Genomic DNA, 1,153,433 nt, shown 5'->3' with positions numbered 1-1,153,433 from the left:
AGCTAGATTAAGGAAAGGCAAACCTACATTTCTAGAATTTGTAGACTTAGAGAAAGCTTTTGACAATGTTAACTGGAATATTCTCTTTCAAATTCTGAAGGTGGCAGGGGTAAAATACAGGGAGCGAAAGGCTATTTACAATTTGTACAGAAACCAGATGGCAGTTATAAGAGTCGAGGGGCACGAAAGGGACGCAGTGGTTGGGAAGGGAGTGAGACAGGTTTGTAGCCTATCCCCAATGTTATTCAATCTGTATATTGAGCAAGCAGTAAAGGAAACAAAAGAAAAATTTGGAGTAGGTATTAAAATCCATGGAGAAGAAATAAAAACTTTGAGGTTCGCCGATGACATTGTAATTCTGTCAGAGACAGCAAAGGACTTGGAAGAGCAGTTGAACGGAATGGATGGTGTCTTGAAGGGAGGGGATAAGATGAACATCAACAAAAGCAAAACGAGGATGATGGAATGTAGTCGAATTAAGTCGGGTAATGCTGAGGAAATTAGATTAGGAAATGAGACACTTAAAGTAGTAAAGGAGTTTTGCTATTTGGGTAGCAAAATAACTGATGATGGTCGAAGTGGAGAGGATATCAAATGTAGACTGGCAATGTCAAGGAAAGCGTTTCTGAAGAAGAGAAATTTGTTAACATCGAGTATAGATTTAAGTGTCAGGAAGTCGTTTCTGAAAGTATTTGTATGGAGTGTAGCCATGTATGGAAGTGAAACATGGACGATAAATAGTTTGGACAAGAAGAGAATTGAAGCTTTCGAAATGTGGTGCCACAGAAGAATGCTGAAGATTAGATGGGTAGATCACATAACTAATGAGGAAGTATTGAATAGGATTGGGGAGAAGAGGAGAAACTTGACTAGAAGAAGGGATCGGTTGGTAGGACATGTATTGAGGCATCAAGGGATCACCAATTTAGTATTGAAGGGCAGCGTGGAGGGTAAAAATCGTAGAGGGAGACCAAGAGATGAATACACTAAGCAGATTCAGAAGGATATAGGTTGCAGTAAGTACTGGGAGATGAAGAAGCTTGCAAAGGATAGAGTAGCATGAAGAGCTGCATCAAACCAGTCTCAGGACTGAAGACCACAACAACAACAACAGTACATATATTTGAGTTACATCTCATTGTGGTTAATAAACAGCACAAATCTGCTCTCTGCATTTCATTACAATCATTTCCTCAAAGAAATTCCACAGTGGTGACCCACAACGAACAACAGCAGCTAGTACAATTTAATCGGTGTATTTCACACGATTGCCTTTGTATGGCAGTGGAGTTGTCCCACAATTGCTGCTTGTGTGAACAACAAGAAGAAGAATGTGACTCTCAACACTGTTGATATAAATGTATCACATTCCAGCACACCTCCTTACAGTTATGTTGTTGTTGTTGTGGTCTTCAGTCCTGAGACTGGTTTGATGCAGCTCTCCATGCTACTCTATCCTGTGCAAGCTTCTTCATCTCCCAGTACCTACTGCAACCTACATCCTTCTGAATCTGCTTAGTGTATTGATCTCTTGGTCTCCCTCTACGATTTTTACCCTCCACGCTGCCCTCCAATGCTAAATTTGTGATCCCTTGATGCCGCAAAACATGTCCTACCAACCGATCCCTTCTTCTAGTCAAGTTGTGCCACAAACTTCTCTTCTCCCCAATCCTATTCAATACCTCCTCATTAGTTACGTGATCTACCCACCTTATCTTCAGCATTCTTCTGTAGCACCACATTTCGAAAGCTTCTATTCGATTCTTGTCCAAACTAGTTATCGTCCATGTTTCACTTCCATACATGGCTACACTCCATACAAATACTTTCAGAAACGACTTCCTGACACCTAAATCTATACTCGATGTTAACAAATTTCTCTTCTTCAGAAACGCTTTCCTTGCCATTGCCAGTCTACATTTTATATCCTCTCTACTTCGCCCATCATCGGTTATTTTACTCCCTAAATAGCAAAACTCCTTTACTACTTTAAGTGTCTCATTTCCTAATCTAATTCCCTCAGCATCACCCGACTTAATTTGACTACATTCCATTATCCTCGTTTTGCTTTTGTTGATGTTCATCTTATATCCTCCTTTCAAGACACTGTCCATTCCGTTCAACTGCTGTTCCAAGTCCTTTGCTGTCTCTGACAGAATTACAATGTCATCGGCAAACCTCAAAGTTTTTACTTCTTCTCCATGAATTTTAATACCTACTCCGAATTTTTCTTTTGTTTCCTTTACTGCTTGCTCAATATACAGATTGAATAGCATCGGGGAGAGGCTACAACCCTGTCTCACTCCCTTCCCAACCACTGCTTCCCTTTCATGCCCCTCGACTCTTATAACTGCCATCTGGTTTCTGTACAAATTGTAAATAGCCTTTCGCTCCCTGTATTTTACCCCTGCCACCTTCAGAATTTGAAAGAGAGTATTCCAGTCAACATTGTCAAAAGCTTTCTCTAAGTCTACAAATGCTAGAAACGTAGGTTTGCCTTTTCTTAATCTTTCTTCCAAGATAAGTCGTAAGGTTAGTATTGCCTCGCGTGTTCCAACATTTCTACGGAATCCAAACTGATCATCCCCGAGGTCGGCTTCTACCAGTTTTTCCATTCGTCTGTAAAGAATTCGCGTTAGTATTTTGCAGCTGTGACTTATTAAACTGATAGTTCGGTAATTTTCACATCTGTCAACACCTGCTTTCTTTGGGATTGGAATTATTATATTCTTCTTGAAGTCTGAGGGTATTTCGCCTGTCTCATACATCTTGCTCACCAGATGGTAGAGTTTTGTCAGGACTGGCTCTCCCAAGGCTGTCAGTAGTTCTAATGGAATGTTGTCTACTCCCGGGGCCTTGTTTCGACTCAGGTCTTTCAGTGCTCTGTCAAACTCTTCACGCAGTATTGTATCTCCCATTTCATCTTCATCTACATCCTCTTCCATTTCCATAATATTTTCCTCAAGTACATCTCCCTTGTATAAACCCTCTATATACTCCTTCCACCTTTCTGCCTTCCCTTCTTTGCTTAGAACTGGGTTTCCATCTGAGCTCGTGATATTCATACAAGTGGTTCTCTTCTCTCCAAAGGTCTCTTTAATTTTCCTGTAGGCAGTATCTATCTTACCCCTAGTGAGACAAGCCTCTACATCCTTACATTTGTCCTCTAGCCATCCCTGCTTAGCCATTTTGCACTTCCTGTCGATTTCATTTTTGAGACGTTTGTATTCCTTTTTGCCTGCTTCATTTACTGCATTTTTATATTTTCTCCTTTCATCAATTAAATTCAATATTTCTTCTGTTACCCAAGGATTTCTATTAGCCCTCGTCTTTTTACCTACTTGATCGTCTGCTGCCTTCACCACTTCATCCCTCAGAGCTACCCATTCTTCTTCTACTGTATTTCTTTCCCCCATTCCTGTCAATTGTTCCCTTATGCTCTCCCTGAAACTCTGTACAACCTCTGGTTCTTTCAGTTTATCCAGATCCCATCTCCTTAAATTCCCACCTTTTTGCAGTTTCTTCAGTTTCAATCTGCAGTTCATAACCAATAGATTGTGGTCAGAATCCACATCTGCCCCTGGAAATGTCTTACAATTTAAAACCTGGTTCCTAAATCTCTGTCTTACCATTATATAATCTATCTGAAACCTGTCAGTATCTCCAGGCTTCTTCCATGTATACAGCCTCCTTTCATGATTCTTGAACCAAGTGTTAGCTATGATTAAGTTATGCTCTGTGCAAAATTCTACAAGGCGGCTTCCTCTTTCATTCCTTCCCCCCAATCCATATTCACCTACTATGTTTCCTTCTCTCCCTTTTCCTACTGACGAATTCCAGTCACCCATGACTATTAAATTTTCGTCTCCCTTCCCTACCTGAATAATTTCTTTTATCTCGTCATACATTTCATCTATTTCTTCATCATCTGCAGAGCTAGTTGGCATATAAACTTGTACTACTGTAGTAGGCATGGGCTTTGTGTCTATCTTGGCCACAATAATGCGTTCACTATGCTGTTTGTAGTAGCTAACCCGCACTCCTATTCTTTTATTCATTATTAAACCTACTCCTGCATTACCCCTATTTGATTTTGTATTTATAACCCTGTAATCACCTGACCAAAAGTCTTGTTCCTCCTGCCACCGAACTTCACTAATTCCCACTATATCTAACTTTAACCTATCCATTTCCCTTTTTAAATTTTCTAACCTACCTGCCCGATTAAGTGATCTGACATTCCACGCTCCGATCCGTAGAACGCCAGTTTTCTTTCTCCTGATAACGACGTCCTCTTGAGTAGTCCCCGCCCGGAGATCCGAATGGGGGACTATTTTACCTCCGGAATATTTTACCCAAGAGGACGCCACAGTTATATGGCAATCAAATTACATTCTCATTTCATAAAATTCTGCAGTGCTACCCTTGCTCAAATTTTTGGTATAAATGTCTGCTACATTTTTTTCTGATTGTACTTTCCGAATGTTTATAATTACATTCATATAACATTTGTTGACAAAATGGTAGTGTATACCTTGAATTTGTAGCAAAATTACCATATCTAGCAATATTGACTGCCCCTGACTTGTCTTCATATACTTTAATGGGCTCATTAGACTCAGCATCAAAAGTATTCAAAATATATAGATTTAACTTAATGTCAGTGACAGCTTCTGACTATGCTACATGTTCAGCAGAAGCAGAAGATTTTGTAACTCTTTCTTGTGTCTTAGATTTTCAAAATGTTATATTCTGAAATAATCAAATTGTGTAGCTGATGTAGACTTATGATCTATACAATCACCTGTGTCTACAAAATGATCAAGATATCAATGTTTTCAGCCCTTACGTATATAAACTTCAAACACTTTGTTTCATACAAATATTTTTGTACTCACAAAGTGCAGTTGAACTGAGTATCATTGTAACAATTTTGAAATCTACTCAAATAGTTCACACCATAACTTACATCTAATTGTGTTCCAGAGCTCATATACAGGAGATTAAATATAAAATTCCCATACTTAATATCATGAATTGCCACTTGTGCTAGTTCTAATTTGTAATTAACTTTTATTGGTGCACTGTACAACTGTGAATGTTCAGTCTGGTTTTTCTTAGTCGTAGATTCAATATAGCTTTTCTAACTAAGACTTATTACATTTTTTGCATAATTATAGTCAGTATTTATCCCAGGGTAATTCTTTACTTTAATTTAAAATTGCTTGGATGACAGATTCTTGATTTCTCATATTTTCAGTTTACTTTTACCACAAACTAGCATATCATCAACAAACACAGTTATATAGATCACAGAATTAGCAGTTACCAACACATATGGAATAATCATTTTTGGGATGTTAGTATAAAAGCAGGTGGCATCAACAGTGATGAGCAGTGCACCATATGACAAAGGAGTAGGAAGTGTGGAGAGTCCTCCACCAACTCTCCACTGTTCCCATTCCTTCACCACAGGGTGCGCTGCTCATCACAAATAATGATACATACTCCTTTAGAAACCTTGGCATTTTAAAAACCAATCTACACAATCATATCATGCTTTAGGCCTTTCTCTTAAGCCACATAATTCCTCAAATAACTTACAAACTACACCTGTTTTATCATCATATCTTGAGGGTTGCTTTAGATGAAGTTCTGAGAAAACCTACCCATTTAGCACTGCAGTCTGTGAAGCCATTTGTTCTGCAGTTAAGCCCTTTTGACAACAGTATGACAACACAAGTTTCAGTGGTTGCATCATAGCACTGGTGAATAAATATTGTCCATAATTTCTTTTTGTAGAAAGCCCCTTACAGATATTCTGGCTTTACAAATTTTATCTGATGTTCTTGTAAAAACTCACTTCAATCAAGAAAATTTACGTTCACTGGTTTAATTCAATTCCTTATCCATTACTTGTTTCTAAACTTTCGACTCATTACTCTTCTTTTGTGGACTATTGGCACTACATAAATTAAGTTACTCGTCACATAATGATTAAATCTATCAGGCATTTTACATGCTATAGCTGACCTTCTCAACTTGCATTTTTGTCCTTTTTTATGAGTTCCTGAACTTCCTTTGAAACCATTTTCTTGAATTTGCTTATATATAGATTCATTGTCTATGCTTTTACACTCAGAATCACAAAAATGTTCACTCCTTGAATCAGAGTCCTTTATATTAATACAGCTGACATCTACTTCCACACTGTCAATGTCTGGAAGTGAAATGAAATGATCGTATGGCATTTATTGGCCGGGATATCCCCTTTGGGGTTCGGCCGCCGTACTTCAAGTCTTTTTAGTTGATGCCACTTTGGTAACTTGCATGTCAGTGATGATGAAAATGATGATGAAGGACACACAACACCCAGTTCCCTGCTGGGAATCGAACCCGGTCCCCCTTGCTTGGTAGGTGGTAACACTACTGTTGCGCTACAGAGGCAGACAATGTCTGGCAGTGATAACCTTTTGTTAATCAGCACTCTGTATCTAACTTCACTGTACCCTACTTTAACTCCCAAGTTTGCTTTATAATCCCACTCTGACTTTCTCTATTGTTCTGATTGAAAAGTTTCCATAACAAAAAACAAACAATAATGTCCCTGTTGTCTTTAAAGTAACTGAAACTGGATGGGATCAAATACATGGAAGTCAGTTAATGCACTGAATTTTACAAAGTTACTGACTTACATTGATGTTTATTTTATTTTATTTTTTATTTATTTATTTATTGTATTTTTTGCCTGGAGACACCAACTGGTGTCTTTTGCAAACGTCATAGCATTTTTTTACAAGTTTAGTACAGTCATATATACATATGTAGTTACATATACATGATACAAATGTACCATTGTACCTAATAAGGCACAATATTGGGTGTTACATCGTACCTATTACAAGTATTCAGATTTTACACAACTCTATTTTAGTTAAATATTAATACTCACTTAAAGAATATAAACACTTGTCAATCAAGAAATATTTCAGTTTCACTTTGAATAAGTTCCCTTTGTGGCACCTTATAGAGCTCGGTAATCTGTTGTACCATATTTGACCACTAATGCATGGACTATGGTCTGTTGTTTTTAATTTTGTTCTTTGTCTGTAGTAGCAGTCTTTATTTCTTGTATTATAGGCAATAAATGTAATGCTGTAATAAACATTCGTGATGTTATCCAGTTAAATATCAGTATCTGCAGAAATGAAGTGGTGGGTGCACTTGTTGAACATATTCCTAACTTTAGTAATCTGTGTCGAAAAGCTGGTTCATTGCTGTTGCTGTAGAAAAGAAAAGTCCATATCCTGATATAACAACAACCAACCATAGTGAGCAATTTGCTCACATTAATTAGTGCCAAATGTTTTTGAATTTTGAAGTAATTTATTTCCATCTTGAAGACATGTAGATAATAAGCAGGTAAGTACAACTGAGCTAAGTTGGCACAGTGTGTGCCTTTAAGAATCATTACATATTTACAAATCAGACCAGTGCAGTGGCCACCTTGAAAGTTCATTCAAAACTGGCATACAGCACTGAGCCCACATGGTCCATATATGCATTTAGCTATAATGTCAGTGATAGTTAAACCTGAAAATTAATGAAATTTGACATATATCTGAACAGAAAATGACATAGTATGGATTGTAAAATAAAATGCCATTAAGCATAGAATGAATCTCATTACAGAACAGTCTTTTTCACAATAAAAATAGTCAGTTATATAAATATGATAATACATATTGCATTTTAGTGGATTATGGTACACAAAAAGTGCTGAATATAATTTCACAATGCAGGCGTTACTTAAAGTAGTTTGTTTACATGTTGTAATTAACTTTTTGTTCATAACACAATAATTACATCTCACATAGACAGGAAAACACAGTTTATTTATTTATTTATCCATCTTTAAGCATTTACATGCAATCGATGTCGTCATAAGTAATGTACAATTTACATATTAAGAAATATAACTATTGTGAGGTATCACACAAAGCTAAAGTATACATTTTAAAGGAACATACATAATAAAGGAAAACACTTGATACATAAAGATATCCCACATAACTAAAGTGTGCATTTTAAAGAATGTGCACAATAAAGAATACATTTCATACATCAGGATTTCTCCACATGTCTAACAGTTAAATGTGGAACTACAGAGACAAAAAAAAGATTAGGAAGGGGTAAAAACAGAGTTGCAAGTTGTTTCGTACGTTAGGTCTATTTATGAAGAGTTTTCAAATTCTTTAACATTGTAAAATGCTTTGTCTTTCAGCCATTTTTTAGTCTTTCTTTTAAATATATTAAGAGAGACACAATGTGCCTGCACAGGTGATGTGTTGAAAAGCCTTATTCCCATGTATTCATAACTGTCTTGTGTTCTCTTGAGTCGAGTTGTTGGTATGTCTATCTTAAATGTTTGGTGAGTGTTATGATTATGAACGGACTGCCTAAGGTTGTAACTGTTAAAGTTTTCTTTTATTTACAAAAGGCAGCTGTATATAAAAAGAGAAGGGACTGTCATTATCTGTAATTCTTTGAAGTATGACCTACAGTTATGTAGTAAGACTCATATTTTAATGTAGTATGGTTTTTTTAGTTGCAAATAACATCAGATTTAAAATGTATGTCACAGACAATGATTGTAACCCTATTTTAGTGATTTTAAGCAAATAGCATGATTCCAAATATTTATACCAATTACAGTGTCACTTGAGGCATAAAAAATACATTGCATAGGTGTATTTCTTCATAACACTTCCCAGAGTGTACTATTACCTATGTTGCACATATTTGTCTATGCTTAGGATTACTGTTGAAATGTTATTAGCCTTTCACTTAATCATATATGAGTAATCATCTTTAAAGAAGTGGAAAATATTCTAGGTATTACGTTTCAAATCCCCCTTCCCTCCTCAAAAGGACTGCACAGGCTGGACAAAACTTTTGAAGCCCATTCAAGAAACAGCACGTAGGTAAAGTTTTACATTTTGTGAAATATGAAAGTATTTTATTCATCTCATAATGTAGAGAATTTCAGAAAATACGACTGATGTACAAGAGACATGTCAGGTTACAATTCACTGCTCTGAAGTTTTGCCACACCTACAATATTAATCGGTGAAGAATAACTCCGCCATTGCCGGTCCCAAGCCCGGATCCTCATCTTACAAGTGATGAGGGAGGAGGAGGGGGAGGAGTAACAACCTCGTAAAAAAACCTGGGTCCATCTGGCTCCGGATGGTAGCACCCTGTGAGGGCCCCTGCCTAGGGTTACGGGTGAAAACCGGTCAACGGTCTCATAGGCGGATGAGGAATTTTTAACTTCCAACGGCTGAGAGAGCGGAGGAACCAAAAATCTATAACTGCAAGCGTCTGTACCCAGATTGGGCGGCTTGTGGGCAGCGTCTGTTCCTCATGTTAGAGGCGGCTGTTTCAAGAAAACCTTCTAACACTAACAACGTTAGTCGTATTCCTGGTAGGTTACGCAAGTAATCTCCCCAACTTTGAAGAATTTCAACAGTTACAATCTTAATGCATGATGGAAATGTCTTTCAATAACGAAACTACCCCAGGTGGCCAATCCACCGTCGGCAACGACGCAAGCAGACCCATGGATTCTGGGGAGTCTGCAACACCATGCAAATCCAACAAGATTAAACCCAGAAAAATCTTCAACATAGCAACTCTCAACATAAACTCCCTTCTCAAAGTGGGAAAACTTAAGCACCTTACAGGCCAGTTACACACGGAAGACATACAAATTGTGGTGCTACAAGAAACTCGCTTCACTGATGAAAACACATTTGAATCAAACAAATTCAGAATATTTAAAGGAAAACCTGGAAAAATTGTAATGAAGAAATGCCCTCAGCTTGGCACAGCTTTTGCTGTAAACACAAAAATTCTGAACTCTGTCGAACATTTTTGGTCAACATGATCGAGAACATCTTTCCTCACTTTTCGATGTGCAAATAAAAAATACACATTAATCAATGTTCACGCTCCCACAAATGACAAAAATAATGCTAAAAATAGGGAAGAAACAGATGAATTCAGGGAAAACCTTAAGGATAATATATCAGAAATCCCAGAAAACAATGCAAAAATACTTCTAGGAGATTTTAACGCTCAGATTGGAAAAGAAAAGAAATTCCGCGATATTGTCGGCAACTTTCCCGCACACAAACGAACCAACAAAAATGGAGAAAGGTTAATTATGCTCTGTAAGCAGTTTAAACTCAAGCTAATGTCAACACGTTTTAAACATCTTCCCATAAAACAAAAAACCTGGGTATCTCCGATAAAGAGTATCGGAGAATTTCAAATAGATCACGTTGCCATCTCCTCCAAATGTGAAAAAGAAATATTGAACACACGTGTCCGAAAATCTCTAAACCTCGACTCCGATCACTGTCTCACGAAAATAAAAACTAAACTGATCCCAAAAAACAAACAGAAAAGCAGAAACGGTGAATATAAAAACAGAAATAAAATAAATTTTGACCTTACAACCCTGAGAAATTACAACCTTAAGTCCAACTCTAACCTCAAGGATTTTCAGAAAAAACTAAAGACATTCTCCCCTTCACAAAACCTCCAAGAATTTCAGAACAACTTTATTGAGGCAACAGAAGCAACCTTTCCAAAAAAGAGCAAACCGAGACACCTGTGGTGGGACAGCAACTGTAATGAAGTTCTGCATGAAAGACTTAAAGCCTGGCAAAAGTGGAACTCACATAAAACTGAAAACAACTTTGATGAATTTAAGCAATCCAGAAAGAATGCCTCGAAAACTATTCGCAACACCAAGAGACAATGTGAAAAACAACAACTGGACTCAATCGAAGAGAATTTCAAGAAATGCAACACGGCAGCTTGGTACAAAACATTCAACCAGAAACTCCGAGGATACCAGTCCCCTTGCCTAAACCTTATGAGAAATAATAAGACTCTCGCCACCAACAATACTGAAAACTGTGAAATCCTGGCTGAATATTTTGAGACACTCCTAAACTGCCAAACACCCATCCAGACTCTCAGTTTTACGCAACCAGAAACATTACCAACACATTCGACACCTCCGACACGAGAGGAAATCACAAACATAATCAAAAATCTCAAAAACAGGAAAGCATGTGGAGAAGACACAATTACAGCAGAAATGCTCAAGCTTGGGGGAGAAACATCAGTAGAAGCACTACACAAAGAACTTGAACAAGTATGGGAAACCAAGAAAATCCCAAGTCACTGGAAAACTGCCCTAATTCACCCTTTGTTTAAAAAAGGTAACAAAAGGGATGTTAACAACTATCGTGGAATATCGCTTCTCCCAGTCCCATACAAAATTCTATCAAAAGCCCTGCTCAATCGTGTATCACCAATTATAGAGGGAAAACTTGGAGAATATCAAGCTGGCTTCAGACCAGGAAGATCCTGCGCCGAACAAATTTTTTAACCTCAAAACAACAATGAACTATTTATCTACAAGCAGCAAGAAATATTTCATAACATTCATTGATTTCAAAAAAGCTTATGACTCAATCGATAGGGACACACTCATCAAAACACTTCAAGAATATGAAATAGATGAAACAACAATCACCATAATCAAAGAAACTTTAACAAATATAACATCAAAAGTAAAATTCCAAGGAGAAATTTCACGGCATTTCGAGGTCAAAACCGGCGTCAGACAAGGAGATGCGCTGTCCCCGGTACTCTTCAACTGTGTTCTGGATAAAGTCATACCAGAATGGAGAAAACTCACGAAAAAACATGGAGTTGAGAAAGTCCAAATTGGAGGGAAGTGCTACAAAGCCATTGAAACCAACTGTTTTGCCTTCGCTGACGATCTCGCCTGTTTAGCTTACACACAATAAAACAAATAGAATTACTTAAAGAAACTGCTGAAAAAGCAGGCTTGCAAATTTCATTTGAAAAGACAGAAATCATTACAAATATCAAAAATCCACCAAAGAAAATAACTACGAAATACGGGAAAATACAGGTATCTAAACATTTTAAATATCTTGGTGAACTAATTCACCCTGTGGCAAAAGGTCATCCAGCCTGCAGGGCTAGAATACAAAAACTAGAGACAGCAACTCACTACTGCAGACAAATGTATTCAAAAAAAATGTATATCCAAAAACATTAAACTCAGACACTACCAGACTGTCATTAGACTGCAGATACTATATGCATCAGAAACACTGGCAAATTTTACATACGCAGAACAGATAGAAAATCGTGAAAGAAGAATTGTGAGGACAATTCTTGGACACAGGAAAATAACAGATGATCAAGGCAAGCCTGTATACAGACTAAAAAGCAACAAAAAAGTGTATACGAAGTGCAGCAAACTTACAGACGAAATTAGAATAAGAAGATGCTCCTTTTATGCTCACATCATGAGGATGAACCCAAATAGGCTTACAAAACAAATATTTTCGTACATCGCAGATCTAAAAAATAAAAATTTATGGTTTATCAACACAGAAAGAGATCTAAAAGAAATGGACATAGATCAGGAAACAATATTTAACAGAAACCTTTTTAGAAAAAAACTGAATTCATTCACAGGTTTCGGTGTGAAAATTAAGACGACTTGTGGAACTAAATGGTCTGAAGAGAGAAAAGCCGCCTTCAGCACAAGAATGAAAGAAGTGTGGACTGAGAGAAAGAAGACTTCCCAGAAGCGCAAGAAATAACTGTTTTCACGGTCTTTAACGGCCAAATTTGTATAATAATAATAATTGGTGAAGAATTTACTTATTTAAAATTTGTCAAAGTATATTAATTATTGAGAAATTCGTACAAAGTTCTTTCTAAAACTATTTCATAATTTACATCCACTATAACTAGCATAAATTTTTATTCCATTTTAGGGATCCAGCTCAAAGTATCACTTTGAGTTTTTTCTAAGTTACAAGTGAAAATGACAATATAAACTTCTGTTGTGTATGTGTGAGACAAATTTACATAAATAGGAGTCCAGTGGCATAAACATCTATGAAAATTTACTGTTTGAACATAAGATGAATTGCAAGCTTCTAACTTGCTCAAAGTTGCAAGACACATGGTTGTACAAAACTCCAGTGTATTATATGACTTGTATTATATTGTCTTAACTAATTCTGGTGAACAGGCACAGCTTTTAGTACCTCAAGAAAAAATTAAATAAACTTTTAATTTTTCAGTCTACCAACATGGTACAAAATTGAATGAAGTAATGACAACATTTAAGACAAAGTAAATACTCATGTACGATTACTGGTACTGTTCTGTATATGGATTACAAGTAATAATGCAATACATTTACAGAGAGTAAGTAATGGATTTCACAAAATAATATTACATATACAGTTCCTGGATTGCTTATTAGATTTCGTGTAACATGTGCCACTGTAGTTCAGGTGAGAAGACATTTCAATTTGCTAACAACTATAAATTTTAAGTGTAAAATAAATTATTCATAGTAATGCAGCTTACACAACATGACACAGGTAATAAATATTGACTTACAAATGACAGTGTCAGATCTGTTGCTGTAGCTAAAAGTACAAACTATTTTACTACAAAATTAATGTGTGCCGCTCAACACTGCAAAGTTAATGCTTTCACAGTTAATGCATTCTATTCATTGCTAGTTAAGCAATTAACCTTTTAGATACTAATTACAAATTCCTTTCCCTACTTATGTCTTTTTTATTTTATTTATTTATTTATTCATCAGTGGAACAATAAATATTGTTTGGATGCCGTCAGTTTATAATACATGAGCACACATTTTCATTTACAATGAAACAGATTTCTCATATTTTGTGTAGTTTTTATAACTAGTCATACACACATTTATAATTACATCATATTTTGGTGATAATGTCGTATGTTGCTAATAATCTACATCTATGTTAAATATTCTTTTACAGTATAACAACTTTTACTTACTAAGAAGGTTTTAAGCTTTTGTCTGAAAGTGAGGGGCTCATTTATTTCTTTAAATTCCTGTGGTAATTTGTTATACAGTTTTATCCCATTATAAAATATACTTTTTTGCACCGAGCGAGGTGGCGCAGTGGTTAGCACACTGGACTCGCATTCGGGAGGACGACGGTTCAATCCTGCGTCCGGCCATTCTGATTTAGGTTTTCCGTGATTTCCCTAAATCGCTCCAGGCAAATGCCGGGATGGTTCCTTTGAAAGGGCACGGCTGACTTCCTTCCCCGTCCTTCCCTCATCCGATGAGACCGATGACCTCGCAGTTTGGTCTCTTCCCCCAAAACAACCAACCAACTTTTTTGCGTCTTTGCCTTATTCTTTCTATCTAGATGGAGGTGGTGACAAGATCTTGTTTCATGGTCATGCATTAGGCTGTTTGTGTTATACATGTTGAGATTTTTCTTAATGAACATTATGTTCTGAAAGATACACTCACAAGATATAGTTAGAATGCCTAGCTTTCTAAATAATTCTAGACAGTGGGCCCTGCCGTTGCTGTTTGTTATTATCCTTATGGCTCTTTTTTGTACTTTGAACACAGTTTGTATGTTACTGGCACTTGTTCCCCAAAACATGATCCCATAGCTGAGGACTGAGTGTAGACATCCGTAATATGTTGTTTTAAGACAGGTATTATTGCATACCAGTGCAAGGATTCTAAGAGCATAGCATGCTGTGGATAATTTCTTTGCCAAAATGTTGACATGGTTTGTCCATTTCAGTTGGCTGTCTACATTCATCCCTAAGAATTTGGTATTTGTTACACATTCTAATTCATTATTATTAACTTTTATTCTAGTGGCATTGTGTTTTTTGTTCAATTGGAAGTTAATATAGTTAGTTTTCTTTACATTTAGGGTTACTTTATTTTTTAATGACCAGTTGTGGACATCATTGAGAACCTCGTTTGCTCTTTCTGACAGTTGTGTTGGATTTTCATCTGTTATTACTATGTTGCTGTTATCAACAAAAAGTATTTTTTCTCCATGTCTGATACTTTGTGGGAAGTCGTTAATGTATATAAGAAACAATATTGGGGCTAATACACTTCCCTGTGGGACGCCTATATTCACATGTTCTGGGTCAGACAGGTGTTTTACAAGGGAATTGTTTGAAACTTGTGATATCTCAATTCGTTGAACTCTGTTTTCCAAGTATGATTTGAACCACCTCTTTGTCACACCTCTTATTCCTATTTGCCCTAATTTATGAAGTAAGATTTTGTGGTCAACTGTATCAAAGGCCTTTGACAAGTCTAAAAAGATACCACTTACATTTTCACCTTTGTCCAGTCCTTCTAAAATTACTTTAGTAAACTGTGCTATAGCAGATTGTGTGCCTTTTCCGGGCCTAAAACCAAATTGGTCATTGAAAAGAAGGTTATATTTATTCAGGTAATTTAGAAATCTCTTTTTGACTAGTATTTCTATTATTTTAGAAATGATAGACGGTATAGAAATTGGCCTGTACTTCTCTTTTATTTTTCAATACTCCCATTTTTATTCTTACTTGTTCAAGAAGCAGGTTCAGTGATCCTACATTTTCCCAAGATTCACAACACAGTGCACAGTAATAATACTAATAATAATAATAATCTAATTACAATAAAGATAACAGGCTCCTGGTTCACAGGAGAGCTTCTGTGAAATTTGGAAAGTAGGAGACAAGGCACTGGCAAAAGTAAGGTAGTGAGGATGGGTCGTGAGTCGTGCTTAGGTAGCTCTGCCAGTAGAGCACTTGCCCGCGAAAGGCAAAGGTCCCAAGTCTTGGTCTGACACACAGTTTTAATCTGCCAGAAAGTTTCAAAATCTGGTCACTTTTGATTACTGTTGCTTTTAACTTCAGTATTATCAAAGTATTGAAGCTGCAAAAAATAAGAAAACCTGTACTTCATCTCATTTCATATTTTGACTCCTGTTTGGATGTCAGTTCCTCACAGTGTGTGATGCATAGTAATTCACTGCATAGGCTGGTGTAATAAGATGAGAAACTGGCTCAACTCTATATGTAATAACATATTAAGATGTCCCAAAATTGTAAATATATATGAGTGTATGAGGATTTACTGTAAATGATGAAGTATTGTATAGACTAGTTATGTAATGAATAATACAAAAGTTCATTCATATAGATAATGGACATTCCATGTAAGTACAACTTTGTATAATTCAAGTAATATTGAAGCACAGTGACAAATGTAGGTTTATGCAACCAGGTATGTAATTAACAGGGTGGTGTTAAACAAAGCAACAAGTGAAGGTTCACATAAACAATCAAAGTGACAAATGTAGGTCTGGCCAGCCAAGTATGTAAACTAAGCAACAAGAGTAAATTCTCACAACTGTGTGAAAAATAAGAAAATTGTTGCTGAATTCATACAGCTATGTTTGTAATAAATTGAGTGACAATCAGCACAATGTCAAGTGTAAATTTATATGAGCATGTGAGTGATAGACATTCCAAATACTTTACCAGACACAGAGATAGGTGAGTACAGATGAATTATCGTAAGTTTTCTTGTGCCTAAAGAGATGGACATCAGTAATTGTTTCATCCTCAACACCTGCAGCATACCATCAGTTTACAGGTGGAAAGGAATAAATAGTTTGATAAAATAATCAGATTGATAGCGTATGTGTAAAATAAATGTTAGTAGTTTCAAATAGGCGCGTGTACAATGAATTTGAAAGCGTATGCAAATCATATATCGTAAGTTTTGTATGAGATTATGTATTGTTGTGTGTGTGTGTGTGTGTGTGTGTCTACATCTACATTTATACTCTGTAAGCCACCCAACGGTGTGTGGCGGAGGGCACTTTACATGCCACTGTCATTACCTCCCTTTTCTGTTCCAGTTGCGTATGGTTCGCGGGAAGAATGACTGCTGGAAAGCCTCCGTGTGTGCTCGAATCTCTCTAATTTTACATTCGTGATCTCCTCGGGAGGTACAAGTAGGGGGAAGCAATATATTTGATACCTCATCCAGAAACGCACCCTCTCGAAACCTGGACATCAAGCTATACCGTTATGCAGTGCGCCTCTCTTGCAGAGTCTGCCACTTGAGTTTGCTAAACATCTCCGTAATGCTATCATGCTTACCAAATAACTGTGTGGCGAAACGTGCCGCTCTTCTTTGGATCTTCTCTATCTCCTCCATCAACCCCATCTGGTACGGATCCCACATTGATGAGCAATACTCAAGTATAAGTCGGACAAGTGTTTTGTAAGCCACCTCCTTTGTTGATGGACTACATTTTCTAAGGACTCTCCCAATGAATCTCAACCTGGTACCCGCCTTACCAACAATTAATTGTATGTGATCATTCCACTTCAAATCATTCCGCACGCATACTCCCAGATATTTTACAGAAGTAACTGCTACCAGTGTTTTTTCCGCTGTCATATAATCATACAATGAAGGATCCTTCTTTCTATGTATTCGCAATACATTACATTTGTCTATGTTAAGGGTCAGTTGCCACTCCCTGCACCGAGTGCCTATCCGCTGCAGATCTTCCTGCATTTCGCTTCCATGTTCTAATGCTGCAACTTCTCTGTATACTACAGCATCATCCACGAAAAGCCTCATGGAACTTCCAACCCTATCTACTAGGTCATACTGTGAAAAGCAATGGTCCCATAACACTCCCCTGTGGCATGCCAGAGGTTACTTTAACGTCTGTAGACGTCTCTCCATTGAGAACAACGTGCTGTGTTCTGTTTGCTAAAAACTCTTCAATGCAGCCACACAGCTGGTCTGATATTCCGTAGGCTCTTACTTTGTTTATTAAGCGACAGTGCGGAACTGTATCGAATGTGTTCCGGAAGTCAAGGAAAATAGCATCTACCTGGGAGCCTGTATCTAAAATTTTCTGGGTCACATGAACAAATAAAGCAAGTTAGGTCTCACACGATCACTGTTTCCAGACTCTATGTTGATTCCTACAGAGTAGATACTGGGTTTCCAGAAACAACATGATATGCGAGCAAAAAACATGTTCTAAAATTCTACAACAGATTGATGTCAGAGATATAGGTCTACAGTTTTGTGCAGCTGCTCGACGACCCTTCTTGAAGACTGGGACTACCTGTGCTCTTTTCCTATCATTTGGTACCTTTCGTTCCTCTAGAGACTTGCGGTACACGGCTGTTAGAAGGGGGGCAAGTTCTTTCGCGTACTCTGTGTAGAATCGAATTGGTATCCCATCAGGTCCAGTGGACTTTCCTCTGTTGAGTGATTCCAGTTGCTTTTCTATTCCTTGGACACTTATTTCGATGTCAGCCATTTTTTCATTTCTGCGAGGATTTGCAGAAGGAACTGCAGTGCGGTCTTCCTCTGTGAAACAGCTTTGGAAAAAGGTGTTTAGTATTTCAGCTTTATGCGTGTCATCCTCTGTTTCAATGCCATCGTCATCCCAGAGTGTCTGGATATGCTGTTTGGAGCCACTTACTGATTTAACGTAAGACCAGAACTTCCTAGGATTTTCTGTCAAGTCGGTACATAGAATTTTACTTTCGAATTCACTGAACGCTTCACGCATAGCCCTCCTTACACTAACTTTGACATCGTTTAGCTTCTGCTTGTCTGAGAAGTTTTGGCTGCGTTTAAGCTTGCAGTGAAGCTCTCTTTGCTTTCGCAGTAGTTTCCTAACTTTGTTGTTGAACCGCGGTGGGTTTTTCCCGTCCCTCACAGTTTTACTCGGCACATACTTGTCTAAAACGCATTTTACGATTGACTTGAACTTTTCCATAAACACTCAACATTGTCAGTTTCGGAACAGAGGCTATAAAGAATAAAGAAATGTGACATCAGAAACTGTATTTATGTTTAAGAAAATGTCACATGGCTGTGGCACTGGAATTGACTCATGCACAACACGTAAAGAGTATACATCCCCTTGGTGGTATTTTTTTCTCACCCTACAGGGTACATGAATAATCAAATATGTTTAAAATAAATTTCAAATTGCTATAAAATTTTCTGAATAAACAAATTGGTGTGTAAAAGGTATCAACTCAATCTGAAGTCCTGTATGGTTTCAGTTGTGTTACATTTCTGAGTCCATAAAGCTTCTTGGATTTTGGGTGAATTGGCCTGTAAGCATTATGGTGTAGGTTTTCATAAATTCCAAAATGTCCTACGTAAATATCAAAAAATTCTTAATTTCATTATTTACTGCTTTAGATTTAGGATAACTTTTTGCTAGAACCAAATCTCCAATTTAAATTTTGTGGGTGTTACTTTCCTGTCACATCTCCACTTTCTCTTGTTGTAATACTGTCTAATAGTTTCTCTTACAATATCCTCTCTCTCACTGGCAGATACGCTTTTACATGCTCGGAATTCAATCAGTTCACCAATGAGATATACGAGTCTCTTGTTATAAAAAATTTCATATGGTGAGAATCCTGTCATGGTATTTTGTAAGCTATTTAATACCTCTACCAAACTACTGATATATTCAAACCAGTTTGAATGATCCTTACTGCAATAGATCCTTTTATGTGTGTGTGTGTGTGTGTGTGTGTGTGTGTGAATGAAATGTGATGTTTCTCTCATGTATCATTTAGTCAGGTTAAACAATATTATGAGAAGGAAAGTTGATACTCACCATATAGCAGAGATGCTGAGTCACAGATAGGCACAACAAAAAGACTCTCACAATCAAAGCTTTTGGCCATTAAGGCCTTCATCAGCAGTAGGGGTGGGGACGGGGAGGGTTCATATGGTGGACAGTGAAGTTCTGCCCTCCGTGTAACCTCCTGGCCTCAACCTTCGTTAGTCACCGTCCTCACCCATCCAGCCTCTCTCCTGTTCCCATTCCACCACTACACAGCCATCATTCCATCACCACACCCAGCCTTTTTATTTTTCTCTTTCTACTCCCCCCCCCCTCTCCCCTGCCCTGTGTCTAACCTGCAGCCCTTCACTGTCTGCCAACCCCACCATACTATCCCTCCCCCTCCCCGCCCCAGCCTCCTCCTTAGCCCCACCCAGTTACCACTCAGATCATGCACTGGTGCTGCTGCTTGCGTTGTGGTTTCAGTTGCCTGAGACTGCAGTTGTGTGTGTGTGTGTGTGTGTGTGTGTGTGTGTGTGTGTGTGTGTGTGTGTGTGGACGCGCGCGTGAGTGCGCACATATGTTTGTCTACTGTTGACAAAGACCTTAATGGCCAAAAGCTTTAATGTGACAGTCTTTTTGTTGTGTCTCAGCATCTCCACTATATGGTGAGTAGCAACTTTCTTACTATAATATTGTTGCATTCCATCCTGGATTTTCCATTGTTTGATTTAGTCAGGTTAAAACTTGATGAGTGAGTGTAAATAAGTATATACTTCATATCGTAGATTTTGATAAATTGTTTCCACATTTTTTATGTGAACTTACTTCCATTATCAGATAAAATTACTTTTGGTTTGCCTACTGTATGAAAACAGTCATTTGTGATTTCAGTAACAATTTCCTTGCTGGTTGCTTTCTTCAAAGAGTATAGTTTTACATATTTTGAGAACAAATCTACCTTGACAAATATGTATTGAATGTCACATTTAGGTCTTAGCAATTTGCAAAACAAGTCAATGCCTGCTAAATTTATTTGTTAATTGAATATAGCACTTTGAATATAGCCTCTGTTCATTTTGTTGCTAACCTTACACTTTGACATCTATCACAGTCAGCAAGTAACTTTCTGGCTCTTCTGGCGATATTGTGAAAATATGTGTTTTCCCAATTTTTTTAAATTCACTTCACTTCAATGAACCACAGTGCCTCAGTGTTGATTGTGTCTAACAAAAATTAAGGACACACAAATTACGGTCTTTTGAACTTGAAGAAAAACAAATGTTTTCATGTTTTCACTTCAGTTCATGCAGATTTTTTTTTTTTTTACAAAAGTATTAGTTTTAATGAAAACACAGTGCACACATTCAAATCTGACTTGACTTCATTTTCACTTCGTCCTTTCCATGCTCTAGAAAGTACATTTATCATTATCTGAAATGTATTGGTTCTTTTCACACCTTGGCGTGGTAGAATGTCCTTTATGAGTGTAATATCAGCTACAAAAAACATCACTAATTAGTTTCTGGTAGCAGAACCAGTCATACATAAATAAATGGATATCAGTTTTAAATATATAGTGTGGCAACCACTGACTGCCAATGGCTTTGGAATGAGGAGTGCCCTATCTTTGGATTTAGTGAGCTTAGGGAAACATTTTGACTTTTGCTGTTTTCACATGCTGTGCTATACGAGGTGTGGCTAGAAAAAAACCGGACTAGTACTGGTGAAACAATAAAACGAATGCAATAAGGCTGAAAGTCGCGTGGCCTGTCACGTGACTCTCGCTCCGCCTACTGCTCGAGTTTCATCTGCCTCCTGCACTCAGTCTGCCCGTGGCGTCTGTTTTAAGTAGTTGACGTTTTGTCTGTGCATCGGAAAATGTTGAGTGTACAGAAAGAACAGCGTGTTAACATCAAATTTTGTTTCAAACTAGGAAAATCTGCAAGTGAAACGTTTGTAATGTTACAACAAGTGTACGGCAATGATTGTTTATCGCGAACACAAGTGTTTGAGAGGTTTAAACGATTTAAAGATGGCCGCGAAGACACCAGTGATGACACTCGCACTGGCAGACCATTGTCAGCAAAAACTGATGCAAACATTGAAAAAATCGGTAAACTTGTTCGACAAGATCGCCGTTTAACAATCAGAGCAGTGTCTGAGTTAACAGGAGTTGACAAGGAAAGTGTTAGGCAGATTCTTCATGAAAGTTTCAACATGAAAAAAGTGTGTTCAAAAATGGTTCCAAAGTGTCTCACAATTGAACAGAAGGAACGCCGAAGAATGATTTGTTCTGACATCCTGGAAAACATTGAAAGTGATCCCACCTTCTTACAAAATGTTATTACTTGCGATGAATCGTGGTTTTTTACTTACAATCCCGAAACTAAACGCCACTCGATGCATTGGAAAACTCCTGGTTCTCCACGACAAAAAAAAGCACGAATGTCAAAATCGAAATTCAAGGCAATGATGATTGTTTTTTTTTGACATCAAAGGGATTGTGCACATTGATTGGGTACCAGAGGGACAAACAGTGAATCAGCATTACTACATTAGCGTCCTGGCTACCCTACGTGAGCGAGTACGGAGAAAACGGAACGATTTGTGGAGAAAAAAGTCATGGATCCTTCACCAAGACAATGCCCCAGCTCACAGTGCGTTGTCAGTGAAGACGTTTTTGGCAAAACACAACATTCCCATCTTAGATCATCCACCCTACTCACCTGATTTGGCCCCCTGTGACTTTTTTCTTTTCCTAAAGTCAAGTCAGCTTTGAAAGGAACTAGATTTGAGACTGTTGAAGCAGTAAAAGAAAAAGCGACGAAAGTAATGTATGGACTTACCGAAAATGATCTGCAGCATTGCTATGAACAGTGGAAAATTCGTATGGAGCGGTGTAGAGACCGAGGAGGAGAGTACATTGAAGGAGATAACATGAAATTGTAAATAATTGTAAATAAATGTTTTTTCCAGCATCAGTCCAGTTTTTTTCTAGCCGCACCTCGTATTTTCATTTTATTGTGCATCAGTGAGGAGTGTTTGACTGTTAATGTTGGTTATTCCTATCTGGTGACTCATCAGCATCAATAGAAAACCCACATTGGTGATCCCAAGTCACATGAATACACTTAAATTTGTGCATTACTTATTACCAGTTTCGCGTCAGCTCAAACAATGACTCAGCCTCCAACCTTCCTGACACTGCAGCATGTCACTACTGCAGAACTGACTTTAGATTATGAAACACAATGTTTTTCCACAGGCACCACCAATACAATGAGAATACTCCATGTCTCCAGTGTTTACTCTGCCAGAACAGATGACTCTAACTTCCTTTGTCACACTTAACCAGGTGCTGCACACATCTGCATGGATGCCTGCTTCTGTATTTTATGTTCACCAGGAAGTTTTTTCTGCATGAGATCCTAGTTTCCCCTCTGCAGAGTTTCTATCTCACTTCACTATGGATCACTCAACTGAACAGTTTTGGGGCCCACACGCACGGCTCCACGGCTCCCCCCCCCCCCCTCCCCTCGCCCACAGTTTATCATTACCCATGTTGAACAGCATTGATACTGATTTTTTGCTGAACACACACTGCTGTTTAAGGTGCCAACTTTCACACCGACTAATGGGACACTCGAGTCAACTGCACTTGGATATCCTTGCATCTACCCAACCTACCTCACTGTGCAGACCTCGGATGATGTACCAGCCCTGATTCTGCCCACCACTCAGCACTCAAAATGCGATTTTCTGCCTTCCTTTGGGAATACGTCTGCACCCTCCGTCGATGATTCCGTGTCGGGTTTCACTCGTGGTCACGTGCTGCCCCCTCGTACACTGACTGCAGATGACAGGTCTTCGGCAGCACACCTCGGCACTACTGCTTTCATTTCACCTGCCTCGCTTCACGATTCTTCCACACCGGCCAAGTTGCGTTCGTCTTGTGTCCATATGGGCACATTCTCCACACGACCTGTGAGTATTAGGCACCAACACAACTGGCAGATGTATCATCAGAATATCACCCCTCTCACTGTTGCACAGTTGACAACAGTGGATGCTACTTCTTTGAAGCCTCATGCAGTCCACACCCTACTGCCTCTGCTGCAAGCTCTTCCTCCAGGTCTTTTGCTAAAGTTGCTGCCAATACAAATGGACAACCTCATGACATTGTTTACCTTGGTGGACAACTTGTTGGACATGCATAGTATCATAGATGACACTTGTTTTGTTTACTTGGTGAACCACTTGCATGACCACCCTGATCTTATTAGCAACTTGTTGCTAAACCCACCTGAGCGTACCAAATACTCTTCTGCTCACGTACTGCTCATCAATCGTCTTTCACATTTGGCAGCAGATTCAATTCGTAGCATCACTTACGACGAGAGGTTAGAGGACAGAGCTCCTTTCCAGCTGTGTCAACGACTCCTTGTACGGGTCGTGCCAATCTTAGTACTCTGGGCATTGTGGTTAGTTAAAGTGCCACAGGAATTACAATTACATTGGCTTGTCATACCTCTTCATCACATGATAATAAACTACAGTTGGCTGCCCTGTCATATGCCATTATTTGACACTGCCACCTACTTCCCTCACACAGTGCACCGTCTGCTACTGAGGTTGGTACACCAGTGCCTATACTTCCTCTGACAGCTGGTACAGGTCACGTGTGGGCTCACCATCGGCAATGCAATGAACTGCAGTCACTTTGTGGCCAGGAACAGGAATCACCAGCTGTGTCACACGTAAGTTCACCGACTACTGTCTAGTTGGCAAGTGCCTTTCCACTGCTCCCACCAGAGGTGTAACGGTCCCAGCCAACCCGTGACCACCCGGCCACCCAGTGTATCCTCTATGCCGATTCCACACCACTTCCGTGAATGCTTCCTGCAACTGCTGACTGCCCTGCGTATTTCCAAAAGCTTCGTGCGGGCTGCACTAGGCACCACAGCTTACGAGGATGATGAAGTGCACCCACAGATGTTGCAGTCTGTTAGATACTCCTGCTCCATGAACCATCTGTACACATTGGATTTATGCTCATGTTGTCACTTCCGTGTCAATACTGGAGCTGAGGTTAGTGGTATCCCTCTAATTCACTGTAGCATTTGTGATACCGACCAAAATTTTCCTTCGAGTGGAAAATAAATCGACACTTCACAGGGAGATAGCATGGTCATGTTACCTATTAAACTCATCCCCAGCGAATTCCCTGATTCACTTTGGCCTGATCCGTGACCTCCAGTAATCTTCTTCCCTGCGTAAACATTGTCCCGTGCATCTTCAGTGCATGATATTGTGTGAGGAGTGGGGTGGGGGTGTTTATAAAGAACCAGAATTATGGGGGTCTTTGACCGATAGTAGATTACCATACTAAACCTCTTTGATGAAATTTGTGATTCCATTCTTTTTTCAAGTATGTTTTACCTAAACTTGCAGTACAAAAGTGGAACCTGTGAGATTCATATATTGTATCTAAGTTTGTATTCAGATTTCACAGCTTTCCGATTTGTTCTGTAATCCTTAGGAATATTACTTTTATTTCTTATTTTTTAAAAAGTTAATTATCCTATAAATTCGATCTGTTTTATTTGAAGAGAAATGGCACGTTTCTCACACTTTCCAACATTTTGGTTACAAAATTTTTCATAACATTATCAATTAAATCAAGAACTGTTGTAATTTTTCCAAAGCAAACTCCATTTTTCATTAAAAAAATCAGACATGTGAAAGAAAATATAAAATGTTTATGAAGTTGATGGCATGAAATGCAACATGGCTGTTAAAAAAAATCTATTTTCAAATTATATACAATAATGTATAATAATTATACCAGAGAAGAAAAGTTGCTACTCGAGTGTGGTTTCAGATCTCTGAGACTGCAGACGTGTGCAAGTTGCTAGAGGGAAACATTCCACGTCGGAAAAATATATCCAAAAACAAAGATGATGTGACTTACCAAACGAAAGTGCTGGCAGGTCAATAGAAACACAAACATACACACAAAATTCAAGCTTTCGCAACCAACGGTTGCTTCATCAGGAAAGAGGGAAGGAGAGGGAAAGACGAAAGGATGTGGGTTTTAAGGGAGAGGGTAAGGAGTCATTCCAATCCCGGGAGTGGAAAGACTTACCTTAGGGGGAAAAAAGGACAGGTATACACTCGCACACACACAAAATTCAAGCTTCTGCAACCAACGGTTGCTTCATCAGGAAAGAGGGAAGGAGAGGGAAAGACGAAAGGATGTGGGTTTTAAGGGAGAGGGTAAGGAGTCATTCCAATCCCGGGAGTGGAAAGACTTACCTTAGGGGGAAAAAAGGACAGATATACACTCGCACACACACACATATCCATCCGCACATACACAGACACAAGCAGACATTTGTAAAGGCAAAAAGTTTGGGCAGAGATGTCAGCCGAGGCGGAAGTACAGAGGCAAAGATGTTGTTGAAAGACAGGTGAGGTATGAGCAGCGGCAACTTGAAATTAGCGGAGGTTGAGGCCTGGTGGATAACGAGTAGAGAGGATATACTGAAGGGCTAGTTCCCATCTCCGGAGTTCTGACAGGTTGGTATTAGTGGGAAGTATTCAGATAACCCGGATGGTGTAACACGGTGCCAAGATGTGCTGGCCGTGCACCAAGGCATGTTTAGCCACAGGGTGATCCTCATTACCAACAAACATTGTCTGCCTGTGTCCATTCATGCGAATGGACAGTTTGTTGCTGGTCATTCCCACATAGAAAGCTTCACAGTGTAGGCAGGTCAGTTGGTAAATCACGTGGGTGCTTTCACACGTGGCTCTGCCTTTGATCGTGTACACCTTCTGGGTTACAGGACTGGAGTAGGTGGTGGTGGGAGGGTGCATGGGACAGGTTTTACACCGGGGGAGGTTACAAGGGTAGGAGCCAGAGGGTAGGGAAGGTGGTTTGGGGATTTCATAGGGATTAACTAAGAGGTTACGAAGGTTAGGTGGACGGCGGAAAGACACTCTTGGGGGAGTGGGGAGGATTTCATGAAGGATGGATCTCATTTCAGGGCAGGATTTGAGGAAGTCATATCCCTGCTGGAAAGCCACATTCAGAGTCTGATTCGGTCCCGGAAAGTATCCTGTCACAAGTGGGGTACTTTTGTGGTTCTTCTGTGGGAGGTTCTGGGTTTGAGGGGATGAGGAAGTGGCTCTGGTTATTTGCTTCTGTACCAGGTCGGGAGGGTAGTTGCGGGATGCGAAAGCTGTTTTCAGGTTGTTGGTGTAATGGTTCAGGGATTCCGGACTGGAGCAGATTCGTTTGCCACGAAGACCTAGGCTCTTACAAAAAACATGAGCTTCCTGACTCCTGCTTCTTACATCTACATCTACATCCACATCCTTACTCTGCAAACTACCATGAATTGCATGGCAGATGGTACATCCCATTGTACCAGTTATTAAGGTTTCTTCCTGTTCCATTCAGATATGGGTCGCAGGAAGAATGGTGCCTCTTTGTGTGCAGTAATTATTCTACTCTTACCCTCATGATCCCTATGCGAGCGCCTCGTGATCCCTATGCGAGCGACACATAAAAGGTTGTAGTATATTCCTAAAGTCATCATTTACTGCCAGTTCTTGATACTTTGTTAGTAAACTTTCTTGGGATAATTTATGTCTATCTTCAAGAATCTTCCAGTTCAGTTCCTTCACTCTGTGACACTCTCCCATGGACCATTTGTGCTGCCCTTCTCTATATTCCTTCAATATCCCCTGTTAGTCCTATTTTATATGGGTTCCACACACTTGAGCAATATTCTAGAACCAGTCACATGAGTGATATGTGAGTGATCTCCTTTGTAGACTAATTGCAGTTCCCCAATATTTTATCAATAAATCACAGGTCTACCACCTGCTTTACCCACAATTGAGCCTGTGTGATCATTCCATTTTGTATCCCTACAAAGTGTTACATCCAGGTATTTGTATGATTTGGTCAATTCCAACAGTGATTCATTGATATTATGTTCATACGAGACTATCATGTGCTTTTCTTTTCCACAACTTCATGTGACTATTATCTACTTACATTGTTCTGTGGCAGTTACATTTAAAATTGATGTATTTTTGAAATTATACTTCATTAAATACCTTGTATGGGAATGTAAAAATACTTGCGGTTGTTTATGCTTTATCAAAATAGCTCTTCAAGTCTTAGATTACCCTGCGTACTTGGGTAAGTTATATGAAACTTTATGATCCTTCAAGATGTGGATTAGACAAGAGCTGCAGGCATAGCTTATAGAGTGAGTGTTGCAACCAAAACGCCTGGGTAGCCCACCTGCTGGGGATGGGTCAACCCACCCATGATGGGTTGTGTCTGGCTGGCAGTTTTCAGTGCATGGCTCTGATACCGCATTGTTGTTGTTGTGGTCTTCAGTCCTGATACTGGTTTGATGCAGCTCTCCATGCTACTCTATCCTGTGCAAGCTGCTTCATCTCCCACTACGTACTGCAGCCTACATCCTTCTGAATCTGCTTAGTGTAGTCCTCTCTTGATCTCCCTCTACGATTTTTACCCTCCACGCTGCCCTCCAATACTAAATTGGTGATCCATTTATGCCTCAGAACATGTCCTACCAACTGATCCCTTCTTTCAGTCAAGTTTCTCCTCTTCTCCCCAATTCTATTCAATACCTCCTCATTAGTTATGTGATCTACCCATCTAATCTTCAGCATTCTTCTGTAGCACCACATTTCGAAAGCTTCTATTCTCTTCTTGTCCAAACTATTTGTCATCCATGTTTCACTTCCATACATGCCTGCGCTCCATACAAATACTTTCAGAAACGACTTCCTGACACATAAATCTATACTCGATGTTAACAAATTTCTCTTCTTCGGAAACGCTTTCCTTGCCATTGCCAGTCTACATTTGATATCCTCTCTACTTCGACCATCATCAGTTATTTTGCTCCCCAAATAGCAAAACTCCTTTACTACTTTAAGTGTCTCATTTCCTAATCTGATTCCCTCAGCATCGCCCGATTTAATCTGACTACATTCCATTATCCTCGTTTTGCTTTTGTTGATGTTCATGTTATATCCTCCTTTCAAGACACTGTCCATTGCGTTCAACTGCTCTTCCAAGTCCCTTACTGTCTCTGACAGAATTAAAATGTCACCAGCAAACCTCAAAGTTTTTATTTGTTCTCCATGGATTTTAATACCTACTCTGAATTTTTCTTTTGTTTCCTTTACTGCTTGCTCAATATACAGATTGAATAACACCAGGGAGATGCTGTAACCCTGTCTCACTCCCCTCCCAATCACTGCTTCCCTTTCATGTCCCTTGACTCTTATAACTGCCATCTGGTTTCTGTACAAATTATAAATAGCCTTTCGCTCCCTGTATTTTACCCCTGCCATCGTCGGAATTTGAAGGAGAGTATTCCATTCAACATTGTCAAAAGCTTTCTCTAAGTCTACAGATGCTAGAAACATAGGTTTGCCTTTTCTTAATCTAACTTCTAAGATAAGCAGTAGGGTCAGTATTGCCTCATATGTTCCAACATTTCTACAGAATCCAAACTGATCTTCCCTGAGGTCAGCTTCTACCAGTTTTTCCATTCGTCTGTAAAGAATTTGCATTAGTATTTTGCAGCCATGACTTATTAAACTGATAGTTCGGTAATTTTCACATCTGTCAACACCTGCTCTCTTTGGGATTGGAATGATTATATTCTTCTTGAAGTCTGAGGGTATTTCACCTGTCTCAGACATTTTGCTCACCAGATGGTAGAGTTTTGTCAGGACTGGCTTTCCCAAGGCTGTCAGTAGCTCTAATGGAATGTTGTCTACTCCCAGGGCCTTGTTTCGACTTAGGTCTTTCAATTCTCTGTCAAACTCCTCATGCAGTATCATATCTCCCATTTCATCTTCATCTACATCCTCTTCCATTTCCATAATATTGTCCTCAAGTACATCGCCCTTGTATAGACCCTCCATATATTCCTTCAACCTTTCTGCTTTCCCTTCTTTGTTTAGAACTGGGTTTCCATCTGAGCTCTTGATATTCATACAAGTGGTTCTCTTTTTCTCCAAAGGTCTCTTTAATTTGCCTGTAGGCTGTATCTATCTTACCCCTAGTGAGATAAGCCTCTACATCCTTACCTTTGTCTTCTAGCCATCCCTGCTTAGCCATTTTGCACTTCCTGTTGATCTCATTTTTGAGATGTTTGTATTCCTTTTTGCCTGCTTCATTTACTGCATTTTTATATTTTCTCCTTTCATCAATTAAATTCAATATTTCTTCTGTTACCCAAGGATTTCTACTAGCCCTCGTCTTTTTACCTACTTGATCCTCTGCTGCCTTCACTACTTCATCCCTCAAAGATACACATTCTTCTTCTACTGTATTTCTTTCCCCCATTCTTGTCAATTGTTCCCTTACGCTCTCCCTGAAACTCTGTACTACCTCTGGTTTAGTCAGATTATCCAGGTCCCATCTCCTTAAATTCCGACCTTTTTGCAGTTTCTTCAGTTTTAATCTACAGTTCATTACCAATAGATTGTGGTCAGAGTCCACATCTGCCCCTGCAAATGTCTTACAATTTAAAACCTGGTTCCTAAATCTCTGTCTTACCATTATATAATCTATCTGAAACCTGTCAGTATCTCCAGACTTCTTCCATATATACAACCTTCTTTTATTATTCTTGAACCAAGTGTTAGCTATGATTAAGTTATGCTCTGTGCAGAATTCTACCAGGCGGCTTCCTCTTTCATTTCTTCCCCCCAATCCATATTCACCTACTACGTTTCCTTCTCTTCCTTTTCCTGCTATCGAATTCCAGTCACCCATAACTATTAAATTTTCATCTCCCTTCACTATCTGAATAATTTCTTTTATCTCATCATACATTTCTTCAATTTCGTCATCATCTGCAGAGCTAGTTGGCATATAAACTGTAGTAGGCGTGGGCTTCGTGTCTATCTTGGCCACAATAAGGAGTTCACTATGCTGTTTGTAGTAGCTTACCCGCACTCCTATTTTTTTTTATTCATTATTAAACCTACTCCTGCATTACCCCTATTTCATTTTGCACTTATAACCCTGTATTCACCTGACCAAAAGTCTTGTTCCTCCTGCCACCGAACTTTGGTAATTCCCACTATATCTAACTTTAACCTATCCATTTCCCATTTTAAATTTTCTTATCTACCTGCCCAATCAAGGTATGTGACATTCCATGCTCCGATCCGTAGAACGCCAGTTTTCTTTCTGCTGATAACGACGTCCTCTTGAGTAGTCCTCACCCGGAGATCGGAATAGGGGACTATTTTACCTCCTGAATATTTTACCCAAGAGGACGCCATCATCATTTAACCATACAGTAAAGCTGCATGCCCTTGGGAAAAATTACAGCTGTAGTTTTCCCTTGCTTTCAGCCGTTCGCAGTACCAGCCCAGCAAGGCTGTTTTGGTTAGTGTTACAAGGCCAGATCAGTCAATCATCCTGACTGTTGCCCCTACAACTACTGAAAAGCTGCTGCCCCTCTTCAGGAACCACATGTTTGTCTGGCCTCTCAACAGATACCCCTCCTTTGTGGTTGCACCTATGGTACGGCTATCTGTATCGCTGAGGCACGCAAGCCTTCCCACTAACAGCAAGGTCTATAGTTCATGGACTGACTGGACACTAAATCAACACCAGGATCACTGAACATAAGAGGCATTGCAGATTGGGGCAGGTAGAGAAATCAGCTGTGACAGAGCATGCACTGCATGAGACTGCCCACATGATAAAATTCATTGATGCGGAAGTTACAGTTGCATGTAAGAGCTATCACACCCACTTGTTCAGAGGAGCTACAGAAATACACAAACATGAAAATATTAAGGTGAACAGATCCTGAATTCCCATGAATGACCATTGCAGGTAGCAAGACAATATCTGCAGTGATAATGAGCACGAAGAAGCCCTTGGATATTGGCACACCAGGTACCTATAATCTGCAGGTATGAGGTCAACTGCAGTCCATCAGCAATGGAGGGTGAAGCTTTTATAATGCTAGCCACTTGTGCTAGTAAAATGCCAGAAAAATCATCAAACAACATTGAAATGTCAGTGGACATCCCAGGATAAAGAAACACAAAATGGGCTCGGAAAGGTGGAACCATTTATCACAAGTCGTTTGTTACTTCACAGGAGTCCAACAACATTTTATTGCACAGACAAATTTTATAATTTAACTGCCTAGCAAAAACAAATTTCTTCTGAATTCTATTACTCCATCTTACCACCATATTTATATAGAACATTTTTCAAACACATCAAAAATGGAGACTCTTCAATCCAGATTCACAGGTAAACAGAACACTGGTAGGCTCAATATAAATAAATGAAAAAATTAATTTCTTATAAACTGGCCAAAGTGAATCACATAATCCTGAAAACATTTGCTCAATCAGAAAGATTCTAAGGCATATTCAAGGTACTGACATGGAAAATAATAAAATACCATTTAACAACTGAGCATTACATCAATATTAAAACTATTACGTTAAAACCCAAACTTCAGCCAGGGAAACCATGGAAGGGCAGGTACAACAGGCCAGGTCTGAATAAGATGGTTTGGAATGACAGGCACTACTCGGTAAATTATGCTCAATTGCTACAAGATAAAACTCAACTTACGAGGGATGCCGTAGCAAGCCAGGAGGCTGTAAAGTCTCAGAGGCTACAGTGAGATGGGAAGTGGTGACCCACCCATGTGCACATACACAGCTGATGTGGACAGGCTGTTCCCGATGGACCACTGGATAACGAATAACTCCCCAGAGCAGTGTCTCCAAACATCATGAACAGCTTGGAAGGCCAAGAGAAAACAAGCAAACAGATAAATCATGCATAACAATCATGGAACATATGAAATCACTCATACAAAGACTAGAAGCTCAATGCGAGTGTGGCCATAAGCCCCAACCAAACCTTAGTGTAGCAACAATAATTTTACAATGAGGATTACTAATAGGATTAATCGTTTACTCCTACAATAAAATATAACAAGTTAATGTAATAATCACACAGCCCTGAGACACAGTCACTTAAATGGTTTAGAAGGTAATAGGCAAATCTTGAGGGCTAACACTCAAACAACTAAAATTGTAATCATATTTGAAACAATAAATAATAATTTTCCTTAAAGGCCAAAACCCCACCAGAGTTATGGAACTCAGCCATCCTAAAGAGCCAAGAGTCACTGGGCGACTAGTGTTTGCTTACCGTAGTCATGGGCAATTTTATAGTCGCTACATCAGTCAGGGAAGCAACAACTTCCATTACATATCACACTCAGTTTTGACCTCAGTGGTCACTAACACAGTTGGTGGCCTAGAGCGTATGACTATTATTTTCAGGTGCAACTGACAAATAAGCAGACTCTGGAAAAATTGCAATTAAAAGAAATTTTAAAACACAAAAATGTGGCACTCAAATAATTTCAAACAAAGCATCAAAGGGTAAATTCAGTTCTTCAGACAGAGTGATGGAGAACCACAGGCAATCCAGCATAGTGGGAGCAACTTCAATATTGGAGCACATGCTTCAATCAAGTAATGGGAACCTTACCCCCAAGGGCAGAACAGACAGCATCGGAAAATGAACAGCACTCCGACACCCACATCAGCAACTGTGCCTCCCTAACACAGGAAAATCAGCTGCGTTGACATTAGGCCCAAGTATTGGTGACCAACACTCCTCTAGTGACGACTGGCTGTTTAGACAGTCGTGCACCCAAAAGCTCCCTGAACAGCCTGCTGTATGTCACGTGTACCTCTTATCTCTCTCACCCTGACTGTGACCGACTGACCGCCGATGTCGTCAACAAGCTGTCCAAGGAACTACAGCCAAGGACTCAACTAACCGGTGACCGTAGCACCACCTGGCAGATAGACAGAGATTGATCACACCAGTAGGCAAAGATGTAAAAACATAGAATAAGCCAACATGACTCAAACATTGGCCAAAGAACCCAAGACAGAAGCACACAGGCAATTTGCCAACAATGGACCACAAAAAACTTAATGATTTTGTAAAGTTCTAGAACTCGAAATCATGGGTCAGGCTCTTGAAGCATGTATGGCAGGGTGACAAATTTTGCACACAGCGTGAAAGATGCAGTGCAGCTTGTTACTGAACTGTCTGCAAGATGCGTATGGTGCAAATTGCCCAGCACTAGGCCAAAATTTAACACTGACTCTGGAAGAGCACTAATTTGTTCTGATAGTCACGATGACTGTTTTGAAGTAATGGTGTGTACAGTATCTGGCAAAGTAACCTCACATTAATGTTTTTATCATCTGCCATGGTGTTTGATGGGATCACAATTTATGGGTACAGAAACCTGGTGTAAGCACAATACACATGATTAATTTAACCATGACAAATATGTAACGACAGTTTATACATTAAGCAAGTGAAACACACACAATGACGAAAGGTGAGATGAACATAGAATCAAACCAAAGTCAGTCAATAACAGACCAGAGGACATTCCGCACTTTTGTTCTTGTTGGTTGGTTGGTTGGTTTGGGGAAGGAGACCAGACAGCGTGGTCATCGGTCTCATCAGATTAGGGAAGGATTGGGAAGGAAGTCGGCCGTGCCCTTTCAGAGGAGCCATCCCGGCATTTGCCTGGAGTGATTTAGGGAAATCACGGAAAACCTAAATCAGGATGGCCGGACGCGGGATTGAACCGCCGTCCTCCCGAATGCGAGTCCAGTGTCTAACCACTGCGCCAACCCGCTCGTTCTTGTTGGTCAACTGAAAGTATCACTACATGTTGTTCATTTACAATATTTATCCTTTCTTTACTCAACAAATTTAGTTTGTCATCATAAGAAAATTCAAATACTTTCGTTCTTCACCATCATCTGCACTACTCAAAACTTTACTATCCTCATTACTCCATTGGTACCATTACTAATGTCATTTGCGAAGAATACAACAGGTATTTCATAAATTCTAACAAAATTGACAATCTCCCTCCTCTACATGTAAGTCCCAATATAATGCAGCACAATTCAGTGGAATTAAAATTCACTCATGTATCCTGCTATGAAGTAGCTAACATTATAAAATCCCTAAAAAATCTCAAATCTATGGGCTGGGTTGCAGTCCCAACAAAAATAATAAAGGCAGGATGTGATAATATTGCACCCCAACTCTGTAACATAATAAATCAATTGTTTGATGAGGGTTGCTTTCCGAACAGGTTGAAGTATGTGGAAGTTCGACCTACCCACAAAAATGGCAGACAAGAGGAGATAGGACATTTTCGCCCATTATCAATACTACCAATTATTTCTAAAATATTTGAGCAAGTAGTGTGTAACCAACTAAAAAAATATAAAAAAAAACATAACGTTATTCTTAATAGTCAGTATGAATTTTGGAAGGGCCGAAGCACTGTGCATGCTATTAATGAACTAATCACTAAAATAAGCAAATGCCTCGATAACAAGGAGAGTGTATCCGATATCTTCTGTGACCTCAGTAAGGCATTTGATATGGTAAACCATAAGCCTCTGCTCCTCAAATTAGCTTCTTATAGCTTCTATGAAAAATCTTTAAATTGGTTCAAGTCGTATCTCAAAAATAGGAAACAGAGGGCAAGAAAGATTGCTCTAGTTGGAAATAAATACAAGCAGGTGTACCCTATATTATATAAATGACATGCTAGGTAATGTAACTTCAGATACAATTCTGTATGCAGATGACTCAACAGCAGTTCTGTATGTAGATGACTCAACAGCAGTAGTCTGCTATAAAAACACTGAAGAATTAGCACAGAAAACAAAACAGACTCTTCAAGAACTAGAAAATTGGATAAATAATAATGCCTTGAAACTAAACCTAACAAAAACACAAATTGTACACTTTAGGACCAAACAAACTGTTGAATATAAAACAGTTCAGTTATGACAGCAGAGAACTGATAACTGCAGAATATGTTAAATTTATGGGAGTGACCATAAACAAAAACTTGTCATGGGCTGATCATGTGGATTGCTTACTGAAGCTTAAATAGTTTTGTTTAGGCAATGAGGGTTCTAAATTAAGTAACTGACTTAACTGTTAAAAAAATTGTATGTCATGCATATTTTGTATCAGTTGTAAGATATGGCATAATTTTTTGAGGAGTTAAAAAGGAAGCGTCCTCAGAGTGTTCAGCTACAGAGAAAAATTATCAGAGCTATGGCTCGAACAAAAAATAGACAATCACGCAAACGTTTATTTTCAAGCCTTGACTTACTGACAATTCCTTCCATGTTTATATATGAAACACTTCTCTTTGAGTTGAAAAACCCACATCTTTTTGAGGGAAATTCATTTACACATGCTTATGAAACAAGGCGCAAATAAGATTACATGTTACCTTGCCACACACTAACATTATTTGAAAATACTCCATATTATGTGGCTTTGAAGCTTAGCAATGAAATGCGTTCAGAGTTGGACTGCAAGCTAGACCCACAGGTGTAAACATTGGAAAATATTTAAAAAGCAAATGCTACTACAGTGTGGATGATTTTATAAATGAGGAAGACAATTAGGAGATATTGTTTTGTTTTCCCGTTTTTTCTACATTGCTTTCTATGTGTATGCTTATGTTCCCTTTTAATGGAGGTATATGTTCTCTTTATACACTCCTGGAAATGGAAAAAAGAACATATTGACACCGGTGTGTCAGACCCACCATACTTGCTCCGGACACTGCGAGAGGGCTGTACAAGCAATGATCATACGCACGGCACAGCGGACACACCAGGAACCGCGGTGTTGGCCGTCGAATGGCGCTAGCTGCGCAGCATTTGTGCACCGCCGCCGTCAGTGTCAGCCAGTTTGCCGTGGCATACGGAGCTCCATCGCAGTCTTTAACACTGGTAGCATGCTGCGACAGCGTGGACGTGAACGGTATGTGCAGTTGACGGACTTTGAGCGAGGGCGTATAGTGGGCATGCGGGAGGCCGGGTGGACATACCGCCGAATTGCTCAACTTGTGGGGCATGAGGTCTCCACACTACATCGATGTTGTCGCCAGTGGTCGGCGGAAGGTGCACGTGCCCGTCGACCTGGGACCGGACCGCAGCGACGCACGGATGCACCGTAGGATCCTACGCAGTGCCGTAGGGGACCGCACCGCCACTTCCCAGCAAATTAGGGACACTGTTGCTCCTGGGGTATCGGCGAGGACCATTCGCAACCGTCTCCATGAAGCTGGGCTATGGTCCCGCACACCGTTAGGCCGTCTTCCGCTCACGCCCCAACATCGTGCAGCCCGCCTCCAGTGGTGTCGCGACAGGCGTGAATGGAGGGACGAATGGAGACGTGTCGTCTTCAGCGATGAGAGTCGCTTCTGCCTTGGTGCCAATGATGGTCGTATGCGTGTTTGGCGCCTTGCAGGTGAGCGCCACAATCAGGACTGCATACGACCGAGGCACACAGGGCCAACACCCGGCATCATGGTGTGGGGAGCGATCTCCTACACTGGCCGTACACCACTGGTGATCGTCGAGGGGACACTGAATAGTGCACGGTACAGCCAAACCGTCATCGAACCCATCGTTCTACCATTCCTAGACCGGCAAGGGAACTTGCTGTTCCAACAGGACAATGCACGTCCGCATGTATCCCGTGCCACCCAACGTGCTCTAGAAGGTGTAAGTCAACTACCCTGGCCAGCAAGATCTCCGGATCTGTCCCCCATTGAGCATGTTTGGGACTGGATGAAGCGTCGTCTCACGCGGTCTGCACGTCCGGCACGAACGCTGGTCCAACTGAGGCGCCAGGTGGAAATGGCATGGCAAGCCGTTCCACAGGACTACATCCAGCATCTCTACGATCGTCTCCATGGGAGAATAGCAGCCTGCATTGCTGCGAAAGGTGGATATACACTGTACTATTGCCGACATTGTGCATGCTCTGTTGCCTGTGTCTATGTGCTTGTGGTTCTGTCAGTGTGATCATGTGATGTATCTGACCCCAGGAACGTGTCAATAAAGTTTCCCCTTCCTGGGACAATGAATTCACGGTGTTCTTATTTCAATTTCCAGGAGTGTATGTGTCCATATTTATAAACTATGTATCATGTGAACTATGTATCTAAATATCTAGATGTATGTCCATATTTATAAAATATAGAAAGAAACATGAAAAATGCTTAAAAATAATGATTTTAAACCACTGTGGAAATTTTAATAAAAAGGAAGAAATCTAACATGTAATTATCTTTTTATGTTGTAATATGCTTCTGAGAGCATCCATGTGCTTTATTTTAATGTATCTTGTTTTAAGGTATACTTAGGTGGGTGAAGAATTATTCATTGACAAGTCACCAATGTTTCAATCAAATGATTGTACATAACATATCATGTGACAATAAAAGTTCTATTTTGTTCTATTCTATAATGTCATCAATACCTTCAAATTATTGGATGATCAACTTGTAACATTATGTGATTGCCTTATCATTTTAAATCATTCATTAATCGAGCAGTCGCTCGGCAACAGCTACAGTTAGCAAATAATGTTGCGAAAATGTAAAAGGTGAACGACCTGTGATGTAACTTGTTTATTGTCGAAGCGCCGTCAGAGATGCTGTGAGTTATTGACTTTGAAAACCGCGGCGCGAAAAACGGACAGAAGAAGAACATTTTTACACATTTTGTTTAGATGTACGAGATATTCTCGATGAACAGTTACTCATTCTTCTCTTGTCTCCTGTAACTTGTGTCGGACGCGCATGTCTTGCCGCCGTATTATTATTGTCAAAATTAATATTGTTCTAGTGTACAGTAAATGTGTAATACTAAAAGTGCCTAGCAGTAGATTTATTGTGCGACGTGTATGTGAAAACGTCAAAGGAATTGTTTTCATTAAGAGAAGTGCCAGTCAAAACGGCATCCATGTTAAATCCTTCATTGCAGTGTAAGTTCGTCTATTACTTGCCATAAATTCAGAGTTAAATGGAACTGGTGTATGGACTATTCATTTACTATAGAATCTATGTCTCACTTCTTCATGAAATTATTTAATTTTCTATATGTTTCTGCCAAATAGAGAGTTCACAGTCACGAATTCTTTCGTCGAGTTCGGACGGAAGTTGCATGCGGCGAAATATTTTCTCCGCGCCATATTCTACTGGTAAATGCATGATAAACTACGGTCCCTTAGGAAATTTATGTTGAGCTATCCAAAAATAATTATATTTTGAATAGGCATTAACTCTCCTTTGCAATGCAACTTCCGACTGATCAGACGATCCAACAAGAAACAGCCGCACACGGTCGGCGTTCGCAAATATGTTTCCACCGCTGATTATAGCTATATGTTACAGCACAAAAGTAACATATTGTTATAATTACCGACTACGAACGGGGACATTTATAACTGAATGTTTATGTATACACATTACGTAAACATATCGTTATAATTGGCGCCCGAACAGGGACCCGAATTAAAAAAAAAAAAAAAAAAAAAAAAACTTAAAGAAATAAAAATTTATGTAAGATAGGCATTGTGGAAATATTCATAAATAATTGTAGCTAATCTTGTGCTTTTTTATTTGTTACATGACATCAAACGCCATCCAATAGGGGTCAACAGAAAGGTCCGATCTTACTCGTCGGCTTTGACCCGTGACGTAAGCGTGTTGTGGTGTGTGACGTCATTACGGCGCGGAAAACCTAATACATGGTTTGATGTACTCTTGTTTAAAGAACATGTATACGTAATATGAAGCAATTTGATGAACATATTGATCTGTAGCGTAGCCCACTTGAGGTTAGGTTGGGAGTTTTTTTTTTGGAATGCGGCCGCGGCAGCGGCCGCCTATGATTCGAAAATATTGATTTGACACTAATGAAGCCTGTGGGGGGATGGGGGGGCACTGCAGACTCCCCCCACCGCATAACGACATATTTAGTTTCTCCCCACCCAAAAACCCCCAATTTCCCACGCTTGTCCCGTTACAGTCATTAGGCTTTTTGTGAAACTTGTGTATTTCAGTGTTTACAATACGTATTCGATGTTTTTATATCCGCCATATTGGAATTGTTGTTTATGGTCGTTTCCGCGGTATTTGTGACGTCATGGGTCAAAGCCGACGGGTAAGATCGGACGCTTCTGTATTTCCAAATTTCCATTGAGCGAAAGAAACGAGATATTCAAAGAAAATTACGGAAGAGAGATTTTTTTTGGAACAGAATTTGTGCGAAAATCTAGTTGCAACGCCCAAGGCAGTCATCAACAACGTAAGTTAAAATTTCGTTAGCCATAGCCAAGCTTCCTTAATTTCATCCAACATTAATCAATTTGTGACGATCTTTAGTAGTTGCAGTAAAAATTTGCTTTGAATTCAGTAGATTGCATTTAGTAGAGTAGAAATTTCTTCAAGTATTGTTTAAATTACATTGTTGTGTATTGCATATCAATTGTTTTTAAATGTCCGCTGCCTGTTCACGGAGCTGACCAGCCTTAGTTTTCATTTATTTTGACTAGTGTGCAGCCATACTTTCTTTTCGGTCCAGAATAGTCTCTTGTTCTCGTGACGTGCAACTCCCGACATTCCGAACTTGGACGTAGCAACCGATAAATTACAACTCTGTCGACAGCTGACGGCCGTAGATCAAACGAACTTCATTGACTTACTGTTTGTAAATAAGTGAGCTATGGCAGACGATAAAATGTCATCACTAGATTCAAATGAACGGAATGAAACGAGTGGAGTGTCGCGTCGCTTACGGTCCCGCACGGTAATTAATAGGGCTGAGACACCAATAGAAACAATTGTAGAAAGTGAAGTGGGAAATCTTACGGACTTTGGTGCCTCACACCATAATGTTACCGGTACTGAACTAGACAATGCCAACATAGTTTCTGCCACTAGTAGTCGTAGCCATATACCGGTTACAAGGGAGGCAGGTGAAAGCAATTCAGGGGTAGTGACAGACGATGTATTCAAACAGCTACTGAGTCAAATAAGTCAAATGATGCAGGACGGAAATCGCCAAATGGTGAATTCCATTAAAAATGATTTGAAAGACGAAAATAGACAAATGTTAGCCTCACTTGAAGATAAACTTTCTACAGTAATTGAAGATAAACTTTCTACAGTAAGCGAAGAAATAAAAACTGTTAGAGAAAACGTAGCCAAAGAAGTAGCAAAGCAAGTTAAGGATGCTGTTTCTCAAATGCGAAGTGGAATAATTTTCGAACTGAATGACACTTTAGCTACCATGCAAAGCGAGACAGCTGACATCCGAAACGCAACCAAGAATCTTGACTCCACCGTAACCACGGTTAATCACAGATTAGACAGAGTAACTACGCAGGTAGAAAAACTAACTAAGGGAATGTCAAACTTGACTCTGGAAACGGAAACGAAAGTAAAGGAGAGGCTAGATAGTCATGAGAGAGAATTTAGAGAAAAGTATGAGAACTGGATTGCTGGAAAGGTCAAATTTGTCGAAGATAAAATTAACAAAGACCTAGTAGAGACTGTGAAAGCAACCACTCTTGGTATCTTGTCAGCTCCTGGAAGCTCCGGAGATACCGTAATGTCTGAACTCGGTAGCATTAGGCGTACCCTTCAGCAAGAATTACCAAATTGGAAGCAAGAGGTAACGGAACAGCTAAATAACCTGAAGGCACAAGTGAGTAGTAGTTCCCGAATACAGAGACCGAATTATCCTAACTCTTTAGCCTCAGAGGAAGAAGATGAATTATTTCGGCAATTCCGAATACCTGTTGTATCTAATGAACACACTTCACCACCACATATTCCAGTTAGTCACCGAAATCAAGAATCTGACTCAGTAGTAAAAATGATGAAGGAAGAAAGCATGATAAAGCATCGAGTTTTTCAAACCTTTAACCCAGAAAAACGAAATATCCACCCAATTGTCTTTCTTCGTGAGTTCTCCGGCATTTTTCCAAATTCGTGGACTGATAGACAGCGTATCCAATTTGTTACCGGATATATAGGTGGCGAATCGGCAATATGGGGAACAGAAATGGTTGATAAGTGTCGAACATATGAGGAGTTTGAGCACTGTTTCCTCAGCAAATTTTGGAGCGAAGGTGTTCAGAAGCGCCTTCGTAAAGAAGTCTATAATGCAGAACAATTTGACCCCAGGAATAGTAGCCTGAGAAACTACTTCGAAAAATATCTTGGCAAAATTAGGTATTGGGATAACCCTATCAATAGTAAAGATGTAATTATGATTCTCAAGTCTAAATTACCCATTTCGATTCGTGAAAAGCTGATAGCCATACCAGATGATGATCCAGATACCTTTCTGTCGATATTAGATTCCCTAGACCTGATCTATGAGGACATGAGAGCTAACAAACCGCGGAATACTCCGCACAATTCTTGGCCACAACATTACGAGAGTAACGGCTATGAAAAGCCATGGAACGGTTACAAAAATAGTAACGATTGGCAAAACGGAAATAAAGGCAATGGGTATCCGCACAAAAGGAATAGACATAATCAACACAACCGATTCAATCCCGTGTATAACACGACTGGTAACCAGTACGGCAATCAATCGTACAAGCAGAAGTTTGGAAACGGTTTCAGTCAAAAAGGTTGGCAACAGCAGAGCGGATCGCAATGGAATGCACCGTACTCGCGCAGCCAACACTCAGATTACGGGCAGCAACAAACAGCTGATAACGCCCACTCATACCAATACAACTGCGCGCCTAGTAAAAATCAAGCGCAGGGAATGTACAGAAACACACAGTTTAACGGCAAACCACAGTGTGAAGGTGGATTTCACAGTAACAATTCCGGAAATCATAATAGTAATAAAAATCATCAGACCCCGCGAAGGCATTACAATCCCCCTGTATTTTTCGCAAACGCGGAAGACAGTAACACGTATTGGACGCCAGAACAAACGCAGCAACATTTTGACACGAGGTTTGTGCATAACAGTAATTTTGTTCCTCAGTGTTCTCACAATGTCAGATTGGTCGAACTTTCTAATGATGAAGGCCAATCAAAACCACACAAGCAGGAAAACTAAGTTCAGCATCTGAAAGCTCCCTAAGTGATGCTGTGAGACAGAATGGGGGCTACCACTTCGACGGAGAGACTAACCATGAGGTACTTGTACTGAGATACAATGACGGGATTGACATGAGGCAAGAATTATTACAAGAGAAAGAGACGACTGACGGTGATGAACCGATAGATGACCAAGTGCAAGCTATGACAAAACTTCCTATAGCCGGAATTTTGACGACTGTAATCCTAGATACAGGTGCAAATATTAATGCTATGTCCTTATGTTTCTATAAGCAAATTAGTACATTAATTGAAATTCCAACATTACCCGTCCAAGGATGTTCAAGGTCAATTCAATTCCTAAGTGTAACACAAGTGCTAGTTTAGACGCCAGAATAAGACAAGCTCTAACAACGTTGACCACCCAAGCCAATTTACGCAAGAAGGCGTATGACAAACATATTAATAAGGTGTTAACTTATAAAGTAGGCGAAAAGCTCTTGCTAAAAACACACTTTAAACCGTCGTTGCTCTTACACAAAAGTCGAAAATGGCAAAGTCTTTTTGAGGGACCTTACGAGATCCTTCGTATACCGCATACAGGTTGTTATCTGATTTCTGATCCCGCAAATGGAAAAATAAAAGGGTTATACCATCACTCTGATCTTAAAAAATATCATGCTACAGAATAAGTCAAAAGGAAAGCTTTATAATGACAAGAGAAGGTTAGCCGCTAGTGACTAAGTGACAACTGATTTGACTTCGTTAAAAAATGCTTAGAATAAATTACACGACAGTGAGTCTATCTTGCTATACAGCAGACAGTTTAAAATATGTTATCTTGAGCCATAATTTAAGTACAGACAAGCTGATAAAAAAAATTCTTGTTTAACAAAGAAAGTGATCAACTCCAAGAACTCTAGTTTTAAGATTTAGTTTTAAGGAGATAATATTTAAGAGAGAAAAATGAAATATAAAGCGAAGGATGTGCCTAACAAGCCGGCTTCTGCGATATGAAATGCTAAAGAAGTGAAAATAAAACATAGTATGTAAGAATTTTTTTTTTAAGTTCAAGGAGCAATGATCCAGGAACGAAATTTATTTTCGTCAAGGACAAGGGTCGCTTGACAATTATTGGTTCCTGATCCCACTAAAAAGGAAAACAAGTAACTAGTTTCTAAGTCAGCTATGTCTAGATTAAGTTCCAATGTACATAGAAATCTGGAACAGGTTCATCTCTGCATTAAAATAACGTAATGTTTACGAAGCATGTGAGTTACTTGTAAGTACCAACATGACCACGAAAGCGCTATCCTTCAGCTAGATAAACAAAGTAGCATTAATTGTAATTGCAATACTCAGGTCAGATACATTCAAAGCCATAAGTGAAATAAATACGAAGTATAAGAGCGTAAGTGGCAAGGACCAAGCAATGATGACTTAAGGTCATATATAGAGGTCAATGCAGTGTAGCACAAGCAGGCGTCAAGGCGAGAATAAAATGACAATGAAACAGCCGGCAAAACAACGCAACTAGTTCTTAATTGGAGCGCGTACGCAGACGTACGGCGCAAAGGGAAATTAATTTCTAAGTCATAAGGAACAAGGAGTTGTTTGCTAGATTTCTTCTTCTATGTATTATTATACCTATGTCTTTCTTCTGAATTTGTTTAAATACCCTAACCCGCCTAAACCCGTCCCGTAGACTTGACGTCACAGATTGAGAAATGCGGTTGACGTGGAAGGCTGGTTTGGCATACGATTTTCAAAAGGAAACGCGTGAACGAAATCGGGAAAAGCTAGTTTTGAAATGTCTTTATTTCTCCTTTTAAAGTCAATCCGAGACGGAAACCGAGATCGCGATAAGGAATTTGAATATTTTATTAATGGTGTTCTGTTCTCATGTGAGAGGGCGATCAAATGTGACTGATCCTCACATCTAGTAAAAAGAGAATTTTTGTTGAAATGACAGTGATAACTTTAATGAATCTAATAAATAGAAAGAACGGTTGAAATGAATTAAAATAATAATAATTGCTAACAGATCGGAGAAACTAATGTATAGTGACTGTGAACTAAAAGCATAATTAGTCTTAGAGAAAGATGATGAACAATGTAAAGCGAAATGTTAAAGATAGTTACCAACAAAGTAACAGAAATTGAAATGGACATGATAATCGAAGCTCTCAATTAGCAAGCTTCTAAGTGAGACAAACTATTTGATTATAAACTGTAAAAAAATTGTGTACATAGTAGTGTATAAGTGAAGGCTTAAAATGGTGTGGAAGACTGCCACAGACACGATGAAGATAAAAAGTGTTAAACGTGCAGATAGGCCGACGGACAATGATAGTCCGGTTGTATAACCGAAGGCGGTGATGTGATTAAGTGCAGTGCATCGGAAACCAAGTGTGTTAGCTGCTTTGCAAAGTGCGAGCGCTAGCCTACCTTAAAATCTTCAAAATCGGCTGGAAAATGTGGAGACAGGGATGGTTTCAATGGAGTCTCTGTCCCTGGTAATCCTCGTCCCTCCGCACCAGCTCAGCAAACCACAAAATACCACAACACCATCGACGCAACGTGTTCGCTGAACCGTGCGCGGAAAAGCTGAAGTACCGCGTGGAGGCTGGTGAGCGTCTCGAGTTGCGATTCAGCTCTTAACAATCAGCCTGTGTCAACGTCCATCGACGCAACAAACGCGTTAAATTTAAAGTGATGTACTTGCACAGCACTCCCGCTGCAGTTCGACGAAACGGACTTTCCATGAAAGCCGCTCTCAAAATAAAAGACTCTTATATGAGTTCACAACATATCACATACTATGCTAATGTTATATCCCGTGGATGAAATGCGAACAGCCAAACCACACGCGAATAGTGACAAAGTCAAATTCCTATGAATCCAAAGTCCTAAAATAGATTTAAGCTTAGTTTTTAGACTAATGGGTATTTATATTTTTTTGTTACATGTAACGTGTGTACGTAACGTGCGAGTGAGACTCGCCCACCAGAGCTGATTAAAAGTTTTCTACTCGGAGACCGCAAAGAAGCGATCCAACTTCTCAAGGGATAAGCTTCACCTAGAGAAGAATCAAATTTTAACTTACCTGTCAAATACACAAACAATGACTGTGTAAAAAATCATGACAACTAGTGAGCAATGGAAAATGGACACGTGTGAGAAATTCCATGTGTGAGAATTATATATGTATAAAAATGGACACGTGTGAGAAATTCCATGTGTGAGAATTATGTGTGTATAAAAAGATGAATCCTATGTGTTTTCTTTCAGGAGCAAAGAGCCTATGAGCTCTGGACAATAACTTGAGGCCACAAATATGGTCGGTATGAACTCTGTAAAAAAAGGACTGTAATGAGTATAATGTATAATGTCCATTGTAAACTTCCTAGATTTGCTGTCTTAGTTTTTAAATTTTCTTGTGTATCTTTACCTTAAGAACTGACTTTGTCTATGAATGAGAGATCACCATATCTGTGTAATCCTAATAATCAAATGACAGGAATACTGTGTTTGATCAATGTAAATCTGTAAAGTACTCAATCCCATAATGTTAACGGCAACATGTGAATCTTGGTAATCTCCTTGATTTCCAAGATTCCCATGGAAGGCAATGTAACATTATGTGATTGCCTTATCATTTTAAATCATTCATTAATCGAGCAGTCGCTCGGCAACAGCTACAGTTAGCAAATAATGTTGCGAAAATGTAAAAGGTGAACGACCTGTGATGTAACTTGTTTATTGTCGAAGCGCCGTCAGAGATGCTGTGAGTTATTGACTTTGAAAACCGCGGCGCGAAAAACGGACAGAAGAAGAACATTTTTACACATTTTGTTTAGATGTACGAGATATTCTCGATGAACAGTTACTCATTCTTCTCTTGTCTCCTGTAACTTGTGTCGGACGCGCATGTCTTGCCGCCGTATTATTATTGTCAAAATTAATATTGTTCTAGTGTGCAGTAAATGTGTAATACTAAAAGTGCCTAGCAGTAGATTTATTGTGCGACGTGTATGTGAAAACGTCAAAGGAATTGTTTTCATTAAGAGAAGTGCCAGTCAAAGCGGCATCCATGTTAAATCCTTCATTGCAGTGTAAGTTCGTCTATTACTTGCCATAAATTCAGAGTTAAATGGAACTGGTGTATGGACTATTCATTTACTATAGAATCTATGTCTCACTTCTTCATGAAATTATTTAATTTTCTATATGTTTCTGCCAAATAGAGAGTTCACAGTCACGAATTCTTTCGTCGAGTTCGGACGGAAGTTGCATGCGGCGAAATATTTTCTCCGCGCCATATTCTACTGGTAAATGCATGATAAACTACGGTCCCTTAGGAAATTTATGTTGAGCTATCCAAAAATAATTATATTTTGAATAGGCATTTACTCTCCTCTGCAATGCAACTTCCGACTGATCAGACGATCCAACAAGAAACAGCCGCACACGGTCGGCGTTCGCAAATATGTTTCCACCGCTGATTATAGCTATATGTTACAGCACAAAAGTAACATATTGTTATAATTACCGACTACGAACGGGGACATTTATAACTGTATGTTTATGTATACACATTACGTAAACATATCGTTATAAACTGTTCTTTATTTTCCTCACTTGTTTACAAAGCAAGACACATAATCAACTTTTGTAGTCCTGTCTTCCTCAGTTGCATGTAATATTACAAACCAAAACATTGCATCAAAACAAGTGTTCAGTTCATAGTGCTGTGAAATGTGGGGGGGGGGAAATGCAAATTGGCATTTAGAAGAAGAGCAACAACAAAAATGCAAAAAGAGCATGATACATAGGAAATCATCCACGCAATCTGCCACTGAAGATGCCTTGCAGAAAATAAAGGTGAAATGCATATGGCACTAAAATTGTGTTTTATTCAGTTGCTGTCAGACGGTCTATCTGACAGCAAATAGAAATATCGATATACTGTAACAAGACACATAAGCTGTTTTCTTTTCTGTAACTGTTTACAATTCTCCACGGCATCCTAGAAACCATTTTTATAATACTTTTCACACTCAACAGTTGTTAATTTTCTTTTTCATCAATTTCTTTGTTAATTACTTCTCCCAATTCTGAAGATTTCTCCCCACTGGAAACAATTTTGTTTGGCACTAAACATGATTTAGAATTTCATCTTCTCTGCTGTATCTGACGAACCTTGGCATGTTTAACGTTTTCTAGATTTTGCCCAAGTGCAAGCCCTAAATGGAGCAAACTTCAGTTTCTCTGTTATTTCTACTAGTGCTGCTCCCTGTTACTCTATCTTTAGGTTTCCTCCTCCTTTCATTTGGACCATGCCATAACCAGTTATTTCTAATATTTCTGTTATTTCTCCCAGAACCTGCCCTACTCGCCCATTTTTCTTGGAAATCTCTTCTGGATTAATTTCCTGCCTCAAAATTTCTCACAATGCCTTCTGCTGTTCATTTTACCCTTTCTACTTTTCCTACACAATTCAGGAAAACAGTAATGTTACTCCTGCGGGATGGCAAAAGCAACTCTCTTATCCTCTGAGGAAGTTTCTTTTTAGATGCCATTATCATTGATTCACCGCCCATTTCCTTATCCAAGTACTTAATATTGTTAATCTCATAATGACAAAAAAATGGTCCGAGGGGAGTTTCCACATCACTGGGTTACATAGGTGTTGATCTGCACCCACCTGAAAGTGACATATCTGCACAACAAAGCCATTAACCACTATAAATACCCTTTGATTCTAGCACAGTTATAGCAGTCTGGCAACACCAGGGGCACACAATTCTCCACCATGTTATGGGCCAGTGGGCAGCTGATGCCAGTCTGACCAGCCATATCCACCAGACCAGCTCATAAGCTTAAGTTCATGCCCATGGACTTGGAGCAGAATGATTGATGACCCATCTCCAGGTTCTACAGCAGCAGTTGAACTTCTGCCCTGGAAGTAGTGACTTCCGGTCCCTCTACTCCCTTAAGATGCATTAAAAGTACCAAAGTATAACTACAATGGTTTAAATTATTCTAACATATGCAATAATTACATGTGTACTGGAGATCAGAAACCTTCAGCTATTTAAAGCATGAAGTAGAGAGTGAGAGATTCAGTAAAAAGTATTTTGTACGTAACTTATTTCTCATCATTTATTGTCGATTATTCACTTTCATCACACAGTAGTCTTACTTTGATGATTCCTTCATGCTAAAACTGCAAAGAGGTGTCCAGGCATCATCTATATATGCGTCAAATCAGTAATACGATGAAGCAGGGATGTAACTTCTCTTCAGAATTAATTTATTTCATATTTTGCCATTTCAACAATTTAACACACTGCTTTTGACTTGCCATAACTGCATGCAACTAACTTTTTACATCTCACAATAAGAACTACTTTACAACAGTCTTGCACCAAAAACACAACACACATTGTGCCCTTATGGGCAAGAGCAGTGATATAACAATTGCAGTACAAAGACATGTTTATATGATCAATATATAATCAACATCTTTAACCAAAGAATTACAACTGATTAATATAATAATATAAAAACACAGTCTTCTATTGATTTCATGTTTTTGAACAATTACGGAAAACAATAAATATGGTTATAATACTAAATCTAAACATTCTTGACTTTACAAATGAATAAAACAGTGAAGTACATTAGAAATACAAAATAATTTATGTTTCTCATAAAATAGTTAATCTTATATCAACTTTTGGGAAACATTTTGAATTTTGATGTTTCCACATGTGTTATATCTTCATTTGATTGTGCATCAATAAGAAGTGTTTGACTGTAAATGTTAGTGATTTCTATACTGGGACTCTTCAGCATCAATAGAAAACCCACGTTGGTGACCCCGAGTCAGGCGAACACAGTTATATCTGTGCATTACTTATTACCTTTTTTGCATCAGCTCAAACAATGACTCAACCTATAACCTTCCTTGTTTGTCAAACCCAAAGTTTTTCCACAGGCACTACCAACACAATGAGAATGTTCATGTCTCTAGTGTTTACTCTGCTGGAACAGAGGACTCTAACCTCCTTTGTCACATTGCACTGGATGCAGCACACATCTGCAATGACACTTGCTACTGGATTTTATGTTCACCAGGAAGTTCATTCTGCATGATATTCTAGTTTCCTCTCTCCGGAGTTTCTATCTCCTCAATCCACTGTGGACCACTCAGCTGTACAGTTTCGCAGTCCACATGCACGGCTCCATCCCCCCATCCCAACCAAATCACGTGAGGATAAATTACGCTTGGCTGAGCAGTCAGATGCCATTATTCAACACCACCACTTTCTTCCCTCATGCGGTGCAGTGTCTGCCACTGAGGTTGGTGTGCCACTGCCTATACTTCCTCTGATGTCTGGCAGAGATCAGGTGTGGACTCACCTTGAGCAATTCAGTAAACCACAGTCATTTAGGGAGCAACAGTTGGAATCACCAACCATTTCTCACCTAACTTCACCACCTACAATTGAGCTAGAGCATACCCTCCCTCTGTTCCCACGTCCCATTGTCGCGGGAGGCGTAGCAATCCCTACCAACCCATGACCAGGTGCCCACCCAGTATATCCCATATGCTGGTTCCACACAACTTTTGTGCATGCTGCCTGCTACTGCTCGCCACCCTGCATGTTCCGAAATGGGCCACAGTATGCGCAACAGCTTACAGGAATGATGAAGTGCAGCTACAGACATTGCATTGTGTTTGATTCTCTGCTCCATGAGGCTATCTGCACACCTTGGATTTATGTTAATGTTGTCACTTTTCTGTGTCAACACTGGAGGTGTTAGTGTTGTCCCACTCTAATTCACTGTAGCATTTGTGATACCAACTAAACTTTTGCTTCGAGTGGCAAATAAATTGACACTTCACACTGAAGGCAAGGTCTTGTTATCTTTCAAACTCATCGCCTGTGAACTCTACATGTGACCGATGTTGAAGACTAAGTACTTGGAAATGATTTCCTGATTCCCTTCTGCCTTTGCCTCACCCTCTGTTATCTGCTTAATTGCATCAAGCTTTGGGTATACATATTGCATGTTCAGTTTTCCCCTCAGCTCCTCCTCTCCCTCAGCCTCACGATGATACTGACGCAGCTTCCATCGAGTCTTTTTTCTGGGAAACTGCTACTATTTCTTGGCTCGAATCAGAGTGCTCTGCAGTGGGTGTCCGTGCTCGCAATGCAGAACTGAACCACACCAACTCATCACCTAAGCAGGCCCTCACTGATGTGCAGCACCTCATTTGCTGTTCAAACAAATTTCGGGCTTGCAGCCGGTCGTCGTTCAATACTTCGCACGATATTTCAACTGGGCACCTGCCAGTCATCTTCAGGTGAGCCGTCGCAGACTGGCGATAAAGTTCTCCGCTCCGCAATATATAGCGTACTGTAACTATTCTGTGCATGCGTCGAAAACTTGATAGTTGAACCAACACTGCCCGCCGGCAGCGCCCTCGCTGGTGGAATAGCGGAACTCAGTCGCCCTCTGCGTTGCTGTTTGCCACGGCCGTCGACGCACTCTGTCATCTTCGATTTGAGCAAATCGTGGAGATGATGGGATTCCATGCACTGTCCAGCTGGTAGCCGCTGTCACGGTTTAACAGATTTTCCGCCAGTCGTATTTCTACGGATTCTTTAATAATGGAGTCCCAGAAAGACGTTGCTGTAGACAAAATCATTGTTTTCTCATACTCCATTGAATGTCCAGTAGAAATACAATATTCAGCAATAGCGGACTTGCTTGGCTGCAAAAGGCGGGTGTAACGTTGATGTTCAGTGCAGCGTTCTTTCACGGTGCATGTGGTTTGACCTATGTAAGCCACATTGGCACGGTATCTTGTAAATTCCGGCCTTTCGTAGTAACAGATTGTCCTTAACTGATCCCACAAGGTCCGCAATCTTCGATGGTGGGCGGAAAACCACTTTTACCTGAAATTTTCGGAGGATTCTCGCTATTTTAAACGAAGTGTTGCCAACGAAAGGAAGAAAAGCTAAAGATTGTTCCGGCATGTTCTCCTCTTTATTCACTTCCTGCTTCTTAGTTTTAACTGTTAGTGCCCTGTTAATCTGCCGGATGGAATACGCATTTTCGCTGAATACTGTCTTTAGATGGGCGAGTTCTTGAGATAAGCTATCTAGATCTGAGACAGTATGAGCTCTATGAACAAGCGTTTTAAGCAAACTCATGGTTTGCGATGGGTGATGGCAACTCGATGCTTGCAGGTACAAATCAGTATGAGTGGGTTTCCGGTAAACTGAATGCCCTAGAGAACCATCATTCTTCCTTCGAACCAGGACATCCAAGAAAGGCAAACAACCATCTTTCTCTATTTCCATGGTGAACAGGATGTTGCTATGAATGGAGTTGAGGTGATGTAGAAACTCCATTAATTTATCTTCTCCATGAGGCCACACTATGAAAGTGTCATCCACATACCGCCAAAAAACTGTTGGCTTCAGGGCAGCTGATTCAAGCGCTCTCTCTTCAAAGTCCTCCATAAAAAGGTTGGCGACCAAAGGAGAGAGGGGGCTACCCATGGCGACACCGTCAGTCTGTTCAAAATATTCTTGATTAAACATAAAATAAGTTGAGGAAAGTGCGTGCCTGAACAAAGCAGTGATATCAACAGGAAACATGTTACCAATCAGTGTCAAAGAATCTACAAGAGGAACTTTTGTAAAAAGTGAGACCACATCAAAACTTACTAGAAGGTCTACACTGCTAAGACGAAGAGCCCCCAGTCTATTGATAAAATCAGCTGAGTTTCATATGTGATGTGAGCACTTGCCTACGAAAGGTCTCAGTAAGGAAGTGAGATGTTTAGCTAAATCATATGTAGGAGCTCCAATGTTGCTCACTATTGGACGCAGAGGAAGACCCTCTTTATGAATCTTTGGAAGGCCATACAGTCTTGGAGGTACACAACCATGTGGTTTTAACCTCTTGATGGTCTCTTGCGGTAAGGAGGAGGAATTTAATAGTGCTGAAGTTTTTCGTTGCACACGTCCTGTAGGATCGCAATCAATCCTCCTATAGGTAGAGTCACTTAGCAGACCATACATCTTATCTTTATACACACCACGAGGTAACAAAACAGTTGCATTACCTTTGTCAGCTTTCAATACCACTACGTCAGGGTCCTCTCTCAGATTTCGTAATGCAACCCTTTCTGCAGAGGTTAAATTACTGCGTTGAGTAGGAGCCTTCAACAGAGCACGGCAAGTTTCCCTTCTTATTTCGTCTGCGGCATCCAAAGGCAGACGTCGTACAGCTTCTTCAACACCACTCAAAATACTTATTAATGGCGGTGCTGTAGGTGTAGGTGCAAAATTGAGTCCCTTGCTTAATACAGACAGCGTAGCGTCGTCCAAATTCTTCTCCGTGAGATTGACAACGGAACGTCGTACCATTATCCCTTCTGGCGACGGCTTCTGTGGCAACAGTCGATCAAATTTTGATAGCTGCTGACAATTAGCATCATTGTGGATCCACTCGAACTTGGCCGAAGTCACTCCATTAACCCAGTCCCATGATACAGGACAAAGATACCTTGCAACCTTCAGATGTAACTGGTAAAGTTCTGCTGAAATAGCATCTAACCTTCGTCTTGTATAGCAAATCCTCTCCTTGACAATAGCATGACTAGCCTTCTCAGTAATCTTCCGTGCAGTAGCGGTCTTAACGAAATGAGTCACTCTAGCAAATTTTGGTACTGTGCCATGGTCCCGACATTTAAATAAAAAGGTTAATGAACTTAAAAGCTTTGCTCTTTTACCACGTAGCTTCTCAAAACTTCAGATATGTGAGGCCATCTCCTCCCCGTAAAGGCGTCTGATGTGAATTTTAAAATTTTCCCGGCGAATTGACTGTTCAAATAAATTTCGGGCTTGCAGCCGGTCGTCGTTCAATACTTCGCACGATATTTCAACTGGGCACCTGCCAGTCATCTTCAGGTGAGCCGTCGCAGACTGGCGATAAAGTTCTCCGCTCCACAATATATAGCGTACTGTAACTATTCTGCGCATGCGTCGAAAACTTGATAGTTGAACCAACACTGCCCGCCGGCAGCACCCTCGCTGGTGGAATAGCGGAACTCAGTCGCCCTCTGCCAATGTGGTATGGCTTACATAGGTCAAACCACACGCACCGTGAAAGAACGCTGCACTGAACATCAACGTTACACCCGCCTTTTGCAGCCATGCAAGACCGCTATTGCTGAACATTGTATTTCTATTGGACATTCAATGGAGTATGAGAAAACAATGATTTTGTCTACAGCAACGTCTTTCTGGGACTCCATTATTAAAGAATCCGTAGAAATACGACTGGCGGAAAATCTGTTAAACCGTGACAACGGCTACCAGCTGGACAGTGCATGGAATCCCATCATCTCCACGATTTGCTCAAATCGAAGACGACAGAGTGCGTCGACGGCCGTGGCAGACAGCAACGCAGAGGGCGACTGAGTTCCGCTATTCCACCAGCGAGGGCGCTGCCGGCGGGCAGTGTTGGTTCAACTATCAAGTTTTCGACGCATGCGCAGAATAGTTACAGTACGCTATATATTGCGGAGCGGAGAACTTTATCGCCAGTCTGCGACGGCTCACCTGATGACTGGCAGGTGCCCAGTTGAAATATCGTGCGAAGTATTGAACGACGACCGGCTGCAAGCCCGAAATTTGTTTGAACAGTCAATTCGCCGGGAAAATTTTAAAATTCACACCTCATTTGCTGTCTGTCTATGCCACACTATGTTGACACCAGCAATGCACCTCTTACGACTCCGTTGCATTCGCCGTCACCCGCACAGACGGCATCTCAGGTTAGTGACACTTCTGTGCTACTAACTCCTGCTTAAGATATCCCCTTGTCATGTTTGTCAGTTCAAATGAACGCTATTACAAATGCGACAACACGTGAGATTATCACGTTAGGCGCCCCCCACTGCCCCTCCCAGTGCACCATGAAGAACATCACACCCTTCCATACAAACTACACCTTGCTAAGACTGCAGTGGATGAACTTCTGCAGGCGGGCACTGTTTGACCTTTGGCAGTAATTTCTCTTCCCCCACACACTTAGTACCTAAGAAGGATGACACAGTGCACCTCTGCAGTGGTTATCATCATCTCAATTATCCTATTCCACTCATTCAGCACTTCTCCCAGCTACTTAGCAGAGCATGCATTTTCAGTGTTTTGAACTGCCACAAGTCACATTTAAAAATACGTATTGAACAGAGTGACATACCAAAAACAGGCTCGATCAACCTCTTTCGCCTTTATGAATTTTGTTACATGTGTTACGGCCTCAGAAACATAGCTCAAACTTGGCAACATTTCATAGACTCACTTCTCTTTGACTGCTCTTGATGCTGTACATACCTACACGAGATTCTCATTTTCTCCTCCACTGACAAAGAACATGAGCCACACACGGCCATGGTACAGGACTTGCTGGCATGTAACAGAGTCCAAATTAATAACGCTAAATCACAACTTCAACACACCTCTGTTATCTGTGTCGGGTACTCTGTCCTCTGTGAGCATATACGTCCTCCACAAGATCGTGTCAAATGCATTTGCGATTACTGCTCCCAGTAACTTTTCGGGTACTCTGTCCTCTGTGAGCATATACGTCCTCCACAAGATCGTGTCAAATGCATTTGTGATCTACTGCTCCCAGTAACTTTTCGTGAACTGCTCCAGTTTTTGGAGACCCTCAGTTTGTACGGATGCAATCTGCCAGTGGTGACAGCTATTCAAGTCCCTCTTACTGATGCATTAGCTGGCAAACAAACTTCCGGTAATCACCAGGTACAGTGGTCTGATGATATGATGAAAGCTTTCAAGGATCTCAAAACAGTTTCACAATGCACCATTAGTGTCACCCACAGCTTACCAGACACTCACATCTCATTTATGAAGATAGATGCAGTTCTTCAACAACACATTTCTGATAAAACTCAGCCACTCCATTTTTTCCCCTAAACACTACCTATTGCTCAACATAAGAGATCAGCTTTTGACAGGTAACTTCTTGCAGTGTACAAAGCCATCAAATATTCCCACACAGACATCGAAGGAAGGAACATAACAATTTTTACCAATCATCATCCCCTCGTGGACTCTATTTGCAAATCCTGCCATTGACCTTCCTGCACCCAAGTTTCGGCAGATGGATCTCATCTTTCAGTACACAACAGACGTCTGATATATCTGTGGCTCAGAAAAAGTGGTGGCTGATTATCTGTCACTTATCAATGCTTTTCGTCTACTATTAACTTTGACAAACTGGCCCACTTACAGGACAATGATATCAAACTTCAGAACCTACATCAGGCCTCTTCCACTTCCCGACGGATAGTTTCTTGCGTGTCACTTGGCCTATTGTCCTGGCTGCTTTACATTGCCAAGTTTTTGCTGCTTTGTATAATGTTTCAAACCCTGGCATGAAGGCTACTACTTGGCTCATCACAGAATGCTTTGTGTAGCCAGGCATGAAGAGAGATTGTGGTGTGTGGGCTCGCACCTGTCTGCCATATCAGTGCAGAAAAGTTGGTAGGCATATGCAGCCCCATCTAAGCAAATTTGACATCCAAAGAGACCATTTCCAACGTGTGTGCCTAGCCCTCATTGGGCCATTACTTGTCTGATGGTTTCAGATATATCTTGTCAGCATTGACCATGTTACACGGTGGGTGGAGGCGATCCTTCTTGTGGACATTACAGAGGATTCTGTAGCATGAGCATTTGTATCTTTCTGGATAGCTAAATTCAGTTGCTCTACATCCATCACCACCGATCAGTGTAGTCAGTCTGAATCACTGTTGTTTAACCAACTCTGCAAGCTCTGAGATGTGGGTAAATTTCTTCCTACAGTGTACCACCCTCAGGGCAATGGGCCCATCCAGCACTGGCACAGGACTCTGAAAGCAGCCCTTATGTGCAATGGGGGTGAGTGGTTTGATACACTTCCCTGAGTCATGTTAAGAATCTGCATGGCTTATAGGGTAGACCTCCAGGCTGAGGTCCTGTATGGTGAGACATTAGTCCTCCCATTTGAATTCATTGACAATGCTGCGACTGTCGACCTATCTGACCTCCTTGTTCTTGTCAAGCATGTCCAGTTGCACATAGTTGCTATTCAAATGCTCCTCCATTACCACATACTTGTCCCCCAGTTTTCTTGCATTTGGCCCTGGACTCGTGCAAGTTTTTTACGTTACAGCAAGACACAATAAAACTGGCACTACAGCTGCTTTACTCTGACCCACATCGGATATTGGCATGCACAACTAATGCTATGGCCATCCTCATCAGTGACTGGCATCAGACTGTTTCTGTTCAGTCGGTCAAACCAACTTGGGCAATCAACGAATCCATCCCACAACCTCTTGAGTCGAGGTCCTCCGCCACTGCCACCTTCCATGCCAGTTCAGTTCACACATTCATTTTGACCAATCCATCCTCCTTACTGCATGGCAGACTATACCTTCTCTATTCCACCCTAAATGGGCCTCCACAACTCCATGAGAAATGGTCCACCCATGCCTTCCATTCAGACCAGCCATGGCATGGGTGGGTCATGCGACTTTACACAGTCAACCAACACCCGTCGAGCTGCCTACAATGTCCCTGTATTCGACAGTGCCCATTTTCTCTCCCCAGTGCTCTACACTCCTGGGATGGGGGGCTCCGTGGTGATCATTGATTGCTGTTAGCTCTGGAAAGAGGAGTGCTCTATCTTTGGATTTTGTGAGCTTTGGGAAACGTCATTTTTGTTGTTTTTGCATATTTTACTGTATTTTTGTGTGATTGAACAAGGAGTTTTTGGCTGTAAATGTTGGTTATTTCTATCCGGGGACTTATCATCAATAGAAAATCCACACCTGAGACTGGACTAACATGAACTTTCTGAGTAAGTAATTCTGGCAGAAATAATAGGTCAAAGTCAAAATTGCAACCAAGACAAATATTTACACAAATCTTTAGTCTATCAACATAGGCCTAGGATTCGTAAGACAGTTGGAGTAGTAATACCACTATTTAAAGGTGTACAAGAAACATTATTGTATTAAAATTTTAAATGTAATCATTATTTGTGTTACTAAATTATCAATTGTTACTTGTTTTTAAAAAGGTACCAACTAATTCACTTTCAGATTTGGTCAGACTTGTTTCAGCTTTTTGGTGTTTTCAAATGGTTAGCAGTGTTCCGACACATTATGAATATTTTTTCACATTCAAGTCTTCTAATCCTTCTCTATTATCCAAAGTTGACTTTAATTACAATACTTACTTAATATTTTCATGTCTTTATTTCAGTTATCAGAATTGCAGTAATCATATAATGAGCTTTTGTCCGCAGCTCGTAGTCTAGCGGCTAGCGTTGCTACCTCTGGATCAAAGGGTCCTGGGTTCGATTCCCGGCCAGGTTGAGGATTTTCTCTGCCTGGGGACTGGGTGTTTGTGTTGTCCTCATCATTTCATAATCATCCTCATTATTCATGACAGTGATTAGATTGGACTATGAGGAAAATTGGACTGTGAAAAAATTGGGACTTTGTATGGGCACTGATGAATGCGCAGTTTCGCACCCCATAAACCGATCATCATCATATAATGGGCTTTTAACATATCATTTACGCCATAGTCAAATATTACAGTATACTGTAGAATAAAGTTCCCTAACTATAACTTCAGCCTCTTCATCAACATCAACAGCATCATTAAAAACATCATCATTGTCATATCTCCACTCCAAACAACATTTCCTCGATGTCTCATAAAGATCATAGTTCAGCATATTATCATCACAACGTATTCTTCAAAAGCAGCCTCGTAATCTTATTGTAAATTATTCTGTACATAGTGCATGTATGGTCAAACTACAATCAATTCCTGCACGCGCATATCACTCACTTATTCCATCAAAAAATATTATTTATTGAAGTAACCAGCAACCAACTGAACAAAAGAAATTTTATTTCTTTAACCAGTTTAAGGGTCTGGTGCCCTTCTTCAGAAGGCTGTACAGAAAAAATATATCACAAATAAGTAGAAGTCAGATAACAATATTAAAATTTACAATCAAAAAACCGAGTGAGGTGGCGCAGTGGTTAGCGCACTAGACTCACATTTGGAAGGACGACAGTTCAATCCCGCGTCCGGCCATCCTGATTTAGGTTTTCCGTGATTTCCCTAAATTGCTCCAGGTAAATGCTGGGATGGTTCCTTTGAAAGGGCACGGCTGACTTCCTTTCCCAGCCTTACCTAATCCAATGAGACTGATGACCTTGCTGTTTGGTCTCTTCCTTCAAAAACCCAACCCCAACAATCAAAAAGTTTTAAAAAATTAAAATTTATGATAAAAATGGTGTTGACTTAAAAGTGTCACATTATTTGTGTGTGTCAAAAATAAGACACATGCAGCATATTACAGTGGTCTTAAAAAGATACAAGAACAATGTGTAATATCATAATGAATCCACTGATACAAAAAGAACTTGTAAATGATTACATGTAGTTGATAGTGCCTGTACTAAAGTCATGTAAGGAAGCCAATTAACAAGTGCAGATATCGTGACAGAACTGGACCTAATCACCTAATGACATCCATTTCTTGAGTTTGGTCTGTGGGTTGGAGTGCACAATATAGGTTACATCAATAAATGAAGAAAGTCAGTAAATCCATGTTATCATAACTAAACTATTTCTGCAATTTAAAAACTAAATTATTGTTTATCTGTTATACATAAATGTCTGTATGTATCTTCTTGAAGGTTGCAGTGGTCCAGGGGATGTTACAGTTTTTCCAAAACTTTAAATCGGTTAGCCTCGGTCTTCAACTCGTAATGACTGAAAAAACTAATTTCACTCTAAAATCACCTTTTGTTGTGCACTCTTTGCACTTGATAGAAACAAAAACAATACATGTTTCTTAAATACTGGATCTTGATCTTACAGTTTTATGACAATAAGCTCCTAACAGTTTCAGTCCAGTGCTGAAATCATTTCAGGTGATCAGCCGAGTGTTGGCATCGTCTTGTCATAACATTTTGATGAGTTTTGTACTCATCATCTTCAAGTGAAGTGCAGGGATGCTGTGTTCTGCCTATCTGTATAGTCACTCAACCACTGTCCAGTTTTGCAGGCAGGCCTGTCATGTGCCTGTGGCAGGGCTACTGCATTGGAGGTGGGGGGAATGCAATATGACCAGTGAAGGGGGATCACAGCACGGCTCTGGCATGCGTGTCAAGTTCCAGTTGCTGTCCAGTCTTCCTGCCGATGCCGTCACCTTCAGAATGGAGTGTTCCTGATGTACTTTGTCAATTGTGGAATCATGTACTGCACTAAACTGAAATCTACTATCATGGTTTACTAGATTAATGTCCAGACATATTTCCACAGCCTCTTTGACAAACGAGACTCAGAAACTATTGGCACTACATAGATCCTTTGTTTTTTTCAAATTTGAGGGTGTGTGTGTGTGTGTGTGTGTGTGTGTGTGTGTGTGTGTGTGTGTGTGTGTGTGTGTGTGTGTGTCTCGTTTGTGCTACTGCAGATTTGTTTGTCTGTCCTAATCTTACATTTCTGGAGTGCTCCATATGGCACTGCAGATACCTTTGGTTTACAGTGGGTGGTGTTCAGTGCTATATCTTCAAAGTGCTCCACATAAAAGTTGGCAATTTCAGTTGATGTACAACCAGCCCTCTACTTTTGAAACAAACTTCCAACCAATTACTTGCAGTGTAGACATAAATAACAACTCCAAAGAATCTACAAGGCAGAGATATGTATTTGTGTATTTTCAGTAAAATAAGTCTTCTGGTTGGTTGGTTTAAGGATTAAAGGGACAAAACTATGAGGTCACCTGTCCCTCCTACCTGCAACAGGCAAGGTAACAGAACTACACACCAAAGAAGGGCCTACTGCACAAGACCCACGGAAAGAAAGCCCCCAAGGTATATTGGAGGTCAACCAAACCTAGACAAAGGAACAACGAAGAAGAAAAAGGGGAAAGAAAGAAAGGCAGGTGAGGTGCTCCATCCATGGAGCAGCCAGAGGCTCTCAAAGGCATAAACTGCAATGGGGATAAACACCTCCCCCACCACCACTTACCAGAGGCACCCCACCCAACAATATTCAGTAAAGACTAGTAAGATTGACAGCATGAGAAAGTGAAAGAAAACATAGGAAGAACACCAAGTCAGACAGAACATGTGAGAAGAGCAAAAGAACAGACAGGACAAGGGCTGGGGCAGATCACAAAGCCCACATAATCATTGCCCTGTTGGGGCAAAGGAGGCAATAGGGCACCCAGCCAAGACCTAATTGGACTGACAAGACTGAGGGGCCCTCCCTTAGAGAGGGTGATAAAAATCCCCTTCACCAACAAACCATAAAACCAGGTGAACTGTGGAATATTGTCTGTTAACACCAGGGGTAGTATCAGGAAGATTAAGACTCCACCGCAGGATGGCTAAGTTAGGACAGTCCAGCAAAATAAGGACCACTGTCAAATGGATACCACAATGACAGTGGGCAGATCCTCATGATAGAGGAGACGATTATCAGTCAGCCAAGTATGGCCAGCAAAGTACAATGGAGTCCTTGTGAGAAGCCCGCATGGTGGATCTCCACTAATTTGTGGTCTCCTTTATCACCCATAGTTTTTTTGGCAAAATCAGAGTATGCCAGTCAATATTCCAAATCCTTAGAACTTGACAGCATAATACCACAACAGTGGAACCCCTACCTCCAGTAGGAGGCTGCTCACAGGACTAGTCCAAAAGACACCAGCTGCCAACTGTTCCCCACAATGGTGTATCAGGTCCAGTATCTGTAGCATCGAAGGTGATTCTGAACCGTATGCAAGACTGCTGTAATCTAGACAGGATTGGACCAGTGCTTTGTAGAGCTACACAGTACAGCTGTCCGTGCCTCAACTTGAGTGTGACCAATATGTCTGCTTTAGTTGAAAAAGATGGGGAAGTTATGTCAACCAGACATCAAAGACTGGTCCAAAAAAAAAACCAATGACTGACCAGCACATCGAGAGTCTGGCTATCAAGGTACAGATCCGATTGGGGATGTACTGTATGGCAAGGACAGAAATGCATAATGCAGGTCTTGGCAGCTGAAAACTGAAAGCCATGAGTAAGAGTCTAGATTGCATTGTGTGTATTGCTCCCTGCAGTCTGCCTTCAGCAACATGCATCAAAGATGAACATAAATAAATGCAAAAGTCATCAGCACACAAAAAGGCGGTCACCATAGGTCAAACAGCCACCACCCGAACATTGATAGCCGCTAAAAAGAGGGGGACAATCAAAACAGAACCCTGCGGTATGCCATTCTCCTGGGTATGGGAGGTGCTACTGCAGGCCTGGAAAATATGATATCAAAGGAAGTTTTGGATAAAAATTAGGAGAGGGCCACCCATTTAAGGTGGCAAAGATGTGGTGGCAACTTATGGCATCAAATCTTTATGCAGATCAAAGAAGACTACAACAGGGTGTTGAAGCCGGCCAAAAGCCATTTGGATAGCAGACTCCAGGTGGACTTAATTATCTGCAGTAGAGCAGCCTTGGCAAAACCCACCCTGGGTTGAAGCCAAAAGGTCCCGATTCAAGGAATTAATATGGCCTTTGACTCACTATACATTCAAGTAACTTGTAGAGGACAATGGTTAAATTGATCAGTTCATAGCTGTCCATATGAAGGGGCAGGTTTCAAAACATAATAATGACATTTTCCCCCTCATTCCTGAGAAGGTTGAGAAGGGGCTACTATATCACATCTAGCCACCGATAGGTGTGAAGAATATGGTTGTGCACCCAGTCTGCTCCAGGAGCTGTGTTGGGGCAGAGAGTGAGTGGGCTGGTGAACTCCCTCTCACTAAATGGGCCATTACGAGGAGCCAGGTGATGGGGAACGAAATATAAATGGAGTCATTCTAGGTCATTTTCGAGAGGATGGACCACAGGTGGATAGTGAAATGCCAAGCAAAAAGCTCAGCAATAGAATATGGTGTGGTCAGGATAACACCATTAAGGGAAATTTCCGCAACACATGTAAGATGATGGCAGCCAGAAATGCACCTGATCTTTGCCCTTACCTTTGCAAAGGGAGTATGTGGCCCTATGGCAATGACATATCATTCTGAACAAATCTTTTTCTGGTGTTTAATTAGACAACGGGTCCAGGCACAAAGCTGTTTAAAGGCCAGGACTTGGTCGAGAGATGGATGCCATTTGTAGCATTGAAGGGAACAACGGCAGCTTTTAACAGTTGCATACCAATTGGGGGGGGGGGGGGGGGAGGGTCAGTAACTGACCCCAATGAAGTTTTTAGGCTAAAACTCCTGTCGTGTTCAGTAGTTTAATAAATACATGACATTTATCGTAATTATAATTGCTATAGTCGACAATAAGAACAGCTTTTGATTTACACTCATTGTTGAGTTATAGCGAATGTTATAACTGAAGGTGTAGCAGGTCAACAATCACCACTTGCAGTCAACCGGTAAACAGTGCGGTGAGTGGAAGGTAATATCTTTGTGGCATTTGACAGAATGTACAAGAAGATGAAATTGACAGATGACGAAATTGGAAATGTGCTTGAGAGTTCAGACAATGAATTTAGTGGTGAACTATCCGAAAGCTCAAGCAGTGAAACTGAAGATGTAGTCATGGACATTCCAGATCAAGTAGTTTCTGACAGCAGCAAGTTGGATGAAAGTGAACAGGGTAAGTATTGATTTTTATTACTTTTTGCAGATATTTTGGAGTATATTAGGATGTGTGTCTTGGTAGAGTGCTTAGTTTGCTAGTGTTCGGTTCTGTTTTCATATTTTTATAGACATTCAACCAACAAGATGACGACCCAGGTCAAAATCAAAAAAATTGATCAACTTGAAAAAGACATGGTGGCCCCGTCAAATATGAGATGGAAGAGAAGCCCTTACGTAAATCAAAGGAGGAGGTCTGTTGCTAACACAATGAGAACCCCAAAAGGAACTAAGCCAGGGATAAAACCTGAATCACCAGGTAAAGCTTTTCTCATGTGCTTTGATGATAACACCCTGGATAACATTTTGATGTGTACCAATCAAAAGCTTGGAAATCTTAGGGAATCATCTGAAGATATTTTCATAAAAAATTCGAAAGCATTTGAAAGGGAAGAAATTGTGTCAGCAATTGGAATCCTACTGAACTGTGGAGTCCATAGACAGAACAAGGACAGTTTACGTGATATATTTAGTAAAGAAAACTTTCCTATGTACCAAGCTTCATTTTCAGAGCATAGACTGAGGCTCTTACTGAAGTGCTTGCGTTTTGATGATGCTATAACTCGAGCAGCTAGAAAACAGACCTCAAATTTGCTCCTATCAGGGATATATGGAACATGATAGTAAATTTCCTGAGTTTTATAATCCTAGTGAGTCAGTCACAGTGGATGAAGAACTTGAGACCTTCCATGGGCGATGCCCATTCAGGCTATATATTCCAACAAAACCAGGAAAATATGGAATAGAGGTGAACCTGTTATGTGATTCATATATGAAATACTGCTTCACTGCGGATCCCTACATTGGAAAGCCTGCTAATGAGAAGAACCATAACAGTGGCCCTGAAATAGACGATTGAAATGTCTAACTTGAAACAATCTGGAAGAAATATTACCATGGACAGAAAGTTCACTACCGTTCCACTCGCATCTAATCTTTTAAAAGAGAAAATAACTACAGTTTGCACTATTCGAAGTGACAAACATGATGTTCCTACAGAACTCTGTCCTGTTTCTCTAAAACAAGCTACACCGGGAACAATCCGATTTGCCTTTAGTGATGATGCCACTTTAGTCAGTTATGTGCCTAAGAAAGGAAAGGTCGTTACAGTATTGTCAACCCAACATCATGATATGAATGTGACAAAAGAGTAGCCAGATATCATCCTACTCTACAATTGTACAAAGTCAGGAGTGGATACGTTCGATAAGTGTGTAAGAACGTACAGCTGCCGTCGAGCAACACGTCGATGGCCAATGGCGGTGTTTTTCAACTTGATTCACATTGCAACATACAATTCACATGTTGTATTTCAAGATACACACAAGGAATGGACAAAGAATTACCCGACAAAGAGTTCCGGAAGAAAGAAGTACCTGAAAGATCTTGCTCGTGAACCTTGTGACCTCAACATGAAAAGATGCGCTCAAAATACACTACAGCATTATCAACTTTTGGGTATGAGTGTAATCAAAATCAAGGTGCTGTGAGCAGAGGAAACAACGTTACAGAGCCGCGACAGAAAGTAACACCTGCAGCTGTGTATAATCTGCCAAAGAAAGGACTCTGTTACTTATGCGCCAGAAGCAAAGACCGTAAGTACATGAAGGCTAGCACTTCTTGCAGGAAGTATATCTGCCCTTCACACACCAAGAAAGAAGAAATAGTTCGTATTGTAAAGTGTTCTGAATGTGAATCTGAGTAATCCTTGTAATTGTGAAATTAATACAAATAAATGTATAAAAAAATACTATTTTTTACTAAAAGTGTCCCAGAAACCCTTTCCCAGTAATAATAATCAACATTTTAATCTTCTAATCTGCCAAAATTATGGAAATACATAAGTAATGTGATTTATCATAGATAGAGAATGTGTGATGGTTATGGGGTCTGTCGCTGACCCCTCCCATTGTTGTTGGCTAGTGCAACATACAGCATTGGTATGCAACTGTTAATAGCTGCAGCAATTTCCAAGAGTCCAGGGGGATAGACTTCCGTCAGGGAAATGCTGAGGAAGAGGTAATTGCTGAGGAAGAGGGAATTGCTGAGGAAGAGGGAACTGCTGAAGCAGCTGCCAAAAAGATGACATCAGTCAAACACTGTGCAGATTCATCAATGCCACTGTGTGGTGGAGTGGTTGGGATGGCAGCCAAGGAAAAGCATCACAATTTGCAATATTAAAGGCCCAACTGACAGCCAGCTGAATGCTGCTGAAGGTAAGATAAGATAATTGGAAAATGATTGCTGTCACAGAAATTGTCATGAAATTCCCATTGAATGGAGAGGAGGAAAGGGGCAAGGTTCCCACACTAAAGTGTGTAGGAGCTACAGTGTTGACCAGGCAGACATCAAGACCTGCAAGTTTGTCTTCAACAATCTTCCCCCAGACAGTGGTCGCAGTGCCACTCCACACAACATTATGGGCATTAAAATCCCCAAGGAGAAGGAAGGGAGGAGGATAAGAACAGGAGGAAGCACAGTAGGTCAGTCTTGGAGGAAAGATTGCAGATTGTTACCACAGAGTCTAAATGGAACAGCCACCACTTGCACTGCAGTTTGAAGAGGAACCTAGGAACTAAGAATGACTGTGTGGACCAACATAGAGACACCACTGGAGATTTGCAAAGGGCCAAACGGTTAGAAGGCTTGGAAATCAAAAGAGTCAGTGAATGAGTATCCGTGAAATGAGTTTCCTGCATTGTAACACAAGCTACAGAATAGAGAGAAAGAAGAGACTGCAATTCTAGAAGGTGATCGTAGTAGCCATTACAGTTGCATTGGAGGGGAGTAGTACGAGAGCAAGGACGGATGGTGAACGGGCCAGAATTGATCACTGTGCCGAGACAGTGTCTGTCACCGGTAAAGACGAAGTGACATCCATTAATGTAAGATCAGATCCTGATTGAGAGGGAGACAGCAACACCCCCTGGGATGTTGTGGCAGGGCCTCATCCTGACACTTATGCATCTTGTTAATCTTCTTCTCCTTTGGAGGACGAGGAGGAGGTGTGATCGGGCAGAGAGCAAGTCACAGCAATATCAGGATCAAAAAGAGATCGAGTGGTTTCGAGGGCCAAAGAGGTTGGGTCCCATTGCCCAACTCTAAGTAACAGGCTGCTTCTCCTGCAGACACTGGGGAGGGAGGTCTTCTAGAAGGAGCACCTTCCCCAGCAGGTGCCGTAGAAGAGGTTTCTTCTCCAGCGAGGAGAACGAGCAGTTCTTTGAAGGAAGAGAATGGGAATCACCTGGGAGCAGGAAGGGGAAGGGGGACAGGATGGACATAAGGAGGAAGGAGGAAGGGATGCAACAGAAGCAAAGGTAAATGTTAAAGGTAAGGTAACGGGTGGAGATGGTCGAATATCTGTTGGGCCTAAGGGAAGGATAGATGGTCAATAGATTTGAATTCCTGAATTTTCCTTTTGGTTTTATAGATCAGGCAATCTGGCAAGCAAGGAGAATGTAGGCTGGAACAATTCACACACTTGGGCAGTGGGGTGAAGGACTCACTACATGGAGAATGTGGCTGCAGTCGCCACGAAGACATGTGATTGAACTGATGATACCAGGAACACTGCATGCGAGGTGCTGTATAGGGCCTCACATTGCAATGGTAAACCATAACTTGCACTTTTTCTGTAAGGGTATCCCCTCAAAAGCCAGGATGCAAGCATTGGTATCAACACAACTGTCCTTAGGTCCTCTCTGGACTTAGGGGCAAAATGAACACCACACCATGCCAGATTTGTCCTGAATTCCCCATCCGGTTGAAGAAGGAGTTCCCTGTGGAAAAAAAAAATGCTCTACACCATATTTAAGGTCTTGTGAGGAGTAATGCTCAGCAGGATGTCTCCTGAGCACTTGCAAGCACAAAGGGAAGTCAACTGACACGCAGAGGAGGTTTTAATCAGTAGGTAACCAGATGGCATCTTACTAAGAAAGTAACTTTCACCAAACTTATCTTCAGTGTAGTCTAAAAAGAGTGCTTTAGTAGTGGCAAAAGTCTCCCTGGCTGTCCTAGAACAAGCCAAGTAACAATGAAAGGGTTCTTGCACAAGCCAGTAGGTCTGGCCCTCATCCCAGGGAGGGGAAGGCTGAGGAAGCACAAGTAGGAGCTGACAGAGAACTGTTCCTATCTGAAGAGACAGCTACACAAAAGTGGCAAGAAGCATAGAGCTTAACACGCTAATTGTGCGGAGCGTCTGCTCTGGTACCACCCACTCCAACCAGGGGCTCATCCCGTGGGTACCACACAGCTAAAGCAAGGGCTCCATGGCATAGTCGTCATTGCCAGGAGTTCCAGAGCCCCAAAAAGATGAGCAATCACTCCTAGCATGCACGAGCCAGTGACAGCTCAGGCACCTGAAGCGAGATCCCTGTATTGTCAGGGAGTTCAGCCAAGAGAGTACACAACAGCCTCACCACAAGTACTAGCTACCGTCCTGGTGACCTAGGAGAAAGGGAGGGGGAGGCTGGAGGCTACAGTGGGGAAGGATGAGAGGAAGGAGGGGCTTGAGTAGAACACATGCCAGAGATGCTAGGGAGGGAGTTCTTCCCCAAAAGACTCACACTACAGAAACAATTTGGAAAGGGAGGTCAAACCCCAAGGGGGGACTAGAAAGAAAAAAAAGGGGTGGGGGGGGGGGGCAGAGTGGAAATGTGAGATAAGACCGTAAAGGAATAGCATAACTGAGGGAATAGCCAGGTCATCATGAAGGGAAACACCAAGGAGAAAGAGGAGGGGGGCAGGGCTAAGGTGGGAAGTAGTAAATAAGGGGAAGGAATTGCAGCCTGGGAGGGAAGAGAGGATGCAGTAGCTCAGAGTCCCGTGTGTGCCACACACATACCCAGAAAAGAGCTGTGGGCTTCCTGGGAGGGAAATACACTGAACAGCCAAAACATTATGACCACTGCCCACCATGACATTGGATGCGGCCTGGTGGCGATGCAGGCACACGACGCTGTAACAAAACTGTGCGAGTGGAGCACACATGGACAGGGGATCAACCTAGCAAAGATATGGGCTTCAAATGTGGAAATTCATTGAGATAAGCGGTTTTGACAAAGGGCAGATTATTATTAAGCAGAGCCTGTGAATGAGTGTCTCAGAAATGGTGAAACTGGTCAAATGTTCACATGCTACTGTCGTGAGCATCTACAGAAAGAGATAGGACAGTGAAAGTATCACTAGGCGCTAAAGATTGGATGTCCATGACTCTTCACAGAACAATGGGTTCAGAGGTTTGTCTGCTCCATAAAGTAGGATAGATGATGATCTGAGGCATCTCGTCTGAAAGAGCACAATACTGGTGTACGCCCAAGTGTTTCAGAGCACACCATTCATCGTACATTGTTGAACAGGGAGCCCTGCAGCAGACTACCCCCACGTGTTCTCATGTTGATCCAATGATCATCAATTATGATTGCAGTGGACATGGGACTATCGAGATTCAATCGATGATCAATGGAAATAAGTCAATTCTTCAGGCGAATTGCATTTTTGCTACACTAGGTAAATGGTTGTCTCCATAAATGCTGTCATTGAGATGAATGGCACCTCAAAATGAGCAGCATGTCACAGATGCTGTCTGGTGGGAGCTGTATTATGCTATGGGAGACATTCTCCTGCACTTCCATGGTATCTGTGGTGGCAATTGAAGACATGCTGACAGCTGCAAACCACATGCATCCCTTCATTCTTGACTTCTTCCGCAACGGTGACGTCATTTTGCAGCAGTACAATTGTCCATGTCTCGGAGCCAGAACCATGCTGCAGTGGTTTGAGGAGCATTATAGTGAACTCAGATTGATGTCTCGGTGACCATATTTGCTGATATAAGTCCTACGGAACCCTTTTGAATCACTATTGGGCACCCTCACCATGTTCGCAAATCAGTGGCCCATTATTTACACAATTTAATTGGCCTGCGTGTAGACATCCAATGTCACATATCTCCACAAACCTACCAATAAACTGTTGGACCCCTGATACACATCATCAATGATGTATTTCGTTCTAAAGATACACAGAAGCTATTAAGCAGGTGGCCATATTTTCACACATAAATGTAGATATTCTCTGTATTTTGACATCATCTATAAAATTCTGACTTCATACAATAATATGTTAGATTAACACATTTTTGTTTATACAATATCATGCCATTTATATTTATTAAAATTTATCATGATTAATATCAGGATGATTACCTTTTTGAGATCAAGTTATTATTTTATGTAAATCACACTAAACTATTTTCATATGTTATAAATCAGGTACCAAAATAGCAGGCCAGTAATGAAAAAGTGAGCTTCTGAGCCAAGATTGAAGATCGTGAGAATTTGATTAAAAGTTGTGTCGAATGCTCATTTACTAAAAATCCAGTATTGGACAATTTAATTTCTGAGAATGAGATAGCCTTGGGTTGTTATAATTGTATACTGAAATTAAAACTGGTTTCATTCCAGATCTTTTCATAAACGACTTCCAATACTTTAACAAGAATTGTCATCCATTGCCTGATAAGGTAACTTCTAGTTAAAATAGTCTTTTTCTGTTTTTGAAATAATTTCTCTGCTTGCACCTTTTCTGATACGGGAATAACTATGAATTTGAAGAAAACATCTAGATTGACAAAAATATAACAAAGTCCACCTTCACTTTTTCGTAAATCTCCATAAAAATCCACAGGTACAAAATCCAGTGGGTTTTTTCTGAAATAATATCTTGCATTTCAGCAAGGCATTACTTACCTCGACTCACTGACACATATCACAGGTTGATAATTCTTTACCTACATTTTTAACCATACTATAAAAATAAACATTTTCCTGTAGTTTAGAATTAACCAAAATTTTATACATAGGCCAGACTTTAGTTTACCATTTTGTTTACATACTGATGGTGGTGGTATGGTCGAGCGCAGAAATATTTCAGGATAAAGAAGTTGATGGCAAATTTTTGGATAGCACAATAGCCATAACATTCATGGATGCATTTAATTAATCTATCTGCTTTCCCCCCTGGGTAATATAACTGGAAATTATCAGAATCTGCATCTGTTCTCCTAAACAGTGTCGCTTTGAATACTTTGCAATACTTGTCTAATGGTTTTTTACCTAAACAGCTTTATACCAGTCTCCAGCTGGTATCGCGATTCTGACTTTTCCTGATATTGTTGCACATTGACCTAACAATCTTTTGGTCATAGACCCCTTTCACATAACTCTTTCCGAACAGGCTACGAAGGCCCAATCGTACCGACCGGCCACCATGTCATACTCAGCCCATAGGCGTTACTGGATGCGGATATGGAGAGGCATGTGGTCAGCACACTGCTCTCCTAGCCCTATGTCAGTTTCTGAGGTCAGAGCCGCTACTTCAAAATGAAGTAGGTCCTCAGTTTGCCTCACAAGGGCTGAGTGCACCCCTCTTACCAACAGCGCTGCGAGATTCAGCAAAAAGCAGCGAGTAATTAGTATAATGGGCAGGGGCACTATCAATATAGTGCAGGACAATAAGCTGAGAAGTGGGTCTCACAGGAGGCGTGCCAGAGATAAGTCCCTGCAGTCGCACTATCCTCTGTGTCCTCGGTGGCTCATATGGATAGAGCGTCTGCCATGTAAGCAGGAGATCCCGGGGTTGAGTCCTGGTCGGGGCACACATTTTCAACTGTCCCTGTTGACGCATATCACCACCTGTATGCAGCTAGGAGTATTCATTTCATTGTAATGGCTGTGTTCTGTATTGTTATTATTGGTCTATTTATTAATTGGTTCATTGTCTTCTACCTTGTAGACTGAATACTTACATTATCTTGTCACCTTTGGTCTCACCATAACTGCATGCAACCATTTGTTAAATCTCATAACAAGAACTGCTTTACAACTGCCTTACGTCAAAAATGTAACAGACGCTGTGCGCAAGTGGACAAGTACAGCAATATACCAATTTCAGTACAAAGACATGTTTACACAATCAATATGATAGATGTTCTCTAAGACCGTTGTTTTTCTTTTTTTATGTCTGATAAAACAGGGTTCCAAATCTTTCTTACAGGGTGACACTTTGTCTCTTAATAAAATTGTGATAGACAAATTTCTATGGATTCTTTTAAAACATAGTTCCAATAGCGAGACCTAGGGGGCAACCATTTGTGTGTCTTCATACGTTTTATGTGCCTCAGTGAGGAGCATGTTGTTTTCACATTACACCACTTAGGATTGTACAGCTGTTACTAGCGAGCAAGGGGGGACCAGCAACATCTCTTCACCAGGAACATAATTAAGACTGCTACAATGTAGCTGTACAAGTGTGCATGTGTCTATGTTTTGTATGGAAGTGAAACATGGACAATAAATAGTTTGGACAAGAAGAGAATAGAAGCTTTCGAAACGTGGTGCTATAGAAGAATGCTGAAGATTAGGTGGGTAGATCACATAACTAATGAGGACGTATTGAATAGAATTGGGGAGAAGAGAAGTTCGTGGCACAACTCGCCTAGAAGAAGGGATCAATTGGTAGGACATGTCCTGAGGCATCAAGGGATCACAAATTTAGCACTGGAGGGCAGCGTGGAGGGTAAAAATCGTAGAAGGCGACCAAGAGATGAATACACTAAGCAGATTCAGAAGGATGTAGGCTGCAGTAGGTACTGGGAGATGAAGGAGCTTGCACAGGATAGAGTAGCATGGAGAGCTGCATCAAACCAGTCTCAGGACTGAAGACAACAACAACAACAACAACAACAACAACAACATGAAGTTATGTAGACGTAATTTCCAAAATTATCTGAGATACCACAGTTGGCCATCATGTGTACGCAAGGTGTGCTTCCTTGTGTGTATGAATGGTATGTTTTTCTCTTCTGCTGATGAAGGCAGTGGCTGAAATCTTGGTGGCTTTTAACTGTGACAGTCTGCAACTTAATGTGTCACCTTTATGGTAGGCAGCAATCTGTATTTTCCTACATTGTTGTTAGTAATTATGATTAGATAATATGTTGTTAATATTCTTTGCAGAAGTACCCTGCAGTAACTGCTTCCACCTATATATAACTTGACCTGCTCCACGTCCCTTCGCGCTCTCCTTCACAATGTAATTTATGAAGTGTGACTGGATATACCAATAGAATTTGTTGAGGAGAATGAATAAAAGAATAGGCGTGCGGGTAAGCTACTACAAACAGCATAGTGAACGCATTATTGTGGCCAAGATAGACACGAAGCCCACGCCTACTACAGTAGTACAAGTTTATATGCCAACTAGCTCTGCAGATGATGAAGAAATTGATGAAATGTATGATGAGATAAAAGAAATTATTCAGATAGTGAAGGGAGACGAAAATTTAATAGTCATGGGTGACTGGAATTCGAGTGTAGGAAAAGGGAGAGAAGGAAACATGGTAGGTGAATATGGATTGGGGCTAAGAAATGAAAGAGGAAGCCGCCTGGTAGAATTTTGAACAGAGCATAACTTAATCATAGCTAACACTTGGTTCAAGAATCATAAAAGAAGGTTGTATACATGGAAGAATCCCGGAGATACTAAAAGGTATCAGATAGATTATATAATGGTAAGACAGAGATTTAGGAACCAGGTTTTAAATTTAAGACATTTCCAGGGGCAAATGTGGACTCTGACCACAATCTATTGGTTATGAACTGCAGATTAAAATTGAAGAAACTGCAAAAAGGTGGGAATTTAAGGAGATGGGACCTGGATAAACTGAAAGAACCAGAGTTTGTACAGAGTTTCAGGGAGAGCATAAGGGAACAATTGACAGGAATGGGGGAAAGAAGTACAGTAGAAGAAGAATGGGTAGCTTTGAGGAATGAAATAGTGAAGGCAGCAGTGGATCAAGTAGGTAAAAAGACGAGGGCTAGTAGAAATCCTTGGGTAACAGAAGAAATATTGAATTTAATTAATGAAAGGAGAAAATATAAAAATGCAGTAAATGAAACAGGCAAAAAGGAATACAAACTTCTCAAAAATGAGATTGACAGGAAGTGCAAAATGGCTAAGCAGGGATGGCTAGAGGACAAATGTAAGGATGTAGAGGCTTATCTCACTAGGGGTAAGATAGATACTGCCTACAGGAAAATTAAAGAGACCTTTGGAGATTAGAGAACCACTTGTATGAACATCAAGAGCTCAGATGGAAACCCAGTTCTAAGAAAAGAAGGGAAAGCAGAAAGATGGAAGGAGTATGTAGAGGGTCTATACAAGGGTGATGTACTTGAGGACAATATTATGGAAATGGAAGAGGATGTAGGTGAAGATGAAATGGGAGATACGATACTGAGTGGAGAGTTCGACAGAGCACTGAAAGACCTGAGCCGAAACAAGGCCCCGGGAGTAGAAAACATTCCATTAGAACTACTGACGGCCTTGGGAGAGCCAGTCCTGACAAAACTCTACCATCTGCTGAGGAAGATGTATGAGACAGGTGAAGTACCCTCAGACTTCAAGAAGAATATAATAATTCCAATCGCAAAGAAAGCGGGTGTTGACAGATGTGAAAATTACCGAACTATCAGTTTAATAAGTCACAGCTGCAAAATACCAACGTGAATTCTTTACAGCCAAATTGAAAAACTGGTAGAAGCCGACCTCGGGGAAGATCAGTTTGGATTCCGTAGAAATATTGGAACACGTGAGGCACTACTGACCTTACGACTTATCTTAGAAGAAAGATTAAGGAAAGGCAAACCTACGTTTCTAGCATTTGTAGACTTAGAGAAAGCTTTTGACAATGTTGACTGGAATACTCTCTTCCAAATTCTAAAGGTGGCAGGGGTAAAATCCAGGGAGTGAAAGGCTATTTACAATTTGTACAGAAACCAGATGGTAGTTATAAGAGTCGAGGGGCATGAAAGGGAAGCAGTGGTTGGGAAGGGAGTGAGACAGAGTTGTAGTCTCTCCCCAATGTTATTCAATCTGTATATTGAGCAAGCAGTAACGGAAACAAAAGAAAAATTCGGAGTAGGTATTGAAATCCATGGAAAGGAAATAAAAACTTTGGGGCTCACCGATAACATTGTAATTCTGTCAGAGGCAGCAAAGGACTTGGAAGAGCAGTTGAACGGAATGGACAGTGTCTTGAAAGGAGGATATATGATGAACATCAACAAAAAAGCAAAACGAGGATAATGGAATGTAGTCGCATTAAGTCGGGTGATGCTGAAGGGAATTAGATTAGGAAATGAGACAACGAAGTAAAGAGGATATAAAATGTAGACTGGCAATGGCAAGGAAAGTGTTTCTGAAGAAGAGAAATTTGTTAACATTGAGTATAAATTTTCAGGAAGTTGTTTCTGGAAGTATTTGTATGGAGTGTAGTCATGTATGGAAGTGAAACATGGACGATAAATAGTTTGGACAGGAGGAGAATAGAAGCTTTCGAAATGTGGTGCTACAGAAGAATGCTGAAGATTAGATGGGTAGATCACATAACTAATGAGGAGGTATTGAACAGAATTGGGGAGAAGAGGAGTTTGTGGCACAACTTGACGAGAAGAAGGGACCAGTTGGTAGGACATGTTCTGAGGCATCAAGGGATCACAAATTTAGCATTGTAGGGCAGCATGGAGGGTAAAAATCGTAGAGAGAGACCAAGAGATGAATACACTAATCAGATTCAGAAGGATGTAGGTTGCAGTAGGTACTGGGAGATGATGATACTTGCACAGGATAGGGTAGCATGGAGAGCTGCATCAAACCAGTCTCAGGACTGAAGACCACAACAACAACAACAACAACAACAACAACAACAACAACAACAACGAGAATATGTTTGCCCTCTATGTATTCACCGATGGAGTGACAAAAAATGGATTTTGCAATGACCACACAGAAGTAAAAATGCATCTGACTACATTTTAACAAGCCATAAAGAGAGAAAGGTAGCGCTCAACATCCCATCAATGAGTTGGAGTCAATGACTAAATGCAAACTAAGATCGAAGGAGGATGGGGAGGGATATTGGCTGTGGCATTTTGATTTAGGAGTATATCATGGGAAACCCAAATATCAAACAATGGAAAGCCAGCCAGAGTGGCTGAGCAGTTCTAAGCACTAGTGTCTGGAACCACACGTCTGCTTCGGTCACAGGTTCGAATCTTGCCACGGGCATGGATGTGTGTGATGTCCTTAGGTTAGTTAGGTTTAAGTAGTTCTAACTTCTAGGGGACTGATGACCTCAGATGTCAAGTCCCATAGTGCTCAGAGCCATTTGAGCCAAACAATGGAAATTCCAGATAGGGATATCAACAATGTGGGAAAGGACAGATTTTTTTTTTGCAGTTGTGTGCAGATACGGTACATCGCGTGACAACTCCAGTGTCACCAACAGCCAGAATTAACTGACTGACTAAGTGCAACAGGCATGGAACTCCGTCCCATAAAACTGACATCCGGTATATTTAAATACACTTGAAATTTCATTACTCTGCATTAAGAAAGTTTTGGTGTGGCAATTTTTTTTCTGTCAGTGTACTTACAGGTTGTCATGGTACTAAATAACTCTCACACTGAAAGTGATCATACTCATAATACACAATTTAGTAATAGATACAAAGCTACAAAGAAATAGACAAAAAGGCAGAAATCAGAAAAGTAGATTATGAGAATTTATCTGACAATGATCTATACCCAATATAAATTGAACAATAATTTCAGCACCTTAGAAAATTGAGATTATATAGATACAGACAAAAATGGAGATGATATGTAGCAAAAATACTAGGCATAAGGCTAGTACAAGGACAGCAAAAGACAAATTTCAAAATCAACAAAGCGGCTATTAAAGAAAAGGTAAGAGTTTTGAGCTAAAGGTAATAGGAACATGGCAATATGTTGCATAAAACAAATCTAGTTGTAAAACTCTTCAAGAGGATGTGAGTAGTTACACTTAGACCTTTTAGGATTAACAATTGAAGGCATAAATATGAACAAAACAAAACAAAGTAAGTTCTGTTAGGTAAACAACACATTTCATCAGGTGAGGCAAGCGGTGGCAGAGTAACAACACTGAGAAAATTACGCACATTCAAGGTGTTCTTTAAATGTCTGCGCAGTCAACAGTATGAATTAAAGACATAGTTAATAATGGTATTTTGGAAGTAATGCTGGATGAGATTTATAACACTGCCAGATGTATGAAAAAGGTTAAGTGCCTGGAGATTATGGTGACCCAGTAGAAATGGTTAAAGCTGGAGAAAAAGTAATCAAACAGAATGTCTGCGGAAAAAGACAAAAAAATTAAAGTGTAACTTTTTTACTTCAGAAGAAGGATGACTGACAAACAATATCTGAGCCTTTAGTGTCCTTTCGTTTATTTAGAGGAGGAGGTTAAATGGCTGCTGCTGATATACCTTTATTTATTCACAAGTACAGCAATATCTGATAAATTCAAAATTTTGAACAATCTTCCTTTTGTTTTCAAAGGTTTATCTATCCTACAGTTATTGCCCGTGCTATTCCCTCCACACCTTGGTAATTCTTCGGGGATGATTAACAAATGTTGCATAAACTTGTCCATCCTTTTGGTTAGAGGGTCTCAGGAAACCACAGAAAGTGCGTCCGTCTAAAAACAGACAGGTAAAACACAGTAAGGTAGCTGTAGAAACAATTGGTATTGTAGTTGTACATTGTCGTAGCTGTGTTGGGAAACAACCAGAGCCCTAATAGAAAGTACTGAAGCTCAAATAGTTATAGGTACACAAAGCTGCCAAAAGCCAGAAATAAGTTCAGCTGAAATTTTTTCAAACAACCTAACAGTGTTCAGAAAGGATAGATTAAATAGAGTTGGTGGTGGAGTATTTATTGCTGTCAGAAGTAGTTTACCTTGTAGTGAAACTGAATAGTATGGGTAGAGGTTATACTTGACAATAGAAATAAACTAGTAATTGGATCGTTTTACCAACCCCTCAGACTCAGAAGATATAGTTGCTGAATGGTTCAAAGAAAACTCGAGTCTCATTTCAAATAGGTACCCCACTCACACAGTTATAGTCAGTGGTGACTTCAATTTACCCTCGATATATTGAAAAAAATATACTTTTAAAGCTGGTGGCAGGCATAAAACGTCATCCGAAGTTGTACTGAATGCTTTCTCAGAAAATTATTTTTAACAATTAGTTCATGAGCCCACTCGAAGTGTAGATGGTTGCGAAAGCATACTTGACCTCTTAGCAACAAATAATCCTGGACAAATAGGGAGTACCATGACGAATACAGGGATTAGCGACCACAAAGCAAATGCTGCTAGGACGAATACCATAACACCCAGAACCATAAAAAAGAAACGCAAAGTACATCTATTTTTTAAAAAAACTGATAAAAATGCTCTTAACATCTTTTATTTAAGAGAGTCTTCACTCCTCCCAATCTGATCACGTAAGTATAGAAAAGATGTGGAATGATTTCAAAGAGATAGTATCGACAGCAATTTAGAGATATATAGCACAAAAATTAAGAAGTGATGGTACTTATCCCCCATGGTACACAAAATGGGTCAGATCGCTGTTGCAGAAGCAACGAAAAAAGCATGCCAAATTTAAAAGAACACAAAATCCCCAAGATTGGCAAAATTTTGAAGATGCTGATACTATAGCTCCATATTTAGCAATTATATACAACCGCTTGCTCACAGAAAGATCCATAACTTAAGACTGGAAAATTGATCAAGTCACATCAGTAACCAAAAAGGCAAGTAGGAGTAATCCGCTGAATTACAGGCCCATATCACTAACGTCGATCTGCAGTAGGGTTTTGGAACGTATACTGTATTCGACCATTATTTAGTACCTCAAAGAAAACTATTTATTGACAAATAGTTAGCACAGATTCAGAAAATATTGTTCTTGCAATTCACAACTAGCTCTTTTTACTCATGAAGTAATGAGTGCTATCAACAGGGGATGTAAAATTGATTCCATATTTTTGGACTCCCAGAAGGCCTTCGACACTGTTCCTCACAAGCCTCTTCTAACCAAACTGTGTGCTTAAGGAATATTACCTCAGTTGTGTGACTGGATGCGCGATTTCCTGTGAGAAAGGTCACAGTTCGTAGTAATAGACAGAAAGTCATCAAGTAAAACATAAGTAATATCTGGCGTTCCCCAAGGAAGTGTTATAGGCCCTCTATTGTTCCTGATCTATATCAATGACAGAGAAGACAATCTGAATAGCCGTGTTAGATTATTTGCAGATAGTGCTGTTATTTACCGTTTTGTAAAGTCATCAGATGACCAAAACGAATTGCAAAATGATTTATATAAGATAAGATGCAACTGACCCAGAATAAAGGAAAGTGTGAGGTTAATCACATGAGTACTACAAGAAATCCATTAAATTTCGATTATGCGATAAGTCACATGAATCTGAAGGCAGTATTTTCAACTAAATACTTAGGGATTACAATTACAAATGACCTAAATAGGAATGATCATATAGATAATGTTATGGTAGAGCAAACCCAAGACTGCAATTCATTGACAGAACACTTGGAGGTGCAACAGGTCTACTAAAGAGACTGCTTACACCACACTTGTCCGCCCTATTCTGGAGTATTGCTGTGCGGTGTGGGATCTGCATCAGGTGGGACTGTGGATGACATCAAAAAAGTACAAAGAAGGGTGGTTTGTTTTGTTTTATCGCGAAATAGGAGAGAGAGTGCCACAGACATGACAGGTGAATTGGTGTGGCAATCACTAAAACAAAGGCACTTTTCATTGCAATGGGATCTTATCATGAAATTTCACTCACCAGTTTTCTCCTCAAATTGCAAAAACATTCTGTTGGCACGCATCTACATAGGGAGAAATGATGATCATGATACAATAAGAGAAATCAGGGCTGGCACAGAAAAATTTAAGTGCTCGTTTTTCCCACACGCCGTTCAAGAGTGGAACGGTAGAGAGACAGCTTGAAGGTGGTTCATTAAACCCTCTGCCAGGCACATAACTGTGAATAGCAGAGTAATCATGTAGATGTAATGACTATTAATAGAATTGTTCACTCATTTATTCAAACATCTCTGTTTCAAGACCCATGCTGCACCAACCCATCTCCATCTTTTCTTTTTAATTCTTCTGTAGTGCCAGAAAAGCTGCACCACTGTTCTGATAACTAGATGTAATCTTTCTGAATAACTCAAATTTAATAACAGAGCTGCAGTTAACAGCACCTTTCATTTGTGTGACTCACTGCCTCTTCTACACAGCAAAATAGTTGATACAAACAGAAAAAAGACAACAAAGGGAGTGTGAGGAGGAGTGGGAAGGAAAATAATCTTACTCTACAAAATATAAAGCAGACTATGTCTGAATCAATGAATGAATATATGCCTGGGATCTCCTACCAAACCCCTGAATCAGTTTCAACCAAATTTGGCATGAAAATAGCAAACTTCACAATTATTATGCAGACAGTACATCATGGCTGTTAGACATGAATGTAAACAATTGAGACGTTAAAACTGTACAAGGGGAGAGGAGCAGTGCAGGTGAATAAGTCCCATCGCCCTCTGGAAGAGCTGCTATTCGATATCTGCGTTCTGTGCTTCCACCAAAGCAGAACTGATGTAATGGCCGTAAGGTGGATGATTCTATTTGTTGTGGTGAGAGTCTCATTCCAGTTCCTTTATGGGCCAGGAGTTGTCTTTTCCCTCATAGAAAACACCATGCAATCCACAACACAAAGCAAACTGGAGCACATAAAACATTTTGCAGTGGCTACAGTGCAAATGTTTTGCTGCAGTTGGCTGTGGTAGTTCAGGCCTGACCACTACTGTTATCTTATGAACCATAGTGCAAAACATTCCCCACCTAAAACTGCAACGGTACCATGTCCACATCTGTCAGCACTGTGAGGTTTGTAACCTCTTAACTCCAATAGGAGCAGAGATACAGGCAAGCACGTCTTATTTTCAGCCTCTGCTGTACAGGTTGCATTGCACAACAGGAATGTTTTTTGTAGTAGTACCAGGCTGTTTTGCATGACAGCCTATACGCCCAAAGCAAAAAACGGTTTACATGCCCATAACATGTAGGCTGCAACAGCTGTGTTGTAGTAGTAGTAGTAGTAGTAGTATCTGTCTGCTTTATCGACCTGTTCTGGAGGGTCGAGCACAGTGGAGGGTGTGGACACAACAGGGTCTGGATACTACAGGACATTGACAGTACAGGGTCTGGGCAGAAACAGGCGGCAGAAAGGGATATACAGAGTAAGGGAGGATGGGCGACGGAGGTGGAGGAGAGCGGACAGGTGCAAAGGGGATGGGTCGGGCGATGTAGCAGAGGGAAGGAGATGTGGCGAGCGATGGGAGGGGAGGGGAGGGGAGGGGAGGGGAGGGGTAGGGCGGCGGGAGAGGACAGGACGGGATGGAGGCCATGATAGGGGACAGAGGGTGGGGGCCGGAGGGGAGGGGGTGGAACGGTGAACGGAAGGGGACGGCCGATGGTAAGAGGAGGGACGGCCGATGGTAAGAGGAGGGACGGCCGATGGGAGGGGGGGAGTGTGGGGAGGGGAGGGGAGTGTGGGGCCGGCGGGACGGGAGGGGAGGGGGCGGCCGGCGGGAGGGGAGGGCAGGGGGCGGCCGGCGGGAGGGGAGGGCAGGGGGCGGCCGGCGGGAGGGGAGGGCAGGGGGCGGCCGGCGGGAGGGGAGGGCAGGGGGCGGCCGGCGGGAGGGGAGGGCAGGGGGCGGCCGGCGGGAGGGGAGGGCAGGGGGCGGCCGGCGGGAGGGGAGGGCAGGGGGCGGCCGGCGGGAGGGGAGGGCAGGGGGCGGCCGGCGGGAGGGGAGGGCAGGGGGCGGCCGGCGGGAGGGGAGGGCAGGGGGCGGCCGGCGGGAGGGGAGGGCAGGGGGCGGCCGGCGGGAGGGGAGGGGTGAGTGGGGCCGACAGGAGGGGAGGGGTGAGTGGGGCCGACAGGAGGGGAGGGGTGAGTGGGGCCGACAGGAGGGGAGTAGAGGCGACGGTCGAAGGGAGGGGAGGGGAGTAGAGGCGACGGTCGAAGGGAGGGGAGGGGAGTAGAGGCGACGGTCGAAGGGAGGGGAGGGGAGTAGAGGCGACGGTCGAAGGGAGGGGAGGGGAGGGGAGGGGAGTAGAGGCGACGGTCGAAGGGAGGGGAGGGGAGTAGAGGCGACGGCCGATGGGAGGGGATGGGTGGGTAGGGGAGGGGAGGGGGGTGCACATGAGGGCATGGACAGGTGGGGGGAGTGACAGGAGGGGCAGCAGGAGCGGCAGGAGGGCAGGGTGAGGGGCGGCAGGCGGGCAGGGGGAGGGGCGGCAGGAGAGCCCACGGACAGTTGGAGGGGTGACAGTAGGCAGTGTATGGAGAGAGTGGAGTGGTGGAGATGGACAGGATGACTGGGGCAGGAGGATATGGATAAGGGGATAGGGGCAAGGGGATATGAAAGAGAGATGGGGTGGAGGTGTTGAATAGGAAGATGTGGGGAAAAGAAGGCAAATACATAAAATGGGGAGGGGGTAGCAAGAGGAGATGGCCAGGGAGAGATAGCAGTAAGAGATGGTCAGGATGAGGACGAGGGAGGGGCAGGAGAGGGTGAGGGCGAGATGGGCAGAGGTACTGGAAGGAGGGAATGGGCATACATGGTAAATAAATGTTTTGGATCTGGGCAGGAGAACATTAACTATGGAGGGGCAAATGGACAGTAAAACTTGAGTTTGAAGAGATGGCATACATGGTGAGGATAGGGAGGGTGGGAGGGCAGTAGGTGGACAGAGAGTACTAGGAGGAGGAGGAGGAGGAGGAGGAGGAGGAGGAGGAGGAGGGGGAGGGGGAGGGGAAGTGGGGATGGATGAAAAGATAGCGGTCAAGCAGGTGGACAGGTGTAGGTGGGATGATGAGGTGAACAAAGAGACTGGGGAGTAAGAGTTGGATATGGAGATGAGGGAGGCGGAGGCATGCACAAAATGTGTGTCGAGCACATATGCAGACAAAGCTGTTGGGCAAGGGCTAGTAACAATGTAACAGCCACTTTTAATTATTGTAGCCTTTGCTGTAACCCAGCAGTGGATTCTTTGAAATTATATGCAAGTGTGAGAATTTTATTAGTGTAGTTAAGCTTCACATAATTTACAGAACTGTATCTGCCACTCAGCATCATTAACTCATTCTGAATGTAATTGATCTTAGAACTCAAATTGATGAAGCAACTTCTGTATCTTACTGAATGAAATCTTTGATGCTGAGAGCAGTTATGCATTCTTATCATGAATAAAAGAACTTTTGATTTCCATCAGATCATCAATTTAATAAATCTCCACAATTCTGTCACTTGCAACTGCTTGGATTGGCAGTTATGTATAAGTGTTTCCAAACAAATTAATTATATTACTGACTATACACAGAAAAAAAACTGTCTGTTAAATTGAACCACAGGTGTTTTTTGCTTTTCTCATACATTTGACTTATGGGTAACTACAAATAGTCGTAAGTGGCCAAATGTATTTACTATAATAAAAATATTAATTCATAAAAACTTATCCTTTTTTGACTGATTTCCAGTCTGTTTCACTGATGGGAAACTGACTCCTACATCACTTTCTTTCACGTCTCTTGAACACTACTGCAGTGAATATGAAAGGGATGTACAAAAACATATCTTGTCAAAACACAATGCAAGGTATTAAATTGCCTTTTTATTTCCTCCTCCTGTTAATTACAGAATATAAAATAAAAAACAAAATTGTTTCATGAAAAAATGCGTACAGTACTTGACTAATCAAATATGTTGATTTAAAATAGTGAACACCAGGAGAAGATTTCCTTGTCAATAAATTCCTCTGGGTTAAGTTTCAGCAGACTAACTTTCAGTATGAATATCAAACAAATGTTTGTTCAACAATAATAAAATACATATGACATTCACTTCCACAGTAAAACAACAGTTTACTAAAATGTGTATACAGTAATAAACTGTTCTCACTTAGAAGTATGTGAAAGAATAAATATGTTCAGCATGTTTGTCAATTTAACTTTTTCTTTTCTCTACTACTACATTTGGACTACCTGTTAGAACAGTGAGAAGACTTGCAGCAGTCACATCTCTTGGTATTATTTCAACAGTAATAATGATGTTAAACAAGTCTTATTACCAATAACACTCAGTTCAGTAAATACAAATGCTCATTTTTTTTTTACAAAACCCTTTATAAAAAGTCTACTTCACTTAACTTGTTACAGTATACCACCAATGAGAAATTTCTTGAAGCACTATTGGCCTACTTCCACAAAATAGTGATATTAGAGAAGTAGACCATGTGCTGGAAATTTGCAAAAATTAAAATTCAGATAGTTGGAGATTCCACCATTCTGATTATGTACTCATTATAATAATTAAAATTATCCTCCTCCTCTTCATGTAAAAATACAACCCATCGTGAGGGTTACAATGTTATGCTGAACAGTTACCAGAGAGCAAACTACACTGACTAGCTGTGTCGAAGACCATAGGTCATGTGGTCTTATATCAGAACATGTCACTTCACATTCACCATAAATACCACATATGATGAAAATTGTGTAAAACAGCAAGGAGTGATAAATGGTTATCTTATCCACAAAACAAAGAAATAAAAACACCTGAGTAAAAATGAATTAATTACTGTAAGTAAATATTAAACACCTTCATATTTACAAACTTATATGGAATTGGACATATCTGAACACGGATTTCTATATACATTGTTAACATCTTATCATGGAAGTCTAGGAGAAGCATCGCCTGTCTTTATTTCCTGGGCTAAATTTAAGAGTAACTATGGATATAAGTAGTAAAATGTGGTTTTAAACAGACAAGATTTAAAATACAATATACTATATGGGCCTGCACATGTAATTCAAACTATGGTTGATTGGTCAACATACTGATATGGCTTCCTTCTTCTTTCTAGAAGATGAAATATTTTCCATTTTCATCCAGAGGAATCAATTTCTAAACAACTCTCTTGTTGGACAAGCAACGTAACACACTGTAGATGTGAAATGTTTCACTTTTGTGAAACACACATTTGAATTTGTCACAAATGCATGAAATAACCTTATTTTTTGTTATTAAGTAATTTCATCCACATAATCCTTTAAATTTATTCACTGTTACCACACTGTAATGTCAGTTTTGGATAAACAGTAAATAAACCATTTTCCGAGAGCCATTGGGGCTAAATCAGAAGATGCTGCCACAGTTGACAAGAAAGATCAGTTCCAGGTACCGAAATAAATAATACAACAAAATCAATAACTATCATCAAATTACAAGGATGTTTAATTTTCAGGTTGAACATAAGAGAGAGGTAATAGAAAAGATGAATGTGTTGCCTTACTGACAAATGATGAAAAACAGCAAGAGAGACCCAAAAACCCAGGACGCACAACATGAAAGAAAGTGAGTAGAGGCCCACTTTGGGGTGGAGTGTACGATGTGAAATGCAGCTCACGATCAACGGATTTTAGAAGGGCAAATAAACACAGTAGTAGTATTTAAGAGGGTAATGAAGCCAAAGAAAAGGGTAGGAAAAACTCAACAATCTGCATTACCTTGGGTATTTTCCTGATTGCCTCTACCACTGTTGCATGACCTTCACTCTTCAGCTTCTCCTGCCAATCTTTGTCACACTTCTTTCCTAGTGGGTTCAGTGTAGTTTCTCTTACTGCTTTGAACACTTAATAAATTTTCCCTTAGCCTGTCTTCATGTAATGCTGAACACTATGCCTTTCGACACTCTTCAATTTCTCGCTGCCTACTATGTTAATGTATACTGGAATTCTAATGCAACTTAACACATTACTTGCTATACTATCTGTTGATTTATAACGCCAAGTTATACAGAATTGGAAGGATTTGAGAAAATTTAAGCATATTTATTCCAGTCTAACACAAAAAAGAAATCACTTTTGTATTACATGTAATAATGTGGTCTACATCATGCAATCATCAACTGAAGCTGACTATAAAAACAATGTGAAATAAACGAGATTAAAGTTGATTTACGTGATGAATGAATATGTGTCACCGTATAAATCATTCCAGCTGCTGCCCCAGATGTATGATTTAGTTCATTTCACACAGATCACGCCACTAGTAACTATTAAATTACTAACACTTTCACTTTCAGGAATTTGTCAGTAAGTACAACATATCCAAACTAATAGGAAAATAAAAGCAACCATAACCAATTCTAATGCTAGAAAGAGGAAAAGCAGAAGTCAACTGAATGCAAACAATTTCATCAATTTCCATGAATGACGTATGTTTGGAAGATAAGTGTGAATCACTGAGATTCCAAGTATTTTCTTTTCTGTTGGATTCATTCACTGCTAATTTTTTACTGTCTCATGACATTTTACTAAATCTGTAAGAAAATTATTTTTATTCTGTGTCTCCCACATATTTTCTTTGGATTTTCCATGTTTTACCAGGCGAGTGAGCCACATTAAAGCTGACTGTACGTGGCCAAGTGGGCGCTCTGATGTAAGTATTAAACACAATTTTGCAAATAAAGAACCTAAAGAACCTACATCCAGCAAACTTTTTGAAAGATTTAATGCCTTTAAGCAGCAGAGGTGGAAAAGTCCCTAATATTCAGATTGAACGTGAGCTGCAAATAAACTAACCCCCTTCCATACATTTTCATTTTCATTTCTAACTCTACCCAATATCTCCACTCCGAGGACTTGTGTTTCAAATACACTTATTTTCCTTTGTTTACCTAACTAATACATCAGCATTATCACTAGAAAATGAACCTGTTCCTCTACAGTATGCCATGACATGCTACTTACAGTGAGGAACAGTAACATATATTTCATCATTTCACAGATCAGATGAATAAGTTTTCTTTGTACTTGCAAGTGTTCAAACCACTTTTTCCAAGTAATATCTAACATCACTACAACGGCAATATATGTGGATCTTTGAAGTGTCACTACAATGATCACTTAAAATGACAGGCTAGAAGGTAATACATGTTTTAAATGTTGTAGTGTGTATTAAATGAAGAATACTTTGGAACAGAAAGCATGTTTAAAGAACTGGAAATAATCAGTTTTATGGTTAACTAAATTAGATGACTCATAAGGCCCAGTAACGCACTTGCCTCGTCTCTTAACTGTTTGAAGAGTGCAAATTGAAAACTAATTTGGAAAAAATATTTATAATGTTAAATGGTTAACAATGAAACACAAATCCCGTAGCACAGAATTTCATGTCCAATTATCCACTACATCTATTAGTAAGGAACAACATCACCACAACAAATTACTACAACTAAATTGTGTACATGTTTGTCCAAATACCCTGTACATTATTTGTTCCCCAGTAGATTGTGAAGTGTTCTGTGACAATAATAGGAATGAAAAAATTTTTTTAACTGGATTTAAGTGAAAATTTTATAAACATTAATGTATGACAGTAACACCACTTGAAACAGAAAAGAGATGAAAACAAAGAGAAGTGTGTCAGAATGAAAATAAAAACTGAGGAAACACACACACACACACACACACACACACACACACACACACACACACACACACACACGCCACATCAGAAGGATCAGTGACCAAAATAATATTCATTTTGCACAAAACTGGTGCTTTTCACTGAACTAGTAAAAATAAGATCAAAAATTTTGAGCTGTTGCTGACCTGAATCTAAATTCAACAAGGGTGCAGCCCCCAAATCCTCCAGATGTTCAGAACTATAAACTCTAATACCTTATTGCACACATGACTATTTACCATTAAGCACCGTTTGATTTCAGTTTCACAGGTTTGTTAGGAAACGTTAAAACTACGTAAGGTAGTTGTAGGAACATAGATTACTTATTAATAACTGAACTAGTTCCCTGATTTTCTTCTGACTGATAGACACTTAAAACTTAAAAAGACCTGAGTGTGGGTTAATTAGACTGATGACAACCACCCAATGAAACATGTCATGGATATCAAAGGTAAAACCAAAGTCCACTCCTTGCTATCATACACACATTTTCCAGAGTTTACATAAATTGTCTAACTATATTTCCCTTCAATATTTCATATGATTACTTCTCTCGTATCAAGGGAAAAAGATTGAGTCTGTTGTTATTCACTGGCAACCTGTTTAAGACTCATCCCTGCAGCACAATAGCAAAATTTTACTTAGAAGTAATTAAACCCAAAATTAAATTAATGAAAACAAGTGAGACAAATGCATAGATCAGAGGCATGTATACATATACCATTTATCTGCATATACACACATATGTATATATATATATAAATTTTTATATTTACTTCTCTATTTCTCTCTTCCCCTCGTCCATTATACAAGTCAAAAAGAATAATAATGTTTTTGTATTTTTTTTTGTGCCACACACGCACCCTACAATGCATCATTTTTATCACCTCACAACACGGATTAGTAGCTGGAAGAACATACAAAAGCATGCTTGTGCAGTGGAATTCACCTACAAATGCTACAATGTACTACTCCACATTGACTTAACATGATACTCAAATTAGAAATAATATTTTAAATATATATATATGTATATATATGTATACAAATAATATGTACCATGATGTAGTCATGGATGCTTCTAAATTTTGTTAAAAAATCTGAATCTGTTACATGTACACTGGTAAGTTCTACAGGCTATTAATGGGAACATATTCTTTACAGGAAAAAAGAGAAAAAGAATGCTACAGTGATAATATCCTGTGTGGACGGTCTACTCGCATGTGTTAGTCTCTTTATAAAATACTTGTATGGGTTGTTGATAAAAAGTAATAAAATACTGTCTCTATTAAAATATGTATACCTGAGTTAACAACCTGTTTGCATTTCTGTATTATGAGTAACATATTTCACATGTGCTCCATACAAACTACTGTCTTAAAAAAGGTTCTCAGAAGAACTCAGATCCGTGTTGTGGAAGGTAAGCTACAACAGAGTCCACAGCCTCTGCATGTGAACTGAAAAATACCTACTACGTGTGACAATTAGAACTGATTTACTCACCATTACTTCCATTTTCCCTATACAGCGTTTTCTCATGTCTCTACAGCAAAATACGTACTGTGTAAGTAAGTGATTTTTCTCCTACTCATCTAATCTATAAAAAGTTATTATTTTCCATTAGGGAGCAAGATAGGAACTGTGAACACCTGAAAAAACAATTGCAAATTGCAACTGCTTTTTACACTATCTGACACGTGCTCTAATATCATTTTATATCATGCTGTACAAAGAAGGCACAAAGTCCCTCAACAATAAACCACCCCTTATCAGATATAAGAAACAAAGTATCTATTTAAAGCTACAGGCTCTAGGTAGGCATTAACTGCTGTTAAATACTATCATCCAAAACTGAAAATTGATTTATTTCACTCTGTTTTGTCTTTCTGCCACATGGAACAGTATACGGGTTCCTGTAAGATATCTGAATATAAAACATCACCTACAAAAGGTACTTTGTATATCTGAGTCCCCCTCTCACTTTTACACAATTAACAGCTTTCCATATACCACAAAAATGATAATTCCAGGATGTCATTATTTAATATGCACAAATCTGCGAAGCTGTCACGATGAACAATGTGCTTACATGCAGCAAACATACATATATAAATATAACAGTTACATTCAAATACCAACTATCTTTAATTTGCTTCTATTTGTTCCACATATTCAAAAACCATTACTGCAAAACCTCTCATTCACATTTATTTGCTGTACATTCCAAAGCTTAATATAGACAATTTTATTATTAAGAGAACATACAGAGTAATTACAGTAATGGTTATTTGAACCTATGACCAAACCTAAATTACACACAAAAAACAAATCATGTCCATTCATTTCCATACCTAATTTAAATGCTGACCACACCAGAATATCATGGACAGTATTCTATCATTGTTGAGGAACCGCACTCTACATTAGGAACACTTTTTTCGCCTGCCAAGCCTTCAGTTATAAAGGAGAACAAATTTACATGTAAAGTTCACCTTCCATAAATATGGCACTCAGTACAAACACAGAAGCAGTTTCTTTCCTAGTTTAAATAAGCTCGCAAAAATTTATCAACTCATAATTTTAGTTCTATATAACTTTATGTTTCACGTATAAGTCAGTTTAAAATTTTCACAGTGATTGTTAATATTAAAAAGTCAAAGCAATGTCATGAATTCGAAAAGAGATTTGATGTGAACAAACACTATAATCAAAATAAATCACACTCAAAAAATGATGCAGTAAAATGAACATTGGATGGAGAGAATTATTTCGTGTCACTGTAAAAACTATAAAATTTACTTAAATTATTTACATACATCACTGAATGTGATACACCATATCCGAAATCTTTTGGAAAAAAGGAATTTTCCATATGTTTAAGTAGTAATTGTACTACAGTTTCACTCACAGCTTTTTTAGCCATTATCTGCTTATGCATTAATGTTGTACAACATTAAAATTCTAACTACTAACATTCACTTACATCTAAGGGACATTTAACAATAAAACACTGTAATTAATGAGGTAGTACAAGTAGTATTGTTGCTTCTGAGGGCAGAAGGCAAGTCTTCATTACGTGTTATGTGGTGACAAAACAAACTGGACAATTAAACTTTGTGAAATACACCACACAACACAGCAGCTGGTTATCAAACAATATTCTCATGTAAAAATAAAAAAAAGTAATATAGCTTAGGAAAAACTGAGTCAAGCTGAATGACTGATCATTAAAGTGGATAAGATCCTGCATTACCATGTAACATTGGACCATCATAAAATATAGTCTCATAACAACATTTTGTTATTTCTAAATTCTAACACTATTATGACATATACAGGAAAAAAACCAACAAAGCTATTAAACAGAGGGGCTCCTAATTAACCTGATAAACTACAATAACTTCATTATATTCTCTTTCTGCAAGCTACTATTTGTTATGTACAATCCAAATTTCAAAACTTTGAGGAATAAAAAACAATTAAGCCAAACATAATTAACAGAGCACCATCACTCTTACGGCATATCCTTGATGGGTCAAAACTCTTACAACACACATAAAATCAATCCCTACATAATACTAACATGTTATATGCATTAAAGTTTTATAGTACTAGAATATATAGTAGACAGAATTGTGTTCAAAAACAATATACAACAGCAACTAATGTCTGATAGAAATAATAAAAATAATAATATAACGTTAAATATTTCATGCATTTCAATGCAAAAGTCACAGTATGCAAGACTAACAATAAATAGTTACATTTGACCCTTGAATGTCGGCCCAATTTGTTTTAGGGAAATTTAGCGTGTATTGTGAGTTTCAATGTCCATACATAATCCAGAAAAAAAATGCTACAGAGTATCAATAAAAAATGGGAATCTAAATGCTTTGAACATGAGTCCATAAAGGAAATTGCGAACACAGTCAATGTTGATCACTATTATTGATGCAGCATCTGAAAATAAAGCTCCTATCAGCTTGTTACATACAACAATATTACTAAAAACGCATTTCTCAAAATGCATATAGTTATGTTTGTTCATATTTGATTTAAGCACATTCCATAGGAATGGTGATAAAACAGTGGGGTACAAGTGTAAAGGGTTCAATGTAACAGCCTTACTATACAAAATATGCGAGGTATAAAAATAAGTACCACTGGTATGGCAAAGACTGACATCTTTGCCAACAGGAGGAAGAAAAATCAAACTTAATTTAATAACTACTCTGTTGCACCGAAAGTTGGAAGAACTACAATACCTGTAGTATCATGGAAGTGTATTATTTACAGACTTGTCTGCAGGATTAAATGTACCATGTTTTGAAACTGTATAGAAAATAAAATGTATACACAGTTTTGTAATGACTGGCCAGTTGTCATAATAAATCAAACTTTACACCTTACCATTAGCAATATAACTGGCTGGAAAATAATTCTGCGTATACTAAAACACTCACTTCCATGAGTGAAAGCAAAAGGGATGATGTTCTTGACAGTAGTACAACACGTGGTCACAAACCAACCTGAGATTTCAGACAAGATGAAACTTGTTTTAACCATATTCACAAAACAGGAATTCATGACTGGTTGTAGCTTTCCTGACTGCTTCTTATTTACTATGTGTTATACTTTGGACAGATATGGGAAAAAAGTACATAGTAATAACCACAGTAAGACCATAAAAGAGAAAAATCATTTACATGTTTGCTAATCTGATTCAACATGCACATATGTATAAACACACACACACACACACACACACACACACACAGACAGACAGAGAGAGAGAGAGAGAGAGAGAGAGAGAGAGAGATCAGGCTTTACATGAAAATTAACATAAGCTCAGTTAACCACAGGTCTACCCCTTACACTAAATAATTACTGATGCATTTGTCCTTTTCTAATTCAAGTAAAACAGGGTAAAGTCTGATCACAGCTGAAAATATAAATAAAATCTGAATTTAAACAATATCAGATTTTCCACATTTCTTTTCTGAAAAGGCAAGAAGTCAAAGTCATCTGCAGGTTGAGTGTGGTAGTTCTATGCAAGTGACAATGCAGTATTCTAGTTGTGGACTACAAAAGGGAGCTTTAGGGAATACTGTCTCAGAGTATGAGATGTAGGTATGAATACTGATATAGTATTCTCATAATCAACCCAATTAAGAAAACAACAAGAATATCATAATGTAACTTCAAATCATGAAACATATCACTGAAGTTTTCTGATGCAAAAAACATAGTTTCTGCACATAATAGATGCCAAAATCTTGAGGATCTCTACAATATCACTAGATAATGACAAAAACTAAATAAATTCCATATGGCCAACAAATGAGTCCAGCCTGTACAAAATGACTCTCATTCTTTCTGTATATTTTTAAGTGAGTCTTTTGACAAATTTCATTAGAAAAAAAATATCCTTCAGTTCAGTTGATCATCATATTTTAAGGTAGATAGTAAGTGTTTTTACTCCAAAATGAATGAGAACCTGAACTATAAATAAATTTTAAAAATCCAACAAAATTCAGGCTGTGAAAACCGTAAAATTTCTAAAATGACACACCTATTTGAAGTTATAAATAATGTCCAGATAACTTATGAGAATGTTTGGTAACATCTTCAACAACTGCTGGTACTTTCACAGGTAAATACACCATTTCCTAAATGATGGGGTGTTCACATGTTGAAAGATCATGAGTTGTTGAGTATTTTACTCAATTGCATACCCAAAAGTTGTCTGAACATTCGAAAGAATGAGAGGCACTCAAATCATAAACAACGATATCTCTCTCTCTCTCTCTCTCTCTCTCTCTCTCTCTCTCTCACACACACACACAGGTGACAGGTACACACACAACAGAGAGAGAGAGAGAGAGAGAGAGAGAGAGAGAGAGAGGGTGGGTGGGGGGGGGAGGGGGAGGGGAGAGGACAGGTACAATACAGGTTATAACATATGTGCATGTGAATATGTCAGAACACATGCAAGAAAAATATAAATTACAGAAAATACCTGAGACAAATATATGAAATAAAAAAGAGGAAACTTGAATGAAACTTCTGATCATTATGATGTATGCATTCTTACAGGAACTGCCACATGGAACACGAACACACACACACACACACACACACACACACACACACACACACACACACACACACACTGCTATTCAGTATAAAAATTTGTTCTTTACAAGTTCGTAAATAAATAATTCATCCTTGTGATTGTACTGGAAGGAACGAGATGACTGAATGTAATGATGGTCAAAAGTAGGTTAGTTAATTTAAATTATATGAAAAGTTTTCGAACACACATTGTGAAATTTGAAAAACCAATTTTTATTCTTCAGTATATGAAATGCAGGCACACAGTAGTTGCGATATGTTGATAACTGTCATCTCATCCCTTGTATTAAAAAATTTAAAAGAAGAGTACTTATGATACATGATAGAAAATTTATTACTAACCTGTAGAGAGATGTCATAACAATAAAAATGAGGTATCTGAATTTGTAACAGTATGTACTAATTAACACATGTATTTTACATTCCTGAGGACCTAGGAGCAATTGCCCCATATAGCTCGGGGGACCCGCTTAATTCTAGTCAGGAGAGTGAGGTACTAATAGCGAGTTTCAGGATCATGATGCTATTCTGTGACAATAAAAGTTATTCTTTCCCCTGCCCATTCTTTTCTTTGATGGAATAAATATTAAATTTAGCACCACAGACTTTGCTAAAAACTTTGTACTTTGTGGAAGTAATTAGAAAATAAAGCCCGAGATGTTTATGTACCACATGTGAAAACTAGCAACTGAGGTGAAACGACGTCAGGAGCAACTCCACCCTGGAAGCCACAATTCTGGTTAATGTACACAATAATAGTAACAACATCTAAAATCTTGTATGAATATCAGTAGCAGAAGGCATTCCATCCTTTGTTCCTATGATGTTTGTAATTTTCATCTTTTAACATACATTCACATAAAAGTTTTCCATGTCTCTCTCTTTATAACAACACTTCAAAACAGAAGAAAGAAAATGAGTATAAATAATTTATACAGTACCACTGCAATTTAATTGAACTGCAATACCACATTCATTACTGGACGCATAACAACTGAAATTTTATTTTAAGTGAGTATCACAAACCCGTGGCAAAAATTATGACAGTTATAGTGGTAAATGATTAAATATTATCACTTATAAAATTTTTCTACTGCAGGGCAGAAGATAACCTGAGAACTTTATTGATAGGACACGAAAAATAAAATTCCATAAAAAATCTTAACAAAATAATGTGAGTATTGCAGCACTAACTAGACTCCTGTAATTGTCATGTGCGATATTTACAAAATAAGCAATACAAAATACCTCTCCCTGTGAATCTGGAGATTTAATAATATTAAAACCATTGAAAATAATATGAAATAGAGATAGTGAAATGCCCTTTTATAAATACAGTAAATATGACATTTGCTTCAGTATAGCAATCGTTAATTTTTCTCGTGGTATATGGTTTATATAAACCAAGAGTTATTCTTGGAACAGTGTAATCTATAACGTAAAAATAAATTTTATACATACAGATAATCATGCTAGTGACTTTCAGGTGCTTAAGTGCCTGTAAGAATCTTTGCCACAATTTTTCCCGTCGTTTTAGATGGACCGTAGATTCTTTTTACAAAATGGCAATTGAGGTAGAAGGATGGAATATGTTCAGTCAAAATGTCTGATTGTAAAATTCTAAAAAGAGCAGTTAACACGTCAAATAATAAATGTATAAAGTATAAAATAAATTATGTGAAATATAATATAAAATGTCTTAACACCTAAAAATATAAGATACATAAATTAGTCAAACACAATAGTAAACCAGTGATAATGAATTTATGCATATCAGAAATAGACATGCCACTCTAAACCAGTCTCTCAACATAACACATTCTCTTTTACATTGACCTGAATGTTTATTTTATATGCACAAAAATTCAGAAAGAATTAAAACATTTGTGACATCCTGAGAGTGAGGTAGATGGAAGGAATTCTTGTACTTCAATACAGTTTCTCTTCTTTTATGATATACTTCTTACCCGTGTCAGGAGATGGGAAACTGAGCATGAAGTACAAATCCAGGGGTGAATGAAGCCTAATTTTTATTCTGCTTTGATAGCCTCTTGTTCATCCTCACTATAATCATCATCATCTGCTCCTGATGATTCCATGTCTTCCAAAATGTCTCGATCCACAACCCGTTCAGGTGTCTGCTCAGCTAAACCAATCTTACCCTCCACTGAGGCAACTTCTGCAGCATGCTGAGCAGCGGCAGCAGCAGCTACATGTGCAGCTGCTTGCTCACGACTCAATCCCAGTGCCAAAGTATTTGAGTTTTCAGCTATAAATTGTAGGTAAGTGTCCAATATTGCACTACCAGTAGAGGCTCCAGACGGTGTTGGAGGAGGTGGTGGTGGTAAAGGTGCACGATTTCCTTCAACAAGTCTGTTGCCAACAGGAGGTGCACCCATGCCCAATGCCTCCAGAGATTTTGCTGCTATTGCAGGATTCTGATGATGCTTAGGAGGTCCAGCCTTTGTAATTACAGGGGCAGAATTCCCAGATGGTGAAAGTGGTGTAAGTTCAACATTTCCAAACCTAGAGTTGGAAACTGTCAGGTCTTCTGGGTCATCACCACCATAAATACTGCTCCCTGCTTCTGATGGTGCACTAGAATATCTTACTGAGTCCCCCACATGGTTTGTTTTTACCTCGAGCCTCATTTCAGGACGACGTGGCCCTGTCGGAGAAGCCCGTGCACGTAGTTCAGCTGCTGACACTTTGACACCTGCCTTCGCCAGTAATCTTGATGCCAGTTCTGGATCAAAAGGGGAAGGCATCGGTAATACAGGAAGGTCCTTCGTGCTGATGCCTCGATGCTGTCGGCTCATGTGGGAGTGAAGAGAGTTTCGTGATTTTGCCACAGTGCCACACAACACACAACGATATCCAGGGCACACAGTGTGTTTGTCCTCCAGATGAGTGCGTAATGTATGTGCTGAACGATAAATCTTCCCACATTTTGGACAAGGCCTTGGGTCTGTTGCACGTACCCGCATCATATCCAAACCTCGTCTTGATACTGAAACAAATGCTGTGTTTTTATCAAACTGACTTATAAATATAATAACATGTAAGTTTTAATGCATGTACAGAACTATTCAAGACTATGTGGGACCTATAAAATGAAGTTAGATTAACCACATGCAAAGGTTACTATCATACTAATAGAATCATAGGAAAGAGGACCAAAAATGTAAATACTACTATAAAATGTTTCCCTTTTAAAAATTACAGCAGAACAAATAAGTTAACAAAATTTTTGTAGTACACAAAACAAACAAGGATAAATGATAAATCTGTATGTTGCAAAAAAGTATTTTTCTCAAAACAAGTTCACTATTCAATTACCACATTCTTATCTTGTAGCTAATCCAAATATGATACCATCGTCTACTAATTTTTTAATGTGCTTTCACAGTAGTCTGCGACTATAACTTTTATAATTTTTGAGCTTGCCATATTTGGACCTAATCAGCACACCTACAGAAAGTGCACACCAGATAGAGAAGATTTGGGTGCTCACTTATTTGACAGATGGAAGATGGTAAAAGGAGATGCACTACGTGTTTGGGGGAAAGAGTATAGAATTTACAATTTTGTAAGCCAAAAAAAGCATGCTCTCTGCAAATTACAATTTAGTGTCTAAGTGATGAACTACTGTTGTGAGTTATAAAAAAGAGGTATAAAGGAAGTCTTCTGATTCAATGACTGCCATTATTTTCTCTTGCATTGAAGTGAACTGTTAATGATACCCTGTTTTAAATCCTAAATCTTCAGTACTCAGCGTATGTTACACCATCAATTTACATTCAGTTGCCCCCTTGGTCCCATGGTGGTGCTCCAGGAGTGGTCTACGTACTAACACCGTGGTTCACCTTTCATTTTTTCATTTGGGCACCATGAAAAACAAATTTCTGTACATATTCATCATAGCCACTCACACTATATAGTTACGCATCCACTTGAAAGGCTTATCCAGGGGTTAGTTTAATGGATTCGATTCCCGGCAGGGGACTTGGTGTTTTGTGTCCTTCATCATCACTGACACGCAAGTCACCGAAGTGGCGTAAACTAAAAAGACTTGCAATATGGCGGCCGAACCCCGGAGGGGCCATCCCGGCCAATAAATGCCATACAATCATTTCCATTTCCATTTCATTTTCTGCTTGCTTGCAGATAGTTTTATTAAAATTTAAGTGGTCAAAGACACAAAAACTTATACTTTTGTGGTGCTTCTAGCTTTCTAACACTTTACACCATTATTTCAATATGTCATAATTCTGTACTCTTTATAACTCCTAGTTTCAAGTAGCACACTGAAAATCTGTACGGCAATTCACCTTTGAGAAACAAACAACAACCACCATGTTATAAGCTCCATTTGTCTTTGGAGATTATATGGGTTAATTAAGGGTTATTATGTTACAATCCTCTTGTTGTAGTTGACCGTGTATATCGAGACTTTGTTCATTGTTAAATGCAATGATGTGGCACTAACTGATGGAGACGCATTAAGAACTGGTAAGATTTAATTTATTCCCTATATCACACTGCACAAACTTAAACACACTATTATTCAAACTGTGTGCCACTACTATTAAACACAGAGATAAATCCTTCGCTATGCAACCGCCTTTGGCTCACGCAGCCTACACCTTCCACAGCTTCTCAACAACTGCCTCTGCTTGCGACTCCCTGCACCACTGGGCATTGTCGCCCTCCAAAGAACAACCACTTACAGATACTACACACCAGTACCCTCACGATGTAAACAGGCACAGGATAAATAATACTAACATAGTCCTGCTTTTGTACTTCATGTCTTAATTTTTTAACACTGATTTACTTATAAAGATGACTTTTGGGAGGTGTTGGACACAGTTTTGTGCAGTCACCTAATAAACAAATTAAAAGAATATGGAATGTCAGTCCAACTGTGTGATTAGATTTAGAAGTTTCAAAAAAACATACCACAGCATGTTGTTCTCAATGGAGAGCAACCTTCACATCTGAAAGTAAATTTGGGCACACCTCAACGGAGTGTTACAGGATTACTATTTTTCACAACATAAAAATCACCTAGTAGATTATGTCATAAGTTCCATAAGGTTTTTGCAGATGAATGCTGGTGCGTACAGAGAACTTGCAAAACTAGAAAATTGCAGCTAAATGCAGGAAGACTTGCGGAGGACCAAGACACATTAGTGCCGGTGGTGGCAGCTGACTCTCAACATAACCAAATGTAATGTGTATTGCATATATAGAATGTCTGTAAGTAAAGTCCCAGTTTCAAAGCACTGTAGAAAGAGAACCACTGCTCAGAATGGTGTCAAATTTGAACAGCATATTACTGGCATGGCTGGAAATGTCATAGGGGGACAAAGACCAATAGATGGCACTGTATGCATCAGAATAACCACCTCAACAGACACGCGGCATATAGTTGTTCCTCAGTTTGCACCTGAGATGTCTAACACAACTGTCTCCAAGACAGATCGCATGCTGCTGGTAAAGCTCATTTACAAGAGAAAATTATTACAAAATTTGAAGAAACAGGTTCTTTTGTAGTGCAGAGGGAGGAAAGTAGTTGATCTGATATATGTCAAAGGTGTGGCCACAGCATTATAGGAGAGGTCAAGCGGTGGTGTGCAAATATGCCATGCACTGGAAACTGACCAAATGTTGAACATGCCTGTGAGCATGGTGCATGAATTCCTACGAAACATTCTGCACTGCTATCAATACAAAATCATCCGTGTTCAGGAGGTGGTTAATGCTAACCTATCGACAAGACAAATATTCACTCTAGAATCTCATGCTCGTATGGAATTGGCATGTCAACATACAGAATTGCAGAATCAGGGCAACGGAAAATCTACATGCACATCAACTGGTACCACTTTATTCTGCAAAGGTGACAATGGCCTACAAGCTGAAGGCATTATCGTAGCACCATATTTTTCGAGGAGACAAGCTCTGTGGGTCGTGTTACCTACAGTCACTGGTAAACGCTATGGGAGCCTTTTGCATATCAGTGTTATGCTATCCCCTCAACACAGTGTATGTGTGGTTAGGGTCATTTTTATGCAAGATGGTGCTCATCCTCACATAGTGAAATGGCTGCTGCATGGCTGTGGCATTTTAGATATGCTACAATTATCAGCAGTAATTTTCCAACAGCCTGGCTGTCCAGATCAACTGATCTTAATCTGCGCGATTTCTGGCTGTGGAGTTATCTGAAAGATGTTGGGTACAGTGCTCCAATTATGAACTGAATTGAAGGCTTGAATTGCACAACACATTCTGAATGTGACCCCCGAGACTTTCCAATCTGTTGTGGAAGATTCTGTTTCTCAATTTCAACTTGTGGCAGAAGATAATGAACAGCATACTGGATATGTCTTGTGCCAGTCTCACACCAATTAGAAATTGAGGTCATTTTGCTTTTTATGCAGTTTTTGGCCTCCGGACAATTACAAACCAATTTCTCCCATCTGATGTGGTATCACCTGGCCGTGGTGAATGGACTTACCTAACTAACAGTGCCAAAAATATTGACTGTCAAACTTGTGGGGATTGTGTAGGGACGTTGATTTATTGGAAGAATTCTAGGAAAGTGTGGCTCATCTGTAAAAAAGACTGCATACAGGACACTAGCGCAACCTATTCTTGAATACCGATTGATTGATTGCCATCTGTACCACCCTGCACTAAAGGAAGACATCTAAGCAATTCAGAGGTGGGCTGGTAGATCTGTTACTGGTAGGTTTGAACAACACAAGTGTTACAGACATGCTTCAGGAACTCAAATGGGAATCCCCAGAGGGAAGGCAACATTCTTTTCAAGGAAAACTATTGAGAAAGTTTACAGATCCGGTATTTGAAGTCTACTGCAGAACGATTCTCCTGCCTCCTACACAACACTGCGTGTGTGGACCACGAAGATAAGATATGAGAAATTAGGGCTCATATGGAGGCATATAGACAGTCGTTTTTCCCTCGCTCTATTTTGCGAGTGGAACAGGAATGGAAATGACTGGTAGTGGTAAGGGTTACCCTCTGCCATTAGCCATACGACAGATTGCAGAGTATCTATGTAGATGTAAATGTGCAGTAAAATTTTCATTGCTTATCCCCACCCGAAGGTATTTTCCCCGGCATCAATAAAATGCTATTCAAATTTGGCATCATTCTGAGCAGTGGTTCTCTTTCTACAGCTTTTTGAAAGTGGATCTTTATTTACGGACACCATGTACAAAGAAATAAAGACCCATTATTGTATGACTACACAACTGCTGACCAATCACTGGAAGTAATTACTTCTGTAAAATATCTAGGAGGATGCACAAGGATGCGATATGAAGTGGAATGACCAAATAAAATTCATCGCTGGCAAGGCAGATGACAGACAGGTTCACTGGAAGAATCCTCACGGCATGCAGTCCATCGACACTGGAGGCAGCTTATAGTACCCTCATTTGACCTATACTTGAACATTGTTCGCCTGTCTGGAACCCTTACCACATGGGATCTATAGTGGAAATAAATAAGATCCAAAGAAGATCAGCCTGTTTCATTTCAGGTTTACTTAGTAAGCAGAAAAGCATTATAGATATGCACAACCAATGGTAAACACTGCAAGAGAGCCATTCTGCATCACAATGTGGTTTACTGTGGAAGTTCCAACAGTGTACGTTTCTTGACGAGTCAACCAATATATTGCTTCCTCCTACATATATTTCACGAAAACATCATGAAAATAAAATTGGAAGGATTGGAGCTCACACAGAGGCTTGTCAGCAATCATTCATCCTGTGAACCATTTGCCACTGTTAGAGGAAAAGGAGGAATTGATACTGGTACATGAAGTATCTCCACCACACACCACCAGGTGGCTTTCGGAGTATGGAGATAGACGTTGGAAACACTATACATGCAAAAATGTTTACTGACATACTGATTATGTCAGTATTTCACTCTGCAAATTGATTTGAGACACCAGTAACTGCAATAGTACTAAGAAGTTTAATAATAACAGTGTTTGACACGCGAAACGAAATGCAATGCAGTCCTTACTACTGCAAAATACTAGGTAAAAAACAGTAAGTGCTACAACTTGAAGAGAATGTGAACTACATGATAAATGCCAATGAATAGACTCATACAGCTGAAGGTGGTCAATTCCTGATTCATTATCAGTCTGTCATTTCACGAGTCATGCAATGCAAGTATTGTATGATATGGTGTTGCTTGAACAATTGCTGTATTCTGAAAAAGATACAACTTAAAGAATTACAATTTTGAGGGAAACATACACAGTAATTTCACTTATAGGCTCTTCCATACAGGGCAATTATCACATTCTTTTTGTATCTGTTAAATGGCCCTTTATCTAGTATATTCTGATCCAAAGTGGTACTTGACTCCATGCACACAAAATACCCCCTTCAGTTGTTCTACAGCTGAATACTGTTTGCAACCTCTTAAAACACCTCTTTGTGGCATTACTCACTTGGTTCTTCATTAGCTGATTATTCCATTACATTATCCATCTTCTGAAGAATAATACTGTGTGAATCTGGTGATATAGGTGAGCATGTTCAAAAAAATGGCTCTGAGCACTATGGGACTCAACTGCTGTGGTCATCAGTCCCCTAGAACTTAGAACTACTTAAACCTAACTAACCTAAGGACACCACACACATCCATGCCCGAGGCAAGATTCGAACCTGCGACCGTAGCAGTCGCACGGCTCCGGACTGCGCGCCTAGAACCGCGAGACCACCGCGGCCGGCTATAGGTGAGCATGTTGCTGCTGTTGAATATCCCAGATAGGGCAGAACAACAGTACCAGTTGCTAGGAGATATTCATGAAGAACTTTGTAGTAGTTTATGCACACAGTGTATTGATGGTTGTACTAGTCATTTCTCAATAGCCAAATATGATTGCTGTCCATGTTGTCAATTTGAAAACACAGGCCTGTATTTTTACAAACAGTGGCAACAGAACAAGCAGTTATTTGAAATATTAATATTTCTTTCACAACACAATCTTACAGTCAGCCTACAACATAATATGTTCTCCAATCCACCACACTTCTCTGCCTGTGTTTTTGACTATCATCTTTCATTTCTTGTAGTTACACAAATGGCAAGGTCAAGTGCAAGCTTTTACAATCATGTTTCGCCTGCACTTCTGTGTTTGTCGTCGTCATTGGTGTTTGCTAACTTTGCTGGCCTCCCATGCCATTTCGTACCATAGTTATTTCCTAACCTCAACAGGGGAACTAATACAAAATCAAGAAGATTTTTGATGTTTTAAAGAAGCTTTGAAAAAGACATGACATATATGGTTCTGAAACATACAGGGCTTAACAGCTGATACATGTAATAGCTAGAAAGAAAGTAATTGACGTGGCAAAGAATACAAAAGTGACATCATATGTCTATCATTCAAGATAAATGAAGAAGGGGACAGTCTGTGGCAATTTTCATGCATCCTTCTACCATTTTGCAGGGTGCCTCTGGGAACACATTGTAAATCATAATGTAACATTGGACGACCACTCTTTACGTATGAATCTATTGTCTTAAGATTCCAGTGCCGTGCTATGTATCATCATATTACAGGCTCCAATTTAAGCGCCTACATAGTACAAAATCAGCTTTACAATTTTTATAATAAAAATAATTTAAAACAACATTTGAACTTACAATTGCACTGTTGAGAAGTATTTTTATGATCTTCCACTAAATATTACTGATCCAGGAACAGGTAATTTATGTGGTCACATGATTCATTAATTATCTATGCAATAAAATAAAATAATTCAACATGTATAAAAGTATATTAATGGAATTTCTTCCATTCAGCTCCCCCAGTTCTATGGACTCTTCTAACAAAAAGCAAAGCAATTCATGTGTGTCATGGCGTGAAAACTCAGCTGTGCTTCGCAGCGGAGTCCCTGTCTCATGGACTGAACTGCAAATACCAACCAAGCACCCTTCTGAGAGTCAGAGTCAGGACTAAACGGACAGGAACTAAGTGCATAAAACTTCCATTGCTCACTACCTAAATGCCATACACTTTGCAGCAGAATGCATGCTGCATTGTAAGTACCTAATCACAGCTGTGTCCTGGACTGCAAATTAACTGTAAGTTCTGTTTTTCACACACAAAGCTCTTACCACATGAGTGAGCCCAACGTCAAACTGTATGAGAGCTGTACTGTCAGACACAGAACTGGCTGTGAAACTTAGGCTAGAGAACAGTTTAATACGTTAGGAAGTTTTGATATTGTATTTGATATTCTACAAACAAAATTCCTGTCATCTCTGTCACATATTACTTTGACACCTGGAGTAAATAGTTCAATTTCATTCTTTAAACCAATTTATTCTAACAATTTTATTTGTAAGTCTGTTCAACAAATACTAGCCTGAAGTCCCAATTTTTCACTGAATTTATTCAGTATCAATGTGCTCATTCTACTAAAATAATTCTGAGCAAAGTTAAAAATTACTAAGATGTTCCCATGAGTATTTTGCACATATTTGATTACATAGATCAGCGTGCAGCATGATCTTCAAATTACACACAATCTTACATGTTCTAAAAATAATTTTATTTCTTAACTGATATTTTTGATTACCATTTCTCAAGTTTGTAAAGAAATCGTCCCTGGAATTTATCCTCATATGATTCACTGGAACCGTGGGAAACCTAAATCAAGCTGGCTGAACAGGGGTTTCTACTCAGCTTCTCCGAACCAGTGCCTCTACTTCCGTGCCACCTCGTTCACCACTAATAACAATACATGTTAACACTGCATGTACTTACATCTTTATAGATCTAAAAAAACCTATCTAAGGACAATCTCTTCATTATACGTATGATATCATTTTGTATAGTGAAAGGACTAATAAGAAAACTTATTGAAGAACAACCTCTACGTTATATGTATGATATTGTTTTGTAAAGTGAAAGGACTAATAATCACAAACACTATGCTCCAACAGCCCATATGATGATGATACACCTAGACTACATTCAGAAATGAAGTGTAAAATGTCTAGAATATATCATGGTACGGTGAAGATACCTTAACAGAATCAAGCAATGCAAAATTTACCACAGGAAAGATGCAAAGTGTGACCACAACATAGTACTGTTAAAATCTAACTAAAGAAGGAATAAGTAGAATACTGAAAAATATTGCAGATTTATTGTCAGAAAATTAGCAATACAGAATCAAATAAAAGATACAAAACCTTATACCACAAATGAAAAATAGTTAGGACAAAGACTATTCTAGAACGTTTGATTCCATAGTGAAGCAGTTGTGCCCAGCAACTGCATTCATTTCAAGTAGCAAAGTGTACAGCAATCAGTCGCAAATATGAGGTGTGATTGGAAAGTTTTAAGAATGGATCTGCTACTGCTTACTGGTTTGGTTGGCAGCTACATGGAGGGTGGGGAGTGAGTCGTTGCCTTGTCCTTGAACACCCTCCGACAGGAAACTGTTTCCTTATTCAGTTCGTTGCGGCAGCTGGTTGAGTGCGGGTCTGTTAGGGCTTGTTGCCGGATTCTGTCTACATGAAAATGGACGTAAAAATGGAGCAAAGAGTTTGCGTAAAATTTTGTTTTAAAACCGGGAAATCAGCTTCTGAGAATTATGAAATATTAAAAACAGCTTTTGGAAATAATTGTATGATCCAGTCAAATGTTTTTGTCTGGTTCAACAGATTTAAAAACTGCTGTGAATCATTTGAAGATGAACCATGGTCCGGCTGTCCTTCCACCTCAAAAACAAATGAAAATGTTGTGAAAGTTTGAGACTTAGTGCGCTCTGATCATAGACTTACAATTAGGGAGATGGCTGATAATTTAACTTTCTATGCAGTTCAGTCAATTTCAACTGACGATCTGAACATGCGTCAAGTGTCCACAAAATTCATTCCAAAAGTGTTGTCAAGTGACCAGAGACAATACCGACTTGAAGTGTGCCAAGAACCAATTAATCGGACTAAAAATGACCCAGATTTGTTAAACAGGGTAATTACAGGTGATGGATCATGGGTGGATATAATCCTGAAACCAAAGTGCAGTCTTCGCAGTGGAAGACTCCATGTTCACCATGACCAAAAAATGCATGGCGAAGTCGGTCGAAGGTGAAGACAATGTTTGTGATTTTTTCAATTCAACCAGTATTGTGCATCATGAATTTACCCCTTGAGGACAGACAATTAACCAGGTATACTACAAATGTGTCCTTAAGCATTTGTGCAAAAATGTGCAGAAGAAAAGGCCTGCATTGGGGAAAGAGAGGAGTTGGGTGCTAAACCATGACAATGCTCCGGCTCATCGTGCCTTCTCCATGATTGAATTTTTGACCAAATTCAAAATTCCTGTGCTTCAACAATCATCATACTCCCCTGATTTGGCCACTGAGGACTTCTACCTGTTTCCTAAACTGAAATTATCACTGAAAGGGAAGAGATTTCACTCAATTGAAGACATCCAGGCAAATACAGAGAGCATCCTTAACACACTTCAGAAAAAACATTTACAGGAATGTTTCCAAAAGTGGAAACACTGTTGGAGTCGGTGTGCTCAGTCAGAAGGGGACTATTTTGAAGGACATGCATCATAGTGGCATGTAAGTTCCACCATTGTACAATTACAAGCACATTCTTAAAATTTTCCAATCACACTTCGTACTGTTTATTGCATGTCTAGATTTTGGCCACATCATCTTCAGTGCCATAAATGTAAGTTAAAACACTAAAACCCTTTATATACGCACATAATCCCTACTAGACTAGTCATGTCATAGGTTGAGTTAACACTTAACCTCCGACATGAGTAGTCCAGCTGGGACTGCATGCCTATGGGTATATGCAAGTGGTTTTCAGGTTTTAACTGCCCTGAAGACGTGTAATAAACATTACTTGCGACTGACTGCCATACCTGTTACTACTATTTTAGAATCTGCGGATCATAAAATTGCAATAACTGTGAAACAAATACTACAACAGAATACTGGATTAAAAAAAGTTTTAAACTTCTGGAGAAAAGGAGACAAGCCGATACTGAAGAGTTAGAAAGAAATTATAAATTATAAATGAATCCAAAATCTAGTCTACAAAGAAGTAAAGAGGTGTAAAGAAGGGTACAGAATGAGAGAATGGAAGGAAATGGGAGACAAGATGGAGAAAGGTAATACAGAAACATTTTACACACTGATTAAGAAGCCATTCAAAAGAAACAAATTTGCACAGTAACAGCTTATTAAACAAAAATGGGAGAATTATATCTGAAAGCAAAGAACGGGAAGAAATATGAAAGCAAAACATAGAAAAGTTATATAAAGTTATAGTAAAGATGATTAATGTTCTTAAAAAATGAAGACAGCACAGCAACTCATCAGATGGTACCCTCTTTAACAAAGGAAGAATGTAATATGGCTTTAAATGAACTGAAAACTAATAAGCAACAGGATGCAATGGAGACATGATGCTAGGATTGGGTGATGAAACATGTGAGGTTGTAGACAAAAATGGAAATTAGTGAACTAGTATTTACTGCATTCATAAACCCAGATGCTGAGTCACTGACAAGCACATAAACAAACGAATACAATGTAACTGTGCAGAGGTATGTGTAAGTGTAATTGCAGTGGAGGTGAGTGGTGGCCGAGTTAGTTTGATCCGAAAGCTAGCAGAATTTTGACTCCACTATCTGATGAGTTGTTACTTTTATTCTTGAATTATTTACATTCTACAAGAACTTTCAATTCCCGAAGGAAGATTATGTTTAAGTAATGGTCTGGATTTCTGAGAGATGAACAGTATTATATAAAAACCGAAGAGGTGTCATGCACAGAAATGGTGAAGGACAAGAGGCTTACAATAGAAATGATTATGTCAGATACATAACTTGTTGCCAGTGTAGTTCAACCTGCACACTGAGAAAAACATTGAGGACTGTAAAAATGACACGGAAGGGATAAAAATTAATGGAGTGGAAATGAAAATGGTACAATTTGTTTACAATAAAGCTGTCATTGAGGAAAAAGAACTGAAAGTAACACTAAAGCAAGAATGGTCATCATCTTAAAAAGGAATAATAATAATAATATGGAAATTAATACAAAGAAGACAAATTATGGTAAGCATCTGCTAAAATATCACAACTGACATCATGTGTTTTGTTTTAATTTTAAATATCAAATTTTTCAGAATTAAGACAAATTGCATGATGTAGACATTGGCATTAATAATAGACCATTCAGAGAAATAAATACCTGTAACTAATTAGGAGGTAAAGTCACATCAGATGGTACATTTCTGCCAACAAAGAACAGAAATAAACTGTCAAAAGCAACCATAAAAAAGGTGCTGCTTACATCAAAAATGAAGAGGCTAAAAGGAGATTTATTAATAGCTTTGTCTGGCATATATCCTTGTATGGCTCACAAATATCAACTATTGGTGCCTGTAACAAGAGACATCTGGATGCATTTGAAGTATGATGCTGGAGGATAATGGAAAATTCTGGATAGCGAAGTTCACAAACTAGAAGATTTGTACCACAATGAATGACGAAAGATTTCTGTTACCAATAGCATGGAAATGAAGGGGTCAAGTATCCGGACATCTATATAGACACAGTAATTCTCTAGTCAATGTAACGGAAGGGAAGAGGACCCAGACTGCAATACTCCATACAGATCAGATATGACAGTGGTAGATTCATATGAGGAAATGAAGAGACCAGCAGGGAACAGAGGGTAGTTGAGACAAACTGCAGCCAACTATTGTTGGGATTGAGACTTAAGAAGAGAAGATTATTGTTTCACCTCAATGACAAAGAAGTTCTAAATATATTTTATTTTTAAATTTTTCATGCTACATAACATTACACAGTGTCCTGTGACAAATGTTACTGAGCTAAATTCTTTTACATTCTTTACATTCTGCAAAATGCTTTGATCATTTTTATAACCAAAGTGGCAAAATCTGTGTCATCTGCAATGAAAGTTATGGCCAGTATTTTGAGTAGCAATGGGGATTCTTCTCACTTATAACCCTGCAGAGGACACAACAAGGGTTGGGTTGTTTGGGGAAGGAGACCAGACAGCGAGGTCATCGGTCTCATTGGATTAGGCAAAGAAGGGGAAGGAAGTCGGTCGTGCCCTTTCAAAGGAACCATCCCAGCATTTGCCTGGAGTGATTTGGAGAAATCACGGAAAACCTAAAGCAGGATGGCCGGATGCGGGATTGAACCATCGTCCTCCCAAATGCGAGTCCAGTGTGACACAACAAGGGACTCATGAATACTACTGAACTCTTCTGGACCAACGAGGGAAACAAAACACTCAATGATACTTTTCACATCCACTACTGGGTACAGGTCACCTCTAAACTTCTGCATACATTATAGTCTTTAGTTATACATAGCCATGCTGTTATTCCATGTATGTCACACACCCGGTATTATGTTGTCATCTCAGTCCTCCTTTCACTAACCGTTTCATTTTAATTATATAATCACAGTTACATCTTTCAATCCAGCCTGGCCTCTGATTCAGTTACTTGTTTTCGTGTATCTCCTAGTAATTCCCAACATGTATATCTCCTTTTCCTATTGCGCAACTCTCAGTTTTTGAAATCTTTTCAAATTAAATTTTCTCACTACCTGTCACAAGTAAAAAGTAGTAATATAACCTGAACATAAGCTTTCCTTTTAAGACACAGTGGAGTCTATTTTGTAAACATTATTTAGTTTACAGAAAGAAGCAGGTCATTTTTACTTTTTTATGTATTTCACTGTAAATATATCACACTCTGCAATGGCCTAAAGCAATCAATGTCAAAAAGTTGGGCAACTCACTGGAAGTTTTCCTTTCAGTTATCAAAACGCTGCTTGCAGAAGAGGTACACATGACTGCAGATTTTGGTCAACTATTAGCTGACAGAAGAATGAAGAATATATATTAATATTAAAAAGGAAACCCTGCCTAACGTTCTGCAAAATTTTGCAGGGCATTAGGAAGTGTTTCCTTTTTAATATTATAATCAATTCAATTAATTTTAATACATAAGACATACCACAATATTTTACTGTTAAATGATGATACCGACTGGAGACTGATCTGCTGTCAGATTATCATTCCATGATCTGGTGAAGTTGTTCTTAGGTCTGAGATTCACAACTACTTCACACATCTAAATAAACTCTTTCAATCGTGGTCCTTCTGTAAAGGAGTGACTGAATACTGGAATCAGTAGATTAAGGGAACTCAAGAAACAGCTTCAAGCACAGAGCCTGCCCAGCTATGTCTACACCAGAAACCCTGTTGTGTGTACTTTGTCTAACTTCGCAATAACATGGACCTTACAAGCCAAATTTCCTTTACTACTTTTTTTTGTCATTAGTTTTCTGATTGTTTTGATGTGGCTGACTACTACTTCTCCTGTAGCAATGTTTTTATGTCAGTAGCATTTGCACCCAAGATCCTCAATATTTGGTTGGTTGTATTCCAGTCTTCCTTATCCTCCAGCTTTTACTTTCTACTGCTCCCACTACAACCAAGGAAGTCTTTCCCCAATGTCTTAAGACACGTTCAATCACCCTGCCCCTTCTACTTCTCAGTGTTTTCTACACATTCCTTTCTTTATCCACTCTGAGAACCACCTCATTTTTTATTTTATCAATCCACCTAATTTTCAACATCCTTCTAAAGCACAACACCAGAACTATTTTGTTTACGGGAAATAAAACTGCAGAGCTATGGGACCTAAAGACCAAAATGAAGTTGGACGATAAGATGAAGAAGATCAAATGTGATTTAATAGGAAATTAGAAGCAAATTGGAAAAATTAAGACTAAATTAAATTAAAATCCATCACATGTTTCACTACAGGGGAACAGAGCAGTGAGTGAACTGCACACTCAACTTCAGAATGTAGTGATACAATGGGATATAACCGTAAGGCAATCTTTTTATACTTGACTGCACTGAAAGTCGTCATTGTTTCACCAGAAAAGAAGGCACGATTTCTTTTGGTTTTTCCTTTTCAGTAATTTATACTTAAATACGTTCAGTGTGTTAAATGCACGTGCCCCTCACTTCTTTCTGTGACAGCCTAACGTTGAGTGATGGAACTGTAAATAATTTTTCCTTCTAGTATCATATTTATAAATGATGATGATGTTTTCAAACTGAGGCTGACTTTTGACGACAAACTCCATTAGGGAGTAAATGTGCTGTGATGCTGTTATCAGCAAGTGTCAACTGTTGAAGAACTATCTACAACACATTCTGGAGTGGGCACCAAATATTATCCTTATTACATGTGCCTGTGCAACAGTGACACATTATCCCAGAATGTTATGCCTCAACACCTGTGACTTACAGTTTAGGTTCGTATAGGTATTAACAGCTACAGATTTACAATACTGTGTTTCATTTACTGATTTACACTTATTCATTATTTCTAATGGCTTTATCAGACCTTGGTCAGTACTGAATTGCGGTATACTGTGTTTTATGTATAGATGGTGACAGTCCGTTTACAGAGAAATAGTTCTTAATTTTTTTTAAAAAATTACATTTTCAAGTATTTAAGTTACTCCTTTAGGCTTGATTATAATACTTGCATCATCAGCAATAAGGGCTGTTTCTGCCATTTAGATGTATGTGGAAGATCATTTACATAAAAACAAGAACAAGGGGTCAATCCACACCAAGTGGGCCAGCACTGGTTGCTTGACCATCTCAGAAAAATTTTATATTTTCTGGGTGAATTCCCCAATGTTTAGTAGTCATAAAAACATTTTTTTTTAATTTATTGTTTATTATTTTGAAATGGTGGCCATATTTATTCCAGGCCACATGCATTTTTTCGTATTTGCAAGCATCTACATTTTTTACAATAATTCAGTAGTGGATTGTCCTAAGCCTTTCAGATAAAATGCATTTTGTTCAACACACTCTGGCCTACAAATTAACATCATTATCACTTAGCTGAATGTATTCTTTAATATATTTTTAACAGTTCAATATTATCAGCCACAAATTTACAAAAAACAAACTCAATTTTTGAACAGTAGTTTTCCAAAGAAACAGTAATTTCTCAGCTTTAATATTTTTTCTGCTATTACACTGTATAGTATAGTTACTTTCTACCGAGTATCAATGGTGAGCAGCTTACACTTTAAAAATACACTATTTTAAAAATGGATTATTTTTTAAATTTGACCTGCAATATCTGTGTTGGGGGACCAGATAAAAATCTGAAAATTTCACAGTTAATAGACCTTTATGATATCAAACTTCAGTATAAATTTCAACTTTGAGATTCAATTGGAAGTTATGGAAAAAAGATTACAAACACGAGTGAAAAATATGTTTTTTTAACATCTGCGTTATCTGGTAAGCTAATCAAATAAAGTACACCAATTGCATAATGTAACACACCACATTACACTAGCTAATGATTATTTGTCGAAACAATGCTGTGGTCATTTTTTCAGAAGGCTAACAATTGCACCTGCAAGCCTATACAAATCTGATTGTTGCCTTCACCCTTACACCAACAACTGTCTACTCATACTTATTTAGCTAGAAGTTCTTGAAGTGTGCAGTTGAAAAATGGTGTCTCAGTGTTCTGTTGGTGTTATTATTAATGAAGCATGTCATAAAAGTGATTATGGAGTGTATCCTAAGGACATTACTTTAATCAAAGAGTACAGTGAAGTAGAAGAAGTGTTGTTTTACTTACGAGTTGGTCCAGAGGTCAAATCAACATGCAAGTACCATGAAATGAAATACTTAAAAAAATTTCATCACCTTTTTGGTCAGTCTTGCATGGACTCCCTCGAGAAACATAAGAAACCTATAATAAAAGGTCTGTGAGAAATAACATTTGATCATTATTCTAAAAATAAAAGCCCTTTTGTCAATCCCATACCAGGAAAATCATTGTGTCCAACATGTTTTCTAAGATATTTGTAATTCACAAGAGAACGGATAGTGAAACTTCAGATACAGAATTTTGTGAGTTATCAGCAACCATTAAAAAAGTAGATACAATTTGTGAAATCCTGGGTATATCGCTTGCTAGTAAAATTAGAAAACTAAGTCAAGATAAAAGACCAAGTGCCTCGAATACAAAAATTGAGAAAGTGGCAGCTACAGTCATAAAGAATTTGGAAGTTTCATTTCAAAATACAATTTGTACTAAAACAGACGGAAGTTCTTAAACTTCACGAACCGAATACAATGATTTGATACAAAAACTAAATGCAATACTTCAAACAAAGAGAATAAAATTAAGATTATCAGTTTACTGCCAAATCCTTGGAGCCAAGCAAAAGTTAGTGATGAATTTAACATGTCAGAATGTCCTGTTAAGTTAACAAGGCAATTAGTAAAAGAACAGAGAATTTTACCAGCATTAAAAAAGAAAGGTCCATCTAATTTGGTAGATGAAAACACAATCAATAAAGTTATTAAGTATTATAACAATGACAATAACAGTAGTTTGATGTCTGGCAAAAAAAGACTGTGTTTCTGTGAAAGAAAATGGTTCTAAGATTCAAAGGCAAAAAAGGTTAATATTGTGTAATTTAAATCAACTATTCACTGAAAAAAAAAAAAAAATCCTAACATTAAAATTGGAAGATCAAAGTTTTGTGAGTTGAGAGCAAGATGGTGTTTGTTGCAGGGGCATCTGGTACCGACAATGTTTGTGTTTGTTTGTATCATCAGAACATAAAGTTGATGATAGATGGGGCCAATCTTAGAGTCGACTATAAAGACCTTTTGGAAGTTATGGTATGCAATATTGACAGTTACAATTGTATGATCAAGGGAAAATGTGAAGATTATCCAGGCAAACAAGCCTTACTTGACGTGTTTGAAGGATCCAAAGACGATTTCATGCCTGACAATATAAAATACAAACAATGGATGACAAGACAGAACTGAAATGGTGACAGTCATAAAATCACGAGAAGAGTTTTCTGGAGTGTTGGTGGCTAACCTTGAAAATCTGAAATGCATAATTTTATGCAAAATGCTCAAAGTAAATTTTTGAAAGACAAAAAGCAAACCTTGACAGCTGATGAATGCTTAGTTCTTGCTGACTTTTCGGAAAATTTTTCCTTCGCTGTTCAAGATGAAGTACAAGGCACCACAGGGTAAACAAACAGGCCACATTTCATCCATTTGTATTCTATTATAAAGATGAAGATAAACTAATGAGCCACAGCTTTTGTGTCATAAGTGACTACCTTGAACACAACACTACAGCAGTGCACATTTTTCAATTAAAATTAACAAACTACATTAAACAGCACCACCCTTCAATAAAAAAACTGATTTACTTTTGGGATGGGGCAGCAAGTCAATATAAAAACAAAAATTTTTTATTAACATCTCCTTTCATAAAGAAGATTTTGGGTTTGATGTAGAATGGCACTTTCTCACTTCATGCCACGGGAAGAATGTTTGTGATGGTGTCGGGGGTACAACAAAGCTGTCACAGAAGCAAGTCTGCAGTGGACCGATGACAATCATATCGTAACACCTCAAGAAATGTTTGAATTCTGTAAAAAACATATCAAAGGAATTACCTATGTTTTTGTACAATGTGAGGAAATACAATAAGTCTATGATAGTGTCTTGAAGGAAAGGTACAACACTTGTCAGAAGATTAAAGACACTCGATCTTTTCACTGTTTTGTACCCCATTCACACAACTTACTGAAGTTGAAGATCACAACAACTTCACCTGATAGTGAACTTCATCAATGTGGAAAACTTGTACAACTGGTTCTTCAAACTAAAGACATAGTGGCTTGTGTTTACGACGAACAGTGGTGGATTGGCGAAGTTGATAACACTGACTGTCAAAACCAAGACGTACATGTTGTATTTTATCACCCTCCAGGACCAAGGACATCTTTTTAAAAAATTGAGAAGGATCAAGTTTGGATGCCACTTAAAAATGTACTAAGGAAGCTGTCTCCCATGGAATTTACAATTTATAATCTAATACTCAAACTGTGTGAACAAATTTCTCAAATGTTCAATGAGTGCTGTACTAAAAACAAAAACCAAGAAAACAATATAATGTAATTAGTACACTTATTTTCAATAAAAAAGTAAGTTATCATAGATACGATTAAATAATATACTGTAACTGATATATTTTATTCCATAAGCCTAGATATCGCAGATGTTAAAAAACGTATTTTTGACTCTTGTTTGTAATTTTTTTCAAATAACTTTGAATTGAATCTCAAAGTTGAAATTTATACTGAAGTTTGATAATAATAAAGGTCTATTAACTGTGAAATTTTGAGATTTTTATTTGGTCCCCCAACAAAGATACTGCAGGCCACAAAACGGAAAAATTAAAAAAATTTTTTTTTAAATAGTGTATTTTTTTAAGTGTAAGCTGCTCACCACTGATACTGTATAAAAAGTAACTATAATAGCAGAAAAAATAAGCTGAGAAATTAATCTTCCTTTGGAATACTACTGTTCAAAAATTGAAATTTTTTTTTAATTTGTGGCTGATAACTTTGAACTATTAAAATATATTTAAGAATACATTCTCAGCTAAGTGATAATGACATTAATTTGTAGCCCAAGAGTGTAAATACGAAAAAAGCATGCGGCCTGGAACAAATATGGCCACCATTTCAAAATAATAAACAATAAAGGTTTAAAAAAATATTTTTGTGACTACTAAACATTGGGAATTTCACCCAGCAAATATAAAATTTTTCTGAGATGATCAAGCAACCAATTATTTTTTTTTCTTGGACCACTTGGTATGGACTGACCCCAAGAGATGATCCAATATTGATCCCTGTGATAACCTGTAGTGTTTCTTCCCATTCCGAAAATGCTGTTTCTTTGTGCACACTTCTGAGTTCCTTAAAGCAACACTCAGCATCATTTTAATTAGACATGTTGAAAACCAGTTACCAGCAAGACCTCTGACGCTCTAATATTTGAACTTCTCTAGGAGAACACTGAACTGTACAATCGAATCCTTTTGGTAAGTCACACAAAATACCCACTGGCAATATTCTGTCATTTAAATTCTGTATAATCTAACCTGTGAACTGAAAAATAGCATGTCCTGTCAAGAAGATTTTTGAAATTCAAACAGACTAAGTATTTTATTTTGAGGAAGACTGTTATGGTTCTTGCACACAGTCTTTTTAGTACCTTTGATAAGGAGATAGGCTTTGTAACTAACTAATAATTATTAACAATCTGTCTTATCTTGTTAAGGATGTGTGATTACATCTTGAAAGGAAACTGTGGCTGGGTCCTGAATATTTGTGCAATATAATTTAAAATTCAGCTAGCAAACACCTACAATGATCGTGTCTTAAAATTAGGTTGATAACTGATCAATAAATCCTAAACCATAGATTGAATGCTAGAGAGTGTGGCAGCAACTGTAGATAGTTTCCAAATATTTTAAGTCATGCTAATAATGGGTTAGTCAAAGATGGTGCACTAGGTGTACCAGCAATATTCTGAACAGGGAAAAAGACGACAAAGACTGTACTGGCTGAAAAGAGGATGTGTCTAGCATCCCAATGCTCCACTTTGCCTTTCTCAAGCACCTACGTTTCTTAATGCATCAATCACAATCCACACTGGTATAATGAATGACCAACTTGTTTACATTTTCAATACTTTCGAGGCTACTTTCATAAGTACTCTGTCACACTTATATGACTTAGAATAGCATATGGCAAACATGACATGTCTATAAACAGACTGCTAATTAAAACATATGGCATATTTTTCCCATGTGGTCCCTATCCCAAGCTGGATTTTTTAAATTCACTCAGCATTATTTTGTTGCATCCAGTTTTCTGACTTTGTGCAATAAAACATAAAAACTGGTTTATAACACATTTCATGATGTCTTTTTCACTTCTCCGTCTCTGTTGTACAGGATATTTCACTAGACAAGAGCTTTGTCCTTTCTGCTCAAAACGAAATGTAAAAGACTTCAGTCCCCCTCCTTCACTTTTTACAATCTAAAGGACCTGCATTGCCCTCAAGATGAGCCTACACACAAATTTCCAAACTTCCATCAACTGAGCAACCACTGCAAGAAGAAAATAAATTTAGTTCTACACCTCCAGTTAATGAGTTTATTAAATAATGCCTAAGAAACAATACAAATTTGCCAAATGTGACAAGTTCAAACAGGTTAAAAAGCAAGTGTGCTTCATTTCCTGTCATTGAGTGGGCAAGTCAACCAAAGAAACCATACTTTTAGACAAATGGTAATGAGTAAGAACAGTATTAATGTTACGTAACTTTAAGAAACACCCAATATGGCACAATATTAATGTCCTAGGTTAATGAAAAATTTTTTGCCAGATTCTTATGACTTATGATCAGAAAGTAACAGTGTCTGCAGACTAAAAATGACAATGATGGAGGAATTCGCCTACCAAAAGTGACTTCAGAATAAATCACTACAAGTGTTATTTTTTTCTCTACTATCTAGGAAAAATAAAAATATGGGGCAAGAAATAAACATTTCAGACATCACTTGACGGCACCCCCTTCTGAAACATTTCAAATACTTGTATGCAGTAAAAACATCACATGTTTGCATTTACCTTCTGTTAACCATAATATTTGTTTATCTATGGAACAAAATACTGAAGAACATGAGGAACATTTTCTTAATTTGTATTTTAATTTTCCTATGTCACCTTATACCAAATGGAACTCAAAAACATTACTGTCTATAGGAGCAAAACATGATAAGACTACGGGGCTACAACTAATATCAGGTGTGTCAAATGCTCAGTCCTGAAAATTTTCATGCTGATTTCTCTAACCTTTTTTGCTAAGTATGTGTGGGGTCTTCTCAGCATAATAAAAAGGAGTTAATACAACATGGATTAACAACTTATGTCATTTCACTATATTTATTATGTCTATTTAATGTAAGACATGTACACACAATTTTATCATAATTTTCATTTCAAAACTATAATTAATATTGGTAATAGATGTAATTCAAATAAGGAAAAATGAAAATTTTAGAACATACAATCAGTGGACCAATCTGATAATCTGCATTAAACACTCAGCTTGTAAACATACTTTGTACAGATGCATCAAAAGGCTCATTTAAAAAATGTACAGATCAATGCGAAATTCTCAGTTTTTCATCACAATGTAGCAGTCATAAAAATAAGACATTGGTCTCAAAATAGGTATATTTCAGAACCAATGTCATTATTAAGGTGAAGCACCATATTCTTTCCACTGTCTAAGGTTCCCTTCCAAAAGGACACTATTTATTTCACAACACTCGCATGACATTATTTACAGAATCAAATATCACTTATGAAGCCACAGAAAAATATGAAAATACATTCTGGTTCTGTTTTTCCATCAATAATAACTGGTAACCACTGACAGTTCATTGTTTTATCTCAGTGAACGACATCAGCTCATATGTAAGACCACTTTATAGTCTTCATCTTGTCCCACTGCTGCGCATGCTTCATTCTCATATGGTTGCGTACAGAGTTTGGATGTGAGAAACCTTTTGCACACGAAACCACAGGGCAGGTGGGGGAGTCACGAGGGTAATGTTGATCGAGATGGGCCCGAATCGTGTGCAGGTCGTCTACCACAGCATCACAGAGTGGACACTCGTAACTCCTACTCTCAACCGCCCCTGCAATGCAGGCCAGCAAGAATGGTTCCAATTAGAAAAGTGAGCACAACAGAGAAAAAGCTTTATGGAACTGAAGATCATGAGATGAAAATTTAATTGGAACAGCAAATTAAATTTTAATTGTTACAGTTGCTGAAACAACTCACAGTAGTATCAGAATGTCAACAGCAAAAATGTGTCATAGAAGACAAGAAAATACAAAAATTGAAACCATTCTTGAGTAACAACTGTTAGTACCTGCATTACAGACTAAATTAAATTTAGTTTCAGAAGACAACTGCCCTTTCAGACTTCAGTCAACTGATATATTTACAACATATAAACCCCTTGCTTCCTGCCTAGAGACTACATCAACTGTTACAGACTATCTGCTTATTCAGAACAACTGTTTCCATTTCCTACCTATATACAGTGTTCGTGGCTGCACAATGGTACGGAAACAATTAAAAAAGTGCTTTCTTAAGTAAATCATACCAACTGATGGTTGTGGATACCAAAATTACAGGAACTTTACTTGCCTGGTACCCACAATTTAAGCAGTGCAGAGTGCATTAACAAATATGTGGTTGTCTTACGAAGACAAATGGGAGAAGTAGAAGCATCTATACTGCATATGCAAATAGCATTACAAAGTTCAACAACTGCTCCACCACAAGCACCACTGTAATTCACATTGACTAAGTCACTAAACCCTTTTTATAACCAAGAGGAGGAGGATAGTAAAGCAACCAAAATTTCTGAAGTGCCTGTTACATTTGGAAAACTATTCTAATGAATTTCAAAATATTTACTTACTGTAAAATCATCCAAATAATAACATCGTTCTTTGAAAGTTTATGAGAGAGAGAGAGAGAGAGAGAGAGAGAGAGAGAGAGAGAGACTTTTAATGTTGTTTCCTGCTGATATAACTGCACACAGCATTATCTTTAATTTGATTGCCATATAGTTGACACTGAAATGGTACTAACTACTCAGAATGTGCCTTTTTGTGTTTCTGATAAAAACAGCTGAGGGCAGGCAAATACACAGGTGTACGAATGACATCCTGGATACAGCAAAATTAGGATTTGGGGTCAGATACATTATTCTCAAAAGCTCTTCAGAACTTTAAACCTTCCCAGACAATGCTTTTGCTGTGGTAATAATTTCTGAGGTGATCATCCTAAGCAATATAATGAAAGCTGTATAACAAACACAGTCAGGCTAGATCACAACTAATATTCGTTTATTCTCATTTCTGTCAAACATGACTGTCCTCATTCCAATAACTCGGAAATTAACAAAAAGGGTCAAGTATCGTACACCTATTCACCGTACAAAGTATATACAGCAACACAGTTACAAGATAAACTATGCACACATCTTAGAGCTTCCCCTTATAAACCCTAGCATCTACACACTAGTCAGCACTTGCTTAGTGGTTCCTTTTGGTGCATACGGCAGCTCAGTGTACTGGTCCTCACGTCACCATGGGTGCATGCATTTTTATATCTTAACTGTGTTGCTGTATGCTTGTCTGTATGGTGATTAGCTGTATCATACATGGCTCATTTTGTTAATTTCAGAGTTAGTAGTCTGAAGATGGATGTCTGACTGAAACTAGCCACAAGAATAAGCAAATGTTAGTTGTGACCTAGCCTGACTGTTTTTGTTATTCTGCAAGAGAAAGGAAAAAGTTTTGTAGGTTTAAGAGAACAGTTTGTATAATAATGGCCACAATATGTTTCACGTCACTTTGTTTACTGTCTTTTTAATGAATTTCTTTAGAAATGCTGATTATGACATATGATGTGCCAGTATACAAGGTTCTCAGGATTACACAGTTACTTTTTTCTTTTATGCATGCAGATAATATAAGAAGTTTCATCAAAAAGTAATGGGAATTTTTCCAATTTCGTGGTTTTATACCATCCTATTTTCACATTTTTTTATTTTATTTTGTTTGTACACATGGTTCTTGGTGTACATTTGCATTTTCTGCCATTCTGAATATTTAGTATATTGTTGAAAGTTGAAAAAGTTATACATGTTCTTGAATGCAGGGTGAATTTTTACTTACAAAGAAGCTGTACCAAAGAATTTACATTAAATTTTGCCTGAAGAAGGAATAAAGTGCAGCAACACATTCAAAATGTTGTCTGTGGCTTTTGGGGAATCTAATATGGGGAAGACAAGATTTTATGAGTGGTATAAACATTTTATAGAGGTTCGAGAAGATGAAGACAACAACTGTACTGGACGCCCTAGCACACCAATTACCGATGACAGTGTGGAAGAAGTTAAGAATCACTATCAGAAAGGTTGCCGATGATGCCAGCATATCCTTTGGTTCGCACCAAGCAGTTTTTTTGGATGTTTCGGACACGAAACACGTAGCAGCAAAGCTCATTATAAAATTGTTGAATTTCAACCAAAAATGATGTCACGTAGACGTCCCTCAGGAATTTCCGAATATAATCAACAATGATTATGAATTTCTGAAGAAAGTTTATAACAGATGACGAAACATGGGTATGACACTGAAATCAAGACTGAATCGTCCCAATGGAAACTGCTTGAAGAGACAAGACCGAAAAAAATTCGACAAATTTGATAACATGTGAAGGTCCTTTTCACCGTTTTCTTTGATTACAACTGGATGGAAGTTCCACACCATTCATTTGAAACAATCCGAAGGAAACAACCCCAGAATTATGGCAAAACCACTTACGGAAAATGTGGCAAAACCACTTACGGAAAATGTGTCACAATAATGCACCTGCTCGCATCTCAATGCTTATTCATGATTTTTTTGGCAAAAAATAAAACCATTATTTGGCTTCAGCCACTGTGTTCACTGGGCATTGACCCCTGCAACTTCTTTCTATCCCCAAGGCTCAAGAGAACCATGAAAGGACCATGTTCTGCCATCACTGATGAGTTAAGAACACAATCGCTGAAGGAACTGAACACCACAATGGAAAATGAATTCCAAAAGTGCACTGGCACAAGCATATTACATCTGACTGGGATTACTTTGAAGGGAGCAAGTTGTTGTTGACGATGAATAAATGAAGATACTTAAAGAAAAAGATCCCCATCACTTTTTGATTACAGCTCGTACACAGTTTGGTGTATGCGGGCATAAGAAACTGCAAAAACCATCACAAGGAACTAAAACTTGAATATCATTACTGTTTTTTCATTTACTCTATTAAAGTCTCAGTAATAATATATAAGGAAAACAAGTTGTCACCCACAATTCTGCTCCTAACTGCACTGCCCGTACAGTTTACTTCTCTTATTTGTAACATGAGGTTTTCAATTATGCTCTACGAGAGTAGTCTCAGGCAACATGTAATTCTCAACAGACTGAATTTCCAAAGGAGAAAATGAACATTAAACATTGTTATAAATTTCTACAGAGCCAAACCTCTGGTTTTGCAGGAGTAGCGACGGGAGGGGGGATTACAGCCCAAGAGGGAGCAGGGAGAACACCACACTGTGCTCACTAACATGTAGTATATTTTGACCAGGCACGGTACTGAGCATTCAAGACTATTGTACAGAAGGTCCGTAAGAGAGAGAGACCACCTATAAGCTACTGTCACAATTCGGGACAATACATGCAATGCATAATGACAATTCTCCATCAGGTTTGTATGTTACTAACAACTAAAGATGAATTTGATTTAAGTCAATCAAAATTAATCTACAAAAATGATCTACCTATAGTGTTAGTATCATCAGTTAAGCGCTTATCCGGCAAGGGATATTCTCGAAATAAAGTGCTCCCATTTTGTATAAGCATTTCTTGTCTTTTTGTTTAAATTCTATCTCAGCTTAACAATTACCATTTCCAACTGATGTTTTTACAAGACGAATCCAGAACTATACACCGAAAATTTGTTTTTATCAAGCACTCTCTTTTGATGCCCCGTAGTCTAACAATAGATATGAACAGTGGTGGAATACAAACCTCACCCTTCCCACAAACCTCACTCCTTCCCACAAACTCCACCCCCTCCTCTCATTAAATATGATTTAATGCTATATGCTCCCTTTTTGGGTTTGGAAAACAACAAATTAGCAGTAAACAGACTGCAAACACCACTATTCTGCGTTGCCCACAGTAACTTTGTGGATTGCTTATCATCAATAGCAATTAGAAATGCAGATAGAAAGGCGCGCAAATCTCTTTATATATAAAAAAATATAAAAAATAAAAAAATTAAAAAATCCTACATTTTTAGTGTAGCAGGAGTGAGAAAGACAGAACTGAACAACTAGCACTTTCACAGACGTAGCCTTGATGAAATTGACAAATTTACTAGCTAACTTTTAAATAAATTCATATCAACAATTACTTTTAAACTGACGATAGCTTTACACCCAACCAAGCAGTTGCTTATGTTTTATTTTGCAAGCCTTTTTTTAAATAATGGAGAGAAGGGAGAGAAGGAAAAGAGAAATAGAGAGAGAGAATTTTCTTTTTTTTGGGTGGGGGGGGGGGGGGGAGGGTTGACAAGCTGTATGTATTACATGAAACCATGGTTTTAGTTTTCATTAAAAAAAAACAAATTTAACAAATAATTTTTGTCATTCCTCCAAAGAAAAATAACAGAGCGCAGTACCCAAGTTTTGTAATTAAAGTCTTCTACAAGTAACTCCTTTCAAAGTCTATAGCTGTCTCTGTCTAATTCCATGAGCCTGTAGTTTGTGGTTGATGAGGTAATGTTTGGTCTTGCATTTCTTGCCACAGACATCACACGAGTGCCACTGATCTTCTGAAGTTTGAACATGTACATTGCTGATATGCTGCCGTAAGTTACTTGGTGAGCTGTAAACCCGGCCGCAAAAGGAGCACATGGGTCGGAGAGTTGAAGGGAAGGAGCCTACAGTCGCCCCTGCAAACGAGGGGAGTGGTACTTCAGTATTGATAAATGACAATTAATTTCAAAAATATTCGATTAATGGCAGCCCAGGTACTACAGTGAGAGTGTCACTTATTTAGGCAATGACAGGTATAAGGAATAATTTCTCAATGATAAGCTGATTACAAACTGTAAAAAATATTCTCACCTAGTTCTTCAAGTTGTTGAGACACAAACCATACATTTCTTTGGTTACACACAAAAATCCTTCTTGCCAATACCTGTTACTTAGAATTATTCTGCTACAATAGAACCTTTTGTACAAGTGTTTCTTGATCAAGGGCACAGTTGAAAGACTGCAGTTTTATTTCCATATAATTACATGATGCTGTCAAACCTACACTCTACCTATATAGCATACAATCTCTTAACTGAACGGAATTATTACTCATCTGATTCTATGAGACTGCAGAATGAAAATGTGTATAATTACATTGCTATTGAAATAATTTCAGAAGTTTCTGTTTTCAGAGCATAATTTTTCAGACCCATGTAAGTAATTACGTGACAGGACTTTCAATCTTCAAGATAATGTAAAGACAGAGCACTTTAGAAAAAGAATACCATATGATATTCAAAAAGTAGCAGTTATACTGAGTGTCCTTTGTGCATCTGCAGTTAATACTCTCTCCTCCTCAAAGGAAATTTTGTTATATCTGAGAGGACTGCTGATAATTAAGCAAATTCTGATTTCTAATGCTTCTCTGCCGAATCCCATGTGTTTGCAACAGATGTGTATGCAAGTATTGTTTTGTTTTGAAGCGTTTGCCACATATCTGGCATGGCTCCCAATAGTTTGTCGAGGAATGAACATTCGCGATGTGCTGCTTGAGGTTGCTAGTAGTGCTGTACATTCGACCACACTCTGGGCAGATTGGCTTCTGAGCACCATCATCATGTGGAACTGATCCTCCCAAAGCAGACCAGGGCCCTGGAAGTCCAGGCCAGGTTTATCAGTTCTGTTCTCTGACTTTCTTATGTTTATAATTTTCACAATGATGGTTCCTAACATACAGGCACTCAGAGTTGAAATACCATTTGAAATAAAAGAAAACTGCAAATTAAAAGAAGTCTTTACACTTACAGCTAGAAGTACACACACGCACACACACATTGTTGTTGGTGGTATGGAATGGAAAGAAAGGACAATAAGAGAGAAAGACTTTACACATCTAATGATCTGTCTTTTCTAAAGAGTACCTGATTAATATTCATCACATCCAGTAATGTCTTTGATTTCACACACACAAACATCTCGGAGCACCCAGGCTGTGTAAGAGCGAGAATACACCCCATATTGTATAAAAATTAATGTTATGGTTACATGTTTTGGTTATGATCATTTTACATATATGCATAAATATTCATTCACAATGGAAAAAAGTTATGTAGCATTAGTTAGCTAGCAGTCAAACAGCATGCAGCGCAAAGTTTTGGTGATAAGAAAAACACCTTTGCAATTTGAAAACTTTTTACTCGTCTTCCAAGGGTTTCATACACAGAATAAATATACACACTATCATCATTGAAATTCTATGTACATGAATGTTTAAACACAAAACCTGGTTTTTAAAACTACACAGAAATTATACCCCATAAAACATAACATGTTATTAAGAACTTGAAAAGAAGTATATTTCTTTTTTTTAAGTTTTTATGTTCACTTTTGCAGTACCAATGAAACAAGTATTTTATCATTATTACATTGCTGTTGCTGATTAGTGTACAGTGTAATGCTGACTGATATCAATGAAACTTATTTGTTGTGTGTTATTGTAATGAAATCTTTGGGACAACTCCGGCTAATGGAAGTGATAAATATTTCTAATTATCATGATGCTCCCAACAATGAATTTCACCCAAATCTCTGCCTTTTGTTATTGCTGTGCAAACTGCTTCAAAGAAAATTAACGTTCCTTCATTAGAGCATTCCTTGTTTCACTCTTAAGTACTTAAGTTCATTTTTCATTCAAAAACTTCGATACTACATCTGTGTGGTTATTTTCCCTACCCATTTTTCTGTTGATGAGAGGGAATAGGGAAGCAACCAAAAGAACTTTATTATGGTTTAGTCAAATTTGCAGGCAGGAATTATGAGAGGTTATGTTTTAATATATCACATTATGTTATTACTATAACTACAAATGAAACAGTAGCACAGTTTGTGAAGAACAGTGGATGAGAATGCCCGTTACCTTTACTGTTTTGCCTGGAATGAGTTAGGGAAATCAAAGGAAATTTAAAAAAATCAAGGTGATCAGAAACACGAACTCCATTCTTCTTAAATAGAAGTATATCACCAGGGCTACTTTGCTATCTTCCCAATTATTATTTTATCCATAATATATAGGTAGTACATTATGGTGGTTGGTGGAATGCAGCAATGATACCATTTGGTCTTTTCAAATTTCTGCACTATAAGGAAGCATGGGTCATTTAACACGTTTTCTTCATAATAAATTGCATACCACTATCATGAACACATGTTGTATTAACAATAAACAGGTTCTGTGGAAAGTGATATATGTATTTCTGTCAAACGATTTTTAAAATGGCAAAAAAACAACTTAAAATACTCTAACAAACACAACAACAAACAACTAATGGCCTGAAAACAGTCATTAATTGAAGTAAGTGAAGCTCTTTTCAGTCCCAATGTTTTTGTAGCAACATGGTGCTTTAATAGATATAGTATTATTGGAAGTACGAGGGCAGTTCAATAAGTAATGCAACACATTTTTTTTCTCGGCCAATTTTGGTTGAAAAAACCGGAAATTTCTTATGGAATATTTTCAAACATTCCCGCTTCATCTCGTATAGTTTCATTGACTTCCGACAGGTGGCAGTGCTGTACGGAGCTGTTAAAATGGCGTCTGTAACGGATGTGCGTTGCAAACAATGGGCAGTGATCGAGTTTCTTTTGGCGGAAAACCAGGGCATCTCAGATATTCATAGGCGCTTGCAGAATGTCTACGGTGATCTGGCAGTGGACAAAAGCACGGTGAGTCGTTGGGCAAAGCGTGTGTCATCATCGCCGCAAGGTCAAGCAAGACTGTCTGATCTCCCGCGTGCGGGCCGGCCGTGCACAGCTGTGACTCCTGCAATGGCGGAGCGTGCAAACACACTCGTTCGAGATGATCAACGGATCACCATCAAACAAATCAGTGCTCAACTTGACATCTCTGTTGGTAGTGCTGTCACAATTGTTCACCAGTTGGGATATTCAAAGGTTTGTTCCCGCTGGGTCCCTCGTTGTCTAACCGAACACCATAAAGAGCAAAGGAGAACCATCTGTGCGGAATTGCTTGCTCGTCATGTGGCTGAGGGTGACAATTTCTTGTCAAAGATTGTTACAGGCGATGAAACATGGGTTCATCACTTCGAACCTGAAACAAAACGGCAATCAATGGAGTGGCGCCACACCCACTCCCCTACCAAGAAAAAGTTTAAAGCCATACCCTCAGCCGGTAAAGTCATGGTTACAGTCTTCTGGGACGCTGAAGGGGTTATTCTGTTCGATGTCCTTCCCCATGGTCAAACGATCAACTCTGAAGTGTATTGTGCTACTCTTCAGAAATTGAAGAAACGACTTCAGCGTGTTCGTAGGCACAAAAATCTGAACGAACTTCTCCTTCTTCATGACAACGCAAGACCTCACACAAGTCTTCGCACCCGAGAGGAGCTCACAAAACTTCAGTGGACTGTTCTTCCTCATGCACCCTACAGCCCCGATCTCGCACCGTCGGATTTCCACATGTTTGGCCCAATGAAGGACGCAATCCGTGGGAGGCACTACGCGGATGATGAAGAAGTTATTGATGCAGTACGACGTTGGCTCCAACATCGACCAGTGGAATGGTACCGTGCAGGCATACAGGCCCTCATTTCAAGATGGCGTAAGGCCGTAGCATTGAATGGAGATTACGTTGAAAAATAGTGTTGTGTAGCTAAAAGATTGGGGAATAACCTGGTGTATTTCAATGCTGAATAAAACAACCCCTGTTTCAGAAAAAAAATGTGTTGCATTACTTATTGAACTGCCCTCGTAGTACGCCTTTGCCTTCCTCCGACACTGAACTAGCAGCATTACCAATTGATTAGAAGAATGACTGCTTAAATGTTTCTGTGTAATTAGTCTGCCTTTCATTTCGGGAGCAAAACGTAAGGGATTGTACTATATTCCTTGATTCATCACTCACAGATGATTCCTGAAATGCTTTAAGAACGCTTAGGGATAGTTTGCATGTTTCTTCAAGCATCTGCCAGTTAAGCCCCCCCCCCCCCCCCCTCAATTTAACTGTGATGCACTCCCATAATCAAACAATCTTGTGACCACTCACTGTGTATCTGTTCAACCCTCCTTGTTAGTCCTGTTTAAGAAGGGTCCAAAACACTTGAGCAATATTTCAGAATGTGTTGCACAATGGTTTTGAAAGCTATCTTCTTTGTAAGCTGACTACATTTCCCTGGAACACTAGCAAAGAACCGAAGTTTACCATCTGCTTTACATATGACTGAACCGAGATCCTTCCATTTTATATCCAAACAAATTGTTCTAAAAAGATGTTTGTATAAGTTGACCAATTCCGATTTTGATTCATATGCATTTTAGTCATAGGACACTTCCTTTGTTAGACCGATGACCACGCTGTCTGGTCTCCTTCCCCAAACCAACCAACCAACCAACTTCCTTTGTTTTGTTTTATGAAGTGATCTCTACATTTTTGAACATTTACAATAAGATGCCAATCCTCACACCAAATCTTATAAAGATATGACTAAATATTCGTGAAGATTTTTACATGCAGCAGTTTATTATATGTAACTGCAACACCTGCAAAAGTCTGAAATTACTATTAATATTAGCTGCATCATCATTGATGTACAACATGAACAGCAAGGTTCACAACACAGCGCACAAAGTTACTTCTCCATCTGTCAACAACTTTTCCATCTACAGTAACATCCTACATTCTCCAAATCACGAGATCCTCAGTCCAGACATAAGTTTAGCTTGATACCCCTTCCTTTCAATAATAAGCATAGGTGTGGTACTGAGTTGAATGTTTTCTTAAGTCAAGAAATACTGCATCTACCTGCTTGTCCTGATCCATGATTTTCAGAATGTCTTCAGAGAAAAGCTGAAGATGGTTTTTGAATGACCATTGTTTTCAGAGTTCATTTCATAAAACAAGATTACTCAAGACTGGCATGGAGGTCACTGTGTTTGAGATACCACATTACATTTGAGTTAAGAATATGTTCTAAGAGTCTACACAAAAAAAGAAAAAGAAAATGTATGTCAAGGATATAAAATGGTAGTTTTGTGCTTTCCCTATGTTATCCTTCTTTTACACAGGTGTGACTTGTGCTTTCTTACAACCATTGGGATGATTTTTTTGTTCGAGAGATCTTTGCTCTAATATGGTTAAAAGAGTGAATAACTCGACCAAACTTTGGTACTGAATCATATCTCTGCCTTGTGTAATAGCCACCATAAACAGTGTTTACAGACAGCAATTCCTAGTGGCCAAGCCCCCTCAGCTGTTTGTACTGCAGCTGTAAGCAGAGTGTGCTAATGACTGTCCTGCGTTACAGACTACAAGCATTTACTATAACTTTATTAGGTTTTTATGCCATGTAATTATGCTGATCATGGCTAAAATTATTTGTCCCTTTTGTTAACTTTAAGGAGATGTATGTTGTTTGTTTGTTTGTTTGTTGCTTCTAAGACAATGTGCATCAACACTAATACTTTTGAATTTGTTAACTTTTCACAGTTCTCTTATTCGTAAATATGCACGTTCTTTTATGGATCAATCTGAAGATGATCATTACAACTGAAACTGGTAATTGAATTAAACAAATGCTTGCAATCTTAGACTGTTTTGGTTTTTAAATATTGGTAATAACTGTTGCTACAACACTCTCATTGTTGTTGATGTCTATTTCAAAGAGATGAGGTCTATCTGTTGCCATTAGATCCCCATATTTTTATCATGTGTGGGCTTCCAAACTATCTCCTCTAGTTAGTTTTCAGAGCAGGCTTTTAGTTATGTTTTCAGGGATGTGTTCTCACACCCAACACTAACAAAACTGTAATAGTCACAATTGGTTCTTGGATGATGTCTCCACCAATGATGACCGTATTAACAAAATAAAGTTTTATCTAAAGTTTTTCATTATATCTGTGGGCGAGTCTGGTGGTCGACAGAAGGATTTAATTTTAAGTATATGCTCATCCTCGAAACCTAGTTCTGCTCACTACTGAACTCCTTGTGTGACTGACATTCTGTTAGCTGTAGCTTCCATTACATTCAGTCAACAGGAAGTGTGCACACAAAAGGCATGTACTAATGAAATTTTGTTAAAGACTGATGCCGATAAATATTTTATAAATTTAAAATTGAAGATTAATTGACTGGGTCAGTAGAAGAAAGTACTAATCCACAAGAAAATATTTAGAGTTGTCAAGAACATAAATACAATAAGACAAAACAAATTTTATAGGAGACTGCAGTCTCAGGCAACTAAACTGCAGTCATGTGTGTGAGTTGTTTTTGCGTGAGCATGTGTGTACGTATGTGTGTGTATTGTTGACAAAGGCCATTGGCCGAAAGCTTTAAGTGGGAAAATATTTTTGTCATGCCTATCTGCAACTCAGCATCTCCGCTATATGGTGAGTAGCTATTTTCCTTCTCATAATATGGTTATATTCAATCCTGGATTTTCCATTGTTTGGTATATACGAGACACCTTTTCTAGCAGTACATGTGGAAAAATTTATTACCAGCATGAGGTGCACTCAAAAACGGAACAGATAGTGTGATCAGATTAATCCTTACAAAACTGAAGGTTAGCACTTCCTTCTGCTGAACCCTTCAATTGTTGTTTATACTGAAGTTTTTTCTATAATACAGCTGTAAGAATATTGAAGCCACTTGCTGAAAACACTGAAAAAATATATCACTATAGTGAGTTTATTGTTTTCCTCCGATGCATAAAATTCTCGGTTTGTTAAAATTTGTTGTGGTGTTATGGATTAATAAATCATTAGTTACTAGAGAGCTTCAAAACAAAGCTTTGAATTCAGAAATATAATGTTTATTATTATTGTCGGAAGTATAATTGTCGTTGGGAAGGTCAGAAAAAACTACTAAATCATTAAATAAAGCATAAATAGATTTTTTAAAATGTAGAGATAGAACATAATGTTCTGAGTTATATATAAATGAGATTGCAGTGTGTTTAAGGAAAGGCTTATTCACAGGAAGAATCTGTGAATGTTTTCTCTAAATCCACTGTTGTTGCATCGAGGTGACTAAAGCCTGCAGTTGTCTACCTTCTGCCCTCTGGTAGTTGATATGCCAAGAGTTACATATGCCATAGCTCATAGCTTAAACTAAAAATCAGTATGCACAAAATGAAATGTGTAACATTAAAGGAATTCTCCATCGGTGCTTGATGGAACATGATGATAATGTTCAAAGTGAACTTATTTCCTGATATTCTACAAACGGACAAAATCTGATTTAGAAATGAAACCAGAGTATTATCTGCACCTTGAGACACACCATGTACATTTCACAACAATTTAAAATTGCAGGGACAAAACCTGGTAGTGTATGAATGACTATTATTTTCAGGACACTGTCACAGTGAAAGAATTTAACATACAGTCAACTGCTCACAGCGGTTCGGTCCGTAGGTATTCCGTAATATGCCTTCCATGAATAGAAAAATTGTTTTATACTTAAGAGAGTAGTCTTTGCAATATGTCGACATTGATGTATCTGCACTTCCTTCTCTGAGTGCATCGACAGTGCTCATAAATTCAAGATGCGAATAGGTTAACATTCTCCTTTCAAATGTTTCACAGCTGCGACCTTGGTCATCACAGCAAGCAGCAAAGTATTAACTATTTGATGGGACTCAATTGTTGTTCAACGAAGAAGTTTGGTAAACGGAAGGTGCTTCACGTATCTATTCAAAATCAAGAGCTGAAGCTGCAGAAGTATTATATTTGTGCCTGCTCACTACAAAGGTGAAAGACAATACTCTTTTCCACCATGTGGCTCAGTCTGTGCATCTTGGCAATCAAGTCTATCATGCTGATGACAGTGGATTTTTGTGGGGAAAGGGGAAACACGATGAGGTGAGAAGAAATTCTGTGCATTACCAGCTGAAATTTATTGTTTGGATTTTATTTGATGTTCAATACACAAAATTTAAAAAAAATAACGGTGTCCCCCCAGCTGCACACTACTATCCTTTCCCCTTCCCTGGCCCCTCCAGATTGCTGCTGCCATCCCACGTGGTAGTTGTATTCTGGCCCGAGTTGCTGGAGTTGGCAGTCTTGTGTGCATAAGATGTGCTTGCTTGTGGGTATTAATGATGTGGTGTGTGTTTCTTTGTTTCTCAAGACTGCTGATGATGGCTGTGGCCAAAAGCTTTGTGTAAATATCTTAATTGTGCCTTCCACAACTTGACGTGTCTTCTTTACGGTATGCAGCAATCTGTCATTTTCTACACTGTTAACATTCTACATATTTGTTCTTCATGTCTACACATCTGGAGACCTCCAACTGTAGTGCATAACATGGGGGTGTGTAACAGAATTGACTGTCCCTAAGGAACAGCTTGCTGGAATGAAGTTTCAAATTAAACGAGTTCGTCCACACGTGGAGCATGTCAATGCCGAAACACACAAGCACCACGACATCTGCAACATTTCGATGCATTAGCTTCACTGTCATCAACCATCTTCCATACAATCCGATCTAGGCCCCTTTCACCCATTTACAAATGTTAAAGAACACATTTATGGACTTTACTTTGATAGTGATGAAGCGGTGCAAGCAGGCGAGTTGTAGCTCCGTCAACCAAGTCCAACATCCTACAGTGATGGTAACGACAAACTGTCTCTCGCTGGAAGAAATGTGTTCATCGCTAGTGTGACTATGTTGAGAAATAAATATTTAGAGATGAAGAATAAATACGCAGAACTTAATAATTTTTTTAACCTAAAGCTTTCAGAGTTTTAACATATAATAATGAAGGTATTACTTTTCAGCAAGCCCTAGTAAATTATGGTGTCATGTAGAGCTTTGAGAAAATGCCTTCCCACACTCATTTAGACTTTCAGATTTGTGGTGATCAAGACTGATGCAAAAACCAGGTCAGTGTCACCACAAATGTAGTTAAAACTGGACTAAGAAATTCCAAGCGTCCATTTATTAAGTGATTTAAGAAAACTACAACTGAATCAAGATTATGGGATTGGAAAGTAAATTCTACTCTTCTAAATACAAAGTTCACTACCAGCCACTGGTGGTTTTTGGTGGTGTTAAGGGTACTTTCAGAAGCCAGTGAGGTAATATGTATCAAAACACACAGTGAAATTGTGGTCAGAGGATATTTCGATCAGCAAGAACAATAATGGGATGGATAGAGGAAATGGGGGAGAGGGGGGGGGGGGCACAAAAATAACCTAAGACTGGACTAGGATGGTGAAGAAAATTTGCCACACTCCTTTACAAAAGGAATCAGCCCAGCATAGGACCTGACTAATTTAGGGAAATATTGAAAACCTAAATCTGGACAGTCAGGTGGAAACTTGAAGCCTACCACTAAATTTTAAAAAAATACACTACAAAGGTTAAATAGCTATATGTTGGGTTGTTGTTATATAATCAACAGTAACACAACACCCAATGTTCACATCAGCGCACCACATATTTCCACAAAACCTTTTATACTTGCAAAACCCGAGGCCTTAGAGAAGACTAAATGAGACAGATGTAAATTCCTTCTACTGTCAAGGGAATGTGGATCTTGCTCAGCAGTAGAAAACTCTGTACTGCAGAGAGACGGATGGACTGTTCATGATCATTTCCATTCGTATGATGTAAAGATTCTTTACTTAGGTTAAGTAATTCTTAAATAGGCAAGGTGTAGTTTTCATACTTTTTCTGTCTTTTACCCCCTCTGGTCTGCAATTTTTGTTTTGCATCAGTATGTTGTTGCAAACTGCAACGAATAGCCAACATGTGTAGAAAAAAACAAATACAAAATTTCCTAGCAGATTAAAACTGTGTGCCTGGCCGAGACTCAAACTCAGGACCTTTGCCTTTCGCGGACAAGTACTCTACCAACTGAGCTACCCAAGCACAACTCGCGACTCACCCTCACAACTTTACTTCCGTCAGTTTGTAGTTACCAACAAAGTCATCGCGTAAAACACAAGTAATATATGGCATTCCCCAAGGAAGTGTTATAGGTCCTCTGCTATTCTTGATCTACATAAACGATTTAGAAGACAATCTGAGCAGCCCCCTCAGAATGTTTACAGATGATGCTGTCATTTAAAATCATTAAGAGTCATCAGGTGATAAGAACCAAATGCAAAATGATTTAGACAAGATATCTTTATGATGTTGAAAATGGAAATTTATTCTACATAATGAAAAGTGTGAAGTCGTCCACATGAGTACGAAAAGGAATCTGCAAAATTTCAGTTACACGATGAATTCAACTGAATACTTAGGGATTACAACTACAAATAACTGAAACCAGACCACATGCATAATGTCATGGGGAAAGCAAACCAAAGAGTGCAATTTGATGGCATAACACTCAGAAAATTCAAGAGGTCTACTAAAGAGACTGCCTGCACTACACTTGTTTGTCATCTTCTGAAGTATTGCTGTGTGGTATGGAATCTGCACCAGATAGAATTGACAGAGGACATCAAAAAATTCAAAGAAGGGCAGCTCATTTTGTATTATCACAAAATATGGGAGAGAGTCCCACAGATACATGAATTGGACTGGCAATCATTAAAACAGAAGCATTTTTCTCTGTGGCAGAACCTTCTCTTGACATTCTTCAGACAGTGGAAATTTTTTATTGGCACCCACCTACACTGGAAGAAATGATGATCACTGATAGCTTGAAGGTAGTCCGATGAATCTTTGCCAGGGACTTTATTGTGAATTTCAGAGTAAACGTGTAGGTTTAAAAGTAAGTGGAATTTGTCGAATTGGTATATCGATGACCCACTGGTCTTAAAAGCTCTCACCCTGTGGCTTCATGGATGGCAGGTCGAGGGTCCAAACGCACACCCTACTGTTTGAGCCTGATTAAGTCCTAAGATTTAATGCTTCCTTTCACTCTGAGAATGCTATATACCTATATAAGAAAATGTCATGCTGCACCCTGTGTAAGGTTTCACACTGAAATGTACATTAAGTATCCATCTTCCCCCTTTTCATAGGTCAAAGAAGGCTTTCCACCTCTAATAAAATCACACTTCTAGTAACACATTAATGAGTTGAAACCAGCATTTGGGTTAAGTGCATCTTTGTTATACAATTTTAATTTCTGATTTGGTACAATGTAAACCATATGAATAACTACTTAAAATTTGTCTTCCAATTTTCCAATGTTCTTTTATTTCATTATTTATTTATTAATTACTTAATTTTGAAACAACAACAACAAGGGCATCATTGTAATAAGACAGACAAAAATATGTTAAATATTTCCTAGTTTCTGATATTTTCAAATAATCACAATTTGTTTGTTAAGATAATGAACAATTCGCAATGCAGAATTCAGTGGAAAGTTAAATTTTTTTAAGGCTGCCTTTAACAAGCTTTGATGCCTTAAACGGCAGAGTGGTTTTAATATGTAATCAATTTTTTGTCTTCAGATTTTCAGCTTTTCTGGCTACTTGCTCTCATAATATAGAGTTAACCACTCCAGAAATCAACATTTGTTACACACTGTCTTCAGATAAGTTCTCTCGACTTTCAGATCTTTCATACCTAAGGAAATTCCATATCCACCAGCAAATCCTCATTAGTGGATAGTAATCTGTCACTAATGTTCTTGCTTATTCGAGGCATGCTGCCATGGGATGGTAGGTCCACAACTGGTCAGTACAATTTCCTCACTAATATTCTTACCAGATATTTTATCTAGGTTGGATCTAGTTTAAGTTCATGTCTATTATAAGTTAAATGTAGTTTTTCACATTCTCCATCAACAATTCTTCCCATTGGTCATTCTAATGCACTGACAAACAACCTCCGACTTTATTTTCTACTAAAACTCTAAGGCTTTACTCATAGCTCACTCTTTTCATGTTAAATGTTTTGAGAGGAACTTCTCTAATCTCTTACAGCCAGTTCCTTACTTTTGACAATTTTCTCTCACCTCATACAAGGAAAACTAACTGCACACTCAGCAGTAAGAAAATCAACACACACACACACACACACACACACACACACACACACACACACACTGCAGAAGAAGATTCAAAACAATTATGTTAACAGTGTGTGTTATTTTGGATAAGACTGAAACAACAGACACCATTTCTGTGTTTGATCCTGAGGCAAGACATTCTCCTATTTGAACATTTGATCTCTTTACAAAGACACTATACATTCCATTCAACTGCTCTTTGAAGCCTTTTGTGTGTCTGACAGAATTACAATGCCATCAGCAAACCTCAAATTTTTATTTCTTCTCCCCTAATAACTCTAACTCCCTTTCCAAATTTCTCCACGATTTCCTTCACAGCCTGCTCAAAGTACAGACTGAATAACATTAGATACGACTTGGAATAAACTACAGCCCTGTCTCATTCCATTCTCAATTACGGCTTTCCTTTCACGTTCTGTGGCCCTTACAACTCAATGCTGATTTCTGCACAGGTTGTAAATAACCTTTCACCCCGTCTTTTATCCCTGCCACGTTCTAAGTATCAAAGAGAGTATTCCAGTACACACTGTCAAAAACACTCTCTGCATCTACAAATCCTATAAACGTAGGTTTGTCTTTCTTCAATCTATCTTCTAAGACGAATCTTAGCATCAGTATTGCTTCGCACGTGCCTACATTTCTCCGAAAACTAAAACTGCATCCACACCAGCTGTGCCAAGCAGAGCTGAGGAAAAAGTTTTGGTGCAGTGTGGTGTGCCAGTGTGGATATCAAACCGTGCTACTCTGCACAAAAATAAACAAGTTTTACACAGTGCCGATACAGGGAAGGAAATGTTTCATTCACATGCAAACTGTTTGGATGGTGTTTTTTGTCTTTCCTTTTCTTGACATGCCACGAGCAGACTGGAACACTGTTGCCCGCCTATGGACACTATTCTGCTTTCTGCACAGTTCTGCACTGTGCATATGTGCACAGCGCTGTGCTGTGCAGGTGATGTGAGCGCCAAAGTTGGCTTCTACTAGTTTTTCTGTAAATAATGTGTGTTACTATTTCACAAGCAGAACTTATTAAACTGATAGTTCAGTAACATTCATTCATACATATCAAGAATGAAAGAAAACATTATTTCATGCTGTTTACGTATTTTAACAATACTGTCAGGGAACAAACCTAATCTTGGCAAGTGCAACACAGAATGCAATGCTCACAAATCTCAACAACCACATTTACAGATAGTTCCGATATTGTTTGTGTGTGTGATTTACATTTATTGAAATAATTATTGCACATCAACCCCTTGCTGCTACGTTTCCAACTAAGTATATTTCCTTAGACGTTTGTTTTTACATAAACAAAATGGTTTTATAAGAATAGAGACCATACTTTTATTGAACAGAATTTATCGACATACTCTATCTACATTTACATCTGCATTAATATGATAAAATGTGCCACAACAGCACAATTATCCGTCTTTTATAGTAGATTACTCAGATAAAAAGCTAAATCAACACAACACATTTGGTTTAACAAACAGTGTTTGCAACGCAAAATTATGCCAAAATACGTCTCCATAAAGACAAGAGGAACATCCGCCGCAGCAAACAAAGCTGTTGACGTCGCAAGATACACATGGATAAAGGAAGAAATGGTATCGTGTTCGTGACAACGTGTGTACACATCTAAAAGTGGTACATATGGCTATCACATCTAAGTTACACCCATGTGAGTTCGATGTTTTCGATCGAGAAGTTCGTCAAAGTGTAAGTGATCTTATTCACGACGTATTTTTGCAGCAGAACAAGAAATTATCTATGTTTAGGAAGGTGAGTGAACCTCTAACCTCAAATTGTAAACAAAATTTTTTGCAACGTGTAATTAACTTATCGAACTTGGTTCTGTCCCCAAAGGAACAAAAAGTGCTTGAAAAAGGTTTTAAATATGCTCCTCCCCACCCTCCATCAGAAAAACAACTGGATGTTATGAAAGTTGATATTGAATATGCCTTAACGAAAGACACCACTGCAAAATATATAGTTGCCAATGCACCAAAGAACGAAACCAAATTCGTGTGTAACATCCCACGGTCTATTGACTTTCACACCCTCAAGTCCTTAAAACAGAAATTACAACACCAAGGTATCGTTGCCACAAAATCTGATAAAGGCAACAGTATTGTGCTTTTGAACAAATGTGAATATGCGGATAAAGTTAATGATTTTCTGAATACCACAGGCTTCCAAGTCCTTCCGAAAGACCCTACTAAATTGTTCAGAGAGGATGTTAAATATGCAATCATTTCATGCAAAAGCATGTTCTCTGAATTTGAAGTAAAACTGTTAACTAATATGAACCCAGTGCCTCCTAGAATGTACGGGCTTCCTAAACTGCATAAACAAGATGTGCCTATTCGTCCAGTTGTATCATCATTCACTGCTCCATCTTACAAACTAGCCAGTAAACTTGATGTCCTAATTAAGAGCAAGACTAAATTCAAACCAAAGCATGGTATTTCAAACTCTGTGGACCTGGTAAACAAGTTAAAAGGTGTATCTGTCTCACACAGTGATAAATTAGTGTTCTTTGATGTCAGCAGTTTGTTTTCTAACATACCAGTAGTAGAATGTATTGACATTCTGACAGAGCTGATGCACAAGTCTAATGTCCATCCTGTGGAATTGAACGACTTGAGACTGGCCACACAGACCTGCCTTGTACAGAACTATTTCCAGTTCCAAGGCACTCTTTATAAACAATTAGATGGCTTAGCTATGGGATCCCCTCTTAGTCCACTGTTGGCTGAAATATTTATGGACCATTTTGAACAAAATTTTCTAAAAACAGAACCTTTGAGTGCAAACATCAAATACTGGTTTAGATAAGTAGATTATGTCCTATGTATGTGGACTGGTACTACAAGACAACTCAGCACATTCTTGAAAAACCTAAACAGTCAACATAAAAATATCCAGTTCACTATGGAAATTGGCAACAAATCCATAAACTTCTTAGATCTCACCGTTGAAATCAGTACACACACACACACATTGTTTCAAAATTTACAGAAAAACAACAACTACAGACACAGTAATACCTTCTTGCTCACAACACCCCATAGCTCACAAACATGCAGCTTTCCACTCAATGGTACACCGTCTCATATCTATCCCCATGTCCAGAGATGATTTTAAAGCAGAGTTAGATACAATAAAATTTATTGCCACAACCAATGGCTATAATCCAGTTCTTATTGACCACATCTTGCACAGAAAACAAAAACGGAAAATTATACCCCTCCTCTATGCCCCACCTGCTTCCCCATCCACTGTCTGCAAAAAATGGTGTACTCTACCATTTCTAAGTCAGGTATCACAGACTGTAGCCAAAGCACTGAAATCCTGCAAGTATAGGGTTTCCTACTATGTCAGGAACACTACAGCCCAGTGTGTTTTTAATAGCAAAGACAAGATCCAGTTATTAGCCAACAGTGGGGTATACAAAATCACCTGTTCTGATTGTGACAAATTTTACATTGGTCAGTCAGGCAGAGATATCAACTAGGCTGGCTGAACATGAACGCAGCTGGAGGTTGCAGAATTCAGACTCTGCATTTGCTGAGCATGTACTGAGTGAGGGTCACAACTACCAGCCAGTGTCCCATGTACTTCACTTAGCAAACAAAGGCCATAAATTCAACCTGCTGGAAGCCCTGGAAATTAACAAACATCTTGCTCACAGTCCAGATCTCATCCTAAACTTCATATAATCATCTTTGTTGTTCATTACTTCCCACACTCTCTCTTCCTACATATTCCCATTTTCCTGTAGTCATTAAGTTGTTTTATTTGTTGCAGTTGTCTTTGTATTCCACATATGCTGTAGTTTCAATAGTTAAGGGTTTGCTTTTAACTTGTACTTGTATTACTGTCCATGTTTAACTCCCCTTGTAGTTGTCTCATCAAATACTGTTCGTATTTTACTTTGCTCATTTATTTAATGTAAACTGGTATACAGCCACTGCTTTGATTATAGTGTTAATGTTAAAATGCAGTACCACCACACTCTCAAACTGTAGGTTCCCTCAAAACCTCAATTTTCCTGCATTTACTAATTTCTGTTTATCTTATTGATATTGTTTAAGTTCCTCGTGTACTCTGTATTTACATTGACAACTGTCTCTTCTTTTTTAATTGGTTGTGTATCACTCTCCATGTTTCATACCTCTTGATGCAGCCTTGTCTAGTACTAATTTTATCTTATTTCGTTAGTTTTGTTTATTAATAGAAACTGTTATGTAGGCATGCTATTCCTATTTTGTGTTAAAGGTTTTCCTGTCAACTCCATTGTTATTTATGTACTGTTCAGTTTTTACTATTTCATTGCAAAGATGTTACTCACTGTATGTTTCTACTTCACTTTAGATGTGTTACTTCTCTTCCAATGTTGTCTGCTAACATTTAACTTCTTTGGTGATAATACTCAGTAAATGTCTGAAGATGGCCTTGTAAGCCGAAAACCGGTTAGCAATAAAAATAATATTGTAGAACAAAAGAAAACTGGTGCTTTTCATTTATTATTATTCTTACCACACTTGATAATGTGGAGGAGAAACAACTGTCTACACATTTCCACATAAGCCCTGGTATTTCTTATCTTGTCTTTACAATTCTTACACAAGATGTATGTTGGCAGGGGTAGGATTGTTCTGCAGGCTATCAAATGCCACTTTAAACTTTCTCAATAGTGGTTCATGAAAAGAATCAATTCTCACTACTGGGATTTTCATTTGAGTTCACAGAGCATTTCCGTAATATTTGCAAGCTAATCTAACTTACTGGTGACAAATCTAGCATAACATCTCTGAATTGTGGTATGTTTTTCTTTAATCCGACATAGTAAGGAACCCAAACAGTTGAGCTGAACTCAAGAATGAGACACACACATGTTCTGGAGGTGTTCACCTTTGCTGATGAATTAATCTTTCCTAGAATTCTCCTAGTAAATCAAATGGTGACCATTCACCTTCCCTACAATCAATCTTATGTGCTCTATTCATTTTGCGTGGCTTTGCAATGTTACACTTAGATATTTGATTGACATGACTGTGTGAAGAAGCATATCACTAATACTGTGCTCCAACACTACAGAATGTGTCCCCCCCCACCCATCTTCATTAACTTAAATCTTCCCACATTTAGAGCAAGCTGCTATTTATCACACCAACTAGAAATTCCATCCACACATCTTGTCTCCCCTTGCAGTGCATGCAGCTTGTGGTCTACGTCAGCATGTTAGACTCCCAGCTGAATTGGACATTCTATTCATTGGGGAACTGGGTGTTCTGTTGTCCTCGCCATCATTTCATCATCACTGACGTTTAAGTTGCTGAATTGGCATCAAATAAAAAGACTTGCGTAGGTAGCCAAACAATACCAGATGGGGTCTCTCTGCCAATAATGCCACATCATCATTTCATTCCCCCCCCCCCCCCCCCCCTTAGAGTCACTCAATGACGACCCTTTCTTGTAAACTATGGCGTTATCAGTAAACAGTTTCAGATTGCTGCTCAGTCTACCCATCAGATCAGTTCCATACATAGAGAACAAAAACAGGCCCATTATACTTCCTTGGGGCCACTCTGAGCAGATACTCGTCTCCGACGAACATCTGCCATCCTGTACAATGTAGTTATACCCACATGACACAATGACAGTGTTGTGTGGCACTTTCTTTCAGAAGGATATAAGACAGGCAATGGATAAATGACTACAGAAAGGTCACATGCAGGTGTACAATATGTAATATGTTTAAATGTTCTGTATGGAAACTATTAGTGATTTTGTTACCCTGGGGGCATATAATGCCGTGTACTTGTGTTAAGTGGTAAGAAAAGTGAGGTGGTGCAGTGATTAGCACACTGGACTTGCAAAGGGAGGATGAAAGTTCAAGTCTGCGGCTGAACATCCAGATTTAGCGTTTGACAATATAATGTAACTGGATAGATAAAGTCTACTCACCAAGCGACGGTAGGAGAATACACACATAAAAAAAGGCTTTATGTATGCAATCTTTCAGAGCCAGTGGCTCCTTGCAGCACAAGGTTGAAGGGGAAGGAAGAGGAGTATAGTTTGGAAAAGTCACCAAGAACCTCAGTTCAGGGAAGACTTACTGGGCGGGATGACAAGGAAAGACTGATTCCTGGAGACTGCACCAGACGAGATTCAAAAAACCTGAGAGCTTACAGGAGGACTACACAGTAAGACTACACGGTAAGACTACACGGTAACATGCAAGACACAAATTACTGATAAAACATCGCCCATGAATTAAAAAAGAGTGATGAGGTACATGCATTGCACGTAACAGAGGTGGGAGGGGGACAGTGAAAAATAGAATGAATAAAGGAGTAGTTACTGCGCAGAACTGCTGAGGCGGAAGAAATTAACATTAAATAAGGCCAGGTGGGTGGCGAAAACCAAGAACATGTTGTGGCGCTAGTTCCCACCTCCAGAGTTCTGAGAAACTGGCTTCTGGATGAAAAATCCAGATGGCGCAAGTGGTGAAACAGGCACCGAGAACACAACTGTCATGTTGTACACCAATATCCTTGTCAGACACTATGCTCCTTCTGCACTTATCTCCCTACTCTATGGCTTCTACACCTGTGACTGTCCCCACTGCAAGACTTGCCCAACGCACCCTCCTACCATGGCTTATAACAGCCCTGCACTTGGCAAAACATATACTATCAAGGGGAGAGCCATCTGTGAAACAACGTACACCAGTTGGGCACAGGTAGATGTTGTATAGCAGGAACACACAATATCTTGTTGCAGAGCATGCTCTACAACATGACAGTCTTGATCTTGGTGCCTGTTTCACCACAAATGTCATATGAATTCTGGAGAGGTTTTTCTTTTTCCATCTCATCCCATCTAGTAAGTCTCCCCTGATCTGGGGTTCTGGGTGACTTTTCTGAAGTGTACCACTTTCCCTAAACCTCTCCAGTCCCTTTCTTTCACCCTTCTTCCTTCCCTTCAACTCGTCTGCAAGAAGGAGGAGTCACTAGCTCCTAACAGTTGTAAAAGTTAAACCTTTGTTTGTTTGTTTGTTTGTTTGTGTTGCAACAAACTGAGCATGTGCTCAAATCTTCCTTTGTTTGTTTAAGAAAGTATTAAACACTTAATATAAAATGAAAGAAGACACAAAGAAATAAACTCTACATGTAAGTACTGCATTAGGAGTTTGTTTCTCAATTTATTGTTACTCAAGCTGTACATTTGCATTTCTAAATTCACTCATTTATCATCAGTCTTCTTCCCCATTTTATTTTGAGACAACCGTCCTGCATTCCACACATTTCAATTTAAAGTCCAGTAAGAAAGTATTTTGAGATAACCTTCTTTAAAATGAAATGGAAACTGGTAAAGCTGGCTATTTTTTCCTAGCTGTTTTTCATGTCCCTTTCTTCTTTACTTGGCTCTCCTTTCTATTACACAGATGCCTTTTCTTTATCATTAACCTGCTCTGTTTTTGCTTTTGTATCAGTTTGTTGTTACCTGTCACATACTTCCACTATTTTCCTGAAGCCTCTATGTTCACACTAACGTTATTTGCTCTTTTTTTAAATGGCAATTTATAGTGTATCGAGACTACTTCTGCAAATCTTATTAGAAGCAAAACCAACAATTGCTGTTCTATATGGTGTACCAATCCTGCTGCGTTAACACCACGTAATTTCAAAACTTTATGATATTGCTGATATATATGGTAGTTTATTGATGTGTTATGCTAGTAATTATTTAATTAAGTTCAATAACATATCTCATTCATTTCCTTAAATTATCTGCCGAATTGAGTTTTATATGTTGAAATGTTTAGGTCTTGGCACACACCTGGTGTCTTCAGCAGTTTTAATGACAATATTTAGTTTCCTTTAATTGCATTAACATAGAAAGCATTAACTGTTGACATTTTTTATCTGTGTTTTGAGTAAACTTTTTGAGAAAAAGCCAACAACTACAAGTTTTCCTCATTAATTAATTGGAAATTCCCAGAATGAGATTTTCACTCTGCAGCGGAGTGTGTGCTGATATGATATTGGAAATTAATGGAATGTTTTAGTCTGTTTAAGGGGGCAGAGGAAATGCCAGTGTGCTTGTATGCCGTCAGTTTTATAGGGCAATGACAACATTTATCGTGCAAAAACATCTTACAGAACTGATGGGGAAAAATGTATAAAGTCCAAAATTATACTAATGCATATTTGTAACAGAAGTTTTGAATAACTACTTAGAACTGAGCAGACATACTTTATATAACGTACGATAATTGTGTGCATCCTTAAATCAGTTTATGTAGACAACTTATTCCAAAATCGGTATCCCCTCAATGCTTCGTTACAGTTACAAAATTAATCATAGTGTATTACACAGTTTTAAAACATTTTGAAAGAATAACGAAAGTAACATTTCCCACACATGCACTATCAATTCTACTCCCTTGCAAGACCAACAATAACTGGGCAACAAATTAGCACTTACCAAAATTTCCATCCTGATTATTACTGTGGAGACCAGAAGGTCCAGGAAGCAGTCCAGGAATGCCTAACACAATAGAGATTACATTAGCACAAACAAGAAATCACCAGAAACAGACATGATTTTCAGTGTTTCTTAATGATGGAGAAAGTCAAAAGCTGTTTTAACTGATTCCACCAAATGTGTGAATCGTGTTTACAGGGTAACAAAAAATTTGCATTAGTTAATTTACATACTGATTAATTACCTAAAATATTTTCCAAGCTTGCTTAGTTAGCTGTTCATAGGACTATTTTCCACTAGCACTGCTGCATCAGTTATGTAAATAGTCTCAGTTTCTATGGGTAATAAACAGTGCTCTAATGTCACAATGGTAACCTAATTGTAATGCAGCATCTGTTAATTACCGACTGTCTCCCTCACTATTAAAGTGCAAAAGTAGATACACAAGTCAACAAATTACTCATTAAATGCAATGTCTAAATACATGTATATATTGAATTTAAGATGAGATTGTATCTTTTTCAAAATCTAGGCGGCCAATGAATTTCATAAGCTGCATATAACCAACAATACATTGATGATGTGACTTACCAAATGAAAGTGCTGGCAGGTCGACAGACACACAAACAAACACAAACATATACACAGAATTCAAGCTTTCGCAACAAACTGTTGCCTCATCAGGAAAGAGGGAAGGAGAGGGAAAGACGAAAGGATGTGGGTTTTAAGGGAGAGGGTAAGGAGTCATTCCAATCCCGGGAGCGGAAAGACTTACCTTAGGGGGAAAAAAGGACGGGCATACACTTGCGCGCGCGCACACACACACACACACACACACACACACACACACACACACACATATCCATCCACACATATACAGACACAAACAGACATATTTAAAGACAGAGAAAGTCTCTTCTGAACCATATCAACAATACATTGAAATACACACTACTCCATTTACAAGGATGTAATAATAATGCTGTTTTTGTTATTGTCGTCTTCAGTCCAGATACTGATCTGGTGCAGCTCTCCATGCTACTCTATCCTGTGCAAGCTGCTTCCTCTCCCAGTATGTACTGCAGCCTACATCCTTCTCAATCTGCTTAGTGTATCATCTCTTCGTCTCCCTCTACGATTTTTACTCTCCACGCTTCCCTCCATCACTAAACTGGTGATTCCTTGATGCCGTAGAATGTGTCCTACTAACCGATCCCTTCTTCTAGTCAAGTTGTGCCACAAATTACTCTTCTCCCCTCATTCTATTCAGTACCACCTCATTAGTTACGTGATCTACCCATCTAATCTTCAGCATTCTTCTGTAGCACCACACTTCAAAAGCTTCTATTCTCTTCTTGTCTAAACTATTTATCGTCCAAGCTTCACCACTATACTTGGCTACACTCCATACAAATACTTTCAGAAGAGACTTCCCAACACTAAAATCTATACTCTATGTTAACAAATTTCCCTTCTTCAGAAACGCTTTCCTTGCCATTGCTAGTCTACATTTTATATCCTCTCTACTTCGACAATCATCAGTTATTTTGCTCCCCAAATAGCAGAACTCATCTACTACTTCAACTGTCTCATTTCCTAACCTAATTCCCTTAGCATCACCTGATTTAATTAGACCATACAGTAAAGCTGCATGCCCTCGGGAAAAATTACGGCTGTAGTTTCCCCTTGCTTTCAGCCGTTCACAATACCAGCACAGCAAGGCTGTTCTGGTTAATGTTACAAGGCCAGGTCAGTCAATCATCCAGACTGTTGCCGCTGCAACTACTGAAAAGGCTGCTGCCCCTCTTTAGGAACCACACGTTTGTCTGGCCTCTCAACAGATACCCCTCCATTGTGGTTGCACCTACGGTACAGCTATCTGTATCACTGAGGCATGCAAGCCACCCCACCAATGGCATAATAATAATAATAATAATAATAATTGTGGGATATGTAAGGCAGCAGGGGAGAGAACAGATAGTCAGTGACGACCCATGAATCAAGGATACTATACTCACTGAGACAGAGGAAGTTTTACTCGTACATGGAGTGGGAGAATTTACAGGGAATCACACAAGGAATAGTGATAACACAGTTTTAGGTCTACAACATCAATATAAGTATATACATAAAAACACATACAACTGAATTGCTGTGTAATCATATCTGCATGCTCAAATATCATAACCACCTCTGTTCCCTTAACAGCACAGTAGTAACATATACGTATCATCATATGAATTATAAGAAAATAAGTTTAGTTTTACCATTCCAATGATAAAGTCACTGACAATGGAGCACGAGCTTGAAATGGGGGAAGAACTACCTCAGCATTTGCATTATGTGCTTTCAGGACAACATAAAAAAATAATTATATATGGTCAGCTAAGGAGTTTAAGGCTCCAGTCCTTCCACATCAAAGTACTTTCTCTTGAACACTACACAAACTCACACAGTGACCTGAATTACAGAAGACTGCCAAATTGGAGAGAGAAAGCACTCATGTTGCCTTGCTGAATTATTACATTCAGCTTGTTATTTGTCTGTGTGTATTAGACAAAGTATAAAAATGAAGCATTCAATGCGCAAACCTTTATTGCAATGCCAATGTACAACTTATAATTTTCAATTACTTGTAGTAAAATTGTAGGGGAGGGGGGAAGGGGGGGGTGGGGGAAGGATGATATAATAAATTTTCCTGTGACTGAGAAGCTTACAAATCAGCACGGTTTCAGAGAGCATAGTTTGTGCGAAATTCTGCTTGCCATTTTCTCACATGGTATACTACGAACTATGGATGAAGGGCAACAGGCAGATTCCATATTTCTAGATTTCCGGAAAGCATCTGGCACATTGCCCCTTTGCAGGCTGTTAACGAAGGTACGAGCATATGGATTATGTTCACAGATATGTGAGTGTCTTCAAGACTTCTTAAATAATAGAACCAAGCATGTCGTCCTCAATGGTGAATGTTCATGAGAGACAAAGGTATCATCAGGAATGCCCCAGGGAAGTGTGATCGGACCATTGTTGTTCTGTATATACATGAATAATTTGGCAGACAGGGTGGACAGCAATCTGTGATTGTTTGCTGATGATGCTGTGGTGTACCGTAAGAAGCCAAAGTAGAGTGACTGTGAAGTTGAGTGACTATAGGAAGATACACGATGACAGACAAAATTTCCAGTTGGTATGATGAATGGCAACTAGCCATAAATGTGGAAAAATGTAAGTTAATGCAGATGAGTAGGAATATTAAACCTGTAGTTTTCTGATGCAGTATTAGAAGTGTCCTGTTTGACACAGTCAAGTCATTTAAATATCTGGGCTTAACGTTGCAAAGCAATATGAGATGGAACAAGCATAGGAGAAGTGTGGTAGGGAAGAGAAGTGGTCGACTTCGGTTTATTGGGAGAATTTTAGGAAAGAATGGTTCACCTGTAGAGGAGACCATGTATAGGATGCTGGTGAAACCTATTCTTGAATACTGCTAGACTGGACTGGAGAAAGACACCAAAGCATTTCAGACGCTGGCTGCTATATTTGTTATATGTACGTTGAAACAACATTTAAGTGTTACAGACATGAAAAGTAACTCAAATGGGAATCCCTGGAGAGAAGGCGAGGTTCTTTTCAAGACACTTTAAAGAACTGGGAGGATGGGGACGGGGGAGAGGGGGAGAGGGGGAGAAGGGGGAGAGGGGGAGAAGGGGGAGGAGAAAAGAAGAAGAAGAAGAAGAAGAAGAAGAACAGCAATAGTTGGCACTGTAAGCGTCTGAATACGCACAGCAACAGACGCGCGACACATGGCTGTTCCTCAGTATGCATCCTCAATGCCCAACATGACTGTCTCCATTAAGGATCGCATACTGCTTGTAAAGCTTTCTTTACAAGGACATAGACAGTGCGACAGTGACCCTGCAGAAGACACAAGCAGAGGGTATGAAAAAAGGCATTGGTTTGAAGTCTGTTAAGGGTCTGAAGAAAATAATTACAAAATTTGGAAAAAGAAGAGAGGTTCATTTGAAGTGCAGCATGGCACACGGAGGAAAGCAGTTGATCTGACATCTGTTGAAGTTGTGGCCACAGTAATGCACGAGGTGTTGAGCGATGATGTGCAAACGCGCAGTGCACGAGGAGTTGACAAAGTCAGATGTGCCTGCGAGCACGGTGTACGAATTCCTAAAAAACATTCTGCATTGCTACCCATACAAAATCACTCATGTTCAGGAGTTGCTTCCGCTGATATGCTAGCAAGACCAACATTTCCCCTGGAACTTATTGCCCTCATGGAAGTGGACAATGAACGGCTGTGGAACATTGTTTGGACAGACGAAGCCCATTTCCATCTCCGAGGACATGTCAATATACAGACTGCAGAATATGGACAATAGAAAATCTGAACGCATATCAACTGGTACCACTTCATTCTGCAAGGTAACAGTGTGGTGCAAGTTGATGGCACTGTTTATTGTAGACCCACTCGCAAATTCTATGGAAGTGCTGCATATAAACTTCATTCCAACCCTTTGACAGCATGAATGTGTGGGCAAGTTCATTTTTATGCAAGATGGCATTCGTCCGCACATTGTACAGCTGGCAAAGAGGCAGCTGCCAAGGCATTTCAAATATGCTAGAATTATCCGTAGTCATTTCCCTACAGCCTGACTGTCCAGGTCACCAGATCTTAATCCCTGTGAGTTCTTGCAGTGGGGTTCTCTGAAAGATGTGTGCAGTGCTCAAATTACAAACATAGCCAAATTGAAGGCACACATTGCTTAACACATTCTGAATGTAACCCCCAAGACACTATGATCAGCTGTGGAATACGCTGTTTCTCGATTTCAACTTATGGCAGGAAACTGTGGACAGCACACTGAACATGTCTTGCACCAGTCTCATGACAGAAATTGATGTCACTTTGCTTTTTATACGTTTTTCGCCCCAGGACAATTAAAACCCACTGTCATTTTGCTTCTTTGTGGTTTTCCCCATCCGATGTGGTATGACCTTGCCATGGTGGGTGGGCTTATCTAACTAACAGCACCACAACTGTTGACTGCTGAACTTTTGCAACCATGCATACTGATCAGTACAGATTTAATGTGAACCAAACCACAGCCATCTTATTACGATTCATCTGTCATTTGTAGCTGAACCCATTTATGTTTAAACATTTACAGCACCATCTACAGGCAAAAAAAAATTGTTTATTATTAAATGAAATTTCTCCCTGCATCAATAATATACTAGTCAAATTAGACATCATTCTGAGAAGTGGTTATCTTTCTACAGCATTTTGAGAAGCTGAAACTTCAATTGTGGACACCCTATAGTTACTGTGAGAGCATTCATTCAGGGAAAGGTCTAATAACTAATTTCACCTGTGAATGTAATAATGCAAATGAAGTGCTAAGAACAGAAAGCTGGCTGACATGAAATGTTTATACTAATGAAAATCTAAATTCCTATTGAAGTGTGTATCACACAGATGTACTGATCATCATCACTTATAAGGTTGTGTTTATTGCTGTAACTAATAAAATAGTATCTAGTGAGGTCATCATGAATTCTGAATGAAAAATAGTTTGAATGAAGGTACGTTGTAAAGACGGGGAATCCAGGATTACAAGATGGTTACAGCATAAATGGAAAAGTTCAGGATCATTGTATAACACACTTAATATAGGTAAGCGCACATCAAGGATCTGACAGGTGCGACATACTTGCCATGGTTTGACAGCCATGTAAGCAGACCTTTTCATCGCAAATTTAAATAGCCAAAGCCTCAGACAAATGAAAATGGAGCACAGTGGAAATTACTATAATGAAAATCATACAAGAGGCTTTCAATGAATTCAAAAGGATAATACTAAGATATTTTGGTTAATGTTAAATCAGCAATGGATCACAGCCACCTGTGTAGGTCACAGAGACCACAAAGGCACTGAAACAGAGAGACGGTGAAACTGTTTAATTCCTATTTCTAAAATTATTTCACCGAGGAAAACTGTAGTGCAGTATACCTACGTGATTCTCCACAGAGTATATGAAACAATTTTTTCCTCTTCGAACAATAATATACCATAGCTCACTGAAACAACAAGCATTCCTAACAACTTTCAAAGAATTGCAGGTCACTCCTGTTTTCAAGGAAAGTCCACCAGACACACCATAGGCCTTTTCCCCTGATGTCACCCTGTAATAAAATTTGGCAGCACTTGAGTGCCTACATTTGCGACGTTTCTGGATTCCAAAAACAACTATCATATGAAATCCTGTATGTTCAGTTCATCCGTGTTACCCGAAAGGCAGAAGCTATAAGCATCCAGATTGATGTAGTGTACCTTGATTTTCAGAAGGCATTTGACACAGTTCCAAACTGTTGCCCTATAAATCAAACACAAGCATATGGAATATCAGACTAGATTTGTGATTGGATTGAATAGTTCCTAACAAATAAAACACAGCAAGTATTTCTTAACACAAAAAAATTTGGTTATGCACAACTAACTTCAGGTATACGCAAGGGAGTATTAATGGACCATTACTGATCACAATATATACAAAAGCCCTAGGGATACTGTTGGAAGCAACGTGACTTTTCGTGAATGATGCTGTTGCATTCAGAAATGTCTTAATACCAGAAAATTGTAATGTCTGCTGAGGACTGAAACTTGAAGGGACTGGTGGTGACCAGTAAACAAATATAACAAACTGCACACAAATAGCCAAAAGACCTGGTACTGTTTTATTACATGATTGCTAACAGTCACTGCAAGCAGCCACATACATTAAATATTTGGCAATATGTGTATGCAGCAATTTAAAGTGGAGAATAATGAAAAAAATAAACAACAGCAAGATTGATGACAGGGTGAGAAACATTGGAAAACTTACAGAAATTTAATTCATCCAGGGAAAACATGACTAAAATACACTTTTAAGTCCAATTCTTGAGTATTGCTCATCTGTCTGGGACCCTTATCAGTTAGGACTGGAGGATAAAACAAAGCAGATGCAAATAAGAGAAGTGTGTTTTATCACAGGTTTGTTTAGTAAGTGTCAAATCATCCCACAGACGCACACACAACTCCTGTCGCACACATTGCAAAAGAAGCATTACACGAGGGCAGTTCAAAAAGTATCCAACTTTTATTTACAACATCAGTCTTTATTCAGATACAACTGTTTGACACTTGTCACTTATCAGCTTCTACCCACCTCTACCAACACTGCTGCCATTGCTGGAAGTATCATTCAAAAGCCTCTTTTGGTATGGTGCGCAGCTGCTCCATCAAATTCTGCACAATGTCTTCCCTGTTGGTCCCTTTCAGAGACTTTTTCAGTTAAGTAAAAGCCAGAAGTCACTAAGTGCTACGTCAGGGGAATAGGAAGGAGGGCAAACAAAAGTTACATTACCTTTGGCCAAATGACTCTGAATTAACTGAGAATGAGAGTGTGCATTGTCGTGGTGAAGGTGCCAACTTCATGAGGGCAATGTAGAACCTCTTGATAGTACTCCTTATGGACAATAGTACCTTCTGGATCGTACTAGTGATGGAGTCGACAGATGAGCAGCATGGCTTTCATATTGTTGTGGACCTTTGACTTCTTTGGGATGATAGATGCTTCCTTTTTGATGATTGAAACTTTGTTCATTTCTAAGTCATACCCATACAACCAGGATTCATCACTAGTGATCCCTGTGTTACGAACGTTTAGGTTGCTGTTCACAGTGTCCAACATGTCCTGTGCGCTATCTCAATGAAGTTGCTTCTGCTCAGTTGTTAGCAACTTTGACACAAATTTTGATAAGATGCTCCCAAGGTACAAATGTTCCACTAAAATGGAATGAATGTATCCAATACCAATTTTAATCTTATCTGCGAGTTCTTCGGAGCAGTTATACCACTCCTTTATATGCATGGTACCCATTGATCTGTCCCCGAACACCTGTCGAATCTTGTAGGCTGTTTCAACTTGAAAACTAGCAACCTTAAAATAAAGTTTGATCCCATATTGTTGTTCCAATTTTTCTATCATTTTTCCCACAACAAAATCTGACAACCACCACTTACACATGTTCACTTGTCAATGGTTAGCCAATGACTGGTTGTTTCTGCAGTCATGGGGAGTTGGGAGGGAAGAAGGAAGGGGATCAGGCCTGCACACTATATATGCCTACAAACATGAGCATGCGCGTCCCGATACCATTGTTGGTTTCAACAAAAAGAAATATATGTGGTTGGATACTTTCTGAACAGCTCTTGTACACTACAGTGTGTTGTACTGTTGAAATCTTGAGAGAGTGTATTTGTTGTACTGTTGAAATCCTGAGAGAGTGTATTTGTTGTACTGTTGAAATCCTGAGAGAGTGTATTTCTGGAAGAGCCAACAAACATACTGCTTTTATCTGTACCTATCTTGCAAGATGACCATGAAAATAAAATTAGAGATCTGATCATACACAGCAGCTTCCTAGCGACCTCTCTTCCCATGCACCATTCGAGACTGTACAAGGAAAGGGAAGAGGCTTGCTGCATGGAAAATTCTACTACAAACATCAAAACTCTAGTAAAGCTGGCTGTGAGATATCAAACACTGAGACAGAACATTGTTAATGCTTTCGTGGCCAATTGTTCACTTACTGCCAGTTGGCCTTTGTCTCTGATCCTTCTTCAACCAATGATTGTTTAATGATTTTTCTGACACTTCATCATCACAAGCAGTTAGCACTGCCAAAGGAGCACCCCCCCCCCCCCCCCCTGCGGTCACCAGCAATGGAGGCTAAACTTTAGACAGTACTTTTGTTAAACAAATGAGACAAAAGTCAGTGGGCAATATGTAAAATGCTGATAGGTCTTATTTGAAAACAACATAACCAAATATATTCCCCACCTTTGTCCAATAAGTGTTTTGAACTGCCTCACTATCAACAGGACATTAAATTGTAAAGGGGAAAAGCCAACTTTTTGACAGCAGATCCAGCATTTGAGTATCTAGGTTATAAAACAATGACTTGTTGCAATTTTTCTAACCCCCAAACTAATTTTTCCTGCACTCAAATGTTTCGTCACTATTGCCACCCTTCTGATGGATATCACAGCCTTTCTTCATAGGTTTAGAAGTGCTTTGAAATGTATTGCTTGTAAATAAAAATGTGTACACGTATGACAAGCAGACAGTATCAGCATTAATGCACCACCTGTTTAAATTTAAGGGCAACTATAATGAAAATTACTGGCTTAAATGCACAGCTAAGGTTTTCAGGGTGTATATGGACAAGAAAAAAAATCCAGAATTTTTCCTTAATTTTCCTGTTTAAAAATATACTTTTTCCTGTGTGAAAATACACTACATGGGTGAAAGAATATTTTTTTCGTGTTAAGTGAAAATATACCTTCCTTTGGAACTGTAAAACTTACCAACCCTTTGAATGGTAAAGATTTTATACACTAGCATAGAAGTTAATAGCACTGTAAAAAGTAAAATTCAGCAAAAAAAATCAACGCATTCTGGAGAGATCTTTGATGCCTGGCAACATATACCTTGCATATTTTCACACCATGTAAGTGTACACTAATGAGCCAAAATAATTACGATTACCTGCTTAATACCTTGTTTGTCTGTCTTTGTAACAAAACATATCACTGATTCTGCACCTCAAGGATCTGACAGTTTGTTGGTAGCTTTGTGGAGGTATGTGATATTTGATGTCTATGCACAGGTCATGTAATTTTTGTAAATAGCGGATTGTTGATTTACATATGTGGTGATGGTGCCTGGTAGCAACCCAGTTGTGTTGCATACGATTCAGATCAGGCAAATATGGTCACCGAGACATCAACATGAATTCACTACAACATCCCTCAAATCACTGTAGCATGGACCTGGCTCCGAGACACGGACTATTATACTGCTGAAAGGTGACATCGCTGTCAGGGGAGACATCATGCGTGGAGGGATGCAGGTGGTTCGCAGCTGTCTACATATCTTCGATTACTACCACAGGTTACATGCAAGTGCACAAGAACATCTCCCATAGCATAATACTGCTCCAACTTGCCTGAGTCCGTGGAGTGCGGCTAATTTCGAGCCACCGTTCACCTCAATGACTGCAGTTGTGGAGATGATCAGTGACGTACTGTAGCAAAATGTCATTCATCGAAAGATCCGACACATTTCCCTTGATCTGTGGTGGAATCCCAATGGTGCCATGCCCACTGCAGTAATAAACGGCAATGTCATTGGGTCAACATGTGAACACGTAGAGGTGGTCTGCTGTGGAGCTCTATGTTCAACAATGTACAATGTACTCTGGAACACTTGTCCACACACCAGCATCATGCTCTTTCAGCAGAGTTGTCACAGATGACCATTTACCCTACTTTACAGAGCAGACAAGCCTCCGAAGCCCACATTCTGTGAAGACTCGTGGAAGTCCAACCATTTAGCACCTAATGGTCCTCCTACCTCTTCCTGTAGGTGCTCATGACAGTAGCATGTGAGCAATCAACCAACTTCACCATTTTAGATATACCTATTCACAGGCTCTGTGTAATAACAACAACAATAATAATCTGCCCTTTGTCAAACTCAGTTATCTCAATAGATTTTCCCCATTTGTAGCCTATATTTTCTCCCACCTGTGTCTGCTCTGGTTACATACATTTGTGACCGTGTCAGGTGACCGTAACGCCACCAGGTGGCATCCAACAGTGGGATGGGCAGTGGTCATAATGTTTCGGCTTACCGGTGTAAATATGAATGCCACCAAATGCCACATGGTAGCTTCCAAAGCACCGAAATTGAGATTCTAATGTGCTTTTGTTAGCCAATCATAGCTCAAGTCACATGATCTCACCAGCCAATGACAGCAGATATTCAGAGCATAAGACACTGATGCTGTCAGCCAGCAGCAACATCACTGTTAAGTAGCAGAAACACACAAAGAGGAGAAGTTATTGGTTTAAATTAACATACATACAGCGCAGCTACATGAAAAGCACACATTCACGTATCAGATTGGTCTTTTCTAGTGTGTGTTACCGTATTTACTCGAATCTAAGCCGCACTCGAATCTAAGCCGCACCTGAAAAATGAGACTCGAAATCAAGGAAAAAAATTTTTCCCGAATCTAAGCCGCACCTGAAATTTGAGACTCTAAATTCAAGGGGAGAGAAAAGTTTTAGGTCGCACCTCCAAATCGAAACAAAGTTCGTCTAGTTGTAATATGAGACACAATTTAGGTCGAATGAATGACGATACAGCTGCAGTAGTTTGGTTCGAGTCGTAAGCTTAGCAGTTACAGTTTACCAGGTAGCCATTGCTACGCGTCACGCGCTCCGTCCGTATTTATACGGATATCCTTCCTTTTTCACGTGCTTCGTCTGGTTTGAATTGATTGCTTATTTTTCTTTGATCTGATAAGTGCTATTCTCTTTGTTATAGGTGTTTACGTCACTCCAAGCTGAAAATGCATTACTGCACTGTCATGCATTGTTTGTCGCATTCTGATAGTGCGTGTTTACGGCCTGTCGCCGCTCGCGGCGTGGCTTGCTTTTGTGCGCGCTACCGCCGTTTACAAATAAAAAATAGAGAGGAGTCGTATCATTAGCGAAACATTTGTTGTTACTTACACTACTGCTTTCTTTGATAATGATCAACAAGAACCAAATAACAGACTGCGTATGATAGATGATGTTCTGAACGAAATTTTAGCGAAAATTTTTCTCCGTTCCAAAATCTTTGCAGGCGCCTCTTTAGTTCATTACATTCTGCACAGAAATTAGAGTCATCTTAGATTTAAAAATCTAGTCAGTTGCCGTGCTTCATTTCTGACTGTATCACTATCAGGCATAAGAATGATACGAATATAAACATGACATGATATGTATATTCTTCCGCGTTTGCTGTTGTCTCACTCTAGTTTCGTAGTTTATTAGGCAGACAGGATTTAAATGAGATAGTAGCAAACACGAAACAATACATGGCAAAATGTTTATATTTGTATTAATCTTATGGCGAAGAGAATACTACATGTGTTTCACAATTCATAAAAGCTCCTATTAGCAACCATCTCTTCTCACAGGTAGGAAAAAATTCAGAACGTAGAGTTGGCCATATTGACAAACATCCCAAACAGTCTTGCCAGTCGGATTTTGGTAGTACATTGAAATCCTGCTACATTCGAAGATCAACAATACAGAATTTGTATTTACTTCGTTGGATAATGTACCAAAATGCAGTGGTCGAAACTCTGGGCGGAGGAAAAAGGCTCGTCTTCCACTTTTTTTTAAATTTATTTACTGACACAGAGATTTTGGTGCCAGCATTTATCTTTGTGCCTACAAAGCATGCCTGTGTGGCGCTACATATATTCGACGGCAGAAGTTAGTTGTGGCGGCACCCACCAACATTTTTCAGAACTCCCACTTGCTTTGCACTCGATTTTTGGATTACAAAAACCGGAAAAAAGTGCGGCTTAGATTCGAGTAAATACGGCAACCTTTAAGATACAGCAAACAAAAATGTGCCAGTAAAATTTTCAATAATGGCGAACATGGCTGCTCTTCTGGGCCCGAAATTTTATTGGGTGGTGCTCGTAGTGTTAAGTTTATTCAGTCAAATGCTGTGTGATTTAAGAAATTCATTGCATATTCTAGCATGTAATGTAACTCATCTTGTGCAAAAGGAAATTTACTTTGAAGCATCACTTTTCAAACCACCATTCACAATATTTTCCCACAACCTGGTAGAAATGTAAACAGTTGCGATGTCACACTCATCAAAAACAGTTTGTTGTTACTAAGTATTGCACACGCTTCATCCTAAAGCCTTACACACAATTTGCTTTCTCTAGACGCTTGTGTTTGTACTGCGTTTAACGTGTTTTTGCTGCAGTATTATTCTGCATCTACATCTATACTCTGCAAAACATCCTGAGGTAAATGGCATGGCAGAGGGTACATCCCACTGTACCAGTTACTTGAGGTTCTTCCTAGTCCATTCACATATGAAGTGCGGGAAGAATGATTGCTTGAATGCCTCTGTGCATCTACATATTATTCTAATCTTGTCCTCATGATCCCTATATGAGCGGGCTAAAAGTAATTTTTTTTTGTTAGAGTATCAATTGTTGCCAGTCTAAATTACAAAAATGTAACTGAGAAGTAGAACTATGAAAAATTCCCAAAATTCTAAATCATTCTCAGGTTTTTTTGGATGAAAAAATTCCCATATTTTCCCTAGATTTCTTGGTTGTCCAGGGGCGCATACACTCTGGTTCGGCAATGTATCATACAATGAAGAATGGGCACATTCATTAGCTTGTGGGATGAAGATCTAGCATGTTTTGGAATGAAATCAACAGTAAAAAGACTTATCATCCATCCATATGTACATTACAATTAAGATACCATACTTTTCAATGGTTGCAACAGAAGACATTAAGAGAAGCATCATCCTTATTCTGAAGGAGAAATTAATTATGATTTTTAAGGAAGTGAGAACAAAGGTTTCAGCTATAATCAAGAGTATGATATGCAAACAGCTAGCTGAAGATGTATGAGTAACTTACACTTTGTGGCTACACTCCAAACTATATTTAGGAGTCTGGTGTATTTCATACTGTTCTTGAAACACAAACATCCATAATGGAATTGATTGACGTACAAGACACAATACTAACAACCTTGGTAACAACATGAGGGCTTGAGAGGACAGTTCTGTTGGAAATCTGTAACTGAGCATACTTGGATTCAAATTACATCTCTTGAAGAGACAATGAATAGGGATACAACAGCTCTGTGGGAACTGCATAGCTTGAAGAAAGCCCCATCTTTCTTATACTGTGTGCCCTCTCAACGAATGGGGATCCTTAGAGCAATTAATGGACAAATGAACAATGATTTCACAACCCTCCCTCCATTATCCATGGTAATGGCCCAATATGACTTGGTTACTCAGGCTGGGAAAGTGAAAAGAAAATACAAAAGTGGTAGGGACCACTTATAGCACCCCCCCCCCTGCTCTCTCTCTCTCTCTCTCTCTCTCTCTCTCTCTCTCTCTCACACACACACACACACACACACACACACACACACAAACCTACCTTCAAAATTTTGATTTAACACTTATCTACCTACTATTTGTGCTGCTCCGATGATGTATGGTTACACTGGCACAAAGTTAAAAATGTCTACTAGATAAACGAAGTTACATCCTACTAACAGCCATGGGCACATCTTCAATTAACACATGCACTTCTGAATAGAAAACTGTAACTTTCCAGTAAGTTTGCTTCTTCCCCCTCCCGTCAGTCGTTTGTTGCATATATTCTAATCTCTGTCTTCAGCTGTTGTTTTTGTCCTCTATACCTCCCACTAGAACCATATTTTAAAACATGCTGTATCACCTTAACTTTTCCTCTAATTAGTGTTTCTGATATATTCTGATTTAATCATTCTGAAGACAACCTACTTTCTTATAGGTCTACTTCATTTTCAGCACATTTTTTAAAAACAAATCTCAAACACTTTTATTTGCTTTTTCTAGTTTTCCCACCATCCGCATTCAATTCCACAGAATGTTGTGCTTCAAATTTATGTACTTAGAAATTTATCATTAGAAATAAACCCTTTGTCTGAAACTAGTAGACTTCTTTTGCTATAGAATACCTATCTTTGCCTGTGTTGCTCTGCCTCTTATTAACTTCCTGCCTCGTCCTTCATGTGTTATTTTACTCCCTAGCCAGCAAAATTCCTTCAATTTGTTTATTATGTGGTCTCGAATTTTGATGTCAAGTCTGAGACTAACTTCATTTCTGTCACCCTTCAATACTTTTGCCTTTCTGCGATTTACTTTCAATGCATACTCCGTGCTCAATAGATCGTTCATCCCATTCAACAAGCTTTGTTAAAAATTATTAAATATAAGTGTTTTACATTTTAATTCAGAGTTCTGTACCTTGAGTAGCTCCTGAGATGTGTTTTATGACTAAAAAATGACTGGACATTTTTTCCTCCAATGCACAATTTCCTAAAATTTTTTTTTATGATTTAAATGAAATACACAGTCACCCTGCTTTTGTAGTTTACTTTCTCCTACAGAGGTGAGAGATATCAGTATGCACCATACAGTAGATGAATGTGTCAGTAATTGTGTTTCTCGAGTTCTGCTGCAATTGGATAGCAACATATACAATGCTCCCCACGTCCTATCTAGTGACAGCCAGCAAAATTTCCAGTTATCTTTCTAGTATTGGAGAACAACTTCTTTTATATTAATGAAGCAGCGAGTCAGTGATTTACCTTGTAAACCAAGAAGTGCAGCTGGAAATGGGGGAGTCCTCTGAGTGTCCAGACCAATCCCATTGCCATTGCCATGATGATGAAGTTGTTGATTATCATCGGCTGAACCAAATTCACTTGGTTCAGTCTTGGGAACAATATCAGTCATATGTCCTCCTCTGTCAGACATTGCGGTATCACTTGAATTACTATCCTCACCAGTCGACTGCGCTTGCAGAGAAGATTCAGATGTACCCTTGTTCTGGAAAGAAACATTTCTTTAGGTCACAGTGAAAGAGAGGGAAAGGAGGTAGAACTGGAGAATTATACTCTACCTGATGAGAAGAGCCAGCCGAGGGAGGCAGCTGGGCTCCACTTTCCAATGCTTGGCCCAAGAGGGATTCTCTCATCATCTGTTCACCACCATTGTTATGTGCCGCAGAAGATGCAGGAGATGGCGAGAAGCGATTCCTTTTAGGTGGTGGTGAAACATCGTCGTCATTGAAACTATCTCTCATTTCAGAAGACTGTGACCATGGAAGTGAATTTGATACCTTTGCAGAAATGAAAAGAAGAGAAATTATTAATACAGATTTAGTTAATACATACATTCTTATATTAGATGACTCTTACTAATGATTGCAGTATACAATACACTTTACAGGATGGAGACTTGAGAGTTTTCTTGGCATATGATCGACACACGAACTGGTCTTGATGAGATTCAGAAGACCTCGTCTATAAAGACTTGGAAGAAGTTGCTGACACCACATAATTACAGAGATAGAACTTGCACTAACATTTGGAGACTTTTTTAAAATATTGCATAATGCAAGATATGAATCAGAAATACTATAGTCACTAATGAAAATAACTATTAAGATGTAACATCATATAATGTGTTAGTGTTTCAATAAGATCGAGATAAAGCAGAACAAAATACACTACCAAAAAAAAAAAATATATAGATTTTTCACTGTAATCTAAGGTGAAACAACCCAAATGTTTATCTGTTTGCAAAACGAATACAAGCTCTTGAAACTGGGATATTCATGTAATTCTTCTTCACAAGAAGAGATGCAAAACCTATAGGTCATCAACCTTCTATCCATTATCCACAAGATCTTTGTTAAATTTATTAGCAACTCTAAATAAGGATCAGATTTTACCCACGCAAAGTTGTCTTTAGAAGTTGATAAAAGTACAATGGACGATTAACAAATTATGAACAAAATTATTGAACATAACATGACTTCATCAAGATAGTAAGAAAATCAGAATTGTTGGCACTCTGGCAATGATTACATACCATTAACCTTTTCTGTCATCGTACTGTACGTTTTCGTTTCTTAAAGTAGGAAAACCAACTATGCTACTGGGACATATTAACAACCACGAGAGAACCAGCTAGGGTGACAGACCCAACTAAGAATGTAATGAAAATGAAACAGAAAAGAGCATGGAATATAGCCCAGAAAATGGATAGTATATGGCAGTTCTTTGTTGGTTTCCAAAAGGTAAGAAAATACAGAGATCACAATCTAATGGGAGGTGTTTGTTTGGTATCAGAACACATGCAGAAGCAACATGAATGTCTATTACGAATGACAGTAACACATGACTAAGTCTAGTAGACGAGGAGTAGTGGATATCAAACAGATGATAATGATGATGCATCATTAACCTCACTAACGAAGTCCTTAACATTGAACTGCATTCACTTATTTAGACTTTTAATTAACTGATTGTTTATGGAATCTGACACACTGTTCGTTTATCTAAAATCCACAACACTTCCCATCCTGAAAATGGCCTATACATTAAAAATACAAAACAGAATTGTGCCACAGATGCATAGTGCAGCCTCAAGCAGTGAGCTAGCAAACTTAATTGTAGTTAGGAATCTCAAGACTTGCCATTTCTATCCACGCCATCATTCTGATTGTGGAAGAACTTTGTATTCACCACCTTTTCCATGTCCTAAATGTATAAACTGCCTTGGAACTGTACTTCATTTCTATTCACTGATCAGATGTTTGTGGTTCATGGTGTGGCTTCCTGTTGTCATGTCCTAGTTCATGAACCACAGGCAACGTATGAGTGGCCAAGTATGTGGTCCTGACAGTCAGGATACCAGTTACTTTGCAATAAGGCTGGGCATCTCGGACATATTCTGAGTCGTGGACACCTATGTGCTCAGACGGCAAAGACTACCAAATCCACCGGTTAGTCCCATAACTGTTAGGGGTAAAACTCAATGGGACCTGGGGCAAGTAAGGCTAGCGACCTGCTTCCCTGGTACTTTAAATATGATGCTGGCAACAATCAGAGCAAAATGCCTTGGACCTTTGGTGGTGACGGAGTCCCACCTCTAATTGACAAACCAGGGACTCCTAAGATACAATTCGGCAAACAAATGGTAATGAGATGGGGAGCTATTAATATCAATGGGGGCTACTCTGGGAAGAAGGTAGAGCTGGCAGAGGCTGCAAGTAAGGTGGCGTTGGACGTTTTCGCTGTTAGTGACATTCGGGTAAGGGGTGAGAAAGAAGAGGAAGTGGGAGAATACAAGGTCTACCTGTCAGGAGTCAAAGCAGGAATAGCACAATGGGGTGTAGGGCTTTACATCAGGAAAGAAATGGAACCCAGCGTAGTTGCAATGTTGTTGTTGTGGTCTTCAGTCCTGAGACTGGTTTGATGCAGCTCTCCATGCTACTCTATCCTGTGCAAGCTGCTTCATCTCCCAGTACCTACTGCAACCTACATCCTTCTGAATCTGCTTAGTGTATTCATCTCTTGGTCTCCCTCTACGATTTTTACCCTCCACGCTGCCCTCCAATGCTAAATTTGTGATCCCTTGATGCCTCAAAACATGTCCTACCAACCGATCCCTTCTTCTAGTCAAGTTGTGCCACAAACTTCTCTTCTCCCCAATCCTATTCAATACCTCCTCATTAGTTACGTGATCTACCCACCTTATCTTCAGCATTCTTCTGTAGCACCACATTTCGAAAGCTTCTATTCTCTTCTTGTCCAAACTGGTTATCGTCCATGTTTCACTTCCATACATGGCTACACTCCATACAAATACTTTCAGAAACGACTTCTTGACACTTAAATCTATACTCGATGTTAACAAATTTCTCTTCTTCAGAAACGATTTCCTTGCCATTGCCAGTCTACATTTTATATCCTCTCTACTTCGACAATCATCAGTTATTTTACTCCCTAAATAGCAAAACTCCTTTACTACTTTAAGTGTCTCATTTCCTAATCTAATCCCCTCAGCATCACCCGATTTAATTTGACTACATTCCATTATCCTCGTTTTGCTTTTGTTGATGTTCATCTTATATCCTCCTTTCAAGACACTGTCCATTCCGTTCAACTGCTCTTCCAAGTCCTTTGCTGTCTCTGACAGAATTACAATGTCATCGGCGAACCTCAAAGTTTTTACTTCTTCTCCATGAATTTTAATACCTACTCCGAATTTTTCTTTTGTTTCCTTTACTGCTTGCTCAATATACAGATTGAATAACATCGGGGAGAGGCTACAACCCTGTCTCACTCCTTTCCCAACCACTGCTTCCCTTTCATGCCCCTCGACTCTTATAACTGCCATCTGGTTTCTGTACAAATTGTAAATAGCCTTTCGCTCCCTGTATTTTACCCCTGCCACCTTCAGAATTTGAAAGAGAGTATTCCACTTAACGTTGTCAAAAGCTTTCTCTAAGTCTACAAATGCTAGAAACGTAGGTTTGCCTTTTCTTAATCTTTCTTCTAAGATAAGTCGTAAGGTTAGTATTGCCTCACGTGTTCCAACATTTCTACGGAATCCAAACTGATCTTCCCCGAGGTCTGCTTCTACCAGTTTTTCCATTCGTCTGTAAAGAATTCGCGTTAGTATTTTGCAGCTGTGACTTATTAAACTGATAGTTCGGTAATTTTCACATCTGTCAACACCTGCTTTCTTTGGGATTGGAATTATTATATTCTTCTTGAAGTCTGTGGGTATTTCGCCTGTCTCATACATCTTGCTCACCAGATGGTAGAGTTTTGTCATGATTGGCTCTCCCAAGGCCATCAGTCTACTCCCAGGGCCTTGTTTCGACTCAGGTCTTTCAGTGCTCTGTCAAACTCTTCACGCAGTATCTTATCTCCCATTTCATCTTCATCTACATCCTCTTCCATTTCCATAATACTGTCCTCAAGTACATCGCCCTTGTATAAACTCTCTATATACTCCTTCCACCTTTCTGCCTTCCCTTCTTTGCTTAGAACTGGGTTGCCATCTGAGCTCTTGATATTCATACAAGTGGTTCTCTTCTCTCCAAAGGTCTCTTTAATTTTCCTGTAGGCAGTATCTATCTTACCCCTAGTGAGACAAGCCTCTATATCCTTACATTTGTCCTCTAGCCATCCCTGCTTAGCCATTTTGCACTTTCTGTCGATCTCATTTTTGAGACGTTTGTATTCCCTTTTGCCTGCTTCATGTACTGCATTTTTATATTTTCTCCTTTCATCAATTAAATTCAATATTTCTTCTGTTACCCAAGGATTTCTATTAGCCCTCGTATTTTTACCTACTTGATCCTCTGCTGCCTTCACTACTTCATCCCTCAGAGCTACCCATTCTTCTTCTACTGTATTTCTTTCCCCCATTCCTGTCAATTATTCCCTTATGCTCTCCCTGAAACTCTGTACAACCTCTGGTTCTTTCAGTTTATCCAGGTCCCATCTCCTTAAGTTCCCACCTTTTTGCAGTTTCTTCAGTTTCAATCTGCAGTTCATAACCAATAGATTGTGGTCAGAATCCACATCTGCCCCTGGAAATGTCTTACAATTTAAAACCTGGTTCCTAAATCTCTGTCTTACCATTATATAATCTATCTGATACCTATTAGTATCTCCAGGATTCTTCCAGGTATACAACCTTCTTTTATGATTCTTGAACCAAGTGTTAGCTATGATTAAGTTATGCTCTGTGCAAAATTCTACAAGGCGGCTTCCTCTTTCATTTCTTCCCCCCCAATCCATATTCACCTACTATGTTTCCTTCTCTCCCTTTTCCTACTGACGAATTCCAGTCACCCATGACTATTAAATTTTCGTCTCCCTTCACTACCTGAATAATTTCTTTTATCTCGTCATACATTTCATCAATTTCTTCATCATCTGCAGAGCTAGTTGGCATATAAACTTGTACTACTGTAGTAGGCATGGGCTTTGTGTCTATCTTGGCCACAATAATGCGTTCACTATGCTGTTTGTAGTAGCTAACCCGCACTCCTATTTTTTTATTCATTATTAAACCTACTCCTGCATTACCCCTATTTGATTTTGTATTTATAACCCTGTAATCACCTGACCAAAAGTCTTGTTCCTCCTGCCACCGAACTTCACTAATTCCCACTATATCTAACTTTAACCTATCCATTTCCCTTTTTAAATTTTCTAACCTACCTGCCCGATTAAGGGATCTGACATTCCACGCTCCGATCCGTAGAATGCCAGTTTTCTTTCTCCTGATAACGACGTCCTCTTGAGTAGTCCCCGCCCGGAGATCCGAATGGGGGACTATTTTACCTCCGGAATATTTTACCCAAGAGGACGCCATCATCATTTAATCATACAGTAAAGCTGCATGTCCTCGGGAAAAATTACGGCTGTAGTTTCCCCTTGCTTTCAGCCGTTCGCAGTACCAGCACAGCAAGGCCGTTTTGGTTAATGTTACAAGGCCAGATCAGTCAATCATCCAGACTGTTGCCCCTGCAACTACTGAAAAGGCTGCTGCCCCTCTTCAGGAACCACATGTTTGTCTGGCCTCTCAACAGATACCCCTCCGTTGTGGTTGCACCTACGGTACGGCCATCTGTATCGCTGAGGCACGCAAGCCTCCCCACCAACGGCAAGGTCCATGGTTCATGGGGGAAGTTGCAATATGGTATGTAAACAAACGACTGATGTGGATAGATTTGACAGTGTCTAGCAAGAAAATTAGGATTGTGTCAGTATATTCTCATTGTGAAGGGACAGATCAAGATAAGATGGATAGTTTTTATGAGGCACTCAGTGATGTAGTTTTTAGAGTAAAGGACAGTGTTCTGCTCATGGGTGATTTTAACGCCAGGATTGGAAATCGAACAGAAGGGTATGAAAAGGTTATGGGTAAATTTGGAGAGGATATGGAGGCCAACAGGAACGGGAAACAACTCTTGGATTTCTGTGCCAGTATGGGCTTAGTAATCACAAACTCCTTTTTTAAACATAAGAACATTCACCAGTATACTTGGGAAGGCAGGGGAACCAGATCTGTCATTGACTATATAATAACAGATCAAGAATTCAGGAAGGCTGTGAGGGACACACGTGTATTCAGGGGATTCTTTGATGACACCGATCACTACTTAATCTGCAGTGAAATTGGTACTGTGAGGCCGAAAGTGCAGGAAGTCAGGTCCATATGTAGGAGGATAAGAGTGGAGAAACTTCAGGATAAGGAAATCAGGCACAAGTACATAACAGTGATCTCAGAAAGGTACCAGTTAGTTGGATGTAGTCAATCACAGTCATTGGAAAATGAATGGACAAGGTACAGGGACACAGTACTAGAAGTGGCTAAAGAATGTCTTAGAACAGTAGTGTGAAAAGGTAGGATGAAGCAAACAGCTTGGTGGAACGACACAGTCAAGGCAGCCTGTAAAGGCTGTAAGGCGTAAAAATGGCTACATACTATAACTCAGGTAGACAGAGAAAGTTATGTTGAAGAAAGAAACAAAGCCAAACAGATAATTGCAGCAACCAAGAAGAAATCTTGGGAAGACTTTGGAAACAGGTTGGAGACTTTGGGTCAAGCTGCTGGAAAACCATTCTGGAGTGTAATTAACAGTCTTCGAAAGGGAGGTAAGAAGGAAATGACAAGTATTTTGGACAGGTCAGGAAAACTGCTGGTGAATCCTGTTGATGCCTTGGGCAGATGGAGGGAATATTTTGAAGAGTTGCTCAATGAAGGTGAAAATACTATCAGTAATGTTTCAGATTTCGATGTACAATGGGATAGGAATGATGATGGAAATAGGATCACATTTGAGGAAGTGGAGAAAATGGTCAATAGATTGCAGTGCAATAAAGCAGCTGGGGTGGATGAAATTAAGTCGGAACTCATCAAATACAGTGGAATGTCAGGTCTTAAATGGCTACACAGGATAACTGAAATGGCCTGGGAGTCGGGACAGGTTCCATCAGACTGGACAAAAGCAGTAATCACACCAATCTTTAAACATGGAAACAGAAAAGATTGTAACAACTACAGAGGTATTTCTTTAATCAGAGTTGTTGGTAAAATCTTCTCAGGTATTGCTGAAAGGAAAGTGCGAGTATTAGTTGAGGACCAACTGGATGAAAATAAGTGTGGGATTAGGCCTCTTAGAGGTTGTCAGGACCAGATCTTTAGCTCACGGCAAATAATGGAGAAGTGTTATGAGTGGAACAAGGAATTGTATCTATGCTTTATAGATCTAGAAAAGGCATATGACCGGGTTTCTAGGAGGAAGTTATTGTCTGTTCTACGAGATTATGGACTAGGAGGAAAACTTTTGCAAGCAATTAAAGGTCTTTACATGGATAGTCAGGCAGCAATTAGAGTTGACGGTAAATTGAGTTCATGGTTCAGAGTAGTTTCAGGGGTAAGATAAGGCTGCAACCTGTCTCCACTTTTGTTCATATTATTTATGGACCATATGTTGAAAACAATAGACTGGCTGGGTGAGATTAAGATATGTGAACACAAAATAAGCAGTCTCGCATATGCAGATGACTTAGTTGTGATGGCAGATTCGATTGAAAGTTTGCAAAGTAATATTTCAGAGCCAGATCAGAAATGTAAGGACTATGGTATGAAGATTAGCATCTCCAAAACGAAAGTAATGTCAGTGGGAAAGAGATATAAATGGATTGAGTGCCAAATAGGAGGAACAATGTTAGAACAGGTGGACGGTTTCAAGTACTTAGGATGCATATTCTCACAGGATGGCAACATAGTGAAAGAACTGGCAGTGAAGTGTAGGAAAGCTATGAGCGCTGAGCTACGATCTACTCTCTTCTGCAAGAAGGAAGTCAGTACCAAGACTAAGTTATCTGTGCACCGTTCAATCTTTTGACCAACTTTGTAGTATGGGAGTGAAAGCTAGGTGGATTCAGGTTACCTTATCAACAAGGTTGAGGTTACGGATATGAAAGTAGCTAGGATGATTGCAGGTACTAGTAGATGGGAACAATGGCAGCAGGGTGTCCACCATGGGAAAATCAAAGAAAAACTGGGAATGAACTCTATAGATGTAGCAGTCAGGGCGAACAGGCTTAGATGCTGGGAGATGGGGAGAAGCAAGGTTACCCAAGAGACTCATGGGTTCAGCAGTAGAGGGTAGGAGGAGTCGGGGTAGACCAAGAAGAAGGTACCTGGATTCGGTTAAGAATGATTTTGAAGTAATAGGCTTAACATCAGAAGAGGCACCAATGTAGGGGATCATGGAGGGATTTTATAAGGGGGACTATGCTCCAGACTGAACGCTGCAAGGCATTATCATTCTTAAATGATGATGATGATGATGATGATGATGATGATGATTAAATGTTCCCTCCCCCTCTCTTCTCAACATCAATTTTACAACTAGCCTGTCTTCACTTTTGCAAATTGAATATTTGAGTATTTTAAACCTTCCACTTCATGTTTTAGTACAAATAGCACATTAAGAAGAGAAATTTGTTAACATCGAGTATAGATTTAAGTGTCAGGAAGTCGTTTCTGAAAGTATTTGTATGGAGTGTAGCCATGTATGGAAGTGAAACATGGACGATAACTAGTACGGACAAGAAGAGAATAGAAGCTTTCGAAATGTGGTGATACAGAAGAATGCTGAAGATAAGGTGGGTAGATCACGTAACTAATAACGAGGTATTGAATAGGATTGGGGAGAAGAGAAGTTTGTGGCACAACTTGACTAGAAGAAGGGATCGGTTGGTAGGACATGTTTTGAGGCATCAAGGGATCACATATTTAGCATTGGAGGGCAGCGTGGAGGGTAAAAATCGTAGAGGGAGACCAAGAGATGAATACACTAAGCAGATTCAGAAGGATGTAGGTTGCAGTAGGTACTGGGAGATGAAGAAGCTTGCACAGGACAGAGTAGCATGGAAAGCTGCATCAAACCAGTCTCAGGACTGAAGACCACAACAACAACAACACATTAACAGCTAATATAACACCATAGGAATAGACTGACTGCTAAACTTTACACAGCAAAGTAGTGTACAATAATGTTAGCTCATGTCTATAGAAATACTCTATAAACAGGACACTAGAATAAAACTTTTGTTCTGCAGCAGATTACACGCACACTCCCGATATGTTAAGAGACATTACCAGGTGAACCCAAATGCTTACCACACAGACAATGACTAATTAACAAGTTGAAGATTCGAGAAAGGCATACCTTGATGAAAAAACACTAACAAGCCAGCTAGCATCCATCATTACATCAAGACATAAGAAGATCGATTGAACAAACTGCAAAAACCACAGAGGAATAGCAGTGGTGAATGCTGCCTACCACATACTAGCCAGGATACTGAACAAGAAACTACGACCATATGCCGAAGCCACAATTGGGGAATACCAGGAAGGAAAGAGCAACAACAGATTGGATGTTCACCCTTCCATTAATAATGGGAAAGTGTTTTGAGTATAATATAATGGCGCATCAGCTGCATGTGGATTTTAAAGCAGGTTATGACAGTGTCAAAAAAAATGGTCTTTTCAATATGGAGCTGGGGATACCACCAAAGCTAACAACACTCGTGAGAAAGACTCTACACAACACCAACTGCAAAAATAAAAGCTAACGACAAATATTCCAATAATTTCCCAAGCTTTCTAAGACCTCAGCAAGGAGATTCTGCATCACTGACATCATTCAGCCTGGCTCTGGAGGCTGTCATGTGAAAACTGCCACACAAACAGATGGTACTGTTTTGAATAGAATGACTCAGAATATGGAATTTGCAGATGATATAGCCATACTTGGGAGAAGTAGAGAATACCTGTTGGAAAACTACGTAGTTTTGCACTGTGAGGTGGTTGCACTTGGTTTGGTCGTAAGTAAGAAAAAAGAAAAATATGTGATTAGTATTTTATCAATTTTCAGGAAATGTAGTCGTATATAATAAAATAATAAGCAACCAGTTGCACGAAAGAAATTTAAACCAGTCATGAAATTAAATTTCTAGTTGCTTATTATTTCACTATAAAACATATGATCAACAGCACAAACAAAACAAGGTGAAGAGGCAAGCTATTACAGCTTCCTTAACATGTGATGATCCAATATTTCAAGGTAGCTGAGGACGACAGTTCACAAAATGACTGTTAAACCAATTATTCTGTACGGGTGCGAAACACGGTCAGAAACACAACAGATCAAAAACACCATGGATGCATGGGAACACAAAGTATTGCTTAAGATTTAGGGGGCAGTGTATGAAAATAGCACTTGGATAATTAGGAGCAATGCAGAACTGTATGAACTCTATACAAATCCACCGATCCCTGCTTATGTACAGGCACATGATGGCTGGATGATACAGAGATGGAGATGAGAAAGTTAGGAGAATGGAACTAAAGAATGCTGCCAAATTCAAAAGAGGACTGCAGGAGACAGGTGGTCAACAAACAAGGTCTGGACCCTTTGTGGGCTATAGTGCCAGAAAAGAGAAAGAAGATACTTGGTTATGCCAACTGCTAAGAGATCAGCCTATGAAGAGCAAGGGTCCAGGTTTGAATTCTTGATCAGCACAAAATTGTAAGCTGTCAGGAAGTCTTCGAAGAAATCTAGTTTAAATAGAGATTAAAAGAGATGTGAGTTATCGTGTGCATTACCGGTGTTACGAGGTAACTATAAGCACTGACAAACTGTATTACCTTATATTTACCAGCTTCCAACAGCAGCTGAAAAACTGCATGTCGTCACACCATACTTGCATCCCACAACATAATATGTGAAACAATGCATTCTGTGTCTGTAAATTAGTGTCTGCGTAAAAATGGAGGAAAAGGGGAAATTGAAAATTTGGCAGGGGGTTGTGGAGGGGGGCAACAAGCAAGACAACTGACCTAATCTGCCTCCATATGACATTTTTCACATGGAGGGTTACTCTGAAGAACAGCCTCAAGCAGAGGGCTTTGAAGATAACTGATGATACTGAACAATTAATTCTGAAGATTAAGTACCTCCTGTAACCAACATTACTTTGAGCTCAGTCCCTTTATTGAGACAATTTTAAAAAACAGCATAAGGGAGCAATTGACAGGAATGGGGGAAAGAAATACAGTAGAAGAAGAATGGGTAGCTCTGAGAGATGAAGTAGTGAAGGCAGCAGAGGATCAAGTAGGTAAAATAACGAGGGCTAATAGAAATCCTTGGGTAACAGAAGAAATATTGAATTTAATTGATGAAAGGAGAAAATATAAAAATGCAGTAAATGAAACAGGCAAAAAGGAATACAAACGTCTCAAAAATGAGATCAACAGGAAATGCAAAACGGCTAAGCAGGGATGGCTAGAGGACAAATGTAAGGATGTAGAGTCTTATCTCACTAGGGGTAAGATAGATACTGCCTACAGGAAGACCTACTGACGGCCTTGGGAGAGCCAGTCCTGACAAAACTCTACCATCTGGTGTGCAAGATGTATGAGACAGGCGAAATACCCTCAGACTCTAAGAAGAATATAATAATTCCAATCCCAAAGAAAGCAGGTGTTGACAGATGTGAAAATTACCGAACTATCAGTTTAATAAGTCACAGCTGCAAAATACTAACATGAATTCTTTACAGACCAATGGAAACACTGGCAGAAGCCGACCTCAGATCAGTTTGGATTCCGTAGAAATGTTGGAACACGTGAGGCAGTACTGACCCTACGACTTATCTTAGAAGAAAGATTAAGGAAAGGCAAACCTACGTTTCTAGCATTTGCAGACCTAGAGAAAGCTTTTAACAATGTTGACTGGAATACTCTCTTTCAAATTCTAAAGGTGGCAGGGGTAAAATACAGGGAGCGAAAGGCTATTTACAATTTGTACAGAAACCAGGTGGCAGTTATAAGAGTCGAGGGACATGAAAGGGAAGCAGTGGTTGGGAAGGGAGTGAGACAGGGTTGTAGCCTCTCCCCAATGTTATTCAATCTGTATATTGAGCAAGCAGTAAAGGAAACAAAAGAAAAATTTGGTGTAGGTATTAAAACCCATGGAGAAGAAATAAAAACTTTGAGGTTTGCCGATGACATTGTAATTCTGTCAGAGACAGCAAAGGACTTGGAAGAACAGTTGAATGGAATGGACAGTGCCTTGAAAGGAGGATATAAGATGAACATCAACAAAAGCAAAATGAGGATAATGGAATGTAGTCGAATTAAGTCGGGTGATGCTGAGGGAATTAGATTAGGGAATGACACACTTAAAGTAGTAAAGGAGTTTTGCTATTTGGGGAGCAAAATAACTGATGACAGTCGAAGTAGAGAGGATATAAAATGTAGACTAGCAATGGCAAGGAAAGCGTTTCTGAAGAAGAGAAATTTGTTAACATCGAGTATAGATTTAAGTGTGTCAGGAAGTCATTTCTGAAAGTTTTGTATGGAGCGTAGCCATGTATGGAAGTGAAACATGGACGATAACTAGTTTGGACAAGACGAGAATAGAAGCTTTCGAAATGTGGTGCTAACAGAAGAATGCTGAAGATTAGATGGGTAGATCATATAACTAATGAGGAGGTATTGAATAGAATTGGGGAGAAGAGGAGTTTGTGGCACAACTTGACAAGAATAAGGGACCGGTTGGTAGAACATGTTCTGAGGCATCAGGGGATCACAAATTTAGCATTGGAGGGCAGTGTGGAGGGTAAATATCGTAGAGGGAGACCAAGAGATGAATACACTAAGCAGATTCAGAAGGATGTAGGTTTCTTCAGAAATTAAAGCTCGCCATTCACTCACAAATGCAACAGTACTTCCTGTGCTGTCAGTACTTTTATGTATGTTTACTAACAATCAGCTTGATTATGTGAAGCAGAATAAAAATTGGTGCACTGCCAAGACAAAAAAATATTAAATACTGCTTTCAGCTACTTTAACATGTAATACACTGGGATAAATGGTATGTTTTGTTTTGCTCTATGGCGCAAAAAACGATTAGGGTCATATGAACCCAAGTCAAAACTACAGAACACTAACACAAAGAGGAATTAAACAACTATATGTCAGTCCCAATGGTCAGAATAGGAGACAGCTAAAAACAGGCACGTGGAAAAAGGGCTAAAAAAACATCATGCAGAAATGGAGGTCCAAAACTAAAAATTAAATGGCCTTCGCCATATTGATTTGGCGGATAAAAAGTAAAACGCAGACGACAGCCCGCAGGTCATTTGCTAAAACGGGTGATAAATCAGACGGCAAACCCAAGCTGGAACATAAATTGGTAAAAAAAAAGGGGGGCAATCCATCAGAAAGTGGCAGATATTTAAAATTTGGGAACTGTGTGTACAAAGTGGTGTGGTAGCGCCACTTCGCAAATGACGATGGCTAAAAAGGCAGTGACCAATATGCAGCTGAGTTAAAATAATCTCCTCCCAGCAGGAGGGCCGAAAGGAGGTCTTTCAAGGCACTGGGAGAGGATTAATGAGCTTAAGCTTATGCCCATGAAGTGAGGTCCATTGTCGATGCCAAAAGGACACCACCTTGCGACAGACGGCAATGCAGAGATCATCGGAGGGAATATAGGTACTCGCGGGCTGAGGTACGAGGGCTGCAGCCTCGGCAGCAGCGTCAGCAGCCTCATTCCCTGGCAGACCGACATGACCAGGGACCCACAGAAACATGACACTGGCTCCAGGAAGAGTGAGCAATTGACAGTTTTCTGCACCCGCTGCACTAACGGATGTGCAGTGTACAGCGCACACACACTTTGTAGGGCGCTGAGTGAGTCTGTGCAGAGGACACAATTGAAAAGTCCGTGTCGCCGGATGTACTCCGTGGCCTGATACGAGGCGAAGAGCTCGGCTGTAAATACTGAGGAGTGTGCCAGAAGCCGATATCAACAAACACGGGTGCTAATGGCGAAGGCACACCCGACCTCATGGTCAGTCAGAGCCATCAGTATAGATAAAGGCACTATCGCAAAGTTCCATTGGAAGGTCGTGAAACTGGAGGCAATAGACGAAGGTTGGAGTAGTGTCCTTAGGAAGTGAATGAAGGCCAATGTTAATATGGGCCACTTCACGAAGCCAAGGTGATGAAGGGTTCACACCCACCGAGAAAGTTGCAGGTAGTGTGAAGTTAAGCCGCCGTATCAAGTGGCAAAAGTGGGCTCCAGGAGATAACAGAGAAGAGGGACGAGCCCCATAATGACAATCAAAGGAATCATTAAAGAAGGAGGCATAGGAGGGGTAGCCACACATGGCAGACAAACAGCATGCATACCTACTGAGGAGAAAGTCACGGTGGTAGAACAGTCGTAGTTCAGCAGCTTCCGCATACACACTCTCAACCAGGCTGGTGTAAAAGACATCCGTGGCCGAATACATGCCATGATGGTGGATAGTGTTGAGACGGCATAAGAGAGATGGGCATGCAGACACATAAACGAAGCACCCGTAGTCGAGTTTGGAACGGACAAGGGACCAGTACAAACAAAGGGGCGTGGTTCGATCAACACCCCAGGAAGTACCATTGAGGACACGTAGGAGATTGAGGGACCATGTACAGGTAAGACACATGGAAGGACCCAGAGAGTTTCCTATGGAGTATGAGCCCAAGAAATTTCGTAGTTTCAACAAATGGAAGAGCAACAGATCCAAGATGGTAGAGATGGTGGGAGAAACCATTTGCGCCGCCAGGAATTCATACACGCGGTTTTGTCAGGAGAAAAGTGAAAGCCATTGTCAATGTTCCAGGAGTTAAGACGATCAAGACAGCACTGAAGTCGCTGCTTGGTGAGACAGGTCCATGGAGAACTGCAAGAGATTGCAAAATCATCTACAAAAAGACAGCCAGAGATGCCCAACGGGAGACAGGTTAACACTCTAAGCGCCAAGCCCGTAAAATTTACGGGCCTGGGATCGCGCGAAAATCACCAAGCCCGTAAAATTTACGGGCCGCTACATTTAATTTCATTCAAAACACTGCAACGTTATTTCTACGGGTTTGGCCAGCGCTATACGTTTTTCAGATGTTTATTAACAAAATGCGTCCATAGATGTCACGGCAGCGCTGTAATTCATGTTAAAACTTATCTTTGCGTTCTCAGTCTGTATATCATTCAGTTGTTTGTCATCATGTTTCGGCGCGGTTTATCAGACGCAGAAATTGCGGATTTGATCAATCATAGCGACACTCTGGATAATGTAGAGAGTGATTCAGACGATTCTGAATGCAATGGTGTGTTTGAAGGTACGTATTTCCGAATTTTCCACGTAATTGTGCAGTACGCACATATCTGTTGAACATGTGTAAACGATGTATGTAGTTACACATAATGTGATATTCTTTTTAGAAGACGAGATTGATGACAGTTTGTCTTCAGATGAAGACGAGAATGATGTTGAAGGTGTTGCTTCAAATCCAGCAGCTGTGCCGTATCCGAAAGACAGTGAGTGGACTGCAGTTGACACCTACCGACCTCTGCCTGTCAACACGACACCCAGGCAGATACTAGTGGATATTGATGAGTCGAGTTCTGTACTGGATTGCAGTAAAGTGTTCCTTACTGACAGTGACGTAAATGAACTCAAGAGACAGACAAATTTGTATGCATCACAGACAATACAGAAGAAAAGAAGAGGAAATAATCTGAAGCCCCATTCAGTTTTGAGTTCGTGGAAGCCAGTGACTATAAGTGAGATGAGGCGTTTCTTGGGTATTATTTTCCACATGTGTGTTTCGAAAAAGCCAAAAATTGCGGACCATTGGAGCACTAATCCTGTTCTTAGTTGTAACTTTTGTCCCCATGTCATGAGCCGTTTGCGTTTCACTCAGATACTGTCATGCTTGCATCTTGTTGACAATTCAAATCAGAAAAAACCAGGCGAAGATGGATTTCATCCACTTTACAAAGTTTTGCCATATTATAATAATTTGAAGGAGCGATGTATCCAGGCATATCGTCCCTCAGAAAAAGTGACAATTGATGAAGGAATTTGCCCATTTCGAGGTCGTGTGAGTTTCCGTGTTTACATGCAAAATAAGCCTCATAAGTATGGACTGAAAGTATATGCTGTTGCTGAAGCCAGTAGTGGCTATGTTGTAAATTTTGAAGTTTATGCTGGTAAGCATATTGTTGACAATTCTTCGTCTGCGGTTATTTTGCGATTGTTGTCTGACAGCAGCTTGCTGAACAAAGGCCACACTGTGTATTTAGATCGATTTTATTCCAGTCCAGAGCTATTTCAGCAACTGGCAGAGAAAGGCACTGGAGCTGTTGGTACTGTGAACAAATCCAGGAAAGGATTGCCTAAAGATTTAGTATCTGCTAAGCTGAAAAAGGGCGAAATGTCTTTTCGGCGTAAAGATAATGTATTGGCAATGAAGTGGAAAGATAAGAGAGATGTGTATACATTGTCTACAAGGCATCAAGCAACATTTGGTACGCATACTAAGAGAAATGGGTCTGTAGTATTGAAACCACTTCAGGTACTTGATTACAACCTCAATAAAATTGGAGTGGATATTGGAGACCAACGCCTGCAGTACAATCCGTTCCAGCACAGAACTGTGAAATGGTGGCGAAAATTATATTTCCATTTGCTGCTTATGGGAGTATCAAATGCATTTTGGCTGTACAATGCAGTGCACAGGAAGAATATTACAATAACAGACTTTATAACAGTGCTTGCAGTTCAGCTTGTTGAAGACGACACACTTGAATTCATTCCAAGAAATGAAGGAACTGTAGGTCGGCTAACAAAGAGACATTTTTTGCAGCACATACCTGCAACTACTAAGAAGTATGCTGCTCGTGTGTGTCACGTGTGCAGTTCCAGGAGCAAGAAACAGAGTGGCAAGGCTTCTCGCAAAGAGACACGATACGAATGTGAACAGTGTGGCGTTGCACTCTGCCTGGAACCTTGCTTTAAAATTTTCCACACTAAAAAACAATATGATTCTGTGTGAAATTTATATGTAATACTGTATACTATCAGAAACATGTAATGTAGTGCCACAATTTTGGTTAAAAATAAATCACAATTGTATTCCCTTATTCGTATGACTTTTTCTAAATTCTTAAAACATCTAAGTGATTTCTATAACTGTACCTTAAAGCTGTGCATTGTAAAGTAGTTTCTTTCACTCAGAATTAAAGTAGAAATGTGCAGCTTCAAGATGGTACCAAATTTGCCACAATCCAAACAGTAGATTTGATGCAGTAATTTTTTTAATATTGGTAAAATTGCCCGGTTTCTAGGGACGGGTGCATAAAATAGGCCTGGTACAGAGAGTGTTAATAGGTCATAGGGTTAATGGCAATAGCAAGGAGGATGACGCTCTGGACGGAACCCTGAGGCACACCATTTTCTTGGATAAAGGTGTCCGACAATGCAGAACCCACACGCACCTTGAAAACCCGGTCTTATAAAAATGCCCAAAGAAAACAGGGCAGACGCCTACGGAAGCCCCACGTGTAAAGAGTACGGAGGATACCAGTTCTCCAGCAGGTGTCATAGGCCTACTCCAAATCAAAAAACACAGTCACAGTCTTGGATTTCCGCAGAAAACCATTCATGACATGGGTGGACAAAGAAACGAGATTCATGACATGGGTGGACAAAGTAACGAGATTCATGACATGGGTGGACAAAGTAACGAGATGGTTAACTGCAGAATACGGCGCTCAAAATCCACACTGTGCATTCTTTAGTAAATGTCAAGACTCGAGCCACCATACCAGTCCGGCATGAATCATACATTCCATCACCTTGCAAACATAGCTGGTAAGAGAGATGGGGTGGTAGCTAGAATGAAGGTTTTTGTCTTTACCGGGCTTAGGTATGGCTATGACGGTGGCTTCATGCCAGCATCCAGGAAATGTGCCCTCTGCCCAGACGCGGTTGTACACATTAAGCAGAAAGTGCTTGCCCGCAAGAGAAAAGTACTGCAACATATGAATTTGTGGATGGCATCTGGCCCTGGGGCAGAGGATCGGAATGAACCGAGAGCACAATCGACCTCCCTCATAGTAAAGACAGCATTGTAGCACTCACGATTCGGAGAAGAGAAGGGCATTGCCAGAGCCTCCTCCACTCGTTTCTGATCGAGGAAGGCAGGGTGATAGTGGGAAGAGCTTGAAACTTCCGCAAAATGGCTGCCCAAGGCGTTGGAGATGGCAATAGGGTCCACGATGACATCATCAGCGATTATCAGGCCGGAAATTGGGGAATGGATTTTGGTTCCGAAGAGTCGTCGGTGTTGGCCCACACGACAGAGGAAGGTGTGGAACTGTTGAAAGAACTAGTGAATGAAATCCAGCTAGCTCTTTTGCTATCCCAAAGAACGCGACGACACTTTGCATCCAGATGTTTATAAAGAATGCAGTTTGCCAGCATAGGGTGGCAGTTAAAAACACAGAGAGCACGACTATGTGCGCGAATTGCGTCACAGCATGTTTTGGTCCACTAAGGGACTGGGACACGACGTGGTACAGAGGAAGTGCAGGGGGTGGAACGTTCTGTAGCAGTAAGGCTAACATATTTGAGATTTTTGACCAGAGCATCACAACTGGAAAAATCTTGTTCTTTGAAGATCACAATGGAAGAGTAAAGCTGCCAGTCAGCCTTAGGAAGCTGCCATTTAGGCGTGCATGCGGATGAGGTATGGATCAGCAAATGGATAGCACACGGGAAATGGTCGTTCAAACAGGTGTCAGAAAGAACGGACCACTCAAGACGATGGGCAAGTTGGGCAGTGCAGAGGGATAGGTCCAAATGGCAAAGGTGTGCGAGGAGTCAGAAAGGAAAGTGGGTGCTCCAGTGTTAAGGCAGAAGAGGGTAAGTTGGCTAAGAAGGTCGGCCAATAGGGCACCTCTCTGACAGGTCGCCAAAGGGGATGATGTGCACTGAAGTCACAGAGTAGCGAAAATGGGGGGAGGCAGCTGCCCAATAAGTTGAAGGAAGTCTGCCCCGGTGACTGAAAATGGTGGAGGGACATACATAGTACAGAGGGAAAAAGTCAGGAGGGGAAGGAAAAGGCAACTGCCACAGTTTGACAACTGGTAGTCAGCGAGATTGGTTGACTATGAATGTCATCCCTTATGAGCATCATGACGCCCCCATGAGGGGGAAGGTCAAAACGAATCTTAAGTCAAAGTGGTCGTGAGGGTGCAATTTTGTTTCCTGAAGGCAGAGTACAAGGGGACACTGTGACGCCAGAAGCAGCTGTAAATCCTCTTTGTGGGACCGAACGCTGCGAACATTCCATTGGAGGAGAGTCATGATGAAGAGATGTGGGGGTATCATCTCGGTGGCTGCCGAGTGACAGCTGGGGAAGAGGTGCTACTACAGGGCACAGAAGCAGGAGGATCCTGCTCCATGGGGTCCACAGAAGCATCAGCTTGCTTTTGCTGTCGGTCTGTGGAGTCCAGAGCCGAAAAACAGTTGTTGGTGCACAACGGCGACACAGAGGCTGGCCGAGCAAAGGTATCACATGCTGACACCATCGAAGAGGATCTTCAAGGTGGCGAAGTAGAAGACCGTTTGCCTTTGGAGGAATCTTTCTGTCCTCTCCGGCCGACCAGTTCTGTAGCCAGGGGTTTCACCCCTGGAGGTGAGAGTCTTACGGCTTGATGGACAGGGGGGGATGGCGATGCTACCTTCACACTGGGCAATTTCATGACCTCAGGGCTGAATTGGAGGTTGTATGTCTGCGTGGCCATGTCCTTCACATGGCAAGGGCTAACAACAACAGAACTATAGGTACCAGATGGGAGAACACGGGGTTTGCAACTAGCCAGTAACTTGCGAGCAACTGGATATGGCACCTTTTCTTTTACCTGGATCTCTTGAACAGCCCACTCATGAAGATACACTGGACACTCCCAAGAGGCGGCGGCATGGCCACCATTGCAGTTGATACAGCAGGGAGGAGGAGGTGGACAATCACCCTTGTGCGCCTCCCTACCACAATTGATACATTTGCCCGAGTGTTGACAAGACATTCTAGTATGGTTAAAATGATGACACTGGTAGCAGCACATCGGTTTCGGAATGTATGGCTCGATGGTGATAATTTCATAGCCTGCTTTGAGGTTGGACGGAAGCACCACTCTACCACTGGTGAGAAAGAGAGTGCAGGTAGGCACTAAGGAGGAATCTACATTTTTCATTACACTATGGACAGCAATGACACCCTGATCAGAGAGGTAAGATTGTATTTTGGCCTCGGTGAGACCATTGAACAGCCTGGTGTAAATTACACCACGGGAAGAATTCAAAGTCCTATGGGCCTTGACTTGAACAGGATACCCGTGGAGAAGTGAGGCAGCAAGCAGTTGTGCTTGAGAATCAGGAGTGGTCTCCAAAAGCAAAGTGTCATTCCGCAAAAGAGAGCAGGATGCCACAGGGCCAGCAATTGCATCTACACCTTTCTGAATAATAAATGAATTTACTGTGGCGAAGGACTGACCATATTCAGTACGTGAGACCACGAGGAACTGTGGTGGAGTGGGAAGGGTCTTTGAATCATTAGCCTCATTGCATTTATGTTTTGAAGAAGTTGAGTGGGAATATGATTGACCCAAAGTGAGGAAAACCCCATGATTGCCAGTGTCTCCGATGGTGTGCTCCTTCCAACTGCGGGGCCCCTTCACATGGGGGTGCACCCGCCTTCGGTGATTGTTCACACCGCAGGTCACACCTCCCGAACACCTGACAGAGGGACCAATCGGCAATTTGTGAAGATTACAGCTCAGGCAATCACTCCTCCCTGGGCCTGGCCTGTACCAGGGGGTACATGAGAACCCTACCTGTCGACCCGTGGCTGCAAATTATGCATTACCTGTTGGGTCAGACATGTGGACCAGCCTTCAGGAGCGCACAGGGAGGATGAAGAAAAAAAAAAGAGGAATCTATAACACCGAAGCAGAAGAACAATAGGAGAAGGGAAACAAAGAAAGTAAAAGGAAGCGAAAAACAAAGGTGAGACTGTTTGCACATCAGTGACAGAATGCAGAACATTCCCAATAATGCCTCAGACATGTTTCCCAAAGGGAGGGGAAAAAGAACAGCAAGAGGATAGACATGCAGCACAGAAGGGAAAAAATGCTGCAAAGACTGGGACCCTGTGGTAGCCAAGCACGAAACCGCCCCAAAGAGTGGCAAGCCTCGTGGGAGGGGCAGGGGAGGGGAGGGTAAATGGCAACACAGAAAATAACAATATGCAAATGTGAGGTGTGTACTCAGAGAGAAGCATGGAAAATGTGTAATTTAGACACACAGATTGGTTACACATGGGCAACTGGAAGTAATAACTGCAAAAAACACAGTAATAAACTTATCAATCTGCACAATACTTCTCGAGTTTCAGTATAATCTTTCTCCCATCACCACAACAAGATGATCATGAAGTTCGTTGCGTGTGGATGGATATGTGTGTGTGTGTGCGCGCGCGTGCGTGTGTGTGTGTGTGTGCGCGCGTGTGCGTGTGCGCGCGCATGCGTGTGTGTGTGTGCGCGCATGCGTGTGTGTGCGCGCATGCGTGTGTGTGTGTGTGTGCGTGTGCGCGCACGCGCGCGTGTGTATACCTGTCCTTTTTTCCCCCTACGGTAAGTCTTTCCACTCCCGGGATTGGAGTGACTCCTTACCCTCTCCCTTAAAACCCACATACTTTCGTCTTTCCTTCTCCTTCCCCTCTTTCCTGATGAGGCAACAGTTTGTTGCGAAAGCTTGAATTTTGTGTGTGTGTTTGTGTTTGTTTGTGTGTCTATCGACCTGCCAGCGCTTTCGTTTGGTAAGTCACATCATTTTTGTTTTTACATATAAATATTTACTAAGAATGACAATCACTGTTCTACTGTGGAGCAGCTGAAGTGGCAGCTGGAAAGGGGTCCATTCACCCACCCCTCCTTTCCTTCTTCTGTAACTGCCCAAAACATGTCATCCCCTCAACCGGTGACTGTAAACACACGCAGTTGTCACAGAGTGATTTCTAATGTAGTCGCTGCTGAAATGGCATCGCAAAACAACAACTACCGAACAGTTGTCTATCACTGTGGTAGTTTATGTGGCTCTAATTCACTTAACAGCAGTGACCAGCACAGGTCCCTCAAATTCAATGAAGGATCTGCGACTGCTATTTCATAACAGTATAGTTGGACCACAAAGTTTGGCAGACACTTGCTGAAAGCAATATATACTTCCCTGAAAGCTTCTCAATTTTGCCAACTAAGGTGCATGGCAAGAAAAAAAACCAGATGAAGCATACAGGAAATATGAAGGTGATGTCTTCTGTACTTACCGCTCCAGTCATATCTTTGCTGCTCCTAGTACAAAAACCTACCCATGTTACATGTACAATATTATTTTCTTTGATTGCTTTATCTGCATGCTACTCATCTCTTTTGATCCAGGTTTCTGGATTAATTTTTTTTCTCTACACATAAAGACATTTTGGTGTCTTTTTTCCTGCGAGTCTTTCTGCTGACATCTGTACTGCTTTTTCTAAAAAATTCACTTCTCTGTCCATTTGGACTGTATAGTTGATGTTGAATCAGACATTGATAAACATTTTGCTCTATCCACAGAACAGTGTGAATTTTAATGATAAAATATGAATTTTTGTGGAACAGAGTAGCTGTTATACTTAAAACAAGAAGAGTGTGGTTGTGGAAACAGGAAGTGGTTTATATAATAAACAATGGTGAATCACAGCAATGGAGAAAAGCAAAATGTGCAAAGCAGAAACCAGAAGCGAAACACGCAGTAAAATAATCAGAAGTGAAACATACGGAAAATTAAGTGCTAGAAAACAAATTCTCACTTCCAGAATTACAAGGTACTTTTCCATTACTGAGAACACACAGTTTCAAAAGCACAATTCAAGCATCGCTTACAAGGCGAATGTCAGGCACATGTTACAATTCAGATTGGGCACCTGTTTTTTTGTTCATGTACGGATAATTTTATTTTTTCTTGCCGCTTATATTCACTAATATCAATCACAGATATTACAACAGGCTGTAGATGGAAGCATTAATAGCACACACTTGTTACTTCAATAAACTTACAGGATCCTCAGAGACAATTGTGTCACTGACAGAACTATCACTGGAATTTGGATGTCCATGCATCTTTTAAGAAATGAACTAACAAGGGGAGGCCAGATAACGTGTTTTTGATGAGCTTTGGCTATTAGTTGGGGGGTCTCTCTAAGGAAACTTCTGTTAAATAGTTTTGTTCACTGTTTTAATATTAAAAGAGGGAGGGATCAATTTCAGACCAATTCACAGGAAAAAAAAAAAAACACCCTTCACACTTGTGAACTAATAATTTCAAATCAATCGAAGAAGTGGCTGTTTCAGTCTGTTGCGTATATATGAAAGGACAAGAGTTCTTGTACCGGGGGCAGCGCTTATTGGTCTCAATCGTAGCTTTTGGACGGAGTTCAAAACCTATCACAGAATTAAAATGAACCTATAAATTTTGACAACATATCTGATTATTAGTGCAGACTGTATGGTCTCTCGGTCTCCCCCCCCCCCCCCCCCAAATATGTTAAGATCAAAAGGCAACCAATAGTATTACACAGTTACTGTTGTAATCCCTCCTATCCTTTCTATGTTTCTCGAGGATTCACATTTTCCTTTTTTTTTTTTTTTTTGCCCCAGTAAGTGTATCAGATGGTGTCCGTAACTTAAGGAGGGAAAGCGAAGAAAGCCTAGAAACAGCACACTGCAAGAAAACAATTTGCCTGCACGCACTTATTTCCTATCAAGTATTGTGATGAAAACCTGTTATGTAACAATATTGTACAAAATATTATTGTATTGACTATATATAAAGGAGTGTCTTTTTGGCACAGCTCAATGACAATTCAACATTTCAAAAAGTGTGGACAGTCTTGTGACTTTGCAATGAAGTTACTAACTTGGCAAAGGAAATAATAAGCAAATGGCTGGTATAATACATACTTTGCAGGAAAAGTCATAAAAGTCTACACAAAGGACCGAACACACACTACCAAAGCTTGTAAGCCTACGTGCTGCTCAATTTCTTTCTTGCTCACGAAGTTTATTTTGTTTAAACTGATCTGGCGTAACACAAGCTCAATGTCTGCAATTTCCAATGTCGAATAACAGACATTCATAATGCTGATAAGTGCAACAATAAAACTACAGTGTTAAAAGTGTTTCACAGAAACAACACCCCCCTCCCCAAAAAAAAAAAAAAAAGAAAAGAAAAAAAAAAGAAAGAAAGAAAGAAAGAAAGAAAGAAGAAGAAGAAGAAGAAGAGGAGGAGGAATGTGTCCTGATTTGTTTACTACATTCCTTAGGTTGTTTGTAATAGCAAGGAGCTTGCAGTAGAAGAGATGTGTTTAGCAACAGCGAAGATGAACAAGAGCTCCTAGCTCTGAAGTTACACTTCCTAGAATCTCAATGTTTATTAGAAATTTTCTTCTTGTTTTGCACCATACTACCACGGCTCCAAAAATGGAATACTGTTTTTTTTTTTTTTTTTTAAATCCTACATATATAAGTAAGGTATGTTAATCCTTTCACTACCAATGGGATGTACGTGTCCTACAATACTTTTTCAAAGGACCTGTGGGAATGTGTTAGACGTTATGGCTCTATACCAGGTGTCAAACTGCATTGTGCAAAAACTGCTTCATACCATACAACAAGTAGGAGGAATAATGTACTGTCAAATGAGACGCTTTAATTTGCATGTAATGATAAGACAGTTTGTCATTTGGATTAATCTACTGAAAGGGAAATATTTTATTTAAAATGTGATCATATTGCCTTCATAAAAATATGTATCACAAACAAAAATTTCCAGACGAACATTTATTTCGTCACTACCAGAACATACAGGTGCTATGTCAAAATCCCAGAGGGACACTTATGAAAGCAATCAAAGTAACCATACAAGAATGTCTATCGATGCAAAACAATACTTGTAGTGCGACAGTTAATCATTCCTCTTGGTAGTAAATTGATTCTGGGATGACGTAAACACCTTCATGAATTGTTATTAAACCGTCTCCAACGTGTGCCAAAGCTCATCAAAATTTGTAGGTTGCAGGGTCTCGCCCTTCTTGTGAGACTATTTCACAATTCCGGCACTTTCATATTCATCAGCCAGGAGACTAGTTTGATGAAACTCTCCACACTATTCTATCCCTTGCATGTCTCTCACCTGCCTATTACTGCAATCTAAATCCATTTCAACTTGTTTACTGCATCTATGTCTTAACAAACTTTACTTACCCTCCTCCACTAACAAGTTAACTATCCCTTGGTGCCTCACTATGTGTTGTAGCAAACCATCCGCTGATTTAGCTAAGTTATGCCACATATCACTTTTCTCCCCGATTTGATTAGATACTTAATTATATGTCTGATCTACTCACCTAACCTCATCACTTTTTTCACACGCCATTTCAAAAGCTTCAAACAAAAGACTGTAACAAGCCTGATAAATTCTCAGAATTTAACTGCAGACTGTCACCAACATTAAAATTGACAAGTCCTGAACACTAGAGAAAATTTTACAGGACTAGCTTTCCATTCGTCATGTAAGAGGGAGGGGATAGTACCAGAAGTGGTGGTGTACACCACAGGCTGCAAGCAATCATGCTAAATTTCAAATCTAAAGTAGCATTTAGTTCTACTATATGTGCCAACGGATTGGATTCTATTTCAACTTACAGGTGGTTTCTGGTTTTCTTTTGTGGGGACATCAGCAAGTCCTCGGACCTGCAGCATCTGAGCCGTCTTCAGAAAGTCCGATAACTGTTCCTGACCTATGTGCACTTCGCCATTGTACATAAAACGCAAAAGCGATTCCATGTCCTTCTCCTTTACATCTCTTAATATAACAATAGGATGCTGACAAGGGTTAGCCTGTAAAAAAAAAATTATAATGAATTATATTGCAAATTACGTTATTTCTTCAGTCACACTATATAAAATGACAAAAGAAGTGTAGTGAAATGTATGGATGCTCTCTTCTAGCATTACAGTTCAGTAAGAAGTTTTCAGTTTCCTTGCCAACAGGTTAGATTGTCTAAGAATGCCAACATTTTGACACTTCACTGGGCTACAAGTTACGTACCACTTCAACAATTATTCTAGCACCAGGGTCATTCCATATCAAGTGACCCAGGGGAAAAAAAAGTGGTTATTTGACTGCCTCATAAAAAATTGATATTTGCTGGGTGATTTTCTAATATTTAGTGGGCTCAAAAATATTTTTTAAAGAAAAATTATTGTTTATCACTTAGAAATAGCAGCCATTTTTGTTTCAGGTCCCAAGCAGTTTTTTTATACTTACAAGCATCTGCGGTTTTTTAAGTTATTCGGTAATGGGTTGCCTCACACCTTTCTAATAAGTATTTAGTTTAGCAAACCCTGGACATAAATTAAAACCATGATCACCTTACAGAATGTATTCCTTAATACATTTTTAAAGGCTCCAAGTTCTTAGCCGCAAATTGAAACTCAATTTTTAACAGTATTTTTCCAAAAAAGGAGTAATTTCTCAGCCTTAATGTTTTTGTGATATTACACTACACAGTATAATTACTCCCTACAGAAAATCAATGTTGAGAAGCTTACACTTAAAAAAACATATGCTATTCTAAAAAAGTATGTTTTGATTTTTTTCATTCTCAGGCCAAAAATATCTTCATTAGGGGACCAGATAAAAACCTGAAAGTTACACACTTAATAAACCTTTATTAAACTTCAGTATAAATTTCAGCTTTTAAGATTCAATGACAAGTTATGAAAAAAAATTGCCAATATCAGTCAAAAATACGTTTCATAATACCTGCAATATCTAGATTAATGGAATAAAGATAAATTACATAATTTAAATGAAAAAACACATGAAATTAAAGTAACAAATGATTATTTATTGAAAAAAATCATCTGCAGAAGTTTCAGCAGGCTATACAGCATCTGCAAGTCTGTACAGGCTCACAAAGTCTGTGTGTTGTCTTCAACCTTCCACCAATGTATGTTCACTCATACTTAGTTAACAATGATCTCTTGAAGTTGCATTTCAATGATGAGGTCTCCACGTTCTATTGATGTTCTTGTTAATTAAGCTTGCCATAAATGGGTCTATGGAATGTTTCCCAAAGACATTACTTTAACTGAAGATTACAGTGAACAAAAAGATGAAAAAGCGTTGTTTAACTTATGAGTTGGCTCATAGTTTAACTCAAGTTGCAATTACCAAGAAATTAAATACTTAAAGTTCATCACCTTTCCGGACAGTCTTGCTTGGACCCTTTTAATAAATATAAGAAACCTATAATAAAAGGTCAGAGAAATAACGTTTGATCATTATTCTAGAAATAAAAGCCCTTTTATCAATAAAATTTCAGAAAGTACACTGTGTCCAACAAGTTATTCTAAGATATTTGTCATTAACAAAGAAAGGGATAGTGATAGTTCAGATAAAGAATTTTCTGACTCATCAGAAACTATAAAAAAGTAGATTTAGCTTGTGAAATCCTAGGTGTATCACCAGCTAATAAATTAGAAAACTTAGTGAATAAGGAAGCCCTTTCACACTGAATGCAAAAAAATTGAGGAAGTGGCAACTACTGTCAAAATGAATTTGGAACTTCCATTTCAAAAGAGAAGTTGCATTAAACCAGATGTCAAGTTATAAAAATTCTCCAACCAAATATGATGATTTGATAAAAAAGCTAAAAACTAAATGTCGTATTAAAAAAAAAATTTGTCGGTTTACTACCAAATTCTTGGAGTCGAGCAAAAGTTAGTGAGGAATTTGATGTGTCAGAATGTTTGGTTAAATTAACAAGGCAGTTAGTAGTTGAGCAGGGAATTTAACCTGCATTACAAAAGAAAAATGCATCTAATTTCATAGATGGAAACAGGATCGAAAAGGTTAATAAGTTTTACGAAGATGACAATAACAGCCGTTCGATGCTTGTCAAAAAATATTGTGTTTCTGTGAAAGAAAATGATACTAAGGTTCAGAGACAAAAAAGGTTAATATTGAGTATTTTAAATGAATTACTCACTGAATTCAAAAAAAGAAAATCCTGATATTAAATTTGGAAAGTCGAAATTTTGTGAGTTAAGACCAAAATGGTGGATATCTGCAGGGACATCTGGCACCCATAATGTTGATGTTTGTATCACCACACTCTAAAGTTGATAATAGAGAGGTCAATCTTAGAGTTGACTGTAACAACCCTTTGGAAGTTTCGGTTTGCAATACTGGCGGTTACAATTGTATGATCTCGGAAAATGTCGGGACTGTCCAGGTAAATTAGCTTTACTCGACATGTTTGGAGAATCTAAAGACGACAATTTGATGCCTGACAATATCAGGTAGAAACAATGTGTGAGACACAACAGAATGGAAATGGTGACTATTACAAACCACGGAAAGAGTTTTTTGAAGTGTTAGTAGCTACCCTTGAAAACCTGAGAACGCATCATTTTATTGCCAAAGCTCAGGGTAAACTTCTGAAAGACAAAAAAACAAATCTTGGCAGCTGATGAATGCTCAGTTCATGCTGACCTTTCTGAAAACGATTCCTTTGTTGTTCAAGATACTGAACAAGGGCACCACTGGATAAACAAACAGGCCACAGTTCATCCATTTCTGTTCTGTTATAAAGATCAAGGTAAACTACAGTGTCACAGTTTTTGTGTCTTTAATGCAACACTACAGCAGTGCACACTTTTCAATTGCAATTACCAAAATACATAAAACAGTCTCACCCTTTAATAAACACATTAATGAAATTCTCTGATGGTGCTGCAAGCCAATACAAAAACAAAAAAGAATTATTAAAATCTCATTTTGCGAAAAAGACTGTGGACTTGATGCAGGACAGCACTTTTTTGCACCCTGCCACGGGAAGAATGTGTGTGATGGCATCGAGAGATACAACAAAGCAAGCTGTCACAAAAGCTAATCTGCAGTGGACCTCTGAGAACCAGATCTTGACAGCTCAAGGTAAGTTTAAATTCTGGAAATAACAGGTAAGTGGGATTACCTACGTTTTTGTAAAATGTGAGGAAATACAAGAACTCTATGCCAGTGTCTTCGAGAAAGTTTCAACACCTGTCAGAAGGTTAAAGGCACCCATTCTTTTCATTGTTTGTATGTTAGACACACAACTTGTTCAGGTGTAAGTTCACATCAACATCCCGTAACAGTTGCCTTCATCAATGTGGAAAACTTGTACCAACACTTCAAAATAAGGACATACTGGCTTGTGTTTAGAGTGAACAGTGGTGGACTGCCAAAGCTGATAACACTGTCAAAACCAAGATGTGCAATGTTACATTTCACCACCCACCAAGACCAAGAACTTCATTTTAAAAATTTGAAAAGTAGCAAGTCTGGGTGCCGATTAAAAATTTACTGAAGAAGCTGTTTCCTCTGCAACTTACAACAGCGACTGGGCAAACTTTCAACCTAAACCCCAAATGGAGTGAAGAAATTTCATTATTATTCAGTGAACAACATAGTAAAAACATGGGAACATGACAATGTCATTACTTGGCTCATTAAAAAATCATAAATATATTTAAATTCTGTAACTGACACAATTTATTCGTAAGTCCAGATATTGCACATACCGTACTGGTAATTTTTTTTGCAACTTCCCATTGAGTCTCAAAGTTTAAATTTATAACGAAGTATGATATCATAAAGGTCTATTACGTGAGTTATTTATATATTTTTATCTGGTCCCTTAAAAATAGTGCAGGCCAAATAAAGAAAAAATTCAAGAAATCTGTTTTTTTAAAAATTGTGTATATTTTTTTTAAGTGTAAGCTTCTCACCACTGATTACAAAAAGGAACTACACTGTTTAGTGCAACAGCTCGAAAAACATTAAGCTGCGAAATTACTCCTTTAGAAAGATACTATTCAAAAATTGACTTTTCTTTTTTTTTAAATTTGCGGCGAGTAACTTTGAGCCATTAAGTAACACATCCAGCTAGGTGCTCATGGTTTTAATTTATAGCCCAGCGTGTGCTGAACTAAATGTTTCATATTTGAAAGGAGTCAGGCAACTCATTACTTAACAATTTAAAAAAAACTGCAGATGCTTGTAAAAGCGAAAGAATGCTTGTGGCTTGAAACAAAAATGACTGCTGTTTCTAAATGACAACCAATAAAACTTTCACCAAATATGAGGGAATTCACTTGGTATGTATTGACCCACCAATATTCTGTTCACTTGCAACACACAAAGTGCTAAACAAGAAATAAAGTAAACCAATATTAATGTCAGCAATTAAACAGATCAAATTTTACTATACTGTGTGAAGAGTTTGACAGAGCACTGAAAGACCTGAGTCGAATCAAGGCCCCGGGAGTAGACGACATTCCATTAGAACTATTGATGGCCTTGGGAGAGCCAGTCCTGACGAACTCTACCATCTGGTGAGCAAGATGTACGAGACAGGTCAAATACCCTCAGACTTCAAGAAGAATATAATAATTCCAATCCCAAAGAAAGCAGGTGCTGACAGATGTGAAAACTACCGAACAATCAGTTTAATAAGTCACGGATGCAAAATACTAACGCGTATTCTCTACAGACGAATGGAAAAACTGGTAGAAGCCGACCTCGGGGAAGATCAGTTTGGATTCCGTAGAACTGTTGGAACACGTGAGGCAATACTGACGCTACGACTTATCTTAGAAGCTACATCAAGGAAAGACAAACCTACGTTTCTAGCATTTGTAGACTTAGAGAAAGCTTTTGACAATGCTGACTGGAACACTCTCTTTTGAATTCTGAAGGTGGCAGGGGTAAAATACAGGGAGCGAAAGGCTATTTACAATTTGTACAGAAACCAGGTGGCAGTTACAAGAGTCGAGGGACACGAAAGGGAAGCAGTGGTTGGGAAGCGACTGAGACAGGGTTGTAGCCTGTCCCCGATGTTATTCAATCTGTATGTTGAGCAAGCAGTAAAGGAAACAAAAGAAAAATTCGGAGTAGGTATTAAAATCCATGGAGAAGAAATAAAAACATTGAGGTTCATCGATGACATTGTAATTCTGTCAGAGACAGCAAAGGACTTAGAAGAGCAGTAGAATGAAATGGATAGTGTCTTGAAAGGAGGATATAAGATGGACATCAACAAAAGCAAAACGAGGATAATGGAATGTAGTCAAATTAAGTCGGGTGATGCTAAGGGAATTAGATAAGGAAATGAGACAGTTAAAGTAGTAAAGGAGTTTTGCTATTTGGGGAGCAAAATAACTGATGATGGTCGAAGTAGAGGGGATATAAAATGTAGACTGGCTATGGCAAGGAAAGCGTTTCTGAAGAAGAGAAATTTGTTAACATCGAGTATAGATAAGTGTCAGGAAGTTGTTTCTGAAAGTTTTGTATGGAGTGTAGCCATGTATGGAAGTGAAACATGGACGATAACTAGTTTGGACAAGACGAGAATAGAAGCTTTCGAAATGTGGTGCTAACAGAAGAATGCTGAAGATTAGATGGGTAGATCATATAACTAATGAGGAGGTATTGTATAGGATTGGGGAGAAGAGAAGTTTGTGGCACAACTTTACTAGAAGAAGAGATCGGTTGGTAGGACATGTTCCGAGGCATCAAGGGATCACCAATTTAGTAAGGGAGGGCAGCGTGGAGGGTAAAAATTGTAGAGGGAGACCAAGAGATGAATACACTAAACAGATTCAGAAGGATGTAAGTTGCAGTAGATACTGGGAGATGAAGTTTGCACAGGATAGAGTAGCATGGAGAGCTGCATCAAACCAGTCTCAGGACTGAAGACCACAACAACAACAACAACAACAACAACAACAACAGGTGTATTAGTATTTTTGTAGTTTTTTCCTTCTTCCAACATAAGAACCGGTCCTTAAAGATAAATACTGACTGTCTTCTGAGTAATTAAAATAAAAACTTTACACCTACAAACATTTGAATCTACATCAAAGAAACACCAGGAGAAAAAATAAGAATGCAAAATATGAATTGAAAAGGCTACTTACAAGCAACTGATGTGAATAGTAATGAAATAAAAAAACTGTTTAGAGAAGGATCCAACGAAGAAGATACACAAGCAGCATTTTCAAAAATAAATGTAAGACTGGAGAATAACAGTTAAAGCATGAGAGAGAATTTCACAGAGGGACTGCTGTAATTTACTTTGCATACAAGACCCAAGGCTGAGGTAAACAACCTTTTAATTTTTTAGCAGGAATCCAAAGCTGAGGGTGTCATTCCATTCAAGATATCTCATTACATTAGAGCTCAGAATTTGTTCCAGTAAGTTTTAATAATCAAAGGTAAGAGGTTAAGAACAAAGTTTGGATGAACAAATTCTGTAAAGGCAATAAAGTTAACAATTATAATTACACTTTCTGGACTCTTTATTTTACATGACCAAAGTTTTTCAGTTTTCAGTTCCCAGCTCATTTTTAACTGTAAAAGCACAAATTTCCAAAATTTAATAGACACTGACTTAGTAACAGATAATCAAACATCATGTAAGCAGCTGGTGTTCACTATTTTCTTTCTTTATATAATGAAGGAAAAGGTAAGAACAAGTCATCTGCTCATGACGATGCCATTAAAGGTCCTTCCATATTAATGTCAATCCCACGTATACTTTTTTTTTAATATCAACAAAAATGAAACAAATATGCAGAAGTACAAGTCATGGAAAGACTTTGCATACTTTCATAGGAACTAAAAGAAAGTGGGGCATTTGTTTCATTCATGAAACTGTTTAGCTGTTTTCCCATAGATGATGCAATATTCATCTTGAGGTTTACGCTCACTCTTTTCTTGTCTTATCAAATTTGTAAATATGTTTTATTAAAAACTAAAATTTCTATATGTACACATAGTAAGGAGCAACTTTTTTGTTATGTAATTGAGGGAAAATAAAATAAACACTGATGAATTATCAGCAGTTATGCTCTACCTTCAAAGAAACATGTCTGGCTAAAAAGAAGACAAAATTCTATTTTATCAAGACAGAACCTATCCAAAAACAAACTTAGTTGAGGCAATATTAGAAATAAGAGTGGTGAATGAATATTGGCTTAGAAAAAAAAAATTGTATCATCTGATGAAAGTAGCAACATATAGTGGGTCTCAGAACTTTTGCACGAATCTCACCAGATAGGCCTGCAAATCTGATTAAAAACAATCTTCAATTTCATACGGATCACTCTTGTGTGAAAGTGATGCTGCCCCCCCCCCAAAGTGATCATCTAAATGACATCTGCTTGTTACCTCAACCAAGATTTCGTTTTTATAGTTATTGCCTTTGTCAAATCTTGAGAGTGATCTGTAGCATAGCCAGAACTCTGGGTTAATCATTTCTAACTCTTTCTCCACATTTAACAAACTTTTCTACACAATTAACTAAAGTCACTTGGTGAAAATTCAAGTTTTATTACATAACAGAGGAATTTCTAAGTAGTACTTTGCCATACATTGATTAAAATAACTTTATGACTGACATTTCAGAAAGGTGGGCCGTATGGCCCAGCAGATCTTAGATCTTCCTTGGGTGCAACATGCTCCCTGTGTTGCTCGTTTTGCTGCTACATTCATAATGAAGTCAAGTGTGACCGGCTGCATGACAGCAAATTTTTCCCCCCACTAATGTGATAAAGTTAAATTATTCAAGTTATAGTTCTTACTGATAAAGCCTTCATGTTGAATAGTAACCATTTCTTTGTTCCAAACAAGTTGTGAAAATGATTCCAGAGACCACAGGGGACCAAGAACACACAGAACAATGACTGTAAATTACTACAGTGTGCCACCAAATCAACAATTTGCCTGTCGTTTCTGCAGTTAAAAGAAATATCCAAGTGTTGGGGATATGTGAACAAACATTTTCCAGCATGCATAGTGACGCACAAGACATGGTGTGCAGAGTGCATTAGACTCTGTGGAATATACATGTTCCATGTTTGTTGATGGGAAATGTAATATATTTGCATACCCAAATGCATTAATATGTGTTGTGTGAATAAAGCAAAATTTTATTTTGTCCCTTAAAAAGTTGTTACTTGTCATTTAGCTGCATTAATCTGCATAAACTACAACAGGTTATGGGCCCAGCTGGATTAAAGCGAAATAATAAGCTTTAAGGTGATGTGCATTTGTGCAAAAGGTGCGACGAAGTTTGTGTAAAGTTAGATTGTGTATGCTATATGAAGAAGAAAAATAACTGTAAAATGAGTACAACACAGATACTGCAAATAGAGCAGCTTGTAGGGCCTGAAAATTACTCTACCTGGAAATTTCCCATTGAGGCGTATTTGCACTTGGATGACTTATGGGAAGTCTTAAACGGTAAACTGGAACCTACGGAATCAAGTTTTGCTACTAAGGATCGGAAGGGGAAATTAAAACTAATCCTTTTGATTGATCCAGTGAGTTATGTTCACACAGAAAAGGCTATATCAGCAAAGGAGGTATGGGACAAACTGAAACTCTCATTTGAAGATGGTTTAACCGGAAAAGTAGCATTACTTCGTGAGCTGATAACCACAAGATAGAATAAGTGTAAAAGCGTGGATGAATATGTGAATAAAATAATTTCAATCTACAACTGTCTGAGGAATATCCGTTTTGAAATTGCAGCTGAATGGATCGGAAATTTGTTGTTAGTTGGACTACCAGAGAAATATTCGCCAATGATTATGGGTTTGAAAAGTTTGGGAATACCCATACAGCGGATAGTATTAAAGTAAAGATTCTACAGAATGTGAAGAATGAAACAGAATCTAATGCTTCATAAAAAGAAACAGTGTACGCTTTATACTCTAAGTACAGGAAGAAAAAGCCAATAAGACTTTTCAGATGCGAGAAAATTGGACATATTGCTTCACAGTGTAGCAAAAGTTAAGTATAAAAGAAAAGAAGCATGTTAATTCTAGTAGTCCTGAGAGAAAGACTACCCTTAAAGGTAAGGCATTTTCTGTTTTTTATTCTTTTAATGAAGCGAGTGATGATCGTGCAGAATGGTTCCTAGATTCAGCAGCATCTGCGCACATTACCAAAGCTCCGTCAGGTTTGTGTGATGTTCAGTCAAGGACTGACATTGGAATTTACCACAAGTGACGGAGTTAAGTTAAGGTGTGACTCGCAGGAAAAGTGGATCTTAATTTGCTTGTGAATGGAGAAAAGGACATTGTCACTGCTCGTGATGTACGTTATGTAAAGAGTATTGCAACTCATTTGTGGTCAGTAAGCAAAATAGTAAAGAATGGTAATAAAGTTATCTTTGCTACAGAAGGAGCCAAAGTGACAGACTCTTCTGGTGATATTGTAGATACTGCAAGTAATGTAAGAGGTATTTACAAAGTGAATACAGTTCAAAATACTGCTGAAACAAGAAATCACTCTGTTTATGCTGCAAAAGGTTTCTTGTGGCATTGGACATTTGAATAAGAAAAGTATGACTTTACTGAAGAATATGGCAACTGTGATGGAAAATTATGGAATGATTAATGTCCAATGCGAGGTGTGTTTGCAAGGGAAGCAGGCTAGATTGCCATTTAAATCGAGCCAGAGCAGATCTACCGAAGTCTTGCAACTCCTACACTCAAGATCTCTGTGGACCTATGGAGAGGTAGCTTTCTTTCCTGACATTCATAGATGATTTTTCTAGATACATGTATGTTTATTTTATAAGTAGCAAGGATCAAGTGAACGATTTATTTGTTGTTCATTGCATAACGGTCAAAAGACAGACTGGGAAGAAAATTAAAATGATTGGTTCAGACAATGGATTAGAATATGTAAACAGACTGTTTAAGGAACAGTTGAATGGAATGGGCATTAGGCATCAGACTACCATTCACTACAGTCCTTCTCAGAATGGAGTTGCAGAAAGAGCCAACAGAATGATCGTAGAAAAGGCAATGCTGAGCTGTATAAGTGTTTTTGAGCAGAGGCTGTGTCAACAGCAGTGTATTTAATTAATTAGCTACCAAAGCTGTGAGACACAAGACACCTTATGAAGTATGGACTGGGAAGAAACCAGATCTAAAGAACTTAAAAGTCTTTGGATGTGAAGCCATGGTTCAGATTCCAAAACCATTAAGAGGAAAATGGGATGCAAAATCTCAAAAACATATTTTTGTTGGCTACTGTGAGGATTCAAAAGCCTACAGATTTTATAATCCTATGAATAAGAAGATAATAAGTAGTAAAGATGTAATATTTTTGGAGGATTATAGACCTAAAATAAAGAAAATAGTCAAAATGATAGAGTAATGCAACCAAGCATAATGTGTGATAGGGCTGAAACAGAGGTGGAAACTTAAACAGAGGAAGACAAGAATAAAGAGGAAGCTGATGTGCTACCCGAGAATCAACTTGAGGAAGAAGATTCAACAGAGGAAGTCAGTTTAAGGCGGTCTTCACGTATAGCAAAATCAAAAGAATATCCCGAGTATGAAATGTATGCTGCCCTAACAATCAACAATGAACCAATCACAGTTAACGAAGCTTTAGCAAGTTCAAGTGCTCGAGATTGAAAAAGGTTATTGAAAAGGAGCTGCAATCTTTTGTGGATAATGATACATATGAATGGGTTGACATGCCTGAAAATGAAAAGCCACTAAGAACAAGATGGGTGTTTAAAATTAAAAATCCTGGAAATGCAATACCAAAATCCAAAGCCAGACTGGTAGTTAAAGGATATTCCCAGAAAGAAGGAATAGATTACAAAGAAACTTCCTCCCCAGTGGTGAAGTATTCATCATTCACCTTTCAGCTCTAGCAGTAAGGGAAGACTAATCAATTCATCAAATGGATGTGAAAACAGCATATCTGAATGGAAGGCTGGAAGAGGAAATATATATGATTCCACTTGATGAAGTTAAGCAACCTTATCAAGAGAAAAGGAGAATTTGGCGTTTGAAGAAAGGCATACATGGATTAAAGCAATGTGGCCATTGCTGGAATAAATGTTTGCACAAAACTAGGCATGTAACAGTCAAAGGCAGATTCAAGTATATGTCATAAAAGGAGCAATGAAGAAATTGCAATCATGGCCATATGGGTAGATGATTTTTTTTTATTTTAGCCAATAGTGAAAGCCAAATGGCCTTTTCTTTTTATGGTCAGAATTTAATATGCTTGATTTAGCAGGAATTAATCAATACTTAGGCATGACGATTCTAAGAAGTGCCAACACAGAAGAATTATGGATGATCAATCTCTGTACACAAGCAAAATCTTAGAAAAGTTCAATATGGAAAACTGTAAACCTATTTCTACTCCTATAGAACGTAATGCAAAGCTGCTAATAACTGATGATGACAAGAAATGTGAGGAAAGTACCCTATTTGGAAGCTGCAGGAAGTCTACTGTACTTAGCACCGACTTCCAGACCAGACATTGCATTTGCTACAAATGCAGTAAGCAAGTTTTGCAGTGATCCGAGAGAAAAGCACTGGATGGCAATCAAGAGAATATTCAGATATTAAATGGAACTGCTGATTGTAAGTTAAAATACTCTAAAACTGGAAATGTAAATTTGGAAGGATACAGTGATGGAGACTGGGGAAATGAGCTGGAAAGCAGACACTCCATCACTGGAAGTTTTTTTAGACTAATGGGAGGACTGATATCATCACGTAAGAGACAAAGATCTGTTGCTTTGAGTACTGTAGAAGCTGAATATATGGCCTTGTCCTCCACTATCCAAGAAGCTCTCTGGATCCGTACACTGACGAGTGAAATAGAATCTCCTCCAACATTAAAGCCAACTGTTGTATTTTGTGATAATATGGGAGCTATTAAACTTGGTGAAACATTATGGTTTAACCTGGGATGCATACTGTTGAGTATCTGAAAAATATTTGTTCAAGGGGGAGTGTTGAGGATATGTGAACAAACATTTTACAGCATGCATAGTGGCACACAAGATATGATGTGCAGAGTGCATTAGACTCTGTGGAATACACATGTTCCGTGTTTGTTGATGGCCAATGTAATATAGCCAAATGTATTAATGTGTGTTGTGTGAATAAAGCAAAAGTTTATTTTGTCCCTTAAATAGTTGTCACTTGTCATTTAATTGTGTTAATCTGCATAAACTACAGCACCAACTCTCTCCATTTTCAGTAACTGGGAAATAATAATAATAAAATCTCTATTTACAATGGCAGAAATGTAGAACGAGGAATACTGTAAACAGGGGGAAGAATGAAAATGTACCTGAAATATGGACAACTTAGCAAAAGTTTCAACAGGGAACATACTGGAGGCCAAAATATGGTAGCAAAAACTTCTAGACAGTGAAAGGCAATATGAGAATGAAGACAGATCTGAACTGTTTGAAATACACGGAAAAGTGAAAAAACCTATGTAGTTGACCTCTCATTGCATTTTTAATAAATTGTGCATCATGTATGTACATACAATGTGTCAAAATATTTGGAGACCTTTCCATTATGTAAGACACATATTCTGAATTCACTCTGCAGTTTTGGTTTTTATGATGCATTAAATATGTACTATTTTAGGCTTTCCTGGTGCAGGAAAATCTACTATTTCTCAGGTACTCACCTGGGTGGCATAATATAAAAAGCACCTTTTGGACGATGCCACAATCTTGAACACCTGAGAAATATTCAAGACACATTAAATATTGTGCAAACATAAACATTAGGCCATGCTACATTCAATTGTTACCACAATCTCTATTTGGCATTCACGTTTGTTGGCTTCACCTATCCGCTTTCTGATTATCACTTTCCAATGTAACCGAAACCTCGAGCTACACTACAGGTGAGTCAGACACTATAACAAAGATTTCAGGGGTTCCAATACCACATTCTAGCCCAGAATAATGTAGGCAGAGCATTACACTTAAGATCATGTAGCTCCCTTAGATGTGAAAGTAAGGAATGACTGGAAATAATTCTTAAATTACATAGGCAAAATATAATTATCCAGGCTTGAGTTCTGCGTTCCCAAAGATTCACATGCAACATTATTCCGTTACGTTACAGAATTCATAGTCCTGCTCAAGACAACATCTCTGTCTGACAGCAAAGCATGACAAAGAGTTCTTACTGCAACAATTAAATTTAGGATGGAACATAGGTGTTCTATTGATCCACTTGTTCTTAGGTACAGGTACCATGAAATTCTATGAGCTGGCCACAAAATGTTAATACCAAAAAACTTGTGGTATGAAAATGTCATGTATTTCACATATAATTGACAACAGCTTGGGACATTTGACTCCCAAGTGTTATGATACAAGATTTACCTACTGCTACTGATTGAGAGACCACCATCATATGCCACTTCATTCGTTCACCCTCAAATAGTCTATACTGACTGCGAGAAGAGAAAAAAAAATGTAATAATGTACTACCTATTTAGCAAATGTTTGAAAATGTTTCAGGACATTTCACTTTAAGCAGAAAAACTAGCAATACTGAGGTCATCAAAAACCATTTGAAGCACGCAATACGAGCTTCCACTTTATTATCCGACTGCCAAATTCGGTATGAAAGATCAAACATTTACCGGCATGGTTCTTGAATACATTCTACAGTGAGAGAGAGATTTTTGTAACAGAAAGAGTCAGGTATAAAAGATTGGCTGATATCACAAGCACAGTACATAGGTTTATTATATGTATGAATAACTAACAGAAAGTGTATGAGGAACATCTTGTACAGAATTAATTCTCTGATGCAATATGCAAGACCTGCATAAGCACAGGGCTGGTACACATCATCATGCATGGCTTAATTGGGGTAAGCTTCCTCAGAATGTCTTGTTTTGTGTGTTAACAGTAATAATTACAGTTTTCCCACCCGAGCAAGTTTGGTATATCTATACAGATGGCAACATCTAAAAATGATAAATTAAAGAGTCACACAATGCAAACACTAATTTAATGCAACATATGTAAGCCACACCACATGTTCTGTGGAAAAAAAAAAAAGATCCTCAAGGATTTGGTGGTTCTGGACACATACACAAACATTTGTATTTTACATGTAATTACATAAAATGAGCATGTCATGTGCTAACAGAAACTCACCTTTAACAGTCTTCTAAAATATGGACTACAAGCAGATAGAACCACTTTGTGTGCTGTGAAGGAACATCCATCACATGCCAGAGTAACATCCACAAAATCCTCTTCATCTCTAAGATGTCTGAACGATGAAATAATGCTGGCATGAAAGTCATTCCAACGCAGACTATACTGCTGTTCAGGATCTTGTACTTCACCCATTTGTCTGATGTCCAATGTCCCACTACAGCATCAGGTCTGGAGTCCTTGGGAGTCTGTATTCTGTGCTGCTACTGTTGTCCAGCTAGCAGCTGCTTTATTTTTCTATACGCTAGGTTCAAGTCATTGAATATTCCTAAACACTCACTCCCATTTGGCAGAAGTAGACCCCTGAAATCATTAAGAGAGATCTATATCAAGTGCAATGTCTACAGTTTTACTGCAACAAGCATGCAAATATACGGGTTATAAATACAGCCTGTCTGTAGGTAAATACTAGTTTACAGTGCCTTCTGTGTGAAAATCAAGCATTGATATATGAAAAGGACACAGGATTCCATGAATATAATGACTGACATGAACTTAGCTTTCGGTTCCAGTAAGTTAGAAACTTCAATAAGCAAGAGCGAGAAACCGCGAATAATTACTATTTATGCCTTTCATTATTATTTAATTTGATGGCATTTAAGAACTTTAAATGAGAGCCGAGAAATACTTCGGACACACATACTGGTTGGCAAAAAAATTCTGGTACTGGTCACTTGGATACTCCGAAATCACTTTCGTTACACAAAATAAGAGGAAAAGAAATTGTATCACTGCCATTTTCTTCAAAACGTAACAAATATATGACGTAAATACTCAAACAACGCAACATTTTGCGTAACAATAACAAACAGGACATCATTGACAGCACAAATTTTGACGTAAAATCAACTAAGGTACTGCTGTTTGAACAATATTATTCATCGGTGTTAATGTTGCTATCATAATCATAGTCGATTAATACTTCTAACCTCCAAAATTTTTATCACTGTACCCCAATCCGTAGATGACATTCGATGTTTCGTAATAATCGACAATATTTCGATAAACTGGAAGAGGAAACCACAAATTTTGATAGCAAAAGCACTGAAATTTGCGTAAAATTCAAAAATACACTTCCAGCAGACAGCTGTCAACCTCTGAACACACATACATAACACTGCTGTAAACAGCCGATTTCTTGTAATGTCAATAAAAATACTCTGCACAGAACACTTCCTGCACTATAAAACAAGTAAACTGTGAGATTACTAACACAATTTTCACTTTCGTTTCACAAAATATCTAACATCTTCTGCTGCTGTCTGCTCTCCGTCTGCGATGCATCGCTGCTCACACTTACTGCAGCTGTTATTTTTAAAATATACGAAAATAACTACGAAATATCACTGTAAGATGTGTGAAACAACTAATATAATGAGAAACTATCACATTTGTAGCATATTTCAGCTTTTTTCCGCACAAAAATCGGAGCACACAGACCTTCTCCCCAGACACGACCTTCCAAGTACGACGCCTACTAGCTTATGACCCGGTAGGTTCACTTAGCCATCATGGCTGCAAAGAAAACTTCAAAGCGCACAAAAAAAGCGGCCATGTTCACGAACATGAATTGCGCCTCCCCGCTCTAAAAATAAAACACACTGAGATCTGAGGCCACCACACACTACAAAAACAACACGACGCATCCTAAAACACGTTATTCCCACCTGATCCGAGGCGAATACAACACTGGCAGGAACCCGTAGTGTCTCCGCGCTTTTGCGCACGACTGCTCCTCCTGCCAAGCCGATTGATGCCCAATACGCTTAACGCCCGCGGCGGTCAGAGCCGAACGCGAAATATAGCGAATTAAAATCAGACTCCGAGGAACATATGACTACAGTTTTTGCGCGTAGTGAAATGTGTCACGAAATTTCGCCGTCCAGAAAACTAGCTCACACGTTCAGACGTTGGCTAAATGTGCAGCGAAGCTACAGATAGTTATTTTATAGAAGTAAATGAGTTGTCATGCATAATTAACTTCCTAAAATAATTTATTTATTTTTTCTTTCTATACCGCTTTCAAACATCTTCACTTAATTTCAAATACCGCTAAGCCTAATTTTATGCGAATACGTTTCCAAGTCTTCTCTGATTTGCTAAAAATTATTTGTTATACTAAAAAATTAATCACGGTAACTTAACCAAACAAAAAATATACCTATTAAAACACACGTTAAATTATCAGTGAAGTTTCAACGGAAACAAAAACAGAAGTTAGAGTATTAAAATAGTTCAATTGTTGCGAAATCATCCTTACTATTGCAGACATGTAGTTTTGAAGCAGCAATTCAGTATCTCCAAAATTCGATACGGCACACTTTCATAAGAAACCCACATTGACATTAAGAACAGATAACGTATCCCTAGTAATTAATGAAATTATATATGCGGTATATTGTCTTTTGAGCTCTCCTCGTCGCTTAATTGGACGCAATTATTCTTTTACTTCCTTGGGTCGAATATATATCAGCAAGAAGTATCTAATGACATTGATTGACTACGTCAGTTCTTTGTAGAATATTTTGTACATGATAAATGGAAACAGACGACACTGGTGAAACCTTTGTGCCAGATGCCGCGTAACACCAGAAAGCCACTCTGTGAAAGAAAAGCAATAAATAATTTAGAATATTACATCAGTGTAGTGCCTGTTTTCATTCACGAGTAATTGATCAGTTTAACATCTTTTCAATCTCGGGCTGAAAAGCAAGTACCGGTACTTTCAATCATTGTTGGTGTCATTGTTGTACCGTATATCATTCGAATTTCTTTTTATTTATGGAAAATAATATAGTTTACAGTTTAATTTGTTATTCTATTAAATAAAAAATATTTCTCTCTCTCTCTCTCTCTCTCGCTCTCCCCCCTCCCCCTCCCTTACCACCTGTTGCTCAAACGACATTATACATTTTATCTAAATACATCTTTTAACATTCAAAATTTGCTTCCTAATAGAAACATAAGTTTTGGAAATCAAACATTTTTAAGTCTGGAAAACTCAGGAACAATATTTGTTTGAAAGGCACTGCTAGCACTTTTTGTAGAACTTACCGTGCACGCAACCTTCCTTTCTTTCTATCAACATTCCGAAACATATTCTCAATTATATGTTGTATTCTACGTTGTAAGTTAAGAAATAACACTGGCACTATAACAACTAAAACGGGAAATTAATCATTACCGTTACGTATTATGTGTAAATTGTAAATGTATGGTCGTTTTCAGAAATAAATATTTTAATGACTGAGAATAAATGCAGATACAAGTAAATAACGTCAAATGCGTCATAGACCTATATTGTAAACTACCAAAATGCGATGATGTGATATCAGGAAGATAATCAACTTGAGACTGCAATCGAAACATAGAGTTACTCTGTGGAATAACAATTTATTGCTATCGTGACCTCAAGAAACGTTCAGCTATTCCTATTTCAGCCATACGGCGTACTTAAACTCTTCTAATGTGATGATCTCCATAAAAAAATAATTGTTCGACAAATACTGAATTGGCGATACTGATCGCTGAGCTCTCCAGATTCTCTTAAGTTACTCTACCATTACCAATAAATCCACACTTCTCTGACCAATGTGCATGGCGGTTGAGCTCATAAATATTTTGATGTACACCCACTATCTTCCAGAAATTATATTTTTCTCAACAATGTATTGACACTTCTACTTCGATTGAGTGATTTAAAAATCATGATATTGGTTGTAATTTTGAAATACATGATCAGCCATAAAGGACTAGTTTTAGTTTTGACCACTCCTCTAAAATCGCCACTGCATTGAGCTACAAGCCATAAAAAACTGACCACACAGCTACCAGCAGTCGGAAATAAATGCTCTAATGTTCGTATGTTGAACATGGAAAACCAGACACGACTTCCTTGCCACATGTAAAGGGTGGAAACTATACATTAATGGAGAAATACATAAAACTTGGTATTTCTTGGAGCTCGATGTTAGAAAGATACTGGGCACATAGTTCCTGATAAAAAAGTAATGAATTTGAGATATCACACCAGTAAAACAAAAAACAAATGATAGATTGGTACTCAGAAATTATACTTACAGTTTCCAACAGATCACTAACTTTTAAAATGCAAGTCACACTACACATACTGTACATTATGCAGTATTTTAATTCTTTTGTCAATTCTCTATACAACTTCTGACAGTTAACAGAATTTCCCAGAATGAGGAAAAGTACTATTACTGAAAATGTACATCTGTATAATGCAACTCTCCACGAGCTTTCACAAGTGGAAGAGCTTGGTAATATTCCAAAAGAAGTCTTTTATAATAAATGTTATATTGATATATAAATATATTGTGGAGAATTATGGTGGTTTATACAGAGAAATGGAATAATAATTGTATTGCAACATGGTTTAAATAAGGATTTAATTTAGTCTTCTGAAAACGGAATACCACGTAGCCTTGGAATTCAACATTTTTTTTTCAATTTTTAAGTTTAGTAACAAATGAGTAATTTCATATATAGTGTGGTTCTGGATAAGATAACTCTTTATTGAGCACCTAGAACTACATAACAACCCAAAACTACAGTCACTGACCGACAAACGTGTTGCGGTGGATACGATAAACAAATAAACAAAAGACTAACTACTCCAATGTGCATCAATATTTTTAACATAGATTACATATCACTACATCAGTTATAGCCACAAGCTATTCCCTTCTCATTGAAATGCTGAGTTATTTTTTTGAGAAGTGCACTGTACGACCAGATTATGTAATTTGTTGGATTGGCTGATGATGCTCCGAAGGTTTGATACCTGGAGCTATTTGTCTACTTGAATTTGACTTAGGCAATCCAGGAATCATATTCTTCAGCAGGAAGACTGGCTTGGGCATGTCTGTTAAGACTGTCTTCTGATCAAGAGGTGTTTCTACAACAAAGTGCTTTTCGTAGTGTGGGTGTATCAGATACCGCCTGTCATAGACAGGCCTGCCTTACGAAAACATCTGAAGACATCATAAGTTCAGGGTGGTCGAAGGCAGGCGGACAGGAGTTGTAACATAATGCCAAACATTTATTAGTTGATTAGTTGTAGTGAAACAATGTACCGCTTCAAGTTGAAAATGAAAGTTGGAATGCCATACTCGACGGGTGTGGTATTAAACAAATTAGCTGGAACTCTAGTTATTGCGCTGTAAGCCGTTCATAGAAGAAGGTTGTATACCTGGAAGAATCCTGGAGATACTAAAAGGTATCAGATAGATTATATAATGGTAAGACAGAGATTTAGGAACCAGGTTTTAAATTGTAAGACATTTCCAGGGGCAGATGTGGATTCTGACCACAATCTATTGGTTATGAACTGCAGATTGAAACTGAAGAAACTGCAAAAAGGTGGGAATTTAAGGAGATGGGACCTGGATGAACTGAAAGAACCAGAGGTTGTAGAGAGTTTCAGGGAGAGCATAAGGGAACAATTGACAGGAATGGGGGAAAGAAATACAGTAGAAGAAGAATGGGTAGCTCTGAGGGATGAAGTAGTGAAGGCAGCAGACGATCAAGTATGTAAAAAGACGAGGGCTAATAGAAATCCTTGGGTAACAGAAGAAATATTGAATTTAATTGATGAAAGGAGAAAATATATAAATGCAGTAAATGAAGCAGGCAAAAAGGAATACAAACGTCTCAAAAATGAGATCGACAGGAAGTGCAAAATGGCTAAGCAGGGATGGCTAGAGGACAAATGTAAGGATGTAGAGGCTTATCTCACTAGGGGTAAGATAGATACTGCCTACAGGAAAATTAAAGAGACCTTTGGAGAGAAGAGAACCACTTGTATGAATATCAAGAGCTCAGATGGAAACCCAGTTGTAAGCAAAGAAGGGAAGGCAGAAAGGTGGAAGGAGTATATAGAGGGTTTATACAAGGGCGATGTACTTGAGGACAATATTATGGAAATGGAAGAGGATGTAGATGAAGACGAAATGGGAGATACTGCGTGAAGAGTTTGACAGAGCACTGAAAGACCTGAGTCGAAACAAGGCCCCGGGAATAGACAACATTCCATTAGAACTACTGATGGCCTTGGGAGAGCCAGTCATGACAAAACTCTACCATCTGGTGAGAAAGATGTATGAGACAGGCGAAATACCCTCAGACTTCAAGAAGAATATAATAATTCCAATCCCAAAGAAGGCAGGTGTTGACAGATGTGAAAATTACCGAACTATCAGTTTAATAAGTCACAGCTGCAAAATACTAACGCGTATTCTTTACAGACGAATGGAAAAACTGGTAGAAGCGGACCTCGGGGAAGATCAGTTTGGATTCCGTAGAACTGTTGGAACACGTGAGGCAATACTAACCTTACGACTTATCTTAGAAGAAAGATTAAGAAAAGGCAAACCTACGTTTCTAGCATTTGTAGACTTAGAGAAAGCTTTTGACAATGTTAACTGGAATACTCTCTTTCAAATACAGGGAGCGAAAGGCTGTTTACAATTTGTACAGAAACCAGATGGCAGTTATAAGAGTCGAGGGGCATGAAAGGGAAGCAGTGGTTGGGAAAGGAGTGAGACAGGGTTGTAGCCTGTCCCCGATGTTATTCAATCTGTATATTGAGCAAGCAGTAAAGGAAACAAAAGAAAAATTCGGAGTAGGTATTAAAATTCATGGAGAAGAAGTAAAAACTTTGAGGTTCGCCGATGACATTGTAATTCTGTCAGAGACAGCAAAGGACTTGGAAGAGCAGTTGAACGGAATGAACAGTGTCTTGAAAGGAGGATATAAGATGAACGTCAACAAAAGCAAAACAAGGATAATGGAATGTAGTCAAATTAAATCGGGTGATGCTGAGGGTATTAGATTAGGAAATGAGACACTTAAAGTAGTAAAGAAGTTTTGCTATTTAGGGAGCAAAATAAATGATGATGGTCGAAGTAGAGAGGAAATAAAATGTAGACTGGCAATGGCAAGGAAATCGTTTCTGAAGAAGAGAAATTTGTTAACATCGAATATAGATTTAAGTGTCAGGAATTCGTTTCTGAAAGTATTTGTATGGAGTGTAGCCATGTATGGAAGTGAAACATGGACGATGACTAGTTTGGACAAGAAGAGAATAGAAGCTTTCGAAATGTGGTGATACAGAAGAATGCTGAAGATAAGGTGGGGAGATCACGTAACTAATGAGGAGGTATTGAATAGGATTGGGGAGAAGAGAAGTTTGTGGCACAACTTGACTAGAAGAAGGGATCGGTTGGTAGGACATGTTTTGAGGCATCAAGGGATCACAAATTTAGCATTGGAGGGCAGCGTGGAGGGTAAAAATCGTAGAGGGAGACCAAGAGATGAATACACTAAGCAGATTCAGAAGGATGTAGGTTGCAGTAGGTACTGGGAGATGAAGAAGCTTGCACAGGATAGAGTAGCATGGAGAGCTGCATCAAACCAGTCTCAGGACTGAAGACCACAACAACAACAACAAGCCGTTTCTGCGTCAGTAGTGTGCTATTCTAGGATCGTAAAAGCAGGAAGATCCACTAAAATTATTGGTACGTTCTTGACCCAGTAATCTGAAAGTTGGGCTTGTAATATCTCTTTATATACGATGAATTATTCAGATACAATTCTACCCTTGAATGACGTTTACTAATTTTCTATCTTCATACTCGCAGAATCCATGCGAAAAGTAGTTTCATACAATAGCTATGCCATGAGCGCATAAGTATTCTTTGTAGCACTCTCTCTGGTGGTTGTTAGAAAAAAAAGAGAGGGAGCTTCCGAGATTGTCTTCGTGCCGATTAGCCGGAGTTTTGTTTTGAAGAACTGTAATCTGATTATTGAGATTTATGACAGAAGATAACTGATACGAAATTGTACGATTAAAAAGTGAAATATATATATATATATATATATATATATATATATATATATATATATATATATATATATGGCTCCTTCATGAAAAAGGTCTGTATCTGACATTTGAGAATTAATGATATTCATCGATATATTGCGTAGTTGTTAATCAGAAGGGAACTTCCGAAAGACTGGATACGAACCTGCATTTAATAATCCAAGAGCTCCATTACTTCTTCGGAAGGTTAAACTTCATCAAAGCCAAATATCCGCTTGATGTGAGGTTTCCCGACTGATTATACAACGCTCCCAAAAATACGAGGCATTTTATTTGTACTGATTAGCAGACTGCCGCAAAGCACGAGCCTGCAGAGAAGAAGAATCATCGCCTGCTTTCATTCTAACAAGTAAAATTTCAGAATCATTTTGAGTGACTGAGCTATGACTGTGTTTCCTACCATGAATGATTGATTAATCGAACGAATTGAGAGCTACATATTTACGTAGATACAACGAAAAATTACAATGGCGCCAGTGTGACAGGACTCTCTTGGATTGTTATATAATATATGTATTTTTTGTTTCATGAAAACCAACGAGAACGAGAAGTAATGACCTGAAGTGAGATACGGTGTCCATAGTAAAAGATTGCTGATACCAAGAAACGATTTCAACTATTGGACAACACCGAGACTACAGAAAAAGGCCAGAGAAATCTAATTTTTTTATACTGTAGTTAAAATAGTTTGAAATCAATTTAGAAAGAACTTTTTTCCAGATAGTAGTTAAGATTGTAGAACTGTATATTGTGTGATTTTCGTATTTGGACATTGAACTTTATACCATCTGTGAAGTAATTTGAAAGTTAAGTGTGTCTACGACAGTAAATTTGAAACTGTATTTTGTGATTAGAACCTGATATTGATAGTTATTTATTGTTATTGACTAGAGCGGCATTTAAAATGTCATTGAATCAGCAACGAGACGTGCAACAGCCTTCAGCTGTTTGCGCAGAAGCAGAGGCCACGGATAGCAATTCTGAGACTGTTGTGGCTAGCGGTAGCAATATAAATAATCCCGCTGGTTCAGAAAACATTCATACAACAGCTGATCAGACTGTTGTTGACACGTTAGTTGTTATTATGCAACAGTTGTCTCTATTAGCCGAAGGCCAAGCGGAGGTAAAACGAGACTTATCCGTTATACAAAATGAACTCCAAAATCAATTAGCCGAAAATCAAACAGAATTACAAAATCAGTTAAGAGCAACCTTTACCGAATTAGATCAGAGATTAAATACCCAGACACAGGAAATAAAAGAACAGGCAGAAAGGACCGAACAGAATCTTATTGCTCAAATTGAGCAGGTCCGCCAACAGTGCCAAGAAAACAATAGTAAATTAAAAGCGGAACTAACCGAATATGTATCCGTGAAAATTGACCCGATACAAAAACAAGTAGAACTGTTTCCTCAAGTAATACAAGCTCAAGAGGACATACAGTGTTCCGTAGCTATGATACCAGAAATTATAGAATCCCAAGATAATGTAAAGAAGCAATTTGACGAAGTGAAGGAAAAACAGGAGACAGTGGAACATAGAATGAATGTACTTGCGGGAAAGTTTTCAGAAATGACATTACAGCGGCAAAATTTTCCTTCGGAAACCATAGAAGAAACTGTGAAAGTAGCTTTACAGTCAATTTCAGAGAGTTCGGAGGAGAATTTTTTCAACAAAGGGTTAAAGAAAGTTCGAGAACAACTTGGCGAAGAATTCTCGCGTTGGAAAGAAAATATCGAAAGATCACTAAATCTCTCGCAGGAGGATTTAGAAACAGCGAGAAGTAGGAAACAAAAGTCTCAATCTGCGCGTGACATTCCGTCCACGTCAAGATCCGATGTAAACAGAACTGGAACGTCACAAGTTAGATTCGATATAACGGATAGCCACAGGGAAGAGTACGAACAGGAGGATTTTTGGAATCGTAGTACCGTTGAGGAGAAGATGATTAAACAAAGACAATTTCAAATCTTTAACCCTGACAAAAAGAATGTCCATCCTGTAGTCTTCATTCGAAGTTTCAGAGGTCTATTTCCACGATCTTGGACAGAATGGCAAAAGATTAGTTTTGTATCAGGATATATACAAGGATCAGGAGCATTGTGGGCATCCGAACAAACATCTTCTTGTAAATGTTACAAAGAATTTGAGCAGGCTTTTCTAGCAAAATATTGGTCTGCTGGAGTACAAGAAAGACTTAGGCAGGAAGTATTATATCCTGAGCCTTTCTCATTTTCTAGAGGATCTCTAAAGAGATATTTTGAGAAATACATCAATAAATCTTTGTATTGGGATGTACCGATTCCTTTGTCGGATATACTTAGAATTCTCAAGTCCAGACTACCCACCAGTATAAGGAATCAGCTGTTATATATAAATGATAAGGATATAGACTCATTTATGACTACGCTTGATCATATTGATATAATTGAGGAGGACAATAAAAGGGCAAGAGAAATGTCATATCAAAGAAGTGTAATAGAAGCGAATCCGAGCTGCAACTCGAATGGGAATGGCAGTAATGGTAGTGGTAACAATAATCATAACCAACTACACTCTCCGAGGAGACTTAGAAATGGACAAAATGCAAACAATAATTATTACCATAATGGAAACTTTGGTAATGGTGCAGCGAGGGGCTATTTTAGGAACAATAGGAATTTTAATCGATATAATCCAATGTATGACAACACAAGACAGTTCTACCAACACCAGCAGAACAACAACAATAATTACACAAATCAAGCAAGACAATATAGACCGAATTCACCACAACAACCGATAATCACTGAAGTAGCTGAAGAGACAAATACCAATCGGTATCAAACTAAACGTGACCGCATCGTGCCCCGGAGGAGCGGTCAGGGGATCTGTTAGGGGCGAAACAGTAAAATTACAATTGTTAAGATATAATGATGGTGAGCTGTTGACGGAAGAGTTAACAAAGGATTTAATAACGTGTCATAATGACAGATTGAGTGTTCCGGTATCGGAAGTATTTGTTGAAATAGAGGAAGTTCCAACGAATGTGATATTGGACACCGCCGCTTCCGCCAATGTCATCTCAGGCGCTCTTTTTCGGAGAATTATTAGGAAGAAGAAGGTACCAATTTTGCCAGTACAGAACTGCAAAATCATCGGAGCTGTTGGAGCACGCTCTCCCAATGTCAAAATACAAACACAATTAGAGATGAAAATGGGAAATGTAGCAATAAAATGCACGTTCCTTGTAGTGGAGAAGTTATTAGTGGACTGTATTCTGGGTATTGGGAGTATGCAGGAGTACGATTGTCAGATTGATTTTTTGGAAGGAATAGTTAAATTTAGATTAAATGGAGAAGAGATAGCACTGGATTTAAATAGAAAGGAAACGGTGCATGAGAAATATTGTCGCGGTGCCATAATTCAATTAATTGACACTACAAACGGTCGTTGGAAGGAGCTTTCAAAGGATTTGATACAACAGGAGGACTTTAACCAAACAACAATGATAAAAGCTAGTGAATCAAATCAGCTTACCGGAGAACAAAGGCAGCAGCTTCATTATTTGTTAGAGGCATATGAAGAGATTTTTGATGAGAAACCAGGAATTATTAAAGGGTATCTTTGTCACCTACAAGTGAAGCCACATCAGACTTACTGTTACACGCACTATCCGATCCCCTGGCGTTTAAAAACAATCCGTTCAAAGGGAGATAAATAGAATGTTAGAATGGAACTTGATTGAGCCATCAACTAGTCCATATTGTTCTCCGCTCTTAGTCGTTCCAAAACCTGGAGGCAACGTAAGATTAGTTCTGGATGCGAGAGAGATTAATAAAATAATATGGAGAAAAGGTTTTATTGAGGCGACACATCCATTCCTCGAAACTGATGAAGAACATAAAGAAATGGAATCTTATTTATACCGGACCATATGTTATTGTAAATATACCAAATCCGGGATCATACTTGTTGGCATATCCCGAATCGAAAAGAATAAAGGGATTATTCCCGCATAATGATATTAAGAAATTTTTTGAAGGATCGTAGATCTGTGATACCAAATATGGAGTAGAATTTAGAGTGGAATTTGACTATGAGTCGAATATGTATATAAATATCAAGAAGTTTATGTTGTCTAGAGGTTAAGAGACAGTGAGATTACTCCTGTGGTAGGTTAAGAGACAGTGAGATTACTCCTGTGATAGGTTAAGAGACAGTGAGATTACTCCTGTGATAGTTTAACACAAAAAATTTTAAGATAGGTAGAAGAATGTGTTAATTACTAGTGTTTGTAAGTGTGGACTATGAGTAGAAGCCACAGTGATATACAATGAAAGTGCATCTACATTTCCTCAAGACACGGCACTTATGTGAGAATTGCGTGTGAAACTTGAACAGTGTGGGATATGTAGGTAAATACGCTGTGAGTATGATGTGCGCTGTTCGCGTAAGAAAACAAATGAACTGTGAAATGAAGCAACAGTCGATAATGTCACTGTTGAAAACAATTGAAGAAACTCTCTGGTTGCACGAGAGAAAGTTATTATAATTTTTGATTTTTTTTCATTATGCCTTCTGTACGAGGAGAATTAATTTAAGAATTTTAATTAACTTTTTAAGAATAGAAATTTGTGTGTTTCATCTTATGGACATAATTGTTGAAATATATTTCCATAAATGTTCATGAGAGGATGAAGAAGATTCTGCGATTGGATGATTTGTTAAATGAACATACGTCATCATTAATGATATTTATTTGCAAGTGGATCTATAAATCAATTAATTATAAGAATAATGAAAATTTTTCAAATTATTCCTTTTGTGGAGTCAGTGTCGAATGCCTATGTTTAAAATTTTTCATCAGGTGTAAACTTAAATTTTATTCATAATTTCGTAATTGAAAGCAAACCTCGAACAGATTCAATGCTCTACTTCCACCTGCACTGTAACAAAACGAAGATAAGATTAAAAAATTTTTTTGAGAGGAATACATTCGATATGAGATACAACAAAATTTAATTGCCCACAGTCTATTTGGCAATGTTTTGGACAATCAGCAGTTGTAATGCAAAACAACTTTGGTATTGAGGACTACACAAAAATTCGCGATTGTCAGGACTGATGGATGTTCCAGTCTAGTACAGATGGAAGAATATAAGAATCCACTCCGATTTGGGTTCAACGATTAAAATATGGACTTCGTTGCCTTAATCCACTCTCTTCCAGGGATTTATTCAGTCAGAACCTTTTCTTTTTCCACTTTAAACCTGTTTCATGTTCACGTCCCTGACCATCTGTTCCGGAGATCATCTTCCTGTTTCTACGGCACGTTACCAGCTTCTATCCTGTACCATAAGCCATCGCCTGTCCTTCGTGCCGCTTCCACCAAACGCTGTACGTCGCCTACCCGGTGTCCGTACCCAGTGTTCCTGTTCCATCGACTTCACAACGAGATCGCCGGCTACATCGTCGAAAGAAGAATTTTGAAAATATTGTTTTTGAGCAATATTGTAATTTTTTTTTTTTTTTTTTTTGGCTATGAGGCACTTTTCCTGCGATCTAATCTATAGAGCTTCTATATATTTCAAAATTACTGGATTTAGGCTTTCCTATCTTCTTTACACCTGAGCTGGGGTCTATTCTTCCGGGTTTTCCAGGGTTTCCCTGTGAAGGCCAGTTCCCAAATGGGTAGACCTTTTCCGTAATTACACCAATCTACATCTTCCCTGGTTATGTACTCGGGATGCGGGTATACCCCGGTACATGTAAAAGCTACAGCTTAGGTATTCTCGTAACTTATTGTCTTAACATGTTACCCATACTCTCTATAGCAAAATTCTACGAATTCAAAATATTCCTCTTTTGAATAAACAACCCAACAAATTTTTTTCTGTTAGCTCGCAAAGTGTATTATCATTAACTTTGCTCGCTGCGAGGGGCAATTGTAATATCTCTTTATATACGATGAATTATTCAGATACAATTCTACCCTTGAATGACGTTTACTAATTTTCTATCTTCATACTCGCAGAATCCATGCGAAAAGTAGTTTCATACAATAGCTATGCCATGAGCGCATAAGTATTCTTTGTAGTACTCTCTCTGGTGGTTGTTAGAAAAAAAAGAGAGGGAGCTTCCGAGATTGTCTTCGTGCCGATTAGCCGGAGTTTTGTTTTGAAGAACTGTAATCTGATTATTGAGATTTATGACAGAAGATAACTGATACGAAATTGTACGATTAAAAAGTGAAATATATATATATATATATATATATATATATATATATATATATATATATGGCTCCTTCATGAAAAAGGTCTGTATCTGACATTTGAGAATTAATGATATTCATCGATATATTGCGTAGTTGTTAATCAGAAGGGAACTTCCGAAAGACTGGATACGAACCTGCATTTAATAATCCAAGAGCTCCATTACTTCTTCGGAAGGTTAAACTTCATCAAAGCCAAATATCCGCTTGATGTGAGGTTTCCCGACTGATTATACAACGCTCCCAAAAATACGAGGCATTTTATTTGTACAGATTAGCAGACTGCCGCAAAGCACGAGCCTGCAGAGAAGAAGAATCATCGCCTGCTTTCATTCTATCAAGTAAAATTTCAGAATCATTTTGAGTGACTGAGCTATGACTGTGTTTCCTATCATGAATGATTGATTAATCGAACGAATTGAGAGCTACATAATTACGTAGATAGGAGGAAAAATTACAGGCTCTTAATACCGCCTTGATGTTGTGATGTCACCATTCAACTTTTGCCATTCGATGCCAGATGTTAAACAATGGTTTGATGTAGGGTGTTTGTGATATGAGTGAACAATTGACAGTCAGATTCCCGTCCTCTGACTGTTGTGATGATTTTTAGGACTCCAAAACGAGCAATCCCTGATGATATGAGTGTGCAGGCAACATTTTCTGCAGAGATGTCCTTCAGTGTAACTGCCTCTGGCCATTGTGTGAACCTATCGATAATCGTTAAGAGACTGGAGGGGCCTTGAGAGCAAGGTAGTGTCCCCACTAAACCAACAATGGATACCTGTGTGCAAGAAGCAACTGTCAACAAAACTGAAAGTTCCACAAGCAATGGTTGTATGATCTGAATTTTTTGCTTAGCGACAGTGAATACAAGTTCTGCAGACAGTTTTATATCTCGTTTCAGTGAAGGCCAAATGAAACACTATTGAGTCATTTCCATTGCACCTTTGATGCCAGGATGAGCCAAGTCACAAAATACATGGAAGACTCTTTGCAAGTAGGATGGAGCAACATAAGGCGCGAGTTTCCCTGTAGAATTGTCAAAGTTGCTGTGATCCATCAGGTAACAATGTTGTTGCAAATGTTAAAGAACAAGAGTCCGAATTCTTAACTTTTGCTTTCTCTTCCAGAAAGGTATCGAGTATCTGTGGTGAACTGACAGGAAAATTTCGGGTGGCAAAGTTGCCTGGGTGTTTCTTTTCTTGGGCGCTATTTTAAGGCAAATGATAATGTCTTGTTTTCCGTACATATTTTGAGTTCTCTGTCTTCTGGTAGAAAATGAAAGTGTCTAATGGTCAAATATGCTGCCCACAATTCACTAATGTAGGCACCATAGCTATGGTGTGTGTCGCTGAAAGCGTTGGAGAAACATACAAGCAGTCAAGGTGTTCCTTCTCGCAAATGGTGTAAAGAAGCACCTATAGATCAGTCCAAAGTATCAAATATCAAAATAAGGTAGAAAATGGTAGAAAATGAAAGTGTCTAATGGTCAAATATGCTGCCCACAATTCACTAATGTAGGCACCATAGCTATGGTGTGTGTCGCTGAAAGCGTTGGAGAAACATACAAGCAGTCAAGGTGTTCCTTCTCGCAAATGGTGTAAAGAAGCACCTATAGATCAGTCCAAAGTATCAAATATCAAAATAAGGGAAGATCTGTTGAGGAATGTGCGAGCTGAGTTGCATCAACTTGTTCTCCTTTTTGCTCCTTGAATGATTTGTCAGCTGTGTCAGTCCTTGTAATGGGGCGATTGTCCTTCCTATTGATATCCGTTCGTAAGTTAAACAATGGTTGTTGGATATCTACAGTCTGGGATAAAAGGTGTCTGTAGAAATTCACCATTGCTGAAAGGCGACGTAGTTCTGTTACAACTCTGGAATGAGCAAAGGTCTTGATTATTTTTCACTTCTTCTGGTAATGGCGAAATTCTTTCATGTGTGACGCATTAACTCAATAATGATAGATCGATCTCTCTCTCTCTCTCTCTCTCTCTCTCTCTCTCTCTCTCTCTCTCTCCCTCTTTCCTGTCCCCAAAATGGATTTTCCCACATTAACACTGAGGTGATATTCACCCAGCCGTTCAAGAAGCTGTTGCAGGTGCGTTACATGTACTTCAAAATGGTTCAAATGGCTCTGAGCACTATGGGACTCAACTGCTGAGGTCATAAGTCCCCTAGAACTTAGAACTACTTAAACCTAACTAACCTAAGGACAACACACACATCCATGCCCGAGGCAGGATTCGAACCTGCAACCGTAGCGGTCGCGCGGTTCCAGACTGTAGCGCCAGAACCGCTCGGCCACCAGCGGCCGGCTTACATGTACTTCATATAACGTTGAAGTTACAGGAATACCATTTAAATTGGAATACACGAAAGGAAAATCATTCAAAATGTTGTTAATAAACTGCAAGAATAAGTGTGCTGCACTGCAGGGACCAAATGGCATTTTCAAAAATTCGATAAATCCAAATGAGGCAATCACAGATATTTACGTTCATCTTCTGCCACAAGAGGACTGTGGTGACAAGACAAATAAGGTAAGTTTTAGAGACTATCTTTCTGAGGGAGTGTTGGCAGTTGAAATCTTGTAAATGAGCTATTGAGTAGCGGTGCCGCGCTGTGACAGCATTTACGGATCTACCGCCTCACATAGAGATGGCAGGTTCCCCTGGAACAAGATGGGGAGGAATAGGCCAGAAACTTTTAAGAGGACGGCATATACCAAGGTTGATCAACTCTTGAAATTTAAGTTTTGCTTAAGCTAACTTGGCAGGTGATAAGTATCTGGCTCGTACATGCGCTGGAGGTTCTGCAGTTGTGATCGTGTGTTGCACTTTAAGTTCAGGAAAACCGTAATTAGGCTTTGCATTAACAATGTGAAGATTAGCAAGCCTAAGCATTTGTGCTGTGGGTCAGTCAAAAGGACTAAATTATCAGTAGACTGTGAAAGGATGTATAAAAAAATCTACTCACCAAGCGGCGGCAGGAGAACACACATATACAAGGTATAACGTACGCAAGCTTTCGGAGCCCGTGGCTCCTTCTTCTGGCGGAAGAGTTGAAGGGGACGGAGGAGGAGTGAAGGAAAACAACTGGGGAAGTTTAGGAAAACGGTTAGCGTTCGAAAAAGTCACCCAGATCCATGGGTCATGGGAACTTTCTGGACGGCATGAGAAGGAAAGACAGTAGTTACATCTGCCGAGATTGTACTAGCGATTGAAGTTTGTCGGTCAAGTTAGCTTTTGGACTAAACATCAAACAATACATCATAATAGCTAAAAAATAAAATAAAATCGGCTCCAAAATTGGCTGGCGATCGTCTGCGAGGAAAAATGACCAGAATGAAATCTTCGAAGGCCATTTCGACGTTTATTAGGCATTCACTATGTATGTGTGTATCACCGGACCGATTGCAGTGTGGAGTTGTCGCATCTGAAGGCTTTTGCGATCAAGTAATGTTACTATCAGAATGGAAGCGTCTACTCCGAGGTCAACCAGTGTAAGATGCCTTCTCCGTTATTCGTATCTATCACGACGAAGTTTCTCTCAAAAACTAGCTGTACTGATAAACCACGGAGATAGAACTAATGTTTATGCTGCACAGCTTAGAGTGGGCTTCTTACGGCCACAGAAACTGCACATGAAGACTAAAAATGTGACTGTGTGCCTCCCAGTAGATGCCGTATCAAAATCACCACTTTCCATTAAAAACCTTCGCACTCAGTTATTTCTAATAGCCACCAAAATGATTCGACAGCAGACACTGGCTTCATAGAACTGAAAGGCTTATTGTCTCTAGTATAAGTCATGGTACACGTTCCGAACGTTTCTAAGCACACGTAGTTACCTTCACTCTTATTTCAGCTTGTTATTACTTTTCTGAGGTAACCATTGCTTCTACCAATCTTTGCTAACGACTCGTTTCTAATACTGATGAGTTCTGAGTCCCGTCCACGAACACTGCAACATTTAATGAATTTATCGAACTTCGCAGAGCACGCGGTCATGTCTTGTCACGTCTGACATGTAGCTGTGGCGCCCTCCCCACTACATCTTGCCTTCCGCACCAACTGTCAGTTGGCGCCATACCGAGTTTCTCGATCACTGGGGATTCCCCTGGCCGCAAAGTTGCTGCGCTAGAGCGCTACGTGTAAGGTACAGGTATCGATGCTCAAGAAATTACTATATCGGTAACCTTACATCAGTTACTAACAGAGGGTGGGCTGATTTAGCCTCCTAAGTGGGGGGGCAGTGTCGGACTAAACCCGTCGGAGGCCCGGGGCAGTGAAACTAAATGAGACCTCAGCCTGCTCAGAAAGTGAAATATTCGATATTTGTAGTGCACGTTTCGAAAGAAAAATGAATAATACTGATGTAATGACTGACAAAAAAAGTGTTTATCACGCGTGTACTCTACACTTTAGTAATTATAATATGCATACTGAATGATATAGGAGAGAAACTAAATGAGCATTTAGCACAGCAACCATAAGTACTAATTAATTGTTTGTGTATAGTGGTTTATTTAGGAACTTTAGTAGTCTTCAACCGGTGTTCTTGGTGTTTTCTGGTGAAATAATTTCAGAAGAACCTTTTGGGAACTGTTTTCAGCTTCGTTACTGTGTCATTAGACGTTTGATTCTCTTTCTGTATTAGTCTTTTGTTATATTCACATTTGTTGTTTATTAATACTGTTAATAATAGTAGTTACTTCCCTTGTAGAGTAAGTTTGTGATTATTGTAGTCAGGTTTTTAACATCTTCTTATTGTAGTAACGGAACTTAGAAAAAGTAAAATTTTACCGTGAGTGAGAAGTGTGGGCTTTGCCGTAGGTTCGTGAGTAGTGGATTGCGGTGTGAGACTTGTTCGAAGTATTTTCACTGGGGGGAATGCAGTGGGGAAGCCAGTGGGCATTCTGGTGAGATCCTCTCCTGGAACTGCAGGTTATGTAGCAAGAGTAAGTTGATAGAGGAGCAGGAGCGTAAGATCTGTGCCCTTCAGGTGCAGTTGAAAAACGCACAGGAGGAGCTAGATAGGATGAGGAGGGAGAAGGGGGTTGGGGAATGGGAGCTGGCTGTTGGCAAGAGATCTGCTAGGAGAAGATTTTCAGATAGTTTTGCTATTGGTGTTTACAATAGATATGACCAACTGTCAGAGTCTAGTGGAGAGGAATCTCTAGTAGCTGTAGATGTAGGAAGTATGCAGCAGACCTCAGTAGTTACTGCGCCTAGAACAGTTGCAAAGTCGAAGAGGAAGAAGAAAGTTCTGCTGTTAGATAGTTCTCATGGCAGAGGTGTAGGCCAGCAGTTGCAGGAAGTGCTGGGGAGTGAGTACCAGGTCACCAGCATTGTGAAGCCTAATGCAGGGTTGGCTCAGGTGACTGTTAACATAGGGGGGTTATGTAGGGATTTTACTAAAGAGGATCAGGTAGTGATTGTGGGTGGGGCTGGTAATAGTATTGATAGGGATAGGGATAGGGAGTATAACATAGATGGTGACCTGGAAAAGATAGCCACTCAGACTGGCAACACGAATGTGCATTTCGTGGAACTGTTGCAGCTTCACGATCGGCCTCATCTTAATACAGCCGTCAGGCGTAATAACATGAGACTTGGGGGTGCGCTGATGACAGAAAGCATGGGTCACATTTCAGTGGTGTCGGTGGAGTCTATCAGCAGGACGGGTTTCACTAGACATGGCCTGCACCTCAACAGGTATGGGAAGGGGAGGTTGGCAAAGCTTATAGGTGATAGCATATGTGGGGTTGGTGGGATCACTCATGGGAAAATTCCTGCAGTAGTGGGTGTTAGAGCTGCACCTTTTTTGGATTGAAGTCAGCTGATAGGTATTCCTGCTTAAGGGAAGTCTCTATAACAAGGGAATCACTTTTGACAAAGCTTAGGTATCCGAGTAATGAGGGAATTAGTATATTTCATCAAAATATTCAAGGTATTAGAGATAAAGTTAGTGAACCGCTTATAGATGTTGACTCTGAAATTATTGGTATATCTGAACACTTCTTACATAAGGAGATAATTCAGAGGCTTCCTTTACCAGTATACAGGTTGGCTGGCAGCTTTTCGAGGAGCTCTTTGCGGTGTGGGGGAGTAGCCATGTATGTGAAAAACGGCATCCCATTTGAGTCAATTGATGTTTCAAAGTATTGCACTGAAAAGGTGTTTGAATGTTGTGCAGGTGTGATTAAATTTAACGGAGCTAAACTTCTAACTGTTGTTATTTATAGATCCCCAGACTCCGATTTCACAACATTTTTGCTAAAGCTAGAGGAGGTTCTTGGTTCACTGTATAGGAAATACAAAAAGTTAGTTATATGTGGTGACTTCAATATTAATTGTATAAGTGATTGTGTAAGGAAGAGGATGCTGGTAGACCTCTTTAATTCATATAATCTTATGCAAACCGTATTCTTTCCAACGAGAGTGCAAGGGAACAGTAGAACAACCATAGACAACATTTTTGTTCATTCCTCATTACTAGAAGGGCATTCTGTTAACAAAAAGGTGAATGGCCTTTCAGATCATGATGCACAAATTTTAAATTTAAAAGATTTTTGTGCTGCAACACGTGTTAAATATAGTCATCAGCTGTTCAGGAAAGCTGATCCAGTTGCTGTAGAGACCTTTGTAAACCTTATAAAGGAACAAGAGTGGCAAGATGTTTAAAGCGCTGATACAGTAGACGATAAATATAATGCTTTTCTCAAGACTTTTCTCATGCTCTTTGAAAGTTGATTTCCGTTAGAACGTTTAAAACAGGGTACTAGCACAAACAGGCAGCCTGGGTGGCTGACTAGAGGGATAAGAATATCTTGTAGGATAAAGTGGCAATTATATCAAAACGTTAGAAACAGCCAAAATCTAAATGCAGCAGCCCATTACAAACAGTATTGTAAGGTGCTTAAAATGTTATTAGGAAGGCAATAAGCATGTGGTATGCAGATAGAATAGCTAAGTCTCAGGATAAAATTAAAACCATATGGTCAGTCGTAAAGGAAGTTGCTGGTCTGCAGAGACAGGTCGAGGATATAGAATCAGTGCGTAGTGGGAATGTCCGTGTTACTGATAAGTCGCATATATGTACAGTATTTAATAATCACTTTCTGAACATAGCAGGTGAACTAATTAGAAACCTAGTCCCAACAGGGAATCATATAGCGCTCTTAGAAAAAAGCGTTCCGAGACTGTTACCTGAAATGCTCCTCCATGATACTGACAAGAGGGAGATTGAGTTAATAATTAAATCACTAAAGACCAAGAACTCTCATGGATATGACGGGGTATCTAGCAGAATACTGAAGTATTGTTCTATGTATGTTAGCCCAGTTCTCAGCCATATCTGCAACTTTTTCTTTAGGAGTGGTCGGTTTCCTGACCGATTAAAGTACTCGGTAGTGAAGCCACTTTATAAAAAGGGAGACTTTGATAATGTTGACAATTTTAGACCTATTTCTATGTCATCGGTGTTTGCTAAAGTTATCGAGAAGGTTGTATATACAAGGTTACTGGAGCATTTAAATTCACATAATTTGCTGTCAAATGTTCAGTTTGGTTTTAGAAATGGTTTAACAACTGAAAATGCTATATTCTCTTTTTCTCTGTGAGGTTTTGGACGGATTAAATAAAAGGCTGCGAACGCTAGGTGTTTTCTTTGATTTAACGAAGGCTTTTGACTGTGTTGACCACAAAATATTACTGCAGAAGTTGGACCATTATGGAGTAAGTGGAGTAGCTTACAATTGGTTCGCCTCTTACTTTAAGAACAGAAAGCAGAGGGTAATTCTCCACAATATTGAGAGTGGTAGTGATGTTCAGTCCCAATTTGGCACTGTTAAGTGGGGCGTTCCCCAAGGGTCAGTGCTGGGGCCACTGCTGTTTCTTGTTTATATAAATGATATGCCTTCTAGTATTACAGCTGATTCAAAAATATTTCTGTTTGCTGATAACACCACGTTGATAGTGAAGGATCTTGTGTGTAATATTGAAACAGTAACAAATAATGTAGTTCATGAAATAAGTTCGTGGCTTGTGGAAAATAATTTGATGCTAAATCATAGTAAGACTCAGTTTTTAACTCACAATTCAACAAGAACCGATATTTTGATCAGACAGAATAGGCATATTATAAGCGAGACGGAACAGTTCAAGTTCCTAGGCGTTCGGATAGATGGTAAGCTGTTGTGGAAAGCCCATGTCCGGGATCTTGTTCAGAAGCTAAATGCTGCTTTATTTACCATTAGAACAGTATATGAAATAAGTGACACTTCAACACGAAAAGTAGTCTACTTCGCATATTTTCATACGCTTATGTCATATGGTATTATTTTTTGGGGTAATTCTTCTGATTCAAAAAGGGTATTTTTGGCTCAAAAACGGGCTGTTCGAGCTATATGTGGTGTAAGTTCGAGAACCTCTTGTCGACCCCTATTCAAAAATCTGGAAATTCTGACATTGCCCTCACAGTATATATTTTCTTTAATGTCGTTTGTTGTTAGCAATATTAGTCTATTCCCAAGAGTTAGCAGCTTTCACTCAGTTAATACTAGGCAGAAATCAAATCTGCATGTAGAATGCACTTCCTTGACTCTTGTGCAGAAAGGAGTGCAGTATTCTGCTGCATCCATTTTCAATAAGCTACCACAAGAACTCAAAAATCTTAGCAGTAGCCCAAACTCTTTTAAGTCTAAACTGAAGAGTTTCCTCATGGCTCACTCCTATTCTGTCAAGGAACTGCTGGAAGAGCTGAAAAATTAAGCAAATTCCAGTGTTACATTGTTGATTTTCTTCATTTAAACTTACGACTTGTCACCTGAATATGTTTTTTTATATTTCATTTTATCTGTTTCTAATATCGTGTTATAATTTCATGTATTCACTCGTTCCATGACCATGAAGACTTCTCCTTAATTTGGTCCCACGGAACAATAAATAAATAAATAAATAAATAAATAAAAGTAGAGTGCAAAGAAGTAATACAGAAAGGAATAATAAAATTACTTTTATTTTATATGTCTGGAACTGAAGTTTGTACAATTATAAAATTACTTAGTTTCTGAACTTTAGCACGAGATAGTACTTATTATTGGTATTATTACACTGAGGTGACAAAAGTCATGGGATACTTCCGCAACTCAGTGTGACATGAACTCAACAAGTCGTTGGAAGTCGCCTGCAGAAATGCTGGGTCATGTTGCCTCTACACCGTCCACTGTTCTGAAAATGTTGGCGGTGTACCATTTTGTTCTCGAACTGACCTCTTAATTATGTCCCACGCATGTTCGATAGGATTCATGTTGGACGATCTGGGAGGCCAAATCATTTGCTCGTATTGTCTACAATGTTCTTTAAACCAATTGTAAACAATCGTGATGCAGTGACATGACGAACTGTCGTCGATTGTTGTTTGGGGACAAAGTCGATGAACGGCTGCAGATGGTCTCCAAGTACTTCAAGTGGACCAGAGGATCCAGCCCACACCACTATGGAGACACCACCAGCTTGCACAGAGCCTTGTTGACATCTTGGGTCCACGGCTTTGTGGGGTCTGTGCCACACTCCAACCCTACCATCAGCTCCTACCAACTGAAATCGGGACACATCTGACCAGGACACGGTTTCCCAGTCGTCTTGGGTCCAACTGAAATGGTCAGGAGCGCAGAGGAGGAGCTGCAGGCGCTGTCGTGCTGTTAGTAAAAGCACGCATGTCGGTCGCCTGCTGCCATAGCCTATTATAACCAAATTTCGCTGCATTGTCCTAACGGATACGTTGGTCGTTCGTCCCGCATTTATTTGTGCAGTTATTTTACGCAGTGTTGCTTGTCTGTTAGTACTGAGAACTCTACGCAAACACAGCTGCTCTCGGTCGTTAAGTGAACGTCATCGGCTAGTGCGTTGTCTGTGGTGAAAGGTAAAGCCTAAAATTTGGTATTCTCGGCACTCTCTTGACACTATGGATCTCGGCATAGTGAATTCTCCAACTATTTCCGAAATGGAATGTCCCATGCGCCTTGCTCCAGCCACCATTCTGCGTTGAGAGATTGTTAATTAGAGTCGTGCGAACATAATCATATCGGAAACCTTTTCACACGAATCACATGAATACAAATGACAACACCGATGCAGCGCCCTTTTATACACTGTGTAAGCGATACTGCTGCCATCTGTGTATGTGCATATCGCTATACCAAGACTGTCACCTCAGTGTGAAACGTCCCCTTAGAACAATTATACATGACTGTGCTTAAACTGACACACAATATTTTTTAGCGCAACGCAATATGACTTTCAATAATCCCTACAAAAGAATGGCCCTGACTAACATTAACCTATACGTTTCACAAATCACTTACCTCACAAAAATCTTCGTTACTCGAACTACTGCAATACAGCGAGCGCCACTACTGCCAGCTAAATAAAAGATTCAAACTACGGAAGGCACTAACTACTTATAGGCATAGTACGCAAATGAAAGATTTTAATAGAGAATAAACAATGTATTTACCTTAATAGTCATAATATATATAGCAGTTCATGACATCCATTCTTACAAATTTCAAAACTCCGCCATCTCTCTCCCCACATTCACCACTGCTGACGGCTCACCTCCAACTGTGCAACGCTACGCGCTCTTCACATCCAACTTCCCAACACTACAATGGCAGACAACAATGCAAACTAGCCACAGACTGCACACAGCACAGCCAGAGATTTTCATACAGAGCGCTACGTAACGTTGCCAATAAGAAAACATAAACAGCCTACTTACAAGTGTATTGTAAAATGGTTCAAATGGCTCTGAGCACTATGGGACTCAACTGCTGAGGTCATTAGTCCCCTAGAACTTATAACTAGTTAAACCTAACTAACCTAAGGACATCACAAACATCCATGCCCGAGGCAGGATTCGAACCTGCGACCGTAGCGGTCTTGCGGTTCCAGACTGCAGCGCCTTTAACCGCACGGCCACTTCGGCCGGCCAAGTGTATTGTACACATATTAAAAAAAAAAAAAAATTGCTTCACCCCGGTTCCCAGAACTTCTGAAGATAGACGTTGACTGTGGATATTGTTTCACAGATACAGTCCTTTAACTGTTCAGAGGTTTGTCCGCAACTCGTGGTGGTGCGGTAGCGTTCTCGCTTCCCACGCCCGGGTTCCCGTGTTCGATTCCCGGCGGGGTCAGGGATTTTCTCTGCCTCGTAATGACTGGGTGTTGTGTGACGTCCTTAGGTTAGTTAGGTTTAAGCAGTTCGAGGTTCTAGGGGACTGATGACCATAGATGTTATAGATGTTAAGTCCCATCGTGCTCAGAGCCATTTTGTTCAGAGGTGTCACTAAACCCGCCCAAACATGTAAACAACCATGCATGAGCAGCGCCTATTAGACGGAGGGGGTCCGACAGCCGGTCAGTTCCAGTCATTCCACCAGGAAGGAGGTACTCGGCTCGTGTTGTCTGTAGTTCAACCATGCCTAGACGCTCAATACCGCTGTTCGATCGCGTCCGTATTGCTACTTTGTGCCAGGAAGGGCTTTCAACAAGGGAAGTGTCCAGGCATCTCGGAGTGAACCCAAGCGATGTTGTTCTGACATGGAGGAGAGAGACAGGAACTGTCTATGACATGCCTCGCTCAGGCCGCCCAAGGGCTACTTACTGCAGTGGACGACGGCTACCTACGGATTATGGCTCGGATTAACCCAGACGGCAACGCCATCATATTGAATAATGCTTTTTGTGCAGGCACAGGACGTCTTGTTACGACTGGAACTGTGTGCAATAGGCTGCATGATGCGCAACTTCACCCCCGACATCCATGGCGAGGTCCATCTCTGCAACCACAACACGATGTAGCGCGGTACAGACGGGCCCAGCAACATGCCGAACGGACCGCTCAGGATTGGCATCACGTTCTCTTCGCCGATGAGTGTCGCATATGCCTTCAACCAGACAATCGTCGGAGACGTGTTTGGAGGCAACCCAGTGAGGCTGAACTCCTTAGACACACTGTCCAGCGAGTGCAGCAAGGTGGGGGTTCCCTGCTGTTTTGGGGTGGCATTATGTGGGGCCGACGTACACCGCTGGTGGTCATGGAATGCGCCGTAACGGCTGTACGATACGTGAATGCCATCCTCCGACCGATAGTGCAACCAAATCGTCAGCATACTGGCGAGGCATTCGTCTTCATGGACGACAATTCCTGCCCCCATTGTGCACATCTTGTGAATGACTTCCTTCAAGACAACGACGCCGCTCGACTAGAGTGGCCAGCATCTTCACCAGACACGCAAAACTCTTGTTGATGTGTGTGTATGTTTTGGTGCCTTTGTTTTACCGAACTTCTCAATAACCTCTTGGAAATCAATTTCATTTGAAACTTTTATTTCAGTTGATAAAATGGACAGATTGACTACTGGTTCTTGATTCATCACATGGCAAACATAATTTTTATTGGTTTAATAGAAAAGCTTATCTCGCATGACACACAGATGGTCAAGTAGTATTGTATTATAAGTGATGTACAGGGTAATTATTCACTTAAGTCCTGTTTACTTTCAAACTGAAGGGTTTCTTGGTTTGTTCATCTAGCAGCAATGTCCATCCTCGTATCGACTGCATGTAGATGCTTACAACACCTTTTTTTTTCCTGCAGCATCTGATCCTTATTAACTCACTGTATATTTCTACCAGATTCTCATGTTCCACGCCAGAGTGTCATTGGAAGCTTCAAGGATGAATTTTGTTTCAGAAATTTGGTTTGTTTTGGTGGTTTCCTTCATCGCTATCCATCATTATGACACTCATCGTATAAATCCGTCTATGAATTCAAACACTGATTGACAAGATGCTTCATGAATCGATAATCCAGCGTCATGAGTTAGTTCACTCAACATTGTTTTAATTACCCTCTTTCTTCCTCGTTGTTCAATGTTGATACCCATTGCATTTTTAGTACCAAAAGTAGCAGCATTGATTGTAATCCTTAAAAATGAAATGATACAGTCTCAGAGACCTTACTGGTCTCATACAGGTATATTTTATGTATGTACAGACTGAAGCGGCGAGTGAAAACTTGTACCAAGGCCGGGAATCGAACTCAAGTCTCCTGCTTACTAGGTAGGTGCTGTAGGCACGTTGGCGTAACAGTTCTCAGAACTGCATGGATTATATCTGTGTGAGACCACACCCGCAACTGGGTTTCAGGCTGAATTCCGCATTTACTTTCGATGCTGTGGTGCTATTCTAGAACATGGAGAGTCTCGGCAATTGTGTCCGCGTGTAAGGGGGAATTTAAAGCGGACTCGGATCGAGGATGGAGGCGTACACGGTTATCCACTGTGCCAAGGCACCTGAATAGTAAGCAGGAGACCTGGCTTCGATTCCCTGCCTTGGTACAAATGTTCACTAGCCGTTTCAGTCTATGTACACACAAAATGACTAGAAACTCATTCAGGGGTTTTAATTTGGCGAGTCCTTTATCCAAAGACATTTTTGGAGGCTCTAGGTACTCTTGGACTGAATTTACTTCCTCCAGTATCGTCAGCCTAATATTTATGTAAGTCAAAAAGATAAAATCGAATATAGCTGGGAGCTTGCTGGAGATATATTATCAATTCGCCTTGTGTGGGTCTTGCATATCTTACAATGCGCTCCCAATTGTTTCCACGTTTTCTTTTATGGCTTTAACTAAACTGTAATGAACACTCCAGCGAGTGTCAGACAATCGTTTCAATTTTTTCCCTGTTTTTTCTACAAGTAATTTCCATATATAGGAACTGGTACACCTGCCTAATAACGTGAAGGGCCCCGGCGAGCACGCAGAAGTGCCGCAACAGACGTGGCATGGACTCGACTAATGTCTTAAGTAGTGCTGGAGGGAATTGACGCCATGAATCCTGCACAGCTGTCCGTAAATCCGTACGAGTAAAAGGGGATGGAGATCTCTTCTGAACAGCACGTTGCAAGGCATCCCAGATATGGTCAATAGTGTTGATGTCTGGAGTTTGGTGGCCAGCGGTAGCGTTGCTGGAGCCACTCTGTAGCAGTTCTGGACGTGTGGGGTGTCGCATCATCCTGCTCGAATTGCCCAAGTCCGTCGGAATGGACAATGGATATGAATGGATGCAGGTGGTCAGAGAGGATGGTTGCGTGCGTATCTAAAGGTATCAGGGGTCCCATATCACTCCAATTGCACACGCCCCACACCATTAGAGAGCCTTCACCAGATTGAACAATCCCCAGGGTCCACGGATTCATGAAGTTGTCTCCATACCCGTACACGTCCATCCGCTCGATACAATTTGAAACGAGCGTCCGACCAGGCAACATGTTTCCAGTCAACAGCCCAATGTCGATGTAGATGGGTCCAAGCGAGGCGTAATGCTTTGTGTCGCGCTGTCATCAAGGGTACACGAGTGGGCCTTCGGCTCCGGAAGCCCATATCGATTTTTCCTTGAATGTTGACACTTGTTGACGGATCAGCATTTAAATCTGCAGCTATTTGCAGGAGGGTTGCACTTTTGCCACGTTGAAGGATTCTCTTCAGTCGTTGTTGGTCCCGTTCCTGCAGGATCTTTTTCCGGCCGCAGCGATGTCGGAGATTTGATGTTTTACCGGATTCCTGATATTCACGGTTCACTCGTGAAATGGTCGTACGGGAAAATCTCCACGTCGTCGCTGTGTCCAATCGCTCGTGCGCCGACTGTAACACCGCTTAAAATTCACTTAAATCTTGATTATCTGCAATTGTAGCAGCAGCACCTATCTAACGACCGCTCGAGGCACTTGTCTTATATAGACGTTGCCGACCGCACGTCGTATTCTGTCTGTTTACATCTCTGTATTTGAATACGCATGCCTGTACCAGTTTCTTTGGCGCTTCTGTGTGTGTGTGTGTGTGTGTGTGTGTGTGTGTGTGAGGGGGGGTGACTAAAAAGTCTATTAACATTTGAAAATGCATTAATTCACGGAATAATATAGGTAGAGAGGTAAAAATTGTCACACATGTCTGCATTGAGATGGGATTTTATTGAAACCAAAACGAGTGGAAAAGCTGCTCAACAGATGGCTCTGGACACCAGCACGCCAGTGAGGCCGTGTGATAACCGCGTATAAGATGAGCTGAAGTGAGAGAGGGAGTAAGATCATCCCTCGTATGGCTTGTAAACACTTGCTGAAAGGTACGACTTTTATGTAGGACAGCATTCCATCCCATATTGATACATTTGTGAAAGATCTCCTGCGCACGTAGTTTGATGAGGATCATGTGCTGAGCCACCACATCCGTCTTGCTTGCACTCCCAGGTCGCCAGACCTCAGTTCGCGAGATTTTGATTGTGGGGTTAGCTGAAGTCGCAAGTCTACCACGATCGTCCGACATCATTAGCAATGCTACTAAAGGACAACATCCGACGGCAGATAATAGCCGAGCACAAAATTGTAGCTGGTAATGAGAGGGCTTCTGTCGGCACATAGTGAGCCAGTGGGCATCATAGAAGTCGATAGTAAATGCCCAGCTGACATGAAAGCATTGACTTGCGATGCCTTTTTCTTACAAGGACGCCCTTGAGTGCGAGGTCGCAAGTTCAATCTTTAGTAAGGTGCATCTGAACCTGCTGGTTACCAATTGTGACACCTAAAATACGGACGGCTAATGACTCACCATGTTCATAAGGCGGGCGACAGGAAATGAGCGACCGGAAGGTGCAGAGATCAATATTCTGTGGGATGTTTGTATTGCACTCCACGAAATGAACATCATCGACATTCGGGAAGTGATCAAAGCAAACCATTAACTTGCTTTATGAACACAAAATGAAAAAAGGCGCACTATAGTGATCACAAAGGTTCGCATCATCAAGATCTAGGGCGAACTCCTTGGGAGTGCAGGACGTTCAGCTAGTTATCCACTCTTAAGGAGTGCATACTGATGTAACGGGATAATGATAACTCAGGGAATATGATGGCATGTAACAGAAAGCGAACCAGTCTGTCGTCGAGCTTATCGTGAAACTGGTTTTCCCTTAAGGTTTAAAGTGGAACTGCAGATAGTGCGATGTGTGTTTTATAGGCACGGAGAAAACCAACATCCAGACGCTGAATGTGTCTAGTGGTTTCAGGTTGTACGAACTGCAATGTCACACACTTTTCAGGAGGGATAGTTTGCTCTAAATGAGTATGATTTTTATATGCAGACCAGGAATCGAGGAACAAGCAAGTTATTTTGACCAGCTATTGGCCAAACGCAGTTCTCACGCCTCCATTTTCCCACACCTGCTTGCTGTGACGTATATATTGCCTGCTGCCCTTGCAAGATCACGCACTAAAGAAAGAATCGTAATGGGCAGAATACCTCCAACTTCTCGCGGCACAATAAATAACTTTCCAGCCAGTGTACCATCCAGATGTACTGTGGGCATAATTGTATACGAATGCGTTAATGCATCGATGTAGGTAGATCTTGATACAACTCTCGTGGTACCTCTAATTCCCAGTGTTCCTTTCATATGCATTTCCTCTTCAAATCCCGACTGATTCGAGTTGAAAAAAAAATTGCTTACTGAACGATAATATAAGTTTGTTTATCTCATTTACAAATTTTCAGACCGATTCTGCAGTTTGCTGTGTATCATTAAGTTGATGCTTTGTTTGAAATTTCGTGACCTTACGTCTTCCAATTCTATAACAGTGTTTGAAGTTATGCAACTATCCATTGCATCTGTTGAAATCAGTGTAATCTACGTCGCGCGCAATTTGATGTCTACAATGTAGTAAGTTACTATCATGCACATCCTGCAAATTGTGAAGCGCATCCTTGAAACGCGCAAACACCAGTTTTTGTAACAAGGGAGCCTTGTCTGCCCTTGAACATTTATAGTTTTTCTTACCCACTACACTGTGATATTGTCGCGGACTTATTCGAAATTTGTTCATAACTGTTTTTTACAATGCTGCCGATGATCTTCCATCTACGTAATTATATTTAGTACAATGGTTGTCCTTTACTGTGTTTCACTGGAGACGGGATTTGTGGCTCCCCGTGCGACAAGGGTGATGAACCACGTGGCTCAACACCTGTTTGAATGTCGCCTTCACTTGTTAAGCACGTATCGTCACCGTTGTACTCCTCTCATACGTTGTCCGCACAGCCCAGCATATACGCCGCCATACGCTGCACAGACTTCTTGGAGAAATACTAATATTTCATCTGCCACTTTTTTTCTCGCTCTGCGAAATTCCTTGAGTTCCTCCATGACGAATTGTCAACTTCGGCAATTGTTGTTGTAGATATAACGTGACGTTTTCTTTGTTTATCGTTGCCATTGCTCTGCTTTGTATCAGTACCAGTAGCACTGTCGTGAGTTACTCACCGACTAAGCAGTTCAACTACGCTTCGTAGCCTAATGCTATGCTCACCACTGGGTACGTCCAGTCCCGTCCCTGTTGCCACTAGCAGCCAATGTTGTGATTCCATGGTAGGCGGTATGTGTGGCGCCGAATGCCGAGAACATCATTGGCCTTTTGAGACCTCGCACTCACTTGTTAGTCACCACTGTATTTGTTTACAGAAACGTCACCGTGTTCCTGATAACAGCCATGAGTAATACACACATCAAAAAAAGTCTTGTGTCACACTGGTTCCCAGAACTTCCGGAGATAGACGTTGACTGTGGATATTGTTTCACAGACACAGTCCCTTTGACTGTTCAGAGATGTCACTAAACCCGCCCAAAGATGTAAACAACCGTGCATGAGAAGCACCTATAGACGGAGGGGGTCCGACAGCCGATCAGTTCCAGTCATTACACCAGGAAGGAGGCACACGTCTCGTGTTGTCTGTAGTTCAACCGTGCCTAGAGGGTCAATACCGCTGTTCGATCGCGTCCGTATTGCTACTTTGTGCCAGGAAGGGCTTTCAACAAGGGAAGTGTCCAGGCATCTCGGAGTGAACCCAAGCGATGTTGTTCTGACATGGAGGAGATACAGAGAGACAGGAACTGTCTATGACATGCCTCGCTCAGGCCGCCAGGGGCTGCTACTGCAGTGAATGACAGCTACCTACGGATTATGCCTCGGAAGAACCCAGACAGCAACGCCATCATATTGAATAATGCTTTTTGTGCAGGCACAGGACGTCTTGTTACGACTCAAACTGTGCGCAATAGGCTGCATGATGCGCAATTTCACTCCCGACGTCCATGGCGAGGTCCGCCTTTTCAACCACGACAGTATGCAACGCGGTACAGTCGGGCCCAGCAACATGCCGAACGGACCGCTCAGGATTGGCATCACGTTCTCTTCACCGATGAGTGTCGCATATGCCTTCAACGAGACAATCGTCGGAGACGTGTTTGGAGGCAACCCAGTGAGGCTGAACTCCTTAGACACACTGTCCAGCGAGTGCAGCAAGGTGGGGGTTCCCTGCTCTTTTGGGCTGGCATTATGTGCGGCCGACGTACACCGCTGGTGGTCATGGAATGCGCCGTAACGGCTGTACGATACGTGAATGCCATCTTCCGACCGATAGTGCAACCAAATCGTCAGCATACTGGCGAGGCATTCGTCTTCATGGACAAGAATTCGCACCCCCATCGTACACATCTTGTGAATGATTTCCTTCAGTATAACAACATCGCTCGACTAGAGTGGCCAGCATGATCTCCAGACATGAACCCTATCGAACTAGCCTGGGATAGATTGAAACGGGCTGTTTATCGACGACGTGACCCACCAACCACTCTGAGGGATCTACACCGATTCGCCGTTGAGGAGTGGGACAATGTGGACCAACAGTGCCTTGATGAACTTGTGGATAGTATACCACGACGAATACAGGCATCCATCAATGCAAGAGGACAAATGCTACTGGGTATTGGAAGTACCGTTGTGTACAACAGTCAGGACCACCACCTCTAAAGGTCTCGCTGTATAGTGGTACAACATGCCATGTGTGGTTTTCACGAGCAATAAAAAGGGCGGAAATGATGTTTATGTTGATCTCTGTTCCACTTTTCGGTACAAGTTACGCAACTCTCGGAAACAAGGTGATGCAAGACTTTTTTTTTATGTGTGTAAATCATGGTTGAGTAAGTACCAACTGGTATGCTGTACGGCGCTGTTAACCAAAATTTTCCCTCGACTGCAGGTATTGTTGATGAAGGCGGCCGACATGTGGAGCATTTGTTATAAAGAATACAGTGTTTGCTAAACATCATTTCTTATGCTAATTATTGCCTTTCTTTCGTATGAAGCGCCATCTGCAAGGCATTTTGGGCACTTGTTTCGGTTTCAATGACACCCCACGTCATATCAAGCGAGTTTGTCAATTTTTATCTCTCTACATACACTATTCCGTGAACTACTGAACTTTCTAACGCCAGCGCACTTTTGGATCACCTTGTAGAAGACGAGAAGAACGATATTACTTCTCTACAGTTCCGACGCAGGTGAAGCTGGAGGGACCACGTGAGAATGCATGCACTGCGCAAAAATTTAAGAAATGATTAACACAGGGCTTGAACAGAGTTTCTGTATTGATTCTCGAATTTTTCTTTGGAATTGTCGCATCATTGTCCTACCTTGAGCTTTGCACAACACCATATTCAGCCCACCTTTTTTTCCAGCTGCTGTTGAACATCTTTTGACATATCCTCTGCTGTCTTTCCTCACACAAGAAAACGCGAGAAGGATTCTAGAACTTCCACAATGTTGTCTTCTATTAGTATTCCGGTTGCTAGGGGTTTAGTTATCGATTGCCGTTTCTAATTTATAGTTCGCTGTTGCTATTTGAGTTTACATGTTGTCATTTCGAGAAAGTGAGTGGAGCTGTGGACGCTAGAAAGAGGAGGGCCAAGTGAAGGAATTGGAACATTTCCGAAATATTCTTCTGTTTCACATCAGTAGAGGGGAGACAGCAGCGGAGGCAGCCAGAAATATTTGCGCCGTGTACGGGGATAGTGTCACTGGTCGGAGCGCGACAAGAAAATGGTTTCCTCGTTTTAAGCAGCATCGTTTCGACATTAGTTCCATAGTGATTGGTGTGAAGCTTACTTGTGGCTTTGATAAAGTAAAGATAATGCTCACTGTACTATGTGGCCCTCATATTTCAGTGTTCCTCAAGGAGGCGAAAATGAGTTAAAAAAAACACGCACACACTGCAACACACAAAAGTTCTCTTGTGTTTCCCTCAGCTAAACATAGCCATAGGCATGTTTCTGGAGATTTCTGTAGCAATTTTGTTCTCACGGTTGTTGCCAGATTCAGAAATATCTGAATAATATTTGTATGGAGGTACAAAGGCAACGAAAATGATTTCGTCACTAATGGGTCTATATTCAACAAAACGAACACTTGAGCGGTTGGACAACTCGTTTTATTATTCTGTTTCTTCGGATAGATCCAACAAAGCACACATTAAAACCTTTCCACTAGTAAAAAGTTATTTTTTTGGTGATGAAGGTGTCTGCACAAAACTTCTCATTTTATAGCAGAAGTAGTGAAACGTCTGACTCAACTGCGGCAGTAAATACACTCCTGGAAATTGAAATAAGAACACCGTGAATTCATTGTCCCAGGAAGGGGAAACTTTATTGACACATTCCTGGGGTCAGATACATCACATGATCACACTGACAGAACCACAGGCACATAGACACAGGCAACAGAGCATGCACAATGTCGGCACTAGTACAGTGTATATCCACCTTTCGCAGCAATGCAGGCTGCTATTCTCCCATGGAGACGATCGTAGAGATGCTGGATGTAGTCCTGTGAAACGGCTTGCCATGCCATTTCCACCTGGCGCCTCAGTTGGACCAGCGTTCGTGCTGGACGTGCAGACCGCGTGAGACGACGCTTCATCCAGTCCCAAACATGCTCAATGGGGGACAGATCCGGAGATCTTGCTGGCCAGGGTAGTTGACTTACACCTTCTAGAGCACGTTGGGTGGCACGGGATACATGCGGACGTGCATTGTCCTGTTGGAACAGCAAGTTCCCTTGCCGGTCTAGGAATGGTAGAACGATGGGTTCGATGACGGTTTGGATGTACCGTGCACTATTCAGTGTCCCCTCGACGATCACCAGTGGTGTACGGCCAGTGTAGGAGATCGCTCCCCACACCATGATGCCGGGTGTTGGCCCTGTGTGCCTCGGTCGTATGCAGTCCTGATTGTGGCGCTCACCTGCACGGCGCCAAACACGCATACGACCATCATTGGCACCAAGGCAGAAGCGACTCTCATCGCTGAAGACGACACGTCTCCATTCGTCCCTCCATTCACGCCTGTCGCGACACCACTGGAGGCGGGCTGCACGATGTTGGGGCGTGAACGGAAGACGGCCTAACGGTGTGCGGGACCGTAGCCCAGCTTCATGGAGACGGTTGCGAATGGTCCTCGCCGATACCCCAGGAGCAACAGTGTCCCTAATTTGCTGGGAAGTGGCGGTGCGGTCCCCTACGGCACTGCGTAGGATCCTACGGTCTTGGCGTGCATCCGTGCGTCGCTGCGGTCCGGTCCCAGGTCGACGGGCACGTGCACCTTCCGCCGACCACTGGCGACAACATCGATGTACTGTCGAGACCTCACGCCCCACGTGTTGAGCAATTCGGCGGTACGTCCACCCGGCCTCCCGCATGCCCACTATACGCCCTCGCTCAAAGTCCGTCAACTGCACATACGGTTCACGTCCACGCTGTCGCGGCATGCTACCAGTGTTAAAGACTGCGATGGAGCTCCGTATGCCACGGCAAACTGGCTGACACTGACGGCGGCGGTGCACAAATGCTGCGCAGCTAGCGCCATTCGACGGCCAACACCGCGGTTCCTGGTGTGTCCGCTGTGCCGTGCGTGTGATCATTGCTTGTACAACCCTCTCGCAGTGTCCGGAGCAAGTATGGTGGGTCTGACACACCGGTGTCAATGTGTTCTTTTTTCCATTTCCAGGAGTGTAGAAGTGAGCTTACCAAAGCGTCTTTATGCTGAAGAGTATCAGCATTTTTTTCTGCTGACAACGCCTTTGTTAATTTTGGAAAGAACAAAGTGCATACGTCGAGGTACGCAAAGAAAATCCAAACTTGAATGCTGCGGCATGTACAGGGAGACAATTATTAAACTATATGAAATAAAATCGTCATGACTTCTGAACGGTTTGCGTTAGGACGTTCGAACTGCACGTTTGACCGTGGAGCATGATGGGAATTTGTATTTGCATGTTGCGTGTTGGATTGGTTTAGCGACGAAGCCCACTTTCATTTGGATCGGTTCACCAATAAGCTAAATTGGCGCATTTGGGAGACTAAGAATCGGCATTTAGCGATCGAGAAGTCTCTTCACCCTCAATGTGCAATCACGGAGTAATCGGTGCTATATTCCTTGATGGCACAGTGACAACGGTGACGGTAGTGACGTTTTTGGAAGATGGTTTCATCCTATTATACAAAGTGATCCTGATTTCGAAAAGATGTGGTTCATGCAAGCCGGAGCTCAGCCCCATAGAAGCAGGAGGGTGTACGATGTTCTGCAGGAGCACTTTGGGCACCGCATTCTGGGGTGTCCAGAGGCCACTGGCACGGGCCCCAATTGGCCGCCACATTCTCCGGATCTGAACGTATGCGACTCTTTTTTTGTGGGACTATATTAAAGACAAGGTGTACAGCAATAACCCCAAAACCATTGCTGAGCTGAAAACAGCCATTCAGGAGGTCATCGACAGCATCGATGTTCCGACAGTTCAACGGATCATGCAGAATTCCCATAATCGTCTGCGCCACATCATCGCCAATGATGGCAGGCATATCGAACATGTCATAACCTAAATCTGAATATCTGTAGTGACGTTTACATGTTGAATAAAGTAAGTGCACACCGTAGTTTGTAACTAAGTTGCGTTTTTTTGTATAGTTCAATAACTGTCACCCTGTAACTATAATATCTTGAATAACGCCACAAAGCAAGCAGCAAATCCACTATGAATTGGTGCAGAAGCCAATGTTATTGAGATATACGTCTTATGTTTTGCGTCGGCCTACTAAAAATGTAGGAATTTTGTGCTTGGATGAATACCAAATAGCAGGATATTTTGAAACACGTATCAGCATACTGGCTGTTTTTCATTCCGGCCACAGAGGGGATAGCGAAGAACTTTGAACCAATCAAATCGCGCTTCCTCTCTCAGTACACACACCAAAGCTACTCAGACAATTTTTCCAAGGGTCTTTATCTTTGGCGTATCTAGGCTTTACAATGAACATTGGCGGTTATTTTGCATCACTAAATGGAAGATTTTAATCTGATTATGCGCTTATAACCAACATATTTAACCCTACGAACCACTCTGAAACATCTCTGTGGCATCCTCGGTCATCTAGAAGTCAGTAAATGATGATAGTGTCAAAACATCCAAAAGAGAAACGGCCAGTTACTTGCAGCGTGGTACAAACTATCATGACGAACGATTTGACTTTGAAGAGGGTATATACGAAGTTCTCAAACCAGTTTGATTAACAGGGAAACGGCCCTCAGTTTCAGAATTCACAAAAGTGACTTCTCAATACTAATTCGTATATACGAGGTTTTTATTTCGAAGAATGTGTGCAATTAAACACTTTTCTCAAGGGGGGCGAGAACTTCTTTAAGCTAACGCCTGATAAGCGGATCAAATTTTTTCGTCTGAATGAAAACTACGGAAACCTATTCAAAGTTGTCAGTTTCGTGTTTTTTTATATTTCATTCCAGGGGTGCTCCAAAAAAAAAAGAAAAATCTCAACCACGTGAGGAACTCTAGGCGAACCGATAGAATCCTTTTGTCAATAGCTAAATTAGAAACTGAATTAATGGTGAAGAGGAATTACGCATTTATGTGCCTGCAGTATCGCCGTTTTCACGTTCAAGGAGAAGGGAAGATCGTACTAAGGAGGCTGGAAAGGGAGAGTAATATCAATACTTTAAAATGCAGTGCTTTGCTATATTTTATTTAGAATTTTAGATACGCGGCGTTTCCATGCCGGCGTCGTTTGAGTGCGGGTTTGCCATCAAATCGCTCATTTCAAAAATAACGATTTATTTAGCACACACAACGGAACTACAGTGATTGACAATGATGTTGCAGTGGATACGGAAACAAATAAACAAAACAAAATTGTGGAGCAGCCACAAATCTCATACAATCGTATTCGCGTTTTCGCTCATCGGACGCGATCTTCTTCCGAAATTCGGTAGTCGACGGTCAGACGTTAAAGCATATCGTCAGATGTTGGCCTTTACACAAGCAGTAACGGTTAACATGTGGCCACTGGCTGCTGAATTTCTGACAAAGAAAAAGAAAATTATGTGTGACTTGTGGCTACTCCATAATTTTATTTCTTGCAGTCGCTATTCTCCCTGAAAGCAATGCCTGTATGCGATAAACAAAAGACTACCTACTTCACCGTATATATAATTCCACTGCATCTTACAGCAACAATAGGACAATAATTTTGAGGTAGTAATATATATTAAAAATTTTGTGTAGTTTCGTTGGAATACGAATGTAGCCTCTACATATTGATTTTCATATTCAGGCTACTTACCATCAGGAATGTAGGGAATATTCCCTTATCTACAGATACCTATATGAGGAATTGAACCCTGTGGTAAAATATATGCAGTTTAAGACTGTATAGTTACACTTTTGTTTCTTTTTTTCTTTTTATCAAGTGTCAAAAGTACTGATAAATCATTTTCAGAACGTCTACGTAGATGGACGACAGATTTTAAGCTTAAGACTGTCTGTTTCTCACTGTACGTAGTGAAATGTGGACGTTTCAATGTCCACACATGGCAATATTGTTGATTTGGTGGACAAGAACAACTGTTATCCATCTTCTGTGAGTGAATTTTGTTTTGTTACTTAATAATAGATGTTACGTCTAGTAGTTGTAGGCAGTGATATTTATCTCTGCTGTTTCTCACATGTACAGTGTCCATTGGCCATCATGTTTACCTTTGTTAATCTAATAACAAAACTCTGCATTTGCACATTTCACACAACTTAGCACTGCACTTAAATGAAAGAGGGTCTCTTGAACCACATAACTGAATTGAGTATCAACACACTTACTTCAGACGACACCAAGGAAATAAATGTAACCTAGTTGTTAGTCAGCGTATGAAAATAAAAAAAGTAGCATTATCAGTTACAAAATCGTTTTAATGCTATCAGTAGAGATAGTCATGTGATTTCGAGCTCTTTGTGGTATTGCAAAAAGAACACCATTGCGTTGTTATTCTTGAAGTGGAATGTGTGTTACATTAATTGTAGCGATTGAATGGGTTAATCTTTTACAGACAGATCCTTGATCTCACATAAAGCACAGGACAAGCTCAAATATTTGACGGTTTGTAACTGGTTGTATGATTTATACAGAAATATTGTTCGACCATGTCGGAACAAGTTTAATTAACACAGAACACCCAATGAATAAAAATGTGGTATACTATGGAAGAAATGTGTTTATTTCCTAACATAACTGCTCAAGAAACGACCAAGCTTTTTGACATTACTTCTACCCAACTCGCAAATGTTTAGTCTTTGTATCGTGCAAGGATCCTCTCCACTATTCACAAACTTATCCAAGCGGTCTTTTCACTTTACCGCTACGGTCGCAGGTTCGAATCCTGCCTCGGGCATGGATGTGTGTGATGTCCTTAGGGTAGTTAGGTTTAAGTAGTTCTAAGTTCTCGGGGACTGATGACCTCAGAAGTCCCATAGTGCTCAGATCCATTTTAATTTTTTTCACTTTACCTTGTAGTCTTGGGAAAATTCCTTCGAAGTTTTCTTTGATGACTGAAGAATTCTATTTTACGTCGTCATTGATGTAGAAATGTCATCCTTTCAGCATCGACTTTAATTTTAGAAATAAGACTGGGGAACAGGTTGGTTGAGAGATGACGGTCCTCTGCATTTTGCCACGACACTCTTGAACTGACAAAAATGGGCGGGCAGATGTCTTTTTCGTGGTGAGCGAACCTCAAATTCTCTTGCCACACAGCTGCAGTTTTCTTTTTGCTTATTTTTCTCAAGCAACCTTTTGTAACGACAACAACAGACACTCTGACCTTAATATAAAATTTTCAGATGATAGCTCTATTCAGACCGAAAATAAATTCGGATATCACTTTGACATCGGATAAAGACTTACGTTTTTCTCGGGCGAGCCGATCATTTGTGCAACTCATTCTGCTGGGTGGATTTTTATATCAATCTCATAGCCATAAACCGAACACTTGTTTCCTGTGATAATTCTTTGAATTAATGTCTCATCGTCTTCAACCTACTCAAAGAGTTCCTGGTAAATATTCACTCGATGTTCCATCCACTCCACGATCATCAACTGCGGATCAAATTTTACTGTAAGTCAATGTATGTTCACTTTCTCGATTAAAATCACACGAAATAAATCAGTTGAGATCACAACCTGTTCTGCAAGATCCTTATCAACTTGTCTGTGAGTCATGTGACCGTTCTCTGAATGCGAAGGCCCCCAGGCGACTTCTTAAGTCGTCCTCGCAAAGGATTATCTTCTGCTGACTGACGAACACTTTTGAACTGGGAGACCATTTATAACACTGCTTTCAAGCAACATCATCAAATCCATAGGTTTGTTATTCATTTTCAGACGTTTTTAAGACTTATTTCCATTTTCACCTTGTTCAGGTAAATCCCAATTTGCCAAATATCACCGCAACCGCTGTATCATGTATCCCACAACAAAAGTAGTTCAGAAACCAATCGAGATATCAACAATGTCAAACAGTATGATTACTCGGGGAGATTGTAACGCATGCAGTGCTGTCAATGGCGGATCGCCAGTACGCGTAGTTGTTGAGTAAAAAACAGTGTCTTTCACAGAGTTCGTAAATCTACATTTATGAAGTCATTGTGAAATACTTGGCAGAGAGTACGTTCGATTGTAACAGTTATTAGGGCTTCTTCCCATTCCATTCACATATGGAGTGTGGGAAGAATGATTGCTTAAATGCCTCTGTGCATGTTGTAATTAGTCCAATCTTGTCCCTTTCGGGGCTGTAGTGTATTCCTGGATTCATCAGTTGAAAGCAGGTGCCTTAAAATTTCTAAGTAGGCTTTCACGGAATTGTTTGCTTTTATCTTCGAGAGTCTGTCGATTCATTGTATTCAGCACCCCTGTGACAATCTCCCACAGAGCAAACACACCTGTGACCATTCGCGCTGCCCTTCTCTGTATACGTTCAACAGCCCATGTTAGTCGTATTTGGCGCCCGACGTCGCTGACTTAATCAATACTCTTGGATAGTTAGCACAAGTTACTTGTAAGCAATCTCTTTTGTAGAGTGATTGCGTTTACTTAGTACTCTTTCAATAAACCCAAGTCTGCTACCTGCTTTGGCCACGACTGAGTCTATGTGATGGTTCCTTCTGAAGATTGCAGTTGCACTTGGGGAGGTGAGTGGTGGTGGTAAACATGCTGGAGCGCCGAGCGAGAACACTGCTGACAGTAAAGAATGCTTTATTCAACTTGGGTGCAAGCTTTGTCGTGTCTCAGCAAGGCAGAAGTCGACTCGCTGTGTTGACTCCGGCCAGCACTGGCGCCCGCGCTGGTGACGGGATGCTGCGTGGGCACCCTACGTCGCTGACAGCCACGCGGGCGGCCGGCGGCCACTGAGGGCCACGGCCGTCATGTCGGCCCTGCGGTACCTCTCCGTCGGCGATGGAGCGGCGCCTCGGCGTCGCACGCGTTCGCCACATCGGCGCTGCCCTCTGGCAGGAGTTGGATGGCGGCTGGCGCACAGGCAGTCATTCCCGGGGGAAACTCATTGCTGGCGGCGGCAGGTGTGGATGGCCTGCTGGTGATGCTGTAGCGCTGAGGGACTTCCCCGCGAAAGGCGAAGCTCCCACACTTACTCTAATTTTTTTGTTGTCCATACTATCGCATGTGAAAATATGGGAAGCGAAGAGCTTGCAGTAGAAGAGATTCGTTTCAGAGTATCGAAAATGATGAAATGCTCATAGCTCTTCTTACAGCAGTGGTTCCCTCTCCACCCCCCACCCCCCCCCCCCTCTCTCTCTCTCTCTCCCCCACACACACACACCGTCAGCAGAATTAGCAGCTAACTAAACTTTTAGTTTTTGTAGATGTTTTATTAAACCACAAATGAATGGGTCATTGAGACAATTGGTACTGCTCGTTTCTAACAACCTATTGTATGGATTAAGAAGCAATTCTCGGTGCATTGCTGTTGTGTACATAGTTCCGCGTAGTCAGCGCGTACACAACTTTGCCACTAGAGCGCGCCCCGCTGAGCACAACAGCGCAGGCGCAGCGCTCGTCCGTCTCCGCACTACGAGATGGCGCTGTCTTAGAGACAGACCAAATTCTGCTTCCGCCGATCCGCGTATTGATATGTAACGCAGCCAATGAGATCGCTGCTAACGTAGAACCTTTTCTCCTCGCGGATCACACTCTCGCAGTGATACCTGAACGCGCGAGGTATTATAACGAGTGTACAGACCTCCGATTAGTTAGTCTGCATTAGTCTGTAGTCAAGTTTCAGCCTGCGCCTAATAAGATTTATCATATTCCTGTACATGGCCATGAAGAGAAATGTATAGACACTTTGTCAAGTATCAGAGATATGTGAGAATAACATTAACGTACCAAGACCAAAGGAACTTCAGATTGTCAATTGTAAACGGCATCCAGAATCAAGTTACGTAATATCTATGCTTTTTATTATTTTAATAAATGTGTGTGAAAATTAATCAAGTTCTGTTTAAAGTTGGTCACCGTCAATCTGCTACTCTAAGCGTGCAAGTGGCATTTCTATCGTCTGACCTAACGGCAGAAGATAAACACGCCACGATAAGACCACGAGACATATTCCTGACACTCGCATAGAGCGACAAGTCAAATAATCTGATGGTGTGTGTACCGAAGGTCTTACAGTACGCACACCACAATTGGGAAGGGTACCTACACGGAATCTCTAAAGGAAGCTTATATTTGATGACCTCTCTGCGCATATGTATTAACTCGGAGAAGAGTGGGGGTACGTGCATCGCTTGCTTGGCCTTTAGGAATACCGTCGATATGGAGCGCTTCTTGGGGATGGACCGCACCTTCTCAGTGCGAGAATTCTACAAAACGGTGTTTCGGCAACTATAGCACATAGGAAATTTTGCAGTTATCATGGATTGGATATGTGAATGATGCTTCAAGTGTTCACCTTTTCAGGAAATGATTCAACACTGGCCAAACCGAAATCTGGGCGGCTGATATCGTCAAAAACGGGCGAATCCGTGGAGAGAGTAAATCAGTCTGCTCGTCACGATCATAACCTCTCCAGTCGTAAGCGTGCAAGTTCTTTAAATGTGCGCAGATCATCATTGCACCATTGGGTAGCTCAGTTGGTAGAGCACTTGCCCGCGAAAGGCAAAGGTCCCGAGTTCGAGTCCCGGTCCGGCACACAGTTTTAATCTGCCAGGAAGTTTCATATCAGCGCACACTCCGCTGCAGAGTGAAATCTCATTCTGGAATCATTGCACCAAATTCTGCAAAAATGACCTTAAACTACATCGTTACAAAAACCAGTTGTTACAAGAATTAAAGCCTCAGGATGCCAGATATAGGCTGCAGTTCGTTAACGATGGACTTGACAGGACATCGTTTAACAACATCTTGTTTTGTGATAAGGCTCACTCTCACCCGAACAGACACGTTAATAAGCAAAACTGCTGCTACTGGAGTGCAACGAATCCTAAACAGAAGCATGAGAAACCCCTTCAGTCACCAAAAGTTGCTGTATTGGCTGCAATGTCGTCTCGAGAAATAATTGGCCCACACTTTTTCAAGGACGAGAGCGGTCGCGCAGTTACAGTCATTTTGGAACGTTATGTGACATTGTTAAATAACTTTTTGATACCTGAATTGCCAAACTTTCCTGGTTATAGCCAAGAACATGGTTTCAGCAAGACAACCACAGCACTCACATCCAATGCATATGTTTTGTGTGTTCGTGAAATTTTCCCTGGCAAATTGATCTCCAGGAAGAGTGACATAAATTTGCCCCCAAGCAGTCCAGATTTGAGCCCTATGGATTTTTTCTTATGGGGATATGTCAAATACACTCCTGGAAATGGAAAAAAGAACACATTGACACCGGTGTGTCATACCCACCATACTTGCTCCGGACACTGCGAGAGGGCTGTACAAGCAATGATCACACGCACGGCACAGCGGACACACCAGGAACCGCGGTCTTGGCCGTCGAATGGCGCTAGCTGCGCAGCATTTGTGCACCGCCGCCGTCAGTGTCAGCCAGTTTGCCGTGGCATACGGAGCTCCATCGCAGTCTTTAACACTGGTAGCATGCCGCGACAGCGTGGACGTGAACCGTATGTGCAGTTGACGGACTTTGAGCGAGGGCGTATAGTGGGCATGCGGGAGGCCGGGTGGACGTACCGCCGAATTGCTCAACACGTGGGGCTTGAGGTCTCCACAGTACATCGATGTTGTCGCCAGTGGTCGGCGGAAGGTGCACGTGCCCGTCGACCTGGGACCGGACCGCAGCGACGCACGGATGCACGCCAAGACCGTAGGATCCTACGCAGTGCCGTAGGGGACCGCACCGCCACTTCCCAGCAAATTAGGGACACTGTTGCTCCTGCGGTATCGGCGAGGACCATTCGCAACCGTCTCCATGAAGCTGGGCTACGGTCCCGCACACCGTTAGGCCGTCTTCCGCTCACGCCCCAACATCGTGCAGCCCGCCTCCAGTGGTGTCGCGACAGGCGTGAATGGAGGGACGAATGGAGACGTGTCGTCTTCAGCGATGAGAGTCGCTTCTGCCTTGGTGCCAATGATGGTCGTATGCGTGTTTGGCGCCGTGCAGGTGAGCGCCACAATCAGGACTGCATACGACCGAGGCACACAGGGCCAACACCCGGCATCATGGTGTGGGGAGCGATCTCCTACACTGGCCGTACACCACTGGTGATCGTCGAGGGGACACTGAATAGTGCACGGTACATCCAAACCGTCATCGAACCCATCGTTCTACCATTCCTAGACTGGCAAGGGAACTTGCTGTTCCAACAGGACAATGCACGTCCGCATGTATCCCGTGCCACCCAACGTGCTCTAGAAGGTGTAAGTCAACTACCCTGGCCAGCAAGATCTCCGGATCTGTCCCCCATTGAGCATGTTTGGGACTGGATGAAGCGTCGTCTCACGCGGTCTGCACGTCCAGCACGAACGCTGGTCCAACTGAGGCGCCAGGTGGAAATGGCATGGCAAGCCGTTCCACAGGACTACATCCAGCATCTCTACGATCGTCTCCATGGGAGAATAGCAGCCTGCATTGTTGCGAAAGGTGGATGTACACTGTACTAGTGCCGACATTGTGCATGTTCTGTTGCCTGTGTCTATGTGCCTGTGGTTCTGTCAGTGTGATCATGTGATGTATCTGACCCCAGGAATGTGTCAATAAAGTTTCCCCTTCCTGGGACAATGAATTCATGGTGTTCTTATTTCAATTTCCAGGAGTGTATAAAGTGTATGGCAATAATCTGACTTCTCTGGGGCAAGTGAAAGAAAATATCCATAGTGAAGTGATACCCATCGCAGTGTCTACATGCCTACCCATCGTGCAAAATTTTGTTCGTCGTTTAAATGGGTGCCACATGCGTGCTGGATTGCATTTAAATGACATTTTTACGAAGTAAATTCCTGAACTGTATATTTCGATAATAAAGATTTTGTCAAAAGACTTCAATTTCTGCTTTATTTCGACACATGAAATATAAACTTTCCTTTGAGACATCTTATGATGGCAGATGTGCTTCCTCTGCTCCACTCCTGTCTCTGGTGGCACTGCTTCACTCACACCCTACAACCCCAATTAAAATGCTTGCACTATTCACACTGTTCGTAAATCACTTGTTTGCTGGGCTCCTTACTTCTAAACTGATAGAAATGGGAAGACTTCAGTCTCCCAATGCCCTTACCATTAAAATTATTATTAATTTTATGTATTAATAATAATAATAATAATAATAATATAATAATAAAGTCAAATTTATGGGGGAAATCTCTGAAGCTTTTCTGATCAGAACAGGAATAAGACAAGGAGGTGGACTCTCTCCATTACTGTTCAACTGTGTCCTCGAAAAGGTGATACAAGAATGGCGCAAACTGAAATCAGTCCTCAAGGTTGACCAATCGATTAATCTCGGCGGAGGAGAATTAACAGTAGATTGCCTAGCATTTGAAGACGATCTAGCCAACTTAACTCGCGATGTTTCAACAGCCAAAAAACAGATTGAACTCCTGAAAGAAACTGCGAAAAAGTCAGCCTGCAAGTATCTTTTCAAAAGACAGAATACATGACTTGCAACAAACAAGCACCAAAATTCATGGAGACAAAGTATGGCAAAATTAAACGAGTCCCGCAATTTAAATATCTCGGTGAAACGATTCACGAACATGGAACGGAAACGAAAGCCACCGAAGTCAGATGCCAAAAGATGGACACTGCTTATCGACTGACTCAAAATATCTACAATAAACAATGTCTCCAACACAGAAAACTACGACTTTACAATACCGTCATAAAACCAGAATGCCTATATGGATCAGAGACACTAATTTTAAACAGGAAAACAGACATAGAAAACATTCAGAATAAGGAACGGAAGATCACAAGAAAAATTTTAGGCCCAAAACTTGTAGATGAACAGTATCGGCTCAGAGGCAAACAGGAAATCAAACAATACTCTAATATTCACAGTGACATTAGAAAACGCAGATTAAGATTCTACGGACACATCAAAAGAATGAATCCGGACAGACTTACAAAGCAAATAGTTGAATTCTATGAAAACAGGAGTAAATCTCAAACAGACCCAATGAAATGGATTGGCGAAATCGGAACAGATCTGAAACTCGCAGGAATTACACCAGACGATATCCGAAACAGGGAAATCTTCAGATCCAAAATTCGCAAGTGGTAAGTTGACCAAGAGGAGAAACCAAAGAAGAAGAATGGAACAATGTAGTCTCAAGAAAGAAAAGAAGACCATAGCAAAAGAATGAAAGAAGTATGGGCACAAAGAAAGGCAAATGCCGGCCACTAAGTACTCTGCGCAGTCCTAATGGGTTCATTCGCAAATGTACATACAGGGTGGTCGGAAATTCCCGTTGCAGACTTCTAGGACTCGTAGAGGGAAGTGAGTACCTCGTATTTTGAATAGGAACCAATGTCCGGAAACGTCATCCAACGGGACTACAGAGCGTCAGAGTTACAGGTGAGGGAGTCTGTAAATGTGCGTGTACACGGGGAGATTCCGTGATGATGTTACAGACTTTCTTGGATGATGGAGAACGATAAATGTATTAATTTGAAGTAAGGATCCCTGTACCAGAAACTAACGAGTCGAAAGCTATAAACGAAAACCGTTCTGATACCTCCGACAGTTGAATACATGTACCGGTTCTTGTGTTGCGAAGAGTGTAGGGTTGGTACCTTTCAGTGGTGGCGATGCGGACAAAAACGAGAAAAAATGTCCAATAAACGGGGGCTCTAAAGTGCGTTCCTTAACAGCTATGAAGACTTGCTCAGGAGTGGAGATGTGTTTGACATTAGCGAAGATGAACGAATCGTCGTAGCTCCTCAGGTGTGCAATTTAGAGCCCACATTTATTGGACATTTTTTCTCGTTTTTTAAGCTGGTTTGTGTTGTAATATCTGGATAGATCTTCAAGAGCATTCGTGAGATTATTCTCCACTGATTCAAAAACTGTGCTCTGGGTGGTTAGAGCGAACGCAGGTTTGGCTTCCTTTAGCCTATCTTCTAAGACAGGTCGTAGCATCAGTACTGTCTCGCGTGCTGTTACATTTCTCGGGAACCCGAAGTGATCTTTACTAATTTACAAGTTTTTACACCCATCTGGTAGTACTTTGCAACCATGATAATCTGCTAATTCGATAATGTTCAGACCTGTCAGCATCTCCATCCTTGGAACTGGAATCATTACACTCTTCTTGAAGGTCTGAGGGTATTTCGACAGTCTCATGTCTTGCATACCATAGTTTTGTTACAGCTGGCCCATCCAGGGATCTCAACAATTCTGAGGAAATTTAGAATACTCTAAATGCTGGTTCGAGCTAGATTCTTCATTACTGTATCAAATTCGTCACGTAGTACTGCATCTTCCATCTTATCTTCTTCTACTTTCTTTAGTCTTGCTATGATATTATCCACTATTTTGTTTCCCTTCTGCAACATATACTCTTTCAACGTTTCAGGGAGCTGCTCTTCTCTTCTGGCTTGCCACCTGAACTCTTGATATTCTTGCGGCTGCTGCTCTTTTCTTCGAATGTTTCTTTTATTTTCCTACTAGCGACATCTATCTTCCCCATAATCGTGGTTCTACAGCGTTGTACTTCTCCTCTAGCCACTCCTGTTTTGGAATTTTGCACTTTCACCAGTCTAATTTTTGGACGTCTGCATTCCTTTTGCCTGTTTCACTCGCTGTGGTTTTATATTTTCTCCTTTCGTCAGTTAAATTCAGTATTCCATGAGTTATCCAAGAATATCTCAGGGGCTTGGCATTTTTACTTATTTGATCTTCCGCTGCGTTCACTGTTTCATCTTTCAACGGTATCCTCTCGTCTTATGTGTGTTACTTCCCCTGTTCCAAACAATCGTTGTCCAATGGTATCTATGGAATTCGCAACAAGTTTGGTCCCTTCAATTCATCCACGTCCCGTTTCATTAATTTCCTGTCTGCAATTTCTACAGTTTCTGACTGCGGATCGTGACCACTGAAGTATGACCAGAGTCCATATCTGCCCCAGGAAATGTTTTGCAGTTTAAATGTGGTTTCTAAATCTCTAACTTACCACTCTATAATTAATCTTGAAAACTGCCCGTGTCCCCAGGTCTCTCCCATGTAAAGAACGACTTAACACTATTCTTAAACCAAGTGTTATTCATGATAAAATTATACTCGGTTCCAAACTGTACTAGATGGGGTCCTCTTTCACTGCTTTCCTTAGTCTATGTTTTCATATTATTTTTCCTTGTCTTCCTTTTCATGTTATTGAATTCCGGTCCCCGATCACAATTAAACTGTCGTTTCGTCTTAGCGTTCTCGCTCCCCGCGCCCGGGTTCCCGGGTTCGATTCCCGGCGGGGTCAGGGATTTTTCTCTGTCTCGTGATGACTGGGTGTTGTGTGATGTCCTTAGGTTAGTTAGATTTAAGTAGTTCTAAGTTCTAGGGGACTGATGACCATAGGATGTTAAATCCCATACTGCTCAGAGCCATTTGAACCATTTGAACAAAGAAGGCTGTTACACATTACGCTTTCATCAACAGCCAGAGATAGCGGTCATGTGTAACAATCTTTTTCTTGTGCCTGTCTACAACACAACGAGTCATCTTTACGGTGAGTAGTAATCTATCCGTTCCATAATTGTTGATTTTCCAACTTGGACTTCCCATTCTTTGTTTCCACTGCCGATATGATATTCGTAATTTGCATGTGCGTTAAGTAAATGACAGCTGTCCTGATGTAATGCGACTGACTGATGTTGCATTTTGTTAAACCTAGATACTCGTATTATTGTACTGTTGCAGCACAAACTGATAGTAAGCAGAGAGTTGCAAGCTAGCGTGTATCTGCGTACTTCGTTTATTTTAAGGCACGCTCAGTGTGCTAGTTTGCTGCTAGTCGAAGAAAATAGGTGTTAAAAGTTGATTACAAAACATTCATGGCGCTGACTTTGCAATTTTGATAGAATACATGGAAACATGGCAGTTTTCGTGCAAATCTGGAGAAGATAGCGAACTCTAGTATTTGGTACTGGATTTACAGTGACTGATTTTTACTGATATTCTGTACGACTTTTTCCCTCTGACAGTTTTTTTACGGATGTGTGAAATTCAAAGTTAACAGTATTTCGAAATCTATGCTCGTTATATGTTCTCCTGTGTGGGTGAGGTGGTTGTTAGATCGTAAGAAGATAACCAATAGGAATGTCCCCAACAGAGCATTTAGTCGATGTATGTAATCTTCGTGCTGGGCCTACTCTACTCGTTGGAAAAGGTCTTTCTGAATTCTCGTGATGCAATAGTAACACGAAAACTTTAGAGGGCCACAGGTCTTTCTCAGTGATTGGGACAGTGCGGTAGACTGCAAACTTTGGCTCTGAGCACTATGGGACTTAACATCTGTGGTCATCAGTCCCCTAGAACTTAGAACTACATAAACCTAACTAACCTAAGGACATCACACACATCCATGCCCGAGGCAGGATTCGAACCTGCGACCGGAGCGGTCACGCGGTTCCAGACTGAAGCGCCTTTAACCGCACGGCCACACCGGCCGGCAGTGCAAACTTTATGGTACTTCAATATTACGCACTTCTGCCCGTTTGTAAGTGCGGCCAGCACTTTTCTTCACAGTTCAGCGCCCCCTGGTGCAGGGTGGGGCGACTATAAGCCACGATAGTCAGAGCAAGTGGTGGATTCGAGGTGGGAGTCCAGGTGTCTCGAGAGACAGGCAGCTGGCCATGTAACTAGTTCTCTTATTGACCCACGTGTACACCTCGATACACTGTGACAGTGCTGGACTCTGCTGGGCTGGCTGCCCGCACACTGCGCGTTGCGGACACAGTACTGTACGGCGCCGGCGGCCTCGCCACTTAAGCCGGCTGAGGGGCCCACTGGCCAGCTAAGCCGCTGCGGCCGCGACGGATTCTGGCGGCGTCCGGTGGCGTCCCGGCGGGGATGCGTCTGGTGTGCACGGGAAGCGACCCACTGCCTCCTGGGGAGGGGTCGGCCATGCCGTCGCAGATGACCTGGTGCGGCCAGCCGCGCCGTGGCACTCAGTCTGGGGAGGGACGCAGTGCGCGGAAGCTGTTCCTCTGCCGTGGCCTCCCACCTGTGTGACCTCTGCTGGCAGTTCGTCGGGGGTCCTCATCCGGCACTGCCCCGTCGTCCTGGCTGTACTAACAAGGGAACCTCCCCATCGCACCCCCCTCGGATTTAGTTATAAGTTGGCACATTGGACAGGCCTTGAAAAACTGAACACAGATCAATCGAGAAAACAGGAAGAAGTTCTGTGGAACTATGGAAAAAATAAGTAAAATATACAAACTGAGTAGTCCATGTGCAAGATAACCAACATCAAGCATATTGTACGTGCAGGAGCGCCGTGGTCCCGTGGTTAGCGTGAACAATTGCTGTACGAGAGGTCCTTGGTTCAAGTCTTCCCTCGGGTGAAAATTTTACTTCATTTATTTTCGCAAAGTTATGATCTGTCAGTTCGTTCATTGACGTCTGTGTTCACTGTAATAAGTTTAGTGTCTGTGTTTTGCGACCGCACCGCAAAACCGTGCGATTAGTAGACGAAAGTACGTTCCTCTCCAATGGGAACCGAAAACATTTGATCGCAAGGTCATAGGTCAACCGATTCCTCCACAGGAAAACACGTCTGATATATTCTATACGACACTGGTGACGGCATGTGCGTCACATGACAGGAATACGTTGTCGACCCACCTAACTTGTACACTTGGCGAATGGGTAAAAAGATTCTTCTACCTTGCCCGATTTAGGTTTTCTTGTGGATGTGATAATAACTCCCAAAATAGTGATGAAAACATAAGAGTTTGTCACATAAACTGCAACAAATGAATGCAACAGTTTCACAGTCGCACAGTTTTCCCTGTGCTCTGTCAAAACATATGTTTTTAACGTTTTCCAATTTTTTCCGTGTGTAGACCGTCCAATCCTGCATATGTCCAAGCAAATCTGAACATGTCCTGGAATTTTCGAGAGCGAAGTTGATTGTGTGAGTGCCTGAAATTTGATAATTGACACACGTCAATTGCTAGAAAATAAAAAAAGTTAAAATTATTACTCGAGGGAAGACTTGAACCAAGGTCCTCTCGTCCCGCAGTTGCTTACGCTAACCACGAGACCACGGCGCTCCTAAGATGACATTGTCCTTGATGTGGCTTATGTTCCACATCGACTACTCAATTTGAATATTTGGCTTATTTTTTTCATAGTTCGACAAAACTTCTTCCTGTTTTCTCGATTGATTTGTGTTCAGTTTTTCAAGGCCTATCCACTGTGCCAACTTATAACTAAATCTGAGGGGGGTGCGATGGGGAGGTTCCCTTGTAAGATGAATTCTACTACACAGATGACCAGTCCTCCTAGCTGGCAGTGGTACACTTGTTGTGCGTATGCACCACTATTAGCCACGGCCACTGCCAGTGTGGAGATCTGCATTGCCAGTGCAACGCCACTGACTTCACTGTTTCAGCAAGGTAACCTGCCTCGCAACATTCCTCTGGCTTTGTTGAATTGTTACAATGACAACATTCCGCGCTTTCGCGCTGTCAGCGCTGCTGAAATACCCAGCTTAAGCTCACACTAATATAACCATATGTGGTTGTTACGCTACAACAAATTATAGATTTATTTCTGAGCCTCTGGTAAGCACAGTCTCTAAATTTTGTAAACATTTTCCTGAGCGTTGGGCTTCTGGAACATATCGAGTCACTAGTGTTTTGTATTTGCCTACTGCCAATCTTAGCTATTAAACAACAATGTGTGCAGTAACACTTCTGTAGCTGTCATCTCCGACTTTTTTGCGCGAAAATGAGCGATAAATCTAAAACGACTGGGTGCTCCGTTCAGTTCCTCAAAGAAGCATTCTGTGTCCACAATAACGTGTGGTGCTGTCCGAAATACACACTGCCTGCGGGAAACAGGTTTCAGTCCTTATGCACAACTCATCCTCCTGGAGCAGTAAGCTCGGCGGAACTTGGGTATTATTTTATAGCCCATATTTACTAGACATTTTGCGTCAAATGATCGTCCCTGCCATGTGTCTTAATGTTGACCGTTCTTCCTAGGACACAACCTGTATACATACAATGAAGAGCCAAAGAAATTTCACACCTGTCTAACATCGTGTAGTAAGACATCTTATTGCAGAACTCCACATCACGTTATCCTGTGACCCGGAGCAGAACGATTTCTAGGGAGGAGGTTACCAAATCAAATCATATTTCAGAGACTTAATGTCTGTGAAACATGATTCCTTAGACTACACCAACAGGAAATTAGTAGATCTCGCAGTGTGTGAACTGTTCATTTTGATGAAGTGTTATTATGGCGAAAAGAGGAGAACCCTAGCACCAGCACACCATAGCTAAGGAACTAAATACTTCCAACGACAATACGTCGACAGTCCTGCACAAGAAGGCCATGCACCCATTCAAGGTCAGAAGGTGCAAAAGCTATCAGCTGGTGACTTCCCCTGGGCATGGAATTCTGCCAAAGATATCCACAGCAAATTGTAAACATCCTTGACTTCTGAGCGTGTGTTTTGTATACTGACTAAGCTGCCTTCACAGAAGAACATTCATCAGCCACAATAGCCATCTCCGGGAGTTGGAAAATCCGAAGACAGCTTTTGTGTTTCACCATAAACAGAGACTTTCCATGAATGTATGGGCTGGAATTGTTCATGACCATTACACGCTCAGTGGAGGAAATTACCGTGTCTTTGTGAAATACTGGGTGTTTTTGATTACAGTGAAATGCAGCTCTTCAGATGTCCAGTCTGAGGTATGCTTGTCGTATGGCAGCGAAACTTGGTAGACATTCTAATGCGATAATGTGTGACCAATTTACACTGGAAAAAAATTAGTTGCAGTTTTGGCCACCAGGTGCAAATCTGGAGCCTTGAACGTAAGAAAAACGTATAGGAATCATTCCAGAAAAGCGAGAAAGTCACAATGTTTATTTGAACGCAAGAGAGATGTATAGAAATCATTCCAGAAAAGGTCAAACAAGCGAGAAAGCCATAATGTTTATTTTATTATTAACTCCAGCTTACTCAATTTGCTCAACATGAGCACCGGAGACGTCAACGAGATGCTGTACAACGCCAGATTTGCACCTGGTCGCCAAAACTGGAACTAATTTCTTTCCAGCGTAAATCGGTTCCGTTGCCTTACGATAACTACAGCCTACACTGGACCTCCGTGCGTATCCGCACTTTAATTGTATCCTCCCGGTGCTGCTGGAAGTGTTCGAGAATACCCCGCTAGCAGCCAGGCAACTATTACATGGTTCCATCGTGACGGGGCCCCACCAGACTTTGCCGACGATGACAAAGAACATTTAAATTACGTTTTTCCTAACTGTTGGGTTCGGAGGGGGGGGGTCAGTACATTTTTTTTTTTTTTTTTTTTAAGGGAGGTGAAACATTTTGCGCACGAGACACTGATAAACACGCCAGAATAGCTGGTTGCCCGTTAGCCTGAAGCCGCAGCCATTATTCATGAAACACTATGTTGTTTTTGGCTTATTAATCATTAGCCTGCACATAACAGTTGTGGTTTAATGTGAACGGACAGAATTTTGAGCAACATCTCTAAAATAATATTCTTCACACGTCAGCTTGAACACGTCTCTGAACAACATTAGCATCAAAATCTTCATGGAGCCATAGCGGTAAAGCCGCGCACTTCTGACATTTTTTGTCTCACAAAAGTTTCTGTCAATCTATTCTTTTTTACGCTCCGAATAATGGTGACTCCGGGAATTCGAGGCGTATTGTCTATACTATGGTGTCTTGTAAATATTCTGTTTTCTTCCTCGTTGCTGATACGTGACGTTCCTTCATTGTGTAATACGTACATATCCGCTGTTGAAACTAACTGCGTAAGGGAGCAGTTTTATAAGTTCCTTTTGAATCTCAGGGGACTTACGTGACGAGATGGTTTATCAACTCTATTAACCATACTGTTAAGCGACGACTTCATTATAAGTACGATGCTGTTTGCTGCGAGGTACACTCATTAACTCAACACTTCTTTTAACACAATTCATTTTCCCGTGTGATCTGCCAAAGTAACTTGTTTTCTTCGATGTGCCTGCAGTGCAGCTGTATGCAGAATTACTTATGATGTTTGTCGATACTCTAAAATATCAACAGAAAAAATAATTATCAGTTGCTATGCAAAGTTCGTGATTCGACTGCTGTGCAGAGGGAAAGTCCAAGTTTATAATTCCGCCACTGTCTTTCAGTTTATTAAATTTCTATGTATTCTCCCAGGAAACAAGTGTTTTTGATGCTGTTCTCACGTTAGAGTAGCATGAAAATGGTGACACCGAAATGCATCGCATTTATAGCAAAACTTATTACGTCTCTCTGTTGCAGAAACGGAACTTACCCTGTCGGTCTCCGGTAGGCAGCACGGAATAAAAACAACGGCTCCAAGAAAGAAAGAAACATTTCTACAATCGTCTGAAGTTTCAACACATCTTTCCAGTCCGAACCGGACCTGACATTATCAAACTAAGATAGCTGTTGCATTACATTACAGACTTAGCTACTGCTGTTCATAAGGCCATTCAAAGACAAATTCAATGCAACCTGTCTGATGACAAATTTCTGGTTGCCACACAGATGAACCTTCGTGAAATGGGAAACTGTCACTTCTGAACCCAGTTACAACAGTGGCCTATGTCATGTACTCGGCGAGGTAACTACTGCCTCGCACCACACGACCAGATAAAAAATGCAACAAAAGTGTCACAATACAAGCGACTCGCATAGCTTTAATATCTACATCTGTAAGCCACTGTATTGCAGCAGTCTAGCATAGTGGCGGTGAAGCTTTATTTGCTAGAGCCGATACTGACATTCTGGGATGGCCCCTCAGGACACAACAGTATGGATCTAATTATTAACCGGTGACGTACGTAAACTAATATGTCATAAGCCGCTAACAGACTAGCTACAGTAAAGGCGCGTTAGGTTGGCCAACGTGTTGCTCGTTGAAAGTCGGCACCATTCGGAACATTTCGTGTCGACTGTTCTTTGTTTCAAATTGCTGCCGATCTCAGCGACACCAAAGTTATGCCACTGTAACAGCCTGACGAAGTCGCATTGCATTGTCTGGGTGAGCTGATGGTTTAATTGATTAATAATAGCGTCTGTACTTTTATTTAAATGCTTTATGCAAGACGAGACACGATCACATATTTTTACTAAATTTATTGAATGTCGCTTTCCTTCTGCTCATTGCGTTGCACTTTAACAGCCTTAATTTAATTCTATAGTCTTTGCTACAAATATGTGCCGCATGTGAAGATGGCCGTCTCTATAACACGCGTTCACGAATGCATGTCGGTGCGAGTCGTGCACGCACGTTTGTTGTCAGTACTGGAAGACCAACAAGAAAACATTGCCCCATCTCACAGCCTATCAACCCGCAGTGGCACCGCTACTCACTCCTCTGGTCCTGAGGTAAGTGCTACTCAGTTCACTACTAAATCCAATTAAAATTAAGCATATCTTAAAATATTCTGACTTAGTAAGTAATTTTGTTTGCTACTAAGTAGAAAAAAGTACGTTCTTAAGAAGCACTTAACTGTAGTTTACGATTTTGGAATAAGTTGTTAGTTGCTGGATGCATTACCAAATGCCAAGTTTGTTTTGTCTGCAGATTACGCAAACATTGCAATATATAGCAAATCGAGTACAGGCTTAGTAAGAGCGGTTAATGAAATTTTCATAGACATTAATACCCGGTTCCTAGTCAATTCTTTATCATTACTTTGAAAGAGCACACTAAATGCACAGTTTAGAACTTGTACTATGAGGTTTCCCGTCACTACATGCCTAAAATATGACGACAGACAGAGAGAAGCTGACAGCACCTTTTTGGGACTGTAACTTAAAAATAAATTCAACTTGAAGGAGCATACCACATAAATACTGAACAGCCTAAACGAATCTCTAATTGCAATGAGATTATTGTCAGATATAGGTGATATAATAATAAGCTAGTATGCTATGCTTACTTTTATTCCATGTGATACCGGTTATTATTTTTTTGGGTAACTCATCAAGCCAAGCTGAAATTTTCAAAGTCCCAAAACTTGTGATAAGAATTCTTTGTGGCGAGAACTGGATAACATCCTGCGGAGGCCTGTTTAGCAAACATAAGTATACTAATTATTGCTTTGCAAAATAGTTATTCCTCGACGAAATTTGTCATTAAAAATATCCCTATTTCCCAAACAAAAGCCCAGACCAGGAAATAAAAATAATCTTCACTTTGGTCGAGAAAGGTGTCGCTTACTCAGGAACAACTTGCCAGCAGCTACAAAAAGTTTAGCTACTGATAAAGCTCAAGTGAAGAGGGGCCTAAAGGATTTACTGGTGACCAGCATTGATGAAATGGTTATTAGAACCAAGATCTCGGTTATAAAAAGTGATTTTTTTTATTAAATTCTAGTAAAAACCGAAATATACATTTTTTGTTTTTAAATCAGTCTTTTTCATAAAAAAATGAGTAACTAATTTTTTATTCATAAATTTTGCATTGGTTTTAAATATTGCGTTAGTCTGGAAAATTGGAAAAGCAGTCAGTGCAATTTTAATAACAAACAGATTACAGAACAACTGGTACAGCATTGCTGGGACAGTAATGTCTCTACTGCTGTATGTAAGCGTCTATGAGCAGTGCGTAGGACTTGCCGCCACGTGGTCTATATACGATAGTTTTCCGCTGTCGTCGCCGGACATCCGTTGTGTCGCAGAAAGGCAAGAACCCTAGTCAGCAAATATTTTTTGGAAGTAATGCGTCATTAACCTTGAAGGATTTGTCAGCCATTTCTACGAAATAACAAAAGGGGAAAGAAATTATGCTGACAGTAATAAATTAAAAACTTAACTACACTTCATTCATAGTATATAATAAAGAGAGAGTAGCTCATCTGCTGCCTGTGTCTACGCAATATGCCTTTGCTTGAAGCCCATGAAAACGGACAAATTAAACGAAAAACAAGAGTTCTTCAACCTCAGTTTTCATCCTCTAGCTCTGACCATTCGTAATGCCCAAGTAGTGTATGATCCCCGCTTACAACATTTTTGCTCAGAGTTTCAAAAAATTAGAATCAGTAGGAGAAAACTGGAGATGCCTGTGGTTTGCCTGTGGTTTTCGAGAAAAGCAGCGAACGTAGACGGGTGAAGTTTCCTGTTATTTGTCTATTTAATTTAGTATTTTGATTAGATGTATCTTGAAACTGAGAGAGTCAAAATTTTTCAGTCTTTGATCGATTTCTACGTTTATTACAGGAAATAACAGGAATAAAAAACCGAAAATCTGCTGTTTAGGAAACAAATTATTGTGATCAGTTTTAGCAGTCAGGTTAAATTGACGTGGAAAAAATCGATATAACCGAAAAACGACAGTTTCAGCGGTAAGTGCCATCCCTAGAAACAGCTGTTGTGTTTACATTACTAATAGTATCTAATAATCGGAGTATTAGTACAATCTCATATCTGTACAATTTCAATGCAATAATGCGATTATTGCAACTAAGTGAAGTGAAATCATTTTTCTATTAAATGATGCATGGCTACAACAGCGTAACAATTTTCATAGGCACCTAAGTGTGCTGAACATTTACGTCTTTTGTGACAAGCTCTTTATTAACTATTAAATGTAAATATGTTTTAAGATTTTTGGACTTATTCCACATCCGTCAGCACCATTTCAGTTGCGACCTGTGGAAGGTGCAGTAGCGCATTTGATTTTCTTTTTAAATAGTTATTGTGTATTCTTGTTCTTCTGAATGTTTCTACATCTTGGAGGGTCCTTTCACTACGGATCTGTCTGCGCGAGAAGGGCTTTTAATCTTATATGAATGTTGTTATAAAATACGGCTGAGAACCGCGGGCCGTTTGAATACTTTATTATAGTTGCTTGCGGCCATAGTTTGACGACAATCAGTCTAACACACACAGTTCCGATACTCCCCATTTAGACATGTTTTTATTAGGTCAATTTTGTGTCTGTCTAGTCGTCTCAGATTGTTGTTGTTGTTGTTGTTGTTGTTGTTGTTGTGGTCTTCAGTCCAGAGACTGGTTTGATCAGATCTCCATGCTATTCTATCTTGTGCAGGCTGCTTCATCTCCAAGTGCCTACTGCAACCTACATCCTTCTGAATCTGCTTAGTATATTCATCTCTTGGTCTCCCTCTACGATTTTTACCCTCCACGTTGCCCTCTAATACTAAATTGGTGATCCCTTGATGCCTCAGAACATGTCCTACCAACCGATCCCTTCTTCTAGTCAAGTTGTGCCACAAACTCCTCTTCTCCCCAATTCTATTCAGTATCTACTCATTAGTTACGTGATCTACCGATCTAATCTTCAGCATTCTTCTGTAGCACCACATTTCGAAAGCTTCTATTCTCTTCTTGCCCAAACTACTTATCGTCCATGTTTCAGTTCCATACATGGCTACATTCCATACAAACACTTTCAGAAACGACTTCTTGACACTTAAATCTACACTCGATGTTAATAAATTTCTCTTCATCAGAAATGATTTCCTTGCCATTGCAGTCTACATTTTATATCCTCTCTACTTCGACGATCATCAGTTATTTTGCTCCCCATATAGCAAAATTCATCGACTACTTTAAGTTTCTCATTTCCTAACCTAATTTCCTCTGCATCACCCGATTTAATTCGACTACATTTCATTATCCTCGTTTTGCTTTTGTTGATGTTCACCTCATACCCTCTCTTCAAGACACTGTCCATTCGGTTCAGCTGCTCTTCCACGTCCTTTGCCATCTCTGACTGAATTATAGTGTCATCGGCAAACCTCAAAGCTTTTATTTCTTCTCCACGGATTTTAATTCCTACTCTTAATTTTTGTTTTGTTACCTTTACTGCTTGCTCAATACATAGATTGAGTAACATCAGGGATAAGCTACAAGCCTGTCTCACTGGTTCCCTTTCATGCCCCTCAACTCTTATAACTGCCATCTGGTTTCTGTACAAATTGTAAATAGCCTTTCACTCCCTGTATTTTATCCCTACCACCTTGAGAATGTGGAAGTTAGTATTCCAGTCAACATTGTCAAAAGCTTTCTCTCAGTCTACAGATCCTAAAAACATAGGTTTGCCTTTCCTTAATCTATCTTCTAAGGTAAGTCATGCCCAGTTTTTCCATTCGTATGTAAAGAATTCGTGTTAGTATTTTGCAGCCGTGACTTATTAAACTGATAGTTCGGTAATTTTCACACCTGTCAACACCTGCTTTCTTTAGGAATAGAATTATTATATTCTTCATGAAATCTGAGGGTATTTCGCCTGTCTCAAACATCTTGCTCACCATATGGTACAATTTTGTCAGGGATGGCTCTACCCCAAGGCTATCTGTAGTTCTAATGGAATGTTGTCTACTCCTGGGGCCTTGTTTCGACTTAGGTCTTTCAGTGCTCTGTCAAACTCTTCGCACAGTATCATATATTCGATTTGATCTTCATCTAGATGCTCTTCCATTTCCATAATGTTGTCCTCAAGAACATAACCCCTATATACTCCTTCCATCTTTCTTGCTTTCCCTTCTTTGCTTACAACTCTTGATATTCATACAAGTGGTTCGCTTTTCTCTAACGGTCTCTTTAATTTTCCTGTAGGCAGTATCTATCTTACCCCTAGTGTTATATACCTCTACATCCTTACATTTGTCCTGTAGCCATCCCTCCTTAGCCGTTTAGCACTTCCTGTTGAAAAAAAAAAAAAATGGTTCAAGTGGCTCTGAGCACTATGGGACTTAACATCTGAGGTCATCAGTCCCCTAAACTTAGAACTATTTAAACCTAACTACGCTAAGGACATCACACACTTCCCTGCCCGCGGCAGGACTCGAACCTGCGACCATAGCAGCAGCGCGGTTCCGGACTGAAGCGCCTAGAACCGCTCGGCCACAGAGGCCGGCTTTTCCTGTAGATCTCATTTTTTGACATGTTTGTTTTCCTTTTTGCCTGCTTCATTTACTGCATTTTTATATTTTCTCCATTCATCAATTAAATTCAATATCTCTTCTGTTACCCAACTTTCCGATGAACTAGAGGCTCTATATAGCTCAGCACTTAATGACAATACAATATTAACTCACTTTCTTACCTGTTGTGTGGAGGAGAGCGCTTCGCTTATCACTGCTGTTTCTCCTTTTACTTTTCCAGTTGCGAATGTTTCCCTGTAAAGAACGATTGCTGGTAAGTCTTTATGTGAGCGCGATTTTCTCTAATGTTTACTTCTACGGTCTTTACGCGAGTTATACGTAAGACGAAGCAAATACTGGTAGACTATTATGAAGGCAAACTGAAATAAACCTGAAGTATACCACATGTCTGTTTCAATCTCGTCAAAATGTTTGAAATCGATTGAAAAAATTCACACACACACACACACACACACACACACACACACACACACACACACCTAATCAGAAAAAAAATAATTAAATAATTATTTGAAATAAAAAACTTTTTAGTGTAACATACTTTTTAAACGGACTGAAAGTGTAAAACAATTTCTCCCAGCCCCATACAGATTCATAACCTCATAAAGCAAGTCCTGAAAATTCGGGTATGTGAATTTTCAATAGCTATGACGATACTTTCAAAATTTAAAACGAAAAACGTGGACTACTTGCAGGAAATAATAGTAAGTAGTGTAGAGAGTAGCTGTCGTTGAGATAAATCACTTGACAGTTCATGTCATCTGCAATAAAATTATTACTGATTTACGTGAATTATTCATGCATCTATTACCTATCCCATAAGCCCCACGTTTTTCGTTTTAAATTTTACAACTATTGCCTTAGCTATTAAAAATTCACAAGCACAAATTTTCACGAATATCTGTGCGGCCTTGAGAATCTGTATGAGTCTAGGAGAAATTATTTTATAATTATTTTATAATTATTAGTCCATTTTAAAAACGTGTTGTACTAGAAAGTCTTACATAAATAATTATTTGTTACACATTGTGACAGGGAGCCAGTGATCTATGGTGTTGAATGTGATGACGAATGAATGTGAGTTGTATCGTTTACATTGATTTTTTTGTATAGAAGGGGACGAATGTAACGTATTACAGTGCAGAAATAGCAAAAGTAGACATCACTGTTATCATTCTCTGGTTTCTTAAGGAAACTAAGAGGTGTGAAGAAAACATTACATTACGGGAATGTTACGTTACGATTTTAAGTTAAGATTCTCTTTCAACCTACCGATTTTTGTAAAAAGATATTTTTTTAGGAGCAAAAAGACGCGATATTTGCAGAAAGACGTCGCATGTCAATTCAATAACGTTAAGTTTTCTGCGCTACACTTCTAATTTCATGAACGCAGAAAATAGGAAACTGGCACGGAATGGACTTTCTCCATTATAAGCCACCACAACTATACCTGACAAGAGAAGGAACACACAGTCGTGTTAATAAAATATCGAAAGCAATGGAATTGTTACCCCAACACCGAATTAACCAAATGGGCAATTGTTGCTATATTAAAGCTGGAAAGAGATCCAAAAAGTCAGAATTCTCGAAACAGTCGTCTTTTGAAGATGAGGTAATTCAATTATTCGTATATTGGAAAGTAGGCGAATTGTAAGAATGTACAAGTCATTAGATGCCATTAAAATTATTATGCCATTAAAATTATTTTTGTGTGTCGGAAAGTGAGCATCGTAATCAGAGTCTGCAATAGAAATACTCTGCCTGACTAAAAAAACTGAACCGCCCAGAAGACAAATCGGACGTCGACGTAACTTCGTACAGATCGGCGGGTACCTTTTTTTGTTTTGGTTTTAGGGCGCAAAACTGCTATGGTCATTAGCGCCCGGTCCGTGACTTAGGAAACGGTAAAAAACGAAAATGGAAAGCAGCAGCAATGGGAACGAAACTCAAAAAATTGGAGAAACTAAAAGCAGAAGGAAAGCTTAAAAATCCACTACAGAAAGGGGTTGGTTGTCCCCAAAAAGAGCTTCAAATGACTGACGCCATCTCACTGGCACTAATAAACTCGAGAACGCGATCGGCCGAGCGCGTGTCATCTGGTAAAATGGAAGATATATCAGGCGACAGCTGTAGACGGGCGCGTATCGGAGTAAAATAGGGGCACTCAATTAAAAGGTGTCTTACCGTCCACAGCTGAGAGCAGTGGGGACAGAGTGGGGGAGGATCGCCGCTTAAAAGATGTCGATGGCTAAAAAGACAGTGCCCTATCCGGAGTCTAGTTAAAATTACCTCCTCCCGACGACGCGTTCGGGAGGAAGAGGTCCAAGCACAGGGAAGAGCTTTCACGTCCCGCAATTTATTATGGGGAAGTGTCGACCAATGTGCGTGCCATAAAAGAGTAACACGACGATATAAAGCACTCCGTAGATCGGCGAAGGGTATCGATCGAATAGCTGATCGAAGAAGAGACTGCAGCCTTGGCCGCTATGTCGGCCGCCTCATTTCCACAGATACCAACGTGTCCTGGGATCCAGAGGAACGCCATCGAGACGCCCCCCCCCCCCCCCAAATGGAGCAAGCGTAGGCAGTCCTGAATCCGGTGGACCAGAGGGTGGACAGGGTAGAGAGCTTGGAGACTGAGGAGAGAGCTGAGAGAATCTGAACAGATAACATACTGTATCCGCTGATGGCGGCGGATGTAGTGGATAGCCTGGAGAACAGCGTAAAGCTCCGCAGTATAAACCGAACGCTGGTCGGGAAGCCGAAATCGATTTGGGGTGTCGCCAACAATATAGGCACTCCCTACACCTAACGATGTTTTCGAGCCATCAGTGTAAATAAATGTGGCGTTCGGCGGGTACGTAAATGATTTAGAGTTGCAGTTGTGTGTAACAGGTAGAATGGTCAGTCGAGTGCACTACTGTTGCTAGTGTTCAGTGTTGTTACCAGGCCGGGTAGGATATACAAAGGACATGAACAGCGTCAGATGTTGAGTCATCACGGAGAGGCGAGGTACCCGTGTGATACCACGTTATCAGCACCTGACCGAGTTTGAAAGGGGGCCGCATTGTGGGTCTCCATTTGGCCGACTGGTCGAATCGTGCGGTATCAAGATTAAAGGGGCATTCGGATGTTACAGTGGCCAGATGCTAGACTGCATGGGAACGTGGGGGCAGGCGCACTCGTCCTCAGGGTTCCGGTAGACCACTTCTGACCATCACAAGAGAGGATCGCTGTATTGTGCACCAACCACATCCGTGCCTGCCATCCGAGATCAGGTAATGGACACACTGCAACATTCTGTGGCATCCCGCGCAAGTGAACGAAAACTGGCGGCAGCCGAACTAGGGAACTGACGTACCGTGCATAGGCTGCCGCTAATGTAACAACACACATGACTGCTTTTGATTTTTTGATTGGAGGTAATTATGGGACTAAACGGCGAGGTCAAAGTCACTCGCGGAAGATAGAGGGTCGGTTGAAAGTGGGCGGATCCAGTCAGAGGGGTCAAACTACAACGCGAAGAAATTAAAATACACTGTAGAAGGCATAAAAGGGTAGGCCAAATCTAAAAACGGAAAAAACTGTGTCCAGCGATGAAGCGCGGTTCTGCATCACTCCTGACGATCACCGTTGGTGAGTTTGACGACGACCTGGTGAGAGGTCCCATTCTTCCAATGTTTTGGGGAGGCACAGTGGTGTCGGTTTGTGGGCCCATTGCGTGTGACCTAGTCATGGCTGGTGGTAACTGAGGGAACTCTGACGGCCATACGGCACGATACGGACATCCTGCGTATTACACTAACTTCGTGTCATTTTTGAACAGTGTAATGCTCGTCCATGTCTCTATGAACTGTCTGCGTGATGGGTTTGTTTATAAATAACTTTTCTGCTATCAGTCACGATTTTCTTTTATTCATATTTCACACGACGCGTTTCGGGGAATTATTCGAATTTTCAAGCTAGTATTTCTTTGTACTACGCTATTGTTACGTAATGTTTTCGATGTTCGAAGTACTGCTTTGTTTTATTGACTCTGTGTAGTCTCACACATGTTAACATCACCCACAGCTTTCAGTGAACAGTACACAAAGAAACTTTCATAAACAGGTAGGAGGTTCCTGAAGTTAAAGTGAAGTTAAAATCTTCTGGGTTATTAGCCGCGTCATGTTTCTTCTAAAATGTTCGACGTTTCGATCCCTCTGCTGGGATCTTCCTCACGATCTTTTGGTGTCCACTACTGCTAGAACACTGATTCTTACCTCCACAGCGATTCTTTCGAGATAGTAGATGATGTGTGTACCAAGTTCGGTTAAAATCGGCCCAGTGCTTTTGGAGATGTGATACATACATCATACCTTTTTATAATACGAATGAATATCTTTATATTCCTTGACCCGATTTTGAAGAAATATAGCCTCTACAATGCTCCTAGCTACGCTGAAGTTACCTGTGAAAACCACCGCGAAAATTCATCTAGCTGTTTTGGAAATTAGCGTGTTCAAAGACAGGCTGACAGACATGACGGCTTTACAGGTTTATTATTAGTATAGATGTGTAATGAGAATATTAGTAGTCCAGTTCACTTAGAGCACGTGTAGGGTTTATTAAACATCGACATGAATCACCTTCAATAAACAACTCTATCTACTACGAGGACAAGAAAAAAATATACGACCTGCTGTTGGATCTTGACGAGATTTCAGCCTCACGACTAAGTCGTGAGCGAAAATTAGAAATTGTGTGACAAATACGTCATACGTAGTTGCGCTTTTCTTTAGGATTCACAACTGAACTGATGCTGTTGCTGTTGGGACATTTGTAATATTGTGCCCTGCCCGCGACGTAATAATACTATTTTCCTTTCCTATCGAAAGATCAAGAGGTAAAGATATAATTTAACCATTGAGTCACTGAACTGCGCTGCAAGTCAGCAAGTATGTACGCCCAGGATAATGAGAGCGGCGTAACATTATCATCTGTATTTTGTTCTATATAAGAATGCGCGCTCATCTTTCCTCTCTCTTCTTCTTTAGTCGCGCATCTTTCCGACAGCATCTTACGCTATCAGACTCTTATTTTCTTCCCTTTTGTTCAAATGAACTGAAACTGTATTCCTGATAAGAATTTGTTTAATTGTGCCATTATTACCGCCAATTGTGATTACTGATATGACTTTACTATGAATACTTTTTTTCTTTCGCTCCGGAGTCGGGCTAAGATTATTGTAATTTCTACGTATTTCGTCGGAATACGGCAAAAAAATTCTTTGTTATGTTCAAAACTGTGAGATTAATGCACCGAGATGTCAGATGCCTGTATAAAAAGCTTCTTTTGTTAGATACTAATTATTTAATTTGGCATTTCTGCTTTCACTCCATAGTAAGGATCATCAATCCACAATTTATAAGTTACAGATTTTGCTTTACTAGATTTTTTCTTACGTTGTCAACGCGATACCCACGAAATTAAATTAAAACTATTCTGAATTTTCTCGCGAGGCGAGATCACAGTAATTTCCTTGAGATTATAGAAACCCAAATTAAACGTTCTTCAGCACGCCACGAGTCTACCGACCTTTACTTCAAACAATAAAAAAAGATAAAAAAGGAACAGCATTAACTAAGGAGTGAAGTGATTTTTTTTAAGTAGTTGATAATATCGAGTGCATTTTCGGACAAAAAATAATTTTGATTATAGACACTAAGAAAGTGATTGTGAGTGTGTGTGTGTGTGTGTGTGTGTGTGTGTGTGTGTGTGTGTGTGTGTGTGTGTGTGTGTGTGTGTGTGTGCGCGCGAGTGAAATACTTAGGTTCATTTTGCTTCTCATTTAGTAGATTTCCTTTTAATTGATCATTTATTCAATTATTATTATTACTATTATTGTAATACCTTATGTCCAAAGACAAATTTCATGCAGCTGTCTACGCTAGTCTGTTCTGTGCAAGCCTTTCCAGCTTGCGTAACTGCGGCTCTCCCCGCCGGAGGTTCGACTCCTCCCTCGGACATGAGTGTGTGTGTTGTCCATAGCGTAAGTTAGTTAAAGTAGCGTGTAAGCCTAGGGACCGATGACCTAAGCAGTTTGGTCCCATAAGACCTTAACACAAATTTACAATTTTTTTCTGCGTAACTACCGCAAGTTGCGTTCATTTGAACCGTGGCCTTCCGCTACAATTTTAAACTCCAATCGCCCCTCCCGCAAACAGTACATTCTGATACTAAATTGACTATTTTTAAAATAATTGAAAAGCCACGATCGCTTCAATCGTTTATTAGATGACCGGTTTTCATCACTCTGAAGGTACCATCATCAGATCTGTGAAGGTATAACATAACAGGTTTGAGGGAGGGCTTACATAAGTTAACTATATACATTACAATTATTACAGAACCACATACCTGAAACGTGGATTAACATTTATAAAACCATATGGTCATCATGGCATATGAGACAGACCATCTGATAACATCATTGTCACAACCAATAAAACACAATAGAAAACTGCTCTCATGGTCGTTCTTTCCATAAAGTATAAAACTGAAGTCACCAGATGAAACTACCACCGCCCGCCGAACACCGGCCGGCACCATCACTGCCCTATTCGGCGCAGGCCCACCTGCTGAGATTCTAGCAGTTCACAACCGGCCACCAGATAGCGCTGTCCAAGCAGCGCACACACAGCCCCACGGCATTACTACTAAAGCACTAATAAACGATTGAAGCGATCGTGGCTTTTCAGTTATTTTAAAAACAGAGTGATCGCCCCACGACACACCATGTGTTCACTGCTAAGTTGACTATTCCTTGATGTAAGGGTGTGTTCTTTCAATCGATCACTTCATTTGGTCAAGTTGTGTCATGAACTTTGTTCTCAAAGTCACTTCCTTCTCATTAGTTATTTGATCGACCCATCTAATTTTCGTTTTTTTTTTCTTTGGCATCAAGTTTCAAAATCTTCTATTCTCTTACTGCATGCGCAACTTGTTGTCCACGTTTCACTTCCATACAAGGCTGTACTCAAGACAAGTAACTCCAGCTAACACTTGTTAATATTTAAATTTTTCTTACTAGTAGCAAATTTACCTTTTTTAGAAACACTTTCCTGCCTATTCCCAGGCTGTACTTGTGTCCTCTCTTCCTCAGCCATAGTTACTTATTTTGCTGCCCAAACAGCAGAACTCTTTTATTACTTTTAGCATCCTATATTTTAATCGAATCCCCCTCAGCATCGTCTGCATTCTGTTACGCTTGGGCCAATTTTGTTGATAAACTATTCACTCCGTTAAGTTATTTCTTCTCTCTGAACTTAAATTCCCATTCCGAATTTCTCTTCAGTTTCTTTTGCTGATTGCTGTATGTACAGATTGAAGGACTGATGTTAGCCATTTTATTCAAAAAAGTAACGCTAGTGACAAAAATTTATTGGTTGCTGTCAGTAACTGATACCTGTCTACTGTGGAAGCGACTGTTAGTAATATACTTCATGCGTCTGATTTGTAAGCACTTTTCTAACAGATAATCATATGTTCGCTAAAGAGTTGCGGCCAAGATATTGACAAATTTGTTTGACCGACAGGAAAGCCTGAAAAAATTTGAAGAGCCTTAGTTCTCAAATATTCAGAGGAATGAACCGAGCATATCAATAAAAACTACACACAAAGCTTTAAAAACCGGTGTTTAGTATGAAGTCTATACATATCCTGGAGTCGTATATGTATCAGTGATCTAAGTTACAGATCACATGGGGGCATACAAGCAGTGATTCTTCCTACATGTTATGCGTGACTGTATTATGAAGACCTCTGCGTTTACAGCAGACTGAAATGTGCCTTCTCCTTTGCTGTAGTTATTCTAATGTGTTTACTGATGCTTGTTAAAACAATTAGGCAGTAAGACGGTGAAAAGTGATAGCTTACTGGGCAGAATAATGCACCAAGAGGAAAGAACAATGACCTCTACCAGGATAGTGTATGGCTGGTAAATGGGGCATTGCTACAGCACAGCAGTTCAAGAAACTTTGTGGTCCGATACCAGTCAAGATGGTAAAATGTCCCTGCATCACGTTTTAGTGAAATTCGCGACATGGTTAGGTGCAAATTCGTCATTCGTAGCGTGACGTGGCAAACAACATGGGGGTGAAGCTGGGCACAGATTCACTACAAGCAGCTACAGCCAGAACATTACATTTTTTCGGCCTTCTGTAGGTGACGGAATAAGAGAACGAATGCAACTCAACAAAACGCTACTACAATGAACCTTGCTAACAGCAACAAGACGCTAACATCAACACAAATTTTTCACAATCGTCTTCCAGCGAATGACTGTGTACACAATCGTATCGTATGTATACGGACGTATGTTATTAGACATTAATATAGGGTGTGTTCACCCTTCGTCTGTATGACGTTTTGAATTCTTTTGGGGACACTTTCAGTGTGGTATATGAATCTGTATGGAGAAATAGCTGCCCTTTCTTCCTCAGGAGCCGAGACCAGAGGAGCTACTGAGATAGTGGTCGTCGTAGTCCGGAGCGAAGTCGACATTTTAACTCGTCCAAAAAGTGTTCCATTGGGTTCAGGTCGGGACTCTCTGAAAACCAGTCCGCTTCAGTAACGTTGTGGTCCACAAGCCTTCGCCTCACAGATTCTGCTTTGTGTTCATATCCTTCCGCATTTAGCGTTTTCTTACGTGCAATAAGCGGACAACATCCTAACCTCGAAAAACATACCCATACCACAACACCACCTCATCCATACCTCATTGTTGCCATTACACACGAACACAGGTTTTGTTCTCCAGGTTTTCGCCCACAAGATATGGCGTGATTCATGGCTCCAAATTACTCGTTTCCTGTCACCCACATTATAGTGGTGTTGCTCATTACGCCACCCCAAGCGTCGCTTAGCAATGACTGCAGAAATGCGTGGCGTATGAGGAGCTGTTCGACCGTTGCACCTCATTATTTCCAACTCTCTATACATAGTCATTGTGGTAGATGGACTGCTGGAAGCACTTTGGAACTCACGAGTAATGCCTTCTGCTGATTTCATGCGATTTTTTTTACAGCTACTCTCCGCAATGCTCGGTATTCCGCGACCGTCAGTACATGAGGTTTGTCTGGTCTTTGTTTAGCTGCAGTTGTTGCTGCCTATTTCCACTTCACACTCATATCAACAGTCGACTTGGACAGCCTTATAAGGGTTGAAATGTCCCTGAGGGATGTATTGCTACAAAAAAAAGTTCAAATGGCGATGAGCACTATCGGACTTAACATCTGAGCTCATCAGTCCCCTAGAACTTAGAACTACTTAAACCTAGCTAACCTAAGGTCATCACACACATCCATGCCCGAGGCAGGATTCGAACTTGCGGCCGTAGCAGCAGAGTGGTTCCGGACTGAAGCGCCTAGAACCGCTCGGTCACTGCGGCCGGCGATGTACTACTCAGGTGATATCCAGTGACTAGTCATGAGCTATTTTGACCAACCCATTCTGATGAAAAAATTGTCACTCGATATGTACCGAAATAAGCAACATTTTATTCCCAGACAAGTCGGGGTTTAGAGCCGAGTGTGAGAAATAAAACGTTTATATCTTTATAAGAAATGAAACACAAAAGAAACCTTCATCTGAGTACGAAATATCTCGACATTGTAGCAGCGCCAGAATGGTGTGAGGAAATATTTACTACCTGCAGGCCTCCATCCTATCAGAAACAGATGTTAACCCCTTTTTCTGCCTAACTGCAACAGGTATGCGTTGTATTGTTGACTGTTCGCAAACTTTTAGAGCTCATCTGGCTGATCACATGATAAAAATGTAAAGTTCCCTTTCCCAAACACCTTAAGATAATCACAGTTGTGCAATTTTATATGCCTAGCTCTGAAGACGGTAGGAAAATATGCACTGGATGAAAGAAACAAAAGGTAAAATTTTGCACCGAGCATAGTTTAATCATCGCTAACGCTTGGTTCTAGAACCATGAAAAGATGCTGTGTATGGGAGAGAGCCCTCGGGGCAGAAGATTTCAGATAGATTACGTTAGTAAGACAGAGATTCAGAAACCTGATTCTAAATTGCTAAACATTTCTAGTTGCAAATGTGTACTCTGACAATTTATTTTTTATGAACTGCAGATTACAACGGAACAAATCGTAGAAAGGTAGGAAATTAAAGAGATAGGACCTGAAGAACCTCTTGCTGATGTTTGACTAGGGAGTGACTGACTCAAACAGAGCAGAAGTCAACAACGGAAAACGAATGAGTCGATTTGAGAGGCGAAATAGTGAAGACAGCAGAGGAACAACTAGGCCACAGGAACCATTATAAATTTAATATGACCTAAAAAATATTTAATTTAATTGTCAAAAGGAGAAGATTTAAAAAGTGCAGAAAATAAAGTAGGGAAAAGGGAATACAGACGTCTAAAACATGAGCTTGACAGGAAGTGCAAAAGTGGCAAAGTTGGAATGACCAGAGAAGAAATGTGAAGTTGTAGAAGCGTGCCTGACTAGGGGAAAAATAGTGCCTCCGTTAGGAAAATTGGAGAGACATTTGGAGAAAAAAGCAGTTGTATGACTATCAAGAGCCCAGATGACAAGCCAGTGCTAAGAAATGAAGGTTAAGGAAGTCTGGAAGATTGAGGGAATATATTGTTGGGCTCTACAAAGGAAGCGAACTAGAAGATAACATTGTAGAAAGGGAAGATGAGGCAGATGAAGAGGAGATGGGAGACATGGTGCTATGTGAAGAAACAAAGCACCTGGAACAGGCTATTGTTTTTTGTTCCACATTCTGACAATGTTATTCCTGTTCTTCTTATGGGGCAGCCTCAACTGTCCAAGTCCACTTTGTGTTCCGGAGTCGGTCGTGTACCCAATGAAAGACTGGATTAAGCAACTGTTCTGCTGTTTCTTCATTTTATCCCTGTAAGCTGAATTCCCACAAAACCATTCCGTAGCTCATTACTGAATGCTACTATACAGAATAAACTAATTTCTACATTTTGCAATTTCCCCGAACACTGCTGCAAAAGTAGCTTAACTAGGGCGCTTAAGCTATTATGTTGAGGGTTGTCCAAAGTAGGAAGCGATTTTACAGTAGTCCCAAAAACTGAATACTATCGACTTCATGTATTTCATTCTTTTAGTAGATTGTATGTCCTTGTGGAGTTTGAGATATATGAGAAATACGAAATTTTCAGTATTGAAACTTGTCATCATTTACGTTAATCCATTTGGTTTAAACCATCTGTAAATGTTTTCAAAAATTTCATTTGTTATCTGTTCAGAAAAATGAATGGTACAGTTTTTTATTCTTATACTATTAAAAATTTGACGTCATTCCAACTCCTACGTCATCGTTGATGAATTAGTCTCATTTGAGGCGTAGAGCTGAACCCGTGTCATGATATTGTACATAATCTTATTGTAATGTTCGGTCACGATTAATTTCTTTAAACTTCTGAACATTACGTGTGTGTAATTTACGGTTTAGTTCCAACAGACCGCCTCACGGAGCTAGAACATTCAAACACGGATTATTAATATATGGGGCGACTCTGAGGACGTTTCTACGTCCAAAGGTCCAAGAAAAATGTTTCTGCGCCGAATGTTACTCATCTGGTAAGATTTGGCTCTGTGTATGAGCATCTGGAGCAGCTCTCATTTTTGGGCCAGGTATTGGGAACCTTTCTCGATGAGATATTTGTTCTTGTCAGTGAGTTTACGATGATTGGTGTGGCCACATTATCGTTTTGATCTATATATTTCCGTCACCTTTTCGACAGTTTGTCACTTTCCTGATGAATACAATGGTCAAAGTTGTGGAAAACTCTGAATTTTACACAAATCTGATGCAACATGTTCACCGAGAATTTTATTTTATTTTTATCTTTTTTGCTGTTACGTAGGTGTAACCTGAACTACAATAACAACTAACTGCAAGAAAGAAAAGGATGCCGATACTGCTTGGCAACTGTTCTCGCAGTCGGGTGACATCTTTAATCAGTATAATATTGCTGCTAGATGAAACAAGTGTCGAATATTTTGAAGTTCATCAAGAAAACGGAGCTCTAAGGCACAAGGGCCGATTTAATATAGCGCGGGATTAGTAGCACAGATAAAATTTTACTTCCACGTAGTATGTGAAGTTATTCTCTAATGAAATGTTTATTTCAGTAATATAAGCACTGTCAGATCCCACGCACCTCGATTTTTGAACCGTTTTTCTGACCAACGTAATAAACATTTGCTGAGTTAGTAAAACCAGCCGTCTCTCCTAACTTATTACCTCCATTCACATAGTAAGGAAAAAGCCGCTGTTTAGACAAGTAAATAGTTAAACGTAACCCTATGTTTTGTGTCATTTCCCAATAAGCTTGTGGAGGCTCCCAGGTAGATGCTATTTTTCTTGACTTCCGGAAGGCGTTCGATACAGTTCCGCACTGTCGCCTGATAAACAAAGTAAGAGCCTACGGAATATCAGACCAGCTGTGTGGCTGGATTGAAGATTTTTTAGCAAACAGAACACAGCATGTTGTTATCAATGGAGAGACGTCTACAGACGTTAAGGTAACCTCTGGCGTGCCACAGGGGAGTGTTATGGGACCATTGCTTTTCACAATATATATAAATGACCTAGTAGATAGTGTCGGAAGTTCCATGCGGCTTTTCGCGGATGATGCTGTAGTATACAGAGAAGTTGCAGCATTAGAAAATTGTAGCGAAATGCAGGAAGATCTGCAGCGGATAGGCACTTGTGCAGGGAGTGGCAACTGTCCCTTAACATAGACAAATGTAATGTATTGCGAATACATAGAAAGAAGGATCCTTTATTGTATGATTATATGATAGCGGAACAAACACTCGTAGCAGTTACTTCTGTAAAATATCTGGGAGTATGCGTGCGGAACGATTTGAAGTGGAATGATCATATAAAAGTAATTGTTGGTAAGGCGGGTACCAGGTTGAGATTCATTGGGAGAGTGCTTAGAAAATGTAGTCCAGCAACAAAGGAGATGGCTTACAAAACACTCGTTCGACCTATACTTGAGTATTGCTCATCAGTGTGGGATCCGTACCAAATCGGGTTGACGGAGGAGATAGAGAAGATCCAAAGAAGAGCGGCGCGTTTCGTCACCGTGTTTCAAAGCTATTATAGGGGATTAACACGCCCCCCCCCCCAAATGCAGTTCTATATTCCCTCAAATCACTTCCTGAGATTAACGTTTAATATTTTAAAGCCATAAGCTGAAGAAGCATTCACTTCACTCTTATGCCGATTAACATTAAATCGAAAATTTTAACAGCGACCCAGCATGAAAGATTAAAGTATACTTTCCAGAAATGCTTTCAAACATCGTAGTCTAAAGTACTGTGAAGGCACATTGTGGATGAACTTAAAACTGGTGGAATTAATGTAAAACAGCAATAGCCTTTATTCGAGTGCATAGTTTTAAGACTTTGGGAGTATTCTGGTTGTCCGACTGTTTCGGATAGCGGCCCTACGTCGTTTGGTACGTGGTTATAACAAATGAGTTTCGCGGGAGCTTTAAAGTAAACAACTTCTGTCTAAAATACTTTTGAATTAAGTTCGTAATAATACACAACAAACCAAAGTAGAACAAAATGTATATGATAGAAATGTGCCAATTCGTAATGTGTCAATTTTGGTATAAGAGAGTAGAATTACGATGAAGGTGCCCTTCAGATGCTCATAAATATACGCTATCACGTGCACGTAATCCTGAACAGTACTGTTATTTTTAATTCAAAACCGTTAACAGATTATTTTCCCTCACGGCCGCACGTGGCCTATTGCATGCGTTAAAAGTGTTGTGTGGGTAAACCGCCCCTTCTGAGGAGGAAATGCTTTCTTGTTAGATTCTGTATTTTGGAAACATTATAAAGAAGCAGGAAAACGACAAATATTTTCAGGTGCTACGAGCGTCTTTTGATAAAAAAATAAGCAAGTATTTTTCTCTGTCCGAAACAGCACCACGGATAGTAGCTGGGAGGGAGGCTGCGCGGTCCTCCCACCTTCCCCCCCCCCCCCCCCCCCAACGCTTTTCCAGGGGAAATTACAATCTTCACAAACCGGCTCACGAACAGGTTTCATTTCAGCAGCAGTCTGAATGAAAACCAGAACATGTAATGGATATTGATTAGTAGCAAGTGCACCCAGAGCCGGTTGTCGTGGAATATCAAAGCTGTTTCGCTGCTAACCGCTACTCTTCTTGCAGCTGAAAATACCGGTGAGCATAGACTCCAAAAACTTCCAGTGACGTCGAACCCTCAATTAGCTTCGCGTTTATCTTTTGTTACCATAGTCGTGTCGTAAGAAGATTCCTAACAGTTGCGGTGGGCTGGACGCAACGGTTTCACTTGTATACTGCAACCAATCACGGTACGCGACTTTGTAAACGTCTCTATGGCAACGGCTCAGTGCAGCCGGAGCCCTGTAGACGGCTGCTGCTTTCGCCTGCAGCAGTTTACCCTTCTAGATGAAAGCTGGCAGCAGTGCTGCCTGCTATCAGGGATCTACTAAAGTGTGAATACAGGAAGTATTAGAATGTAGCAGAAAGCTGCCTGACAGCAAATAAATATTACAAATCTTATAAAACCATTTTCTCTCGGTTAAGTAATAAACTTAGCACATCTGAAGATCAACAAGCAAAATATTTCAGTAGTCCTTAGTTTCATTTTTTAGGAAAGTGTGTTTCGTTTCCTGATTCCCCTTCCTCCTCTCCTTTTAAGGAACTAATATGGGTTGCCCCCCACTATGGCTACACACATTTAAATAAATTTACTTTTTAGTAGTAGTAGTAGTAGTAGTAGTAGTAGTAGCAGCAGGAGCTTTATTCATCCGTAGATCTCTTTGTACAAGGGTATAAGACATGTCAAAGTATTTACACGTTTAGACCAATTCAAAATAAGCTAATTCGTATACGCATATATTTACAGATTTCTAGTCAGAGACAATCATTAGCCTTACTCCTGGTATACTTTTTGTACAAATAACTTATTAAATAATGTAATGCCACAGTGTTCACTCATATCTCACTATCAGTCACTGCACACACTATACGCACATTGTTTCGTAACACTTCACTCACTACCTTGGCTGTTCATATATGAGAGTTAACAAGTTTGTGGTGCTATCTGTTGGGCGTTTATGCAACTTGAACAAATTTCAATAAGTAAGTTCACGGCCTCGTAAATTATTACAAAAAGGAAAGTTGCTACTCATCATATAGCGGAAATGCTCAGTGTGTGTGTGCGTGTATTTTCGACGAAGGCACTGTTAGCCGAAAGCTTACTTTCTGACAGTCTTTTTATTGTGGCAATCTACAACTCAGCATTTCCGCTATATGGTGAGTAGCAACTATCCTTTTCAAATATTGTTATATTTCATAAAGGATTATCCATTGTCTGATTCAGTCTTCGTAAATTGTCATATTCAGATTTTGTTTGAAATTAATACACTCCTGGAAATTGAAATAAGAACACCGTGAATTCATTGTCCCAGGAAGGGGAAACTTTATTGACACATTCCTGGGGTCAGATACATCACATGATCACACTGACAGAACCACAGGCACATAGACACAGGCAACAGAGCATGCACAATGTCGGCACTAGTACAGTGTATATCCACCTTTCGCAGCAATGCAGGCTGCTATTCTCCCATGGAGACGATCGTAGAGATGCTGGATGTAGTCCAGTGGAACGGCATGCCATGCCATTTCCACCTGGCGCCTCAGTTGGACCAGCGTTCGTGCTGGACGTGTAGACCGCGTGAGACGACGCTTCATCCAGTCACAAACATGCTCAATGGGGGACAGATCCGGAGATCTTGCTGGCCAGGGTAGTTGACTTACACCTTCTAGAGCACGTTGGGTGGCACGGGATACATGCGGACGTGCATTGTCCTGTTGAAACAGCAAGTTCCCTTGCCGGTCTAGGAATGGTAGAACGATGGGTTCGATGACGGTTTGGATGTACCGTGCACTATTCAGTGTCCCCTCGACGATCACCAGTGGTGTACGGCCAGTGTAGGAGATCGCTCCCCACACCATGATGCCGGGTGTTGGCCCTGTGTGCCTCGGTCGTATGCAGTCCTGATTGTGGCGCTCACCTGCACGGCGCCAAACACGCATACGACCATCATTGGCACCAAGGCAGAAGCGACTGTCATCGCTGAAGACGACACGTCTCCATTCGTCCCTCCATTCACGCCTGTCGCGACACCACTGGAGGCGGGCTGCACGATGTTGGGGCGTGAGCGGAAGACGGCCTAACGGTGTGCGGGACCGTAGCCCAGCTTCATGGAGACGGTTGCGAATGGTCCTCGCCGATACCCCAGGAGCAACAGTGTCCCTAATTTGCTGGGAAGTGGCGGTGCGGTCCCCTACGGCACTGCGTAGGATCCTACGGTCTTGGCGTGCATCCGTGCGTCGCTGCGGTCCGGTCCCAGGTCGACGGGCACGTGCACCTTTCGCCGACCACTGGCGACAACATCGATGTACTGTGGAGACCTCACGCCCCACGTGTTGAGCAATTCGGCGGTACGTCCACCCGGCCTCCCGCATGCCCACTATACGCCCTCGCTCAAAGTCCGTCAACTGCACATACGGTTCACGTCCACGCTGTCGCGGCATGCTACCAGTGTTAAAGACTGCGAGGAGCTCCGTATGCCACGGCAAACTGGCTGACACTGACGGCGGCGGTGCACAAATGCTGCACAGCTAGCGCCATTCGACGGCCAACACCGCGGTTCCTGGTGTGTCCGCTGTGCCGTGCGTGTGATCATTGCTTGTACAGCCCTCTCGCAGTGTCCGGAGCAAGTATGGTGGGTCTGACACACCGGTGTCAATGTGTTCTTTTTTCCATTTCCAGGAGTGTATATGTAAAATAAATTGTCATGAAAATATATATAGTAAACCAACGAATAGGTTCGAATGTGATAATGTTTGTTAACATTTGTTTTGCGAGTGATCAACAGGACACTGTAGAAGTTCTGTAGTGACAGTGTGTTGTCATGAACGCGGCGCGGTAGGCATGTGGCTAGCGAGGAATGCAAGCGGACGTGAGACGGTATGCTGAGATTTTCAAACTGGTTCAAATGGCTCTGAGCACTATGGGACTTAACTCCTGAGGTCATCAGTCCCCTAGAACTTAGAACTACTTAAACCTAACTAACCTAAGGACGTCACGCACATCCATGCCCAAGGCAGGATTCGAACCCGCGGCCGTAGCGGTCTCGCGGTTCCAGACTGTAGCGCCTAGAACCGCTCGGCCACTTCGGCCGGTTGCTGAGAGTTTGACGAGGGTTATGTTTGCGGATAATACGTCCAAACCAGTAGCCGAGGAAATGCTTTGCAGTTAATAAAGTGTGGGTTCGCTCATTGACAAAGCTGGAGGCACAAGCAACACATTTCTACGTGCTAAATCTCAGTTCTACATCACACGGTTTTGTAGTTGACCACTTGATAACTTTATACAGATGATAATCGAGAGTACAGTGATCTGATAGATGTCAGCTGAGTTTTTTATTCCTGTGGAATACTTTATTCCGAACTAAAATCTGTTCCTCTAGCCGGCCGCGGTGGTCTAGCGGTTCTAGGCGCTCAGTCAGGAACCGCGCGACTGCTACGGTCGCAGGTTCGAATCCTGCCTCGGGCATGGATGTGTGTGATGTCCTTAGGTTAGTTAGGTTTAAGTAGTTCTAAGTTCCAGGGGACTTATGACCACAGATGTTGAGTCCCATAGTGCTCAGAGCCATTTGAACCATTTTCTGTTCCTCTATCCCCAATAATAAGTGTGAGTCGTGAGCTACTGTTGCTTTTGTAATTAATAGTCTGAAGACCTAATCAAAAATCCACTTACAAAGTTACTGTCTTAAAGTGAAATACAAAAAGGTGTTGCGCTGCACTTAACTTACATAGTGAAATTAAGGTATTTTTTGGTACTGCTTTGCACTTATGTAGATGGCATGGTTCTAATTATTTTCGCTGAATGCAATGTGATTACGAGCCTATGAGCACAGTATGATTATGCTGACACGAATATGTTGCTGTTGTTGTTGTTGTTGTTGTGTCTTCAGTCTTCAGACTGGTTTGATGCAGCTCTCCATGCTACTCTATCCTGTGCAAGCTTCTTCATCTCCCAGTACTTACTGCAACCTACATCCTTCTGAATCTGCTTAGTATATTCATCTCTTGGTCTCCCGCTACGATTTTTACCCTCCACGCTTCCCTCCAATGCTAAATTTGTGATCCCTTGATGCCTCAGAACATGTCCTAACAACCGATCCCTTCTTCTTGTCAAGTTGTGCCACAAACTCCTCTTCTCCCCAATTCTATTCAATACCTCCTCATTAGTTACGTGATCTACCCATCTAATCTTCAGCATTCTTCTGTAGCACCACATTTCGAAAGCTTCTATTCTCTTCTTATCCAAACTATTTATCGTCCATGTTTCACTTCCATACATAGCTGCACTCCATACAAATACTTTCAGAAACGACTTCCTGACACTTAAATCTATACTCGATGTTAACAAATTTCTCTTCTTCAGAAACGCTTTCCTTGCCATTGCCAGTCTACATTTTATATCCTCTCTACTTCGACCATCATCAGTTATTTTGCTCCCCAAATAGCAAAACTCCTTTACTACTTTAACTGTCTCATTTCCTAATCTAATTCCCTCAGCATCACCCGACTTAATTCGACTACATTCCATTATCCTCGTTTTGCTTTTGTTGATGTTCATCTTATACCCTCCTTTCAAGACACTATCCATTCCATTCAACTGCTCTTCCAAGTCCTTTGCTGTCTCTGACAGAATTACAATGTCATCAGCGAACCTCAAAATTTTTATTTCTTCTCCATGGATTTTAATACCTACTCCGAATTTTTCTTTTGTTTCCTTCACTGCTTGCTCAATATAGAGATTGAATAACATCGGGGAGAGGCTACAACCCTGTCTCACTCCCTTCCCAACCACTGCTTCCCTTTCATGCCCCTCGACTCTTATAACTGCCATCTGGTTTCTGTACAAATTGTAAATAGCCTTTCGCTCCCTGTATTTTACCCGTGCCACCTTTAGAATTTGAAAGAGAGTATTCCAGTCAACATTGTCAAAAGATTTCCCTAAGTCTACAAATGCTAGAATCGTAGGTTTGCCTTTCCTTAATCTATTTTCTGAGATAAGTCGTAGGGTCAGTACTGTCTCACGTGTTCCAACATTTCTACGGAATCCAAACTGATCTTCCCCTAGGTCGGCTTTTACCAGTTTTTCCATTCGTCTGTAAAGAATTCGTGTTGGTATTTTGCAGCTGTGACTTATTAAACTGATAGTTCTGCAATTTTCACACCTGTCAACACCTGCTTTCTTTGGGATTGGAATTATTATATTCTTTTCGAAGTCTGAGGTAATTTCGCCTGTCTCATACACCTTGCACACCAGATGGTAGAGTTTTGTCAGGACTGGCTCTCCCAAGGCCATCAGTAGTTCTAATGGAATGTTGTCTACTCCTGGGGCCTTGTTTCGACTAAGGTCTTTCAGTGCTCTGTCAAACTCTTCACGCAGTATCATATCTCCCATTTCATCTTCATCTACATCCTCTTCCATTTCCATAATATTGTCCTCAAGTACATCGCCCTTGTATAGACCCTCTACATACTCCTTCCACCTTTCTGCTTTCCCTTCTTTGCTTAGAACTGGGTTTCCAGCTGAGCTCTTGATATTCATAAAAGTGGCTTTGTTTTCTCCAAAGGTCTCTTTAATCTTCCTGTCGGCAGTATCTATTTTGCCCCTAGTGAGGTAAGCCTCTACATCCTTACATTTGTCCTCTAGCGATACCTGCTTAGCCATTTTGCACTTCCTGTCGATCTAATTTTTGAGACGTTTGTACTCCTTTTTGCCTGTTTCATTTACTGCGTTTTTATATTTTCTCCTTTCATCAATTAAATTCAATATTTATTCTGTTACCCAAGGATTTCTAGCAGCTTAGAACTGGGTTTCCATGTGAGCTCTTGATATTCATGCAAGTGGTTCTCTTTTCTCCAAAGGTCTCTTTAATTATCCTGTAGGCAGTATCTATCTTACCCCTCGTGAGATAAGCCTCTACATGCTTACATTTGTCCTCTAGCCATCCCTGCTAAGCCATTTTGCTCTTCCTGTCCATCTCATTTTTGAGACATTTGTATTTTTTTTTACCTGCTTCACTTACTGCATTTTTGTATTTTCTCCTTTGATTAATTACATTCAGTATCTCTTCTGTCACCCAAGGATTTCTACTAGCCCTCGTCTTTTTACCTACTTGATCCTCTGCTGCCGTCACTACTTCATTCCTCAAAGCTACCCATTCTTCTTCTATTGTATTTCTTTCCCCCATTCCTGTCAATTGTTCCCTTATGCTCTCCCTGAAACTCTGTACAACCTCTGGTTTAGTCAGTTTATCCAGGTCCCATCTCCTTAATTTCCCACCTACACGAATATAGTAGTGATTATGTTTCTGTTCTTTGGTCTTACTGCCCCATTCCTACTATTTTGATATTGCTGTGTTATGAGTAAATCGGCTCTGTGGACCAGCGTTGCAAACATTTGTGCTCACTTAAATTACATTCTTGTGAAAAGCTTTAACAAGATTTGTTTGCTTTATTGTTACATGTCTTTGTATGCAATATTTTAGAGGGGGATAATTTGATATGTTTTTCAGATTTTGTTCTGTGATTATGTATTAATGAAAGTCAGGCCCAGAACAAGTCCAAATAATATCCTGAGTGCATTCAATAATTTGGTTCAAATGGCTCTGAGCAGTATGGGACTCAACTGCTGTGGTTATCAGTCCCCTAGAACTTAGAACTACTTAAACCTAACTAACCTAAGGACATCACACACATCCATGCCCGAGGCAGGATTCGAACCTGCGACCGTAGCAGTCCCACGGTTCCGGACTGCGCGCCTAGAACCGCGAGACCACCGCGGCCGGCTTCAATAATTTATTTGATGGGTGAGAAATACAGGGTGTCCTAAAAGAATGTCAGAGTTTCAATGGTAAACTATGACATTCGACTTTAGACTGTTTACAACAAATCTTAAGTCTTACTGAAGGTAACTAACCTAGTTTTTCTAACGAATATTCAATGTGTGCATATTTCGTTATACGGCGTACATACAGTCTAAAATCCAATTCTTCTCACTCTATAACAGAACCGGAGTAATGGAAACAATAGCCCATTCAATTCTGTGTCTCGACCCTGGGAAATCATTTGGTGGCGGAACGTATAAAAGTTCTTTTATGAAGCCACAAAGGGGAAAACATGGCATGGCATGGCATGGCATGGCGTGGCATGAGGTCAGGTGAACGAGGAGGCCAGTGGGAAAGAGCTCCATCGTATTGATCGTTATAACCAATCCAGCGGATAGGGACTTCGACGTTCAACCACTCTCGTACAAAGAGATGTCTGTGGTGAGAGAATTCATCTTGTTGCCCAAGAAAGTCTTTAGGTTCACCTTCTGACAGGGGATAGAGCCATTCTTTCAACACATCCGGATAAGCCATTCCTGTTATTGCAGCTTCAGCGGAAAAGAATGGTCCGTACACTAGTCGTCGGGTCACAGCGCATAAAACGTTTAATTTGGGAGAATCTTTCCCATATTGTACACGTTCATAAGAATTTCTGACTTCCAAATACGAAAATTATAGGTAATATACCTTCCCACTTAGATGAAAAGTTGTCTCATCACTGAATGCCACACGAGCAAGAAGCTCATCTTCCTACGACCTACACCACAGTCATCAGGCTTTAAAGCGCGTATCAACTGCACCCAGCATGGATCTTCCACTGTCTTCTTTGACAGCTAAAGTTCGAGACTTGCTTTTCGAACAGACTTTTTAGGACTACGAAGGAACGATACCCCGACAAAGTCAACATCCTGTTTTCCCTTACACACACACATCCACTCGTTTGGAATTTACTGTACCATCAAGTGGATATTCCTGCCACATAGGGGATCTCAAATTGCAAACGAAACGCACGTCGAACGATAATTACGATTTGCGATCCGGAGTCGCCATTTTGCGTATGTGGCGCTGCAAGCAGGAAAATAAAAAAGCAGTACTTGTGCATGCACTTATTTAAAACTGAGTGTTTCTTTTTCATTAGGGCACTTAATTAACATTACAACGCTTACAGTGGATGCTATTAAAATTTGTAACTGGGATATTCTTTTATGAACAACCCGTAGAATCAAATGCGTGTCGCTACACTGTAATAACTGAAATTTTCGACAAACATGCAATGGCAACAACTCACGATATTTACATTGTGGGGCAGTTTAGAGTTGCTTTAACACGTTCTTCCATTTGTTACGCTAATTGTAAGTTTCAACAGAAATTTCACCTCGAAATTCTGCCAGCACGTGTCCCCAGTACACTCTTGGCCAGCATGAACTATGTGCAAGCATGGGATAAAGACGCAGCCTGAATTCTGCATTGATTGGTGTGCTTCCAAAAAGACACGCTCAATAAAGTCGTTTCCTTTCAGGCAAACTCTCTAGCTGCTTTTCGCATAAATTAATTGCGGCAAAACGCTAACCCACTTGGTCAAGAACAGGGAAGTAATCAGTGGACAGCACTCTGAAAATATATGTGTCATTCCGTTGAAGTGAAAATGAGGAACCACTGAAAAAGAATGGCCAAAGGGTATTCCGCAGACACTCCTCTCAAAACAGTCTCGAACGATTGCGCCACTAGACCTATTTTACTAGTGACACTGCAGAACTGATAAATTATTTTAGTGAATTTGTGTTTTCAACTCACTGAACACTCTCTCACTTTACCTTCCACATAAAAGTATGTTTACTTGAGTCACACGAGACACTTTGCTTCTGTTTCCATTTTTTCTGTGTAGGAACATTGTTGTCTGTTGATGTCTGTGCGAGCCGTTTCACACACTGCCGGCGGGTACCAGGTTGAGATTCATTGGGAGAGTGCTTAGAAAATGTAGCCCATCAACAAAGGAGGTGGCTTACAAAACACTCGTTCGACCTATACTTGAGTATTGCTCATCAGTGTGGGATCCGTACCAGATCGGGTTGACGGAGGAGATAGAGAAGATCCAAAGAAGAGCGGCGCGTTTCGTCACAGTGTTATTTGGCAAGCGTGATAGCGTTACGGAGATGTTTAGCAAACTCGAGTGGCAGACTCTGCAAGAGAGGCGCTCTGCATCGCGGTGTAGATTGCTGTCCAGGTTTCGAGAGGGTGCGTTTCTGGAAGAGGTATCGAATATATTGCTTCCCGCTACTTATGCCTCCCGAGGAGATCACGAATGTAAAATTAGAGAGATTCGAGCGCGCACGGAGGCTTTCCGGCAGTCGTTTCTCCCGCGAACCATACTCGACTGGAACAGGAAAGGGAGGTAATGACAGTGGCACGTAAAGTGCCCTCCGCCACACACCGTTGGGTGGCTTGCGGAGTATAAATGTAGATGTAGATGTAGACTGCGTGGTGGTAGTGGTCTTCTGTATTTATGTTTGCGTTTGCCTTGACGTCGTCATTTAGAAGGTATCATATTATCCTTCCGGTCCTCTTCCAACATCCTTTTAAATGCATTTTTTTAATATACAGTCTCTTGTCATCCAACATCCGAGCCAATTCCTTTTCCTCCTCTTAACTGTTTATCGTTTTCATGTGTCCTCATTCATCGTGTGTAACGAACACTTGATCTGTCGATTTCACTCCTCCCTTTCTTCTCCATATCCTCTTTTCAAAAGCATCTAAGCATTTCGCCTCTCTCCACTATGTAGTCGCATGTTTTGGCACCACGCAAGGAAACACACCATTGTTAGGACCAGCGCTACAATCGATTTGTTTTAGGTGGCAAGAGCGCGCAAGGTGCATTCTTTCAAATGCATTAAACATGTTTTTTAACGATTCTAACTCGAGCGTACTTTCAGACTTGTTTTACTCATCTTCCATTTCAGCAAATAGTTTGTTGTTTTGCTGATACTGCACTTACATTTCTCTAACTTATGTGGTATTTGTGGAAGTAGACAGTTCGGAGTTGCATTCTTACATTTGCCAAACCAAGGTACTGCGTGGAGTACAGTATGTATCAGAACGGTTATCCCAGCCAGTTCTGAGTCTTCTTTTGAATGCAAGACAGCACATTACTGCTACGGGCAGTGGCACAGGAAAAGGGCTGGAATGAGAGCTGACGTGTGCAGCTGTAATAGTAAAAAATTGTGAGACAGGAAGCATATTACCAGTGGATTCTATATAAATCATGCTGTAGATGGTTATCAGTTTAACAGTCAGTACTGTGTCACGTACTTTTTATCACGTTAAAAAATATACCGTTAGTGCCCCTTATTTACGAAAAATAAATTTGCGTAACGAATTCTGCCGCAGCTATGTCAGCATTATGATACTCCGATTGATACTGGCATTACGTCACAAAAATTGGGGATTGAACAATGGAATTCAATTGACAATTCACGCATTTGGCGGGAACTACATGCAAAATAATGTAATAACAAGTGGGTTATTTCTCTCTGATTTAGCTACTTACACGGATTACCTTCCTAGTAGTCAGAAATTTGGGAGATTCGTTTTGCGACCATTGACGATAAACTACAGTGAAACAATATGTGATTGATGACATATTCTTACTTGCTTTTTGTTGACAAGGCGCTTACCGAAAATCACTAACAAAATCAGTGGAACCGCAACTGTCGTCTGTTACATGTATCCAGAGTAGTATGTTTCTTAAATTTCGTGCGGTTTTTTTCTATATAAGAGGATTAATCTCGAGTTTTTTAACTCTAAGTGTACATTCAGGAAGTTAGTAGCGCAGTTTCATTTCTACTGAACAGTCAGCTACACAGCTCATTAAGGTATCGTCCGTTGGTAACACGCCAGGAGGGTACCGAGTTACATGGCTAAGTTCCTGTGTACTTTTATAGTTGACTTCTTCAGTCTTGCAAGGATGGGTAGCATGTGTACATGCTGTGTCAGGACGCAGGAGGAGCTGGCCACAGTTCGCGAACAGCTTCATTCGATTCTGACTACAGTCATCCGCCTTCAGGCAGCTGCCCCGGGGTGTAGGAGGGGGAGTGTTTATTGCAGTTGACAAAAAGAACTGTCCCTATTGACGTCGAATTTGAGTGTGACAATTAAATTACCAGTTACCTGGTCACGTATAACAGCCGAGTGAACTGTCGGATTTTTTACCAGCCACCCATTTCCGCTGCGCGATTCTAGAGTCATTCAAATCAAGTCTGTGGTCAGTAGCGCGTAAATACTCAGATCGTGCGACACTACTTGGAGGCAACTTTAACCTACGGAGTGCATATCGGGACATATAGGGATTCATTGCAGGGGATACAGACAGTCTCGCGAAGTTCCATTGAAAACGTTTTTCGAAAACTATCTTGAGCAGCTAGCTCGACAGCCCATACACAATGGAAATATCTTAGAACTTGTAGCTACAAACAAGCCTGACGCAATCGATGGCGTCAGAGTGGTGACAGGAATTAGCCATCATGATGCGTCCACTGCAATTTTTGTTATTAAAGTTAATAAATGAACCAAGAAGGCTAGCAGAGTAGTTCTGCTAGAAAGAGCAGATAAGCAGTTGTTAGCATCCCACTTAGACAATGAATTGTCATCACCAAGTTCCAGTATGATGGACGTAGAGGAATTATCGGCGAAGTTTAAGCGGATTTTAAATCGTGGTCTGGAGAATTATGTGCCTAGTAAGTGGATTAAGAGTGGAAAAGACCCACCACGATTTAACAGCGAAATCCGGAAAATGCCGAGGAAGCAAAGGCTGTTGCACTTTCGGGTCAAAAGAGAATGCGGAAATGACGACAGGAAACAGCTGTTGAGATCCTTGTGTGTGTTAAAAGATCTATGCGTGAAGAAACAACCACCGTCATACCTAAGCTAAAGATCGGGTAGGGAACCCGACGAAATTCTAGTTCTATGTAAAATCGTTAAATGGGTGTAAGGCACCAATACAGTCTCCCTTTGACCAGTCTAGTCTGGCAGTAGAAGACAGCAAAAGGAAAGAGGAAGTTTTAAATTTGACGTTTAAGAAATAGCTAACGCAGGAGAATCATACAAACACACGATGATCATCGCACAGACTCCCGTATGGACATCCTAGGTATAGGCATCCGCAGCGTAGGGAAACAACTGAAAGAGTCGAAGACAAGTAAGTCGCCTGATGCGGATGGAATCCCACTTCGGTTTTACAAAGGGTGCCCAACGGCACTGACGCCTTTCTTAGCTTGTATTTATCGCGAATCTCTCGCTCAAGCAACAGGAAAAAAAACGCAGGTGATTCCTGTTTGTAAGAAGGTAAAAGAACGGAGTCGCAAAATTACGAACAATATCGATCACATCTGTCTGTTGCAGAATCCTTGAGCACATTTTGAGTTCTAATGTAATAAATTTCCGTGATAGCGAAAAACTTCAGCCCACGAATCATCACGGTTCCAGAAAGCATTGCTCGTGCGGAGCTCAGCTTTCCCTTTTTTAACGTAATAAACTGCGAACTGTGTATGGAGGGCAACAGGCAGATTCCATCCTTACAGATTTCAGAAAAGCACTCGACACAGTGCCCCCGCTGCACACTGCTAGCGAAACTACAAGCGTATAGAATAGATTCCCAGGAATGTGGGTGGCTCGAAGACTTCTTAAGTAACAGAACCCGCAATGTTGTTCTCGACGGCGAGCGTTCATCAGAAAGAAGGGTATCGTCAGGAGTGCCCCACGCAAGTGTGATAGGACCACTATTATTTTCTGTATACATAAATGATCTGGCAGCAATCTGCGGTTATTTGATGATGATGCTGTGATGAACGAGAAGATGTCGACGTTGAGCGACTGTAGGAGCTCACAAGACGACTTAGACAAAATTTCTAGTTACAGGATGTCAAATTAAATACCTTTTAGCCGTCTAGTTGCCGAACTTATTTTATTTGACTGCCATTTTCAGCGTTTTACTGCGCCATCTTCAGGCCCCTGACCGACGAAGTTTGGAAACTAGACGGCTGAAATGTATTTAATTTGACATCCCGTATGGAACAGCCAAGACCCGCAACCATCTCACGGACATAAAGAGAAATTTCTAGTTGGTATGATGAATGGCAGCTAGCTCTAAATGTAGAAAAATGTAAGTTAATAGGAGGATTAGGAAAGAAAACCACATAATTTTTGGTTGCAGCGTTAGTAGTGCCCTGCTTGATACAGTCAGGTCGTTTAAATGTCTGGGCGTAACGTTGCAAAGCGATATGAGGTGGAGCGAGCGTGTGAGGACTGTGGTGGGGAAGGCGAATGGCCGACTCCGGTTCATTGGGAGAATTCGAGGAAAGACTGATTCACGTGTAAAGGACACAGCATACAGGACGCTGGTCCAACTTATTCTTGAATACTGCTTGAGTGTTTGCGATATGTAACGTGTCAGATTAAAGGAAGACATCGAAGCAATTGAGAGGCGGGGTGCCAGATTTGTTATCGGTAGGGTGGAGCAACACGCAAAAGTTACGGAGCTGCACCGGGAACCCAAATGGAAATCCCTGGAAGGACAGCAACGTTTTCTTCGATGAAGACTATTGAGGAAATTTAGAGAACCGGCGTTTGAAGCCGAGTGCAGAACGATTCTACTGCACTTAACATACATTTCGCGTAAGGACTACGAAGAGAAGCTACGAGGAATTACGCCTCATATGGTGGCATATAGACTGTCGTTTTACCCTCGCTCTACCTGCGCGTGGAACGGGTAAGGAAATGACTAGTATTGGTACAGGGTACCCTCCGCCATGCACCGTACGGTGCCTTACGGAGTATGTATTTAGTGGTAGATGCAAAAATAATTTATGCAGTGACAAACTGTTAGTGAATACACGGAAAAAGGTTTTCTGTGCAGGAGGACCTACACCGGCGCACACCTCTGGAGCGATGTAATAAATACCGTAGCAGCTATCTGCCAGTTTAATAGAATAGCTAATGACGGATCCTAACGGAGGCCACGAGCAGAGGCGTCTGGTGACACGGCCGTAGCCATTGATTTCCTAGTAGCGTTTACGTTCAAAGTCTGAAGCAGCTATTACACAATGTAGTAAGTGTCAATCTTTAGGGCTGTTTCGTAACTGCAGCTGTGATTTCCTTCCTCTATCGTTTAAGACAACGTCATCTGACCACGGTTTTGTATTTAACAAACAATAACTTTACTGCTGGCAGTCACCGTTACTACTGTATTTACTGAATTTATATACAACGTGTTGTGGAAACTGGTCACTGTTCTCAGGTGCGGATTATTGGCTGTACCATCTTGCTGTGATCAGAATGAGATTTTCACTCTGCAGCGGAGTGTGCGCTGATATGAAACTTCCTGGCAGATTAAAACTGTGTACCCGACCGAGACTCGAACTCGGGACCTTTGCCTTACGCGGGCAAGTGCTCTACCATCTGAGCTACCGAAGCACGACTCACGCCCGGTACTCACAGCTTCACTTCTGCCAGTATCTCGTCTCCTACCTTCCAAACTTTACAGAAGCTCTCCTGCGAGAGGCAAAGGTCCAGAGTTCGAGTCTCGGTCGGGCACACAGTTTTAATCTGTCAGGAAGTTTCATCTTGCTGTGATGTTTAATTTATTGAAACTGCTCTATCGTTTGGTGTTTCCCGTCTCAATCAAAGATAACAGACGTAAGAAATTATCGATAGTGAAATTAATAACTAACGGATGAAGTGGAATAAACTTTGTCCGTCTGTTTTTTGATAAATGAGGCAGCAGGATTCCATTCAGAATTCAAACTTAAACCACTATCTCAATTTATAAGGTTACTTGCTAATTTAATTTCAACAGCTTCCTTAATAACAATATCCCAATAGCGGGAAGGGCATGCCAGGATCTCCGCGCTGTTAAGTTCCATTACATGACCGATGGCAAGACAATGTGCTGCAATGGCGGATTTTCTCGTCGCCGTGTGTGCCGCTTATGCTCAGAACACTGGTCCTCCACAGTCCTGATAGTCTGATGAATGCATGACATGCCGCAACTGCAGCGGTTGACACCCGTCATACGCAAACCAAGATCATTCTATATCGAACCTAAAAGGGCCTTGATCTTAGATGTGGTCGAAAAACACACTTCAAATCATAGTTTCATACAATACGACCATGCCTGTTCGGAATGCTTCCCGCGTAAGGCAAAACGGCCGTAGACTTCAGTGCCACCTCGTTATCATCACTCACCCGGTGCATAGTTGGTCGATAGCGCAACGCGTGTCTAATCTGTCTTTCGCTATAACGATTCTGGCGAAAGGTGATTGCGAGATGGGGTAACTCAGCTAACAAACTTCAGGGTCCGAGATGACGTGGGCCTCCTGAACCAAGGTACAAAGTACCACTTAACGCTGAGCTCCATGGTGGCAAGTGTCAGCCTGCAGATACAAATCAGTGTGTGTAGTGAGTAGGATTCTTAAAAACAGTATGTCCCAACGTACCATCCACTTTCCTGCTAAACGACACATCAATGAAGAGAACACAGCCATCCTTTTCCTCCTCCATTGTGAAAGAAATATTTGGGTCGAATGAATTCATGTGTTCTAACAAGTCGGAATTCTCACTGCCATGAGATCAAAAACTCACTGCCGTGAGGTCAAACACCGAAACTATCGCCTACGTGTCTAGGTTTCAAAACCACAAACTCCAAGACACATTCTTCGAAGTCTTCTACAAACAAATTGACAATAACAGGTGACAACGGGCTTCCCATCGCAACTCCTCCTGTCTGCTCGTTGTACTGGTAAGTGTAAGTCAACACATGTGGAAATAGCTTCGTTAAATCAGCACCAAACCTAACTTCAATCAACCGCAACTCATCAGACAGACACGAGAGAGACGCCACATCAAAACTTACTGGAGTTTCAGTAATTCAAATCTACTCCCTCTGATCGACTTAAGAAAACCGCCGAGATCTTAATGTGGTCCTGACACCGCCCTACAATAGGACTCAACAGTGTAGCAAAGTGTTTTGTTACACGATGTCTGAACAACGGCTGAAACCAAGGGGAAACTACAGCCGTAATTTTTCCCGAGGGCATGCAGCTTTACTGTATGGTTAAATGATGATGGCGTCCTCTTGGGTAAAATATTCCGGAGGTAAAATAGTCCCCCATTCGGATCTCCGGGCGGGGACTACTCAAGAGGACGTCGTTATCAGGAGAAAGAAAAATGGCGTTCTACGGATCGGAGCGTGGAATGTCAGATCCCTTAATCGGGCAGGTAGGTTAGAAAATTTAAAAAGGGAAATGGATAGGTTAAAGTTAGATATAGTGGGCATTAGTGAAGTTCGGTGGCAGGAGGAACAAGACTTTTGGTCAGGCGAATACAGGATTAGAAATACAAAATCAAATAGGGGTAATGCAAGAGTAGGTTTAATAATGAATAAAAAAATAGGAGTGCGGGTAAGCTACTATAAACAGCATAGTGAACGCATTATTGTGGCCAAGATAGACACGAAGCCCACGTCTACTACAGTACTACAAGTTTATATGCCAACTAGCTCTGCAGATGAAGAAGAAATTGAAGAAATGTATGATGAAATCAAAGAAATTATTCATATAGTGAAGGGAGACGAAAATTTAATAGTCATGGGTGACTGGAATTCGGTAGTAGGAAAGGGGAGAGAAGGAAACGTAGTAGGGGAATATGGATTGGAGCTAAGAAATGAAAGAGGAAGCCGGCTGGTAGAATTTTGCACCGAGCATAACTTAATCATAGCTAACACTTGGTTCAAGAATCATAAAAGAAGGTTGTATACATGGAAGAAGCCTGGAGATACTGACAGGTTTCAGATAGATTATATAATGGTAAGACAGAGATTTAGGGACCAGGTTTTAAATTGTAAGACTTACCTTAGAAGAAAGATTAAGGAAAGGCAAACGTACGTTTCTAGCATTTGTAGACTTAGAGAAAGCTTTTGACAATGTTGACTGGAATACTCTTTCAAATTCTAAAGGTGGCAGGGGTAAAATACAGGGAGTGACAGGCTATTTACAATAGCAAATGGCGGTTCTAAGAGTCGAGGGACATGAAAGGGAAGCAGTGGTTGGGAAGAGAGTGAGACAGGGTTGTAGCCTCTCCCCGATGCTATTCAATCTGTATATTGAGCAAGCAGTAAAGGAAACAAAAGAAAGGTTCGGAGTAGGTATTAAAATCCGTGGAGAAGAAATAAAAAAGTTGAGGTTCGCCGATGACATTGTAATTCTGTCAGAGACAGCAAAGGACTTGGAAGAGCAGTTGAACTGAATGGATACTGTCTTGAAAGGAGGATATAAGATGATCAAAAAAAGCGAAACAAGGATAATGAAATCTAGTCGAGTTAACTCGGGTGATGCTGAGGGAATTAGATTAGGAAATGGGACGCTTAAAGTAGTAAAGGAGTTTTGGTATTTGGGGAGCACAATAACTGATGATGGTCGAAGTAGAGACGATATAAAATGTAGACTGGCAATGGCAAGGAAAGCGTTTCTGAAGAAGAGAAATTTGTTAACATCGAGTATAGATTTAAGTGTCAGGAAGTCGTTTCTGAAAGTATTTGTATGGAGTGCAGCTATGTATGGATGTGAAATATGGACGATAAATAGTTTGGATAAGAAGAGAATAGAAGCTTTCGAAATGTGGTGCTACAGAAGAATGCTTAAGATTAGATGGGTAGATCACATAACTAATGAGGAGGTATTGAATAGAATTGGGGAGGAGTTTGTGGCACAATTTGACTAGAAGAAGGGACCGGTTGGTAGGGCATGTTCTGAGGCATCGAGGGATCACCAATTTAATATTGGAGGGCAGTGTGGAGGGTAAAAATCGTAGAGGGAGACAAAGAGATGAATACACCAAGCAGATTCAGAAGGATGTAGGTTGCAGTAGGTACAGGGAGATGATGAACCTTGCACAGGATAGCATGGAGAGCTGCATCAAACCATTCTCAGGACTGAAGACCACCACAACAACATGTCTGAACACCAGTGTTATTCTCAATCAAAGAGGAAACACTCCCTTGTGAACCTAAGGGAGGTCATATAACCTAGAGGTAACAATACAGTAAGAATTGAGACTCTTGGTGGTAACCTGTGAGGACAAACATATCTTCAGCAGGCTGAATCAACGAACCTATTTAAACATATGTTGACTTCCAATTACTTTTTTTTCAATGACCAGAACTGCAAACAGAAGGATGGAGTTGCCATGGGAAGCCCGTTGTCACCTGTTATTGCCGATTTGTTTATGGAAGATTCGAGGAACGTGCCTTGTAGTGTGCGGCTTTGAAACCTGCGTGTTTTTTTAGCTATGTAGACGACGGATTTGTTGTTTGACCTCATGGCGTTGAAAATCCCAACAACTTGTTAGAAAACCTGAATTCAATCCACCGGAATACTCGTTTCTCGATGAAGGAGGAAAAGAGCGGCTGTCTTCCCCCCCCCCCCCCCCCTCCCCTTGATGTGTTGGCCAGGAGTAAGGTGGATGATACGTTCAGACACGCTGTTTGTATGATGCCTACTGACTCTGATTTGTATCTTCAGGCTGACAGTTGTCACCATCCGGCTCAGAGTGAAGGGGTGTTTCGTACCTTGGTTCACGGGGCCCATATCATCTCGGACCCTGAGCGTTTGCCAGCTGAATTAGCCTATCTCCAAGTCACTTTCATTGCGCTAGCGGCCAGCTGTATACCGGGTGAGTGATGATAATATAGAGGTGGCGCCAAAGTCTTCGATCACATCTGAGGTCAGGGTCCTTCTAGGTTCCGTAAAGGATAATCTTGGTTTGCGTAAGGCGGGTGCATACCGTAACCCCTACAGTTGACGCATGCCATCTATTGGTTAGACTATCAGGACTGTGGAGGACAGGTGTTCTGAGCATAAACGTCACACACTCTTACAACAGCCGAGCAAACCCACCATTGCAGAATATTGTCTTGACACCGGTCATTGTATGGAATGTAAGAGCGCAGAGATTCTAGCATGCACTTCCAGCTACTGTGATCGTGTTATTAAGATAGTTGTTGAAATTTAATTAGCAGGTAACCTTATGAACGAAGATGATGGTTTTTGTTTGAATCTGCATGGAATCCTACTCTCTGACTTGTCAAAAAACAGACGGACATAGCTTATGCTACTTCACCCGTTGATTATTAATTCCAAGATTATTACGATAATTTCTGACGTCGGCCATCTTTGATTGGTGGTGGCGCTAGTTATGACGGCGACCTGGCGACGGCCCCCGTTCTCCCAATGTTTTGGAGAGGCACAGTGGTGTCACTGCAGTAGTCACGGTGTGGGGAGCCATCCAGTATGACTTCAGGGCACTGCTGGTAGTGACTGAGGGAACTCCGACGGCAGGGACATACTGCGGCCTCCTCATATGTTACCTCTCGTGCTATAGTATCGTGGTACCATTTTTCAACAGGATAATGTTCGTCCCTGACTATGAACTGTCTGCTTGATGTTCAGATAGTACTGTGGCCAGCATGATTCCCGTATCTGTTCCAGCTAGACGTACGTGGGACCTTCTCGAGCGTGAACTCCGTCCCACCGTTAGTACCTAGAACATCAAGCACCAGTACCAGAGCTGTGGGCAATCTTGCCCCAGGAGAGGGTGCAGCAGCTTTATGACACCCTTCCCAACCTAATTAGTGCATGCATGCAGGCCACAGGGGGTGCAATTTCGTACTGATAAGTGGGTTTATACTGCCAAGTTCTTTGCAAATTTCACTTAATTTTTTTATCACTGAAATGATGTCACATACTCTGTGTCTGATGACGTGACTGAGGAAGAAATACGTCACGACAGGGAACCCGTAAGGAATCTGGTATAGTAATGAGAGCTTAAGAGAGCTTTGAAGAATTACGAGCACTAAGGATGGAAGGCCAGGGACAAAGTATTCAGATTAATAACGATTTGACAGGGGCGTAGTTCCACGCCTCTACGCTTCAATCCATGCGTTGAGGAAGCAATGGCGGAAAGAAAAGAAAAGTTAGGAAGTTAGGAAGTTGGATAAAATTCGGGTTGAAAAGATATCAATGATAAGATGCGCTGATGACATTACAGTCCTCAGTAAAACCGAAGAAGAATTATAGGACATGATAAATGGAATGAACGATGTAATGAGTATAGAATATGGGGTGAGAGTAAAACGAAGAAAGACAAAAGTAATGAGAAACGGAAATGAGATTTGCTTTAAATTTAACATCAAAATTGAGGACCATGAATTAAACTTAAGGAAGTCTGCTACTTTGGAACCAAAACAGCACCTGACGGACGAAGCGAGGAGGACATAAAAAGGGGCTTAGCACAGGCAAAGAAGGTATTCCTGGCCAAGAGAAGCCTACTATTATCAAATATCAGCCTTAATGTGAGGAAGAAATTTCCGAGAAGTAGTTTTGGAGAACTGCGCATTATATGGAAGCCATTTATGGACAATGGGAAAATCGAAGCGTTCGAGGTATCGTGCTTTGTAAAGATATTGGAAATTTGGTGGACTGATAAATGGTTATGAGTTCTCTGTGGAATCGGCGGTGAAAGGAACGCATGGAAAACAGTGGCAAGAGGAAGGGAGAGTATGATGAGGCATTTGTTAAGACGTCAGGAAGTAACTTGCGTGCTACGAGTGGAAGGAGTCGAGAGTAAAAACTGCAGGGGAAGGCAGAGATTCGAAAATATCGAACACACAATAATTGAAGTCATAACGTGCAGCCGCGCGAGATTATCTGAGCGGTCTATGGCGCTGCAGTCATGGACTGTGAAGCTGGCCCCGGCGGAGGTTCGAGTCCTCCCTCGGGCATGGGTGTGTGTGTTTGTCCTTAGGATAATTTAGGTTAAGTAGTGTGTAAACTTAGGGACTGATGACCTTAGTAGTTAAGTCCCATAAGATTTCACACACATTTGAACATAACGTGCAAGGGCTACTCTGATATGAAGACGTTAGCACAAGAAATGAATTCGTGCCGGGGGCATCGAACCAGCCAGGAGACAGATTACGCAATAATACTGAAAATGGCAGCCAGCAGTGCCCCATAGCATCATACATCGTTTTCACCACATGCATTGCAGGAAATAGGCTGGGACTCATTCTTGAACCGCTGACACTTCTAGCTACTACTGGAGCGTGAATTAGTCGATGGCGCGCGGGTTGACTACAGTTTACTTTGTACGTCAAGTACTGTTTCAACACAGTTACATTAACGGTAAGACGCGGATTGAGAGACCACATTCAACAAATGAAAGTTACATCTTGGTTTCGTCATCGATCTGTTGCAGACAAACCTCCAGTGGTTAAGATTACTTCACAGTAGTATGTCACTTCATTCTGGAAAAGCTTAGGCGACCATTACAGACGTATGAGATAAAACGCACAGCAAGTGAACCATGTGTGTCGTTCAAAAGTCTGTAGCTGTGCTCTTGAGAGACACAAACAGTCAGCCATAAAATAATCAGCAACATAAAAATAAGCTGTTTGTTTTGATTTCTGAAAACAAGTAACGTCGACTCCGTTTCAGAAAGAAATCAATTCATTTTCTGCGCTTATTTGCTACCGTGTTGAGAAGTTGGGACCATCACTTCACACTAAAAACAAAATAGCCATGAGTGGAAAGTACTGATCCTGCACAAAAAAGGGAAGTCCGCCATTTTCTGAGATACAAGCGAAACTTTTTTATGGTTATCCGAAAATAAATGACCAGGTCTACGCAAGCCTTCCGGATGTACTGGACGAATAACTACGTGAGGTAAGACCTGGAATAGAACAAAAATCTTCATAAGGATAGTGTAAAACCCACAGTGGTTCAAGTCGGATTTTGCACCGTCTGTTCATTCTGCATTGTAAAGGAAATGTGTGGCTGGAGAAATTGAGTATAATGAAGAGAGAATAGCTGGCAGAGACGTGCGATTCAGGAATGGGATTGTGTTAGATAATAAGTAAATTTCTGACTGTACAGTGGCTACATTCCTGCGAAATCTTTCTGCAGTATCGCAGAAGGAACATCCAGCTCCTCATAGCCCTATTACACGACCTCGTTCAAACTCAGTGAGGTGTTGATAATGGCGTCTTTGTCGCCTTTAGGGGACTCTTGGCTAACATTAACTCATCACGTTCAATCTCAAAGGTTACTAACGCTCGTGATCGTTACAGCGTCTATTTAAAGTCAACCTGGCCGGCGGGGGTGGCCTAGCGGTTTAAGGCGCTACAGTCTGGAACTACGCGACCGCTTCGGTCGCAGGTTGGAATCCTGCCTCGGGCATGGATGTGTGTGATGTCCTTAGGTTGGTTAGGTTTAAGTAGTTCTAAGTTCTAAGGGACTGATGACCACAGCAGTTAAGTCCCATAGTGCTCAGAGCCATTTGAACCATTTTTTTAAAAATCAACCTGACTTGCGTCCTCGTAGGGACGCTACTAGCGCCGCTCTTATGCGATAGGGGTGAAATCTGAATAGACATCTTTCAGATGTAGACCGCGCGAGGTGACGCCGCGGTTAGCACAGTGGACTCGAATTCGGGGAGGACGACGGTTCAAGTTCGCTTCCGACCGTCCTGATTTAGGTTATCCGTGACTTCCGTAAATCGCTTCAGGCAACTGCTGGGATGATTCCTTTGAAACAGCACAGCTGACTCCCTTCCGCATGCTTCCCTAATCCGATGGGACCGACGACGTCACTGTTTGGCCCGTCCCCCACGTCAGACAACCAGCCACTCAGATATAGAAACACGCCCATCAATTTTCGTTTACGCCGCGCAACTTCTTGCTGTTGCGATTTATTTTGCGACACTGTACTTTCGTATTATCCGGATTTTCGATTATCCGAATGATGTAGTTATCTGGATGAGTGCAAAATGAAGTTACCTTGGACGACAGGAGCGTGGCCTATGACCCGGTGCGTGCGTGCGCGCGCTAGGTGAGGTGAGGTGAGGTGAGGCGAGGTGAGGTGACCTCCATCCAGGACGGCCCCGCTACCCGCTCCCCGCGCCGCTACCAGCCGGCGCCGCGATCGATACGGGGCGTCGCCGGCGCCGGCCGACGCCCGCCGACCGCCTACGAAGCGGCGCCAGGTGTTTTGCGCCCGCCGATATTGCCATAGCCACCTTGCACGTTGCCGCAGTGACCGTGTTTTGCATACATTTTTTGTCGGGTCGTGCCGCCAGTGAGGCAGCGAGCCCCGTCCGCGCGTCTCGGCTCCGCCGCGCCCGGGTACGAACGGCTGCTCCCGGCTCGCGCGCGAGCGCCAACCGCGCCGCCTGCCGGTCTTCGCGCAGTGCGGCCCGGAGATCGCGCGATACCTGCTGCACACACTGCTCGGCCCCGCCGCCCGTCGCTTTTGCGGGCGAAACCGACAGTCCGGTCTCACATTTTCCGCGCCGCAGAACTCCGTAGCTATGGTCGTGCGCTAGACAGCTCGCCCGAGCGCCGACTGCGGCGCCGCCATGGTCTAGGCTACGAGACCCAGCGATGACATCTCGAGAGGCTGTGGCGCCAATCGTTTCTTCAACTTCTCGCACCGACCACGAGGTAGAAAGCCTGGAAGAGCCTGCTGTCGCTCCGAGCACCACTCAGGTAAACAGGCCGCCCTAGCGACGTTCCCGTTCATGTACTCTCTCTCTCTCTCTCTCTCTCTCTCTCTCTCTCAAATCACCTCTTTTCGCAAGCTGTTATTACCGCGCCCCGCGAGACAACGCGATCGTTTTTGATCTTCTCTAGATTATTTGCCGCACCTGTTGACGACGGCTGTAGAGGACGAGGAGTAATTGGTGGTGGTCGCGGGCTGTGCCCAGGCGTGGCCTTGCTCGGTAGCCGCCCGCAGTGACCTAGCGGGCGGCGCCAGGGGCCACACCTACCTGTTGAGGCTGGGACGTCGGCCCAGGCCGCTCGCCGCACCCCCACTCACACCCACTGCCGTGCCGCTGGCTTGCGTCCACGTCTCCGCCTCCGCGATAGGCTTCCGATCGACTGCAAACATACCTCACCCACGCTGCCCGCCCCGGCCCCCCTCTGCCGAGCTTACCCGCGTCATTTGCACCTCCAATGGTACAATATGTCTATACCTGCAACGGTCCTATACTGAGGTGCTTTGTGCTACCGAAACCATTTACCGGACTAGTTCACGGGTGGACGATGAGTCTCTAATTCCACCTCGAAGACCTCCAAGTGTACAATAAGAACTACGCTGAAGCCGTGATGACCTATAGTATAAATTCTCTAACTAGCCGTCGTGCCAGCTGACACTTTTCAGTGTTTTCGTTACAATCTCCCACTGACAAACAATCTGCGACGCTTTGCGTTACGTTCTTCGTATTATCTCGACGTCTTCTGTTACTTCAGTCCTGCGTGGATCCAATAAATTTTAACAGTATGTCAATATAGGCTCTGCAAATGTTTCGCACCAGTTTTTTTCATAATAAACTACAGTACCCCAGTGTTCTGTCAACAAGTCTGAGCATACCATTTCATTACCCACTAACTAAGCTTATATGAAAGTGCCTCTCTATGCCCCACACGTTAATTCCCAGATATTTGCGTAACATATTGACCGCACTTGTGCTCCATTACTTATCCCGTCAGAAACTACTACTATTTTATGGTTTACGAAGGACAATGTTTCACATTTGTCTTCACAAAGAAGTTTGTGAGATAACAGACAGACAGGACTGCTGGAATGAGATTACACACTTTTGTTTACCCTATGTTTCAGCAGAAGATCAGATAAATATAATGCGAAATACAAGTTTACGACAGTCTTCTTCCTAAGCTGTTTGAAAGAATGAAGGTTACTGTCGCTCTAAGCATGCAAAAAATGTTGTGCAGTGAGCAGGAAAAAAAATGCAAAATATTTCCTTTAAGTTTAGAAATCGGATTTTTTTTAAATAGGGGAACTCATTTTTTCGGTAATTCCGTTAATATCGCTGAAGATTTTGACACGAATAAGACCGCGAGATGAGAATGCCCACCGATCTTGCCTAAGCTGCGTGATCGTTAAATAGCGAATAGAGTGCGTCAGGAACACGCAACTTGGACTCGCCCATACCGAACTCGATGTTTCACACACAGTGTCGTATGCCGTAGCTTACTGATCCCACCGACTTTTTACTCTTGTCATTTAGCGAAGAAATTCAAACTTTAACAGCTGAATATTAGACGCTTATATTAACACCTAGTGTTATCTGACCTATAGAATCGTGCAACAACAGTGTTGAGAGATAACAACCATATTTTAAGTTACAAGAAAAGAAAACAATGCAACAATGCAAGTGTATCATAATTTTACGTTATTTCAGTTTCTTTTTCATTCAAAATTACGCTATTCCATATTAACGAAGAGTGCATCGACAGCGTTTAAAGGAAATCGCGTCGACAACGCAAACATGGCTACGAAATCGATCAAACCGTTTAAGTCCATCGTAAGTAAGTCAGAAATTTTCCTGTAAACATACCAGTTATCTAAATATTTAAATCATGTCAATGATGTTATCACTTGTATTTTCTTCACATTCGAAATTCCTATATTTAAAGAGAACAGTTTTCGATGTGCTCTGTGATACATCAGTGACCTTCAACCTCGTTATATCTCCTCATGCGTAATTTTTTCATATAAGGTGGCAATGGAATCGAGATAAATTGGTAAATGAACGTAAAGCCAAAATATCTTGCGGGTAGACGGTTCCGACCACGCCCTGAGCATCTGTATCGAGTGTTATGGCTCTACCGCATTACACCTGGGACATACAAAAACCCATTAAAGGAGGTTCTAGCTGACTGTGTTTCATCATCACAACCTCTGAAAGATATCTTGATGGGCAGATTAACATACTACCCTACGAACTGTCGTCTCCACATGCACCGTAACAGCGTTATACCGGCGAACAGAGTGTTATTTATTGACATGCTGAGAAATCGTAACTACGGTGTATTCACAGACCAGCTATTTATTTATATGACACACACCATAAACAGCCAATATCTATCATTTCTACCTTACCTAACATTATAGTGCTTAGTTTTAACTGTGGATGGCCATCCTCAGACTGCCTCAGTATGGGCGTTACTTTGACCAAGACGTGGGGCACTGAGGCCTAAAGCATATGCTATAGAATTACATAGAATGTATATACGAATTATGAAGAATGTCACCAAACTGCTGTGAAGAACTTTGGCTTATGGACAATGTACAGACGTAGTTTTTATTCCTTTCTAATTTGCGTGTTAGAATGGAAGTAATGAAGATCTTAATCTATGTGAGATTATCTCACTTCAACAGGTAATAGACCATTACAATCTGATGTCCAATTGAAACGAGGAAGACGGGATGGCTGTAAGATGCGAGACACTAGAACCTGGTTTACACAGTCTCTTCTTACTGTCATTTGGAGAACAGTCGCCTCATATTCACAGGTATGCGTACCAGTGATGTGATGACCTGACTGCACAAACAAATCGAAGCGAATTGAAGATGGCAATGGGCAGAAACTCACATGGATATCGCACAAAATAATCGTAGGGAGGTAACGTACGCTCAGAGTTCTCATGTAATAAGCATCTCGATCAATTATCAAGTAGAAGGTATGAAAACAATGTAGTACAACATTTTCAATTCAATTACGTTCAGTGGAATCTCGCTGACAGGCAGTTCTATGTTTAGCCTTGGTATAATGTTGTCACAACAAACATCTTGCGACTTCATAAGCAACTAGACATACAGTATGCGGTCTTGTCATACAGTTACCCACTTACGAATTATGTCAATATACAAACATGGATTATGAACATTTGAAGTATATGTAAATGCTATAGTGAAAGAAAGGAGACTTTCCTTATTCAGTTTTCACGTTATTTTTCAATAGGAAAGGAGAAGAGCAGAATCACCGAAACTTTTTATCTCCAAGTCAGTGAATCACATTCTGAGCGACAATAACAGTAATTTCAGCAACAAACATGATTCATTTCCAGTTATCATCTCTCCTGCTCTGTAGCGAAACTCTTGATTAGGTCGACATAAAAGTTTTCTGGGTATGATACCGCGTCATATTGTATAAAACAACTACTGGAGAAAACCAACGTTTCGGCCACGTTGGATACGTTTTAATATATGTTTTGTTTGTAGCTACACATTCAGGATGAAGATTTATCTATCCTAGACGTTATCTAAATATTCACTGCTCCCACAAATAGACGAAGTGCATTCATATTCATGCGTTGGGGGAAATACGCTGTTATGCTTCACGTCGTAATTATTGACTGTGCATGTCCCCAGTGGAGCACGAAAATAACTGAACAACATAACTAAACGCACTTTTCTCACATTCCCTTGTATTTTCGTCAGAGCTAACATCAAAAGGACGGAACATAGCAGATGAAGTCACTGACCTGCCGGAATTCTCACCGAACCAGAAAGCGTGAAGTAAGCCCCGTAATCGATATCGAGCGGTAACCTTTAGGCCTGATCTTGTCATCTGCGGCACAGCATCAAGCCACTGTCCTGCGAAAAAGTATTTCAAGCAATGCCATCATAATGCTTCATCCGTTAAATTTGAAATGTCTAGCAACAGATCGGTGGCCAGGGTAGCTCTTGTGACGAGGCCCAATGACCATCATTCAGGATTACTTTACTCCAACTGAACTTGACGCCTCACAGAATAGCAGGTGGTGTTGGGCGACTACCAACTTATAAACTTTGCTCAGTATTAGGACTGTACCGTGAATACATCTCAGTGAGATAATCCGGAAACAGTCGTAAAATGCATAGTTCCCTACGAAGAACTTTAAGAAAGCAACAAGATTCTAAAAAAATCGCAACAGTATAAGGATTTCTCCGCCATTGTGACTCTCATTACGTCTCAACGTCATCGACTACTTCTTACGTTGGACGCTCATAGTAAAATAAAAATGGGTCTTTGGTTCAAATGGTTCTGAGCACTATGGGACTTAAGATCGGTGGTCATCATTCCCCTAGAACTTAGAACTACTTAAACCTAACCAACCTAAGGACATCACACACATCCATGCCAGAGTCAGGATTCGAACCTGCGACCGTAGGGGTCGCGCGGCTCCAGACTGTAGCGCCTAGAACCGCTCGGCCACTCCGGCCGGCGGGTCGTTGGTGATGTGACCTTTTGTTGAGAGAGATTTACGAGAAATGTCTTACAAGCTTATTGTATTTGAACGTGACCCCTCTCGGATGCACATGTAATGGAATTAACGCACTATCCGGCTCCTTCCGTCGTAATGTCAAGGAATATTATCATTTAACGTTCCAGCGATGATGAGGCCACAAGATAGGGGTCATAAGAGAGGGGTTATAAGCTCGTCTAGGACTAGGGTAAGGGCACTGAATGGGCAGTGTCTTCCAAAAATATGTTTCGACATCTGTCGCGATCGCTTTACGGAAACACAAAGTTAAATCTGCATAAGCAGACGGTGGTTTGAACCCCGATTCTCCCGAATGTGGATACAGTTCGTTAACCTCCGTGCCATCTCGCTGGATACGACACGACATTTCGGAAACACTCATTACAGGTATCTGGCTTGGCTTGTCGTGAAGTCTGTTCATTGAAGTTGCTAAGAGAACAATTTCCACATTTGATTTGTAGTAACGACATCGATACGTTGCAACAATTTCATGTGATACTGAAGACGTCCAGCCACCGAAACGTCTCAGGAAATTAATAAAATAATTTTGCTCACGCCAAATGTACAATTCAGTCATGCAAATGTAGCTACGACTGCCGTATCTCGTTATGGTTTCGTGCAATACAGTTTTAATGGAATAAGTTTCACTTCTTATGGCACATTTAAGTTGTTCGTCGTTGCCTTTAAATGTTCACTGTGCCTGTAGAAATTAAAAAAAAAGTAGCTACTGGCAACTGGAATGGCTACAAAACTTACCGGGACTTTTCCTTGACGTTTCTGATGGTTAGCACATTCATTAACGTGCGGCATTATTAAATTAATAGTGGCAATAAGAAGAGAAATGCAGGATAATAACGCAAAAAATGCTTCGGCTAGGCAAATAGTAGGGCAGCACACATTAAGCAGCAGAGAAATGATTTCCAAAAACTTAGATGAAGTTGCAAGTAGCATGAGAAAAAGCAGCAGCCCGTTCTACAGGAAAATGAAAACAGTGGGTCACAACAGAAGCAACCAAACCTATATTTGGAGTGTTTGATTAGAACCCCAGAAAAAAGCATTTCCTAGACACAAGAGAGAAATGCTGACGACAATAATGAATACAAGCTTGTTTAGGGACTTGACAATCAATTTCAAAGATTACCAGCAGAAATTTAGCGGGATGAACAACTGCTCAGAGAAATGGAGTGACTCTACTGCAAAAACGCTCGAACACTGTAAGGTGGTCAAGCCCCATCGCTGAGTTGATTCTCGTAACCCCAAGACGGTCAGTAACGGAAAGAAAAAATGAATTGTTTTGTGATAAATGATATACCACAATTTGTCTATCCACACTTAATTTCCAGATACTTGATACTGTAATGAGACGTGGTGTTATGTACACTACTGGCCATTAAAATTGCTACACCAAGAAGAAATGCAGATTGGACGAATATACAGGGTGATTCAAAAAGAATACCACAACTTTAAAAATGTGTATTTAATGAAAGAAACATAATATAACCTTCTGTTATACATCATTACAAAGAGTATTTAAAAAGGTTTTTTTTCACTCAAAAACAAGTTCAGAGATGTTCAATATGGCCCCCTCCAGACACACGAGCAATATCAACCCGATACTCCAACTCGTTCCACACTCTCTGTAGCATATCAGGCGTAACAGTTTGGATAGCTGCTGTTATTTCTCGTTTCAAATCATCAATGGTGGCTGGGAGAGGTGGCCGCAACACCATATCCTTAACATACCCCCATAAGAAAAAATCGCAGGGGGTAAGATCAGGGCTTCTTGGAGGCCAGTGATGAAGTGCTCTGTCACGGGCTGCCTGGCGGCCGATCCATCGCCTCGGGTAGTTGACGTTCAGGTTTCATAACTAACCTTTTTCGTAGGACTCTCCATACAGTTGACTGTGGAATTTGCAGCTCTCTGCTAGCTCTGCGAGTCGATTTTCCTGGGCTGCGAACAAATGCTTGCTGGATGCGTGCTACATTTTCATCACTCGTTCTCGGCCGTCCAGAACTTTTTCCTTTGCACAAACACCCATTCTCTGTAAACTGTTTATACCAACGTTTAATACACCACCTATCAGGAGGTTTAACACCATACTACGTTCGAAATGCACGCTGAACAACTGTCGTCGATTCACTTCTGCCGTACTCAATAACACAAAAAGCTTTCTGTTGAGCGGTCGCCATCTTAGCATCAACTGACGCTGACGCCTAGTCAACAGCGCCTCAAGCGAACAAATGTACAACTAAATGAAACTTTATAGCTCCCTTAATTCGCCGACAGATAGTGCTTAGCTCTGCCTTTTGTCGTTGCAGAGTTTTAAATTCCTAAAGTTGTGGTATTCTTTTTGAATCACCCTGTATTATACTAGAACTGACATGTGATTACATTTTCACGCAATTTGGGTGCATAGATCCTGAGAAATCAGTACATAGAACTACCATCTCTGGCCATAATAACGTCCTTGATACGCCTGGGCATTGAGTCAAACAGAACTTGGATGGCGTGTACGGGTACAGCTGCCCATGCAGCTTCAACACGATACCACAATTCATCAAGAGTAGTGACTGGCGTATTGTGACGAGCCAGTTGCTCGGCCACCATTGACCAGACGTTTGCAGTTGGTGAGAGATCTGGAGAATGTGATGGCCAGGGCAGCAGTGGAACATTTTCTGTATTCAGAAAGGACCGTACAGGATCTGCAACATGCGGTCGTGAATTATCCTCCTAAAATGTAGGGTTTCGAATGAAGGGTAGAGCCACGGGTCATAACACATGTGAAATGAAACGTCCACCGTTCAAAGTGCCGTCAATGCGAACAAGAGGTGACCGAGACTTGTAACCAATGGCACCTCATACCATCACGCCGGGTGATACGCCAGTATGGTGATGACGAATACACGCTTCCAATGTGCGTTCGCCGCGATGTCGCCAAACACGGATGCGACCATCATGATGCTGTAAACAGAGCCTGGATTCATCGGAAAAAACGACGTTTTGCCATTCGTGCACCCAGGTTCGTCGTTGAGTACACCATCGCAGGCGTTCCTGTCTGTGATGCAGCGTCAAGGGTAACCGCAGCCATGGTCTCCGAGCTGATTGTCCATGCTGCTGCAAACGTCGTTGAACTGTTCGTGCAGATGGTTGTTGTCTTGCAAACGACCCCATCTGTTGACTCAGGGATCGAGACTTGGCTGCACGATCCGTTACACCCGTGCGGATAAGATGCCTGTCATCTCGACTGCTAATGATACGAGGCCGTTGGGATCCAGCACGGCGTTCCGTATTACCCTCCTGAACCCACCGATTGTATACGAGGTGTGGCTAGAAAAAAACCGGACTAGTACTGGTGAAACAATAAAACGAATGCAATAAGGCTGAAAGTCGCGTGGCCTGTCACGTGACTCTTGCTCCGCCTACTGCTCGAGTTTCATCTGCCTCCTGCACTCAGTCTGCCCGTGGCGTCTGTTTTAAGTAGTTGACGTTTTGTCTGTGCGTCGGAAAATGTTGAGTGTACAGAAAGAACAGCGTGTTAACATCAAATTTTGTTTCAAACTAGGAAAATCTGCAAGTGAAACGTTTGTAATGTTACAACAAGTGTACGGCGATGATTGTTTATCGCGAACACAAGTGTTTGAGTGGTTTAAACGATTTAAAGATGGCCGCGAAGACACCAGTGATGACACTCGCACTGGCAGACCATTGTCAGCAAAAACTGATGCAAACATTGAAAAAAGCGGTAAACTTGTTCGACAAGATCGCCGTTTAACAATCAGAGCAGTGTCTGAGTTAACAGGAGTTGACAAGGAAAGTGTCGAACAAGTTTACCGATTTTTTCAATGTTTGCATCAGTTTTTGCTGACAATGGTCTGCCAGTGCGAGTGTCATCACTGGTGTCTTCGCGGCCATCTTTAAATCGTTTAAACCACTCAAACACTTGTGTTCGCGATAAACAATCATCGCCGTACACTTGTTGTAACATTACAAACGTTTCAATTGCAGATTTTCCTAGTTTGAAACAAAATTTGATGTTAACACGCTGTTCTTTCTGCACACTCTGCATTTTCCGACGCACAGACCAAACGTCAACTACTTAAAACAGACGCCACGGGCAGACTGAGTGCAGGAGGCAGATGAAACTCGAGCAGTAGGCGGAGCGAGAGTCACGTGACAGGCCACGCGACTTTCAGCCTTATTGCATTCGTTTTATTGTTTCACCAGTACTAGTCCGTTTTTTTTCTAGCCACACCTCGTATTCTGCTAACAGTCATTGAATCTCGACCAACGCGAGCAGCAATGTCGCGATATGATAAACCGCAATTGCGATAGGCTACAATCCGACCTTTATCGAAGTCGGAAACTTGATGATGCGCATTTCTCCTCCTTACACGAGGCTTTACAACAACGTTTCACCAGGCAACGCCGGTCAACTGCTGTTTGTGTATGAGAAATCGGTTGGAAACTTTCCTCATGTCAGCACGTTGTAGGTGTCGCCACCGGCGCCAACCTTGTGTGAATGCTCTGAAAAGCTAATCATTTGCATATCACAGCATCTTCTTCATGTCGGTTAAATTTCGCGTCTGTAGCACGTCATCTAAGTGGTGTAGCAATTTTAATGGCCAGTAGTGTAATTATTTTTCTCGCAGATAACAGAAAGAATGAATATGTAATTTAATGACTCTTTGCAGCAAAATTCGTGCAAACTGCCGGGACTCATTTATTTGCCATTGCGATTAAAATACATTCAGGACTGCTTCGCTGTTTTACCTGGCTGCTGATGTGATGATAAGCTTTTGCAGAAAACAAAAGAGCGTCATCTATCATTCTATTATCTATTCTCTTAATGGTATAGTTTCCCGTATCAAGTTCAGTGTTCAACGGCCGACTTCTCAGCCGTCCTGCCTTATCCTACAACCTCCAAAGCACTATACATGCGACTAACAGTGCAAATTGTTTCATTAGAGAGGAGAAGAGTTCACAGTGTCAGCGATTAGCACTGATATTGCGGGCACGTGACGCGGTAACATAAGCTATGTTAAGCGGAGCAGTCACGGACAGTGGATCACCCTAGCGAAGATATGGGCTGGAAATGGGGAAATCCACTGAGATAAGCGACTTTGACAAAGGGCAGATTATTATTCCGCAGAGCCTGTGGACGAATATCTCAGAAACGGAGAAGCTTGTCGAATGTTCACGTGCTACGATCGTGAGCATCTACGGAAAAAGGTAGGACAGTGAAACTACCACTAGGCATTAAATGGCTGGATGTCTACGACTCTTCACAGAACGTGGGGTTCGAAGGCTTGTCTGCTGTGTAAAGTAGGACAGATGTTGATCTGTGGAACCTCTGCCGAAAGAGCACTATGCTGGAGCAGGCACATGTCTTTGAGAGCACACTGTTCGTCTTACGTCGTAGAACATGTAGCGCCGCAGCAGACCACCCCCACGTGTTCACATGTTGATCCAACTGCATCGTCAGTTGTCATTGCAATGGGCATGGGACCATCGAGATTCGATCGTCGATCAATGGAAACGTGTCGGCTCTTCGGGATAATCGTATTTTTGCTGCACTGAGTCGCTAGTCGTCTCCAGAACGACGTCATGGAGGTGAAAGGCGGCTCGAAACGTGCAGCGCGCCATGGACGCAGGCTGGTGGGAGCAGTATAATGACATGGGACCTGTGGTAGTAATCGAAGACATACTGACAGCTGCGAGCTATGTGCAGCCCTTCATGCTCGATGTCTCCCCCGACGGCGATGTCATCTTTCAGCAGTATAGTTATCCGCGTGTCGAAGCCAGAACCGTGCTACAGTGGTTTGAGGAGCGCTATAGTGAACTCACGTTGCTGTATCGGCTACCAAATTCGCCTTACGTAGATCCTATGGAACCCATGTGGGTCGCTATCGGGCACCATCACTGCAAAAAATGGTTCAAATGGCTCTGAGCACTATGGGACTTAACATCTGAGGTCATCAGTCCCCTAGACTTAGAACTACTTAAACCTAACCAACCTAAGGACATCACATACATACATGCCCGAGGCAGGATTCGAACCTGCGACCGTAGGAGCAGCGCAGTTCCGGATTGAAGCGCCTAGAACCGCTCGGCCACAGCGGCCGGCACCATCACTGCTTACGCAGATCTGCAGCCCGTTATTTACGCGAATTACATGACATGTGCGTAGACACCTAATTCCACATGACTTCACAAAGCTACCAACAAACTGTGGGATCCCTGATACACAGAATTACTGATGTACTTTGTTCCAAAGACGGACAAACAAACTATTAAGCAGGTCGTCATAATGCTTTGGTTGATCAATGTAGGACTCTGCGGCTTTATTAAGTCACTTAATGTCAATGCTGGAGTGCTTCCTCCAAAAAGTTACCGCCAGTTTCCTCTCCCACCAGTGATCCGACCGACATCAACGGAAGTAGTTTCTCCTTAACTCTTTTTATTTGTTATGGTGAAATTTATAGCTTATACTACTGTAGCATGAACAATACGTGTAGCAGTAGTTAATGGTACATATCAACAAGTATTCTCTGCTTTGTAACTCTCATATTGCTGCATACTGCTTAGAGCTAAGATTTACTTCAACATGAATAGTTCCAGACTTCGGATGCAGGTCTGAACCATCAGTAACCCGCACGTGATGATAGCATAGGAATGCCGCCGGCTCTGAACTTTGCGCCGGTCCTTCCCCCGACAACTTCCGCGATGTTAAAACCGAGCCGCGGTTTGCTGTCACAGCGGATCTGCTCGTTCATATTTCAGAGCTCACAGTCCCCTGTTCGATATCTTTTCCAACTAGGCTTTCCGAGACTAGGCGGGCACTGGGAACCTGTCAGTTTCTCGCAGTGAGGCTGTCTCAAAGAAAATGCGTCTCTAATGAGTTGTTCTTATGTACAGAAGCGTGGCTCGTATTTCGTTACGTCGATGACCTAGTACTGACAAAATCTTCGTATCGGTTGAGAGAAAAGCTCCTGGAGCTAAAAAATAGAATAATGTCGGAAGCTACGATAAAACGGATTCATTTATTTTGTGACCACATAAAAATGTCAGATATTAAGGGAATTTGTATGGAACCATTCCACTACCGTTATACTTTATTATTAAGTATTTCTTAAAGCAGCTGACCAGACTTTAGTGAACCGAAATATGAGACCTCATTGGTTTCAAATTGTTGGTAATCGAACACACTGAATAAATAAACCGAAGACTGGCATGATGTTAGTGTAGCGGTGTTAATCGTAATGATAACATACACGGTTCGCATATTTTCGACCAAGAGAGGTATGAAACAGAACAGAGAGGGAAATGCCACGAAGTCCCTCAGAGAGAACGCAAAATGAGTACGTCAACCATGAGACAGTACGTCTAACATCTTCCTACGATTGCAGTCCTGCTCTTACTCATATCTACCACATACATAATGATAACGGTAAAATTGGAGAAATTATTCACTAACTGCGCTGTTCTGGACAACAGGTGCTGTCAATTGATGACCGTAAGGAAATAGTGGACTGAGCGGAAGCTCAATTAAAATGTGAATCATAATATAGTAGTATGGTGGTGGTAGTAGTAGTCTTTCATCCAAAGACTGGTTTGGTGCAACTGTCTACGCTACTCTATCCTGTGCCTGACTTTTCATCTCCGAATTACTGAAAACTACATCCGTTTGAGCCTATTTACTGTACTCATCCCTTGATCTAAAAATTTTACCCCCCACAGTTCCCCTCCGCTACCAAATTGACGATTCGTTCATGTCTCAAGAAGTGTCTTGTCAACTGAGCCCTTTAAATGCTAACATTCTTGGTCAGGCCTTACCGTGACTGATACTGACATCGAACGAAACCACAAGTTTACTATTACCTGTCACTGTTTAGTTACACAACACGTTTCGAAGGTTTAAACCCCCATCCTCATGTGGATTAATATTACATACTTGCGCTGTGTTACAAACTGAGGTACTGTCTAGCAGAGAAAAACGAAACAGCAGTTAAAAAAGTGTCATACTTATGTGGAGATCTTTGACTCTAAAAATGAACGAAAATATAAATGTGAAAGTAAAATAAAAATTCCTCCAGCCATAACAATTTCTTTGTCATGTTACATCATATACACCACAGTTTCGGGACGCTGAGGCAGCAAAGATGCCGTCTAGAATCTAATAAGTACAAAGAACCTTTAGCAAAGCATTACAGAGACAGTGTTTCCAGACACGTCGATCGGCATGGTGTAACAAGATACGTGATTCATTCGACGAGGCCACAGTTTTCCATTGATCCACAGTCCCATCTCTGTTTCCGTGCCCTACGGCTGCTCGAAAAATGCACCGCACCAAGGAGTCGGGCTGGTGGGAGACATTCACACTGCGGACCTCGTGCACCCCTTCATGTATTCCTCTTGGTGAATGCATCTTCCAGGACAACTGCCTGTGTGACAAAGCGAGAATTGTTCAACAGTTATATGAGGAGCAAGACCGCCTGGTCTGAAACCGATGTAGCACATTTCGGATGCCATAACGCTCCAGCTCCGTGCTCACATACTACGGGCCCGTAATTTTCAGAGGTTGCGTGACCTGCGCGAAGACGTCTGGTGCCACATAGCCCCGGGGACTTAACAAAGACTTGTCAAATCCATGCCACGCAGAATCGCTTCTGCATTGTCTTCCAAAGGCAGAGCAATACGCTGTTATGCAGATGTTCATAATGCTTTGGCTCATCGGTGTATACTGATGGGAATGCAGAGAAATTCAGGCTTACATACGGACGTGCTATCAGTCTTACTACCAACTCACTAACCGCGATTGCCTTTGCATGGAGGGAGGGCTGTGAGGGGGAAATTATATTGGCATACTGTACTCGTATAACTCCGACAACGGTACGGTTTCTTACTGAATAAGTCAGATGTAGATGCAGAACAAATTAGCCGTGAACAGTGAACAAACGACTGTTTATAAAGCCACTACCATCTGCAGGAACGCTTTAGTGTGACGGATTTTGCGAATGCCATGCAACATGGACCAGCGTTGCTTGAATCTGAGTGTAAAGGCATCCTTCACCTGATATTCAGCAACAACTTTGGTTTATGTACAGCAGATGCCAAAAAAAGATTATACTTTGGACTGCATACGTTTTACCGTGAAGCGCGTTGCTCACTCTGTGGCGGTTTCACACTGTCCTCTAGATAGTACTATCATGGCCAAAGATTATATGGAACTTTTAGGCCACTAATTTCATTGATTGAGGTTCCCAACGAAGAGACAGTAGTTAGAGATCATATTGCTACAATTCATTTTGTCAAGTCTGTTTAAGTGTGATATTATCGCTATGAAGATGAAGTCGTCTGGTGTGCTTTTCACCTATATGAACTAATGGCAGCAACAGCTGAACTATTTTAGACTAGACTATCGAGTACGAATAGAACCATGCTCAGCAATTCACGACGCAGCGTACAATCTGCTGGTGGAACCAATTCGGAGGACACACTCATATCTACAGTCACAGCTTTAAGACGCACCAAATGTCATGGAAAGTCGTATATGTATAATGGTTGTTCGCGTGTTAGTGGTATTTTGGTATCCATGAATATGAGCTTAGTTCTGCCATCAGAAAGAGTGACTTCTTAGTTACATCATTTTCTATTACACTGAAGTGCTTTAAGGGGAGTACAAAAGGTGGTGTGGGTATAAACTGTCTGGTTTTATTTTTGTGGAAAATTTTTGTTTGGAGTTCACTCTTTAATTTGATTTACATTTTCTTCATTTTCAATGACTATAAGTATTCCTAATTTATTTTGAAATAATTTACTGCACAAGTAATTTCTGTAGGTTCCATGAGCAGCTGTTCAATACGACACGATATCTCGGAAACTGCTCTAGAAGGCGATGGTTTATGTTGGTTTATTGTAAACATCCCAAAGTGCTCAGAGCCATTTGAACCATTTTTTGACTCTACCAAAGAGAAGAAATAAGGGAATTAGATTCGACAGAACATGTCCTGTTGGAAGTTTACATCCAAGAAGCAGCCTGTGAAATGTAACTAAGTGTGCAGTGAAACCAGTGCCAGTTATATCAGTTTAATATTAGGATTATGTATACTAAAAATGTTTAATATTGTAATATGTGTGGTGGAGAGATCGTTTCTGAAAATGTCTTCAAAAGAAAAGGTTTAGTTGTTAGGTCGGAAGTCTCTTTTTCGAGCTGGGTGAGTAAGAAATAGTTTTGGATATCTGAAAAATGTAAAAACAGCTTTTTTGAGACGGTCAGATATTTCTATTTGCCGAGATGCATCAGTAAAGTCCCTTGGGCTGGAAAAGTTGGGCGCTATTATGAAGCTGTCATGCAACCCTACTAATGTTTCAAGGTACGTAGATGCTTGACAGAAATAGTAAAAGTAATTGCAGAACAATCAATGAAATCTGCAACAGTCAAAGCAACTGAAGAAAATGAGGGTAACAACGACATTTGCATAGCATCTGACGGATCATTGCAGGAAATGGGCCATCAGTCTATAAATTCTTGTGCAGCTGCCGGAATTATCGATACCGGGAAGGTCCTTGATGTTGAAGTATTGTCAAAACATTGCCATGGATGGACAAAAGTGGGTACCAATAATGAAAGAAACAACTGTATGAACACAACTCTTAGAAAACAAATGAGGGATCGACTGGAGGAATGGAAAGTGTCCCAGCTGTGATCTTTCAGCGTTCTCAAGAACCATGTGGGTTCGCTGTGGTACATTCATGGGTGATGGTGATTCCAGTTCATTCAAACCAATAACTGATAACAAGACCTATGACGACCCAACACTGCAAAACTGACGAACAGTTCGGATAAGGAAGAGCAATCACGGCCAGTCCTGTATAACGTAAGTTAGACACCTATGTATTTTTTTTAACTCCAGAGGTAATGCAAATGAAGTGTATAAAACTATCCGAGATATGGACAAACGAAGGCGCCCGGAGATGAAAGAGCTGGGATAGAAAGATTAAATCTGGAGGAAAGTTGTTCAGAAGGATCACTCAATACTATTTACAGACTATTTAAATACCACGACAGTTCCCCAAAACTTTAATTGTGTTGTTGTTGTTTTACTTTACTCGAAAGAGGGGGTGACAAGGTCAATAAACCTTTAGACTTACGAGCCTACTCTCCGTAATGTGCAAGATTGTCATTAAAATTAGTACCAACTGAGCAGAAAAAAGTTCGATTGCAACCAACCGAAGGAAGATACCAACTTTAGAAACACAAGTGGAGTAACTGATTATTTGCAAGAAGACAACAGAATTATAGAATGGGGCACTGAAGGTAAATTACCATTTTTCGGGGAATTATGTATTCTCAGGTATCGTTTTACTCGGTTTTAGCAAAATCTGCACTAACGACCCTCGTGAAGCAGGGTACTCATTCATCTATGTTAATCTACTAAAGAACGCATAGATCATTGATACACCTTCTATCACACTTCATGAGGACAATGATAAATTCAAAAGAGAGAGAGAGAGAGAGAAAAAAACATATTGCCTATCACAAAAACTATTCTTAGTAGATATAAAGGAAGTTTTCACATGCTTAAACTGAGAATACGCAGTACCTCGTTCATATTTACCACGATTTAAACTGAGAGCATCAGTGAGTATATTGAAGTACGAAGATCGCTTCAGTGAATGTTCACAGAAACTGCTTAATGGGTATACCGCTTTCGACTGACTAGTCATTACCAAACCCGTAAGTACTTCCTGGCCGATTGTTGCGTCAAAGCGTATTAGGAGTCAACATTTCCATGAAGTTGCTTCTACAGATACGTGCTCTGACGAAGCAACAGACCAAGAAAACTTTATGGGGTTTTTTTGACAATGGCTAATCAGTCCAAAACGATATAGCTAGTGAACGGTTTATGTGAGCGTTGACTGAAATAAACTTTGTAGCTACTTAGGTGAATAGTTAGTTCAGCAGTCTCAGAATACTCTGCGCTGTATTAACCTTAATAGTATCTGTTTCTGGTGACAGCAGTCCACCAGGAATAATCACGTGTCCGGCATTGACTGAGTGCGGTGGTTGGTTGTTGGCACGGTTAGGACATGTTGGTGGGGTACGCGCCTCACACACCAGCCTCACCAGCTAAGTGCTGGGTTATACTGAGTCTCCATTGTGGTTTGGTGTGGCCAGCAATACGTGTTCTTACACTGATTACAGCACTTAGTAATTGGAGGTTCCTGTAAAATAACACTTCATCAAAAGTATGCTTTCAAGGCCAAGTGAAACGACATTTTTCTTTGTTGCGTAACATCGTTCGAAATCATCGACGAGTAGCGTTTGTTTGGGATCGCCCGATCTACATAGTCCGGAAAAAAATTAATATGTAACACCAGAGAAAAGATGTCTATTTAGTGTTAGGAGTGACACGCTGTTCAATTAGAAATTCGTAAATGCAATTCTTTGACAAACAACTAGAAGCAGAACCTCGTTTTCCTTGTAGAAGAGCGTATCAGTGGATAGTGGTTTTTATTATACAGTGGTGATTAATGAGTTTAACGGATAGTGTAGGTAACATGTATGAGAGTCCGCAGAAATATACGCAGCAATGGGACAAGACTCCGAAATTGGCATTTTTTATAAATCTGACGCAATGTATTTGAAAATTTGTAGTTGTCTAAAACAAAAGTTTTCGTCTGGTTTTTAGATGAATTGGATTCACACCGATGTGATAAGTACACAGAGTGTGTGTTTTAAGTTTAGACAAGTAATTGTCTCGCGAACGACGCACCGTATGAAAAAAAAAATGTTCTAGGTGAAAAGTTAGTGATAGTAAAGGGGACATCTGTACTAAAACTGGCCGCGTTCTAACGAACTCTCCTGCGTGGGCGGGATGAACGTTGTATTTTCAAATGGGACCTCCCCCCCCTCTTCCATTTTTATGACATATTCGTATTCTACACCAAAAATATGTAAGGTGTACTCAAACTAATATTTCCCATTCATGGAAGATGGCACTTGTAGATGCCGCTGTGATCGATAAGTGTCAAGTGTGTGTGTTGCAATTAAGAACCGAGGTATTTCAGTCTACATTTCGTTTATGTTGTAGACGTAAACCTTTGCTTTCTAACGATAGATACTGATGTTTAGACTCGTTTCGGTGTGTCTTGCCGTAACCCTCGCACTGGCCACTAGGCGGGTACTGGCGGATATAAACCACCAAAACTGTAGTTAGGTAAAACGTGAATGAAGTGATAGCGACAGGCGCATCTTCCATGGATACTCAGCAAAATCAAGGCAAGCGGACTTACCGATACCAGTGATCCCGCTGGGAACAGAAAGCTATTACATCCACGTCTCTTTTTCTTAATCAAGCTAAACGTAGTTTCTTACATTGAAACGGGTCACCATTTTCAACTGTACAATCAGTTTGCAACACCGAAGTAAATTTAGAACATAAGTATCAACCATTAGTGCATACAGGTTTACAGTTACATTGTAAATGAGATGTAACATAAAATGCGTCGGTTCTTAATTGCAGAAACAGAGACACGTTATATTTCTCGATTGCAGCGCCATTTACCACGGATGGAAAACAACGATTTGAGTAAACTGTACTTATTTTTTGGCGCAGAATCCGAATATGGAATAAAAATGGGGGTTCCCATTTGAAAATACAATGCTGAGCCCGCCAACGCAGGAGGAGTGGTCACGATATGGCCAGTAACTGCTAGAAATGGCCGAGAATTTTTAAATATGTGTGATGTATACCCCCAGATTTCAGGAGGAGCCAGGACACTACCTCGCCCCGCCCTCCTCTTGCGTATGTCAACTTTAGGTGAATTCATCAAGTGTTCTATACGAATGCCATCGATCTTGTTTATGCGTGTAGAAACATGTAGTTCAACCCGTGGTCGAGATACTGTGGTCTCTCCTACGAATCCAGCCACTTCTTAAATTCTGAATAAAAATCGTAAGTAATGGCGGCTAAAGAATTCCAGCGTAAGAAGTCACCCTCGTTCAGTCAACGGTCTTGTCAAGGAGAGCAGTGGAACGCTCAGAGGTTCAGCGCGCTCTCTTGGCCTTTAAGTGGAAACTACCCATAGATGGCGGATGAATCAGCAACAATTAACGGCATGAGGATGCAGAAGGCAATGGAAATAACTGCACTGAAGGCAAATCGTGTGTTTCCACAGCACAAGTGCACTGCAATTGAAGAAAGTGTCATGATGACGTCTCCACTGCCAGAAGGTTCCGGATTAGTCCTCCACTCGGACCTCTGGGTGGGGACTGTCAACGAGGAATGAACAAGAGATAAAGATGGAATAACCAACGAAGGGTTAACGTCAGAAGTGTGGACGTAGTAAGGAAGCTAGAAAATCTGGAAAGGGAAATACAAAGGCTCAATCTAGATATAGTGGTTGTCGTGAAGTGAAATGGAAAGATAAGGATTTCTGATCAGACGAATACAGCGTGATATCAACAGCAGCAGAAAGTGATATAGCGGGAGTAGGAGTCGTTATCAATAGGGTAATGGGGCAGAGAGTTAGCTACTGGGAACAGTTCTGTAACACGGTTGTTGTCATATTCGACAGAAAATGTACGCCGACAACTATAGTTCAGGTGTACATGCCGACGTCGCAAGCAGAAAATGAATAAACAGAAGGATATGAAGTTACTAAATGGGTAATTCAGTGTGTAAAGGGAGGTGAAAATATAATAATCATGGTGAACTGGAATGCGATTGTAGGGCAAGAAGTAGAGGAAACAGTTATGGGGGAGTATGGACTCGGTAGTAGGAGGAGTTAGTTGTTGAAGTACTGAGGATGGTTGAGACGTGTTTGAAGTTCGCCGAAGATGTGGGATGTGCGGCAGGCAGTTCAGCTGAAGAAGAGTGGACGTTTCTGAAAAGGACAATCACAAATGTTGGAAAGAGAAACGAAGATACGAAAATTGCGAAGAAGCCTGGGTAACAGAAGAATTACTTCAATTGTTAGATGAAAGCAGGATGTACAAAAATGTTCAGGGAAAGGCAGGAACACAGCAATATAAATTCCTTAAGAATGAAATAAATGGGAAGCGCAGGGCAGCCAACGCGAAATGGCTCCTGGAAAAACGTGAAGAAATCGAGAAAGAAATTATTGTTGGAAGGACTGACTCAGAGTACAGAAAAGTCTATACAACCTTCTGTGAAACATAAAATAAGAATGGTAACATTAAGAGCTGAATGAGAGTTGCACTGTTAACTGTAGAGGAGAGAGCGGATATTTGAAAGAGAGATCATTGATCGCCCCTATGAAGGGGAGAATCTGTCTGATGACTTGATACAAGAAGAAGAAGAAGAAGAAGAAGAAGAAGAAGAAACTGAAGTCGATAAGGAACACGTAGGAGATTGTTAGTCAGAATTTAAACAGCTCTGAAAAATTTGAGATCAAAAGATATAGACAACATACCGTCGGAATTTCTAAAATCACAGGAGAATGTTTCGACCGAACTACTATTCCAATTGATGCTTAGAATTTATGAGACAGGCGGGATTCCATCAAACTTCCAGAAAAATATCATCCACATAATAACAGAGACAGCAGGGGCAGATAATTGCGAGAACTATCGCACAATCAGCTTAACAGATCATGCAGCCAAGCTGCTTACAAGAATAATATACAGAAGAAAGGAAAGGAAAGAAAAGTTCAAGATCTGTTAGATGACTATCAGTTTGGCTTTAGGAGGGGTACGTGCTACAGAGAAGCAGTCCAGTCGTTGCTCTTGAGAACAACAGCAAGATTGGAGAAAAGCTAAGACACATTCATAGGATTTGTCGACCAGGAAAAAGCGTTTCGACAATGTAAACTAGTGCATGATGTTGGGAATACTCAGGAAGACAGGAGTAGGCTATAGGAAAAGACGGGTAATTTCCTGTAAGCACAGGAACCAAGAGGCGACGATGAGATGGGAAAACCAGGAAAGAAGAGTTCCGATTAAAAAGGGTATGAGACAGGGATGCAGTATTTCGCCCCTGCTGTTCAATCTGTATATTGAAAGAGCTATGACGGAAATAAAAGAAAGGTTCAAGAGTGGGATTAAGATTTGTGGTAAAAGGATATCTCGATAAGATTCGCTGACTAATTCAGTGAAAGCGAAGGAGAATTACAGGCTATGTTGAATGGAATGAAAAGTCCAATAAATACAGAATGTGGATTTGGAGTAAACCGAAAAAACCGGACAAGTGCGACTAGGACTCTCGCTCTGAAGGTTTGTCCCGACTCACTGACTCACTCACTGTCTCATCAGCCAGCCCAAACACTGAGGATAGAAAACTGAAGTTTGGAGAGGTTGTGGATCTTATACTGTAGACATCGTTTAAGAAGGGATTGTTCGAAAGTCCATTCCTAAGGGAGTTAAATAGAGCATGAAAGGCTCTCTTAAACGTCGCTTTTGAGGCAACTTTTGAAGCTGGAACTACGGAAATATAAAATGTGTTTTTGAGTATTTTTGGAAATTCAACCATTAAGGTGGTAAAGAGGATGATTGAAAGTTTTTCTGAAAATAAATCATTATTAAAGAACTTCTAAAGCATTTTTAAAGCTACATCTATGAAAATTGGTATTCGACTTCTTGCTTACAAATAAAAACTACATATTACAGTGTTTTTGGAAATTCAACCCTGTACGGGAGTGAAATAGGGAATTAAAATTTTAATGAAATTATTTTATTATCAAAGCATTTTCAAAGCTAAATCTATGAAAATTTGTAATTGGCTTCTCTGCTAGAAATAATATGCTAAGCTGTAAAAATTGGTATTTCACTTTCCAGTTAGATATAAACAAACATCTGTTAGGGGATGAAAGTTTCTGTAGAAGTATCTCCACCCGAAAGCAAAAGGTATCATTAACAAAACCGTTGACTCCAGTTAGCAGAATAGCGTTCTGCTCAGAAGTACATTCGGGAAAGATCATGTTTCTATGTCCTTAATTAGCTTGAGAAGTGTAGAAGGTGTTGCAGTACGTGAAAATAAAATTTCGGTCAATGAAAAAAAAAAAAAAACAACAACAACAACAATGCAGACTGTACAGTCTACACGAGCGATGCAGTGGGCAATAAGCTTGCAGTGGGCAATAAGCTACTTATTTATAGTGATAATAATAATAATAATAACAATTAAATTAAATTCACACCTAAAAGGAAATGTAACAGGAGAACACCCGTGATCCCGAAGTTCGACCTACACAGAATTAAAGATTCGAGGATCACAGAAAAATGGGAAGACCAACCTGCAGAAGAGTGGCCAAAATTTCGAACTAAAATCCTCAAAACAGCGAAAGAACTAATCCCACTACGTAAAAAACCAAAACACCCATGGTGGAACCAGGAATGTGAAGACGCTCTAGAAGAGAGAAAAAAAGCGTTTCAAAATTACAATTGCAACAAATCAGAAGAAACCCACAAGAAATTCCTTGAAGTCCGCAAACAAGCATCCAAGATTTTACGGCAAAACAAACGGAAATATGTAAATGACCAACTAAAATCGATAGAAGACAACTTTAAAAATTACAACACACACGATTTCTATAAAACCTTTGCAAACCACATTAAAGGGTACTGTCCACAGAACCTCTGCTTCCGAAAATCAAATGGTAAACTGGCCTTAACAAATAAGGAAAATTGTGAAGAACTAGCGAAATATTTTTCAAAGCTTTTAAACTGTCCAGAACCTAAGGAGAGGTTTCCGAAAATACAACCAGAAACCGTATCAGAAAACTCAGCACCACCAACAAAAGAAGAAATTTATTCACATATCCAGAAGCTTAAAAATAACAAAGCATCAGGTGAAGATGGAATTGTAGCTGAACTCCTGAAAAATTTAGGTCCAAATTCACTCAGAGAAATCACACACATTATCCAAAATATTTGGCAAACCGAAAAAATCCCAGATGACTGGAAGATCGCACTAATTCACCCACTACACAAAAAGGGTGACAAATCAGATGTGAACAACTATAGAGGGATCTCGCTTTTACCAGTCACCTATAAAATTTTGTCAGCCTGTCTCCTGAAGAGAACACAAGAACAACTAGAATCAAAATTATCTGAATACCAAGCAGGATTTAGAACAAACAGGTCATGCCCAGAACAAATTTTTAACCTCAAAACCATAGTCAAAATGCGAGCTCTCAGACAAAAGCCATTAGTATGCACATTTGTAGACTTTAAGAAAGCATACGATTCAATAGATAGACCCTCATTATTTCAAATTTTAGAAGAAAGGGGATTAGATTACAAGACACGAGAACTAATAAAACAAACACTAACTGACACGAAGTCTAAAATAAAATTCATGGGAGAAATTTCGGAGCCCTTCGGCATTCAGACAGGTGTGAGACAAGGCGATGGACTCTCTCCTCTTTTGTTCAACATCGTTCTTGACAAAGTTATGGAGGAATGGGAGAAACAACTACGGAAAAATGAGTGTTGGAAACCAATTTCACTTGGCTTTTCCAAAAACAATCTTTACATTCCATACCTCGCTTTTGCAGATGATCTAGCAATACTAGCGGAGGATGAGCAGACCGCCATTAAACAGATTGACACACTCAAAGAATGTGCTGAGAAAGTTGGGCTACAAATCTCATTTGAAAAAACTGAATTCCTATGTTCAAAAGTAGAAATTGCAAGCTTAAAAACAAAATATGGCAAAATCAATAGAATCCCGTATTTTAAGTACCTCGGAGAATACATTGAACCAACAGGCCAAGAAATAGTATCACAGCAAAATCGTTTACAAAAAGTCAAAAAAGCATTCTGGTTAGTCCACAACCTCTACAACAAGAAATCCTTGTCAAGACAAACTAAAATTCGGCATTACAATACCGTCATAAAACCAACAGTCCTCTATGCAAGTGAAACACTAGTACTGAACAGAAAGCGAGAACTCTAAGACATCAAAAAAGAAGAGAGAAAAATCATTAGGAAAATTTTAGGAGCGAGACAGACTAAAGATGGCTACAGACTGCAAACAATCAAAACAACAGAAAAGTTTTCAAACATAGAAATTGATTTTAAGAAAAGGCGACTGAAATTCTTTGGTCATCTTAGCAGATTACCAGAAAACCGTTTGACCAGAAAGCTAATAAATTACGTAACCTCACTTAAAGCTTCAACACCTTGGATGATCGAAGTTAGAAAAGACCTCACCAACGCGGATATAACAGCAACCGATATTTCAGACAGAGATACTTTTAAGCACAAAGTAGAGAAGTGGAAAGTTTTACCAGAGCAACCAAAACAAAAACAGTACAGACCGAAGTGGTCAGAAGAGCGAAAGCAAGCCTTCTCAAAAAGAATGAAGATCTATTGGAGCAACAAGAAGAACCAGAAAAAAAGTTGATTGTCATTTGCTTAATGTCATTTGCTTAATGTCTTCCGTTATTGGGAGAATTCATAAATAATAATAATAATAATAATAATAACAATAATAATAATAATAATAATAACAGAAGTATTCAGCAATGATATAAATATGGCTTTTGGAACAGACAAATGTAAGAAAAATAGCTTAGTCAAGGGAAAACACACTAAACAGGAAGATTACATATTGGATAACCACAGCGACTGCATAGAAGCGATGGAATAAACAGATGCCTATAAATATCTAGGATACAGAGAAAAAATAGGAATAGATAATACAAATAGTAAAGGAGAACTAAAAGAAAAATATAGACAAAGACTAACAAAAATACTGAAAACAGAATTGACAGCAAGAAGCAAGACAAAAGCTATAAATACTTATGCTATACCAATATTGACCTACTCATTTGGTGTAGTGAAATGGAGTAACACAGACCTAGAAGCACTTAATACACTTACACGATCACAATGCCACAAATATAGAATATATCACATACATTCAGCAACTGAAAGATTCACATTAAGCAGAAAGGAAGGAGGAAGGGGATTTATCGACATAAAAAACCTACATTATGGACAGGTAGACAATTTAAGAAAATTCTTTATAGAACGAGCAGAAACTAGCAAAATACACAAAGCAATCACTCATATAAATACATCGGCTACACCGCTGCAATTTCATAACCACTTCTACAACCCTTTAGATCACATAACATCAACAGATACGAAGAAAGTAAATTGGAAAAAGAAAACGCTACATGGCAAGCACCCGTATAATCTAACACAGCCACACATCAAGACGCATCCAACACATGGCGAAGAAAAGGCAATATATACAGTGAGACGGAAGGATTCATGATTGCAATACAGGATCAAACAATAAACACCAGATATTACAGCAAGCATATTATTAAAGATCCCAATACCACAACAGATAAATGCAGACTTTTCAAACAACAAATAGAAACAGTAGATCACATCACAAGCGGGTGTACAATACTAGCAAATACAGAATACTCCAGAAGACATGACAATGTAGCAAAAGTAATACATCAACAGCTTGCCTTACAACATAAACTTATAAAACAACACGTTCCCACATACAAGTATGCACCACAAAATGTACTGGAAAATGATGAATACAAATTATACTGGAACAGAACCATTATAACAGATAAAACAACACCACATAACAAACCTGACATCATACTCACCAATAAAAAGAAGAAATTAACACAACTAATCTAAATATCCATACCCAATACAACAAATATACAAAAGAAAACAGGAGCAAAAATTGAAAAATACATCCAACTGGCTGAGGATGTCAAGGACATGTGGCATCAGAATAAAGTTGACATTATACCAATTATACTATCAACTACAGGAGACATACCACACAATATCCACCAGTACATCAACGCAATACACCTACATCCAAACTTATACATACAACTACAGAAATCCGTAATTATTGATACATGTTCAATTACCCGAAAGTTCCGAAATGCAATATAACATATACCGTACAGTTAAAAGGAAGTCACGCTTGATCAAGGTCCGCGTCACTTTCCATTTTTGACCAGACATAACGTCTGAGAAAAGAAAGAAATAATAATAATAATAATAATAATAATAATAATTCGTGCTGCTCAGTGCCCCGGTGCAAGTCTTTGGTGCCCTAACCTTTTTCTGTTATCCAAGGGGAAAAGGGGACCTACAGTTGAAAATGGAATCCGAACCTCGTGTTGTTTGTGGCGATTTTTCAAACCTTAGAGAGGCGAAGGATAGGTTAAAACAAATACTTAAAAATCTGTATTGCGACCAAGATTTGATCCCGCGACCTCTGCTTTAAGGCAAGTGCTTTTCCGCCGGACCACCGTTTTTATTACCAGACACGAGACACGTATATGTAGTTCATCTATAGGCTTTGACGAGAGAGTTTAAGCATATCAAAATATGTGCCATGTACAGCCGTAACTTGTGACTGCATTGACTTAGAAACTAAAATTTTTGTACATCGCTGAGGGACTGTAGATCTTAGTACGTACCGTATTTCAACTTGAGATCTATACCCGTTCCTGAGAAAAGGGGTCTCCACTGACAGACGGACAGACAGTCAGTCAAAATAACCCTAAAGGTTTCCTTTCTTCCGATTGAGGTACGGAACTCTAAAATTTCAAAAGTAATGTGAAGTAGCGGAAATTAGAATAGCGAGAGACATAATGTAAAAACCGACGATCACAAAGTAGACAAAGTTAAGAAATTCTGCTATATTGGAAGCAAAAAAACGCATGGCGGACGAAACAAGGGCGATACACAAATCAGGCTAGCAAAGGCGAAGAGGACATTCTGGGCCATGAGAATTCTTATAGTATGAAACACGGACCTTAATCTGAAGAAGTTTCTGAGAATGTACGTCTGAAGCACAGCACTGTGTGGTAGTGAATCAAAGGCTGTACTAAAACCGGAACAGAAGAGAATCGATGCGTTTGGGATGTGGTGCTACAGATGAATGCTGAAAATTAGCTGGACTGATAATGAAGAAATGAGGAAGTTCTCCGGAGATTCGGCGAAGAGAGAATTATGGAAAAGAAGAAGGCACAGAATGATAGGGCATTTGTTAAGACATCAGAGAATAACTTCCATGGTAACAGAGGGAGCTGTAGAAGGTAAAAACAATGGATCAAACCAGTCAGAAGACTGTTGTCAAAAGAATATGATAAATTAAGGAAGAGAAAGCACGCTCATTATGTTAGTAGCAAACCATGAGTGAAACTGACTCATGACTGAATATTTGAGATGTCTTTATGTGAACATTCTGTATTTAATGGCTAAGATGACAAAGTTTGTTTCGGCTCAAAAGGGAAGGTTTCAGATGCGGCCAATCGATTCGGTTCATATTTGGCAAGTCGCTTGTGCACAACCTAAAATGAAAGACTAAGATACTTTGCCGCTTGTGTACACATGAGATAAACGCTGTTCAATGAAAGTGCCGCTGGTATAGCGACCAAGGCGTCAGGGTGAGGAGCAGTTGATCAATTCACAGGTGGATACTGTATATATGTATATTTTTCATTTTCTTCCGCATCAAAATTTGTAGGATTAGAAGGATTAATAAGTTAATCAATAAGGAATACTAACGAAGTAGACAAATTTCTCAAACTGTTTGTATTAGTAAAGAATTAAGATTTTTAAGCCTTCTTGTATGAAAACAATGCCGAGTAAGGATGCTGTGAAGACGACCATTCGACTCACACTATCGTAAAAGGAAGGAAAAAAACATTTCGCAGTTGTTAGTACATAAGTAGTACATCAAATACCCCATTCGTACTCTGCACTATATTCCATCACACCGTCTGGAAAGTTGATGCCTAAAGTTTTCCGGTGGTTACAAGAAACTAATGATTAATTTAGTTTTCGATGTGTAGGAGAGATCTATCTCTTAACCGAATCGTTAAAAAATGTTTACGTCACTTTCTTCAAATACGGAAAATTGAGAATTTACATTTACAAAACATACTCTGAAAACATTTTAAAATTATACGTTGCTGATGAGCGTGTCTGGTATTAGATACCTGGGGTGGACAACTGATACGGTTATGGAGGACAGCATAATAACATAATTATGATAAGCATCAAGTAGACGGCCCAACTACAAGCCTGTGTACCGGGCACTTCATGTTTATTTTTGTCGAAAAGTTAAAAACATTATTTGACGTCTTCAAAGTTGCGTTCTGCCTCCGGAAGGCCTAGCACATCCGCGCGAATGCATTAACGATTAACATTCAGCACCGATTTTTCAAGCAGTGCTATCGTATGTGTGGTATGCATGAAAGTTAAGTTCCTAAAAAGAAATATTTTTTTAACGATTCTGCCGAATATTTCGAAGGAACGATATAATGGCGCGAAGACTGCGTTCATTAAATGTTCTTGATGCCATGAGTAAATTTGTTTCCAATTCGATATCTATTGGCCGTGTTAAGCATTACAGTGTAAGGTTACTCAGAAGTGAGTTTCTGTGCCCCAGCGTTTTTTGATGAGGTACAGAGATGACGGTTTACGCTTGTGGACGTTGTATTCAACAAAGCACATGCAATGCGACGGCGAAATGTAGTGAAAATTGCAATGGCGGTCTATTTGATCCAGAAGGATGGACTTTCGCAAGCGTTGCCAATGCCTATCCATGTATCATCCATAGTTTGTGGACACGCTACAGGGAGACAGTTCAGTACACAAGGCGAGTGTGTCAAGGTCGCCGAAGCATTGCAATCCGACCTGAAGACCATTATCCGGCACTCTTTGCCTTCCGGCGTTGTTCGGATAGCACCAGAGCACTCCAAGATGATCTCAGCTCAAGCCGCTGTGTCCGATCAGACTGTAATGAACAGATTAAGAGAAAGGACCTTACGTCCGAGGCCTCCTGTTCGAGTACTCCGCTTGACACGAAAAAAATCCCGCAGCTCGCCTTCAGTTCTGCCGTTCCCATGCCAACTGGCAACTTCGTCGCTAACGAAAGGTGTTATTCACAGACTAGTCCAGATATCCTCTGGAGCAAGGTGATGGTCGTGTTCGTGTGCAGACACCCGTTTTGAGCGGTATCTGCCAAATGTTGTCCAAGAAATCGGCAGATTTCCAAGGTTCTGTGATGTGAGGAGGTTTCAATGTTGAAATCTAGACATCGAAGTAATGGAATGGCGGGTGGTGAGTCCCGAACTAAACCTCGTCGTACACATATGGGACATGCCTGACACACGTGTTCTTGATCGTCCTGTTCAAACATAGATTCTCCAAGAGCTCTTGTGGACTCTCATTGAAAATGGGAATGGATACATCTGTGGACTTACATGGAGCATGCCACGTGGGTGTCAAGCAGTGAAACGCTCACGGAGCGTTAATGAACTCCAATAGAAAGCACCGAGGAATGAATGATCGTTTCCACTTTGTTTTCGACACCTGTCTGACAGTCCGGTTCTTCGAGGGTGTAATGATGTTGTGTACTTAATTAGTGAAAGATAAAGGTATTATTTGGTAGCATACCCAGTCTTCAATTATTGGTCAGTGGATTTCGGCAGATGTCCAAAATCATATTCCTCTAATTCTTTTGAGCTGTGTGTGTGTTAAAGTCTTTCATTTGGAATTATTCACAGGCGACCTGCAAGATATGAGCCGTGTCTGAGGCCTTCCCCTTGTCAGTGTTGGAAGGCGAGACACGGCAGTAACTCAGGCGCACGGGGCAGAGCACGGCACGGCAGGCGTGTCGCCGCACGGCAGGCATCGATTGCGCTAAGCGTACCTTCCGCACTGCACAACAATCACCTGCAGGCTCCAAATCAATACGCCTAACACACACGTGTGCGCCGACGCCCGCCGCTCTCTATAGGCCGTCACGATGATAAGGCGCCACAGTGCTCTGCGACAGAGCCCCGAGTCAGACTAACGGAAGAGCGATTCCTTCAACCAGCTTGCCGTCCTTCTCCTTCTAGACTACTCCGCCGTTGTTAGAGAAATTGATGTCGCGCTCATTGCTAAAGATAACGTTTCATTTTTTTCCTTTGATACAGTTGCTTCCCATCAAAGCTTACTTTTTGTTGCTCTGGTGACCTTCCCTTGCTATAATATTTCATTTATTTGTTAGTTTTAGGAAATGCTCTTTTCACCAGATACAATTACGTCACACAGTGAAAGAAACAGGATGTTTGTCTCACTTCATTACAAAATATAAAAACACGGTTTGGAGCATAACCAAATTATACAAAAATAAGCGAACAATTTATAATGTTTTTGTTCCACTACATGATCTTCCTACCGTATTTTTGAGGTCAAATATGGACGAGGTCTATTCGAAAACGATTTCAGAAGTATCTGTGCCCTAAGATTACCACAACAGCTGATGTAGTGAGAGGGCTGGAGAAGTACATAACTAAATTCTGAAAGTAGCAGGGATAAAATACGTCAAGGGAACGATTATCTACAACTTCTCCGGAAAGCAGATCAAGTAGTATTGGAGGGGGGAGTGAGACTGGATTGTAGCCTATTCCCGATGTTATTCAGTTCGAGCACTGAGCAAGCTGTGAAAAAAATACAGGACAAATTTGGAAATCGAATTTAAGTTCTGGGAGAAGCAATAAAATCATAAAGGTTTACCGATGACATTGAAATACTGGAAGAGACGGAAAAAGACTTGCAAGATCAGATGAACGGGACGGACAAAGTTTTGAAAAGAAGTTCTAAGATGAACAACGGAAGTAAAGCTCGTTATCAGCAACGTATTGTTTTAAAATGTTCGTAAAACACATGTTCTGTAAATTGAATTTGTCAATTTCCCCCGATTTGGAACATGTGACCTAAACAATTTTTAACGAGTCGGTTAAGCGATTGACCTGTTCTGTATTCCGAGGGTAAAATTAATCATTAGTTTCTTGTAAGAACCGGAAAACTTTAGGAACAATTTTTTCAGACTCTGTGGAGGAATGCAGCGCAATGTAGGAATGGGTTATTTTATGTACTTCTGGACAACCGACTGTACTTTTTTCTCCTTTGACCGATGACGTGCATAGATGGAAGCGGATTGTAATCTAATTAAATCGGGCGATGGTGTCCGAACATACATTTAAGAGTTAGGAAGTTTCTCTTAAGGTATTTCTCTCTGGTGTAGCCTTGTATGAAAGTGAAACATGGGCGATTAACAGCCCACATCAAAAGAGAACTGAAGCTTCTGGTCTGTGGTATGACAGAATAATGCTGAAACTTAGACGGGTGGATCAAATAACTCATGAGTCGGTACAAAATTGAATTGAAAGGAAAAAATAAATTTATGGCAGAACTTGACAGAAATAAGGAACCGGGTGATAACACCAGCAGCAGCAACATATCCATAAAGGCAAGAATCAAATGCAATAGAAACGTAACGTCAGCTGTTGTAAACTGATACAAAAAGCATCGTATTTAAACTCAGTTTTCATTAAGCAGAACAGCTGTAGACTATTATTATCGAGATCCCTGGTAATATACAGTTAATTTTTTCGTGGTTCACCTAAACTTCTTAAGGCGAGTACCAGCATTGTTCTGCTGGAAAGAGCGGTCGCCTACCTGCAGCTACCTTTTTCTAGTCGGAATTTGGACTCGTCGTCAGTGGGACGTTAAATCTAAATGTTCCCTTTATTCGCCAAATAAGAAATCATGTTTCCTTTATCTTCTTGGATACATTCGAGCCCGCACGCAATGAAGCGCTACTGAGAGGTGTTACTGTACTTGGCGCAACAACTGTAACGGGACAAACTCTTCTCATGTATACTGCCTCCGTAGCTGAATGGTAAGTGCGGATGACTGTCGTATGGAGGACCTAGGTCCGATTCCCGGTAGTTCAGGGATTTTTCCTCGGTGGGAGGACTCGTGCGAGGTGAACTCAACCTCGCGAGGCCATCTGAGGACGTCTCGACCGATTAGCAGTGGTTGTTGCACGATCAGGAAACACGATAACAACCGGGAGAGCGGCTGCTGACCACACGCACCTCTATACCGCACCCTGTGACGCGACTGGCAGAGGATGACGTGGCGGTCGGTCGGACCCGATTGGCATGTCTAGGGCCAGAAGACGGAACTTTACCTTTACATAGATTGACAGAGAGGGTAACAGCAACCAGCCAGTTTTTGTAGTGCTATTTAATTATTTAAATAGCGCCGTTACCGGTTTCGAACCGACAGGTTCATCATCAGAAAGCATGTTCACGTCAAGGTGCACTTTACATTAGCTTTCACTTTTTGTTCTCCCAAATAATGAAATATCCTTGGCTTGTGCCGGCCGTTGTGATCGAGCGGTTCTATGCGCTTCAGCCCGGACCCGCGCTGCTGCTACGGTCGCAGGTTCGAATCCTGTCTCGGGCATGGATGTGTGTGATATCCTTAGGTTAGTTAGGTTTAGGTAGTTCTAAGCCTAAGGTCTTAGATGTTAAGTCCCATAGTGCTTAGAGCCATTTGAACCTTTGGGTGCCCTACAACCAAAACAAGATGGGAGACAAGGTATGTTTAACTGCAATTGTTCCTACAACGATTTTAAACGATGTAAACAAATTATTAAAGTGAAGATGTAACCAAAAAATCTTCACTTTAATAATTTGTTTACATCGTTTAAAATCGTTGTGAGGCACAGTTACAGTTAAACAGACTGTCTCGCATTCTGTTTTGGTTCTAGGGCACCCGAAGGAAATTTCGTCATTTGGGAGAACAAAAAGAGAAAGCTAATGTGAAATGTATCTTAACGTGAACAAGCTGTCTGATGATGAAACTGTCGGTTCGGAGCCGTTGACGGTGCTATTTAAATAAATACATAGCACTGTAAAAAGTGACTCATTTTCTGTTAAAATGGCTTCGAAGCAGCATGTAATATTGTAACATGCCATCATCAAAAGACACATTAGACACAGGCAGTGCAACAATCTTTAGAAGAACCAGATACAAAAAGATAGAGACAGAGACAGAGGCAGAGAGAGAGAGAGAGAGACGGTTTTTCGTCGCTGCGTTGACACCTCATTTAGTGTCGTTGTGTCGTTCTTTCATTGAATCAAAACCATAACACTACGATCAGATCGCCTTATCTTCGTCGGTAAACTTATCCATACTGCTGTTTAACACTAGTAACGTACTGTAAAACTATCACTGCCGGGAAATCAAACCCGGGACAGGTCTAGACAGTACTGAGTGGAAGCTTGAGAACGAGGAGTTAACTGCGCGTTAATGTTAAGAGACAGAACCGTGGGTAAACGGAACAAGTTTTCTTAAGAACGAGTCACGCAGCACATACCGTCGGCATTTGCGTTGCAATGCGGATAGATTGAGTGGAATGTAAGTACAAAACTAAGTGGGGGAAAGAACTGCAATTACTCTGTATCGAGCTGCCGGAGACGATAAGTTCCTTATACCAAAATACACAGAAAATATCCCCCCAACAACCTCCGATATTTTATTACTGGTATTCGGGTTTACCGATGCTGGTATATAAGCATCCACTAAGGCCTTAGTGTGGTATTCGAACGGAAACTTTTTCATCCCCGCTTATGGTACAGTACACCGTGTCTAGAGTCAATATTTCATGTGAAATTGTGATAAAATGTGGCCTCGTTAGAATTGGAAACTTTATAGGGATCCTGCAAGATATGTAAGCAAGTTCTTTGCCGTAACGGCTATTAGGCAAAGTACAGCGAGACTGCTCAGTAGCGCTCCGTACATTGCGTGCACGCTCGGGGACCGTGCATGTCGCAGACGGGCTGTGTCACGCGGGCCTGCCTACGGACTCAGGGGTCGGCGCCGCCCTGCGTCCCTCGCTTGCGTAACGGCACTCAGCCAAGTGCAGTGCGGACCTCCTCGGAAATTCGTCCCGTGCGTCCGCTGGAACACAATCGTTTGTTCGGCATGCCTTTTGGCATGATGTACTGCCTACCGTTTAGTGTTGCCTACAGTTTAGCAAACTAGAGACGTTCATTCTAAAACCGTTTTTATTTTCATGGAATAAAGAGGCGACAAAAACGACTTACTCAGTTACAATTACATGTAACACTATTTCAAAAAGTAAAGAAGAGAATACTAATATAGTCGCAACCGAAATTTGTCATACATAGGAAAATGTCACAGCCGAAATACATACTTATGGTATTCGTTTGTGTCTATACAATAGAGCGAAATCTGTAATTACTGATCCAATAAAAAGTCATAGTACTGGGAAGCTCGATGTGGTGCGAAAAATGTAGCAACAGAGTGTATTAGCTAACTTCCTCATCACACTGAACTCGCCAAAGCTCAACCTGTCCAAGCAAATATGCAACTGCTATGACAAATGCACACACTGAACTATCGCGAAGTGATAGTTAAGGCCGAATCTGTCTCACACGAGTTACAGGTCTTTCCCTACTTCTTTTACTTGTAGAGTCACTTAACACGGCTGTTGTGAATGAGGTAGTGCAGTAGTTAAGACGGTCGCATAGTATTCAGGAGAAGTCTAGTTAAAAGCCAATGTTCGGTTTTTCTGACTTCAATTTTCTGTTGCCTAATTCATTTGGGGAGAACGCCAGAATGATGCAATTAACCAGACAACGATTTATTTCTGGCACACGCTTCAAACAGCACGTGATTCTACTCGCTGAAACATCAATATCTACAGGAAAGTGCAAGATTGCCACACGGAGTGGTCGCGCGGTTTGAGGCGTCATGTCGCGGATTGTGCTGCCCCTCCCGCCGGAGGATCGAGTACTCCCTCGGGCGTGTGTGTGTGTGTGTGTGTGTGTGTGTGTGTGTTGTTGTTCTTAGCATAAGTTAGTTTAAGTAGTGTGTAAGTCTAGGGACCCATGACCTCAGCAGTTTGTCTCTTAGGAATTCACACACATTTGAACATTGTTTGAAAGAGCAAAATTAAATACGTTGTGGCTGCGTAATACTATGTCAGACTTATTAAACAGCGATATTAGGACATTTGCCTCATCGAAAAGTGCTAGTATGAAGTCAAAGAGTAGCTCAGTTCTGAACGGAGAAAAAATCTGGGTATAAGTTGATGTGTTTATCTTGGTGATTTTCCAGGCTACAGACGCACATTGGTCAGTATTTTATAAATCCATCGTGAAAACTGGCCTTGATGAAAAGATATCGCAGTATCTTTAACAAACCAAACTATATTTGTGATAGAGTAAAGTGTGTCTTTCAGTTCGTGGGAAGTCCATAAAATGGCTCTGCACTGTTTTCAGTAGAGATAGATACTGCACGTGTCGACGCCCAACAACTACAACGACGTTCAGAGCTAACTACACAGATTGTTTTGAACGTCTGAATATCAGTTAGCCTTAAATCTGATTAAATGGAGTCGATGCAGTTCCTAGCAATCGCCCTGTCAACAAAATACGAGATGACGGATTACGGGGGTAGATGATGACTTATATCGTTCGTATACATTTTTATGCCTATAATGCACAGCACTACAGCTACAAACAAATTGACAGGTTGTGGTTCCTTGTCAGTGTATTGACTACTAACATTACCTTATTTATAAAATATTTTTTTGTGTTCCAGACGCTTTTCGTGACTGAAGCAGAAAAAATTATTTTATAAGTTTTTAATACAGTCAGTGACGTAAAAAAATCCATCCAACATGCAAAAATTTATCATGTTCTTAATTCTGGGGGCATAAGCAAAAGCTAATCGGTTTCTACATTAGTCAGTTGGAATTGTGAAGTTAACTGTTTTTTCTCCACAAACTTTACGTTTTCACCTGTATGCAGTATCATTGGATCAGATATTTCTCCTTCCAAAAATCTTATTCAGTGGTACAATCTTCTTTTGAACTGAACGAAAGAAACACTAGAAAGTAAAATATTTAGAATGAGCTGAGAGGAAAATGTGGACCTCTGACTCTTTACTAGACCGTCGTGTTTTCCCTACCGTTCTAGTTAGACGACTTCCACTACCTAATTAGAGACTCAAGTTATTTCACTCTATTCATTTTGAACCACCTTCTACTAATTACTTGGATTCTCAGTCTGTGGTTGTAAGGCCCCAAGAAGAGGGCGCCAAGACGTGTCATCATTTGGGGAGGGGGGGGGGGGAGGGTTGCAAATAACCGACGCGAAGACATGAAATTAATTAACTCGTCTTGCTGAAGGAGGATGTTCCTCCGCTAGCGCTCGTCGTCGTAATTATTGTGGCTTAGTGACGTCACCAGTGAGGTGCCGTAAACACGAAGGGGCGCTGCCGGGGTGAAGTTTGCGTCGACGTACTGCAACACCAACTGAAGTGTCCTGTTTGCGAGCATACACTGACAGCAAGTCGCGTGAACTGCCACTACTTGATCTTTCGTGTGGTTTAACCACAGTCTGTCTCGGAATTATTGCCACCGGGTTTTATGCATTTTGAATATGTCCACGCTAAAACGCAATTACACATCTATGAATAGCTAACTGACAGAGGGCCGAAGTTTTCGGCTGAGAAATAGGTGATCTTACGTTCTTAAAAATCGAAAGATGATCGCATTGTTGTCCGTTCTACACGAAAAACTATTATTTCCATAAAAAATCTCATGCTCGATACCTCGGAATAATATTTGACTCTCGGTTCAGCGTGGCGTCTCACATACAATCGACGAGTGGCGTCAGATAAATATTGAACAATGTTTTTATCGGACAGTTTCGTTGAAAAAATGTTTAATTTGTTGTGGAACGTCGTGTAATATTCCCGCCTCAGCCCCTACAGTTTCGTGTTGTTCCGATAGGTGGCGGCGCTGTAAGCAGTCTTTAAGATGGCGTCTGTAACGGAGACGCCTTCCAGAGTTTCTTTTGGTGGAAAACCAGGGAATTACAAATATTAATAGGTGCTTGCAAAATGTCTACGGAGTAGTGAACAAAAACACGGCGAGTCGTTGGGCGAGGCACTTATCATCGCAGCACGGTCGCGCAAACCTGTCCGATGTCCCGCTTGCCAGTCTGCCACACACAGATGTGACTCCTGCAATGTTGGGACGTGTGGACACACACATTCGAGCTGAGGACGTCTCTGTTGGCAGCACTGAGAAGCTCAGGTGTGTGCCTGGTGGGTTTCTCGGCGCCTAACAAAAGACCATAAAGAGCAACGAGTTTGGCCCAATGATGGACGCACTTCGCGGGAAGATGGTGAGGAGGTTACTGACGTTAGCTCTGACGTCGACCAGCAGAGTGGTATCATGCGGGCATACGGGCCCTGTCAGTAAGACGGTATAAGGCCGTCACATTGAATGGAGGTTATGTTGAAAAGTGAGGCTTTGTAACCAGAATAGTGGGAAATAATACTGTGTATCTGAACCCTGAATAAAACCAACCTGCTTTCAGAATAAAAGTGTTGCATTACTTATTCATCGCCTCTCATATTGTTAACCAGTGCGAAGAAGTAAATGTAATTCGCTCTCTCCCCGCGTGTTGTGGGGAGCGCATCGTTGTACTCTACTCGCAAGGTACTGATGGATTATTCAATCTAGACTGGACTATGGCGGTATACTGTTTCACAATGTTCCTAAGATTTATCTCACCAAATTAGACACAGTTCAATACACAGTCATTCGTATCTGTCATGGAGCCATGCGTTCGAGAACTACAAGCGCCTTTTTAAAGAAGGCAGCAGAGATGTGCCCTTAAGCATTAAACGTCAAACGTTGTCAGATAAATTTTTCATTCGAGGCATGGCCTTCATGGATGGTCTTGTCTACAAGAGGAGAGACTGCGTTTACCAATTACGGATTGCCTTCCACAGCAGAACTGAAACTCCGGCCGTCTGCACCAGCTTTGACTCTTGATCTCATGTCATACAGTCTGTGCGATGTTCTTCGCCTTTGCGTTCATTTGAGTATGATCTTGATACAGAGAGGGCGGTATTAGATTCCAGTCTTATAATACAAGCTCGATGAGGAAATTGCCTTATAGGGATTACTTACGAAAATTCAAGAACCACGGAAAACAGCAGTGGCAAAAGATATGGACTGCATCCCAAGAATGGTGGATATTATGCAGAATTACAATCTCAATTTCGTACTAGATCGTGGTTTACGCGGACACATTTGAACAGATCTGCGATTTCCGCCATCACTCGACTCCGCGTTAACCATGCCTCTTTTCCTCCACAACTACATAGCATCAACATTTACGATTCTCCTGCATGTGAGTGTGAGTCAGAGGTTGATGTGAACCGATTATTGTTTTCGAGTCCCAAATTTGATGTGAACAATCGGAATTTTTGAAGACTTGAGTGAGTGATATTGGTTGCCTTCTGCCTCAAGTAGCTTCTCTTTTAGTTACTAAAGAGATTCGCACTTATAAAGTCATTGTTAATTTCCATGTAGGTCTAGGGAAAATCTGTAGATTTCAGTAATATCCAAATTTTCATTATCTACTTGGCTTACGATTAAATTTAAGAAAGAGAGTGAATTGATAACGCAAAAATGTCTAATGTACTTATCACGCGTTAATTAGAAATATATGATGGAAAAAAATTTGTGTGACGCCTTGAACTTTTAATTCTCCAATTCGCATTTATGTATTTTTTTTTTTGCACAATTACGTACGCTATGTAAACAGCTGTTTTCTGTTGCTAAATAGAATACAAACTCTGTAGGCCAAATAAAACAAAAACAATCTTTTCTATGTGGAAGCTGGAAAAAACGAGTACTTTCGTTTGTACACTATTAAACTGAATTTTCTCACAGTGGGAAGTTAGAAGGAGCGATCAATGTTTTACTTCGGAAAAACTTTCAGGAGCCAAGATCGCATTAATTAGTCTTTAATGTTGACAACCGGTTTCGACAGCTGTAACTGTTATCTTCTGGTCTTCAAAAATTTTTTGTTGTACAACATCTTCCATCGTGCTATGTGTATGTGTGTGTGCGCCTGTGTGTGTTTTAAATATTCTTTGAATATGGAGCGGTTAGTGTGATACTTCTATCATTTGATAAGTTGTTTTTTGTTGTGCTAAAATTCCTGCTTATCATTCCAACAACACTGCATTGCGGCTTTGGCATTTGAGTTGTTATTTGCCTGATTCCTTGATTTCGTCCGTATTCGGTGTTCAAATATGTTACTTTTAGTGTATAGGTAACGTCGGCACAATAACTGCGAGGACAGATTGTAGACAACATAAGTGAATTCCAGCCGTCAGTTGTGAAGGAAGGAAGATTAGAGTTTAACATCCCGTCAACAGCGCAGTCATCAGCGACGAAGCACAAGCTCGAATTATTAAAAGCTTGGAAAGGAAATACCATCGCGGTATTTGCCTGGAGCGATTTAGGGAAATCACGGAAAACCAAAGTCTCGATGGGCGGAACGAGGATTTGAACCGTCATCATCCCGAATGCGAGTCCAGCGTGGGTCAGTCGTGAGCAGGTAGTACTAACTATTGGCTGTGCATTCGTATTATGTAGACGTTCCTGTGTCACAAATCACAATGGAGCGACATGTCTAAATGCAATGCTAAGGACATTCACCAGAATGTTTTGAAGAAGAGAGAAAAATGTATGAAGAATTTGTCCCACACATCTTGACTCCCAAACGGGAAGGAACGATGCGTTAATGCCTTCCGCGACTGGATAAAATGAAAACCGCGGACGATTCTCTTCTGGAATAAAATCATCACGGGTGCAAGACAGTGTGTTATCAATAAGAGTCTACCACAAAATGACAAAGGGCAGAATGAGTTTCTGATGGTTCGCCAAGACCAAAGAAGGTGCGAATGTGACGAGCAAGCTGAACAACGCTCTAAAGAACGGCTTTTCTGACAGTTTCAGATGGTTGTGTGAACGTTCTGTGCGTTGTACTAACGTCAAGAAAGACGGTGTAAAATACGTGAAGCATTAAAACCACCATATTAACTTTTCTCTATTTTTCTGTTACACCAGTTTCTGAACTTTTTGGCCTTACAGGGTTGTGTGTTGTCATTGTATGTGGCCTGCTGTTTTTTTTTCCTTTCCTGTATTGTGCGTGTGTAGTTTCTCTCTTGAATTTCAATTTTAATACTGTAATTCAATCGGACCGCTGTGTGATGTGTGATACCCATTGTTCATTCTACAGGAAGAGCACATGTAGAGCAATATCAACATACATGGTAAAGAACCAAAAATATATTGACCAAAACCTGCCTAAGAGCTGTTAGCAAGTCGCACGCGCAAGAGTAGATAAAATAGTATAATATTTAAGTTGAAAGTGCTGCATATAAACGAAAATATATTACTTTTTCTATCAGTGTTGATGCCTTAATAAATAGAGTTTAAACGCGACCAAGAAAACAAATATTGCCCTTATATAGCTGTATACAAACGGCCCTAATCTATTATCAGCAAATAACGACTGACAGATCAAAAACATTAAAAAGACGTAACTGGGTGGTTATCTAGGCGCTTGGGGACTTATTTACATTTAGTAACACCTCATAGAAGGGTTCCTATAGCACAAAACCCAAACTTACAAGAAGTCTTCTAAGATCAGTATAAACTAGATAAGAATTGATGAAATATAAGGTTATGGCTGATACATTCACTGCTTTTTGCTGCCTCATTATTTGAGAAGATTCATAGATAATTAATCATTGTGTACCTACGAATTCATTCTGTTTCTGAAGCGCAAAGTACTGGTAACTTATGAAACATGTAAACATATTCCAAGTTCTCTTACAATATTGCTCATCCCAGTATCAGCATGGGGCGATTTTGCAAGCATTCTGTATGATGAAAGCTCATTGTAACTCAAACAGCAGATTACACGCTAGCGAAACATAAGTCATATAGAACGAAAGGAGGCGAATCAGTAACACAAAAAGAGAATTTCGTACAAACGAGACCGGAAAAGTAACAAGTGTGTCGAACTGTGACACCGTGCGAACGCAACCACGGCTAAATACAACACAAGAATGGAATCCACTGCTACCGAGATAGATTATCCCGTTCAGTAGAATTTCGCATTCTGTCCAGTACGTAGGTACTGGTGGAAGACCCTCCTCACTTCATAGGCGAGTTAATTAAAGTAATATCGCTTATTTGTCCGTTTCTCAGTGGTGGTTTTCGACTGTCTCCTTGTTTTATGCAGCTGCTGCACAGGCAGGAGTACCGGAGAATTGCTGGAAGACGCAATAAATTAAAGCAAAAAAAAAAAAAAGGAACATATGGGCTTTTGTAACCAGGGTCATTTGAATGTACGTCTTGCAGTTGCTAGGTATTTGTCAACAATTTTTCCCGGTTCTTCAATCCGCCCTGTTTTTGGCTGTTGAGTAACGAACTGTTAATGCAATCACTCAGTGGAATATTGTCTGGATTACCTGTGCACCTGTGTACCTCATTTGGCGCTTTACTCTGCACAAAATGGGAATGAGAAAAGATGAGATGAGTAACTAGAGTGCCGTTCTAATTGGCAGCTTCTTCGTGTCCATTTTGAACAGTTCTTGTTATATTCATAGGTGTTCCATAAAAAAAGCAAGAACTAAAAAATTGTGTTTTTGAATTTAAAAAGAATGCCAGTACAAAAATAAAGATCTGTTTCACTTAGTTTAAACAGTTTTCAATATTAATCATACACCAACCTCTTTGGGGATTGCAAGACCCTGCAAGAATGGTAAACCCAAAGTTTGAGGATACATAGAAATGTGTGCTAACAATAAATTGTTGAGATTACAGAAATATAGCACACATGTTGCAGTGGTAGTGTTGTTTGGCCAGCGTAATCAAAAGGCCCTCGAAGTGCAATCTACATCTACGTGATTACTCCGCTATTCACAATAAAGTGCCTGGCAGAGGGTTCAAGCTGATCTCTACCCTTCCACTCTCTAACGGCGCGCGGGAACAACGAGTGCTTAAATTTTTCTGTGCGAACCCCGATTTCTCTTATTTTATCGCGATGGTCATTTCTCCCTATGTAGATGGGTGCCAACAGAATGTTTTGGCAATCGGAGGAGAAAACTGGTGATTGAAATTTCGTGAGAAGATCCCGTCGCAACGAAAAACGCCTTTGTATTAATGATTGCCGCTCCAGTTCACGTATCATGTCTGTGGCACTACCTCCCCTATTTCGCGATAATACAAAACAAGCTGCCCTATCTTTGAACTTTTTTGATGTCATCCGTCAGTCCCACCTGATGTGGATCCCACACCGCCCAGCAATACTCCAGAATAGGGCGGACAAGAGTATTGTAAGCAGTCTCTTTAGTAGACCTGTTGCACCTAAGTGTTCTGCCAATGAATCGCACTCTTTGGTTTGCTCTACCCACAACATCTACGTGATCGTTCCAATTTAGGTTATTTGCAACTGTAATCCCTAAGTATTTAGATGAATTTACAGCCTTCATATTTGTGTGACTTATCGCGTAATCGAAATTTAGCGGATATCTTTTAGTACTCATGTGAATAACTCCACACTTTTCTTTATTCAGCGTTAATTCCCACGTTTAGCACCATACAGATATCTTATCTAAATCGTTTTGCAATTCGTTTTGGTCATCTGATGACTTTACAAGATGGTAAATGACAGCATCATCAGCAAATAATCTAAGAGGGCTACTCAGATTCTCTCCTATGTCGCTAATATACAGGGTATCCCTTTTATCTTGACCATCCTAAATAAATGTTCGTCCAGATGCAAATTACAAAATGTTTCAAGGAAATGTTCTTCAGCCGTCAGGGGGACACCAACTAGCATGATTGCCTTCGTTATAGCTTTGTTTTTTACAAGGATATGAACAGCGGTATGACTTTTTTAAATGGCATGCTGTATTTTTTATTCGGCAGTTCATCTCCTGTCCTGAAGACCTATTCAAAAATGTATCACAGTGAACCATTCACTGAAACACAACGTTATCAATTACATAACACAACACTGAAGTTGACGCTCCCAGCGCTTAGTCCAGGTACTCAGATTAATGGAACACATCCATGTGCTGATGTTGCCGGAGTACAAATGTAGGCATAAGTAGAATACACACCCGTTATTCTGTCAACCATCATCAGTTGAAGAGTTGTGTGAGTAGAATGTACACCAATGAAGAGAAGGTAGAAATGCTGCTCATCTATGGGGAACGTAAGTTAGCAGAACAGTATTTGCAATACTGTTTTCTTATGTATGGGTACATTTAGTACAGTAGTTTAGTTCTATTAAATAGTGTTGTGTAGAGTAGGCATACAGTAAAGGCTATCCTTCCTACAAACTGCATTGACATAACGTTTCTTTTATTGTTGTTGTTGTTGTTGTTGAAGTTGGGTGAAATGCTACACAGGCAGCGGAACTGTACAGAGAGCGATATTCTGACAAGAACCCACGTTCCCGACAGATGTTTTCTCGTCTTGTTGCGGCGCTTCAGGAAATGGGATGTTTCAACCCACGACAACGCAATCGTCGTAGCACTCGCACAGACGAAGCTGCCTAAGTTACTGTTCTCGCTTCCGTTGCTATGAATCCACATGTGAGCACACGACAGTTTGAAAACGAGATGGGCATTCCTAAAACCAGTGTACATCGTATTCTTACACCTCACCGGTTCCATCCTTACCATGTACACCTACATCAAGAATTGCATGGCAATGATTTCTAGAATCGTGTACAGTTCTGTCAGTGGGCACAGCAGCAAATCCTCGCCAGCCCGAACCACTTCTCCAATGTTCTATTTACCGATGAATGTTCCTTCTTAAACAAAGGACAGGTAAATACAAGGAATATGCATTATTGGTTCAGCGAAAACCCACGATGACTTAGACAGTTGGAAGATCAGCGTCAGTGGAGGTTTAACGTCTGGTGTGGGATGCTTGGTACCACAATTATAGCCCTTATTTCAACAATGGTAGTGTAAACGGCACAACGTATGCTAACTTCCTCAGACGAATTCTTTCTCCACTTCTGGATCAAGTGTCGCTAAGAACCAGCATGCTTATGTGGTATCAACACGATGGATGTCCGTCCACAGCTCGTGGTCGTGCGGTAGCGTTCTCGCTTCCCACGACCGGGTTCCCGGGTTCGATTCCCGGCGGGGTCAGGGATTTTCTCTGCCTCGTGATGACTGGGTGTTGTGTGATGTCCTTAGGTTAGTTAGGATTAAGTAGTTCGAAGTTCTAGGGGACTGATGACCATAGATGTTAAGTCCCATAGTGCTCAGCCATTTGAACCATTTGATGGATGTCCAGCACATAATGCCTTGCGTGCACGTCGTGTTCTGAACCGAAGGTATCCTACCAGATGGATTGGTCGAGGAGGAACAGTTACTTGGCCTGCTAGGACTCCTGAGTTATGTTTTACTTGGTTTTCATTTGTTTTCTGACAACTCCAGAAAGTGGACGAGTTTGTGATCCCGGGCTCAAAGTCAGTGTTGTGTCATGCAATTAATAACGTTGCGTTTCAGCGAATGATACACTATGATACATTGTTGAATAGGTATTAAGGAGAAGAAATTAATTACCGAATAAAAAATACAGGATGCCATTTAAAAAAGTCATACCGCTGTTCGTATCTTCGTAAAAAACAAAGCTACAACGAACGCAGTCATGCTGATTGATGTCCCCCCTCACGGCTGCAGAACATTTCCTTAAAACATTTTGTAATTTGCATCTAGACGAACAGTTATTTAGGATGGTCAATATAAATGGGACAACCTGTAGATCGGGAACAATAGAGGGCCTATAACACTTTCTTGGGAACGCCGGATATTACTTCTGTTTCAGTAGATGACTTTCTGTCTATTACTACGAACTGTGACCTTTCTGACAGGAAACCACGAATCCAGTCACACAACTGAGGCGATACTCCGTAGGCACGCAGTTTGATTAGAAGACGCTTGTGAGGCTTCTGGGTACCTAAAAATATGGAATCAATTTGACATCCCCTAATGGTAGCACTCATGAGTATAAAAAATTAGTTGTGTTTCACAAAAACGGTATTTTCTGAATCCGTACTGACTATGTGTCAATAAATTGTTTTCTTCGAGGTACTTCATAACGTTCGAATATAGTATATTTTCCAAAACCCTACTGCAGATCGATGTTAGTGATAAGGGCCTATAATTCAGCGGATTACTCCTTTTTCCCTTTTTGTGTATTGGTGTGACTTGGGCAATTTTCCAGTCTTTAGGTACGGATCTTTCTGTGAGCGAGTAGTTGTATATAATTCCTAAACATGGAGCTATTATATCAGCATACTCTGAAAGGAACCTGACTGGTATACAATACGGACAGGAGACCTTGCCTTTATTAAGTGATTTAAGCTGCTTTCCTTCACCGAGGGTATCTACTTCCGTGTTTCTCATCTTGGCAGTTTTCTTGATTGGAATTCAGGAATATTTACTTCATCTTCTTTGGTGAAGGAGTTTCGCAAAACTTTGCTTAATAGCTCTGCTTTTGTGGCACTGATGACAGTGATTCACCGTTGTTATCGCTAATTGAAGATATTGATTGCGTCTTGCCACTGGTGTGCTTTGTGTATGACCAGTATCTTTTTAGGTTTTCTGCCTGATTTAGAGACAGAGTTTCGTTGTGGAAATTATTTAAAAAATGGCTCTGAGCACTATGGGACTTGTGAGGTCATCAGTCCCCTAGAACTTAGAACTACTTAAACCTAACTAACCTAAGGACATCACACACATCCATGCCCGACGCAGGATTCGAACCTGCGACCGTAGCAGTCGCGCGGTTCCGGACTGCGCGCCTAGAACCGCTAAACCACCGCGGTCGGCGAAATTATTAAAAGCATCTCACATTGAAGTATGCGCTATATGTCGAACTTCTGCAAAACTTCGCCAATCTTGGGGATTTTGCCTTCTTTTAAATTTGGCAAGCATTTTTAGTTGCTTCTTCAACAGCGATCTGACCCATGTTGTGTACCATGGGACATCAGCACCATCATTTATTAATTTATGTGGCATATATCTCTGAATTGCCGTCGATAGTATCTCCTTAAAATGATTCCACATAATTTTCTACGCTTACATGGATCGGTAGGAGTGGAGACTGTCTCTTAAAAAGACATTTTATCAGCTTTTTTAAGTAGGTGTACTTTGCGATTCTTTTTGATGTTTGTGGGTGTTAGGTATTCAGCCTAGCAGCAACTGCCTTGCTGTCGCTAATCCCTGTATTCGTCACGATTATTTCCAGGATTATTTGTTGCTAATTGGTCAAGTATGCTTGCGCAACCATTTACGCTTCGAGTAGGCTCATGAACTAATCTTCTGAGAAAGCATTCAGTACAATTTCGGATGACGTTTTATACCTGCCGCCGGCTTTTCCCAGTAAATCGCGGATAGATTGAAGTCACCTCCGACTATAATTGTATGAACAGGGTACTTACTTGAAATGAGACTCAAGTTTTCTTTGAACTGTTCAGCAACTATATCTTCTGAGTCCGGGGATCGGTAAAACGATCCAGTTAATAGTTTAGTCCGATTGTCAAGTATAACCTATGCCCATACTATTTCACACGAACTATCTACTTCAATTTCACTGCAAGGCAAACTACCTCTGACAGCAATAAATACTCCACCATCAACTGTATTTAATCTATCCTCTCTGTACACTGTTAGGTTGTTTGAAAAAATTTCGGCTGAACTTATTTCCAGCTTTAGCCAGCTTTCCGTACCTATAACTATTTGACCTTCAGTGCTTTCCATTAGGGCTTGGAGCTCTAGTTCTTTCCCAACACAGCTACGACAATTTACAACTAAAATACCGATCGTTTCTACAACTGCCTTATTGTGTTTTACCTGCCCCCTTGTATATGGACGCCCTTTCTGTGGTTTCCTGGGACCCTCTAATCTAAAAAACCGCCCAGTCCCTTCCACACAGCCCTCGCTACCCGTGTAGCCGCTTTCTGTGTGTAGTGGAGTCCTGATCTATTAAGCGGAACCCGGAAACCCACCACCCGATGGGGCAAGTCGAGGAATCTGCAGCCTACACGGTCACAGAACCCCCTGAGCGTCTGATTCAGACCGTGCACTGGGCTCTGCACCACAGTCGGTTCTATCGACGGTGCTGCAGATGGTGAGCTCCACCTCGATCTCGCAAGCAAGACTGGCTGTCTTTACCATGTCCGCCAGCCGCCCGAAACCAGACAGAATCTCCTCCGATCCAAAGCGACACACGTCAATGGCATGGATATTAGCCACCACCTGCAGGCGGCTGCACCCTGTACTATTCATGGCGTCCAGAAGCACCCTTCCCACATCCGGAATGACTCCACCTGGTATGCACGCCGAGTGCACACTGGTTTCCTTCCCCTCCTTGGCAGCCATGTTCCTAAGCGACCCCATTACGCGCCTAACGTTGGAGCTTCGAGTTACCAGCAAACCCAGACCTTGCGGGCCGAGAAACTTCCTCTGGAACAGGGTGGACGACTGCATCTGGCTTAGAGACTTCGTCAGCCACAGCTAACGCCCGATACCTGTTCATCAAACTAACCGGGGAGGCCGTAAGATCGGCCCCTTGCAAAGTCTTTCGCTGCCTGGCAGACTTCGGAAAGATCTCCTACTCGACCATGGGCGAGGGGTCAGCCTTAGTGCAGACTGGGGGACACATAGGATGGGTTCGAAGTCTCTCGCATCCATGCGTCCAACTCCCCATGGTGATGCACCTTGGCAGCAGTCTCGAGCTGTGTGACAGAAGCCAACACCACCTGGAGCTGTGAGCCAAGGGTCACTAACTCAGCTCCCGTCTGTGCACAGCAATCACAGTTCTTAGCCATTGCTGAAGCCGCTCTTGTTTGAATCTCGTAAAAATATATAACAAACGAACCGTGTACTCGCCTTACTAGCAGCAGGACCTCGAGGTGCTCTCACACTGACGGTTTAACCACCTTGGTATGTAGATGCCGTTGCTGAGTGGCAAATTACAGTGTTTGGAGACGAGCCCTATTTACTGGCTGTTACGATGATGACCACGCCCTGGCACCCCGCGTTACTCAGAAATATAGCGAGCAAACAGAATGTCTCAAGATTTGGGGTGCCATTGGATGGAACATATGACTATGACTCCTATTTATCGAGGGTAATGTGAACAGCAACAGCTATATCAAGAAGTATTTGGAACCCGAGATATTGTTCCCCCTCCTGCTAACTACATATCCCATATTTCAGAAGAACAATGCCTGGTGATACATGGCAAGCTTTTTTCGAAGAGCAGTAGGCTCCACTGCCTTCCTGGTCTGACATGACATCTATCGAATGCGTCTGGTATACCGTTGGTCGAGAACTTGTGCGTCACTGCACTTCAGCAATCGTATTGATAGTGGTTTGTTAATTTGCAGAAGATTCATCAAGAACATGTTCAGGTTCTCTTTGAACGCAGAACATAACCTTATCAAGTTCTCTTTGAAGCAGAATTGGACTTCAGACGATAATGAATTCTAAGAGGCCACGTAGTTCTGCAGTTCGAATAATTTTGTTGTTGTTATACACCTGGTCTGTCGTATGAAGCTGATTTTAAACATGTGTCTTTCAAGGTTTTGCAACTTTCACAAGCGTTGGAGTGCAGATTGAACGTATGGCAAACTAATTGCATACTGTCTTCGATATAAATAACAGAACTAGTGAAAAAAATAAATAAGCAACTAATGTAACATAATTGTAAGTTCACCTTTTCCTTGTGGCTTAAGACCAGTCTGAGATTAGCGTTACATGTTTACTTCAAATTTCTTAGGTTTGAGGTTACGTGTCCTTGTTCATTTTCCTAGGAGCTGCTTTATAAACATCCCTAGCGTCGAAATAGTTTTATATCATAATATGTGAAACATTAAAGTTAAATTCACATTGGTCGTAACATCACATTACGTTACACCATGGAATATCGATTCAAAACAGTTCTTCTATATGTTTCAAGTGGCGGCATTCACATTAACCGTCCAGAGACGCCACAAGGTTCTCTGGAACAACGATTTGCCGTCGACAGGACGTAGCCACTATGAGGCTTACTAATTCGGCACTGTGTTGCAGTTTGTCAGCACTTTGCCTTGAAGTTTTCTCGATGCACTTATGCTAGAATTTTTCCTTCTGTGTTGATTGTTAAGCTACACTATCAAGTTTTTTTGTGGTTGAATTAGATTCTTGTTGGAGGATCTACTATTATTAACAGTGCTCTCCCGAGAATGTAATGCACTATCTGAGAAGCAGATATTATTTACAATTTAAAGTTTTAAAAAGAGGAACTACCAAAAAGTCTTACCGTTCCTGTTAGTGTTGTGTTGCGAAACCGTCGAATGGTGTTTACATGTCAATGGCACGTTAGATGGATACGCCGTATTCGGCGAATATTTACTATTTGCACGATACGAGAGAGAATTGTCAGAACATGTGCTTCGATACTTGCCCATGTGATAAGGAATAGCACTCAATCCATGATAAGATTGCAACAGTGCATTGATACCAATGGTCATCACTTCGAACACCTTCTGTAAATGGACGTTCGTGCCACCTTTGTGACCTTCGTTTACCTTCGAAGACCTTACTGTTTCACATCATTGGATTCGTCTCGATAGCCGCTATCAGAAAATAAGTACAAAACTATAGCATCCCATTTAAAAAAACAAAGCTGACCTTCGTATTCCCGAAGCGACCCCACCTAGCAACAAAAAACCAAAGTCAGATTATAGCCCCCATTGCCTCATGCAACGTTTGTCTCTCAAACTATTCATCTCCTATCATATTTACGGAGTTATTCTTGGTGGCAATAGTTAGTAATCCATCCTGTATAGCGTGACGAAAGTGCGAAATGAGAAGACGTAGCCTATTGCAATCGTATTTTCATTTAACTGACAGTGTCCATTTGCCAATAGAACAATTTGAGAAATACGAACGCGCGTTTCAGAGTTGGAAGCCAGTTCGACCACTTCAACAAAGCGTTGAAGGTAAACTCAAAGTTTTCTCAATAGTTCTAGAGCTCTTACCCGTACCACACAGATAAAATGAGTAATTTATGGGTCTGGTGTATATTTCAGTGTGTCCTGTACCAACAATACTAAAAACATGCTAACAGAGAAGAAGTAAACAATAGTAAAGAGAACGAAGTTCACAGTGGTTAACGTACGTAACTCATTCGGGACGACAGGGATTCACTGGACAGGGCAAGTGATGAGTTAACACTTTTGGTAAGGACGGCGCCAATTTTCTTCTCCTTTCTGTGCATTCGCTCCGTCTTGAATGACGTCCGCTAGAACGGTTGATTTGTGATCGTAGAAACCAACCACCTTGCTTGTGAAATTTAATACTTGTATTCGGAGGTAACCACAATAGAAGAATTGTTTTCTACACTACTCTCTTTGCAATGAATTATTGTCCTAAGATGTATATACTGTCTTGTTGTAGTACAGTTAAGGTAATGTTAACCTTGGATATCACTTGCTTCAACAATAGCTCTCCATCAATGAGCTCTCATAGAATATGAGATGAAAGGCAGTTCTGAAATTCCCAACTGACCTTGATGAGTCTTAAGTTAGTTACACATTACATATAAGGTATTCACGTTAAACATTATGGTATGGACCTCAAAAAATAAACACTACAGAAACACATTTCTCAGCAAATGTATTGATTGGCTACAATATCGGAAGCGACGCAATAAGTAAACACGAAAGAGGTATTGAGTCTTATTTGGTAAATGAGTCGGCCGTACAACAAAGCAGTATCTGTGTCCCTCTACTTTACTTTAAAAATTAATGTCCCGTAACGTCACATATGAAAATGGATTTTGCGCACAGCCACCGATGAAGACGACATGTAGGCACTGGTGGAAAAGGAACTCGCCGCATTGCTAGCAAAACAGTCTTGTTAATTGGAGGTAGCTTCCTCGCACGTGAGAGAACATGAAGATTGAAGACAAATCAAGGTTTTCGACGTGTTCACTGGACAACTCTTAGTGCAATCACAGACACTCTGGTAGTGTGCCCGGTCGACGAATAAATAAATCAATAAAATTAATAAAAAGGAGTAATTACAGGGGACGAGAGCGCGGCTTCTCCAAGGCAGAGGGGGCGGTCAGACTCTTCCGTTTCGTATATACCGAGTTCGTGGAGCACCACAGTCTGAGTTAGGTGACCAACAGCCTGTTTAAAAATCCACTTCGGAACCCGTTTGCAATAATTTAGAGATAATGTGCTAAACCTAAACCAGGACTACCAAAGTCGAATTTGAAACCTGTCCTTCCTGAAAGAGAGTTAACTGTCTGCAAGCATATTAGGCCTAATTTCCCTTTCTGAGAACCAAATAAAAAGTTTATACAATTCTCACTTGACTTTTTGCGTCAAGGAATTCGAGGCGAAAGATTTACTGCGAAAAGTAATACTGGAGATGTTCAAATGTGTCTGAATTCCTAAGTGACCAAACTGCTAAGGTCATCGGTGTCTAGACTTACACTCTACTTTAACTTAAACTAACTTATGCTAAGAACAACACACCCACACCCATGCCTAAGGGAGGACTCGAACCTCCGGCGGGTGGGGCCGCACATTCAGTTACATGGCGCCTCTAACCCAGCGGCCACTCCGCGCGGCAATGCGGGAGATGTAGTAACTAGATAACCGATCGGAAACATAAATTAATTTTATTTTTCACAACCAGTCGAGGGGATCCGCCCTAAATGGAGAGACGTATCGATGGTGTGTCTATCATCATCTTCTGGCGAAGGTACATTTGTTAAATATGCAAAGAAAGACAACGGGACCATACACACACAAAACAAAGTTTTGCATCACCTCGGTTCCGAGAGTTCCGGAACCTGTACACAAAATTGGAATAGACATCAATATAAATATCATTTCCGCCCTTTTTATTGCTCATGAAAACCACACATTGCATGCTGTACCACCATACAGCGATACCTTCAGAGGTGGTGGTCCAGATTGCTGTACACACCGGTACCCCGAATGCCTAGTAGCACGTCCTCTTGCATTGATGCATGCCTGTTTTCGTCATGGCATACTATCCACAAGTTTATCAAGGCACTGTTGGTCCAGAGTGTCCCGTTCCTCAGCGGCTATTCGGCGTAGATCCCTCAGAGTGGTTGGTCGGTCACGTCATCCGTTAACAGTCCTTTTCAATCTATCCCTGGCTTGTACGATAGGGTTCATGTCTGGAGAACATGCTGGCCACTCTAGTCGAGGGATGTAGTTATCCTGAAGGAAGTCATTCACAAGATGTGCACGATGGGTGCACGAATTGTTGTCCATGAACACGAATGCCACGCCAATATGCTGCCGACATGGTTGCACCATCGGTCGGAGGATGGCATTCACGTATCCTACAGCAGTTACGGCGCCTTTCATGACCACCAGCGGCGTACGTCGACCCCATATAATGCCACCCCAAAGCAGCAGAGAACCTCCATCTTGCTGCACTAGCTGGACAGTGTGCCTAAGGCGTTCAGCCTGACCGGGTTGCCTCCAAACTCGTCTCCGACGACTGAAGGCATATGCGACACTCATCGGTGACGAGAACGTGATACCAATCCTGAGCAGTCCATTCGGCATGTTGTTGGGCCCATCTGTACCGCGCTGCATGGTGTCGTGGTTGCAAAGATGGACCTTGCCATGGACGTCGGGAGTGAAGTTGCGCATCATGCAGCCTATTGCGCGCAGTTTAAGTCGTAACACGACGTCCTGTGGCTGCACGAAAAACATTATTCAGCATGGTGGCGTTGCTGTCAGGATTCCTCCGAGCCAAAAATCCATAGGCAGCGGTCATCCACTGCACTAGTAGCGCTTGGACGGCCAGAGCGAGGCATGTCATCGACAGTTCCTGTCTCTCTGCATCTCCTCAATGTTTGAAAAACATTGCTTTAGTTCACTCCGAGACACCTGGTCACTTCCTTTGTTGAGAGCCTGTCCTGGCACAAAGTAAGACTGCGGACGCGATCGCACCGCGGTATTGAGCGTCTAGGCATGGTTGAACTACAGACAACACGAGCCGTGTACCTCCTTCCTGGTGGAGTGACTGACACTGACCGGCTGTCGGACCCCCTACGTCTAATAGGCGCTGCTCATGCATTGTTGTTTACATGTTTGGGTAGGTTTAGTGACATCTATGAACAGTCAAAGAGACTGTGTCCGTGATACAACATCCACAGTCAACGTCTATCTTCCCGAGTTCTGGGAACCGGAGTGATGCAAAACTTTTTTTTGTGTATATATATTTTCGCACTCTTGTGTATAGCTGATTCATTAATAAAGTGTCTTTTTCACGATTTCTCAGCATGTACTTCCCTCTTTTATTTAATTCACAAAGCAGCGGAAACTGTCTCCAATGACATGTAGCCACAAATTAGTTCATAAGTTAGGAAATACTAAGCCTAAATAAATGACGCAGTACACTCAACAACTATTTAAACACATTCTCAAACACAAAACCACATGTGGTCCAAATAAGCAAGAACTGCATCATCATTTACCCTTCTAGATCCCTTCGGAAGGCAAACAACAAAAATCATTATTACCAGAGTCTATTTGGATCTTCGTAAAAGGAAGGACGATTAGATTTCATATGCTCCTCCGGCGATGAGGACAACAGACACGAAGAACAAGCTCAAATTGAACAGAAACGTACGTACCCATTTCAAAGGTACCTATTAGTGAGTTACTTTAAGCGATGTACGACAATTCTGTGATACTTGATTCTGAAACATTAGATAAGCGGTCAAATTATTAAAAGAAACCGTGTTCATATCTACCTTTCCATAATCTAAGAATATCTTCAAATTCATAAGATAAAAAAGAGAACAACATGATAATCGATCTCGTGTATCTGAACGATGAATTATTGCTGAATTGATCTCAAAAAGAGAAAAGTCACGCACCCGCGCTTCCCTTCACTGTACCAGTAAAGGGGCGGAGCAGCCAAATTCGTTTCCTCTAATTTGGTGGACGAGAATTCCATTCCCCGCCATCTCGTACTGAATTAGAATTTGTGTATTCCCCTAAAAGCAATGAAGCAAATATTAACACGATTCCTTAAAAATGGACACACGTGATTAACTTTCCGATTCTTGTACTCTTCAGGCTCCTGTTCCGTCTCTGAATACCTTATTGAATTTTCCATTAGAAATGGTTTATGAAAACCCGCAACTAGAAAAACCAGTGGTTTGTTTATGAAATAACGTTTCCTGCTATTAGTCACGATTTTCTTTTCATTTTTCTTTTACACGATGAGTTTGTGGAATGGTTTCCTTTTCACCGAATAAAATATTGATCAAACACTATACATATGAAACCACATAGTGCAAAAAACAGTAATGCAGAGGCTGAAGAAGTACAAGGCACAAAACTCCCTCAAGATACTGACTTTCTATGACTTGACACTGCCACCCTTTACTCAAACATACCTATACAAGCAATTGTAGCAGTAATCCAAACCAACCTTATGGAAGATAAAAAGTTTGCACACACCGGGATTGTTTAATTCGTGGAATTCATCCAGCTAAACCCTACGTTACAACTATTTTACATTTAACGGAAACCTTTATAAGCAGCCAGCTGGCCTAGTAATCGGATCGTGCATATCTGATTCCATAGCTGATGTATACATAAATCATTTGAAACCAAAATTGCTTAACGACGAAGAACCTTGCCTAAAGAAAGTTGTATTTTGTAGGAGACATGTAGATGATACACTACTGCTAGTAAAAGTGCGACTAAAGACATAGTGGACATTTGAAATTGTTTCACTAGTTCACACCAGAAAATTACACTTAGAGTGGAACGTGAACAAGACAAAAACATCACTTACCGGCGAATAAATATCACAAGACACAGCGATACACACACTCCCAAAATTTATAGGAAAAATTGTAATGACCAACACCACAATCCCTGCAACAGCATATCACCTAAATAATCATAAACAAGCAATTTATAGCTCAGTGATACATAAGGCAAATAAAACACCTCTTAACCAATGAAGTATGCAACAGGAAGTAAACATTATGAAACAGATTGCAGTCGCCAGTGACAACACTCCTCCAATGGTTGATTTAGTAGTAGACAAACAAAAGAAATCAGAACACAAGGAAATTAAGGACATTCGCTGCCAGTGAGCATTGATTTATGTCTATGGAGCAAATTGAAAATTTGTGCCGGACCACGTTTTGAACCTGGGTCTCTTGCTTACTAGACAGATATGCTGACCACTCACAGCCATCTGGACAGAGAGGTCACCACAATCGCACAAACTATACTAGCACGTCTCAGTGGTAAAAATCACTGCCCACTGGCGGTGGCTGTTTTTCGTTCATTTGTGCCTTGATTCATAGTGGCTACAAGATCAACATGGTGTGTTCTTTCAGAACAGACGATATCTATATCACAAAAGATTACAGTTATCTTCACAACAACAGGTAAACATTGGATTTTCAACACGTAATAAATTACATAATGTAAGTTGTAATAATGACCCATTTTCAACACGTAATAAATTACATAATGTAAGTTGTAATAATGACCCATTTTCAAATTACTGGATATACATAACAACATGACACTAATGGTCCATTTACTGCCTAGTACAAACACGCCAAGATTTCCTGGGTCAGGTATACAGGAAAAACTAAGGTCAACACACACAATAGTCGCAATATCAGCAACAGCTACAGACGTACACGATATAGGACACCCAGGTGGAAATATAGAGCAAAATGTCGAAGTACTCCAAAGACTAAGTAAAGATCATAAAATAGATCTGTTGGAAAAGGCCGGCCGAAGTGGCCGTGCGGTTAAAGGCGCTGCAGTCTGGAACCGCAAGACCGCTACGGTCGCAGGTTCGAATCCTGCCTCGGGCATGGATGTTTGTGATGTCCTTAGGTTAGTTAGGTTTAACTAGTTCTAAGTTCTAGGGGACTAATGACCTCAGCAGTTGAGTCCCATAGTGCTCAGAGCCATTTGAACCATTTTGTTGGAAAAGATCGAGGTATACGCACATAAAAAAAATAAGGACAAAATATTAAAGGAAAAACTGTAAAGTGAATTCCTCAGATGCTTCCATAGTTTCCCTAAATAATAAAGAAATAATGATATGTAGAAATTAGTACATTTGTTAATTCATATAAATAAATAATGATCCAGGTAGTTAAGAAAAATACCACGTTAAAGAAGACAGTCTAGCATACTCTGTAGACCATCTATAGCGTTATCTCCATGGTTACCTGTGTTGAATGTTAGTAAAAATTCATTGTTACTGTTTTGTTTCTGGGCGCTTGCTGTTTTCAACGTTTAAATATGCGAGTTTCTTCAGATGTGGGCTACAAAAAACCGTTAGGTAGAACTATTTTTTTTAAAAAAATAGTCATTAACTCTGTATTAAGCTAGATCATTAATTACTGACTTTCGTGTGTTTATACATTACACTGAAGGGGCCAGAAAAATGCAGCAACTCTCATGTCGAAAACATCAGGAGTAAGTGGCATAATAATTGAAAACCGGACTCTAAAATGCGAATCATATCCCACAACGATAGGTGCAAAAGATAAATAAAAAGAATCGTGCCTCGTACCAGAAAAAGTTTTTTTTTACAAACAAACCCATTCTAAAGAGCTTGTTATCGACGGGACAAACACTGTTGTACATAATTTTTGGTTCCTTCTATGTGTTGTCTTTCCAGTCATCCCTTTCGAACGGCACACAGCAAAACCACAGTCTGTAGTAAGAGATTAAAAGTAGGAAACAAAACGAAAACATGAATACGCCAGCCAATAAACATTTACTGCAACTTTCGATTAAGAACAAAGCAACTTTCGAACATATTGATGTTATATGCTAATGCTGTTGCTACACATTGAGTAGCATTTAAGAAAAACGTGTTTGTGATAGAAAAGTTGGAGCAATGTCAGTTCTGCACACAAGAAATTAAATAATTGAATTGGTAAGCATTATACAATTAATTCCGCTGCAATCGTACAATTGTTCTGACTTATAAGACGCTCATACTAAGTAAAACAAAAAAAGTATTTTTCGTTAAAGAAAATCGTTGCAAGTCGCTTATGATGATACTTGTGAAACACAAACGTAGAGCATGTTTCGCAAACTGAAACCATTTTTTGTTACACTATTGTGACACAAGATGAACAAAACTGATGAAGTGCAGGGTAAATTGATGATCGTTGCCAGCTGGTGGATCAGTTGTAATTTTGCTTAGTAAAACAAGTTCCAGTTTTGAACCACAGGAGACGCTTGAAACAAGAGCAGCAGTTACAAGCGACCAAATTTCGTCATACGACAAGCACGTCTTTAGGGAACTTAGACGAATCATTCGTGACAGCTTTTCAGAAATATTTAAGGAAGGAAAGGACGGCTGCTGCTGTTAGAACTAGTAATGCAGCGTCCCCCTAGCTAAGTACTTAAGTTGACAGATATTTTGTGCTGACGGGTTCGTCTACTTGGAAAATGTAACGCGTGTAATGTTAACGATGACATAGCTACGACAGTTTGTAACTATAATACTGTTGGTTCCTAGGTCTACCATCATCCTGCATTTGACCTGCACCCATTGAGACTGAAGCTCTGTTTGTCCTTTAAGGCCTTCAAAGTTAGTAAACAACGCGATTCCATACCGACAGACCTATGGTGTCACTAACCTGGAACAGATACAAATATGAGAACTAGGTCTACAATCATCCTGCATTTGACCTGCACCCGTCGAGACTGAAGCTCTGTTTGTCCTTTGAGGCCTTCAAAGTTAGTAAACAACGCGATTCCATACCGACAGAGCTATGGTGTCATTAACCTGGAACAGATACAAATATGAAGACACCCCCAGTTGATCACCACCGTTATGAAAACGTTAAAACGAAAGCCCACAAGCTACCAGGATGTTGATGTTGCTGTTACGGCCTTGTAATATATCGAAAACAGAAAATTTCAGACCACAATCGAAAAAAGAGGTTTTCACCAGGGTTGTAATTGTAATTATTGAATACGCAGTGTACGGGTTGTAGTTTTAATTGTGGAATACGCAGCGTAGAAAAGAATACTAACTATCCAAGCAAACTTAAGCCTCGGTCTACTCTATAAAGATCAGTCTGTAGCTACAACGTGTTATTCCCTTCAACCGGTGACATTATCTGTTAAAGCCATCAATAGCTATAATTGTTGAGATAATTTTTAGAATGAAGCAGTAACGATATGTAAACGGTAATGACCTTAAAAGTGTTTTTTTTAACCAATAGAATATTATTACTGTTAGATATTATCGAAGCACAAGCATTTTGTTGCTGAAATAACGCTACCAGACTCGAAAGTGAAAGACGTTGCCCTATGCTACCTAGATTTTATAGCTAATGTGCAACAGCTGTTCGGAGCTACCTTTGTAATACGTATACTAAATAGAAGAACCCGTGCAATTAATGATATAAGAAGACTGGTGATAAATTTACTTCTCGCCGCAACAAAAAAGAATTCATCCCATGTGGTACCTCATCTCGCAGAATAATGGAGAAGGCAGCCGCCGGGAAAACGCTAAGAGATGTCTTAAGCCGTTACGTTACGAGTAAAATGTGTTTACTATGTCAAAGTTTTCTTCCAGCCTACATTGTTAGAAGGATGTTACATTATGGGTGGAAATAAGACACTATGAATGATGGACTGCTGTGCGTTTTGGATACGATGAGCTAGTGTTTACGCACAGACTGGTAGCCTAGAAGTGTTTCATAAGTAAACACTAGTGGAGAGAGAGTTTCAGATTTCCATTCTTCAAACATTTCTAATAAAAAATAGACCTTGGAGACTGTTTGATTATGCATGACATTAACAGTTGTTTAAACCCTATACACTTGGGGAAAAAGAAGGAACAGAAGAAAAAATACAAGGGTTGTGATTGTGCAAAGTTTTCATAAAATAAATTGCATACCTCTTACTTTCAGCAGCAGACAGTTTTGGATCCACGAATGATAAGTACCAGTGTATTGATAAATGTTGTCAAGTCGGACTGTTATGAGGAGTCTTGTTGCCGCACGAGATAAAGCGAAAGTTTATGTACACATTCACACTCAATCACTGGAGGATGCAATTATCGTCCATAAATACAAACAGCGACCGAGTCGTTTAGTGTGTCGAGATCCAAACGTGAAGGGACTTTTCAAAAGCTCTCTGCTCACATCGCGCTGATGGTTGAGGTAGAAATACTGAGTACTTCCGGCAGAGCACGAGCCACACTTGCAGGCATATACGCGTTCGGTGGAACAACGACTGCCGAGGACGAGGGAAGGGACGTGGGCAAACAGCAGGTGTTGACGTAGTTGGGCTGACAGGCTGCAAATGGACAAGGGCTCTGACGTGGCACCAACCCGGGGATTTCTCCCTATCTCAGTCATTAGCGAAACCACGTGCAAAAGTGACACGAGTGTTTAGAGACGGGCGCTTGACGTGAAGGGACAACGGCGCCGTCCATTCTTCTAGGTCCATCCCAAATACAAAAGAGAGTCGCCAATATTTTGAAAGGCCGGGAAGTACGTCAGGTGACCAATTTAGATCGAGAGAGTGTAGATATCGGCTGGCCTGACCCCCATCACGACGACCATAGTCTCATGTTATCGGAAGAGAAGGCAGTGAACACGAGAGAAGGGTTCAGGTGCCGTCAAAAAATTCCACATCATTTCTTTTTTCTATTAACCAGTATTTACTGACTGACAGGGATTATTATTACACTGTTCAAAACATTTATAAAAAAACTAACATAGGGAGTTTGTAAACTTTAAGTTTTTGAGCTTTTTTTTGCGTGGCCATTATCCGCAACAAGCACTGTAATATTTGATAGTAAATAAAATCCAACTTTTCTTGCTGCAACGTATTTATATCTCCCAGACGCGTTTCTTCTTTTACTTTAAGGCATCTTCAGTGGGATCTAAAATGATACATTTTTGTTTTGGTATCGACTTTTCTACAGTTCACGTCTCGTTTTTTACGTAAATAAGTGATTTCTTACAGTTCTTCGCGTTTTTGCTTGGCATCTGCGTTTCCTCTCATCTGGTCAGATGACAGTAAACGCAGATGCCAACCAAAAACGCGAACTGCAAGTAATCACTTACTTACGCAAAAAAACGAAACGTGATTTTTTTATAATTTACAAATATCAATTATCAAAACAAAAATGTATCATTCTACATCCCATTGAAGATGCCTTAAAGTAAAAGGAAAATTGCGTTTGAGAGGAATAAAATACATTGCAGCAAGAAAATGCACTTTTTACTTACAGAACAAATATTTAAATTTTTTATTTACGGTGTGTTGTTTTGATTGTCATTCCTTTTAATTTGTGGTGACAAAGTAACGAGCAGTTATAAATCCAACACTACGTTCATACTGTCATTCAGCACGCCACTGATGAAGATGCATGTACAACTGTGATCTTTGGAAATAACTTTTCTGTTTCCCCAGATTGAAATACGAACACCTAGCTACGCATATGTACTCCCCAAATAATATAAGCCACACAATGTCCTTTTCCATCCGCGTAAAAAGCGAGGAAAAATTGCTTTATTATTAGCGCGTTAGATGATTTGCTTGTACAAACTTCACAATTTAAATGGCATACTACAGTAAAATGCCGCGAGTAGTTTCGGCTCCGACAAACTTATCCTTAAAAATCTAATTGGAATGACGAAAACTGGTGGAAACGCGATCGTCAACACTGCTGGTGCAGTAAGGTTGGGGAGTGGACCAAACAGCGAGGTCATCGGTTCCAAATCGGTCGTGCCCAGTCAAAGGAACCATGCCGGAATTTGCCTGAAGCGATTTAGGGAAATCACGGGAAACCTAAATCAGGACGGCCGTACGCGGGTTTGAACCGTCGTCCTCCCGAATGCGAGTCCAGTGTACTAACCACTGCGCCACCTCACTAGGCGGCAATTTCAGTTCATTACTTTTTTGTTTGTTTTCTCCACGGAACGCTTTACCCATTTCCTAATTACTTACAGACAGAGAGAAATAGACATGTACAAAAAAGCTTCGAGCCCCCAACATGAGATGCTAACCAAAGTTCCATAAAGAAATTATCCCTGTCCATCCAGTAGTTAACTTAAGAGCAGCTTCCCTACTACCAAAACAAATACAGTCACAGCACAGCCAGAATTATAAACCTGAAAAATGATAGAACGGTAAGAAATACCTCTCAGCTAGAAGAACATAAAAAATTCCTTTGCACAGCAACGCTTCTCTCCTCTGATGTAGAAAGTATGTACAGTTGCATCCCTGTTAATGAAATCATAAAATTTACTGAAAATAAACTGAAAAAAAACACAACCAGCTACCTCATGAACACTCATGAAACAATAAAATTGTTACAGTTAATAACACAACAAAATTATCTTGAATTCAGTCAGGGTTACTAAAGGCGAGAAGAAGATTTTCCTGTGGATTCACCTATTTCAGGAACATTAGCCAAAATTTTCATGAATCGTATAGAAAAATTAATATCTGAAGACATAATAACAAAGGAAGGTTACAACATCATCTACTGGCACAGGTACATAGATGACATAATAAGCACGGTAGATGAACCTAAAAATAAAATATAAGCAACTACACAAAGACATAAATACTGTACACAAAAACATAAGTTTATAGTAGAAGAATAACAAGAAAACACACTCATCTTTCTAGACATAACCATAAGAAAAGTCGGTCACAAACACAGATTTAACATATACAGAAAACCCACAACAGGTGACACAATCTTAAATGGGACCTCAAATTACCTGCAGAATCAGAAACAGGCCACAAGCATGTTAAACATACTGAACAGGATCCCCCTAAACACTTTGATTACTAAAAAGAGCTGTCCATTATAAAACAGAAAATGTCCACATACACAAAGCATTAACACAAAATAAACAGTTCTCAATCACAAAATAAATACTGGAAATCAGGCACTATGTAAAATAATTGGAGAAATCACTTCAAAAAGAAAAGAAGCTTTTCTATTCTTCACCCTCTCCCACTCGACCCCCCCCCCCCTCCATTTCATTTCACTTCTTGCTCCTCACGTTTTCCTCCAACTCACTCTACTATTCACTTACGTCCACTCATCTTTGCTTCTCCGCCACCCCACCTATTCACAAATAAACTCCATCACTATTCCTTCATTACTCTTAGACAGTACATAAATGCAAAGTAACTTAATTGAATAGAATAATACACATGTAATTAACTGCAGACAAAAGGAAACAAAGTAAAGGTCAAAAACAAACCAATGGCAATGTTCGCAACGCTACAAAACGTAATACACACTTAGAAGTATACAAATAAACAGTATACAGTGTCATACGAAAAAGTGTCCCGTGTAAAATGTAAAAACTGCGTAGTTCTGCAAAGCAGCGATAAACTAGGCCACAGGTAAGAGTATCTAATAAAGAAAGAAACAAAAGACGTGCTAGCAGACGGCATCTCCTGATGGAGGCGAAAAACAAAGCAAAAATTACCGTAAGTAAAAAAAAAAAAAAACAACAAATTGTTAACGAGCTGTTTTTCGGTCTTAAAAGTAAATCAGATTTAAATATCTTTAACTACAGACCACTGATGATACTTTACTTCAATAAAGCGAAACGCGTCTGGTGAGAAAATTACGCATTTTCTCGTAGTTGTGACGCCGGAACAAAAATACATTCAGGGTAAGAAAACAAATAATTCGACAATGAAAGGTTCTGCTCTCAGAAAACAGTAAATGCATTTGATTGTTCCTTGTCATATGTTGGCGCTACCAGTATCACAGTGAAGTGAACAAATGCGCGCGAAAACAGTTTTCCTCAAAAAATAACCGTCCTGAACGTACTAGGGGGAGATATCCTGGAAGCAGACATCCTTTGAGATATTAACGGCATGCAATAAGGAATAAATAAGGAAGTACCCACAGGTGGATGCGCATAAACGGAGAAACTTACCTGAGTGACTAGGTGAAAGAATGCTGTTTACTTTCCGCAATAACTTCCAGTTCAACTTTACTTGGCACACGTCGATAAAAATGAAAGAACTAAAATGTGTTAAGATGAGTTTATCGCTTCCTGCCCCGTACCTACATTTATGTCTACACTTTGCATAATCTCTGTAAAGCAGTAGCACTGGGTTCTTTATATAATCCGTAAGCCTTCTTCTCGTTCTAGTGACGGATAGCAAGTGGGCGGAACGAGTGTTTATATGACAGTGCAAGCCGTTACTTCATGGTCTTGGTTGCTGTGATACGTTGTAGAGTGAAGAATAATCTTACATTTCCGTGCGGAAAGACAGATCATGTGTTTTTATGTAGATTTTCGCGAGGTCTTAGTTGTCATTGTGAAAATGTCTTACAGTTCAGGCTTAGCAGCATCTCGTTTCAGTTCCCTGCGCGTTCAACGAGCCAGTTACTATTACGGCTTTCATTCTTTGTATCCCAATGAAACGAATTTCACTCTACTGAGTCGCATTCCAGTATAGACTACGAGTATTTTAGGTCACTTCCAAAAGTACTTTACACAGTGTTATGGCAGGCCAAGTAACTTATGTGGAATGCTGTACCACATTTCAGAGTGAGGCAGATACTTGACGCTATGTTTTCGATATAATCACCAAGTCTCTGTAAAGAACAGTTGGAACGTGCTACAAATCGTTCAGTTCATTGTCGATAGATATCCGTTCCCTGGTCACGAGAAAGATTGTGTGAACATTTTCGTCATTAGAAAACCCCTTTTCTCCCCAGAAGTTCTTTCACATTACCGAAAAGATGAGAATCGTTTGGTGCAAGATTTGGACTATATGACGGATCAGCGTCACCCACATCTGTGTGACTTTTGTCAAATTCTTGGCAACATTTCACTATGGCTGGAAGCGACTTCGCATTTGGTCGATATACCGCCAGAATTTCACCGTGAACCTGAGTGAAATTTAGACGTTTTGCTCACAAGAATCGTACTATTTCTGGTTCTTCAACTTGGAAGTGGGATTACAGTTGCTGCGCCACTTTACTCCCACATCGTGATGCACCTGTTATCCGTATTGCAGCAAATCTGCCTCTGCGGCACTCCCGAATGTGTACTCTCATACGACAATACGCCACTCTTGTTGCGCAATGTTCTTAGCGTAAAACGACATTTTCATCTTGGTTTATGAAGAACCTCCCAGTATCCTATCTATGGATCGATGCTTGTCAGTCGCTATACGTCCAAAGCATCCAACGTGAAATTTAAACTTCATACCTGCACATACTGCTTTTCTCACGTATTTCTGTGATTTCACTGACTCTAAGTGTGAGTCGTTCATCGTGTCATCAGAGTGCTTATACTACATACTTACGCTGAGGTGACAAAAGTCATGACGTACCTCCTTTTGCCCAGCACAGAGCAGAAACTCGACTTGGCACGGACTCAACAAATCGTCGGAAGTCCCCTGCAGAAATATTCATTCATGCTGCCTATATAGCCGGCCATAATTACGAAACTGCTGCCGGTGTAGAATTTTGTGCACGAACTGAGCTCTCGATTATGTCCCATAAACGTTCGATGGGATACATGTCGGGCAATCTGGGTGGCGAAATCGTTCGCTCGAATTGTCCAGAATGGTCAAACCAATCACGTACAATTTTGGCGCGATGACATGGCGCATTGTGGCCCATAAATATTCCATTGTTGTTTTGGAACAAGAAGTCCGTGAATGGTCTCCAAGTCAGTGATCGGTTCAGATGGACCAGAGGACCCACACCATCATAGAGCCACCACCAGCTTGCGCAGTACCTTGTTGACAACCAGGGTCCACAGCTTCTTGGAATCTACGCCTCACCCGAACCGTACCATCAGCTCTTACCAACTGAAATCGCAACTCACGTGACCATGCCACGGTTTTCGAGTCATTTAGGGCCCACCCTACATGGTCACGAGCGCAGGGGAGGCGCTGCAGGCGATGCTGTACTGTTAGCAAACGGGCTCGCGTCGCTCTTCTGTTGCCATAGCCCACTAACGCCAGATTCAACTGTACTAACCTAACGGATACGTTCGTCGTACGTCCCACTCGATTTCTGCGATTATTTCACTCTGTGTTGCTTGTCTGTTAGCACTGACAATGCTTCGCCAACGCCGGTGCTCTCGGTAGTTAAGTGAATGCCGTCAGACACTGCTTTGTCCGCGGTGAGAGGTAATACCTGAAATTTGGTATTCACGTCATACTCTTGACACTGTGGATCTCGGTATATTGAATTAGCAAACGATTTCCAGACTGGAATATCCCATGCGTCTAGCTGCAACTACCATTCCGCGTCCGAAATCTGTCAGTTTCCGTTGTGCGTCCATAATCATTTCGGACACCTTTTCACATGAATCACTTGAGGACAAATGAGAGCTCCGCCAACGTACTGCCGTTTTATACACTACTGGCCATTAAAATTGCTACACCACGAAGATGACGTGCTACAGAAGCGAAATTTAACCGACAGGAAGAAGATGCTGTGATATGCAAATGATTAGCTTTTCAGAGCGTTCACACAAGGTTGGCGCCGGTGGCGACACCTACAACCGATTTCCCATGCACAAACAGCAGTTGACATGCGTTGCCTGGTGAAACGTTGTTGCGATGCCTCGTGTAAGGAGGAGAAATGCGTACCATCGGTGGGTTCAGGAGGGTAATACGGAACGCCATGCTGGATCCCAACGGCCTCGTATCACTAGCAGTCCAGATGACAGGCATCTTATCCGCATGGCTGTAACGGACCGTGCAGCCACGTCGCGATCCCTGAGTCACAGACGGGGACGCTTGCAAGACAACAACCTTGTGCACGAACAGTTCGACGACGTTTGCAGCAGCATGGACTATCAGCTCGGAGACCATGGCTGCGATTACCCTTGACGCTGCATCACAGACAGGAGCGCCTTCGATGGTGTACTCAACGACGAACCTGGATGCACGAATGGCAAAACGTCATTTTTTCGGATGAATCCAGGTTCTGTTTACAGCATTATGATGTCGCATCCGTGTTTGGCGACATCGCGGTGAACGCACATTTGAAGCGTGTATTCGTCATCGGCATGCTGGCGTATCATCCGGTGTGATGGTATGGGGTGCCATTGGTTACAAGTCTCGGTCACCCCTTGTTCGCGCTGACGGCACTTTGAATAGTGGACGTTACATTTCAGAAGTGTTACGGCCCGTGGTTCTACCCTTCATTCGACCCCTGCGAAACCCTACATTTTAGCAGGATAATGCACGGCCGCATGTTGCAGGTCATGTACGGGCCTTTCTGGATACAGAAAATGTTCGACTGCTGTCCTGGCCAGCACATTCTCCAGGTCTCTCACCAATTGAAAACGTCTGGCCAATGGTGGTCGAGCAACTGGCTCGTCACAATACGCCTGTCACTACTCTTGATGAACTGTGGTATCGTGTTGAAGCTGCATGGGCAGCTGTACCTGTACACGCCATCCAAGCTCTGTTTGACTCAATGCCCATGCGTATCAATGCCGTTATTACGGCCAGAGGTGGTTGTTCTGGGTACTGATTTCTCAGGATCTATGTACCCAAATTGCGTGAAAATGTAATCACATGTCAGTTCTAGTATAATATATTTGTCCAATGAATACCGATTTATCATCTGCATTTCTTCTTAGTGTAGCAATTTTAATGGCCAGCAGTGTACTTTGAGTGCGCAATACTACCGCCATCTGTATGTGTGCGTACTGCTATCCCACGACTTTTTTTCGCCTCAGTGTATGTGTTTCTCTACGTTTGGAGTTAAGCGCGAGTCCTTCGCGCTAGGCTATTCTTTTTCAAGGCCTGTACGGATTTTACTAAAATTTTTACTACACTGGACGTACTCATAGATGACTTCGTCATATGTGATAAGTCTGAGATTGCAAGCCGGCCGGAGTGGCTGAGCGGTTCTAGGCGCTACAGTCTGGAACCACGTGACCGGTACGGTCGCAGCTTTGAATCCTGCCTCGGGCATGGATGTGTGTGATGTCCTTAGATTAGTTAGGTTTAAGTAGTTCTAAGTTCTAGGGGACTGCTGACCACAGATGTTAAGTCCCATAGTGCTCAGAGCCATTTTTTTGTTATTGCAACTAACGCTACGTGCTAAGTCGTTAACGTAAACGAAATATTAAACGAGGGAAACGCTGTTCTCTTTCTGTGCAGAATGCTATCTTGATGACGCATGCCTGTGTGCAGTGCGGAGGTTACTGTCACAGTCTGTGTTCTCGAGTCTCCGTCTCCGTGCTGTGCTGTGCTGTGCTGTGCTCTAGCTTCTGGCGGACGGCCCGCTTCTGGCTGTTTACTTGACACTTCACCCCTGTGCCGCCTGACAAAGCGGAACGCAAACTTCAGACGACTGCGCAAGTTCGCGAGGACGCCGGAAGTCGGTCGCCTTGACTTTACACGTCTCCCCGGAAAACTGGCGGAAGAACAGCGTTGATGATGCTCTGGCTTTAAAATGCTTTAAGCCGGGCACTGCCATTGCGTCCACTCGTTAAAAAAGTGTGACGCCTGAGTTAGGCGCCCTCGTTGCACTTTCATACCCTCGATAGCAGGTGAAATCAATCGTAGGGAGGGACGGATCGAAATCAGTATTTGTTGCGAAGATTCTAGGAGTTAAGGGAATAGCGTGGAAGATAAAAGTGCGACCAGTTCTAAAACACAATTCACAAGGTGTAAAATCCTTATCAAACACGTTTGAATGCTGCCATAGAAGAAATTCGGAGACGGGCTTCTAGGATCGTAACAGATCGGTTCAGGCTATGCGAAAGGGCAACAGAGATGCTCGGTGTAACAAAGTAGGTGGATGCTTCGCTCCTGCTATGTTATTCTTTCCCCAAAATTATATATTTTTGGGGATGTCTTCCGCAGTGTTATTTGTATGACACATGCACAGTGTCTAAAAGTCTCAGACATCGACAAAGGATTTTTCTAACGCAAGTTCAGTATTTATTACATCCCTTTAGCTATCAGGAGTTAATGAGTCAAAAAAAATGGCTCTGAGCACTATGGGACTCAACTGCTGAGGTCATTAGTCCCCTAGAACTTAGAACTAGTTAAACCTAACTAACCTAAGGACATCACAAACAGCCATGCCCGAGGCAGGATTCGAACCTGCGACCGTAGCGGTCTTGCGGTTCCAGACTGCAGCGCCTTTAACCGCACGGCCACAGTTAATGAGTCAATTAGTTAGCCTGAAAACCTTGCTAATCTCAAAACAAGTAATTAAGATTTCGTTATCATTATTCACATGTAAAACATGAATGTCCGCCTCCGAAGCGCAGCGGTAGCGTCACCGCCTACCACGCAAGGGGGCCGGGGTTCGATTCTCGGCAGGGGACTGGGTGTTGTGTGTCCATCACCACTGACACGCAAGTCGCCGAAGTGGCGTCAACTAAAAAGACTTGCAATACGGCGGCCGAACACCGAAGGGGATATCCCGGCCAGTAAATGCCATTCGATCATTTCATCTCATGCTAATTTCCTGATGAAGCAGACGAAAAAGCCATGTAAAGGACTGTAGTAGCTGTACAGGTAATGTTGAAATTACGTTAACAGCTTTCTTACTTATTTAATTCTGGAATAGCTAGCATTCATAGCTAAAACATTGTTACTGGAACAGAATACCATATTTTGAGAAACTAGACGGTTTAATTCAGTAGAGATTATTAATATACCTAAAGTTCACATTCAAAAGAACCTCTCTCCACTATAAAATTAATCAGAAATATAAACCCCCAACTGTAATTTGTGAAAAGCCAGCGAACAACAATAGCTAACTTCAATTCTAATTATTGTGATGTTATGAAAGAGGCTCCTAGGAAGCCATTTTAGTCAGTCTGCGGAAGGTTATGAAATGTGCAAGATCTATCTCCTTCAAAAAGGGGAAATATCCCGCAGACGAGCTAGCACAAATCACAAGTCGTAAAATTTGCCGAATTTTATCTAGATTTCGCGTCCGTGAGTTTGTTCAAAAATGGTTCAAATGGCTCTGAGCGCTATGGGACTTAACTTCTCAGGTCATCAGTCCCCTAGAACTTAGAACTACTTAAACCTAACTAACCTAAGGACATCACATACATCCATGCCCGAGGCAGGATTCGAACCTGCGACCGTAGCGGTCGCGCGGTTCCAGACTCAAGCGCCTAGAACCGCTTGGCCACTCTGGTCGGCAGAGTTTGTTCAGTGACTGTTTTTAATGACTGACTATGAACTGGTATTCTGCTAACTGCGGCAGTAGGGTCGAAATATAAACAGTGCTACTTTCAACAGTTACTTGCTGTGCAAACCGTTTTCGTAATTATATGACTGTTAGATTTCAATGGCAATGGAATGAGAATTTTATTCGGTGACTGTGTTAACGATTTATTTGCTACTCATAATAATTGTGTATAATTATTTCAGTGTTAGGTTACTGCAGTGGAACAATCATATTATAGGACATCATCTGAGTGTGGTATCTGTCTAACCATTTATCTGTGAATAAATTATGATGGATGAGATACGATCTGGCCATAACTCTTGTTGTCCAACATCAAAGTGTAATTAAGTGTCTAAACTGTAATCTTTGAGTGGGCCCATTATTTAAAATAGCCTACATTAGATAACCACTTTTCAGCCAGATTCGAAGGAGGCACAACTACCTATGGCATATTTGCACAGATGAATACGGGAAACTTAAAAGGGAATCAGTAGAAGAAAAGACATTTTTTTCCTAGCGACATAAGGTTAGGTAAACATAGAGAAACGGGATCCAACAGGGACTTCGCAAGTGTGCTACCTTGATCATACAAGCCGCGAGGCAATTATAGCAATAACATAAAGGAAGAGTACTTCACATACGTCTGTACCATTAACGCAGTCTCTGCTAGACAGGCATTCTTTGTACTGAAATGAGAACAGTTGTGTTTAAGTAAGACTTGGTATACTAAGTGGTCTCGACCGTTTTAACTGCAGTATTAGTATACATTAATATGGGATGTGTCCACCATTCATGCTTATGATGTCTTCAACTCTTTTGGGCCGCTTTCAATGGCGGGACTCAATGTCTGTAGAGGCATGGCAGCTCATTCGCGCTCAAGAACCGAAATCAGAGAAGGTAGTGAAGTTCGGCGCTGGAATCTGGAACGCTGTCTGCGTTCTAACATACCGCGAAGATGTTCCTTTGCGGTCAAACCGACACTCTGGATAGGCCAGTCCATTTCTGGAACACACAGATACTGCTTTATGACAGGGTGCTTCGTATTGCTGATACAATGGTTGTCTCCGAAATGTTTCTGTACTGTAGGCAGTACACAATGGTGTAAAATCTGTTCTTATCCTTCATTACTTGGCGTATTCTTAACTGCAATAAGGTGATGACACCCTAACCGCGAAAAACTTCCTCCACGCAGTCGCCAAACCCACATCATTACGTCGGATTGTCACATGGCATAGCGTGGTTCTTCACTCCAAATCACTCGTTTTCAGCCGTCCACTGTCCAGTAACGGCGGTCTTTACATCATCTCAAGCGTCGCTTAAGGGGACCACACCCTGCCTATCTAACCCATGTTAATTTAGGCAAGTATTTGACCCATTTCTGAAAAAACTATTTGATGCAGAACCTTAATATTTTTATTGTGTGTTACATGATGATAATAGAGTCAATTGTACTAAAATCTACTTTATCCGTTTTATAGTTTTTAAGCAATACTTTTTAAATTTATTAGAAAAAAAATATTAAGCTTTTTCTGCAGCAAATATTTTTTGTGAACTTCCTAATGGGGGAATATTAATGAATGTAGTACCAGAGGTGGCTTTTTATGTTATGCAGAGTCTCTGAAAATTTCATTCGTTTATCTGTGATAGTTTCTGATATAATGGGACATATGTACTGAAAATTTTGGATTGCGGGAAATTGACTTTAAAGAAAAACTTTTGAAATTTGTTACTTGCAGTTATTAAACTGTCCTGCTGCATATGATGGCCCTTCTTTGCCATCTAGCAGGTCTTCCAGCTTCTTTTTCACCTTCCCGGATGTTTGTCTTGCTATCTTGGCCGTATTAGATGCCGACCTGTCTGCATCGGCTACCCTCATTTTATCGCAATGTTGCAGCCCAGTGATCATATTTTCACCAGGATTAATTCCCAGCTTTTTCAGTACCCAACACTTTCCAATATTATCACAATTGAATGTAATAACAGCATCATGAACTCCTAGTTTCATTGTATGCATGCCTGCAAATACAAATTTAGGAAGGCGGTTCCAAATTATGCTGTTGAAACATTCATTTGGGTTCTGTGTCTGCCCATGCAGACGTTTCCTTAGGAGGTCAGGATGAGCCAAGTCTTTGAAAATAGGTTTAATTGCTATAATAACAGAATCAGGAAGAGAATGCTGGTGAAAATAAGAGTCTCCAGCTGCCTGAGCCCTATTGTATTTACACGAATTTTCTCCTGATGGACACAATCCATGACGTGGCTTATCATCAGTAGAGGACTTATGGAAGAATATGGCCCAAAGATCTCTCTTTATTGCCTCCAGATTTTCTTTATCTCTCCTAATTGCCTGCCCATAGTATATCTGCAAGTTTTCTATCTCAGCTTTAGTTAACCGACCCTGTCTGGTCAACAATTTTCCATCTTCTAATTGAAAGCGTGTTGTTTACAAACAGCAGAAACAAAAGAATACCGACCGTTGGATTCCAAGGATAGCCAACACACTCGGGAATAAAAAAAAATCCCTAACGTGCAATGTAGGGGATAGAAAGATCTAAAATATATGCAGAAAAGTGGGTGACAAAAGTAAGCGTGGCACATAAACACACGTGGTAGGAAAATGCTCTTTAAATGCTCGAAAAAGAATTGTTTCAGCAAAATCCTTTTCAGAGTACTTAATCTATCGAAATATGATGAAAACCGAAAATCTATTTTTTTCGACCTGAAGCACGGTGTGGTCCCTTTAACGCTGACTACGGAAATGTGTCGCTTATGGGGAGCTGCGTGACCACTGTACTCCATTCTGTTTAACTTGCTGTGCATAATTGGTTGGAGGGATGATATTTGGGGGAGGGGACCGAACAGCGAGGTCGCCGGATTAGGGAAAGGGAAGCATGGGGAAGGAACCACCCCGGCATTTGCCTGAAAAAGCGATTTAGTGAAATCACAGAAAACCTAAAAAAGAAATGGCCGGACGCCGGTTTGAACTGTCGTCCTCCCGAATGCGCATCCAGTGTGCTAACCACTGCGCCACCTCGCTCGGTGCTACGCTTAGTCATTGTGCTAGCTGGACTACTGGTAGCAATTGGAAGTCAAGAGTGATTCCTTCCACTGGTTTAATGCGATTTTCTACAACTACCCTTTCCAATGCTCGACGGTCTACGTGCGTCAGTGCATGAGAACAGGCTGGTCTTTGTTTAGCTGTACTTGTCCCTTCTCATTTACATTTCACAATCACATCACCAGCAATCGATCTGGGCAGCTTTAGAAGAACTGCAAAGTCCCTGGTGTACCCGTTATTCAGCTGACGTCCAGTGGCAGTCTTTGTTCGAAGTCTCTGAGCTCTTGTGATCCAGCCATTCTGCTGCCACTGCTTTTCTACCGACAACACAACACTCCCTGCCTCGTTTCTTGACTAGCTGTTTTTCTCGTGGCACCTAGTGGCCAATTCCGCATTACATAGGGGTGTCCGAATACTTTTGATCAGATACTATGTGAGTACGTGCTACTGGTGATGGTTTTACTTCGGGGTGAATAGGGAGAAAACTCGTCAGTTGGTGATATTTTCTAAAATAAACATGCAAAGAAAAAAGAATCGTAATCGCTCCAGCAACGTATAAAATATTTCTAAAGTAACACCTATTTTTGTTTACGAACGCTGTTTACTTCTCGATCTAAACCAGTTGATAAAATTAAACAATGTAAAATCCAGGTTGGAATAATGACAATGTTATACAAAGGGTAGATTGCTACTCACTAGACAGAGGAGACGTTGAGTCGCTTACAGGCACGACAAAAAGACTGCTAACATTTGTGCTTTCGGTCAAAAGTCCTTCTAAAATATGCAACACACTCACATTCACGCAAGCAGAAGTCACACGCACGTGGCCACTGTCTCTCACCACCGAGGCAGTGGTTAGCGGGTGCGCTAGTCGATTTCCTGCCAGAAACATCACAGTTTTATGTAATATAATAGAACACCTAGAGCCGTCCTTTCGATGATATTTACTCTATGGCTATCAGTTTCGGGGGGGGGGGGGGGGGGGGTGTTCCATCAGTGACCAACATCTACCAACTGGTTTTCGCAACTCTGGAAGCTGATGGTTGGAGAGGCAACATCGTTGTTACAGGTACTCTGCCAAAACCAGTTCATAGATGGTGGTCACTGATGGAATCGTGTATAGTTTCGAGTTAACCCCCGTCAGCGTCAGTTAAGGCTTGAAGATAGTGTAATGAAGCGCCGAATCTGGTAGTCATACAATAAATAACATCCAAAGAACGGCTGTAAGTGTTCCAATTTATTACATAAGTAAACAGCCGAAGTGTCTCAAACCTTTAGTCACAAAGATGGAAATACAAAAAAAATCACGATTTTACTACTGGGCCACAATCAAAAGCACCGAGAACTTTCAGTTCCAATACACTGCCCCATAACTCCCTACGTTTACCCGGTTTCTCTCCTCACCTTAAATATGTCAAATATTTTCCGGTCGCTGCTCAGCGCCTCGCCTTTTAAGTGTCAAAACCTCAGGGAGCCGCGTGATTTGAGGCGCAATGTCATGGATTGCACAGCCCCTCCCGCCGGAGGTCCGAGTTCTCCCTCGGGCATGGGTATGTGGGTTGTTCTTAGCATAAGTTAGTTTAAGTTAATTTAAGTAGTGTGTAATCCTAGGGACCGATGACCTCAGCAGTTAGGTCCCTTAGGAATTCACACACATAAATACATGGAAACATAATGGTCAGTTCTAAGGAAGGAAGAGTGGGTGTAACGTTCCGTCGACGTCGAGGTCATCAGGGACGGAGAAAAAGCTCGGATTGTGTCAAGGATAGGGGAGAAAATCGACCGTGCCCTTTCAGAGGAACCATCCCATTATTTGTCTGGAGGAATTTAGCGAAATCACGGAAAACCTAAATCTGGGCGACTGGACGCGGGTTTAAACTGTCGTCCTCCCGAATGGTTAGCTCGTGTGACTCGTGTTCTATGTTTTGTGTATTTTGTTTAATATTACTCATTATTGCTTACGTATGAAGTGTACGAAAAAGCTTATTTCAGTTGCGAAAAATTGTATTTTATTGCTTTAGAGGATCCCAGTCTAAGTCTTTTGCAGCTGTATCCGTATTTCTTTCTAAGCTGCAGGCATAGACTGGGTAGCAAGCAACACTTTAGCGGACTTCATCTTACCAAAGGCGCCACTATTTGCAAAAAGAGCCACAATAATTTACAAATATGATACCCTGTGAATTAGGCATCGATTATGTTACGGTTTATTACAGTGCTAAAATTTATCAAATTACTTCATAAATCTTCAAAGATGCTGAAATTACTCCGAATAGAGATATTCACTTATACGTGTATCAAAGAAGTGGCTTTTTGGTTGTGCAGAGATGCTCGCAGAGACTTCAGAAAGTAAGTTGCACATGTCGTCCAACGCTCAGACCACTGCATAGCAAGAGTGACACATTGCCAGAAAAGAGTGGATCTTCGGGTTTTCTGCAGTACGGATAACAGGTGCATCGCATTGTGCGATTGAAATCGCGCCGCAACTGGAAACGAGCTACATAGCTGAAATACGCGGGATACTACGATTCTTGTGGGCAAAATGTCTAAATTGCACCCACGTTCACTGTAAAATTCTGGTGGTATATGGACGAGATGCAATGCCGTGTCCAACCATAGTGAAATGTTGTCAACAATTTGACCAAGGCCGCGTAGATGTGGATGATGCTGATCGGAAAATCCAGATTTTGAATCATGCAATTTGCACCTTTTAGGCCTGCTGGAAGAACATCAGAGGGAAAGGGGTTTTACGTCGTTGAGTACGTCCGTATGGTGGTTCTCAATGGCTCCGTGACCAGGGAACGAAAAATCTGCCGTCAAGGAACTGAACGATTGTAGAACGTTCCTCGACCGCTGTCCACAGAGACTGTGTAGAAAAATAGTGTCACTGATCTGTATCAATTTGGAGTGTAGTGCAGCTGTCAACAAGGGTTACTTAGCCTGTGCTATAATAATGTATAAGTTACGTTTTGCAGTTCCCTCGGATTTCTATATTTTTCCGTAGTTCTAGGTTCATTCCACTCAAGCGAGGTTGAAGCATTGTAAGATTAGTATGACTGAAATATAATGAATGTGCTTGGTATTGAACATGTGCTACATCGTTGTTTCTTTTTGAGAATGATGTAACCTGTTACGTTCATATATAATTGAAAACACGTACGGAAATTCACTCCGTCTACCCATTTCTTTTCGTGCTTGTCTGCGAGTTGAACATTAAATCGACGCACACGTTGACCAACGCATAAGAGCTGCGCTCACTCGAGAATGGCGGGTTGCAGCTTTGTGACTCCCCTTTCTGTTTCGAAAGCAAGTTCTTAGCTGGACATGCTACCTGACCACGCCAAGCGTGTCAGCGGGACTATGAAAAAGTGCCCCCGTTCAAACATTATTTTGTATCTGTAAAACCTAGCAGCGATTCATTTCTCACAATTTAGGACCACGCAGTTACATAGCTGCAGACCAAAGAAATACTAAGAGGAGGCTTTTAGACTAGCTTTGAAAGCATCTTTCATACCAGTCATGTGTGTCGCAGAATGAAAGAGTACACGCATTGGCGCTCGGTGTGCATACAGCTAAGTTCAGTGGGAGAGCCCACTGCCCCGCACGTGCGAAATCGACCTGGGAGGCAACAGCGGCGCCCGTTTTTGCTCCCGTCCTCTTTCCGCACACGAAGACTCTTTTTCATTTCTTTTTTGTTTTTGACTGCGAAGCAGATCTTTTTCTTGGAAGAGGACTAGACAGATGGCGCACTCAGAGACTTTAGCGAGTACAGCGTTCTCTGGGTTGCACTGGGGAGTAACTGATATTCTGTACCTCTCCACTTTAAAGTGCTCCAGGTTTTGAGATTTTCTGTCGATGCCTTTTTTTCAGACGCCCACATAAGTGCATCTATTGAGAGCCCAGCACACATTTACTTATTACAATCTAATATTGCCGGCCGGAGTGGCCGTGCGGTTCTAGGCGCTACAGTCTGGAACCGAACTACCGCTACGGTCGCAGGTTCGAATCCTGCCTTGGGAATGGATGTGTCTGAAGTCCTTACGTTGGTTAGGTTTAATTAGTTCTAAGTTCTAGGCGACTGATGACCTCAGAAGTTAAGTCGCATAGTGCTCAGAGCCATTTGAACCAATCTAATATTAACGCTTTCAGGCCTGCCGCGGAAGACTTCCGACAAACAGAATAAGGCAAATTATTGTTCTAAAAAGACCTGTTCTTTCGTGTTCTGCTTAACAACTCTTACTCTTTGTCTCTCTTTCTTACTGTCCTTGTCTTTTCATTTCTATTCCTCCTTCTTTGGCTTACTGTTTTTCTGCTTTACTTTTTGCTTTCACTGACTGCCCCCCCCCCCCTCCTCTCTCTCTCTCTCTCTCTCTCTCTCTCTCTCTCTCTATATATATATATATATATATATATATATATATATATAATTTTGCTAGCGCTTACTATCTATGTAAGCGTTCTTTCTTAAAAGCTATCTCTCTCTCTTTCATTCTTTCTTCCTCTCCCTCTTCTCTGGCCTCTTACTAACCTCCATATCTCTTTTTAGCGCGCGCTCTCTATTTCTTTTTCTATATATGTCTCTTTATGTCTCGCTCTCAGTCCCTTTCTCTCTTCTGTCACTATCTGAGCCTTTTTTTGTATTTTCTCTCTGTCTCCCTTCTCTCTCTTTCTCTCTCTCACTTTATCTGTCACTTTGTACAATGATGATTCTCTTTAAAGTCGTTCTTTTCTATCTATCTCTCTCTTTTTATGGTTCGCTATCCGCTATCTTAACCACTGTTTCTCTGTTACTATGTAATTTTCTCGTCTTAATTCTCTCTCGGTATGTCTCTCACCTGTAGTGACAAATGTATTGTATATACGATTCTGAGAAGTAACCTGTGGTTCGTGTAAGTTAATTTACATTACTGTTTAATGTACAGCTAGAGTACTGTGCATTTTCAAATTAACATGTCGTAACAATTTTCTGTTCAGTTTTATACTTACGAGAAATAATACCAAACGTTAACTGTAGAAATTATATAAGAAAGACAGCATCTTGTATGATACATCAGTTTTAACTGAGTTTACTCTATCAGAGAAGTAGAGAACCTCGAGATGCCGGTGTCAGGTCATGAAATATCAGTTACTCTTTACAGACATTTATGTAGTCCAACTGCTATTAAGAATAGTCATACGCATCTCATTGTCAGTTCTACTGTTGTACACTAGACGTTGCGGTACAGTCGACTGATGGAGAACAGCGACCAGTGCACAAATACATTGTGTTGCTCACGACCTGAAATGAGTCGTCTACTGTAAACCAATTACAGGATCACTCGGTCGGATCTCAGAAAGATGAATGGCTCGTTTACTCATCTCTACGGCCCGAACCATATTACGCTCGTAGCTGAAAAAACAACATGAAATGTGTCTAGTATTTAACATAGTTTATTATCGGAAAAACTACTAACAATTGAACGAAGAGATTATATCCTCAGCCATTTTCTACAGAAACTATCCCCTGTTTATGCCATACTTGCTATTTCTAACGTCACATGAATTTCCTAACACGCAAAATCCATCGAATCCGTCACGGTCCTTGGGATTCTATAACAATATGCTGCACTCCCGCCGCACGAAACTTCAACTATCTCAGGCTGCCTGACTCATTCCCGTAATACCTGCTCCTCGTAGCCGGCCCAACTTCTTGGCTGTTGTGTGTTCCTCTAAACTTATTTTCCCAGCTCTTTTTCTTGTGAATTCTCTTCCCCCCTGGTGCAAGTCCACTGCGTAAAGTTACAGCACTATGAGGACCTATCGTTATCTACTTCATCTTCCAGAAGACACATTAGTGTTTGTGCCTGTTAAAGCACAAATAAAGCGATCTTGTTTATCCTTCAGTTATCAAGGACAACTGTATCACTGACTCTTAACACCGATATTTGTTTCACAAAGTTTAAAGAATGTTCTGATCTATATTACTGAAATTTTATAATTAACCCTTTCTGAGCGGTCATCCCTTACTTGGGGATATCGCTGTTTTATTATATCTTCTCCTTTTCCGTCTACTGCAGACATTTTCGTGTTTTAAACCAACAGCGTGAGTGTTGTCGCCGCACTGCTTTGTTGGTCTTCCCCGTGACGAGCTCCACCTGTATCAGATTGTAGGGCTCTTTTTGCGACGTAGTTGTCCTCGCATTTCGCTATACACTCGTAACTAGCGGACATCTGCTTTCCTCGCCCTAACCACAACTGGAGCGACGGCAAAGATTCATCGCTCATCCTCAGATCTTACGTCGTCATATGGAGACAGTCCGACAGTCTATCAAAGCATCACCCCCATTTAATGGAGAGACTGTTCGTGCTATTTCGTCGCTGGACAGCATTCTACACGATCAGTGCTTGACGGACATAGCATGCTCTTGTAAATTATTGTCTTTAGGTGTTTGGTGATTTTTTACTTTATCCGATGACTAGTCTCCAGTTGAGACAAGCTGCGTTTGCCCAAGCCCAAGTATCAGAGTGTCATCACAGCTTGATGTGACAGTCCTAGGTATTTAAAATGCCTCTTTAGCTGAAAGTGTTCAGTTTTCACGTTGAGAGAGTCATTTGTTTCAGGGTCACATTCCTGGAATTTTTTCCCCTGGGTATCGAGGCGCAGTCCATTCATATTTGTACCTGGTGGAGTTCAAGGAGCATTCTTGGTCCAGGATATCATCGGTATAAAAGACTCCGAAGATAATTTTCTTCGGGTCCTGGACTGGAAAACGGGTATTTGACGGCTGTGAGCAGCTGAAGTATAACACCTCGTTTCATTTGACCAATGCATTCTCAACTTGCTGGTCCGATTCGCAAAGACATTCTATTCAGTATGTATGTGTCGGCGTGCTCATCCGTTATTTATGAAACTAAGTCCTGTCCCGATTTCCGCATGTTAGTTAATACAAAGTTAGCCATTTTTACTGAAACACAAAACAGCATTGCGTAGCTATCTGTCTGCAGGATACATGCATGTGCGAACATCCTGGACTTCTATTCTGTTTCGCCTTGTTGCCAGAATGGCAGATATATTGCCGGCCGGTGTGGCTGTGCGGCTGTAGGCGCTTCAGTCTGGAACCGCGTGACCGCTACGGTCGCAGGTTCGAATCCTGCCTCGGGCATGGATGTGTGTGATGTCCTTAGGTTAGTTAGGTTTAAGTAGTTCTAAGTTCTAGGGGACTGATGGCGACAGATGTTAAGTCCCATAGTGCTCAGAGCCATTTGAACCATTTGAACAGATATATTCCTATGATAAATGACAGTCTAACATCTTTCAAAGTTCTGTGTTTGTAGTATGTAATACTGGTTGTTGTTGTTGTTATTGTTGTTGTGTTGATGGTTTTCCGCCCGAAGACTCGCTTGATGCAGCTATCTATGCTAGTCAGTCCTGTGCAAGCCTTTTCCTGTCTGCTTAACTATAGCAAAGAACATCCATTGGAACCTGCTTGCTGTAGTCGAATGTCGATCTCCTGTAACCTCCCCCTCACTTATCGACCTTAATGACAGTGAAAAATTAAACCGCGTGTACCTAATGGAAATTTGGGAAAAGCAATCGTCACCGAAGTTAATCTGTCGGTAAAGAGGGAGGAAAGGGTTACATCTAAATGAAAAGGAAAATGCAAATGAAACTGGTGGAAATTAATTTTGAAAAGGAGTAAAGTTAATAAAGAAAGTAAATGTGCGCCCGTTACGTTAACAATTAACTAGCGGTAATTAGATATTTGAGATTTGGGGAAAATTACGGTCGCTAGTCCTATGGACAATTACTATAATAACTGAAAAAGAAAGGTTATTGCACATATAATTAGCAATATAAGCGTGGCAACTGCAAGTTGACACGTGTTGTGTGAAAACGGGATGTTTGTCTGAAGTAATAAATTTCGTTACACCCTGACTTAATTTAGCAAAAGAATTAATAAAACTGGAAAATTGAAAGTCAATTTAGTGACTGAAATTAATAGTGAACTTTGTTTCTGAAGCATATCGAAATTCAGTAAAATACAGTTAGTCTTGGGCTACCACAACAATCATTCCAAAAGCTACTTGAATCTACGCAATTTAGAAATAAGAGATTTAACTCCGAACTTGAATTAAATGATTCTGAACAATTAACAATAGTAAAATTTAGTACGAACCAAGCTGAGCTGCAGTCACAGGTAAGCTAAAATACGGTAACAAAACTCGCACTCTTAATTTGTGCTTGCGTAATCTAAATATTGTAGCCAGCTATGAATACCTTAACTGAACTTTGAAATTAAAGCAGTGAAATCGAATTATATTACTTTAATGCTGGCGTTTGAATTTCAACGACACTCGGGTTCGTTTCGGAAAAGGAAGGGACCCTGCTTGGCAATGCAATTGGGACAATGAGCAACAAAGGTTCATGCTCAGTTGCTGTAATTTTGTGATGCAACAATTTTAAAAGCTGAGGTCTGCCATACAGTTCTGAAACTTTACGTGCTTTTAGTCTTCCTTGTTGGTTGATTGAAGGTTTGAAGTCGTCGATCGAGGAGGTGGCGACAGTCACTCATTGTCGGCCGTCGCTGTTGCAGAAGCTGGATGCTGGCGCGCCTTCTTCTCGACACGGTCACCAGGCGAAGCGGGCTCTTGATGTGTGCCAGCTAACGCCTCCCGTCCGCGACACCGTGCTAGAAACTATTCTAGCCAGTCGAGCGCAATTACATGCTGCCAAACCCCGAAAGCGCGGCAACTCGCGGGAGCGTCACACCACACACCTGCTCCACTCGCTACTCCAGCCAGACTCCAACTGCCCTGCCCGCGCTCCACGCGGCAGAGTTAACACTACCAAAGATCCTCAACACTTTTGTTCTCCACACGACCTATCGATGTATTCGTTCGATAGCATAGTTTTCCCTAGGCCAGACCCAGCGTATAAATACAAATAATATTCACAAAACAAACCAATTATAAATCGACATAAATGCATAAATATATACAAATAGTAAAGCAATTACAATATACAAAGACACAGAAATGTTATATCTTCAGGTAACAAAATAAGGAAAAAAAATTATAGTACAACAGATGGAAATAGGAGGATATGCATTTCCGGCGCTACACTCCTACAATTTTTCCACCCCTCTCCCCCCACCCTTCCTTGCATGACCAACTTGACGATACCTTGATGACTCGGAGTTTGCGCTACCAATTAATTCCTTTTTTTAGTCAAGTTGTTCTTCAAATTTTGCTTCCCATTCTTTTAAGTACCTCTCCATTAGTTATCCGATCTATCAATACAGTCTTCGGCATTCTTCTATAGCACCAAATTTCTACACTCATCAGTTAGTTTGCTCATCAAATATAAGAACTTGTCTACAGCTTTCAATATATCACTAATCTAGTTCCATTAGCATTTAATTTAATTCGACTACATTCAGTTACTCTTGTTTTACTTTTCTTTGTGCACATCTTACTATCTTTTTTCAAGACACAGTCCTTTTAGTTCCACTAATCTTCCAATTCCTTTGCTTTCTCTGACAGAACTACAATGACAGCGGCAAACCATAAATTACTTATGTTTACTCCGTGAATTTTAGTTGCAAATTTCTCTTTAGTTTCCTTTACTGTTTGCTCAGTGCATACATAGCTTCAGCTATAGCCTCCCCTTCTTCGTGTCCCTCGACTCTTATAACTGCCGTTTGGTTTCTGTACTATCTGTAGATAGTTTCATTATATTTCTTTTATCTCTGCCGTCTTCAGAAATTGAGAGTGTATCCCTGCAACGTTTAATATTTAATGCCAGCTAATTTTTAAGAATATATGCGACAAACATGCAGAAATTTTAAGCCACGATAACTTTTTTATACCAGAAAAATTGCCCATTTATATCCCATTACTTTATGTATTTTAGGTAATCTGAAAGATATATGTTTGCAGGTCATTACTGAACTATTTTAAAAATCGACGTGTGTACTTTATAGGTTCTTCGACAAATCATGATACATGATAGCGTAAAAAAAAATTACCTACTACTTCAGAAGCAAAATGCCAGCACCATAAACGGAAAGCTCTAAAGCTATAAGAGATAACGATGCAATGTGTGGCTGAATTGTTGGGAGAGTGCACGTTTTCTATTCAGAATGATGCCTCCCCTTATGTTACAGGAAGGATCTGGATTACAGAATTCTGTGTAGATGTACAAGGAGCGTTTAGTAAGTACTACAACATGCTTTTCCTGGAAGCAGATTGGTTTTATTGTGGATTACAATACACCATATTATTCACCACTCTTTTGGCTACAAAACGGTTTTTTTAATACATAATCTCCCCTACGCTTTACGTCCGCATAGCATCGCCCTACTGGTCTACATCGGAGCCAACGTCTTTCTGCATCATTAACCTCCCCATCAATCGCGTACCGGTTCCCGCCGAGTGCACACTGGGCCAGACACGTGGGCTGTAGGGTGGATGAGGAAGAACAGTGCAGCTGAGTTCTTCGAGCTCCTCTCGGGTGTGCAGACTTGCGTGAGGCCTTGCATGGTCGTAGAGAAGTTCAAGTTCGTTTGGATTTTTGTGGTGACGAACACGGTGAAGTCGGTTCTTCAGTTTCCTGAGGGTAGCACAATACAGTTCATAGTTGATCGTTGCAGCATCAGACAGAGACGTCCAATTGTGCAGCGAGGTGTTTGACTGTGATCCTTCGATCACCTTGAATGAGAGTATCCCCACGTTCCAACATTGCAAGAGCCACAGCTGTATGGCCCCGGCCTAACGCGGGAAATCAGACAGGTTTGCGCCACCTCGTTGCGATGATGAGACGCCTCGTTCAACGACTCACAGTGCTTTTGTTCATTGCCAGGTCTCCGTAGGCATTCTGGAAGTGCCCATTAATATCTGCGATGCTCTGGTTTTCCGCCAAAAGAAACTCAGTGACAGCTCTCTGCCTCGAACGCATCTCCGTTATAGACACACTTAAGGCCGGTCATATAGCGCCGTCAGCCATAGCAACTTCATGAAACTATAGGTGCTGAAGCGGGAATATTCCACCATGTCCCAAAACAAATACTGCATTTTTTCAACCGAAATTGCTCGAGAAAAAGTTGTGATGCTTTACTTATTGAATGAGTAAGCACGATTCCGGAGCCAAGATCCTCAACGCTCTTTCGTGAGCTGGCAGTCGACGTCTAATAAACTTGTTCGAACTCGAGCGGACGAACAAATTTTCACCACCAGAATACAGAGAATAGGGGTTGAGGTAAATAAAGTTCCAGATCGCTAGACTTCGAACTAATGTCCGGAGTTTATTCAAGATTTCTCTGCAGAGTCTTATGAAGTGAGGGCATGTGGGACTCCACACGTCTGTCGGGGACATTACACTCGACGCTCTTCGTGCTCTTCGAGAGCAGTAGGCAATGTGGGAGAGTAGAGTTTGACCCTCTCCCTTCGTTTTATCCGGAGATGTATTTTGTCACACTCTTCCACGCGATACAGATGTTCACCATAGTGATACTCCAAACAGATGGGGTGAAGGCAATGATGTTGTTCTTGTTGTGGTCTTCAGTCCTGAGACTGGTTTGATGCAGCTCTCCATGATACTCTATCCTGTGCAAGCTCCTTCATCTCCCAGTACCTACTGCAACCTACATCCTTCTGAATCTGCTTAGTGTATTCATCTCTTGGTCTCTTAAACCATGTATATTAGGAGTTTGTCAAATACGGCAGTATGGAGTAACCGTATATTACTCCAGTGTTAATTCCTGTGCGCGGGACTTACGGAGACACAGTAACACAAAGTAACTGAAGAATAAGGTGGTTCAAGAGGACGGTAGAGAGTACAATAACAAGGAGACATATTTTGGTACTGAATAACTGTTTATTTACCAACAGCAAGGGAAGGCTGAAAGGTGGGAGGATTACATGAAGAGTGTATGTAAGTAAGGTAATCCAACTTCAAAACAATATTATAGCAAAAGAAGAGGAAGTAAATGAACCTGAAATGAGAGATATGATTGTGCGAGGAGAAATTGACAGAGCTCTGAGAGACCTGAGTCGAACAGATTCCACTGCTCAACAAACTCCATAACTCCATTGCCAGACGCTACAAAAGAGGCGTCGTTCATCTCAGAGCATTTTACTCTTGAAATTCCGAGAGCATACCTTGCAAGCGGTGTCTCGCGAAATGACCACGGCGAGGAAATCAGAGGCACTGGGCGCCTGGTCGTAAGGGTTAGGATAACAGCCTTCATGTGACAGTCTGACAGAGCTTCACCTGGTGACCGTCTTAAGCTGCTTTCAAGCGTTCTCATGATGGCCTATCTTGGCCAGTACCAATTAACAATACAAATAATTTTCTTTGAGTGTTTCAAACGAAAAATGAAGTGTACAAAGCCAGCCGCTGTGGCCGAGCGGTTCTAGGCGCTTCCGTCCAGAACCGCGCTGCTGCTCCGGTCGCAGGTTCGAATCCTGCCTCGGGCATGGATGTGTGTGATGTGCTTAGGTTAGTTAGGTTTAAGTAGTTCTAAGTTTAGGGGACTGATGACCTCATATGCTAAGTCCCATAGTGCTTAGAGCCATTTGAATTGGAAGTGTAAAAAATCAGAGCAAATAGAGCTAAAACGGAGGCTTACTGAAAGTCACGCTTCCCTTCCCGCTCTTTGCCTTGGGAGACAGACCTTTCTGTCTCTGGGTTCGCACAGACTAAGCAATTGGCGCTCTTCCTGCTTTCATTGTGGTTTATTGACCTAACAATACAGTATGGCGTCACTTTTCCGCGAGCGTTTTGTGTGGTTTACCACTAAGCTACTAAAAGAGCCGATTACTCCCGTAGCAGGTATGGTCACGTGTTTGGTCCCGCTTCTGTGCCTCTGACTTTCCAGATTAGAGAGTAAACTGTTGTCTGCTGCGAAGTATGATAGAACTCTGGACCAGTCAGTTTAAAAGGCACTTACAGCGGGGCAATTCTAGTGAGTTCATGAAGCTCCCTGCTTGGGAACTCACGTGGCAAGAGCAAGGCGAGTTGCAGCACTCCGCCATGCAGACCATGAAGCAGACGATCCCCACTCGCCATTCACGAATGGACCACTTAAGGTACGGAGGGTAGATTACCCTGATCCATTTGCTAGATTTTCTGTCTGTTATACGAATAACCAACATAAGCGTCCAGAGTCCCTCGCGAGCCCATTGGAACCTAGGGACCGGAGCGTCATCCCGTGCCAGAGGTGTCACATGGAGACAGTACGGCGCTCTCCCGGCCGTTGTCAGTTTTCGTGACCTGGATGCGTCAAGTAGTTCCTCAGTTGGTACCACGAGCCTGAGTGCACCCCAATCCAGTCCTTCCAACAAGAAAAACTGCCTGACAGAACGGAAATCGAACCCGGGTCCTCCACATGGCAATCAGTCGCAGGTACCACTCGACTGCGGAGACGGGCAAAGTAACCGACATTCATCTCTCTATTTCTCTCTGAGCACCCTACACTTGTTGAAGGTTTCCGCATTGAAAGTCCATGCCGCACTGCTAGAATTAAAGACTGGTAACAGAAAATTAAATCGAGCTAAGAGGGACTTGTAGTCGGGCACATGGGTGGTAGAGAGGCCAAGGAATTCACTGTTGCATTTCAAGGCATAAGAAAATGTTCCAGTGTGTGTGAAATCTTATGGGACTTAACTGCTAAGGTCATCAGTCCCTAAGCTTACACACTACTTAACCTAAATTACCCTAAGGACAAACTCACGCACCCATGCCCGAGGGAGGACTCGAACCTCCGCCGGGACTAGCCGCACAGTCAAAGACTGCAGCGCCATAGACCGCTCGGTTAATCCCGCGCGCAAAGGTATAAGAAAAACCGAGTCGACAACCTAGTGGAAAGTAGATGATATGTCGTGGCTATTGACACACTCTCCCTGTTGACTTTTGTTTCGGGATCTTCTTTCGATGTTTGTTTCAAGATTTTTCTCTCCTTTTGCAAGCACGAGTGACTGGGGCTATCAAGGATTCAGTTTCCATTGCTGGTGGCAGCAAATGACAGTGGAAAATATGCATGAGCATTATAGACCGTATAGCTAAGAACGATTAGGCATGGAGAAGTCTGGAGGAAGTCTTTGTCCAGCAGAGGATATCGAATGTCTGCTGCTGCTGCTAGTGATGATTATGATGATGTTGCTGAAATACTCAATGACCTGTGAGATATCAAAAATAAGTCAGAAACAGAATCCGAGTATTGATTTACTGTTTTGATCTAATCTTGAATGTCACATGCCTAGTTAGAACACGACATTTATGCTTGCCTCTGACGAAGGTTTTGCTAGACAGTTCGCGGAAGCCTTTCGCGATTTTACAACATCGCCAGTCGCTTGTTTTCAGGAAATCCCAGAGATGCCTCTCCCTCCGAAGCGCGAAATTCGGAGCCTTGGCGCAGCGTCCTTGGAGAACGTGACAGTAATGATAGTGGACTGTCGGCCGCCCACGCACGCACGCACGCGCCTACTCCGCCCTTATCACACAGAGGGCAACGGACGCGGTATTCCGCGCACGACCCCCGCGGCTGCCACTTCACGGACGAGATTTATTGCTCGGCTCCTTCCCTTTCGACCGTCGACATCAAGATGGTCGACACGCGCTGCCGGCAGCGGCAACCTAACCTCAATCTGCTGGCGCGGCAGGACTTAACTTGTGTTTAGGGGGGCAATCCTCGCTGGCCCCAGCGCGCAACCGGCAGAAGACACCGGCGCTGCGGAAGAGGGCGTACCACGCTGGCCTGCAGCATTTCAAACGGATGTGGGAATAATAAATACTACAGTAATGGAAAGTACTGAAACTAATGGCATTACTGCACATCAGTCATTCAGGCAATCACTGTAAAGGATCGTAAGTACGCCATATGAAGAATGTAATTTTCTCTGCACTTGTTATCTGTTTGTACACAGAAATGTAGTACTCAACTTACAAAATTATCGGCCGTTAGATGAAATGCACCTCTCGTGCAAAAGATGTTTTTGTAACAGAATTCTGATCTTTCATATGTCAGATTTTTGCCAGTGCAAGGGACAGAATTATGAAAAGCAATCTACATCCCTTTTATGTTTTTCAGGGTGTCGTCTGCTCAAACACTCACGAACTAGAATGCACAGGACAACAAGTCAACAGTGATCATGTGCTGCTCTAACAAATTAGTCAATGAATATCTAAAAGGAGGATTTAGTCCCTGTACATTAGAAGTACAAGAGTGTAAATATTGATTTTGTTACTCCTAACACTTTAAGAGCGATATGTTAAGGATCCATTCTCCTCTCCTCCCCCCCCCCCCCCCACCTTTTACCCCTAAACAATATACCTTACTGAGGTGGGTCACTTGGGCACTTGTTCAATGCAGACAGCCATAACTTAAGTGCAGCTACAACAGATGAGTACCTGTAAGGAGACCAGACTAACCTGTGGTTTCTTAAGAGGTCAGCAACCTTTTCAGTAGTTCCAAGGGGCCGGCCGTTGTGGCCGAGCGGTTCTAGGCGCTTCAGTTCGGAACCTCGCTGCTGCTACGGTCGCAGGTCCGAATCCTGCCTCGGGCATAGATGTGTGTGATATCCTTAGGTTAGTCAGGTTTAAGTAGTTCTACGTTCTAGGGGACTGATGACCTCAGATGTTAAGTCCCATGGTGCTCAGAGCCATTTGAACCAAGCTGCAAGGGCAACAGCCTGGATGATTGACTGATGTGGTCTTGTAACATCAGCAAAAATGACCTTGCTGTGCTGGTTTTGGGAACAACTGAAAGCGTGAGGAAACTACAGCCGTTATTGTTTCCAAAGACATGCAGCTCTGCTGTGTGTTTAAATGATGATGGCGTACTTTTGATTAAAATATTCCAGAGATAAAACAGTCCCCATTCGGATGTCCAGTTGGCGGCTACTCAGCAGGCTGTTGTCATCAGGAGAAGCAAAAGGCAAAAATTCTATAGGTCAGAATATGGAATCTTACATTTCTTTATCTAGCAGAAAGGTTAGAGAATTTAAAAAAGGAAATGGATAAGTTCGTGTTACATTTAGTGGGAATAAGAGAAGCGTGGTAACACAGAGAAGACTTCCAGTCGGGTGAGTACAGTGAGGAAATACAAAATGAAATGAGGCTAACGCAGGAGTAGGCAATGAGGCTAATGCAGAAGTAGGTCTATTTTGAATAAGAAAATAGGATTGCAGGTAAACTGCTGTAAACAACATAGTGAATGCAGGACACAAAAAGCGGAATGGCAACGGCAAAAATGATTTCTGAGAAAGAGGAATTCTTAACACCTGATGTAAATTTAAATGTTAGAAAACCTGTTGTGAAGGTATTTCTCTGGAGGTAACCTTGTACATTTGTGATACTGAAAGTGAACGAAATGCAGTACAGACAAACAGAGAACAGAAAGTTTTGAAGTATGGTTCCATAGAAGAGTGGTGTAGACCGGTTGATGGGTGGACCGAATAGCGACTGAGGAGGTACTGCATCGAAATGGGGAAAGTGAAATTATGGCACAAGCTGACGAAAAGAAGAGACTGATTGATAGGACAAATCGTTTGGCTTGAAGTTATTGTGAATTTTATAATGTAGGAAAGTGTGTGAGAGTGAGACCAAGGCTTGAATACAGTAGGCTGGTGCAAATGAATATTAGTAACAAGAGTTATGCGGAGTCAAAGAAGCTTGCACAGGGTAGACTAGCTTGGAGAACCGCATCACACCAGCATTCGGACTGAAGACCACAACAACAACAACAACAACATGGTAACACCACTGACAGTCGTGCTACTCATCCCTGTTCCCTCGAAGCTCCTATTTTTCTTTTTAAACTTCAGTACCTCCTTCTATCGTGACACTAATTATTTTGTGACAGTGGGGGCACATCTAAAATTCATACAGTGTAATAATGTACAACTGAAGTTTATTTTTACTGTAATATAACCATCGTGAATTCTGACACAGAATGAAACTAGTGGGATTAATAGCTATGTACAAAATATGGAAAAAATTTCATGAATCTACTGATCTTTGAAATATGATCAAGTTGCAACACATTTGTGACTATGAATTTCAGATACAATACACAGCTTTTCTTATACTATACTGAGAAGGAGGTATAGTGTTTTACTTAATGATCTTTGCTACTGAGTCGACTGAAAATGAGTCTAAAATTACAATGAAATCCAGACTTTTAGCTACTGACAGGCGTTCATAATCATCAACGGGGACAGTTCTTTCGGTTTTCAAGGCTTTGTAGCTCATATTACATTCTCCTTACGATTATAAATAATACACCAAATGAAAGAGAAACACAAACAGATTTTCTTATAATTACTCAGTGGGAACACAGATCACACATCTAGTCGATAGGCGAGTTGTTCCGAAACCTTGATCAATGTGTCAGGAGTAACTGTTGCAATAACACTGTTTCTAAAGTCAGATAGATCAGCTGTTATCGGAGGCACATACACATGATCGCGTCAGATCGTGTGTGAACGTGGAGGTCATGCATAAAATGCTGTGTCAACCGGCCCCTTGCGCCCAATCCACTGGTAGGATACAACGTCGTTTAACCAGTCCAGATGGTATACCAATCAGGTTCCTTTCAGAGTATGCACACACAACAGCGCCTTTCTTAGAAATCATATAAAACCGCTCACTTGACGAAAGGTCTGTTCCTAAAGACTGGAAAGTAGCACAGGTCACACCAACATTCAAGAAAGGAAATAGGAGTAACCCATTGAATTACAGACCCATATCACTGTCCTCAATTTGCAGTAGGATTTTGGAGCACACACTGTACTCGAACATTATGAATTACCTTGAAGAAAATGACTTATTGATACATAACCAACACGGATTCAGAAAATATCGTTCCTGTGCAACACAGCTAGCTCTTTATTCCCATGAAGTAATGAGTGCTGTCGACAAGGGATTTCAGATCGATTCTCTCAGATCGATTCCATATTCCAAGATTTCCAGAAGGCTTTTGATACCGTTCCTCATAGGCGACTGTTAATCAAATTGCGTGCATATGGAGTATCGTCTCAGTTGTGTGACGATCTGTTCAAATGTTCAAATGTGTGTGGAATCTTATGGGACTTAAATGCTAAGGTCATCAGTCCCTAAGCTTACACACTAATTAACCTAAATTATCCTAAGGACAAACACACAGGCCGGCCGCGGTGGTCTAGCGGTTCTGGCGCTGCAGTCCGGAACCGCGGGACTGCTACGGTCGCAGGTTCGAATCCTGCCTCGGGCATGGGTGTGTGTGATGTCCTTAGGTTAGTTAGGTTTAAGTAGTTCTAAGTTCTAGGGGACTTATGACCTAAGATGTTGAGTCCCATAGTGCTCAGAGCCATTTGAACCATTTGACAAACACACACACAGCCATGTCCGAGGGAGGACTCGAACCTGCAGTCCATGACTGCAGCGCGTAGACCGCTCGGCTAATCCTGCGTGGCTATTGGATCTGTGATTTCCTCTCAGAGAGATCACAGTTCCTAGTGATAGACGGTAAGTCATCCAGTAGAATAGAAGTGATATCTGGCGTTCCGCAAGGTAGTGTCGTAGGCCTTCTGCTGTTCCTGATTTATATAAATGATCTACGTGATAATCTGAGTAGCTCCCTTACATTGTCTGCAGATGACGCTGTAATCTACCGTCTGGTAAAATTATCAGACGATCAATTCCAATTACAAAATGATCTAGAGAGAATTTACGTATGGTGCGAAAAGTAGCAGTTAGCACCAAACAAAGAAAAGTGCCTGGTCATCCACATGGGTACTAAAAGAAATCCGATAAATTTTGGGTATACGATAAATCGCACAAATCTAAGTGCTGTAAATTCGACTAAATACCTAAGAATTACAATTAAGCAACTTAAATTGGAAAGACCACATAAAAAATATTGCGGGGAAGGTGAAACAAACACTGCGCTTTGTTCGCAGAACACTCAGAAGGTGCGACAAACCCACTAAAGAGACAGCCTACGTTACACTTGTCCGTCCTCTGCTGGAATACTGCTGCGCGGTGTGGGATCCTTATCAGGTAGGATTGACGGAAGACATCGAAAAAGTGCAAAGAAGGACAGCTCGTTTCGTGTTATCGCGCAATAGGTGTGAGAGTGTCACTGATACGACACGCGAGTTGGGGTGGCAGTCACTGAAACAAAGGTGGTTTTGTTTACGGCGAGATCTATTTACGAAATTTCAGTCACCAACTTTCTATTCCGAATACGTAAATATTTTGTCCACACCCATCTACGTAGGCAGAAATGATCATCATAATAAAATAAATCAGAGCTCGAACGGAAAGATTTAGGTGTTCCTTTTCCCCACGTGCCATTCGAGATGGAATGGTAGAGAAGTAGTACGAAAATGGTTCGATGAACCCTCTGCCAGACGCTTAAGTGTGAATTGCAGAGTAACCATGTAGATATAGATGTAGTCGCTACTGAGTTATGCCAGTGAGGCGGCGCAGCATCTTGCTCCCAAATAAAGATGCGTTGTTCAGCTTCTTCCCATTGAGGCACGGGCCGTAGCTGTAGCACATCAAGATAAGAAACATCAGTTACAGTTGATTGACCGAAGAAGAAAGTTATTTACAGTTGTAAGTTGAACGTAATAAATGCTACAACGCCTTTTTACTCATTCTGGAAACATCCCCCGGGCTGTGGCTAAGCCATGTCTCCGCAATATCCTTTCTTTCAGGAGTGCTAGTCCTGAAAGGTTCGCAGGAGAGCTTCTGTAAAGTTTGGAAGGTAGGAGACGAGGTACTGGCGGAAGTGAAGCTGTGAGGACGAGCTCTGAGTTGTGTTTCGGTAGCTCAGATGGTAGAGCACTTGTCCGCGGAAGGCAAAGGTCCCGAGTTCGAGTCTCGGTCCGGCACACAGTTTTAATCTGTCAGGAAGTCTCATATCAGCGCACACTCCGCTGCAGAGTGAAAATTTCATTCTGGAACCTGTATATTGTTTGCATTTTCCATCAAAGATAATTTGGCTACATCACAATAATTTCTGCAACATTGATGTACATATTGTTGTTTGCAATAAATTTTTTAATGTTACATGTTAAAACGCATTAGCTAGAAAAAACTGAATGTGATCTCTTGTGATTTAATTGTACTTATTTCTCTTTGATTTTCCAAATTTCTCACATCTCATTGTGTCATTAGTTAACTGCACTGTTGGATAACTACTTCGACATCTTCATGATTCGGATATTTCAGCCTGTGTCTCTATTTTTCTAATGTATGTCTACCTTCCATTAGCTCATCATCTAAAACTATTCTTATGTTTTGAAAACTAGCAAAATACTTCCTTGGTTCATCTACCTTAATTTCATCTACCATAATTTCATTCACTTTCATATCGTACACCTATACATTTCAGTTTCATTATAGTTGTAATAACCTCAGTATCGAACCGTCAGTAGCGAATAAACAAACGACAAATTGTGCATGGTATACTGTTGTATTCTTTGTATTTTATTGCTTATGGCGCACTTTTGCTTGTTGTAAAAAGTTTTCATGTGGTGTAAAGTAAAGTAAAATAAATTGTGTGTATTCAGACATCTTGCCTACAAAATCACTGTAGTGTCTGTCTACTTCGTGAACATGAGAATCTTACAGAGGAAATGAATAACTTCAAAGACAGCAGTAGAGTCAAGAAAGAAGATATGCAACAAGAAATGCACACGGTACAGCATTCTGAGGGAGGTACATCAACAGATCAGCATCCTACATAACGTACGACGCTAGCGTAAGGTAGAAACTGCAATCATGTTAAATTGCCTCCATTCTGGAGTACGAGACTGGAGTTCTGGTGCGTTCAGGGGTAAAAAATGTTCAGTCAGCATGGTGTGAGGAACGATACGTAACAATGTCACTGTGTCATTGCCCACTTGAACGAAATTCAGATTGTCTAAGCAGAGGAAGTGTTGTTTACTGATATTTACATTGCCTTAAAAAACTGCTTTATGAAGCATTTCGCGCCAATGCCCGTAGTATGGCTTCAGAGATTACTTACAGATGAGCATCTAGAAAGTAGATCGCCAAAACAACTATTGCAAGAGGTTTGGTTACTGGCGGGGACGGATTTGTCATCAGAAAATTATTTACGGATGTTGTAGCTCAAACGAATCCCTACAATCATTCGGATTGTGGCAGCAGTTACGGAGTTGGCGCTAAGCATGTTAGCGGATACGGCAGAAGCCATTACAAATTGTCTACAGTATAACGCCAGCAGCTCAAAAGCAAAGTAGAACAGGGCAGGCTCCGAAGCGTACGTGCTAGGGGCGGAGCCAACCAGGGGCGTCGGACCACGCACTGTAAGCAGTGAGCACGCGACAATCAAATATCAGCTGGCTGCGGCTGTGAAAGAACTCAGCGCCCAAAATGCAGCACTTAAAAACTTGCAACGCACGATGCGAGGCAGACTTCCGTGGCATAACGCGTCCCTTCTCCATGATCAGGACAACAAGAGACATATTGAGAAATTCAGCGGGCGCTGGAATCACCAGCGATTCGAAAACGCCGGCCGGGGTGGCCGAGCGATTCTAGGCGCTACAGTCTGGAACCGCGCGACCGCTACTGTCACAGGTTCGAATCCTGTCTCGGGCATGGATGTGTGTGATGTCCTTAGGTTAGTTAGGTTTAAGTAGTTCTAAGTTCTAGGGGCTGATGACCTCAGAAGTTAAGTCGCATAGTGCTCAGAGCCATTTGAACCAACACTTCTGTTTTGAAAGATCCAGTGGTAGAACACGGAAAGCAAACAAAAAATGGGACACGAGTGGCTCTAACATCGATCGCAACCGATCAGCTCAAGTCCAAGGTGGAGACAATTTCCTCCTCAGGGTAGGATAATGTTAATATTCGCAAGACAAAGTTCGTTCCCGTTCTGGGTTCCGATACAACAGTCACGGATGAGTTCCAAAACTAATAAACGCAAGAAGCCATTTGCTTAACCTCTATAGCGGGTTTCGAAAACTTAACCTTCGAAGTAGTGCTCTTCAAATCTCAGACAAAACTGGAGACCTCCCACAACGAGTTTTCCTTAAAATTGGGAAGAACTGGTGTCAGACAGTCAGCTGGAATCGACTTCAAAAGACTGTTTGTGGTAGACAGGTTAACAGGAACCAAATTCATGATGGACACAAGATTTGGTCTCAGTCTGTTGCCGCATCACAGTTTCAGTGCAGACGATTCTGCAAGATCACATCTTTTAATGGCAGCTAATAATTCTCTTGTTCAAATATTAGGGAGGAAGTAGGTGAATTAGGACTTTGGTTTGGACACGAAGTCCCTGTGAACCTTCACAGTCGCGAAAATTACTGAACCTATGATGGAGGCAGATTTCCTTTGTCACTTCCTACTAGAAGCGTACCTCCACAGTGGGAACTAGAGTCACTAGCAACAGTAGAATCAACACACTGCAACCGAAAATTGGATAACACCATAGAAGAATTTGAAGAGATGAAGTTAGTTGAAAAGGCAAGGCGCATGGGTAAAAACAATACTACCCATTTCATTCAGACGCCGCCTGGACCACAAGTGGCGGCCAAACTGTACCACGTAACGCCCGGAAAGTTTGCAGCTACGCTAGAAGACGTTTATAAGCAGATCCAAGAGGGTCTGATGGCATCCTTGGACAGTCAATGGGTCTCGCCACTACATATGGTGTCAAAGCACAACAATAAATGAATTCCAGAACCGTAACCAATATCCAATTCCCCAAGTAATGAATTTAAACAATACTACTGAGGAAGCTGAAACATTCAGCGACATCGATTGCGAAAATGCCTATTGAAAAATAACATTTGCACCCGCAGATATAAAAAGACAGCCATCACTACCCCATTTGACCTGTTCGAATACCAGTTCAGTGCCTGTCGGTTTGAAAAATGTGGCACAAACGTGGCAGTAACTTATTCACCAGGTTCTCAGAGGCTTCGGTTTTGTTTTTTGTTACATGGACGTATTGTAGTGTTTTCAGAGTCGCTAGCACAGCCAAGAACAACCTAAGACAGCTTTTCCAACGCCTACCCCATTAGAGGATTATCACCAACAAAGAAAATTGCATCTCGGGAAAAAGAAATGTGAACTTTCTCGATTTTAACGCGTCTGCGGGAGGCATAACTCCAATACCTGCGAGGATAGAAAGCATTTGCAAAGTGCCGCTACCACAGGAATACAAAGATCTGCGGCGTTTCCTCGAAATGCTTAATTATTACCGAAGGCACCTAGCCAAAGCACCGGAATTGTAGGCACGCCTCTTACGGAGTTGCTGAAAGGAAAATACACGACAGGCAGTATGAAAGTGGAGTCAAGAACAATTTGTGCGCTCAAGGAATATGTAGCTCAGGCGGTGCTTCTTACACACCCGTGGCATAAGGCGCCAGTGGCATTAATGGTGGATGCGAGCCAAGTAGCGGCAGAGCTGCCTTTGAACAAGTCGTACATGAAGCCTGGCAGCCCCTAGCATTTATCTCGCAAATGCATACGACAGCACAGCAAAAATGGAGCACAATAGACAGGGAGTTGTGCGCTATATACATTGTAACATAACATTTCCGCGGCTCGGTAGAAGGCAAATGTTCACCGTCAGCACGGACCGTGCTCCACGTACTCTCTTCTTTTCTGAAGTCTCTACGTATGGCTCACCGAGACAATGTAGACAAGCTGAATACATTTCTCAATTCACTACGGATGTAAAACATCAGTGCCTACAAAAACGTGGTTGCTGATTTTTTCCTCACGTTGTTGTGCAAGTGTGTGGGCCATTCCGTGTGATAGCAATGAGGAACATCAACGGAGTGACAACGACCAACGTTTGTGCTCGAGCAGCAGAAGTTCAGCCTCAACTTTTCACAGATGCATGTGCCCGAACTGCAAGTTTCATTGTGGTGCGACACATCGCACAATCTACTGCGTGATTTTCTACCTACAAAATTCTGGCGCCAAGTTATTGAGGCCTTTCACAATTTAGCACATCCAGGAGTGAGAGGTACTGTCAAGTTGATAACAAAAAAGCGGTCTGCCAGGTATTAAGAAAGTGCCGAAAACGGGCCCAAGCAGCACCAGATGCCAACAGTACAAGACTGGCGCGCATGCATTGGCACTCCTCGACAACATAATCAAGCCTACGGCGCGCTTCATGGATGTTCATGTTAACCTGGTGGGACGATCGCCATGAACAAAACAGTGTAGTTACTTAATTAACAGCAGCTGGCTGACTTACACTCTGGCGAGAGGGCTTGTCCGAACACAGATACGGCCGGAGGAATTCTGGCCGAGGCTTTTGTAAACGGGTGCATTACAAGATCTGGGGTACCTCAGGCGATAACCATAGACCGCAGAAGACAGTTACAATTGTTACTGTTCGACGAACTTCTACGGCTTTGCGGGTGCTCGCATCTTAGACAAACCAGCTACCATCCCGCTAGCAGTGGTACGGTAGAGAGGTTCCACAGGACCTTGAAGGCGGCCATTACGTGTCAGGGAGAGGAGTGGAGCGAAGCCTTACCTCTGGTGCTACTGGGGCCACAGATGGTGGTGAGAAAGATCTGGGTAACACCACAGCTCAGCTGCTGTACACAGAGCATCTGTGACTTCCGGCCGAAATTTTCTCTGCCAAGCAAAGACTTCTGCCTACTGGGGAAGCCACAAAAGAATTTGGACAGCTCCTCCAAAGAAGAATGACGCAAATTTGACCTTCACCAGTAAAAAACGCTTGGTACAAAATCTATCTTCTTCCACAAAGACCTACAAAAAAAGCTCGCATGTATGGTTACGGGACGATACAGTACGACCATCTTTAAGACCTCCTTACACCAGACTATTTAAAATCACACGGCGTGAAAAAAAAAAAAAGACGTTCAGGATAGCGTGGAATGACAGAGAAGGAACGGTCACCATCGAACGACTGAAGCAAGCCCACGTAGAGCAGGACTCGACAGATCAGAGGCCACGGGTTTCACCCCCTTCTCCATCGGGCTCTAACTTCACCCCGTCTCCTCCAACGCAAATGATGGGGGCCTCGGATGATGTGGAGGAAGATTTTCCGGCACAAAAGTACCATCATCTACAAATACCTCCGACACCGTGGCCAGCAGTGGTAAGAAGTGCGGGCGGGGATAGCTGTAAAACATCAGTTCCCGACATCCCCAGTGCTTCTAGGTTCAAAAAGGGAGCTGATGTAGGTTCGATCAATCAGTCACCAACAAACAAAAGACAAGTTGTGTGGGATATTTTTCTATGTTGCACTCTTTGTATTTACTTGCTGATCGCGCGCTTGTGCTGCTTATAAGAAGTTTTTATGTCCTGTGAAGTAAAGTAAAATAAAAAGTACTAGACAGTCATAGTTGTATGTTGCCTCCTAATCTGTTCCGCGACGCAGTTTTTTCTTTTTGGCAATTCCCATCTTGCCGGTAAGCGCCGAGTAATCCTCAATTTCTGCATTAAGAGTCATATCTCAATGCTATAAGTTAAGACTTTTAATGTGTATGAAGCATAAACTTTCTATTTCAGGGATATCAGAGTCATCTTTCTGAAAGTCCTATCTAGTGTATCAAAAGAACTTCAACCCGTATTTACGCTTCTTTTATTTCTTTTAGTGCCCATCCTGGTTGTTGTCTTCGACTGCTTGAATACAAACTTCCATCAACTGTTTCTATTTCTGTCTCTGTTGTTAAAACTGATTTCTATTTCTTATGTCTAACGTCTCATTTAGTTGTTGAAGTTATCCGCAACAGTCTTGTAAGACACTATCTGTAGTAAACCACGGTTGATAGCAGAATGAACTATGAATTCATATTTTTTGTTAATTTTTTCCAGTTTATGGATCTAAAACTTTTCCATGTAGCTGCTGAGATTAGTTTTGGTCATATGGAATGCCCTTGCCTGATGCTACTTTCAATTCTGTATTTCCCATTATTTGGATGAACTTCAAGAAGCTGTTACATTGATATATATGTGCTGTACAACGCAATAGGTTGAATAAGTGTCTTACTTATCATCAGGTATTTGTACCAATTCTCTTCAAAATCAAAATTTATTAATTGTAAACAAATTTGTAATTATGACCATTACTTCATTCTATAAGTTTTTTAACAACTTATATATTGTACTCTATTCATATGTAAAACCAGTTTGTAACTTTCCTTTATGTTATACTTTCCCCTTTATAATTGATAAGATTTAAGACATGCGGCTGACAGATTTACGGTCATTTCTGTGTCGTGCCTGTCTCTTTTGTTGTGAAGTAGGAACAGCTACAATATTGTTTTAGTTTTGGATTAGTGTTCTTTTCCTCTTTAAGCCATTTGTCAAGTTCCTTTTGTATTATTTGGCTTTCAGCTTTCTCCATTTCTTCTAAAACTCTATCATCTCTCGGTGCTTTTCCTTTCCCAATGCCTCAAATGGTTGTATCCATTTCATTTGGAGTTACTTCTGAAATGTTATGATTCTCACTATTAACTGTGTTTTGGTTGATTCCTTGAATTGTATAAAAATTTAAAGAAATCTTGGAACGCTTGTAAAATTTTATCACTGTTATTTACAGTGCCACCTGCCATTGTAACACGTGCTGTCGCTTCTAGATAAGTTTCTTTTTATTACTGTTGTTGTCTTGTTGTTTTTAATCGTTTCTCTTCCAAGGATATTTATTATACCCTCTTACATTTTATGTCAGAAGTGGAATGTATAAATGAATACCAAATTTGAATTAAGAACAAAATAGAAGTTTTATTGTATATCAACTAAGCTGGAAGGACATTCAGTCAGTTTACAGTAACTGAGGGAATTAAAAATAAACTCTTAAATAGTAAACATCATTTTGGAAATAAAGGAAAGGTACTCTGTGGAAATCACTCATATCTATGCCCTCATTCGTATGAGTTGGTAGAAAATCGTTACGAAGAGTTCAAACAGTGATGAGCGACAATGACTCCCACTGCGTGATGGTAAAGGTGGATTTTATTCCAATAACAGAAAACAGCACACTAGTAACTTTTCTTAAGGAAACTTTGGAGATATGAGAGAGATCACACGTTGGTTGAGTTTGTTGTACAAACAATATGCTAGTCCTTAAAAACGTTTAGAAGAAAACCAATACAAACTGGTTAGCATAAGGACCAAATGGAACTAAACATGAAACTGACTATATTTTATCAAATTATAATGAATATTGTGTAATAAGACAGTACCTGAACGCTTTAGAATTGTATGTGATCATATACTAATAAGATCGACCATAAAAGAAAAACAAAATTAGAATAAATGAACTTGACAGACAAAAATAAATAATTAGGAATGGTTATGTATAGGTAGCAAAGCATCCATTGATATGGTGTACTGTTTGTTAGCTGGTATCGGGAACGTAGATTGAGAAGGAATCTTATTATAGCGTATACGTTATTCATGAATTTGACTGTTTTAAAAGTAACAGACATTAAGATTTAATGTCTTGTTGATGACTAGGTCACTAGAGATGGAGCACAAGTTCGAACAGGACAAAAATATGGAAGAAAATAAGTCATGTCTTCCTAAAAAAAATCATTAATTATGTATAGGTACACCTATAGGCAAATGCTGTTTAATATGATAAAATAACAACTTTTCGTCATTATTGAGTTTTTCTTTCCATTTTTGTGTACATATCCACAGGTGCATAAGCCAGAAATCCAAACGATTTGAAGCTCCTGCCTTCTAAATGTGAGCGTAGTGTCTTATTGTACCGTCCCGCTCGGCAAATCAGTTTGTTTAGTTCTTCTTTATATAAATGTTATGTCGGATTATTTTTTTCTTTTCCCTTTTGACATTTTACTTTCAAGGTACAGACCAAATACTGTAGAGTCTGTAGTCAGGGCAGCCACATTCTGGGAATATCATTCTGAAAAGATAACACCGCCTTAGCTGTAAGTTCTTTTTTATAGGGACGACCGGTTTCGCAGCATTTTAGCTAACTCATCAGGAGAAATAAAATCGTCATGTTCCGTTCTAGAAAAGAGATAGTCAAAGCGGACGTCAAACATAAAATAACATAAAACGCTCCCGTGATACCATTGGTGGCAGCATGTGATGAGCTAACGATGTCCCCATATACCGAAATAGTGGTCAAAACAGACGGTAAATGATCATATGATCCCATAGATCTGCACATCCACAAATCCTATAGATGCATGACCCCATAGACGATCATATAGGTCAGTTTTTATGACTATTTAAATTCATGGGAACCCCGTCAGCTAACCAGATATTGTTGCCCATTGTATCAAGTGAGCGTTCTATGTTATTTTATGCTATTTTATGTCGGACGACAGCTACTTTGCGGAAAATAGCTGACTAGGAACGCTGTGTCTATCTCATTCTCTTTTGTCGATCGGAACATTACTTGATTTTATTGCATCTGATGATGCAGCTAAAACGCTGCGAAAACGATCGTGCCTGTAAAGGACTTACAGCTAAAATGCTCTTGTTGTTGTCGTCTTCAGTCCTGAGACTGGTTTGATGCAGCTCTCCATGCTACTCTATACTGTGCAAGCTTCTTCGTCTCCCAGTACCTACTGCAGCCTACATCCTTCTGAATCTGCTTAGTGTATTCATCTCTTGGTCTCCCTCTACGATTTTTACCCTCCACGCTGCCCTCCAGTACTAAATTGGTGATCCCTTGATGCCTCAGAACATGTCCTACCAACCGATCCCTTCTTCTAGTCAAGTTGTGCCACGAACTCCTCTTCTCCCCAATTCTATTCAATACCTCCTCATTAGTTATGTGATCTACCCATCTAATCTTCAGCATTCTTCTGTAGCACCACATGTCGAAAGCTTCTATTCTCTTCTTGTCTAAACTATTTATCGTCCATGTTTCACTTCCATACATGGCTACACTCCATACAAACACTTTCAGAAACGACTTCCTGACACTTAAATCAATACTCAATGTTAACAAATTTCTCTTCTTCAGAAACTCTTTCCTTGCCATTGCCAGTCTACATTTTATATCCTGTCTACTTCGACCATCATCAGTTATTTTGCTTCCCAAATAGCAAAACCCCTTTACTACTTTAAGTGTGTCATTTCCTAATCCAATTCCCTCAGCATCAACCGAATTAATGCGACTACATTCCATTATCCTCGTTTTGCTTTTGTTGATGTTCATCTTATATCCTCCTTTCAAGACACTATCCATTCCGCTCAATTGCTCTTCCAAGTCCTTTGCTGTCTCTGACAGAATTACAATGTCATCGGCGAACCTTAAAAGTTTTTACTTCTTCTCCATGGATTTTAATGCCTGCACCGAACTTTTCTTTTGTTTCCTTTACTGCTTGCTCAATATACAGATTGAATAACATCGGGGAGAGGCTACAACCCTGTCTCGCTCCCTTCACAACCACTGCTTCCCTTTCATGCCTCTCCAATCTTATAACTGCCATCTGGTTTCTGTACAAATTATAATAGCCTTTCGCTCCCTGTATTTTCTCCCCTGCCACCTCCAGAATTTGAAAGAGAGTATTCCAGTCAACATTGTCAAAAGCTTTCTCTAAGTCTACAAATGCCAGAAACGTAGGTTTGCCTTTCCTTAATCTTTCTTCTAAGATAAGTCGTAGGGTCAGTATTGCCTCACGTGTTCCAACATTTCTACGGAATCCAAACTGATCTTCCACGAGGTCGGCTTCTACTAGTTGTTCTATTCGTCTGTAAATAATCCGTGTTAGTATTTTGCATCCGTGACTTATTAAACTGATAGTTCGGTAATTTTCAGATTTGTCAACACCTGCTTTCTTTGGGATTGGAATTATTATATTCTTCTTGAAGTCTGAGGGAATTTCGCCTGTCTCATACATCTTGCTCACCATATGGTAGAGTTTTGTCAGGACTGGCTCTCCCAAGGCTGTCAGTAGTTCTAATGGAATGTTGTCTACTCCCGGTGCCTTGTTTCGACTTAGGTCTTTGAGTGCTCTGTCAAACTCTTCACGCAGTATTATATCTCCCATTTCATCTTCATCTACATCCTCTTCCATTTCCATAATATTGTCCTCAAGTACATCGCCCTTGTATAGACCCTCTATATACTCCTTCCACCTTTCTGCTTTCCCTTCTTTGCTTAGAACTGGGTTTCCATCTGAGCTCTTGATATTCATACAAGTTGTTCTCTTTTCTCCAAAGGTCTCTTTAATTTTCCTGTAGGCAGTATCTATCTTACCCCTAGTGAGATAAGCCTCTTCATCCTTACATTTGTCGTCTAACCATCCCTGCTTAGCCATTTTGCACTTCCTGTCGATCTCATTTTTGAGACGTTTATATTCCTTTTTGCTTCATTCACTGCATTTTTGTATTTTCTCGATTGATCAATTAAATTCAGTATCTCTTCTGTTACCCAAGGATTTCTACTAGCCCTCGTCTTTTTAACTATTTGATCCTCTGCTGCCTTTACTATTTCATCCCTCAAAGCTACCCATTCTTCTTCTACTGTATTTCTTTCCACCATTTCTGTCAATTGTTCCCTTATGCTCCCCCTGAAACTCTGTACAACCTCTGGTTTAGTCAGTTTATCCAGGTCCCATCTCCTTACATTCCCACCTTTTTGCAGTTTCTTCAGTTTTAATCTACAGGTCATAACCAATAGATTGTGGTCAGAGTCCACATCTGCCCCTGGAAATGTCTTACAATTTAAAACCTGGTTCCTAAATCTCTGTCTTACCATTATACAATCTATCTGAAACCTGTCAGTATCTCCAGGTTTCTTCCGTGTATACAACCTTCTTTTATGATTCTTGAACCAAGTGTTAGGTATGATTAAGTTATGCTCTGCGCAAAATTCTACCAGGCGGCTTCCTCTTTCATTTATTAGCCCTAATCCATATTCTCCTACTATGTTTCGTTCTCTTCCTTTTCCTACTGTTGTATTCCAGTCACCCATGACTATTAAATTTTCGTCTCCCTTCACTACCTGAATAATTTCTTTTATTTCATTATACCTTTTTAAAATTTGACAGCTGGTACTTCATTTTCAAAAAGCCGGATCGGTAACTTACTGGCATTACTCTATCAGCATAGCTGTTCTGTGAAGCAGAAATAGTAGGAAACTGCCGCAGAATCTTGCGTAAGGTTCAAAATTTCACAGGGATAACGATATTGCTGTTAGTACTAATGCAACGCTCCCTTTTTTTCTTTTCACTCGAGCTTGCTTACTCCGTCAGTGATGAAATTCCAATTTTTCTGAAAGTGCAGCAAACTCCCTGGATGCAAGGATAGATAATACTGGTTGAGTTAGCTCACTTTCAACCAGTTTACAATTTAAAGTTGCCGTAAGGAGACAATACGGCGTGCCGAAACATTTCAGAGCAGAGAGTAACGGGGACAGCTGTGTAATGAATGGGACAATAGCCCAGGCTCAGGGTGAACGCTGATCAAAAATTGAAAAGAAGTCCGAGCGCGGTAGAGTGACGTGCAGTGCAGGTGAATGCCCGCCGGCCGGGTGACGGCTTTTGTGGCGGCGTCACACATTGTACGGCCGCTGTCGGCGCCGAGACAGTGGCTCCGCCGCGCCGCTCTGCGCACGCGACGATAATGAAGTGGGTGGGTGGCAGGGCGCGGCCCCACAGCACAACACACCGTGCTGACCTCACCAGCAGTCTGCAGAGTCCTAGGCAGGTGCCGATCCAAGGTTCGGTTCTGGGGGGAAGGGGGGGGGGGGGAGATAACAGTTTGTTACTCTCCCCACACCCCCGCTTTTAACGTGCTATAAATGTCGACGATTTTAAGACTAATAACCCTTAGCTGGTACCACACGTTTGTGAGACTGTTGGAAGACCTTTCTAGTGGACATCCCCTTCCTTTGCGGAATAATTACGCCTTTTCCTGCAGTGTACCTTTCAGTTGGAGTGGTGACTTCTTGCTGTGAACGTGAGGTGTTCTTCAGTAAACCCACTGTAAAGTCGCCACGATGTCTTGCAGACGTGTAATACCAGCTGCGTGATCATTATTCGTCAGATGCGTTTATCAACAAATCATGTTTACTGCGATAATTTTTGTATAATATATTATGGCTATAATTTACAATATCACGTAACTGAATTGCACAATACAGGGCCTCTACCAGGTTCATCTCGCCACTGAAAAGAATGAACAGAGCGGCTTTTCTCAACGAGTTTTGATTTTTGATTTGATTTGATTTTTAACAGAACTAAAACAGCTTAGGTCTAACCCGCCACTGCCCGCACCGAAACTAGGTTTATTGTGCGGTATCGCTCCGTGTATATCTAGTAAAGCCAACCAGTGCCCTTGAATAGTGCAAGGAGTCCCTATACCAGTTTTTTGTTAGACACAATTTCTTCAGGTCTAGTTGTCCCGAAGATTCTGTATCTTTTACTCTCTAATGCCATGCATTCAAAGATTAGGTGTGATAACTAGTTCTGATAATAAATGAACTTCGACATGTCTTTGGAAGAGATGTTTAACGAAGTTTTGGACGATAGTGAAACTGATCCATACTATGAGATAGAAAGTGTTGATGATACGAATTCAAAACAAGAAGTGGATGATGGTGAAGATGATGGATCAGAGAACAGGATAAGATGAATTGATTGTGAGTAAAAAACAGTCATATCGCTTTGATTCCTATTTTAATGGTAAAGAACACTGCTTCAAATGGAGAAAAGCACAACTGCTAACTAATATCAGAACAAGACAATGTACGTAGTGTTGCAGACTCCTGATCTGCAACTTAGAGCTAATGCCTTGGGTAGGAATCCAGATGTTGAACAAATATTGCACCTACATTCTACTCATGATATTTTAGACGAGATTCTACAGTGACCGAAAACCAACGTCGGTAAAATAAAAGTACTCTCAAAATAACGTATCTTTTCTACATGATTTTGAAGTCCAGGAACTGAAAGCCTTTATGGGCCCTCGTATTCACTACAACCTCCAAATATGGTAATAAATCCAAAGACAATCTTTTCTTAGTGGTTGCAACCGAATTATTATTTTTCACGTTACTATAAGAAGTTTTTGTTCATAATGACAGATGCTCTATTTCAGAATCCAGATTACAGGGCAGGTAGGAAGAAAGAAGATCCGACTGCCATAGTGTCAAAATATTTTACAGATTTATTGTGAAATGTCTGTACTGCTTGTGTCCAGGTTGTACTACGTACATTGGAGAAATGCTTTTGCCTTTCCACAGTTGATGTAGATTTCCGACGTACCTGCCAAGAAAGCCGGCGAAATGTCCCAGTACTTACACATCGCCTGCAATTTGGCCTCTAAGAAATTCGAAAGTTGACATTAAAATGTGAATTTATCCTTGAAATTTTCCTGCAACTTTGTTTCTGTATCTAATTCTCCGTCGTTTAAGAAAGACTGGCATACAATACGATTAATAACTAGAAGTTTTATTTCTAGATTTTCCAGAAAAGTAGGGGAGCCTTCTTTTTCGGGACAAAATTTGCGTCTTTTCTCTGTATTTTCTCCTTGGTTATTAATATGTTTTCTCTAATTTCATTTTAGTATATTGGAAACCACATGCCGTCGCAAGTTGAGGTCAATAAACTAGTAATAAGTTAAGATGATATTGCATAAATCAATAGTAAAAACACTGGAAGTACGAATTAAAAACCGACTTCAGTCACAAATTTTCGTCTTTTATTAAATACATGATGCATTTCGGACCCTGTGGGTCCATCATCAGATGTAACTTGTCTTAACACATGATTTATTTTTGCTCTTGAGGGAGGTGAAATGCATATTTCTGTCATGAAAAGGTTTGATATTAGGTTATGAATTTCGTAAGTCAAATGTGTAAAATACGAGGGCGGTTCAGAAAGTAACCTCCGATTGGTCACAGTGCGGGTTGTGGGGGGAGTAGCGACGCCATCTGTGCGTTCACGCACTCAACAGGTCAGTCGGCATCAAGCCGTGGTCGAGTGAACGTCGTACCTGCGCTAGTTTAGTTTTTGTGGCAGTTTGAACTGTGTGCTGCAATAGAAAACCCCGCCAAATGTGAAGTGCGTGCTGTCATAAGGTTTTTTACAGCCAAAGGATATTCTGCAGCAGCTATTCATCGTGAGCTTTGTGCCGTGTACGGACCAAGAGTTATGAGTGAAGGAGTTGTCCGTGAATGGGTACGTTTATTTAAAAGTGGACGAGAAAACGTTCATGATGAAGAGAGGAGTGGTAGACCATCATTGGTGACTGACGAACTCGTTCAGACAGTTGATGCAAAAGTTCGTGAAAATCGACGTTTCTCAATGTCGGAGTTGTCTACTGGTTTTCCACAGATTTCTAAGACACTCCTGTACGAGATAGTGACAGCAAGATTGGGTTACCGTAAGTTCTGTGCACGATGGGTGCCCAAAATTCTTAACGACCACCACAAAACTCAAAGAATGGCCTCTGCATTAGACTTTCTGTCACGTTATGAGGACGAAGGAGAACCATTGTTCAACAGAATCGTGACCGGTGACGAAACCTGAATTAAGTACGTGAACCCTGAGACAAAAGAACAATCAAAGATGTGGGCACATTCGAATTCGCCTACCAAACCAAGAAAAGCCTCGCAAGATTTTTCTGCCAGAAAACTGATGGCAACGGTGTTTTGGGATGCCAAAGGGGTGTTGTTGGTTGAATTCATGGAACGTGGTACGACCATTAATCAAGACGTGTACTGTGAAACAATAAAAAAGTTACGACGGGCTATACAGAACAAACGCCGTGGTATGCTGACTTCCGGTATCGTTTTTTTGCACGATAACGCCCGTCCTCACTCTGCTCGCAGAACAACGGCCCTTCTTGAGTCCTTCAAGTGGGACGTTATCAACCATCCACCTTACAGCCCAGACCTGGCGCCAAGTGATTATCACCTCTTCATGCATTTGAAGAAATGGCTCGGGTCACAGCGGTTTGATGACGACGAAGAGCTCAAAGATGCGGTCACAGGCTGGCTCCAGGCACAAGCGGGTGATTTTTATGCAGAAGGAATTTCAAAGCTTGTGAAGAGATACGATAAGTGCCTCAATCGCTATGGAGACTATGTAGAAAAATAGTGCAAAGATGTAGTTGTAAGATGTATGTATTAAAATAATTTTATTTAACTTGGTGTATTTTTTTAAATCAACCGGAGGTTACTTTCTGAACGGCCCTCGTATGTGCGAAATAGTGGTACAACAACTGGAGAGACACCTTCATAAAATAAAAAGAAAAACAGAATCTATGTTACATTAACAAAAGGTTTCGCAAGCCACACCTACTTCAGTAATTTTAAAGATCTATTCTAACGTTGTCCTCTATATATGTAAATTGCTTAATAATTAGGTCTCTGGCAATACGAATAAATTTATCTTTGATAACACCATATACGATAACATCTGGGAAGTGTTTCCAAGCATGTGAATGCAAATGCACCTCTTGAGTGAAGTGATATGCATGAACAGGATGGAGAAAATAATGTATGATGGTGTTAAAAAGTTAAAAACGCATTTTTTGGATTCTGTGGGAAGTTTACACTATTCATTTTTTCCACTATTACGCACATATTTTCTGCATTTGGCTTATGATATTCATAACCTAACATCAAACCTTTTCATGACAGGAATATGCATTTAACTTCATTCAAGAGCAAAAATAAATCACGTATTAAGACAAGTTACACCTGATGATGGATCTATATTGTCCGAAATGCATCGTGTATTTAATAAAGCACGGAAATTTGTTACTGAAGGCGTTTTTTAATTCATACTTTGTGTCCCCCCCCCCCCCCCCCCCATCCCATGAACCATGGACCTTGCCGTTGGTGGGGAGGCTTGCGTGCCTCAGCGATACAGATAGCCGTACCGTAGGTGCAACCACAACGGAGGGGTATCTGTTGAGAGGCCAGACAAACGTGTGGTTCCAGAAGAGGGGCAGCAGACTTTTCAGTAGTTGCAGGGGCAACAGTCTGGATAATTGACTGATCTGGCCTTGTAACACTAACCAAAACGGCCTTGCTGTGCTGGTACTGCGAACGGCTGAAAGCAAGGGGAAACTACAGCCGTAATTATTCCCGAGGGCATGCAGCTTTACTGTATGGTTAAATGATGATGGCATCCTCTTGGGTAAAATATTCCGGAGGTAAAATAGTCCCCCATTCGGATCTCCGGGCCGGAACTACTCAGGAGGACGTCGTTATCAGGAGAAAGAAAACTGGCGTTCTACGGATCGGAGCGTGGAATGTCAGATCCCTTAATCGGGCAGGTAGGTTAGAAAATTTAGAAAGGGAAATGGATAGGTTAAAGTTAGATATAGTGGGAATTAGTGAAGTTCGGTGGAAGGAGGACAAAGACTTCTGGTCAGGTGACTACAAGGTTATAAACAAAAAATCAAATAGGGGTAATGCAGGAGTAGGTTTAATAATGAATAGGAAAATAGGAATGCTGGTAAGCTACTACAAACAGCATAGTGAACGCATTATTGTGGCCAAGATAGACACAAAGCCCATGCCTACTACAGTAGTAGAAGTTTATATGCCAACTAGCTCTGCAGATGATGAAGAAATTGATGAAATGTATGACGAGATAAAAGAAATTATTCAGGTAGTGAAGGGAGACGAAAATTTAATAGTCATGGGTGACTGGAATTCGTCAGTAGGAAAAGGGAGACAAGGAAACATAGTAGGTGAATATGGATTGGGGGGAAGAAATGAAAGAGGAAGCCGCCTTGTAGAATTTTGCACAGAGCATAACCTAATCATAGCTAACACTTGGTTCAAGAATCATAAAAGAAGGTTGTATACCTGGAAGAATCCTGGAGGTACTAAAAGGTATCAGACAGATTATATAATGGTAAGACAGAGATTTAGGAACCAGGTTTTAAATTGTAAGACATTTCCAGGGGCAGATATGGATTCTGACCACAATCTATTGGTTATGATCTGCAGATTGAAACTGAAGAAACTGCAAAAAGGTGGGAATTTAAGGATATGGGACCTGGATAAACTGAAAGAACGAGAGGTTGTAGAGAGTTTCAGGGAGAGCATAAGGGAACAATTGACAGGAATGGGGGAAAGAAATACAATAGAAGAAGAATGGGTAGGTTTGAGCGATGAAGTAGTGAAGGCAGCAGACGATAATGTAGGTAAAAAGACGAGGGCTAGTAGAAATCCTTGGGTGACAGAAGAAATACTGAATTTAATTGATGAAAGGAGAAAATATAAAAATGCAGTAAATGAAGCAGGCAAAAAGGAATACAAACGTCCAAAAATGTGATCGACAGGAAGTGCAAAATGGCTAAGCACGCATGGCTAGAGGACAAATGTAAGGATGTAGAGGCTTATCTCACTAGGGGTAAGATAGATACAGCCTACAGGAAAATTAAAGAGACCTTTGGAGAAAAGAGAATCGCCTGCATGAATATCAAGTGCTCAGATGGAAACCCAGTTCTAAGCAAAGAAGGGAAAGCAGAGAGGTGGAAGGAGTATATAGAGGGTCTATACAAGGGCGATGTACTTAAGGACAATATTATGGAAATGGAAGAGGATGTAGATGAAGATGAAATGGGAGATATAATACTGCGTGAAGAGTTTGACAGAGCACTGAAAGACCTGAGTCGAAACAAGGCCCCGGGAGTAGACAACATTACATTAGAACTACTGACAGCCTTAGGAGAGCCAGTCCTGACGAAACTCTACCATCTGGTGAGCAAGATGTATGAAACAGGCGAAATGCCCTCAGACTTCAAGAAGAATATAATAATTCCAATCCCAAAGAAAGCAGGTGTTGACAAATCTGAAAATTACCGAACTATCAGTTTAATAAGTCACGGATGCAAAATACTAACACGGATTATTTACAGACGAATAGAACAACTAGTAGAAGCCGACCTCGTGGAAGATCAGTTTGGATTCCGTAGAAATGTTGGAACACGTGAGGCAATACTGACCCTACGACTTATCTTAGAAGAAAGATTAAGGAAAGGCAAACCTACGTTTCTGGCATTTGTAGACTTAGAGAAAGCTTTTGACAATGTTGACTGGAATACTCTCTTTCAAATTCTGGAGGTGGCAGGGGAGAAAATACAGGGAGCGAAAGGCTATTTACAATTTGTACAGAAACCAGATGGCAGTTATAAGAGTGGAGGGGCATGAAAGGGAAGCAGTGGTTGTGAAGGGAGCGAGACAGGGTTGTAGCCTCTCCCCGATGTTATTCAATCTGTATATTGAGCAAGCAGAGAGGGAAACAAAAGAAAAATTCGGAGTAGGTATTAAAATCCATGGAGAAGAAATAAAAACTTTGAGGTTCGCCGATGACATTGTAATTCTGTCAGAGACAGCAAAGGACTTGGAAGAGCAGTTGAATGGAATGGATAGTGTCTTGAAAGGAGGGTATACGATGAACATCAACAAAAACAAAACGTGCATAATGGAATGTAGTCGAATAAAGTCGGGTGATGCTGAGGGAATTAGATTAGGAAATGACACTTAAAGTAGTAAAGGAATTTTGCTATTTGGGGAGCAAAATAACTGATGATGGTCGAAGTAGAGAGGATATAAAATGTAGACTGGCAATGGCAAGGAAAGCGTTTCTGAAGAAGAGAAATTTATTAACATCGAGTATAGATTTAAGTGTCAGGAAGTCATTTCTGAAAGTATTTGTATGGAGTGTAACCACGTATGGAAGAGAAACATGGACGATAAATAGTTTGGACAAGAAGAGAATAGAAGCTTTGGAAATGTGGTGCTACAGAAGAATGCTGAAGATTAGATGGGTAGATCACATAACTAATGAGGAAGTATTGAATAGGATTGGGGAGAAGAGAAGTTTGTGGCACAACTTGACTAGAAGAAGGGATCGGTTGGTAGGACATGTTCTGAGGCATCAAGGGATCACCAGTTTAGTATTGGAGGGCAGCGTGGAGGGTAAAAATCGTAGAGGGAGACCAAGAGATGAATACACTAAGCAGATTCAGAAGGATGTAGGCTGCAGTAAGTACTGGGAGACGAAGAAGCTTGCACAGGATAGAGTAGCATGGAGAGCTGCATCAAACCAGTCTCAGGACTGAAGACCACAACAACAACTACTTTTAGTGTATTCAATACGGTCATATTTGAAGCTGCAAAATATCGATAAAATCAATAGTAAACTTTTAGAGTCTGACAGATACTATGATACCAGTTACGCTGCAAAATCGTGTGGTACCGTTTAAGAGATAACAATAAAATGCAAGGGTCACTCAAAAGGAATGCATAACATTTTTACGGTTCCTTACCTCAATCGGGTCTCAGGAACGGGTAGAGATATCGAGTTGAAATTTATGTCATATACTGAGGTCTACAGTCGCTTGCCGCTCTAGAACGTTTAAGCTTCTAAATCAATGCAGTCAAAAGATACGGCCATTTCCTGACACTCGAAAACTGTCATCAAGCCCTATGGGGCATTTCCCGAAGACCTAGAATCATGAAATTTAGCAAGAAGCAAAGTTTCGCAGTACAAGTAAAAGAAGACAATCTTGAAGTTATTTATTCGTAATTAAATCACATATAAATATTTAATAATGAATTAAGGATGAATCTCCCTTTCCAAGTACACAAATTATTGTTTTGTTTTTTCCCCCAAACACGTTTCACCACAGTTGTAGCTTCCTCAGTGGGTTTTGTCATTATTTTCCTGGAATACATGAGGGTTATTTGTAGGTTAAGGAATATGATATATCAGATTTTATTGTAATTTAAATTGTATGTGCACTTTACCTTTTATTTTACGTTGTGTGTGCCCTCTGGCTGCTATCTACAAAGAGCCCCAGGCCTAAATTAGTGCACCATGTTTTAAACTAGTGCACCATGTCATCTGCAAGATGGTGACACGAGTGCGGTGAAATATGTTTCAGTGAGTAAACGATACAATAATTTATGCACTTGCAAAGAGGCGGACGCATCTTTAATTCATTATTATTTTCCTGTAAGCACGGAAACTGAGCTCAAAACTCCAATATGATAGAAAAAAATATATTTTTTTGCCAGTACAAAGTTATACTGCATTTGTAATCCGTCAAACATCTCAGGAGCCACTTTAGGGATTTTGAGGTTTCCTCATAAATCACCTTGCTTATTAGTGAAGTTCTCTGCCACTGTGGAAACGATGCCTTTATCATTTAGCAGTGAGAGGTGTAAGGCTGCCCGACTAGCGCTCCACGCCGACGCTAGCGTCATATTTCCTTTGCGAACTGCTCTTTCTACATAACAAAATATCCATGACAGTATATGCCTACGACACATACAACATCTATAATGTTTCAAAGCAAAGTAATAGTGCTAGTTGACGCAGGATTGCACTTCCATTGCCTGGGATTAGGTTCCAATACACTATAAAGAATCTTGACACCATTTACGAGCTTAATAAAGCAGTGACAGTTACAAAACAGTTCACTAACGACGCAAAATGGACGCCGCATCAGTCTAGAAGTACTCGAAAATGGCGATTAAGCCAAACAGTCTGTCTTAAATAAAGTTTACTTATTGTAAGCAGCTATTTGGTGTATCTACTCTAACAGTCATGTAGTTCCACAGAATAGTTTGAATTTGTATAACGACAATAGCTCTACCGCCGTCGGTACTGTTTTCTTCTCTAGAGGCTTACGTCAAATCTTACCGTACAAGCAGCAGGGGTGAGAGCAATTGCCTGTTAGCATAGCACGTTAATATAACTCCATAATTAATAAAATAAATGAACAATTACAATAGCGAATGCGGAACTACACAAAAAAATAAAAATAAAAATTAAAACGTTCTCGAAAGTCTTGGAATTCCCAGGGCCGATATCTTCCCAGTAACGATATCGATAACAGACAAAAATCGTCGAGATTCTACGCACGTAATTACGTTTCTACGAAACTCGGGGGGTGCGGGTCCTACTCGCACTTTTCCAGTTTTTGTTTAAAAAATCCAAATTTTGTTCCACATCTTTGATATCCACGGATGGCGTAGAAACTTTCCAAGCGCTTGCATTCAAATATAGTTCAACCTGTTTCCGCAAGTCGCGCTGTCGTAGCACTCCCTCAAGATGCTGCTGGAATTCGTGTTCGTTTAAACCAACGTGCTTTCACAGAGTGTCCTTGCTGTGAAATAAGGCAGTGACGAACATTCACAGGAGTTGAAGAAAGTGTTGATCTCAGCGCAGTTAGTCGCTGGGCAAGCAGATTATCTGCTGTAAGTGCGCGCGTCAATACTCGACAGCCCCCGCGCAGCAGCCGACGGAGTGCTGCACCGGCTCGTGACAAGGAGTAGCTGACTCACAGTCTCAGTTTTGCTGCCAAACGCGTAACAGCGAACGGACTGTCAATCCGAGTAGGAGACAGCGAAGTGAGTAGGTGCAGAATACTGAGATAGTTCAACGAGGTAAAGGTTCGCGCTACGCGGGTTCCGAGAATGATGACAGACGCGCACACACGAACAGTTCGAGAATTGTGGAGATGACATCCTTGCAAGAATTCTGACTGGAGCTGAAATCTGGCTGCATCACTTTGAATCGGAGACGAAAATAGAACCTTTGAAGTGGCTTCATGCAAACTCGTTGACAAAGAAGCGATTCGAAAGTGCGCCTTCAACAGGAATAACGATGGCTACTTGTTTTTTTAATTCGGAAGGACTGTTACTTGTGGACATAATGCCACACGGAACCAGTATAATTTCAGACGCTTGTGTGACAATCCTTAAAAAACTTCATGCTCGAATGAATCGCGTTCGACAAGATCGGCAAAAACAAAGTGTTTGACTGTTTGCCTGGCCGTACGTCAGGGACTAAACCACCACCGACGTCACAGTCGTGGCCCGGCAGCGCGTGGAATCTCTTCGCGGAGCGAGATTTGAACATCACTCCTTTGTAGAGCTGCTACACAATGGCTCAAACGTACTGGTCCTGCCTTCTACCGTCGATGGCGTGAAGCAGTTCAAAGGGACGTAAATTATTTCGAAAAAAGACATTTTGTCTCTCAACAGTGTATCAGTATAACAAAAATATCAAAAGTATGGGAAATAAATTGGATGTTTAAAAAAACATTGTCCATTTCTCTTGGAGTGACCCTCCTACATAAAATGTTTTAATATAACAATAATAATACGTTTACATCTTTACGTAGTACCGTACATTGCCTCAGTGTAATATTCTACAAACTGCATTTCAGAGAAATAAAACGTTTGAAAGGGATTCGTCCAAAGATTTGAGAAGAACGTATGTCAAGCAATTAATTTCACCAGTATAGTAGTAACAAACTCTCAATACTTCGACAACATCATAATTTACAAAATGTACAGTGTTTGGATAAAGATACGAAAATACCGCGAGAAATGCATGTTTAAACATAAATGCATATGCTAGCGAAACCTGCAGGATGCGCTGTTGTATTTGACCACGAACGCCATCCGCGCATTGTCTCAATATGTTGCAAGTGTGACTGGTTGTCAGGCGTGTTGTGTGTAGTTGTAATTGCGTCGAAGCTAAGTGAATTTGAACGTTGGCAAATTGTTGGTACTCGTATGGTGACTGCTTCCGTAACCAAGGGAGCCGAAATGTTTGGTGTTTTAAGATACACAGTACAGGAAAGTTGTACCGCGTACAAAGAAAGCGAAAATACATCATCCGCTAAGTCACAGCGCGGACGAAAGTGTGTGATGAGCGATCGTGACAAATCGTCATTAAAGAGGATTGGGATGAAAAATAAGAGGACAACAGCTCCAAAAGTCACTGGAGAACTGAATGTCGCACTCGCGAGCGCTGTCAGCACCAGAAAAACACGAAGGGAGCTCCATAAGCGCTTTTATCTAACTGGAATGATGCCGGTCAGACCGCAACCCCATCTACGCGTGTAGGCCGTCACGGAGGCAAGTGATTACTATCCTGTGTTGAACTAGTAATATACACATCAAAAGAAGGTTTGCATCACCCCAGTTCCCCGAACTCCTGATGAAAGACGTTGGCTGGATATTGTATCACAGACATAGTCCCTTTAACTGTTCAGAGATGTCACTAAACCCGCCCAAAGAGGTTGACAACCATGCATGCGCAGCGCCTATTAAACGCAGGGGGTCCGACAGCCTGTCAGTTACAGTCATTCCACCAGGAAGGAGGTACACGCCTCGTGTTGTCTATAGTTCAACCATGCCTAGACGCTCAATACCGCGGTTCGATCGCGTCTGCATTGCTACTTCGTGCCAGGACCGGCTCTCAACAAGAGAAGTCTCCAGGCGTCTCGGAGTGAACCAAAGCGAAATTGCTTGGACATGGAGGAGATACAGAGAGAGAGAGAGGAATTGTCGATGACGTACCTCGCTCAGGCCGCCCAAGGGCTACTGCTGCAGTGGTTGACCGCTGCGTACGGATTGTGGCTCGGAGAAACTCTGACAGCAACGCCACCGTGTTGAATAATGCTTTCCTGCAGCCACAGGACTCAAAATGTGCTCAATAGGCTGCATGATGCGCAACTTCACTCCCAACGTCCATGGCGAGGTCCAACCACGACACCATGCAGCTCGGTACAGATGGGCCCAATAAAATGCCGAATGGACTGCTCAGGATTGACATCACACTCTCTTTACCGATGAGTGTCGCATATGCCTTCAACCAGACAATTGTCGGAGACCTGTTTTGAGGCAACCCGGTCAGGCTGAATGCCTTAGTCACACTGTCCAGCGAGTGCAAGAAGATGGCGGTTCCCTGTTGTTTTGGGGTGGCATTATGTGGGGCCGACATAAGCCGCTGGTGGTCATGGAAGGCGCCGTAACGGCTGTACGATACGTGAATGCCATCCTCCGACCGACAGTGCAACCATATCGGCAGCATGTTTGCCAGGCATTCGTCTTCATGGACGGCAATTTGCGCACCCATCGTGCGCATCTTTGAATGACTTCCTTCAAGATAACGACATCACTCAACTAAAGTGGCCAGCATGTTCTCCAGACATGAGTCCAATCGAACATGCCTGGGAGAGATTGAAAAGGGCTGTTTGACGACGTGACCCACCAACCACTCTGAGGGATCTACGCCGAATCCCTCTTGAGGAGTGGGACAATCTGGACCAGCAGTGCCTTGATGAACTTGTGGATAGTATACCACGACGAATAGAAGCATGCGTCAATGCAAGAGGGCGTGTTACTGGGTGTTAGAGGTAGCGGTGTGTACAGCAATCTGGGCCACTACCTCTGAAGGTCTCGCTGTATGGTGGTGCAACATGCAATGTGTGGTTTTCATGAGCAATAAAAAGGGCGGAAATGATGTTTATGATGATCTCTATTCCAATTTTCTGTACTGGTTCCGGAACTTTCAGAATCCAGGTGATGCAAACCTTTTCTGATGTTAGTATTTTAGAATTCCTTGTTATTCTCGAGACTCTTTAGTTTACATGCTACATTATTCTTAGTAAGTCAGCTGTGAAAGTCGGAAAGTGATTTGTGTAACAATATAAACGCTTATACTGAAATGTGTTTTCGGCGGTGCGATGGTCCTACACCTCCTCACCAACCCCTTCCTCTTATTTGGATCCGCACCTAATTCCTAGGATACAGGCAGAAAGATTGTTGGGGAATGCGAATTGATAAATGCGTAGGAAATGTAAATGAAGTCCCATGCTTCTTGACGTAGCGTAGGGGAACGATGCGGGAGACCCGCACCGCCGTACTAGGCGAGGTCCGAATGAAGGTGGTTTGCCATTGCCTTTGCTCCGACCGTAATTGGGGTGAATGATGATGATGAAGACGACGCAACAATACCCAGTCATCTCGAGACAGGTGAAAATCGCTGACCCCGCCGGCAATCTAACCCGGGACCCCGTGCTCGGGAAGCGAGAACGCGACCGCGAGACCCCTAGCTGCGGACGATAATTGCATACAACAACAATAAAATGGTTATCATAATAGCTTACGTGTAAATTAATAAACGCTGCTTGAACGGTATTTGACGACAGATAAGAGGAAACTACGTAACGTTAATTAAAAATAGTACATTGTTGCGCTAACTTTACGAGACTGCAGCGAAACACCTAAATGAGGAGGAGCAATAAAGCTCTAGCGAGGAACATTACACTTGCTCTGATGTGTGCGACACCGTTGATTTTAATTAAAAACAGCGCGGGCACTCCGCGATGTTATAGAGCGCACTACTACTGTCTTCACCTTGGCCGAGGTGGATGGGTACGGGCTGCCCGTGGCAAGTTTTCGACGGGAGTTCCACTGGCCGGTTATCAGCGGACCGACGTGCGCACCCCGGGCTTGCTTGTGTTAAACTGACTGATTTGGCGCTGTGGATTCTGCTGTGTCACAAACGCGACCACAGACCATAGAATTCAAACAATGTTGGCAGGGTAGAAAATTCTAGTGACTGGGGATAAATCACAAAGGGAGTCCCACAGGATTCAACTTTTGGTCCACTCCTATTCCTCACATATGTGAATGATCTTCCACTTAACATTCAACAAGCAGAGTTGGTACTTTCTGCGAACGATACTCATGTTGTAATAAGTTCCATTGGAGAGAAAGCCACAAAAGAGTTTGTTAATGATATTTTTCAAAGAATTATTAGGTGTTTTCCTGAAAATAGACCCTCCCTAAATTTTGAGTAAACACTATATTCTCTTCTTCAGAACAAATTCAGTCATTCCAAAAAATTGAGTAGAAAAGAACATGTAGGACATAAACAGGAGGCAGTAAATAGAGAGAATGCTGAAAATTTATAGATGTACTTATTGATGAACACTTGAACTGGAAGAAGCATATTATTTAGCTTCTTAAACAATTAAGTACAGCTACTTTTTCTCTTCGTATAATCGCTAGTCTTGGAAACAAACTGATCAATCTCCAGACATATTTTGCATATTTTACCCCTGAAATATTTGCTATTTCCACTCAACAATGTCTTATCTAATAATTTACTGGGGCAACTCACCACTTTAAAAAAAAGGTATTGATTAAACAAAAGCGAGCAATAAGACTAATGTGTGGTCTTCACCGCTGTCGTCATTTAGGTACCTCTCCTAGGAGTTAATCACGATAGGTACACCGTAACAATACACATGTTCACTAATGAAATTCGTCATAAGTAATCCATCACAATTTGACAAGATCCGTTATGTCCATACCTACAACACTAGACGAAAAAATGACCGTTATTACCCATTATTAGTGCTGTCTATGATTCAGAAAGGAGTTCAATATGCAGCAACAAAAAGTTTTGATAATTTGCATAACAACATATAAAGTCTGACACTTTGCAAAGCAAGTTTTAAATCTAACCTAAAATCATTTCTCTTAGGTAACGTTTTCTATTCCATGGACGAATTTCTACTTACAAGCTGGTAGCTTGAAAAAAACTTGTTTTCACGTGTAGTTGCGTGAGTGGGACTAAAAAATTAATGTATTTACTAATCTTAACACAAATCATGTATACATATGCTGTAAACGGACTCGATCCACATTATTTTGATAGAAGAAACGTTCAAATGATTTATGGAACATGTAACTAACTAACTTAGTGGGGTCTCCAGTGGTAGTTGAATCGTTTTCTGGCCTCTTGTTCGAAATAATATTATTGAATCATTTCCGTGGCACCACTGTTACCATTTACACTGCAGTCAATGACAGCAATTTTATCCACAATGGAGCCAATTGCATTTCGTGACCGTTACTTTATTGGGTGCAGATCATCGGTACCGGTTATTCATTCCACACCTTAACTTTTTTCTTCCATTTTTTTAGTGGTCTTCAGAACTTGGGTTTGTTCCGTATCATACGCCTGTCATTTATATTGCCAAAATATCACTTTAACCCGAAATAAGCGTAAAATTAAGCTTGTATTTTCCTGATACTAAAATCGTATACTGGACCAAGACGCAGACCTCAGTAGTTGCATTTTGCGAGCAGCACATCTCCAAGTAAGCACGTATCGTGGGCTTAGTATGAGGCTCGTCCTTCTAGGACTGATGTGCAAGTAAGCACTGAGTCATGTCAGGATCTGCGCACATCTAGCTCAAGAAGTCACGTAAGAGAGGAACCACTTGCATTGTCTATACAATCTCTTGGTGTTTGTCATCTAGCTCAGTATGACAGCACAAGTTGTGGACACTTTGATTACCATATTCGAAGGACTTATTCTGCTTATTCGATGGAACTACATACGTCACTTCTAAGCAGAACTGGAAGAAATTTTAAAAGATTCGAATATTTCAATATGGATTTATCTCGTCCATCCGTTGCAACTTCTGAGGACAGACACTGTATGGTCGAAAAAGGTTCCGATTAGAAACGCGTTCTGTGCTGGTGTCTAAAAGAAACAAAAATTGGAGTATTATAATTCCAACTGGCAATGAACACTTCATGAAACGCGTTTTGTCTCTACGTACGTTGAAGTAGTAACAACATTTTCTCAACTAACTGGCGTGAATAATAATGTTAAAAATTGAAAAGATGTTTTAAAGAGCCACAACTGTGTCCTTTATTTAGTATACCCTGATAATTTGTAGACGAAATTTGTCTCACTTAATGCTACTGAAATGTCTGATAGATTTCAGAACATTGTCTTCCAATCTTATTTCTTACTGTCATATTTTCCTAAGTGCTAATGGAGGATCCTACAGGTATATTGCGTCTATGTCAAAACTAACATTCTTCTACTGACTCTCGTTTGTCGTGCTTCAGCACAATAGGCGTCATGACTTCTCACGTTAGCGAGAACGGTTATGTCTACATTTTGTTTATATAAAAGCCGTCCACCCTATGTTGTGTGTTGAATGGTGTACAGGAAGAATGACCATCTGAACAATTCTATATACAGGGTGAGTCACTAACTATTGCCACCAAAAAGAACTCCGAAATTATGATAGGAGCTGAAAAGTTTGTGGGACAGACGTTCCATGGGACACCGGGGGCCATAATATGATATTCGATTTTTCTTGTTAGGTTGGGCCGCTTCAGAGATATGAAGGTCCACTTTGCTTTTTTAAACGGGATGCTATAGTTTGGTACATATTTTCTGACAGCGGCTGCCGAGACGAATCCAATGATGTGCAACAGTAAGGTCTTTGAAGGTCAACGAAGGTCAAAAAGGTGGCATGAACGACCATTTACAGAAGGTGTTCGAAGTGATGACCATTGTTATCAATGCAGTGCTGTAATCTTCTTATCATGGATTGAGTGGTATTCCTTATCACATCGGCACTTATCGAAGCACATGCTCCGACAATTCTGTCTCGTATATCTTCAGGTTTAGTTGGGACATCTTTATAAACAATGTCTTTTACGAATCCCCACAAGAAAAAATCCAGAGGCGTCATGCCTGGCGAACGAGCCGACCACAACACATCTCATCCGCGTCCAATACAACGATTTGGGAATTGTCTCTGCAACTCATTTCTAGCAATCAGTGAAAAATGTGGCGTACTTCCTATCATTTAGATTTCCTTCGATGAAATAGGAACCTATAATTCCGTCCTCCAGAATCCCACACCATACATTCACTGACCACGGGTTTTGGTGTGCAACTTGCCACAGACAACATGGATTTTCAGTTCCCAATAATGCATGTTATGCAAATTAACATTTCCATGGCTCATGAATATAGCCTCGTCTGTAAATAAAAACAAATTAATAAATGTGTCATCCCTCCGAATCTGAAGTTTAGCTCGTCGGCAGAATTCAATGCGACGCATGCGATGCGTTTCCGTTGATTCTTGGAGGAGACATATGGTAAGGATGATATTTATGGCGATACAGAACACGAACAACACTATTCTGGCTCATGTCAGATTCCCTTGCGATTTGACGCGGACTAACACAAGGATCTCGAAGCTCAGTGGCAAGAGTACCAATTTTCGTTTCCTCTTTAGTAACTTTCCCGGATATATTTCCGATGCGTTAAAGATCCAGTTGTTCACACTTTTTCATGCACGTATTCAAATGTATGACGTGTAAGGTGAGTATGTTGAGGATACGTTTCAGCATATAAGTCTCTAGCTCACTGAATTTTGTTGGAATTCTCCGTAAATGGGAAGTATATCGACTTGTTCTTCGAAGGAATACATCATTCATATTCGCTTGATTCGACGTTACTAGTCTTACCTTTCCTATTAGTGTTGTATTGCGAAACCGTCGAATGGTGTTTACGTGTCAATGGCACGTTAGATGGATACGTCATATTCGGCGAATATTTACTATTTGCACGATATACGAGAGAGAACTATCAGAGCATGTGCTTCGATAAGTGCCGATGTGATAAGGAATACCACTCAATCCATGGTAAGAAAATTACAGCACTGCATTAAAACCAATGGTCATCATTTCGAACACCTTCTGCAAATGGACGTTCGTGCCACCTTTATGACCTTCGTTGATTTTAAATGACCTTACTGTTACACATCATTGGATTCGTCTCGATAGCCGCTATCAGAAAATAAGTACCAAACTATAGCATCCCATTTAAAAAAACTAAGTTGACCTTCATATCTCTGACGCGACCCCGTCTAGCAACAAAAAAACGTCATATTATTGCATCCGTTGTCCCATGCAACATTTGTCCCACAAACTTAAGCTACTAACGTACTTTAGGGATTACTCTAGGTGGCAATAGATAGTGACTCATCCTGTGTTAGTACAGACACTTTTGTATGTGATACCTTAATATGTACACGCATCAGTGTGTTGTTGTTTTTTTCCCTGCCGCGAACAATTTGCACATAAATACGTCACAAACCGTACGACAAAATGTTTTCTGCATGGAGGGGTATGTGGTCAGCACACCGCTCTCTCGACCGTAAAAATGAGTACTGGTAGTATTTAAAATAACCTCAAATCAATAAAACTCAACAAGGAATCGGGTTCCGATGGAATCTCTCTCAAGTTCTACGCGCAGTTTGCAAGCGAGTTTCTAAACTGCATCAGTAAGTGGGCTACGCCTGCCAATATAAACACATTATTTTGCGTCGATGCGCCACTCTCCAGTACCTGACCTACTGCCCAGGGGAAAATAAGCATCAAAGGCCTGCTCTTGTCAAATATACTTCGAGGCACTACGCAACATAAAAACATACGATTTGTAATAGCTATAGTGATAACTCTGCAAATGACGTTAATACTGGTGTAACGTTGTTCTGTACACCTTTCTCAGTGACTAATTGAAATACCTGCACTTATGTCCTTTACACTTTGTATATGTATATAACGGTGACTGTTTTCTCAGGACACTCGTGTTCGAGACGTTGCACTCATGTATCCCTATCACATTCGTTAGTAGTGTTCTGGTGATGTCATATTTTTCTAGAGTGAATGGCAAGCAAAGAAGCTATAGAAGTTAGACACATCACTGAATTATAACGAGGAAAATCTCAACACAAACAAGACTTGGAATCCCACAGTACGACGTCTGTTTTCTTTAACGTGCAAGCGGAAAAACCACACGATTAGTGCTGAATGAAATACCAGCAATGTCCGGGAGCAGCTTTGATCAACGACCATTAACAGCGATGGAGAATAAAACATGTTTTAAAATGTAGAGTACTTCTTCGAAACGTTAGGAAATAATCTGAAAAGTGTTACCCTAAAGAAACAAATATGTCACTCATAGACTTAGTATTGTCTGAGCACTTTCAGTTACATTCTGCCTGTAGGTTAAACCGTAATATGCTGAAGAAACTAGACACCTTTTCTTGAGAAGATCGAGTTTCTGAAACACTCCGTAGCCCCCACCTCATTTTAAGCAGGAAAAGTCAGACACCACGTCCAAATGTTTGACAGCAGTTCAAAATACCTCTTTGCCCAGAGTGTAGGTTCTACAGTTCGTATTACCATATCTCCGTTCACGTCATTCTGGTGACATTTAAAGATCGGTAGAGGACCGAGGAAAACGTGCGCACATTGTCTTCAAAGACTGTAAAATACGGGGTTCTATTCTGTGAATTACATTTCGTTTTCTATGTCCAGTACATTTGAGCTGTTTTATGTACGGGCCTTGAAAGCGTTTAGTATGTAATTTCTTTTGTAGACAATCGGCAGTTTTCCCGTGTCACTGGATCGTAGCTTGTTGTTTGTTTCACCTGCAACTTAGGCTACGCGATCGCTCCATATCTGCAAACGGTGTTATTCCGAAGTATCTCTAGTTGCTATTGATCATTCCTATTGCCTAAAGATATCACGCTTCTATGTTTAGTGAACTACGCAGCTTAGAATTTATCTAAATTAAACAATAGTTGCCAGAGATTGCACCAGGCTGATATTTTATTGAGATTCAAGTTGGTATTGATCCAAACCTTGCTATAGACAGGGTGGTCCATTGATAGTGACCGCGCCAAATATCTCACGAAATAAGCGTCAAACGAAAAAACTACAAAGAACGAAACTCGTCTAGCTTGAAGGGGGAAACCAGATGGCGCTATGGTTGGCACGCTAGATGGCGCTGCTATAGGTCAAACGGATATCAACTGCGCTTTTTTAAATTGGAACCCCCATTTTTATTACATATTCGTGTAGTACGTAAAGAAATATGAATGTTTAGTTGGACCACTTTTTTCGCTTTGTGATAGATGGCACTGCAATAGTCACAAAATATAAGTATGTGGTATCACGTAACATTCCGCCAGTGCGGACGGTATTTGCTTCGTGATACATTACCCGTGTTAAAATGAACCGTTTACCAATCGCGGAAAAGGTCGATATCGTGTTGATGTATGGCTATTGTGGTCAAAAGGCCCAACGGCCGTGTGCTATGGATGCTGCTCGGTGTCCTGGACCACATCATCCAAGTGTCCGGACCGTTCGCCGGATAGTTAGGTTATTTAAGGAAACAGGAAGTGTTCAGCCACATTTAAAACGTCAGCCACGACCTGCAACAAGTGATGATGCCCAAGTAGGTGTTGTAGCTGCTGTCGCGGCTAATCCGCACATCAGTAGCGGACAAATTGCGCGAGAATCGGGAATCTCAAAAACATCGGTGCTGAGAATGCTACATCAACATCGATTGCACCCGTACCATATTTCTATGCATCAGGAATTGCATGGCGACGACTTTGAACGTCGTGTACAGTTCTGCCACTGGGCACAAGAGAAATTACAGGACGATGACAGATTTTTTGCACGCGTTCTATTTAGCGACGAAGGGTCATTCACTAACACCGGTAACAAAAATGGTTCAAATGGCTTTGAGCACTATGGGACTTAAGTGCTGAGGTCATCAGTCCCCTAGAACTTAGACCTACTTAAACCTAACTAACCTAAGGACATCACACACATCCATGCCCGAGGCAGGATTCGAACCTGCGACCGTAGCGGCAGCGCGGTTCCAGATTGTAGCGCCTAGAACCACTCGGCCACTCCGGCCGGCAACAGCGGTAACGTAAACCGGCATAATATGCACTATTGGACAACGGAAAATCCACGATGGCTGCGACAAGTGGAACATCAGCGACCTTGTCGGGTTAATGTATGGTGCGGCATTATGGGAGGAAGGATAACTGGCCCCATTTTATCGATGGCAATCTAATGTATGCTGTATTCCTACGTAATGCTCCACCGATGTTACTACAAGAATGGCGATGTACTTCCAACATGATAGATATCCGCCACATAGGTCACGTGCGGTTGAAGCGGTTTTGAATAGCATATTTCATGATAGGTGGATTGGTCGTCGAAGCACCATATCATGGCCCGCACGTTCACCGAATCTGACGTCCCCGGTGGGGAAAGATGAAGGATATTTGCTATCGTGATCCACCGACAACGCCCGACAACATGCGTCAGCGCACTGTCAATGCATGTGCGAACATTAAGGAAGGCGAACTACTCGCTGTTGAGAGGAATGTCGTTACACGTATTGCCAAATGCATTGAGGTTGACGGACATCATTTTGAGCATTTATGCATTAATGTGGTATTTACAGGTAATCACGCTGTAACAGCATGCGTTCTCAGAAATAATAAGTTCACAAAGGTACATATATCACATTGGAACAACCGAAATAAAATGTTCAAACGTACCTACGTTCTGTATTTTAATTTTAAAAACCTACCTGTTACCAACTGTTGGTCTAAAATTGTGAGCCATATGTTCGTCACTATTACAGCGCCATCTACCACAAAGCGAAAAAAGTGGTCCAACTAAAACATTCATATTTCTTTACGTACTACACGAATATGTAATAAAAAATGGGGGTTCCTATTTAAAAAAACGCAGTTGATATCCGTTTGACCTATGACAGCGCCATCTAGCGGGCCAACCATAGCGCCATCTGGTTTCCCCCTTCAAGCTAGACGAGTTCCGTCCTTTGTAGTTTTTTCGTTTGACGCTTATTTCGTGAGATATTTAGCGCGGTCACGATCAATGGACCACCCTGTATAATATACTCACAGATAGCTACTTGATTTGTGATAGTTCTGAGATTGCAGCTAATACCTTCCGTCAAGTCGTAAGTGTATAACGGAAACAACAGTAATCGTAACACAGTACTACTGCAGTTCCTGTGTCACACAAGCTTTTCCTGAATTGTCTGTAGGCGACTCAGCATTTGGGTTAATGTGCTGCGTCTTAGATGTCAGGAAATTTGCTGTCCAGTGGCAGACCTGATTAAAATATCTCATAGGAGCGTATTCTCTGCACAAGTAGTGTTGAGTTAGCTTTGCGAAGACCTACAAACAACGAATCAACTTTGTTCTCCCTTGCATGACACTCATGGATATCATGTGTAAAGAAGATGAGTTAAGTTTCACATTTTTCGTGATTTTTTTTTCCCAGGTAGCACATAATGTATGAACTAAGAATGTGTTCTAGTGTTCTGCTATAACTAGATGTGAGTGATATTGGACGGCAGTTCAGTAATCAGTTATGCTTCATATTTTATAGGTGAGTGTGTTTTATAGGTGGGTGTATTTTACAGTCACAGTGAACATGTATATCTGCCATTGGTTACTGCGACTGACTATGTTAAAGAGTGGACCTTACTCGCTTGCAAATTGCGACTAGAACTTGAGAGGGAGTCCATCGGAACCTAATTCCTTGCTGAATGTTATTGATTTGAGTTGATTTTAAATATTACCAGTACTGATTTATAAGACCGGGAGAGCGGTGTGCTGACCACATTCTCCTCCATATCCGCATGCAGTGACACCTATCGGCTGAGGATGACACGGTGGTCTGTCAGTATCTTGGGCCTTCCGACACCTGTTCAGACGGAGTTTAGGTTTTAGTACTGATTTGTATTGGTCTCATCGTAGTATGTATTAGTAATGTATTATTCGTTTTATTAGGTATAGGCAGAGGTATATAATCTTCTTAATGTAGAGTTACAATAAGTGTAATGTATATATCAAATTTATTGTATATATAAACCATGTATAAAACTGAAAATGTAATGCATCGAGTTGTTTAAGGAATATTGCACTCGAGTAGCAACGAACTACATTCTATTTCCACTAATAAATTAGCAACCATAAGTCTGTTCTTCGTGCAAAGCTAAAATTCATGTATTCCATGAATCAGATGCTGAATCAGTAATAATCTGCATAACAGCAGGTGTGTATGTATCTAAGATATCACACAACAACCACCAACAGCTATACAAACAAATAACTACTGAATATCATGAAGTGCCTGACATCAAACAGTCCAAGTAAAACATCAATACACACAAACACAACACACCTACATAAACATGCACTATTTCAAATGAGAATAGCTGGAAGCTCTACCGAGACCTTCTCAACTGAAATAGGCTAGTATCAACGAACAAGCTACTTAGAATATATTGCACATCCAAATTGAGCATAGCATCTACATAATCAACTTTTACCGCACTTATTTTATTAATTTTTTTACGTTTGCATTATATAAATTATAAATTATATTCTATTCACCTAGCAGAAACAAATTATATAGAACCACTTTAAGAATCGAAAAGATATTAAATTCTCTGTAACCTTAGGGAAAATTTATATGTTATGTTCTTTAAATAATTTAAAACTGCATTAACGACTGCATACCAATAAGACTGTAACAGTGAGAAGACTTTGCTGTCAGTAGCATCCAACCCAGCTTCCATTTCAAGGCGGTAGGTTGCTCTGTACTGTTAATGAAGTAAATAAAATAAATAAATATCACTACAGCTGTTGAATCAGGGTAACATTCTGAGATTGGCCTTTGTGAAGGAACGTATGAAGATAGACGTCAACATTTCGGCCTTTATTAAGATATTTCAATTTACTCCCTGTTTCGCTCACAGGCATCTGAGTTGTGAGATTTGTGGCATGGAGAGTCTTAACATGAGACCAAAATAATTTGGAGTTTTGCGACATGTCTTGTGATAATATTACGTTACAGTTGTTATCGAAGGATTCACGCATCGCCCTTTGAGTGGGCGAGCGCGTTTCAGTTAAATCCTACCTTTCTGTGGATTTACAATTTTGTTGTGTGTCTGTTGCACACTAGACGCTGTTTCTTAAGAATCTACCTGATGCTGTATGTATACCAAAGCGGACCTCTAATCAGCTTCAGTTATTCTCCTACACTGTCTGATCAAAAGTATCTGTACATCTATTAGTAGACATTAGTATGGGGCGTGTTCACCCTCGCCGTTATGATGGTTTGAACGCTGCGGAGGGAGGGGGGGGGGGGACTCTTTCACTGAGGTCTCTCAGTGCCTGTGGAGAAACCATCGCCCATTCTTACTAAAGAGCCGAAACCAGAGGAGGTATGTTGGATGCTGTGGTGGTGGTGGTGGTGATGATGATGATGATGCTGGTTTGTGGGGCGCTCAACACCGTGGTCATCAGCGGGACGGCACGTCCCGAATGATGATGAGACGTTGGGGACTACACAGATACCCAGTCCCCGGGCGGAGAAAATCCCCGACCCTGCGAGGAAACAAACCCGGGACCCCGTGATCCAGAGGCAGCAACCCTACCCACTAGACCACGAGCTGCGGACTGGATGGTGTGGTCTGGAGCTAAGTCGACGTTCTGTCTCCATCCAAAAGGTGTTCCGTTAGTTTCAGGTCGGAACTCTGAGCAGGCCCGTCCATTTCAGGAGTGGTTTCTCCACAAACCATTGCCTCACAGAAGCTATTTTATGGATGAGTACATTTCCGTGCTGATACAAGCAGTCTTCGTCTCCGAGTTGTTCCTCTGCTGTAAGTAGTACACACAGCTGTAAAATGTGTTCGTATCCCTCCGAATTTATCATTTCTTAAGCGCAGTGTAGGAACCACACCCTAAGTCACGAAAAAAATCTCTATACCGTAGCACCTCCTCCTCTGTACTTCACTTTTGCATTAAACATGATGGCAGGTATCGCACTCCAGTAATACATCAGACCTAAATCCTTACATCGAGTTGCCGCAGAGTATAACGTGATTCATTAATCCAAAGCACTCGTTTCCAGTTATCCACTGTCGAGATAAGTCGTTATTTACACCTCGTCAAGCGTCGCTTAGCCTTCATTACGGAAGTGCGTGCCTTGTGAGAAGCTGTTCGACCGTTGTATTCCATTCTTTGTGACCCCCGAGTACAGGCATTTTGCCAGCGGAGCTGCTGGAAGCACTTTGAATATCACGAGTGATGCCTTCCGCTGAGTTCATCTGACTTTTCGCCTAACATTTTATTTAAATTTTTTCTTAAACATGCTAACTTTTTCTTAATTTTCTGCCCCTATGTGTCTTAACGTTCGTTGTTACTATAACTGTATTACGATAACTGACCTCAGTCGCTGTGTAAATAGACCTATGTTCAGTGAGCTCTCGTTAGTTCGTTACCAACAAATCAAGTGTACTCTCGTGATGGGTAGGGATTTGAAGCATCTATTGTAATTAAAAAAAAAGTTACTGCCTCTGCAGAACATTGAAAACTTGACTAGGGACGGGCGTACGGAAATACATGGAATGCGGACTGTGACTTTGGCGAGTCAGCAACAGCGAGAGCCACGCTTTTCGTATCGGAGCAAGATGATAACTGCATGCTCCGTGATCCGACAAGTACTTCGATACAACTCGACCAATAATCCATACACTCCAGAGCTGCTTTAGTTGTACGGGCAACAAATACACCTGACTGCAAAGAGGCACAAGGCTGCGGACCTTACCTCTACTGAAACGATGAGGTCAGTTACGACAGAGTGCCTATGAGAGTTTTTGTGAGGAAGAAGTCAAATGGGCCAAATTCCTGATAACTGTATTCTGAGAATGCTGAAGAATTAATAAGTTCATTCTTTTCTCGTGGCAGCAGTACCGTATGTCTAGGAAGCAATGAACTGTAAGATGGGTAAGCGAATGTTTTTGTAAAATGACGGACCAAAATTCCTAACGTTTATTTGCTACAGAATCCTGGAAAATATTCTAAGCTCAAGCGTTATGACAGTTTTCTGTGAGAAAACAAAATATCGCAAAACAGCTGCCACTCATGCGTAATACCACTTGCTCTCTTCACACGATTATTTTTTTTAATCGCCCTTATAGATAAACAGACTTCGTCTCTCAATACGCCCGAAACCTTTCGGTTCTGTACCATAATGTCAGCTGACGACAAAAATATGAAAATACGAAGGAACTTCCTTCGGCTGTACGATTCGCTCGAAAAATTCCTAAGCGGCCGAGTCTGTACATTCTGGAACCGTGTGACAAGGCTGCGTGTGCCCAGAGGAGAATGTGATGACGCTGTTAATGTTCTCAGTATAATAAACGACTTAATAGACCGAGCGAGACCGCTCTCAGATTGTTCGTTGACGATGTTTTTGTCTACGGGAAAGTATCAGGGCAGGTTAACTGTTAGAAAATGCGGACTAAAGTAGACCTGAGTAAATATCCATTAGGTTTAGTTGTTGTAAGTTCACCGAAAATGCAGCATACGCCAGATAATGTACATAAAAGAAAAAAAGAAGACTGGAATGTAACGTAGAGCAGACGACATTGTCTTTACAGAAGAAGCAAATATTTTGTTGGGCAAATGTAAGAACGGCAATCAGCCGCGTTTCTTTTAAGTGAACCATTGCGATATTAGTCTCTAGCAATTTTGAGAAACCACGAAAAATCTCTAGCCCGCATCTCGTGGTCGTGCGGTAGCGTTCTCGCTTCCCACGCCCGGGTTCCCGGGTTCGATTCCCGGCGGGGTCAGGGATTTTCTCTGCCTCGTGATGGCTGGGTGTTGTGTGATGTCCTTAGGTTAGTTAGGTTTAAGTAGTTCTAAGTTCTAGGGGACTGATGACCATAGATGTTAAGTCCCATAGTGCTCAGAGCCATTTGAACGAAAAATCTAAATTCGGATACCCAGATAAGGAATAGAATTCTGGTCGCCCTGGATATGAGCCCAGTGTCTTCACCACTGTGCCACCTCGCTTGGAAACAAAAATCCCATAGTGCTGGAATAGAGTCGTTATTTCTTTCAGCTCATATCACATTGACTGAATATTTAGGAAGCTATATTAATTGAAATGAACGCAGCAAATGGCGTATAGAGAGGGTGCAATTTTGATTCGTTGGGAGAGTTCTGGTAATGTTTAGCATGTCTGCTAAGCTTACGCATCCACGACTGTCGACTGTTTTTTTATTTCTGGAACAGTGTTTGCAGTTCTTAAGCCATCTGGAAGAGGGAGATCAGGGAATATCGTCTCTCATCCATACCAGTGTCAAAACATGAGTTTCAAGTAGAACGAGACTCAAATATTGTGTCTGGCAACGGCTATAATGTTGACGTAGCTGACTACAAAGAAGAAAGCTGTTGCCCGTCTTTATGCCCCCTCTGTAGTAACAGCCATAACTAAAATCATTTAAGTGTACTATCCCACTTTTAGGAAAGCCAAAATACTGCAACTACAAAACTTTATTTTATGTAAGGGACATATAGCTCATACCTTATTCAACAGAAAGTTCAGTAAAAATTTACTGATTAATAGAGGTGTTTATAAAATCATTCTGCACTGACGGCAATAAATTGTATATTGGTCAAGCAGATAGGGCTGTAGTAACTAGAGTGACTGAGTGTGAACGTAACAGGAGAATACAAAGTCAGGCTCTGCACTTGCTGAACACGTGCTGAAGAAAGGTCACGGATACAGAGAAGAGCTACGCACAGCCAACAAAGGTGAAAAACTTCGCCTATTAGAAGCACCTGAGATAAATAAGCATTTAGCTCAATACTCCTAACCTGATTCTAAACGATCCGCTTCAGATGGGCACATTCCAATTTAAGCTTCACATGACCCTGTTAAACAGCTACAAACTCCCAGACCTCAAGCTAACTGATCACATTCATCTCCACAACAGAATTGTCATTATCCCTTACTTGGTTTTTTCTTACAACCTTTAGTGTTCTATTCACGCAGTGTGTATACTTTAATTTTCTTCTGTTATGTACTGAGTTTGCAACTCTCCACCGCGTAAATTGTAATTTAGCATGTAATGTGACATGAATGGTGCCTAACAGGATAATGAGCTCTTGATTTGACACTTGTCATCACCTAATTTCATGACCAAAGATACTATATGTGTTAATACTATGTTTGTTTCTTATGCTTACTTTGACACACATTAATTTCTATTGTGAATGCTAGTCATCTGTTTCATGATGATGTCTCAATAAGCCGAAAACCGATTCCAAATAAACAAATACTAGTAGAACAAAAATAAGAGGAAAATATTCTACCAAGAATTCAGTACAGAAGTTGTAATTTATCAGCGTAGTAAATACGGAAGTTTTAAGGAATTCCGAGAGGAATTCAAATGAGAAAACTTTGACCACAAGGTGTAACATTGCTGGATAAATTTAGAGAACCAATATTCCAGATGGCCTGTGTGATATTTCTACAGCCTATGTGGCAGCACATCACCATTGACTATTAATTCCATGTGAATATGGAAGCCACTGCACTGTGCTCTAATGCGGAGTGGTGGAAGAGCAAACTGAAGCGAGACCAGGTGGCTGTTTGCGCTGTTGAATAGAGCGCTGTGGGTACCGTTAAGGAATTTCCAGCAGACGACCGAAACACTTACGACCCCCAGGCCTCCTTGTTAGGGCACTTAGAGTAAAGACCAGGTGACCATAGCTACCCGGGAAGCTGTAACCTCCGGCACGGCAGTAAACAACGTCTAGCTTGTTGCCCGGGCTCAAATAGATTTTGAGAGCCGTGTTCTTCAATAATTATCGACTAAACTCACCTCCGTACTGCATGATAACTGAAGACGATGTAGGAAAATATGAAGCATAGGAGTCATTTATCTCTTATTTTGATTTAATATACAGCGAATAGAAAGGAGAGTGTGGACGTTTCACGTAAGTCCGTTTGCCATTGACACAATGCAAACCGGTGATGTTTGAATACGTCATTGGTTGCTGTTTTTTTAAGTTCCTTTTCGTTGGGAAAGGGTTTCTTGTTGTGCGGAACTAGGCTGCAGTTTTCAATGGATTATTTCCTGTTAGTGAGAAGCTGATTTTCTCAGTTTGTCAAAGAATCCATATGTTACATCGAAATTTCATGGGTACGTGGCAGGAATTTGCCTGTTCAAATCGGCAGTTTTTGAGCCTGCAAGGTATCTGAGTCAGATCATTATTATAAGATTTTTCACTGTCGTCTAATTTTCACACCACCATTCCATTTTCCACACTGGCTGTATTAAGACCACAGTCCTTTACTTCACACGATCAGATGCTTTCATAGCACTGTAATTTTATGCAGTTACCCTGTGTGGGTGTATAGGGTTGTGTTCTCGCTCGAGTCTGGTAAGACAGCAGTTATATATGTAAATGGCAGACGTACATTGCATACACCCACACAGACTGCCTGTAAAAACGCGAGGATGTCAGTAATTACTTGAAAATTACACATCGTTGAAATCAGCTGAATGTGTGAGGTTAAGGGTTGTGATCATACTACAGGGAAAGAGCAAAATGGGATTTTGTTTTCTTACATTATGATTTCTACAACATAATTCTAGATTTATAATTTACAAAAAGCTTGGAAGAAAAAAATTTCTCCGAGGAAATCGGAATCAGTTCCGAAAGTATCGATATTGCGAAATCCATCTCGTGCTCTTTACAGATATCTTCACAGCATGGATAGTGGAAAATAGATCGACCGAATGCTTCTAGACTTTCGGAAAGTTGTTTTGTTTAGCACGTAGCGACGCGTTGTAATGGAAACTCATTTCTGTGGGTTGTCTAAAGAGGTCTGCGAACGACTCGCAGGATGTATCACGTTATCGTGCCTGTAGACTCTTCGGCAGTTACTAAGGTGAAATCTAGTGTGCCCAAGAGTAGTGTGAAATGAATGATGGTATTATTGGCCAGGAAACCCTGTCTGAGAATCGTTCAACACCCTGGCGCAAATATTTCTATTTGACGACTCCATTCTGACGACTTTCGTATCGATGGAGATGAAGTGAAATGATTAGAACACAAACATCCAGCCACGAAGCGAAGAAAATCGCCAACATGGCCGGTAATCGAATCCAGGATCCCGCTATCTAGATGATGACGACGATATTTGGCGTGTGGGTCGCTCAACTGCGCGGTTGGCAGCGCCCGTACAAGTTCCCAGTCTTTACACTGTCCAGTCTTGCCACTTTCACGAATGATGACGACAACACAAACACCCAGTCCCCGACCCGGGCGGGAATCGACAAGGGACCACGTAATGCAGAGGCAGCCATGCCAGCCACTAGGCCACGACCTACACACCCGCGATCTAGAGGCAGCGACGTTAACCACTACACCACCAGCTGCGTAATAGGACAGTTCCCGTCTGTTCTTAGTTACTGTACATTATACGGGGGTGTTCAATAAGAAATGGAACACATGTTTTTCTCGGCCAATTTCAGCTGAAAAAATGCGAAATTTGTTGTGGAACATTGAGGAATATTCCCACTTTAGCCCCTATAGTTTCATGAAGTTCCGACAGGTACTCGCGCTACACGTAGGTTTCAAAATGGCCGCTGTAACGGATGTGCGTTCCAGACAGAGATCTCTCATTGAGTTTATTTTGGCGTAAGACCACAGCATCGCAGATATTCATAGGCGTTTGCAAAATGTCTACGAAAACCTGGCAATGAACAAAAGCACGGCGAGTTACTGGGCGAGGCGTCCGTCATCGTCGCAACAAAGTAGCACTAACCTTTCAGATCTCCCGCATGCCGGCCGGTCGCACACAACTGTGACTCTTGCAAGAACTTTAAAGATGAACGTCCTGTCGACAGCTCGTTCACTATATATGGAGCAAAAATCAGCTCAGGAAGGAATAGGGAAGGAAATGGGCGTGTAGTTTTCGAAAGAATAATCTCACCTAAATCATTAAGCGTGAGTAGAACCCAAGACATCGGCAAAACATATGTCTTAGGTTATATAAACCAATTTTGTCGAAAAAATGCGACAACATTTGTGTAATATACTAATTGACTGTCAATTAGCAAGGTTCAGTTGATATGGCTGTGGAAAAACAGATGACCAAATCACAGGATTTAGACTTTGCTACACTGTGTCTAAGCAGCCTCTGACATACACACGTTTCGTGCATCCTATCTGTCTGCGTCTAGAGGTATCCCATGAGAAAGTGCGAGAAATGTTTGTGAATCGTGTAACTGAGGCGGTACGTGGCCACCGAACCGATTTTGACATAGTCGTATGTGAGAAACCGCTTAAAAGTCACATCCAGGCTGGGCTGCGCACCAGCCCTCGTCGATAATCCGCAGAAGCTGCGAACTAACGCACTCGGCTCTCCGGGCGGATTACAGGCACCTATAGTCATCGCGGAAAATACCTGCGCCGGGAGACTCGACGACTTGCTGTTAACACATACGATTCATTGGCCTAAAGGAGGGCACAAGAGTGAGAGTACTGAATGAAAATGTGACGGAATGCGCAGGCAAGATATTAACAGTTGAGTTAGTCGATCGTGTGGAGATTACTACAGGACGCACGCGTCTCTGTTGAGCACTCATCGACACGTTGTCGAGCGGACTGGGATGTGAGAATCTACTGCAAAGAAGAAGAGGCAGATATCCCATTTACAATAAGTGTAAATATGTTATTAGTCAGCAATTTCTGCGATATTATGAACAACACATGGAAATGCCAGCTTTGTGAAAACTTATGGATTTTGACGTACAGAACTGAACTTCAGGGCTCGTGAGGAAACCGAGTCGGCCGTTGTGACCGAGCGGTTCTAGGCGCTTCAGTCCGGAACCGCGCTGCTGCTACGGTCGCAGCTTCGAATCCTGCCTCGGGCATGCATATGTGTGATGTCCTTAGGTTAGTTAGGTTTAACTAGTTCTAAGTCTAGGGGACTGATGACCTCAACCATTTGAACCATTTTTGAGGAAACTGAGAAACACAGTTCTGCCCGTGGGATTTGATATTAAAAGGCAGCAGAATAAAAGGAATCATCACGTTGCGAACGACACGGCGTAGTTTTAGAAAGGCATAGCATTAGATTTGTTCGAAAAAATGAAGCATCAGAATTAAAACGGCCAGTGGTTTATTCTCAGACATTACACTAAAAGTCAAAGTCATTGTGTACGAGAACTACTGACAAATCTAATTACTGGACAATGGTTGTTGAACCATGCGGGACATCCATGTGCAGCGTGTGACGGCGCCTTAGTTGTCAAGATACTGGTGTGTACGCTGTTAGTGTCTCCCCTCCCTGTTTCTTGGGCCTAAACATAACGTTTCTGTCACCTTGAACAAGCATTTAACTCGCTTTTACGAGTAATACTCATTGAATTCGCCACATGAGAGCCAAAAGCAAAGTAGTAATTAGGAAATAATATGCGACCTCTGGCGTGTAGTCAGTACGTTAATTCCCAATTGCCTCTCGTTCTACGTTTCCTTATGTTAGCAGATATCCTGCCGTGAAATCTGGTTCGGGTTTCTTCTCGTGCTTTCTCTATAGGACTGTAAATTTCCGCCAGTATTGGAGTACTTCTTGTGTTTTGACTATACATCCATTTCTCCAAATGACCTGTGAACACCCTCAAAAGTCGTTTGGTTTCATCTTTTATCTATGCCCTATTGTGGTTCAGATCTCATGTATCCAACGTCAGTTGGGCGTTTCATTGTGCTGGGAACGCCAGAAATGCTGCTCGACAGAAGACAAGCGTTTCTTGTGTAAGAAAACGTTTTTCAGAGACCTCTACCAGTCACAAATTTTTGTTGATTTACGTAAATTATTGAATGAAGGGACATATTTCATAGCACAAACCTCTTATTCAAGCTACAGTGGCAATGCAAAAACATTTAACAAAAGTGCACATCGATAATGAAGTTCGTCCTTTGAATCTTGGCATGTGCTGTGGCCATCCTGCGGGGAAAGAGGAGGGTACCTCGTTATGTGGGAATGTTTACTTTGTTTGCTACGCGAACACCAGAGTAACAAACGGAGTAAATATTCTCCTCTTCTGCGCAATACGGCTGCAGCACATTCTAAGACTGCAAAGAACAACTTTAATATCTATGTGTGCTCCTGTTAAATGTATTTGTATTATATTATAGTGTCAAGATGATATTTGTGCTTCGAAATATGTTGCTTTATTATATGACTAATGTAAATCAACGAATATTTGTAACTGGAAGGGGTATCTGAAAAACTTTTTCATATTTTTAAAACGGTCACGGTCGATTTACAGTCAATATGTCTTTCAGTTATCTGTTACGGAGCTGAGCATACACCTTGTAAAGAACGTCACTGTGCTGTGTATTCAGACTGTCTAAATAACAAAGTCTAGATCACAGTTCTATTCATTCTCGATAACTGGCTTTAGCCAGTATAGAACATCTTCAGCTCTTCAAATGGAAGTTAAAATATTAAAATCAGCTGTATACTGTTTGCAACAGATATTTCTGTAGACATGATAAATGAAATGGTCTATAACTGAATATATCCGACACCAAAAAATACGTAGCAACTTTTGCGCTTCGTTAACTGAAGTATTGGCGATACATGAATGGCTATACAAACGTGATAAGGCTGCATGGTGGAGCTGGTGTCGCTGTACAAATGAATGTCAAGATACGTCTATATAGAGATGTGCACGGGATAGATAAAAAAATATGGAAACATCAGAACAGAACACATTATCGTGCCAAATAAGGTGGAGGAAAACCGGTGGCATTCAAAACAGCTCCCAGTAGCCTCGGCAAGGACAAACACAGGTATGATCTGCAAGGGAATCCTATACCACTGTTCCTGCAAACTAGTGGCAAGTAGTGATGGTGGAGGTAGATGGCACCGTTCTCTCTTACGCAGACCATAAAGGTTCAGTAATGCTGACATCTGGTGACTGTGGTGACCAAGGGAGACGCAACAGTTCTTCCTGATGCTCACAAGACCAGTCCTGGAAGATGCCAGCTGCTTGAACAGAGGCCCAGTCGTCTTGGAACACAGAATCTCCATTGGGGAACAAACATGATGCCACTGGATGAACCTGATCAGCCAGAATGGTCACGCAAACTTGGCGCCAATGTGGCCTAGCAGAGTAAGCGTGGGGCCCACGGAATATCACGATATGACCGCCCATATCACCCCTGTCAAGTTTCACAACTTGGGTTGTAAACTCAACAGTGTGATAAAAGACTCATCCGAGCGAGTGACATTTTTCCATTGTTACTCAGTCCACGTTTTATGGCTTCGGCACCACGTTTTCCTGTTACTGACGAGTGGTTTTTTAAGTTGAACTCGCCCTGGAATTCCCTGCTTATTGAGTACCATTCGCGCTTTTTTGGTGCAGACAGGGTTCGCGAGTACTACATTCAGTTCTCCAGTTATTCTTGCAGCTGTCGTCGTCTTATTTTTCGTCAAGATTCTCTTCAATGACCGTCCATCGCTATGACTCAACACACATGTGTTTTGACTTAGCGCATGTTTTCCGCCTTCTATACGGCGCGTCTTGAAACACGAAACACTTCGGTTACCTTGGTTACGGAAGAACCCGCCATATGAGCAACAACAATTTGTCCACGCTCAAATTCACCTAGCTCCGCCATAATTGACTCACAACCACACAGAACACCGTTCCGACCAAGAGCGGCGCTTGCAACGAACTGCGGACATTGTACAGAAGACATTCGTAGTCAAATAGGCAGGCTTGACTAGCATCTCCATCTGTGTTCAGGCATGCTTTTTTCGCGGTGTTTCCACATTTTTTGTCCATTTCCTGTATGTCTTTGTCCCAGGAACATTGTCCTGTGTGAGGTCATCGAAATTACAACAATACAACTAGTACAACGATAGTTACGTCGTTATCTGGTGCCATAATACCTTCTTTTTTTATTTATATTGTTATAAGACTCTGAAATATTTCCGGCGATATATTAAGCTTTTAATAATGAATTCTTTACAGACGATAGAAAAACTGGTAGAAGCCGACCTCGGGGAAGATCAGTTTGGATTCCGTAGAAATGTTGGAACACGTGAGGCAATACTAACCTTACGACTTATCTTAGAAGAAAGATTAAGAAAAGGCAAACCTACGTTTCTAGCATTTGTAGACTTAGAGAAAGCTTTTGACAATGTTAACTGGAATACTCTCTTTCAAATTCTGAAGGTGGCAGGGGTAAAATACAGGGTGCGAAAGGCCATTTACAATTTGTACAGAAACCAGATGACAGTTCTAAGAGTCGAGGGGTATGAAAGGGAAGCAGTGGTTGGGAAGGGAGTAAGACAGAATTGTAGTCCATCCCCGATGTTACTCAATCTGTATATTGAGCAAGCAGTAAAGGAAACAAAAGAAAAATTCGGCGTAAGAATTAAAATCCATGGAGAAGAAATAAAAACTTTGAGGTTCGCCGATGACGTTGTAATTCTGTCAGAGACAGCAAAGGACCTGGAAGAGCAGTTGAACGGAATGGATAGTGTCTTGAAAGGAGGATATAAGATGAACATCAACAAAAGCAAAACGAGGATAATGGAATGTAGTCGAATTAAGTCGGGTGATGCTGAGGGAATTAGATTAGGAAATGAGACACTTAAAGTAGTAAAGGAGTTTTGCTATTTGGGGAGCAAAATAACTGATGATGGTCGAAGTAGAGAGGATATAAAATGTAGACTGGCAATGGCAAGGAAAGCGTTTCTGAAGAAGAGAAATTTAACATCGAGTATAGATTTAAGTGTCAGGAAGTCATTTCTGAAAGTATTTGTACGGAGTGTAGCCATGTATGGAAGTGAAACATGGACAATAAATAGTTTGGACAAGAAGAGAACAGAAACTTTCGAAATGTGGTGCTACAGAAGAATGCTGAAGATTAGATGGGTAGCTCACGTAACTAATGATGAGGTTTTGAATAGGATTGGGGAGAAGAGAAGTTTGTGGCACAACTTGACTAAAAGAAGGGATCGGTTGGTAGGACATGTTCTGAGGCATCAAGGGGTCAGCAATTTAGCATTGGAGGGCAGCATGGAGGGTAAAAATCGTAGAGGGAGACCAAGAGATGAATACACTAAGCAGATTCAGAAGGATGTAGGCTGCAGTACGTACTGGGAGATGAAGCAGCTTGCACAGGATAGAGTAGCATGGAGAGCTGCATCAAACCAGTCTCAGGACTGAAGACAACAACAACAACAACAACAACAACAACAGTAACGTTAAGATCATAGTTAACAGAGTATACCATTGTAAGTGCAAGAATTGTAGGTAACTGGTTTTACTTATGAGAGGCGTTCAGTAAGTAAAGAATCACTCTTTTTTCTTTCTTGACCAATTTCGGATTTAAAAAAATGCGGAATTTTTTGGTGGGACATCATGGAATATTCCCGCTTCAGCCCATACAGTTTCGTCAAGTACGGACAGGAGGTGGCGCTTCAAAATGGCGTCTGTAACGGAGGTGCTTTCCAAGCAGAGAGCTGTAATGGAGTGCGTTTTAGCAGAAAACCAGAGCATCGCAGATGTTGACAGGTGCTTCCAGAATGTCTACGGAGACCTGACAGTGAACAAAAGCACGGTGAATCGTTGGGTAGGCGTCTAGCATGTTCTCAACAATCCATGGAGTGGCGCCGCACCACCTCTCCTCCGAAGAAAAAGTTCAAAGCCGGTAAAAGCCACGGCGACGGTCTGCTGCCACTCTGAAGGGGTATTCTGTTTAATGTCGTTCCTCACTGTGCAACGATCAAGTCTGAAAGTTATTGTGCTACCCTCTGGAAATTGAAGAAACGGCTTTGGCGTTTTTGTTGCCACAAAAAGGCAAACGAACTTCACCACGACAGCGCAAAGCCTCACCCGAGAGTTGTTCACAAAACTTCATTAAACTGCTCTTCCTCATCTTGCATACCTCCCAGATATCGCACCTCCCGACGTCCACCTGTTTGGCCGAGTGAAGGGTGCACTTCGCGGGAAGCACGTCGTGGATGATGGGGAGGTTTCTATTGCAGTAAGACGTTGGCTGCGATGTCGAGCAGTGCAGGCATACAGGTCCTCCTAGTAAGACGGCGTAACAACATTATGTTGAAAAGTAGGGTTTTATAGCCAAAAGAATGGGGAGTAATATGTTTTAGTGGAATTCTGATTGAAACCGGTCTGTTTTCAAAAAAAAAAAAAAAGTGTTGCATTAGTTATTGAACGCCCCTCGCACATACAAACTTTTAACATGTTAAATCATACATGCCTCATTTTCCATACTCTAGTGAATGTACTGGGAACTTGAACGGAGAGCCGCTGTGGCCGAGCGATTCTAGGCGCTTGAGTCTGGAACCGCGCGACCGATACGGTCGCAAGTTCGAATCCTGCCTCGGCCATGGATGTGTGTGATGTCCTTTGGGTTAGTTACGTTTAAGTAGTTCTAAGTTTAGGGGACTGATGACTTCAGATGTTAAGTCCCATAGTGCCCAGAGCCATTTGAACCATTTTTTTGAAAGGAGACGTCGATCTGCATTCACTTTTTCCGCCATGCGATCTGCAACATTCATCATTACCACGTTTACATGATCATTCACGTATCGCTAATAGTCCAACTGGCGATTCACAACTGCTGGTGGCATGAGTTTATAGGTAACCAGATGTATTCACTTACAGTCTATTTTATTCACTTTTTGAGCGATATATTTATTGTATAACATTAATTTGTAGATCTGAAGATAGTCAACAAGGGCTGAAATCGGTCATTGATGATGAATAAAATTTTGATCCAGAATGTGTTAAACAGGCAACAGACATTACTCTCAAATTTCAACGTTGATTAGATTTGAAACTTCCTAGCCTACTGAAACTGTATGCCGGACTGGGATTTGAAGCTGGACATTTGGCTTCCGGGGCAAATCCTCTGCTGACTGAGATATCCAAGCACGGCTCACGATCAGCACTGGGGGACACGAACCCGGGACCTTTGGCTTTCGCGAGCAAGTGTTCTACCGACTGAACTACTCAAGGACGAGTCACAAACCGTACTAGTAGAAGTAAATCTGGGGAGCGAGGGATCGTGAGCAGTGGCTGAATGGCTCAGTCGGTAGAGCAGTTGCCCGCGAAAGGCAAAGGTCAGAGGTTCGAGTCTCAGCCCGGCACACAGTTTTAATCTTCCAGGAAGTTTCAAATCGACACACAATCTGCTGCAGTTACGTGCCTACGTGTAACGGTGTCTTCCAGTCGGTGTGCGAAAAATTTTCTCTGCAGTGAACCTGCGTAAAAAATATTTACTCGCCCGAGAGAGGCGGAGTGACGGACGGCTCGCTCACTCCCTCGCAAATAAAGCCGTCCGTCTCGCGGAACGAGCTCATCTGGGCGCCGCCCTATAAACAGATAAATCTCTGGCGGGTAAACGACGGCTCGGGCCGCTAACGACTGAGGAGGCGCTCTCGCCGCCTATTAGCGCCGCCCGCCTCGCGGACACGGAACACTTGCCACCTGTTTTCTCTCCCTCCGTGCGGCCGGCGGGCGGCGGACATCGGGCAGCACGGTGGAGCACGACGAGTGCCCTTCCGACTGGCCGCTTTTTACCCCGCTTACCCCGCTTACCCCGAGTACTGCCTGCACTCTTGGCCGAGCAAGCGAGCAGCCGCCGCCGGCCAACGACGCCGCGCCTCCGTCGCCGTGAGACGTGCTCTCTGGCCGCGCCGGCGCACGCGCTTGCCGGCCGGCGGTGGTCAGTTGTTGCACACGCGGCACCACGGAATATCCGTGGAGTGACAGCCAGATACGCGAAACAGAATTCCAGTAGCAAATGTAAAATGCTTAACGTCTTAAATCGAGAGATAACAAAGCGAAAACGATAAACGAGTACCGAGAAGACAGAAATCGTGAGTAACGACAAGAAAGGAGGTGGAGGTAATACTGACATATGAACAGGCAGGGATAAACTCGAGGAAGTAAACAAATTTCAACATCTCGGTAGCATGGTGGAGGAAAATGACAGATGCGTCAAGAAAATTACGAGAAGAATAGCACTGGGCAACAACTGCTTTCAAAATAAGAATGTTCTGCTGAACAAATATACAAGCATCCACTTTAAGAGAAACGTTACATACTGATCCGGATATGTTGCATAATCTGAAGAGTCAACACAAAAATATTCAGTTCACAATGGAGAACGGTCACGAAAGCAGACAACAGGTGGGAGAGGAACGTGCTGACCACATGCCCCTGCGTATCCGCATCCTGGGACGGCTAACGGCTGAGTATGACACGGCGGCCGGTCGGTACCGTTGTACCTTGAAGGCCTGTTCGGAGGATTTTTTTGTTTGTTTATCGTAACGCAGATCGGCAATAAATCCATCAACTTCCTTGGTCTCACCATTGACTTTAGTACACAAACATAGTATTTCAAAGTCTATAGAAAAACTAGAACTACAAACACAGTAATACCTTCTTCCTCATAGTACCCAGTAACACACAAACACCCACTTTTCGACTCAGTGGTATACTGTCTTATATGTGTTCCCATGTCTCAACCAGTGCCTACAATCCTGTTCTGATCTCGGACCTCCTCTGTGCCCCATCTGCTGCTCCTTCCACAGTATGCAGGGAGCGGTGTGCAGTACTACATCTTGCAGGGGTATCACAGATTGTAAAAACGTTAAAACCCTGCAACAGTAGGATTTTCTACTATGTGAACAACACCACAGCCCAATATATTTTCAACAGCAAATATAAGACCCAAATACTATACAACAGTGTGGTATACGAAATTACTTGTTCTGACTGTGATAAGTTTTGTATCGGTCATTCAACCAGAGACATAGCAACTAGGCTGGCTGATGGTGAACACAAGCGGAGGTTAAGGAATTCTGACTCTACACTTGCTGATCATGTACTGAGTGAGGACCACAACTACCAGCCGCACTCCCATATCCTTCATTTAGCAAACAAAGCCCAAAAAGTCAATCTGCTGCAAGACCTTGGAAATCAACCAACATCCAGCCCGCAGTCCTTGGTTCAAATGGCTCTGAGCACTATGGGACTTAACATCTGTGGTCATCAGTCCCCTAGAACTTAGAACTACTTAAACCTACCTAACCTAAGGACATCACACACATCCATGCCCGAGGCAGGATTCGAACCTGCGACCGTAGCAGTCGCGCGGTTCCGGACTTAGAACCGCTCGACCACCGCGGCCGGCCCCGCTGTCCTGATCTAATCTTAAATGACCAAACACAACTTAACACATCCCCTATTCTAAATTTCACATGAGCGTCTCCGTTTTCCATTACTTCCCACACTGTCAGTTACTTCACATTCTTACCTTTTCCTATATTTAATCATTTATTTTATTTTATTCATATTGACTATGTGTTCCATATATTCTGTAGTTACAACAGTTAATTCATCCTTTCAATTGGTTTCTGTATCAGTTGCCATGTTTAGTACCTCTTGAAGTTGTCTCCTTAACTATTAATTTTATTTTATTTGGTTCGTTTATTTAATATAAACTCTTGAATAAGCACGGTTTTCGAGTATAGAGTTAATTTTTCTCCTGTTTGCTCGCTTTATATTTATTTATTGTTCACCTTTTTACCTTTTAAATTCGGCCGGCACCGGTGGCCGAGCGGTTCTACGCGCTTCAGTCTGGAATCGCGCGACCACTACGGTCGCAGGTTCGAATCCTGCCTCGGGCATGGATGTGTCTGATGTCCTTAGGTTAGTTAGGTTTAAGTAGTTCTAAGTTCTAGGGGACTGATGGCCTTAGAAGTTAAGTCCCATAGTGCTCAGAGCCATTTTTGAACCATTTTTTAAAATTCCATTACCACCAAACTGTGAAAGATGTCATTTACTGTCTGTCTGCGTCTGAATCGGCATATGTAATATCTTTTCTAATGTTCTTTACAAAGTCGTAACTTCTTTGGTGACAATAATTATTTAAAGTCTAATGACGACCATGCAAGCCAAAAACCAGTTAACGCAATGAATTAGTTCTATAGAACACGAGCAGTATACAAACAGACACCGTTCAAACAGGTCTTGAAGGCCCAACGGTACCGACCGGTCGCCGTGTCATCCTCAGCCCTTAGGCGTCACCTGATGCGAATACGGAGGGGCATGCGGTCTGCGGTCAGCACACCGCTCTCTCGGCTGTTGTCAGCTTTCGTGACCGATGCCACTGGCTCTCAACCAAGTAGCTCCTCCAGTGGCCTCAGAGGGGCTGGCTGTACCCCGTTTGCCAACAGCACTCGGTATACGCGAACGGTGACCCATCCAAGCACAAGCCAAGGCCCCGGCAGTGCTTTAACTTCGGTGATCTGGCAGGAAGGCTGTTGGCACATAAGCAGTATAGTACTTTAATTTTTATTATAATGTGTTCTACCAAGAACCGACAGAATCATCAGATAACATGATTTGTAAAGATACCTGTATACAGTTTCCTGACATACGGATGTGATAAGTGGACGGTAGCAATGCGTGAGGAAGCTCGCCTCGAAGCTGAGAATATGTGGTTCTGGAGGCGAATTACAAGAACTAGATGGATTGAAAGAAAAGCGATTGATAGGTGTAGCAGGGGGACTGAGACTCGTGCGATGAGTGCCGAAGGGAGTATTATTTCTTCCCGAACATAAGGGAAAGTTAGGAGTGATACGAGCTATCCCAAGCCATGGAATGATACATTTCCTAACATCTGATGAGCGCACACATCTGATGAGGATCCGTCCGAGCCAAAACGCACTTGCGCAGGGCTGGATTGAAAAAATGTTTCTGCAGAAACTGAGTATCACTTGGCGTCCTCCACCCTCCTCCATCAAACATTAGATGTCTTTATTTATAATCTTGGTAAAAGCGTTGGAAATTAAAAAAAATCCAGTGATCGTCGAAATGGGTTGTCTCTTCTGTTAAAATATATATTACATAGAGAACCCTCTGTATCAGCAATGAATTTGTGAATTTTACTCTCGTGCTAAATATTAAAAGAAGAACAATTCATTTCAATTTAATGTAATTCCTGAGAACTTTAAATCTTATTAATGAAAGCACAAAGAACTAGCTTCAGTAAAAATGTACTGTTTATTAAACTGAGAGAAAGTAATGACAATATCAAACTTCTGTTTCTTTTTGGAATATAATAATTCTAATTTTGAACTATATAATTTACAAATTATTTTGCTTTGTATCGGAAAAAAGGAACGGAAAGTATATATAGAAGGGTAGTCAAATGAAAGGGCGAGAGATGGAAAAAAGTGAGTAAACTGTTTATTATTTCCAAACTGTTAACACGTTAACCCCACTGCGAGACGAGGCGGTCTGTGCCTTCATGGGAAAACGTTTGCGGTTGCTTACGGAACCATGATTGTACCCAGTCATGCCTCTCCTCGTTCGAAGCAAATCGACGGCCGCGCCCACACGTTGTCAAGGTTGTTCGGACTGAAATGGAGGTCTGAGGAAGACATTCGTGGCCATCGACTTGCCTGTGGGTATGGGCGCGTGGGTACAATCATGGTTCTGTAGGCAACCGCAAAACTTTTCGCATGAAGGCATTAACCGTTTTTTTACTGAAGAAAACTGCGTGGGCTACTAAGAAAAGAACAGGGCTACAGAATACATAATGACTACAGAGAATATTCACGATGACAAAAACGGATTAATAATTATTGAAGATGACTGAAGATGATTGCAACTGCCATTTCTGACAGAATACTAATATTTTCTTTGAATATACACTACGACTTTGACCGAACTGTCAGACTAGGGTCGTTTTTATTTTTTATTTTATTTATTTATTTATTTATTTTTTGGACGACAGAGACGGAAGGGGCTCACAGTCTCACAGTTCGTTGCAATCCCCCCCACTTCCTCCCCCTCCAGGCCACCCCCCCCCCCAAAAAAAAGTGTGAAATTTTATGGAACTTAACTGCTAAGGTCATCAGTTCCTAAGCTTACACACTACTTAACCTAAATTATCCTAAGGACAAACACACACACACACACACACACACACACACACACACATGCCCGAGGGAGGACTCGAACTTCCGACGGGGGGAGCCGCACGAACCGTGTCAAGGCGCCCGCTACCACGCGGCTACCCCGCGCGGCAATAATAATAACAGTAATTTGTTCACATCAGTGCTTAACACATAGCTATAGCACAACTTCCAAGAAACTGCAGTTTAGAAAAACGCAACATTTAAAAAGCACTCGTTCGAAAATTTAAGAAGTAACTTTCAACACTTGTAGTAACAACAGCCTCTCATAACTTTGACGCCATCAACATTAACACTTGACAAAACTGAAGGATACACTCACTATTGTGTTTCGTGAGCACTACGACTGTGAGCACACGTCAGTATGACAGTTGGTATGCATGCCTGAAAATGAGGGGGGGGGGGGATGTTTTTCCCTTACTGCCATGGCTTACTTAACTTCCTATGCTAAACATAGCTTGCAGTTAATAGAATTCCGTGCTATTTTCGAGACACTTAGTTTACGTCGTGTCACTTTATTTTCCGAAATTTAACTGCGAAATTTGGAAACTTTTAGGGGCCAGATCATAACGTCCATGGTCCCCTCCCCTCTCCTCTCCTCTCCTCGCCCTTGGATTCGCGGCTCGCGGCCAGCCTTTGTGACTTTGTGTAACACACAGCACACACAAGCAGTCACGTCTGCCATTCCGGCAAGAAAGCGCCACTCAGGACATGCGTATCACTAAATGACGATCACAGCAGTTAACGGGGAGAACATGCCATTTTAGAAGGTCCGGCTGCACCAGCATTAAATTATGGTTCAAATGGCTCTGAGCACCATAGGACTCAACATCTGAGGTCACCAGTCCCCTAGAACTTAGAACTACTTAAACCTAACTAACCTAAGGACACCACACGCATCCATGCCCGAGGCAGGATTCGAACCTGCGACCGTAGCAGTCGCGCGGTTCCGGATTGAGGCGCCTAGAACAGCTCGGCCACAGCGGCCGGCCATTAAATTATGACAATGCGGTAAGGAGTGAGGCTTGTCAGTCGCTACCGAGATTTTTTTTTTTCTGTTCCTTTCGTATGGCAATATCGAACTCGTCATCGTTTGCAAAAAGGGGTCCCTCTTTTTCCGGGCGTCAAAACGTTCGTCACAAAGAAAGGAAGGTCAGTGTTTAACTCCGCTGCCGACGAGGTCTTTAAAATCGGGATACAGGCTCGTATGAATAGAGGGTGGTTAAGAAAGTCGCACGTATCCTTTCCGAAGGAACTGAACGTTAGTGTTAATCGATTCAGGCAAGTCTAAAGAAGTGTGAATAGATGCAGCAAGTGTTAACCATCAGTACTATGAACATAATGACCCACGTGGAACTACAAAATAATAAACTACGCTCTGCATCTGGGTTCTCATATTTCTTGACTAAAATACAAACTATTTTTCTCTTATGTACTGCTTGCTGACCAGAAATTTGGTTTGAGATTGGACAATCACAAGGGATGCAATGCGACGCTTACGAATTTTGGGAGAGTGGTATACTGAAAAAGGAAGAGACGTGTCTATGTGTTTTGTAGACGTGGGAAAGACATTTGATAATATGGGTTGGGATAATTTTGCAACTGCAATGGAGGAAAAGAGCGTGCAGTGGAAAACCAGAAGACTTATAAAGTTACTGCATTTAAATAAAAAAGCTTCAGTGAAAGTGAGAGGAGAAATAGCGACTGTACAGAATTAGAAAAGGTGTAAACCAAGACTGCTGTCTTTCTTCCACCATTTTGGATCTGTACGGCTTCCTGTAATATTGTACAATACTCTAATCAATAGACTTCGTATTGACAGAGAACTTGTTTGAAAGCGTGACTGAACAGTGGCCTCACTTTATAAAACAGATCCTCATTTATGTTTGTCTTGTCACTTAAGTGGTTATATCGGAAGATTTCTTCGAATCTGTCTCCCCTCATAGATTCCGATACCAAAGCTACTGCGCAGCAGGTTTCTCTGCTAGCATTTTCTTTTATTTGGCAAACTATGATAATTAGAGAGAACCAATATGTCCAGAACAGTGGATAAGTCATCATAGGGAACTGTGAAACTTCAACTTCTACTTCTTCTTGCCCTTGACTTTTTCCACTCACTGGAAAATTCTGTCTGAATGTGCCTTTCTTCTTTCCCTTCGTATTTAGAACGACATTTTCATTTTCCTTGAACTGAATTTGTGCTTGTCACCTTAGTATATGTGTAGGGAGATGGCATGGTTTTCATTGGACTTCATTATCGTCAAACTTGAAAGACAACACAAGAGCTGAATGGCAACTTAAGATACCAGACACTTTTTCCCCGACAGAAATCATGCTAAAAATTTACTTCCAATACTCATATATGAGGAGCAGTCAAATGAAAAGGTACGAAACGTCGTAAGAATCAAACAGGTTGAAATCTGCGTATGCTGCTTTGGTACAACGAAATGAGCCATCATAAAGTATCAGTGAAAATGAGTGGAGAAAGTACCGACTCCATAGAACTAGGAAAAGGAATAAGAAAATGCTGCTGTCTGTCTCCTAGCCTATTCAATTTATACTTAGAAAATATGACTGACTATTGCCCGTAAGATAAGAAAGGGGTAAGAACTGGAGGAAGAATAATACGCTGTTTGTGATTTACAGATGTCATGGCGCTTCTAGCAGCAGATAAAAAATAATTAGAGGATACAGCGGACGCCATTGAAGCTAAAGGGAAGGGTTATGGAATAAAAATCAATACAAACTAGGAGGAAATAAAAGGGTATAGATAGATAATACTGAATGGAGAAATATTAAAACCAGTGCAGAGCTTCAAATACATAGGAATCGGGACAGAGAACGAATGGAAGAGCGACACACAATTAGGCACGGGATAGCAATGGTGAGAGAGGCACTTTGTAACATAAGGACAGTTTGGTGCGGAAATATGGGCAGAGATCCGAAGAAAAGATTAATCAGATGTTCTGTATGGAGTGACCTCCTGTGTGTTACTGAAATGTGCTCCATGAGGAAGGCGGACAGAGCAAGGCTGGAGGATTTTTAGATGTGAAAATGCCGTAAGTTCACAATAATAAGCGAGACGGATAGAATGAAAAATAAGAAGGTACCTAGAAGAGTGGGAGAGCAAAGACAATAACTGAATGTAAAAAAAGAAACATCGATAAAACGTATAGCAAGAAAGAAGGTAACGTTATAAAAATAATCTTGGAGGACTATGTGGAAGGGAAGAGGGGGCGAGGGGAAAAAGATTTCAGATCGTAAATGAGGTGCTAGACAGCAGTACATACAGTAACATGAAGAAGGAAGCAGTGGATCGCAGGAAATGCTGACGCAAAGGACCTGCTGACATAGCAGGAAACTATGACTGTGAGAGGTTATTAACAAAACAATCTCTTACAAAGTTAAATGGGTGAATTCCTGCAGCAGAAACGTAAAGTTGAATTTCTCCTCGAAGAGTTTACAGTTACTAACTTCTAATTTAAGTAGCTAAATACACTTTACAGTCTGCCTGTACACTTTATTTTCATGAAACTAGGCATTGTGTGAGGAGCACGTGTCACGATAATAGTCACAAAATACTAACTTGAGTTTGTGACCGTTATTGTGACACACTGCTGTGTAATAAGGCGAATAGTTCTCATAATGACTGCTCAGCAGCTAAAACCGAAAAATTTTTTACTAATTATTGTGAACGACACAATTTCAGTAAAAAAACTTAATTTTCTTTGCCCTTTGACACCTGGTGCATACCTTTCAACAGAATGCCGTTTAGGCTTATCTACAGAGGTCTTCCCAAACATTCAGGGTCGAAATTGAACAAATAGTAGGGCATTATAAAATGAAACTTGTATGATAAGGAACTAATGGTCGGAACTGAAGTTTTGTGTTTCATTGACATCAACACACAAAGCGTATAACAGCCGCGCAAGTGATACCATTCTTAGTCTGTCGCAGTTCACGGCGCACAAAATTTTTAACACACACTCTCCGATGTAGCTGCGTAGGTTTCCGCGACTAGAGTCTGTTGAAATAAAAGTTTTCTGGGTATTGTGCCGAATCATACGGTACAGTAAATATCACAGGATAAAACCGAAACGTGGCTTTATCTGGTCATAGTCAACGCACAATGTGAGTCGGCACTGTACCCAGAAAACTTTTACGAGGGCGTGCTGGAAAGTAATGCCTCCGAATCTTTTCGTGTGGAAAACTCTTCAAGCTTTTTAAATAAAAAAATGTTATTAACATTAACATCTTCATTCTTCATGTCTACAGATTTGCAGTGCTGCTCCGCTAAAGGGCTCCTGAGTGTAGTGTTTAACATGGCGATGTGTAACGTAACTATGTCGGTGCATGAGAATCAGCGCGCTGTAATCGAATTTCGAATTGGAAGAGTTCGTCCACACATGGAGCACCCTCTCCTTAAGCATGACAAAGATAAAGCCCACACAAGCGCTGCGACACGTGCAACAATCTAACGCCTTGGGTTCATTGCTATCGATCATCCTCCATACAGTACCGACTCACCCATTTGTTTCCAAAAGTCAAAGAACACCTTCGAGGACTTCACTTCGATAGTGAAGAAGTGGTGCAAGTGGAGGTGAGGTTTTTGCTTCTTCATTCTACAGTGACGGCATCAGCAAACTGGTCACTTGTTGGGAGAAATGTAGTCTCACAATGATGACTATGTCGAGAAATAAATGTGTAGACAAGAAGAATATAGGTGTAGAATGTTAACAATGTTCGTTTTATTTAAAAAGTTTAAGCCTTAATACACTACTGGCCATTAAAATTGCTACACCACGAAGATGACGTGCTACAGACGCAAAATTTAACCGACAGGGAGAAGATGCTGTGATATGCAAATGATTAGCTTTTCAAAGCATTCACACAAGGTTGGCGCCGGTGGCGACACATACAACGTGCTGACATGAGCAAAGTTTCCAACCGATTTCTCATACACAAACAGCAGTTGACCGGCGTTGCCTGGTGAAACGTTGTTGTAAAGCCTCGTGTAAGGAGGAGAAATGCGCATCATCAAGTTTCCGACTTCGATAAAGGTCGCATTGTAGCCTATCGCGATTGCGGTTTATCGTATCGCGACATTGCTGCTCGCGTTCGTCGATATCCAATGACTGTTAGCAGAATATGTAATCGCTGAGTTCAAGAGGGTAATACGGACCGCCGTGCTGGATCCCAACGGCCTCGTATCACTAGCAGTCGAGATGACAGGCATCTTATCCGCATGGCTGTAACGGATCGTGCAGCCACGTCCCGGTCCCTGAGTCAACAGATGGGGACGTTTGCAAGACAACAACCATCTGCACGAACAGTTCGACGTTTGCAGCAGCATGGACTACCAGCTCGGAGACCATGTCTGCGGTTACCCTTGACGCTGCATCACAGACAGGAGCGCCTGCGATGGTGTACTCAACGACGAACCTGGGTGCACGAATGGCGAAATGTCATTTTTTAGGATGAATCCAGGTTCTGTTTCCAGCATCATGATGGTCGTATCTGTGATTGGCGAAATCGCGGTGAACGCACATTGGAAGCGTGTATTCGTCATCGCCATACTGGCGTATCACCCGGCGTGATGGTATGTGGTGCCATTGGTTACACATCTCGGTCACCTCTTGTTCTCATTGACGGCACTTTGAACAGTGGACTTTACATTTCAGATGTGTTACGACCCGTGGCTATACCCTTCATTCGATCCTTGTGAAACCCTACATTTCAGCAGGATAATGCACGGCCGCATGTTACAGGTCCTGAATGGGCCTTCCTGGATACAGAAAATGTTCGACTGCTGCCCTGGCCAGCACATTCTCCACATCTCTCACCAATTGAAAACATCTGGTCAATGGCGGCCGAGCAACTGGCTCGTCACAGTACGCCAATCACTACTCTTGATGAACTGTGGTATCGTGTTGAAGCTGCATGGGCAGCTGTACCTGTACACGCCATCCAAGCTCTGTTTGACTCAATGCCCAGGCGTACCAAGGCCATTATTACGGCCAGAGGTGGTTGTTCTGGGTACTGATTTCTCAGGATCTATGCACCCAAATTGCGTGAAAATGTAATCACATGTCAGTTCTATCTATCATCTGCATTTCGTCTTGGTGTAGCAATTTTAATGGCCAGTAGTGTACCTTTCACATAAAAAGTTTGTAGGGATTACTTTTCAGCACGCCCTCCTATGTTAATTTTCTCAAATATTTCAGGACTGTTAGCTTTCTAGAGCAGTTCTTCTCTAGTTTTTATTTCTATTTCATACGCCTACGAGTTCACGTAACGCTACAGGAAAAATTATCCACCGTGGACGGAGCAGAAGCGATTGTGTATTGTTTTTCAAGGCAGGGCCACGGGCGTTTATGAATAGCAATTATCAGTTTACAAAACAGTGTCTCACACGCCATTCTCGTGCTAGACCTCACACTGACGGAAGTCTTCATTTCCGACCACTTAAGGCGAACGTCAGTACTGTTCCAATCAAGAGCATCCAATTACAATCTTTCCCAGTTCGGATTCGTGCTCCGTCCGTAGTGATTTCATCACTGCTCGAGACTTTAAAACCGTGTCCTTTTTCCGCTTTCGAAATTTTAACAGTAAACTAAAGCATGACGCGCAGCGCAGCTCTTGTAGTGCACCGATAGCCCTCGCTCTGTGATGAGACATAGAACTCGTATTCGGGGGGACGGCGGTTCAAATCCCTCTCCAGTTATCCAGATTTCAGATTTTACTCTCCATCCTTTCTTCCGATAACTGGTCCCATATAGCATTCTCACACAGCATGGATGCTGTCAATTCTGTAGAACATAATAAGCTTTGTGTGTCACCTATAAAATGTAGTTCTTGTGGCATGAAACATCTGGAAACTGACCTACTCGTTTATTACAAAACTGGTAATTTTAGAATCTTGTCCCCAGCCCCTGGATAAATTCGTGCGGAGGCCCATGGGTTCGCTGACTGTGATGCGTGGATGTAATGGCGCAGTTGTATTATTGCTGCTGATGGTGAGAGAGGGTGTACCTTGGCGCTGGCACATAATTTGCCTCTCTAAAGCAGCGCTGCAGCGTTTAACGTCCGTATCCCACTATAATCTCTTCACCCATCGGACGCAACTGAGAAGTTTTTTCCTACAACTGCTTTCTACTACCACTAGGATTCCAAGCGACAACCTTCAAGTCAGACATCACCAAACAAGCCTGAGGTAGCCGCGTAAGGTTTACTTGATACTACTATTGATTTGAAACATCTAAATGGTGTCAGTCCGAGGCAATTAATGTTATTAAACCTAACAATATCAAAATGTTTAATTACGTCGAACAATAGAAAACTAGTAATGTCAATGAATGAAACTAGCGACTGCAAATAAATCGAGACATGTCATCGACTGCTCGCTAATATATTCCGGCACTGTGGTTCCCTGGATGTTAATAAATACAAAAAAAAAAAAATTCTGTGTTGTAGACGCATCGCCCAACAAAAGGAGTGGGATCGGTGGTCTAACGTTCATTTGGTAACCAATGAGCCGATGGTGCTCGCACTTCCAGACAAAGCCATGCATACATAGGGATACACAGACAAGAGAGCAGAGGTGGCGAAATACCTGATCGCTTCGATTTAGTTTTTGCAGAGAGATTTTTTAAAAAAAGTTAATAGAAGAGTTAAACTTGTAGTTTTACGTTTTCAAAATGTACTCATTTCCTAAGCTAATTAACTTACTTTAGTTTTATTCCTTAGTTAGCTTATCTCACGCATTTGCTACATGGCATTACGTCTAACGGGAGAAGCAGTGTTATTGCACTACACTCACGTTTGTCGAACAGCTTCGATTATCAGGGCGCTTTTGATTTGTTACTTATTTCGCAGAGACAAGCACTGTCTGTTGTTTTACTTGTGGCCTTTGCCGTGTGCCAGAATTTATAAAAGATATCTACATCTACCCCCCCATGAACCATGGACCTTGCCGTTGGTGGGGAGGCTTGCGTGCCTCAGCGATACAGATGGCCGTACCGTAGGTGCAACCACAACAGAGGGGTATCTGTTGAGAGGCCAGACAAACATGTGGTTCCTGAAGAGGGGCAGCAGCCTTTTCAGTAGTTGCAGGGGCAACAGTCTGGATGATTGACTGATCTGGCCTTGTAACATTAACCAAAACGGCCTTGCTGTGCTGGTACTGCGAACGGCTGAAAGCAAGGGGAAACTACAGCCGTAATTTTTCCCGAGGACATGCAGCTCTACTGTGTGATTAAATGATGATGGCGTCCTCTTGGGTAAAATATTCCGGAGGTAAAATAGTCCCCCATTCGGATCTCCGGGCGGGGACTACTCAAGAGGACGTCGTTATCAGGAGAAAGAAAACTGGCGTTCTACGGATCGGAGCGTGGAATGTCAGATCACTTAATCGGGCAGGTAGGTTAGAAAATTTGAAAAGGGAAATGGATAGGTTAAAGTTAGATATAGTGGGAATTAGTGAAGTTCGGTGGCAGGAGGAACAAGACTTTTGGTCAGGTGATTACAGGGTTATAAATACAAAATCAAATGGGGATAATGCAGGAGTAGGTTTAATAATGAATAAAAAAATAGGAGTGCGGGTTAGCTACTACAAACAGCATAGTGAACGCATTATTGTGGCCAAGATAGACACAAAGCCCATGCCTACTACAGTAGTACAAGTTTATATGCCAACTAGCTCTGCAGATGATGAAGAAATAGATGAAATGTGTGACGAGATAAAAGAAATTATTCAGGTAGTGAAGGGAGACGAAAATTTAATAGTCATGGGTGACTGGAATTCGTCAGTAGGAAAAGGGAGAGAAGGAAATATAGTAGGTGAATATGGATTGGGGGGAAGGAATGAAAGAGGAAGCCGCCTTGTAGAATTTTGCACAGAGCATAACTTAATCATAGCTAACACTTGGTTCAAGAATCATGAAAGGAGGCTGTATACATGGAAGAAGCCTGGAGATACTGACAGGTTTCAGATAGATTATATAATGGTAAGACAGAGATTTAGGAACCAGGTTTTAAATTGTAAGACATTTCCTGGGGCAGATGTGGATTCTGACCACAATCTATTGGTTATGAACTGCAGATTGAAACTGAAGAAACTGCAAAAAGGTGGGAATTTAAGGAGATGGGACCTGGATAAACTGAAAGAACCAGAGGTTGTAGAGAGTTTCAGGGAGAGCATAAGGGAACAATTGACAGGAATGGGGGAAAGAAATACAGTAGAAGAAGAATGGGTAGCTCTGAGGGATGAAGTGGTGAAGGCAGCAGACGATCAAGTAGGTAAAAAGACGAGGGCTAATAGAAATCCTTGGGTAACAGAAGAAATATTGAATTTAATTGATGAAAGAAGAAAATATAAAAATGCAGTAAATGAAGCAGGCACAAAGGAATACAAACGTCTCAAAAATGAAATCGACAGGAAGTGCAAAATGGCTAAGCAGGGATGGCTAGAGGACAAATGTAAGGATGTAGAGGCTTGTCTCACTAGGGGTAAGATAGATACTGCCTACAGGAAAATTAAAGAGACCTTTGGAGAGAAGAGAACCACATGTATGAATATCAAGAGCTCAGATGGAAACCCAGTTCTAAGCAAAGAAGGGAAGGCAGAAAGGTGGGAGGAGTATATAGAGGGTTTATACAAGGGAGATGTACTTGAGGACAATATTATGGAAATGGAAGAGGATGTAGATGAAGACGAAATGGGAGATAAGATACTGCGTGAAGAGTTTGACAGAGCACTGAAAGACCTGAGTCGAAACAAGGCCCCGGGAGTAGACAACATTCCACTAGAACTACTGATGGCCTCGGGAGAGCCAGTCATGACAAAACTCTACCATCTGGTGAGCAAGATGTATGAGACAGGCGAAATACCCTCAGACTTCAAGAAGAATATAATAATTCCAATCCCAAAGAAAGCAGGTGTTGACAGATGTGAAAATTACCGAACTATCAGTTTAATAAGTCACAGCTGCAAAATACTAACGCGAATTCTTTACAGACGAATGGAAAAACTGGTAGAAGCCGACCTCGGAGAAGATCAGTTTGGATTCCGTAGAAATGTTGGAACACGTGAGGCAATACTGACCTTACGACTTATCTTGGAAGAAAGATTAAGAAAAGGCAAACCTACGTTTCTGGCATTTGTAGACTTAGAGAAAGCTTTTGACAATGTTGACTGGAATACTCTCTTTCAAATTCTGAAGGTGGCAGGGGTAAAATACAGGGAGCGAAAGGCTATTTACAATTTGTACAGAAACCAGATGGCAGTTATAAGAGTCGAGGGGCATGAAAGGGAAGCAGTGGTTGGGAAAGGAGTGAGACAGGGTTGTAGTCTCTCCCCGATGTTATTCAATCTGTATATTGAGCAAGCAGTAAAGGAAACAAAAGAAAAATTTGGAGTAGGTATTAAAATTCACGGAGAAGAAGTAAAAACTTTGAGGTTCGCCGATGACATTGTAATTCTGTCAGAGACAGCAAAGGACTTGGAAGAGCAGTTGAACGGAATGGACAGTGTCTTGAAAGGAGGATATAAGATGAACATCAACAAAAGCAAAACGAGGATAATGGAATGTAGTCAAATTAAGTCGGGTGATGCTGAGGGAATTAGATTAGGAAATGAGATACTTAAAGTAGTAAAGGAGTTTTGCTATTTAGGGAGTAAAATAACCGATGATGGTCGAAGTAGAGAGGACATAAAATGTAGACTGGCAATGGCAAGGAAAGCGTTTCTGAAGAAGAGAAATTTGTTAACATCGAGTATAGATTTAGGTGTCAGGAAGTCGTTTCTGAAAGTATTTGTATGGAGTGTAGCCATGTATGGAAGTGAGTCATGGACGATAACTAGTTTGGACAAGAAGAGAATAGAAGCTTTTGAAATGTGGTGCTACAGAAGAATGCTGAAGATAAGGTGGGTAGATCACGTAACTAATGAGGAGGTATTGAATAGGATTGAGGAGAAGAGAAGTTTGTGGCACAACTTGACTAGAAGAAGGGATCGGTTGGTAGGACATGTTTTGAGGCATCAAGGGATCACAAATTTGGCATTGGAGGGCAGCATGGAGGGTAAAAATCGTAGAGGGAGACCAAGAGATCAATACACTAAGCAGATTCAGAAGGATGTAGGTTGCAGTAGGTACTGGGAGATGAAGAAGCTTGCACAGGATAGAGTAGCATGGAGAGCTGCATCAAACCAGTCTCAGGACTGAAGACCACAACAACAACAACAATCTACATCTACATCTGCGTGATTACTCTGCATTCCACACTTAAGTGTTTGGCAGAGGACTCGAAGAACCACTTGCATGCTATTTCTCGACCGTTCCACTCTTGAATAGCAAGTGGGAAAAATGAAAGTCTAAATATTTCCCTATCAGCTCCGATTTATCTCATTTTACTTGGTTCAAATGGTTCAAATGGCTCTAATCACTATGGGACTCAACTGCTGCGGTCATAAGTCCCCTAGAACTTAGAACTACTTAAACCTAACTAACCTAAGGACATCACACACATCCATGCCCGAGGCAGGATTCGAACCTGCGACCGTAGCAGTCGCACGGTTCCGGTCTGCGCGCCTAGAACCGCGAGACCACCGCGGCCGGCTATCTCATTTTACTGCGACGGTCATTTCTCCCTATGTAAGTGCGAGTCAACAATATAAGACTATTTTCGCATTCAGAGCAGGAAGTTACTGACTGTAATTTTGTAAAAGTTTCTCGCTGCAACGAAAAACATCTTTGTTTTCATGACTGCTACATCCAGTTGCTTATCATATTCGTGACAATCTCCGCCCTATTGCCCCATAACAGAATAAGGGCTATCATTCTTTGAACTTTCTCGATGTCCCTAATCAATCTCATCCCACACAGCGCCGCAATATTCCAGAGAGAATAGACAAACGTAGTGTAGGCAGTCTCATTAGTAGATTTGTTGCATTTTCTGTTTAGCCAATAAAACGTAGTCTTTCACTTCGCCTTCCCCACAACCCTTTGTGGTTCCTGTTGAAATTGTTCGTATTTGTAAACCATAGGTATTTACGCGAATAGACAATCTTGAGATTTAAATTGTTCGTATTTGTAAACTATAGCTATTTAGATTTGTGTGATTAATCGTGTAGACGAGGTTTAACGGATTCTCTGTAATACTCGTGTCGATGACCCCACACTTTTCATTAGTTAGGATCAACTGCGAGCTTTCGCATCTTAATTTCTGTTGTCTAAATGATTCTGCAATTTGTTTTGATCTTGTGATAACTTGTGTAGACAATGAACTACAACATAATTACAGACAATCTAAGAGGGCTACTCTGGTTGCTTCCTAAACCTTTTATGTGTATTTAGAACAGCAGAAATCCTTTAATATTTTCTTGGGGAACCCCAGATATCACTTCTGTTTCACTAGATGACTTCCCGTCAGTTACTACGGACTTCGGCTATTGTCACAGAAAATTATGAATTTAGCTGCACAACTAAGACTATACTCCATATGCATGCAATTTGATTAGAAACCTCTTGCGAGGAACGGTGTCAAAACAGTTTTGTAAACCTAGAAATATGAAATCAGTTTGAGACCCCCTGTGGACAGCATTCATTACTTCGTGTGAATAAAGAGTCAGTTGTGTTCCGCAAGAAGTATATTTTCTGAATTCGTGATGGTTATTTGTGAACAGATCGTTTTCCTCGAGGTATTTCATAACGTTGGAACGCGGAATATCTTCCAGTGCCCTACTTTTCTTTCTTTTCTTGTGTGTTGGTATGACCTGTGCAACTTTCCATTCATTAGGTACGGGTCTTCCGCCGAACTTGTGGCTGTATATGATCGCTATAAACAGCGATATTTCGTCACCGTTCTCCGAAAGGAACGAAACTGGTACCCAGACTGGACCAAAAGACTTGACTTCATTAAGTGACTTAAATTTCTTCACTACACAATATATAGTGTTCCTTAGTTCTTCTTTTAAAGCTTCATTGCAGTATGGTGCAGATGGTACGAAACTGTCAGTGAATTATCGTTAGTTAAAGAAGTCGCCAGTTGGAACTAATAAGCGTTATTCTCAGGAGATCAAATCGTTTTTGGAACTCGTGGCTACGTCGAGTGGACCATTGTCTCTCGGTGCGCAGTGACCGACATTACTCGTCGATTACGGGGCCCTATAGCAGTTCTAAGAGCAGCGAGCGCGCAGGCAGCAAAGAAAGAGCCGCGTTCCACGCCAGGGGTTCTCGCACACCGCAACGGCCAGCTTCTCAGCCGCTGCAGCTGGCTATCGTTTCTTTAACACAAAAGTCAGACTGGGACGCTGCCTTCCCATGAATTCCAGCTTCCAAAGAAACATCGTGAGAAATATGTGTCTCTTCTGGATTTGTTAGCTTTCGGGTCCATTTAGCATCATGCGGCTCCTCGCTAGAGTGTATTCATAGAGTTCTTCGACCCCTCGTTGTGCAGACAGGAGAGATTTTTGTATCTGTACCATACTTTAGCAACGTAATCTGCTTCGTAATGCACGGCAAGCCTACCTAATCAGATCAGACGAAATATAGCCTAGAAGAATAGACTCATCGGTCCAGCTGCAAATATAGAAATGTAGCTTCTATTAATCATGCCAGAAGACACGTCAGATGTATAACATTTAAACGACATGGGTGACAGACATTTTCAAAGAATTTGCTGTCCTAATCCGCCAACAGAAACGGATAGCGAAAGTTCTTCACAAATAGTAGTCCTTAGTAGGTCTACTGGCGAAATGTCAGTCATCAGAAAAAATTGAAACTCACGCCGATAGATGTCATGAGGTCTGGGCATTTAAGGTTCACGGACATAAATGTGATACGATATGTTAAATTTACAGCTTTTGAAAAAGCGAAGGTAAGTACGAGCAGCCTGAATCCACAAAAAGCCGCTGGAGACCAATCAGGTTTGTACATTGGCACAAAATCTTTGATTTAAACATTCATAACATTCGTCCCATTTTTATAGCTGTTAAGATCCTTCCTGGCGTCTAATACAGCTGCTGCTCCATTATCTTTATTTTTTGAGGCTTTTCAGTAATAAAACCATTCTCTAATTATAAACCGTTGTTTCATTTCAGCTACAACGCTTTTCAGAATTGTTGTTTCAACATTACCATTGTCACTACTTGCCGTTTCTATGACTTACGAGACAAGAGACCGATATTTGTGTACTATGCTGTAATGGTATATTATTTATTAAATTATTTATTAACCTTTTTCTAAATTTCAAAGTGCTGCTTTTTTAGCAGCTTTCATCGATGATACGATTACGTAGTATGAACTATGTTACAAAGGACAAAGCCGTCGCTTTTGTAGCCGCCTGGTATCTTCGAAAATAAAGGTGTTAAGCAACACCATCTTAACGCGTTCGCTACAAATATACTTTCATTTCACGTACTGGACATATTTCACATTTTTGTTATCTGTCAACAGTCCGGGCGGTGTAAATAAAAGTGTGAATCCCATTAAAATCATTACATCGGCGTACAGGAATATCTGCAGGCTGATAATGATTCCAATGTGTTTGCATTTTCACCAAGTGAGACAATCTGAAGTTCTTTTCCTTGAAGTATCAATCAGTGTAGCCAAGACACTGAAATGTCGTAATAATATTCCATGCTATCATTTTGGTAGTACACCTGGTACACCAAACAGTGGGACCATAGTAACATCTCCATCGCTCAAGGTGGTGGACAGCATGTCGTGTCAACACCATGTTCTTGTAAAGTAGACCAACGTAGAATTAGTGCAAAAACCAAATATAGTGCTCCATGATCATGAGGATAGACAGGACAAATGGATATTGCAGTAATTTCTGGTAATTAGGTCAGAAGGTGAAGGACATTAAGTCATATAGTAGTCTTCATTGAGAATTACACTAGTCTAACAACTGATTTGAGTAATTGGTGGCACTCATCGCCCAGTTACTGAACATTTCTGTACCATGTATGTAGTATTACAGAATAATGTTCATAAATTATCTGAATATAGTAATTATTGGCACTCATTGCCCAGTTACAAACCATCAGAAGTCATCATTCAAAACAGATGGTAATGAATGGCATAGTATTAACATAATTCACTTAATTATAGTAAACTTTGGCATCATAGGTCATCTTATTACAATAATCAATGGCATTCATTGGCCAGTTACAAAGCATTTTTTTTGTATGTTTCAGAAGTCATCATTCAAAATGAGTTAATTATTGGCATAGCATTTATACATAATTAGTCTAATTATAGTAATCATTGGCATCATATGTCATCTTATTACAGTAAACAGTGGCATTCATTGGCCAGCTACAAAGCATATATTTTTTATTGCATTTTTCAGAAGTCATTATACAAAATGAGTTAATTATTGGCAAAGCATTTATACATAATTAATCTAATTATAGTAATCATTGGCATCATAAGTCATCTTATTACAATAATCAGTGGCATTCATTGGCCAGTTACAAAGCATTTTTTTTGCATTATTCAGAAGTCATTATTGAAGTGACATACTATTCAGAGCTGATCAGTATTACTCAGAACTCTCTTAAACTAGTAGCATTATTTGGGACTGGTAATTCCTTTGTTTGCTTTTGAGTTATTGCTGCAAATGAAGATGTGTAACGTCATTCGTCATGAGTCAGCTGTAGCAAGGTTATGAAACAAGTAGAGTATATGTGATCACATTCATAAACGACATAGGTTTAATAAACAACTGCTTATAGCACATTAATTTCATGAATAATTTCTCCTGCAAAATATACAAAATGGATTATTAAACTTAAAGAAGAAACGCATATTATGCTGAAAAGTAGTGAACTTCGAATTAACAGGTAGTGAAATGTGTATAAAAAAATATATGTTCTCTAGCTGTCCTTTCCAAAACCTTCAGTCATCATACTATGCGATATAAGACATACTGTCGAAACGAACTGCAACAAATACTTAAATAACTATATAGCATAAATACATAACCTTCAACATTATCCTCACCTGCAAAGGAAAAAACTTCATTATCCATATCATCATAACTCCATTATTATCACCACCTGTAAAGAAAAATTTCATTATCCATAGTAGCATATTCTTCATCATTATTCATCACCATTCATTATCATCTGCAAAAAAGTCACTTCATTATTCATTATACAACTATTCCTTATTTCTAGCATATTTCTTCACTAAAACTAAGATGTGTAGTTCTAAACTAGTGGACTGATTTTAACCAACTCGGTACACATATCCCTTACTGTCGGACAACAATCGCTTGTGGGTAAGAACCACCTACCTATCATAGTTCACGCCATAAACACTGAGACGCATGAAAAACTTCCGCATCATGCAGGACGCTTAAATTTATCACTACTTTGTTATTAACGCGATTCGCAACAAATGTTGCAGACAATATCGGCAAATGCCACTGGACGTACCTACACAAATATATCATTGTACAACATAAAGTTCAAGCGATACGACGTCACGAGCACTGAGACGCCTGAAAAAAATGCCGCATAGTGCATGAACTTTTAATGAATTTATTCTTTACTAACAAGACACCTCTATAGCCGACTCAGTTTAAGGAAATCCCTGACACCTGGCAGCGATGTTGACCGCTTTCAACTGCAAAGCGCAAAGAGCTTTAGGCGAAAACGACAGCCGTCTACAGAGTTATGAACAGACGTTGCCATGGAGACATTCACGAAATCGCGTTGTGGACAAGCGAAGCAGCTGCACCCTGCGTACAGAAACTGAACACTACAAAACACAGTTCATGTTTTGTTTTCCTTTCTATTAGAAAACTGGCAAAATGAATACCCGGAAACTGCTGGGTTTGTCAGCTAGTGAAATTATAAATTACACCAAAGATGTTTAAGATGTTGTTCAAATGGTTCAAATGGCTCTGAGCACTATGGGACTTAACTTCTAAGGTCATCAGTCCCCTAGAATTTAGAACTACTTAAACCTAACTAACCTAAGGACATCACACACATCCATGCCCGAGGCAGGATTCGAACCTGCGATTGTAGCGGTCGCGCGGTTCCAGACTGTAGCGCCTAGAACCGCTCGGCCATTCCGGCCCGTTGCGGTTTACAGATCAGGTACATGACATGATACAAACCATTAGAATGAAGAGAAATTAATTATTTTACACAGATGAAGTATATGTCTACAAACGATTAGCTTCACCGAAAAAGTACGTTGTCATCTGATTTGGGGAGACGTCGCAGCAGAGAGCGCCGCCCCGAAGACCGAGACAAAGTTCACATCCGTTGTAGTGCTTGATTGTCGAGCAACTACATCTCCATCTACACGGTGAGCCAGAGCTCCTTCGACAAACTTTTAGGGGTGTTAGTATGAACCAAAGCAAGAAAAATATATCTAGAAAACTGCATGCCTTACGAAGTGTGAGTGCTTACTCAGAAGGAAAGACGTTTCTCACAGCTGCGAAGACGAACAAGTGCTCTAAGCTTTAAGGTATGCTCTTAGCCCGTGTATACAAGACTTTTCCCTTCTTTTATTTTTCTGGTCCATACTAGCACCTCCGAAAGTTTGTCAGTGAAGTTCTGGTTCACGTCGTATACCTACACACCGCAAGGTATCTTACTGTGGGTCCGGAGGGTACACCATGCATTACTATCGCATTCCCTGTTTTCCTGTTGCTGTCTCAAATGTTGCGGAGCAAGACTGGCTACTGGTAAGCTTGGGTGTCACCTCGAGTCTATATAATTTTATCTTGATGGTTTTTTCACGAGAAGTATGTAGGAGGTAGCAATACAGGTACGCTGCTTGGCGATTCTAGAAACGTACGCTTTCGGATGTTCAACAGAAACAGTATCGAGATGCAGAACGTCTCTCCTGTAGGGTCTGGCACTGGAGTTGATGAACATTTCCGTGGCGCTTTCGTTCTTGGAAAATGGACCCGTGGCAATGCGCACTGTTATTTTCTTCAACTTCTCTATTTCGTCTGTCAATTCTGTCTGATAAGGGTCCCAGACAATAGCAATACGTATTCGTCGAATGAGATTTTGTCAGCTATCTCCTCCTTGGGTAGATTCCAGAGGGTTTTTCGAATGTACCCGAGTCTGCCCTTCATAAGATTAGCTTTATGGAGTCGTTCCGCTTTAAATCGCTCTGTATCCGTATTCAAAGTTCTTTAATGGACATGACTGCAGCAGATGCTGTACATAGAGCTGTACTATCAGTCACGTCCATGCGGAAATTGTGAAGGTCTTTCGTTCACGGTGCGTGGTACGACACCACGCACGAATGTAAGGGTGGAGGGTAGACTGAAGTTTTCAGTGGCAGCTGTTACATTTTTAAATATATCAGTTTCCAAATTTCTCAGCTAACTTTCGGACAACAAAGTGTCTTGAAAACTAAGTCTCGAAAATGAATAGGAATTCTATATCTTACAAGCTGCGTTTAACAGGATACTTTTCAGTTGCTTGTCTAGGTGTGGATGGGCCTGCGGTCTGACGTCTAGCAGACAACATTCCGGTTAGGGAAAGGTTCCCATCCACAAAGTGACCGCAACTGCTCTCACCAACAAATACGACAGGGTTTAAAAGTCCACGTGAATGTGAAAAAGACTGCTGCTGTTATTTTCTCATATCAGTATCATGATACATTTGCTTCTCAAATTTGCAGACGATTGCTTTCCAAAAGTTTCACTTCTCTAACTTCAATTTCTATAACTTTATGCTAAAGCGATGTGCTAAGCACCGGTGTGATTAAGTAGTTGCTAAGCAACGATATAATTAAGTAGTTGTTCTGTTAAAAATCTTTTTACAGATTTTTTTTTCCTAATAGCTGTCAGGAGTATTTCCTCTGGTGTTTCACCAGATATTTGCACTTTCGTTTCTGCAATCTGTGGTTAGAGTCGGCCCAAACAGATACTGGTCATCATTTGTTTCATGCGACACCCAGTGTGACCGGCAAGATCGGTTTGTTTATCGCTACAAATTAAATTATTTTTAAAGCGAAATTTTACGTTCCCTTTCGAATGAGCGGTCGCAAATTAGTCTAGTGCGATATTCGGTTCAACGAAGTATATTAACAGGAACAGTAAAACACGGATGACAACCAGTAACCCAGCAGCGGCTGTCCACGTCGCGTTGTCTGCTACTGCCATGCAGCAGCGCTATTCAGTCGCTACTGGAGGACTGCTTATTGTTCGTGTTTTTCTGTCCCTGTTAATACACTTCGCTGAACCGAATATCGCTAGACTAATATGCGACTGCTCTATCAAATGGACACGTAAAATTCTGCTTTAAAAAGAATTTATTCCTGATGGGAAACAAATGAACGTTTTCCACCGACACTGGGCGTCGCATGAAAGACGCGATGAGCAGTATTTGTCTGGGCTTACCCAGATTGAACGAAAGTGCAGATGTGTGGCGAAACACCGTCGAAAATGTGCCTCACGTCTCTTAGGAGAGACACACCTAGTGTGTTTCAAGTAAATAAATAATTTACTATTGATGTAAGAAAATTACGTTTTTATTATTATTAACATTAAAATGTGGGCCTTGCGGTAAGCCATGCTTAGGAAGAGCGGGTCGGGGGAGGGGGAGGGGGAGGTGGTGGGGGTGAGCAGTGCGGTAGCCACCTGTTCTTCCAAACAAACCTGCTGTATGCCCCGGGTCCATTACGCATCGCTATCGTGGCAACATCTGCATGCACGTCACGGTATGATAAATCCTAGAGACTAGGTCATTTCGTTGTAATGGGCGTAGACAGAGAGGGGTGGTTTGGGGGGTTCAAAGCCCTCCCGAAATGTTGACAAAGCTAAAAGAAGACGTGATATTAAAATCGATTGCAATTTCGCCATTAATTAAAATTACAGCCTTTCTCAAAGCACGGCTATCGGCAGCTTGGCGTAATGCGCGAGTGTATTACGGCTCTGGCGACAATGTGTGGACTGAGGAGCCCCAAAGGAATGTGCTTTGTCTGAAGCCCTGGAAAGTCCAGGTAGCGCTGTCCCTGCAATAGGACTACCCTAATTGTCACAGGCGTTGAGGCTGGGTACAGCGGGAAGATACTCCTTCACATGGCAGCAGTTTACAACTACGGATCGGCGTTGTGCTTCTTAGACGGTCCGGAAACTGTTGTGCTATTCTGTTGAAAATGAAAATCTTGTTATTGTCATGATGAGTATTGTCCAAGTGGGTATTTTAAGTAATGTTACGTAGGAGAGAGAAACGGCTAGCGTGTGCAATAAGATAGTCTCTATGCTCTCTTTACGTCTGCTTTTATACATTTACATTTCTGCACTTGCACATCACAAGCCACAACAGAATACGTTAGGCAGGGTGCTTTAGTATCAGAATCACCTGCTACCCGGCGGTTCCATCCACAGACACTACGCGGAAAGACCACTGCTTTTACGCCTCTGTTTTGTCCCGATTTCCTCAGTTTTGTCCCGATTTCCTCAGTTTTGTCCCGATTTCCTCAGTTTTGTCCCGATTTCCTCAGTTTTGTCCCGATTTCCTCAGTTTTGTCCCGATTTCCTCAGTTTTGTCCCGATTTCCTCAGTTTTGTCCCGATTTCCTCAGTTTTATTATAACTATCCCCTCGCGCTGTATAAATTGGGATATCAAATATACTTCGGTTATTTGTATTCCGAATTCCTTTGTTCTCACTCAATGCTCTTTCTGTATGTTCAGCTGCTCATTTCTGACATTAATTTTTTTTTTCTTACACATAATCGAGTGGTCCTTCTAAACCAGAGTCCATTATTGATGTCCCTGACTGTACGACTAGTGGATCTTCTGACACTGTGTTCATTACATCACAAAACACTTCTCATTTCTGTACGTTTCAATTACAATTGAGAGAAGCAGTAATGAAGGCACTTCCCTTTTTCTGATTCCCACCACTCCGATTTGCTTGCACTCTGGGCCACGTGTTTGTAGAAATTTTTAGTAGTTACAAGCAGCAGAAAATCTTCCAGATTCTATGGACAAGTTGCGATTAGAATTAGGGGCCACAGGGCTAAAGAGAAATCAAACATGCCATAACAGCGGCAGTCTGTCTCGGTGATAACCACCAGTAAGAGATGAATTATGGTAAGGATACCCCTGGGATTTCGATAATGATACGTGTTTAATGAAGAAAAGGTATATATTGACCCGAATTTGGTAGTCAGAATGTTCTCGAAGTACAAAAGCTGACTTAAGTAGTAATTTCTCAGGTTCCACCTCTACATATACATCTAAAGTATGCGAATTACCATAAGGTGCGTGGCAGATGGTACTCTTTACTGTACCGCACATTATGGTTTCGTTCTATTCCATTCACAAGCGAAGTGTGGGAATAACGACCGCTTATGCACCTCAGCATCTCTTATTATCCTAGTTTTATCTTCGCGATCTTCCCAGGATCGATACACAGGGGTCTGAAGAATGTACGTCGTTTCTACCATTACATTTGCCCATTTTATTTTTTAAAGTATTTTTTAGCGAGATATGAGGCGTCATTCGACTAGTTTTGCCAGTTCAGGGTTATCAGCATATCGATTCCACTCTCTCCCCAGTCAACCAAACCTGTGACCACTCGCGCCGCCATTCTTTGTACACGGTCTGTGTCCCCCGTCAGGCCAATCTGATACGTGTCCCACACAGTTGCGCAGTAATTTCTTTTCGTAGACCAGCCACAGTTTCCAGCTGGTATCCAGCCAGCGATAAGAAGCCTCGCGTTTGCCTTTGCCACAGCTGCACATCTCCACACATAGGTACTTCCAAGTATTCGCGTGATAAGACTGATTCCAGTTGCGACCCATTTATCTAGTGGAGGCTACTTCTATTTTTGGTGAAATGTTAGTTTCCAGTTCCTGCACCGTGTAGATATCTTGTCAAGATCTAACTGCATACTACTGAAATTCTTATCGGATAGAATTTCCTCGTAAATACCCGCTTCATCTGAGACAAGTTGATTGATACCAGTTTTATCCCTTGAATCATTCGTGTGCAAAATGAACAATAAAAGTGTTGTTACACACCCATTCGTCAACCGAATATTACCCCTACATTTCCATCCAGGATAAAGGGCTGCGTCCTGCTTGTAGAGAAATCATCAGTCCAGTCGCAAATCTGGTTACACACTCCGTCCGAGAGTATTTTCTGTCACAGGCTTTTATGTGCCACCGAATCAAATGCCTATCGGAAGTCTAGAACCACCGAGTCCACCTGGTTGCCTCTGTCGCTTAGTATATCACGTGTGAACAGCGCCATTTAGGTTTCGCATGATCGATACTTTCAGAATCCAAGTTGGCTTCCACGCAGAAGTTTGTTTTGTTGCCTGTAAGTCATTATGTAAGAATTCAGAATATGTTCTGGCGTTCCGCTGCAGATCGACGGGAGCGGTATTGGGCGATATTTCTGTGTGGATCCGTTCTACTTTCTTTTTTATAGATAAGTGTGACTTGTACTCTTTTACAATCAATAGGTACGATTCCTTGCTCCAGGCATCCGTGGTAAATTATAGTAATGGAGCTTTATTGTGCTTTAGAGATATGAGCTGTCTTTCAGCAGCACTAGTATTGATAACAATGCGAGTCATGTTTTTGTCAATACAGTTACTGAGCAGCGGCTGTATTTCTTGATCTTCCTTTGTAAAGAAACATTTGAGGATGGAATTTAACATTTCGGCATTAGCATTGTTATTTTGTACTTCGGTTCCTGTCCCAACGAGTGTCCGAACACTTTAATTTTTTGCCACTGACTATCTTAACGTACGGCCAAAATTTGTTGGGGTTTTGGGAAATCCCTGAAGATAATATTTTGCTTCGACAGTTATTGCCTGTCTGATTGCCACCCACGTTTCGATCAGCATTTGCCTATCGTCGGGTATGCTCTGCGTTGGGCCTCTTGCGGAGAATACGCTGTTCCTTAAGAAGTTTGCTAATATTGTTTGTGTACCATGGTGATTCCGTACCATATAGTTCTTTGGAGTGAAATATTCTTTCTTGATCAGTACTTCGGTCCTTCCATCGGACACCAACTTGATATGAAGCACGTTATCATTCGTTTAGCAATTTAAAAACACCCCAAATTTCATTAATAAAGCAAATTATTTTATTTATTTTTCCTTAAGACTTATCGTAGCGATATATACATGAACACAGAATAAATCTAGAGCGCAAGATGTAACGAAATGCTCATGCAAACTCGCTGTTCGATGCAGAATTTAATACTCTGCGTATCCGTTTTCGAATTTAGAAGAATTTGAGAAAAACAAGAAAAAGTCAGCAACTTCGGTAGTTTTGATCACGGCTGAAATTCCATTCAGAAATCGGAGAAAATTCAGGTTATTCATATCACAGCCCTACTTGAGGGATAATAACAGTTTAGAAAATCTCACTCTGGAAACATCCCCCAGGCTGTGGCTAAGCCATGTCTCCGTAGTATCCTTTCTTTCAGGAGTGCTAGTTCTGCAAGGTTCGCAGGAGAGCTTCTGTAAAGTTTGGAAGGTAGGAGACGAGGTACTGGCAGAAGTAAAGGTGTGAGGACGGGGCGTGAGTCGTGCTTGGGTAGGTCAGTTGGTATAGTACTTGCCCGTGAAAGGCAAAGGTCCCGAGTTCGAGTCTCGGTCCGGCACACAGTTCTAATCTGCCAGGAAGTTTCATATCAGCGCACACTCCGCTGCAGAGTGAAAATCTCATTGTGGATAAACGTTGCTATTTTGTGCTTTCACGAAATCTTACGTTTTTCCTGTTTCTGCTAGAGCCCTGAGCGGAGTGGCGTAGTACCTAATGCAGTAGATTCGCAGCCATCGAGCTCTCAGCGGCGACCGGGTCAGTGGAGGTGGGCGGTGGGCGGTGGGTGTGTTGGAAGCACTGTCTGTCTACCTCCACTGATCCCGCCGCTTCTGCGTCGAGGCAGCGGCCGGCACGTCGGCGGAGAAGCCGCAACGCACTGGGAATACTGTGCAGCTGCAGAGAGGCGCGTACACTGCACCCTCAGACATAAAATACACATACAGGCAGGTAAACACACAGCCTCGGGTACATACAGGATTATTGGAATAATGCAGTTTTGTTTTAATATGCCATATTTGTATGTATATGTGGTTCATGGTGTGGGTTCCTGTAGTCATGTCCTAGTTCATGAACCACGAGCAACGTATGAGTGGCCAAGTAAGTGGTCTCGACAGTCGGAATACCAGTTACTTTGGAATAAGGCTGGGCATCTCGGACATATTCTCAGGCGTGGTCACCTTTGTGCTCATACGACAAAGACTACCAAGTCCACCGGTTAGTCCCTCAGCCGTTAGGGGTAAAACACAATGGGACTCGGAGCAACTAAGGCTAGCAACCTGCTTCCCAGGTACTTTAAATATGATGCTGGCAACAATCAGAGCAAAATGCCTTCGACCTTTGGAGGTGTCGGAGTCCCACCTCTAATTGACAAACCAGGGACTCCTAAGATACGATTCGGCAAACAAATGGTAATGAGATGGGGAGCTATTAATATCAATGGGGGCTACTCTGGGAAGAAGGTAGAGCTGGCAGAGGCTGCAAGTAAGATGGCGTTGGACGTTTTAGCTGTTAGTGACATTCGGGTAAGGGGTGAGAAAGAAGAGGAAGTGGGAGAATACAAGGTCTACCTGTCAAGAGTCAAAGCAGGAATAGCACAAGGGGGTGTAGGGCTTTACATCAGGAAAGAAATGGAACCCAGCGTAGTTGCAATAAGGAATGTAAATGAACGACTGATGTGGATAGACTTGACACTGTCTAGCAAGAAAATTAGGATTGTGTCAGTATATTCGCATTGTGAAGGGACAGATCAAGATAAGATGGATAGTTTTTATGAGGCACTCAGTGATGTAGTTTTTAGAGTAAAGGACAAGGACAGTGTTCTGCTCATGGGTGATTTTAACGCCAGGATTGGAAATCGAACAGAAGGGTATGAAAAGGTTATGGGTAAATTTGGAGAGGATATGGAGGCCAACAGGAACGGGAAACAACTCTTGGATTTCTGTGCCAGTATGGGCTTAGTAATCACAAACTCCTTTTCTAAACATAAGAACTTTCACCGGTATACTTGGGAAGGCAGGGGAACCAGATCTGTCATTGACTATATAATGACACTGATCATTATTTAATCTGCAGTGAAATTGGGATTGTGAGGCCGAAAGTGCAGGAGGTCAGGTCCATATGTAGGAGGATAAGAGTGGAGAAACTTCAGGATAGGGAAATCAGGCACAAGTACATAACAGCGATCTCAGAAAGGTACCAGTTAGTTGAATGTAGTCAATTACAGTCATTGGAAAAGGAATGGACAAAGTACAGGGACACAGTACTAGAAGTGGCTAAAGAATGTCTTGGAACAGTAGTGTGTAAAAGTAGGATGAAGCAAACAGCTTGGTGGAATGACACAGTCAAGGCAGCCTGTAAAAGGAAAAAGAAGGCGTATCAAAAATGGCTACATACTAGAACTCAGGTAGACAGAGAAAGTTATGTTGAAGAAAGAAACAAAGCCAAACAGATAATTGCAGCATCCAAGAAGAAATCTTGGGAAGACTTTGGAAACAGGTTGGAGACTATGGGTCAAGCTGCTGGAAAACCATTCTGGAGTGTAATTAGCAGTCTTCGAAAGGGAAGTAAGAAGGAAATGACAAGTATTTTGGACAGGCCAGGAAAACTGCTGGTGAATCCTGTTGATGCCTTGGGCAGATGGAGGGAATATTTTGAAGAGTTGCTCAATCTAGGTGAAAATACGATCAGTAATGTTTCAGATTTCGACGTAGAAAGGGATAGGAATGATGATGGAAATAGGATCACATTTGAGGAAGTGGAGAAAATGGTAGCCGGCCGGTGTGGCCAAGCGGTTAAAGGCGCTACAGTCTGGAACCGCGTGGCCGCTACGGTCGCAGGTTCGAATCCTGCCTCGGGCATGGATGTTTGTGATGTCCTTAGGTTAGTTAGGTTTAAGTAGTTCTAAGTTCTAGGGGACTGATGACCTTAGAAGTTAAGTCCCATAGTGCTCAGAGCCATTTGAACCATTTTTGAGAAAATGGTCAATAGATTGCAGTGCAATAAAGCAGCTGGGGTGGATGAAATTAAGTCGGAACTCATCAAATACAGTGGAATGTCAGGTCTTAAATGGCTACACAGGATAATTGAAATGGCCTGGGAGTCGGGACAGGTTCCATCAGACTGGACAAAAGCAGTAATCACACCAATCTTTAAACATGGAAACAGAAAAGATTGTAACAACTACAGAGGTATCTCTTTAATCAGCGTTGTGGGTAAAATCTTCTCAAGTATTGTTGAAAGGAAAGTGTGAGTATTAGTTGAGGACCAATTGGATGAAAATCAGTGTGGGTTTAGGCCTCTTAGAGGTTGTCAGGACCAGATCTTTAGCTCACGGCAAATAATGGAGAAGTGTTACGAGTGGAACAGGGAATTGTATCTATGCTTTATAGATCTAGAAAAGGCATATGACCGGGTTTCTAGGAGGAAGTTATTGTCTGTTCTACGAGATTATGGAATAGGAGGCAAACTTTTGCAAGCAATTAAAGATCTTTACGTGGATAGTCAGGCAGCAGTTAGAGTTGACGGTAAATTGAGTTCATGGTTCAGAGTAGTTTCAGGGGTAAGACAAGGCTGCAACCTGTCTCCACTGTTGTTCATATTATTTATGGATCATATGTTGAAAACAATAGACTGGCTGGGTGAGATTAAGATATGTGAACACAAAATAAGCAGTCTTGCATATGCGGATGACTTAGTTGTGATGGCAGATTCGATTAAAAGTTTGCAAAGTAATATTCCAGAGCTAGATCAGAAATGTAAGGACTATGGTATGAAGATTAGCATCTCCAAAACGAAAGTAATGTCAGTGGGAAAGAAATATAATGGGAAAGAAATATAAACGGATTGAGTGCCAAATAGGAGGAACAAAGTTAGAACAGGTGGACGGTTTCAAGTACTTAGGATGCATATTCTCACAGGATGGCAACATAGTGAAAGAACTGGAAGCGAGGTGTAGCAAAGCTAATGCAGTGAGCGCTCAGCTACGATCTACCGTCTTCTGCAAGAAGGAAGTCAGTACCAAGAGTAAGTTATCTGTGCACCGTTCAATCTTTCGACCAACTTTGTTGTATGGGAGCGAAAGCTGGATGGATTCAGGTTACCTTATCAACAAGGTTGAGGTTACGGATAGGAAAGTAGCTAGGATGATTGCAGGTACTAGTAGATGGGAACAATGGCAGGAGGGTGTCCACAATGAGGAAATCAAAGAAAAACTGGGAATGAACTCTATAGATGTAGCAGTCAGGGCGAACAGGCTTAGATGGTGGGGTCATATTACACACATGGGAGAATCAGGGTTACCCAAGAGATTCATGGGTTCAGCAGTAGAGGGCAGGAGGAGTCGGGGCAGACCAAGGAGAAGGTACCTGGATTCGGTTAAGAATGATTTTGAAGTAATAGGTTTAACATCAGAAGAGGCACCAATGTTAGCACTGAATAGGGGATCGTGGAGGAATTTTATAAGGGGGCTATGCTCCAGACTGAACGCTGAAAGGCATAATCAGTCTTAAATGATGATGATGATAATGATGATGATGATGATGATGATATTTGTAAATTATAAACTACTAACAGTTCTTCGCGTTTTTGGTTGGCATCTGCGTTTCCTCTCAATTGGTCACATGCTGGAGGTCGCTCTATGACTTCACTTAGGAAATAAAAGCACGGTTTCAGGTTACGAACTTTTTTCTTCACAATTTTCATATTGTTTGTCCCAACTGCTATGGACCACTATTAGACTCCTGTCACTAGTTGTACATATTTTACCGAAAACTCTGCTTTAAGGTCGTAACTACTGTGTTCACTGGCCTTATTCTATTTACGTTTATTGGTTTATTAGGTTTATTAACGTATATGCTGCAGCCTAAAGAAGTGCATGCTGGAAACTAAACCCCATTCATTTCTGTCCTCTTTATATATCTCCCTCTCTCTCTCTCTCTCTCTCCCTCTCTGCGTGTGCGCGTGTACGTATGCGCGTGTGCGTGTGCGCGTGTGTGCGTGTGCGCGCTCGTGTGTGCGCGTTTGTGTTGTTATTCAGGGCGAGTTGGAGCAAGCTGAGGTTGAATGTAATAGCTGTCACAGAGTGGTTGAAAGCTGTGGTGTTCAGCTGATTTGACATTTGGTTGAAATGTTTTGTGGAGGGGTTCATGGACAAGTGAGTCGAAAGGGGTTGGGCAGTAATATTAAATAAGAGAGGTTCGTCATGTGTATTTGATCATTCAACTGGGTTTTCTTTTCTGTTTTGATTTGCTGTATGTGGTAATTTTCTTGCAGAGTTGGGAGGTGTTTTTCATAATTGATTCTAATTACTTTCATGTATTCTCCTCTAGAGGTTGAAAGCAATGAAGAGAAAAGTTCGCTGCTTGAAAACGCGCGTATGTTTCGTAAGTGAAGTTATAGCGCGACCTCCAACATGAGACTAGATGAGAGGAAACACAGATGCCAACCAAAAACGGGAAGAACTGTAAGTAATCGCTTATTTATACAAAAAACAAGACGTGAACTGCTTTATAATTTACAACTATCACATATTAAAGCAAAACTGTGTCACTTTAGGTTTCACTGACGATGCCTTCAAGTAACAGGCGAAACGTGTCTGGAAGAAATAAAATACACTGCAACAAGAAAAGACAGTTTTTATTTACAGATTGAATATTTCTGTGCTTGCTGCGGATGATGGCTACACTAACAAACTTTCTATGTAGAGGGCTATTTGTGCTACATGTAAACTCTGTATGAAGACCACACTGAGAGAGGTTTTCACAAGCGCTTCTGTGCGCACATCAGTGTCAGTTACTATAAAGCAGCAGCGTACTCCTACATCAATACAATGGACACCCATTACAAAAGCCGTGTTCAACCCCAGGGCCGTCCGACCACATTCCCTAGTTCACTGTCGGCGAATGCTGGGATGGTTCTTTTAAAAGGCCACGGCCACTTCCTTCTCCTCCAACAATAGAAAAAATCCAAGTGAAGCTCTGTCCCTAATGACTTTAACGAGACATAGAACACTAAACTTATTTCTTCATTTCTGCCGTGGCAGATGGTCGCTAGGAATACGAAGTGCGCGTGTTTTTAGCACTGAGGAAGATGGAAATTCTTTTTCATTAGCTTCTCCTCTTCGTGACGGTCATTGTGCTGCTTCCCTAGCTCACCAACTCGTTAGTGTCTGGAATAATACCGATTGTTGGAAAGACTGCCGACAGGTAAGGGCAAAGGCTCATTGCCATCTCTAAACAACGTTTACTGCCATACAAAAACACACCTCAATGCAGATACCATCGACAAAAAATGCTATTGACTGATTTCTGCTTCACGATGAATGTTACAATTTATTAGCTAAATGATACACAGTGTCGTTTTGTGTTCTATTACAAGTCCATTTTATTATGATGGCTGTAGAATGAGATTTTCACTCTGCACGGAGTGTGCGCTGATATGAAACTTCCTGGCAGATTAAAACTGTGTGCCCGACCGAGACTCGAACTCGGTACCTTTGCCTTTCGCGGGCAAGTGCTCTACCAACTGAGCCACCCAAGCACGACTTACGCCCCGTCCTCACGGCTGTACTTTTGCCAGTATCTCGTCTCCTACTTTCCAAACTTTACAGAAGCTCTTCTGCGAACCTTGCAGAACAGAAGGTAGGAGACGAGATACTGGCAGAAGTAAAGCTGTGAGTACCGGGCGTGAGTCGTGCTTCGGTAGCTCAGATGGTAGAGCACTTGCCCGCGAAAGGCAAAGGTCCCGAGTTCGAGTCTCGGTCGGGCACACAGTTTTAATCAGCCAGGAAGTTTCATGATATCTATACGTTGAAACCCTCTCCCGAATTCAAATCCTGGCTGCTCCTATGTTTTGTCCCGTTCGTACGCAAGTGCTGATCTTTTAACACGGATGAGGTCTTCTGGAACGCGTGTTCATGTTTGGAGTTCGTTAACGACTCTTCTGCAACTCAGTTTGGTCCAGATCTGGCTTTCCCTATAATGAAAGAACGTCTACGTCTTCTCTTCGCAATCGTACCCACCTATCGTTCCATGTTTTGCTGGAACGTGGTTCTGAACATCTTCCGAATCTGTATGCACTCTTTCTCGTTGTTGCAGTTTCTATAAGCGATACTTAAGCTTTACGGGGACCCATAGACGCCCGCTTCAATCCAAGTCATTATATGCACTACCAATATCTACACTCCTGGAAATTGAAATAAGAACACCGTGAATTCATTGTCCGAGGAAGGGGAAACTTTATTGACACATTCCTGGGGTCAGATACATCACATGATCACACTGACAGAACCACAGGCACATAGACACAGGCAACAGAGCATGCACAATGTCGGCACTAGTACAGTGTATATCCACCTTTCGCAGCAATGCATGCTGCTATTCTGCCATGGAGACGATCGTAGAGATGCTGGATGTAGTCCTGTGGAACGGCTTGCCATGCCATTTCCACCTGGCGCCTCAGTTGGACCAGCGTTCGTGCTGGACGTGCAGACCGCGTGAGACGACGCTTCATCCAGTCCCAAACATGCTCAATGGGGGACAGATCCGGAGATCTTGCTGGCCAGGGTAGTTGACTTCCACCTTCTAGAGCACGTTGGGTGGCACGGGATACATGCGGACGTGCATTGTCCTGTTGGAACAGCAAGTTCCCTTGCCGGTCTAGGAATGGTAGAACGATGGGTTCGATGAAGGTTTGGATGTACCGTGCACTATTCAGTGTCAAATGGTTCAAATGGCTCTGAGCACTATGGGACTCAACTGCTGTGGTCATAAGTCCCCTAGAACTTAGAACTACTTAAACCTAACTAACCTAAGGACAGCACACAACACCCAGCCATCACGAGGCAGAGAAAATCCCTGACCCCGCCGGGAATCGAACCCGGGAACCCGGGCGTGGGAAGCGAGAACGCTACCGCACGACCACGAGATGCGGGCTATTCAGTGTCCCCTCGACGATCACCAGTGGTGTACGGCCAGTGTAGGAGATCGCTCCCCACACCATGATGCCGGGTGTTGGCCCTGTGTGCCTCGGTCGTATGCAGTCCTGATTGTGGCGCTCACCTGCACGGCGCCAAACACGCATACGACCATCATTGGCACCAAGGCAGAAGCGACTGTCATCGCTGAAGACGACACGTCTCTATTCGTCCCTCCATTCACGCCTGTCGCGACACCACTGGAGGCGGGCTGCACGATGTTGGGGCGTGAGCGGAAGACGGCCTAACGGTGTGCGGGACCGTAGCCCAGCTTCATGGAGACGGTTGCGAATGGTCCTCGCCGATACCCCAGGAGCAACAGTGTCCCTAATTTGCTGGGAAGTGGCGGTGCGGTCCCCTACGGCACTGCGTAGGATCCTACGGTCTTGGCGTGCATCCGTGCGTCGCTGCGGTCCGGTCCCAGGTCGACGGGCACGTGCACCTTCCGCCGACCACTGGCGACAACATCGATGCACTGTGGAGACCTCACGCCCCACGTGTTGAGCAATTCGGCGGTACGTCCCCCCGGCCTCCCGCATGCCCACTATACGCCCTCGCTCAAAGTCCGTCAACTGCACATACGGTTCACGTCCACGCTGTCGCGGCATGCTACCAGTGTTAAAGACTGCGATGGAGCTCCGTATGCCACGGCAAACTGGCTGACACTGACGGCGGCGGTGCACAAATGCTGCGCAGCTAGCGCCATTCGACGGCCAACACCGCGGTTCCTGGTGTGTCCGCTGTGCCGTGCGTGTGATCATTGCTTGTACAGCCCTCTCGCAGTGTCCGGAGCAAGTATGGTGGGTCTGACACACCGGTGTCAATGTGTTCTTTTTTCCATTTCCAGGAGTGTATATGGACGACATTCTAACAGCTATTGTGTAGCCATATGCAGGTGCAATAGATGTAAATTTCGTCCCTCCAGATACTAACGAAGCGGATGTCCCATAGACGAAAATTTTAACACAAAACATTTCAGTCATCTTCCGTGGTCACCGTCGCTGAATCGTGATAATGTTGCGGTGTTTGTCCGTAAAGATATGTAGCAGAAATGCTGAGGATAGATGAAATATACGTTACAGCATATTTCAGTAAATAAAATAGGTCAGCATCTAATACAATGAGACGACAGAAGCCATGGGATACGTCGTAACATCGTGTTGGACCTCCGTTTCCCCGGCGTAGTGCAGCGACTCGATGTGGCATCGACTCAACAAGTCGTCGGAAGTCCCCTGGAGGAATACTGAGTCATGCTGCCTCTGCAGCCGTCCAGATTTGCGGAAGTGTTGCCAGTGCAGGATTTTGGGGACAAACTGCCCTGTCGATTATGTCCCGTAAAGAATCGATGGGATTCATTACGGGCGATCTAGGTGGCCAAATCGCCCGCTAAAACTGTCCAGAATGTATTGACATGGCGCATTGTCATCCATAAATACTCCATCGATGTTTTGGAACATGAAGTCCATGAATGGCTGCAGAAGGTCTGCAGGTAGCCGAACGTAAGTTTTCCCAGTCAATAATTGATTCATTTGGACAAGAGGAGCCAGTCCATTGCATGTAAACACAGCACACACCATTATGCAGCCACCAGCAGCTTGCACAGAGCCTTCTTGACAACTTGTTTCCATGGCTTCGTGGTGTTTGCATCACAGTCGAACCCTACCGTCAGCTCTTTCCAGCTGAAATAGGGTTCAATCAATATGGTCACGAAGTCAGGAGAGGCGATGCAGACGACGACGTGCTGTTACCAAAGGCACTCACGTCGGTCGTCCGCTGCTCTATCCCATAACGCCAAACTTCGCCGCACTGTCCTGATGGATACAATCGTTGTACGTTCCACATTGATTTCTGCGGTTATTTCTGTTAGCGCTGACAGCTCTAAGAAAATGCCACTGCTCTCACTCTTGGCACTGAGGATCGTGGAATATTGAATTTCTTAACGATTCCTGAAATGAAATGTCCCCTGCGTCTAGCTTCAGCTGCCGCTCCTCCTTCAAAGTCTGCTAACTCCCACCGTGCGGCCATAGTCATGTCGGAAAGGCTTATGCATGAATCAGCTGAGCACAAGTGACAGCTCCGCCGAAGCCCTGCCCTGTCACACCTTGTGTGCAGGATATTACCGCTATCCCCTGACTTTGTCACCTCAGTGTAAGCAGGCCCTGCTTGACATTTTGAATTTAAGTCCAACTCTCTCCAACGTCGAGCAGCGTACAGATACAGGAAACTGTCGGCATTTCATGTTACGCTTTTTTAATTTCTTTATATTATGGCCTCGGTTTATGGAACCCTACTTCCAACAACTTGCTGCAGATAGATCACAATATAAACAGTTTGAACATTGATTTAAGGTTATTTTACAGTGTCTACATTGGTACAACACTTACAGCTAAGGAATGTCCATATATAAACTGCGGACGGAACATAAAAAATTGGCCAGGTGCTAGTAGGATTTGCGCACTGAGGGTTCCGTACAAACTTTATTATGTACATAGATAGTTCATCCATCCCGGGAATCTAGAATCGCGACCTTTTTTGTATCGATTGACTGTTCCGTCGCTTCTTGGTAGAATATTTTATAAATTTGAAGGAAACACACCCAACACTGGTGCAATATTCTACAATATTTGTTATTTGTTACACGAACCGATTTCAACTCCTACGCCATCGTCAGGTACCATATTTACCTGTTATCGACTTTCATACTGGTGAGATATCGGCCTCAGGGATTCCACGATTTTAGAGAATGTTTTAATTTCAGTAATTTAAATGTGAAATAAAGTCATGCAGCCGACCATTGTTATAATAATCAGTAGTTCTCCATTCACACTGACTGGGTGGCAATGGTTAAAGTCAAACATCAGACAAGGAATCACCTTTTATGGCTCATATGACAAGTTTCGAAATTTATCCATCATCAGATATTCAGGAGTGATTACTGCACGTGGATATGGCGTTTCAAGCTGTATGTGAAACGCCGTACCAACGTGGTGTGTGAAACATTTTGTTTCGGATTTCTGGGTAAATGTCGTAATAATTACGCCATACAGTTCTTAGGGCAGATAGATGTTATTGTTATAGTCTACGGTGATTTATACCAGGCTGTGGAGTGCTAAAAGAATACGTTCGTATAGCAATAAAAGTAACTCAACCCATCAGTTTAAGACTAATGAACTAATTGACGGAATTTCCTGTCATAGCAAGTGACATTGTGTTCACACATTACTTATTGAAGAAAATGTAGATGTAGATGTAGATGTAGATGTTAACGCTGAAGACACCATACCGAGCGATATGGATGTAGCTTCTGAGAGGGTTCCTATTTGCAAGCAAATTCGTTGAAGGAAACGCAGGAGGTACTAAGCAGATGTGAAAAAAAAACTCGTGAAGGAAACACTAAACTCTAGTCCGTTACTGATTCTGCGGCGAGATTTTAATCCAGGAATACAATACCTCACTACTTTAAGAGTTTGAAGTCCTACTGACATTTCATGGACGTTTTACGCCTACAGGTCTTTGGAAAGCATTTTTCCATCAACGAATTCAGCCTCTATTATTTCCATTCGCCAATACGTCCGACTTTATACTTCTGCTAGAGGGTTAATTCTTTTGCTCACTAATACAGTCACTGAATAAATCAAGAAGGACTTATTATCCAGATGACAGTAAGAATTGCTTCAAGATAACGGAAAACTATACGCGTTTCCATTTAGCCGATGCTAAATACAAATAATACTGGATAATTGTGACTATGCAAAAGAGGTCTAAAAACCGGAAACACAACATGTTCACTGACTCCGTTTTCTCATTCTCGTCAGAAATCAAATGTAATAGAAGAAAATAGACGGCTTACTTCTGAAAGAGACTGTAAACTGCATGGGGGTTTTCGTCATGGAACGCCGGAGTATCATGCAGAACCAATACGTTGATATTATTGGCGCTTTCTACAAACTAATTCAATACGCATGCTGTTAGACTGTGCACCTGAGGAGAGGAGTGGCGCTTCTGACGTGTATAGGCAGCACACAAACTATGGATCGTAATGTGTACCGAGGATTACTTAGATATATTCTTTGTGATTATTCCTGCCTGTAGATGAAAAATTTTAGACGAGAAATTTTTAGCACTACGATATAGTTCGGTCGAAGCAGACATTCGTGAGCAATATCGTCAATTCCTCTCTTACAGAGGAACTATGCTGAGCTATCAGGTACATGGCACACACACACACACACACACACACACACACACAGTCCCTAACTGATCATAGGTAATGGACGCAGCAATACTTTTGTGCCCCAATTTTGAATCATGTCACTCCCAAAACGCACTTACAGTCCAGTGCTTATGCTGTCAGTAAGATCAAAATAGGGAGCCCTGGATGCTTAGTGCTGCCGTAACGACGCACGGATTGCAGATAAATGGCAGGATAATCTCAATAGCGACGAATCTAGATTCAGTATTACCACGAACGGGCATGGTGCACTGGAGAGGGCATGTCTTACCACTGTCATGGGACACTGTGGTGTCTGTCTTTTCGCCACCGTGCGAGTGTTTCAGAGGGTCCCTAGCTTCACTGTAACACGTCGGTATGTCCTGTAAATTTGTTTGTAACGCCTCGTGAGACAGCTGTCTGGTACAGATCTGCGTCGAGGTACCACTGATCCACACACGGCACACTGCGGGCTGTGATGGGCAGACAGGTGCTCCTGTGGGCAGCCCCGTGCCCGGTGTAATAAGTGTGGGGTCAGTTCTGACGTCAGCAACGATCCATTATCGATCTCCAGAGTACCGAGGGGCGGCTGCCACCGCCCTGGGCCGGCTTGCTAGACTCCATTCTGCCAGCACTGGCGCCAGTAATCTGGACTGCGGGGTCTTCGTGCTGCTGACGTGGGATAAACAGCAGTTAACTTCAGCGCCCGTGTGATTGACTTTGCAAGCATTACAGTATGGTCACGGAACGTTCAGTTCTTTTTTCGTTGCCGCTACTTCTTCTGGACGCGTACCTTTTTTTTCCTAATGAATAGGGTCTATGTTTGACGACGACGAAAACTAAATTAATGAAAGCATGCATCAAGATAGAGGAAACCACGCTGAATGTTATCTTAAAGTAATCGCACCAAAAAATAAAAGAAAAAATAGTGACAAATTGGAATATTACCTTGAAATACATCAAAGTTGCATAATAGTCAATACAGATTAAGTATAACGCCCAAACGAAACAGGGGACACCAGAATGATAGGGGTGCCAGAGGCGACCAAATGGAAAACTTGTACACAGGGTCTATCACAATTATCAGCGATAACTGGAACAGGTAAAACTACGCAATAACAGAAGCGGGAACGTTCCAAATAACACGGTTTCTGCAAACAAGTTAACTGCGAATGAATGATTGCGATCTGCGACTTATTTTGCGAGGTGGGCGTGTCATTTCGATTTTAGTGTGTTATCGATGTGCACGTCAGAGAGAGAGCAAATTATGTTACTGTTAAACAATCTTTGGTCTGTCTTTGCCCCGGCGCAGTTTCATACATGCTTCGTTTTAAGTGCGTTAGGTGATAGACGTATTCAGTAGTGCTTTGTTGAATTGTGATTGTATCTGTTAGGTGAAGAAAGGTTTATTGTAAAGGACAGCAAGGATGAATACAACGTATACTTCGGAAGGCGAGAAGAATATATGTTTAAGACCATCCCACTTCCCTGAGTCACGCATTAACGTATCAACCGATTAAGCTGAGTGGTTTTTATAGATATTCTCTCTTAACATTGTACCATTTTTACATCACTGTTCACTTTGTTAAGCATGGTATTCTTCAGACCAATGTTACGTGCGAAGATCACGCGAAGTTTCACTCTGCCTTTTTGAATATATACTTCATTCTAAAATCATTGCCTTGGAATATCATTTCAAAGGTATACTTACTCTCTCCGTCCCATTGTTTAAAGAAGGTTTATCATTACGCATTACCAGATTGCACCGTATGGTATGCAACAGCTTGAATATTTTTTAGAAATTTTATTTAAAAAAATAGAAGTCTAGCTAGGCCTCTGCCTGCTTATTGTTTGATGCTGTGCTTGCGAGAAATCTGCAACAATGTTGTTAAGACGCGAGGTGAGGGGAAACTTTGATTAGGGCCAGATAATTGTTTCTCTTCAGTAGCGCATTTGCTAAAAAGACAATTTGTATTCAGACCAGTTACAGTTCAATGCAAATTAGGTTCTGATTAGTCAAAGATTAGCATACGAGTTTAAGTTGGGTAGCAGTTCGTGGGTACACTCTTTTGATAATACGTCGACATTTTGTAGAGTGGAACGTAAATTTGGGCTAAATTTCGTATAGAAACACGTAGTGAGGAACTTAAACCTTCAGTATCAAATATTGTCCTAGTTACTATGAATTTATTTACTTTTCCATTACGTCCCCATCTACTTGGTTCAAATTCTACCCATTGTTACGCAACTTCTTGAAGGCAATGCAAGATGAGGTTTTTCTGGGTCCCCCCAAAAACTGCGCTCAAGTGTCGATAGTATCATGAAAACTGCGGATTATCCTTCTGCCTCATGTGAGTCATTTCACGTTTCTTGAAATGAAGTTATAAGTTACACCAGTTATCTTAAAACGTCTTACCGAAAGCCCAAGGCAAGGAACTAATGTCTAACGGAAAGGAGAGAGACTGTGTCAGATAGTATGCCGCCTGTCTGCAAAAGTCTTCTGAAACTAACCGCCGGCCAGAATGGCAGAGCGGTTCTAGGCGGTTCACTCTGGAACCGCGCGACCGCTACGGTCGCAGGTTCGAATCCTGCCACGGACATGGATGCGTGTGATGTCCTTAAGTTAGTTAGGTTTAAGTAGTTCTGAGTTCTAGGGAAATGATGACCTGAGATGTTAAGTCCCATAGTGCTCAGAGCCATTTGAACCATTTTCGAATTGACCCTGAGTCAACTGAAGACACCATCACACTACTAGCCACTAGAAATGGAGCATGGTACTACTGAGGAAACAATGCAAGAAGCTGCTATATGTACAATGTCTAGTACGCCAATTAAGAGATAAGAAATGGAGAAAGTAAAGCTGAATTAGAGTAAAAAAATGTAAAACACGAAAGTAAACAGCAATGGTTATTCCAGATTTGTAGCTGATGATTAGTGACAAAAACTTTGCATGGCATATAAAAAAAAAATTAAAAAGAATTCTGTACAGGAGCAATCGCAAGGTATGTATGCACAGGGCGGGGCAAATAAAAGTGACCCGGACGAGTGGATACGATTAGACGTGAACGTATGGACATAACCACACCCCGTGTCGGATAAACGCTGGCCAGGTGTTCCACGCCGGCTCCTTGGAGCACACTTACACAATCTCCACTCCTGACAGAGTTGTTCGCAGTGGTCAGTCTGGTCGCGGCCCCAGCTGGCCACCCAGGCCGCGTGATCCGTCAGTGTGCTGGGGAGCCGTCAAGTCTAAGGTGTATCGCAACAACCCGCATAGACTTCGAGAACTGCAGCAGAACATTTCGGATGAGACTGCAGCAATACAGCCTCGATCGGCCTTCAGCAACTTGCTGACCAGAGATGAATGGTGGTCACTTCTGACATCTGTTGTAGTCAGGTTAGTATTGTATTTCTTTTCCTGTGCTGTGTTTCTTTGTAACGTGGAACTCTCCGGAGCACTTTTATTTGCCCACCCTGTATACAAGAACTTAAAAAGTGCGTGAAGAGAATAATGCAGTTTTGATGTGTTCTTTCTGACGTATTTAGTCCAGAAATCCTATGAAGTCTGTGTGTATGCACTTCTAGTTGACATCAATTAGCAACTACGAGTGTGTGCTGAAAAATAATTCCTCGGAATTTTTTATGTGAAAATATTTAAAGTTTTTCAAATGAAACGAACGTTATTAACATTTTACATCTTTAATATTCGTGTCTACATATTGGCAGCCCACTATCGCAAGTGGACTCCGAATTATAGCGTGTAACATGAAGGTGGGTAACGGAACTATGTCGGCGCGTAAGAAATAGCTTGCTATAATCAAGTTTCGAATTCGAACTCACGGAGCACCGTCTCCTTCAACGAGACAATACCAAACCACTTGGAGCGCTGCGATGTCTGCAACAATCTGATACCTTGCGTTCACAGTCATAGATCATACTCCATACAGTACCGACGTGGCCCCATCCGCTTTCCATTCGTTTCCAAAACTTAAATGACACCTTCGAGGTCCTTACTTTGATAGTGATGAAGCGGTGCAAACAAAGGTGAGATTGTGGCTCCGTTAGTGAAGTCAGACATTCTACAGTGATTGTATAAACAAACTAGTCGCTCGCTGGGGGAAATGTGTTCGTCGCTAGGGTGACTGTGTTGATAAATAAATATGTATAAATGACTGGTAAAGATGTCGAATGTTAATAAAGTTTGTTTGATATAGAAAGCTTCGAGAGTATTCAGATAAAAAATTCGGATACATTATTTTTCAGCATGCTCTCGTAATCAAGGTAGCTTGGAATGATAGGCACATAGCAAATAGGTTGCGTTGGGCGTAATGTCATTAAGATGCTCAGTTATGGTACAGCGTGCATGCATTATTTATAAATGTGGCACCAGATAACCTGCACTCACACACAGGGAGCTTTTATCCGTCTACCGAAACGAGCGCGAGGGATACTTCAATTTACCATACTGAACGCCGGTTTTTCTGCCAGTGATGAAACGCCCGGAAACCATATGCACGTAGCAGGGTACAGTGATTTCGAAAAATAAGCGTCAACGGCATATTGATTCTTATAGGTACGAGCACCTGTAATTCTATGGGCGCGACGGCTTTTTTACAAAAAAGTATGAGTGCAGATGAACAACCAACGTCCGAACTCTTACGATAATCAGAAATTTTCGGGTACGGGTTAATGGATGGGGTCGTCGCGGTACTGCGAGAGGGAAGTAGGGTATTTGGATCTGACGGAAAGTGCGTCCATGTGGACAATGCCGGCACGATAGCTTAACGATGAACTTGAAGGTGTGACATGTGACGTCCGCCCAGGTCAAATGATGAGAAGAATAATGAACAAAACGAAGAAAAAAATAGTACTAAAAAGGTGACTGTAAAACGCGAAAAAGGTGGTTTAGGTAACCATTGTAGAGAAGCAGAGCATCCGGGTTCGAGTCCCGGTCTGGCATAAAGTTTCAGCTAGAGCCGTTGCATTGTCGCAGTTCTGCGTGCGGCTGGAAGTCACTAACTCCTTCCTATCCGTTTCATTCTTTCCATTCGTTTCACCCCAGTTTTTCACGTATAAGGGTTATTATCCTAGCCGGACTTACCTGTTGTTGTTGTCGTTGTTGCTGTGTCCCACATCCTTCAGTAGATTGAGATGATACATTGACTTTTTCTGATACGGATTGAACGCTCTTTTTAAATATAGATTTTTAAAGTAGTTCTTAATACAGCCATTCAGAATTATACTGTCCATGAAACTCAAGATAAGAGAGAGAAGGCCGAAATATTGAATTCGGTCTTCCGAAACTGTTTCACCGTGGAATATCGTAATACAGTCCCTCATTTCAATCATCGTATGAACGTCGAAATGGTGCATATTAACAAGAGCTGGCCACGACGTTGGGATCACGGATTTACTTCAGAACTTGTGTACGTTCAGCAGGCCATTGAAACAACATAACGTGCAAGTAGTAAGGTGCACTACTCCCGCAGTTCCGAGAATATCGCAAGAGAAGTATTACGCGTCTATTGTGTAACTGACGTACCTCTGCACAGGGGCCGCTCGATAAGAGCTCATGGTGGTCAAGCGGATAGCATTCGGGCTACGTATAACGAACATGTGTGAGGTGACGGTTCGACTCCCGCTCAAATCTTCATTTTTGTAGTACAAGTGTAAATTCTGTGATATACAAAGAATTTGCACCAACACTATTCGTTGTTGCTACTTTAGCAACGTCTCACCGCTAAGCAGGCTGACTGCCAAACCGGGACTGCCCCTGTGTCTGCAGCTCGAAGCGTCGAGGTGGGAAGCAGTTCTGGTGCCTTAACAGACTGCACGTGTAGGGGATTCGGAAATCACCACAGTCGTACATCTTCAGGAAAACTCTGTGTCTCTTCATTAGCTTGTCGATATCCATAAATATGTTTGTTCTAATAAGTAAATTTAATTCGAAATGGTAAGCAGGCAAATAACATGAAATTCACTAACACTTCATGCAAATACACTTGGTTTTTTAAATGATATTACCTCGCAGATGTTATATGAATTAAATAAAATACATGGCAAAAAGTGGATTAAAACTGAAGTTTGAGCAGGAGTCGAGCCGTCACCTCACCCACGTTCGTCCTACGTAGCTCGGACGCTAACCACGCTTTCTTCATCTCATTTTGTTCGTTACTGGTCGTTGCATTTGCTCGGGGCGGACATCCCATGAAGCTTATTCAAGTTCCTCACTGATCAATTCACTCAGTTTTTTTGTGACCACTGGACCAGAATGAATTCTACCGCTTGGTGCCTACACACAGATACATCAGTTACATAACAGGCGCGTAAAATTTCTCTTGTTATTTTCTCCGATTTGTAAGAGTAGTACACCTAACTACTTGCACATTACGTTGTTTTAATGGCCTACTGAAGGTGTAAGAAGTCTGAAGTAAATCTGCGATCTCAACGTCGGGGACTAGAAAACAACTACAGTCAGTAATGGAAAGGCATCAGGACCAGATGAAATACCTGTACGGTTCTACAAAGAACGTGCTCCCCCTATAGCAGCAGTTTATCGTGGTTCGCTGGAACAACTAAGGGTGCGAAGTGACTGGAAGAAAGCAGCCCACGTCATTTTGCGTATTCAAGAAGCGTCGTAGGACAGATGCGTATACGTTGATCAGCCAGGATATTATGATCGTCGACCTGCTATCGATATAAACCCATTCCCTGTCGTATCGTATCTTCCGCGTGCAAGTCGCAGCCTCATATAGTTCCTCCCACGTCCAGGAGAACGGCGTGCTGCAGGGTTCTGTTTTAAGTGTATGCCTGTTTTTAATAGCCATTAACGGGCTCGCTGCGGCCGTGGGAAATTCTGTCTCCGCTTCCCTGTATGCTGACGACTTCTGCCTTTACTACAGCTCTACTGGCATTGCAGCTGTTGAACGTCAGCTACAGGGCGCTATCCGCAAGGCGCAGTCTTGGGCTGTAGCTCATGGGTTCCAGTTTTCGGCAGCCAAGACCTGCGTTATGCATTTCTGCCGACGACGTACTGTCCACCCGGAGCCGCAGCTTTCTCTTAACGGCGAACTTCTTTCAGTGGTGGAATCACACAGGTTTTTGGGGGTGGTTTTCGATGCCCGGTTGACTTGGCTGCGTCATATCCGGCAGCTCAAACAGGCGTGTTGGCGGCATCTCAATGCTCTGCGGTGTTTGAGCCACACCCGCTGGGGCGCCGACCCATCTACCCTGTTCCGGCTCTACCAGGCGTTAATCCAGTCTCGTCTGGATTATGGGAGCCTGGCTTATGGCTCAGCTTCCCCATCTGCATTGCGGGTGCTGGACCCAATCCTCCATAGCGGCATACGCCTTGCCACTGGTGCTTTCCGCACCAGCCCTGTGGACAGCATACTAGTGGAGGCAGGTGTCCCTCCACTGCGGTTACGACGCCAACAATTACTGGCTGCTTATGCTGCCCATGTTTTTAGCTTGCCCGGGCATCCAAATTACCGTGTCCTGTTCCCGCAGTCAGTCGTCCATCTGCCAGACCGTCGGCCCCGGTCGGGTTGTCCGATCGCCGTACGCGTCAAGGAACTTCTCTCCGGGCTTGGGTTTTTCCCTGTTCCACCTCCTTTCCGGGCACCTCTGCGTACACCCCCGTGGTGTGTTCCTCGCCCTTGCCTTCGGTTCGACTTGGCACAGGGCGCGAAGGACTCAGTCCCTCCAGAGGCCTTCCGCCGCCGCTTTTATTCCATCCTGACCACGTATCAGGGCTCTGGAATTGTTTACACTGACGGTTCGATGGTTGCTGTTCGTGTCGGGTATGCGCTAACTCTAGGGGACCATTCCGAACAACGTTCCTTGCCGGATGGTTGCAGCGTTTACACTGCTGAGCTGGTCGCCATCTTTCGTGCCCTAGAGTATATCCGCTCCTGCTCAGGTGAGTCCTTCGTTATCTGTAGCGATTCCCTGAGCGGTTTACGAGCTCTCGACCAGTGTTTTCCTCGTTCTCGTCTGGTAATGGCTATCCATGAGTCCCTGCATGCTCTTGCGCGTTGCGGCCACTCTGTGGTCTTTGTGTGGACCCCCGGTCACGTCGGTATCCCGGGCAATGAACGTGTTGACCGCCTGGCCAAACAGGCCACCAGTGAACCCACCCTGGACATTGGCCTCCCGGAGACTGATTTGCGGGCAGTCTTCCGCCGCGAATTTCTCTCGCTTTGGGACACTGAATGGCGCAATCTGCCCACGCCAAACAAACTCCGTTCTCTCAAGGCGACGACGCGTGTGTGGCAGTCATCCATGCGAGCCACTCGCAGAGATTCAGTTGTTCTTTGTCGGCTCCGCATTGGCCACACCCGACTGTCTCACAGTTATTTATTGCGTCGTGAGGACCCGCCTCTCTGTCGCTGTGGGGCGGTTTTGGCGGTGGTGCACATTTTATTAACTTGTCCGCTTTTAACTGTGCTCAGGCAGACATTTGCGCTGCCTGATTCGCTCCCTGCCCTTTTACTAGATGACTCTGCCATGGTGGACTTAGTTTTGCGCTTTATTCGCGCAGGGGTTTTTTATAGTTTAATCTGAGTGTTTATGTTTTCTAGTGTTGATTCTGGCTTTTACCCTCTGATTTTAAACTGAGTTTTTAATGTGTTCTTGGTGGTTGGCTTTTCCTCTTTTTTTCTCTATGGTCGGCCAGCCACCGTCACACTCTGTGTGTTTTACTTTGTTTTGTCTGATCTCTGTCGGAGTCTTTCTCGTCCTGTGTCGTCTGACGTTCTTCCTGCTGTTCGTTTTTTTGTTTTTTTTTTTTTGTGGGCGGTTTTAATTTTTTGGAAAAAGGGACCGATGACCATCGCAGTCTGGTCCCTTTAATCCCACAAACCAACCAACAGATATAAACCCATCCAGCCGATAGCAGCGTCTGCTGGTGAGGAATGACTGCTAGTCACACACACACACGCGCGGCGCGTGTAGTATCAGTGAGCGTGCTGTCCGTGTGTAGAATGGCGAAGGCGCGCGATCAATGAGTTTGACCGAGGGCAGATTGTGATGGCCCAGAGGCTCGGTACGAGCATTTCGGAAACGTCACGACTTGTCGGGTGTTGGAGGAGTGCTGTGGTGGGTGTTCTCAACACGTGGCGAAACCGAGGTGAAACCACGTCCAGACGTCGTGGGGTTGGGCGGCCACCCCTCATTACAGATGTCGGGCGTCGTAGGCTGGGCAGAGTGGTAATACAGGACAGGTGGCGAGCTGTGCCGGAACAAACATCAGACTTTAATGCTGAGCAGAGTACAAGTGTGTCTGAACACACGGTGCACGGAAAACTCTTAACGATGGGCCTCCGCAGCTGACGATCCATGGATGTACCAATGTTAACTCAACGGCATCTACAACAGAAATGGGCACGTGGCCACCTGCACTGGACGTTGGAGCAGTGACAGAGCGTTGCATAGTCTGATGAATCCCGATACCTACTTCATCATGCCAACGAGAGGGCACGAATCCGTCGTCTTCCAGGGGAACAGTTCTTTGACACGTCCACTGCGGAACGGAGACAAGCTGGTGGCGAATCCATTGTGCTCTGGACAACATTCGCGTGGGCATCCATGGGTCCAGAGAAGCTTGTGCTAGGCACCATGACGGCTAAGGAGTATCGTGCATTGGTTGCAGACCACGTGCAATCCTTCATGAAGATCATATGTCCCGGTCTTCGTGAGGCTCTTGTTTCCCGATGGCAGTGGCATTTTTCAACAAGATGATTCGCTGTGTCACATGGTCCGGAGTGCGGTGGAGTGGTTCGAAGAACACAATGGCGAGTTCCAGTTGCGTGCTGGCCCTGAAACACGCCAGATCTGAACTCGATCAAACACATGTGGGATGTGATCAAATGTGCCGTCACAGCTCATCGCCCCCCTCCCCGGAATTGAAGGGAATTAGGTGACTTGTGTGTTGAGATGTGGTGCCATCTCCCTCCAGCTACTTACCGAGGCGCCACTGCTTCCTTGCCACGACGCGTCGCCGCTGTTATCCTTGCCGCAGGTGGACATACCGGCTATTAGGTAGGTGGTCGTAATGTTCTGGCTGATCACTCTAATTATAGGTCTATATCGTTGATGTCAATCTGTTTTAGAATTATGGAACATGTTTTATGCTAAAAAATTTTGAAGTTTTTGGAGAACGAAAATCTCTCCATATGGATTCTGCGAACAGAGTACTTGCGGCACGCAGCTCGCACTGTTCCTCCGTGAGATCAGCAGCGCTGGTGACAACGGCGCTGAGGGTGGTGCCGTGTGTTCCTTTACCTTAGGAAGGCATCTGGCACCGTCCAGCACGGCCGTTCACTCAAAAGGATACGAGCTACCGAGTACTGGACCGCATTTGCGGCTGAATTCGAGATTTTCTTGCATACAGAATTAAACAAGTCACTTTCAATAGAACAAAATTGACAGATGTAAAGGTAATTTGTGGAATGCTCATGCAAATGTGACAGGATCGTTACCCTTTACATCCACGCATATTATTAAAAAATGGTTGTCCGTATCTATATATGTATGCATGTACGATGTGTGTATGTTCCACATCTCCTCCTAAATCACTCACCGAAGACAGTTAAACTTGGTTCACACACACACACACACACACACACACACACACACACACACATATATATATATATATATATATATATATATATATATATATATTTTTTTTTTTTTTTTTGAGTCATCAGTCTTATGACTGGTTTGATGCTGCCCGCCACGAATTCCTCTCCTGTGTCAATCTCTTCATCTGAGAGTAGCACTTGCAACCCACGTCCTCAATTATTTGCTTGACGTATTCCAATCTCTGTCTTCCTCTACAGTTTTTGTCCCTGCAACTCCCTCTAGTACCAAGGGAGTCATTCGCTGATGGCTTAGCAGTTCTCCTATCATCCTTTCCCTTCTCCTTATCAGTGTTTTCCACATATTCCTTTCCTCTCCGATTCTGCGTAGAACCTCCTCATTCCTCACCTTATCAGTCCACCTAATTTTCAACATTCGTCTGTAGCACCACATCTCAAATGTTTCGATTCTCTTCTGTTCCGATTTTCGCACAGTCCATGTTTCACTTCCATACAATGCTGTGCTCCAAACGTACATACTCTGAAATTTCTTCCTAATGCCCTTTTTGCTAGTGCTAGTCTCCTTTTGATGTCCTCCTTGCTCCGCCCATTGGTTATTTGACTGCCTAGATAGCAGAATTCCTTAACTTCATCTACTTCGTGACCATCAAACCTGATGTTAATTTTCTCGCTGTTCTCATTTCTGATACTTCTCATTACTTTCGTCTTTCTTCGATTTGCTCTGTCCAACTTCTGTCCTCATTAGACTGTTCATTCCGTTCAGCACATCATATAAATCTTCACCTTCACTCAGCATAGAAATGTCATCAGCGAATCATATCATTGATATCCTTTCACCTTGAATTTCACTTCCGCTCCTGAACTTTTCTTTTATTTCCATCATTGCTTCTTCGATATACAGATTGAATAGTAGGGGCGAAAGACTTCATCCCTGTTTTACACCTTTTTTAATCCAAGCACTTCGTTCTTGATCTTTCACTCATATTGTTCCGTCTTGGCTCTTTCTTGTACATATTGTGTATTACCCGTCTCTCCCTATAGCTTACCTCTATTTTTTCAGAATTTCGAACGTCTCGCAGCATTTTACATTATCGAAAGCTTTTTCAGCTCGACAAATCCTATGAACGAGTCTTGATTTTTCTTTAGACTTGCTTGCACTAACCTCAACATCAGTATTGCCTCTCTGGTGCCTTTACCTTTCCTGAAGCCAAACTGATAGTCATCTAACATTTCCTCAGTTTTTTTCCATTCTTGTGTATATTATTCTTGTCAGCAACTTGGATGCATGAGCTGTTAAGCTGATTGTGCGATAATTCTCGCTCTTGTCAGCTCTTGCAGTCTTCAAACAGTGTGGATGATGTTTTTCCGAAAGTCAGATGGTATTCGCCCTGACTCATACATTCTACACACCAACTTGAATAGTCGTTTTGTTGCCACTTCCTACAATGATTTTAAAAATTCTGATGAAATGTTGTCTCTCCCTTCTGCCTTATTTGATCTTAAGTCCTCCAAAGCTCCCTTAAATTCTGATTGTAATACGGGATCCCATATCTCTACTAAATCGACTCCTGTTTCTTCTTCTATCACGTAAAACAATTTTTCGCCTTCATAGAGGCCTTCAGTGTACTCTCTCCACCTATCCGCTCTCACCTCTGCATTTAACAGTGGATCACTTACTGTCTGCAAATCGCCGCTGTAGGAACAAGAAGCACCTACCTGTCAATGCTGTGGGGGTGAACACGCAGTGTAGCCCACGACGCTCGAACACCCATAATTTAGTTATTTGAGAATGAGAGAGTTACAATGAGAATGAAATGAGAGGGTTACAGCAGATCTAATTTCAAAACTTCACGAAAATTTTTCTCTGAGGCGACCCTCGTGAAGTGATGAAAGGAAAAACGTTTATTGCTCACTTGCTACAGTAAAAGTGCCGCATGAAGTAAGACTTTTTATTTTATTATTTCTTTATTACTAACTGTATTTTCAACACATTTGGCTGTCAGTATTCACATATACCACTCAATGTACCAAAAAAATTATATCATTGTATTACTCATAGTGCAGGCGATATGACGTCATAAACAGTGAAATGCGTGAAAAACTGACGCATCATGCAAGACATTTAAATTTATTACTTCGTTGCTACTAACTCTATTCGCTGCACATTTAACAGACAGCATCAAAATGCGTCGCTGAATATGCGTACAAAAATATATCATTGTATAACACGTAATGTAGGAGATACGACGCCAAATATTGAGAGGTGAAAAGCTGCGGCATCATGTATGACGTTACAATTCATTAATTTTTTTTACTACTAACGCTATTGGTAACACGTTTCGAAGGCAGTACCCACATATACTGCTGAATGTACCTAGAAAAATGTATCCTTGTACAACAAATAGTTCAGGAGAAATGATGTCATAAACACTGAGCTGCTTGAAAAACAACCGCATGATGCATAACGTTTTAATTTATTATTTCTTTACTACTGAGTCCACTCACAACGCGTTTCGCAGACAGTAGTCACACACACCACTGGATGTACTTGCAAAATTATATAATGATGCAGTTCATAGTTCAGGCGATACGACATCATAAACATTGAGAAACGTGAAAATGAAACTGCTGGGCGAAATTCTCTAGAGAGACAAGTGAAATATGTGTACAGATACATGTGAAATATGTTAAATATATGTGAAATACATTTGACTTGTGCACACGTGGGTATAGCTCCTCCTAAATACGTGGAATGATTTCAACCAAATTAGCACACATATTAGCCACAGTCTGAAGAAAAAAAAAAGACTGTGGGGTTAAGGACAACCAGCTTCCTATTGGGGTGAGCATGATAACTGATAACGTGGAGAGAGAAAGAGCCAGGAGGAGATGGATAGACATTGTGGGGGGGGGGGGGGGGGAGTGGCGAAGGAGATGGACACAGATATTGGAAGGAGCAGATGGATAGGATAGAGAAACCGGAAGGGGGAACTGGACAAAGAGAGAGCGAAGAGGAGGAGATAGACAGCGAAACGAAAGTGAAGGAGATGGACAGAGACAGGGGGGCAAAGAGACAGGCAGAAAGAGGTGTAGGAGGAGATGAGCAATCAAGAGAGGAAAGAGGTAATGGACAGAGAAAAGGAAGAGGAAGAGATGGAAAGAGAGAGGAGAGAGGAGCAGATGGACAAATAAAGGAAAGAGGACAGGGTTGACAGGGAGGAGGAGGAAATGGATAGAGGAAGAGGGAGGAGGAAATGGAGTTAGAGGAGATGGACTTAAGAGGGCGGAGGAGCAATTGGGCAGAGAAGGAAGGAGCAGATGGACAGATGAAGGAGTGCAGATTGAGAGTGAAGGGTAGGGGGAGGGTAAGGTGATGATGGACAGAAAGAGGAGCAACAGGAGACTGACAGAGAGTGGGGAATGGAGGAGGTGAACAGAAAGAGAGAAGGTGGAGGAGTTGGACAGAGAGAAGGGGAAAGAGGTACTCAGCTACTTGTATATAAATGATCTAGTAGAAAGCATCGGAAGCTCTTGAAGACTGTGGATGCCTCAGGGGTCTCGTAACTCAAAAAATTCACGTGACCCCACAGGTAGTAGTTTAGTGGGTTCAAGTTTGCAGAACGTGCAGGCCACCACAACCCATCCGATGGTGCCCAAATCGTTGGTCCAAAAATAGAAGCTCCGCAGCTACATTTTCTATTTCTTTCTTTGCTAACTGCGAGTAGTTGAGCAGTGATGTCAGGTTGCAGTGTGACAGCTTGTCTGATTTGAACGAGAATGAGTGGTTGAGAATGGGGCTGAGCCACCGCCTATTTCTCAAACGCCAGAATAACCACCGTTTGTAGCCCGGGACGCTGCGGGACGAGCAGGAAGAGTGTCGTGAGGTTCTGGAGGGTACGTACAGAGATGTGGAGCCATGGCGACTCCAGGGCCTTCGCCAGCTGCACTACGTTTCTCGGTTGAGGTGATCCATGGCGCCAACAGACTGATCGAGGTGGTCCCACAGATTCTCGAAAAGATTTAAATCCGGGCAGTCTGGGGGCCATGGGAGAACGCTAAACTCATCTTGTGCCTCTTTGAACCACGCTCGTACACTGCGAGCTGTGTGACACGTTGCATTGTCCTGCCGGTGGATGCAATCGTGCCGAACAAAACAAGCTGCATGTAGGGGTGGTCACGGTCCCCGAGGACAGACGCATACCAGAATGAGATGATCACCCGAGGAATGCCCTCAGACCTGGCCCCTTCCGACGACTGTTGCACGGTGTTTGCTTTCAGACATATCGTGCCGTACTTGCTACGGCCATCTGTCTGATGGAGCATAAACAGGGATTCAACTGAAAAGGCCACCTGCCGCCACTCTGTATATGTCCAGTTGCAGTAGAACCTGCTAATTCCAGTCTCCGTCGCCAATGAACAGCAGTCGGAATGGGTACGTGAATGAGGCGCTGCTGCGGAGGCCAACGTTCGCTGAACGGTCATTAGGGAGACGCTGTTGATAGCCTCGTGGTTGATCTGGGCGGTCAGTAGCTCAACAGTTGCTTGTCTGTATAGCCGTTTCGAAGATGTTTCTACCCTTGGTCCGATTGTGTGTGTGTGTGTGTGTGTGTGGTATGTAATTACGATTAAAGAACTGCTTTACCGGCTACGCTTTCACATATAAAATTCTCCTTAGAAAATAATGGATTAGTCTTGACAAAAAAATCGGTGCTTCAAGTCTTGTCAGTACATCCATGGTTTTTATTCTATATTCGGATATTATCAAACCACATTGTTTGAAATTTTTTTCAGAAAGTAGATGCCTTTTGCAAACCATCTATTTCTTCCTTCCTAATAACCGCGTATTCTAACCTGAACACCGAAACCAGTATTGGCAGAGAGAAAGAAAAGGAAAACAAAGAGAGAGAAAAGAGAAAAAACTTGAAGATTGGTTGGTTTTATCACCATAGGTCTTTACTGGTTATAGGTACTTTCCTCCAAACTTTTAACTGAATTACATAGCCAGTTGTGGGGGGATCTGCAGTTTAATGTGGGCACGAATCACAGTGTAACTCAACATTTTTCAGATCAGCGCCCTATTAGAGGCCAGAAAAGTGAAAAGTGTTAGATAGAAATCTTAGGGTTGATCTTCAGGTCCCTTGTCTAGCACTTATAACACTGCGCCACCAGGAGTAGCTGTGAAAATATTTTCTTTCAGTAAAATAAGCTGGTAGTAGTCTGTCAGTTTACCATGCAAGGGTCGCTCACAGTGTGCAGCTTTTCTTCAACCGATGTTGTGCATTTGGGTAATGGGATGTCCTCCGTTAATTACGTGAGGATTTATTTCAAAACTGAACTGAATTCCCCCTCCCCCCCCTCACGCCTTGTGAGGTTTGGTGAGATGTGGTGGGACACCAGTCGCCCTCTCCTGACATTCACCCTACAATTTTTAAATAATTAATTTTATTTTATATGTTTATGTTTTTGCTTCATAACACTATCAGTACCTAAAGTAAATTTTCTATGTACTAGATTTTTTCTGTGAAGTTATAGGTGAAACTGACAACTAAAACCGATTTGAGCTACACCAAATTTTGTAATACCAGATTGTAGATCCGAAGAAGATCTACACAAAAATCTCGGAGAGCACAGGTGTATATTTTGGGATTGATGCACAATCACCAGTTTTAATTGACTTCTGAAATCGCCTGGTGCATCTACCGCGAACCAAAAAAAAAAAACGTGTTTCTGGGTGAACGACAACACACTTGCTGACTTTCTTGTAAATCTTTCTGAGATCTGCATGTCGTACTACATACAATGATACAGCTCTTGTGGTTTACACAACACATCGTAAGAGATAGCACTGGTTCCAAACTTTTTTTACTTCATATTCATATTTAAATGATTCTCCGTGCTCGTATCGTCCTTAAATACGACCTAAATTGATGACTGAACTGTTACGAAGAAATTTTAAAAAAATCTCATGTCAGTAAGTTCAGTAGTTTTTCACGTGATAATGGAACAGAGAAGAATTGATAATACGATTTTATTTGTAAGAATTAAACGTACGTTATTTACAAATATAATGTACATATTTGGGACGTGTACATTGTTAGACCTTTCATTTGATACCAAATACATGTTTATATTCATTGAAATGTGAAATTCAATTTATAAAGTGTCTTATTAAATGTAGTACGACTATGTTACACAACATACGACAAACGGGGTCACTCGCTGAATGAAACCTATTGCTGAACTACGATATTAAATCAGTTAAAAGGGAGTTTCAGTAGCGAACTTATGAACAAGGCCACATACATACTTAGATTGCTAAAATCTCATCATAAACCCTCTCTCGGCTTTGCCGTAGTCGGATAAGAATTCGTTTTAAACATCGATTAAAACACATCAACGAAAACATGTTTTATTTAGAAAGTGTATTGAGCAGTGTTTTGACAAGCGATGAAAAACGCTTTATTTTAAACGGGCCAAACCTGTGTAGTATTCGAACGATCGACCAGACACACGGAGACATACAGACAAAAAGGCTGCGCGAAAATAGTATTTACAGTTTTGACGGATCCCAAAGAACTGGATCTTTCACTGATATATACATTAAACATCATTACTTACTTCACAGATGAAAGACAAGATTGTTTGAACCATATGGTTACGTAGCTTTTCAGTCTCTCGATTCATATGATCTTGTCACTGAACTTCGGTTTAGCTTCCTTCCACAAACGATTAACTTCTTGCTGGCATTTTTGTTTCGACTTGTCAGCATGCCTCATGAATGCGTACTGTAAAAGTTTTCTGCAAATTCATGTTGAACACAATAACATCGGCTTTATATGCGTTGTGGAATGTCACGACTGACTCAATGACTGACAGGGAACTCTCAGAATAAAATCTGACACTTGTCCGACATTTGCTTCGGGAACCCTCGACATGCGCACGTATGAAGAAATCAGAGATTAGTTATGTAAAATAAAATGTTATCCGTTATTGTAATGTATATTCTCAGCATTAAAAAGTTGACGTGAGATTTCCATTGCCCAACACCCCCCCATCCCCGCTTCTATTAAATGAGATTTGTTGCGATTTTGCCGAAGCTATTCCCCTCACTCCCCTTTTTAAGATCACATAATTAATGGATATCCTTAATTTCGTATAGGAATATGTTATTGGAAAGGAGTTAGTTTACATACTGTAAAATGTTGTTTCATTAATGAAGAAAGTACCAACTGCGTCTACCGCGATTATGAAAAAACAGCGCGTAAAATCGAACATAAAAGAAAAACGCCGTGGCGTAACAGCCAAATATAATAGCACATGGGGTGTCTATCGTGCGATCTGCGTTTAAGATTTACGAGAGCGCGTTATCCATGTTAATTAGGAGCGCATTAAAACACCCAACATCTGCGCATCGTTACGGGAGGGCGTGTTTTTTACCGGTAGGCCCCTGGAAGCACCTGCGGCCAGCCGACAGCGGCGCGCGTCGCCTCCCTTTGTTGTACCGTTACTAAACTCTGTGTGGCGCGGGAGGGCGGGGGCGGTAAGTGTCGGCGCAGGCAGGCAGCTACCCACCGGAGCTTCCGGGGGCGGCGTTAACGGAGCCACGTCCTGCAGTCAGCTCAGCAACTCGGATAAACCTCTAAGTCATTTCTGAGGCACTTTTCCTATCCTTTGATACAGGGTGATCAACCGTTAAAGCAACCGCATTAGCAGCGGGCGGCCGGCCGGCAAGGCTGGCTGCTGTGCCCTGCGGCGCGGGTGACAGAAGTCCGCAGTAAGTATATGGCACGGTTATTAGCATTTTATAGAGCATTCCATAACTGGAGCACAGCGACCGGTATAAAACGCTAAAAATCGAATGAAAACAGCCTCGATTGCGTTTTCAGAATTTTTTATTTGTTTGCAACGGTTTCCGCCCATTCCTCAGACCGTGTGCAGGCTTTAGCCGCCATTGTGGCTGCTGGAGGCGGCAGACGGAGCGAGTTTCGTAGAAGTACGGTTGTCACAACGAAACCGTCCTCTTCCTAACAAGATAATGCGCCGTGTCAAAAGGCCTGGAGTGTGATGGCGTGGCTCGGGGAAGACAGTGGCGAGTTCCGACTGATGTTCTGGCCCCCAGACTCGCCAGATCCGAGCCCGATCGAACGAATCTGGGATGTGACTGAACGTGGCGTCAGAGCAAACACACCCCCTCCCCGGAATTTATGTGTATGTAGACGTAGTGCCAACTTCCTCCAGCGACCTACCATTCCAAGACGCGTCGATGCTGTTACCTTATTAGATAGGTGTGTATAATGTTCTGGCTGATAAGTCTGTGTATGCCGGACGGCGTTAAGAGATGTTAGTGCGAATGCACAAGTTGCAGGAGCAACAATCTGGATGATTGACTGATCTGGCCCTGTAACACTAATCAAAACGACCTTGCTGCTGTGGTACTGCGAACGGCTGAAAGCAAGGGGAAACTACAGCCGTAATTTTTCCCGAGGGCATGCAGCTTTACTGTATGATTAAATGATGATGGCGTCCTCCTGGGTACAATATTCCGGAGGTAAAATAGTCCCCCATTCGGATCTCCGGGCGGGGACTACTCAAAAGGACGTCGTTATCAGGAGAAAGAAAACTGGCGTTCTACGGATCGGAGCGTGGAATGTTAGATCCCTTAATCGGGCAGGTAGGTTAGAAAATTTAAAAAGGGAAATGGATAGGTTAAAGTTAGATATAGTGGGAATTAGTGAAGTTCGGTGGCAGGAGGAACAAGACTTTTGGTCAGGTGAATACAGGGTTATAAATACAAAATCAAATGGGGATAATGCAGGAGTAGGTTTAATAATGAATAAAAAAAATAGGAGTGCGGGTTAGCTACTACAAACAGCATAGCGAACGCCTTATTGTGGCCAAGATAGACACGAAGCCCATGCCTACTACAGTAGTACAAGTTTATATGCCAACTAGCACTGCATATCATGAAGTTATTGATGAAATGTATGATGAGATCAAAGAAATTATTCAGGTAGTGAATGGAGACGAAAATTTTAATAGTCATGGGTGACTGGAATTCGATAGTAGGAAAAGGGAGAGAAGGAAACGTAGTAGGTGAATATGGATTGGGGCTAAGAAATGAAAGAGGGAGCTGCCTGGTAGAATTTTGCACAGAGCATAACTTAATCATAGCTAACACTTGGTTCAACAATCATAAAAGAAGGTTGTATACCTGGAAGAATCCTGGAGATACTGACAGGTTTCAGATAGATTGTATAATGGTAAGACAGAGATTTAGGAACCAGGTTTTAAATTGTAAGACATTTCCAGGGGCAGATGTGGTCTCTGACCACAATCTATCGGTTATGAACAGCAGATTAAAACTGAAGAAACTGCAAAAACGTGGGAATCTAAGGAGATGGGACCTGGATAAACTGAAAGAACCAGGGGTTGTACAGAGTTTCAGGGAGAGCATAAGGGAATAATTGACGGGAATGGGGGAAAGAAATACAGTAGAAGAAGAATGGGTAGCTTTGAGGAATCAAATAGTGAAGGCAGCAGAGGATCAAGTAGCTAAAAAATATTGAATTTAATTGATGAAAGGTGAAAATATAAAAATGCAGTAAATTAAACAGGCAAAAAGAAATTCAAACGTCTCAAAAATGAGATCGACAGGAAGTTGCAAAATGGCTAAACAGGCATGGCTAGAGGACAAATGTAAGCATGTAGAGGCTTATCTCACTAGAGGTAAGATAGATACTGCCTACAGGAAATTAAAGAGACCTTTGGACAAAAGAGAACCACTTGCATGAATATCAAGAGCTTTGATGGAAACCCGGATCTAAGCAAAGAAGGGAAAGCAGAAAGGTGGAAGGAGTATATAGAGGGTCTATACAAGGGCGATGTACTTGAGGACAATATTATGGAAATGGATGTAGATGAAGATGAAATGGGAGATATGATACTGCGTGAAGAGTTTGACAGAGCACTCAAAGACCTGAGTCGAAACAAGGCCCCAGGAGTAGACAACATTCCATTAGAACTACTGACTGCCTTGGGAGAGCCAGTCCTGACAAAACTCTACCATCTGGTGATCAAGATGTATGAGACAGGCGAAATACCCTCAGACTTCAAGAAGAATATAATAATTCCAATCCCAAAGAAAGCAGGTATTGACAGATGTGAAAATTACCGAACTATCAGTTTAATAAGTCGCAGCTGCAAAATACTAACGCGAATTCTTTACAGACGAATGGAAAAAGTAGTAGAAGCCGACCTTGGGGAAGATCAGTTTGGATTCCGTAGAAATGTAGGAACACGTGAGGCACGTAGAAATGTAGGAATACGTGAGGCAATACTGACCCTACGACGTATCTTACAAAAAAGATTAAGGAAAGGCAATCCTACGTTTCTAGCATTTGTAAACTTAGAGAAAGCTTTTGGCAATGTTGCTTGGAATACTCCCTTTCTAATTCTGAAGGTGGCAGGGGTAAAATACAGGGAGCGAAAGGCTATTTACAATTTGTACAGAAACCAGATGGCAGTTATAAAGAGTCGAGGGGCACGAAAGGGACGCAGTAGTTGGGAAGGGAGTGAGACAGGTTTGTAGCCTATCCCCGATGTTATTCAATCTGTATGTTGAGCAAGCAGTGAAGGAAACAAAAGAAAAATTCGGAGTAAGTATTAAAATCCATGGAGAAAAAATAAACTTTGAGGTTCGCCGATGACATTGTAATTCTGTAAGAGACAGCAAAGGACTTGGAAGAGCAGTTGAACGGAATGGACAGTGTCTTGAAAGGAGGATATAAGATGAACATCAACAAAAGCAAAACGAGGACAATGGAATGTAGTCGAATTAAGTCGGGTGATGCTGTGGGAATTAGATTAGGAAATGAGACACTTAAAGTAATAGATGAGTTTTGCTATTTGGGGAGCAAAATAACTGATGATGGTCGAAGTAGAGAGGATATAAAATGTAGACTGGCAGTGGCAAGGAAAGCGTTTCTGAAGAAGAGAAATTTGTTAACATCGAATGTAGATTTAAGTGTCAGGAAGTCGTTTCTGAAAGTATTTGTATGGAGTGTAGCCATGTATGGAAGTGAAACATGGACGATAAATAGTTTGGACAAGAAGAGAATAGAAGCTTTTGAAATGTGGGGCTACAGAAGAATGCTGAAGATTAGATGGGTAGATCACATGACTAATGAGGAGGTATTGCATAAGATTGGGGAAAAGAGAAATTAGTGGCACAAATTGACTAGAAAAAGGGATCGGTTGGTAGGACGTGTTCTGAGGCATCAAGGGATCACCAATTAAGTATTGGAAGGCAGCTTGGAGGGTAAAAATCGTAGAGGGAGACCAAGAGATGAATACACTAAGCAGATTCAGAAGAATGTAGGCTGCAGTAGGTACTGGGATATGAAGAAGCTTGCACAGGATAGAGTAGCATGGAGAGCTGCATCAAACCCTAAAGGTACTGGGAGATGAAGAGGCTTGTACAGGATAGAGTAGCATGGAGAGCTGCATCAAACCAGTCTCAGGACTGAAGACCACAACAAACACAATGGATTTTAATACCTACTCTCAACTTTTCTTTTGTTTCTTTTACTGCTTTCTCAATATACAGATTGAATAACGTCGGGGACAGGCTACAACCCTGTCTCACTCCCTTCCCAACTGCTGCTTCCCTTTCATGCTCCTCCACTCTTAGAACTGGCATCTGGTTTCTTTACAAATTGTAAATAGGCTTTCGCTCCCTATATTTTACCCCTGCCACCTTCAGAATTTGAAAGAGAGTATTCCAGTCAACATTGTCAGAAGCTTTCTCTAAGTCTACAAATGCTAGAAATGTAGGTTTGTCTTTCCTTAATCTATTCTCTAAGATAAGTCGTAGGGTCAGTATTGCCTCACGTGCTCCAACATTTCTACGGAATCCAAACTGATCTTTCCCGAGGTCGGCTTCTACCAGTTTTTCCATTCGTCTGTAAAAAATTCGCGTTAGTATTTTGCAGCTGTGACTTATTAAACTGATAGTTCGGTAAGTTTCACATCCGTCGACACCTGCTTTCTTTGGGATTGGAATTATTATATTCTTATTGAAGTCTGAGGGAATTTCGCCTGTCTCATACATCTTGCTCACCAGGTGGTAGAGTTTTGTCAGGACTGGCTCTCCCAAGGCCATCAGTAGTTCTAATGGAATGTTGTCTACTCCCAGGGCCTTGTTTCGACTCAGGTCTTTGAGTGCTGTGTCAAACTCTTCACGCAATATTATATCTCCCATTTCATCTTCATCTACATCCTCTTCCATTTCTATAACATTGCCCTCAAGTACATCGCCCTTGTATAGACCCTCTATATATACCTTCCACCTTTCTGCTTTCCCTTCTTTGCTTAGAACTGGGTTTCCATGTGAGCTCTTGATATTCATGCAAGTGGTTCTCTTTTCTCCAAAGGTCTCTTTAATTTTCCTGTAGGCAGTATCTATCTTACCCCTCGTGAGATAAGCCTCTACATGCTTACATTTGTCCTCTAGCCATTCCTGCTAAGCCATTTTGCACTTCCTGTCGATCTCATTTTTGAGACGTGTGTATTTTTTTTGCCTGCTTCACTTACTGCATTTTTGTATTTTCTCCTTTCATCAATTAAATTCAGTATCTCTTCTGTTACCCAAGGATTTCTACTAGCCCTCGTCTTTTTACCTATTTTATCCTCTGCTGCCTTAACTATTTCATTCCTCAAAGTTACCCATTCTTCTTCTACTGTATTTCTTTCCCCCATTCCTGTCAATTGTTCCCTTATGCTCTGCTTGAAACTCTGTACAACCTCTGGTTCTTTCAGTTTATCCAGGTCCCATCTCCTTAAGATCCCACGTTTTTGCAGTTTCTTCAGTTTTAATCTACAGTTCATAACCAATAGATTGTGGTCAGAGTTCACATCCGCCCCTGGAAATGTCTTACAATTTAAAACCTGGTTCCTAAGTCTCTGTCTTACTATTATATAATCTATCTGAAACCTTATAGGATCTCCAGGCTTCTTCCATGTATTCAACATACTTTCATGATTCTTGAACCAAGTGTTAGCTGTGATTAAGTTATGCTCTGTGCAAAATTCTACCAGGCGGCTTCCTCTTTCATTTCTTACCCCCAATCCATATTCACCTACTACGTTTCCTTCTCTTCCTTTTCCTACTACCGAATTCCAGTCACCCATGACTATTAAAATTTCGTCTCCCTTCACTACTTGAATAATTTCTTTTATCTCATCATACATTTCATGAATTTCTTCATCATCCGCAGAGCTAGTTGGCATATAAACTTGTAGTACTGTAATAGGCGTGGGCGTCGTGTCTATCTTGGCCACAATAATGCGTTCACTATGCTGTTTGTAGTAGCTAACCCGCACTCCTATTTTTTTATTCATTATTAAACCTACTCCTGCATTACCCCTATTTGATTTTGTATTTATAACCCTGTATTTACCTGACCAAAAGTCTTGTTCCTCCTGCCACCGAACTTCACTAATTCCCACTATATCTAACTTTAACCTATCCATTTCCCTTTTTAAATTTTCGAACCTACCTGCACGATTAAGGGATCTGACATTCCACGCTCCGATCCGTAGAACGCCAGTTTTCTTTCTCTTGATAAGGACGTCCTCTTGAGTAGTCCCCGCCCGGAGATCCGAATGGGGGACTATTTTACCTCCGCAATATTTTACCCAAGAGGTCGCCACCATCATTTAATGGCACAGTAAAGTTGCATGCCCTGGGTAAAAATTATGGCTGTAGTTTCCCCTTGCGTTCAGCCGTTCGCAGTACCACAACAGAAAGGCCGTTTTGGTTAGTGTTACAGGCCCAGATCAGTCAATCATCCAGAGTGTTGCCCCTGCAACTACTGAAAAGGCTGCTGCCCCTCTTCAGGAACCACGCGTTTGTCTGGCCTCTCAACAGATACTCCTCCATTGTGGTTGCACCTGCAGTACTGCTATCTGTATCGTTGAGGCACGGAAGTCTCCACACCAACTGCAAGGTCCATGGTTCAACAATACAAGATGTATAAACCGGAAGGCGTTATGATGCTTCAGTGCGGATGCTCAACACTATCCGAACCGCTGCTTCGAGCAAGTGGAGTCATGGATAGATGGCGTTACTGTGTAGCGTGTGGGATATGGAGATTTGCATCGTACGGGGAACGGGCGCGGATAGCTAAAGCGGTAAGACGACCGCTCGCGTAAACCCGCAAATCTGGGTTCGGCAAAAATTTTCATCTCTTGCCATTGGGTTCGCTCAACACCCCACTGCAGCTAAATCTCGGGTATTTCTTTCGTCTTCCTTTTACTTTTACGTTCGTTCCAATGTGAGCGTCTTTGACGTTAAGTGTGCCTTGAATGTGAAAGAAAGTAGCATAAAAACAAGCAATTCTTCGTTGTAAACAGCCACATACGTACGCAGTAATTGTGCATGACCAGTTTGTAGATTAAATATTTCATGTTGTGGTAAATCTTCTATACAAAATGAGATTTAGTATTCAATGCCATTACTTGAAGTTACTGAATGTACTTAAATTAGATTTTTTAATATTCCTTCAATTTGTGAGGGTGCTCAATATCCGTTTACTTTTGAGTATGTTTAGGGTGGTTGTTGTTGTTGTGGTCTTCAGTCCTGAGACTGGTTTGATGCAGCTCTCCATGCTACTCTATCCTGTACAAGCCTCTTCATCTCCCAGTACCTTTAGGGTTATGATGGAATAATTGCCCTTTTTTTTCATAAGCACGCAATTCAGAGAGTTCGAACACAAAAATACACGTTGCGGTGCTTACGCTATTGAATGATAAACGGTGTACGCTGCATAGGTCTCACTGAAGCTACACTCTCAATGTGGTAGGTATGGCCAAAACATTCTCTAAGTAGATACAGAACTGTGATCTATGCAGAAAAACAGCAGATACAAAAGATGAAATGAGAAAAAAATGTGGAAACTAAGGGATTTTCAAGAGCAGAATATTGGTAGGGAAATCGTCGAGTTAAGTTGTGACAATTCAAAGCTACATTTTCCTCTAAAGCTAGATAAGGATGATACGTGGAAAATGTTCATGTGCTTTCGTAAAACGCATTTGTTATTCGTATTTTCTAGCCATGATTCTACATTTTTATGCCATCATAAATGGGTTTCGTCTGTTACTTACCTTCCGACAGGTAAACCTTAAACAATGTTAAACAATTCTGTTTTAATGTGCAATTAGGTATTTGCTGTTGCTAACACTTGTTATTATCGCGTTCTGCCTGAACTATGATTTCATTTGATCCTACAAGGAAGGGCTTAACTTCTCGTTGACGATTAAATTATTAGAGACAGAAGCTCAAGATCGAATGGGACAAGACTGAGGAATGAAGTCGGCTGTGTCGTTTTCGAAGAAGCCACCTCGGCATTCAGATTAAGCGATTTTAGGAAACTCACAAAAGTCTAAAACCCTCCCCTCCAGAATCCGATCCACTACCTTCACCACACCGCCACCTCGCTGATTTTTGGCTGCATAACTTTTCCTTCAGTAAAGTGGAATAGTTACGTACCTGCACCAAGCTGAATCCGGAAGTTACGGCAAAAGTGTATGTGAATCCGTTTGCAGTATTTCTTGAAGAAATTTCAGCGGTACTTAAAACTCATGTCGTCTTCTTATCGATATTCGTTACGAGAAACGAAGATAACTGGACCGTATTTTGAAGTAAACCTATTTTAGAGACTGTAAACAGGAAAGGGTTATCTATTTAGAATCTTATTACTGTTACCTCTGCGGGTGATGGTGATTGCAGATGGGGAAACGTCAAAATATACTGTTGAAGTCATACATGTGGAGACAAACGAGACATTTTTGTAATATTAAAAAAAAAAAAAACTTGCCGATGGAATAGCCGGTAAATTTAGTTTATGAAGAATCGTTGGAAGACTCAAAGGATAGACATCTCAGTTTATACTATATGTACTACGAGACATAATTGATGATTAGCTGAATAAAACAGTTGAATGGCTTGATGAACCTTAACAGAACCCACATGAAAGTACATTACAATTACGTCCTTAGTTCCTTTACGATATTGTACACAACAGACGAAAACGGAGTCCTGATCTGTTTGATGTCAACATGCGACACTGCCCGTCAGTTAACAGCAAACGTTTTGGACACATAATGGTTTTTCACCCTGCTGTGGAGTATGCACTAATATGAAACTTCCTCGCAAATTAAAACTGTGTGCCAGACCCGGACTCGAATGCAGGACACTATTCTTTCGGGGACAAGTGTTCTATCAACGTTTTGTTTCTTCGTCATTGTTCTTGCAATTTGGTCTGGGCTGACGTTAGATGACACGCTTTCAAGTTCATCGCTGAGCTACCTTGCGACAACGAACTGAACTACCCTACCACGACTCACGACTCGTCCTCACGCCTTCACTTCCGCCAGTAACTCCTGGAAGAAAAGACACCGTGCAGACAGGACGGATCTTGATTCGTCCTTGGGCAACTCAGTTGGTAGAACAATTGCCCCAGAAGGAAAGTGTCCTGGGTTCGAGTCCCGATGTAGAAGACAGTTTTAATCTGCCAGGAAGTTTCAAAACATTTGAAGTTTCAAATTATGCGAAACCTAAATTCACGCTGCTCTTCCAGACAAGGAGCCTATTTTCCTAACAGTGAGCCTATACACTCGGTTATTTACTCCAGAAGATACAGGGTGACAATTATTGAGCTATATGAAATAAAATTGTCATAACTTCTGAACAGTTTGCGTTAGGACGTTCAGACTGCACGTTTGGCCGCGAGGCATGACGGGAATTGTAGTTTGGTTTAGCGACGAAGCCGACTTTCATTTGGATGGTTTCGTCAGTAAGCAAAATTGGCACATTTTGGGGGTTGAAAATCTGCATTTTGTGATCGAGAAGTCTCTTCTCCTTCAACGGGTGACTGTGGTGTGTAGTTTCCTGTCACGGAATAATCTTTGCGATATTCCTACATGGCACGGTGACTACCGAACGGTACGTGAAGGTTTTGGAAGATGATTTCATTCCCATTATCCAAAGTGACCCTGATTTCGACAAGATGTGGTTCATGCAAGACGGAAGTCGACTCTATCGAAGTAGAAGAGTGTTTGACGGCCTGGAGGAGCACTTTGGGGAGCGTACTCCGGCTCTGGGTACCCAGAGGCCACTGGCAGGGGCCTCGACTGGCCGCCGTACTCTCCGGATCTGAACACATGCGACTCTTTTGGTGGTGCTATATTGAAGACAAGGTTTACGGCAATAACCCCAAAAACCACTGCTGAGCTGAAAACAGCCATCCAGCAGGTCATCGACAGCATCGATGTTCCGACACTTCAGCGGGTCTGCACCACATCATCGCCAATGATGGCAGGCATATCGAACATGCCATAACATAAATCCAAATATCTGTAGCGACGTTTATATGTTGAATAAAGTGTGTGTACGCCATGGTTTGTAACTAATTTATGTTTCTTCATAGCCGGCCGGAGTGGCCGTGCGGTTCTAGGCGCTACAGTCTGGAACCGAGCGACCGCTACGGTCGCAGTTTCGAATCCTGCCTAAGTTCTAGGCGACTGATGACCTAAGAAGTTAAGTCGCATAGTGCTCAGAGCCATTTGAACCATTTTTTGTTTCTTCATGTAGTCCAATAATTGTCGCCCTGTAGTTGTAAACTACTGTGCTCTAGAATAATAGCAAAAATCACGAGGTTTAAACATGTGACAAGCATTCTCTGCCACTTCTTCGAGGACCATGGCCCTATAGTCTGCGTGATGCTCTGTAGAGTTTCACTTACTTCGTCAATACTAGAGAACAATGCAGAAAGGAAACGTTTACAGAGGAAAACTATTTTATTAATGTTTCAACACACTCATTCAGATATAGAATTACTTGTCTTTAAATATCTTTGTCAATTTAAAACTGTGTGCCAAGTCGGGACTTGGAGACTGATCTCTGGGGGCTGCGAATTGCGCTATTGGAGCACGCTTCATACAGCACCTCAAAGAATCATCTTACTTCTTTCTCTTTCTGTCATTTTTTACTATGAAGAGTACAGATATGTCATCTCAGTCCTTAGCTACGTTATAGTTGTTACCTGAAGGCTTCCGCAGGGGAGAAAAGGCGAAATAAAGAAACATTTACAGCACCCGAAACTGTGTGTCATTTTGTAAATCGTGGCTAACACAATACCAGGAGAATATTATAACATAGTTATAAATTTATTTGTAGAGCAGTAGACATTAGTAGCAGCCAGAGAAACACGTCAACCTGTACCATATGTCTTCGATGAGTTCTGTGACAGTTTCCAGTGCATTGCAGTTGTCATTCACTACGACTTGATCGCATCGTAGCACCTGGTTTAAATGAAGGCAAAAAGAGCCCGTTTTTCAATTTTCTAGCTCTTATTCCTTAGGTCGGTAAATAGTTTCTCCCATCCTTTTGTAAGGGAATGATACTTCAACTTGGAATCCGATGCGAACACATAATCCAATCCATGTATAATTCGGGAAGTTACAAATATAGCAGACATTACAAGACTGCAAGATAACTTTAAGTGCAAGATAAAAAGTCTGTGGACCAGCTGGAAAAACCGATCCTCAACCTTCCGATGTGCAGTGAGCCATGAACCCACATTTATTGCGACATTTATAGTTTCCAAAAAAATAGAGACGAAATTGTGTGTTTGTTGGCAGCAGCACTGTTATGGATGTCGTCTAATAAATTGGTAATTTTGCAAATAAAAATAGTTCATGAACTGGGACACTGAAGAAGAAACAGACAGGACCAGTGATGTTATATTTGATGTTTATTTATTTATTTATTTATTTACAAGTCTACTGCCGTAGGACCAAATTGAGGAGCAAATCTCCAAGGTAATGGAACGTGTCAGTACATTAAATTACAACATAAGAGTAATAACAGATAAAATAGAGTGTTTATGAACCCAAAATAAGTCAAACCATAAGTTTAAGTAAACGCAATTAACAATGTAGCATAAGCACCAGCTTAATTTTTCAAGGAACTCCTCGACGAAATATAAGGAGTGAGCTATGAGGAAACTCTTCACTTTCGATTTCAAAGCGTTTGGATTACTGATTAGATTTTTGAATTCTTGTGGCAGGCTATTAAAAATGATCATGATGCATGTATCTGACTTACCAGTGACAGAAATAATTTTACTACGAACCGACTTTATATCGTCGACCTTGTGCTGCTGACCATAAACTTCCTTCACAACTGACCATATTGTTTTAATTTTATCCTGTGAATTAACTGTTCTATTTGCGTACCACACATTCTTTGCCTTCCTAATAACATTTTTAAGCAACTTACAATAATTTTTGTAATGGGCTACTGTAGCTCGATTGTGACTACTTGTAACACTTTGATATAATTCCCGCTTTGTTCTACATGATATCCTTATCCCACTAGTCAGCCACCTAGGTTGATTTTTACTGCTAGTGTCCCGTTTAGAAAGTTCTAATGGAAAACAACTCTCAAAGAGCATAAGAAATGTATCGAGGAAAACATTATATTTGTTATCTATGTTATTGGCACTATAAATATCCTGCTACTCTTGTTTCTTAACGAGGTTTAAAATCTCTCTGTTGCCGCTGGATTAGATTTCCTACATTGTTTGTAATTAAATGTGACATTTTATTGAGTATAAAAGCCTTTTAGTGTTAAAATTTGTGCATCATGATCTGATTTGCCCTGTTACTAATAGAATGCACATCCAGTAATGAAGAATAAATGGCTGTGTTACTATTCCCTTGCACCCCAGTTGGAAAAAACACGGCCTGTGTCAGATCATACGAGTTTAGGAGATCTACCGACATCCTTTTCCTTGCACAATCATATACAAAATTAATATTGAAGTCACCACATATAACTAATTTTCGGTACTTCCTGTAAAGTGAATGAAGAAGCCTCTCTAGCTTGAGCAGAAATGCTCTAAGTCAGAGATAGGGGACCTACAAACAACAACAATTAGAAGTTTAGTTTCACTTAATTCAACTGCCCTGCACAACATTCAAATATCGGTTCAGTGCACAGCCGTGATACGTCTATGGACTCAAGTGTAATCCTGTTTTTTATGTACATGGCCACTCCCCCACTCCGCAAGGAACTCATTGAAAAACAGCCAGCTAATTTGTATCCTGGTATAGGAAGCCTCCCCCCCCCATGAACCATGGACCTTGCCGTGGGTGGGGAGGCTTGCATGCCTCAGCGATACAGATAGCCGTACCGTAGGTGCAACCACAACGGAGGGGTATCTGTTGAGAGGCCAGACAAACGCGTGGTTCCTGAAGAGGGACAGCAGCCTTTTCAGTAGTTGCAGGGGCAACAGTCTGGATGATTGACTGATCTGGCCTTGTAACACTAACAAAAAAGGCCTTGCTGTCCTGGTACTGCGAACGGTTGAAAGCAAGGGGAAACTACAGCCGTAATTTTTCCCGAGGGCATGCAGCTCTACTGTATGGTTAAATGATGATGGCGTCCTCTTGGGTACAATATTCCGGAGGTAAAATAGTCCCCCATTCGGATCTCCGGGCGGGGACTACTCAAGAGGACGTCGTTATCAGGAGAAAGAAAACTGGCGTTCTACGGATCGGAGCGTGGAATGTCAGATCCCTTAATCGGGGAGGTAGGTTAGAACATTTAAAAAGGGAAATGGATAGGTTAAAGTTAGATGTAGTGGGAATTAGTGAAGTTCGGTGGCAGGAGGAACAAGACTTTTGGTCAGGCGAATACAGGGTTATAAATACAAAGTCAAATAGGGGTAATGCAGGAGTAGGTTTAATAATGAATAAAAAAATAGGAATGCGGGTAAGCTACTACAAACAGCATAGTGAACGCATTATTGTGGCCAAGATAGACATGAAGCCCACGCCTACTACAATAGTACAAGTTCATATTCCAACTAGCTCTGCAGTTGACGAAGAAATTGAAGAAATGTATGACGAAATAAAAGAAATTATTCAGATAGTCAAGGGAGACGAAAATTTAATAGTCATGGGTGACTGGAATTCGGTAGTAGGAAAAGCGAGAGAAGGAGACGTAGTAGGTGAACATGGATTGGGGGTAAGAAATGAAAGAGGAAGCCGCCTGGTAGAATTTTGCACAGAGCACAACTTAATCATAGCTAACACTTGGTTCAAGAATCATAAAAGAAGGTTGTATACTTGGAAGATCCTGGAGATACTAGAAGGTATCAGATAGATTATATAATGGTAAGACAGAGATTTAGGAACCAGGTTTTAAATTGTAAGACATTTCCAGGGGCAGATGTGGATTCTGACCACAATCTATTGGTTATGAACTGTAGATTAAAACTGAAGAAACTGCAAAAAGGTGGGAATTTAAGGAGATACGACCTGGATAAACTGAGTATACCAGAGGTTGTACAGAGTTTCAGCGAGAGCGTAAGGGAACAAATGGCAGGAATGGGGGAAAGAAATACAGTAGAAGAAGAATGGGTAGCTTTGAGGGATGAAGTAGTGAAGGCAGCAGAGGATCAAGTACGTAAAAAGACGAGGGCTAGTAGAAGACCTTGGGTAACAGAAGAAATATTGAATTTAATTGATGAAAGGAGAAAATATAAAAACGCAGTAAATGAACAGGCAAAAAGGAATACAAACGTTTCAAAAATGAGAGGGACAGGAAGTGCAAAATGGCTAAGCAGGGATGGCTAGAGGATAAATGTAAGGATGTAGGGGCTTATCTCACGAGAGGTAAGATAGATACTGCCTACAGGAAAATTCAAGAGACCTTTGGAGAATAGAGAACCACTTGTATGAATATCAAGAGCTCAGAGGGAAATCCAGTTCTAAGCAAAGAAGGGAAACCAGAAAGGTGGAAGGTGTATATAGAGGGTCTATATAAGGGCGATGTACTTGAGGACAATATTATGGAAATGGATGTAGATGAAGATGAAATGGGAGATATGATACTGCGTGAAGAGTTTGACAGAGCACTCAAAGACCTGAGTCGAAACAAGGCCCCAGGAGTAGACAACATTCCATTAGAACTACTGACTGCCTTGGGAGAGCCAGTCCTGACAAAACTCTACCATCTGGTGATCAAGATGTATGAGACAGGCGAAATACCGTCAACTTCAATAAGAATATAATAATTCCAATCCCAAAGAAAGCAGGTATTGACAGATGTGAAAATTTCCGAACTACCAGTTAATAAGTCACGGCTGCAAAATACTAACGCGAATTCTTTACAGACGAATGGAAAAACTAGTAGAAGCCGACCTTGGGGAAGATCAGTTTGGATTCCGTAGAAATATTGGAACATGTGAGGCAATACTGACCATACGGCTTATCTTAGAAGCTAGATTAAGGAAAGGCAAACCTACGATTCTAGCATTTGTAGACTTAGAGAAAGATTTGGACAATGTTGACTGGAATACTCTCTTTCAAATTCTGAAGGTGGCAGGGGTAAAATATAGGGAGCGAAAGTCTATTTATAATTTGTATAGAAACCAAATGGCAGTTATAAGAGTTGAGGGGCATGAAAGGGAAGCAGTGGTTGGGAAGGGAGTGAGACAGGGTTGTCGCCTCTCCCCGATGTTATTCAATCTGTATATTGAGCAAGCAGTGAAGGAAACAAAAGAAAAATTCGGAGTAGATATTAAAATCCATGGAGAAGATATAAAAACTTTGAGGTTCGCCGATGACATTGTAATTCTGTCAGAGACAGCAAATGACTTGGAAGAGCAGTTGAACGGAATGGACAGTGTCTTGAAGGGAGGATATAAGATGAACATCAACAAAAGCAAAACGAGGATAATGAAATGTAGTCGAATTAAGTCGGGTGATGCTGAGGGAATTAGATTAGGAAATGAGACACTTAAAGTAGTAACGGAGTTTTGCTATTTAGGGAGTAAAATAACTGATGATGGTCGAAGTAGAGAGGATATCAAATGTAGACTGGCAATGGCAAGGAAATCGTTTCTGAAGAAGAGAAATTTGTTAACATCGAGTATAGATTTAAGTGTCAGGAAGTCGTTTCTGAAAGTATTCGTATGGAATGTAGCCATGTATGGAAGTGTAATATGGACGATAAACAGTTTGGACAAGAAGAGAATAGAAGCTTTCGAAATGTGATGATACAGAAGAATGCTGAAGATTAGATGGGTAGATCACATAACTAATGAGGAGGTACTGAATAGAACTGAGTAGAAGAGGAGCTTGTGGCACAACTTGACTAGAAGAAGGGATCGGTTGGTAGGACACGTTCTGATGCATCAAGAGATCACCAATTTAGTATTGGAGGGCAGTGTGGAGGGTAAAAATCGTAGAGGGAGACCAAGAGATGAATACACTAAGGAGATTCAGAAGGATGTAGGCTGCAGTAGGTACTGGGAGATCAAGCAGCTTGCACAGGATAGAGTAGCATGGAGAGCTGCATCAAACCAGTCTCAGGACTGAAGACCACAACAACAACAACATAGGAAGCCTCTGAATTGTCAGATTATTTAAGTTATGCTCCGATATACCAATGATATTAGTCAACATCTATAGGCAACCTTCTGATTTCATCTCTAATACCTCTTTCATTTTGATGAAATATGCTAATATTTTCTCTACTTCGATACCTGATCTCTTCTGAATGTGATTCCCTAGTTATAGAGACTTACTTTAAACAGGTATCAGCTGACGTCAATCTAAAAAGTGTGCAGCTCTAACACCAACTAATACTGGAATTTTTCGATGAATGATCCCACCACCAATACCCATTACACTACACCACTGGCGTAACAAATTCAATAAAATTAAAGCGATAGCTTTTAACGACTTCCGCAGTGCAGTCATCGATGAAATCCTTGTGGCGCTCACAACACATGAACTGTCTTGCAAGTTTTTGGAACAGACTTCATTCCTGCAGCATGGTACGTAGTAACTGAAACGGTTGTTAAACCTATATTCAAATTTCTCTAAATAACAATCTGAACATTTAAATTTCAAACCATATGAATGAAGTACGCGTCAAATAAATATAACAATCAGTAATTCAGACTTCCCTGGAAAACGTGTATGTTTGTTTTCTCACGTTTTGTTCACTAACTGAAGGACTGGATCATGGACTGCTGCTGTATGAGTAGCTATGGCTCACTGGTTAATCAAATTTAGTTCGTAGGCCAACTAAGCATGCACTATTTATAAAAGGATATAGACAGACAGTACGTTACGATTGGCTCAAATGGCTCTGAGCACTATGGGACTCAACTGCTGTGGTCATAAGTCCCCTAGAACTTAGAACTACTTAAACCTAACTAACCTAAGGACAGCACACAACACCCAGCCATCACGAGGCAGAGAAAATCCCTGACCCCGCCGGGAATCGAACCCGGGAACCCGGGCGTGGGAAGCGAGAACGCTACCGCACGACCACGAGATGCGGGCATTTGTTACGATTATTTGCTTGTTTCTTTGTCCTCTGCTCGCCCCTTTCGTTGTCAAACACCGTGCATACTGCAGTACAAATGGAAACTAGTTGCAACTGTAACATACCTGCCGGCCACGGTGGTCTCGCGTTTCTAGGCGCGCAGTCCGGAACCGCGCGACTGCTACGGTCGCAGGTTCGAATCCTGCCTCGGGCATGGATGTGTGTGTGATGTCCTTAGGTTAGTTAGGTTTAACTAGTTCTAAGTTCTAGGGGACTGATGACCTAAGATGTTAAGTCCCATAGTGCTCAGAGCCATTTGAACCATTTTTTTTTGTAACATACCTACTGGAGGAACAGTACATTTTATAAATAAAGATGCTTTATGCCAAAATATTACCCGTCTTTTGCAAGTGAATCTTATTTGTTTCAGCCAAACGTGTGTTACCTTTTCCTTTTAGGTATCATCAGTGATCTATGAAACATAATAGGGATCGTTGTTAAACTGTACATATTTTATTATGAGATTTGAAATGTTTCGTGTCAGCACTGCTAATCTCATAACACTGTATGTACAGGTGAACAATGTTCCCTCTTATTTTTCATAGACGACTGATTCTTCCGTTGTAGACAATAATGAACATTCAGCTCCAAAAGATGGATAACATGTATTCTTATGCACACGGTAAACGTAACTGAAGTAGCAACAACGTTATGGGTTCGTTAAGAGAAACGTAAGTGTCCTGAGAACTTTGAATAGTCGACTCAGCGGGCTGATGATTACTTTATTTTGCTACTGTTACATGAAAAGGATGTAAGATCCGCAGTAAAAAAGTACAAGCAGAGTAGTGTTAAACATTACTCGCATGTCCCGCCAGCTCTTAGCCCAGCCGTGCGGCGTTATTCCACTTTACACGGAGGTTCTGGCGGGTGGAGCGGCTTGGTCGCGCAGGGCAGGGCGTTGAAGCGAGCCGGGTGGTGCGCCGACAATGACAAGGCAAAGCCTCTCTTCCGCCCCCACCTGCCCCTGCGTAAGCGCCTCGCCATCCCTCCGCAGGGGTGCGGTGGGGGTGGGGTGGGGGAGGGAGCCGCCGTGGTTGGGGTGTTATGATAATGCGACCTACTTCGGCCGGCAGCGGCAGCCGCCGCCCGCCGGAACGCGTATCACTGGGAAATAACGCCAGCCAACAGCCAACTGCCGCCTCTCCAGGCGCACCTAACTGCAACATCATCGTCCCCGCCGTGGGGGCAGGCGGACGCGCGGGGATGACAAAAACATTCCTCTCTCTGTACAGCGCGCTCCTCAGTTAGTCTGTACCCACCAAGGTGCACGCGGAGTCACGACTTCAAAATACGTGTGCTACAGTGGATGTTAGTGTTGAAAGCACCGACAGAGACATCGCCGTCACGAAATATTACACATTAAAGTCCCCGCCGCGTTTTTCCGCCTGTCTCTACTGTAGGGCTTTTGATACGATTTTCACTTATAGACTGGTTGAAGAGGAAGTTTTGCGTGTATATCTATACGTTGTATTCAAGCTATTAATATAATTTTTATACATTTCGTGTAAATTGGCTGAACTATGATGAATTAAAGTCCAACGCCGTGTTTTTCTGTCTGTATGAGAGGGCTAATACCAGGAACTACAGTAGCGGTTTTGATACGGTGTTGTTTAGTAGTCATAATTATTAACGAACAAGGTTTGCGCATATAGAGTGATTTTCGTAAAGGAAGTGTCATACATTCCTGCAGGAGGTGGTATTGGTCAAAAATAGAAGAAAAGTACCTCTAACGATATGTTCGGAAACTAGTACCTGCTGATATTTGGGCTAATCTGTCGTCCCATTCATATCTGTTACGTAGAAGTGGACGCTATAGACAATACTGCACGTGCCTACCACGCATCCTGACACATCCTTCAGCCCTTCTACGCAGTGAATCACGCACTATTTTCTATATATCTGGCTGCACTCGTATTGCGTCACATACATTGATCACACGTTCCTGCAACATCTGCACACTGTCGATGAGTTGGGCATGCCTTTACGTGTCGCCACTGCCAGAAATCGGATGGATTCTGGTGTGCTGAACGGGAGTACATGCTACCGGTCCTCCTCGACCAAAACGTTGACCATGAAACGTTGCTGCGAAGTGCTGTCGCACGGTCAAAAGGAAATGCGGTGGTGCCCCAACATGCAAAAACACAATGTTCTGCAAGGGTAACATTCGCGAACAGCGCTGGCAATTCAACGCGCAGAAACCGGTGTTACACTGCACCTGTTAACCTGTTTGGTGAAATGTATGACCCTACGAGTATGTCGCCGACAATTCTTGCCCATATGTTGATACTGAAGCGATCCTGATGCCTTACCTCCACGTATGCTCCAGGATTTACATCTGTCCACACGTGCTTACTGCGGTAATTTACTACGCCATTTCCGATTTCAGCCTAATCTCTAGAATAAATTCTGGCTGTGAACTGCGGATCTACAGCCTATTTCTCAACAGGTATTAGTTTCCGAACATTTAATAATAATAATAATAATAATAACACGAACTTTTCGTCTGGTTTTGACCAACACGATCTCCTGTACAAACATAAAAGACGTCCCAATAGGAATGGTTAAAACTCAGGGATGTGACAGAATGATCATTCGAAGCAGAAAAGTACAGTAAACTTGAGCTGTAAAATGCATCCCTTAAGAGTTGTGAGCACTTATTCAGTAGGAGAGATGTTTCACAGTAGTGCCCAAAGCTCTTACGGTGTGCTCTTTGGAGCCCATGTTTCCTGGACACTTTCTTCTTTTTTTGTTCCATTCTTCCACGACTATGGAAACCGAAGTGTTTGCAGTAGAAGAGACTTTTACCACAGTATTGAAGATGTAGATGTGCCTGCAGATCTTAAGATATGCATTATTGGCCCTGAACTTTTTTGCTTCGATAGACCGTTTCTGTCATATCCCTGAATATTGACAATTCTTCCTGGGACAGACTGTACGACACTACCCTGCATAATCTATCACCGCTACGCCAGGCAGCTCGTCCGGCATTAGATACCCAGTGCTGGCCGTGCGAAGCCGGGGGGTGTCGCTACAGGCATTCTGAAACCTGTACATTCACAACGAAACATACAGAGTACATCACATTTGGTCTGCGATACAAATAACAACAACAAAATTGACCTATTTTTCGCCAGTGCCTTTATTTTCAATTTAAATTCATATCCACACTCTGCAAACAACTCTAAGTGCATGGCAGAGAGTGCTTCTCACTGCACCACAGTGACTGCTTAAATACTTTGTGTGCGATTTGTTCGCGCGGCTCCCCCGTCGGGGGTTCGAATCCTTCTTCGGGCATGGGTGTGTGTTGCCGTTAGTGTAAGTTAGTTTAAGTTAGATTAAGTAGTGTGTAAGGCTAGGGACCGATTACCTCAGCAGTTTGGTCCCACAGGAATTTGCCACAAATTCAATTCAAATTGTGTGCGATTCAATTACTCGGATCTTGTCTTTGCAGTCCCTACTGAAGCGCAGCACGGGGAGTTGCAGTGTATGCCTAGATTTCCCACTTGAAGCTGGTTCGCGAGACTTATGGAGAAGACTTTTGCGGGGTGGTTGGTATCTATCTTGAAGCGTCTACACTTCATGTTTTTCCAGCTTGTCCTTTACAGTCCCACATGGGTCAAACAAGCCTGTGACAATACGTGCTGTGCTTATTGTGTACTTTCTACATCTCTTGTTGGACCTTTCTGGTATCAGTCCCGCAAACATGAGCGACATCCTGATATGGATCGCATGAGTCTTTTGTAAGAACGTCCTATATCGACTGTTTACATTATATAGTACACTCACAAATATTTACTCCAGGGGTTTCGTATGAGTTCGCTGATTCCAGTTGTGACTCATTAATATAGCAGTCACAGAATACTCTGCTTTAGGCGTTTAGAGAAATTTGCAGTTTTATATTTCTGAACATGAAAAGTAAGTTCCCAATTTTTGCTCCATTTGGAAATCTTACTATGATCTTTTTTGCAGATAGTACTTCATTACAGGTAAGTGCTTCTTCATCTGCAAAAAAGTCTGAGGTTGCTATTAATAATGTCTACCAGGTCGTTAATATACGGTATGAACAACAAGGGTCCCAACACACTTCCCTGGGATACGCTTGAAATTAGTGCTATATTTGTGGTGTCACGTACTGATACCACCAAACGGTCTTCACAATTGGCAACAGAACTGCAGGTTTCCCTCTGACATTGACAGCAGTCGCGCGGGGTCTGACGGACCCACTGGTGCACGCCCGCTGAGCCACTCCTGCTGCAGCTCTGTACTTTGAGAGCCCTCTGCCGCCACAATACAGGACAGCCGGAGGCAGCGACTCAGCCCACTGCAGTCTGGAGCAACTGCGTTTTGGTACGCTATGCAGAAGCAGCCTAGTCACTGTTCTACTTCCATTGTTGTTACTGTCCTATGACAACAGTTGCTGCACTCCTCTGAACCCACCTCTCATTACTACTGTGTATGAAGTCCTACACTACAATATTTTTCGAAGGTTTTTCATGCAAGATAAAATGCTGCTGCGTCCTCGCTATCAATAAATCCTCAGTCTAGTAACAAATTTAATTTTCTGCCTCATACGGTAATACTTTCTTTAACAATCGTCAATGTGGTTGCGAGTCAAATGCTTCTCATAAGTTAAGAAATATTGTATTTGCCTGATTACATAATCCATTGCTTTCAGGATTATATTTATGAAAATTATGAGTTGGGTCTATGACCTGTATTTTCGGAATCCATACAGATTAGCATGGACATGGGCAGTTTAAAAATTTCTTGTTTCTCACCAAGATTACATTCATAACAAACAAAATTTATTGCTGCTCTTTTGGCGTATGCTGCGCAGTCAGAGTTAAGGTTTGATTTTCTACTGAATTAAATCACAATATGTTGAAAATCATCCACGGAAATATTACTACGCCATAAGAAAACCAACGACCAGAACTGTTTATAATATATATATATATATATATATATATATATATATATATATATATATATATATATATATATATATATATATATACTCCTGGAAATGGAAAAAAGAACACATTGACACCGGTGTGTCAGACCCACCATACTTGCTCCGGACACTGCGAGAGGGCTGTACAAGCAATGATCACACGCACGGCACAGCGGACACACCAGGAACCGCGGTGTTGGCCGTCGAATGGCGCTAGCTGCGCAGCATTTGTGCACCGCCACCGTCAGTGTCAGCCAGTTTGCCGTGGCATACGGAGCTCCATCGCAGTCTTTAACACTGGTAGCATGCCGCGACAGCGTGGACGTGAACCGTATGTGCAGTTGACGGACTTTGAGCGAGGGCGTATAGTGGGCATGCGGGAGGCCGGGTGGACGTACCGCCGAATTGCTCAACACGTGGGGCCACAGTACATCGATGTTGTCGCCAGTGGTCGGCGGAAGGTGCACGTGCCCGTCGACCTGGGACCGGACCGCAGCGACGCATGGATGCACGCCAAGACCGTAGGATCCTACGCAGTGCCGTAGGGGACCGCACCGCCACTTCCCAGCAAATTAGGGACACTGTTGCTCCTGGGGTATCGGCGAGGACCATTCGCAACCGTCTCCATGAAGCTGGGCTACGGTCCCGCACACCGTTAGGCCGTCTTCCGCTCACGCCCCAACATCGTGCAGCCCGCCTCCAGTGGTGTCGCGACAGGCGTGAATGGAGGGACGAATGGAGACGTGTCGTCTTCAGCGATGAGAGTCGCTTCTGCCTTGGTGCCAATGATGGTCGTATGCGTGTTTGGCGCCGTGCAGGTGAGCGCCACAATCAGGACTGCATACGACCGAGGCACACAGGGCCAACACCCGGCATCATGGTGTGGGGAGCGATCTCCTACACTGGCCGTACACCACTGGATATCGTCGAGGGGACACTGAATAGTGCACGGTACATCCAAACCGTCATCGAACCCATCGTTCTACCATTCCTAGACCGGCAAGGGAACTTGCTGTTCCAACAGGACAATGCACGTCCGCATGTATCCCGTGCCACCCAACGTGCTCTAGAAGGTGTAAGTCAACTACCCTGGCCAGCAAGATCTCCGGATCTGTCCCCCATTGAGCATGTTTGGGACTGGATGAAGCGTCGTCTCACGCGGTCTGCACGTCCAGCACGAACGCTGGTCCAACTGAGGCGCCAGGTGGAAATGGCATGGCAAGCCGTTCCACAGGACTACATCCAGCATCTCTACGATCGTCTCCATGGGAGAATAGCAGCCTGCATTGCTGCGAAAGGTGGATATACACTGTACTAGTGCCGACATTGTGCATGCCCTGTTGCCTGTGTCTATGTGCCTGTGGTTCTGTCAGTGTGATCATGTGATGTATCTGACCCCAGGAATGTGTCAATAAAGTTTCCCCTTCCTGGGACAATGCATTCACGGTGTTCTTATTTCAATTTCCAGGAATATATATATATATATATATATATATATATATATATATATATATATATATATTGTCCCAAAATGTAAACTAAATACTATAAATATGTACATATTTCAGGCCACTGAAGATGCCTTGCAGAGAAAACAGGCAAAACGCGTATGGCACCAAAATTGTGCTTCATTCAGTTGTAGTGAGACGGTAGACAAGTAAAAGTTAACTATATACCCTAATTTTACTTACGTTTAGTTTTTAAAATATCAATCAAAATCTATCAATGAACAAGAATAATTGAGTTACGAAATTAAATTAAGAAAAGTAACGTTAACCTGCAGGAAATACCAAAGGAAAGGAAGACTGCTCGGTAAATGAAGCATCAAGATGTTCTTATATCGACAGCTCGTGGGTACATGATGAAAGAAACAAAACACAAACAAAAAAAAAAATGGTTCAAATAGCACTAAGCACAATGGGACTTAACATCGGAGGTCATCAGTCCCCTAGACTTAGTACTACGTAAACCTAACTAACCTAAAGACATGACACACATCCATGCCCGAGGCAGGATTCGAACCTGGGACCGTAGCAGCCGCGTGGTTCCGGACTGAAGCGCCTAGAACCGCTCGGAAAACACAAATCAGAATTATGTCAGCAACTCAAGTTGAGAAGCAAGCTGTTCAGATTACAGATCGTGCTATCATGCCTTGCAAAAACTTAAATCTCCTCAAGATCAACAAACTGTGCCAGATAGTGGTCATCTCCCGGTTCCTCCGACAATCCACCTGCGAATGCTCAAAAATTTACTGCCTCCTGCCCAACTTCCAAAGTTTCAAAAATTCAGTGTGAAGGGAATGACTGCAAGCTATTGCCAATGTGATGGACAAGAAATATTGTAAAACTTTCGAAAACGTAAAGAAAGAAACAACAAAGTTTCTATTATTCACACAAGATGCACATTTTACGATGTTCATGCTGGCAGTGGGCTGAAGCAGTGTTACCTTGATTGATTGATCGGTCGGTGCGTGCCGTGCACTTTATGGCACGACATGATCTTATCAAAGAAACGAAATTTCTGGAGCCAACTGGAACTGATGCTGCCACGCTATCTGAGCGGCCCCAGAGCATCTAGGGCTTTCAAGTTAATGCAGAAAGGCAAAAATGTTACGCTCAAATTATCCCACGGGAATGGCAAGGCAGGCGTGGCGTTCAGTGTCCAGCACATGGACGCGCACCAGCCATTGACCCACGAAAGCAGCGGACCGGGCCACGGACTGGCTTCCGCAAAGGTCTCTCAACACCCCAGGGGGGCATGCTTGACCTGATGAGATTCACAGACTGCCCTCTGCCGGTCAGCTGTTCTTTTCTGCTGAATACTGAATAAGGAAACTGAAAACCAACTTGTCCGCAACGTTGAGCACTTTTAAATAAAATCCAGCTGATTTATTATTGTGGGAGACGCATACTGTTTAATATATGTACTTATTTTCCGTTGGGAGGCTATGGTGTTATTGTGTGTATATGGGTTCGCCTTCATATGGAACACATCTATTTATATTCAACATCGAGTAAATGACGACATATGAAGAGTGACTGTATAATTACCTGCATTTGATAATATTAGTGATTCTTGTCCAAACTTCTTAATAACACCACTCACACAAACATCAGACATACCTTCATAAGTATGACGAATCGTGATTTATGAACATAATATATTGAATCTTTGTAAGTCATAATAATCATATGTAATTTTCTTACGAATTGTCTTACAAAGTCAGAATAGCAATCCTCTTTAAGAGTGACAGAAACATCAAATATTAGTTGTAAGCAGGCCAGTTATTTGGCAATTTATTGTGCTATTGTACAAGTGTCAACAGTTTTTTTTTTTCAGGAATATTGTTGAATTTGTAATAATTAGATTGATCTAAAGTATTTACATCTTTATAAGTGGATGCTGGGGAGAGGTATTCAGACTTTCCTGACTAATTATGTTTCAAGAAATTTATTCCATAATTCTTTAGTAATTTCTCAATAGTAATTGAGGTCGAAATGGATTTCTTGTTGGCTGACTTACCTGTATGTGTGGCTCTTACTGAGTTCCACATGATTTGTCGGTTTTCAATTTTTAATAGAAGTGAAACAGTGCGACAGTAAATACAGGTCTGTACGCACTGGAGTTTACAGTTTATTTTTTACCTGTTTACAATCTAGAAAGAAAACCATTCCATGCACGCCGGCGGAATGGCTTCCTTCAAAAATAAAGCTATGGGTGATTTCATTCTCCGTCCTAGTTCTATTACTTATTGTCCTGTTACTAATTACTTCTATGTGGAGGGGGCATTAAATTATTACATACCCTCCTTCCTTTTGTACGTATAACAAACTCCGCTTCCGTTTCTGGTTTTAAGTAGTTTCTGTTCAGCGATCACGTGATCCGATTGAGGTTTTCAGCTGAACCTGAGCTCCTTCATTACTGGAGTTCATGGTACACTCTCCTCGTGAACCATATCACATCATGAAACCAAACGATGCGTTCTCCATGATTCCATCGCCTTAGCTGGTTGATAAACATCCGGCCGGCCGAAGTGGCCGTGCGGTTAAAGGCGCTGCAGTCTGGAACCGCAAGACCGCTACGGTCGCAGGTTCGAATCCTGCCTCGGGCATGGATGTTTGTGATGTCCTTAGGTTAGTTAGGTTTAACTAGTTCTAAGTTCTAGGGGACTAATGACCTCAGCAGTTGAGTCCCATAGTGCTCAGAGCCATTTGAACCATTTGATAAACATCAATATGAACAACGATTATCATTTAAAAGCATTTTTCTTAATTCCTTCACTGTGCATCATGTCTTTATCACAGACGATTTTGCTTTGGAAGGAAGGAACGGCTCTTAGACTTCCGAAAGAACATCTTACATGAAGATTCAAGGAATGTACTACTCGCTTCCACATTCACACCGTGTAATGAACAATATTGTAGGTTATAGAGACTCGGTTTCATACAGAGACAAAGAAGTAAGTATCCAACACACTTTCCATTCTCAAGTGGTAGGATAATAATGATACTGGCATACTATGCTTGCGGAGTAAAAATGTGTAAGGTCAGTTAGTGGTCAGTTACTCTACAGCTCCTTCAAGTAGCAGACTTAAGACTTCTTTTCTATGAAAGACATTTATAGACCTACTATTTGTTACCCGCGGCTGCACTCACATATCAGTAGTTTTCTTACTATATTATATTATTACATTACATAGAAAGTTGGTAATTTACAAATAGCTGAATATGTATTTCGTGATGTACGCCTCTCTCCCTCACACCCCACTCACCCACACCTCGACCCCCGCCCCCCCTCCCCCCAGCTACCACGATGCACGACGACGATCAGCGTCGCTGCCCTTAGGTACATGCGTAGGGGTGCGCATCTGTGCGTTGTGCTTGTGCTAGAGGAAATAACCACGTGTACATTATACAACATATTTAATACTTTTTAACATGGTTTATGTTCACACATGTGAAAAAGGCTGTACCACTCCCTACTTCACCTACTTAGCGGACTTTTTAAAAAAATTATTAAGTATTTATTTGCTTTGTAACTTTCTAAAATGACCTCAGTTCTTCGTCAGTATTCAAGCTATCTCCATGCTAGATTTGACCAAAATGGGATCAGCGGTTTAGGTGTGAAAATGTAACAGAGTAACCTTCGCATTTATAATATTAGAACGGATGTATGGATTCTTCTGCAAGCTGTTTTCGTAAGAAGTCTTCCTGATCGCCGATTCAGTTATCATCGACTCTTCAGCGTATTATGTGCTTAGTGCGAGGTGACTGTATTAATGAGAGCACAGGAATGCTTATTTTACTCGAGCGATACTCATCGAGAAAAATCTGATTAAAAACGCTGAATGATACCTACACTTGACCTAAGGCATTTCAAATGGTTCAAATGGCTCTGAGCACTATGGGACTCAACTGCTGAGGCCATCAGTCCCCTAGAACTTAGAACTACTTAAACCTAACTAAGGACATCACACACATCCATGCCCGAGGCAGGATTCGAACCTGCGACCGTAGCGGTCACGCGGTTCCAGACAAAAGCGCCCAGAACCGCACGGCCACACTGACCGTCCAGCAACTAAACAGATCTATGTTAATTTAGACGAAGATAGTTTATCTTTATTAACATGTTTATGCAAAAATGCCCGTTGATGACCTAAACAAGATTGAAACGCGTTGAACTGCGTTAAAATAAACATTAAATAACATGAATAACTGCGACTGTAGCAGAAAAATACAAATAATTAAAAACTTCATAACGTCTTTATTTATCATTTCTTTAAAAGAGAAACTATCCTCTGACAGTGGTCGAATGATCGATCAAAATGTGGCAAGTGTCATGCTTAAGAAATTACCCTTGATTTAAGCAGTAGACAGATTGTTCCAAATTTGACTGTCATTCTGCCACTACTGAAGCACACAAACAGCATCACTATTAACTTACGGCGACCGTGGATTTGTTTAAGTTCTCAATAAATAGTATTCGCAAAACATTCGCAATGACAGACTCCAAGAGTATCAAAGTCTTGAGATTTAAAAAGCTGCGGAGAGGGTATTGTTTGGGCTGTGTAATAAACATTTCAGTTGACGCAAACAAACCACTGAACTTCATATTATTTCTGATCTTTCAAAAGTTACACAGGATGTGCACCTGATGTGACAATCTCACCTCCAGTTTCCGATTGCCAGAAGTATACTTATAAAATTCTTGAAGCAAGAAAACGTTATACTGCGTATTCTTTTTTTTATTATTTTGAAATAACCACTTTATGTCGCTATTTAGCAGAAAGCTAATTTCGGCCGCTTCTCTGTTATCAGAGTGCAACAGAACAAAAATTGTTATGTTTACAGGATGTTACGATCTTGACAGCTGCGTGCGGACAAGAACGTGAGACGGGGCCCTCAGTACGAGTTTCGTACAGTTACTGTAGGTACGGGCGTAACGACCACAGATCGGAACTCCATGTGTAATACGGACAAAGTGCAACAGTCATACTTGTTTTTATGACAGTGCCAGCATGCATTACAAGTTGAAATAGTTGAACGTAACTACTTAAGTGGGAACGCGTATAGAATGGTCAGTGTCTTAAAATGAAATAGGAAGCATGTCAATGAAGCTACTAGTGCAAGTATATCGTCAAAGAAATATGTTGCTGTTTTAGTTGCTCCGCACCTCGCGGTCGCGCGGTAGCGTTCTCGCTTCCCGCGCCCGGGTTCCCGGGTTCGATTCCCGGCGGGGTCAGGGATTTTCTCTGCCTCGTGATGACTGGGTGTTGTGTGATGTCCTTAGGTTAGTTTAAGTAGTTCTAAGTTCTAGGGGACTGATGACCTTGGATGTTAAGTCCCATAGTGCTCAGAGCCATTTGAACCATTTTTTGAACTGTTTTAGTTGGGTTAGACCTGTCACTACAGTAATGGTGCATAAGGCGAGGACATGCACAAGTATGTGAGAGTAACCGTGGACTGAACGCCGTGATGTCGACCCCCCAGAGAAGAGTGAAGCTGAAGAGCCGCATTATCATTTTAGCCAGAGTGGCAGACACTTCATGAGGCTCCGAGACGCACACCTTAAGGATCTTGACTCTGTGGCAGAATACTGGGCACCAGTTTGATGTAGATAAATCCAATCTCCCACTAGGGCAGGCAATGAGAATCATTTCAAGAGCAATTAGGACTGCACAGTGCACATCGTTTCCGGTCTTGGAGTACATCGAACCTCCTGAAGTTGGAAGAGGCCCAGCTAAGCAGCCGAGGAGTAAAAAAAAAAAAAAATTAATAAATAAATAAAAAAAAACTCCGATCTTTCCATAAGCCGCAATCTTACGGGCACTAACCGCCTGAAATTCCAGGTCGACGCTCGAGCGGACATGCGGAGCGCTAGAGAACTTTGACGGGAGAGAGATATGGAAGAAAATCTGAGGCACATTCAAATCAAGACTTCTATGACTGACATCACTTATCACAAGAAGCAAGGTGGCGTAGACGAAAGACACTGGTCTCGTATTCGAGAGCTGATGATCCAAATCCTCACTCGGCCATCCATATTAAATGAGATATTGGCGTATGGGGAGATGGGAATCATTCTTTACCTTTTTGTGTTGCTTAGCTGCCTGTCAAGCTGTTCTAATGAACCAACATGCCACTTAGACTATATTACACATCTAAATGTAGCATATCACTCCCCTGTACATACTGCGACTTATTTCTACCTCACTTATTGTATTACATTTTTTTCTTTCTTTTTGACATTTGCATTATATAAATTATATTGTCCTCAACTAGGCAGAAGCAAACTATGTAGAACCCTTTTAACAACTGTAAAGCATTAAATTCTCTGTAACCTTACAGCAATTTTCATATATTTTGTTCTTTATGTGATTTAAAATAGCATTATCAACTGCATACCAATAAGAATGTAACAATAAGAAGTCTTTGCTATTAGATTTGGTAGCATCCGGCCCACCTTACGTTTAACGGCCGTGGGTTACTCTGTACTGTTAATGATATATATATAGTTGTTCTCGTTGCCTTCCGCATCTAATATCCACACAGGAACAATTATCACATTATTCTCTGTTTGAGTCCTATGATGGGCCTTCCAATTAAGCCCAAGAGTCGCACTGGAAGAGCAAAACAAAGCCAACACCGCAATACAAAATTAGCTGATGTTAATTTTTTCTACTTCTTAACTTATGTGTTTTATACTTTGTGAATTACAAGATTAGTCTTTTGATTCACAATGCAAGCTAATTAGGTTCCTTTCGGGGTGTGATGCTGAAATAGCATCATTTTTAGCAATCATACACAACTGCTCTCTCGAAGAAAGTTTCGTATTCCCGGGTTCGATTCCCGGCGGGGTCAGGGATTTTCTCTGCCTCGTGATGACTGGATGTTGTGTGCTGTCCTTAGGTTAGTTAGGTTTAAGTAGTTCTAAGTTCTAGGGGACTGATGACCAGAGATGTTGAGTCCCAAGTGCTCCGAGCCAAAGTTTCGTACCTATAGACTAGTTGCACGGGTGATACCAACACACAAGAAACGAAAGAAAAGTAGTCCTTTGAATTATAGACACATACCATTAACATCAATTTGCAGTAAGATTTTGGAACATATACTGTGTTCCAACATTATGAAATACCTGGAGGAAAACGATCCATTGACACATGAGCAGCACGGATTCAGAAAATACTCCTATTGTGAAATACGTGGCTCTTGAGTCACACTACGTAATGAGAACTACCGGCAGGTAATCTCAAGGTGATTCCAAATTCCTAGATTTCGATAAGGCGTTTGACACCGTTCCTCACAAGCAACTACTAATCAAATTGCATGCCTGTGGAGATAGTCTCCTAGTCTCAGTTATGCAACTGGATCCGTGTTTCCCTGTCAGAAAGTCATATTTCGTAGTAACTGACGGGAAGCCATCTAGTGATAAGAACTGACATCTGGGGTTCCCCAAAGACTGCGTTATTAGACGCTCTGCTATTTTGACTCTTTATAAACTACTTAGGAGACAATCTGTTTGCAAATAATACAGTTGTTTGTCGTCCAATAAAGATCAAAACGGAATGCAAAATGATTTATGGAAGAGACTTGCATGGAGCGAAAAGTGATAATTGACCCTAAACAAGTCTGGGATCCATCATTACTACACTTAAACAAAAATCTATTAAATTTCGAATACAAAAATTTAAGCATCACATAGAGTGTCTCGCGCAGCGAGATTTTTCCCACTTGCTACTCAATAGTGGAAGGTCGAGAAACCGTCAAAAGGTGGTTCACGAACCCTCTGCCAAACATTTGCGCGTAAATTGCAGAGTAGACGTATACTGGATGAATTACCTAAAACTTGCACCGCTAGTAATACGATAATGGAAGGCGCCATTGATTAGTGGATTTCAGAGTCTGAAACTTATACACCCCATACCAGTGCTATGAGATTCAAATGTGTATTCCTTTAAAAAAGGTTCAAATATTTTAATTGAAGAAAGGCTGTTGGCAGTACTACGAGTACAATCAAAGTAGACTAAATTAGAACGTCTGGTGTTTGTTTCAGGAGTCTAGTGCAAGAAGTTTACGAGACATCGCAGTCTGAACATTATAAACACACAGTTGTTTGTTCCTTGCTGTTGCACAAACGAATGTGAATTTCATATATGTATATACAGCCCTACAAGGATGTCCGCAGGTGTCATGTTGTTAAATGGGAGACTGCATCCGACAAACTAAAGAGAAAGAAAGGTTAATAAGTACCTCTGTGGGGTTTGACACGTAAGGAATCAATGCACCCTCAAAGAGTGTGCTGAAAATGAACTCCATCAACGTCAATCAAGCGTGCAGGCTGCAATGTAATACTTGCTGCACACTTTCTAGCATTGCAGCAGTAATACGCCGTTTCACATCATCTGTAAATGTTTGAAGAGGTTGACGTCTGGTGGGGTATCTTTCGGCGTACACGGTACACAGTACGGGAACGAATGACGGACTTCCTACATTCATCGTACACCCTGATCATATCTGCTTTTCTTCGCATAAGGAAATACCATCTTCCAAGCACATCCTACTACGCACACTATCACACAATAAGTGACAGGAACGTCGGAACGCAATCGCAGTCTACTCACAGCAAGCATAAACAAACATAACATCGTCGCCTAGCATCTAAGCATTGGGGTGGAACGAACATTTGTCACTGTTTACAGCGTCCACAGTACGATGGTTCGCAATCTACTTGTGCTAGCTTCCTGCGGAAAATCGCATTGTCATTCACATTCACGCTAGTTCAGGATTCTAGTGTCAGTAGGCATTGCCCCATTTAAAACTTTTTAACTGTTGCAAAAAAATTACACATTTATCAACGTCTCAAAATATTCATGGAGGTATCTTCCGTCTTCGAAACTAAATGAGACAGTTTGTATTTTGCCGTACGCGTTTCGCTTCTTTCATTTATGAAGCATCTTCGGTGCCCTGTAATTCATGTTTCTTATTCTACATATAATAAATGCATTATGTAGTAGTTACAATATGTTACTATGTAAGATTTTCTCATGTTTTTCCGGTTAGAAACAACTTTTGTAGCACAATTATCGTTTGGTGTTACTTCCGATTTCCAGTGTTGTTAGTCCATATTTTTCGTGCGGGGGATGTGTTCATTGGGCCTCCGTGCTCCAGCTGGCAACATCAGACGTTTTTTCACTCACATTTATTACAACATATTACTTGCACTTTTCATTTTGAGATCAACATGTGTGTGTTTACAGTGTATAGTGTTGCCAAGTGTCGCTGTTTATGTTTCGTCTTGTGTGTGTGTGTGTGTGTGTGTGTGTGTGTGACTCGTTCCTTGTGAGAGCGTTTCTTGTGAATGGATATGCCTATGTGTGTGTGTGTGTGTGTGTGTGTGTGTGTGTGTGTTTGGTTGCAAATACGCGCTCTTGCCTACTATTTAGTTCTGTGAAAATCGCTTATCGATAGTGCCTTCCATCTCCGAAATATTTGTGTTGCAAGTGTTAGGTGCTTCACCCTGAAGATACTGAAGTACGATTTTGTAGTACTGAACGGGTAAGCAAAGTGTCTTCTGCTTCACTAATTGTGCCATCATTCAAAGAAAGTAGAGTGCGAGGGTGAAAAGAAATGTATATTGAAATGTAATGGCGTATTTGATTCGTCAGTGGAGGAAAGGAACGTGTGGGCGGATAGTTTGGAGTAATGCGCGTCTAGGCGCTCCTGGAGGCGCTCCTGGAGCGGCGCGGGGTCAGTGACCGCGTCTTGCGCCAGCCGCCGCGGACGGCTGCCGGTTTGAGGACATGCGATCCGCGCTTGCGCGGGAGATCGCGCAATAGGCGGCAGCCCGGATCGGGCGGCGAGGCGCGGCGCGGCGGCGGCCGAAGTGGAGCTTGACCCGCAATAGTGCGAGTCGCTGACCCCGCGACCAGTGCGACACGTGTCGTCCGCCGCCAGCGCCCGCCGCCGGCCGCGCCAGCACAATTGGTATGCGCGCCTCTCGCAACAGCACTTGGCACTTGCCGGCGCGGATTGGGCAAAACTCTCGCTTGGCCGTCCGCCCGGAGCGGCGCCTGCCGCCGCCTCCGCCGCACGTCGCTTCTGGGTCTTGCTCCGTGCAGGCAGCCGCCCGAGGGCGTTGCCTCGGCGGGTCGGGTCGCACGGTGCAGTGCTGGCTGGACACTCGCCGCAGCCTCACTCCGGCTCGTTGACTCTGAGCGCGACGAGCCGGTGCCCAGGCGCATCGCACCGCGCTGCGAGCTGAACACCAGTGCTTCCCTTGCGGAGGATGACGACGTGATGCAGTCATTAAATAAGACTAATAGACAGTTCCGGAAATGGAAAACGTATTTACATATACTTGAGATACTGATGGTTCAAATGGCTCTGAGCACTATGGGACTTAACACCTGAAGTCATCAGTCCCCTACAACTTAGAACCACTTAAACCTAACTAACCTAAGGACATCACACACATCCATGCCCGAGGCAGGATTCGAATCTGAGACCGTAGCTGTAACGCGGTTCCGGATTGAAGCGCCTAGAACCGCTCCGCCACCGCGGACGGCGACATACTGATCAGAAAGGACTTATCCACGATCCCTGTTCGTCGAATATACATACACTCTAAGACAAAAAACGACGCATCGCGAAGGAATTATTCGAATTGGACGGAAATCGGCAGATGTGATGTACACGTACAGACAAATAAATGATCAAAATTTCAGAAAAATTGGATCATTTATTCAAGTGGATGACCTTCACAAATTGAACAAGTCCATCTCGGACTCTTATGCAAGCAATTATTGTGGTTGACTTGAAACAGATTTGGATGTCCTACTGAGCGATATCGAGCCAAATTTTCTCCATTTTGCGCGTTACATCGTCAAAATCGCGAGCTGGTTTGACAGCCCTGACCATAATGCTCCAAATGATCTCAACTGGGGAGAGATTTGACGATTTGCTGGCCAAGATAGGGTTTACCATGAACGCAGACAAGCAGGGAAAACTGTCTCCGTGTGTGGGCGTGCATTATCTTGCTGAAATGTAAGCCCATGATGGCGTGCTACGAAACACAACAGAACGAGGCGTAGAATATCGTCGACGTACCGCTGTGTTGTAAGGGTGCCGCAGATGACAACCAATGGGGTCCTGCTGTGAAAAGAATTGACACCCCAGACCATCACTCCTGGTTGTCGGACTGTATCACGGGCGACAGTAGGGTTGGTTTCCCACCACTGGCCCGGGCGTCTCTAGACATGTCTTCGCTGGTCATCAGGGCTCAGTTCTGGTGGCAATTCTACCCCAGACAGGAGATACCAGGCCGAATTTTGTCCTGGGGCGTCGTTTCCCTTTCTTTCTTAGATTGTGTTATTCGTCTGTCAATCACCGTTTTTTAAATCTCAGACTGAATGGTTTCGGGTAGACTGTCCCACCTTGAGATGTAATTAACTCTTGCATACGTTGGCTTTAGTACATGGCACTGGAACTGATACTGTTTCGCTAACTATGGGCTACGGCCGCAGGTTCGAATCGTGCCTCGGGCTTGGGTGTGTGTGATGTCCTTAGGTTAGTTAGGTTTAAGTAGGTCTGAGTTCTAGGGGACTCATGACCTCAGATGTTAAGTCCCATAGTACTCAGGGCCAACCAGAAAAGGTTAAAATCGTATTAGTAAACTGCTGGAGCAGCCATGGTAAGGTCCCACAATTGGTATCAGTTATTGACGGTTATACAGTTCCAGTCACATAAACGAGACCAACCGTGGAAAGCGTAGTAAGTACATTTTGCACTGCAGACCTCCGCGAGACGTTCACGAAGAGGGTGAGTGAGGTGCTGGAAGGCACGGAGAGGACGTGGAACTGTGCTGACTCCAGCGCTGTAGCCAGCTGCGCTAGGTTTCTCAGTTGAAGATCCATGGGGCAGACACCTTGATCGATGTGGTCCGGCAGGTTCTCGATACGGTTTAAATCAGGTGAGTTTATTGGCTGTGGGAGTACGGTAAACTGATCCTGGTGCTCTTCGAACCACCCACGTACACTGCGAGCTGTCTGGTACGATCCGATGTTCTGCTCATAGGTACCACCGTGCAGAGGAAAAATAAATTTAATGTGGGGTTGACCATGAACCCCAAGAATAGATGCATACTTGTGCTTGTCCATAGTGCCTTCGAGAATGCAGAGATCAAAAAATGGTTCAAATGCTCCTGAGCACTATGGAACCTAACATCTGAGGTGATCAGTTCCCTAGAACTTAGAACTAACCTAAGAACATCACAGGCACCCTGGTGGTTGCAGAGCCTTTGCTCTCAGACCTTCCATGCTATACACGCCAACGGCCACCTGTTCGATGGAGCATAAACCGTGATTTACCTGAGTAGGCTACTTGTCGCCAGTCGGTGGACGCCTGGTTGCGGTATTGGTGTGCAAGTTTCAGCCTTCGTCGCAGATGAACAGCAGCCAGCATGGGTGCATGAACCAGGCTACCGCCGAGGGGGCCCACACGCAGCTGTTTTCGCTGAATGGTCGTTGAGGAGACACTGTTGGTAGTCCCTCGGTCTTGGCGACCAGATGCTCAACAGTTGCATGTCTGTTCGGCCATACACAGCTGTCGTTCACCCCCGCCATATATGGTGCGTGCTGCTCCACAGTTGGCTCAGTGCCTGTTTACTGTCAATGGTATACTTCAACCACGGCGGCACACGAACAGCCATTTCCAAAATGTTTCCACCGCTTGATCCGAAAGCCAGTGATCATGCCCTTTTGGATGTAGGATAAATCGCCCTGCAGTGAGAAATAAGCTTCTGCATCATCTGAATAGCGTACTCTGCCAACCTGTAGTTGAGTGTGCGGTGAAAACACAGATTATAATGGGATGCTAGACCGACGCTCGAACCTAGATTCGTATCTTTCGCAATAAATGTCCTTTAGAAGAAAGATTAAGCTCTAATCAGGTATAGTGTCGACGGTAAAGAGCAAATAGCAGGATTCTGTTTTGATATACAGGGTTATTACAAATGATTGAAGCGATTTCACAGCTCTACAATAACTTTATTATTTGAGATATTTTCACAATGCTTTGCACACACATACAAAAACTCAAAAAGTTTTTTTAGGCATTCACAAATGTTCGATATGTGCCCCTTTAGTGATTCGGCAGACATCAAGCCGATAATCAAGTTCCTCCCACACTCGGCGCACCTTGTCCCCATCAATGAGTTCGAAAGCATCGTTGATGCGAGTTCGCAGTTCTGGCACGTTTCTTGGTAGAGGAGGTTTAAACACTGAATCTTTCACATAACCCCACAGAAAGAAATCGCATGGGGTTAAGTCGGGAGAGCGTGTAGGCCATGACATGAATTGCTGATCATGATCTCCACCATTACCGATCCATCGGTTTTCCAATCTCCTGTTTAAGAAATGCCGAACATCATGATGGAAGTGCGGTGGAGCACCATCCTGTTGAAAGATGAAGTCGGCGCTGTCGGTCTCCAGTTGTGGCATGAGCCAATTTTCCAGCATGTCCGCGGGCTACGCGTGAAACTTGCACGCACGCGTTCAACCGTTTCTGCGGTCACTGCAGACCGACCCGTTGATTTCCCCTTACAGAGGCATCCAGAAGCTTTAAACTGCGCATACCATCGCCGAATGGAGTTAGCAGTTGGTGGATCTTTGTTGAACTTCGTCCTGAAGTGTCGTTGCACTGTTATGGCTGACTGATGTGAGTGCATTTCAAGCACGACATACGCTTTCTCGGCTCCTGTCGCCATTTTGTCTCACTGCGCTCTCGAGCGGTCTGGTGGTAGAAACCTGAAGTGCGGCTTCAGCCGAACAAAACTTTATGAGTTTTTCTACGTATCTGTAGTGTGTCGTGACCATATGTCAATGAATGGAGCTACAGTGAATCTATGAAATCGCTTCAATCATTTGTAATAGCCCTGTATTAGCTAGATTCAGGTTTTCCGTCACCAAATTGACTTCACGCTGTGAGTTTTGTACTTATTAGGCAGTGGAGCGAGGAGAGGATGTCAACAGGCAGACTATCACTTTCAGACATGTATTAAAGCTGAAGATTAATTACACTTCTCTAAATCTTACGTCCAAACAGTATGAATAAAGAAAAACATGAAATTGAAGTCTTGCACAAGAACCATTACTTCCAGTCAGTCGAATTTATAAATATAAAATTAAAAATCACTAGCAAGAACCATACATTTACACGACAATAGCTCGTTGTAAAATTTCTAAATTCTTACAACACTATGATAAAGGTCCCCTTTTATATTTCGAATCATAGACTAATAATTTAAGCAAAGCTTAATTAGGTATTAAGCAATAAATTTTTAAGAGAGCGCTTACCTACCTTGAAAGAAAGTAGATATTGAAAATTTATGATACAATTAAATGCAATGGCAATGATTTAAAGTGTTACAATATACAACGCTCCATCCAAGTAAGGTAGTTTCCTACGACCGAACCTCGGTCAGCACAATCATGCGGTCCCAGTCCGATGTGGGTCCCGTATTGCTAACAACCGTGGCTCCTCAGTCTGTCCTATCTGACATCGGATCATTTCAAAGCCAAACATTTACTGGGCGTCCAATGCACATCCAACACCTCGTAAGTCAGACATTTCTTTACACAATCCAAAAGAACAGTAGTTAACACTTGGAAGGCAAATGATGGCCACTGTGAATCCCCAAAGCTACAAGTTAATTATAGTGACAGCATTAACAATAATTTCCTTATTCTCGATTACACCCATCATAGTAATCGCACGACGGTGACCATGACCAGTTAAACACACAGTATTAGCACCTTTTGGTCAGCCCATACATTCGTACCGTTCAGTATTAAATCAAACCCTTCTGGCGCCAGAAGCAATCCTTCGCCAGTTTTTGTGTCCTTATGTCAACAGTTCGTACAAGCTTTCGGACTCGCAGTACGTTTTCGCAACAAGAATGGCACATGCCGTATTAGACCAACAAATGTAGGCAATAGTGCGAAATTCAGAAAGACTACGACCAGATGAGAGAAATATTAAGCGACACAGAATAACATCACATCTGTCAATTACTCGATACCACCACGCCCATCGTCGTTAAGACTCGTAAAGTGAATAATTTGTGCGCTTCTAATACACCAGTAACTTAATACACCCAATGCCAGGCGTTTATCAACACATCAGAAGTACTGGATGTAGGAGTGTTCAACTTAACATACCAAATCAATCCCTTACTTGCTACGATTATAGTGTCCTATTATTCCTGTAAGGAAGCTCAATAATCCTCAATCTTCTCCGTCTCAGTTCTCAATTATAAGACATCTTCACATGCAGATTATTCCGCCAGTCCATGTAAGCACAGACATGGTCCAAATCCTGAACCAGTGCTCATTCGCCAGTGAGTTACTTCAAGAAGCCAGCACTGTTCGTGCACCGGGACGTAACTGTGTCGCCACGCCGGCTCCTTCCCTTTACGACTCCAATGGCGGCCCCTGCGCGAGTCCAGCAGGGGATGATTAGCAGATGTGCCGATCGCCGACACAGTTTGCGAGCAGAGGCGAAATCAACTCAGGTGTCAGGTAAACGAGTGTAGGAAACTACTACGACTCAACGCTCAGAAGTCAGTGGGACGAGGCGTTGATGAGGTGCGCTGTTTACATCTGTGTAGCGCATACCGACGTGTTTGGAAAGCGAGCGTTCGGCGCGCAGGCATTCTTTTTTATGGCGTCCATCCGAAATAAACACGTCTTGCCATGCCTGCGGCGGCGTCATTTCTTCTCGTAGGCTGTACTCATCGACCGTTGTCGCCATAAACGCGAATACGTTTTACGGTCTAGATGAAGGTAACTGCAGCACTATCTAAGGAATAGAATGTGTTAGACACAATGAAGAGCCTTCACTGATTGAACTATGACCTACAGTAAAAGATCCTCACCTACACCTACCCTCAACGAATTACTGAAAAGTGAGTGGCAGAGATAACATTTTAGATACCTTAGGTTAATATTTTTCCCAATCCATCTGCAGAAGGTCCTTGGAACGAATGGTAGATTAAATCCCTCTTTGCGAGCTATTGATGTGATTTAACCTTGATAACCTGTACGGGGAAGACTGAAGACGATAACTGGCAGATTCTTTCCTCTAATATCGGCTCTCGGAAAATGGTAAATATGTTTCCGTGAGATATTAGGCATGATTCGTCTTGTGTCTTTATGCCTCAACACCTCAGTTACACTCTCTCGGCAATGAAGTAGGTGCTACACTTCTTGTGTACTTTTGACGTCTGACCTCATTGCCCAAGAAACCACGGACTACTTAAGAAATAATTCTCTTCGTGTTCTGTATGAAGCTCGTTTTAAATGAGGGTAAATGCTTGATAATAGAAATCAAAATGCCACGTAGAACACGGAAACAGAATTAATGATAAACCTCTGCTAAGTCTCACCAAGTAATGTATCTGTATACATAACGCGACCTAGCGACATGAAGTGCGACGAATAGGTAAAATTAGTAGCAGAAAACATGAATGCTAGATTTCTGTTTGATCTCTGCTGACGTGTGGCGTGACTGTGGGAGCTCTGCATAGGTAATGCTCGAATCTGAAATGGTCCCCTCAAATCTTATTAAAGATAGAAACAGGACAAAATCAGTGGCACGCTGTTGCGATCAGTTGGTTTACTCATAAAACAGTATTACGGAGATACTCTTGGAGCCATATGAGCATAGACGACGTTGGGGTTATACTTTTACTTCTGTGAGTGTTGTATACAGGCTGTTTGAAAATAAGTGTCACATATTCCTGCATGAGGTAACGTTGGTGAAATCTGGAAGAAAATGGTTCAAATGGCTCTGAGCACTATGGGACTTAACTTCTAAGGTCATCAGTCCCCTAGAACTTAGAACTACTTAAACCTAACTAACCTAAGGACATCACACACATCCATGCCCGAGGCAGGATTCGAACCTGCGACCGTAGCGGTCGCGCGGTTCCAGACTGTAGCGCCTTTAACCGCTTGGCCACCCCGGCCGGCCTGGAAGAAAAGTTCCTATAATTATACGGGGGTTGGAACTTTAATAGTGGCAATTATTTATTTACAGCTCGTACAAAATAGATACGTGTTTCAAAGTTTCACTGATCTTCAAAGTAGTACACTGCATTGTGTATAACCCGTTCCCAGCGATGTAGAAGTCGTAGAATAGTCTCAGCAGTGCCAGTTGTGTTGACAGTTCGAGCGGCGCGGTCTATTGCCCGGCGAATTTGTAGCTGTTCTGAAGCGATTGACGTGAAGTGTTTCCTTCAGTTTAGAAATCGAGCTGAACTTACGAGGGCTTAAGTCAGGGGAGCGCAGTAGGGGGTATAGCACTTAGCAGCCCCATCAGTCAAACAAATTAGTAACAGCTTGCTTGCACTGCACGTGCTTGAGCATTGTCCTGTAAAATGATGGTCAAGTCCTGCAGAAAGTGTCATCACTTCTGTGTCTCAGCTGGTCGTAGGTTGTGTTCATCTTTGGCGACGTCAGGGAAGGCGTAAGTGGGCGTCGGTTTGGGTCGGACGAGGAAGTGCAAGACTGGGTGCCGTTGTGGACGCGTCAGCCAGCGGCTGACTGCGTTCTGCGAAACGTGAACTGATCGTCTCGTCTTTCACTGCGATACATGTCTTAACGCGTATGGTGAATACTTTCGACTGGAACCATTCCGTGGTACCGTTGTGGCAGGTGTTCCATTTTCATTTGACTGCCCTCGTATGTTCAAGCATGCATTCCTCTGGCTGTTGCCACATTTTTTCCACCCCATGCATGTCTCATGTGCAAACTGTAACGAGAAGAGAATCTTGGATTTGCTCGAAAGAATTCAAGGAATCGTTTTCGCACGTTCCGTTAGCCAATAGAAGATGAGAAGAAGGGAGTACTAACGGCAGCAAGTACTCTCGCCCGTTCAATGTACACTGCCTGCAGAGTACGTATTTAGCTTAGGCTGCAGCTTGGCACCGCGGCGTTGTGTACGTTTGTTTTTCTAGAATTTTAATTTATCGTCAGTAACTGGACAACGTTATAAGACAAAGTGAAACCTTAATCACCGTGGAAAAGCCAATAGAATTCACTACTTTCTCATGTCTTTTCCCCAGACTATGAGCATACTTGCCTACATCCCCACGAATTTGGAAAGGGAAATAAATTGATGGAGAAGAAACAAAAACTTTTAAGATAACATTGTAGTTCTGACGCCGACGGCTAAGGACTTGGAAGGTGAGTTCAAGATAATGGATAGTCTCTTGAAAAGAGGTTATGTGATGAATGTAAAAAAACTAAAATAAGGGTAAAGAAGTAAACATCTAACATAAATTTAAGTGTTTGGAAGTCTTTTTCTGAATGTACTTGTCCGGAGTGTAGCCTTATGTGGGAGTGAAACATGGGAGATAGCCGTATAGACAAGAAGAGTATATAAGCTTTTGAAACGTGGTTCTGTGGAAGAATGCTGAAGATCAGATGGGAAAATGGGTAACTGATGAAGAGATACTGAATCGGATTGTGGAGAAAAGAGTATTATTGCACAGTTTGACTAACAGAAGATACGACACATCCCGTAGCATCAAGGAATAGTCAATCTGGCAATGTGAAAAAGTATGGGAGGGCGGTGTATTAAATTTTGTTGAGGCAGACTGTGTCTTGACTGCCGTAAACAGGTTCGAGTGGATACAGGTTTCTGTACACTGCGATGAAAAAGGTCTTGCGGTATCTCCAAATATCGAGTCGGACTTCCTTTTGCCCGGAGTAGTTCAGCAACTCGATGTGGCATGGGTTAAACAAGTCGTTGAAAGTCCCCTGCGGAAATATTAACCGATGTTGCCTCCACAGTCGTCCATAACTGCGAAAGTGTCGCCGGTGCAGGATTTTGTGCACGAACAGATCTCTCGATTATGGCCCATAAATATTCGATGGGATTCACGTTGGACGATGTGGGTGATCAAATCATTCGCTCTAATTCTCCAGAATGTTCTTCAAACCATCGCGAACAATTATGGTCCAGTCACGTGACATTGATGTTTGGGAAGAAGATGTTTATAAATGGCTGCAAATGGTCTCCAAGTGTCGAACATAAAGATTTCCAGTCAATGATCGGTTCAGTTGGACCAGAGAACACAGTCCTTTCCATGTAGATACCACCAGCAGCACTATAGAGCCACTGCTAGCTTGCACAGTGCTTTGTTAACACAACACTTCGGGCCCGTGGCTTCGTGGGGTCCGCACCACACTCGAACCCTACCATCAGCTCTTACCAACTGAAACTGGAACTCATGTAACTGGGCCACGGTTTTCCAGTGACCTAGGCTTCAACCGATGCGGTGACGAGCCCGGGGGAGGCGATGCAGGCGATGTCGTGCTGTTATCGCCTCGGTCTTGTGCTGCCGGAAACCTTTTCACGTGAATCACCTCGTAAAGTAACAGCTCCTCCAATGCACTGCCCTTCTATACCTTTTGTACGCGACACTGCACCAATTTGTGTTTGTGTATATCGCTGTTCCATGACTTTTGTCGCCTCAGAGTAGTTACCTAGAGATGACGAGCCTTTCCCGGGATAGACTAGCGTGGACAAGTACATCAAATAAGTCTTTGTACTGAAGAGCGTAACGAGAACAACTTCCTCTCAAAATTGGAGAATGAGATTCTTCCATTTTTATCATCACAGCAGCTGATGTGCTCCAGAAACTTCGAGTAACATATTTTCATTATCTACATTATGTGGCGCATCTGGTGATACTGCAATCCTGTATGAAAACTTAAAACTGTACCTCTTTGTTCCACACGTATAGATGGTTCAAATGGCTCTGAGCACTATGGAACGTAACATCTGAGGTCATCAGTCCCCTTGACTTAGAACTACTTAAACCTAACTGACCTAAGGACATCACACACATCCATGCCCGAGGCAAGATTCGAACCTGCGACCGTAGCGTTCGCGCGGTTCCAGACTGAAGCGCCTGGAACCGCTCGGCCACACCGGTCGGCCACACCGGTCGGCCACACGGATAGAGCATGTGGAAAATTTAAGCTGGTTGTGACAGATGCGAATAAGAGGTTTACCTTCAGCCATAATTATTGATATAAAAATTTTGTAACTAATCGACCTTGAAGCTACTGTGCCCCACCATCCGACGCATCTGCACGATCGAACGTATATCCGTATTCATGCAAATGCAAATATATTTAGAAACATACTTTAATCCTACCTGCGTCCTCAGGTAAAGAACTGTATCGAGGCACAGTAACTGACTTATCAGCATGTCAGTTCATGTGACTCGTTGCAGTCCGTTAATAAGATTTACGCGTGTGTATATTTAGACCTGGATTTATGAGAGTACGGGTCATGATTTAATCAAGCAAAGATCCCTTATGATAAAACGTATCAGCTACGAAATCGTTGTTATTTAATATTTTTACCTTTATAAATGTGGCTGAAGGAAGAGTTAATGTTTTTATCTAACATTAAATGAAGAGGGTATGGAAGCTGTCACCACCACGTTAGTTGTATGCTTGCTCGGTGGGAAAAAAATTTAATTTGCTTGGTAGAGTCCTTATAAGATAGCGCTTTAGTTGAAGCGGCTGCAGTTTCGCGTTACTTGACATTTACGTAATGCGAGCCTGCGTCGACCATTGTTATTCTGCCCAGACAACCGATGCACACGTGGGCCGCCTCTACATGTTGTTTATGTTGGCGCTGACAACGGCACTGAATACTGAACTAATTAAAGCAATGGAAATGGCGGCGTTCCCAAACAAACACGCACTCCCTGTGATTTTTATAGCGACTCGTCGGAAAATTGGGCGGGTGGTGAATGTTGAATAGCACCTCGTTACTAGTGCCTGATACTCTCCCGTGTAACCTAGAGCGCTGCTGAAAAATGAGGCAGCCGAGTGTCGTAAAGCGACAAGTGGATTATTTTCAGACGTGCTCTCTTGAGTACTGAATGTTTGAACAATCACCTGTGCACAATAACCTAACGCGCGTACTTTCAGATCTTCTTTAACGGCTGTAGGAATATCTGAGCTGAATACATCATCCTTGCAGTTTACACGATTCACTTCCTGCTTAAAGTTGGCGGAAGGTGTCCGTTCGTTTTCAGTCGGATCGGAGAAGAAATTTCTGGTGATATTATTGAAGGAACTATTCCGAAATCCGCCTGTCGAGGCCTAAATGAACTAGGAAGGAAACTGACTCATAATTCCCCATGCGCAACAACTACCGATTGTTTTCTCTGGGAAGAAAGATGTAATAACGTTGTCATTACTTTTAAAGCTTTACTTCGCTGTATTTCCTTATTAATTATCGTCGTCGATGAGTAAAATGTCAATATGAGGCAACTTTAGACATATTTACTAACCAATCACAACGTATTCAGGTCGAGTTTTGAACTATAATCTCATCGACCCACTAATACAGAATATTCGAACGCTAACAGTACACTCTATTAACGTACTTTTAATCTGTTCACCTTCATATCTCTTGGGAAGAATTAAAGTTAATTCTTATTCAGACCATGTTTATTTTAGCAGTAAATCTCTATGATGTGCCTGTTGTCGGTGCCTATATCATTCCGCATTGCCATCTCGTCTCATCGTCATAGTCAATGTTCTTTATGAACTATAACACACAGTGTGTAGTCAGCAGTTTTTATATCTCAGCGCTCCTTCTATTTCTGAATAAAGTAATCTTTAATATGCTTCGCTAACACTTCTCAATTTCCGATAAGTATTTTCTACAAACATATTTCCTTCCTTATTATTTTCAGTACCGCTTCATTTCATACCTAATTCGTTCTTTTAATTTTTGGAAATTTGTGGTAAGGTCTTATGGGACCAAACTGCTGAGGTCATTGGTCCCTAAGCGTAAGCACCACTTAATCTAACTTAAACTAACGTACGCTTAGGACAACACACACAACCATGCCCGAGGGAGGACTCGAACCTTCGACGGGGGGAGTCGCGTGGGCCGTGACAAGGCGCCCAAGACCGCGCGGCTACCCCGTGGCGTTCTTTTAATTTAAACATCCTTCTGTAGAATCTGCTTCTTTAACTGTCTGCCACTTGTACTTTACAAATTTACTATTCTATCGTTGTTTTTCTTTCATAAAATCTTGTACTAGTCAAAATATTTCAGATTTTTACAATGACCCTAAACCAATTTTTAATATAGAATAAACATATTTTAATTTAAAAGAAAGGTTTGTGCTAGTTAGGTACTCACCTCATTTTTACGTAATTCTTCCGTAATCAGTCTTCCTAAGTAGCAGAAACTTTTAGCTTCTGCTACTGCCTTACAATGCATTCTGACATCCAATAAGTTACTTTTATAATTTATATTGCAATTTAACACTGCTTAAAGGTCTTAAAACGAATTCTGTGCTAGGTAGTACGTCCACTACTTTTGGAGTCTGTTAAAATTTGCTGGTGTAGATATCAAGAAATGTGTCATTTGCATACTTAGACAGCGGTGCTTGTTCACCTCACAGCGTTGCACATGACATAGGTGTTAGAAATTCCTAACAGAAGCAAGTTAAATAAGTGTTAACAGCCGGCCGGGATGGCCGAGCGGTTCTAGGCGCTACAGTCTGGAACCGCGCGGCTGCTATGGTCGCAGGTTCGAATCCTGCCTCTGGCATGGATGTGTGTGATGACTTTAGGTTAGTTAGGTTTAAGTAGCTCTACGTCTAGGGGACTGATGACATCAGATGTTATGGCCGTGCGGTTAAAGGCGCTGCAGTCTGGAACCGCAAGACCGCTACGGTCGCAGGTTCGAATCCTGCCTCGGGCATGGATGTTTGTGATGTCCTTAGGTTAGTTAGGTTTAACTAGTTCTAAGTTCTAGGGGACTAATGACCTCAGCAGTTGAGTCCCATAGTGCTCAGAGCCATTTGAACCATTTTTGAACATCAGATGTTAAGTCCCATAGTGCTTAGATCCATTTGAACCATTTGATAAGCACTACTTCCCCGGTGGAGGCATCTGAATCGTCAAGTCCACTGCTTTTAAGGAGCACATCCAAAATCCTCGAGCAATCAGAACTGCCTCAGAAATCCGTAATCCAACGCAACGTATTCACACTGCGATACACCGCGTTCAACTCTCCTATTTATTGGTTCAAAGCAGCTCCTGCGGATTTTGTAAGGGGCGATCAAAAAATATCCTTCGAAGGTCGTACAGTCCAGAATCGGTGTGCCAGCCAGGCATCCATCCCACCAATGCACCAGGTTGAAGATAACCTTTTGGTAAAACGCCGTGTCCTGCTATGTGCAGAAGTCCGTCAGAAATTGGCGACCCTTAAAGGCCTTTTTTAAGGCGTGATAATCGCATGGGTAGAGATAAGGGCTATAGAGCGGGTGCTCAAGTGTCCCGCACTTGAGTTGGACTAACTTGGGCGTTGCATCTGCGATGTGGGGACGCGTGTTATGAAGTAGCACCACACCTTAGCGCACCATCCAACAATGGTAGTTTTCGACAGACACGTTGCCCCCACACACTTTTCATTCTCCGATGAATGTCTTTCGGCAGTCAAAGAAAGAATAACAGCACTTTGCTCCTGTTTGTACCATTTGGTAATATCGTTATAGTTCACGTTTCCGCATTTACCGCACTGATGTTAGGACGACATAAATACCACATTAAACCCTTGTCTACACATCGGTGCTTATATACCCGCATCGAAACCGCGCTATGTTGGATATACGCTGCAGCAATGTGCTCACACGGAAACATTTTGATCGCGCCTTATACAACGCTAGAGATTTTATGCAGTCACAGCACTACTGTGATGGGCGATTGGTGTTTGCCTCCGAAATTTTGATTCCAGTTGGTGCTACCCTCTTTTGAGTCAGCTATACAGTGTGTTCGAAAAGTCCCCGTACCGCTGTTGATTTGTATAACTGAGGAAATAAATCGTTGTCTTATTGCTATCCTTTGAAGCAGACGAACACCGTTGTTGTCATTATTGCATTGTTTCAGTCGGGAGAAATGGCTGTTGCGAGCGCACGCGGTTACGCTGTTGAGGAGCAGTTAGTGGCGTGTGTATGGCTGCACTAACGCCCACAGACAGGCCAAATAATGACAGAGATACTGGACGTGTTTCGACGTCGCTTTGGTAAGGCTTCGTCTGCTAGGGTGGGACCAACGTGGTTTTGTTTCAGGCGGTGTCAAAGACAGTGCAGTGATTGCCAAGCTGGCGTAACTACCCCGTCAGTAGCCAAACGAGATTTTATGAGGGGTGAAAACAAATGGGTTCGATTGTGTTTCGGGAACGAAACGAAATTACTTCTTCTTGAAATATCATTACTATTACCACTATTTCAAAAGACTTAATACTGATTATATGAATTACCAATGATAACATTCTTCAAATACTAGCATTAACGCGCGAGAATGCGGTGAATGTATACAGCTTGCAATGTATACACCTTCCTCACAGTCTACCACTACACAAATACTTTGTGCTGTGTACCATGCACCTATGACAGTAAAATTGAGACATATACATTACATATTCTCAAATATCTCAGGAAAATGCCTTCTCCGAATTCCCTGGATGGATCAGAAACTGACTCATTATTCGCTTCACAACAGATACACGAGCTAGTTGACAGCACAACAGCACAGTAACTATGTAGTGGCCAGTACATTGCTGTAGGGTCTACACAGTATTGTTGTTATTATTATAACTGGAAGAGGTCAGACACAAAGCATTGGCAGCCTCAAGTCTTCCAATTTGTGTCAGTTCAGAAGTAAGGAGTGCAACAATCAATCGATTTTCAAATAATAATTACAGTTCACGTTAGGTCAGTTGTTGGGTCGATTTTAAATGGGGTGCAAGTTATGGATGAATTGCTTCACAGTTCTACAAAAATAAAAAGGTTGATTGAAATAAAAGGTTGCCTCATTGACTCATTAGTTTTTGGTTTAATAAACCACCTACAAATACTAAATATCGTTTACTTTATATTATTTTAAAAATTAAAGTGTTCGAAAAAAATTCTTTTTCATTCGGAAGTTTGGTTACGCGCTAATGTTGATGACTGATGGCGAGGAGTGAGGGCTGGGGGATACTACCTAATATCTGACCACACTCGGGGGCAATGGCTCCAGAAAGGTTGGGAACTATTGGCTTAGTGGAAATAAGAAAGTGCTGGAGGATACGTTGCTGCAGACGCTCAGTTAATTCTATGAAAACGTTTCGCAATAGAGCAGCTGAACCTCAACTATCGGGGTCATCAGTGAATGAAAAGATATAAAAATAAAAGTGTTTAGATCGATATTTGTGAATGAATTGTGTGACTACGACACTGAGTGACTTGTGGTGCTTTACTGCCGCAATTCCCAAATGCCGTGTCTCGCACAAGACGGCTATTTTCTGATGAATGTGTCATAAATCGCAGTTCAGACAAGAGGAGTGTGGTTTCCTGGTCGAAGGAGTATCCCCGTTTTGTACAGGAATTGGAAAAGAACCCATTTTATGTTATGATATTCGTCAGGACGTCATCACGGTGCCTGTTCGGACCATGTTTTTTTGAAGCATACATGAATGAAATTTCTTATGTGGACATGTTGCAAACGTAGTTAATAGCTTAGCTCTAAGACCAGGGAATTATTGATCATGTGGATTACAGCAGGACGGAATTCCAGCGCACTTTGCTATTCTGGCACATGTGTTCCTCGGATATTCTGTACATTTTTCCACTGTGTTGCAGTCTTGAAAGACGCTTCTTCGAGTATTATTGCGTAGGAAAGTACTTCTAATGTCTTGATAAACTCTTTGACTCTTTGGTCAGTGCTTGAATTCTCGCTGGGCACACAGTCTTTCTGGAGAACCGAATGATGAAAACAGGCAAAGTGACAATTTTTGCCAACAAAGTTAGCCACCACTGTCTGAAATGGTTCTAAAGTATTCTTTCCGAACACATCCAGCTCTCAATGACAAGAAATTACGACAACCCTGTGGCATTCTTGCTTGTGATGCCAAATGGATTTAAAATCATTGGATCAGATGATACACGACTGTTACAGGTTCCGACACAGTACTTCAAAGGGTGATGCATTTATATAACTGTACTGGAGGCTATAGCCTTCTTCATCAGAGTGAGAGTATGACGCCAAAGTACATCTGTATCTGAGCAAGCGGTATCCATGAGTATTTGTAGTGCCATTAACCAGCCCGCATAATAATATCCTCCTTAATCTTCTGGCATCTTCATTGTAGAGCTACATATGACTTTTGGAGAGTATCTGTTTCCAGTCTTCCTTACAATTAAATTTCCCATCTCCTATCACATATTTTATCAAATCCTCTTCATCCCTTCTTAACTGTCGCTTTGCTTTGGGAGACCATATGCGCTCTCTACATTCCTCCACAAATCGTTTCCGTTTTTGTATTTCTTGATCTATTCTCCTTTTCTCAGGCCCATCACCTCCATATCCCTGTTTATATCCTTCCGTCTTCGTTCCTCGGCCACTTCTGCCTTCCACGACTCCTGAGAATGCTACTTGTGGTAATCTTTCCTCTACCATGCTAATTACGTGTACAACTCAAACCAAGTTTTTCTTCGTTCTTTGGACAATATCAGTTTGTGAGTATAAATCTACCAGTTACTGGCTTTTTATTATCCTCCATTCCTGTGACTAGGTGTCCGCATTTGGGTCAAATATTTTCCGTAATATCTTTCTCTCGAAGAGTAGCAGTTTTTGTTGATCTGTTTTAATGTAAATTTTTCAGAGCCATGTAGAGCTACAAGGCAAATTACATTTTGATGTCTGATTTTAAAACTTCTCGAAACTGTGCTATTGCACAGCACATCCCGTAGGTCAAAATATGTTTTTGGCGATTTATTTGGGAATGTCCGCGTGCTTAGCTGGGTGGTAACGTGCTCGCCTCCCATGCAAGCGGGCCCGGGTTCCATTCCTGGACGGGTTGGAGATTTTTCCGCTCGGGGACTGGGTTTTGTGTTATACTCATCATAATTTCGTCCTCATCATCGGCACTTAAGTCGCCCAATGTGGGATCGACTGAAATAAGACTTGCACTTGGAGGCCGAACTTCCCCGGATGGGGCCTTCCAGCCAACGATGTCACACGCTCTTTTCATTTCCATTTGGGAATAACTGTGCGGTCAGTTACTTTTTGGTTTTTTTAAACGATCTACTGTACCATTAACATGTTTTCGAGCTAATGCAGGCTCATTACCAGGTGGAGTTGTTGCAGGAACGTTATATTTTGGATAAAGTGTAGCTAGACACTGTGGTGAAAGTTTTATTGCAACTTAGTTTCATATTTGGTGTTCTCTATCCATCTTTACTAAAATTACATTACAAAGTATTATTGAAGATGCGTCTCCTTGACTAAGACCAGTTCTGACTTCAAAATGCTCTGACCTTCGTGTAGTCACCTTTACTGTGCAATATGTTTCCTCTAAACGCATCTGTAGTGCCTTTGTTAACTTTTGTGGAAAGACAATACATTGGTAACCGTGCCCCTATGTAGGGTATAATGTGCTTTATTGAAATCTACAAAAACCGTGTGAATATCAACGTCATGTTCCCAACTTTTTTCAGTCAGCTGTCTGAGTGGTCTACAGTTGAGTTGCTCCTTCTGTGGCCTCACCTATAGTCTCCTACAACTCCTTCTGTGTTTGGGATCACTCACTTAAGTAGACCTGTAACAGAATTTTGCGGCTTACATTAAGGGGTGAAATCCCTCTACAACTATACTATGTGATCAAAAGTATCCGGACACCCCCACAAACATACGTTTTTCATATTAGGTGCATTGTGATGCCATTTACTCCACATGAGCAACCTCAGTAGTCATAAGACATAGTGAGAGGGCAGAATGGGGCGGTTCGCGGAACTCAAGGACTTCGAACGTGGTCAGGTGATTGGGTGTCACTTGTGTCATACGTCTGTACGCGAGATTTCCACACTCGTAAACATCCCTAGGTCCATTGTTTCCGATGTGATAGTGAAGTGAAAACGTGAAGAGACACGTACAGTACAAAAGCGTACAGGCCGACCTCATCTGTTGACTGACAGAGACCGCCGACAGTTGAAGAGGGTCGTAATGTGTAATAGCCAACGCTGCATCAGGATCCACTGCAAGTACTATGACAGTTAGGCGGGAGGTGAGAAAACTTGGATTTCATGGTCGAGCGGATGCTCATAAGCCACCTACGGCGCCGGTAAATGCCAAACGACGTCTCGCTTGGTATAAGGAGCGTAAACATTGGTCGATTGAACAGTGGAAAAACGTTGTCTGGAGTGACGAATCACGGTACACAATGTGGCGATCCGATGGCAGGGTGTGGGTATAGCGAATGCAAAGTGAACGCCACCTGCCAGCGTGTGTAGTGACAACAATAAAATTCGAAGGCGGTGGAGTTATGATGTGGTCGTGTTTTTCATGGGCTTGCACCCCTTGTTGTTTTGCGTCGCACTATCACAGCACAGTCCTACATTGATGTTTTAAGCACCTTCTTGTTTCCCACTGTTGAAGAGCAGTTCGGGGATGGCGACTGCATCTTTCAACACGATCGAGCACCTGTTCATTATGCACGGCCTGTGGCGAAGTGATTACAGGACAATAACATCCCAGGTTAACATACCGGGGGTCTTTCTTTTTTAGTATAGAGTAGGTCACGGCCATTTTACAGTCATAGGGCAATCTCTCATATTCCCAAACATTTTTTAACAGTTTTGTAATTTTTTAACCAGACCTGATCCTCCATTCTTTATTGCTCTCCTGCAATTTGAACTTAGCCGAAAGCCCTATTGTTTTTTAGGTTTTTAATTATTTGTCATATTTGGGGGTCATAAAGTTTAGTAATTCTGTGAAGTACTCCGCCCGTCGCCTTTCTGCTTCAGTCCCGTTCGAGAGGAATTTCCCCTGTGTGTCTTTAACAAATATTTCTTTTGTCTTGTATTTCTGTGTTCCTTTCTTTACTTTTTGAAACAGTTATCTTGTCCTGCGATGGATACAGTCCTCTTTGCCTTCTTCTATTAGCTCCTTGTACTACTTCCGTTTCTCTTACGTTAGTATAGTTGCCATTTCTTTCTTTATTCCGATATTCCTGTATTTTTAAGTCCTGATCCCTCATATCTTTTTACTACCTCTTCCTAGCCAACCTTCTCCCTTCAATATTTTGCTAGCACACTTGATTGAACCTCACCTTATCTGACCTCTTTCGTTTGCCTAGAATTTCGGGTGCTACCCTGTTTACTCTTACCTTAATTTTAGACCAGTCTTGATTGATAATCACAGTGTCCTACATTTTCCTCACATTTACGTAGGTTTTCTGCTAGTGTTGAGTTGTAGCCATTTTTAAATCTCTGTCGCTTTTAATTTGTTTATAACATAATACGTAGCCTTCAGCCGGACGAAGTGGCCGTGCGGTTAAAGGCGCTGCAGTCTGGAACCGCAAGACCGCTACGGTCGCAGGTTCGAATCCTGCCTCGGGCATGGATGTTGGTGATGTCCTTAGGTTAGTTAGGTTTAACTAGTTCTAAGTTCTAGGGGACTAATGACCTCAGCAGTTGAGTCCCATAGTGCTCAGAGCCAACGTAGCCTTCTAGCTATCCTACACACTTTCTTAAATTTAATGTTCATCTTACTTATCAGTAGCAAGTGATCAGTTTCACAGTCTGTTCCTCTATATTTTCGTGTATCTTTTATGCTTATGGATACACACGTGGTCTATCGGATTTATTGTTTCCCCACCTGATGTCATCCATGTCCTTTTATGTGTGTTTTATGTTGAATCCGTGTACTCATGATGCAGATATCATTGTCAGTTGCGAAGTTGATAACCTGGGTGTCAGTATCACTGCTGTCTTGATGCAGACTTGGATTATCAGTCGCCAGTTTTTAGATGTCTTAATGGTCCAATTTGGCGTCAAAATCACCCAATGCTATTTTAACATCATGGTTTGGCAAGGAGTTGTACACATAGTCCAATTCAGTGTAAAATTCCTCCTTTATGAATTTCTCCCAAAGAGCGTGCACATTAATCAATTTAAACTCTTCCACTGCTAATATTGAGTAATGTATATTGGAATCAGCACTTAATTCATAGAGCTTGAAACAATCTCCATACAGGCTATTTCCATTGCTTATCTTGATTAACCCTGTACCCTGCCATATAATCTCTTGGAGAGCTACAACTTTCAGTTTGTTTTTTGCTAACTCACTGCCCTATTCTACGAACTTTCTGACCTGTATTAATTCCTTACATTCCAGGTTTCAAAAGAGAAGTCCACTGTCCATCTTCGTGTCTGATTCTAGTTGACACAGTCCTGATTCTGAGGCTTCTGTAGAGTTTCCTGACCAATTTATTTTTGTGTGTGAGTGGGGAGGTAACCCTCTGCAGAACCCTAACCTGGAGAACCTATCCTACAGGCGTTGTCTTCTCCACGACTTTTGACCCACGCCTGGCCATGCTACTTTTGCTTCACCCCGAGTATTTTATTTCATCGGTACCAATTACGTCTAGTGCGTGTTCCTCGATCTGCTACTTGAGGAGGCTCCCAGTGAAGAACTAGCAACCCCATTTAGTTTTCTCAGATAGTATTTCCCTCTCTCACCGCCAGCATGTGACCCGAGTGTGAACACCTGCCCACTAGTGATTCTCGTGGGTTCCATGTATTCTGTCATTGTTCCACTGTGGCTAGCATACTGGACGACGGCTCAATCCCGTCTCCAACCATCCTGATTTAGGTTTTCCGTGATTTCCCTAAATCGCTCCACGCAAATGCCGGGATGGTTCCTTTGAAAGGGCACGGCCGATTTCCTTCCCAATCCATCCCTAACCCGAGCTCGCGCTCCGTCTCTAATGACCTCGTTGTCGACGGGACGTTAAACACTAACCACCACCACCACCACCACCACCACCACCACCACCACTATTCCACTCGTTATCTTACTCCTTATCCGACTTTACTATTCATATCTAGGAAGAGATCTGAAGGTGCAAATTATGGTCAGAAAATGGAGGAAAAAGGTTCTGAAACTATATACGAAAAAAGGTGCTGATGGAATTATTTTATTTGGGTCTAAAACAGCTACATTAACTTTCTTTGCCCGATTCAGAGTTCTGTTACAATGGATTACACACATCATTTTAACGTTCTTGACATTAAGCCGATGACGCTTTGAACTCAATAGCTCCTTATATATGGAGCAACTCCGTTTGACATCTACAGAAACCATATGATTATATCTTCTTAGCATGTGTAAAAGACGTACACTCAAAATTGCAAAGGTTTTCTGGACTGAACTTCAATTTTAATTCAGATTTATTTTGGATTCTTGTCTGACAGAACACATTGGAAACAGTTTGCGTTTGGTCAGAGTGTCTTCACATATGCTTTTGAATTAATGGTTGACCCTTTTGGTAATGTACCCACGAGTATGAAATTATCGCTGTCCCAAAAGGTTGTCTTCATGACTTTGGCAGAGGAGGGATTTGCATTTAATTTCTTCTTTTTTTTTGGAGAGGGTGGTGTCACTCCAGTGACTGCCTTTTTCTTTCCAGCTCAAAGTGATGTACCCACGTTTCATCACATTTAACAATAAGTGGCGGTAAGAGATTTCTACTGGCCTCAAAGTACTCCAGCCAACGGCCTTGCCGCTGTGGTAACACCGGTTCCCGTCAGATCACCCAATTTAAGGGCTGTCGGGCTGGGCTACCACTTGGTTGGGTGATCATCCAGTCTGCCGAGCGCTGTTGGCAACTGGGGTTCACTCAGCCCTTGTGAGGCAAACTGAGGAGCTACTTGATTGAGAAATAGCGGCTCCGGTCTCGGAAACTGACATACGGCCGGGAGAGCGGTGTGCTGACCACATGGCCTTCCATATCCGCATCCCGTGACACCTGTGGGCTGATGATGACACGGCGGCCGGTCAGTACCGTTGGGCCTTCATGGCCTGTTCGGGAGGAGTTTAGTTTAGTTTAAAAGTACTCCAACAGTTCAGATAAAGTGGCTTTTCTTATAATTTTATCATCTATCCTGAGGACACCTTTGAATTTCCAAGAGCCTCAGTTACCTTCCAATGCTCACTGATGACTGCAGAGCCGGTTGTCGAGTTGTGATGCATCGGTCTTCTCGAATATGACGCGATTCACCATGTCGACAGCAGCAGTTATGACAGGACGTCTCGAACAGTATTCCTATCAACTGCCACATTACAATACACTGCACACACATGTTAACAGATTCTTCCCACGGTCCTTTTTCCGCAACCAATAAATAAGATACAGCACGTTGCATGTGACGAATGTCTTGTGTAAGATGGCATTTTGATGCTTCACTACGGTTCTGCCAACTGTAGGAATTTGTTTGAAACTTCTCATATGTGCAGATGAAACACCAAATTTGAAGCACCTAAAAGCAAGTTTACCTATATGTGTTAACGGTTTTAAAATTTGGCCCATTATTTATTGAACTACACTACAGTCGGCAGTACCTTTAATGGCCTCTGGCAGCGCAGTTCACAAGGAATGCTGGGTTGTCGACTCGTATACACAGCAGGTGTATTACGTTGCAGCAGCTTGGCAAAGTCGCAGACCGACCCGCCCGAATGTGCTCACATTTGAAGAACGCGTACATTTCAAAAATAAGCCTCCTTGCTTGTTTGAGAAACACTTCGCGCCTTCCAGGTGTTTTAGCCATTGTGAGAAAATTCACAGAACACAGAATACCACAGAAATCTGCCAGTTGTAGTTTCGTGCAGGTAAAACATTGGACACCCATTCGGGAGGACGACGGTTCAATCCTGCGTCCAGCCATCCTGATTAATGTTTTCCGTGATTTCTCTAAATCAATCCCGGCAAATGTCAGGAAGGTTCCTTTGAAAGGGCACGGCCGACTTCCTTCCCCGTCCTTCCCTAATCCGATGAGTCCGATGACCTCCCTGTCTGGTCTCCTCCCCCAAACAACCTAACCCCCAACTTATGTAATGCATCATAAGCTGAGGGTGTTTCGCAGAAAGATTGAAATATGCCGTTACTAGGCCCCTCTATGAAAAGGGTGAGGCCACAGGTGTCAATATATACTGCCTAATGTCACTGCTTACATCATTTTCTAAATTTTTTTTAGAAGGTAATGTATTCCAGGGCTCACCTGTGTGGTAATGGGATACTTACACAATCACAGTTTATATTTGGAAGGGGCTTTTCTACCGAGTCAGCTATTTATAAGTTTACAGAGCACATAATAAAATCTTTCAGTGTTAAAACTGCACCAATTACGATTTACTGTGACATACCGAAGGTATCTGACTGTTGTAGTCGCAACATCTGAGAAGTTGAGTTTTTATGGAATACATAGTTCAGCAAGTGCCTGGCTCAGTCCTTATTTAAGAAACAGAATGCAGAAAGTTACTTGAGGCTGTTCGAGCAATACGAAGAGGGATGCCACATCATTTTCAGGGGAAAAAATTACCGTGGGGGTCCCAAAGGGTTCGATCATTAGCCCACAACTCCTTTTTTAATCGAGAGGCAGAATTAGTCTGTTTGTCTGTTTGCAGTTGAAACAAGTACTGTTAAAATTATTGAATATTTTTGCATAACTGGGCCAGCTATAAAGTTTGAAAAAAAAAGTTTACTAAGTGGTGTACTGTCAAAAGTATTCCATCTCATATTAATACGAAATAATAAACAGGGTAGAAAATTGTAAGATACAAGTCGCACATATTGATGAAAACTTAAACTGGAAGTAAGCCATGAAGTAGACTTACTAAAATGTTTAGGTTGGGCTACTTTTAACATAAGAATAACTACCAACCTTGGGGATACAGAGATCAGTAAGTTAATGTATTCTGATTATTTTCATTCGTTGTTATCTTGTGCGATAACATTTTGGGGTAACTTCTCGCTTAGGCTAAAAGTATTCATTGCACAGCAGAAAGTAGTTGTAATTATGTGTGAGTTCACACATGTGTATTTTGCGGTATCTCTTTAAGCAGCTGGGAACACGAACCACAGCCTCACAGTACATTTATTCTGTTATGAAATTTATTATCAACAATCCATCTAAATTTGAAATTAACGGAGGTATTCATAAGTACAGCACTAGTGAAAATAGTCTGCATTACCCTCCAATGAACTTTGATTTGATGCAGAAAGGGGTGAAACATGCAGCTATCAAACCCTTTGACAAACTACTCATGGATATAAAATGTCTGACAGATAGCAGAAATATTTTCAATTGTAGACTGAAGAGCTTTCTCCTTAACAACTCCTTCTATAACATACAGGAATTCATGAATAGGGATAATTAGTCATTAAAAAGTAAATTGCCAGCATGCAGCCACATAAATGTTGTTTTTTATTTTTCTTATACTGTTTGACAATTGCTAAGGAACAACTGCCTTTTGCTACGGAACGATCGGCAACTGCTAGCGAACACCCGACCAATGACAATAAAAGGAAATGTAGAGGACGGGATGTGTCAACTGCAACGAAACCTGTGCACAAACTCTGTGTATACATTCCACAGTTCATCCGATACAGTATTTGACTAAGGTTGCTGTAGAACCGACCAGTGCGACATCCGATGTAGTACGGCAGTATGTCTGCAACACATCATTTGAGTGCTTACGATCGTGGATGAACAATTTCACGGCTTGAAGCCGGTTAACGTGTCACTACTGTGGCCACAGTAATGATTGTGTCAAAAAGCGTCATCTCACGATTTGAAAAAGGCTGCTGAAGGAGGAAATACTATGCCAAAAAAGGATTCCGGTGGTCGTAGACGGAACACCATACCGCAAGAGAATCGATACGTAGCCCTCTAGTGGCGAGAAGCGACAGACATTTCATTCCTAGGTAGATCGCAGTAAAGCTTGAAACAGCTACCGCTACGTGTGTCTCTGCCAGAACCATTCCACGGAAATTAAATCAGGCTGGTTTGTATGTTCGGAAGCTTGTTAAATGCATACCACCTCAACCACGGCATCGTCGGGAAAGGATCGTTGGTGTAAGGAGAATGTCGGTCGGAGTCAGGAACAATGGTCCAGCGCGATGTTCTACGACGATTCTTGCTTCACTCTGGCAGGCGATTCTGGCCGCCAGCTAGTGTGGAGAGAGAGAAGGGAACATGTTACACACCACAGGATGTTCATAATGGTTATCGGTATGGCTTAAGCGTTATGGTGTGGCCAGGTATTGTCCACATTGGCCGAACGCTGCTGCATGTGTTTGCGCGAGGTGTCCCCCGTCCCCCAGTGAACCATGGACCTCGCCGTTGGTGGGGAGGCTTGCGTGCCTCAGCGATACAGATAGCCGTACCGTACGTACAATCACAACGGAGGGGTATCTATGAGAGGCCAGACAAACGTGTGGTTTCTGGAGAGGGGCAGCAGCCTTTTCAGAAGTCGCAGGGGCAACAGTCTGGATGATTGACTGATCTGGCCTTGTAACACTAACCAAAACTGTCTTGCTGTGCTGGTACTGTGAACGGCTGAAAGCAAGGGGAAACTACATCCGTAATTTTTCCCAAGGGCATGCAGCTTTACTGTATGGTTAAGTACGTCGTTATTAGAATAAACAAAACCGGCGTTCTACAGAGCGGAGAGTGGAATGTCAGATCAATTAATAAGGCAGGTACGTTAGAAAATTTAAAATGCGAAATGGACAGATTTAAGTTAGATATAGTGAAAATTAGTGAAATTCGGTGGCAAGAGGAACAGGACTTTGTGTAAATAATAATGTAACATCTTTGTATCACCTTAAGCCGTCCACAAGAAGAACGTGTTTTTCATCGCGGAGTGCGCAAACGTGGTATCTGTCATAGTCGCTGCACGCTCTGAAACGACCTGCTACATCTCACGAAACTTGCTCCTCAACGCGATTCTGACCTCAGCGCTCTCCAGCGGCTATCTGCGGCAACTGGCGCCTAAATCTCATAGTTTATTTACGAAAATGGACACGCGTAAAATACCTGCGTTAACACTGGTAGCGACTGTCGAAGAAGAGCGGACGAATTCGTGAAGAAGATTCTGGACTCGTCGATGGTTTGAACAGCAAATACTAATGTATAACCATCTGAAATACACACTTGTAGAAATTATTCTTTAACTCAGTTACATATTCATGCCATTTTACGTTTTAAACTGTATATATTTAAAGTATAGCGTCTAATGCCAGTTTGCGCATGCATAAGATTCCTGTTCTCCATGTTGCATAGACAACCCTCAATTTGAAGTAACCTACTTCGTCGCATAGACTTCAATTTAATTTGAAAGAGAGAGGAGATTTTTTCTAAGCTGCTCACCAAAATTTATTTACCGACGAGCTACAAACATGTGGCTGTCCATGAAACCAAGAGATAGGTATGTATATAATTAACACAAAGTTTGATAAGAACAGAAATTTACAGTGTGTAACTTAAATTTACTTTCTGACACAAACCGGCAGTTACATTAACTTTCCTGGTCACTGAAGAAAAATTTCAGCCGTTGGCCTTTGCAACAAGAATTGCAGCAAATACAGTATTTATAATAAATGACATCGACTGCTGCAGGTAACACTTCTATTACATTAATAAGAAAGATCCGGAATAGTTTTGAGAGAAGAAAAAGAAAAAGGAAGTTTTTAGAATGAGGTGAAGACGAATCTACCTTTCTCTCTACAGCTCACGCCGCTGTTAACTAAGCTGCACTTTAAACATGGCGGGTATACGCTGTTTAGCGACTGTATCTGTTATATCATTATTTGATATTTAACTATGACAAATTGTACCAAAACGACACGCTTTTGAAAGGTCATCATTGTGCCGTAGCATTGAGACGCTCTACTTCAATAGCACCCAAGTCGTGACGCTAAAAACATTAGACACAGGAAACCTTTATATTCCGATATGTGGTTTCCTGTCAGTTTATTATAATGACGCGTTTCCGAGATATCCTCAATTTGCTGATGCTTTGAAGCAATTTATATTCGTCCCACATACTCTGTGATAAAGAAAACCTATCAAATACGGTACTTGAATCAATGCAGACTGGCGGTTCCTGAGTTATAGTTATGACGTAAAACGATGTCGCATCTCTCTGCCCATGTTCCTCTCCACGAGACAAAAAATTTTCATTTTCACGTTCCGCTGGTGTAGCAAAACGTGGTGTTTCATACTATGACGTCACCAGCTCCTCGTCCACGTGCGTTCTCACGTCCTGTGAGAGGACGGATGAAGGTCTTAACATTTGTTAGTATGTGGAAGTGTAATATACTCCCATTTAGATATTCTTTAGGTTTTTTGCTTCTCATGTTCCTACACTTTCCAGAACCCAAAATAATCTTCCCCGAGATCAGCTTCTACCACGTCAACAACACTGTAAATTACGATTTGTGTCAGTATTTTGCAATTATGACATACTAAAGTAATAGTTCGGTAATATTCACATATGTGAACAGCTGCCGTTTTTGGAGTAGGTTTTATTACATTCTTCCCGAAATCTGAGTGTGTTTCGCTTTTCAAATGGCTCTGAGCACTATGGGACTTAACATCTGTGGTCATCAGTCCCCTAGAACTTAGAACTACTTAAACCTAACTAACCTAAGGACATCACACACATCCATGCCCGAGGCAGGATTCGAACCTGCGACCGTAGCAGTCGCGCGGTTCCCGACTGAGCGCCTAGAACCGCTAGACCACCGCGGCCGGCTTCGCTTTTCTGATACATCTTGCATACCAGGTGGAATGGTTTTGTCATGGTTGGCTCTTCCAAGGATATCAGTAGTTGTGAGGGAATATCGTCTACTACACGGCTCTTGTGTCGACTTAGGCCTGTCAGTGCTCTGTCACATTCTTCTCGCAGTATTGTATCTCACCTCTCATCTTCATCTACTTCCTTTTCCTTTTGTATAATATTGCCTTCGAGTCGATTTTCCTTGTATAGCCCCTATATGTATTCCTTCCACCTTTCAGCTTTCCCTTGTTTGCGTAGGGCTGGTTTTCCATCAGAGCTCTTGATATTTGTACAGTTACTACTCTTTTCTCCAATGGTCTGTCATTTTACTGTAGATACTCTCCGCCCCCGGTAGCTGAGTGGTCAGCGCGACAGACTGTCAATCCAAAGGGCCCGGGTTCAATTCCCGGCTGGGTCGGAGATGTTCTCCGCTCAGGGACTGGGTGTTGTGTTGTCCTAATCATCATCATTTCATCCCCATTCCTGTTTCGTCACATTGCACTTCCTGTCAGTCTCAGTTTTAGACGCCTGTGCCCCGATTTGCCGGCCGTTGTGCCCGAGCCGTTCTAGGCGCTTCAGTCTGGAACCGCGCGACCGCTACGGTCGCAGGTTCGAATGCTGCCTCGGGCATGGATGTGTGTGATGTCTTTAGGTTAGTTAGGTTTAAGTAGTTCTAAGTTGTAGGGGACTGATGACCTCAGATGTTAAGTCCCATAGTGCTCAGAGCCATTTGAACCATTTGTCCCGATTTGCTGCAATTTTGTGTTCTCCTTCCGTCCAGTATTTCTTAAAGTATCCGAGGGTATCTGATGTGATTTCCCTTTCTGTGTATTTGACGCTCTGCTGCCTTCACTATTTCATGTCTCAAAGGTATCCATTCGCCTTCTTCTTCTTTCACTTCACGCTTCTTTGAGCTACGTTATGTCAGTCAGTTTTCAATGTTCTGTGCGTTTCTTTTAGTCCAGTATTGTTTCATTCTTTATGATCTTGCTTTCCTTCCTTCTTCAGAGATTTGGATCGTTCGTTTCGTTTTGATTTTGACTTGGAACCTCTCTTTTTGTATGTTTCTTTTGCTTTTCTATGTGAGTGTATTTTCAGTGATTTTGAGTCCCTTTCTTAAATCAGTTTGGCTTATTGTATTTTTTGTTGCGGAAATAGAAAAAAAATTGGTTAGTCTTTTCGCCTTCATGCACCTTCTCCTCAGTGAGTCCGAGTGTTTTTGGGTTGTTTGGTAAACGGTTTCGTTTATATAGATTAGTTTGTTGTTATGGAATTTAGAGCCTAGGAAATTTTCAATATCTTCTTTGATCTCCTACCTTTCAACTGGGCCAGGTGATGGACAGTCTTTCAGCTGCTTAAAGGGCCTCTGGTTTGATTACAGTATTATGATGCCTTTTTTTTATATTCCATAAGAGAGACTTTTTCTTGTGTGTGTTTTTGGTAAGTTGGAAGGCCAGTTTAACTTTATTTCTTCTAGATTCCATAGCCGTTTCCTCGAGACCATTGAAGGTGGTCCATTGTCCAAGATATTTGAATTCTTTAATGATTTACATTTTTTATCGTGCCATGTTGAGATGTTTCAGTGTTTTGTTTGTATTTGTCATTATTTCCCTCTTTTCGGAGATTTTGAGAGCGATTTCTTCTCCTTGCTTTTGTAGTTCAAGGGTCTGTCCTTTGGGTTCTTCTCTGGTATTAAAGGCATTAAAGCCTGCAACTGCCTTTGATGCCTTTGTTTTTTGTTCCTAGTCGGATTCCACTATGGGTCTTAACGTTCCATTCTTGATTAATTTTTCTAGACCACCGTCAAGTAGCAGTGGGTAGAGTTCATTTCTTTGTCGTACATCGGTTGTTGTCTCAAAAGAGTTGGAGAATTCTCTCATAACTTTAACTTTGGAATATGTGTTGGTGAGTGTGTCTCTGATTAGGTTTTTGGTTTCGTTGTCTAGTTTTAGTTTTAAGATAAGGGATCTCCGGTTTATTGAGTCATATGCTTTTTGAAAGTCGATACAAGTGATGACATACGGTTTTGCTCTTGATTTTTGGTAGGCCATGAGGTTTTTGAAATTTAGGATTTGACAAACTGCCTGTTGGCTTTTGTCTCAAGTTCTTCGGTCGACTTTCATCTCGTGATTTTTGTGACGTTTCGCCAGCACAAGTGGCTGGCATTGTCAAAATTTCATCCTCCATTGCTGGTGGTGCACCGGAGCCGAGCTCGTGGATGCAAACTATATGTACCTGGCGCGCCAACGTCCAAGGGCTTCTCTGCGGTCATTTCCGGTGCGGTTCTCCTCCTGCAACCTGCAACGGTCGTTCGGTGCAGTACGGGAAGCCAGGATCTATTTACCTTGAGGCTTTCTCCTTTCTTGTTGATGGTCTTCTCGTGTTTGTGTATTTATATAGCTTTTCTGAACAAGCGGGTGTGATAGCTCTTCTCTACAGCCAGACGTTCCGTGTCGGCGAATTTTACTACGTGTTCGGTCTCACAAAGCGCTTGCTCTGCCACGGATGATTTCTCCACCTGCCCCAACTTGGAATGACGCTTATGTTCTGTGGTGCTGGTGTTGATTGATCGTCCAGTCATTTCCGTATGTGCATGAAATACGATATACTCCCGACATTACAAGTGGGTCTTTTTTATCCTTTGCCGACCTGAGACACTCTATGATAGTCTTTGTCGGTTTGAAAATGGTCTTTACGCCGTCTTTGCGCAATATTTAGCATTTTTACTGTGCAGCATTTCCTTTCCTGAAGCCATTCTCCATGTTAATGGTCTAGTTGGCGTTCTATTCTGTTTAGTAGCACTTTAGAGAATATCTTGTAGGTAACATCTAAGAGTGAGATGCTTCAGTAGTTGTTGTGTTCCGTTTTGGACCGTTTCTTATGGAGTGCGTGAGTGAGGGCCGACTTCCAATCATCTGAGCTGCTTTCATTTATCCAAAATTCTTTAAATATGTTTTGAAGAGCGTATATGGTTCTTTTGGCGAGGTTTTTCCAAAATGCAACTGTCTTCCGTTATGTTCCTTATCACTGTTTCAGTCGATGGTTGCATAATTCTCCCTTCGAAACTGTCAACATCCTCTGTTTCTTTCAGCTTAGCCAGATAGCTTCTTCCTGATTACCTACCGCAGGGTTGCCACAAGTTCTGGAAATCAGGTAATTTCAGACGTGTCAGGGAAATCAGGGGAATATCAGGGAACTTTGAAAAATACTGGAAAAATCTCGTTTTTGTCTCAGTAGCTGATATGATTTGTTTACTGAGATGTGAGGCATCGTTGCTGGCTGGGTGGAACTGAGTATGTGCGCCGCTTCCCTGCTCCCTCATTCTCACTGCTTCTGTCCATTCTGCCACTCCCCTCAGCTTGCAGTCATTGCTGCCACCGTTTGTTGCCGCTAGCCTAGCACCTGCCGACGAGAGGTAGGGAGGCGTCGTGAGGAGTGGTTTGTTTGGATCTGATCTCAGAGACTGTTGATGCAGCGGCCGGAGACGGCGGTCGTGAGTGCAGGAGAGCTGTCCGAGTGACTGTGTGCATGTGTGTGTGCTCTCGTTTTCTGACAGAGGCTATGGCCAAAAATTTAGTTGCGAGAGTCTCTGCACCTTAGTGACCGTATTTACGGTGAGTTGCAACCTATCCTCGTTAGTATTGATTCCCAGAGTATTTGTGCAAGTTATCTGTTGCATGGATTGATCATCGCGGTCTCATTTCATCAACACGGTGTCTGTGACACATGAATAGCTGGCGCCACGAGTGGGCTTGCCGATCTGAAGGCCGTCGGTTCACGCTAATGTGCAGGCTCTGTCCGTCGGATCTAGTCTCACCGATCTGCCCGCATGCTGTCACACATTTGGTGTCGAGTAATGCGGCGGCTTTTCCTGGTTTATCCATGGACGCAGGACTCCGGTGCTCCTCGGCAGGCCAGAGGCCGTGGCCCATGGATTTCAGGAATTGTAACTGTCTCACCGCAAGTACATTGTACCGTGTGGCAGTTTATAGGCATTTTATTTATTCTAGTATATTTGTGACACTTCGAAAGTAATCTATATATTAGAAAGTATGGACGATAAGAAAAATCGCACAATACCTGTAAAATACTAGACATAACCAACAATAACAAACATAATAAAACCAACATTTTATTGGCGGTCACGTACAAGGTTGGGTTACACAACTCTTCCCTGCCTTATACACTTCTTTCAAGAGGGCTACTTTTTCCTGACGTTGTTTTGAAGTAAGTGAAGATATTTGTGGCTCCAAGGAAACGCGTATTTTTGTCACCAAATGTGTTTTGTCTTACTGAAATAAAACTACGTCAATGGTCTTAATGAAACATATATACCATTTGGCTTGCTTTCTCCGTCTGAAAACAGTTCATTGCAAAAGAGGTTGATCTCTATACTTCAGATTTTTGCTCACGCGTTTAGAAATGCAGAGGCCTTTACATTTTTTTGTCAACTTACAGATTTACCTACCCCTGAGATCTCAAAATTTGTCAGGGAAAAATGCTAAAATTTGTCTGGAAATCACGGAAATAAAAGGGAATTTCGCTTGGGGTAACTTGTGACAGCCCTGTAACGAAATGCACAAAATCTTGTGCTGCAGCACTAGTGAACTGTGCGCACCGAGAGAAAGAATGCGGCGCTTGCAGGCTGCAGTGCGCTCGGGGTTGAGCTAACGGTACCCGGGGCGGCGCGGCAAGTTGAAGGGTAACAGTATACACGGCGCATCTAGATAAGCGGCCCTCACCTTGCGCCCGCCCTCTACCTGAGCCGAGGGCGGCTAACGGCGCAGCTGCCGCCATCATTCATCAAACATTTACCTTCCTCTTGCGGTATGCTGTTAGCGCGTAGGAGGCGTCCTACATGACCGAAAAATTGCTGGAATCTACAGCTGCCACCAGCTGAAGCGCAAACAGTTGTGGCAACGAATCGAATGTTATACCTGGTACAGGAATTCATTCCTGTCGGAGTCGAGTTTCAGCACATCAGGTTGTGGTACCTACGACGAATCGTCGACTGCAGCATTCTCAGGTAGTTTGCTGACGGTGCTATTGTGTAGGGAGAAAAGTGGTCCTCGAGTGGTTGTAGGGAACAACGGAATACTAAACAGAATTTCTGCTTGGTATACTGAATCACACGGTATTTGAGAACCGTACCTCTTCTCTGTGAATGACTGTTAAGTGCTTGGTCGAGCGTGCTTATTGGAGTACACAGTGGAAGTATCCGGACACCCCTGTGTAATGCGAAATTGACTACAAGTTTTCACGAGAGGCGCACACGCCCCAGTATAAAAGGAGGCGGGGAGTACTGTGTTGTTAGCAGAGGAGCAGCAACAGGACGATGTATCGGTCAGCAGAACTCAGTGACATGGAATGTGGACTAGTCATTGGATGTCGCCTGGGTAACAACATTGTAAATCTCGTCAAGTCGACTGCTGGTGGGGTGGAAAGGCGAACCTACAACCACTGCTAAAGCAAGACCGAGCAGGCGCGGTGTACTGACGGACAGGGACCGCTGGGCACTGCGAAGGGTGGCTGAGAACAAACGCACGAAAACAGAGGTAAGAATCACTCGCGACTTCAAAACCTGCGGACTGTGGTTAGGAGTTAAAGAGAATGGGCTACAACGGTCAAGCAGCTCCTAAAAAGCCACATGTTTCTGTAGTCCATGCTAAGCGACGTTTGGGAGTGTATTTATTTTATTTATCGAGAGGTTTTTCAGCACAATATTAAATATAATACAAACAACAACACTTGTAATTTACAAACATACATCTAAGTTTTTAATGTAATCAGTTGCGCCATTCGTTGTCATCAGGGAACCATCGATAGGCTCTGTTGGGACATTCTGCAGCTAGGGCCTATGCGACGAACGGTTTGCCTGCCCGTTCCACAGTCTGAATTTGGAATCGAGCCTTACCCCATCTACGAAGAAAGCCTATGCTTCTGCCATAAATGGTCAGTATCCTGGTAAACATCGTGCATGTTCTGCAGTATTGTTGAAAAGTAGGGGGTTTCTTTCTTATGCGGGGCAAGTTCTGATAATATGGAGGGAAAACCTATGTCCAGTCTCAAGAATGTTCAAATGTGTGTGAAATCTTATGGGACTTAACTGCTAAGGTCATCAGTCCCTAAGCTTACACACTACTTATTGTAAATTATCCTAGCGACAGACACACATACCCAAGCCCACGGGAGGACTCGAACCTCCGCCGGGACCAGCCGCAGAGTCCATGACTGCAGCGCCTAAGACCGCTCGGCTAATCCCGCGCGGCTATGTCCAGTCTCGCTCCCATGAGTCTGCTAAGTTGGACTGAGACGTGTCTAGTTCCATTGCTGTTTTTGGGGATGGGTTTTTTGATCGAAGCCTGTTTCTTTCTAGAATAACCGTATCTTGACGGACAGGGAGTCACAGGAGCCTTTGTATGCGATTAAACTCACGAGCAGCGCTGCTTTTAGCTGAAGTCCAGGGGATGGAATGTGGCTCAGTATGTACAGCCATTCGATGCCGGTTAATCTTAGCGTCCCACTGATAACTCTCAACAGTATCATGAAAAGGACAGTTGCTACTCACCGTTTAGCGGAGATGCTGAGTCGCAGATACGCGGAACAAAAAGACTGTCACACAATAGGCTTTCAGCCAACAAGGCCTTTGTCGAAAATAGACAACACACACACACACACACATTCAAAAGTGCGCGCGCGCAAACGCAACTCACATGCAGATGGCCGCAGTCTCTGCCTACTGAAGCCAGACTGGTAATTCTGGTTGTGTTGTTCAGCTGTGCGTCGAGAGTTTCTGTTTGTGTCCACTATCGAGCCATACAGAAGCACCATATTCTAAAGCGGAGTAGGCTAGCCCAAGTGCTGAAGAGCGACAGTGGACGATTGAAAACTAATGAACTGGGGTGATGAATCGCACTACAGCCTGGAAGGATTTAGGTTTGCCGAATCCTGGAGAATGTTACCTGCCACCATGTGCAGTGCCAACACAGATGCACAGAAGAGCAGATGCTACGGTGTGGAGGTGTTTTTGTGGTTAGGTAGTGGTCCCCTTTTCGCGTTAAATGCCGTAGAGTATGAACACATTTTACTGTATATAGTAGAGGAACAGTCGGGAGAAGATGACTGTATCAACATGACAATGCGCCCTGTCGTGAAGCAGCATTTGTCAGGCAGCGTTTTCTGGACAATAAAATCTCTGGAATGGACAGGTCTGCCTAAAGCCCCTGATATTACTTTTGGAATCTCAGATAGCAAATTCAGAAGTTTGTAGTTCCTTTTTGTTCTCGGCTCTAGTGTTTTTTCTCGCACTGAGGAAGACTTTCTCCTTGGGAAAGTCTTTGTATTTAAAACAGCACGTTTCACTTTGTTTCTGTTTCCCATTAAACTTTTAAGACCTTCTACTAAGTGAGCCGTTACTCAGCTAGGATGACGGCACAGGTTTATCACATCCCTCCCACAGGAGAATGTATTCTTGAGGCACAGCGTAAAGAAGTCATTGTAAAGCGAATATTTGAAATAAATCGCCGAGAGACTGATAACAGGGAACAGCTAGAGCAGACACACAACGCATGTGGGATAAGTACTGGAAGTACAGGAAGAGGACAATACAAAAGAAGAACAAAATGAATAGTGAGAGGTAGGGTATACAAAGGTGCCACACATTGGGAAGTAACACAAAAATTTGATATTTTTAAATTCGTCTGAACTGTATTTAAAATATCTAAAAAGTAGCTTACCTGTCTGCATGGCCAACCTCCACAGCAGCTGTCATATTTAATTGTTATTGGTATTCCATCTTAACCTTATTCCAGTTTAAGACGGACAGACCAATAGTAATTCGTACCTAGAAAGTATTTCGAGGTTGGCAACACCTTTTTTACATCTGTGACCGCTATGAGGATATTTTAGTCATTGGTCGCATAAAGATTTTTTTAATACGAAGCTTAACTATGGTTGCTTACAGGAGCAACTATTATTCCACCGTTGTTGAAAAAAAAGTAAAGCGTTCTTAACAATGCTGGTTTACGACGTATACTTGATAGCTTGCTAGACGATGTTACGTTTTCATGAGCGGTGTGCATTGCTGCTCACCTTTCGCTCTGCAGAATGATACTGTTTTAGTAATCTCTTAGGTAATGATGAGAACGTTATATCATTACAGAAGTTTACAAAGACATTTATAAACGAAATTTTATAGACTCTCTTAGAAATACGGAAGCCGTAAAGACACCATCTGTCTGTTTACAAAAATTCACAAGCCTATTTTCGCTTTCTGTATCCGAGTAGCTTAATGAACTGTTTGTACTCTGGGGTTGCTACGGAGGCCTCCACAAACCGATCAAACAAGTAATTAGATAAGCTCCTCAGAACTTATTTTCACTTCATTTTATTGCTGCGTTTCAGTAAGAAGTACTCTTTGGTGTTGTTGTTGTTGTGGTCTTCAGTCCTGAGACTGGTTTGATGCAGCTCTCCATGCTACTCTATCCTGTGCAAGCTTCTTCATCTCCCAGTACTTACAGCAACTTACATCCTTCTGAATCTGCTTAGTGTATTCATCTCTTGGCCTCCCTCTACAATTTTGACCCTCCACTCTGCCCTCCAATGCTAAATTTGTGATCCCCTGATGCCTCAGAACATGTCCTACCAACCGATCCCTTCTTCTAGTCAAGTTGTGCCACAAACTTCTCTTCTCCCCAATCCTATTCAATACCTCCTCATTAGTTACGTGATCTACCCACCTTATCTTCAGCATTCTTCTGTAGCACCACATTTCGAAAGCTTCTATTCTCTTCTTGTCCAAACTGGTTATCGTCCATGTTTCACTTCCATACATGGCTACACTCCATACAAATACTTACTCTTTGGTAATAACTAGTAAACAGTGTAACATTTTGCAAGTTACAAGGATTGACTTTACCATGTTCAAAAAGGAAAGTACGATGTGACCAATTTAAATTTAAAAAATCGCGCATAATTTATTACATAATGTATTACGTTTTCTATGATTTCGTTTTTGTGATTCAAAGACGATAGTAGAAAATAAGTTCTGTTTCGTGTGTTTTGTGATTTACTACATACACTTGGAACGAATTAAAGCAATGCTTTTTTTAAAAAAATGAGTGTTGTACTAAGCAGGTGTGTTGTCCAAAAACAATAACATGCTCGTATGTTAAGCTTCATCGCTTGGCGTGAAGCAGCAAACTTCAAAATTTACTATGTAATAAAGCAAAGAAAATTCTCATGCCTGAATGTTTTTCAAGAGGAATTAAATTTTTAGTGTAGTCAGGAGTTAAAACAAAGGTTTCTTGTTTCTAGTCAATGCTTATAATCATCTTTGCAATATATAGAAACTTGAGCTCAGTCTTTGTTCCTTTACCATTGGATTTCGTTCACGCGATTGCTTTTAGATGAAGTAAGACAAGTTACGGGAAAACCTTTCATAGACTGCACTAACACAGTGTCTCATGTGTGTAAACTTTTTACCGGAATCCAACGTTGCGCAATACCCTGTAAACTTTACTTCTCAAACGAATATTCTAGATGTGCAACGAAAAGAGTCCCCAGGTACAAGTACGAGTATTCTGGAAAATAGTATTGTCTAATCTGCGAAGTATACCTTGTTATTATTAAAAGGCGAAGAATTAATTCATTGTGTTGTTGGCTTCACTGTCTATTTGAAATTGAGAAAATCGGTAGCGATCAGGAGATTAATACATTCTATATCTCCAGGGACAGTGAAGACAGGGAGGTCGGTGTAGGGACGCTCAGGATGATTGTCTGATCAACACTACCCGCAGCAGCTTAACGATCGCGGAGAATGGTAGTCCGTGACAACGTCAGTTGGCTGTCAGTACGTAGATTCTGACTCTTTACGTTTTCGTGGCAGACACCATGGCTTGCGTCTAAACTTAATAATTACGATAGCACATGCATGAAATCACGCTATCCCAGCCATTTCCTTTATCACTCTATATTCAAACATCCACGCTTATGTTAAATATATATATATATATATATATATATATATATATATATATATATATATATATATATATAAAAAGAAGCCGCTATTACATTTTCTTTCATGAAAATCGAAGGTACGATCGATAACAGAGCATAAAAATAAGTAAATGTTTAATATAACTTTGAATACCGAAAAGCTTCTTCAGTCAATGTAGGTAACCGCACTGAGATTAATGCAAATGAGGTTGAAAGCGGAACAAGGGTAAGAAATATCTAAACAAATGCGTTTTCTTTCTTTCAGGGTTACAAGAAGCTCTCTATTAAAACAACCAAGTTGAGTAGTCTTATTTATCCAAATATTCTTCACCTTTTCATGGGAAGTATATACACCTAACACATATTAATCTTTTAAAACTATAAACAGATATTTACGCGCGTATCACCATTACAACCGTAATGTCTCTTCCACAGCAACATCCACGGTCGTAAACAGTCTTTGAGAAATATAGCAAAATGCAATAAACACTCTGAACGACAACAGAATGAGTTAAATGCGTTAGTCAAAAATCGAGAACTAATAAGTTTACAGTTAGCGTTTGTTACACTGTTCTAAAGACATACGCAAGAAAACATTTAGATGTACTTTTAAAATATGAATTTCTGTGCATTGAAAGAAGAAAGTACAAATATCTCACCGAAAAGAGCGCAGCAGAGACGAATCTTTTCGCTGATACAGGCAGGTGAAATGTTATTGAGTAGATAAAAAACGCAATTTTCATTTACAAACCACGCTACTTATTAAAAAATAACCACAGCAAAAATAGAAAAGAAACATTTATATCGCATTCGATATTTACCCATTTATTATCTAACCAATTTTTAAAAGTGTTGCGGATTTAGTTTATCTCCCTTTTACATAAGAATTTGTTGCAGGTGGCGTGTCATTGAGAATATTTTATGCCATCAGTGTAAACTGAGTAAACTCAGAAAACATTCCACGGTAGTTGCATTGGCTGTCCATACCAAAACCGATATAGTGAAATACATGAAAAAATTAATGTTAAAAGTTTTCTAATGTCTTTTCAGTAGCGATTTTGCACATTGTAAAATAGTTTTTCATATTGCATTCCTGCACAATATACAATTATCATGATTATCCTCATGATTGTCAAATAAGTCAGTTACGTTTTGTAGCCTTTAATACAAATGTTCATGTTTAATTTCGACCATTAATATTTGTCTGTAGAATATGTTAACAAAAAGTTTTGTGTAAAGATTCAGTTGTGTTTGTGACATATTAGTTATTTATTACGTCTGACTACCGAAATACCCATGCACTTCCTCGTGTTCTTTCAGACTTGTAGTTCATCCTTGAAAACTACTGAAAAGTGTAAACAACAGCCGGCCGAAGTGGCCGTGCGGTTAAAGGCGCTGCAGTCTGGAACCGCGAGACCGCTACGGTCGCAGGTTCGAATCCTGCCTCGGGCATGGATGTTTGTGATGTCCTTAGGTTAGTTAGGTTTAACTAGTTCTAAGTTCTAGGGGACTAATGACCTCAGCAGTTGAGTCCCATAGTGCTCAGAGCCATTTGAACCATTTATAAACAACATGTGGAAGTTACTTCATTGTGTTGTCACGTACAAAAGAATTCAACTAAATTTGCAGGTATATTGCAAGGTTGACAAAAACGTACATATGGTCTTCTGTAATTCTGTTTATATTCCACCAAAATATCGCAAATTGGATTTAAGAATGCGCTATAATTCTCACGACACTCGTTTCTGGACTGTCGACATCAAAATCAAGGTCCTTGTATAAAAACTGAAGCCCCGATGGCGCTGAGACTTCTGATGTAAGGCGGCACAATGAAAACGCTATTGAGGAGGCAGTAGAATGTTTTTATAATTAAATTTTCCTCTAAATCATTGCCGTAGTGTACGTGCATTCTCTCTGAACTCGGAAAAGGCATTGACCCAAAGATTTAACACTGCCGACGAAACATTAGTCAAAGCAGTCGGAGAAAGCAGGTGGCCCATTAACAAAAGAAGACAATTTTTTATTACACAGCGCTTCCCAAACTAATGTATAACTCTTTGACTTTGAATCTCTCTTTAATTAAAGCAGATAAAAATAAAAAGTTTTTGGTGTCGTATTCATTGAGGTGTAACTTACAGTGGTACGAATATGCTCGAAATGATAATCTTGCACTGCAGTACCTCGTCGACAACGGTTTAGAACGGAGCGAAGTATTTATTATATTGTGTACAATGGATCAGCGTCACAGGCTGCTCACTTCTGCTCTCTTAAATCGTCCCGTGTTTGCAGTTTTGCAGCGTACACTGTGTTCTTGACAATATCCCACAGACAGAAGACCGAAGCGCTTAAATTCGGTGATGGAACTGAATACTCCACAGTACATCCTCTTCGTGTTATCCATCGCGAAGCGAATGTGCGACTGAGAAATACCCTCATATTAAGTTGGGAGTGAGGTGGCGCCCTATCATGTTACAGTAATTACCTTCATGGCTAGAAATGTCATTAACATCTAGTTATTATGTGCAAGTTTTCTAAATAATAATCGTCTGTGTATGTGTGTGTATGGGTGGGTGGAAATAAGAATCATCTGTGTGGGTGGATGGATGGATGGGTGGCATGCCCCGATTAATGATGTAGACGGCAGATCAGAGCAGACTGAGATTCGTGGTAGATTAAAATTTCTTTGTTTAGTTACGTAAGGACTTTCGTTAGCTCAATACATGCAATTTAGGCGGTTATTGTTCCGTTACGTTTAAAGGTCGCTTCATACGATCGAAGTATTATAGCCCAGTAACGTTCATCTTCTGCACACATGTTTATGAACCATTCACAAATTTAATTTCGCCTCTCGGGACTATCTTCATTCAGAACATGGAGGAGTGTCGGAATATAAGGCTTCCATCTCTTGAGTGCGCAGAATTCTTTGAACACTTGTTTTGCTGATTCAAGTCTCTTGAGAGTATTGCCTCACAGACTTTTTAGGGCATTGTGTGTGCGACTGAGTCACTGCATCAGCTCTTTCGTTGTCTGCAAAACGTCTCTTTCTTCCGCTATGTCCCTTCTTCATATCACGCACCGTTCCTTTAACTGCAGACTTGTCGCGGATGCTTCAAAATTGCTAATAGCGAAGGTGATGATGTTCCAAATTAAACTCTCCAACGTCGTCAAACCTCACTTTTTCTGTTTTTCTGTGACACTTTAGAACCCGCTTCAGACGATAACGTCACGTTTACTTCCACTCCTGAAGCAAAAGGCTGGGCTGCTAAGTTTTTCACTGCCTTCCCGATTACTAAACACAAAAAATTATGATGATTTGACATTGATTTCTTCAAGAAAAGTGGTTTACAAAAATGAATTTATAGATTAAATACTGAATACAATGTGCACGTACAGGATATGTAAGTCTGTGGCATTTCGTGGAAAATATTCAGTGCGAACTAAAGACAGCAGTTAACAAAAAACAGTTTAACAGGCAAAATATTCTTGTGGAACAATTAATAAACCCTTAAAGCATGAGACACAGAAAGAAACATGTCTGATATTTTACAAAATGGTCGCTCTGCCAACCCTGATACACGGAAGTTAACAGTGGGTGTTGACTAAAAGACAAGAAAACAAATGCAAAAAGCAGAAATGAGATTTCTTACGGAGGTTGAGGGATGGCAAGGAATTGATAAAATACGAAATGAAGATACTCGAAAGGAGCTGAAATTTTGGAGTAGCTGGATAAAAAAAAAAAAAAGACAGCAACCCGTATCTACAAAGAATAGTTCCAGAGAGACTACCACGCCAGATGAAAAACTTTAAGCCAACGAAGAATAGAGGTCTTGGCAGAGTAAGAAAAAGATGGGATCCGTAACAGGCCACAATTGGCCTAACAGAGAAAGTGAAGAAGAAGAAGAAGACAATTATTTCCATCTGCTTTAATTTCAAAGTGTGTGTACGTTATTTTGGGACATCTTGTATATTTCATCTTCAATCCACTCAAATGGTATCGTAGACAGTTTCGTCTTATTGTGAAGTACTCATCAGATGTGAATACGTCAGAGGCGCAGGGGATAGGAATGTAAACATCATGTTCTCTGATTCTCGTTACCATCTCACGTATTCACATCATGTGATAATGGCTTGATAATAAGTCGAAACCATGTACGGTACTACCTGTGCAGACCGAGACTGAAATGTACAACAATTTCTTTTTGCACGTCAGTGACTGAGTTTCTTTAAGGCAGCGTGCCTAGTCGGTGTAAAAGGCGAAATCGCAGAGTCAGTTAGGTAGGCCGGAATGGATGAGAGCGACGTTTGATTGCGTGCAATGATGAGTTCGCCTTGACGATTGTTTTGAAAAGTAACTGCGGAAAAACTACGAAAGTTCTGTAGATAAAGTGAATGAAAAAATGCGCCAGAAGACGCATAAGAACACTGGCAGGTAGAAATTGTTTCACCTTGTCCTCGTCGGGCAGAAAGAGAAACCGATTTCGCTGCGCCGTTTCCAAATTGGCAGCGAAGGCGCTGTGCATGCCCCGGGAATTTAGCAGCTTTTAATAAAGGCTCGGTCGGTAGGTGGGACGGACGAACGGACGGTCGGCCCGTTGTTTTTTCCACGTGGAGGGCGTAAAAACGAATGTCTCTCTCTCTGGGGCACAGCGAACGAGGGGGAGGGCAGACTCCGACCACATTCCGACGCGAGGCCGCATACTGAAGCGAACAGAATGTACACAGGCGCAGGTCGGAGGGCGGTTGGCCGCGGGTGCCTGCAACGTCAGAGGAGGGGGTGGGGGGAGGCAGCGGCGGAGGCAGCTGGGGGTTGGAGCAGGTAAAAATGATCATTAGAGGGTTGATGCGCTTTGCTCAAAAAAATGTTTCAGGTATTTACAAGGAGCATCACGGGAGGAGCCGCCAGCCACGCACACTTACCCCGACTTTCTCTGAACCGCACATTAGCCGTTCGCTACTGAATAATGCAAGCGCGAGGCGGAAGGTTCACTTACGTGCGTTACCCTGTCCACCCGCGTCCTGTTTTCTGGTTATCCGCGACGTGCGTCAACCTTCCTGGAGGAGAGAAAATTGAGGAGTTAATTTTAACTAGAGAGAAAATTGGGGCGTTAATTTTAACTATCCCGTTCTGGACCCTAATGCAGTCGACAGCTCCGCACCATAGCAACCCTTCTTTCTACCCTTCGCAGCCGCAATGTTGTACGTATTAACGTATGCATATGGGGAGGCAGTTGAGCTCCATGGCTGCGATTAAAATTACTTGAAGAAATACAGCAGCCAGGTTTTATTTATGTCAAGACCCAAGGGGCTTTCGTGCACATTCGAATGGCTTAATAAATACATACCTTCATCAGTATTATGTTTTGACAATTGCATTTAGAGCGTTGCATCTACCCTGTGCAAACAAAATTAGCGACGACTTTTCCCGAGTTCTACATTTCCGTTCAATAAAAAGTTAGCTGCACTTACTTTCGTTCTTCAGCTAGTAACTCCTTTTTCGGCCTTCATATGAATAGCACACCCACTTTTGGTTTAACTAAAGCACTAATGCCAGCTTACGCATTTGTTTGTATCGGAAATTTGTTTGTATCGACCGTAGTCATTTTGTGTTCATAGACTTAATACTGTGGACACTAAAAACTGATATGCAGGGTGACTCCGTGATGATATACAAACTTTCAGCGATGATGGAGAAGGGTTAATGTATCAGTTTGAGGAAACACACCTTGGCCCAGAGGCGACCGAGTCGAAACTTATAAGCGAAAATCGTTTTGATATCTGACAGTGGAATATACACTCCTGGAAATTGAAATAAGAACACCGTGAATTCATTCTCCCAGGAAGGGGAAACTTTATTGACACATTCCTGGGGTCAGATACATCACATGATCACACTGACAGAACCACAGGCACATAGACACAGGCAACAGAGCATGCACAATGTCGGCACTAGTACAGTGTATATCCACCTTTCGCAGCAATGCAGGCTGCTATTCTCCCATGGAGACGATCGTAGAGATGCTGGATGTAGTCCTGTGGAACGGCTTGCCATGCCATTTCCACCTGGCGCCTCAGTTGGACCAGCGTTCGTGCTGGACGTGCAGACCGCGTGAGACGACGCTTCATCCAGTCCCAAACATGCTCAATGGGGGACAGATCCGGAGATCTTGCTGGCCAGGGTAGTTGACTTACACCTTCTAGAGCACGTTGGGTGGCACGGGATACATGCGGACGTGCATTGTCCTGTTGGAACAGCAAGTTCCCTTGCCGGTCTAGGAATGGTAGAACGATGGGTTCGATGACGGTTTGGATGTACCGTGCACTATTCAGTGTCCCCTCGACGATCACCAGTGGTGTACGGCCAGTGTAGGAGATCGCTCCCCACACCATGATGCCGGGTGTTGGCCCTGTGTGCCTCGGTCGTATGCAGTCCTGATTGTGGCGCTCACCTGCACGGCGCCAAACACGCATACGACCATCATTGGCACCAAGGCAGAAGCGACTCTCATCGCTGAAGACGACACGTCTCCATTCGTCCCTCCATTCACGCCTGTCGCGACACCACTGGAGGCGGGCTGCACGATGTTGGGGCGTGAGCGGAAGACGGCCTAACGGTGTGCGGGACCGTAGCCCAGCTTCATGGAGACGGTTGCGAATGGTCCTCGCCGATACCCCAGGAGCAACAGTGTCCCTAATTTGCTGGGAAGTGGCGGTGCGGTCCCCTACGGCACTGCGTAGGATCCTACGGTCTTGGCGTGCATCCGTGCGTCGCTGCGGTCCGGTCCCAGGTCGACGGGCACGTGCACCTTCCGCCGACCACTGGCGACAACATCGATGTACTGTGGAGACCTCACGCCCCACGTGTTGAGCAATTCGGCGGTACGTCCACCCGGCCTCCCGCATGCCCACTATACGCCCTCGCTCAAAGTCCGTCAACTGCACATACGGTTCACGTCCACGCTGTCGCGGCATGCTACCAGTGTTAAAGACTGCGATGGAGCTCCGTATGCCACGGCAAACTGGCTGACACTGACGGCGGCGGTGCACAAATGCTGCGCAGCTAGCGCCATTCGACGGCCAACACCGCGGTTCCTGGTGTGTCCGCTGTGCCGTGCGTGTGATCATTGCTTGTACAGCCCTCTCGCAATGTCCGGAGCAAGTATGGTTGGTCTGACACACCGGTGTCAATGTGTTCTTTTTTCCATTTCCAGGAGTGTATGTATCGGTACTGTTGTTGCTAAGACTCTAGGGTAGGCAAGTTTCCGAGGCGGTACTATTGATAACAACAAGAAAACCAAGTCTGGTAAACATGGGCTCTAAAACTCATACCTTAAGAGCTATGAGAGGTTGTTCATCTTCGTTACTGTGAAACACGTGTCTCCTGCTGAACAAATGCCCAGACCTCTTCAGATATGCAATGTAGAGGCCATATTTACTGAACATCTTTTTTCTTATTTGAGTCCGCAGTACCACCTCCAAAAATATGGAAACAAAAGAACCTGCAGTAGAACATGGCACACGTTATTAGTGAAGGAAAGACGAAAGCAATACTGTTTGTAGCCGATTTGATAGGGAAACAAGGAATGTAGAAGTAGTTGGACGTATCAACGAATGGTACATGGTACGGAAATTTAGCTTAGGTAAGTGTGAAATGATGGTCACAGACAGGGAGAAGTACAGAGTCGCAACTAGAATAAGAATTGGTGGCGGTTAACAGCTCACGAAGGCAGAGAGTTTCAAATATCTGGGAAGCTTTATACAGAATAATGAAAGAAACGACAGAGAAATAAACTGAACGGGGAAGACAAGCAAAAACATTTCAGAAGAGTGTTAGAAGCGTATTATGGAGCAAGGATGTCCCTCAAAACAGCAAAAGGATTTCATATCAGGCGCACTACGTTCCAATCGAAAGGAAAGGAGAGGAGCAAAATACGAGTTAGTGAGATGAAACTCTTGAGAAATATGCCCATCAAAGTAAGTTAAGCATGTAATTGATACCCGTATCTTCAAATGAGATACATGACTTACACTGTATTTTTTCATAATACAGAATATTACGCAAAGGAAAGCTGCACTGTATGTTCACTCTGAACCTTATGAAATGAAAAGGGAACATTATTTGTCATGTCATCTTCATCACTGGCACGCAAGTCGCCCAATGTTGCGTCGACTGAAATAAGACTTGCATTCGGTGGCCGAATTTCCCCGGATGGGACCTCCCGGCCATTTCATTTGAAAAAATAAAAAGGTTGCAATGTTCTACAACATCAAAAAACAAAAAATAGTGCACTGTTCAATAACATGCAGGTCCTCCACGAACCCTCAGGCACTCTCGAATGCGACGGGGCTTGCTCAGTATCAGTCACTGCAGGCTTCTTGAGACGTATTGTCCCACTCCTCAATGGCAGCATCCCTGAGAGCTTCAATCGTTAATGGAGCATGTTGACGACTAGAAGTCGCTCTTTTGAGTAAGCTCCATGCATGTTCTGTGCAGTTCATATCCAGTGAGCATGCTGGCCAATACATTCTTCTGATCACACGTCCTGTCAGATACCGACATACGTTGAGGTTGGGCGTTACCATGCTGTAGAGTGAACCCTTCCCCTACGGTCTCTACAAAACCACTGACTATGGGTCGGACAGTATTGTTTTCATACACTGCAGCAATCATATTACCTTCAACTGGAACGAGGGGTGTGCTGCTGCCGTACGTGATGCCTGCCCAGAATACGAATGACTCACTAGATTGTTGGCGATGCTCCACGATCACTGACGGATGATTGCGTTCCCCTGTTGGCCTCCATATGCGAACAGAGCTGTCGTTGGGTGCAAGCCTCTTCGCACTTCGTCTGTGAACAGCGTTTCGTCCAATGTTCACGTGCTCTAACCCATCTTACACGAGCTCCCCTGTGATGTGGTCGGAGTGGTGGAGTCTTGAGATCGGCAGTACAATCTCCCGTCATGAAGTCTGTTGCGCACAGTTTGGGTACTTACGGTAACCCCTGGGGCTTCTCGAAGCTCGTGGCGCTGTGTAGTCACTATCTTTGTAGCGTGTCTCCGTACAGATATCGTTACATACCGGTGCTGAACTGCTGTAGTTCTGCGTGGATGGCCTTTGCAGTGCCGATCCGCTATTGAATGCGTTTCCTGGAACTTTTTCCACAGTCTGGAGACAACTCTTTCTATTAACGTGAAAAACATTCGCAACGTTAACTTGTCTTGATTTTGATAGGTTCTGCCATGGAGAGCCTGTTCTGAGCCATTGTGCTGCACTACGAGGCACACGTATAACTGTGCATTCACTAGAAACCAGCTCTGGTGTACTGCGTTTGTTTACAAGCCGTGATTGACGGCTCCTGTTGAGGCGGAGTGGCAACGACGAACGAGTTCCCATTATGTACACATCCACATTTCTACGTAAACACAAATCAAACGTCAATAGTGACTATTGGTGAGTAATTTGGAAGTATGTTCAACTTCTATAAAGGGCAGTCAAATGAAAACGAGATCGATGGAAAAAAGTAAATAAACTGTGTATTATTCAAAAAGTAAGTACATTTATGCCACTGTAAGACAAGATGGTCAAAGGTTGAACGGAAAAATGTTTGCTGTTGCCTGCGCAACTATGATCATACTCTGACGTGCAAACCTTCGTCCAAAGCAATTTGACGGCCACGAAAGTCTTTCTTCAGGGCTCCAAAAGTATGGAAATCGCCCGGGGGCAGGACGGGACATAATAGAGGTCGTGTAACGGCATCCAGCGGAACTACTGCAGCATACTCTAAATAACCAACCAGCGCTCGTCGACACGTTGGCAATGTTGTTTCGAGTACGCATCAATGGTTTCGCTGAGGAGCTCTTACACATCCCATATAAAGTCCCGATCTCTCCGCATGCGATTTCCATATTTTTGGAGCCCTGAAGAAAGACGTTCGTGGCCGTCGATTTACTTCGGACGGAGAGGTGACGCGTGGGTGCAAGCATGGTTCTGTAGGCAACCGCAAACAGTTTTCCATGAAGGCATTGACCACCTTGTCTCACAGTGACATTAATGTATTAACAATTAAGGCAGTTACTTTAGAAATAATAAACAGTTTACTCACTTTTTACCGATCTAACTCATTTTCGTCTGACCATTCCTTATAGTATTTGAGTGATAAAGATGAAGAAATGACAGGATCAGAGAATTAGTGAAGGAGGAACCATTACACGACAGGGTAGAGGAACCGAGGCTTAGATGGCATAGACATGTTTTGTATTGCTCGGTCATAAGAAATGATTACATTAGCACCAGTTATGAATGGCTATCTACTAGTGAAGTAGTGACTGACTAGCATTAGCAGAACGGTAACTGATTTGTATTGAATGTTACCAGAGTGGTAGTATCACATGTTTTACAAACAGCTAATAGATCAGCACACTGCAGTAACAGTTTAGAACGAATAAAGGAATAAGTAAAGGATAAGCTATACGCATAAATAAAGCTACACAAAAAGAAGTTGGTTTCTGTACGTCTTCAAGTAAGATACTGTACGCCTTTCGATAAGATACAAGTAATAAAACTAATAAAGCAAGCCCAGTTTTTAACAACAAGCTAATCGCATGCCTGCTGTGATGCAGTGACACGTTTTAATCCGATGCTTCCTAACAAATCAGTGATAGAGAAAGTTTATTGATCGTTTCAAATCAACATCGACGCCTACACTCCGCCAGGCTGCTTCCGGTGTGTGAAGGAGCGTACTTGGCGTATCACTGTCATTCCAGCACGTTTCCGCTCCAGTAGAGAGCGGTGCGCGGGAAAATCGGTTGTTAGTAGGCCTCCGAATGAGTTCAAATGTCTCTGATTTTAGCTTCATGAGCTTTTGTGTGGGAGGCGGCAGCGATATGTTGCTCGACTGTTCTAGGAGCGTCGTGTCTCCGAACTTTACCTGAGTCACTCCACGATGCACAGCTTCTGGTAACGTCTGCTACAGTAGTTGGACGAACCCCTCTGTGACGCATTCGTGATTACTGAACGAAAACGCAATGAAACTCACAGCTCCTCTTCGGATCCTATTTGCTCTGCCCTACATTGTAAGGGTCACAGGCTGAGAACTAATATTGAAGTAAAAGTCTAACGACCGTTTCCTACCTGCTTCGTCGTTGGAATACACTGACTGAGCATTCTCCCAGTGAAACACAGTCTGGTACGTTCATTTCCTATTATTAATTTTATGTGATCGTTCCACTTTGAACCGCTCCGTACCCGTATTAGCTGACACTTAATGGATGTGACTGTTTCCACTAACTGTTCGGCAGTCGTTTAGTCAAGAAACGATGGGTCTTTCCGCTCATTGATGAACAATACGTCAATTCTCTTTAAATCCATGTGAAGTCCGTGGCAGACGTTACTATGTAGTGTACTTTCCGTTCATTCACAGATGGCTCTTTGAGAACAGTTGATAGTGGTTTGATTCCCTCCTGTTTTTACAAAATGCGTCTTGTTCTCACTTTTTCTGGGCAAATATATTTTAGCACACCAGGGGGTTTGTATTTTTGTTGCTTACTTGAATCGTTCTCTCTACGGTCACTATAGAAACGGTTTATGAGAAGCTGAAGAATTTTCGTGCAATCTTGAAAACCTGAGAAACTTGTGATTTGCATATGGGAGTTAATTAAGTACAATATGTCTTCTATGTGACGAGAATGCAGTTGGAGTCACTGTGTTTGTATTTTATGTTGATAGATATGCTTACGTTGAATATGAAAGATCTAAGGACTTGTGTATGAGTGTATGGATTGTCGTGTTTTTCCAAGGAAAGTGTTAGAGAGATGATGTAATTTCGTCTTCTTTTCGTGAGCGGGAACCAATTTGTATGTGTATTAATATTATTATTAAGTCTATTAAAATACTCAGGATAACATCCCATAGCAGTATACATACTGTGGCCAGGTAAAATGTATTTGCTTATGGACTGGCATTCATATTGTGCTCGGACTTCGATGACAGAAGCGGCAAAACGCTGACTAATCCTAATACAAGCATGTTCATAAATTAAGAATAACTGCAGAATGTGGTGCCACACAACGTGGCACTACACAAAACTGGCGCCAATAGCATACACACACAGGGAACACACACGACAGATCTGTAAGTCCACGGTATTGGTGATAAGTTGAGAAAACCGTCCAGAAACGCATGTGCTACAAAACGCCACTGTTACCTGCGCATCTACCCCGACATCAATATGGGATATGATCACCATGCACACGTGCACAGGCCGCACAACGGGTTGGCATACTCTGGATCAGGTGGTCGAGCCGCTGCTGGGGAACAGCCTCCCATTCTTGCACCAGTGCCTGTCGGAGTTCCTGAAGTGTCGTAGGGGTTTGAAGACGTGCAGCGATACGTCGACCGAGAGCCTCCCAGAAGTGCTCGATGGGGTTTAGGTCTGGAGAACAGGCAGGCCACTCCATTCGCCTGATATCTTCTGTTTCAAGGTACTCCTCCACGATGGCAGCTCGGTGGGGCTGTGCGTTATCCATCGGGAGGAAGGTGGGACCCACTGCGTCCCTGAAAAGGCGGACATACTGGTGCAAAATGACGTCCCGATACATCTGACCTATTACAGTTCCTTTGTCAAAGACATGCAGGGATGTATGTGCACCAGTCATAATCCCACCCCACACCATCAAACCACGACCTCCATACAGGTCCCTTTCAAGGACATTAAGGGGTTGGTATGTGGTTCCTGGTTCACGTCAGATGAAAACTCGGCGAGAATCACTGTTCAGACTATACCTGGACTCGCCCGTGAACATAATCTGCGACCACGGTTCCAATGACCATGCACTGTGTTCTTGACCCCAGGCTTCACAGGCTCTCCTGTGACCAGGGGTCAGTGGAATGCACCTTGCAGGTCTCCGGGCTAATAAACCATGTCTGTTCAGTCGTCTGTAGACCGTGTGTCTGGAGACAACTGTTCCAGTGGCTGCGGTAAGGTCCCGAGCAAGTGTACCTGCAGTACTCCGTGGCCGTCTGCGGCCACTGATGGTGAGATATCGGTCTTTTTGTGGTGTTGTACATTGTGGACGTCCCGTACTGTAGCGCCTGGACACGTTTCCTGGCTGCTGGAATCGTTGCCATAATCTTGAGATCACACTTTGTGGCACACGGAGGGCCCGTCCTACGACCTGCCATGTTTGACCAGCCTCCAGTCGCCCTAATATTCTAGCCCTCATAATATCTATTCTTTGAACCATTTTCAACACACAGTCACCATTAGCAAATCTGAAAACGTCTGCACACTTACTCGCTGCACCGTACTCTGACATGCACCAACACACCTCTGCGTAAGTGGACTGCTGCCAGCGCCACCGTGCGAAGACCACAGGTCAAAAAAATGGCTCTGAGCGCTATGGGACTCAACTGCAGTGGTCATCAGTCCCCTAGAACTTAGAACTACTTAAACCTAACTAACCTAAGGACATCACACACATCCATGCCCGAGGCAGGATTCGAACCTGCGACCGTAGTAGTCGCACGGTTCCGGACTGCGCGCCTAGAACCGCGAGACCACCGCGGCCGGCACCACAGGTCAAATGCACCGCATGGTCATACCCCGAGGTGATTTAAACCCGCAAACCGGCCACCAGAGCGTTGTTTCTCCGTTTATTAGCATCATCCTTAATTTATGAGCATTTTGATATCTCGTCTCTTCCACTGAAACCACCTGCTCACGGACACCGAGTATGTCTAATATGTTTGATGCAAAGTGCAATAGGTGTTTTGGACAACATCTGGTGTACAGTAATCAAAACAATGTTGTTGCATTTTCTGTACGTATATAGCTGCCTATTTGGTAACCCACTGATTGTTTTGCATACCATCTGACATATTGTTGCAAATAACAAAGTGTTACTTCTGCCTCTCACTCTTTATTTTCCTATAACTTCCTTGTTGCCCAGTATTGTTCGCCTACCTCTTGCATTACTTCAACGCGCGACCGTTTAAATGCATCTCCCAAAGACACTTACAGGCATTCCGATCCCCGCAAACATTTAGGAGTGGTTACATTAGACAGGATTAGATGAAATTCCGCAGGAGACTAATACTGACGTTTTTTGCCTCTAATGATTTCCAAGTTGACGCGAAGTTTCTTTCCTCCCTTCCTTTAGTAATGATGTTTTGAAAGTAGTATGTCTATTGGAGAAGTTATTTATGGTTTGAAGTACTCCTAGTACAAGAACCTTCGTCCGCTGAATAACGACACATAAAATATGCGATGATTTTCATGCGCACTCGTTGTAGTTAACAGAACGTCACTGAACGCTCAGAAAACCCTAACAGTATTCTTATTCAAAATGTTCTCCACTTTGGTATTTTATTTCGCCTCAGAAGGAAAGAAAGCCGTTAGAGACGGAGCAGAAGCTCGGACTGGGGAAAGATTGGAAACGAAATCGGATGTGTCCTCTTCAAAGGAAGCATTCCAGCATTTCCCACTAAGCGAATTGGAGTTAGCCCGGAAAACCTAGCCCCCTGCTCCTGTCGATGGCGATTTCAGTCTCATACCATTGCTCTCCCTCGCTAGGTTACTTCGCCTCAGAAATAGTAACCGTAAACAGTACTTAATAACACCCCTACAAAGTGAGGAAAACGCAGGCCTGACCACGATAATGACGGGTATTTAAGAATAATCTTAAAATTTGCCGAGTCAATACCGAGTCTCGACAAAAATACCTATTGTAGTTACGAGAATCGCGCAGAGTGATTCCAAGCTAGATCTGCAGAATCTGGAATTAAAGGCGCAACTTCCTTTTGACATCTTGCTGGCGCAACGCTAGAGGGCTCACCTAAGTATGAGAACATCACGAATAATAAATTGAAAATGGTCGTTTGATTGTATCAGCTCAACAAGCGTCTTTCCAGTATGAAGGCAGAACTAGTGCACGGGTTCGGCGAGATTCGGCGTCCTGTCGTAAAACAATCGGTCGCTTCGGTTTTAACGCCGTCAGGTCGCCGCCTTTTCGTCTTCTCGGCGCATGATGTCATTTGCGCACACGGTGCTTTCGAAGCTGGAAAGACACGATTTCACTTGGCATTACCCGCCCACTACGTGATTCGTGTTTCAGTACAAAGTTCGCTTTATATTCCGTCAGGCTTGCAGACTCTGCACGCCGTCACGTCTGACGTTCCCGCCAGTTAGAATTTAATGCTGACGCCCGCAGCAGGGCACGAATGCTCGCATCTCGCCGGATCCGGCGTCAGCGTCGCCATTCTCACTGACTCGACACAGTCTTGGGGAGTACGAAAAGGGCGCCATCGTTAATAACTAATAACGACCATAGCCCGTCCTAACGTTAGCCGAAACCACTTGAATAACTCAATGAAGGCGACTTTTTTTTTTTTTTTTACTTGTGTGAGTCTCTAATCGAGTTTAATAAATATAGCTACTGTGGACTGCCGGCCGTTGTGGCCGAGCTGTTCTAGGAGATTCAGTCCGGAACCGCGCTGTTGCTACGGTCGTAGGTTCGAATCCTGCCTCGGGCATGGATGTGTTTGATGTTATTAGGTTAGTTAGGTTTAAGTAGTTCTAAGTTCTAGGGGACTGATGACCTCAGATGTTAAGTCCCATAGTGCTCAGAGCCATTTGAACCATTTTTTACTGTGGACTATTGGGCTTTTCATTCACTTTAATATTTTATTTGTTTGACACCTACATGTAAACACCTGTTGTATGAATGGTCAATAAATTATAATGTTTACTTAGGCTTCCGTAGCCATTTGCGGGTGTTTATCCATGGTGAGGTACTATGGACGTGAAATAGCATCGGGTTCACACGATGACCTGTCGTTTATGATGGTTTAAAGTCTCAGTCGAATGCTACAGTTCATGGCTGTTAAGAAGCAGCCGGAGTAATTTCGACGAGACATACCTATTTCCCATTTCATGGCACTTTGGTCCGAGTAAACACTCGAAAAAGTAGTTGTGTAACTACGAAGAGGTCTTAACAGGTATCACAGTTTAAGTGGAGAAACTCTTCTTCATTCATTAAATATGTGAGTGCGGTGCTCAGTATGAAGAAGCGCCCAAATAATTATGTTTACCATTTTCTGTTGCTACTTATCAAAGGGTTAGTTACCAAATTTATATGTTAGATGCGCTTTTAAAGTGCAGGCTCCTCATCAAAAGCTACCTGCTCCCCAAAAATAAAAAAAAATTAGTGTTACTTAGCTTAGAACAAAATCTATACTACTCAAAGTCACAAGTGTATTTAACCACAACATTTTGAAGTTTGGAGAAAGATGGCAGTGGAAATGTTATCACTACTGAAAATTGTTGTTTATGGAAAAAGTTGTTAAGGAGTACTTATAAGTGTCGCATGAAAAAATTCCGTCTGGAATAGCATTGAGGATATAGAAATTTTAAGTAAATTTTGTCCATATGGATGGGGCTGACTCCACCCTACAGAAGTTTTAGCCAGCGTTTACGTCTTACAACAGACATTGGGAAGGACGGATTTTTGAGTGTAAATTGCAAAACTATATACTGTGCCCTGACATTATGACGTCAGTATTTATAAAACACGCGTAATCGCGTACATATCGTATTTACTCGTTGTGTGTACATCTGGGGCGGGGGTGTCGGAGGGGGGGGGGAGGGGGAAGAGGGAGACCTACTTCTACATTTCTGTTAGGAAATTCTGTTGCAGGCATCAGCTGCGGCTTGTTCAGTTCACAGTAAGTTCCCGATTTCATTACTGATACTCAGTTGTCTGAAACCTGATAACTATCGTGTGAGCATCTTCCTTACGGTAGTACTCCGACAGGAAGTAATCGAAAGTCAAGTGCTAACTATGAGTGACGCCTGCGTTCAAATTTTTCCGATTGTAAGCCACACGGTTCACTGCTAGCATCCAAATTATTGCAGATTTAGGCATAGATACATCCTAATGAATCGAAATATCTAATCTGAAACCAACCTTGCGCGATTCAAATGTAACGAGTATTTCTATCAAGATAATATATGGTTCAAATGGCTCTGAGCACTATGGGACTTAACATCTGAGGTCATCAGTTCCCTAGAACTTAAGAACTACATAAACCTACCTAACCTAAGGACATCACACCCATCCATGCCCGAGGCAGGATTCGGACCTGCGACCGTAGGGGTCCAGACTGAAGCAAGCACATAGAACCGCTCGGCCACGAAGGCCGGCCAAGATAATATACAATTATGAGCCAAAACATTATGACTACTTAATTAACAGCTTGCTTGTCCGTCTTTAGAACGAAATACAACACATGGATCCGACAGTTACTTGGTAGGTTCGTGGAGGTATGTGGCATTAGGTGTCTACGCACAGATCATGTAATTAGGTAAATAACGGGCCGCTATGCATGCGCTGATGGCGCCCGATAGCGACCTAGGTGGGTACCATAGGATTTATATCAGGTCTATTTGATCGCCAAGAGATCGACGTGAGTTCACTATAGTGCTCCTCAAACCACTGCAGCACGGTTCTAGCTCCGAGACACGGACAATTGTACTGCTGAAAGATGACATAGTAGTCGGGGAAGACATGAAGTATGAAGGGATGCAGCCTGTTCGCAGCTGTCTGCGTGTCTTCGATTAATACCACAGATCCCATGCCAGCTCAGTAGAATGTCTTCCATAGCATAATACTGCTCTCACTAACCTGCGTCCGTGGCGCGCTGCTCATTTCGAGCGGTCGTTCACCTCGGCGTTTGAGGTGACGACCATCGACCTATGTAAGTAGGCTCTTTAGATTTTTATGTTGGTAACGCCACGTACCGCTCTGTACGAAAATCACTGACTGTGCTGTGTGCAGTCTGTGGCTGGTTGGCATTGTTGGAATATTGATTATTGTAGTGTTGGGCAGTTGGAGGTGAGCCGCCAGCAGTGGTGGATGTGGGGAGAGAGAAGCCAGAGTTTTGAGATGTTAATATGAGCGGACACGCTGGACTTGCGTCCGTCAGAAAAAGGACATTTGCCAAACTGGATGTCACAAATTATACATATATATTATGACGTTTGAACACTATTAAGGTAAATACATTGTTTGTTCTCTATCAGAATCTTTCATTTGCTAACTATATGCCTATCAGTAGTTAGTGCCTTCAGTAGTTAGAATGTTGTATTTAGCTGGCAGTATTGGCGCTCGCTGTATTGCAGTAGTTCGAGTAACGAAGATTTTTGTGAGGTAATTGATTCATGAAAGGTATAGTTTATTGTTAGTCAGGGCGATTCTTATGTAGCGATTATCGAGAGTCAGATTGCGCTGCGCTAAAAATATTAGGTGTCAGTTTAGTGATGATCAGAATAAGTAAAGAGAAAACTGTTTGAGTACGTTCAGTTTCGCTCAGCTGTTTGAAAATCAAATAACGTAAGAGGTCTATCAGCACAGTAATTCATAATTTTTCTAAGGGAACGTTTCACCTAGTGCACTAGAAATGTGATTCACCCGAAGAGCCGACACGTTTCCATTGATGGACGGTCGAATCCCGATGGTCCCGTTGCCTCTGCAATCGTACTTAACGATGTCGTTGGGTCAGCGAGTGAACACGGAGGGCGGCCTGCTGCGGAGCTCCGTGTTAAACAATGAACGGTGAACTGTGTGCTCCGAAACACCAGCACAGTGCAGAGATGCCAGAGATCACCCTCTGTCCTACTTTGCAGAGCAGACAGGCCTCCGAACCCCACGTTCTGTGCAAGTCGTGGACGTCTAACCATTTAGAGCATAGTGCTATTTTCACTGTCGTTCTACTTATTTCCACAGATGCTCATAGCAGTAGCAGTTAAACATTCGACCAGCTTCGCCATTTTCGAGACACTCGTTGAGACGTTCTTCGTGATAATAATCCGGCCTTTGTCAAAGTCGCTTATCTCAATGGATTTCTCCATTTGCAACCCATATCTTGGCTAGAGTGATCCGCCGTCCTTGTGTGCTCCGCTTACATCCTACTGTTACAGCGTCACGTGCCCGCAACGCCACCAGGAGGCTTCTGACGTAGCGGTGGGCAGTGGTCATAGTGTTCTGGCTTATCAGTGTACATGTAAGACGTAACGCTGCTTGGCTGTCTTGGTTCATAGTGGAAGAGCACTGACCAAACATTCTTCACGCTAGAGGCAGATTCTACTGAAGACTGTCCATTTTGAAACCTGCAATCAGTTCGGAAAAAATGGACTGCTATAAACTGTCCAGAAAAATGCTAGGAACAATGTAAACATCCATTGCATATATAGGTCAGCAGTGATACTACATTAAGAGAATGTTGTGAAATGCAGACAATGAACAGCACCGCACTATGTTTTACGCCCGTTTTTTGAAGGTGGTAGACTAACTGTTTTTAACATTAAATGTCATCGACATGTACACTACTGGCCATTAAAATTGCTACACCGCGAAGATGACGTGCTACTGACGCGAAATTTAACCGACAGGAAGAAGATGCCGTGATATGCAAATGATTAGCTTTTCAGAGCATTCACACAAGGTTGGCGCCGGTGGCGACACCTACAACGTGCTGACATGAGGAATGTTTCCAACCGATTTCTCATACACAAACAGCAGTTGACCGGCGTTGCCTGGTGAGACGTTGTTGTGATGCCTCGTGTAAGGAGGAGAAATGCGTACCATCACGTTTCCGACTTTGATAAAGGTCGGATTGTAACCTATCGCGATTGCGGTTTATCGTATCGCGACATTGCTGCTCGCGTTGGTCGAGATCCAATTACTGTTAGCAGGATATGGAATCGGTGGGTTCAGGAGGGTAATACGGAACGCCGTGCTGGATCCCAACGGCCTCGTATCACTAGCAGTCGAGATGACAGGCATCTTATCCGCATGGCTGTAACGGATCGTGCAGCCACGTCTCGATCCCTGAGTCAACACATGGGGACGTTTGCAAGACGACAACCATCTGCACGAACAGTTCGACTACGTTTCCAGTAGTATGGACTATCAGCTCGGAGACCATGGCTGCGGTTACCCTTCACGCTGCATCACAGACAGGAGCGCCTGCGATGGTGTACTCAACGACGAACCTGGGTGCACGAATGGGAAAACGTCATTTTTTCGGATGAATCCAGGTTCTGTTTACAGCATCAACATGGTCGCATCCTTGTTTGGCAACATCGCGGTGAATGCACATTGGAAGCGTGTATTCATCATCGCCATACTAGCGTATCACCCAGCATGATGGGATGGGGTGCCATTGGTTACACGTCTCGGTCACCTCTTGTTCGCATTGACGGCACTTTGAACAGTGGACGTTACATTTCAGATGTGTTACGACCCGTAGCCCCACCCTTAATTCGATCCCTGCGAAACACTACATTTCAGCAGGATAATACACGACCGCATGTTGCAAGTCCTGTACGGGCCTTTCTGGTTGCAGAAAATGTTCGACTGCTGCCCTGGCCAGCACATTCTCCAGACCTCTCACCAACTGAAAACGTCTGGTCAATGGTGGCCGAGCAACTGGCACGTCACAATACGCCAGTCACTACTCTTGATGAACTGTGGTATCGTGTTGAAGCTGCATGGGGAGCTGTACCTGTACACGCCATTCAAGCTCTGTTTGACTCTATGCCCAGGCGTATCAAGGCCGTTATTACGGCGAGAGGTGATTGTTCTGGGTGTTGATTTCTCTGGATGTATGCACCCAAACTGAATGAAAATGTAATCACATGTCAGTTCTAGTATAATACATTTGTCCAATAAATACCCGTTTATCATCTGCATTTCTTCTTGGTGTATCAATTTTAATGGCGAGTAGTGTATTTGTATATTATGTATGACCTGAAGGTATGCAGTAGTTCTTAGTACATATAATTAGTGATTTGTTCGGAATAAAAGTTATTACCTTTAAAACAAATATTTCTGTATTTTTGTGTTTCTTGAGATTGTTTTACGCTATTAAATGAATGATCAGCCAATTAATACATCTGCATCGATTCAGCACAACGCTCGTTAGGTGTTTATTGTCCTTTGACTCAGTTAATGATCATTTTTCTTGTAAGTAGTAAACACAGTCTTGCTTAATGATTTAACGACGACGTAAAAATAACCGATTTCGCCGCTACAGTGACTTGTGCTTTAAATGGATTTCAAAACGCAAACCAAATTTTAGTTTTTAATTACCTTGACGGATCTGTAAGAGTTTAGCTTGAATCGTACCTTGAAGAGTCTGACTCTCTGGGAGTCTGTGGAAGCAGTTCTTCTCACGGAACATTTTCATTATAACACTTTACACAGTCTGCCTGTGTTCGAATGCCACCAGACTCGCGTGCGGGAACTTGTCACAGAGCACTTCCAGTAGCGTCAAAATTCTTCATCCGCAACGGTATTGGGCGTTCAAGTGGAATAGGGTGATGCCTCCAGAGATGAAAATAACGCTGGTATTCTTGTCTAGCGGACGCGCAGCCACCGCCAGTCCAAAATGCCTCAATAGCTGCACCGCACTGGGCTTCGTGATACTCTTCCTTTTCCAGGGTCTTTGTTTGATACCCTACGAGGAGCAGTACAGTTTTGTAAAAGTAGTACCCGAAGTTTTACAGTGAACTCACGCACTGTTACCTGACCTCTGTTTTGTGACTGTAATAACATAACAATACACTCTTTCACTCAGAAATGCCCTTACCTCATTTGTTGGATATATTGCAGTTAATCATTTTCGACTTATCAGAAATCCAGTATCTTGTTACGAAAGTTGATTTTAAGGGCCACAATTAGTGCTCAATGACGAATTGAAGTATAATTTTCGTACCAAGATAATGGATTTTGAGTTTTGATGACGACTCAGTGGAGACGAAATCGGTTGACTTTAATATACCTGCCAAAGCAGTCAGGAGACTTGTGAATGAAAGAGCGTATTTCGAATAGACCGCGTGCTAGATTTTGACAATGTCAAGTTTCATTGACAACTCCTTTTTCTTGCGCCCTTGCCCCGCATCGGCTCAGGGTCAGAATTGTTGTTTACGGATGAGGCAAGGTTGGTTTAAGGCGTGGCCGGATGCTCTTCCTGTCACCACCCCGTTACTCCCCCCTCTTCTCCTGGAACGGAATATGTGTACCCTAACGTGGTCCTTGTTTGCGGGTTACATAAAAATGTCGCGGATGGATCACTTAGGACCACGCGTAATCAACATTTGTTGGCCTTCCTTTTCGCCCAGTATTCCTTCATAAACAACGAATGGGCTAGCTTTCGTTGCGTAGACCATGTATGTCGGTTAGTTTTTCTCTCTTCTTCCTCAAAACCCCGTGTGTTTGTGATTTTTCTGATTTCATTTCTATCATGTAGATTTGGAGACCATAATTCTCTCAGGTCTTTTTCCGTCTGTTTGTACCAGTTCGGTCTTGTGGTTTTGTTCTTTAAAAATGTATGGATTTTGTGCGTTAACCTGTTTGAGTCCATTCTTTCTAAGTGCCCCATGAATTGGATTCTTCTCATGCGCATTGTGTCTGTTATTTTGGAGATATTTTTATATATGTCTGCATTGGGTTTTGGATAATGTACCCCATATTTAGTTCTTGCTCCTAGGATTTTCCTCATTATTTTACGTTCTTTCACTTCTAATTCCTCTTTTAGTGTTCTGTGTTGAAGGTTTAGTGTCTCAGATGCGTAGAGAGCTTCGGGTCTAATTACTGTTGTGTAATGTCGTATTTTGCATTTCCACAAGAGACTCTTTTTGTTGTAAATGTTTTTTGTTAACTGAAACGCTGTCTCCATTTTCTGGACATATCCCTATATTTTTACTTTTGGCATGTTTTGATAACGTTTCAAATTTCATTACAATTAATCAATATTAACCCACCCTGCAATGAACTTCAAAATGTAAATAAGACTTAAATGCTTAAAAACGTGGTATATCTTTCTACTGGCGTAAACAATTGAAGTGAACCTACGTATGTTTTGGAAATATGCTTAAATGTATTTAAATGTGAGAAATTTATGTATTATTGGGTTACAGGGTGAATGTCTTAGCATAATTTTCTTTTCAGTTTCTATTTTTGCATTCAGGGTATTGTCTTCGGTGATCTTGCAGACGTCGCAAAATGAGTCCTTTTGGTTCTTCGTCTGGCGTTAATGGTTCACTGAAATCTTGCATTAACTTCACTCCTCTCCGCCGTATCATTTGTCACCTTAAGATTTTCGTATAGTCTCTTTGGCGCTAAGCTAGGAAATGTCTGACTCCTAAGAAATAGGAATCAAGCTCTTGACTGAAATCAACTGATCAATTTTGTTGTCTGAAGTAATAAATAGATTCAAAGCACAGTCTGTTATTTAATGTTTTGGTTCGTTCTGAATAGCTTACACAAAAATTTAAATTTAAAAAATTATGTTTGGACACCCCCTCATGAACCATGGATCTTGCCGTTGATGGGGAGGCTTGCGTGCCTCAGCGATACAGATGGCCGTACCGAAGGTGCAACCACAACGGAGGGGTATCTGTTGAGAGGCCAGACAAACATGTGGTTCCTGAAGAGGGGCAGCAGCCTTTTCAGTAGTTGCAGGGGCAACAGTCTGGATGATTGACTGATCTGGCCTTGTAACATTAACCAAAACGGCCTTGCTGTGCTGGTACTGCGAACGGCTGAAAGCAAGGGGAAACTACAGCCGTAAATTTTCCCGAGGACATGCAGCTTTACTGTATGATTAAATGATGATGGCGTCCTCTTGGGTAAAATATTCCGGAGGTAAAATAGTCCCCCATTCGGATCTCCGGGCGGGGACTACTCAAGAGGACGTCGTTATCAGGAGAAAGAAAACGGGCGTTCTACGGATCGGAGTGTGGAATGTCAGATCCCTTAATCGAGCAGGTAGGTTAGAAAATTTTAAAAGCGAAATGGATAGGTTAAAGTTAGATATAGTGGGAATTAGTGAAGTTCGGTGGCAGGAGGAACAAGACTTTTGGTCAGGTGAATACAGGGTTATAAACACAAAGTCAAATAGGGGTAATGCAGGAGTAGGTTTAATAATGAATAGCTACTACAAACAGCATAGTGAACGCATTATTGTGGCCAAGATAGACACGAAGCCCACGCCTACTACAGTAGTACAAGTTTATATGCCAACTAGCTCTGCAGATGATGAAGAAGTTGATGAAATGTATGACGAGATAAAAGAAATTATTCAGGTAGTGAAGGGAGACGAAAATTTAATAGTCATGGGTGACTGGAATTCGTCAGTAGGAAAAGGGAGAGAAGGAAACATAGTAGGTGAATATGGATTGGGGGGAAGAAATGAAAGAGGAAGCCGCCTTGTAGAATTTTGCACAGAGCATAACTTAATCATAGCTAACACTTGGTTCAAGAACCATAAAAGAAGGTTGTATACCTGGAAGAATCCTGGAGATACTAAAAGGTATCAGATACATTATATAATGGTTAGACAGAGATTTAGGAATCAGGTTTTAAATTGTAAGACATTTCCAGGGGCAGATGTGGATTCTGACCACAATCTATTGGTTATGAACTGCAGATTGAAACTGAAGAAACTGCAAAAAGGTGGGAATTTAAGGAGATGGGACCTGGATAAACTGAAAATACCAGCGGTTGTAGAGAGTTTCAGGAAGAGCATAAGGGAACAATTGACAGGAATGGGGGAAAGAAATACAGTAGAAGAAGAATGGGTAGCTCTGAGGGATGAAGTAGAGAAGGCAGCAGAGGATCAAGTAGGTAAAAAGACGAGGGCTAATAGAAATCCTTGGGTAACAGAAGAAATATTGAATTTAATTGATGAAAGGAGAAAATATAAAAAAGCAGTAAATGAAGCAGGCAAAAAGGAATACAAACGTCTCAAAAATGAGATCGACAGGAAGTGCAAAATGGCTAAGCAGGGATGGCTAGAGGACAAATGTAAGGATGTAGACGCTTGTCTCACTAGTGGTAAGATAGATACTGCCTACAGGAAAATTAAAGAGACCTTTAGAGAGAAGAGAACCACTTGTATGAATATCAAGAGCTCAGATGGCAACCCAGTTCTAAGCAAAGAAGGGAAGGCAGAAATGTGAAAAGAGTATATAGAGGGTTTATACAAGGGCGATGTACTTGAGGACAATATTATGGAAATGTAAGAGGATGTAGATGAAGATGAAATGGGAGATACGATACTGCGTGAAGAGTTTGACAGAGCACTGAAAGACCTGAGTCAAAACTAGGCCCCGGGAGTAGACAACATTCCATTAGAACTACTGATGGCCTTGGGAGAACCAGTCATGACAAAACTCTACCATCTGGTGAGCAAGATGTATGAGACAGGCGAAATACCCACAGACTTCAAGAAGAATATAATAATTCCAATCCCAAAGAAAGCAGGTGTTGACAGATGTGAAAATTACCGAACTATTAGTTTAATAAGTCACAGCTGCAAAATACTAACGCGAATTCTTTACAGACGAATGGAAAAACTGGTAGAAGCGGACCTCGGGGAAGATTAGTTTGGATTCCGTAGAAATGTTGGAACACGTGAGGCAATACTAACCTTACGACTTATCTTAGAAGAAAGATGAAGAAAAGGCAAACTTACGTTTCTAGCATTTGTAGACTTAGAGAAAGCTTTTGACAACGTTAACTGGAATACTCTCTTTCAAATTCTGAAGCTGGCAGGGGTAAAATACAGGGAGCGAAAGGCTATTTACAATTTGTACAGAAACCAGATAGCAGTTATACGAGTCGAGGGGCATGAAAGGGAAGCAGTGGTTGGGAAAGGAGTGAGACAGGGTTGTAGCCTCTCCCCGATGTTATTCAATCTGTATATGGAGCAAGCAGTAAAGGAAACAAAAGAAAAATTCGGAGTAGGTATTAAAATTCATGGAGAAGAAGTAAAAACTTTGAGGTTCGCCGATGACATTGTAATTCTGTCAGAGACAGCAAAGGACTTGGAAGAGCAGTTGAACGGAATGGATAGTGTCTTGAAAGGAGGATATAAGATGAACATCAACAAAAGCAAAACGAGGATAATGGAATGTAGTTAAATTAAATCGGGTGATGCTGAGGGGATTAGATTAGGAAATGAGACACTTAAAGTAGTAACGGAGTTTTGCTATTTAGGGAGTAAAATAACTGATGATGGTCGAAGTAGAGAGGATATCAAATGTAGACTGGCAATGGCAAGGAAATCGTTTCTGAAGAAGAGAAATTTGTTAACATCGAGTATAGATTTAAGTGTCAGGAAGTCGTTTCTGAAAGTATTTGTATGGAGTGTAGCCATGTATGGAAGTGAAACATGGACGATAACCAGTTTGGACAAGAAGAGAATAGAAGCTTTCGAAATGTGGTGCTACAGAAAAATGCTGAAGATAAGGTGGGTAGATCACGTAACTAATGAGGAGGTATTGAATAGGATTGGGGAGAAGAGAAGTTTGTGGCACTACTTGACTAGAAGAAGGGATCGGTTGGTAGGGCATGTTTTGAGGCATCAAGGGATCACAAATTTAGCATTGGAGGGCAGCGTGGAGGGTAAAAATCGTAGAGGGAGACCAAGAGATGAATACACTAAGCAGATTCAGAAGGGTGTAGGTCGCAGTAGGTACTGGGAGATGAAGAAGCTTGCACAGGATAGAGTAGCATGGAGAGCTGCATCAAACCAGTCTCAGGACTGAGGACCACAACAACAACATGTTTGGACAAAAAGGAAACTCTACCAAAGACTTTGTAAGAACTTAAGATAGAACAGTATACATCCTTTCGGTCCCCAAAGTTTCCCGCTGCAGATTTCTAACCGTACGTGATTTGATATCATTGTTAACGTTGTCATCAAACAATAACAACACAGAAATCTCTTGATTTAAATTCCGTAAGCGCTGACTAAACTTCTTTGGAGCACTCGAAAAAGCCCTTGGATTTACTTTTTGGTTCAGTTTTAGTTCTTTTAGGTAGGGCAGGTCACGCTAAGGCGCGCTGGTTGCTGATGAACTATGAAACAACCGTTTTGCATATACTTTTACCACCAACAAAATTGTGTTCTTCAGGCTATTCATTTCACTGACACTGAGGGATAACTGAGAACTGAAGAGAAATGTCTTCAATTAATAAATCCCTTTGCCATCCACCTTGCACGACGCAAGGCTCCAGACGGTCTTCCTTGTAGATTCAAGTCCACAGTTGTCAACAGAAACATGATTCACAATTCAAAGAGTTCATGGTAATCATTTTCCAGGTATTCTTCTTTTAGTAGTTTACAGGCGAAGTTAACTGCTTCGTCAGTTTCACCATATCTGAAAGCCTCCCGTAAATGTTCATGTCCGTCTTCATAATTTGCTTTTCCCAAGTTATTCCACTTTTCTCTAAGTTTTTTTGAAAAATGTTACGTCGTAACTAACTGCTGGTAACTCTTATCACATTCAGTGCTGGTACCAGCTTACCGTCCCAATGAACAACCACAAAAGCTGGACTCTTCTACTTAAACAAGTATTAAATATTTTCTGCCTGGTTCTTTCTAAATTGTTCTTGATACCTTTCAATCGATCTATGGTTAAGTGCTATTTCATCAACTTCAAGACTCTAGGCGTCAGCTTTAGCCTCAAGGAACACAGCAATCCTCTGACTTAACTGACTGACATCTGTCTAAAACGGCGTCTAGTTTTGACCTCATAAACACATTCGTCCACATTTGTTTTCCTTTTTTGGATTTACTTTATTTTCATCTATGATTGCACCGCTACGAGAACCTGAAACTGAACTCCTGAAGGGTTCTGTAAAAATGGAACCACCATCAGAATCACTCACTTCAGCGTTCGGTTTAGACGTGTCACTAGTAGTTCCCAAGAACTGCGAACTGTTATTATTCTTCATCTTTCTTGATTTCTCTTTCATAACTCGAATTCTCGCTCCTACCTCTTTCGCTGTCAACTTCCAGTCAACCAGTCAACCCCTGAAGTCTCCATGTGCAGACAAACTAAGAGAAACATCTTCATAGACTGAACAAGTCAATAACGAGTTGGCCGGCCGTTGTGGCCGAGCGGTTCTAGGCGCTACAGTCTGGAACCGCGCGACCGCTACGAGCGCAGGTTCGAATCCTGCCTGGGGCATGGATGTGTGTGATGTCCTTAGGTTATTTAGGTTTAACTAGTTCTAAGTTCTAGGGGACTGATGACCTCAGCAGTTAAGTCCCATAGTGCTCAGAGCCATTTTTTTGGGAACAGGTCCGGCGACCTTTCTGGCTAAGGTAGTGTTTGGCGAGCACGAAGAGAAGCAATTGAAACTCCAGCCGTGTGAAATTTAGGCCCAGGATGGCTTGCCATGAAGGGCGACAAAATGGGACGCAGATTATAGCCGACGTACTAGTGTGCTGTAAGAGCGCCGCGGGTGACAACCAAAGGAGTCCTGCTATGAAAAGAAATGGTATTCCAGACCATCACTTCGGGTTTTTGGGTTGTATGACGGGCGACAATCAGGTATGCATCCCACCACCGTCCAGGGCGTGTACAGACACATCTTCGCTGATCCTTGGTGCTGATGCGAAGGGGGACTTATTACTGTGGGTAATTCTACTCCAGTCAATGTTATTCTCGGCCGAATGTGCCCTACACAACTGCAAATAGGCTTGTTGGGGTACAGAGGTCAATGGTAGTCGGGCTTTTTGCGAGCGACCTGTAAATGATACTTGTGATCACTGAAGCACCAGTTACATATCGGATAAATGATAACGATGAATCGAGAGGTCTGAGTGCCTTTTTGAGGATTGCTCGTTTCTCTAGGTCGACCCCATCCATTTTGACGCTCTTCACCAATTCCTCCCAACATCGTCGAATAATGGCATCTCTCCTATTGAAATCTAGAGCGATTCGCCGATTGCTTTAATCAGCTTCGTTGAACGGAATTACTCGGCCTCTCCCAAATGCTAACATATGCGTATATTGTTCAAGCGCCTGTCTGCGAGGCATAGTTACTGTCCAGCTGAGTGCACGGACTGAAATTCGCAAGAACTCTGTGCCCTGGAATCAACATGTCCTACGTTTACTATGCTTGCCAGCTGTACGGTAAAACTGCGCTGCAGCGTCACACATTCATCCATGGGCTGCCAAAGTTCAGAATTTTGCATTTCCCGTCGATACCTGTATCAGTTTGTGACTAATTTCGTTAACTCCTTCGTGGTGTATTTTTGTATTTCTTTATTCCATTTTGCGTTGTCGAATTCTTTTTATAGGTGGACAGTCCGCCTCCGCAGCGCAGCAGTAGCGTTACCGCCTACCAAGCAAGGGGGGCCCGGGTTCGATTCCCGGCAGGGGAGTGGGTGTTGTGTGTCCTTCATCATCATTGACTCGTAAGTCGCCGATGTTGCGTCACCTAAAAAGGACTTGCAATTCCACGGCGGAACCCCGAGACGCATATCCCGGCCAATAAATGCCATACGATCATTTCATTTTTTGTATAGGTGGACAGATCCAACGAATGTACGTTTCTTCTGTCTTGCTTCCATTATCAAGTGGAACGTTAGAACTGGCTTTACCTTTCCTAAATCCTCAATTTTCCTTTATCTTCATCGGTAGGTTACTTATTTTTACTGGAAACATTAAAGTTCTATGACGCTTTCTTGAGGTACTCCTGAAATTATCTTCATATCTGTAGATTTTATTCCGCTAAAAGCGACGTACTGAGTTCTATCTGCAAAGAAATCTTGACACCAGTCACAACCCTAGTCCGATACACGGTAAGCGTGTCCTGAAGCCACGTTTTCTCCTGCCTTGTACTGAAGGTATATCTTTTCTGCAACCTCCTGGCAGATTAAAATTGTGTGCCGGACCGAGGCTCGAATTGAGGACCTTTGCCGTTCGTGGACAAGTGCTCTACCGACTGAGTTACCCAACCACGACTTAGGACCTCTCCGCACAGCTTTACTTCCGTCAGTAGCTACCTTCCAAGCTTCACAGAAGTTCTCGTACGAAACTTGCAAGACTATCACTCCTGGAAGAAAGGATATTCTGAAGACATGGCTTAGCCACAGCCTATGGGATGTTTCCAGAATGAAATATTCACTAATAATAGTACTGATGGAAGTAAAGCTGTAAGGAAGGCTCTGTTGAGCTCTTGCCCGGGAAAGACTAAGGTCCGAGTTCGAATCACAGTTCAGCACACAGTTTTAATCTCCCAGGAAGTTTCATATCAGTGCACACTCCACTGCAGAGAGAAAGTTTCACTCTGGATACGTCTGTTCTGATCATTCACCATTTTCTTTCAAGGGGTGACGTTTGAACAGTGTCGAGCCGAATTGCAAACTGCCGGTAACTGGAACAGCATGCTTAAGCGCCTGCGCCAGCCATCCAGCCTGCACTACTGTGCCGGGCGAGTAACGCGCGCCCCCCTGCCGTGTGTGCGCAGGGAGCTCTGGCCCCGGCCCTGCCGCGCCGCGCCGCGCCGTCTGTCCAGGCCGAGGGGCGTCCGAGCAGACCCAGCCGGCGGCAGGAGCGACCGCGGAAAGCCAGCCGGCGCCGGCCCCCGGGGCTGATGGTCGGCTAGGGCGCGCGTCGGCCACTCGACGATGCAGGAGGAGGTAGGCGCTGCTCCGGGCGCGACGCCTGGCGCTAAGTCAGATAATGTTTGCAGCCAACCAAAGTAATAATACACTGACGGGCAAAGAATCGCAACACCGACAAATAATTTATGCAATCTCGGGAATACATTTGTCTGGCTAAGTGATTAACATTACAATACCACAGGTTAACGTAAGCGCGAGATAAGCCATTGTAAATGTGAAATGCTGGTACATTAATTGTAAGATGGCAAGAACTATGCCCCTTACATGAAGTCATTAAAGATCACCTAACTCACGTTGAGCGAACAGTAGGCCTGAACAAAAATGACTGACAAGGCACAATGCATCTTGTAGAGGGTGTAGTATGGATGTATTGGAATAATTAATGTCGGGTGATGGTTTTAAAGTAATTCACATGACATGAAAACTTTGTGGAAACGCGTCGATTTACTAGGGGCTAGTTCATCCCAGCGAAGTATTCAGAGTTGACCACGGCGCGCGGCTGGGGAGCGGCGAAGGGAAGCGACAGTAGGCAGCTTAGGGCGGCTCAAATTCTTGAGAAAGCCGTAACGGAGCGCGGCCTCCAGCTGTCTTAAGATGAGTGACAGTGAGGGGGGTTGGTTGACCCCATGCTGGTGTACCGGGAAGCAGATGGAGAACTGTTGATAAATGTCCGTCGTCCCGTTTTCAGTGAAACGTGCGAGAAAGTTGCGCAAAGCTACAGTGGAGCGGTCAACAGAGGCCAAAATATGCGTGTTCCTGACTATAGCAACTTCACGCCGAATTCACGGTCCGCAGACTCTGAAGTAAATCAGGTGAAGAGCGACAGAATGAAATACGCCGGCCTCTGATGGGAACGTAGGACTGAGGAATTTGAAGTACTCTCCTGGGAGTCAGAATTCCGGAAAAATTGGTGTTTTGTGCAGACGCTAACCTTGATGGGTGGCCTGGGAGGAGCTAAATAGCAGAAGTTGAGAGGAAGGGAAATTTTGTGGGAATTTCTTCACTTCCCAGAGCAGGCAGTGGTCAGCGCTGGGAAGCGACGCATAATTAACGCGACTTGCGCTGCAATTGGCGTAAGTGATTTTGCTGGAGGGGAAACCGAGGGGAAGAGCGGACTGGCAGAAGTCTCCGTAGAAGTCTTCTGTTCCCAGCTTGCCTAGAGTGCGGACGTGGCGCTCTTTACTCAGCCTGCCTGAGAGAGAGTGAGCATCTCTGCAGTTTAGGACTTAGCAAACTGAACGATTGAGCTTGGAGATAGAAAGTTTTGGTTCAGCTATGTACTGAGCAAGATAGCTAGGAGTGAATAGTCGAGTGCAGCCTTGCAGCACCAAGAGGCCGGCCGACATCCTCACAACGACCTGGCTGGAATTAGGCCACAGATTAATTTGTTGGATCATGTCGGCAAAGTTTCCACGAGGGTTTCGTGGGCCGTGTATTGGGGAATTCTTCTCACTCATCGCATTATGTCTGGGTCAGTCGATAGGAATTAATTTTGATTCATCGTGCTTTACTCCACGTAAACGCAATTTATTAACACTGCCTGTTAGGTGATTCATGTAATGTGATGATTGAAGGTCGGGAGTTAAAATAAATTTGTGCTAATCGATTGTAGCTGTTTTCAATGAAGCAGTTGAAATCCCAAGTCACTTTCTTAATTAATTTTATGTTCAACATTTGCATCTGGTGTTCAATAGCTGAATATAACATCAATGTGCACCCCTTTTTAATTAAAAGTGATCAATTCTGAATCAGTTAATGTCAACACTGCCACCGTAGTTCAATCAGAAGTCACAGGGTCTTATTACTTTCTTTGCGTTATCCGATATTGCGGCAGTTTTGCACTCTCTGTTGATCTGTTAGTCAATTAGCTGGCGTGAACACACACCAAAACCAGACAAGTGACAAGTCGGGTGTTACATAATAACCGTTGTGTCCACCAGAATGTGGAGTGATAGCATACCAATATGCATGAATTCTGTCGAACAGGTGCTGGATGTCACTTTGTAGGATGAAGTTCCATGCCTGTTGCAGTTGTTCCGTCAATACATGGACGGGTAGTTCTGTTTGTGGATGACACTGAAATTGTCGTCCGATGATGTCCCATATGTGCTCGATTGGAGACAGAACCTGGTGATCGAGCAGGCCAAGGAAACATGTCGACACTAGTAAAGAAACTGGTTCTCTACTTCTGAAAAAAACCTCTTTTAAATAATAAAACGTGACCTATACAAGGAATCTGACTACCCCTGTTAGTCATGGACGAAAAAAAAGGCATAGTCTTTGTCAGAACGTGCAGAATCTGATGTGGGGCCAATCAGACGTCAATTTTAATCTATATATGGTATGCCAATGCTTTGTAATAAAAAAATAAATTAGGTAATTCAGTACAATTATTATATAGATGCGATAAATCGCTTTAACGGGGGCCAAATCAACAATTAAAGTGAATATAATTCCAGTAAACGTGCAAAAGTAAAAAAAAGTTACTGTAGGGGTCTACATAGACATCGCGCATCTGCTAGATGCCCACGAAATACGTAATTTTGTTTTGAAGCTGACAGCCAGTGAGAAAATAGGTGCAAAAATACTATTGATCAGTTTTCAAGCAGTAATGGCGGGCAGCATCAGCTGGTAATATACGTAATTTTATGGTCGCTAATTTTACTGCACAAAAAATAAAATACGTACTCCCTCCAAAAGAAGTTACACACAAACATTAAATTAAAATTATGATGAGCAGCAAAATGTCTGAGAGGAATTTTGAAAGAAAATTATTAATTGAACTTTAATTTGGCGGGTTTTCAACACCGTCAACAAAACGAAATAATGGAAAGAATATTTATTGGAACTAAACAAAATTGAACCTTGATATTGTGACAGTATTTTTAAAATAGATAATTTAACTAAAATTGTCTTTAATTTTGAAATGAGGGAGAGCGTAATAATTTTCTTTTAATGTCTTAACTGTTGCTGCAGGCAGTGCGATGACGTCAGCGGTGGTCCGCGCGGACGATGTGTGAAGTTAATCCTGATTCTTGGCGTGAAGATAATGATGGATCCTCCTGTTTCATTAATGTTCCAGTTGCCGACCGCGGTGGTCTAGCGGTTCTGGCGCTGCAGTCCGGAACCGCGGGACTGCTACGGTCGCAGGTTCGAATCCTGCCTCGGGCATGGGTGTGTGTGATGTCCTTAGGTTAGTTAGGTTTAAGTAGTTCTAAGTTCTAGGGGACTTATGACCACAGCAGTTGAGTCCCATAGTGCTCAGAGCCAAAATGAATGAAGAAACAATGTGACGTATTAACAAATAAAGAATAGTGGAAATAAATGATAGATACGTACTATGACAAGGTAATGCACAAAAGAAAAAATATTATCGACTTTCAGTGTAAGCAATGTCTTTACACACACTGTAGCGTATTCTCGGTTACAACAGTGGTATCTGGGCGAGTGTTATCCTGCTGGAAAACACCCATTGGACTGCTGTTAACGAATGACAGCGCAGCAGGTCGAATCACCAGACTGACGTACGAATTTGCGGTCAGCACGCGTGGGATAACGACGACAATGATGAAATCGCATCCTAGACGATAGCTCCAGGTGTAGGTCTAGTGTCTCTAGCACGCAGACAGGTTGGTCGTAGGCTCTCAACTGACTTTCTGACCAACACATGGCCATCACTGGCGCCGACGCAGAACTAGCTTTCATCGCAAAACACAGCATACCTCCACCCTACCCTCCAACGAGGTCTCGCTAAACACCACTGAACTCGCAAATGGCGATCGTTTGGGGTCAGTCGAATGCACGCTACTGGGCGTCTGGCTCATGGCATGTCCTTGAAGTAACCGATTTGTAACAGATCGTTCTGTCATTGTGGTGCCAGCTGCTGCTCAAATTGCTGCTGCAGACGCAGTACGATGCGCCAGACTGATACGCCCAACACGATGGTCTTCCCTCTCGGTAGTTCCACGTGGCCGTCCGGAGCCCCCCCGGTCTTCTTGCGACTCTACATTCGCGTGACCACCGCTGCCAGCAATCACGTACAGTGGCTACATTCCTTCTGCAGTATCACGAATGGAACACCCAGCTCCTCGTAGCCCTAATACAGGACATCGTTCAAACTAAGTGAGGCGTGGATACTGACATCTTTGTCGCCTTAAAAACACTCTTGACTAATATCAACTCACCACGTCCAGTCTCAAAGATAACAAACGCTCAAAAGCGTTACAGCGTATATTTAAAGCGAACCTGATTCGCGCCCTCATGCAGGCGCTTTTGGCGCCACTCTTGTGAGACTGGCGCGAAATTTGAATAGACATTATCCCTCGGATGTAGAAACACGCCTGTCACCTTTCGTTTACGTCGCACAACACCTTCTTGGTGTTGCGATTTTTTTTTTTTTTTTGTCAGTGCAATTACTTGTGACCATACTTATTACGTTTGGGAGCCGTCACTGTCTGGAATAATTACTTACTTATATTTTCTACCACCAGTCACTTTAATTTGTTTTACGTTTCATGTTTCATGTAACACATAGCAACGCGTTTCGAGCATGTTTTGCTCATCTTCAGGCGTTTAAGTGTACAGAACAATATTCCTATAACATAAAGCTCTTAAACTAAATTGACATATTAATGTTTTTGTTTATTGTTTGCTGATGACTTGGCTGTTGAGATATTTGGTGGAAGGAGGGGGCAGTGGTCGGCCAGACATTGCTGTCCAGTGGAGTTTTCTGTTGGTATGGAGCTGTGTCTCGTAGTTTATTATGATTGATCCCAGACCGATTTTGGCGTCCCAAAACTTCGTTTGCCTCATCGGTACACTGGCGGAGCTGTTGTGACACGTTAGGCCATTGCACTAATTGTTTTGGCACTCTTTCTTGAAGTAATTCATTACAAAAATTTTTCTACAAACATGTTAATAATCTAAACTTAATGCAGATGGCCTTGTAGCGCGTTTTACGTCAATAATCGTAATGCTGACGCTCTGGTAATCGTTGGTTTCAGTGTGGGACATCTTAAATCTGTTGCATTAGAAATAGCTTAAGACTACTGAACAATTCTGATCTCTTGAATTGGCTTATTTCATTAAGATTATTATCTCCATATTTCGTACTGTCAATGAATATTTCCTTTAGTTTCATGATATCGATTCTTTCGCTTTTTCCGGGAGATTGCCTTCCATTTTTAAAGGCTGGCCAGTGTCTTTAATGTGTTTTGCTACCGCTGACTTGTTACATTTATCCAGTCTGTAGCAGTATAAATGTTCTTTAAATCTATGTTTTTTCTAAATCTAATAGTGAAATTTTTTCCCGTTTGTTCTATATATCTGCTACATTGGTACCTGACAGTTTTATGTTGTGACTAAACTTCGTATTTAGGTTTTGTTGGCCCTGAACCTTATTTTTACATCTATGTTTTTGAATAGCCTTGCTAATTTGTCAGACATTATACCAAGATATGGCATTTTTACATATTTAACTGATGTTATCTGTTCAGTTTATCTTTTATCTGTTGTGACATTATATTAATGAGTGAAGAATGATATCAATTTTTAGTGCGGTACGTTTTATACTTTCTATTTCATGTTGGAGTTCTGTATGCTGAAGTGGGAATATGTGGGCTCTGTATAGCATTGAACTGCATGCAGCTTTTTTTTTGAGAGATGGGATATGTGGAGGAGTTTGATATGGTGGTTTCTGTATCACTAAGTTTACTGTAAACATTAAAACACACCTTTTGGTTCTGTCTTGATATTTTCATGTCAGGAAAAGGTATGTTATTGTTCTCTTCATGCTCAAAGGTGAATTGGATATTTTTATGTTGGCTATTGTAATTATTAAAAAGATCTCCTACTTCATCATCTGTGACAAATAGAATGAGGGTGTTGTTCACATACCTCTTATAGAATGTCACTTTGCTTGTGATGCTATTTTTTAGTGTCAGTATTTCATTCTTTATATAGATGATAAACGTTTCTGATATTGAGCCACTAAGAGTGCTTTTCACGGCTAGCCCTAGGTTCTGCTTGTAAATTTTGTTGTTGAAAGAGATATAAATATGTGTGAGTACTAAATTAAGTACACCTGTAAGCTCCGTTGTTTCTGGTCTAATCATTGTCTTGGTTTTCAATAGGTTCTTTCTTATTATCTCAACTGTTTCGTCTACAGGTGAACTGCTATACAGGTTTACAGTGTCTGGGTATCTGAACTTAGCTTGATGTGCTACAGTCAGCGTCATTCATATTTGTAATAAGTTCATAACTATTCTTTATGGAATATGATTTTTCAACTGCGTATTTTTTAACAAGTAAATCATTTAGTTCTCTCATTGATTTGTAGGCAGAGCTATTAATTGAGATAATGATAGGCCTGGTTGGCGTGTTGCCTTATGGATCTTTGGGTGTTCTCTGAGCTTAGGGGTTGGGGGGGTCCATTACAGTAATACCCTGTGCTTCATTCTTAGTGAAAAGGAAGTTACTGTTGTTGAGGCATTTTCTTATTTTAGCCTGGAACTTCGTTTGGGTCAACCTGGACTTCACTTATGTGGCTGTTTGCAAGGAATTCAACTGTTAAGAAGACATCATTGGACATCAGTTTCGGGCTAACCACTGTCCCCATCCCCCTCCCTCCAAATACAACACCAGAAATACCAGAAGTGAACAACAAACAAAAAGTCCTCTATTAATTTGGTTTAAGACATTTTATTTTTAAGTAATAACTTTTTGTATGTATAAACCTTTGAAGATGAACATAACATGCTCGAAACGCGTTGCAACACGTGAAACGTAAAACGAAGAAAAATGACTTGGTATCAGAAAATACAAATAAATAAAATGATAATGAACAGCAGTTCTTAACTGACAACGGCAAAATTTCTGTTGTCAAGCTAGACTCATGGCGTCTGCGGAAATACGTGTGACAGGAACTTAATGCACGTTTTCAATAACTTTGATCGAAGTTTATGTCGTTGTGATCTTTCGGTTCGAAGACCAGTTTGATTCTTAAAGTCTCAGTATGTGTCCTGTCGACCAGTTTGTTTTTCTAGCCAAGTTGCACCGAAGTTCTCTCGACCTATTTCCATTCCGTAATTCCTCATTAGTTATTCGAATCAGATAATCTTCAGCACTGTTATGTTGCACCACATTTTGAAAGCGTCTATATCAATCCTGGGTGATCCTTTTGTCTTCCGCACTTCACTCCCTTAGAACGCTACACTCCATGCAAATACCTACAGAAAAAACTTCCTAACATTTAAATCTGCATTTACTGTTAATTTCTATTCTTCAGAAATACTTTCCTTGCCAGTGGTAATCTACATTTAATATCCTCTCTGTTTTAGCCATCATCATTGATTTTGCTGCCCAAATAACAAAACGCATCTACTACTTTTAGTGACTCATTTCCTAATCGAATTCCCTCAGCATCACTGATTTAATTCCATTAAGTTCCATTATCCCTGTTTTTCTTTCGTTGATGTACATCTTATACCCTCCTTTCAAGACAATGTCTTTTCTTTCAACTTCTCTTCAAAGTCTTTTGACGTCTCTGAGAGAATTAAAATGTCAAACCTCAATGTTTTTATTTCTTCTCCCTGAACACTAATTCGCTTTCCAAATTCCTCCTTAGCTTTCTTCAAAGACTGATGAATGTACAGATTGAACAGAAACGTAGGTTGGTGATCAAATCTACAGACCTGTCTCATTCGCTTCTCAACTACAGCTACTTCATTTACTTCGACTCTTTTCATTGTAGTCTGTTTTCTGTACAAGTTGTAGATAAACTTCTCTCCATGCATTTTATCCGTGGTGCCTTGAGAATTTCAAAGAGAATATTCCAGTCAAAATCGCCAAAAAAATTATCTAAATCTCCAAATATAATTTCTTTTCTTGAACCTGCCATTTAAGACGTGTCGTAGGTTCAGTATTTCCTGGCGTGCTCCTACATTTTTCTGAAATTCAAATTGAACTTCCTCTTGGTTGACTAACGGTAGTTTCTCCATTCTCTAACCATGATTTATTAAAATGACGGTTCGGTGATATTCACACCTTTCACTGCCGGAAACGTCACAATTACTAAAATGTTCCGGGTTTCTATGCCGTGGTCGAATGGATTTTACATTTGAACCCAACGTCTTTCAGTTCACGCCCTCCTTTCTACTGAAATTCCTGTTGTGTTTTACAATCTTTTTGGCCTATCTGTGTAGTCTCTCATGGTATCCATTTGTGACTGCCAGTACTTGAGTGCTATCAAGATGAATGTGGTGGTCTCCTGGCTGCAAAGCATGTTTCACAGCAGCTGATGTCTTAATCGCCCCCCTTCTACAATTGGCCTTGTGCTCTTCTAGTCGTCTTTTGACCGTTCTTTCTGTAGTATCCACGTACAAAACCCAGCATCTACACTGAATCCTACAAATTTCTGTTTTAATTCCCCGTCAGGCAGCTCTGGTTCGCAGATGTTTCTTGCTCTATCAGCCAACGTTCTTATGATGCCTCGCTTTTGTAGTGGACGGTGGTTCGAATCCCGGTGTAGGTAACGATCTCTATGCGTGGGTTTTTGGTAAACTTTCTGGCCTAGGATGCGATCTATTTGCTTGAAAACATCTCATCAATGCATTGCTCAATAATGGTTATTTGTCCGCTGAGGTAAAAAGTGCGTCAAGGACGCAGCGCAAAAACTCATAGCTATGTACAAACGCCTGTGAAATCTACGTTTTCCTGCCTTTCATTATGGATGTTACCTACAAACCGAATCGGAAGATGCACGATCACATAAAATTGACCAAGGATGGCCGGCCGCAGTGGTCTCGCGGTTCTAGGCGCGCAGTCCGGAACCGTGCGACTGCTACGGTCGCAGGTTCGAATCCTGCCTCGGGCATGGATGTGTGTGATGTCATTAGGTTAGTTAGGTTTAAATAGTTCTAAGTTCTATGGGACTAATGACCACAGCAGTTGAGTCCCATAGTACTCAGAGCCATTTGAACCATTTTTTTGACCAAGGATGCTCGCAGACGGCTGAAAAAAGCAGGACTTCGTGTAGCTGTGGAGAGATTGTAAGTAGGCTGTTTAAGTTTTTTTTATTGGTAACGCCACGTAGCGCTCTGTATGAAAATCCCTGGCTGTGCTGTGTGTAGTCTGTGGCTGGTTTGCATTGTTGTTTCCTATTGCAGTGTTGGGCTGTTGGCTGTTACCAGCGCGTAGCGTTGCGCAGTTGGAGGTGAGCCGCCAGCAGTGGTGGATGTGGGGAACTGAGATGGCGGATTTGTGAGAGCGGATGATCTGGACGTGTGTCCATCAGAAACAGTACATTTGTAAGAATGGATGTCATGAACTGTTATATATATATATATATATATATATATATATATATATATATATATATATACACACTCCTGGAAATGGAAAAAAGAACACATTGAGAGGGCTGTACAAGCAATGATCACACGCACGGCACAGCGGACACACCAGGAACCGCGGTGTTGGCCGTCGAATGGCGCTAGCTGCGCAGCATTTGTGCACCGCCGCCGTCAGTGTCAGCCAGTTTGCCGTGGCATACGGAGCTCCATCGCAGTCTTTAACACTGGTAGCATGCCGCGACAGCGTGGACGTGAACCGTATGTGCAGTTGACGGACTTTGAGCGAGGGCGTATAGTGGGCATGCGGGAGGCCGGGTGGACGTACCGCCGAATTGCTCAACACGTGGGGCGTGAGGTCTCCACAGTACATCGATGTTGTCGCCAGTGGTCGGCGGAAGGTGCACGTGCCCGTCGACCTGGGACCGGACCGCAGCGACGCACGGATGCACGCCAAGACCGTAGGATCCTACGCAGTGCCGTAGGGGACCGCACCGCCACTTCCCAGCAAATTAGGGACACTGTTGCTCCTGGGGTATCGGCGAGGACCATTCGCAACCGTCTCCATGAAGCTGGGCTACGGTCCCGCACACCGTTAGGCCGTCTTCCGCTCACGCCCCAACATCGTGCAGCCCGCCTCCAGTGGTGTCGCGACAGGCGTGAATGGAGGGACGAATGGAGACGTGTCGTCTTCAGCGATGAGAGTCGCTTCTGCCTTGGTGCCAATGATGGTCGTATGCGTGTTTGGCGTCGTGCAGGTGAGCGCCACAATCAGGACTGCATACGACCGAGGCACACAGGGCCAACACCCGGCATCATGGTGTGGGGAGCGATCTCCTACACTGGCCGTACACCACTGGTGATCGTCGAGGGGACACTGAATAGTGCACGGTACATCCAAACCGTCATCGAACCCATCGTTCTACCATTCCTAGACCGGCAAGGGAACTTGCTGTTCCAACAGGACAATGCACGTCCGCATGTATCCCGTGCCACCCAACGTGCTCTAGAAGGTGTAAGTCAACTACCCTGGCCAGCAAGATCTCCGGATCTGTCCCCCATTGAGCATGTTTGGGACTGGATGAAGCGTCGTCTCACGCGGTCCGGCACGAACGCTGGTCCAACTGAGGCGCCAGGTGGAAATGGCATGGCAAGCCGTTCCACAGGACTACATCCAGCATCTCTACGATCGTCTCCATGGGAGAATAGCAGCCTGCATTGCTGCGAAAGGTGGATATACACTGTACTAGTGCCGACATTGTGCATGCTCTGTTGCCTGTGTCTATGTGCCTGTGGTTCTGTCAGTGTGATCATGTGATGTATCTGACCCCAGGAATGTGTCAATAAAGTTTCCCCTTCCTGGGAGAATGAATTCACGGTGTTCTTATTTCAATTTCCAGGAGTGTATAATGGTAAGTGATTTGTGAAAGGTATAGGTTAATGTTAGTCAGGGTCATTCTTTTGTAGGGATTTTTGAAAGATTGCGTTGCGCTAAAAATATTGTGTCAGTTTTAGTGTTGATCAGAATAGGTAAAGAGCGAAATGTCTGAGTACGTTCAGTTCTGCTCAGCTGTTTGAAAATCAAATAACGTAAGGGATTTACCAGCACAGTCATTCACTAATTTTTCTAAGGGGACGTTTCAAGGTGTTCTACAAGGAAAAAGGTATAGAAGACCACAGCTTGTTTGGAAATGGAATTATTACACTCTTCTTGAAGGCTGACGGTATTTTGCCTCTCTCATGTATCTTGCGCAGCAATTGGAGTAGTTTTATTATGACTGGCTTATCCCAATACCTTCTGACGGAGTATTATTTACTCATCAGATTTTATATGGACTTGTGTTTAAGTGCTCTGTCAAATTCTTCTCGCAGAATCATATTGCCCATCGTATCTTCATCTATATCCTCTTCCCTTATACTATAGCCGGCCGAAGTGGCCGTGCGGTTAAAGGCGCTGCAGTCTGGAACCGCAAGACCGCTACGGTCGCAGGTTCGAATCCTGCCTCGGGCATGGATGTTTGTGATGTCCTTAGGTTAGTTAGGTTTAACTAGTTCTAAGTTCTAGGGGACTAATGACCTCAGCAGTTGAGTCCCATAGTGCTCAGAGCCATTTTGAACCTTATACTATATTGTTTTACGGAACGTCTCCCTCAATTTTTATTCAATGTAACTCCGATTCATTGTAGAAGGGAGGAGGGGGGGGGGGGCAGATTGACAGGCCAGCTGTTGCGGAACATGTTTTGCAGCCAGGAGACCACCACGTTTATTTTCAGAGGACTCAAGTGCTGACATCCATAAGCGCAAACCATGAAAGGTTATACACAGAGGCCATAGAGATTGTAAAACACCCCGGGAATTTCAGTGGAAAGGAGGAGGGCGAGCAATTGAATGACATCTGGATCCCGGTGCTGAAGATGTGTACCAGTCCTCCACCATGGGGTGACGGCAACAGCGGACGACGGCAGTCGGTAACAGCTAACTACGCTCGGGTATTAAAAGCAAAGCATGTCACGTATCGCCACTGCGCGGAAGCACGCGTAGACGGGATTTTGCTGCACTCAGTAGCGAGCCAGGGTATGATTCGGCACTCAAAGAAGCTGCGATCCCCCTGAAAATGTTCTCCGCAGACGGGGACGAAACGTTGGGTTTAAATGTGAAATTCATTTGCCCACGGCGCAACAGCCCAGAGCATTTTATTAATTAGCACCAGCTTTGTTTGGAAATGAAATTGTTACGTTCTTCTTGAAGTCTGAGGGTATTTTGCCTCTCTCGTGTATCTTGCGTAGCAAGTGGAATAGTTTTGCTATGACTGGCTTACCCAAATATTTTCTGAGGGAATCTTATTCAGTCATCGGGTCTTATATGGAATTGAATTTCAGTGCTCTGTCAAATTCTTTTCTCAGAATCACATCGCCCCTCTCATCTTCACCTGTGTCCCCTTCTATTTATACCATATTGTTTTACGGTACATTTCCCTCAATTTTTATTCAATATAACTGCGATTCAGTGACTATTTTTCAAGATTATCTCGTTGTAGGAAAGCTGATTTGCGAAATCCACCATTAAACTCATGTAATATTTTACATTGTCCCAGATATTAAACACGTTTCACATACGCCTAGTCAGTAATTTGAATTTGAATGTCGTAGTCTGTTTTCATGGATTTTCGTGGGACTTTATGAGACACTGAACAATTTGTCCGTTAATTTACAGTATAGACATTTGGTCGCTGAACCAGTCGTTAAATATACAGGGTGTTTCGCAATTCCTATTATGGGTTTAAAGTCGCTGTAGAGGGAAGTTCGTACATAAAGGGATTCGTGTCCGGAAATATGCTGTTCGGATGGCAAATAAGTTTGAACATCAGATCACCTTCAAATTCGACACGCAGCCGAAACAATGAGCTCTAACCTGTGTAGTATAAATATAAGTTACTTCAAAGCGACAGTAAATTGAGGACCTATCGAAAACGTGACGTTTTAGCTACGATTTGTTATGATGAAAAGAGGGGAAACTGCATTTCGCTAGGTAAGAACTTCCTGTAGTTGATGTTTTTAGGGTTATAATTTGTGTGCTACGAAAGTACACCGTTTCAATTTTACTGTACAATAATTATCTATCAAAAGCCCGTATTTTGGCACAATTTGCATATTAAATATCAAATTACGAGATTTATAGATACAGTCTTCAGACAGTCTACGCCATATACGGAGACCTAGTTACTTGTCAGAGTTGATTTGCGTAAGAGCTCCGAGTTGTTAATTGAAATGCAGCAGGATCACATTCACTTCCTTCCAAAATCTTGTTAGATTCTGGGTCTTTATTATTCTTTTAATAGAGATATTTTTCAAAATTTTATGTTATTAAGAATAATGTAGTTACAGCAATTCTTGTTGCAGAGGCCAACGACTGGAATGCTTTTCCAGTGGCCAGAAATCTTAACGTGTCTGAAAGTAAACACAGGTTACAACTGGAAGTTCTTGCTATTATGAAACTTTCTGTAAAATATACATATACTTACCTCTGAGTTTATGGTCTGGCTAGTGTTACCAGTAAATATCTTTTTCAATGTCGCTGAACAGCTTCGAAAAGAGCTCCTCTTCCATTCGAATGAAATTACGAAACGAATCTCAATCTTGAAATCTATGTGACTATACCTTAACTATATTCAATTTAAAACAAAAAATGGGCTGAATATTCAGTTGAGTCGACGTATAACTTCTACTATTATGTATCTCAGATTGTTGTACAGTTTAATGTATTGTTTCTATACCAACAATTCGCTGTTCAAGCTATCGACGAATGCAGAATTTTCTTCTCGATTTTCTCCGCTCTTCGTAGACAGTCGCTAACAGAGTTCACGCATCTATTTTACGCGCGTCCATTTTTGTAAACTTCGTCTCGGATTCAAGAGAAATAAGAACCTAGCTGACAAACAAAAGCTGACCGAAGCGAAAATGAGCCTAAGGAGAGCACCGAGAGAAGCGTTCAATGATTTTGCATTAAGACCTTGTCAACCGATCTGAGTAAAAACCCTAAGAGATTTTGGTCGTATGTAAAATCAGTAAGTCGGTCAAAATCATCTATTCATTCTCTCAGCGACCACACCGGCAAAAAACGGAAGATAACAGAGAGAAGGCCGAAGTATTAAATTCTGTCTTCCGAAGTTGTTTCGCCGCGGAAGATCGTAACACTGTCCCTCCTTTCAATCGTCGTGTGAACGTCGAAATGGCAGATATTGAGATAAACGATCGCGGAATTGAAAAGCAGCTACAATTGCTTAGTAGCGGAAAGGCTTCAGGACCAGATGAGATAGCTATAAGATTCTATACAGATTATGCGAAAGAACTTGCTCCACTCCTAGCAGTAATTTGTCATAGATCGGTTGAGGAACGAAAGTTACCTAATGACTGGAAAAAAGATCGGGTCATTCCTGTTTTTATGAAAGGCCTTAAGACAGATCCGCACAATTATAGACATATATTGTTGATGTCAGTCTGTTGTAGAATTACGGAACATGTTTTGAGTTCAAGAATTATGACGCTCTTGGAAAATGAACAGCTCCTGTATAAAAATGATCATGGATTCCGCAAACAGAGAGCCTGCGAAACTCAGCTCGCTCTGTTCCTCCGTGACATTCACAGCACAGTGGACAACGGCGCTCAGGTTGATGCCGTGTTCCGTGAGTTCAGTGAGGCATTCGACACCGTCCCGCATTGCCGTTTAATGAAAAAAATACGAGCCTACGGAGTATCGGAGGAGACCTGCGATTGGATTCAAAACTTTCTTGCAGATACAACTCAACACGTCGCTCTTAACGGAACTAAATCGACATATGTGTAGATAATATCCGTAGTACCACAGGGAAGTGTGACAGAACCGTTGTTGTTCACAATATATATAAATGATCTAGTAGAAAGGGTCGGATGCTCTTTAAGGCTACTCTCAGATGATGCACTTGTTTCTACCAAAGCAGCAACTCCAGAAGATCGCAAGAATTCGCAGAACGACCTGCAGAGAATTGATGAACGGCGCAGACTCTGGCAGTTGACCCTGAACGTAACTAAATGTAACATATTGAGCATACACAGGGAAAAAATCCACTACTGTACAGCTAAACTATTGATGACAAACAGCTAGAGACAGCGTCTGCCGTAAAATATCTAGGCGTAATTACCTAGAGCGACCTTAAGTGGAATGACCATATAAAACAGATAGTGGGAAAAGCAGACACCAGACTCAGATTCATCGAGAAGAATTTAAGGAAACGTAACTCATCCACGAAGGAAGTGGCTTATATGGCGATTGTTCGCCCGATTCTTGAGTATTGTTCATCTATCTGCGATCCCTATCAGGTAAGACTGATAGAGGAGTTAAAGAAGATCCAACAAAGAGCGGCGCGTTTCGTCACGGGATCGTTTAGATGGCGAGAGAGTGTTACGGAGATGCTAAACGAACTCCACTGGCAGACGTTACAGGAGAGACGTTGTGCATTACAGAGAGATTTACTATCGAAATTTCGGGACAGCACTTTCAGGAGTAGTCAGACAACATCTAAGTTCCCCCAAATAAATCTCGCGTATTGACGACGAGGAGAAAATTCGAGAAATTAGAGCCAATACAGAGGCTTACCGACAATCATTCTTCTCAAGCACTATTCGCGAGTGGAACAGGGTTGCGGCATTGGTGGCCGAGCGGTTCTAGGCGCTACAGTCTGGAACTGCGCAATCGCTAAGGTCGCAGGTTCGAATCCTGCCTCGGGCATGGACGTGTGTGACGTCCTTAGGTTAGTTAGGTTTAAGTAGTTCTAAGTCTAGGGGACTGATGACCTCAGCAGTTCAGTCCCACACTGCTCAGACCCATTTGAACTATTTCGAACATGGTTGGAGGGATCAGATAGTGGTACAGAAAGTACCCTCCGACACACACCATTAGGTGGCTTGCGGAGTATGATGTACATGTAGATTAAAAGAAAAATCAGTTATGAATGTCGTGTGTATGATGATGAATCGACCTTTTCTGAAATACGGAACTAGCTAACGAATGCAAACATTTTAAAAGGTGCGGCCCTCCGCTAACCTCGTCTTCTATAAAGCGGCCCCCGAGCTACAACTATTACCCACCCCTGTTCTGAACAATAATTTCTTAAAGTTGCTTTCCTTCTTTCAATACACGAAGTTCAACACGTGAAATAAATTAACTGCTGCACCTGTCATCCCTTGCAATTGTCCATCTGTATATTTGATAATCACTTTGCTTATCAGTTGTGTTAAAATATTTAGGCATTGCATTACTGTACTTTCTGTTAATGATTTTTGTGACTGTTAAGTGACTAACAGAGATACGATTGGAATTCCAAATGTCAGTTTGCTGAATGGTAATTTTCTCTTGTGTCTTTTATGTCTCAACATATGAAGTTTAGATACTCAAGCTATTCTGATGGTGTACCTGTTGGGCAAATGTTGCGAAGCGATGAGACGTGATAGTTCATTTTCTCAATAACCTTTCTAGCAACGACAGTTCATTTCACAAAATGTTTTAAATAAAATGCCAAGGATGTAGTATGTCTCAGTTGCATTCTTACCGTCAAGATCTGAACACGTGACTGTTGTTTGCTTTAGCCAGTGCTTGAAAGCGGTGAACACATGTGCAGTACTATCTCACTACATTGTGAAAGGCAGGTCATACTACGGGAGAATATAATGAACGCATATTTGTACTTCAGAGTTGCGTCTGCGACGAACAGATCCCTTAGATTAATAACAGAGCGCACAGAGCCATTAAAACAGTCAATCTTCCTGCGCTCCTTACGTGAATGGAACGAAAAAAAACCCTTAATAACTGGTGCAATTGAAAATACTCTCTGCCATGCACTTCACAATGCTTTGCCGAGTACTGAAGTAGATGTACAATGTTTTATGACAGATATCTAACAGATGAGAAGTTACCATCTGTATTTTTTGTGCAAATAGTCATTTGGCTCCATGTCTTGAATTCAAAAGGTACAGAAACGAAATAACTGAAGTGAATGAAATTCATGACTGAGTACCTGGTTCTCTATTAATGGCAAGACTAGAAGTATATGATTATGTTAGCTGTTGACTATAACAGAGTGAATGAATGTCCGAGTTAAATGTAACATAAATTTATTCGCTTTCCCCGTATCCTGTATTTTATTGTATGTCTACAGATAGTAACAATCAGAAAAAATGGTTTACAGTTGAAACAATTTTAAATTTAACTGCGTTCAGACTATACTATTAACAACCGAAGATCAATTATATCAGTTTCGTAAATGTTGATGATGTTACCATAGTTACTGCGTTGCATAGCAATAGTCAAATGTCGTTACGTCTCGACGCTGTCTTCTTCTATGAACTTCCCTCTGCAGATGAGCAGGATAGAGGCAAGTAGAACAGTTTTTTGGTAGTCTGTATAATATGACACCATGCACGTGCTTGTGTTTTTAACATCATTGATATGGTGGTTATTACTTTATATAAAAACACCGAGTTTGAAACGGCGCAAAATCTTTTTGCATACATACGTATGATTTGCGACGATACTTTATTCGATACAGAGAAGGAAAAGAAAAACAGTCAGTAGTTAGTCGATAATATATTCCGAAATGAACGCTATGTAAACACGCGTAACGGAGCGAAAGGGATTGTAAAAGTGGACATAGGCGAAGAAGATAAATTAACCGTTCTGTACAGGAATTAATTACGTATGCGTGTGAGGAAAATGGAGGGACAGAAAAATATTTAATGATGTTTAGTTGAATAAGTTGATACTGAAGGACCACCCACAGTAGCAATTGATAAAGTACAGTGGAAAATCCCCCCCAAAAAAAAACGCTTACTGTTGAATTCAACTGTTTTTAAACTGTCTTTCATTGTTTGAAAAGACAGAGAATTTCCGCAACACAAGAAACCTCTCTGCCTTATCGTAATAACGTTATCATATTCTTCAATTGAGCTCAGATTTTGTATTTGAGTAATAATTGAAGTATGAAGCAGAGTTACAGTGATGTAACAGAAGTGTATGTATATTATCCTGGAACTCTTGCCAACAAAGTGTCGGTTATAAGCTCCTATAATTAAATGAAAAAGAGTCGATGGTAAAACGCTTAGCACTTAGAAATATTTCTAGAATCTTCCAGCTTGTTCAGTTGAATAGCAATCTCTTCACAGGGTTTTATAGTAAACTAAAGAGACAGTAATGAACTCGATTCTTTTCAGATGAGGTAGATTTTTAAGCATATAGGCAGCTCCTTTTGGAAGACACACAGCCTAGATCGCTAACAATTTCTGATCGGAATATTATAACGATCGTCCGAAATTTCAACACTAACTCCAGTTGTTTTTCGAGGCAGATCTTCCTCGGAGATTGAGGTCGTTTTCAGGACGTTATATCGAATATAGATCTGTCATTTTCTTAATAAACGGCAAACGTTCTACCATCTAAATCATTGGTCACACACATGCACGACACTGAATCAATAACACAGCATCCTTGCTAATTTTCAAACTGCACAGAAGCTCTTATATGTAGGGTGAATAAAAAAGAAAGAATAGATTTCACTTGTTTATTACAGACGAACTATGCAAGACAAAAACACATAGCTTATGTCACCGGACCAGTAGAAGGTTCAAAGTTTTATGTTCGCAGAGACACTATACCGTCTACTCAGCGTGAGCAGCACGCTTTACTAGCGAAACATCGAAACGATACTGCAGTCCACACGCGAATCAACAGATCCGTGTATACTAAACCGACAGCTTCAACAGTCCGATTTCTCAGATGTTTGCTGACCTGGAAGGCCAAAAGCAATGAACAATGGAATGACATCGAGCAAATTCCAACACACAAAATTATTTCTCTTGTAGTGTAGTTGTCATATTGCTATAAACAAACAACAGCGCAGCTGTGTTAAAACTTTGAACCTTCCTCTATCCAGTGACATGCGCAATGTGTTTCTATCTTTTATGTTTTGTAATAAACATCTGAAATTTGTTCTTTCTTTTTCAATCACCCACTATTTCTTGTTTAACCAATACTCTTGATGAAGAACATACGACACAGACGTTGAAGACATAAATGTGAGTTCGGATCCTGGTCTGATACAGAGTTTTATTGTACCAGAAAGATTCATAGTAGGGCACATTACAAAATGAAACATTCATTGTGGTTTTATGGGGGTCGATTAGAAAGAAAAACATACATAGGCGGAGTCGGGTGCAAATACCGGACTGACAGTGATGATTTCGCTGTTTATTTATTTATCGCAGGAAGTTTAGGGTCATCAGGCCCACTATTACATCTACCTAGGCGTTCTAAATGTTTTACGTCATGTTCATAACGGCACATATATTATAAAAAGAAACGTATAATGAGAAACAAAAGTTAGTGATAACTAAACAGCGTGACAAAAAATGTGAAGCACCCAGAAGTCACGGTCGGATGTCAAATGTATCTTCGGACACGTACACACCGTAGGCGGGTACGTAAATGATGTAGAGTTGCAGTTCTCTGTGAGAGGTAGAGCGCCCATCAGAATGCATTAGTGTTACTCTTGTTTTCTGTTGTTCCAGGCCTGGTAGCGTATTTAAGGGGCGTGAACAGCGTCATACGTGAAAGACAAGGGGTGACGCACACTCGTGTGAGACAACCTTATCAGTTTGAAAGGATCCTCATTGTGGGCCTCCATGTAGCCGGCCGGTCGAATCACTGAATACCCTGATCTGCAGGGCTTTCGAGTGTGACAATGGCCCGATGTCGGACTGCGAGGGCACGCGTACTCTTCGTCAAGGTTTCGGTCGACCACGTCTCACCGTGACAAGGGAGGATCGGCGCATTACGCACCAAGCACATCGCAGGCCGGGGTGGCTGAGCGGTTCTACGCGCTACAGTCTGGAACCGCGCGACCGCTACGGTCGCAGGTTCGAATGCTGCCTCGGGCATGGGTGTGTGTGATGTCCTTAGGTTAGTTAGGTTTAAGTAGCTCTAAGTTCTAGGGGACTCATGAGCTCAGAAGTTAAGTCCCGTAGTGCTCAGAGCCACTGAACCAAGCACATCTAGCCTCTTTACTTCTTTGCCTGGCATTCGATAACGAGTAGTGGATTTCCTGCAACATTCCGTGTCACCTTACACCATTGGTCGGAGAGTAGCAGTAGCCGCAGCCGCACAGGGGTTACCGCCCCATGCGTAGGGTGCCGTTACCACCACAACACAAACGGATGCTATTCGAGTGGTGACGAGGCCGGGAAACCTGTACTTCAGATGAAAGGGGTCGCGCTGTCTTCAGCGGTGAACCTCCGCTCTGCAATACCCCGGCTGACCATCGTCAGCAAGCATGCCGGCGACCTGGCGAGAGGTCCCATTGTTGCAATATTTTGGAGAGGCACAGCGTGTTACTGCTGGCAGCCATTGGGTGTGACTTAAGGTCACGGCTGGTAGCAACTGAGGGAACTCTGTCGGCGCAATGGTACGCCACGGGCTTCCCGCATGTCCGTGTGTTACCTCTCTCGCGACATTGTCGTGGTGCCATCTTTCAACAGGACAATGCCCATTTACACACGGTACGTACCTCGATGGGCTGTCTTCTTGATGTTGAGTTACTTCTGTGGCCAGCAAGAGTCACGGAGCAATCTTCGACGGAACAGGTGTGGGACCATCTCGGTTGTCAAGTGCATCCCAGTGTCAGTAGCCGGGCTGTCAGGGACCAGAGACGACAGTTGTGAGCCATCTTGCCTCAGGAGAGGATAAAACGGCTTTATGGCGTCCTTCCCTATTGAAGCAGGGCATGCCTCCTCCATGCTAGAGGGGTTCCAACATTATACTGATAAATAGGCTCATACTCCCACGTTCTTTGTAAATTTGACTGGATTTTCTATTCACTAATGTAACACTACACGTCTTGTAATAGCGTGAAACTTTATTTTATTTCCCTTCTCTTCTCCTGGAGGCTTCACTTTATTGTCAGGGAGAAAAGAAGAGGTACATTGCTGTCGATCTTTCACGCGGAAATTCTTCTCTACTGAAAAATTGCAATAAACTGCACTGTACTGTTTTTTTGACTGAGTTGAACCTACCGATACTGGACGTGGCCTCGACCCGTGACGTACTGTTATCGAGTCGGATGTTATATTTGCGCAAACAGAGGTAGATTGAAACAAAAACAATTTTTACTTTGCTTCTGTATTACTTTTTTGAATGTAGGTTGTGGTGATGTGTTCCGTAGCTCAAGGTTTAGGTTACGTTGGGAGGTGACAGTATGGTTATGGATTTGAGAAGCCAACGGATGCGAGGTGGTGTGAACAATTATAATTTCAGTTATGGCGCGTATTTCAAGCATTAAGCATTTGATGAGTAGCTGGTGTCCGTCATTCTGTTTACGTGATGTATCAAATCTAACCGATGGTACCGGGAGTTTCAATGTTCTTCCTTCTTCTTCATTGTGTGGCTCACTACCTGATTCGAGTGTTTCTAGCTAATGCTACTTGGTCGGATAGCGTGTCAGGTGTCGTAACTGTACCTTTAAGTGCACTCGACCATAGTGTACTGTCGCGTTTGTTTTGATGATGGCGATGACGAGAGAAGAGAGAGGGCGAATCGTGCGCCTGCGCATAGCCTTCTCGTCTCGTAAAACACTGAGCTGGTCGCCGTGCTTAAGGCAGTAGATAAACACTGGCGACAAGCATGGTGACTTCTTATACCTTAGGCATCCAAATCCTCGCTAAGAAATGTATTTTACCAAAAGGACTCAAACCGACCACCTGTCAGTCGAGCGCAATCCCACAATCTTGCTCTAGCGACCACGATTACGAAGGTGGATGCATTATACACTATCTGTACATGTCGTGATTCAATGTTCATGAAACTTGAGATTAAAAATTTTTGTGTTGTAAAGATGACCTGCATCTTTAGCTCAGACTAAATCTGTTCTCACTGCAGTTTCAGAAAAATCTCATGTTGCAACCACTTAATAATGAACTGAAACTATTTTTAGTTTGGGTGTAGTCAGTAATACCGTTTAAAAGCCGCCGAAATTGACAAAAAACCACATGCTTCACTCATCAGTGTATTCTCCACCACAACAGACTGAAAAAAAAAAGTGGATGGAACGAGACAGACAGAGCAGGATGGTGCAGTGGTTAGCACACTGGACTCGTAGTCGGGAGGAGGACGGTTCAAATCCCCCTCCAACCATGCAGATTTAGGTTTTCCATGATTTCCCTAAATTGCTCTAGGAAAATGCCAGGATGGTCCCCCTGAAAAAGGGTACGGCCGATTTCCTTCCCCATCCTTCCGTACTGCGAGCCTCAGCTCCATCTCTAATGACCTAGTTATGGTCGGGACGTTAAACTCTAATCTCCTCTTTGTAACGAACCAGAACAAACGAAATGGCACAGTTAAAAGCTCTATAGAAATACTGAACACTCATTCCCCAAAGCAGGTTCGTGAAATTTTACGACTATACGCCTACCAACAGTACCAAGAGCAACAATAGAAGACGGAAAGCTGTAAGTATCGCCTAGTTTCCTTCTGTATGTCGGAAGTATTTGATTAAAATGAGGCCGAGTTTTCAAAAAACACCTCACGACTAATGGCTTCCGCCACCAAACGAAGACTGTCGTTCTGCTGTGCTCTACGAAAGCTAATATGCTTTTAGGTAAGAAAATTTACTGTGTAAACTGTCAATATGTAGAGGCAAACATTGGATAGACCACACATGAAGTATAACTGATGTACACTGCTCAGCAAGAGAAATGTGCTGTGTCTGGACACGTTAAATCTTACACTCCGTGTTGTCTTTGAGGTCTTTTGATATGAACGAAGCTGCGGAAATAATGTTTAATTAATCGTTACTTCCGTTTTTATCTAGAGAAATACTACGAAGCTGCGGAAATAATTCTACCGAATGTTTAATCAATCGTTACTTCCGTTTTCATCTAGAGAAATACTACAGTCTGGTTCGTTTCTTAATTCGCTCCCAACATAGCTACACCCGTCACCTTACCTTGCCTATAGCCGTATCGAGCACGTGGAGTAGAGGTTCAAAGGGAGCGCACTTTCAGCGTCTTTGAATCTCAGTATAAACATCTGTGCACTGTAATGCATATCTGTGGGGTTGAGTTAAAGTTCAAGCGAGTGGACTGCAGCGACAGTATTTTATATTTACTTTCGTAAACAATCCTACAGTTTTTCAGAGACGACCCGCCGTCACTACAGTGACGACGACATGCGTGCCATTTTCGAGTAATAACTCAACATGAAATGCGGCAATAAATGATGGCTCTGAGCACTGTGGGACTTAACTTCTAAGGTCATCAGTCCCCTAGAACTTAGAAATACTTAAACCTAAGGACATCACACACATCCATGCCCTGCGCCTTGTCAGGTAAATGTAGATGTACCAGTTGTGGGAAATAAAACTGGCCCGAGAAATGGTTAAAACACTGAGATGGATTTGGTACTTGTTAATGAACAGGAGAACTGCCCATTACATAAAATGCTGAAAACCTTGATTCTGATGCATCAACCAGTTGCTGTCACATGTCTGTACACGCACATCTCCCTCGTGCTCTGTCACGAAAAATTCGCTGTATCAGTCCGTTTGAGTGAGAGAGAGGAAGAGGCGTGTTTAATGACCAGTTGAATGAAACACAAAATAGTGCACACGATAAAACAGCGCGTGCTGAGTGTCGCGCGTTATGCGAGGCACAGCTGAAGCGAAACGTGTAAAGAACTGTTTGTCCAAGAATTTAAGACTGGAAGTGTTTTGGCAAAACCTCCAGGAAAGGCAGCAATGCAAAACTTGGTGGTAAAACGTCGCGAAATGGGCTCTATAGCGAATAAAAGCCGTCACTATCCGAAAAGGGTTCGAACACCAGAAACATTGCTCGACTAGTATTGCAAATATTTTCCGGGCCAGTTTTATTTTGATCACCTCGTATATGGTTTGACTCACTTCATGAGGAGTTATCACTTGAAAATGGCAGACATGCCAAAATCCAGATTGAGGAATAAATAAATCGATTAATACGCGTCGTTGCTCCTGAAATGAGGTAACAGTGCTCACTGTACTCAGTGGATGACTCAAAACGAGGCAACCGAAGTGTCTGAGGCAGATGTGGATTACGTCTCGTTGCAGTCTCAAAATTTATGCACTTACAACAGAGCTTTGGTAGACATGGCCCTACTAGAGGAGGTATTCCCTTACGTCTACATCTACATCTGCATCATATTCCGCAAGCCAACTACTGGTGTGCGGCGAAGGGTACTTCTGGTTACACTAACTGAGCCCCCTACCCTGCATGGGACAGATGATTGCCGGTAAGCCTCTGCATTCGGTCGAATTTCTCGAATTTTCTCGTCCTCGTCATTACGGGAGAGGTATAGGGGAGAAAGTAATATGTTCTTTCATCAATAGTGTAGTTGTACAGTAGTGGGTTTCTTTCTCTATGTGTGGGCAATATGTTACATTTATTTGCGTTCAGTGTCAACTGCAATCATCTGCAGGTCATTCTGCAAATCGATACTGTTTTCTGGCGTTTCCTCTTTCTTATAGACAGCCACATTATCTGCGAATAGTCTTAACGAGCGTACGAAACTTTCTAGTGGGTGACTTGTAGACACTGTAAATAATAACACTCCTATCACACTTCCTTGGGGTACTGGAAGCTACATTTACATCTATAGATTTCATTCTGTTAAGAGCGACGTACTGAGTTCTATCTACAAAGTCTTGAAAATAGTTGCAAATGTGGTCCGATATTCGATAAGCTCTTTTTTTTTTCCCACTGAACGGAAGTGTGCGCTGGTGTCAAATGGCTCCCCTGAAGTCAAGGAGTACGGCATCTACCTGAGCACCGTGGATCTCATAGAGGAGCGAACTGGGTTTCGCTAGATCCCTGTTTGTGGAATCCATGTTGATTTTTATAGAGGACATTTTCGTTCTCCAAAAACAGTATGATTCTTGAGTATAAAACATGTTTCATAATTATACAGCGGACTGATTTCAGCGATGTAGATCTGTAATTGCGTGCATCTGTCCTGCGGCAGTTCTTGAAAACGGGAATGACCTGCGCATTTTTCCAGTTGATAAGTACCCTTCGTTGCCCTAGCGGTCTTCGATAAATTGCTACTAGAAGGGGAGCAAGTTCTTTTACACAATCTCTTTAGAATCTTATAGGTTCCTCATCTGGTCCTGATGCCTTTTCTCTACTAAATGATTGCAGTTACTTTTCTATTCCGCGGTCTGGTTCCTCAACATCTGCCATAATGATGTTCTAAGATAATTGAAAGCAGGGACTGTGTTACGATCCTGCTTGGTGAAACAATTTCGGAAGACCGAATTCAGTATTTCGCCCTTCAGTTGTGTGAAACTACGCATCCAGATGTTAATACGAAGTAACTATTTTTTTATACACACAAATATCTTCACAAATGAAATTACACCAAAAACCAGAAAAATCTTAGAATTGATCCGTAATTGAACCGTTAAATTTATAGTAAAATCTTTTCTTTGTTTTCTTTCACTTTCTGCGTCATTTGGCAATTTTTATGAAACTATAGTCTAGGAATTCTCAAACAGATATGACGTATTGGTGCTGTCTGTAGTAATTCAAATGGTTCAAATGGCTCTGAGCACCGTGGGACTTAACTTCTGAGGTGATCAGTCCCCTAGAACTTAGAACTACTTAAACCTAACTAACCTAAGGACATCACACACATCCGTGCCCGAGGCAGGATTCGAACCTGCGACCGTAGCGGTCGCGCGGTTCCAGACTGTAGCGCCTAGAACCTCTCGGTCACTCCGGCAGGCCTGTAGTAGTTTCAACTAAAAAGAATAGCTGGAATAGAATTAGGTAAATAGCATCGTAACTTGTCAGCGGGGAAACACAGGTGTGACATGAGAGTAGAGAAGAGAAGTCGTTCAACTTTAGTATCAGTGACATTTCCGCACGCATATTTCAACGTAAGACGGAAAGGAGCCATGCGTTCGCTGTGAGTACACGGAACGGTATTTGCAAGAGACTTGCCCGTCATACCGGGAAGTCGCAACGCACAAGGGACTGGCAGCTGGCACTGTCGTATCGACAGGACGTGGCCTCCCTCGATAATGTGCGAGCGTGTGAGTGCCCGGGATGCAGCGGGACTGTGCGTTCTCGCATGGCCTCCACGGCGTGCGTACATCCAGGTATGTGAGACGCCAGGGTATGTACGGTGCACTGGTGGCGCTCCTGTGGACGGACATCTTTCAGACGTGTGACGCAGTGCAGAGGCGATCACTGGACTGCCATTCCAGGAACCTAAGAGGCGCGGCTACCCTCGTCTCTTCATGTCTGTTCTTCCTAAAACCCACCTTCCGAATGGTCAGTGTTCCTCCTGTCAGACTCTTGTCGGGCCTGTCATCGAGCTCAGTCCCACCGAGCTAAGTTTTCGATTTTGCAGTTAAAAAGACTACAGAACATTACGTAATGACATTAAGATTTCATTTTATTTATTATTCACGTTTGGGCCCTACTGGACCACGCGAAGTACAATCACGGGGCATTCAGTTATTTTCTTTTAGACTTTCTCTCTGCCCAAATTGTTTTCATTCTCTCGGAATGAGCTCTTTTCCTTTCATCAGACCATGTGGTTCCAGTTTTCTTTGGTTTTTCAGCTTGACCAAGTACCCAGTCATGAATTTTTTGCCTAAATAATTTTCTGTCTTGAATTTCATCTTGTTTTATATCTGCCTCTTTCATGTCCTCTTTTATAGCAGCAATCCATTTTATTGTCTCAAATTTAGCTTTACTTCGATTTTCGTGGAATTCCACTACTTGTTTAGTTAGTCTGGTAGCATCCATTCTTTTAATATGCCCATAAAATTTTAATCTGCGTTTTTTCATATCTGAATATATGCTGGTGTATTGTTGAATTTCACTATTTGCTCTTAGCCTGTATGTTCCTTCTTCAGTATATTTTGGACCTAGAATTTTTCTGATTACTTTTCTTTCTCTTTTTTGGATTTCTTGAATGTCCTTTTTTCTGTTTAAAATTAGCGTTTCAGCCCCATAAAGGCACTCTGGTTTTATGACCGTGTTGTAATGTCTCAATTTAGAGTACCTCGAGAGACATTTTTTGTTGTAGATGTCTTTTGTAAGTCTAAAAGCTGTCTCCATCTTTTGACAACGAATTTCATTTCCAATTTTTTCTAGACCAGTCTCTGAGATTGTTTCACCTAAATATTTGAATTGCGAAACTCTTTTGATTTTTCCATACTTAGTTTCCAAAAGTTTGGGTGCCAGTTTGTTGCTAGTCATATACTGTGTTTTTTCAAATGAGATTTGGAGACCTACTCTTTCTGCTGTTTCTTTAAGGATTTCTATTTGTTTCTGAGCAATTTGGATGTCCTGCGTTAGAATAACCAAGTCGTCTGCAAAGGCCAAACAGTCTATTCGAATATTTGTTCGTCCTAATTTCACTGGTTGGTCAATTTTGAACTCCAATTTTCGTTCGCGCCACTCTTGTATTACTTTTTCTAGAACGCAGTTAAATAGCAACGGAGGGAGTCCATCACCTTGCCTCACGCCTGTTTTTATTTCAAAGGATTCTGAAATTTCTCCTCTGAACTTTACTTTTGATTTTGTACCAGTTAGCGTGTCTCTGATAATTGCCGTGGTTTTAGGATCCAGGCCTTGTTCTTTCACAATTTGGAAAAGAGATTCACGATCCACTGAGTCATAAGCCTTTCTAAAATCTACAAAGGTACAAACTAGTTTTTTATTGTAAATTTTTTGATGTCTGAGAATTAGTTTGAGGACTAAAATCTGTTCTGGGCAAGATCTATTTGGCCTGAAACCTGCTTGATATTCGCCAATTTTCCATTCAAGTTGCTGTTGTGCTCGGTTCAGAAGACATTGAGAGAGGATTTTGTATGTGACTGGAAGAAGAGAAATTCCTCTGTAATTATTAACATCAGTTTTGTCTCCCTTCTTATGAAGTGGGTGAATCAAGGCGGTTTTCCATTCATCAGGAATTTTTTCAGTTTGCCAAATGTTTTGCATGATTGAAGTAATTTCTTTAACGGTTTTTGGACCAGCTGCCTTTAAAAGTTCTGCAACAATTCCATCTTCACCAGATGCTTTGTTGTTTTTCAACCTATGAATTTCTTTAATGATTTCCTCTTCATTTGGTGCAAGTGAAACTGGATTGCATTGTTGGGGAATTTTTGGTGGAAATCTTTCTGTGGGCTCGGGGCAATTTAGAAGATTCTTAAAATATTTAGAAAGTTCTTTGCAATTTTCTTGGTTGTTAAGAGCCAACTGTCCATTTTCCTTCTTGAAGCAAAGATTCTGGGGTTGGTACCCCTTTATTTTGGTTTTAAAAGTTTTATAAAAATTTCTGGTGTTGTATTTCTGAAAATCTTCTTCAATTTCTAAGAGTTGACTATTTCATTTTATTATTTGTTTCGTTTTACGCAGACAACCAACTATTTTTGTACGCAGCGTCTTGTTTGACAGTAATTTCGAGAGAAATACGCACTTCAACGAAGGATTATAATATCAAATAACGTTGTGAATACGAAAATTAGCCTTGAATATATATAAAAAAAAAGTTTGTCATATCAAGCAGAAACAGCATAACCACGGTAAATATTCCAGATTTATTAGAAATTATAATGCAAATGAACTGATAACATTTAGTTATGAAAGCTGTCCCTCTTCACTTGTCCTTAGTACGGTGTATGGTCTTCTCCGACACTGATAACGCCTCTGACACCCTGTTGGGTTGCATACTTGCGATCGCTATACTGACGTAACTTTAAAGGACTTACTGAAGCTGGGCAACTTTGATAGCATCTGAGAGCCCGTGGAAGTTTGGTCGATATAGAATAGCCATTTTCAACCTCCCTTGTGCATATACCAGATGAGTCACGTCCGGTGAGTGAATGAATCATCTAACCAATATGGTTAATATGCATTTCAGACATGAAGTTCCACGCTAATGCTAAGGCTAGCAGCGTCATAGATGAAAACGAATCCAGCTCCACCATATACCTGTAAAGAAGAATATCACTTGCATACCGTTCGGCAGTTAACGTCCCTCGATTTGATTTCAGAAGTGTTCTACAGCTACGCATAGTCACAGCCCAAAACAAGACACTACCACCTCCAGACACACGCATTTATTCAACATGTAGGTAGTTTTCACGAAGTCCTTCACGTGGTCACATCCTTCGTCGTAGTGTATCTAGCCTACGTGAGATCAGCAAATATGGCATCGCGCCAGTCATCTATTTCTAAAAAAAAAAAAAATAAAAAAAAATGGTTCAAATGCCTCTAAGCACTATGGGACTTAACATCAGTCCACTAGACTTAGAACTACTTAAACCTTACTAACCTAAAGACATCACACACATCCATGCCCGAAGCAGGAATGGAAACTGCGAACGTTGCAGCAGCGCGATTCCGAACTGAAGCGCCTAGAAACGCTCTGTCGCAGCGGCCGGCATCTAGTTCTCAATTTTTATTCATTTATTTATTTATCGTATGGCAACAACAGCGAACATTGACAAGTACATAAAGTTTAATTTTACATGTATATCTAGTTAAGTATTTACATATACTTTAGTTTTACTTTTTGGCACAAATTTTATACACGTTTTTAAATTGTGAAAATTACTAACTTAACGTTACTGACTACTTTCACTGATATAATTGCAAGTTAAAAAAGGCAGATACATTTAATCATTGAAGCCAACTAACAGCAGAGGGAGTAGCATTATTAAAGTCACTATATGGTCCAGAATACTTCCTCTGAGGACAGTCTCTAACAATATGTTGAACAGTTTGTTCTTCGGCCCCACAGTCACAAGCTGGAGAATCTCGGAGTGCCCGCTTGTGCATCATAGCGTTGCACCTGGCGTGGCCAGCTCTTACTCTGTTGAGCCTTGTCCACTCACTTCTCTGCAGATGATATCCTGGTAGGCTGGCAGTTGGGTCTCGGATATCTTGATGTGCTATTGTTGCAGCATTCCACCTCTTGCGCCACTCTTCTTTAATGTCGAACTTCTTATTGCTCCTTCCATTACGCTACAGTGGATTGCGAGATTTTAAGCGGTCTGGGGGGAGGGTTGTTTAAGACTGTTCTCTAGTTCTCAATTAATTGTACTATCCACACGATGACGCTATCCCATTGGTATTGGTGCACGTCATATCGATGACAAGGACAGTAAATGGGCATTATGCAGAAGAATGGGTGCAGTTAGTGCGCTGTTATGTATATATTTCTTAGGTGACGTGTCGTTGCAGCACTGACGAACATTCACGTGATTACTTGAAATGTGGACCGCCATCAGCTGTATAATGGAACAACCACAGTGAAAATCTGTCCGGACCGGTACTCGAACCCGGATTTCCCGTTTATGGCGAGCGGTCGCCTTATCGTTAGGCTCGTAGTTTCACAATATCTTTTCCACGCCTTCGACGCTACGATGTGCTACACTGATATTTGTTTACGTCCACCGTGAATGAATTCTAGAATTACGGCTTGGTCGAACTAGGAATACGCATTTCACATGAAATGTAAAAACTATTTGACTGTTGTACTGTGTACACTGTAATCAGACAGCCTGAAAACGCACAAGTCCCGCCAGGTCCAACCCATACCGTGGGCAGTGCTATTTGCTGTACTGTGAACAAGCAGTTGGATTATGCGTGTACACATGCCTTCTACGACTTATAGCAGAACACCACACGCAACATCTCCTAACGGCCCTAATCATACTACATTCCGATCTTTTCTTGAAGTGTTTGCACCCTGACTAGAAAAAAATTGGGCAAAAGATGGAATGACGATTTTGTACTCACGTTGAGCGCACTGCTTGCGAGACGGCTATCCCATTTACACTTGGATGATGAAGTAATTAACAAATTTCTCTCTCACGAGTTAATCATCATCGTTAAAGTGCGGTTCTGTTGGGTAATTATTTCTCAGCAGTCCGCCTGCTTACTTGGGTGGTAACGTGCTCGCCTCACCTGCAGGCGGGCCCGGTTTCGATTCCCGGCCGGGTTGGAGATTTTCTCCGCTCGGAGACTGGTGTTGTGTTGTCGTCATCATCATTTTATCCTCGTCACCGGAGCGCAAGTCGCCCAATGTGGCGTCGAATGGAATAAGACTTGCACTTGGCTGCCGAACTTCCCCGATTACGGGCCTTCCGGCCAAGGATTCCATATGGTCATTTCCATTTTTTTTCCATTTCTCATCAAAATGCAAACTAAACGAGGAGACAGAAGGACCATGTTTACTGTGTTAAAGAACGCTAGTACAGTAAAAAACAAAATTTACACTCGTTGATGAAAAGTGCAACAATGAAAACAAATTTCAGGAAGGCAAATTGAACCTATGAGCGCTAGTAGTAATGGGAATCATAGAAGCAATGGAGGAAGGAGAGTAAGAGAAGCAAGATAAAATACACTTAATGAAGGTATGCGGAAAGAAAGTCACGCGACTGAGAAGTGAAAAGAGAAAGATGACTAACTGGGAGAAGATGGAAGCACTTGCTTTGCTGTTTGACAGAGCAAACCTGGTCATATACGTTAATTTTCGGGGAAACTGTCACGAGTGTGAAGGAAGGACGTGCTCCAGGTTCCTCTTAGAAACAACAGGGCACTGAATTTTGCTCAGAGTACAGGCTTGCTTGTTCCTGAGACAACAGCAGCAGCACAGAAAGAGCTGGGGAGTGTGTTGGATTTTTGAATAGACACAGCTAGGATATTAGATAAAAAATGGTTCAAATGGCTCTGAGCACTATGGGACTCAACTGCTGTGGTTATCACTCCCCTAGAACTTAAAACTACTTAAACCTAACTAACCTAAGGACATCACACACATCCATGCCCGAGGCAGGATTCGAACCTGAGACCGTAGCAGTCGCACGGTTCCGGACTGCGCGCCTAGAACCGCGAGACCACCGCGGCCGGCGATATTAGATAATTGAGACTTAGTGTTTCGATTATGATGAGATGACATGGGTTAATCTCTGATGCAAGATTGTGGAGTGACTTATTGTATTAACAGGGAGAAAAAAATATTCCGTTGGGCTAACCTGGTGTGGCTGGTACCTGAAGCCGTGATTGACTAAAGCGTCACTCCCTCCATATATATATATATATATATATATATATATATATATATATATATATATATATATATATATATATATATATATATATAATGTGGTGTCACCGCCAGACACCACACTTGCTAGGTGGTAGCTTTTAAATCGGCCGCGGTCCATTAGTATACGTCGGACCCGCGTGTCGCCACTGTCAGTAATTGCAGACCGAGAGCAAAAAAAAAAAAAATGGTTCAAATGGCTCTGAGCACAATGGGACTCAACTGCTGAGGTCATTAGTCCCCTAGAACTTAGAACTAGTTAAACCTAACTAACCTAAGGACATCACAAACATCCATGCCCGAGGCAGGACTCGAACCTGCGATTGTAGCGGTCTTGCGGTTCCAGACTGCAGCGCCTTTAACCGCACGGCCACTTCGGCCGGCCGACCGAGAGCCGCCACACGGCAGGTCTAGAGAGACTTACTAGCACTCGCCCCAGTTGTACAGCCGACGTTGCTAGGAAAGGTTCACTGAGAATTACGCTCTCATTTGCCGAGACGATAGTTAGCATAGCCTTCAGCTAAGTCAATTGCTACGACCTAGCAAGGCGCCATTTCTCGTTTGCTATGTATCTAATGAAGCATACCTCACGCCGGCCTGCGTGAGTTTATAGCGTGGATTTCGGCTTCCTGAAACAACACGGTGTTGGCACTTCTGCCGACACTTTATATATATATATATATATATATATATATATATATATATATATATATATATATATGAAAGGAACTGGTGCAGGACATAACTCAAATAAAAACAATATGCGATTTTGTGGTGTGCGAACATATGAAATGAGTAAAAACATTCTCTAATGAATACATAAATGTTTATTTAAAAAGCACCGGACAACGTCCTCCATTCAAATTAACAAGTATTGCAGAACATCAGAAATAATTACGGCCAATGCTAACAGCATCTCTAGTGTCGTAGACGGATACGCTATTATTACGCGCTCAGTTCAGATTTTCTGAGCTGTAACGCAGAACCTCCACCTCTTGAGATATAGAGACAGTAATTTCAATTTGAATAATAATTTTGTGGATGAGTAAAATAATATTTCGCCGTTATTACGCTTCCAAGCCCGTATACCAGCGGATAGCTTTGGACTGCAAAAGTTTACGAGAAGTCTGGATTAAACTCGGCTCCCAGAACATATTAAAGCAAGAAATAATAACCAAACTTGGTTCAAAGAATATATTAAAAAGAAATAATCGTATTTATTTTTTATAACGCTCTTGCGACTTAGTATTGAATAGTACAAAACCCAACATAAGAAACGCATCAGACTAACGTCGCGAGAGACGTTGTGTTAGGTACGTCGATAGGGAAGTGTTAGAGCATATTAATAAATCTCTTCATTTGGCAGTAGCCTAGTCATATAACAGGTCCATATGGTCTCTAGCACTCGTTTATTACTTACAAGTTAGTACAAGTAACAGTAGCGCGGCGGTGGATATTTTTTTCATGCTATCCATTCGCGCTTGTTCTCTTGTTTTTATTGCGCTCCCCTGCCCTCGAAGCATTTTGGGAATTTCTTTGCACTTCCGTAGCAAATGAAAACATTGTATGCAAATTCGCCCCACTATCTTTGCTAATTTAAAGACTACAGCTGGAAGCTGAGTACACTTTTTCTTTTTTTACTGTGGAATGTATTAGTTAGTCGGAAATACCGCATCGGCAGATGTGCAGACGACGAGATGCACGCGCCTTTCGCTACAGCTGCTCTCCAACCCGTGACCGGTACAGATTTACCGCAAGTATTGCCACAGTGAAGTCCGTCCACTTCCGTCCGCATTTTGACTCCATGATTATCGACACTTAGTCCCTAACTTTGCAGCACATAGTCTTCCTTCGTTTTCAGGTGGGCGGGCTAACGATAACAAGTAGTGTCCCATTTTAATTCGTAGAGAGGATCCGTCTTTTCACTATGTAGCGCTAATTTATTACACGTGTAGCGCACTAAATACCCGAAATGGGCATTGGGTATGAGTATTTCGTTTGGAATCTGCATTATTGTGATATCATTACGTCTTTCTGACGTCATGTCCTGTTCCCTCCTTCATTTCTCTTTTCCCTCCTACTCCTGTTACTACGTTTTGTTAACCTATGATTCTATTCTGTCTTCCGCGTACCTGTCTTTACTCAACAATTTTTTCCGGAATTGTACTATCTTTCACTATTTCTCTCCCCTTCATTCTCTCTCTCTCTCTCTCTCTCTCTCTCTCTCTCTCTCAAAAACACACGCTATGAATTCGCTGCAACGCATAGAAGATCCCCGCTATTGGTCAGAGTGCTGCCTCGTAAACTCACGAAATTTTTTCTGCACCAGTTTTATCCTGCCAACAAGATAAAATCCACGCCCAAGACCGATTCTGACTAGTCTTTAAGGAGACCTCCTTTGCTTTTTAATTTTTTATTGGCAGCCGATGAGTTATATTTATATCTAGTAATACATAGCGAACAAAAAAAATAGATTACAATTTTTTTACCAACCTTGTAAACGTGTCAATATAAAAGGCGGATTTCCTAGTTGACTAAAAACACGCATAAGAGTTTGTAAATGTTTTTAGTTCTTCCCTGATAATAACTGCGTTATTGAAGTTGCCAGCGGATACATCAGTTTTACCACACCTGTGGAATGACGCCGATCTATGCATCCGAAGAAAATATGATTGATGTTCTTCTCTTCACCTCATGCTTACAATAGGTACGGTGCATGTCGGATGCGGTGCAGATCTTTCCTGAAGCAATCGTGATTAAAGCTCAGGCTTGCGAACGTGGTCTTGCAACTTGTTGAACATCGGCAGTTCATATTCGTGACACACTGGTAGTGAAAGCCGTACTTGTGAGAAACCTCTACCACCTCTTCCAGAAAACTCCTGCTCTTCTTTGTTCCATACTCCCCTATTTGAAGATCTAACTTTTGTGCCGACATACAAGCACATTTCAAATTTCTCGTTGATGGACTGCCCTACCGTAGTGACAATAGCCAACGAGATAGACGGTGCGCGGGGAAAGCAATTGTTGGTACGTCTACGAGTGAGCTCAAATTTCTTTGATTTCACTATGTCTCTTCGCGAGAACACATAGCGGGGTGCTACATGTTGGTTGCCTTTCGTAGAAATGAATTCTCACGGAAACTTCACGATAAGCAACACCGTGATGCATGTCTCTCTTGTAGTGTCTGCCGCTGCAGCCCAATGAGCATCTCAGGGACGCTTCGCGCTTGTTAAATGTATTCGTGAAATAAAGCTCTGCTTGTTTGTATCTTCTCTATTTCCTCTATCAGTACTACGTTGTATGGGTTCCAGACTCAAGTACCAGTCGAAAGAGAGTTTTGTAAGCTACATCCTTTGTGGGTGGATTGCATATCTTTTTCCACTGAATCTGAGTTTGGCATCTGTCTTTACTATGATTGGTTTACCGTAGTCAGTGAATTTAGAATAGCTTTCTACATATGCTGCCAAATATTTAACACATAATTTTAGCCGGATGTGGACAAAGAGCGTAGAGGCACCGATTTACTTCTACGCTATTTTCAAAATAGGATGGTACGTGATATAATGTACCCAACTGACACATTTTTATTTGTTATAGATTAATGGAACTTAACGATACATTAAGCCACTTCCCAATATAATTGAACATAAATCTTTTTTTTATTCAGATGAGTTTCTCTTTATACATATCAAGCCCCATCACTAGACTCTTTGTAATCGATGTATTTTACATGATGATATGAGAAATGTCTTAAATGCTTCATTTTGGACTATAATTAGATGTGCAACTCTTGTACTTTAATAAGTGGCTGTCTGATTATATGCCCGTGCACCCATAGTTTTCACAAAAAAAACAACGTTCTCATAAAGCCGAGTGTTAAATGGACAGACTATTTTAATTTATGGCTCCAATCAATCAAAATCCTTTGACAACGTATTGGAAAACAGTTATTCTTGTGTTTTTAGTAATAACGCCGTAACATTACACAATCGCTTCATGAGTACCCTTTATACATCTGGTTAATGCAGTTTTTGTTGGATAAGACATGGATACTTGCTGAATATTAATGCACGCAGTATATGCGTCTCATCACTCAGTTTTGCCTGCTTTGGTCCTGTGCAATGTCGAATTCTCGTCTTGTAGCATCTGCTCTCTAGCGGTAGCACTGAAACATTAGCAGCACGGCCGCTGCAAATATTTTTGTACTGTAGAGTTCTCATTCGCAACTAGATATTTAGTATTGAATTTTTCGGATGCATTTGTCTCTGGTTTTTTGTGCCCATCAACAGTGGTCCCCTCCTATTCCTATCACAGACGTCGAAATGGAATAAAGAATAAAACTGAAGTGTGTGCGAGGGCTACTGAAGCCGACATAAACCAGAAACAATATTTAGACCACAATACCGAGTGTTATGAGAGTCTTCGTGTGATGATAGCTGCACACATACATCGAGAGAAAAGACTGAGGACCGAGTCATATTACCTCTGCTTGACAGGTAATTAGCAGAAACGACTAAAATCCTAAGTCAGAGTTACTCGAAGGGGTTAGCGTGGTGCCGGGGAGGGGGATGAACTCTTCTAGATATACAAATGTTGGGCTGTAAACACAGAAAAAGCAAATAGGAAAAGAAAATAAATAACATATGGCTTTGTATCTGTGGCAATTTCAGCATAGAGAATATTCATTTTGCTTGATCTCCAAGTTTAGACTAATTCAGTTCAACATTTCCGATTTTTCGTGAAACCAACCGATCAGGAACTTTGACCACAGTGCATCTTTGCGTCGCAGTGATGTCCTGAGGAAAAAAATTCGTATTTGAAAACGCTGGTGAATCAGATTGTCAAATTATAAATATACACTCCTGGAAATTGAAATAAGAACACCGTGAATTCATTGTCCCAGGAAGGGGAAACTTTATTGACACATTCCTGGGGTCAGATACATCACATGATCACACTGACAGAACCACAGGCACATAGACACAGGCAACAGAGCATGCACAATGTCGGCACTAGTACAGTGTATATCCACCTTTCGCAGCAATGCAGGCTGCTATTCTCCCATGGAGACGATCGTAGAGATGCTGGATGTAGTCCTGTGGAACGGCTTGCCATGCCATTTCCACCTGGCGCCTCAGTTGGACCAGCGTTCGTGCCGGACCGCGTGAGACGACGCTTCATCCAGTCCCAAACATGCTCAATGGGGGACAGATCCGGAGATCTTGCTGGCCAGGGTAGTTGACTTACACCTTCTAGAGCACGTTGGGTGGCACGGGATACATGCGGACGTGCGTTGTCCTGTTGGAACAGCAAGTTCCCTTGCCGGTCTAGGAATGGTAGAACGATGGGTTCGATGACGGTTTGGATGTACCGTGCACTATTCAGTGTCCCCTCGACGATCACCAGTGGTGTACGGCCAGTGTAGGAGATCGCTCCCCACACCATGATGCCGGGTGTTGGCCCTGTGTGCCTCGGTCGTATACAGTCCTGATTGTGGCGCTCACCTGCACGGCGCCAAACACGCATACGACCATCATTGGCCCCAAGGCAGAAGCGACTCTCATCGCTGAAGACGACACGTCTCCATTCGTCCCTCCATTCACGCCTGTCGCGACACCACTGGAGGCGGGCTGCACGATGTTGGGGCGTGAGCGGAAGACGGCCTAACGGTGTGCGGGACCGTAGCCCAGCTTCATGGAGACGGTTGCGAATGGTCCTCGCCGATACCCCAGGAGCAACAGTGTCCCTAATTTGCTGGGAAGTGGCGGTGCGGTCCCCTACGGCACTGCGTAGGATCCTACGGTCTTGGCGTGCATCCGTGCGTCGCTGCGGTCCGGTCCCAGGTCGAAGGGCACGTGCACCTTCCGCCGACCACTGGCGACAACATCGATGTACTGTGGAGACCTCACGCCCCACGTGTTGAGCAATTCGGCGGTACGTCCACCCGGCCTCCCGTATGCCCACTATACGCCCTCGCTCAAAGTCCGTCAACTGCACATACGGTTCACGTCCACGCTGTCGCGGCATGCTACGAGTGTTAAAGACTGCGATGGAGCTCCGTATGCCACGGCAAACTGGCTGACACTGACGGCGGCGGTGCACAAATGCTGCGCAGCTAGCGCCATTCGACGGCCAACACCGCGGTTCCTGGTGTGTCCGCTGTGCCGTGCGTGTGATCATTGCTTGTACAGCCCTCTCGCAGTGTCCGGAGCAAGTATGGTGGGTCTGACACACCGGTGTCAATGTGTTCTTTTTTCCATTTCCAGGAGTGTAGTTTAAAGACAACTATAACAAGGGAAAAGTTTCCGAAAAATAGATCTAAAGGAGTTCATAGATTGAGATGACGGATTAAGGGCTTAATCTTGGTTACGTGAGATGTAAAACTAAACAAGAGTGACTCTTAGCTTGGGAAAGAACACGAATACTTTAACGCTTACAAAGAAAGACTCGTGCATTACCATAAGTATTTCGGTGTTGAACTTTGTTTTCCAAGCTTTAAAAAACACCCCCTCGAATCCAGAAATGAGTATACAACTGGCTGAAATGGCTTTGCTCTACTGCAGCCCGCAGTCTCTCGTATAGGTGGAATATAATAATGTGAACATCCAAACTGGATTATGCAGAAATGTTAAGGGGGATTAGGGTTAAAACTCCCATTGATGATGAAATAATAGGAGACGCTGTAGAACTACGCGCCAAGTAAGAGAAGCTCCGCGGATTTGGAAAATAAATTTAAAGAAACAAATTTTTGAAAGAAATACTAGGGTCACTCCAAAAAAATGCACACCATTTTTTTAAAATACAGTTTTCATTCTGCATGTGTAAAAGTTGTACAGTGTGTAGATACATCCTTCCCGCTTGTTTTCAAACTTAGTTCAACCTGTGCCCGTGAGTGGCGCCGTCACAGCATGTTTCCAAGATGGCTGCTACACTTGACAGTCGTCAGAAGCAACGTGGTGTCATAGAATTCCTGTGCTGTGAAAAAGAGACAGTTGGAAACATCCACAAGAGGTTGAAAAAGGTGTATGAAGATTCTGCTGTCGATCGCAGTGCAGTTAGTCGGTGGGCAAGCAGGTTACGTGATGAAAGCGGGCACGGCAATATTGAGGATTGTCCTCTTAGCGGCAGGCCTCGTACTGCACACACTCCAGACAATGTGCAGAGAGTTAACGAATTGGTGACTGCTGACAGACGCATCACAGTGAACGAATTGTCACGCTACGTTGGGATAGGGGAAGGAAGTGTTTGCAGAATACTGAATGTGTTGGCGTTATAAAATGTTTGTGCCAGGTGGGTTCCCAGGATGTTGACAGTGGCTCACAAAGAAACAAGAAAAACTGTATGCAGCGAACTTTTGGAACAGTATGAGAATGGTGGAGATTAATTTCTTGGAAGAATTGTGACAGGTGATGAAACATGGCTCCATCATTTTTCACCAGAGACGAAGAGGCAATCAGTGGAGTGGCATCATGCAAATTCACTCAAGAAAAAAAATTCAAAACCACACCTTCTGCTGGAAAAGTTATGGCTACAGTGTTTTTCGATTCCGAATGACTCTTGCTTGTGGACATCATGCCAAGGGGAACCACCGTAAGTTCTGAAGCATATGTGGCGACACCGAAGAGACTTGAAGTTTGACTGTGTCGTGTTCGACCACATCGGCAAAAGCAGGATGTTTTGCTGTTGCACGACAATGCACAGTCACATGTCAGTCAAAAAACCATGGTAGCGATCACAAAGCTCGGATGGACAACATTGAAACACCCCCTTACAGTCCTGACCTGGCTCCATGTGACTATCATCTCTTTGGGAAGCTGAAAGACCCTCTTCGTGGAACAAGGTTTGAAGATGATGATTCCCTTGTGCACGCTGCCAAACAGTGGCTCCAACAGGCTGGTCCAGAATTTTACCGTGCGGGTATACAGGCGCTGGTTCCAAGACGGCGCAAGGCAGTTGAGAGAGATGGAAATTATGTTGAGAAATGAAAAATATTGTTCCTAAGGGATGTATCTACACACTGTAAAACTTTCAGACATGTAAAATAAAAGATGGATTTAAAAAACAAAATAGTGTGCATTTCTTTTGGAGTGACCCTCGTAAATACGTTAAGTGAGATGCAGAAGAACATACATCGTTATTCACATATTAATGTCAAGAAATGAAAGCAGAATGTTACTAACACGGTGTTAGTTATTTGTTAATACACTGATCGGCCAGAACATTGTGACCACCGACCTGCTATCGATATAAACCACAGCAGGTGATAGCAGCGTCACCTGGCGAGGGATGACTGCTAGTCAGACTCATGCGCGGTGCATGTGGTACGAGTGAGCGTGCAGTCTGTGTGTAGAATGGGGAAGGCGAGCGATCTACAGGAGTTTGACCTAGGGCAGATCGTGATGGCCCGGAGGCTCGGCACGAGCAGTTCGGGGAGTGTTCGAGGAGTGCTGTGGCGGGTGTCATCAAGACGTGGCGAAACCAAGCTGTAAACAAGTCCAGACGCCATGGAGTTGGTCGGCCACCCTTCATTACAGATATCGGACGTCGTGGCCTGGGCAGGCTGGTAAAACAGGAGTAGTGACGAACTGTGGCGGAACTAACTTCGGACTTTAACTCTGGGCAGAGTACAAGTGTGTCTGAACACAGAGTGCACCGAACACTCCTAACGACTGGCATCCGGTGTGCCAATGTTAATAGCACGACATGGGGAAGAGGGCAGCAGCCTTTTCAGTAGTTGCAAGGGCAACAGTCTGGATGATTGACTGATCTGGCCTTGTAACACTAACGAAAACGGTCTTGCTGTGCTGGTACTGCGAACGGCTGAAAGCAAGGGGAAACTAAGGCCGTAATTTTCCCGAGGGCATGCAGCTTTACTGTATGATTAAATGATGATGGCGTGCTCTAGGGTAAAATATTCCGGAGGTAAAATATTCCCCCATTCGGATCTCCGGGCGGGGACTACTCAAGAGGACGTCGTTATCAGGAGAAAGAAAATTGGCGTTCTACGGTTCGGAGCGTAGAATGTCAGGTCCCTTAATCGGGCAGGTAGGTTAGAAAATTTAAAAAGGGAAATGGATAGGTTAAAGTTAGATATAGTGGGAATTAGTGAAGTTCGGTGGCAGGAGGAACAACACTTTTGGTCAGGTGATTACAGGGTTATAAATACAAAATCAAATAGAGGTAATGCAGGAGTAGGTTTAATAATGAATAAAAAAAATAGGAGTGCGGGTTAGCTACTACAAACAGCATAGTGAACGCATTATTTTGGCCAAGATAGACACAAAGCCCATGCCTACTACAGTAGTACAAGTTTATATGCCAACTAGCTCTGCAGATGATGAAGAAATTGATGAAATGTATGACGAGATAAAAGAAATTATTCAGGTAGTGAAGGGAGACGAAAATTTAATAGTCATGGGTGACTGGAATCCGTCAGTAGGAAAAGGGAGAGAAGGAAACATAGTAGGTGAATATGGATTGCGGGGAAGAAATGAAAGAGGAAGCCACCTTGTAGAATTTTGCACAGAGCATAACTTAATCATAGCTAACACTTGGTTCAAGAATCATAAAAGAAGGTTGTATACATGGAAGAATCCTGGAGATACTAAAAGGTATCAGATAGATTATATAATGGTAAGACAGAGATTTAGGAACCAGGTTTTAAATTGTAAGACATTTCCAGGGGCAGATATGGATTCTGACCACAATCTCTCGGTTATGAACTGCAGAATGAAACTGAAGAAACTGCAAAAAGGTGGGAATTTAAGGAGATGGGACCTGGATAAACTGAAAGAACCAGAGGTTGTAGAGAGTTTCAGGGAGAGCGTAAGGGAACAATTGACAGGAATGGGGGAAAGAAATACAGTAGAAGAAGAATGGGTAGCTCTGAGGGATGAAGTAGAGAAGGCAGCAGAGGATCAAGTAGGTAAAAAGACGGGGGCTAGTAGAAATCCTTGGGTAACAGAAGAAATATTGAATTTAATTGATGAAAGGAGAAAATATAAAAATGCAGTAAATGAAGCAGGCAAAAAGGAATACAAACGTCTCAAAAATGAGATGGACAGGAAGTGCAAAATGGCTAAGCAGGGATCGCTAGAGGACAAATGTAACGATGTAGAGGCTTGTCTCACTAGGGGTAAGATAGATACTGCCTACAGGAAAATTAAAGAGACCTTTGGAGATAAGAGAACCACTTGTATGAACATCAAGAGCTCAGATGGAAACCCAGTTCTAAGCAAAGAAGGGAAAGCAGAAAGGTGGAAGGAGTATACAAAGGGTCTATATAAGGGCGATGTACTTGAGGACAATATTATGGAAATGGAAGAGGATGTAGATGAAGATGTAATGGGAGATACGATACTGCGTGAAGAGTTTGACAGAGCACTGAAAGACCTGAGTCGAAACAAGGCCCCCGGAGTAGACAACATTCCATTGGAACTACTGACGGCCTTGGGAGAGCCAGTCATGACAAAACTCTACCATCTGGTGAGCAAGATGTATGAAACAGGCGAAATACCCTCAGACTTCAAGAAGAATATAATAATTCCAATCCCAAAGAAAGCAGGTGTTGACAGATGTGAGAATTACCGAACTATCAGTTTAATAAGCCACAGCTGCAAAATACTAACGCGAATTCTTTACAGACGAATGGAAAAACTAGTAGAAGCCGACCTCGGGGAAGATCAGTTTGGATTCCGTAGAAATACTGGAACACGTGAGGCAATACTGACCTTACGAATTATCTTAGAAGAAAGATTAAGGAAAGGCAAACCTACGTTTCTAGCATTTGTAGATTTAGAGAGAGCTTTTGACAATGTTGACTGGAATACTCTCTTTCAAATTCTGAAGGTGGCAGGGATAAAATACACGGAGCGAAAGGCTATTTGCAATTTGTACAGAAACCAGATGGCAGTTATAAGAGTCGAGGGACATGAAAGGGAAGCAGTGGTTGGGAAGGGAGTAAGACAGGGTTGTAGCCTCTCCCCGATGTTATTCAATCTGTATATTGAGCAAGCAGTAAAGGAAACAAAAGAAAATTTCGGAGTAGGTATTAAAATTCATGGAGAAGAAGTAAAAACTTTGAGGTTCGCCGATGACATTGTAATTCTGTCAGAGACAGCAAAGGACTTGGAAGAGCAGTTGAACGGAATGGATAGTATCTTGAAAGGAGGATATAAGATGAACATCAACAAAAGCAAAACGAGGATAATGGAATGTAGTCAAATTAAATCGGGTGATGCTGAGGGAATTAGATTAGGAAATGAGACACTTAAAGTAGTAAAGGAGTTTTGCTATTTGGGGAGCAAAATAACTGATTATGGTCGAAGTAGAGAGGATATAAAATGTAGACTGGCAATGGCAAGAAAAGCGTTTCTGAAGAAGAGAAATTTGTTAACATCGAGTATTGATTTAAGTGTCAGGAAGTCGTTTCTGAAAGTATTTGTATGGAGTGTAGCCAGGTATGGAAGTGAAACATGGACGATAACCAGTTTGGATAAGAAGAGAATAGAAGCTTTCGAAATGTGGTGTTACAGAAGAATGCTGAAGATAAGGTGGGTAGATCACGTAACTAATGAGGAGGTACTGAATATGATTGGGGAGAAGAGGAGTTTGTGGCACAACTTGACCAGAAGAAGGGATCGGTTGGTAGGACAGGTTCTGAGGCATCAAGGGATCACCAATTTAGTATTGGAGGGCAGCGTGGAGGGTAAAAATCGTAGGGGGAGACCAAGAGATGAATACACTAAGCAGATTCAGAAGGATGTAGGTTGCAGTAGGTACTGGGAGATGAAGAAGGTTGCACAGGATAGAGTAGCATGGAGAGCTGCATCAAACCAGTCTCAGGACTGAAGACCACGACAACAACAACATGGGGAACTACAACAGAAATGGGCAGATGACCATCGGCACTGGACTTTGGCACAGTGCAGACAGAGCGTTGGATTGTCTGGTGAATCCCAATACCTTCTTCAGCATGCTGATGGGATGACGCGAATCTGTCGTGTTCCAGGGCAAATACTTCTTGACACCTGTTCTGCGGCACTGAGACAAACTGGCGGCGGCTGCATTACGCTCCGGGGAACATTTACTTAGGTATCAATGGATCCTGTGGAACTCGTGCAAGGCACCGTGATGGCCAAGGAGTATCGTAAACAGGTTCCAGAGCACATGCACCCCTTCATGACGGTCATGTTTCCCGACGGCAGTGGCATTTTTCAGAAAACTAATGTACCACGTGACGAGGGCAAGACTGTACTGGAGTGGTTCAAGGAACGAAGTGGCGAGTTCCAAATGATGTGCTGACCCCTCAACTGGCCAGTCTAAAACATCTGGGATGTGACCAAATGTGGCGTCAGAGCTCATGGCCCCCCTCCCCATAATTTAAGGGAATTATTGGCTAGTGTGAGCAGGCGTGGTGACAACTCCCTCCAGACACCTGCCAAGGGCTCACTGTTCCCACGGCACGACGCGTCGCCTCTGTTATCCGTGCCAAAGGTTGACATCCTGGTATTAGGTAGGTGGTCATAGCGTTGTGGCTGATCAGTGTATGTCCTTTTAGTCGAGTAGTTAAGTTGACAGCGCATACTGCCACATATCGTTTATGTATTGATTTTCTCCGCTCACTAGTTAAGAATTACTGCAAGTATCACTTGTTTCGTTCGAGTGTACAAATACCAGCTTTTGTATTCAGAATGGCGATGGAGATCTTAGATTTGTTCCTGCCGCTTCCTAAGTTTTGGATGAATGCTTGAGAGTCCCAGTCCTTCTTGAACTGTAACTTGACTTCGCCTTCCGTTTACTCTTCTATTTTATGCGTCTGAATCAGTCCACAACCAAATTTACCTGAAGATTTGGGTTATATAATATACCCTTCCAGATGACTTGTTTTTGACATCTATTAAATAATGTACGTAATGTAGAATTCTATCTTCTGTTGTTTCTAGGAGCTACTCTGGTGTGTGACACTTCCAACTATACAAATTCTTTGCGTGCGTGGAAATTACCATGTTACATTGTGGCTGAGATTCCATGTTTGTGGGCACCCACTAGACCTGGGTAGGGGATCGTTTTTTAGTCGGGCAAAATGTAAGGACGTATCACTAACTGTGTGATAATGCATATGAAAATACTCAGGTTAAAACAACCGTTGTGTTGACGCCCACTGCAATTTTGCTTTACTTTACCTTTTGTAAGCCATCTTCTTTGCCGGGCGGGGTGGCCGAGCGGTTCTAGGCCCTACAGTCTGGAACCGCGCGACCGCTACGGTCGCAGATTCGAATCCTGCCTCGGGAATGTATGGGTGTGATGTCGTTAGGTTAGTTAGGTTTAAGTAGTTCTAAGTTCTAGGGGACTGATGACCTCAGAAGTTAAGTTCCATAATGGTCAGAGCCATTTTTGAACCATCTTCATTGGAACGGCAAAGAATGGCATGATTGTGCCATCCATTTAAAAATCAACTTAACTATTGCTCCGTCTTTAGAGATGTCGCTGTTCACAAGAGATGAAACTATACATAAAAATGCTGTAACCTGTTCCTTCGACTGCCTAATTTTTGGAAAGGCGCTTACAATTCTGCGGATACACGTTGCTTTCTTTTCGGTTTATGTTCCTAATTCATACATGTCAATCAATCCACAGTCAAATTTACTCAGACGTTAATACAAGCACTGGCGTTACGCAGCGGGAATCAGAGATTTAATGATGGCACGAAGTAGAAACTCGACATCAACAGCGTAATTGCATCACTTTGCCTATTATACACTTCCCAACTTCCTGTCGGTACAGTCGTTTTCTTGCTCATAACGGAATATTAAGTGAGAGAGTCTTCTGGAGAAACGTTTTTCAGCCTCGTCAACCCTCTTTACCTCTCCCCTACTTAGCTCTGTGCTTCACGAGACCTATTGTAATAACGATTCGGTTTTCACAAACATTGTATGATGAAGTAGTTGACTCCATTTGCATCTCAATTTTATCCATATCTTTTCTCTTTCAAAGTGATAAGTGTATCATTCTAAAGTAATCGTTTGTACATGTTTTTCAGAATCGCCACAAACACAAGCAGAAGGACAAGAACCAGTACAACCGTTCAGAGGGAGGCAGCTTAAGCGACAGTTCCGGAAGCCTCGCTAACCAGGTAAGAGCCGCCCGTTTACTTTAGTTTAGAAACCTGTATCGAATGTCCTTCTCTGGAAGTTTTTCTGTTATATTTAAATTTGCATAGTATTCACGAAACACGCTGCTTTTGAATTCTAGAACAGGTGGTGAACAAAATCAAAACATTTCAGCTGACTTAAATAAGTGTACATAGTGCAGTATTTGATTAATTACCGTAACATTCTTTTTCTATAGCCTACGTTCGATACTGAACTTAATTGATGAAAGGAGAAAATATAAAAATGAAGTAAATGAAGCAGGCAAAAAGGAATACAAACGTCTCAAAAATGAGATCGACAGGAAGTGCAAAATGGCTAAGCAGGGATGGCTAGAGGACAAATGTAAAGATGTGGAGGCTTGTCTCACCAGGGGTAAGATAGATACTGCCTACAGGAAAATTAAAGAGACCTTTGGAGAAAAGAGAACCACTTGTATGAATATCAAGAGCTCAGATGGAAACCCAGTTCTAAGCAAAGAAGGGAAAGCAGAACGGTGGAAGCAGTATATAGAGGGTCTATACAAGGGCGATGTACTTGAGGACAATATTATGGAAATGAAAGAGGATGTAGATGAAGATGAAATGGGAGATATGATACTGCGTGAAGAGTTTGACAGAGCACTGAAAGACCTGAGTCGAAACAAGGCCCCAGGAGTAGACAACATTCCACTAGAACTACTGACAGCCTTGGGAGAGCCAGTCCTGACAAAACTCTACCATTTGGTGAGAAAGATATATGAGACAGGCGAAATACCCTCAGACTTCAAGAAGAATATAATAATTCCAATCCCAAAGAAAGCAGGTGTTGACAGATGTGAAAATTACCGAACTATCAGATTAATAAGTCACAGCTGCAAAATACTGACGCGAATTCTTTACAGGCGAATGGAAAAACTGGTAGAAGCCGACCTCGGGGAAGATCAGTTTGGATTCCGTAGAAATATTGGAACACGTGAGGCAATACTGACCCTACGACTTATCTTAGAAGCTAGATTAACGAAAGGCTGACCTACATTTCTAGCATTTGTAGACTTAGAGAAAGCTTTTGACAATGTTGACTGGAATACTTTCTTTCAAATTCTAAAGGTGGCAGGGGTAAAATACAGAGAGCGAATGGCTATTTACAATTTGTACAGATACCAGATGGCAGTTATAAGAGTCGAGGGACACGAAAGGGAAGCACTGGTTGGGAAGGGAGTAAGACAGGGTTGTAGCCTCTCCCCGATGTTATTCAATCTGTATATTGAGCAAGCAGTAAAGGAAACAAAAGAAAATTTCGGAGTAGGTATTAAAATTCATGGAGAAGAAGTAAAAACTTTGAGGTTCGCCGATGACATTGTAATTCTGTCAGAGACAGCAAAGGACTTGGAAGAGCAGTTGAACGGAATGGATAGTATCTTGAAAGGAGGATATAAGATGAACATCAACAAAAGCAAAACGAGGATAATGGAATGTAGTCAAATTAAATCGGGTGATGCTGAGGGAATTAGATTAGGAAATGAGACACTTAAAGTAGTAAAGGAGTTTTGCTATTTGGGGAGCAAAGTAACTGATGATGGTCGAAGTAGAGAGGATATAAAATGTAGACTGGCAATGGCAAGGAAAGCGTTTCTGAAGAAGAGAAATTTGTTAACATCTCTTAATTACTGGACACGTGCCTAAAGCCATAGGCGATAACAATATTCTGCATACTGAAAGGAAGGGGCGTACGTTAGATGTTCTAGAGGAATTGAAGATTTTCAAACATCTCTCTCGTCATGATGCCCTCATTGTCAACGAACAGCTGCAGCTGCGAAATAAAAACTTTTTCGACTGTATAAAGCCATTGCTTGATCTTTGATTCAGATTTCCTCAGGCAGTTTGCCGAAATGTTGTTTTCCTGTCACATCTTTGCTCTTTTCTTGTATGTCATAACTGACGTTTTTTTTCCTACGTTACAAACTGTATCTCTGTTTAAAGCAGATAAATATGTAACTTCATCCTATTATTATTAGTGCTTACGTTATGCCTGAATCAGCTTCATCATAATTTCATGTGTCTAATTTTGAATGTACAGTAGCCTAGTTGTTTCTGCGGCTACTAGATGGTGCTCGTAGCAACACCATGTTTACTTGCCCACACTTTCTAACGTGGGCACCTCAGTCTTGTTGCAACCCTTGTTCATTCAAGTACGAGCAGCCCTTAGCGGCTCGCCATCTTATTAGCAACTATTCATGACGTCGCCTATCCGTGTTAGTTTTTTTAAAATGTGGCTTGTAAGTACTGGATCTCTTTCCGGTCAGTACAAACTTTAATTTTATTAATGTATTATATACCTAATATGTTTTAGAACAATTAATTTAATTCTGAAGTCGACGCTCATAGTAGCGTCGAAACCTGGTCAATTTTGACTTAATATTTGTGACCGAGGGATTATTTGTTTCTAATATAATTCTGAAACGGACACTGAACCTTAGCAGCTATGTTCAAAGTATAACGCTAAGCGTTCAAGCAGGCTTTGCTCTTCTTCAGGCGTGCATTGCAGACATGTTATTTAATAATAAAAGGCTTAATTAATCTAAATTGACAAAGAATTATTGTAGCTACTATTTTGTTCGCTATTCTACCGATGGGATGGGCTCTTGGATGATGTGGGGAGAGTGAGGGACAGGGAGAAGTGGTAGAAGACAATGTCCAGTAGTATCTGCTGTTGTACTGGTCACCAAAATGGTACCATGTTGTCTGTCGAATTTGACAACACACAGATTTTGGCGGTCCAAAGCTTCATTCACATTGTACGCTTGCGGTGTTGTTACTATACCACTGAGCGGTCTGACGTTAGCTTGTACGTTTAGGGTGAAGCAAATAAAAGTTGCCCGGAGAACAGAATTCCAGATTAAAAGAAAGAGAGCAGAGGACAGGAAATACAGTACTAATCTGACTACAGCAGTTGTTTAAAGTGACCACCATTCATCTCTCGGCACTTTTTGGCCCTGGTCAGAAAGCTGCTGAAGGCGGATCGAAGCTGAACTGTTGGAATTGCTGCAGTTTCATCCGAAATGTTCTGCTGCAGTTCTTGAAGTTATGAGGATTGTTGCGATACACCTTAGACTTGAGGGCTCCCACACAACGTACCAGCTAGGGCTACAACCAAAACTGTATACATTATTGCGTAAAACGTTTACCTGACAACTCTGTCATACGTGAAGACTGTGAAACAGTGGCTCAGGATTTGGGCGGCTTCATCAGCAGTCGCTCCATCCTGTTGGAAGTAAGTGTAGGTCTTTTACTCCTCCGCCAATGGTGCCACAATTGACTTCAAAATGTTGGCAATGTAATGCGCAGAAGTCAGCGTCTGATGAAAGAAGATGGGACCAGTAACGCAGCGTGCATACAATGCACACCAAACCCCAACCTTCCGATTATGCAATGGTGTTTCGTGGAAGTTATGCGGACTCTCGGCTGCCCAGAATCTGTGATTCTGTGAGTTGACATAACCACTCAGATGAAACCATCCTTCATTAGACCTAAAGAACAGATCGATGTGCAAGTCATTCATTGTTATCTCAGTAGACAGCCACTCACTAAACTGTATGCGCTGAGGAACATGTGCTGGTTTCAATGCATGAGCAGCAGACACTCGGTAGGGATGCATGTAGAGATCCATGCCAAGTATTTGTCCACATTTTCGAGGGGATATACTGGTTTCTTGCGACAGACGTCGGGTTGATCTGGGAGGACACTCGAGCATTTTCTGCTGAACTGCTGACACATTTTCTGGTGTGCGGGCACGTTTCAGAATGTCTTTTGTCTTGTTCAAAACCGATCCTGTCTGACGCCTTTTTCACACTAAGCATTGCATGACACTTTGACACCCTTAAATATCTGAGCAGAAACAACTGACCGCACCATTTCCACGACTTTGTTATCACGAACTTTCCACAACGAGTACCTGCTGCTCCAGTATGAATACCGTCGTCCCTTTTGCACTGCTCTACTCAAACTGATACAGTCCCTACTTTGCTCTGAGCCGGTGTGGAACACGTGGCGGACGTACCCGTGGTGTGCGCGTTGCAGGGTGTGGTTTATGAATACATTCACGTCCAATCGTGTCCCCTCATCCGGGCCACTGTTAGTTGCCCCAGCCTGTATTTTACTGCACAGATCGTTATTGCTGGAAGTGAACTTTACACACTTGTACCAATATGGCGGCTTTGCAAACAATCATGTTTTTTAGAATTAGCTACTATAGACACAAGCAACAAAAGTACCACCTTTTCTAGTAACGCAAAAATGTCTTAATGGTTAATATACCGGTACCTAAATGTAGATCGGGTGAAAGTAAAAGTTTTAAGGAACACTTTATAAGGTAAGAGAGTGTATTCGTGTAAGAGCAAATGATTTGTTCAATATCACCTTTACAGGATGTTTCAAAAAGAATGAACTGATTTTGGACGGTAATAATTACAAAACATGGGACGCGCCTGCAAGGATATGTATGTTGTTATAATGGGCGTGGCTTAGGGTTTCAGAAAATTGCCGGTAGATGTCAGTCAATGAGTCTTCACAGTTCGCAGTCAGTCAGAAGTAAGATAGCGTCCGCTCATAAGAAAGCGTTTTGTGTGCTGCAGTTTGCAAAGTGCGAGTAAGTGATTTCGCTCCAGCATCCTTTTCGTCGGCATTTTGGTATTGGTACGCCAATACTCAAATATATTCGTCGTTGTTATCGCCACTTTGAAGAGACAGGCTGCTTGCTCAATGGTCAGAGTCCGGGTCGATGTCGCGCTCTTGATGACATGGTGGAAAGAATTAGACAAACGTTTGAGCGAAATCCACGAAAGTCTACTCGTCGCGCAAGTAGAGAACTGGCAAGGCATCACACGACTTTATGAGCTCCACAACACTGGCACAACAACGTACGTCAGTTTCACAGTGACACTGCATCAATGCTAAATAAGGCGCACAGGACCCCGAGAGACTGACCTGCATTCTTGGCTTCCAAGATCGCCAGGCATGTGTAAAGGAAAATGTGTTCATCTCCCTTTTACCTCGTGACACAGATAAATTGAAGATCAGGATACCAGCAGCCATAACTTCTGCAAAAGCAGATGCATTGTGTAAAGTTTATGACGAATTTAGCTATCGTCTGAGTGTTGTTCGTGCTACTGCTGGTGGACACTTAGAACGTTTGTTATAGCGTAGTTAAAACTTTAAGGTTTTGTTAGTATTTTGCAATGTATCTCATGTCTGTAGTATGTTATTATCTGTAACTAGGGAGTCTGAAAAACAATTTTTTCTTTTTGGAATACCCTGTATTACACAAGTGGGAAGAACTTAATGCCAAAGGCTCTTTCACATGATGTACCACTGCCAAGTACCATAGCTCCATGGAACTTGGACCTTACATAGAAAGATCCGCCACAGTAAAGTACAGAAGGTAACTCAACGAAATGTGTATGAGACGAACGCAAATAACGATCATGCTCGACAGCGTTCCTGCGTGCATTACCTGTTCTCACCCCTCGTCATATAAGCATACGTCCAGCATTACAAAGATGATTGTTTTGGTGGTCCGTGTGTTATGGTGTGGGAGATATAACATTGCATGGGCGTGCTGACCCCAAATCTCTGAACATAGTATACCTATCCGTCAACGTTACTGTGACATTGAGCTCCTTCCCCATGTACGTGCAGAGGTGCATTGGGACATTACTTCATTTTTACGGATGACAACGCGCGACCGCATGGAGCAGTGCCGGTGGCGGAGCTCGGCGGATGGACTGGTCTTCCCGTTTCCCCGACTTAAGTCCCACTGATCAAATGTTGGGTGCGTCGTGGAGTCGTACTGCAGTACCTCCATTTGCACCATCGACCGTGCAGCAGGTGTCCACCGGGCTGCTAGAGGAATGAAACACGTCACCAAACAACTCTTTACCCATCTTGTGGCCAGCGTGGGAGAACGTTGCTGGGCGTATTAACCACACGTCCTATTAACAACCGTGTCTCGACTTACGTAAGGTCCGGGGGATCACCATGAATCGCGGTGACTCCAGTGTAATAATTGTCTTTGAATAAGATGTCACTTCTGTTCGTCTAACTGCGTACTCCTTTCAGTTATTTCTGTACTATACTGTAGCAGATCTTTCTATGTATGGTCCAGGTTTCATCAAGCTATGTTACTTGGCAGTGACACATCATTCGAAAGTCACTTTCGGCCTTAAGGTTTGCACAACAGCGTTTAAAACGTTTACAATTCTCGTTAAAAACTGAAAATAGCTGTACTTTTAGGATTACATCCGTTCTCGTCTCATGTCAAAATAATGTGTTAAATTATAATTCCCTCTACTGATATTTACGCTGTCATCTAATGTCATTTGCGAGAAGCAGGGCGTATTCTGTTTGTTCCGAACTAATTGCTGTAATAGTTTTACACGACAGAGTATGTGTTGTGCACCTTGGTTCTATCGTTGCAACAAGAAACAATTACAAGAAGGGGTGTCATTTGAAAATAAAAAAATAATTACTTTCATGAAAGACGCATGTAGATGTTCAAATAACAAATGCCAAATACCTTTCCTGATTTGACACACATAATTATACATGTTTTGGTAAAAGGATTCTGCCTTGAGAAAACATAGTTTTTATCTTTAACGTCCATATATATCGCTGTGATGTTTCACCATCGTCAGTGAGTTGATATTGTTTTTTATGGACGTTTTACATGATAATACATATAGTTTTGGGATTATCATTATTATATTCAAAAGATTTTAATTAAATGTTAAAGAAATCAATGAAAATTCACTCTTTAGCGGACTGTGCACTGTTTGAAACTTTCCGTGTGGCAGACGGGAGTCGAACACCCGATCTTGGCCTTTTGCTGGAAATTACTGCACCGATTGAACTATCCAAGCATGACTCACGAACCGCCTTCACAGCTTTACTCCCGCCAGTACCTCATTTCGTACCTTCCCTGGACTTCCACTGTGTCCCGTTTCAGGACACGGTTTATATCTCCCAGGCAGCTTAGAAATATATTATTTAATTAAAGATACTGATATCTCTATAGTTTTCTGTTGTCTGCAATACAGCTGGTGTTTTCGTACTTTTTGTCTTCTGCAACTAATTAGGACTTCTCTAGAGCATAATGAACGAAATTTTAGACCTAAAATTCTCTGTGTTGTTGCTAGAGTATATCATTACAATTATTTCTGTGTTATATCCTGTTGTAATTCACTTGTTAATTATCTTCTAACGTTTAATGTTTAGGTTACTGTAACAGCGTCTGAAATTTTTCTACTTATTACGAAAATCTTTTTAAATGAGTGTGTGTTTTGTGGTTTCCACGTTCTCATGCCTCTAAGAAACAGTATTCACAAACACACACTATCTCACTGTTTACGGACTATTCAGCTGTTACGTGATCTAGTTTTATACGTTCTGGGCAGGAATTTTCAGCTCTGTGAGGTACTTGCTGAATTATTTAATTGGCATTAACTCGAGCCCCCAGTTATAATGTAGAATCGCAAATCCACAGCTCCTGTGAATATACTTAGCCTGCACTCGTTTGTTGTCCAGAGTGCAGGTCCACGGCTTCATATGAATGTGTGTGGTGATTTTCAATCTTTATAAATAAACACTTCTAATAACATTAAACGAATGGAGAGTCAATGTTCGCACTTTCACCCTAGGTAAAAACAATGGAGCGCCGTTTTGTTAACATACCCACACCTGTCGTCTGCTATAGCCGCCATCGCAGTAGTTACCATCAAAACGAAGGCCTTTCGGCTGAAGCTGCAGCTTTTATTCTAAGGGCTGATGTCATTCCTACGGTATCAGACAACCTCTACGTCAGATATACGAATATCTTATGATTCAAACTAATTATTGCGTGAATTTAAGTTATGTTGCTGCTTAATAAAATATATGGTTCTGTACATCCAAATGATATTTGGAATCCATCATAAATTGTCCGTTCTGGTTGCATGCGAATTGTATCTATAGTGTGATGATTGAACCGTGCCGAAAGGGATGGAAAGGACTAAAAACATACAAAAACAAAAATCACTGGAAAAGTCCCAAAATAAAAACCTACGATTTCGTTCGATCAGAGAATCACAAAATTGTAATTGGATTTCATCTGGGCAAAATGTTATGGAAATTACTGGTATGCCTTTATCGATCTTCTAATTAAATAATAGTAATTACAAAATATTATTTTAAGAAACTAATTCTAACAAAATAGGTATTTTGAGCCCCTGATCCGGCTGAAATACATCAGTTGCTTCAAAAGGCTTTCCTAAAAAGTGAGATGAGCGGTGTTCTCGTGTCAGACATTCCAGAACTAGCTGAAGGAAGCCATACATCACAAAACTGTAAATAAAAGTTGGCCCTGACCTCTAATATATGTTACAAGCTATGGAAATTCCTAAAAGAGAAACAAAATACGAAAATTTTAAACTCTCAAAGAAATCCGATAAACTGACTATAAGTAAAAGGATCGATATGAAAATGGACAGGAGTTTTCAAGCATTTTTGTGTAGTGGCCGGAAATTTCTGTAATGTTACGTTAGAACCAACATTTATTATGTGGAATTCTGGTTATGACGAACAAGAAATTTTTGTTTAAAGCAATCTATGTCGAATAGTGTGTGTGTGTGTGTGTGTGTGTGTGTGTGTGTGTGTGTGTGTGTGTGTGTGTGTGTGCGCGCGCGCGCGCGCCTCTGTTACGTGTTTGGATGCTTTGGATCTTGTGATAGACCTTTGGGAGCAGAGAATAGAGTTCCTTAAGAGAAGACTGTATATTAATTTATTATTTTCTTCCCTTCTACTAAGGCTTATTGTATGTGGTAATTTTCTTCAATTACGTGTGTAATATAGGGATGCAGTCTTCTGCCGCTACTGTTCAATATGTACATCGAGCCAGGGATAGAAATAAGAGTAAGCTTTAGGGTGGGATTAAAATACATTGCGAAAGGATATCAGTGATAAGGTTCCTGATGAAATTGCTATCCTCTGGGAAAGTCAAGAATTACATAAACTACTGACTGGAATGAACAGTCTAATGAGTACAGAATATGGAATCGAAGAAAGACGAAAGTATTTAAGCTTTCTCCTCCATTGCAAATTACTGCACGCAAGACTGATTCAGTTGAAGAACAGCGAGTAGCTTAACATCAGAACTGGAGGTCACGAAGCAGACTAAGTTAAGGAGTTCTACTTCTTGGACATCAAAATAATCCCTAACGGACGGAACAAGGATGACAAAAACGGAAACTAGCATTGGCAAAAAGGGCATTCCTGACTAAGAGAAGTCTACCAGTATCAAACATAGGCCTTAATTTTACGAAGAAATTTCTGAGAATGTACGTATGGAGGATATAGCGTTGCATGGTAGTGAAACATGGACTGTGGAAAAACCGGAACAGAAGAGAATCGAAGCATTTGAGCTGTGGTGCTACAGAAGAATCTTAAAAATGAAGTGAGGAGATTCTCCGCAGAATCGGCGAGAAAAGGAGTGTATGGAAAACACTGAGAAGAAGAAGGGACAGGATGATAGGACATGTGTTAAGACACCAGGGAATGACTTCCACGGTACTAGAGGGAGCTGTAGACGGTAAAAATTGCAGAGGATGAGAGAGATTGGAATACATTCAGCAAAAAATTAGTTTCTATGGATGACTTTGGCTGCTTTAAACTCCATTGTTACAATCAAAAGCTCGTCGTCACAGTAACTGTTGTTCACAGTACACACAACTTCGTATTATTACGTAGTCAGCTGTAGCCTTGAGTTCCAACAAACAGAGCGCCGACGTGTTCCCAATGTGAGAGTCTCTTTCGCCCTCTTGAGTTGGTGAGTTACTATGTAACGTATTGAAATACCTATAGTTGTCTATAGAGGTTTAATGTGCAATTTTGTTACACATAACTTGATGAAGATTTGCTGAGAAGTCTGAACCGGTATTGAAATTATTTGTGTGACACAAGGCTGAAAAACGTATTATGCTAAGTCTGCGTGTTTTTAAGCACGTCGTTGTTTACAGTATTGACAAAGAAATGCTGTTACTCTGTAATATTTACACAACCAACTACTTTTGGTAACGAATGGCATTTCCTTATTCTTTTGTGGTAGTCATTTTTTGTTTTCCTTCGTTTCGTAGTGGCTTGTATGATCGTATCATTACCGAGTGGGGGCACTATTAACATTTAACGTGATGTAAATTGATCACTTGTAGCTCCCTTTAGGGAGGCGATTTACTACTTTATTTGCTACACGCAGGACTGCAAGAAATGAACTATGGTACCCTAACTAAACTTCATGCGACATCATTCGCTGTTAGGGTCTGCATAAAATGTAGTAAAAGTTTATAAAACAAAGACTTTAAATTGAATTAAGAATCTCATACCTGTATTCGGAGAGTTGCGAGGTGGTATTACCACATTTGAGAATAACCAGCAGTAGTGCTATTATTTTGCGATGGCGCCACAGTCACCTTTGATGATTCTTGTAGCAATCTCGCGAGGCAGTTTCCAGCAGACCTTCTTTACGGAGAATCAGTTAATGACTTCTAATACCATCTTGTGGCCGGCGACCGACATAAGTCAAAGTCAGAAAAAACCGTCTCGATAGCGATCCCACTGCAAGGTTTCTGTTACGCGAGCTCATACGGATTTCAGCGACCACATGACTACAAATATATGATTTCTGTATGTGCAATACCAAGCATACAATAAACGTACTATGTCATCTGTCGCCCCTTTCGTTGCTTAGAGCAAGAGCACGGTTCCTAAAGGGGGCTAGGTTGTTTGGGGGAGGAGACCAAAGTGCGAGGTCATCGGATTAGGGAAGGAAGTCGGCCGTGCCCTTTCAACGGAACCATCCCGGAATTTGCCTGGAGCGATTTAGGGAAATCACAGAAAACCTAAATCAGGATGACCGGACGCGGGATTGAACCGTCGTCCTCCCGAATGCGAGTCCAGTGTGCTAACCACTGCGCCACCTCGCTCGGTCACGCTTCGTAAACTAAACGGTCATCTTTACGTGCGAATGTCGAACATTAAAAGACGGTCAGTTGAATCCTCTTCAGAGTAAGACAGGGGAACGTAAATATCCAACACATAACAAAAGTTCAGCAACAATTTGATGTGAAACATTGGTTCTAGCTTAAGTACTATGGACCCCAAGGAGAGCACCGATGAAAAGAGACACCGTACATGACTTCTGAGTCAACGAAATGAAACCCATGGACAGAATCTGCGATTCGACTTTCAAGTGCATATTTAATTTCTTAACAACCGGGAACAGAAATGTTACCAACGGCGTGTTTCTGACACGACAATGAGAAAACTGAGGGGATGCTTGCTGTTCATTTACAGGAATATTTGTAGCCGAGAATTTCTAACCCAACAGCTTTATGCCTGCAGACACACCCATATTGGCAGCTTCGTGGGTAACTTTCGACTCTAGTCTAAGCAATGAGAGGATTCTGTACGAACGTTCATGTCCCTAACGTGATGCGATGGTTCGTCACTCGACTACTCATCGCTATGTCTACTTCTTCGACTTCACAGTGTGCACAGACTCCAGAGCCTATCATCCAAAATTAAGTAAATATCACGTCATCATAACTGCAATACAAGAACTTACTTACTTAGCTCACACCCATAAAATAAAAACGTTCTCAAATTCCTTCTCCACTACTGCCATCCGCCTCTGGAACAAACCGCCCTCCACTTTACGCACAATTTTTTTTAAAGAGAACGCATTATTTTCTGCAGTCATTATCATATTTCCCTGAAATGTAAACGTACATGGTCATTTATCATTCTCTAGGACTGAAGCAAATGCTAATTTCCTCTCTTAGTTGTGCTTCTTGTCTCTCTTCGTTTTACAGTCTATCATGTCATACTATTTTTTCTCCATTGTTTGTGTTCCTACCAGTTTCCCTCATTACATTTTCTTTCCATTTCCCATCTCTTCTCTCACATCCCGTGCTGCCACACCAACGGTCTAGATCCACTCTTCACAAATAAATAATCGTAGTATTTTCCTTACGTTTGTATTTACTGTTATTAAGTGTTTGAGCTTACACGTAAGGTAAGATCTACTGATGACAGCATGTTCGTCTGTTGAAATACGAGGGGTGTTCAATAGGTAATACTTTTTTTCGGAAAGCATGTTGGTTTTATTCAGGATGATGCCAATACACCATATTATTTTCCACTCGTTTGGCTACAAAAACTCATTTTTAACATACGCTCCCGTACTGGCAAGGTGGGGGTGGGGGGTGGGGGGGCTGGTATGCCCGCGTGGTACCACTCTACTTGTCGACGTCGGAGACAACGTGTTGCTGCATTAATAACCCCCATCATCCGGATACTGCTTCCAGCAGAGTGCATCAGTCATTGGGCCAAACAAGTGCGACATCGTGGCTGCAGTGTCGATTGGGAAGAACAGTCCAAAGAAGTTTTGTGAGATCGTCCCGACTGCGCAAACTTGTGCGAGGCCTTGCTTTGACATGCAGAAGGAGAAGTTTGTTTTCATATATATGGCGACGAACACGTTTGGAGTCGTTTCTTCAATTTACTGAGGGTAGCACAATACACTTCAGTGTTGATCGCTGCACCATGAGGGAGGACATCAAACAGAATAACCCCGTCAGAGTCCCAGAAGGCGGTAGGCATGATTTCACCCGCTGACGGTGCGGCTTTCAACTTTTTCTTCGGAGGACAGGTGGTGTGGCGCAACTCCATGGATTGCCGTTTTGTTTTGAACCCATGTTTCATCACATGTGACGGTGTTGAACAAAGCTTTGTCACGATCAGTCTCCGTAACGTGCTAGCAATTGCGCACAGGTGATCCTTCGTTGCTCTTTTATGGTCTTCTATTAGGCGGTGAGGAATCCTGCGGGCACACACCTTTCAATTCTCCAACTGGTGGACGAGTGTGTCATCACTACCAACAGAGATGGTCAGCTGAGCAGCGATGTGTTTGATTGTGATCCGTCCATCACCTCGAATGAGAGTGTCCGCACGTTCCGACACTGCAGCAGTCACAGCCTTGTGCAGCCGTGCGGCACGTGGGAGACCGGACGGGTTTGTGCGACCTCGTTGCGATGATGACGGCAGCCTCACCCAACGACTCACTGTGCTTTTGTTCACTGCCAGGTCTCCGTAGACATTCTGCAAGCGCCCTATGAACATTTGCTATGATCTCGTTTTCCGCCAAAGGAAACTCAATGGCAGCTCTCTGCTTGGAACGCACATCCGTTACAGACGCCATTTCGAAGGCTACGTTTAACGCTGCGACCTGCCGGAACTTCATGGAACTAGAGAGGCTGAAGCGGGAATATTTCACAATGTCCCACAGCAAATTCCGCATTTTTTCAACCGAAACTGGCTGAGAAAAAAAAAAGTTGCATTACTTATTGAACACCCCCTCGTACTGTCCACCGTAAATCGATCATAAGATAATTTATCGCATTTAAGACTTATATGCGTCATACCGAACGTAGTGATAAAACATAAGGAATGCCTGATTACGTTTAAGCCAGGGCCTCAATCCCCAATCAAATCAGAAAAATAAAAATAAATGCAATAACTGAATATTTGCATCTATATTCAGAGTATCGCGTGGATACTTAAGAATAGATTCAAGCTAACTGATCCCCCCCCTACCATGTTCCACGGGTGAATGTCGTGGGAAGAATGACTGTCAGTAATCCTCTGTATTGGCTGTAATTTCTGAAATATTCTCGTCGTGGTCATTACGGAAGGTGTATGTGGGAGGACGTAATATGTTGTACTTTTCGAAATAAATAATATTTAATGGAAGTTGCTGGCGTCTTAAAGTTTTGTGCCGTCGAACCCAGAACGTGGTCTTTACAGGGCAATCCTCTTACCTATAGACCAATCTACGGGAGACTCCCGATCCTCCCCCGCAATTTTAATGTTCCACGAGGTTTCAAAATAGCATGTACTCCGTTTCACAGTCACAGATTAATTCCATAAATAGTATTTATGCAGAAGAAATAAAATAATTTTGGGAACACGTGCTGCGCAATAAACCATAATAAAACGATTGCAATGATTATCATTATAATTATTGTTATTATTATTACTATTATTTCTCTTGCGTCTTCATTGAGCACGTAGAAGCAATAGCTCGTTTTGGTCTGTTTGTATTTACCTTCCCAAAACTTCTACATCATGTCACTATGAGTCTGTCGTTCAACTGCCCATGCATTTTTCAGTTTCCGACTTCTTTCTGTTGGTTGCTTGAATGTGAATTTAAAAAAAAATATTGGACTGGTCTTCGTTGATTCACAAAACCCATGTGGTATTGTTCAAAGGAATGTACTTTGGAAAGCATTATATTTGGCATTACACAGAACTCGTTAATGCAAATAACGCAAAATATCTATAAACATAACACGTCACATTTTCCACAGGAGAAATTAGCTGTTGAAGTTAATAGCAGAATTATTAATGTTCGGAAGGTCACTGGGATTCGCAATTCAATCTTATAGAGAAAGAATGTGAACAAGACTTTGTAAAAGAGCCATTAACTGAATTTTCCATCGGTGCTTGGCAGAACGTGATACTAATACTAAATTGGGAAATACTACCTGATGTACTGGAAACTGATACTTATTTGGTCCGAACAGGTTATCGACTTCTTAGGCCATTTTCAGGCGAGGATACGAAAGTGACGTACAGGTAGAGTGTTTACATAGGAAAACATTACATTTTTCGTCACCAAAAATAATTACGTTTTTACACTAATTTCCTCCCTCATTTTTAGTTACTATAATTACTTCTATGTGACAAATGTAATATTTTCCTGTGTAAACACACTATGTCATTTTTGTATCTTCTGTGCGAATAACGCCTGTGTAAGTCGAAAAGCATTTTTATTTATGTTTGCGATGTTCAGTTGTCACCTACTATGGTCTAAGGAGGCAAAAGCAAGTTCGTCACCAAATAAACATAATTTTGCAAAACATTAGGAAGTGTTTTCCTATTTAATATTAAGACTCATATTCACGTCGATATTAGAGAATGTACTCTTCCTCAGAGAAAAGTCACGAATAACTAACCGGAAACATATTAATAAGCTGAAAGTATTAGAGTTGAACTGTTGGTGAAGATAAGTAAGAATTTCAAGAAAAGAAAAAAATAGGAAACAATGGAGTGTTGAAGAGAATGGATATGTAAGAAGGATTATCTGACGTGTTGAGTAGAAGGAAAATGCAGTGGTATGGACATGTGAGAAGAATGGAGGAAACAAGAATACGAAAACTTATACTGGGATGGAAAACTAAAGAAAGAAGTAGAAAACGAGACTCATGACTACCTGGTCCCAAAACGTACAGTTGCTAATAGGAAGACTTGCTGCAGAAGAAGATGATATACAAAATCGAAATACGTGGAAGAATATCTTGAAGAGACAGTGTTGGTTACTTGGTGCTAATGTGCTAAAAATTCTGAGCTTGTTTTTATTGAATAAATCTCAGTGAAACAATAATAATGATAAATATTCCAGATAACTGCCTAAGCTTTACGCAGTTGTTCTGCATGAGCTACTATATTTCTTACTTTGTCATTGCTAGGGTCCCCAACAGTCTATAGCTACTCGAAGTGTGTTACCATGACGCGTCGTGAAGGATCCCAAACTGTGTTTGGGCTCAGTTAACGGTGTCTTCTTGTAGAAACTTTGGAGACAAGTAAATCTCGGAATGGACACAGCATAGCATGGATAAAAAGGGCGGGCAAACAGAGAAGACCCACGAGAAATACCAGTAGAAATGGCAGACGTACAACAAAAACAAGCCCAGACGAGTCAACATCTGTTTGCGTAAATGCTCAGTAATTAAGTGCTATTCACTTGGGTAAAATGCGGGACAATTCAGAATCAATATAGCGACTGCAGACGGCTATAACTATTTAGTGCATAGCGCTGTATCGATAAGAAATACCGAGGATGTAAGAGAAATTTTAAAGTTACTTTTTATGTACATTATAGGTTTAGTGTGACACCCATTTGGCACGCATGGGTAGTCACCGACAGGAACACCTCGAAAATGCGCTTTTTCTGTTCTGGAATCATCTGCGGCAAAGCAGGCACATACACAATATTTTTCAGATACACTCACAAAAAATACCCATGGATGCCATGTTCTGAGATTCAGATGGCCAAGAGCCGAACTTAGTGTCGTGATATCCAGTACTATAAATTCAGCAATTTGGAAGATGTTTATTTAAATATGTGCGAAAGCCCTCTATGGGCTGCTCCTACTTGCCGAAAGGTTTAATGCGTGGAATCCGTATCTAACTCTATCAAGACGAACGTCTCTTCGATGCCAAAAAACTACTAGAGGCGTTTATTAAATAATGCCAATTTCGGTTGAAAAAAATTGGGAATTGTTATGGAAAATCGTAGACTATTCCCTCTTCAGCGCGCATAGTTTCAGGAAGTTTAGATAGGTGGTGGCGCTATATATATATATATATATATATATATATATATATATATATATATATATATATATATATATATATATATTCCTGGAAATTGAAATAAGAACACCGTGAATTCATTGTCCCAGGAAGGGGAAACTTTATTGACACATTCCTGGGGTCAGATACATCACATGATCACACTGACAGAACCACAGACACATAGACACAGGCAACAGAGCATGCACAATGTCGGCACTAGTACAGTGTATATCCACCTTCCGCAGCAATGCAGGCTGCTATTCTCCCATGGAGACGATCGTAGAGATGCTGGATGTAGTCCTGTGGAACGGCTTGCCATGCAATTTGCACCTGGCGCCTCAGTTGGACCAGCGTTCGTGCTGGACGTGCAGACCGCGTGAGACGACGCTTCATCCAGTCCCAAACATGCTCAATAGGGGACAGATCCGGATATCTTGCTGGCCAGGGTAGTTGACTTACACCTTCTAGAGCACGTTGGGTGGCACGGGATACATGCGGACGTGCATTGTCCTGTTGGAACAGCAAGTTCCCTTGCCGGTCTAGGAATGGTAGAACGATGGGTTCGATGACGGTTTGGATGTACCGTGCACTATTCAGTGTCCCCTCGACGATCACCAGTGGTGTACGGCCAGTGTAGGAGATCGCTCCCCACACCATGATGCCGGGTGTTGGCCCTGTGTGCCTCGGTCGTATGCACTCCTGATTGTGGCGCTCACCTGCATACGACCATCATTGGCACCAAGGCAGAAGCGACTCTCATCGCTGAAGACGACACGTCTCCATTCGTCCCTCCATTCACGCCTGTCGCGACACCACTGGAGGCGGGCTGCACGATGTTGGGGCGTGAGCGGAAGACGGCCTAACGGTGTGCGGGACCGTAGCCCAGCTTCATGGAGACGGTTGCGAATGGTCCTCGCCGATACCCCAGGAGCAACAGTGTCCCTAATTTGCTGGGAAGTGGCGGTGCGGTCCCCTACGGCACTGCGTAGGATCCTACGGTCTTGGCGTGCATCCGTGCGTCGCTGCGGTCCGGTCCCAGGTCGACGGGCACGTGCACCTTCCGCCGACCACTGGCGACAACATCGATGTACTGTGGAGACCTCACGCCCCACGTGTTGAGCAATTCGGCGGTACGTCCACCCGGCCTCCCGCATGCCCACTATACGCCCTCGCTCAAAGTCCGTCAACTGCACATACGGTTCACGTCCACGCTGTCGCGGCATGCTACCAGTGTTAAAGACTGCGACGGAGCTCCGTATGCCACGGCAAACTGGCTGACACTGACGGCGGCGGTGCACAAATGCTGCGCAGCTAGCGCCATTCGACGGCCAACACCGCGGTTCCTGGTGTGTCCGCTGTGCCGTGCGTGTGATCATTGCTTGTACAGCCCTCTCGCAGTGTCCGGAGCAAGTATGGTGGGTCTGACACACCGGTGTCAATGTGTTCTTTTTTCCATTTCCAGGAGTGTATATAATTCAAAATGGCGTGTGTAACGGAGGTGTGTTCCAAGCAGAGAGCTGTCATTGAGTTTCTTTTGGCTGAAACCGAGCATCACATGCATTCATAGGAGCTCGCAGAATGCCTACAGAGACCTGGCAGTGACCAAAAGCACGGTGAGTCGTTGGGCGAGGTGCCTGTCATCAGCACAGCGGCGCGCAAACGTATCCGATCTCCCGCGTCCCGGCCGGCTGCACACAGCTGTGACTCCTGCAGTGTTGGACTCCAGCGCGTTCGTCGCCACCAAAATGCTAATGAACTTCTCCTTTCCCATGTCAACGCAAGAACTCACAGAAGTCTGCGCACCCGAGACGTGTTTACAAAACTTCATCGGAATGTTCTTCTTCATTGACTCTACAGTTGGGATCTCGCACTTTTCGACTTCCATCTGTCCAATGAAGGATCCGCACCGCGGGAAGTAGCGCGTGGATGATGGGGAGTTTACTGATGCAGCAAGACACTGACTCCGACATCGGCCAGTGATTGGTAGCATGCGGGAATACAGGTCTCCTTTTTGAGGTGCCGTAAGGCCGTCTTACCGAACACAGATTATATTGAAATATAGCCTTTGGTAGCCCGAAGAGCGAGGAATAATATGGTTTACTGGAATGTTTAATAAAACCAACCTGCTTTAAGAAAAAAAAATTGTTGCGATACTTACTGAAGGCCCCTCATAATTACGCAATGGCATCAACTGCTCTATTACACTGTCAGCAAATCCATCTTTACCCACAATTATGATTCTTGCCTATCCCTCCCGCGCAATTAGCTGAGGCCACGTACAACTTTGCTTTGTCCCTCGGTACGGAAGTATTACTGGTAGACGGTGCCCTGGGTAAGAAGAGGTCATACTGGCACGTGTAAGCCGCTGTTTGCTGAGACAGGCTGTCAGGCTTGCCGCAAGGTGAGAGGCTAACTGGGCTTGCATATGTTTCAGACGAGCGGAACCAAGAGGCGCTATAACCGCTCCGAGGGGGAGAGCCTCAGCGACAGTTCGGGCAGCGCCGTCCGACAGGTAGGAGCTCCGTCGCCACCGGCCACCGGCTTCTCCTGCACCGCCGCCACGCTTTGCACCAGCAGCTGCTGCCAGCACTGCCGCACTCTGCGTCTAGGGGGCACCGACGTCGGTGCAGTTGCGGGTCACTGTTAGGACCTAACGATGCGCCCGTGTCGCTAAAAGGCGCGAGGACGGCAGTGGGGGGGATGAACCTTGCAGGCTCTGTCATCGGTTCTTAATTTGCGGCAATTATTTGCATTTAACAATTGAGAACTTATTTCGGTAAAATTATAAAATGACGACTGGCATAGTAGAGCAAGGGCTGTTTTTACTCACACATCAATATTCATTAGACTGGGGAAGTATGCCGGTGTGCTGTTCAGAAACCAGTTTGAATAAAACCGTGAAACGCCCAATACAGTATATCGGCAGAAATGAAAACAGGCCACATACAACCTGTGATCAGGATTATCTTGACTCTAAAAGCTTTCCAGTTAGCTTTGAACAATGCCTTAAACCGATATACCTAATTTATTTAAAAACATCTTGAGGACCTCTCATTTTACTTGAGGATACAGTATATCGGCAGAAATGAAAACAGGCCACATACAACCTGTGATCAGGATTATCTTGACTCTAAAAGCTTTCCAGTTAGCTTTGAACAATGCCTTAAACCGATATACCTAATTTATTTAAAAACATCTTGAGGACCTCTCATTTTACTTGAGGATAGTGTGGCCGCTTTGACTGCTTGCTCCTCAGCGATCCACGCAGAGCTCTCGTAGACGCTGACTGGACTGCAGGCATGAGACACTGTCAGATACACTGATCGGCCGCAACGTTACGACCGCCTGCTTAACAGGCTGTTGGTCCACTTCTGGACCGCATTCGGAGACATGTGGCACCAGGTGTCTAAGCCCATGTCAGGCAGTTTTCGTATGTTTTTGCAGGCGGGGCTGGCCTCAGATAGCGTCTCAGACGCTTCCGGCCTGGTTCACAACAGGCGGATTTGGTGGCCAAAGCGTCAACGTTCACTAACATTCTCCGCAAACCACTGTACGTCGAGCATGGCCTCGTGACACGGCCTGTTATCTTGCTGGCAAATGCCACAGTTCTCGGGGAAGACATGAAGGATGAAGGGATCCTGGTTCACGGTACCTTCGATTACTGCCACACATCCTGTAGAAGCCCGGGTAAATGTCCCTAGTAGCATAATACTGTTTCCACTCGCCTGCGGCCGTGATGCGTTAACCTGGATGACGGCGTATCTTCTGTGTCTACAAGGATACTCCGCAGACGACCGTACGGCGCATGGCGGAGGGTAGCACTACTGGTTATCTCCTCTCCTGTTCGACTCACAAACAGAATGAGGAAAAAGGACTGTCTAAAAGCATCCGTACGAGCGCCAATTTCCTGCATCTTTCCTTCATGGTCCTCACGCGAAATACACTTTGGTAGCAGTATGATCGTTCTGCAGTTCACCTCAAATGCTGGTTCTCTAAATATGCGCAACAGCGCCTTGCGGAAAGAGCGTCGTCATTCCTCCAGGCATTTCCACCTTCTCTGTAATATCTGCGTCCTGATCGAACCTACCGCTAACAAATCTTCCTTTCAGCCGACTTATGGATCCCAAGCAATCTAACGGCACTCCAGAGCGTGTCCCACAAACATTCTGTACGCCATATCGTTTGATGAGCTATACTTTCCCAGAAGTCTCCCAATAAAATTAAGTCGAGCTACTACCAAGGTGACGTGTTCATTCCATTTCGTATCGATTCGCACCGTTACCTGTAGGTATTTAATCGAAGTTGCTGTGTCAAGCTGCAACCTACTAATGCTGTATCCCAATGTTACAGGACTGTTTTTCCTACTCATGAGCATGAAATTACAGTTTTCTACGTTTACAGAAGGCTGTCATTCGTCACACTAACTAGAAATATTGTGTAGATCGTCTTGTGTATCGATACGATGAGTCAGGAACGACATATTCCTGCACACCACAGCGTCTTCAGCAGACAGCCGTAAACTGCTGCTTACCCTGTCCGTCATGTCGTTTATGTATTGAGAAAATGAAAGTGATCCTATCAACTTCTCTGGGGCACTCTTCACGACGTCATCGGATTGGCGTAGTAAGAAAAGTGATTCAACCGACCGGACGGCACGTTTCCATTGAGCCACGGTCCAGTCTCGATAGTCTAGTGGCCATTGCAAATATAACTGACTATTATTTCGGATTAACATGAGAATATGTAGGGGACATCTGCTCTGTTTAGTAATGGACGCTGAACGATTTGCTCTGATACATTTGTGTCTGCTCTAGCAGTATACTTTGTCGTCAGATCTGCCACAGACCACCGCATGTTCTGCTTTACAGAGCGCAAAATCCTCTAACCTCCACCTTCTCTGATAAGGCTTATAGGTCGAACACCTTGTCGCCCATTCGTGGTTTCGCTGGCTTCAACCTATTTTCGTAGATGCACACGACAGTAGAATGCGAACGGCGAACCACCCTTACCGTTTCCGAGATTCTCATTCCCAGGCGCCTGGCGTAACAATAAGTCGTGTCGAAGTCGTTTACGTAGGTTGAGTTCGCCACCTGCCGCTGTATCGCCGCTACAACGATTCCCCATTTGCCTCTACTCCGCGTAAATATTTCCCTTGTCGTGTCATGTACCTACAGTTGCACCAGTCGTCTTTTAGCCTCGCTATGGGCAGTCGTCATAATGTTTAGGCTCATCGGTGTACTAGCTGACCACGATATTAATGAACTTGTCTGCCGCGGCCGTTGTCGGAAACATGCGGTGACGTTACAGCAAACAAGTACATTAGTGATTCAGGAATAGAAAATGCATCGCACTGTGAATGCCTTCACGTCAAGTGTGCATATACACTGACGCCAAAATAGTCATGGGACAGAGATATGCGCATATACGTATGGCAGTAATATCGCGTACACAAGGTATAAATGGGCAGTGTGCTGCGGAAGTTGTCGTTTGCATTCAGATGATTCATGTGAAAAGGCTTCCGAAGTGATTATCGCCGCACCACGGGAATAACAGACTCTGAAGGCGGAGTTGTAGTTGGAGCTAGATGCATGGGACATTACATTTCGGAAATCGTTACGGAATTCAGTATTCCGAGATCCACAGTGTCAAGAGTGGCCAGAGAATACCGAGTATCAGGCACTACCTGTCACACCGCGGACAATGCAGTGGCCGACGCCTTCACTTAACGGCCGGGAGAAGACGTATTTGTGTAGAGTTGTCAGTGCTTACAGAAAAGCAATACTGCATGAAATACGTGATGACTGGGTGTTGTGTGGTGTCCTTAGGTTAGTTAGGTTTAAGTAGTTCTAAGTTCTAGGGGACTGATGACCACAGATGTTAAGTCCCATAGTGCTCAGAGCCATTTGAACCATTTTTTGCATGAAATAACCGCAGAAAGCGAAATTTGATGTCAATGTGCTATGGCAGCAGACGACCGAGGCGAGTGCCTTCGCTAATAGCACGATGTGCCGGAAGTGCCACTCCTGGGTTCTTGAACATATCGCTTGGACGCTAGACGACTGGGAAACCGTGGCCTGGTGAGATGAGTCCCGATTTCAGTTGGTAAGAGCTGATGGTAGGGTTCGAGTGTGGCGCAGAGTGCACGAAGCCATGGACCCAAATTGTCAACAAGACACTGTGTGGTGGCTCCACAGCGGTGTGGGCTGCGTTTAGGTCGTCTGCTCCGACTGAACCAATCATTGGCTGGCCACGGATAAGTTCGGCTACTTGGAGGCCATTTACAGCGAATCATGGATTTCATGTTTGAAACGACGATGGAACTTTCATAGATCACAATGCGCTGTGTCACTGGGCCACAACATTGTTCGCGATTGGTTTGAAGAACATTCTGGATAATTCGTTCGAATGATTTGGCCACCCAGATCTCCCGACGTGAAGCCCGTCGAACATTTATGGGTCATAACCGAGGGGTCAGTTCGCGCACAAAATCCCGCACCGGCCACACCTTCGCAATTATGGGTGCCTATGGAGGCAGCATGGCTCGACAAATCTACAGGGGGGCTTCCAATGACTTGTTAAGTTCATGTCACGTCGAGTTGCTGCACTATGCTGACAAAAGGAGGACCGGCACGATATTAAAAAGTATCGCATGCCTTTTGTCACCACAATGTACTATCAAGTAGTTGAAGCTGTCCTCGTGAAATATCACGACGAAAACTAACGATTAGCCGACCGAAGCGCCGTCACTGCCAGGTGCGATAATACTATTGTGGTCGACTAATATATACGTCCATGATGAGCCTTGTTAGTCGGCTTGGACAGAACACTCTCTACAAGGATTATTACCAGTCTGGTGAGGTCATTCAGAACTCCTCGACTCGTAGTAACACATGCGTGCGAGGTATGGTGAACTAGTACAGCTATGATAGTGTAACATTAGGACTAACCGAGACTGTCTTGGAACAACTAAACAATTACACTACTCTGGAATATCAGAATTTGATGTCGACGATACGTGCAGGCCGCAGCATACGGGGCAAGTCACTTCAGTAAGATATTACGGAGTACCAGTACTATGGCAACAGCGTATGCAACATTACCGTGTTTGTGTTATGAAGGCACTTGCATCCCTGAAGAGCGCTGTGAAAGCGTATCTTCATCAGCTAAACCAACGCGTAGTTCGGCTGCGAGTTAACAGCTGGATTTCGGCATGTTTCAGGGGCGGTGTGGGTCTTTGCCCACACGAAGATTCGAAGTTGCAGTCGACAGTTACTGAAACAAGATGAGTTATTATTTCTTGAAGGGCTCATTGTAAGTTTGTTGAGCTGATGCGTCCTAGGATTCCTGCACTTTGTTGAGCATGTGCGTTTTGTATGTAATATTATTCATACCACAATTCCTAGCTTGTGGTGCACCCATACTTATATGTATATGTAGTAGAACACAGCACACTGTTTTGTTGCTTATTTATTTAAATGCACAATTTTCTTAAACTGAAGAATTGTGTAGTATATTTAGAACAATGTCATACTGATTTATTAGAAGCTATCTGAACGAAATCTTTGTTCTAGCCAATACAAAATCACGTATGACGTGGACAAGTTCTATGAAAAGTTTTACTCTTGTAAATGATTTTAGTTTGTCTCTTTTACGAATAAAGAAGAGAATTAGAAAGAACTGAAGAAGCTGAAATACATTCTCTTAATGTATTCAAAATCGACACGTAACAGAGACCTTTCCATTGTTGTGTGTATATTACGGCTGTCTCAAATTCGACGGAACACTACTTGAAGTACAGAAACCTAGAATTTATCCAGCTGCAACTCAAAATATTTGAACATTTCTAATATTCAAATACAGAAAAATAACCGTTATCACCTATTCCGCATTTTGCCCTTAATTTGTTTCTGCTCCGCTTCCACATTTCAGGACACCAGTCAAACGTTGGTGTCCTTCTCTTGCAAGAAACACGATGACCAGTACTGTTGCACTGTAATGCATAATTTTCTTGTTGACTTTGTAGTTTGTATGTTTATTCAGCTAAACGCGCTGAAGTTGTTTAACCGACCACACCGCAAACCTTTAAATATTAAATCATGGTTGCATCTCGCGCGGTGAGTGCTGCATAAAATTCTCCCATTATATACAATTCAGCTAAATTCTGGGGATGAAGGCACTCACCCATCTCCTGATACGGGTTATGTCCTTGGTCAGACATAGTTTTCGGTTTCACCGCGAAGCAAATCCTTTGTGCTTGTGGAATGTGTCAGGTGGCACATTAATGGAGAGAAGGGGGCTTTACAAATTGATTCTGTGTGACAAATTAACAAGTAACTAGTACTGTTATTGATCTGCTAATGTGGTGTCAAAACTTAGCCTTTACTTTACTTCTCCCACACACAATGTTCCCTACTGTAACCAGTTGTTTTCTGAACTGTTCAATTATGTGCATGTCTGTGGGTAGTGTTGCGTATCTTACGATGAACGTTAGACATTTCTGTGTTTCCATATGCATTTTTGACCACGTAGGTCTTTAGAGACAATACACCTGACACTTACGACTTTAGGCTGGTACAAAAGGTAAAGATGTCTTCCTACAAAACACCCTCACGCCGTTCGACAGGTGGATGGATATGTTCAACGCCCAACAGATCATCGCATGTAATGGACAGCTCCACCTTCCGACCTGAATCACAAAGACCTTGGCTGAGGAACTCTTATTGTCCGTGTTGTGACCACAATTCTCCTCCACCGACCAAAGGATGACAGTCACCTCGTTTGAAGCTCGTAATGATAATCATTAACAATTTCTCGAACAGTTGCATGACTCGTGGTATTTGCAGTTCATATGGACATTATTTATTCCATGCTTAACTACCACATTTGTTTTCTATCTTACAAACAAGTTCTAAATTCTTACAGAACTTCTTTGTCTGGAACTGTGTTTACCTGTTATATTCACACTGTTTCAAACGGTTTATGCTTACTCTGCGTTCCTATCGACATGCATCTTTACAACTTCTCTTTCTTACTTCAATTTTGCTTGACTTGTGCTAATCGATGTTTTGGATTCCTATCCAGGCGATAAATATTAGTAACTTAACGCGAGCTTGGAGAATGGCCAGTGAAGTCGCTGGGTTACAGCGTAGCTAAAGCATGGCACAGTTAAGTTACTTCGAGCTATACCTAACGAAATCATCACCTTGAATACACGTTTAACCTTGCGTAGACAATCTGCTATGAAGCACAGAAGAATAGATTTTTTAGAGTGACGTAGACAAGTATTCCTACAGATTTGTTATTTTGATTGCCAGTCGCACTAGAGTGTTACATTCTTTCAAAATATAAATAAAACCCATCATAACAAGGCACTAATCTTTTGTTCATGACCGTTTCGATGGTTCTGAAAAACCTTAGGTCAAAGTCTGCTGCCTCAAAGTTTAGGAACAATGTATGACAATGGCATTTGTTCTAATAGTCTGAAGACATGGTGTTTCATTGTAATGGAAGACCATGCTACCAAGAATCTGATAACGATTGTCAATAATAACACAAAAAGAAGATAAGAAGACTATAGCGTAATATTTGAGAGTTTTGAGTTGTATAAGCTGCATCTATGGTGCAAAGCGAACACCGATCAAAGCAGGATATAGCAGATAATTATCCAGTCCATTCTACTGCCGGTCGCAGTGCGTCAGAGAATTGTGCCCGCGCCAGGGATATGCCTGTGGACATCCTTCTCGCTATACACATACAAGGGAAAGGCAAAATAATGTGAACAGTGGTAGTAATGGGGTGGTTGTGTTTGACGGTCAACAACGCAGGTAAGGCACGTGTAGAGCTGGATGAGTGTTCAGTACGGACTAAGCATCAGTGTAGGCTGTTTACGAGTAGTGCTGACTTCGTAGTTGCATTCAGAAGCCGAGGTCGACGTGCAATGAAAGACCTAACAGAGTTCCAAAGAGGGCAGATTGTGGGGGCCCGATTAGCTGGAGCATCAGTAACCAAGACAGCCAACTTATTGAATGTTTCAAGAGCAACTATTTCAACAGTCTTGACAGCGTACACAAAACGTGGAAAGACAACACTGGACTCGCATTCGGGAGAACGACGGTTCGATCCCGCGTCCGGCCATCCTAATTTAGGTTTTCCGTGATTTCCCTAAATCGCTCCAGGCAAATGCTGGAATGGTTCTTTTGAAAGGGCACGGCCGACTTCCTTCCCCATCCTTCCCTGATCCGGTGAGACCGATGACCTCGCTGTTTGGTCTCTTCCCCCAAAGAACCCAACCCAACCCATGGAAAGACATCATCGTGTAAACGCAATAGTGAGCGCAAATCAAAATTAAATGACAGAGATCGTCGTACGCTAACATGAATTGTGTTGAACAACACAAAGGTACATCGGCTTAGGTGACTGCAGAGTTCAGTAGCCATCTTCTAGACCCCGTATCTATTGAGACTGCTATACCGAAACCACTTGTGACGACAACGAACGCAAAGAAGCGTAAAACCTGGTGTCAGGAGCATAAACTCTGGACGGCTGATCACTGGAAACACGTGATATGGTCCGACGAATCAACGTTTTCGTTATTTTCAACATCGGGCGGGTTTACGTCTGAAGAACGCCAAAAGAAACCTAAAATCCTGATTGCTTGATTCCAAAGGTTAAGCACGGAGGTGAAGTATGACCGTGTGGGCTGTCATGTCATGGTATTCTACTGGTCCCATCATTAGTCTCAAAGGTCATGTTACAGTCAACGATTATGTGATGCCATATTTCAGGACGATAACGCACCCACTCACACAGCAAGGACAGTACAGCCGTGGTGCGTGGAGCATGCAACTAAACTGCAGCGTCTTCCCTGGACAGCACAGTCTCCGGAGTTGAACATTGTCGAACCATTGTGGGCGGTTCTGAAGCGCAGTCTCCAGAGCGGATTTCAACCTCCCTCGTCACTACAGGAGTTACAAGAGGTTCTGATCGAAGACTGGCATAACATTCCACTGAAGACTATAAAAATGGTTCAAATGGCTCTGAGCACTATGGGACTCAACTGCTGCGGTCATAAGTCCCCTAGAACTTAGAACTACTTAAACCTAACTAACCTAAGGACATCACATACATCCATGCCCGAGGCAGGATTCGAACCTGCGACCGTAGCAGTCGCACGGTTCCGGACTGCGCGCCTAGAACCGCGAGACCACCGCGGCCGGCTGAAGACTATACAATCATTATATGCCAGTATTCGAATCGCAGCTGTATTACGGCCAAATGAAGAGTCCAACCTCTTATTGATAAACAAAGTCCAAGTAAGTACATGAGTTCACATTATTTTGCCTGTCCCCTCTAGAACTTCCCAATATCTCTTCAACTGCCCAGATAATGACGACCGAGACACAGTCTCTGGTCGGATCTGTCGCATCTGCATCGTCTATTGACTGAGGCAAGAGACGAAAATAGAATGCAACGTTCTCTCCAAAATATACTTCTGTGACCACCTTGAAGCTCGGTTACAGAACTACATTGTGTTTAGAGAGGTCAGTGGATGACACTGAAATTGTTCTGCATTACATTTTATCAACAGTTGTACGACGATGTGATTAAGAGGGTATGTAGCATACGTTTTTTGTGGTTCCTGTGCTCTTCAGTTCGAAGGCTGGTTTGATGCAGCTCTCCGAACTAGTCTATTCCGTGCAAGTCTCTTCATCTCGGCATAACTATTGCAGCCTACATCCATCTGAACCATCCAATTAACGTATTTATCTCTTGGTCTCCCTCTAAAATTTTTGCTCCTCCCATTACCCTCCATAGCCAAACTGACGATTCGTTGATGTCTCAGGATGTGTCCTATCAACCGACCCGTCCTTAATTCAAGTTGTGCCATAAATTTCTGTTTCCCCAGATTGATACAGTACCTCATTATTAGTTACTCTATCTTCTAGTTTAATATTCATCATCCTTCTGTAGCACCTCATTTCAGAAGCTTCTATTCTCTTCTTGTCTGATCAATTTATCGCCCACGTTCCACTTTCTTACAAGGCTACACGTCAGACAAATCCATCTCAGAAAAGGTTTCCTAACACTTAAATTGACATTAGATGTTAACACATTCCTCTTTTTCAGAAATACTTTCCTTGCAGCAGTCGATCTGGATTTTATATTTTCACTACTTCGGTCATCATCCGTTATTTTACTGCCCAAACAGCAAAACTGGTCCACTGGTTTCAGTGTTTGTTTTCCTAATCAAATTTCCTCAGAATCGCCTGAATTCAGTCGACTTGATTGCATTAAGTCTTTTTTCGACATTATCCATTCCGTTTTTCGATACTCAAGTCCTTTGCTGCCTCTGACAGAATTACAATGTCGTCAGCAAGACGCAAAACATTTATGCCTTCTCCTTGAACTTTATGTCCCTCTCCAAATATCTCCCTAGATCCCTTTACGGCTTGATCAGTGTACAAATTGAATAACATCGGGGATGGGCGTCGACCCTGTTTCACGGTCTTTTCAACTGTAGCTTCCCTTACATGTCTCTCGATTCTTATAAGTGGTGTCTGCTTTTGGTAAAATTACAAATGATCTTTCGTTCCCTGTGTTTACCTCTGTTCGAATCCTGCCTCGGGCATGGATGTTTGTGATGTCCTTAGGTTAGTTAGGTTTAACTAGTTCTAAGTTCTAGGGGACTAATGACCTCAGCAGTTGAGTCCCGTAGTGCTCAGAGCCATTTACCTCTGTTGCACACAAAATTTCAAAAAGTGTAATCAGTGAACATTGTCAAAAGCTTTTTCTAAGTCTACAAATGCTGTAAATATAGATATGGCTTTGTTTAATCTATCTACTAAGATAATGGTAGTCAGTATTACCTGCCTGCTACGGAATTGGAATGATTACATTCTTCTTAATGTGTGATGATGTTTCGTCTACCTCATGTGTCTTGCACAACAGGTGGAATTGTTTTGTTGTGGCTGACTCTAGCAAAGATCTCAGTAATAATTAGGAACTCCAAGCTGTTGTTTCGGCTTAGGTGTTTCAGTGCTCTGTCAAATTATGTTAGTATAACTCTCAGCCGGCCGGAGTGGCCGAGCGGTTCCAGGCGCTTCAGTCTGGAACCGCGAGACCGCTACGGTCGCTGGTTCGAATCATGCCTCGGGCATGGATGTGTGTGATGTCCTTAGGTTAGTTAGGTTTAAGTAGTTCTAAGTTCTAGGGGACTGATGACCTCAGATGTTAAGTCCCATAGTGCTCAGAGCCATTTGAACCATATCACTCTCTCATCTCACCTCGGCGTGCAATTTGTTAAATACGTAAATTTGACTTCATTCATTTGGGGCTATTGCCTGTGGTGTTACACTGTTCATTTTAGATTAATGTTACAAAGCAGAAAGAAATTTTCGGAACCTGCAAGCCATCATCATCTTCACCTCATCATCATCATCATCATCATTATCATCATCATTACAGCCCATTTATCATCTGTCGCTGGATAAAGGCCTTCCCTAGACTCTTCTATGCGTTGTGGTCCTGAGCTATTGACATCCATGTGACTCCTACATGTTTTCTAATGCATCAGTCCATTTTCCATTCTCTCGTCACTGGGGTCTAAATCCAGCAAATGAGCTGCGTGGTCCAGCTGCCATCCATTCCTCTGGCTGCAAGGCTCGCCTAGCTCCTATTCATTTTCATTACGTTTACTGTTACAAGTTCCACTCCAGTGTCTTGCCTGATGTACTTGTTGGTTTTCTTGTCTCTCCTAGTACTTTCCAAAATGCATTTCTCCATTGTTCTCGGAGCAATACTTAGTTTTTGATGTCTCACTACCAAAAGTCGAAGCTCGTAATGTTTTTGTTTAGCACGTTGACCAGTCATAGGCATTGTTAAAAAGACATGGTAACTAATTTCATTTCTTATGATAATACTAAGAAATGTTCTTTTAAAAAATCAAATTTGTTATCATTCCATTTGTTGTTGTTATGGTCTTCAGTCCAAAGACTGGTTTGATGCAGTTCTCGATTCTACTCTATCCTGTGCAAACTTCATCATCTCCGAGTAACTACTGCAACCTATATCCTTTCGAATCTGCTTAGTGTATTCCTCTTTTGGTCTCCCTCTACGATTTTTACCCTCCACGCTTCCCTGCAGTACTAAATTGATGATCCCTTGATGCCGCACAACGTGTCGTACCAACTGATCCCTTCTTCTAGCCAAGTTGTGCCACAAATTCCTCTTCTCCCCAATTCTATTCAGTACCTCCTCATTAGTTACCGAGCGAGGTGGCGCAGTGGTTAGCACACTGGACTCGCATTCGGAAGGACGGAGGTTCAATCCCGCGTCCGACCATCCTGATTTAGGTTTTCCGTGATTTCCCTAAATCGCTCCAGGCAAATGTCGGGATGATTCCTTTGAAAGGGCACGGCCGACTTCCTTCCCCATCCTTCCCTAACTCTATGAGACCGATAACCTCGCTGTTTGGTCTCTTCCCCCAAACAACCAACCAACCAATCCTCATTAGTTACGTGATCTACCCATCTAATCTTCAGCATTCTTCTGCAGTTTATATTCTCTTCTTGTCTGAACTATTTATACCTATGTTTCACTTCCATACCTGGCTACACTTTCAGAAAAGATTTCCTGACACTTAAATCTGTATTAGATGTTAACAAATTTCTATTTTTCAGAAACACTTTCCTTGCTGTAGCCAGTCTACATTTTATAACCGCTCTACTTCGACCGTAGTCAATTATTTTGCTCCCCACATAGAAAAACTCATCTACTACTTTAAGAGTCTCGTTTCCTAATATAATTCGTTCACCATCACCTGATTTAATTCGACTACATTCCATTATCCTCGTTTTGCTTTTGTTGATGTTCATCTTATATCCTGCTTTCAGGACACTGCCCATTCCATTCAATTGCTCTTCCAAGTCCTTTGGTGTCTCTGACAGGATTACAAAGTCGTCGGCATACCAAAAAGTTTTTATTTTTTCTCTATGAATTTTAATTCCTACTCTAAATTTTTCTTTTGTTTCCTTTACTGCTTGCTCAATACACAGATTGAATGACATCGGGGATAGGCTACAACCCTGTCTCACTGTCTTTTCAACGACTGCTTCCCTTTCATGCCTCTCGACTCTTATAACTGCCATCTTTCTGTTTACGAATTTTAAAATCAATTAATGTATATGCTGCATATGTTTTTCACGTTTATCTTTAGATCCGTGAGGCTTGTCTGTATCATTCATTTAAATGTAAGTGGTCGTCTGAATTTGATCGATATCATCAACAAAGTGATGTACCATGTATGTGGATGTGCATTCTGAAAATTAAATCCGAAAGCCCTGTGAAATACCTCATAAGCATTAGTTGTCATTTCGGAAATTATAGAACTGGAAGCCCAAGTTTCCGGAGAAACGCACATTCTGAGTCTATGAAATTCGTCGTCAAATAATCAGCAAAACGTCTAACAATTTCGCTTTCAGCTTTAGTGTTCATTAAATCAACAAAAGCACACCACGCCAAAAACCCAGTTTAACCATTTATCTGTATCGGTGTTATTTATATCTTCCAGGAACGATCAAATTAGGGCCCCTTTCGCTTGCCATATGCTCCATATGAAACTTACAGTCCATTTCTAACTTATTGGTCACATACTACGAGTAGGAACTGGTACACGCAGCACAGCACTCAGAGAAAGTGACTAATAATAATAGTGCTACAGACAGTTCAGTGCAAACACTACCAAGCAGCAAACAAACCACTCGCGCGCGTTTTAATTGTTTACAACGTACCTCTTCGCCCGCAGTCGACCTGTTTGCAGAAGTAGTGCTGAACCTGCTCTCCCGCAGTTGGGCAAACAGTAAATCTTCTCCGCGTGCAGTCGGTACCCACCCGAGCGGGACATAGTTTGTTCACTGTCCTCTCATGTTTAATTCCCCGCCACAGTACACAAGTTCTTTTCCGTAGGATGAAACTTGACACAGAACAAACTAACATGTCTAGTTCTGCGCGTTACTGATTTACAGTCGTAATTTTCCGCGGCATTTTCCCGTATCTTCACGGAGTCAGAACTTTAACCCTTGGTTGGGAATGTGAGTTGCAGGGGGTGGCCGGATGCCCCTCCCGCTGCCAGCCCTTCTCCCCCGGCATGGAATCTGCGTGCACCATCCGTCTGCGTCTGGTGTTACCCCACTAGTAGTGTGAGACGTTTTCAAAGTGTTCACCATTTGGTTTACTGAGGCCGGACACGGGAAGAACCGCCGTATTCACTTAGTTCGATGTGGAAAGCTGATTTACAGTCATTCAAGTGTCTATTTAAAAGACTGAACGTTTATTTTTTCTCAAAAATATAATCTTCTTCTGTTGCAACTTATTTTTACATATTTAAATACTTGCACTGCCAAAGATCTATTTATGTTTATCTGTTGACTAACACTGAAACCGGTTGACCAACACATGGTCGCACTGATGAAAGCGGATTCTAAGATACGTTGTGACGTCAAAACCGTGCAGTTAATATCGTGATAAACGCTATTCAAAAACTCAAAGAATCATTAGCGCTTAGTTGACATATTAAACATGAACCGATGTTTGTACCAGCGTTCCCGAAGTACCTGCCTCTGGGAATTCCATCTGAATCATCGTCGCGTTTTTGAGACCTCTTTGACGTGAAAACTACATTCTTCACAACTTTGTCATATAGAACTGAAATAAGTTTCATCTGGCGGTAGTTCAAGAATTGTGTTGAGTGTTTACACATGTGGTGACGTTAACTTCTACTAACTTAATTTATAGGTTTTTGCTTGTTGTTATATATTATTTTTCTTCAGTTGTCTGTTTTTCATTGCTCTGTAAATGGGACGACTGTTTTGTGTCGCGGCTGGCAGCGCCATTTCATTATACCCGATGTGGCTATAAATTCATACTGTTACCACTTAAGTCGGTGAAGCGTGTGAGTAACGTAAAATAACAAATAATAAAGTGGTTCTCTACTGTCGTTTTCTAAGTGTTGGCTGGAGTCACAAATTAACCGCACTACCTTTCGCAGCTGAAGGTTTACTCTAGATTTTACTAGACATGTTTCGCCCTTTCATGTAAGGCATCTTCAGTGCTCTACAAACACATAATATATAACTATAAATATTTCTGCGATGTATGTAGTGTTTTCTGGCATCTCATTTAGGTTATCGTGCTATTTACGTTATTTGCAATTACAAGAATACTAAATGACAATTATGTAATTGAAATAGTAAGATAACCTAAAGATACATTACGTACCACACAAAACAGTACAGTACAGTACAGTAAAACAGTTAACTGTGGAGTATCTTTGAAGATGTCTGAAGACTCCTAATGCAGTTAGGTGAAACGTTACTGGTAAAAACAACAACAAAAATTGAGTTACCAAACAGCTGCAGGAGAGGTATGAGTATAGCGTTATCAGAACTCGGTGAAGATCGAAACAAAGCAAAAACTTGTCCGCCGATTTATTTATTATGTTATCTTTGCTGTATGTTTGAGGGGCTATCGTTAAAAATATTGATGTGAAAGACTGATGTCGTACCCGATTCCATAAGAAGGAAACGTTTGCGTATGGAACAGCCTTTCAAATAAGCAGTCACGCCTGATGTGGGCAGAATAATACTAGGTTATAGGTGACTTTATAAATCTTAGAACAGTTTATTATGCTCTGAATCATTGTCTTTTATTGGAATATATTCTGTCTATTTCAAAGCTATAGAAGAAGATTAAAGAAACACAAAAAGTTGTAGTTCAGCTACGGAGGACGAAATACGCAGTGAGGTCATAGACGGAACAGCGCCTGTTTTCAATATAGTCGGACTGCAATTTGAGGACGGCGCGTGGTGTCTGAGGTAGCAATAACTTTCAGCTCTATCGGATCGAGACACTATAATCTTCGAACTGTTTCTGTTTTTATGCTGCTTCAGCACCGTTGACATCGTTGGGCCAATAGTGTCTCGTAAGTGCTCGCCCTGTCCCACCAACCGTACCACCGCCATGCTGATAAAAAAAAAAAAAAAAGGTCAGGCACCAAGAAGGAATTATCCAAACGGGACGGAACCGATAGATGTGACGTATATGCACTGGGAGACAAGTGATTGCAGTTTCAGAAAAAAACTGATGATTTATCCAAGAGAAACTGCTTCACAAATTGAAGAAAGTCAATAACACGTTGGTCCATCTCTAGCCTTTATGCAAGCAGTTATTGGCATTGACTGACAGAGTTGCTGGATGTCTTCCTGGGGGATATTGTGCTACATTCTGTCCAACTGGCGCCTTATATCGTCAGTATTCCGAGACGGTTGGGAGACCTTGTCCAAAATGGTCCAAACGTTCTCAATTAGGGACAGATCCGATGACCTTGCTGGCCAAGGTAGGGTTTGCAAGCACGGAGACAGGTAGCAGAAACTGTCGCCGTGTGGGTGGAGCCACTACCTAAGCCTGGGATGGCTTGCCATGAAGGCAAGTGGAACATCGTCGACGTACCGTTGTGCTGCAAGGGTGCCGCGGATCACAACCAAAGAAAGAACTGACACTCCACAACTTCAGTCCTGGTTGTCGGGCATTTTGGTAGGCGAGAGTCAGGTTGGTACGCCATTGCTGTCCGAGACGTCTCCAGTCACGTCTTCGGCCTGGAATCTCATTAACTGGAGTAGAAATGTCTGCAGTCATGTCCCACTTAGAAGTGAGCCCCGATAACCAGCAAAGACGCGTTTGGACACGTCCTGCACGACTTGGTATACCACTGTCGGTTGCCATATCGCCCGAAAACCAAAAGTGCTGGTTTGGGGCGCCATTTCTTTTCGTAGGAGGACCCCTTTGGTTGTCATCTAAGGTACTGTTACAGCACGGCGATATGTCGACGGTATTCTATGTCCCATTTTGTTGTCCTTCATAGCAGGCCACCTCCGGTTCGTATTTCAGCAAGATAATGCCCGTCCACACACGGCGGGAGTTTATACCGCTTGTCTTCGTGCGTTCCGAACCCTACCTTGACCGGCAAGATTACCGGAAGTCTCCGCAACTGACAAAAGTTTTGAGCATTATGGACAGAGCTTTTCAAGCAGCTAGGGATTTTCACGATCTAACGCTCCACTTGGACAGAATTTAGCGGCATATGCCTCAGGAGGAAAGCCAAAGACTCTTTCAGTCAGTGTCAAGAAGAATAACTGGTTGCTTAAGGGGTAGAGGCGGACTAACTGTTTAGTGACTTCCTCAATTTTTTAACCTCTTTCTTTTGAACAAATCTTGCAATTTTTCTGAAATTGTAGCAATTTGTTTGTCTGTACATGTACGTCGCGCCTACCAATTGTTGTCCTATTCGGATAATTCCTTCGCAGTTCGTCTTTTTTTATCTTTGACTGTATAAGAAGCTTTCCAGGAAACGCAGATAATACGGTCGAAACGCTACCTCGCTGAAGGTGTGGGCCTTATGGAGCAGCACCTTGACACCAGTTATCGAAACATTTACACTTATCAACGTGCAGCTCAAGGTTTCAACCACTCGGTGCCTCTTCCTTTCAGACTTCCGTTGTTCAACTCTGTTGGTCCTATCGAGGGTAACCTATTGGCAGCGCGGCGGTTGAAAGGCGGCTGAGATTCGGAAACGCGGTAATAGTCCCGTTAGATGGCCTACTCATCGTCAGATCGCATACCTCGTCTTCCGGCACGGGGCAGGTGAAAGCTAATTGGTCCGCTTTTGAGTGGTAAGCCCTGTCGGCGCCTCGTGCTGTCAGCCACAGTCCTGACTCACTGCGGACTGACTAAGCGGTCGGTGCATCTGGGGGCAGGCCGCTCAGATCTGCAGGTGGGGGCGGGATTTCCCACCAGCTTTCTCTGCGGCCGCCTCAGCTGCAAGCAGCATGCAGACAATACCGCAGTGCACTGCGACGCCCGACACCGTTAAGCAATTTGAGGACACAGGCCGAGACAAGTGCCTGCAGAAACAAACACTTGGCGAAATATTGGGCACAGATGTCGCGGTATCGGTAGCACTTTCCCGGTATTCTGAGTCTTAACTGTTTCGAGCAGCAAAAGAAACAGCAATGTATTTTACATTATACTCTCTGACCGTGGACAACAAAGTGCAAGCTGCTGTGAACTGTGCAATTTTCGTCAAACCAAGTGAAGAGGTACAGAAATTATCATGGACTTATATAGTACAAATCTTCTTCCGGCCATCTTGAGTTACGGTCTCTGTGGTTTCCTTAAATCATATAAGGCGAATGAATGGTGGGATAGTCCTCGCCGGCCGAAGTGGCCGAGTGGTTCTAGGCGCTTCAGTCCGGAACCGCGCGACTGCTACGGTCGCAGGTTCGAATCCTGCCTCGGGCATGGATGTGTGTGACATCCTTAGGTTAGTTAGGTTTAAGTAGTTGTAAGTTCTAGGGGACTGATGACCTCAGATGTTAAGTCCCATAGTGCTCAGAGCCATTTGAACCATTTTTTGATAGTCCCTCGGGAAACAACACGGCCCATTCACGTTCCTGATCATAGTTTGATTCGCGCTTGTAATCCATCTTCAATAACGTCGTCGTCGACATTAAACCCGCCATTTTAAATTTTTTCCTTTCTTTTTCTACCACCGATTGGCTTTTGTACTGACCCATTGTGGTCTCAACAGCATTTCTTGCAATTACGACAATGCTGAAGGATATTTATTTACCTCTCTCCTGAATGGTTGTTGACCTTATAACACTGTTTATCTATAGTATTATGTTAAGACAAACCGTAATTTAAAATTGTTGCCAAAAATCTAAAAAAGCACTTGATCGATTTACTTCAATTTTTAAATGGCCCTCTATCAACATTCAGACGGGTACAGGGTACATACGTATTTATTTCATTTATATAATATATAAATACACATGTAACGTATAATGGGGAAACTTTGTTACCAAAAGTCTCGCAGTTTTCTTGAATTATTTACCTAAAATTTTTACTCTAAACTCTAACGAACATTCGAAAGGATAGAGGATACATATTTTTAATATATATAATTATATAAATATGCATGTAATATATAAGGAAAATTATGTAAATATGCATGTATTATATAGAGGGGTAACGTTGTTGCCAAAATTGTCGAAAAGCTCTTAACTGATTTAGTTCATAGTTTCACACGGTACTGAAATGAACATTCAGACGGAGATGGGCTGTACCTTTTTCAATGTGTATAACGTATAAGGTGAAACTCTGTGAGCATAGACGGACATGTGCTGGTATATTTATAACGTGTATAATGTACATTTAATGAAAAAAAAGCTGAAACGCTGTTAGCAAAAAGTCTCGAAAAGTTCTTCAACAATTTAGTTCAAAATTTTACGCAATACTGTAACACTCAGACAGGCGTAGGCCATATACCTAGGTTTTCTGTTAAAGCTGACTGCGAGAGTGAAAATGCTCTGCTGTACTGTGAAAATGTGCAGTTTCAGTTCCTTTCTCGCTGTCGGTTTTAACTACAGTAACAGGGCATGTAAACCATTAAACAAATTGTTTTCTCCAATATACTGGGTGAGTCACTAACTATTCTCACCTAGAATAACTCCAAAAGTATGATAGGAACTGGAAAGTTTGTGGGACAAAAGTTCCATAGGACAACGGGGACCATAATATTACGTTGGTTTTTTGTTGCTAGGTGGGGTCGCGTCACAGATATGAAGGTCAGCTTTTTTTGTTAATGGGATGCTATAGTTTCTTGAGGGCAATATTATGGAAATGGAAGAGGATGTAGATAAAGATGAAATGGCAGATATGATACTGCGTGCAGAGTTTGACAGAGCACTGAAAGACCTGAGTCGAAACAAGGCCCCGGTAGTAGACAACATTCCATTAGAACTACTGACAGCCTTGGGAGAGCCAGTCCTGACAAAACTCTAACATCTGCTGAGCAAAATGTATGAGACAGGCGAAATACCCTCAGACTTCAAGAGGAATGTAATAATTCCAATCCCAAAGAATGCAGGTGTTGACAGATGTGAAAATTACCGAACTATCAGTTTAATAAGTCACAGCTGCAAAATACTAACATGAATTCTGTACAAACGAATGGAAAAACTGGTAGAAGCCGATCTCGGGGAGGATCAGTTTGGATTCCGTAGAAATATAGGAACACGTGAGGCAATACTGACCCTACGACTTATCTTAGAAGCTAGATTAAGAAAAGGCTTAGAGAAAGCTTTTGACAATGTTGACTGGAACACTCTCTTTCAAATTCTGAAGGTGGCAGGGGTAAAATACAGGGAGCGAAAGGCTATTTACAATGTGTACAGAAACCAGATGGCAGTTCTAAGAGTCGAGAGACATGAAACGGAAGCAGTGGTTGGGAAGGGAGTGAGACAGGGTTGTAGCCTCTCCCCGATGCTATTCAATCTGTATATTGAGCAAGTAGTGAAGGAAACAAAAGAAAAATTCGGAGTAGGTATTAAAATCCATGGAGAAGAAATAAAAACTTTAAGGTTCGCCGATGACATTGTAATTCTGTCAGAGACAGCAAAGGACTTGGAAGAGCAGTTGAATGGAATGGATAGTGTCTTCAAAGGAGGATATAAGATGAACATCAACAAAAGCAAAACGAGGATAATGGAATATAGTCGAAATAAATCTGGTGATGCTAAGGGAATTAGATTAAGAAATGAGACACTTAAAGTAGTAGATGAGTTTTGCTATTTAGGGAGAGAAATAACTAATGATGGTCGAAGTAGAGAGGATATAAAATGTAGACTGGCAATGGCTAGGAAAGCGTTTCTGAAGAAGAGAAGTTTGTTAACATCGAGTATTGATTTAAGTGTCAGGAAGTCTTTTCTGAATGTATTTGTATAGAGTGTAGCCATGTATGGAAGTGAAACATGGACGATAAATAGTTTGGACAAGAAGAGAATAGAAGCTTTCGAAATGTGGTGCTACAGAAGAATGCTGAAGATTAGATGGGTAGATCACATAACTAATGAGGAGGTACTGAATAGAATTGGAAAGAAGAGAAATCTGTGGCACAACTCGACTAGAAGAAGGGATCGTTTGGTAGGGCCTACTCTGAGGCATCAAGGGATCACCAATTTGGTATTGGAGGGCAGCGTGGAGGGTAAAAATCGAAGAGGGAGACCAAGAGATGAATACACTAAGTAGATTCAGAAGGATGTTGGCTGCAGTAGTTACTGGGAGATGAAGAAGCTTGCACAGGATAGAGTAGCATGGAGAGCTGCATCATACCAGTCTCAGGCTCATGATCACAACAACAACAATTTCTGATAGCGGCTATCTAGACGAATTCAATGTTGTGTAACAGTAAGGTCTTTGAAGGTCAACGAATCTCAAAATGGTGGCATGAACGTCCATTTACAGAAGGTGTTCGAAGTGATGACCATTGGTATCAATGCAGTGCTGCAATCTTCATATCATGGATTGAGTGGTATTCCTTATCACTTCGGCGCTTATCGAAGCACATGCTTTGACAATTCTCTCTCGTATATCGTGCAAATGGTAAATATTCGCCAAATATGGCGTATCCATGTAACGTGCCATTAACGTGTAAACACCATTCGACGGTTTGGCAATACAGCAGTAATAGGAACGGTAAGACTTGTATCGTCGAATCAAGCGAATATGAATGATGTATTTCTTCGAAGAATAAGTCGATATGCTTCACATTTACGGGGACCGCCAACGAAATTCAGTGAGAGCTAGAGACTTATACGCTGAAAGATATCCTCAACGTACTCACCCTACACGTCGTACATTTAAATATGTGTACGATAAATTGAGAACAACTGGATCTTTAACGCATCGGAAACATATGCGGCAAAGGAAAGTTACTAACGAGGAAACGGAAACTGGTACTCTTGCCACTGTGGCTCGAGATCTTTGTGTTAGTTCCCGTCAAATCACAAGGGCATCTGACGTGAGCCAGAATAGTGTTGTTCGTGTTCTGTATCGCCATAAGTATCATCCTTACCATATCAGTCTCCACCAAGAATTAACTGAAGCAGATGCCAGACTGAGATTCATTGGAAGAATCCTAAGGAAATGCAATCCGAAAACAAAGGAAGTAGGTTACAGTACGCATGTTCGCCCACTGCTTGAATACTGCTCAACAGTGTGGGATCCGAACCAGATAGGGTTGATAGAAGAGACAGAGAAGATCCAACGGAGAGCAGCGCGCTTCGTTACAGGATCATTTAGTAATCGCGAAAGCGTTACGGAGATGATAGATAAACTCCAGTGGAAGACTCTGCAGGAGAGACGCTCAGTAGCTCGGTACGGGCTTTTGTTAAAGTTTCGAGAACATACCTTCACCGAAGAGTCAAGCAGTATATTGCTCCCTCCTACGTATATCTCGCGAGCAGACCATGAGGATAAAATCAGAGAGATTAGAACCCACACAGAAGCATACCGACAATCCTTCTTTCCACGAACAATACGAGACTGGAATAGAAGGGAGAACCGATAGAGGTACTCAGGGTACCCTCCGCCACACACCGTCAGGTGGCTTGCGGAGTATGGATGTAGATGTAGATGTAGAACTGCTACGGATTGTATGCGTCGCATGGGCTCAACTTCAGATTCAGAGGGATGACTCATTTATTAATTTGATTTTATTTACTGACGAGGCTACATTCACGAACCATGGAAATGTTAATTTGCATAAGATGCATTACTGGACGACTGAAAATCCATGTTGGCTGCGACAAGTTGCACACCAAAAACCGTGGTCGCTGAATGTATGGAGTGTGATTCTGGAGGACAGAATTATAGGCCCCTATTTCCTCAAAGGAAATCTTAATGGTAGTAAGTACACCACATTCCTGCAAAAAAACCCGATGGGTGTCCGGCACATTTTTCGCTGGTGGCTAGAAATGAGTTGCAGAGACAATTCCCAAATCGTTGGATTGGACGCGGAGATGTGTCGTGGCCGGCTCGTTCGCCAGACTTGACGCCTCTGGATGTTTTTCTTGTGGGGATTCGTAAAAGGTATTGTTTATAAAGACGTTCCAACTACACCTGAAGATATGCGAGAGAGAATTATCAGAGCATGTGCTTCGATAAATGCCTATGTGATAAGGAATACCACTCAATCCATGGTAAGAAGACTGCGGCACTGCATTGATATCGATGGTCATCGCTTCGAATACCTTTTTTAAATAGACGTTCATGCCACCTTTTTCACCGTCGTTGACCTTCAAAGACCTTACTGTTATACATATTTGGATAGTCGCCATCAGAAAATAAGGACCAAACTATAGATTACCATTTAAAAAAAAAACGAAGTTGACCTTCATATCTGTGAGGCGACCCCAACTAGTAACAAAAAACCAACGCCATATTATGGCCTCCGTTGTCCCATGTAACTTTTGCCCCACTTACTTTTCAGCTTACCATCATACTTTCGGAGTTATTCTTGGTAGCAATAGTTAGTGACTCACCCTGTATATTCTCTCCCTTATAGAAAATTTCAAAAAAAAAAATTATGCAAACATCAATGTGCTGTTTTGTTTTCTTCGCTTTTGGTTTTACAGAAAATAGGGAAGTCGTATTTACGTGTTATCAGCTTCTGATCAAAATACTACTACGGAATCTGAATTCTCGAAAACTTTGTAATCCCACCCTCTCGCAGATTAAAACTGTATGAACTACTGTCACTGTAGTTACTATCGTCACGGATCCAGTAGTTGCAGAGATATGTCAGTGATAACAATTGGTTTACCCATCAATTTTAAGCGACTTCAGTTTTCAATGAAGGTTTCGTTTGCAGTTATAATAAAGGCCAGAGAGAGGGTCAAGAGGACACTGAGGGGGAGGGAGGGGGACGAGGAGATTGACAGAGAGAGAGAGAGAGAGAGAGAGAGAGAGAAGGAGGAGGTGATACAGAGACAGAAAGAGAGAGAGGGGTGGCGGAGGAGAAGGAGATAGACGTAGAGAGCAGATGGGAAGAGAGAAGGGGGGGAAAGAGTTTAGGATTTGTATTAAATTCCCGTAAATGTACAACAACTGCAAAGCATTGTCGAGTTCACAAGTTTTACATGTCAGCGCTGAAAACATATTGCATTTTTCACCTTTGCAGTTTTTCGAGTGTTTCGATTACATTCTGTGTTCCTAATCACCTATTGCCAAAATTTTTCATCTTTTCAGAACCACCACTTTTTCTAGTTTACTATTGTCCTTCTCTACCTACTTTACATATTCTTTTTGCCTTTGAATTTTTTTTTTCGTCTTAAGCTTGCAGCAATTTGAGAGTGCTTTCCGCTCTCAGATTGCAGATAACTGATATTTTTAAAACACTCTCAGCCGGCCGCGGTGGTCTAGCGGTTCTGGCGCTGCAGTCCGGAACCGCGGGACTGCTACGGTCGCAGGTTCGAATCCTGCCTCGGGCATGGGTGTGTGTGATGTCCTTAGGTTAGTTAGGTTTAAGTATTTCTAAGTTCTAGGGGACTTATGACCTAAGATGTTGAGTCCCATAGTGCTCAGAGCCATTTGAACCATTTGAAACACTCTCAAATTGCAGTACGCCTAAGATGGAGAAACAAGTAATAATTGATTACTAAAAATATCCGGAAAACGGCCATTTAAACAAATATATTGCTTCATCTTTCGTTTATTTAAGTGCCGTCATTCTTTTATACTGCCTAATTTGAAATGGCTCCAGCTCCCTATTCGACTTTCATATAGCCCACGTTTCGCATACATTCTATGCTGTGCTCTCAACTTCGCTTGCAGTTGTTGCTTATTTCTGATTTCATGTCATTATTTAATAAATATAGAGCTCTTTTGCTTGAGATGTGTTTCTTTGATTGCACCAGAGTGGTTTCAATGTCCTCCTTGCTTCCGCCATTTGTCACGATCTTGTTATCTGAGTTGGAGTTCTCCTATTCCGATCTTTAGAAAGCCGTTATTCTCCTTGCGACTAATCACTCATAAGTTTATCTATCTTCTCCTTATATTGAACCCAAAAATGTTTCTAAGTAAGCTGTCTATTCCATTCACTAATTCCTCTTTCTTGTTTACAGTCAGAAGGAGTATACCCACTGGGAATCATTGTATTATTGAATGTTAACTGTTAATCTTAGGCTAGATTTATTTCATTACCATTCATCTGTTTATGTACTGTCTCGTACGTCATTCTCACCCTCAAAAATACGGAAGTACATTGTCTCACTATATGACGGTGCACCAGACGTACGAGCTACCGGAAAGGTAATGCTGTTGAGGAAGCATGAGAGAGAGAAAATATTACATTAACCACTGTGAAGCCACGAGCTAATGAAAACAGGACTACCACAGTTAGGTAGTTACATGTTCAATAGATCGAAATGATGTGGAACGAATCAGTTTACAGGATGGGCATACATGGGTAGTGTTAATATTTTTTAGTTCTACTGATGCAACTACACTTAAATACAAGTGTCTTTTTCTTTTATTGTTATTGGCAAATATCAAAAAGATTTGTTGCTGCATATTGAACTGACAGCTTTAATAAGGGTTAATAAAGGTCATTTTCCCCTCTAGTGTTGTACGTATGGACATCACTGGTCTTCTCAAATTGTAATGGATTATTTATGAAGAATTTCGTTAGCGAGTATATGTAGAGAGATGGTGCAGTTAAAATGGCTAGCTCCTTGAAGAGGTACTGTCATGACGTCTGTGGATGAACGCAACATATTATACATACTGCTCGCTTTTGTGCAACCAATACTTTCATTCTAAGTGGTGAAATACCCCAGAAAATTATTCCATAGGACATTATTGAGTGCAAATATGCAAAATATGTCAGGATATTATCGTTTGTTTAAAAGATTAGCAGTTGTACAAAGGGCGGAGGATGCTGAACTTAACTGTTTGAGAAGCCCAGTATTGCGGTTCTTTCAGTTTTTTTAATTAATAACCACACCCAAAAATTTGTAGCATTCTACCCTATTTAATGACTCCTGCTCATGTGCGACATCTATGACTATTTGAACTGAGCTGAGTATAATGTTTAATGTTAAAAAATAGTCCTAGACTGCAATTTATACTGATCAGAATATAAGGTAGCTATACAAATGTGCCACTATGGAGTGGAATAAATTTTATGAATATAGTGCGTTTTTTTCAACAATTAGGGAGAGTCATTTTTTCGAGAACTACAACATAATTTTTTGGAAATTATCACTTACAATCTATTGTTTTGCTTCCTCTCTAATGAGATGTATTATAACACTAGTATCATCTGCAAAAAGCAGCAATTCTGATTGTTGAATGTTAATTGGAAGGTTACTCTCAATATAAGTAATACATGTGGACCCAAAATTAAACACTGTGGGACCCTACTAGCGATTTCTCCCCAGTCCCTTATATTTTCTGTCTTTCCAACATCATCTGAATTATTCAGTACAATTTTTTGTTTTCTGTTTATTAAGTCTGATTCAATGTAACATGACTTACACTATCAGACACCTTGAAAAGACCGCAAAAATGTCCGGCTGCGATATTTCATTATTTAAGCTTTGTTGTGCTGTTTGATGACTCAATCAACAAATAGAATTCTCAATTGAGCAACCCTTCTGGACACCAAACTGTGATATATAAGCAAACTGTTTTCTGCTTAAGTGTGAGACTACTCTGGAGTACTTTTTCGAATATTTTGGAAAAAAAATTCAATAAGGAAATTAGATGACCATTGTCATCTTTTTTATGAAGAAGTTTAACAGTTGCTTGTTTTAACCTGTCTGGAAAAATTCCCTGTGCCAGCGACACATTGCTTATGTCAAAAAGGATACTAATTATTAAGTTGGAACAATTTTTCAGCATTCCGTTTGAAATTCCACCAACACCACATGAGCTTTTGTTTTTTAGAATTTTTATAGTTCTATTACTTTCAGTGAAGGATGTCGGTGTCACTTCTAGTTGCTTCAAGTTTTGTGGAATGACGTTTGTAATACATCCCATCAGATGAGGGAAGGATGGGGAAGGAAGTCGACCGTGCCCTTTCAAAGGAACCATCCCGGCATTTACCTGAAGCGATTTGAGAAAATCACGGGAAACATAAATCTTGATGGCATGGCACGGTTTGAACCGTCGTCCTCCCGAATGCAATTCCAGCGTCTTAACCACTTCGCTCGGTAAAAAGTGTAACATACAGAAATGTATGGTGAGTCTGACCATCACATATTATGTTTCTTACAGCTTTCCCAAAATCAATAGAAGTGCCATCAATTATACTAATCACAGCATTTCAACGTTTATGTTAATTATTTGCTCCAGAGAGTAGCAATTTACCAGGAAAGTTAATGGCTGATATCTCGGTGAAGATCCTTGCGTTTATGAAATACTGAACGCCATACTCGGACCTTGGTTATCAACGTTTCGATAAACAACAGTAAGAAAAGATTTTACGTAGGCTTTATTACCCAGGATGTTGCACGTAGTGGAAGCCAGAGTCAACAGAAGAAAACTGAGCTGTCTCTAGTAACGAGTTGGGGTACGTCTTATATTTTTTTTTACTTTGCGAATCGGATACTAGCACCAGTTCAACGTTTCCTCAGATCAGTTGCGGAATACTATATGTCGAGAATAATTAATGCTAGAAAAATAATAAATGGGTACAAAACTTTAATTTTCACTAATCTAAATTTAACCAGCTAAAATACCGTAAAGTAATTAAGGATTAAATGGAGAGGACCGTGAGTCCAACATAGTGACTGAATGGAGTCACTTATCTGGATATAGGTGTTTTCGAGCGAATTAATCCAGTCCGTACTTATAAAATTACGACGCGTATATGTAATTTAACGTAGAATCCGTATCATGGTGGCCTACATTGTAGAGCTCAGGACTTGAAAACAGACAAATTGTGTTGTTGCTGCTGTCTACCTGCAGTTTGCAGGAGGGAAATTCCACGAAATATGTAATAGTGTGTGTCGTAACTGTGACTGCTTCATAAACGAAATGTTGCAGTGGGTACTGCAAGGGTTCAGATGCCTGAAAGCGGGCGCTACGACTGGTTACTAAAAGTTTCCAGCTGTAAGAAAAGCCTCCACAGTTGTTGTCTCTTGAGGTTTGGGTAAGTACCAGTGACGCATAGCAGCGCAGCGTCATTGCAGCAACCGAAGTGACGAGGCGCTAAAGTGCTAAGTTTGCTCGTGGAAAGGACTACAACGATTTCTCCCTGTAACACAAACCTCTTTCTTTCCTAAGCCTCTGAGACAATATTCTTTAAAACGACACTGCGTAAGAAAACCGTACCTCCTATAGATATAAAAAAAACGGTGACTCCAGAAGATATTTCACTTCTGTATCAATCATGATACGACGAGAATCTGTTATAGTACTTATTTGAATACAGTTTCCAAAGTTACCGTTAATCATCTGTTAGCACTTCTTGTAGCATTTAGTTCGGTTATCGTTACTAAGCGTTTTCTCTTTGAAAATGTGATCTTATCAAATCTTTATTTTATTTTCGATGTATTGAGGTGTTGCACTGAGTATTGCATGTTACAGTTTCTATAGTTACACCGACAGAATCAATCACATTTACATGCACACGAATATGAGTGTCAGAGCAACGTCGTAATTGACCCAACCAGTCACTCAACGTTCCGCAGCAGTTGTGAATGTCATATACTATGATAAAATGTTGCTCGTGTTTCGCAATTGTCTCAACAAACGGAAATAGAAATTTAACCGCTTTGCGTTGAATAATGGTAGGAAACCCACACTGGCCGCTACGAAGATTTTTAATCGATTGTTGGTGTAACTGGAGAGCAGGATATTCTGCAAAGATAACGGAGTAATAAAAGATCGCAAAGAACGTAATGGATACAAATCTGCTGCTCGATGGATACTTATAAAAGTTTGTTCTTATCCAGGCAAATACATGCATGCCAGCAGCTCATCGAGCCGGTTTGTTACTATTCTGCTCGTACTAGGAAATATTGCACAGTGTATTAGAAAATATAAATACAGATTTAAAATATCTTATTTCGCTCACAATTTCAATCGATAACGTGAAATTATGACAGAATGACGCTGAAACAGTCGTTTGTCAAGACGCTGCTTCGCATGCAAGCATTTTTGACGTCATTTCTACCGCGACCGTGCAACACAGTGCCATAAAACCACAACAATTGTCCTCCTATCCAATAACATTTTCATGAGACTATTTTATGCGATTTCCAAGCCTTTAGTTAATGCCATAGCGAATTATCATTCTAATTTCCACAACTGCCGCCTCACCTTCCTTTCCCATCCCTTATAACCTTCCATACGTTCCATTCTCTCTGTCTCTCTCTCCCCTCCCCCCCCCCCTCTCTCTCGCTTAATCCCTTCCTTTCCATACCAGACAGACATGCACAAATACGTACACATATAACACACTTTGGTCCCAACGCTACTACAGTACATAGCCACAAACACGTAGGACGAGAAGACAAACAAACGATCAAAATGATTCAAATGGCTCTGAGCACTGTGGGACTTAACATCTAAGGTCATGAGTCCCCTAGAACTTAGAACTGCTTAAACCTAACTAACCTAAGCTCATCACACAGACCCATGCCCGAAGCAGGATTCGAACCTGCGACCTTGTCGGTCGCGCGGTTCCAGACTGAAGCGCGTAGAACCGCTCGACCACACAGGCCGGCAAACAGACGATCAAATAACATTTTTGAAGAAGTCTTTCAAGGCTGAACACATCTGCAGTCATCACCAGAATGAAAAAACAATATTGCTGCTTAATACGGCTACAGATGTAAGAGCGCACACGTGACACATACTCTTGTGTGGAAACATGTTCGAGCAATGAGATAAAAAGGTAAAACTGTCATCCATCCGAAGGCTGGTTTCAGAACCACTGTGCTTCACTAGGCATGGTCCTATAGGTGTAGGAGTTGGTATGCCATTGCCTTCCTCCGAACGGCGGATTAACCTTAACCATCCAGTTAGAGGAAAGCCTACGATTTAAAGGTTCTCTGAACAATCGGTATATTTTTCTTTAAGAAACACTGCGAGCCGTAAAACTGCTGATAAGGGATTAAAATCATAGCACTGACGAGAGATCAAATCCCTCACTCCTGGACCCATACTTTGGAACTTAAATCGCTGAGCCCAATGCCCAGTGAGGCAGGAGGCACAGAAGGAGAATGTGAGAAAGGCGGAGTGAACTTCAAAATGTACGGAGGTACTGTCTTGCATTGGGCAACGTGAAACTTGGAAAATGCGTAAACACGAGGGGTGTTCCTTACGTAATGCAACGCATTTTTTTTTTATGAAAGCAGATTGGTTACATTCAGGATTCAAATACACCATATTGTTCCCTAGTCTTTTAAATACAAAACCCTATTTTTCAAAACAATGCGACGGCCTTCCGCCACCTTACCAGGCAGGCCTGTATGCCCGCATCGTGCCGCTCCACCGACCGTCGTCGGAGCCAACGGCTTGCTGTACCAGTAACCTCCCCATCATACACGTGCTGCTCCCCGCGGAGTCCATCCTTCATTGGACCAAACAGGTGGAAGTCGGAAGTTGGCAGATCCAGGCTCTAGATTGTATGAGTAAAGCAATACAATTTGGTTCTGTGAGCTCCTCTCGGGTGTAAGTACTACCGACAGAGAAGTCCAGCTGAGCAGCGAAGTGTTTGATTGTGGTGCGCCGATGACCTCGAATGAGAGTGTCCGCACGTTCCAGCACTCCAGGAGTCAGCACTCCAGGAGGTCTCGCGAAGAGACCATGAGGATAAAATCAGAGAGATTAGAGCCCACACAGAAGCATACCGACAATCCTTCTTTCCACGAACAATACGAGACTGGAATAGAAGGGAGAAACGATAGAGGTACTCAAGGTACCCTCCGCCACACACCGTCAGGTGGCTTGCGGAGTATGGATGTAGATGTAGTCACAGCTGTGTGATGACAGACGCTTCGCCCAATGACTCAGCGTGTTTTTTTTCACTGCCAGACAGCGTCTGTGAATGTCTTCGATGCTCTGGTTTTCCACCGAAAGAAACTCAGTGACAGCCCTCTGCGTGGAATGCACTTCCGTTACACATGCCATTTTGATGGCTTCGTATAACACCGCCACCTATTGGAACGTCATGAAAAGATAGGAGCTGAAGCTGGAATGCTCCACGATACCCCACAACAAATTCTGAAGATGACCGACGAAAAAAAAAAAAAGAGTGCTGCATTACTTATTGAACGCTCCTCGTAAAAACAAAAGTAAAATGCACGCAGCAAAGTACCGTAAAGTTATCTAATGCCTGCTTCAGTCACTTTTGTTTAAAATCCGCTACGAGTTTCACACGTCATGCCATCAGCATAAGGTGGATTACGTTCTGTTCACATCGTGAAATATACTTGCGACACGCAGGTGTGACGTCAGTTTACAGACTGCGATGTGCTAAGAATATTAAATGTCGTTTTGGAAGCGTAACAGATTAACAACATATGCAAGACGACACACAATCTTCTTGTCAAATCGCTGGCTTCTACACAAACGTAAACAGAACTAAATCCGCTGATGGAGATGGCATAACTATCTAAACGCCAACAGAACTTTTTTGACCGAAGCAGGAAATCAATGTTATTTGTGTCTTATCCAATCACTCTGAGCCTTCGATAGTCGTCCGCAGCTCGTGGTCGCGCGGCAGCGTTCTCGCTTCCCGCGCCCGGGTTCTCGGGTTCGATTCCCGGCGGGGTCAGGGATTTTCTCTGCCTCTTGATGACTGGGTGTTGTGTGATGTCCTTAGGTTAGTTAGGTTTCAGTAGTTCTAAGTTCCAGGGGACTGATGACCATAGATGTTGAGTCCCATAGTGCTCAGAGCTATTTGAACCTTCGATAGTCAATTATGGGCGAAGAATTTGATATGCAATAAGATGAATTTGATTTAAAATGTCATTGTTGTTACCGGGAACTGCGGATCAGTTATTATGCTCTCCGTATTTCTAATCACAGCTAAAATAGACTGAAACTTCATTGTGGGAAACGCACAACATGTCTGGCTTCATCTAATAGAATAGGTTCATGAATCATTTACAAGAGCGCAGTTACATTGAGATCGGCTACGAACGGAGCCTGATAGTTTTAGTTGGTAATTTGTATATTTCTAAATTTTACGTCAGGTTGTTGTACGGCATTTCTGGAAGCTGCTCTTTTTTTTTTTTCCAAAGGCGTTTCATTCCTTCTCTGGCCGCTAGCCTTCTGTCCTGTGTCCAGCCGCTGTTCTGCTTCTGCCCATCGTGGATGCTCTTAAAGATGTAGATCAATGATCTGTGCTTTGACGGCTTAGAGGTGTCTGATAGGTTCAGTCCAATGTTCTTAGGGTGACTCCTCATTTCTTTGAACTATTTATCAGCGATTTAGTCCTGATGTTCAGTATATTAAAAATCTGATTCGTTAGCCGGATTGTGTCAATTCCCGGATTGCACTCATTCTGAACGGACGTCTGAAGAACTTTAGTCGTAGTAACCTTACGGACTCCATCGGCCGTTCACTGTCCCTGTATAGCTCTTCTCTTCCTTGCCGTCTATACTGCCCGTCTGTGACCTTGGGATCCATTATTTTCCGAAAGATCTGCCGCTCTAACTTCCCGGCCTCTCTCAGTTAGCCTTTCCTGTTTCTGAAGCTTTCACTTCCGTACACACACTCGGCTTTGACCTCTGTGTTCATACACATCTGCATGGCTAGTCTGCAAATCGCAGTCACGTGCCTGGCAGCGGGTTCATCGAACCACTTTCACAATGAACCTCTATTATTCCACTCTCTAACGGTGTACGGGAAAAACGAACTCCTGTATCTTTCCGTGCGAACTCTGATTTACCTTATTTTATTATGATGATCGTTTCTCCCTATGTGTGTCGGCGTCAACAAAATATTTTCGCATTTGGAGGAGACATTTGGCAATTTCAGTTTCGTGAGAAGGTCCTACCGCAACGAAAAACGCCTTTGTTTTGACGATTTCCACCCCAAGTTCTGTATCACGTCCGTGACACGCTCTCTCCTATTTATCTATCACACAGAATGTGTCGCCCTTCTTTTAACTTAACCGATGTACTCTGTTAATGCTATCTGGTAAGGATCCGACACCAGAAGAGGACGGACAAGCGTAGTGCAGGCATTCTCTTTAGTAAATCTTTTGCGTCTTCTGAGTGTTCTGCCAATACAATGCAGTCCTTAGTTCGCCTTCTCCACAACAGTTTCTGTGTGTTTTTCCCATTTTCAGTTGTTCGTAAATGTAATTCCCAACCCTTTAGTTGATTTACGGTCATAAGATTTGAGTTATTTATCGTATAACCGAAGTTTAACTGAGTCTTTTTAGCACTCATGTGGATGGTCTCACACTTTTCGTTATTTAGGGTCAATTTCCAATTTTAGCACCATACAGATATCTTATCTTAATAATAGATTTGCAATCGATTATGATCTTCTGATGACTTTACTAGACGATAAACGAAGCATCATCTGGAAATAGCCAAATAGGGATGCTCAGATTGTCTCCTAAATTGTTTGTAAAGATGAGGAACAACAGAGGGCCTACAACACTACCTTGGGGAACGCCAGAAATCACTTCTGTTTTACTCGATGACTTTCCGTCAATTACTACGAACTACAGGGTGTTTCAAAAATGACCGGTATATTTGAAACGGCAATAAAAACTAAACGAGCAGCGATAGAAATACACAGTTTGTTGCAATATTCTTGGGACAACAGTACATTTTCAGGCGGACAAACTTTCGAAATTACAGTAGTTACAATTTTCAACAACAGATGGCGCTGCAAGTGATGTGAAAGATATAGAAGACAACGCAGTCTGTGGGTGCGCCATTCTGTACGTCGTCTTTCTGCTGTAAGCGTGTGCTGTTCACAACGTGCAAGTGTGCTGTAGACAACATGGTTTATTCCATAGAACAGAGGATTTTTCTGGTGTTGGAATTCCACCGCCTAGAACACAGTGTTGTTGCAACAAGACGAAGTTTTCAACGGAGGTTTAATGTAACCAAAGGACCGAAAAGCGATACAATAAAGGATCTGTTTGGAAAATTTCAACGGACTGGGAACGTGACGGATGAACGTGCTGGAAAGGTAGGGCGACCGCGTACGGCAACCACAGAGGGCAACGCGCAGCTAGTGCAGCAGGTGATCCAACAGCGGCCTCGGGTTTCCGTTCGCCGTGTTGCAGCTGCGGTCCAAATGACGCCAACGTCCACGTATCGTCTCATGCGCCAGAGTTTACACCTCTATCCATACAAAATTCAAACGCGGCAACCCCTCAGCGCCGCTACCATTGCTGCACGAGAGACATTCGCTAACGATATAGTGCACAGGATTGATGACGGCGATATGCATGTGGGCAGCATTTGGTTTACTGACGAAGCTTATTTTTACCTGGACGGCTTCGTCAATAAACAGAACTGGCGCATATGGGGAACCGAAAAGCCCCATGTTGCAGTCCCATCGTCCCTGCATCCTCAAAAAGTACTGGTCTGGGCCGCCATGTCTTCCAAAGGAATCATTGGCCCATTTGTCAGATCCGAAACGATTACTGCATCACGCTATCTGGACATTCTTCGTGAATTTGTGGCGGTACAAACTGCCTTAGACGACACTGCGAACATCTCGTGGTTTATGCAAGATGGTGCCCGGCCACATCGCACGGCCGACGTCTTTAATTTCCTGAATGAATATTTCGATGATCGTGTGATTGCTTTGGGCTATCCGAAACATACAGGAGGCGGCGTGGATTGGCCTCCCTATTCGCCAGACATGAACCCCTGTGACTTCTTTCTGTGGGGACACTTGAAAGACCAGGTGTACCGCCAGAATCCAGAAACAATTGAACAGCTGAAGCAGTACATCTCATCTGCATGTGAAGCCATTCCGCCAGACACGTTGTCAAAGGTTTCGGGTAATTTCATTCAGAGACTACGCCATATTATTGCTACGCATGGTGGATATGTGGAAAATATCGTACTATAGAGTTTCCCAGACCGCAGCGCCATCTGTTGTTGAAAATTGTAACTACTGTAATTTCGAAAGTTTGTCTGCCTGAAAATGTACTGCTGTCCCAAGCATGTTGCAACAAACGGTGTATTTCTATCGCTGCTCGTTTAGTTTTTATTGCCGTTTCAAATATACCGGTCATTTTTGAAACACCCTGTATGACAGGAAATCACAGCTCCAGCCCCATAACTGAGACGATATTCCATAAGCAAGCAATTTGATAACAGGCCGCTTGTGGGATACGGTGTAAGCCTTTTGGAAATCAAGAAATACGAAAACAGCTTGAAATTCCTTGTCGCTAGCACTCAACACTTTGTGTGAGAGGACAGCTAATTGTGTATCACAAGAACGATGTTTTCTAAATCTGTACTGGCTATCTGTCCAAAAATGGTCCAAATGGCTCTGAGCACTACGGGACTCAACATCTGAGGTCATCAGTCCCCTAGACTTAGAACTACTTAAACCTAACTTACCTAAGGACATCACACACGTCCATGCCCGAGGCAGGATTCGAACCTGCGACCGTAGCAGCAGCGCGGTTCCAGACTGAAGCGTCTAGAACCACTCGGCCACAACGGCCGGCGGCTATGTGTCAATAGAGCGTTCTCTACGAGGTAATTCATAATGCTCGAAGACAATATATGTTCCAGAATTCTGCAGCATGTCAACGTGGATGATATGATCCTGTAACATCGGGCTTACTCCTATTGCATTTCTTGAATACTGGTGTGTACGGATCTTCTGCCGAGCGAACGGTTGTCTGTGATTGTTAAGTAAGGAGCTACAGCGCCTGAGTTAAGCTTTTGTTGAGGCCGGCTTTGTCTTGTGGAGAGCTACGAAAAGCAGCGACTACCTTCTCTCTCTTGCTGTCGTTGGCTTCTTTTTTGCCATTTTTCACCTGTACTATTTCGCCACATTATCCGAAACTGTCCAACTGTTCTTTGTTACCGTACTCTGTTGTTAGGCGGTCAGGCGCAGTTCAGATGTTGGCTATATACTTTGTTGCGTCGAAAGAAATTTGGGGACCGTCTTTTTCTGCTTGTTCGTTTAGCGTGTCTATCTGTTCCATAGCTGTCATGCGTTTGTTGACACGATCGCCAGGTCATCGTCAAATGCAAGGTAGGTGACTCGTGACTCTTTAACATCATTCACCGCACCCCCAACGTGAACTTTACTGAGTAACTAAACAATCACTGTTTTTGGCGTTGTTTCATAAATTTTGTTATTGTTACTGCACACAACCTAGGTTTTGGGTTGTAAGTCCTTTTTCAAGTACAGTACTGATTCCAAAGATGGTAATACAGAGATAAACATGATGATAAGGCAAAGATAGACATCTCAATTTCTTAATTTATCAATCCTGGCTTAATGTAAAATTACTTTAATGACCATTCTCTGACAAATTAGATATGTAATTACACAATTCAGCAATTACACTAACATGACTAAACATACCCAGGAATATAATTATGTAACAAAAAAAGGCTCTGAGCACTATGGGACTTAACTTCCGAGGTCATCAGTCCCCTAGAACTTAGAACTAACCTAAGGACATCACACACATCCATGCCCGAGGCAGGATTCGAAACTGCGACCGTAGCGGTCGCGCGGTTCGAGACTGTAGCTCCTAGAACCGCTCGGCCATCCCGGGCGGCAGTTATGTAACAGCCGGGAACTTTTTATCTACTGATGGATTGAGGCGCAAAGTTTTACTTCTATCCCTGAGTTGTGATGATATCTAAGAGAGCTGGGTAACTGAATTGGCTTTGCGAGTTTAATAATAGATGTGGGGATGTACACATCCGTGTTTTAATTTCTTAAATTTCTCACTGGCTGTGTGAAAGACTCATACATCTATTATGTATTTGTGGTTAACGCAGTGTACTGCAAACGCAGAATCAGGCTTCTTCAATCTCCAGCTTCTGTGATGTTCTCTAAGCCCGGTGCAGCGTGACCTCGCGGCCTGCGCAATGTAGCGAGACTCACACTGGCGGCGTATGATTTTGTAAACCCCACTTTTTGTAATGGCTGGTTGTTTGTCGTTTCCACTGAACAACCAACTACCTATCGTCTGAGGAAGGTAGAAAATCACAGAGGAAAAGGGGCCTAAACTCAGCCAGTTAGAAATTTTAGAAATTAAAAAACAAATGTATACAACCCAACACCTATTATTAAACGAACAAAATCAATTCAGTTATTCACCTCTTTTACATGGCAAAACAACTCCGGTATAGAAATAAAACTTTGGACCTCGAGCCATTAGTAGATAAAAAGTTGTTGGCTGATGCATAACTTTATTCCTAGGTATGTTTGTTCATGTTAGTGTAATTTCTGAATTGTGTAATTCCATACGTAATTTGTCAAAAATGGTCAATGAGGCAATTTTACGTTAAGACAAGGATCGATACATTAAGAAGTTGACATGACCACCGTTGCCTTATCATCATGTTTGTCATGTTTATCTTTGTATTATCACCCGAAACCTAGGTTGTGCAGTAACATTAATAAAATTTGTGAATCCAGTCAAAAACAGTAATTGTTTAGTTCATTTACAACGTTTCAACAAGAAACTCATAAAAGAGCAGTCCGGCTTCCGACCGGGAAGGTCTTGCTGTGGACAGATCCTTAATTTGACTCAGCATATTGAGGCTAGGTATGAGAGAGGCGAAATAACAGGTGTGGCTTTCATCGAGCTCACGGCGGCTTCTGATACTGTTAACCACCAAAAACTGCTTAGAAAAGTATACTTAACTACAAAGGATTACCGACTAACGCAGATCCTTCAGTGTATGCTGCAAAACAGGAGATACTTCGTCTCTCTCCAAGACAAGAAGAATCGATGGTGAATGCAGGAAAATGGTCTCCCTCAGGGAAGTGTGCTGTCTCCGATGTTATATAATATCTACAGAAATGACCAGCCAATTAACTCTTCAACTAAGGCATACATATACGCTGATGATACAGCACTCGCAGCCCAAGGTGAGATCTTTGAGGAAGTAGAGGTGAAACTGACAACAGCTCTTGAAAATTTGGCCAAGTGTTACGATCAAAACCAACTGAAACAGAACCCTGGAAAGACCCAAGTGTGTGCGTTCCATCTTAGAAACAGGGAAGCCAAAAGGAAACTGAACATCACTTGGAGAGGAGAACAACTACTCCACTGCGAAACTCCTAAATACCTTGTGGTGAAGATGGACCGTTCCCTTACATTCAAAGCCCACTGTGAAGAAACGAGCCTCAAAGTAAAAACGCGGAACAACATCAACCGCATACTTCAGGAACCACCTGGGGTGCCCAGCCAAAAGTGTTTAGAACATCTACCTTGGTACTATGTTTCTCCGCCGCAGAATACGCAGCACCCGTCTGGCAAAACTCTCTACATGCTAAACATGTAGATACAGCCCTGAACGAGACAGGACGCATTGTTACAGGCTGCTTACGACCTACTCCTGTCAATAAGCTGTACCAAATTATGGGTATAGCAACGCCACACATTCGAGGGCAAGCTGCAACAGAAGTGGAGAAGAAAAAACAAGAACTTGACCCTAGACATCCTTTGTTTGGACATGACCCTCAACAGCCAAGACTGAGGTCAAGAAAAAGCTTCCTACAGAAAACTATGGCAATTCGTTCATCTCCCAGAACTCGCAGAGAGGAGCTTTGGCGAGACTCCCTAGCTGAATGGTCAAGAAGGAAATAGCCGAAGCTTCACACCTGTCATACGTGACCTGGAAGAATTTGAACAGACTGCGAGTTGGGGTGTCAAGGTGCAAAGCCAACCTCAGGAAGTGTGCTTCAGTGGTGAGGAGGAAACTTGTCAGTGTGGTGACTTACAGGACGAACAACACCTGCTAGTCTGGAGGAACCTACCGGCTGCAAACACTATGATGATGTTGCTGTAGCCAGCGAAACTGCTGTGATAACCGCCGAATATAATCATCTTGATGCTTGTTTATCTGCTGCTTGTTTGTATATTTATCTGTGTCATAAATACTTCTGTACATATTTAATTTTGCAGATTTGTTATGTGAATCAATACTTATTAGTTTTTGTAATTATCTTATGTCCTGGACTCGAAAAATAAAATTAAGACCAAGAAACCACAGTTGATTCAATTAAAAGATTTATTCAGTAACCTTTTCCCGCCTAGTTACCTTTCCTATTCTTGATGACCTGTAACACGCAATTGAAGGGAACTGAAGTAATGCATTTTTATACAGGGCGTCTCTCCTAAGAGCCGTCAAGTGCATTTTCTCTAGTGTTTCGGCACACATTTGCAATGTCGGTTTTTTAGTATGCAGCTGGAGTCAACGACGCCCAGTATCGTAGGAAAGTGTCGGTTTGTATCACGTTACGAACAAAATGATTTTTAAAGCGGAATGTGTCGAGCTCATTCGAGAGAGCGGTCCCAAATTAGTCTAGAGCGCTGTTCGTTTTACCGACGTTTATTAACAGGAACAGTAAAACACGAAGGATAAGCAGCACTCCAGCAGCGGCCCTCGCTGACTGCAGCCGACATGCAGCAGCGCTGCTGCTCAGTCGGTGCTGGAGTACTCGTTGCGACTCGTGTTTTACTCTCCCTGTTAATTCGTATCGATAACACAAATATCGCACTAGTCTTATTTGGGACCACTCTCTCGAATGAGCACGAAAAATTCCGCTTTAAAAATAATTTTTTCCCTAACGGGGCCACAAACCGAAGCTTTCCGTCGACTTTGGATGTCGTACAAAAGGCGTGATTGGCTGTATTTGTTTGCGCAAACTTCAGATACACATTGCAAAAACTGAAGTTGCAGATGTCTGTGAAAACACCAGAGAGAATGCGCCTGACGACTCTTAGGAGAGCCACACGACGTACAAAAGAAGTAATTTTATTTTTGCGGAATATGAACTTGTGTTCATTTACTCGCAAAGGAAGCGTCCAATTTGGGACTATGAAATGAAGGAACGGGACAGCAAATGACATGCCGAAAGCGTTGAAAATGCAGACGACATGAAAGGGGAATATTAAAAGAAACGACGTCTTTTCTTTATGGCACAGAAGGAAGTATGACATGTTGGAAAGAAGGCGTAGGGGAAAGGAGCTTGTCTCGTGAGAGAAGCAGTGAAATGAGAGCGAACCTTTAATCCAGGGTGTCCCTCCCCGGGAGAAAATTGCTGCCTGCTATCCAGTGGACGAGGAACGAGGGAGCGGCTATCCTCGCGCGCCTGTCTCCGAAGCGTCGTTGCTTAACAACCAGTTCTCGCCCTGTTCCGCTCTGCTGCGTTCGTGTCGATGGCTGGAAGGATCGATGCGCCGTGTTCAACGACCTGTGATGTTTTCATTGCCGCGGTGCTTAAGGTAAACGGCTCATGTACCGACGCGCATTACTCGGCGGCTGCCGAGGGCCGACTTTCACCCGCGTAACGATCTCGCTCTCCAGCTTTATCACCGTTTCGACGCGAGTGTTTTATAACGTGCGTAGATGTTGCGTTGTGCCGACAATTACAAGGAGAAAATGCATGCAGCGCTCTGCTGTTTATTACCTGAGCGGTAGTTGGGTTTCTCAGGGAGAAAAACTTCTCGAGTGTGTAATGGGACAAGAAGGTTCCTCAATAGCTTTCTGGTCAGCGCAAACGATACGCAGATCGTAACAGGTAAGTACAGCTCTTAAAATATTTTGTTGTTTGTGCATCGTAAGATGTTTGTTTGTCTGGGATCTACAAACGATGTTTTCTTCCTTTGTTACATGAGCGACGCAGGAAGGAATCGACGACAACGGCTGTCTTCATCCACCCAGTGAACCGTTAAGAATATCTGGTCGACTCCCGACTGCAACGATTTTTGGAAAAAAGGAGATGTCGCGTAATTTTGAATTGTCTAGAATCAGCCTGTATCATACTGTTAGTAAAGACGGTTGTTATATAATGTAATACACTCCTGGAAATTGAAATAAGAACACCGTGAATTCATTGTCCCAGGAAGGGGAAACTTTATTGACACATTCCTGGGGTCAGATACATCACATGATCACACTGACAGAACCACAGGCACATAGACACAGGCAACAGAGCATGCACAATGTCGGCACTAGTACAGTGTATATCCACCTTTCGCAGCAATGCAGGCTGCTATTCTCCCATGGAGACGATCGTAGAGATGCTGGATGTAGTCCTGTGGAACGGCTTGCCATGCCATTTCCACCTGGCGCCTCAGTTGGACCAGCGTTCGTGCTGGACGTGCAGACCGCGTGAGACGACGCTTCATCCAGTCCCAAACATGCTCAATGGGGGACAGATCCGGAGATCTTGCTGGCCAGGGTAGTTGACTTACACCTTCTAGAGCACGTTGGGTGGCACGGGATACATGCGGACGTGCATTGTCCTGCTGGAACAGCAAGTTCCCTTGCCGGTCTAGGAATGGTAGAACAATGGGTTCGATGACGGTTTGGATGTACCGTGCACTATTCAGTGTCCCCTCGACGATCACCAGTGGTGTACGGCCAGTGTAGGAGATCGCTCCCCACACCATGATGCCGGGTGTTGGCCCTGTGTGCCTCGGTCGTATGCAGTCCTGATTGTGGCGCTCACCTGCACGGCGCCAAACACGCATACGACCATCATTGGCTCCAAGGCAGAAGCGACTCTCATCGCTGAAGACGACACGTCTCCATTCGACCCTCCATTCACGCCTGTCGCGACACCACTGGAGGCGGGCTGCACGATGTTGGGGCGTGAGCGGAAGACGGCCTAACGGTGTGCGGGACCGTAGCCCAGCTTCATGGAGATGGTTGCGAATGGTCCTCGCCGATAACCCAGGAGCAACAGTGTCCCTAATTTGCTGGGAAGTGGCGGTGCGGTCCCCTACGGCACTGCGTAGGATCCTACGGTCTTGGCGTGCATCCGTGCGTCGCTGCGGTCCGGTCCCAGGTCGACGGGCACGTGCACCTTCCGCCGACCACTGGCGACAACATCGATGTACTGTGGAGACCTCACGCCCCACGTGTTGAGCAATTCGGCGGTATGTCCACCCGGCCTTCCGCATGCCCACTATACGCCCTCGCTCAAAGTCCGTCAACTGCACATACGGTTCACGTCCACGCTGTCGCGGCATGCTACCAGTGTTAAAGACTGCGATGGAGCTCCGTATGCCACGGCAAACTGGCTGACACTGACGGCGGCGGTGCACAAATGCTGCGCAGCTAGCGCCATTCGACGGCCAACACCGCGGTTCCTGGTGTGTCCGCTGTGCCGTGCGTGTGATCATTGCTTGTACAGCCCTCTCGCAGTGTCCGGAGCAAGTATGGTGGGTCTGACACACCGGTGTCAATGTGTTCTTTTTTCCATTTCCAGGAGTGTATATACCACGAGTAGTCATTATTTGGTGCGCGTTATCCGAGGAGAATCAAATAAAATTATCAAGAACTAAAGTTTCTGTGAAGAGTTTTGATTTGCTTTTAAAGAGAAAAATAGTTTGACGTCGCCTGAAATATCTGAGTCTCTTAACAGGTAATAAGATTTTTACCAAATGTGAAGAATTTATAGAGAAGTAAAATCAGTGCTGTGGCCATACAGTTTGACATAGACAATCATCTTTGATATTTGTCGTAGTTCATTTCAAGTGAAATTAGTTCTTATTAGGGCAGTCTGTGAGAACAGATCGCCCGGGGGTACTTAACCGAGCGACATTTTAATTTGGAAGCGACATAATAAGTTGTATTTGAAGAGCTTATTCGTGTGATAGTTTTGACATTTTCTGTAAAAATGAGTAACGTGAGATCCAGAGATACCGTAACCTGCCGATTCAATCAGGAAGAGAATCTCTGTCAGCTTACGAAAATGGTTGTGAAAATGGGGTACTACATAACTCCAGTGGACTTCGACAACATTTACAGCGTATGAAAATGAAAGAGAAGAAATCCATGTATACTGATGTGCCACGATAACTTGAGATACGTCTAATAACGTATGCATATTGATTTTGCTAATAGTATTGATAACTCGTTGTCATAGATAAATTTAGGTTTGGAGGTAGCCATAATAACGAGAGAGGTAATGAGAAAATTCGACATACGTGTCTGAAATTAACATCGCCGTACTAACCTGTAACATTTATCTCTGTATCCGACATAGAAACTGAAAAAACAACGAATAGAAAGTGAAAAAACAACGAATAGTTCAGATAAAAATTTCTGCGAAGGCAATGTGCAGCTGCCTTTTGCGGGCGTGTACTGGTATCGAAATAGTTCTCCAATACGTCACATGTTAACTGCTACCTTACTTACAGAGCACATACCACTTCAGAAGAGGGCGAATCACTATAAGTGACATGCCACATAAAATCTCCGTCTCTGTGCACATGCGAAATAAATTTGCTGTCTCTAGTGCATTTGACTTCAACTTCATTTTCCTTCTTATTCCCACTATGAATGAATCACGTGAACATACGGCTGAAGTTTCCGGAATAACTTTTCATTGTGCGGAGGAATTCACGCGGATATGAACTTCCTGGCAAAGTAAAGTTTTGTAACGGACTAGGACTTAAACCCTGAATTTTGTCTTTCCCTGACAAATAGTCAACTGACTCAGCTCTCTTTCTTATTATTGTGTTTTGCTACAGGTGCCATAGATTATATGTAAAACTTAAAATATCGCTAGGGGATTAGCATTACACAGGTTGAGGCAGCTAAGACACGTCACTCCACATAAATACAGAACGAATAAATACAGCGAGCTGCGGTTTACGTCAACTTATAAGGGACAATATGGCGAATTTCCTTATTTCCTTATATTCGCAAGTATTTTTATCGTTTACAGTCGCCGAATTGCAAAACAGATTGTGGTTTTTTCCCCTAATGAAACCATATAATTATTCTGTGATATTTGAAAGGAGCTTTTAAAAGAACTTCAACGACATAACATGTATAAACATGATCAAATAGTATGAAGATAACAGTGTCACAAACTATTTTCCCGCAGTCACAGACGTTTGCCTTATTACACAAAACGTAAACCAACTCTGACTCTAGTGTCGTTCCTGTGTTATTGTCACGCCTGTCATACCAAGTGCTCAAAATATTGACCATGAGCATTGCTACACGCTGTAAAGTGATTCTGTAATAACAATACTTCATTTTCAGTTTCATCTGGACTTAACGGCAGCACAGGCCCGTGTTATAAGGCTGTTTTTTCTTTCGCGACTCGTCGGTGTTTGCTAATAGATTTCTTCAGAAAATGGTTCAAATAGCTCTGAGCACTATGCGACTTAACATCTGAGGTCATCAGTCCCCTAGAAGTTAGAACTACTTAAACCTAACTAACCTAAACACATCACACACATCCATGCCCGAGGCAGGATTCGAACCTGCGACAGTAGCGGTCGCGCGGTTCCAGACTGAAGCGCCTAGAGCCGCTCGGTCACAACGACCGGGATAGATTTCTTGTTTTAATTTTCGTCACAGATAAAAGTACAGAAATATTAACTTCGGTGGGAGTGCAACCAACCCGTTTTTCGTTTCCTGATCGACCGTTCCAATGCTCCCCAAATACTCTCTTAAGAGGGTCTGTTATTACTCATTACATGTGCGGAATGGGAGGGACATCCGTCATGTTGGTACCACAATGATTGCCTTGTGCTCAGTGGGTGTCTTCCAATAACTGCGGCAGCAGCATATCTTAGGAACTCGAGGTACTTAAATGTATTTAGACCCATTACTTGGACCCATCAATAAAACAGGGAGCAATAATGCGGGTCTTGATAAACACGCACCAATCATTGATAGACCAAGAGCATTGTTTTTATCCGTCTCTTTGATACAGCGTGGATTTTCAACTGACGGTTAGTGCATATTACGAAGATTGATTTGCCCATGGTTTGTAAACGATGCTTCTTCCTTAAACGAAAATTTACATGGTTACGCCTCTTCACTTTGCGCTTTTCGTAGATAACAACTGGAGAACTGTAACCAATTTTGGAAGTCAATGCGATGATGTTGTAGATGCTACGAATGTGAAGAGGGTATAATGCGGTGGAAGGTAGTGTTCGCAGAACGCTCGTTTGGTTGATCCCTCTCGTATTTCCGTGAGGTCATTTGCATTGCGTGTTAAGACTGCAGAAATGCTAGTTTCTTTTCTTTCGCCTGTTGCCCTTCTTATTCCTTGGCGTATTTTATTCTCCATGCTTCCAGTTCCTAGAAAAAAAATTTTAAAATTATGTTTACAAAGACTGATCGTGATACTCTTCAGCATAAAACTACACCACTGCTCTGATAGTTTGGCAACACTCGCCATGAGCGATGTTCACTTTTTAGACTGGCGCACACAACGTGAATGTCTCAGCGGCTTCACGAGTAACTTATCTGATTGCTAAAACAGCAGAACGCAGACTGACAGGTTTCAGGTTCACAGGTAAACACGAGAACAATACCTGATCTACCGCTTTGCTTACATTTGGTATAGTAGGGCAGAGGTATTGTGGGACCTCTTTTCCTGGCGGTAGGGCAGTCCTTTGCAGCGCTGTTATATTGATATTGTTTGATCAAGTCCCATACATATTATGTCGTTTAAGTTCTCTTTGAAACTTCTTTCGAATGCCACAGAAAAAGTTACGTAGTTCCACCAGAAAATTTGGCGACTATAAACGATAAAAATTTCTTGTGAACGTCAGGAAATCTGCCATATTGTCCGCTATAACTTGGCGGTAACAGCACCTCGATACATTTATTCGTTCGGGATATGTATGGGATGGTCTGTGTTAGCTACCTCACGGAGTATATGTTTTTTCCTAAAATAAGACGTTTTACGTGTATCGTAAGAAAGTGGACATGGGATAACCACACAGCCGGCCGGGAAACAAACCGACACTTTGCGTCGACACTGGAAGTCGCATCAAAGACGTGACGAGCAATACTTTTTTCGGTTGACTCCAGCTACACATTGTAAAACGGAATTGCAAAAATATGCGGAGACGTTAGAGAAAATGCGCTTGACGACTCTTAGGAGGGACACCCTATATACTTACATACACATCAAACAATGTGTAGCAGGAAGTAAATAGCGCCTTTTTACTTTATCTTTCTAAATGCCAAATAACTAAGGAAATTATTTTTGTAATTAATAATTTTGACTGTTTTACTGTTGAAACAATTTTCATTGAAAAATGATTATCTACTACGTTCCTCAGTATGCGGGTTTTTTCACCAACTATTTTAAAAGTAAACATCTTCATGGACATGAACACTAGTAGGAAAAATATAGCCTCTTGTGCAGTCTGTCACAAAAGCACAAAACCCATCCGATAAACGCAGACAACACCACAATCCCCAGTTTCTGCGCTTCCACAATATGAAAGTGTACCCACGACTTTCGAACTCCACACTCGGCACAGCTAGCTGATCAATAACGACAGTGGTCCACTAGCGACGTGGTTGGCAGCTGATTTTAACGCGCAGGCACGTGATTCACATTTACAAGGAGTAATCGATTTTCACCAGAAAGTCGCTCGTGTAAAGTGGGTTTAAGTATCCACTTGAGCTCGGATCCCTCTAAGTTTACCAGAGGAGGAAGCGGACTCTTCTAGGAACGCAGGCTATTAGAATTTTAGCACTAAAGCACGCTGTGGTACACAACGCCCCTCGTGTAGCGTCTGCGACGCATCAGTGCTTGTTAACCGAACCCATGACTAAAAGCGCTGCTCTTTTTCGGATTTTCTGTTTCCTCTATCAATTTTACCTGGTACTGGTCCCAGACTGACAACCAGTATCCAAGAACCGCTTGAACGAGGATTCTTCAAGTTACCCCCTACCAATGAGTCTCAACTTTCCGTCTGCCTTCCTTGAGATAAGTTTCATGTGATCGTTCCACTGTGTCCGCCCCCGGTAGCTGAGTGGTCAGTGCGACAGAATGTCAGTACTAAGGGCCCGGATTCGATTCCCGGCTGGGCCGGAGATTTTCTCCGCTCTGGGACTGGGTGTTGTGTTGTCCTAATCATCATCATTTCATCCACATCGACGCGCAAATCGCCGAAGTGGCGTCAAATCGAAAGAGTTGCACCCGGTGAATGGTCTACCCGACGGGAGGCGCTAGTCACAAGACATTTACATTTATTTATCTTCCACTGTAAGTCACTCCGTGAGTATACTACCAGCCATTTAATGGATATGACTCCTTCCAGAAATTATTCGACAATCGCGTAATCACACATCAACAGGTCTTTTCGCCTATTTATGCTCAATGTATTGTATTTGTTTACGTTAAGAATTAATTGAGAATCCTTGCACCAAGCGTGGATACTCTGCACGCCTTCCTGCATACCGTTCTGGTAAGAATCTTCAGCATTAAATCTCACTAATAATATCAGTCATTCTTTCGATAACTCATCTGTGAACTGAAGGTGGGCAAATGGAACTTCGTATATGGAACAACAAGATGTTTCCTCACAGTGACAGGCAAAGGCTTCCTCTGCAGGAGGACACTATAGATGCAGAAACTTTTGCAGCCGGCTGTGGCTAATTCAATTTCTCCGCAGTATCCTTAATGTCGGGAGTGCTAATCCTGCTAGGTATGCAGGAGAACTCCTGTGAAGTTTGGAAATTTCGAGGGTAGCGTGCGGTTATCCAGAATGGTTCAAATGGCTGTAAGCACTATGGGACTTAACATCTGAAGTCATCAGTCCCCTAGAACTTAGAACTATTTAAACCTAACTAACCTAAGCGCGTTTGAGCTATGCGAGAGGCTAAGGCAGAACTTGAGTCGATTTTCGCTTATACGTTTCGACTCGGTCTTTCCAGACTAGGGTCCCTTACCTCAGATTGATACATTTCCCCCTCTCCATCATCCCTGAAAGTTTGTAACATCATCACCAACTAGAAAGAGTGGTGTGGTATATGACGAACCAGTGTTTTGCGAAGAGCCTTTGTAGACAAACTACACGTATCCAGTACCTCATGCTTTTCATACATCTTGAAATAAGCTTGTAGCATACCTTCATTTCTCGTGTCTTATTGCTCCACCGTATTTATAGCGCTTGAGACATTTTTGACTGATTAATTTTACAGTCGAAGGCTACTGTTTTTTTGTTCCGTTAATTGCATCACTTTTCTTTTCTCTCTCATTTAGTGGTGGTTCTCAGTGAAATGCTTTCTCAGTATCTGACGAGATGTTACTACAGTTTTATTGGGTAAGGGTTCCTCATAGACAACCCCATCATTTCGGAAAGAGATTTCAGTAAGTACTATTCAGAACGTGAACAGTATTATACCTAGCACGTTTTCCTGACACTAGCTTTAAATTGCCATTTCTGTACAGATGATTATCTGTCCTTAGGACCACTTCTATGTATGCTTATTATGATAGAAAATGCTTAGATTTTGTAGCATTTTTCAAGTTATCTCTTTGATAACACGATTTCCAGAACTGATACCTCTTTCTTTAACCGCTTCACAATGGTTCGAATCATCAGAGCAGTGATAGTCAAAGTGGTCTCTATCACCCACTAGTGGGCGTTCGACCTTTCATGGAGACCGGTAGGAGATAGCGATTTTAAATTTTTTTATTAAGTTTCCATAAAATTTTGATATAAAGTATTTGCTAAGTAATTAGTATTATTTGTTTTAACTTGCTGTAGCTCTGATTTATAAATTTTGTACAGTTAAGTTACTTCCCCACTTTACAAATCACCAGTATTTTGGAACCGATAGGCGGTTAGAAATTTGCACTACTAACAGAAATAGAAACGTGGGCGGTAAATAAAAAAACTTGACTACCCCTGTGTTAGAGTATGAATTTTAGGCCTTTGCGTGTATCCTATGGGGAATACAGCTTGGTTCTGTATTCCGAATTGAGGTAAACATCAGAACCATAGCAGATCACAGTCTACAAGTACACAATTCGCAGCCGGATGGTGCACGCAACACTTCGGTATGCACAGCGCGAGGTCGTGACGTCAGGAATGGCGTCCGACAGCAGAAGTACTTGCCCTATCGATTGATGGGCGAGTGCTCATTGTGGTGCGCGATCCATAGCCGGTGGGAATGACGTCAGGTTAAAAGTAAATTCTACTTGCGAACGAACGGCAATTGCGACACACCCAAGTAAATGTATACAGCCATTCTGCCCAGCTCACTCGAGGAACGTAGCGGGAAGAACATCTAACGTTAGTCGGTGATGATAAGTTAAAACACTGACACTCGTTTCCTCGAAACAGTTTGAAAGTACTCACAGTAACATGGCAAAATTAGATGCCTTAGGACCTCGGCTTATAAGTTTAACATGGCCAGGAGGGAACTGCTGGTGCAGAACTGAAGGTGGACTTGAATCCGGAAGGAGCAGAATTTAAATTCCTGTCTGCTTTTGCTGTTTCCTTTAAATTACTTGAGATGAATGCCAATACGAATCTTTCAGGACTCTGGGAAATTCTTCCAAATCTGTCTGTAATGACTTCGAGAGGTTGAGCTCCCAATGTTCCCTTTACGAATGAACCTCACTCAATAAGGAATGTAATGGCCGTCCCGCGCTCGAAACGGTTCATGGAAGCATCAAGTCATAATTCAGTAGTAATAACAGAAGTGAGTTTCACACAACACTGTTGCTTCCCACAAGGCGTCTCGGCACACCATAAATCGCGATAGACCCCGACGTGCACTGCGACTTGTCTGCTTTTGTGGCCAGTATCATCTACATCTACATCTACATCTACATGGATACTCTGTAAATCACATTTAAGGACCTGCCAGAGGGTTCATCGAACCACCTCCACACTTCTTTATTATTCCAATCTCGTACAGCGCGTGGAAGTAACGAACAACTATACGTGCGAGCTCTGATTTCACTTATGATGTTATGGTGATCGTTTCTCCCTATCTAGGTCGGCGTCAAGAAAATACTTTCGTATTCGGAGGAGAAAGTTGGTGATTGAAATTTCGTGAGAAGACTCCGCCGCAACGAAAAACGCCTTTGTTTTAATGATGTCCGCACCAAATCCTGTATCATTTCAGTGACACGCTCTGCCCTGTTTGGTGAACTGTGACCACTATGACAGGAAATCACGGATCCAGTCACGTAACTGAGACGATATCATGTAATGAAAGTCACTCCTTGACGTTATTCAGACATCAGACATCCTATTTAATACCCGACTCATGCTCACAACGATATTCGAAGCGATGATCAGTGATGGCCGTAACAGAATACAATTTCTCAAAAAAAAGTGACCTCAACACCTTTCATACATTCCCGTAACTGTATTAAACAGGCCCTAGGCGCGAAGGAGCAGCCGCTCCCCTGAGTTTATCGTGAAAAGTTGTCTGTCCCTCTTGTATCTAATTTCTTTTGAGTGTTGAAAAATGGATATATGAAATTACAAATCTGTTGGCAACATTACGCTGAATGTTGCGGTTCGTATGGACCTCAATTTTTACTTGACGTTATCATGCGTTGCAGGAGAATATTGTGTGTTCCAAACCGTCCGGTATGGTTCCTTTGAAAGGGCACGGCCGATTTCCTTCCCCATCCTTCCCTCACCCGAGCTTGCGCTCCGTCTCTAATGACCTCGTTGTCGACGGGACGTTAAACACTAATCTCCTCCTCCTCCTCCTCCAAACCGTTTATGTTAACTGAATTACAAAAAACAGTTTTTCGTCTGTTACAACATTTGCTCGTAAAAAAGAAGTTGCTTGCTTCAATATAACCTAATTTCGTTGAGGTTGGATTGTGATTAGGATACAACAACTATAACAGAAAAGACCAGTAATACACTGATCTGTGTCAGTAAAACCTCAGCTGACGCCCTTCATCTTCAGGAGAATCAGTTGCTTGCATCAGTGTTTCTTTTCTTGCATGAGGTCAGTTGTCTGCATTGTGTTTCACGTCGCTGCAAATTAGTTATTACGTGCACTTAAGTCATATATTATAAACATCTTGTAAGTGGTTCCATTATCGGTTAGATCGTACGACTATGGTGTCATATAACTGTACCAAGTGACACGATGACTAAACTGTAGTGAAGTGAAACTTAAGGCAGACACCTGGATACATCCAAGAAATGAAATACTAATGTAAACCACTGATCCACGCGAAGACGAGGGCGTAAGAGATTGAGATATGTCATAGAAGAGAATAAAAGGGACTGGCACAGAAAATTGCTTCAACTTGTATTTAATTGCTTCAGTGTATTAACACGTTAGGTAGAAGAGCAGAAGTTGTTCACCTGCTCATCATTCGCTGAATCATGCGTGAACAACCTGCTGAAACCTGGGTCCACGGTGACTTCTTGTCGAAGTGGGAATCGTGCGGCATCCCTTCATAGACAGGGTATACTAGGCCATCGATTAGTCTTGTTTGCGAACACATATATAACTATCTTCGTCGAGAGTGTAAGAAACTTTTATTCCTTATGCACACAAAAGTGGTAACGCCGATGAACATTGCCACGAAACGAGGCGACTGAGTGCAGGAATGCTCTTCCTCCGACGAAGTTGCTTTTAACGAGGCATTAGCTAACGATCTGCAGTATACACGCAGAGTGGCTATTTATTCGAGAGATGGTATTGTCACGCATGTCGTTAGTACGCGGTGGATCGCATTTAAAGTGGTATTCCCGGCACTAATCGAACTCCAGAAATTTTAATTCCCATCATTTATTTGCCCCTCAGAGCGTTTGCCGTGGCCTCTTATCGGAAAAAGCGCTGACGCTGTTGTTTATCGCCGACTTAGTAGCTGTCCCTAAACCGTGTACCTCCGTAGCAGAAATATTTTAGACCCGGCGTGGCCTTTTGTTGGCTAGGTACGTGAATGCGTAGTCCTTCAATTCCGAAACTCGCTGAAGCAAAAAGACCTTCTTTCTAAACCTGTTTGCCGCTGAGTTATTGCCACCAAAAAACAGTAACTCCAGATCTACAACCCGGGCGGCACGCCGCGGCGCTCGCCGTGCATACTTTAGCGTTGGCGGCGGCGACAGCGGCAGCGGCGCAGCCGGTGGTGGCGTCCCGCGGACCCGTGCTGCCGCCTAGCGGGCTAGGTGCGCAACTGTGGAGCGCGGCTCTGCCAACCGGCGGCGAGGGTCGCCGGAAGCGCCGTTGGTGAAAACGGCAAAATCTTTCACCTGACTCTTCAGAGTTGTGATCTAATCCTCCCTCTCGTTTAATCCAACCTCTTTAGAATTGTATGCGTGTTTCACTGCTGGTCATTTAAAGTTGCAACACCAGGAACTACATCGTACAACGCTATTTTCTTTGTTTTATATATTGAATATACCGGGTGTCCCGAGAGGAGTGATCAGTATTCAAGGACATGATGAGAGGAACGGTCATTCAAACCAGAAAGGTCTACCTTTAAGGGCTATGAGCACTTGATCATCTTTGCTACTGTAAAACACACCTCTTCTACTGATCAGCTGCTCATAATTCTTAAGCAAGGAAAGGGAGAAGATAATGTTTAACGTCCCGTTGGCATGGAGGTCATTAGAGAGGGAGCACAAGCTCGGTTTGTGTCAAGAATGAGAAACGAAATCGGCCGTGCCCAGTCAAAGGAACCATCTCGGCGTTTGCATGGAGTAATACAGGGAAACCACAGGAAAACTAATCTAGATGGCCGGACGCGGGTTTGAAACGTCGTCCTCCCGAATGCGAGCTCAAAACCACTGCACCACCTCGCTCAGTGTAGTTGCTAAGATATACATTTTAGGGTCCTTGTTTACTAGACAATTTTTTCTTGTACTGATCCATGCTACCTCCTTCGAAAACATAGAAAGCAAGGATCTTGCAGTAAAAGAGATTTGATTCACAGCATCGAAGACGAAGGAGTGCTCATGGCTCTTAAGGTATACGCTTTAGAGACTTTGTGAACTAGACTTTTTTTGTTTCGAACGATCGTTCCAGTCATATCCCTCAACTTTGACCATTCCTACACGGACATTTATTACAAAACTCGAAGGTGAATAGGATGGATGAGGATGCGAAATTTACTACACAGAGTTGCCATCTCTGGCAACAACAATAGATGTAATACTAACCCTGCCGAGTATCGAGTCGAACTGAGTTTGGTTAACAGATACGGTTGTCCTTCAAAACCAGGAAGAGAGCATACAACGAAATTTTATTTATTTTTCCTAAACGGTATTAAGGGAAGAATACAGGATTAAATCTGTAGAATTCGGGGGTATGAAGGATGAGAAATTTAGTGCCCAGTGTTGCCAGCTCTGACACCAACAACGGCTGTAACCCGGCCAGGCATCAATTCGAACGGAGCTGCGATGTCGGATACGGGATCGTCATTCCATCATTTTTCAGCGCCGTGATAGAATTCATCAATCTTCAGGCAACTGTTCATTACTTTCTGTACCGAGGCACAGCAGGTAGCACGGGCAACATGCACTCTTGCGTTATCTTGCTGAAAGATAACGTCACTGAGACCTCGGAGACTGGGTACAGTCACATAGCTTAACTCGTCAGAAATGTAAGGTCCGCTGTTCAAATTACCGGCTATGTGAACCAGAGGTGGTCGTGTTGTGCATCCAGGGCACTCCATAGCATTAGGCCAGGTGCTGCGTCCGACCGAAGATGGCGCGTGAAATCCGACGACGTACATACTCCATATGCGGAAGCTGCATAGTGATGCAGTACGCAGAACCGAGACTTGTCTGAAAAGATGGCATAGTGTCGCCCGTGTGTCGAGTGTTGTCGTTGGATGCATCGTTGACGGCCGAAGCTGCCGAGCGGTTCTAGGAGCTACAGTCTGGAACCGCGCGACCCCTACGGTCGCAGGTTCGAATCCTGCCTCGGGCATGGATATGTGTGATGTCCTTAGGTTAGTTAGGTTTAAGTAGTTCTAAGTTCTAGGGGACTGGTGACCTCAGATGTTAATTCGCATAGTGCTCAGAGCCATTTGAACCATTTTTTTTGGATGCATCGTCGTCGGCGCGCTTCCCTGTACATCTGCATCAAGGGATACCTCTACGATAGCTGCCGTGTTGGCAGCCCGTAGTTCTCCATACATCGTCTCACCGTCCGCGTGACAATGGAAGATAGCAGAGGTGGTAATTATAAATAAAGTTCTGGACAAAGATCCGACCATACCGAACATCTTTAGACCAGTCTGTTTGTTAGATGTCCTTGGTAAGACCCTTCAGAAGTTGCTATGTAACAGGCTCGCCAGTCATAAAATCCTGAGCAGTATGACTAAGTTGCTATTCTGTTTCAGAAAAGACAAATCTACAGCTGACTTCATTAACATGACAGGCGCAGTCGTACACTGATAAGTACGTTGCCGGAGTTACAGTGGATGTTACTGGAGCTTTTGAGAATATGTGGTGGCCAGTACTCTTCTCCCGAAGTGTTCTGCTACGCTTTGCAATTGTTTTAAAAACTATTGCAGCAACTGATTAATATTGGTTAACGACGTTTTCATTTGCCGCCATTTTCATTTGCCGCCTTCAGCGACAAAAATGAATCACGACTGCTTAGTGGCACCAGTTGTGGAGTATGGCTCGAGTGTATTTGCCCGTAGATTCCTTCTGATTAGGCCTGCCATGACAGTAAGGAGAATTCAAAGAAATATTATATTAAAATGTGTTCGATCGTTTGGTACATCGCCTACCAGTGCTCTTCTGGTAATTATGGGATTTTGTACATTGGACATAATCGTTATGCAAATGCAACTGTATATTGGCTGGCTAAACGGAATGAACAGAAAGTAACACAGGCAATGGGCGTACATTTAAACAGTGTCAGAGACACAAAAATGAGAACGGTAGGATTATGGAAGCCGCAGTGGGAAGTGTCAGACACAGCGAGAAGAGTCTTCGATTTCTTCCCCAACATTAAAGAAAGGTTCGAGTAAGGCATTTCAAACCAACTCAGCGTGTGGTACATTTCCTTACTGGACGTGGCCCATATCCGATGTATTAACCAACATGAATCGGTTTACCGTCATCGGTGGAGAGGCCGCGCTACGGTCTAGCCGCTACCGGTAGATTGGACCCTAGCAAGGTAGGAGGTCGGTCAGTGTATGGGGCAAGAAGGTAGAGAAGGCGAGGCTTCCCTAACTGCTGCAAGACAGGTCTAGCACGACGTCCCGGGGTGGTTCCTGTGTGATGCTTGCCTCGGCACTCGTCCACACTGCGAATTCCAGTAGTTGACAGTAACGTAATCAATTATGACCAAAAAATCGCAAGTGGTTCACTTGAAACAATCACCATTTTTGCTTTATTCATAAACGCAAACAGAGCAAAAAGGAGTTTATTTTTCTTTTTATTGTACTACAGTAGCTTTTTCTTTTAATTTACTTTGGTGTGTTAAAGGGAGAGTGAAGGGATGTTAACAATTATGCTGTGGCAGTCGTATCGTAAATAGGTAGTAGCGGCCCACCTCCAAGGGTGTGGGGACGGGCAACGTCCTGGGGATAGCCCAGGGCGGCTAAGAGACCACAAATATTGTCAGAATTTGTAAAATCACTGTATGTAGTGTTTCACTTAATGAAGTAGTACTGTATAGATATACTGACCACTCAAGTATTCAGGTAATCTGCTATTTGACTGCACAATATAAATGAAAAGAAAAAAGTTGTCCATGTGTGTACTTGCCTTGCTAAAGACAAGCTCACCTCTTGAGTCTAGATAACCGTACGACCTGCACGGCCCGGTGAATACTGTTTATCTGATCTCTCGGTCGCTAGTCACGTAAGGCCTTTGAGATCCCGCATGGCGGTGAGTGTGGCCCTCCTGAAGCCGTCGATTCCACGTTCGCATGTCAGTCATGGACCCCCGCGGCAGTACTGCACAATGGTAAACCGCAGTTTTGATAGGCCGCTGTCTGCTCGCGACGTGTGCTCCTTCTTGCACGAGGCAAAACGCGATAGCCTCTCTAACAACCAGAATTCAAAAGCAGAGTCTGAGTGGAATGTAGATGCTTTACTGCTATCTACTTTGCGCTTAAATGCTGATCATTTTATATGTTTATTTCCAATTTGATGTTTGTTGCATGCCGCCTTCATCGCGTTCCAATTTTAACGGGCACCAATGCTTCTGACCACATTGTCAAATTTTCTATTGCCAGTTGCCACATCCATCCCTTCTTTTCGTTTCTATCTGTGAGACACATTAGTTGAGTATTTCATCCCGCTTCCTACATCACGCATAAAGTCGGAAACTAGCAACTTCTCTTCGCTGTTAACGAGCTCATTTCATTCGTATATCATCTGCCGTTCAGTTCTGTTTTCTGCCTTTTGATAACGAGATATCTATGGCCGTTTTTTCGCAACCCATCCCTGTTGTTGGTCAAAATGGTTCAAATGGCTCTGAGCACTATGGGACTCAACTGCTGTGGTCATAAGTCCCCTAGAACTTAGAACTACTTAAACCTAACTAACCTAAGGACATCACACACATCCATGCCCGAGGCAGGATTCGAACCTGCAACCGTAGCAGTCGCACGGTTCCGGACTGCGCGCCTAGAACCGCGAGACCACCGCGGCCGGCTGTGTTGTTGGTCATTCCTTTTAATACTATTTCGGTGCATCTTATTTTATGTTTGTTGATTCTTGTTTGTTTTAAATAATTAATTAACATTCGTCTCAAACTTTTTAAAACATATCTTTAACTCTATTTAAGAAATCCTATATATTCAGAATTTATGTTCTCCGCTCATAGCAAGCTCAGTGAGGCATGGGTAAACTTTGATGAAGCCCCTTTACAGCATCTACATTTTTTTCCTTGTTGAACGTTGTTCACGTCGCCGGCGAATACTGGTAAACTCCACGTGGATTCGTTTACACTGTGGAAGCGTGCACATAGTGTGAATTAAATAGGGAATCCTGCAGTAGACAGTTCGGTATGGGGAACGTGTGGTCTGAGAGATTTGCTTAAGGTGGTAAGGATTTAATCTTGACTGCGGTTACGCGGAATGTTCATCACCCTAATTCACTGTACTGCGGAAGAAGTAAAAGTAAATGAAACTTGCTCCCTCGAAACACAGAAGGATCACAAAAAACATCTCTTTTTCTTGTACAGTACTTTTTATGTTTAAGTACACTTAATTACCATACAATACACATTTCATTAGAGGTATAAATCGCTATAGATCATTGACAACAGCTACTAGAAATCAACAGCCGGAAGACATCACTGCCACCAAGCTCAGTTCTATCTCCACCGTTTGAGTTAATCCTGGCGTGCTTTGAAAATTACAACTAGTGCTCTTAATGGTGGCTGTTAACAAAGCGTCCGTCTCTAAAAGTAAGTAAAAGCAAATTTAGATACATTCCTATGAAATAATCGAGAAAGCTGAGATTAGGAATATTTTTGTTAGTAACTTGTACCTCCGCACCCGAGTGGGCAGCGCGGCTGACTGCCGTGCGGAGACCCGGGTTCGATTCCCGTTACTGCCAGCAGGGATTTGTCCTCGGTGGGAGGACGCGCACGGTATGCACTCTGCCTCATGGGGCCAAGGGAGGAGCTAATGGAGCGATCAGCAGCCGTCACAAGGTGAAGAAGCTCGACGACGACCTGGAGAGCGGTGTGCCGGCCACACGCTCCTCCGTACCGCCTCCAGTGACGCTTTTGGCACAGGAGGACACGGCCGTCGTTGGGACGCATTTCGCACGTCTATGTCCAGAAAGCGAAATGCTTTTACTTTGTAATACGTTTTCTTCAGTTAGACATTTTGTTATGTTGCTAATGGACTGCGAGACCAGAAAATCCAACATATACAAAATATGTGGAGATGTTTGGTGATATCCAGATAGGAATAGTGGGACTTCATACTAAATTTGTACATCGTGTTATTGACATCTCGAGTTACGTTGCTCAGCGACTCAGACGAGACACTAGTAGTGGAAAGTATTGGCAACAGTGCCAATAGATCACGGTAAAAACTGGCGGGATAGTTTTGTCAAGAGACAGCTTTACTTGATCCCACAAATCTTTAACGAGACTTTACAAATCTCACGTGGCCTATTTCAAATCTTCAGTAAACGTTCTGCGTCACACTTTGGCATCTTTTTCCCGTGGTCTTCACTCACATTCGTGTTTAAATCCTTCTACTGCATTTCAATATTTTAAGTATCATATATGCCAGTACACCATTGTCCTGAATTTCGATTCCCGTGCTCCACTTGTGCGTTAGAAGCACCCTTGTATCAAGATTACCCCACCTACACCTTAATTAGCACCATTAGGTCAATAGGAGGCATATGACGTGGTATGAACGTTCGTAGTATGTGACGGAGATATAGAGACGTCTTTCCGATGAGTCAGAGATTAGAGTATAGGCAAGAAATACTGATTTAAGATACTTGAACTAAGAGCAGCTTGCGATGTCACCGAGTCCGGGTATGAGCAGCAACGGAACGGTCAGGATCATAGGATGTTTATAGGCCGTTGTCATAACTATCTGTACAAGGCTTTGGAGCACAACGCTGATCGACATTTATTGGACATGACGTTAGTTCACAATGCAGTTCAAACCGGTTGTTTCACCGTTTTAGTAGCATTGCATGCGGTTACAAGATCACCAATGAAGTTCTCGAAACTTCCTCACCGTCATCCAAGATTGAATGCGTAATCTTAATCTCATGAAGAGAGGTCAATGAGTAAATGACTTCAGTCTTTGTCCCATAGTTTGACAGCACTGACTCAACAATACCATGCCTTAACCTCACTCTTCTTCATGTACGTTAGCTGCGTTGTTTCATTGAATAGCCCTTTTGGTAGTGATTTCAGAGAATTTTATAATGGCTGCCCCGTTGTTCGTATAGACCAAGGAAGAAATGACGGGAGTGATTCATTTTCTGTACTATGAAGGGACTAAAGCTGCGGAGATTATTCGCAGAATGCTGCTGATGTTTGCTGATTGCTGTCTTAGTGAACGAAAAACTCAACGAGTTGATAAATCGCATCAAAAGTGGAAGTATATCTGCCTGCGTCGAAGGGCGTTGAGGTACGTCATCCACCTCGAAAACTGATGGGGCCATCGAGACAGCTGTGCAAAGAACCCGTGCTGGAATTAATTATATTACGCGCGAGTTGAACATTATCCACGCCTCACGATTTACAATTGTCCATGTGCCTCAAATTATCGCAAAGTTTGTGTGTGTTGGGCACCACATCAGCTGACAGACAAACACAAACAGTAACGTTTAGTAATGTCCAAATCACATTTAAGGCGCCTTGAAGAGGAAAGAGAAGACTTTGTCATTCGCATTGTAACCTTTGATGAGACGTGGCTCCATCAGTACGAGCTACAGAGTAAGCGACAGAGCATGGCGCAGAAACATCCATATTCGTCTGCAGTAAAAGAGTTCAGAACTCAAGAAAAGTTGACGATGTCAGTTCGTTGGGGTGTGAAAACCCCATTGCTGATTCCTTTTTATTCCTAAACGTTAAACAGTGAACAGCGATAGCTGCTTTGAACTATTGCGAGGTCTGAAACCCAAAATCAAAACGAAGAGGAAACAGAAGCTTTCTAATAATTGATATTGCTACAGAATGATGCTAGTTCTCATGTAACTGAGAAAACAGTCCATTGCATTCAAAATATTGGTTTTGAGATGCTGGATGACCCACCGTACAGTCCTGACTTACCTGCAAGAGGTTTTCAGCTTTTTCATCCGATGATGTAGCACATGCGTCAAACGAAGTTGTATGTGGATGACAACCTTATAGAGGTGGCTCAAGAGTCGATTTGCACGAACCCACAACCTTTTTTTGTAGGACATAATTAGGAAGCTTGTCGAAAGACGGACCGAGTGCATAGAGGTTGAAAGACATTCTGTAGAGAAGTAATGTTACTTGCGATGCTGCTCTCCCAAATAAAAAATTTCTTTTTTAAAAATGCCTTTATTTTTTGACTGGTTCTAGTAGTACGGAAGGCAGTTAGAAGATTTAGATTTATTGGAAGAATTGTAGAAAAGTACAATTCATGTGCTATGGAAACTGCACATAAGACGTTAGCGCGACTTACTCGAGTCTACTGATCCACTGATGGAGTCCTTTTAAAAGGGCTCCGTAGCAGGCATTGAAGTGATTCAGACACGTGTTTCTATAATCGCCAAAGGTCAGTATAGTCCGCACAAACGTGTAACAGAGATGCTCAGTGTAGTTAAATAGGAATCTCGGGATGAAAGGCAATTTTGTTATTGCGAAAGTCTGTTGCATGCATTTAGAGATCCGTTATTCAAGATAGATTGTGCAATAATTCTAGTGCCTGCATCTTATTTATCTCACGGGGACCATGCTCTTAAGATCTGAGGATTAAGGTACGTACCGATGTGCATAAACAGACTTCCTTTTCCTCGTTAAGGGGCTCCGGAACGCCCTATACTTGCAATGTTAAAATAACGCTTATAAATTACATCTTTCCTCACAAAGTATTTGAGGTAGGAAGTTGAACTTTTTACAGATTATTTATTGGAATATGGGATACAACTTAACACAGGGATTTTACAAAATTTTAGTTCAGTTATTAAAGATTATTTTTTTTTCAATTGTAATGAAAATTCACAACATTTTTTTGCAATTTTTTATTTATATATTCAAAAATATACAGTTTTTTGGAAAAAGGCTGTGTTAAATTATGCAGAAGGTACTGTGTAACATTTACTGAAAGTTTGAAACAAATATGTTTGGAAGATCCTTAGAAAACATGTAATTAGTATGAGAAAATAAAAGTTTTGGGAATCGAGCGACAAAGATTGGATTAACTTTTTAGTGCATTCCAGGTCCATAGGATGGATTATCTTCATCCTCTGCAAACTCCTCCTCCAGCTTCCTCTTGTTCCTCCTCCTGTTTACTCTTGCTTGTATTTCTAGACTCTTTACAGCCCGAAGGCGTTCCTTGTCTAAAGCAAGCATCGCTCGTACCATGTTAGAACCTATCTTCATTCCCATATTTCTAAATACCTTGCACCTTACAATGTTGCCATCATTGAAAGTCGCAACAGCATCATACACACCAAAGTGAAGTTTTTCTATTCCAGCAAATACAGTCTTGGGGATTCTCGACCATATAACACTATTTACACTTTCATTGGGGTTTTGAGTTTTTCCGTGAATACACTTTTTCAACAGTTCAGGTGCTGCTAAGTCTCTGAAAATAGGTTTTATCACCTCCATTATTGCATGAGGCAGACTATGCTTATGAGTGTACACTTCACCAGTTAGCAATCCTTTGTTATATTTACACCAACTGTCTTCTTCTTTGGGACACAAGCTATGTTGGGGATTTTCATCGTCTTTATTGTTTACAGTAATAACACATACCTTTGGCTTTCCAACATTTCTCCTTTTCTTAAAAGCCTTCAGAGGATTTCTAATAACTTTACTTTTACTCATTATTATACTTCAACAAAACAGAGACTCAAGAAACAGAATTAATTACGAATATTTTCGAGATAACGACAGAGTAAATAAACATGAAACAATCGACAATCACACCAGCGATATATATTGAACCATCACAGGTTAGCCACAACACATACTTTATCTCACATCACTAAAATGTACCTGATGAACACGGACGTTAATAATAACACCATTTGACAGAAGTTTAACAGCGCCACAGTGGGTCACGCCCATGTAGAATACATTTCAAAAAAAATTTAAAAATAGTTGTAGTCTTCGGAATTGAATAAATTATATATCTATTAAAAGGTAATAGTCTGCAGATTCAGAAAACGCAAAAAAGTAAAAATTGAACTTTTCATGATTTTGAGCCTTTCCGGAGCCCCTTAAATGGAACAGGACGAGGAGTTGTCAAAACTGGTACGAAGTGCCAGTTGTCATCCACTGTTCAGAGACTTAGGGCAACGATCATGCCACGACAAGTCTTCTTGAAGAACAACGTTTGTTCGTCACAAAGAGTGGGACGGATATAACATTATGTTGTGGGGCAAGTTTATCTAGCGCTATGAAGCTTTGTGCTTATGGCAATGCCGCGTATTAATGGATTGCCTCGTATTAATATTTTCATCTTCGTTTCTTCCGAACAAGGTATGAAATTTCCCGGGAAGGCATTGTCCTTGCAGTATTTCTAGAACGGTACAGCAGTGGCTCGACGAAAATGATAAATTCTAGCTGACATTCAGGCTTCCAAATCCGCCGGATATGAATCCATATTAATTATCGCAGAGCGTTAGTTGAGAGCTCAGTAACAACCTACTTGACAGCCGGCCGCTGTGGCCGAGCGGTTCTAGGCGCTTCACTCCGGAACCGCGCTGCTGTTACGGTTGCAGGTTCGAATCCTGCCTCGGGTATGGATGTCTGTGATGTCCTTAGGTTAATTAGGCTTAAGTAGTTCTAAGTCTAGGGGACTAATGACCTCAGATGTTAAGTCCCACAGTGCTTAGAGCCATTTGAACCTACTTGACACTACGTTCTGTGTGATCAATGCAGACCGTAAGAACACGAGCTGTTGACGGAAAGAGACCTTTACCTCTGAAGATTTTTGCGCATGCGTAAAATACCTCGTTAGTCCATATTTTACTTACAGGTAACGGTAACACTACGTGGAGTCTGTTACGAAGTGAAGTAGAAGGATGAAGAAAAGAAGAAAGGTTAGGAGTTAACACCCCATCAACGACAGGGTCATTAGAGACGAAACTGTAAAGCCGGAAAACACATATCATCTCCAACGCAACTGTTGCTAATATAGTATTACTTATGTGATTCATAACTACGTATATTATTTTATTCCTTTGTACCGAGAATATTCGTACGTTCGTTACATAAACGCAACCGCCTGTCGTATACACTGTGAGTCATAAGTCTCGATACTAATGGTAAAACGTGTCGAGAAATTCAAAAGGACAGGTTCCGTTGCCGATGCAAGCAGATCTGGAAGGCCAAAGACGCCAAAACACGAAGGTACTTCAACACAGTTGCAAGCAATGATGGTCGGAAGTCTAACAAAGGGGACGTGCATGAGAATGCTTCTGTTTTTGTCAGTCCCATCCTTTTTTCATTTGAGGCGAATTTTTATGTCTATGATGAAGTGGACACACAAAATATTAGGTTTTGCATGGGTAGCAGTGCACATTGAATGATGGATTGTAAATATCACATAACGGATGGTACCATGTCAGTTCGCTGTTTCTTATTTAGTAGCGTTGCTTTCCAATTGCTTCACCTTTTGGAAAACGTAAAAGAAATTAATCACCTATTTTACCATTTGTACGGAGACTTATGACTGAACCTGTAATTTGCACTAAGTGACACTGTCTTGCACCACTAGTTGCGCTACCTTCGTTAAAGAAAAGAAACGGTTACTTTTACAAGGCAACAGGGAGTGAAACTTTATGCACAAATTATTTAGACTTGTAAACTATATTCTCGAAAATTTTGTGCGTTTTAGAGGTCGCACATGTACTGTCAGTCTTCGTAGCTCGCACTACGAAAAATCTGCTACAACCAAACAGTTTAACACGCACTTAGATACTAAAACTGTGACGATCAACTGCTTCTTTGGTTTTCCGAGTATCTGAATGAAATTTTAATTACATCATATAACCTCTCGTTAGCGAGACTGGAATCAACTTTTTCATAACTCAGGTGATAAACGCTTTCGGCATTAGTGCTGGAATTGTTAAACCCTCGTTGTAGGCGCAGATATTAATCAGGAAGAGAACAACGGTTTTCAGGCGCTCAGGCAAGCGAAGGGACTCAAGGGCGGAAAGTAATTCTGAAGAAATGATGTGGCCTTTTATGAGCGTGTAACCCTCATACACGTGTTCTAGGAAACACCGTTCGTTCTGCTTCGACTGGGAATCGTAAAAGATGGGAGAGGAGCGTAAAACATCTAGCGGCAGTAATTTATAGCATCCGAGATACTGAACTCTGCGGGATGACCTTCCTTTCTGACGTATTGATAGTTGCTTTCCCTCCAGTAATGAATGGGCTGACGATTTAAAAAAAATCCCGCATAGGGCCCTAAGTCCATGAAACATGGACATAATTCAACATTAACACTGGAATCGGTGCCTGCGGGCTCTGTGAGAAACTTGAGCAAACAGCGCTATGGATCTCTGGAGGGCACCGCCTGCTACTGTGTGTTTAAATATATAGATTCCTCCACCTGTCCTGAATCCTTGAGACGACGGTTCATGCTGTCGCACTCCTCGCAGTTACATCATTAATATACCGGAACTGAGGTTCTCCCATAGGGATTCGGCTATTCGCTGCATTCGTATCAGTCTTGCTAACAGAAAATGTTAACTATCATAGTATGAAGGTGTGTAACTATGTTACAAGAGATTTTCAAACGTGATAAGAAGGGAAGTAGTAATGCTTACATTTAGCGGATTTTTCACAGAATTTCCCGTGGTACTAGGCCCATTAAAACGTTAATTCATATTTGGAAGGATTGGGATTCGAACTAACTGCGGTTATCCAGCTTTAAATTTTCCGAACTCACATCAGATGAATGCTACGAAAATCTCACCGTCATTACCTCTACCATACGTGCCCATCCCAGCTGCATCTCTGTCAATTACGCCGATGTTACATTTGAATCTTTCTTCTTTTCATCTTCAACAAAGAAGACCAGATTTTGAGTTAATGTTTCAAATAAATTTCCATGAACGTCAGCGTGGAGGTGTTTATTGTTTATTTGAGAAAAGAGACACCATAGGATGCGCTACAGTATCCAGAATGTATTTCAACGCCCAGAAAGCTATGAGGATTCCAGCGTCAGTTCAGTAAGCCCTCGAGGCACATAACCAGGTAGAGCATTCCTTAAAACAGTTTGACCGTCATCTTGAGAAACTGACTGCAGTTCCTGGCAACTACCCATGTTTCTTTCGATGAATTATGTTGGACAAATACTGGACTCTGGGATAGTTGCTGTAGCCTCAGACACTGCGTAAATTAAGATTCTTACATCCGAGAAATATTCGCACAAAGGGATTAGTTAATCAGAATATGGAAAAACAATTAACTGGAAATTTCTCAAACATCGTAACGGTTGATTCTAAAAAGGTACGTAAAAATTTCCGAGGTTGTTCAAGGATATTTTCTGAGTCTTTTGAAGAGGAGATCACGTGGCCCTCTAACCAAAATACTCAGAAACGTCCTTCAACAATCTACGATATTTTGTCGGTGGCTGTTCGGTTCATCGTGTATGCTGCCACACGGATTCAAGTATCAATAACGGTAGAAAACGCATACTAACAACGCTTTGAAATGTTTCATTATTAGTGTTCCATTTCGCACGATGTTATCCAAACGATTATTTCAGATGGATAAATCAGGTATACTTCCGATACCGATCAAATCTTAGAATTATATAATAAAGTGTGAACTGTCAACAGTTGAGTGACATTTTCACTCCGTTTCAGATTTCCAGCAGTTACGTGCATGACCACCAGTCGTTTCGAGAGGACACATCAGTAATCGACACATAGCACTTGGCATTTATTTAATCATTGTCAGTTAGCTGATACACAGTTTCTGTAATATCTGTTTAGGATTGTCACTGATCATGAGTACTGTTATCTTTGTATCCAAGTATTATTTTCTTCTTTCAATATTTGAAAAGGAAAATTAAAAAGTAACTGGTCTTGAAAAATGTAGTTCCCGTCTGCAAAAGGAAATTTTAGGCAAGGAAAAGAAGACGAAGGTTTTCGTATTCTGTGAACTGCATTCCAGGGGTATGACTATTACTGCTGAATTTTTGAAACTAATTTTGTGTAATTCGTTGACTGTGTTTTTTTTATTCATTATATGCTTCAGTCCCTTCAGATCGTAAACTTAGAACCTGTTAAACAAAGTGCGGTGCTAGAAGCAAAAAATAAATAAGTTACTGAATGTGTTACAGAGCGCTTCGTTGTTTCTAGAAATATTTAGGTAATTGTAAATGACCTGAAGCATAATCAGTATCTGTGTTTAAAATGTAGTTGTAATGCGCTGCTTTTTTTCAATATTTCTAGCCTTAGACGTAACGCTGTCATAGTACTGAAGATAGACAGCTAACACTCTTCGTTCGTAATTTTCCAAGCTTAACATTTCCGACCTTTTTAGAAGAATACTCCTCTAAAGCAGAACGCTCTAGTAAATTTTCCACCAAAGTGATGTTAAACGCTAATATTAGACAAAATATAGGAAAGTATTTTCGCGTAAAATCTTTTAGGAAGACCGCCAAACTTTGTGTGTGATATTTGCATTGAGATCGGAAACGTGATAGTGGTTCTTGATAGACACAAGATGATTCGACAGTAAAGGAAAAAAAAATACTCCCATAACTACACTCGAGCTGACACGATGTATCAGAACAACTACCGCTTTAAGTTATAAGTCATATCTGGTTTAACAACTTCCCAACTTCCCTGATTTGAGAAAATAAGTAGTGCTTGGTATTGTTTAATGTCCGTGCCATTCTGCGCTTTGTAAAAATTTAAAAAAGGTTGCAGTGACAAGTTTGTAATTTTTCCTTTTTTTTTTACCGACTTTAAATATCAAAGTGCGAACTGCTCTGTATGGAGAAGATATAGACAGGGAAAAGTGTGCAAAGTGTGCTATAAATGGGTTACACGTGCAGTACTGGCGACCTTCAAGAGTGATGCATGTGAAAGTACAAGGTAACAGATCCGGCGGCGGTGATATCGAATGCCCACACTTCAGTGAAAGTCATTGTAAGCTACCAGCTGTCCACACATCCCACGATATTATGTGTCACGTCGCAGCGGGTACATCGATCCATGACTGATGATGATGATGTGTGTTCCCCAACAACAGCGCTCGAAGTCAGTACATTACCTCGTTTTTTGCACGTGTGTGTTGTGAAGAGATATTTTAACTGACAATGATACGTAATGTCTCATGTTTCACAAAACATTCCGATTTGTGAACCGTTTCACACGCCAGTTCTCGGGAAAGCCAACAGCTTAATAAGGAACGTGAACAATGCCGAAGATTGGAATTTCTCATATAAAAGGAGCATAAGTGAAAAATGGTAAGTGAACTTACCTTAAAAATAATAATTAAAAAAAACCTTTGGGGTCAAATCCTGATATCTGTCTGACCATGAAACTTATTGCATTAAATGTGACAGTTTAATTATAATCCCTATTGAATATTACTAGTCAAGGGTACGAATTTCAGAATCTGCCTAGTTTCCATCAAATAAACTTGTATTTGCTCGGTAATGGAGCACCTCAGACAGAAACAGAGTGTCTTGATTTTTTCCTTACGAAATTACGGGTGTTAAACGCAGTTTCCCTCGACACTATCTTACATGTTGACATGATGCATACTCTCATTCCAAATGATTTCCTTAATGTGTAAGGGAGTAGACAAACTATTGCGAGTTGCAATACACACTTTGTCAGAATAAGAATTGGTATAAGAGGCGACATTCGAAAACTTCTATGCAAAGCTGCTCCATAAAAGATATATTTGGAATTTCACTTTATTAATAACATCTTAATGGGATTAATTCGGATGTATACAATAACCGCTTACATATACGATAAAAATTTCTTTTATGCGGATATTTTTAGTCTTTCACTCTTAACGTATGATGTAAAACTTAACTGTGGGCGGTCATCCCGATAGTAAATTCCTGAACTAGACTCCCTATTAAAAAGACCTGAATAAGAAACTGCGTTATTTTGGTAGAACGCTTAGAAAAGGTAACACATCTTCTAAAGCGGCTGCCTACACTACGGTTGTCCGTCCTATTTTGGAGTACTGCTGCGCTGTCTGGGATTCTTATCAGATAGGATTAATGGAGTGCATCTAGAAAGTTAAAAGAAGAGCAGTTCGTTCTTTATTACCCTGAAATAGGGTAGAGAGTGTCACGGGCATGGTACAGGATTTGGGGTGGACATCATTAAAATAAAGGCGTTTTTCGTTGCGGCAGGATCTTCTCACGAAATTTCAATGATCAGCTTTCTCCTCCGAATGCGTAAATATTTTGCTGACGCCGACCTTCATAGGAAAAAACATTCATCGTAATGAAATAAGGGGAATCAGAACTCGCACGGAAAGATGTAGGTGTTCATTTCTTTCTCGTGGCCTTCGAGATTCGAATAATAGAGATTATTGTGAAGGTGGTTCGATGAAACCTCTGCCAGGCACTTAAGTGTGATTTGCAGAGTATCCTTGTAGATGGAGATGTAGAAGGGGAGCTAAGAACTTTAGGAGGTATTAATGGTTTACAGCATGTTCAGTTGTTAAAATCCGAGGCAAAAGCTAAAAGAATCTATGTTTTGTAATTGTACACTTCGAGAAGACTCATGTAATATGAAAAGCACAAACGTTGGAACTGGGCTGAATGTAAGTTTCTGCCTGTCACGAAGTAGGCTAGGCGCTCTGGACTAAACGATAACACGCGAGAAAAATATACTGGCCCAATTCCTAGTGGTACGTAATTCTTAATTTCTATGGTTTCCTCCAAAAAATCCCGCCATTTCGTCGTCGGTCTAAACGACTATGTGGGACTGATAATTGATGCACCTCTTTACACGATTTCTACACAAAAACACGTAACTACCGGGTTAGGTACTGGCCACGGCTTGCCACACTTCCTTCACCACTTCATCAGTAGTCGTAATCCTCATACAATTGTTCTTACAAACGCCACTAATGAATCTCTCGCTACTTTTGGTTTAAATTAATCTCAGTTTCGTACAAGAGACAAGAGAATTCTTCAAATCTATGCATGCTTAAGGACTCCGATGAAGTTACACGTTTATTCACTTTCGGAATTTATTTCTTATCGTCCGAAATAGCGATAGCCCGGACTTCGTCGCTCGTTGATGTTCTATAAGCCATCACTTCAGACTAGCAACTTCTCATAATTTGTTGCCCAAAGTATTAAGCGTATTTTCTTCCTCATCTCTTTCAAATATATTAAATTAATTATTTTGAATTTGTTATATTACTGGGTAAGTCGTCTAAGTTGCCTTCAGATAGTCCGGAGTCGCTGTAGATATAAAAATAAAGTATTTTGCTGCTTGGTGAATACAAGTAATTTTACTATCTGAAGAACTAGTAAAGTTGTTACCCTTTTTTGCTTTAATTTAATTAAAATGTCTGTTTCCTTAGTGGCGTTCCAAAGCCCTTGGAAATAAAACTGAAGTGCTTTGACACATGGTTTTCTGTGAAATGTTTAGCAAAGAGATTCTGGACATGTTGTAAGCTCGGGCACAAAGTCACGACGACGATGTGATTGTTAGCGACGGAACGCAAACTCAGTTTGGACAAGGATGAGGAACGAAATCGGCAGTGTTCGTTTTGAAGAAAACATCTCGGCATTAGATATGATCAGTTCAGGGCAATAACTACTTGTCAGTACCTGGGAGAGGGGTGTAAACACCGCTCTTTCCAAACCTGAACCGACTGTTCTAATATCTGCTTTACCTCGAGCAGAAACTTCAATGATATTGTGGTAGTTTACTGTGTTACTGTCCGTGACAAAGACTCTATTCAGTTACAGAAATGCATATTTTTCCTCTCCATATACAGTTCAGACAGTGTAAGAGGTAGGAAAGTTATAAATTTATGTTGGTGACGAACGCAAGCAGCCACAAATACTTATAAAAAGCTTTACCTCGCGTCATTATCGGTTACGGACTATCGTGCCCATCTTCATGTGTCTTACTGGCCATTGCCAGCAGCATGCCGCCCGCTCGTGCGGTATGTTCCAGTGGACGTCGAAACCGGTAATGACGTTAAAATAAAGTTTCTTAAAATATTCGTGGCCGGCTGCCTCTTTGTCAACAGTCTTCATCGGCAAAATCCAGCATTGACAAAACAACGTTATGAATTATTAGTTTTATTCTCTTGCAGGACCAGAAACAGCTAGTTTATTAACAGCTGCAGTGAGTTCTGTTTAATTTAAAGACGGCATTTTGCTGTCCTGCATATCGCTTACTTAGAGATGTGTCGTCTGTTTGCTCATGTCACAAGTGTTGTGATACCCGGAAGTGTTGTTCCTGCCTTTTTTTTATATTTTTTAAAATTTGTAGAGCTACACAATCGCAGATTTGTCGTACGCTTTTAAGTGTTGTATAGCTTGTCCACCTCTATATATCTCTTACGTTCCTACATTTAAGACGTCTTGTAGCTGTACGCTTTAGTGTTTTTAATGTAACTGAATTATCGTAGTTAGTTTTCGTTCTATTTATTTCAGTATCTTTCCTGTATGCTTCTTGTTATGCGTGTGCCAGAAGTATGTATCATAATTAATAGCGAAATCAGACGCGGATGAAAGTCTAGAATAGCAGAAGACAAAACGTTAATAATGCGAATGAGTGGTTACGTGCCGACGTCGACTTCAGTACGGAATTACAAAAGTGTTTGAAATGTAAACTTTTCGATTAAGCCCTTATCTGATAGGGCTCAAATTCCACTCATGACGACTGACTGAGGAATATGATAGATGCATGATGATGAGACACTGGCACGTTTTGCTGCTGATTTCAGAGGACACCTGTCGCGCAGGTCGAGCAGGGCCTATCTTGGCATCCAAGGTTACCTGACCTCAGTCCTGTGGTTATTTGTGTCTGGTGTCATTTCAGAAGTGAATTGTACAGCACTACCGTCTATGTGGTTGACGAACTAGAGCAGCGAATTGTACGTACTAGTTGATATGGGAGTACTTGATACAATTCGCAACTCAATGCAGACACGAGTGCAGTATTACATCCAGATGCGAAGACAAGTGGAACATTTTTGTTAACATGTACAAGTGTAAAGTAAACAGCAATATGTAACTTACTGAAGTGGTCTTATGTTTCTTGTTGAGCTACGCCACTAGTGAAATCTGAATTCCATTAGATGGAGACGAAACTGGAAAATTTTTCAAATACCTTTGTGCTAACTGGGGCAATATTTCATAGTTAAGTTAGGGGTGGCCCCTAACAACATAGTCTCCGCCGCATCGTAAACACCTCGTTTCTAGACCCATGATTGCGTCTACTATCTAGTGTCGCAAGACGCATTTTATAGTTTCCACAACGAAACTCTGTGTAGAAATTTGGCACAAAATGCAAAGAGATTCTTGTTGTATGGAAAGTACAGCAGCGGTAAGACACAGTCAATAGTATCATTACGCTATAGCTATGACAATGTTACCCATGAAAGTGTCACTCAAGCCAAGTTAGTAAACACGGTTTGCCGAAATTCCTTGCCCAAATAAGACGAAGTAAATATTTCAGACTTCGACTCAGTAATAGCTATCCACATGAGTAACGTAGAAGTGGTTATCCTAAGTGTAGCGAAGCAGCTTAAACCGGTTAATAATGGCAAGTACCGCCGTGAACACTGCGTACGGTTAGGTTTCTTTTACAGTATGGTAATACAACAGCTTCATACTTAGCAATCGCTCGCTTATCGAACGATCCGTAACTAAAGACTGGAAAGTTGCATAAGTCACACTTATACTCAAGAAAGGAAGCAGGAGAAATCCGCTGAATTATAGACCCTATCACTGACGTCGATTTGCAGTAGATTTTTGGAACACATACTGTTAATGAATTAGCTCGAACAAAACGATTTATTAACGAATAATCAGCACTGGTAGAGGAAATGTTGTTCTGGTGAAAGACAAGTAGCTCCTTATTAACACGAAAAAATGAGTGCCATCAACAGAGGATCTCAGATTGATTCCACATTTCTAGATTTCCAGAAGGCTTTCGACACCGTTCCTCACAAGCGTCTTCTAATCAAATTGCGTGCCTATGGAATATCGTGTCAGTTGTACGACTGGATTCGTGATTTCCTGTTAGAAAGACCACAGTTCGTAGTAACTGACAGAAATTCATCACGGAAAGCAGGAAAGATGTCTGGCGTTCCCCAGCAAAGTGTTTGTTGTTTCCAATCTTATATATATAAATGACAGGAGACAATGTGGGCAGAAATCTTGGAGATTGTTGTGATTTACCTTCTATAAAGGCATCAGAAAATCAGAATCAGAATTGCAAAATTATGTAGACGAGGTATCTGTATGGTACGAAGAGCGGCAATTGACTGCAAATAATGAAAAGTATCAGGTCATGCACGTGTAAAAATGAATCCGTTAAATTTCGGTTACACGATAACTGGCGAAAATCTAAAGGCCGTCAGTTCAACTAAATACTTAGCGATAACAGTAATAAACAATAAGAACGATCACATAGACCATGTTGTGGAGAAGGCGAACTAGAGTCTACGTTTTATTGCCAGAACCCTCAGAAGATGCAACATATCTACCACGCTTGTCCGTCCTGTGCGGTATGGGACACTTCTCAGATAAGACTGATGGAGGACGAAGAAGTTGGAAGAAAGATAACTTTTTTTTGTGACAAAATGGGGAAATAGTGTCACAGACATATTACTCGTGTTGCAGCCGCTTTCTCCTCCGAGTGCAAAAGCTGGGATAAATGAGAGAAATGAGAGCTCGCACAGAAAGACTTAAGTGTTCGTTTTTCCCGGGCGGTTTTGGAGAGTGGAACAGTAGACAAATACTTGAAGTTGGTTCGATGAACCCTCTGCTAGGCACTTCAGTGCGAATTTCAGAGTAGTCATGTAGATGTAAGAGTAAATTAGAGTACTTATGTGTGGGAAGGGGGGAGGGGATGCTGGAAGGAAAGGAGGAGGGGAAATGTTTTGATCCGGGGAGGGATTTTTTTGGGTAGGTTGGAGGGTGTGTGTGTGGGGGGGGGGGGGGATGCGTAGATGAACGGGGTGCAGTGAAGGGAGAGTGCAGATGTAGGAGTAGGGAGGGCAAGAGAAGGGGGGGGGGGGACAGAGCGGGGGGGAGAGACAGAGAAACAGAGGTAGAGGGAGAAGACACCTTACCTTCCACCTAACTGTTTCTCTGATGCAGGTATTCAGTGAGAGAGGGTGGGGGTGAGGGGGGGGGGAAGAAAAAGAGAAGCAATATTTATACAGCGACTAGTGAAACCAGGACTACACAAAGGAAGAAGTAAATGTAAATTATAGCGTTTTCAACCACCTGTGTAGCTTATAGCCGAGAATCGCTGATCGTCACAGTGCGAAACTGAGGTGAAAACCGAGCGTCGTCCCCTCCGTTTAACAGCCCTAGATGGGACTGGATGAGTGGGAGATTGTGAGGCTGGATGTAGAACTGCCGGAAGGAGGGAAAGAGGCGGCCCTCCGGTAGAAACAAACGCGTCGCCGGCAGGCGCTGAGGCCGCGGCCGCAGGGCGATCTGCATAGTCGTCCGACCACTCCTCTCACTGTCGGAGGCTACCGGCTTGGTGACAGCAGCCACGACGTATGTTGGGCGCGCGGCCACAGCGGTCGGTCCACCGAGCTAACGCCACGATTCCGCGGCGCCCGGTTCACGAGCTGCATCGTGCAATTCTGGGGTGATCGCTCCAGTCACAGAGATTTGTTTGTAACGTATCTGAGACGCTTATGTGGGTTTCCGTCTGCCTCTTGTCTAACAACATCTCTGGAAGCTGCAGAGCGGCATTTTAATCATCAGCTGTACGAATTTTATTCTTCATTCTTAACCAGTTTAGATCGTGTCCACCGTCATCACAGGAAGAAAAAGCACTACGTCTGCTGGAAAATCAATTCATTTTTCCTTTAGATGAACTGAAAGTCTTTTCAGTTACACGATCTCTACGAAACGGTGACCCTTTAACAGCGCACGGTGCACTCGCTCCGGAACATACAGCACGCTTTCTGCGACACAGCAGATTCTCCCACATTAAGATTCTGGGGCACCTTGACTGGATGTCCCTGACATACTCTTGGCGGGTCGATCTGATCGAGCCGAAGAAGATCATTACCGAATTTTGTACACGAATTACCGTGCAATTGACTGTATTCGTCGTCGAGCGAATTCTAGTAAGCACTACCCCTCTTATTCGAACTTCAACACCCTCATTTTCTCAGCTTATGTATATTATTTAAGTCGCCCATCATCGGCGTTTACCAACCTTGTTTGATGACAACCGTTGAGGGGTCACTCGTTTTTCATGTTCATTTGGAACGTCGTAATTCTCATCGAGCACGAAGTGTTTACTTAAATGTACCTGAAGCTGCACCTATAAGTTTCGAAACAAGTCTTTGAAGGGACTACAATAAACTGCTAATGCGGTCATATGGACTTTCATTCATTTTAATTCTAACTCGCTAATAACACCCTACGTAATTTGAAGGTGGAGAGGGGAGAATGGAAAGGAAAAGGAAGGAACTAACGATATCGGCTGCATCTGGACTTTCTGCGCAAGCAGCGGCGACTAGTGAAAATGTGTAGCGGGCCGGGACTCGAACCGCAGACCTCTTGCTTACTAGGCAGCTGCGTTAGCCACTGCGCCATCCGGACACAGGCCGACCCAGACTCTCACCTACCACCACCGTCCACGTCCTCCACGCTCGCTTGTTTTAGGTTCCCGCCGGAGGTTGACCGTTCAGGTTGTGGAGTCATTGACTATCGAGGCGAATCAGTTATGCGTTCGTACAATAACTCCTTGCCTAATATTATGGTCTTCTTTATTCGCGTCAGAGGTACACTAAAATGAAGACATATACAATACATACAAAGAAAACTATACAGTATTCACCCAGAATAGGGAAACTTTGACAGCATTGGATGCTGCAGACGTTAATTTCTTCATGCTACAGCTGGTTGGGCATGAGTTACATTTGAAGAGATGCCGGGTTGTCTGCAATTCACCGGATTCGTACAGTGTTGTGTTGGCAGTTGGAAGTTCCATTTAAGGAGATTGTCCCTCGATCTTGCGACTTCGGTCCGTAGTCTGTTCAAGGACTTCCAGATGACCCGCTTCTCCGTGTGTCCAGGCGGCAGGGATTCTTGTGGTGTCATCCAGTTTGACAGGCGTTGACGTCTTTCTTTCCACTTGGTGAGTCGGGTAGCCGCAGCTGATCCTTCTAAGGCCTGTGAAGTTGTTAGGAAACTCTTCCTGAACTTCAGTCTTGGCTTGGCAGGTTGATGTCCAAAGAGTGGATGTGAGGTCACTGTATTTGATATATGCCTCTCGATGTTAGTGGCGACCTCTCTTCTGATGTCACATGGAGCAATCCAAGCAAGACACTGAACTTTGTCCGTGGAGGTTTGCCTTAGGCAGCCTGTAACAATCCTACAGCTGTCATTTAAGGCTACATCAACCTGATTTGCATGTACTGAATTGTACCACACTGGGCTAGCATGCTCTCCTGCATAAGGCAAGAGCTGTTGTTCTTAATGTTTGTGTGTCAGTTTCCGAAGAAGGCAGTTTCTGGAGGATAGTTTCTGCTTCAGCTTCAGACAATGTTCCTTGTAGGTCAGTGTACGGTCTAGAATATTATGGTATGAAAGTTCAAATTCTGTTAGTCATCTTTACAAAACCGTACGTAATACACCATCACACTAAACGGTATAAAAATCATCTTTACAAAACCGTACGTAATACACCATCACACTAAACGGTATAAAAGTGGTGTCACACTAACTCACAACTGAGCATCAAAGAAATAGCGTGAACATTGATCTCAGTTAAGTAGAGGACATCAATGAACACATACCTATATGCGATACGACCGAAACTGCTAAAGAATAATTCGTATTGCTGATTGGTAAAATGCAATTCTTCAAGTTCTTGACAGATAGAGGAAGTCACCTCACCAAAATATTAATCTCTGGAAATGTTCACATTTTCCTTTCTATTGGCAGAGAACATCGGTGACCACATTACTTTTATTTGATGAAACTAGAGGCTTTCTTCAGCCCCCTTCGTATCGCTGCCGTAAGGATCGTCAATACTAGATTAGACTAGTTACAAGTCGCACGGGGGCATTTATGCCGAACGCCGCTGGAACGGGAAGAAATCATAATATATGGTACAGTGCAAAGAACCCAGTGTCACGCGCTTCACAGTGGTTTGCAGAGGGTATAAGGAGATTTAGATAGGCAAAATTAGAAAGAATTATAGCTAACACCAATCGTAAAAGACATAAGAACTGTTTTCTGAACATTGCAACAACATTAAATTTTTTAAAGATTTTACGTTTGTCCTGACGCATCCATCAGCGAATAAATAATTATGAGCGACTGATAATGACTGGCACGTTGAAACCTTTTTAGCCTTTAAACAATTTATGTAACCATTTGACTGAAATAAAATTTATGCGTATGCCAATAAGTGGTATGAGCCATCGAACTACAATTACCGGTTGGTGCTTGGAAGGAAACAACCACAGATCTACTAGCAATGCGTTTCATAGGGAAAGTTTATGTACTAAACGGGATAATGCGAGAAAAATTAAGCTTAGTACTTGAAAAAGGAGGGCGTAATTGATGAGTATTATTTCTAACCAGTAAACCACCCCCCTCCCCCCCTCCCACCATCGATCGTCTAAAGAATCGAACTGTCATGTATAAAAGAGCTTCAAACGTCTGATTACGTTACAGATTAGTGAATGCGTTAAATATTCGACATTAAGCATGTAAGCAAGAAAAAGTTTAGGTAAGGTTTGAAATTATGTTTAAAGCTTTTTGCAAGTCGCTAAGTGGCTTCATTATCAAATACCGCTCGAATATAATCAGGGTACATAACTTTTTGTTCAATTATCTTGATGGCAAAGTTTTTTGAACAGCATTGGCGGTTTTGTCTATGCAATAGCTATCTTCAGGCTCTACGACAGACGTAGAATAAAATTCATTACTAGCTACGGTATTAAGAGATTAAAAGCAAAGGACAGAAATTACAATAAAAACACACATGAACGCATATCGCGATTATATTATAATTTCTGTCCTGTACTGTAGTTGCTATAACGTACTTTCGTTTACTTCTGTCGTAGATTCTGAAGTCGGCTAATGCATACCCGAAACCAGTAATTCTGTTCAAAAAACTTTCCGATCAAGACTAGTAAATAAAAAGATTATGATGATTTGCGCGGATTACATCTATTAACGAGTTGATTACGTCAGCATTATCATTTTTAAGTAATTGTATGAAATATTGAAAATAACATTTTTGTTGCCCTTGGAAGCCATTAGATAGTCTACCTGCAACTGGTAACGTGCGCCATTTGGTAGGACAGATAAGAAAAGCAAGGGTACCAAAGACACTAAACATCAGTAGCAGTAAATCCTTCCAGAGCCTGAGGATCTGGAATTTAGGCCTTCTTGTTGAAGCCTTATTTTGTGAACTCCAGTTCCAGCTGCATTGTAAGTAAGGAACTGTGTGTGGTCCTGTCAGCGCTGAAACCATTCTCACAAGAACGTAGTCTCTCGCTGCCATTGTCAATTAAGTTAAAAGTTCTTGGGTTTTGCTATCGCTCCGTTTCTTCCAGAATGTTGGGATCCAACGTTTCGGTGTTCTTGCTGAGATATTTTTCTGGGAAAACCGGATGTTTTGTGTCATTCTTTAAATTACCGTAAAAAGTCTGACGCATTATTAAATAATCAGTCTGTAACTCATAGTATAGTAAAAATTTGTGTTGAACAGAGGGTGGAGACCAGTGACTTTCATCTACAACTACATCTACACGATTACTCTCCAATTCACAATTAATTGCTTCGCAGAGGGTTCATTGAACCACTTACAAGCTATTTCTCTATCTTTCCACACCCGAAGAACGCGTGGGAAAAACGAACACTTAAAATCTTTCCGTGCGAGCTCTGATTTCTCTTATTTTTTTATGATGATCATTTCTCCCTATGTGGGTGGATTTCAACAAAATATTTTCACACTCCGACGTGAAGGTTGGTGACCGAAATTTTACGAGAAAATGCTGCCGAAACGAAAAACACCTTTGTTTTAATGACAACTGCCACAAGTCGCAGTTCATATCCGTGGCACTCTCTCCCCGATTTCACGATAATACAAAACGAGCTGCCCTTCTTTGGAATTTTTCGATGTCCTCCGTCAATCCTATCTGATACGGATCGCACACTGCACAGCAATATTCCAGAAGTGGGCGCACAAGCGTAGTGTAAGCAGTCACTTTAGTAGGTCTGTTCCATTTCCTAAGTGTTCTGCAAATAAATCGCAGTCCTTTGCTTTTCCCCAAAACATTATCTGTGTGTTCGTTACAATTTAAGTTATTCGTAATTGTAATCTCTTAAGTATTTAGTGGAACTGACAGTCTGACAGTCTGTGATTTATCGTGTAACTGAAATTTAACGGATTTCTTTTAGTAGCCATGGGGATGACTTCGCAGATTTTAATATTTAAGAGTCAGTTGCCACTTTGCTACCTTAGATTTGAAATGAGCTTCAAAGTAGTAGTTTATGCAGGTGATGGCATGTCTATCACTTGCATGTTAAATGAATAAGTTATTAGGAAAACCCAGAGACAGAATTTGGTTATATTCAGTTCAGCTGTCCCACGAGCGGAAATTTTAAGGTTTACGAGTACCATCATTTGATGTCACTCTTCTCAGTGGAAAGCGTTATTTGGCTAATTTTTGATTAGGTTCTGGACTATGTGGGAACAGTACGGCCAGGATATAAAGAAAAAGAGAGAGATAGAGAGGTTGTTAACGCAAGAGAAAGCCGCTGCAGACACGAACGACGGCAGTTCTAAACGGAAAATAATCAGTATAACGACACTTTAATAGCGGCAGCGTTTGAAATACGCTCGGAGACCGTCGTCGCACTAGGCGAGAGGTCCAGCAGTAGGCAAGAGGCAGCATGCAAAGGCCCCCTCATTACGCTTTAATTGTGAACACGGAACCGAGGGCGTCTCTTTCCCACTCGGGGCAGAAGCCGGGAGCGCACTTCACCTATTACGCACTCGATGCTATCGTGGTGGCCGACCTTATTATTTCGTGCGCGCCCGATCAAAACATGAGCGGCGCCGCGCAACGCGATGCTCGTCAAATTACCTGACAATAATTTCGAGGGCAACTTGTTATTATTAACGACGGCCAGTTGAGGGGAGGGGAGGGTGGGGGGGGGGGAGCAAGCGGTGTATGTAAAAAGTCGCCGTCCGTCCGTCGCCTGCTTCCACGCGAGTCGAGTGTCGGGGACCGCCGGTGGCTGGGTGGGAGGCAGTGCGCGTGCGCACGCGATCGCTACCCGCCGCACTATAATAATGCCGCTAATTGCGCCTCCAGTGCGTGCGCATGAACCGCGGCCCTCCTCTTTTTGTTACGGGAATTTCAGCTCGCCGCCTCTTTCGTGCCAGACTTGTGAGGTGGCCCCTCCAGCTGCTCCCGTCTTACACAAAATAAGACTACCGTTTTTTAACGAATTCATTTGCGGTCGCATCGTAACGGACTGTTAATTACCATAAGCGCCCGGCCTTAGTTGTGGGGGTCGGATTGGTGCCGATACCTGAAAAAAAAAAAAAAAGAAATTCCCTTTCTGTCACAGATTAAAGACACAGTATACGTAGTAATGGCCCAATTCTATTTAATTACCACGTACCCTTATGGATTTTCAACTACAGGTTGCATTCAGACTCAGAGAAAAGCGGCACATAGAACGGTAGGTTAATCGTTTCCCTTTATCGAAAGGAATTATTACAGACGGGGAACAACTGGCATACACTGGAACAAAGGAACGCTTCACGTCTCGCCTTACGTCAGCGGCCGGTCGCGAAAGGAGAAAAAGAAAAGTAGCGTTTCACATGATCTGCAGCTGTCAACCACAGAACGTCTCGACTCGCCGCCTGGCCGCCTGGATCTGTTCACGGCAGGCTTCTTCTGTGCCAGCATCTCTGGGCGTGGGCTCGTGTTGCCTTCGGAACGGCTCAGACATACATTTACTCACTCTAGCAGAATCCTCTACACAACGCAAGTTGCAAGAACGAAAATTCATTGCGTTACGAAAGACCTCTGTTTATATGAAGAAACGGGCGAAAGAAAACTTTTGTGGCTATACGTAATCGGGCATTTTGGTTCTCCGAGTATGGAAGGACACGAAGAACGAGCTGAGGTGAGAGAGGATTAAGCATCAAGATACGGAACTGGAAAATTAGTATATAATTCCGTTGAAAGGATTCAATGTGCTTAAGAAATATGCAGTTTCGTTAGCTACATCTAGTAGTCACATATGAAAGTACAGTACAAGAGAGTTTAATGCACCGGCTAAATGTTCAGTCCGAGAGGAGTCGCTGCGTTGTTGGGAACGGTGTTCTGGACAGCATATTGTGTAGAGTTGGCACAGAGCATGCGACACGTAGGGACATAGGATAACCGAACAAATCAATCTGGGTGACATTATGTGTGGCCGGATCTGTCGCAGATTACAGGCTGCCAGTAAACTGCCGTTTCTTAAAAGAATCTAACTTCTATGTACGAGGGTGAGTCAAATGAAAACCTTAAATATTTTTTAAAATATTATTTATTGTGTAGAAGTGGTACAAAGCTGTATCACTTTTCAACATAATCTCCCTCACACTCAATGCAAGTCCTCCAGCGCTTGTAAAGTGCATAAATTCCTTTAGAAAAAAAATCTTTTCGTAGTCCGCGCAACCACTTATGCACCGCGTGTCGTACCTCTTCATCAGAACGGAACTTCTTTCCTCCCATTGCGTCTTTGAGTGGTCCGAACATATCGAAAATCATTTGGGGCAAGGGCTGGTGAGTGTGGTGGATGAGGAAGACACATAAATGCAGGTCTGTGATTGTTGCACGGACAGTCTGGGGCCTTGCATTGTCATGTTGCAAAAGGACACCTGCTGACAGCAATCCACGTCGCTTTGATTTGATTGCAGGCCGCAGATGATCTGTGTATGATGCACTGGTGACAGTGGTCCCTCTAGGCATGTAATGCTCCAAAATGACGCCTTTTTCGTCCCAAAAGAGAGTCATCATAGCCTTCCCTGTTGATGGTTCTGTTCGAAACTTCTTTGGATTTGGTGATGAGGAATGGCGCCATTCGTTGCTCGCTCTCTTCGTTTCCGGTTAATGGAAGTGAACCCAGGTTTCGTCCCCAGTAACGATAGATGAACATCAACAAAAGCAAAACGAGGATAATGGAATGTTGTCAAATTAAATCGAGTGATTCTGAGGGGATTAGATTAGGAAGTGAGACACTTAAAGTAGTAAAGGAGTTCTGCTATTTAGGGAGTAAAATAACTGATGATGGTCGAAGTAGAGAGGATATAAAATGTAGACTGGCAATGGCAAGGAAATCGTTTCTGAAGAAGAGAAATTTGTTAACATCGAGTATAGATTTAAGTGTCAGGAAGTCTTTTCTGAAAGTATTTGTATGGAGTGTAGCCATGTATGGAAGTGAAACACGGACGATAACCAGTTTGGACAAGAAGAGAATAGAAGCTTTCGAAATGTGGTGCTACAGAAGAATGCTGAAGAGAAGGTGGGTAGATCACGTAACTAATGAGGAGGTATTGAATAGGATTGGAGAGAAGAGAAGTTTGTGGCACAACTTGACTAGAAGGGATCGGTTGGTAGGACATGTTTTGAGGCATCAAGGGATCACAAATTTAGCATTGGAGGTCAGCGTGGAGGGTAAAAACCGTAGAGGGAGACCAAGAGATCAATACACTAAGCAGATTCAGAAGGATGTAGGTTGCAGTAGGTACTGGGAGATGAAGAAGCTTGCACAGGATAGAGTAGCATGGAGAGCTGCATCAAACCAGTCTCAGGACTGAAGACCACAACAACAACAACGATTCTTGCAAGGAAGCCATCACCTTCTCGTTCAAAGCGCCGAAGAAGTTCTTCACAAGCATCAACAAGTCGTTCTCTCATTTCAGGAGTCAGCTGTCGTGGCACCCATCTTGCAGACACTTTGTGAAACTTGAGCACATCATGCACAATGCGGAGTGCTGACGGATGACTAATCTGTAAACATGCTGTAATGTCATTCAGTGTCACTCGGCGGTTTTCCTTCACTATGGCTTCAACAGCTGCAATGTTCTATGGAGTCACAACCCGTTGTACCTGACCTGGACGAGGAGCATCTTCCACTGAAGTCACACCATTTGCGAACTTCCTACTCCATTTGCAGACTTGCTGCTGTGACAAACATGCGTCATCATACTGAATCTTCGTTCATCGATGAATTTCAATAGGTTTCACACCTTCACTACACAAAAACCGAATAACAGAACGCTGTTCTTCCCTGGTGCAAGTCGCACGGTATGTGTGCATCTGCACTATGCTGCCACCTACGGGCCATTCTGCACGCTGTTTGTAGCACGCTTACCAACTTACAGGATAACGGCGTGAAATTTCGATTTGTTACTACAAATTTAAGATTTTCATTTGACTCACCCTCGTATAAAACAGCTATAAACTTCTGATTACTTTGCAAATGATTTAGTGTCGTAAGTATCTGACTTTAAGCGTGTAAGGGAGAAAAAGTTTACAAAAAACTGAAATTACGAGAAGCGTTCAGTGAGTTATGCAATAAATTTTTTCTCGCAGTTTCGGTTGAAAAATGCGGAATTTGTTGTGCGAAATCGTGGGATGTTCCCTTCTCAGCCCCTATAATTTCATGAAGTTGCGACAGGCGACGGCGCTGTACGTAGCCTTCAGAATGGCATCTGTCATCACAGATATTCATAGGCGCTTGTAGAATATCTACGGAGACTTGGCAGTTAACAAAAGTACGGTGAACCGTTGGACGAGGCGACTGTCATGATCGCAACAAGGTCGCTTTAACCTGTCCGATATCCCGCTTGCCGATCGGCCGCACACAGTTGTGAATTCTGCAGTGTTGGCACCTGCGGATAATCCAATTCAAGGTGATCGACGGATCAGTATCAAGGACCTCGCTGCTCAACTAGCCGTCTCTGTTGGTAGTGCTGACACACTCGTCCACCAGTTGGGGTACTGAAAGATACAGCCCGAGTATCCTAGCTTTCAACTTCCGTCTGTTTGGTCCGATGGAAGATGCACTCCGCAGGAAGCAGGGCGAGGCTGTTGGGGAGGTTCTCGATGCAGCAAGATGTTGGCTCCGACGTGGACCAGCGGAGCGGTAGCATGCTGGCACACAGGTCCTCACAATGAGGTGGCCTGAGACCGCTGCACTGAACGGAGATTTAGGGTTTTGTGGTCAAAAGAGTGGGGGATAATATCGCGTATTAGTGTCCAGAATAAAACCAACTTGCTTTCAGAAAAAAGATATTTTGCATTACTTATTGAACACTCCTTGTACGCTTAAAAGTTTGTTGGGATTGCTAAGCGCTCTCATTATGGAATAATGGATAAGTATAGCGTGGATAATTTGCACCCAGTTTTAAATAAAAGGTGGTTTTTCTCGCATCTCAATGTTTATAACGTAAAAAAAAAATGGAAATGCGCGTATGACATCGTTGGCCGGGAGACCCTATTCGGGGAAGTTCGGCCGCCAAGTACAAGTCTTATTTCATTGGACGCCACACTGGGCGACTTGCGCACTGGTGATGAGGATGAAATGATGATGATGATGATGACAACACAACACCCAGTCCACGAGCGGAGAAAATCTCCAGCCCCCCCGGGAATCGAAACCGGGCCCGCTTGCGAGGGAGGCCAGCACGTTACCACCCAGCTAAGCAGGCGCACTTTATAACGCAATATCTCTTCAACTAATTGTCGTACAATGTCATCGTTTTGCTGGTTATGTTCAGCGGTGTATATGGATATTGTCAGTAGTAAAGAAGTAATAAATTAAAACGTCATGCCAGATGCGGCAGTTTTATTGTATGAACAGCGAAAATATAGTAGCGTATGAACTTGTTTCCCTTCGCCATTTTCTGAGGGGTGTTAACAAGAAAAAGTCTTGCAAAGGTTTGAAATTATGTATAAATTTTGTTGTTAGTCACTAACTTCTTTCACTCTCAAATAATAGACGAATACAGTCTCGGTAACTACGCGCGGTGACTTATGCTGCGTTAAGACGTACAGGGTGTCTCTCCTAAGATCTTCAGGTGCTTTTTCTATGGTGTTTCAGCAGATATTTACAGTTTCTTTTTTTTTTAATATTTACCTGGTGTCAGCCCAAACAAGTATGTCCATCACGTCTTTCATGCGACGTCCGGTGTGGACGGAAAGCGTCGGTTTGTTTCCCGTTACGAACAAAATTATCTCCAAAGCGGAATTTTATTTGCCCGTTCGATAGAGCGATCACAGATTAGTCTAGTGCGATATTCATGTTATCATACGTATTAAGAGGGACAGCAAAACGGCAAGAATGAACAGTTACTCGTGCAGCGACTGGCCAGCACTGCTACCCCACAACGGCAGCCGTAAACATCTTGTAACGCCGGAAATGCATATCCGCCTATTTCCATCTATTGTACTATACATTTTTTCCTTATTTAGTTACCTGTCGATATGACGTTTCGGTGTCTTTATACACTCCTGGAAATGGAAAAAAGAACACATTGACACCGGTGTGTCAGACCCACCATACTTGCTCCGGACACTGCGAGAGGGCTGTACAAGCAATGATCACACGCACGGCACAGCGGACACACCAGGAACCGCGTTGTTGGCCGTCGAATGGCGCTAGCTGCGCAGCATTTGTGCACCGCCGCCGTCAGTGTCAGCCAGTTTGCCGTGGCATACGGAGCTCCATCGCAGTCTTTAACACTGGTAGCATGCCGCGACAGCGTGGACGTGAACCGTATGTGCAGTTGACGGACTTTGAGCGAGGGCGTATAGTGGGCATGCGGGAGGCCGGGTGGACGTACCGCCGAATTGCTCAACACGTGGGGCGTGAGGTCTCCACAGTACATCGATGTTGTCGCCAGTGGTCGGCGGAAGGTGCACGTGCCCGTCGACCTGGGACCGGACCGCAGCGACGCACGGATGTACGCCAAGACCGTAGGATCCTACGCAGTGCCGTAGGGGACAGCACCGCCACTTCCCAGCAAATTAAGGACACTGTTGCTCCTGGGGTTTCGGCGAGGACCATTCACAACCGTCTCCATGAAGCTGGGCTACGGTCCCGCACACCGTTAGGCCGTCTTCCGCTCACGCCCCAACATCGTGCAGCCCGCCTCCAGTGGTGTCGCGACAGGCGTGAATGGAGGGACGAATGGAGACGTGTCGTCTTCAGCGATGAGGGTCGCTTCTGCCTTGGTGCCAATGATGGTCGTATGCGTGTTTGGCGCCGTGCAGGTGAGCGCCACAATCAGGACTGCATACGACCGAGGCACACAGGGCCAACACCCGGCATCATGGTGTGGGGAGCGATCTCCTACACTGGCCGTACACCACTGGTGATCGTCGAGGGGACACTGAATAGTGCACGGTAAATCCAAACCGTCATCGAACCCATCGTTCTACCATTCCTAGACCGGCAAGGGAACTTGCTGTTCCAACAGGACAATGCACGTCCGCATGTATCCCGTGCCAGCCAACGTGCTCTAGAAGGTGTAAGTCAACTACCCTGGCCAGCAAGATCTCCGGATCTGTCCCCCATTGAGCATGTTTGGGACTGGATGAAGCGTCGTCTCACGCGGTCTGCACGTCCAGCACGAACGCTGGTCCAACTGAGGCGCCAGGTGGAAATGGTATGGCAAGCCGTTCCACAGGACTACATCCAGCATCTCTACGATCGTCTCCATGGGAGAATAGCAGCCTGCATTGCTGCGAAAGGTGGATATACACTGTACTAGTGCCGACATTGTGCATGCTCTGTTGCCTGTGTCTATGTGCCTGTGGTTCTGTCAGTGTGATCATGTGATGTATCTGACCCCAGGAATGTGTCAATAAAGTTTCCCCTTCCTGGGACAATGAATTCACGGTGTTCTTATTTCAATTTCCAGGAGTGTATATTGTAACTGTCTTACATCGATAGGTCGTGTGCAGAACCAAAGTGTTTAGGATCTTTGGTAGTGTGAACTCTGCTGCGTGGAGCGCGGGCAGAGCAGAGTCTGGCTGGAGTAGGACAGGTGGAGCAGGTGTGTTGTGTGACGCTCCCGCGAGTTGCCGCGCTTTCGGGGTTTGGCAGCATGTAATTGCGCTCGACTTGCTATGATAGTTTCTGGCACGGTGTCACGGACGGGAAACATTAGCTGGCACACATCAAGAGCCCGTTTCGCCTGGTGACCGTGTCGAGAAGAAGGCGCGCCAACATCCAGATTCTGCAACAGCGACGGCCGACAATGAGTGACTGTCGCCACCTCCTCGATCGACGGCTTCAAACCTTCAATCAACCAACAAGGAAGACTAAAAGCACGTAAAGTTTCAGAACTGTATGGCAGACCTCAGCTTTTCAAACTGTTCGATTTGCATCACAAAAATACAGCAACTTAGCATGAACCTTTGTTGCTCATTGTCCCAATTGCATTACCAAGCAGGGTCCCTTCCTTTTCCAAAATGAACCCGAGTGTCGTTGAAATTCAGACGCCAGCATTAAAGTAATATCATTCCATTTCACTGCTTTAATTTCAAAGTTCAGTTAAGGTATTCATAGCTGGCTACAAAAACAAACAGAACTATATTTAGATTACACAAGCACAAATTAAGAGTGCGAGTTTTGTTACCATATTTTAGCTTACCTGTGACTGCAGCTCAGCTTGGTTCGTACTAAATTTTACTATTGTTAATTGTTCAAAATCATTTAATTCAAGTTCAAAGTTAAATCTACTATTTGTCAACTGCGTAGATTCAAGTTGCTTTTGAGATGATTGTTGAGGTAGCCAAAGACTAACCTTATTTTATTTTATTTCGTAGTGCCTCAGGAACAAAGTTCACTATTAATTTCAATCATTAAATTAACTTTCCGGCTTTATTAATTCTTTTGCTAAATTAAGTCAGAGTGCAGCGAAATTTATTACTTCTGACAAACATTCAGTTTTCACACAGCACGTGGCAACCTTCAGTTGCCACGCTTTTAGTGCTAATTATATGTGCATTAATCTTTCATTTTCAGTTATTATAGTAGTTGTCCATAGGACTGGCGACCGTAATTTGCCCCAAATCTCAAATATCTAATTAACGCAAATTAATTGTTAACGTAACGACTGCACATTTACTTTCTTTATTAACTTTACCCTTTTTTCAAAATTAATTTCCACCAATTTCATTTGCATTTTTCCTTTCATTTAGATGTAACCCTTTCCTCCCTCTTTACCGTCAGATTAACTTCGGTGACGATTGCTTTTCCCAAATTTCCATTAGGTACACGCGGTTTAAGTTTTCACTGTCACTAAGGTCGATAAGTGAGGGGAGGTTACACCCTGCCAGGGCACTGCTGTCGCTGTCGGAACTCTGGTTGTTTTTCTCGTTTTACTGTTGCTGTTATAATGTTCTGATAACACGGATATCGAACAAGACTAGTCCGGGACTGTCTATCGAACGGGCAACTAAAATTCCGCTTTAAAGATCATTTTGTTCTTAACGGGAAACAAACCGACGATATCCGTCCACAGTGGGAATTTCAGGAGAGATGTGATGAGCAGTATCTCCTTGCGCTGACTCCAGCTGCACGTTGGAAAACCGAAATTGTAAAAATCAGCCCACACACCGGGGGAAAGGCACCTGAAGAGTCCTAGGACAGCCGGCCGGGGTGGCCGAGCGGTTCTACGAGCTACAATTTGGAAGCGCGCGACCGCTGCGGTCGCAGGTTCGAATCCTGCCTCGGGCATGGATGTGTGTGATGTCCTTACGTTAGTTAGGTTTAAGTAGTTCTAAGTTCTAGGGGACTGATGACCTCAGAAGTTAAGTCCCATAGTGCTCAGAGCCATTTGAACTCTCTGGCAACTGCTGAAAAGAACCAATTTCTAACAGGTCACAGGAAAATATTGCGAATGGTGATTTGAAAACTGTTATTTTCAAAGTAAATTTCCTTTTACGCAAGGTGAACTATGTGTGAGAATTTACGATGAATTTCTTAAATCACAGAGCGTTTGACTCTCATTCAAAAATCAACTCTTTGAAGACGACCATCTAGAACAATTTCGAGCCCAGAAGACCAGACATTTACGTCGTTATTAAAAATTGTACTGGCACATTTGTGTGATGTATCTTAAAGTGTAACACGCGCAAAATGATCAGCATTATATGTGGAAGCTTACCTTCTCTTGCAGCTTGTTAATCTTCGAGACCAATATTGTTTGTGAAAGCTTTGTTTTTCTTCTAGAAAAACTATGTATATTAATTTAAACCATTAACTTTTCTTTTTGTGTGTTCGCGCTACCATCTGGTGAGGAAGATGCATGGGACAGGTGAAATTCCCTCAGACTTCAAGAAGAATATAATAATTCCAATCCCTGTTGGCAGATGTGAAAATTACCGAACTATCAATTTTATAAGTCACAGCTCTAAATACTAACGCCCATTCTTTACAGACGAATGGAAAAACTGGTAGAAGCCGACCTCGGGGAAGATCAGTTTGGATTCCGTAGAAATATGGGAACACGTGAGGCAATATTGACCCTACGACTTACTTTGAAGAAAGATTAAGAAAAGGCCAACCTACGTTTCTAGCATTTGTAGGCTTAGAGAAAGCTTTTGACAATGTTGACTGGAATACACTCTTTCAAATTCTGAAGGTGGCAGGGGTAAAATACAGGGAGCGAAAGGCTATTTACAATTTGTACAGAAACCAGATGGCAGTTATAAGAGTCGACGGGCATGAAAGGGAAGCAGTGGTTGGGAAAGGAGTGAGACAGGGTTGTAGCCTCTCCCCGATGTTATTCAATCTGTATATTGAGCAAGCAGTAAAGGAAACAAAAGAAAAATTCGGAGTAGGTATTAAAATCCATGGAGAAGAAATAAAACCTTTGAGGTTCGCCGATGACATTGTAATTCTGTCAGAGACAGCAATGGACTTGGAAGAGCAGCTGAACGGAATGGACAGTGTCTTGAATGGAGGATATAAGATGAACATCAACAAAAGGAAAACAAGGATAATGGAATGTAGTCGAATTAAGTGGCCGGCCGAAGTGGCCGTGCGGTTAAAGGCGCTGCAGTCTGAAACCGCAAGACCGCTACGGTCGCAGGTTCGAATCCTGCCTCGGGCATGGATGTTTGTGATGTCCTTAGGTTAGTTAGGTTTAACTAGTTCTAAGTTCTAGGGGACTAATGACCTCAGCAGTTGAGTCCCATAGTGCTCAGAGCCATTTGAACCATTCGAATTAAGTCGGCTGATGCTGAGGGAATTAGATTAGGAAATGAGACACTTAAAGTAGTAAAGGAGTTTTGCAATTTGGGGAGCAAATAACTGATGATGGTCGAAGAAGAGAGGATATAAAATGTAGATTGGCAATGGCAGGGAAAGCGTTTCTGAAGAAGAGAAATTTGTTAACATCGAGTATAGATTTAAGTGTCAGGAAGTCGTTTCTGAAAGTATTTGTATGGAGCGTAGCCATGTATGGAAGAGAAACATGGACGATAAATAGTTTGGACAAGAAGAGAATAGAAGCTTCTGAGATGTGGTGCTACGGAAGAATGGTGAAGATTAGATGGGTAGATCACATAAGTAATGAGGAGGTACTGAATAGAATTGGAGAGAAGAGAAGTTTGTGGTACAACTTGACTAGAAGAAGGTACCGGTTGGTAGGACATGTTCTGAGGCATCAAGGGATCACCAATTTCGTATTGGAGGGCAGCGTGGAGGGTAAAAATCGTAGAGGGAGACCAAGAGATGAATACAGTAAGCAGATTCAGAGGGATGTAGGTTGCAGTAGGTACTGGGAGATGAAGAAGCTTGCACAGGATAGAGCAGCGTGGAGAGCTGCATGAAACCAGTCTCAGGACTGAAGACCACCACAACAAGATCGCAGGTAAGTGCAGCTAAGCCGTCGTAGAGTGGGCGCATGTGGCGGGGCGGGGGGGCGAGGGGGTGAACCCACCGCTCTCGGACTGGTGGCGTGCTTGTGGTGATGGACGCCCCCTCTCGCTGGGCTGGCAGGGCCCAGTTCCTCGCCCGGTCGCGGGACCAGCTTTTTCGGGCCACGCTGCCGAAACTCACGGCGGGCGCTGCTGCTTCTTGTGCGGCCCAGGCCGTTAACCCGCAGCCGGCCTCCCCTGCTGTTGCTACCCCGCCACTCGCGTACACACACACACACACACACACACACACACACACACTAACTGTTTCTCCTCGTGCAGCTCTCCACTACGTCATTAGCAACGTAAACTTGACCACTCAATTTCGGAAGTGACTATAAGAGAGGATGATATCTACTTTATTGAATGACATTTTTACTCTGCAGCGGAGTGTGCGCTGATATGAAACTTCCTGGCAGATTAGAACTGTGTGCCGGACTGAGACTCGAACTCGGGACCTTTGCCTTTCGCGAGCAAGTGCTCTACCAACTGAGCTACCCAAGCACGACTCACGCTCCGTCCTCACAGCTTTACTTCTGCCAATATCTCGTCTCCACTGCGGACTCAAAATCTCATTCTGGGAACATCCGCCAGGCTATGGCTAAGCCATGTCTCTGGAACATTCTTTCTTCCAGGAATGTTAGTTCTGCAAGGTTTGCAGGAGAGTTTCTGTAAAGTTTGGAAGGTAGGAGACTAGGTACTGGCGGAAGTAAAGCTGTGAGGACGGGGCGTGAGTCGTGCTTGGGCAGCTCAGTTGGTAGAGCACTTGCCCGCGAAAGGCAAAGGTCCCGAGTTCGAGTGTCGGTCCGGCACACAGATTTAATCTGCCAGGAAGATTCATCTACTTTATTGTTCTATATTTTGGAATTAATTCGTCCTTACCAATGGCGGTTGAGCTGCGTGCCTTTGAATTGAGATATTTGAAGAAACACAGCAACCAGCCTTTTTTTGTACAGCTTTATCAATACCAAGAGGAGTTTCGGTGTTTCACCCACCTTCAGTCCCACCTAAGAGTAGTCAGGCGCATTTTCTCTTTTGCCTCGTCAGATATTTGCAGTTTCGTTTTTGCAACGTGTAGCTGGTGACAGCCCAATACTGTTCATCACGCCTTTCATGCGACACCAGGCGTCGATGTAAAGCGCCGGTCTGTTTCCCTTTACAAACGCGAGGAATAACGCGGACTCCAGCAGTGACAGCACCGCCCAGGCCCACCATGCAGAAACGCGCTGCTCAGTCGCTTCTGGAGTCCACGTTATTTCTCGTGTTTCACTATTCCACATCGCTACAAGGAATATCGTACTAGACAAATGTGATCGCGCTCTATCAAATAGACACATAACATTCCCATTACAATCAATTTTGTTTGAAACGGGAAACAAACTGACGCATTCCGTCAACGCTAGGCGTCGTATGGGAGTCATGATAGACAGAACCTGTTGGGATGACACCAGCTACACATTGCCAAAACGAAGTTGCAAATATCTGTCAAAACTTCTGAAAAACTGCGCCTGAAGACTCTTACGAGATAGACACCCTGTGTGCTGCGTCCGTTGTTGACGTTGACCAGAGCTCCAAGACCATCCAGCGCCAGTCACTGGTTTTTGTGTCTGTTGCCACCGTTGGTTCCGCCGTTGTGCACGACACTGGTTGTGCGGTAGTCGAGACATGAAGTGCTCGCAGTCACATTGTGGTGGTCACCAGAAAATCTCTTTCGCCTCAGTATATTTGCAAAGGTCGCTGATGACGTCGCTGTTGACCGCCCTTACACCACAAACCTATCACTGTACGTATTTTTAAAGGCAGAAAATTCGGGATTGTTATACCATTTTCTCCAGCTTTTACGAATGTTCTCGAATGTTCTATAATATTCTCGAATCTTCTAGAGGACAACTTTGAAGCGGTACATAATGCAGTTATCCGCAATTTGGCAAAATCTTATTAATTGATGTGTTGCGTAACGTAGTAAAGACAAAGAAACAATCCATCGAGAAAGTGCATCCGCTAATACAGAGAACCTACGTAAACAAACAACAGTTGTGTGAGCGTACAATTTTAGCAACAAAATATGACGGAGTTCAACAAAGCAATCAGCGAATACAGAATATGATCCTAGGAGAAGAAAAAGTATTGAAATCCATTGATACAGTGATGAACTAGACAAACGCGGAAACTTGCCAACGGAACTTACAAATTCGTTTAATGTTCCCCATATCCTTTGCCAGAAAAGCATCGTAGAGGAGGAAATATTAACAGGAAGAAATGGCCAGCCAGTATGCACACCCCCAAATTCCACTCATTTCAACTATCTTACTATTCTGCTTCAAAAGGATCCAATTCCAGGTACGACTACCGTACAGTATGACAATCAAGAGCAAACATTCCAATGTTGTGGAGTGAATTTAAGAGAATCGTGCTTCTTGCACGGACGACTATACGTAGCGTGTTCGCGTGTTGAACAACTGTAAAACTTATTCAACGTTGCATCTGAAAGCAAAACACTAAATATTTTGTATAGCAACATTATAGGAATAAGTTTGACGCTATACAAATGAGATGTTTATTTGAACATTTTTCTACAATACATGAAGAAAGTGGGAAAAAAGACCAAGTACTGCGGTCCCCTTTCAACTAGTAAATCTATATCTTTCTCGAGATAACGTGTTTATTGACTTTATTTTGAACGCTAAAACCACCTTGAAAAAATAACAATTCGTTTAGTCATCACGTTTAATAGTTGGTGTACTTCCTTTTGTACTGAAATTTGTGGCAGTTTTCCCGCCTTTATACTATAGCGAAAACCCTTTTAGCTTCACAGATGCACTGACACATCGCAGCAATCATCATGCGGCCGATTGATGCTTTCGGAAATTACATCCTATACGAAGTTAAAAACTCTGGAGTTTTCTAAACTTAATGATATGCTTGTAAATTTGTATGTGAACTACAAGTCAGCTCACTCCGAATATCCGTTGTTGTTATAAGTTCCTGTTCATTCTCCTGTTACTTCATAGTTACCTCGCTATCAGCAAATCGACCTATATGCACCGGTATTATAGTCGTAATATTGATTTTTTTCAGGGAACTGTACCATATTACTACTTTCTTTGTTCAAGTTGGCAGCTTTTTTTAAATCTAAGGCCTAAAACTGAGATTCAGGTGTATGATGTTTCCATCAAACAAATTACCTATCGTTCAAGTGGAACTGAACGCTAATATATGTGTCTGGTGCAGCCAAGTGCTTCTTTATAGCAATCATAAGCATGGGAAGTTCTACATTGCCGTTGTGACTCTGGTACGTGCGAATTACGAGCTAGCAAAAGTGAAGAAAAACGTCCAACGAATTTGTGCGGAGGATGTACCCAAGAGCACCAATCGGATATTAATGTGTTATTCATCACATTAAATATGTTTTCTCTCCATAAAATTCGTGGCATTTTCTCATAATGCAGTCTTGAAAGGTTGGAATGAGATTGGGGGAGGAACCCTAGTATCTTTTATTTTATACCAGATCTTATCGTGAAGTGTTTCTTAGTACACAAAAACTGTATTACCATTCCTTAAAATGAAATATGAAAAGCATCTGTTGCTGTAATACTCTTTGCAAGATGCGTATATCTGCAGTTGAACAAATTCAATTTAAATTGTGTCGTAAGCGTGGTAATTATGGTGCACATTCAATGGGGAAGTGTGCTCCTCCTGCCTTACATATCTATATGCGTTACTGTTCATACAGCCATGTAACCGCTATGTATACTTGTCAAAACAGAACAAAAAACATTTTGCTACACAAATCACTTGGTATGAAAGGCAACAACAGCTGTGATGTGTTGTTGTTGTTGTGGTGGTCTTCAGTCCTGAGACTGGTCTGATGCAGCTCTCCATGCTACTCTATCCTGTGCAAGCTTCTTCATCTCCCAGTACCTACTGCAGCCTACATCCTTCTGAATCTGCTTAGTGTATTCATCTCTTGGTCTCCCTCTGCAATTTTTACCCTCCACGCTGCCTCCAATACTAAACTGGTGATCTCTTGATGCCTCAGAACATTTCCTACCAACCGATCCGTTCTTCTAGTCAAGTTATGCCACAAACTTCTCTTTCCCCGAATCCTATTCAATACCTCCTCATTAGTTATGTGATCTACCCATCTAATCTTCAGCATTCTTCTGTAGCACCACATTTCGAAAGCTTCTATTCTCTTCTTGTCCAAACTATGTTTCACTTCCATACATGGCTACACTCCACACAAATACTTTCAGAAACGACCTCCTGACACTGAAATCTATACTCGATGTTATCAAATTTCTCTTACGCTTTCCTTGCCATTGCCAGTCTACATTTTATATCCTCTCTTCTTCGACCATCATCAGTTATTTTGCTCCCCAAGTAGCAGAACTCATTTACTACTTTAAGTGTCTGATTTTCTAATCTAATTCCCTCAGCATCACCCCAGTTAACTCGACTACATTCCATTATCCTCATTTTGCTTTTTGTTGATGTACATCTTATATCCTCCATTCAAGACACTGTCCATTCCGTTCAGCTGCTCTTCCAAGTCCATTGCTGTCTCTGACAGAATTACAATGTCATCGGCGAACCTCAAAGGTTTTATTTCTTCTCCATGGATTTTAACACCTACTCCGAATTTTTCTTTTGTTTCCTTTACTGCTTGCTCAATATACAGATTGAATAACGTCTCGGAGAGGCTACAACCCTGTCTCACTCCCTTCCCAACCACTGCTTCCCTTTCATGCCCTCGACTCTTACAACTGCCATCTGGTTTCTGTACAAATTGTAAATAGCCTTACGCTCCCTGTATTTTACCTCTGCCACCTACAGAATTTGAAGAGAGTATTCCAGTCAACATTGTCAAAAGCTTTCTCTAAGTCTACAAAGGCTAGAAACGTAGGTTTGCCTTTCCTTAATCTATTTTCTAATATAAGTCGTAGGGTCAGTATTGCCTCACGTGTTCCAGTATTTCTAAGGAATCCAAACCGATCTCCCCCGAGGTCGGCTTCTAGCAGTTTTTCCATTCGTCTGTAAAGAATTCGCGTTAGTATTTTGCAGCCGTGACTTATTAAACTGATAGTTCGGTAATTTTCACATCTGTCAACACCTGCTTTCTTTGGGATTGTAATTATTATATTCTTCTTGAAGTCTGAGGGTATTTCACCTGTCTCAACGCAACAACTGCGTCAACTTGATTTATTAATCACGACTAGTTTCATGACTTTGTATTCACGTCTTCAAATAACAAACCTTTCAATACATAATGCTTCAAAATCTCCGTAAGCAAATAACAGAAGTCCCCTACATTCCTGCACTAAATGCGCATCATAAAGTACATAACCGTGAGTCTGTGTTGTACTAGTGATGCTGGCCGCTTAACCTGAGAGGACGTACCACATATGTCCGGGTTGCAAGTTCCTGTGGCTGTTTTATTCTGACGCCTGTTTTGTGCAGGAAGACAGAGGATTTCTTTTATTTACTCTTTCAGAGTTTTTAAGGACATTAGATACTGAAAGATCAACAGGTTGTCACTTGAAGATATTACTATAATGTCTTGAAACTAGTCGTGATTAATAAATCATTATGACGAAGCTATTGCGGTATTCATCATTAGAAATTTTTCATACACATTAACGCCATTTTATACATTCCATTAGTGAAAAGTGAGTCTTAAATCAACGTCTCTGTGCACGAAAATGAACCAGACGCACTTGGGCGATCACGCACTTAATTGTGACAGCACGTGGTATGAATGGGGAAACGCTAAGCGCGGCTGTGTCGTCGTTGCGAGGCGAGGAGGCTGCGTTCCAGTTGCGCCTCTCGCTCGCTTCTTCTTTCCTTTCTTTCTTCTTTCCTCGCTGCAACAAAGTAACCGAAAAGGTATTTCTGTAACTGGTCGGGCAGGAGTGGAACAAATGGTGGCTGGCCTTGGCCACCTTGTTTCATGAATGCGAAAAACGTTTCCAGCATGTCGGGCATTGCTCTGAGCGGCTCCTCCGCTGCTTTTTAAATACGCGTGGCCTCTGATCCAAGGCTAACCTCCAGCTCGGACAACGCCATAGAGGGAGGGACCACCCCGCCTCTGTACACACGAGGCGGTGTCGTGTAACAACTGCTGCGTGCGGTACCAGAAAATGTCTTCCACTTTTTCCTGGCGCATATGCTGCGGTCCTTTTATTTTATGTGACCCTCTCATTACTAAAATGCTTATCCGAATGGAATAAAATGAAATAGAATAAAATAAAATGTAATTATTCGACAATGTAGTTTTTCGGTAGCTGCGATGGAATAAATAATTCATAAATAACACTAACTTTCTTTAGTCGTTTATTATCTATTTTGTGAAGTACTTTTTCCTTATTGGTTGCCAGTGTTTCAAATCAGGTACTTTGAACAAGCTGGGGGCACATGTTGGAAGAAATTATTAAAAACACGTTGTCCATTGTGGCACTGGCGGAAATTCATGCAAATTACAGACTAGAAAAAAATGGATCTCTTGAAAACGGTCATTGTGGCCGAAATTTACAAGTAGTGATTGTGAGAAGTAGATTTGTGGCTAAGTTGTAGAGCCGGTAGAGGAACGATAACTCCACTGAATAACTTTCTATAGACTTTCAATCTTAGTCTATAGAAATTATAAAAAACTCTTTAAGTTAACTACGTTCTCGATGGTGAAGTCATCGTCATAGGTGGATATCATTCTTCGACTGCAACTCTGGAACGCACTTGGCACTTGCTTTGGGCAGCCATGGGTTAGACAATAAGATTATGTGTCGTTTTGCTTGTATAACAGAATAGAAACCCTCCCTGTACACTCTATAGCGTACAACATATACGTGGACATTTGGTGATAATGGTACGGATACATAAATGTGTAGCGTTCTTGAATAAAAAAGAGTGACTGAAGCGGAAAATCGACATTATTTGAGTATAAAATAATAGCCGTTTCACTGTCAGTTTCCTTCATTATAAAGAAGTCTCAGGGAATTTTTCCTATTTGCCTCTTTCATTAATTTACTTACTTACCTTCCTCAGGGGAACGGACCGACCCCCAACAGCGCACTGATTGTGAACCATCTGGTCGTCTTTCTTCCTTCCTTTTTACTGTAATGCGACGTGGAACACACTTTCAGTGTCTCGGGTAGCCTCCTGATTTCATAAAGTGTGTTTTTCAGTCCTCTTTAATTACATCTACTTAATTAAGTGACGTGTTTTATTAATAAACGTACCCATTCTTGGCAGAGGAACACATAGGCACATACTACCGTCCGTCCATCACTCGTTACTTACGTGGGAAAAGAAAAGTTCATATTTTTGTCGCGCGGGGTAGCCGTGCGGTCTTGGGCGCCTTGTCCCGGTCCGCGCGGATGCCCCCCTCGGAGATTCAAGTCCTCCCTCGGGCATGGGTGTGTGTGTTGTCTTTAGCGTAAGATAGTTTAAGTTAGATTAAGTAGTATGTAAGCTTAGGGACCGATGACCTCAGCAGTTTGGTCCCATAGGACTTACCACAAATTTCCATTTTTTTCATATTTTTGTAGATCAGTTTTATTTCCGATAAGGCGAACCTCAACTGAAAAGACATGTGTGTACGAACAGAGGAAAAAGTGTGAGCATCCTATTGTTAGGGTGTTACAGATGACTGAAGGAAAAAAGATTAAGATTTTACGTCCCGCATAAAAAAATCATTATTACTATGCTTTTGATGTAAACGACTGGTTTAAGTCTCTTGCCACAAGTGACAAGTTACTAGATACTCACTCACTCTCTTGTCTCCAGTAGGTATATATTCGACTCTCACAAATGATATTAAGTGTAATATATTCACTTTTTCTTAACTTCCGTTGTTCTTCACCTTTAAATTATGGTGCAGCCCAAATGGGAGGTATCAAGGGAGTGGCAGAACGTTATTGCAAAGACTTTGCTTTCATGAAAGTGTGATAATGCCAAATGCTTAGATAGAAAGATAAAAATTCTGTTCGTGGAATTACACAATTGTGAATTAATTTGCCTTACAAAAATGGGCTGCGCGAATCGGTGATTTGTTTTTCTGTGAATCTAGCGCTCCAGAGAAAAATTTTAATATTGCAAAGCCTTATCTATAGCCTATCACTGCTAGTCAGAACTATTCTCCGAAAAAATCTATTTTACCAATAAAATTAGAGTTTAATACGAAGTTAGAAAGATATCTACACTCCTGGAAATGGAAAAAAGAACACATTGACACCGGTGTGTCAGACCCACCATACTTGCTCCGGACACTGCGAGAGGGCTGTACAAGCAATGATCACACGCACGGCACAGCGGACACACCAGGAACCGCGGTGTTGGCCGTCGAATGGCGCTAGCTGCGCAGCATTTGTGCACCGCCGCCGTCAGTGTCAGCCAGTTTGCCGTGGCATACGGAGCTCCATCGCAGTCTTTAACACTGGTAGCATGCCGCGACAGCGTGAACGTGAACCGTATGTGCAGTTGACGGACTTTGAGCGAGGGCGTATAGTGGGCATGCGGGAGGCCGGGTGGACGTACCGCCGAATTGCTCAACACGTGGGGCGTGAGGTCTCCACAGTACATCGATGTTGTCGCCAGTGGTCGGCGGAAGGTGCACGTGCCCGTCGACCTGGGACCGGACCGCAGCGACGCACGGATGCACGCCAAGACCGTAGGATCCTACGCAGTGCCGTAGGGGACCGCACCGCCACTTCCTAGCAAATTAGGGACACTGTTGCTCCTGGGGTATCGGCGAGGACCATTCGCAACCGTCTCCATGAAGCTGGGCTACGGTCCCGCACACCGTTAGGCCGTCTTCCGCTCACGTCCCAACATCGTGCAGCCCGCCTCCAGTGGTGTCGCGACAGGCGTGAATGGAGGGACGAATGGAGACGTGTCGTCTTCAGCGATGAGAGTCGCTTCTGCCTTGGTGCCAATGATGGTCGTATGCGTGTTTGGCGCCGTGCAGGTGAGCGCCACAATCAGGACTGCATACGACCGAGGCACACAGGGCCAACACCCGGCATCATGGTGTGGGGAGCGATCTCCTACACTGGCCGTACACCACTGGTGATCGTCGAGGGGACACTGAATAGTGCACGGTACATCCAAACCGTCATCGAACCCATCGTTCTACCATTCCTAGACCGGCAAGGGAACTTGCTGTTCCAACAGGACAATGCACGTCCGCATGTATCCCGTGCCAGCCAACGTGCTCTAGAAGGTGTAAGTCAACTACCCTGGCCAGCAAGATCTCCGGATCTGTCCCCCACTGAGCATGTTTGGGACTGGATGAAGCGTCGTCTCACGCGGTCTGCACGTCCAGCACGAACGCTGGTCCAACTGAGGCGCCAGGTGGAAATGGCATGGCAAGCCGTTCCACAGGACTACATCCAGCATCTCTACGATCGTCTCCATGGGAGAATAGCAGCCTGCATTGCTGCGAAAGGTGGATATACACTGTACTAGTGCCGACATTGTGCATGCTCTGTTGCCTGTGTCTATGTGCCTGTGGTTCTGTCAGTGTGATCATGTGATGTATCTGACCCCAGGAATGTGTCAATAAAGTTTCCCCTTCCTGGGACAATGAATTCACGGTGTTCTTATTTCAATTTCCAGGAGTGTATTTGCAAGCAGTAGCATGTGTGAAAAACGTATTAAGAACTATATAGTATTCTTATTGCTGAAACTGCATGATTTGGAAGTGTAAAAGAAACATAATTTATCAGAAGTATCTAATTGCAACCGGTAGATCTCCGCTCAAAAGTAGCATAATAACCATTAACCGCAGTTAGGAGCCACAGAATCTTTACTTCGTAATGAAAAGTAGCAGAGTACGTAAGCACGGGGAAGGCCTTCTGTTTTAGTGGTTAACTCCATCAAACGTCATAAAACTTATAATTTCACTATTGATGTATGGCAATGTCAAACGTGGCCATTTGTGTTGTTCACTGGAAGAATGTTATGGTTTCGGCGAAAAAAAAAATAGATGTATGGCCTACGTTAAAGGACAGAGGAAGAAGTTGTGCATTAAAAGGAAAGAACAGAATAATAGTGGAATGCTTCGTCAGTGTTATTTTATCTTTCGTTACGAACGTCAGTAATTTGCACAGCAGTGAATGTGAAAAACATTGAGAGTGGAAAAACTTCAATAAGAATGAGAAATTGTTTTCCTCTGAATAAGGGAAATGAACTTCGTGTAACGTGGAAGTAAAATCAGAATGAACACAGAATTAAAATACAATCTTTGCCAAAAAAGAGTGAAGCATCTAGAAGAGATGGTCGGATGTTGATGTAACTACGTACACGGCAGGAACGCGAGGCCAGACATACACTCCTGGAAATTGAAATAAGAACACCGTGAATTCATTGTCCCAGGAAGGGGAAACTTTATTGACACATTACTGGGGTCAGATACATCACATGATCACACTGACAGAACCACAGGCACATAGACACAGGCAACAGAGCATGCACAATGTCGGCACTAGTACAGTGTATATCCACCTTTCGCAGCAATGCAGGCTGCTATTCTCCCATGGAGACGATCGTAGAGATGCTGGATCTAGTCCTGTGGAACGGCTTGCCATGCCATTTCCACCTGGCGCCTCAGTTGGACCAGCGTTCGTGCTGGACGTGCAGACCGCGTGAGACGACGCTTCATCCAGTCCCAAACATGCTCAATGGGGGACAGATCCGGAGATCTTGCTGGCCAGGGTAGTTGACTAACACCTTCTAGAGCACGTTGGGTGGCACGGGATACATGCGGACGTGCATTGTCCTGTTGGAACAGCAAGTTCCCTTGCCGGTCTAGGAATGGTAGAACGATGGGTTCGATGACGGTTTGGATGTACCGTGCACTATTCAGTGTCCCCTCGACGATCACCAGTGGTGTACGGCCAGTGTAGGAGATCGCTCCCCACACCATGATGCCGGGTGTTGGCCCTGTGTGCCTCGGTGGTATGCAGTCCTGATTGTGGCGCTCACCTGCACGGCGCCAAACACGCATACGACCATCATTGGCACCAAGGCAGAAGCGACTCTCATCGCTGAAGACGACACGTCTCCATTCGTCCCTCCATTCACGCCTGTCGCGAAACCACTGGAGGCGGGCTGCACGATGTTGGGGCGTGAGCGGAAGACGGCCTAACGGTGTGCGGGACCGTAGCCCAGCTTCATGGAGACGGTTGCGAATGGTCCTCGCCGATACCCCAGGAGCAACAGTGTCCCTAATTTGCTGGGAAGTGGCGGTGCGGTCCCCTACGGCACTGCGTAGGATCCTACGGTCTTGGCGTGCATCCGTGCGTCGCTGCGGTCCGGTCCCAGGTCGACGGGCACGTGCACCTTCCGCCGACCACTGGCGACAACATCGATGTACTGTGGAGACCTCACGCCCCACGTGTTGAGCAATTCGGCGGTACGTCCACCCGGCCTCCCGCATGCCCACTATACGCCCTCGCTCAAAGTCCGTCAACTGCACATACGGTTCACGTCCACGCTGTCGCGGCATGCTACCAGTGTTAAAGACTGCGATGGAGCTCCGTATGCCACGGCAAACTGGCTGACACTGACGGCGGCGGTGCACAAATGCTGCGCAGCTAGCGCCATTCGACGGCCAACACCGCGGTTCCTGGTGTGTCCGCTGTGCCGTGCGTGTGATCATTGCTTGTACAGCCCTCTCGCAGTGTCCGGAGCAAGTATGGTGGGTCTGACACACCGGTGTCAATGTGTTCTTTTTTCCATTTCCAGGAGTGTATTTGTCGTCAATATTCTGGTCGACCATGCGTGACCCTACAGGTAGTATCACCCTATTGTAGGCCTTCGACATCTGCGCCTACCATCCGAGAACATGTAATGATCTCCCTGCAACATTCTGAGTCATCACACACGACTGGGTGGAGACTAGCAGCAGCTGGCTGGTTATATCCAGATTTGTGGGGCATTGGTGTGTGGCGGCGGCCCGACTGTGGACTGCACAGAAGCGTAGGGCGGGCGTACTTGTCGTCGAGTCCCGGTCGAGCCCTCCTGATTACCACAAACGAACATCGCCCAGAGAGACAGAGGACACACAGAGGGGCTGTGGCACGGTGCCTCGCGGTGCTGTTAGGTGTCACGTTTCGGGAGATCACTCTGCGGCTGTTTTGAAAGTAAGAGAGTTCGTGTACGGTTTTGTAAGCTACACAGTTGATGAGATTCTTTTCAAAATCGTGCCCTTCGTGTGCTCAGAGTATAAATTCACGTACATATGTCCAAAAAGACTGAAGTCTGGTAGATATATTTTTATATATGCTCTGCAACTTTACAATGACGTGTTGTTACCTTGCGTAATAAAGCTTATTTCATCCAAGTTCTCTGTGCCAAATACCTGAGCCTTATGACATTCCGAGAATTTTGTGACAATGAAAATCGAAAAAAAAAGGTTGCACCATACTTTGTAACAATTCTGATACGACAGCAAGCATAAGAACTTAAGTCTTTTTATGACTGAAAATTTAGTTGCTGGATGGAACATCTTTTTCGAATGATTACATTTTTGACAGTTGCAATAGTCGTCACTCCAGTAACCTCTTTTATTTGCTTTCCGGAAACTTTTAAATGAAATGCGCTTACACCATAGAAAGTACGGATTCAGAGAGAAAGGTCTGTCATTAATTTCCTGTGTACAGATAGCTACTTTACCAAGAGCAGGCATTGACTGCTGGGAGAGCGACATTTAAAACTAAATTTTTGAAAACAGCCACAAGTCGCACTTTATATTTTTGTTTACTGGTTTCGCTCTTCAAGCGAAGTCTAGAATTATCGGAATATGCACTGTGAAAGATACAAATTGAGTTAACTTACATTGACGTTACGTAAAGTACGTATTCTGCTTCCAGTATGGCGACTTACGTTGAAACCTGGCTGACACCATTAAAGATTGCCTTTAACTTACGTTTAAAGCTGGCTGACAGCATTAAAGATTGCCTTTAAAGTTGACTAACAGCTCAAAAGATTAAACTAGCTGTACTATAGTACTTAAACTTACGTTTAAAGTGCGTTTGAAGTACAGTAGTGAATGATGATACTGACATCGCGAAAGATGAAGCTTTAAACCTAAGTCACCGTACTGGAAGTATTACATGTACTTTACCAAATGTCAATGTAAGTTACCGTATTATCTCTATCTGCATCTTTTACAGTGTACATTGTGATGGTGTTCTTGTTCACCTGAAGAGCGAAACCGTTCAATGAAAAATAGAAAGTTCGGCTTGTGGCAGGTTTCAAAAACGTAGATATGTATTCGTTTCAGGTTCTCGCTCAAATAATAACGAGAGCCAGAATGAGATTTTCACTCTGCAGCGGAGTGTGTAGTGATATGAAACTTCCTGGCAGATTAAAACTGTGTGCCGGACCGAGACTCGAACTCGGGACCTTTGCCTTTCGCGGGCAAGTGCTCTACCATCTGAGCTACCGAAGCATGACTCACGCCCGGTCTCACAGTCTTACTTCTGCCAGTACCTCGTCTCCTACCTTCCAAACTGTACAGAAGCTCTCCTGCGAAGTTTGGAAAGGAGGAGACGAGATACTGGCAGAAGTAAAGCTGTGAGGACGGGGCGTGAGTCGTGTTTGGATAGCTCAGATGGTAGAGCACTTGCCCACGAAAGGCAAAGGTCCCGTGTTCGAGTCTCGGTCCGGCACACAGTTTTAATCTGCCAGGAAGTTTCATTTCAATAACAAGAGCCCTTATATGTAAAGTATAAAGTGCAAATAACTCTGTAAAATGGTTGAAATGGCTCTGAGCACTATGGGGCTTAACATCTGAGGTCATCAGTCCCCTAGAACTTAGAACTACTTAAACCTAACTAACTTAAGGACATCACACACAGCCATGCGCGAGCCAGGATTCGAACCTGCGCCTAGAACCGCTTGGCCACACCAGCTGGCTACTCTATAAAGCAGTCTTGGTATGCTTCTATACACACACAGCCATTTTCCAAGTTTTGGATCCATAACAGGTAGTTACATTTTTAAGCTATAGCTTCAGATATTCGCGTCAATAAAGTAAAATATGCAAAGCGTAAATTAATCTGATGCTGAATCTTTGAAATCGAAATATACACTCCTGGAAATGGAAAAAAGAACACATTGACACCGGTGTATCAGACCCACCATACTTGCTCCGGACACTGCGAGAGGGCTGTACAAGCAATGATCACACGCACGGCACAGCGGACACACCAGGAACCGCGGTGTTGGCCGTCGAATGGCGCTAGCTGCGCAGCATTTGTGCACCGCCGCTGTCAGTGTCAGCCAGTTTGCCGTGGCATACGGAGCTCCATCGCAGTCTTTAACACTGGTAGCATGCCGCGACAGCGTGGACGTGAACCGCATGTGCAGTTGACGGACTTTGAGCGAGGGCGTATAGTGGGCATGCGGGAGGCCGGGTGGACGTACCGCCGAATTGCTCAACACGTGGGGCGTGAGGTCTCCACAGTACATCGATGTTGTCGCCAGTGGTCGGCGGAAGGTGCACGTGCCCGTCGACCTGGGACCGGACCGCAGCGACGCACGGATGCACGCCAAGACCGTAGGATCCTACGCAGTGCCGTAGGGGACCGCACCGCCACTTCCCAGCAAATTAGGGACACTGTTGCTCCTGGGGTATCGGCGAGGACCATTCGCAACCGTCTCCATGAAGCTGGGCTACGGTCCCGCACACCGTTAGGCCGTCTTCCGCTCACGCCCCGACATCGTGCAGCCCGCTTCCAGTGGTGTCGCGACAGGCGTGAATGGAGGGACGAATGGAGACGTGTCGTCTTCAGCGATGAGAGTCGCTTCTGCCTTGGTGCCAATGATGGTCGTATGCGTGTTTGGCGCCGTGCAGGTGAGCGCCACAATCAGGACTGCATACGACCGAGGGACACAGGGCCAACACCCGGCATCATGGTGTGGGGAGCGATCTCCTACACTGGCCGTACACCACTGGTGATCGTCGAGGGGACACTGAATAGTGCACGGTACATCCAAACCGTCATCGAACCCATCGTTCTACCATTCCTAGACCGGCAAGGGAACTTGCTGTTCCAACAGGACAATGCACGTCCGCATGTATCCCGTGCCAGCCAACGTGCTCTAGAAGGTGTAAGTCAACTACCCTGGCCAGCAAGATCTCCGGATCTGTCCCCCATTGAGCATGTTTGGGACTGGATGAAGCGTCGTCTCACGCGGTCTGCACGTCCAGCACGAACGCTGGTCCAACTGAGGCGCCAGGTGGAAATGGCATGGCAAGCCGTTCCACAGGACTAGATCCAGCATCTCTACGATCGTCTCCATGGGAGAATAGCAGCCAGCATTGCTGCGAAAGGTGGATATACACTGTACTAGTGCCGACATTGTGCATGCTCTGTTGCCTGTGTCTATGTGCCTGTGGTTCTGTCAGTGTGATCATGTGATGTATCTGACCCCAGGAATGTGTCAATAAAGTTTCCCCTTCCTGGGACAATGAATTCACGGTGTTCTTATTTCAATTTCCAGGAGTGTAGATGGGTAGTCAGGTAGCTGAAGAGTGATATTGGACGCCCTCTGCGGTCCCCCCTCCCCCCCCCCCTTTCCATTCACACCCCGAAAATCGTGGTTCTAATGACAGACCAGACTGATCTGCAGCATAGAGTAATGTTTACGTTCGCTAATTATTTAACCGCACATTGCTATAGTTAACGCACTTTTCATCATATAATCTAAAACTACAAGGTAAATTCATGAAACATATATTAGAAATGGATATGTCTCCAAGTGTTCTGATGCATGTTACGTACACATATCACACGAAAATTACAAGGGGTGGGTCCATTAGCCCATTACGTAACTTTGCAAAATTTAGTTCTATACGTAAGCAGAGTAATCTGATTCATGAGAAAGACAAAGTAGTATATTGGTTGGCCGGCCAAAGTGGCCGAGCGGTTCTAGGCGCTACAGTCTGGATCCGCACGACCGCTACGGTCGCAGGTTCGAATCCTGCTCCGGGCATGGATGTGTGTGATGTCCTTAGGTTAGTTAGGTTTAATTAGTTCTAAGTTCTAGGGGACTGATGACTTCAGAAGTTAAGTCCCATAGTGCTCAGAACCATTTTTTTGAGTATATTGGTTGTTACATTAATAATCTTACGAAAACCAATAACTTCACTGCACATTCGATTGCTGGGTGGCTTGGATCGTAATATACCTGCTGGATGCATTCCTAAAAAAACACGTATGGGGAAGGGTACAGAGTCACAGTAGCTATGAGCGGCGAGCGTAGAGTGTTCAAAGATTTAGAGAGCAGTACACCCACGAAACAAAACTGTGAATACGGTAACCCGCCAACGCTGTACTCTTCCTCCAAGTGTATCTTTTCAGGGATGCATTCAGGCGTGTATTTATTATTATGGATGACAATGCGCGACCGCATCGAACAGCGCAGGTGGAGGACCTGTTACAACGGGAGGATGTTCGGCGTATGGGATGGTCTGCCTGTTCCCCCGACTTAACTTCCATCGAGCACCTGTGAGATTCGTTGGGGAGAAGTATTGCAGCACGACCACCCATCACGCTGGAACTCTCTGCAACAAGAACTCCTTACCAGTCTAGTATTCAGCACAGGAGCACGTTGAAGAGCGCGCATCGCCGGCCGTGGTGACCACACACCCTGTTAAAAACCATGTCCCGACTTTTGTAATGTCCAGGGGACCGTCATAAATCACTTATTGTCTTCGAATAAAAGCGTCACTTGCATTCGTCTCACTGCGAATTTCCTTCCGTTACCTGTTTGTACTACACTGTAGCAGTTGTCTGTATGAATGGTCCAACTACCATCGAGCTATGTCACCTCGCAGTGACACGTCATGTGAAAGCTACTCTCACCTTTTTCGTATTATTAGTAAGTGTAGTGCCCCGTAACGACAGACATATCGAAAGGAAAGTTACTCCAAGTATCTTGGTACATTCAGAGCGTATGCTCAAATATGATGTTGACTTGCACTTACCGCACCCAAATGTTGAAACGTTCGTCGTGATTCTTTCATTATTAGGAAGCAAAATTCCTGGCGCCACCTTAGTCCGTTGTTCAGTCTAACCGTGGCAGGACACTTGAAGCACTTTACTTCTTAACCTCTTGTCACCTTCTGTAATGGAACAGCTGTCGGATCAGATTCTCAACGTAATAGGGGAGAGAGTGTGGCAGATATGATACGCGAGTTGGGATGGAAGTCATTAAAGCAAAGACGTTTTTCGTCGCGGCGAGATCTATTTACGAAATTTCAGTCGCCAACTTTCTCTTGCGAATGCGAAAATATTTTGTTGAGCCGAACCTACATAGGTAGGAATGATCATCAAAATAAAATAAGAGGAATGAGAGCTCGAACAGAAAGGTTTAGGTGTTCGTTTTTCCCGCGCGCTGTTCGGGAGTGCAATGGTAGAGAGATACTGTGATTGTGGTTCGACGAACCCTCTGCCAAGCACTTAAATGTGAATTGCAGAGTAATCATGTGGATGTAACGTAATGACTCAGTAATCATAGCACGATGATGTGTGGTTTGTGGGGCGCTCAACTGCGCGGTCTTCAGCGCCCGTACAAAGTCTCAATTTTTACACAGTCCAATTTCTGTACACAGTACAATCGAGCCACTGTCACGAATGTTGATGATGAAATGATGAGGACAACACAAACACCCAGTCCCCAGGCAGAGAAAATCTCCAATCTGGCCGGGACTCGAACTCGGGACCCCGTGATCAGGTAGCAGCAACGCTAGCCACTGGAGTACGAGTAACCACGGCGTGATGGAGTGGTTCCAGAAGAACTGCAGACAGAGAATGCTACAAACAGTTGTTTAATGCACTGAAGTTACGTCTCAGATTTCACGACTGGTAGATCGTTTGAACAATCTGCAAGACCCTCCGCACTCTTTTCATGCGGGCATTTAGGAGAAATAAGTTGTTAAGAATCACTCTTTCTAGCAGAGGGCTTTGATGGAAGCGTGTAATTCCATGTCGCGTCAGTGTTGCTGGTGGTGATAAGTGAGACGAGGGAAGGGTGCAACCGGCGCTATCGGCAGGTATTCTCCTTCTCCAGTGAAATACGAGTAAACAGATCCCTTCAAGACAAATGTATTCATCTGTGCTCTTCGAAGGTCCCATCACAATCATTACGTGAATCGCAAAACATTTTACGTTCAAAATACAAATAAAATTCGGAATAATCCACATCATGATGGAGACCAGACTAGCGAAACGATTGAAGGATGGGATAGAACTATACATGAGGCATATCCCTACCTTTTGATTATTAAATTTCTGGATATGACGTTACCTGCCACCTGGATTTGGTTCTGCTACGTCTGAATCAACACCAAGCGCCTGGTTCTCACTTCGTACCCTCTCCAATGGACCTAGTGGGATTATGTAGTGGTAGCAGTACAAACACTCCATGCCATAAGATGTCGTATAATTTTGATTATACTGAAGCTTAATGTGGAATTTCTTCAGCGCGAGGTGCTTCTTGAAAATACGTAATTTTCTTAACAGAACGCAATGTTTGATCTTTACGTTTTCACAAATTGGTAGGTGGATGGGTACTTTCTGAATGTTGCACGACTGATTTCATTGGTACAAATAAATAACTTATTATATTCGGAGTACGTCACTGCAGTTTATTAATGTGCAAGACACGGGATGGGGTTTTCATTTCGGCACTTGACTTACAACCAAGGAAACCTCCTGAAAACCTTGGTCAGAACCGGGGAACTGAGAACTATTTTTAATTTCATTCTGGAACGATGTGTCCGAGACAAAACGTGCGAAAACCTATAGTATGTGAAAGATCATTTGTTAATGTGCGTACATAGGTAGGTCGATGACTTGCTGGACATGTGCAGTCTACTTTCGATCGTCAACACAAGGTATTCTATTAGCTGTAATAAGCTATCCTTTCAGCAAAATCGGTAGCAAAACAGGTGGACGTTAGTGCCTAACACGTGTGATAGGCTGTTTTGAGTATAGTCAGTTCTTCTGCCGTGACTTAACACTGACCGATCGCCAACTTTCCAATGAAACGATCAATAGTCTTTCCGACTATTTATGCGCAGCGCTTTACATTAGTCAGTTCCTGAACGACGGGTCGATCTGATGCAAGTCTGGTTGCATTTTGCTGTCATCTACCGGCCTTACGATGTTCCTTTAAGCAACAGCATCAGTGCCAGTGCAATGCCTAGCAGAGCGATCGTTGACTAAACAGCTGTAGTGGAAACAGACAGGGCGTTTTGCTGTCCCACCATTAGCTGCGGCTGGATGCATTAAGCGCGTACGTCGAGCAGGGAGCAAGAGGCTCACTCATCCGCAAAGCCTGACGGTTTGTGGCGGCTTCCACACACACAGCCCGCGTATCACTTTCACCGCGGTGCATCCGTTTCCTCTTTTAGCGCCCGCGCGGGATTAGCCGAGCGGTCGGGGCGCTGCAGTCATGGACTGTGCTGCTGGTCCCGGCGGAGGTTCGAGTCGTCCCTCGGGCACGGGTGTGTGTGTTTGTCCTTAGGATAATTTAGGTTAAGTAGTGTGTACGCTTAGGGACTGATGACCTTAGCAGTTGAGTCCCATAAGATTCCACACACATTTGAACATTTTCTTTTAGCGGCAGCAGTTGACCTGCTTGCTGTGGCAGACAGCGACCGCCGGCAACGGCTTGTGTGTCGCAACTCTGTTGTGGAAGTGGTGCCTCACACTTTTTTCCTTTAATAGAGTTCTACATGTTTCCAATATGAGCGAGGCCATTAGAGACGTAACTTAATTTGCAGTTATTCAAGCGTTGGTGAAGTAACCAGAAGTGGCTGTGACGAAGTAGTTTTCCTGTCGAAAGTAAATCTTTCAGAATGTGTGCTGCACTGTATTTTCCTAATGCATTAAAATCGTGAACTGACCTGTATGTTGATCTGAGCGTTTAATACAAGGGAGCCTGCCATACACAGCTCAGCACCACGCTGAAGAACACACTGCGGAGCTTCACCCTCCAAGACGTCTCCTACTTCTCAAAACTCCACACAGATGCTGTCTCGTCTAGCTAGTTGGAATAGCGCGACTGTTCGAAAGGAAATGCAGTGGACACCTTTGTACTCTGGACACAAGTACAAAGAGAAATGAACTTGCCTCACAGTTTAAAACCAAAGGGACTGCGACGTTAAATACACTATACTGTGAATCGTCCGAGCATATATTACATACGTATGTTAATGTAACAGACGATTTTTCTAAAATACGGGATGGACAAAGTGAAGCTAGCATGGAAAATATTTATATAATTTTGACATGGAAATGACCACTTTTAATAAACATGACCATGGAAACCACGATTTCGTTGCACCAGTCAGTTTCTGTCACATGTATGCTCCTGCGTATCTACCACACGCTCCGTGCCAAGTACTTTGTTGTGTCATTACGTTGCAGCGATGGCTACCCTTCCTGGGTAGCCACCTCACACCCTTCAGCAGATAGAACTGAAGAAGAGGATAATGACAGACAGGGTGTAGAAACTCCACTTGTACTGAGGTGATTAGAGTCATAGGATAGCGATAAGAAGGTATGCAGATGACGGTAGTATGGCGTGCACAAGGTACAAAAGGACCGTGAAATCGCAGAGCTGTCGCTTGTACTCGGGTGATTCATGTGGAAAGGTTTCCGACGTGGTTTTGGTCGCACGCCGGAAATTAACAGACTTTGAAAGCGGAATGGTAGTTGGAGCTACATGCATGGGACATTCCATTTCGGAAATCGTTAAGGAATTCAATAATCCGAGATCCACAGTGTCAAGAGTGTACCGAGAATAACAAATTTCGGGCACCACCTTTCACCACGAACGACGCAGTGGCCGAAGGCCTTCACTTAATGACCGAGAGCAGCGTCCTTTGCGTAGAGTTGTCAGTGCTAACAGAAAAACAGAGCTGCCAGAAGTAAGGCCAGAGATTAACGTCGGACGTACGAGGAACGTATCCGTTACGACAGTGGCGTCGAGTCAGCTGTGGCAGCAGACGACCGCCGCGAGTGCGCGTCTGCTAACAACAGCACGACATCGCCTGCAGCGCCTCTCCTGGGCTCGTCATCATGTGGGTTGGATCCTGGACGGCTGGGATACCGTGGCTTCGTCAGCTGTGTCCGGAGATCATTGGCGAGAGCTGATGGTAGGGTACGAGTGTCGCGCAGACCCTACGAAGCCGTGGATCCGTGTTGTCAACAAGCTACTGTGCAAACTGCTGGTGGGCTGTTTACATCGAATTGACTCTGTCGCCTAGTGCTAACGAACCGATCATTGACTGGAAATGGTTATGTTCGACCACTTGGATACCATTTACAGCCATTCATGGACGTCATGTTCCTAAACAACGATGAAATTTTTATGGATGATGCTGCGCCGTGTCATCAGGCCACAATTTTTCACGACTGGTTTGAATAACATTGTGAAGAATTCGAGCGAATGATCTGGCTGCCCATATTGGTCGACATGAATCCCATCTTACATTTATGGGACTTAATTGAGAGGTCAATTCGTGCATAAAATCCTGTACCGGTGACACTTTCGAAATTATGGACGCCTGAGGAGTTCGTATGGCTCAATATCACTGCAGAGGACTTCCAACGACTTGTTGAGTCCATTTCACATCGATTTGGTGCAACACGCCGGGAAAAAGGTGGTCCGACACGATATTAGGAGGCATGCCGTGTCTTACGTCACCTCAGTGTAGAATCATAAGGTTAGGTAGCACAGATTGTAGATGCAGTACTATCTGTGATTGTTCTTTATACATTAGGATTATATAAGACGGATGCTCGGCCATTCGATACTGACGAGAATGGTGCAGCGAAGGGTCGCCACAACAGTCCCCCCCCCCCCCCCCCCTGGGCTGCACGCAACAGTGCCTTTTCAGAGCTGGGCCGTGAACTCAAAAGAGGGAGAAAGTGGGCTTTTGTGTGGTCAGATGGCTAGACGCAGGACCCCAGCCTTCTCAGTGTAGGACAGTGTAGTTGGATAGAGTTACGGTGGTGAAAATGCGAACCATACTGACTCCACCACCCCATCTTGCGGACAGCATAGACCGTCCGCAGATGGACGAGGAAAACACGCCGGTGGCATGAGGGAATTCAGAAAGACGTTATTCCCGGTATACATGAGAATACAATATTGATGTTGATAACGTATCTAGAAAGCTGACCAAAAAACACCACAATCAGCGCTTTTATAGCGGTGCACGTCACTCTCTGAGCCATGCTAAAAGAACAGAACTTAGTTTTACCTTTTAGTTTTCCCATAGTGTAGAGAACGCGCTGGCGGGGGTAACACACCTTGTCATTGGTGGATGGGCTGTGACGTTTGTCCTGTGCTCCACGTTTTGAGCAGCGACAGGTGCCAAAGAAGTGGATTGGGAGAGGAGTTTTTAAGGAGCCGATGTGGGGAGTACAGTTGACCGATGTAACTAGTTACTGCCCGCCATCCATGTGGAGCAAGTGTTGGTCTCACCACGGACTTCTCGTACTGACAAGGGAACCTCCCCATCGAACCCCCCTCGGATTTAGTTATAAGTTGGCACAGTAGATAGGCCTTGAAAAACTGAACACAGATCAATCGAGAAAACAGGAAGAAGTTGTGTGGAACTATGAAAAAATAAGCAAAATATACAAACTGAGTAGTCAATGTGCAAGATAAGCAACATCAAGGATAACATGAGCTCAGGAGCGCCGTGGTGCCGTGGTTAGCGTGAGCAGCTGCGGAACGAGAGGTCCTTGGTTCAAGTCTTCCCTCGAGTGAAAAGTTTAATTTTTTATTTTCAGACAATTATTATCTGTCCGTGCGTCCGTCCGATGCGAGGTAACTGCGCCGTAGTATGGGGACGCTACACCTAAACAAACATCGAAACTGTTGCATTCATTTGGTGCAGTTTATGTGACAAACTGTTATGTTTTCATCACTTTTTTGGGAGTGATTATCACATCCACAAGAAAAGCTAAAGCGGGCAAGGTAGAAGAATCTTTTTACCCATTCGCCAAGTGTACAAGTTAGGTTGGTCGACAACATATTCCTGTCATGTGACGCACATGCCGTCACCAGTGTCGTATAGAATATATCAGACGTGTTTTCCTGTGGAGGAATCGGTTGACCTATGACCTTGCGATCAAATGTTTTCGGTTCCCATTGGAGAGGCACGTCCTTTCGTCTACTAATCGCACGGTTTTGCGGTGCGGTCGCAAAACACAGACACTAAACGTATCACAGTGAACAGAGACGTCAATGAACGAACGGACAGATCATAACTTTGCGAAAATAAAGTAACTAAACTTTTCAGTCGAGGGAAGACTTTAACCAAGGACCTCTCATCCCTCAGCTGCTCATGCTAACCACGGGACTTCGGCGCTCCTGAGCTCACATTATCCTAAATGTTGCCTATCTTGCGCATGGACCACTCAGTTTGTATAATTTATTTTTTTCATAGTTCCACACAACTTCTTCCTGTTTTCTCGATTGATCTGTGTTCAGTTTTTCAAGGCCTATCCACTGTGCCAACTTATAACTAAATCTGAGAGGGGTGCGATGGGGAGGTTCCCTTGTGAGCCACACACAATTGATTTCATCAAAGTGTATGGGCCTGAAGATGGCGTTGACGCAACGTCGAAACTAGTAGGCTACTAAAAATATAAAATCTTAAGTACAGCTGGAGGATTTTCATTTTTAACCAAAATTATACCAGCTGTGCCCCACCTTCATCCAATTTACGAGAACTAGTTGAACTTGTTGTCTGCAGCAAAATTAAATTTTTTCTCGTTCAAAGAATGTTGCGAAAGATAGGAGTTACATTTGTATCAGTAAGATATCTTCAATATTACATTACATACCGTTCTCTGACAGCGCTGTTTGCGTTGGTCAGGATCCTACGAATGTCGTGCGACTGAGGAGGGTGGTACTCAATATAATTCAGGGTCTCAAAGGCCCCCAGCAAGTAGCGACCGACAGGACAGAAGTATTGTTCACTTGGCTGTGCTGTATCATACGGATACGTCATTTACCTTCAGAATGGAAATAGGCTTGTATGCAGCAAGGCAAAAAGCTCCTAGGAGAGTGAACGTTACCCCATTCGATTCAACATGTTATACATGCCATACCATCTTCCGTGATAGCATAGGGTGCCACTGGGTACACAAAACGATCACCTCTAGCTCGCAGAGCCGGTAATTTTGACAGCAGCTACAGAACTCTGGCATGTAAAGGTCAGTGGCTGTGCCCTATTTCCAAGGTGCGTGTTATCCCCGACACAGAATGAATTCAAGTATTGCTCTCGTCCCAGCACGTTATAATAGTTTTCTCACCCAATGAAAACGTCTCGTCACGGATTGTAGAGAGACTGGAACACGCCCAATTGCCAGCCACTAAAATTATTTGGCTTAAAAGGAGAGGTCTCCAGCAGTGGGTTCGACGTTTTGAAACCATCTGTACGGTGATGCAGTTTAAGGTCCCAGGTGTCAGCCCTGCAACCATTCACCCTGGTTGGCCCATGCCTGCCTGTAATTGGCGAAAAAATTTCGGAATGTTGTGTGATACGCTACAGCTTTAAAAACAGAAGTGCGACACAGGCGGGTTGCGTAGCATAATGGTTAACGTACAGTCCTCACATGGAAAAGCTTGTCGGTTAGAATCTTGTCAGGTGCTTTCAATTTTTAAATCTTTATCGAATGACTTTGATCAGTATTTATATTCAGTGAACTGGTTTCTTATTTTTATTCGTTTTTACCATCATTTTACTCACCATCATTCTAAGCAAAGAAAAGAAAGCAGAAAGGTGGAAGGAGAATATAGAGGGTCTATACAAGGGCGATGTACTTGAGGACAATATTATGGAAATGGAAGAGGATGTAGATGAAGATGAAATGGGAGATACAATACTGCGTGAAGAGTTCGACAGAGCACTGAAAGAACTACGTCGAAACAAGCCACAGGGAGTAAACAACATTGCATTAGAACTACTGATAGCCTTGGGAGAGCTAGCCCTGACGAAACTCTACCATCTGGTGAGCAAGCTGTATGAAACAGGCGAAATACCCACAGACTTCAAGGTCAATATAATAATTCCAATCTCAAAGAAAGCAGGTGTTGACAGATGTGAAAATTACCCAACTATCAGTTTGATACGTCACGGCTACATAATACTAACAGAAATTCTTTACAGACGAATGGAGAAAATGGTAGAAGCCGACCTCGGGGAAGATCAGTTTGGATTCCGTAGAAATGTCTGAAGACGTGAGGCTATACTGACCTTACGACTTATCTTAGAAGATAGAGTAAAGAAAGATAAACCTACATTTTCAGCATTTGTAGACTTAGAGAAAGCTTTTGACAATGGTGACCGGAATACTCTCTTTCAAATTCTGAAGGTGGCATGGGTAAAATAAAGGGAGAGACAAGCTATTTTCAGTTTGTACAGGAACCAGATGGCAGTCACAAGAGTCGAGGGCATGAAAGGGAAGCAGTGGTTGGGAAGGGAGTGAGAGAGGATTGTAGCCTATCCCCGATGTTATTCAATCTGTATATTGAGCAAGCAGTAAAGGAAACAAAAGAAAAATTCGGAGTAGGTATTAAAATCCATGGAGAAGAAATAAATACTTTGAGGTTTGCAGATGACACTGCAATTCTGTCAGAGACAGCAAAGGACTTGGAAGAGCAGTTGAACGGAATGGACAGTGTCTTGAAAGGAGGATATCAGATGAACATCAACAAAAGCAAAACGAGGATAATGGATTGTAGTCAAATTAAATCGGGTGATGCTGAGGGGATTAGATTCGGAAATGAGACACTTAAAGTAGTAAAGGAGTTTTGCTATTTAGGGAGTAAAATAAGTGATGATGGTCGAAGTAGAGAGGATATAAAATGTAGACTGGCAATGGCAAGGAAAGCGTTTCTGAAGAAGAGAAATTTGTTAACATCGAGTATAGATTTAAGTGTCAGGAAGTCGTTTCTGAAAGTATTTGTATGGAGTGTAGCCGTGTATGGAAGTGAAACATGGACGATAACTAGTGTGGACAAGAAGAGAATAGAAGCTTTCGAAATGTGGTACTACAGAAGAATGCTGAAGATTAGAAGGGTAGATCACATAACTAATGAGGAGATATTGAATAGAATTGGGGAGAAGAGAAGTTTGTGGCACAACTTGACTAGAAGAAGGGATCGGTTGGTAGGACGTGTTCTGAGGCATCAAGGGATCACCAGTTTAGTATTGGTGGGCAGCGTGGAGGGTAAAAATCGTCGAGGGTGACCAAGAGATGAGTACACTAAGCAGATTCAGAAGGATGTAGGTAGCAGTAGGTACTTGGATATGGAGAAGCTTGCACAGGATAGAGTAGCATGGGGAGCTGCATCAAAGCAGTCACTTAACTTTTTCATTTTTTATCCCTTTTCTTCCTAACAGCCTTTTTCCACATGGAATCTTTAAAACGATGATTAATATAATTAATATCATGTGACAAATGAATAACAGTAAAAAAATACATTTAAAACTATTCAGTGAATAAAAATAGTGTTCAGAGGCATTTAGATAAGAATTAAAAAAAACGTCGGAGCATGTAGTGAGATTCGAACTTACAACCTTTTCCATGCGAGAACGGTACTTTCATCATTACGACACTAATCCACCCTGCGTCAGAATTCTATTTGTAAGCTGTAGGACATCACGCAAAATACGGATTTGTTTTTTCGTCAATTGCTGGCAAACGAGTGCACACCAGGCTGAATGGCGTCAGGGTGTTATTAAATGGAATCTTAAGCTATTTCACCGAATAGAAGGTTTCAAAAAGTCGATCCCACCGCTCGGGATCTTTCCTCGATAGAGTTGAAGCAGCGTGGAATAAGGTACCCGGATGCGTCATTTAGCGCATTTCTAATCGATGCTCAGCTAGGTCAGACATTGTTGCTGCCAGAGTTGGCAGCTCTGTGTACTAAATTCGCTCGCTCCCTAGTTACCGACAAATGTAATAATGTATTCTTGCTACCGCACAGTAAGTGATATTTTGTTGTCTGTATTCCCTCCTAGCAGGGTACACGTCTTCGCCTGCAACATTGTCCCTCAAGTAGAAGGGCTATGCAAATGACTCATCGCATACACGAGAAGCAACGTTATTAGTCCCGTCGCCGTTGTTTGACGTTCGGTACAATGAACCGACTTCCATGTCGCCGGACGTATTTGTCTCGTAGAGCGTAGTTCTTTGGCTCGTGCCGGGGTGAGGGCGCCGGTTGACATTCTTATTTATAGCAGTGACGGCCGCAGCGGAGGCGAATAGCTGTCCTCTAACCGACATGCGATTCATGCACTTCATTGCCGGTACTTGATCCCAGCGGCCCCCGCGTAATCAAATACGCCAGCACAAATTAGAGCGGCTAATGCGAGTCAGGCGCGTGGACCTGAGGCGGCGCGGACCGCCTCTGCAAAGTGGCCCCTCTCCGGCAGTGTCGCCAACGGCGTTCTCGCGGTCCGCGACAGCTGCTGAAGTGGTTAGGACGGACACGTGCTTCAGAAGCTTAACGTAGCTATAGAATCAGTTCCATAATTTCGTTCAGAGAGCAAGAACTACATTGCTTGACAGTTGAAGCGGAACAAGTTTTCTACTCTTTTTCGGTACGCTGCAGCGATGTTCCTGCGTGCAGTTAGCGATATACAACGTTGAGAAGCGGCCTACCTCAACGGTACACACGACTGCATTAGCAAAACTCACTTGTCAGGGAAAATACGCAGCCGTATGTCTATAGACAGGGACTATTATCACATAATGCAGAAGCATCCTATGTACTTTTGCTGCGCGTTTCATTCCCCCCTCTCAGGAAGAAGAATGGACTGTTTAAGAGCTTGGGCAATAGGTAACAATTATTCTGTTTGCATCATTATTTTTGTGACAGATTATGATGATGGACTGTGGGAAGGTTTTTTTTTGTTATGGTTTTAGGGCGCAAAGCTGCTACGGTCATTAGCGCCCGGGATGTGGGAAGGTGGGAGGTGGTAGAGGAGGGGGGGGGGGAATTTGTTTGCCAACAAACTTGCAGCAGTGATAACGCAGTTCCCGCCATATGACCGAAGTTAAGCACTGTCGGGCTTGGCTAGAGCTCGAATGGTGACTGCCCGGGTCTGCCGAACGCTGTTGGCAAGCGGGGTGCACTCAGTCCTAGTGAGGCTAGGTGAGGAGATGACCGAGAAGTAGCGCTTCCGGTCACAAAAACTGACAGCGGCCAGGGGGGCGGTGTTCTGACCACGTGCCCCTCCATATGCGCATCCTGTGACGCCTTGTCGGTGGTCCGTAGCGTTGGGTCTTTAGCGGCCTGTTCTGACGTAGAGAGACAGACAGAGAGAGAGAGAGAGAGAGAGAGAGAGGGAGAGCAGCTTTGGTACTCGTCTTACGGCCAAGGGAAAGCTCTTAACGCCCTGGCCACAGGTGGGAGCTACGTTGTGGTGTGTGTGGAGACCACACCGTGCATCTACTGGCGTGCGCATGGGGTTAAGAGACGGCACTTGCACCCCCCTCCCCTTCCCCGCCCCCTCCCGTGCCGCATAGAATCTGGAGCACAGGGCTTTTATTCATCTCAGAATTCTCACACACTTCCAAAACTGAGTGAATAACCATCAGTTCTGTGGTATGTAAGTTTTTTTGTGTCGCCTATTAAATTAAGTTCTTGTGGCACGACACGTCTCCTGCTGACTAACTCATATACATTATATCAGACTTGGCAAGTTTAGAATCTTCCCTCCCCCATCTCCCGAAGGATAAAGGGAGAATGTAATAATTCTGACAAGTCTGTCTGTTGTGCACACGGATTCTCTCGCAGCGTCCACCACTGGAATTATATGAGCATTTCCACAACGATCTAACTCTTACTAGATGAAGTCAAGATAAAACGTGAGCTCTTATTTAAATCTCGCCTGTTAATTCCAACTGATAAGCGACTCAGACGGACAAGTAATATCCAACAGTCAATCGAACGAGATTTGTGTAAGATACTTTTTCTTGAATTACGTATATTTTAATAGAATTCTTGCAGTAAATCTCAGTCTGGTATCTGCCTTTTCTCATTAGTCTTATGTATTATTTGCACCTTAAACTGTACCAGGTACATACTACTAGACGTTTTACCGTTGTGGCTGCTGCCGGTGATTGATCGTCGTCAGTAGCTATGTTGGAACGTGGCATCCCACTGAAGGTATGATGGTGGTATTTATTTCTTTTTAAGGATTTGCTGTTGTACCGGAATCAGAGTCTGAATGACAAGGCGGCTGATATTGCAGCGCAGCTCAACGTGGACGGTGCTTGCGATACTTGTTGCCCGTTAATCGAGCTCCTCTACGCATACGTCAGCATTAGGTGTGCGGCTCTGCTCTTAATACGTTCATTCGTGGCCCGTTAACGAGCAGTAATGAGTTCACTAGAACAGCCTTGCCACTTTTCAGCGTCCTTTCACTGCTAGCCTTAGATACTCCGATGCGTAACATGAAGACTTCGGAGTGACAAGAAAATTGCACAATAAAAACAGCTACGTTACCAGCGGAAGTTTCCTTTCGCCCTCCGTTGATCCTGGTAACTGGATCAATGTGACGGCAGTGAGCAGAACGGAAGGCGCCAACAAGCTCGTTCACGGACAGGTTATCGATGTAGTAGCCGTACTGTAAACACCCAGCTGTCTGGCGCTTTGCTCCAGATCCAACTGTAGCAATAATAGCCACCGACAGAGAAAAAGCTGTGTGTGCTCTTCAAGGAGGTGAAGAAGATCAGTACGTAGATCAACTGACGAAAAGAAACAAGCCCGCTGCCCTTCGCAGGTTGTTTCTGACTTTGGTGGAGCATCAGATGCCAGCGTTCTCGTCAAAGCATTACCAGAGTTGTACATTGTGGGTCTGTATGCTCAAAGTATGTGCTCTGCACTCACCGACTCCTACCCACTGATGCCAGACTGAAGCTTCGTTATTTGGCATCAACTTTGATACTGAGGCCAAAGAAAGCGAGTGATATTTTCTTACGAACTCTGGGCAGTAGCCAATGAGAACGGAACAAGGAACACGTTACCATGAAAAAACATACTGTAACACGACAGTGGCTACTGTATTGGCTGGGATAATGGTCAATGCAGTAATGCCATTCACGTCTTCTCATTACGATCGCTTAGCGGTGAACGGTGTAGCGAGACAATGGTCAGATATGTGCTACTTTTTCCTGGTTAAATTAGGGGTGCATTGATTTTGGTGTCCCTCTGCACCTCTCCCCTGAGAACCGACCAACTGATGCGGCCTTGGTTGGCCTTGACAGGGTGTGACTAAGTAGTGACCTGTATAGTTCCCCATATAGATGTCGTTGGCATGCACATCCGCCCATAGAGACGTCGTCGAACATTCTAGAAAGAAATATTTACCAGAGAAAGTTGTCGGTCCTGGTTGCACGTGAGCTTCAAGTTTCTTTGAGTGTCGAGTAGAAGAATATAACTCCACAAGTTCTCAGCAGGTTCGTACACTGTGTACCAAACAGACTTACACTCCATGTATTTCTGTTTGTGGTGCGTTTGCTTTTCACTGACCTGTTGGCATATGTACAATAATGAAAAGTCGTGTCATGAAAGACACCTAAGTGCAGCAAGTTGTCTATTGTTCTGTTTCTGTCAATGATGGGAAATTTTTAACATATAGTGCTAATATAAGTAACATATTCTTGAGGTGTTTAGTCGTCTTTTGATATTCCGGTGGTCACATAGATACCTGCAAGGTTGGTTCAAATGGCTCTGAGCACTATGGGACTTAACATCTGTGGTCATCAGTCCCCTAGAACTTAGAACTACTTAAACCTAACTAACCTAAGGACATCACACACATCCATGCCCGAGGCAGGATTCGAACCTGCGACCGTAGCAGTCGCGCGGTTCCGGACTGAGCGCTTAGAACCGCTAGACCACCGCGGCCGGCTACCTGCAAGGCATTATACAGTTAGCCAGAAGAAAGTTTGATTCAAGAACACGTTAAGCTAGACAAAGTGAATATATATCTTGATATTGCCAAGTCGGTATCGGTTTTAATGAGTAAGTTCAGAAAGTATCAGTTGTGGCATTCATGAGGTGACCTGTAATAGTGAATGATACAGAAACTATTGAAAAAAATTTCAAATATCAAAGGCCCCTAAAGACATGCGATTAGTATTCAGAGGACTGTGTACGTATGTATAAAGACTTCCACAAATCAAGGAAAAACACAAACAACGACTACTTATAAAGTTTTGCGTGGAAGGACACTTCTATAAAACGTGACTCGAAAAAAATAAAACTTGAAAACGTAGATAAAGACAACGGAATTAGGTTAAAACGAAATACGTCTACCACAGGTACCACATATACGTGTCAGTGAGGCATACCACAAGTAATTTCAATTCCGGAGGTGATTTCCCCGACGCGAATGCAGCACAGACAGCCAAGTGTGATACCGCTAATGGCAGTATCGGTGACTCCATAAGGAGTGAACGTCTTTCAAAACAGCTCGATTGTCACTTACGAAGCCGTACCGGTACCCGCCAATCAAAAGAACGGTTCTCTGTTGACACGCAGTTCAGTGAACATGCTGGCATGCCTACTGTAAACGCTCCCTCCTGCGACTGCAGATGAGAGCTACGAACTCGACTGGTCGCTTCGCATACATACCACCTTCATTACGCTACTGAGCGATGTAAAGCCACAGGAATAATATCCCGTTCAACACTCCACCTTTAGCTAACGTTCGTCTTGGTTGCTCTAAACGGCATCAAGCACTCGCCATGATGGTTCCTGTACAGCGTAAACAGAGAACATTCGTTTCATTCTGGGTATTTGTAGAACCGAACTAGAGCCCCGTCACTAATTTTATGGACATTGACAGAATGTCAGCCTCTGCTATTCCTTATTTCTCTTGAAGCTTCGGTGCAATGTAGTCGATGCTGTCATTTTTGTAGTCTCAGCGAAGGCCAACAGTAAATGAATTTATTTGTTGGCCATGTGAATATAGATCGTCTTCATCAGTCTCTGTGTTCGGGATGACCGATTTGTGGATCGTTCCATGAGAGATTCTGAAGGTTTTACTCTCTTCAAATGTTAGATTATTCCTTATTGGACTTTCTCAGATTTTACTGAAGTTCAATGTAGCTGTAGAAGTGTAATAATATAAGAAAACTAATTCCCGTCTAACAAAACAAACTTATAGCTACATTTAAAACATAGAGCCGATATAACTCTCAAATCTCATTTCATAGTGATTTCCAAAATAGCACATCAATGTCTCAAAATTCTAATGACAGATAACGGCTTTTTTCCTGTCATGTAGGAAAATGATGACTAATATAATTTATTTGTATATCTGTAGCTACATTGATATTCTTTTCTGTAATATGTTGAAAGCATACAGCATGCAACAGTTCTGCCAAAGCGAGATGGAGCTGCACTGAGACACAGGTCTCACATTCGCCACGATTACGCTTCAGAGCCCTGTCGGGTCTTCCAGGTTCAGGTTTTCCATGGTTTCACTGAATCGATTGAAATAAATGCGAAATGGCAGCTCTGTCTTTGATGATCTCGTTCGTCATTGGGACATCAAACTCTGATATCCCTTTAGAAAAGTCATTATTACGGTAATTATTTTACCAAACACAAACAATACGCTGCACACACAGACACACACACACACACACACACACACACACACACACACACACACACACACAGAGAGAGAGAGAGAGAGAGAGAGAGAGAGAGAGAGAGAGAGACAGAGAGAGAGAGAACTGTCGCATCGCCCGAAATTCGCCGTGCCACACCGAAGTCGGCAACGTGCATTGATCTAACAGACGTTAGAGATGTCACGCTGCAATCCGCAAAGACAAGTGGGATTCGCTGCTAAAGACACGCCATCTTTTTCATCATCGCAGCGCCATTGCACGAAGGTTGATATAGAACCGAGCATCGGCTCGCTCTGCCCCATTTAGTGACCTCTGATGATGCAAGTCAGCATCATATAGCTAGCACACCGGTGCTATTCAAGTCTCAGATGGAATTGTACTTTTGTAAAAGTTGAATAGGTCTTCAAGAGAAGAGTTTGTAACTGTGGGCATCAAGTGACACTTCAGTGATGGATATTCGACACATTCATCTACATCTACATGATTACTCTGCCTGACAGAGGGTTCATCGAACCATTTCATACTACTTCTCTACCATTCCACTCTCGAATGGCGCGTGGGAAAAAGGAACACCTAAATCTTTCAAATGGTTCAAATGGTTCTGAGCACTATGGGACTCAACTGCTGAGGTCATAAGTCCCCTAGAACTTAGAACTACTTAAACCTAACGACAACACAAACATCCATGCCCGAGGCAGGATTCGAACCTGCGACCGTAGCAGTCGCGCGGTTCCAGACTGTAGCGCCAGAACCGCTCGGCCACCAGCGGCCGGCACCTAAATCTTTCCGTTCGAGCTCTGATTTCTCTTATTTTATTATAATGATCATTTCTCCCTATGTAGGTGGGTGTCAACAAAATATTTACGCATTCGGAAGAGAAAGTTGGTGATCCAAATTTCGTAAATAGATCTCGTCGCAAAGAAAATCGCGTTTGTTTCAGTGACCGCCAGCCCAACTCGCGCATCGTATCAGCTGCCCTTCTTTGCACTTTTCGATGTCCTCCGTCAATCCTACCTGGTAAGGATCCCATACCGCGCAGCAATATTCCAGCAGAGGACGGACAAGTGTAATGCAGGCTGTCTGTTTAGTGGGCTTGTCACATCTTCTAAGTGTTCTGCCAACAAAGCGCAGTCTTTGTTTCGCCTTCCCCACAATGTTATCTATGTGGTATTTCCAACTGAAGTTGCTCGTAATTGTAATTCCTAGGTATTTAGTCGAACTGACAGCCCTTAGATTTGTCCAATTTATCGTATAGCCAACATTTATTGGATTTCTTTTAGTACCCATGTGGATGACCTCGCACTTTTCTTTGTTTGGTGCTAATTGCCACTTTTCGCACCATATAGAAATTATCTCTAGATCATTTTGCAATTGGAATTGATCGTCTAATGATTTTACTAGACGGTAAATTACAGCATCATCTGTAAACAACCTAAGGGGGCTGCTCAGATTATCACCTAGATCATTTATATAAATCAGGAACAGCAGAGGACGTATGACACTACCTTGCGGAACGTCAGATATCAGTCCTGTTCTACTCGATGATTTACCATCTATCACTACGAACTGTGACCACTCTGAGGGGGAATCACGAATCCAGTCACACAACTGAGACGATACTCCATATGCACGCAATTTGATTAACAGTCGCTTGTGATGAGCCGGCCTGTGTGGCCAAGCGGTTCTAGGCGCTTCAGTCTGGAACCGCGCGACCGCTACGGTCGCAGTTTCGAATCCTGCCTCGGGCATGGATCTGTGTGATGTCCTTAGGTTAGTTAGGTTTAAGTGGTTCTAAGTTCTAGGGGACTGATGACCTCAGATGTTAAGTCCCATAGTGCTCAAAGCCATTTGAACCATTTTCGCTTGTGAGGAACGGTATCAAAAGCCTTCTGGAAATCTAGGAATATGGAATCGATCTGAGATCCCTTGTCGACAGCACTCATTACTTCATGGGAACAAAGAGCTAGCTGCGTTGCACAAGAACGATATTTTCTGAATCCGTGTTAGTTATGTATCAATAAGTCATTTTCTTCAAGGTGATTCATAATGTTCGAGTACACTTTCGAGAACTAATCATGAATGGATGGATGTTCTGCACAGTCATCTATCTACACTCACAATCTAGTACGTGGTACACACGAAGTATTACACACATGGTTTAGCGATGATACAGAAATAGGAAAGCTTGCTGCTGTGTCATTGGTCAGTGTTGAAATTGCAGAAAAACTAGTAAAATTGCTAAAACTGATATCAGTATCAATTATGGTCCTTGTTACAGTACATTGTCCCATATCAACAGTGTCTGTACTGTCCCATCTGTCCACTGGTATGAGTTTAATGATTGACCGACACCACTTGTGTGAGATTCCTGTGGCAATGGATTGTATGAAGTTAAGTAAATCTTTTCATCTTGTAATAAAGTGAACTAATGTTTCATATGTTCTAGATCCGATCAGCCACCTGCCCGAGTAATCTAAGAACCCACAGTTATGACCGAACTATTCTAGTTTCGTCAGGTAAGTACAAGTACTTCGTAGAAAACGGTTAGAGTGAACATCTACTACACTTACATGATGCAAGTCGACTATCCACATGAAATGAGAGACTTTGACGAAGTTGAAGCAATAAATAATAAACATAACGAACAAAAAAATTAGTCACACCCAGGAGTCATCATGCTAATACCGCGTAACACTGCGTCTAACCTTAATAATAATGGCCTCCGTTCGACGAGAGAGAGTTTACAGGTTTTTCAGGTGTGCTGCAGACAGTCATTGATGGCTAGTTGGCTACCTGACTGGATGGATGGATAGAACCGGCGAAGCTATCAAATTACGGGGACATGGACTGCTATGTTTCATAGAATATGTCGAGCTGGAAAAAGCCTTCGACAATGCGAAACAACGTAAAATCGTGCAAGATGTTCGAAATCCTGACAAAAAAAGAGGTAAGCTACAGGGAAAGATAGGTAATCTGCAGTATATACAAGAACCAAAAGGGAGCAATAGGACTGGAAGACCAAGAACGAAGTGCTCGGAGTAAAAATGGTGTAAGACAGGGATGTAGTCTCCCGCCTCTATTGTCCAATCTATACACGAAAAAGCAAAGAAATAAAAGAAAGATTGAAGAGATACGAATGGCAAGATTCAATCATGACATTGATATCCTCATTCAAAATGAAGAACAATTACAGGAGCTGTTGAACGGAATGAACAATCTAACGAGTACAAAATATGGACTGAGAGTAAATCGAAGAAAAATGAAAGTAATGAGAAGTTTCAGAAATGAGAACAGCGATGAACTTAACATCAGAATTGGGATCACGAAATAGACGTAATGAAGGAATTCTGCTACCTGGGCAGCAAAATAAGGCATGGTGGACGGAGCAGGGAGACATAAAGAGACTGTTGTTGTTGTGGTCTTCAGTCCTGAGACTGGTTTGATGCAGCTCTCCATGCTGCCAAGTGGCCGAGCTGTGTTGAAAACTCCCACGTGCCAATTACGTTTATTTACGAGGGCTGTTCGGAAAGTAAGGAACGATAGGTCGCGAAATGGAAACCACAGTGAACGTCAGAAATGTTTTATTTGCAACAGTTAGCTACGACTTCTATCTACTTCTCTGCATTGTCGCCTGTCCGATTTAGACGTTTGACGTAGCGTTGTACCAACTTTCCAATACCCTCGTTATAGAAGGCAGCCGCCAGTGCTTTCAACCAAGTCTCTGCGCTGGCCTAAAGCTCGTTGTCTGTGCCAAAATGTTGTCTTCATAGCCAGCGGTTCATGTGAGCAGAGATCAAACTCAGAGGGAGACAATTACGTGCTGTATTATGATTAATGAAACATTTCCAATTGAAAACGATGCAGGAGCATCTTCATTGCCCCTGCAGAATGCGGCTGAGAATTGTCTTGAAGAAGAAAACGCACGACAGTTATGTAATGTTGGCTGCATAGCTCCAGGCGCAATTTCTCACGAGGCCCTCGTACTTGGCGGGAGGCACTATTGTTCTGGGTATCTTTATGTGCTCCCTGTGTGCTCAGAACTAAAATGAACGACGTAATGTGATCTACTAGCATACTAGAGACACTGCCCAATATACCTGCGCCATAAGTCATCAGATTTTCACTGTGGTTTCCATTTCGCGACCCATCGTTCCTTACCTGCCGAATAACCCTCGTATTTATTTATTCACAACATTATGAACTGTCCGTCTGCTCATTGAAATGTTTGTTTTCTTTCTGTAACCTTGGCAGTTGCCACACTATACTTTGGTTATAGAATATGAGTAATGTTGTAGAATGCATTACTGTCGCAAGTAAATGTGATGAATAGTGAGAGCAAGTGAGATACCACAAAGAAGTCTCACAGAAATGAAAACAACAGGTGGACGGGTGTGAAATATGTTACAACAAAGAAATTCAGGAGTCAAAACTTCCAAAACGGAACGCAAATTTAAAAATCTTAAAAACATACGTATTGACAGAGCACAGAGAAACTATGATTGTGAGACTGTTGCTGTCATTTGTTGTAGTTTATGTGACAAACTATTATGTTTCCAACGTTCCCTTGTGAGCGACCATATTCACATTCATACGAACACCTAAATCAGGTAAGGAGGCATATCTCACTCACTCACTCACCAGGAATACAAATTATGTGCATCAATAAAAGATTTCTGTCATATGACACGCGTACTGTCACTAATGCCATGTATAACATATCAGTCGTGTTTTCCGGTAGAGGATTCGGTTGACTTGTCGTCTTGCCGTCAAACGTTTGCATTTCCCTTTCGAAAGCCATTTCCTTTCGGCCGCCAAAACACACATAATTTTTTTTTTTGCATCACCTCTGTTCCGAGATTCCGGAACCTGTACAGAAAATTGGAATAGAGATCAACTTAAACTTCATTTCCGCCCTTTTACTGCTCGTGAAAACCACACACTGCATGTTGTACCACCATACAGCGAGACCTTCAGAGGTGGTGGTGTAGATCGCTGTACACACCTGTACCTTTAATACCCAGTAACATGTCCTCTTGCATTGATGTATGCCTGTATTCGTCGTGGCATACTATCCACAAGTTCAACAAGGCACCGTTGGTCCAGATTGTCCCACTCCTCAACGGCGATTCAGCGTAGATCCCTCAAAGTGGTTGATGGGTCACGTCGTCCATAAACAGCCCTTTTGAATCCATCCGAGGCATGTTCGATAGGTTTAATGTCTGGAGAACATGCTGGCCACTCTAGTCGAGCGATGTCATTATCCTGAAGGAAGTCATTATTCACAAGACATGCACGATGGGGGCGCGAATTGTCCATGAAGACGAAGGCCTCGTCATTATGCTGCCGATATGGTTGCACTATCAGTCGGAGGATGGCATTCACGTACCGTACAGCCGTTACGGCGCCCTCCGTGACCACCAGCGGCGTACGTCGGCCCCACATAATGCCACCGCAAAACAGCACGGAACCTCCACCTTGCTGCACTCGCTGGAAAGTGTGTCTAAGGCGTTCTGCCTGTCTGGGTTGCCTCCAAACACGTCTCCTACGAATGTTTGGTTGAAGGCATATGCGACACTCATCGGCGAAGAGAAAAAAATGGTGCAAATGGCTCTGAGCACTATGGGACTCAACTGCTGAGGTCATTAGTCCCCTAGAACTTAGAACTAGTTAAACCTAACTAACCTAAGGACATCACAAACATCCATGCCCGAGGCAGGATTCGAACCTGCGACCGTAGCGGTCTTGCGGTTCCAGACTGCAGCGCCTTTAACCGCACGGCCACTTCGGCCGGCTCGGCGAAGAGAACGTGATGCCAATCCTGAGGGGTCCATTCGGCATGTTGTTGGGCCCATCTGTACCGCGCTACATGGTGTCGTGGTTGCAAAGATGGACCTCGCCGTGGACGTCGGGAGTGAAGTTGCACATCATGCAGCCTATTGCGCACAGTTTGAGTCGTAACACGACATCCTGTGGCTGCACGAAAAGCATTATTGAACATGCATAAAAAGTTCTCGGTTTACTTGCCGCGTCAAATTCGGATAAAATCCGGAGCTTTCAATGACTACTTCCGTCATCTTCGTCAGGGGTAAAACTGACGAAGATGACGGAGGTAGTCATCGAAAGCTCGGGATATTATCCGAATTTGACGCGGCAAGTAAACCGAGAACTTTTTATGCAAGGACTCCGTCGCGAAAGACTTCGTAGTCATATTATTGAACTTGGTGGCGTTGCTGTCAGGGTTTGTCCGAGCCATAATCTGTAAGAAGCGGTCATCCACTGCAGTAGTAGCCCTTGGGCGGCCTGAGCGAGGCATGTCATCGACAGTTCCTGTCTCTCTGTATCTCCTCCATGTCCGAAGAACATCGCTTTGGTTCACTCCGAGACGCCTGGACACTTCCCTTGTTGAGAGCCCTTCCTGGCACAAAGTAACATTGCGGACGCGATCGAACCGCGATATTTACCGCACAGGCATGGTTGAACTACAGACAACACTAGCCGTGTACCTCCTTCTTAGTGGAATGACTGGAAGTGAGCGGCTGTCGGACCTCCTCCGTCTAATAGCCGCTGCTCATGTATGGCTGTTTACACCTTTGACGGGTTTAGTGACATCTTCTTACAGTCAAAGGGACTGTGTCTGTGTTACAATATCCACAGTCAACGTCTGTCTTCAGGAGTTCTAGGAATCGGTTTTTTTTTATGTGTGTAATTGTGCAGAATCAACCTTCGTGATAGGTCCCTTCCTTGTACCTTGGAGTTGCAAACGGACGTTTCACTACTAAAAAGACAAAAATTTGAATGCAGCGAAAAAAAAAAATTGCCCCTCTCCATATTGCGGGTAAAGCATCTGCTTGGGCCGTCTATGTTCTCAGTGTTTTGCATAATTTAAAAAGAGGCGAAGTCGCGAATCGCTGGACCACACTACACGCCTGCAGTCACTTGCTGTCCACTTTCTGTGTTGTTGGTACGTTGAAGAAGGATAGCTCTATGTGCTACTGTAAGCGTGGTTAACACGGTGGCACCCAGCAACCGATCCGTCAAGTCTCCATGCCGACCCATCTTATTGCGCTGACAGCACAAGCTTCACTCTCACGACGCCCAATAGAAAGACAGACTGGCCGCGCGGATTAGCCGAGCAGTCAAAGGCGCTGCAGTCATGGACTGTGCTGCTGGTCCCGGCGGAGGTTCGAGTCCTCCCTCGGGCATGGGTGTGTGTGTTTGTCCTTAGGATAATTTAGGTTAAGTAGTGTGTAAGCTTAGGAACTGATGACCTTAGCAGTTAAGTCCCATAAGATTTCACACACATTTGAACATTTTGAAAGACAGACCGCGGCGCGCACGTCACAGAGCACGTGACGCTGCAGGTGTTACGAGTCCCAGCCATACTCTCCGGCGGGGAGTGAATAACTATTTCAGAGGAGTTTAATAATTCTTAACTGTGCATTTAACTGCATGCAAACTCTCCATAGCGAACGACTAAGTTAAGACCTTATTGGGTAACTCTTCATTGACGTATTGATTTCCAGTGGGCTCTGCACTCAGCAGAGCGTTTGCGAAGTGTAACGGACAACTCGACTAGTGTGAAGTCGCAAGTTCATTCTGGGGCCTATATTTTTCGTGAGCTTCGTCAGTGCCATGACTTACGTCAGCGGTGAAGGGTTACATGATCGACAGCTACCTGTCCCTCTGCAGAGCTTCAGAGCGACCAGTGCACTCTTTTAAGGTGGTGAGCAAGATTTTGACGTCTAAAAATAAACCGCTGACTGCTGTTATATGATCCTTTAACACTACTACCGGTTTCACAATGTCAGAATTCCTTCTTCGGGCACATCTAAATAAACAAGAATAACACACGGGGAATTAAAAAAATATAATCTTTTTAGAACTGACAAGAATCCAGGGAGAGGATAATATAGCGTGACGTAGACACGTAACTGACAAAAGCAACTTACTTATTTTCAGATCATTTACAGGAAAAGTAGAACGCATTGGATGCCCCATCATTCCCAGTCAGTTTATAATAAATTTGTCAAAATGGGGACGAAAGGTAAAATTTAAAACGAGCGAAATGTAGCAGACGGCGCTAAAAGAAAGTGAACCCTAAAACAAGAATAGTAAAGTTGTTAAATAAGGAGAAGAGACTTGAAGATGAACGGCAGGATTAAAGAATAGTCGCGATCAAAAGACAGGACGTCGTAAAAAGTACACAAAAAGAGGCGGCAGAATAAATTATAATGAATGAAGCTTGTTTTAATTGCCTTTCATTGTATTTCATCTCTTTACCACTATTTTATTCGTTCTAATTTGTTCTACGAATCCTTTTTGTGATGATTTTCGCCTCTTTTTTTCTTTTTTTTTTTTAAATCGCGACTGCTGTTTAACAGTGCCGTTCATCTTTAAGTCCCTTTTCCTGTTTTTTCAACTTTATTCTTCTTCTTTTAGGGCTCACCTTTTTTTAACGTTGTCTTATTCATTTTGCCTGTTTTAAATTTTGAATTTAGTCACTATTTTAGTGAATTTATTATAAAGTGACTGTCTGAGAAAAGATGGGACGTCCAGTGCGTTCATGTTTTGCTGTAAATGGTGTGAAAATAAGTAAGTTGACTACTATATTTGAAGTTGCGTATTTTTTACGTATTGTGAAGAGAGGCCTGCAGTCTTGGGGCGCAGAATCACATTGTACCGTGCGATGGACGTGGTGTGCCACGATGGTCACATAATAAATGACAGTAACGCGACATTGCAGAGTAACCGTGGAGCTCGTGGAATATAACGATATGGCTGCCCAAATCACCGTCGAACCCCCGTCTTGTTTCACTCTTGTGACGTAAACTCAGCCAGAAACTGGAAACAATGTGAAATAAGATTCATCCAGTCAAATGAGGTTTTTCCATTGTCCATAGACCTTCTCTGGCTTCCGAATCACATTTTCCTGTTACATCACAGACGAGTGGTTTTGCAGTTCCAGCTCGCCCTACGGTTCCCAGCTCATGGAGCTCCCTTCACGGTGTTTTAGTGCTGGCAGGGCTCGCGATAGCAGTATTTAATTCCGTATTGACTTTTGCAACTGTCGTCCTCTTATTCGTTGTCACAGTCCTCTTTAATGATCATCTGTCAGGATCCCTCAACACATACTTTCCTCCGCGTTATGACTTACTTTCATGATTTTTTCGTCGGCGCTATGAGTTAGTGGATGATATTTATCCGCTTTACCTGTATGTGGAATAAATCTTCGATACGGTGCCTCTTCCAACAACCAAACATACCGGCTCACTTGGTTACAGAGGCGCTCGCCATATGAGCACCAACAATTTGCCGACGTTCGAATTCGATTAGTTCCGACATCGTGCACTCAGAACTACACAGAGCACTGTTCTACTACGACTGACACTCGCAACGTGTTGGGGACATTGCATAGAGCAACCTGCAGGCGTGGCTAGCATTTGCATTTATGTTCAACCGTGTGTTTCCGAATGTTTCCATATTCTTCACCAACCACTAATACGATGGTGGTAACTTATAGCCGCACGGCCATTTTCGAACACAAATTCTCAAGTGTTTCGCGAAATAGAAGTCGTCCTTCTTGCAAGGGTTCCCATTTAAGTGCCCCGAACATTTCTGTTACACTTTCGTATGAGCTATACCAACTTACAATGATCCTAGCAGCGAATCTCTCCACGCTTCTGACGTCTGCTGTCATGCCAACTTGATATGACACCAAGCACTGCAACAATACTCTAGAATTGGTCGCACTACCGCTTTGTAAGTGATTTCCTTTACAGCTACACTGCATTTTTTCCTCAACAAATCCATATCTTCCGTTCGTTTTACCCAGTACTGATTTTACGCGTTCGTCCTGTTTCATATCACTTCGTAGTGTTTTATTATCCCCAAATCGTTGTACGATGTGGCTGTCTCAAGATGTCCTCCTTTTCTTTGGCCATATCCAGTATGTACATTGAATCGGCAGGGTAATCTCGACTGGACAATGTTTCTGATAAAGGGTGGCCGGATGCCCTTTATTTTGCTGTTCCCCCTCTCCTACCGCCCTCTGGACGAAATTCGTGTACGCCATCTGTTAGCGCCTAGTGTTATCCACTGTGAACGTGTGAGAACATTTTCGAAAAAGTCAGAAAATCGTGAAACTGAGGAGGAACGTGAGTACCAGCCCGGTATTCACCTAGTCAGACTTTGGAAACCGCCTAAAAACTACGTCCAGGATAGACGGAACACTGGCCCTCATGGTTATTCGTCTGGGACCGGCGCGCTCCCGAATCACGGAAGCAGCGTGCTCACACGTGCGGCTATCCGGGAGGGTCACGTAACTTGCTCAAGATGATATTTAATCGGATGCTATGGAGATCTTTTTCTTTGCTGTGGGCACTGTCTTATATTTATCCACATTTAAGCAGAGCTGCTATTGAAACTTTCTCTCAGGTTAAAACGGCGGAGGTTCGAGTCCTCCCTCGGGCATGGGTGTGTGTGTGTTTGTCCTTAGGATGATTTAGGTTAAGTAGTGTGTAAGCTTAGGGACTGATGACCTTAGCTGTTAAGTCCCATAAGATTTCACACACTCATTAAAACTGTGTGCCGGACCGAGACTGGAACTTGGGACATGTGTCTTCACGGTATCACCGACTGAGCTATTTCAATACTCACGACCCGTCCTCACAGCATCACTTCCGCCAGTACCTGGTCTCCTATCACCGAAAGGTCTTGTGTTCGAGTCTCAATCAGGCAAACAGTTTTAATCTGCCAGGGAGTTTCACATCACCGAACTCTCTGCCGCAGAGAGCTGCCATTCCAAGTGGAAATTTTCTCCAAGTCTTTCTCCGTTTTTTGACGGTCGTTCAGTGACGATAGTTCCCTTTACACAGCAGATCATTAGCGAACAGCTTTATTACACTGCTGATCCTTTGTGACAATAATTTATGTAATCTGAAAATATTAAAGATCCTTTTACGCTTCCTCCGTGCAAACCCAATGTTAGTTTCTCCTCCTATTACCAGAACTGACGCTGTTTCTGTGAGGTTTCTCGGTTGGCGGAAACCACTCCCGGTAATTAGTCGTTCGCTCGCTTTGGAAGCGGCCGGCCAGTGGAAGGCGCCCGGCCGGGCCACGCACGTGTCGCCGGTGGACGCCTACTGCCGGCCGGGGAGACGCGAGCGGCCCGCGGCTCATTAGCATAGATAGGTTTCGTGTACACGTCACGGGGACGGCGATACGTGGGATCGAGCGCGACGTGGACCGCGGCCCGCGGCCGCACCGTGCCGTCCCATTGCGTAACCCGTCTGCCCATAAAAGCACACCTGGCGCCCGGCCCCTGAAAATTAGCCGGCCTGCCCGTCTGGCCCCGGCGTGCTGAACTTATCCCGGATGCGTGGAATGTAGGCAAGCGAGCTGCTAGTACTCGCCGCCGCCGCCGCGGCCCCTGGCCCGTAGCGAGCGACGTCGGTCGCCTCGTTGCCTTTTTCGACCAAAACAACTCTGCCAGTCACCTGTTTATTCTAGTCTACACTTCCTCCTTGACATTTCATTTGGCGGTGCGACGTCGGCGGTCTGTTGCCACATACAAAATACGACATGTTGAAAAATCCTAACTGGCGTATACTGTAGGGAGAACACCTAACGTCTAGCGGGAATTTGCTTAGAAAATATCAAGAACCGTCTTTCAGAGCAGAAATCACGCATAATCCTCAGCCTCTTTCGTATCTGTCCCGTAGAGACCTCACAGGTAAAATTAGTGAAATAACAGATCGTACAGAGACGTTCAAAAGTCGTCCTTCCCACACTCCTTCCGTAAGTTATATAACAATGAGTATCCTCTGCCACTCGCTACACGGCTATACTCTGAGTACAGATGTAGAGACAGATCATATTGCAATCCAACCAGTGCCCTGGGCGGAAAAATATTTCGGTATTTATCATATATTTACATCAACATCTACATGATTACCTTTCAGTTGACAATTAAGTGCCTAGCAGAGGGTTTATCGAACCACCTTCAAGCTGCTTCTCTGCTGTTCCACTATCTAACAGCGAGCGCGAAGAACGAACACTTAAATCTTCCCGTGCGAGCTCTGATTTCTCTTATTTTATTATGATGATGATTTCTCTCTATATAGGTGAACGGAAAAATAATATTTTCACTCTCTGAGGAGAAAGTTGCTGGCTGCCGCGTAAAACGCCTTTGTTTTAATGTCTACCACGCCATTTTGTGTAATTCGTGTAACCGTTAATTCTGTCTATTAAATTTTGAGTTTAACGTCTTTTCGTCAGCATTTATATCTGAGGATAAAAACTTTTCTCAACTGGATAAGGATAGCGAAAGTAGTAGCCCGTGCTGTCATTACTGAACCATCCCAGCATTCGATTAGCAATAGTTTTAACAGCGGTGCGTCTCCACCTCTATAACAAATATTTACTGCTGGCGGTGGCTACATCGTGGGCAACACACTGGTTTCTTTGACAGATCGAGGTACGAGTGTTGTCAAACTTCCTTACGGATTAAAACAGTTCGGGATTCCAACTGAGACTTTAACCTACGCAGACTTTTCACAACAGGATTCTCTTCCATGCAGCGTGTAAAATTAATTCAGTTACATTAGGCAGAATGAAGAGACCAGTGTTCCCACGAGAGCCGTTCGTTGCCAGATAGTCTACCTAGGAGGTCACCAGTGAGTCAACTGCCTGCCCGTGCGGACCTGCATGACTGATCTGCGAGCGACCCTTACTGGTCTATGCCTCCCTCCGTATTCTGCGGTCGTTTCGCTCATTTCTCAATGTGGACACCGGCCTTTATTCATCACAGGTTTTCCAGTGGTGTCGCCACCGTAACAGTTTGCATAACACACCTGAGATCAGCTGACTCATACGTGGCATTTGCTTATTCTTACAGAAGATCATCCGGACCACTGAATCACATCCGCCGATTTGCCTCGCACTGCATCGTAATCTTTCAGTTAAGTTTGCAAGCCGAGCGGTCTGAGGCGCTGCAATCATGGACTGTGCGGCTGGTCCCGGTGGAGGTTCGAGTCCTCCCTCGGGCATGGGTGTGTGTGTGTGTTTGTCCTGAGGATAATTTAGGTTAAGCAGTGTGTAAGCTTAGGGACTGATGACCTTAGCAGTTAAGTCCCATAAGATTTCACACACATTTGAACATTTTTTTAAGTGTGCAGAAAAATAGAAGCAGGAAGATTAGGGCTTAACGTCGCGTCGACATCAAGGTCATCAGAAATGGAACACAAGCTCAGAGTCTCGTAAGACGATTTCCTCGGGAACTGTTAACAACAGGCAGATGTTCATACGCCGTTTGTTGTTCAGAATCGTTAATACTATCACCCCTCGAAGCAATTACCTTTCCTCCTGACTCATCCTGTATGCGGAGCGAATTATTGTGGAGCGACAGCAAAGAATCAATCATTGCAAAGGCAGAAGCCAGACAGAGATTCTTGCCAGAATTGTCAGGAAGTATAACCATCTACGAAGGAAATAGCTTATTAAACCCTCGTCCAACAGATACTTTATTATTTCTCAGCCTGGTAACTTTACCACATAGATGAAACAGAGAAGCTCCAAAACTGTTAGCACGTTTCGTCACAGTTTCATAAAGCATACACGAGATCACCACGGGAGTGCCCACCCAGTTAGGCGTTCTGCAGCACGGTGTCATTCCAAGGGCGTACGTTCCTTCTAGAATCAACCAAATATTGCTTCTCCTACAAGCGTCTATCGGAAAGAACATGAAGGTAAAATAAGACTTTCGAGCTCAAACGGAGGCTAACCATCGATCTTTCTTCCCGCCCACCGTTCGTGACTGGAACGGGAAATTGGGGATGTAACACTGCTACACTTGGTTCTCTGCGCTTCGAAGGTAGCTTGCAAAATGCAGACGTAGAAAAATACAGATGTAGACCTAGTTGTAGATATTTAGATATAAACTCAGGGCACAAACGCAGAATCTATGGATGGTGAGCCATGTCACTGTCGGCCAAATCCTGGCTATGAAAATATCTTCAGTTTCCCGACTTTGAACTGCTTGCTTGCGATCCAGGCTGCACCGTATTATCACGACTTAATCATCGCAGTATGAAGATGACTTCAGAAGCGAATCGCAGTTATATGGTCTCTCACGTTTTCTCTGCGTGATTGATTAATGGTGTGGTTCGGGGTGTGCTTCGAGCTGTTGTTTCCGTTATACGCAAGGTGCGCTGAAAAGTAATGCCTCCAAATTTTTTTGTTTGAGAAGCCTTAAAGTTTTTTTAATAATACAATATTAAGATTCTACATTTACGTTCTTCATGTCTACCTATTTATTTCTCAACAATGTCACCCTGTCAACGAACACCTTTCGCCCAACTGGAGGCCTTTTTGTTGATCGTGTCACTGTAGAATGTTTGACTTTGTTGACGGATCCACAACCACACATCTGCTTGCACCACTTCACCACTATCAAAGTGAAATCTTCGAAAGTATTTTTTTTTAAAGTTTTGCAAACAAATGAAAATCGGATGGAGCCTAGTCGGGACCGTTTGGAGGGTGATCGACGACATGACAGAAGGCATCGGATTGTCGTGGGATGTCGCAGCGCTCGTTTGTGGGCTGGGACTGTCATGCTGAAGGAGAATATGCTCCACGTGTGGACAAACTGTTCGAATTAGGAACTCTATTACGGCAGCCGGTTTCTCCTGTAGGTACGTTTACACACAGCCGTGTTACACGCCCTCTAGCGTCAGAGGGTTGTAACTTGCGTCAGCGAGCGGGAAAGTCAACCGAGCAATATGCATAATATGTGATACCTGGACTGATATTGAGAACAGAATTAAAAGTTCGGAGACATTGCACTGCAGCACGTCCTGGTGTTCCGACGACCGTCGCAATCGCCTCCTTCAGTTACTGCGAAGTCTGCTGTTATGTACTCGCTGTCTGGAATCCATCCCCGTCTGTGTTTATTAGTGTTTTTGACGTCTTTATTTCGATGGCCTCCTTATCAGACTGTCCCAGAAACTTGGTGTTTGCACCGCGAAACACGGCATCGACTTCCTTTAGCTCCTGTGGACGAAGTTAATATGTCTTGTCTGTTATGTTAAATGAGATTTAGGACTCCTGAAGCCGGGTGTGTACCGCATTCCATAGGTATGTGGCGTAGGGCAGACATGTGGAACAACAATCAGAGATGCAATGGACATTAGCGACCCACCAGACTAAAGCAACAAATGAAACCAAGTATCACTGGCCACTGCCTTGTACGCAATCATGAAATGAAATAAGTTAACACCCAGTCCTGACAAAACTCTACCATCTGGTGAGCAAGATGTATGAAACAGGCCAAATATCCTCAGACTTCAAGAAGAATATAATAATTCCAATCCCAAAGGAAGCAGGTGTTGACAGATGTGAAAATTACCGAACTATCAGTTTAATAAGTAACAGCTGCAAAATACTAACGCGAATTCTTTACAGACGAATGGAAAAACTGGTAGAAGTCGACCTCGGGGAAGATCAGTTTGGATTCCGTAGAAATACTGGAACACGTGAGGCAATACTGACCTTACGACTTATCTTAGAAGAAAGATTAAGGAAAGGCAAACCTACGTTTCTAGCATTTGTAGACTTGGAGAAAGCTTTTGACAATGTAGACTGGAATAGCCTCTTTCAAATTCTGAACGTGGCAGGGGTAAAATACAGGGACCGAAAGGCTATATACAATTTGTACAGAAAGCAGATGGCAGTTATAAGAATCGAGAGGCATGAAAGGGAAGCAGTGGTTGGGAAGGGAGTGAGACAGGGTTGTAGCCTGTCCCCGATGTTATTCAATCTGTATATTGAGCAAGCAGTAAAGGAAACAAAAGAAAAATTCGGAGTAGCTATTAAAATCCATGGAGAAGAAATAAAAACTTTGAGGTTCGGCGATGACATTGTAATTCTGTCAGAGACAGCAAAGGACTTGGAAGAGCAGTTGAACGGAATGGACAGTGCCTTGAAAGGAGGGTATAAGATGGACATCAACGAAAGCAAAACAAGGAAATGGAATGTAGTCGAATTAAGTGGGGTGATGCTGAGGAAATTAGATTAGGAAATGAGACACTTAAAGTAGTAAAGGAGTTTTACTATTTGGGGTGTAAAATAACTGATGATGGTCGAAGTAGAGAAGATATAAAATGTAAACTGGCAATGGCAAGGAAAGCGTTTCTGAAGAAGAGAAATTTGTTAACATCGAGTATAGATTTAAGTGCCAGGAAGTCGTTTCTGAAAGTATTTGTGTGGAGGTAGCCATGTATGGAAGTGAAACATGGACGATCAATAGTTGGGCAAGAAGAGAATAGAAGCTTTCGAAATGTGGTGCTACAGAAGAATGCTGAAGATTAGATGGGTAGATCACATAACTAATGAGGAGGTATTGAATAGGATTCGGGGAAAGAGAAGTTTGTGGCATAACTTGACTAGAAGAACGGATCGGATGGTAGGAAATGTTCTGAGGCATCAAGGGATCGCCAGTTTAGTATTGGAGGCAGCGTGGAGGGTAAAAATTGCAGAGGGAGACCAAGAGATGAATACACTAAGCAGATTCAGAAGGATGTAGGTTGCAGTAGGTACTGGGAGATGAACAAGCTTGCACAGGATAGAGTAGCATGGAGAGCTGCATCAAACCAGTTTCAGGACTGAAGACCACCACAACTACTACAACAACACCAAGATCGTGCAGCAAATGGCAAGTTTCTGTGACAGCGCAATTAAGGAGTCTATCGAAGCAAAGGTGTCAGAAAGCCTAATAAACAGGGACGGAAGTGTCAGTTTATCGTGATCCAGCACGAACTTTATTCAGATCTCGCCGGCTGCCACATTCCCCGTAGCCAGGGAGCGCTGAATATCAGTGCGGGCAAAACTACATCAAAAGGCGTAGTGGGCGACCAGCGATAGTTGACAGTCTGGTTGGAGTCCAGTCAGCGAATACCCATAACAGCAAACCTCTCAGCACCTGAAAAAGGTTACTCGGTCGGTCGTCGAAGCATTGTGCATAAAACAAAAACAACTTGGCAGTACGCCCGGAAGCACACCATTAACAAATCGCAGTTAGAATGTGAAGTGTTGTTATTCCAGCAAGGAAAAAAAAATGGTTCAAATGGCTCTGAGCACTATGGGACCTAACTGCTGAGGTCATCAGTCCTCTAGAACTTAGAACTACGTAAACCTAACTAACCTAAGGACATCACACACATCCATGCCCGAAGCAGGATTCGAACCTGCTAACGTAGCTGTCGCACGGTTCCAGACTGTAGCGCCTAGAACCGCTCGGCTACTTCGGCCGGCTCCAGCAAGAAAGAACCGTGGATTTCCGATTACACGGCAGTGGGGTCGAAGCGTCTGTGTCTTTTAATATTTTCAGTTCACATTATGTGATACAGGAAGCTAGACGTGGCAATTTCTGCTAGTCGCTCGGTAGACCCGTGTGTAACCAGAGAGAGGCGCGGTCGCCGCCGGCGTAGGAGTGGCGCGGTAAGTAGACAGGCGGCTTGCGCTGACGTGTGGCCGGGGGGGGGGGGGGGGGGGGGGGGAGCGGCCGTCGTCAACAGTTATGCAGCGGCGCGCAATTAATTCCGGTGTAATTGCGAAACGCGGCGCGGCGGTTCCTGCTGCTGCCGGCTGCCGGAATGTCGTCGGGGCCGGTCTGGCGTGACGCAAGTACCCTCGCCGCCGCGCCGGTACTGTTAGGACCCTCATTTGCACCGCGGCGCTCATACGAGCTCCATAAGCGGCCCGCTGTGCCTGAAATCTCTCTGAACGGTAATCGTACAGCTGCAAGGAGTGGTTTCCAACCGGCGTCCGCGCACCGTTCTAACATCAGCCTCTTTACCAATTGGTGGAACGTATGGAGGCTGCGCTGCTGAGAAATGTTAGGAAATTGTATCTCATCTATAAAGGAGACCGCTTGTAGAACACTAGTGCGACCCATTCTGGAGTACTACTAGAGTGTTCGCTATCGCTACCAGAGCCGAGCCGGTAGGTTCGATCAGCGCGCGACAATTCGGAGATGATTCGTGAACTCAAATGGGAATCTCTGGAACGAATACGACGCTCTTTTTGCAAGACACTACTGAGAAAATTTAGAGAACTGACATTTGAAGGTGACAGCGCAATGATTCTACCGTTGTGAATTTACGTTTCATGTAAAAACCAGGAAGATACGGTAAAAGAAATTGGGGATAGCACGGAGATATACAGGGTGGTCCATTGATTGTGACCGGGCCAAATATCTCACGAAATAAGCATCAAACTAAAAAACTAGAAAGAACGAAACTCGTCTAGCTTGAAGGGGGAAACCAGATGGCGCTATGGTTTGCCAGCTAGATGGCGCTGCCATAGGTCAAACGGATATCAGGTGCGTTTTTTAAAATAGGAACCCTCATTTTTATTACATATTCGTTTAGTACGCAAAGAAATATCAATGTTTTATATGGACCACTTTTTTCGCTTTTTGATAGATGGCAAAGTTGTAGATGTCACTGTGATACTCACAAACGTATAAGTACGTGGTATCACGTAATATTCCGCGAATGCGAACGGTATTTGCTTCGTGATACATTACCCGTTCTGAAATGGACCTACCAATTGCGGAAAAGGTCGATATCGTGTTGATGTATGGCTTCTGTGATCAGAATGCCCAACGGGCGTGTGCTATGTATGCTGCTCGGTATCCTGGACGACATCACCCGAGTGTCCGGACCGTTCGCCGGATAGTTACGTTATTTAAGGAAACAGGAAGTGTTCAGCCACATGTGAAACGTCAACCACTACCTGCAACAAATGATGATGCCCAAGTAGGAGTTTTAGCTGCTGTCGCGGCTAATCAGCACATCAGTAGCAGACAAATTGCGCGAGAATCGGGAATCTCAAAAACGTCGGTGTTGAGAATGCTACATCAACATCGATTGCACCCGTACCATATTTCTATGCACCAGGAATTTCATGGCAACGACTTTGAACGTCGTATACAGTTCTGCCACTGGGCACAAGAGAAATTACGGGACGATGACAGATTTTTGCACGCGTTCTACTTAGCGAAGAAGCGTCATTCACCAACAGCGGTAACGTAAACCAGCATAATATGCACTATTGGGCAACGGAAAATACACGATGGCTGCGACAAGTGGAACATCAGCGACCTTGGCGGGTTAATGTATGGTACGGCATTATGGGAGGAAGGATAATTGGCCCCCATTTTATTGATGGCAATCTAAATGGTGCAATGTATGCTGATTTCCTACGTAATGCTCTACCGATGTTACTACAAGATGTTTCACTGCATGACGGAATGGCGATGTACTTCCAACATGATCGATGTCCGGCACATAGCTCGCGTGCGGTTGAAGCGGTATTGAATAGCATATTTCATGACAGGTGGATTGGTCGTCGAAGCACGTTATCCGGATCTGACGTCCCCGGATTTCTTTCTGTGGGGAAAGTTGAAGGATATTTGCTATCGTGACCCACCGACAACGCCTGACAACATGCGTCAGCGCATTGTCAATGCATGTGCGAACATTACGGAAGGCGAACTACTCGTTGTTGAGAGGAATGTCGTTACACGTATTGCGAAATGCATTGAGGTTGACGGACATCGTTTTGAGCATTTATTGCAGTAACGTGGTATTTACAGGTAATCACGCTGTAACAGCATGCGTTCTCAGAAATGATAAGTTCACAAAGGTACATGTATCACATTGGAACAACCGAAATAAAATGTTCAAACGTACCTACGTTCTGTATTTTAATTTAAAAAACTTACCTGTTTCAACTGTTCGTCTAAAATTGTGAGCCATAGGTTTGTGACTATTATAGCGCCATCTATCACAAAGCGAAGAAAGTGGTCCAGCTAAAACATTCATATTTCTTTACGTAGTACACGAATATGTAATAAAAAATGGTGGTTCCTATTTTAAAAAAACGCAGTTGATATCCGTTTGAGCTATGGCAGCGCCATCTAGCTGGCCAACCAATAGCACCATGTGGTTTCCCCCTTCAAGCTAGACACGTTTCGTTCTTTGTAGTTTTTTCATTTGACGCTTATTTCGTGAGATATTTGGCCTTGTCACGATCAATGGACCACCCTGTATAGGCGATAGTTTTCCCCTCGCTCCAAACGCGAGTGGAGCAGTAAAGGATGTGAATATTACATATTTTTATCCACCCCTGTATGCGAGCCAAACGTCTTACACGAGTTGTTTGGAGATCAGCCACGCGCCGTAGGACTGCAAACCGCCCATTAAAAATTGTTAGCCTTAGCATCTGTGGTTTTTACGTGTACTTGCTTCACGATTCTCTTACGCTACATCAAAATTTCTTCACTGAATCGGAAAAAAATTCCAATACATTCAAGAAAATGCTTTTAATTATTTATAGTAAATCAATCCCTAAATATGTGCGCTCGTCTAAAGTACGATTAGACGCACAACTACTCAAGTCTCAGCATACAGTTAAAAAAATTGCAAACGGTGTAACTGTCACTATTTATAGTTTGAGGTGAGCTGAATGTACGTGTTAACCATGAAACACCAGTCTGAAGTTTTCTGGTATACTGGATAACAGTGCTAAGATTACTGCGTTCTTGACACGGTCATTGACCACTAATCGTGTACGCTGATTCGATCATCGTTTGGAAAATTTCCACTGTCTCCGAAAAAATCGTTCAGCGCATTACGCTATCCGGCAAGATCATTCGATATGCACTGATTACCATACTGTTGAGCGCCTAAACCGATATAAACACAAGTGTGAATTCCTCGGGTCGCAAAGCTGCGGTTTAATTTTCCACTCCTTTTTCAGATAAGTTTTCTACCATATTCGTTTGTTGTTTTTTGTGTTCTCGTGCCATGCATGTTTATTTTCATTTCGGAACTTTCTCAGCTACTGCTTATTTACGGATTAAAACAATCAAGGACAGAGATGCATATCAGATTTGACTTCGCTCATACATAGTGCTTGAAAAGGTAAGACGTTATGGTTTAACGGTCCGCCACCGAGAAGCTTAATAAGAGACATAGGAAACGCTATTATTGGTCAGGGATGGTGAAGGACGTCACCAGTGCCCTCTTCAAAGAGACCACCTTGACAATTGCCTTCACATATTCAGGGGAACCACGACAAACCTGACTCGATGGCCGAGCGAGTATTTGGACCCGCTCCTTTCATTCCGAATTTAGTGCTCTAACCATTGCAACATATCTGTTGGTGAAGTTGGTGGACGCGAGGGCTTAAGTTGTTACTTTCAGCTGTACGTGTTTGTATGTATGTATGTATGTGTGTGTGTGTGTGTTTTGCTAATAGTCCTCTATGAATTTGAACTTCTACACCATCTTACAAGGCCAGGTTTCAAACTTGTCTTTCAACAGATTTTCGTTTGTTGCTGTCACGTCGAGGTGTGATAGGAAACAGAGGATGCACTACAGATTCTTTTGTCTGCTTTAGACATTTTCATCCAAAAGAACTTTTTGAGACGCCGGGAGCTACAGAACGGAACTACTGCTACGGCCAGTGTATCTCACTTATTTCTGATTTCAGCACCTCATAGGCGGGTTTCTTTCTGGTATAATATTCTTCTAAAGTTTCTCCATGTCAGCAGTTATATGCAAGTAAGCGTTCAGTGATGAACCATGTTAAGTCTGCAGGAAATATGTGCCTATGAAAGCTATGGAAATCAAATTGGACGGCAAAATTGCTGAGGTAGCATTTATTTTGTTAAACATTAAAGTTATGTCCGTTTAAGTCTTGGAATTAGCAGAATCACCATGCTTTGTCATTTTATTCGCGGTTAAGACTAGAAATGAAATTTAGATCGACGGAGTTTCGTCACCATTTGCTTATGTGTCTGTAATTCACAGTAACTGAACAATTCGTTAGAAGCAAAGTATCTAAAAATCGAAGTAAAGTCGGTTGACTATTTCTTTTATATAAGTAAGAAAATTATCGTGAAATCAAAATAGCCCTGCACCTTTTTTTCTTTTATTACGGTGATCATCGGAGCTAGAATAGCTAGGCCAATTTCTCGTTGTACGGAGTTTTAAAACCGTGATTTCGCTTACGAAAAGTGTCATTCTGGACATACAGATGCTTCCACAAATGAGAATGAACTCATCGAGGCTGTAGACATTATGATGATGGGCTGAACAGGCGGTATTGTATGTGTTATAACAATAAAAAAATGAACTTTATATCTATGGTTGCTTTTGACATTTCGTGATATCTGAAACGTTCAAAGTAATAATAATATTTGTTTCTTCCCATACATAATCATTCTGATGACAGTGCAAAGCAATTCTCTCACATTTGAAACAATATCATTTTTGACGACTTGTGTGCAGCAGACATAAAATCGCGGATCTACAATTTGAAAATAGTCTTATTCGCTGTCAGTAAAATGTAAGAGATTATAAAAGCCATAGCCGCGCGAGATTAGCCGAGGGGCGCTGCAGTCAAGGACTATGCGACTGGTCCCGGCGTACGTTCGAGTCCTCACTCGGCCATGGGTGTGTGTGTTTGTCCTTAGGATAATTTAGGTTAAGCAGTGTGTAAGCTTAGGGACTGATGACCTTAGCAGTTAAATCCCATAAGATTTCACACACATTTGAAAAATTTTTTTTTATAAAATCCATAAATGAATTGAAATTTTCTTCTTATACTATACTGCTCCAACACATTGTACATTCGAGATCAGATGAAGACTAAGGTTTCTAAGCACAGAAGCAGTGGAAGAGTATATAACATGCAGAATGACAGATTACAAAATGGTTCAAATCGCTCTGAGCACTATGGGACTTAACTTCTGTGGTCATCAGACCCCTAGAACTTAGAGCTACTTAAACGTAACGACATCGCACATATCCATGCCCGAGGCAGGATTCGAACCTGCGACCGTAGCGGTCGCGCGGTTCCAGACTGGAGCGCCTAGAACCGCTCGGTCACACCGGCTGGCGACAGATTACAGTTTTAGTTGAATTAATAGTGTATTCTCTTTATAGTCAGGGAATCTAAAACAAAAGATAGTTTCCTCTATAAACAAAAGTATCTCATTCTGTACTTTCGTGTTTCTGTCAGACTTGCCTGCCTGTGTTTAGCAGAATAAAGTGACGATTTTAGTGGGTATCTTTAGGATCGGCGCTTGAGTTTCTTCCACTACGGGTCTAGAGCTTCGAATGTTAGAAGTCATTTGAACCTCGTGCTGTCGGTGTTGGTTCTCTGAACTGGCAAACACTCATTACTTTTCCGGACGTGCACTTAGTCATGCTTCGAGAGTAATGCTTCAAAGCTGAAACGTCAGCGCATGAGTCAGTGTTTGCGCCCTGTTAAGTGAAAGGCCTACTTGCACAAGAACATACACTTATTCGTTTTCTTATTACACTGTGGGAATAACGACGTGCGTCATTTCGCTCTAATTAGCTGAGAGAAACGTACTGACTCCAGCTTGCTCGTTGCGGCAGCTGCTAAAATACCGGACCAGGATGTTTTCCAGGATCTTGGGCGGTTACTGGTGTTGCACAGGCGGCCGGCTTATTGCGTTGCTCGATTCTGACGTTTGGAGTTCTGGGTACGATTCCCTGTTATTTCCTTTCACACAAATCCGCATGAAATTTTTATTGACAAAGGAAATGACAACATGTATATTGGAAATCTGATTTTTTCTATATAAATATCTGATTACTTATATGTAAATGTCTTACTGTTTCTAAATAATTATATATGCATCCACATTCCGCAAACCAGCACAAGGTACATGACGGAGGGTACGTTGTAGTCACTCTCTTTCGTGTTTCACTCGCAAATGGAGCGAGGGAAAAACGACTATAAACTTCCGTGCAATCCCTAATGTCTCTTATTGTGTCTACGCATTGCTTATGCTAAATGTGCGTTGGTGGCAGCAGAAACGCTCTGCAGTAAGCCTCAAACGCCGGTTGTCTAAATTTTCTCAGTGATGATTCGCGAAAAGAACGTAGGAATTGCAGTTTGGCTTCTCCGAGCATTTCCGGAACGTTCGCGTGTTTGTGGAACCTACCGGTAACAAGTCGAGCAGCACACCTCTGAATTATTTCGATGTCTTCCTTTAATCCGACACGGTGCGAATCCTGAGCGGTGCTCAAGATTGGCTCGCACTGGTGTTCCGTACGGAGTGTCCTTTACAGATGGGCTACACTTTCCTATATGTCCATCATTTGCTAGTTTTAATGGACTTAGGTGACAAAAGGAATGGGATGGCGATATGTACATGCACAGATGGCGGTAGTATCGCGAACACAGAGCATAAAAGGCGGTACGTTGGCAGCGCTGTCATTTTTCTTCAGATGATTGATGTGAAAAGGTTTACGATGTGATTATGGCAGCAAGACTAGAATTAACAGACTTTGAAGGCGGAGTGGTAGCTGGGTCATTCTGTTTCGAAAATCGTTAGGGAATTCAATATTCCGAGATCCACTGTGTCAAGAGTGTGCCGAGAATAACAAATTTCAGGTATTACCTTCGCCGACGGGCTGAATTTAACGATCGAGAGCAGAGGCCTTTGCGTCGAGTTGTCTGTGATAACAGACAAGCAACACTGCGTGAAATAATCACTGAAATCAATTTGACACGTACGACGACCGTATCCGTCCGGACAGTGGCGTGGAATTTGTCGTTAATGGGCTATGGCGCCAGAGGACCGAAGCGAGTGCATTTGGTAACAGCACGACATCGCAGGTTTGATGCAGCTCTCCATGCTACTCTATCCTGTGCAAGCCTCTTCATCTCCCAGTACCTACCGCAACCTACATCCTTCTGAATCTGTTTAGTGTATTCATCTCTTGGTCTCCCTCTACGATTTTTACCCTCCACGCTGCCCTGCAATACTAAATTGGTGATCCCTTGATGCCTCAAAACATGTCCTACCAACCGATCCCTTCTTCTTGTCAAGTTGTGCCACAAGCTTCTCTTCTCCCCAATCCTATTCAGTACCTCCTCATTAGTTATGTGATCTACCCATCTAATCTTAAGCATTCTCCTGTAGCACCGCATCTCAGAAGCTTCTATTCTCTTCTTGTCCAAACTATTGATCGTCCATGTTTCACTTCCATACATGGCCACACTCCATACAAATACTTTCAGAAATGACTTCCTGACATTTAACTCTATACTCGATGTTAACAAATTTCTCTTCTTCAGAAACGCTTTCCTTGCCATTGCCAGTCTACATTTTATATCCTCTCTACTTCGACTATTATCAGTTATTTTGCTCCCCAAATAGTAAACTCCTTTACTACTTTCAGTGTCTCATTTCCTAATCTAATTCCCTCAGCATCGTCCTACTTAATTCGACTACATTCCATTATCGTCGTTTTGCTTTTGTTGATGTTCATCTTATATCCTCCTTTCAAGACACTGTCCATTCCGTTCAACTGCTCTTCCAAGTCCTTTGCTGTCTCTGACAGAATTACAATGTCATCGGCGAACCTTAAAGTTTTTATTTCTTCTCCATGGATTTTAATACCTACTCCGAATTTTTCTTTTGTTTCCTTTACTGCTTGCTCAATATACAGATTGAATAACATCGGGGATAGGCTACAACCCTGTCTCACTCCCTTCCCAACCACTGCTTCCCTTTCATGCCTCACGATTCTTATAACTGCCATCTGGTTTCTGTACAAATTGTAAATAGCCTTACGCTCCCTGTATTCTACCCCTGCCACCTTCAGAATTTGTAAGAGGCTATTCCAGTCAATATTGTCAAAAGCTTTCTCTAAGTCTACAAATGCTAGAAACGTAGGTTTGCCCTTCCTTAATCTAGCATCTAAGATAAGCCGTAGGGTCAGTATTGCCTCACGTGTTCCAATATTTCTACGGAATCCAAACTGATCTTCCCCGAGGTCCGCTTCTACCAGTTTTTCCATTCTTCTGTAAAGAATTCGCGTTAGCATTTTGCAGCCGTGACTTATTAAACTGATAGTTCGGTAATTTTCACATCTGTAAGCACCTGCTTTCTTTGGGATTGGAATTATTATATTCTTCTTGAAGTCTGAGGGTATTTCGCCTGTCTCATACATCTTGCTCACCAGATGGTAGAGTTTTGTCAGAACTGGCTCTCCCAAGGCCGTCAGTAGTTCTAATGGAATGTTGTCTACTCCGGGGGCCTTTTTTCGACTCAGGTGTTTCAGTGCTCTGTCAAACTCTTCACGCAGTATCGTATCTCCGATTTCATATTCATCTACATCCTCTTCCATTTCCATAATATTGTCCTCAAGTACATCGCCCTTGTATAGACCTATATACTCCTTCCACCTTTCTGCTTTCCCTTCATTGCTTAGAACTGGGTTTCCATCTGCGCTCTTACAGAAATGTAACGGCTGTGGTGCCTCTGGCGCTCGTCTCAGTGCCTCGTCCCAAATGGCGGCTTTCGTCGCATGTGTCTGAAACCGACCCTGACTACAGCTAGCGATGTAGCACCTCCGGCGACTGCTAAACGGCCTCATAGACTTTTTTCTGTACCTTCGTGTAATTTTTGGCATCATTATGTACATGCAGATCTAGAGTGATCATTAAGACACAAATCAGTTTTTTGCGAATAGACTCTTGCTTGATATGAAGCTCAAAATTATGGAGCATATTGACTTCCAAAGTCTTGTATGCCAGGACATATTGGTTCAAAATGTGTGCTGGCCATTTGTGGTATGGGTGTCAATGACTTTAATACCCTAAAAAAGGTAATTCTGTCCTCGCTCAGAAGGTTGGTTTGAGATACTACAGTGCTTTACTAGGTATGGTTCTATTGGATGTCGTATGCAATTGCTTCCCTTCGACCTCTCAGCTGACTTTTCTACATACTTATTGGGGGAGACCTAAAAATTGACGGGGACTGCAAGCCACACCGCCTCTCGGAATTTTCCGTGTTAACAAATACTGTAAAACGCGAAAGAAGTGTTAAGTAATAGATAAAATACCCATGAGTGACGGAGATCGAAACCCAGTGCTTTCGCTCCATATGTAAGACCTTAAGAAATTATAAATCTGCTGCGAAACTGTTCTGACTCGACGTCGCGAAATGATTGATTAAGTACATAACGTTAAATAGATCGCTGTGCGAATGAAGCAACGTGTTTATCAGGTGGTAGTGAAATTCTGTACAAGTTCAGGTGACAGTTCTCTCTTCGTGTAGTCCTCATTACTCCGTACTCGAGAATTGACTTTCTTTCTAGTAGTCTCTTGTTCTTACTTCAGACTACGTATCAGTGTCCAGTTAAATAGCATTTGAAAAAAAAAAAAAGTGTTTTTCGTGTACTTAAATGTCTTACATTTTTGTGACTTCTTGGACACAGAATTCATTGCAAATGATGAAATTATCGCTTTATTCTGAGCTTTACATTACTTTAAATCTGCAGAGAGTCTTGGCAGCTTCCGGAAAGACAGTCTCTTGACCAGAGACCTGTCTTTCTCACACAAACGTACACATGCGGCTTCATCCACGCATGACAACCTGAAGCAATACAAAAAAGTAAAGTAGATACCGAGAAGCAATATGATCTTAGAGTTGTCTATGGTACAAAATAAAAATATCTCAGTACAATAAAGCACGGAGATAAATGATAATGTAAAGCAGTATGATCGTACTTTCTGGTGTTCATACTGAAAATAAATTGGAAATTACGCGTTATATGTGTAATTAGACGGATGAGTTCAACTTTCGTTCTGTGTGTGACTGCAGATTTTGGTTATGAAAGTTAATTTACTTTGAACGCTTTTGTTCGGTATGTCACACGGAAAAAAATGTTTGCAATCCTCCACTCACAAAGTTGTTCCTTGAGTAAAATATGCAACTTGGAGGATGCATACTGTATATCATGGAATGCCGCGTGAACAACACGCCATGTAACTGGGCGCTTAACAACTGCCTAACTGAGACGACAAACTGTATTTACTATATTGAGGTGATATACAACTTTATACAAGTTTCTGTTTTTCAATATCTATTAGCATTTAGTCTTCGTTCGAATAGACCTGGGGTCGCAGGCAACACCGTATAAAACTTACTGCGTAATGTGGAATTCTACCTCTTGCTTGGTTACTATTACTTTTTTACAGACATTCTGACTTTAGTTGTGTCTGAAATGAAACTAGAGATAGCAGTGACAAATCACTTATGATATGTTTCTTTATTTTCATTAACCAGTTTTGGAGTTATTCACCGTCATCTTCGTAACACGCATGCAGAAGTTTACATTTTCATACATGTAGCCCTTGTTGGGCACTGGGGACTCCTTCACTCCGACGAGAAGACTGGAAAATCTTTAATGTATCATCCTCTGAGATAGTTATTGGGCAAGTTGTCTGACAAATGAATTTATTTGCATACTGCGGCAGTGTGAGCCATATTGATGTTAACATCGAACTTGCAACCTGCATTGTTACTGCGCATCATCCCAAAATTAAGCCTATTAGCATTCAGAGAATATAGTTTGCAATTATTTTGTAACTGAGCGATAGTTGAAAATGCTTAACTCTGTGTCTGACAATGGAACAAGCGATTTTGATGACTACGCAAATACCATCCGTATCCGCAGTACGTAAATAAATTGATTTTTCGACACAACTTGCTCAGTAACTAACACACAAAGGGATTCATTAAAGTGTTTCCTATTTTCTTGCGACAGTGGAGGAACCTCCAGTACGCATCATCAGGCTATAAGCGTGGATATGGGAACTTTCGTGTGTCATGTCTGAAGATATACTTTGAAAAGACTCGAAAACTAGTTCATGATAGTAAGGAAATACTATATAAGAGACTGGTCGTTACTGTCTTTTCTTATATATTATTCAACATACAGTCACAAGCATCTACAATATCCTACACTCATACTCAAAACACACACACAATGAAATTTTTGATTTTTGTCTTAGATATTGGCAATTACGAGGGTAATCCCAAAATTAAAGTCGCCTATTTTTTCATAAGTACATAGACCTGGTTATTTCTACAATGGTTTACATCAGTTTGCAGCTTAAACATTTAGCTATTTCTCGACATAATCACCATTTCTGTCGCTGCATTTTTGTAGACGCTGTGGCAGTTTTTGTATGCCCATGTGATATCAACTCGCCGCCAGGTCCGCGGCTTTGGCGAAGAAGGATGCCGCCACTGGCGTGATTGTTGCTTGGTCTCAGGTGTAAAGTGGTATGCCCAGGTTTCGTCACACGTGACAATTGAGTCCAGAAAGTTGTCCTATTCGGCTGCGAGGCGGTGAATAAATGCGCGGGAAGCATCAACTCGTTGCCGCATGTGGTCCTCAGTCAGCATGCGTGGAACCAATCTTGCGCACATCTTCCGGTAGTTCAATGTTTCCGTTAAAATTCTGTGAGCGGTGCATCGAGAAACGTCAGGAACCAACGTGCAGAGATCACCCAGGGTGATCCGCCGATCTTCTCGCATGCTTTGCTCAACCTTCGACACTGTCTCCTCAGAAATTGACGGTCTCACGCTCATTTGTTAGTCGTGAATTTCTGTCCGACCAGCTGCAAACTCTCCACACCACTCACGAACATTTTTGACATACACTTCCGTCATTTGACGATGGATTTGGATCGGCGCAGGGCCCTTTGCGTTCAAAAACCGAATAACTGCGCGCAATTCGCACTTGGCGGTAACATCCAACGGCAGCTCCATTCTCAACGGCAGCGCGGCGTGCGCATGTTTACACACAGCGCGTGAAGCACTCTACATACAGTGTGACCAACTACCACACAAATAGAGTTCTGTACGTAAAAAAAAGGAGACCTTATTTTCGGATTACCCTCGTAGATATACAATGAAAACGAAACGGATGAAAAAAAAGTAAGTAAACTGTTTATTATTTCAAAAGCAGTCGTCATACCTGTTAATACAATTATCCCAATGTGAGAAAACTGTCAATGCCTTCATGGAAAAATGTTTGCGGCTGCCTTCGGAACCATGGTTATACCTAGACGTGCACCTGTTTGTCCGAAGCAAATCGACTGCCACAAATGTCTCTCTCTAGGGCTCCAAAACTATGGAAATCGCGTGCGAAGAGATCGAGAATGGATGGAGGATGTGTAAGGCTTTTGCAGTGAAACCTCTGCAGCGTAATACAAACAACCTTGGCAGAATGTGGGCACGCCCATGCATTGGTACTGTCGTGGTTCCATAGGCAACCGCAGACATTTTTCCATAAGGGACTGACCGTTTTGCGTCGCAGTGGGATACATGTATTAACAGACATGGCGATTACTTTTGAAATAATAAACAGCTTACTTAGCTTTTTCCATCTGTCTCGTTTTCATTCGACTAAAATCCCCTGGTTCCGATCGAGGTTTTCAGGAGGTTTTCCTTGGTCATCAGGTGAATACTCAACTGGAAATCCCTCCTGCTGCATTTCCAACATAGTTGGATATTTGTCTGAAAAGAGCAAAATTCTACGTGAACCTGCCCTGCCAACATGAGTTGGGAATGAAAGATATGCAGGGTGAATCAAAAAGGACTTTGCAAATTTGGAATGATATAGAAGTTTACTGAGATAGCTTACAGAATCGGTAGATGTGTCATTTTGTAGCAAACAACCTGAAGTTTGACTTACGTAGTGCATCAGTACCCCATTCCACCACCAGGAGCTCCAGCGCAATGCGCAGTTACAATGGCTTTCACTGATATTGTGTGTCTAGATATACCAGAAAACTTTTTAAACCCACAGGTCGATGAAGATGGGGTGGTTTATCACCAGCAAGACGGTGCACCACCTCATTTCCTCACGTAAGTTCAAGGTTTCCTCGATAACCGCTTCCCAGGTCGGTGGAATGGCCGTGAACGGCCAATCGCATGGCCAGCTTGTACCCCAGACCAATGGATTTCTTCCTCTGGAGTTTCATTAAAGACCGTGTGTACGTTCCTTCCTAACCAAACAATTTCGTCGACCTGAAAAACCGATTTTCCGCAACGAGTGTGGGAAGAAATTGATCACTGGTGGGATGTTTGGCGCATCACAAACGATAGTCTCATCGAATCAAAATGACTCTTGACTCTTTTACGTGAAACTTGGGGCTGTTTGCTACAAAATGACACATCTACCGATTCTGTAAGTTACCTAGATAAATTTCTTATCACTGCAAAGTTGTAAAGTCCTTTTTAACTCACCCCGATATAAGTTTAATTACAGTTACGCCACTATAACAATTCGTTCCCCAGAATTAATCTCTGTTGACGTTCAGGGCCAATCACGGGTTTAACTTCAGTGGAGGTAAGCCTCGCGGATGGCACAAATTCCAACGTCAGTTTCGTGTTCGCGAGAAGAGAGAAAGGAAACACACCCCGAAGGGACCAGAACAAAAAAAGGGCGAGGGCGTTACTCAGCAGCCGCCACACATTCCAAGGCTGTACAAATGCCATCGGTCGCCTGTCGGAGTAAGCCAGCGGAGCGCGAAGGCGGACGGGCTCCTTCCTGCCACCTCTGCCCTGCCGTTTTGACCTTGACGCAACGAAGGGTCGCGCGCAGTCCGGCGAAACTTGCATACGCGGGTGACGGACGTCCCCGAGGCGGAGCGAGCCTCCCTTCAGGCACGAGAATCGACGCGGCAGCCGTCGGAGGGACGCGAGATACAGCGCGCCAACCTATCCCGAAATCCTAGCGGCCACCAGATGGAAAAAGGCGCAGGAAGTAAGATTAAGTAGAGTGATGTTTGAAGAAGAGGGTGGCAGACCTTGGAGGGCAGGCGGAGCCTCGGGGGTTAGCCTACCTCCTCGAGCGCCCCCACCCGCTTCCCCTCCCGCGGTTCCTTCTCTCGCTTCGCCTCCTCTCGCGTCCTCCCTCCCTCCTTCTCGCCCTGTCCCACTTCATCTCGCGCGCCCTTTCCACTGCGCTGTTGTCTGCAGGGACAGACTTGCTTCTATGTTTAAAGAGAGCTTTGAGACCGCGGCAGTACGGCAACTTCTAATGACGGCAACAAATTACGGGGATGCCACCGGAGACGTGGCAACGGCGGGGGTGTGGCCGCCCCCGCCCCCGCCCCCGCCGGCGGCAGCCGCGCGAGGGTGGCTGGCCTAGGCGCTCCGGCTGGCCATCTTCCTTTGTGCAGAAAACTTGTTTGAAACCGGAGAGCGTGGCCCGGGCTACCTCCCTTGCTCCCGCGCCCCCATTCGCACCGAGTCTGTAAAAATAATTTCCCGGCACAAAGGGCGAACGCGCCCAAAGGAAGCCGCGACCGACGGCCCCCTGACGCCGTCTTGGCCGCTCCTGCCCACTCTCGCCCTGTACTGATTGAGAAATAAATTACCTCGTCCTCCCCGCCGAGTTCCACTCTATACTAACTCCTCTCCGATGCAATTACGTAGCGAGATTTCTGCTACAGGTTCCGTTGGTTTAATTTTCAAGATGCTACAAAAGAAGTAGTTGTAACTAGATCTGCACGCCGAGAATCCACACACTCGCTTCGCAAATTACGTTTTTCCTGTGGTATCTGTTTCGCAAATTGGATGTGCCACTGAAGTGTGAAACTCTTGAGATTCGAATTTCCGGATGTCCTAATCGTCAACTTATTTGACCACGCGGGAAGTTACGAAGGTCGTTTTTGATGTGGCGAGCCGCGCAATTCTCCACCGACTACTGTGCCGTACCATAGACCTTGCTAATCATTAGCGCCTGCATGTAGGAACGGTCGTTTACTGTTTATTTGCGTGCTTTTAAAATCCGCGACAAAATTAACGAGTGTGAGGATCCCAGTGCAATACGGATTCCATGAAATCTGAAGGCAGTTAATCGATTTTTATGGAAATGTGATGAATGAAGCTTCAGTTCGAAAATGGTGCATCTTGTTTAATGGCGGGCGAACTATCACGCCGATCTTCAATTGTCACTGACAAAATCAAATCAAGGACTGCGAAAATACTTACAAGAAAAGTGGGAAGGAAGTTTAGTGTTTAACATCCCGTCTACATCGAGGTTGTTGGGGACGGAGCGCCAGCTGGAATTAAAGAAGGAAGGGGAAAGAAATCGGCCGTGGCCTTTTCAAAGAAATCACACCGGCATTTCTGTTAAGCAATTTAGGGAAATCATGGAAACCCTAAATCAAGATGGCCGGACGGGAATTTGAGCCGTCTTTCTCCGTAACGCGAGTCCAATAATGTTGATCACTATACTACACCACCAGGTAAAATTTCACTATCAATTCTTTATCAGATCTGTAGTTATAATTTGGGCTATAGAATCAGTCATGTAGCATTTTTTTGAAACTTTGTAGCATATTAAAACTGTGTAACGGGCTGGGATTGAAACCTGGGACCTTTGCCTTTAAGGGGCAAGTGCTCTACCAGAAACTGTGAGGTCGAGAGTCGTGCTTGGATATCTACGTCGATGCCGTGGACGGCAGAGGTCTCACCTTCAAATATCGCTCTGAGCACTATCGGACTTAACTTCTGAGGTCATCAGTCCCCTAGAACTTAAAACTACTGACACCTAACTAACCTAAGGACATCACACACACCCATGCCCGAGGCAGGATTCGAACCTGCGACCAGCGGAAGCGCGGTTCCACACTGAAGCGCCTAGAACCGCCTGGTCACCCCGGCCGGCGTCTCATCTTCGATACCCGGTCCGGCATACAGCTCTAATAAGCCCAGGGAGATTCAAATCAATGCACATTTCACTGCAAAGTGAAAATTAATTTGCTTGAAAATTCTATAGTTTACTGAGTTTTAGTGCTAGAGTGCTACAATCAAATTCAACGTGCAGATAGCAACAAAGTTGACTCTGAAACGAGTAGAACGCTGGAAATTTTATGAAGCTTCTTTAACACGGTTACATGTTTCAAGACAATCTGCACGACATTTCTGCCACTTTCCTTCAAATATCACCATCAATATGTCGAGCCTTACAAATTAACTAATGCATAAATAACTGGCTGCAATTTCTTCCCTAATAATTTTCATTATAAGTACAGCTTATTCTGACTTTGGAGAATACTGTGTATGGGCATTGCATCACACGAGAGCGTTCGCGAGTGCAATCATGGCGTAATGAGCCTCCACTGCAAATGAACTTTGTATTGCTGTTGTGTAAGTGTGCCAGCGCTTCATACTGCAGTCACTCAAGTCTACCTTTGGAGAACTGCCTCCGCGGCCGCAGTCACCATAGCACGCTAACACAGTGACGCTTGTCCACAAACTGCGGACAGAAACTCTCATGGAGCAATGGCGTATCACCTCCGACAAAAGGAAAAAAAAAAGACTAAGGTATACGTTTGCTGATTACCAGGTTAAGCTTCAGTAACCTCTGCTACCAAATGAAGCATTCTACAGAATCTCGTGGCCCGCATATAAGGGACTGCTTACGCTGGAGCGTCCATCGGAAAAGATGTTAGAGCTAAGATGGGTTCGGAAAATGTCAAGCTGTGATTTACGGGGAGAATTATGAAAGCTAACTAGGGGAAACTTCCGGACTTATCACTTTTGTAACTATACTTCGGGACGAATGCATTACTGTTGTTACCTTTACTGTTTGCTCCTTTCCAAAGAAACACAGTTCGTTGTAGTGATGTAAGAGTTTGGTGGAGTGTTAGGGAAACTGAATAACGAGACTCGAACGCAGTGTGGGCGGACTTCGTATCTGCCGCCTCAACTTCCGCTAGCGGCGCTGCTCAACGGGCTCGGCAAAGCTCGGAACTTCGATTCGTCGTACACGCGCGAGAAGCGCATCTTACCGAAACAGCACCTATGTACGTCATAAAAGTGTGCGAATGATGTGCAAAATCAGTGAATCCTCGCATTTTGACATTTGGAGTCAATCATACGCGTGCATGACTGTATCGAGTAGTCAACATTTTGTCGACAGAAGACGGTGTTACCAACACTTGCGACCTTTCCCACCAGTCATGTTGGTGTGCAGTACACCTCCTCAGCAGAACGCACCGCCAGAAACGGCAAACGCGCAATTCCTCGCCAGGTCGCGGGCACTGCTCGCTGCTCGGGCCGCCCTTTTGTTTCGGGCGCGCCACGCACGTGCGGGGGTGGCCCCGCTGGCGACACTTGCCAGATGTGGGGATTTCCGGTCAGCCACCGACGCCTCCTCCCCTGCAGCCCCCGACCGCGCCCAACGAAAACACCCATCAGCGGCCTCAGCTCCAAACACCATTCGTTTCCCTCGCGCGAAATACGTGCGCAGCTCGTGCACTTTGAAAGTGCTTCTCTGAGAGCGTTCTCGCATCAAGGAGTAGCCATTATTTCATCCTCTTAACTGAGCAAAAGCTGCAGGGAAAGTAGACAAACCATTTGTTAATAAGGCATTGAAAATTCGAATTTTTTTTAAAAAAAAACAGTACCTGCTTTTATGTGGAGATGCGTGTTGAAGACGCCATTTCCTAACCGGTTTTTCACCAATCAGTCAGCTTTGCCAATCCGTTACAAGGGACCTAACAACATTTTAACAAGAGTTCTGAACTACAAATGTGTCTTCTTGAAAAAAGCGAGACAAAAAAGAATGTAAAACCTAATAAGAAAGAGCGCGTACCATCCTTTCAATTGAGTTTTTAATTCGACACTGTACAATTTGAAGCTTCATCTGCACAGTCACAAATTCCTCCACAACCACCCCCTCACAACCACCTCTGTCAGTGGCGCACGTACTTCTCTCTCTCTCTCTCTCTCTCTCTCTCTCTCTCTCTCTCTCTCACACACACACACACACACACACACACACACACAGGCACTGAAAATACCACCTATCCTACATCCCTAAATACACACTTAATAAAACCACCTACACCCTAAGATCTGATGTCTCATTGACAATCAATGCGTATTAAGTAAGAATAACCTTGCATAACCCCTATATTAATGTATTTAGGTTCTGATAAGTGTTTTACTAAATGTTTAGGTCTATTTGAAGTATGTGTTATTTCTACTCTTTGTACAATATCTGGTAGGTATGGTCGAAACCAGTCATTAGCTACCCCTCTTATTCCTAATGCTTCTAATTTATTTAATAGAATCTTGTGGTCGACTCTATCAAATGCCTCAGAAAGATCCAAAAATATGCCTGCAGCATACTCAACTTTGTCAACAGCATCAAGTACAACTTTGATCAGTTAGTCTATGACTGACTCCGTATTTGTGCCACTTCGGAAACCAAACTGTGATTCGCTTAAAAGATTGTATTTATTCAGGTAATTCATTCCTCTGTCTTCATAATTGCTTCTATTCTTTTTGAGAATGATGACAGCAGGGAAATGGGCCGACAATTTTCTATGTCTTCTGCATTACCTTTCTTAAGCAACGGTGCAACTCTTGCCTGTTTTAACTGCTCTGTAATTGTCCCTAGTGTGAAGAATTCATTTATTATATTTGTTAAGGGGCCCTGTATAATCTCTACGCATTGTTCCAGTACACACATTGGTACTTCATCTAAGCCTACTGACTTTTCATTTTTTAGTTCTTGAACAGTTTTACTGACTTCACTCTCTGTCGCTGGAAGTAACATCATTGTATTCAGTGCAACATTATTTGCAGGTGTTATATTTGTTCTGGGAAATTTCTGCTGTAACTTCTCTGCAATACTTGAAAAATGCTCGTTTACATAGGTTGCTAAGTACTGTGGATCATTTATTACCTTATCCCCCTCCCTTAGCAGTATACTATTCTGCGTTTGTTTGCCTCTCCGCGTTTCCTTTTTTTTTTATTAAAAAATACAGTCCAGACTGCTCTGCTTTTATCCTCTACGTTATATATATTATTTTGTCATTAAATGACTTCTTTGCAGCAATCAGCAGCTTCCTATAGGTCTTTTTGTAACCGTGATAGAAATTTAAGAATTCTGGATCACTGCGACTCTTTTTTATGAAACTGGCGTGCTTAAGTGATTGGGAGGACTTCTTAATACCTGCTGTTTATAGCTTCTACGTATTGGGATTACAGCGCCATCTGTTAGCAGCTTTTCGAACTATTTCGTATCTGCAATCTCACCTTCGTGCAGCTGTCACCATGAACAAACATACCGTTTATTGCACTCGCCTATCGATCTTAGTTTCAAGATATTAATTTTGAAATCAGGGATTCCTTTGTTGGACACACTGTATATTTACAGGCAGGAGCAATCACTGCTGGCTACTTCTATAAATTATACTGACGACATACTATGACTGGCGCTAATCTACTCAATTCGGTGATTGTGCTAATCATATCTATATTACTTTATGTTTGTATGTTAGGACAAAACCGGTCTTGGCTGAAGAGCAGCGCTGATTTTGCTGCCAGCCTGCCCCTTATGGGGAATGGAAATGACAATAAAGGGGGGAAAAACCAGCTGGTTTAAGATAACCACTGCCCCCCTTTCTTTACTTCTCAGCTTCTGTTATTATCCGATACCTCAAACAATGCATTTCAACATTAAGCAGATCACAATCAGCTGTGTGCATAGTGGCAGAATTAGGGCCTCTCTGACACAAATATTAGAGCAAGGCAGAATTTACGTTCCTGAGATCATGTATTCATATGTGTGGCTAATGAGCTATTCTTTTACTCTGTGTTTAAATATTCGAGGATTGAAAGTTTCCTGCCTGATGTCCACTGGAAACCTGTCACAAGCTTTTGCGTCGTAGAGAGGGATGCATTGTCTACAAGTAATTGTTCAGTTCATAGTAAATTCATTCTTGTTATTAACCACAAATGCCATTAGGGGTTATGTGTTTTGGCATACAACTGTAAGAATCCCTAATTCCCTGAAGAGGCGTCTGCAAAATGTTCCTGTTATCTCACTTTTCTGTAGAATAAACACTTTTTTCACCTTAGCTGCAATGCATCAGAAGATTATGCCGTAGGAGGAACTGTGAGAAAGTGTGCAAAGTTTGCTAGCAATCCTGTTTGCAGGTCCAGCCAGCGAGAGAGTTTTCTGAGCAAAAAGCAGCCAGAACTGAACTTGGTGGTTAACTTATTCACTTGCTGGCACCACGTCGGGTCGTTATCCATCTAGATATCCAGGATCCTGTCACATGGTGCTTCACACTACAACGCCCCCAGACACGCGATTCTGGGGTGTGGACATGGCGGAATATGAGTCACTTAAGAGAGTAGAAACGGAAAGATGAAGTGAACGCCTTTAAAAGAAAAAGAAGGCAAGGACATATGGAAAATTAGATTTTAGCTACCTTATCAAAACAAAGATCGTAACAGACGGGCTCAAGACCGAACTGGAGAAGGAAACAGACGTGTCCGCTAGAAAGACTGATAGTGAGATTGGCTTCAACGATTTAGTGGTACGACGAAAAGCCTAAATCTGGATTGCTGAATGGGGATATGAATCTCACACCTTCCACATTCGAGTTCTGTAATTGAGTCTATACGCCAGCTCGTTCGTTGAAAGTAAAAGTAAAATATGTAAGTGGAACTAGAACTGGGCATTCGATTCGGTATTACTCAAAGAGAATTTGCCGTTATGTTAAGCTCTTCAGATATAAATTACAAGAATGACAAATTGAAATGCCACAGTTTTTTCTTAAACGCAACACGATACTGAATTTCCATAGAGTGCAAAGCAGATTGTTCCAGACACAGTGCAGGTCGAATTCTACATCTACATCTACATGAGTCATCCCCAATTCAAAAGTGCTTGACAGAGCTCTTCCCAAATTATAAAAAAATGTTCAAATGTGTGTGAATTCCTAAGGGACCAAACTGCTGAGGTCATCGGTCCCTAGACGTACACACTACCTAAAGTAACTTATGCTAAGAACAACACACACACACACACACACACACACACACACACACACACACACACACACACACACACACCCATGGAGGACTCGAACATCGGTGGGAGGGGCCGCGCAGTCCATGACAAGACGCCTGAGACCGCGGGGCAACGGCGCGCGGCCGCAAATTGCAACGTACAGGTAACGTCGCTCTATGATATGGCACGGAATGTTGGCCCCAGGTAAACTTTAGTAGTTAGTTCTAAAAATATTGCCACGGTTTCTGGGATTATTCGGCAAAATCCAAGACAATTCGTTCGAAGAATTGCAGCAGAGACTGGTTTTAAGCGTCGCAGCAAGCAGAAAATACTGAGACAGAACCTAACTGTACGATCTATGCGACTGAGGTCTACCGTTGCGTAATACACTTTCGCAACAACTGATAACGAGGGATTTGATGTTGGTTGCGTCTGGTTCCGAAAATCATCATTTGTCTGAAGCGAAATCACTGTATTGTTCCAAAGTTGCTGTTTGGGATGCGGTATACAGCAGAATATGTACTTGCCTTTTGTCATGCAAGTAACGATCAGTAGTGAACGTGACGTTGCAATTCTGGAACAATTTGATGCGGCACAGCGTTGTTGGCTCGATCAGTTAGAGAGTGGTTCATGCAAGATGACGCCAGACCACTTTGTACCAAACAGGTGTTTCGCTTTCTTGCAGGTTTGCTAGGGTAGTCATGGAACAGCCTGCACATTCGCCCGATCTGCGTCCTTGTTACTACTTTCTGCGGGGCGCACTGAAAGACGCCTTCTACCGGAACGTCTCACCCCGCTCGCTACACGAGCTTGAATCGGCGATCTGTGTGGCAGCGAACGGATTTCCATTGAGACGCTGCTGCTACGTCTATATTGATTAAAGGTTTTCAGAAATGACCGAAATCAGTCGGCTTTTATGATGCTTCAGTTGTCTTTATACCGTGACAGGCTTCGAATAGCCTAGCGATTCATTTTATGATACTACACACACCTACTCGGTGTTTGTAGGTTGTGGCTATGACAAGATAGAAAACACGGAACAACTAAGAACTGAACTGGTGAGGTATCAGGAATTATTTATAAGATCGACTTGATAGCTCTCCCACTCCGACAGAGAAGAAATGCTACATTGGTAAAGGAAATTATCAGAAAATGAAGATACGTGGACTCATACTCCGCTGCCGGGATGACAGGCTCGCAATTTCTAGTTCGCGACCTCGTTAATTATTACAGACACGCTAGTTTTATTCGCACTTAGACAGCAGACTTCGTAGTGAAATAAGAGCTGCAGGTTCTGAAAAAGTTTGCTACCGTTAGTATCGATCTGCATGAGATGTAGAAAATGGCTTATAATTGTTCGTAGGCAAGTCGTTATTTCGGAAAGCGTTACAAGTACTTACAGAAAGCTGATCCTCTGGTTTCTCAGCTGTGAATATGGTGATTGTTACTCAAAGTAAACACCCGTATAACGCTTCCAACTGACGCAGTTGTTGTTAACTAAGAATAAAAATGCCTACTTAATCAATTGGCAAGGCAGGAGACAGCTGGCTTGCTGAAGGGGGGGGGGGGGGGAGGAATGTATGAAAACAAGTGGTGAACAACTTCCAAAAATTCGCATTAATACGAATAAAAGCAGACATTTATTAAAATTTATTCCCCCTCCAAGCTACGATTCGTGCAACACTGATAAGGACCTTGTACCTTTACTAACAGAATTTGATAAATACAATCATCACAATACAATTACTGTGTACTATATTTTAAACGTTACGAACTACTTTTCTTTTAGATTAGGTCGCAGTTTGATGAATAGGTAAATTCCCAAATGTATTTGCCATTTTATTTGCCTTGGTAAAGAGGAACTTCTGTTCTTCTGACACTGCAAAATGTGTGTGACTATAAACTTGTACGATAACATAGTCTCAGGTAAGGCAAACTATTTCTTCAAATTAAAGCACTTGCACGGAATACTTTGCTTATGGAAGTTGAAATATGAGAGCGTAGGATTTTGCTGCTGGAATCCATGTCAATGAAATTCTTTTGGGTATATGACCTCGTCATGATGTGATAGAAGAGGCCTGTCAGAAATAGTACTTGTGATGTCGGTAGTCTCATCACAAACTCAGGAGAATTTTACTGAAATGTTACAATTCTTTTGAACCATCTTCACAACATCTGGGTCAGAACAATATCTTTTACATCGTTCGGTATCACATGACAGCATTAGAATCTATTTTACCTACACCGTTCTAAACACAAAATGGGAACAGCCATCTACAACTCGAAGCTTCCATTTGGATTCTTGACTTTTTTTCCCAATCAAAAACGCTGGAACTGTCAGACAAACGAAGTTTCCTTTGCAGAAGTGTTCGATAGTCACAGTTTCAGTCTCTGATCAAACGACCAACGATGCATACCGAATTATTCCGGTTTTATAATGCAGGTATTTTCTTCAAATTTGTTAAGCGGTTACTTTGTAGTGACGATCCCGTACCTTTGGGGACAAAACGCTGTAAGTCGCAGGTTCCCGAGGGCTAGAGCAAAACTCACTTACCTTCCTGACTTCGGGTCGTGGCCACTAGATGGACGCGTCAAGAGCACGCTGACTTAACGGTGGCACTGAAAGCGAGAGACAAAGTCGAACTGACCTGTGCTCTCTACTACTGCAGCGGAAGAGAGAGAATTCCAGATCTCTGGAAGCACTGCAGCAAGAAACTGTCACACGGGAGTAAAACGGAGGGCAAGCCGCGGACTGTCTCCGGAAGATTAGTGCGTTAACGCCAGACACGTTGCTCCACTACATGAGGGAGGTGGTGAAACGGTGAGCTATTGTCTGCCAATCAGCCGCCTGGATCTGCTCGTTACTAACACATTAAGATACACTGTCCCACGACGGTTACAAGTGAGGCACATTCCTTACGGAAGTGCGGGTCCGTGTTGAACCTTAAGGCTGTTTACGTGTCGCAGCTAAATGACATCTGCGATAGGGACGAATGTTTCCGGAGAAGTGGAACACGCAAGAAAACTTTTTGTATACTTTTTCGTAGCTGGAGTTCGGCAACAGCTGCTTAAAGCACACTTATATGGAACAGCGTGTGTCACTAACGTGTACTACTAATTGGACGTTTCCAGTTGTGAATTCTGTTTGCTGCAGTCTGTTCTTTCAGCTGTTCTGTAGAAATATTTCATATTTTAAACATCAACACTAAGAAGCACTTGGCATCACTAAACTTGAATGTTTTGGTGACACAGACTACCCGAACCATATTTTCTTTGCTCAATAGCTGTCGTAGGAAAGAGACAACGTGAATTGGAAGGGAGTGCAATTATTGTAGTTGTAATGAAGTGATGGAAGTCCACCTCTTCTCTGGCAGGTGTGGCTCTAGTTTTGCTGTAGCGGCAGCTGCGGAAGACGCCTCGGCCGGACTGAAAGACTCGGCGCTCCTTCGATGCTTGATTGAACCTTTAGGGGTAATTAACGTCGGAAAACAAGCTGCTGTATCTCTTAATGGTCAGTCGTTACTTTCTTCCAGGGCTTGGAAGTGATTTTGTACTTCTTTTTGTTTCATATTTAGCATTAATTTGCAGCAATAATTCATAAAACTTACTGTAAAACTCTTAAACATTTACTGTATTAGATACATTCAAGTGTGCTTGCAAAATTTCAGATTGTGTTGTTTCAGTACAACGATGTAGTGATGCGGGAACCTAGTAGACAAGTCTTAAAATTTATACAAGAACCATTTGACTTTCACTGCTTGGTTTAGGTCTACTCTAGACTTCTCCATAAGTTATGGCCTTTAGCCGTACCCATCCTAGTTCCTCTGGGATATTTTCTGATGTCGTCTGTTCCCGTTCTACCAGATCGTCGTCTAGGTTATTTCTTGCCTCTTGGAATCGAGTAAAGAACTTTCAAGATCCATGTAAATCTATTCGCCTGTCTAGATGTCCCACCTAATCCTATTTCATATTCTTTTCAGACACTTCTTCCACTGCAGTCTGCTCGGCCATCGACTGACCGACGTGTTTGTTTACTTGCCTCTTCTAGTAACTGCCAAACTGCAGTTCTCCATGGCCAACTGAGTAACCATCAGTTTTTGTATGGTTTTCGCCTTGAGAGTCCATATATCAGTGCTGTAAATCAGAACTGTCGGTGATGTTTTGTTTGATTCACATTGGATTCCTAGTTTCGAAAAGTCGTTTCCTTTACCAAAATCACTACAGGTCATTAATCCTCTTCCTGTTTATTTCTGTTTTATTTTATTTAATTTGTTGCTATTAAATCACTCATTAACTTCACCTACTTTAATGAAAAAAGTGATGAGCAGGTTCTATGGCTTCATTGTTAATTTCTAGTGTTTTCTTTTCTACATCCTGCTTATACATTATTTTAATGTTGTTGTAATTGATTTTCAGTTTAATTTCAAAACGGCACTATTAAGTTTTTTTTAAACTTTGTATTTGATGTCAATATTCAGTAAAAATAAACACTACACCAAAGCAATCGAAGGTCACCAATGGACGTAACATTAACGAGATTGTTTGCTGAGTTTGGGGATGTTAAAGCTTCCTGTAGGTGTGCTGAGAATTGTTGATAGTACACGTAAGTAAATAAATAAACAAATTGGCTCGAATAACGTGTTGCTCGATAACAACTATCGAGAGGAGACCTCGAATTGCACATAATCTGCTATCTGAGCTTTGCTTCAAACACCGCTAAATAAGTTGTATAATATGAAGGCTTTCACGACCGGATGACATATCTTGTGGTAAACCTTCCGGGATGTAAGGTCGTGGTCCATGAAACTCTTCAGCTCCTAACGTTTCGTCCAGAGCTGCGCTGGACATCTTCAGAGGGGTGTTTCTCCTCCGGTGAGTCTTGCCGACTGACGGGTCGGACGTCTGAGAGCGACTTATATATCGTAGAAAGTGGGCGTGACCAGAGTTACACGTGATATGCAGAGATAATCTTTGTCAAAGATAAGACTTAACTATCGATCGTAATCTCGTCACGGATAAAACTGTCTAGCAATTCTGTAGTGCTACTGTCCAAATATCACTAAGTTTCATGGTCTCTTCTTTCCGATTAAAATTATCCCTATGTTTATATATTTCAATTGCTTCTCTACAAAGCCGTGCGTAATAGTTCGTCGTCGTAGATAAAATTTTTGTTTCGGAAAACCTCACTTGATGATTTCCTGACTAAAAAGCGTGTTCTGCTACAGCCGATTTATCTGTTTTTCCTAATCGGCAAAGACTTCTGTGTTCTCTTAACACCCCTCTGAAGATGTCCAACGCAGCTCTTGACGAAACGTTAGGAGCTGAAGAGTTTCATGGACCACGACCTTACATCCCGGAAGGTTTACCAGAAGATAAGTTGTATAAGTTAATTGCCGTCTTTAGCAACTGTAATAAAAGTCTTATCCAGATCAGACGCGTTTCGCTTTATTTTAAAGCTTCTTCAGTGGTCAATGTAACAATACGGTTTTTTCCCTTACAATTTCGTTTGTTTTGATGATTAACAGTTCGCATGCTTTACTTATTACGTTGAACAGTTTTTATCCTTTTCGTTACTCACGGTGTTTTGTTGTTTATTCCATTCTTTTTCTTCTTCCACGTTCTTTTGTTCAGTATTTGCATCACGGCATCACGGCTTTGACACTGCACTTGACACATTTACACTCTCGTCATTTTGCTGTTTTGTTATATTATTGTGATATGCGTCCGTGTTTGGTTTGGTTTGATAGTGGTCGGCGCGTCTGCTATCGATCTGTAAACACTAACAGATCGATAGCAGAGTTGTTGCTTCATCCGACATAAAGAACACAAAATTAGCGCCTATGAGCGTCGTTTCTAATAACACTTCTGCAGCTCGTACAAGAGCGTCATATAGGGCCTATATCATTTGAACGTTGAACGGCTTCATTCCCAGATAGAGCTGGAGAATTCTTAAGAGATTTGTGTACGCGATTCCGGTTTCCAATGTTAATCTCGTACTTGAGTTTCCTGCATTCCTAGTCGCTGTGCCTTGAACTTCTATGATGTTATCTTCTGTTCGAATATTTCTTGGATGTGCATTGTTTCCTTTACCGTCGTTGTTCGCAGACCAGGTGCGCACAAATTTGTCATGCAGTCGACTGATAGTTAGCTGGTTTGGAGGTTCCTTATGAAACAACTGATGAATTTTTTTTCTTTCTGTTGAGGGTGACCCAAACACTTCCATTGAAGCTGATACCTTGCCTCTCTCTTCCAAAGCAAGTCCTTTGGTCATCTCTACTCTGCAACAAAAGAAAATTTTAAATTATTTAATAACATATGAATGTTAACATCTCTTTGGGCAACCACGTATTTTGAAGAAAGTATCACAATAATACAGCTATTATTCACACGAAATGACTGTGTTACAATTGATCCGCAGATGTGCTACAAATGACCCATACCTGGGGACCAATACAACGCAGCACAGGGTTAAGTGTGAATTTAAGTAGTGGAAAAAATACCATAGAAGTATTAACAGCTAATACATACTCATAACTACAGAGATTTCATTCAATAAATCATTTAATTTTTAATCCGTAATTGGAGTGTTAATTACAAAAGAACTGTATTTTGTTACAACTGACGCCAGGCTCCCCTAAGCATGCACGCCAGTACCTCGTAACAGAGGTCAGGTGCCCGTCATCTCATCACAACCCCACCGCAAGGTCACACTTATCCACTCTTCTGGCTGTGTCCTCTGTAAAACGAAAACATTCGCAAACTCCTTCTCTGTTGCTGACGTCGGCCTATGAAGAAACTAACCTGAACTCTGTGCAATTAAACGAAAGCTGAAGCACTCCGCTTCATCAAACTCCTAACATTTCTTCCCCAAAATTTACGTACGTCGTCACTTTCCCTCTGCCAAACAGTAAAACAGATGCTCACACATTCTCCCAGCTAGCTTATCTTTTCATTCCTCAATCAGTGACGCCACTTTTTCTTCGTTGCTTGTGTTTTATCACAGTTCACTCTCTCTCCCTGTATCCTACTACTTCTTCCATCTTCATCGCTGACTTCGTTCGTAGTTCAAACCCACTTGTCTGCAATTTATTTTTGGTTGCTCTAATTTTTATGAACGAATACAAACTGCTCCTGTTAGTTGTTGTAGCTCCTACCGTGGTCTGTGCGCTGTTAATTTCATAGTTATGTCTAAACGTTGGAGTATCATTAGATGTAAAACCATTTATAACATTTATAACATGCTTGTCGTAATGAACATAATGCAAGATATGTAAGATACCTGGTTAGATGTAAGAGAGGGACCGAGAGCCCTGATCTTACTGAGATAAATAAGTAAATTAAAAAATAAATAAAATTACATCCCGCTTTACAACACTCTGCCAGACCTTCTTTCTACATCTACTGCAATACATTACTCTGGTGATGTAACCATTATTCCGTTGCTTTGGATGTAAAGTCGTTCTTCACTTGAGCTCCCAATAACTCATTACATGCAATTTTGTGCAGTGCAATAGGGAAAGTGTTCGGCGCTAGTGCTGCGTCTCTGAGCGAAGGTCTGACACTGGAGATGTGGAAGACTGTCGGAAGATGACTGTAGGGAGGCTGCTTTAATTCCACCGGAGCGGCAGGATTGATGTCGTCGTGGTGCCTGCTGTCTTTACACTTGGCCGACTTCCTCCCCACAGCTTTTTCCGAAGATAAATAGTGTTCTTTATTCGAAGTTGCCTTCACTGCAACCTCAGCAGAACTCACCTCCTTCCAGGAGTCTCAGACGAATATTCCAGTGCCAGCGTACTTATAAAGTCTGCTTTTGAAGGGGTAATTCTGCAACAGTACGGTGCCACTAGCATGTTTTCCTACACCTTGCAGCACATCTCTCGATGATCAAACTTTACTATTTACTACAGGGATACGACAGTACAGACACTGTGATTTGTAACTGTTTTCCAGAGCTCTGGAAACGTGGTATCACCTTCGAATAATAATGGTTGCAAAAAAAACATATTTTAGGTTTAGGGTGGATTAAATACCGAACAAATTTAAAAATTTAAAATGCTACCATAATCTACTCATTGACAGGTATGACCTTATGTTAAAGGATTTACACAGTAGAACAGCTATAATAGTTAGAAATTCTGTATGTGTCTTGGCGCAGTGTAGCTGGCGACGGGAAAACTGCACGGACTGTATCCATCCAGAGTTCGACAATGAGAGCGACTCACAACAAACTTTACAGATAATTTCAAACGTTTTCTCGCTGACATCTCCCATAAGAGAAGGTTTATCCCTTACTACATTTTTGCTGTTCAAGTAGTATCAGGTTTGGCGTTTTAATTTATTACGTTTACTGCTAGCTTTATTTCTAACACACTTTGAAGACAGTATCCACATATACCACTGAATGTAGCTGCAAAAGTATATCACTGTGTGACATATAGTTTACGAGATATAACGTTATTAACATTGAGATGGATGAAGAACTAGCTATTGCTTAAAACGAAGCGCAAATTACGTCAACTACACTCCTGGAAATGGAAAAAAGAACACATTGACACCGGTGTGTCAGACCCACCATACTTGCTCCGGACACTGCGAGAGGGCTGTACAAGCAATGATCACACGCACGGCACAGCGGACACACCAGGAACCGCGGTGTTGGCCGTCGAATGGCGCTAGCTGCGCAGCATTTGTGCACCGCCGCCGTCAGTGTCAGCCAGTTTGCCGTGGCATACGGAGCTCCATCGCAGTCTTTAACACTGGTAGCATGCCGCGACAGCGTGGACGTGAACCGTATGTGCAGTTGACGGACTTTGAGCGAGGGCGTATAGTGGGCATGCGGGAGGCCGGGTGGACGTACCGCCGAATTGCTCAACACGTGGGGCGTGAGGTCTCCACAGTACATCGATGTTGTCGCCAGTGGTCGGCGGAAGGTGCACGTGCCCGTCGACCTGGGACCGGACCGCAGCGACGCACGGATGCACGCCAAGACCGTAGGATCCTACGCAGTGCCGTAGGGGACCGCACCGCCACTTCCCAGCAAATTAGGGACACTGTTGCTCCTGGGGTATCGGCGAGGACCATTCGCAACCGTCTCCATGAAGCTGGGCTACGGTCCCGCACACCGTTAGGCCGTCTTCCGCTCACGCCCCAACATCGTGCAGCCCGCCTCCAGTGGTGTCGCGACAGGCGTGAATGGAGGGACGAATGGAGACGTGTCGTCTTCAGCGATGAGAGTCGCTTCTGCCTTGGTGCCAATGATGGTCGTATGCGTGTTTGGCGCCGTGCAGGTGAGCGCCACAATCAGGACTGCATACGACCGAGGCACACAGGGCCAACACCCGGCATCATGGTGTGGGGAGCGATCTCCTACACTGGCCGTACACCACTGGTGATCGTCGAGGGGACACTGAATAGTGCACGGTACATCCAAACCGTCATCGAACCCATCGTTCTACCATTCCTAGACCGGCAAGGGAACTTGCTGTTCCAACAGGACAATGCACGTCCGCATGTATCCCGTGCCACCCAACGTGCTCTAGAAGGTGTAAGTCAACTACCCTGGCCAGCAAGATCTCCGGATCTGTCCCCCATTGAGCATGTTTGGGACTGGATGAAGCGTCGTCTCACTCGGTCTGCACGTCCAGCACGAACGCTGGTCCAACTGAGGCGCCAGGTGGAAATGGCATGGCAAGCCGTTCCACAGGACTACATCCAGCATGTCTACGATCGTCTCCATGGGAGAATAGCAGCCTGCATTGCTGCGAAAGGTGGATATACACTGTACTAGTGCCGACATTGTGCATGCTCTGTTGCCTGTGTCTATGTGCCTGTGGTTCTGTCAGTGTGATCATGTGATGTATCTGACCCCAGGAATGTGTCAATAAAGTTTCCCCTTCCTGGGACAATGAATTCACGGTGTTCTTATTTCAATTTCCAGGAGTGTATATTCCCCATGTGTTAGATAGTGAGAGAACGTTAAATGTAATTTCAAACGTTTTCTTAATTTTTTCTCGCTTTTATGCTTAACGTCAAATACTCATTTGTAAGTAATCAGAAGTTTAAAGCTGTTTTGTATATTTAAGTTCGATACTTTATGAGTCGAGGGTGTACAGATACAATAAACCGGATTATTATTATTATTATTATTATTATTTTCACGGATGACTTAGGAAAGGAAGAAATTGTGAGCGACTGTTTACGTACAGGAAACGAAGAGTTTCTAAGTAATTTTTACCGCTAATGTTTGATATGAGTTTCTACAATTCGTCTGTCACTTATTTAAAAAGAAGATTGAAAGTTAGTGAGATGTAACGTGGCAGAAAATCTGCATGTTGTAATGGTGTGTTTCGCAGGTGCATATGCTGGGTAACTCCTGAAGAGGTGGACGGTGAATAGCTAGAGATGCTAGATTCAAGAAACAGTGCTGTCAAGGGCTAGATAAGACGAAACTGCTCTAACGCCTAAAAACACAAAAATTCAGACTAAGAAAGGTTTTATAATAACTTTTGGAGCACAGCATTGAATGACTGCATAATATGGACAATGTCGCAAAGAGAAATGAGCTGCTTTTGTTTCATCATTTTAATGGTGATTGTGCTCCGTAGCTGTCGACTGACTAACCTGAAGAAGTACAGCAACCAGTCACTTTTTTGTATAGTTTTATTTTATGCAAGGAAGCGTTTCCTTCTTTCACTCATCTAAAACTTGCTAACACATTTCACTCTTCATCAGTATAACGTTTTTTAATGTTTTTCGAATAACACAGCTGTTTTGTCTCTTCTCGCCTTCATATCCTCAGCAGAAATATTTTATGTTCACAAATATACTGATTCATAGCAGCATTCGCCCTTTTGCGTATTAGTCGGCGTTCTAGCATAAAATTAAACTAAACAAAAAGGTGACTGGTTGCTGCATTTTTTCTAATAATAAAAAAATGAACCGATTCAAGGCATTTGAGACGTGGTACTACAGGAGACGGTTAACGATAAAGATTTATTGATCGAGTAAGTCATCAATATGTCCCACAACGAGAAAAAATTCCCTGATACAGAACACAGGTGAATCTAATGAATAAAAGATTGAGAACATACAACGAGTTGAGTCACTGTTAAAAACTGAAGTTGCCCGAATGAAGAAAGCCAATAATCGCAGGAATAGGTCTAGATATGAGTAAGCTATTGTTCTTGGGATGCTGTAGTTACGCTCAAATGACACAGCATATGATCGGATTGGGAAGTGGAGGTGATCTTGTTTGGGGATTCTTCCAAGCATTCGATCGAAGTGGTCGTGAGAACCTGAACTACGTCGCTCTAATTGAGATTTAACCCCCAGTGTCCTCGAATTCTAGCCATACCAGCATCCTCATCAGTGAGCCAACTTAACTTGATGGCTTCGTTCCGAAAAAGAAGGGTACTCTCTCTTCCGTTTTGTACATAATAGGAGTTTGTAAATACAGAGGAAACTTGTAACATTTTTGATGTGTTTGTAGGTGAACCATTGACCAGGATATTACGAAAATTATTATGCAACTGACAAGAGAATGGTCCTATTGGTCGTGTCGAAATCTACCCTGAACTTCTTCACGTAGTTAGTATACTCCGAAAGAAATGCGCTGTCAAAGTTTTAGCTGTTAAGGCCCGCTCTGGGTATTTACAAAGTGCTAAATTTACTCATTTTTGCCGCATGAAGAACCGCTCGTTACAGTGGTTTGTACATTCGTTCCCGCCTAGCGCTCGAATCGGCGAATAAACAGACGTAACCGCGAAAAGAGGACACAGCGCCGCGTAGCGCGAAGTATAAAGTGCACACACGTGAATTTTAAGCACTTAAACCGTACTAAAAATGTGGCACATCGTTAATTTTTTTTGATAACTTGCAGTCCATGTCGACAGCTACACCGTTGCAGATGTAACTGTTGCACAAGTGACTAGAAGAGGAAAGAAAAATAAAGGCAGTTTATGATGAGTGAGACAGGGTTGTAGCCTCTCCCCGGTGTTATTCAATCTATGAGCAAGCAGTAAAGGAAACAAAAGAAAAATTCGGAGCTGGAATTAAAATCCATGGAGAAGAAATAAAAACTTTGAGGTTCGCCGATGACATTGTAATTCTGTCAGAGACAGCAAAGGACTTGGAAGAGCAGGCGAGTGAGGACAATTGATTCCATAATCCACTTTCAGTCTGCAAACTGAGATGGAGTTAAGTTGTGGCTAACAGCCTATTGTTTACGAGAAATAGTGGTGGTCTTATCACTGAAGATGTTAGAGGATTCTAACCTGCTTGAAAAGTAACCCACCACCATGGAACACATGCGCGACGTCAGGAATGTGCTGCGGAGACTATATCCTTCTGAGGGCGCGATACGTCACTTACTTCTGTACATCACGAAGATGAGCATCTCGTCGGTGTTGAAGTAACTGCAGAGAGAAATTTAACTCGGCTGGAGGAGGACATCAAACGAAATCAGCAATTGCTTATTTTCAGCCATTCTATGTGTCCCAGGTGGTATTAGAAACTCTCGGCAACTCTGGATTGCTGGTTTGGGATTTGAAACGTGTTCCTCCAGAAGATACATTCAGTACGTTAACCACATCACCAACTTTCACGGTCGATTATTTTTTCCACGCGTCCTTTCGGCTTTATCTTCACTAGGTAACAACGTTAAACTCATTGTAAACTACACGTATTTTAAAGCAAGAGTTCTTTTTACGTTTCCCAGGTATTTCACTATCTGTTTGGGGGGACGTATTTCAATTTGTAGTTTGTTTGAAAATGGTAATTAAATTAAGAAACAGTCTCGATTAACACTTAGATACTCAGATGACAAAAGCCACGAGATACCTCCTAACATTGTGCCGGATCTACTTTTGCCAGACATGGGGCACATCTCGGCGTGCCGTGGACTCGACAAGTCTTCGGAAGTCCCCTGCAATAATATTCAGCCACGCTGTCTCTATTGCCGCAATTAATTGCGAAAGTGTTGCCAGTGCAGAATTTTGTGCACGAACAACGTCTCGATTATGTTCGGACGATTCGCTCGAGTTGTGACGTGGCGCATTGTCATTCATAAAAATTTCATCGTTGAACGGTTGCAAGTTGACTCCAAGTAGCGGCACATCTTACTTCTACTGGCTACTGGGGTCCATAGCTTCGTGCGAATTGCGGCTCACTCGAACCCTACCATCAGCTCTTACCAACTGAAATCGGGACTCGTCCGATCAGGCCACGGGTTTCCAGTCGTACAGGGTCCAACCGATATGGTCACGGGATCAGGAGAGGCGCTGGAGGAGATGTCGTGCTGTGAGCAAAGGCAGTCGCGTCGGTCGTCTGCTGCCATAGCCCGTTAACGCCAAATCTCGCCACACTATCCTAGAGGATACGTTCATCGTACGTCCCACATTGAGTTCTGGGTATATTTCACGCAGCTCTGCTTGTCTGTTAGCACAGACAACTCTATACGATCGCCGATGTTCTCTGTCGTTATGTGAAGGCGGTCTGCCACTACATTGTCTGTGATGAGAGGTAATGCCTAAAAGTTGGTACTCTCGGCACAGTCTTCACAACGTGGATCGCCGATCGTGGATCCCTAACGATTTCCAAAATGCAACGTCAGATGGGTCCAGCTCCAACCACCATTCTACGTTTAAACTCTGCTAATTCCCGTAGTCCGGCCTTAATCACGTCGGACCCTTTACAGACGAGTAAGCTGAGCAGAAATGACAGCTCCGCCTATGCACAGCCGTTTTATACCTCGTGTACGCAATACTACCGCCATCTGTATATGTGCATACCGCTATCCAAAGACTTTATCACGTCGGTGTAAATGCACTGATGAAAAGTTTCTTACATTACGTCCTGTTTATTACGAACAGTGCTACAAATATTGTAACAAACCATTTCACGACTGCGGCGGTGGAGTACATCCTTGGCTATTGCGCATGCCAATCAGTTTCCGGTATCCACGTTAAGGAGCCTTTCTTCGTGCTAAAGATGATTTGCCAGTCTTCCTCTGATCCTTCTAAATAGCCTTTGGTATGAGCCTACGAAGCTGGCTGCAGGTCGGGTAATTTTTCCAAGAAGGCCGGTGTTTTTCAGCACCTTTGCAAATTAGATTTTAAAAGCTTTGGACAATTATTTGTTAAAGAATACTACTAGTGGGAGCGGGAAATAGTCATTGAAAATGACAAAATTCTGTTCCCGAGTGACTGGCTGAAAGGGTTAAATGCTGAAACAAATTTCATGGAGCTGCTTGGAACTCGTAAAATCGATAGCGCCGGACGTATAAGAGGCAAATATTATGCTGTCTGTCCGGAGATGGCGTTTCTAAGTGTATTTCTGAAGTCGGCAGTCACAGGTCCTTAATGATCTACATAGTTATTTTTTAAACGCACTAAGCTTCCACGAATCCGAAGCATTTTTCCGTGGGCCGGCTTGGAATGCTGATTCAGGAATTTCCGGTTTTCTGTGCTTGTGATGCGATTCAGTAGCGACCACGTGTTCGGTAGGCGAGTGCCTCACGCCAGATCACAAGAGCCATAAGCTAGCTGGAGCTGGCGTTCGTCTGAACCGACTACACGCCATTTAAGTTTCGGAAAACAGCCACAAGTCGCAGTTAGTATCTTTTATTTACCGGTTTCGCACTCGAAATGAACAAGAGCATATCAGAATATACATTATAAGAGACACAGATTGAGGTAATACGGAAAACTTACGCTGATGTACGTAAGATACGCATTCTATTTCCATTATGGTGATTTACCTTTAAAATTGGCTAATAACACTAAACATCGCGCTTCAAGCTGGATGACTACATTAAAGTTCAAACTGCCTGTGCGACGGCATTTAATCTTACGTTTAAAGTACAGTAGTAAGTGGTGACATTGAGAGAGCCAAATATTAAACTGACTGTACAACGGCACTTGCGATGTCCATAGCATTTGTATCCGAACGTAACTTACAACTAAACGAATTTAATTTACATGGGATCTTCCAGTTATCTGATGTGGTACCATAGATAAGCAACCAGAATATAATACCTGCCGTATTAGCCTAACAAATACATTTTTAAAATCTGGTATTTTGAATTTGTACTTGTAAAGACATTTTTAAATACGTGTTTTTATAATGTATTTTGAAAGATATTTACGTTTTTACAGATTTACATTTTGAAAGATAAGCAGTATATACAGATACGAGATGGCTATACATACGCTCATACAAGAGGGGGTTGAAATGTAAATTTCGTTTTCTGTAGTTGTAAATTATCTGTGGACACACTAGACCGTGGACATTACAAGTACTGTTCCACATAGTTTACTATTGCATTCTAAACGTACTTTAAGCGTATGTTAAAATACTGTAGTACTGCCAGTTTAATTTTTAATGCTGTCAGCCAACTTTAAACGCAACCCTTAGTGCTGTCAGCCAACTCTAAAGGTAAGTCACCATACTGGAAATAGAATATGTACTTGTTGTAATGTCTGTGTAAGTTTTCCGTATTTTCTCAATTCGTGTCCATTACAGTGTATATTCTGATGGTGCTCTTGTTCATTTGAAGAACGAAACCGGCAAATAAAAAATACTAACTGCGACTTGTGGCTGTTTCCAAAAGCTTAGTTTGAACTGTCGCTGCCCCTGCAGACAATGCCTGCTCTTGCTCTGCATGCGATTTGTTTCTATGGGAAATTCATGTGTGGTGTTTATGTGCGTCCTTTGAACAATTGCTATTTTGTTGTTCTGCAGAGTATCGGCGAAAGTTGCAAGGAGCCAGATGGAGATGGTGTATGAACTGTCAGAGGTGTACATTTTTATAGGTGGCTCTCTGAATCTTTCTGATGCTATGGTGCTTTTATTAGTGATGGAGGAGTGTGACGATTTCATCCCTCTCTGCGGCCTGGCGACGCTTCTTTGGATTTATTTTTGTAATGTACCAGCGGAGAGAACTATACCGGTTCACCAATAAATATTTCTCACTAGGAGACCACAGGGCAGTCGGATTTCTTTATTTTTAAATACTTTTTGTACGTGAAGTTCAGAATTCGAATATCAGTCATTCAAAGCCGTTCGATGCGAATTTCGAAAATCGACTTTGAAGTTTCATTAGCCTCTTTAATTCGCTAATGCTAGGATGGTTCTTTAGACGGGCCATGTGGCTCTGTGATAAAATGCTCGCCTCCTACATGGGCGACCCAGGTTCGATATCTGGTCAGTGCAAGTTTTTAAACAAAGGTGCATCTAGTACGAGTTTTTCTATTAAGCATAAAATATATTAAGACAAGAAAAGAGTAATTTGTTATGTTTTTCTATTTTAAACAGTCTTTACTAAGATTTTCTCGAGATTTACTGAGAGTTGCATCGAACTATTTTTCAAGAGTGATATTTGAGTTCTGAACTCCACTTATCATAAATATAAAAAATCTAAAAAATCCATTCGCCGTGTGGTCTGCTTGTAAATAGATCTGCGAAGCGTTACGTCGCATAACGTGTCTTGCGCGCCACACATGTGAGTGCGTGAATTCCGGCCGCTAGTAAGACTTCGCACTACACAACGGAACCTCAGACGAGATGCATACTTCAGCATATTAAGTAAAAACATTCCCTGAGAATAGTATTTCAAGGGAACTACAGAAAGTATTCACTCACATGCTGCCAAATAAGGTTTTACACACTGATTAAAGTGTTTGTTGCTTCTGTTCTTGTCTGTGATTTGATACTCCAGTTACTCCTCTCTATCGTGCTGATGGTACACTAAAGGAAGAGGGCAATGAGATTCCAGACCGAAGACGTATCTGGACAGGCCCCGGACAGCGGTGATGTACCAGCCGGACTGTCGCCCGCTGTACCGCCCGTCAACTTGGAGTGATAAGTCTGGGGTGCCATTTCTTCTCAGAGGAGGACTCATTTGGTTGTCGTCCGCAGCGCACGTACTGCACAGCGGTACGTCGACGATACCTGTTTTGTTCTCATTAATAGCAAGCCATCCTGAAAAAAGTAATTTGCAATGTTTCTCCATTTTGAACAATCTTTATTAACAATATTTTATAAAATCGGTAATTAATAATTTATATTTACAATGCAAACTGGATTTTCGTATGCAGTACGTATTTTATAAATAAGAAGTAGTACATTTTTCATAAAAAATAACTATTAGGTATGTGTTAATTAGCATATATTTGATGATTTGTATATTTAAATGAGTAGGTACTCGAAATACCGCCCACGCACGGTGAGAGATTCCACTGCTTGTCCTCGTGTTTGCCAAACCCTACCTAGGCCAGCCAGGTCGCCCGATCTCTCCCCAACTGAGAACTTTCGTTGCGTTGAGGGCAGTGCCCTCCAACCAGCTCGGGATTTTGACGATCTAACTCTCCAGTTGGACAGTGTTTGACACGACATCCCTCAGGAGTACATGCAACAACTCTGTCAATCAGTGTCGAGGCAAATAACTGCTCGCATAAGGGCCAGAGGTGGACCAACGTGTTATTGGTCTGCTCAGTTTGTGAATGTCTTTTCCTTATTAAATCGTCCAATTTCTCTGAAACTGTAAACGTTTGTTCGTCTGTACAGTTCTACCACATCTACAGATTTCCATTCCGTTCCGATTATTCCTTCACGGTGCGTCGATTGTTTTGTCTTGTAGTTTATAAACGGTGATCCCGTGATGACGTTGAAACTTTCAGAGATGATGAAGAAAGGTAAATGTGTCAATCTGTGGTAAGAGATGCTGTTCCTGAAACTACGGAGTCGAAAGTTATAAGCGAAAGTTGTTCTGATACTTCTAACTATGGAATACATGTATCGTTGCTGTTGTTGCTAGGATTGTAAGGTAGGCAACATTCAGAGCTGTTAGTATGGACCCAAGCAACAACAAAATGTACATTAAACATGGGCTTTTATATGTATACCTTAAGAACTAGGGACACTTGTTCAGTGAAGAGATAGCTTTCACAGTAGCGAAGATGAACAAGTGCCCATAGCTCTTAACATATGCATTTTACATCACATCTTTATTAGACATTATTTTCTTGTTTTGGTCCATACTACCACCTCTGGAAGTTGCCTACCCTCCAATTTAGTAACAACAGTACCCGGTACATGCATTCCATTGTCAGAGGTTTCGGAACGATTTTCGCTTGAAACTTTCGATTCTGTCGTTTCCAGACCTGGGTCTCTTGTCTCAAGTCGATACATTTACCAATCATCTCTGGAAGTTTGTAACATCATGACGGATCACCGTGCATTTCAGCACGTGTACTGGATCACAAGTATAGCGTGCACAGAGGGAGAATCACGAGTGGAACACCGAACTCAGGTACCTCAGCAATGCCGTTTTCCCCAACTCCACTGCTTTTTGCAAGCGTGATTAGTAACATGTCTGGATGAATAGCTGTGCAATCTACTGCTTCCTCCTCGGGCGGCTGCTCAGGGATTATACTCTGAACTGTACCTGAAGCAATATTTTTCCTATTGCATCTTGGTTCTTATCCTAAGCTGATCAAGATACTTATTTCTTCCATTAAACCGAAGCCTTTTGCTACTGAAATAAATCTTGCTGAAGTCACCCTCAAGTAGAAATAAAAATTAATTATATTAAGAAGTCTGTCCATTGACTCATTTTCAATCTCTAGGATACATTGTGTATATGTTTGAGGAGTGAATAACTGGTCATACAATCTACTGTCCCCTTTCAACAAACCTGACAACAGATATTTCGAGTGTAAATCTTTCATGTCATTATCAGTAGAATTTTTGCATCAATCATTTCTCTGCGCCTTACGAGGTACGTGTTATATTCTTGGCTCTTTATCTGGGACACCACTCGCTTGCTGTTTGCCTGTAATACTGAAATCGGAATATCAGATCACCGACCCTTCTCGAGAGCGGCAAACGCGACAATAACTTCCACTCGATTTGCAGCGCTCTATGTTCCCAATGTCAACGACTGTATGGACGAAGTTTATGCCCTGGATTCCTAATATATGCGGTGCCCCAACGACTTTGTCAATCGTTCATATAAAGAAGACAAATATTTACGAGAGCCATAGATAGTTGACCTCTGCCGTGAAGGATGTTTACCGATGTGAAATCAACAATATAAAACGCTACTTTCTCCACGTCGGATATACTGACCTATCCGCTAATCCTTAAATTTTGTCTGATTTTCCGTTATATCAACAACAAGGCTCAGTCAACAAACAACAGATAACTGACATTGTAAAATAAGACATAGGATATCCAATTTCATGGCATTTGTTTATAAATTCCTACAAAATGTTAAGTCGAGCTCTAACTTCCATGGGGTTTCCTAATCTTGTATGAGCAATTCGATACAACCTTGTACTTCTATCAATGTTTGGAATTCAATCCCACTTTTGATTTGCAAATCGCCCTTACAGAATCCTAGACCGGAAAATGATTTCGTTCATAAAGAAAAAAAGGGAAAATTAAAGTTTCGTGAACACTAGTTCAACTATAGACGAACACACGAGGAGATCTCCTTCTACCTATACGAAGAAATCAAACTGTACTAGCCTCAAACGATGTGGAAAACGCACAAAAAGTGAAATAAAAAAGAAATGGTTTGAGATTAGGAACGTGTTCATACAGGGCACCAGGCGGGCAAGCACTTAACCACTGTGCCATTTATCTTGCCTTGTACCTTTCGTGCCACATTTTGCTCTCATCTTCGATGAGAAAGAGTACCAAAATGTATGTAGGTGCAGTTCACGACGTCTGTTCGCCGTCTTTGCGTCGACACTTTTGACTAAAGTTGAATTATGCCGCCGACCATCCTCGATCAGTTACAGGCACTTTGTCGAATTTACAACATTCCACTTCAGTGTTGTTCGATTTATTGATTTAAGTGTCAGGTGGCAGTTGTGAGTTCTTAGAGTCGTTTGAGAAAACCGTCGTGGAGATCAACTGTCGTGGTAATGCGGTTGACAGAGATCGTCAACGACAGCTAGTGTTTCAACAGTGCGCGGGCAGACCATTGCGGGAGAGAGACCTCACAGTATCAGAGCACCTTCGTCAACCACGAGACGAGAGTCACTCGGATTAACAGAGACCCAGACAACGTTTGGGTATTTGGTCCACACAAAGTGCTCATTTCCACTAATAGTTTGACATGTTGAAACAAGGACGACGAAACGCGTATTAGGTGTGATGGATCCTTTTCTTTAGCAGGTTGCTGTTTGGGTCGATGGTGGAACACGATTGAGTAACTTTAACATGGGACCAAATGCCATCGACGCCGCATGTAACATTGGCCATCAAGAAGATCGATTCAAAGACAAACTGGCCGATCGTGAGCTCCTTCGTGTTCCAAAGAGAGATGTTTTGAGGATCAATCTTTCCGCACGACACTGGAATCCATCACAGTCGTCTGAAATCCTACCTAATGACTACAGATGATTTCCCTTGAAAGGAATGAAAGCCTCTTATACAGCGGTTTGAGCAGTCCCCACGAACTGTGAACGTGTGTCGAACGATGAACGATTATGATTCATCTCGCCACTCCAACGTTTGTTACTGGGAGATGTCCAGGGATCAACTGCTCATAAGCTAAATAAGTTTCATATCACTGCTCGTAGTCTTTCAAGCAGGCACAAAAAATGGCTCTGAGCACTATGGGACTCAACTGCTGAGGTTATTAGTCCCCTAGAACTTAGAACTAGTTAAACCTAACTAACCTAAGGACATCACAAACATCCATGCCCGAGGCAGGATTCGAACCTGCGACCGTAGCGAGCAGGCACACGAATACGACTTAGGTTTTGGTACTTACTTAGTAACTGATGGTACTGATCTAGTCTCTAGGAAATTATTTTCTGTGTTTGTGATATTTTCTGATTCTTTTTGAGTGTAAGTTCTTATTTTGCTTAAGTCTTCTGGTTTACAAAGAACCAATTCCGTCATGTATCATATTAGTACGTATATACTGACGTATCCCTCGCAGTCATTATTGTTATATTTCAATGCGAATATATTCATATTTTATGAAAACTATTATAAAATGCGTACCACAAATCGATTTTGCACAGTTTCATGCTTTTTTGTGAGAATCTAGTTGAGTAGTTACGGTCGGCTAACATTTTCGTTCCAAATTTTACACACTTTTATCTGTAAAAAAGAACTTTATCTTTGCAAGCAGCCTGTTGTTTAGCCAAAAAGTTTGACATTACTGTGTTAATTCCACGCCGGGTGACGTCACGGAGTCGGAGAGTTTAGATCGTAGAACATTCTGGTATCTTGCTCTCATCTCTTCCATCTACCTGGTAAAGTTTCCTGCTGTTGTTTTGGTTAAAAAATACTGTAAACCGTATTAAATTCTTCACCATACTTAAGAAAGTATTAGCAGCAAACGTGAAATAACCTACCAGGTGCTGACCGAAATACGCATCGCCAATCGTCGCACAACTGCCGCCTGCCATCGAGTGCGCTCTGTGGTGTTCCGGCGCATGCTTTGAGGCCTCGGCTAACAGAGTTCCTCACAGCAGAAATTCACTAACTTATAAGAAAACTTTGCAGTCATCTACTTGTTATGTTCTCTGGATACTAACGTCTTATCATATCAGCTTAGTTCGCTGGAAATAATTTTCTGCTCGCTTCGATTGACTGTCAACTACGGCTTCAGAACGGGGTGCTACATTGCCTTTACGAACCTCAATGCCGGTTTTGGGTGGATGTCCACACTCTTCTCGGTGGCCGCTAGGTTCACGTTTCACCGTTCCCCTACCGGTTCACAAGCAATGTGCACATTCTGAAACAGTTACATATGACGGCGAACATTACTCTGAAATATGAAATAGAATATAGTAAACGTAAATTAATCGGGGTTGTCACAATAGAATTCGGACGGACAACACGCCAGAGTCTGTTAACGATCGTCCCTTTTAGATCTTAAACTGCTCTTGTATTGAATTTTATACTACTACTTGACATTACGTTATTTCTGTAACAGTGGACGTAGCTGATACTTGTTAATCTTGTTGTATGGCCTTCTATACTACAAGGGAGGAAAAAATTTCTAAATCAAAACATAATTAATGTAGTGTAATGAAATTTCGGAAATACTTTTTCCTAGGTAACGTATTTTATTGACTGACACTGCAAGACCACAGATTAATGCAAGCGTGAGATAAGCGATTGCAGACGGAATGCTGGTACGTTTATAGCCAGTATAAACGACACAAAGTTGAATGCAAGCATGCAAAAGTGCTTGCATTGTGTTGTACAGGCGCCGGATATCAGTCTGTGGGATGGAGTTCCATGCCTGTCGCACCTGGTCGGTCAATACAGGGACCGTTAATGATGATTGTGGATGACGCTGGAGTTGTCTTCCGATGATCTGTCATTTGTGCTCGATTGGAGACAGATCTGGTAATTGAGCAGGCCAAGATGTCGACACTCTGTGGAACATATCGAGTTACAACAGCGGTATGTGAGCGAACGATATCCAGTTGGTAAACATCCCATAGAATTCTGTTTATGAAGGACAGTACGGCATGTCAAACTGTCGGACTGACGGACGAATTTGCAGTCAAGGTTCGAGGGATAACGGCGAGAGCGCTCCTGCTGTCATACGAAATCGCAACCCGGTTCATAACTCCAGGTGGACATCCAGTTTGTCTAGCACACAGCCAGGCTGGTTGCAGGCCCTCTGCTACCCTCGTGCTAACATACAGCCATCACTGGCGCCGAGAGAGAACCATCTTTCATCAGAAGACACAACAAACTTCCACCCTATCCTCCAGTGGGCTCTCGCTTGATACCACTAAAGTTGCAAACGGTGGTGGTTTTGGGTCAACAGAATGCACGCAACAGGACTTATGAGTCGGAGCCGTACTTGAAGTAACCGATTTGTAACAGTTTGTTGAGTCACTGCGGTGCCAACTACTGCTCAAGTTGCTGCTGCAGATGCAATACTATGCAACAGAGCCATACATCGGTCGCGAAGGTCTTCTCTCTGGCAACGTGGCCAACTAGATCCGGTATTCTTGCGACCGTACATTCTCGTGACCATCGGAGCCAGCAGTCATGCTCTGGGGTTATATTCCTGCCAAATCTTTCTGCAATACCGCAGAAGGAAAAACCAGCCTTTCGTAGCACCATTACGAGGGTCATTCCAAAAGAAATGACACAATTTTTTTAAAATCCATCTTTTATTCTACATGTTTGAAAGTTTTACAGCGTGTAGATACATCCCTTAGGAAAAATATTTTCATTTCTCCACATAATTTCCATCCCTCTCAACTGCCTTACGCCATCTTGGAACCAGCGCCTGTATACCCGCACGCTAAAATTCTGGACCAACCTGTTGGAGCCACTGTTTGGCAGCGTGCACAAGGGAGTCATCATCTTCAAACCTTGTTGCACGAAGGGAGTCTTTCAGTTTCCCAAAGAGATGATAGTCACATCAGGCAGGTCAGGACTGTAAGGCGGGTGTTTCAGTGTTGTCCATCCGAGTTTTGTGATCGCTTCCATGGTTTCTCGACTGAAATGTGGCCGTGCATTGTCGTGCAACAGCAAAACATTCTCCTTCTGCCGATGTGGTCGAACACGACTCAGTCGAGCTTGAAGTTTCTTCAGTGTCGTCACATATGCATCAGAATTTATGGTGGTTCCACTTGGCATGATGTCCACAAGCAAGAGTCATTCGGAATTGAAAAACACCGTAGCCATAATTTTTCCAGCAGAAGAAGTGGTTTTGATTTTTTTTGCTTGCGTGAATTTGCATGATGCCACTCCATTGATTGCCTCTTCGTTTCTGGTGAAAAGTGATGGAGCCATGTTTCATCACCTGTCATAATTCTTTCAAGAAATTCATCTCCACCATTCTCGTACTGTTCCAAAAGTTCGCTGCATACCGTTTTCCTTGTTTCTTTGTGAGCCACAGTCAACATCCTGGGAACCCACCTGGCACAAACCTTTTTTAACCCCAACACTTTCAGTATTCTGCAAACACTTCCTTCCCCTATCCCAACGTAGCCTAACGATTCGTTCACTGTGATGCGTCTGTCAGCAGTCACCAATTCGTTAACTCTCTGTACATTGTCTGGAGTGTGTGAAATACGAGACCTGCCGCTGCGAGGACAATCCTCAATATTGCTGTGCCCGCTTTCATCACGTAACCTGCTTGCCCACCGACTAGCTGTACTGCGTCGACAGCAGCATCTCCATTCACCTTTCAGCCTCTTGTGAATGTTTCCCACTGTCTCGTTTTCACAGCACAGGAATTCTATGACAGCACGTTGCTTCTGACGAACGTCAAGTGTTGCTTCCATCTTGAAGATTTGCTGTGACGGCGTCACTCACGGGAACAGGTTGAAATAAGTTTGAAAACAAGCGGGAAGGATGTATCTACACACTGTAAAACTTTCACACATGCAGAATGAAAACTGTATTTTTACAAAAACAGTGTGCATTTCTTTTGTAGTGACCCTCGTATAAGCTCTCGTTCAAACTCTGGGAGGTGTTGGTAATGGCGTCTTTGTCGCCTCAAAGGCATTCGTGGGTAACATCAACTCACCAGGTCCAGCCTCAAAGGTAACTAACCCTCACGCACTTAGACTGTATTTAGAGCAAACCAGATTTGCATCTCCATAGTGGCGACTTTCGTTTATATCGCACAACTCTTCATGGTGTGATTTTTTTTCCGTCACATTCTTATCCAATTAAAAAAAATAGTTGAAAATGATTCTCAGGGTTCTCTCATGCATTTCTTAAGTACTAGTACATTGCTTTCTTCTGCAATTCTGCTTCTCTGCGCGTCCTTGTAAATAAGTTGATACGTTTGTACTGCACCGCGAAAATATGTAGAGAGTTCATTTTTTGACCTTTAGAAAAGGGGCATACATCGTACAGCACTTGAAACATTTCTTGATCCTCTTTAATTTGCTCTCTGCCATGCAGCTTTACGCATAAGTTCTTCGTGATTCATTATTTCCTTCTTATGGAAATAGTGTATCTCCAGAACAAATTATATATCAGTGGGTGGCCCTGTCGAACTTCGTTTGTGCATCGGAATAGTTTACGAATCAGTAGCTCTTTCATTTTGTTCCGAATTTTCCGGAAGATTTACGTTGCTGAATATTAAACAGCATTCGACCACGGTACAGGCAGCGAGCCAGACTTCGTCGCTGGGACGCCCACATCGCCAGTTGACATACAAGACTTGAGGACTGAATCAACGAATCTGCATCGAGTGTTATTCAGGTTAATACAGCCTGATTGTTCAAAATTATATAGTGAATGTGTGATGCGCAGATAAAGTTGACATCCAAAACTTTTAAGTCGGAAAGAAATCTCTTTGAATGAAGGTCTTTTTAGTAAGTTTCTAGATATCTCCAAGAATTACCAGTCGCCTCCGCTGTTTTTAGAGGTACATTTGGGAATTTAAACTGTAGGGATGTTCGGTGGTGATCCACAGTAGAGTGTCGTGCCTAGTGCATGGCGCGGCTGTAGCAGGACGGTCAGAAAACGTTTAGCTGAATCTAGACAACAGTGTTTGCTACTTCCTGACTTACGATTTCCAAGATAATTCCTCATTATCTTCAAAACACGAAAAAGATAGAAAATTGGGAAAGGAAGAAAGTACAGGACAGGTTGGTGGAATGATGGTAACAGGCTAGACAGGAAACACAGAAACGACCCAGAATAAAGTTATTATCGAAAATAAGAGAATCTTAACTTGGGGTTAATCTACTGGAGATGGTAGAATGTAAATAAACACATTTTCGTTATAATTTTATCTGGACAGTTTCCGCAATGTTCTGCGTTCAGACAATTTCATCATTGTGGTACGATTTTTACCATTCAGGCATGACTTTTCCTATATTCTGCTGTACCGGCTCGCACAGCAACGATGTCGTTTCGTTCAAACAATGACACAAGCATTGAGATTCTTGTCACGAGATCTTACTCATTTTCTGCAGGTTTTCACAAGTCCTTACAAGTAGTTTGGTCATATCAAGTGAACAAGTTGGTAACGAAACTAGACCTCCCATTATTGTGCGTCTTCCACAGAATGTGTGTCACAAGTATTCACGTTCTAGATATGGAAAACATGCTGGAACTGCATCATGTTGGAACGACTTATGTTGTTGTAGATCAAGTTGGACTTCTTCCAGCAACGTCAGAAACACACTCCTGATCATTAAAACTGCAAGCCACAGGATGAATAGCAGATAAAGAATTTTTACGTATTGTGCATATGCAGTGTTGCAGGAAGAATATATGATTAAATCTGTAGTTGATTTAGGGACATACAGGGCGTGAAATTTACTAAAGATAGCGGGGAACTCTATCGGCAAAAAGTAGCTCTTACCCGGCGGACATCGAGACGTACTGAACTGGGGTTCTGTGCTGTTTCAGTTCCACGCCACAGTTCATCATAGTGGGTGACGAGTGATGGTATGCGAGATCAGAACAAGGTGCTGTCCAGGGCAGCGGTCGAACACCCTCTGTACTTAGGTAGGTCAGGACAGCACGGGAAAGAACGAGATTTTGCGTTATCTTGCTGGTAGGTCACGTCATGGTTATCTCGAAGGTAGGGTCCAGTCACCCGCCTCAACGCGTTAGGAATGTCGCGCTGGGTGTCCAGATTGTCAGCTATGCCAACCAGAGGTGATCGTGTCATGTACGTAGTTCCGTAGTGGACAATTACGACAGGTGCTGGGCCGGTAGACAGTGATGAATTCTATTTGGCGGCGTTCATTCTCACCGGAGGCTCCACGCACGGAATTGGGACCCGTCTGAAATGAAGACATGGTGTCTCCCATGTGTGTAGCGTTGTCACTGGGCAGCGCTTTCTCGGCTGTCGCGTCCAGGGAAGCTGCAACAAGTACTGCCGTGCTGACAATCAGTGGCGCTTTAGACGTCGCCGTACTGCCCGTGCGGAAAATTGTCTGGCTACCATCAAGCACATCACGTGACTCATGTTGGGATCCTACTGGCCCGAGAGAACAATATCTACTGGAGTAGCGCTGTTCAGATCTGCCTGGCTTTGAGTGTGGCCGCCTAAACCCATCGATTCCATATTCACATGACTGTAAAGGAATACCTGCCAAGGCGCGCAGCAAGATCACATAACAATAAACCGTAGTCTCATTAGGCCACGATCCTTCCGCAGTCGTTTTGGAACATATGCTGGTAGATGAAACTTCCTGACAGATTAAAACTGTGTGCCGAACCGAGACTCGAACTCGGGACCTTTGCCTTATGTGAGGCCTAACACAGTACTCTTGCAAACGAATATCCCGTGAGACACATATTACGATGAAGTTACATCTACTTGTTTTGTGCGGTTCCACTGAAACGACAGGGATCTTCATGGTCAAGAATGTAGTACACTTCATGCAAATTTGGCTTTTGTTTCATGCTGTCTTCATGATGTTGCAATTTTAATGTCCAGCAATGTTCAAATGGCTCTGAGCACTATGGGACTTAACTTCCCAGGTCACCAGTCCCCTAGAACTTAGAACTAGTTAAACCTAACTAACCTAAGGACATCACACACATCCATGCCCTAGGCAGGATTTGAACCTGCGACCGCAGCGGTCGCGCGGTTCCAGACTGTAGCGCCTAGAACCGCTCGGCCACTCTGGCCGGCTTCAGCAATGTATAACTGTCATTAACTATTATACACTCCAAGACAAAAGAAAACGACGCACCACGAAGGAATTATGCTAATGGGACGGAGATTGGGACATATGATGTACATGTACAGATTAACAAGTGATTGTAATATGAGAAAAAAATGGATGATTTATTGAAGAGAAAGAGCGTCACAAGCCGAACAAGTCAGTAACCTCTTGGTCCACTTCTTGCTCTTATGCAAGCAGTTATTCGGCTAGACATTGATTGATAGAGTTGTTGGATGCCCTCCTCAGAGATATGATGCCAAATTCTGTCCAATTGGCGAGTTAGTTTGTCAAAATCTCGAGCTGGTTGGAGGCCACTGACCATAATGTTCCAAACGTTCTCAATTGAGGACAGATCCGGCGACTTTGCTGGACAAGGTAGGGTTTAGCGTGTCACGGATAACAACTAAAGTAGTCTTTCTAGGAAATGGCAATCCGAATCATCATTCCCGCCTGTCAGAGTTGGCGGACGATAGTCAAGTTTGTATCTAACCACCGTCCGTGGCGTCTTCGGACACGTCTTCGGCCTGGAATCTCGCTGACTGAAGTAGTGTTGTCTTCAGTGATGAATCCTGCTTCGAACTGAGCCTCGATGACCGGCGAAGGCGTGTGTGGAGGCGCCCCGGATAGAGGTGGTATACCAACCTGACTGTTGCCCGCCGTGCGGCCCGACAACCACGTGCGATGGTCTGAGGTGGCACTTCATCTCATAGCAGGACCCCTCTGGTTATCATCCGCGCACAGCGATACGTCAACTATATTCTACGCCCCGTTTGGTTGCCCTTCATGGCAAGCCATCTGGGCCTACATTTCAGTATTGAAAAATCCTTCCTCGGCCATCAGGGTCGCCGGATTTCTCCCTAATTGAGAACGTTTGGAACATTATGGGCAGGGCCCTCCAACCAGCTAGGAATTTTGACGATATAACGTCCTGCTGGTCAGTATTTTGCACGTGTCCCTGAGGAGGACACCCAACTAGCCCATCGATGAGTACAAAGCCGAGAAACTGGTTGCACAAGGCCTGGAGGTAGAGCAACGCGTTATTGACTTGCTCAATTTGTGAAGATTTTTCTCTTGAGTAAATCATCCAATTTTTCTGAAATCGTAATCATTTGTTTATCTACATGACCATCACATCTAGCGATTTCCTTCCCATTCGGATAATTCTTTCGTGTTACGTCTCTTTTTTTTTCTTTGCTTTAGAGTATATTGTATTTCAATGACCGTTTAGCATCCATCTCTTACTGGAACTTGCGACATTCCGTAAAACTATTTTCAAATGAAAGAGAAGATCGACCGTTAAATGATGGACAGCCATTGTCTCAACACGACGAAGGATCCAAGATCAGCAAAAGTTAAAACTAGCCCTGTCTGAGAATGGCAGAAGTGTAGATGGTGTCTCTGTATTACGTTCTACACTGTACTCTCCACGACACCCATTCAACTTGCAGCAGATCGAATGCTGAGTCGAGGCTCCTAATCCACTCGAACAAGATTTTAGAGACTGGTGTCAGTACAGTTCATTTTAATTTTTGGTGCTGTGGTGTGGTACCATTCGCGCTATTTCCCGTGCCCGTTGCAGGAGTTCTGGAAACGTGGTATGCATCGGGTGTGTTCTACAAGGATACGAAGCCCGATACATTCTCTCATCATCCTGCAGCTTGCATTTGGTTGTCTGTGCACGAAAATTATGTTCGATGATTACTTAATTGGATACAACACCTTCTTCCCAGAGCCGAAGGATTGTACACTTTAATTTGATATCACAGGCTGCAGTGTTACAGACTGTTCCATTAGGATTTACATCTTCAGTATTCAAATCGTGCCATACGCAGTGCGTTAGTTCAAATTTTTGTTCCTACACCTGATGATATACACCCGCTTTTCGGCAGGGCTTGTCTTTGTTGCACTGTTAGCAAATATCAACATAATGAACCAAGTTTCTGATGGAGTACGTTTGACTTTGTAACTTTCGACTCAGTAGGTACCGCAACAGTGTTCTATACTTATAATTGATACGTTCTCAATTTTCCAAAACCCCTGAATTTTCTCTTCATCACGGGAACACCCTGTATACAGTTCATTTAGGACGACATCGTCCCCGACGATCCGTTGCTTCATGAACAGTAAATGGCTGGAAGGTTTTCGCAACAATAATAACGCACAGAGTAAAATGCTTCTTTCATGACGTTACAGCACCGAGAAGAAACTACGACTAAGTATCCATTTTGTTAGGAACATGCTAGCTTTGCTTAATATCTCAGCTTCAAAACGTTGTCTTTAGCTTAATTTTCAATTTTTAAACGTCTAAATCTTTCCGAGTTTCAGCGATGGGTACTGTCAACCTCTGTCTGCTGAATCCCTCTCTTCACGGGAGCTAAGGAATCGCTAAGGCAAATAATGTAATCGTGACTGGGCGTCTTGCCTTGCTGCTCTGCCGAGAAGAGTACTCTACGCGGGCAGCTGCTCTGTCTTCCGAAACTGAATCTAATATGTTTTCATGTGCACTGTGATAAGATACAAGAGTAAGACGCAAATGGCGGTGACGATTACCGGCAGTTATACTCGTATTAAGATTTTCCAAGACTTGGAATTTTCCCCGTATCAGCTGTGACATACAGAAGTCCCTTATTCTGGTGAAGTAGAAAGACCTTCTTCTGTTGCTGTGACTGTATCTTCTTCAATGTATAGAACGTAAAACAAAACTTCAAAAATTTTTAGATCATTTAGAAGAGGGCAGGTTCGTCGTATCCTCATTAGGGGTACATGAAGATTTGGCGCTAGTGGTGTTCACAGACGGTGTTCAAACTGCCGCGTGATGAATATTGTTTCAGAGATTTTGCTAATATCCTGTGGATTTTTTTTTGACTATCCATCGTAGTGGATTGTGGGAACGCAGCTGTTTATTGTTAGCAGTTTTAAAGAACATTGCTTCTGTTTGTAACTTTATTACTATGAGATCGATTTCGCGACAACCTGTCACAACTTTGGTAACACCTTAAATATAGATATAATCGATGTTATGAGTTTTTTTTCCGGATCACAGCTGGCTAGTAACCGAATGGAAATCGCGCGAGCCTGGGGTTATAACGCAACGCAAAATGACAACTCACTAGTGGAAAGGCAGCCAGTTGTAATCTGCAAAAATAATGCACAACATCATTAGATGTGTACTTGAGGTTCTAACAACCCTACCACAACAAAGGTCAAAAATTAATTATGATTGTAGTGTTGCTCACGATGCTAAATATTGCATTTTCGGGCAATAACAAAGTTATATTATGTGGCAGGTGTCATTAGAGCACAGTTGATAGTCATTTCTTGAAATAATGGATAAACTAGGCACTCATCTTTTCGTGTTTCCCACGCTGGTCTCGTTGTGAACTCATGGCTTAATCGTCGAAAATCTAGGTAGTGATGATTCCAAGCTCGGATGCAAGAGGCCTAGGTGTTATTCTGCGATATTCAAAAGTTGTATAGATGTGTTTCATAAACCATTCTTGAAGATTAGACTTTTGCACGTTCGGACAATGGTGATGTAAAAAAGTAATCAGCACTGCGAATTTAAGTTACACTTCTTTTTTATTACTTTTGTTGCAATATCACGTAACCCGTTCCAAAACATCACTTCACAATATAAAACATACTTGAAAATATCTTCCTCAGTGTTAAAGTTCACATTTCTTAAACTGACATCAATTTTCGTCTTTTTAACATGACGACCAGAGCTTGACTCTCTCATAACCGCTTACGCGCCCAAAAATCAGAGTTACAAGTACTGAAAGGTCTCTGTTGGATTCCTTTCATGTTAATTTCTGAAATCTGTTGTCATTTACGGCATAAATTCCTCTTCTAAATTTATTGTGGCGTTTCTGACTATCTGGGAGGAGACTGAGTAGTGGAACGTGTTACTTTTACACATAAACAAGAACGATCAGTCACACTACTACACTTTAAAACACAGTTTATATGTAATTCATGTCACACAGTCTCATACGGAACCTACATCCGCTTTCTTTTATATACTGTATATGATAATATACTGTCATCCCCCTTACCTTCTGTGTGAGAGGATGAATGAGCAAATGTATTTCTAGTTGCATGCTTGAGGGTAGCAGACAAGCCTGTCTGCTAGAGAACAGTAGGACCAACGTCGGAACAGGTAGCTACGCTTTCTAAAAGCAGAGAGGTTTCTATTCTTAGTATGGTCCTGTCCGTCCCTTGTCATGTTGGTATAGGAAGCTGCCTCTCTGGTCACTTCCATTTTGTATACTGAAGCACCCTTTGTAGGAGCCCAGGTCAGTCTGTCCGCGGCGAGCGTCTGAAGTGGTAAGATCTCCGGCTAAGCGCGTGTCTGCTAAGTCCGTAGGACAATGGATTTCTTAAGATCAGCCTAACTGTAAATTTAATCACCTTTATTTCAGGTTTAGCTCTAAAATATATAATGTTATCTTAAATTGCAACGCAGTGTAATTCGAGTGTGAAGTTCAGAATATATTCCGGTAGTTGCTTTGTCACTACTTTGTGAGTAAAGTGGAACCACGTTTTGATCAGCAACTCTAGCTAGCATCATCAATCTTAAATGCGAATGTGCGTGAGATTATAACGTCTCGTCTTGACAATATTTTTCAATATAGCAACTTTTCTTTATGTTCAACCCACGTGGGATGTACTTTGTGAGACCAGTAGCACGTGCTTATACAATTGTTTGACCCATCAGGTTAGTAGTAAGACGATAGTAACCAGTTCGAGGTTTTTCTTTTGTAAATTGCTTTTCGATCTAATTTATTTTAATTATCAAAATTATTGTGGAGTTACACTCTTTGTGTAAACCAAGTTGACCACGTGTAGCATGTGGTGTAATCATCAAAGTAGCCCTCAGCTATTCTTTTCGGGAAGATTTCACAGAGAGTTAGTATGAATTTAGTATACCAGTGTGTGGTAATTTCATGACGAACAGGATTGCGCTAGGAACGTAACTTGTTTGGGTGAAAATTGAATCGGTTGGTTGTGGTTAATTTCCTCTTGCATATGTTTCAACGTTCTTCGTGCGTTATTTTATGAATGGAGTGTTGTGTGCCGTCTCCCAATCTTGGCTCCATATTTGATGTGTTCCGTAAGATTAAAAACTCACATTTTTCACAATCCTAAATAAGGCACTAGTTTAGTTAGGAATCAAGTTTAATATGCTGAAATTTCAATGATCAATGTTAAAATAAATTTCCAAATATAAACTGATTTATTTCTTTCTATTTAAATTCTCTTTATATATATATCTGATTTATTTCTTTCTATTTAAATTCTCTTTATATATATATATATATATATATATATATATATATATATATATATATATATATATATATATATATATATATAAAAAGAAATAAATCAATTTATATTTGGAAATTGATTTTAACATTGATCATTGAAATTTCAGCATATTAAACTTGAGTCGTAACTAAGCTGGTGCCTTATTTAGGACTGTGAAAATTTGAGTTTGTAATCTTACGGAACACATCAAATATGGAGCCAAGATTGGGAGACTGCATACAACACTGCATTCATAAAATAACACACGAAGAACGTTGAAACATATGCAAGAGGAAATTAGCCACAACCAACCGATTCAATTTTCACCCAAAGAAGTTACGTTCGTAGCAGAATCCAGTCCGTCATGTAATTACCACACATTGGTATACTAAATTCATACCAACTCTCTGTGAAATCTTCCCGAAAAGAATAGCTGAGGGCTACTTTGATGATTACACCACATGCTACACGTGGTCAACTTGGTTTACACAAAGAGTGTAAATCCACAATAATTTTGATAATTAAAATAAATTAGATCGAAAAGCAATTTACAAAAGAAAAACCTCTAACTGGTTACTATCGTCTTACTATTAACCTGATGGGTCAAGAAATTGTATAAGCACGTGGTACTGGTCTCACAAAGTACAGCCCACGTGGGTTGAACATAAAGAAAAGTTGCTATATTGAAAAATATTGTCAAGACGAGACGTTATAATCTCACGCACATTCGCATTGAAGATTGATGATGCTAGCTAGAGTTACTGATCAACACGTGGTTCCACTTTACTCACAAAGTAGTGACAAAGCAACTACCGGAATATATTCTGAACTTCACACTCGAATTACACTGCGTTGCAATTTAAGATAACATTAGATATTTTAGAGCTAAACCTGAAATAAAGGTGATTAAATTTTCAGTTAGGCTGAACTTAAGAAATCCATTGTCCTACGGACTTAGCAGACACACGCTTAGCCGGAGATCTTACCACTTCAGACGCTCGCCACGGACCGACTGACCTGGGCCCCTACCGAGCGTGCTTAACAGATACAAACGGAAGTGACCAGAGAGGCAGCTTCCTATACCAACATGACAAGGGATGGACAGGACCATACTAAGAATAGAAACCTCTCTGCTTTTAGAAAGCGTAGGTACCTGTTCCGACGTTGGTCACAGCTTTTAACCCGCTTTTATTGTCCATCGGCACCGTAATCAGAACAAATTAAAGCAACAACATTACAGTACATCAAAGATTATCGTGACAAAAAGAAAGAATACACATAAGCTTAATATCATTGCAATATATACATATCGATGTATCGAAGTACCTCTACATTAATGAAATCAAATCTGAATGTTGTCACAGAAATATGTTAACTATTTTACAGAAACACAGTAGAATATTGCTGGTATCGAGAGGTTGAGGTGAGGTGTCGTAATGGTTACGTAATTCAAGTACCATTACAAGGTGCATCTGAAGATGGCACTGGCAGTTCCGAAATCGATCATATAATAAGGAAGTCATAAAATGATCCTTGCAGTGCAGCCAGTGGCTATTTTATTCATAATTGCTAATTCTATGAATTTTTTTTTTGTGTGAAAGGATGAAGCGTTTGGTGTACGAGACGCCAATTGACACTCCAGTACAGGCGAGTGCTCGTTTGCCGAAAGTGCAGCTATTATTCGTGAACGACCTGGTGTTCATTAGCGTCAAAATCTTCGTGACCCCTTATCGAGGAAACCGTGCTCCTGCAGCACTTTTTATCACATAAAATTGCCCGTTTTTATCTCCATTACAAAATGTATAATTTGTGTAAGTAGTTGTTTTTTTACACTCGATACGTACTTTATACGCAACTAAACATCTCGAAAACGACGCATCGCACGGGAAAAAATGCTCTACGTGAAAAGCTAGTAAAGGTGACATTTGTAAGTGGTACAACTGGTTACATCCGAATCCCCCCTTCCTGTGTGGGTGGGGTTAACATTGTATTTTCAGATAGAAACCCCCCTTTTTATTGCATATTCGGATTCCACGCCAAAGAATACTTTTACTCAAACCGTTATTTTGCTGTCGTGGTAGATGGCGTTGTAATCAACAAATATCAAGCATGCCTGCTTTTGCAATTACGACCCGACGAGTTTGATTGTAAATGTAAACTTTTGTGTTCTAACAATTGATACTGATGTTTAAACGTCACTTGAATGTTGCAAATGTGATTGTACAGTAGAAATAATGTGGCCAGACATTGACATTTCTGGCAAATAAGCTGCTTGTACGGTACAGTGATTTTCTGTTACCTACGGCGTTGACCGTGGTGACTGGCCAACCCACCGGAATGCTCGATTTCGGTGGCTGTCCTCGAACCCCGCCATCAGGCTGACTCATTTGACTGCGTGTTTCCGTCCGACTGCCCGTAACAGTCGCGCTGGCCGGTACTTGGCCACCAGCGGCACACACGACACAACCACTGTAATGAGGCAAAATGTGGTGGCAGGTGCATCTGCCATTGGTACCACAATGGTGAGTGGCTAGCGGACTTACAGACATCAGGGAACAGAAAACTATAAAATCCACGTCGTGGTTCCTGGATCACCATAGACGTAGTAGAAAACCAGACAGCGAAACGACTAGCCATACTGTACTGTAAAGTCAAATTTTCAACACCACAGTAAATTTCGAACGTAAATATCAACCGTTAGAACACAAAGACTTATATTTACGTCGTAAATGAAATGCGTCGGTTCTACGCAAAAGCAGGCACATTTGATATTTGTCTATTATAGCACTATCTACCACGAATTGAAGACTATGGTTTGGATAAATCACACGTATTTCTTTGGCGTTGAATACGAATATGCAATAAAAGGGGGAGGGGGTTGCTCTTTGAAAATACAAAGTTAACCCCTCCCATGCAGGAGGGGTGGTTCGGAAGTGACAAGCCGTAGCACAGACAGATGTCCCCTTTAGTAATATTAACTTCTCAGTAGGCAGAAAGCGTAAAAATCGTAGTATTTTGCACTCTGTTTACTGGAATAACAAGCGACATGGTAATACTTCTATGAATCTGCAGCACATCATAAATGATTTCTCGGCCGATCGCCACAAGTAGTCCTACAATTGGAATGATTGGCCGGCCGAAGTGGCCGTGCGGTTAAAGGCGCTGCAGTCTGGAACCGCAAGACCGCTACGGTCGCAGGTTCGAATCCTGCCTCGGGCATGGATGTTTGTGATGTCCTTAGGTTAGTTAGGTTTAACTAGTTCTAAGTTCTAGGGGACTAATGACCTCAGCAGTTGAGTCCCATAGTGCTCAGAGCCATTTTGAATTGGAATGATTTAATTCAAAATATTGACGAGCATTGCTGTCGTCCAATTACTAAATTAAACCTGTGTTATTATGTGCTACAGTAGAACGAGGAAGTGTTTCATGTAATGTACGTCGTTACTTATTGTACCCTGACAAGCGAGTTTTTCTTAGTTCCATAAAAACTGGAGATAGTCAGAATTTTTCATTGATTTCTCGAACATAACGGAGCATTAACAAACACGTATTTAAGTGAGAGTCGCTTGTGGGATGTGTTATACAATGGGGCCTGTGGGTAGTTCAATCGGTGCAGATAAGCGGTCATGGCGCAGTTGAAAGTGCAACACAAGATTCCTTGAGATTTTACAGTTCTATTGTTGCATATAACGCATTTTGAGTTGACAGCTCATAGTTGCATGTGATGGAAACCCTCATATGTGGTAAAATGGGAAACAAACTGTGCCACCCATTTGAATGCCATTTGCAGACAATGGATGTAGATGAAGACGTAGTGATATCTACTCGTAACTGAATTTTCCAACTAATGTGGTCACTCCATATAGTTGGATCAGGTTGGAAGAGAAAATTACATGACAGATTCCGCTTGACTGTAGTTTCTGAAAATATTGCAAGATCAGAGGGTGCTGCACTGAGTATTGTGCATTCTCGTCGTATTCGACAAAGAACTTCGAAATTCCTGACCCTAAAATTTTTTCGACAGTATAACAACTGCTAGGCGCTGTTTACGTCACGCGCAAGCAATTTTAAATACGAATGTTGAAAAATCTTATACAGACGATGTCGAATTCAGAGAATGGTCGCTTCCCCATGCAACCGAGGTAGTGCTCTATTACGAATAACCTCAGTATCGGCGAGACTAAATCCTTTCATTCTAGTGTGACCATCTCTGGACTCTTAATTTTCTGAAAAACGCGATCTACCAGTGTAAGTGACTTTTGGCAGCTATGTCAAATTTTTTGTAATACCTGAAAAATGTAAATGCTAGCATTTCTAAGACATCGTTTCAGCATTATGGAATTTGTTACAGTGTAAAAGTGAAGGAAGCTTTGCTTTTAAGTTCCCATCCACAGCGAGGTCGTTAGAGTCGGGCCACCTGTTCGGAATGAGGGTGGATTGTTAATTAGATCGGCTGTGTCATCTTCAGTTTAACCGTACTAGCCCCTGTCTTATGCCATTTAGTGAAGCCAAGGAAAAAAATACATTTGAGAGCTCGGAAGGTGACGTGAACGGCTTTCCTCCTGAATACGAGTCCAGTGTCGTAACCACTGCATCACCTCGGTTGGTGGGCTGCAGTGAGATGACGCAACAGCTCACAACCACTGTGTCCCAGAGTCATTCGTAAGATGGTTCCCAAACAGATAGTATCAAGCATTGACGCTGTTTCTTCGATTTGACATTCACGAAATTTGTCTGTATGTTTTTTCATTGTGCTCCGACATCAAGGATCTGAAATTTGCCTTCGAAATTCTAGCACAGATGGCAATTCGAAAGGTTTGCAATTCGCAATAAGTTGAACATTTTTCGGAGTTTCTTGACCGCTTTTAGTAAATTTGTCCTGGCGCCGATACATCCAGGAAGCTGTTATATTCTTAACAAAACGATTGGTTTCAAAGTTAAGTTAATCAATGCATTCTGAAGATCATATTTACAATTGATAATATTGACTTTACATAAAGTTATTTCAGTGAAAATTTAACCGATTTGTCCTTATATCAGTTCATGCGGTTCTTTCGGACTTCCTTTTTTCGTTTGTATCTCCGTATGGCAGTCACACGTAGCACTTTCAAAACAGCGCCACCCCTTCGAGACGTGGCCACTTGTCCCTTGTCCCTCTCGGATGCCGTTTAATTTCAGCCACTCCCCACGGGGAAGATCAAACAGTGCGACCTTCGTCGTCTAGTTATAAATTAGGTAGGAGGATGGATGTTCATTGCAGCATTCTCTCCACTTCTCGGTGACACTGAAAACGCGTGTGATCCAAAGATCGACCCATGATTCCAGGCGTAGAACTTGAGTATTCTGGAAAGCGCTACTTAGTAATTAATTCTTAATGTTATCTCTCTTTTTAAGCATTTGCAACTTGGCAACTCCCCTTCTGTGATCCGAAGGAGCAATACCAAGTAGAAAAAGCAACCAGTGAATCGGAGTGTTCTCTCTCTAACGGCTCTAATGGCTATCTCAACATGTACATTGTAACCTCCAAATGGCTCTGAGCACTATGGGACTTAACAGCTATGGTCATCAGTCCCCTAGAACTTAGAACTACTTAAACCTAACTAACCTAAGGACATCTGAGCACTATGGGACTTAACAGCTATGGTCATCAGTCCCCTAGAACTTAGAACTACTTAAACCTAACTAACCTAAGGACAGCACACAACACCCAGCCATCACGAGGCAGAGAAAATCACTGACCCCGTCGGGAATCGAACCCGGGAACCCCGGCGTGGGAAGCGAGAACGCTACCGCACGACCACGAGATGCGGGCATTGTAACCTCCCAGCAGTATATTTTAATAAATGCTAATCAAGAAAATGGAGCCAAGCGTAACCTCCCCGCAAATAATATTGTTAAATAAGAGTGCAAATTGGAGCCAAATGTAAACTCCCCACAAAATTGATAAATGAAAATTGACCAAAAACCACACAATAATATTGATTAGATAATGAACCATCAACCGTATGTAACATCTCAACAGAAATAATTAAACCTGATAAATTTTATAAGGACAGCAGCGCTGACCTTCGGCCCTGTGTTCTGAATAAAAGAGCAAAAACTCTTACCACAATAAAAACTGCAACTATATCTGCTCTTATTTATCGACACAGCTTCGTGCAATGCCGGCGTGTATTTAATTTTGATTCTTGGAGGAAATGCATAGGAAATATTCTTTAAATTGAAATGAATGTTTTTCTTTAAAACAGTTACTTTATAAAAAAATTATTATTGGGGCATTTTTTGAACAAATTAATTACAATTAACATACATTACTAGATGCGCGCAGTGCTGCTTCATTACCTTCTAGAACAGAACTCATCGTCCAGAATCGTGACCAGCGTCGCGAGCAGAGCACACCGCGGGCGCATGCCGACTCGCTACACACTACTCTGTCGACCAGACTGCTACTACTATCCAACTGAGTACTACAATCCAACTGTCGACTCGCGCAGACTAGCAACGATAAATAACTCTCTGGTCAGAGATTCTGTCATGTCTCGCCATCGCTGGTAATGAATACATACGTGTTTCAACATCTACACTCCTGGAAATGGAAAAAAGAACACATTGACACCGGTGTGTCAGACCCACCATACTTGCTCCGGACACTGCGAGAGGGCTGTACAAGCAATGATCACACGCACGGCACAGCGGACACACCAGGAACCGCGGTGTTGGCCGTCGAATGGCGCTAGCTGCGCAGCATTTGTGCACCGCCGCCGTCAGTGTCAGCCAGTTTGCCGTGGCATACGGAGCTCCATCGCAGTCTTTAACACTGGTAACATGCCGTGACAGCGTGGACGTGAACCGTATGTGCAGTTGACGGACTTTGAGCGAGGGCGTATAGTGGGCATGCGGGAGGCCGGGTGGACGTACCGCCCAATTGCTCAACACGTGGGGCGTGAGGTCTCCACAGTACATCGATGTTGTCGCCAGTGGTCGGCGGAAGGTGCACGTGCCCGTCGACCTGGGACCGGACCGCAGCGACGCACGGATGCACGCCAAGACCGTAGGATCCTACGCAGTGCCGTAGGGGACCGCACCGCCACTTCCCAGCAAATTAGGGACACTGTTGCTCCTGGGGTATCGGCGAGGACCATTCGCAACCGTCTCCATGAAGCTGGGCTACGGTCCCGCACACCGTTAGGCCGTCTTCCGCTCACGCCCCAACATCGTGCAGCCCGCCTCCAGTGGTGTCGCGACAGGCGTGAATGGAGGGACGAATGGAGACGTGTCGTCTTCAGCGATGAGAGTCGCTTCTGCCTTGGTGCCAATGATGGTCGTATGCGTGTTTGGCGCCGTGCAGGTGAGCGCCACAATCAGGACTGCATACGACCGAGGCACACAGGGCCAACACCCGGCATCATGGTGTGGGGAGCGATCTCCTACACTGGCCGTACACCACTGGTGATCGTCGAGGGGACACTGAATAGTGCACGGTACATCCAAACCGTCATCGAACCCATCGTTCTACCATTCCTAGACCGGCAAGGGAACTTGCTGTTCCAACAGGACAATGCACGTCCGCATGTATCCCGTGCCACCCAACGTGCTCTAGAAGGTGTAAGTCAACTACCCTGGCCAGCAAGATCTCCGGATCTGTCCCCCATTGAGCATGTTTGGGACTGGATGAAGCGTCGTCTCACGCGGTCTGCACGTGCTGCACGAACGCTGGTCCAACTGAGGCGCCAGGTGGAAATGGCATGGCAAGCCGTTCCACAGGACTACATCCAGCATCTCTACGATCGTCTCCATGGGAGAATAGCAGCCTGCATTGCTGCGAAAGGTGGATATACACTGTACTAGTGCCGACATTGTGCATGCTCTGTTGCCTGTGTCTATGTGCCTGTGGTTCTGTCAGTGTGATCATGTGATGTATCTGACCCCAGGAATGTGTCAATAAAGTTTCCCCTTCCTGGGACAATGAATTCGCGGTGTTCTTATTTCAATTTCCAGGAGTGTATATTAATTGTGTGCGCTCTTGTCTCAAATACACCGTCACAAAGAGGGACCAGTATCTCGAATTGGTCAAGGCTGCGGAAAGAAATCTGCTGTTTCTTTTCAGAGGGATCATTCCAAGAGTTACCTTAATCGCTTTATGGAGACCATGGAAACCTAAATGTAGAGGACCAAATGATGATATGAAACCCGCTCCTCCCAAACGCCAATACAATACCTTAACCATTGCATCATCTCGCTCGGCTGCATTTTCACTGCAGTTTGTTAATTTGTAGCTGATCTTAAGGTAGAAGCTGAAAACAAGAGTAATGCCACTGTTCACTTGTTAGTGAATCAATGAAACCTCTTTCAACTATTATACTGTTAATGACAAGTTGCTTTATAAATGTCTTAGGTGCAAAATTTTACGTAGACAATGCACTGGATCCACTTATAAGCTATACAATGAAGTATTCCAAATTTCTTTGTCAAACTGTTTGTACTGTGTGTTACTGTCTACGGTGTTGCAGCATCTGAGAATTTATGGCAAGGTCCAGCAGTACGAATCTAAAACTCAGCACACACGCAGAGCCGTTCAATTTAGTTTGTAGTACCAATGACAGACTGTTGTCTTCTTCAGAATTCTTGTGGCGACTTTCTGTATGTCTTGCTTTTGTTTGTTTTTCCACACTACAAACTTCAATGCACGAGTATATACAGACTTCGTCTAAGAATGCCGTGTTGCTCAACCAAACTTATTGATCGGTATGGTGGATGCAAAGGGTGGTAAAATACAGATATGCGTTACCTGTTTGTAATCACTCTATTACAGTTAATTACACATTTTGCTGCTTGTTGAGTTCCGCGGCTGTAGATTACATTACATTAATAAAGACAGCAAACAACCACTTATTATAAGGGACAGTCAAATGGAAGTGAGGCAGACGGAAAGAAAGTAAGTAAGCTATTTCTTATTTGAAAAGTAATGGCCGTAACTGTTAATACATTTATACTACTGTGAGGCAGGGCGGTCCACGCCTTAATGGGAGAACGTTTACAGTCGTGTACGGATCCATGACCGTACACAGACGTGCACTCCTCCGTTAGAAGCAAATCGACGACCACGAATGGCTTCTTCAGGGCTCCAGAAATACGGGAATCGCATGGCGATACACCGGGACTGTATGGAGGAATTGTAAGGGCTTGCGAAACTTCTGCAACGTAATGAAAACAATTTGCCGAAAAAATGTCCGTGCACATGTCGCCCAGGTTGTTACGCATTTGTTGCAGAAGTTTCACAGTGAAGCCCTTACACGTCCTCCACACAGTCACGACCTATTCCCCATGCGATTTCCATATTTCTGGAAAGCATCGATTTACTTCTAACGAAGGGTTACACGCCTGGGTACTATAGTGGTTTCGTAAGCTTCCTCAATCTTTTTTTCATGAAGCCATTGACCATCTTTTGTCACAGTGGGTTAAATGTATTAACAGTTATGTCGATTAATTTTAAAATAATAAACAGTTAATTTTTTTCCCATCTGGCCCCTTATATTTATCCTCATAAGCGTTGGGCGCTTTCGTCCATCTTCAGTTGTTGTAATACATGTTTAAATCTTCATTACTGAAACGCATTAAGGTATAAATGAAAGAATGCAAAAATTCATTGATTGCTATATTTGTTAAAGTAAATAATTACTCCATTACTCTGATTTTTTGAAGAACCCTTTCTTTTCCTTTCATTGCTTTAGGGCTCTCTAATTCACTTACTGTCTTTTTCTGAAGATTCAAAATTTATTGACCCAACGTAGTGACAGAGCTCGTTTCTGTGCAGGGAGTCTGAAATCTTTAGGGCCAAAATTGCCCAAGTCGTAGAGGCTGACATCATGTAACGCCGGAAATGCATATCCTCCTATTTCCATCTGTTGTACTGTAAGTTTTTTCCTTAATTTGTTACCTGAATATATGACATTTCTGTGCCTTTATATATTGTAATTGTTTTACTATTTGTATATATATATATATATATGCATTTATGTCGGTGTATAATTGGTTTGTTTCGTAAATATTATTTGTATTTTTACGCTGGGTCTTGCCTAGGGAAAACTGCTATCGAACGATTACATCGATAGGTCGTGTGAAGAATCAAAGTGTGTAGGATCTTTGGTAGTGTTAACTCTGCCGCGTGGAGCGCGGGCAGAGCATGAGAGAGTCTGGCTGGAGTAGCGAGTGGAGCAGGCGTGTGGTGTGACGCTCCCTCGAGTTGCCGCGCTTTCGGGGTTTGGCAGCATGTAATTGCGCTTGACTTGCTATGTTAGTTTCTGGCACGGTGTCGCGGACGGGAAGCATTAGCCGGCGCACATCAAGAGCCCGCTTCGTTTGGTGACCGTGTCGAGAAGAAGGCGCGCCAACATCCAGCTTCTGCAACAGCGACGGCCGACAATGAGTGACTGTCGCCACCTCCTCGATCGACGACTTCAAACCTTCAATCAACCAACAAAGAAGACTGGAAGCACATAAAGTTTTAGAACTGTATGGCAGACCTCAGCCTTTAAAACTGTTGCATCACAAAAATACAGCAACTTAGCATGAACCTTTATTGCTCATTGTCCCAATTGCATTACCAAGCAGGGTCCCTTCCTTTTCTGGAATGAACCCGAGTGTCGTTGAAATTCAAACGCCAGCATTAAAGTAATATCATTCCGTTTCACTACTTCAATTTCAAAGTTCAGTTAAAGTATTCATAGCTGGCTACAATACTTAGATTACACAAGCACAAATTAAGAGTGCGAGTTTTGTTACCATATTTTAGCTTACCTGTGACTGCAGCTCAGCTTGGTACGTACTACATTTTACTATTGTTAATTGTTCAGAATCATTTAATTCAAGTTCAAAGTTAAATCTCTTATTTCTAAATTGCGTAGATTCAAGTAGCTATTGAAATGATTGTTGAGGTAGCCCAAGACTAACCGTAATTCACTGAATTTTGATGTGCTTCATAAACAAAGGTCACTATTAATTTCAGTCACTAAATTAACTTTCAATTTTCCGGTTTTATTAATTCTTTTGCTAAATTAAGTCAGAGTGTAGCGAAATTTATTACTTCTGACAAACGTTCAGTTTTCACACTACACGTGTCAACCTTCAGTTGCCACGCTTCTAGTGCTAATTATATGTGTAATAACCTTTCTTTTTCAGTTACTATAGTAATTGTCCTTAGGACTGGCGACCGTAATTTCCCCCAAATCTCAAATATCTAATTACCGCTAGTTAATTGTTGACGTAACGGCCGCACATTTACTTTCTTTATTAACTTTACCCCTTTTCAAAATTAATTTCCACCAGTTTCATTTGCATTTTTCCTCTCATTTAGATGTAACCCTTTCCTCCCTCTTTACCGACAGATTAACTTCGGTGACGATTGCTTTCCCAAATTTCCCATTAGGTACACGCGGTTTAATTTTTTACTGTCATTAAGGTCGATAACCGAGGGGGAGGTTACAATCATACACTGAGTATTTTGAGATGAAGGAACAGTGACCGTATATGAATATTTCAGAGTCGTTCTACGACCTGAATAAGCTGTCCCTGTGAGGCACCTATTTGTGCTCCATTACCAACAACTGCCTTTACATCCACATAGGTATCGCCACCTTGAAATGCGATACACAATCGTCTGTCATGCAAACGTAAATGTCGCGTGGCATTGTTGGCTGGTATATCTTGGGGGAAGGTTCAGCCGCCTGTCGGAAAGAGTGTTCTTCTTCTGTGTACACTGGCTCCTTTCTTTGCGGAAACTGTCGAATGAGCATTTCTATGTGAGCGTAAGGGATCCGTGTGTAGTGTAGTGCTCTGCTGTGTTTGTTTTGTGTGGTGATAATGAGAGAAGGGAGAGGGTGGAACCCAGTGCCGGCACGAAGCCTGCTACTCTCGAGTAGCAACAAGAGGTCACTGAGCTTAGCTCCAAATCCCACGCACGGATCACCATGAAGTGTGTCACAAGCCTTCGCTGGATCAACATCAATAGCGTCACATGCCCTCACTTCATGTGACACTGCGGAGAGGTTTGGAATCTATTGCAGGACGTCGGCCCAAACACTGGTGATTAGGAACTTTACACTGCCACATTTCCTACCGTTGTTGGCGAAATACTGGCAGTGAAAATTCGATCCACCACCAGGGTTCGAAAAGCGCGACCGCACAGTGACCTCGGCTACGGATGTGGCTATCGTCTGTGACGTTTCCACGGTGGAATTTACCACAGTTTACAGTTCACCACTGGCTGTCGAAGATGCGGAATTACTCGGTGCAGTAACTCGCAGACAGGTATTTAATGTATCGTATAGCACGATGCATTGCTCAGAAAGATACGCAACAGGCATCGACACAGCTGGCAGAAACGTTTTTCTGTCGAGACAAGTTGCTTCGTTCAAGCCAGAGAATGCTGACCGAGGTTCTCAACAAAAAATTGTCAGCACAGTAAATTTTGGGGAATTAAGTTAGATTGTATGACAGAAGATTCCTCAATAAGCACCCAACACCTTGCCTGTTAATAGCGCGAAGCGTACTGGTGGAACTGTCAAATACAAGTGTAAACAGTGTGGGAAAATGGCTTTGACTCCGCAGTCAGCTCTAATAGTTTATTATGGTGCAATGCATGCACCGAGCCTGAAAATTATCGCTTTTAACATTTACTCCCAGTTTAAGTTGCTATAAAATCCAAATACACTACTAACCATTAAAATTGTTACACCAAGAAGAAATGCAGATGATAAATGGGTATTCATTGGACAAATATATTATACTATAACTGGCATGTGATTACTTTTTCACGCAGTTTGCGTGCATAGATCCTGAGAAATCAGTACCCAGAACAACCACCTCTCGCCGTAATAACGGCCTTGATACGCCTGGGCATTGAGTCAGACAGAGCTTGGATGGCGTGTACTGGTACAGCTGCCCATGCAGCTTCAACACGATACCACAGTTCATCAAGAGTAGTGACTGGCGTATTGTGACGAGCCAGTTGCTCGGCAACCATTGACCAGACGTTTTCAATTGGCGAGAGATCTGGAGAATGTGCTGGCCAGGGCAGAAGTCGAACTTTTTCTGTATCCATAAAGCCCGTACAGGATCTGCAACATACGGCCGTGCATTATCCTGCTGAAATGTAGGGTTTCGCAGGGATCGAATGAAGGGTACAGCCACGGGTCGTAACACATCTGAAATGTAACGTCCACTGTTCAAAGTGCCGTCAATGCGAACAAGAGGTGACCGAGACGTGTAACCAATGGCACCTCATACCATCACGGCGGGTGATACGCCACTATGGCGATTACGAATACACACTTCCAATGTGCGTTCACCGCGATGTCGCCAAACACGGATGCGACCATCATGATGCTGTAAACAGAACCTGGATTCATCCGAAAAAATGACGTTTTGCCATTCGCGCAACCAGGTTCGTCGTTGAGTACACCATAGCAGGCGCTCCTGTCTGTGATGCAGCGTCAAGGGTAACCGCAGCCATGGTCTCCGATCTGATATTCCAGGCTGCTGCAAACGTCATCGAACTGTTCGTGCAGATGGTTGTCGTCTTGCAAACGTCCCCGTCTGTTGACTCAGGGATCGAGACGCGGCTGCACGATCCGTTACAGCCATGCGGATAAGATGGCTGTCATCTCGACTGCTAGTGATACGAGGTCGTTGGGACCCAGCATGGCGTTCCGTATTACCCTAATGAACCCACCGATTACACATTCTGCTAAAAGTCATTCGATCTCGACCAACGCGAACAGCAATGTCGCGATACGATAAACCGCAATCGCGATAGGCTACAATCCGACCTTTATCAAAGTCGGAAACGTGATGGTACGCATTTCTCCTCCTTACACGAGGCATCACAACAACGTTTGACCAGGCAACGCCGGTCAACTGCTGTTTGTGTATGAGAAATCGGTCTGGCAACTTTCCTCATGTCAGCACGTTGTAGGTGTCGCCACCGGCTCCAACCTTGTGTGAATGCTCTGAAAAGCTAATCATTTGCATACCACAGCGTCTTCTTCCTGTCGGTTAAATTTCGCGTCTGTAGCACGTCATCTTTGTGGTGTAGCAATTTTAATGGCCAGTAGTGTAGTTTGAGAAAAATATACAAAACATAAATGCGAGAGTTTTTTTTTTAATGTCGGTCGGTTGCTAAATTAAAACCATAGCGAAAATCTGATGAAGGTTTGCACGGAAGTGTTGCAGAGTGTCTCTAGTATGTTGTGGATCGCGTCACGTTGCACTTGTCAGTTCTGAGCGCACAGTGCGGACTTAATGATGGCTTGAACAACAAGGTCTCCTGCCAAGTGTGAAGTGCGTACTGTCATTCGATTTCTTCATGCTGAGGGGTTCCGCCTGATTTTATGCAGCCCGCATGACGTAACTGTCATGCGTGACAGCAAAGTGCGGCAATGGTGCAGAAACTTTGCATCAGGACGTACAAACGTTCACAGTGCAGGTGGCCAGGAAATGAAGCGAATGTCAATCGATCTTTTTCAGCGAATGGATCAGGCGATTCGAGAAAATGATCTATGAAGAAGTATGTTGTCATTAGGCATTACCATTCTTGATGATTGTGCTCAGCCAGACATTGCAGTTGGAACAAAGACGCTCCCGCGGCCTTTTGTTGCGAAGAGTTTATCACCCGCCATACAACTCAGACTTTTCCCCCTCTGACTTCATCTCCTTGCTCAGATGAACCGCTCGCCATGAGGACTGCATGCTGGCAGAGACAACGAGCTGCAGATCAGCGTAAAGAACTGGGGGAAAGCATAGGCAAGGGTGTGAGGAAATTTAGTGCCGTGTTACGACAAATGTCTAAGTCCGAGCGGCAGTTACGTAGAAAAGTAGCCGAAAAGAGTAGCTGAATGTTGCAAATAAAAAATTTTTGAACTTCACTGTGGTTTGGATTTCACGATCGATCGGACATTGAAAAAAAAAAAAGTTGCCCTCGTATTTATTTCCAAGCATTGGTTCCTTATCACAAAGCACCTAGTTTAGAATCCTCTGTCATTTGCAGAATGTTGATACGAAAGGCTAGGAACATCCCATAGATCTTCGTAGTCACAGTTCCACATGGAAACACATGGAGATCTGTGTCGCATCTAAAGATAAACCACACACAATAACAGGCTCTTCTTAGGGCAACATTGCAGAGATATTTGTTGGATCCACACCTAATTCTATAATCCGAAAGCCGCCATACACTGTGTGACGTAGCGTACTATTGATTGGACTACAGTGACCTCTCTTCCTTGATCCATTCGCGAATGGTACATGGGAAGAACGATTGCCGATAAAGCTCCAATACCTGGAACTGCATCCGAGAATCTCCATGTTGTTATATTCCATCGGATGTCCGGTGCCATGACAATGCTCGGATGTTGTAAACGTGTGCGACGCTTATCCTCAGTGCACTGGTCCACCACGGTCCTGATAGTCTGACCAATATATGACATGGCAAAGCTGTAGGGAATGTGTTAGACACCCGCTTTACGCAAACCATCATCCTTCACGAAACCTTAAAGGACCCTTACCTTACATGGTGGGCGGAAAACACATTTCACGTCATATTTCCGCAAAATAGACCGATTTTGTTGGGGATTCCCCCTCTATAAAAGCAGGAAGACCGAAGACTTTGGTGCCAACTCCGTGTTATCATCACTAATCAGTTGCGCGCTAGTTCCATAGGTCAACGCACGTCTGATCTGTTTTTCACTGTTACCATTCCTATGAAAGGTAACCTCAAGATGTGTTAATTCAATTGACAAACTTTCAAGGTCTGAAATGCAATACTTTTGTTGTTGGACCTCATGGGTGAGAATTTGAACTAAATTTTAGAACACCTGAATTCGATACACACGAATATTCGCTTCAGGAAGGAGGTGGAAAAGGTCAGCAGGAAGGTTGGTGAGACGGTGGGACATGGTGTTTATAGGCAGGCTACTCTCACTGACTCGTATCTACAGTCTGATCGTTGTTACCAACCGGCTCAGCGTGAGGGGGTACTGGTATCTTGGTTCACAGGGGCCACGCATTTCATACGGTGACAGTTTGTGAACTGAGTTAACGAATCTTGATATAGTGAAAGACGGATGAGAACTGCACCGTGTAAATGATTATAACACCGGGTTGGCACCAGGATCTGCGGCCTTTCCGCCTCACAGAGGAAGCATCCCCAACAAAATCGATCTACGTGACTTGAGATGTATTTTCCGACCTGCGTCTAAGATTAGGGTCCTTCTAGGGTCCGTTAAGGATGCTCTTGGTTTGCGTAAAGCGGGTGTCTATCGTATTCCTTGCAATTGTGCCGTATCACGTATTCGTCACACTGTAAGAACCGTAGAAGACTGGCGTACTGAGCATAAACGCTTACAACTGCCGAGCAAATCGGCTTGTCTTTGCACCGGTCATCCTGTGGAATAAAACAACAAAAAGGTTCTGGCATGCACTTCCAGCTGTTCAGATAGTTTTGGTATGGAAGCAGTTGAAATTAGATTGGCAAGTGACCTGGTAAACAGAGAAGGAGATTTGTGCTTCAGTTCTGCGTGGAATCCTGTTTTCTCCCTTGTCAAAAAACAGAGGGACTGAGTTAATGCTACATCATTCGTTGTTTAGTAATTTTCACTTTCCAGAACTGCTCTACAAACTGAGGTTTTAAATTCACTTTGCACAACGCTTACTTGCTGCAATTTTGCCTTGAAAATGACGGGGTTGGCGCCGACGTCACCCGGCTGCATTCCCGTAAGTTATCTGACAACTCGATAACGCTTTCATGACGACAAAACGATCCCGTGTCGCAACGCGCACCTCTCAGTCGGATCTTCTGCGCCCTCCGTTAATGCAACTTGGTACGGTTCCCAGACTGGGGAAGACTACCATATTCCAGCGTGCTGGTAAATCGAAATACTCCTCTCTGACATTACTAGCCAAAATGCAACTCATTCACCAATTGCCCGTCGTTACATTAGTCTGCCAACTAGTTGATATAGCAACGTACCCACAGCAAACGCTCCCACTTCGTAACAGCGAAACACATGCCGCTAGCCACCCTCCGTTCTTGCAGCCTTGTGCTGAATTCTGTAGGCTGCAGAAAAGCCAGACCGTAGATCACGTGGGACTGCGATCGCAGGAGGTTGTCGACTATGTCAGCTTCTGACTGTCAGTGGGTGAACCTCCTGTCTGCTGAACTAGCCATCCTGCTCTCAGATATAGAGTTGTCTAATTAGCAGAGTTATGTTTCGCCAACTGTTGCTGTTTTACTGGGAATTTTACTCAATTTAGGGAAACCAGTACTTAGCTACAAGCGACCTTCTCGAGTAGCGTGACCGCCCGGGTGGAGCAGTGTTAAGACACTAGCCTAGAACTCGGGAGGATGGATCTTCGACCCCCATCCCGCTATCCAGAGTTAGAAGTTCGTCGACGCTTTAGGCAAATGCTGATATTGTTCATTTCAAATGATACGGCCAATTGTGTTGCCCATCCTTCCAGAATCCGAGACTGCTTTCCTTATCGTCGTCGACGGCATGTCAGTCCCCAATATTATTTCTTTCATTTTCAAGTACTGCGCTAACTCGCGAGACAGATGGTTGAACTAGATTCAGATTAACAACCGTCAATCTAATAATGCTAGCCTAAAAAAGTTCTTGACTTATGTCTCATCTGCACTTTATAAACACAAAACATATCGATCTGAAAGACAGCAAGACGCAGGAAACAACTTACTTGATTCGTAAACACAATGGTTACACTATTTCCCTACAGTCTTTAGCTAATGCGAGTTGACGACACTAATTAAGTAGCTGCCAAATCCAGGTCAAGTAAACCCCGAAAACGAGACAAATGTCAAGAATTATAAAACTGTTCTATCTAATCAGACCTCGGATTGAACCAAGTACGTTAGTAGTGTCACAGTGTACCCTATTCCTTGTCATATACAGTAGCGAACCAAGAAATAGGGCAACCACATTCTCGAGCATGAAACATAAAGCACCGAGGTACTTGCTATACATGTGTTATTTCCTTGATTTACAACTTCTGAAGACAGTGAGTGAGACCAATAGTCGTGACTGGCGTTAGTTATCGAAAGGAATGAATGCCTGCTGTAGTACCTGAATTCCTCTTCGTGAAGATAATGTTTAAATTCCTTTTTAGTTATGGGGTAGCTAACTCCTATACTATGGTTTTTGAGAATCATGTAATCGTTGTTCATTTAAACAGCACATCATTAAAAGAAATAAATTTCGGAAAACCTGTTACTCGAACTGTATGACCTGGAAAATGATGCATCAAGTGCATCTACATCTATACCGGTATTCAGCAAGCCACCTTATGGCACGTGGCGGAGCACATTTTCGATAATACTGTCTCTACCCCCAGATAACTCTTTTCTGTTGAATTTGCGAATAATGTTCAAGAAGGAAAAATCGTCTTCAAGTCTCTGATGAGCCTGAATTTCCCTGCTTTCACCCGTCTGGTCATTTCAAGAGGTTATATGGGATTAAGAAATACATTGCATGACTTCTGTTCTCTGCTTTGTTATGACGACACAGTGTGGTGCAAGTGAGATTCAGATTCAAGGATAAAATGACGGAATTTAACCACAACGCAGGACGTAAACTTCACCATTTGTGAATAGTTGAAGCTAAGAAGAGCCCCGACTAACTTTCAGTGCGATGAACTCATTATTTGGATACCTCATGGAATGACTCAAGGCTTCCACTTGTCGACGTTATTTAACAGTGCAGTTCCATGTAAGGAAGAGCAGAGCTGCTGAGACAGTATACAAACTGTTGCTGTGCTCTTCGAAACTATTCAGTGTCGTCGACGATTAATAAAGAACTGGGATTTGTTTGCGATTATTTCTGTGGAGCGCATGTAACGCAGTGGGGCAAACAGAATGCTACAGCACACAGCCCAACTGTTTTAATAAAGCATTATGGGAATGAGATATTTGTAGAATAAAGGAGACTAAATATTCTGTTCATTGAAGGAGATCCACACGTTTTTTTGTCATAGAGTGATTGGTAATCTAGAACACCATTCTCAGTCTTGAAGTCTTTTGGTCTTATAGTTACTTGGGGAACAATCCTGAAGCTTTTAGTGTGAAAGAAATGTTCACGGGACGTGAACATAAGGGGACGCTGTTATGTCCTGAGGCTTATGAAGGAAAAATATTCCTATGAGCATGAAAAAAAAAAATCATTAGCTCAACATACCGCCAGTTGGGCTCAACACATATATCTCTGTTCCAGCTTCTTTAACCAAACTAAAAAAGAAAAGAAAGTTAGGTTCTGATGCAAGCAACTCATCCGCAGCCTTTCTTCTTCCTCAATGTTTAGATATCTGCTAAGGTTCGGGAACAGATAATAGTCTGAGGGTGCCAAGCCACGTGAACTGTGTGGATATTTGAGAGTGAACATCTGGCAGTTTTTACTGCGTGATGAATGCCTTATGAGGAGGAACATTCTTTTGCAGAAACAAAATTCCTTTTTCAGCTTTCCTCGACGTTTGGAGAGCAATTAATGCTTCAGTTTGTCGAGAAGTTCAATACAGTACTGTGCCTTGATGGTTTTACCATGCTGTAAATAGTCAATGAGTAGACATCCATCTTTATTTCATAAGACAGATGCGAGCAATTTGTCTCTTGATCTTTGTGACTTGAAGTTCTGGACGTGGAGAACCACTGTGTCTCCATTCTTTAGACTGATTCTTGGTCTGTATCGTAAGTGTACATTCATGTTTCATCCAGGGTGACCAGACGATCCAAAAATCCCGCAGGAATCCGTCGACATTCGACCAAAATGAACTGTGAAGAAAGCACTCGTTCAGAATTTGATCTGGATTGAAATATTTGGGAACCCATACAGCTGAGAGCTTTCTCATTTGTTGAATAATATGTACACATATTCTAGGGATATGCCTAGGGTTCAAAACGGCTCTGAGCACTATGGGACTTAACTTCTGAGGTCATCAGTCGTCTAGAACTAATTAAACCTAACTAACCTAAGGACATCACACAGATCCATACCCGAGGCAGGACTCGAACCTGCGACCGTAGCGGTCGCGCGATTCCAGACTGTAGCGCGTAGAGCCGCTCGGCCACCCCGGCCGGCTATGCCTAGGGTCTCTGCTATCTTTTTAACAGTTATCCTCCGATTATCCTGGATCACGATATGGACAGCATCCACAGTTTCCGGAAGTGTGACATTAGTTTGCTGTGTTTTAATGAAGCAGCCTAGTTAAGATAGTGGCGTAGGAAGGCAGCTCCCACGCAATTTACGAGATATATCATCATATTTTTGTTGGACCGTGTTTCTTTTTTAAAAAAGAAAGTTGATGACAGCACTACTCTCTCTCGCTGTGAATTCTGCTTTTTCTTCAAGCCTGAAGAAAGAAAATAAAAACATATACTGCTGCTACGTAATTACTATCACGTATAATGTAACGAAGAATGTTTAATGGCGTAACATCAGAATTAATATACATGAACTTTAACTGGGATAAGCCAAGGACTTTACAGCACGCCCTCGTATAAAAGTGAAAAGATCGTGCGACCATTATGTCACTCTTCGACGGAAAGAGCAAGGCGCTACATTTTATCCGACGCTTTAATCGTCTTTGTCTGACACCACAGAGCAACAGAACGATAGCTGACATTAAAGAAGAACAAATGTTAGCTTAATCGGCCGCGCTTGAAATGCCGCGCTAATCGATCACGGTGCGCAGAGACCGCCAGGCAGAAGCCGTTGCTAGGCAGCGAACTGCGCGACTGTCGCGAAGGCGTCTACGTAATCACCTTTCCCCCTCTAAGAATAACACAGCGCGAATCTGATACAGGCGCACATGCTGCGAGGGGAACGGATACTGGAGGCCGGCCGTGTGTCGGTGAAGGCGGCGGCGGCGGCCGACAGAAAGTGAAACCTGGAGTGTGCGGCGCGCCGTCGCCCATCTCTAAATACGTCCCGGAATCCCACGCCGGTCGCGACTCTACTTGAAGGCTATTTCCGTCCGGCGCGGCGCGGCCGGCCAGCCGGCTAGCAGTGAGAGTGCGTGCGAGTGACTACAACACGCCGCCGCCGCCGCCGCCCACACGGCACGCGCGGCGAGAGGCGGCGGCTGTGGCGTGGAAGACGCCGCGCCGGCGCCCACCGCCGGCGTCACGGGCTCTTCCCAGGAGCGGTTCTCTCCACGCGAGTGCTGTTTAGAGCCCACGTGTCACTGCCAGAGAAATAGAACGAGAGCGTCACAGTGTACGTGCACGTCGCTGGACGTTGTTCCCCTTCTGCGTCCATATATACACTCCACGGACCTTTCAGTGTGCCGCTATTCAGGAGGCATGACACCTAGAGCAGTATTTATAGGCATCATTTTATTTGCAATGGATTTTGTTACTTTTCACCGTGTTCATTGTAAACAAATTCGCTGCACTTGTAAAATACTTTATTAACTGGAGTCTTACGCGATAAAAGTTGCTATACACTGTTTCGAGGTCTTAGCGGCATCATCAGGTGCATCTGAAATTTGAAGTTGTAACGTACTCCATTAAGAAATTAAGAAATTAAAAAAATTAAAGATGGATGCTAGAAACTGAAAAATAGACAAAATGATTGAACAGTAGCCTGCATAGCAAAAGTAGGACGTCATGTCCATGCCCTACCAACCAATAGGAAAACACATACCATAGGTGGATCGTCAAATAGTAAGATCCCAAACTGTGGCTGCAGAGGACTCCAACTTTCAATAGCGGTCTGAGAAAATTCCGCTTTTCCAAAAAGTGCCAGTAGGAATGCATGCAGTCTATAACAAAAAGCCATCGCAGAACATTAGGTGGAAGTCGTAAAGTATTTTACATCTGTGCTGGATTTGTTTACCATGAACATGTTACAGAACAGCTGTGGATGTCCCACCAAATAAAAATTTTTATTACTTTACACCGTCTTCAGGGCTACAAGCGGACTTCAAAAGGTATATTACACGCTGTTCTGGCTGACCAAGTAGCTTTTATTCGATGTTGCACTACACTTCAATGTGACACACATATATGATACTATTATCCAATATATATCTGATCAAATGCATGCAGACACCTGTTAGTGGACGTTAACATGCGGTGTGTCCGCCCTTCGCCTCTGCTGGGGACACTTTCAACGAGGCGCCCGAGTGTCTGTGGAGGATGGTAGCCTACTGTTCCTCAAGAGCGAGGCTGCGCAGTGGTTAACACATTGGACTCGCGTTTGGGAGGAGGACGGTTCAAACTCGTGTCCGGCCAACCTGATTTAGGTTTTCGGTCATTTGCCTAACTCCCCTTAGGCAATTCTGGGATGGTGAAGTTGAAAAGGCATGGCCGCCTTTATTCCTCGCCCTTTCCTAATCTGAGGGCACCGATGATCTCGCTGTTTGGCCCCCTCCCCAAAATCAACCAACCAACAGACTCAAGAGCCGATACCAGAAAAGGCAGTGATAATGGACGTGGAGGTCTGGAGCGACGGCGACGATATAACTCAGCCCAAAAGTGTTCCATTTGGTTCAGGTAGGGGCTTCAGGCAGGAGATTGCATTTCAGGAATGTTGTTGTACACAAACCACTGCCTCACAGATGCTGCTCTATGACAGGGTGCACTCTCGTGCTGACACAGTCAACGTTTCCGTACAGTGTTCCTGCAATAAACTCAGTACACAGTGCCTTAAAATGTCTTCATATCTTTACGTACTTCGCACTATCTTAAGCGCAACTACACCCTCACCACGACAAACACCCGCATACCGTAACACCAACTTCTGTGTACTTCGTTCTTGGCACTAGATACGATGGCACGTCACGTTCTGTAGGCATTCACCAAACCCAAACCCTTCCATAGGATTCCCACAGAGTGTAGCGTGATTCGTAACTGCGAATCACTCTTTCCTAGTCGCCCACTGTCCACTGGAGTCTCTCTTTATACCACCTCAAGTGTCGCTTAGTGGTGAGAACAAGAATGTGTGGCTTACGAGGAGCTGCTCGGCCACTGTAACTCCCTACGCACTGTCATGGTACTGGCAGCACAGCTGGTAGCACTTTGGAATCATCACTGATTCCTTCCGCGAAATACATGCGATGTTTTACAAAGACCATCCGAAATGCTCGACGGTCCTTTTCCGTCAGTACATGAGGTCCGCATGGTCTTGTTCCATGGAGTTTCCACTTCACAATCACACCACCAGCAATCAGATTGGGCAGCCTTAGAAGCTGAAATGTCACCGGCGGATTCGTTTCTCGGGTAACATCTAACGAGCAGTCCACGTTCGAAGGCGTTGGGCTCTTCTGGCTGACCCACTCCGCTATTACTCCTCGTGTACTGACAACACAGTGCTCTCTGCCAACTTTTATACTGGCGAAGCCGCCACTGGTGACATCTAGTGGTCAATTCCGCATTACATACATCTGTATGCATTCTTCTGATCAGATAGTGTAGTCATAGTCTGACAGGTCAGACGCAATTTTCGCCTACGCAGATGACCTATTAGTTGTAGTCACTGCAAACAACAGAGCCCAGTTAGAAGAGTAAGCCAGTGAAATACTACAAAAACTTACACAATGGTGTCACAACAATAAACTCAGGATAGCCGAAAACAAAACAAGAAACACATTACTGAAAGAATCACTCCAAAGGAATCCTTCGGTTAAAATTGGGGACAAAAACATCAAACGAGCACATGTTACGCGCTCTCTAGGGGTATACATAGACGAAAAATTGAATTTCCACGAACACGTAAGGCTAACAACAGAGAAAGCAGAAAAAATACTACGCAAACTGGTGAGGATAAGTAAAAACAGTACAGATTACCTCTACCAGTCATACGGACACACCACTGTGGCCTCTTCGAATCAGTATTCTCCTTCGAATCAGTAGACTGAACGTGTCACCAACAAAGCATCCGTCAGACGAGGGCAGAGAAGTGTCCTACTTAGGCTATCTGGAGCCTTAGGTACCACCTCAGCGGATGCACTGTGTGTGGTGCTCGGAATATGCCCCATAGATATCACGATCAAATACAGAGCTGCAAGGTACCGGTTAAAGATGGGGAGACTAGATAAGGTACACACAATAACTCGTGTGCCGATAGAGACCAGACCTTACCTTAAAAGTTGGCGTTTGGATACATGGCAAGGTAAGTGGGTTGTAAGTGATAAGCTACGTAGACTGCCCAACTTCCTCCCTGACATAAGGGAGCGGTTGAGAATGAGACATATCGGTCCCAGCTGCGGTATGGTACATTCCTTTACCGGACACGGACCTTATCTCGAGCACTTAAACCGCGTGAGTCTGAGGCAGACACCTAGATGCACATGCGGGGAAAAAGGTTCCCCAGAACACACTGTCTTTTTCTGCGGGCAATACGCGAACAATAGACATACACTACACTAAGACTACACAGATACAGACATAGATATATACACAGCAATAAGAGGCGAAGAATAGTGGGCGCAATTAAACGCACTGACAAACAGTATTTCAAAAACAACACATGAAGAGTACATGCGGACACGACATAACAGACATGCCTATGTGCAACGTAACAATAATCGCCAGAGGGTGGACAGCGATACCCACACTGACAGCGAAAACAGTGACAATGAGGAGGAACAGCAAGAGGAAGCCGAGATGTGACAGCCAAGAAATCACCAGATGCTGTGCACAGATGGACACTTAAAGTTAATGCATAGGATTAGCAATAAATAGGATAAGCAATAGTATTTCTCTACTAATAACCGTGTGTGTGTGTGTGTGTGTGTGTGTGTGACTGGCGGTCAACGGCTCGAAGAAACCATTCCGAGGTACTCACCGTCAGTCACATTCGGTGAAGGTACTAACAAATCTCTGATCTATCCTATCATCTTTTTATATTCTTCTTAAAAAACAACAAAATTTATTTATGTTTCAACCTTAAACTATTGTTATTTTGAAAAGTATCATTCTTCGTAAATGTTGTAGATAAAACAAAAGAAAAGAAAACTGTAAAAAGATGAAAAATGAAAATTGTAAGATGTACGCCCTTTTTTAAAACATCAGATAACAGGTCTATAACTTGGCAATAAATAAATAAATAACAACACAACGGTCGGAGAGCTGTACCAATCTTTCACTTTCACAAAGACGGAAGTCCGCTCCTAATTCACGGAGCCATTCGAGAACGGCTGTGTGGACGTTCTCAATTTTGGAAAATGTTTCTGCCCTACATGTTTTTTCAACATGCCGAAAAGATGGAATCCGCATTGTGCAAGACGTTCCTCTTCTTCCCGATCAGTACCACCCACGTCTGTATGGCCTCGGTCGAACTTCAGCCACCATTTCATTACGGCTAGAAGCGACACTGCGGTTGGTCCATATACCGCCAGAATTTCAGAGTGGATCTCTGTTCAGTTTAGACATTTTGCTCACAAGAATATTAATGCTCCGAGTTCTTCAACGGTGGAATGCGTTTTCAGTGATTTCAATCCCATATTGTGGTGCACCTGCTATGCCTACGTCAGCAGGAACCCGAAACAGGTGCTCTCTTCTAACAATGCGCCACTCATGTTGCGCCGTGGTCTTAGCACAGGACTACATGTGTAACTTAATGTTTGAAGTCCGTACGTATAAATACTGATGAAGCTGTCATTCCTGTTGCATAAAATTTCGGTAAAAGCTGTCATCCCACAATCTGTCGTAGACTGGACGTGCCATACCGGGGAATGAGCCAAATCTGTGAATTCGTAGTAAACAAGATCAAGCTCATTAATGTGATAGTGGCAGCCAGCGTCAACAAGCAATGCACCTCATAGGAGGCCCTATGATGGTGTAATCAAACACCAAAATCGATTGCATACTAAATAAGACGTATAAATACAGCGGAAGTTGTCGTCTGTGCCACATAAAAATATAGAAACAACTGTCGTCTCATGATCTCTGGATTTACGGACACTTACAGTGGACGATGTAGTGTACTCCGAGTTCCATTATCATTTCTCGCCATTGCAATTCCATTCGCGGAAGAACGACTTTCTGTAAGTCTTCGTGTAAGTTGTACATTCTCAGACTTTCCCGTCGTGGCCACTTAGCGAGATCTATTTACGAGAACCTAATATGCTACCTGACCCTTCTGTCAGCGCACACGCTCGTAATTTTAACAGTGATCCTTCCCGTGATCCTCAATGCCGCTTTTCATAGTCCTCCACTGGAATTTGACGAATGTCTACATATTTTTCTCACGCTTACTGAATGAACTCCTGATGAAAGACTTCCCTGTTCTTTGCATATACCCTGTACCCACCATTAATCGCAGGTTCGAATCCTGCCTCGGGCATGGATGTATGTGATGTCCTTAGGTTAGTTAGGTTTAAGTAGTTCCAAGTTCTAGGCGACTGATGACCTCAGAAGTTAAGTCGCGTAGTACTCAGCGCCATTTGAACCATTTCGGACCACCATTAATGTTACCTGGTAAAAACATCACACTGACGAGCAGTACACAAGAACCGGCCGAACGAGTCTTCAGTAAATCAGGTCAGCAGCACAGTGTAAATCGAATTAGAAAAGAACAATAGTAGAAAGAGACATCTTACGTAATCGAAGGCGAATGAGGGGAAAAAGCAGAAGAAAAAGAAGATCGGGCTGTCAGTGTAATTCTGCATGAAGCTATTGTCAAACGTGGATAATGTGAAGCGTGTAGCCACAAGACTAAATCCCAGGATAGACGAAATCAAATGACAGTTATTTTCTTTTCCGCGCAGCAATAAAGTAGTGAACACACCTTCACCTAGCAGACGTCGGAAACTGGACATTTGAATCTGTAGCCTGGCACAAACTCGTACACTGACAGAATAAAAATATCCGGACACTAACCTGAAACTTTAGTGTTTTTGCATGGACAGTTCTCATCAGCACTGACTAAAAATGGTTCAGAACGCATATTGTTTATGTTAGATCTTCCTTTCCTCAACCACACTGCAGATTAGACAGAGAAAGACATCCTGGTGAAGGACGATCCATTCCTCCTGGAAAGCTTCAGCTGCGATTGTGGCTCTTTATGGGAAAATGGTCGGATTCGAGGAAGGAAACAAGGTTAGACAGTTAGAGATATTTATCCGTTTCAAAGAGTTATGTTCCAGCTCCTTTATATGAGGGGAAACAACTGACCTCAGTACGTTTGTGAATACTAGATGAAATCGTGCGTCCGTGTATGCTGTACGTGAGTGTGTGTGCATGTGTGTGTGTGTATTTGTCATCCGATCGGCAGCTCTCCTGGACACAATTCCAGGAAGTCAACGTGGCAGAAACGGCAAAGAGAAAGATGTATAATTCAAGAAACTACGCCTAGGCTTTGTAGGAGTATGTCTGTTCTCCAACCTATCCTTCCTCCCTGAGGAGCTAATCCCACAGGATCATCAGTGTGGAACCGTAGGAGGATAGCACTGGAAGATTAAAACTGTGAGTCTGACCGTAAGGCGTGCCCGGAATGCTCAGGTGGTAGGCCACTGCCTGGGAAAGGTAAGATATACGTGTGCTCGATTCCCAGTTTTGGTGTGTCAGCTAGACCGTAATGTTACTTGTCACTTGGTTGGAAATACCCCACGAAGTCATAAATCCGCTTGGATTTGTTACTACGTGTTACGCAAATAGCTCTTTGGAGGGTACTGGAATTCGTGCTCAAGTTTCACTTAATTACTCTGCTAACAAAGATTTACGCCGCTGCTTACGCCCCGAGAGTTCCTGCGAGATACACTAGCACAGCGCGGCCACTGTTGTCGTCGTTCAAATGAAGACTGGACATGTTCTGAAGAACAGTCTGGTTATCCCAGCTTACCGATATGCGATGCAGATGTGTGCTCTTGGGCCGAGCTCACCCTATGATAGATTGAAAAAAAAAAGGGTCACAGTAGTTCTCGTATTTAACTGTCGGCCTTCAAATTTTGACTGAACCCGATACGAATAGTTACATCCTGATGAAAAATATTGTACATGTGTTGTAAAAGATATGCCACATGAATGTTAAATGCCGCAATGTAAAGAGGGAGACAGAGGGACCGGACATATTAGTTAAAACACTCGTATTTGTGAGTGGGGTGAGGGGAAAGGTAAAGTAGCAGCGATGCTTCAGGTATATAAGTTTACCTTAGTTTCTGTAGCACACTTCGGTGAACGTCGGAATGATTCTTTCAACCTGATAGGAATAGACTGTTAACATAGGTAATATGTCTTTTCCTAAAAGAGGCATTACAATTAAAATCCGTTTAAAAATGCTGACGAGTTACTTCCCACGCCGTCCGAAGTGGCCGTGCGGTTCTAGGCGCTACAGTCTGGAGCCGAGCGACCGCTACGGTCGCAGGTTCGAATCCTGCCTTGGGCATGGATGTGTGTGATATCCTTAGCTTAGTTAGGTTTAATTAGTCCTGAGTTCTAGGCGACTGATGACCTCAGAAGTTAAGTCGCATAGTGCTCAGAGCCATTTGAACCATTTTACTTCCCACGTCGACTCAAAGACAAAGGTTCCAATGCTTCGTTATACTTAGGTAAACGGCATACACAGTTCAGTAGCTGACATGCAAATGGAAAAAAAACAAAAAAGAAAAACATGTTACTAACTTCCACTGCGGTAACAAACTACACTGGGCTTTTCAAACAATTATGGAGTATCTATAAAAAAATAACCAGTGCAGCCCAAGGATACCCAGTTTGATGTGCGGCTGGGTTTAGAATATGTAGACTGTTATGACAAAGCTATTATTTATTAATCGCATGACTTTTGTTGGATATTATGAATCCTACCAAGAACTGACGGAAAAGTTATTTAGTGATTTTAGGTACAATTCGAGGGAAAACTTGTGCTACAAACAGTTCTGTGATAAAATGATAAACTTTGGAAAAGAAAACAAATAGGCACACATAAACTAATATCCGATGCTTCAACATAATGTATCCAAATTTACAACAAAAACAGTACAATGACAAACGTTAGAAGCTCATTCACTTATATTTAAATCTAGCACAGTTGTGCCTCAGGGACTGCAAACAGAAAGGTCTCTAATTTTCCGTTGTCAGATTTGATTCAACATTCGTCTTCGGTACGTCTGATGGTCTGATTTTCGCCAAGACATCGAGAGGTGGTGATAGTTTTTCCCAATCGTGTAGAGAAAGTTCTGATTCTGTTCAGTGTACACCATGTCTTGATACAAGACGTATTCCTCTGGTTGCTGCAGATCATTCTCGGATCCTTACTGTGCTGAGCTTAAAGCTTAGCTGTCGATAGGACAAATTTTACTACAGTGTTCAAAATGGTTCAAATGGCTCTGAGCACTATGGGACTCAACTGCTGTGGTCATTAGTCCCCTAGAACTTAGAACTACTTAAACCTAACTAACCTAAGGACATCACACACACCCATGCCCGAGGCAGGATTCGAACCTGCGACCGTAGCAGTCGCACGGTTCCGGACTGCGCGCCTAGAACCGCGAGACCACCGCGGCCGGCTACAGTGTTCCAAAGTGAAATTTCAAGATTGTAAGTTTGCTTTCTAACGATGTAACATATTTGGAGAAGTTCGAGGTTATGAGTATCACGAGAACTTACTCCCATAGACGATCATTTGCTTCTTGTCACAGCTTAGTATAATAGAAGGCAGTATTCAGTTCATCTGCAAGGATTCTTGCAGACTGAAATATGAAGCCGAATGTCAAACAAAAGTGAAGGAGGGTTCACACTCAGAGCTCCATAATGAGTGGTTTATTAACAGTATATGATAGCAAATACATTAGAGCCACATAGAATTGGGAATGTAGATTTTGCTTTTAATTACAGTTGATGTAACTAGTTTAATTTGGAATGTAAAACAGTAAATACACTGATTATGTGCGTATCTGCTCGGGAGATACATACAACTGTTCACAATTAGGTGTCTAAGAGGTGGAATAAATCCAATCATTTTAACAACACGTAATAATAAAGAATGTAAAGTTTAGAACACAAATTAATAAATGTGGAAGAAGAAGCCACTGATTGGATAAATAGTGCAACCTCTGGTAGTTCTCAGTGGAGGGGTTTAAAACGTACGTCATAAACCTCAAAAGCTGTAGCGACGAAAGATGTACAATCATAGTCGTTGGAAGCCGTGCGTTGTATTCTGATTATTCATGACTCGATTCCGAGAATGCAAGAATGACAACCAACTTCTTTACATGAGGACGAATCGCGAGAATTACATTTTTCTTTATGATTCTGCCAGTGCCTGCATCAATCATCGATCCGCTACGGTCTTCCAACGTTGCCACCTTCTTTTAGACAACTGCATCATCTGCGAACAGCCTTATGGAATTTCCGATGTTATTCATTACTTCGTTTGTAAATACTGTAAACAGTAATGGTGCTATATGTGACCGTAGGCTTTCCCGGCGTAAACTATTGATGAAGGTTTCTCGGGTAGCGTTACCACCCGGCTGGAGACCCGAGAAACCTTCATCAGTAATGGTGCTGTCACACATCCTTCGGGTACATCAGAAATTACATTTACGTCAGTAGATGTTAATCGATTGAGAGCGACGGGTTGAATTCAATCTGCAGGACGTCCTGAATGCAGTCACAAATGTGTGTTGATACTCGTTAAGCTCTTATTTTATGCAGTAAACGACAGTGCGCAACTGAATCAGATGCCTTCCCGAAGCTAGGAAAATCATTGTTTTATTCACCAAATATACTTGCCGCCAAACAAATAAATGTGGCAAGAAGAGCACCCCTTACCACCGAAAGTAGTTGCTATTTCGAGGCGGCTTGCTTGCCCGCAGCAGCTATAGAGTCATGTCATAGAACAGCACAGAGTTAGGCAACAGATACGGGAAAATGAAGACAACACAGATTAGCGACAATTTACGATAGTTTGTTAATAGAATCTTTTATAGTACTTAACTGTAGCTTCAAGATAGGACGTTCCAATAATTCAATGATCAGTTGTACTGATCTGACTTTAACTCTGGTCTGGATTCAGAATCCAATTAACAACTACCATTCCTTGTACGAGGGGGGGGGGGGGGGGCGGCATCCAACTACAAGTGATGAGAACATTTTTTTCTCGACCAGTTTCAGTTGAAAAAATGCAGATTTTTTGTGAGACATCATCGAATATTACCGCTTCAGCCCCTACAGTTTTATGATGATTCGACAGGTGGCGGCGCTATAAGTAGCCCTCAAAATGGCTTCTGTAACAACGGAGTGCGTTCCAAGCACAGAGCTATCATTGCGTTCCTTTTGGCGGAAAACAAGTACATTGCATATGTTCACAGGTGCTTGCAGAATGTCTCCGGAGATCTAATAATGGACAAAAGTGCGATGGGTAGTTGACCAAGGCGTCTGTTATCATCGGAACAAGGTCGCACAAGCCTGTCCGATCTACGATACTGAAGAAATAACTTCACCATCCTCGTCACGAACTTCTCCTTCTGCATGACAACGCAAGGACACACAAGTCTGCTCAACCGCGAGCAGCTTACAAAATCTCATTGTTCTTCCCCATCCTCCCTACCGTCCGAATGTAGCACCTTCCGACTTCCGTCTGTTTCGCCTAATGAAAGATGCACTCTGCGGGAAGTAATACGTGGATGACGGGGAAATCACTGTTACAGTAAGATGTCGGCACCAACGTCCACCAGTAGAGTGGTACCCTGCGGACATACAGGCCCTCCCAGTAAGGTGGCGTAAGGCCGTCGCATTGAACGGAGATTATGTTGAAAAATAGGGTTTTGTAGCCAAATGAGCGGGAAGTAATATGATTTATTGGAATCCTAAATAAAACTAACCTGCTTTCAGAAGACAAAAAATGTGTTGGATTAGCTGTTGAACTCCCCTCATAGAATGTGTAGTGGGGGCTCCTCCCCACTCGTCTCGTATGGGGTGCCTAAAGGATGCTGCTTTCTCGGATAGCAAGCAAATCACATTAATGGTTTTTATTACAAAAATTGAATTGACAGTACTGAACTTTGATTTACAATGGTGGCGCAACCGATGGGCGACATGTAAATAATCAATGTGTGTCGCCATATACAGTGTCCATGCAAGTAATGGATATGGATCACACGCACTGCTGTCTTAGTGCTCTCCTAAGGACCGTCAACTACTGTCCCATGAGGCTGGCAGAAGCGGCGCTTGCATTCTCTTCGGGTAGAGGCCGCTCCTGCCGTGGTCACGTCCTAGGCAGCCTGCTATTGGCTGGCGTCGTCTCACAGCCCCTTGTGCTCTTGCGTTCTTCATCTTGGTGCCGGTGCTTTCGTTACGCTGAACATCTAGTTTGGCTCTTGTTGGCGGCAGTTGTACATGAGGTCCTGATGCTGCCTTGAGGTGCGGTGCGATCCTGTGTTGATAATGATTTGAGTGGATCCGTGTGTCGGCATATACCGCCATTTAGCGGAGCCTATTTTAGTGAATCTATTTGAGTGACCTATGGCAGAAGCTTAAAATAGGCCTTGTCTTGTTGCGGTCTCTCTCGAGGTTGGCCGCAGCTGCCGGCCGCGGTGGTCTAGCGGTTCTAGGCGCTCAGTCCGGAACCGCGCGACTGCTACGGTCGCAGGTTCGAATCCTGCCTCGGGCATGGATGTGTGTGATGTCCTTAGGTTAGTTAGGTTTAAGTAGTTCTAAGTTCTAGGGGACTGATGACCACAGATGTTAAGTCCCATAGTGCTCAGAGCCATTTGAACCATTTTTTGGCCGCAGCTTATTTGTGCATGAGTTTAGGCAGATCGGTGATCTTATGTTACGGCTTTGTTCCGTGTCTTCTGAAGAACATAGAAATCACATACTCTTTATTCAGATCTACTGATCTGTTAACAGGACGGAAATGGTGTACGCGGAAAATCGTAGCAGCGACGCAACGTGAGACACTTCAGTCACAGCCCAGCTCTGCAGAAGCGAACCGCTGGAGGGCGTCTCGACGCCGCGATATGAGCGGTCGGGAGGAGAGCGAATTAGCGGCCGGAACTGAAGGAAATTGCCCCTGCCGCTTGTCGCTTCCCGCTTCCCGCTCTCCGAGTCCGCAGGCAGATCTGCGTGGCATCGTGAGGTCACACCGAGAGATTCCATGGGACTGGTGTCTGCAAAACGCACAGCTGACTATCAGAACTGCAGCGCCATGAACACGACATGTAACAAACGTCAAATTTGCGTAAAGTGTGTCACAAGGTTGGATATCTAAATGATCAGTATTGCAGCACAACTGAAAAATGTGGATAGGAGCAATGTCATCTGCATGCTGTAGAAACAGAATCATTGCATATTCGTTTTCTCATTCAGAAATCACATTTGATTATTGGTTATTTGTGACATCGTTTGTATAAAAACGAGAGAAGCCCACACATAAGCGAAAGAATTCGATGGTGGCAGGTTCGTGCCTATCGAGCGCACTAGCACTCCGTCTTCAGGCCACAAGTGGCCCATCGGGACCATCCGAACGCCGTGTCATCCTCACTGAGGATACGGACAGGATGAGAGCGTGGTCAGCACACCGCTCTCCCAGTCGTTATGATGGTTTTCTTTGACAGAGCCGCCACTATTCGGTCGAGTAGCTCCTCAATTGGCATCACGAGGCTGAGTGCACCCCGAAAAAAGGCAATAGCACATGGCGGCCCAGACGGTCACCCATCCAAGTGCTGGCCACGCCCGACATCGCTTAACTTCGGTGATGTAACGGGAACCGGTGTATCCACTGTGGCAAGACCGTTGCCTGTGTCCTGTCGAGACTGGGCTTTATCGTTCATTGGAATTGCTGCTTGCGTTGGCTGGGATACTACGACTGTCGTGCGAGCGTGAAATCGATGGCTTCAGGAGAACAGTTCTCAGCGCTATAGAAGATCTCACCGGCCCCCCGTGACTAGCGCCAGAGAGGACAGATGATATGTTCAGTCAGCCGTGCAGGATCGTGCGGCCAAGTCACGCACCTCGCCTCAGGAAATGGGCAAGTGTCCACATCGACAGTGCGCCACGGGGTGTCAGAAAGGCGACCACGGCAGCGGAAAGAGGCGCGCCAACAGTGGTGCACCTAGCGACGACGCTGGACGTGGGAGTGGCACCACGGCGTCTTCTCAGACCAACCACGGTACTGCGAACAGTACCACGATGAGTGTATCCGTGCGTGGAGCCTTCGAGGAGAACGAACATTCGCAGTTTGCATTCGTCATTGTCATTCGGGCTCAGTAAATTGGTTTGATGATATAGTGTGCCATTTAGTACATAGCATGATCACCTCTGGTTCTCATAGCCAGTAATACAGACAGTGAGCACTACGTGTCTGACGCATTAAATGTTGTGGCTGTGCCCTATCTCCGACAAGATAACGCAGGACTGCATATTTTCCGTGCTGTCCTGGAAGCAGTGTGGAAAGTCGTACCCGTCTCTGGCTTCCAAGTTCAGTTCGACCCATTTCCGGCCAGAATAGAGCTGTTGTTGCCAGAGGTGACTGCTTTGTGTAGTAAATTTCGCACCTTACACGTCCCCAAACTATTCACAAATTTAATCAGATATATTTTCTATTATATGGTTGCTAAACCCCATGTGTTGTAAGCTCTCTATAAAAAATTGTCCTTTATGTGAGAAAACTTTCTACTCATGTAACGTGTGCTTTAGGTATCGTACGCAATTGCTGAGTGAAACTGACTGTTGGTTGTCCCAGTGTAGCGCATGTGATCAGTATCGTGAAACAAAACATTAAACTCCATGAAATGCAACATTTGAAATAAAGAAAACGAATCTAATTAAATGCCAACAGAAATTGTGTGCTCAATTAAAACTGTATAAATAAAACTCAGTACCGAAGTATATTATGAATGTTGCATGACGTGAAGTGGAATGTTTAACTTGGAATAGCCACAAAAATAAGTTACTCGGAAGAAAATAACTGTTTGAAATTACCAACACTGTTCACTGAAAATTAATCTGCTTGCTAACATGTCACCTGACCATCCCGACTACACACCGCTCACGAATGCAAGGTGAGGTCTGCACTGAAATAAAAGTGACTTTCCTCTTGCTCAACATGCTGTTTTGTGTCTGGAGTACTGATGTTCTCGAAAGCAAATAAAGATCAACAGGTGCACTAGTTAAAAAAATAAGCAATTAACTATTAATTTTTTTCTTTTTGCTTGTCAGAAATAATCTGTGTCTTCCTGTGGCGTAAAGTGCAATGCACACATTATAAAATGTTCAGAAGTTTGCTGTGAATCATGGAGGTGGAGTTTACTTTGAAGAAGAATCTCTCTTGATAAATTAAACTCTGATTACTGACGAAAAGTACTGTACAACATATGAAGACTCAAATAGTTGCGAAATTCTCACATTACAAAATTTGCAAACATTCAAACCAGTTACATTATTTGTGAGCTAATGATAACGAAGAGATCAAATTAACACTAAACCTGAATGTTGTAAGTAATCTAAGGGACAAAGATCTCCTTCAATTAATAGTTCTGACAAACAAACATTTCATTCTTCGCATGCAATGATTGCCTTGAAAAATTCTTCTAGAAATATTCTACATCAAAAGAAACGGAAACAGTCATGTATGTTTTCGTCTCCATAACAAAGCATTCCAGATAATTTCTTTCAGGTTCACAAGTATCAAACTCCCTCTCTAGAAAATCGACTGCTCGCTACTGTGCCTCAAATAAGAGGTGTTGTAAGTTCCTATGGGACCAAACTGCTGAGGTCATCGGTTCCTAGGCTCACACACTACTTAATCGAACTTCAACTAACTTACGCTAAGGCAACACACACACCAGTGCCGGAGGGAGGACTGGAACTTCCGCCGTGGTGTGTGTGTGTGTGTGTGGGGGGGGGGGGGGGGGGGGAGTCGCGCGAACCGTGGTTCAAATGGCTCTGAGCACTATGGGACTCAACATCTTAGGTCGTAAGTCCCCTAGAACTTAGAACTACTTAAACCTAACTAACCTAAGGACATCACACACACCCATGCCCGAGGCAGGATTCGAACCTGCGACCGTAGCAGTCCCGCGCGAACCGTGGCAAGGCGCCTCAAACCACTTGGCTACCTCGCGCGGTCCCGAATCAGAACGTCCCACTGCTGCACAACTGACTGACTAGCAAGTCAACCACAAATAACATTAAACACAGAATCAAGGATCTTCTTCACTACCCATTCTGTGCGCTCATTCAATTTGGCCTTAGTACGGTAAAGGTAAATTATTTACAATAGCAGAAAACATATGAGAACCTTACGGCGTACATGAGTGAAGTTAACGGCATCGAAAACAACCGTGATGCAGACATACCCTTAAGATACAAATCTGGAATACATGTAGGCAACTGAGTGATTAACGCTATGAAAGATCGGGGCACCAGCAGTGAATCTTAAGATGAGAATGTGCACTTTATCACTGAAGAATATTAAATGGGACCAGGGGGCGACTGCTCCCTCGCATCAAAAACATGATTTTCGTGAACTCTTTAGTGTATTACAAAAAGCCTTGAGAATGAGCAAGCAATTAAACAATGTAATGTTGTTACTTTAATTTGCTATGAAAGCGGTACTGATAGACAACAAAAGGAGGTTAAAAGCTGTGAGCTGTCTGACGAAGTTGCATTACTGCGCAACTGTTTCCTGGTATCCAGTCTAGCTTACCAAATTCCCAACCAGACTAACATTACTTATAATCTTTTAATAGTCATACGACAACCGGTGATATATATAAAAGAGAATTTAAATAAAAAGAAATAAATCAGTTTATATTTGGAAATTTATTTTAACATTGATCATTGAAATTTCGGCATATTAAACTTGAGTCGTAACTAAGCTGGTGCCTTATTTACGACTGTGAAAATGTGAGAGTGTAATCTTACGGAACACATCAAATATGGAGCCGAGATTGGGAGACTGCATACAACACTGCATTAATAAAATAACACACGAAGAACGTTGAAACATATGCAAGAGGAAATTAACCACAACCAACCGATTCAATTTTCACCCAAAGAAGTTACGTTCTGGTATACTAAATTCATACTAACTCTCTGTGAAATCTTCCCGAAAAGAATAGCTGAGGGCTACTTTGATGATTACACCACATGCTACACGTGGTCAACTTGGTTTACACAAAGCGTGTAACTCCACAATAATTTTGATAATTAAAATAAATTAGATCGAAAAGCAATTTACAAAAGAAAAACCTCGAACTGGTTACTATCGTCTTACTATTAACCTGATGGGTCAAACAATTGTATAAGCACGTGGTAGTGGTCTCACAAAGTACACCCCACGTGGGTTGAACATAAAGAAAAGTTGCTATATTGAAAAATATTGTCAAGACGAGACGTTATAATCTCACGCACATTCGCATTTAAGATTGATGATCTTAGTTAGAGTTACTGATCAACACGTGGTTCCACTTTACTCACAAAGTAGTGACAAAGCAGCTACTGGAAGATATTCTGAACTTCACACTCGAAATACACTGCGTTGCAATTTAAGATAACATTAGATATTTTAGAGCTAAACCTGAAATAAAGGTGATTAAATTTTCAGTTAGGCTGAACTTAAGAAATCCATTGTCCTACGGACTTAGCAGACACGCGCTTAGCCGGAGATCTTACCACTTCAGACGCACGCCGCCGACAGACTGACCTGCTGGGCTCCTACCGAGCGTGCTTCACAAATACAGACGGAAGTGACCAGAGAGGCAGCTTCCTATACCAATATGACAAGGGACGGACAGGACCATACTAAGAATAGAAACCTCTTTGCTTCTAGAAAGCGTAGCTACCTGTTCCGACGTTGGTCCTAATGTTCTCTAGCAGACAGGCTTGTTTGCTACGCTCAAGCATGCAACTAGAAATACATTTGCTCATTCATCCTCTCACAGAGAAGGGAAGGGGGATGACAGTATCTTATCATATACAGTATATAAAAGAAAGCGGACGTATGTTCCGTATGCGACTGTGTGACATGAATTACATATAAACTGTGTTTTAAAGTGTAGTAGTGTGACAGATCGTTCTTGTTTATGTGTAAAAGTAACACGTTTCACTGCTCAGTCTCCTCCCAGATAGTCAGAAACACCACAGTAAATTTAGAAGAGGAATTTATGCCGTAAATGACAACAGATTTAAGAAATTAACATGAAAGGAATCCAACAGAGACCTTTCAACAAGACATGAAACGACGAAAATTGCAAACATAGAACAGTAACTATGAGAAGTAGATAAGTGAACTATTGGTTGGTGAAGTTACTTGGAGGGGTTTGGAATTACAGGTAGCTCATGAGCATTACCGAAGTTTGTGAAATTTAACTCAACCTGACTACACTCAATTGCAGTGATTGTTTGTTTGAGCATGAAAACCAAGAAGTCCGTGCTAATGAGAATGCTTTGACGAATGTGTGAAAGGGAAACGGTGACAATTGTGAATTTGTAGTTCGTTATGGTCCTAACATGCCGAAGCTGCAAGTTATGGTCGACACTATTATCAATGTGATATGAGTAAGTCGGTGACACCGTACCTGCCTCCCATCCAGTGCGTCGCTAGAACCTCGCTGATGAGGAGTCTAGCACTGAACCCCACTCTACTAATCGAGTTTTCTGTTCTAATTAAGGGCTAAGCCTATGGAGTACTGATGCGTTCAGTGCCAAGTCCAGAGACCAAGTCCCAAATTTCTAGTCAGTAAAAAACAGATTGCTCACTTATTCCTCTCAATCCTCATAAGGTTACAGTTGTCCGCCAATAGCGTAATTGTTTCCTTGTAACAAAAACTCCCGCCAGAAGGGGCGAAACGTAAAAAACCATTAATTTCTATTTTCTCCCCACTTTTGCTAAAAACTTCTCCCTGACGTCGCATCAATTTCGCCATCAATCGGTGCCCTCTCAAGCTTCAACTAGTCTCGCGTTACAGGCTGTGAGAAAAGCTAAAATCTATGTTAGAAGCTTTCTATGAACTTTGCGGTATCTTCTGAACCTGTAATATGTCAGAGCTGTTTTCCATGCGTTTTGGACAGCCGGGAGATATTTATCACCTGAATGTACTTTTCTTGGCACAGCACAGGCGCCCACCTCCTGCCAGGCACAGTTCTGTCTGCTGGAATGAATGCTTTTGGCTCTGACTTCCAAAATGGATACGTACAATAAACTGCACAATACACAAGGTGCCAATATGACGCTAGCCGAGGTGACTTCCCCGATACAAAGCAAGTGTAGCTTCCACCTGTCGATCCCTCCACTGCCGGCCGGAGTGGCCGTGCGGTTCTAGCGGTTCTAGGCGCTAAAGTCTGGAGCCGAGCGACCGCTGCGGTCGCAGGTTCGAATCCTGCCTGGGGCATGTATGTGTGTGATGTCCCTAGGTTAGTTAGGTTTAAGTAGTTCTAAGTTCTAGGAGACCGATGACCTCAGAAGATAAGTCGCATAGTGCTCAGAGCCATTTTATTTGATCCCTCCACTAGAAGTTCTGCGAAGAACATGTTCCCTTTGTTCTCAGGGGTTTGATTTTAGCGTGCAACTCTTGTGACTTCGCGTCCCGTATCCTCAGTGCTAAAGCTCACCGAGTAAGGCAATTGAAATAGCCAGCACCAGGCTAAATTAAAGCATGTTAAATGGAAGAGATGAAATCAGCAAAAACAATCCCCGTAACCGTATTATCCATATCAAAATAAATGTATATCATCACACCCAGCTGAACTCACGTACGGTCGAGTTATCTATCGAATATGAATCAAAAGAGAAGAGCCAAATGGCTTTTCGCTGTAGACGCACAATAAGTCCAGTTTCGCTATTTGCTCTCCTCTCTGGTGGCCATCAGCGCAGTACTTGCGCAAGACGGTGAAGCAGTGGTAGTGCAACAACTTGGCAGTAGCACACTGTGTACCACTAAGTAAAGGGAAAAGCAGGAAGCGAAACGAAGAAAGCCTTGGAAAGAACTAATACACGTCACGTTTGTGTACTGTACAAGAGTGTTTATAAACTGGCTGAAAATAATTATATTTTTAAACAATGTTTGCCTTTGGACCAAAGAGACAAGTTAAATCTGTTTAACGTTTTCAGCAAATTCTCTCCAACGTTATTAAGCTTCTTGGTGAGAATGTTATGTGAAGACACAGTTGACTGCTTTCTCCAAACTTTTATAAAGTCGTGGCAATCTTACTAGATTACACGCAGTTTCCGTAATTTAGTGGCAAGCCACAAAAGAAAAATGGATAGATCTCGTTAAACCACAAGGCATTTGACACATGCCTGTTTATCTTATTATTATTTTATTTTTCTGGCTCAGTTGCGCTGACGGTTTGGGCTGTTGGTAATCCATTACCTGCATTAAAAATACATTATTAGTCAAAATGATAAATCAAAATATTATAGTCATTTTTTATCACACAAAAAACACACACACACGCACACAAAATGAAAATACCAAACCACACATGCAACACAAACAAAAGACGAATAATAAGCACATAGGTACAGTTGGCAACACTACACACCGAGGAGACAGCACAAAATGTAAAGTGCAAGAGATGTAAGCGATGTGTTGAATCAAATGTGTGTGGAGGAAATCCGGAAATCGGCCAGCTGGAGCATGGAGACTAAGGAACAAATCTCCAGGACCACACACATGGGCTGACAGCGATGGAAATAGTAAGGAAACGTATTGTGACTACCACGTAATACCTTTATTGTGTGTATAAGGAGAAACTTGTATTACAGGCGACTGAAGATGCTTCACAAATAAAAGAAGCCGAACACGTATTCCAATAAATAAACTGCCTTCAGTTAGTTGAACAGACGGAACATACCTCCTCCAAATATTACGGTACGTAAACAGTTTTTTCGTAGCGTTAAAAGTATATCACTATTCAAAACGTAAAATTTAAATATTAAACCAAGTATACAGTTTTCTACTCCTCTGTATATTCAGATCACAAAAATTCCTTACAATTATTGTAATATACTAGAGTTTTAACCTAGAACAGATTGAGGAAGACTTTAAAAGAAATAATTCTAGAGATTTCTACAAAACTTTTAGAAAACAGCTAACCAAATACCAATCCCCAAATTTATGTTTTAAAGATGAAGAGATCAAGCTAGGTTTGACAAACAAGACTAATTGTGAAATATTAGCAAAATATTTCGAGAATCTACTAAATTGTGAACCCCCCAAAGATAAAATGAGTTTTGAAAACCACCGAAATACTAATACCGAGTCAAAACCTCCAGACGCTGAAGAAATAAAACACATAATACACAGTCTAAAAAACAATAAAGCCCCAGGTGAAGACTCCATAGTACCAGAAATCCTAAAAATAATGGATACCAACCTCCCACAAGTTTTGGAACATATGTTTAAGAAGATCTGGGACGAAGAAAGAATTCCTGAAGACTGGCAGTGTGCCCTGATACACCCACTACACAAAAAGGGGGATAAGATGAATGTTAATAATTATAGAGGGATCTCGCTACTACCAGTAGGATACAAAATTTTGTCAAGGAAATTACTTCAAATCGTGGAGCCAGTTCTGGATAAAAAAAATAGATGAATATCAAGCAGGTTTTAGACAAGGTAGATCCTGTGTTGAACAAATATTTAACCTGAAAACACTAATTCGTTACAGAATCTCAAGAGGCCAGAGATTTGCAATAGTATTTGTAGATTTCAAAAAAGCATACGACTCGGTAGATAGAGAAACATTACTGAAAGTATTGGAAGAATTTGGGGTCGATAAGAAAACAATTCAAATTATCAAACAGACGCTAACGAACAGTAAGGCCAAAGTTAAATTTATGGGTGAAATTTCAAGGAAGTTCGAAATTAAAACAGGTGTTAGACAAGGTGATGGTTTATCCCCAATCCTCTTCAACTGCGTACTGGAAAAGATATTGAGAATATGGAAAGAAGAACTCAAAGGCACCAAGAATGACATCAGAATTGGAACAAAAAAAGAAAAAATAGAAGTGGACTGTTTAGCTTTTGCAGACGATCTGGCAATAATTACAGAAAACGAAGAAATAGCTCAGAATTACTTGGAGAAACTACAAGAAGTTTCGGCCAGAGCTGGACTGCAGATTTCATTTGAAAAAACCGTGTAATGTCTAATCATAGAAATAACAAGAAAAATCTTATTACTAAATACGGCAATATTAAGAGAGTAGAAAAATTTAAGTATTTAGGTGAAATAATTCAAGTGAATGGTTTAGACAAGAGTGCAAACCAGGCGAGAGCAAGGAAAATGGAATTTGCTTTTCAAAAAACCAAAGACATATATAACAAAAAAAAAATTTCGATTCAAGCTAAATTAAGACATTATAAAACTGTCATTAGACCAGAATGCCTGTATGCATCGGAGTGCCTAACTCTTAACAAAAAGGGGGAAATAGAAAACATGGAAAGGAAAGAAAGGAAAATTTTGAGAAAAATATTAGGACCGAGAAAGATTGGAGAAGAGTACAAGCTAAAGAGTAATAAGGAAATATACAAAACTATTGAGAAAGTGAGTGATGCAATGCGTAAACGCAGACTAACGTTTTATGGTCACCTGTCGAGGATGGATGGAAACAAACAAGAAAAGTGTTTGAACATAGTAACAGGAACGAAAAAACCAACAATAAATAGATACAGATGGTGAAAAAGGATTTGGCCTATTTTAATGTCACCCGTGAGTCAATCAGGGACAGGAAAAAGTTTAGACAAATAGTGAACGAAATTAAGTGTTTTCCAGAAGAATCGAAACTAAAGAATAATAACAGGAAATGGTCGGAAGAGCGGAGGAGGAACCATTCGAAAATGATGAGGAAATATTGGGAAGAGAGAAAAAAGATCAAAAAGCCGGGCAAGTGAATTGTTGAACGTGGTCCAAAGATGGCCGAAATCGAAAGAAGAAGAAGATACTAGAGTTTTTCTGAAATAATTAATGAAATAACATTTATCTATATTTAGCTATTCACAACTGTTCAGTTCGCAGATGACGCCTGTCAAATACTCCTACCACATTCCGCCAAAAAATGAGTCCTTGTATATATAGCAGGCACTCACAGTAAGTACACATAATGTTCGAAGCTGAACAGTTGTGTGTCGCTCGAAATGTACCAATGTTATTTCATTTTTAAATTCGGAACAACTCAGGTATGCTCAAAGAATTTAATGAACTGTAGTTATATGAACATACAGAGTTCCAGTAAACTGTGTGTTTAGTTTATCGTTTGTATTTTACGTTTTGATTAAGGATGTACTTTTAAGCGTGCTAATAACTGTTTATGAACTTCAATACTTGGATTTTGCCGTTTGACTAATGATGTACTTTTAAAATAGGTAACGGTTCGATACTAAATGGACACGTTCGGAACTAGTCACCAATAATCCAAAGTGTCACTGAAATTGAGACGTCAGAATTGAGAAATATTTAGACTGAATACGTTTGCTGATGCTTTTGTCAACGCAATGTTGGAATTCTACAAGTTATTTATGTTACCTTCACAGGAGATTCACAGACACTCATATACGCAAAAAAGCGACCCTGCAATTCACTTGCGTCATATGTGCACAAGACAGTCGCGTGCTGGACAGCATGGGAGCTGTTGTTAGTGTGGGAATGGCAGGATGCAGCTGCAGACAAACCTGGACAACTGGCGCTGCCGCGTCATTCACCGGACGAGCTGCAGTGGGAGGTCACTGCCAACTTCTCGCGCAGATGTGACCAGGTGTTACGTAGCCGCGGTCAATTGTTGTTCGCATACTGTGGTAACAGGTTCCCCACTCGAGACCTTCGGCCTGTCAAAGACCAATGTTTGCTGTTTTGCATCTTAAGGGATGAGACTGCGAACCCTTTCTAACCATGTCCTGACCAATCCGCTCTCGCCTGAGTAGTGGTACTGTCCACTTTTGTGAACAGATTTGTCTTCACCCACTGTACAGCTCACTGATGCCATCATTAATAGTACGACACATTGTTCTTCAGTGTAATCGCGTTCTTTGTGAATATTATTTGTGCGATGCTAACGGGTTTGACTTTTTGTGAGTTTTTCTTTGAGTTATGGTAAATACTGTAGTGCTATAAGCTCTGTCAAGAGTAAACTAAGAGCCTGAAGATAAATATGAGTTCAAGATCATTCTCCAATGTCCAACACATAAATTATGTAGCCTTGACTCATAGAGTTACTATTGAGGACATTCGAGTACGGAAAATTACTAATACTTTCAAGCAGTTCGGTGTCTTATGACGCTTGTAATTTTAAATCGCAGAGCCCTCTGTCACTGTATTATCAGGCAGAGTTGTAAGTTTTTTAAACTCTTTCTCAAAAGGCTCCGGATCTATGCTGGTGCAAAGAGTTTTTTACTGATAATGTTAAGCCTTTGTATTATATCTTTCGCAAGCCTGAAACATTTATTCACACTTTCAAAAATTCTGGTAGGATCTTAGAGGTCATAACATGCATCACTGTAATACTATGATATTCACTCTGATAAAACATTACTGAGAGTATTACTAGACAGACTTTAGATTCGTGTTCATTATTTATTTTATCTAAGTAGACATTTCCTTACCTGCCCCATTTATAAATAAAAGTTAAGAATCGACCACTTGCGTGACCTAAAGACATATTTTCTTGGTTCGTAAATGCCGGCAGGGCAATGAGATAATTTAAGCACATGGGTTTATAAAGTCTTAGATGCAGTCTATCTCAAAGTAGTCCAAGGTGCATTGCCTTCACGACAGGGTTCAAGATGTGTTTCTCACTTCTGTGTGGCGGTCATTGAGCCACTGTGCAAGTGTTCAGGAGCGATGGAGTCGCACGCTGTGTTACTGGAAGCAAACAAAAGAATGTTCGCGGTCTGCCAGCAGAGCTATGCATCGTCTGCGTATGAGAGGCGGTAGTGGACGCACAATGGTCCCAGTTTCACTCTTCGTAAACATTCTTACGACGATACCACGAGGCACCTGAACAGAACTCTGCCTTTGGAGGCTGTCGTACGATGCTGTGATACAATTTGTCGCGTGACCTTTCAATTCGTTGTAGCAACCAAGAATGATTTTCTCGCGTCCGTGCCGAATCTCGTGCTTCGCAATTGTGAACAGCCAAGGTACCAGGTGTGAGATGCTAGTGTCTCTTGGACAGCTGAAGGATTGGTAGGGGTTCCTACGAGTTCTCGAGGGTCGTTGTTGTCCAGCATCGAACTGACGGTCTCTAGGCGAGAGAGAAACTGTGACCCGTGTGTGCGGCACTGCATTTCGGAATACTTAATTCCTGTTATCCATTTTCTGTTGATTGTATCACTTGACTCTCTTGGCCATGAGTTTTCTATCACTAAAATAAACCTTTCATATGGCAGCTCCTGAGAGTGTTAATTCCTGGTCAATTTGAGAGATTCAGCAATGTCTGAGTTTTGCTCCGAAGTTCTAAAGATGATTAAAATTGGTATGATTTGGCGTATTGTCCATCCTTACTCGAGTTTCACGCATACGTCGAGTATGATGTATGATGATACCACGATAATGAATTTCACAGAAGAGCTCCAATCAGAGAGGTGAACGGAGCCGCAATAACAATTGCACGTTAACACTATTACATTGTTTTCTTTTCTCTTGTGTTGTCTCGTTTTATTAGTAGCATTCAGGTAATTCATCGGTTTCAGTTTATTCGCTCTCTCTGTGAATTTCCTCATTTGTGCGTGAGCATTAGACGCAAAGTGAAACTGCGCGGAGATTACGGTTTTGGATTCGTATTTAAAAGAAGCATGGTTAATACCAGCACTTTTGGTAAACAAGAACAGACAAATGCCTGAACTAGCCTATAAACAAGCCATAGTTGCGTCTTCCCCCATCACTCACCAAGTGAATAGGTGCTTCAGTTGTAATTAGACAGACGTAAACGCTAATGTCTAACCTACCTTCTTAATCCATCCGTGCATCATACGCATTCTATAACCTGCGCTGCAGAGTCTTGTGCTCATTTTGCTGCTAGTTCGTGCCATCTGTTTGGTTTTAGCTTTTCGGAATCATCGTATGTTTCGTTCCGTGGGTATGTCTCACAATCTGTAACGTGGCCTCTGTGTTTTTTTTAACCTACCTATGTAGTCACTTCACCGTCCATATCTAATGTTCTGATTCACCGTTCTCAGACTCCTGTTTTACTATTTTTTCATTGACCACATATTTGTCAATAGTGTGCTATCTTTTAAAAACACAATTAGGACGGCTCATGTGCATAAGCTCTAAGGAATTTTTTTTTTCAAATGCGGAAGTTTGATTTGTACGTCTTCTGTAATTGTTTCGCGTTACGCAGCTCACTTCTTGGCTCTCAAAAGAGTTCTTCACTTGTATGTTCCAGACCTGATCTTCAGCCGGCTCCCAGAACTAATCTTTCGTTCTATTGCAGAGTAATCTATGTTTTGGAGGCTGTTGATTCTTTAGACCTATGTATAGGATTTCGACATCAATTCTTAACTGTAGGAACGATTTTTAGGTTACGTAGGTGTATGAGCAGCTGAGTAAATACAAATTTTCGTTCTTCCAGACACAATTCACATTAATTTATTGATGCATATGAAATACGTACGAGGCCTGTTCAGAAAGTAAGCTCCGATTGATTGCCAAATTGAAACCACAGTGAACATCAGAAATGTTTTACTTGTAACAATTAGCTACACCTTTCAGCTACTTCTCTACGTAGTCGCCGTTCTGACTTAGACTTTTGTCATAGCGTTGTACCAACTTTTCAATAGCCTCATCATAGAAGGCAGCCGCCAGTGCTTTCCGCCAATTCTCCACGCTGGCCTACACCTCGTTGTCTGTGTCAAAATGTTGTCTTCAAAGACAGCGGTTCATGTGACCAGAGATGAAACTCAGGGGGAGACAATTGCGAACTGTATTGTGGGTAATCTCACATTTCCATTTGAAAACGATGCAGGAGCATCTTCATTGCCCCTGCAGAATGCGGCTGAGAATTGTCTTGAAGAAGAAACAGCACGACAGTTATGTAATGTTAGCTGCATAGCTTCAGGCGAAATTTCTCACCAGGCCCTCGTACTTGGCGGCAGACACTATTTTCTAGACATCTTTACGCACTCACTGCGAGCTCAGAAATGAGAAGAGCGACGTGATGCTAACTGGGGTTATATTAGAGACACTACCCAACACATCTGTGCAAAGCTTTATCGGATTTTCATAGTCGTTTCTATTTCGCGACCGATCGGAGCTTACTTTCTGAACGCCCCTAGTATATATCGTTACTTTAGTGAGCTATTTTTAATTTACATATTGGGACTTTGTACTTACAAGACACAAACAGTACACGTCCCGGCACCTTCTTGCTCAGTAAGTAGGTTTCATTACTACCGGTACGTGCTTGCCCCAGTCACACTCAGAGCGCTAGCCTGCTAGTCAGGGATCGAATCCACGCGCCATCGAATCCACTCAGCTGCTACAGGAGCCGATCTGGGTGCGGTTCTTAGGTGGTTTCCCAGGCTCGGTTAGGCAAGCGCTGGGTTGGTCGTCAGGTGACAGTACGATACACAAACACGTAAAATACAATAACACACAGAATAAAATTTGTACGATTCAGGTGGCCTTCACGATTTCCTTCCTTAGGCTGCCTTACGACTGTCGCCTCAGGAAGGGCATCCGGCCACGAAATTGTAAGAAAACAAAATTTCCCAACTTACTAAAAAGCGGACCATCTGCAGCATCGTCGACAGAACCGACTGCGGACCTTTGGTGCAGAGCCGGGTGGAGGGTCTGAATCAGAGGCTCAGACGGTTTTGCGACCGTGTTGGCTGCAGATTCCTTGACTTGCGCCATAGAGTGGTGGGGTTTCGGGTTCCGCTGAATAGGTCACGAGTTCACTACACTCAGCTGGCGGCTACACGGGTAGCGGAGGCTGTGTGCCGTGGATTGGGCGGTTTTTTAGGTTAGAAGTCCTCGGGAAAGTACGGGGTGGGCTGCAATCTCAAAGGGTGCGTGGCAAATACAGGACGTGCTTGGATCAAGAAACAGTCGGAATTGTAGTTGTAAATTGTTTTAGTTGTGCTGGGAAAGTCCCAGAGCTTCAAGCGCTAATAGAAAGCACAGAAGCTGAAATCGTTATTGGTACAGAAAGCTGGCTAAAGCCTGAAATAAGTTCTGCAGAAATTTTTACGAAGTCTCAGACGGTGTTCAGGAAAGATAGATTAGGCAGAATTGGTGGTGGAGTGTTTGTGTCTGTCAGTAGTGGCTTATCTTGTAGTGAAGTCGAAGTAGATACTCCGTGCGAATTGGTATGGGTGGAGGTTATACTTAACAGCCGAACTAAGTTAATAATTGGCTCCTTCTACCGACCCCCAGACTCCGATGATATAGTTGCTGAACAGTTCAGAGAAAATTTGAGTCTCGTAACAAGTAAATACCCCACTCATACGGTTATAGTTGGTCGAGACTTCAACCTTCCCTCGATATGTTGGCAAAAATACTTGTTCAAAACCGGTGGTAGGCAGAAAACATCTTCCGATATTGTCCTAAATGCTTTCTCCGAAAATTATTTCGAGCAGTTAGTCCACGAACCCACGCGAATTGTAAATGGTTGCGAAAACACACTTGACCTCTTAGCCAAAAACAATCCAGAGCTAATAGAGAGCATCATGACTGATACAGGGATTAGTGATCACAAGGTAGTAGTAGCTAGGCTCAATACCGTTTCTTCCAAATCCTCCAGAAACAAACGCAAAATAATTTTATTTAAAAAAGCGGCTAAAGTGTCACTAGAAGCCTTCCTAAGAGACAATCTCCATTTCTTCCGAACTGACTATGCAAATGTAGACGAGATGTGGCTCAAATTCAAAGATATAGTAGCAACAGCAATTGAGAGATTCATACCTCATAAATTGGTAAGAGATGGAATTGATCCCCCATGGTACACAAAACAGGTCCGAACGCTGTTGCAGAGGCAACGGAAAAAGCATGCGAAGTTCGGAAGAACGCGAAATCCCGAAGATTGGGTAAAATTTACAGACGCGCGAAATTTGGCACGGACTTCAATGCGAGAGGCCTTTAATAGGTTCCACAACGAAACATTGTCTCGAAATTTGGTAGAAAATCCGAAGAAATTCTGGTCGTATGTAAAGTACACAAGCGGCAAGACGCAGTCAATACCTTCGCTGCGCAGTGCCGATGGTACTGTTACCGACGACTGTGCCGCTAAAGCGGAGTTATTGAACGCAGTTTTCCGAAATTCCTTCATCAGGGAAGACGAATGGAATATTCCAGAATTTGAAACACGAACAGCTGCTAGCATGAGTTTCTTAGAAGTAGATACCTTAGGGGTTGCGAAGCAACTCAAATCGCTTGATACGGGCAAGTCTTCAGGTCCAGATTGTATACCGATTAGGTTCCTTTCAGATTACGCTGATACAATAGCTCCCTACTTAGCGATCATATACAACCGCTCGCTCACCGATAGATCTGTACCTACAGATTGGAAAATTGCACAGGTCGCACCAGTGTTTAAGAAGGGTAGTAGGAGTAATCCATCGAGCTACAGACCTATATCATTGACGTCGGTTTGCAGTAGGGTTTTGGAGCATATACTGTATTCAAACATTATGAATCACCTCGAAGGGAACGATCTATTGATACGTAATCAGCATGGTTTCAGAAAACATCGTTCTTGTGCAACGCAGCTAGCTCTTTATTCGCACGAAGTAATGGCCGCTATCGACAGGGGATCTCAAGTTGATTCCGTATTTCTGGACTTCCGGAAAGCTTTTGACACCGTTCCTCACAAGCGACTTCTAATCAAGCTGCGGGCCTATGGGGTATCGTCTCAGTTGTGCGACTGGATTCGTGAATTCCTGTCAGGAAGGTCGCAGTTCGTAGTAATAGACGGAAAATCGTCGAGTAAAACTGAAGTGATATCAGGTGTTCCCCAGGGAAGCGTCCTGGGACCTCTGCTGTTCCTGATCTATATAAATGACCTGAGTGACAATCTGAGCAGTTCTCTTAGGTTGTTCGCAGATGATGCTGTAATTTACCGTCTAGTAAGGTCATCCGAAGACTAGTATCAGTTGCAAAGCGATTTAGAAAAGATTGCTGTAGGGCGTGGCAGGTGGCAGTTGACGCTAAATAACGAAAAGTGTGAGGTGATCCACATGAGTCCCAAAAGAAATCCGTTGGAATTCGATTACTCGATAAATAGTACAATTCTCAAGGCTGTCAATTCAACTAAGTACCTGGGTGTTAAAATTACGAACAACTGCAGTTGGAAAGACCACATAGATAATATTGTGGGGAAGGCGAGCCAAAGGTTGCGTTTCATTGGCAGGACACTTAGAAGATGCAACAAGTCCACTAAAGAGACAGAAGGGTGCAAAAAAGGGCAGCTCGTTTTGTATTATCACGTAACAGGGGAGAGAGTGTGGCATATATGATATGCGAGTTGGGATGGAAGTCATTAAAGCAAAGACGTTTTTCGTCGCGGCGAGATCTATTTACGAAATTTCAGTCACCAACTTTCTCTTGCGAATGCGAAAATATTTTGTTGAGCCCAACCTACATAGGTAGGAATGATCATCAAAATAAAATAAGAGAAATCAGAGCTCTAACAGAAAGGTTTAGGTGTTCGTTTTTCCCGCGCGCTGTTCGGGAGTGGAATGGTAGGGAGATAGTATGATTGTGGTTCGATGAACCCTCTGCCAAGCACTTAAATGTGAATTGCAGAGTAATCATGTAGATGTAGATGTAAGGAAAAGAAAGGAAGGCTAGCGGTATGTGTTCGTATATATTATTTATTCGAGTCAGAAATAAATACAATACATGGTAATAACCACTAAAAACAAAAAAGTTATCATGCTACACTACTCTTGACCAAAATGGTATAACTTCAGCTGCACCTGGTGTAGCAAGCAGAAGATCTTCTGTGCAATATGCAGGGCATAGCTGCCAGTCCAGTAGGTGCTTCATGGTTGTGGTTCTCCGCAGTCTCAGTTGGTGGTACCCACAGGAAAGTACCAATTCTTGAGATTACTCCTGGATCTTCCAACTCCAAAACGAAGATGGTTGTGTGATCTGCACACGATCCGATTCTGTTCATGCTCAGGTGGGGGGATTTCCGAAGGCAGACACCAGGCAGAGGTTTTCTCAAGTAGAGACCCACACTTGATTTCTTGCCGTAGCTGCTATTGCTTTGGTTCTAGGCGCTGCAGTCTGGAACCGTGAGACCGCTACGGTCGCAGGTTCGAATCCTGCCTCGTGCATAGATGTGTGTGATGTCCTTAGGTTAGTTAGGTTTAACTAGTTCTAAGTTCTAGGGGACTAATGACCTCAGAAGTTGAGTCCCATAGTGCTCAGAGCCATTTGAACCATTTGCTATTGCTTGCAAGATTCAACTGGTGTTGAGGAAATTTTTTTTCTGGATCTCAACCTTAGGCTGCTGGAACGTGCCCATGTAGTGGTCGGTTTCCCTGACGAGCCAGATTTGCTCTCGCCGCATTGGCAGCTACTTCACGACTGGTGGCGTTCCGCCAGAGAGTTGGTAAAGTTTTGCATGTGGTGTAGGTTTCAGACAACCTGTAACAAGCTTACATGTTCCGTTTGGCGCCTTGTGGACTATACTTGCGTGAGTAGATTTGTACCAGACTGGGGACGCATACTCTGCAGCACCGTAACACGTGCTCTTAAATTACACATGTGAGCTTCCTGTTCGTGTTACGTAGCTATTCTTCTACCTACACCACTAACAGGTCTTGCCAGCGCAGCACACAAACTGCACTCGTCACTCATACATTTCAACGATGTTACTCGTCTTGTGAATATTGTCAATAGAGGAACAGCAAGGGTACACATGAAAGATAGCAACACATGGAGCAAGGAATGGAACATATAGGGTGTTTAAAAATCTACGTTATTAAATTTTACAATGTTTGGACGAGATAAAAAGAACAATTTTTGAATGACAGAGATGTCATACTTGCACCGTTTCCCCGCTAGAAGTCCATGAAAGGGGTTTGACGTTAGTGGAGTTCAGATATGTTGCTGAAAATGTCATCTGCCTACATTCAAAACAACCTGGTGCCTCACGAGTAATGGCTGCAGCTTCATAAAATATTGACAATCAACTCTTTTGGACCGTCTGTCAGTGTCTCGTATACCAATCCCTTCATTTCACCCCACAAAAATAAATCTGCACGACGTCAGCAACATCTGCATAACAAAGTGCATCACACGGCGATATGAACACTATCTCTGAACGTCAACAGCGTCAAGACCTTGATGGAACCCTAGCAGAAAATTGGTGCACCTGCGACATTTTTGTCATATAAATAAGGTGTTTCTTTCTATCTCCTCTATACCCTGAAATTTTGTATACTGAGTTTCTTTAGACATTATATAAAAGCACTGAGCAAATTGTACATACATTCAAACTGTTAGTGGCTAATTAGTGCAACGGCACAGTATATGATTTAAAAATGGTGCATTTAAATGAGAATGTTTATGTGCTCTAGACCACTTAATATGCTTCAGTAGCTCAAACCGAAACGTACCATTCAAAATGGTAATTTTCACGTATACATTTGTTCTCAGACATACATAAACTAAAAATCGTTAGTATACTGTTTCTGGTAACTGATGTAAACAGACCAACAACATTAAAGATAACAATTATTGTCTTTCGCTTGAACTGTCTTGCCAGCTGGGGCATTCGATCACGTGTTACTAACTGAGGCTATGATTGAGTCTGCAATTACCTACCTCATTTTTATGGAATGAATCTTCCACTCTGCAGTGCCGAATAGACTGTAAATAGATTTCCTGCGAAATTGAACCTATTTGTACATCGAGACTTGAAACTTTTCGCAGCGGTGAAGATACTTCTGAAAGACTTGGGTTCGAGTCCTCTTCGAGTCATCGAGGCTTTCAAACGGAGCTTACGGCCTTTCGCTGTTCGTTTTTGTTCATAGTTATAGTTCTCGGACATCAGTTTCCTGAAACAAGACGACAAAATCTTTTAAAAAAGAAACTTTTATTTTTATTTAAATTCCACACTTATAAACTAATGGAAATATTTATAAACAAATATTGATTCATATTTTCTAATAACAATAACATCATTATATTTTCAATTACTTATTCTCCTCCTCGGCCTTCTTCTTTTAGCTGGAGCTTATACTGTCTTATACGAGGCCCCCTCTTGCAGAAATTAGATTCTTTTTATTTAACTTTGTGGTTTGATGCCGTTCTCGGAGCCGCAGTCGTCAAGATACCTTAAGGGAGGGAAGTCGTGTGCCCATCGCTCTATGAATCGCGTGAACTTTGTTCTGTATGCCTTCGTATTTTAACTGTTTGTTTAACGTATTCGCTGAAGTTGAATAACCCCTCCCTCCCACCATTCCCCCTCCCTCCCTCCCTCCCCCCGCCCCCGGGTCTCTCAAACGAGCACATAGCGCTTTAAGCTAGACGAGCAGGTCGCATGTTTTTTAATTACAAAATGTATGAAAATAAATTAAAATTTGCTATGGACATGCAAAATGCCTTATTGTCGAAGAAAAAAATATATGCGTCACTAACACTATTCAGTCTCTGAAAATAAAAAAGCGTTTCATTTTGTATTTGATGTTTCACATTTCGGTACAAAATTCTAATTTACCGGAATATTCTCCCGGATAGCCGTGCGTGTTAAAGCGCCGCTTCCACATACAACGGATGCGGCCGGTATGCCGGCCAGGCTGGATGTGAATTTTAAATGGACTCCCACATCCCACTAGGTGATTACAGGGCTGGTACGCAAGTCCCGACTCATTTACACGGTTCGCAAATATTTAGAGATGTTTATCTTACTTTGTGGCAACGGCCTTGCCGCAATGGATACACCGGTTCCCGTGAGATCACCGAAGTTAAGCGCTGTCGGGTTGGGCTACCACTTGGATGGGTGACAACCCGGTCAGCCGAGCGCTGTTGGAAAGCGGGGTGCACTCAGCCCATGTGAGGCAAAGTGAGGAGCTGCTTGACTGAGAAGCAGCGGTTCTGGTCTCGTAAGCTGACCTACAGCCGGGAGTGCGGTGTGCTGACGACATGCCCGTCCACATGTGCATCCAGTGACGCCTGTGGGCTGAGGATGACACGGCGACCGGTCGGTACCGTTGGGCCTTCATGGCCTGTTCGGGATGAGTTTAGGTTTTTTATCTTACTTTCACATGGGATAACACAACACTATGTTTATTTATTTATTGCAAGTTGAAGATGTGTTACTTGATAGTTTAAAACAGATCGTACATATTACGGTTTTAGTTTGTCATATTTTTTGTTGTTCGTTGTTATGTTATTATCTGCAATGTGTGAGTAAGAATAACGCTTTTTTAAAAATAAAAATAATTTCACGTTGACGTGTAAATAAAATTTTATTATTTTAAGATGAATGTAAAAAGATGACAGGGTAGAGGAGAGATTTGTTAGTACCATCACCGATTGTGATTGGTGGTGGATACCTCGGAATGATTTCTTCGAGCTGTTGACCGCCAGTCACACATTCCGTCTCAGGGAATTACGGGTGTGTCGACAGGAAGGGCATCCGTCCATCCCTTAAACTAACCAGACCAAATCCATAAATAAACTCGCCCATCCTGCGACGATGCAGCACAAAGGCACAACAAGAAGAAGAACAAGAAGAAGAAGAGTGGATTTTCTATGCAGTTAGCAATTGAAAATAAATAGACCCTATTTTTATCCTACGTAATCACAATTGCGTAACATTACCTCTGATTTTCCCACATCTCTGCAGGCTCAACCTGAATGTTGGTTTGGCTTGTGTTGGGTTGGTTACATCGAAGAACCGATTTCCTGTATCACATTTGTCAATCCGATGTTCTGGTGCGCCGGGAAGACTGCCCGTTAGGTTAGTAGCCGCCGAATGGGCGGCTGCGGAAGAGATGGGACGGCGCTCGTGGTGTAATGAGGTGTACTAAACGCCGCCTCTGCCGCCCTCGGAGGCCGCCGCCACCTCGCGGGCTTCGCAAAACGACACCGTGTTGTCGCACTGAGAAGCCCCGTAACTGGTCGACCTGTTACTCGCAACACCGACAACCCGGGAGGCACTCCTCCGGCGTGGCTTACGTAAGGCAATACCCTGTGCAAAATCATATTGCACACGACACTGGAAATAGAAACACCAATAACTATTTAATGTCTAGCGGAAAGAGTTACAAGAGGACGTAAAAAAAGTTCAAAATATCGCTCGTTGCGCTTACGCTGTGAGTCGGAAGCAGGCGCATGTGCAGATAGACGAAACGTTCCGTGCCGTAAGTCGAAATGACGGATCCCGTACTGAAGGCATTATTCTGTTCTCGGCCACGTAGATCTTCTATTTGTGCGGTTATGTAAAAGACCTTGTGTATGTGCCTCGTTTTCCGAAAATAATTACGCAACTCACTTGCCTCGGTGACTCCACATATGCTTCAGAATGTATGGTGTGAAAGCACTAACGCGTAGGTGTTGTTTGTGTGAACAAGCGACGTCACATAGAACATCAACAAAAATCCGTATTTTTTAAACTTTCCTTTACATTCAATGTAATTCTTATCTGTGCATCACTATGCGTTACAAAAATGGTTCAAATGGCTCTAAGCACTGCGGGACTTAACATCTGAGGTCATCAGTCCCCTGCCGGCCGGAGTGGCCGAGCGGTTCTAGGCACTACAGTCTGGAACCGCGCGACCGCTACGGTCGCAGGTTCGAATCCTGCCTCGGGCATGGATGTGTGTCATGTCCTTAGGTTAGTTAGGTTTAAGTAGTTCTAAGTTCTAGGGGACTGATGACCTTAGAAGTTAAGTCCCATAGTTCTCAGAGCCATTTTTCATCAGTCCCCTAGACTTAGAACTAAGTAAACCGAACTCACCCAAGGAGATAACACACATCCATGCCCGAGGCAGGATTCGAACGTGGGACCGTAGCAGCCGCGTCGTTCCGGACTGAAGCGCCTGGAACCATTCGGCCACCGCGGCCGGCTATGCGCTCTATACAGACGTTTCTAATCGCTATATGAAGTCTGAATTGCCCAGTATAATTACTAAACCGTTATAAAGATAACCACATTCACAGCCAATACCGAATGTAAATGCCTATCATATAGTTTCAAAATTGTGAAATTTTATATTTCGACGTGCACGTGTGCAACTAAAATTATAATTTGTAAGATATCACAAACATGAAGTATTCGGGCAAAGATTATGTCACGCGGAACGAAAACTCTATTATGCATTTTCATATAAAAAGTAACGACATTTTATTCATTTTAATTGAAGGGCAACAAGTATATAAGAAAGGAAAAAGAACGAAGTTTGAGAATTACAGGGATATATCGTAATTATGTAACGCTTACAAGGTCTTTGCACACACTCTCTTACTATTGCTATTACCGTACATAGAGGAAAACCTGGAAGAGCACCACGCCAGAAAACTCAAATCTAAAGCGGACCAAATATTCATTCTCAGACAAGTAATTGAAAAGATGTGGAAATTTGATAAGGAAGTATATTGCCGATTAATAGATTTCAGGAAAACATACGATAGTGTCCACACGAAAAGCATGTGAAGAATAATGAAAGAATAAGGAATGCCTTCGAGACTGATCAGGCAGACTAAAATGTTAATTAAGGAAACTGAATTTAAAGCGAGGGTGGAAGACAGGGAGTCTAAATGTTTTACGATGGGAAAGAACTCCAAAAGAGCACATCGACTGGAAGAGGTGTAAATGTAGATAGTCAAGTTAAATTGTTAGCGTTTGCCGAAATTATTATCGTTTTAGCTGTAGAGGAAGATGAACTAGTAACAACGACTAACGTGTATATTGAGGGGGCATGAAAAGTGACCGGGAGGGTCAATCAAGATAAATTACAGTGCTTGACTCTAGCAAGAAATAGTGAACAGGAAACAGAAAGATCACTGGCAGTAGAAGATACGGAATTTAAGAAGACTAGGTCCTTCAAATATCTAGGGAGTACTATCAACGCGAACAACATGGAGGAGGAGATAACGAACGAGATAAAATCAGCAGAGGTGTATATTTCCATTGGGCAGACTATTCAGCACTATCCAGGAGAACAACAGAACACCATATGTACAAGACGGTTGTGCGACTGGTATTTTTGTATGGAGGTGAAACATGAACACTGACCAAGAACATGGAGAGGAAAGTTACGACCCGTGTAAAAAAGGCGTTAAAATCTTTGGAGCTATGTCAGAAAATGGAATTTAGAAGTAGGAAAAACACAGAAATACTCACAGTTTTTGATGAATCTGATTGACAGCTGCAATAAAGAGCAGAAGCTCGTATGAGGACATCATATTTTTACAAGGGACGAATTGTTCAAAAAAAAATGTAGTTCCATTTTCATAGTCCAAGGCAAATGTTTCGGAAGAATTTCCTTGGTTATAAAGCAAATGCCGAATCAGGGAATCACCTCTCACATGTCAACAGTCGGAACCCTCTGCCCCATTACCAGAAACCCAGTCCTTGACTGAAAGGATATGCAATATGAACCTAAATCCGCGCACTCCGACACCACTGTGCGATTCCTTGTATACTAGCAGTACAGGAATGTCTCCGAAAAAACTTTATCCCTTGCGTATTTTTGGTAGAAAATAGACGTAGAAGAGATATGATTTGGCGACACTGTAACCAGTGGAAGTATCTTCTTCCAACAGCGAAAGCTTATGTTGCACAGTTAGTGCAATTTTTGGAAATTTGTGGTTAGTTCTATGGGACCAAACTGGTGATGTCATCGGTCCCTAAGCCTACACACTACTTAATCTAACTTAAGCTAACACAGACACCCATGCCCCAGGGAGGACTCGAACCTCCGACGGGGGAAGCCGCATGAACCGTGACAAGGCTCCTAAGACCGCACGGCTACCTCGCGCGGCAGTTAGTGCAGTGTGCAGAGTTTTGCATTAGAAAATTCCAGTTCGAGAGTTTGATTCTGGGCCTAGATTCAAGTTTTTTGCAGAAGAATTATACGACAATTACAGCAGGCGTTATACAAAGCTCTTACTTTGCATCAACGCAGAAATGTGAGTACGACATTTTTTGTTATTCCTCTTTTAAAGACGAATTTTGTTTTCAAATTTGTCCTGTGTTGTCTGCCACGCACTACGCCCTTCCATGCTTTCCGGTTCACTGTGACTTTTCTTCAGTCATATCCCTTCCGCAACTCTGCTTCCTTTATCGTAGACAATTCCATTGCAGCCGTGCAGGTAAAATAGTTTTAAGTGTCTTATTTAGCGCAACTTCATCAACTACATTCGAACTCAGATTCCACACATTTCTTTAGGACATTACGGCACCAGTATGGCTAGCAACCCGATTCACAGGATATACCTAACTCTGTTACTATTTTTATTATCAACATCATGTAACGACTGAATACGTTTTCAGCTTCCAATCAACTGACAGCGTTTAGTGAATGTAGTGTATATGTATAAGATCTCCACACATTTGTAAGTTTTGTAGCTATTTATGCCTTATGATAGGTAATTAATTTTAACTGATTATTAATCTTCATAAATGTTTCTGACATGTCTCACGGATAACAGTTACGCTCAACGTTAAAAAACTGTAATGGTAGATATACGTCGTTTAATAATTAATGCATTTTACAGCATTATTGGGCCAATGAAAATTTAAAAGAAAAGAAGATATTGAATCTAGACCTGGAATCGAACTCTCAAACTCGATTATATCAAATGGTTCAAATGGCTCTGAGCACTATGGGACTTAACTTCTGAGGTCATCAGTCCCACAGAACTTAGAACTACTTAAACCTAACTAACCTAAGGACATCACACACATCCATGCTCGGGGCAGGATTCGAACCTGCGACCGTAGCGATCGCGCGGTTCCAGACTGTAGTGCCTAGAACCGCTCGGCCACCTCGGCCGGCCGATTATATCAGCAGGAAATTATATCCACTGCACAATTTGTGCAGTACAGGTGTATAATATTGAATCAAGATGCTTGTTGGACATGTGATGCCATGTTGCCTTTCCTCTGTGTCTATTTTCTACCGTAAATATGCAAGGTACGAAATTTAGTTGCAGTCATTTTTGTAATGTTAGCTTGCAAAGACTTTAGTTTGTGCGTCCGAGTGCACGGATTTTTTGTTCACCCTTTATATATGTACGTATGTATATAAGTATGTACCTATATATGCATATATACAAACACAAAGAAAATTGTTCGCATCATTTTAGCATTCATCAGAGGTAAAACAGCTTATTAGACGACCGTGAGTTAAGCCCCATATTTATCACATAACATGCTACGTCACGTGCATCATAAGCTCCTAGTACGCCAATATATCGATGACTGTTTCGACTGACGCAGTAATATTCGACTGTTTACGCAGGGGGCCTGGTAGGTTACGCCTAGTGTTGCTACAGCATCGGCTCTTCTTGTGATGTGTTACTGCTGGTTATATTTAAACGACAAACCATGCGGTATTCGTGGACACGCAGCTAGCACTACGCAATCTATTGCTTAAGGAGCAGCGCTTGGCCTGATTCTTACATCACTTCGTGGTGCTACGAATAATGTGGGACGGGCTTTCTAACACAGTTGTTACGCATGGATACCAGAATCGTAGTACGCAAGCAATGTACGATGTTGAAGTGTGCGTAGTATTTCTTTTTTAATTCTACTGGGCTCTAACGAGTCCCTTGGCTCTTACTTATTGAGATTTCGCTCAGATTTGTTCATATTATAATCCTGTGTACCACAGCTCTTAGCTGTTGACGTTTTAACAATTTGTCGTTCTGAGAAATATGTGAATGGCAGTCATTTTACTCAGTCTCGTTGAAATATAGTAAGAACAATAAGCAGTGACTCAGATATTCGTGCCAACATTCAAGACGTCGGTAGTGTGAAATTCTTTTCCTCATTCTCAATTAGCTTTGGAAAAAGATGTAGCACTAAAAAGTGCAGACAAATTATTCCTTTGGTGTACCAGCAAAGGGTTTCGTGGCCGGAGTCTGCACCAACAAATTTCTTCTGGGTCCGTGATCACGTCATGACCTGAAGTAACGCAAGAAGCAATGTTTCAGCTACGATGGTAGGCAGTATTTATTAGGACGACAGTTCCTCGGCGCCAGTGGGAAACACGTCACGGTAGCAGTTTATGCATGATTCGCTGTTGACATCCAATGAAAGAGGCAGAATAGTGAGAGAGGAAACGGGAACGGACACTTTAAAAAATAAAGGTATGAAAATAAATGCGTCAAAAACGGAAAGTTATGAATCTTCGTGGAAACGAAGATGATGTAAAGAATGATGGAGTAGACATACGACCGAGGAGTTAGGTGAAATATTTCCGTTTCAAACAGTCGCTACATAGGTGGTTCATTAAAATCGAAACTGCCTCATTTTTATTGTTTCGGGTTTACGAATATTTCCCGACGTCTTTCCTCTTTAATCTTCACATTTAGACTCCCTCTGTTGTCAGATTTGTGTGATTTATCGTGTAAGCGAAATTTAACGGATTCCTTAAAGAGTCAATTGTCACTTTTCACGTCACGCAGATCTCTTGTATAAATCATTTTTAATTCCTTTTAATATCATAGTGACCATTACAAAAACTTCTAGTGGCACCTGTGCGCACTCGTCACTCTTGTACATCCTTCTTTCCAAAGAGGTCTTCCTCATTTCCCGGTATTCTTAGGTGGTGCAGTTCCCCAGAACTCGCTGTATCACAAAACATGTATTTTGTACAGTTATAAATGCTTTTTGTACACTGCCGGCAAAAAGAAATAGTATACCTGGAAAGGCGACGTCGAATTTAATTCGATGACGGTGTACGCCACCTGGGGGATAGGAGGTGTACTGATAACGGTTTCAACGTCACCCATATGGGTCGACCGTTAAATACAGAATGCTCACACCCAGAAGACTTGAGTATGTTGCAAAGATGTGAGGCAAGCAGACAGCCACGTCACGGAAGCCCACTAATGCTTCCTACAACCAACTGAGTTAGTTTGAAAGGGGTCAGATTGTGGCCTTCCGAGTGTCGGAGAATTGCTACACAAGTGGGATGCGCTGCGTCACTCGCGCACCGATGTTGGTGCCAGTGGTCAGGTGAACATTGTCGCACTCGTAGACGAGGTTCTGGACGTCCACGCAGCACAGCCGGCCGCCAGGATCGTCTTAAAGCAAGGGCAGCAGTGGCAGATCGAACTGTTACCACAGCACAGGTTAAAGGGTTTGTGAGACCAGGTGTGTCAGCACGAACTAAATGGCTCTGAGCACTATGGGACTTAACTTCTGAGGTCATCAGTCCCCTAGAACTTAGAACTACTTAAACCTAACTAACCTAAGGACATCACACACATCCAAGCCCGAGGCAGGATTCGAACCTGCGACCGTAGTGGTCGCGCGGTTCCGGACTGAAGCGCCTAGAACCGCTCGGCCACCCCGGCCGGCGTCAACACGAACTGTTACGAGCCATTTATTAGCAGTGGGATAACGGGCACACGCACCTCTAGTCCGTTTCACGCTACAGCATCGATGTGCATGGTTCGACTGGTGCCGTAAGGGGGTCACTTGGAAGACGGAATGGCACGCTGTGGTCTTCAGCGATGAAAGCGGATTCTGCCTGGACACAGCTGATGGTCGTTTGCGCATACGACGTAGACCTGGTGTTGGCTGTCTCGTAGAGCGCATTCGTCCAATACACACCGGCCCCATCCCAGGTCTTATGGGGTGCGATAAGCCACAGATATCGCTCATGTTTGGTGTTTCTGGAGGGACACTAACCAACACTCGGTACGTACAGAATGTTGTTAGATACGGTGTTTTGCCGTCTTGCAAAAAGAAGCTGATGTGTTGTCCCAACAGGATAATGTTCGCCCACACATCCCCATTGAAACAGCCGGCCGAAGTGGCTGAGCGGTTCTAGGCGCTACAGTCTGGAACCGCGTGACTGTGACGGTCACAGGTTCGAATCCTGCCTCGGGCATGGATGTGTGTGATGTCTTTAGGTTAGTTAGGTTTAAGTAGTTCTAAGTTCTAGGGGACTGATGACCTCAGATGTTAAGTCCCATAGTGCTCAGAGCCGTTTGAATCATTGAAACTCAAAGTGCTGTCCTAGACATGTAGCTACTTAATTTGCCAGCACGATCTGCAGACTTGTGAAATGTGATGCGACGAGAAGTGACTCTAAGATTAGTCAACCAACAAAAGCCAGCCAACTACGTGAACATATCGAGCATATCCCAGGACAGTTCTCGCCATCTACACCATCGACTGGATACCAGAGTCAGCTCCTGCATTGTACTAATATGGGTGTTTCAGCGTGGGTCGATAGATGGTACCTCAGAAGCGCTTGTCCTATTAATCTGTAAATGTAATCACTCCATGTACTCCATATGCACAGTTGCAAGAATAAATCTAGAGTGAACTGGAAACCTCTAAAAAGATTTACTAATTTTTTTCTGGCAGTGTTTATGTCACTATCATTATTGTTATTATTACTATTATTACTAATATCACTATTACTTGCAAGATCAACAGTAGTTGAAGTACTGCCAGTACTAACACTATTAGTTCATAGTCAGTATTATTTACTTACTTTGTCACTATAACTAAAACTAAACTCCTCCCAAACAGGCCATGAAGGCCCAACGTTACTGACCGGCCGCCGTGTCATCCTCAGCTCATAGGCGTCACTGGATGCGGATACGGAGGGGCATGTGGTCAGCACACCGCTCTACCGGCCGTATGTCAGTTTCCGAGACCGGAGCTGCTACTTTTCAATCGAGTAGCTCCTCAGTCTGCCTCACAATAGCTGAGTGCACCCCGCTTGCCAACTGCGCTCGGCAGACCGGATGGTCACCCATCCAAGTGGTAGCCCAACCCGACAGCGCTTAACTTCGATGATCTGACGGGAACCAGTGTTACCACTACGGCAAGGCCGTTGGCACTTTGTCACTATAGACACTCAAAACATTTTAATAATATTTGTCATATTAAAATTGTTATTTCTGAAGTAACTGTGATGTAAAGAGGGTACTATATGTGTGAAACGGTCTGATGTAAGAGAGGCCCTGACAGCACTAATCAAATCTGATTAAATAAATAAATAAATGTGTTATATTTCAATCGGGGAGTTACAAGATGCGAGGCTGCGATGTTTTCCATACGTCTGAGTGCATTTACCTATTAATGTGACCCCCTCTGCGAAATAGTAAACAGAAACATTTGAAGGGTAGTGAATTAAGGAGGAGGGAAGTACATGTTACCGCGCCGTGGGTAAGAAATCTCTGTGGCATTCTGCATGGGTGGCAGTGCTGTTGGAAGACTTAATTAACACTGCTCACTGCTAACAGCCACATTTCATGCGGGGTGCAAGGATTGTTAGTAGTGCGGAAGTTACAATTGTTGCAGCTCACCGACTTTGTGTCCCGGTCCAACCGCAGCGGTATCGATCTTGTAACATGCCAAGATAATCATCGATGTGGTCACCTTTATTATAAAATCAGTCGCTGGTATATTTTATCATGTGCGTCTTGTTTGTGATGGTTGCGTTATCAGCGTTCCGTGGTAAGCAGTTATGGAGTTGGAACTTGTGTATGGGGTGACACTTCTACTGATAACATAAACTTCCCATCGCACCCCACTCAGATTTAGTGCTAGATGGCCCAGTGGATAGACCAGTTCTTGCCATCAAGAACTGAATAAAGATCAAGCATGGAAACGAGAAGGTGTACTGAACTGTGAGAAAAAAAGCGAAGTAGAAACCACGAACGTTACAAGCGGAAGATGTACAACATCGAGAGAATTGCAAGAATTACGGGGTCGTGGTTGTGCAGTTACGGTGTTGGCCATTTAAGTGGGAGATCCGTGTCAAATCTGCCACGTGCTTCTTTTTTTTTTCACAAAATTATGAACTTTCCGTCCTGTCTATTCTCCTTCTATAGTCTTGGCAATGCCGCTTCGACCTCTCTCAGAAATGAAAACAACAAATACACGTGTGTCTGGACGGTGCGGCTGGTCCCGTCGGAGGTTCGAGTCCTCCCTCGGGCATGGGTGTGTGTGTTTGTCCTTACGATAATTTAGGTTAAGTAGTGTGTAAGCTTAGGGACTGATGAACTTAGCAGTTAAGTACCATAAGATTTCACACACATTTGAACACGTGTGTGAATTATGTTACAAATTATGTTTAACAGCCAAAACTTCGAAACTCGAAAGTAAGATTCATGACATATGGTACTTGTGTAGAACAAATAGAAGGTACATACGTCTGGAAGTCCCTTCTTACACTTCGCTGTTGCAAAGGGACGTTACACCCGTTACATTACGGCACAGACACAAATTTGAGTACAGCGAACAGACACGTCAGTGACCGGACGGAAAGCTCATAATTTTGTGAAGAAAAGTGTTCAGTTCTTACAGGGGTATCCACCGGGCGATCCTACCACTGCAGCTCGGGGGGGGGGGGGGGGGTCCGATGGGGAGTTTCCATTGTGTGTGACACTTCTATGGAGCCGAGACTTCTTGCTGGGATAATCGGCTTTTCACAGGTACAGCCACACTAAGAAGAGACTAACAGCGCAACACAGCGTTCTGTTGTCCACGACGTGTATTCAGAGGGAGGGAGAAAGAATGGATGTAGCTGCATTTCATTTGCGTGTGTTTTCTCTCCACCGATTCCCATACAGATTTTTGCACTCAGAATCTCTCAAGGGGAATTCCGCTGTGATAGCCCAGAAAAGCCATGGCCTTTCAGACGGTCTTGTAGTGTTTCGTTAGCGAATATTTTACAAACTGCAAGAGACATTTAGACGACTTTCTGCCATTTCCGCCATTATACTTATTTACAAGATTGCCAATGAGTATGATGTGCATTAAACTAATTTTCAGTATTTTCGTAATTTCCAGTGGTTGTTACGTTTTCTTCTTCAACATAATTTCTGTGCGTTGGTCACAAAAGTTAGAAATGATTTTAACTTAACCTCAATTTGAAGTATTTCTAAAGCCTTTGCAGTAGTTGGTTGGTTGGTTTGGGGGATCAAAGGGACCAGACTGTTTGCAGTAGTCTCGTCAATCTTAATTGCTGACTTCTTTCTTATTCCCCCGCCGAAATTTGAAAGTAATCGGTCAAACTGGTTGGCGTGGTACTCTGCGTCTTCTCGAAGATGTTTTTTACCAACGAGTAAACATTTGAATGAACTGTTGATATTAATGTATTTACCGTGATGAATTGTTCTCGGGTTCTTCTGGCGACGATGAGGGGTATGAAATTCATCGAAACGTTGCGACAAGACGACGCCACCACTCGGCTGGTAACCCGAGAAGAATTCATCATCGGAATACGCCGAGAAAGGCTGCAATCGCATAAATGTATTTACCCTTCCACTGCAGTTAAACACATTTTTAGGAAACTCTCGTTATCGAGCCATTGGCCCAGGAATAGTTGAATAAGTCCTGAAGCTTTTGGTTTTAACACGTGGTCTTCCGAACAGATAGCCAACCACTAGCCAACATTTCCAGGGGACAATATATTAGTGCTGAATAAACTCTTCTGTGACGCGTATTTCTTCGTTTTCGTTATAGGCTACAACAGTGAACTCGTTTCTACAAACACTGATTAAAATGAAAATTCCAACACATATTCTCTGTTTCAGGAAACAAACTTCTAGCTGACTGGGCAACAGAAATTTCGAAGTACATCGTGAGAGAAGCTAAGTTCCATCCTGGGAAGTTGGTTTTAATAGTTAAATAAAAATATCACATGTTTTTTTTCGGTAGCAAAACGAATTTGTTTCCTCCCAAGAACTTGTAAGGTCGGTGTGAATTATAAACAACTGACCAAGCTATTTGTTCGAATTTTTTAACCTTTCATCCACAAGTAATAATTCACAACTTGATGGACATGATTTTCCGTTTTTGCTGCCATATGCCAATATTCTTACATTTGACCCCCTGGTTTCATCGCCAAATAAAAATTTGTTGCAATCATTCATCAGTAAATTAATTTCGTGAAAGAGTATTCCTCAAGAATCCTTGGATTTTGCGTGTCTATTTTGTCCTAAGGCGGTGCAGTTACTATTTTTCATTTCTATATGATAGTAACCACGTTACTAAATCGTAACGCATACTGAAGCACTACAACGTAAAATGATGAAGTTGTGGTGTCTGTTTCTCTGTACGTCTCTAGCACTTACAAAATGCTTTTGCGCTTCATTTTCTGCTTCATCTGAAATACAAACGTGGCTGTCTTCACCAAAAACTGTGTTATCTTTACTGGATACAACACGTTTACATTTATTATTTATAACGTTTACACAGCGCCTGCAAATGACATCTTCAGTGGTGATGTAGACACCGATGCCTGTTGTAAAGCCGGCCGAAGTGGCCGTGCGGTTAAAGGCGCTGCAGTCTGGAACCGCAAGACCGCTACGGTCGCAGGTTCGAATCCTGCCTCGGGCATGGATGTTTGTGATGTCCTTCGGTTAGTTAGGTTTAACTAGTTCTAAGTTCTAGGGGACTAATAACCTCAGCAGTTGAGTCCCATAGTGCTCAGAGCCATTTGAACCTGTTGTAAATGAATGAAGGCTTCCCTTTGGTGGTCTCAGTCAACTCCATCTTTCAAAACGCTTTCTACACGACACGTTTCGGGAAATGATTCCCATTTTCAAGTGCGTTTTTCTCTTTTACTGTGGCGTTTTTACATAATGTATCTGATGTGTGAGGTTTTGCTTTGTTCTGTTGACTTTACTGCAATATGTAGAAACGCGTTGTTTTTATCCTGAGTAGAGGAGCGTTAATCCTCTGGTATTGATCCGAGCACATCATCCATTTCAACAGAGGTAACGTCTTCCTCCACAGGTGTTTCTTTCTCGTATAAAAACCATGCTTATAGTCACATATTGAAACAGTAGTGACCTTAATAGAATGTAAATACTCACCATTATGGACATACTAGACAAATTACAGGCACGTGGTAACAAGCAGATGCAATTGTTCTAAATTTCGTAATTTAGGATACCAAGTTTCAGACGGTATTAAGTGTAAGTATGTACTTAATATCCAACAGTAGTTTTTGAGCACATTTCTCGTTATTATAATTCGAAGTGAAGTTTTTCCTATGGATGCACGTGTCGTGAAGTCGGTCTTTTACAGGCACATCATATTTAACTAGGAGGCACGCCTCTTCCGTAGTGAAATTGCTTCCTGCAATTACGATTTTCCGTGTAGCCTCGGTTTTGTCTCTGCTTTAGGACGACTTCTATGTCGTCACTGCGTGCAGGAAATTTACAGAGGAAACAGTCCAAAATTATGGAAGAGGGGAGAAAAAGGAAAGCAACGAAAACGAATGGTAGCGGCTGCCGGCCTTTCCGTTAATCTCTGTAATAGCTAACCAAGCCTGCAGTCGTGGCCAGTTGAGGGCGTAACACCAATTCGTGCTGGATTCAAGTGGGATCATCTTAGATGCTTTTGAGTGTCTCCATTTTGGAGACCTCCCTACTGAGAATAATTAGCAAGGAGGTACTCTCAGCGTTGCCAATAGATACGCAGCTATAGGTTCCTAGCATCGGACACGTGCTATGTGCACATGCTTGAATTTGGAACATATATTTAGAAAAGAATTATGATATTAAGCTGCCATGCTTCTTTTCCCTTGTTGTAAGATGTGTATTCGCTAGTGACCTGTTCGTTACAGTTAGCAGCAGAAGGCAACAGCCGAAACTTTTCAGGTGTCGGAGAAAAGCTCTCAGCGCGTCCTGCGTAGACTGTAAAGCTATTACAGGAATGTCGCTACCATATGGAGCAAAACTGCATTTTCTTTTGTACACCTTTGCCGACCGAATAACTCCTTCAATACTGTACCTATGCACACTATCTGTAAACACTATATTGAGGAAACAATAAAACCCCAGATGTCAAACTGATAAAAATTACTATTGTAGTTGTGGAAATTCTTGATTTATTGCTGTTAGTTTATTGTTAACGATCCAATGAATAGCGAAACCAATTTTCATATGATAATTTCCATAGAATCAGGGCATAAAGACAGTTTATGTGTGTTACAAATAAATCTTTTACATTTTTCACACGTAACAATTGTCTTTCTATAGTTCTTCCTAGGAAAAACAATAGTTTGTTTTCCAAAATATTACACCACCTGTCAGTTCCTGCTCAACACGATAATCACCATTGCTCTCATCTTCATATATTTCATTTGCTCCAAATTCATCTCCTTCTTCAGCATCACCTCCACCTTCGCAGTAAAGTATCCAGAGATTGTGGTCTGATAGTTCCTCCCTCGTCATTTTCAGCAAAGCTGATAGATAAAATAAAAAATGCAATACTCAACACTTGGACCCGTAAAATTTATAATTATTAGACCTGTTATTATTATTACTGGAACACTAATGCAGTTTTTATCTCTAAACAAACTTCTTAAACACATAAATGTGGAAAGAAGTATTGATAATACCACTATACTGGGGTTCATGGTGTTCCAACAATCATGCCAGTGCAAAGTATATCCGCTTCAAATATGTTTGGACCTGCTACTGTGTAGGTCTCTCTTTACAACCCGAAATATTAGATGTAGTCTCAAGTAACAAATTGCTGCCATCTCTTAGAAATACTGAAAAGAAAAATTAGTGGGGAATACAGTTGCCCACCACTGAACCCCAGGATTTGTCAGACCTATCGAAACCATTTGCTACACCACGTTATGAGAGGTTTGTCGTTGCTCGTGAAACTTCTCACTCTTTTGTAACATTTTTTTCTACTATTCACGTTTATCTGCATGTCTTTCATTTAATTTTTTACAGTAACACTTGGGTTTTTCCGTCAACTTATGCTTTTTTCCCTCACCAATACATCATGACATGTTTATCTCCAACTCGTCTTGAAAGTGCGAAAAGCATTGAGGAGATTCTTTCGTGTTCGTGGAATCTATATTCAAACACGATATCGTTCACTACGTATCCCCGTTGACAGCGGAGGGGTAAGAATCGTTGATCTATGAATTCATTGTATAGTTCTTGACAGTAGTTCCGGAGAAATATCTTCTAATATTTATTTTAGAGATGTCTTCATCTTCCTTGTGACGTATAGCACATGGTGATTTCCGTAAATAATAAATTTAATAGGTGTTCCACGTAAAATATGCAATCGAGAACTTAATTATATGGACAGAAAGTTCGAACTTCGTTTTCAAATTTTTTGTGGTCCTTAAGGCTGAAAGTATTTTAAGGTATTCCTGGGAAAATGTAAGACTGAAACAGGTGAAACTGGAAAACTGTATCTTTCAGATGCACGGAAATGAGCTTTAGACTACAATGATGTAGCCGTTTAATATACGCAATGAACGTTTGGCAAAAAAACGCGCCGGCCGTTGGGCCTAGCAGTTCTAGGCGCTTCAGTCCGGAACCGCCCTGCTTTTACGGTCGCAGGTTCGAATCCTGCCTTGGGCATGGATGTGTGCGATGTCCTTAGGTTAGTTAGGTTTAAGTAGTTCTAAGTCTAGGGGACTGATGACCTCAGATGTTAAGTCCCACAGTGCTCAGAGCCATTTGAACCATTTGAATTTGCAAAAAGACGGCTATATATTTTGGCCAGTTGTTGGTTGTAGTGGGCCTTGTTATCAACTTTTAAGCCTGTCCTTGAGAGACAATGCTTTATGAGCCTTCTCCTTCCTTCAGCGTAGAGTGTGAAGTGCGTATCTGTGTCGTGAATGTGCTGACAATGAGTGCCTGTACAATGTAATGTTGAGCGTGTGCGATTACAGATGTTTATGAAAATGAAGCGAAATGAGAGGACGAAACTTGACAAGTCCCTTTACTAGATCTGTGTTAGCCACAATTTTTGCGGGAATTAATGACCCAAATATATTGTGTCTTTTGGTCTCCAGTGCCCCGTACGGGAAGATAACGTAAGGCATAGTTCACACTTAGGGGGTCCTTTCTCTGTATACACCGTGTGCAGCGGGTTTGTTGACAAATAATTTTCCTGGTAAAAGTCACGACTTCGCTTTTTTATATTTTACCCGACACGTGTCGGGAAATGATTTCCATTTTCAAGTTAGTTTTTCTCTGTGTATGATGCCCTTTTTACGTAATGTTTTTTACGTATGAGGTTCTGCTTCGTTCTTTTGACTTAACTACAATGTGTAAAAAACGCTCAATTTTTAGTTTTTTACATATTGCAGTAAAATCAACATAACGAAGCAGAACCTCACACATCAAAAACATTACGTAAAAGTGGCATAGTACAAACAAATGCACTTTGCTTTTGGGTGACTTTTCCCGAAACGCATCGTGTAAAATATAAATGAAAGAAATTCGTGACTTCTAGCACAAAGTTATTTATAAAGAAACCCACAGTTTCACTGTCGCAGGCTTTCACAAAGCATTTACAATAGATCAGGTTAAATATCGTATGCAGCTTTTCCCTGAAGTTCCCTTGGCCAACCATTAGATCTACAATGTGTTTATCTGCCTCCTGTTCAATCCCGGGATTACATCGCTTCTCTTAAAACATGTACGCGGCGTTAGTACCCTGCCACGTATTTGTTTTTGGGATTCTATTTCTACTTTCTGCCCAGCCTATCAGCTTGTTCGTAATCACTAGCTCCTGAGTGACCAATGACCCATAGCAGGTTAACCCTGTTGGTTTCCCCTACACTCACAAGAGTTCATAGCATTCTGCAACGATCTTTGATCTTGTTGCAGTAGCTGACAGAGTTTCGGAGCTGATTAACTGTCTGGATTAATGTAGATACTACAGGTCTTGTAACACATACGTAGATTCTCCTCCACGTATAGGGGAACGGCGGGTATTATGGGCCATTTAAGTAAAAATGTAAATTACAAAATATGTTTGTAGCGTAACTCAGTTATGAGCGAGAAAAATCATAGTTTCAACATCCTTCCTCTAAGTAATAAAATATATATTTAGCAATATATGAAGGGAACATAACACAAAATGTAATTAGAATTAACCTTGCATTTTGGGCATTTTAAGAATTGGAGGGTAGTGTGGGCCAAACCGATATGATTATGTTTATAAATTAAAAACATTGTTTTGAACAAAAGTTTTATTGTTTATTACTATAAACAATGTAAAACATATTATAGCTCATGTACCCTATGATTTATTTAGTTTACAGAGATCACAAAAGCAAAAAAGTTAGTCGTCAATGTCCGAACAGAGTTCATGTGCCCAGCCTTCACACTTGTTGCACTGAATCCAGTTTTCCTCATAACTTTCCCCACACACAACACATTTTACATCTACAACGTCTTGAGAAGTGCCTGGTGTAGGACTGTCATTACGAAAAATCTTGATTAGTTCAATTTTCTTCTTATTATTGATCATCGTTTGCTCTTGTTTTGAAATTTGCATTTGTCTCTTTTTCTGTTGTTCTTTTTCCTTCCGTTTTTCTGAATCTTTCTTGTCTGTCAGCATATCTATTATTGGATCAGGTGTCAATATTTCGCTTCCCTCTGCCTTTATTTTCCGACATGTCAACCTCTTTTCGCTGCAGGAGGGCAAAGGCGACACCTCTTTTAAAACTCTTGCAAAATTCTAATATTCACTTTAAAGTAGTGGCTCTGAGCACTATGCGACTTAACTTCTGAGGTCATCAGTCGCCTAGAACTTAGAACTAATTAAACCTAACTAACCTAAGGACATCACACACATTCATGCCCGAGGCAGGATTCGAGCCTGCGACCGTAGCGGTCACTCGGCTCCAGACTGTAGCGCCTAGAACCGCACAGCTTTAGTGTAGTGTACTGGAGGAAGTGGTGGTCTCTCCAGAAGTGATTGTAGATTGTGCCTGGGAAGCAAGCTGAGGGAGGGGGGGAGGGGCTATCAGAACTGCTGGTGAGGTGGGTGGCCTACATGTAGCAACAATAGCCTCATCAGGCGTCATCTCGGAAAATAAAGTGAAATGATCGTATGGTATTTATTGGCCGGGATATCCCGTTCGGTGTTCGGCCGCCTTATTGCAAGTCTTTTTAGTTGACGCCACTTCGGCGACTTGCGTGTCAGTGGTGATGAAGGAAACAACACACGCAGTCCCATGCCGGGAATCAAACCTGGGCCCCCTTATGTGGTAGGCGGTAACGCTACCGCTGCGCTACGGAAGCGAACGTCATCTCGGGAAGAGGTTCCTGTACAATGTTGGTAATATCATTGCCCATAAAGTTCAAATCAGTAGATATGTCTGGGTTTGTTGGGTAAATGCCAGTGCATCTAGATCCATTTTCAGCAATATCTAGTCGACGTACTTGCTTATAGGCATCAGCTACTAATTTTGCAATATCAAAGTCATTAATTCTTGACCCTGGATTAGCACTTATCCACAAACTACAAGCAGTGTTGTAGCAGTTTTTGAAAGGTTTCATGAACGTCCTATCCAGAGGCTGCAGATTATGAGAAGTGTGTGGGGGGGAAACTTGACATATGGACATGGTTTTCCTGAGCATACATGATGACATCTAAGTCCGTGTGACTGGCATTACAATCAGCAAGCCAGGATCTCCTGCTGAGGGCTTTGTGAAGGAAACGAAGTGTCGAAGCCGCTTAAGAAAAGCCTCGGCTGTCATCCAACCGCTAGAAGTTGGAAAACTAATGCTTTCGGTTGGAGGACCAATCATGAGGCGGTCATTCATTCGTTTCCTTGGGAAAATAAAAAGCGGAGGAATAAATTGCCCAGTTGCACTCACAAAAAGTAGAAGTAATTTTTCCTCACTTGAAGTTTTCCTTTCACTGTAGTGACCTTGTCATTTTGATGCACACACGATACGCCGGTCTCGTCCGCATGAAAAATTCAGGATGGACGAAAGGAATTATTTTTTAAAAGAATTTCAAACTGACTGAAGATCCTTTCGACCTGCGCTTTATTAATCCCTACACGCCGCATCAGACTAGTTGATTGTCGTTTTCTGTACGTCAGATTTGGGTGCTTCTTCATGAAAGTGGCATAAAAATGTTTTCCAGCCATTTTTGTCCTTTTGTTGACTCTTTGACTCAAGTTTAATTTTTCTGGCACCATAGACCTGTTTCAAAAACATTTTTTTGGGACAGGGGCATTAGTCTCGAATCTAAATCCATCAAATGAGCTAATAACAGTTTTTCACATCTTTCATCAAATGAAATTACAGTTAAATCAATACCATTAGCTGTTGACGGGCGTTGATATACATCAACGGGGACAGTTGAAAATGTGGGCCCTGACCGGGACTCGAACCCGGGATCTCCTGCTTACATGGCAGACACTCTATCCATTTTTTTCCCCTTTTTTCATTTTGTTCGTTGTTGATCGTTTTTGTTTGGTCGTTGCGGACGTCAGATGACATCTGGTCAAGTTCGTTTGTTGATCCTTCTACTCAGTTCTTTGTTACAGAGGCCAACCAGCTCTCTGACCGGACACGCTGAGCTACCGTGCCGGTCCATCTGAGCCAGCGAGGGCACAAAGGATAATGTGACTGCAGGAACTTACCGCCGGCACGCTCCCCCTGAGACCCACATTCTCAACTTACAGTCCACACACTACATTCGTAGTGCCCCTGCCATTATTGCCAATGCTCGCGGCAGACAATCCACCGAGTCCCGTAAGAGTTCAGGCAATTCTTGTGCATCCGCACTGAAGAAGGTCGTCAGCCGGTTGGCCTTTAACGATATGAAGATGGCATCTATTTTTCGGACATGCGAAAGTGTTCCCCGTGCAGGATTTTTTTTGCACTATCTGACTTCTCGATTATGTGCCATAAATATTCGATGGGATTCGTGTCGGGCGATCTAAGTGACCAAATCATTCGCTCGAATTGTCGAAAATGTCCTTCAAACCAATCGACAACAGTCGTGGCCCGGTGACATAGCGCATTCGATCGTTGTTTGGGATCATGAAGGCCATGAAAGGCTGTAGGTGGTCTGCAAGCAGCCCAACACAACCACTTCCAGTCAGTGATCGGTTCAGTTAGACCAGAGGAGCCAGTCCACTCCGTGTAAACACAGCCCACACCATTACGGAGCCACCAGCAGCTTGCACAGCGCCTTGTTGACAGCTTGGCTCCATGGATTGGTGGGGGCTGCGCCGCATTCCAACCCTACCAACAGCTCCTACCATCTCAAATCGAGACTTACCTGACCAAGCCAAGGTACTCCAGTCGTCTAGGGTCCAACCGATATCGACACGAGCCCAGGAGAGGCGGCGCAGTCGACGTCGTGCTGTTAGCAGAGGCACTCACCTCGGTCGTCTGTTGCCATAGCCGATGAATGCCAAATTTCACCGCACTGTCTTAACGGATACGTTCGTCGTATGTCCCACATTGATTTCTGCGGTTATTTCACGCAGTGTTGCTTGTCTGTTAGCACTGACAACTCTACGCAAACGCCGCTGCTCTCGGTAGTTTAGTGACGACCGTCGGCCAGCGCGTTGTCCGTGGTGAAAGGCTGTAAGACGTATGCGTTGCCGGCGATGGGCGAGGCACGGCAGAGTCTCTGACCAGAGAGTAGTATGTAGTTAGTTGTTGCTTGTCGCGAGTCGTAGTCAGTCGGCTTTAGTCTTCTGTCCGTGCTAGTCGACAGTGGTTTTGAGTCGGCAGTAGTCGGCGCGTGCGTGCGCGTGTCGGCAGTGTACTCTGGTCAGGACTCTGGAGGATGAGTATTGTTGTAGAAGGTAAAAAATGGTTCAAATGGCTCTGAGCACTATGGGACTCAACTGCTGAGGTCATTAGTCCCCTAGAACTTAGAACTAGTTAAACCGAACTAACCTAAGGACATCACAAACATCCATGCCCGAGGCAGGATTCGAACCTGCGACCGTAGCGGTCTTGCGGTTCCAGACTGCAGCGCCTTTAACCGCACGGCCACTTCGGCCGGCTGTAGAAGGTAAAGAAGCAGCCTTGCGCGTATCTGGTAATGTATATTAAGTGTCATTAATTTCTTTTTAAAAAAATGCCCCAATAATAATTTTTATAATATAAAGTAACTTTTTTAAAGAAAAGCATTCATTTCAATTTAAAGAATATTTCCAATGCATGATCATTCCTTCCAAGAATCAGAAAAAAAATATACGCCAGCATTGCACGAAGCTGTGTCGAAAATTATTATGTAAGAGCAGATATATTTGCAGTTTTTATTGAGGTAAGAATTTTTGCTTTTTTATTCAGAATACAGGGCCGAAGGGCAGCGCTGCTGTCGTCATAAAGTTTACCAGGTTATTGATTATTTTTTTATTATTTCGGTGTTTAGGAATAGAATTTTGTGGTTACATTAAATGTGAATGCATTTCTACACACAGATTATAAATGGGTGCCAATTTTGTTCAGAGGTTACAATAAAAAAAAATTATAATATATTCTGTGGGGAGGTTACAAGGTATTGCCTCAAATTTTGTATTCTCGGCACGCTCTTGTCAATGTGGATAGCGGAAAGTATCCTAACGATTTCCGAAATGGAATTTTCCATGCGTCTAGCTCCAACTACCATTCCGCGCTCAAAGTCTATTAATTACCGTCGCGCGGCTATAATCACGTCGGAAACCTTTTCACGTGACTCACCTGAGTACAAATGACAGCTGCTCCAATGCACTGCCCTTTTATACCCTGTGTACGCGATACTGCAACCATCTGTCTATGTGCGTATCGCTATTCTATGACTTTTGTGACCTCATTGTGAAAGTACTGTGGGAGTGAGAGACCCTTACTGCACCTACGGGTGGGCATGCCGACGAGAAGGGGTGACGTGTAGAAACACACGGAAACGCCCTATTGGTGTTTCTTTTGTGTAAATAGTTTCCTTTGAATACTTCAAATGTATGAAGCGCAATATATCTCCAATTTTCATTATCCAATGCATCAAGCACGTCGTGAGAAAGAGCAGTGCAGCGATCGAGCACATTTTCCAGCATGTTTTCGGATTAAAGATCATACCCCATGGCTCACTACTACAGATACATTTAATGTCCTCTTTAGAGTCACTTGGTGTAAAATAGCGAGATCCCCCTTTTTTTTCGAAGTGACAATCGGTACCTGCAGAATGACACGTTTCCTCGGATATACTGATGTGTGTGTGTGTGTGTGTGAGAGAGAGAGAGAGAGAGAGAGAGAGAGCGAGAGAGCGCGAGAAAGAGCGAGCGAGCGAGCGAGATTGAGCGAGCGAGATCGCGAGAGAGCGAGAGAAGCGTAGCTAGCGACGAGAGACGAGATACTGGCAGAAGTAAAGCTGTGAGCAGCGGGCGTGAGTCGTGCTTCGGTAGCTCAGATGGTAGAGCACTTGCCCGCGAAAGGCAAAGGTCCCGAGTTCGAGTCTCGGTCGGGCACACAGTTTTAATCTGCCAGGAAGTTTCTAGCGAAGCTAGTTAGGAAAATGACTTCAAAGAATTACAGGAGTTTGACACTCGCAAAAAAGAAGCGGTTTATTGAGGTCGTGGAATGTCGAGAGAACTTGAGTTCCGGGGTCTTGAAGAATGCTTGTTGTAGTGGCTTAGTCAATGTAGAAGGCAAAACATATCAACGTTCGTTACATGCTTTAGGCTATCATTCGCTGTGAGTCTTGGCATTGGAATGTTGGATCACTAAGTTATATAAAAAAAGCCATAACATCTTCCTTAAGAATATTCATGGAGAAAGTGCGAGCGGTGATGACACAATTTGTTCGACATGGAAAAAATAACTAGGAAGCTTCCTTTTCTTATTTCGTCTTTGACCAGGAAACTCTCATTAAATCTAACTGTCCTTCATTCAAACTATTTACGATGTCCAAGAACTTGGAATTATCGTCGGCTTCGAGACGATCCTCTGTGTTCGGCGATCCGCCAGATGAGTTCTTCCAAGAACAAAGACTTGGCATCGTTCGGCGAATTTGGTGTCTGTTAGAAGACCCAAGGAGGGTGACGCTTCGTATTGTTCACATTTTAGTTGAAATTTATCCTGGAGAGTGGTTATCTATATCGGTGCACGTGGTCCACATCTGGGATATGACGCAACTTTCTCAGTGTTGTGGTAAGTGACAGGTAAGGCCACACCACTATTTCCATCAGCAAAGCCAGTGTGATAGGAGCACGTACAGTAATTATTACTGAACATATTTTCCACGGGTAACTTAAAAGCTTTTGTATCACCAAAGAGAAGACATGCTGCAGTGCTATTTGCGTTGTTTCCGTAGTGCGCGCAGATGTGGGTCGCATCTAATGAATGATAATATTCGATCACACTGGGCTGACCTGATCGACGAGAGTCAGCACCATGAGTGTGTTAACCCTCTACAGTAGCCTCTAAGTATGACGCTCTAGGCAGAATGATTTAAATGCTTTAACGCATCCATGGACTGTTGCTAACTTCCAAACCGCGTCTGTTCATAAAAGGATCCAGTGGCAGAAGCCGTACAGGACGGGCGATTGCTGTCTTTGGAGAGCTGGGGTACGTCCACTATCCTCATACGATAACATCACACTTTTTGTTGGAGTTCTCATTGTTATTCGTGCACGGAAAGTGCTTCTTGCGGCTTATCACCGCTTTTCTGTTCTACCCCGTCTACATTGTGTCTGTAACTTTACGTAATGTGTTATTAGGTTGTCAGGGCATTTATTAGGACACACCTCATTATTATGTTATTCCACGAATCTTGAAGAGCCCTTAACCGCACACGAGCATGTATATCGTGGTAGCGGAGAACAACTGCACAGCTTACCACAGAATGAGCGCTTATAGCAGTGCTAATGGTGATCCGCCGATCTGAAGGGAACGTGAAGTTCGTCGTTACTATTATTGGTGTTCCATAGGTAGGGAAGTAGGGGTCTAACGTCTTGTCGATGTTATGATCGTAAGAGAAGGTTAAATGGACAAGGATGGGAAAGTGGCTCTTAACGTTTCAGAGAAATCACCTACATTGCCTAAAGTCACAGGAGAAAGTACGGTGGATAGATGGGGATTTAAGCCACGCAGCTGGAAAATGTGAGTCCAGTGTCTCCACGACTGTTCTGTCTCAGTACCTGTGCTATTCGAGAGGAGCAGACGATGCGCTGCTACAGGATGTAAAAGATGAATATGTGAGGCACATGCAATCAGCACTGTCAACATACGACACAGTCGCACAACATGAACTAACATCACACGCCACACACAAAGTTCTTTGCGAGCGCTTTTGCATTTCTTACGACGAGTCGTGACGAACGTGTTTGCCGCTTTTCTCCGAAGTGACTCATAATGTTGACTCGTGACTCGCCGACGGCGCGAGTAATAGTGTGTCAGCTTAGCCTTGGTCCTGGGGAAAATACCCTTCACTCTCGAAACCTCGAAGTGAACCTCAAAGGATTACTAGGACCTCATCTTCTGCTTGCGAACGATTCTAGACTCAGTACGCGGAAATCGACTGATGTCATAGTCTGGACCACGGCAACGTCAGCCAGAAAGGAGGTTGTTCACTGGACGTCGAAGCTTAAGCGTGTAAGTAGGCTGTTTACGTTTTTATATTGGCAACGTTACGTAGCGCTCTGTATGAAAATAACTGGCTGTGCTGTGTGCAGTCTGTGGCTAGTTTGCATTGTTGTCTGCCATTGTAGTGTTGGGCTGTCGGCTGTTAACAGCGCGTAGCGTTGCGCAGTTGGAGGTGAGCCGCCAGCAGTGGTGGATGTGGGGAGAGAGATGGCGGAGTTTTGAAATTTGTAAGACTGGATGTCATGAACTGCTATGTATATTATGGTTTTTCAACACTATTAAGGTAAATACATTGTTTGTTCTCTATTAAAATCTTTCATTTGCCAACTATGCCTATCAGTAGTTAGTGCCTTCCGTAGTTTGAATCTTTTATTTAGCTGGCAGTAGTGGCGCTCGCTGTATTGCAGTAATTCGAGTAACGAAGATTTTTGTGAGGTAAGTGATTTGTGAAAGGTATAGGTTAATGTTAGTCAGGGCCATTCTTTTGTAGGCATTATTGCAAGTCAGATTGCGTTGCACTAAAAAAATTATTATGTGTCAGTTTAAGCACAGTCATGTACAATTTTTCTAAGGGGACGTTTCCAGCGTCTCTTTGGATAGCTGTCCTCACACGCTTCCTGCATGACAAAACGCTCTTTGGGTGCCTCTGTCACTTCCCAATATTATTTTTTCATTTGCGACTGGTGCGCAGGGTGGACTGCTGTTAGTGAACACCACCAGTATGAGCTCGAGTTTTTCCGTTACTGTCATTTCATGAGATGTGTATGAGAGGAAGTAATATATTGTTCCGCTATTCTTGGAAATAACTCTTTCATAGTTTTTACTGCTAACCTCTCCGTAATATACAGCGAGTAACTTATAGCGTCTGTCTCTGGAATTTGAAGAGAATGTCTGCGGCACCATCGCGCTTACTAAATTAACCTGATACGAAACGAGATGCCATCGTATCAGCACGCAGCTTCCAACGTCGTTAGCTGGAACATTAACATAAATGTAGTGTATACCTTGCGGTGTTCCCGAAATTACTTTTCCATCTCGAACCTTCGCCTCGTTAAGAGCGACATGATGAGTTGTGCTAGGAAGTCCTATACTGAAGCGCCAAGGAAACTGATATAAGCATGCGTATTCAAATACAGATATATGTAAAGAGGCAGAATACGGCGTTGCTGTCGACCTATACAAAACAAGGGTGTGGCGTAGTTGTCAGATCAGTTACTGCTGCTAAAATGGCAGGTTATCAAGATTTAAGTGAGTTTCAACGTGGTGTCACAGTCGCCGCACGGTGGGTGGGACACAGCATCTCCGAGGTAGCTATAAAGTGGAGATTCTCCCGTACGATCGATTCACAAGTGTACTGTGAATATCAGGAATACGGTACAACAGAAAATCTGCGACGTCATTGCGGCCAAGAAAAACATCCTACAAGAACGGGACCAACAACGAGTGAAGAGAATCGCTCAACTTGACAGAAGCGTAACCCTTCCGCAAATTGCTGTAGATTTCAGTGCTGGGCCATCAACAAGTGTCAGCGTGCGAACCATTCAACGAAACATCATCGATATGGGCTTTCGGAGCCGGAGGCGCAGTCGTGCACCCTTGATGAGTGCACGACACAAAGCTTTACGCCTCGCCCGGGCCAGTCAACACCGACATTGGACTGTTGATGACTGGGCACATGTTGTCTGGTCGGACAAGTCTCGTTTGAAATAGTATCAAGCAGATGTACGTGTGCGGGTATAGAGACAACCTCATGAATCCATGGACCCTGTATGTCAGCAGGGTACTACTGAAGTTGGTGGAGGCCTTGTAATGTCGTGGGGCGTGCGCAGTTAGAGTGATGTAGGACCCCTGATACGTTTGGATACGACTGTGACTGGTGACACGTACGTAACCATTCTGTGTGATCACCTACATCGATTCATGTCCATTGTGCATTCTCACGGACTTGGGCAATTCAGCAGGACAATGCGACACCTCACGCGTCCAGAATTGCTACAGAGTGGCTCCAGGAACACTCTTCTGTGTTTAAACACTTCCGTTGGCCTCCAGACTCCCCAGACATGAACATTACTGAGCATTTCTGGGATGCCTTGCAACGTGCTGTTCTGAAGAGATCTCCACCCCCTCGTACTGTTAAGGATTTATGGACAGCCCTACAGGATTCCTGGTGTCAATTCCTTCTAGTACTACTTCAGACATTAGTAGAGCCCATGCCATGTCGTGTTGCAACACTTCTGAGTGCTCACAGAGAGGCGGGGGGCGGGGGGGGGGGCTACACGATTTTAGGCAGGTATACCAGTTTCTTTGGCTCTTCAGTGTAAATAAAATCACGAACTTGTTCTGGTATTATATGATCGACAATGAGAAACTGTATCGAATGCCTGCTGGAAGTAAACTGCACCGTATCGACCAAGGAGCCGTTATCTGCTTCCTTCTGGATATATGCATTATGTGCTCAAAAACATCCGGACACCCGTGTGTAATGCGGAACTGACCAGTAGATGTCACGAGAGGCGGACCAGTCAGTATAGAAGTAGGCGGGGGTATCGTGTAGTCAGAATAGAAGCAGTAACAGCAGAGTGAGTCGGCCACGAGGGCTGAAGAACCTCGAACGTGAACCAGTCACTGGATGTCACTTTATTAACAAATCGACCAGGGGCATTTCAACCCTTCTAAAGCTGCCGAGTCGACTGCTGATGACGTGAGTGTGAAGTGCTAAAAAATTTGGAAATATGTGGTAAGTTTTATGGGACCAAACTGCTGAGGTCATTGGTCCCTAGGCTTACACACTACTTACTCTAACTTAAACTAATTTATGCTAAGGACAACACACACACACACACACACACACACACACACACACACACACACACACACACACACATGCCCGAGAGAGGACTCGAACCTGCGATGGAGGGAGCCGCGCGAACTGTGGCAAGACGCCTTTGACCACATGGTTACCCCGCGCGGCTGTGAAGTGGAAACGCGCAGGCAAATCCACAGCTAAGGCAAGACCAGGCAGACCTCATGCACTGACAGACAGGGAGTGTCGAGTACTGTGGAGAGTGGTTGTAAAAAACAGCATGCTGTCAGCAGAGGGAGTCGTAGGGAGTTAAAAATAATGGGTTACAACCTTTGAGCAGCTCCTCATAAGCCAAAAATTTCTGCAGCAGTGCTAAGTGACGCTTGAAGTCCTATAAAGAGCGACACCATTGGATGGTGGATGAATGGGAACGAGTGATTTGGAGTAATGAAACACGCTATACCCTGTGGCGATCCCGTGGAAAGGTTTGGGTTCGGATAAAGCCTGGAGAACCTTACCTGCCTTTAGGTGTAGTGGAAACAGTGAAGTGCAGAGGAGGCGGCGATCGTCGTGGTTATTGTGCTTAATGTGGAAGGATATGAATACGTTTTACAGCATTGTGTAGTGCGTACAGTAGAGGAACAGCTCGGAGACGGTAATGGTTTGTATCAACATGACCGTGCACTCTGTCATAAAGCAGCATCTGTGAGGAACTGGTTTCAGGACAATAACATTCCTAAAATAACCCGGCCTGCACAGAGCCCCGACCGCAACCCATGGAAGACCTCTGGTATGAGTTACAGCGTCAGCTTTATTCCAGATCCCAGCGTCCAATATCATCATCTTGAAACTTCCTAGCAGATTAAAACTGGCTGTCGGACCGACACTCGATTTTTCCTTTCGCGGGCAAGTGCTCTACCATCTGAGCTACCCTAGCGCGACTCACGACCCGTCCTCACAGCCTTACTTCCGCCAGTATCTCGTCTCCCGACTTCCAAACTTCATAAATCTCTCCTGCGATGCTGCAGAACTAGCACTCCTGGAAGTTTCATATCAGCGCACACTCAGTCGCAGAGTGAAAATTTCATTATGGAAACGTCCGCCAGGCTGTGGCTAAGCCATGTCTCCGCAATATCCTTTCTCCCAGAAGTGTTACAAGTTTCGCAGGAGAGCTCCTGTGAAATCTGGAAAGTAGGAGACGAGGTACTGGCAGAAGTAAAGCTGTGAGGACGGGGCGTGAGTCGTGCTTGGGTAGCTCAGTTTGTGCCTGCACGGTAGCTCAGCGTTTGCGGCCGGGAAGCTGGCTGGCCTCTCTAATAAAAAAAAAACTGAGTGAAGGGATCAACAACAAACTTCAAAAGATGTCATGTGACGTCCGCCAGCATTTGCGGTCGGGAAGCTGGCTGGCCTCTCTAATAAAAAAAAAACTGAGTGAAGGGTTCAACAACGAACTTCAATAGATGTCATGTGACGTCCGCTACCACCAAATACAACGAAGAATAAAGTACAACAAAAAAAAATGGTGGGTAGAGCACTTGCCCGCAGAAGGTAAATGTCCCGAATTCGAGTCTCGGTCCAGCGCACAGTTTTAATCTGGCAGGAAATTCCATATCAGCGCACACTCCGCTGCAGAGTGAAAATTTCATTCTATCACCACCTTCCCTGTTTTCGTTTCTTGAGGAGGAATGGACAGCCATTCCTCTACAGACATTCAGTGTCCCCCAAGAGAGTTCAAATCCACATTTAAAGGCGACGGGTGGACATTCTATACCGTATTTCTCTACATCAGTAGCTGCACGTGTCAACTGATCTTAAGAATGCTCAGTGCAGTCAATCTGTTCGATGGAATGCTGCTTGCTGATGGATGGTGTTCACGACATGAATGTCGTGGGCAACTGCATTACCGTTTTGACAGACGAACCATTGTCGAAATGTACAGTAGGGCTACATCTACATATATATGATTACTCTGCAATTTATAATTGTCTGCCAGAAGGTTCATCGAACTACCTTCAAGCTATTTCTCTACAATTCGACTGTCGAACAGCGCTCGGGAATGACGAGCACTTACATCTTTCTGGGCGAGATCTCATTTCACGTACTTTATTATGATGATCAATGGCCTCACACTTTTAATTATTTAGAACTGATTGCCATTTTTCACACCGTGTAGATATCTTGTCTCAATCATTTTGCCATTCGTTTCTATCATCTGATGACTTTAAAAGATGGTAAATGACCGCATCATCTGCAAACAATCCAAGCGGGCTGCTCAGATTGTCTGCGGTATCGTTTACGTAGATCAGGAACAGGAGGGCAAGATTTCAACAGAGAATTTCGTTGTGGAAACTATTAAAAGCATCTCACATTGAAGATCGCGCTAAGTTACGAACTTTTGTAAACTTCGCCAGCCATGAGGATTTTGCGCTTTTCTTAAATTTGGCAAGCCTTTTTCGTTGCTTCTACAACAGTTTTCTGATCTGTTTTGTGTACCATGGGGGAGAAGCACCATCGCTTATTAATTTATAGGGTATTTGTGTCTGAACTGCCGTCAACACTATATCTTTGAACTCAAACCACAGCTGGTCTACGATTACATTGTCAAATCAGAACGAGTGAAACTTGTTCTTCAAAAGACGCCAAACGAATTTTTGTCTGCTTTTCAAATAGATTTACGAGTACTTTGCTCTCATTTTTGGTTGGTTTGATCACTAATCCCTATATCCGTCATGATGCTCCCTGCTCAGGATTATTTCTTACTAAGAGATCAAGTATGTTTTCGCAAACAGTTACACTTCCAGTGGTCTCGTTAACTAACTGTTCGAAATAATTTTCTGAGAAACATTCAGTAGAATTTCAGATGACGTTTTATGCCTATCGTCGGCTTTAAAAATGTATTTTTGACAGCATCTCGAGGGTATACAGAAATCACCATAACTATAATTGTATGAATGGGGTACGTGTTTGAAATAAGACTCAATTTCTCTTTGAACTGCTCAGCAGCTATATCATCTGCGTCAGGGGTCGGTACAACGAGCCAATTATTAATTTATTCCGGTTGTCATGTATAACCTCTACCAATTTCACCACAAGGTAACCTACACTATGTGATCGAAAGTATCGCGACACCTGGCTGAAAAGGACTTACGAGTTCGTGGCGCCCTCCATCGGTAATGCTGAAATTCAATATGGTGTTGGCCCAACCTTAGCCTTAATAACGGCTTCCTCGCAGGCATACGTTCAATAAAGTGCTGGAACGTTACTTTCTACATTCTACATTTATACTCCGCAAGCCACCCAACGGTGTGTGGCGGAGGGCACTTTACGTGCCACTGTCATTACCTCCCTTTCCTGTTCCAGTCGCGTATGGTTCGCGGGAAGAACGACTGTCTGAAAGCCTCCGTGCGCGCTCTAATCTCTCTAATTTTACATTCGTGATCTCCTCGGGAGCTATAAGTAGGGGGAAGCAATATATTCGATACCTCATCCAGAAACGCACCCTGTCGAAACCTGGACAGCAAGCTACACCGCGATGCAGAGCGCCTCTCTTGCAGAGTCTGCCACTTGAGTTTATTAAACATCTCCGTAACGCTATGACGGTTACCAAATAACCCTGTGACGAAACGCGCCGCTCTTCTTTGGATCTTCTCTATCTCCTCCGTCAACCCGATCTGGTACGGATCCCACACTGATGAGCAATACTCAAGTATAGGTCGAACGAGTGTTTTGTAAGCCACCTCCTTTGTTGATGGACTACATTTTCTAAGCACTCTCCCAATGAATCTCAACCTCGTACCCGCCTTACCAACAATTAATTTTATATGATCATTCCACTTCAAATCGTTCCGCACGCATATTCCCAGATATTTTACAGAAGTAACTGCTACCAGTGTTTGTTCCGCTATAATATAATCATACAATAAAGGATCCTTCTTTCTATGTATTCGCAATACATTACATTTGTCTATGTTAAGGGACAGTTGCCACTCCCTGCACCAAGTGCCTATCCGCTGCAGATCTTCCTGCATTTCGCTACAATTTTCTAATGCTGCAACTTCTCTGTATACTACAGCATCATCCGCGAAAAGCCGCATGGAACTTCCGACACTATCTACTAGGTCATTTATATATATTGTGAAAAGCAGTGCTCCCATAACACTCCCCTGTGGCACGCCAGAGGTTACTTTGTCTGTAGACGTCTTTCCATTGATAACAACATGCTGTGTTCTGTTTGCTAAAAACTCTTCAATCCAGCCACACAGCTGGTCTGATATTCCGTAGGCTCTTACTTTGTTTATCAGGCGACAGTGCGGAACTGTATCGAACGCCTTCCGGAAGTCAAGAAAAATAGCATATACCTGGGAGCCTATATCTAATATTTTCTGGGTCTCATGAACAAATAACGCGAGTTGGGTCTCACACGATCGCTGTTTCCGGAATCCATGTTGATTCCTACATAGCAGATTCTGGGTTTCCAAAAACGACATGATACTCGAGCAAAAAACATGTTCTAAAATTCTACAACAGATCGACGTCAGAGATATAGGTCTATAGTTTTGCGCATCTGCTCGACGACCCTTCTTGAAGACTGGGACTACCTGTGCTCTTTTCCAATCATTTGGAACCCTCCGTTCCTCTAGAGACTTGCGGTACACGGCTGTTAGAAGGCGGGCAAGTTCTTTCGCGTACTCTGTGTAGAATCGAATTGGTATCCCGTCAGGTCCAGTGGACTTTCCTCTGTTGAGTGATTCCAGTTGCTTTTCTATTCCTTGGACACTTATTTCGATGTCAGCCATTTTTTCGTTTGTGCGAGGATTTAGAGAAGGAACTGCAGTGCGGTCTTCCTCTGTGAAACAGCTTTGGAAAAAGGTGTTTAGTATTTCAGCTTTACGCGTGTCATCCTCTGTTTCAATGCCATCATCATCCCGGAGTGTCTGGATATGGTGTTTCGAGCCACTTACTGATTTAACGTAAGACCAGAACTTCCTAGGATTTTCTGTCAAGTCGGTACATAGAATTTTACTTTCGAATTCACTGAACGCTTCACGCATAGCCCTCCTTACGCTAACTTTGGGAATGGAAGCCCATTATTCACGGAGTGCTGCACTGAGGAGAGGTATCAATGTCGTTCGGTGAGGCCTGACACGAAGTCGGCGTTCCAAAACAACCCAAAGGTGTTATATAGAATTCAGGTCAGGACTCTTCGCAGGTCAGTCCATTACAGGGATGTTATTGTCGAGAAACCACTCCGCCACAGATCGTGCATTATCAACAGGTGCTCGATTGTGTTGAAATATGCAGTCGCCATCCGCGAATTGCTCTTCAATAGTGGGAAGTAAGAAGGTGCTTAAAACATCAATGTAGGCCTGTGCTGTGATAGTGCCAAGCAAAACAACAAGGGGTGGAAGCATCCTGCAAGAAAAACACGACCGCACCATAACACGACCCGCCTCCGAATTTTACTGTTGGTACTGCACACGCTGGCAGAAGACGTTCACCGGGCATTCACCATACCCTCATCCCGCCATCGGATCGCCACATTGCGTACCGTGATTCGCCACTCCACACAACGTTTTTCCACTGTTCAATCGTCCGATGTTTACGTTCCTTACACCAAGCGGGGCGACATTTGGCATTCACTGGCGTGATGTGTGGCTTACGAGCAGCCGCTCGACCATTAAATCCAAGTTTTCTCATCTCCCGCCTAACTGTCATAGTACTTGCAGTGGAACCTGATGCAGTTTGAATTCCTGTCTGATGCTCTGGATACATGTCTGCCGGCGCTGTCAGTCAACAGACGAGGTCGGCTTGTACTGCTTTGTGCTGTACGTGTCCCTTCACGTTTCCACTTCACTATGACACCGGAAACAGTGGACCTAGGGATGTTTAAGCGTGTGGGACACCCAAACACCTGACCACGTTCGAAGTCCGTGAGTCCCGCGGAGCGCCTCATTCTGCTCTCTCACGATGTCTAATGACTACTGAGGCCGCTGGTGTGTAGTACCTGGCAGTAGATGAAGGAGCAGTTGTAACCTCCCCCTCACTTATCGACGTTAATGACAGTGAAAAATTAAACCGCGTGTACCTAATGGGAAATTTGGGAAAGCAATCGTCACCGAAGTTAATCTGTCGGTAAAGAGGGAGGAAAATTGCAAATGAAACTGGTGGAAATTAATTTTGAAAAGGGGTAAAGTTAATAAAGAAAGTAAATGTGCGGCCGTTACGTTAACAATTAACTAGCGGTAATTAGATATTTGAGATTTGGGGAAAATTATGGTCGCCAGTCCTAAGGACAATTACTATAGTAACTGAAAAAGAAAGGTTATTACACATATAATTAGCACTAGAAGCGTGGCAACTGAAGGTTGACACGTGTAGTGTGAAAACTGAAAGTTTGTCAGAAGCAATAAATTTAGCTGCACTCTGACTTAATTTAGCAAAAGAATTAATGAAACCGGAAAATCGAAAGTTAATTTAGTGACTGAAGTTAATAGTGAGCTTTCTTTCTGAAGCACATCGAAATACAGTTAGTCTTGGACTACCTCAACAATCATTTCTAAAGCTACTTGAATCTACGCAATTTAGGAAGAAGAGATTTAACTTTGAACTTGAATTAAACGATTCTGAACAATTAACAATAGTAAAATTTAGTACGTACCAAGCTGAGCTGCAGTCACAGGTAAGCTAAAATACGGTAACAAAACTCGCACTCTTAATTTGTGCTTGTGTAATCTAACTATTGTAGCCAGCTATGAATACTTTAAGTGATCTTTGAAATTAAAGCAGTGAAATGGAATTATGCTGGCGTTTGAATTTCAACGACACTCGGGTTCATTTCGGAAAAGGAAGGGACCCTGCTTGGCAATGCAATTGGGACAATGAGCAACAAAGGTTCATGCTAAGTTGCTGTAATTTTGCGAGGCAAATGGAACAATTTGAAAAGCTGAGGTCTGCCATACAGTTCTGAAACTTTACGTGCTTTTAGTCTTCCTTGTTAGTTGATTGAAGGTTTGAAGCCGTCGATCGAGGAGGTGGCGACAGTCACTCATTGTCGGCCGTCGCTGTTGCAGAAGCTGGATGCTGGCGCGCCTTCTTCTCGACACGGTCACCAGGCGAAACGGGCTCTTGATGTGCGCCAGCTAATGCTTCCCGTCCGCGACACCATGTCAGAAACTATCATCGCGAGTCGAGCGCAATTACATGCTGCTAACCCCGAAAGCGCGGCAACTCGCGGGAGCGTCACACCACACACCTGCTCCACTCGCTACCCCAGCCCGACTCCAACTGCCCTGCCCGCGCTGCACGCGGCAGAGTTAACACTACCAAAGATCCTACACACTTTGATTCTTCACACGACCTATCGATGTAATCGTTCGATAGCAGTTTTCCCTAGGCAAGACCCAGCGTAAAAATACAAATAATATTTACGAAACAAACCAATTATACATCGACATAAATGTCATATATTCAGGTAACAAATTAAGGAAAAAACTTACAGTACAATAGATGGAAATAGGAGGATATGCATTTCCGGCGTTACACAGTGCACCTAATATGGAAAACGTATGTTTTTGGGGATGTTCGGATACTTTTGATGACAGCAATAAACGCTTCACAACCAACCGTATTTAATCTATTATTTCTGAACACAGTTAGCTCGTTTGAAAAAATTTCGGCTAAACTTATTTCCGGCTATAGCCAGCTTTCCGTGCATGTAACGATTTGAGCTTCAGTGCTTTCTCTTAGCGCTTGGAGCTCTGGTTCTTTCCCAGCACAGCTACGACGATCTACAGCTGCACTACCGATTGTTGCTAGGTCTGTCTTTTCATGTTTACCCTGCACGCTTTTAGACTAACTCGATTTCTGCGAGGCCCTTTAACTTAAAAACAACCCTGTCCCCTCTACGCAGCCCCCGCTAGACGTTAGCCGCTTCCTGCGTATTGTGGACCCCTTACCTGTTAATCGGAACCTAGGGAAAACCACCACGGGATGGTGCACTTCGATTAACCTGCAGCCTACATGGTCACAGAATAGTCTGAGCCTCCGATTCAGACCCTCCGCTCGGCTGTGTGCCAAAGGACCACAGTCGGTTCTATCGACAATCCTGCAGATCCGCCTTCGTCTCACAGAAGAAATAATATACTGGGATAGTGACATTTGTGGCAACCAGAAAGTGGAGAGGTAGACCATGGACTTCCTCAACAACTCAGTTCTACTACATGAGGCCGTTAAGCAATAAAATAGTGAACAGAAAATCAGAACCAATATAAAGTTTTTGTCAAAACGTAAAAGGCTCTTTTAAATTTTTTCATTCTTTTTTTTTTTTGATGTGCCATCTGCCACTAAATTTCGATTACCTTCTTTATTATACTGTCTTTAAAATTCGTCACCTGAAGCGTCCTGCTGGTACCTTGGTGTTTCATTTCGAGCTCACTGGTGAAGTGACAGTTAATTTTGTTACGGCGTAGCCGGCCGGAGTGGCCGAGCGGTTCTAGGCGCTACAGTCTGGAACCGCGCGACCGCTACGGTCGCAGGTTCGAATCCTGCCTCGGGCATGGATGTGCGTGATGTCCTTAGGTTAGTTAGGTTTAACTAGTTCTAAGTTCTAGGGGACTGATGACCTCAGAAGTTAAGTCCCATAGTGCTCAGAGCCATTTGTTACGGCGTAAAGTGAAGCGCTGGAGCGCCAATCAGAAACGAGAGAGCAGAGAGGCTGTGAAGAAGACGTCAGCCAATCGCACGCTGACCGGTCCTCTCCAGGACGACAACGCGACAACAGCGGCCTTTATGTGAAGAGGACACAAGCGCTGCTCCCAACTGTAGCAGCATCAAGGTTAGGCAATTCTAGACAAGCGACTTAGGAACTGTATATACTGAAGAGATTACTTATTTGCATGTCGTCCTTTGCTTGCGACATTTCTGTGTTATTGTCAAAATTAAGTATTGTCATTGTTCATTTCGTAATAAAACTCATTAATACGATTTGTTTGAATCTTGTCTAAAGATCCGAGAAAGCAGGTTTCCTAGACTCTTCGTAGTTAACGACTATTTTCTTGTGTCGGGTATAACACTTATGTTCCTTACATCTTTGTTAAGAGGTCTAACAGTTTGTCCGCTTACATGACACGGCACATTCGCACCGTATGGCCAATTTCGGAGTCGTAGATTTTTTTTTACACAATGTAGTACACATGTACATCGTTGAAGTAATAGATACGTAGTGGAAACAATATTTTCTAAGTATTCTTCCGATCTTTCCGGTAATAGCACCAGAATATGCAAGGCATGTTTCCTCGCTTATATTGATTCCCTCTACAATCGGTAACGATTTTCGTTGTAAGGTGAACTCGAAAATGTTCAAATGTGTGTGAAATCTTATGGGACTTAACTGCTAAGGTCATCAGTGCCTAAGGTTACACACTACTTAACCTAAACTATCCCAAGGACAAACACACACACACACCCATGCCCGAGGGAGGACTCGAACCTCCGCCGGGACCAGCCGCACAAAGGCGAACTCGAGCTCTTGTCCTAGAGTACCCGTGTTTTATTAAAACTTCCCTCAAGCATGTCATTCCTTCGTAGAGACTCACGTTCAAATATTTCTCTGTCATGACAGAGGCCCAATACCGGAAACCTTTACATCAGTGTCTGCCATTCTGAATTAGTGCTTTGATTACAGCGTCTGCTAACGTATTTATGCATGCGCGCATAATAATTAGTTAATTCTGAAATTGGGGAAAACTATTTCAGTACAGAAACAGTGACATGGATATGAAAGCGATTGTGTTGGTTGTAGATAACGACTGTAACTCAACAGAGAGTGCCGCAATACCATAGATTACGCCATTTCAGGGTTTCCGGTTGGCGATATAAAGGTTTGAAATCAGTCCAGTATTGTCCTTGCGCACGTGTGCCGTTCTTGCGTAACGGATAAACGTCGAAAAAGCTTCCAGGCAGCGGCTGTTCTCATACGTTCAAAGGGACGAATAACGGTGCTGGCTGGCCCTGCGTACGTAGCGGCTACCTCCCGTGTGGGGCACACTCGGAAATAATTCTCCCAGTGCGTGGGCGTTGTTGTTAAGTCTGTTAACGCGATGGAGCGTACAGGCACGTGAAAAGATTAAAATGTGCGCGTGATATTCGTCCTCACGTAGGTGAATTTCGTCACACTGGGGTGCCTTTACACACAAAGCCCGCTCCGTCAAAAGAAGAGCGTGGGTAAGGGAGAGTGGGAGAAGGCGTAGAAATCGAGCGTGAAACGGTAGGCAGTTCGGACAGCAGCGTTGACGTACGAAGGGAATGCTGAAAAGTTGTAGAAATTCAGATATACGAAAACGAAACGTATTGCATTTGCATCCACATCTCTGTTTTTCGTACAAGCGTTATCGAGTGGAGTTTCCGTGTTGTTGGCTTATCACGTGTCGGCTGGTTCGAATTCGTCTCTCCATTGTAGAGAGCTCAATACTGGTGGTCTTTTTTTTTTTTAAATTGTTGACTGACGGAAATTGCAAGTGTTACATCACGAACACCTTCATTGATGCTCCATTATTATTATTATTATTATTATTCGAATGGCTTACATGGTCGTTTTACATTTCATTTAAGGGCTTCGCATATGACTCGTCAAATATACGAGAGGCGTCAGATAAGTAATGCATCGCATTCTTTTTCTCTGCAAATTTGCGTTAAAAATGCGGAATTTATTGCGGAATATCGTGGAGTATTCCCTTTTCAGTCCCTACAGTTTCATGAAATACGGCGTCTTTAAAGCAGGTGCATTCGAAGTAGAGTGTTTCTTTTAGCGGAAAACCAGAGCATCGCAGAAATTCAAAGACGCTTGGAGAGTGTCTACTGAGGCCTGGTAGCGAACCATAGCACGGTGCGCAGATGAGCGAGGCGGCTGTCATCATCACAACACCATCGCGCAAACCTGTCCCAACTCCCGCATGCCTGCTTGCCGCACGCAGCTGTGACTCCTGCTTTCTTGCAACGTGCGGACGCACTGGTTCGAGGTGATCGACGGATCACAGTCAAAGACCTCGCTGCTCAACTGGACGTCTCTGTTGGCAGTGCTGAAACACCCGTCAGCCAGTTTGGATGCTCAAAAGTGTGCGCCCACTGAGCTCTTCGCCCCCCCCCCCCCTCGCCCCCTGTAACAGCAGACCATAAACAGGAACAAAGGACCATATGTGTGGAATTGCTTGAACGTTACGATGCGGGTCGTGACAATTTTTTGTTGTACATCGTCACGGGCGATGAAACATGGGTCCATAACTTCGAACCGGAAACAAAACGGCAGTCCATGGAGTTGCGCCACTCCACCTCTGAAGGGTCTTACGGGTATCTGAAGGAATAAAATTTTATGTCGTGTGACTAGGGCCTCCCATCGGGTAGACCTTTCGCCTGGTGCAGGTCTGTCGATTTGACGCCACTTCGGCGACCTGCGCGTCGATGGGGATGAAATGATGAAGATTAGGGCAACACAAAACCCAGTCCCTGAGCGGAGAAAAACTCCGACCCAGCCGCAAATCGAACCCGGGACTGACATTCTGTCGCGCTGACAACTTTTTTTTTGTCCGTTGTTGATCGTTGTTTGGTCGTTGCGGACGTCACACGACATCCGTTCAAGTTCGTTTGCTGATCATTCCACTCAGTTTTTTTGTTACAGAGGCCAATAGTAAGTGGCACAAAAACTAAGCGTCTCGAAAATACCTTTCAGTTTCTTGGAAGTTATTTGGAAATTATGCTAAATTGTTGTAATAAGTACCCTCTTTATTTTTCTTCATTGCCTTTTACCGTGTCTGCGTGTCGGCGTTGTTGTATGGGTTGAGGCAATATCGGCGATAGTCGGTGAGCTAACGCCCTTCCTCACAGGAGACCGCCATTTCCCCCGTGTACTCTATCTGTCTGCATCTAGTGTGAATCTCATGTAGAAGTGAGGACAAGTTTTCTAAACGTTCGCGCAGCGTGTGTTTGTAACGGGAGATGGGAACCAGCCCGGTATTAACCTAGTGGTGTGTGGGAAAGCTTCTAAAAATCGTATCCAGGCTGGCTAACACATTAGCCCTTGTACGAGTAGTTGATCCGCGAAGCGGATTCGATTAGGGGCAGCCTCATCTCCCCAAATCCCGGAAAGGGAGAGTTAACGCGCTCGGCTATCTGGGCGGAACGTTGTACTAAGCAGTAATGCAAACAAACTCATATTATAATTTTATGTCTGTTATTGTTATTGTTATTAAAATCCTAGAAAACAGGAAGGTACAAGAAATGCACATTGATATTTGCCCACGTTCATAAATGTACTGTAGTCATCCGAAGACTCACTGTTCGATATCGAAGAAGATACTATTGGCGCATAATATCCACTAATAATTAGTGTGTGGCAGCTGTTTAACAAATTCCTCATTTTTCTGTGGTGGCCACTTTTACCATCGACATAGCATCCACTGACAAAACAGCTTCAGTATCTACCGGGAAGTGTCGCACTGATCTGTACCTTAAATTTTATCAGCATTTATGCCCTGCAAATCGGTGCGAAGTACATGGCAAAAGATACATTTTGTTTTTCTGAATGTGCTCGCCTCTCTGCGATCTGTGGTTAGTCTAACTTCATCTTCACAGTCGCTGCGAGAGGGGTACAAAGGGGCTGAAGAACAGGGCCTAATTAACAACGTGAGCCGTCGGTGCATTTTTGGAATTGTGATGTCATACGTTAAAAAGGCGTCTATTTTTTCCGACCCATTCTCTGGTATGGTCAGGAGAAGTGATTTATAAACAATTTGTTTCGTTGCAAACCTACGAATTTCCAGCATTCTTCTACTAGGTCAAAGCCTGCGTGCCTGTAATATCAACAACCCGCAGCCATTTATCTGCGGAACTAGTATGCGTATTTACTTCTACCAATGTAATGACTACCTCGGATACGATAATCTGTTCGCTAAGTCGTTGGTAGCAGTTTCCACGCATTCTAATTTTTCCTGTTCATTATGAGCCTTAATACTAATAGCTATACCATAGAGGCAACAGCGAGGCCAGACAAACGTGTGGTTCCTGAAGAGGGCAACAGCCTTTTCAGTAGTTGCAGGGGCTAAGGCCTGGATGATTGGCTCATCTGGCGTTGTAATATCAACCAAAACGGCCTTGCTGTGCTGTTACTGCGACGGCGGAAACCAAGGGGAAACTACGGCCGTAATTTTTCCCGAGGGCATGCAGCTTTACTGTATGGTTTAATGACGATGGCGTCCTCTTGGGTAAAATATTCCGGAGGTAAAATAGTCCCCCATTCGGATCTCCGGGCGGGGACTACGCAAGAGGACGTCGTTATCAGGAGAAAGAAAAGTGGCGTTCTACGGATCGGAGCGTGGAATGTCAGATCCCTTAATCGAGCAGATAGGTTAGAAAATTTAAAAAGGGAAATGGATAGGTTAAAGTTAGATATAGTGGGAATTAGTGAAGTTCGGTGGAAGGAGGAACAAGACTTTTGGTCAGGTGATTACAGGGTTATAAATACAAAATCAAATAGGGGTAATGCAGGAGTAGGTTTAATAATGAATAAAAAAATAGGGGTGCGGGTAAGCTACTACAAACAGCACAGTGAACGCATTATTGTGGCCAAGATAGACACGAAGCCCACGCCTACTACAGTAGTACAAGTTTATATGCCAACTAGCTCTGCAGATGATGAAGAAATTGATGAAATGTATGACGAGATAAAAGAAATTATTCAGGTAGTGAAGGGAGACGAAAATTTAATAGTCATGGGTGACTGGAATTCGTCAGTAGGAAAAGGGAGAGAAGGAAACATAGTAGGTGAATATGGATTGGGGGGAAGAAATGAAAGAGGAAGCCGCCTTGTAGAATTTTGCACAGAGCATAACTTATCATAGCTAACACTTGGTTCAAGAAACATAAAAGAAGGTTGTATAACTGGAAGAATCCTGGAGATACTAAAAGGTTTCAGATAGATTATATAATGGTAAGACAGAGATTTAGGAATCAGGTTTTAAATTGTAAGACATTTCAAGAGGCAAATGTGGGCTCTGACCACAATCTATTGGTTATGAACTGTAGATTAAAACTGAAGAAACTGCAAAAAGGTGGGAATTTAAGGAGATGGGACCTAGATAAACGGACAGAACCATTGATTGTAGAGAGTTTCAGGGAGAGCATTAGGGAACGATTGACAAGAATGGGGGAAAGAAATACAGTAGAAGAAAAATGGGTAGCTTTGAGAGATGAAATAGTGAAGGCAGCAGATGATCAAGTAGGTAAAAAAAAAAAAACGATGGCTAATAGAAATGCTTGGGTAACAGAAGAAATATTGACTTTAATTGATGAAAGGAAAAAATACAAAAAAGCAGTAAATGAAGCAGGCAAAAAGGAATACAAACGTCTCAAAAATGAGACCGAAAGGAAGTACAAAATGGCTAAGCAGGGATGGCTTGAGGACAAATGTAAGGATGTAGAGGCATATATCACTAGGGGTAAGATACTGCCTACAGGACGATTAAAGAGACCTTTGGAGAAAAGAGAACCACTTGTATGAATATCAAGAGCTCAGATGGAAACCCAGTTCTAAGCAAAGAAGAGAAAGTAGAAAGGTGCAGGGAGTATATAGAGGGTCAATACAAGGGCAAGGTTCTTGAGGGGAATATTATGGAAATGGAAGAGGATGTAGATGACGATGAAATGGGAGATACGATACTGCGTGAAGAGTTTGACAGAGCACTGAAAGACCTGAGTCGAAACAAGGCCCCGGGAGTAGACAACATTCCATTAGAACTACTGATAGCCTTGGGAGAGCCAACCCTGTGAAAACTCTACTATCTGGTGAGCAAGATGTATGAGACAGGCGAAATACCCTCAGACTTCAAGAAGAATATATTAATTCCAATTCCAAAGAAAGCAGGTGTTGACAGATGTGAAAATTACCGAACTATCAGTTTAATAAGCCACGGCTGCAAAATACTAACGCGAATTCTTTATAGACGAATGGAAAAACTAGTAGAAGCCGACCTCGGGGAAGATCAGTTTGGATTCCGTAGAAATGTTGGAACACGTGAGGCAATACTGACCCTACGACTTATCTTAGAAAATAGATTAAGGAAAGGCAAACCTACGTTTATAGCATTTGTAGACTTAGAGAAAGCTTTTGACAATGTTGACTGGAATACTCTCTTTGAAATTCTGAATGTGGCAGGGGTAAAATACAGGGAGCAAAAGGCTATTTACAATTTGTACAGAAACCAGGTGGCAGTTATACCGAGTCGAGGGGGATGAAAGGGAAGCAGTGGCTGGGAAGGGAGTGATACAGGTTTGTAGCCTATCCCCGATGTTATTTAGTCTGTATATTGAGCAAGCAGTAAAGGAAACAAAAGAAAAAGTTGTAGTAGGAATTAAAATCCATGGAGAAGAAATAAAAACTTTGAGGTTGGCCGATGACATTGTAATTTTGTCAGACAGAGCAAAGGTCCTGGAATAGCAGCTGAACGGAATGGACAGTGTCTTGAAAGGAGGATATAAGATGAACATCAACAAAAGCAAAACGAGGATAATGGAATGTAGTCAAATTAAATCGGGTGATGCTGAGGGAATTAGATTAGGAAAAGATACGCTGAAAGTAGAAAATGTATTTTGCTATTTGGGGCGCAAAATAACTGATGATGGTCTAAGTAGAGAGGATATAAAATGTAGACTGGCAATGGCAAGGGAAGCGTTTCTGAAGAAGAGAGATTTGTTAACATCGAGTATAGATTTAAAAGTCAGAAATTTGTTTCTGATAGTATTTGTATGGAGTGTAGCCATGTATGGAAATGTAAAGTCGACGATAAATAGTCTAGACAAGAAGAAAATAGAGGGTTTCAAAATGTGGTGCTACAGAAGAATGCTGAACATTAGGAGGGTAAGTCAGGTAACTAATGAGGAGGTATGAATAGAATTTGGGAGAAGAGGAGTTTGTAGCACAACTTGACTAGAAGAAGGGATCGCCAATTTAGTAGTGGAGGGCAGCGTGGTGGGTAAAAATCGTAGAGGGAGACCAAGAGATCAATACACTAAACAGATTCAGAAGGCTGTAGGTTGCAGTAAGTACTGGGAGATGAAGAAGCTTGCAAGAGATGAGTAGCATGGGGAGCTGCATCATACCATTTTCAGGCTGAAGAGCACAACAACAACAACTACAGACTTAGAGAAAACTTTTGAAATTTGGAAGGTAGCAGAGGTAAGATACGCAAAGCGGAAGGCTGTATACAACTTGTACCGAAACCAGACGATAGTTATAAAAGGCGAGGGGCATGAGAGGGAAGCAGTGGTTGAGAAGGGACTTAACCATGGTTGAGGCTATCACTGATGTTATTTAATCTGTACATTGAATAAGCAGTAAAGGAAACCAAATATAAATTCAGAGAAGATATTAAGGTTCTGGGAGCAGGAAGACAAACTTTGAGCTTTCCCGATGACACTGTAATTGTGTCGGAATCAGCAAAGTACTTGGAAGAGCAGTTGAGCGGAATGGACAGTGTCTTGAAAGGAACAAAAAATGGTTCAAATGGCTCTGAGCACTATGGGACTTAACTACTGAGGTCATCAGTCCCCTAGAACTTAGAACTACTTAAACCTAACTAACCTAAGGACATCACACACATCCATGCCCGAGGCAGGATTCGAACCTGCGACCGTAGCGGTCACGCGGTTCCAAACTGACGCGCTTAGAACCGCACGGCCACACCGGCCGGCTGAAAGGAACATATATGTTGATAATTAACAAAGGGCAAACAAGGGTAATGGAATGCAATCGATTTAAATTAGGTGGTGCTGAGCGAATTAGAATAAGAAACGAGACACTTAAAGCAGTAGATGAGTTTTGCTATTTGGCCAGCAAATTAAGTAACGATGGCTAAAGTAAAAAGAATACACAATATAGACCGGCGGGCAGCGGCAAGTAAAGCGTATTTGTATGGAGTGTAGCCATGTATGGAAGTAAGACATGGACAATTAACAGTTTGGACACGAATAGAATAGAAGTTTTTGAAATGAGATGTTACAGTAGAATACTGCAGATTAGATGGGTAGACCTCTTAACTAATGAGAAGGTCGTGAATAGAATTGTGGAGAAAAGTTTAGAACTGGGGAGAAGTATTGAGTGAGGGGTTGGAGGGGGGAGGGGCGAGTGGTAAACTCGTAGAGGGAGACCACGAGATCAATACAGTAAGCAGGTTCAAAAGAATGTAGGTTGGAATAGTTACTCAGAGATGAAGAGCCGTACGCAGGATAGAGTAGCATGGAGGTCTGCATCAAACCAGTCTTCGAACTGAAGACCACAGCACCAACAAGACTTACTCGTACACATTTTGTGTTGATAAACCTGTACTCACGTGAACGGTTACCATTTTACTACAGTAATGGTCACTATATCTAACTTCAAACTACCCATTTCGCTACTCATGTTCCCTAACACACCTACACGATTAAAGAATATAACTTTCACGCTTCGACATTCAGAAAGCCATTTTTTTTTCCCTGAAGACTTCATCATCCAGGAATATGCTGTCGTGATTAAACAATTCTCTGGAAATGGAACAAATATAGTTTTCCATTGTTTTCATTCTTGCCTAAGTACCAACTCAACATTACAATGGTGGATTAATCAATCGTCCAGACCGTTGCCCCTGCAAATTCTGAACACCTGGTTGCACCTATGGTACTGCCTTCTGTGTGTTGAGACATGCAAGATGTCTTATCGAATCAAGGTCTCTGGTTCGTGAAAGTTGAGGAAGGATATTATTATTTTGCAGTGAAATGTCATGTTTGAAGTAGTATTTGTATTTTTCGCTTCTGGCAAATGTTAATGTGAAGAATGGCTAGTTGCGTCATGGTTCGGAGTCCGCTTTTAGCTCTTCGTTATCCTAAAACTGGCAGGGTAAATCATTTCAAAGATCGAAGGAAGGCGGGACCATGAGCCAAAACATGTATGTAATGTACGGAACGCTGATCAGAAATGAAACTAAAGTGTTAATAAAGTACGAAAAAAGTATTAGGAAGTATTCGAACAAATAATAAATTACAGACTAAATTATTACGTGGAAGTGCTGTACAGAATAGAAGGAATGTGCCGCAAGGAAATCTGTGAACTTAGATTGATCATTCAATTTTGACAGGTGGAAGCCTGTTCAAAATGAAACCTGGTGAACGGTGCTCACCTTGCTCTAGAATGCTTAACGAAGTTTAAGAGCAAATCGTTTGTCTGTCTAATACTCACAGAATAAATGTTGCATTTTCTTCTGCGTCAGATATCGTTAACAACAGGTGTCATTACGGAATATACGTATAGGGATGACGAATTAGAATTCCCCGATACTTGAACCACAACCTACACGAACATCCCGAACTGACACAACAGATTAGTGCGAGCGAACCTCCGTTTCCGGGGTAAGAGTAATATTGGTGAGTACACAGAGTTACCGCAAAATATAACACCTTTCGAGATAAGAGAGTGAAAGAAAGCAAAGTAAACAGGCGTTCGACTTTCAGCGTCAGGGGCAGTGGAGATTATTCCCGTAGTGAAGATAGCACCATTCACTTTCTACACTAGATCTGTCGACTGACTGACCACCTTGGGGCAATCAAATTTCGTTTTTACCAGAGTTCTATGCAACGAGAGTTGAATTTTGTTGCAGTTAAGCGTCAACAACGTGTTGGTTTTACCGACTACACTGTAATTCAGGCCATTTACGTTACATTCTATGCGACCTACAGCAATGTGTTCTGCTATGGAATCACGAGGTCTGTCTAGCAGCCAATGTTGTTGCTTGCATAGCACCACCCACGGGCCACGTGTAGGGTATTTTAAGGTTACACGTGAGGACGTGAAGCAACGGCTCTAACGAAAATGAATCCACTTACTTTCATCTGAATACCATCCTAGCCAACCGAAAACAGGGCAATTTTTCGTGACTAGTCACCTGGCCTACAGCAAGTATCAACGGTACCTTGGAGTTATACTTGACAGAACTCTGTCATTCAGGCAGCATCTAGCAAAGACTGGAGCTAAATGTAAGTCAGTTAGTAATAGTCTTCAAAAATTAAGTGGATCTCTATGGGATAAGACTTTACATTCTTGGGCCACTGGCCTTGTCTACTCAGCGTCAGAGTATTGCAGCCCTGTCTGGATAAAATGTAGCCACATGAAGCTGGTGCATACGCAACTACATGAAACAACGCAGGCTATTACAGGCACAATCGAGCCTACTCCCTACCTGCCCTCAGCGGCATTCCACGACATAACTTGAGAAGAAAGCATGTCGTACTGAGGAAATATAATACGAGGGTTGGAACTTAAATAGTGGCAACTATTTATTCACTACCGATAGAAAAGAGTTACATGTTTGCACCTGTTACTGTCTATCGAAGTAGTCACCAGCGTTGTGTAGAACCCATTGTCAGCGATTTGGAAGGCGTAGTATACCGTTGTATTGTATTGTATTGTATGTTACCCGGCGACCTAGAAACGACGGAGAGGCTCCGTCCCCGCCGCAGACGCCGTGGTCCACAACCCCACGACGACTACCGTAGTCCACTTCACCCCTCCGCTGCCCCACACCGAACCACTCTTTCAGGGTTATTGTGTGGTTCGGCCCCCGGTAGACACCCCCCCCCCCCTCCCCGCAGGGAAAGTCTCACACCAGACGAGTGTAACCCCTATGTTTGCGTGGTAGAGTAATGGTGGTGTACGCGTACGTGGGGAACTTGTTTCCGCAGCAATCGCCGACATAGTGTATCTGAGGCGGAGGAAGAGGAACCAGCCCGCATTCCCCGAGGCAGATGGAAAACCGCTTAAAAACCATCTGCAGACTGGCCGGCTCACCGGACCTCGACACAAGTCCGCAGGGCAGATTCGTGCCGGGGACCAGGCGTTCCTTCTCAATCCCCCAATCCGGAAACCCGTGCATTAGACCGCACGGCTAACCGGGCGGGCAGTATACCGTTAGCAGAGCCTGTTGTGTTGATGGTGCGAATGGAGTTGTGTAATGCCTGTCGAATCTCTGGAACAGTTCTGAAGCGAATGCCACGAAGTGGTTCCTTCATCTTCGGAATCAAGTCAGACTAAATCCAGGGAGTATGGTGGATGGTACGGTACTTCCCAGTCCCATCGACCGAACAGAGCAGCCACAGCTTGCGCTGTATGCGCCCGCGCATTGTCGTGCAAAATGATGGGTGGTTGCTTCTTTCGCAACCTGGTCGCAGGTGATGCTCCAAAAACGAACAGTAATACTGCGCATTGGCGGTCTGCCGTGGAGGAACGTAATGCGTTAGGATAACACCATCACAGTCGTACACGATAATCACCATAACTTTAGACCGTTCCATTCGCACCATCAACAGAACAGGCTCTGCTAACGGTATACTACGTCTTCCACATCGCTGGCAACGGGTTCTACACAACGCTGGTGAATATTTGAAGGACAGTAACAGGTGCAAACATGGAACTCTTTTGTATCGGTTGTGAAGTTCCAACCCTCGTAAAATCCACAAGAACTAGCAGCTGTCAATTCATGAGGACACACCTGCCATCCGAATGGACAGACTCCACTACAGACGTCTCCCAATCATAGCAGCTAGCAACCTGGTGGATCGTGACTTAAATCTTCACGAAGCGTGGGCGCAAGAATGCTGTAACAACACCCTACCACAGTTCCACAGCTTTGTCCAAGGCAACAACGAGCCGCGGGAACTTGACCTGCCCCAGGGAACATGGAGTACACTCAACAGGATCTGGGCCAAGCATGGGAGACGTGGTGACCTGCAGATGGGGAAAGACACCTCGGCAGAGTGCGCATGTGGCTCTCCAAGATTGGCTGTCGTCAAAGACGAGTGCCCTCAAAACCGTGCTTTGGAAACCACTCGGACTTCTTGCATAAAACATCAGATGTGATAATAAATAATATATATGTAAATTCGTAAATTGTATACATATTTTATTTGTATTTCGAAAGCGATGTGAATGGCTACACGATTAGGAGTAATGATGCATTAAATTCCACGTATTCAAGAACCGAATTTGTGCCAGCTGCAAAGAGAAATATATCTGAAACAGTCATATTTAGTGGCAGAGCATTGATATACACTGACGGAAACAAAATCACAAGACCAAGAAGGTGTTGTGCGACACTAACGGAAGTTTGTGGGAGTGCTTATGCAGCTGAAAAATTTCGCGCCGGTCGTGTAAGACGGGCGCTAGTAGCGCCACGATGAGGATGCAAATCGGATCGGCTTTAAATACACGCTTTAGCTGTCGTGAGCGTTCGCTACCTTTCAGACGTGTGGAGTTCACGTTATTCAAGAATGCCTTTAAGACGACGAAGACGCCATCATCAACGCGTCACTGAGTTTGAACGAGGTCGTGTAATAGGACTACGACAAACTGTATGTTCCTTCTGCGATACTGCAGAAAGACGTGGCAGGTACGTAAGAAGGCCGGGCTGTGGAAGGCCACAGAGGATCTGGCACATCGTATTTGATCAGCAGTGTGCGCCACACTGAGACAACGAACTGTCACAAAGCAGCTGAGAATTCTTCCGGGCTGTATGGCCGTGGTCCATGGAACTCTTCAGTCCCTGACGTTTCGTCAGGGACTGGACATCTTCGGAGGTGCTCCTGGTTGTGCTGAGTCTTGCCGACTGACGAGTCGGACGTAGAAGAGCGGCCTAAATACTGTGGAAAGTGGGCATGATCTGGATTTCACGTGATAGGAGAGATAAACCTTGTCAAAGATAATTTTTTTTAATTATCGATTATAGTACGTCAAAAGATAAAAACTTCTCATTGATTCTGTAGCGCCACAGTCCATATATCACTGAGTTTCATGGCTTCTTCTTTCCTGTTAAAATTATCTCCATGTTTATATATTTGGGTGGCTTCTTTATATAGCCCTGGATAATAGTTCGCCATAGTACATAAAACTTCAATTTCTCAGCAGCTGAAATATCCGGTCGTGAAAGCCTTCATTGTATGTTACAAATCTGTTACTTCAAGGGCAGCTCCGAGCCAGACGGTGTCCGGACATTTGCCACGATTTTATCTGCTCCGAAGGGCTGGGTCTCTTGTCTCCCGCCCCCCCCCCCCTCCTCCATACTTGCCGCCCGACCCGCAGTAAAGGTACTTACTGAGCCTTCCCACTGGTTTTCTTAACATAGGACTAGAATCTCTATGGATTTTCCGCCACATTTATAGAGAGAGTTTCGTTGTGGAAACTATTAAATGCATCTCGCATTGAAATCCGCACCAAATTTCGAGCCACAGTAAAACTTCGCCAATCTTGGAGATTTTGCGCTCGCCTAAATCATACGTGCCTTTTTCGGTGCTCCTGCAGCAGCTTTCTGTCGTGTTTCGTGTACTATGGGGGATCAGTTCCGTATGATATTAATTTATTTGGTATGAATCTCTCGAGTGCTGTTGATACTATGGTCTTCAAATGGCTCTGAGCACTATGGGACTAAACATCTGACGTCATCAGTCCCCTAGAACTTAGAACTACTTAAACCTAACTAACCTAAGAACATCACACACATCCATGCCCGAGGCAGGATTCGAACCTGCGACCGTAGCGGTCGCGCGGTTCCGGACTGAAGCGCCTAGAACCGCTCGGCCACTCCGACCGGCGCTATGGTCTTCACTTACGTAGTTTGGAAGGATTGGAGACTGTCACGTAAAAAGACGTCAACCGATTTTTTTATAAATATATATATTTCGCGTTTAGTTTCGGTGAATTTCTTTGTTACGGAATTGAGCCTCGCTACGACTGTGTGTTCACTAATTCCTGTACCCGTCGTGATGCTCAGGATTATTTGTGGCTAAGAGGTCAAGTGTGTTTTCGTAACCATTTACAATTTGAATGGCCTCGTGAACTAATTGTTCAAAATAAATTTTAAAAAAGTATTTGGAACAACTATGGAAGTTGTTTTCTATCTACAGTAGAGTCTGAAAATGTATTTTTGTCAACATACTGAAGGTAGAATGAAGTCACTGCCAACTATAATTGTATGAGTAGGGTACCTATTTGCGATGAGACTCGAGTTTTCTTTGAAATGTTCAGCAACTGTTTCATCTGAGACCGGGGGTTGGTATAAGGAGCAAGTTATTAATTTATTCTGTTTGTCGAATTAACCTCTGTCCATACTAAGTCACAGGAACTACCTGCTTCAATGTCGCTTGTGAGCTGGAACACACATTACATTATTTTTCCTTAACTTATGCTTCTTGTTTCTGTTGTAGTGGAGATCATTACAATTACGGCTTTTCCCTCCAAAACCTAGGATGCTTCCTCTGTGACCCTGTTAATACCAGAGCTAAACAAAGTAGAACAACAACGTACGTTACAAGCATAGCATTCTGTATTACTTCATTTCCTTATTTCTAACATTTTAAAATTGTACTTCGACTTTAGATGACATGTCAATCATAGATGTGCTTATCTCTGTTTATGAACCTACTTTCAATCATGTTTTGAATATTGTCCCGCTACACTTTATTAACTAATGTTTCGCCGGAAGGGATATCGGCTTTTAGAGAGTAAATTAATATGGAGTATGTCGTTCTTCTTTTCAAACATTCACATACCCATTTCTTCTTTCCTTATTCTCTTTTGGGCATGCAATTGTAGTAATTAAAGTAGGCACAAATGCAGCGATCAAAAAGAAATGATAAGCTTACATTCGCATTCTCTTTACAGCATTCCTTTCTTGTTGCTCCCGTGGCGATGGACTGTTTCTGTCGCAATCAGTAAGCGTGAAAGGAAGCTACCGTTGAGACAGAGGGATCTATGAAACTTTCTGGCAGATTAAAACTGTGTGCTGGACCGAGACTCGAACTCGGGACCTTTGCCTTCCGCGGGCAAGTGCTCTACCAACTGAGCTACCCAAGCACGTCTCACGAGCCGTCCTCACAGATTCACTTCTGCCAGTACCTCGCCTCCTACCTTCCAAACTTTACAGAAGCTCTCCTGCGAACTTTTCAGAACTAGCACTCCTGAAAGAAAGGATATTTCGGAGACATGGCTTAGCCACAGCCAGGGGGATGTTTCCAGAATGAGATTTTCACTCTGCAGCGGATTGTGCGCTGATATGAAACTTCCTGGCAGATTGAGTTCGAGTCTCGGTCCGGCACACAGTTTTAATCTGCCAGGAAGTTTCATATCAGCGCACAGTCCGCTGCAGAGTGAAAATCTCATTCTAGAAGGATCTATATTTATACGTGGCAGAACTAATTACATACTGACATAATCGTCGGAATTGCTTTCGTTTTCCAGAAGATATAAACATTTCGATTTCGGAAAAGAAGCTCTGTATTTGGCCAAGATGTCGAAGAAGAAGGCCCCTTGCGTACTGGTTGTATCGAGTAAGACGTGGAGACGGCGGTTTGAAAGCGGACAGAAGAAGTACGAGAAAGAGCGTCTCTCACCTGAGGGATCGCTACTCAAGCTACCTGGCGAAAGGGCAAGTGTGGCAAATGTCCGGCGTCGCAAATGTCCGGCATTCGAGCCAGACACCCTGTAGCGTGCCTTCCAGTGACCCCAAACCCCGCCACCTGCGACTTCAGTGGTGTCAAGCGAGAGCTCAATGGACGGCAGAGGGTAGTCTGTTGTGTTTTCTGATGGAAGCTGGTTCTGCCTCGGGGCCTGCGATGGCAGTGTGTCGGTTTAGAAGGAAGCCAATTGAGGGCCTGCACCCAATCTGTGTGCTAGACACACTGGACCTACAACTGGAGTTATGGTTTGGGGAGCGATGTCGTATGACAGGCGGTGTACTCTTGTGGTTTTTCCACACACCCTGACTGCAACTTTGTACGTCAGCCTGGTGTTTCGACCTGTTGTGCTGCCATTCAGGAACAGTATTCAAAAATGTTCAAATGTGAGTGAAATCTTATGGGACTTAACTGCTAAGGTCATCAGTCCCTAAGCTTACACAGTACTTCATCTAAACACACACACCCATGCCCGAGAGAGGACTCGAACCTCCGCCGGGACCAGCCAGGAACAGTATTCCATGGGGCGTTTTCCAACAGGATAACGCTCGCCCAGATACCGCTCCTGTAACCCAATATGCTGTACAGGGTGTCGACGTGTTTCCTTGGCTTGCTCGATCACCAGATGTGTCTCCAATGGGATACTTATGGAACATCATCGGACAACACCTCCAGTCTCGTCTACGCACAGCATTAACCGTCCCTGTATTGACTGACCAAGATCAACAGGCATTTAGCTTCATCCCACAAACTGACATCCGGCTCGTGTACAACAAAACGCAAACACGTTTGCATTCAATATTCTGGCGGTCACACTGGTTATTAATTTATCGGCATTTCACATTTACAAGGGCTTGTCTCGCGCTTGTTAATCACTTAAGTACGTTACCTGTTGTTGTGGTCTTCAGTCCTGAGACTGGTTTGATGCAGACCGAACTTCACTAATTCCCACTATATCTAACTTTAACCTATCCATTTCCCTTTTTAAATTTTCTAACCTACCTGCCCGATTAAGTGATCTGACATTCCACGCTCCGATCCGTAGAACGCCAGTTTTCTTTTTCCTGATAACGACGTCCTCTTGAGTAGTCCCCGCCCGGAGATCCGAATGGGGGACTATTTTACCTCCGGAATATTTTACCCAAGAGGACGCCATCGTCATGTAACCATACAGTAAAGCTGCATGTCCTCGGGAAAAATTACGGCTGTAGTTTCCCCTTGCTTTCAGCCGTTCGCAGTACCAGCACAGCAAGGCCGTTTTGGTTAATGTTACAAGGCCAGATCAGTCAATCATCCAGACTGTTGCCCCTGCAACTACTGAAAAGGCTGCTGCCCCTCTTCAGGAACCACATGTTTGTCTGGCCTCTCAACAGATACCCCTCAGTTGTGGTTGCACCTACGGTACGGCCATCTGTATCGATGAGGCACGCAAGCCTCCCCACCAACGGCAAGGTCCATATTCCCGAAATTTCATTATTCTACATTAATTATTTTTTGGTGTTGCGTGTTTTTCCGTCAGTTACCTCCATCACACCCTCGCTTTACACGGCCCCAGTCAGATTGACATCCCCTCCCTGTTTGTTGTCACTGGCGTACCGTCCACTGCCTCATACTTCATTTACCCTTAAAATTTTCGCCGGTGTGGCCATATTTTGTCGGAGCTGGGTGTGCAACAGGGGCGCCTGCCTGCGGCGGCGGGGGTGGCGGCGGGCGAGTCTGCGGCCCGCGGCCACGTGTCCGCAGTAACGTGAGCGGCTCGGCTTCCGCCGGGTACTGGCCGGGGCCCGCCCGCCTTCGGTTTACGACTTTTGCGGTGGAATGTTCCCCGCGGCCCCCCGCCCGCCTATTCCTCTGCAGTTCTGACCCGACCCCCACCGCGCCGCCCGCTAGCGCCACTCTCGCTGTGCGCCGCCTTCTGCCCACTTCTGTCCCCACGCCGTCCTCCTCCAGAAACCAAGCACAAGGGGGGTACCGCGGTCGGCAAGCAATCTGCAACACACACACACACACACAACATGTATCTAAGGCCGGTTTTTTTCGTCTGTGCGTACGGGTGTGCGTGTGTTGCTAATGACAAAAAACCGGACACCCGAAAAGTGCGGCGGTGTTGCCGCGTGCGACTGCGCGCCATACTGCGTCTCTCCGCCGCTTTTCGGTTCGCTAAACGAGGAAAGGCGCCGACAGCCACCGGCGGTCTCTTCCGAATTATTTCAGATCGTAAACTACACTGACACGTTATTTTGCAGTAAACGACGAAAGGCGCCGAAAGCCACTTCTGGTCCCTGCCGAATCATTTCAGATCATAAACTACGTTGACACTTCATTTTTCGACGGGTTACACTACATATTACGCGAAAAATAGGAAATAAAGGACCCTTTCCTTCTCACTTTTGCGTCTGCATCCATTCTGAAAACCGGGAAATGAAACATCAATTGAAGAAATGTAGCAGCCAGCCACTTATTAATGCTTTGGTCCAAGACGCGTTTGGAGGTGTGGTCCATCTATGCAACTAAATAAAAGGATGTTTGTTTCTTGCAATGCGCATTTACGAAACATCTGCAGTGGCCTCTAGTATACACATGTATGTATCTTACAAAATTTCCAGATATGTTACTACATTACAGTGTTTTTGTTATTATCTTATAAGGTAACAAACTTTTTTTGAAAAGTTTCATAATGTTAAATTATTTGCTTCTACTTACGTTTTGTGCTCTTATTATTCCATTCATGCCGCCCTGGAATTGCAAAACAATGGTTCAAATGGCTCTGAGCATTATGGGACTCAACGTCTGAGGTCATCAGTCCCCTTATGCCCGAGGCAGGATTCGAAACTGCGACCGTAGCGGTCGCGCGGTTCCAGACTGTAGCTCCTAGAACCGCTCGGTCACTCCGGCCGGCCTGGAATTGTACCTCTTCATAGTGCGCACACCAGGATTTCCGATTTTTGGCATTTACGAGTATATTACCCTTGAACACTTAAAATTCACATGTTAGTTGTGTGTCTATTGTAGGTGGTGGCGCCAACTGTGCTGTGTGTTTTTTTTTCTCTTGTTTTTCCTTCGTATTGTGAATTCTGTACGAAGCTTGATATTCGTTTCTTTGTTATGTAGGTGAATGTGGGGCGGGTGATGTCATGAGAAAAGGGAAGAAATTTGAGTGCAAAGAACAGCAGTTTTCTTTAGTGACTGTGGGGCAACGAATAAGTGAGTTATTCTTTAGTCTGGTTCTGTTATATATCTCGGTTTGTTATTATTGTAGCGGTTAAAATGATCAGTTTACGTATTTTAATTTGGTCATTTGTAACTTTCTTGTTCACTGCAAAAACTCTTGGTATGTGAAAATTACCCAGTAACGTGCAGAGTTATCTGTTACGATTGCTCATTCTAATAATTTTCGTTTGCTTTTATACTTCAGATGGGTCTTGCCCATGCTTCATTACCTGTTAAGAAGAGTTAGAATGGTCATTTATATCTCCATCAGTATTACGCTTTAGCCGACTGCATTTCGAACGCCCCAACCACGCTTTATTATGTGACTTGTTAAATATAGTCGCCCACATGTTGAACAGCGTCACATTTCATAGAAAAGTGCTTTTTTGGCCACTGATTTTGTCGTAGGTCATTAAAAATTTTCTAACACCTCCTTTTACAGGCTTGTCCATTTCGGCCTTAATGCGTCTTTTACTCGCGAATACTTGTAGCGGTAGAATGAACGTTTTTTGCTATGGATGGATGCATAAAATAGACTTTAAATATGAGCTCTATGAGCAGCCATAATGTATTTCTGTTCAGATTACTTAAACTCTCAGTTAGCAGGAACCATCAGAAGTCGCTTGCGTTTACTACAAGAGAAGCGTCGTATTTAATCCAGGTAGCTCGTGCTCTGCAGCGTGCCAAGGAACTCTCAGAAAGGAAGGCTGAGTCGAAAGTGACAGATAAATTTGTCGCCTCTCTTGAAGTAGCCTTTCCATTGATCGCCGAAGTACATTTCGAAGGATATCTTTGCTGTCAACACAGCTTCCTACTTCTGTCGGAACTTCATTGCGATGTCAAAATAATGAATAACTGCTATGTTTAAATTTCGGGTTAATGACCACTTTAATTTGTCGCCTCTCTTGAAGTAGCCTTTCCATTGATCGCCGAAGTACATTTCGAAGGATATCTTTGCTGTCAACACAGCTTCCTACTTCTGTCGGAACTTCATTGCGATGTCAAAATAATGAATAACTGCTATGTTTAAATTTCGGGTTAATGACCACTTTACTTGACACCATATTTAGCATTATAGCATACTCATCCAAGTACCTAAGTTTTTCCTTTTGCTGGAGGTGATCTCATATTTTCGCCTATTCTAAACATTCTCTTTATACTCAAACGTTTACTTCAACGATTGTTTTCAATACTGCGGTTCTCAACTTGCAGTACAAATTTTATTCTTCATCTTTTCCTTGTTATCGTAACGTTAAAAGACTTCTTATTTCAGGGTTGAACTGTTAAAGCTGCATCAATAGTCCAAAGCGCACAGTTGTTACTTTTGTCTGAATAACATGCAAGTTGTGTGTTAGTACATGATCACAGAAATTATTGTACTGTGTTGAAGATGACCTAACATTTATTTGTAGTGTTTAACAACAGTTAAAACTTTCGCATTCCTGTTGCCTATTTTTGTCCTGTGCCCTGGAACCTCACACAACCGTCAGTAAGGACATTCAGAAAATCGATTCCTAATTAGAAATACGTTAAGATTAATTCTGATCATCGTTTCATACACGGTTACCATATTATTTCATAAGAAAGTTGGCTGCAGAACAAAAAGTGGGTATATTCTCGCGTATTACACTTACTGTCGTGTGGAGAAACTCAGATAGCTGATCTGAATAGAATTAAAGTTGAGATTAGGACGTATTCCCAGACGCCTGTCGGCACATCATCCACTAACAAAGTACTGCGCACAGTAGCCTTAGAAAAAAATTGATATTCTGGTAATGTAAATAGCTGACACGTGCTGAATTAATCCATATATTTTTTAAACCGTTGATGTTCCCACCGGTTTGGTGCCCCTTGCCTTTTCTCCTATCTTATGCCTCTCTTTCCATCTCTACGCCCTCGGTCATGTGTTTCACTCAACCTGATGCTTGTAATTACGGACTCTGAAAACCTGTTGCTTGGAGAGAATTATTCGTCGCTTTCAATATGCTGCGCAACACATTGTCTTAACAGATCTTTGATTTCTTCTTTCCAGTGCTACTAATTGCTTACAGAGTTGTCAGAAACCTTTTGCAAATCACCTCGTCATAATTTGGTGGTTCTAGAATGTTTCGAAAGACTCCGTTCCTGATGCGCCCCTTTTATGCAACACCAGAACGCTGTCAGTAGATGTTTGAACAGTTTCTCAGGCCAGAGGTGGCTAGGGCATACCACATCCACCACATCAAGTAGCTCGGCGCCAGTTAAGAAAGTGTTGACTTGAAACTAGTAGTCTGATTGATGAATACCTTCAATGACGGACACCACTTTCTTTTTCTTTTTTTTTTTTTTAAAAAAAGGAGCCAGCTGCGAGACATTTATTTTATTAAAAGTTGACTTCCGATGACTTGGCTATAATCGACACTGAGGTCGATGCCATTTTTTGGAGTAGTCCCACACTGCATTTACGTAAGACATTTAGTTCACTTAGTTTATACTTATGTTCAACATCCCACATGTACTTCAAAGCCAACCCAGATTATTAGTTATTTTCTAATATATCAGCCACGTAAGTGAACGACTCATTTAAAATCGATATCCACTTCCGAAGATGGACATGAACACACGATCCCCGCTTTCCATGTGACTGGTTTTGATTAAAGCAAGCGATAACCGTTCTGTTTGCACTGAGGCTGGGGATGTGGTCTACAGAACTATTTACAGATCGTTCGGTACGAGATTATAGTTGAGAGCTAACTGTAAGAGAGGACCTTAGTGCATAAATAACTAAACAAAAAATTCCTACGTTTTTTTAATGATATGTGCCTTATTATAAAGGCGATACGAGACGCAAATATATTAAAGTCAAGGAAACACCTGTCATACTTGGTTAACTTTCTACGCCAACTGCAAGGGAATACTTCAACACTTTCCCAATTACTTACAGTTTGTATGTATCTAAAAATGTTGTAACCATCGGCAGCTGTGCGGACTGTTCGTATCTTAGGGCGACTTTTTCCAACGCTGGCTGTCTTTGTGAAGCTATTTGTGGTGGACGTCGTAATTATGTTTTCGCATTCCGAAATTTTAAAGTCCCTGAAAGTGCCAGTTCGTTGTGGCTGTTACTCCCTTGGAGTTCATTTCTTTTCTTCTGTTTTTAACAACGGACCAACGACCCCAAACTGCAAGCGTAGTTTCGCAGGCAGAAGGAAACAAAAGAAACCGACCCTTCTCCTCTCCCCTCCCTAAAATTCTTCGCTACTTCCCCCACTCCTCACTCCGCACCTATCTCGCTCGCGCTTGTGCGTACACACACACACACACACAGACACACACACACACAGAGAGAGAGAGAGAGAGAGAGAGAGAGAGAGAGAGAGAGGCGGACAAACTACAAAAGACCAAGAAAAGGGAATGTGAACAAGTTTTTTAACAAAAAGGCCACACCTTGGCAACAGAGTTAACGATACCAAAATTTAACTTTTTGTTGAGAGGTTCAATCACCTGGAAGCACCTGCGTGGGCTCAGTTGCTTGTTTCGATAACAAATGTTATATGATATGAAAGAAACGAAAAAACCGCGCTTCTCTGACAACGTGAATATAAAATGATTAGTAATTGTTTTGTTTAAGCGAGAGAGACGACTGACTTACCGAATCTAAGCCTGAAGCAGCTGTAGACCATTATTCATTTGAAAATTAATAAAGTCAGGCTCTTCGATTTTCTCCGAATGGTAGTGTAATGACAGGCTAAATGATAATATGTAATCAGTCACCAATGGTGTACGTAAAGGGTACTCATGGACGATACGTTTCGAACGTTTATGCATAGTGTGCTCCATAACATAATTACTATCCTGCAAATAAAGACACGTGTTGAACCTGACTATTTATTTACTCGTGGCTGGAGTACCATAGTTCGCAAACAAATGTGTTATTGCGTTAGTGGAAGATAAAGTAGTTTACCTTCATTATATAAGCAATATAGCAAAAATTATGCAATCGAGTGTATGAAAATCTCATTCTAGAAGGATCTATATTTATACGTGGCGGAACCAATTACATACTGACATAATCGTCGGAAGCAAATACTACAACTGCAAAAAGAGAAGCGTCTCTTAAAATACATTGGACCAGTACCTAGCAAAGTCTCAATCGTTGCTGTCTCCTTCACAAGGCACTTGGTGCTACTCTACAGTAGCGCCGAGGAAGAGTTCATCAGGTCGTTCGTGGTTTGTTCCACTACGCAACCTTAAATCGTTAACTGTCTGGTAAGGAGAACTATGCATTTCAATGTGTGCAGAGACGTTTTTGCAGTCACTGAATGGTGAGCCTGGTGATATCACTAGAGGAGGCAGTTTTATAAAATGTTTTTATATTTTTTACAATAATTAAATAAAAATGGAGACAGAAGAAAAGATAAAACGCTTCACACGGAGTGAAATCTGAAGCCGTGACATTTTTGTGATGTACAGCTAATTTTCGTTGTTCCACGGTGAGGACGCCTAACCGGTAAATGCAAATATTGGATTGGTTTGTTAGGGGACACAATGAAACCGGCATTGCGCGGTGGCCGGGAATGTGCTGATCTATCGAAATATATTATTCCAGCTAGAAAGTTATTGATGAATTGACTTTTCAATAGACGACATAGTCGAAAGTCTGGAGACTGTGTGACGATCTCCCTTTTTTCAAAAATTAAGGAACTAAATTATTTCCAAGAAACAGAATCTAGGTAGTTTGAAGCTGGAATGTCGTCGTCGCACAAAAAACTGCATCTTTTTCTTAACGCAGTAGCATAACAACTTTTTTTAGTGCTTGTCCATTATCGTGGGAGGAAGAGAGAAAGAGAGAGAGAGAGAGAGAGAGAGAGAGAGAGAGATGATGGCGAGTGAATCTTTCCACTAATTTTTGAGGAAGGGTGGGTGGGGGTGGGGGGGGGGTAGAGGGGCTTAGTCTTTGATTTCGTCTTATGTGAATTAGACATACATCGTTCTGCAAGACTGTTAAATAAATAATATTGATATCGAGGGAAGGTGTGTTAGTGAGTGCTGTGTTGTCCCGCAAAGAGAAATTATTCATTTATATTAAAAATCATTAATAGAGCGCCAGTTTCATAGGTCCTGTTTCTTGGAAACAATTTAGTTCCTTAAACTTTGGAGAAAAAAAAAGACCATCACATAACTAAGAAGACAATGGTGAGACTTTTCTCTGAGATCGCTTCTTAACAGTAGCTCAGATTCACTTTAGACCACCTTAATAATCGACCATTGATAATCCTGATTATTATTATTATTTCTCTACTTTTTCCGACGTTAAGTCTGGTTAAAAATGGAAAGTGACGTGGACCTTGATCAAGCGTCACTTCCTTTTAATTGTACGGTATATGTTATATTGCATTTAGGAACTTTCGGGTAATTGAACATGTATCAATAATTACAGATTTCTGTAGTTGTATATATAAGTTTGGATGTAGCTGTATTGCATTGATGTACTGGTGGATATTGTGTGGTATGACTCCTGTAGTTCATAGTATAATTGGTATAATGTCAACTTTATCCTGATGCCACATGTCCTTGACTTCCTCAGCCAGTTGGATGTATTTTTCAATTTTTTCTCCTGTTTTCTTTTGTATATTTGCTGTATTGGGTATGGATATTTCGATTAGTTGTGTTAATTTCTTCTTTTTCTTGGTGAGTATTATGTCAGGTTTGTTATGTGGTGTTGTTTTATCTGTTATAATGGTTCTGTTCCAGTATAATTTGTATTCATCATTCTCCAGTACATGTTGTGGTGCATACTTGTATGTGGGAACGTGTTGTTTTATAAGTTTATGTTGTAAGGCAAGCTGTTGATGTATTATTTTTGCGACATTGTCATGTCTTCTGGGGTATTCTGTATTTGCTAGTATTGTACATCCGCTTGTGATGTGATCTACTGTTTCTATTTGTTGTTTGCAAAGTCTGCATTTATCTGTTGTGGTATTGGGATCTTTAATAATATGCTTGCTGTAATATCTGGTGTTTATTGTTTGATCCTGTATTGCAATCATGAATCCTTCCATCTCACTGTATATATTGCCTTTTCTTAGCCATGTGTTGGATGCGTCTTGATCGATGTGTGGCTGTGTTAGATGATACGGGTGCTTGCCATGTAGTGCCTTCCCCTTCCAATTTACTTTCTTCGTATCTGTTGATGTTATGTGATCTAAAGGGTTGTAGAAGTGGTTATGAAATTGCATTGGTGTAGCCGATGTATTTATATGAGTGATTGCTTTGTGTATTTTGCTAGTTTCTGCGCGTTCTAGAAAGAATTTTCTTAAATTGTCTACCTGTCCATAATGTAGGTTTTTTATGTCGATGAATCCCCTTCCTCCTTCCTTTCTGCTTAATGTGAATCTTTCTGTTGCTAAATGTATGTGATGTATTCTATATGTGTGGCATTGTGAACGTGTAAGTATATTTAGTGCTTCTAGGTCTGTGTTACTCCATTTCACTACTCCAAATGAGTAGGTCAATATTGGTATAGCATAAGTATTTATAGCTTTTGTCTTGTTTCTTGCTGTCAATTCTGTTTTCAGTATTTTTGTTAGTCTTTGTTTGTATTTTTCTTTTAGTTCTTCTTTAATATTTGTATTATCTATTCCTATTTTTTGTCTGTATCCTAGTTATTTATAGGCATCTGTTTTTTCCATACCTTCTATGGAGTCACTGTGTTTATTCAATATGTAATCTTCTTGTTTAGTATGTTTTCCCTTGACTATGCTATTTTTCTTACATTTGTCTGTTCCAAAAGCCATATTTATATCATTGCTGAATACTTCTGTTATCTTTAGTAATTGGTTGAGTTGTTGATTGGTTGCTGCCAGTAGTTTTAGATCATCCATGTATAGCAAATGTGTGCTTTTGTGTGGGTATGTTCCAGTAATATTATATCCATAATTTGTATTATTTAGCATGTTGGATAGTGGGTTCAGAGCAAGACAGAACCAGAAAGGACTTAATGAGTCTCCTTGGTATATTCCACACTTAATCTGTATTGGCTGTGATGTGATATTACCTGAATTTGTTTGGATATTAAGTGTGGTTTTCTAGTTTTTCATTACTATGTTTAGAAACTGTATGAATTTAGAATCTACTTTGTATATTTCCAATATCTGTAGTAACCATGAGTGGGGTACACTATCAAAAGCTTTTTGGTAATCAATGTATGCGTAGTGTAGCGACCTTTGTTTAGTTTTAGCTTGATATGTCACCTCTGCATCTATTATCAGTTGCTCTTTACATCCTCGTGCTCCTTTGCAGCAGCCTTTTTGTTCTTCATTTATAATTTTGTTCTGTGTTGTATGTGTCATTAGTTTCTGTGTAATGACTGAAGTTAATATTTTGTAGATTGTTGGTAGGCATGTTATGGGGCGATATGTAGCTGGGTTTGCTGTGTCTGCTTGATCTTTAGGTTTCAGATAAGTTATTCCATGTGTAAGTGTATCAGGGAATATGTATGGGTCTGCAATGTAACTGTTAAATATTTTAGTTAGATGTGAATGTGTTGAGGTGAACTTTTTTAGCCAGAAATTTGCTATTTTATCATTTCCAGGGGTTTTCCAATTGTGAGTAGAATTAATTGCTTGGGTGACTTCATGTTGCAAAATTATCACTTAAAGCATTTGTGGTATCATCTTGTATGTGTCTGTTTCTGCTTGTATCCACCGTGCATGCCTGTTATGTTGTACTGGGTTTGACCATATGTTGCTCCAGAAGTGTTCCATGTCTGTTATGTTTGGTGGATTATTATTATTATTATTATTGTTATTATTATTATTATTATTATATTATTATTACTATTACCTTCAATATTTTAGAAACACTGTGCATCGCAACTTTATGGAAACAAAACCGTAATTTATTCGAAACAAACTCTTTTTTTTCTGTTTGGACTCCAAAGATTTTAGATACAATTCTGGAACGTAGGTTTCCTTTCTACAGTTCGGGAAACAAATTCTTTCATGTCATCGTAAGGTTAACTTTCCAACTGTGCCATGTTAAAGATACAGATGGAGTATATGAGTGACCCTCGACCATGTCGTTGTGGATCCTCATTGAGAGGATATTAACGATACTGAAACTGTCGCAGTCACAATAATCACCTGAGAAACTTCCTGGAACATTTTCATTAGCCCTGTTAAGTTCAGCAATAACTTGTTTTTGAATAGAGGATCATTACACGGTTGTAAAGCAGTTGTAATGGTTTGCAGCATTGCAGCTGAGCACGAAGCCTGTCCAGCTTAAGGTCTGCTGTGTGTACACTAAGAAACTGTTCTAAATGTCGTGTAGATGGAATATTTATTTTGGAGGACGCAAGAATAATCTCTTCAGGATGGGACAGTCGCTTTAGATATCCTTGGTTGAACATTCAATCAATCTCATTCTGAGAGAGATGAACATACGTTTCTTGAATCTTCGTTCATGAGACAGTTGATCAGAAACAGACGATGTTTCCGTGTGTTTCAGTAACTTTCTCACTTTTGATGTCCGTGAGATATTTGAGTCTTTCAGACGTACCTTCTTGGAACAATCTTTGACTTTCCCTGAAAGCATATCAAACGCTTCCGCTGTCCTAAGATTCACAAGAGCTGATTTTATAACTTTTACACTCAGATTACATTAGATTTTGGATCTCGTTAAGTTCTGTCCACTTCAGTGGCAACTATCGTATAAAAAATAATTTCAAACTTTTCGAGCCGCTACTCGCACCCCCTCTGGACTGAGCGTCATTCGTCTGTAGCCGAGCTGTGTGCGTTCAATATTTCGATCACTGTTCCCTGGACCGGATCAAAGTTTTTCCTGAAACGTTACAAAATTTTACCTTTACAGCTCATGGTGTCGGTCAGACTGCTGACAACAATTGAATTTTCGGATTTGGATTCGCCGTGTTAACACCAGATGGTAACACATCTACATATACGTTACGGAGCAGTAACGAGAGCTGTATTTGAGGCGTCTTTCAGAGTTATCAAGATATCGGACAAAGAGTCACAACTTCTTGAAACTTCCTGTCAAGGTTACCGCAGTGGGCGTAACAGTTCTTTGGCTAGTCTTGAAGAAGCTGCGTCATCGAAACAATGCCGTGTACAGACTCAGTGCAGTGAGAGTGTTAGAGAGACGTACGTAATAGTACTCGCCAGCGTTTGTGCTCTGGAAACCAGCAGACTGTATAAACCCAGAAAAGTTCTTAAGCGTGGAGCATCTTAGAGTAGAAGCAACGTAAACAAGGAGCGAACTGCTCCTGACCACTCATGTCCGTCGTTGAATATTGCATAATTTAATAAAATGGAGAATTTTTCATTTTTTGCACGATGTATCGCTGGATCATGTGAGCAATAATTTCAGGTGTTTCGTTTTACATCGCTGACAGCAACCATGTGTGTCGGTATTTCAGTCAGATCATCAACTCTAGTACACAGCTCTTCAAGTCATCGAGAAGTGCCGTTAGGTTTTCACTGATCGATCCGTGAGCTCTTTTGCGTTCTTGTTCGGCCCAAGAATCAGTGTGAACTGATCATTAGTAGAAAAGCTGTTCTAGCTTTTCTCCAGATAGTACAGCACATGTGGCGCGAGTTGACATTCACCGGCGTGCTATTGTCATGTTGCTGAGTAAATACAGCCGACTCTGGAGGAAAAAGGCTATCTCGTGCATTTTGAAATTTTACGTAGGTTTTTTCCAGTTATAGAAACCTTGGTTAAGAAAAGCCTTATCTTTCTGTAGTCGTCTATTATCCATATATGGAAAGACGTATTCTATTCACAGCGGAGAACACTGTCACTCTTTTGTTAGTAAATGTAGCCACGGATAAGACACACACCGTTGCGCATCACAAGACGCTCCATTCCTTCGCAGAAAATATGACAGGACAGGACAGGACGTAGTAGCAGATGTAAGGCGTCGGCCATTGACTGACAGGATGTGACGGTCTGATAGAGTTATAACCAAAAATTGCAATTAACTACAGTACGAATCGCACATTTGGTGACATTCAACAAAAATTTTATCGTTGCTTTGCTTCTGCGTCTACATCATATACAGCTCCAAGTGAATTTAGGAGGTCAGAAACCATTTCTGCCTCTCCCCCATCCCCCTACCCAGGATTTCAAGTGGTGGGAGGGGAGGGCAGCGTTTCCCTTCCTGACCCCACCCTCGATTGTTACGCCTTTTGCTTGGACGCATCTGCTATTTAGTTAATTCGACTGTTGGAATGCATCTTGATCCAACCCAGCCTCACTCCCTTGTATTCGTTTTCGACATGGCTCAGCTGCTGTAATATGCCGCTCGACTTCTTCCTAAGAACTGCGACAGAGTAAGATATGACGGTATGTTATGACGTTTGCTTTTATATGTACTGAAGATCCTCAGAATGACAATGGTCTCCGTCGTCGCCGTGTGCTTTACTATCTGAATATTACCTCGATGGGACTGATATTATGACGTAATTTCAAAATCTTGCCTATCTGTTTACAGCTGTAACTTAAATGATGGTAGTGAGTGCGACAGCTATATTTAAACGCAATAAATATAGAGGCAGACAGAGAGATGGTGTGTGTGTGTGTGTGTGTGTGTGTGTGTGTGTGAGAGAGAGAGAGAGAGAGAGAGAGAGAGAGAAGGAAACAGTTCTTTTTCCGAAGTATATCTGTCATTCAGGAAACGCCCTCAAAGCAAAATACGAGAATTTAACTCAACTGAACATATCTTACATTTTTAATTTCGCATCCAAGTGAAGTAACATTCTGAAAGGTGTTCATCATTTCAAAGGTTAAATGTCTGTGATAACAGCGAAAACAGGCAGGCAACAGTATTTTGCATGATCGCACAATATGTGCATGAAGTTCCCAATCGCGTGCTAAGGCGTGAAAATTAAATTTACGAACTTGCTGACGCTACAGTCTAGAACCGCGCGACCGCTGCGGTCGCAGGTTCGAATCCTGCCTCGGGCATGGATGTGCGTGATGTCCTTAGATTAGTTAGGTTTAAGTAGTTCTAAGTTCTAGGGGACTGATGACCTCAGCAGTTAAGTCCCATAGTGCTCAGAGCCATTTGAACCATTTTTCTCCGTCGTCGTAATTATGTGCTCAGAGCCATTTGAACCATTTTTCTCCGTCGTCGTAATTATGATATCCGATGAGAGCTCGCTTGAATTCCTGTTTCCTTCGATTTGGAGGGATGCTGGAAAGCACAGTTACATTCCTATTCACTTTTCTGTCCATCTTCTGTGCTTTACTATCTGAATATTACCTCCATGGGACTGATATTATGACGCAATTCCAAAATCTTGCCTATCTGTTTACAGCTGTAACTTAAATGATGGTAGTGAGTGCGACAGCTATATTTAAACGCAATAAATATAGAGGCAGACAGAGAGAGGGTGAGAGTGTGTGTGTGTGTGTGTGTGAGAGAGAGAGAGAGAGAGAGAGAGAAGGAAACAGTTCTTTTTCCGAAGTAGATCTGTCATTCAGGAAACGCTCTCAAAGCAAAATACGAGAATTTAACTCAACTGAACATATCTTACATTTTTAATTTCACATCCACGTGAAGTAACATTCTGAAAGGTGTTCATCATTTCAAAGGTTAAATGTCTGTGATAACAGCGAAAACAGGCAGGCAACAGTATTTTGCATGATCGCACAATATGTGCATGAAGTTCCCAATCGCGTGCTAAGGCGTGAAAATTAAATTTACGAACTTGCTGTTCTGATGAATCAGAAAATATTTATGAAAGCAGCAGGACCGAGAAGAAATAAGAATCCCTGTACGTGGGCGAGGAACGTTGACAGGAAACAGCGTTTTGCGTCAAGACGATGGTGTGTGCGCGCGGTGTGGTGAGGGGGGTGCGCGGGGGGGGGGGGGGGGGCAGCAAACCCCTGGCCGCCCGCCACAGCTCGCTTCACCTCGGAGGGGAGGCTACGAGCGGCCACGACAGCCCTTATCACGAGGGGATGATAGTGTGGGGTTTATTTACTACCTGGTGGCCCACTTCCCGCTAGAGGGACGTCTCACCCCTCTGATAAACTCTCTATACGTTGACTCTAATTGTTGTTCCGTGTTGTTGCCCTATCTTCTGTCGTTTATGGCTCCGACTGCCCAACACTAGAGTGGAGGTTAGCAGTGGAGGGAAAATTTTGGGGCGGAACCGAACAAGCAAGGTCAGCTTCCCGGCAGGAAAAGAGGGACATTTGTGACTCGTATCGAAAGGAGCTACGGTTCCAGCTCATTTGTTCCCCAGTGAAGCCTGACATAGTCACGTGGGAGACGACGGTCTTGATGTGATTTATTAAATTTTTTTCGTAAGTGAAAACTTTTACTGCCTCGACCGAAATTTTCCTATCACAATTAAAGTTCAATAACTAGCTTCGTTTGCTATCTGTAGCCATCTTCAGATCTGTAACTCATGTAGGTAACACATCCTACGAAAATTGTGAACAATCAAGTAGAATACAAAAACACTGTACAAAAGATGAGCAAAAATAATGGGGAGCCAATTCTAGAAGTAAAAGTGAACACTTGACAAAGCCATTTAACCGCGTAGTGTAAACTAAGTTAATGCTTATCAGGTAACACAGTTCAAAATATGAAAAGGCAACGAATATCCGTTGGAAAGCATGTTAGCTGTAGTCAAGCAACAATATGCATCCGTAAGTATCAAACAATGAACGTAAACAGTTGAAAACGAAACAGCGAGAAAGCAGGCTGTAGACAGTAATTTCGCTGGTTGACGGTCATATAGGGAATTGTCCAGTTTCATGAGTAGAAGTTGAATCAGAACCTCATTGCTTGCAATAGTATAACAGGTATTATCGTGAGAAGAATATATTCACCAGTTCCTAAAACTGTCAGCTGTTCCGTAGCCAGGCTTACACAAGAGTGATCGTGCGTGGCGTATAACCTAGTCATCTTTTATTCACCGCCTTTTCATGTTTTTAACGATCTAAAGTTTGTTACAGATAGCAACTGAAAGCAGTTATCAAACTTTAATTGTGATAGCAGAATTGCTGTCTGGGCATTGACAGTCTTTACTTAAAAAAGAAGTTGATAAATCATTTGTTCCCCGTTTCAAGCTTACGTGCACTCAGTGTAACGGCATATTTCTACTTTATAGCAACGACTCACCAGTCTGAAACCAAACGTCCGCTTTTTAGTAGCATCCATGTAGCCTTTACTACCCCACACACCATAAACTACATGGTTAGTTTCTTTATCAATTCGTAATTTTGAAATCTAACTTTTTCTGCACTGATGTATTATGTGCTATCACATGTCGAATTTAATGAGCAACATATGCACACTATTTCAATTAAAAAAAGCTGGCTGCCATTTCTATATTAATTCATGTACAACCGCGTTTTTAAAGCTTTTGCCTTGTAGAATAAGCTATTTCTGTGAGATAACGTCCTTAACGACACTGAAGAATTGGCTTCCTTGCTGAGACTGAATCTGTCAATAACACGTCACACATATACACTTTTGAAATTTATATAATCACTCAAAACGAATTTTCTACAGTTCATACGTCAGTCACACAAATATTAGTGTTCGCTGTAAGAAATTGATAGAGTCGCAATGCAAAAACCTTTAAGGTTCTAGAATGAGATTTTCACTCTGCAGCGGAGTGTGCGCTGATATGAAATTTCCTGACAGGTTCGCAGAAGAGCTTCTGTAAAATTTGGAAGGTTGGAGACGAGGTACTGGCAGAATTGAAGCTGTGAGGACGGGTTGTGAGTCATGCTTGGGTAGCTCAGTTGGTAAAGCACTTGCTCGCGAAAGGCAAAGGTCCCGCGTTCGAGTCTCGTTCCGGCACACAATTTTAATCTGTTAGGAAGCTTTAAGGTTCTGTTTGTGATTGGGCCATCAGAGTTTGTTTCTTTAGATTACATTGTAATTTTCAAAGGTTACAAAGGACTTGGAATATCAGTAAAAGAAATGGATAATGTTTTGAAAAGACGTTATAATATGAAGATCAACAGAGCTAAACAAGAGCAGTTGAGTGCAGCTGAATTAAACGAGGTGATGCTGAAGGAATTATTTTAGGAAATTAGACAACGATTTTAGTAAACGTGTTTCGTTATTTTGCGAGCAAAATAATTGACGATGGTTTAAGTAAACACGATAGAAAAATGCAGACTTGGAATAGAAAGGTTTTTCTAAAGAAAAAGAGGTGTTTCAAAATCTAATATAAAGTTAAGTGTTAGGAAGTATTATCTGAAAGTATTTCTACGCAAGTGAAAAGTAGATGATAAACAGCTCAGACAAGAAGCGAATGGAAGTTTCTGAAATATGTTTCTACAGAAAAATGTTAAAGATTAGATGGGTAGATCAGGAAACTAATGAGGAGATATCAAATAGAGGAGAAAAGAGTATTAGGGCGTGACTTGACTAAAAGACGGGGTAGGTTTATAGGACAAATCCAGAGGCACCAATGAAAATTTCAGACAGAAGACCACAACAGGAACAACAAGTATCACAGGGAAAAAATGTATTGTGAAGAATGCTACGGATTCATTTTGGTGTTTATTAGTTGTCGAATCATTAGTTACTGGTAAATATGTCAATGTCTAATGGTGTAGAGTATGTCACAAACGAGGGATAAAAAAATCAGCTTACCCTGTACAGCTGATATGTAAACGTGACCTACAGTAATTAGAACATAGATAAATATTGCGAGAATTTGTTACTCTGTCGAGTAACGAGGGGTAACTCAATCTATGTACGTGGGAACAAAAGCAACATATTTCATAACTGTTGATACTTCAGTATATGTGGAAGCGGGATGTATGTGGTGTGAAGATTGTGTTTCACATCTTGAGATTCTGATCGATGCGTAATTATGAGGTTAGAAAACTGAAGGTAAACAGTTTTTGGTGTTGCTGAGCAACAGTCATACTACTACTTCCACCGACTTCTATCTCTCGCAGTCTCTCTCCACCCTGCGGAAATTCCTAATGCTGCGATGTCCTTCTCCATATCATCTTTCCACCTTGTACGAGGTCGGTCCAATGGTCTTGTTGCCTGGAGAGTTACTACAAATGCTTTTTTGGTGATTCTGTTGTTTTCCATTCTAGCCACATGTCCAGCCCATTGCAGTCTCCTACTTTCTAATTTTTTAAAGGAATGCACCTCCATTTGACTGTCTTTTTGTTTATTTAGGTACAATCCAAGTTTCGGCCTTTTACGCTATTTTCAAGTATTTGGTTTTCTGTGTTTAACATATACTGCGGGAGGCTTAACAAGTTGTCAAGTCAAACTTGGCCATAAATTAAGGAAAATCTTGTCTCCCCACGAAATGTCAGAAGTAAAATCACCATCTTGTAACAGATCAGAAAATAATAGTTGGAGCACGTCTTATTTAGTAAAAACAAGTATTTACCAACTTCAGCCTGTTTTTAGTAAGTATGATGTACTCCCACCATTATTTACTGATCTGTTACTAGATGGTGATTTTAAATCTGGCATTTCGTGGGGAGCCAATGTTATTCTTAATTTATGACCAACTTTGAGCTTCACAACATGTTAAGTGTCCTGCAATATACGTTGTTGTTGTTGTGGTCTTCAGTCCTGAGACTGGTTTGATGCAGCTCTCCATGCTACTCTATCCTGTGCAAGCTTCTTCATCTCCCAGTACCTACTGCAACCTACATCCTTCTGAATCTGCTTAGTGTATTCATCTCTTGATCTCCCTCTACGATTTTTACCCTCCACGCTGCCCTCCAATGCTAAATTTGTGATCCCTTGATGCCTCAAAACATGTCTTACTAACCGATCCCTTCTTCTAGTCAAGTTGTGCCACAAACTTCTCTTCTCCCCAATCCTATTCAATACCTCCTCATTAGTTACGTGATCTACCCACCTTATCTTCAGCATTCTTCTGTAGCACCACATTTCGAAAGCTTCTATTCTCTTCTTATCCAAACTAGTTATTGTCCATGTTTCACTTCCATACATGGCTACACTCCATACAAATACTTTCAGAAATGACTTCCTGACACTTAAATCTATACTCGACATTAACAAATTCCTCTTCTTCAGAAACGATTTCCTTGCCATTGCCAGTCCACTTCGACCATAATCAGTTATTTTACTCCCTAAATAGCAAAACTCCTTTACTACTTTAAGTGCCTCATTTCCTAATCTAATTCCCTCAGCATCACCCGATTTAATTTTACTACATTCCATTATCCTCGTTTTGCTTTTGTTGATGTTCATCTTATATCCTCCTTTCAAGACACTGTCCATTCCGTTCAACTGCTCTTCCAAGTCCTTTGCTGTCTCTGACAGAATTACAATGTCATCGGCGAACCTCAAAGTTTTTACTTCTTCTCCATGAATTTTAACACCTACTCCGAATTTTTCTTTTGTTTCCTTTACTGCTTGCTCAATATACAGATTGAATAACATCGGGGAGAGGCTACAACCCTGTCTTACTCCCTTCCCAACCACTGCTTCCCTTTCATGTCCCTCGACTCTTATAACTGCCATCTGGTTTCTGTACAAATTGTAAATAGCCTTTCGCTCCCTGTATTTTACCCCTGCCACCTTCAGAATTTGAAAGAGAGTATTCCAGTTAACATTGTCAAAAGCTTTCTCTAAGTCTACAAATGCTAGAAACGTAGGTTTGCCTTTTCTTAATCTTTTTTCTAAGATAAGTCGTAAGGTTAGTATTGCCTCACTTGTTCCAACATTTCTACGGAATCCGAACTGATCTTCCTCGAGGTTCGCTTGTACCAGTTTTTCCATTCGTCTGTAAAGAATTCGCGTTAGTATTTTGCAGCTGTGACTTATTAAACTGATAGTTCGATAATTTTCACATCTGTCAACACCTGCTTTCTTTGGGATTGGAATTATTATATTCTTCTTGAAGTCTGAGGGTATTTCGTCTGTCTCATACATCTTGCTCACCAGATTGAAGGGTTTTGTCATGACTGGCTCTCCCAAGGCCATCAGTAGTTCTAATGGAATGTTGTCTACTCCCGGGGCCTTGTTTCGACTCAGGTGTGTCAGTGCTCTTTCAAACTCTTCACGCAGTATCTTATCTCCCATTTCGTCTTCATCTACATCCTCTTCCATTTCCATAATATTGTCCTCAAGTACATCGCCCTTGTATAAACCCTCTATATACTCCTTCCACCTTTCTGCCTTCCCTTCTTTGCTTAGAACTGGGTTGCCATCTGAGCTCTTGATATTCATACAGATGGAAGAGTTTTGTCATGACTGGCTCTCCCAAGGCCATCAGTAGTTCTAATGGAATGTTGTCTACTCCCGGGGCCTTGTTTCGACTCAGGTGTGTCAGTGCTCTTTCAAACTCTTCACGCAGTATCTTATCTCCCATTTCGTCTTCATCTACATCCTCTTCCATTTCCATAATATTGTCCTCAAGTACATCGCCCTTGTATAAACCCTCTATATACTCCTTCCACCTTTCTGCCTTCCCTTCTTTGCTTAGAACTGGGTTGCCATCTGAGCTCTTGATATTCATACAAGTGGTTCTCTTCTCTCCAAAGGTCTCTTTAATTTTCCTGTAGGCAATATCTATCTTACCCCTAGTGAGACAAGCCTCTACATCCTTACATTTGTCCCCTAGCCATCCCTGCTTAGCCATTTTTCACTTCCTGTTGATCTCATTTTTGAGACGTTTGTATTCCTTTTTGCCTGCTTCATTTACTGCATTTTTATATTTTCTCCTTTCATCAATTAAATTCAATATTTCTTCTGTTACCCAAGGATTTCTATACGTTAAAGACATAAAATCAAACACTTAAAAATGGCATAAAAGGCTGAAACCTGGGTTGAACTTAAATAAACAATAAAACAGTCAAATGGCTGTGTGTTCCTTTTAAAAAACCTTAAGACATTTGCCTGTCAGTAATTGCTTGTTTCGCTATCCGTAAAACAGGCTGGTCAAGTCAGTTCAAATGTTTGATAAAACCAAGAGCATACTACATCCAGAAGGACCATGCGTAGGTAAATACTGTGGTTTGTAAACATACCTTCGTGTTGTGAACAGCTTACCTATACACAAAATGGAACACGAAAAGAAAACCAGTTTTTTAGCACTGAAGGCTGATATACGGTCCTGAGTATAGTCAATAATTTTCAGTTTTGTGCCGATTTTTTGTTCCGGTATAGAATATGTGAAATGTAAAGATTGCAAACAGAATGTAAGCAATGCTTAATCGTCGTATATTTGCGGACTGTAATCAATACGCTATCGTATTCCCGTATATCAAACTAATGTTCGATCCGCATTTCCGCACCGCATTTTGCTGTTAAGGTTGTAGAGAGAGAGGGACAGAGGGAGAGAAAGAGAGAGAGAGCGAGAGAGAATGATAGTAGTGGCGGGAGGGGGGGGGGATGGGGTGGTGGTGGGGGGGGGGAGATAGTTGGACGGAATACCAGACGTCAACAGTTTTCCGCCTTCACATTCTGTTCTTATTCAATTTTAATGCATGAGGCCCTGCTGTCTTCGCCGTTTCCGTCCACCTGCCGGAAGCGAAATTATTCTAATTCCTGCAGGAGTTTTTCTGTTGCAGTCGTTCATTTCGGTGTCAGTCTGTTTTCGAGAGGCTAAATTCAACCCCTTAAATTGGCAGTGTCACTAAATAAACGTTTCAAACTTTATAAAAATGACAACGAAAAATTAGCCAGGGGCCCTCTTAGGGTATGGTATCAGTATGCAATAGAACGCATTTGAGAACATTACGGAATGCATTAATTGTAATGATAACAAGACGCTCAGAAATCTTTGATGCTGTGCAGTAAGCTCTCACTTTTCTTGTAAGGTTAATATATCTATTACATGCTAAAGATTTTATCTGTCGTGGCTTCGAAAGGGAAACTGAGATCCTTACGCCAAGATACAGAAGTTTGGTAGGTAAAATGGTTGTTTCTGTAGGCTTACGAGTGACATTCATTCGGAGAAACCTTATTTGTAACTGGTGAACGTTTTATGTTAAATGATGCACTTCCTAATGTGGTGTGTCAGGTCCAAGATGCAGCAGGACAAAAATGCATTTTTAAGTGAATTCCTGGTTAAAATTCGGAATCGTCTGCTGAAAGCAATAGTTTTGGACAAGCATAAATCTCAATAGCTCAGAGCGTCTGTCAAGAATAATTGATACGCTTACTTGTACTTTCAGTAGTAGTGTGTACAAAGGTTATCTTTTGAGTGTGCAGCCGAGTTTCACTTGAGGCATACATTTCGACCAGCAGTCTAGAAATTCAGAATGTAATAAGAAAGCGAACGAGCAGTTTTAGAATTTGGATGTGCTTTAGTCTGTCACACTCATCAGAGAAAAGCAAGTAGCGGAGACAAAAGTCACTCGCGGCTCCTCATACCGTATTCCGGATGTCTGTGCGGTTGCGCAGTACGGAAACAACAGATAACAGTGCGCAGCATTTCCTGTGGCTTCTCAGGGACTTTGTTGGGACGCTAAATATCTCCATCACGTCTTAAATCAGTTTTTTGTACTTTTGTTATTTACAGCGTAGCATTTGTTTGGAATCGGCGTCGGAAACGTATTGTTGGAAAAGAACTTGAGCCATCAGAAGTTATGTAGCAGAAAGCTAATTGGGTTACTGACGAAAACCAATAATGACTGAAAACGGTGAAGTTACAACAAAAGTTGGCTGTAAGTTTCAGGTATCTAAACGTTACAAAGACTACTAATTAACTTACAAAAATGGTTCAAATGGCTCTGAGCACTATGAGACTCAACATCTCAGGTCATCAGTCCCCTAGAACTTAGAACTACTTAAACCTAACTAACCTAAGGACATCACACACATCCATGCCCGAGGCAGGATTCGAACCTGCGACCGTAGCGGTCGCGCGGTTCCAGACTGAAGCGCCTAGAACCGCTCGGCCACACCGGCCGGCATTAACATACAGTATTCAACAAACTTACATCGAGTTTCATCTCTGTCAAACTCTTTTCCGGCTTCTCTAAACCATTGCAGATCGATGAAGGTAACGATTCTTGAAGAAAAGAATATTGACTTTTTTGACTCCAAAATTGAGATACAGACATGTATCTGATTACCTCTCTGCCGACGAGGAATTAAATCCGTTGAAAACGAAAATACGAGAGTGAAGTCAAAAGCTGTCTGAGAATTGGGGATTTTCATTTAGTAGTACACGTATCGAACATTTTAATCGTGCCCGTATGATTCAAAAAATGTAATAAGTAAGATATGCTACCTCGTCAAGATTCTGTCTCCTGGATCCGCAACTATACCGCTGGTGTAAGCGAGCCACACGATTCGGCAAGCTTGCGAGGTATTTCTGCAAGCTACCTCATAAATTCTGTGCTACTCTCTCGAGTCCTTAGCTAAAACCGCGTAAAGCATGGAAAACGTTGGAGCTATAAAAGAAATGAACAGCACACACAACTTTGTCGAAAGACGTTTACATCTGAATCCGTGGTTTATTCCTAGACTCTGTTGCGATGCACGAACTGACAGATTTTTTCATTTTCATACCTACATACAGTGTCTTCGCATAAAGAACGCGGAAATATAAAACTGACAGCAAGCTTCTTTCTTTATTCGAATACTCCTGATTTCGTTTCTGTCTTCCGTACGAAATATGGAAGTTACGGGGAATAAAATGTTCTTCCACTCTTCTCCGACTAATTGTCACACTCCCTCACGGAAAGTTTTCCATCAGAAAACACGTTCCTTTTTTTGTCATATCTTCCCCACTGAGAGTCACTATAACTTGTACAGATGCATCGAATAGATAGGCCACAACTCGTGTAGCTTATAACTCCATGTTATGTATCTGTTTTGCCATTTTGATCTGGCGAATACATCATGCCGCTCTGAGAGAGTAGTTTCGAGTGTGCCTTACTGATTAAGTTTTTTATTTTTTTAATCCATTGAGACAGCATTTGGTTAAAAGCGACCAAGAAAATATGGGGCAATGGAAGAAAAACGGTCCTCCTAAGAAATGGGAAAAAGTGCAAGGAAACAATGGAACAAGAGGGAAAGACTTTATAAACAGCTGCACAACCGTACTCCGTTGCGTCCACCTTCAGTCACAATTTGTTACGCTTCATCTATTGATAACGAGTCAGCTGATTCATTCCGACGAACTTCGTAGATACGAACATTTAGATTGTGCCAATGCGTGACCTCGTATGTCCGCAGGTGAAAAATAAATCTCTTATTCAGATCTCGAGCCGGCCGAAGTGGCCGTGCGGTTAAAGGCGCTGCAGTCTGGAACCGCAAGACCGCTACGGTTGCAGGTTCGAATCCTGCCTCGGGCATGGATGTTTGTGATGTCCTTAGGTTAGTTAGGTTTAACTAGTTCTAAGTTCTAGGGGACTGATGACCTCAGCAGTTGAGTCCCATAGTGCTCAGAGCCATTTGAACCATCAGATCTCGACAATATTTAGGAGTTCCGTTTCTGGCAGTCATAACGGTTTTAACTTTTGACAATGCAATCTGTGCAAAAATCAAGTTTCGCCGTTTCTCGGATTTCGTATTAAACCTTACGTTTGCCCATGACTGGTTTGATGAACCATTCGTAAGGTCGAAGTGTATATGAACTCCAACAGAACCACGCCAGGTGTGGGACTATTGTGCTTGAATCAATTAATGTCTCCTTGACTCTTTTACAGTTATTTTTTCCTAATAATACACTTTACTTTCTTTTGCATTTTCATAGAGTCATAATTCCGAACTGTACATTGTTACTGACCAGCTCATGGTTTGCTAGTGGCGAATTCATTTTCGGTAATTAGCCTAGGGATATTCATCACCAGTTCCGCAGGCCACCTTGAAAAACTAGCTCGAAAAAGTCACCCGTGAAAGGGAGGGTCCCTCTGAAGAACAGCAGCTTAAAGCCAGCGGCCAATACTAAATGCACTCAGCCACCGCCTAGGATGGACCATCAGCAGGCTGTGTCGTCGGAGCATCCTTGCTGTGACTTGTCCTCGTATTGGGAGATTGCCAGACCTACCTAATGTCGAGCTCAGATTACTCTAGGTTCTCAACCAGTGCCCTTGGGATTCATGTTGGCGAGATTTGCCTCATCGCTTTTGACGATTTGACAACGAGAACGATTAGGGCCTTACCTCTGCCTTACATCTCTGCTGCGAGAGGAAACCCGCTAGTGCCACAGATAGTATTAGCTAGTCGACAGACAACTTTTAGGGGTACACGCTCTGTGGTCCGACGAGGGTCTGTAGTCCCGAAGCTTCAAAATGTTCAAATGTGTGTGAATTCCTAAGGGACCAAACTGCTGAGGTCATCGGTTCCTAGACTTACACACTACTTAAACTAACTTTAACTTACGCTAAGAACAGCACACAAACCCATGCCGGAGGGAGGACTCGAACCTCTGGCGCACCGAAGCCTCAGACGACTGTCCCAGCGCTTACTTAATGTCACTGTGTACAGATATTTTTCGTATCTAATGTTACTTGCGATATTAGCAAATATCTAGATAAAAGATCAGCAACTGAATAAGTTGTTAAAAGGTGCAAAATTGGTGTAAACTGTAAACATGTTGCGCCCATCGTCTGTGCTCATGCGACAAGGGAAGGAAAATAGCGTGGCATTGTTGTCTCCTCTTCGTGCGTTGAATTAGAATTGTGTATCAAGCAGGGCAGGCTCTAGAACATTTTTCCACCCTAGTGAAGTAACATTTGGCGCCCAACACTCCTTCCCTTCTTCCTTCACACATTACCTGCCGTTCCTTGACCTTTAAAAATCTAATTATGATAAACGTTTAAAAATCGAATTATGATGAACCCTGCGTTCGAATTTTGCACTCGGCCGTCTCTGGCGCCCCTCTCAGCTTGGCACCCCAAGCGACCGCTTGTGTCGCTTGGGTCTGAAACCGGCCCTGGCCGTAAGTGTATCTGTTCAGTGTAGGTGACTGTAACGGGTTTGTGTGAAGTGTGGAGTCATATTTGTGTGGTTTGATGATGTGAGAAGCGAGAGGCTGAAACCCGGTGTCGGCACGTAGCTTACTCGTCTGGAACAGCAGCAAGGGGGGCACCGATTTTAGCGTTCCTATACAACGGACGGATCACCATGAACTGTTTCACATACCCTCACTTCATGTGTCACTGCGGAAGGTTTGGGAGTTTAATCTAGGACACTGGGCGATCAGGAAATTTGTTATTGTTGTGGTTGAGGTCTTCTGTCCAGAGACTGGTTTGATGCAGCTCTCCGTGCTACTCTATGCAAGCCTCTTCATCTCCGAATAACTACTGCAGCCTACATCCTTCTGAATCTGCTTAGTGTATACATTTCTTGGTCTTCCTCTACCATTTTCACCCTCCAACACTAAATTGGTGATACTTTGATGCTTCAGACTGCGTGCTACCAACCGCTCTCTTCTTCTAGTCAAGTTGTGCCACTAATTTCTCTTCTCCCCAATTCTGTTCAGTATCTCTTCATTAGTTACGTGATCTATCCATCTGATCTTCAGCATTCCTCTGTAGCACCACAATTCGAAAGCTTCTATTCCCTTCTTGTCTGAACTAGTTATCGTCCATGTTTCACTTCCATACATGGTTACACTCCGTACAAATACTTTCAGAAAAGACTTCCTGACACTTAAATCTATACTCGATGTTAACAAATTTCTCTTTTTCAGAAACGCTTTCCTTGCCATAGCCAATCGGCGTTTTATATCCTCCCTACTTCCACAGTCGTCAGTTATTTTGCTTCTCGTATTGCAAAACTCATTTTCTACTCTCTCATTTCGTAATCTCAGGAAATTTATGCCACCACATTCTCCTCCCATTGGTCGTGAAACTCCTCCAATACGAAGATTCGAAGCGGTTAGTCTGGTGTCGGCGCCACCGCATGTGTTAACGACCTCCGATACGGAGATAGGTATTTTTGTGCCTTATAAACAATATTAAGGCCGTTGATCATATTTTTGGCACTAACTTTAGTACTTATCATAATTCCATCATAACGTGTCTGTCTTCACCGGAACTTTGATGTTAGCTACCATACATCTACATCTACATTTATACTCCGCAAGCCACCCAACGGTGTGTGGCGGAGGGCACTTAACGTGCCACTGTCATTACCTCCCTTTCCTGTTCCAGTCGCGTATGGTTCGCGGGAAGAACGACTGTCTGAAAGCCTCCGTGCGCGCTCTAATCTCTCTAATTTTACATTCGTGATCTCCTCGGGAGGTATAAGTAGGGGGAAGCAATATATTCGATACCTCATCCAGAAACGCACCCTCTCGAAACATGGACAGCAAGCTACACCGCGATGGAAAGCGCCTCTCTTGCAGAGTCTGCCACTTGAGTTTGCTAAACATCTCCGTAACGCTATCACGCTTGCCAAATTACCCTGTGACGAAACGCGCCGCTCTTCTTTGGATCTTCTCTATCTCCTCTGTCAACCCGACCTGGTACGGATCCCACACTGATGAGCAATACTCAAGTATAGGTCGAACGAGTGTTTTGTAAGCCACCTCCTTTGTTGATGGACTACATTTTCTAAGGACTCTCCCAATGAATCTCATCCTGGCACCCTCCTCACCAACAATTAATTTTATATGATCATTCCACTTCAAATCGTTCCGTACGCATACTCCCAGATATTTTACAGAAGTAACTGCTACCAGTGTTTGTTCCGCTATCATATAATCATACAATAAGGGATCCTTCTTGCTATGTATTCGCAATACATTACATTTGTCGATGTTAAGGGTCAGTTGCCACTCCCACCACCAAGTTCCTATCCGCTGCAGATCCTCCTGCATTTCGCTGCAATTTTCTAATGCTGCGACTTCTCTGTATACTACAGCATCCTCCGCGAAAAGCCGGATGGAACTTCCGACACTATCTACTAGGTCATTTATATATATTGTGAAAAGCAATGGTCTCATAACACTCCCCTGTGGCACGCCAGATGTTACTTTAACGTCTGTAGACGTCTCTCCATTGAGAACAACATGCTGTGTTCTGCTTGCTAAAAACTCTTCAATCCAGCCACACAGCTGGTCTGATATTCCGTAGGGCCTACGGCGTAGGCGATATTGGCAGTGTAATAGCTTGTGAATGTCACCCTCTCATGGTGAACCTGTTGAATTTGGTATTTAAAGCTCTACCTTCTTCAAAACACAATGTATTTGACATTTTTATTTTTAACCCAAACATATTCCAACAGTTTTGTGACATCTTCAATGGGTATCACTTCATTTCGGTACAATATTACATAATCTTTTTATTTGCAATAAAATAAGTTTGCGTGTTCGGCTGCGTAATACTAAAACGCGTTGTATAATGACACGGTGTAATATCCAAAATTATTTTATTCAAAATGACAATGGCCGTGGAAGCCTACGAACTTTTGGTTGTTTCTTTATTTTCGTGTAATTGCTCTCCTGAAATCGCATTAATTTTAACTCCTAACTGATTTACCTAAAAATTGTAACGTGTAAGATACACTTAGGTCCTCAGTGCCCACACATGTTTTCAGTATATTTGGTAAAAAAGAAAACAGCTATGCGGAATCGAAATATTAAACATGTACAAGGATTTGTTACTATCGTTTTAGAACTACATTCCGTTTTTCTGGTTATATCTTATAGACATTATAAAAAAGACAGTGAAGTGCATAAAACGGAAACGTGTAAAACATACTTTAAACGATCCTGTTCATCAACTACAAGTAGTAAGCCAGACAATTCAAACTTAACATTTAAACACAAAATAGGCAATATTTCAAAGCTGTGAATCAAAAGAAAAGTTCAAATTCAGTATAAAAATTTCCGCTGGCGCAACTTTTTCAGCTCATTTATGAAAATAGAACACAATAGCAGAAATTACTATAAAGTCTTAGTTCTTGATCATTCAGTGTCTTTAGCAGTGAATTTCAGTATTTTTGTTCATCCGCACTAACGAAAAGGTGCTGAGACAATCACTATCACGAAATGCAAATCCGGGTTATTGGAAATGATGCCAAGAAAACATTTTAACCGAGGATACATCTGGGTGCTCGCGACCTAATCGCCTTTATAGAAGCAAAATCACCAAATACACTTGTGTAACGATGTTGTGGGCTGGTAGCCAACTGAATGCTAGGGAAGTACAAGGGGAGGTTGGTGGGTGCTATCACACGTGTTGCGGTGGTGGGAAAAAGAAATTTCCCTAGTGGCCCTAGGAAACAGCAGTACCAGTTAGGGTTAAAGATGGGATTGTAGGCAAGCTTTCATAAGTTTTGATGTTTCCAAAACATGACCTTTGCAAAGCAGATGTTGTGTTTGTTTTTTTTTGTTGCAGTCTTCGGTCTTAAGAGTGGTTTGATGAGTAATTCCACGCTATTCAATACTGAGCAAGCTGCTTCATCTCTGAATAACTGCTGCAGCCTACATCCATTTCGCCACACACGGTTCTCCATTACCAAACTAGCTGTACCTTGAAGCCTCAGGAGGTGTCCTATTGACCTATCCCTTCTTTCAGTCAGTCCTCCATTCAGTACCTCCTTGTTAGCTGTTCGATCCACCTCCTGACTGACTGTCAACGTTCTTCTCTAGCAGCATACTTCACAAGCTTGCATTATCTTCTTGCGTGAATGTTTTATCGTTTCCATTATCTTCTGTACAAGGCTACACTCCAGGCAAATGCCTTGGGGAAAGTTTTCGCAACACTTAAATTTATGTTAGATGTTAGAAAATTTCTCTTTTCTAATATTCTTCTCTTACTATTGCCGATCTGCGTTTGTATCCTCTCTGCCTGGGCCGACATCAGCCATTTTACTGCACACATAACATGTCTCATCTACTATTTTTAGTATCTCATTTCATGATTTAACTGCCGGCCGAGGTGACCGAGCGGTTCTACGCGCTACAGTCTGGAACCGCGCGACCGCTACGGTCGCAGCTTCGAATCCTGCCTCGGGCATGGATGTGTGAGATGTCCTTTGGTTAGGTAGGTTTAAGTAGTTCTAAGTTCTAGGGGACTGATGACCTCAGAACTAAAGTCCCATAGTGCTAAGAGCCATTTGAACCATGATTTAATTTCTTCAGCATCTCCTGATTAAAGTCCACAAGATTCCATTAAACTTATTTTGCTTTTGTTAATGTTCAGTTTATAACCTCATTGCAAAACACTAGCCATTCTGTGCAACTATTCCTCCAGGGCATTTGCTAACCGAATTACAATGTCATTGCCAGTCTCCTCGAACTTAAATTCCCTTTCCACCTTTCTCCTTCGTTTTCTTCACAGATTCGTCAATGTACAGATTGAATAACATTTGGGATAGGTACGACCCTGTCACCCTCCCTTCATAACAAATCCTACCTTTTCACGTCCTTCAACTCTTGTAAATACAATCTGGTCAAGCTACAAAACGGACGAAACAAACGAATGCTTAGAATGCCATGTCTAAAATTAATGCAGTGTCGGGAGAGAAATCATACTGGGACTCGGGATTGGAACCTTGGCTTTCGAGGTCAATGCTCTCACCGGTGTGCAACGCGCCCCTACAGCTTTGCTGTCCACAGTGCCTCTCCCCTATCTACAAAATTTCACATGATTTCGCCTCTCGGGACTAACGCTCCGAAAAAGAAAACAATTTTGCGGATAAATGGTTCAGTTACAGCATAGGGGATTGTTTTTAGAAGGAATCTTGCACTCTTCGTCGTTTTGAGCGCTACTGAGAAACTTCCTGACATGTTAGAACTGTGCCGCACCGGAATTCGAACCTGAAACCTTGCCTTTTCCAGGCAGTGCTCTTAGCGACAGTCTTACCTGTATGTCTCAGTCGGTAAGAGCACAGCTCGCAAATGGTAAACTCCCAGATTCGACTCCCGGCCCGGTACACAGTTTTAAACTGTCAGCAGGTATAGAATATCGCGCAGTCCGCTGAGAAGTGCAAGATGCATTTTGGTAATATGTTATATTAAGGAACAAAACAGAGAACGAACCAAAGCATGTACATTTTTTGCAGAAATAAAACGAAACACATTGAAGATTATGCATATGTGTCGCAATATGTTTTGTTCGAGGATAAAGACAGGGAAGAACGTTTTGTTTTACAGAACGTGGCGTTTTAAAAACCTAATGTAATTCGTAAACACGGGAAAACGACAAGAGTTTCCAGCCTCAACAAGATGAGCCTCCGAAGAGTTCATTATTGCCTAATGAAAAAAAGCATCATGTAAATTATCACATCTGATTGGCGTTGCTACCAGGATTGTTCTCAGTACGTGATGACAAGCGCTGCATCGGTCGAGCAGTTAGAGAGAAGTGGGGAAGGGGGGGAGGGGCCATCTGTTGCAGAGCGTAAACGCTGTCCCCAGGAGTTGCTCCCCCGTTCTGGGAAGCGTCCGCTGGTTTCCAGCGCCGCCTCGCCGCTTTCTCCCGCTCTGTGGGGCAGTGGGAACGGCCCCCAGAGAGGGCGCCTTCGCGGAAGCAGCCTGGACGCGCTGTCGCCCATTCAGCGCGCCATTGTTTTGTTGGCCGCCGCCAGCGCACCGCCAGCGAGGCCGGCAGCGCAACCGCAACTCCCGCGAGTAGGCCTACGTTTCGGAGAAGTCGTAAAAGATGGGCGAGAGCAGAGGGACCGCTCCGCCGGGGAAGTTACGACGCCCTCAAGGTTACGCCGAGCCGCCCAGAGCCGCAAGAAGCGATGCGCCTCCCTGGGGCCGGCTGTCGGCCCTCTGCCGCGTCCGCTGTGGTGCGCCGGCCCATCGTCACGAACCACTCGCTGCCGATCGATTCGCCACAACAATCCCCGCCACCGTCTCCCAACAAATACGGAATTATCAGCACACAGTTCATCATTGGCTGAGCATAGGGACTCAGAAAAAGTGTCCGTACGTCCTACTAGTATCGAATCGAAACTGATACTATTTTACTCAACACTTCCCAGTTGACACTTTTACTCGTATCAGTACTCCATAGCGGTATAGTCTCGCATGACCTTCATAATGATTTACTACGTATTTATTATTTACTCAAAATGTAAGCCGCATGAGTCAGTTCCCGCTTTATCACCGGTTCGCGGGCACCAACAGGCCAACAACTGAACGACCGAGAACAGACTGACGCAACGGAAAAACTCGAACACTTCGCCAGCCTTGACAACGTTTCGTTGGCACATCCAACTTCGCAATGAACGGAAGTAAAATGAACCGCACTACAGCTGTAATTGGCGATTTCTTTATTGCCACAACCGGTTTCGGCGCATTAAAAGAGTATCCTCAAATGAACTACGTAAGAAGTAAAGAACCCCATTTAATACATATGATAAAAATACTGTAAGATTCCTTTTAAAAAGTTTTTTAGTAAATTTAACTTATCGAGAATTTTAAGAATTTTTTAACAATATTTTTATACATCCTATCTAAAGTACTGAAACAGGCAAAAAAACCTAAATTAAAACGTACTTTCAACAGTGTCACATTGCGCACAAAGACACACCCAACTTTCTTTATTGTTGTTGTTGTGGTCTTCAGTCCTGAGACTGCTCTGATGCAGCTCTCCATGCTACTCTATCCTATGCAAGCTTCTTCATCTCCCAGTACATACTGCAGCCTACATCTTTCTGAATCTGCTTAGTGTATTCATCTCTTGGTCTCCCTTTACGATTTTTACCCTCCACGCTGCCCTCCAGTACCAAATTGGTGATCCCTTGATGCCTCAGAACATGTCCTACCAACCGATCCCTTCTTCTAGTCAAGTTGTGCCACAAACTCCTATTCTCCCCAGTTCTGTTCAAAACCTCCTCTTTAGTTTTGTGATCTACCCATCTAATCTTCAGCATTCTTCTGTAGCATCGCATTTCGAAAGCTTCTATTCTCTTCTTGTCCAAACTATTTATCGTCCACGTTTCACTTCCATACATGGCTACACTCCATACAAATACTTTCAGAAACGACTTCCTGACACTTAAATCTATACTCGATGTTAACAAATTCCTCTTCTTCCGTAACGGTTTCCTTGCCATTGCCAGTCTACATTTTCTATCCTCCCTACTTCGACCATCATCTAATATCCTAATCTAATTCCCTCAGCATCGCCCGATTTAATTTGACTACATTCCATTATCCTCGTTTTGATTTTGTTGATGTTCATCTTATATCCTCCTTTCAAGACACTATCCATTCCGTTCAACTGCTCATCCAAGTCCTTTGCTGTCTCTGACAGAATTACAATGTCATCGCCGAACCTCAAAATTTTTATTTCTTCTCCATGGATTTTAATACGTACTCCGAACTTTTCTTTTGTTTCCTTTACTACTTGCTCAATATACAGATTGAATAACATCGGGGACAGGCTACAACCCTGCCTCACTCCCTTCCCAACCACTGTTTCCCCTTCATGTCCCTCGACTCTTATAACAGCCATCTGGTTTCTGTACAAATTCTAAATAACCTTTCGCTCCCTGTATTTTACCCCTGCCACCTTTAGAATTTGAAAGAGAGTATTCCAGTCAACATTGTCAAAAGCTTTCTCTAAGACCACAAATGCTAGAAACGTAGGTTTGCCTTTCCTTAATCTTTCTTCTAAGATAAGTCGTAAGGTCAATATTGCCTCACATGTTCCAGTATTTCTACGGAATCCAAACTGATCTTCCCCGAGGTCGGCTTCTACTAGTTTTTCCATTCGTCTGTAAAGAATTCGTGTTAGTATTTTGCAGCTGTGGCTTATTAAACTGATAGTTCGGTAATTCTTACATCTGTCAACACCTGCTTTCTTTGGGATTGGAATTATTATATTCTTCTTGAAGTCTGAGGGTATTTCGCCTGTTTCATACATCTTGCTCACCAGATGGTAGAGTTTTGTCAGGACTGGCTCTCCCAAGGCCGTCAGTAGTTCCAATGGAATGTTGTCTACTCCCGGGGCCTTGTTTCGACTCAGGTCTTTCAGTGCTCTGTCAAACTCTTCACGCAGTATCGTATCTCCCATTTCATCTTCATCTACATCCTCTTCCATTTCCATAATATTGTCCTCAAGTACATCGCCCTTGAATAGACCCTCTATATACTCCCTCCACCTTTCTGCCTTCCCTTCTTTGCTTAGAACTGGGTTTCCATCTGAACTCTTGATGTTCATACAAGTGGTTCTCTTCTCTCCAAAGGTCTCTTTAATTTTCCTGTAGGCAGTATCTATCTTACCCCTAGTGAGATAAGCCTCTACATCCTTACATTTGTCCTCTAGCCATCCCTGCTTAGCCATTTTGCACTTCCTGTCGATCTCATTTTTCAGACATTTGTATTCCTTTTTGCCTGCTTCATTTACTGCATTTTTATATTTTCTCCTTTCATCAATTAAATTCAATATTTCTTCTGTTACCCAAGGATTTCTACTAGCCCTCGTCTTTTTACCTACTTGATCCTCTGCTGCCTTCACTACTTCATCCCTCAAAGCTACCCATTCATCTTCTACTGTATTTCTTTCCCCATTCCTGTCAATTGTTCCCTTATGCTCTCCCTGAAACTCTGTACAACCTCTGGTTCTTTCAGTTTATCCAGATCCCATCTTCTTAAATTCCCACCTTTTTGCACTTTCTTCAGTTTTAATCTACAGCTCATAACCAATAGATTGTGGTCAGAGTCCACATCTGCCCCTGGAAATGTCTTACAATTTAAAACCTGGTTCCTAAATCTCTGTCTTACCATTATATAATCTATCTGATACCTTTTAGTATCTCCAGGATTCTTCCATGTATACAACCTTCTATCATGATTCTTAAACCAATTGTTAGCTATGATTAAGTTGTGCTCTGTGCAAAATTCTACAAGGCGGCTTCCTCTTTCATTTCTTAGCCCCAATCCATATTCACCTACTACGTTTCCTTGTCTCCCTTTTCCTACTGACGAATTCCAGTCACCCATGACTATTAAATTTTCGTCTCCCTTCACTATCTGAATAATTTCTTTTATTTCCTCATACATTTCTTCAATTTCTTCGTCATCTGCAGAGCTAGTTGGCATATAAACTTGTACTACTGTAGTAGGTGTGGGCTTCGTATCTATCTTGGCCACAATAATGCGTTCACTATGCTGTTTGTAGTAGCTTACCCGCATTCCTGTTTTCCTATTCATTATTAAACCTACTCCTGCATTACCCCTATTTGACTTTGTGTTTATAACCCTGTAGTCACCTGACCAGAAGTCTTGTTCCTCCTGCCACCGAACTTCACTAATTCCCACTATATCTAACTTTAACCTATCCATTTCCCTTTTTAAATTTTCTAACCTACCTGCCCGATTAAGGGACCTGACATTCCACGCTCCGATCCGTAGAACGCCAGTTTTCTTTCTCCTGATAACGACATCCTGTTGAGTAGTCCCCGCCCGGAGATCCGAATGGGGGACTATTTTACCTCCGGACTATTTTACCCAAGAGGACGCCATCATCATTTAATCATACAGTAAAGCTGCATGCCCTCGGGAAAAATTACGGCCGTAGTTTCCCCTTGCTTTCAGCCGTTCGCAGTACCAGCACAGCAAGCCCGTTTTGGTTATTGTTACAAGGCCAGATCAGTCAATCATCCAGACTGTTGCCCTTGCAACTACTGAAAAGGCTGCTGCCTCTCTTCAGGAACCACACGTTTGTCTGGCCTCTCAACAGCTAGCCCTCCGTTGTTGTACGTACGGTACGGCTATCTGTATCGCTGAGGCCCTCAAGCCTCCCCACCAACGGCAAGGTCCATGGTTCATGGGGGGGTAAAGCTCCATACGTAGATGATATAGCCTTAGTCAGTGAAACAGAAGAAGAGCTGAAGGAATGTACAAATCTCTCAGGCACAGTGCCAGCAAAGTGGAACTTTTGATAAACCAAGAGAAAACAGAATATATGGAAGTAGGTCGAGTCATAAACCCAAATACACACTTTGAAATTGATCACCATTCCAAATTCAGAATAGTTCATCAGTTTGAATACATTGGATCGCACTTCGGTAGTAAAAATATAATAACACTGAATATAAATGAGAGAATAGCCTCAGGATCAAGACGTATGTACGGTCTGAGAAGCCCACTCAAAAGTAAAGCTTTGTCAATCACCACAAAGATGAAGATGCATAACAACTGATCGATTGTACTGCACGGTTCGGGAAGTTGGATGTTTACCAAGAAAGAAAGGAAGAGAAAAACTGAATGTTTTCAAAAGAATGATAACAATCTGGGGACCTCTGTTGGAGGATGAGAGCCGGAGAGCTCGAAAGAACACTGAAATTTTGTCAGTTAATGAAGCAACCCACTATCGCCCAGAAATTAAAAGCTGGGAGAATTCCTATGAAGGCATCTGAGGGAACTCTCGAAGTGACAAGACCATTGGACCTACCTCGCACACGGTGGAAGGATGACAGAGAGCTCCGGTCGCAGGTTCGAATCCTGCCTCGGGCATGGATGTGTGTGATGTCCTTAGGTTAGTTAGGTTTAAGTAGTTCTAAGTTCTAGGGGACTTATGACCACAGCAGTTGAGTCCCATAGTGCTCAGAGCCATTTGAACCATTTTTGATGACAGGGAGAAGGACGTCACACCACCAGAGATCTTCGCGCAGGATGGAAAGAGATAGCGAGAGATAGAAGAAGATGCAAGCAGATCGTTGACGCAATGCGTGGACTACAGGACCTGTGATCGCTGAAAAGGAGGAGAAGAGGTCCGAAGACTGGTTTGATGCAGCTCTCCATGTTAGTGTATCTTCCGTAGGCCTCCACATCTGTGTATAGCTACTGCAACTTACATCCATCGAAACCTCCTTCCAGTATTGATGACTTGGTCTCTCCCTCCCCCCCCCTTTCCTCCATTACCAAACTGAAGTTTTCTTAATGCCTCAGAATGTTTCCCATCAAATGATGGCTTCTTTTAGTCACGTAGTGCTACAAATTTCTTATTTCCTCAATTCGATTCAGTACTTTCTCATTAGTTATTGGATGTGTCCATCTAATCTTCACCATTCTTTTGCAGCAGCACATTTCAAAACTTCGAGGGTGAACATTTGACGTTAGGCTTTGCCATGACTGTTACTGGTGTTAGTTGGGACTACAAGGCATAATTTCGTCAGTCGCAATTTATTTTATTTTAAGTATGCGTTTCGGATGTTTAAAACTCCATTACTAGGTTAATTTATGTGAATGAATAAGACACCTGCACTAGACTCCTGCACTGAGCAGCCAGAACATTATGACCGCCGACTGTCGATAAAAACCCATCCAAGTGATAGCAGCGTCACCTGGCGAGGGATGACTGCTAGTCAGACTCATGCGCGGTGCATGTAGTATGAGTGAGCGTGCAGTCTGTGTGTGGAATGGGGAAGGCGAGCGATCTGTCTGAGTTTGAGCGAGGGCAGATTGTCAGGGCCCGGAGGCTCGGCACGACTATTTCCAAAACCGCACCACTTGTCGGGTATTCGAGAAGTGCTGTGGTGAGTTTCTCCACCACGTGGCGAAAGCAAGCCGGGCGGGCACCCCTCGTTACAGGTGTCGGACGTCACAGGCTGGGCAGACTGGTAAGATAGGACAGGCGGAGAACTGTGGCGGAACTAACATCAGATTTTAGTGTTGGTCAGAGTAGAAGTGCACCGAAAGCTTCTAACGGGGGGCCTCCGCAGCCGACGACCTATAGTTGCCAATGGTAATACCACGACATCGGCAACTGCGACTGAAGTAGGCAGGTGACCTTTCGCACAGGGCTTTGGCGCAGTGGTAGAGCGTTGCATGGTCAGAGGAATCCCGATACCCTCTCCATCATACCTGTGGGAGGGCGCGAATCTGTCGCCTTCCAGGGGAACAGCTCCTCGACACCTGTACTGCGGGACGGAGACGAGCTGGCGGCGGCTCCATTATGCTCTGCGGAACATTCACGTGGGTATGCATGGGTTCAATGGAGCTCGTGCAAGGCACAGTGACAACCAAAGGAGTATCGTACGCCGGTTGCAGACCATGTACACCCCTTCATGACGATCTTGTTTTTTCGATGGCAGTGGCATTTTTCAAAAAGATGTGCCATGTCACAAGGCCAAGAGCTTGATGTAGTGGTTCGAGGAACTCAGTGGCGAGTTCTGATTGACGTGCTGGCCTCCCAACTTGTCAGATCTGAACCCGATCGAACACGTCTGGGATGTGATTGAACGTGGTGACAGAGGTCATCGCCCCCCTCCCTGGAATTTACGGGAATTAGGTGACTTGTGTGTGCAGATGTGGAGCCAACCCCCTCCAGCGACTTACCAGGTCTCATTGCTTCCATACCACGAAGCGTCGCCGCTGTTGTCCGTGCCAAACGTAGACACACTGGCTATTAAGTAGGTGGTCATATGTTCTGGCTTATCAGTGTATGTGTTACGTGTACGTTATGGGTAACCAGTCACGATCTCCGTTTCTTCTCGGTTTTAAACACCTTTAAAATCATCAGTTTACGAGGTGCATTCAAGTTCTAAGGCCTCTGATATTTTTTCTCCGGACTGGAAACAGAGAGAAACATGCGCATTGTTTTAAAATTAGGCCGCGTTCATTGTCAATACGTCCCAGAGACGGCAGCACCGTACGGCATATGGAATTTTACCGCCAACGGCGAGAATGAGAACTCTTTTAAATACTTAAAATGGCGACGTTTTCCTTACTTGAACAGCGTGCAATCATTTTCTGAATTTGCATGGTGTGAAACCAATTGAAATTCATCAACAGTTGAAGGAGACATGTGGTGATGGAGTTATGGATGTGTCGAAAGTACGTTCGTGGGTGCGACAGTTTAATGAAGGCAGAACATCGTGTGACAACAAACCGAAACGACCTCGGGCTCGCACAAGCCGGTCTGACGACACGATCGAGAAAGTGGAGAGAATTGTTTTGGGGGATCGCCGAATGACTGTTGAACAGATCGCCTCCAGAGTTGGCATTTCAGTGGGTTCTGTGCACACAATCCTGCATGACGACCTGAAAATGCGAAAAGTGTCATCCAGGTGGGTGCCACGAATGCTGACGGACGACCAGATGGCTGCCCGTGTGGCATGTTGCCGAGCAATGTTGACGCGCAACGATAGCATGAATGGGACTTTCTTTTTGTCGGTTGTGACAATGGATGAGACGTGGATGCCATTTTTCAATCCAGAAACAAAGCGCCAGTCAGCTCAATGGAAGCATGCAGATTCACCGCCACCAAAAAAAATTCGGGTAATCGCCCGTGCTGAAAAAATGATGGTGTCCATGTTCTGGGACAGCGAGGGCGTAATCCTTACCCAAAGGGCACTACGGTAACAGGTGCATCCTACGAAAATGTTTTGAAGAACAAATTCCTTCCTGCACTGCAACAAAAACGTCCGGGAAGGGCTGCGCGTGTGCTGTTTCACCAAGACAACGCACCTGCACATCGAGCTAACGTTACGCAACAGTTTCTTCGTGATAACAACTTTGAAGTGATTCCTCATGCTCCCTACTCACCTGACCTGGCTCCTAGTGACTTTTGGCTTTTTCCAACAATGAAAGACACTCTCCGTGGCCGCACATTCACCAGCCGTGCTGCTATTGCCTCAGCGATTTTCCAGTGGTCAAAACAGACTCCTAAAGAAGCCTTCGCCGCTGCCATGGAATCATGGCGTCAGCGTTGTGAAAAATGTGTACGTCTGCAGGGCGATTACGTCGAGAAGTAACGCCAGTTTCATCGATTTCGGGTGAGTAGTTAATTAGAAAAAAAAAATCGGAGGCCTTAGAACTTGAATGCACCTCGTACAAAGTACATGTTATGGAAACACGTCAGGAGAAGGAACCTGTGAGCACATGGGACAGTGTCACAAATCGTACACACATCTAATACGTACGTTATTAAATTGCATATATTTACCTGATAGTGGAGGTTTAAACCACTGAAACGCTTAGTGGAAATAAAATAAATTGTGATTGGTAAGCGTAAACTGGTAGTTTCAATTCCCATTTCGAATGCTTCTACTCTCTTTCTGTCTGAACTCTTCATCCTCGAAGTCAGACTTCCCTTCAAGGTTAAACTCCAATCAGATATCTTCATAAAACACTTCCAAGCACTTGAATACTCTGTGTTGAAAAACCTTTTTTTTCAGATATGCTTTTAGTGATGTTGCTTATGTGCATCTTATGTCCTCTCTACTTCAGCCAAATAGTACTGTCCAAATAGTACAAAACATCTACTAATTTGAGTGCCTCATTTCCGAAGCCTTTTGTTTAATTCGAGTACAATCCAGTAACCTTGTTTGATAATTTTGTTTTTACTGATGACGACATCCTCCTTAACAATTCCCGTCTGGAGATCTAAACTGGAGACTATTTTGTCCACGAGACTTTTTAGCCAAGAGGGTGCAATACAAACGAGGTGCATGCGCTCAGGAAAAGCAACGGCTATAGTTTACCCTGGATCTGCACCAGCACAGCAGGAACGAATGTTACAGTGTCAGATCAACCAATCGTTCAGAATGTTCCCCCTCTTCAGGAACCACGGGTTAGTCTGGTCTCTCCACAGATACCCTTGCGTTTTGGCTATCTGTATCGTTGAGGCACGCAAGCCACCTCACCTGCGCTAGGGGTACAGAGTTCATGAGGGAAGAGGGGGGGGTGGGTTGTGGGGGCTGTAGGCTGTAGTCTCTAGGATAGGTTATGATTACTGTAGTAACGTGCTCGTAAAAACCTCATACATAAGGAATTTTCTTGTCTCAATCTATTGTGATATTTTTTTTACACATAGGCGACAGAATTTCCTGTAGTGACAGCTTTTTGTTGTGCTGTTTGGTACCCAAACACTGAAAGTGAGGTCCTGAGGAAACATACTGTTTCAAAACTATCTAAATGTGTAACCATATTAAGAAACTAGCAACAAGGGTAGGGTTTATTAATGATCAAACCAAAATTAACGGTCAGTGTTCTTGAAAGAATCCTTATGATAAAACCTTCACATTGCTAACAACTGAAAGAGTAGGAAAATTGTCCTCCAAACATTTGAAAATATCAGCATTTATTTGCTCGACAAAATATATACATAGAAACATTTTAAACAATATTTAGAGGGAAATAAATAGGACATATGTCCTTTCTCCTTTCTAATTTTCTTTTAAAGAGTAAAATAACAGTGAAAATCACTTTCCTTGTTCACTAGGTCTGACTTTTTCGCTGTTGAATCATTTTTCATTATAGAACCTTTTCACATTTGTATTTATACACAGTGTAAGCTTTTTCTTTGTTTAGGCATTGTGAAACCAAAATAGCTCTTTGCTTTCACATATCTGCCGTCACTTGTTGGAGAACACTAATAGTCTCAGTAATAGGTTTTCATCCGATCTTTTTAGTGTGTCATGAAAACAAAACAAACAACAAAATAAAAATTAAGAAAACAGGGAAGGACAGTATCGATCACTGTTTTACAAGTGACCACGGCCAGAATCGGATAATTTCCGGTGTTACAAGACGAAGCTAAGTTCCCTGTTTTTGCGCATGCACAGTCCACAGCCTACTCGGGATTCAAATGTTCAAATGTGTGTGAAATCTTATGGGACTTAACTGCTAAGGTCATCAGTCCCTAAGCTTACACACTACTTAACCTAAATTATCCTAAGGACAAACACACACACCCATGCCCGAGGGAGGATTCGAACAATCCGCCGGGACCAGCCGCACAGTCCACGACTGCAGCGCCCAAGACCGCTCGGCTAATCCCGTACTCGTGATTGCAGAACTCGGCACCCTCAGTCGATCATTGACGTCACTGGCCCATTCGAGACGTGGTCGGCTGCAGGCAGGTGCGGCGCACCCACGACAAGTGGTCGATTCTGACCAGAAAGTCGCTCGTGCGAAACGGTCTTAAGAAGGCGGCTGTTGCGCCGACACGCAGTGGCTAGGCAGTACAGCACGCGACGTACCAGCCAATAGCGTATAACTCTGCCGTGCACCAGCGTTCGTGTAGAATATTTGACGTTGATTTTTACGTTTTTAAGATTGGTGAAAGTACTTAGCCACTCTTGGATTCATTGTGGATGCCATAAAGCAGATACGTTAAGTATCACGGTACAAAGTGACAGCTGTAGTTTTCTGCGCATATAAATTAATCTAGGGAGAGTCATAAGCAGAAACTGGTCAAATGTGGCGCTCGTCCCAGGGTCGTGAGTTCCTGGGTATTAAACGACTGTGGCTAATCGTGTGGGCCGGAGGTATAGAGCACAATGGCGACGCCGCCGACTCTTCTGCGCTTCCGTCTGCACAGAACACATCACGTACAGGTCGTCTTATTTACACACGCCGCTATCAGCCACAATTTTTTTGAAGTAGTTCAACGTGTATTGGTGCCAAAATCGCATTTTCAAGGACTACACGGACGTTTCTGGGAGTTACACAAGCGTCAGTTAATCAGCTATCGGTAAATGAACAACCTATACTCCGTATGCGACCATACGGTGCTCGGTGGAGGGGATTTCTGGGACCACTACCTGTCACTTCTTTCCTTGTTCCATTCATAGATCCTGCGTGGGAAGAACGACCGACGACAAACCTTTGAATGAGCTCATCTTTCCTGATTCTCTCGCCCTGGTAATTTCGAGGGGCCTACGGCCTTGCCGCAGTGGTAACACCGGTTCCCGTCAGATCACCGAAATTAAGCGCTGTCGGGCTGGGCTAGCACTTGGATGGGTGACCATCCGGTCTGACGAGCGCTGTTGGCAAGCGGGGTGCACTTAGCCCTTGTGAGGCAAACTGAGGAGCTACTTGACTGAGAAGTAGCGGTTCCGGTCTCGTAAACTGACATACGGCTGGGAGAGCGGTGTGCTGACCACAAGCCCCTCCATATCCGCATCCAGTGACGCCTGTGGGCTGAGGATGACACGGCGATCGGTCGGCGCCTTTTGGCCCTCATGGCGTGCTCGGGAGAAGTTTAGTTTTCTTTTAGGTCTTTTCGTGAGAAGTACATAGGAGGAATTAGTATGTTGCCCCACTCACTGTGGACTGTACACTCTGGGAATTTCAGCGGTAAATCTCTCCGTGATGCTCAACGTCTCTCTCGTAACGCCTGCAATTGGACTTTGTTGAACATCTCCTGACTACTAAACGATTGCGTAACGAAATACACCGCCCTTCTTTGGAGCTTCGCTAATATTTCTAACACTCCCCCTTGGTCAGACTCATGAGGAACATTAAATAATCAGTCGAATAAGTGTTTCGCGAGATTTTCTTAAGATTCCTTCGACGAATCTCAGCCTGGCATCCTATTTTCGTACGATTAATGATACTCATATGTAATTGTTCCACTTAACATCACTCCATACTGCTACTCCTAGATATTTTACGATTGACACACACTTTCGATTACTTGCCTGGGATATTCGACAACATTATCCCGGGATTAATTAAAAGTAGTTCCAGTCTCCCAATTCCGACCACAGTTTTCGGGAGAGGTTACCCTTCGTTGTAAGGTAAACCTCGTAACTAGCCATCCCCTCCCACTTATTCCTAATTTGGGAACCCTTCTACCACTCTACCTGTTCTAGTGATATATTGTCAATAACCTAATCAAAAAGTACTGGATCCTTCCGCTTTTCACGCACAATACGTTACATTTATTTTCGTTTAGGGACAACTGACAGTTTCTGCATCAACTGTAGATCCCCAGTAGTCTTATTTTTGCACTTCAGAGCAGTCTTCCCAAGTGCAGTCTTCCTATAGAAAACAGCATAGTCAGCGAACTGCCTACGAGTTGTCCAACGTTATCGACTAAATCATTTATATATACTCCAAACAGTAACCCCAACACCCCGTTAGGGGTTCTCTCAAAATTACCTTCACATTTGTCGATTTTATCACATTAAGGACAATGTGTTGAGTTGCGTCTGGTAGAAATTCCTGAATCCAGCCACAAATCCGATGCGATACGCAGAAAAGCTCATATTTTCTTCACTAAAAGACAGTGTGCCACTATACTGCGTAACACGGTGGACCATTTTACGAGAAAAAGATTTCATAAAAATTAGCGAATAAGTGAAGCGTTATATTATTTAGTCCTTAACTTCTGTTCTCTACTGAAGGCTCGTCTTCTGCACTAGTGTGGATGGTCACAAAAAAGGGCAGTTACGGATACTTTTCAACCGTGTAGAGCACGAATATTTTGTGGTCAAACGAAGGAGCCTGTATTAATACTTTATTTCTTCGTTAATCTTATATAAGGCGCTTTCTTCTACAGCTAACTGCCGTGTCGTTCCCTTATTGATACGTGATAAACTGAAGCAGAGGTAACGCCCCGTAACGTCAGCGTAGCCCTTGATAACAGATTTGTAACTCCGAAACTTGTAGACTTAAACAGAAAGAGTAAATTTTGTGACTGATGAAGGTGTATTAGATGTACAAAATTTCCCAACCTCACACCCAATTCTTTAAGTGTCCCTCGAGCGCCGCCCAATGGAAGCATTTCTGTGGGACGCTGTGCAACGCAATAAGACGCGCGTCTAATCTTATCTGTTATTTTATGTGCAAGTAAACAATATTCCTTACAGTAGATTGATCGCTAGGGCATAGTTCACGTTCTACATGGATAGCTTACCATATCGCTCTGGTAGTAGCCTACACTGCGACTCGTAAAAGGAAATACAGAAAAGGCTGGCTTAGCGTTTTAACCACGGTGCTTCACTTGCAGTTTTGACATCTTTAGACTGGCTCAACGCCTCTTATCTCAATATGGTGGATGTCTCATATATCGTAGACACTCCTAAGGTTTCACTGAATTTTCGACAACCGAAGGTGAAAGTACGGGAAAATCTAACACTGTTTATGGTCGTAAGCGTGAGACTGATAATAGTATAGAACATCATTTTAAAAGTAAAATCAGATAGTGTTTTAACCACGGTATCTCGCTTGCAAGTTTGACAACCTTACCCTACTGCAGCATTCTCGATAAATCTTCTCGTTCTTCCCATCACCATAAATAGGATGTCTCATATAATGTAGACACTCCTAATATTTCATTAACTATTCGTCAAGTGCAAGTATGGAAAAGGCAAGCGTTTGTTCTTGTAACCTTTTTTTTTTCATCGAGAGACTGAAACAGCTATGTTGTATTTTTCCTACTGATCCCGTGTATATTTTTATCGTTTTCCGATATACTGTCGCAGAAGGAGTACAAATATGTATCAGGCAATTTTTTACAGTCGATATTTTCTCAAAAATACTGAGAAAACTAAACTGAACATTTCACTGAACACTGCTCGTCCAGCATGGTTTACCACCGTTATGCTATGTTAACATAGAAAGGAGAGAAAACGGCTCGTGTTGGTCCGCTTCAGTCTCACATTTAGTATGTTACCTTACCCTTTGGAAACGAGCAAAGAAACAGACTGTATCTTTGACATTACCAAATAAAAGGATCGCAAAATACCTCTCCACACTGACATCAAGCGACCATGGACGCCCCACGTTTAACAGATGATACAAAAATGGGGAGTGCAACGAACATATATGAGTACCTAAACCAGCAGAAAAATGCTCCTGCCGAACACAAAAAAGGCGAGTGTGTTCCTCTTCAAAAGACTCTTGCAGAAAAGTGGGGAAGCAGCTCCCTCAGCCCTCATTCCGCCTTTCTCACCAAAAATGTTTGCATGCCAACATATTCGCAAACTTTTAACAAAGAACATTCTACATTCTTTTAGCCAGTCTCTATTTGTAGTTAAGTCTCCCTCTCACTGCCACTTCTCATGTACAGAGTGTCCCAGTCTTGCGACGGACTTCTAGGGGAGTTGGGGCACATGGTAAGGATTGAGACTTACATAGGCATGACAGCAAATGTCAGGGGTAAGTTGTAGCAGAAGTCGAGGATCGGAAAGGAAACAACAGAGTGGTTCATTTGAAACATTTGTCTGACATAATGAGCGCACATGGTGTACGACACGAATGCAACTCTAATGTTGTAACACACTCTCGAAGCCTGCACCGTCAGACGCCACGCTGGCCTGGCACCGACCGAGCACTGACTGCCGGACTCGCTTTCTTTGGTTGCAGCAGCTGCGCGGACAATTCTTGCGAAAAGATCCATTGCGGACCCCACAGGATCGTGATGCATGAGAGATTTCACGGCCGTAGAAAGACATCAAGGCTCGATAAATCCAGTGAGCGTGGGGGCCAGGGAACCGGTACACCACGCCCAGTTCACCTATGCAGGTGTGACCTTTTCAAGTGCTGACGAACAGCCAGTACAAAATGAGCAGGCGTCCCATCAAGTTTTGGAACCACATGTTGCGCCTCATAATAGCTGGAGCATCTTCAAGCGAGCCGGGAAGAAACTGTTCCAGAAAGCTCTGATAATTCGCGGTGCTTAAGCGCGATGGTAAAAGTTACGGCCCGACTAAGCTCATTATTGTGGTTGAATACGCCATCCCTAGTTAATTGGACCTGGCCAGTGATCAACAAATAAGCTGAGAAGTGCAAACCTCATCCACTTCGTTTCAGAACAAACTGTGCGAAACGCACACGTTGAAGACGGTCACCGTGATGCAGTAACTGCAACCTTTGGAGATGAAAGACGTGCAGAGACCCGGCGTTCAAAACGCGCTGCTACACGACGTTCTTACGCCCGGCGCAACGGGACATGTACTGGTGCCTGTGTCAGCCTCCACGGCAGCCAACACAGTATCTTTGCTGACGACCGAACGCGGGGATGGTGTCCCACGCGGTCTAGTCTTGCCAGTTCTTAGTGACCCAGAGTCGTACGAATTTCGATGCAGACGTCCAAAACCACTGTGGTGTCGTTGACCTCTGTCTGGGAAGCGTTCTCATTAGATGTGTCCAGCGGGTCGTACACTGCACTCAGTTATTCCACGATTAAGTGCCTGTCTGCAAGCTCACTGTTCATATACCGTTAAGTGCTCTTCGTATGTTGGAAAGCGGTCGAATGAGAAAATCCTCAAGTTCCCCTCCAGTATTCTCGTGTACAGCATCACCTACTACGTTTGCGGTCACGGATTGTTCTGTAATTCTTAATCCTTGTAATGCGTCCCATCTCCCCTAGACGTTGGTCGCAACATTTCTGGTACACCAACTTCTCTCACGCTGTCTCCTATTTCAGCCGTTTATTTGCAGTATATTCCACTGTCACTGTCTGATATCACGTTTAGACTGTCTCCTGCTCTCTTTCTTTCCCGCTGCCACTATTTCGACCACACATCGGCAGCTCAAAAATTCTGAGGAATCTAACTTATTTTTCCCCTTATACCTATCTGCCTAAAATTTCAGTTCAAAATTTTCCCTCCTCTATAACTACATACTAAAGTTCGACGGTCTGGGAGGATCCAGACACTCCCAAGCCTATGTATGGTCTCGACTCACCTACATTTCTCATTTCCACTGTAACTTCTCTCTTTCGTTCGCAGTGATTCTGTCTCCAAACATCTCTCTTTCACTTTTACTGCCACTGGCCCTCACTGGTCGTCGACATCTCCTCTCTCTCTCAGGTTCCAACTGTTCATCCATCTCTCTTTCTCTTTCATGACACTTTATGTCTCCCACCATTACTGTCTCCTCTCTCTTCCTCTCTCGCTGTCTGTGTCACGCCTCTCTTCCATCGTCACTGTTTATCTGCTATTCTCTTTTAGCACAAATAGCGTGATTATGTTCTCATGAAAAAACTGATGGTGAGGAAGACGAAATGAGGACTAAGGCACCTGGTTCACATCTTTAATGACAGAGTCTGTAGCAGAGGAACATCTTCGCCTTTTTTCTGCTTGTTCCCTTCTTTTTCTTGTTAGAGCAGGGTGTGCTGGTTGTATAAAACGAATTCTGTTGGTCAGCAGAGTACTGACAGTTTACAAAATTGTTGAGGCTTTCGTGGCCACTTGTTGACAAACTGCCTATTGGCTTCTGTCTCGGGTTCTTCGGCCGACGTTCATCTAATGATATTTCTGACGTTTATTTAATACTTGGACACGTTTATATACTTTGGCGCATATAAACAACAAATAAGAACACATAATGTATCGTTAACACAAGGTCGTTTGGTTTATATTTTATATGGATACTTTACTGAATAGAAACGCCCGGATTGTGATTTGTATCTTAAAAGAGTGAAAATGTTATTAGAAATATTTTACTGAATTTGCAGTCTTTCCAGTTTCATTTTATAAGTTCTTTTCAGGCATGTTAAGACCCTTCTTAGGCCGTTTTTCGTCACTTCAGTACCACTTTGGGCATATTTGTATGGTCCCATTCTACAGAGACAGTGCGTCATAGAGTCTTACTGGTGAATAAATGCTCACTAAAAACATAGTTTTGCGATCTCAGAGCCCTTGTGATGACACTAGGATCCTTGTTACGTGTTCACCACGTCAGTTAAAGCAGCATTTACGATTCAGACCGGATATAAAGTGCATATGCTACGTGCGTAAGTACGGCTACTTTGAACCTCTGGGTAATGATATCGACATAGGTTTTGCTGTTCCCAGAGAACGTCATTTTATAAATATCTGATAAAAATTTCGACGATTTGCCATGAATAGAAAGTGGCCATCTCCCCCCCTCCCCCTCCCCGCGCATGGAACCGATCCACCACGCCCAACGCATCTATGCAGGAATGACCTGTTCAAGTGGATACGAATAGCTAGTACAAAGAGAGCAGGCGCCCCATCAACTTGGAACCACATGCTGCACCTCGCGTTTTTGGAACATCTTCAAGCAAGCTTGGAAGAATCTGTTGCAGACAGCTCTGATAATTCCCGGTGGTCAAGCAGAACGGTAAAAGGTACAGCCCGACTAAGGAGTCGCTGACCAAATCCGCCCACTCATTAACTGTGAAGCGTACAAAAATCATGGTATTTTGATGTCTTCTCAGAAACCGCCCATGATCAAATGGTGCTTTTGTAGCCCGCCTAGGGTGCACCCTACACCAGACTTAATGGAAAAGAAACAACCGATTTGCTCAATTTGCCTGTGCTGTAGGAAGTGTGTAACGTTTAATTTTTTATCTCATACAGAAGGGTAATTACAGTATGCATGTTCTTCCTATAGGAATACCCATGGTTACTACGCCAAGGGCTATCCATAACGCTAAATCCCTTTGTGATCGATAGAACCAGCGATATGCTCCCCTGAAAAAACCACACTTTTGCGCGCGCCTTTTTGGAAGACACTGGTGCCGTGCTCCACTGTACATGGATCGATTACTGACAAGTGTTGTGTCGAGTACAGTCCGTCTGTATGGAATTCCGACTGGGTGGTATGTGGATTAACATAATCTTTATTTGGTTCAAAAACAAATGTTGCTTTAGATAGGCTACCAGTAAACCCCTCGTCCTCTGTTCTTTAAAGAATCCAACTGCCATATACGCAGCCGGAAAATATGCAACATCCTCAAAAATTATGTGGCGTATATGAGCTCGTTGAGTGGTTATAGTGTTAGTGATGCATTTGTCACGGTCATCGGCGATTAGACTGCGCTCTGGAGACCTGTCTGTGCACCCTCTGTTTTGACTCTGCAGGAAGTAAATGTGATGAATTTAGAGGCGAGCAGTGTTTACAGAATTTATTCTGTGTAGAGCCACGCCTCATCGGCAAGTACGTACGCCTGTTTAACAGCTTCATCCATTTGAAGGGTGTCGCATTGTGAGCCTGCAGGCAGCTATATGACTCATCGGCGGATGCTGTACATGTTGGGCACAACGTAGCCAAGCATGGCTGGCTACTCTGGTGTCGTGAAAGAGCTGCTTGGAGAGTGGTACGGCGCTCTGTTGCCTTCAGTGATGAGAGTGCGTTCCATCTGCATGCGAGAGATGGACTTAACACGAGTATGGCGAGGGCGTGGGGAGCTGCCGGTTCCAGAGTACATTCGCCCACGACAGACAGCTCATGCCAGATTTCATGCTGCGAGGAGCTATCTGTTTCAGCTCGCGGACGCATTTGGTGTCTCTGCAGGGTACAGTAACCAGCACCCGCTGGAATACAGCGGCTGACCAGCACGACACCACATATCTCGCCAGTGGAACATGTGTGAGACGTGATGAAGTGGGGGCCTGCAAGAATACATGCCGTAGTGCACGGTATGACATTAGGTACTTTTATGATCGTTCGCATGAGAGAATACAAGACAGAGAGGGCCAATTGTGTGTTGATACGACTTTTTGGGCACCCTTTACTCTGACGTGCGTTCCATTTTGTCTGAATTTGTTATCATATACTCCAACAACGATGAATACATTTTTTTTCAAACGTCTGATTTCTATAAAAATGAGTAAATATGTTAAACATTTGGCGTTGCTGGGTCTGTGCGCCCGATTTCCTATTTCAGTCGCTTACCAGTTAGTATATGTGTATATACTGTCTAGTACAGTGTTAGCAGGTCTGTTTGGTGAGACTGAAGTCAGCCAAGTCAGTCAAGACGATCTATTTGCAATTTGCAAAGATTCGGTAGCTCTTGAATAAGTGTTGAACCAAAAGCAATCGACATTACGAGAAATTTACGCTTCCTCTGCGGATGTTTGTTAAGATGCACTAACACTTTCTCGCAGTACTGCTACTTCGCTACGTTGTACGCAAATAGTGATTCGGCAAGATCGATTTATAGACGCCTCTAAGAACTCACACAGGATAAATTGTGCGCTCGTATTTACTCTGACGAATTCAGGGGATAGATTTAAACTTTCATCTTCACAGCTAAAATCTTCTCAAGAGACTTAATTAGACAAAAGTATTCATGGAGAACTCTATTAAAATGTTGTCAGACTAACGGTTGTGTCATTGGCAACGAATTAACAACGAGCGCGCTTCTGTAAGAACAAGGACATGCAATAAGTTTCAGTAGCGAAATCCAACAGATGACAATCACGTGTAAAATTAATCTCACCTACGTGTGACGTTAAACGTGTAACGTATCTTGCAAAAACTTGAAACATATTTCATGTTAAATGTTCTGCATCATAGCATTTTGTTTGTTTCAATAATACCACTTTGTACCTCCAGATACCCTTTTCGATTACGTATGGGTAGAGTACTTGAGAGCTGGCTAGATGGCGTAATGTCTAGAGATCAGTAAAATAAAATTAAGCTATTCTGTGAGAAATTTGGCTGTGAACATCGTCGTGTGTTACGCTTTCCTAGAGCTGTCGAATATCTTTAAAAAGGCACCTCATTTCATAAAAATAACAGAAATGGTCAGTATCATGGTGAATAAGAAGATTCACGAGCATCAAGAAAACAGCGGATGACTTCGACTTCGCCTGTCAAAAGCTTTATTTGGATACCTCTAACCGTTTGAGATATATTAGAGTAGTCAGTGTTACGTGGAAGGTAAGAAATATCGAGAAAGTTGATGCAGTAAGTCATTGGTTATAGCTGTTTATGTATTTCAGCTGATGTAAGGACGTAAGCCTGTAAGCGAAAGTAAGTCGTTAAATGCTCACTGGCTGTTCTAATCTTCTTTTGATTATCTGAGGTAGGTTGCTATGAGCAGTGATAAAAAGAGACATTGGGTCTTGCGTGTTTTAAATGTAGAATGTGTGGTGCGGACTCGCCAGTGACATTGTAAACATACAATGTATTCGTTCGCCCTTTACGGAACTGCCTCATTACGTGAAACTCTTGAGTACGAAGAAAATGCACGACTGACGAAAGAACAATGCGCTAGATGTGGACTCGACGGATTAAAGCACCCTGCATCTACGAAATCTTTCCTTCACTACGAACCTAGGACATTTAACTATCAACACTTTGAATCCTTGTACCCCCCCTAACCTCACTCTAGAAGCCACACCAGGCATATTCCACCAGTCACTCATAAAAAATGTAGAAAAAAATGAGATTCTTCTATTCGTACCCTTGAATTTGCTACTTCTCTAGTAAAACTATGTCTAACTACCACTCTAACTTACATACTAATCTATTTAGAAGACTGCAACTTGAACCACACCCACCGGCCAATAATCCGGTTGTTAGCTCCTCGTGGCTGCGCAAACGACTCAGCGTGTCCAGTGGCTTTCCCCGATCTACTCCCGTCGGGTTGGGCTCTGTACAGAGGAACCACAAGTAAGATCCTTCTGGCCAGGCTCACCAGAAGGCACAGCTCCGAGAGCTACCTGACATTAAGCCCCTTCCAGACTGCTGACCTGGTGGGACTGGACCAGTTGATTTTCCGGAGGACAGCTAGATGTGTTTATATTGTGCCGTCGCTACAGTCCGATGAGATGTCTTCAGACGCAGCCTCATCACCGTCCACGATGTGAACTTCCTGTCGCCTTTGCATATAGGCTTTCCTTCCGTGCTGTGTTGTCATCAAGTATTCTGTGTGTCCGGTTTTGGAGATATCATCTGTTAGTTTATTAATAGTTGACCATTGTTCATCGTTGTAAATCATGTCTTTGATTGTTTGTTCAATGTTTGATTTATCTGTGTGTAGTGTGTGTCTTATGTTTGTGTATTGTCCGCAGAAAAAGGCGATATATTCAGGAGAACCTTCTTCCCCACATGTGCACCTAGGTGTCTGCCACAGACTCACGCGGTTCACGTGGGTATGATAAGGGCCGTGTCCCGTTAGGAAGTGTACCATACCGCGGCTGGGATCAATATGTCTAAGTTTTAGTCCTTCCATCATGTCGGGGAAGGAGTTGTATAGCCTCCGGCCCTTATCACTATTGTCCCACTCACGCTGCCAGGTATCCAGTCGCCACGTCTTCAGCTGGCGTATTGTTTGTATTGGTACACCAGTGATCTTCCGAACCTGATCTTATCTTCCCATGTTTAGACAGTACGTCGCCGTTCTGTATCTTACTGTGAGATCTATCGGGAATACTCCAAGTGCCACACACAGTGTTTCAGCTGAGGTGGTACTGAAAGCCCCAGATAGTCTCAATAATATACTTCTCTGCCCACGTCTGACAATTGTCTTGTGGGTTTATAGCCTTAGTTTGTGTGCCCATGTGCTTGCGGCGAAGCTTAGTATTGACTCGAAGAGAGCACAATGGTATCTTCTCATGACTGACAAGGGGAGTCTGAAGTGGTCCGAGCTTAGCCTTGCCAGTTTGTAGAGTATTTTTTCTGCTTTGTCGGTCGTGATTTTTATGTGTTGTTGGAAGCTCAATTTTTCGTCGATGTGAACACTAAGATAGCACGTGACCTGTGGTCGTTTAATGTTGGTGTTTCTGATTTTGACTGTCGGGTTCCTCTGCAGGAGACCCTTCAGCAGAGTATAAGTTGTTTTGTTTTCCGTCATCTCGAGTTCATTGTTGTTGCGCCATTGTATGATGGTGCGTAGCGTGGAATTGGCTCTTTCTTCTAGCTGGGGCCTATTGTTCTCAGCTATGACCACCATTATATCATCTGCTTAAACGACAACTCCATCTGTCATTTCATGTCCCTCCAGTATCTGTAGAAGGCGTTCCAATGTGATGTCCCAGAAGATAGGGTCACAGATCGACACTCACTTTTGGACAACCTATCGTGACACGTTTGATCACTTTCTGGCTGTCCGTTTGCCAAACGACAGTTCTATCCCTGCCGTAGTCTAATAGAGTGTTTCTGGTACCTCTAGATGTCTTAACCTCTGGAACATTGCACACCACCATAGATTGTCAAATGTGCCTGCAATGTCGATCATGATTGCCATAGCATATTTGGAGCGGGTTGTGTGTATTATCTCGAGAGCTCTGTTTATTGCATCATCGATTGATTTACCAGATCGAAATCCAAACTGGTGTGGGGTAAGGCCGTAAAGGATTCTGTGTCCCTGTAATCATTTACAGAGCGGTTTCTCTTGGATCTTGGCTAAGATATTTATTAGGCAAATTGGTCTACATGACTTTGGATCTGAGGGATATCTGTCTAATGATTTCTTGATTATGACTGCTTTTGAGGTTTTCCATACTAGAGGTACTCTGCCCAGCCTTAATTCGTCGTTTAGCAGCGATCTGTGGTGTTATTTGTTTCAGTACCTCTGAGTGGACACCGTCTGGCCAGGGTGCTTTCTTATTTTTGAGTTCTTGGCACTGTCAAACCTTCACCCTCCATTGCTGATTGTGGACTGGACTCCACCAATGGTGGACTCCACCGATGGAGAATGAAGCTTTGACAGTGCCAGCCACTCGTGCTGGTGAAACGTGAGAAAAATCATCAAACAAACGTCGGCCGAAGAACCCGATACAGAAGCCAACAGACAATTTTTCAACAAATGACCACGAAAGCCTTGAATGTTTTGCGCTGTTGGGAGTGTAGTGTTTAGTCTACATTGAGATCGTTACAGTGGGAGATTTGCTTCATTGGACAAAGATTGGGGAGGGAATCGACTGTGGTCCTGAAATGCCGCCGATCACCTACTTGAGATGACGAAAGGAATTTGCGAAATCTAAGTCAAGGTGGTAAGAGAGTAATTTCAACTCTGCTTCCTATACATCTACGTATATATTCTGCAAACCACTGTGAAATGCATGGCAGATGGTAATTCCCATTTTACCACTTATTGAGACTTTTTGCTGTTCCATTCACGTATGGAGCGGGGGAAAAAGAATATTTGAATGCCTCTTTGCACGCTTTAGTTACTCTAATCCCACCTCCGCGACCACTAAGGAAGCCATACGTAGGGATTTTCAGAGTGTTCCTACACTACTGGCCATTAAAATTGCTACACCAAGAAGAAATGCAGATGATAAATGGGTATTCATTGGAAAAATATATTATTCTAGAACTGACATGCGATTACATTTTCACGCAATTTGCGTGCATAGATCCTGAGAAATCGGTACCCAGAACAACCACCTCTGGCCGTAATAACGGCCTTGACACGCCTGGGCAATGAGTCAAACAAAGCTTGGATGGCGCGTACAGGTATAGCTGCCCATGCAGCTTCAACACGATACCACAGTTCATCAGGAGTAGTGACTGGCGTATTGTGACGAGCCAGTTGCTCGGCCACCATTGACCAGACGTTTTCAATTGGTGAGAGATCTGGAGAATGTGCTGGCCAGGGCAGCAGTCGAACATGTTCTGTATCCAGAAAGGCCCGTACAGGACCTGCTACATGCCGTCGTGCATTATCCTGCTGAAATGTAGGGTTTCGCAGGGATCGAATGAAGGGTAGAGCCACGGGTGGTAACACATCTGAAATGTAACGTCCACTGTTCAAAGTGCCGTCAATGCGAACAAGAGGTGACCGAGACGTGTAACCAATGGCACCCCATACCATGACACCGGGTAATACGCCAGTATGGCGATGACGATTACACGCTCCCAATGTGCGTTCACCGCGATGTCGCCAAACACGGATGCGACCACCATGATGCTGTAAACAGAACCTGGATTCATCCGAAAAAATGACGTTTTGCCATTCGTGCACCCAGGTTCGTCGTTGAGTACACCATCGCAGGCGCTCCTATCTGAGATGCAGCGTCAAGGGTAACCGTAGTCATGGTCTCCGAGCTGATAGTCCATGCTGCTGCAAACGTCGTCGAACTATTCGTGCAGATGGTTGTTGTCTTGCAAACGTCCCCGTGTGTTGCCTCAGGGATCGAGACGTGGCTGCACGATCCGTTACAGCCATGCGGATAAGATGGCTGTCATCGCGACTGCTAGTGATACGAGGCCATTGGGATCCAGCACGGCGTTCCGTATTATCCTCCTGAGCCCACCGATTCCATATTATGCTAACAGTAATTGGATCTCGACCAAGGCGAGCAGCAATGTCGCGATACGATAAACCGCAATCGCAATAGGCTACAATCCGACCTTTATCAAAGTGGGAAACGTGATGGTACGCATTTCTCCTTCTTACACGAGGCATCACAACAACGTTTAACCAGGCAATGCCGGTCAACTGGGGTTTGTGTATGAGAAATCGGTTGGAAACTTTCCTCGTGTCAGCACGTTGTAAGTGTCGCCACCGGCACCAACCTTGTGTGAATGCTCTGAAAAGCTAATCATTTGCATATCACAGCAGCTTCTTCATGTCGGTTAAAACTCGCATCTGTAGCACGTCATCTTCGCGGTGTAGCAATTTTAATGGCCAGTAGTGTAGATACATTACTTAAAGTGGGTTGTAGAAACTTTCTGAGTAGTCTTTCTCGGGGTAGTTCCAGTCGCCTGCTAGTTCAGGTGTGCACGACACTCTCCCATTGGGCGAACTAGCATATCACCATTCTGTTACCCTTCTTTGTATCCGTTCAATATCTCGTGTCAGTCCTGTTTGGTGGGGGTCCCATTCACTCGAGCAACATTACAGGATGGCTCATCCGAATATTTTGTAGGTTACTACACTAGATTCGTTGCATTCATTTCCCTAGTGTCACAGGTTGCCCAGTTGTCGAACATACACAACATCTGAACTTTATTAGCTGACGAAAATCTACCTGATGAAGGAGGTTTAATTCTTCATAACGAGTAGTGTAAATCGAAATTAGTTGTTACTGGTTACAGTAGCTTGTAGTGTCAGTTGACATTAATATCTGTCTTGAGGACCATAAGCCGTTATTCAGTACCAGAGGGTGGTACTTTTGGTGCTTACTGAGTGGATGGAGACCGCTAGTAAGACACTGAGCCCTCGAGGCCGGCAGCTGCGAAATGCCGCGGCTTTGGCGCGCCTCCCCTGCCGTACAACCCTGGCGGTTTTTTGCTGCCGCCGACGGTATGTTGGCCCCTCCAGAGGCAGCGGCGGCGGTGGCGGCGGCGGCGGCAGCGGCAGCGGTGTGGTGCGGCACCCCGCCGCGAGGCGGCAGCACCGGCCGAACACAATGGCCGCCGCTACCGTAATTGAGAAGCGCCGGGCGGCCGACGGACTGCAGTCTCTGGGTCGGCCACCCTGCAATTGCGGAGCGGGCGGACCGGCGAAACTCTATTATGTCTTTCAATTAGATTCCGTAATTGTATTCTTGTTATGTAGTTGAAGTAATTGCTCAATTATGCATTCAGGCAGCTTTCGCGACCGCCTCGTGCCGAGGTTTCGGCAGGGGGTGCAATGCTGCGCAACCGGCAGCTGTGCGCGCTACAAACAGCGGCTGTGGCGACGCGGCCGCTAATCGCGTCCTTGTTTATCCGGTGCGATCGACAAACACCGTGAGAGAGAGAGAGAGAGACAGAGAGAGAGAGAGAGAGAGAGAGTCTCTGAACGGGAGACTTCACTGCTGACGGAGAAAAACTGTAACTCGTCGTACGGATAGCGACATATTAAGCGCATTTTCGAAATGAAATCCGACAGAATGCAATACTACAAGCTAGAGGTCACCGGTTGCTTTAATTTTGTAATAACACTGTCTCGGAGGTTTCACCTTTCCGCAATAAGCATAAATTATAGTATTGTCTCGCACTTGCGGAAAGATTATTGTTTACCGAAGAACAGTAATTACTCGCAAAAGGAATCAAATCCATGGGTGTTGATTAAATGTGGAGAAACACTGAATGTGATTTTTTAAAATTAAGCAACTACCTAACCAATTAATCGGGACGTTGACGTAGTCAACATGCGTATTCGGCATCATAATGGTCGTCAGTGGCGAGCAATATCGAATTGGCGTCGGCGATAATACATTTCACCGGAGATTCCACTTATTACATTTGTACAGTTCCATGATCTGTAGGACATAAAAAACTTTTATATAGGTTTACACAGATAAAACAGATTCGTACGCTGGCTGAGCGACACTTCTACATTACCAACTCAACCATGTACTGTAATTAGAGGGATTTTTCTCACGACGTCTACTTATAATATCATTAGCGACTGATACCAAACAGGCCTAAAAGGGGATATTGAATATAAACGCAGAAGGGCACCGCGAATGGTCACAAGCTTATTTGATTCACGGGAGAGTGTCACGGATATGCTGAAAAAACCTCAAGGCGCAGACGCTTAAAGATAGACGTAAAAAATCAGGAGAGAGCCTACTTGCAGCATTTTGAGTACCAGTATTAAGTGAAGTATTTATGAATACTGGGTATCCCAGGAAGAATGGCCGCTCAAGTACTCTAAAATGTATGCCTTAAGGACTATGAGCACTTTTTCATTTTCGATACTGTTAAACATATACCTTCTACTGTTACCTCTCTGCTTTGCGTGTTTTGTCACGAGGTGGTATGGGCCAAAACACGAGAAAAACGTCAAGTAAACATTCATAGTTTAAAAGCTATGAGCACTTGTTCATCTTCGCTACTGTGAAACACACCGCTTTCACTAAACAGGCCTTTTTACTTCGAATGATCGTTTCTGTCATATCCCTGAATATTGACCGATCCTCCTGGGACACCCTATATAGCCTATCTGCTACTCCATATGTACCGCTCCTCCAGGAACCATGAAGACCAGTTGCAGTGCACGTGGAGACAAGTGAGCACTTTTCTCCCTCTCCATACTGGAAATGAAAGGGAAAAAGCTCTAATACATGGTGCAATGGACAGTACCCTCTCTCGTATACGTCACACTCGTTTGCAGAGCATGGACGCGGATAAAATGTAGCATCTAGAGCAAATGATGCTCTAATTATTTAGCCTTCATTTTCATTTCAAGACAGGAGTTTTAGTTTATCGAGAATTTCTCGAACTAATTTCCGACTTCAATAAAAACGGGGCTGAGAAGTTGGGCACAAATGTTTTCTTTAGTTTTTTACAGAAGTCGGTTCCAAAGTATTGATTGTATTTCATGTATTGAAAGTTACCGTTTCATATGTTTATAGTATATCGGTGCGAAGCTGCATGTATTTCATACGCGAGTGAAATGTGAAGAGAATGTAACACATGACACAACGCTTAGTAGCGTCTGGTACGCAGTTCACAGTGGTCTTCGGAGTATGTTTGTAAATATAAAATTGTGGAGCAAAGGACGTTTCTCAATCACTGCTCTCAGTTCCATGAAATATTTAATCTCCTTTGATAAGTTCTATGAAGTGCGTTCTGTTGTAACAATAACACACCAGAGCTGCTTTTTTTATATATTTTTTATATTTTTTTACGATTACCGCTTGAGATGAGCCATTGCTCGAAACCGCCAACGATAAATTAAATGTAATAAAATATTAAAAATGCTGCTTTGGTGAATATTGTTTTGCAACAATATACATTTCGTACAATTTGTTGGGCATGCACAACAGCGTACCCAAGAAATATTCTTGGTAAGTTAGTTCTGATTCTTCGTCTTTCCAGTGCAGACATTATAAAACATTTTCTGTACTAACAAACCTGCATTTTATGTGTGTCCAGCATCTCATCTGATGTAAACTTCTCATTCGTAAACAATACATCAAACAATAAATACAAAACCCAGCCTCACTTTATGGGCCAGTCATGTCTGTGTCAGCAATACAAGCTCTGTGAGTATGGGCGCTGTGGTTCTACTGAAGGAAACATGCCGTACTGGAGAATTCGGTGGCAGAATGTAAAGATAATGACAACACATGAAACACGTAACATTCTAATTGATTGCCCTTACATTAATGTGTTGGTCGTCTTATTGTGCACAGTTCCATTTTTGCGAATTTTCTATACTTGGCAGGCAGCGCGGGAGAGCCGAGGTTTGCAGTCCTGCCGCATTTTGGGCACCCCTGGACAAAGGACCAGCAGAGATTTTTGGCGGTTAGCGGTTCAAGGACAGACCCCAGCCTCCTCCGCAGCTTCGGCGACAGCGCTCACACACACACACACACACACACACGAGTAAGCACCACAAGAAGTAGGCGGGAGAGGGGTGGAAGACGCCACACAACGCCCCACCGCTTCATCCCCGAGGCAAACGCGTGCGAACTGCGGAGCCACTGACCCTTCTAATTAGGCAACCCGCAAGATCACTGGCACCTGCCGTGATAGGCTTTGCTAGGGGTTGGCGGACCTGCGGACGTTGGACTCCGGAACGCAGAGGGGAACCTTGTCTCCTGCTGTGCGACAGTTGGACCCACTGTGTCGATAGTGACTTTCACGTTACCTTCCTCCACTAGGCCTGTCCTTTGTTCTCGTCGCCTACTCGTTTTCACTGCGCGCTCTCCCGTGCGTTGCCCCGGCAGCAAAAATAGTTGGCGTTGGAGAAAAATGGCTTCTCACCAAAAAGAATTGCAGCCGGCCATACACTGGGTGTCCCGTCACGATCTTGATCGTGTGGCACAGAAGTCAAGCCGATAACTAATTTTATCTGCCGGCTGTGTAATCTAAATTTTCGATGCATATCATTCAGTTTCGCCGAAGCCAATGCAGAGATCGCAGAAAAACGTACTAGTGAAATGTATAACAAGGAAAGGCAGAAACTGGCCGTATAGCAAGAGTAAACTGCTATAATCTTTTTTAAAAGTCTTCTGTAAATTATGTAATTCGGTAGAATTTCTCATTGTATGAAAGCCAGTCACCAATTGCAAAACAAACTGTGTACTTAGCCTAAGGCAGTAACCGCTGTAAGAGAAACTATGCAATATTTAAAATATATGTTTTATGTCAGTCAAAAAGGTGACAATTTGAAACGTCCCCTTTTGAAAAGTTATACACGACTGTCCTTAAACTGACACACAATATTTTTAGCGCAACGCAATCTGACTTTCAAAATTCCCTACAAAGGAATGGCCCTGACTAACATTAAACTATACCTTTCACAAATCACTTACCTCACAAAAATCTTCGCTGCTCAAGCTACTGCAATACAGCGAGCGCCACTACTGCCAGCTAAATAAAAGATTCAAACTATGGAAGGCACTAACTACTGATAGGGATAGTTAGCAAATGAAAGATATTAATAGAGAACAAAGAATGTATTTACCTTGATATCATCATATATATATATAGCAGTTCATGACAAATTACAAAACTCCGCCATCTCTCTCCCCACATCCACCACTGCTGGCGGCTCACCTCCAACTGCCCAACGCTACGCGCTGTTCACAGCCAGCTGCCTAACACTACAATGGCGAGTATTACAACAATGCAAAGCAGCCACAGACTGCACACGGCACAGCCAGTGATTTTCATACTGAGGTGGCGTTACCAATAAAAAAACCTAAACAGCCTACTTACAAATTGAATAAACGAACACATGTAGTACAACTTTCAGTGATGCAGCGTAGTAAAAAAAAAATTACACTGCCCATCAGGTATCTTTTACCTCAGCGATAAAACTTCCGATGAGAAAGGCTTTAACTTTTAGTAGATGCACTGTTCAACAGAATCATCTCTATTCCAAATGAATTTTACTGAGTATTATTATGCTAAACCCAGAAAATGAGCACATCAGATTATACTCGTGTTTCATATTGGGAACTTCCATTGCACTGCAAAAAAACTAGCATTTTCATTTGACAGAAAGCCAAGTAGATCCCTTGACTCCTGTATTTGACAGGGTCACTGTGAGGCCTACGTGACTTTTCGCGCAATGAAGAAGCAGTTCAGTAACATTCGTAACATAGAAAACGATGTATTAGATGAATGAGTGGAACGTTCTATAAACTGTGGCCTTTCACGAAATTTTGGAAACAATTTGGCGACGAAATGACGCTGTTGTACATGGCTAGGTGAACCGACCCACTACCATATCCGAGGTCATTATGTTCTGTCTAATCAACAGATGGCAATGATGGAAATTACTTGGAAACAGAGAGAGTTACTTCCATTTATTCGAGGAATGCCTGTAAGATTGACAGTCATGCGTGAGAAAATATTTATTACCATAAAAAATTAATTAGGTTATCTGACATAATGGACAACTACTTAGTGCTAGAAACACTGCTCTGGATCATTTATATACATACATATAAAAAGCTCCGGGTTCCGGTCTCGAGGACCGTACGGTATCCACAGTGACTCGAATGTCCGCCGCCTGACGTCATGTGCCAGTGGTTCCCACGTACTTCCTACAGTTCCACGATGAGGCGTTTTACGAATACGTCATAAGACACTTCGTTGTCATACCGAAGACATTTCTGTTCAGCGTGATATGGTAGTCCATCCTGTATTTGGCTTACGCTTCTGTAGCCACATGTCGGCAGGTTTTTTAGGGTGAAAACAAAACAGGAAAAAAAAATGCGCACCTTTACAGTCTTTATAGTACAGGAGGTACGACAGAGGTTAATATATAGTGAAAAATAGTGCAAGAAAGCTTTTTCCTCTACGTGTTTTGCACTTTTCATACACTAAGCTGCACATATTTATACATAGAATAGAAATCTTTGTCTTATGATTTCGGTAACTGCATAAAATAAAAATGAAAACAGTCATCTACTTAAAAAATGATTCAAATGGCTCTGAGCACTATGGGACTTAACAGCTATGGTCACCAGTCCCCTAGAACTTAGAACTACTTAAACCTAACTAACCTAAGGACATCACACAACACCCAGTCATCACGAGGCAGACATCTACTTAAAAGTTGTGTTGAATAACACAGTGCTGTTATTTGGCATGGTACTATTGAAAATGACTTCCTTACATTCTTCCCCTACCCCATGAATATACTACTCACAAAGTTTCAAGAAACAGCTTTAAGTGATGAATCTAGGAATATACTACAACCGCCTGCGTATCGCCACGTAGGTATCGCGAAGACAAGATTACGCACTAGTTAGATCCTTTCCGCGTTCTGTACGTGAATCGAACGGGAATAAACCGTAATAACCGGTACCCCGGGAAGTAAGCGGTTTTCAGCGTATGAATGTAGACGTAGATACAGTTCTGCACTGTTCTTGACTGAACAAAATACGTGCTTCGCAGTTGTCGGATTAGAGTGGCGACTGGATTAAGAACCTAAGCCCATGGCCTTCGTATCGCATAAAAGTAACGCCACTGCCACAGGATGACTCGGCGATAGATCAGCACCGTACGTTCCTCAAGACCGGAACCTTGAGCTTTTGTGTATGTGATCTAGAGCAGTGGTTCCCAACCTTTCTCAGATCATTACCCCTGAGTTCACTCAGACATTACCCAGTACCCCCACCTACCACCCACACCTGCTGTCTGTTAGCTCATCCCCCCCCCCTCTCCCACGTTATCACCAACCAACTTTAGCTCCTAACTGTAGAATGAAAGGGTTTTCTTCGGACACTTTTATCTTTCAAATGATGAAAGATGATTTATACGTAATTTGTGTGTTTTGTGATAGAATGAATGGCGAAGGTATTTGTGGTGCATCACAAGTGCTACTCACAACTCCTTCATAGATAAGAAAGCTGACTACACACAGTGAAAGTAGACACTTGTTACAAAACATACTTCCCCTGCATTACTCTTCTCCACTGCGGCACTTACTGGATCTGAACACTGCAACATGGTTTAAAATCAACCAAGTTAAAATCTGCGCACTATACTAACTGTTCGTAATTCACTTGACTACTGCGCTCCTTACTTCTGAAATGGCAGAAATTGGAAGACTTCTGACTGTTAATGCTTTGTGTCTGATCACAGCTATTTATAGTAATAGTAATAATAACAATACTGTGTACAGCACTTATGTAGCTACTGCTGTGTCGTACTGTCAATTAATTCATTCATCTGTTTCGAAGCGAGTAATGAAGCAATATCTGGACTACTACAGGTACTATCTACATCTTCGGGAAGACACTGCCTTGAGATATTTAGCATTTGTTACGTATATGTCTCACTTATCATCAGCGATGTATGGGACAAAGCACAACATACGCATGTAGCGGGTGGACTAAAGAACCTGTAATCTCCATCGCATTAATGCTATTAATTGAGGAAAAGTAATCAATGACAACTTATATAATCAACATTAGAGTCTTACAAAATTGTGATAATAGTAATGATATTTTGAAAATGATTTAGTTTCGCAACGGAAACAGAATCGAATCGTTTAGTTTTTACCCATCAGAAAATTTCATTTGACCCCTCAGGCGGTAATTACCCCCCAGGATAGGAAAACCCCTTATCTAGAGAATAACGTCGTCAGTTTAATGAGATTGTTGGCGTACGATGCCATTGTATACAGGACAGTTACGAAGTCAGAAATCTGGACGGAACGCAGAAGGAGCTGTAGAGAGGGTCAACTATTGGTGAAGGACTGGCAGTTGACCGTCGACATGAATGAATATAATGAAGCGTGCGTGAATGAGTGAAAAGATTACGCTATTCGCGACAAATCGTTACAAACAGCAATAACTGCAAAATATGTATGTGAATTCGCCCATGTCGGTCAAAAGAGGAACAGTGGAACAAACACATAAAACTACTTGTAGGAAATGTAGATAACCAGCCTGAGATTCGTCTGAAGAATGCCGGCAGCTGTGGCCGAGCGGTTCTAGGCACTTCAGTCCGGAACAGCGCTGCTCCTACGGTCGTAGTTTCGAATCCTGTCTCGGGTATGGATGTGTCTGATGTCCTTAGGTTAATTAGGTTTAAGTAGTTCTAAGTCTATGGGGTGTTGACCTCAGATGTTAAGTCCCATAGTGCTTAGAGCCATTTGAACCATCTACAGAAAACAAATGAAATGAAATTCATCTATTAAAGAAATTGTGTGTAAAATACTCCATCGGCAAATACTTGAGAATCACTCGTTACTGTGTGAACCTTAACGGATAGGATTAATAGGCGAGGTAGAGAAGATCCAAAGAAGAACAGCACGTCTCTTCATTGTGTCGTTTGGAATGAACAAGAGCATTGCGGCGATGATCATAATACGCAAGTGGCAGAAGCGCCGTAAAATGGCTTGCGGATGTTCTTTATAATCACATTCGCTGAATATTTTATCACGGACAAAAATCTACTCGCTACATAGGAATTGTGCATATCACGAGTTTAAATTCTCTCGATAGTGGCTTTTGTTCCTTATTTCCAACAGGTAGCAAACAGGTAGGGAGGTGCGATTTGTTGCAACATTGACGCAGGACTGAAGAATGGTGAGTGGGGGCTTTTGTGGCGCCATTGTGTGCGTAGGCGTCGCGGCCGACCAGCGGGGGCAGGGGGGGCGACAGTGGGACCTGCAGCGGCAGGTAGCGAGCGCGCATCTGCCGGCACGTGGGAGGCGCCGCACGCGAGCTCACAACACGTGCCGCGGCGGCAAGCTGGCACAGGCCGCGGATCGACGTCTCCTTATTAATGCAGCCGCTCACATCCACACTTAACAGTTACTCTCAACGAAGCGGCGAGACACGGCCGAGATACTACACTGCAGGCAATTAAAACTGCGACTCTAGAAAGCCTAGCAAGTAACGAAAATTATCTTCTTGTGTGTATGTGATTAATACACTACTGGCCATTAAAATTGCTACACCACGAAGATGACGTGCTACAGACGCGAAATTTAACCGACAGGAAGAAGATGCTGTGATATGCAAATGATTAGCTTTTCAGAGCATTCACACAAGGTCAACACCTACAACGTGCTGACATGAGGAAAGTTTCCAACCGATTTCTCACACACAAACAGCAGTTCACCTGCGTTGCCTGGTGAAACGTTGTTGTGATGCCTCGTGTAAGGAGGAGAAATGCATACCACCACGGTTCCGACTTTGATAAAGGTCGGATTGTAGCCTATCGCGATTGGGGTTTATCGTATCGCGACATTGCTGCTCGCTTTGGTCGAGATCCAATGACTGTTAGCAGAATATGGAATCGGTGGGTTCAGGAGGGTAATACGGAACGCCGTGCTGGATCCAAATGGCCTCGTATCACTAGCAGTCGAGATGACAGGCATCTTATCCGCATGGCTGTAACGGCGCGTGCAGCCAAGTCTCGATCCCTGAGTCAACAGATGGGGACGTTTGCAAGACAACAACCATCTGCACGAACAGTTCGACGACGTTTGCAGCAGCCTGGAATATCAGATCGGAGACCATTGCTGCGGTTACCCTTGACGCTGCATGACAGACAGGAGCGCTTGCGATGGTGTACTCAACGACGAACCTTGGTGCACGAATGGCAAAACGTCAAATTTTCGGGTGAATCCAGGTTCTGTTTCCAGCATCATGGTCGCATCCGTGTTTGGCTCTGCTTCATGGCAGACGCTCTATCCAACTCAACCATGAGGACACCCGTGTTTGGCGACGTCGCGGTGAACGCACATTGGAAGTGTGTATTCGTCATCGTCATTCTGGTGTATCACCCGGCGTGATGGTATGGGGTGCCACCGGTTACACGTCTCGGTCACCTCTTGTTCGCATTGACGGCACTTTGAACAGTGAACGTTACATTTCAGATGTGTTACGACCCGTGGCTCTACCCTTCGATCCCTGCGAAACCCTGCATTTCAGCAGGATAATGCACGACCGCATGCTGAATGTCCTGTACGGGCCTTTCTGGATACAGAAAATGTTCGACTGCTGCCCTGGCCAGCACATTCTCCAGATCTCTCATCAATTGATAATGTCTGGTCAGTGGTGGCCGATCAACTGGTTCGTCACAATACGCCAGTCACTACTCTTGGTGAACTGTGGTATCGTGTTGAAGCTGCATGGGCAGCTGTACCTGTACACGCCATCCAAGCTTTGTTTGAATGTATGCGCAGGCGTATCAAGGCCGTTATTACGGCCAGAGGTGGTTGTTCTGGGTACTGATTTCTCAGGATCTATGCACCCAAATTGCGTGAAAATGTAATCACATCTCGGCTCTAGTATAATGTATTCGTCCAATGAATACCCGTTTATCATCTGCATTTCTTCTTGGTGTAGCAATTTCAATGGCCAGTAGTGTAGTAGGAAAAGTGATTAAACTAGGAGGTGATATGGAGGTATACAAGCTGCGAAATTTAGTACACAGAGTTCCACCTCTGCCAGCAACAACAGATCCAACCCCGCTGGGCATCGACTCGAGCTGAGCTAGAGAGACAGGTAGGGGTACGTTAATCCGTACTGTTTCCACTCTATGGTGGTGTTCACCAATTGTAGTGGGTAGCGAGTGGTGGCGTGATGGTCTCTCGACAACCCATGGCCGGGTTTTATAAATGTGTGGGTGGTCTGGGGAACGCGCTAGGCGTGGCAACAGTCGAGCTCGGGACAGCAGGGCGACGTTCGGTTTTGCGTTATCTTATCGGAAGTAAACCACATGAATTCCTAATAAGAGCGTACAGCCACCCGTCTTAACACGTCATAATATATGAAAATCATAATATATGAAAACTAGAGATGACTGTGTTGCGGAGCCAGTGGCATGTCATATCATCATGCCACGTTCTGAACACTCATGACGATGATGAAAGCAATTTATATACTAGAACAATGTATCAGAAACGCTTCAGAACCTTGTTACTAACCCATCATCCAAGGGTTCACTAATACAGTATTTTGTAAGAAGTATTTCCTTCGTACTTGATATTATAATTTTCACTTATTTTTACATATAATATTGACACTTATTATGCAGCCTAAATATATAACATTGTTTTCCCTGTTTACCAATTTTCGTATTTATCCTTTTTTGACTGAAGTTCCTCAAAACGAGAAATGAGAAGGAGCGACCTGTATGTACTTTACAGAAAGTTTTGACGGCCAAGATCGCGTTCAAAACTGTTTTTTTATTGACGAGTTTCGACATGTTAGCCGGTCATCTTCAGATCTTCCAAACCTTCTCTGGTTGTATGTAATGTATCATCGTGCGTTCATTATTCATAATTATTCATACAATGTTAATATTTTAGTGGAGAGTATATTGCGCATTCCACACAGGTTTGTAAAAATATTGTATCGGATATATTGTTTATATTTTTTACTTACGACAAACCTGTTTGTAATTTTATTTTCGATAAACTTGGGTGGAGTGTGCAAGACACTCTCCTCTAAAATGTTAACATGGCATGAGTAATGAAAGCACGTGAAACATGACGTACAACCAAAAATGGTTTCAAAGATCTGAAGATGACAGACTTATCTGTCAAAACCCGTCAATTACAAATGTTATCTACGTACGTAGCAAATCCAGTTTCTGATAACATATTACAACCTCAGAAATAAATTTGCAAGCGGTTAATCACACGTGCGTGGCCACAACTACATAATTCTTGTTCGCTCATTACTGGACGAACAAGATGAGAATATTTTGCGACCTACTATCGCAATAAAGTTTATAGACAGTCGCCATACTGTAAATTAACATTGTTCTACACAAGAGCCACAATTGAGTCCGGTAGTCTTACGGAAGATTCTTAGTAGTACAGTCACAAATTTATCAATAACAATTCATTATCGCGTGCACATGACTTATTGGTGCATATAGCTCTCTGCTATGTAATACCCCCATCCGGTTCCTCACCACTTTCGAGCTACATTCCTGCAAAACGTGTAACATTAGAGGTAGCATTCCTACGTTCCACATAACGCTGTTTACATTCCGAAACCACACTGTCTCTCTGCGGACGCGGGTCCTCTCCACGCACTGCCTCACCCCTGACTGTGGTGGCGACAGTGCCTCACTCCACATTACTAGCGCTGTCGCGCTGCCTGAATGTTTAAATACTTGAGTGGTAAGGTGGGGCTGCAGTACGCTCACATGGACACCCCCGGGAGAGCATGTCTCGCCGATTGCACGTGGTGCGCTTCGTGACGTGCGTAAGGACCGCACAGTCATGTGACACCCTTTCAAAGCGATATTACCAGCATCGAATCAACATTAAATATGTGAGTAGTTTCCTGCAAACGCTCGGTTGAAAATTTATGCGACTGTATCACCAATCTCGAACCAATGCCAAAGAGGGTAGAACTTTTTGGATCAGGCAGTCGTTGTGGCGATATATTTCACCAAATATGCACCAGAATGGAAGTGTCTATGTTTTCTGCAGCCACAGTACATCACGTACTCAGGTCGCAACATACAACTGATGACTCATTTGAAGACGTTTGTTTGATGAGTCGGACCAAAGCAAGTAACAATTTTTTTCTCGTGGTTGGTTACCTATAATACAATTTTAGAGTAAAAATGTATCATACTCTGAGCTGAATCCTGTCATGATAATAAAAGACAATGTTTAACATAACGTATCGGGGAGAATGGGAAGATATTGAATTTCAACTGTATACAGTCACATGCAAACAGAGGTAACAATTGGAATTGCTACCACGAGAGGTTGCCGTCACACTGGCAGAACCACTCACCTGGCGACTCCCGGTTCCGTGAAGCAATCTCCAGGTGGCACTCGAAAACCCACACCTCTTTCTGCTTCCGCTCCACGTTCTTCAACATCTCGCCGATAGTGTGGACAGACGCCAAAGAAAGCGCTGTGAACCGTGGACCACATTGCTTCTTCTCTGTACCGGCGGACACGGAAATGCATCCGCCGACGGACTCAAAACACGACGCACCGCGGGCACTACCACAGTTCCGAACCAGAACTTAGACAGTTCAGTTCACTTTTATTTTTAAGTATATCCATAATGGAAGACGAACTACAAGTGTGATTTGACCTGACGATTTATCTGGGTATAAATATGCAACTAGTCGCTTTTATGGGTTTTGACACGATTTAACTAGTTTTGGAGTCACCGGAGGCTCATCATCAGAAAGATGGAGGTGTTACAGGAACATGTCGTGGATCGAGTGTAGCCAGAAGCTGTGGTGATGGTTTGTCCTGTTTGCAACTAGCTACAAAGAACGTATGGATGCCCTTCGACTCAAAACCTTAAGTAAATACAGCTTTACATCACGTGTTGTAACGCACTCTTAACAAATGTTATTGGTTATTTCTTATTTTGTTGCCTTCGTCTCTGTTCTCGTACCGTCCTCTTAAGGAAATGTTTAGTTACCAAGTGTGCTATGAGCCACCTTTACAAATTATAGTGGCAGAGCCACTTTTTCTGCTACCAGAGATGTTTTGGGCCGAGTTAATAGTAATATTCAGTTACAAAATTCCTAATGGTATCATTGTATGCTTTTGGTCAGTTAAAAGCGTTTCTTTTACGAAGCTCACTCTCTTCCGGCCACCAGTTTCAGTTCTCCTCCTGATTCGCTAAATCCCTCGAGGTAAATGCCGGGACGATTCCTTTTAAAAGAAGAAGACTGATTTCCTTCTCTAAGGTTCCTCACTTCGTGCGTGTGCGCAGTCTCTAACGACGTTAACCTGGTCTTCCCCCCTTCCTCCGTCGTACATAAACGAGTTAAAGAATGTTCACTCAGTGTTTGATGGCACGGTAGTTCATTTATAAGACAGCAGGCACAGTATTATTTACAAAGACGCCAGCACATATTTAATTGGAATACAGACCTAAATTCCTCTACATTATATCTACATTCAGCATGGTTGGCAGCAGCCCCTTAAAATTAGCTATGTGGGCAAAACTGTTCTTATGGGAATAGCTGGCGAAAGATTTTCGTGTTAGTGTTTTTCTGTTACTCCCTGTTCAGTCGTTCTAGTGATCATGATTTGATGTCATTTGTCGGAGTATAGCCTCTCACTTTGCCTTTAGAAATAGTCGGTTATATGTCATTATGAAACATTCCCACAGAAGAGCAGCCTAACACAGGAAACAAGAATACAAGGTATGTCAAAAATATTGGCACTGGTTACGGACTTTATTTACGCTGTAAACTATAGTGATGTGAGACTGGTGCCGGAGGAGTGTAGTGTAAGTATCCAAGTTTACCGCACTGGAGAAAGAAAAACAACCTCAATAACTCTCCACAGGAGCTCTCTCGGTAAAATGAAGGCCATATAGTATTTTTTGCCATTTTCAGAATTTTCATAGTCTTTTCCCCTTAAATCACTCCACAGGGGAAAAAACTGCGTGATTTCGGAGAATTTGGAGATGTCATCTCAATAAAGTCCGTCAAACTTAAACTCCTCAAAAAGGCAATGTCGTATCTTGTTGAAAAGTAACGTCAGAGTGATAGTCAGGCAAGCTTAGAACGCCAAACAACTGCTACATGTCAAGATGCACTGGTGTTGTTGTGCTGTTCTCACATCATCGACGATAGTTTCATCCACATGGTGGGCAGTAGGGAAGTGGAAAGCGCGGTGGGGGCATGTCCTCAACCCCGAATTTACATGTTATGTAGCCTCACTAAGTTAAAAGGTTATTCATAGAGTTTGTGTATTAATTATCACTTCTTTCACTTCTGGCAACATTTGTTAATGTGAAAAATTAGTGAGACGCAATGTGGTTCTGAATCCACATTAAACTGTTAAGCCCCCCTACTACTGGTTGGGAAGAGCAGCTCAGAGGTTGGAGGAAGGAAACTGTTTGGCACCTCCAACACGACCCTCGCCTAGTAGAGCAATGTGTGTTCAGATCGACGTTCACAATTACTTAAATACGAGGGCTATTCGGAAAGTAAGGAACGACAGGTCGCGAAACCGAAACCACAGTGAAAATCAAAACTGTTTTATTTGCAACAGTTAGCTACAACTCCCAGCTACTTATCTCCATAGTCGCAGATCCGACTTAGACTTTTGTCGTAGCGTTGTACCAACTTTCCAATACCCTCGTTATAGAAGGCAGCCGCCAGTGCTTTCCGCCAATTCTCTACACTGGTCTACAGCTCGTTGTCTGTGCTAAAATGTTGTCGTCATAGCCAGTGGTTCATGTGAGCACAGATGAAACTCAGAGGGAGACAAATAGGGGCTGTATTGTTGGCAATCAAACATTTCCGATTGAAAACGATGCAGGAGCATCTTCATTGCCCCTGCAGAATGCGGCTGAGAATTGTCTTGAAGAAGAAACCGCACGACAGTTGTGTAATGTTGGCTGCATAGCTTCAGGCGAAATTTCTGACCAGGCCTACGTACTTGGCGGGAGACACTACTGTTCTGGGTGTCTTGATGTCCTCCCTTTGTGCTCAGAACTAAAAAGAACGACGTAACGCGATCAACGGGCTTACTAGAGACATTGCCCAACACACCTGTCCAAAACTTCATCGGATTTTCACTGTGGTTTACATTTCGCGACCGATGGTTCCTTACTTTCCGAATAACCCTCGTACTATCACGAAAGACAACTACTGTATCCGCGCACTCCGCCCACTAGCAATACAGGTGTGTCCGTGGGGTTGCCGAAGCTCGGGCCCCGCGGGCGATGCTGCCTCGGGAGTTCACATGTAAACATTCGACCGACATCAACACAGGTTTGTTTTTGTGTGAAACTATAGCAGACGCCACGAAGACAAGAGTCTCCCGCTTCGCCACGGGCGGTGCTTTTATCAGCACTAGAGACGTGATGGGCACAGTATCACTTTCTTGTGCCTGTCACGTGCCTGCAAGAAAGCTCAGCAATATTCGGTACGATATTTCAGAGCCTGTATTGTTCAGAAGTACGATGCCAAGTTCCTTCGGACATCCACGCGTGTCTGAAGAGACTTCGCATTGTACTTCTGAACAATATAGGCTCTAGTGCTGTATATCTCCTATGTGCGGGAATATGTATAATGGATGTACGAGTGCACGTTGTAGATACATGGTTAACGACAACTGGATGTTCGGTTCTGGCCGTGAGTCATGCTCGGATAGGCTGATAATAAGATGACAGCTCTCGATAAGCGAGAAATCCGGGTTCGAGACCTGGTTCGGCACAAATTTTCATTGTCGTCATTTCATTATACAGCCTAATGTTCTCCATATGCGCAACTGCGAATACATTTTATCGTGAGCAATATTCATCCGCCTAAGCAGTACTTAGGCGGCCATGCAATCAAGGATCCAGAAATTTCTGCTGCAGCACCAACCTCAGAGACGCATCGCAGCAGCCACAACGAGCAGCAGGGAGTCGCCGCCAGAGCCTTCGTCTCATTCAGCATTGGCCTCCAGTGGACTCTATGCTCCGGGACTGGTTTGCTCTGGTTGGCTTAACTAGTGTGGTTTTGCTCAGGAACTATTATCAGTGATACCCATCTGACTGGACTTGGAAATTGTAGTGATAACCTCGCAGTAGTGACTGAAGCCCAACCCAGATATATCTACTTCAAGTGTCGTCTTTATCTGTCAACGAACTAAAAAAGACTATTATTCATCATTTATATCATATCGAGACTATTGTAAATTTGTGTGTGGCCAGTCTTACTATTTTTGTGTCCCAGTGGACACTGGCTGTGAATCATTTCATTTTCGAGTATTTGAATAAAGAGACTTTGTTTTATCACTACCTGTGAGTCTTGTCTAGAGTCGACAACAACGACTTTGTTAGAAATTCAACATTTGGAGATAGCCTATAACGTCTTCAACATACAACAACACTTTAATGTTGGGTCAGGTTTTGCTTTACTCCAACTTCTCACACCGCGAGCTATTGCTCTTTACATAGGACTGACTGCTAATTTTATACGTTGCCAGAACCTTAAAATAAACTGTTTTCTGATACCTAATTACGCAGCGAAGCTTTTCCTATCTTGTAAATATTTATGGTTTCTTAGATAGCGCAGCAGTGGCGTTTCAGCCATGTTTGTGAAACATGCAACATTGTGGTTACTCTATCAACATTTTAGTGTGTTTCAAATTTTTAAATGTAGAATGCAGTAAGTAAGAAAAAATCGTTTGCGCCACGCTGTATTTAGATGTAATTATTTACATTTCTTGTATTGTTCAGTGTTCGATTTACGCTCTATAGCAGGGCTCTAGGTTTACATCGAGGGTGGGCACTACGACTGTTTCTGGATGAACGTGCTGTAAGGCACCAGACAGCCAAGATTATCGTCAGTGTTTAATGAAGCAACATTCCTGTTGGTGTGAGTCACTGTGTGACACGTTTACATTCTAACGTCGTATTTGATGCCACCTTCGGCTATGACAGGCTAGTGATATTGATTTAAATACAGTCATTTAGATACGTGTTTCCACAGGTCGCATAGTCACCAGCTCAAAATTTTCGATATGCTGTAATCTTGTTCCAAAAGGTAGTCGTTACATACGTTGTAGAAATGAAACAAAGCGATGTCTGAACTTTGCGATGTAAATCGAACTCTGGACTGTTCAAGCGGCAGTCAAATCCAAACACGTAGAATATTTAATCAGGTACGCTCAATTTGCGGTATTGATTTCAGTACTTTCGTCCTTAAGTAGACAGAATGATTTGTATAAATATTTCGTCAGCATTACGTCGAACTAAAAATTGGGAATTTGTGGTAAGTTCTTATGGGACCACGGAGGTCATCGGTCCCTAAGCTTACACACTACTTAATCTAACTTAAACTAATTTACACTAAGGACAACACACACTCACACACCCATGCCCAAGGGAGGACTCGAACCTCCGTCGCGGGGAGCCGTGGACGTCAAACTGGTTAGCTAAATGCTATGCATGGTGGTGATAGGTACTGGTCTCATTTGTTTCGAGGAGTTGTATGGGTATGGGAAAGCCAGTATCGCCATTCGGCATAAAACGATTCATATTACTGTCTACCGCAAACTCAAGAGCTATTCTTGCGTTTCTGTTGTAAAGAGCATAAGTAAGTCGTTTGTAAATGAATGGCACTATAGTAAATTCGCAGTCCAAATTCTGCAGTGAAAGTTATTTCGTCCACTCAAATGGCTCACAGAAGGCCAAAAGGGGATCAGTGCGAAATTTAGTTTTTATTTTAGCTTCGTTTATGATGCTACGGGAACGAAGACAAGACAGATATTTATTTTGATGATTAATGCCTGTGAGCATTCGCTCCAATAGTGAGTATCGACATTTTGGAAACAGTCGAATGTCTTTACTGCCATTATTTATGCATCGAATAAAATTTTACTTGTACGGAGAAAAGACAGAAGGCGATTCTAAGTATAAGTGTAAAAACACGTGCGTATTCGGAACACTTCGCGATTCCCACCAGTAGCGACAATGTAATGTCGATTGTTTGTGCTTTTTGCTCGTCTTTCAGTGAGCAGTTGAACTCTTTAGAGGAATTTTACTGTCAGTTATACAACACTGATACTACTGAAATAACACAATTGTTTGCTAAATCATAATGATGTAAACAACGCATTTTACCTCGATGAGGCGCAGATATAATATAAGGGGGTATCAGAAAGTTTCCCTCTGAGCGTGTTGCTGCAGTGTGTATGCAACGTTGCCGACTCAGATGCAGTTCTTAGGGATTAACGTGGCATTCGTGTCTTTCCGACGTTCGTACGGTAAATGCGGAAACGCGAACTACGGAAACGTTACTACCAAATGCGCCAAACAGGACCAATGTGTTGTTATTTTGTTCTTGACTATCGAAGAACAAACACCGGTACACATTCATCGGAGTGTGAAGAATGTGTATGGGGCAGATGTCTGTCAAAAAGCACCGTTGTGGAATGGTGGTGGTGCTGCATTCACGATAGTGCACTTCACCGTATCGCACATTCCTTAATGCATAAGTTATGCCAACTCAAGCAGGAGACATTCGCGCACCCACCCTATAGGCCCGACCTCTCTCCATGCCATTATCACGCCTTCGGTCCATTAAGAAAGGCCTTGAATAGTCTACAGCTCTCGCTGGACGAAGATGTGCAGCTGGCACTTACGGACTTCTTCACGCAGCAGGACACGGTTTTTCACCAAAGGGCATCTTCAACCAAGTGCGTCGGTGGGATTGTTACCTCAACCCTCAAGGCGATTTTGCTTAATTGGCATACCGATTCTTTACGGCCTTTTTGAACGTCCCTTATGTTTAGCGAATATTTTACCACCAATATCAGGAACAGTACGGCAACTGAACAAAAATATAGAACACTATAACTGGGGCCGGCCGGTGTGGCCATGCGGTTGTAGGCGCTTCAGTCTGGAACTGCGTGACCGCTACGGTCGCAGGTTCGAATCCTGCCTCGGGCATGGATGTGTGTGATGTCCTTAGGTTAGTTAGGTTTAAGTAGTTCTAAGTTCTAGGGGACTGATGACCACAGATGTTAAGTCCCATAGTGCTCAGAGCCATTTGAACTAGAACTGGATCTCCGAATGGTGAATAGGACAGAAGAGCCGATTAAAGGAAAAGAAGGATCAAGAATTATTACTCGAGTTATTCTGACGAGCAAAAGGCTGTCGTCGTCAGAGCAAGAATAAATTTGCCTCGGATTGCAATTGGAGTAAGAATGAATTTAAACATCTCCAATTTTATTTTAAACTGATCAGTTTCATGGGTTCAAGTCTCATCGTTGTATGTACCTGAAACATGTCCACCAAATTAATGGATAGTATGTTTTTCTTCGAACCATGTCTTGTTGTCGCCACAGTCTTGCAGTAACGTGCACTGTCAAACCAGGGACCCGCAGCATCGCCTATGAAGTAACACCCTCAGAGGCTGACTGTAGACCGTTACTGACATCCTCGTGCTGCCTGTTGTGGACCATGAACTTGCCTGTCGCAGCTCCATTACCTTTTAACAGAAATGCTACGCTGTGGACTTCGCTCAATGTTTCCGCGTGTCAGTACAGAGACAGGGAATTTTATTTGAAGAAAACTGTACTTTTTTCTTTTAATCAAGGAAGTTTGGAAGCCGGTAACTGGCCGGTAATGTATTCACAAACATTGCCGAGATCAATACTGCGCTGCACCAGTTTACTTCTCGTGCGCCGTGGTAGTAAATCAGTGGTTCCCCTTCTGGAAAATATATCAGTGAGAAGTTGATTGAAATTGGATTTAAATTGTATGCAAGCGGAGCGGAGAAAGCTCATTTTGGTCTCACTGCGCCGCTCTGAACGGAATTCATTTACATTTTCAACTTATGAATGTTATAATTACGGTAGAAACAATGAGAGATGTATCATTCACAGTCCTGCGCATGACGTACTCGCAGGATAAGCAATTTATTACGACTCAAACAAAGAAGCGGGGGATAAATCGGCGGCTCCCCTTGCTCAGATTATTTTCCACTCGCTCCCTCCTTTCTCATCACTTCGAGACTGTCGCCATGACGCTTATTCGTACCCCCTGCTAGCTGTCGGCAACTGTCCTGGAGGGGATAACGTGACCGTAGCGTACTCCTAAAATTCACTCGAGAATCAGTTAATCGGAAAAGCGAAAACACAGGCTTCATATGCGTCGCTGATTAATTTTCACACATTTCTTGCACTTAAACGGAAACAGAGGCTACAATACGGAACCAGTCGCTTTGTTTAATAAGTCATTATTGACGTTTCTACACACAGATGTACGCTTGTTTCTATAAACTAAGGAAAAACCACAAGCAAGTTACGGAATATCCGACAGGTTTGGGCTTCTAGACAGAATGAACTCAGCATGTCGCTCGGAATAGAACGATATCGGCGACAGAGTGGCCAAGCGGTTCTAGGCGCTACAGTCTGGAACCGCGAGACCGCTACGGTCGCAGGTTCGAGTCCTGCCTCGGGCATAGATGTGTGTGATGTCCTTAGGTTAGTTAGGTTTGAGTAGTTCTAAGTTCTGGGGGACTGATGACCTCAGAAGTTACGTCCCATAGTGCTCAGAGCCATTTGATATCGTCGGATGTAAAAGTAACTTCAGACGCAGCCGAAGGGGGACCGTTACTGTTCACGATAAACGATGTCTTTGACATCCTTTTGTTGTAGAATCTCACAAATCATTCTGAGATAAAATGTAATAAGGTACATCCAACAGAGTGACCTCCTCCATACCAAGCACCACGGATTCCGAAGATATCGGTTAAGTGAAACCCAACTCGCGCTTTTCTCAAATGGCATCTTGAAAGCCGTGAGCAAGGCAGTCAGATAAATGTTGTGTTCCTTGATTTCCAAAAGACATTTGACTCAGTATGCCACGTACACTTGTTATCGAAAGTACATTCGTATATGGTATCAAGCGAAATTTGTGGCTAGGTCGTGGATTTCTTGGTAGGATGGACAAAGTACGTTACCTTGAATGGAAACTCATCGACAGATGCAGAACTAACTTCAGGCGTGTTCCAGGGAAATGTGTTGCGACACTTGCAGTTCATCCTCGTTAATGACCGTGCAGAAAATATTTATAGTAACCGCAGCCCTTTCGCAGCCGATGCAGTTATCTGTAATGAAGTACTGTCTTAGAAAACCTGCACAGATATTCAGTCTGATCTTGATAAGGAATAAAAGTGTTGCAAGCATTGGTGACTCACTTTAAATGATCAGAAATGTAAAATTGTGTACTTCATAGGACGAGAAAGGAAGTTCACTATCAGTGAACAACAGTTGGAAGCTATCAGCTCATACAAAAACTTGGATGTAAAAGTTTGTAGGGATATGAAATAGAACGATCATATATTTATTTATTTGTTTGTTTGTTTAACCTGCTCTGACGAGGGCTATCAGACCCTCTCTTACACCAGACGAGGTTTTCAGACATACAGTACATTTCTTACGTCATAGTTACCTAAGAAACAACAATTTTAACATCACAGCTTGTATTAAAATGATCTGAGTGTCTGAAGTGGAGAGTGAGTAAATTACACTGACTATGAGCTAACAAAGTTAACACTGGCATTACTTACACTACTACAACTGCTGCCAGTAATAGTGATAGTAGTAATAATGAAATAATAATAATAATAATAATAATAATAATAATAATAATAATAATAATAATAAACCCCGTGGAGGCACAGATACAAATATTACAAATATACAAATATTAAAGAAGAACTAAAAGAAAACTATAGACAAAGACTAACAAAAATACTGAAAACAGAATTGACAGCAAGAAACAAGACCAAAGCTATAAATACTTATGCCATACCAATATTGACCTACTCATTTGGAGTAGTGAAATGGAGTAACACAGACCTAGAAGCACTCAATACACTTACACGATCACAATGCCATAAATATAGAATACATCACATACATTCAGCAACAGAAAGATTCACATTAAGCAGAAAGGAAGGAGGAAGGGGATTTATCGATATAAAAAACCTACATTATGGACAGGTAGACAATTTAAGAAAATTCTTTATAGAACGAGCAGAAACTAGCAAAATACACAAAGCAATCACTCATATAACTACATCGGCTACACCACTACAATTTCATAACCACCTCTACAACCCTTTAGACCACATAACATCAACAGATACGAAGAAAGTAAATTGGAAAAAGAAAACACTTCATGGCAAGCACCCGTATCATCTAACACAGCCACACATCGATCAAGACGCATCCAACACGTGGCTAAGAAAAGGCAATATATACAGTGAGACAGAAGGATTCATGATTGCAATACAGGATCAAACAATAAACACCAGGTATTACAGCAAGCATATTATTAAAGATCCCAATACCACAACAGATAAATGCAGACTTTGTAAACAACAAATAGAAACAGTAGATCACATCACAAGCGGATGTACAATACTAGCAAATACAGAATACCCCAGAAGACATGACAATGTTGCAAAAATAATACATCAACAGCTTGCCTTACAACATAAACTTTTAAAACAACAAGTTCCTACATACAAGTATGCACCACAAAATGTACTGGAGAATGATGAATACAAATTATACTGGAACAGAACCATTATAACAGATAAAACAACGCCACATAACAAACCTGACATCATACTCACCAATAAAAAGAAATTAACACAACTAATCGAAATATCCATACCCAATACAACAAATATACAAATGAAAACAGGAGAAAAAATTGAAAAATACATCCAACTGGCTGAGGAAGTCAAAGACATGTGGCATCAGGATAAAGTTGACATCATACCAATTATAGTATCAACTACAGGAGTCATACCACACAATATCCACCAGTACATCAATGCAATACAGCTACATCCAAACACATATATACAACTACAGAAATCCGTAATTATTGATACATGTTCAATTACCCGAAAGTTCCTAAATGCAATATAACACATACCGTACAGTTAAAAGGAAGTGACGCTTGATCAAGGTCCGCGTCACTTTCCATTCTCAACCAGACTTAACGTCTGAGAAAGTAAAGAAATAATAATAATAAACCCCGTGGAGGCCCGGGAAAAGAATAGGCCTCCGGTATGTTCTGCCAGTCGTAAAAGGCGACGAAAAGAACAAACCACTAATAGGGCTAACCCCCTTTTAGTGTGATTACTTGGTTCAGGACAGAACTAAAGAAGCCTCGGACAAGCGCCGTCATGGTCGGGGACGGCGCTTGAACCCTATGCCCGCCCACAATGGTAATGACACTGCTAGCCAACTGGAAAATGATTTAAATCCAAATAGAGGTGTTTTGCAGGATATGCTTCCTGCAACCACCCTAGAAGGAAAACAAAGACAGAGGATGAGATGGTCAGATGAAGTTAATCGACACCTCATGTTCTGTTATTACCAAGCAACAAACCTAGGAACCAACACAACTGGATACAGATCACAAGTATACACAACATTTATTACCAGATACCCAGAATTAAAATTTTTAACAGAACAACGACTAGCTGATCAGATTCGTGTAATAATAAAAAATAACAGGATACCCCAGTCAGAATTAGAAAACATCAAACAACAAGTACAACAAATACTGGAACAAGATAATGTGCAATTAGAAGAAGAAGAAAATACAGTAATGGACTCAAACATCCCAGAGCAAACAAACAAAGAACAACACGCATCAATTAAACAATCAGAGGAAAATGAAATTTTAAGACAGCCACCAGCACAAGCACAAATAGAACACCAAGTGACACACATGTTAGATATAGAAGAAAAATTTCAGTTGACATATATAGAATACAAAGACACAAATACAGACATTAGACCATTCTTGCATAGACCACCAAATAACCCACAAGTCGAAACAACAATAAAAACTATCAACACAATCATACACAACAAAATAAATGAATACACAACTATGGAAGAGTTACAACTACTGGTTTATGTAGGAGCACTCACTACACTAAATATACACACTAGGCAGATATCAGAACCAACCAACACACAGAAGAAACCCACAAAACCAGCATGGCAACACAGGCTACAGATCAGAATAGAAAAACTGAGAAAAGACATCGGACAGTTAACACAATTTATAAGAAATGAAATATCAGACAAAAAACGAAAAAGGTTAGGTAAAATCTCACAACAAGAAGCAATAGAGCAATTAGATGAAAAGAAGCAAAAATTACAAGCTTTGGCGAAACGACTTAGAAGATACAAAAAAAGTGAAAATAGAAGGAAACAAAACCAAACATTCAACACAAACCAAAAGAAATTTTACCAAACAATAGATAACACACACATAAAAATAGACAATCCACCAAACATAAGAGACATGGAACACTTCTGGAGCAGCATATGGTCAAACCCGGTACAACATAACAGGCATGCACGGTGGATACAAGCAGAAACAGATACATACAAGATGATACCACAAATGCCTGAAGTGATAATTTTGCAACATGAAGTCACCCGAGCAATTAATTCTACGCACAATTGGAAAGCCCCTGGAAATGATAAAATAGCAAATTTCTGGCTAAAGAAGTTCACCTCAACACATTCACATCTAACTAAATTATTTAACAGTTACATTGCAGACCCATACATATTCCCTGATACACTTACACAAGGAATAACTTATCTGAAACCTAAAGATCAAGCAGACACAGCAAACCCAGCTAAATATCGCCCCATAACATGCCTACCAACAATCTACAAAATATTAACTTCAGTCATTACACAGAAATTAATGACACATACAACACAGAACTAAATTATAAATGAAGAACAAAAAGGCTGCTGCAAAGGAGCACGAGGATGTAAAGAGCAACTGATAATAGATGCAGAGGTGACATATCAAGCTAAAACTAAACAAAGGTCTCTACACTACGCATACATTGATTACCAAAAAGCTTTTGATAGTGTACCCCATTCATGGTTACTACAAATATTGGAAATATACAAAGTAGATCCTAAATTGATACAGTTCCTAAACATAGTAATGAAAAACTGGAAAACCACACTTAATATCCAAACAAATTCAGATAATATCACATCACAGCCAATACAGATTAAGCGTGGAATATACCAAGGAGACTCATTAAGTCCTTTCTGGTTCTGCCTTGCTCTGAACCCACTATCCAACATGCTAAATAATACAAATTATGGATACAATATTACTGGAACATACCCACACAAAATCACACATTTGCTATACATGGATGATCTAAAACTACTGGCAGCAACAAATCAACAACTCAACCAATTACTAAAGATAACAGAAGTATTCAGCAATGATATAAGTATGGCGTTTGGAACAGACAAATGTAAGAAAAATAGCATAGTCAAGGGAAAACACACTAAACAAGAAGATTACATATTGGATAACCACAGCGACTGCATAGAAGCGATGGAAAAAACGGATGCCTATAAATATCTAGGATACAGACAAAAAATAGGAATAGATAATACAAATATTAAAGAAGAACTAAAAGAAAAATATAGACAAAGACTAACAAAAATACTGAAAACAGAATTGACAGCAAGAAACAAGACCAAAGCTATAAATACTTATGCCATACCAATATTGACCTACTCATTTGGAGTAGTGAAATGGAGTAACACAGACCTAGAAGCACTCAATACACTTACACGATCACAATACCATAAATATAGAATACATCACATACATTCAGCAACAGAAAGATTCACATTAAGCAGAAAGGAAGGAGGAAGGGGATTTATCGATATAAAAAACCTACATTATGGACAGGTAGACAATTTAAGAAAATTCTTCATAGAACGAGCAGAAACTAGCAAAATACACAAAGCAATCACTCATATAAATACATCGGCTACACCACTACAATTTCATAACCACCTCTACAACCCGTTAGACCACATAACATCAATAGATACGAAGAAAGTAAATTGGAAAAAGAAAACACTTCATGGCAAGCACCCGTATCATCTAACACAGCCACACATCGATCAAGACGCATCCAACACATGGCTAAGAAAAGGCAATATATACAGTGAGACAGAAGGATTCATGATTGCAATACAGGATCAAACAATAAACACCAGGTATTACAGCAGGCATATTATTAAAGATCCCAATACCACAATAGATATATGCAGACTTTGTAAACAACAAATAGAAACAGTAGATCACATCACAAGCGGATGTACAATACTAGCAAATACAGAATACCCCAGAAGACATGACAATGTCGCAAAAATAATACATCAACAGCTTGCCTTACAACATAAACTTTTAAAACAACAAGTTCCTACATACAAGTATGCACCACAAAATGTACTGGAGAATGATGAATACAAATTATACTGGAACAGAACCATTATAACAGATAAAACAACGCCACATAACAAACCTGACATCATACTCACCAATAAAAAGAAGAAATTAACACAACTAATCGAAATATCCATACCCAATACAACAAATATACAAAAGAAAACAGGAGAAAAAATTGAAAAATACATCCAACTGGCTGAGGAAGTCAAAGACATGTGGCATCAGGATAAAGTTGACATCATACCAATTATACTATCAACTACAGGAGTCATACCACACAATATCCACCAGTACATCAATGCAATAGAGCTACATCCAAACGTATATATACAACTACAGAAATCAGTAATTATTGATACATGTTCAATTACCCGAAAGTTCCTAAATGCAATATAACACATACCATACAGTTAAAAGGAAGTGACGCTTGATCAAGGTCCGCGTCACTTTCCATTCTCAACCAGACTTAACGTCTGAGAAAGTAAAGAAAAAATAATAATAAAACCCGTGGAGGCCCGGGAAAAGAATAGGCCTCCGGTATGTTCTGCCAGTCGTAAAAGGCGACGAAAAGAACAAACCACTAATAGGGCTAACCCCCCTTTAGTGTGATTAGTTGGTTCAGGACAGAACTAAAGAAGCCTCGGACAAGCGCCGTCATGGTCGGGGACGACGCTTGAACCCTATGCCCGCCCACAATGGTAATGACACTGCTAGCCAACTGGAAAATGATTTAAATCCAAATAGAGGTGTTTTGCAGGATATGCTTCCTGCAACCACCCTAGAAGGAAAACAAAGACAGAGGATGAGATGGTCAGATGAAGTTAATCGACACCTCATGTTCTGTTATTACCAAGCAACAAACCTAGGAACCAACACAACTGGATACAGATCACAAGTATACACAACATTTATTACCAGATACCCAGAATTAAAATTTTTAACAGAACAACGACTAGCTGATCAGATCCGTGTAATAATCAAAAATAACAGGATACCCCAGTCAGAATTAGAAAACATCAAACAACAAGTACAACAAATACTGGAACAAAATAATGTGCAATCAGAAGAAGAAGAAAATACAGTAATGGACTCAAACATCCCAGAGCAAACAAACAAAGAACAACATGCACCAATTAAACAATCAGAGGAAAACGAAATCTTAAGACAGCCACCAGAACAAGCACAAATAGAACACCAAGTGACACACATGTTAGATATAGAAGAAAAATTTCAGCTGACATATATAGAATACAAAGACACAAATACAGACATAAGACCATTCTTGCATAGACCACCAAATAACCCACAAGTCGAAACAACAAATCATACACAACAAAATAAATGAAAACACAACTATGGAAGAGTTACAACTACTGGTTTATATAGGAGCACTCACTACACTAAATATACACACTAGACAGAGATCAGAACCAACCAACACACAGAAGAAACCCACAAAACCAGCATGGCAACACAGGCTACAGATCAGAATAGAAAAACTGAGAAAAGACATTGGACAGCTAACACAATTTATAAGAAATGAAATCTCGGAAAAAAAACGAAAAAGGTTAGGTAAAATCTCACAACAAGAAGCGACAGAGCAATTAGACGAAAAGAAGCAGAAATTACAAGCATTAGCCAAACGACTCAGAAGATACAAAAAAAGTGAAAATAGAAGGAAACAAAACCAAACATTCAACACAGACCAAAAGAAATTTTACCAGACAATAGATAACACACACATTAAAATAAACAATCCACCAAACATAACAGACATGGAACACTTCTGGAGCAACATATGGTCAAACCCGGTACAACATAACAGGCATGCACGGTGGATACAAGCAGAAACAGACACATACAAGATGATACCACAAATGCCTGAAGTGATAATTTTGCAACATGAAGTCATCCAAGCAATTAATTCTACTCACAATTGGAAAGCCGCTGGAAATGATAAAATAGCAAATTTCTGGTTAAAGAAGTTCACCTCAACACATTCACATCTAACTAAATTATTTAACAGTTACATTGCAGACCCATACACATTCCCTGATACACTTACACATGGAATAACTTATCTGAAACCTAAAGATCAAGCAGACACAGCGAACCCAGCTAAATATCGCCCCATAACATCCCTACCAACAATATACAAAATATTAACTTCAATCATTAAACAGAAATTAATGACACATACAACACAGAACAAAATTATAAATGAAGAACAAAAAGGCTGTTGCAAAGGAGCACGAGGATGTAAAGAGCAACTGATAATAGATGCAGAGGTGACATATCAAGCTAAAACTAAACAAAGGTCGCTACACTACGCATACATTGATTACCAAAAAGCTTTTGATAGTGTACCCCACTCATGGTTACTACAAATATTGGAAATATACAAAGTAGATCCTAAATTGATACAGTTCCTAAACATAGTAATGAAAAATTGGAAAACCACACTTAATATCCAAACAAATTCAAATAATATCACATCACAGCCAATACAGATTAAGCGTGGAATATACCAAGGAGACTCATTAAGTCCTTTCTGGTTCTGCCTTGCTCTGAACCCACTATCCAACATGCTAAATAATACAAATTATGGATACAATATTACTGGAACATACCCACACAAAATCACACATTTGCTATACATGGATGATCTAAAACTACTGGCAGCAACAAATCAACAACTCAACCAATTACTAAAGATAACAGAAGTATTCAGCAATGATACAAGTATGGCTTTTGGAACAGACAAATGTAAGAAAAATAGCATAGTCAAGGGAAAACACACTAAACAAGAAGATTACATATTGGATAACCACAGCGACTGCATAGAAGCGATGGAAAAAACGGATGCCTATAAATATCTAGGATACAGACAAAAAATAGGAATAGATAATACAAATATTAAAGAAGAACTAAAAGAAAAATATAGACAAAGACTAACAAAAATACTGAAAACAGAATTGACAGCAAGAAACAAGATCAAAGCTATAAATACTTATGCCATACCAATATTGACCTACTCATTTGGAGTAGTGAAATGGAGTAACACAGACCTAGAAGCACTCAATACACTTACACGATCACAATGCCATAAATATAGAATACATCACATACATTCAGCAACAGAAAGATTCACATTAAGCAGAAAGGAAGGAGGAAGGGGATTTATCGATATAAAAAACCTACATTATGGACAGGTAGACAATTTAAGAAAATTCTTTATAGAACGAGCAGAAACTAGCAAAATACACAAAGCAATCACTCATATAACTACATCGGCTACACCACTACAATTTCATAACCACCTCTACAACCCTTTAGACCACATAACATCAACAGATACGAAGAAAGTAAATTGGAAAAAGAAAACACTTCATGGCAAGCACCCGTATCATCTAACACAGCCACACATCGATCAAGACGCATCCAACACGTGGCTAAGAAAAGGCAATATATACAGTGAGACAGAAGGATTCATGATTGCAATACAGGATCAAACAATAAACACCAGGTATTACAGCAAGCATATTATTAAAGATCCCAATACCACAACAGATAAATGCAGACTTTGTAAACAACAAATAGAAACAGTAGATCACATCACAAGCGGATGTACAATACTAGCAAATACAGAATACCCCAGAAGACATGACAATGTCGCAAAAATAATACATCAACAGCTTGCCTTACAACATAAACTTTTAAAACAACAAGTTCCTACATACAAGTATGCACCACAAAATGTACTGGAGAATGATGAATACAAATTATACTGGAACAGAACCATTATAACAGATAAAACAACGCCACATAACAAACCTGACATCATACTCACCAATAAAAAGAAGAAATTAACACAACTAATCGAAATATCCATACCCAATACAACAAATATACAAAAGAAAACAGGAGAAAAAATTGAAAAATACATCCAACTGGCTGAGGAAGTCAAAGACATGTGGCATCAGGATAAAGTTGACATCATACCAATTATAGTATCAACTACAGGAGTCATACCACACAATATCCACCAGTACATCAATGCAATACAGCTACATCCAAACACATATATACAACTACAGAAATCCGTAATTGTTGATACATGTTCAATTACCCGAAAGTTCCTAAATGCAATATAACACATACCGTACAGTTAATAGGAAGTGACGCTTGATCAAGGTCCGCGTCACTTTCCATTCTCAACCAGACTTAACGTCTGAGAAAGTAAAGAAGTAATAATAATAATAGTGACATTAATAACAGTAATTGTAGTGGTAATGTAAGAAGAATTTATAGGTGTACAAAATAGGTGTTTTCTGACATAACGAGTTCTGGGAAAAAGAAATTTAAGGAGGTTAGGTCGGCTAAGAATGCTTAGGACTGATTTGCCTTCTGAGATCTTGATATTCGTACAGTTGCTTTCTCCAAAGGTCTCTTTAATTTTCCTGTAGACGGTATCTATCTTTCGCCTTGTGATGTATGCTTCTAAATCTTTACTTTTGTCGTCTAGCCAATCCTGCATAACAATTTTGCACTTCCTTTCAATCTAATTTTGAAGTAATTTGTATTCCCTTTCGCCTGCTTTATTTATTGCATTCTTGAATTTTCTCCTTCCATCAGTTAAATTCAGTATCTCCTGTGTTACCAAGGATTTCTACTAGGCCTTGTATTTTTATCTATTTGATCCTCTGCTGCCTTCACTATTTCGTTTCTCAAAGCTTCCCTTTCGTCTTCTACTGTATTCCTTTCCTGTTAGCAGTTGCCCAATATTCGCTCTGAAACTTTCAACAACCTCTGGTTCTTTCAACTTATCCAGGTCTCATCTCCTTAATTTCCTACCTTTTTACAACCAATAAATCGTGACCAAAGTCTACATCCGCCGATGGAAATGTCTTACAATTTCAAGTCTGTTTCCGAAATCTCTTTTTTTACCATTACATAATCAATCTGAAGCCTTCCGGTGTCTCCAGGGCCCTTCTGTGTGCAGTCTTCTTTCGTGATTCATAAATCAAATGTTAGCGATGATTGGATTATGCTCTGTGCAAAATTCTACCAGGCTGCTTCCTCTTTCATTCGTTTCCCCCGTCCATATTCACCTACAATTTTTCCTTCACTTCCTTTTTCTTTTATTGAATTCCAGTCCCCAATTAGTATTAAAGTTTCGTTCCCTTTAACCATCAGAATAATGTCTTTTATCTCGTCATACATTTCTTCAGTCTCTTCATCTGCTGAGCGAGATGGCTTATAAATTGTACTACTGTGGTGGGAGTGGGCTTCGTGTCTGTCTTGGCTACAATATTGCGTTCACTATCTGTCCATAGTCGCTTAACTGCATTCCTGTTTTCTTATTCGTTATTAAACTTATTCATGAATTATTCCTATTTTATTTTGTATTTATAACCTTGTATTCATCCGACCAGAAGTCCTTTTCCTGCCGCCACCGAACTTGGATAATTCATCACTATATCTAGCTTTATCCTAACCACTTCCCTTTTTAAATTTTATAACCCACCTGTCCGAGTATGAGACCTCCCATTCCACACTGCGATCTGTAGAATGTCAGTTTTGTTTCTCCTGATGATGACAACCTCCTGAATAGTCCCCGTCCGGAGGTTCGAAAGAGCGACTATTTTCCTACGGAATATTTTACCCAAGAGGGTGCCATCATCATTTAACCATACTATAGAGCTGCATGCCCTCGCAAAAAGTTATGGCTGTGGTTTCCCCTTTGTTTCAGTCGTTCGCAGTACAATTACAGCAAGGCCGTTTTGGTTAGTGTTACAAGGCCAGGTCAGTCAATCATGCAGATTGTTGCCCCTGCAGTCACTGAAAGGGCTGCTGCCCCTCTTCAGGAACCACACGTTTGTCTGACCTCTCAACAGATACCCCTCCTACGGTAAGTTTATCTGTGTTGCTCAGGCACACAAGCCTCCCCACCAACGGCCAAGTCCATGGTTCATTACTCGGCTAGTGCTCGCTAGACTCAATTCAAATTACTTTCTTCTACGCGAGCCTTCTCTCTATAAAATACCTTTATCCTTAATCCCCAGTTATACGTGAGGCAGTACCTCAAATAAAATTAATTTTCTGTTTGGCACGTTCACCAACCAAGGTCCGCACTCTGCGAACCCCCCCCCCCGCCCCCCCCCCTCCCCCCCGCCCACCGTCTCTCTCTCTCAGTGTGTCCTTTTCCTCTCTGCAACTGACTCACTCGCCGGGCTCTGGTCAGTAATATGAGGGGTGTTCGAAAGAAAAGGTACGAAACAGCACTGTGAGTATAATTGCTGATCACTAAATGGCGCACAATTCACAGTTAATGGTTTCTCCGTACTCGAGGAATTCGATGAGTGTCTGACCTCGGACGTCGATAAAGTCGGTGAGCATCACTTTGCCTGTTGAGGACATAGAATTGAATTTTTTCTTTGGATGTGACGGCGCATGCTTCAATTTGTTAGATTTTTTTTATTACGTTACCCCAAGGCGACATACGTAAATGTCAACCAGTTTGGTTGTTACGATGTTTTTACCTTTTCGTTTAAAGATTTATTCTGGATATGGGGAAATCCACTGACCTGAGCGACTTCGACAAAGAGCAGATTGTTATGGCTTGACACCTGGAATAGATCAGCTCCGAAAGAATTGAAAGATATACGTATGAGAGAGACATCAGTCTGTTTCGTATGTTTACCACTATAACCATCTTTGCATGTCTGAACACATGTGTGAGACGTCTTAGGTACCAGAAGTAGCGCTCGTGGTAACTATGTATTTGTTTACAAACCACTTGAGTGATGACCTTCCCATCGGTGAAGGAACAGTCACAATAACAACACACTCACAACACATATCGAGCTGATGCAACCGTTTCTCTGATCTACATACCGCAAGCCATCTTACAATGTGTTGCGGAGTATGCTTCTGGTACCACCACCATTTCACGCCTTGCCGGTTCCATTCACAAGTGATGCTTGGGAAGAAAGAATTTCTGTAAAGCTCCGCATGAACTCCAATTTCAGTGATTTTTTGTTGCTGCCTTTGTGATATGTACGTGGTAGGAAGTAACATAGTGTCCGCCTGTCCTTGGAAACTACGCTGTCGTAATTCCAACAGTAAACCTCTCAGTAATACGAGTACATAACGCCTCTCTCGTGACGTTAGCAGTTGTAAATTGCCGAATGTCTCCACAATAACGCTGTTGCGCATAATAACCGTGACTGACTGACTCCATGACACTACAGTCCTCTGAGGACCTCGGCCTCCTCAATCACAGGTTTCCAGTCGTCTCGGTCTTCAGCACGCCCACTGCCCTCAGGTCGGCTTCCACATCTTCCAGCCATCTCACAGGCGGTCGTCTTCTCCTTCTTCTAACACCAGGATGTCCCATTATCATCTTCTTCGGGAGCCTTGCTTCTGTCATACGCTAGACATGTCCTAACCATCTTAGCATTCCAATTTTGACTGAGGTTACCAAATCTTTGTACAGAGTCCTTATTTCTTCATTAGTCCTACTTCTCCATATCTCACCTTCTTGTACAGGACCAAAACTCATCCTCAGCACTTTCCTTTCCCATATATTTAGTTTCTTCTCCAAAGCCTCCGTCAGTACCCATGCCTCGCTGCCATACATAAAAACTGATTTGAGCACTGTTTTGTAGAGTGCTAGCTTTAGTTTCCTACTTAGGTTCTTACTTTTGAGCATGATCTATCGGCAGCATTAATTCGGTTTGTTATATCTGCCTTCCCTTTGATTTCTGATGTTATTGCTGAGTCAAGATAAATATAGCTATCTGCTCTTTCTAAGTTGTACCTTCTGAGTAATCAGATCCAACAGAAACATTGCGAAAATGTCAACATCCTGTGCTACGCCGTCTCCCGTTGGACAACGCCTTCTTAACTAGGATGCCACAATATTTAAGGCGTTCCAAACATTAATGCTTTTGTTCATTTTTGCTGTAATGTATGACTTTACGGACACACGTCTATTAAAGACGTGAATTACTTGCTGAGGTAATGAGGTAACTGACTATATGGCACGTTAACCGCCGCCACCCCCCCCCCCCCCCCCGCCAAGACTGCAAGCCCTGTTACGTACAGTCCAAGAGCGACACACTTACATCCCGTCGCAGGCGTGGTTAGAAGTGTGAGGGGGGGTCTGTGTACAAACGTTTAAATACGAACTCCTGTTCGGGCCTAAAAACGTCCCTTGTGAGTATAGCTGACAGCGATCTTCTTAACGTGGCTGCCTGAAGAGAATTGTCATCCTCTTGTTCTGCGGTGTATTACATCGCAATTTTTGTAGTTGCGAGACCGTCGGCCAGATGGCGCAGTGGCCGTCGCTTGAAACCTACGATGTTCTTCGTCTCTGCCATCGACACGTCTTCGTTCATTAATGTGAAAGGCATAACGGTTGCTCCAGCGAACTGCAATAAACTGCTGATGGAGGACGGAACTTTCGTACAAGCCGTGCAGAATCTCACAGGTATCTCATCCGGTTCAGATGCCTATGCATTATTGAGCGACATACGCTGATGAGCAAAAACATTATGACAATGTGGTTAATAGTTTGTTCGTCCGCCTTCAGGACACGTTACAGCTGCGGTTCTGCGTGACATGGATTCGTCAAATCCTTGGTAGGTTTGCGGAGGTTTGTGGCTCCAGATGTCTACGGACGCAATTCCAGTAGATTCAGGGGTGGTGTGTTCCATGAAATCAAATGAGTTCGATGGTCAAGAGATCAATGTAAATTGACTATGATGCTCCTCAAACCGTTGTAACGCTACTTTGGCCTTGTGACGCCACAGTCACCCTGCTTAACTGCTACCGGGTAAGATCGTGAAGGGACGAGGTGCACCGCAGTAAGAGTGCACGGCTGTCACGGTGCCTTGGTTTACCACCATAACTCCCCCATAGCATAATATAAGGGACGGGCAGAAAGTTTCCGTTTAAGGGCGTTACTGCAGCGTTCCAAGGCGCTACTCCAGGCGGCTGTAAACATGAATGTGCGCAACGGAAAATACTGAACTCGAAAATGAAGATTTGGCCCTGTCTGACTACCCCCTGAAGCAGATCTTAGGATATCTTAATGGTGATATTATTTCCACCTTCTTGCTCTTTGACGTATAAATTACAACATAAACATAAATGAACGATTAAGCAAACTAGTAACAGTACAGTGCCTAACCGCTCTAAATATAAAATCTCCTGAGAGCAAAGACAGCAAGTCCGTCTGTACCAACAAAAGCAGATACTAAGAGACGGTCAACACGGGCGCTCAAAACGGAAGACGTCTTTCTCTCCACCGCTGGCTTCCCAGCAAAGCTCGGCTCCCCTCCCTCGTAACTGCAGGAGGCGAATCATGTTCTCTAAACCACGGAATATTCTCCCTCTCTACAGATTCTTCCGAACGCCGACCAACCATATTTTAGTCTTTTGTCATCCAGCGCGGAAAGTTTGCCACGAAATAACTATCCAAGTTAATTAGGAATTCATTCAATCGTACGCTTCTCAGTGTAAAAATACTCGGAAATAACCCAGCCTGCGTGATTTCCGAGGTAACGCTTCCTTGTTCCTCTCTGCGGCGTCCGAGATTTTCGGAGTTTCCGATTATCCTTCCGGAATAGCTACAACACCGGCCAGCCGCCACTCTGCTGTGCTTCAGCGCTCACGTGCCCCAACTGTCCCTCTACGGCTACTTCCTGTGTTAAACAGGACCAACATACCTTTGCGGGCTTTTCCATCCAGGGCCTGAGTTACCCTGCCGTTTCATTTCCACTGGCGTTCCAATCTCTATTAGTATGGGCAATCATTCATTACGCCGTTTCGATAATAAAGACACTCCATCGTGAAATATGCGTTAACAACTATTTACAAGGTGGATGTGACAATGTGAGTCGTTTTTAAGTATTCATATATACGATGTACAACCTATCAAATGATACCTAATTCCGGTTGTAAATCACAGCAAAGTATGTAGATTAGTGCTTGTAAGGCGCGAAATTACAGCCACCTCACAGCGTGTATGCAGCACAGCGCGACTCCGTTGTGGGTGAACAGGCACCGACATGGAGGCGAGGGATTAGTGTGGCATTCGCGTCCCTCCGACATGCATGCATTAAATGCGAGGTTATTACCAAATGTATCCATACAATAGCTACGTGCTGTTTCTCTGTTTTTGGCTGCCGAAGGACAACTACCGGTAGATATCCATCGGAGAATGAAAAACGTGTATGGGGCAGCACGACTGTAGGAAAGCACCATTGTGCACTGGTGGTGGTGCTACTTCATGCTAACGCACAATCCCAAATCGCCAATATCGTAAGGCAGAAGTGACGCCAACTCTCGTGGGAGTTATTCGAGCACCCGCACTATAGTCATGGTCTCTCCACATGCAATTATCACGCAATCGGTCCCGTAAAAAAGGTCTTAAGCGGTCGACGATCCTTGTCAGACAAGGATGTGCAGCAAGAAATTAACGATTTCCTCACGCATCACGACACGGTGTTTTATCAAAGAGTATCTTCATCCAGGTGCGTCAGTGGGATGATTGCCTCAATGTGGACGGCGATTTTGCCTGATTAGCACACCGACTCTTGACTGTACCACCTTCGAACGGAAACTGTTTGATCTTCCCTTGTACTGTCCCCCACCGGCTGCCCTCGTGGTGCTGTTCATGTTTCGAGCAGCCACTCGCCTGGATGACAGAATATGCGGACACTACCGTCGACAAAGTGTGACAGAGGCGTGATTCATCCCACCAGGCGATACGTGCCCCAATGTCGATGGTCTCGTGTCCGCTGCAGCCGAAGCTGACGATGTCGTCGGGTCAACACGGGAACACGCAGGGGTCCTCTACTGCAGAGTCCGATGTGCAGCAGTGTGTGCTGATCGGTGTGGTAAGACTGCGATATTCTAACCAGTGGTCCATAAAAATGCGAGGTTTCAGCCGTAACCCAACTTTGCCTGCTGCTAATATTTGGATTGTAAAGACAGCCGGTAAATTTTTTTTTTCTTTATTGATTTTCAATTCCCCCCGATGGGGGCGGGCTGGCAGCAGCTTACTACGCTGCTCTACAGCCTACAGACTTTTGTTTAAAAAAGGAAGAAGAAAGAAACAAGGAAAAACAGGCGATAAAATGGTGATTTAAAGTGTAAATTGCGTATCCAGTAAATTGTTCCCACGCACCTTATATACACACCGGACGGGCCAAGTGGGTATGAGTACAAGGCAAATCGTAATGGAATAAATACCACGTACACGGTAGACATGATGTACTGTGAGTCCCCTGTTTCACGCATTCTGGACGACAGGGTGGCAGTAATTTTGCTACTGCTAGATTCTATATTTTGACAAGGTTAAAACCATGATCACGATTAATTAAATTATTCATCAAACGTATTTCAATAACTTCCCTGAACAGTGAATCTACGAAGAGTGAAACAGATATTAAAATCTAAACGTTCTTGTAGTCCGTCACCTACTTGTATGAAGTTTCTGGTCACGGCGGATGTACCAGGTTGTAGTAGGCAACTATATCGTCGATGTTCGCCTACGTTATCGAACTGTACGTAAAGCACCTGTAACATACAACAAACCAAACTGACGGAGAATCTTGTAGACACATGCCTTCTGTTGAGTCTAATCATCCTTCACAGATGCAACAAGTATGGTTACGTGTGGTGCTAACAGAAAAATAACCTGTACTTTGTATTTAGAGAGGATACGACCTAATTTTTTAGAAGAAAAATTCCCTGTGTACGGTGGAATGGCCATTGACTTGAAGTTGTCCTGTTTAACCTTTTAAGGCGAGCCACTTACCATTAGTCTCAGTTGAGGATCTTCCAAGGCATACAGCCATTATCTCCATTTTTTTTTTTTTTTTTTTTTTTTTTTGAGATGATCGTGTTCTTTCTGCAAATGGTCCTAATCAGCAGTGATATATGCTCTGTGTAAAAGTTTGTTCAGAACAGCATTGGAACCGATCGAGGTGGCGCAGTGGTTAGCACATTAGACCCCCATTCGGGAGGACGACGGTTCAAACCCGCGTCCAGCAGCCATCCTGATTTGGGTTTTCCGTGATTTCCCTAAATCGCTTAAGGAAAATGCTGGGATGGTTCCTATCAAAGGGCACAGCTGGCTTCCTTCCCCATCCTTCCGTAATCCTATGGGACCGATGCACTCGCTGTTTGGTCTCCTCCCCTTAATCGACGAACTAACAGCATTCATTTGTGCAAGATGATGAGAGCTGTTCGCTTCCAGGTACAGAGCTGTACGCAGTGGCTAGCAACACCCATCGGTTTTACGATGAACAAAGATATCCAAGAAAGGGAGGCATCCACCTACTTCCATCTCTGTGGTAAATTGGGTATTACCAAGAGTGGAGTTCTGGTGATCAAGAATTGAGGAAATTTCTCTTCGCCATGGGCCCATTCCACAAACGTGTCACCCATGTACATCTGGAAGATGACACGCTTAAGACTTGTATAGTCCAACGTCTACTTCTCAAAATGTTCCATAAAGAAGTCGATCACCAAGGCAAACAGTGGACTTGCCATGGCAGCGCCGTCAAAAAAATGTTCAAATGTGTGTGAAATCTTATCGGACTTAACTGCTAAGGTCATCAGTCCCTAAGCTTACACAGTACTTAACCTAAATTATGGTAAGGAAAAACACACACACACCCATGCCCGAGGGAGGACTCGAACCTCCGCCGGGACCAGCCGCACAGTGCATGAGTGCAGCGCCTTAGAGCGCTCGGCTAATACCGCGCGGCGCAGCCCCGTCAATTTTTCATAAAATTCCGTCGAAGACTAGGTCATTAGAGGTGGAACGGGAGATCAGATTATGATAGAGATGTGGTAAGAAACTGACTGTGTCGTTTTCAAAGGAACCGTCCTGGCAATGTAGGGAAAACTGCGGAAAACGTTAAGTCTTGGTTACTGGTTTGGGAGGTGGAGTCCGGCCCTTCACGGTGCGGAGCTGCTGGAGCCGATCAGGGCCCGAGCATCGACACCGGGGGAGGTGGCTGCGACAGAGCCTCAAGCAGCGGCGTCACGCGGCCGGCTCGGCTCGGCGCGGCGCTGTGACGTCACGCGCGCGCGGCTGCCCATCGATCTGCCGGCGTCACAGCAGGGCGGCGCAGCGCCGCGCGTCACGCCACGGCGTGGCGAGGCGAGGCGAGGCTAGGCTATGCGGGCCCCACCCGGCGCCGCGCCGCGGCTGCTACTCGCTCATTAACGCGGCGGCGCTCTCCAGCGGCTGGAGGGCCGCGCACGCCGCCGCCGCCGCCGCTCGAGGAGTTGCAAATCCGGCCGCTCCAGTGGCGCTTCCAATAGCAGCCGGCAAGGTCGCCTCCCCAGCTCCGACCTGCGCGAACGCGTCCCGGGTTGAGGTGCGACTCGCCATCCGGCCAGTTGTTTCAGTCTCGTAACGTGTCTGTGCGGAGTTTGTTGGCACGAATGTTAAAACTCTACGGTAGTTCCACTGGCGTCGGAAACTTTAAATTTTATGTACGTTGCGACTCAAAGAAGGACTAAGGTACAGCGGGGTTATCACCTGGAAGCTCTGTGTACACTACTGGCCATTAAAATTGCTACACCAAGAAGAAATGCAGATGACAAACGGGTATTCATTGGACAAATATATTATACTAGAACAGACATGTGATTACATTTCCACGCAATTTGGGTGCATAGATCCTGAGAAATCAGTACCCATAACAACCACCTCTGGCCGTAATAACGGCCTTGATACAGCTGGGCATTGAGTCAAACAGAGCTTGAATGGCGTGTACAGGTACAGCTCCCCATGCAGCTTCAACACGATACCACAGTTCATCAAGAGTAGTGACTGGCGTATTGTGACGTGCCAGTTGCTCGGCCACCATTGACCAGACGTTTACAATTGGTGAGATTTCTGGAGAATGTGCTGGCCAGGGCAGCAGTCGAACATTTTCTGTATGCAGGAAGCCCCGTACAGGACCTGCAACATGCGGTCGTGAATCATCCTGCTGAAATGTAGGGTTTCGCAGGGATCGAATGAAGGGTAGAGCCACGAGTCGTAACACATCTGAAATGCAACGTCCACTGTTCAAAGTGCCGTCAATGCGAACAAGAGGTGACCGAGACGTGTAACCAGTGGCACCCCATACCATCACGCCGGGTGATACGCCAGTATGGCGATGACGAATATACGCTTCCAGTGTGCGTTGACCGCAATGTCGCCAAACACGGATGTGACCATCATGGTGGTGTAAGCAGAACCTGGATTCATCCGAAAAAATGACGTTTTGCCATTCGTGCACCCGTGTTCGTCGTTGAGTACACCATCGCAGGCGCTCCTGTATGTGATGCAGCGCCAAGGGTAACCGCAGCCATGGTCTCCGAGCTGATAGTCCATGCTGCTGCAAACGTCGTCGAACTGTTCGTGCAGATGGTTGTCTTGCAAACGTCCCCATCTGTTGACTCAGGGATCGAGACGTGGCTGCACGATCCGTTACAGCCATGCGGATAAGATGCCTGTCATCTCGACTGCTAGTGATACGAGGCCGTTGGGATCCAGCACGGCGTTCCGTATTACCCTCCTGAACCCACAGATTCCATATTCTGCTAACAGTCATTGGATCTCGACCAACGCGAGCAGCAATGTCGCGATACGATAAACCGCAATCGCGATAGGCTACAATCCGACCTTTATCAAAGTCGGAAACGTGATTCCTCCTCCTTACACAAGCCATCACAACAACGTTCCACCAGGCAACGCCGGTCCACTGCTGTTTGTGTATAAGAAATCGGTTGGAAACATTCCTCATGTGAGGACGTTGTAGGTGTCGCCTCGTGTGAATGCTCTGAAAAGCTAATCAATTGCATATCAGAGCATCTTCTTCTTGTCGGTTAAATTTCGCGTCTGTAGCACGTCATCTTCGTGGTGTTGCAATTTTCATGGCCAGTAGTGTAGTATGACGAGAAACTTTGAAATAATCTCTGAATGTGATACAATTATGGTATTTTAATTGTGAATACATTCCAACAATAATAGGTTGCAATTCCTTTGTACGAACAAAGTATTAAACAAACACGAGAACAATATACGAGGGTTCAACAATAATAGGTCGCAATTCCTTTGTACGAACAAAGTATTAAACAAACACGAGAACAATATACGAGGGTTCAACAATAATAGGTCGCAATTCCTTTGTACGAACAAAGTATTAAACAAACACGAGAACAATATACGAGGGTTGCCCGTAAAGCAAGGTCCCCGACGAGCTCCCGTCGGGACGGAGCGAGATAGCGTAAATCTGACAACAGGGTTTTGTTCCTCGCTTCACACGCCACTATTCTTGCCCGTCCCCACCTCTCTTCGATGCTCAATCTTGCCGTAGCAGAAATTAACGATGCAAGGGAAAATAGACGCTCCCGCCAAGGATGAATTGCGTTCTGTGGTTGTATTTCTGTGATTTAATGGCGGAACCCATATTGAAATCCATCTCCAGTTGACCGATGTGTATGGAGAAAAGTGTAGGGAGTTCGCAGACGGCCGTACAAACGTGCACGACGAGGCCGGCCGCGGGCATCCATCAGTTTCTGGCGAGACAGTGGCGAAAGTCGAAGATGTTTTGCTTGCGGATCGGCGTGTGACAGTGCGAGAGATTTCCGAACTGACAGGGGATGTCTCTAAGACTACCGTTGACAAGGCTGTAACGGACATTTTGAAGTATCACAAGGTGTGTGCCAGGTGGATGAACACAAAAAGAAGCGCATCGAAAGTGCCCCAATTTTCTGCGCCGTTACTGGGAAGAGGGTGAGGAATTTCTGTACTCAGTTGTGACCGAAGACGAGACTAGGGTCCACTACTTCACGCCAGAGACTAAGGAACAATCAAAACAATGGCGACATTCCTGTTTTCCAAATGTCAGGAAGTTCAAGGAAACACCGTCAGCGGGGAAAGTGGTGGCTTCGGTATTCTGGGATTGGAAAGGCGTCCTGCTGGTTGACTACTTGGTTGGAGATACAACAACCAGCGCGGTAAGGTACTGCGAGACACTAACAAACCTACGCCCGGCTATACAGACGCTGCACCATGACAGATCTTATCGCCAAATTCGGGTGGGAAATCATTGACAGTCCTCCATACAGCCCTGATTTTGCTCCCAGTGACTACTATTTGTTCCCAGACTTGCAACTCTTGGGGGGGAATCAACTTCTCAAGCGACAGAGAGCTAAAGGCAGCTTTCCATTCCGTCCTGCACGGGTCGGTGGGAAAGTGGTACCACGCAGGTATGGAAAATCTTCCGGAGTCTCCAAAAATGCACCGATAGTCACGGGGCTACTTTGGAAAATAGCTACGAAGCTTTCAGAGTCTGTAATTGGATTTGCAATCAAATGATGTCAAAAAGCACTGGAGACCTTACATTACGGACAACCCTCGTATAGAAAAAGTGAGGCTATTCCACTCAGTGACGATGCTATTCCGCCCAGTTTATTTCAGTGTCAAAATCACAAGCGTTTACCACACGTAAATATTTATCGTAATTTCACGCCGGGGCACACTTCTTGAAACAATGTAGCATATTGCTGACATTTTATCCAGGAGAGATGCCTCTAACTACTGTTTTTGACCGATTCGTATCTTCCTTGGACCACGCAGCACTTAGCTTTTTCCTTTTGTAGGTATATAACATCTGAAAAGAAACCGAAAATTTCGCAGTAAAACATCAGTTATACTAAAAATTTGACTTAGCGGAAACAGCCCCAGGTGTATGGGGCGAAATAGCCCCTCGTGCAGACATTTCTAAAAGCGGCGCAACTCAGATTTTGTGGAAAAAGCCAGCAGTATTTCTTAATACACACACTGTATCAGCTATGTTCCTATAAAAGAAAAAATAAGACTTTAAAACTTCATATTATTGTGCATGGTACGCTTTAATCTGTTAGGTTGTGTTCCTTAACTTGGCAATAACTTATTACAATTAGCGTACTTCTAGAATCGGTTCTTATGTCCTGTCAATAATGTGACAGGAAACAACCTCAGTACAACCACGTGCGGCGCCACGGAGATACTGGCACACACTGAATGCAAAACGACCTTGACTTTGTGAAGAGTTAGGGCACTATTGCAATATATCTTAATTCAGGCGAATTAGCCCCGCGAGCGGAATAGCCCCGCTATACCCTATATCACCAACGAAACTTGCCATTGACATACATCCTTTTTCACTTTTACTCCTATTCCGAATGTTTTCACCTAGTTCACTGATTTTGGAAGGTAAGAATCAAATAAGCCTCGCAATAAGCTGCAATCCTACTTTTGTTTTTATTAATATCTCTGTGGCCTCTACATACACTATCTGATCAAAATTATCTGGACACCTATTAGTGACCATTAATACGAGGTGTATCCTTCCCCATTATCAAAGCTTGAACTCTGCTGGGACATTATCAATAACATATCTCAATCTCTGTGGAAGAAAGTCAACCCATTGTTCTTCTAGAACCGAAACCAGAGAAGTTGGTGATCTTTCTGTCGTCTGGTTCGAAATCGGCGTTGTAACTCGTGCCAAACGAATCCCATTTGGTTCACTTGGGGACTCTGGGCAGGCCAGTCTATTTTAGGAATGTTGTTATCCACAAAGCTTTGCCTGACATAAACTCTTTTATGACAGTATGGAACTGATAGAAACTGTAATCGGCCCTTAACTGTTCCTCTACTGTACACACTACACAAAGCCGTAAAATACGAGGGTTGGACCTTAAATAGTGGCAACTATTTATTCACAACCCATACATGTTTGCACCTGTTGCTGCCCTTCAAAGTAGTCACCAGCGTTGTGTAGAGCTCGTTGCCTGCGATGTGGAAGGCGTAGTATACCGTTAGCAGAGCCTGTTCTGTTGATGGTGCAAATGGAGCGGTCTACTAACATTCCTGGCAACGGGTTTTACACAACACTGGTGACTACTTTGAAGGACAGTAACAGGTGCAAACATGTAGCTCTTTTGTGTCGGTTGTGAATAAATAATTGCCACTATTTAAGTTCGAACAAAAGCTTCAAATTGCTCTGAGCACTATGGGACTTAACTTCAGAGGTCACCAGTCCCCTAGAACTTAGAACTACTTAAACCTAACTAACCTAAGGACATCACACACATCCATGCCCGAGGCAGGATTCGAACCTGATACCGTAGCGGTCGTGCGGTACCAGACTGTAGCGCCTAGAACCGCTCGGCCACCTCGGCCGGCTAAGTTCCAACCCACATATGTTCTAATCCTTCAGTATTTCGCGTTTTCTTAAGCACAATAAGTGGACTATACCCTAACGACGAAAAAATCCCCGTACCACTACACCACTTCCTCTCTAAACCACTATTGACACTACAGGTGTAGGCAGGTAACATTCTCCGCCCACTTGCCAAACTCATACCTTTACGTAGGATTGCTACAGGGTGATCCACCACTCAAAATCACTCGGTTTCATTCACCCGCTCTCCAGTGGTCTCGCTCTTTACGTCACCTCACGTGACGCCTAGCATGGACTACCGAAATGTGTGGCTTATGAGCAGCTGCACTCCATTAAAAAAAAAAAAAACCTCACTGCACACTGTCATTGTGCTAGCTGTACTGTTGGTAGCACACTAACAATCATGAGTGATTCATTCCGATGATTTCATACGATGTTTTACAACAGCTGCAATTTTCGACGGTCCCTGTGTATCAGTACAGGAGGCCTGCGTCGCCTTGGTTTATCTGTGGTTGTTGCTTCGCGTTTCCACTTGACAGTCACATCACCAACAGGCGACTTGGGCAGCTTTTGAAGGGTTGAAATGTTGCTGATGGATCTGTGCTCAGCTGACACCCAGTGACCTGTCCAGCTCTGAAGTCACTGAGTTCTGGTCAGATAGTAAATAAATGTAAATGTCGTGTGACTAGGGCTTCCCGTCGCTAGACCGTTCGCCTGGTGCAAGTCTTTCGATTTGACGCCACTTCGGCGACTTCCCAGTCGGGAATCGAACCCGTGCCCTTAAGATTCACCTTCTGTCACGCTGACCACTCAGCTACTGGGAGCGGACGATCAGAAAGTGATGTATAGATATTATAGATTAATGTCCTGTCTCTATACTTCACCTTCATTCTTCTCAAATCTTTAAACACAAACCACCCTATATGATGAATTTTGTTAGGTCCACAAATACTATACTGTGAACATGTAATGCTTTTTCTGAATTACTTCTTCTATTGGAAAGAACATGGCTGGAATTACGATACCTTCACCTTCTCTGGAGCCAACAAAACTTCCCCCACTAATATTGTGGGCTCGATAGTGATCGAAAAGGTCTGGAGTTCACTGCTAACATTTTCATGGTGGAACATAAATATTATTTATCTCCTTTTCATTTACAAGGGTCATTCCATAAGTCATGACAACTATCACCTTAAGCATCGCCGTAATCGGAGTACATACGAGGGTGAGTCAGATGAAAACCTTAAATTTGTAATAACACATCGAAATTTCGCGCCGTTATCCTGTAAGTTGGTAATCGTGCTACAAACAACGTGAAGAATGGCCTGTAGGTGGCAGCATAGTGCAGATGCACACATGCCGTCGCAGTATCAGTATAAAGATGGCCGCCACACTTGCGACTTGTACCAGGGAAGAACAGCGTTCTGTTATTCGGTTTTTGCTTAGTGAAGGTGTGAAACCAATTGAAATTCATCGATGAACGAAGATTCAGTATGATGATGCATGTTTGTCACAGCAGCAAGTCTACAAATGGAGTAGGAAGTTCGCAAATGGTGTGACTTCAGTGGAAGAAGCTCCTCGTCCAGGTCAGGCACAACGAGTTGTGACTCCACAGAACATTGCAGCTGTTGAAGCCATAGTGAAGGAAAACCGCCGAGTGACACTGAATGACATTGCAGCGTGTTTACAGATTAGTCATCCGTCAGCACTCCGCATTGTGCATCATGTGCTCAAGTTTCACAAAGTGTCTGCGAGATGGGTGCCACGGCAGCTGACTCCTGAAATGAGAGAACGACGTGTTGATGCTTGTGAAGAACTTCTTCGGCGCTTTGAACGAGAAGGTGATGGCTTCCTTGCAAGAATCGTTACTGGGGACGAAACCTGGGTTCACTTCCATTAACCGGAAACGAAGAGAGCGAGCAACGAATGGCGCCATTCCTCATCACCAAGTGATTTCCTTATGTTTGGACCACTCAAAGACGCAATGGGAGGAAAGAAATGGCGTTCTGATGAAGAGGTACGCCACGCGGTGCACGAGTGTTTGCGTGCACTACCAAAATAATTTTTTTTCTAAAGGAATTTATGCACTTTACAAGCGCTGGAGGACTTGCATTGAGTGTGAGGGAGATTATGTTGAAAAGTGATACAGCTTTGTACCACTTCTGCACAATAAATAATATTTTAAAAAATATTTAAGGTTTTCATTTGACTCACCCTCGTACATTCGAAACTCCGCGTCAAATATTCGCGAAATCAACCGACAGATTGCGATCGCATTCGAGGACCGCTCGGTACAAGCGCCTGAGACATTCAGCGTGAGGTTGGCCGTCCTACAAGATGGATCCTCCCCCATCCACCTTACCCACCATACCTCAGTCCATGCAACTTCTACGTCATTCCAGAATTGGGGAAACCATTACGTGGGAGGCGCTTTGCAAACAAGGCGAATGTCCTAACGGCATTTCGTTGAAGGGCTAGCACTCATTGATGGCAATATCAATAGCATTCAGCAGTTTCCCCATCGCTGGCAGCGTTGTGTGTATGCGCGGGGGTGGGGGGCTGCTCTGAAGCACAGTAATTGATTTTTATTCATTTTTGTTCCATTTGTACTCGAGCACAATAAATTTACTCAGAGTTATAATACGTGTGTTTCATTTCAACCTTTACCATTACCTCCTGTACTTGAACGCTACTTTATGTTGACATTCGAATACACATTCGAATACTGCACCGATGGAATTCTCATGTTGTCGCATTATTGCAAGATATACCATAGTAGCTATGACTTGTAGAATGATCCTCGAACATATCCAGCAAACTCAGTTTCTTGCTTTCCATATAAATTGCAGTTGGTTTCGAAGCCTTCTGTTCCATCTTCCGGCAAATAATAGGAGAAGAGATGTATAGTACATTTAAAAGGAAATAAACTGCTTTAAAAAAGAAGAAAAATGATTAAAGTGAACCATATGAAGCTAAAACACAACTTCACTGTAAAATAAAAACAAAACAGTAATTAAAATGAAAGCAGTATGTTTGAAAGTGCACATTTTTGCTCAACTCTGAGAGAAAGATTTGGTATTGGCTAACGTCTAATAATATGTTGTTCCACCATGTGAATGTAACATGTTAGGATTCTTTTTGGAATTCTTTCCACAAGGTGCTGAGACGTTGTTCTTTAAGCTTGCCCTGCCTTTGGGTGGCACTTATCTTAAGGTCTTCAGATGCGTGTGGTGTGTTGCCGCGAAGGCGCGCTGTTAGTTTCAGCTGGGCCAAAGAACGCTTACTGAGTGGATAGCACAGTCCATTCCATAGGCTTGATTGTCACCTCCTGGAGTGAGGTGTGGCGATGTAGAGTTTACTTGCATTGTACTAGTGAAAGATGAACTCATCGCTGAAAGCTCACAGTGGTTACAAAAACCAGACATATTTTCCCAGAGCACTGATGGACCAGGAAGGGTGTCATAATGTCGTAGCTTTCTCTGCTGAGGCAAACAGCCCCACTACAGTTGTAACTGGTCCTCGATATCCTGGATGCAGGCACTGGGGCAGCTGACGTCCAACCAGGTCATGTTGGGGTTAGAGATGGGGGATCTCGATGGCCACGGATCACCTCAACATCACACAGGCTGTTCATATAGACTCGTGGCGTGTGAGAACGAGCACTGTCCTTTTGTAAAATGGCACCACGATGCTGTTGGGTGAGAGGTTACACATGAGGACGCTGGATGTCGGTGACGTAGCTTGTGCCCTCAGCGTTGCTTCAACCACTACTAGCCGCCACCTGAAGTCGGGCCCAACGCCTCGTCGGGACACGAACCCAGGGGTAACACCGCTGTGCCCCTCAAAAACACTGGAAGACTGGGACTTCTTCCCAGGTCGCCGCCATATTTGCTGACGATGGCCATCCGGGGCAGTGCAGAACCGCGAATTGCTGCTGAAAGCAATGCGACGGCGTTCATGAGCGGTCCGTGCTTCCCGGTCACGGTGACACTCCAAACGCTGCCGCTTGTATTGTGTTGACAGCAGCCTAAGTGTAGGACGGGAATTTCCTAGTTCGGCTGCTGTCAGTGTCTGACCTGTGCTGCAGGATGCCACAGAATATCGCAGGAAGTGGATTACTTATTCTCGGATGGCAGCCAGGCATGTGGAGGGGTTAAGATGTGCTTGCTGTGCACAATATGGCTGTCTTCCCTTGTGTGGTCACAAGTGATCGGCTGGAACCTTGACGACTAGTATGGCTACTCTCACATTCTCACGCAGTCCAACATCGAGCCACTGTCATATCTGAATGCCCGATAAATCTGGATATTACATGATTTAACGAGCCAACCAAATGGAGACCCTCAGTGAGGCCCCTGTCAAACTCTTGCCAGGTACTGATAGTGCTGTCTCATACCAGTAAGCAGCATCTCCGCCCTTCGCAACTATCACCCAGCATCAGACGCTGTCCACGCTCCTCACGTATACCACCCAGCCTGGTAACAACAATAAACACGAACAACGCTACATCTACATCTGTGCAAACCACGGTGAGGTGCGTGGCAGAGGGCACGTTCCATTGTACCAGTTCACGTATGGCGCGCGGGAAGAATGATTGTTTGAATGCCTCTGTTCGTACAGTAATTATTCTGGGGGTTGTAGTACATTCCTAGTCATCATTTAAAGCTGGTTCTTGATACTTTGATAACAGACTTGCTCGGAATAGTTTTCGTCTATTTTCAAGAATCTTCCTGTTCAGTTCCTTCAGAATCTCTGTGACACTCTCCCGTGGATTAAACAAACCTGTCACCATTCGTGCTGCACTTCTCTGTATACATTCGATATCCCCTGTTACTCCTATCTGGTATGGGTCGGGTCCCACACACTTGAGCAATATTCTAGAACCGATCGCACGAGTGACTTTTAACCAATCTCCTTTGTATATTGATTGCACTTCCCCAGTATTCTAGCAACAAACTGAACTCTAGGCACGACTGAACCTATGTGATCATTCCACTTCATATCCCCACAAAGTGTTACACTCAGGCTGAGTTGGTCAGCCGGCCGGAGTGGCCGTGCGGTTCTAGGCGCTGCAGTCTGGAACCGAGCCATCCGCTACGGTCGCAGGTTCGAATCCTGCCTCGGGCATGGATGTGTGTGATGTCCTTAGGTTAGTTAGGTTTAGTTAGTTCTAAGTTATAGGCGACTGATGACCACAGAAGTTAAGTCGCATAGTGCTCAGAGCCATTTGAACCATTTATTTAGAGTTGGTGAGTTCCAACAGTGACTCATTGATATTATAGTTTTTTACGTTTCTGAACATTTAGATCAAGTTGCCAATCGCTATTCCACTTTGAAACATTATCAAGATCTGACTGAATATTTATGCAACTTCTTTCAGATAGTACTTCATTACAGATAATTGCTTCATCTACAAAAAGCCCGATTTTACTATTAATATTGTCTACAATGATATTAATATAAGACATGAACAGGAAGCCTCCCAACACACTTCCCTGGGCACACTCGAAGTGACTTCTACATCCGACGCTGACTCTCCATCCAAGATAACATGTTCCATCCTTCCTACCAAAAAGTCCTCAATCCAGTCACAAATTTCACTTAATACCCCATATGATCGTAAGTTTGACAATAAGCATAGGTGTGGTACAGAGTTAAATGCTTTTCGGAAATCAAGAAATACAGCATCTACCTGACTGTCTTGATCCTGTCACAAAGAACTGCAATTCCAGTCACGTATATAAATTCTGACGGTGTACGCATGTACAGACCTACAATGACATTCGATCATGTCTTCTGGGTTCCTTACTATTTTTTTGTCATTCAGTGTAATAGCAGTCCATAACATGATAGTCTACCTCCGTTCTGAACCCGTGTGACTGCGAACCTGAGGCGTGCATTTGTACACTCAGTATCATTGAAAACAGTGAACCAAGAGGGGCGCATCGAATCAAAATGAATTCACTTGATCCCAAGATCAAGATATGTAACCAAATACTGTGTGTACATATAGACAAACACAGTGCAACCTCAATAACGCTTCCTTTGAAAGGGCACGGCCGATTTCCTTCCCAGTCCTTCCCTAACCCGAGCATGAGCTCCGTCTCTAATGACCTCGTTGTCGACGGGACGTTAAACACTAACCACCACCAACCACCACCACCTCAATAACGCGATGACCCCCTTTTGCTGCAATACATACCTCAATACGGTCTGGCGTCGAGTTGATTAGGCATCTGAGTTGTCCTGAGGCAGACTGGTCCACAAATCTTGAACATACATCTCGAAATCGTGTACAGAGTGACACATTGTCATCTGGTCCCACACATGCTCTAGACGGGAGAGGTCCAGGTAGCAGGACGGCCATGCAAGAATCGGAAGAAGACGTAGGATGTCTTGAGCAGCTCGAGTTGTAAGCGGACTAGTATTATCCTATTGGAAAGTGCCCTGGTGGACCATCAAGGAAAGATCCCACATGGTGTCGGAGAATGTCGTCATCATAACGCTGGCCCGTTAGGGTTCCACGTACCACAATTAGAGCGGACCGGCTATCTCAGGCTACCGTCCCGTAAACGATTACGCCGGCTGTACGGGCGGTGTGGCGCGTAACAGCGCGGGTCGAACTGTACCGTTCACTGCTGCCTCCACACCCATATGCAGTTATCATCCGTCCCCAAAACGAAGCGGAATTCGTCACTGAGCACGACGTTTTGCCAATCTGTGGCAGTCCCTGGCTCGGCCCCACTATAGACGGAGTCGCCGATGCCTCGGTGTTAACGGCGGTACACGACAAGGGATCTTGGATTGCGAACCCGCTTACGGAAGGCGTCTAGAAATGGTTTGTGGAACAACTCCTCTGAATGCTTTGCTGAGTGGTAACGTGTTTGCCTACTATACAGCGGGCTCGGGATCGATTCCCGGCCAGGCTGGAAATTTTCTCCGCTCGTGCACTGGATGTGTCTACGACTGCCATCCGTACGCCTGCTTGTATCGTGGACCGAGTCACAGTAGGATCCTTGATTGCTTACCGCATGATTCTTCGATCCTCCTGCCTCGTCATCTTCCTGGTCGCACCAGGCCCTGTCCACTGATCCCAACATCGTCTGACGCAGTACTCCGAACGATCGACATGGCGAGTCACTCGACGTGTGGACCAGCCTGCAGTTTTCATGCCGATGATTAGGCCCCTCTCAAGCTGGTTTAACTGTGAAAAATGTCGTCTAACACATCTACCTCGCAAGTCACCCCCGTTAACTTCCTCCTCGAGCCGGGATGTTCAAAAATGGTTCAAATGGCTCTGAGACTGTGGGACTCAACTTGTGAGGTCATCAGTCCCCTAGAACTTAGAACTACTTGAACCTAACTAACCTAAGGGTATAACACACTTCCATGCCCGAGGCAGGATTCGAACCTCCGACTGTAGCGCCTAGAACCGCTCGGCCACCCCGGCCGGAAGTCGGGATGTGATTACCACGTTTATGACCCGTCCATTTTACGGCGTTTAAGTTGGGCCGGATTGCAGCGCCGCTGTAGGGTCTGTGGGCATGCTCATTGGCACCAAACTTGTATTATTTGTATATCGGACCTCGTTGTACTTATTTGCAAAGTTTCGCGTGTGTACCTTTTCTTCCCTCTAGTTGAGCTATTTTCGATATTACTGAGGCTATGCGGCCTGGCCACACTCTTCTACGACGATCGTCATGCGTCAGACAAATTTTACACTTCTCAGTAGAGAATCCATTCCACGTTTACCCTTGCCTATCTCTTTCGCGAACCACAATCGTCTTGCTGGCAATGAAGTTCCTGTTGATATTTTTTTCCAGTGTTTGTATATTAAATTGAGAGTTTTTTTTAAAAAAAACTCCGTCTTCTGCAAAACACAATGTGTGTGTGTGTGTGTAAAAGTGCTCTTTCGCACTATGAAATCGGATTGTTAACTTAAGGCGTCGATATATTTATTTCAGTATTATTTTAAGACGCCGTTATGTTCAGGTTTCTGTATTGTTCACCATATAACTGGAGTTTTTTTCTGGTTTCCATAATGTGTTTTGCAGACGGCGAAATTCGCGCACCATAAATTTTTACTTTTGTTTTTTATGGATGGACATGTAGATGCCAAACCGGTCGCGCCCGGACGGTCGCTTACCGACTTGGTTCACACAGCCCTCCCAGTAGCTTTCCAAACCGTCAGTGCGCAGTTGTGTTACATTCTCCTCGGCTGGCTACGAGCCATAATTTTTTGTAGTTAGCGATTATTAGCGGTGCTGTTTCTCGGGCGACCACTATGATGTAGAGCTTGAGGTTTTTGCGTTTCACAATGGCGGAAGAATGTCGATGCAAGCAAGCAGCACTGTTCACGATTGGACGATTGGAGACACATGCTTTTCTCAACAGTACCGAGAATGGAGGCTACTTTTACCTACATAGAGACTTACGGAGATCAAAGTAATATTGTGAAATCGGTATCGGATTACAAAATCACGTCTGAAAGGTAGGCAGCTCATCTGTAAATCGACAGAAGATCTGCACTTACACTTTATAAACAGTCCAGGTATTCCTTAGGTCCACAAATACCTGCTGATGCATTATATGGGGGGCGCTGAGTAAGTAATGCAACATATTTTTTTCTAAAAGTAAGTTGGGTTTTTCAGGATTCTAGTACACCATATTATTCCCCATCCTCTTGGCTACAAAACTATGTTTTTCAACACAATCTCCTCTCAGTAAGACAGCCTTACGCCACTTTACTGGCAGGGCCTGAACGCCCGCATGGGACCACTTTACTGGTCGGCGTCGGAGCGAAAGTCTTGCTCCACCAATTACCTCACCATCATCCACGAACTAGTTTCCGCGGACTGCATCCTTCATTGGGCCAAACAGATGGAAGCCGGAAGGTGCGAGATCCAGTTTGGAAGGTGGATGAGGAAGAACAGATTACCGTGCTCTTGTTGCGATGATGACAGACGCCTCTTCCAACGACTCATCGTGCTTTTGTTCACTGCCAGATCTCCGTACACATTCCGCAACCACCTATGAATATCAGCGATACTCTGGTTTTCGGGCAAGAGAAACTCAATGAAAGCTCTCTGCTTGGAACAGACGTCCATTAGACACGCCGATTTGAACGTTAGGTACAGCGCCACACCTTGAGGAACTTCACAGAATTATGGGGGCTGGAGCGGAAATATTCAACATTATCTCGCAAAACATTACACTTTTTCTCGACCTAAACTGGTGGAGAAAAAAAATGTGTTGCATTACTTATTGAACCTCGTCGTATTTTATCATTTGAACGTAGTCGGTCCTAGTGGTCCGCCGGCACAGTATCTCAGTGTGTTCTGTCAGGAGACTTGCCATTCTCTGTAACGGAAAAGTGAGTAAAATTCTCATTGTTAGACTCTCAGAAATGTCATGTGATATTCGCACAGAACTGTAGAAAGAAATGGTTCAAATGGCTCTGAGCACTATGGGACTTAACTGCTGTGGTCATCAGTCCCCTAGAACTTAGAACTACTTAAACCTAACTAAACTAAGGACATCACACACATCCATGCCCGAAGCAGGATTCGAACCTGCGACCGTAGCAGCCACGCGGTTCCAGACTGTAGCGCCTAGAACCGCAAGGCCACTCCGGCCGGCTGAATTGTAGAGAAAAAGTCGAAAAACAGGCAGAAAAAAGTGGTCTAGTGGTAGAGCATGTGCCTGGAAACTGGGAAATCGCAGGACATAATTCCGCTCGGACCACGGAAATTTTCAGTCCGCCTCGAATGTAGCCTTCAGGTATAAATATATATACATTTCGTATGCGTACAACAAACAATAAATTCACATGTTACAGAATAAATTGTCCTCTATAAAATTTACGGTATTACAATGCTAATTTATAAAATAAAATACATGGAACATTATATACAGTATAATAAAATATTATGCAGTTTCTGCTTCATGTCTCATTCTTCCAGAAGTCCACATATGTCCTCGCTGTTTCGTTCCACGCTGTCAGGTCTTGGGCCGTGCACGCTCTTGGATGGTTTACCAGCGGACATTGAAGCAGGTGGTTCATGGTCTGGATGTTCCCACACGGACACAAAGCACTTTCACTAATTCCCCACTTGTGCAGACTTTTGTTACATCTGCCCATTCCTGAACGCAGCCTGTTCAGGGTTTTCCATCTCTCACACTCAAGTTCCGCACTTGGTGTCAGCACTTCCTCAGAATCGTGAGCAGATTCTTGTTGTTCCTGTCACAGTCTTTTTCTCGAAGTTTTTGGTGGATCTGTGAGTGGTTCGGTTGAGTGGAGAAAACTACTTCTTGACTTAAGGCGTTCTGGTACCATTTGGTATTCACGTAGCGGATGACGTTGATCTTGAACCTGTTTTCTTCGTTCAGTTCTGCTCTGTATTGAGCGTCGAACATTTGGCGGAGCAATTCGTGATAAGGAGTAAGGCAGTCCTACTCTTGTTGGATTAAGACATCCAGTAATATGTCTACACGTCTTGTTCAGAACAGTGTCCAGTTTGTTTGTGTGTCATGACCGCTCAAACAAACTGGACACGTATAAGTGACATGAGGAGCCCCCAGGAGCGACACGTGGCCCGGATTCCACTTTAAACTGTAGGTCCCCTTTTCCCAGCAGGACTACTTTGTAGGTTAGGGACACACATGACGCTGAAGTGGCGTCCATTTGCATGATTTGCTCTCGGCCACTGAGCCACGACGTGACGTACGTCGTCTCCCACATTGTGAGCTTGAAGATATGGCCTTGTGACTTCGAAATCCATTACAGTGAAACAAGGGAGAAATGAATACAAGTATTTGCATGTAGAAATGAAAAGGAAATGAATAGAATTGAATTTCTGTCGCGAAAATATCAGAGTAACTCTTAAATTGCATTTTTTTTATTCCTCTATCAATCAACCTTATGAGCAGCTTACAAGCTTGAGAAATTGGTTGTTTTCACTCGCGCTTATGCTTAGTACCGCAAACAAGCATTAATAATTATTAATACATACCTTCACAAAACAACAATGAAGATAACTTACAGGAGTGGATCGAACAGTTTTTGCTAAATACAAATCAACTTTTTTTTAGTAGACTAATTCAGAACATCTGTGCCAGGGGCGTTCAATAAATAATGCAACACATTTTTTTCCTCTGCCAATTTCAGCTGAAAAAAATGCGGAATTTTTTGTGAGGCAATTTGAAATAATTCCGCTTCAGCGCCTATACTTTCATGACGTTGCGATGGGTGGCGACGCTATACGTAGCCGTCAAAAAGGTGGCTGTAACGGTTGCGCATTCCGAGCAGAGGGCTGTTATTGAATTTCCTTTGGCGGAAAATCAGAGCATCGCAGATATTAATACGCGTTTGCAGAATGTCTGTGGAGACCTAGCAGTGAACAAAATCACGCTGAGTCGTTGGGCGAGGCGTCAGTGATAAGCGCAACGTGGTCGCGTTAAGCTGCCCGATTTCCCGCGTGCCGGCCGGCCGGCCGCACACAGTTGAGACTCCTGCGATGTCGCAGCGTGCGGACACTCTCACTGGAGGTGATGGACGGATCAGAATCAGACAGCTCGCTGCTCCACTGCAGTGCTGACACAGTCGCCACCAGGTGGGGTGCTCAGAGCTGTGTGCCCGCTAGGTCCATCGACGCCTAACAGAAGACCATAAAAGAGCAACGAGGGACCACCTGTGGTGAATTTCTTGCGCTTTAAGAGGCCAGTCGTGACAATTTCCTGTCGAGTCTCATTACAACACGACGTGGGCTCCGATGTCGACCAGTCGCGTGGTCCGTGCGGCACACAGGCGCTTACAGAAAGTTGGCGTACGATAGTTGCATTGAACGGAAATTATGTTGAAAAATAAGGTTTTGTAGCCAAAAAGGCGGGGAACAATATGGTCTATTGTAATTCTGAATAAAACGAACCTGCGTTGAGGAAAACTGTGTTGCATTGGTCACTGAACGCATATACATATGTATGGTTTGACATGTAAAAATGTGGTGAAACCTTTTAATTAAGAAAATTAAGACGAATATCTGTTTTCTAAAAGCAGCCTGACGCCATTCTCCAAAGAATCTCCTTTTACAGCATCATAAACGTAAGTGAAGCTAACGGTTGATTAGAGTTCTCCGTAACGAAATGTGAAGAAAGCCACTGGGCAGACCGATCACCGGCCGTCGTCAACAGCTGGGGACTGAAAGTTTGTAAACAGTGCGAGGAGCGTACGGATCGTCCGACACAGTTATGCAATTTCCGGCGGTTCCGCCCCACAATATGGTGCCCGCTGATCACTTCCGGAGGCGGCTACCTGCCTCTGTGCCTGCGCACTGGACGGAAATTTGGTCCCAGTTCACTCATTACGGAAGCCAAGTAGTCCCGCCTCGGGATTCCGGCTCGTTTTCTCGGCGTTTGCTGAACCGCTCTCTCTCTCTCCCTCCCTCCCTCCCTCTCTCTGTCCAGGCTGTGGTGTAAAATCACTAATGAGCGTCACTGGTAGCAATTAGTGAAGCAGTCATTTGGGAACACTGCAGAAGATGCGCATTACTCTAAAATCATATATATATATGGCGGCAAGCTAGGATTGATACAAACTATACTAAATAACAGGTTTATGTGAAACAATAGTTTTATTTCTCGTCGTTATTAACATTGCTCTCGGCCAACAGTGACTGAAGAACGTGTTGAACGAATGACAGTCTGTCACGCGCAGCGTCAAAGATACCAGTTCGAAACGCTAGTTGTGAATTACCAATTCCAGTGACACCTGTGTGCATCATAGTATTACGAGAAGTAAGACGGACCGGCAGTGGGGTCCTAGAAAAGAAAGAAAGAAACATATTTTATACCTGTAGCGAAAGGAAACATGGGTTCGGGACAGGATTTCTTGTGATTGTTAGTTGCACTTAGCACTTGGCAGTTGGATTCAACCCCGTAAACCCAAGACATAGGATAAAAGGGAAATTCTTCAATTACTCCATAATTGACGCCCAACTGAAGGTTCAGATGATGACGACAAACAAGCTTTCTACGAATCTCTGGAAAGAGCATATGACGAATGATCAGGGAACGATATAAAAATACTAGCTGGAGACCTTAATGCCCAGGTGGGAAGAGAATAGAACTATAAACCAATAATCGGTATCTATAGTAAACATGCTGTTCGTGTTCACAACGAGACAAGGTTGATACTACTTGCAACATCTAGGAACATTGTTCCCACACAAGGAAATACGTAAGGGAACGTGGGCAGCAGCAGATGGAAATACGGTAAATCAGATGGACCATGTACTAATTGATGCAAGGCAAAAGTCAGACTTACTGGATGTAAGGAGTTTAAGAGGGCCAAATATAGACACGGATCACTTCCCAGTTTGGGCACGCGTGGGGGTAAGAATTCCAAAGCAGTGAAAGGGATCTGACCCATGACACGGAACTATAGCATCATAGTTTTACAATCGGAGGAAGCAAACGAAAGATATAATGAGAGAAAAATTCAGGCCCTTGAAAACGCTGTAGACTGTAACAGCATTGAAGATCAATGGGAAAAGATAAAAAAGACACAGCAGACAACAGCAAGCGAGATACTTGGGAACAACATACGGCAAACAAGAACCTCGTGGATCGATACTGAATGTGAAATAGTAACAAATGAAAAAATGAAGCACACAGGAGGGCATTACAACCACAACGAACGAGGAGGATAATGGAAGCATAAAAAGGAAAACGGAGAATTGAAAAAAAATGGCCCATTAAAGGAAAAAGAGAGTGTGGATGAAGGCAAATATTGAAGAAATGGAGCTTCCCGGTCGTGCAAACGAGGCAAGGAAATTTTATAGGGAGGTGAATAGTGCAGAGAAACCTTTCAAGGGCAGAACGAGTATAATAAAAGATGAGAATGGTGAAATTAGGCGCCGCTACTTTGATAAACTCCTTAATCCGAGGCCAGTTGTACCAAGGAAGAGGACTCTGATAACAGAGTGGACCCACCTAACTTAGAAGAGGTTAGAACTGCAACGATGGAATTAAAGAATAACAAGTCGGCAGGAACAGACGTCATTCGAGCAGAAGTTTTCAAGCAAGGAGGCTCTGAGTTCGAGATGAACATCCCGAAACTGGTTAAACTAATGTGGGAAGAAGAGGAAATACCTCAAACTTGGAAAGAGGGAATTACACTCCTGGAAATTGAAATAAGAACACCGTGAATTCATTGTCCCAGGAAGGGGAAACTTTATTGACACATTCCTGGGGTCAGATACATTACATGATCACACTGACTGAACCACAGGCACATAGACACAGGCAACAGACGATGCACAATGTCGGCACTAGTACAGTGTATATCCACCTTTCGCAGCAATGCAGGCTGCTATTCTCCCATGGAGACGATCGTAGAGATGCTGGATGTAGTCCTGTGGAACGGCTTGCCATGCCATTTCCACCTGGCGCCTCAGTTGGACCAGCGTTCGTGCTGGACGTGCAGACCGCGTGAGACGACGCTTCATCCAGTCCCAAACATGCTCAATGGGGGACAGATCCGGAGATCTTGCTGGCCAGGGTAGTTGACTTACACCTTCTAGAGCACGTTGGGTGGCACGGGATACATGCGGACGTGCATTGTCCTGTTGGAACAGCAAGTTCCCTTGCCGGTCTAGGAATGGTAGAACGATGGGTTCGATGACGGTTTGGATGTACCGTGCACTATTCAGTGTCCCCTCGACGATCACCAGTGGTGTACGGCCAGTGTAGGAGATCGCTCCCCACACCATGATGCCGGGTGTTGGCCCTGTGTGCCTCGGTCGTATGCAGTCCTGATTGTGGCGCTCACCTGCACGGCGCCAAACACGCATACGACCATCATTGGCACCAAGGCAGAAGCGACTCTCATCGCTGAAGACGACACGTCTCCATTCGTCCCTCCATTCACGCCTGTCGCGACACCACTGGAGGCGGGCTGCACGATGTTGGGGCGTGAGCGGAAGACGGCCTAACGGTGTGCGGGACCGTAGCCCAGCTTCATGGAGACGGTTGCGAATGGTCCTCGCCGATACCCCAGGAGCAACAGTGTCCCTAATTTGCTGGGAAGTGGCGGTGCGGTCCCCTACGGCACTGCGTAGGATCCTACGGTCTTGGCGTGCATCCGTGCGTCGCTGCGGTCCGGTCCCAGGTCGACCGGCACGTGCACCTTCCGCCGACCACTGGCGACAACATCGATGTACTGTGGAGACCTCACGCCCCACGTGTTGAGCAATTCGGCGGTACGTCCACCCGGCCTCCCGCATGCCCACTATACGCCCTCGCTCAAAGTCCGTCAACTGCACATACGGTTCACGTCCACGCTGTCGCGGCATGCTACCAGTGTTAAAGACTGCGATGGAGCTCCGTATGCCACGGCAAACTGGCTGACACTGACGGCGGCGGTGCACAAATGCTGCGCAGCTAGCGCCATTCGACGGCCAACACCGCGGTTCCTGGTGTGTCCGCTGTGCCGTGCGTGTGATCATTGCTTGTACAGCCCTCTCGCAGTGTCCGGAGCAAGTATGGTGGGTCTGACACACCGGTGTCAATGTGTTCTTTTTTCCATTTCCAGGAGTGTATATGCCCCATGTATAAGAAAGTAGTCCAGATGGAATGCGGTAAATATAGAGGGATCACACTGCTTAATCTTGGATATAAAATCCTCTCTAACGCTCTGTACGACCGACTCCTTCCAATAATAGTGAGAGAAACGGGGCTGTACCATTGTGTATTTATCCCCGATAAGGCAACTATTAAAGGCAAAGGTCCGGCACACAGTTTTAATCTGCCAGGAAGTTTCATATCAGCGCACACTCCGCTGCAGAGTGAAAATCTCATTCTGGAAGGCAACTATTGACCCGATGTTTACCCTAAGACAAATTCTGAAAAAAAAAGGAATATAGGGTCGGGACATATCACCTTTTTATTGATTTTAAAGCAGCGTAGGATAGTATAGTCAGAGAGCAACTATATCGAGCTCTAGGTGAATTAGGTATTCCAAAAACACTGATAAGGGTAGTTAGAATGACAATGAGAGAAACGCGACGTTGCATAAAAACTGGAGGAATGTTGTCCAGTACTTTGCAAATTAAAAATGGAGTACGGCTAGGTGATGTGCTGGCGTGCCTCCTGTTCAACGCAGCCTTGGAGAAGGTGATGAGAGAAGCAAATATCTTGAATTGGAGAATGATTTTTCATAAATCTGTGCAGATAGTGGCTTATGCGGACGACATCGACATAGTAGCAAGAACTCTGGCAGCAGTGAAAGAGAGAATCACTGCACTTGAAAAAGCCGGCAAGAATACAGGACTAAATAGTAATGAACAGAAAACGAAATACATAGCGCTGCTGCGAAAGCGCACAGGGAGAACATGCCAGCCGCAATAACGATGGGTAGTTATACGTTTGAAAGAATTGAACATTTCAAGTACCTGAGTTCGATTGTAACCAGCCTAAACGATACCTCTTATGAAGTCTGAAGTAGTGCTAGAGGGAACTGAGCCGCGCGGAGTGGCCGCGCGGTTTGAGGCGCCATGTCGCGGATTGCGCGGCCTCTCCCGCCGGAGGTTCGAGTCTTCCCTCGGGCATGGGTGTGTGTGTGTTGTTCTTAGCATAAGTAGTGTGTAAGTCTAGGGACCGATGACCTCAGCAGTTTGGTCCCTTAGGAATACACACAGACAGACACACATTTTGAGGGAACTGACACCATGAATCCTGCAGGGCTGTCCATAGGTCCGTAAGAGTACGACGGGGTGGAGATCTCTTCTGAACAGCAAGGTATCGTAGGTATGTTCAATAATGTTCATGTCTGGGTAGTTTGGTGGCGGGCGGAAATGTTTAAACTCAGAAGAGTGTTCCTGGAGCCACTGTGTAGCTATTCTGGAAGTGTGGGGTGTCGCATTGTCCTGCTGAATTGTGCACGTCCGCCGGTATGAACAATGGACATAAATGGACGCAGGTGATCAGACAGAATGCCTACGTACGTGTCACCTGTCAGAGTCGTATCTAGACTTTTATCAGGCATCCCATATCACTCCAACTGCACACGCCCCACGTCATTACAGAGCCTCTACGAGCTTGAACAGTCCCCTGCTGACATGCAGGGTCCAAGGATTCATGAGCTTGTCTCCATACCCGTAAGCGTCCAGCCTCGTCCGACCAGACAACATGTTTCCAATCGTTAACAGTCCAATGTCGGTGTTGATGGGCCCAGGCGAAGGGTGTGTCGTGCAGTCATCAAGGGTACACGAGTGGGCCTTCGGCTCCGAAAGTCCATATCGATGATGTTTCATTGAATAGTTCGCACGCCGACACTTGTTCATGGCCCAACACTGAAATCTGCAGCATGCAGCAATTTGCGGAAGGGTTGCACTTCTGTCACGTCGAATGATTCTCTTCAGTCGTCGTTGGTCCCGTTCTTGCATGATCTTTTCCCCGCCGCAGCAATGTCAGAGATTTGATGTTTTACCGGATTCCTGATATTCACGGTACAGTCGGGAAATGGTCGTACGGGAAAATCCCCACGTCGTCGTTACCTCGGAGATGCTGTGTCCCATTGCTCGTGCGCCGACTATAACACCACCTTCAGATCTTGATAACCTGCCATTGCAGTAATAGTAACCGATCTAACAGCTGCGCCAGACCCTTGTTGTCTTATATAGGCGTTGCCGACCGCAGCGCCGTATTCTGCCTGTTTACATATCTCTGTATTTGAATGCGCATGCTTATACCAGTTTGTTTGGCGCTTCAGTGATCCGTTTTTACCGACAGAGGTACGAGACCCTAAAAACGGTGCAACCGTTCCTGCGTGTTTCCGCTCTCATACTCCCGTCAGGCGAGGCGACAGTTTCAGCTACAGACGTTTATGATCTGAGAGTGAATGTGCCTGGAGGCGGCGGCTGATGAGCGCAGAACTTGGCGGCGGTCGCGCCCCGTGTGAGCAGCTTTGCGGGCCGCGGGCCGCGAAGCTAAGCCGACGTGTGTTGCGGTGCGTGAACGTGGACGCGAGCGAGAGGGCGGGCGCAAGAGCAGCGCGTGACTCAGCCGCCCCGTGCTGGGCGCGCCTTCCGCCGCCGCCGCCGGGTATTTCCGTAATGAAGCCGCCGGAAACGCCTGCCTGCATGACGGTATGTCCGCCACTCTCCGCATATACATACGGTTCCGAGAATATCGCGGCCGGCCACTGGCACGCCGTGTTATTCTCTTTTCTCGGGCTAAGCAGCCGACTCGAGGCAGATGTCGCCTCGTTATTTTAATCCTGCTTTTGTCGGGCCGGTGGTTCTGCCCGAGGGCGCCCTGTACTCTCTCAGCCATACCCCGTCTCTCCCCCACCTTCCCACTCTCCTCCGGCCGCTCTACAGACGGTGGTCCCGTAATTTTCGTAGCAGAAAACTTGGCGGCAGGTAGGGCCTTGTTGCGGCAATACCCTTGAGCTGTCGTACTCCGGAAATTGCAGTGCCTTCTGCAAGCGCGCAGCCAGTGGGCAAGACCCTCTTTGTGGTGTGGCGATCGTGACGTAGACGACGCGGTAATTGCGAACACCTGCCGGGGAGGGGAGCTGGCGGCGGAGCCCAGCGGAATGCGGTTTGGGTAATGCCTGCGATAGTAACCGCACATGTCTGACGTGATCTGCTTCAAGCGAACAGCTGCACAGAAGCTCAGGTCTTTGAAAATGTACACACAACACGTACAGTCTTTCGTATAGATTTCCTCGGCCTAGCAGGCATACCGTAGCTATACTTTCGTGAGAAACCTCCTGTTTACTGCAGAGATTTTGATGGCCTTTCTGCTGCTTCTGCTTCCTTTAGAGTTCAAATGGTTCAAATGGCTCTTAGCACTATGGGACTTAACATCTTAGGTCATCAGTCCCCTAGAATTAGAACTACTTAAACCTAACTAACTTAAGGACACCACTCACATCCTTTCGAGCACATTAACATTTCCTGTACACAGTAGCTAGAACGAGTTTCAATTGCTGTATACACTCATCTTCGGATCTATTGATAAAATACACAAAATGAAAATGATTATACAAAGCCAATGGACCATAACGTTGCCCAGACACGATGTTAACAACATACGACATAATAGTTACTACAGCAACTCGTCATCGTTGTCTAAATACATCTTGCGACATTGAACGCTATAGAAACCTTTGCGCGTTGATAAAGTAATCATGCTCCCGCATGGTGGCACCCATGTGCGAGAATCTTACAGTCTTAATGACAATGTCAAAAGAGAAAGATCAAATCAACACTTAGATTATTTCGTAACAATGATAAAAATGCAAAATAAATTCTTTAAATTACCAGTAAGAGAACAAAACTTCCAATTTGACTGCGGTTTTGAGTTTTTACCATTTTCCCTTCTGGAAAGTATTGTATCTGTTACTAAACTGTTTGAACCTGCGCGACACCATGCAACTGTGATGCGTTGCTACAGTAATTATTCTGTGCTGTGTCGTTTACACTGTTTTATGAGTAATTTTGTAATTCACTGGTTTGGTGTAATAAGTTCTGTTTTATCAATATTCCTGAAGATTACCGTTACGATTGCCGCTCACCCAGTGAAATGGTACCAACTTAGACAACCAAAAAATTGTAGTGATAAAAAATTACGGTTGACATTGAGGTACCATAACAATCAATTTATCAATGTTACATTTCCCGAGAGAATATCTTGAATTTCTTTCTTTCTGGTATTAGTGATAATTTTTTGACTAGTTACATAACATCCCAAATGTTCACCAGTTTTAGAAATCTGAAGACATTAATAATCAGGAAGATGTTACGTTCTTACTTTCGGGCCCTTGTTTCTTCCACCTAATTACATTTACTCAATGATGAACGCCCTTGTAGGCTATTCAACCTAATATTCCAAAAACTAAACTCCTCCCGAACAGGCCATGGAGGCCCAAAGGTACCGACCGGCGACTGTGTCATCCTCAGCCCACAAGCGCCACTGGATGCGGATATGGAGGGGCATGTGGTCAGCACACCGCTCTCCCGGCCGTATGTCAGTTTACGAGACCGGAACCGCTACTTCTCAGTCAAGTAGCTCCTCAGTTTGCCTCACAAGGGCTGAGTGCACCCCGCTTGCCAACAGCGCTCGGCAACCGGATGATCACCCATCCAAGTGCTAGCCCAGCCCGACAGCGCTTAACTTCGGTGATCTGACGGGGAAATGTGTTAGCGCTGCGGCAAGGCCGTAGGCCAACCTAATATTCGGGTGGGTTAGCAGGATGTTGACAGCAACAGCCACGTAGTTGCAGACAGACAGTCATAATCAGCAACTTGGGGGATCAGTGAAAGTGCCTCAAGATTGTTACACGATCTCCACATTTCTCAGTCTTTACACAGGTCAACGAAATTTTCGAATAAGGTACTTTTCATAATGTGTCATGGAGATCACGTTGTATGTGGGATTATGGGACAAGTAGGAGTACAACGGCTGAGTACAATCACTCAAGGAAAAAAAAGGTAGATGCACCATGAAGGAGCTATGCAAATTGCTCACAAATTCATCTTCAAACAAGCAGCGATGGCAAATGCAAAACTGTAAACTTGGGCGGCCGATAGATGAATGTGTGACGTTGCACCACAGTTTAATTGCGTAGCTGGCAAGGATAATCAACAGGGAACATGTCGATACCAGAGCATAAAGTCTTCTCGAATTTCATTCCGTGTACTCAGGTGTACAGTAACTATGGCTCACAGACAGGGTGGCTCGCAGACTGGGACGTGATCTATATATGCAGGTGTCAGCATTTGAGAGTGGACGTGTAGTGAGAGAGGATGTGTAGTTAAGCTCAAAGATGTCGACTGGAGTAATCGGCGAATCACTGGACATGTGAATAGTAGCATTCCGCTATTCGACGACGTTGGGAGTAGTGGATCAACCATGACCAAGCACAGCATAGGAAGCGGTCGAGCTAGACAGAGGACAGAAAGTAAGGACTAAACAATCGTCAGAGAGGTACTCAGAGCTCCAGATTCATCGTTATCAAGACACACCGTCCAAGTGGTGCTTCAATGACCACATGGGCTATTAATAGGTGGCTCACAGAAATGGGGCTGAGCTCATGGCGCCCGTTGTGCCAATTATTGTTGACCACTGTGCACCAGAAGCCCACTTGCAGTGGCGTCGGTCACATTCGGTCTCGATAACTTGCCATGAAGAACAACAAAACACGACACAGAGTATAGTCGACGTACAACTGTACTGTAAGGGTGCCGCTGATGGCAACCAAAGTGGTCCTGCTATGAAATGAAATGACATCCAGATGATCACTCCCAGTTGTCCATCCATATGGCGGGCAACGGTTAGGTTGGTGTCTCGCCGTATTCCGAAGCGTCTCCCGACACGTCTTCAGCCTGGAATCCCATTGGATAGAGTAGAATTGCCTTCATTGATGAGTTCCGCTTCGAACTGAGTCTGGAATACCAGCGAGTCTGGAGATGCCCCAGACGGTGTTGGGATACCAACCAGACCGTCACCCGACAACCAGGACTGATGGTGTGGGGTGCCATTCCATTTCATACCAGGACCCTCTTCGTTCTCATTCGCGGCGCCCTTGCAGCACAACAGTTCGTCGACGATATTCTACGCCCCGTTTCGTTGTCCTACCTGGCAAGTCATAAGTGAGCTACCATTCAGCAAGATAATGCCCGCCCGCACATGACGAGAGTTTCTACTGCTTGTCCTCGTGCCTGCCACACTCAACATTGTCCAGAAACGCCGCCGGATTTCTCCTCAATTGAGGACGTTTCGAGCATAATGGGTAGGGCCCTCCAAACAGCTTGGTATTTTACAATCTAATGCGCAATTTGGACAGAATTTGGCACGAAAACCAAGAACTCTAACAATGAATTGAAAACTGCATAACAGTTTGCATAAGAGCCCCAGATGGATCAATGCATTACTAACTTGTTCAAGTTATGAAGCTCTTTGTCTTGAATAAATCATTCAATTTTTTCTAAAACTAATAATTTGTTCGTCTGCACACGTACGTCACGTCTACCAATATCCGTCCCATTCGGGTGATTACTTCGTGGTGCTTCGGCTTTTTTGTCTTAGAATGTACTTACTTGTATGTCTAAATGGCTAAATTCATCTACAGCGACCGTTGTACATTGTTTTTCTACGTCCTACCGTGGCTCCCCGTACATTAGTGAATCCAGTTATCGCTCTGAAGGCGCATCGGCTGATCGTACACTCGCTCGCGACTTCTCATTGTATGAGCACAGGTGCTCCTCCTCGGACCTCTTTTTACTGCCACACGCTTTTCGTACAACATTTGCTGTCTTTCTTCCTCGTATAATTCCACCTGTATGTGGAACATTTTAATTCAGTTACTCTGTTGTTGTTGTTGTCTTCAGTTACTCTAATGAGCCGAAACATTATCACCACTTGCCAAAGAGCGATCGAATGCCGCCTGTTAAGGTTAAGGGCACACGATTTGGCGAAGAAAGTGTATGAGCGGAGAAGAGACTATTGGGGGATCATTTCATCATTCTGGCGACCATAAGTGCCGCAAATGGAAACATGCACTGACATAAGTGATTTAACAAAAGGCAGATTGCTGTGACCCGGAGCGTGAGGAGGAGCATCTCGGAAACGACTAAGCCTATAGGCTGTTCCCGTGCTATTGTCTTGATCACCTGTGGAAACTAATCTAAGGACGGCGAAACCACGAGTAAGCAACAAGGTCTTGGACATCTACGCCTGTTAACAGAGCGTGGACGTCACAGGCAGGAGAGGCGATCTGTGGCGTATCTGATGACTCAGTTGAATGGTGACGCAGGTATGTGTGTTTAGGAGCACACCATTCATCGCAGATTATTGAACAACGGCGCTCCGTAATAGACGACCGCTAAGTGTTCGTCAATAACGATTCCGGTGGGCAGTGGATCATCGACAACGGATCGTGGATCAGTGGAAACGTGTCGCGTGCTCGCCTGAATCACGGTTCTTGTTACACCAGGTCGATGATCGAGTCTGGATTCGTCACCATCCAGGTGAACGGCTGTTCGGGACATGCACCGCAGCACTGCGCGGGACGGTGGGGGCAGGCAATCCCTGCCTGGTCAAAGTATCACGTCCTTGTTTACCGTGGCTCACGTTCCACTTACCTTCATCCACGAAATGAATGTCTTTGCGCTCCATCCTTCCTCTTCCCATCACTCAGTTCACTATATAAGGCCTCCTTAGCCCTGTGCATCGCATGAGCTGGTTTCTCAATTGAATTATGCCGATATCTGGTCTGTCTGTCCTCATTAATATAATGGAATTACTAATGCACCCAGTGAGAAGAACGAACGTAATACATTTCAAGCGGAATCAGTTCAGTTACATGATATGTGTCCCGGATGAAGACCAAAAACACCAAATTTATTGGGCGCATAGAAGAGTCCGAAAGAACAGAACCCAGGTAAATGTTTATATCAACACAGTGCAACGACCAAAGAGCCATTATGTCAGTGTAGATGCACACAAGCCTGATCTCTTGCGAGAATCCGAAATGGCGAGTAAGGGGTTCACGGGTACGTGACGCTACGCTAGTGTGCGTGTCAGGCTGGGAATCTGGGTCAGATGGGAAGTGAGCTCGGATGGCTGAGGCGTCGCAGCAACCGCTTGCTTTAAGCAGAAGATCTGGGTTCATGCCCAGGTTGGTTGGTTGGTTGGTTGGTTGGTTGCTTGGTTGGTTGGTCGGTCGATATGGGGCAGGGAACCAAATTGCTAGGTCATCGGTCCCGTCGTATGAGGGAAGGATGGAGAAGGAAGGCGGCCATGCCCTTTCAAAGAAACATTCACTGCATTTGCCGGAAGCGATTCAGGCAAATCACAGAAAACCTAAATGAGGATGGCCGGACGCGGATTTGAACCGGCACGCTAACCACTGCGCCACCTCGCTCTGTTCATGTCCAGGTCTGGCAAAGTTTTTCACCTGTTATCATTTGATTTGAATACCAAGAGCTCAGATGGAAACCCAGTTCTAAGCAAAGAAGGGAAAGTGGAAAGGTCGAAGGAGTATATAGAGGGTCTACACAAGGGCGATGTTCTTGAGGACAGTATTATGGAAATGGAAGAGGATGTAGATGAAGATGAAATGGGAGATATGATACTGCGTGAAGAATTTGACAGAGCACTGAAAGACGTAAGTCGAAACAAGGCCCAGGGAGCACACAACATTCTATTAGAACTGCTGATAGCCTTGGGAGACAAAACTCTACCATCTGGCGAGAAAGATGTATGAGACAGGCGAAACACCCTCAGACTTCAAGAAGAACATAATAATTCCAGTCCCAAAGAAAACAGGTGTTGACAGATGTGAAAATTACCGAACTATCAGTTTAATAAGTCACAGCTGGAAAATACTAACGCGAATTCTTTACAGACGAATGGAAAAACTAGTAGAAGCCGACCTCGGGGAAGATCAGTTTGGATTCCGTAGAAATGTTGGAACACGTGAGGCAATACTGATCCTACGACTTATCTTAGAAAATAGATTAAGGAAAGGCAAACCTACGTTTCTAGCATTTGTAGACTTAGAGAAAGCTTTTGGCAATGTTGACTGGAATACTCTCTTTCAAATTCTGAAGGTGGCAGGGGTAAAATACAGGGTGCGAAAGGCCATTTACAATTTTTACACAAACCAGATGGCAGTTATAACAGTCGACGGACATGAAAGGTAAGCAGTGGTTGGGAAGGGAGTGAGACAAGATTGTAGCCTCTCCCCGATGTTATTCAATCTGTATATTGAGCAAGCAGCAAAACCGAGTGAGGTGGCGCAGTGGTTAGCACACTGGACTCGCATTCGGCAGGACGACGGTTCAATCCCGTCTCCGGCCATCCTGATTTAGGTTTTCCGTGATTTCCCTAAATCGTTTCAGGCAAATACCGGGATGGTTCCTTTGAAAGGGCACGGCCGATTTCCTTCCCAATCCTTCCCTAACCCGAGCTTGCGCTCCGTCTCTAATGACCTCGTTGTCGACGGGACGTTAAACACTAACCACCACCACCATCAAGCAGCAAACGAAACAAAAGAAAAATTCGGAGTAGGAATTAAAATCCATGGAGAAGAAATAAAAACTTTGAGGTTCGCCGGTGACACTGCAATTCTGTCAGAGACAGCAAAGGACCTGGAAGACCAGCTGAACGGAATGGACAGTGTCTTGAAAAGAGGATATAAGGTGAACATCAACCAAAGCAAAAGAAGGATATTGGAATGTAGTCGAATTAAATCGGGTGATGCTGAGGTTATTAGATTAGGAAATGAGACGCTTAAAGTAGTAAAGGAGTTTTGCTATTTGGGGAGCAAAATAACTGATAATGGTCGACGTAGAGAGGATATAAAATGTAGACTGGCAATGGCAAGGAAAGCGTTTCTGAAGAAGAGAAATTTGTTAACATCGAGTATAGATTTAAGTGTCAGGAATTCGTTTCTGAAGGTATTTGTATGGAGTAAGGCCATGTATGTAACTGAAACGTCGAGGATAAATAGTTTGGACAAGAAGAGAATAGAAGCTTTCGAAATGTGGTGCTACAGAAGGATGCTGAAGATTAGATGGGTAGATCACATAACTAATGAGGAGGTATTGAATAGAATTGGGGAGAAGAGAAATTTGTGGCACAACTTGACTAGAAGAAGGGATTGATTGGTAGGACATGTTCTGAGGCATCAAGGGATCACAAATTTAGTAGTGGAGAGCAGCGTGGAGAGTAAAAATCGTAGAGGGAGACCAAGAGATGAATACACTAAACAGAGTCAGAAGGTTGTAGGTTACAGTTGGTACTGGGGGATGAAGAAGCTTGCACAGGATAGAGTAGCATGGAGAGCTGCATGAAACCAGTCTCTGGAATAAAGACCACAACAACAACAACAACAACAACCATTGATTTGTCTAAATGCCCAGATTCGGCTAACTTTATTGAAAACCTTTGAATAAGTATTTTTGTGGTCGGTGGATCACTTATGTCAATCATTAATGTTTAATAAAATGTAATCGGCTTTTCGCACCAGAACCCTAGTGGTTGCCCTTTGTATTTACTTCCGAGTAAGATCTGTTCCAAGGCTGGCGTACCTCTCGCGACTCTCTTGATCCACCATCGCGCCACGTGGTCCGCGTGCTTCGGCTGCCTCTGCAGAAACCAACTTCCTACTTGCTGCCGTCTTAATCTGCTGCGTTGCTTAATGGAGCGAACTGATTTCGGCTATCTGCCGAATTCCAGTAAAGGTACAATTTGGAAAAATAACTAGCCTTAAAAATGGCGGAAATCCACAGACTAATGACGAAGAGAGTGGAATTCAGGTGGACTGTATCCAGCAGGAGAGCTTAGGAAGCGGGAAAGGTTGCCAAAGGAGACTAATTAGTCGTAACGGGGTGAAGCGAACATAGAAAAACAAGGACAGATGTTATTATTGTTTTAGGAGAGATCTCATTAGATGGCTTTTGAAGTTATAGATGTGATTCTGTTGCTTCATACTGTGAGTAAAACTATTCCAAAACTTCGTTTCCTGGTACCGAAAAGGATCTAGGCAAGCAGCCTGTGTGATGGATTGGACTGGAGCACAAACGGTGATGCTGTGGGCGGAACGAGTGTTTCGTATTACAGGACTCCGCTCAGTGAGCGATAGAAAGAAATATATACGATGATCAGACAGAAAAGAAACACAGCCCCCTCGGAAATCTCTGCACTTACGTGTGTGTAGCATGCAAGTTGGGAATAAGATCGTTAAATATGATAAAAAGGACGAAAGTTACAGATATTTGAACGCAATCTTTCGTAACCACCGGAAAGCGCTTTCAGCTTTCAGGGGATAAACATTATCGGATGCAATCGCTGTGGTCAGCTATTAGAAGTAAGAGCATTTACACAGATGTCTTGTCATAGGGAATGAAAAAAATGCTGATAGGTTTCAGCACCCTAATCTCTTCTAAATACAACTTTTCTGTAACGTTTGGTTTATGCCTACCCTTTTCATGGTATGGCGTCTGACGAAGAAAATTCCACAAAATTCCACAAAAAGTGAATAATGAATCACTGCAACAGTGGGGCCACTAATTTGTAGAGATGTTATGTCACTTGTATGTGATGCGAAATTTGATTTCAGGAGAACTTACATGTTTATATAAAAATTTCATACGTCTTTCATGATCACGACTACTGTCGATAGCACATTAAATCCAATAGGGTGTACACCGTTTTCTCCTGCACTATAAGAAGCGAGGGACAGAAGAACCGAAAGGAATGAAAGAAAATTAGTTGTCGTTTCTCACTGTTTGGATCTGAAATCCTTATCGTGCTCGCATTAATACGCCTCATTATTTTCTTCTATCGATGCCGGGAAAAGACACAGCCTTTGCTCCACTCGGCAGCCGGTAATTACTCGCAGACGCTATTTGCGTCCGACGCAGTCACAGCATGCTTCGAAAGCAATGAATTTTATTTAATCAAACATTTAGAATCGCACGACGCCCGAGAAATTTTACGCATGAATTTAAAGTAACTAGCTCAGTTGCCACAAAAAATGTTGTTTGAATTGGAAACGGGGCCTTGACAGCTCATTACCGGGCTTAATCAGTATCTTATGTCTCTACAAATTGCTTCATTAATATCGAGAACAAGAACGCCGCAGCCACAGATCCTTAGAGAGGACTCTAATCTAGAAGAATGGAAAACCCGCTGGGGAAGAAGCGTACTAAATCTCCTTACTTTGGTAAAAGGGATCTCTGCTACTAAGTAAAAGTATTAACGACAAATATCATTTACACTAGTTTAGAGGAATGTGGTAACTGTTACACCGCTAATGTTTCGTTTATGTAAGTCGGTACGAAGCTGAAACGGACGGTTGTATCTGATTTCATGCTAATGCGATTAAATTGACGAGCGCTTTCGCCTCCTGCTATTACCTATTCGTAATGTGTGCCGGGGCAGCTTTGTAACGAAATTGTCATGAAAGTCTACAGTGTTCGGCATCCACGTACATATTTCGCAAATCACTCTACAGTCGATGGCGCAGGGTACATCGTACAAAACTTATCTCTTTCCTTTCCTGTTCCATTATTTTGTGTATTGGACGAGGGAAAAATGATCATCTGTACGTGTTGGTAGGTCGGTGGTAAAGCGTCGGGCTACCAATCCAAAGTTTTCGCTTCTATTCCCGGTCAATTTTACGGTTTTTGTCCGTCATTTATCATTTCTAACAACTCTACCATTGTTTGTTGATGCAATGCGAAAAACGCCGATTTAACACCGTGACCATGGGGCGACATTCAGATTGGTACCCAACCACTGTCCGAGGCATTTCAAGACATGTCGTCGTCCTGGAATTTCACTGAATGGGGTAGAATTGTCTTCAGTGATGAGCCCCACTTCGAACTGAGTCCTGGTGAGCAGCAGAGACGTGTCTGGAAACGGCCTGGACAGCTGTGGGGGACCAACCTAACTGTCGCCCGACATACGGGCCTACATCCAGGCGTGATGTTTCGGGATGCCATTTTATTTTATAAAATAGGCTTCATCTTACGCTTACCCACATTTAAAGAGAACTGCCATTGATTACACAGAGTGAAAGTTTTGTCCAAGTCGTTCTGCAGTTCCTTACGATCGGCCAAAACCGATATTTTGCTTTGGAAAAGAGCATCATCAGCAAACAATCTTATAGCTCTACCGATCCTTTCTCACTATACTGTAAACACTGGAGATGCCATTTAGCTTCTTTAGAACTCACCCGGTGCTACTTTAGTTTCTGTGGAACATTTGCCGTCCAGTATAACGTATCGGATTCTGTTAGTCCAATATTCCTCGAGCCAGTCACATGTTTGCGGATATAGCATGATTGCATTTTGGTTAGAAGTGCGGTACAGTGGTTAAAGCCTTATTAGAAAGGCTGAGTCTTCATGTTCAGCTGCAGCTACTGCTTGCAAGACGTTGTGTAGGAAAACAGCGAGCCGAATGACATTTTAACTGTGCTGCGGAGTGTGTGCTGATAAGAAAATTCCTGGTGGATTAAAACTGTGCGCCGGACTGAGACTCGAACTCGGGATCTGTGACTTTCTAGCAAAAAAAAAAAAAAAAAAAAAAAAAAAAATCAGAAGGTAGGAGACGATTTGCTGGCGGAAGAAAAGCTGTGAGAATAGATCGCGAGTCGTGCTTGGGTGGTTCAGTCGCTGCCTGCACGGTAGCTCAGCGCGTTCAGTCAGTGCTGGCTGGTCTTTGTAATAAAAAACTGAGTGAAGGGATGAACAACGAACTGCAATGCAAGTCATGTGACGTCCACTACTACCAAATACAGCGAAAAATAACGAACAAAATGAAAAACAAGAAGTCGGTGGAGTAGTTGCCCGCGAAAGGCAAGTTCCCCAGTTCGAGTCTCGGTCCGGCACACAGTTGTAACCCACTAGGAAGTTTCAAAAAGAGAGCTCTTTTTCATTCGAGTTTTTATAAATCTGTGCTGATGCCTTGAAAGAAGTTCCTATTCCTCCGAGAAAGCAATAATGTTTGAGCTTAGAACAGACTTGTTCAACAGTAGGACGTCAACGATATTGACTTTATGTATCCGATCTTTTACCCTATTTGTAAACTGGAGTGACCTTCGCTCCATTCCATTCACACGACACTATTAGCTGCACAACGGTTTCTCGACATATTACAGTGGCACTGAGCGAGAAACGTACAGGATTTTGCCATAAAAGCAACAGTAAACAAACTGAATACCAAAGAGGAAAATTTTCATTATCCAGACAGCGTTCTCGTTCTCTAGGAAGACGGCTACGGATACAGGTCGAATGCGAGTATGCTCTTACCCGATTTAGTCAACATCCAGAAATGTTGGCCGTGCGACTCCCCCCCCCCCCCCCCCCCTTCGGAGGTTCGAGTCCTCCCTCGGGAACGAGTGTGTGTGATTGTCCTTAGCGTAAGTTAAAGTTAGATTGAGTAGTGTGTATGCCTAGGGACAGATGACCTCAGCAGTTTGGTCGCATATGAGTTTACCACCACCACCAGCAGAAGTCTTGGTACAATGTGCAATGCTTAGCAGTCAATGTTGAGAACAGGTCCTAGCGCAAAGATAGATATATCGTCGCGGACATTCGGATCATTCAAGAGCTCACAGTTTTCGAACTCCTTGGAAAAGAATTGACCTCGATTTTTATTTATAATGATATTCCTGCTTTGAAGAGAAAGATATTTTGGTTGTGTTGGAAAAATCAATGATTCTTGGCATTTTTATAGAGGATTTATTTTACCTGAAACTGTGATTTTCTAAGAGTGCTCGGGAGTGAATTTTTGCTTCCTTCTTTGTGACTGCCGAAAGCACTAGTTTTTTGTTGAATTACGTTTGAATGTGCCGGAAAAACCATTAAATAATTCTGTTTCTCAAAAGAACTGATATAGCCTCTGGTAGTTTTCGTTCCCAGTTCACGTGGGCACAGTGCACTGTTTGAGAACTCAATTCAAGAATAAGAAACGTATCGCCCAAGCATTACAAACATCATTTATTGGACGAGAAACAGTGATGTTAGATTCTGGGGTGTGGAGTGAAGTCGATGTTCTAACTCACCCGAAACTGTGCACAAATCGGAATACTGGGCAGGGCAGTCCGCTTCAGGAACGTCATTGTCCACAGACCATTGCCTCAGAGACGCTGCTTCATGACAGGGTCCATACAACCATTACCTCCAAACTGTTCCTCTACTGTACTCAGTACACAATGCTGAAAATATGTTCCTATCCTTCCGCAATTAGCTTTTTCTTAAGCGCAATAAGAGGACCGTATCCCGAAAAACAAACCCACAACGTAATACCACAAGACATGGCGACAAGTAACGTTCCACAGGCATCCGTCAGTTCCGAGCGAGATGGCGCAGTGGTTAAACACTGGACTCGCATTCGGGAGGACGACGGTTCAATCCCGCGTCCGGCCATCCTGATTTAGGTTTTCCGTGATTTCCCTAAATCGCTTCAGGCAAATGCCGGGATGGTTCCTTTCACAGGGCACAGCCGACTTCCTTCCCTAATCCGATGAGACCGATGACCTCGCTGTCTGGTCTACTTCCCCAAAACAACCCAACCCCAGGCATCCGTCAAACCCAAACCTCACAATGGGAATGCCACAGGGTGATATTCCTTGTTTCCAGACACCTACGGCCGGTGCCTTCGCTCAGCAGTGACTACAGGAATGTGTGGGGTGTGAGGAACTACTCGATCATTATACCCAGTCCTTTTAACTTCCTTCACACAATCACTCAACTAGCTGGACAGTTGTTAGCATTGTCGAATTTAAGAGCGAATCATTCCGTTGATTTCGTGTGATCTTTTACAACCACACTCAGCATTGCTCGACGGACCCTGTCCGTCAACACATGAGGCTCTTTCTGACCTTCGTTTAGCTGTGGTTGTTCCTTCGCATTTCCACCTCACAATGACGTCACCAACACTCGACCTGGGCAACTCCGGAAGGGTTGAAATATCGCTGATGAGTATGTTACTCCGGTGAAATCTAATGACTAGTCCACGTTCGAAATCACTGAGTTATCCTGACAGATCCATTATGCTATTACTGTTTCTCTACTGGCAACACAGTACTCCCCGCCTCCTTTAAAGTTGACGGGTTCTCCTCTCGTGACATACAGTTGTCGATTCTGCATTACATAGGGGTGTCCGCACGATTGTGATAAGATAGGGTAATGAAATGTAGTCGAATTAAATCTGGTGATGTTGAGGGGATTAGATTAGGAAATGAAACACAGTAGTGGATGAGTTTTGCTATTTGGGGAGCAAAATAGCTGATGATGGTAGAAGTAGAGAGGATAAACCGGCCGCTGTGGCCGAGCGGTTCTAGGCGCTTCAGTCCGGAACCACGCTGCTGCTATGGTCGCAGGTTCGAATCCTGCCTCGGGCATGGATGTGTGTGTGTGTGTGTGTGTGTGTGTGTGTGTGTGTGTGTGTGTGCGCGATGTCCTTGGGTTTAAGTAGTTCTAAGTCTAGGGGACTGAGGGCCTCAGATGTTAAGTCCCATAGTGCTTAGAGCCATTTGAACCATTTTTTGCAGAGGATATGAAATGTAGACTGGCAATGGCAAGGAAAGAGTTTCTGAAGAAAAGAAATTTCTTAACATCGAGTATAGATTTAAGTGTCAGGAAGTCGTTTCTGAAAGTATTTGTATGGAGTGTAGCCATGTATGGAAGTGAAAGATGGACGATAAATAATTTGGACTAGAAGAGAATAGAAGGTTTCAAAATGTGGTGCTACAGAACAATGCTGAAGATAAGGTGGGTAGATCACGTAACTAATGAGGAGGTATTGAATAGGATTGGGGAGAAGAGAAGTTTGTGGCACAACTTGACTAGAAGAAGGGATCGGTTGGTAGGACATGTTCTGAGCCATCAAGGGATCACCAATTTAGTATAGGAAGGCAGCGTGGAGGGTAAAAATCGGAGAGGGAGATCAAGAGATGAATACACTAAGCAGATTCAGAAGGATGTAGGCTGCAGTAGGTACTGGGAGATGAAGCAGCTTGCACAGGATAGAGTAGCATGGAGAGCTGCATCAAACCAGTCTCAGGACTGAAGACCACAACGACAACAGGAAATATGCCAGATACCATCGGAAACTATTTTCCTGCAGTCTTGACAATGTGTCACAGCATAAAAGTAAACAACAAAATGTAGATTAATAAGACAGACAGTTCACTATTACAACAAACTGAAGATGGCGGTAATTGTTTAACATCCGATGTTAGAAGAAGACGCCACCCCCTTTAGTTTCTGTCCATTTCTGTCCATGCGAATTGTTCGGCGTACTCTGGATTTCAAAACTTCACACTCACCCCAGTCAGCTCATCATTGGCCTCACTTACCTACTCGGTGACGAGGTTGGCTGCTGATTTATGCACGGGAACGTAGTGCACACGCATCACGCATAGTCGATTTTAACGAGATTTTTTTCTCTTTCTTCCTCTTCTGCACAACAATTATTAGATACATTATGGTGCCCATCTCTTCCACGATCTTCCAAGACTTCTTCAGCCTTCTGTATTATAATTTGTATCTTTATAAGGTAGTCTGCCACTGTTCATTCTGTCAAAATGTTCACTCCATTTTTTTCTGTTTTCTTTAAATTTGTTTCTTACGGTAAATATCTTTAATTTCTTCCCAATGTCTCTTTTTCTTAAGCTGTTCACAGTCCTAAGAAATTAAATTATAACTGACAAAATGTTTCTTAATTGTCGTCTGTAAATGACGCATGACTCACTTCTATAATGCTGGGACGGCGATTGCTTTATAAAACTGATTCGCGTTGTTTTTTGTGTCTTGTTTTTTAAGTGCCTCTTACTGTTCCACACATGTTTCCGTATTCTGCTACTTCCCTGTCTATATGTTTGTCATGCTCGTATGCGATATTTTCTTCTTATTTCCTTGTTCTCGTTCTTGTTCTTCTTTTTCTTCTGCTTCAGCGCCTAGGTATCCACGCCTTGACATGGGCGTCTTCCGAATATTTCCATGTCGCTCTGTGCCGGACCGTCTGGATCCAGTTTTCCCGTACGTCGTTGGATGTCGTGTATCTCCACCTCTCCAGGGACCTCCGACAATTCTGTGAGACTCCTTCGGACGCCATTCCATCAGTGTTTCGGTCCATTTAAAATTATTCGTTTCCTATCCAGTGCCACGGCACAAGATGATCGCACCTGTTCGTCATCACCGATTGTGGTACACGCAGGGCTCGGTCAGAAATGAAAGTGACGGAAGTGGGACCTCTAGGATTGCCACTCGTTTCGATAAAATAGCGTTTTTGGCCGAGGTAGGTCAGGGAATGAGCCATATACAATGGAGCGCCAAGGAAACTGGTATAGGCACGTGTATTCAAATACAGAGATATGTAAACAGGAAGAAGACGGCGCTGCGGTCGGCAACGCCTATATAAGAGAACAAGTGTCTGGCGCAGCTGTTAGATCACTTTCTACTACTAAAATGGCAGGTTACCAAGATTTAAGTAAGTTTGAACGTGGTGTTATAGTCAGTGCATGAGCAATGGGACACAGCATCTCCGAGGTAACGACTGAGTGGGAAGTTACCCTTAGGACCATTTTGCGAGTGTACCGTACATATCAGGAATCCGGTAAAACATCAAATCTCCAATTTCGCTGCAGCCGGCAAAAAACCCTGCAATAATCAACGACGACTGAAGAGAATAGTTCAACGAGACAGAAGTGCAACCGTTCCGGAGATTGCTGCAGATTTCAGTGCTGGGCCATCAACAAATGTAAGCGTGCGAACCATTCAACGAAACATTATCGATATGTGCTTTCAGAGCCGAAGTCCAGTGGCCCACTCGTGTACCCTTGATGACTGCGTGTCGTAAAGCTTTGCGCCTCGCCTGGGGCCATCAACACCGACAATGGACTGTTGATGACCGGAAAGTTATTGCCTGGTCGGACGAGTCGCGTTTCAAAACGAATCGAGTGGATGGACGTGTACAAGTGTGGAGACAAGCTCATGAATCCATGGACCCTGCATGTCAGCAGGGAACTGTTAAACCCCGTATAGGCTCTGTAACGGTGTGGGGCGCGTGCAGTTGGAGTGATATGGGACCCCTGGTACGTCTAGATACAACTCTGACAGGTGACACGTATGTAAGCATCCTGTCTGATCACCTGCGTCCATCCATGTCCATTGTGCATTCTGACGGACTTCGTGAATTTCAGCAGACACCCAACACATCCACAATTGCTACAGAGTGGCTCCAAGAACACTCTTCTGAGTTTAAACACTTCCGCTGGCGACGAAAATCCCCAGAGATGAGCATTATTGAGCATATCTGGGAAGCCTTGCAACGTGCTGTTGAGATCTCCACCCCCTCGTACTCTTACGGATTTATGGACAGCCCTGCAGGATTCATGATGTCAGTTCCCTCTAGCACTGCTTCAGACATTACTCGAGTCCATGCCGCGTTCTGTTGCGGCAGTTGTGCGTGCTCGCGGGGGCTCTTCAGGATGTTAGACAGGTACCAGTTTCTTTGGCTCTTCAGTGTATGTCAACATACACTCCTGGAAATTGAAATAAGAACACCGTGAATTCATTGTCCCAGGAAGGGGAAACTTTATTGACACATTCCTGGGGTCAGATACATCACATGATCCCACTGACAGAACCACAGGCACATAGACACAGGCAACAGAGCATGCACAATGTCGGCACTAGTACAGTGTATATCCACCTTTCGCAGCAATGCAGGCTGCTATTCTCCCATGGAGACTATCGTAGAGATGCTGGATGTAGTCCTGTGGAACGGCTTGCCATGCCATTTCCACCTGGCGCCTCAGTTGGACCAGCGTTCGTGCCGGACGTGCAGACCGCGTGAGACGACGCTTCATCCAGTCCCAAACATGCTCAATGGGGGACAGATCCGGAGATCTTGCTGGCCAGGGTAGCTGACTTACACCTTCTAGAGCACGTTGGGTGGCACGGGATACATGCGGACGTGCATTGTCCTGTTGGAACAGCAAGTTCCCTTGCCGGTCTAGGAATGGTAGAACGATGGGTTCGATGACGGTTTGGATGTACCGTGCACTATTCAGTGTCCCCTCGACGATCACCAGTGGTGTACGGCCAGTGTAGGAGATCGCTCCCCACACCATGATGCCGGGTGTTGGCCCTGTGTGCCTCGGTCGTATGCAGTCCTGATTGTGGCGCTCACCTGCACGGCGCCAAACACGCATACGACCATCATTGGCACCAAGGCAGAAGCGACTCTCATCGCTGAAGACGACACGTCTCCATTCGTCCCTCCATTCACGCCTGTCGCGACACCACTGGAGGCGGGCTGCACGATGTTGGGGCGTGAGCGGAAGACGGCCTAACGGTGTGCGGGACCGTAGCCCAGCTTCATGGAGACGGTTGCGAATGGTCCTCGCCGATACCCCAGGAGCAACAGTGTCCCTAATTTGCTGGGAAGTGGCGGTGCGGTCCCCTACGGCACTGCGTAGGATCCTACGGTCTTGGCGTGCATCCGTGCGTCGCTGCGGTCCGGTCCCAGGTCGACGGGCACGTGCACCTTCCGCCGACCACTGGCGACAACATCGATGTACTGTGGAGACCTCACGCCCCACGTGTTGAGCAATTCGGCGGTACGTCCACCCGGCCTCCCGCATGCCCACTATACGCCCTCGCTCAAAGTCCGTCAACTGCACATACGGTTCACGTCCACGCTGTCGCGGCATGCTACCAGTGTTAAAGACTGCGATGGAGCTCCGTATGCCACGGCAAACTGGCTGACACTGACGGCGGCGGTGCACAAATGCTGCGCAGCTAGCGCCATTCGACGGCCAACACCGCGGTTCCTGGTGTGTCCGCCGTGCCGTGCGTGTGATCATTGCTTGTACAGCCCTCTCGCAGTGTCCGGAGCAAGTATGGTGGGTCTGACACACCGGTGTCAATGTGTTCTTTTTTCCATTTCCAGGAGTGTAGTTTCCAGGCAGGGATTGGAGGAGAGGATAGAGTATAGAACGATAATCCTAGGGTCGCGGACTTTCCTTTTGGAGAAACATTTTTCTATTTTTATTTTCAATTTTTCCATTACTTATACTGCAGATAAACGAAAATATTTATCAGTATGTTGTATTTGTTAATACTTTCATGAAATGTATGAAAAGTAAAGACAAAGGAAAATCTGGGATTGCAGATAAATTACTTACAGCTTGTATGAGGAATCTGAAAATAAGTTTATAAAATGAAGTTGTAACTGAAGCGTTAAATCAAATAGGTAAGTCGAGAATTCTCATGCGTCGACGTCAATCGAATATCTCTGTTATCGTTACGTATAACAAAATATTTTCATTCATATGTCCTCTTTCTAGGTTGCCAGTACCAATCGATTTATAACTGAACGCTAGAGCATCGAGGGGTAAAAGTCGTTCTCATGAAGGGACAGGATATGAACGAATTAACTCTCTCGCATGCAGCACAAAACGCTATAATAATTTGTGGTAAATTTTTGCCAACAGTCTACATATGCCTAAAACAGGGTAATGGCTCTTCGGAACCTAGGATTCACCAAACGGTGGAGTAGTACCCAGCAAAACACATGAATATCGTCATTACTTCGTCAAAATCTGGGAAACTTACTCAGCCTTTGACAAAAATGTTTGACTGACCCGATGAAGCTCTACGTGCAGGAGAAAAATTTCTTCTGTTAATTGGCTCATGAGGAGGACAAACAAATCCACAATTATAGGACGAGATTTTTCAAGATGAGGGACGATTGCCAGCGTGCAGTATTAAAGCAAATCCCCTGAAATGCACTCCACTAGTGCAAATCTACGATGTTTATTTCTATCGTCAGGTAAAATAATTTGATCAGAAAGTTTCAAAGCTACTCTTATCGCCTCAAGACACAGAAGAGTGCATCAAAATCAATTTCACTGCACATCATTGGCAACCCACGCCAGTATTTGCTGAAATGATTCGTTACCGCAAATAGTGCGATGAAAAAGAACCTTTTATGAATGTAAACCAAGTTTGTATTTCTGTAGCGAGCTGAAAACAGCCACGTATTTGTAAATACGCGGCGTTAATAACGTGGCTAAGATGCCGAGAAAATACTGCTGCCCCTATTTTACGGTGAATATTATCCCACCACAGCACTTTTAAATTATCAATTGCAAAGTTCTCGTGTAGGCCTTCCAATGCCTTCCTGGATATTTTTTTGCAATCTCAGATTTTCCTTTGCCTTCTCTTTTCACGCAGTTTATGAAAATATTAAGGAATACAGTATACTGAAAAAATATTGGTTTATTTGGTATATAAGTAACATATAATATGAAAATAAAAGTTTTCCCAAACGGTCTCGACCACTCGAACCTCTAATTATCGTCTTGTACTTTTTGCCCTGCGCCAAAGACTGACTGGAAACATCGCTAAGATAAATGGCTTATGTCACGCCCTACCTAAGCCGAAAACACTATCTTTTCTAAACGCACTTGTCTTCACTTTCATTTCTGCGCGAGCCCTGCAGATACAGTACTAAAAATTTGGACTACGTCTCTGACGATGAGGCGCGGTTCCCTTGCCAATCTAGTATCGGCACCGTCATAGACTCTACTTGTTCTTATCTATTCGTTCTTGATCTTGTCTATCAGACTCATTCCAAGCATTGCTCTCTATATTGCCCTTTGAGAGACCCGGAGACGTTTTGCGCTGCTTGTTGTATCAATGTTTCGAGGCTGTAAGCTGTAACTGGCGGGATGTGTGTGTCCTAAATTTTCCTCTTTAAAATTATGGGTACAGTCGGTTTACAGAGAATGTAACCAAGTTTCCCGAATGACATCAGGCGAATTTGCCAGGTGATCTCTGCTATCTGGTTATCTTTTCGAGCTTGGATTTTGTGTTCCACATAAATGTATTCATTTACTACTTCTAGAGCAATGTTTTCGATGGAGCCCCTAATAATGACAGGGCTCATGTCTTTGGTCTTCTGGAGTTTGATACTTAGGCCAACAGCTTGGAAAGCATATTTAAATTATCGGATCGTAAATGACAGTTTGTATCGCTGCTAAAGAAGATGGTAATATCTGCGTATTGATGATGGTTAAGATGTTCTCCATGTTGATACCTTTCTGTCCCCAGGATAGACACTTGAATACATCCTGCAGAACCACTGTGAATAAAACAGGTGAGACTGATTTTCTTTCTCAGACGGCTCTTCTCACGGGAATCTTTCACGTGATGCAGTTTTAATTTTCACATATAAAAATTTGATAGCACATACTAGATTTTTTTAAAGTAAAAGGGCTCATAATTTTAAAGTCGCAATTGCTGACTTTGATCGAAACTAGTCGTACACTAAAAGAAATGTGCAACTGACATGGGAAAACAAACGACCAAAATATTTTAAGTATTGACACATTTTGTCGGTTCCGTCGCGGCGTATACTGCGAGGTGACAAAAGTCATGGGAATATATGTACACATAGATATGGTGGTAGTATCGCGTACACAAGGTGTAAAGGGACGGTGGATTGACAGAGCTGTTATTCGTACTCGGGTGGCAAGGCAAGGCACTCTGTCTTCAGGCCACAAGTGGCCCATCGGGACCTTCCGACCGCCATGTCATCCTCAGCTGGGGATGCGGATAAGAGGCGTGTGGTCAGCACACCGCTCTCCCGGTCGTTATGATGGTTTTCTTTGATTAGAGCCGCTACTATTCGGTCGAGTAGCTCCTGAATTGGCATCACGAGGCTGAGCGCACCCCGAAAAATGGCAACAGGACATCGCGGCTGGATGGTCACCCATGCAAGTGCCGGCCACGCCCGACAGCGGTTAACTTTGGTGATCTGACGGGAATCGGTGTATTCATTGCGGCAAGGCCGTTTCTTCTACTCAGGTGACTCAAGTGAAAAGGTGTCCGAAGACATTATGGCAGTATGACGGGACGACATTATGGCAGTATGACGGGAAACTCTGATCGCGAAATAGTAGTTGCAGCTAGACACATGGGACATTTTAAATCGACAAACGTTAGGGAATTCCATATTCTGAGATCGACAGTGTGAAGAGTATGCCGAGAATACCAAATTTGAGGCATTACCTCTCAGCACGGACAACGCTGTGGCCGGCGGCCTTCACTTAACGACCGAGAGCAGTGGCCTTTGCACAGCGTTATCAGTGCTAACAGAGAAGCAACACTGCGTGAAATAACAGCAGAAATCAACGTGGGGTGTACGACGGACGTATCCGTTAGGACAGTGCGGCGAAATTTGGCTGTAGTGGGCTATGGTAGCACACGACCAACGCAAGTGCCTTTGCTAACTGCAGAACATCGCTTGTAGCGCATCTTCTGGGCTGGTGACCATATCGTTTGGACCATAGACAACGAGACCTGGTCACATGACTCCCGATTTCAGTTGGTGAGAGCTGATGGTAGTGTTCGAATGTGGCGCAGACCCTACGAAGCGATGGACCCAGGTCGTGTACAAGGCACTGTGCAATCTGGTGGTGTGGACCGGGTCCTCTGTTCCATCTGAACTGATCACTGACTGTAAATGGTTACGTTCAGCTACTGTGAGACCATTCACGGGACCGATGACCGTAGCAGTGTGGTCCCTTTAATCCCACAAACCAACCAACCATTTACAGTCATTCGTGGACTTCAGGTTGTCAAACAACGACGGAATTTTAATGGATAACTGTGTGCCATATAATCAGGCCACTACTGTTCGCCACTGGTCTGAAGAACATTCTGGACAATTCGAGCTAATAATCTGGCCACCCAGATCGAAAACAAAGATTTTTGGGACATAACCGAGAGATCATTTCGTGCGCAAAATACTGCACTGGCAACACTTTGGAAATCACGGACGGCTGTAGGGGCAGCACGGCTCAACATCTCCACAGGGGGCTTCCAATGATTTGTTGTGTCCGTGTCACGCCAAGTTGCTGCACTCCGCTGAGCGAGAGGAAGTCCAGCATGATATTCGGAGGTAAGTTGCCACTTTTATCACGTGAGTGTATATCGCCAGTATCGAACATTCCACATAATTAAAGTATTAAGGTAGAGTCCTGCCTGGGAAGCCTTACCGGCGGACCGAAGCCGCTCCCCCTGTGGTTCACTGTCCGCTGGCGGCTAGATTTCCCAGATCAGAGGGTGTGCTGGTGTGTGTCTGTGGCAGCAAAGCCGTTCGGTGCGGCACCGGCGAGGCGGCCCCCGCGATTGACACGCGGCCGCGGCCCGCGCGCCCGGAATCCGGCCCCTGATTTACGCGCGCCGCGCGCCTTGTTTATTGCGGGGGACGCACAGCCACTTCCTTTATCCCGCCGGTCGCCGTCGCCGGTCACCGGGCCCGTTATTTAATAGGCCGCAGCGGCAGCAGGGATCGCCGCGGGGACGCCCACGGCCGCCGCCGGCTGAAGAAGTGCTGCGTGCCGGCGACGAATTCGATAAACAAACTCAGATTCCAAACGAAATGTTTCAAATCGTCCCGGCGGTTTAAGGCCAGCCACTCGCTTTGCTTCTTATTTGAATACACAATTAGAAAGCAGTACACGTGCGCGCAAGCCGCTCTCCCGAGGGCGCCCTCCTCCGCTCTGTTAGGCTCCCGCCGTCCGCTTCACCGAGCGCGCGACAAGTCCGCATCTGGAGGCAAAACACCTTGCAGTCACTATAAAGCTCCGCACCCACTGGCGCCGTCAGCGGCCGATTTTCGCTTCGGCTTCTCGCAGTGTTGACACGTTTCCCGTTACAACGAGATTTCACTTTTCGTTACCTCAAGTTCACTGCTGCCGTTCAGTGTATATACAGGGTGGTCCATTGATCGTGACCGGGCCAAATATCTCACGAAATAAGCGTCAAACGAAAAAACTACAAAGAACGAAACTTGTCTAGCTCCAAGTGGGAAACCAGGCGCCGCTATGGTTGGCCCGCTAGATGGCGCTGCCATAGGTCAAACGGATATCAACTGCGTTTTTTTAAAATAGGAACCCCCATTTTTATTACATAATCGTGTAGTACGGAAAGAAATATGAATGTTTAGTTGAACCACGTTTTTCGCTTTGTGATAGATGGCCCTGTAATAGTCACAAACATATGGCTCACAATTTTAGACGAACAGTGCCAACAGGTAGGATTTTTAAATTAAAATACAGAACAATTTATTTCGGTTGTTCCAGTTTGATACGTGTACCTTTGTGAACTTATCATTTTTCAGAACGCATGCTGTTACAGCGTCATTACCTGTAAATACCACATTAATGCAATAAATGCTCAAAATGATGTCCATCAACCTCAATGCATTTGGCAACACGTGTAACGACATTCCCCTCAACAGCGAGTAGTTCGCCTTCCGTAATGTTCGCACATGCATTGACAATGCGCTGACGCATGTTGTCAGCCTTTGTCGGTGGATCAAGATAGCAAATATCCTTCAACTTTCCCCACAGAAAGAAATCCTCCGACGTCAGATCTGGTCAACGTGCGGGCCATGGTATCCTGCTTCGACGACCAATGCACCTGTCATGAAATATGCTATTCAATACCGCTTCAACCGCACCCGAGCTATGTGCCCCACATCCATCATGTTGGAAGTACATCGCCTTTCTGTCATGCAGTGAAACGTGTTGTAGTAACATCGGTAGAACATTACATAGGAAATCAGCATACATTGCACCATTTAGATTACCATCGATAAAGTGGGACCGGCCGGAATGGCCGAGTCGTTCTAGCCGCTACAGTCTGCAACCGCGCGACCGCTACGGTCGCAGGTTCGAATCCTGCCTCGGGCATGCATGTGTGTGATGTCCTTAGGTTAGTTAGGTTTAAATAGTTCTAGGGGACTGATGACCTGAGAAGTTAAGTCCCATAGTGCTCAGAGCCATTTGAACCATTTGATAAAATGGGGGCCAATTATCCTTCCTCCCATAATGCCGCACCATACATTAACCCGCCAAGGTCGCTGATGTTCCACTTGTCGCAGCCATCGTGGATTTTCCGTTGCCCAATAGTGCATATTATGCCGGTTTACTTACCACTGTTGGTGAATGAGCTTCGTCACTAAATAGAACGCGTGCAAAAAATCTGTCATCGTCCCGTAATTTCTCTTGTGCCCAGTGGCAGAACTGTACACGACGTTCAAAGTCGTCGCCATGCATTCCTGGTGCATAGAAATATGGTACGGGTGCAATCGATGTTGATGTAGCATTGTCAACACCGACGTTTTTGAGATTCCCTATTCTCGCGCAATCTGTCTGCTACTGATGTGCGGATTAGCCGCGATAGCAGCTAAAACATCTACTTGGGCATCACCATTTGTTGCAGGTCGTGGTTGACATTTCACACGTCGCTGAACACTTCCTAGCCGGCGAACGGTCCGGACACTTGGATGATATTGTCCAGGATACCGAGCACCATACATACCACACGCCCGTTTGGCATTTTGATCAGAATAGCCATATAGGCTAACCGTTTTGCGCCTATACTTTCACATTTCAAAAACTAACCTACTGCCCGGAGAAAATAAGCAGCAATGCCTTGCTCTTGCCACATGCACTTGGAGGTACTAACCAACCTAAAAGCATAATACTCCTAATAATTACAAATATCAGTCTGCAGATGAAGTAAACACTTACGTAAAGTTGTTCAGTACATCGTCCTCAGTCACTAATACAAATATCTACACTTGTACTCGTTACGGCCTGTATACATAACCATCCATTGTCTAATATCAGCTAATTTTATGTAAGAGGCGGTATGGTACATTTGTGATTGCACTGCTCACCATCGACGTGTTTTTCTCTGGTGTCCAAAATTAAAGGCTTTGTGTCTAATTCACGATATAATCATGTGTCCGTAGGATGGTGTTCTGTACGAAAGATGGCACTCCGGTCAACGTCTACCAGATTCTTTGCCGTGGAGGGCAATGGAAAGCATGGAAGCTGGACAGTCGCAAACTGACGTGGCCCGATGGCTTAATGTGAATCGTTCTGTTGCTTCTCGGATGTGGCGACAGTGTATAGAGACCGGAACTGTATCCCAAAGACCAGGGCAGGGCCGACCGCGTGTGACATCACAAAGAGATTATCGTTATTTGTTTGTAAGGGCACTACGGTACCGCCTTGGTACTGCACGGTAACTGGCGTTTGACCTCTCAGTATCCACTGGACGTGTTGTATCCAGGTGAAGGCTTCGTCAGAATGGCCTTTACTGTCGGAGATCAGCTGTATGTATACCTCTAACGCGTCTTCACAGAAGCGAACGTCAAGAGAGGAGTCGTCAACATGCCGCCTGGACGGTCGAACACTGGACCAACGTCCTTTTCACGAATGAGTCCCGATTTGGTCAGGAGTGTCATTCTCGGAGGGAACGTGCAACGTGATTTCGGGAGCCAAACATTGTCGAATTGGGGCATCCCTAGCGGTTAGGCCAGGGACTTTGTTGACCACTCGAACATTTCTTTATGAAATTGTACGGGTGAATAGAACAGATTTAACTGCTGTCACGTATCGTAACGAGATTTTGGGACCTCCTGTGCGGTTTTCGTGACCTGCTGTGGGCCCAGATTTCGTATTGATGGATGCTCGACCGTATAGCGCGTTGGTGGTCGATGTTTTCTTGTAAACGGAAGATACTGTACGCATGGCGTAGCCTCCCGACTCTCCGGGTTTTAATCCTATAGAGCTTGTCTGGGATGCACTAGGGGGAGGGACTGCACACGTCACCATCCACCGACCAGTCTGCAACTCTGCGGGAACAATGGATGCTGTTGCCTCAAAACGAGATTGATGACATCATTCACAGCATGAACCGTTGCTGTAATGCCTGTATTGCTGCCAGGGGTAGTCACAACTCCATACTGAGCACATGGACGAGTTGTGGGAATGTAGGCGCAAATCCGTTAAGTTGAAAAAAAAAACGAAGAGCATCTTTTTCTACTGTTATGCATGTTGCATGCAGTTGTTTACGTTCTATATTCTTTTCACTGTTTCTACTTTACTATCACCTGTTTATACTATGTCGGTGCAAAATAAACGCAACCTTGCAAAGTTTCCGTTTGTCGGTTTAATTTTATGTAGAACTCCACTGACAAACTTTCTCAGGGTGTCCAGGGATGCCAACTGGGTCTTCTGGTATGAGGGACAACAGTCTCCAGCGGTCTGTTACAGAGCTATTACATTTCTTTTGGTTTCTTGCCCCAGATAACTTCGTATCTGTGTTGCAATAGTGCTGATCAGTGAAACTGTCGACGGTGTGTACTGTCTGTCTTCTTTGGAAAGAAACTTGTTCCGTCCTCTCTCGGTACTTGCTGCTGATGACAGTAATGCGCACTTCAGTGTACGCCCTCAAGCTTGCGTTCAGCACTGTTCGATTATGTCTCAGGTTGGTTTTTCCGGCAATGTTGGCTGTACGACAACAGTGATACAGAGCATTAGGGATGGATTTAGTAATGAAGAGTAGGCCACGTGCATGGATTCACCGAATGCAGTGGAAGCGTGGCAGAACAACCACCATTGACATGATGGTATTTTCCCAGAAACAAAGGTGATTGCGGTAAACTCTCCGTCAGAACAGGCCGCGGAAGGCCCAACGGTACCGACAGACCGCCGTCTCATCCTCAACCGGTAGGCGCTTTGGATGCGTGTGCGGAGGGGAAAGTGGTCACCTAACCGCTCTCCCGGCCGTTGTCAGCTTTCGTGACCGGAGCCGCTACATCACGAGGGCGGAGGGCACCCCGCTTGCCAATAGGGATCGGCAGACCCTGGCGGTCACCCATTCAAGTGTTAGCCATGGCCGACAGCGCTTAACTTGGGTGATGTGACAGGAACACGTGTTAGCACTACGGCTAGGCCGTTGGCTCATTGGAGTAACAAACCCAATAAATCGTGATACTAGCCTGCCACGAACCGGTGGAGGAAGTGGGTCCCTTATACCAAAATACTCAGAAAGTATACCAGAACAATCTTTGAAAGTTTGTCGGTGAATTTCCGGTTCACCCTGTATATGTTTCAATAGGTTCCATGAATATCGTTTTTGGTGGTTTAGTAAATTTATTTCGTTTCACAGCATCTTCTCTTGTGCCCTAGACGCGTAGACGCTGACAAAACGGTATCTATTAGTAGTGTGTGCTCTGACGTCTAGTGTTGTTCGTGTCGTTTAGCGACGCGATCAGGGTAAAATGCAAAAGAAGAGACGCAAGTTGCAGACTCTTCATGTGGCGTTGCTATTTGGTTAGGTTGTTAGTTCCACCTTTTACAAACAGTGGGCACACTGTTTCACTGTGACGCGGAACGCTAAATTTACCTGGTTAGTCATGAGGCTACGCAATTACATTTTCTATCTATCTGCTTTTTCAAAGCTGTAGATGAAATGCCACATTTATTTAGGTGTATTCTTTATTTGTTACCACATCGTGGTAAGATTGAGCAAGTTGTTACGCTCATTGAACTGTGATCACATTTTAACAAAAAGCTTCTTTATTAAGCCTCCTACATTATTTTCTGGAATTGCTGAGCTTGTTTTGCACAAGCGATCGCATAGTGCTAAAGAGTAATGTTATCTGTTACGTGCTCTTATACTTAATTATACAGACTGACAATTTCCCCAGTTAGCGTTGAGAGAAGTGGCATTCAGAATAGATACGGTTCTAATCCTCGCACGGGTATTCAGATGTAGATTTCACCTGGTTTTCATAGATCAATTAAAGCAGATGCTGCGATAGCTGTCTTGAGAAAGACATCGTCGATTCCCCTTTCCTCTGTCTTCTCTCCGAGCTTGTGCTCCCGTCTGTAATAATATCATCGTCGACAGGACGTTAAATATCTAGTCTTCCTAGTTTTCCCTTCGCAGCAGTAGCAAAATACATCCACATCATTACTACCGTCTTCGCAAAACACACAAAAAAAAAATCGTAGGATGGTTAGGAAACGAAGTCTCTATTTCCTGAAAACCAACACGTTTTGCCTAATAACGTCATTTGGCGCGGGGCCAGCTCAGTTTCGTAACTAGCATATAGCGCGGTATGTTTATCTAAGACCGGGACCCGTGACAGGATTCGGGGACGCGGACAATGTTTTAATTTATGGCTTCCGTGGCGAGGCGGCTTAGCCAAGGCACACTGAGACACTGTGTTGTGTAACTTTGGCGTGCGTGTGTGTGAGTGAGTGATGTTTTGCAGGGACAGAGGACAGGCAGAAACAGCTGTAAGTACGATGGCGGAGAAAACGGATGTGGCAGTAAAAGCGCTGCAGCGGTTTGTAGAAGACGTCGTAGGAGATTTAATAAATAGTTTGGAAAGATAGGGTGTTAGCAGTTACATGACGTTACATCTGAGTTGTAAAGAAATGGAGAGACGAAACTAGCAAACTTTTCAAACGTGAGTAAACAGTAAGACGAGATTCCTCTAAAATGAACCCGGTCTGGGACACGTGGGACAATGTCGGGGGTCAGATTCGAACCCACAACTTACCGCGCCGTATTTTACTGGAACCGCGTGACCTGTGCGTAAACATCGTATACGTTCGGGATTCACTAACGACTCGTCGAACCCATACCAAACACATTCGTTGCTGTGTTGCATTTCAAAGGTGGAACAACATGCTGTTAATCAGATGGTTATAATGTTCTGGCTCGTCAGTAGATACGAAGCTTATTCAGAAAGTAAAGTCCGATTCGGAGCGAAATGGAAACCACTGTGAAAATCCGATGGAACTTTGCACAGATGTGTCGGGCAGTGTCTTGAGTGTACCTGTCGATAGCTTCACGTCATGCTTTTCAGTTTAGAGCGCCAAGTGGCCACGTAGAAATGCCTATAACAACAGTGTGTCCCACCAAGTATGTGGATCTGGTGAGAGATTTCGCCTGAAGCTATGCGGCCCACATAACGTAAATGTCATGCGTTTCTTTCTTCAAGACAATTTTCAGCCGCATTCTGCAGCGGCAATGAAGATGCTCCTGCAGCGTTTTCGATGGGAAGTGTTTGATCACCTACAATACAACCCTTAATTGGCTCTTTCCGTTGTTTATCTGTGCTCACATGAACTGCTGGCTACGAAGACAACATTTTGGCACAGACAACCAGACCAGCGTAGAGAATTGGCGGAAAGCACGGACAGCTGCTTTCTGTGACGAGGGTATTGGAAAGTTTGTACAACACCACGCCAAATGCCTAAGTCGGAGGGGCGACTGTTTAGAGAGGTAGCTGGAAGGTGTGGCTAACTGTTGAGAATAAAAAAATTTTGATTTTCGCTGTGGTTTTCATTTCGCGACAGAATTGACCTTAGTTTCCGAACAGCCCTCGTAAACGTCCAGCATTGTAACTTATGCAAGTAGCTTTGCTATCGTTTTTAACGTACTTTTTCAGTGCCAGATAACAAGTGACATATAATAACTGAAGCGAAATGTAGTATAAGGCAGACAACTGGCTACATACAGCAAAGGAAATACTCATCCGTGTGACTATGAGAATGTGACTCCTACGCACCCGTTGTGGATGAAAATGGGGCTGCAAGAAAATCAAATCGTAGCACAAAACAGTCTCTCATTCAAGTGATTTGTTTGGTCTCAAACGTAAAAGATGGTGCCAATGTACTGTGCAGTAGTAGGAACTAACTTTGTGGTATCTGTGACCTTACAGTCACTACTGGAACGTAAGTATTACACATCTTGCTTTTTACGAGGCTAACTTTAGCTATGATGCCACCCAGGTATCATTCGTGGAGCATGTAAATGTGAGACAGTAAATAAGTAAACCATGGTGTGCTGGTGAATTGGTTGTGATGGCTTCTTTCAGTAATAATCAGTAGATTTATCATACGTGAGATTTATCATCTGTTACCCACACTTATTTTGTTGCAGTTATACTACTTGCGAAGCGTTTATTTTTAAGCTCATCCATTACGGAAATTTTAGAACCCTGTAACCAATCATCTCTGAGCAAAATAGGCCTACGCCAAATGTTTTTGTCAAGATCTTTGTTACAAGCAACAGTTGTATAGCAAAGTTGTATGGCAAAGTTTCGCTGTCACAGTGAAAATAAATACAGATTGTGTAGAAGCGTGTGAATTTATGTACCAACTGGCCATCAAAATGGAAGCAGACAGATGGACACTAACGAAAAAAGCCGCCCATACTGTCGCAGTAAGTAAAAATCTGAATGTTCGATCCATATCGAGAGACAAACAACGGTCATGACGATGTATTAAAGCGTGTTCCATCTTCTTGTCACAGAGCCAGCAACCAGCATTATGCTAGAGATAGTGATGTAACTTCCAGAAAAACATCTGAAGATGAACCTGAAAAGGTTCGAAAATCGGTTAATGGAATAATAAAAAACTATTCAAAAAAGTGACTGGTTGCAGTTTGATGTATTTACATGGCTTTATTTTTATTTTGCATGAACAACTCGCTTTGGGATATGTGACTTTATACGACAGTTCTGGTTCTTACAATACGACGTAAAGAAGCAGTACTCCATTTCATAGTTAAATAAATTAGAAGAGCTATAGGAAACTGCACCGAAAACAGGTTACAGGAGAGACATTACGTATGAGGGAGATAAATCGAGTACGACGTGCCACCATTTCATTGCCAGCGTTGATGCAAGAGAGTTAAGAAATAATGGATGACGGTCTGATTTTTGTCTTACATTTTTCGCGAACAACGAGATGTGTTACTGTAAATGGTTCAAATGGATCTGAGCACTATGGGACTTAACATCTATGGTCATCAGTCCCCTAGAACTTAGAACTACTTAAACCGAACTAACCTAAGGACAGCACACAACACCCAGTCATCACGAGGCAGAGAAAATCCCTGACCCCGCCGGGAATCGAACCCGGGAAGTTACTGTAAATAGAAATAATCGAATGAGGTTTGTTACACGAGTAAACGTTCCTCATGATTTTCTGAGTTTCGTTTAGTTTTATACAATTATACCTTTAGTAGTATAATTTTCACTGCCGTATATACTCATTTCGTGATTTAACTGGTGCAGAAACTATAGGCACTGCAGAAACCGCGTATGCCGCACATAGCGTGTGGTGTTCATCCATCGATGTCATTCAGAACGTCACTGCAGGATGTAATGTCTTCGAAAGACAGTAAGCAATGCTCAACTGTTCCCCATACTGTTTATCAGCTCGTACATTATGTCCCCAGTTCGTAGACCAGAGCTCTATGATATTTAGCAGTGATCGGTTGGCAAAACTCATTTTGCCAAGAGAGAATTCCTGTCGTGCCCAATCGAGTTTAATTCTGGAGAAAAAGTTCGCACGGTGTCCTCATGTTACAGATACTTGTTCAGCGTAGATTTCTTGATATGAGCTTAGGGTTGAGGCATTCATGGCAAACGAGGGGATATTTGGTGCTGTTTTTCTGCTTCTAACTCTCGACTTACGTTGCTACACATCTAACGATCGAGGTAGCTATACTTATAGCCACCCGGATCGTCAGATGGAGAGGTGTGAATCGTACTGATGGTGTTTGTTGACGATACGCTTCATCTCGGTTTGAGCTTTTAAGTTGGTTGGGGTGAAATTCTTACGGACAGGTGCTGAGTGTTCAGCCGTGGAGAAACAGAAATAAACGCTTGCGTATGAACATCATCTGTGTGCAAATCAGAAGTGCGACAATACTAAACACATACTTAATCCTTTTCTCATTGAAATGGTCCTGGAAGACAATCTGATATCGTTATAGAAGACGGGGAATTGAACTTAACTCCTCTCGAATACCAGATAAGTGTTTGACCACTCAAAAATTACTTACAACCGTAAATTTTTCCATCGGTCAATGCGTTGCTAGATTCCTGGAGGGGGTGATATTAAAAACGTCTCCTGCACTCCTTGCATCGAAGCAAGACGCTAATACATTCTAGGGTTTCGAGCCATAAAGTCCACATTTCCTTGTTTTGTAATTCCTGTTATTTATTTATTTCTATGTATATCAATGGTATTGCGAGCCTGTATTATTTGTGGTACCAATTAATTCTATATTATGTTTCAGGAGTCTTCGCCTACTTTGACGCTCATCTCGTCAAAGGTAAGTTCCTTGACAGATTGGCCTTTCTCCTTTTGAACTCTTTAAATGAACGTTCTTGCTCTTTCTGTCTCACTTTTCGCGTGCGTGTAATGCGTGAATGTACTTCCGCAAGAATGTCATTCCCTGCACTCAACCACTCGGCCACGCTTGCTCTGGCCTTGAGAGAAATTATAATGTATATACTGTATTACTTTCCTTGGCACTAGTAGGATGATGTCACGCAAGCATGCTCAAGTGACTAGATATTCCCAGATGTCTTGCCTGAAAAATATTCGGAGGAATCAATTTGTTGAAAATTTATTATAGACGGGGATGTGAAAACGCAGGCATTAGTTTGATCACATGAATTTTACAGCTTGAGGTTATTTTTAAGCTATCTTTATTTTTACTAACTATGAATGTAACTGTCACAAACAAATTAACGTACATGTTATAAGAATGTACACAAATTCGATTGATCGAACAGCTTTATATGGAAAATATAGCATGCAACCAGAAACTTTTAACACGCTATGTTTGTCTTTTCCATACATACACATCAACAAAAGTTTTTCATCATCCCTTCTCGTCTTAATTCATGCCACAGAAAACAGACATTGGCTCTGAGGCATGCGTAAAAATTCATTTGCAATGTGTCCGGATCACCAAATCAAAGAAACAAACATTCGTGTAAGGACAGAATCGTCTGTTTGCCATGTGAGTTTTTCACAGTACTGCTGAGCAACGTCAGTAAGTGGTGGAACGACCCCTTGCTTGGATGCAGGCTTGAATTCGACGTGGCATTCCGTAGATAACGTCATCAAGCCATGACTGGTCAAACTGTCACACACTTCAACGGCGATTCTGAGTAAGGTGCGCAGAGCACTTGGCCGTTGGCGACATCCTAAAATCGGTCCTACGCCTGTTCGACTGGATGCATGTCCGGGGAACAGGCAGACCACTCCATTCTGGTGATTCTAGTGTGCTGAGGGAACGTGTACGTGAAAACAGAGCAACGAGCACACGATTTATCATCCATGAAGATGAAAGTGTCAGAAAAACGTTGAAGATACTGTCCCGCTCTTGGTTGCATAATCTCGTCCCTGTAACCCAGTGCAGTGAGACTGCCTCAACAACCACGAGAGTTTTACGATAGCGGCATGTACCTTCACTTCACCACCGTCTTGTTCCACATGGGACGCCGTGTTCGAGGCGTTTGATACTCTCGAGTTGTCTCCAAACATATTGTCTGTTGTTATGAGGGCACAACGGTTTCGCCCGTAAGAAACATCCGACGCCAGTCCCGAGGCGTCCATTCTGCATTATTTCTTGTCCATCTGTAGCGGCGTCCAAAGTGTTGTGGTGTACGATGTGGTGCTCACCACGGTCGTCTGAAATGCAGATTCTCATCATGCAATCGTCTCTTAAGAGTTTTCTGCGATGCATGATGTCCTGTAGTCTCTTCGAACCCCGTATTCAATTCAGGAGCAGTCTTACTACGGTGCCTTAGATTCAAAAATGGTAGATATCGATCATCCCGTGCACCTGTCGAACGTGGACGGCTTGTGCGGTGTTAAGTCCGCAACACTACTTGTGGACTGGCACCCACTTCGTGTCCGCATCACACCGCTTAGACTTCGGTGCACACGTCGAGCAACTTCATCAAAATGTTCAAATGTGTGTGAAATCCTAAGTGACCAAACTGCTTAGGTCATCGGTCCCTAGATTTACACACTACTTAAAATAACTTATCCTAAGAGCAACGCACACAGTCATGCCCGAGGGAGGAGTCGAACTTACGGTAGGAGGGACCGCGCAGTCCGTGGCATGACGCCTCGAACCTCGCTGCCACTCCGCGCGGCAGCAGCTTCTTCAGTCGAGAACCCTTCTGCTCGTAACGTGACGATACGGATCCGGTAACTGGTAGCGGCTGTCCTTCACGGCATCATGGATGTTTTCTCTTCCATAGATGTCTCTACTGCGCCCGTAATAAAGCGCTAATGCTGCAGTCCATTACAGCGTGGCGCTCTACCCACAGGTAGCGCTCATGGTAACAGTGTGTATGTGTACAAACAACTTCAGGGGTTACCCTCCGATCGGTAAAGTAATAGTGAGAATAGCAACACATCTGCACGAGATATCGGGGCGATGCAAAACTTTTGTTGATGTTTGTATTGTACATTATGGCTTTCGCAGTCCCTTGGGTTCCCATATTGATTCACCTTTTTCAGTTCGTTAACACACCTCTCACTTTGAGCGTTATCAAATACTGTAGCTAGAGATTGTAGCATTTGGTACTTCAGTGATGGACTTACCAACTTGTTATAGATACAATGCTGTATGATTTCTAAATCAGACACTCTACAATAATCCATATCATAAGTGACTTACTTCTCCGCTCACAACTGCTAAAAATGTTAACAAACTGTGAAATAATCTAAAAATGTATGGGAGACGAGAATGCGTTGTAATATCTAAGTGAGTGTAAGATAAACTAAGTGTTTATTCGTTTACATTTACCGACGATGCTGACAAAGTATGAATGAAACTGATGATCGTATACAGAGCTTTAGTGAGTCTATTACGATCTTCCTTACTACATTTAAAACATTTAAGTAAATCTAACATGTTAGGGTAAAGGGCCATGTGTTACATGTATTATGCGTTGCACAATAAATTAGTTTCCTTTGTTGTCAGAGTAATGAATGAAATGCAGACTACTATAATCATTGTACATGACGCTTACTCGCTACTCCACCTACAGTATGTTACCTCGAACTGTACGAGAAGGGAGACAAGTACGAGAAAAGCGCTTCGAAATGAATACTGCAATTTTGCACGGTTGCAGAAATGACGTGACGACCGTAGGTAAAAGCGAACAGTGTCATAACCGTATAAACAAAAATTAACATTTGCGCGTTTTATTTCGGAGATTCTTAAGTGCAAGAAGTGCTAAATTAATTATCCGGAGATCAGGAACGGTAATTCATAGAGAATGATTTAAGAAAGTGTAGAGGGATGTCGTAGTTGAGGGAATAGCGGGAAGTATACTAGTTTGCGTGAATCTGAACACTATTTGCGCATGTGTGATGAAATTATATGCAGTTGTATGTTGAATAAACACAAATTATGTTAACAGCATAATCGTTCGAAGTATTTATTTTCTCCACGGGTTGATTTTGATGCGCACATTTTGGTTCTGATCCAAGTCTTGCGACGGAGCCAGCTCGTCCCTTGACCGAAGAACCGTTGGCCTTTAGGGCTACACGCACAAGTCCTCCGGCGTACAAGCAACACGTTGGCGGGGTCACGACCTCCCTACATCTCGCAGCAACTAAACGCAGCGCAGCTGCACACAGCGGCTTTTCGTACCCGCGTAGAACCTCTCCACACTTCATGCCAGAGTGTTTTACGGTATTCGTGCTGATTATGGCCTTGTCTACGGGAGAAGGGCATTACACGTTATTATACTTGTTCTTGGAACAGCGGTTCTAGACAGCAAAATTTAAACCGTTCCAGACATAGTGTACAGTTCCTGGTCCTTCTCGTTTTGCGTCGTTAAAAGCACATATCAGTTCGTACTTGATACATGTACGGATGACATTTAAGTGAAAGAAAAGAAAGAGTCCAATAATAGATTATATAAACTGTTTTGAGATGTCTTGTGTACAACTACAAACATGTTATACAATGCTTTTGTCTTTCTTGATAGGACGGCGGACTACTTAACGCGTTTTCGACTTCTGGCAAAGGTTCTGCTGCACAGTGACAATCATTACTTTAATGCACTGGTCGAAAATGGAATCTCACCACCAGAAAGACATTAAGGTAGAAAAATAAAGTTTACGCGAAACAATTATCTAGGTAACATATTTATTTGATTCAAATTTTTTGGTAACAAGTTAAATTATACACGAGAAGAAATGTGAAATGGTAGTACCTTAATACGCGTAATGCTTTTTGCAGTTAGCTCCGTAACAATTAATGCTGGTAATTGATGACTGGATTTGTCGTCTCATAATACCCCATGACCATACGTGTTGAATGGGAGAAAGGTCAGGTGATCTCACAGTCCAGGGCAACTAGTCGGCACTTTGTAAAGCTGAATGTGAGGCAGCAGCAGTGTGAGAATACGCAGCATCCTGCTGGAAATCACTCCCCGGTCTGACGAACAAATGTGCTGTCAAAGTTCTTGGGGGCAACATCGAGGACGTTCCTGCTGTTACAGAAAACCGTTCCCCACACCACTCTCCTACGTCACAGACATCTCGCTTCCAGTCGCTCACCCGGCCTCCTTATTACCAACACACGACCGTTGCTGGCACAAACACATGTACACCTCTCCTCTGAGAACACAACAGATCTCCATACCGCTTTCCAGTGAGCTCTATATTGACACCACAGAAGCTGCAAATGGCAGTGATGCGAAGTTAGTGGCATGAAAGCCACAGGGCCTTTGGCTTAGACCTGACCGTCAAGACGTCGACTGGTTACAGTGACACTCTGGTGTCAACAGGATCTCGAAATAGCTGCTGCAGGTGCAGTATGACGAACCACAGCCATGCAGCGAATACGGTGGTCTTTCCCACCAGCAGTGGACCGTGTGCAGCCGGACGCCGGTCTTCACGAAGCAGCGGCTCCCGGGATCATGGTTGCCGACAGTGATGCACTGTGGACACGCCCCTGTCTTGTCGTTCTGCGATATCGCAGAAAGCAGATCCACCTTCCCGTAGCTCTATTACATGGTCTCGTTCCCATTAGGTAAGGTGCTAGATGCCACCATCTTCATCTGGTTGATGTCTTGTTTCATTCACACTGTCCTCATAAAGTCAAATCTGGACGACATACGGAGCGTACATTGCATGTTTATAGCAGAGTGCTGTGTTGCGTCATATTGGCGCTACTAGCGTTGCTGTTATTGGAGTGCTGTGTTGCGTCATATTGGCGCTACTAGCGTTGCTGTTATTGTACAAGCTGGAAACCGGAAAAGGTGTCATCTTTCAGATGTATAAACACGCCTGCCAAATTTTTTTTATCTAGCACTAATCATTCTAAGTGCTGTGAGTTCACTTTCTTTCGGTGTGCATGTAACGTTGTACATATTGTCCATGGGTAATTAGTAAAGGACGGAACTCGTGGGGAAATCAACTGGTGGAATGAGCGGCTCATGAAGTGGATAACAATTCACTTCCATTTCAGAAATTCTGTCAGTCACCGGATGCTGCCACTTCTTTGTCTTGCAAGAGTACTGTGCTCTATAAAACTATGGTTTAATGGCGTGTTGTTAACCAAAACGTCTCATAAAATTGTGAGAGGATCTGCCGTTTCTAATACTGGTGCATACGTTACGTTCTGTGGCATTGACAGAGCAACGATCTCGAATTACTTGTATGACATGATCATTTGTTACAGTTAAGCGTGTGTATCGTATCGGGGCTCGAATATGGAAGCAACACTTATGGGACTTCACTTGGAATAAAACTGTTTGCGGGACGTAGGTGTGTAGGTGTGAGTCCTGGTCTGCACACAATTTTAGCTTGTAACAAACGATGAACGGCGGTGTAGATTCCTTCAAGACTGTTTCATTTAGTTAGCCATAGGTGGCCACCGACGCAGAAGCGAATAGCTTTTCGCCATTCACAACCATTGCTGAAAAAAAAGTAACATTACCTTTACCCACGATTACACCTGAACTCGGTGTTGTTGAAAGTGAAAGCTTTCTCAAGGAATTTGATAATCATTCGATAGTGTGCTTGAAGCTTCACGTGATAAGAATACACGGAGCACTGTAAGACTAGCAAAGGTTGCTAAATGACGATGAGAGCAAGTACTGAAGGTTGTTTCTTATCGAAATGAAGACATTGTTCCGCCACTATTATTTATTCAATTTGTTCTAGTAAAGTAACGGAGTAGCATCTTTGCCAACGAAGCATATCTACGTGGATGCTGTGTTAGATCCCAGCCGCTGCTTAAATTCTGGATAAAAATCATATGCGACGACGGCCGAAGATTTTTAGTATAAGGAATCACCCTCGTTCTATCAACGACCTTGTCAAAGAGGTCGGAGGAACCGATAGAATCTGTCAGTCGCTGGGCACCCTCTTGCCATCTGAATGGTAAACTGCCCTTAAACTCGGAACAATTAGCAACGACCAATGGTATAAGGATGCAGAAGGCAATGGGAACCATTGGATTAACGACACATAATGTGTATCCATAGAAAATGTTGCCTTTAATTGAAAAAGTGTCGTTATAATCTTTTCCTTGACAAGAACCTCCGGATTAGTTCTCCATCTGGATCTCGACAAGGCGACTGGTAAGGGAAAAGTAACTATGGGAAAAAAAAGAAATTGGCTAACCAACGAAAAGGTAACATTCTACAAGTTGGAGCGTGGAATATCCAAAGTTGTGAAAGTGATAATTAAACTGGAAAATCTGAAAAGGTTAACGTAAAGACTTTGTCTAGATATAGTTGGGGTCAGTGAAGTTAAATGGAATTAAGACAAGGGTTGTTAGTCAAAAGAATAAAGGACAGTATCAATAGCAGCAGAAAATGTATGACGGCTGTAGGATTCGTTACGAATACGAAGGTTGGCCAGTGAGTTACTTTGAACTATTCTGTGATAAGATTATTCTCATAAGAATCGACATTAAACCAATGACAAGAGCAATAGTCCGGATATACTTTTGTCACAAGAAGAAGATGAATAGACAGAGACAGTATATGTGGGCACTGAACGAGTAACTCAGGTATGTAAGGGGAAGTGAAAATCTAATAACCACAGGGTATTGGACCGCTGTGGTAGGTAAAGGCATACAGCATAGAGTTGCGGGAGAAAAATGAGCTCTGTAGTAGGACTGAGAGAGGAGGAAGAATAATTCAGTTCTGCCATAACAGTTAGTAACAGCGAATACATTTTTTCCAAAATCGCAAGAGAAGGAGATACATTTGTAGAAAGTCCTGGAGACACGTGAAGATACCAGCTGGATTACGTTATGATGAGACGACATTCAGAATTCAGATATTGAACTGTAAAGCGTGTTCAGGAACAAAAAGAGACTCAGACCACAATTTAATACTAATGAAGAGTGGGTTTAAATTCCAGAGAATTGTCAGGAAGAATTATTATTGGAAGAAGTGGGATCCCGACGGACAGAGGTATGATGAGACGCGTTTGAGGTTCTCTAAGGTTGTAAATACTGCGATAATGAATACCACAGCAGGTAGTTCAGCCGAAGAGCAATGGACATCTCTAAGAAGCGTAGTCACAGGAGCGGGAGAGGCAAACATAGGTACAAGGAAGGTAACTGCTAGGAAGCAGTGGGTAACAAAAGAAATACTTCAGATATGTCGATGAAAGAAGGAAGTACAAACCTGTTTAGGGAAATAAAGCAATATCAGTCACTTAGGAAGGAAATAAAGGCCACTTGCAGAGAAGCCGAAACGAAATGGCTGCAGGAAAAAACATACAGAAATCGGAAAAAGGATGTTCGTGGTAAGAACAGATTCACGTATTGAGAAATCAAAATAATCTTCAGCGAAATTAGAGAAAAATGTGGCAATATTAAGGATGAAATTGCAACTCACCAGTTTAATGCAGAGAAGAGAGTGCATGCGTAGAAAGAATACATTGAAAGCCTCTATGAGGTAGGGGAACTGTCTGTCGACGTGATACAAGAAGTAATGGGCGTCGATTTAGAAGCGTTCAACATTATAATCAGGTTTCGACAGAGCTCCGGAAGATTTGCACTCAAATAATGCAGAAAGAATAAATCACATTCATCAAAATTTCTAAAAGTATTGTGGGAAGTGCTAACCACGCGTCTAATCAAATGGGATGTAGAACCTAAGAAACAGGAAGCGTATAATTAGAATTTCGAAAAATATCAACTACGCATCCCGAAAATAACAAGGACAGTTAAGTGTGAGAATAACCGCACAAGCAGCTTAACAGCTCATGCATTCAAGTTACTGACACGAATAATATACAGAAGAATGTAAAAGGTAAATGACGACCATTAGATGATCATCAGTTTGGTTTTAGGGAAGATAAGGCTATCAGACCGCAGTTCAGACCTTACTCTTAATAACGGAGGAAAAGCTTAAAAAAAATCAAGACTCATACGATTTACTGACTTTGAAAAACTTTTGATAATGTAAGGGGGTGCAAGATGTTCAAAATTTTCCGGAATACCTGTAGTATAAAGTATTAGGTACAGGGAAAGACGAGAAACATGTAACTAGCGCAAAAATGCTCCTGTCAGAGCACTAAAAAGGCGAATATGGTCCTGTTTAAGAGACTACTGAAAAGTGAGGTACCAGCTGCCGCATTCTACCTTCCTCAGCGCCTTTAAAAATGTTTTCAAAAATTTCGGCATGCGAACATATTCACGCTTTTTTTAACATGAAATTGACCTCTCATTGCCACAAGATTCCCTAAATGTAATTCGCTCACGCTAACTAGTCCATCACTTTAAGTCCACTCACACTTGCCGATTCTCACTCATTTAGCCCAACTCATTTTCATTATCTGCATGTGTTTCTCTAAGTGCCACTGTCTCCTGTCTCACGGCCACAGACTCCTTCGTTTTGTCCTACTGCTACTCCTACTACTACTACTGACTTCTCCTATTTTCTCTGTCTTCCTTACTGCTGCTATCTCATTCATTCGTTCCCACTAGTGCTACTTCTTCTCGCTGGCACTGTCTCCCTCTTCCTCGGTGTCATTGTCAGAGATTCTGTCTCTCATTATCACTGACTCCCACCCACTTCCACTTTCTCTGTCTGTTTATTCATCTCTTATTGACACTGTCTCCTTCACTCTTTTCGTAACAATATTCTGCCACTGTCAACTATGTTCCATTACTACTGTGTCCCTTTCTTTCTCTCATACTCTCATTATCTCCTTAGCTCTTTCTATAGCACATTCACTGTCTACTATCTTCCGATATTTGTAACTTTTCCGTCTCTTCCCTACAGACAATGTCTCCTTCTCTCTGAACATAAAAGACCGCGAGTATCTTCGCATGCAAAAAAGTTTGGAAACATATTTAAAGGTGCTAAGGAAGGCAGAATCAGGCAGCTGATATCCCACTTTTCAGTCAAAGCCTTTTAAACAGGAGCATATTCCCCTTTTTTGTGCTGCGATAAGAGAACTTTTCCACTGGTCCGTCGTTTTGCCTGCCGCAGTAGGGTACGTCACTCGTATGAAAAGAATTTTTTCCGTAGGTAAAATTTTGATAGTTTACATATGTGAAGTAGAAATAACGCAAAACTAAATTTACACCTTAGACTGGATTCTCCGTGCACAACAGTTCTGCATGTGCTTCAGTACTACACATTGTTTCCCAGAACTTTTCTGATTATAACAGAGACACTTTACAACATATTACTCCGTACTACGTCAATTATTTACTATCTTTTCGTCTCTCATCGGATTCTACACACGCGTATTTTACGGGTACAGGTAGGTTAACTTTGAACTACTGTATCTCGAAAATGGAGAAGGATATCAATAAAATTTCTGAGACCGTTCCAGATCGATATCTTAGGAATATATCGTAAAAATTGCAGCCATTTGTTGTGTATTGTTGTCATGGACTCTGCGGCTCGATTTTGATATCCAAAAACTGTTTTTGGGGTGTTTCTCCATCACGGGTAAAGATTTTTGAAAACAGGAAGATGGCACTCCTAGATAAATACCCAGAGAATATAACGTTAAAATTTGGGCAATCTGCTGCTGTTATTTATTATTTTTATTTAGCGTCACACCGGATTTTATGTGCGCATTTTACATGTACATGTAAGGTAACTTTGAATCTCTGTATCTCTAAAAACAAATAAAGATATTAATAAAATTTTCATGGTTGATCGAGATCATAAAAATTTCAGTCATTTGCTTTTCATAGCAATCGTGGTATCCACTGTTCGGTTTTCGTACAAAAAATGGTAAAAACGTTTTGGGTTTTTCTGACTAACCCGCCCTTGAACTAACGGTGCCTCCATAAGCTCCTTGAGGCTCACCGTACGCCACATTAAATGAAAAAAGAAATAAAAAACGATTACCCCATTCGCCTAACCTGGAGGAAGTTTTTAATAGTCATACTTGGACCCTGTACTCTGTACTGTAGGATAGTGACTCTAAGACGTTTGTTCTGTTGGCTATACGAATGGTCCCCAGCCCGAGGGCTGACCAAAACGCTTTCTATCACCAATAGAACGCGAAGTATGAGTCCCGGAAAAATCCAGTTTTTGTGCGCGGCGTTTTGGAACATGTTAGGTAGGGCATGCATATAGATTTGTACAAGAACCAAGACAGACAAATAAGAAAGGAAACCAAGAGAGAGGAGCTCGGATTAAAAAGGGCGTAAGACAGCGATACTGTCTTTCTTCGCTACTCAACGTCTACACGAAAGAAGAAATGATGGAAATGGGATTAAGCTTCAGGAGTGGAGCGAAAAATTTAATGTGAAACGATGTCACTGATAAGATTTAATGATGATAAAGGTTTCATGTATGTACTGCATCCAGTCACAATGTTTAGATTATTAACCATATGATACTAATTTTTTTTAGTGACGCACTTCTAGTTATTAGCACTTATGGTCACACGTCGAGGCATTGAAATCATTTAAACATTATTTAGGTTACTAATGCTATTAACTAGACTATTAATAACTTCTTTTGTTGATGGAGTCTTCATTAGGTCCAAAGCACAAGCCTCCCTCCTCAGACATAGAAAACATATGTGGGGTATTTCTTGATAAAAGTCGTGTTGTCATTTAAATGTTTACCGTAATACTATGCTAACTGCTCGCACGTCAGTTAGCTGTTGCCTCGGTCCAGCATCTATCCTCGTTTCTGTAGCACTATTTTGCACTGCTTTCAGTCACTTGTTGTATTCCACAATGTTTTCGAGATTCGACTATAGAGCACATAGTACTAATACAAGTAACTCGATGTATACATTTTTTATGCACGATTAATACGTTATACACCGACGGAGAAAGAATCACGACACCAAAAAATGGTTAATATAGAGTAATGAAATTTCAGGAATACATTTGGCTAGGCAATATATTTAAGTGACGAACCTCGAGGATCACAGGTTAATGTAAGCACGAGATAAGCCACTGCAAATGTGAAATGCTGGTACATTAATAACCGGTGTAGCCACCAGACTGTTGAATGCAAGCATACGGAGAAGTACGCATTGTGTTGTGTAGGTGCCGGACGTCAGTTTATTGGATGGAGTTCCATGTCCGTTGCATTTGGTCGATCAATACAGTGACGGTTAAGCCTGTTTGCAGATGACGCTGGAGATTCCCAATTATGTTTGATATGTGCTCGATTGGAGGCGGATCTGGTGAACGAGCAGGCCAAGGTAACGTGTCGACACGTCTGTAGAGCACGTTGAGTTCCAACAGTGGTATGTGGGCGTGGTTATCCTACCCCCTGGGGTGCTGTTTATGAATGGCGGTACAACAGGTGGAATCACCAGACTGACATCCAATTTTGCAGTCAGGGTGCGCGGAAGAACCACGAGAGAGCTCCTGCTGACACAAGAACTCGCACCCCAGACCATAACTCCAGGTGTAGGTCGAGCGTGTCTGGCATGCAGACAGGTTGGGTACAGACCCTAACCGGCCTCCTCCTAACCAACACGCGGCCATCACTCGCACCGAGGCAGTACCAGCTTTCAACACAAAACACAACAGACCTCCGCTCTGGCCTCCAGTGAGCTCTCGTTTGACACCACTGAAGTCGCACGCAGACGGTGGTGCTTTGCTGCCCGTGGGCTGCACGCTGCAGGGGATCCGGCCCTGCGCTGTACTTGAACAAACCGTTTTGTAACAGTTCGCTGTGCCACTGCGGTGCCAACTTCTGCTCAGATTGCTGCTGCAGATGCAGTACGATGCGACGGAGCTATACACCGAACACGGTGGTCTTCCCCCTCGGTGGCGCCACGTGCCGGACCAGAGCCTGGTCTTCGTGCGACCGTACATTCTCGTGAACCCGTCTGCCAGCGAACATGTACAGAGGCTACATTTCCTGAAAAGCCTTTCTGCAGTATCGCAGGAGGAACATCCTTCTCGTAGCCCCCTTACACGACTTGGCTCAGACTCAGTGAGGCATTGATAATGGCGTCTTTTCGCCTTCAACGCATTCTTGACTAACATCAGCTCGCCACGTCCAATCTCATAGGTAACAAAGGCTCACGACCGTTACAGCGTGTATTAAAAGCAAAGTTGATTTGCATGCTCATAATTGTATGCGACTGGGGCAAAATCTGAACCGAGATCTCCTTTCAAAGGTATAAACACGCCTGCCAATTTTCATTTATGTCGCAGTCCGCCCCGATAGCCCTTGGATAACTTCGCCGGTCTCGGTACTCGGTACTCGGTAGAGCCTAAAGTACTTATTGTATAATAATCGTTATGTTGAATAACCATTTGGCTTGAAAGCCGGCACGGTAGCTCAGCGTGTTCGTTCAGAGGGTTTACTTACCCTCTGTAATTAAAAAAAAAACTGAGTGAACGGATGAACGAACAACCTGAACGTGTGTCATCGGACGTCCGCCACAAACAAGTTCAACGAACAATGTAGAACAAAATGAGATAATAAAAAGATATCTGAATGGTCAGTCTGCCGCCGGCAGTGCTGCGAGGCGGTCACGCGCAAGAGCGCTGCGGGCGAGGCGCGCACGGTGTGTTTGTGTTTACTTCGGCCGCTGTAAGTGCCGTTTTCCCTTCTAGACCACCATGGCGCACAACTATCGGAAGAAGACATTACGTTTCAACTTTTGTTCCGACTTCGCCCGACCCAAGGCCCTGGAGGTAGAACGAATTATACGCGATGAAGTTAAGATACCACCAACGGATCTAATTGGTATCCACTTGTCCATAGTTAGCAGTACCGTCTACGTCAAAATGATCAACGATGCGGCGTGCGACAAGGTGCTTCAAGAGGCAAAACGTGGACTGCGCTTCTGTCATTCCGACGGCAACGTCGGACCCGTTACCGTCGATCACGCAGGTCTCGGCACACGGACGATAAGGATCTTCGAACTGCCGTTCGAACTACCTGCAGACGTCGTCATCGAGGCGCTCCGTCCCTATGGCAACGCCGGCCGAAGTGGCCGTGCGGTTAAAGGCGCTGCAGTCTGGAACCGCAAGACCGCTACGGTCGCGGGTTCGAATCCTGCCTCGGGCATGGATGTCTGTGATGTCCTTAGGTTAGTTAGGTTTAACTAGTTCTAAGTTCTAGGGGACTAATGACCTCAGCAGTTGAGTCCCATAGTGCTCAGAGCCATTTGAACCATTCTGAACCTATGGCAACGTTCTGGAACATGTTGCCGAACGATGGGTACAATTTCAAACCTATCCCGTTTTAAACGGTGTTAGACAGGTCCGCATCGAGTTGCAGAAACACGTGCCTTCCTATCTACGTATCGGAGGCTGACGTGCCATTATGATGTACGACGGCCAACCTCGGACATGTTCCGGTTGCGGGAAAGAAGGTCACCTACGGTCTGAATGCATTCAACGACGTGTCGCGCAGCTCCCGTTGTCGGAAGCGTCCGTCACACCCACGATGACCGCCCTACCGGTCACTTACGCAGCGGCTCTTGCCACGTCTACAGTTTCGTCCAGTCCGTCGCCCGGTCCTTCCGATCGGCACGTCCCACCGTCCCAGTCACCTATGGACGGTGCGGACGTCCCACCTGACAACCTTGCCGCCGAACAGGCTCCCGCACCGGAAGCTGAGGAGAACAGTACTTCTTCACAACACCTGTTTGACAATCTCATTGTACCCACCGACGCCTTCGAACCAGGTCGACGCTCCTCCTTGCCGTCGTCCGACACTGAGGAACACGTGCGCAAACAACGCTCGCCACGTAGGCGCAAACGCCGTCGCCGTTCACCCACGGGCTCTCAAAGCGTCGCCACCCGCGACGACGACGACGACACCCAGCCAGCCGACATTTCCACACAGAGGGCGGCGGACAACTTTCAAGATGAACAAGACGTTTCGCAGGACGGGACCACCATGGAGGTCGCCACGCACAATGTAACGATCGGTGCGAAGGTTGAGACGCCTGTCTCCCCGCCGACAACTCCAGATCTCTCTCACCACGACGCCATTCCCATGGACATTGGACGGACCCACGGCACAGGAACATGGGCCGACGACGTTGAGGAAGATACGCCCCCTCCTCCGGATGAGTTGCCTCCGCCGGACAAGGCTGCCTGTTAACATCACAAGCGAGGCATTGCAGCTGATGGGACGGGACTTCCTGTCGGTGCCCTCCCCTTGGTGATGGTAGATGCGCGTCCACCACCACTGAAACAAACGTACCGGTTTGCCACACTGAACATCAACATGATCGGCACTGCACCCAAGCTGCAACTCCTACGTGACATGCTTCGGGCCTCTGACGTCGACGTCGCCCTTCTTCAGGAAGTACGCGTTGCCACCCTACCACCAGTCTACGGCTACGACTCTTACACTTCCACATGTGATCAATCAGGGCGTGGAGTGGCTTTCTACATACGCGAAGGAATCCCACTCAAGGACACGACAATCCTTCCCTGTGGAAGAGGCATGGCTGTTACCATCTTCGACACGCGCGTCATCAATATCTACGCTCCGTCTGGCTCCACGAACCGTCGGCAGCGGTCCACTTTCTTCGGACATGACGTGGCGCCCCTGTTTTCTGGACGCTATGATCGCCTTATCATGGGAGGCGATTTTAACTGTGTCCTCCATCCGCAGGACCAGGTGCCTGGTTATTCGCCATGCCCGGCGCTGCTCACCTTAATCGAAGATTTTCATCTAGTGGACGTTTGGGAGAAAATTCATGGCCATACCCCCGGTTTTACGCATTATACAGCACATTCTGCGAGCAGACTGGACCGGTTTTATGTCTCTGCCCACCTTGGCAATGAAGTCGCCCAAGCTGAACGTTGGCCCCTTGCATTTTCGGACCACTGCGCCGTTATTTGCTCCCTGGCTCTGCCACCCCAGTCAGTGTGGCGCGGCAGAGGTCACTGGAAGCTTAATACCTCCCTCCTTAATGATCCACACTGCCGACAATGTATTGCCACTACATGGGCGTCTTGCGAAAGACGCCTTCCGCAGTACACATCCACGTTCCAGTGGTGGCTCAAATGTGCCAAACTAGCGATCAGAAAGGCCTTCATACAATGTGGCAAGGAAGCAGCAGCATGGCATCGAGACACCACAAATTTTCACTACGCCGTCCTCCGTGAGCTCGATGCGCTCCCTCCATCACCTGACACTCATAGGGAACGACAACGTACTAAAGCTCGTCTCCTCTCTCTTCAACGTGCACGACTGCATGGTGTCGTGGTGCGTTCCCGACGACAAGACCTCCTCCACGACGAAACCCCATCCACAATCCATGCCGCATCCGACCATAGTCGTCGACGTCGACTTTTTGTCCCCAACATCACGACCTCCGATGGTGTTCACCACACAACACAGGCGGCAGTGGTGTCTGCCTTTGCTGAACATTATCGCCAATTTTATGATGATGAACCGATGGCGACGCCCATTCCTGATGATCTCCGTCCTTCCCCCGATCGGACCCTCACCGTAGCGGAGTCAACGTCCATGATGTCTGCAATCACCGCAGAAGAGGTGGTAGATGCGATCAACAAAGGGGCCAAGAACAAATCACCCGGACCAGATGGTCTCCCAGTGGAGTTTTACCGGGCTTTCACCACGTTAATGCTTCCTCGCTGGACGGAAATGATTCAGGAACTCTTTCTACATCTACATCTACATCTATACTCCGCGAGCCACCTTACGGTGTGTGGCGGAGGGTACTTATTGTACCACTATCTGATCCCCCCTTCCCTGTTCCATTCACGAATTGTGCGAATACTGCTTGTAAGTCTCCGTATTTGCTCTAATTTCTCGGATCTTTTCGTAGTGATCATTACGCGAGATATATGTGGGCGGTAGTAATATGTTGCCCATCTCTTCCCGGAATGTGCTCTCTCGTAATTTCGATAATAAACCTCTCCGTATTGCGTAACGCCTTTCTTGAAGTGTCCGCCACTGGAGCTTGTTCAGCATCTCCGTAACGCTCTCGCGCTGACTAAATGTCCCCATGACGAATCGCGCTGCTTTTCGCTGGATCATGTCTATCTCTTCTATTAATCCAACCTGGTAAGGGTCCCATACTGATGAGCAATACTCAAGAATCGGACGAACAAGCGTTTTGTAAGCTACTTCTTTCGTCGATGAGTCACATTTTCTTAGAATTCTTCCTATGAATCTCAACCTGGCGCCTGCTTTTCCCACTATTTGTTTTATGTGATCATTCCACTTCAGATCGCTCCGGATAGTAACTCCTAAGTATTTTACGGTCGTTACCGCTTCCAATGATTTACCACCTATGGCATAATCGTACTGGAATGGATTTCTGCCCCTATGTATGCGCATTATATTACATTTATCTACGTTTAGGGAAAGCTGCCAGCTGTCGCACCATTCATTAATCCTCTGCAGGTCTTCCTGGAGTACGTACGAGTCTTCTGATGTTGCTACTTTCTTGTAGACAACCGTGTCATCTGCAAATAGCCTCACGGAGCTACAGATGTTGTCAACTAAGTCATTTATGTATATTGTAAACAATAAAGGTCCTATCACGCTTCCTTGCGGTACTCCCGAAATTACCTCTACATCTGCCGATTTTGAACCGTTAAGAATGACATGTTGTGTTCTTTCTTCTAGGAAATCCTGAATCCAATCACAAACCTGGTCCGATATTCCGTAAGCTCGTATTTTTTTCACTAAACGTAAGTGCGGAACCGTATCAAATGCCTTCCTGAAGTCCAGGAATACGGCATTAATCTGCTCGCCAGTGTCTACGGCTCTGTGAATTTCTTGGACAAATAGGGCGAGCTGAGTTTCACATGATCTCTGTTTGCGGAATCCATGTTGGTTATGATGAAGGAGATTTGTATTATCTAAGAACGTCATAATACGAGAACATAAAACATGTTCCATTATTCTACAACAGATTGACGTAAGCGAAATAGGCCTATAATTATTCGCATCTGATTTATGACCCTTCTTGAAAATGGGAACGACCTGCGCTTTCTTCCAGTCGCTAGGTACTTTACGTTCTTCCAGAGATCTACGATAAATTGCTGATAGAAAGGGGGCAAGTTCTTTAGCATAATCACTGTAGAATCTTACGGGTATCTCGTCTGGTCCGGATGCTTTTCCGCTACTAAGTGATAGCAGTTGTTTTTCAATTCCGATATCGTTTATTTCAATATTTTCCATTTTGGCGTCCGTGCGACGGCTGAAGTCAGGGACCGTGTTACGATTTTCCGCAGTGAAACAGTTTCGGAACACTGAATTCAGTATTTCTGCCTTTCTTCGGTCGTCCTCTGTTTCGGTGCCATCGTGGTCAACGAGTGACTGAATAGGGGATTTAGATCCGCTTACCGATTTTACATACGACCAAAACTTTTTAGGGTTCTTGTTTAGATTGTTTGCCAATGTTTTATGTTCGAATTCGTTGAATGCTTCTCTCATTGCTCTCTTTACGCTCTTTTTCGCTTCGTTCAGCTTTTCCTTATCAGCTATGATTCGACTACTCTTAAACCTATGATGAAGCTTTCTTTGTTTCCGTAGTACCTTTCGTACATGATTGTTATACCACGGTGGATCTTTCCCCTCGCTTTTGACCTTAGTCGGTACGAACTTATCTAAGGCGTACTGGACGATGTTTCTGAATTTTTTCCATTTTTGTTCCACATCCTCTTCCTCAGAAATGAACGTTTGATGGTGGTCACTCAGATATTCTGCGATTTGTGCCCTATCACTCTTGTTAAGCAAATATATTTTCCTTCCTTTCTTGGCATTTCTTATTACACTTGTAGTCATTGATGCAACCACTGACTTATGATCACTGATACCCTCTTCTACATTCACGGAGTCGAAAAGTTCCGGTCTATTTGTTGCTATGAGGTCTAAAACGTTAGCTTCACGAGTTGGTTCTCTAACTATCTGCTCGAAGTAATTCTCGGACAAGGCAGTCAGGATAATGTCACAAGAGTCTCTGTCCCTGGCTCCAGTTCTGATTGTGTGACTATCCCATTCTATACCTGGTAGATTGAAGTCTCCCCCTATTACAATAGTATGATCACGAAACTTCTTCACGACGTTCTGCAGGTTCTCTCTGAGGCGCTCAACTATTACGGTTGCTGATGCAGGTGGTCTATAGAAGCATCCGACTATCATATCTGACCCACCTTTGACCCACCTTTTTACTCCGTCCTTCCCAATTCCACCTGAATTCGTCACTGGCATTCTTCTACCTGTGCCTAAACCGAAGGGAGGGTCTCATGTCTCTGCATATCGCCCCCTTACACTACTGAATGCAGACTATAAAATCTATGCACGGCTCTTAGCAGCGCGCTTACGCACCGTCTTACCTACGGTCCTTTCACCTGAGCAGACTGCACGTGGTTGTGGGGCCACCTTACAAACAGCCCTAGGAGAATGCCGTGACCTCATTGCAATGGCGTCGGTTTGTCGCCTTCGTGCAGCACTGGTATCCGTCGATTTCACGAGTGCCTTTGATCGCGTTCGACACCCATTCCTCCTCATGGTGGCGACACGTATGGGGTTCCCATTGCTTTTTGTCGATGCCATTCGCCGGTTACTACTTCCCGCGGTCTCGATGGTACAAGTCAATGGGAGGCTTGTAGGACCGATTCCTATACGCCGCTCTGTGCGTCAAGGATGCCCTATGTCTACTTTATTATATGCCATTGCACTTGAGCCCCTCATCACTGGACTTACCTCTAGACTGCAGGGCCTCACTTTGCGTGACTACACCTTTCACTGTAGGGCTTATGCGGACGGTCTCCTCTTTCTCACCCGCTCCTCCACGGAACTCAATGACGCCATCCAATGGATCCACCAGTATGGACGCCTTTCTGGTAGCATTCTTAACGTTCGTAAATCGACTATGATGCACATTGGGCGCGGCCTCCCGGCTATGGTGCCGACCCCACTCCCAGTCAGTGCCACCCTTCGTTACTTGGGTATCGAATTTACTAGCTCCACACACCGCACAGTGGCCCTGGCTTACCGGCGGCTTTTGCAGTCGATTCGGCACCATGTCCGCGGTCAAGTGCACCGTAACTTAAACCAACTCCAACGTGTGTCCTATGTCAACATGTATGTCGCCCCTAAACTGGTACACGTCGCCCAGATCCTCCCAATGCCGTTACTCCTTGGCCGCCGCATCCAATCCGCCTTTGGATATTTCGTGTCAGCAGGGGCACTTTTCAAAGTCCGCTACAACACTCTAACACTGCCTCCTGCAAAAGGTGGCCTCGGACTCGTCAACGTGCGGGCACGATCTTCTGCACTCTTTGTCCACACTCTGTTGCGGCACTGGCAGGGGCCGGTCCCGTCCTTAACACGCAGTCTCTTAGATATCCTCAGACCAGCTTCTCTCGATCCACCGATCAATGTGGCACCTATTTCTCCATTATTTTACCACGTCGCCAATTGTTTCATAGAACTCAGCTACGTTCGGGCCGATCTTCCAGTCACCCGTCCTCACCGTACAAAAGATTATTATCGTTTGTTTATGCTGTCCAACCCTTGCGACCCCATGGTGCTACAGCATCCTGACATTAACTGGCGCACGGTTTGGGGGTGTGTGCATGCACCCTTTTTACCGTCGTCTGTGTCTGCACTCTGGTATGTTTTAGTCTATGGCAAATTCCCGACTAATAGTCGACTTTATCGCATAGGACTGGCCACCTCCCCACTCTGCCCTGACTGTCAGCTCGAAGACACCGACGAGCACCGTCTTACGTGCCTCCTGAAACAAAACGTATGGCTCCTCATCCAACGAATCGTGGGCTTTTACCTCCGTGCCCCGCCAACGACGGTAACCCCGGATTTCCTGTTGTTGCCCCAGACATTTCACTACCCTCTTGCTAAGCACCATACCCTAATCTGGTTTCGAGGACAGGCTTTAGAATACCTCTTTCAGAGTGGTCCGCATACAGTCCTTGACTTCTGGTACAAAGTTGTGACCGCGCATAGCACCCTCACCCGACAACCATCTTACCGACAAACTTTTGCCGGTTTTCTCCGCAGCGTCTTCCGTGACCCCCCTCAAAGTTGGGGTGTACCATGCCTACCTGTCACATGATGCAACACCCTTATCCACGTTCTCATGCATCGACCAAAAACAAAAACAAACTTAAAAAAAATGGAAGAAGACAGAATATGTTATATTTTGTTGTATTTAATGTTTTTCATTTTAATATTTTTTGTTTAACTAACTGTCATTTGTATATGTTTCAATGGTACCTTGAAGAACTCTTGCATAGTGAATATATATGTACTTTTAGTTTGTTCACTAAAAATTATTAAAAAAAGGAAAACAGGATATATTATATTTTGTTGTATTTAATGTTATTCTAATAATTTGTTTACCTAACACTCATTTGTATATGTTTAACTGGTACCTTGAAGAACTTTTGCTTTACTCTCTGTTTATTCAATTAAAAAAAAGAGCGCTAACGCGCTGCTTCCTGGACTCGGGTAAGCGAAAAAAAAAATGGTCAGCGTGACGGATTACCGTCCTACGGGCCCGGGTTCTATTCCCGGCTGGGTCGAAGATTTTTCTCCGCTCAGGGACTGGGTGTTGTGTTGTCTACATCATCATTTCATCCCCATCTGGCGCGTAAGTCGCCCAATATGGCGTCGAATGTAACAAGACCTGCACCAAGGCGGCCGGAACTGCCCCGCAAGGGGCCTCCCGGCCAATGACGCCAAACGCTCATTTCCATTTCCATTTATGTCGCACAACTTCTTCTTGGTGCCGAGATTTTTTTTCCGTCAGTGTATTTGTGCAACCACAATATGAAGGCAAGACACCGCCATATAAACACTAGTTGTTCTGAAACTGTCTGGGCAGTCAAAAGTGCTGCAGTTTTGCAGAGTTGTTGACTTACTTTTGCTTTTCCGTGACATACTATGCAGTAAGCAATGACGCGTGGCACCCGCACATTGTGTAGTTTGGCTGTTGTACTTACTTACGTGATAATATACAAAATGGTGTGCTTAAACTAAGGGATATTATGACGAGTTGGTATATTTTCTAATAAAATAATCAACACGTGATTACATATGTATTAGGTAGGATTATTTTGCGTACACAAAGATACGTAAGTATGTGGTATTGTTTTCAGTTCCATATATATTAATAGATTACATTAGGTGGATTATGCGAGTACAAGTGCTAAAATTTTTAAAATGCTACCACATACAACAAAATTTTGGTGTACTAGGTATTTATTACGTGATAAGGTTAGTACAAAAGTTACTCTCAAATTCTGTTACAGCATTCACTATTTCCCACCGCTCTAGTACTTATTTTGATACGTGTCAATGTCTAACTTACAGGTTATGAGAGTAGCATTTGTATGATATAGTCATTTATTGAGGTATAGGCTGTTTTTAGGATGTGGGTCGTTATAGCATATGTAATGGCTCTGTTTAATGTAAAACAGTCAAGTTATTCTTATTAGGCCAATGTACCATACTTGACACTGGCCAAAGTCACCTTGTATAAAACTAACTGTCCAAGCTTAAGTTTCTTTTCGTAGATGCTATCCTCAGTGAAGATGACTTGTGATTACACGAACAGTATGCCGAGCGCAGAATACAGAGTGGCAACAAGTCGAAGAAAGTCGAAAGTAATAAGAAGTACCAGAAATGAGATTACCAACGAACTTGAGAGTACAAACTAGACGAGGTGAAGCAATTCAGCTTCCTTGGAAGCAAAGTTACATATGACAGACCGAAGAAGCTGGTCGTAAAAAGCAGATTAGCACAAGCAAAGAGTTCTTCCCTGGCAAAAAGAAGTCTAGTAGGCCTTAATTAGAGGGAGAAAATTCTGAGAATGTAGATTTGGAGAACAGCATTGTGTGGAAATGCATGTACTGTGGGAAAACCGTTAATGGAGAGAATCGAGCATTTGAGACGTAGTGTTATAGAAGAATGTTGAAATTTAGGTGGACCGATAAAATAAAAAATGAGGAGTTTCTCTGCAGAATAGCCGAGGAAAAGAATATATGGAAAAAACTGACAAAAAGAAGAGACAGTATGATGCGACATGTTTTGAGGCATTATGGAATAACTTCCGTGATACTGGAGGCGGCGCAGGCGACTGATGAAGAAGAAAAAGAAAAAACCATTATCGATTTAAATGGAAAAGATTCCTCCTCAGACAGCAGTACTCGTTTTATGCAAGTTATACGATGTTCTATTGTTGACAATGCCAACGCACACTTCGCGGCAGAATGAATGTTTAGGCTGTGACTAACCCATTTGGCGCAAAACACTTTCTCTCAGAGGAGTACGTTCAGTGAAATTATGGAAGTACGAGACTGATAATGCAATAGCGATTTTTTTAATCAATTCGTTCCTTACTCCAGACACGACAGAGTGTAGAAAAATACGATTGTTTGTTAAAACCGAACCTCATCGAGCTAGGAACAGGGCATTTGGGTTCCCAATTAGAAATATTAATTTGGAAGGGTATTACTAGTTTCAGCATTATAAACGAGGGAAACATCCGAAAATCTTGGTCAGAAACAAGGACTGAATCTGTCTGTCACAACACGCCTCATATAAAATAATGAAGACTAGGGAGGGTAAATAAATCTATTAGTATGCGTAGCAAAGTAAGATCAGTCGCTCGACACCAGTGCCCTGAAATGTGCCGGACAATAACCGTCACTGGGGTGTGTTGATGCCTTTAATCCCCTGTCTTGTAGGGTACGCAGACTGTTTGAGGTCTAGCCCGTAGTAGCGCTCGGATCCTTTCAGTCAGACACCAGGCGGCGCATAAAAGGCTTCCAATGGGGAACATTTGGGGTAGGATTTCCAGTAGGCCATTTATAACGAATCAGGCAAAAATGATGACCTACATACGTGTATTTGTGTGTGTGTGTGTGTGTGTGTGTGTGTGTGTGTGTGTGTGTGTGTGTGTGCGTGTGTGTGTGTGCCAGCCGGGGTGGCCGAGGGGTTCTAGGCGCTTCAGTCTGGAACCGCGCGACCGCTGCGGTCGCAGGTTCGAATCCTGCTTCGGGCATGGATGTGTGTGATGTCCTTAGGTTAGTTAGGTTTAAGTAGTTCTAAGTTCTAGGGGACTGATGACCATAGATGTTAAGTCCCATAGTGCTCAGAGCCATTTGAACCATTTTGTGTGTGTGTGTGTGTGTGTGTGTAGTGTAGTGTAGTGATAATTCGTCTGGTTGTTTCTTAGGTGGAAAGCAACAATTTACATGCTGCCTGAAAGTCTTATTACTTGGTGAAGTTCGGAATTGTCTTTCTTCGCTGTAAGGCATTACACATCCGCACAACTCGAAACGTTCTTTCGGTAATTGACCCTAAATAGCGAAAAGTGTGAGGTCTTCCACATGAGTGCTAAAAGGAATCCATTAAGCTTCAGTTACATCAAATCTAAAGGCCGTAAATTGCACTAAATACCTAGGAATTACAGTTACGAACAACTTGAATTGGAGGGAACACACAGAAAATGTTGTGGGGAAGGCTGCGAAAGACTGCGTTTTATTAGCACTTAGAAAATGTAACAGATCTACTAACGAGACACTACGCTTGTCCGTTCTCTTTTCGAATATTGCTGCGTGGTGTGGGATCGTTAGCAGATAGGATTGACGGAGTACATCGAAAAAGTTCAAAGAAGGACAGGACGTTTTGTATTATCTCGAAACAGGGAAGAGAGTGTCACTGAAATGATACAGGATTTGGGATGGCGATCATTAAAACAAAGGCGTTTTCCGTTGCGGAAGACTTCTCAAGAAATTCCATCACCAACTTTCTCCTCCGAAAGCGAAAATATTTTGTTGACGCCGACCTGCATAGGCAAAAACGATCACGATGATGAAATAAGGGAAATAAGAACTCGTACGGAAAGATATAGGTGTTCGTTATTTCCTCGTAATATACGAGATTGGAATAACAGAGAATTGTGAAGGTGGCTCGATGAACCCTCAGCCAGGCACTTGAATGTGATTTGCAGAGTATCGCTGTAGATGTAGGTGTCTGTGTTTCATAGAGTATGTAGAATCGTGTGGATTCCCCCTCGCGGCCACAGAAAATTCCACACGCCCGGTGCGGGTCGTGTTCGTGACACGCTCTGCTTACTCGGATGTGACGTCAGCATGACGTGTCAGTCGATGCGACGACGGCAGTCGCCGACTTTGGAGACCACTTTACGGTACGTACTGCTCCGACCATTTACTCGGAAGCGTTTCTGGGCGGGCCCAGATTAACTTTCCGCTCTCCGACACTACTAAGACCACTCCGAACAACATTCGCCATCTTCGCTTTGACTCATCAGATAGAATTAAAATTATTTCCACTCTACAGTCAATAATTAAAGCATCGAAGCCCCGCTAATTGGTTTCACAGATATTCCGTGATGTTAACAGTTCATATACCACCCTCAAATGGCACCAAGCAACTTTGCCGACAATTCCACAACAGTGAAACAGGAATACATACCGAAGTCGATGGAGGTGCGCCTCGGTAGCTGCGGGGTCAGTGCGGACCATTAAAAAGCGAAGTGGCTCGCTTTCGATTCTCAGGTCGGACATTTCCTCCGCTCGGGGACTCAGTGTCATGTTGTTCTTACTTCCGTATCGTCGTAATTACTATTGAAATGGCTGAACAGGGACGGGCAAAAAGCCAATAAATTGAAAAAAAAGAAAAAGAAATCGACAGACAAGCAGTTACAAACACCACACTCAAATTTGCACGGTCACAAATGGTGTGTTTCTTGGTTTCAGATACGCCTATCCTAGCCCGACACTTTCATCCACGACAACGTCCAGCTAGATAATGGCTGAACGCTCTCATATAAAATGCTTCTTCCTATCGGACACGTGTTCGGTCACTAAAAGGCACCAATCGCGCAGAAAACCAGGAAGGGACTACACAGAATTTCGCTTCCGTGGACAGGAACGCACTCCTGATTCTTCTTGTCTTTCTGCATTTCAAAAGTAATTTTGTTGCTCGCTAACGTCATCAACGTCCCACTTCAGCCAAAAATTTTACAGAATCAGCTCCCTCAACTATTTCAATTGTGTGACAGCTGAAGGCCGACAACCCCAATTTTGGAGCTCTTAACCGCTTCAAGAAACTATTTAACATTATGCCCTTTCAGCTTTTCGGCCACTAAGCAACGGGAGTAAAATATGGGCATTTTGCTAATAGCGTTTCGATGAAGCATTTCTTACTGCCAGAACTTTGAGAAGTTCCTTTTCAATAAAAACTAAACTACGTCCGAACAGAGCTGGAAAGGTCGAACGGTACCAAACGACCACCGTGTCATTCTCAGCCAACAGGCTTCACTGGATGCGGGTATGAAGGGACATGTAGCTGAACGCACCGCACTCCCGGCTTTTGTCAGGTTTCGTGACCGGATCCGCTACTTCTCAGTCAAGTAGCTCCTCGACTGGTCTCGCAAGGGCTGAGTGCATCCAACAGTGCTCAGTGGACTCGGTCGGTCACCTGCTCAAGCATTAGCCATGCCCAACTGCGCTTGACTTCGGTGATCTTACGGGAACCGGTGTTACTACTGCGCCAAGGCCGTTGGCTCCTTTCCAATGGGTATTCGAATACACCAGTCATTTTGCGAAATCGCAAAATCGCAAGCCTCTAAATCATTTCACTTGGCTCCAATCACAGCTGTTTTAGGAGGGCTAGGGAAGGACCATCCCATTGTCATCTGACGAAACTGTAACCTCGTTCACCACGCTACTGGAAACTGGCTCTAGTTTTCACAGTAGCGAAGAGGACGAGCACTTAGGCGCTGCAAGAACATGTTGACCACAGAAGCGTGTGCCACCATCTGATTAAGGATCTTTGGTCAGTAACGCACTTGTTTTATAAAAGTAAATAGAGTGAATAACAGTAACCACTTGCTGTCTCCATTCACTAGGAAATTGCTTGAATCGTACTTAAAGTTCAGAAGCTCTTCTAGTTCGTCCGATCACAGTTGATGAGTTGCTTTGACGATGCGCTGGGTCAGAAAGGTGGCGAACCGTGACTTCTGGTAAAATATTCCTACAGCTGTGTTCGAGGAGCAAAACATGCGGCAACAAGTCCAAAGGTAAGTGTGTTAAGAAGACATGTTCCGCGGCGGAGTTCGCCGTCGAGGCTGAACGTTGAAAACAATGTTATGAATAGTGCGTCAAAAATAATTGTCCTAATTTGAAATCAGAGTTGATAACTCGGAACACAATAGGCAATCAGAGGTCACTTACGAGCAAGACAACAAGCGGCGCGGCCGACGTTGTGTAACACCGGGCATTACGGAGCCGAGCTGGCCCGCGCTGTTTCCTGCTGCCTTGGCTGCTCTAACATGTGTCTATGTTTGTTTGTCTTCTGATCACGGCTGCAGTAGCACTCGCGGAAACTACCTGCCGAGGTGGCGTGACGTCATCGCCACGTCTGGCAGAACGAAACGATGACGGTAGCAGTGGAACATTCGCGTTAAAAAGTATATAGGACAGTATCGGAACTTAGCGGCACTGCCTGGCAATTGATATCGCCAGAAGGCAGCTACGAAAGTATAACAAACATCAAGCACATGATTGAAGCGGAACTGATTCCAGCATGAGAGAAGCGACTTTTCGCTTCAGACTGTAGTATGGAAGACACAAAATAAAGTCAGTCCTAAATTCTTCAATTACCTCAGAGGACAATTAGGAAATTATGCTTTTAATAAGTTTTTATAGCAGTTGTCCTGTTGATTTAGTGTCAGGAGTCTACGATTGTCATGCGAATGACTGTAATAAATAACTGTCTAATGAAATGTTATGTTCTTTGTTGCCGGCCGCTGTGGCCGAGCGGTTCTAGGCGCTACAGTCTGGAACCGCGCGACTGCTACGGTCGCAGGTTCGAATCCTGCCTCGGGCATGGATGTGTGTGATGTCCTTAGGTTAGTTAGGTTTAAGTAGTTCTAAGTTCTTGGGGACTGATGACCTCAGATGTTACGTCACATAGTGCTCAGAGCTATTTGAACCATTTTTGTTCTTTGTCTTCGTGAACCAGAGGTTGTTTAAATATGTTTATGGCACGCATAGGCGCAAATTTTGAGTCCGATTAAACTAAAGTCATTGCAGTTTCTTTTTTAATTCAAATTCGGTTAATAATATCAATTTTGTCAACTGTGGCTGAAAGAGTTTAGTCCAGCGCTCATGTATAGCGTACCATCAAGTCGCACCGACAGGGGTGCGGAGTCTAACGCTCCATTCTACGGCTCGGTCACCTGTCCGTGCACCAAGAGACGGCCTTACAGATTTGAAACATCGCTCAGGATGTTCGCGTAAGGAGTGGTTGTCCGGAACTGCAGTTCATAAACTCCATTCCTCTTGCTTGATAATTTTAGTGATGATAATGTCTTTCGCAAACTATATTCGAAATCTCTAACTTCTAACGTAAGGGATTAGTACTAACGTTAGTTTTAATGAACTCGGCTTCGGAGACTGGTATGAAACCCTTAGAACTACTGTTGAATGAAATAAAGAGGCTAACATTTGCGTCAGAGGTAAACAAAAGTGATGAAATGTGTCAGAGACAGAATTGGAATTGTCGTGTCAGTTATAGAGGATTTGAGTACGTAGTTAAACCGAAAGAAGTACATAAAAAACACAAGTCAACCAGACGTTCAACGACAAAAAAATTAAGTACAAACGAATAATGATCTGGAACCAATAAGGAAGCTTCATTATCTACAAGTCTAGAGCACAACCGGTGCACGAAACCGAAGTTTTAAAAGTACGGAAAATGTGACAAAAGGAACACTCTTAAACGCTGTGAATACAAGGATGTTACATTACAAACAGAGTGATAAGTACGAGACGGGACAGGCGAGGGAAGGGAGAGAGGATTCATCGTGTAAGACGTCGAAGAGCATACAAATTAATTGTACACTTGTGTGCAGCACTAGTTAACGTAGGGTTGGAGGCAGTAATGGTGAGTGGAAACGAATGATTGATATTTGTAAGTTAATTTCTTGAGTCCATAGACCGTGAGCACGCAATAATTACAACACAGAAGAAAATGGTAACAGCAATTAACAAACACTGAAGAGCCAAAAAGCTGGTACACCTGCCTAATATCGTGTAGGGGCCCCGCGAGCACCCAGACCTGCTGCAGCACGATGTGGCGTGGACTCGACTGATGCTGGAAGTAGCGCTGGAGGGAACTGACACCGTGAATCCTGTGCGGATGTCCGTACATTCGTAAGAGCACGAGAAGGTGGAGATCTCTTCCGAACAGCACGTCGCAAGGCATCCCAGATATTCTCACGACTGGGGAGTTTCGTGGCCAGCTGAAGTGTTTAAACTCAGAAGAGTGTTCCTGGAGCCACTCTGTAGCAACTCTGGGCATGTGAAGTGTCGCATTGTCCTGCTGGAATTTCCCACGTCCGTCGGAATGCACAATGGACATGAATGGAGCAGGTGATCAGATAGGATGCTTACTGAACGTGTCTCCTCTCAGAGTCGTATCTAGACGTATCAGGGGTCCCGTATCACTCCAACTGCACACACCCCACACCATTACAGAGCCTCCATCAGTTTGAACAGACCCTGCTGTCATGCAGAGTCCAGGGAATCATGAGATTGTCTCCATACTCTCACACGTGCATCCGCTCGATACAATTTGAAACGAGACTCGTCCGAACAGGCAACATGTTTCCAGTCATCAACAGTCCATTGTCGTTGTCGCCGGGCCCAGGCGTAGCATAAAGCTTTGTGTCGCGCAGTCATCAAAGGTACATGAGTGGGCCTTCGGCTTAGAAATTCTATATCGATGATGTTTCGCAGAATGGTTCGCACGCTGGCACCTGTTGATGGTCCAGCATTGAAATGTACAGCAATCTGAGGAAGGGTTGGACTTCTGTCACGTTGAACGATTCTCTTCAGTGGTCGTTGGTCCCGTTCTTGCAGGATACTTTTCCGGCCGCAGCGATGTCGGAGATCTGATGTTTTACCGGATTCCTGATATTCACGGTACATTCTTGAAATGGTCGTACGGGAAAATCCCCACTTCATCGCTACCTCAGAGATGCCGTGTCCCATCGCTCGTGCGCCGACTATAGCACCACGTTCAAATTCACTTAAATCTTGATAACCCGCCATTGTAGCAGCAGTAACCGATCTGACAACTGCGCCAGACACCTGTTCTCTTATATAGGCGTTGCCGACCGCACGACGTATTCTGCCTGTTTACATGTGTCTGTATTTTAATACGCATGCCTGTACCAGTTTCTTTGGCGCTTCAGTGTTTGAACAAACTTAATCCATGCGGATATTCGACTAACACAAATTCATATTATGCAATTTTTCCTTCTCTTTTTTCTCCTTTTCAGGTTTAACATCGCGTCTGAGTTAGATCAGAAGAGACTGATCACATTTCAAGTTTTAAAAAGACGTGAGACTGTTTCTGCTATGTTGAAGTAAACATGCCCGTATAAGCTTGTGGTCATGAACGGAAGCCAAGGAAGGAATCGAGGTCATTCGGCTTGAATTTTTCAATGTTAATACCATATAATGTTCCTGTGTATGAACTGACAACATCAATTAGCTCGAAGACACAACGAAACTTTGATTTTTCTTTTTGTATGATCAGGGCAGCGTGGAGGGTAAAAATCGTAGAGGGAGACCAAGAGATGAATACACTAAGCAGATTCAGAACGATGTAGGTTGCAGTAAGTACTGGGAGATGAAGAAGCTTGCACAGGATAGAGTAGCATGGAGAGCTGCATCAAACCAGTCTCAGGGCTGAAGACCACAACAACAAGAACAACAACAAGAACAACAACAAGAACAACAACAACAACAATGATCAGTCAAGGAAATAAACGGAAAAAATATAATTTTTTCATAAACTTCTGAAGTCTAGGCGTAGAGAGGACAGTCGTAAGCAGACCATTTTGTAAGATAAAGACCGACTGACTCAAAGCAGATCATTGTAACATTGTACCGTATTCCTGACAATGAGTTAAAACTATATGCCTTGCTTTCCTCTGAGCTTCGAATTGAAATCCCCCGCTAGTTGCACCCTGCTCTACAGTATAATGTGAGCTCCGTACTACGATGCATCCTGGCATTTTTCGCATTAACAACTCATTGCCGATAGTGCAAAGAGCGACATGTGAAAAAAAATCTTATGACCTACTGCGAATTAAACTGCAGAGGTTCAAAAATGGCTCTGAGCACTATGGGACTTAACAGCTATGGTCATCAGTCCCCTAGAACTTAGAACTACTTAAACCTAACTAACCTAAGGACATCACACAACACCCAGTCATCACGAGGCAGAGAAACTCCCTGACCGCGCCGGGAATCGAACCCGGGAACCAGGGCGCGGGAAGCGAGAACGCTACCACACGACCACGAGCTGCGGACTAAACTGCAGAGGAACCAGATTTTAAATTGTAAGACATTTCCAGGGGGCAGATGTGGACTCCGACCACTGAAACTGAAGAAACTGCAAAAAGGTGGGAATTTAAGGAGATGGGATCTCGATAAACTGAAAGAACCAGAGGTTGTAGAGAGTTTCAGGGAGAGCATAAGGGAACAATTGACAGGAATGGGGGAAAGAAATACAGTAGAAGAAGAATGGATAGCTTTGAGGAATGAAATAGCGAAGGCAGAAAGGGGATCAAGTAGGTAAAAAGACGAGGGCTAGTAGAAATCCTTGGGTAACAGAAGAGGTACTGAATTTAATTGATGAAAGGAGAAAATGCAAAAATGTAGTAAGTGAAGCAGGCAAAAAGGAATACAAACGTCTCAAAAATGAGATCGACAGGAAGTGCAAAATGGCTAAGCAGGAATGGCTAGAGGAGAAATGTAAGGATGTAAAGGCTTATATCACTAGGGGTAAGAAACATACTGCCTACAGGAAAATTAAAGAGACCTTTGGAGAAAAGAGAACCACTTGCATGAATGTCAAGACCTCAGATGGAAACCCAGTTCTAAGCAAACAAGGGAAAGCAGAAAGGTGGAAAGAGTATATAGAGGGTCTATACAAGGGCGATGTACTTGACGACAATATTATGGAAATGGAAGATTATGTAGATGAAGATGAAATGGAAGATATGATACTGCGTGAAGAGTTTGACACAGCACTGAAAGACCTAAGTCGAAACAAGGTCCTGGGAGTAGACAACATTCTATTAGAACTACTGACAGCCTTGGGAGAGCCAGTCCTGACAAAATTCTACCACCTGGTGAGCAAGATGTATGAGACAGGCGAAATACCCTCTGACTTCAAGACGAATATAATAATTCCAATCCCAAAGAAAGCAGGTGTTGACAGATGTGAAAATTACCGAACTATCAGTTTAATAAGTCACGGCTGCAAAATACTAACGCGAATTCTTTACAGACGAATGGAAAAACTAGTAGAAGCCGACCTCGGGGAAGATCAGTTTGGATTCCGTAGAAATGTTGGAACACGTGAGGCAATACTGGTCCTACGACGTATCTTAGAAGAAATATTAAGGAAAGGCAAACCTACGTTTCTAGCATTTGTAGACTTAGAGAAAGCTTTTGACAATGTTGACTGGAATACTCTCTTTCAAATTCTGAAGGTGGCAGGGGTAAAATACAGGGAGCAAAAGGCTACTTACAATTTGTACAGAAAGCAGATGGCAGCTATAAGAGTCGAGAGACATGAAAGGGAAGCAGAGATTGGGAAGGGAGTGAGACAGGGTTGTAGCCTCTCCCCGATGCTATTCAATCTATATTGAGCAAGCAGTAAAGGAAACAAAAGAAAAGTTCGGAGTAGGTATTAAAGTCCATGGAGAAGAAATAAAAACTTTGAGGTTCGCCGATGACATTGTAATTCTGTCAGAGATAGCAAAGGATTTGGAGAGCAATTGAACGGAATGGACAGTGTCTTGAAAGGAGGATATAAGATGAACATCAACAAAAGCAAAACGAGGATAATGGAATGTAGTCAAATTAAATCGGGTGATGCTGAGGGGATTAGATTAGGAAATGCAACACTTAAAGTAGTAAAGGAGTTTTGCTATTTGGGGAGCAAAATAACTGATGATGGTCGAAGTAGAGAGGATATAAAATGTAGACTGGCAATGGCAAGGAAAGCGTTTCTGAAGAAGAGAAATTGGTTAACATCGAGTATAGATTTAAGTGTCAGGAAATCGTTTCTGAAAGTATTTGTATGGAGTGTAGCCATGTATGGATGTGAAACATGGACGATAACCAGTTTGGACAAGAAGAGAATAGAAGCTTTCGAAATGTGGTGCTACAGAAGAATGCTGAAGATAAGGTGGGTAGATCACGTAACTAATGAGGAGGTATTGAATAGGATTGGGGAGAAGAGAAGTTTGTGGCACAACTTGACAAGAAGAAGGGACCGGTTGGTGGGACATGTTCTGAGGCATCAAGGGATCACAAATTTAGTATTGGAGGGCAGCGTGGAGGGTAAAAATCGAAGAGGGAGACCAAGAGATGAATACACTAAGCAGATTCAGAAGGATGTAGGCTGGAGTAGGTACTGGGAGATGAAGAAGCTTGCACAGGATAGAGTAGCATGGAGAGCTGCATCAAACCAGTCTCAGGACTGTAGACCACACAACAACAACAACAACAACAACAACATTTCAATTTGTACCTGGCACTGACCCTACTAACCACCGAACAACAGTCGTATATAGTAGTAGATGACATCAAAGAAAATAATCTGGCAGAATCTTTTTTTTTCTGATACGTTTTCAAAAATTTCATAACTAATTATACAGTGGTAGTGAACTGGACGTCGTTATTTTTCTCCGAGGTGAGCACAGCTTGTCCTCAGTGACAGGAGATATCAGAGAAGAGACACAGTTTTCCTTTTATAGTTTTCGAGTTAACTGTAACTACACACCGATGAGGCAAAACGTTTTGATCATTTCGCAGAGCGAGGCTGAATGACGCCTGGCGTGGTGCGATAAGAAAAGAGCATAAGCGGAGAAAGTAAGAAAGCGGCGGCGTTCTTTCGACGATGCGGACCACAAGTGGGAAATACACTGACGTAAGCGGTGTTGACAACGGGCAGATTGTGTGCTACGGCGCCTGTGAACCAGTATCTCAAAACGACGAAGATGGCTGCCTGTTCACGTGCTACTGTCGTGAGCTTTCTATAGAAAGTGGTTGAAAGACGGTGAAACCAAGCTTAGACAACGAATCAATGAATGGAGAGACAGGTGGCTAGGGGCTCTAAAAAGCACGATCGGCGGCGGCATGAGGTGGATTTGACGACAGAGGGTGCAGTGCTGCACCAGGCACAAGTGTTCTTCATTACATCATTCAATGCGCACTGTTGAACACTGGACTCCACTGCCAATGACCTCTAAGTGTTCCCATAGTGAAACAGGAACGTCGTCAGTCACGAATGCTGTGGGCATAGAATCATCGAGATCTGTCTTTGACCAGTGGAGGCGTGTGGTCTGCTGGCTTAAATTATACAGGGTGTTTGTTTTAACTTGAAACAACTAAATCTCTCTAAAACGACGCGCCGGCCGGGTGGCCGAGCGATTCTAGGCGCTACAGCCCGGAGCCGCGTGACCGCTACGGTCGCAGGTTCGAATCCTGCCTCGGGCATGGATGTCTGTGACGTCCTCAGCTTAGTTAGGTTTAAGTAGTTCTAAGTTCTAGGGGACTAATGACCTCAGCAGTTGAGTCCCATAGTGCTCAGAGCCATTTGAACCATTTTTGAAAACGACGCATCCTACGATAAAATTGTTCTACATGAAACGTGTTCACAGTTGTGAATGTGGAAATCGTCAGCTGTATAATGCAGTGAAAGAAGACACAGAAAATTCATGCCGGACTGGGAGTCAAACGTTTCTTTGCATTTCCTTTTTAACCTTTATTGTCTCGGCATTCGGTCTGTGCGGACGCCACAGGACATACGCTCAAGTTGATCGTTGAATATTAGCTCAGTGTTTTTATTACAGAGAGCAGCCAGCCCTCTGAACCAACACCTGAGCTACCGTGGAGGCTAGCACCAGGGTATCCGAGCACGATTCACGGCCAGGCCCGAAATCCTATACATCGTCAACCATGTGTCTACAACATGCACTCATACATTCATTATGTACATTCCCGTACGGAGGAGACATTTTCATTTCCAGTTGTACAGCTCATTGTTGTGCATATTGGCGACTGCGAAGACATTCCGCGTATTTCAAGACGGCTGGAGTCGCCGCAGTGCCTGCTCATTCGGACAGGAGTACATGTCGGAAGGAACATCGCATCGTGCATCTTAACAACATTGTTGCTGCAGTATCGTGTCGTATAAAGATGATCTAGGTTCAAATGGTTCTGAGTACTATGGGACCTAACTTCTGAATTCATCAGTCCCCTAGAACTTAGAACTACTTGAACCTAACTAACCTAAGGACATCACACACATCCATGCCCGAGGCAGGATTCGAACCTGCGACAGTAGCGGCCGCGCGGTTCCAGGATGTAGCGCGTAGAACCGCTCGGTCACTCCGGCCGGCTAATGATCTAGGTGAAAAGTTAATATCAGTAAAGGGGACATATGTCTGTGTTACAACTGGCCACCTCCTAACCATGTGGGTGGGGTCAACTTTCAATTTTCAAACGGGACCACATTTTTAATGCACATTCGGATTCTGTGCCAAAAAGAAACACATACGTTTTACTCGAACTATTGTTTCCTGTTCGTGGTATATGACGCTGTAATCGACGAATTCCAAGAGTACTTGTTTTTTTTCCAGCTAAGAACCAATGCATTTGATTCTCCATTTGTGCCTGACACATTGCTCCACAAGAGCGGAAAATAGCACCGAATCTCGATTTCAATGGTCGCTGAATCGGTAGGGGTGTTCCAGTAACGTGGTCTGTCATATCACCGTATCTTAGGTCGCCGGATTTCTTTTTTGGACCAAATACTCGACCGAACATGATTGAACGTATCAGAAATGATTGCGCGAACATTCAACCAGACATGCTTTCAAGTTGCGTAGATGCACTGCGCGTACGAGTTAATAACTGTATTAAAATGGAAGGTCGTCAGTTTGAGCGTTTATTGTGAATCACAGTTATGGTGAGAACCAGAAAGACTCACCGAAGTCAAGCAAGAGGCCAAGGTACTCACAGGAATCAAGCAGTGCAATGATGAGAGGCAAGGGGGCTCACCGACATGAAGCATCCATAGGAGAACGGAAGCCTGTCACACCCTGTTCGCTGTTTGTGGATCCCTCTAAGGAGACGCTGAAACGGTTAATCACATCGTATGAACCGTCCGAAACACACACCGTGCCATGGAAGCAGACCGATGGGGCAGTGTTATGCTACGAGGGACATTCACCTGGGCTTCCATCGGACATGTGATAGTAATCGAATGCACAGTGATACCTGTGGGCTACGTGAACTTTACTGCTGACTGTCTGCATCATTCCCTGACTGATGTTATCCCCTACGGTAATGACATCTTCAGCAGGACAACTGTCCATGTCAGGAGTCCAGGTTCGTGCTACATCGTTTTAGAAGCACGATCCTCAAATCACGTACCTTCTTGGCAACTAAATCTGGTGGAACTGACCTGTGACGCTATTGGGGGCCATCTCCGCGCCCACAGCCGACAGGATCGTCATTTACTGGAATTGCGTGACCCGTGCGAAGCCATCTGGTGCCATATACCTGCAGAAAAGTCCCAAGGACATGTCGAGTCCATACGATGCCGGATCACATTTCAAAAGTGGAGCAGCCTGCTTTTCAGCATATGGTCATACTGGTTTGTCCCTTTATTGTAGGTGTAGCAACGAAATGCTTAGATCAGTTACTGACAAATAACTTCCAATCCTCAGTCGTTTTTGCGTGTGTGCACACTGTGTTGTATTAGAGGCTCTGTGAGCTGATCCTTTTATTGAAGATGGCTACTTAGTCCCACGACTGATACATACCTCAGCAGCTCACTGGCCTCTATCCGCCACTGGTTAGGCACTACTAGCCTACTGAAATCCTCTGCAGCACCATCCTGTAACGAACCGTCAGATAGCAGTTGATCGCATTCTCTAAGCTTCTGTATGGAAGGTAGGCTAGCGTCTCCCAGTCTCCAGTTGCTTTAGTGCCCCTTTCCAGTCGTAAAGTATGGACACATTAAACTTAAGCAGTAAGCTACTGGGTCCGCTCTAACAGTGCTCAAAGTTCTTCACCTGCACAAAATGTATTTCGAGGCTGGAGAACGTGCGTCTGGATCATTGGGCACGGTTTGCATGGCGCAAGTTACAGGCAAAAGGAGCCCACTGGCCCAACCTAGGTGTTATGAGTACAAGACTCGGAGCAGCACGTCATCAAAACAGAGGCGTACAGCTGTGTGTAAATAGGTGCCTGTTTTTCAGCGAGGGGGTTCAAGTGTGGCAGCTCTCCTGGACGGCAGAGTGTGTCACAGCGCTGGCTACACGCAGCAGTAGATGGGGCGCCAGTGTTCCAGTCCACAGTGGGTCGCTGGTTCGACCCTCTGAGGCCAACGCGCCAGGTCTGTAGCCACTCAACTTCTCGCTACCACGGGCAGTCTTGTTGGCTCCTAACACATGCTGGAGGCACCCCACCGGTCGACCACATCTGACCGCCATATTTTGCACCAGGCACTTCTTAGCCCCTTCATGTGTGTGCCTGCCATCTGAGAACAACTAGTGTCTCCCCTCCAACACTCTGTGTCATCCTACACTATTGGTCAGTGACTATCTGTGGCTGGACCAGGTAGATATCATCCCATGCGTAGGATGTCATTAAGACCACAACACAAACAACTACATCTGGAGTGGTGTCTTGACCTGGAAGTATGGACTCGTAATGAATGGCGTCACATTGTGTACAGCGACAAATCGTGTTTCTTCATGATCCCAGATGACCATCTTTGGCAAATACGACTGTGACCTGGAGAAAGGTTCCATTCTTTAAAGTGTTTTGGAGAGAGAGACAATGTAGTGTTATTGGTGGTGTCACAGTGTGGAAATCCACTGCGTATGACTTCAGGCCATGGACAGTAGTGGTTGAGGGAACTCTGACTGCACTATGGTACGTCACAGACTTCCTGTGTTCTCATGTGTTACTTCTCAAGCGACAGTATTTTGGAACCTATTACCAATAGTTTACTATGGTACGTCACAGACTTCCTGTGCTCTCATGTGTTACTCCTGAAGCGACAGTATTTTGGCACCTTTTACCAGCAGGGGAATGATGTTCCACAAAGGGCATGGGTACCTGATGCTGAGGTACTCCTGTGGCCACTAAGATCCCAGATGTGTACCTGACAGAACATGTGTGCAACCACCTCGCGTGTCAACTGCATCTCAGCGCCAGTACGGAGGATTAAAGCAGTTGTGGGCCATTCTGGCGCAGGAGAGGATATAATGGCTTTACGACACCTTTCCCGACCAAAGAGTCCATGCATCTGGGCCAGAGGGGTTGTAACGTCAAACTGGTAAGCGGGCTCATCTTGCCAATTTTTTTGTAAATCTGACTTTATTTTGTAGTAATAGAAGTAACTTCACACACCCTCTCAACCCCTTTGCTCCTTCAGGGTGTTTCAGGTTTTTCTAAGGCATTGTACTACCATATACATTCACTCGTGTCAGTTCTCTCTATTAATTATGATACAAAATGGTTCAAATGGCTCTGAGCACTATGGGACTCAATTGCTGTGGTTATCAGTCCCCTAGAACTACTTAAACCTAACTAACCTAAGGGCATCACACACATCCATGCCCGAGGCAGGATTGGAACCTGCGACCGTAGCGGTCGCACGGTTTCGGACTGCGCGCCTAGAACCGCGAGACCACCGCGGCCGGCTATGATACACCCAACAGAAAATGCGTCTACCTCCATAACTGAGTCATCAGTGCAGCTGGTTGCCACGCAGAGGACCTGGGTTCGCTTCCTGGTACTGCTTGAAATTTTCCTTGATGGGAGGACTGGAATTGGGTGAACCCAATGTCGTGCTGGTAGTTGAGGAGCTATTTGAGCGAACAGTAGCGGCTCCAGGTCGCGAAAACTAGCAGTGATCCCACACTTCTCCGTAGCGCAACCTGACGATTGATGACACGGCGGTCGGTCGGTGCCGATGGTCATGTCACGGCCTCTGGACAGAGTTGACGTTTACTGTATAAAGCGTAACTTTTCACGATTGTGTCTTTTCGTGCAGAGGGGACAACGTTTGGGTGAGGACCTTTGTTCTGTCGGTCGGTTTGGGAAACAGAGTGCAGGTGGGAGGGGAGGCAGCAGTGAGAGCAAGGCCGGCCGGACTGAGTCCCACCTGGCGAGCGTG

The 1,153,433-nt window shown here is 42.5% G+C and overlaps 2 protein-coding genes, 1 non-coding gene and 2 pseudogenes across 7 annotated transcripts; 2 read left to right on the top strand and 3 right to left on the bottom strand.

Moving 5' to 3' along the window:
- Positions 1-94,461: 94,461 nt before the first annotated feature.
- LOC126262727 (protein abrupt) lies at positions 94,462-201,003 on the bottom strand. Of its 5 annotated transcripts, none has more exons than XM_049959528.1 (7): positions 200,932-201,003; positions 199,202-199,567; positions 184,827-185,021; positions 159,198-159,416; positions 158,884-159,124; positions 143,570-143,632; positions 94,462-96,144 (listed from the first exon to the last, which is right to left on the bottom strand). In XM_049959528.1, the coding sequence occupies exons 2-7, from the start codon at positions 199,397-199,399 to the stop codon at positions 95,165-95,167; spliced, it is 1,896 nt and encodes a 631-aa protein (XP_049815485.1). In that variant the 5' UTR covers positions 199,400-199,567; positions 200,932-201,003; the 3' UTR covers positions 94,462-95,164. The 5 variants fall into 5 exon arrangements, with proteins under 5 accessions (XP_049815485.1, XP_049815482.1, XP_049815487.1 ...); XM_049959525.1 differs by lacking the exon at positions 200,932-201,003 and adding an exon at positions 200,705-200,917; XM_049959530.1 differs by lacking the exon at positions 200,932-201,003 and adding an exon at positions 200,705-200,917 and having other exon boundaries at positions 158,884-159,088.
- Positions 201,004-297,666: 96,663 nt separating this feature from the next.
- On the top strand, positions 297,667-1,144,500 carry LOC126262659 (uncharacterized). The gene is made up of 5 exons (XM_049959428.1): positions 297,667-297,952; positions 644,844-644,936; positions 663,868-663,945; positions 1,114,994-1,115,029; positions 1,144,495-1,144,500. Exons 1-5 carry the CDS (start codon positions 297,848-297,850, stop codon positions 1,144,498-1,144,500), a joined length of 318 nt encoding a protein of 105 aa, XP_049815385.1. The 5' UTR covers positions 297,667-297,847.
- Positions 891,015-891,132, bottom strand: LOC126191887 (5S ribosomal RNA; annotated as a pseudogene).
- Trnap-cgg (transfer RNA proline (anticodon CGG)) lies at positions 962,453-962,527 on the bottom strand. Its single transcript has one exon. It is a non-coding gene; the product is annotated as a tRNA-Pro (tRNA).
- LOC126264021 (5S ribosomal RNA) lies at positions 1,005,837-1,005,954 on the top strand (annotated as a pseudogene).
- Positions 1,144,501-1,153,433: the final 8,933 nt, after the last annotated feature.

The sequence above is a fragment of the Schistocerca nitens genome, chromosome 6 (genome assembly GCF_023898315.1).
Source record: "Schistocerca nitens isolate TAMUIC-IGC-003100 chromosome 6, iqSchNite1.1, whole genome shotgun sequence".
Lineage (NCBI taxonomy): Eukaryota > Metazoa > Arthropoda > Insecta > Orthoptera > Acrididae > Schistocerca > Schistocerca nitens.
This window is presented reverse-complemented; position numbering and strand designations above follow the sequence as displayed.

Excerpts from the sequence above, each read along its gene's own strand:
- LOC126262727 (XM_049959528.1), bottom strand. The coding sequence starts at position 199,399 with ATGGGTGAAGTACAAGATCCTGAACAGCAGTATAGTCTGCGTTGGAAT. Across the intron at positions 159,417-184,826 it reads AAGAAAACCAGAAACCACCT|GTATCAAATTCACTTCCATG; the intron begins GTAAGTTGAAAT and ends ATTTCTGCAAAG. Across the intron at positions 159,125-159,197 it reads CGGCTGGCTCTTCTCATCAG|AACAAGGGTACATCTGAATC; the intron begins GTAGAGTATAAT and ends GTTTCTTTCCAG.
- LOC126262659 (XM_049959428.1), top strand. The coding sequence starts at position 297,848 with ATGACATCTCGAGAGGCTGTGGCGCCAATCGTTTCTTCAACTTCTCGC. Across the intron at positions 297,953-644,843 it reads TCGCTCCGAGCACCACTCAG|AATCGCCACAAACACAAGCA; the intron begins GTAAACAGGCCG and ends CATGTTTTTCAG. Across the intron at positions 663,946-1,114,993 it reads CGGGCAGCGCCGTCCGACAG|GAGTCTTCGCCTACTTTGAC; the intron begins GTAGGAGCTCCG and ends ATTATGTTTCAG.